This window comes from Aquarana catesbeiana, linkage group LG02 (assembly GCF_042186555.1).
Source record: "Aquarana catesbeiana isolate 2022-GZ linkage group LG02, ASM4218655v1, whole genome shotgun sequence".
Taxonomy (NCBI): Eukaryota; Metazoa; Chordata; class Amphibia; order Anura; family Ranidae; genus Aquarana; species Aquarana catesbeiana.
In genome coordinates this window covers 220,556,141-221,709,573 of record NC_133325.1, presented here as the reverse complement: position 1 = coordinate 221,709,573, position 1,153,433 = coordinate 220,556,141, and the positions used below count along the sequence as shown (strand labels likewise).

The 1,153,433-nt window shown below is 42.4% G+C and overlaps 1 protein-coding gene and 1 pseudogene across 1 annotated transcript; both read right to left on the bottom strand.

Moving 5' to 3' along the window:
• Positions 1 to 661,303: 661,303 nt before the first annotated feature.
• Positions 661,304 to 1,128,340, bottom strand: TDRD3 (tudor domain containing 3). Its single transcript, XM_073614239.1, has 14 exons — positions 1,128,113 to 1,128,340; positions 966,538 to 966,622; positions 940,891 to 940,956; positions 884,223 to 884,383; positions 862,989 to 863,130; positions 815,007 to 815,078; positions 808,347 to 808,496; positions 805,557 to 805,694; positions 786,128 to 786,284; positions 776,286 to 776,411; positions 717,833 to 718,680; positions 705,889 to 706,014; positions 664,663 to 664,787; positions 661,304 to 661,543 (listed from the first exon to the last, which is right to left on the bottom strand). The coding sequence occupies exons 1-13, from the start codon at positions 1,128,154 to 1,128,156 to the stop codon at positions 664,671 to 664,673; spliced, it is 2,232 nt and encodes a 743-aa protein (XP_073470340.1). The 5' UTR covers positions 1,128,157 to 1,128,340; the 3' UTR covers positions 661,304 to 661,543; positions 664,663 to 664,670.
• On the bottom strand, positions 942,927 to 943,041 carry LOC141130873 (U2 spliceosomal RNA; annotated as a pseudogene).
• Positions 1,128,341 to 1,153,433: the final 25,093 nt, after the last annotated feature.

Sequence of the window (1,153,433 nt, the reverse complement as noted above, 5' to 3'; positions counted from 1 at the left end):
GCTCAGATAAGGGTCTGGTATGGATTTTTGGGGGGACTCCAAAAAGTTTTTTTTTTTAATTTTGGCGCGGGGTTCCCCTTAAAATCCATACCAGACCTGAAGGGTCTGGTATAGATTTTGAGGGGGACCCCACGCCATTTTTTTTTAAATTTTGGCCGGGGTTCCCCTTAATATCCATACCAGACCTGAAGGGCCTGGTATGGAATTTAGGGGGACCCTTCCACGTCATTTTTTTTTTAAATCTTGGTTCGGGGTTCCCCTGTGGGGAATTCCCATGCCGTTTTTATCAATGAACTTCTATGTGTATTGTCGGACCGGCAATGCATTAATAGTTTTAAATGACTTTTTTTTCTTTGAAATGTCATTTTGCTGTCAGACTATTCTAAACACGGGAAACATGCGCCCCTTTACAGGCATACTATAGACACCCCCCAGGTACGAAATTTAAAGGGATATTACACTTTTATTGTTTCACTTTAAGCATTATTAAAATCACTGCTCCCGAAAAAACGGCCATTTTTAAAACTTTTTTTTTGCATTGATCCATGTCCCCTGGGGCAGGATCCAGGTCCCCAAACACTTTTTATGACAATAACTTGCATATAAGCCTTTAAAATTAGCACTTTTGATTATTCATGTTCGTGCCCCATAGACTTTAACGGTGTTCGAACAAATTTCTTGCCTGTTCACATGTTCTGGTGTGAACCGAACAGGGGGGGTGTTCAGCTCATCCCTAATAAGGAGGTCCAGACGGGATCAGAGAATACTTCCTGAGATCGCTGGTTGCAGGAGTGGTAGGTATTGGTTGTGTAGAGAGGATTGTCTCCTACCTCTCAGATGTCAAATGTGCTAATAGGGAAACGGGTATAAGCAGAGATAGAGGGAGGGATTCGGGGATTGAAATCCCAACTGAATCAATATGTGGATTCAGATTATAATTTAAATTTGAATTAAATTAATTTATACTTTTCGCTTTCCCACCAACGAGTTAAAAGTGGGTGGGGTTTGAAAAGCAGGATGAGCACTAATGTATTAGTCTCACTCGAGGTCCTCAACCGTCTCAGAGAATCTTTTCATAAACACAATGCAATACAATTCAACCCAGTAAACAACGTGGTGAATGATTCAAAGCAGGCTAATAATAATAGTTTACGACCCTTTTGTACACTTTTACTTGTTTACCTGCTTCTGGTTGATTGCTAACAAAGCCACATGGCTACCATGAGTATAAAGAAAAGCAAGAACAGAAAAGGGCCTCTGAGTGAAATGTTTATTCAATCAAGCAGAAGAGTAATAAGCACTTACATTAAAATAAGTACAGGAATACTCATCGGGAAGGGCAATGTCCTAAGGATCTGGCTAGTGTCAGTTGCATGTTTCCTGGAGGTACCAAGTCCCTGCTCCGTGAGCCATAAGGAGCCGAAGAGGAAGTCAGCTATGTCCTGTAGGGGAGAGGTAACGAACGGCTCGTGGAAACAGCGCGTGACATCAGCGCTGGCAAGGGAACACAACGCGTTTCAGAGCATGCGCGAAGTCCGTAAGGTGCATGCGCGCTCCTTTATCAAGTGTAAAGAGGGGAAAGGAACAGATGACATTTAAATGCTCAATCAACAGCTGACTAGATGTATCATGTTTGTGCTGCATGACGCTAGTAGTGACTTATAGGATGAATTAATCACAAATGCCCTATAACATAATATAACAAATAAAAACTAGATAAAAGAAACTTTAGAAAATTGTCTATATAAGTGTGTGCCAAAACACAGCCACGCAGCTACAAAGGAGTGCACACAGGCATCCAAAAGCACACACACATATATACACAGAGGAAACAATGCGATAATAAAAATTGCACAGAATAACTACAAATTAGAGCTGCATAGAAACGGCAATATTATAACAACAGTAACACTAACAATATGCAAAAATGTAATACAAATCACATGAAAGCATCTAAAACTCACATTGGAAATAAATGTCATTAAAATAATCGATAACATAGATCTCATAGCCAATGAATAAAAAAATGTGCATAAAAGTTTATATACATATATACAGTGGGGACAGAAAATATTCAGACGACCTTAAATGTTTCACTCTTTGTTATATTGCAGCCATTTGCTAAAATCATGTAAGTTCATTTTTTTTCCAATTTAATGTACACACAGCTCCCCATATTGACAGAAAAACACAGAATTGTTGACATTTTTGCAGATTTATTAAAAAAGAAAAACTGAAATATCACATGGTCTTAAGTATTCAGACCCTTTGCTGTGACACTCATATATTTAACTCAGGTGCTGTCCATTTCTTCTGATCATCCTTGAGATGGTTCTACACCTTCATTTGAGTCCAGCTGTGTTTGATTATACTGATTGGACTTGATTAGGAAAGCCATGCACCTGTCTATATAAGACCTTACAGCTCACAGTGCATGTCAGAGCAAATGAGAATCATGAGGTCAAAGGAACTGCCTGAAGAGCTCAGAGACAGAATTGTGGCAAGGCACAGATCTGGCCAAGGTTACAAAAAAAATTCTGCTGCACTTAAAGTTCCTAAGAGCAAAGTGGCCTCCATAATCCTTAAATGGAAGACGTTTGGGATGAACAGAACCCTTCCTAAAGCTGGCCGTCTGGCCAAACTGAGCTATCGGGGGAGAAGAGCCTTGGTGAGAGAGGTAAAGAAGAACCCAAAGATCAATGTGGCTGAGCTCCAGAGATGCAGTCGGGAGATGGGAGAAAGTTGTAGAAAGTCAACGATTACTGCAGCCTTCCACCAGTCGGGGCTTTATGGCAGAGTGACCCAACGGAAGCCTCTCCTCAGTGCAAGACACATGAAAGCCCGCATGGAGTTTGCAAAAAAACACCTGAAGGACTCCAAGATGGTCAGAAATAAGATTCTTTGGTCTGATGAGACCAAGATAGAACTTTTTGGCCTTATTTCTAAGCGGTATGTGTGGCGAAAACCAGGCACTGCTCATCACCTGTCCAATACAGTCCCAACAGATGAATGCGGCCAAGTACAGTAATATCCTGGAAGAAACCCTTCTCCAGAGTGCTCAGGACCACAGACTGGCCCGAACAAGACAATGACCCTAAGCACACAGCTAAAATAACGAAAGAAGTGGCTTTACAACAACTCAGTGAAAAAAGAGGGCATAGGTATGGCGCTGCTCTTATTAAGAGGTGACCTACAACCTCTAAATACTTGAAGGGTGTGTGTCACTGGTGTATTTAGTGCAAAAAGTGACAATAAAAGTGCAGAAAATTAATATTTGTATATTCACAAAAATCCACAAAAAAAAGCCTACTATGTAAACTACCTAATCACTTATATATAATGCATATTGTTCAAACAAAAACACAATCCTGTGCTTTTCCTGTGCTAGGAGAACACAGGACAGGAAGTTTCCTCCCACTCCACAGGCTGCACAGTGGCTCATACTGTAAAGGTGAAATACCTCCTTGTGGGGTGAATAATAGCGGTGAGTGCGTTTCTTATGGGGCACTGTTTTCCAAGAAGCACAGAACAATTTTAAGGAACACATTACTTTATTGGACTTTTTTATACACTTTGACTTTGGTTGCAATATACACCTGGATGGATCTCCCATGTGGGTTTCCTGCTGTTCAAGGGCCAACTGTCTTACATATACATGTTTTTACCCCAAGTACACATTAACATGTCTTTATTTAGTGCAATATAGTTCTGTGTTACTGTGGGTTCAATTTTAACTGTTCAAAACTTGTTTTTACAATTTATGAATCATCATTTACATATTATCATTGGACTTAATAAACTGTCCTTTTTTTATTGTTGGACTGCCAGATTTTATTTTATTTTTGTGAATTCCAGAGCGCTGGACATTTTTTGTTGTTTTATCAAGAACCAGAAGAAGATGGAGGAGGATAGAAGATAGAAGAAAGAAGAAGCATTTAAACAAAGGAATCGTCAAAACCTGTCTCTTGTAATTTTTTACATTTTTGACAGTTTTTTAGTGAAATGATAGGGGTACTTTTGTACCCCCTTATCATTTCACACAGGGGGGAGGGCCGGGATCTTGGGGTCCCCTTGTTAAAGGGGGCTTCCAGATTCCGATAAGCCTCCCGCCCGCAGACCCCCACAACCACCGGCCAGGGATGTGGGGATGAGGCCCTTGTCCTCATCAACATGGGGACAAGGTGTTTTGGGGGGCTACCCCAAAGCACCCTCCCAATGTTGAGGGCATGTGGCCTGGTACGGTTCAGAAGGGGGGGGCCACTCTCTCATCCCCCCCTCTTTTTCTGCGGCCTGCCAGGTTGCGTGCTCGGATAAGGGTCTGGTATGGATTTTTGGGGGGACTCCACAAAGTTTTTTTTTTTAATTTTGGCGCGGGGTTCCCCTTAAAATCCATACCAGACCTGAATGGTCTGGTATAGATTTTGAGGGGGACCCCACGTAATTTTTTTTCAAATTTTGGTTCGGGGTTCCCCTGTGGGGAATTCCCATGCCGTTTTTATCAATGAACTTCTATGTGTATTGTCGGACCGGCAATGCATTAAATGACTTTTTTTTCTTTGAAATGTCATTTTGCTGTCAGACTGTTCTAAACACGGGAAACATGCGCCCCTTTACAGGCATACTATAGACACCCCCCAGGTACGAAATTTAAAGGGATATTACACTTTTATTGTTTCACTTTAAGCATTATTAAAATCACTGCTCCCGAAAAAACGGCCATTTTTAAAACTTTTTTTTGCATTGAACCATGTCCCCTGGGGCAGAACCCAGGTCCCCAAATACTTTTTATGACAATAACTTGCATATAAGCCTTTAAAATTAGCACTTTTGATTATTCATGTTCGTGTCCCATAGACTTTAACGGTGTTCGCGTGTTCGAACGAATTTCTTGCCTGTTCACATGTTCTGGTGTGAACCGAACAGGGGGGGTGTTCAGCTCATCCCTAATAAGGAAGTCCAGATGAGATCAGAAAATACTTTCTGAGATCGCTGGTTGCAGGAGTAGTAGGTATCGGTTGTGTAGAGAGGATTGTCTCCTGCCTCTCAGATGTCAAATGTGCTAATAGGGAAACGGGTATAAGCAGAGATAGAGGGAGGGATTCGGGGATTGAAATCCCAACAGCATCAATATGTGGATTCAGATTATAATTTAAATTTGAATTACATTTTTAATTCAATGAGGAGGACAGTGTTCGGATGAGTGAAGGGGACCTCAAGATTAGTTGGAGCAATGAGGATGGAAGAGGAAGAGTCTTTTTGAAAAGGGCTCAGTCTAGTATTGTGGGGGAGGGGATGAGGGTGTTCGGTTAAGTGGGTGAGATAGGTCTCTTCGAGTTGTGTATAAGTCCTTTAAGTCATGGAGTGACCATAAGTCCAGTAACGTTAGATACCTCAAGGGTTTAGGGAGCATTAGTGTGATAAGTATGGACATTCATGTAAAACCTTAGACATCATTACTATAACAGATTATAATAACCGCTCTGGGACTTGCAGCCTTTTTTTATACTTTTCGCTTTCCCGCCAACGAGTTAAAAGAGGGTGGGGTTTGAAAAGCAGGATGAGCACTAATGTATTAGTCTCACTCGAGGTCCTCAACCGTCTCAGAGAATCTTTTCATAAACACAATGCAATACAATTCAACCCAGTAAACAACGTGGTGAATGATTCAAAGCAGGCTAATAATAATAGTTTATGACCCTTTTGTACACTTTTACTTGTTTACCTGCTTCTGGTTGATTGCTAACAAAGCCGCATGGCTACCATGAGTATAAAGAAAAGCAAGAACAGAAAAGCGCCTCTGAGTGAAATGTTTATTCAATCAAGCAGAAGAGTAATAAGCACTTACATTAAAATAAGTACAGGAATACTCATCGGGAAGGGCAATGTCCTAAGAATCTGGCCAGGGTCAGTTGCATGTTTCCTGGAGGTACCAAGTCCCTGCTCCGTGAGCCACAAGGAGCCGAAGAGGAAGTCAGCTATGTCCTGTAGGGGAGAGGTAACGAACGGCTCGTGGAAACAGCGTGTGACATCAGCGCTGGCAAGGGAACGCAACGCGTTTCAGAGCATGCGCGAAGTCCGTAAGGTGCATGCAGGCTCCTTTATCAAGTGTAAAGAGGGGAAAGGAACAGATGACATTTAAATGCTCAATCAACAGCTGACTAGATGTATCATGTTTGTGCTGCATGACGCTAGTAGTGACTTATAGGATGACTTAATGCACAAATGCCCTATAACATAATATAACAAATAAAAACTAGATAAAAGAAACTTTAGAAAATTGTCTATATAAGTGTGTGCCAAAACACAGCCACGCAGCTACAAAGGAGTGCACACAGGCATCCAAAAGCACACACACATATATACACAAGGAAACAATGCGATAATAAAAATTGCACAGAATAACTACAAATTAGAGCTGCATAGAAACGGCAATATTATAACAACAGTAACACTAACAATATGCAAAAATGTAATACAAATCACATGAAAGCATCTAAAACTCACATTGGAAATAAATGTCATTAAATAATCGATAACATAGATCTCATAGCCAATGAATAAAAAAATGTGCATAAAAGTTTATATACATATATACAGTGGGGACAGAAAATATTCAGACGACCTTAAATGTTTCACTCTTTGTTATATTGCAGCCATTTGCTAAAATCATGTAAGTTCATTTTTTTTCCTCATTAATGTACACACAGCACCCCATATTGACAGAAAAACACAGAATTGTTGACATTTTTGCAGATTTATTAAAAAAGAAAAACTGAAATATCACATGGTCTTAAGTATTCAGACCCTTTGCTGTGACACTCATATATTTAACTCAGGTGCTGTCCATTTCTTCTGATCATCCTTGAGATGGTTCTACACCTTCATTTGAGTCCAGCTGTGTTTGATTATACTGATTGGACTTGATTAGGAAAGCCACGCACCTGTCCATATAAGACCTTACAGCTCACAGTGCATGTCAGACCAAATGAGAATCATGAGGTCAAAGGAACTGCCTGAAGAGCTCAGAGACAGAATTGTGGCAAGGCACAGATCTGGCCAAGGTTACAAAAAAAAATTCTGCTGCACTTAAGGTTCCTAAGAGCAAAGTGGCCTCCATAATCCTTAAATGGAAGACGTTTGGGACGAACAGAACCCTTCCTAAAGCTGGCCGTCTGGCCAAACTGAGCTATCGGGGGAGAAGAGCCTTGGTGAGAGAGGTAAAGAAGAACCCAAAGATCAATGTGGCTGAGCTCCAGAGATGCAGTCGGGAGATGGGAGAAAGTTGTAGAAAGTCAACCATTACTGCAGCCCTCCACCAGTCGGGGCTTTATGGCAGAGTGGCCCAACGGAAGCCTCTCCTCAGTGCAAGACACATGAAAGCCTGCATGGAGTTTGCTAAAAAACACCTGAAGGACTCCAAGATGGTGAGAAATAAGATTCTTTGGTCTGATGAGACCAAGATAGAACTTTTTGGCCTTAATTCTAAGCGGTATGTGTGGCGAAAACCAGGCACTGCTCATCACCTGTCCAATACAGTCCCAACAGATGAATGCGGCCAAGTACAGTAATATCCTGGAAGAAACCCTTCTCCAGAGTGCTCAGGACCACAGACTGGCCCGAACAAGACAATGACCCTAAGCACACAGCTAAAATAACGAAAGAAGTGGCTTTACAACAACTCAGTGAAAAAAGAGGGCATAGGTATGGCGCTGCTCTTATTAAGAGGTGACCTACAACCTCTAAATACTTGAAGGGTGTGTGTCACTGGTGTATTTAGTGCAAAAAGTGACAATAAAAGTGCAGAAAATTAATATTTGTATATTCACAAAAATCCACAAAAAAAAGCCTACTATGTAAACTACCTAATCACTTATATATAATGCATATTGTTCAAACAAAAACACAATCCTGTGCTTTTCCTGTGCTAGGAGAACACAGGACAGGAAGTTTCCTCCCACTCCACAGGCTGCACAGTGGCTCATACTGTAAAGGGGAAATACCTCCTTGTGGGGTGAATAATAGCGGTGAGTGCGTTTCTTATGGGGCACTGTTTTCCAAGAAGCACAGAACAATTTTAAGGAACACATTACTTTATTGGACTTTTTTATACACTTTGACTTTGGTTGCAATATACACCTGGATGGATCTCCCATGTGGGTTTCCTGCTGTTCAAGGGCCAACTGTCTTACATATACATGTTTTTACCCCAAGTACACATTAACATGTCTTTATTTAGTGCAATATAGTTCTGTGTTACTGTGGGTTCAATTTTAACTGTTCAAAACTTGTTTTTACAATTTATGAATCATCATTTACATATTATCATTGGACTTAATAAACTGTCCTTTTTTTATTGTTGGACTGCCAGATTTTATTTTATTTTTGTGAATTCCAGAGCGCTGGACATTTTTTGTTGTTTTATCAAGAACCAGAAGAAGATGGAGGAGGATAGAAGATAGAAGAAAGAAGAAGCATTTAAACAAAGGAATCGTCAAAACCTGTCTCTTGTAATTTTTTACATTTTTGACAGTTTTTTAGTGAAATGATAGGGGTACTTTTGTACCCCCTTATCATTTCTCACAGGGGGGAGGGCCGGGATCTTGGGGTCCCCTTGTTAAAGGGGGCTTCCAGATTCCGATAAGCCTCCCGCCCGCAGACCCCCACAACCACCGGCCAGGGATGTGGGGATGAGGCCCTTGTCCTCATCAACATGGGGACAAGGTGTTTTGGGGGGCTACCCCAAAGCACCCTCCCAATGTTGAGGGCATGTGGCCTGGTACGGTTCAGAAGGGGGGGGCCACTCTCTCATCCTCCCCTCTTTTTCTGCGGCCTGCCAGGTTGCGTGCTCGGATAAGGGTCTGGTATGGATTTTTGGGGGGACTCCACAAAGTTTTTTTTTTTAATTTTGGCGCGGGGTTCCCCTTAAAATCCATACCAGACCTGAATGGTCTGGTATAGATTTTGAGGGGGACCCCACGTAATTTTTTTTCAAATTTTGGTTCGGGGTTCCCCTGTGGGGAATTCCCATGCCGTTTTTATCAATGAACTTCTATGTGTATTGTCGGACCGGCAATGCTTTAAATGACTTTTTTTTCTTTGAAATGTCATTTTGCTGTCAGACTGTTCTAAACACGGGAAACATGCGCCCCTTTACAGGCATACTATAGACACCCCCCAGGTACGAAATTTAAAGGGATATTACACTTTTATTGTTTCACTTTAAGCATTATTAAAATCACTGCTCCCGAAAAAACGGCCATTTTTAAAACTTTTTTTTGCATTGAACCATGTCCCCTGGGGCAGGACCCAGGTCCCCAAATACTTTTTATGACAATAACTTGCATATAAGCCTTTAAAATTAGCACTTTTGATTATTCATGTTCGTGTCCCATAGACTTTAACGGTGTTCGCGTGTTCGAACGAATTTCTTGCCTGTTCACATGTTCTGGTGTGAACCGAACAGGGGGGGTGTTCAGCTCATCCCTAATAAGGAAGTCCAGATGAGATCAGAAAATACTTTCTGAGATCGCTGGTTGCAGGAGTAGTAGGTATCGGTTGTGTAGAGAGGATTGTCTCCTGCCTCTCAGATGTCAAATGTGCTAATAGGGAAACGGGTATAAGCAGAGATAGAGGGAGGGATTCGGGGATTGAAATCCCAACAGCATCAATATGTGGATTCAGATTATAATTTAAATTTGAATTACATTTTTAATTCAATGAGGAGGACAGTGTTCGGATGAGTGAAGGGGACCTCAAGATTAGTTGGAGCAATGAGGATGGAAGAGGAAGAGTCTTTTTGAAAAGGGCTCAGTCTAGTATTGTGGGGGAGGGGATGAGGGTGTTCGGTTAAGTGGGTGAGATAGGTCTCTTCGAGTTGTGTATAAGTCCTTTAAGTCATGGAGTGACCATAAGTCCAGTAACGTTAGATACCTCAAGGGTTTAGGGAGCATTAGTGTGATAAGTATGGACATTCATGTAAAACCTTAGACATCATTACTATAACAGATTATAATAACCGCTCTGGGACTTGCAGCCTTTTTTTATACTTTTCGCTTTCCCGCCAACGAGTTAAAAGAGGGTGGGGTTTGAAAAGCAGGATGAGCACTAATGTATTAGTCTCACTCGAGGTCCTCAACCGTCTCAGAGAATCTTTTCATAAACACAATGCAATACAATTCAACCCAGTAAACAACGTGGTGAATGATTCAAAGCAGGCTAATAATAATAGTTTATGACCCTTTTGTACACTTTTACTTGTTTACCTGCTTCTGGTTGATTGCTAACAAAGCCGCATGGCTACCATGAGTATAAAGAAAAGCAAGAACAGAAAAGCGCCTCTGAGTGAAATGTTTATTCAATCAAGCAGAAGAGTAATAAGCACTTACATTAAAATAAGTACAGGAATACTCATCGGGAAGGGCAATGTCCTAAGAATCTGGCCAGGGTCAGTTGCATGTTTCCTGGAGGTACCAAGTCCCTGCTCCGTGAGCCACAAGGAGCCGAAGAGAAAGTCAGCTATGTCCTGTAGGGGAGAGGTAACGAACGGCTCGTGGAAACAGCGTGTGACATCAGCGCTGGCAAGGGAACGCAACGCGTTTCAGAGCATGCGCGAAGTCCGTAAGGTGCATGCAGGCTCCTTTATCAAGTGTAAAGAGGGGAAAGGAACAGATGACATTTAAATGCTCAATCAACAGCTGACTAGATGTATCATGTTTGTGCTGCATGACGCTAGTAGTGACTTATAGGATGACTTAATGCACAAATGCCCTATAACATAATATAACAAATAAAAACTAGATAAAAGAAACTTTAGAAAATTGTCTATATAAGTGTGTGCCAAAACACAGCCACGCAGCTACAAAGGAGTGCACACAGGCATCCAAAAGCACACACACATATATACACAAGGAAACAATGCGATAATAAAAATTGCACAGAATAACTACAAATTAGAGCTGCATAGAAACGGCAATATTATAACAACAGTAACACTAACAATATGCAAAAATGTAATACAAATCACATGAAAGCATCTAAAACTCACATTGGAAATAAATGTCATTAAAATAATCGATAACATAGATCTCATAGCCAATGAATAAAAAAATGTGCATAAAAGTTTATATACATATATACAGTGGGGACAGAAAATATTCAGACGACCTTAAATGTTTCACTCTTTGTTATATTGCAGCCATTTGCTAAAATCATGTAAGTTCATTTTTTTTCCTCATTAATGTACACACAGCACCCCATATTGACAGAAAAACACAGAATTGTTGACATTTTTGCAGATTTATTAAAAAAGAAAAACTGAAATATCACATGGTCTTAAGTATTCAGACCCTTTGCTGTGACACTCATATATTTAACTCAGGTGCTGTCCATTTCTTCTGATCATCCTTGAGATGGTTCTACACCTTCATTTGAGTCCAGCTGTGTTTGATTATACTGATTGGACTTGATTAGGAAAGCCACGCACCTGTCCATATAAGACCTTACAGCTCACAGTGCATGTCAGACCAAATGAGAATCATGAGGTCAAAGGAACTGCCTGAAGAGCTCAGAGACAGAATTGTGGCAAGGCACAGATCTGGCCAAGGTTACAAAAAAAAATTCTGCTGCACTTAAGGTTCCTAAGAGCAAAGTGGCCTCCATAATCCTTAAATGGAAGACGTTTGGGACGAACAGAACCCTTCCTAAAGCTGGCCGTCTGGCCAAACTGAGCTATCGGGGGAGAAGAGCCTTGGTGAGAGAGGTAAAGAAGAACCCAAAGATCAATGTGGCTGAGCTCCAGAGATGCAGTCGGGAGATGGGAGAAAGTTGTAGAAAGTCAACCATTACTGCAGCCCTCCACCAGTCGGGGCTTTATGGCAGAGTGGCCCAACGGAAGCCTCTCCTCAGTGCAAGACACATGAAAGCCTGCATGGAGTTTGCTAAAAAACACCTGAAGGACTCCAAGATGGTGAGAAATAAGATTCTTTGGTCTGATGAGACCAAGATAGAACTTTTTGGCCTTAATTCTAAGCGGTATGTGTGGCGAAAACCAGGCACTGCTCATCACCTGTCCAATACAGTCCCAACAGATGAATGCGGCCAAGTACAGTAATATCCTGGAAGAAACCCTTCTCCAGAGTGCTCAGGACCTCAGACTGGCCCGAACAAGACAATGACCCTAAGCACACAGCTAAAATAACGAAGGAGTGGCTTTACAACAACTCAGTGAAAAAAGAGGGCATAGGTATGGCACTGCTCTTATTAAGAGGTGACCTACAACCTCTAAATACTTGAAGGGTGTGTGTCACTGGTGTATTTAGTGCAAAAAGTGACAATAAAAGTGCAGAAAATTAATATTTGTATATTTACAAAAATCCACAAAAAAAGCCTACTATGTAAACTACCTAACCACTTATATATAATGCATATTGTTCAAACGAAAACACAATCCTGTGCTTTTCCTGTGCTAGGAGAACACAGGACAGGAAGTTTCCTCCCACTCCACAGGCTGCACAGTGGCTCATACTGTAAAGGTGAAATACCTCCTTGTGGGGTGAATAATAGTGGTGAGTGCGTTTCTTATGGGGCACTGTTTTCCAAGAAGCACAGAACAATTTTAAGGAACACATTACTTTATTGGACTTTTTTATACACCAGGGTTTAAGGATGGTATATGCATATTTCTGAACCCAGTTTCACAGCAACAATATACACCAGTCATATATGTTGGATTTTTTTGCACAGAAATGTCACTTTGAATTGCAGGTTTTGCACAGGATTGTGTTTTCGTTTGAACAATATGCATTATATATAAGCGGTTAAGTAGTATACACAGTAGGATTTTTTGTGGATTTTTGTGAATATACAAATATTTACTTTCTGCACTTTTATTGTCACTTTTTGCACTAAATGCACCCGTGACACACACCTAAGTATTTAGAGGTTGTAGGTCACCTCTTAATAAGGGCAGCGCCATACCTATCCCCTCTTTTTTCAAATTTCTTCTAAATTCACCTTAGGGTGAATTTAATGATAGAGGCTGCAGCTCCTCATTTTTCATTTTTACCATAAGCGCGGGGGTCTAATAATTTTTTCACAACAACTCCATGACTGTTCTTGAATGGCCCAGCCAGAGCCCTGACTTAAACCCAATTGAGCATCTCTGGAGAGACCTAAAAATGGCTGTCCACCAACATTTACCATCCAACCTGACAGAACTGGAGAGGATCTGCAAGGAGGAATGGCAGAGGATCCCCAAATCCACGTGTGAAAAACTTGTTGCATCTTTCCCAAAAAGACTCATGGCTGTATTAGATCAAAAGGGTGCTTCTACTAAATACTGAGCAAAGGGTCTGAATACTTAGGACCATGTGATATTTCAGTTTTTCTTTTTTTAATAAATCTGCAAAAATGTCAACAATTCTGTGTTTTTCTGTCAATATGGGGAGCTGTGTGTACATTAATGAGGAAAAAAATTAACTTAAATGATTTTAGCAAATGGCTGCAATATAACAAAGAGTGAAAAATGTAAGGGGGTCTGAAAACTTTCCGTCCCCACTGTATATACACATGTATATAAAAAAAAAAGGAACATATACATATTAAAAAAGATAATGATAAGAAAAATTCCAGAAGAATAAAGTTTTCTAAAGTTTCTTTTATCTAGTTTTTATATATCTACATATTCATTATATTATGTTATAGGGCATTTGTGCATTAATTCATCCTATAAGTCACCATTAACGTCATGCAGCACAATCATAATACGTCCAGTCAGCTTTTGATTGAGCATTTAAATGCTGTCTGTTCCTTTCCCCTCTCTACACATGATAAAGGAGCGCGCATGCGCCTTATGGACTTTGCGCATGCTCTGAAACGCGTTGTGTTCCCTTGCCAGCGCTGACGTCACACGCTGTTTCCAAAAGCCATTCATTACCTCTCCCCTACAGGACATAGTCGGCTTCCTCTCCGGCTCCTTGTGGCTCACGGAGCCGGGATTTGGTACCTCCGGGAAACATGCCACTGACACCAGCCAGATCCTTAGGACATTGCCCTTCCCCGGTGAGTAGTCCTGTACTTATTTTAATGTAAGTGCTTATTACTTTTCTGCTTGATTGAATAAACATTTCACTCAGAGGCGCTTTTCTGTTCTTGCTTTTCTATATTGATTTCGAGTTGACTTCACTTTGGAGAAGAGCAGCTCTTTGTGAGGACGATTTTATTGTCCTGATCCATCCCTCCAGACTCACCAACCAGTACCATTTATCAGACATTTCTGATTTTAAATATATGTGGACATTTATTACCCTATTTTTATTATTTAAAAGCCCAACTTTGAAAGCCCAGCCAAAAACCATTTGTATGTGATATGAGTGGAGTATGGAAAGGTTTATCTTTAACTTATCTTGGGGTATTACTTTTGACTCCCACTTAACAAACATATAAACATTAACAAAATGCACTATATTGTCAAAAGTATTGTGACACCTGCCTTTACATGCACGCAAACTTTAATGTCATCCCAGTCTTAGTCCGTAGGGTTCAATATTGAATTGGCCCACCCTTTAATAGCTTCAACTCTTCTGGGAACGCTGTCCACAAGGTTTAGGAGTGTGTCTATGGGAATGTTTGACCATTCTTCCAAAGCACATTTCTGAGGTCAGGCACTGATGTTGAATGAGAAGGCATGGCTCACAGTTTCTGCTCTAATTCATTCCAAAGATGTTCTATCGGGTTGAGATCAGGACTCTGTGCAGGCCAGTCAAGTTCCTCCACCCCAAACTCGCTCATCCATATATTTATGCTATAGGAACTACTGTTCTCATTGCAACAGATCATCCACGTATCCAATGACTTGAATACTTCAGAGACTCAGAAGGCCTAGAACTGGTGCAAGGACCTTTGAGAACACTCTCATGGTCAAGGCAAGGAGTAACAACTAATTATGATTGTTGCCCACAGTAAAGCAAAGAAATGCTGATGACCTTCATGTATTGCAGGATTTATCTTGGCTTAAATCCTTTGGTTGTTTTGATGTTTTGAAGCTTCTGAACCTAAGGAAATGGAAGAAGGCTTGTGGGTCCAGGAACTAGAACATGACTTAAATGAATAAAAGGAACATTTTGATGCAGGATAGGGAGATTGACGTGTGTTATTGACCCTTAACTTAGCATACCTGGGGTGAATACTCTTACCCCATCACAATTTTAAGGGTTTTTTCCAGCAAAAAGCTGAAAAGACAGTCTCCCACTTCTTACATGCTCACCAATCAGCACTTAAATCCCAGTCCTGTGGATATGAACAGAAGGAAGGGTTATCTGAGACATAACCTGGCTAGCATTTCAAAGTGCCAGTAACCACTTAAGTGTTAGGAATTGTTTGTCTTGGTGATTTCAATCTTTGTAGATAAAATGATCAAATATGGATAAATGAGGAAAACACCTTGGTGGAGCTTAAGGTCGATGAGAACCAAGCCAAGAAAAAGCATAAAATAGTGGAATTTTGAACTCTAAATCTAGAGTAGAATAAACTGCTTCAGTTAGAAAGAACAGAAAAATTTCCTTCTGTGTTTGTGAAACCAGTGTCGATTAAAATTTCAAATTACATGGATGAGCGAGTTTGGGGTGGAGGAACTTGACTGGCCTGCACAGAGTCCTGACACAATATTTTCTTCTAAGCAAGGATGTGATGGGGCATCCAAACAAGAGTCCTCTGGAGGGTTTGAGACATATTCCAATATATTAGGCACCTCTGCTTCACACTCTGTTAGTGAAGAAAATGCCTTATTCAACAGGAAAAGGAATGAGCCCTTGGGGAGGAAAAGTGGGTCAGAAATTATCCCAACACAGGTGGATCTTATTGGCATCTGTGAGAAATACAGATGTTACAATCCTTCTTTGCAGTAATCTCAACCTTGAACATAGTACAAATTAGGTCTTGATTAGGTGGGTCACCCACAGTCACAGGTTGACCACCCATTCATCCTCATAAGCTCCTGTCTGTAGATACACAGCTTCCATAGAGTACTGAGAATAAGTTAGAATGTATTTTGTTTTCTTTTTTTGGTATTCTGTAAATGTACATGCAATGTAAATACTTTTTATCGGAGAGATATGCCTAAATTGAATAATCCTTCCATTCTTGTGCAAAAGTATGCTTAATACCACACATAAGAATAAGAAAAAATATTATAATGCAAAATATAAAACAATGTCAAAAGTATAGTTACGTTTGTTGAGATAAAAATTGTGTGTGTGTGTCAGCAAAACTGCCCATGTGTACTCCAAAGTTTTTTTTGTTCTCTCCTTTTCTCCAACCTTCAGCCCCAACCTTCTCAGTGAAGGCTGGCTTTGTATTGTAGTCCTCCCAGTCTAGCTACCAAGTACACTGGTCCATTCCTAGTGTATAATTACCTTGGGGTGTCTGGTAATGCTGGCGTAGGGGAATGGAAGCATATCCATAGTATATGCTTGCTTGAAACTACTATACACACATACAGTATAAAGTCCACATACCAACACCTGTATACTCAATACACATTTATTTCCCATATTAATGTCTTAAGCAAGAAATATTACAGTTTTAAATTTCCACTCTTAACTTATATATACTGACGGCTTCAGAATATTTGACTACTGTGGAACCAATAGGTTCTGGTGTGGCTTGAATGCTGCCAGTATTCACATGTGTTCCTTCAAGGTAACACATGGTATCTTTGGGAAATGAAGAAAGAGGACCCCAGTGCTTTGCATCTCCTTCTGACTGTTGGTAGGGGAACTAGCAGAGGTGTCCTACACAACATGGCTCTCAGTTTCCATCCAGGATTTTGATTATGTTCCATCTGCAGAGGATGCATTGTCTGACAAAGTGAGCCTGAAGGACAAACCTGTAGTACTTTGGGCAGGTAAGTGGCCAGAAGAGGGATGAACAATGGTCTGTACTGTGAACATCAAACCATTTATTACTTGTGCATCTTGATAACTACAGAGCTGTAAGCCTGGTTGCTGAACTTCAGGTAAGACGACAATATAACTCCCAGGAACATCACCATCTTGGTCTACAGTGCTCTACAGTGCTTGTGAGGACAGGCTGTTAACAGGAGATGACACATTTCTACTTGCATTTTTCACATGACAGAAACTTGACCATCTATTGAAGTGGGGACAGCAGAGTGCTCTGCTTGACTGTAGCAGCTTTACCAGGCGTGAAAAGAGTCCCCAGGGAAACTGTGGCCTCTTGGTTCATAATGTGCACTGTAAAAAAAAAAATATTTTTGTCAAAAGAAAAGTCAGCTCTGCTTGCTTGCCGATGTGCTCCCTAATCATCACAGTGCTGCATCACAAAGAAAAACAGTGAGGAAGAAGAAGGTGGCAGACAATTTAAAATGTCAGTTTGGGCATAAACTGTGCTCAGCCAAAAAAAAAGACTTAAATTAAAATCAGAGTTCTCCCATTTCCAGAGAACCATGCTCAGTGTTTTAAACCACTACTGAAGATATACTACTGTACTACAACTGTAAAAGGCCAAACGAGGTATTCTATCCCCCTCACACAATGCCCAGCCAGCTACAGCTGCTTCTGTGATTATAATTGTACACACAGAGCATTACATTAAGAGGAAAAAGAAATCCCAAACAGCATAAGGCCTGCTTCAGTGACTCCAGCGGGTTACCCGCACCTGTCAAATGGTATCACAGGTGTCCTAGCTCAGGGAGGCATCTAAGGCTAAACTTGGGTGCAAGACCGATAGCGGACAAGTACTGTAAGGGGAGTCATGGAGACATGTGAAACAGCCACAGCTTTGGTCCCGATAACTCAGCAAAGAATTCTCAGTTATAGTGGCCTGACCTGAAAATTGGCCTGACCTGAAAATTGGAGTTCTGTGTTATCTGAAATACACATGGGTTGTCACTGCAAACTGCAAAACCATTTGAGAGAGAACACCAATATAGTTAGTGGACTGTCAAATGGAAAAACGTGAAAAAATACTGCCCTGTCCCTTTAAACAATAAACAGCAGCCAGCACAGCAAAGAGACAATTGCAAACAGAAAAGACATATATAAGTGCAGCGCTAATAAACAATCTCAGAATATACTAAGATTGGATAGTGATCATGTGACAAACATATAATAAATCTGTGAAGAGAGTTAGTCATATAAATCAAATAAATATATAATGAAACCTGTGAAGGGACATAATCAAATGAGTCCACAATACAAATAAGTTGTGTATATAAAGTGAGCGTGAAGTACACAAAAAAAAGAAATCAAACGTGTGAATAAGTCCAAACACATAAAATGAATTATGACATCCTTATGGCATCAAAAAATGAAAATAGGTATGAAGATAGGTTGCAAGTAGGTTATCCAAAGCACCAAAGCACTTTTTTATCTTCACAAATGTGGGTGTTCCTTTTTTATTCAATAAATAGCCCTTTACTCAATGGAATTACACTATGTGGCCCTTTTTTCTTCTTTCTGACCACATTACACGGGGGAGTTTATCCACCCCACTCCTTGATTGACTACCCTGCGGGTCACCATCCTGGAGAGCCGTCGGAAGGACCATAGGAATACCTGATCTCCAGCCAGAGGTCTTCTACAAGGATACCTTAATTTATTGGTGTACATCACCACAAGCTTTGTTGACTCATCAGGCATACGTCCTTTTGAGTCCAAGCCCTTCAGTAAGCCTTCATCCAATTGGTGGTGGATAATCTACTTTTTATCTACAACATTTCTTCATACCTATGTTCATCTTTTGATGCCATAAAGATGTCATGTTAATTAATTTTATGTGTTTAGACTCATTCACACGTTTGATTTCTTTTTTCTGTGGTCTTCACGCTCACTTTATTTATACAGCTTATTTGTATTGTGGGCTCATTTGATTATGTCTCTTCACAGGTTTCATTATATATTTATTTGATTTATATAATCAACTCTCTTCACAGGTTTATTATATGTTTGTCACATGACCGCTACCCAATCTTAGTTTATTCTGAGAACGTTTATTAGCGCTGAACTTATATTTATCTTTTCTGTTTGCAACTGTCTTTTTGCTGTGCTGGCTGCTGTTTATTGTTTTAAGGGACAGCATGGTATTTTTCATGTTTTTCCATTTGACAGTGTCAGTAGGGCAGTGGATGATGTCAGTTGTTGTTTTTTTTTTGTTTTTTTTTAACAATTTTTTTTTTTACAATTTAGGAGCCTCGTTGGGAGACTTTGGTGAAATATCAGGGGTCTAAACAGGAGGAATCTGCACCGCATGGGGTAATTAGGGTGAGCCCTGGCACACCTGGCACACCCTGTTAGCAAGCCTATGATCCAACCTAAATTTACCAGTAACTGCTGATATTTGAAAAATCTTTCAATTCAAGCAAAAAATAGTAATAAATAGGGAAAGGATCATCCATTCACCAAAGGACACTAATCAGAACTGGGCAGGTGTGAGGTAGGAGGGTATAGCCTCAAGGGGGAAGGCTTTCAAGCTTCTATGTTCCTAGCATCCATTTCAACTGTGGGCAGCAGTATAACCCTAGGGCGCTTACTATGAAGCTGTGTCCTTCAATTGATGATAAAGAAAAGCACCTTGTAAAAAAAAATATATATATATATACCGTATATATATATATATATAATCAGTTTAGAGAGAAGGATGACACATTTGTCTGAGCAGATGTTGGACTCCATTTTGATAAAAGATTAAACCAATCTGAGCATCACATGGGATATTCAGGCAGTGCTTGGGGAAAAATGAGCAGGTGATAGCAAGCACATGCCTGCTTCAAAAATGCTTGTTATCACTGGCAAGGATTATCCACCATACAGTGTCTGTGACCAATTAAGAACTGTTTTCTTTCCTGTTCTGTATGTGCTTTGAAATGAAATGTCAAATGTGTTTAAAAGCTATAGGTTCAGTAATGTGCTGATCAGGACAAGGCTATGCTGGTCATTCCTGATGTTACTGATAACATCTATGGCCAACCTGGGAACCATCCCCATTCCGTTACAGTCATTAAAAAAAAAATAACTTTGGTGAACAAATGTCTTTCAGAACGATTACCATGCCACAGTGAGCACATGATAAATGAAATCTATTATTAACAGAGAAATCCAAAAAAGTCACAATTCTGGTAATTTTGTATTACTTCTATAAGAATGTCAGTTAAAAAAGAAAGCAAACACAATTTGCAAGCCATCAACATATATATTTTATGAACCAGATTAAATAATTCATCAGGATTTAGATGCATTCAACATGGGTACAGGGGTGTACAAAACGTCAAAATGATGTAAGCAACAATCCATTGTTGTTATAAATACGTTTATAAGGCAGTAATTTTCCATACAAGATAATGGCTTGTAGATTAATTGTAAGATTAATTGTAGTTACACATTTTAAAGTGTGTTTCCTTTTTTGATGCAATATTTGAGAAATCCCTATTATATGTTTATTATATGTTCCCATTCACACAACAGACCAAAAAATATTTTAAGAAATATTTCTTAACTTTCTCATTTCGTTCAACCACAATTATACATTGGACAATATGGGAAGCTTCTTTTGCTTTGAATAGATAAGAAATAAAATGATAAAAGACAACATTGAGGGACAGTGTTTTTTTTTTAACTGTTTGTTTAAAAACCACTTGCTGCTGAGCTGAGTAGGATCATATATATATATATACGTGATCTTGCACTTCCGGGAATCGGGCACGAGTGTGTGCTGCCAGCGGCTGACTCTCCAGTTGTGATTTTACACAGTGGGAGCTGATCAGCGGATGTCTGCTGGCACCCGCTGATCATTCGGTACACAGGCAGAATGGCAGTTTGCCTATGTAAACAATGCAGATTGCCATTTTGTCAGTACAGAAAGCATGGATCCTGTGTTTCTGTAAAGCAGGAACACCCATCCATGCCCTCCACTTGTAAAAGCACCTCCCCCACTAAAATGAAAAATTAGCTAGGCACACAGTTAACCCTTTGATCACCACTTATTTTAACTCCTTTCCTGACAGTGTCATTAGTATAGTGACAGTGCATATTCTTAGCACTGATCACTGTAATAATTTCACTGATCCCCTCAAAAGTGTCATTTAGATGTCGGATTTGTCCACTGCAATATCAAAGTCCCAATATGAGACACTATAACTTTTGCGCAAATTAATCAATATACGCTTATTGGGATTTTTTACCAAAAATATGTAGAAAAATACATATTGGCCTAAACTGATAAAGAAATTTGATTAAAAAAAAAATATTGGATAGGTTTTATAGCAGAAAGTAAAAAATATAGTTTTTTTTCTCAATTGGCAGTCTTTCTTTTTTGATAGTGCAAACATAAAAAACAGCAGAGGTCATCAAATACCACCAAAAGAAAGCTCCATTTGTGAGAAAAAAACAATATAAGGTTTAGGTGGTGGTCAAGAGATGACATAAAATAGGTAGGAATAGTGGGAAATAGGAAAATAAAAAGACAAAAGTAATGTCAAGTCGCTAGAGGCCCCAGTACTAACAGAATTATTCAGGGTGTCACTCTAAGGTCTAAATTAATGAGATTCCAGGGTTCCCATATGACATCCAAAAAGTTTATGGTGTTGTGGAGTTTGGCTGTTAAGAGTTCAATCAAATCTCACCAATATGTGTATAGAGACCTTTTTGCAATGATGGAAAAGTTCTCTTCCAATGCATTGCTATCAAGTATTTCAAATCAGTCAGGATGTGAGCCATGAGCTGGTTAGTCTTAGGGAAAAATTATTATGGGTAGTACTACATGGTAGTGTGAAGGATCTGTAGATATCAGTTTGTAAGTGAGTTTTGAAAACCAAGCCAGTATGCCAAAATGGTACTATTTTGTGAAAGATACAAAATGGTGAAATAACGTGCCCATTGCCTCTTCAAATCTCCAGCATAGGTTGTAAGTGGAGGAGTACCACAAGGTCTTGATATCTTTAACCCGTTGTTAGGACAGACAGTTCTGCACATCTAGTTTTGAAATGGATAATGAAATATGCCAGCACAGTTCAGACATTTCCCCAGACTCCTCATAAAAAACACACAGAAAGAGGCAACTAAGTGGCAGCTTTCAGCATAGAGGATATAAAAACGATAGATTGCAAATTTTAAATATTTTTAAAGTTATACTATCTGAATGGGAGTATGTGTAAAAAAAAAAAAGTGTTATCACAATTTGGCTGCAAAAACAGAAGTGAAATTTAAAGTATTGTCAATGAAAACCATTCCACAGATATAATATGACAGCAGATTTCAGATATTTTGAAAAATTATTTTAAAAACTTAATAAAAAAAGTGAGATAGATTATTACTATACTGTAGCTAGCTTAGTCCATATGTATTGCTGCTACTACCAATACCATATTATTAGGCATTAATATCACTGACCTATTTAAAAATATCAGTATAGCTGAGGCCCCATTCACATTGGCGATTTAGCATCACCGGCAGAATCACCGGCCTGGATAATCCATTCCTTTGGTACATCTGCACATGGACAGTCTTATAAAATGAGATTGTCTCTGGGTTACATAATCCCTGATGCCACATGACGCTGTTCCTCTTAGGCCCATAAAATATGCTTCTTCAATTCCTTATAGTGTTCTGGAAATGCAGTATGAAGCACTGAATGCTCAGACTATGTTAGACCAGGAACAAAGAGATGGCCCCTGCCCCACCTATGACTGCCCTTCACAGCAAGGAGCACATGGAAGGGCAAACGCATGAAAGACAAAATCAGAGACAATTCCCAGCTCAATTCACCAACCAGTCTGCTTACCAACCAAATTAACCTGTCCAACAGTCTGCGTTAAAAAGAGGGGTTTAGTTAGCGCACATTTGCAAACGCATGCATAAGCTGCAAAAGCCTCTTCATGGCACCCTGTATCGTTTGTAGTCCTAACACTACTAAATGCATGAGCATCTCCACAGTGGAAGCACATGCATTCTAAAGGATAGATGAGAGGCAGGTGAGCCTGTAGGTAGCCCAGTCCTCTTTAAAGGCACAGGGGCACATTGGACACCCAGCACATAGCACAATGGCAGCAAAGGTGCCCAGTGTGTCCCCTGACCAAATTTACACCAGTAACAAAGAGATGGCCCCTGCCCCACCTATGACTGGCCTTCACAGCAAGGAGCACATGGAAGGGCAAACGCATGAAAGACAAAACCAGAGAAAATTTCCAGCTCATCTTACCAACCAGTCTGCTTACCAACCGAATTAACCTGTCCAACGGTCTGCATTAAAAACAGGGGCTAAGTTAGCACACATTTGCAAACGCATGCGTTTTAGGCCAGGAGCATTAGTTGTTCAACTTGATCATACAGTAGTTGCGTATGCATACTTGGTAACTAAACATATACAGTACATTATATAGTAATTTTCTATATTTTGTCTCTTTAGGAATACTATGGGGGTCATTTACTATAGCGCCGCTTGCTAATTAGCACTAATTATGGTAATTAGCGATAAAACGGTATTCACTATAGTGCTGATGCAAAAAAAAATCTCTCAAAAATGAATTTACTATAGCTCCCTGAAAAAAAAATAGCGCCTACACCATGAATCTTGTTAAGACCACGACTGTTGCACATGGAAATAATGTTTAGAGCATGATATAATTGCCTAAGTGGTACTGAAATATGCGGTATATTGTTTGAAGATAATCTGCTTTTAAACTGTGTGAAAAAAATGATTTCTACACTGAAATATCTTTAAAAGAAAAATTCCCCGTCTCTTTACAACTAGTTGCCAACACAACTGAGCATGCACAGACTTGCAAACATCTCATTTTAACTCCCATGGCTTTTTTACCAAGAGTTATAGTAAATACCAAAATGAGCGCTGGGCTAAAGAGCGTTTTTTGGGAGTGAAAATTAGAGTTATGTAGCCCAATGCAAGTTTCGGACTCTAAAAACAGAATCTGTTGCTTGCTGACACACATCTGAAGCTTGCTGACACAAAAATTGCTGGATACAATTGAAGAGATATCAATAGGAATGGTGCAGCGCTAAAAAATATTAATGTAAAAATGTCTCAATAAGAACCAAAATAATATTTTTATCTTTGATTGTGTTGCATGGCATATTCCAGTAAACTTAGAATAGAGGTAAAGGTAATAAAGTTTACTGGAATATTCTTTGCATTCATTATTCATATGGTAGTTTGTAATTTGGCCACAAGATGCCACCACCTCCAGTGATATTCATTAGGGTAAGGTATATTTTGTATTAAAATTCTTTGCATTCATTATTTATATGGTAGTTTGTATTTTGGCCACAAGATGTCGCCGCCACCGGTAACCACCGCTGCTCTACATTTTTGATTTAATGATCACCCATATTTCGATTGTTTTATAATAAGATTTGTTTTGAGGATATTTTTATCTTTGATTCAAGTCCTTTGCCTAAACTGAGTACTACTACTATCTAATATATCAATCTCTTTGAGATATATTACTTCCGGTTCGGAAGGTCACACTTCCTGTCCTCTGATTTCCGCCTGTCCAGTTCTGTTGTTCCTATAAATACACGTCAGTTTGCATCATAACTACGCCCCTGAAGACGCATGTTGATGACGAAACATTGGGCGATGATAGAGACTGGTGACGCAGGACGCGATGGGACGGTGACACGGCGGCCAGCACTGGATACCTTCTTACTAAATGTGAGTGGTTTTTATCTTTTCAATAAATTATCCTTGATTATGGAGATTGCGCAATGAGCGTTTTCTTTTTATTCCCTACGTACCACGATCTTGAGGTGCATATGCACACTGGAGTATACTTGGTTTAATATCCAACTACCAAAAGGAGATCTAAAGCCTTCCATTTAGTTCAGAGGGGAATATGTTGGTGCTACTCCATTAGAAGATCATTGGTTTATTCTATGAAGACTGCCTTTTTTCTACACACATGTATAACCCATACACTGATGGTAAGGGTCGGTTTGTTTAGATGTTGGTGACGGTGTTTTCCTCTCTCTTCTGTGTCTCCTTTCAATATGGATCTCGTTGATTAGAGTATTATTTCTTCCTGACGGAGAGGACTTTTGTTTGACCACATTTATTTTGGTTCTTATTGAGACATTTTTACATTAATATTTTTTAGCGCTGCACCATTCCTATTGAAGTTTCAGCCTTTGATTATAATGGTACAATTGTAACTTCCCCAAATAAATTATTTTCATGTTGAGATTAAATATATCTTTCTCTCAAAGAAATTGTCTTTGCAACAATGTTGCTTCTACTTCATCTATTTTGTTTTTAAGAATGCTAGAATGTGGAATGTTTTCATGATTTGGTAAAATATATTTTTCTTTGTCACTTTCACTTGTTGCTGTCCATTTCACAAAAATCTTTACCCAAACTCATACAGGTGTCTTTACAAACCACAAACAATACCATTGCTGATGCAAATTTAAAATCACAATTTTGTGTTTTTTTTTATTATTTACACATAATCATAATTTGAGCCATTCTTCTAGAAGCGCATTTGTGAGGTCAGGCACTGATGTTGGGTGAGAAGGCCTGGCTTGCAGTCTCTGCTCTAATTCTCCTAAAAGATGTTCTATCGGGTTGAGGTCAGGACTCTCTGCAGGCCAGTCAAGTTCCTGCACCCCAAACTCCCTCATCCATGTTTTTATGGACCTTGCTTTGTACACTGGTGCACAGTCATGTTGGAACAGGAAGGGGCCAACCCCAAACTGTTCCCACAAAGTTGGGAGCATGAAATTGTCCAAAATATCTTGGTATGCTGACACCTTAAGAGTTCACTTCACTAAAACTAAGAGGCCAAGAACAACCCCTGAAAAATACTCCCACACCATAATCCCTCCTCCACCAAATAATTTGGATCAGTGCACAAAGCAAGGTCCATAAAGATATGGATGAGCGAGTATGGGATGGAGGAACTTGACTGGCCTGCACAGAGTCCTGACCTCAACACAACAGAACACCTTGGGGATGAATTAGAGTGGAGACTGTAAGCCAGCCCTTCACATCCAACATCAGTGCCTGACCTCACAATTGCACTTCTGGAAGAATGGTCAAAAATTCCCATAGACACACTCCTAAATCTTGTGGACAGCCTTCCCAGAAGAGTTGAAGCTGTTATAGCTGCAAAGGGTGGGCTAAATGAATTTTGAACCCTACGGACTAAGACTGGGATGTCATTACAGTTCATGTGCATATACAGGCATGTGTCCCAATACTTAGGACAATATATTGTATATGCTTGTGACACTGAGCATGGCTCACACCACAGAGATGCAGTCTTCATGTGTGAGGCTGCCCACTGGCTAAGTGGGTAGCAATTCCACCTAGCAGCACCGGAGTTGCTGGTTCAAATCCACAACATGCTAATGCTTGCGTTCAAGTTTATATGTTCTCCACGTGTGGGTTTCTCACCACAAGACATGCTGGCATGTTATTTGTCTCCTATCAAAATAGTCTCTAATGTAAGAAAGTTATTTTCGGACTTTAGATTGCAAGTTCATTGCAGCCAGGGACTAATGTTAATGTTTGTTAGCACTAATCATGTCCAGTGGCTTGGACATTTAAAATTGTAGGGTTTCCACTGCACAGGTACATATGCTTGGAAAACTGTTGCTTTGTTTATGTGCATGCAAATGGACTTTGGAGATTTGATACACATAGCCAAGGGCTAACACAGTTGCAAATAGTATTATGTATTCCTGCGCATCAGGTGCAATCACTTTAGACATACATGAAGAGACAGATTGAAAGATAATGGTGAGCGTGTACTTCTGTTGGACGTGTGTCAGTGTGCTAACAATACAACCAATCTTATATATAGGACTGCAGTAGGGGGGGTTCGTTTGGCCTGAGTAGAGGCCAGGTTTTTTGCTGTAATTTGTAGGGGAGAAGGAAGGATATTGTGCATAATGACAAATGCCCCACTAGCATAGGCATGCGCAAGGGGTGTGCCAGGTGTGCCTGGGCACTCCCTAATCCTGGGGTTGGCAACCTGTCAATGGTGGGCAGATGACAGGTAAATCGCAATCCTTCCTTGCCGACCCTCAGAACCTGGACAGGAGAGGTGGCTGGGTGGAATTTAGTGGATCCAATCTGTATTTTTCTACTGCAGCAGCTGAAAGTAGGCTTCTACTCCTCTCCCTTTTGTCAACATTCAGCTGTCACAGGAGGAAAATATAAGGGATCGGTACTAAGATATGCGACCCCGCCACCCCTCCTTTCCCTGTTCTTCTTCCTTCTGTTGCCTGGGTCCCCCTTCTTCCCATTGTTTCAGGATGGAGAGTGGGGAAGAGGCCGGTAAATATGTCAAACGCAAATGTGTTGGAGCTTTGGGGTGCACACCCTAATGCAATAGGTTGCGCACACCTATGCCCACTAGTGTTTGTTTGCTGAAATTCTTGTGCATTTTCCATCAAAAGTGGGTTTGTGGCCATGCTGTCAATGTTGTGTGTCTATTGTTCCTGTCTGTCCATGCATTCATGGTTTGGGGGCATCTGCTGACCTTCTACTCTTTGATCTCATTGCTTAGTCATGTACACAGAAATGCAGCTTCCAGCAGAACATACTCACTAATGTATGTGCGTGGGGTGGTGGTGAGTGTTCTAGTTTGAATATGTGCCTTTTTAATGTTATGTTGGAAAGCTTTGTAAGAATAATGACTGTTAAGTATGTTTCTTTAATCTTGCAGATAAAAATGTGATGTGGGTTGGTGCGTGAGTAGTTGTACTATGAAATGTGTTGCCTGTTATACACTGAAAGTAAAGCTGGGTCCACTCTAAGGTTTAGACAAATTTTAGATTATAAGCTTCTATGAGCAGGGCCCATAAAACCCAATTGCTAACTGTTTTGCTAAATGTAGCACCATATAATTTGTATAATTTTTTATGCCAGTAAATGAATATACACAATTCTGTTTCTGCTGGCAAAATAAAAGTACATTATTGAGCTTGTTTGTTGTTTTGTTTCTCTTTTCTTTCTTCTTTTCAATTAGTTTTGAGGTGGTGGCTTTGGGGAAGTGCAATATCTTATTTATACCCATAGAAAAAAGATATAATTGTGCACCAAAAAACCTAATCTCTTCAGCACACCTGCAAGTAAATAATAAAGGTGTTTAGGTGGAGTCTTTGTATATACAGCTTTGGAGAATTGCAGGTAATGAATTCAGCTGGTGGATAGGCAATGTTGTATGTGTCAGCCCTGGTTCACATTGGTGCGATTTGACATGTCATATTGCATGGCAAATCGGCGGCAATTGCACCGTCCTAATCGGTGCGGCGCCAAAATTTCCAAAAGTAGTTTATGTACTACTTTTGGTGACTTTGGGGTGCGATTTCCATTGACATCTGTGCAGAAACTCACACAGATGTCTCTGAAATTCCCCCTGCATTCAGGACTTGACATGCGGGAATTAAATTGTGCAATTTCCTCCCGCTGTCAGTGTGAACCAGGGCTCAAACTGGGCCTTTGCCTGCTGCAATCCCAGGGACACCATTTCTTATCAAACTCCCTTAAGTTTGCCTTCAAATATCTTTATATGTAGAAATACAGATTTGCATATCTTCAAATAAACGAAAATGAAAAATTCTAATCGTGGTTGCAATCAAATGTTTGCAGCTGTGATCAAAAGAGCGTGGTTTCACCTTCTGACCTGGAAATGAGTCATTGTAATCACCTGGAACTTCATGTACTGGTCAGGATCTCCATCTAGGTGGACATGGCGAGGTCCCTCTTTAGTAGGGATGAGCCGAACACCCCCCGGTTCGGTTCGCACCAGAACCTGCAAACGGACCGAAAATTCGCACGAACGTTAGAACCCCATTGATGTCTGTGGGACTTGAACATTCAAAATCAAAAGTGCTCATTTTAAAGGCTAATTTGCATGGTATTGTCCTAAAAAGGGTTTGGGGACCCGGGTCCTGCCCCAGGGGACATGTATCAATGCAAAAAAACCTTTTAAAAACGGCCGTTTTTTCGGGAGCAGTGATTTTAATGATGCTTAAAGTTAAAAAAAAGGGAAATATTCCTTTAAATACCGTACCTGGGGGGTGTCTATAGTATGCCTGTAAAGTGGCGCATGTTTCCCATGCTTAGAACAGTCCCTGCACAAAATGTCATTTTTAAAGGAAAAAAGTCATTTAAAACTGCTTGCGGCTTTAATGTAATGTCAGGTCCTGGCAATATGGATGAAAATCAGTAAGACAAACAGCATGGGTACCCCCAAGTCCATTACCAGGCCCTTTGGGTCTTGTATGGATATTAAGGGGAACCCCGCACCTAAATTAAAATAAGGAAAGGCGTGGGGCCACCAGGCCCTATATACTCTGAACAGCAGTATACAGGCGGTGCAAACAAAACAGGGACTGTAGGTTTGTTGTTAAGTAGAATCTGTTTGTAATTTTGAACTGGTACATTTTTAACGTGTTTAGCTCCAGCCAAAAAATCTATTTTAAGCTTTTTGGAAAACATAGGGAAGGGTTATCACCCCTGTGACATTTGTTTTGCTGTCTGTGCTCCTCTTCAGAAGATTTCACCTAATTTTTTGTCCCAATGACAAATGTTTTTTGAAAATTTGGGTTTTTTGTGAAACAAGGATTGGTGATAAAGCATCAGTGGAAAGGAAAAACGTTTTTCCCATATTAACTCTTACAGGAGAGAATTTCCCTTCCTAGGGGTAGATTTCATCTCACTTCCTGTTGTCTCCTTCCGTTTGCAAGTAGGAGTCATTTGTAAGTTGGATGTTTGAAAGTAGGGGCCTGCCCTATATACTCAGCAGAAATTTGGGCCTTAGGTGTTGTTGTGGCCACAACACTGTAAGTCCTCACAAGCCCCTGCTGTGAAATATTAGATCAAGAATTGTAATTACCCATTGTCGCAAACCACCATTCCTGCCTTAAGTTGGCGTGGCGTCAACCACCTCTGAACCTGCCCCTGCAGAGCTGACAGAACCTCTGCCCCAGTGTGGCTCCTGTCCTCCAAGCACACCAGCTCAAGCACCACATGGTATCTTTTGGCCTGCATACTTGTGTAGCCCCTTGAAAGGCTACAGAGCACCGCTGGTTCCGAGGACAAAGCACAGGAAGAGGCCATGGAGGAAGAAGAAGAGGAGGGGGTGGAGGAGAGAGGTGTGTCACAATCATTAGTAGTGGCATTTTGGAGGCGTGGTGGCGGAACAACCTCCAACACTACTGCACCTTGTCCTGCATCCTTCCCAGCTGCCAGCAGAGTCACCCAATGCGCGGTGAAACTTAGGTAACATCCCTGTCCATGCCTGCTGGACCATGAGTCAGTGGTAATATGCACCTTACCGCTGACCGCCCTGTCCAGTGAGGCCAAGACATTGCCTTTCACATGCCGGTAGAGAGCCGGAATCCCCTTCCGTGAGAAAAAGTGGCGTTTGGGTACCTGCCACTGAGGAACCGCACATTCCACAAACTCACGGAAGGGAGCAGAGTCTACAAACTGAAAAGGCAGCAGTTGAAGTGCTAGCAATTTTGCCAAGCTAGCATTCAACCACTGGGCATGTGGATGGCTGGGAGCGAACTTCTTTCGGTGGTGCAACAGCTGGGGCAGGGAAATTTGCCTGGTACAATCTGACGTTGGTGTACCGAAAGCAGATTGCCCACAAGTACTTGGTTGTGACACACCTAATTCTACACCTTCATTCCTCTCAGTGCAGGTCTCAGAGAGGACTGAAGGTATAGTGGGGTTGGAGATCTCAGCTGATGAGGAGCAAGGAGAGGTCCTCTTTGTTCTTTGGTGTGGGTCTTTTAGATACGCTTGCCAATGAACTGCATGGCAGGTCAACATATGTCTGGTCAAGCATGTGGTGCCCAAGCGGGAGATGTTTTGGCCACGAGAGATACGCTTGAGACATATGTTGCAAATAGCAGCAGTGCGATCTGATGCACTCGTCTCAAAAAAGGCCAACACCAAAGAACATTTTGAATAATGCGCAGGGACAGCAGCGACCTGCACATGCGGAGCTTTGGGGTGTGAGGCAGTCAGTGTGCTGCCCTTATGCTGGCCCCTGGAGGGCATCCTGCCTCGATGGTGATGTGCCGCCTCCTCCTCCCCTCTCCTATCAGGCACCCACGTTGAGTCAGTGACCTCATCATCCCCTCCCTCCTCATCACTGGAGCAAACCTGGCAGTATGCTGCAGCAGGGGGAGCATGACTGCCAGATTGCTGTCCTTCTTGGGCACCCCCTCTGTCCGTGCTCACGTTACTGCCTTCATCTAGCTCAGTATCATCATCAGAGCCTTCCAAACGCTGGGCATCCTCCTGGAGCATGTACCCAACACTGTGGTCAAACAGTTCGAGGGACTCCTCAGGAGGACATGGTGGGGCTAGGGAAGGAGTCACTGATGACATTGAGCCGAGGGAAGAGGCCGCTGCTTTGCCAGACAAAGTACCCTGAGCATGGGTGAGAGAGGATGAGGAGGATGAGGACGGCTTGGTCATCCACTCGACCAAGTCTTCCACATGTTGTGGCTCAACACGGCCAGCTGCCGAAAAAAAGGCCAAGCGTGTCCCACAGCCACGTGCTGATGAGGATGCACCGTCTCCACGACCAGCACTGTTGCCTCTAGACACAGAGCCTGCTTGCCCTCTTTTATTGGCTTGTGACTGTCTGCCTCTCCTTGTTGGCCTTCCAGACCTACTAATGGCCTGTAGCTGCACTAAGCTGGGATATATATATATATATATATATATATATATATATATATGTGTATGTGTATATATATATATGTATGTGTATATATATATATATATGTGTATATATATGTACTGATACTGCAGCTAACAAAATCAACTGCCTGCTTATTTAGCTGCCTGCGGTAGTGATAAGATCATGAAAACACCACCAACCTTATACAGGTAGCTTTAGGTGAACACTGTGCAGAGCTCGCACTACACTAACTTGTAGCTTATTTAGCTGCCTGCAGTAGTAATAGGATCAGGAAAACACCACCAAACTTCTACAGGTAGCTTTAGGTAAACACTGGGCAGAGCTCACCAAAAAATAACTTGTAGCTTATTTAGCTGCCTGCGGTAGTGATAGGATCAGGAAAACACCACCAACCTTCTACAGGTAGCTTTAGGTGAACACTGTGCAGAGCTCACCAAAAAAAAACTTGTAGCTTATTTACATGCCTGCGGTAGTGATAGGATCAGGAAAACACCACCAACCTTCTACAGGTAGCCTGAGGTGAACACTGTGCAGAGCTTGCACTACACTAACTTGTAGCTTATTTAGCTGCCTGCGGTAGTAATAGGATCAGGAAAACACCACCAACCTTCTACAGGTAGCTTTAGGTGAACACTGTGCAGAGCTCGCACTACACTAACTTGTAGCTTATTTAGCTGCCTGCGGTAGTGATAGGATCAGGAAAACACCACCAACCTTCTACAGGTAGCTTTAGGCGAACACTGTGCAGAGCTCGTACTACACTAACTTGTAGCTTATTTATCTGCCTGAGGTAGTAATAGGATCAGGAAAACACCACCAACTTTCTACAGGTAGCTTTAGGTAAACACTGTGCAGAGCTCACCAAAAAATAACTTGTAGCTTATTTACCTGCCTGTGGTAGTGATAGGATCAGGAAAACACCACCAACCTTCTACAGGTAGCTTTAGGTGAACACTGTGCAGAGCTCGCACTACACTAACTTGTAGCTTATTTAGCTGCCTGCGGTAGTAATAGGATCAGGAAAACACCACCAACCTTCTACAGGTAGCTTTAGGTGAACACTGTGCAGAGCTCGCACTACAATAACTTGTAGCTTATTTAGCTGCCTGCGGTAGTGATAGGATCAGGAAAACACCACCAACCTTCTACAGGTAGCTTTAGGTGAACACTGTGCAGAGCTCGCACTACACTAACTTGTAGCTTATTTAGCTGCCTGCGGTAGTGATAGGATCAGGAAAACACCACCAACCTTCTACAGGTAGCTTTAGGTGAACACTGTGCAGAGCTCGCACTACACTAACTTGTAGCTTATTTAGCTGCCTGCGGTAGTGATAGGATCAGGAAAACACCACCAACCTTCTACAGGTAGCTTTAGGTGAACACTGTGCAGAGCTCGCACTAGACTAACTTGTAGCTTATTTAGCTGCCTGCGGTAGTAATAGGATCAGGAAAACACCACCAAACTTCTACAGGTAGCTTTAGGTGAACACTGTGCACAGCTCACCAAAAAATAACTTGTAGCTTATTTAGCTGCCTGTGGTAGTGATAGGATCAGGAAAACACCACCAACCTTCTACGGGTAGCTTTAGGTGAACACTGTGCAGAGCTCGTACTACACTAACTTGTAGCTTATTTAGCTGCCTGAGGTAGTAATAGGATCAGGAAAACACCACCAACTTTCTACAGGTAGCTTTAGGTGAACACTGTGCAGAGCTCACCAAAAAATAACTTGTAGCTTATTTAGCTGCCTGCGGTAGTGATAGGATCAGGAAAACACCACCAACCTTCTACAGGTAGCCTGAGGTGAACACTGTGCAGAGCTCGCACTACACTAACTTGTAGCTTATTTAGCTGCCTGCGGTAGTAATAGGATCAGGAAAACACCACCAACCTTCTACAGGTAGCTTTAGGTTAACACTGTGCAGAGCTCGCACTACACTAACTTGTAGCTTATTTAGCTGCCTGCGGTAGTGATAAGATCAGGAAAACACCACCAACCTTCTACAGGTAGCTTTAGGTGAACACTGTGCAGAGCTCGCACTACACTAACTTGTAGCTTATTTAGCTGCCTGCGGTAGTGATAGGATCAGGAAAACACCACCAACCTTCTACAGGTAGCTTTAGGTGAACACTGTGCAGAGCTCGCACTAGACTAACTTGTAGCTTATTTAGCTGCCTGCGGTAGTAATAGGATCAGGAAAACACCACCAACCTTCTACAGGTAGCTTTAGGTGAACACTGTGCAGAGCTCGAACTAGACTAACTTGTAGCTTCTTTAGCTGCCTGTGGTAGTGATAGGATCAGGAAAACACCACTAACCTTCTACAGGTAGCTTTAGCTGAACACTGTGCAGAGCTCGCCAAAAAATAACTTGTAGCTTATTTAGCTGCCTGCGGTAGTGATAGGATCAGGAAAACACCACCAACCTTCTACAGGTAGCTTTAGCTGAACACTGTGCAGAGCTCGCAAAAAAATAACTTGTAGGTTTAGCTGAACACTGTGAGGAGGACGCACTATACTAACTTGTAGCTTTAGCTGAACACTGTGCAGAGGTCGCACTACACTAACTTGTAGTTTTAGCTGAACACTGTGAGGAGGACGCACTACACTAACTTGTAGCTTTAGCTGAACACTGTGCAGAGGTCGCACTACACTAACATCACCCCCTGATGAAGATACGAAATACCCCTTGTATCGAACATGCGTAGGGGAAGGGGACAGGAAAGAACGTTATACATACAACCTGTTGGGACAGATTAGCATGCCACCCCATACCGGCCGCTGTTGCCCGTTCGTCTCTGCTGTTTTAGTGTGGCGCCCTTAAGCGCCTTGTTACTGTGAGTACCCATTGCGGGATTTGTTTATGATTTAATAAATTTAGTACATACTACACCATGAAGTCCTTTTTATGTTGATATATTGAGGTACAAACGGGACTGCTGTGAGGAACAGAGGCACCAGTGCAAATCTATCCAGGACACTGCATATAACATCGAACCCAGAGAGGTTCTAAGGCGCATTCTGACCAAGCTTAATTGCAAGGTCGCACGCCCTAAGGTGAGGGGCTATCACCTGGGGGGGAGCACTTGTATGAGCGCACAGCAGTTAGTGTTCACCATAACACATGAATGGATTGTGGAAGATCTGTGGACTGTTAATTTGATCATTGCACAGCAACACAGCACTGAATTGAATAGAATCACATGGATGGAGCACCAAATCGCATGGATGCATTTTTTGTATTTTTTAACTTTTTATTGTTCGAACATTGCACTAACACCATATTGCATAGATGCAGTACTGATATGCTTGGATGCAAAACTAAATCGCATGGATGTTTGTGTTGAATTATCTATTAGTGTTTGAAAATTGCACAAGCTTTGTGGAATATTTGCAATACACAGGCTTATTTGGAGCACTTTTACCTATTTATTCATTCATTGAAATTTATTGCACATTAACGTATAGTATAGTATTAATAGTTATTAATATATTTTGTATATGTTAAGCACAATATCACTTTATTAATATTTTAGTGGAAATTTCTTATTTTTTATTTTGATAAGCGCAGCGTGTGTACAATTTGGTTTAACTATTTTGCATGGTTATGAGACATGCGTAACGTTAGCAGCTGATCATTTGCAAAGATATACTATTTTGGAGACCAGATTTGGTCAATTACCTGGAGGCTCACAGGACTGCAAATTAACACTACCCTAACTTGTAGCTTTAGAGGAGGACGCACTACACCAACTTGTAGCTTTAGCTGAACACTGTGCAGAGGTCGTACTACACTAACTTGTAGTTTTCGCTGAACACTGTGAGGAGGACACACTACACCAACTTATAGCTTTAGCTGAACACTGTGAGGAGGACGCACTACCCTAACTTGTAGCTTTAGCTGAACACTGTGCAAAGGTCACACTACACTAACTTGTAGTTTTAGCTGAACACTGTGCAGAGGTCTCACTACACTAACTTGTAGCTTTAGCTGAACACTGTGCAGAGGTCGCACTACACTAACTTGTAGTTTTAGCTGAACACTTTGAGCAGGACGCACTACACTAACTTGTAGCTTTAGCTGAACACTGTGCAGAGGTCTTGCTACACTAACTTGTAGTTTTAGCTGAACACTGTGAGGAGGACGCGCTACACTAACTTGTAGCCTTAGCTGAACACTGTGCAGAGGTCGCACTACACTAACTTGTAGTTTTAGCTGAACACTGTGAGGAGGACGCACTACCCTAACTTGTAGCTTTAGCTGAACACTGTGCACTACACTAACTTGTAGTTTTAGCTGAACACTGTGCAGAGGTCACACTAAACTAACTTGTAGCTTTAACTGAACACTGTGAGGAGGACCCACTACACTAACTGTAAATAGTCTAGCTGCCTGACTGTGGTACTAATAGGATCAAAAGAACACCAGCAATTTTCTTCAGGTAGCTGTAAATACTGTAACAAGACAAGCCTGCCTGTCAGTAGGAAGATAACCGGAACGGATTTAGCTAAACTGAATACAGTATGTGTATATATATATATATATATATATATATATATATATATATATATATATATATGCAACACCTGGGATGCATATATATATATATATATACACAATACACTGTAAGTGCAGCTAACTCACTGACTGTCCTGCCTAATCTAGCTAACTCAAATGAAATGACACTGTCTCTCTCTCTATCTCTCAGCACGCCGGAACACACTATACAGGGCCACCGTGCCGGCGGCCTTATATAGTGTGGGGCGTGTTCTAAACCCCCTGAGCCATAAGTGGCCAAAGCCACCCTGGCTTTCACCAATTACAGCTCTCTCTACCGACGGAGCTGTGATTGGCCAAGCATGCGGGTCATAGTGCATGCTTGGCCAATCATCAGCCAGCAATGCACTGCGATACCGCAGTGAATTATGGGCCGTGACGCGCCACACGAATTTGGAGCGAATGGCTCATAACGTTCGCAATTCGGCGTACGATCGAACAGCCGATGTTCGAGTCGAACATGGGTTCGACTCGAACGCGAAGCTCATCCCTACTCTTTAGCAAAGAGGAGGTGCTGCTCATTTGCCAGGTAAGTGTAGGATATGTACTTCTGCTTACTCAATGTGGGGATGGCTGTGGTAGATAGATTTGGTGTGGGTGGGGTTCATTGATTTATTTGGCATCACCACAATTTGCTTCTGGTCCACGTGCACACATCACTTCCTGCATTTGTTCTGCTGATGTAAATCAGTAAGGACTATGCAAATATAAATGAGAGCTCCTTTTTAATAAAATATATATATGACTTGTTTCACACTTGGGTGACTTTTCCAGCAAATTTGGACCTTCGAGTTGCATGGCAAGTTGTACCCCATGATTCTCAATTATAACCATTCATATCTGTGCTACTGCAAGTTGCAACATCTTCAAAGTAGTCCCTATACTACTTTGGTGTGACTTTCATGTGACTTGAGGTACATAGGGCACAATATTACACAGGCATTCCCAGAATTTGGGGCCAAGTTGCAGGAGCAAAATAGTGTGACTTTCAGGTTGCAGCAGTGTGAATGAGATTCATGGATAATACCTTTGAATTAGGCCCTATTCTCACTTGTGCATCCTGAAAGTGAGTCAAATTCATCCCTGCACTACTTTGGTTTGACTTTGATGTGACTTGAGGTCTATACACCACAAGATTACACAGGCATTGGTCAAGGTCAAAGGTGTTATCAATGAATCTCTTTAGGTTCCTTTCATCCTTTCACACTTGGCTGACTTTTCATGCAACTTGAGGTCCATAAGGACCCTTTCACATTTGTGCGACCTGAAATCCCCACGATTTTGCAGCGCTTTTTGCTGCAAATTTTATTTAATTTTAAGAAATTCCTGTGTAATCTTAAGGTCTATGGATACAGGTCACACAAGTGTGAAAGGGGCCTTAGGACCAGTTTACACTGCTGTGCTGTCCAACATCAGATGTGAATCGTCTTGCACTGCAGTGCAAATCACATGTGATGTCTGTGTGATGCAAACTCATCCATACAGATTGTATGGCTGAATTTGCATCGCATTCGGACCAAACTCACACGGGACCCTTTTTCAGTCCGCAGCAGAATCGGATCACATGGGTGTTCACACCCATGCGATCCGATTTCTGTCTGAATTTTCAGTTTGCATATGGCAGTGTGAACTGCCTGGGAGTTGTATGCAATGAGGGAACCAAACTGAATTCACAGGGTTCCAGCATCGCTCCAGTGTGAACCGGCCCTCACCCTAGGTTCGGGTAATAGATTTCAATTAAACCACACCAAAAACGCAACTGTTGCGTTTGTAATGCGATTTTTGATGTGTTTTGTGGTTTTTATTTTAACACTGTATATAGCTAGTTGCTAAGCCGGGGGCCCGGTAGCCAGCCGCTGTGTCCTTAACAGCCAATGAGTCATCAGCTGTCAGCGGGCTTCCCCACTGAAAGTAAAAAAAAAATTGTGAAAAAAAATGGCGTAGGGTTCCCCCCAGGTCTATACCAGGCCCTTTGGATCTAGTATGGATTTGGAGGGGTCCCCATGTCAATTTTTTTTTAATGATGTGGGGTTCCCCCCAGGTCTATACCAGGCCCTTTGGGTCTAGTATGGATTCTGAGGGGCACCCCCCACGCCAAAAGTAAAAAAAAATGGCGTGGGGTCCCCCCAAAATCCTGCACCCCCCACCCCAAAGTACATTGCCCCCATGTTGATGGGGACAAGGGCCTCATCCCCACAACCCTGGCTGGCTGTTGTGGGGGCCTGCGGGCAGGGGGACATATTGGAATCTGGAAGCCCCTTTTAACAAGGGGGCCCCCAGATCCCAGCCCCCCCATGTGTACATTGTACCCCTACCTATTCACCAAAAAAAGCTGTGAAATGTGACAAAAGATAATAGCCATTTTTTGACAATTCCTTTATTGTAAAATAACTGAAGAATAATATCTTCTCCCCCGAGCCGTGTCTCTTGCCGCCATCTTCTCCTGGTGCTCTCTTGCCACCATCTTCTGTCGCCATCGTCTCAAAAAATTAATGTGGGGTCCCCCCAAAATCCATACTAGGTCCTTCAGGTCTGGTATGAATTTTAAGGCGAACCCCACGCCAAAAAAACCCTGTGCCATCCCCCTCCTGAACCGTACCAGGTCACATGCCCTTAACATGGGGAGGGTGCTTTGGGGTCCCCCCAAAGTACCTTGCCCCCATGTTGATGGGGACAAGGGCCTCATCCCCACAACCCTTACCAAAAAAAGTAGTGAAATGTGACGAAAGACAATAGCCAGTTTTTGAGTTTTTGACAATTCCTTTATTAAAAATGTCTTCTTCTACCCCCGCTTCTTCCTCCATCTTCCTCTGGTCTTCCTTCAGTCTTCTTCTTCCTCCAGCTTCCTCTTCCCCCGCTTCTTCTTCCAGTCTTCTTCTTCCTCCGCCACCAACCCGCTGAACATGACAATAACGACCCTCCTCCGACACTGCGGCCAGCCAATCTGTCCAATTCCATAGTACATATTTCATATATAACAATGGGGCGTGGCCACCGGATGATGTCAGTCAGAGACCCGCCCCCTTGTGACATCACGGAGCTATTATGCCCTGGGCGGTGAAGTCACAAGGGGCAGGGTCTCCGAATGACATCATCCGCCCCATCGCAGCATCGGAGGAGGTTCGTTTTTTGAATCTTTAGCGGGAGTGGCGGGAGTGGCAGGAGCGGTGGGAGCAGCAGCAGTGGTGATGGAGCAGTGGTGGAGAAAGAAGACCGGAGGATGAAGCGGGGGAAGAAGAAGCCAGAGGAAGTAGGAGAAGACCGAAGGAAGAATGGAGGAAGAAGTGGGGGAAGAAGAAGACATTTTTAATAAAGCAATTGTCAAAAAACAGCTATTGTCTTTTGTCACATTTCACTACTTTTGTGATGAATGGGTAGGGGTACAATGTACCCGATACCCATTCACATAGGCGGGATCTGGGGGCCCCTTGGTTAAAGGGGGCTTCCAGATTCTGATAAGCCCTCCACCTGCAGACCCTCATAACCACTGGGCAAAGGTTGTGGGGATGTGGCCCTTGTCACCATCTACATGGGGACAAGGTGCTTTGGGGGGACCCCAAAGCACCCTCCCCATGTTGAGGGCAAGCGGCCTGGTATGGTTCAGGAGGGGAGGGGGGTCCTCCCCTCTTTCCTTTTCCACATGGGCCAGATGCACTACTTTACAGGCAGACTAAGGGGACCCCTAGGCACGATACTGCCTTGGGGAACATGTATCAATAAAAAAAACATATATATAGTTTTTTGTAATTATGCTTAAAGTGAAACAATAAAAATAAAACATTCCTTTAAATACAGTATCTCACAAAAGTGAGTACACCTCTCAAATTTTTGTAAATATTTTATTATACCTTTTCATTTGACAACATTATTATTATTATTATACCTTTTCATTTGTTTTTAGATTAAAGATTGAGCTTTACAGTATTACACGAGTGGAGCATTTTTTCAAGTACCCATGGATAGGCACCCTTTTACAAGGAACTGTGGAGAAGATTGGCTTATTAAGGACTCTTTGAACAACTGATTCTTATGGATTACTAGCCTAACCATGAGAGTGGTAGGCAAATATATTTGGTGAGTTTTTACCTGATGGGAGCGGGTCTGATGTGACACTACAGTGGTGGATACTTTACAATGTTTTTTCTTAATTAGGACATCACTGGGAATATCATCACATTTTTTGTTCTTTTATAAAGAGGACTGCTATTGGACTCTTGTTTTGTTTTTTCTTTTTATGACATTTTAATTTTATTATCTTTTATATTCTTTTATATTTTCATTGCACGTGGAATATTATATATATTTGATCATTACATTTTTTTGTATTAAACACTGAATTAATTAGGTGTTATTGTTGCGGTACTGTGAATTTTGCTATATATGCACTTTGGTATATACAGTATATTTCATTTTCACTGGTTTTGATATTATTACGTATAACAGGAGGAGAAAGGAGAGGTGCCTCACTGATGCGTTTCGCTTTGTAGGCTTGATCAGGGGCTCAGTTGAGCATGGTTGAATGGATGTTACAGAACAATATTCAATTAGAAAATGGAGATTTCTCCTAATGCAGCCACAGGCTTAACAATGCCAGGTGTAAAATGGAGTGGAAGCAGGTACCCAAGGCAGACCTGTAGAGGGTCCCAGAAAGGCTCCCAAGAGGGAAAAAAGTAGTGACAATTCCCGGCGATTGGAGGTATTAGATGTGTGCTGATAGTGGTGCACTCAATAAATCCAAGACAGGTGACACCATTTAAAAGGCAAATCTTTAGGTGAACATGAATCTGTGTTCCAATACAGAAATGTCTCTGTTCTGTCCTCACCCTCTGTCCATCTAAAATGATCTTATACTTGCAAGGTGACAGAACATGGGGAAATGTGTCTGTACAATACAGAGGTATTGCATATTTTTTTTAATTGCTCAGACATAAGCTTTAGCATAAAGTGTGCTATGTCTGTTTGGACCAAGGTATAATGTCAACGTACATTTCTGCTGTGTATTGTTGCAATAAAAATGTTTACCACTTTTGTAGCAAAACAATCACATTGTAATCATACTTAGGGGCTTCACATAGCATATGAGTAGTAGGAAAAGATAGTACTTTAAACTGTTCCGTTTATGTGTATAAGCCTTTAACAAGATTTTTTCTCGTTCCAAATTCTTATCTAAAATATCATCAGATCATATAATAACAATTAGGATATATCTTATAAGATTTTCAGAACAGTGTTCTATGTTACAGAAAATACAGGTTAATATATTACTATGAATTTATGACTTTTAAAGAAAGAATCAAGTTTTGAGGATATCCATTACAATCAATGCGTTAAAACAATTCTTCGTCATATTAACAGAATATTAAATTGTCATATATAAATACATTGTAACTCAATTGAAAAGTTGATAATCTTTTTATATTGAAAGTGTCATAGTTACAAACCATAGAGTTAAGTATATCTATCTATAATATTAATGATATCTGTGATTATGTAAAATTACCTGTTGGTAGTGAATATTATGTGAAAAAGAATAAAGAAAACATCCTTAAAAGAATAAGAAAGATGGAAATAAGAAGAAATAAAAGTATAGGGGTAAGGGGGACATCAAGGTTCTGGAGGCAAAAATGTTTATAAAAGGCAATAATATAATCACGTGAGAATGTACCATGATGAGAGTACTCGATTGTCAAAGTTATCAGGTAGGCAATGTGTGATCCATGGTCTCCATAAATGATCAAACTCCTTTAAATTGTCTTTATCTAAAGCATCCATCTTAGCATGTATGAATGATTGATTCATTCTGTGCTTGGTTTCTGCTATGTTCAATACAGGTATTTTCCCTGCTTTAGCTATGGTCTACTATGGTCTATTTCATGGCTGTCAAGAGTGTAAGGAACAGTTTAAATTGTTTACATGTGAGAAAGTCTGGTCTTAAATTTAAGAGAGCCATTGTCAGGTCTGATGTAATAGAACATTCAAACATTTCCGAGGCAAGTAGAAAAGCATTTTTTCAATGTGTGTACAATTGGACAATTCCATCAGATATGTATGTACGTACCCTGTTCAGGACAGCCACCAAAACAGAGGCCTGAGTGATCAGGTGCAAATTTAGCTATTCTAGCAGGGACCAAGTACCAGCATGCAAGTACCTTATATGATGTTTCAGCAGCCATTATGTTTGTTGAAGAAGATTTGGTAATAGACCATATTGTAGACCATGCTGTAAGATCAATAGTGCGCTCAAGATCTTTTTTCCCATTTAGCAACATATGATGGCATATTTGTATCTGATTTAGTGAGCAATTGAGAGTAAATTATTGAAATGCGACCTTTAGCATATGAGTCTTTTATACATATTCGTTCAAATTGGGAGAGATTGTTTATGGAACCATTAGTGTTAAGGAAAGGACCATAAAATTTTTTGATTTGGAGGTAACGGAATATTTCGGTTTGGGGGAGCCCAAAGGATTTGCATAAGGACGGATTGTTGTTGCTGAAATTATATCATATATACATGAAATGCCAACCTTAGACCAGGCCCAAAATGTTCTGGGAGATATCAATGCTGGATAAAAGGCCGGAGATTATGGAGATTGTAGACCGTGTGAGATTTTATGTCTATCCCAGATAGATAGAGAATGTTTAGTAATTGGATTTTTTAAAGTCTTACGATCTATAGGTCGTAACCATAGGATATTATTTATGGAAAGAGGATCACAATCCATTGCCTCAATTATTACCCACAGAGGATTCTCTATAGTGGAGTGATATTTCGATAATTGTGCCAATTGAGCAGCCCTGTAATATAATGGGAAGTCTGGAAATCCCAAGCCACCCAGTATCTTAGGGAGGTACAAAGTTTTTCTAGGCAAACGTGGTTTGATTTTCCCCGAAGTGAATTGTATTACTTTTTGTTGTATAATTCTTAAAAAGTAGGCATAACCATGTATCGGAGGACTCTGAATAGATAAAAAAATTTAGGGAGTATGGCCATTTTTATTATATTAATTTTTCCAAACCAGTAATGGTAAGGAATGGTAAGGATGACCATTTTGATAACAAACTAGTGGTTATTTTCAATAAGGCTGGATAGTTAGCAACAAATAGATCCGAGGAACTGGCAGTGAGCTGGATACCCACGGAAGGCTATGTTCAGCCCATTTAAAGGGTAACAAATCTTGTATAGCTAGTTTCCCCTTTTCAGTTAATGGGATGTTCAATGCCACTGATTTTTGAACACTGACTTTGAGACCCAAAATGAGTGAATATTCATGTAATATAAACATAAGATTAAGGACAGAAACTTGTGGCGAGGACAAAATAAGGAGAATTTCATCTGCATATAAGCATAACTTGTGATGACATCCACCTAATTCAATACCTGTAATGGTAGGTTCCATCCTTATTCTTTGTGCCAGAGGTTCAATAAGCAATGCAAACAAGAGTAGTGAGAGTGGGCATCCTTGTCGCGTACCCCTCTATACCAAACTCTTCCGATTTATAACCTGCATATTTAATGTAAGCTCTAGGTTTATGGTATAATGCAGAGATCCATTGTAAAAAATGTGGGCCAAAGCCCCATTTATTGAGGGTAAAGTGCATATATGACCATGATATAGTATCAAATGCTTTCTTAAAGCAGAGTTCCAACTACAATCTATATATTTTTTTAAACCTTTCATAAGCATTTAAAAAGGCATTGTAAAACTCATGTCTTCTGTTAAATTTCTCTCCCGATGTCAGATTTCATCTGTTTAACCACTTGCCTACAGGGCACTTTCACCCCCTTCCTTCCCAGACCAATTTTCAGCTTTCAGCTGAACAGAGGCCCGCCAGGGAAGTAGCACCTTCAGGCGTTCTACAAGCATAAATTACACATCTCATTTCTCAACCACCTACTACAGTTTTGAAGGCCCTGGAGCCCCAGGACAATGGCAACACCCACAAAATGACCACATTTTGGAAAGCAGACACCCCAATGTATAATCTATGAGGCATAATGAGTCTTTTAAATTGTTTATTTTTTTCCAGAAGTTTTTGGAAAATGTGGGAAAAAAATGAAAACGCATTTTTTTCCCACAAAGTTGTCCATTTTTAAGATATTTTCAACACATAGCATGTACATAGCAAAAATGACTACCCAAAATACATTCTGCTACTCCTCCTGAGTATGACGATACCACATGTGTGAGACTTTTACACAGTCTGACCACATACAGAGGCCCACCATTGAAGTAGCACCTTCAGGCGTTCTACAAGCATAAATTACACATCTAATTTCCTGACAACCTATTATTTTTGAAGGCCCTTATATTTCTAACACATAGCATTTACATACCAAAAATTACACTCCAAAATAAATTCTATTGAGGAAAGGGTAAAAAAAAAGTATTACCTGTAGTTTTAGTAGTGTCCCCAGAAGAGAGAATTGATGCAGGCAGCAGGCAGCAGGCAGCAGGCAGGGATGTGCTTAGCAACAATAGTAATTATCCAGGCAGCAGGCAGGAATATTGTCTATAGTCCGCACAAGGATATCGTCAGCACAGCCAAAGCATTTGTCCATAGAAATTGTCCAGGCAGAGACAGCCAGCACAGCCATAATATTGGTCCTGGTACACCTTTACCTCCCTGCACTCATTATTGTACCGCTCTCCAGCCCTTCATAAACATACTGCCTCTTGCTACAGCTAATTATTTCCATAGTCCAGGTAGCAGGCAGAGGTGTGGTCAGTTTATGCTGCAGGCAGGGGGATGGCGGCAGTAAATCAGCAGCAGGCTGAGGGCCACATTCAGGTAAGACCTGTGCACAGGGGCACAGGGGTAGAGGCTTTGACCCACCCAAATCTCTGTGAAGCCTCCAGACTCCAGACCCTAATCCGGAAATTACGAAACCCGGAGACAACAAAAAAAAATTGTTTTCTCCATCTGGAAAAACATTTCTGGAGCCCCTCACATGTGAGACCCCTGTGTCCTACAGTAGCAGGGCAAAAGGGCACTGGCTGTTGTCACTGAAATGAAGAAAGCGCATTATCATCTCGTATCGGGACCTGGACATTAAAGAAGAATAAATGGGCATGTGGTGAATGGGGTGGGTGGACCAATAGGCATGTCCTTCATTTTTTTTGTAAGCCCCATGTTTATGGTGAGGCCCATAAACATTTTGAACTCCTCCAGAGTCAAATCCTTCCACTCGAATGGACGGGCGTATGAAGATTGGGGGTTGTTGGCAATATGCTGCTGGGCATATAAATTGGTCTGGTCCACGATGAGTTGCAGCAGTGTTGGGCAAAAATAAATTAAAACAATCAATTTCAGAAAAATTTCGGGTATTGGCCTGTACACCTGGCTGTGCAGTGAAAGGGGAAATTCTTGCTGATCCTGAGTCGGAAGGCAGCCATGTTGAATTGGCAAGACCATCTGGGAGATATGTAGCGGCCCTGGCTCTTGGGGGATGTGGCACTCCAGTGCTGGTAGTTGGAGTTCCTGTGCTGGCATTTGGGCATGATGCTGTGGAAGTGCTGGTACTGGGCATTTCTTGTGGCCTTTTGCTGGCAGCAGCTCTGGTACTGGGCCTTTGGTTTTGGGGTATATCGCTGGCAGCAGCGCTGGTACTGGGCCTGGGAATTCGATCCTGGGGTATATTACTGGTGGCTGTCTGGTTTCCAGAGCGCCGTGCTCTTTTAGGAGGGATCCATTCTTCCTCTGATTCGTTTGCCGATCCACTATCGATCGGTTAAAATGCTGAATCTGATTCACAATCGGAATTGGCATTTGAATCTGATGAGAACTCCCCGCTGCTCTCATCAGTCATGGAGAGGATCTGAAATGCCTCCTCATTTGTATAGAATCTTTTGGACATTTTTTCTGATGGGCTGTGCGACAGGTGACAAATTATGGTTACTGATGGGCGACAGGTGATGGGTGACAGGTGGCGGTCACTGATGGGCGACAGGTGATAGGTGACGGTCACTGATGGGTGACAGGTGACGTGTGACGGTCACTGGTGGGTGACAGGTGACAGGTAACGGGTGACAGTCACTGATGGCAGTCTCTGATGGTGACTGGTGCACTTTATGGGACTGATAGGTGACAGATGAGGGTCACAGATGGGTCTGTGACCCTCTGTGACTTTGTGGGCACGGGTGACTTTGTGGGCACTGATGGGTGACAGGTGCACTTTGTGGGCACTGATGGGTGACAGGTGCACTTTGTGGGCACTGATGGGTGACAGGTGCACTTTGTGGGCACTGATAGGTGACAGGTGCACTTTGTGAGCACTGATAGGTGACAGGTGCACTTTGTGGGCACTGATGGGTGACAGGTGCACTTTGTGGGCACTGATGGGTGACAGGTGTACTTTGTGGGCACTGATGGATGACAGGTGCACTTTTATAAGCACTGATGTGGTGACTGTTGGGTGACAGCTGTAATTGGGGGGCGATGTGACAGGTTCTCTTTTATTTGTGGTGTTGGTGCAGTACAGTACAAACACAGATCGGTCACTCATTGCTCCTGGCTCTTCTCTCCTCACACTGGTAACGGTGTGAGGAGAGAAGAGCCGGTAACAGCTAGTAACCGGTCTTTGTTTACATTTAGTGATCGGCTGTGAATGGATCACAGCCGATCACGTGGTAAACAGCCGCCAGCCATTGGTTCCTGGGAACACGCCACCACCGACGTGACTGCGCTGCGCGTTCCCGATCGCGCGCATGCACTGTCTAAAGCGGGGAATACCCCTTTGTGATCGGTCGTGACGTAATCGCGGCCGATCACATGGTGAACAGCCATGCCCAATGGCTGTTCACCTCTGTCGGTGACGCGCTGCGTCCCAGGGACATGGTGACACCGAAAGAGCAGGGCTGCGCGCCCGCGATCGCGTGCATGCCCTGTGTGAATCAGCTGCCGTCATATGAAGGCGGCCCAGAACAAGAGCCACACCGCTCCGCTGTCATATGATGGTGGGCAGGCGACAACAGGTTAAAGAACTTTGATCATGGCATGTGAAGCCCACAAGCATCCTGTTCCGGGAAACGGTGCCCATTCTCTCACCGATCTCGCGCATGCGTATTGAGTCATTTTCGCAGCACTCTTGTTCTGACGAGAAATGCCCCCTGTCAAATAATGCCCACCCTGTACTGCGCAGCGATTGCGTAGTATGGAGTCGCCGAAAGCTGCCGAACTGCGCAAGCACTGTGCATGCGTAGTACCGGGTGGGCATTATTCGACAGGGGGCATTTCTCGACAAGACACCATCAACTTATCAGGTTGCCATCACAACGGGCGTCGTCGTCGGAAGTTCCCGCCCCGTTTTGATGGCAACGAAGCCCTCTGCGTTTCCCACTGACTCCTGGGAAATGATGACACACATCTCCCAGGAGCAGTAGCGAGCAGAGGCGCCGAGGGAAGTGACGTAAGGAGCCGCGGTGAGGAAGGAGGAAGATTTCAAGGGACCACATAGCAACAGGCATTAAGAGGTAAGTAAAATGTTTTTTTTTTTCATATTATTTCATGCACATTAATGCCTTTTTTTGTTGGGTGGAACTCCACTTTAAGGTCAAGAGAGAGAAAGCAAGTGGGAATACAACGCAATTTAGCAGTATGTGGCAAAATGGTTGCACGTCTAATGTTATCGCTAGCTTGTCCAATAGGGATGAAACCAATTTAATCTCGATGTATAAGATTACCTGTAATTGTGTTTAGTCTATTGGCGAGAATTTTGGCAAAAATTTTAATATCCAAATTTAATAAGGAAATAGGATGATAATTTGACCAAATAGTTTCACCTGTATGTGGTTTGGGAAGCATACATATAATTGCTGTTAGGGTCTCCTTCAAAAAAGAGTGGCCCTTAAGGAGAGAGGTGAAGGTGTTAGCTAGAACGGGCGATAAGGTTTCTGCAAATGTTCAGTAATAAAGAGCATAAAAACCATCGGGACCAGGTCTTTTATTTAGTTTCAGATCCTTAATAGCACTGGTCACCTCGTAAACTGATACAGATTCCTCCATTTCCAATTGTGTTTTGGACAATGAAGGAAGAGAAATGTGAGAAAATAAATAATTTGCTTTAGAGGCGTCCAGCTCACTGTCAGATGAATATAAAGTGGTTAAATGTGACTTACATTTTTGTAGAATTTTCAAAGGATTATTGGAATATACATCTCTGGATATTTTAAGACATATAGGTTTGGAAGGAGTGTGGCAAGATTTAAGTGCATGGGCTAGTAGCGTATTTGGTTTATTTGCTTTCATGTAGAAATTTTGTTGTGATTGTTTAATGTTTTTGTCTGCTAAATCAGTGAGAATCAAATCAAATTCTAATTTGGCTTTATCTAATTTCAATCTCAATGATGGGGAAGGGTTATGTTGAAATGCCATATGACGTGTTAAAATTTGTTTCTAATTTACAGCAAAGGGCTTTTCATTCTCGATTAAATAGTCCAGCCTGTCTCAAACATATGCCACGGAAGACAGATTTGTGTGCCTTCCATAGATTGATCGGAGAAATACCAGGTGTGGAATAATATTTTAGAAATTCCTTAAGCGCAAGTTCAATACTTAGCTTATGTGCTGAATTTTTGAGTAATAAAACTCTAAGAAGCCATGTGGGGTCACGTGCTTTTGGAATTGTGGAGGCTAGAACAGTGTAGATTGCGCTATGATCAGACCATGGGACGGGAACAATTTTTGATGCCAGAATTTCAGGCACCATACCTATGGTCAAAAATATATGATCAATCCACGAAAATGAGCGAAGAGGATACAAATAATGCGTATATTGCCTCTTGGTAGGATACAACTCGCACCAGGAGTCCACTAAATTGTATTTTGTAATAAGTTGCGAAAAAGAGTGTTTATTGGACCTGTGTGACTGAGGTAGTGGCAATTTATCTAGAAAGGGAAAGAGAGTCTGATTAGAATCTCCACATGTAATTACTGTACCCATTTTATGTGAGTCTACCTTTTCTAATAAATGAGTATATAAAAGGAACCACCAGGAGAAATAATATTCTCAAAAAGGTGTTGCCACCATCCCAATAGTCACTGTATAAAGACCCTGAAACAGGGACATGAGTACCCCCCAGGTACAGCGGGACTTTAAGGGCGTACAAAATATATTGGTATATCATAAAATATAATTTATTGGAAAAGATTAAAAAACCATATATAAAAATATGACAACAAGTCATACAGCATTTTATGATAAGAAATACATTTTCATCATGTTTATATTGTTCATATATTTTGCAGATAAACACAATTTTCCTCCAGTTAGCCTGACATGTTTCGGGAACAATTCCCTTCTTCTGAGGCGTCTATAGGAGACAGTGTAGTGTATTCAGTTCTTAGAATATAAAGAAATATATTTGGTTTTTATAAAAGAAAGTTTCAGAAACCCCTAATTTGTGTCATTCATGGTCCATCAAAGCTGATGAACCCCATCCTTGATACAGCCCACACAAGGGTCCCCACCGAACGGCCACCACAACTCAGCTACAAATGAACCCTTTTATCTGCTGATACTGAATGCGTGACCGATCATGGATCGCGTGACACTGGACTGAGGGTTTAGTAATAAATGGGAGAGAAAAGAAGTAGGTTGTTTGTTAGGGGCATAATATGACACAACAGTGATAGTGGTATCTAGCAAATGTCCTGCAAGAATCAGATAACGGCCTTCAGGATCTTTAATCTCCTTTAATAATGTAAATGGGGGGCTCCGGTGAAATGCAATAAGTACGCCACATTGTTTAGTCGAAGCAGAGTCTGTAAATACTTGAGAGTACATCTTACTGAAAAATTTAGGGGTGGATTGTGCAGTAAAGTGGGTTTCTTGGAGGCACAAGATGTGTGCCTTCATAGAAGCAAATGAACAAAAGGCTTTGGCGCATTTTTGTGGGATGATAAATCCCTGTACATTCAGGGATAATATGTTTAAGGGAGCCATGGTATTAAAGAGTTATAAAATATGGTATCACGCAGTTAAAAACTGCATAGAAAAGAATTTGCCTCCGGAATAGGGTGGATAGAGTAAGATAAAATAGGAAAGAGAAAAAGATCCAAAAGAAAATGTAAATTTTAAATGTCATGAATATGAGATATAACATGTGTAAACTCATAACATATCTGTTGAGGGGAGGGTACATTAGCTACTCAATTGCCCACTGAATCAATGAGCAACCTAGGGTAGCAAGAAGGGAGCGCAGGGAACATCCCTGAAGAACATGGAAAGCCAACCATGAAAATTGTACCATTACAGTTTATGAAACAAGAACAAAAAATGCCCAAGCATGAATTAAAGGTCTGAAAACTGCAAAATATGATTACTGGAAAGGGATCCAGAATTTATATAAAGCTAGCCATGTGAGACTGGAACAAATAGGTGTCCATGGCACATTTTGTTAAAATTACTAAGTCATTATAACTTATTAAAGCGGAAAAGTGGTTTAAAAAAGGATTAAGAAGGAGGAGAAAAAAAAAAAGCATAACCTTATAACATCTTAAGCTTTCATAAGATAGAAGACTTAAGTCATATAAATATAAAAATAGGAGAATCCCATTAACATAGCCAGATGTTCATTACTAAGATTAGAACCGTATGAAGGTCACTTGTAAAGTAAATATGAACCAGTGAACTTGACTAGTCACTTGGAAAAGGAAACCTCAGTAGGAAGCAACTTTCAGTCCATGGAATCATCCGGAACTGGATCTGGAGATCGAAAGCGACTTCTTTTGTGCAAAGCACAAACAAGGGAATTATTAGAGGGGAGGTTGGGACTTTATATGAAGCATGTACCAGCAAGCAGGTAATAAGATGAAGGTCACCTGGATGGCTCATGGGGCCCCGCCGCTGCACCGTCACTATACAGTCTCTCAGTGAGTATTCCCATACAGTAACTTTGGGGGCTCGTTTACCACGCTCCCCCATTACCAATGTCTCTTGTCCTATTGCATTATGTAATTATCCCAATATATTTCCAGATACCACACGGGCTCGCTCCTGACGAGTGGCATGGAAGCCACGAAACGCGTTGAGCCAACATATGCCGTGTTTAAACTGTCTATTCAGTCCTCATCAACTATATCTTTTCCAACCCCCCCACAGGTCTAGTGAGGCCTTAGGTCCAGCAGATATTACTGGTTTTTACCCTACTTTACCCTACCTTGAAATCTTGATGTACTAGGGAATTTATTCCAGGTGGTATCTTGAGTTACCATTATTTAACTTTTTACCCTGTTCATCTTTTTATTATTTGTATGAACAATATTATCATGAATGTTTATTATATGACATTATGTACCTACCCGTTTTATCTTGTATGCATTTTGCGATCGTAACGTATGTGCTCTGGTATTATGTCAATAAATTCCTCTATGTTCATCTTATTACCTGCTTGCTGGTACATGCTTCATATAAAGTCCCAACCTCCCCTCTAATAATTCCCTTGTTTGTGCTATAGATTTGGGATGGAAACGCTTGACCTTACCAGGTCTTGGTTTCATTTAAAGTCCCTAGGGATGGAAATGGGTGACCTTACCAGGCCATGATTTCCTCAAAGTCCCTAATACCAAAAACCCCCTTCTCTTCTTTTGTGCAAACTGTGATGTTCATTTCTTGATGGTGTAGATGATTTACCAAAAGAACACAATGCTTATCTTCGGTGTGTGCATCATTAGGGTCTTGGGTTGAATTCATCAGACGCAAGTCTTGTAAGGTAGTTTGCAGGTCATTTGCATTGCAACACGTGTATTTGGAGCCTTGATGGGTAAAACGCACTGAGAAGGGAAAACCCCACTGATACGTTATTAGATTGCGTTGTAATAGCTGGACAAGGGGTTTCAAAGCCTGTATTTTGTTGATGGTTAGTTGTGATAAGTCTGCAAACAGTTGGTAATTATGTCCTTGGAAAATTAGAGAGTCTTTATTTCTTGCTGCAGCTAATAGTTGTTCCTTTGTAGAAATGGAACTTAGCAATGATATCACGAGGCGGACCTTCAGGTTTTTTAGGTGTTAGGGCTCTATGTACTCTGTCCATCTCGAGACGTTCTACTGGGATAGCTGGTTGCAGTTCCTGAAAAAGTGCTATCATTGTAGCCTGTAAGTCAATTACAGATTCAGGAATTCCTCTAATGCGCAAATTAGAGTGCCTAGCACCATTTTGATAATCTTCCAATCTGGTCTGCAATATTATATTTTCCTCTTTAAGGTTTTTAATCTTTGTTGAGTAATTCAGAGTATAGTTTTCCATGTTATCCACTCTAATTTAAAGTTCAGACATGCGTTGGCCCAGTTCCCTAATCCCTTTAGTGAGGCTGGTTGTAATATGGTCTGAGGTATGTTTTAGTGATTTTTGGAACAGTTTTTCTATTTGTTTTAATGTGACTGGGGAAGCTAATTCATCCTGTGAGGTATCCTCAAGATTCTCAAGCTCAAAATATTTTTTTTCTGGAAGGAGCTGAGAATGTGTGTTTGCCTTTAATGCCTTAGCAGTCCTGCATGACGTTTCTGAGGGGGACAGCTTCAGCGCCATTTTATGTGTGAGGACACAGCTTTTCCAGTTTTCGGCTTCATAGAAGGCTGCTTGTCACTGGGAATGGAGTCCTAACATGGCAGGGAGCTGTGGGCACATACAGGGATGATATACTTGCGGGTAACTACCTTACACCCGCCGTTATTAGGCTTCCTTGTCCTGCAGGTAATGGAGCTTTAGGCAGGCATGTCCGCTACGGTCAGCTCCACGCATGCGCCCCCATCAAAAATGTTTTTGAAGTTTTCAGTGTATATTTACCAAGGCAGACAAATAAGTAATACTGGGATCGGTGATAGGTTTTTGTGGTGTTGTGATGGCATAGTATTAAATCTGAACAGTGCAGTGCAAACGTCTTCTGAAAAACAATAATTATTGGATGATCTCCAGATATAGATTTCACAATATATATTTAAGATGCGTAAAGTATTCTGCACATAAAACAAGCTATCCATTAGCATCTGTTCCCAAAGGAAGCTTGTAATTAAAAATAAAAAAAACGTATTGCCATTTAATAACATGCAGTACAGGTCAAATAAGCCTAACCAATTTGCTGTATTCATTTACGTCAACTATTCCTAAGCACAGTAAACAAGATTGCCACTTGACAACTGCATGAAAGTCTGTTTTTTCTTCATAGCTAATATAAAGAGGGGAACATTTGCAAACGATGGTTCTGTTTAGATATAATAATATGAAATGACTAGGTCCACTTAATCTTCTATCAAATTGCAAAACAGGAAGCAATTACTCAACACAAACCAACTGCAAACATGTTTATAGCAGTTCCTTCTCTAAAGATGTGTGTGTGCAAAATGTAGGGTGAGTTTAACCATGTGCATATAGACATTTGGAATCCTCTCCTTATGTTTTTCAATGTCTGCCAAGGGAGTGGAAATAGTACAAATACTCATGCTTCTCATATTTTATATATGGCCACGCAAAAGTTGAAGTGGCAGAAGGAATATCATATTTGGAAAATAATGTAAAACAAGTATTATTTATTATTATTATTATTATAGAATTATGTTCTAAAATAAATCTGTTCCTAGGTGCAATGGTGTCTGCTGCTGTTGACCTGGCTGTGATCATAGGTGTGCACAGCCTATTGCATTAGGTTGTGCACCCCAAATGTATTAAAACATGGATGGTGTCAGTAGAGCAGTGGACTTGTCAGTAGGGCAGAGGTTTGTGTCAGTGTTTTACTTTTATTATTTAAAAAAAAAAACAGTTTAGGAGCCCCATTGGGGGAGCTTTGGTGAAATATCAGCAGGGGGAATCTGCACCCCTTGGGGTGATTAGGGTGTGCCCAGGCACACCCCATGCACACGCCTACAGCTGTGATGCTGATCCAGTAGCTTGTGTAGTATATGAATCGCTGACCTATGACAATTGTGCAAATCAGGAGTTTTTATTTTTTACCATGCTTGTCCTAGAAGCCAGAGATAACTAGCTGTATTCAGCGTCACTTAACTCATTCTTGTGCTGCAGGGCTGTCAGTAACACATCTCTAAACTACAGGAGATGTTCTCATCATGCTTCTAGCATATCCGTATTAACAAAGAACAGGTATGTTCACCACTGAGGAAAAAGCCATGTTTTTTGGAACATACAGTATATTCCAAAGGTGGCAGCATACCTCATTGCTGTGTGATGTAGGGCCACCCCCTAACATTTCCCATAGGTGGACACTGTGTACAAAGGATCAAGAACTACCACGATCACAAACCTCCACTTTGGTGGCATTTTTCTTGAACTTACTTCGTAAAGTTTTAGTTGCCATGCATCCTAAAATTCAGCTTAAAGCAGATCTTCACTGCATCTAAACACCATAAACCAAAAATGCTATTTAATTTCTATTATTCAAAGCAAACTCCCCATTTATCCATGGCTCCATGCTTTATTTTGCTGAGAAATCACTTTGAAAATCACTCCCTAGGATTTTTGACCGTTGCCATCTTGAGTAAGGGCAAAAGCTTTATTTTGCTAAGAAATCACTTTGAAAATCACTCCCTAGCATTTCTGACTGTTGCCATCATGAGTAAGGGCAAATGATTCATGTAGCATTTACTTCCTGCCCTTAGCTCAAGTATGCATACAGAAAAAGTGTGCTTAGCTAAGAAAAACCTCCCTCCTCTCCTCTATTGTTCTGCTGCTGTGCTTATGCTTAATTGCTAAATAATTCAGGTTCTCTGACAAATGGACCAGCTAAGATTGACTGTCTTCTGAAATTATTCAGTGTGTGTGTCTCTTTCTCCTAGCAAATCATAAGTGAAAGTAAGTTGTCTGTATGTGTGTACTTAGTTCTAGCTATTTTACTGCCCCTCCTCTTTGGTTACAATCGGCCAATAATATTTATCATCATCATTATTTTTATTTTACTTCCCCCACCCAATTCCAGCAGCGATCTTTTCTCTTTTATGTCGAATCTTTTCTCTCTATGTTGAATCTTTTCTCTCTATGTCGAATCTTTTCTCTCTATGTCGAATCTTTTCTCTCTATGTAGAATAATCTTGGACTAATAGAGTTAAGGTTAGGCACATTCGACCACAGGTTCGATAGACAGATTGTTATTGTCAGCGCCATGTCGAATCTCCTATCTATATCAAACTGTTGTTGCAACGAAAACGAAAATAAAGCATTTATTTTTGTCGGATCTTTCGGTTTTCTTATTCTGCCATTTCGTTATCGTTTGTTAAAACGATAACGAAAATACCTGAAATTCGGACGAAAACGAATGCACATGTCTATTTCTGGCTTACATTCTTGCCATACAGCTGCTTTAGGCCTTTAACCTAGGCCTTAAGTCTGCTCCTCAGAACAAAAGAGTTAAGCTCTCTCCTAGCTTACTTCTGATGAACGCCTTGCTGCTCTGTCACCAAGTACATCTGCCTCCTGCAGACATGCATGCTCTGGCTGCTCCTATGCAGCTTCTGACTCCTCTCAGAGCAATGGGTGTCCACCTGACTCCCATGCACACACTTCCTGTCTGTGGGGTGGAGCCCTGAACCATAGTCAGGTCACAACTAAATAGCCCAGCACACAGCTGTGCAATCAGCGTGTCTTTCTCTCCAAAATCTGGCATAAACCAGCAATCTTCCAGGTAGCACAGGGTCCCACTGCCACACACTCACTCATATATATTCATATATATGCATATATATATATATATATATATATATATATATATATATATATATATATAGTTGTGCTCATAAGTTTACATACCCTTGCAGAATATATGATTTCTTGGCCATTTTTCAGAGAATATGAATAACACTCATGGTTATTGTTTGCCCGAAGCCATTTATTGTCAATCAACTGTGTTAAATCTTTTTAAATAATAATGACAACAGAAACTACCCAATAGGGATGGGCGAACGGTTCGGCCTGAGCATACGTTCGGGCCGAACTTTGGTTGTTCGGATGTTCTGCGAACACCAAACAATATGCGGTGTTCGGGACAAATTCGAAAGCCGCCAGAACACCGTTAAAGTCTATACTACACTAACATGAAAAATCAAAAGTGCTCATTTTAACTACATGCCGACCGGGCCATAGCCGAAAGATGGCTGCAGCGTGGTCGGCTTATTCTGGGTAGGCATCCATGGACATCCTCCCAGAATCCCGCTCTCGCACGCCCCCTAGGACGTGCACCCGAGAACATCTATGACCCTGGACCCGGCACATCACGGATCACGGTAAATGGCCGCTGATCGCGGCCGTTTACCATGTGATCACTCCGTCAAATGACAGAGCAGTCACACGTAAACAAACCGGCGTCATTCTATGACGCCGGTTCCTCCCTCCCCTCTGTGTACTGTATACCGATCGTTACAGTGTGAGAGGAGAGCGGGAGGGATCGGATGGCAGCAGCGCTGTGGGCTGGATCTGTAGTGCCCACAGCGCAGCTCTGTGACAATTGCAGTCACATCCATGGATCCATCCATGCTCAGCCATCCCTCCATACTCTAATACCCTGCAATACCCCGCAATACCCTGCAATACCCCGCAAAACTCTGTAATACTCCACAATACTCTGCAATACCCCGCAATACTCTGCAATACCCCGCAATACTCTGCAATACCCCGCAATACTCTGCAATACCCCGCAATACTCTGCAATACCCCGCAATACTCTGCAATACTCTGCAATACCACGCAATACTCCACAATACCCTACAATACCCCACAATACTCTGCAATACCCCGCAATACCCTGCAATACTCCACAATACCCCGCAATACTCTGCAATACTCCACAATACCCAGTAATACTCTGCAATATCCCCCAATACTCTGCAGTACTCTGCAATACTCTGCAATACCCCGCAATACTCTGCAATACTCTGCAATACCCCTCAATACTCCACAATACTCCACAATACCCCGCAATACTCCACAATACCCCGCAATACTCTGCAATACCCCGCAATAATTTTGGCCCTGAACCTCCTCTGTAACTCAAAACATGTAACCAGTAAAAAGTTTTAAAGCGTCGCCTATGGAGATTTTTAAGTAGCGAAGTTTGGTGCCATTCCACGAGCGTGCGCAATTTTGAGGTGTGACTTGTTAGGTATCTATTTGCTCAGCATAACTTCATCTTTCACATTATGCAAAATTATTGGGCTAACTTTACTGTTTTGTTTTTTTAAGCACAAAACTATTTTTTTTTTGATTTTTTAAAATGCGTTTGAAAAATTGCTGCGCAAATACCGTGCAAGATAAAAAGTTGCAATAACCGCCATTGTATTCTCTAGGGTCTTTGCTAAAAAAACATATATAATGTTTTGAGGTTCTATGTAATTTTCTAGCAAATAAATGATGATTTATAAATGTAGGAGAGAAATGTCAGAATTGGCCTGGGTGCTCCAGAACGCCTGAAGGTGCTCCGTGCATGTTGGGCCTCTGTATGTGGCCACGCTGTGTAAAAGTCTCACACATGTGGTATCGCCGTACTCGGGAGTAATAGCAGAATGTGTTTTTGGGTGTAATTTGTGGTATGCATATGCTGTGTGTGAGAAATAACCTGCTAATATGACAATTTTGTGAAAAAAAAAATCTTGATTTTGCAAAGAATTGTGTGAAAAAAATGACAACTTCAAAAAACTCACCATGCATCTTTCTAAATACCTTTCCAAAAAGGGGTCATTTTGGGGGGTATTTGCTCTATTTGTGTGAAAAAGGGACAAAAATTTCATATGGGTACAGTGTTGTATGACTGGGTAATTGTCATTTAAATTGTGAGAGCACCGAAAGGTGAAAATTGGTCTGGTTAGGAAGGGGGTTTAAGTATCCAGTGGTTAAAGGCTTATATGCAAGTTATTGTTATAAAAAGTGTTTGGGGACCCGGGTCCTGCCCCAGGGGACATGTATCAATGCAAATTTTTTTTTTTTTTAAACGGACGTTTTTTCGAGAGCAGTGTGTCTATAGTATGCCTGTAAAGTGGCACGTGTTTCCCGCATTTATAACAGTACCACAGCAAAATGATATTTCTAAAGGAAAAATTTAAAACTGATCGTGGCTGTAATGAATTGTCAGGTCTCGGCAATATAGATAAAACTCATTGAAAAAAAGGGCATGGGTCCCCCCCAGTCCATTATCAGGCCCTTTGGGTCTGGTATGAATATTAAGGGGAACCCGGAACCAAAAATTGAAAAAAAATGGCGTGGCGGTCCCCCCAAAATCCATACCAGGCCCTTCAGGTCTGATATGGAAATTAAGGGGAACCCTGTACCAAATTGTAAAAAAAATGGCGTAGGGGTCCCCCCCAATCCATACCAGACCTGCCTTAACCCTCTTGGGCATGGGTTTCACCAGAGCTTCACAGGTTGCCACTGGAGTTCTCTTCCACTCCTCCATGACTACATCATGGAACTGGTGGATGTTAGAGACCCTGCACTCCTCCACCTTCTGTTTGAGGATGCCCCACAGATGCTCAATAGGGTTTAGATCTGGAGACATGCTTGGCCAGTCCATCACCTTTACCCTCAGCTTCTTTAGCAAGGCAGATGTTGTCTTAGAGGTGTGTTTGGGGTCGTTATCATGTTGGAATACTGCCCTGCGGCCCAGTCTCCGAAGGGAGGGGATCATGCTCTGCTTCAGTATGTCACAGTGTATGGTTCCCTCAATGAACTGTAGCTCCCCTGTGCTGGCAGCACTCATGCAGCACCAGACCATGACACTCCCACCATCATGCTTGACTGTAGGCAAGACACACTTGTCTTTGTACTCTTCACCTGGTTGCCACCACACACGCTTGACACCATCTGAACTAAATAAATTTATCTTGGTCTTGGCAATCTTCTTATATCTAGACCATCTTTATGTAGAGCAACCATTCTTTTTTCAGATCCTCAGTTCTTTACCATGAGGTGCCATGTTGAACTTCCAGTGACTAGTATGAGAGTGTGAGAGCGATAACACCAAATGTAACACACCTGCTCCCCATTCACACCTGAGACCTTGTAACACTAACAAGTCACATGACACCAGGGAGGGGAAATGCTAATTGGGCCCAATTTGGACATTTTCACTTAGGGGTGTACTCACTTTTGTTGCCAGTGGTTTAGACATTAATGGCTGTGTGTTGAGTTAATTTGAGGGGACAGCAAATTTACATTGTTATACAGGCTGTACTGTATGTCTTCAGTGTTATCACATGAAAAGATATCATAAAATATTTACAAAAATGTGAAGGGTGTCCTCACTTTTGTAGGATACTGTGTATGTGTGTATATATATATATATATATATCTATATCTATAGATATACAGATATATATCTATAGATATAGATATATATATATATATATATATATATATATATATACCTTAAAATCAACGTGTAGCACTGTCAAACATAACTTTATTTAAAGTGCATAAAGTCTATCTATTATATGAAAATAAAAATAAAAATGAAAAAAGGGAAAAATAATAGTCCAAATATCCCAACTAAACATCCATAGAGTGAACTGAAGAGTGTGTTGATCCAATATTCAATCGGTGAAGACATCCGGTGCTCCCCACAGGATAGATAGGGCAAATATATCTACTTACTAGATATGAAGACCTCCCAAGGTCTATATGCGCATCAGTGAGCTTTCACCCCTCACCATGGGTATAACCGCATCAGCTGTCCAGCCTGCTTGGTTGGATTCCACAGGTGTATCCCCCACAGCTACCAACAATCAAGGGAACTTCAGGATCAGGTCACACAGTGTGCATATGGAAGAGGAAGATAAACTCATTGCGCAACATTCTTTGACCGCTTCAGTCCCGGAAGATTTTACCCCCTTCCTGACCAGAGCACTTTTTGAGATTCGGCACTGCGTCGCTTTAACTGACAATTACGCGGTCGTTCAACGTTGCACCCAAACAAAATTGACTTTTTTTTTCCCCCACAAATAGAGCTTTCTTTTGGTGGTATTTGATCACCTCTGCAGCTTTTATTTTTTGTGCTATAAACAAAAAAAGAGCGGCAATTTTGAAAAAAATTCAATATTTTTTACTTTTTGCTATAATAAATATCCCCCAAAAATATATAAAAAACCTATATTTTTTCCTCAGTTTAGGCCGATATGTATGCTTCTACATATTTTTGGAAAAAAAATCGCAATAAGTGTATATTGATTGGTTTGCATAAAATTTATAGCATCTACAAAATAGGGGATAGTTTTATGGCATTTTTATTTTAATTTTTTTTTATTAGTAATGGCGGCGATCTGAGATTTTTATCGGGACTGCGACATTATGGGGGACAGATCGGACACTTTTGACACTATTTTGGGACCATTGCCATTTATACAGCGATCAGTGCTATAAAAAATGCATTGATTACTGTGTAAATGACACTGACAGTGAAGGGGTTAACCACTAGGGGGCAGTCAAGGGGTTAAGTGTGTCCTAGGGAGTGATTCTAACTGTGAAGGGGCTGGGCTTCAACACACAGGACAGTGATCACTGCTCTCAATAACACAGAGCAGTTATCTCTGTCCTGTCACTAGGCAGAACGGGGAAATGTTTGTTTACAAAAACATCTCCCTGTTCTTCCTCACCGTGACACGATCGCGGGCACCCGGCGGACATCGAGTCTGTGGGTGCCTCTGTGCCCCGCCGGCTGCGCGCACATGCCTGCGACACCGCTTCTTAAAGGGGATGTACCTGTATACCTTTTTGCCTACCAGTGTCATTCTGCTGACGTAAATTGGTGTGTGCTAGTCGGCAAGCGGTTAAAAGCTCACAGGAGTTCTATTTACAGCAAAAGTGATAAAATAGGCTCAAATGGAAGCACTCATTTGTCCAGCACTCTCCACTGCTCCATGCCTAGCCTGACGTACGTTTTCGTCCAATGGGACTTCTTCTGTGATGTATGACTTTTATCATACTTCAGCAGTAGGAAAAGTCATTGTAGTAAAAAATCCACCACACCTACACTGGCTAATTTACAGATCTAAATAAGAAAAATAAGAAGTAAAAACTCTTGTGAAAATGTAAAAGCCATACAAAAAACGATTCAAGGTAATAAACATCATAAATTTTAATGTTTTAGCTGAAAGTAAACTATGCTTCCCCTTTAAATTTTCAGAATATATCAAAAATGTAAATATCAGCCAGGATAGACTGACCTTTTAGTAGGTACTGTATGATGCCAAATAATTAAAACAGAAATATACCCAAAAATCATGCAATGTTTAGGACTTTTACTGACCGTCGATGCATAACAAGAAAAAAAAAGTGTCACATTTCCCATTGTGAAAATTACCTCTTTTATAAGAATTAGAAAGAAATGTAATGCACATGTCAAACTGCACCAACCAGTTGCACACTATTTTATTATATAAAATGGTCAATTTCACAAAGTGGGAGCAATATATCTGTTCAATTACTTTAGAGAACAATACGAGAGGCTGGAAATTGCTAATCAGATTTCTGTGCAGTACAGTGTCAAAGTTCTCGCAAGAATCCAGATAGGCTGCTGGTGTAACAAAATAAAAAATTGAGGTAGCGGACAAGTTATTCAAAATGCATTCTGTAGCAGATTTTGACAGCCAGCCTGTGCTAAAACCTAGGAAGCCTGAAGCGAATAAGCTAGGCTTATAACATTAATCCAAACTTAGATTATATTTTAAAGAGAAACTATGGACTTTTCAATGTTTTTTAGACATGTATGCAAAATCAGTCAACCTAAAGTAAAGAGTTGCAATTATGTGTGCTTACATTTTGAAAAACATTTCTATATTTTGTATATTTATATGAACACAGATGCAACCATGTTTGCTAAATACATATAGTATATACTGTATGCTCTGCTTCCTGACCCTCGGTGCTAGATAATAGTTATACCTTAGATTTTATCTGCAGCAAGTCCGGTATGACTCACCAATAACAGTGCACTTTACTGTATGTGGCTACAATTTTAATAATAACAGTTGCTAAACAAGTAAGTAACTTATTGCAGTGAAATCCATCACCATCCGATGATGACTAGTCTGATGATATGTACAGTAAATATGTAACACAATTATCAAAATATAGAACAAAAAAAAATAGCAAATAAAAAATTATTAAAGAATGAGTGTACTTTCCCTAAAGTCAGGTTACACATTGGGCATTCTTCTACAACTTTGGAAATGCTTTTTTTTTCAGCCATCTGTGTTAATTTACTATAGGAGTAGAGAGTGTGCACTTTGCAAATTCTCATTCACTTAGCTGAGAAAATTAGGTGAGCTAAGTGACAATTCACCCAAAAGTGAAAAAATACCCAACCGAGTGCAAGGATAAAAAATGTTTGGTTGAATGAAATCAGCACATCTCATTTCTTAACCGCTTCAGCCCCAGAAGATTTTACCCCCTTCCTGACCAGAGCATTTTTTGCGATTCGGCACTGTGTCACTATAACTGACAATTGCATGGCCGTGCAACGTTACACCAAAACAAAATTGACGTCCTTTTTTCCCACAAATAGAGCTTTCTTTTGGTGGTATTTGATCACTTCTGCGGTTTTTATTTTTTTGCGCTATAAACAAAAAAAGAGCAACAATTTTGAAAAAAAAGCATTATATTTTTCATTTTGCTATAATAAATATCCACAAAAAATATATAAAAAAACTAATTTTTTCCTCAGTTTAGGCCGATGTATATTCTTCTACATATTTTGGTAAACAAAATCGGAATAAGCATATATTAATTGGTTTGCGCAAAAGTTATAGCGTCTACAAAATAGGGGATAGATTTATGGCATATTTATTATTTTTTTTTTATTAGTAATGGCGGTGATCTGCAATTTTTATTGTGACTGCGACATTATGGCGGACACATCAGACACTTTTGACACTATTTTGGAACCATTGTCATTTATACAGCAATCAGTGGTATAAAAATGCACTGATTACTGTGTAAATGACACTGGCAGGGAAGGGGTTAAACACTAGGGGGCGATCAAGGGGTTAAGTGTATCCTAGGGAGTGATTCTAACTGTGGGGGGATGGGCTACCACTGACATGACAGCGATCACTGCTCCCGATGACAGGGAGCAGTAGATCCCTGTCATGTCACTAGGCAGAATGGGGAAATGCCTTGTTTACATAGGCATCTCCCCGTTTTCCTGCTCTGTGACACGATCGTGGGACACCAGCGGACATCGAGTCTGCGGGACCCATGGGCATGGTCACACTGTAAGCAATCACTAGCCCCGCAAATTAAAGGGGACGTATAGGTAAGCCCATTTGCCCACCGCTGCCATTGCACTGACGTATATCGGCGTGCAGCGGTCAGCAAGTGGTTAAACTATCTAAACTAAATACAAATGTACTTTTTATCCACATTCTGGTATATTATATTATATTATATTATATTATATTATATTATATTATATTATATTGTATTGTATTTTGAATAAATAGAATTGTTTAGCATTTACATAGATTGTGGTTGTGCAGTGATTTGTTGGGGTCCCTTATATTCTCTTCTCTTTTCTAATCCATTTGGGATACTTATAAGTATACATAAGAGGGTGCTGTCTTTTCATTGAAAAAAGGAATTTAACATTTTAAGTGTTCATTTCAGATACATAGCAGTGGCATTAAACTTGCTGTTGAATATTTTGCCTTGAATGCTTCTGTTAATGTTGAAAAAACAGTAAACCATGTATTTCTCAACACCATGACATCTGGTTAATGTAGTAAGAGGCATACTTTTAAAACAGATACATAAACCATATTCAGAAGATCACAGAGAGCGATTATTATTGCAACGGGAATCGTTTTGAATACACAGACTCCCATCCCAGGAGGTTTGAAAACAATACTTTATCTTTGCAGATTTCTCCCCAAACAGTGATTTCCATTTATTTATTCTGGTAACTGCTTCATACTTCTCTTTTTACTCTGTTAATTTCTGAATTTTGAAGTGCAAACTGAAAAAAGTTTTTATGTCATATTTTATGATATGTATTCAAATTATATTCTAACACGTGATTATAGTGTGCTTATGTTTACTTGGTACATTTAAATATATTTACATTGCCTCTGTTCTTATCTGTTTCACTGGCCATAAGCTCTTTCATTGTGTTAAAATGTAATATGTGTATGAAATGTAATATTGTCTGCTTATATCTCCAGCAATTTCATTCAGTAGTTGTTTATTCCAATTTGACCTCTTTAAATGTGAGGTATGGATAAAACATTTTCATGGCTATGCTTCTTTTTTTGGGGGGCCACAAATGTACATTTAGTAATGTACTCCTGTGACCCAGAGTTAGCTGATAGTGGACTAGTGCCCATCAGTGCCTGCTCATCAGTGCCTTCCATCAATGCCCATCAGTGCCTCCCATCAGTGCCCACTAGTGCTGCCTATCCATGCCACCTATCAGTGCCCACCAGTGCCGCCTATCAAAGCCCATCAGTGCCACCCATCAGTGCCAATCAGTACTTATCAGTGCTGCATATCAGTGCCACCTATCAGTGCCCATCAGTGCAGCATATTAGTGCCTGCTCTTCAGTGCCGCCTCATCAGTGCCCATAAGTGCTGCCTCATTAGTGCCCATAAGTGCTGCCTCATCAGTGTCCATATGTGCAGCTTATCAGTGCCCATCAGTGCAGCCTATCAGTGTAGCCTATCAGTGCCCATCAGTGCAGCCTTATCAGCACACATCAGTGAAGGAGAGAAATTGCCTATTTATAAAATTTACTGACAAAAACTAAGAAAAACTTTTTTTTTTTTAATTTTCTGTCTTTTTTCTTTTTTTGTAAAAAAATAAAAAAACAGCAGTGATTAAATACCGCTAAAAGAAAGCTCTATTTGTGTGATTAAAATGATGACTAATTCATTTGGGTACAGTGTTGCATGACCACTCAAAGTGCGGTCAAAGTGTCAATTAAAGTGCGACAGCGCTGAAAGCTGAAAAATGGCCTGGGCAGGAAGGGGGTGAAAGAGCCCAGTATTGAAGTAGTTAATTGTGTGGTTCATATGTTTGAGATTCATATTTCCTGCTATAACTGGGGTGCTTGTGTCCTATAGTCAAGCAAGTGACAGAGCACAATCAGTTTTGCCTTTGTATCATGTGGCATAACTAACTAGCGACTTGAATGTGACACTTAGGGGTATAATTATAAAGATTCACAACAAATTTGACAGGTAATCTTACAGAGCGATTTTCCCTTCTGACCATAATGCACATTCCGGTTTCATTTTTTTTGCCCCTATTTACTATATTTATAATAGGTTAAATGTGGAAAGTAGGAATGAGCTTTTTTTTCTAAATTCCAGCATCCCTGTGTACCAATTTACCATTAATGTATAGTGGGGCAAAAAAGTATTTAGTCAGCCACCAATTGTGCAAGTTCTCCCACCTAAAAAGATGACAGAGGCCTGTAATTGTCATCATAGGTATACCTCAATTATGAGAGACAAAATGTGGAAACAAATCCAGACAATCACATTGTCTGATTTTTGAAAGAATTTATTTGCAAATTATGGTGGAAAATAAGTATTTGGTCACCTGCAAACAAGCAAGATTTCTAGCTCTCACAGACCTGTATCTTTTTCTTTAACCACTTCAGCCCCGGACCATTTGGCTGCCTAAGGACCAGAGGACTTTTTCCAATTTGGCACTGCGTCACTTTAACTGCTAATTGCGCGGTCATGCAATGCTGTACCCAAACGACATTTGCTTCCTTTTCTTCCCACAAATACAGCTTTCTTTTGATGGTATTTGATTACCTCTGCCGTTTTTATCTTTTGCGCTATAAACGGAAAAATTTTGAAAAAAAATGATATTTTCTACTGTTTGTTATAAAAAAAATCCAATAAACTCAATTTTAGTCATACATTTAGGCCAAAATGTATTCGGCCACATGTCTTTGGTAAAAAAAATGTCAATAAGCGTATATTTATTGGTTTGCGCAAAAGTTATAGCATCTACAATCTAGGGTACATTTTCTGGAATTTACACAGCTTTTAGTTTATAACTGCCTATGTCATTTCTTGAGGTGCTAAAATGGCAGGGCAGTACAAACCCCCCCCCCCCAAATGACCCCATTTTGGAAAGTAGACACTCCAAGGAAATTGCTGAGAGGCATGTTGAACCCATTGAATATTTATTTTTTTTGTCCCAAGTAATTGAATAATGACAAAAAAAAAAATTACAAAAAGTTGTCACTAAATGATATATTGCTCACACAGGCCATGGGCCTATGTGGAATTGCACCCCAAAATACATTCAGCTGCTTCTCCTGAGTATGGGAATACCACATGTGTGGGACTTTTTGGGAGCCTAGCCGCGTACGGGGCCCCGAAAACCAATCACTGCCTTCAGGATTTCTAAGGGCATACATTTTTGATTTCACTCCTCACAACCTATCAGTTTTGAAGGCCATAAAATGCCCAGATTGCACAAAACCCCCCAAATGACCCCATTTTGGAAAGTAGACACCCCAAGCTATTTTCTGAGAGGCATGTTGAGTCCATGGAATATTTTATTTTTTAACACAAGTTGCGGGAAAGTGACACTTTTTTTTTTTTGCACAAAGTTGTCACTAAATGATATATTTCTCACACAGGCCATGGGCATATGTGGAATTGCACCCCAAAATACATTTAGCTGCTTCTACTGAGTATGGGGATACCACATGTGTGGGACTTTTTGGTAGCCTAGCCGCGTACGGGGCCCCGAAAACCAAGCACTGCCTTCATGATTTCTAAGGGCGTAAATTTTTGATTTCACTCCTCACTACCTATCACAGTTTTGAAGGCCATAAAATGCCAAGATGGCACAAAACCCCCCAAATGACCCCATTTTGGAAAGTAGACACCCCAAACTATTTGCTGAGAGGCATGTTGAGTCCATGGAATATTTTATTTTTTGATACAAGTTGCAGGAAAGTGACAATTTTTTTTTTTTTTTGCACAAAGTTGTCACTAAATGATATATTTCTCACACAGGCCATGGGCATATGTGGAATTGCACCCCAAAATACATTTAGCTGTTTCTCTTGAGTATGGGGATACCACATGTGTGGGACTTTTTGGGAGCCTAGCCGCATACGGGCCCCCGAAAAGCAAGCACCGCCTTCAGGATTTCTAAGGGCGTAAAGTTGTGATTTCACTCCTCACTACCTATCACAGTTTTAAAGGCCATAAAATGCCCAGATGGCACAGAACCCCCCCCCAAATGACCCCATTTTGGAAAGTAGACACCCCAAGCTATTTGCTGAGAGGCATGTTGAGTCCATGGAATATTTTATATTTTGACACAAGTTGCAGGAAAGTGACAATTTTTTTTTTTTTTTGCACAAAGTTGTCACTAAATGATATATTGCTCAAACATGCCATGGGCATATGTGGAATTACACCCCAAAATATATTCTGCTGCTTCTCCTGAGTACAGGGATACCACATGTGTGGGACTTTTTGGGAGCCTAGCTTCATACGGGGCCCCGAAATCCAATCACTGCTTTCAGGATTTCCAAGGGCGTAAATTTTTGATTTCACTCCTCACTACCTATCACAGTTTTGAAGGCCATAAAATGCCAAGATAGCACAAAACCCCCCAAAATGACCCCATTTTGGAAAGTAGACACCCCAAGCTATTTGCTGAGAGGCATGGTGAGTATTTTGCAGCTCGCATTTGTTTTTGAAAATGAAGAAAGACAAGAAAAATGTATTTTTTTTCTTTTTTCAATTTTCAAAAGTTTGTGACAAAAAGTGAGGTCTTTTTATATCGTGGGAGCAAACGCTGTTGCTGTCAAGATAAAAAAAATCCGCGCTGCAACTGAATGGCGTACCTGCTAAGCAAATGATGGTTAACAAAAAACAAAGTAACATTACAGTATAACAGTAATACTTACCATACCTGCTAAGCAAATACAAAAAAACATAAAACATTTAACGCAACCTGTGCCTACCTAAAATATATATATTCAGTTCTGCGCTCTGCATTTGAATGGCGTACCTGAAAACAATAAAATGGTTACCAACAAAACACAGTAAACAGTAAAGTATAAAAAAAATTGCATATCTGAAAAGCAAACATGGTAAAACATAATAGCAATAAAACATTGCAGAATAGAATACAGTAAAAAAGAGCAGAACAATAGAGAGAGACTAGAGAGAGAGAGAACAATAAAATGACAACTATTTTTGTTTTTTTTATTTTATATTTTTTTTTGTGTTTTTATTTTTATTTTTATTTTTTTTACACTTTTTTTTAGTAACTTTAACTTGCATCTTGGGAGACCCTGTGAAAGTGTGTCCTAGTCTGTGCAGTGCTGTACCCTATGCTAATACTCAACTAGTGTATGGTAGTGTTCAAAACATTCACCCATGCAAAGACCAGGATTGCCAGGACAGGAGGGACAATAACACTGGGTGTCACGCCTAAATCCGCGGTTGCTACAGACATGACATCTTTTTTGAGGGGCTCGTTGGGTAGGGGTACCCGAGAGGGCATAAGGAAAATGCCTCTCATGCAGCCGGCCTACTGCATTTGGTTGGGGATGGTGAGGTGGAGCACCGTCTGGATACAGAAGGGCTCTGACGATCTCTTCCTGGAATTTAAGGAAGGATCCAGTCCGTCCTGAAGCTCTGTATAGCACATGAGCATTCAGCAAAGCCAATTGAAATAAATAAACAGACACTTTTTTGTACCAGCGTCTGGTCTTACGGGCAACTAGGTACGGCGCCAACAACTGGTCATTGAGGTCCACCCCTCCCATATTTTGGTTATATTCGTGGACACAGAGGGGTTTCTCCACAACACCAGTCGCCGTAGTAATTTGGGTCGTCGTGTCTGCATGAAGGGAGGTGAGAACAAAAACATTCTTCTTATCCCTCCACTTCATAGCGAGCAAGTTATTACACTTCAAGCAGGCTCTCTCCCCCAGCCTAAGACGGGAATCTACAAGCCGCTGGGGAAAGCCCCGGCGATTAGGTCGCACGGTGCCACATGCTCCAATCTACTGATCAAACAAGTGACTAAAAAGTGGCACGCTCGTGTAATAATTGTCCACGTACAAGTGGTACCCCTTTCCGAATAAGGGTGACACCAAGTCCCACACTATCTTGCCAGCGCTTCCTATGTAGTCAGGGCAGTTTGTCGGCTCTACGTGACTATCTTTGCCCTCGTAAACCATAAAACTACATGTATAGCCTGTGGCCCTGTCAAAGAGCTTATACATCTTGACCCTGTATCTGGCACGCTTGCTGGGAAGGTACTGTTTGAATGACAAGCGGCCAGAAAATTTAATCAGGGACTCATCAATGCAGACAACTTGATGGGGAGTAAACAAGTCTGCAAAACGTTGGTTGAAGTGGTTTACAAGGGGCCGAATTTTGTAGAGCCGATCGTATCCAGGGTCTCCACGAGGACGACAGAGTTCATTGTCATTGAAGTGCATGAACTGCAAAATCTGCTCGTATCGTGCCCTGGCCATGGAAGCAGAGAACACGGGCATATGGTAAATTGGGTCAGTGGACCAATATGACCGCAACTTACCATTTTTATTTATGCCCATGTTGAGGGAAAGGCCCAGAAAGATCTTAAATTCGGAGACCGTAATTGGTCTCCAATCTCTGGCAAGGGAGGACTGGGGATTAGCGGCGATGTGTTGACCAGCGTATAAATTGCTTTGGTCCACAATAGATCTATAGAGATCTTCGGTGAAAAACAGCGAATAAAAATCCAGTGGCGTAAAATCAACTGTTTCCACCTGAATTCCGGGTTGGCCAGTGAATGGGGGAAGTACGGGTGCTGCAGAAGTGGTGGGTTCCCAATTCGGATTGGCGAATGCAGCAGGAAGGGCACTATGGGCACGACGGGCCTGTCTTTGTCTTCTTGGTGGCAGCGGGACACTACTTGTGCTTGCCACCTCGCCAGCTTGAACTGCACTTATGGGACTCGCCACGTCACCACGTGATACTGCAGTGCTGGATGTACGACCAGGGTGTACTAGGCCGCTGGTGCTTGCCAGTTCACCAGAAGGAATAGCGGCGCTAGTACTTCTCTGCTCCATACGAGAGCCCTTCGGTTCTTGCACTTCAAGGACAGAAGAAGAAGATTGGGGTCTGGTATGCCTGACCTTGGCAGGGACCACAACTCCGTTGTCAGAGCTATCTGTCATGGAGCCGCTGTCATCTACAGGATCATATTCTGAGCCTGAATCTGACAGATGAGTGACTTCCTCTTCACTATCTGTCATGCTCAGAAACGTGTAGGCCTCTTCACTAGTGTACCTTCGATTTGCCATTTTGGGCTCTAAATTTAGGGGTACACTAGTGAGACTCACAGGCAAAAAAGCTCCTGACTGTCAGCGACTGTATCAAAACGCTACCAAAAAACTGTTAGCGATCGCAGGGATCAGGCCTGACTCTGCGAACGCTGCAGTTATGTGTGCTTAGTGTTTTGTAAGTGTCAGTGATCGATCGATACTGCACTTGGGTGGGCTGGGCGGGGCTGGGCCGAGGGGCAAAATGCAGGTGCTAGCAGGTATCTGGGCTGATCCCGCTAACACTGTGTTTATGGGAACCCTAAACTGCTGGGGACTCTAGTATAGATCTGATCGGATCAGATATCGATCCGCTCAGATACTATAGCACTAAGGGAGGTGTATTCTGCGTGCGTGGGTGTTAGCGGTACTGGCGCTAACCTGGCGCTGCCTGGGGCGACACAAACCTTATCTGACCCTAAAAACTTAACTTATATCACCGCCGGGCAATTAGGGGGTTAAACCTTTATAAGGTAATAAACGATGGGTGCCCTAAAATTATAATAAACTATGAAAAACAAACTAACTAACCAGCGTCACCCGTAACACTTATACGGTGATCGCTGGTGAAAGGGTTAACTAGGGGGCAATCAGGGGGTTAAAACCTTTAGTAGGTAGTATATGGGGGTCCCTGTCGCTATAAAACACTGACAGCGAACCTATATACTTACCTCCCTAACTAGCGTCACCTGTGTCACTAATACAGCGATCAGAAAAATGATTGCTTAGTGACACTGGCGACGGGGGGTGATCAAGGGGTTAACCTTTATTAGGGGGGGTTAGGGGGGTACCCTGGACCTAAGGGGGGGTACCCTAGACCTAAAGGGGGCTAACCTAACTGCCCTAACACTTATAACTGTCACAAACTGACACCAATGCTAAAAAAAATCTGCTATTGGTGTCAGTTTGACAGGGGGTACAGGGGGGTGATCGGGGGGTGATTGGGGGGTGATGGGGGGTGAAAAGTGTGCCTGGCGTGTTCTACTGGAAGTGTAGTGTTGGTGCACTTACTTGGATGTCTTCTCTCCTCGGCGCAGGATCGAAAAGACCGGCTCGAGGAGGGATGACATCACTTCCTCTCCCTCTGTTTACATTACAGAAGGATAGGAAGTGTTTTCATTCACCGGGAGCGATCGGGAGGGGGTGGTCATGAGTGGATGGCCTCCCCCCTCACCTCTGATCGCCCGGGAACAAATGGCGACCGCCTCGGGCACTGGGGGGGGTGTCTGATCGGACCCCCCGCCCGCGGAAGGCAGATCACGTGTATGTACGTGATTCTGCCTGTCCGTGCCACCTTGCCGACGTACATCGGCATGAGGCAGTCGTCAAGTGATTAAGAGGTTCCTCTGTCCTCCTCTCATTACCTGTATTAATGGCACCTGTTTGAACTTGTTGTTAGTGCCTCCTCATCAGTGCCCATCAGTGCCACCTTATCAGTGTCACCTCATCAGTGCCCATCAGTGCCACCTTATCAGTTTCACCTCATCAGTGCCGATCAGTGCCGCCTCATCAGTGCCCATTAGTGCAGCCTAAGAACATCAGTTCCCGCCAGTGCAGGAGAAAACAAAATTTTTTAACAGAAATGAGGAAAAAAAATTTTTTTTCAAATATTTTGGTCTTTTTACGTTTGTTTAGCAAAAAATAAAAAACCCAGTGGTGATCAAATACCACCAAGAGAAAGCTGTATTTGTGGGAAGAAAATTATAAAAATTTAGTTTGGGTACAGTGTTGTATGACTGCGCAATTGTCATTAAAAATGACAGCTGAAAGCTGAAAATTATCCTGGGCAGGAAGGGGGGAAAGTGCCCTGTATTGAAGTGGTTAAGGAAGAAGTAGGAAAGTGGGTGGAAATAAAAAAGAGGTGGTATAGTGATAAGGGAGTTGCAGTCCACATAAGTAAAACACACCCTTTTTTGAAATGCATAAGGCAGTGCAAGCAGGGCCGGATTAACATAGGGGGTATTGGAGCTGCAGCTCCAGGCCACTTACCTTAAGATAGGCCCATTTGCCAAAAAAAAAAAACAATCGACTTTGAGGGTCATCGCTTGGCGAACAGGGGTTAATTGGGAATCTCCTATCACCTACGGTTCCGGAGATACAGGGCTCCTTGCGCAGCCTGTCAGAAGCTACATACAGAGTGGCCAGTTTAAATACAAGCTGGCACATTCTGTTTGCAGCAGACTGAGGATGAGCTCACAGTACCTCTCACTTATTGTCAGAGGCACTGAGCTCAATGGACAGCTTGGAGCCTGCTGAGTTTGACAGGCAGTACCTCGCCAAGCCAAACTCGCTCGCAGAAGCAGCATAGTCCAACAATGTAAAACTACCATTGAGCAATGGCAGTAGCACCTCATGAATGCCTGTCAGCTGCTGCTATACCACTAATTGAAAAGCAATCCACCACAGATCACTTTTCAGAGGGCACTAAGCATTACCGCAAATGTGAAAGAAACTTGAAACACATCATCCATTTCACATTCACCACCAACCAGGTCACTCCCCACCCACTTCCCATGTTAGCCACTTCCATTCAACTTATATCACAGGTGACCATTACCCAACCTGCAGATGATAGACCCTACTCCAGAAGATATCACTCCCAGTTACTCCCCCACCCACTGATTGATATCCCTCCATGACCACCTCACACCCCCCTGCTGATAGACCTCTTTCCCCAGCCTGTCCCCACACACCCTCTCACCTGCTGACCTGTGGATGGGGGAATCACTCCCGCAGTGTCCTTGTGTTCTGCCAGCGGGGAACCTTCCCAACCCACAGAATACAATGATCAGTGTTGTCATACCCTCGACATTCCTCTCCTGTACATACTGTCTACTGTCATGCCCTCCACAGTCCTCTCCTGTACATACTGCCCACTGTCATACCCTCCACACTCCTCTCCTGTACATACTGTCCACTATCATACCCTACACACTCCTTTCCTGTACATACTGCCCACTTTCATAACCTCCTCACCTGTACATACTGCCCACTGTCTTACCCTCTACACTCGTCTCCTGTACATACTGCCCACTGTCATCCCCTTAACACTCCTCTCCTGTACATACTGCCAACTGTCTTTCTCTCCACACTCCTCTCCTGTACATACTGCCCCTATCATACCCTCCACACTCCTCTTCTGTACATACTGCCCACTGGCATACCCTCCACACTCCTCTCCTGTACATAGTGCCCACTGTCAACCCTCCACACTCCTCAGCTGTGCATACTGCCCACTGTCATACCCCCCACACTCCTCTCCTGTACCCACTGTTATACCCTCCACATTCCTCTACTTCACCTGCACATACTTCTCACTTTTATACCATCATACTCCTCCCCTATGCTTCTTACCCACAAAAACAGTTCTTTAAAATTATATTGAATATCCTCAATGTTACTAGCTCTAGAATGGGCACACTTTTGTTAATTCAACTAAAGGAAATCTTCCCAGTCCTCATATTTGTTCTGCTCATTATTAGTATTAATTGAGTTTTGTGATTACTATTGTGATGTATAGAGAAACATAGGGGATGTCAGCTACTCTAAATATACCACTGGTAAAAAAGTGTTCCTGAAAATATTTTTGAAATGTTGGCAACTATGCAATTGGGCACTGCCTAAGAGCCACCGCGTCAGTAGGGGGCCCCTTGAGAGGCTCCCGGGATCCTGTGATATTAAAGCGGTAGTAAACTTTGCTAAAATGACTACTTTGTAGAGGCCCTGAGGTAGGTTATGCCATAATGTAGTAGTATGCACAGCATATTAGCACATTAGGGTACACTTACCTGTCAGACTGAGCCCTCCAGTGCTGCGCTGTGATCAATCCAGTGAGTCCCGCGCGCTTCCATGTTCACCCGGTCTTCCTTCCCAGGTTCTGTGCCTTCTGTCACTTGCCTTAGCTGGGCTTTGTTGCTGTCACTCCCATGCATGGTCATGCGCATCCTCTCTCTCTCTCTCTCTCATCCCCCTCTCTCTCATCCTGCCTCCCTTATCATTCAACCCTCTCTCATCCTCTCTCTCTCTCTCTCTCTCTCTCTCTCTCTCTCTCTCTCTCTCTCTCTCTCTCTCTCTCTCTCTCTCTCTCTCTCTCTCTCTCTCTCTCTCTCTCTCTCTCTCTCTCTCTCTCTCTCTCTCTCTCTCTCTCATCCTTCCTCTCTCTATTTAATTGAATTTGTTATAACAAAAAAATTGTTTGCATTTTTGCATTTTGTATTTATTTATTCTTATAAAAAGCCCCACCAAAATCCTCAGCACCAGGCCTGTGATGTTCTTAATCCGGCCCTGAGTGCAAGATGGAATATGAAGTTCCCTGGCTTGTCACATGATGATATAGGAAGTCAGTTCTCAGGATGCATTTTTTTTTATTTTAAACCAAGAGGTGAAGATTCAAAGCTTCCATGGATAAGGTACTGTAAGTGAGAGATAAGCACATTGGGATGGTTGGGCAGAAAAGACATTAGAAAATGTTTCTGTTTATTGTAAAAAGTGAAATTCTGCCTAAAAATTTAACTAATTCTTTTAAGTTTGACTGAACCTTGTTTTTTTTGTCTAAATTCCTGAACATTTACTTGTTTAAATGTCATGTATTATAGCAGCATTATTACTGCTATTGTACATGACAGCTTCCTGCTTTCAATGGTTGTTAAAGATGCTGGTGGGTTCAGGCAACGCTGCGTCCTCATCAACCTGTAACTTCCGCAGCCCCATCCACTTATATGGCGAGGAATCCCCATCAGAGGGGCAGGGTGGTTGTGACATATTTTGTCAGTGATGTCACCACATCCCTGCCCCCTTATATGTAAACCTGATGGCATGCCCAAAGAGCTGTCATTAGTAATGGGAGTGTGTCATGAGTGAATGGGTCGACAAATTAACGCCACTTGTGCTGGATTTACAACACTGGATTTTTGAGGGTTTTTAACATTTTTTTATTAAAGAACTCGCCAAAAACTTGTGTGCCTTTTTTTTTTTACAACTGACTTTTTTGTGAATGAATAGGAATACTATGTACTCTTACTCATTCAAGTACGGGGGGACAGATATCTGGGGCCCACTTATCTTAAGGGAGCTTTTAGCACCTGATAAGGCCCCTACCTACACCTAGAACTAGACAAGGGTGCACTTTCCTATGCACCAAAAGGCCACTTAACTAAAACGTAACCTTTATTGTAAATCATAAAAAATATGTAAATGACCATAACAGGTATACTTATTGGATACTGTAACGAGCCCCTTGCTTGCTCGATTCCACTCTCCCGACACTCCTTTGCAGCTTTTGAATCAGATTGCAGATCGCACCATCTGATTGCTCGATCATCCAATGCTCCAGGATTAGAATTACAGCTATGTGCCATTCTAACCCAGTTGTGATAGCTAGAACAAACACCAGGCAGGCTGTATGTAAGTTCAACCAGGAATCTATCTTTATTGACAGGAATAGTCTTATTTATACAATAAAAGAGGAGGTGCAGACCTCCTGCTCATATTACTCTAACAATACAGCTGTAACCTAATTAACCTAATTGACCTAATTAACATGAGCTAATTAACTAATCCCTTTAGACAGCCTAGATGACTCAGACATGACCGTTAGGCCAGACTGGCCGTCTTGTAGTTCAGAAAATCCACTCAATGTTATCACAATCAACATAGACTCTTCTTCACACAATAGCAGAGTTAATTAACACAAATAACAATGGGGATCTAATGACTCTTAGATCCCATTGTAGACTTATTTACAATACACATTTTAGCAGACAATAGACAGACATGTGTTGGAATTTACATCAGCATCTCCTAACAGTATCTGTCCCAGCATTATGAATCAGCCACTATTCCAATATGGCAAATCCAGGGTCCACAGACATACAGCTCACAAAGAGCACCGTTCCTCCAAATGCAAGGGCCCCCGATCGATCGGCAAGAGGCTAGCATACAGTCCCCTCCAAAAGTCTCTTTCCCGGCTAGGTCTGTCACAGATACGGTCAATACCATTATATATAAAAATCAACATTCTATCTCTATATGGTAATATTAACTAGACTTGTGCACAACAGAAAATTTTGTTTATAAAAGTGCAAGGACTAGTGCGCAAAACCACAATCTCATCAATGAAAATAAACACTAGTACCAGACAAAAGCTGCCAACATAAAAAGGTGTACTCACACACCCTGGTGGATAAGTAATTAAAAGTAAAGAGGATATGTGGCGCTAATCTGTCTTAATGTACCAATCACAATTACGGAAAGGACCTCCCAAAGCTGCACTAATCTGTATAATTCCAATCTTCCAATTCACGGTGCAAGTATGCATCTAAAATATCAATACCCTAAAGTCAGTACAACATCCGGTAAACACCCACAAACAGTTACCATAAAATACAATCTACCTTCCTACTTCCAAGTGCAAAAGTGCATGAATGTTCAAGGTAACTCATAAAAACCATGCGTTTCAATACTGGCTAATAAATCCTCCTGTTCAAAGAATAAACTATATTAAAGTGCTTAGTGCTGGTTACAATTCCTGGTGCAAATAATAAAACAAATCATACAGTGTACAAAATAATCCTAAATTGCAACGTGCGATTGGAAATACAGCCAAAGGTGTATTATACTGAGAAGTGAATATTTAAATACAGTTCCTCATACTATAAACATATAAAGTGTGATGCACTGCTTTTCTAGAAACCTCTTATAATAAACATAGTGCAATATAATCCCAATGTGCAAACTATTCATAGATGCATGTATGCGATTAAAGATGCAACTTAAAACCCCGCATCCATATATAAGCGATCAAGTGCAAAAAAAGGTGACAATTGTGCAATAATAATTCTGGTGTAACAGACAGGTGTTTCCCCCAGCCTCTCACCTCCAATGGCGGCCCCCAATGGGCTGAGTCAGGCAGATGGATAGTGCTTCTATGCAGAGGATGAAGATCCTGAGGCGATCCCCCTTCCCCAGAGGGTGTGCATGGATCGAGCTCTCTGTAATAATCACCACCGCTCACAGCGACCCCAGAATGATGGTAAGGAAGAAGATACTCCCATAGTGTAGAGTTTAATGTAACAAAAGTAGCAACTTACATTTAAATAACGATATAACAGCAGGAACAATCAAGCTTCCGGGTTCGGCCGTCCCCGGGAAGCGTCGGCACCTGGCTCCTCCTACCACGTGACTTTCTCAAAGGGATGAGGAGTCCGGTGCCTGCTAGCCAGTTATATAACAGCGCCGCTGTCATAGCAACAGTATAAACTTGGGGACCATTGGGGGCTGCCATTGGAGGTGAGAGGCTGGGGGAAACACCTGTCTGAGGCACCAGAATTGAAGTGGAAGAATTCAGCACTTTTTTTGGCACGTTATAATAGACTTTTTTTGTGTGGATATTATGAGTCACATTGCATGAAGCAGCATTTGTTTGGACTTGATTACACCATTGTCACATTTTTCTGCATTGCATTGCCTTTATGCGGGAGGGGGGGTTTTGAGTCGTAATTTTAGTTGCATATATGCATGCATGATTATTGCACAATTGTCACCTTTTTTTGCACTTGATCACTTATATGTGGATGCAGGGTTTTTAGTCGCATCCTTAATCACATACATGCACCTATGAATAGTTTGCACATTGGGATTATATTGCACTATGTTTATTATAAGAGGTTTCTAGAGAAGCAGTGCATCACACTTTATATGTTTATAGTATGAGGAACTGTATTTAAATATTCACTTCTCAGTATAATACACCTTTGGCTGTATTTCCAGTCGCACGTCGCAATTTAGGATTATTTTGTACACTGTATGATTTGTTTTATTATTTGCACCAGGAATTGTAACCAGCACTAAGCACTTTAATATAGTTTATTCTTTGAACAGGAGGATTTATTAGCCAGTATTGAAACGCATGGTTTTTATGAGCCACCTTGAATATTCATGCACTTTGGCACTTGGAAGTAGGAAGGTAGATTGTATTTTATGGTAACTGTTTGTGGGTGTTTACCGGATATTGTACTGACTTTAGGCTATTGATATTTTAGATGCATACTTGCTCCGTGAATTGGAAGATTGGAATTATACAGATTAGTGCAGCTTTGGGAGGTCCTTTCCATAATTGTGATTGGTACATTAAGACAGATTAGTGCCACATATCCTCTTTACTTTTAGAAAATTTTGTTTAATTTCGGTTCGTTGTCATTCGTAAAATACATCATTTCGTTCTGTTATATTCGTTATGTTACGTTAATACATTTTCGGATAATTCGTTATTTCTGTAGAGTGTCGATATTCGTTATACTGAATCACGAATCATGTTGAATTCATTCGTTATATGCGCTATAATTTTGTTCGTATTCGTTGAAATTTGATATTTATGTATGCATATATATTCATGATAATGATTCATAGTTTGGAAAGTCGTTTGTTTATTGAATCTTTTAACACACACAATGACAATATCGCTTCTCCTCTGCTCAAATACAGTACAACACCCTTCTCACTGAGTTCTCAGTAATGCACTTTGCCAGTAATCCAACCTCCAGCACAAAATTATTCAGCTGATTGGACTGTAAGATTTACTTTGAGTTGACCTTTTGTTTCATTAGATCTTTAAAAAATTACCGAATCATGTCAAATTCATTCGTTATAGCCGCTATAATTTCTTTCGTATTAGTTAAAATTTGTAATTTTTTTATTGGAACATTCGGATGCCTGCGAATGTTCGAAAGATGCAAAATTTGGCCAAATTTGTTACGAAACGAATTGCACAAGCCTAATATTAACATCTACCAAGTTTAAATGGTAAAAACTTCTCTTGAATATATACGTATAGACAATATGAGGGTTATAATTTCCTCCTATGTTCAATATAAAGGCTCCAGGCTGTATTACAGGATATGTAAATTAAAGGTCTACTCACAACACCACCTGGTATCAAGAGATGGGGGTATATCTGTCTCTCCTCCCATCTGCTGGCCACATATAAAAATGAGATGAACAAAAAAAGAGAAGTTATGCTAGTAAATACTGTCTTCCTGAAGATATGGGCTATCTGTCTTCTGTCCTATGAAATTATCTATCTTTAAGATATGCAATATGGGTACACTCATCCATGTGGACACAAATAACCACTGATGGATGAGCCACATATATCAGCATATCCACAAAAAAGCTTCTCTCTTAATCAAGACTACATTGACACAACGCATATCTCACCCCACAAAAAAGAAAAACTACCGGGTTAGGGTTGGGTTGTGGGTTAGGGTTGTGTGGAATAGGTTTTGTCCTAATCAACATGGGGCCCCTCATTTTGCCTGGTATGGTTCAAGAGAGGTACAAATGACATTCGTTCTCTCTTGGCCTGCCATGTTGCATGCCTTTTCTTGTTGTTTTGCATGAGGCTATCCTAAAATCTGTACCAGATCCAAAGGGTCAGGTATGTCTTTTGGGGGAACTCATGTCATTTTAACTTTTATTTATATGTATAGCAAAAATAACACAAAGCAAATAAAAAAAAACATGAATTCACTTTTCACTGCAAGCCTATTTTATGTTGTAAATATTGCAATGGGGCCCCCAAAATACATACCAGACCCTCATTTTTCTTAAATTACTTTCAAAATAAAGAAGGATTGCAGGGAAATGTGATTTAACAGCATTTTAAACAGCCTTTTCTTTCCTTTGTAAATATTACTTTTGGTATACTACTTCGTTTACATGGTAGAGATGCACCACTTCACAGCCAGGTTTAAGGAACCCTCCAAGTAGGTTTTTAAAGGAATAATTCATTTTTAATGTTGCACTTTCTGCATTATTGAGTTAGCTGATCCTGAAAAATGGTAGTTGAAAAAAATTGCATTATTTTGCATTATCCTTTCCTATGAGGTTACCAGCCTGATGTGCCAGACTGGTTAATTCCGGAGAGTAGGCATGCTTTTTATTATAAAATATCAAAATAATACAACAATAACCCTAGAAATAAAGAGCTAATATTACAATTACAGGTTCACACTGGACAGTTCTGGACTCTCCTTCTTTTTTTCTGTTACATTACAAGTTTTTCTTAACCACTCACTGACTGTATAAGGTAGCCAGTGGCAAAGTGGCACGGCTGTGCCTGATTACGTATCTAGTACGTGATCCGACACTTCCGGGTCTGGGGCACCCGCCAATTGTTCAGTACATAGGCAGATCGTCGTTCTGTCAGTAGTAAAGGCATTGATCTATGCCTTCCCTTAGTAAAAGCACCTCCCCTACAGTACACAAGCACACATGGCTAGGAACACATTTAACTCTATGATTGCCACTGATGTTAACCCCTTCCCAGCCAGTGTCATTAGTGCAGTGACAGAGCATATTTTTTAGCACTGATCATTGTAATAACGTCACTGGTCCCCAAAAAGTGTCAAAAGTGTCAGTAAGTGTCCGAATTGTCTGCAGCATATTGCAGTCCCGCTGATATAAGCCCTCTGATCACCGTCATTACTAGTAAAAAAAAAAAAAAAAAATTAAATTAATAAAAATATTCCATAGTTTGTAGACGCTATTGGCCTGTATAAACAGATCAATCAATATATGCTTATTTTTTTTTTACCAGAATACATTTTGGCCTTAATTGATAAAGAAATGTATTATTTTACTTTTACAATTTTTACATTAGATAGATTTAACACTGATTTATATTAAAACTAAGGATTTGGGGATTTGCTAGGTATATGTAATCAGCTTACTATAGCCCATCCCCTAAGGTTTAGCAATAGGAAGACATGGAGGAGGAGGGAGGGAAGGAAGCATCATTTACCACTATTTAAACATCCACATGTGTGACACTATAGTCATGTGGGATGCACATATAAGAAAAAGGAGAAAATGAAGAGCTTAGAAGGGTAATTAAACTGAGCATGTAGAGTACACCAGCTGGTCTACACAATGTCAACCTGCAATGGGGATACAGAGAATATGGGAGGGACAGCTGAAAGTAGGATCAACCACGTATATTTCACACTACACAAAACAAATGCTTTAGTGGCCTTGTGAGTATGAACAGTAACAAAAGAGGAGATAACACACATAAAGGGTGGAGCTCAGCGCTAAAACCTGCTGGCTACAGGCAATGTGTATAACATATAAATATCTTGTGAGTATGAACACTCTGTTATATAGAATATAAAAGTGAAAAGTTGCGTGAATAATCAAAAAACACTAAATTAAAGTCCAGAAAGTGCTAATACAGTCCAATTCAGCAGCACAGGCTGAGTGAAGACAAAGGATGATATGATGAATAAACATCAACTCAGGTGTTTATATAGATAAATGTGAAACAAGAAGATATTCCAGAGGGTAGTATTGGGGGCATTAGTGGTAGGTTAACCAAAGCACAAAAACACAAGGCGAGTATAGTAGCAAGTCCTAGTTGCAATCTCGAAACACCTAATACGAGCACAATATGCGACCGGTCTAAACTATGTTCACCAATGCCAGGAGCATGGCGGACAAGATGGGTGAACTAAAGATACTGTTGTACAAGGAGGATTTGGATTTTGTGGGAATTTCAGAGACCTGGTTCAACAGCTCTCATGATTGACTGGCAAACATTCAAGGGTATACCCTATACTGCAAGGATAGAGAGGGTAAAAAAGGGGGAGGGGTATGCCTATATATCAAGAATAATGTACAAGTGAATGTGAGAGATGACATCACTGAGGGAGCCAGAGAGGAGGTGGAATCCTTATGGGTAGAGCTCCAAAGGGATGAAGCTAAGTGGAAAATAATACTGGGAGTATGCTATAGGCCCCCTAATCTGAGGGAGGAAGTGGAGACGGATCTCCTATCACAAATTGGATTAGCAGCAAGGATGGGAAGTGTTATCATAATGGGGGATTTTAATTATCCAGACATAGACTGGGCGGAGGGAACCGCGCATTCATTTAAGGCTCACCAGTTCCTTAATGTCTTGCAGGACAATTTTATGGGTCAGATGGTAGACGCACCAACTAGAAATAAAACATTACTGGATCTACTGATTACCAACAATACAGACCTGATCACGGATGTGGAAATACGGGGCAATTTAGGTAACAGCGATCACAGGTCAATTAGTTTCAGTATAAATCACACAAATAGGAAACATAAAGGGAATACAAAGACACTGAATTTCAAAAGAGCCAACTTCCCTAAACTACAAACCTTGCTAAAAGGCATAAATTGGGATAAAATATTAGGAACAAAGAATAAGGAGGAGAGATGGGTTTGCTTTAAGAGCAATAATAAATTTAAAAGAGCGAACAAAAATCCTGGATGGCTTAACTCCAATGTAAAAATGCATATAAAGCAAAGGAGAAGGCCTTCAAAAAATACAAGGTTGAGGGATCATCCTCAGCATTCAGACTTTATAAAGAATGCAACAAGAAATGTAAGGGTGCAATTAGGACGGCTAAGATAGAACATGAAAGACACATAGCGGAGGAGAGCAAAAAAAATCCCAAGAAATTCTTTAAGTATGTAAACAGTAAAAAAGGGAGGACAGACCATATTGGCCCCATAAAGAATGAGGAAGGACATCTGGTTACAAAGGATGGGGAGATGGCGAAGGTATTGAATTTATTCTTCTCCTCAGTCTTCACGAGTGAATCGGGGGACTTCAGTAACCAAAACTGCAGTGTTTATCCTCATGACACAACACAGGAAGCACCTCCATGGTTAACAGAGGACAGAATTAAAATTAAACTTGAGAAACTTAACATTAATAAATCACCGGGACCAGATGGCTTGCATCCGAAGGTACTTAGGGAACTCAGTCAAGTGACTGCCAGACCGTTGTTCCTAATTTTTACAGATAGTCTACTGACTGAAATGGTACCAGCTGATTGGAGAAAAGCCAATGTAGCACCAATATTTAAAAAGGGCCCAAAATACATTCCTGGGAATTACAGACCAGTTAGCCTAACATCAATAGTATATAAACTCTTGGAGGGAATGATAAGGGACCATATACAAGATTTTAGTAATAAGAACGGTATCATTAGCAGTAATCAGCATGTGTTTATGAAGAATCATTTTTGTCAAACCAATCTATTAACCTTCTATGAGGAGGTGAGTTGCCATTTAGATAAAGGAAGGCCCGTAGAAGTGGTGTATCTGGATTTTGCAAAAGCATTTGACACAGTTCCCCATAAACGTTTACTGTACAAAATAAGGTGCATTGGCATGGACCATAGGGTGAGTACATGGATTGAAAACTGGCTACAAGGGCGAGTTCAGAGGGTGGTGATAAATGGGGAGTACTCAGAATGGTCAGGGGTGGGTAGTGGGATTCCCCAGGGTTCTGTGCTGGGACCAGTCCTATTTAATTTGTTCATAAACGACCTGGAGGATGGGATAAACAGCTCAATCTCTGTATTTGCAGACGATACTAAGCTAAGCAGGGCAATAACTTCTCCGCAGGATGTGGAAACCTCGCAAAAAGACCTGAACAAATTCATGGGGTGGGTGACTACATGGCAAATAAGGTTCAATGTAGAAAAATGTAAAATAATGCATTTGGGTGGAAAAAATATGAATGCAATCTATACACTGGGGGGAGAACCTCTGGGGGAATCTAGGATGGAAAAGGACCTATGGGTCCTAGTAGATGATAGGCTCAGCAATGGCATGCAATGCCAAGCTGCTGCTAACAAAGTAAACAGAATATTGGCATGCATTAAAAGGGGGATCAACGCAAGAGATAAAACGATAATTCTCCCACTCTAGTCCGGCTCTGGTCCGGCCGCACCTGGAGTATGCTGTCCAGTTCTGGGCACCAGTCCTCAGGAAGGATGTACTGGAAATGGAGCGAGTACAAAGAAGGGCAACAAAGCTAATAAAGGGTCTGGAGGATCTTAGTTATGAGGAAAGGTTGCGAGCACTGAACTTATTCTCTCTGGAGAAGAGACACTTGAGAGGGGATATGATTTCAATTTACAAATACTGCACTGGTGACCCCACAATAGGGATAAAACTTTTTCGCAGAAGAGAGTTTAATAAGACTCGTGGCCACTCATTACAATTAGAAGAAAAGAGGTTTAGCCTTAAACTACGTAGAGGGTTCTTTGCTGTAAGAGTGGCAAGGATGTGAAATTCCCTTCAACAGGCGGTGGTCTCAGCGGGGAGCATTGATAGCTTCAAGAAACTATTAGATAATCACCTGAATGACCGCAACATACAGGGATATACAATGTAATACTGACACATAATCACACACATAGGTTGGACTTGATGGACTTGTGTCTTTTTTCGGCCTCGCCTGCTATGTAACTATGTATGTAAATCCAAAGAAATCCTGCATCTTGTGAATCACCAACATTAAAGTCAGGATGTGCTCTTACCCCAAGACATAGATCTTCTATTATGGAAGGTCAAACAAGCATTTGAATATCCCAGCAGTGTCTTTCGAATTAATAGTACAGATGGCATAGGTGTGTGCAGCATATTGCATTAGGGTTTGCACCCCAAAGCTCAAACACACATGTCTTTCTCTGCAGCCTTAGCTGCACTGGACAGTGAATGAATGGGGAGTGCTCTGTGCTGAGCGGCTTCCTGTTCGTTCACAAACTGAAGCCTAGTAAACATAGTTTACTAGGCTACAGTTATGAATGAACACAGTGAGTGAGTATGTTCACTGTGTTCATTTAGAAAAGGAAGGGGTTGATAAATTACATATTTACTAGCCCCTTCCCCCACTTTCCATTCTGGGAGCACAAGCCCAGGCAATAGGGGAAATCGGCACCACATGCAGTAATTAGGGTGTGCCCAGGCACACCTGGCACACCCCATGCGCAAGCCTATGACAGAGTATAAATCATCCAGACAGTCCAGCAGTAACAAAAAGAATAGACAAGGGGCTCCAATAGTGTAAAATACCTTCTTAAAGGTGTTTATTGAAAAACAGTGCACTAAGACATGTAGTCAAAGACAGTGCATTGATGACAAAAATTGTAGTTTAACAGTACCGATGCAAAAAGTGCGATAACAAATCTGTGTGTCCTCGCCCGACTGGTTTTGTTACAAACAAACTTCTTCCGGGGCATGAGGAACACAGGCAGGTCCACGCCTCACTTGTGACAGCAAAGTTTCAGAGTGAGGTATGGTGATGTCTCCTTGTGAAAACGAGGCTTGGCGGGTTGGATTGATATATATTGCAATGACAGGAAGTGCTCCTCATGCTCCGGAAGAAGTTTGTTTGTAACAAAACCGGTCAGGCGAGGACACACAGATTTGTTATCGCAATTTTTGCATCGGTACCGTTTTTTTATCATCAATGCACTGCCTTTGGCTATATGTCTAATGCCGTGTACACATGGGCGGACTTTTTGACCGGACTGGTCCAACGGGACGAATCCGTCGGACAATCCGACCATGTGTGGGCTTCATTGGACCTACAGCTGACTTTTTCGGTCGAAAATCAGACGGACTTTAGATTTGGAACATGTTTCGAATCTTTCCGACGGACTTGAGTCCGGTCGAAAAATCCGCTCGTCTGTATGCTAGTCCGACGAACGAAAACCGACGCTAAAGCAGCAATTGGCTACTGGCTATGAACTTCCTTATTTTAGTCCGGTCATACATCATCACGTACGAATCTGTTGGACTTTGGTGTGATCGTGTGTAGGCAAGTCCGTTCGTTCAAAAGTCCGTCGGAAGTCCGTCAAAAGTCCTTTAAAAGTCCGTTGAAAGTCCGTCAGAAAGACCGCCAGACCTTTGATGTCGAAAAGTCCACCTGTGTGTACACGGCATTAGTGCACTGTTTTTTAACTACTTCAGCCCCGGAAGGATTTACCCCCTTCCTGACCAAGCCCTTTTTTGCTATAAGGCACTGCGTTGTTTTAACTGACAATTGCGCAGTCATGCAACGTTGTACCCTAACAAAATTGACATCCTTTTTTTCCCACAAATAGAGCTTTCTTTGGTGGTATTTGATCACCTCTGCAGTTTTTAATTTTTGTGCTATAAACAAATAAAGAGTGACAATTTTGAGAAAAAAAGCAATATTTTTTACTTTTTGCTATAATAAATATCCCAAAAAAAATATAAAACAAATTTCTTCCTCAGTTTAGGCCGATATGTATTCTTCTACATATTTTTGGAAAAAAAAATCACAATAAACGTATATTGATTGGTTTGCGCAAAAGTTATCGTGTCTACAAAATAGGGGATAGCTTTATGGCATTTTTATTAATTTTTTTACTAGTAATGGTGGCGATCTGTTATTTTTAAAATCTACGATTTTTATCATGACTGCGACATTGCGGCGGACAGATCGGACACTTTTGACACTATTTTGGGACCATTGGCATTTATACAGCTATAAAAATGCACAGATTACTGTGTAAATGTCACTGGCAGGGAAGGGGTTAAACACTAGGGGGTGATCAAGGGGTTCCCTGGGCATGTTCTAACTGTAGGGGGATGAGCTCACTAGAACATGACAGAGATCACTGCTCTGGATCACTGGGAACAGTTGATCCGTGTCATGTTGCCAGGCAGAACAGAGAAATGCCTTGTTTACCTGGGCATCTCCCCGTTCTGCCTCTCCGTGTCACAATCATGGGTCACCGGCGGACATTGAGTCTGCGGGACAACCAGGTGTGCGCCCGCTAGCCGCAGATGATGCAGCAACAAACTTGTACGTTGTTTTGTGCACCCATGCCACTTTGCTGACGTATATCGGCATGAGCCGGTCAACAATTGGTTAATAAACACCTTTAAGAAGGTATTTCACACTATTGGAACCCCTTGTCTATTCTTTTTGGTTACCGCTGGACGGTCTGGATGATTTATACTCAGTGCAGGAGGAACAGATCATACGCCATCTGTACGATTTCTTCCATGGACACAGCTGGGATATCCAAATACTTGTTTGACCTTGCATAATAGAGGGTCTACGTCTTGGGGTAAGAGCACATCCTGACTTTAATGTTGGTGATTCACAAGATGCAGGATTTTGTTTAGATTTATTTCACATTCGTCTATATAAACACCTGAGTTGATGTTTATTCATCATATCATCCTTTGTCTTTACTCAGCCTATGCTGCTGAATTGGACTGTATTAGAACTTTCTGGACTTTCATTTATTGTTTTTTGATTGAGCTTAACTTTTCACTTTTATATGTAATTTTGTTGTGTCATATCTCACAATTTGTGTTGCTGCTATTCTGTAATTTTTTCTCACAAGCGCAATATTTAATTTGTTCATAAACGACCTGGAGGATGGGGTAAACAGTTCAATCTCTGTATTTGTGGACAATAAGCTAAGCAGGGCAATAACTTCTCCGCAGGATGTGGAAACCTTGCAAGAAGATCTGAACAAATTAATGGGGTGGGCAACTACATGGTAAATGAGGTTTAATGTAGAAAAATGTAAAATAATGCATTAGGGTGGCAAAAATATGAATGCAATCTATACATTCTATATATATAGGGGGAGAACCTCTGGAGGAATCTAGGTTGGAAAAGGACCTGGGGGTCCTAGTAGATGATAGGCTCAGCAATGGCATGCAATTCTAAGCTGCTGCTAACAAAGCAAACAGAATATTGGCATGCATTAAAAAAGGGATTAACTCCAGAGATAAAGCGACAATTCTCCCACTCTACAAGACTCTGGTTCGGCCTCACCTGGAGTATGCTGTCCAGTTCTGGGCACCAGTCCTCAGGAAGAATTACTGGAAATGGAGTGAGTACAAAGAAGGGCAACAAAGCTAATAAAGGGTCTGGAGGATATTTGTTATGAAGAAAGGTTGTGAGCACTGAACGTATTCTCTCTGGAGAAGAGACGCTTGAGAGGGGATATGATTTCAATTTACAAATACCATATTGGTGACCCCACAATAGGGATAAAACATTTTGGGGAAGGGAGTTTAACAAGACTCGTGGCCACACATTCAAATTAGAAGGAAAGAGGTTTAACCTTAAACTATGTAGAGGGTTCTTCACTGTTATGCCCTGTACACACGGTCAGATTTTCTGAAAAAGTGCGATTGGATTGTGTTGTTGGAAATTCCGATCGTGTATGGGCTACATCAGACTTTTTTCGTCAGAATTTCCGACACACAAAGTTTGAGAGCAGGATAGAAAATTTTCCAACAACAAAATCCGATCGTTTAAATTTCGATTGTGTGTACACAAATCCGATGCACAATGTGCCATGCATGCTCAGAATAAATTAAGAGACGAAAGCTATTGGCTACTACCCCATTTATAGTCCCGACGTACGTGTTTTACGTCACCGCGTTCAGAACGATCGATTTTTCGACAACTTTGTGCGGCCATGTGTATGCAAGTCAAATTTGGCCCAAAATCCGTCTGAAAAAATCTGATGGATTTTATTGTTGGAATGTCCGATCAATGTCCGATCGTGTGTACAGGGAATAAGAGTGGCAAGGATGTGGAATTCCTTTCCACAGGCAGTGGTCTCAGCGGGGGCATCGATAGTTTCAAAAAATGATTAGATAAGAACCTGAACCACCACAACAGGGATATACAATGTAATACTGACATATAATCACACATATAGGTTGGACTTGATGGACTTGTGTCTTTTTTTCAACCTAACCTACTATGTAAAAATGGTTTTGTTATTTGCTGATCCTGCTATATAGAATACAATGAGTTTTTCATAGTCTGGGTTTGTTGACACTTTTAAAGTTCTATAAAAGTAGTACAGCACTTGCTTAAAGTAGAAGTCCATGCAAAATCTAAAATCCCTGCACCTATAGACACCAGGGATCTAACACTAACCTATCTATCCTTGTAAAGAAAAAAACGAGTATACATAACTTTTTGGAAGCCGATCTTACCCGCTCCGATCGGATCCCACGCTGAGCTGTCAGCCGCGGCTTCTGTGTAGGTGGGTACAGAGGAGACGGAGGACAACGTCTCCTATTCTTCCTTTTTCTTTCTTCCTTTCTCCCATCTTCCGTTTTTCTTATTTTACTTGTGTCGTGATGTCACTTCTCATTCATTTCACAGCCGTTGTTGTTCGTGTCCTCTGCAGAGCTTCTGCCGCTGGAGATCGGGTCGGAGCGGGTTAGATCAGCTTCCAAAAAGGTATGTATACTAATCTTTTCTTTACAGGGATAGAGAGGTTAGTGTTAGATCCCTGGTGTCTATAGATGCAGGGATTTTAGATTTTGCATGGAGTTCCACTTTAATGCTGCCTCTTCCTTCATTCCAGCAAATTAGCATTCTCCTACTTCCCCTTCCTTATAACAGGGGAGTGAGAAGTAGGAAGAACCGTGGCATATAACCTGGTTCTATTGGAATGAATATTCATTTTCAGAAGAATTCAAATGACTTTTGGTAGGTTAAACATTTTTGAAGAAAACAGTCATTGGGCTTACTGATATTTGCTAGGTCTTGATGTCTTTTGATTGCTATAGGATATCTCTCTGAAATTGCCCTACTAGGTCATTAACATAAGCGCTGTGCTCTTCTTTACAATGTATTTAGACTTTTTGCATGTTATAGTTTTTGCCTATTTTTTCTAGTAGACCTTTTCATCAACATAATTGCCTATGTTGTTGAAGGCTTTAATAACTGCTTTCATGTAACAATATCTAATTCCAATTATCTTGGTACTCTGCCTCTTTATCTTTGTGATATCCTTTCTGTATTCCGTGTATTTGGTTTAATAATGGATAATGTATAAATAGAGAAAGCATTAAAAAAATTACAGGTTCAGAACTCTTTAGGCAGCCATTGCATTTAATGATAACACATTTCCACCCTGGAGAATGTTATTTTTAAAAGAACCTATGATTGTCAGTTAATAATGTACTGTACGTTTTGCTTCCTTTTGAAGAATATATGTTTTAGATGTCCACACTTTTTTTTTAGATTTTTCCAACTAAATTTATTGCACTTATATTACGCATGTTTAAGTGTTCTAGAGGAAACATTATATGAAGTAACCCTTTTTGGCTGTTTTAGTATTATACAATTAATGTACAATGTACTGTATATATGGGTAAAATATATATATATATATATATATATATATATATATATATATATATATATATATACAGTATATTCGAGTTTGCTTTGTTCAAATTCATGTTGCTGTTTTTTAGCATGATAAAGAGGTTTTGTGAGTCTCTGAAATATTGAAAATGTGTTGGTATTTAAATGTCTTCAGTAATGCACAGTTTTTCTGTGTACTTCGTCCATGTTTGTACACATGTTGGGGCACATGGACAAGGAAGACTGGTTGAGGGGTGGTCAGGGGGCCCAGAAAAAGATGCAGTGGGAATGGAGCAGCAGTAATGGCTAAATAAGCAAAAGAGTGACAGCTGGCCTCCTAACAGCACCATAGTATATCACATTACATCACAAATTAAATTCTTCAAAGAGTTCCATGAAAATTGGTTATCTTAACCATCTCAATTTCTGGGCACTTTCATCCCCTTCCTGTCCAGGCCATTTTAAAGCTTTCAGCAACACTGTACCCAAATTAAATTGTATATATATTTTTTAAACAGATAGAGCTTTCATTTGGTCATATACAATTACCACTGGGTTTTTACCTTTGTGCTAAATAAATTAAAAAAGACTGAAAATGTAGAAAAAATGTTTTTCTTTGTTTCTGTTATAAGATTTTGCAAATAAATAATCTTTATTCATAAAAAATGTATTCTGCTACATTTCTTTGCTAAAAATAGCCCCAAATCCATGCAGGTTATTTAGTCTGTAGGAATGTTTTTTTTGAAAATTGATCTATCCTGATGTGCTCACAGCATATCTCATTTCTTGAGGACCACAAATGCCAGGACAGTACAAATCCTCCCCAAATTACCATTTTTTTGGAAAGTAGACAGGTCAAGGTATTGAGTAAGAGGCATGGTGAGTTTTTTGAAGTTGTAATTTTTTTTCACATTTTTTGGGAAAATGAAGAAACAAAATAAAATGTCTGGTGATCAGGGACACAATAATTTTTTTACATACTGTGACCAGAGCAGTACAGTGTTACCAGAGTGACACTTTACTACTCTGGGGAAGTTATCAGTTTTTTTTTATTACACACTATCATTGCTTATAACAGGGATGACCCATTCATTAGTTGTGTACTATTGTGAAGCTGAGATTAGCCACAACTATCACATGGTACAAATGCACTGTGATTGGCTCTGTCTGTACCATGTGATCACTGTGACCAATCACGGAGATTAACACAATAGTACACAATGAATGGCTATGTCATGTGACGGCTGTGATTGGTTAGTCAAATGGTACCAACATCAACCCTGTACCCGATCTGTTATCTGCTGTGTCCAGTGACAGATCATGCATGTAGGCACATGACTGGGAGGATGTTATATGATGTCCAGCCAGGGTAGGAGAGCTCCCGCTCAGCCGTCCTTTGACAATAGGCCAGGCAGGAAGCAGTTAAAGAAAAGATATCACCATAGTTTTTAGAACATTGTGGTATTCCCCAATGGACCAACTGCATGGAGCACTTACTACCAGTTTGATTCTTTTTTCTGTTTATGCTGGTTGTAGCTCCACCCCAGGATGAAGCCCAATTTGTGTATGTTCCCATGGGGGATTTTTTTTAACACAGAACTGCCCCTTCCTATTTATCCTGCATAGTAAATGTAGTACCCCCCCCCCCCCATCCACCTGAGCCTACATAGCACCAGGAGCAATGGTACGCAACAATATGTGCTTGTAAAAGGATTACTGCTAACTTCTGATATGGAGAGAGAGAGATTCTATTACAGTATTAGTGGCTCGACTTGTGTTGTGAATGATGGCATGCTGGAGACAAGCGCCATCATTCATAAAAATATGGTTCAATCCTCAAAAGACTTTCCTGTATAAGGCAGAGAAGAGGAGGCACTGGGCTGTAGATTAGATGGTAGAGATGCAGATGATGCCCCTCACCTCTTTGTGTGCTGTCAATGCCTTCCTGACTCCTCTTTAAGCACTTTCCATCACTGCCCCTTCTCCTCTTTGTGTCTGTCAGTTGCATTTGATAAAAAATCTATCTCATGCTAATAATCGGGCAGAAATTGGTGGAAGGGGGAAAGTTGTTGACCTTGTTAACGTAACAACCAAAAGAAGGCATCAGAATGGGATCAAGTGCTCCATATACTAGATCTCATGGTGGATTGTACACCAAATTAATAATTACAATGATGAATCTTCATTACTGCACTATAGCCAAAAGATGGCCACAGCACAGCTTTGTTGTTCCGAGAGGGCAGCAATAGACCCCGTCCCTGCACACCCCCTTGGGACACAGCTGATCACAGGTTGCAATAAAGGGCCAATCACAATGTAAATAGACTTGCTGGTTATCAGCAGTACTTTCCTCACATACTGTCACAGTGTAAGGATAGGAGAGCCGATAACCAGCAAGTGTGAAAGGGGACATGTACACAGATAATTAGGGCACTGATATCAGTGCAGCCCCATCAGTGCCAATCAGTGCCCATCAGTGCTGCCTATCAGTGCCCATCAGTACCTCCTCAATAGTGTCCATCAGTACCTCCTCATCAGTGCCATTTATCAGTGCCCATCAGTGCTGCCTATCAGTGCTGCCTATCATTGTCCACCAGTGTTGCCGATCAGTGCTCATCAGTACTGTATATCAGTGCCTCCTCAGCAATGCCCCCTATCAATGGCCATCATTGCCGCTTATCAGTTCCAATCAGTGCCCATCAGGGCAGCCTTATCAGTGCCTTCTCATTAGTGCCCATCACTGTTGCCTCACTAGTGCATTTTATTTGCAACATTTTATAACAGAAACTAAAAAAAAGTTTTTGAAAGTTTTTATTTGTTTAGCAAAAAATAAAAAAACCCAACGGTGATTAAATACCATCAATGGAAAGTTCTATTTATGTGAAAAAAAACGATAAACATTTCTCATGGGTACAGTGCTGGATGCAATTGTCTTTCTAAGTGAGACAGCACTGAAAGCTGAAAATTGGCCTGGGCAGGAAGGGGGTTACAAAGTGCCCAGTATTGAAGTGGTTAAAGAAAATATCAGCATGATGCTTTACTATAGTTCATTCAGAAACAGCTATATTCATAAAATCTGGAGGGAACATTAGGGTTTTTATTTGAACCAACAAGTACATACAGCTTCAGACAATACATAATTTGTTACAGTATGTGCAATTTTAATGCAAGGTCATTTTCACTTTTCTTTTGTCATAATTAATAAAGGAATTAAAATAAGAGTTAGATAACTGCAACAGATTTAAAAATGGACAAGGCTAAACAGATGGTGGTAGAGGGTACATGAATGTATTAACCTTTCATGCATGGACATTTTGCCTTATGTTTGACAGAGACACAAACATTTCAGTGAAAAAAAACAGAGCTTGTCCCACCCAAAATATTTACTTGTTTAATGTGTGTAATATGCCAATGCATACATAGCCAATGATTGATGAAAGAAATAATAAGTTTACATTTACAAAAGGTTTTCCAGGGTGCATAAATCATTTGACTGTAATAACATATACGTACATAACATATACCGTATTTATCGGCGTATAACACGCACTTTTTTCCCCTTAAAATCAGGGGAAAATCGTGGGTGCGTGTTATACGCCGATCCCCGCTATTTTGTGATCTATCGGAGCGATCGCCGCCGACATTCACATAGTGTGTATTTTTAAATATGGCGGAGTTCGGAGGGACTCGGCGGCGCTCGTTCAGCTGAACGAGCGCCGCCGAGAACACAGTGACTGGGCGGAGCCGAGATACACATAGCCGAGGGTTCTCGGCTCTTCTCGGCGCCGTTCACAGTCCCGCCCAGTCCCGCCATTGGACCTCTGTTATTTCCATCATAGAGACTGGGCGTGACTGTGAACGGCGCCGAGAAGAGCCGAGAACCCTCGGCTATGTGTATCTCGGCTCCGCCCTGTCACTGTGTTCTCGGACGAGCGCCGCCGAGTCCCTCCGAACTCCGCGGCGCCATATTTAAAAATACACACTAAACTTGTGTATGTCGGCGGCACTGGGGACAAGGTTGCACTGACCACTGGGGACAAGGCTGCACTGGGGACAAGGCTGCACTGACCACTGGGGACAAGGCTGCACTGACCACTGGGGACAAGGCTGCACTGGGGACAAGGCTGCACTGACCACTGGGGACAAGGCTGCACTGACCACTGGGGACAAGGCTGCACTGACCACTGGGGACAAGGCTGCACTGACCACTGGGGACAAGGCTGCACTGGGGCAAAGCTGCACTGACAATTCTGCACTGGGGCAAAGCTGCACTGACAATTCTGCACTGGGGCAAAGCTGCACTGACAAGGCTGCACTGGGGCAAAGCTGCACTGACAAGGCTGCACTGGACACTGGGGCAAGGCTGCACTGACAAGGCTGCAGATGAACACTGATGAGGCTGCATTGATGGGCCTTTAAATGTAGGTTTTTTTTCCTTAAACTTCCCTCCTAAAAGTTTTTTTCCTTAAAATTCCCTCCTAAACTTGGGGTGCGTGTTATACGCCGGCGCGTGTTATACGCCAATAAATACGGTATATAATAATTTAAATTTATTTTTAAAAAACAAGTTCCAGGGGTGCAAAATATATATCACATCAATTATATAGAATATCTATACTAGCATATTCCTAGTCAGTCAAATTGAGAATACGCTTATACAGTACATAATGCGGTCCAGCATATGGTGAGATCCCTGTAGTATATTGTGCACACCCATTTTTGTCAGTTTGAAAGCCACAATACATTCAAGGAATATATTTACAAAACATCATCAATTGTCTACCTTTTGGTTTATCCACGCTACAATAAATTAGTATGCTTTTTTCTGGAGTCTGTTATCATACAATATGAAGCCGAATGACAGTCACTTTTATTTCCAGACTTTCAGCCTAGGTCCACTTTGGAGCGGGTTTGAAATCGTGCGAGTTCAGCTGAACTCGCACAATTTCAACTTGGCAATGTAGTCCGACTTCAGGGGAGATTTTACAGACATCTGTGCAGGTTCCTGCATACAAATCGCCCCCCCCGAAGTCAGGAACTACTTTTGGGAATCAGTGCGGCGCCACAAAGTTGGTGCCGCACTGATTCGGATGGTGCCATTGCCGGCAATAGCCGCAGATTAGGCATGCGATTTGACACAGTAACTTCACAGAACATACAGTCAAGTTAATGTAGCATATGACCAGTCAGTGTACAGGTACATCCTGTCAAAAATTTGATTGCTTAGGGCAACAGTAAAAGAATGAAACTATATGTAGACAGGTAGCAATATCAAAAATGTAACAAAGGTACCAAGTTTGGAGACCTTCTAAGTGGACCATGTAAGCACCAACCTAGGTTTAGAGGAGGGTCTCTCAAATGTACACATAGGGGTAGATTTACTAAAACTGGAGCGTGCAAAATCTGGTGCAGCTCTGCATGAAAACCGAACAACTTTCAGGTTTTTTTTGCCAAAGCTTAATTGAAGAAGCTGAAGTTAGAAGCTGATTGGCTACCATGCACAGCTGCACCAGATTTTGAGTGCTCCATTTCTCGTAAATCTCCCACATAGGGCTACTAGTACATGAGGAGAAGCCTGGTACAGAGTGTCTAACTAGGGTCTGAGCATACCAATTTTAAAGAAGTATAAAAGAAAGGAAAAAAAGGTGAAAAGAGGTAATAGAAAGAAATGGATGGATGGGGAGAAAGAAAAAAAAGAGGGGGGCGGGGAGAAATGGGGAGTCCTTCCTGGGAAGCAGAGAGCATCGGCACATGGCCAGGTCTATGTATATTGGAGGAATATGTCAGCCTTACAAGTGCCATGAATGCAGCCTCACCATTGCCATCAGTGCACCCTGATCCATGCACATCTGCAGCCTCGGAGGGGACAGGGAGAGGGGTGGAACGAGTGCCAACAGATTACATACAGGAGAATATCCTGTTTACTCAGCAGCCTTTTTAATACAAAGCCCTGCCTCCTATGATATACAGAGCAGTCATCCAATGCCAGCCCAGGAGATGGGACTTCCTATTACAGAGGCCGCCGAATAAAAAGGAGATTCTCCTATATGTAATCTGACTGTACTTGTCCCACCCCCTCCGAGGAAGGATAAATATAGTATATATCTTTTGTGGCCCCCCAATGAATCCCCGAGCACCGTACAGTGCTCTGGGATTCGTTGGGGGCCACAAAAGATATATCTATCCAAATTACCAGTGAGGCCGTATGAAAGTGGAACACGGGCCAAACTTTGGACATGCCTGCCCTAATGTATCTATAATCAACAATTTTTAGCTTTAGATAGAGTGCTAATGGGTTAGAACCCCTGTCACGTTCATTGTTGTTTGTGTCCTCACTAAGAAGAGTCTGTCTCTTTTTTTTCTCTGGTGATTATTTTCTCTGGAAGCAAGAGTAAATCCTAAATTTTTAACTGTCACCATCAAAGGAATAGAGGAGAAACCTTCTAATAGAGATACTTGTTTCTGTGACAACTATCTAAAAATATATTTGTGTTCACAGTACAGGGAGTTAATGTCACAGAGACAGTCAAAAGTACTGGGGTTTAACCACTTCAGCCCTGGAAGATTTGGATGCTGAATGACCGGGCCATTTTTTGCAATACGGCACTGCTTCGTTTTAACTGACAATTGCGAGGGAGTGCGACGCTGCACCCAAACAAAATTGCCGTCCTTTTTTTCCCACAAATAGAGCTTTCTTTTGGTGGAATTTGATCACCTCTGCATTTTTTATTTTTTGCGCTATAAACAAAAAAATAGCGCCAATTTTGAAAAAAACGCAATATTTTGAACTTTTTGCTATAAAAAATATCCCCATTTTTTTTTTTAAAAAAAGCCATTTTTTCTCAGTTTAAGCCATTATGTATTCTTCTACATATTTTTGGTAAAAAAAAATCACAATAAGCGTATATTGATTGGTTTGCGCAAAAGTTATAGCATCTACAAAATAGGGGATAGATTTATAGCATTTTTATTATTTTTTTTTACTAGTAATGGCGGCGATCTGCGATTTTTATCAGTACTGCAACATTATGGCAGACACTTCGGACACTTTTGACACATTTTTGGGACCATTGGCATTTATACAGCGATCAGTGCTATAAAAATGCACTGATTACTGTAAAAATGTCACTGGCAGGGAAGGGGTTAACACTAGGGGGCAATCAAGGGGTTAACTGTGTTCCCTGCTACATGTTTCTAACTGAAGGGGGAGGGGACTGACTAGAGGAAGTGACAGATTGTGGTTCCTAGCTAATTGGGACACATGATCTGTCACTCCTCTCAGAACAGAACAGGGATTTGTGAGTTTACACACACACTTCCCTGTTCTGCCTCTCGTGCTTGAGATCGCTCATTGCCGGCAGTCATCGCGACCATCAGCTACGAGCATCAGCACCCCCGCTGTGCAGCGGGTGCATGCGTGCGCGCCTGCTATCCCGATCCCGCGAGCCGTCGTATAGCTACGACGGTTTGCGGGATTGTGCCGACCTGCCGCAGTAAAATGACGGTGGCTGGTCAGCTAGGGGTTAAACAATTACCTTCTCTATCCAAAATGAAAAAAGGTTTGATTGTAGAAACTGGACTTGGCATTATTAAAATGTATGCCCACACTGTACCCAAATTTACCCCCAAACTTCCCTCTGCCCTATACAGCATGACCCATAATTATTTTTTAACTGGTTTCTGTAAGAAGAAACATATTTTTTTCTCCTTTAATATCCTCAACAGGCTTGTAAAATTCTTGCAAGGCACCTGCTGGGAGCTTAGTTTCATAAACAGGCTCCTAGAATTATATCTCCTAAGTGCCTGTTGTTAGGCTTTTGGGAGTTAAGTTGATTTCAGATCAGCAGCTTGTGCAGTACTAAATATATTTTTTTCCTGACATCTTTAATAAAAGATGAAATGATCTGCAGCTTTGAGAAGTCATATAATGCTTTATTAATGATTTATTTTTTGGAAACTGGGAACCAATTTTGTGTTTGAAAATAGAGAATGAAAAATGACCTGTTAGAACCCAACCAAAACATATCATAGACATGCCTCTATCTCTCTATATATATGTAAAAGGGGGGGGGGGGGTTGGTGGGACTTTAAATGAGGCATGTGTATGTAAGTAATAATAAAGAAGAAAACGTATTATAGGTTATACTGTATATCGTTGTTCCCATAGGGAAAAAAGGTATAGCCATAATGAAATGAATTGATATGATTTGACAACGCCAATATGTTTGAACACAATCTAATGAATGCGACATATAATATGATATATAATATATTATATAATGATACACAATACATGATGTAAACAGAAAGAGACATAATATATAATAATAAACATATTGACATATGTAGTTACTAAATTGATTAAATAAACATACAAATCTAATAAAATTGATAATCATGACACAAATTATAGACATTAAATAGTATTTTTAGAATTAATGATTCTTAAGCAAGCCAGGTTTGGCATCCTTAAATGAAGACTCAACGCGTTTCATGGTGTTTACAGCCAATCATCAGGAGTAAAAGACATTTTGGCTAAAGGATGAAAAAGGGGTCAATAGGTAAGGAGGATCTAAAAATATATACCATACCGTCTAAAAAGAGAAGGTTGGCGACTCATATGTTACCTATGGGGTAACCCATGTATGTGAACCAGCGGTTGCCCATGATGAGAGGAGGGACAGCCCTGCAACAGCCGTCTCACCCGGGGTTGAGGCAGGGGCACGCCCCACCCCCCCAGATAGCCCAAGGGGAACCAGAGAGGGGGCCACAAGGAATAACAGCCTTGGAACAGGCCAGGCAGCCACCACACACCACCAGAGAGGAAGGTATAAGCACGTGGGGCACAGGTCAGGTTTCTAGAAGGTGAAATAAGTGAAATTAATTAAAACGAAAGTGATTAAAAATGTGTAAAGTATGTGATGCCAGGTGTATGTGAATGGTGAGTAGTGTTAGATGTTGATTAAAAATGGGGTGTGTAGTTTGTAGTGTGTATACATTTACAGCAATGGTTGATTCAAACAGGGGAATCAAACTATATATACAGATGATGAGATAAGAAAATAAGTCAGGGCTGCCCCTTCTCATTTCATCATGGGCAACTGCTAGTTCACATACATGGGTTACCCCATAGGTAAGGTATGAGTCGCCAACCTTCTCTTTTTAGATGGAATGGTATATATTATTAGATCCTCCTTATCTATTGACCCCTTTTTCATCCTTTAGCCAAAACCTATGCCTTTTACTCCTGATGATTGGCTGCAAATGCCATGAAACACGTTGAGTCTTTATTTAAGAATGCCAAGCCAGGCTTGCTTAGAATCATGAATTCTGAAAATACTATTTAATGTCTATAATTTGTATCATGATTATCAATTTTATTGGATTTGTATGTTTATTTAATCAATTTAGTAACTACCTATGTCTGTATCAATCATGTTTTATCAACTACCAATATTAAATATGTCAATATGTTTATTATTTTATATTATGTCGCTTTCTGTTTACATCATGTATTATGTATCATTATATAATACATTATATATCATATTATATGTCGCAGTCATTAGATTGTGTTCAAACATTTTGGGGTTGTCAAATCATATTGATTCATTTCAGTATGGCCATACGGTTTTTCCCTATGGGAACAACAATATATAACCTATAATAAGTTTTCTTCTTCATTATTACTTACATACACATGCCTCATTTAAAGTCCCACCAACCCATTTCCCCCTCCCTCTTTTACAATTTTGTGTTTGATTCTTTTCTGAATTTGATAGAAAAGTTACTTGTGTTTCTTTATTTTTTAATTTCCACTCAGTGTGTTCTTTTTTCTTGCATTCTCTATTTACAAAATGTTTTTCCATATTGTTTAACAGTCAATAATAAAAAAAGTCACATATCAGAATAAAAAGCAAATAGAACAATAATAGGGTGGCAGCAGAACACACCCCATCGGGTGCAAAAGGAATCAGGATATAACAACAACTAGGAGGATGTGGGATCTGTGGAGGGACTGAAAAGTCTGTAAGCTCCCTTTTAAATAAGGGGGACCCCAATATCTGCCTTGGGGACAAGGTTCTTTGCCAGGGGGAAACCCCCTGGATAGACACCCTCCCCATATTGAGGGCATGTGGCTTGGTATTGTTCAAAAGGGAAGGGCGATCGCTCACCCCCCCTTTCTTAGCCTGTCGAGCTGCATGCTCAGATAAGGGTCTGGTATGGATTCTGGGGGGTCCATGCTGTTTTTTTTTTTTTATTTTGGTGTGGGGTTCCTTTTAAAATCCATATCAGACCTGGAGGGCCTCAATTTTCTATTGCCAGCATTCTTTTGTTTACTTTTCAGCTCTCAGCGGGGAAGTCCGCTGACATCTGATGATTCATTGGTTGTTAAGGACGCAGCAGCCGGCTTCCCGGCCCACTTCTTAACCAGCTATTCTTCACACAGAATTAAAATCTGTCGATCATTTTTCAATCGATCCAAATTCGAATTGTTCTAAGAATTTGGAATTCCTTAGAAAATTAATAAACAAAATTAAATTAAACAAAACGAATTTTGAAGTGAATCAACAAAATGAAATTAGTAACATAACGAATCTATCTATCCAAAATGAAACAAATTTTTCTGTTCTGCACATGTCTAGTGAGCACTGGAAAAATGATCTTCTGGTTAAAAAAGTTTATATTTATCGGCTTTTCTGAGGGTTTTATTTACTTACTTTTTCAGGAATTAGAGTTGTCAGTTTTAAATCTGTGAATCAGTTGCCTGATGTTGTGCTTTATAGTTTTCAAAATACATTTATGAAGGGAGGATTCCCCTTTTATAGTTCCTCCTTTTGTTTATGTAGGTTATCACCTCTAGCTGTGATCACTGAAAAATCCAATTAATTTAATCCACCATTTATCAGTTCCTAAGGGTTCTTGTTATTTATTGAGCTAATTGATGATAGCCTATTCTCATATATATATATATATATATATATATACCTAAAATTATAGAAAGTGTGTTTTGTGATTAGATTGTTTGGTCCCAAGGCCCTGTAAGTCAAATGTAACTTTAAATCTGCTTTTTGTCTGTTCTCTACTTTTGGCCAGGAGCTTGTAATTCCCTATTGTTCCACTTTGATGGTTAATGCATCATATCTTTTTGGCTGCTGTATCACAGTTCTGCCTCAAACCACATTTAATTTTCTAGGTGTTTTTATAGATTCTGTCAGGATGGAGTTGTAGTCCCTTGCAAAAGGCAACTTTTAAGAATAACCTTATGTTTAATACTTATCAGAAACTAGTATACCGTTCATGTCATTTGTCAATGTTAGGCTTTTGGTGTTTGTATCACGCATTATGCCTATGAGCAGAATTTTGCTAGAAGGCTGGGCACACCACATGCCCTAAATTTCCTTATTGGCATGTAGGCTTTGTTAGGCAGTAAAAGAGGATCTTCTGGTTTTGATAGAAAATGATTTCTACCTAAAATGTTAGGTCTATGTAGCAGGTGGAATTTGTTTTAGATAAGCATTTTCAAGTTGTTTACAAATGCTACGGAATCTGGCAAATGATGTTCAGAGTTTTGGCCAGATTATTGTATTTAGCTGGTATCAATAAGAATATTGTTTACCTAGAGCTCTTCCCTGTTGTTGCAGCTGTAGCACTTTGAAGCAACCTGTTCAGCGGCAAGAAAATGATTGCTCGATGTAGCTATAGAGTCTTTATGCAGATAACTATCTTTGCTAAGATATTTTGGTTGCTCCCTGTCTTCATTTGATATTTAGGTTAAAGTAAGACATTTTCAGGGTAGCAAAACATTTAATAGCCAATGCTCTGTTTTGCCAGGTTTTCAGTGTTTTAGGACACCAGTTACCTTAACCTCCCTGGCGGTATGATTATTTCAGATTTTTGCGTCTCAAAGCGATACAATTATTTTGCATAGAAATTTGGCATTTTATATTGTAGGTCTGCAATTCTTAGCAATAACACACTTAGATCTGTCCACCAAGCGTCTAGTAGATATCCTGGGTATGATGAAGTTTGAAACACAAAATCATGAATTATAATATAATAAATAAATAATTAAAAAAAATAATAATATAATAATAATAAAATACATTTCCCCATGATTCACTATCGCTCAATTCCGCAAGTGTTCTAATTTACTATTGCTGTTTTCTAGCTGGTCTAAAGCCACTTTTGACGTAAAGGGACACTGTTTGGTTGCTATGGACAATCTCAAGTTTCCAGGCAGAAAGAACAGTATGTATAATATAAAACTACATGCAAGGCATGGGCCAAAGCACTGGAGACAAAAGGGATATGAAATTATTTCATACAGTACTGTAATCTGTAAGATTACAGTACTGTATGTGTTATGATTTTTACATTTTTTTAATTTGCCACCAGGCTTCGCCGCCATGCGTCGCAACGCTCGCAGGGAACGGAGCCTGGCACAGAGAGGCTTCGGGCAGAGGACAGAGCCCGCAGACAGCACGGGGGGACATCGCAGGATCCTGGGGACAAGGTAAGTAACCTAAAAATAAAAAATGCGAGGACCTCTGCGCTACTAAAAAATAGAGAAAACTAGATGTAGTGCTGCAAAATCTGCTGGTGTACACAAGTTAACCAATGGAAAAAGAGGGGAAAAGTGATTTCACGCACAACAATGATAAAGTGATGGTGGAGTGATAATACAGTGTCAAAAAATCATTATACAAGTGAATGGATGATGTTGAAATTCCTAGTGAAGAAATGAATAAAGTTAATCAATAAATAAATAAGTCCAAAAAAAAATCAAATAATCAGCATAAGTGTTCATGAATCTTCTCCAAAGATGTGGTGGATGACGTGGGCAATAATGGATGGTATCTGTATAATAATGTGCTCACAGAGCCCTTACCTCCATAGGCATGGGTAAATGCCTTACTGCTCCGGATGAGGGATGGCAGTAGAGATCGATGAGTATCTCCAGTGGGTGGATGTCATTCATGGAGCTGGGTCAGGTTCGCCTCAGGATCCGGATGAGTATGTGCAGAGGAAGAGAAAAGGACAGCCTCCAATTGTGTAGTATTAAAAAATTGGGTTTAATATCTAAAAGCGCTGTACAGAACATGCAGAAAACACAGTACAGCTCAGGACGTCGTTCTGCCGCCACCTATTACAAAACTTCTGGTCCGCATAAACAACAACCGGGTCAAAGATGCTAACTACCGGTTGCGTCGGCTAACGAGTGTGGCTCGGGGTTACTGCTAATGGTGCTGAAATTTAACCCCGAGCCACACTCGGGAATACCGTCATGGAGGTTAACAGAGAGCAAAAACCTACAATGCCCTTAACATAAGTTCCTTTGATTACAGTTATTTGATATGATATTAAGTTCCTTTGCTTAAACAACCAGCATTATTTATGCCACTGGTTATTTCTCCTTTTCAGGACTCTGCAAAACTCTTTTGCATTTATATGGACTGTATCTAAGTAGCTGTTACGATGCTCATTCATCAAAACTGTAAGCAGGAGTTTCCTTTCCAGAAAGATGCACAATGTCTTTACATATAATTCTCACTTTTGGTTAAGCAGTTCCTTAAAGCGGTAGTAAAGTCCACTTTTTTCCTTTTTTCACTTGTACCCACAGTTAAGCCTATAATAAGGTAGTGTACAGTGAATATCACCTAAATGTGCACAGTTTGGAAGATATTCACATCTGTAGCAGCTGATAACATCACGGGTGCATGCACACTGGGGTAGATTTACTAAAGCTGGTGCACTCAGACTTTGGTGCAGTTGTGCATGGTAGCCAATCAGATTCTTACCTCAGCTTGTTCAATTAAGCTTTGGAGCTAAAACCTGGAAGCTCATTGGTTTATATGCAGAAGTGAGCCTGATTTTGTACTCTCCAGCTTTAGTAAATAAACCCCACTCTGATCGGAATTGAGAGCTCAGTGAGTGTGTTGTCCATTCAGAGCACTATATCACAGTCGTGACTCATTCATATGTTTTCTGGTGCAGAGGATTTTATTTTTACTTCTGTTGAAATTGCTGGATATATGGAGTATGTATTTGAAATGGCTGGTTGATCATATTCCCTATTTGTTGCAAGTGTGAGTTGTGCCATATACCTTGTTGTTCACCTGGAAGGAAATGATTTGTGTGAATTCAAAGTTTTAGACCTTCTAAATAACACAGGGACTACTCTGTCCAGGGCCGTCTTTAACGCAGAGCAAAAGGGGCAGCTGCCCCTGGCCCAGTCATTGTTGTGTAGCCCAAAGCAGTTGCCCCTTGAGCCAGCACTGCCGGCAAATATTTGATAAGTGGATTTGGGAGGACCCAAGAAAATGTTTGCCCAAGGTCCAATCAATATTAACCTTCCTGGTGGTAATCCATATCAAATAACTGTAATCAAAGGAACGTATGTTAAGGGCATTGTAGGTTTTTGCTCTCCGTTAACCTCCATGATGGTATTCTCGAGTGTGGCTCGGGGTTAAATTTCAGTACCATTAGCGGTAACCCCGAGCCACACTCGGGATTGCATCTCAGGATCCTGGTCCAGGTTACTTACCTTGTCCCCAGGATCCTGAGATGTCCCCCCCGCTGTGTCTGTGGGCTGTGTCCTCTGCCCTATGCTCTGTGTGCCAGGCTCCATTCCCTGCGAGCATTGCGACGCATGGGGACGGAGCCCGGTGGCAAATTTAAAAAGTACAAAAAAAAACACATACAGTACACTGTAATCTGTAAGATTACATTACTGTATCAAATCATTTCACCTCCCTTTTGTCCCTAGTGCTTTGTCTAGTGCCCTGCATGAAGTTTTATATTATATATACTGTTCTTTCTGCTTGGAAACTTGAGATTGTCCATGGCAACCAAAAAGTGTCCCTTTACGTCAAAAGCAGTTTCAGACTAGCTAGAAAACAGCGATAGTAAATTAGAACACTTGCAGAATTGAGCGATAATGAATCGTGGGGAAATTCATTTTATTATTATTATATTATTATTTTTTATAATTATTTATAGTTATTTATTATATTATAATGTATGATTTCATGTTTCAAACTTTATCATACCCGCAATGTCTACAAGCCTTTTGTTTGGACTGAATTTAAGTGTGTTATTACTAAGAATTATAATATAAAACGCCAAATTTCTATGCAAAACAATGTACCGCTTTGAGATAAAAAAATCTGACATAATCATACCACCAGGGAGGTTAAAGACGGCCCTGACTCTGTCCACAACTCAGTGGTTTTCTAGGCCTGGGCTTCAGTCCATGGTAAAGTTAAATAGACTGTGAATTGATTGATGTTCTGATCTATACTTAGATTGCTCTTTTTCTGTGTAGAGAGCTTCATCAGAGGTCTCTTTAGTAGTGTTTACTTGGCTCCAAACTGTTCCTCCTTTGAGACCAAATCCCTCTGTTCCTCATGCATCCTCAGTTATCCCTCTTTTTTGGTGTAATGTGTACATCTTTATACAAAATGTGATGATTTACTGCCAATAGTGGTATGCTGCACTAACATTTTATCCAGCCTCTGGATTACTGCAGTTGTTTTTTTTATAAGCTGATATAAAGGCAAAGTAGAAGAAAGAAAAATAAATTTGTGTTGTTTAGCCAATCATTTTCTGCATATTAGATTTTTGAGGTCCATGTAACTAAGGGTGTCCTTTTTTTTAATTTCAGAAATTTGGGAGGTATGGTTTTGGTACATTTTCTCAGATATTGGTAATGACATTTTCAATGCTGGATTCTAAAGAATAATTGTTTAGACTCCTGTGGTGGAATGGCACCAGGTTAGTAACCTGGCTTTTGGGTAATGCCGCCCACTTTGTGGGTGGACTGTGGTTGGCAAGCTATGATTTGCTCAGTGTAAGATTTTGCTGTTTGAGTCTTATGCCGCGTACACATGGTCGGACTTTTCAGCTACAAAAGTCCGACAGCTCGTCCGACAGACTTTCGACAGACTTTTGACGGACTTTTGGCGGACTTTCAACAGACTTTCTAACAACCGGACTTGCCTACACACGATCACACCAAAGTCCAAGGGATTCGTATGTGATGACGTACACTGGACTAAAATAAGGAAGTTGATAGCCAGTAGCCAATAGCTGTCCTAGTGTGGGTTTTTGTCCGTCAGACTGGCATACAGACGAGCAGATTTCTGGGTCCGGCGGAGTTACGATGTAAAGATTTGAAGCATGTTCCAAATCTAAAGTCCGTCAGATTTGCGACTGGTAAAGTCCGCTGAAGGTCCGGTGAAGCCCACACATTGGATTATCCACCGGATTTGGTCCGTCGGCGTCCGTCGGACAAGTCCGGTCAAAAAGTCCGACCGTGTGTACACGGCATTAGTGACTGAGCATGTTGGTCTGTTAATGATTAACAGAAGATCTGTTTGGTATTATTGTTTGGTATTTATTTCATAATTAAAATTGATGTAAACCCAATAAAGGGCCCGCAGCCTAAACTTTTCCACAATCTTTCTTTGGTGTTTAAGGCATTCAGCAAGCATGCTATCTAAATGAACTGTGCATTTTTGATGTTTCAATTAAAAGCAGATCTTCACCGCATCTGAGCACCACAAACCAAAAACACTATTTAATTATTTTTTATTATTCAAAGCAAACTCCCCCATGTACCTATGCCTCTATGCTTTATTTTCTTGAGAAATCACTTTGAAAAACAACCACCTAGCATTTCTGACAGTGGCCATTTTGAGCAAGGACCAATGTAGCATGTAGCATTTACTTCTTGTAATCAATCTGCCTTTAGCTCAAGCATACATGCAGGAGAGTGTGCTTAGCTGAGAAACACCCTCCTCCTCTCCTCCTGAAGACTCCTGGAATGTATGACATCATTTGCCTAGGCAAGAAACCAGGACGTAACTGAAGAAATGTAAAAAGAAGAAGTCTAAAACAAGTAAATATGATATACTTTACTATCTATTTACTAATGCTATGAGCATGACGAGTACAAATAATCAATGTTTATTGGAAGAGTGAAGATACATTTTTAGCCTTATTAAAATAGCTAACCCCAGCTGAATGGAAATTTAACATTTAATACATGTGCCCAGTGCCCAGTTCGCCATCCCCTCTGTTTGACATTTCATTACTTATTAGGAATACAAATGTCAGGAATTGATTTTCAAGATTCACCTCCAATTGACTTCAAAGGGGTCTGCATTAAATTTCACAATTTGCATATTTGTTATTGCATTCACCAAAAGTGCCTGCAAATCAAACCCAAGCAGGTGTGGATAGGGGATCTAGGTGAGTCTATTTGGTTATTTGGATTTGAGCACAGGTATATCTTTTCTCTTTTCAAAAATGCAGCTGCAGGGAAATTGCATGGTCTCCTGCACACCACACTGCGATTTTACATGTGTGGGGGTGGCATTCAGAATGAATGGCAGCCCTGTGCATTTCTGCACAGAGCAGTGCATTTTCACTGCAGGTGGTTGTGGGTGCGGCAATCGCTCTGATGCCCACACCCACAGCCACAGGCAGAGATGTGAACATAGGGTTATTGCTGGAGCATCAAATGACTGAGGCTACATGTCAGTAAAAAGTTTGTTCAGATTTGTAATATAGTGATTAATTAGAAGATGGTGGGCAAAAAGGTTGGGAAGAGGGAGGATTTTATCCTGGGGTGGGGCTTTAAGTTCCTGCTGCCAGAACGTGCATCTATATGACTTGTGTGGATGCAGGAATCTGGGATTTTTTTTTCTTTTGTTCAGCCACTGGTTGAATAAGAAAAAATAAACTCACGGGGGGAGGAGGGGGGGATTTTCTAAAACTGGTGCACTCAGAATATGGTCCAGCTGTGCATGGTAGCCAATCAATGTCTAACTTCAGCTTGTTCAATTAGGCTTTGACAATAAAACCTAGAAGCTGATTGGTTTCTATGCTGAACTGCACCTGATTTTGCATCATGTAGTTTTAGAAAATAACCCCCTCAGTTAATCATTATTAAGACCTCATCTGGAATATGCAGTTCAGTTTTGGGCCCAGTTCTCAAAAAGGATATCTGGGAACTGGAGAAAGTGAGAAGGGCAACCAAACTTATAAGAGGCATGAAGGAGCTCAGCTATGAGGAAAGATTAGAGGAACTGCATTTATTCTCTCTTGAGAAGAGGAGATGAAGAGGGGATATGATCAACATGTACAAATACATAAGGGGTCCATATAGTGAACTTGGTGTTGAGTTATTCACTTTAAGGTCATCATAGAGGACAAGGGGGGACTATTTATGTCTAGAGGAAAAGAGATTTCATCTCCAAATACGGAAAGATTTCTTCACAGTAAGAGCTGTGAAAACGTGTAATAGACTCCCTCCAGTAGTGGTTCTGGCCAACTCAGTAGATTGCTTTAAAAAGGTCTGGATTCTTTCCTAAATGTACATAATTTAGCTGGGTACTAACATTTATAGGTAAAGTTGATCCAGGGGATATCCAATTGCTTCTCAGGGGATTGGAAAGGAATTTTTCCCCTACTGTAGCAATTTGGGTCATGCTTTGCTGGGGTTTTTTGCCTTCCTCTGGATCAAATGTGGGTATAGGATTGTGTATATGGGATTGTATGTTTTTTTGTTTTTGTTTGGTTGAACTAAATGGGCTTATGTCTTTTTTCAACCTGACTAACTATGTAACTATGTACCCAGCTTAACAGTTTCCTTTTATTTATTGTTCACATTTTTCCTTGGTCATTTAGGCTGTATTGTGACAAGGTTACCTACAGTACTGAGGGAATTCCCTGAACATGTTTCATGTATAATACAGTGTTAAAAAAAAAACAAAAACCTATGCAGCTGATAAAATGTTTTCAGATCTACAAGGAGGAGACCATGCATTGCACTTTAAAAAATGCAATAATGCATTTAAAGCTAACTTGAAACAAATGTAGTGCTGGTTTCAAAAACATTATTTAAACCTGAACTGAAAAACGTACCTGCTTTGTGGCATTTTACATTCAATTCTTTTACCATGTAGTATAGTGTTCTCAATTCCAGTAACAGCACTACAAAATTACACATAATATACTATATCGTATAATCCTATTTCCCCTGGATGTCTTCAAAATGTAATGAAAAGCTTTGGTCAATGCTGAGGTGAATGAAATTTCAACTTCTTTATAGCTTAAAGCCTGTTGGGACATGTTTAAAGATTCAGTAGTTATGGCAAAAAAAGGCAATCTTTTTTTTCATTTTGGATAAAGTAAGGGGGGATTATAACGACTGTCAGGTTTTTTGACATCTTCATTCTATTGGGGAGATTTCTTTTCCTTTTTGATGGTAGCTTTTATCTCCAGAGATGCGGAGCCGCAATGGGGGCACTGTTTTTACCCTCTCTCGCCAACCTATATATGGGTTGGTGGAAGAGGGTTTGCATCTTTGGAGATTGGAACCCTTTTCATTCATCCATCATCATGTACTATTGGTACATTGATGACCTGTTATTTATCTGTTCATAGGATGTTAATGATCTTGACAGACTTATGGGCTATATGAATGACAACAGCTAGCATTTATGTTTCACTGGACAGATGGATATGGAATCCATCTCATATTTGGATGTGTTGCTTTCCAGTAGGGGGGGGGGTATTTGTTCCAGTTTATACAGGAAACCCCTTTCTGGAAACACACTACCCCATGCTGACTCTGAACACTCCAAACATGTCATACGGGGGATACCAGTTGGGCAATTTATTAGATTACAGAGAATGTGTAGTGAGCTTCAAACATATGAAGAAGAGAAGAGACTTATGAATAGTAGGTTCTCTTCATGAGGATATGGACCAGGCACCATTCAAAGAGTGATAAATATTGCCGATACCATTGAGAGAGACACACTTTTACAAGATAAAAAGCAGAAAAGAGGTGCAGTCAGTGTACCAGTGTTCTCAACCCCTTACAGTTTGGAATTTGGCAAAATTAAGAGAATTATTGAGAGACACATACCGATTTTGTGTGAGGATAATACATATGCCAACATTCTGTCCAAGGGGATAAAAGTGGCATCTAGACGGGCCCCATCCTTGGGCAATATTTTATCACCTAGTGATTTTTGTTCTAGCACTCCCAATAAGACATGGATTGATTTCGTGGGTAACTACAAATGTGGGGCCAATATATGCCCGTGTTGCCCGCGTATCATCAGAGGTGATAGATTTTCTTCCAGTGTTAGTGGCAGGTTCTACAGCACGAGGAAGTACATTCATTGCAATACCAGACATGTGATTTATTTAATCACATGTAAAGAATGCAATATTCAATATGTTGGTCGTACCTCTAGAAGATTGATAGATCGATTGAATGACCACGTTCGCGATACAGAAAAGGAGCATGCCACCAACATTACCAGACATTTTAATGAGATTCATAATGGTGATACTTTCTAGATACAAATACAGGGTATAGAAAGAATTACTACACCTAGATGAGGAGGTGACAGTTTTGGGATACTGTGTAAATGTGAAGTGTATTGGATATTTAGTTTACAAACCAGAATTCCAAAAGGTTTAAACTTTGAATAGGATCTAAACCATTATTATGATTGATCATAGTACACAAAAGATAATTGACCAATGCCATTGATTCATCTTGGCATGGTTGTTTAATGATAAATATGTGTACACACCAGCACATACATGTGCTTTGATATGTGAGTGTTGGAGTTGATCAATAATATTTACAGTTCATAGTTTACAATTCACCTCCTCTCGTTTGATATGAACTTCGTGGTGGCATACCTGTATACACATATTCAGGTATTTACACCTATAATTGTGTTTTCGTATACATTGATATCCACATGATGTCCTCATGATAGATCCTCCACAGTTTCATGTATGCTATGCTTATAACTGTTTTTAGTTTTTAGTTTGCTCATGTACTGGTTTATGTTTTTAGAATGATGCTTGTTAAAATTGCATCATTCATATTATATCAAATGTTGTTTAAATTTGATTGTGCATGATGGGAACTAGAAACAGGAAATGCGAGTGTGGAATTGGACACACCTGAGTTTAATTTTGAAATCTATTCACATATATATATATATATATATATATATATATATATATATATATTGGGATAACACTCGCATTTCCATATGGTATTGACAAAGCACGTTTATGTGTGAAACGTGTCTGCCTTTTGTTCCCCTACCTGTTTTTACATGTTTTGGATATAATAAATCCTTTTTGCATTACATGGGAGTGCTGCCATTCGTCCAAAGTTTTTCTTATGAGATTTTCTTTCACCTCCTGTCCCATAGCCAACACACAAAGTGGGAGGAAATCCCTCTGAAGTGAGAGAATCCCTGGCTGTCCCCAGTATCATAGTTACATAGTAGGTGAGGTTGAAAAAAGACACAAGTCCATCAAGTCCAACCTATGTTTGTGATTATGTGTCAGTATTACATTGTATATCCATGTATGTTGCGATCATTCAGGTGATTATCTAATAGTTTCCTGAAGCTATTAATGCACCCCGCTATGACCACCGCCTGTGGAAGGGAATTCCACATCCTTGCCGCTCTTACAGTAAAGAACCCTCTACGTAGTTTAAGGTTAAACCTCTTTTCTTCTAATTGTAATGAGTGGCCACGAGTCTTATTAAACTCTCTTCTGCGAAAAAGTTTTATCCCTATTGTGGGGTCACCAGTACAGTATTTGTAAATTGAAATCATATCCCCTCTCAAGCGTTTCTTCTCCAGAGAGAATAAGTTCAGTGCTTGCAACCTTTCCTCATAACTAAGATCCTCCAGACCCTTTATTAGCTTTGTTGCCCTTCTTTGTACTCGCTCCATTTCCAGTACATCCTTCCTGAGGACTGGTGCCCAGAACTGGACAGCATACTCTAGGTGCGGCCGGACCAGAGCCTTGTAGAGTGGGAGAATTATCGTTTTATCTCTTGCGTTAATCCACCTTTTAATGTATGCCAATATTCTGTTTGCTTTATTAGCAGCAGCTTGGATTGCATGCCATTGCTGAGCCTATCATCTACTAGGACCCCCAGGTCCTTTTCCATCCTAGATTCCCCCAGAGGTTCTCCCCCCAGTGTATAGATTGCATTCATATTTTTGCCACCCAAATGCATAATTTTACATTTTTCTACATTGAACCTCATTTGCCATGTGGTCATAAGAGCTAATGTCCCCATTGGAAAATTTCCCTTTAACCACTTGCTTACTGGACACTTATACCCACTTCTTACCCAGGCCAATTTTCAGCTTTCAACGCTGTCACACTTTAAATGACAATTGCGCGGTCATGCAACACTATACCCATATGCAATTATTATCATTTTTTTTGTTTACACAAATAGAGCTTTCTTTTGGTGGTATATAATCACCACTGGGTTTCTTATTTTTTGCTAAAAAAAACAAAAAAGACTGAAAATTTTGAAAAAAAACACAAAAGCTTTTTCATAGTTTGTTAAAAATGTTGCAAACAGGTAATTTTTCTCCTTCATTGATGTGCGCTGATGAGGATGCACAGATGGGCACTGATAGGCTGCACTAATAGGCACTGATGGAAATTAATGAGGTGGCACTGCCAGGCACTGATGAGGTGGCACTGGTAGGCACTGATGAGGCTGCACTTATACGTGGCATTGATGGGCATTGAGAGGTGGCACTGATGGGCACTAATAGGCAGCACTGATGAACACTAATAGGTGGCACTGATAGGCAGCACTGATAAGTGACGCTGATTATGAGGCACTAATGGGCACTGATTGCCGGCACTGAGGAGCACTGATGGGTGGCACTGGTGGGCACTGATTGGCGGCACTGGTGGGCACAGATTGGGACTGATATCCCTGTAACAGAAGCCGGTTACCGGCTTGCTTCTATTCTCCTTGCGCTAATCGTGAGGAGAAAAAAAGCCGATGATCTGTTTCTGTTTACTTCTGTGATCAGCTGTCAGATATCCTGTGGCAAGGCCGCACGAACAGACGTACCCATATGTTGGTCCGTGCATGGGATCGTATGTGCATTGCACGTGAGGGGAGCGTGTGCACAGCCACCCACGATCGCTCCTCACAGAGGCAGAACGGGGATCTGCCAATGTAAACAAGGCGGATCCCTGTTCTGACAGGGGAGGAGAGAGATCTCTCTCTCTACTCCCTGTTAGTCCACTCCCCCCCCCGACAGTAAGAAAGCACTTCCCTAGAGAACACGTAACCCTTGATCGACCCCCCCCCAGTGTTAACCCCTTCCCTTTCAGTGTGTTTATACAGTGATCAGTGCATTTTTATAGCACTGATCACTGTATTGGTATCACTGGTAACCAAAAAGTGTCACTTAGGGTGAGATTTGTCCGCCGCAATGTCGCAGTCCTGATAAAAATCACAGATCGCCGACCATTACCAGTAAAAACAATTAAAAGTCCCTAAATTGATCCCCTATTTTGTAGAGGCAATAACTTTTGCACAGACCAATCAATATACGCTTATTGGGATTTTTTTACCAAAAATATGTAGCAGAATACATATTGACCTAAACTGATGAATACATTTGTTTTTTAAAAATTTTTTGTGGATATGTATTATAGCAAAAAGTTAAAAAAAAAAACGCAGAGGTGATCAAATACCACCAAAAGAAAGCTCTATTTGTGGGAAAAAAGGACATCAATCTTGTTTGGATACAGCGTCAGACGACCGAGCAATCTATTAAAGTGTCGCAGTGCCGTATCGCAAAAAATGGCCTAGTCATTAAGGGGGTAAATCCTTCTGGGGCTGAAGTAGTTAAAGGGCCACTGTGATTGGCCCTTTCCCCTGTTCTATGATCAGCCAAGTCCGAAAGATTTGAAGGTCACAAAGCATGCCAACCGCGTGTCGCAGGGGGCACGCAAGCAGTGTGATTATGGGAGGACGCCTATGGATGCCCTCCCGCACTGGAAGCCCATGCTGTAGCCATCTTTCGGCTATAGCGCGGGCGGAGGTGGTTAATTTCTGTTGTGGTGATGGCCCAAAGTTTGGGATCTTCTTTTGTTTTCATTCTGTGATAATGGTAAATAGATCTAATGGGAACACAAACAGCAGTTAAACCCTGACAGGTGTTTTAAAGCTATACAACAAAAAGAATAAATGGGACTTTGTAGGTATACAAATTTAGTCTCATAAAATCCATCATTTATTTAACTGGCTAGAAAGTCAACCTTATAAAAGCATAAATACATTATGAAGCTGGTAATATTTATCGCAGTAAATATGCCCTATACATATTTCACAAATCTTTTTCTATTTACCACATGTTGGGGCAAATAAAGCAATATAATGTGTATGTAATTGTATTAATCATAGCTAACCACTTGGCATTACTTTAGTAAGGCCCTATCACTGTTATAAGGTCTATAAACCTGTTAGTTTAGATGAAACATAATCTACTGCAAAGCTAGCATAATTGATGTTACAATTAGAGAACAGGTCAGTTCAACCTTCTAAGTATGCATATATAAATATGCTGTGCTTATAAAGTGAATCACTCTACATAGCAAATGAAAAAATGCAAAAACGCACAAATTACAAAACCAATGAAAACAACAAACTCTGAGTGAACAGAACATGCAAAATCTGTGGATGGAAGTCCATATGAGAAAAACTTTCATCAACAGTAAAAAATAATAATGATGATTAAGTCCGTGACAGAAACAAAAAACAGTGTGATTCAAAAAGTGTAATGAAAATCCAAAAGTCATTCAACTTTCACCCGAGGAGAGAAAAAAAGGATGAGACAGGGGGAAAAGTGAGGAAATCCTGGGATCAAAAGACCAAAAACACTCCTCGATATGTGGGGACCCTTACCGGAACTGGCGGACCCCCTTTAGAGCAAGGTCTAATGCGCAAGCAGATTTAGCCCTCTGCAGGGTCTAACCAGCCTCCGTCCTCCTGAAGCCCACCAAACGCAGCGGAAATCCTCTGTGATGTCCTGATGTGGAAATGGAACATCCGGTCTGTGAACCGCACTCAGCTTTCCCAGTCTCTCCGGACCCGGTATCTTTCCTGACTTTCCCAGTCCTATGAGCAAGGAGTTCCTCCAGCATGGGGTCTCATCTCCCGAGGAAGTCACCCCTCCTGGCTGGAGCCTACCATTATCTTCACACCTTTGATAGTTTTTGTTGCAGCTATATATATATATATATATATATATATATATATATATATATATATATATACACACACTTGGAACTTTAGCGCAGTATTTTACCTTATATTTCAACCTTCTAAATACACACTTTACCTCTCTGAATCAAAATGATAGTTGAGGGGTAGGCAACCCCGGCACACAAAGCCTCTTTTGTTGGCACTCGACTCCCTCCCCATTAGGGATGAGCCGAACACCCCCGGTTCGGTTCGCACCAGAACCTGCAGACGGACCGAAAATTCGCACGAATGTTAGAACCCCATTGACGTCTATGGGACTCGAACGTTCGAAATCAAAAGTGCTCATTTTAAAGGCTAATTTGCATGGTATTGTCCTAAAAAGGGTTTGGGGACCCGGGTCCGGACCCAGGGGACATGTATCAATGCAACAAAAAACTTTTAAAAATGGCCCTTTTTTCGGGAGCAGTGATTTTAATGATGCTTAAAGTAAAAAAAAAAGTGAAATATTTCTTTAAATATAGTACCTGGGGGGTGTCTATAGTATGCCTGTAAAGTGGCGCGTGTTTCCCGTGCTTAGAACAGTCCCTGCACAAAATGTCATTTTTAAAGGAAAAAAAGTCATTTAAAATTGCTTGCGGCTGTAGCCTCCCTGGCGGTTTTCCGGAGTGTGGCTCGGGGTTAAAATTCAGGACCATTAGCGGTAACCCCGAGCCACACTCGGGATTGCATCGCAGGATCCTCGTGCCTCCTTACTTAACTTGTCCCCGGGATCCTGCGATGTCCCCCGCAGTGTCCGCGGGCTGTGTCCTGTTCCGAAGCCTCTCTGTGCCAGGCTCCGTTCCCTGCGAGCGTCGCGACGCATGGGGGCGGAGCCTGGCGGCAAATTAAAAAAAATGTAAAAAGCATAACACATACAGTACTGTTATCTTACAGATAACAGTACAGTATGAAATCATTTCACATCCCATTTGTCCCCAGTGCTCTGGCCCATGCCCTGCATGCAGTTTTATATTGCATATACTGTTCTTTCTGCCTGGAAACTGGAGATTGTCCATAGCAACCAAAAAGTGTCCCTTTACGTCAAAAATGGCTTTAGACCAGCTAGAAAACAGCGATAGTAAATTAGAACACTTGCAGAATTGAGCGATAGTGAATCGTGTGGAAATTTATTTTATTACTATTTATTTTTATTTTTTGTAATTATTATTTTTTTTTTATTATATTATAATTTATGTTTTTGTGTTTCAAACTTTATCATACCCGGGATATCTACTAGACTCTTGTTTGGACAGATTTAAGTGTGTTATTGTTAAGAATTACAGGCCTACAATATAAAACGCCAAATTTCCATGCAAAATAATTGTACCGCTTTCAGCACCTAAAATCCGAAATAATCATACCGCCAGGGAGGTTAATGTAATATCGGGTCCTGGCAATATGGATGAAAATCAGTGAGACAAATGGCATGGGTACCCCCAGTCCATTACCAGGCCCTTTGGGTCTTGTATGGATATTAAGGGGAACCCCGCACCCATATTTAAAAAGGAAACAGCAGTATACAGGATCTGTACTCTGAACAGCAGTATACAGGCGGTGCAAACAAGACAGGGACTGTAGGTTTGTTGTTAAGTAGAATCTGTTTGTAATTTTGAACTGGTACATTTTTAACGTGTTTAGCTCCAGCCAAAAAATCTATTTTAAGCTTTTTGGAAAACATAGGGAAGGGTTATCACCCCTGTGACATTTGTTTTGCTGTCTGTGCTCCTCTTCAGAAGATTTCACCTCACTTTTTGTCCCAATGACAAATGTTTTTTGAAAATTTGGGGTTTTTTGTGAAACAAGGATTGGTGATAAAGCATCAGTGGAAAGGAGAAATGTTTTTCCCATATTAACTCTTACAGGAGAGAATTTCCCTTCCTAGGGGTAGATTTCATTTCACTTCCTGTTGTCTCCTTCCGTTTGCAAGTAGGAGTCGTTTGTAAGTTGGATGTTTGAAAGTAGGGGCCTGCCCTATATACTTAGCAGAAATTTGGGCCTTAGGTGTTGTTGTGGCCACAATACTGTAAGCCCTCACAGGGCCCTGCTGTGAAATATTAGATCAAGAATTGTAATTGCACGCCCCTCTTGAACAGGGGCAGAAAAATTGGGCCTTTGGTGGTGGTGGTGGTGCTGGTGCTACAACACTGTAAGTCCTCACCCACTCTTGGTGGGCGCAGAAACGGGCCCTGCTGTGAAATATTAGATCAAGAATTGTAATTACGTGCCCCTGTTGAACAGGGGCTGAAAAATTGGGCCTTAGGCACTGGTGCTGGTGCCACAACACTGCAACCCCTCACAGATACTCTAGTTAGAACGCAGGAATGAGCCCTGCTGCAAAGTATTGCTTTAAAAATTGTAATTACACACCCCTGTTAAACAGGGGCTGAAAAATTGGGCCTTAGGCACTGGTGCTGGTGCCACAACACTGCAACCCCTCACAGATACTCTAGTTGGAACGCAGAAGCGAGCCCTGCTGCAAAGTATTGCATTAAAAATTGTAATTACACGCCCCGGTTAAACAGGGGTTGAAAAATTGGGCCTTAGGCACTGGTGGCGGCGCCCAGAACCAAAAATGTTCTTACAAGCTATCAGCGTGATCATTGAGGAGGAAGAGGATAATTACTCAGGATAGTCACTCAGCATCAGCATAGGCAGTCTTTGAAGGGATCTGAGATTTCAAAAAATATCATTCGGTTACATCAGCATCAGTTGCTTGGTAGCTGGTGGTGATCCAAGACTGATTCATTTTTATGAAGGTCAGTCGATCGACCGAGTCGGTGGACAGACGCACCCTGTGATCGGTTACAAAGCCTCCAGCAGCACTGAATGTGCGTTCCGAAAGAACGCTGGATGCAGGACAGGCCAGTAGCTCAATTGCATACTGTGCAAGCTCTGGCCAGTGATCCATCCTCAAGACCCAGTAACCCAGAGGATTTTTGGTGGGAAAGGTGTCCAAGTCAAATCTTGCCCCTAGGTATTCCTGCACCATGTAAAACAGATGCTGGCGATGGCTGCTGGAACCGATCATACCTTGGGGCTGCGGACTAAAGAATTGTCTGAACGCATCGGTCAGACGGCCACCTTCTCCACCGCTGCTCCTTTGACTGACCGAAGCCTCAGCAACACGTTGTCCAGAAACAGGAGTTTGTAACCTCCCAGTCTCTGGGAACACGTTGCAGACCTTTCTTTCCTCCTGAAGATGTTAGTTCCGAGGACAAAGTACAGGAAGAGGCCATGGAGGAAGAAGAAGAGGAGGGGGTGGAGGAGAGAGGTGTGTCACAATCATTAGTAGTGGCATTTTGGAGGCGTGGTGGCGGAACAACCTCCAACACTACTGCATCTTGTCCTGCATCCTTCCCAGCTGCCAGCAGAGTCATCCAATGCACGGTGAAACTTAGGTAACGTCCCTGTCCATGCCTGCTGGATCATGAGTCAGCGGTAATATGCACCTTAGCGCTGACCGCCCTGTCCAGCGAGGCATGGACATTGCCTTCCACATGCGGGTAGAGAGCTGGAATCGCCTTCCATGAGAAAAAGTGGCGTTTGGGTACCTGCCACTGAGGAACCGCACATTCCACAAACTCACGGAAGGGAGCAGAGTCTACCAACTCAAAAGGCAGCAGTTGAAGTGCTAGCAATTTTGCCAAGCTAGCATTCAACTGCTGGACATGTGGATGGCTGGGAGTGAACTTCTTTCGGCGGTGCAGCAGCTGGGGCAGGGAAATTTGCCTGGTACAATCTGATGTCGGTGTACCGAAAGCAGATTGCCCACAAGTACTTGGCTGTGACACACCTAATTCTACACCTTCATTCCTCTCAGTGCAGGTCTCAGAGAGGACTGAAGGTATAGTGGGGTTGGAGATCTCAGCTGATGAGGAGCAAGGAGAGGTCCTCTTTGTTCTTTGGTGTGGGTCTTTTAGATACGCTTGCCAACAAACTGCATGGCCGGTCAACATATGTCTGGTCAAGCATGTGGTGCCCAAGCGGGAGATGTTTTGGCCAGGCGAGATACACTTGAGACATATGTTGCAAATAGCAGCGGTGCGATCTGATGCACTCATCTCAAAAAAGGCCCACGCCAAAGAACTTTTGGAATGACGCGCAGAGACGGCAGTGCCCTGCACATGCGGAGCTTTGGGGTGTGATGTAGTCAGTGTGCTGCCCTTAGGCTGGCCCCTGGAGGGCATCCTGCCTCATTGGTGATGTGCCTTCTCTTCCTCCTCCTCTCTCCTATCAGGCACCCATGTTGAGTCAGTGACCTCATCATCCCCTCCCTCCTCATCACTGGAGCAAACCTGGCAGTATGCTCCAGCAGGGGGAGCATGACTGCCAGATTGCTGTCCTTCTTGGGCACCCCCTCTGTCTGTGCTCATGTTACTGCCTTCATCTAGCTCAGTATCATCATCAGAGCCTTCTAAACGCTGGGCATCCTCCTGGAGCATGTACCCAACACTGTGGTCAAACAGTTCGGGGGACTCCTCAGGAGGACATGGTGGGGCTAGGGAAGGAGTCACTGATGCCATTGAGCCGAGGGAAGAGGCCGCATTGGCAGCTGCTTTGCCAGAGAAAGTACCCTGAGCATGGGTGGGAGAGGATGAGGAGGATAAGGACGGCTTGGTCATTCACTCGACTAAATCTTCCATATGTTGCGGCTCAACACGACCAGCTGCCGAAAAAAGTCCAAGCGTGTCCCACGGCCACGTGCTGATGAGGATGCACCATCTCCACGACCAGCACTGTTGCCTCTAGACACAGAGCCTGCTTGCCCTCTTTTATTGGCTTGTGACTGTCTGCCTTTCCTTGTTGGCCTTCCAGACATACTAATGGCCTGTAGCTGCACTAAGCTGGGATATATACAGTCAGGTCCATAAATATTGGGACATCGACACAATTCTAATCCTTTTGGCTCTATACACCACCACAATGGATTTGAAATGAAATGAACAAGATGTGCTTTAACTGCAGACTTTCAGCTTTAAATTTGAGGGTATTTACATCCAAATCAGGTGAACGGTGTAGGAATTACAACAGTTTGTATATGTGCCTCCCACTTTTTAAGGAACCAAAAGTAATGGGACAGATTAACAATCATCCATCAAACTTTCACTTTTTAATACTTGGTTGCAAATCCTTTGCAGTCAATTACAGGGTGAAGTCTGGAATGCATAGACATCACCTGACACTGGGTTTCATCCCTGGTGATGCTCTGCCAGGCCTCTACTGCAACTGTCTTCAGTTCCTGCTTGTTCTTGGGGCATTTTCCCTTCAGTTTTGTCTTCAGCAAGTGAAATGCATGCTCAATCAGATTCAGGTCAGGTGATTGACTTGGCCATTGCATAACATTCCACTTCTTTCCCTTAAAAAACTCTTTGGTTGCTTTCGCAGTATGCTTCGGGTCATTGTCCATCTGCACTGTGAAGCGCCGTCCAATGAGTTCTGAAGCATTTTGCTGAATATGAGCAGATAATATTGCCCGAAACACTTCAGAATTCATCCTGCTGTTTTTGTCAGCAGTCACATCATCAATAAATACAAGAGAACCAAGTCCATTGGCAGCCTTACATGCCCACGCCATGACACTACCACCACCATGCTTCACTGATGAGGTGGTATGCTTTGGATCATGAGCAGTTCCTTTCCTTCTCCATACTCTTCTCTTCCCATCACTCTGGTGCAAGTTGATCTTGGTCTCATCTGTCATTGGATGTTGTTCCAGAACTGTGAAGGCTTTTTTAGATGTTGTTTGGCAAACTCTAATCTGGCCTTCCTGTTTTTGAGGCTCACCAATGGTTTACATCTTGTGGTGAACCCTCTGTATTCACTCTGGTGAAGTCGTCTCTTGATTGTTGACTTTGACACACATACACCTACCTCCTGGAGAGTGTTCTTGATCTGGCCAACTGTTGTGAAGAGTGTTTTCTTCACCAGGGAAAGAATTCTTCGGTCATCCACCACAGTTGTTTTCCGTGGTCTTCCGGGTCTTTTGGTGTTGCTGAGCTCACCGGTGCGTTCTTTCTTTTTAAAGATGTTCCAAACAGTTGATTTGGCCACACCTAATGTTTTTGCTATCTCTCTGATGGGTTTGTTTTGTTTTTTCAGCCTAATGATGGCTTGCTTCAATGATAGTGACAGCTCTTTGGATCTCATATTGAGAGTTGACAGCAACAGATTCCAAATACAAAAAGCACACTTGAAATGAACTCTGGACCTTTTATCTGCTCCTTGTAAATGGGATAATGAGGGAATAACACACACCTGGCCATGAAACAGCTGAGCAGCCAATTGTCCCATTACTTTTGGTCCTTTAAAAAGTGGGAGGCACATATACAAACTGTTGTAATTCCTACACCGTTCACCTGATTTGGATGTAAATACCCTGAAATTAAAGCTGAAAGTCTCTAGTTAAAGCATATCTTGTTCGTTTCAGCAAAATCAACTGCCTGCCTGTAGTATGAGAACACCACCAACCTTCTACAGGTAGCTTTAGCTGAACACTGTGCAGAGCTCGCAAGAAAACTAACTTGTAGCTTACTTAGCTGCCTGCGGTAGTGATAGGATCAGGAAAACACCACCAACCTTCTACAGGTAGCTTTAGCTGAACACTATGCAGAGCTCGCACTACACTAACTTGTAGTTTTAGCTGAACACTGTGAGGAGGACGCACTACACTAACTTGTAGCTTTATCTGAACACTGTTCAGAGTTCGCACTACACTAACTTGTAGTTTTAGCTGAACACTGTGCAGAGGTCGCACTACACTAACTTGTAGTTTTAGCTGAACACTGTGAGGAGGACGCACTACACTAACTTGTAGCTTTAGCTGAACACTGTGCAGAGGTCGCACTACACTAACTTGTAGTTTTAGCTGAACACTGTGAGGAGGACGCACTACACTAACTTGTAGCTTTAGCTGAACACTGTGAGGAGGATGCACTACCCTAACTTGTAGCTTTAGCTGAACACTGTGCAGAGGTCACACTAAACTAACTTGTAGCTTTAACTGAACACTGTGAGGAGGACACACTACACTAACTGTAAATAGTCTAGCTGCCTGACTGTGGTACTAATAGGATCAAAAGAACATCAGCAATTTTCTTCAGGTAGCTGTAAATACTGTAACAAGACAAGCCTGCCTGTCAGTAGGAAGATAACAGGAACGAATCTAGCTAAACTGAATACAGTGTGTGTGTATATATATATATATATATATATATATATATATATATATATACACAACACCTAGGATGCATGTATATACACAATACACTGTAAGTGCAGCTAACTCACTGACTGTCCTGCCTGATCTATCTAACTTAAATCAAATGACACTGTCTCTCTGTCTATCTCTTTCAACGCCGGAACACACACTTCACAGGGCTGCCGTGTAGGCGGCCTTATATAGTGTGGGGCGTGTATTAAATCCCCTGAGCCATAATTGGCCAAAGCCTCCTTGGCTTTGGCCAATTACGGCTCTCTGTTCAGATGGCGCTGTGATTGGCCAAGCATGCGGGTCAATCATCAGCCAGCAATGCACTGCGATGCCACAGTAAATTATGGGCCGTGGCGCACCACACGAATTTGGCGCGAACGGGCCATATCGTTCGCAATTCGGCAAATGGGCGAACAGACGATATTCGAGTTGAACATGGGTTCGACTCGAACACGAAGCTCATCCCTACTCCCCATCAACAGAGTAGCTCAGAGAAGTGTCAGTGAGACACTAATGCATTCTAATTTAAGAGTTCCCCATGCCGCATCTGCACTGAGGGGGAGACACTGTGTTCCCACACATGCTAAAAGATGGGAAACATTGTTTGGTTCTCTAACTTTGCTGTAGCTGCGAACTTCAGCTTTTGTGATGGGGAAGAGATTGGGTGCAGTTCTGCTAGGGAGGCATGGCCCCTGTTTCCTGGAGGAGCACTGTCATTGGCCACTGCTAAAGCCAATCACAGTCCTGCTAGCCCCTTCCACCATCTGGAGAAAAATGACTCGCTTGGTTGCCACTACCAATCTCAGAAAGAAGGGATTTCACTGTGATTGAGAAAAACAGAATCAGGTGACAGTTTGTGGAATTACTGTTGAGCTTCTGGGAACTTTGTTGAAATGATTCCTGAACCTTTGCATCACTTACTACTGAACCCCTGCACTTTGTGTCCCTTTAATCTAGAGCCAGTATTCAGCACAATTTAAATCACACCCAACTTTTCCTGTGAAGCAGAGCGCCGCACTTTTTCTCAGCTGAGGGGGCCCAGCTTATGATCCTGTACACAGGCCCACTGCTTTCAGAAAATGCCCCTGACCTGAGCTCATCATTGCGCATCCATTCCAGATGCTTGTATGTGACATCCCATACAAGCACGTGGGCTGGATATGAGAGGTGGATCAGCAGGATGAGTGTTTTCGCAGGCAGGTAGATGTGTCTCATCTCTGCTTACTTTCACCACTCTGCATATCACGCATATCAGCAGTGGGAAAAATGAGCATGGGGAGTTCAGAGGTGGGACAGATGAGCAGGAGGGTACAGCAGTGGGGCAGATGTGCAGGGAGGTAAAGTGGTGGAAGAGATGAGAAGGGGGTTCAGCAGTGGGACAGAATAGCAAGGGGGTACAGGGCTGGGGCGGATGAGCAGGGGGATTCAGTGTTGGTGCAAATGAGTAGGGGGGTTCATTGTTGGGGCAGATGAGCAGGGGGTTCAGTGTTGGGCCAGATGAGCAGGGGGTTCAGTGTTGGGCCAGATGAGCAGGGGGCTTCAGTGTTGGGCCAGATGAGCAGGGGGCTTCAGTGTTGGGCCAGATGAGCAGGGGGCTTCAGTGTTGGGCCAGATGAGCAGGGGGCTCAGTGTTGGGCCAGATGAGCAGGGGGCTTCAGTGTTGGGCCAGATGAGCAGGGGGTTCAGTGTTGGGCCAGATGAGCAGGGGGTTCAGTGTTGGGCCAGATGAGCAGGGGGCTTCAGTGTTGGGCCAGATGAGCAGGGAGTTCAGTGTTGGGCCAGATGAGCAGGGGGGTTCAGTGTTGGGCCAGATGAGCAGGGGGTTCTGTGTTGGGCCAGATGAGCAGGGGGGTTCAGTGTTGGGCCAGATGAGCAGGGGGGTTCAGTGTTGGGCCAGATGAGCAGGGGGGGTTTAGTGTTGGGACAGATGAGAAGGGGATTCAGAGGTGGGACAGAAAAGCAGGGGGGTCGAACAGTGGGGCAGATGTGAAAGGAGGTGTGTTGGTGGGACAGATGAGCAGGGGGTTACAGTGGTGGGGCAGGAGAGCAGGGGGAAAATAGGTGGGGCAGAAGAGCAGGGGGATACAGAGGTGAGACAGATGTGCAGGAGGTACATTGGTGGGGCAGATGAGAAAGCAGGTTACAGTGGTGGGGCAGATGAGCAGATCGGTTCAGTGTTAGGACAGATGAGAAGGTGATTCAGTGGTGATTCAGTAGTGAGACAGCAGAGCATCAGGATACGGCAGTGGAGCAGATGTGCTGGGAGGTACAGTGGTGGAGCAGATGTGCAGATGTGCAGAGGGGTGCAGAGGAGAAATTAGGTACATCGGTGGAACACAGGAGTAGGTAGTTACAGTGGTGGGGCAGAAGAGCAGGGGGTACAGTGGTGGGACAGATGTGCAGGTTGTACACTGCTGGGCAGATGAGAAAGGGGGTTACAGTGGTGGGGCAGATGAGCAGATAAGTTCAGTTTTAGGACAGATGAGAAGATGGTTCAGCGGTAAAACAGAAGGGCATGGGGGTTCAGCGGTGGAGCAGATGTGCAGGGAGGCACAGTGGTGGGGCAGAGGAGAAAGGGGGAACATTGGTGGGGCAGATGAACAAGGGCTTACAGTGGTGGGACAGAAGAGCAGGGTGGTACAGTGGTGGGACAGAAGAGCAGGGTGGTACAGTGGTGGGACAGAAGAGCAGGGTGGTACAGTGGTGGGACAGAAGAGCAGGGTGGTACAGTGGTGGGACAGAAGAGCAGGGTGGTACAGTGGTGGGACTGAAGAGCAGGGGGGGCACAGAGCTGGGGGCAGATGTGCAGGGGGGTACAGAGGTGGGGCAGATGTGCAGGGGGTTACATTGGTGGGTCAGATGAGAAAGGGGGTACATTGCTGGGGCAGATGAGCAGGGTGGGATAGTGGTGGGGCAGATGAGCAGGGTGGTACAGTGGTGGGGCAGATGTACAAGGGGTTACAGTGGTGGGGCAAATGAGCAGGGGGTTACAGTGGTGGGGCAAATGAGCAGAGGGTACAGTGGTGGGGCAGATGTGCAGGGGGTTACAGTGGGGAGGCAGATGAGCAGGGGGTACAGTGGTGGGAAAGATGTGCAGGGTAGTACAGTGATGAGGCAGATGTGCAGAGGGTTACAGTGGTGAAACAGTTTTGCAAGGGGGGACAGTGATCTGAGGTGTGAAGGTGCATGAATTGGGGCTGATCTGAGGTGTGTAGTTGCAGGAATCGGGGCTGATTTGAGGCGTGAGAGTGCAGGATGTTAATTTCTCACTACTAAAGTAGTTTACAGCATTTACTTTATAAAAAATCCTTTTCGTAATTGAGAGTGTGAAGTTGAAATTTTTTTTGTGATAAAATCGGCATGCTCAATTTCTTTGAAAACATTTTTCGGCACACTGTGCTCAAAAGGTTGCCTACCCCTGTGATAGTTTATTCTGCTTGCTTACTTTAGCTAGATTAAACATGCAGTATTTAGGGAATGGTAAACGATTAATCAAGGTGTTTTTGCCTTAAATTGTACTTTGACATGACATGATTTGAGGTATTATATAATGCTAAAACAGCTATTTTCTAATTATGTACGCACAAATGTATGATTATTAACAAGATCTATACGCCCAGATACAGTATATAACCGTTACCATATGTATACTCCCAAATGTACAATTATTAGTGAACATGTACAACCCTTTTTACCTGTATAAAAGAAGCAACAAAATAATCAATAAAGCAGATCAGAATCTGTTGACACACTGATCTCCCGTCTGATGTGACTTCTTTCTACACCTTCAGTTAAAGATCAAACCTACCTATTGATACTTACCTTGACACACATTTAAAATATTATGCATTTCATAAATGTTCACTTCTTCACGAGAGTACAAATATATGGTAGAAATCTAGAATATATCAATATAATTATTATAACATGCTATACAGGCAGTCCCCGAGTTACACATATCTGACTTACATACGACTTATACTTACAAACGGAGGGAGACAACAGGAAGTGAGAGGAAATCTACCCCTAGGAAGGGAAATTCATTCCTGTAAGAGTTATCATGGGAAAAAGGTGTATCCACTGAAGCTTTATCACCAATCCTTCCACAACAACCAAACTTTTTAAAAATCCAACCCAATTATCACAGGGATAGAAAGTGAGATGAAATCTTTTGAACGGGGGCACAGACAGCAAAACAAACATTAAATTACAGGGTGTAAACCCCTCCCTACGTTATCCTAATAACTTAAAAATTATGTTTTTGGCCGGATTTACACTTCCAACTTACATACAAATTCAATTTAAGCACAGACTCACAGAACCTCCTGTTTGTATCTTGTATTTGTCTGTATTGCATTATTACTTTTTCACATGCATATGTGGATGTTTGTCCATATAGGTCCATGCATAAAACATCTAAAAAGCCAGCCACAATATTAAAAATGAAATGGTTCCTGCTCCACAGATGTTAGAGGGGTTGTAAAGTCAGTAGGTTGTTTTTTCTTAATGCACTCTATGAATATGCAATTATTCCCGCGCTATCAGGTGTATAACAGACTGGACTAAATGGGAAAAGCTGCCTGCACCGAATCAGGTACAAACCAAACCCTGTGGATCAATAATGGTATAACTGGGTGGTGCCGCGCTAATCCTGGATAAATTAACTAAAATTAACTTATATCAGTGTGACAAGCATTAGGATGTGCATCCAAAAGTATAGGTTACACTTTGGGAGTTAATGGCATCAGCCGTGTAAGACTCCACACTCATATGACAGCAAATCTAAGTGGTGAAAAAGTAATCATCTGTAGTGGCAACAGTAAATACAGTATATTTCATCATATCCATAAAAATAATAAATAACAATAATGTAAGAGTGTCAATTAATGATAAAGTGCAGAATGCAATATAAAGTGAATCATAATGTGTAACAGACATGCAACACATAAAGTGACAATGTGCAGCAGTGAAGCAAAATTTTCAACAGTAAAGTGTCTAAAAAATATAAGGTGCTACAGCGTAAAGTCCTTCTTATATAATGTGACTGCAACGTCCTGACATGCAACCGTTGCAACAATACAAAGTGTTTCAACAGAAAATCCTTCTTTCATAACGTGGCAGCAACGTCTTGACATGCATCAGTTGCAGTGCAGTGCTCAAGATAAATCACAAAGTGCACATCTTCGTGTTTAGACACACAGGTAAGTAATGGCCCCTTACCTTAGGGTAATAGGGCAAAACGCATGTGACCAAAACCTTTAGGGGTATCCTCCTATAGATGCAAGCACTAGCCTCACGGTCCTAGTCCCAGGGGATGATTCCCTCAGATGTTTAGGGGGGAGTGTAGGGGGATCCCAATAGCGTAATACCGTTTAAACAGCAGCTTGAAAGCAAATCTACTGCACAGGGCAGATAAACTGGCATGTTTGTTATTTTTATAGAAAAAAAAAAACAAAACAATACTTTACAATCACTTTAACCCCTTGATGACTGAGTTTAGGCTGAATTCCCCCGACATATGATGACAATAATCCATATTGTTATAAAAAATTATATTCATCTTTTTATTTTTTTTTCCAATTTGGCCAATGGAGGGGGTTGAAAAGTGAAGAGAGTTATCCTAGTGCATCATATATTCTCACATATATGTAACCCACAGATTATTTGGGCAAAATCCCTTGTGGCCTACACTCAGTCATTGGGGGTTGGCATGTTTGGAGCAGGAACCATTTCGATTTTAACATTGTGGCTGGCTGTTTTTGTAAGTAGTATTATTTACTTATTTATTGTTACTCTCGCGCCACCGCTATGTAAGAAAGTGCAATTATATAAGAGACAGCTGCTCTCACTGATTAGCTTATCTGTGGCTAATGAATGTAATTATAGGTAAAAAGGTAGTGCTGTGCTCTCTCAGGTATTAAATAACAATAAGGTGACTCCTGTGCCAAAATGATATAACCATGTGTAACAATATATCTGAAAAATAGGTACCCATATATCCATACTGTCACATAGTTAAGACCATACTAATTGTGATATCCAATGAATGATACTACTGTGATGGATACTCTTATTCTACTTATAAAGCGATTCCAGTGCTAAAAAGAATTGAAAAAGTCATGTGCCTCAAGAGTGGGTACTGACTGATCCTCTCAAAGAGTATGTGACTTCAGTGGTAAATATCCTAGATAATATAATTAAAGTGATTACAGTGCATACATAAATAATAAAACCATGCGTCTCAAGGATGGACACTGAGTAATCCGCACATGAAAAACAGTTAATCGTGACAAATATACATTCCTTTCTGTGAAAAAAAGTCTTTAACCACTTCAGCTCCAGAAGATTTGGCTGCTCAATGACCAGGCCATTTTTTGCTGTTCGGCACTGCATCGCTTTAACTGACAATTGCGGGGTCGTGCGACGCTGTACCCAAACAAAATTGACATCCTTTTTTTCCCACAAATAGTGCTTACTTTTGGTGGTATTTGATCGCCTCTGCGGTTTTTATTTTTTGCGCTATAAACAAATGAAGAGCGACAATTTTGAAAAAAAAACACAATATCTTTTACTTTTTGCTACAATAAATATCCCACATTTTTTATCAAAAAAAAGATTTTTTTCCCTCAGTTTAGGCTGATATGTATTCTTCTACGTATTTTTGGTACAGAAAAAAAAAAAAAAAAATCGCATTTTAATTATTTTTTTTTTTTTACTATTAATGGCGGTGATCTGTGATTTTTATTGGGACTGCGACATTATGGCGGACACATCGGACACTTGACACATTTTTGAAACCATTGACAATTATACAGCGATCAGTGCTATAAAAATGCACTGATTACTGTGTAAATGTCACTGGCAGGGAAGGGGTTAACACTAGGGGGCGATCAAGGGGTTAACAGTGTTCCCTAAGTGTGTTTATAACTGTGGGGGATGGGACTGTCTAGGAGGATAGAGAGATCGGTGTTCATACATAGTATGAACACACGATCTGTCTCCTCTCCCCTGAAAGAACCGGGATCTGTGTGCTTACACACACAGATCCCGGTTCTCACTCTGACACAAGCGATAGCGGGAGCCCGGCGGTTATCGCCACCGATGGGCACTTGCTGCAGGCGTGCACGCACCCCTAGTGGCCAAAAGGAAAAGCGATGTAAGGTAACATCGATTTGTCCCTGCGAGCCAACCTGCGGCGACTGGTCGGCAAGCGTTTAATATAACCTGGATGATCTATCCCTTCACCATTGATTTTGAAAGTCCATAATGTAGGGTGACTAAATTTCTTTCTTCCCCTGTCACTTCGGTGCTCTCTGGCCTCTCACCTTAGATATGGTTCAAATCAGCATATGATGTTATTTCCCAGGAATGGTGGAATATCATGGAATTGCCTCTAGGGGTCCTCTATAGGTATTCGAATGCTCTGCTCTCTATTGTATAGTGCTGGGATTCTGTTGTTCCTAGAAAGATCCTCTTCAATGTCTTCCCAGTAATAATGGGTAAAGAAAGAAGAATGTTCTCGTAGTGTGATATAATTTAAAAAGGGGGTATATTAAAGTAACAGCAAAAAAATCACAATTTTAAAAATAAAAGAATAATGCATGTTATAATAATTATATTTATATATTCTAGATTTCTACCATGTATATTTGGAATCTAGCTGCTTTGCAGGCACAAAGCTGCAGGGGATTGGAATGTGGGCGGCGCCACGGGGACACACAGGGGGGACGGGAGGAGAAGATTATGCTCTCTCTATCTCTTTCTTTTCCTGTCGGTGCAAGGAGAGGGGGGCTGTCAGTGCGGGGTCTGGGCAGTGTAATGGACACTCTCTACTCATAGCTGCAGCCAGTAACCCTGGACCCACATTCCAGTCTTTAGGGCCCCCCTCCCACAGTGGCAGAAATTCAGGGCCCAGTCACAAGTGTGACTGCTGCGACCCTGGTACTTCCACCACTGACTGAAGGTAAAATGCAAGCATCAGTCATACATACCGTATTTATCGGCGTATAACACGCACCGGCGTATAACACGCACCTCAATTTAGGAGGGAATTTTAAGGAAAAAAAACTTTTAGGAGGGAAGTTGAAGGGAAAAAAACTTACATTTAAATGCCCATCATTGCAGCCTTCTCAGTGCAGCCTTGCCCCAGTCCAGCCTTGCCCAGTGCAGCCATGTCAGTGCAGCCTTGCCAGTGCAGCCATGTCAGTGCAGCCTTGCTAGTGCAGCCATGTCAGTGCAGCCATGTCAGTGCAGCCATGTCAGTGCAGCCTTGCTAGTGCAGCCATGTCAGTGCAGCCATGTCAGTGCAGCCATGTCAGTGCAGCCTTCCCCAGTGTCCAGTCCAGCCTTGCCCCAGTCCAGCCTTGCCCCAGTGCAGTCTTGCTGAAGCCTCTGAGCTTCAAAATCGCCGATTTGAAAATGGCGCCGCCGGCGCCGAAATACACAGAGCCGGTCCTCGGCTCTTCTCGGCGGCTCTCGTTTACTTTCGGTTCCACTCGGACGGTGAGCGGAGCTATCCGAAACTAGCCGAGTATACTCGGCTAGGTTCGGGCGGCGCTCGAGTGAAACCGAAAGCCGCCGAGAAGAGCCGAGGACCAGCACTGTGTATTTCGGCGCCGGCGGCGCCATTTTCAAATCGCGGTCAGCGATTCTTTAGTTCTGACAGGTCAGGATCGCAGGGGATCGGCGTATAACACGCACCCGCGATTTTCCCCTGATTTTAAGGGGAAAAAAGTGCGTGTTATACGCCGATAAATACGGTACATAAAATTAATAGCTAATTTCCTGTGTCTGGTAATTTTTTTTTTTTTTTTGCTTTTATTTTTGGATGCACCCTTTTAAACCAAAAATACTGCTCTATAAATGTATTTTTATTAATAACCTTTATTATGCACATTTTTCTGCAATACACATTTAAAAAAGTGGTTTGGTATTTTAGTGGGTTTTTTTTATCATGACGGTAGTTTATCTTTTGTCATATTCTTGGTTATTTTGACTCTAAAAATTTTACTCAACATTTTAAAATAAGTAAAAACACATTTTATCAGAAAGTATATGCAAGTTCAGCTTCTTAGTATGCCATTTTTATAATCCATCTCTGCAAAATAAATTTGCTGACATATATCTAGTATCCTAAGTGAGTGCTGTTTGCCAGTTTAAGGTCATAGTACTCATCCTTTTCTAACTTTACTGCATAGTGGCAAGGACACAACACCTGATATAAAAGATGATTAAAAAGAAAAGAACATTAGTTGCTGCTCTGATTAATGTAAGTGATATATGGCACTAGAAGGATAACGTAAAGCAATTTAGCTATGTGTTTTAATCAGTCAAGTACCTGTAATTACAAATTTTTCCTAATATGCATTTACTTATTAAAAAGAGATATCTTACGATCAAAGATCAATTAAAGAGGCTATAACATCAAAATGAAAGTAATGTGTGTTCAATCAAGTTATCAGTATACAGTAGATAGTCAAAAATACAAGCATAAACCACTGTAAAGATTAGTATCGTAATCCTGCATGATGTAATTAAAAACCCTGAAAAATACCTCCAAAAGTAACATGAAATGTACAAAAAATAGCAAATGTTGAGGCCTTTTGCTTAGCTTTGCTTTTTTCTTTATTTCCAGTGGTGCATCTTACTGATACTATATATCTGCCGCCCCTGCAACTATTCCACATTACATTGTGTATGACAACATCCTTCCATTCCATGTTATTTACTATGCATATTCTTTTGGCTAGGCCATTTTTGCAATCTTCAAGACGATGACTCCCTGAGGAAGCTAATAAGCAAAACGCGTCAAACTCTTACATTGTTTTTGCAAAACTCAATGGTTCAATAGTATGATCTTTATGTATTTCTGAATGGTTTAATAATATGGCCAATCCGACAGAATGTTGTTCTTTTTTAATGCTTTGTAAAATATATATATATATATATATATATATATATATATATATATATATATATATATATATATATATATATATATATATATAATTTTATTTATTTTTTTATTAACCTGGGGGACAGGTAGCAGGTACAAAAGCTTCCTGGGACAAGCAGGCTTTCAGGCACAGATACCAGAAAAAGTGAGGTAGTGACAAACAGTGAAGTGTTTAATAGTGAAATTTACAAGTCTATAGAGGTGCTGTACAGTGTTCAAAACAAAACAAACAGAACAAAATAGCCAAACAAAAACCTAGCCATGTCTCGGCTCTAACTATACACTATGCAGGCCCTAACTACCAGGCTGAGCAAGCCTACCACTTGTTAGTTTCCACATAAACTGCTTAACAGCTTTTTACCAACCTTTTTGCTCTCACAGACCAGCGTTGTCTGTGTTTCCCAGGCAGAGAGCAAAGGCGAGCTTAAATTAGCCTGGGGAAGAGGACCAAGACCCGAACTGGATCATGGATCAGAGATTCCTGAATGTGTGCGAAAGGAGCCTCGGAGATGTATAAGCCCTGAACAGGACTTTTCCTGGCTCTCTCTGGGACGCTCTGTTACATATCCTCCCCTTGTTTCAACCCCAGGGTTGGGACTCCTGTGGCCCAACAGGAGTGAACACGGGACAGGGCATCTACAGTACCCATCTCAACACCTGGTCTGTGTTTTACAGTGAAGAAGTAATCCTGCAGAGCCAAAAACCACCGGTTCACCCGTCTATTAGTCTCTTCTTTTGGGCCATCCATTTCAGGGGAGCATGGTCAGTTATTAACTCAAACTGGCGTCCTAACAAATAGTACCTGAGCATGTCCATGGCTCACTTTATGGCTAAACATTCCTTTTCAATGATTGCATACTTTTTCTCATGGTCTTTGAGCTTTCTGCTTAGGTACACCACAGGGTGTTCCTACCCACTGTGTACCTGTGATAGTACCAACATCAGACGCATCCGTCTGAACCAAAAAATCTTTGGAGAAAATCTTTTGTATAAATCGGGGGAGTACAGTACTAGCTGTGCACAAAGAGCCTTCTTTAGGACTTGGAAAGATTCCTCTGCTACTGAGGACTGTTTCACCATTACAGAGGCTTTCCGTAAGGTCTGTCGGTGGAGTAGCTATAGTTGCAAAATTTGGGATAAATCTTCTATAATACCCCGCAATGCCAAGAAAGGCCCTGACCTGCTTCTTGTTTTCAGGACGTGGCCACTCCTGGATGGTTTCTATTCTACTCACTTCAGGTTTTATGACACCACGGCCAATAGTGTAGCCCAAATACTTGGCTTCCTCTAGACCAATGGCACATTTTTTTGGATTTGCCGTTAAACCTTCTTTGAAGAGGGAATCAAGGACAGCCTGGACACGGGGCAAGTGAGACTCCCAGTCAGTACTATGTACCACTATGTCATCTAGATAGGCTGCTGCATATGGTCAGTGGGGTCTCAGGGTCCTGTCCATGGCCCTCTGAAATGTCGCGGGGGCATTTTGCAACCCAAAAGGCATTTTTTTATATTGAAAAGAATCCTCCCGGGTCACAAATGCAGTCTTCTCTTTGGCGCTACCAGTCAGGGGTATTTGCCAATAACCTTTTGTCAAGTCCAAAGTGGTCAGATAGCGAGCCTTGCCAAGTTAGTCTATAAGTTTGTCTACTCTGGGCATTGGGTACATGTCAAACTTTGTCACTGCATTAAGCTTCCTGAAGTCATTACAGAACCTCCAAGGGCCATCCGGTTTTGGGACTAACACGATGGGGCTAGTCCAGTCACTATTGGATTCCTCAATGACATCTAGTTCCAATAGTCTTTTAACTTCATCGCTGATGTCCTTTCTCCACGCTTCAGGAATTCGGTATGGTTTGAGCTTGACACAGACCCCAGGTTCAGTAACAATATCATGCTGAACTGCTGAAGTCATGCCAGGTAACTCTGAAAATTTCTCTCTATTCCTTATCAGGAACTCTCTAGCTTCCTGTTCTTGGGAATATGACAGGGTGTCTGGAATCGTGACCTCAGGGTTCAGAGGGGACTCAGTACATTTAGGTGTTACAGGGAGGGACCTCGCAGTTAATTCCAGTTTATCCTTACAGGGCTTTAACAGGTTTATGTGGTAAATCTGTTAGGGCTTCCTTTTTCCTGTTTGATACACCTTGTAATTGACCTCCCCAACTCTTTCAATTACTTCAAAGGGACCCTGCCACTTAGCCAGGAACTTGCTCTCAATAGTGGGAACTAACACCAGGACCCTGTCACCAGGTCAGAAAACACAGAGTTGGGCCCCCCTGTTATATATCCTCTGTTGGGCTGCTTGGGCCTGCAGTAAGTGTTCTTTTACCATCGGCATGATTGCTGCAATCCTCTTCTGCATTTGAGCGATATGCTCAATGACACTTTTATGGGGTGTCTGCTCCCCCTCCCAAGTTTCTTTGGATATGTCTAATAGACCCCGAGGGTGTCTCCCATAAAGCAACTCAAATGGAGAGTACCCAGTAGAGGACTGGGGAACCTCCCTGATGGCAAACCTCAAGTATGCTATCAGGAAGTCCCAGTTTTTTCCATCCCTGTCAACAACCTTTTTTTCCATGCACTTTAATGTCTTATTGAAGTGTTCCACCAAGCCATCCGTTTGAGGACAGTACACCGAGGTTCGCAACTGCATCACCTTAAATAACTTGCACAGCTCCCTATATATTTGTGACATAAATGGGGTGCCCTGGTCTGTACGGACCTCTTTAGGGATTCCAACACGACTGAACACCATAAACAGCTCTTTGGCAATGTTTTTAACAGACGCAGTGCGTAAGGGAACTGCCTCGGGGTAATGGGTAGCATAATCCATGATTACAAGGATATGCTGATGACCCCAGGCAGACTTGGGGAGTGGACCCACAAGGTCCATGGCAATCCTCTCAAAGGGCACTTCAATAATGGGCAAGGGCACTAAAGGACTTCGGAAGTGGGGTAGTGGGGCTGACATCTGACACACAGGACAGGATTGACAATAATTCTCAATACCAAAGATATAGAAACTAATGCGCAAAAACCACAACCTCCTATAAAGAATATACAGCCTAAGCACAAACTATAATGCGATACCAGATAGAGAGCTGCCAACATAAATAATCAATAATAAGATAGAATAATATGTGGTGCTAGTCCATCCTCCCGTAACTAACTGCAGAGAAGCAAGATAAGTAATAACTTGTCAATCACCATCCATAAAATCCTCCTATTACAAATAACAGGTGTGTGACAATAGGTTATAGCCACTAAACCCATAAATAACCTGCCTGTCAAATGAGTCAATAAATAACATAAAGTGACTAGTGCAGTGACCAAATCCCAAAGTGAAATGAATATTTAAAATATCATACTGGTGACTCTAAATGCAGTCCAAAAAATGTAAAAGTGCAAATATGCTTACATGTGCAAAAGAGATTTATAATAGAAACTTGCTTGCTATAACATATGACGTGTGACCTCGTCTTCTCTAAAATGTGACAAATAAACCAGTATATAAAAATACCATAAATAGTAAATTGCAAATACGGATGCAAAAAATTGTTACGTAACAATATAAAAATAGATCTGAACAAATAGTGACATAAGTGCAATGAATATTATACACACATCCCTTCAATGTGAGATGCTAAAAACCAAACAAAGAATGAAAACAAAAAAAGAAAAATGAAAAATGAAAAATGAAAAAATGAAAAAAATAATAAAATAAATAAAAGGGTGTAGTTCCAAAAAATGTGACAATGGTGCAATGCAATCCACACCAATATCATGCACACAAGTGACTTCAAGTGTTCCAAAAGTCTATTAGAGACGTGCAGATAATAGTGACTTTGTGCTGTTCTTTGCTTCTGGTGCACACACCAAATGTTCCCCCCAGCCTCTCACCTCCAGTAGCGGCCCCCAGTGGGCCGAATCAAGCAGGTATAGTGCTCTTGTAAAGGGGATATATTTCCTGCAGCAGCAACGGCATTCACCTCCTCTGCGGGATGTCCGTGGCTCTGGCTCTCCGCTTCACCTCTCTCCACTCACAGTAATCCTGGGACAGTGATCAATAAAAAAGGAATAGCTCCCATAGTGTAGTAGTTAAAATGCACGTTTATTGTAGCATATGTAGTAACTTACATTAAAACAAACAGCGAGCAGTGTGAAATGCTGTAAGGCTTCCGGGTTCGGCCGTCCCCGAGAAGCATTGGCACCTGGATCCTCCTACCCAGACGCGTTGCGTCACACCACGTGACTTTATCAAAGGGATGAGGAGTCCGGTGCCCACTAGCCAGTTTAAATAGACGTCGCTGTCATAGCAACGCCTAGCATAAACATTATACGATCCTCCGTGCATACGCACAACACTTAGTGGAAGGTGTAAACAATATAATAATACAGATTTCTTCTTACATGATCTGTGATTCTTATTTCTCACTTCTGAGTAAGACTATAGAGGGAGTGAAAATCACCAACTAGAAATAAACCAGTGTCCAATTAGTATCTATATCTTCCTGTAACTGATACACCGCTTGCGCCATCTGGTGTTGGTTAAATTAACTCACATAGCATTAACACCAATAACCAGGAAAAAATTAATACTCAGAAAAACGCAGGAATACAGGAGGAAAAAGTTCCAGTCTAAAAACACCACAATAGTCCACCCACCAGGACACAGCAAAGTTGATCAAATGCCCATATACTCAATCCAGGGCATATTAAAAATAAAATTAAAAATAAAATAAAAATGAAAATGCCAATAAAAATCTTAAAATATTAAGATGAGCCTACACTTTAAACAATCATTGAAATTTAAAATATACATCAAGGTGGGAGAATAATGGTAGGGTGGGAGGCACATTCCACCCATTATTCTCTGGTGTGGGAATAAAGACATGAGAAGTATATAAAATATAAATTCAGATCTAGATATAGAGAAAACTGAAAATATTAAAATATATAAAATGATATAAAAAAAGTCTATATAAAGTAGCAACCTATTAAAAATTAGAAATGAAGCAGTTCAAATCAAATTCCACGTTGTGTCCTGAAGGCGATAAAGTTCGTAGTTCGTGGATCCATCTGGACTCTGCCTGGCTTATTCTAATAATTTTATTATCGCCTCTCCAATGAGGTTTGTACTTTTCAATTCCACATACTCTCAGTGATGAAGGGTCACTATTATGGTACTCTGCATAGTGTTTAGATAAACTATGCTTATCGAAGCTCTTTTTAATATTGCGTACATGTTCTTTTAATCTCATCCACAAAGCTCTCTTGGTTCTGCCGACATATTGAATACGGCAGGGGCATTCCAACAAGTAAACGACTCCTTCACTCCTGCATGAGATGAAATCTTCTATCTCATACTTTTGTGCCGTAACAGTGGACGTGAAACTTAGTTTTTTCTTTTTATCTTCTCTCATGTGTCTACAGGTATAACAGTTTTTACATGGATAGAATCCCTTGCCTTCAAAGAAGGAGAATTGTTTCTTTTTTGGGGGGTCTAAGACATTTTTTTCCCAGGCGGTCTCTTAATGTCGGAGCTCTCCTATACACAAATTTTGGTAAGTTAGATAAGCACGGTCCTAAATGACGATCTGTTTTGATGATATCCCAATATTTTTTAACAATTTTTTCTACTTGCTTGTATTGGATGTTATAATCCATAATGATGGGTACATTCTCTTGCTGAACTGAGTTTTTTTCCCCATCCTGTATTAGTTTTTCTCTATCCATTGCTGCGACATCTTTAATTTTTTCTTCAATGAATTTGGCGTCATATCCCTTCTGGACAAACCTTTCGCCAATCATTTTAGCTTGTTCCAGGAATGTCTCTTTCTCAGTGCAGTTTCGCCTAAGTTTCGCCATTATTCTCCCACCTTGATGTATATTTTAGATTTCAATGATTGTTTAAAGTGTAGGCTCATCTTAATATTTTAAGATTTTTATTGGCATTTTCATTTTTATTTTATTTTTAATATGCCCTGGATTGAGTATATGGGCATTTGATCAACTTTGCTGTGTCCTGGTGGGTGGACTATTGTGGTGTTTTTAGACTGGAACTTTTTCCTCCTGTGTTCCTGCGTTTTTCTGAGTATTAATTTTTTCCTGGTTATTGGTGTTAATGCTATGTGAGTTAATTTAACCAACACCAGATGGCGCAAGCGGTGTATCAGTTGCAGGAAGATATAGATACTAATTGGACACTGGTTTATTTCTAGTTGGTAATTTTCACTCCCTCTATAGTCTTACTCAGAAGTGAGAAATAAGGATCACTGATCATGTAAGAAGAAATCTGTATTATTATATTGTTTACACCTTCCACTAAGTGTTGTGGGTATGCACGGAGGATCGTATAATGTTTATGTTAGGCGTTGCTATGACAGCGGCGTCTATTTAAACTGGCTAGTGGGCACCAGACTCCTTATCCCTTTGATAAATTCACGTGGTGTGACGCAACGCGTCAGTGTAGGAGGAGCCAGGTGCCGACGCTTCTCGGGGACGGCCGAACCCGGAAGCCTTACAGCATTTCCCACTGCTCGCTGTTTGTTTTAATGTAAGTTACTACATATGCTACAATAAACATGTATTTTAACTACTACACTATGGGAGCTATTCCTTTTTTATTGATCACTGTCCCGGGATTACTGTGAGTGGAGAGAGGTGAAGCGGAGAGCCAGAGCCACGGACATCCTGCAGAGGAGGTGAATGCCGTTGCTGCTGCTGCAGGAAATATATCCCCTTTACAAGAGCACTATCTACCTGCTTGATTCGGCCCACTGGGGGCCGCTACTGGAGGTGAGAGGCTGGGGGAACAATCGGTGTGTGCACCAGAAGCAAAGAACAGCACAAAGTCACTATTATCTGCACGTCTCTAATAGACTTTTGGAACACTTGAAGTCACTTATGTGCATGATATTGGTGTGGATTGCATTGCACCATTGTCACATTTTTTGGAACTACACCCTTTTATTTATTTTATTTTTTTTTTTAATTTTTTCATTTTTCATTTTTTTGTTTTCATTCTTTGTTTGGTTTTTAGCATCTCACATTGAAGGGATGTGTGTATAATATTCATTGCACTTATGTCACTATTTGTTCAGATCTATTTTTATATTGTTGCGTAACAATTTTTTGCATCCGTATTTGCAATTTACTATTTATGGTATTTTTATATACTGGTTTATTTGTCACATTTTAGAGAAGACGAGGTCACACGTCATATGTTATAGCAAGCAAGTTTCTATTATAAATATTTTTTGCACATGTAAGCATATTTGCACTTTTACATTTTTTGGACTGCATTTAGAGTCACCAGTATGATATTTTGATTATTCATTTCATTTTGGGATTTGGTCACTGCACTAGTGAGTTTACTTTTGCACTAGTCACTTTATGTTATTTATTGACTCATTTGACAGGCAGGCTATTTATGGGTTTAGTGGCTATAACCTATTGTCACACACCTGTTATTTGTAATAGGAGGATTTTATGGATGGTGATTGACAAGTTATTACTTATCTTGCTTCTCTGCAGTTAGTTACGGGAGGATGGACTAGCACCACATATTATTCTATCCTAATAATTCTCAATATCTTTCTGTATCCCGGGCCAGTAAAACCTGTGCAACACCCTTTCAGTAGTTTTCTCAACCCCTAAATGGCCTCCTAGAAAGTGCCCATGGGCAAGTTCCAACACCATCTGTCTGTATGGCTTAGGGATCACCAACTGTTCAACCACTTCATCATTCTTTTTACATACACGATACAGTAAATCCTCATTGCTGCTGAAATAAGGAAAACAGGGCCTGTCCCCTGGTTTGACAGGTACATCATTAACCATTATTACATTTTCCCAGGCCCTGGCAAGGGTAGGGTCTTTTCTCTACTCGGTACCAAAATTTTCCTTGTGCACATTAAGGTCAGCAAACTCCAGCGTAGGCTCAGATTCAGCAGACGGCTGTCCAGCTCTACTAGTTGTGGGGACTTCCTCATGCTCCTCCAGCTCTCCTGCCATAACTGAGAAAGGAGAACCCAGGGAGCCCTGGGAGGAGTCCCCTGAACCTGCATTGTCAGTAGTGGCCAGGAGTTCTGGCTCTGCCACTGAGTCAGCTACTGCGACTGGGTCCGGACGATCCCACAGTTCCCAAAACTTAGGGAAGTCAAGTCCCTACCAACAATGGCTTCGTGCAACAAGTGGGGCACAAGTCCGACCGGGTGGGTCACCGTACCTAAGCCAGTTTTAAACTGAACAGTGGCTATAGGATACTCCTGGGTATCCCCATGTACACAAAACACACCAACATTTTTATCATGAAAATTCACAGTTTCAACCATCTCAGCTGTAACCAGTCTGGTTTGCTGACAGGCAGTAGCTTCCCTAACCCTGACTGAGGATGTGGAGACACTAACATACTGGTCACCTGCTAAAGTTGATGATGTTGGAGACAAGCCCTCAGCCATCCATGTGGGTCGCTTTCTTTCTAAGATGACTACAGATGATGATCCAGAGGCCTTTCTGCTAACGTTTGAATGGACCGCTGAGAGGGAAGGTTGGCCTAAAACCCAGTGGGCAGGACTGGTTGCCCCCTTGCTTTCTGGAGAATCGCAGAAGGCGTACTATGATTTGGAGTCAGCAGAAGCGGGAGAATATGAAAAGGTCAAGCGGGAAATCCTGGTGTGACTTGGGGTCACCTTGGCAGTTTGAGCACAGCGGGTCCACAGCTGGTTCTTCCAAGATGAGAGGCCCCCAAGATCACAGATGTTTGACCTAATTCACCTGGTGAGGAAATGGAATGACCGGTTCCTGATGTCACTACCAATTCCCCTGCAGAAGTGGGTGAGTCAAGGAGACCCCAACTCGGCGGACAGCCTGGTGGAACTCATTGAAAGGTACTTTGCTGTAGAGAGCCTGGTCACCACTCCTACAGCCACACAGACTTTCCACCCAGGAAAGTAAGACTGTTCCAGGGGAAGTGGATGGTAAGCATGGCAAGGAAATAGGGGGGAGGATTTTTGGTGCCAGGACTGAAGTTTGGCGTCCCAAACAAGGGAAGCTACTGCCTGTCAGCAAACCAGACTGGTTACAGCTGAGATGGTTGAAACTGTGAATTTTCATGATAAAAATGTTGGTGTGTTTTGTGTACATGGGGATACCCAGGAGTATCCTATAGCCACTGTTCAGTTTAAAACTGGCTTAGGTACGGTGACCCACCCGGTCGGACTTGTGCCCCACTTGTTGCACGAAGCCATTGTTGGTAGGGACTTGACTTCCCACAGTTCCCAAAACTTAGGGAAGTCAAGTCCCTACCAACAATGGCTTCGTGCAACAAGTGGGGCACAAGTCCGACCGGGTGGGTCACCGTACCTAAGCCAGTTTTAAACTGAACAGTGGCTATAGGATACTCCTGGGTATCCTCATGTACACAAAACACACCAACATTTTTATCATGAAAATTCACAGTTTCAACCATCTCAGCTGTAACCAGTCTGGTTTGCTGACAGGCAGTAGCTTCCCTTGTTTGGGACGCCAAACTTCAGTCCTGGCACCAAAAATCCTCCCCCCTATTTCCTTGCCATGCTTACCATCCACTTCCCCTGGAACAGTCTTACTTTCCTGGGTGGAAAGTCTGTGTGGCTGTAGGAGTGGTGACCAGGCTCTCTACAGCAAAGTACCTTTCAATGAGTTCCACCAGGCTGTCCGCCGAGTTGGGGTCTCCTTGACTCACCCACTTCTGCAGGGGAATTGGTAGTGACATCAGGAACCGGTCATTCCATTTCCTCACCAGGTGAATTAGGTCAAACATCTGTGATCTTGGGGGCCTCTCATCTTGGAAGAACCAGCTGTGGACCCGCTGTGCTCAAACTGCCAAGGTGACCCCAAGTCACACCAGGATTTCCCGCTTGACCTTTTCATATTCTCCCGCTTCTGCTGACTCCAAATCATAGTACGCCTTCTGCGATTCTCCAGAAAGCAAGGGGGCAACCAGTCCTGCCCACTGGGTTTTAGGCCAACCTTCCCTCTCAGCGGTCCATTCAAACGTTAGCAGAAAGGCCTCTGGATCATCATCTGTAGTCATCTTAGAAAGAAAGCGACCCACATGGATGGCTGAGGGCTTGTCTCCAACATCATCAACTTTAGCAGGTGACCAGTATGTTAGTGTCTCCACATCCTCAGTCAGGGTTTTCCTATCTGCTTTTGCAGCAGTGGTTAGCTGTTCAAACAGCTTCTGCAATTGCTCCTGTGCGATAGTGTTGGCTTGCTTTAGTGCTGCGTTTGTTTGTTGCTGTGCAGCATTGGATAACATCAATTGTTTTAGGATTTCCTCCATGTTTAGTCACTCGAGATACTGGCCTTTTAAGTAGTAACTTATTACAGCTGGTCGCAGCCTCCACCATATGTAACCTGGGGGACAGGTAGCAGGTACAAAAGCTTCCTGGGACAAGCAGGCTTTCAGGCACAGATACCAGAACAAGTGAAATAGTGACAAACAGTGAAGTGTTTAATGGTGAAATTTACAAGTCTATAGAGGTGCTGTACAGTGTTCAAAACAAAACAAACAGAACAAAATAGCCAAACAAAAACCTAGCCGTGTCTCAGCTCTAACTATACACTATGCAGGCCCTAACTACCAGGCTGAGCCAGTATACCGCTTGTCAGTTTCCACATAAACTGCTTAACAGCTTTTTACAAACCTTTTTGCTCCCACAGACCAGCGTTGTCTGTGTTTCCCAGGCAGAGAGCAAAGGCTGTCTGCTCAGGTGAGCTTAAATTAGCCTGGGGAAGAGGACCAAGACCCGAACTGGATCATGGAGGATCATGGATCAGAGACTCCTGAATGTGTACGAGAGGAGCCTGGTAGATGTATAAACCCCGAACTGGACTTTTCCTGGCTCTCTCTGGGATGCTCTGCTACAGTGTATATATATATATATATATATATATATATATATATATATATATATATATATATATATATATATATATATATATATACATATACTGTAGCAGAGCATCCCAGAGAGAGCCAGGAAAAGTCCAGTTCGGGGTTTATACATCTACCAGGCTCCTCTCGTACACATTCAGGAGTCTCTGATCCATGATCCTCCATGATCCAGTTCGGGTCTTGGTCCTCTTCCCCAGGCTAATTTAAGCTCACCTGAGCAGACAGCCTTTACTCTCTGCCTGGGAAACACAGACAACGCTGGTCTGTGGGAGCAAAAAGGTTTGTAAAAAGCTGTTAAGCAGTTTATGTGGAAACTGACAAGTGGTATACTGGCTCAGCCTGGTAGTTAGGGCCTGCATAGTGTATAGTTAGAGCTGAGACACGGCTAGGTTTTTGTTTGGCTATATATATATATATAGTATCTCACAAAAGGGAGTACACCCCTCACATTTTTGTGAGGAGTGTACTCCCTTTTGAGAGATTGTGAGATACAACACACAACCACTAATGTCTAAATGTCTAAACCACTGGCAACAAAAGTGAGTTCACGCCTAAGTGAAAATGTCCAAATTGGGCCCAGTTAGCCATTTTCCCTCCACGGTGTCATGTGACTCCTTAGCGTTACAAAGTCTCATGTGTAAATGAGGAGCAGGTGTGTTAAATTTGGTGTTATCACTCTCACTCACTCTGAGGATCTGAAAAAAAGAATTGTTGCTCTACATTAAGATGGCCTAGTCTATAGGAAGATTGCCAAGACCCTGAAATTGAGTGTGGTGGCCGTGCCAAGTGAGTGATCCCCTCTGGTTAACCACTTCAGCCCAGTGCACAATGATGTAGGTTGCAGCAATGGCACGGCTGGGCAAATGGGCGCAAATATACATCCCCTTTAAATTGCGGCATAGTGGGTGCGAGTACACCGCGTACTCCGTGACGGTGCCCAATTCGATGTCCGCCGGTGTCCTGTGATCGTGTCATGGAGAGGCAGAACGGGGAGATGCCTATGTAAACAAGGCATTTCCCTGCTCTGCCTAGTGACATGACAGGGATCTACTGCTCCCTGTCATCGGGAGCAGTGATCGCTGTCATGTCAGTGGTAGCCCATCCCCCCACGGTTAGAACACCTCCCTAGGACACACTTAACCCCTTGATCACCCCCTAGTGCACGGATCGCTGCATAAATGACAATGGTCCCAAAATAGTGTCAAAAGTGTCCGATGTGTCTGTCATAATGTCGCAGTCATGATAAAAATCGCAGATCGCCGCCATTAGTAATAAAAAAAATTAATAATAAAAATGCCATAAATCTATCCCCTATTTTGTAGACGCGATACCTTTTCTGCAAACCAATCAATATACACTTATTGTGATTTTTTTTAACAAAAATATGTAGAAGAATACATATCGGCCTAAACTGAGAAAGAAATTAGTTTTTTATCTATTTTGGGGGGAAATTTATTATAGCAAAAAGTAAAAAAAATTGCTTTTTTTTTCAAAATTGTCGCTCTGCGGTATTAATTTTTTGTGCTATAAACAAAAAAGAGTGAGAATTTTGAAAAAAACTATATTTTTTACTTTCTGCTATTAAACACATCCAATAAAAAAATGTAAAAATCAAATTTCTTTATCAGTTTAGGCCAATATGCGTTCTGCTACATATTTTTGATAAAAAAAAAATCCCAATGAGTGTATATTGATTGGTTTGCGCAAAAGTTATCACGGCTACAAACTATGGGATATTTTTATGGCATTTTTATTTATTTTTTTTTATTTTACTAGTAATGTTGGCGAACAGCCATTTTTAGCAGCACTGTGAAATTGCAACACCTAACTGACACTTTTTTGAGGACCAGTGACATTATTACATTGATCAATGCTAAAAATATCCACTTTTCCTGTACTGACACTGGCAGGGAAGGGCTTAACATTAGGGGTGTTTAAAGGGTTAAATGTGTCCCTAGGGGGCGCTTGCTAACTGTGTGGGGATTGCTCTGACTGGGTGAAGACAGAGATCCGTGTTCCTGCTTAGATCTATATCTTCTCCCCTGTCAGAATGGCAATCTGCCTTGTTTAAGTATACAGACTCCCGTTCTGCCTCTCTTGGGAACGATCGCAGGTGGCCGGCGGACTTTCAGACCCGCTGATTGTCTCTCTCTCTGTCCAATCAGCGCACGACCGCACCTCCGGCGGTGCCCCCCTAGTGGCTACTGTACAAAATGACATACAGGTACGTGATTTCACACAATAGAGCTGACCTGCCACAGTAAATGTATATTAGACGGTCGGCAAGTAGTTAATATGCAGCAAGGTAGTCTTGGCACAGGACACAATAAACCACCACGTTTACTGTAGTAGCGGTGACTACTACAGTTATTCTTCACTTTTGTAGCCGTCCCACAGTTTTAAAGAAAATTTAATTGTGCTTTATCATAACAAAAACGCAATAATAGTATTGCGTACTGTGCATTATCCTTTTTACAAGATATCAAAAGCTGCACATTAGACTACATTGATTATAAGAGATGGGGTTCAAGTTCACAAAAATCCCTGTCAACTGTAAATATAATAGATAGTCTTGCAAGCAATTAAAATACAATCTGAGTACTATATGCAAGCAGGAAGTAACACACTCCCAATATAAATGTGCAAATAAACTCAAAACAAATAATGCTGCGTTAGTGATAATAAATGTATCCAACCACTTAGTGTATCAATTCTCCTGTGCAAATATGAGTGCCAACATAATAACAAGTGAATATACAATAATATGATACATTCATGTGTATTTCTTCTTGTAATAATATAAATCCCGTGCTTGAGTGCAATCAAATGTTTAATTAATAAAAATGTCAGAAAAAAGTTGTAACTTGTTGAGTCTTCACAAATTCTCAAAAATCCGTGCTTTGTATCATTTCACCCCAGTGCTCCCCCATAAGAAATGCGCTCACCATTATGACTCATATATATCTCATATATATTCAGTCATAATGGAGGCACATCTATGGAGCAACAAGGAGGAAAGCATGATCTGTTAGTCTGTGGTGATTAAAAAGCTTTATTTGACCAAACTTAAGTGTGAGGTCACACTATGTGAGGTGAGCGCATTTCCTATGGGGGAGAACTGAGGTGAATTAATACAAAGCACGGATTTTTGAGAATTTGTGAAGACTCAACAAGGTACAACTTTTTTCTGACATTTTCAATTAATCATTTGATTGCACTCAAGCACGGGATTTATATTATTACAAGAAGAAATACACATGAATGCATCATATTATTGTATATTCACTTGTTATTATGTTGGCACTCATATTTGCACAGGAGAATTGATACACTAAGTGGTTGTATACATTTATTATCACTAGCGCAGCATTATTTGTTTTGAATCCCTGTGAACTGGCTGTCTGCTGTTCACCGAAAAGGAAATAAATAGCCTGTTATGGTTCAGGAGGGGGGCGCTCGCTCGTCCCTCCCCATCCTGTCCTCCAGGCTGCTTGCTCGGATAAGGGTCTGGTATAGATTTCGGGGGGGACCCCACGCAATTTTTTTACATTTTGGCTTGGAGTTCCCCTTAAAATTCATACCAGACCCTAAGGGTCTGGTATGGATTTTGGGGGGGACCCCGCGCTGTCTTTTTAAAAATTTTGGCATGGAGTTCCCCTTAACCACTTAAGGACCGGAGGAATTTCCCCCTTAACCACTTCAGCCCAAGAAGGTTTAACCCCCTATCAAATACCTTGGGGTGTCCACTTTCCAAAATGGGATCATTGGGGGGGCTATGTGCTATCTGGACATTTCAGGACCCCCGTAACTGTGATAGGTAGTGAGAAGTGAAATCACCATTTTACACCCTTAGAAATCCTGAAGGCGGTGATTGGTTTTCAGGGTCCTGTACGCGGCTAGGCTCCCAAATAGTCCCACACATGTGGTATCCCCGTACTCAGGAGGAGCAGCAGAATGTATCTTGGGGTGTAATTTCACATATGCCCATGGCATGTTTCAGCAATATATCATTTAGTGACAACTTTATGAAATAAAAATGTATTGTCATTTTCCTGAAACTTGTGGCAAAATATAAAATATTCCATGGACTCAACATGCCTCTCAGCAAATAGCTTGGGGTGTCTACTTTACAAACTGAGGTCATGGGGGGGGGGGGTCGTGTTATCTGGGCATTTCATGGCCTCCAAAACTGTGATAGGTAGTGAAGAGTGAAATAAAAAATTTACGCCCTTAGAAAGCCTAAAGGTGGGGATTGGATTTCGAGGTCTTGAACGCGGCTAGGCTCCCAAAAAGTCTCACACATGTGGTATCCCCATATTCAGGAGAAGCAGCAGAATGTATTTTGGAGTGTAATTTCACATATGCCTATGGCATGTTTGAGCAATATATCATTTAGTGACAACTTTGTGAAAAAAAAATGTATTGTCATTTTGCCGAAACGTGTGGCAAAATATAAAATATTCCATGGACTCAACATGCCTCTCAGAAAATAGCTTGGGGTGTCTACTTTCCAAAATGGGGTCATGGGGGGGGGGTGTCGTGCTATCTGGGCATTTCATGGCCTCCGAAACTGTGATAGGTAGTGAAGAGAGAAATAAAAAATTTACACCCTTAGAAAGCCTAAAGGTGGGGATTGGATTTCGGGGTCTTGAACGCGGCTAGGCTCCCAAAAAGTGCATGTGGTATCCCCATATTCAGGAGAAGCAGCAGAATGTATTTTGGGGTGTAAGTTCACATATGCCTATGGCATGTTTGAGCAATCTATCATTTAGTGACAACTTTGTGGAAAAAAAATGTATTGTCATTTTGCCAAAACGTGTGGCAAAATATAAAATATTCCATGGACTCAACATGCCTATCAGCAAATAGCTTTGGGTGTCTACTTTCCAAAAAGGGGTAATTTGGGGGGGGGGGGGTGGTTTGACCTGTCCTGGTATTTTATGCAGAACATTAGAAGCTTATGCCACACATCACCCACTCTTCTAACTTTCAAAGTCCTTTCTGATACTTTTTGTTTACATTAAAAAATACTTTTATTTTGCTAGAAAATTAATTTGAACCCCCAAACATTATATATTTTTTAAAGCAAAGGCAATGGTGGGTGTTGCAATTTTTTTTCTCACAGTATTTGCATGGCGATTTTTCAAATGGAATTTTTTGGGAAAAAAAAACTTTTTTGAATTTTAATGCACTAAAACACACTACATTGCCCAAATGTTTGGTAAAATATAAAAGATGATCTTATGCTGAGTACATAGATACCAAACACGACATGCTTTAAAATTGCGCACAACCGTGCAGTGGCGACAAGCTACATACATAGAGTCTTTAAAAGCCTTTACAGGTTACCGCTTTAGATTTACAGAGTAGGTCTACTGCTAAAATTACTGCCCTGGATACTGACGTTCATGGTGATACCTCACATGCATGGTGCAATTGCTGTTTACATATGACACAAGACCGACGTTTGCGTTCGCCCTTGCGTGCGAGCACAGGGGGGCAGGGGTGCTTTTTTTATTATTATTATTTATTTTGCTTTTTTATTTTTATGCTGTTCCTTTCATTTTTTTTTTTTTTTTATAATTTTTTATTGTTATCACAGGGAATGTAAATATTCCCTAAGCTAGCAATAGGTAGTGACAGGTACTCTTTTTTTTTTTAATTGGGGTCTATTAGACTCTAGATCTTTCCTCTGCCCTCAAAGCATCTGACCACACCAAGATCGCTGCAATAAGATGCTTTCCCAATTTCCAGATGGCGCTGCTTATATCCAGCAAAACCGAAGTCATGAAATGCTCATAGCTTCCGGTTTCTTAAGCCATAGAGATGATTGGAACGTTTCATCCCACTGCTTGTAAAAGCAGTTTAGTGGCTAATTAGCCGCTAGGATTGCTTTTACATGAAAGCTGACCGCTGGCTGAAAAGATGATACTTAAACCTACAGGCATCATTCTGGTATAACCACTCAAAATCCAGTAACATACCAGTATGGGCGCGTGCACACGCCTGCTAGTGCTGTTTAACCGGTTCAATACAGGGCATTTTCACCCCCTTCCTTCCCAGACCAATTTTTAGTTTTCAGCGCTGTCGCACTTTAAACGACAATTGCGTGGTCGTGTGACATTGTACCCAAACAAAACTGATGTCCTTTTTTTCTCCACAAATAGAGCTTTCTTTTGGTAGTATTTGATCACCTCTGCGGTCTTTATTTTTTGCGCTTTAAACAAAAGAAGAGCGACAATTTTGAAAAAAACACAATATTTTTTACTTTTTGCTATAATAAATATCCCAATTTTTTTTTTTTTTAAATAATTTTTTTCTCAGTTTCGGCCGATACGTATTCTTCTACATATTTTTGGTAAAAAAAATCGCAATAAGCGTATATTGATTGGTTTGCGCAAAAGTTATAGCGTCTACAAAATACGGGATAGATTTATGGCATTTTTTAAAATAAATTATTTATTTATTTTTTTTTACTAGTAATAGCGGCGATCGCAATTTTTTTTCGTGACTGCGACATTATGGCGGACACATCGGACACTTTTGACACATTTTTGGGACCATTCACATTTATACAGTGATCAATGCTATAAAATTGCATTGATTACTGTGTAAATGTGACAGGCAGTGAAGGGGTTAACCACTAGGGGGACACAAGGGGTTAAATGTGTTTCCTAGGGAATGCTTCTAACTGTAGGGGGCGGGGACATACAAGGGGAGGAGACCGATCAGTGTTCCGCTGTACTGGGAACACAGACCGCTCTCCTCTCACCTGACAGGACGTGGATCTGTGTGTTTACACACACAGATCCACGGTCCGGCCTGGTTAATGGGCAATCGCGGGTGCCCGGCAGACATCGCGGCCGCCGGGCACATGCACAGGGTCCCGAGCAACGCGAGGGCGCACGCACGCGCCCCCTAGACAGCCGGGAACCCGAGGCCGTCATATGACGTCCACCCAGGATGGGAGATCCCATCTGTGGACGTCATATGACTATATGTGGGTAGGGAAGTGGTTAAAGGGCCGACATACAGCTACGGCGATTCGCAGGAATGTGCGACCTGCAGTATACCACAGTATAATGACAGCAGCTGGTCAGCAAGTGGTTAATATCCATACCAGACCTGATATGGACTGGGGGGGGGACCCAGTGCTGTTTTTTTTCTTAATTCTGTCATAGGGTTCCCCTTAACCACTTCAATACACTGTATTATATACTGTACACTGACTGCACTGTATATATATATATAAATATATATATATATATATATAAATACACTGCCTGTACTGTGCATATATTCTACACTGACTACACTGTATATATACTGTATATATACTAAACTGCCTGCACGCCACTAACTAACCTGCCTCTAGCCAACATTCTCTCAAACATAACACTATATATGGCCGCCATGTAAGCAGCCTTATATAGTGTGGGGTGTGGACTTAGCCCCCTGAGCCATGATTGGCTAAAGGCACCCTGCCTTTGGCCAATCGTGGCTCTCACAGCAGAGCGCGCTGTGATTGGCCAAAGTATGCAGGTCAGGTGCATGCTTTAGCCAATCATCAGACATCAATGCACATGTGATCTTGCAGTGCATTATAGGGCATTCCGCGGCCATCAAATTTGCCGTGAATGCACCATAATGTTCAGTATTCGGCGAACGACCGAACACTCGATGTTCGACTCAAACATCGGGCCCATCCCTACAGGACAGTACAAATACCTCCAAATGAATCTTTTTTGGAAAGTAGACAGTCTGAGATAGTAAGAGGCAGTTTTTTTACACTTTGATTGCTATTACAGTGATGATCATCGTAACTGCAATGTTTAGAACTGTCCTTAATGGATTACATTCATAATAGATGTGTAATCACTATTGTGTGCTGTGATTGGCCCAGGTGGTACGATGTGATAGCTGTGGGGCCAATCACAGCATCACTATAGGAATCATAAAGATTATCAATGAAATTAATTCATAACCACTTTGTTGACATTGTGCAGTCACATGATCCCCTGGCCACTCAATGCGGGTGGGTTCTTGGGAGTCTGTGTCCACTGTACGTGATCCATGGTGCCCTTGCCGCCCTGCCGCAGTAAATGTACTGTGGCATCCCTAAAGCATGCTCTTTGCTTGACAACTCCTTGCCTATTAATCTCGATAATGCAGAAAATTGATTTTCAAGATTCACCTTTCATTGATTTCAAAATGATGCGCATTAAAATTTGCAATTTGTGGATTTCTGGCTGTTGATTATAGTGATATATTACAAAGTGTTCACCAGAAGCAGTGTTATTTATAAATTAAGTTGCATTGCTGTTCCTATTACCACATTTTGCAGATAATATGGTAAAGTGCAATACATTGACCATTCCTTTTTATATTTAATATAGAATATCTAACAGTATATTCAAATGTATAATCTATGTATAATAATATAATAAATCGTCTCCTCCTTCTGTCTTCATTATTGCAATCTAGCCATCAAAGAAATGTGTTTTAAAATAAAAAACATATTTATACTTGTGTATATTTTATGGGAAGCCACATTGTCTCACCAAGGCCCCTCTGTGATTTGTGGACCCTAGTTCTAGTCTTAAACTGACCATATACTGTACTAGAACATCTGATTGTACAATTTTCTTTTTGCAGATTTCGTTTGGATTTAACAATACTGTGTTATATGAATACATTGTATGGCCAGATTAACAGAGCTCCCAACATGGCACATACGTAGTGAAGAATAATTAAAGAACAGGTATGCTTGGAGGTAGCACATTCTTCCTTTAGAGCACAGGGACACACCAGAAGCTCAGAGCAGTACAATGGAGGCTAAAGATCTCCACTGTGTTTCTGCACCAAATACAGCAACTTAAATAAAGTGACAGGTATTTAGCAGTTGACCAGAGTAGTTGCCATTTTTGTGAAGTCGCATAATTGACTTGCCAATGGAACACTGCAAGGAAGCTGTTACTGTAGACCACCAATCATAAGCAGCCAAAGCATTCTCTGCCCCAGAGCCACATGTATACACGGGATGTGTATACATGTGGCTGTCAGGTGGGGATTGCTTTAGCTGCTTAGGATTGGTGGTCTACAGTGACAGCTTTCTTGCAGGTTAGGTCAGGCAGGTTCAGACTAGTATCCAAACATGCTTGAGCTCATCCCTCTTGTGACCACTGTCACCCAGACTGGAAGTAAAGGTAATTTCTCCTACAGAGACACAGCTATGTGACAGAAGTTGTAATTATTTCCCATGCTATTAAACGTCTTATATTTATGCAGCAAGGTCCCAGGCCTCCTTTGGTCTGATGAGAACCTCTAGGGCCAGGGATAGCTGACATCCTTCTGTATGTGGTGGGTTGTGAGCCATAGTGGGTGTAAGATGGTTAAAGTAATTGGGCGCCAGACAATTCTTGGAAGCAAAAGAGGTTTTATTTCTCTTAACAGTCCTTTTTGTATTTTTTGGGGAAGAGAGGGTTAGGGCCAGGACACCCTTAGGCAGTTGCAAGATTAATTGGCAGACTCTGAAACTTCAACAGGAGGACAGCCATGCAGGGAAAGGCATCCAGCAAGACGCCATATCTGCATGTGTATGAATGCTGTCTCCTATGGCAACAGTCTTTAACAGTTCCAAACACAAGACTTAACAGTTCCTTCACTTTTACAATCGCTCCTTATATTTCTCCAATACACTGAGCTCCCGGTCTTTCACTAGACCCACTGATTCACTATCACTGAATCCCTTGAGCTCCTTCAATCTTCACAGTAGTATCTTATTCAAACATCACCCCCACTTCTCTGCTCGGACCCTAGCTTGACACACAAGGCTGCTCTGCAAGCGTCCCCTCCACTGGCTGGGTCCCTGGCTTGACTCCCACTGAAGTTTCCTGATTCTTCACTGTCCCCAGTTGGTGAGAATTCTGCTCCGGTACTTGCTTCAGTTACTCACTGTGGTTAGTGGTAATAAGGCGGATAGTCCCTTACTGGCAACAGCTTCCCCTCTACCTCCGACCACGACAGGTTCTCCGGCCTGCAGAACCTTCACTTCTGGTTGCAAGCCGCAATCCCAACCCTGCACTTCTCTCTCGCTTCTGGATAGGCCCTCAGACAGCCTAGCAGCCAGATGTGCCTGGGATAGGCCCAATCTAGCAGCCTGGGCAATATGACACACGTTCACCCAGACAGCCGTCCGGATGGCGCAGAACATAGATCACCTGACTCAACCCGAATATATAGGCTCTCCCAGCAGGCCAAGGGATTTAAGAAAACCCCTGCCTATTGGCTAAGATACCCCATATACCCATAACCTGACCTTGGGTTGCCCTTCTCATATCTAGTACCACCAAGTACCAGGCCACCTAGTGGTAGAAGAGAAAAGTGCAACAAGGCCAAACTTGTGAATGAATCTCTAGCAATCAACCAGGATAACTACTCCTGGCAAGTAAATTTGTGAAGAGCATCCCTGCCTAAACTCCAGAGTGCTACATTTGCCTTTAGGTATAAGCTTCAAGTATTCCAAACGTATCTCTAGCCAAGCTCTGAGCAGCCAGACAGCTTGCAGCTCATTGGAGTAAAAAAAAAAAAAATGCAGGTTCGGAGTTCAGCTAGTGGTGAGTTCAAATACAGCCGGAGCTCATCTTTGCTTGCCTTTTAACACTCGCATGCTTTCCAAATTGTAAATATAGAATGTACTTTGTGATTTCATCCATGATCAAATCAACTTGTAGTACCAGTTAATATCATTTTCCATCTGGATCATGGGTTTTTACATTAAAATCTAACATAATGAAGCAATTAGTCTCCTAGTTCAGCATTTCAGTAACTCAACTATTCAGAGACAGAGAATGCATTGTCCTAATACGAGTTTTAATATTTTTTTTTGCTTTTTCTTTCTTGTGGGTGAGCTGTTCTTTTGTAATACAGCATGCTTTTATCACTGATTGATTAGAACACATGCTTCTCTATAATTAGCTTGCTAATTTTCTCTTTATTGCTGAAAAGTTGTTTAGCTATGATCATTTCAAATTAATCTTCCTATGATTCCAATGTTCTTTTTATGATTAGTTAACCTTGTTGTCTGCAGGCTGTTTAGAGCACAAAAAATAAAAAAATGCAGCCTAGTCATAGGTGTGTGCAGCTTATTGCATTAGGGTGTGCACCCCAAAGCTCAAACACACATGCCTTTCTCTGCAGCCTCAGCTGCACTGAACAGTGAATAAATGGGAAGTTCTCTGTGCTGAGCGGCTTCCTGTTCATTCACAAACTGAAGTATAGTAAACACAGTTTACTATGCTTCAGTTATGAATGAACACAGTGAGTTAGTGTGTTCACTGTGTTCATTTATAAAAGGAAGGAGCTGGTAAATGACATATTTACTAGTCCTTTCCCCCACTCTCCATCCTAAAACATCCCCAACAGCTGGGAAGAGAGGAGAGGAGGGAAGCCAGCAACACTGCGGGGTGGTGGGGCCAAAACGCGGGAATCAGCGTTGCACGTAGTAATTAGGGTGTGCCCAGGCACACCTGGCACACCTCCTGCACACGTCTATGACCCTAGCTACACAAAAAAAGTTCTATCCAGGACCAGGTCAGAATGGGGGTTCAGAATTTAAAAAGGAACGATTCACAAATGTGATCATCTGACACCTACAATATCTTTTGAAGGGGAATTCCAGCTTATGATATTTATTATTTTTGTTTCAGATAATTTGAAATTGCCAATACTACCACTTTGTATATGTTAAAGCTTAATTCTAGGAAGAAGCAATCCCTATAAAGGTAGGCATTACTGAACAGTTCACATCAGCATGCAACACACAAAGAGTACACTGCCATAGTTACATAGTTATGACAAACACCTCTATAGTACAGAGGTCCCGTGTGTTTATGACTGCTGAGCATCATGTATACCAATGGCAGGGAGGGACACTCTGGACACAGAAGCTTACTGGCCAAGCCCATCTGAGGCTGGAGTTCAGATTTAAACAAATGTAGTGGTTATATATTTGGTATGTAATGTAATATATGTTATATCTTAGCATCTGGTGCCATCTAGCGGCCAAAATATGAAAGGACTGCATCTTTATTCTTTTATTATTCAGAAGTTGACATGGAAGTGTTTGTTTGTTTACATCTGGACATTAAGTTGACCTACCCACAATGCTCATTAACTTCCATGAATCTCAGGGGAACAGAACTGCATTGTGGGAAGATTATAAAAAGGCTGGGAGCGGCCATCTTAGCTCTCTTGGACACACATGTCCAGCCTGGGATGATCTGTGTGAGGTCTCCAGCACAGCGCGGCCTACCTCCACGGAATAGCGATCCAAGCAGAAATACTGCGACACACCTGTGAGCTGGGCTGACGACGGAGCAAGACTGGGAAGGAGCCAGAGAAGCTTGTCGGAGCCATCTGAGAGTGTCGGAGCATCTAGTTTCTTGATGCACTTTTAGTCCTCATGCACACGGACATTTTTACAGCTGCTTTTTTGAGCTTTTTTTGCAGCTTAAAAAGGCCTGTCTATGTTAGTCTATGGCTTCATGCCCACCTAGGCGTTTTTGAGCTGCAAGTGGCATAGGCGTTTTTAAGCTGTAAAAAAAACCCAGGACCAGTGGGTTCTGAAAGACGTTTTTCAGCTGTAAAAACGCTCTAACGCTGAAAAACGCTCAAAAACGCTCAAAAACGTCATTCACCAACGTTTTTTAGCGTTTTTGATCCATTGAAAAAAAAAAAAAAAAAAAATTTGAAAAAAAAAAACGCTCAAAAACGCTAACGCGGAAAAACGCTCAAAAACGCTAAAAACCGCTATTGCAAAAACGCTGAAAAAAGCTGAAAAAAGTTTAAAAAAATCACTGCAAAGATACTGGCGTTTTCATAACGTTTTTTTAACAGCCTGTGTGCATGAGAGCTTATACATCCATCTACAGAAGACAGAGTTGCTGGGACCCATAGTCCCACAAGCAAAGTAGTACTGAGTCCCTGGCATCAAAGTTAGTTATAGCGCTGCTGTACCAGAACTTTACTTTCACATTTTCTGTCTACTTTGATCAGGAGTCTTTAACCCTTTGGATTACAAATCTACTTTGTTTTTGCTAGCAGAAGAAAAGAAGGACTGTTTAGTAAAACACAAGGCCTTGTGTCCCTTTACTATATTGGGGTATTGTGATACTAAATGAGGGAGCTCTCTAATTGTTGTACTACACTTTATCAAAGTTAGTTTTTGATTTAGTATAGTGATAAAGTGCGCAGGAAATAGGAAAGTGCTCATAGTGAGATAAATTCACTCTGACGGTTATCCTATTTACTTTGCTACACCACTCATATATTATTTCAGACATTTTATACCTGTATTGTACCTTTGTAATATAAAGTTCAGTTGACTGTCAGACTATGTTGGTCTGACAGTACAACCATTGTAGTTTAAACCTTCTAAAACAATTACAGTAAATAAGGTTATTATTCAAGTATAACTGTGAGAGTGTTGTTTTCCTCTTCATCACCAGCCAAGAGGAGGGCAAGGTAACTACAGATAGGTATATTATATTGAGTATTGTGAACTTGCCTTTAAAGTTTTGTCTTGACTGCACACTATCACACCACAGCTGTGTCAGGGGGACTGAGATATTCAAAGGGGAAACAAAGCAGGGTACAGGCCCAAATAAATCAGCAGCTCCTTCGGGGGATAGTGCTACATGTGGGTGCGTCGTCCGGGATTACTGTTACTCTGCAAGCAAGTCCATCCCTTTGGCACCAGTATGGACCCATTCACTGTGGTTCAGTGGTGCGCAGCAGAAGGCGCCCGCTCAGAAGCGAGCGTAGCGATTGAGCTCCCTGGTGAGGCCTGGGAAAAAGAACAGATCAGTCAAATTGTAAAGACATTATCCCCAGATAGAAAAGCATGGGTGATTGCCATCAAACCAAATGAAGAGACTTCTCGCACTTATGCACTATTGGAGTGGAGAGAAGGAGTAGCGGAGAGCTTCAAGGGTGGAAGTGTACAGCTGGGAAATAAAACAAGGTTTTACATAGTACACCCAAAAGTCTCAGATTGGCATCCCATCAGTGCACCCCACTAGGACACAGCTATAGGAGCAATCCCTCCCCCGACGTCTCTGGCCATGATCGGGCCAGAACTCCTTGCAGCTTTGGGTGACTTTGTGTCAAAGTGCCAGAAGAACAACACAGTATGCATAGAAGCTGGGTACAGGAAGCTGAGAATTTTTTCAGGAGAACAGCCTGTGCCGGCTGGAGAAGAGGAATTTGATGTATGAATAGAGCAGGCCATGCAGGCTCTGGAAGAGTGGGAGCTTCCAGAAGCCAAAAAGAAACAGCGCATCAGTGAAAGCCTGTGAGGAGCTGCTGCAGAGGCTGTCAGGAACCTGAAGTTCAGTAAGATCACCTGTACAGCCTATGATTACTTGGTTATGTTACAAGAGGAGTTCGGGTGGCTAGAAAAGGCAGCCGATTTAATCTACCAGTTTGAGCATACCCTCCAATGCCAAGGAGAACGCCTTTCTGAATATATCAGATGACTAAATAAGATGTTATACCAGATCGTGTTGAAGAAAGGGATGAGGCCCTCTGCCATAGACCAAGCCCGAATACAGCAAATCCTCAAGGGGGCTCTACTTTCTGATCCATTCTGGCTCCATTTGAAAACCCCAGTGGGTGACATGTCGCTCAAATACCCTGATCTCATCAGAGTGTTAAGAGATGAAGAAGCCATGTTAGATGATCAGCAAGCGACTGTTCACCCAGCCTATGCATCTTTAGCTCAAGCAAGACCTGCGAGGGCAGTAAAACAAGAGTCTGAAAACGTCACTTTGAAATCTCAAATAGCACAAGTGATGGAGATGATGACAACATTAATGGCAAGATTCTCCGAGGTAGCCACAGAAGGAGAGACCATGACCAGAGTACCTCAGAGTAAACTCACTGGCTCAAACCAGAGGCCAGTGAGCAATGAAGTCTACTTCAATTGTGGAGGAACCGGACATTATCAGCGAGTGTGCCCAAGTCCAGTAAAGACTGAGGCATCACGTCAAAAGCCGGCGGAAAACTTCAGAGGGCCCCAGTGAAGGAGTCAACCAGGTGCCCTGTTGTGTCAGCTAACTCCAAAAAACACAATGAAGTAAAGAGACCGCAGGAGGGGTCGAAACTCACAGTGAAGGCCCCTGTGATCATACCAAAGCAACCCAGCACCTCATCTTTTTTCACCCAGACTACTAAAAGAGGAGGAGTTAATGCACGCCAGATCCAGAGGGTCACACAGGAAGCCATGCGGAACTCGAAGCCCCGCAAGAAAGGAGTGCAGGTCAAAGTTGCTAAACAGGCCAAACCGGCTATCCCCATTAAATTATCACCCAGATTAGTGGGACCTTCTCTCGTTGTTCCCATTCAGGTGGAGGGAATCTTAACCAGAAGTCTCCTGGATACTGGGGCTCAAGTGACTCTCCTTCATAGGGACTTCTATGACAAGTACCTTACACACCTGCCACTGCAGAAGTTAGAAGAGCTACAAATATGGGGCATTGGGACTCAGAGTTTCCCCTATGACGGCTACCTACCCATCAGACTTACTTTCAACCCGAGTGTGGCAGGAAAGGCTGAAACCTTCCACACCTTGGCAGTGGTGTGTCCTCGCCCTCTGGGGGCTGATGGAAGTTCCCTCATCATTGGGACCAACACTGATCTGGTAAGAAGACTGCTTACACCATTTGTGCAGGAGAAGAACACCTCAGCCAAGAGGGTGCATCCCATGCTAGCACAGGTGTACCAAGATCTTGTACAGGAACAGAAGGCCCCACCCGAAGGAGTAGGAAAAATCTGGCGTCTAGACAAGAGTGAAAAGCTGGTACAACCGGGTGAAGCAGTTTGCCTAAAAGCTTCTATCAAGCTAAGTTGGAGACAGCCCGGTCCCTTCATCGTCCTTGAGACGGACAGGCAGAAAGAAGACAAGGGCCTGGAAGTTATCCCCGAAGTGTTGTCAACCAAGGCGCTGAAGAGAAATAAAGGAAGAGTCTCGATCAGTGTCCGCAACACAACCGCCTTGCCTGTGAAGGTGCCTGCCAAAGTGCTGCTGGGACAGTCAAGCAACCTCAGTCTCACCGTATAGCATCATGGGAGAACAGGATGGAGAGATTCCCCTGGAAGAGTTCTACCCAAAGAACACACCACTTATGCCTGCCTGGATGCAAAGAGCCAGGAACCAATTCCTGAGATGGAGAGCTGCCTTCTCAAAAAGTGAGTTCGATGTAGGGCTTGCAAAGAGTGGGGAACACAGGATCTGCTTGGAAGAGGATAAACCCTTCCGAGAGAGGGTAAGGCGGATCCCTATTGGAGATCTGGAAGATCTACGGGAACAACTAGCTGAGCTGAAAAGGACGGGGATTATCTGAGAGTCCCAGAGTCCATATGCCTCTCCCATAGTGGTCGTAAGGAAAAAGAATGGTTCTTTACGATTATGCATTGACTACTGGACACTAAATCGGAGGACCATCCCAGATCAGTACACCACACCTCGGATAGAGGATGCCCTACAGAGTCTGACAGGAGCAAAGTGGTTCAGTGTGCTAGATCTTAAGAGTGGGTACTATCAGATCCCCATGTGCCCTGAAGATAGAGAGAAGACCACTTTTATTACCCCTGTAGGGTTCTTTGAATTTAATCGAATGCCTCAAGGTCTGTCTGGAGTCCCAGCAACCTTCCAGCGATTACTGGAGAAGACAGTGGGTGACATGAACCTGATCGAGGTGTTGGTCTATTTAGACGATGTCATAGTGTTTGGCAGAACACTGGAGGAACACGAAGAGCGACTGGAGAAGGTCTTGAAGAGACTACATGACGAAGGTCTGAAGCTCTCTTTGGAGAAGTGTCACTTTTACCAACCTTCAGTGAACTACTTGGGTCACATCGCATGCGCTGAAGGAGTGGCAACAGACCCACAGAAATTGGAGGCTGTTACCTCCTAGTCTAGACCAACTAATGTGACTGAACTTAGATCCTTTCTAGGGTTCTGTTCTTATTACAGGCGGTTTGTGGAAGAGTTTGCTAAAATAGCCCACACACTCACCGAGCTGTTGAAGAATCAAGAAGGAACTGGCTCAGATTCAGAAGGCTTGGGGAAGCCAAAGGAAGGCCCCAGAAAGAAGAGGGAGCCCATCCAAGAAGAATGGACTACACAGTGTGAAGAGGCTTTCAGACAGTTGAAATGGAGCCTTACCACTGCTCCGGTTCTGGCCTATGCAGACCCTTCCAAGTCCTATGAATTGCATGTGGATGCCAGCCGAGATGGGCTGGGTGGAGTACTTTACCAGGAACATGATGGACAACAAAGGCCCATAGCCTACGCAAGCAGAAGTCTAGCCCCCACTGAGCAGAACTACCCCACTCACAAACTGGAGTTCCTGGCTTTAAAATGGGCCGTGGTAGATAAACTCAAGGATTACTTGTATGGTGCAGAGTTTGTGGTTAAGACAGACAATAACCCACTTACTAATTTGCTTACCACAGCGAAGTTGGATGCCACAGGCATAGGTGGCTAGCTGCACTCTCAGCTTTCACATTCAGCTTGAAATATAGACCAGGAATTGGAAATAGAGATGCAGATGCATTATCAAGACGACCTCACTGTTCCCAGAGTCAAGGAGAAGAATGGACCCAGCTCACCTCGGAAGGAGTGAGAGCCCTTTGTGATGGAGCGCAAAGACAAAATAAAGGTGGGGCTAGAGCATAAGAAGTCGGAGTGTCTGCTGCCGGAGTGCCTAAGTTTTACTGTGATGTCACTCAAATTGCAGAGGAAGGTTTAACAAAGCTGTCCAGGAGGGATCTTCGGTGGGACCAACAACAAGCCTGACTTATTTCTCAAAAGCACTGAAAAGGAAGATCGCGTCTTACACAAAGAGTGATCGGCTACAACTCAAACAAGAGGTGGTCTACCGAAGGGGCCCCTCTGATGATGGTGAAGAAAAGTGGCAACTGTTCTTACTGGAGAGGCACCAAGATAAGGTACCGATCGCTCTACATGATCATCACGGCCATTTGGGAGCAGAAAGGACTTTCCAGCTGGTGAAGGACAGGTTCTACTGGCCCTATATGAGGACTGAAGTAGAGGGCTACTGTCACTCATGCCTCCGGTGTATACAGAGGAAGACCTTGCCTCAGAGAGCTGCCCCATTTAGAGAGCCAAGGACCGATGGAGCTGGTCTGTATAGATTTCCTGTGTGTGGAATCTGACTTAAGTGGAAAGGGGAACATTCTAATGCCCTGTACACACGATCGGATTTTCCAACGGAAAATGTGTGATAGGACCTTGTTGTTGGAAATTCCGACCGTGTGTGGGCTCCATCACACATTTTCCATCGGAATTTCCGACACACAAACTTTGAGAGCTTGCTATAAAATTTTCCGACAACAAAATCCGTTGTCAGAAATTCCGATCGTGTGTACACAAATCCGACACACAAAGTGCCACACATGCTCAGAATAAATTAAGAGATGAAAGCTATTGGCTACTGCCCTGTTTATAGTCCCGACGTACGTGTTTTACGTCACCGCGTTTAGAACGATCAGATTTTCCGAAAACTTTGTGTGACCGTGTGTATGCAAGACAAGTTTGAGCCAACATCCGTCGGAAAAAATCCATGGATTTTGTTGTCGGAATGTCCGATCAATGTCTGACCGTGTGTACAGGGCATAATAGTTACTGATCACTTTACTCGTTATGCTCAAGCATTCCCTACTAAGGACCAACAGGCCTCAACAATGGCGAAAGTTCTAGTAGAGAAGTTCTTTGTCCATTATGGTCTACCAAAATGAATTCATCCTGATCAAGGGAGAGACTTTGAAAGTACTCTGATTCAAAAGCTGTTGGATCTCTTAGGTATTCGGAAATCTAGAACCACTCCATACCATCCACAGGGTGACCCTCAGCTGGAGGGATTAAACCTGACTCTTTTAAACATGTTGGGAACCCTGACATCTGAACAAAAACCACATTGGAGCAGGCATATTACTGCATTAGTACATGCATATAATAGTACAAAGTGTGATGCAACAGGATATTCCCCTTACCGACTATTGTTTGGAAGAGAAGCCAGACTAGCGGTGGACTTGGCTTTTGGAACCAGCCTAGATCATACCTCAGCGACTTCTCACAGGTGGATAGGTTGAGGAAGAATCTGAAAACTGCTTATGATAAGGCTCAAGTCACATCAGATCGCAGAGGGTACAGAAACAAAAAGAACTTTGATCTTAAAGTACGGGTTCAAGCTTTACAACCCGTTGACCAAGTTCTACTAAGGAATTTGGGGATCCCAGGCAAGCACAAACTGGCTGATCGCTGGAAATCACAACTGTATATTATGTGTAGGAAACTTTCAGAACTTTCAGTGTATGAGATCAGGTCGGAAGGGAGCACTGGACCAGTAAAGTCCTGGCATAGGAACCACCTCCTACCTCTAACAGAAGCAGTCAAGGTAAATCTATTGGCAGACCTACCCTCTACATCTAATGCTGTGCATCGACCAGTCACTAGGTCTCAGCCTGGATCCTCAATCACTGAGGATGAAGAGGAGATGGAGATAAGTTGGCTATGGCCATCTGAAACACCAGAAGTTGAAGCAGGTGTTTTACCTCAGCCAAGAAGTGGAAATGAAGGGACTCTTAGAACTGACACCCCAGAATTTGTGTCACTGTCTGAATACTCTGAGGAAAACTTGCCTCTCACTGGCTTTGAGATAGAGGAGTCTGAAATGGGGGAGGGTAATACTTGACCAGAAGTGGTGACTATATCCAAAGACAGATCACTAGGAGATCTAGTGGAGTCTCAAACTCCTCTATTGGAAACAGACACTGAGAACTTTTCTGTTGATGTTGAGTCCGAAGTACAGGAAAGTAAAGAAATTGAAGAAAATGCCAGTTTGCCTGAGACGCTGAAAGTACAGAGAACAAAGAGAGCGATTCACCCACCAAGAAGGCTGACTTATGATACCTTGGGTGAATGCTCTGAAGGGACTCAATTTACTGCCAGAAGAAATGTTGAAATGCCTGGTCCTTCTATTGTTGAGTCAGAAAGAAGCAACCCCATCTCACCCCTTGACACAGTTGTACCGGTCACCATGGTGTCAGCTGTGGGTACACAGAGCAGTCTCTCATCATGTGAAAATTGGTGGGAGGCTCCTCTGTCAAGTTTGTATTGTAAACTGAGCCATTTGAGCTTGGACTCTGGTCATGAAAATGCGACTTGTTTATTATCCTACTTACCTGTTTTCTCCGCATGTAACTTATAGCTTGTAACAGGCAAAAATGTTTGATGAAACAGACTATTACATCTCTTTGGGGACCAAAGAGTTCAAGCAAGGGGAGTGTGTAGCGGTCAAATATTTGGTATGTAATGTAATATATGTTATATCTTAGCATCTGGCACCATCTAGCGGCCAAAATATAAAAGGACTGGATCTTTATTCTTTTATTATTCAGAAGTTGACATGGAAGTGTTTGTTTACATCTGGACATTAACTTGACCTACCCACAATGCTCATTAACTCTCATGAATCTCAGGGGAACAGAACTGCATTGTGGGAAGATTATAAAAAGGCTGGGAGCGGCCATCTTAGCTCTCTTGGACACGCATGGCCAGCCTGGGAGGATCTGTGTGAGGTCTCCAGCACAGCGCGGACTACCTCCACGGAATAGCGATCCAAGCAGCAATACTGCGACACACCTGTGAGCTGGGCTGACGACGGGCAAGACTGGGAAGGAGCCAGAGAAGCTTGTCGGAGCCATCTGAGAGTGTCGGAGCATCTCGTTGTGTGGAGCGGAGCAGCGCAGCAGTGCCGGCCAGCTGGAGACAGAACCCTGTACATCAGAGCAGAGTCTTCTGACAACACTGTCCTGGTTGGGTGAGAGGGCTGTTACTAGAAAGTTTCTTGATGCACTTTTATACATCCATCTACACAAGACAGAGTTGCTGGGACCCATAGTCCCACAAGCAAAGTCAAGAGGATTTAATACTGAGTCCCTGGCATTAAAGTTAGTTATAGCGCTGCTGTACCAGAACTTTACTTTCACATTTTCAGTCTACTTTGATCAGGAGTCTTTAACCCTTTGGACTACAAATCTACTTTGTTTTTGCTAGCAGAAGAAAAGAAGGACTGTTTAGTAAAACACAAGGCCTTGTGTCCCTTCACTATATTGGGGTAGTGTGATACTAAATGAGGGAGCTCTCTAATTGTTGTACTACACTTTATCAAAGCTAGTTTTTGATTTAGTATAGTGATAAAGTGCGCAGGAAATAGGAAAGTGCTCATAGTGAGATAAATTCACTCTGACGCTTATCCTATTTATTTTGTTACACCACTCATATATTATTTCAGACATTTTATACCTGCATTGTACCTTTGTAATATAAAGTTCAGTTGACTGTCAGACTATGTTGGTCTGACAGTACAACCATTGTAGTTTAAACCTTCTAAAACAATTACAGTAAATAAGGTTATTATTCAAGTATAACTGTGAGAGTGTTGTTTTCCTCTTCATCACCAGCCAAGAGCAGGGTAAGGTAACTACAGACAGGTATATTATATTGAGTATTGTGAACTTGCCTTTAAAGTTTTGTCTTGACTGCACACTATCACACCACAGCTGTGTCAGGGGGACTGAGATATTCAAAGGCAAAACAAAGCAGGGTACAGGCCCAAATAAATCAGCAGCTCCTTCGGGGGATAGTGCTACACAAATATAACTGTAAGGAGATATAAGATGAATTATAAAGCAGCCACCTATAGTTACAGTATTTTCCACCCACCCCACCTCTATTGGCTTCTTTAAAATAACAAAAACAATTGAGCAAACTGACTTTATTTCTTTTGAATGAAAAGTTATCTGGTACAAAGTCAAGACTTTAGCAAGCTAAACTACTCAGTGGATGCACTTGAACTGCTCCTCTACTTTGGCTGCCTTTGTGCGATTATTTAAAAAAAAATAGTTAAGTGTATTATTAAGAAAATTAAATTTATTATTAAAAGCAGTTAGTCTTGGTACCTAAATTTAATTTTGGATCAGCCTCTTAAAATCTGTGCAGCAGAGCTCAGGCTGGGGAAAGGAGAAACAGTGGAAGGAACCAACTAAATGAGCTGCAGGGATCACATGTTAACAAGAAACAAGGATACAGTACAGTGACAAAGAGATGAGCTCTGCAGTCTGCTGCTTCTCTTTTACTGCCCAGTCCTAAGCTGGGACAGGAACAAGATCAGGACAATAGCTATATTAATTAACCACTTCAATACTGGACACTTTCACCCCCTTCCTGCCAGGTCAATTGCCAGCTTTCAGCGCTGTCGCACTTTGAATGACAATTGCATGGACATGCAACACTGTATCCGAATTACATTTTTAACATCTTTTTCATACAAATAGAGCTTTATTTTTGTGGCATTTAATCACCATTGGGTTTTTATATTTTTTGCTAAATAAACAAAAAACACAGAAAATTTTGAAAAAAAAATGTTTTTCTTTGGTTCTGTTCAAGAATTTTGCAAATAAATAATCTTACTTCATACATTTAGGCCAAAATGTAATCTGCTACATTTTCTTGGTGAAAATAACCCATATCAGTGTTAATTATTTAGTCTGTAGGAAAGTTATAGAGTCCAGTGTCTATCTGAAAATCGATCACGATGGCCTGTCTCATTTCTTGAGTCTCAAAAACACCAGGACAGTATAAATATCCCCCAAATTACCCCTTTTTGAAAAATAGACTGTTCAAGGTATTTAGTAAGAGGCATGTCGAGTTTTTTGAAGTTGTAATTTTTTTGTCACAATTCTTTGGAAAATGATGAAATAGAAAAAAAATGGAAAATTGTATCATACTTACTGTAATTTTCCTTTCCTGATGCCAATCCATGGCAGCATACTAGTGATAGGCTCCGCCTTTCTCCCCTCCCTCAGGACCAATGAAATAGCATAAATTAAAGGCCAGTTAGGCTCCGCCCCATTCTTCTCCACCTCCACACACCAGAGTAAGCAGTACTATGTTCCCCCCTCTGCCTCCAGGCAGCTGCCGTCTCAGTTAAGCTTCTCCCAGTTGGAAGTCCCAGTATCAGGCTGCTAAAGGCACCAGAGTAGCTTAGTTAGGCCCTGCCTCATTCTTCATAATTAGCTAGATGCCGAAACGCACAAGGGTGGGTGCTGCCATGGATTGGCGTCAGGAAAGGAAAATTACAGTAAGTATGATACAAATTTCCGTTTTCCTGAAGCCACCATGACAGAATACTAGTTATACATATCCTAGCTGACAGGGTGAGTTCTACTTAACAAACCAAAATAATTATTTTATATATATATATATATATATATATATATATATATTTTTTTTTTTTTTTTTTTTTTTTACTTTCCTGCTTTCTGGTATGGGAGAAGAACGGACCCCCTCCTGTCACTTCCAACATGGCTGTCTCTGCTTTCATATCAAACAGAGATCTTGCACTATAAAGTGACTATTCCAATTTTGTTTCTAGGAAGCCAAACACAGCCCCGGGTCTCAACCATAGGGTACCCCTAGCCGTAACTGTGTATAGCATTGTCTTGGCCAGGCACCAGGTTGAGAATATTGCTGCTTCTGCAGTGAAATTTGCCGATACATCTTGGGCGGGACCCGAAGATATCAACCCTAAGCATTTCCTACATCCTGGGAGCAGAAACCCAAAGTACCCTTCACCAAGGTAAGGGCCACTGTTGAGTGGCAGGCCCTTCCCAGCCACCACCCTATTGGACAACAGCCAGTCCCACTGTAGGCATGGATTTCAGCAATGCTATATATGGATTTCAGCAATGCTATATCCGCCTTGAATTAAACCAGTTTCCCAATGGAAAAGTGATTGCTCATTGAAAGGGTAAATATGACTTTGTCTTTTAACCCATGTAATGGTTTGCAAGACTGCCTGGATACACAGTTCTCCAAAGAAAAACTGACACCAAGTAGCTCCAGATCTTCCTCTGGTGCAAGGGAGCTAAAATCATTTGCAGGCTGCCCCCCTCCTCACCAGGAGTACTGAGAGGATGAGTGATCCATGTGGCAGGTTGTTCTGCTAGTGGCTAGACCCGCAACAAGGGGGCTGGCTAGCTAGAGTAATTACAGTGAGTTTAAAACAGGAGTTTTGTGCCACCTTATAATAAAGACATTCGGTATTACCTGTCAGCTGCAAACTTCAAACAGGCCGACTTTACTCTCCAGCCTCCTGGGCATAGGCACTGCACCACAGGTCCTACAGGACTCATGTTGGGGTGGTAGGTCTGGGAAAGAGGAGCTAAGACATTTTCCTTGGAACCTCTCTCCTGATTGGGAGTGGCATCTGAGCTATGCTTCTCTGAAGAACGTCCACCTTTCCCTGGCCTCTGGCTCTGGCCTTTGAGAGCGTGGGTGCGCAGAGTTGAAGCAAATCAAAGCAATCCGCATGAGAGGGCACTCTTTTCCTTAAAACTTACCAACACGGTGGTCCCCACCCTAGGTGTTGAGGGTCTTTTGTATGGGTGGTAACTGATACTCAAACCGTGGCGAAATGGGACGACCAGCTGAGAGACGGACAGCCTCAGAAAGGTTGAAAAGAGGGAAAAATAGATAAGGCAACAGCGACTTCGCTTCTCCCTCTATTAATGTATATAAATATATATACACACATACACTTGTATACATAGACACACTGTCTCCTTTCCCTTTTTTTTTTTTTTTTTTTAACAATATGCATGCATATAAAAATATATGCACATATCGCTTCATACAACACCCCCCACACATACATACATACATACCAACCAACATAAGACCACACACAAATATACACAAACATATATATATACATACACGTATATATACCCATATATATACCCACACATACCCACCTGCCCCAAACCTATACATACACAACCTACAAACATAAGCTATACCTACAGCCAGCAGCAGGGGCGCCAGCGGACATATCTCTGTGGAGGGCCCGAGAAAAAAACAATAAATAAATGCTGGAGCTATGGATAAGATCCTATCCACCGCCCGATAACCTACACCTATCGGGGCCCCAAAATTATCTTCTGGAGAGAAAAGTATCTTTCTTGGACCTTTCTCTCCAATACTAGCAAAAAAGACACAATTTGCCCATAGTCAAAATGGCGCCTGTTCTCCTGGCCGGGCAGTGCACATGTGCGAACCGGCGCACTCTGATGATGTCTCCGAGCGTGTCCCAGCATAGAAAAACAGAGCTGGGCGGCCGCGCTAGCCCTAAAGGGATGCTAGGACAGCAAGGGACAGAGAACCTGTCTAGGGGGAGTAATGTACCCAGAACAGTGCAACTGCAGGAGGAAAAGAACAGGAGGTGCAGAAAATGAGAAAATGACAGGAGACAAACAAAGGCTCAGAGGGCAAAGGTAAGAAGGATGCATAGCTGGCCTCCCCAAACCCAACAAGCGTTGCAGTCACCAACCTTCAAGGCAGATTTCATTCCTAAAGAGGAAAAACTGAGACCCACAGAAGGAGCTCCCAAGCTACTCTGGTGCCTTTAGCAGCCTGATACTGGGACTTCCAACTGGGAGAGGCTTAACTGAGACGGCAGCTGCCTGGAGGCAGAGGGGGGAACATAGTACTGCTTACTCTGGTGTGTGGAGGTGGAGAAGAATGGGGCGGAGCCTAACTGGCCTTTAATTTATGCTATTTCATTGGTCCTGAGGGAGGGGAGAAAGGTGGAGCCTATCACTAGTATGCTGCCATGGTGGCATCAGGAAAAATGTTTTTTCACATTTTTTTTTTTAAATACTGTCAACAGTGAGGTACAGCATTATAATATAACATGTGTGGCTGTAATCAGGGCCACTAACTGGTGATAGTATGTAAAAAAAATACATAAATAAATAATATTTTTTTTAGAATTTGTATTACATTTTTTTTTTTAACGATTTTTTTAACACATTGTGACCAGAGCAATACAGTGTTACCATATTGTACTACTCTTTGGAAGTGATCAGGATGGGGGGTTTTTTACACATTATGATTGCTTATACCAATTAATTTCACTGGCATAAGCAACCATTTTTATTGAATGAAACTTCATTCAGTGTGTTTTGTTGTGATTAGCTTTGATTGGTCACAGCTAATCACATGGTATAGGTGGGCTGTGATTGGCCCTGTCTGTATCATGTGATCACTGTGACCAATCACAGCTAACAACACAATTGTACACAATGGATGGCATGAAAGGAAGCCATCCATTGTTTACAATTGTCATATGTTCTGCTGTGAATGGTCACAGTGATCACATGGTACCATAATACTCAATAAAATGACATAACGTTAGGTGCTCCAGATAAAACGTGACTTTGTCAATTACAGTGTTTTAGTAACTACAGTCCATAGAATAATTATCAGTCCATTTCACTTCCAAAGTTTTTGCACATGCTTTCAACTTTTTTGATATACTCTTCACCATTAACCAATGGATTTGAAGTAAATACCACATGCTTCTTATAGGCTCTCAGAACTTTCACCTCCAATCTATATCAATGTGACATGTAACAGTGGAACTACTATGTATTCCCCTTCATTAGATTAGGCCAGTGTAGATTAATGCGGCCGTTCTGCATAGCTCTCCTCTGCTGCCACTTCCAGCAATGCCTCTTCTCTAATTCTTCCCCACTCAAAGAGGAAAGAAATAAGACATTGCTGGAAGTGGCAGCATGCGTTTTGTATTATAGCTATAATTTTTGAAACAGAAGTTTTATATCTGTTTTTTTATCCTACAATATATGTAGTATATCCGTGGGACCATAGACAGAACTGAATTATTTAATAAAAAATAACTACAAAAACTGTTCATTCGAGTATTAATCGGCTATGACCCTTTATTATTGCTTTTGTTTATAAATACATAAATAACCAAAATACAGACTTTATTTAAATGATGCAGATAAATTAGTATTCAAGGCTTTGTTTTGAAACAAGAACACATTTAGCCATAAGTCAACATCTTTTGTTTCATATTTCAAATTCTTATGTATTGACTGTTTCTGCCTGAGTGATTCATTAAAGAAAAAACAGGACAAACAGTTGAACTTTTTATATGCTTCCAGTACTATGTTTATCTGTTGAAATAGGCGACTGCAACATTCAGGATGTTTCTCACCTATAATGCTTTCATATTTGCAGAAAATTTGCAAATAGTTAAAGGAGCAAGGAACATTTCTGCATTTGTCATCCTCAGCTCTGTAAGATTCTTCTTTTCTAATCTATTATCCTTAGAAGAAAGTAATAAGTAGAGGGTGTCAATGTATTTTTCCTTCCAAATTGTTTGCTTAATAGAATGAAACCCAAGGGAAAATAATTAAATTCCAAAGCTTCTTCTCAGATATAGAACTTAAAAAGGGAACTGATACTTTAGTGTCACCAGTAAGAACATTAGGAACATTGCTGGAAGTATGAGGATCCAGCCACACATTGGCTACTCCACCAACAGAAGTAGCAGTAATGCCGCGTACACACGGGCGGACTTTTCGACCGGACTGGTCCGACTGACTTTCCGACGGATTTTCTGACGGACTTTCGAACAAACAGACTTGCCTACACACGATCAACCAAAGTCCGACAGGTTCGTATGTGATGACGTACGGCCAGACCAAAATAAGGAAGTTCATAGCCAGTAGCCAATAGCTGCCCTAGCGTCTGTTTTTGTCCGTCGGACTAGCAAACAGACGAGCGGATTTTTCGACTGGACTCGAGTCCGTCGGAATGATTTGAAACATGTTTTATTTCTAGGTCCGTCGGACTTTTGGGAAAAAAAGTCAGCTGAAGCCCACACACGATCGAATTGTCTGACGGAAAGTCTGCTCATGTGTACATGGCATAATAGTGAAAGAAGTATAGGATCTAATATTGATGAGCCAGAGATGAAAAAGAATGTGTCAGTTCTAGTAACAAGTGCAAATTGTCAGACTGAACCTTTTTTGGGGAAGGTGTTTAGGGCAGAGAAGAGATAAATAAAATCAGAGATCCAGTGGTGCCAATGAAGCTGGAGAAGGTGCAATGTCAGAATTATCTAGTGTCTCATGACATTTTAAAGACCCAGGTTGCATGGATGTTTTTGCTGGAGAAGACTTAGTAGCAGTCTTAAGCCTGTTATGTCCCTCTTGTGGACTTCTTACCACCTTGTCGTGCAAGCGGTGAAGCAAGGAACTTGAGATGCTCATCCTCTTTATCCAGTGACTGGAAGGAATTGAACCCTCTGTCATGCCAGTCTCTGAAATTACAGTTAGATCTGTCACAAGTGAGGATGGACAGAGAATCAGAAGAGACAGTGTATATGAACCTAAATCTAAAGCAAATAACATCAAACAATATTACACATTTAAGCCCCTTTCACGTGGGCAGACCAATGGTGTGCACCTGTCAGTTTTGTAGACGGACCCAATTGGACTATACACTGCCCTGTATGGAGCGGTGGATGTAAACGAACATGTTTCTGTTTCAGTGGTGGCTGGTGCTCCATCGGTCATGGGGGGGCAGCAAACATACCTGAGACATCTACCAACCTGGTCGCTCCAGCCTGCCACCTCACACCACCCCCCCAAGGTTGCTGGTTTGCTCGCTCACTCTTACCCCATCCAGGTCATGACTGTGGCTTCCCCCTCCATCTCCTCCATGTCCCAGCGCTGTTTCGGACTCCCGGCCAATGGGGTCTCAGGACTCGCTTCCTGATTGGCCAGGTGGAGAAGCAGGAAGACAATAGCGAATATTAATTTGCTATTGTCATACAACTGGGTGGGCTCAGGTTGCAGTGCTCTGCGCCCCAAGCCCACTCTTTTTGAACCAATTAGAACCTCAGGCTATAAACATTTGCTTAAAAAAAAAACATTGAAATCCATGCGTCCGACGCTCTGCATGTAGATTAGGGACCGGGCGCATGGATTAGGGGGGCGGCGCCCCGTGCCTCTAATGAACGGGCCGCCACTGATCTGTTTAGACCCACTGACATCCGATCCTATCTGCCAAAAACAGATGGATGAGGGATCTGTTCCCCATCCATCTGGCGGATTGAATCAGATGACAGTCAGATATAGACGGACAGGCGGTCCATTTAAATCTGCCCATGGAGGAAAGCGGGCTGTGTCTGCATAAGTGGAGCAGATAGAGACCTGTAACTTCTGCCCAAGCTAGAACTCATAGAGGACTGTGTAACAGTGGAATTCTGGTGTGCCACACTGGTCCCGCCTTCCGCATACGTCATATTATACGTCGTATCAACTTCATCAGAGGCCTTCGTTATGGGGCATATTTACAAAGCAGTGAAAGTGACATTCACCAAAAATTCACTGCAGGTGAATTCATCATTGCAATTCAAAACACATGCACCAGGAAGATTTACTGCCCTAAATGTTTGGTGAATGGCATATTCCCTGCTTTAAATTTAAATATGCACAAAATACTTATTTAGAAAAAATGTTTTCTATAATCTGAGATCAAAAATGGTCTACTAATGATGGTTAAGCAGAATGGTTTCTTTTGATGTCCTGTACTGTCATTGGTAGTTAACACTTACTGAATAAGACAGACATAGATATAACAATGGAGAAAAAAATAACTCTGTTTACTACCACACACAAATTTCTTCTTAATAGGCCTCAAACTTTTTCATGTAAGAGGTAGCTTGGCTACTTTATTGAAGTAAATATGACAGCTTTCATCACTGGAGATTTTTCTCAACCTTCAAATAAGTTTTGTTAACAAAACTCAGCATTGTTATATTAAAGATTAAACTAAAAGTTCTGATTAAAGCGTCTGAGCAATAAAAAATAACTTACAGAATGTTTTCAACTGTTTATTTATTAAAACCTTTGATCTATGCCCGGTTGGGTGGACACAGACCAGGAACAATAGAGCAATCATTTTTAATTGTCATTGGTCTACATAGTTTAAGTACGCTTCTCAACTATACAGGCATGCTTTTTTTTTATTATGACATAATGTTAGGTCATTTTCTTAATCTCTTTTCATAAAAGATGAGTTTTAGATAAAAATTCAGTGTAAGAGCCAAATACTTAGTAACAAGTGCTGTAAACAGAGTAGATGCGTGGTTAGCATAATTTACATTTACCAGTCTTTGGTGGAAACTAAATTGCTGGTGGCAACAACATTAGCTACTTATAGAAAAAGATAATGGGAACAAAAGGAGGCAACAAATCCCTTTTGTTCCCATTATCTTTTTTAGATGTAGGTTTCTTCACTTCTCCTCTGAGAAGATAAATCAGAGAATCTAATTGGTCATTATAGCCAACAAATCTGCCTTTATTCCATTTTTCTTCTCTGTGTTTTTATACATAGCCTCTAAAGACCTGTAAACTGGGAGTGTTTAGCTCTCATGATAGATGTGTTTGTACAGCAAGTCCACAGCAGGCAGAAACTATAATTAAGGGCCTGTTAGACCACTTTTACTAATAGGAAACAGAAAAGCAAAGTCTTAACAGCGTAGGGATTCCCACACAGGGGGTTTCAGCTTCACACAAATAAAAATGCCAAGCCACCTAGCTCTTAAGCTCACTCAGCTTTAACTGTAGTACCTCACTGCCCGGGCCTAGATCTGGCCTCCAAATATGATTCTCCAGCCCTGCTCCCAGTTTGCTCACTCTCTTTGAGACCTATGGACCTCCTCCAGCCCCCACGGAATCGCTAGCCATCTTAACTTTCCCAGACTCACAGACCTTCTCTTGGTCTCCCAGGCCCACGTAGCCACTCCGACCTTCCCAGTCCTTTGGGCAAGAAGTCCCCCTCACAATTAGCAACCAGGTCTCCTGACAGGTCTGTCTCCAAATGGCAGCAACTGTAACAACTCCAACTCCACCTGCCCTGAGCTATGCTCAGATCTACCTTATAATGACCCTGCAAGCTTGTGCACTTATACAGGCTGCAACAGTAAAGCAAAGCCTGGACACTGGATTAAAGGTTTCATCTTGCCCATTACTATTTGGTACCTTCAAGCTCCTGGCCCCAATCCAGAATACCACATTTGGAAAAAGAATAGAACACAGTTTTCTCCATTCACAATTGACCTGCCAAAGCTTCTCCAACTGCTGCTTTAAGAGTCCGGTGTAACTTTTATGGCCATTTGTATAGTGGCAGGGTCTCACACTGTCACAGACCATAATTACTTTGCAGTCACCTTTTCATATTTAATAATGCTCAAATCAGAATACTTTTTATCTATTGATAATGTACAGAGCAGGTTTCATCCTTAATGGTTCCTATTTTGTTTTAGCCATATATTATTTCATTTTGAATTTTATAGAAGTACTCCTCATTAAACGACCAGGTTCCATTCCAATGACGAGGAGCCACAAGTAATCAATATTTTAAGCATTCTTCACTGCTGTACTGTACTGTATTGTGAAAAAAGGTCTAAACACAAAACTCCAGCTCAATAACGTTGTTTTAATTTGCATAAGTACAGAGCGCATCGAAAATTCTTTACTGTACAATACAATGATGTATAGCGTGTCGTTCGGGTAGGGAGAGCTGGTCGCAAGTCCGAGTGGTCGTTAAACAGGCAAGTCGTTCAACGAGGAGTATCTGTATTAAGTCAAATGTCTTGTAACGAAAAATATATTCTTTTCATTTGACACGGTATTTGTTCAAAAAATAATTTTAGTTGGAGGATACGTCAAGAGCATTCATCATGAAGCCAATTTCTTCATATAACCTCTGAATTAACCTCTGCTTTACTGGCTGTCTATGCAAAACATATCCTATGTAAAACTCTTGCTGTGTTGGTACATTCATTTAACCTACTGTAGGCAGTGTGAAACTCATCCTATGTTTATCCTATATCTATATTATTAAGCTCGATCACCCTCCTGTTTTGATTGAGAAATGAATTTATCATTATGGTCTTGGCTTGTCTTGTGTAAAGACCTGGCACTTACATACTGCTCTGACCTGGCCCCTTCTGTCAACAACAGCTCACTCTCTTCCTCAGTGAACACACTTGTTCCCCTCACTACACACAAAATTAGGCCTTGATCGCTACATCTCTGGCAAACAGATGAAGCTCCAGAATCACCAGAATCTCAAACAGAATTTCAGCAAGTGTGGCATAATACTAGGTCCAAGACTTTGCCCTGTATAAAGCTGCCCTTAAAAATATAATGTTTCCTGAATTTCTGCCAAATAGACCTGTTTCATTACCTTTTCTATCTTTCTCTCTTGACTTAGTCCCCCACTGTCACCACCCACTAACTCATTCATTACTCTGGACTAGGGGTGAGCTGTCTGTTTGGGTCGAACATGAGTTCGACCCAAACATTGGCTGTTTGCCCGTTCGTCGAAAGCCAAATATTATGGGCCATTCACGCCAAATTTGAGCGGCACGTAATGGCCCATAATGCACTGCAGGAGCATAGTGCATTGCTGTATGATGATTGGCCAGACCATGCACCATGACCTGCATGCTTTGGCCAATCACAGCACCCTCAGCTAAGACAGACTCGGGGGGGACTAAGTCCACGCCCCACACTATATAAGGCTGCCTGCAAGTCGGCCCTGTGTAGTGTGCTTTTGGCATGGACGGAGAGAGAGTGTCATTTAGATTGAGCAGGCAGGCAGATTATTCAGTTAGCTGTAGTGTATTTAATATATATATACAGACAGTCATATATATATATATATATAGTCAGGTCCATAAATATTGGGACATCGACACAATTCTAATCTTTTTGGCTCTATACACCACCACAATGGATTTGAAATTAAACGAACAAGATGTGCTTTAACTGCAGACTTTTAGCTTTAATTTGAGGGTATTTACATCCAAATCAGGTAAACGGTGCAGGAATTACAACGGTTTGTATATGTGCCTCCCACTTTTTAAGGGACCAAAAGTAAAAGTAAAAAAGTAAAAGGTCCAGAATTCATTTCAAGTGTGCTATTTGCATTTGGAATCTGTTGCTGTCAACTCTCAATATGAGATCCAAAGAGCTGTCACTATCAGTGAAGCAAGCCATCATTAGGCTGAAAAAACAAGACAAACCCATCAGAGAGATAGCAAAAACATTAGGTGTGGCCAAATCAACTGTTTGGAACATCGTTAAAAAGAAAGAACGCATCGGTGAGCTCAGCAACACCAAAAGACCCGGAAGACCAGGGAAAACAACTGTGGTGGATGACTGAAATATTCTTTCCCTGGTGAAGAAAACACCCTTCACAACAGTTGGCCAGATCAAGAACACTCTCCAGGAGGTAGGTGTATGTGTGTCAACAAGTCAACAATCAAGAGAAGACTTCACCAGAGTGAATACAGAGGATTCACCACATGATGTAAACCATTGGTGAGCCTCAAAAACTGGAAGGCCAGATTAGAGTTTGCCAAACAACATCTAAAAAAGCCTTCACAGTTCTGGAACAACATCCTATGGACAGATGAGACCAAGATCAACTTGTACCAGAGTGATGGGAGGAGAAGAGTATGGAGAAGAAAAGGAACTGCTCATGATCCAAAGCATACCACCTCATCAGTGAAGGTGAAGAACTCATTGGACTGCACTTCACAGTGCAGATGGACAATGACCCGAAGCATACAGCGAAAGCAACCAAAGAGTTTTTTAAGGTAAAGTAGTGGAATGTTATGCAATGGCCAAGTCAATCACCTGACCTGACCTTGAGCATGCATTTCACTTGCTAAAGACAAAACTGAAGGGAAAATGCCCCAAGAACAAGCAGGAACTGAAGACCGTTACAGTAGAGACCTGGCAGAGCATCACCAGGGATGAAACCCAGTGTCTAGTGATGTCTATGCATTCCAGACTTCAGGCTGTAATAGACTGTAAAGGATTTGCAACCAAGTATTAAAAAGTGAAAGTTTGATGGATGATTGTTAATCTGTCCCATTACTTTTGGTCCCTTAAAAAGTGGGAGGCACATATACAAACTGTTGTAATTCCTACACCGTTCACCTGATTTGGATGTAAATACCCTCATATTAAAGCTGAAAGTCTGCAGTTAAAGCCCATCTTGTTCATTTCATTTCAAATCCATTGTGGTGGTGTATAGAGCCAAAAAGATTAGAATCATGTTGATGTCCCAATATTTATGGACCTGACTGTATATACAGACAGTCTCGTGTATATATATATCTATATATATAGATATATATATCCACTGCATACATTTTAGCTATGTCTGACTGCAGGCTGTTACTTTTTCTAATATACTTCAGGAGGTGTACACAGTACACACTACCGTGCACCCCTAGTGCAGTTGCTACTACTTTTCTGGTGGTCTACACAATACAGTACACCCATAGTTTTTATTACACTTCTGTTGGTATACACAGTACCGTGCACCCATAGTGCAGTTGCTACTGCTTTTCTGGTGGTGTACACAATACATATAGTGCACCCATAGTTGCTATTAGACTTCTGTTGATGTACACAGTACCGTGCACCCATAGTGCAGTTGCTACTACTTTTCTGGTGGTGTACACAATACAGTACACCCATAGTTGTTATTACACTTCTGTTGGTGTACACAGTACCGCGCACCCATAGTGCAGTTGCTACTACTTTTCTGGTGGTGTACACACTACACAAAACAGTGTAGAGCGGTGTTGCAAAACAAAATCCCCATCATGTCCGGAAGGCCACCAAGGAGAGGCAGACGCTCATAGGCCACTAAAAGAGGGCAAGCAGGCTCTGTGTCTACAGTCCACAGTGCTGGTCATGGACATGGTGCATCTTCTGCAGGTGGCCATGGGGCACGCTTGTCCTTTTTCTCTGCTGCTGGGAAAGGGGCACAAAAATTGGGCCTTTGGTGGTGGTTGTGCCACAACACTGAAACCCCTCACAGATACTCTTGTTGGGCGCAGGAACGGGCCCTGCTGTGAAATATTAGATCAAAAATTGTAATTACATACCCATGTTAAACAGGGACAGAAAAATTGGGCCTTAAGCAGTGGAGGTGGTGCCCTAAACCAAAAATATTGTTGGAAGAAAGCATTATCAAGATTGAGGAGAAATAGGATAGTCACTCAGCATAGGCTGGGATCCCACATCCATAGAAAAATCTATCAATTACATCAGCATCAGGTGTTTGATAGTTGATGCTGATCCAAGACTGATTCATTTTTATAAATGTGAGTCTATCAAGGGAGTCTGTGGACAGGCGCACGCTATGATCCGTTACAGACCCTCCATCAGCACTGAATGTGCGGTCAGAAAGAACGCTGGATGCAGGACAGGCCAGTAGATCATTTGCATATTGAGCTAGTTCTGGCCAGTGGTCTATCCTCAAGACCCAGTAACCCAGTGGATGCTCTGTTGGAAAGGTCTTCAAGTCTGCTTTTGCCCCTAGATATTCCTGTACCATGTAATGCAGATGCTGACGATGGTTGCTTGAACTGATCAGACCTTGGCGCTGAGGACTGAAGAGTTGTCTAAAGGCATCGGTCAGCCGGCCACCTTCTCCACTTCTCTTCCTCTGACTGAACGAAACCTCAGCAACACGTTGTCCAGCACCAGGAAATTGTAACCTCACAGGGTCTGGAAATGCATTGCACAAACCTTTCTTCAAGGCCTCCTGAAGATGTTTTATCCTCTGCGAAGGCAGGATGAGTTCTGCAACCTTACCCTGTAACGTGGATCAAGAAGAGTTGCCAGCCAGTAATGATTCCTTCTCTTTGATACCATGAATCCTAGGGTCCTTACGCTGCATGGCCTCCCTGATTCTGCAAAGCCTGCGAAAGTTTGTCATTCGATTCTGAGTCCTCTGGGTCACTAATGATCACATGATCCGTAACAACCTCCTCCCAGCCACGTACAACTCCTTGGGTTTCTGGGGACTGAAAACCACCCCTTGAAGACTGCTGTTGAGTATTATCCTCCACATCCATGCTGACACATTCCTCCTCCTCCTCTTCTTCCTGTGTGTTTGGCAGGCCTGCAGGAATAATATCTGGATAAAGGGGGCCTTGAGAGGTAAGGAAGTCCTCCTCTTCCTCACGCTGTTCTGCCTCAAGTGCCCTGTCTATTATTCCAGGAAGTGTGTGCTTCAACGGGAAGACAAGAGGGACAGTATCACTGATGCATGCATTGTCGTTGCTCACCATCCTCGTGGCCTCATCAAATGGTGACAGGACAGTGCATGCATCCTTGATCAGTAGCCACTGGTGTGGCAAAAAAGCCTAGCTCCCCTGACCCTGTCCTGTTGACTTCCACCTGGTGGACATGTCACAAATGAGGGGGTTGGTGGGCAGGTTGCATTCCCTTTCAATGTCAGCCAGCCGAGCACTGGCATTGTATGACCATTGGAAATGACCACAGACTTTTCTGGCCTGCCTCAGGAGATCTTGTAAGCCTGGGTACCTGCTCAAGAACCGCTGCACCAACAAATTCAGGATGTGTGCAAACATGGAGCATGGGTCAAGTGTCCTTGTCAGAGAGTGGAGAGAAGGTTGGTGCCATTGTCACATACAACAATTCCTGGCTGAAGCTGGCGTGGCATCAACCACCTCTGAGCCTGCCCCTGCAGAGCTGACAGAATCTCTGTGTGGCTCCTGTCCCCTAAGCAGTGGTTTAACCTTAAACTACGTAGGGGGTTCTTTACTGTAAGAGCATCAAGGATGTGGAATTCCCTTCCACAGGCGGTGGTCTCAGCGGGGGGCATGGGTCAAGTGCCCCTGTCGGAGGGTGGAGAGAAGGTTGGTGCCATTGTCACATACAACAATTCCTGGCTGAAGCTGGCGTGGCATCAACCACCTCTGAGCCTGCCTCTGCAGAGCTGACAGAATCTCTGTGTGGCTCCTGTCCCCTAAGCAGTGGTTTAACCTTAAACTACGTAGGGGGTTCTTTACTGTAAGAGCATCAAGGATGTGGAATTCCCTTCCACAGGCGGTGGTCTCAGCGGGGGGCATTGATAGTTTCAAGAAACTATTAGATAAGCACCTGAATGACCGCAGCATATATACAATCTAATACTGTCTTTTTTCAACCTCACCTAAGTAACTCATGCACCGCATGGCATCTTTTTTCCTGAGTGCTTGCGTAGCCCCTTGAACGCTTGCGGAGCACCGCTGGTTCAGAGAACAAATCTACAGAAGAGGACAAAGAGGAAGAAGAATAGGAGGGGGTGGAGGAGAGAGCTGTGGCAGAATCACTAGCATTTTGGAGGCGTGCTGGCGGAACAAGCTCCAACAATACTGAACCCTGTCCTGCATCCTTCCCAGCTGGCAGCAGACTTACCCAGTGCGCCGTGAAGGAAAGGTAACATCCCTGACCATGCCTGCTAGACCATGAGTCTGCGGTAATATACACCTTACTGCTGACTGCCCTGTCCAACAAGACAAAAAATTGCCTTCCACATGCCGGTAGAGAGCTGGAATGGCCTTCCTTGAAAAGAAATGGCGTTTTGGAACCTGCAACTGAGGTACAGCACATTCCACAAATTCATGAAGGGGGCAGAGTCTACCAGCTCAAAAGACAGTAGTTGCAGTGCTAGCAATTTGGCCAAGTTGACATTCAAGCTAGTATTCAGAATGTGAGCAGGTGGATGGCTGGGACCGAATTTCTTTTTACGGTTTAGCAACTGGGGTAGGGAAATTTTCTTGCTAAACTCAGATGGTGGTGTACTGCTAGCAGATTGGCTGCAAGTACTTGGGACACCTATTGCTATACCTTCATTCCTCTCAGTGCAGGTTTTCAAGAGGACTGGAGGTATAGTAGGGTTGGAGATCCCAGATGAGGAGCAAGGAGAAGTCCGCCTTTTTCTTTGATGTGGGTCTTTCAAGTGCTGTTGCCAACGGACTTGTTGCCTTATGAGTTTATGTGAAATCTCCATTAATAGCTGTAAAATATTGTAATTATGAATATATTTAATTTAGCCTTTATCTATGTAGAGCGGAACATATTATCTTCACAGAAATCTCCGGTAGACCAGACAAGTCGGTTTGTGTATACAAACAATGGGATCCAAACCTCATTGTTTTACACATACTCACTTCAAAGGATCCCATACTGGGATATGCAATGAAGGGAGGCCAACCCGTAATCAATATTTAACTTCCCAGAAAATTTAAGTTAAGCTCCTGCTCAGAATAGTCACAAGGATTTGCATTAAAGGGGGCTGACTTATGCAAAGTATAGGGATTGGAGATGTAGCCAGTCCTTAACCAGGAATAGGGAAGCTCACCGATCAGAGCCACGCTATGCCAACCAATGAGGCATCAGCATGTAATGATATAAACAGACTAGATGGGAGGGAAACACACACTTTTATGGGAGAGCAACCATCAGAATGGAACCTTGGTACAAAGGGTAATTATGGGAAAGGTCTGCATTTTACTTGTAACTAAATATGTTTGCTGATTAATGTTTTCAGGAATATACTCTATACTATAATGTATTCCTTCATGTAATTCTCTTATTTTAACCTAATATTTTCTTCCTTGGTTTAGACTATAGATAGATGGTTGTGTATTAGATAGACTTCCAACTACTCACCAATAAATGTTGTTATTGTGTTAAAGCTTTCACTCATGGTCAAAGAACTCTCATTTAACCCAAATCATATCTGAGAGATATTAAATCTCAAATATAGTATATGGGAAAAAGACTGCATGGGAGGTCGTCATATGTTTGGTCAAGCATGTGGTGACCAAGCGGCTGCTGTTGTGGCCACGCTTGATGCGCTTCAGACGTAGGTTGCAAACAGCAATGGTGCGATCTGCTGCACACGTGTCCAAAAAGGCCCAAACCGAGGAACTTTTCTAAATCAGCGGGGAGTCAGCAGTGCCCTGCACCTGCGGAGCTCTACGGTGTGATGCAGTAGGGTGGCTGCCCTTAAGCTGCCCCCTAGAGGACACCCTGCCTTGTTGGAGTTGTGCCTCCTCTTCCTCTATTCTATCAGGCACCCAAGTAGAGTCAGTGACCTCATCATCCCCTCCCTCCTCATCACTGGAGCAAACTTGGCACTATGCTACAGCTGGGGGAACATGACTGCCAGTTTCTTGTCCTTCTTGGGCACCCCCCTCTCTAGGCTCACGTTACTCCCTTCTTCAACCTGGGAACCAACATCAGAGCCTTCAAATCGCTGTGCATTCTCCAGCAGCATGTACCCAACACTGTGGTCGAATAATTTAGGGACTCCTCCGTGCAAGATGTTTGGGCTACGGAAGGAGTGACTGTGGACAAGGAGCCAGTGGAATAGGCTGCTTTGACAGCTGCATGGGAAGGAAAACTACTCTGAGCCTGGGTGACAGAGGATGAGGAGGATGAGGATGGCTTTGTTATCCACTCCACTAACTCTTCTGCATGTTCTGGCTCAATAACATGGCCAGCAGCAGAAAAAAGGACAAGTGTGCCCCACGGCCACTGGCAGAGGATGCACCATGTCCATGACTAGCACTGTTGATTGTAGACACAGAGCCTGCTTGCCCTCTTTTAATGGCCTGTGAGTGTCTGCCTTTCCTTGGTGGCCTTCTGGACATGATGTATATTTTGTTTTGCAACACTGCACTACACTGTATTGTGTACTGTGTACACCACCAGAAAAGTAGTAGCAACTGCACTATGGCTGCACTGTATTGTGTACTGTGTACACCACCAGAAAAGTAGTAGCAACTGCACTATGGCTGTACTGTATTGTAAGTACAATTGTTGATCTAATATTTCACAGCAGGGCCCGTTCCTGCGCCCAACAAGAGTATCTGTGAGGGGTTACAGTGTTGTGCCACCACCACCACCGCCTAAGGCCCAATTTTTCTGCCCCTGTTGAACAGGGGCATGCAATTACAATTCTTGATATAATATTTCACAGCAGGGCCTGTTCCAGTGCCCACCAAGAGTAACTGTGAGGGCTTACAGTGTTCTGGTACCACCAACACCTTAGGCCCAATTTTCCGCAGAGTGTATAGGGCAGTCCGTATAGTATATACAGGCGGTCCCCTATTTTCAAACATCTGACTTACAAATGACTCCTACTTAGAATTGGAGGGAGACAACAGGAAGTGAGAGGAAAACTTCCCCTAGGAAGGGAAATTCTCTCCTGTAAGAGTTAATATGGGAAAAAGGTGTCTCCACTGATGCTTTATCAGCAATCCTTGTTTCCCTAATAACCCCAAATTTTCAAAATGCAATTGTCATTGGGACAGAAAGTGAGGTGAAATCTTCTGAACAGGGGCACAGACAGCATAACCCTTCCCTATATTATCCAAAAAGCTTAAAAATAGATTTCTGGGCTGGAGCTACACTTAAAAAATGTACCTGTTCCAAATTACAAACAGATTCAACTTAACAACAAACCTAAATTCCCTATCTTGTTTGTAATCTGGGGATCGCCTGTGTACTGCTGTTCAGAGTATATAGGACCTGGGGGCCCTACTCCTTTTTTTTTTATTTTTCCCCTTAATATCCATACCAGGCCCAAAGGGCCCGGTAATGGGCTGGGGGGGGGCAACATTACATTACAGCCGCAAGCAGTTTTAAATGACTTTTTTTTCCTTTAGAAATGTCATTTTGTGCAGGGACAGTTCTAAAGCCGGGAAAAATGCGCCAATTTACAGGCATACTATAGACACCCCCCAGGCACGATATTTAAAGAAATATTACACTTTTATTGTTTCACTGTAAGCATTATTAAAATCACTGCTCCAGAAAAAACAGCCCTTTTTAAAACTTTTTTTTGCGTTAATACATGTCCCCTGGGGCAGGACTCGGGTCCCCAAACACTTTTTATGACAATAACTTGCATATTAACCTTTAAAATTAGCACTTTTGATTTTTCACGTTCGAGTCCTATAGACTTTAACGGGGTTCATGTGTTCGCACAAATGTTTGGTCTGTTCGCATGTTCTGCTGCGAACCGAACCGGGGGGTGTTCTGCTCATCCCTACTCAGGACGTTCCCAGTCATTTTAAAAACATTTGTGATGATATTGCCACTGTCCAATTATCTCTCCCAATTTACATACCATTTCTAACAACATATTCAATACTATTGACCCTCTCACTATAGAGGATGTTAAACTATTGTTCTATTCTATGCTCTGTTATTCACATCTTTAATCTCTCCCTCTCTACTGGCATCTTCCTCTCTAAAACACACATCGGTCATCCCCATACTTATAAAGTTTTCAGTTGGACTCCACCATTCTCAACAACTTAAGACCCATCTCCTTGCTCCCATTTAGCTCCAAATTTCAACAAAACGCCAAGTCTAAACAGTCTTAGCTCACTGATATCAACCTTCCCTTCTTAACCAAAAACACCACTCACTTGTTATCTCTAAACTTGACTACTGCAACCCTCTCCTCATTGGTCTACCTCCACACAGGCTATCCTCCTTCAGTCTCCCATAGATGCTGCTCTCAGACTTATCTACCTTACCTACAGTTCAATATCTGACACTACTCTCTGCAGATCTCTCCCTTGGGTTGTGATTGCCCAACAAATAAAATTCAAAATATTAACAGCACCTTGCAAAGTCATCCACAACTCCCCCCCCCCCCCCATGTTACCAACCTCATCCCAAAATATCCCCCAAACTGACCTCTCCACTCCTCCCAAGACACATCTTGCTATGCTCACACCCAGGAATTCTTTACCACTATTCCCTGGAATTCCCTACATGAAGCTATCTACCTTCAGGCAATGCCTCAATCCCTGAAAGCTAATCTCTTCAGGGAAATCCTATCCTGCCTTTAGTTGTTTTTTACTTTTTCAAACAACTTATCCCCACAAAGTTCCTATCTTTTTTAATAATTTCTTTCTCCATTTTGATCGTAAGCTCTTACAAGCAGGGCCCTCTTAACTCTCTTGAATTGTAGTTTAACTCTGTTGTCTCTCTTTATTTTGTAAAGTATTTCACAAACTGTTGGCACTATGAAAATCCTGAATAATAAAAATAATAACAATAATAATAATAATAATAGTAACATTAAAAAAACTACCAGCCACTGACAGATACTATCTCTTGACATTGGTTTCTTTTCTCTTTCCTCAATACTGGTTGACAAAATAGTTTGAAGAGAAACAATGAAGATCTGGAGCAGTTCTAGGTCAAGGAGAGGCCTCTCTACCAACTCTTACAGCTGGGTGTTCAATCATTTTTAATATTATAATAGTATTCTCTTATAAATAACCCAGGATTTCATTTTAATAGATCTTTTTTCTTAGTTAATATGCTGACAGTTTAAATTTGAAATGATTGATGATTTGGGAAATTGAAAGCAAACCTTCAGTGTGAGACCATCATAAGACAATGCAGCTTGAATTATGTTACATTCTACCTACTGGAAGAACATTTAAAACAGTTTTTCTTTTAGCGTTGCTTAAACTCTATACTGCTAAAGTGCAAATTCATAACAAAATTTGGCTCTTAATGACCTATATTGGCTTAATGAGGTTAATGTATTCTGAATGTACAGTACATGATGAAAAGGCATTAATAATAGAAACTGAACTGAAAAGAGACATTTAATTCTATTGGTTAATTTAGCAGTTTTAAAAATATCTGACCATCCAATTGATTGTTTTTTACTTTATGCCATATCATTTGCTATATTATTTTCCAAGAAAAAAAATGAAGTAGGTTATAATCTTGGAATTTTAATCAGTAAAAATGTTATGGCATATAGATGTGTAGATTTAAAGGGTAACTTTAGTTTCATGGGAAAAAAACAACAACAACAACAACAAAAAAAACATATACAATTGCGTCATATTGTAATTTAATACTGCTAAAAATTACCTTTCTTTTCAATCTACAACACTGTAATTTTCTGTAAAATGCAATGCAATATGGCAGCCTAGAGGCATTCTGTACAGAGATGGTGCACAGAACACCCCAGAAAGTGTCATTTTCTGCATGTGTGATTAACTTACCGATCTTCCCAGAAGTCTGCGCTAAGATACAAGTCAGATTTTGGACATCCCCTACAACAAAAATGTAATTTTGCCAAAGGGAAATCACCTCTTAAGAGATGCAGACCCTGTCACTTTCCTCATTAGAACCCTGCAAGTGCAGCAGCTGATTGATAATTATGAAATCACTCTCATTCAAATTCATTTTACATCCATTTTACTTTCGTTTTTGCATGGACACAGACAAACAACTATTTCTTCAGAATACGGAAAGGTAGGAATCTGCAACACAATGTGTTAAAATCCCTGCAATGTAAATAGATCACCCAGAAGGGATTGTTTTTTTTTTCAAGAAAGATAGCGTTATTCTGATTTATTCTCTTCTGTATCATTAAACACTAACCTACAGTCAATCTAGAGTAAGACACAAAACATAATACCTTTATAAAGCATGGACTCATTAACTCTAACTGGGAAAATACAACTGCAGGACAGCTCATTTTGTTGAAAAACAACAGACTTCCTGGCTACATCACCAAGTGAAATTAAAACATAGAAAGACTAAAAAAGAAAACTAATGCAGCCATCAGATCTAAGAATTGGTAAGCTGCAATATACAGTAATGTTTACTTTTGGGTATATTACCACAATTATTATGTTGTTGCCCAAAACTGTGCTTTTTCCACTTTCACTTTAATTCCTCTCTATGAATCTGATTTATCAAGCTGCAGTATAATTTATTTCAACATACAATGTACTTAAACAGGTGTGCTTAAAATTAGACTAACCCATCTTTCCTAGTTCTCCTGCAAATTTTTAAACTATAAACCTCCCACCCCAACTAATCAAGAAGAATGCTATACTCTGCTCAAGCAATACATTTGTTTTCAAGTGTAGAGTGAATGTTACAGGGGCCTAGAAAAAGGCTTACTGTGTTTGCAAGCTGTGACAGTCAGTCAATATATTTTATCAAAAATGTAGACAAGTGGCATTCGCAAGCAATAAATTCCTCATCAGACTCACGGGTAAAAATATCATTTTAACACAACCCCGCGCCACAGTGTATTTAAATTATAAACTGCCTCCTTCGTGTAAATAGATGCGCTCGTTATAAATCAAATAGGGGGCACTACATAAACAAATATATCAATCCCAAATATCCTAACTAGTAACATAATTTCAATATCAAATGTGAACTTCCAACTCTCTTGTTTACTAATCTCCCTAAAAAGATTACCAAAAAAAAAAAAAAATATATATATATATATATATATATATATATATATATATATATATATATATATAGCTAAGTAAATGTATACACATACCATAAATAAATAAGTGAAAATTACAGAAATCAATATATAAGTGAAAAACAGTATTAGTAAGTAAAATTTAGTAATCAATCCAATTAATCAAAAGGTGACTGAAAGTGAAATCAGTGAGCAATGTATAAATCGGTCCATATGAATACTATGCTTGTGACAGTCTCTCCACTTAACCTCTTGGAGCCGGCTTCTCCTGGCCCTTTAAGAGGTTTTAGATGTCGGGAGGCGGGGCAGGGTTTCTGATCATGTGACTGCCGTGATTGGCTGTCACAGCAGTCACATGATTGGGCAGCTCCCAATCGCTAGTATGCATGCATCGGGATCTTTCTGGTACCTGTTGGCTACCATGCTGGGAGCGCGTAGGGAGTATACTCTCAGCACTATGAGGGGTGCATATATGTGGCACTCATAATTAAGGCCTCCCCCACCAAGTGGCCTCATATATGCATGCAGCCGGCCTCAAGGGGTTAATCTTTAAATCTTTGTGTTCTTCAGTGTGTCCTCCACCAGAATAAACATGCACACAACACCCAGCAGAAACCAAACGGATAAAATCCCCAATATAGTGTAGTGGATTTGTTTAAGCAATAACATCAAATAAAACATGCTCACATTTAAAAGTGCCTGCATTGACATTGATAAAACAGCCTGACTGATAACAAGAGCCACCGGTTCTCCACTCAAGCATGGAGCTGACAGCGCGCTCCAAATACCGGAAGTTCTGCCTCAAACAAGTTTGCGTTAAAGTGACGTCATCAGAAAGCAGGGTACATACAGTAAATACCTTAAATATGTGATACCCAACAACACATATTCAAATTACAGCAAATAAAAATAGGCAGCATAAATAATAATAATAATAATAATGTGTAAAAAAAAAATGTGTTAACCAAGGAAAATAAAACATGAAATGATAGTCAATATCTTTATATGCAATCTTCAAAGTGGTAGGGAAGACCCTCACCATGCCAACATGCAAAATATATTAATAAGGATTGACCAAGTCAAAAAATTGGTGGATTTGTGGGCACACAATGAGAGGCTGGATCTAAGGTACAAAAGATTGATTTCATAATGAATCAAAGTAGGAGAAGAATTTCTGATCCAGTAATGCCTCCAAAAACTTGCTCGTCAACGGATTTCACTAAAATATTAGCTTCCTCAGGGCAAATACTGGGTAGGTGCTGGTATATTTAAAAAAAGAAGAGTACATGTATAAGTATTTAGTGTAGTATATATCTATATAGGTATAACTATGGTTGTTACAACATTTCTCCAAGAGGAGTACATATGCACAAAGACCAATTACATATAGACATGACAACACGTATGATTGCCTGGTAAACTTGTGGCTCAGTGTATTGGAGAACCTCACAGAACTAACAGACAACCGAAAAGGCGAAATTTCAAGTTTTCATATGTGTGTGTATGATAATAAGATACACACATCATGTGGTCTATGATAGGTACCACTAGATAGAACAGAGACATATGCAAGGACTAGGGTGTTATCATGGATCAGCAGCCATGATAGGCGTGGTCAGAATACAGAGGGGAACAAAAGAACAGGAATGATCAACCAGGTATTGTGCAACATGTATTAGGTCAAATGGCACTGCAAAAGCACTATGCTATATATAATTCTTTAAAGGAACAGGAGCAGGGTTAAATAGGGTTACAACCACTTTAACAGTAACTAGATCCACCAATGCATATCACTCAGTTCTCCAGGTGCAGTCCCACCACTTACTGGAAGCAACTCCCCAAGTCAGAATGACTGTTTAACCACTTCCCGCCCAGCTGTGTCCACCAGCTGATAACTGATCACTATACTGGCCTGCTGCCGTTACCATGTGATTGCTGTGATCAATCACAGCAGATCACATGAAAATTGTAGACAATGAATGTCTTCCTTTCATGACATTCCTTGTATACAATTGTGTTGCTAGCTGTGATTGGTCACAGTGATCACATGGTACAGAGAGGGCCAATCACAGCCCATCTGTACAATGTACAACAAGGAGAGGGGCGCCTCTGAATATAAATCATAAATACATTTTATTAAAACAACAATATCCACTCACATGGAAGTTGGAGAAGTTGCATTAGGGTCGGTTGGCTGGGCTGGAGAGATGCGGTGGAACTACAGGTCACAGCGGTTCCTGCAGGGCATGCCAGGTCCAAAGAGGATTAGTTCTTGCAGCCAGGTTCAGTCTCTTGCAGCGAACAGTCCAACACAAATCCTGCTGGGTTGGGAGCCAGGTTATGTCCCAGATGCACAGATAGGGGTTCCAGGGAAGGAAGGGAGAGATGTGTAGGACGCCAGAGCATCCGTTCAGCCGTGCTGCTGCTCACTGATAGAATGGTGTGAAGCCTCTAGGAAGGGAAAAAGGCCGGCCGAGCCGAAGATCTCTAGCGAGGCTTGGAGAGCAAGTACAGCGTGGCGCCCGGTGATGACGTCACACGCATGCGACGCGTTTCAGAATAGGCTTGCCATTGGTGGACGAATGGCCGCATTCCTTTGTCAAGCTTGACAAAGGAATGTGCAGGAACCGCTGTGACCTGTAGTTCCACCGCATCTCTCCAGCCCAGCCAACCGACCCTAATGCAACTTCTCCAACTTCCATGTGAGTGGATATTGTTGTTTTAATAAAATGTATTTATGATTTATACTCAGAGGCGCCCCTCTCCTTGTTGTTTGTTTTAGCTTGCTGGACCCTGCTTTTGGTTCTTTTGGTGGCCGCCCTGACTGACCTCTTGTATATACTCCCAGTATATATGCATAAACTTACACATGCATTTTTACAGTTTTCAGTTTCTGGACTAATCGGTTTTACTTTCAAGGTAACTGTGCTTTGCGCCTTTTTACTTGTATCATCTGTACAATGTGATTATCTGTAGCTAATCACAACAATACATACTGAATGAATCAGTTTCATTCAGTAAAAATTGTTGTTTATACCAGTGAAATTCAGTGGTATAAGTAATCACAATGTGTAAAAATGTGTAAAAAATAATCATGATCACTTCCCCAGAGTAGTACAATGTTACTATGTAACGCTATACTAATTATTCTTTTTTTTTTTTTACATACTGTCACCAGTCAGTGTCCCTCATCACCACCACTCCAGTTATATGAGGACGCTGTACTGCATTGGTGACAGTTTGCAAAAAAAAAAATGTGAACATTTTTTTTTGTTTCTTCATTTTCCAAAAAATGATGGCAAAAAAAAAAATCACAACTTCAAAAAACTTGCCATGCCTTTTACTAAATATTTTGAACTGTCTTCTTTCCAAAAATGGGTACCGTATTTATCGGCGTATAATACACGCGCCGGCGTATAACTCGCACCCCAAGTTTAGGAGGGAATTTTATGGAAAAAACTTTTAGGAGGGAAGTTTAAGGATAAAAAAAACTTACATTTGCAGCCTTGCCCCAGTGTCCAGTGCAGCCTTGTCAGTGCAGCTTTGCCCCAGTGCAGCCTTGTCAGTGCAGCTTTGCCCCAGTGCAGCCTTGTCAGTGCAGCTTTGCCCCAGTGCAGACTTGTCAGTGCAGCTTTGCCCCAGTGCAGAATTGTCAGTGCAGCTTTGCCCCAGTGCAGCCTTGTCAGTGCAGCTTTGCCCCAGTGCAGCCTTGTCAGTGCAGCTTTGCCCCAGTGCAGCTTTGCCCCAGTGCAGCTTTGCCCCAGTGCAGCCTTGCCCCAGTGCAGCTTTGCCCCAGTGCAGCCTTGCCCCAGTGGTCCGTGCAGCCTTGTCGCCGCCGACATACAAAAGTTTAGTTTGGATTTTTCTCGGCGCCGTTCACAGTCACGCCCAGTCCCCATGAAGGACATAACACAGGTCCAATGGCGGGACTGGGCGTGACTGTGAACGGCGCCGAGAACCCTCGGCTATGTGTATCTCGGCTCCGCCCAGTCACTGTGTCCTCGGCGGCGCTCGTTCAGCTGAACGAGCGCCGCCGAGTTCCTCCGAACTCCGCGGCGCCATATTTAAAAATACACGCTATGTGAATGTCAGCAGCGATCGCGGCGATCACTCCGACAGATCACAAAATAGCGGGCATCGGCGTATAACACGCACCCACGATTTTCCCCTGATTTTAAGGGGAAAAAAGTGCGTGTTATACACCGATAAATACGGTAATTTGGGGGATATTTGTACTGTCCTGACATTTTTGGGCCTCATGAAATGAGGCTGTCAGTACATCAGGTTCAGGATTGAACAATTTTCAGATATACGTATACCATAGTTTGTGGACTCTATAACTTTCGTACAGACTAAATAATAAACCCAAATTGTGGCAGAATACATTTTGGCCTAAATTTATTGACAAAGATTACTGGTTTGCAAAAATTTATAACAGAAATGAAGAAAGGCAAATTTGTTTTTAAAATATTTGGTCTTTTTTAATTTATTTAGCTAAAAATGAAAAAAAAGTGGTGCTTAAAAACCACAAAAATAAGGTAAAATATTTAATCTTATATCATTCAGTTGTCATTCAATTGTCATTCAAAGCGTGACAGTGCTGAAGGCTGAAAATTGGCCTGGACAGGAAGGGGGGGAGTGTCCAGTATTAAAGTGGTTCTAAAGCCTGAATGTCTTTTACCATTCTATTATATGCATGAAGGTAAAAATCTTTCTGTGTGCAGCAGCCCCCTCCCCTGAGCTCCATCTCAATCCAGCGATGTGCACAAGAGCAGCGGCTCTCCCGGGTCTCTTCCTTCTCATAGGCTGAGACAGCAGCGGGAGCCATTGGCTCATGCTAATGTTAATCATATTCAGTGAGCCAATGAGGAGAAAGCGGGGGGCAGGGCCAAGCCATGCTCCCTATGTGAATGGAGATGCAGTGTAGCAGCTCTGGTGCCCCCATAGCAAGCTGCTATGGGGGCACTGGGAAAGAGAGAGGGTCCAAGAATGCTGTTGTGGGACCCGAGAAGAGAAAGATTGGGGCTGCTCTGTGCAAAACCATTACACAGAGCAGGTAAGTATAACATGTTTGCTGCCTTTAATATCACTTTAAACATAAGTCAGAATGCACTTCATAACCTACCTAAACTTTATTCCTTCTATGGTCTTCAATTACAAAAAAAAATAAATAACCCATTGACAAATCAGCACATTCTTGTAATCAGATGTGCAATGTTCAGAATGAAGAAAGAGGTTAAAGCAGCAGGGAACACTCACATGACTTACAGTATGTGCATTCAGCACTATCAAATAATCATATACCATATGTATACTGAGCCTTAGGAAGTTAGTATCAGATCACGCCAATCCCAATATATAATGTCTCCTTCAGTATCAGGTATGTACCAATGTGTCTTCAAGCCCTGCTTATGTGTTTTGCCACCTTATTTTAACCTAAGCACCTTAAGTCATTCTCTCTGGGCCTTCAAACCCTTCTCACTACCATCTGAAACACTGCAGCTTTCCCACTTCTTATTATCAACCTTAAATAATTGGTCCTTACTCTAACCCCAACACCTAACCCAAACCAATAAATATGCACACTTAAATTTCTTTCCAACATTTAACCTAAATGATAACCTTTAAAGCAATATTGTTTGAAAGAGAGAACAACTAGGACCTCTCCAATTAAGTCCTGCCTCTTCCAAAATTGGGAGTTTAGGACTATTATGGTACCAAAGGGATATGGACAAGAATATATATAAAATCTTTCAGTTTATTGAAAAATAAGACATTAAAAAGTCCATATATGGACACAATTATAAGTGAACAATAACATAGTACAGAAATGTTTACAGCAATGTTGACAAGGAAAATTCGTGAATAATGCCCGCAAAGGTAAGTGAAGGCAGGTTATTGAGTACTTGCGAACGTGACCTCTACAGTTTCACGGTCAAGCCACTTCTTCAGGAGGCGTCCTAGTACATTTTCTACAGGATAAAATAATCAACATTACAAAATCAGCTAGATATTTAAATGATAAGTATAAATGTATGTAAACATATAAAAACATTGACATTGGAGAAAGTAGTCATTAGTTAATATTGCACTCACCAACCTTAGCCCACAAGGGGCTGGAACGACACTGTGAGACGCCCACAACGAGCGTTCCCCCGGGGGCGGGCAAGGGGAGCAGTTAGGAAATACTAATATAAAATAAGAGAATAAGTGTTTGTAAACCTGGGATTTTTTAAGTATGAAAAAAGAAAGAGCCACCTTGGTGCATAAAGTGAGAATGGATGTGGTGAGAAAGAAGGGAAGGAAAGGAAAGAGGGGGGGAAGGGGGGGAGGAGAAAAGGGGGGAAAGAAAGGGGGGGGCCAGGGGGGAGGGAGGGGAAAGAAGGAAGGAAAAGGGGAAAGAGAGTGAGAGAAAGGGAAGAGAGCAGGGAAAAGGGGGTGGGAAGGGAGGGGGGTGGGGAGAGAGGGGGAAAAAGGGGGGGGAGACAGAAAAAGAGAGAAGGAGCGGAGGGGGGGTGACGGGGGACAAAGGGGAGGGGAAGGGAGGGGGGAGAGGGGGGACAGGGGGAAGGGGGGGAAAGAAACAGAGGGGGAAAAACATAGGGAGCCCTCCACATTGATACAAGTAGTATACATGAGGAAACATAGGGAGTATAAACCCACCGTTGCTGAGATGTTAAAGTTTTACAAACTCAATGGCTATCCACACCCAGAGATAATGGTAAGAGCCAATGACCGCTTTAACCGGAGATACATGCCATCACAGGAAGTCCTTAAGGATAAACGTATGGCATTACATTTATGTCATAATTTGCTAAACGCTAGGAGCATCAGAAAGGGAGATGCATCTAAGTATACAAATAGGTATGGCTAAGAAGGAGTATAGGGGGGATCGTGGTAATGTCCCCCCCATATAATGGTTACTTACGGGCTTCATAGGAAGATGGTGGTCAGCTGAGTTGTGTGAGCCTCTTGTAGCAGACAAGCGAGTCTGCTGCCTTAAATGCCCCCTACCCGGAAAGCCAGCGGCGCCGATTGCGTCAGCCACCGCCGTTTCCGTGTCCGGCTCCCCTCAACTGTGCATGCGCAAGGCGTAATCCAGCGCAGGCGCATAGCTCCAAAGCTGATGACGCTATGGCATCATCATAGAGAAGCAGCTGCCAGGCTCCGAAGAGCCTCGCCCACTGCCGGAGAGTCGCAAGCCCGCTGTACGGGGGGGAGAATGAACTCCTCACATCGTTCAGTGGGGGAGGCGAGTGCAAAAAACATAACAATACAAGTGGTGATGTTAACAAAAGACATAAATATAACAGGGATGTACTCCAATCATCCAGGGAGCAAAACATACTCACCGGCATGGATGTGCACAAGCCTGCATAGCAAGAAACATATATATTGGATGAAAATAACAGTAATCGCAATGCATGTATGATGTACAATGCTGATGGCATGCCAACAGGACAGATATGGAAAAGTTGTATAAACATTATACATTAAAAAGTACATGAAGAATCTCATAACAAGACAATCATGGGTCAGTCCTTACTGTTCTCCTCCAGATGAGGGAAATGGAGAGGGGAAGCAAAAGAAGGAGGTGCAAAAATAGCCAGGAGAGGTAAACAATATGAAGATGTTATTCATTGGGCTCAGCAGGTGTAGAACTAACACCTGAGAGAAACAACAGCAGAGACTGGTGGGGGTATCATAAAGTCATTCAAGGAAATGTTTATAGGTATGTGCCTCATTGATATCTGGTGGGATCAAGGCATTCAGTCGCTCTATCCAGAGTGATTCTCGTTTTAGAATTTGGCGATCCCAGTTGCCCCCTCTGGGGTCTTCAGGGACAACTTCCAGTACGGTAAATCTAATGTAATCAGAGTTAAATCGGTGGTGAATGCCAATATGGCGGCCCACCGTAGTGAATTTGCCATTGGTAGAGGCATATAAATGATCACCCAGTCTCTGCCGTAGCTCTCTGATAGTTTTGCCTACATAAAAAGCGCTGCACGCGCAGGTCATCAGATAGATGACACCTCTTGTGTCACAATTGGCTGAGTGTTTCTGGGAGAATATCTCGCCATTTAGAAGCACAATCTGCTGTCCCTCTTTAATCAGGGGCAGTGTGGACAATTGCCACACTTAAAGGTGCCTCTGGGTTCTCTTGGGCCAGATGTGGGGGTTTTGTAATGGCTATGAGTGAGCCTATCCCTCAAAGAAGTGGCCCTCCTAAATACCAGGTAAGGGGTTGATTTAATATATTTTCTAAGTGTGTGATGATCAGTCAGAATATGCCAATGGCGGGATAGTATGTTCCATAATTGATGGTGGTGAGTGGAGAATTTGGTGATGATTTTGGTCATAAAAGGTTTTTTGGGACGTGAGGTACCAAAAAGTAATGTTTGTCGATCCTGGGCTGAGGCCCTGTTAAAGGCTTTCCTCAGAGTAGTGCGACTATAGCCTCTGGTCAGGAGACGTGTGCGTAGAGCGTTAGCCTGTCTATAGAAGTCCCCATCCTTTGTGCAGTTCCTTCTTAGTCTCAGATACTGAGCATAAGGGATACTGTGAATCAGAGGGCGGGGATGGGAGCTGGACGCATGCAACAGCGTATTACCCACTGTAGGTTTACGATATAAATCTGTGATTAGTTGTCCAGCAGGATTTTTGAAAATCTGTACATCTAAAAATGAAATGCTCTGAGTATCGTAGGTATAAGTGAAATGGAGGTTGAAGTGATTGAAATTTAACCTTTCAATGAATGCTTTTAGATGTTGCTCTGTGCCTGTCCAGATGACTAGTAGGTTGTCATAAACCTATGCCAGCCCAGGATGTGGTTCAAGAAGGGTTCCATTAGTTCATCAATGAAAACAAACCGCTCCCAACCACCCAAAAATAAATTGGCATAGGAAGGGGCACAAGATGTGTCCATTGCCACGCCTTGGGTTTGGAGATACAGTTGATCCATAAACAAAAAATAGTTTTTGGTAAGAATGAATTCTAAAAGTTTTAAGATGAAAATGTTAGTCGGCCAGGTATGATGGTCCTGTTCCATGAGGAAGGAGCCAGCCATCCGGACGCCCTGCTCGTGGGGGATGCTTGAGTACAAAGCCTCAACATCAACAGCCACAAGGAGGGCGTCCGGAGGGACTTGGACTCCCTCAATATGTTTTAGAAGGTCGGTGGTATCTCGGATGTAGGATGGTAATCTCAATACATGGGGTAATTAAAAAGTGTCTACCAGTTTGCTCGCATTCATTGTTAATGAGCCTTTACCTGAAACGATGGGTCGGCCAGGTGGTGCAGAGAGGTTCTTATGGGTTTTTGGTAACGCATAAAACGTCGGTGTTCGTGGCAATTGAACATTGATGAATTTAAAGGTATCCTCGTCGATGAGGCCCTCTAGGAAGGCCCTGCCGACGAGTCCCCTGAATTCATCAATGGTTTTTTGGATAAAAGTGCTGTCAATAGGGGAGAACCAATTGGAATTGGAAAGAATCTTGAGACACATGGTTTGGTACTGATGATGGGTCATCAGGACTAGGTTACCACCTTTGTCTGATTGCTTTGTAATGAGGTTAGAATTTTTTTGAAGCCTTGTAACTGCCCTGGACTGTTTCTGGGTCAAATTAGAAGGCTTTGCTTGCCATTGTTCTTTCTTGAGGGACAGGATACATTTGTGTAGAAAAGCCCATATCGATGGGCATGTCATTAAATCAGAAAAAGATCTGGATCTCATTTTTAGATTAAGTTTGGGGTTGGAGTATTGTGAAGTGGGGGTAATGCCACTTTGATTGACTGGGGAGGAGTCAGGGGTGCCAACAGAAACATCTGGCTCCACTTATCCTTCATCAAAGAGTAGCATAAAATCCCGTAGTGCTCTAAATTCAGCCATAGTGAAATTTTTTGTTTTTTCTGCTAATTCTTTTTCCAAATTGATACGTTTACGGTCTTGGTCAAAGATGTAATTGAAGGTTAACTTTCTAGCGAATAGATAGAGGTCTTTAATTGTCTCATAAATATCGATTGACTCAGATGGGCAAAAGCCCAGTCCCAGTTGGAGAACCTGTTCCTCCTCTGAGGTCAATTGATAAGGTGTTAAGTTGATTATATTGAGTGGGTAAGGATTTTCCCTATCCTCTAATGTGACAGGTTATGAGGCGTGTTTGGGGCCGGGGTTTTTTGTACAAATGTGTCCAGATTGCCCTGTCTGATGGGTTCTGGAGTTGCCTGCACTAAAAAACCAGGTTGTGATAAAAGTGTCTGTATGTTAGGTTGTAAAAGTTTTGGAATAATGTTGTGTAGGGTAGGTTGAAGAGATCCCTCTTGGGGGGGTCTGTCCACCTGGCCTCAGTGCTTGTGGTGTTTTCAGTGCTTTTTCCGTGTTATTTTCCTTTTTTAGGGTGTTTAGTAGATTGAGTATTGCCTGTAAGGGACCTTTTCCGGGGAATACTTGGTGCTCTTGAATTAGTGGATCGTGTTGTGACCTGTGAAGATAGGGAAGATATAGATGAGTCAGATTCTGTACAGTCTGTTGCTATAGGGGTTTGAGGTTTGCGGCTATGACTGTTATATTTTCTGGGATGTAGTTTTCCCGACCATTTATATGCATACCCTTCCGAAAACGCCAATTTGTCCTGGAAGAATTTTCTTTGTTTTTTGGTGATGATATCCTTATTAAGGTTTTCCAATTTGTCTCGTACCTCCTTCCACTTCGCCGTGAAGGGGGTCGAGTCTTTAATATTCGGGAATTGATTTAGCAGTCTATCGATTTCACCGTCCAAGATCGTCATGTCTGTTCAATATTGGGTGGTGAGTTGTTGCATTAGTTCTATACTACATTTAGTTAAAATATCTTCCCAAGACTTTCTAAAGTCAGGGGAGGGGTCTTTAATGGTTGGAAACATTTGGATCCAAAGACCTATGGGACAAACCTTTTCTGTGATGTAAGATTCAAAGTATTGAATATGCCAGTACAGGTGAGATTTTCTTTTTAAGAGGTTAAACATCCTATCTAAAAAAGTTTTCGTTTCATCATCTGTCTGCTTGTTTGCTAAACATCCTGCTTGTATAGTGGACACGAAGTCCCCCCAGGCTGTACCCAGGACATCCATTGCCTCAAATCTGTAGCAACCGGGACAAAGCCCTGATTGAAAGTGAGATTATATTTACTAGTCTAGAAGTTGGCTACCAGAAAACAATAAACATATAGTTTATGCGTTTTAGCATTCAGAAAAAAAGAGGGGGGTAGTGGCAAAAAGGGGAAAGAAAGAATTTGATCCTGGTATCGGGTTGTGTTGCCCACCCAGCGTGTACAATAATCAACTGAGTGCCACAAACTTAGAAAAAGGGTATTGTATCATTAATAGGTACCATCATCCTTTAAATGTTTAAAGCAATATTGTTTGAAAGAGAGAACAACTAGGACCTCTCCAATTAAGTCCTGCCTCTTCCAAAATTGGGAGTTTAGGACTATTACGGTACCAAAGGGATATGGACAAGAATATATATAAAATCTTTCAGTTTATTGAAAAATAAGACATTAAAAAGTCCATATATGGACACAATTATAAGTGAACAATAACATAGTACAAAAATGTTTACAGCAATGTTGACAAGGAATGCCTTGATCCCACCAGGTATCAATGAGGCACATACCTATAAACATTTCCTTGAATGACTTTATGATACCCCCACCAGTCTCTGCTGTTGTTTCTCTCAGGTGTTAGTTCTACACCTGCTGAGCCCAATGAATAACATCTTTATATTGTTTACCTCTCTAGGCTATTTTTGCACCTCCTTCTTTTGCTTCCCCTCTCCATTTCCCTCATCTGTAGGATAACAGTAAGGACTGACCAATGATTGTCTTGTTATGAGATTCTTCATGTACTTTTTAATGTATAATGTTTATACAACTTTTCCATATCTGTTCTGTTGGCATGCCATCAGCATTGTACATCATACATGCATTGCGATTACTGTTATTTTCATCCAATATATACGTTTCTTGCTATGCAGGCTTGTGTACATCCATGCCGGTGAGTACGTTTTGCTCCCTGGATGATTGGAGTACATCCCTGTTATATTTATGTCTTTTGTTAACATCACCACTTGTATTATTATGTTTTTTGCACTCGCCTCCCCCACTGAACGATGTGAGGAGTTCTTTCTCCCCCGTACAGCGGGCTTGCGACTCTCCGGCAGTGGGCGAGGCTCTTCGGAGCCCGGCCGCTGCTTCCCTATGATGATGCCGTAGCGTCATCAGCTTTGGAGCTATGCGCCTGTGCTGGATTACTCCTCGCGCATGCGCAGTTGAGGAGAGCCAGACCCGGAAACGGCGGTGGCTGATGCAATCGGCGCGGCTGGCTTTTCGGGTAGGGGGCATTTAAGGCAGCAGACTCGCTTGTCTGCTACAAGAGGCACACACAACCCAGCTGACCACCATCTTCCTATGAAGCCCGTAAGTAACCATTATACGGGGGGGACATTACCACGATCCCCCCTATACTCCTTCTTAGCCATACCTATTTGTATACTTAGATGCATCCCCCTTTCTGATGCTCCTAGCGTTTAGCAAATTATGACATAAATGTAATGCCATACGTTTATCCTTAAGGACTTCCTGTGATGGCATGTATCTCCGGTTAAATCGGTCGTTGGCTCTTACCATTATCTCTGGGTATGGATAGCCATTGAGTTTGTAAAACTTTAACATCTCAGCAACGGTGGGTTTATACTTCCTATGTTTCCTTATGAATACTACTTGTATCAATGTGGAGGGCTCCCTATGTCTTTTCTCCTCTGTTTCTTTCCCCCCCTTCCCCCTGCCCCCCCTCCCCCCCTCTCCCTTTCCCCTCCCCCCCCCTTTCTCCCCCGTTCCCCCCTTCCTTCCCCTCCCCCCTCCGCTCCTTCTCTCTTTTTCTGTCTTTTCTCCCCCCCCTTTTTTCCCCCTCTCTCCCCACCCCCCTCCCTTCCCACCCCCCTTTCCCTGCTCTCTTCCCTTTCTCCCACTCTCTTTCCCCTTTCCCTTCCTTCTTTCCCCTCCCTCCCTCCCCCCTGTTCCTTTTTTCCCCCCTTTCTTTCCCCTCTTTTCTCCCCCCCCTCCCCCCCTTTTTCCTTTCTTTCCCTTCTTTCTCACCACATCCATTCTCACTTTATGCACCAAGGTGGCTCTTTCTTTTTTCATACTTAAAGAATCCCAGGTTTACAACCACTTATTCTCTTATTTTATATTAGTATCTCCTAACTTCTCCCCTTGCCCGCCCCCGGGGGAACGCCCGTTGTGGGCGTCTCACAGTGTCGTTCCAGCCCCTTGTGGGCTAAGGTTGGTGAGTGCAATATTAGCTAATGACTACTTTCTCCAATGTCAATGTTTTTATATGTTTACATACATTTATACTTATCATTTAAATATCTAGCTGATTTTGTAATGTTGATTATTTTATCCTGTAGAAAATGTACTAGGACACCTCCTGAAGAAGCGGCTTGACCGCGAAACTGTAAAGGTCACGTTCGCAAGTACTCAATAACCTGCCTTCACTTACCTTTGTGGGCATTATTAACGAATTTTCCTTGTCAACATTGCTGTAAACATTTCTGTACTATGTTATTGTTCACTTATAATTGTGTCCATATATGGACTTTTTAATGTCTTATTTTTCAATAAACTGAAAGATTTTATATATATTCTTGTCCATATCCCTTTGGTACCGTAATAGTCCTAAACTCCCAATTTTGGAAGAGGCAGGACTTAATTGGAGAGGTCCTAGTTGTTCTCTCCTTCAAACAATATTGCTTTAAACATTTAAATGATGATGGTACCTATTAATGATACAATACCCTTTTTCTAAGTTTGTGGCACTCGCTTGATTATTCTAAATGATAACCTCATAAATCCTAACCCTAACACTTAAACTAAACCCCCAAAACCCTTACTATAAAATTATAATACTTTCTTTCAAAATATAAACTAAGCCTTGCATCAAAATTCTTACCTTATCCTACATTAAGGGTAGTTGCTTCAAAAGTTACAAATTCTGTGCTATCTAGTTTCTCAAACTTGTAGAAAATTCCAGGTGAAAGTTTAAAAAAAAAAGCTGTACCCTTTCCTGTTGTTTACATTCAGTTTTTTGCTTAAAAAAGAAATTGTCGCAAAAGCAAATCATGAAGTCAGTAAAGTTGAACTCCAGATACAAACACATTTCGATAAACTCTTAATTGTTAAAAGAAGTTACCTCTGAGCATTTGCATTGGACTGTAAATAGACTGATCTCCTCAAGTAATTCCTACTTTCTATTTCTGGTGAACTGTGAGTATGAATGCTGCAGCCCTATCCTTTTATTAACCCTTTACCGACTGACCAACACATATATGTGGCAGCAAAAGGGTGGGCTTTAATGCTTACACATGCATCACTGGACGGGCAGTGTTTATGTGCTGAGAGCATGCACACTGCATGCTGTTGGTCTGGGGTGAAGAGCAATAGCTGGCAAGACTGGTTTTCAATCATGTGACCACTGTGATAGTGGTCACATGATGTCCAATCCTTCCCACCCAACCATGCATTCCAAACTATTATTACAGGTACTTATATAGCGCCAACAATTTACACAGCACTTCTACATACAGTATCTCACAAAAGTGAGTACACCCCTCACATTTTTGAAAATATTTTATTATATCTTTTTATGTGACAACACTAAAGAAATAACACTTTGCTACAATGTAAAGTAGTACAGCTTTTATAACAGTGTAAATTTGCTGTCCACTCAAAATAACTCAACACACAGCCATTAATGTCTAAACCGCTGGTAACAAAAGTGAGTACACCCCTAAGTGAAAATCTCCAAATTGGTCCCAAAGTGTCAATACTTTGTGTGGCGACCATTATTTTCCTGCACTGCCTTAACCCTCTTGGGCATGGAGCTCACCAGAGCTTCACAGGTTGCTGGACTGGAGTCCACTTCTACTCTTCCATGATGACATCATGGAGCTGGTGGATGTTAGAGACCCTGCGCTCCTCCACCTTCCATTTAAGGATGTCCCACAGATGCTCAATATGGTTTAGGTCTGGAGACATGCTTGGCCAGTCCATCACCTTCACTCTCAGCTTCTTTAGCAAAGGCAGTGGTCATCTTGGAGGTGTGTTTGGGGTCATCATCATGTTGGAATACTGCCCTGTGGCCCAGTTTATGAAGGGAGGGGATCATGTTTTGCTTCAGTATATCACAGTACATGTTGGAATTCATGGTTCCCTCAATAAACCGTAGCTCCCCAGTACCGGCAGCACTCATGCAGCCCCAGACCATGATACTCCCACCACCATTTTTGACTGTAGGTGAGATACACTTGTCTTTGTACTCCTCACCTGGTTGCGGCCACACACGTTTGACACCATCTGAACCAAATAAGTTTATCTTGGTCTCATCAGACCACAGGACATGGTTCCAGTAATCCATGTCCTTCGTCTACTTGTCTTCAACAAACTGTTTGCGGGCTTTCTTGTGCATCATCTTTAGAAGAGGCTTCCTTCTGGGATGACAGCCATGCAGATCAATTTGATGCAGCATGTGGCATATGGTCTGAGCACTGACAGGCTGACCCCCCATCCCTTCTACCTCTGCAACAATGCTGGCATCACTCATATGTTTATTTCCCAAAAACAACCTCTGGATATGATGCTGAGCATGTGCATTCAACTTCTTTGGTCAACCATGGCGAGGCCTGTTCTGAGTGGAACCTGGCCTGCTAAACCGCTGTATGGTCTTGGCCACCATGCTGCAGCTCAGTTTCAGGGTCTTAGCAATCTTCTTATAGCCTAGGCCATCTTTATGTAGAGCAACAATTCTTTTGTTCAGATCCTCAGAGAGTTCTTTGCCATGAGGTGCCATGTTGAACTTCCAATGACCAGTATGAGAGAGTGGGAGCGATAACACCAAATCAGGAGTGTACTCACTTTTGTTGCCAGCGGTTTAGGCATTAATGGTTGTGTGTTAAGTTATTTTGAGGGGACAGCAAATTTACACTGTTATACAAAGTACTACTTTACATTGTAGCAAAGTGTCATTTCTTCAGTGTTGTCACATGAAAAGATAGAATAAAATATTTACAAAAATGTGAGGGGTGTACTCACTTTTGTGAGATACTATATATATATATTGTAAGTTTACATTAGTCCCTGCCATCAATGAGCTTACAATCTAAGGTCCCTAACCACTTAAAGTGGAGTTGCACTCGTTTTTCAGTTTATTAAGGCAGCAGTAGGGATGAGCCGAACACCCCCCGGTTTGGTTCGCACCAGAACCTGTGAACGGACCGAAAATTCGCACGAACGTTAGAACCCCATTGACGTCTATGGGACGCGAACGTTCAAAATCAAAAGTGCTAATTTTAAAGGCTAATTTGCATGGTATTGTCCTAAAAAGGGTTTGGGGACCCGGGTCCTGCCCCAGGGCACATGTATCAATGCAAAAAAACTTTTAAAAAGGGCCGTTTTTTCGGGAGCAGTGATTTTAATGATGCTTAAAGTAAAAAAAAAAAAAGTGAAATATTCCTTTAAATATCGTACCTGGAGGGTGTCTATAGTATGCCTGTAAAGTGGCGCGTGTTTCCCGTGCTTAGAACAGTCCCTGCACAAAATGTCATTTTTAAAGGAAAAAAAGTCATTTAAAACTGTTTGCGGCTTTAATGTAATGTCGGGTCCTGGCAATATGGATGAAAATCAGTGAGACAAACGGCATGGGTACCCCCCCAGTCCATTACCAGGCCCTTTGGGTCTTGTATGGATATTAAGGGGAACCCCACACCCAAATTAAAAAAGGAAACAGCAGTATAGAGGCTCTGTACTCTGAACAGCAGTATACTGGTGGTGCAAACAAGACAGGGACTGTAGGTTTGTTGTTAAGTAGAATCTGTTTGTAATTTTGAACTGGTACATTTTAACGTGTTTAGCTCCAGCCAAAAAATCTATTTTAAGCTTTTTGGAAAACATAGGGAAGGGTTATCACCCCTGTGACATTTGTTTTGCTGTCTGTGCTCCTCTTCAGAAGATTTCACCTCACTTTTTGTCCCAATGACAAATGTTTTTTGAAAATTTGGGGTTTTTTTGTGAAACAAGGATTGGTGATAAAGCATCAGTGGAAAGGAGAAATGTTTTTCCCATATTAACTCTTACAGGAGAGAATTTCCCTTCCTAGGGGTAGATTTCATCTCACTTCCTGGTGTCTCCTTCCGTTTGCAAGTAGGAGTCGTTTGTAAGTTGGATGTTTGAAAGTAGGGGCCTGCCCTATATACTCAGCAGAAATTTGGGCCTTAGGTGTTGTTGTAGCCACAACACTGTAAGCCCTCACAGGGCCCTGCTGTGAAAATTAGATCAAGAATTGTAATTACATGCCCCTGTTGAACAGGGGTAGAAAAATTGGGCCTTTGGTGGTGGTGGTGGTACTGGTGCCACAACACTGTAAGTCCTCACTCGCTCTTGGTGGGCGCAGAAATGGGCCCTGCTGTGAAATATTAGATCAAGAACTGTAATTACATGCTAGACAGGGGCTGAAAAATTGGGCCTTAGGCACTGGTGCTGGTGTCACAACACTGCAACCCCTCACAGATACTCTAGTTGGAATGCAGGAACGAGCCCTGCTGCAAAGTATTGCATCAAAAATTGTAATTACACGCCCCTGTTAAACAGGGGCTGAAAAATTGGGCCTTAGGCACTGGTGGCGGCGCCCAGAAAAAAAAATGTTCTTACAAGCTATCAGCGTGATCATTGAGGAGGAAGAGGATAATTACTCAGGATAGTCACCCAGCATCAGCATAGGCAATCTTTGAAGGGATCTGAGATTTCAAAAAAAATTATTCGGTTACATCAGCATCAGGTGCTTGGTAGCTGGTGGTCATCCAAGACTGATTCATTTTTATGAAGGTCAGTCGATCGACCGAGTCGGTGGACAGACGCACCCTGTGATCGGTTACAAAGCCTCCAGCAGCACTGAATGTGCATTCCGAAAGAACGCTGGATGCAGGACAGGCCAGTAGCTCAATTGCATACTGTGCAAGCTCTGGCCAGTGATCCATCCTCAAGACCCAGTAACCCAGAAGATTTTCAGTGGAAAATGTGTCCAAGTCAGATCTTACCCCTAGGTATTCCTGCACCATGTAAAACAGATGCTGGCGATGGTTGCTGGAACCGATCATACCTTGGGGCTGCGGACTAAAAAATTGTCTGAACGCATCGGTCAGACGGCCCCCTTCTCCACCGCTCCTTCTTTGACTGACCAAAGCCTCAGCAACACGTTGTCCAGAAACAGGAGTTTGTAACCTCCCAGTCTCTGGGAATGCGTTGCACAGACCTTTCTGCAAGGCCTCCCGAAGATGTTTCATCCTCTGCTCCCTCTGCAACGGCAAGATAAGGTCCGCAACCTTACCCTTGTAACGTGGATCAGGGAGGGTTGCCAGCCAGTATTGGTCCTTCTCCTTGATACCACGAATACGAGGATCCTTACGCAGGCTTTGCAGGATCCGGGAGGCCATGCAGCGTAGGTTTGCTGAGGCATTCGATCCGGAGTCCTCTGGGTCACTAAGGACGACTTGGTCCGCAGCCACCTCCTCCCAGCCACGTACAATTCCATGTGTTTCTTGGGACTGATCCCTTAAAGACTGCTGCTGATGCTGAGTGCCAGGCTCCACCTCCATACTGACACAATCCTCCTCCTCCTCGTCCTCATCCTCTTCCTGTGTGATCGGCGGGCACGCAGGAACACTGTCTGGATAAAGGGGGCCTTGAGAGATAAGGAAGTCCTCCTCTTCTTGCCTCTGTTCTGCCTCAAGTGCCCTGTCCATTATTCCAGGCAGTGTGTGCTCCAACAGGTGGACAAGGGGGACAGTGTCACTGATGCATGCACTTTCACTGCTCACCATCCTCGTGGCCTCCTCAAATGGTGACAGGACAGTGTATGCATCCCTGATCATGGCCCACTGGCGTGGGGAAAAAAAACAAGCTCCCCTGACCCTGTCCTGGTGCCATAGTCGCACAGGTACTCATTGACAGCCCTCTGCTGTGTGTGCAGCCGCTGCAGCAAGGCCAATGTTGAGTTCCACCTGGTGAGCATGTCACAGATTAGGCAGTTCTTGAGCAGGTTAAACTCCTTTTGAAGGTCTGCCAGGCGGGCACTGGCATTATATGACCAGCGGAAATGCACACAGACTTTCCTGGTCTGCCTCAGGACATCCTGTAAGCCCAGATACCTGCCCAAGAACTGCTGCACCACCAAGTTAAGGACGTGAGCCAAACAGGGCACATGGGTCAGTTGTCCCTGTTGGAGGGCAGAGAGGAGGTTGGTGCCATTGTTGCAAACCACCATTCCTGCCTTAAGTTGGCTTGGCATCAACCACCTCTGAACCTGCCCCTGCAGAGCTGACAGAACCTCTGCCCCAGTGTGGCTCCTGTCCCCCAAGCACACCAGCTCAAGCACCGCATGGCATCTTTTGGCCTGCATACTTGCGTAGCCCCTTGAACGGCTACGGAGCACCGCTGGTTCCGAGGACAAAGCACAAGAAGAGGCCATGGAGGAAGAAGAAGAGGAGGGGGTGGAGGAGAGAGGTGTGTCACAATCATTAGTAGTGGCATTTTGGAGGCGTGGTAGCGGAACAACCTCCAACACTACTGCATCTTGTCCTGCATCCTTCCCAGCTGCCAGCAGAGTCACCCAATGCGCGGTGAAACTTAGGTAACGTCCCTGTCCATGCCTGCTGGACCATGAGTCAGCGGTAATATGCACCTTACCGCTGACCTCCCTGTCCAGTGAGGCATGGACATTGCCTTCCACATGCCGGTAGAGAGCCGGAATCGCGTTTGGGTACCTGCCACTGAGGAACCGCACATTCCACAAACTCTCGGAAGGGGCCAGAGTCTACCAACTGAAAAGGCAGCAGTTGAAGTGCTAGCAATTTTGCCAAGCTAGCATTCAACCGCTGGGCATGTGGATGGCTGGGAGCGAACTTCTTTCGGTGGTGCAGCAGCTGGGGCAGGGAAATTTGCCTGGTACAATCTGACGTTGGTGTACCGAAAGCAGATTGCCCACAAGTACTTGGCTGTGACACACCTAATTCTACACCTTCATTCCTCTCAGGTATAGTTGGGTTGGGGACCTCAGCTGATGAGTAGCAAGGAGGGGTCCTCTTTGTTCTTTGGTGTGGGTCTTTTAGATATGCTTGCCAACGAACTGCATGGCAGGTCAACATATGTCTGGTCAAGCATGTGGTGCCCAAGCGGGAAATGTTTTGGCCACACGAGAAACGCTTGAGACATATGTTGCAAATAGCAGTGGTGCGATCTCATGCACTAGTCTCAAAAAAGGCCCACACCAAAGAACTTTTGGAATAACGCGCAGAGACAGCAGCGCCCTGCACATGCGGAGCTTTGGGGTGTGATGCAGTCAGTGTGCTGCCCTTAGGCTGGCCCCTGGAGGGCATCCAGCCTCGTTGGTGATGTGCCTCCTCCTCCTCCTCCTCTCTCCTATCAGGCACCCACATTGAGTCAGTGACCTCATCATCCCCTCCCTCCTCATCACTGGAGCAAACCTGGCAGTATGCTGCAGCAGAGGGAGCATGACTGCCATATTGCTGTCCTTCTTGGGCACCCCCTCTGTCTGTGCTCACGTTACTGCCTTCATCTAGCTCAGTATCATCATCAGAGCCTTCTAAACGCTGGGCATCCTTCTGGAGCACGTACCCAACACTGTGGTCAAACAGTTCGAGGGACTCCTCAGGAGGACATGGTGGGGCTAGGGAAGGAGTCACTGATGCCATTGAGCCGAGGGAAGAGGCCGCGTTGGCAGATGCTTTGTCAGACAAAGTACTCTGAGCATGGGTGAGAAAGGATGAGGACGGCTTGGTCATCCACTCGACCAAGTCTTCCGCATGTTGCAACTCAACACGGCCAGCTGCCGAAAAAAAGGCCAAGCGTGTCCCACGGACACGTGCTGATAAGGATGCACCGTCTCCACGACCAGCACTGTTGCCTCTAGACACAGAGCCTGCTTGCCCTCTTTTATTGGCTTGTGACTGTCTGCCTCTCCTTGTTGGCCTTCCAGACATACTAATGGCCTGTAGCTGCACTAAGCTGTGATATATATATATATATATATATATATATATATATATATATATATATATATACTGATACTGCAGCTAGAAAAATCAACTGCCTGCCTGTAGTATGAGAACACCACCAACCTTCTACAGGTAGCTTTAGCTGAACACTGTGCAGAGCTCGCAAAAAACTAACTTGTAGCTTATTTAGCTGCCTGCGGTAGTGATAGGATCAGGAAAACACCACCAACCTTCTACAGGTAGCTTTAGCTGAACACTGTGCAGAGCTCGCACTACACTAACTTGTAGTTTTAGCTGAACACTGTGCAGAGCTAGCAAAAAACTAACTTGTAGCTTATTTAGCTGCCTGTGGTAGTGATAGGATCAGGAAAACACCACCAACCTTCTACAGGTAGCTTTAGCTGAACACTGTGCAGAGCTCGCAAAAAACTAACTTGTAGTTTTAGCTGAACACTGTGAGGAGGACGCACTACACTAACTTGTAGCTTTAGCTGAACACTGTGCAGAGGTCGCACTACACTAACTTGTAGTTTTAGCTGAACACTGTTCAGAGGACGCACTACACTAACTTGTAGCTTTAGCTGAACACTGTGCAGAGGTCGCACTACACTAACTTGTAGTTTTAGCTGAACACTGTGAGTAGGACGCACTACACTAACTTGTAGCTTTAGCTGAACTCTGTGAGGAGGATGCACTACCCTAACTTGTAGCTTTAGCTGAACACTGTGCAGAGGTCAAACTAAACTAACTTGTAGCTTTAGTTGAACACTGTGAGGAGGACGCACTACACTAACTTGTAGCTTTAGCTGAACACTGTGCAGAGGTCGCACTACACTAACTTGTAGTTTTAGCTGAACACTGTGAGGAGGATGCACTACACTAACTTGTAGCTTTAGCTGAACACTGTGCAGAGGTCGCACTACACTAACTTGTAGTTTTAGCTGAACACTGTGCAGAGGTCACACTACAGTAACTTGTAGTTTTAGCTGAACACTGTTCAGAGGTTGCACTACACTAACTTGTAGTTTTAGCTGAACACTGTGAGGAGGACGCACTACACTAACTTGTAGCTTTAGCAGAACACTGTGCAGAGGTCGCACTTAACTAACTTGTAGCTTTAACTGAACACTGTGAGGAGGACGCACTACACTAACTGTAAATAGTCTAGCTGCCTGACTGTGGTACTAATAGGATCAAAAGAACACCAGCAATTTTCTTCAGGTAGCTGTAAATACTGTAACAAGACAGGCCTGCCTGTCAGTAGGAAGATAACAGGAATGGATCTAGCTAAACTGAATACAGTGTGTATATATATATATATATATATATATATATATATATATATATATATATATATATATATATATATACAACACCTGGGATGCATATATATACACAATACACTGTAAGTGCAGCTAACTCACTGACTGTCCTGCCTAATCTAGCTAACTCAAATGAAATGACACTGTCTCTCTCTCTAAGCACGCCGGAACACACCACACAGGGCCACCATGCAGGCGGCCTTATATAGTGTGGGGCGTGTTCTAAACCCCCTGAGCCATAATTGGCCAAAGCCACCCTGGCTTTGGCCAATTACAGCTCTCTCTACTGACGGCGCTGTGATTGGCCAAGCATGCGGGTCATAGTGCATGCTTGGCCAATCATCAGCCAGCAATGCACTGTGATGTCGCAGTGAATTATGGGCCGTGACGCGCCACATGAATTTGGCACGAACGGCCCATATCATTCGCAATTCGACGATGTTCGAGTCGAACATGGGTTCGACTTGAACACGAAGCTCATCCCTAGTCAGCAGCTACAAAAAGTGTAGCTGCTGACTTTTAATAAACAGACACTTGCCTGTCCCGCGGTCCAGCGATGAGGGCGCATTGAGCCTCGCTCCTCACCCCCTCCTCTCCGCAACACCATCATAGCAACTGTGGGCACCCGGCCATGACAGCTTACGGCTTCATGGCCGGGCGCACACTTCGCATGTGCGAATTGCACTGCGCTGCGCTATTGGCTAGGCAATCTTCTGGGACCTGTGATGTGTCCCAGAAGATCACGGGCAGGGAGGGGCCGCCTAGGGCGAGAGGAGGAGTTGCCTAGGCGGCCAAGAAGAGAAAGTAGGAAGTGGGACAGGAAGTTCCACTCAAAACAAGGTACCCACTCCCCCCCCAAAAAAAATTACATGCCCATTGTGACATGTCAGGGGGCGAGGAGTGCTTAAAGCGGAAGTTACACTTTTGAGTGGAACTCTGCTTTAAGGTCCAACCCTCTTTTTGAGATTTGTTGTTTACAAGTTAAAATTTTTTTTTTTTTTGCTAGAAAATTACTTAAAACCCCCAAACATTATATATTGTTTTTTTTCTAACATCCTAGAGAATAAAAGTCGCTGCAATACATTCTGTCACACAATGTTTGCGCAGCGGTCTTACAAGCGCACTTTTTTTATATTGTGAAAGGTAATGTTATGCCGAGTAAATTGATACCTTTCATGTCACGCTTCAAAATCGCGCTCACTCATGGAATGGCGACAAACTTTTACCCTTAAAAATCTGCATAGGCGACATTTAAAAATTTCTGCAGGTTACCAGTTTTGAGTTACAGAGGACGTCTAGGGCTAGAATTATTGCTCTTGCTCTAATGATCACAAATGTGTTGTTTGAACACCGTTTTCATATGCAGGCGCTACTCACGTATGCGTTCACTTCTGCGTGCAAGCTGGGCGGGACGGAGCACTTTAAAAAAAAAATTCTTATTTATTTTACTTTTTATTTTTTATTTTGACACTGTCCATTCAAAAAACAAAAATTTGGGTCACTTTTATTCCTATTACAAGGAATGTAAATATCCTTTGTAATAGAAAAAAAAACATGACAGGACCTCTTAAATATGAGATCAGGGGTCAAAAAGACCTCAGATCTCATATTTACACAGTAATGCAATAAAAAAACGTAATTTAAAAAAAAAATTCTCCTTTAAGAGCATTGGGCGGAAGTGATGTTTGACGTCGCTTCCGCCAGTCAATGCTATGGAGCCAAGTGGGGGCCATCTTCCCCTAACTCGGCAGCCAGCCAAGTAGGGAAGAGAACCCACTTACTGGAGACATCGGTAGCGGCAGAGACGAGCAGAGCGCGACGGGAGGGGGGCTCTCCTGCCCCTGTTAAAAGTGATCTCGCAGCGAATCTGCCGCCGAGACCACTTTTATTTGAAACCGGACCACTCGCTGAAGAAGAAGATACCGGGGTTATGGCAGCTAGCTGCTGCCATAACAACGATATTCCTCTTCAAAGTGCTGATCTATATCGTCGTGAGCCGGCCCGGAAGTGGCTAACTTACATTCATACATACTAGGGCCAATTTAGACAGCAACCAATTAATCTACCAGCATGTTTTTGGCGTGTGGGAGGAAACCCACGTAGAAAACATGCAAACTCCAGGCAGGTAGTGTCGTAGTTGCGATTTAAACAAATGACCCTGGTGCTGCTAGGCAGAAGTGCTAACCACTTAGCCACTGTATTATTTAGGGGATGCTGGTACGGGCAGGAAGAGATTAATCCCCCCCCCCCCCCCCTTTGTCCTTGGCCATTTAGAGAACACCTAGTATTCTGTGAACCATTCACAAAATACAAGATATTCTGTGAGTGTAAATTTATACAAATGAATTAAAATGCATGAAATAACTGAAGATTTCTTCTGTTTTTAGTCCAGCTTGCCTGCCCAGAGGCAATTTATTTTTTTAGAATTTGAAATTTAAAAACAAATGTTTTTGTCTTCCTAAAGAAATACATCTTATTTACCATTATGCAAGTTCAATCTGGCTGTAAGTTACTTTTGCATCTAATAAAGTAATTTAAACCTTTTTTATGAGGTAAAAGCCACTGTATTCTTTCAGATGGAAGAGAAGGGAACACTACAGGGACTGGGCACTGGTTCTGGGAGGGCTATTAGTTTAGAAACTGGCAGTGATCAAAGTATTGTCATATTCCATATACCGCACATTAAGCCGAGATTCACACTGAACTGCAGGAATGAAGCCGTGCGAGTTCAGCTGAACTCACACGATTTCACTATCCCATGTCAGTCCCGATTTCGGCTGTAATTTCACGGGCATCTCTGTGGGTTTCTGCACAGATGTCAATGGAAATCACACCGAAATCGCAAAAAGTATTACAGAAACTACTTTTTGAAATCGGTGGGGTGCCGCAAGTGCGGCGTCGTACTGATTAGGACGGTGCCATTGCCGGCACTTGCCGCAGATTTGATATGCGCTTTGACATGTCAAAGCGCATGTCAAGTCGCACCAATGTGAACCAGGGCTAGTGATTTTCTGTCGTAACCGCTTGAATAACCTCAAGCCTTGTTCTCCCTAAACCCCCTTAAGTTTCAGAACATCTTTCATTTAGGCACAAAGTTGCATACATATATTTTATTTTCCTTTTCTATTGGAAATAAATGGTAAAAAATTAGAAAACAAATTCCAATGTAACATTTTAATAATTTGCGTACCCCCTATATATCAATACCGAGCCTATTCTGGCACTTCTCTCCTTCATGTAAAAACTCAGAACCCCCAAACATTATATATGTTTTTTTTTAGAAGATACCCTAGGGAATAAAATGGCGGTCATTGCAACTTTTTATCTCACACTGTATTTGCGCAATAATTTTTCAAACGCCTTTTTTTTGGAAAAAAAAGTTTTCATGAATTAAAAAATAACAAAACAGTAAAGTTAGCCCAATTTTTTTGTATAATGTGAAAGATGTTATGCCGAGTAAACAGATACCTAACATGTCACGCTTTAAAATTGCGCAAAATCATGGAATGGCGCCAAACTTCATTACTTAAAAATCTCCATAGGCGACACTTTAACATTTTTTACAAGTTACCAGTTTAGAGTTACAGAGGAGGTCTAGAATTGTTGCACCAGCTCTAACACATGCGGCGTTACCTCACATGTGTGGTTTGAGCGGCATTTACATATGTGGGCGGGACTTACATATACATTCGCTTCTGAGCATGAGCAGAAGGGGGCGTTTTATTTTTTTTTTATTTTACTTAATTTTTTTTTATTTTTACACTTTTTTTTACATTTTTTTTTAATCACTTTTATTCCTATTACAAGGAATGTAAACATCCCTTTTAATATGAATCTATGTGACCGGTCCTCTTTATGGAGAGATGTGGGGCCAATAAGACCCCAGATCTCTCCTCCAGGCTGGAAAGCATGAGATCGGAAAAAAAAAATTCACTGATCTCATGCTGACAGCTGCGATTGTGGCTTTGTTTATTTTGGGGTTATAACGTCACGCCCGGGCCTCCGACGGTTATAGAGATGACTGGTGTCCATATGGTCACCGGAAATCTCTATCGTCCTCATCCGACGCCGGAAGATTCGTTCTCCGGGCCTCCGATGGCACGGGAGAGCTCGGAGAACCACCGGATGGCAGCAGGAGGGGGGGACATCCCTACCCACCACCTATAAGAACAATCAAGCGGAGGAACTGCCACTATGATCCTTCTTATCGTGCACAGAATCGCCGGCTGCAAAGAATGATATCTGAATGATGCCTCTAGCTGCAGGCTTCATTCAGATATCCCCCATAAAAGTCAAGGACGTCATTTTACTATGGCCGGGTATTGAAGTGGTTAAAAAAATATATATAATCAACAAAGTCCTCTGATTAAAATATGTCACATTACTGCAACTTTTTGTTTGTAGAAGATTTGTAAAGCTTAAGGGGAACATATGCATTTTACTTTGGGAGAGCCTTATTCACCTCTCAACACTACATTAAAGTGGATGTAAAGCCTCACATATACCCAGTGAAGTGAACAGCTTCAGATGATACACAGAGATGAAACAAATCTCCTTACATAAGTTTTACTCGTATATATGCTGTTGTCCTCTTTCTACACTCTTTGGAAAGTGCAGATCGTGTTAGAAATCTTTCTTCCTCTTTCAGCAGAGGTTGCGGAGTCTGGGCTTACACTGTGTGTGAGCTGATTGAAGGAAAGGCACAACCCCCCCCCTCCACATAGGCAGAGGAACAAAGGAAAATGCAGAGCTGTAGTCTGAACAGACAAGCTCCCTGCTAATCTCCCTCCCCAACACAAATTTTCAGCTCATGTTATCTCATGTGTCAGAGAGCCTGTCAGAAGGGATTCGGGTTGATAACAGAGGAACGAAGCACCAGAGAGAAATGGCACTTAGAGCTTTGGAGGGAGATAAGTAAACACTACAGATATATGTGTTTAGGTCAAATTTCATGAATGGGGTTTACAACCACATTAAGCAGTAGAAAAAAAAAGTTTGTAAAAATTCTTACCATAACATACAAATGTGAATACAATAAGTGTGCATTGTGTTAATGGCGATCTGCTACAGACATTCCTACGGAGCACTGTATAGCAAAATTGGAGCTTATCATTTCAGCTTCTGAGCTTAAGGCTTCTTTCTTGCAAACGTGGTAAAAACTTATATGTCTTTTTGCAGAGTTTTTGCTGTGTCTCCAGTGCATTTTTCACCTGTCAAGGAGGACATGTGACTAAAAAAAGCACCAAAAAGCAATGGCGAGTTAGTTTTCTTATGCATTTTGCTGCATTTTTATGCATCTTCCATTCATTTTTATAGGGAGGTATATTTTTTGTGATTTTTTTTACTGTACCAAAAATGCAGCATGCAGGATTTTTAAGAATGCAAACGACCCAAAACTGACTGGTGTGAAGAGTTCTATAGGATTTATTTCTCATGCATTTTTCTTCCATTTTTGGTATTGCAAAAATGGGAGAAAAACTGATAAGGGTAAAAGGGCCCTAAGATTCACGGAAGTTTCAGCACTAAAGATGATGGTGCTGTAGAAACCACAGAGCCTGACCTCCATTTAAAAATAGCACTCAAATGGCTCTAGGATGAAGAGCTGCTGTCCCTGCATCATTTTAAAACGGTGCTATGGAATAAAGTGGTTAAAATTCCCAATAATGTAAATAAACATTGTAAAGGCAAGTAAAAACATTGCCCTCCCATTAATATTATCTCAAGAAAAATGCAACTCTGTCATTAACAAAATGTGAAAATCAGTGCTCCCTGCAATGCACGCAACAATTGCTTAACTTCCCATTGGTGGAAGAAAGATGCTTCCTGAAAAAACTGTAGCACATTGCACACTTCTAGGAGTGTCCAATGCAGGGGCGGCCCTTCCATTATGCTTCACCCTTAAAACGCATAAGCTGTGACCCTCTGTATGTACACATTTTCCTGTGTTGGAATTGGACCTGTTACATGCACTTGATTGTGTACTTGTAAGTACATTGACATTTGGTTGTATTTATTTATTAACCGCTTCAGCCCCAGAAGATTTTACCCCCTTCCTGACCAGAGCACTTTTTACAATTTGGCACTGCGTCGATTTAACTAACAATTGCACGGTCGTTCGAGGCTGTACCTGAACAAAATTTGTGTCCTTTTTTTCCCACAAATAGAGCTTTCTTTTGGTGGTATTTGATGACCTCTGAATTTTTTATTTTTTGCACTATAAACAAAAAAAGCGACAATTTTGAAAAAAAAAAAAAAAACAATATTTTTTACATTTTACTTTAATAAATATCCCCAAAAAATATATAAAAAACAAATTTCCTTCTCAGTTTAGGCCGGTATGTATTCTTCTACATATTTCTGGTAAAAAAAAAAATAAATCACAATAAGCATATATTGATTGGTTATAGCATCTACAAAATAGGGGATAGATTTATGTCATTTTTATTATTTTTTTTATTAGTAATGGCAGCGATCTGCAATTTTTATCGTGACTGCGACATTATGGCGGACACATCGGATACTTTTGACACTATTTTGGGACCATTGTCATTTATACAGCGATCAGTGTTAGAAAAATACACTGATTACTGTGTAAATGACACTGGCAGGGAAGGGGTTAAACACTAGGGGGCGATCAAAGGGTTAGGTGTGTCCTAGGGAGTGATTCTAACTGTAGGGTGGATTTTCTCACTAGAACATGACAGAGATCACTGCTCCTGATGACAGGGAGCAGTAGATCTCTGTCATGTTGCCAGACAGAACAGGGAAATGCCTTGCTTTCTGCCGCTCGGTAAAAGGATCGCGGGCCCTCTGCAGACATCGAGTCCGTGGGACCCACTGGCCCACTCACGCGCACACCCACTATGCCGTGATTTAAATGTACGCCCATTTGCCCAGCCATGCCATTGTGCCGACGTACATCGTAGTGCACTGGTCGGCAAGGGGTTAAAGAGTTAGTACGTTATTGCATTAGACTGGTGCGCCTTCTTTCTTTACATCTATTTCAGTATTGGTTGCCCTTAACCAAAGTGGGCAGCAAGGCCGTTACAATGTGCTGTGTGGAGTTTTCCAGAATTGGACATCCTAGTTATATAGGCAAGATTGTAGAGGAGTCTACTCTGGGGCCACATGTGGATTTGCATTTGTGAGGGCCTTTCCTATCTGTATAGCTGACAAGAGTGTTTGTGTCAAACACAGTGGGCCAGTTCACATATCCACCCAATTCTCAGGCTGCTGCATCCATAAGTCATTCATTTCATAGCAGTATCACTACCACCACTAATTTGCAGCTTTCCACTGGCTTGATTCACAATCTTAAACAACTATGTGAGCATGCAGCCCCCCTTCCTGAACCATAATAAGCCACATGCCATCAACATTGGAAGGGTATCTTGTGGGAGTCGGGTGCAAAGTCACACCCCCTGCAATGCACCTCATCCTCATGTTGACGGGGACAAGGACCTCATCCCCACTTGACTGGCTGGGTGAATGTAGGGGTCTTTGGAAGGGAAAACGTTTTGGAATATAAAAACCCCCTTTAAAATAAGAAGGCCTTGGATATCTGGTTCTTCCTTTCCTACATAAATGTGTAAGGGGTATAAAGTACCACTTTTTACTCATTCAATAAAAAAATGAACAATGACCTCCAATGAAAAGTCATTATGAGTCACAGGATGGGAACTGTAGTTTAGTGGCAATAGTTATTTTTCTAAATGTAAGTTTTACTGGAGTACATCACACTGGTGTGCAACTTTACCTAAAAGTTTAACCACTTCAGGCCTGCCATATACAGTGCCTTGAAAAAGTATTCATACCCCTTGAAATTTTCCACATTTTGTCATGTTACAACCAAAAAAGTAAATGTATTTTATTGGTATTTTATGTGATAGACCAACACACAGTGGCACATAATTGTGAAGCTGAAGGAAAATAATAAATGGTTTTCAAGATATTTTACTAATAAATATCTGAAAAGTGTGGCGTGCATTTGTATTCAGCCCCCTTTACTCTGATACCCCTAACTAAAATCTAGTGGAACCAATTGCCTTCAGAAGTCACCTAATTAGTAAATAGAGTCCACCTGTGTGTAATTTAATCTCAGTATAAATACAGCTGTTCTGTGAAGCCCTCAGAGGATTGTTAGAGAACCTTAGTAAAAAACAGCATCATGAAGGCCAAGGAACACACCAAACAGGTCAAGGATAAAGTTGTGGAGAAGTTTAAAGCAGGGTTAGGTTATAAAAAAAATATCTCAAGCTTTGAACATCTCATGGAGCACTGTTCAATCCATCATCTGAAAATGGAACAAGTATGGCACAAGTGGAAACCTACAAAGACATGGCTGTCCACCTACACTGACAGGCCGGGCAAGGAGAGCATTGATCAGAGAAGCAGCCAAGAGTCCCATGGTAACTCTGGAGGAGCTGCAGAGATCCAAAGCTCAGGTGGGAGAGTCTGTTCACAGGAACTATTGGTTGTGCACTCCACAAATCTGGCCTTTATGGAAGAGTGGCGAGAAGAAAGCCATTGTTGAAAGAAAGAAAGCTATAAGAAGTCCCATTTGCAGTTTGTGAGAAGCCATGTGGGGGACACAGCAAACATGTGGAAGAAGGTGCTCTGGTCAGATGAGACCAAAATTGAACTTTTTGGCCTAGAAGCAAAAGGCTATGTGTGGTGGAAAACTAACACTGCACATCACCCTGAACACACCATCCCCACCGTGAAACATGGTGGTGGCAGCATCATGTTGTGGGGATGCTTTTCTTCAGCAGGGACAGGGAAGCTGGTGAGAGTTGATGGGAAGATGAATGGAGTCAAATACAGGGAAATCTTAGAAGAAAACCTGTTAACTTGAGTCCGTAAAAGACTTAAAACTGGGGTGGAACCTTCCAACAGGACAACGATCCTAAACATACAGCCAGAGCTACAATGGAATGGTTTAGATCAAAGCATATTCATGTGTTAGAATGGCCCAGTCAAAGTCCAGACCTAAATCCAATTGAGAATCTGTGGCAAGACTTGAAAATTGCTGTTCACAGATGCTCTCCATCCAATCTGACAGAGCATGAGCTATTTTGCAAAGAAGAATGGGCAAAAATTGCAATCTCTAGATTTGCAAAGCTGGTAGAGACATACCCAAAAAGACTTGTAGCTGTAATTGCAGAGAAAGATTGTTCTACAAAGTATTGACTCAGGGGGCTCAATATAAATGCACGCCACACTATTCACATATTTATTTGTAAAAACATTTGAAAATCATTTTCCTTTCTCTTCACAATTATGTGCCACCTTGTGTTGATCTGTCACAGGTGATGGCAAACCTTTGCACCTCAGATGTTTTGGAACTACATTTCCCATGATGCTCATGCACTCTGCAGTGTATTTGAGCATCATGGGAAATGTAGTTCCAAAACATCTGGGGTGCCAAGGTTCGCCATCACTGGTCTATCACATAAAATCACAATAAAATACATTTACCTTTTTGTTGTAACATGACAAAATGTGGAAAATTTCAAGGAATATAAATACTTTTTCAAGGCACTGTAACAAAATGATGGCCGGAAAGTGGTTGTATTATCCTGACTGGACGTTGTATGACGTCCAGCAGGATAAGCCGCTAGCATCTCTGATCAGCACATTGATTATCAGTGCAGACCTATTGAGGATGCCCACTAGAAACCACAAGGGATGCCCACTGCAGACCGCCAGGGATGCCCAATAAAGCCTACCAGAGATATCAATCAGTGCCAATCAGTGCCCATTAGGGATGGCACTCTGTGCCCCTCAGTGATGCCTGCCAGTACCTCCTGATCAGGGCTGCCTATCAGTGCCATCTATCAGTGCAGTCCATTAGTGCCACCCATCAGTGCCCATCAGTGCGGTCTATAAGTGTCCACTAGTGCCACCTACAGTATCAGTGCCACCTATGAGTGCTCATTAGTGCTACCTATGAGGGTCCATCAGTGCCATCTATTAGTGCCCATCAATGCTGCATATCAGTGCCACCAATCAGTGCCCATCAGTGCTGCTTATCAGTGCCACTTATCAGTGCTGCATATAAGTGCCACCTCATCAGTGCCACCTCATCAGTACAGCCTCATCAGTGCTCATCAGTGAAAGCGAAAACGTACTTATTTACAAAGTTTTGTAAGAGAAACAAAGGATAACTTTTTCTTTTTCAAAATAATCGGTCCTTCTTTATTTGTAGCGCAAAAAACAAAAACCCCAGTGGTGATCAACTACCACCCAAAGAAAGCTCTATTTATGGGAAAAAATGATAAAAATTTTGTTTGGGTACAGTGTTGCATGACCACGCAATTGTCATTCAAAATGCGACAGCACTGAAAGCTGAAAATTGGTCTGGGCAGGAAGGGGGTGAAAGTGCCCTGTATTGAAGTGGTTAAGGTGTCCCCCAAGCATATTTTTTCCTTGTCAAAAGAAGTTTATTGAGTATACAATGTTATAAAGATACATAAAGTAAGTTTACAAGGATCTATAAAGTAAGCTCATTGTTTTACAGTAGGGTTTATATATGTAAATATCATGAAATTTCAAATATTAAACATTGGGTTCACGTAAACCTAAATTAAAGATATATATCATTTCCTTAGTTACTTTTGTAGGTATTTAAATGATTTATACCTACTATACATATTGTTTACAAGTAGAGTGTATATAGGTCAAATAAATTCTGATAATGAGCTTTAATCGTAAGGTGGAGAAAAGGAAAGAGAAAGAAGAAAAAGGGTTGAAAGGTAGAGGTATGGTCCACAAGGTTGTCCCGCTCGTCAGTTTATTATTCTTTTTAGTTCTCTTTGAAGCCTTAGAATGGGTGTCTCTGTAAGTCATTTAATCTGTTACCATGGCAACAGGACAGAGTCATTGAAGTTTGACAGGAACTGTTGTTTTATCCAAGGATGCCAAAGTTTTTCAAATTTTGGAATTTGATTTTGATCGATGGCTACCATCTTAGCATGGGACATTGTATTATTCATTCTGTGAATTGTTTCTGCTAGTACCAAAGTAGGAGATTTCCATGCCTTGGCCACTGTTTGTTTTGCAGCCGTTATTAGTTGGATCATAAGTTTGAATTGAGAGAGTGTTAACCATTCCGGTTTTAGATTAAGTAAAGTTAAATATGGATCTGGTTGTATTATTTTTTTAAATATTTTAGATGCAATCACGAAGACTTCCTTCCAGAAGGTTTGGATTACTGGGCACGTCCACCATATGTGTAAATATGTGCCTATTTCTGGGCATCCTCGAAAACAAAGAGCTGAGGTATTAGGTGAATATTTTGCCACTCTAGCGGGTACAAGGTACCAGCGAGTTAGGACTTTATAATTTGTCTCCAGTGCTAAGATGTTGGGTGAAGATGACTTAGATGTGAGCCATATGTTAGACCAGTCCGTGTCTTCTAAAGTTCGTCCCAGGTCCTCCTCCCACCTCTGAACGTAAGAGGGTCTATTAAGATTTGCTACTCCATATAATTGATTATAAAGTGATGAAATTGTACCTTTAGCAAATGAATCTTTTGTACAGATTGATTCAAAAATGGATAATTGGGATAATGGTGTATCCCCCTTTAGGAATGGTGTATAGAAATTTTTGATTTGGAGATATCTAAATATCTCAGAGTTTGGTAGATCATATTTTTCTCTAAGCGATGGGAATGAAAGGAATGATTTAGATGCTATGAAGTCATTTAGTGTCTGAATGCCTGATGTTGTCCAAGCTTTAAAAGAATTTGGGTAGATCCATGCCGGATAAAAGGCCGGATTTCTGATAAAAGAAAGGAGAAGATTGTGTGGAGATTGTAACTGATATTTGGTTTTTAGTTTATCCCAGAGAGATAAGAAGTGTTTAGTTATGGGATTATGAATTTTAAAGCGGTCTTTAGGATCAAGCCATAATAAATTTGATATTAATAGAGGGTCAATTTCTGAAGCCTCTATAAATACCCATAATGGGATTTCCTGTTTTGCATGGTATTTGGACAGACTGGCCAAATGTGCTGCTCTGTAGTAGTTAGTAAAATTAGGGTATCCCAGGCCTCCTTTATTTTTGGGAAGATGTAGTGTGTGTATAGGTATACGTGGTTTAGAAGAGCCCCATATAAATGAAGTTGCTCTTTTTTGTACTATTCTCAAAAAATAGGAAGGAACTGGAATAGGGAGGACTCTGAATAAATAAAGCAATTTGGGTAGAATAGTCATTTTGATTGCATTAATCTTCCCTATCCAGGATAAAGGAAGTTGCGACCATTGTTTTATTAGATTTGTAATCTGTCTTAATACTGGAGGATAATTGGTTGAGAATAAGTCAGAATGAGATGCTGTTAAATGAATTCCAAGATATGGGATTGATTTTTCTGCCCATGTGAATGGGAGTGCAGCCCTAGCCGGGATCAATTCCATGTTTGTGAGTGAAATATTAAGCACTAGGCATTTCTTAGGATTAATCATAAGGCCGGATAGGGCTGCAAACCCATCAAGAGCTGGTATTAAGTTAGGACCAAAGACCTGTGGTGATGATAGAAAAAGTAATATATCTTCTGCAAATATACATAATTTGTGTGTAATACCTCCTACTTCAATGCCAGTTATAGTTTGGTTTGTTCTGATGTATTGGGCCATGGGTTCGAGTATAAGGGCAAATAATAAGGGAGATAATGGGCAACCCTGTCGGGTACCTCTTTCGATATTAAAGGCTTCAGATTTGTATCCAGCATATTTTATATAGGCTTTGGGTTTATTATATAATGCTTTGATCCATGTTAAAAAGTGGGGTCCAAAACCCCATTTTTGTAATGAATATTGCATATATTGCCAGGATACTGTGTCAAATGCCCTCTTAATATCGAGAGATAGAAAACATAAAGGGATTTTCCGTTTTTTAGCAATATGTGCCAATAACACTGCCCTGCGTATATTATCGCCTGCCTGTCTATTTGGCATGAAGCCTACTTGATCTCTATGTATTAATTTTCCTATAATGCTATTGAGGCGTTTTGCTATTATTTTTGCTAATAATTTAATATCGAGGTTTAACAGAGAGATAGGCCGATAATTCACACAGGAAGTATCATCAGAAAGGGGTTTTGGGATCATACAAACAATTGCCATTAGTGTTTCTTGCCGAAAAGAATGTCCATCTAAAAGTTTGTTAAAAGTTTCAGTGAGAATGGGAGAGAGTATTTCTGAGAATGTTTTATAGTATAAAGCCGAGTAGCCGTCTGGGCCTGGTCTTTTGTTAAGTTTTAGGTCTTTTATGGCGTTAGCAACTTCATCTATAGTTATAGGTTCATCCAAACTGCTTTTTTGATTTTGAGATAACTCAGGTAAGGTTATTTTTGAGAAGAAGGATTCAGCCTCTGTAGGATTAAATTCATTGTTTGTCTTGTATAAAGTTGCGAGATGTGAGTGAAATTTATGGACTATTTTAACTGGATTACAAGTGTAAACATTTTTTGATAATTTCAAACGTATTGGTTTGAAAGATTTGTTAGTTGAATTTAATGCCCGAGCCAAATATGTACTTGGTTTGTTTGTATTCATGTAGAAATTGTGTTTGGAGCGTTTTAGGGATTTATCAACTGACTCAGTGAGAAATAGATCGTATTCCAATCTAGATTTTTCCAGATGAGATTTTGTACTCTGAGATGGATTATCTTGAAATGATATGTAGGCTGCATTAAAATTGAGTTCTAGTTTTTTTGCTAGATTTTTGCGTTCCCGTTTAAATAGTGCCATTTGTCTTTGTATTGTACCACGCAAGACAGGCTTATGAGCTTCCCACAGTGTTATTGGGGAGATGTCTGTTGTATTATTAATTGATATGTATTCCTTTAAAGCTTGTTCAATGGCCATCTGATGTAGTGGGTGTTTGAGCATTATGTCCGGTAAGTACCACGTTGGGTCATGCGCTTTTGGTATGGCTGAGGCTATAGTAGTGTATACTGCATTATGGTCAGACCACGGAATCGGAATTATATCTGATACAATAATTTCTGGTATCATTCCTATTGTTAGAAAAATATGATCTATTCTGGTGAAGGTTTGATGAGGGTGCGAGAAATAAGTGAATTTCTTTTTCATTGGGTTACTTTCTCTCCATGAATCTACCAGATTGTATTTGGAAAGAAGTTGAGAGAAAGGTAATCTAGAGGTTATTTTGGATGGTGTAAAAGGTGATTTATCTAGAAATGGGAGGAGGACCTGGTTCGAATCCCCACACATTATCACTGTTCCTATTTTGTGTGTATTAATCACTTGTAATATATGTGAGAGGAATGGTGTAGGTTGTTTGTTAGGAGCGTAGTAGGAAATCATCGTGATTGCTGTATCCATTATATAACCCATGAGTATCAGGTATCTACCTTCTGGGTCTTTAATTTCTGATGATAAGGTGAATGGTGTGGATCGGTGAAATGCAATTAGAGTTCCCCTTTGCTTGGTACAGGCAGAAGCCATGTAAATTTGTTGATAAAAAGGAGAAATATATTTTGGAGTAGAATCTTTGGTGAAGTGTGTTTCTTGGAGGCATACTATGTGAGCCTTCTTGTTATGGAAAGTACGGAAGGCTTTGGTCCTTTTTTGAGGGACATTTATTCCCTGAACATTCAGGGAAAGTATATTCAGTGGTGCCATGGCAATAGATCAAATAGTTTTGACTTACTTTTTGTTATGCAGAGCTGACTGCGCAGATCAACCTGTGTGGACTGAAGAGATGAATAGATAGAAAAGAAACCAGTGAATTCTGGAGTAAAGAGTAAACAAAAAACATACGAGATTAGATGATACATTGTATAAATTATTTTTTGCAAGTAATCACAATTTACCCGTGAAAGAGAATAAATATCTCTCTCAGGGGAATAAGTGCCTTCGTCACACTCCCACATAATATGGTTGGGAGAATGAGGAGGGCTAATGGGGGTACACGGATCTTCCGCTTACAGGAGAGAAGTGCTATGTCAAAAGACATCAAAATGATGTTTCATTAATTGGAGTGCAGAATATAGTTTTTGTTGAAATTATTTATTCCAGGGTGGTTGTATATGGTTAGTCTTGCCCTAGGCTAAATAATTCAGTTAGAAAGGTACTGTTAATAACTTTGGTATTGATGAAGATAGTTTGAATTATTTTGGGATTTTAACCCTTTTAGAGTAAACAATTACATATTTTATTCAAACGTAACTGTTTAGATATGTTAACTCATAAAATTGAGGTTGTATTGCTTCAGATTAGAATAAACAAAAACATAATTCTAGGAACTAGTTAGGTAATAATATATTTGTTTTAAGAAAAGAAAGAAAAAGCTTCCATTACTTCTGGATTATTGAACATATTTGTCCTAAAAAGTAATAAATCTATTGTTATTACCTGATAATATATAACTGAACAAGAATTTCCTTATTTCACTTATATATTCTAAGGCTATATGAATCAGAAGTAATAAGAAATATAACTGGAATGTAAAGTGATCCCACACAGTGTGTGACTATCAGAATGCAGTTACATTCAGTTATAAATATAGGTTTTTTATAGAGAACCATCTCTTAGTATAATAAATGAAGAGATATCAGGAATTAGGATGTCAGTCCATTGAATCTTCTTGGTCCATGGATGATGTGGCATAACGGCCTCTTTTGTGAGAATGATGATTCCCATTTTGTTCTGATATTTTCTGGGTGCTGCCTAAAGGTGAAGATGATGCCATTCTTCTGCGTGTGGGAGTGTTGCTGTTTGTGGGTTCTGTCAGATTTAATTTTAAAAGGGTTTGTTGTAGTTCATCTGCTGATCTGCTTCTGTAAATTGTACCTTGGTAGTTAAATCTGACTGAAAAGGGGAAGCCCCATTGATACATAATGTTGTGGCGTTGCAGTTCCATTAGTTGGGGTTTCATGGATCGTCTTTTAGTAATAGTAAGTTGGGATAGGTCAGCAAAAATTTGATAATTGTGTCCTTGAAAATTAAGTTCCTTTTTTTCTCTTGCAGCAATTAGTATTTGTTCTTTCGTTCTGTAATAATGAAATTTTGTGATTATATCACGTGGGGGTCCATCTTTCTTTTTGGCTGTGAGGGCTCTGTGTACTCTGTCCAGTTCTAAACGTTCAATAGGGATATCTGGCTTTAGTTCTTGTAATAGAGCAGTAATAGTAGATTGCAGGTCTGTCACAGTTTCAGGTATTCCCCTTATGCGTAAGTTTGAACGTCTGGCTCTATTTTCGTAATCTTCGAGCTTAGTTTGAAGTATTAAATTCTCTTTTTTTAATTGTTCCAATTCTGTTATATTTTCTTGGGTTGTAATTTCAATTTCATCCATTTTTATTTCTAAAGCTGCGGTGCGGTTTCCCAGCTCTCTTATTTCTTTGGTTAGGCTTTTTGTTATTTGGTCTGAGGTTTGTTTTAAAGCCTTATGAAGCATCTTTTCAAATTGTAATAATATTACTGGGGATACTGAGGAGGCTTGTGGAGAAGTTTGTGAGAGGATTTGTTCTGTATCTGACTCAAATGGAGAGTCTTGCTGTGACATTTTATGTCTGTGAGAGCGCCCTGATGCTGCATCTTGTGAGGTGACTGGAGCTGCTTCAGCTGCAGTGAGTGCCTGTGAGCTCTTTGTGAGGTGATTTTTATTTCTGCCACGGTTTCCTCCCAGTACCATATTTCCTGCCCAAACTTTCACAGTTTGTTCCCTGGGGCAAAAAGGTTCAAATGGATACCTTTTGAGCCTGCAGGCTCCGCTTTGTCCTTCTCTTCTCTCCTCAGCGGTGTGGAGCTCTAACAATGCATGTCTGCTCCGCTAGGCTCCGCCTCCTGCCCTCCCCAAGCATATTTTTTCAAAAGAACAGTGTATTCATGATGTCGCCCTTTAAAAAAAAACAGTTCCCTGTTGGATGGTCATTAACATAAAAAAAAAATATTGGTTCATGTCTCCCATGGCAGTGCCCAGGAACCCCTGCCCATTTTAAGCAAGAGCTTGTAAGTTGGCCTTGAAAAAATACGCTTTACTTGGTGCAATTATCCCTATTACAAAGCATCGTTTCAAATCAGCATGTTGTCATATCATAAAATGTTTATGGAGTTTTTATTACTTTCCCATTATCTTTATTTTTAAAGTTTCATAACTTTTTTTAATTGTCTCTTATCATTTCGTTTCTTTCTTGAAGTAGTAATTATATGATCATTAACTAAGTAGGGAAAAAAAACAGAGGATGATTAGTTCCTTATAGTTTAGAATTAGATGTAATTAAGAACTAGAACGCACTTATGTTAATAAGTAAGCAAGTTACTTGACTTTTTTATTCTTTCCATTTAAGCCAATTAAATTAACAACTATTTCAATATTCTAAAAGGAACTGCTTTTGTAATACAGCAGTAATCATTGTGCCACAGTTCAGCTTATTCCACAAACATTAACACAATAGACTTTTGGCTGAATTACACTTTGAGAAGTCATGCTTAATTGCTCTCGGGCAAAAAAAAGCAAAAATTTACTCCAGTTCTTATTAAAAAATCAAACACTTAATGAGTAACTCCACTTGTGTTGAGAAAAAGACATTCTTATCTACAGTGGGGTCGGAAAGTATTCAGACCCCCTTAATTTTTTCACTCTTTGTTATATTGCAGCCATTTGCTAAAATCATTTAAGTTCATTTTTTTCCTCATTAATGTACACACAGCACCCCATATTGACAGAAAAACACAGAATTGTTGACATTTTTGCAGATTTATTAAAAAAGAAAAACGGAAATATCACATAGTCCTAAGACCCCTTTCACACTGGGGCGGTTTGCAGGCGCTATTGCGCTAAAAATACCGCCTGCAAACCGCCCCTAAACAGCCTGCGCTGTTTGTTCAGTGTGAAAGCCCGAGGGCTTTCACACTGAAGCGGTGCGCAGGCAGGACGGTAAAAAAAGTCCTGCAAACCGCTTTTTTGGAGCCGTGAAGGAGCGGTGTATTCACCGCTCCTTCACCGCTCCTGCCCATTGAAATCAATGGGACAGCGCGGCTATACCGCGGCAATACCACGGCTATAGCCACGCTGTACGAGGGATTTTAACCCTTTTTCAGCCGCCAGCGGGGGTTAAAACCGCACCGCTAGCGGCCGAATACCGCTGCTAGTACGACGGTACAGCAGCGCTAAAAATAGCGATGTTGTACCGCCGACGCCCCCACCGCCCCAGTGTGAAAGGGGCCTTAGTAATCAGACCCTTAGCTGTGACACTCATATATTTAACTCAGGTGCTGTCCATTTCTTCTGATCATCCTTGAGTTGGTTCTACACCTTCATTTGAGTCCAGCTGTGTTTGATTATACTGATTGGACTTGATTAGGAAAGCCACACACCTGTCTATATAAGACCTTACAGCTCACAGTGCATGTCAGAGCAAATGAGAATCATGAGGTCAAAGGAACTGCCTGAAGAGCTCAGAGACAGAATTGTGGCAAGGCACAGATCTGGGCAAGGTTACAAAAAATTTCTGCTGCACTTAAGGTTCCAAAGAGCACAGTGGCCTCCATAATCCTTAAATGGAAGACGTTTGGGACGACCAGAACCCTTCCTAGAGCTGGCCATCTGACCAAACTGAGATATCGGGGGAGAAGAGCCTTGGTGAGAGAAGTAAAGAAGAACCCAAAGATCGCTGTGGCTGAGCTCAAGAGATGCAGTCGGGAGATGGGAGAAAGTTGTAGAAAGTCAACCATCACTGCAGCCCTCCACCAGTCGGGGCTTTATGGCAGAGTGGCCCGACGGAAGCCTCTCCTCAGTGCAAGACACATGAAAGCCCGAGTTTGCTAAAAAACACCTGAAGGACTCCAAGATGGTGAGAAATAAGATTCTTTGGTCTGATGAGACCAATATAGAACTTTTTGGGCTTAATTCTAAGCGGTATGTGTGGAGAAAAACAGGCACTGCTCATCACCTGTCCAATACAGTCCCAACAGTGAAGCATGGTGGTGGCAGCATCATGGTGTGGGGGTGTTTTTCAGCTGCAGGGACAGGACGACTGGTTGCAATCGAGGAAAAGATGAATGCGGCCAAGTACAGGGATATCCTGGACGAAAACCTTCTCCAGAGTGCCCAGGACCTCAGACTGGGCTGAAGGTTTACCTTCCAACAAGACAGTGACCCTAAGCACACCGCTAAAATAATAAAGGAGTGGCTTCACAACAACTCCGTGACTGTTCTTGAATGGCCCAGCCAGAGCCCTGTCTTAAAACCAATTAAGCATCTCTGGAGAGACCTAAAAATTGCTGTCCACCAACGTTTACCATCCAACCTGACAGAACTGGAGAGGATCTGCCTAGGAGGAATGGCAGAGGATCCCCAAATCCAGGTGTGAAAAACTTGTTGCATCTTTCCCAAAAAGACTAATGGCTGTATTAGATCAAAAGGGTGCTTCTACTAAATACTGAGCAAAGGGTCTGAATACTTAGGACCATGTGATATTTCAGTTTTTCTTTTTTAATAAATCTGCAAAACTATCAACAATTCTGTGTTCTTCTGTCAATATGGGGTGCTGTGTGTACATTAATGAGGAAAAAAATGAACTTAAATGATTTTAGCAAATGGCTGCAATATAACAAACAGTGAAAAATTTAAGGGGGTCCGAATACTTTCCGTCCCCACTGTATGTACTTTGCAACAATTTTAACAAACTTTGTTGCAGTTTCCTACCTTTTGTTATTCTGAAGTCATCCCTGTGTGTTTGTGTCCATGTGCTCAGTGAGTATAATTGGAGTTTCATAATTTTTGGTTTCATAATTGTCAGCCAGGTGCTGCACCTGCAGGCTTCTAATGAGGAAAATTGCAGGATCTGCATATCTCTAGACGTAATATCTCATTGGAAGTATCACACCAAAAATTACAGTTTTGTTGCAGGGGATGCCTGAAATCTGACTTATATCTTATGCCCTGTACACACGGTTAGACATTGATCGGACATTCCGACAACAAAATCCATGGATTTTTTCTGACGGATGTTGGCTCAAACGCACGGTCACACAAAGTTGTCGGAAAATCCGATCGTTCTAAATGCGGTGACGTAAAACATGTACGTCGGGACTATAAACGGGGCAGTAGCCAATAGCTTTCGTCTCTTAATTTATTCTGAGCATGCGTGGCACTTTGTCCGTCGGATTTGTGTACACACAATCGGAATTTCCGACAACAGATTTCGTTGTCGGAAAATTTTATAGCAAGCTCTCAAACTTTGTGTGTCGGAAATTCCAATGGAAAATGTGTGATGGAGCCCACACACGGTCGGAATTTTCTACAACAAGGTCCTATCACACATTTTTTTTTTTTTTTGTCGGAAAATCCGACCGTGTGTACAGGACATTAGTGTTCTGTATACATTCTGTGTACAGAACACCTCCAGGTAGACATATTGCATTGCATTTTACAGAAAATTACAGAGCTGTAGATTGAAAAGGAAAGGTAATTTTTAATAACATTCAATTATAATATGACTTGAGTTGCAATTGTATACTGTATGCTATATTATTTTTTTTTTATTTCACAATTTTTTTCCCTAGGAAGTGAGTTACCATTTAATCAATGGGATTAAACAAAATAATCAATGGTGACTTTCAAGAATACAAACCTATTTAAACATTTACTTTAAAAGAGTTCTTCACAGAAAATTAATTATTTTTCCCATTATACACCCATGCGCTTACATCCTGCAAATTTAATTGTATATTCATTACCTTGCCTGCTATTCAAGTATTGTTACAGCTGTGTACCAGGCGTGTCATATTGGTGTTTTATAGATATTTGTATCTGTCTTTGAGGCCTTGGATGATTTAAAGAAATTCCTAAATTCAGAAAGAAAGCTAGGGACCCCGTTATTGTGTAAAATTCATGAAACTGGAGCTAAAAAAACACATGCAAAAACAGAAAAGGACTATGCACAAATTGACAAATAAATACCGTATTTGTTTTTACTGACAGTGATGAAAAAGTTTTACAACTTTATCTTTTGACTCTATCTTTTGACTTTGAGGGTTATTTACTAAAGTAAACTCCATTTTGCACTGCAAGTGCACTTGGAAGTAAAGTCGCTGTAGATCCGAGGGGGACATGCAAGGAAAATAAAAAACAGCATTTTAGCTTGCACATGATTTGATGATAAAATCAGCAGAGCTTCCACTCATTTCATATCTACCCCTTAGATTTAGAGCGACTGCACTTCCAAGTGCACTTTCAGTGCACTTTCAAATGCACTTGCAGTGCAAAGTGGATTTGCCTTTCGTAAATAACCCCCTTTGTCTTTGATTCTGCAGTCCAGTCAATTTCAATATGTTTAAAAAGGGTGTTTATTGGTCATCCATATCATGCTCATGTGGTACATAGAACATTTTTTTAGCTTTATTTTTCTTCAAGAAAGAATTATTATAGCAAATTAAACATATCAATATTGCCAGTCATGTCTGTTATGTGCTGTGTTCTGTCCCACTTTGGCCCACTACAGCTTGTTTACTGCTGGATTTGGTACCCTACTTTGTCTTCTCTTCCTGTTTAGTGCTGGCTATTTCTAGACAGATCTTCCCTGGTTAATCCATATTCCCTCAATCATTGTTAGTACTTCACAGGAACAGAGCTTAGGAAAGTCATTGTCTTCTTACACTTCAAAAGAGTGGATTCAACTTTTGTGTCGTTTTGAAGAGTTAATGTGTCTATGTATGGTGCCAAGTCAGCAGGTGACCAGTCTGGGTCTATGGAGGTACTGAATGTCAATGCTTAAATTTGTCATTTGAAGCAGAGCATACAGCAATATGTACTAATTAATAAAATGCAAAGCCAAATGATTCTACCATTATGACCCATGTCAACACTTTGTTTTATTACTCTTCAATGATTTCTTGCACAGCAGTGATTAGATTAACAATAGGGGTTTATGCACTATGAGCCAGTTAGGCTTTGTTTCAGAATGGTTTCTGTCTAACAGGAGCATAGGATTCAGTGTGCAACTGTGGAGAATTTCTATCGACTTTGCAGGGAAGATGTAAGAATATAAGCTACAGGAAATAAGCTGCAATGGAGCAGCAAAGAGGAGTGTAGACACTGAAAAGTGTTATGGAGAGAGTGGGATTTACTTTGGGTTCCATATTGACGAACCTTAAACTATTTAGCAATCTAGAATAACTAGGTTGTTTTACTTTTAAAGACAAGTTTTGGAATTAAGAAAGAAAACAATTATACTCACCTACGTGGATGCAGCATCAATGTGATGCTGCATCTATCCCTTGCCAGCTCTGAAGTGAGAACTGAACGAAGAAACATCGCTGATCGCTCAGTTCTCCCTGTCCACTCTGAGTAAAGAGCCGTGACTCTCAGTCAGCGGCTCTCTGTTCTCCCCTCTAGCGCTCACTGGAGTGCCGGGCTGTGGAGGGGCAGGGGGATTGGTTTAGGATCTCCGCAGATCACTGAGAAGCCATTCCAGGTGCTGGTCCAGGCATGTGGATGGATCCCAACCATATGGTCAGGATCTTTCCCGAACCTGGACCAGCTGAGTGATATTGGGTTACAGGCGTGCAGAACAAACTGCACTCCTGTGACCCATAGGAGAAGTATAACCAAAAAAACTTAGGCCATACCTTTAAGAGATCTCCAAATATTGGATGCATTTAATTTTCATATTTAGATCCTCCCTAGGGTTGGGCAGATTAGTACCAATTGTCTTTACTGAATTAGAAGTAAACAATATTCCAACAGTGTGTAAAAAAATACAAAAGCGCTGCTAGGGGTATATGTGAGTACTAATGAGATGAACACAGAACAGCTGCACCATTCAAAATGATCTCAAGCATAAAAAGTATACAATTCTTAAACAATGGTGCACTTGTTCTGTATATAATAATGTGCATAAAGTGACATGTGCAAAAATAAATCAATAAATTGATAGTGCAAATTCACTTAACAGTATAAAAAAGGTCCAATAAAATACAGTCAATATAGAATGGATATGGATAAAGTACTCCTCCACAAAGTGCAGTAATTGGTTATATTATCCATGCCACCACTTCCATCACCAGGTGCAATGCCTGCTTACCTTAGGAGGATTGTTCCTTGGCTTACCCTGATCTTCTTCTGGCTCTGGCCCGGCTTAGCCTTAGGACTATTCTTCTGCCTAATCAGTCCGCTTGCCCTTGGGTCATACAAAGCTCTCAGTAATGTGTTTTAAGATGATCCAGCCTGGAATAACATCAAGCATCAAGACATTCACAGCATCTTTCAATATAAAGCCATCTGTTTTCTAGATTGACTCGGGCAGTGAAAAACAGGCTTTCATTGAGCAAAAATGTAACTAAATCAGGGCTGTAGGTAAAGGGCATATAACAATATCCTACTCACATGTTATATCATCTTGTGTGTAGCATATAATTTTTAAGTAAGGCCACTCAGGGAGACACTGCTCTCCTCCCCACCGTTACAGCAGTGCAACTGAGACATTGGATGTGACGGCACCTACTCCTCCCGACTTGTTGTGTCACCCATCACGAGACTTTTTTCCAGGGATAAGGAGTCTAGTGACGGGTGCCGGGGTTTTATACATAGGCTTGTTGTCAGAATACCTTTCCGAGGCCGAGATGCTGAGAGCGGCTCCCCTTGCGGCTGAGCGCAGTATACCCCTGAAGTTGGCACAGAGGGTATAATGCTCAAAGAAGCATGGGTTTCCAGCAGGATGTGCAGGACTTGAGCAGATGACCACTTGCAGGCAACTTGAAGAGGTGCTGGAAGCAGTCCTTAAAGTGGTTGTAAACCCACGAAAAAAAATTAAAAAAATTAAAACCTGCAAGACAAAGGCATACTGAGCCCATTATGAATTACTTACCTTAGATCGAAGCCCCCGCATCTGTCCTCATACCCCGCTCCGGCCGGCGACATCACTCCAGGAGTTACTTCTGGGTATCGTGGGCTCCAGGGGTGTGATTGGCCGGAGCCGCAATGACGTCACTTGGCGCGGGAGCTGCCGGTGATGACACACTCACTAAAGCAACGGCACATACAAAGACTTCAGCACATGCAGATACAGGGGTATCTCCTAAACCATGCAGGTTTAGGAGATATCCGGGGTAGCTACAGGTAAGCCTTATTATAGGCTTACCTGTAGCAAAAAGTGGTTGTAAAGGGTTTACAACTACTTTAAGGAGTGTGGACAGGATACAGGGCGTAGGGTATCCAGGGAAGTCAGCAAATGCCTGGCCGAGGATCCAACACCAGTGATCAAACACAGGTAGGTATAATCTTGTACGAATCCACTCATCCCCCTTTCCGGAATCGTACAAGATTATATAGGCTCCTCGTAGGTCCAGTTTAGTGAAAATGCGGGCAGTTCAGAACCTCTGGAATAGTTCAGGAATGAGGGGGAGCGGGTAGGGATTTTTGATGGTAATTTTGTTGCAAGCTCTATAATCTACACAGGGTCTCAAGGTGCCATCCTTCTTCTCAACAAAGAATATTCCAGCTCCAACCGGGGATGAGGAATGGCAAATGAAGCCCTTGTCAAGGTGTTCGTCAATATAAATCCATAAAGCTTCTAACTCGACCTCTGATAGGGGGAATATTTGGCCAAACGGGATTTCAGCTTCGGGTAATAATTCAATTGGGCAATCATAAGGCCGATGTTGAGGGAGTTTGTCTGCTTTCTTTTTATCAAAAATGTCCATAAATTCTTGGTATGCTGGAGGGACATTCTGATGTTCATTAGAAGTAGGTTGAATTGTCAGGCAATTTGCTGATTTGAAAGTCCTTGGGACAAGACAATGTTGAGAACAAAAAGCAGAAGGGAAGAATATCTCTTTCATCCCCCAATGTATGTGTGGATTTTGGGCCTGTAGCCACGGAAGTCCTAGAATAATAGGAAACATAGGTGAATAGATGATGTCAAAATGGATAAATTCTTGGTGGCCAGAATCTGTAGTGGTGAGCATGGGCCTGGTTTCCTGGGTAACAGGTCTAGAGCAGGGTAGAGAGCCATCTGCTAGGTGTATTTTAAGGCTCTGCTTTTTCTCGTGGAGTGGAATACAAAGTCTCTTTGCCAAGGAGGAGTCCAGGAAGCAGCTACATGCCCCAGAGTCCACGATGGCTTGGGATCGAATCTCCTCTGCCACCACCCGCAGGGAGACTGGGGTCTCAATTTGGACAAGTTCATCCTTAAGAGCCTCTGAAAGGCCATGGCGATATTGATACTTGAGAGCAGCCTCATTCCACCCAGTGTCAGCAGATCGTTTATGAAAGTCCACAGTATAGTCCTCAACCAGGCGTTTACCTTGGGTCAGTGTGTGCAGGATGGTTTCAGCAGTTGCCGTACTCTATGGGTCATCATAAAGCTGAGCCATTGATTCCAAGAAAGTATCTACGGAGTCTAATACAGGGCTTTTATGTTCAAGCAGGTTGTGGGCCCAGGCCTGGGGCTCTTTTGACAGCAAAGAGATAAATGATCCCACCTTTACAGACTCTGCAAAGAAAGTTCTGGGTTGGAGAGCTAGGTACAGTAAGCAAACATTCATGAAGGCTCTGAACTTCTTCCAATCGCCCCGAAACATTGGTTTGGGGGGGAGTCATTACCACAGTAGGATTCAAGCTGGCCTGCTCTTGTGGAGAGGAAGCTGGGGCTGCACTGGCAGATGAGGGGCCTGGGTCTGCAGGCGCTGGTGGTACAGTCAGATGCTGCAGCCGCCCCTCTCTTTGAAAATAGCCCCCTTGAAGTCTCTGTACAGCCTGGGTAGGGTGGTAACCTGCTGGCATAGGGCCTCGAGTGGGGAGCCAACTCTGTCGGCCTCTGACATGGCTGGATTGTACTGTCAGATTACCTTTTCAAGGCCGAGATGCTGAGAGTGGCTCCCCTTGCTGCTGAGCACAGTATACTCCTGAAGTTGTCACAGAGGGTATAATGCTCAAAGAAGCACGGGTTGCCAGCAGGATGTTAACGATAAGAAAAAAAAGAGAGCACACCAGCCTAGTGCATTATCCTAAGGTAAATTTATTAAAACCAAGATTAAAATCTACTCACAAGGGTAGGAAGAAAAAATTGCACTATAAACAATCACAAGGCGATTGGTCCGCTGGTAGCAGTTTCCAGGTCCTAGGAAGAGGACGTACGAACCGCTGCTTGCTAACGCATTTCAAAGGTGTCCCTTCTTCATCAGAGCCCCCATCCTGCCATCAGGATGTGCAGGACTTGAGCAGATGACCACTTTCAGGCAACTTGAAGAGGTGCTGGGAGCAGTCCTTAAGCGGTGTGGACAGGATACAGGGCGTAGGGTATCCAGGGAAGTCAGCAAAGGCCTGGCCAAGGATCCAACAAAGGTGATCATACACGGATAGGTAGACTGATGTAGGAAATAGCAAAGTCTCTAAGGCAGGCCAGGGTCACACACAAGTAACACAGGTATTCAGATAGAAACAAGTCCTTTAAACAGGCCAAGGTCATACACAGGCAAACAGACAGGTTAGGCAGAAGAGTAATCCTTAGGATAAGCCAGTGTCATACAGAGGCAATTAGACTGATTAGGCAGAAGAGTAGTCCTTAGGCTAAGCCAGGTCAGAGCCAGAAGAAGATCAGGGTAAGCCAAGGAACAATCCGGGTCACAGCAAGACAACAGGAAACAGGTGTAGGTTCAGGAACTCATAGAGAGCTGAAGACAATCCAGCAACTTGGGTCAGACAGAGGCAGCCTTATATAGGCCGGCAGGGGGAAACATCTGTCACATGATGCGCCTATGATGCCCATTTCTTCTACTGGCAAGATTGCCAGTACTTCCACTGCCTATTCCCTGACACTTGTATACATGTTACCATGGTGACGGGTGACTCATCGGATCACCATGCCTTACTTAGGTGAGTAGAGATAGATATCGCTTTCCCATAAGCATAAACAAACAAACTTTAATCCATATTTAAAAACTCCTAAATGCTCAGGAACTCTATTCAGAGCCATATGAATCCTAATTCTGAGTATACAGACATACATTTCATATACATTAATAGACTGTATAATGTTGATTAATGTAAAATAATTGATATGAAATGCCGAAATATATTATTATATACACATCCCTGCTGGGGATGCATCAAAAGAATAACATTAAAAAGGAAACTAAAAACATCTAAAATAATATCTAAAACAAGAAGGAATGTAAAATACATAGGGTCCGCTTCAACGTTATATATATATGATAAAGACTGGGCATAAAATTTAGTAATCTGATATAAAGCAGTTTAGGTCAAATTCTACATTCATCCCATACGGATAAAAAGAGTTGAGTTCAAAAATCCATTTTGACTCACTCTTGCTCAACTCTCTAATTTTGTGGCTCCCTCCCCAGTGTGGTTGATATTTTTCTATAGCCCAAAACCTCAGACATGAAGGGTCTTTTGCATGAAACTGAGCAAAATGTTTTGAGACAGTATGTTTGGGAAAACCATTTTGGATATTTTGTACATACTTTCTTATCCATTTCCACATGGGTCGTTTTGTTCTGCCAACGTATTGCATGGAACATGAGCATTCTAAAACATAAGCTACACCCTCTGTTCTACAAGAGATAGCATCTTTTATTGGGTATTCTTTCTGGGTAGTAGTGGAAATAAATTTATTGCACTTTTGCCCATTCATTTTTGTGTGTCTGCAGGCGTGGCATCTCCTGGATGGGTAAAATCCCTTCCCTTGGAAAAAAGTCAGGGTGCCTGATCTAATAGGTGGATCTGGTACATTTTTGGAAATTATATGTCGTAGAGTAGGTGCTTTTCTCTAAAAAAATGTTGGTTGTTCAGGTAGAATTTTGTGAAGTTGTGTGTCCGCTCTGAGAATTGACAAGTGTTTTTTTTTTTTTTTAATTCAATTTGCTTGAACTGGATATTGTAGTCAAAAACAATTGGTATATAATATGTTTTTTCTAATTGTCTTGATTTATCTTTGATCAGTTCCTCTCGTTTTACAGTTGATATTCTTCTACTTTTTCTTTAACCACTTGCTTACTGGGCACTTAAACCACCCTCCTATCCAGACCAATTTTCAGCTTTCAGCGCTGATGCACTTTGAATGACAATTGCGGGGTCATACAACACTGTACCCAAATTAAATTTTTATCATTTTTTCCCCACAAATAGAGCTTTCTTTTGGTGGTATTTGATCACCTCTGCAGTTTTTATTTTTTGTTAAAAAAATGTAAAAAGACTGAGTTTAAAAAAAAAATTACATTTTTTTTATATTTTGTTATAAAAAAATTAAAACAGATAATTTTTCTCCTTCATTGATGTACGCTGATGAGGCAGCACTGATGGGCACTGATAGGCGGCAGTAATGGGCACTGATGGGTGGCAGTGATAGGCACTGATGGGTGGCAATAATGGGCACTGATCTGTTACACTAATAGGCAGCACTGCTAGGTGGCACTGATTGGCACTACTGGTGGGCATTGATAGCTGGCACTTGTGGGCACTGTTAGGTGGCACTTGTGGGCACTGTTAGGTGGCACTGTGGGCACTGTTAGGTGGCACTGTTAGCTGGCAAAGATGAGGCAGATGTGCCTCCTCCACTTCGGGGCCATTGTCCCTCTCATCTGAGCCGGTGATCGGCTTTTTTTTCTACTCACGCTATCAGCGTAAGTAGAAAAAAAAAAACGATTACCGATCTTTTGTTTACATCATGTGATCAGCTGTCATATGACGGCCTCCCGGGAATTCAGGTCCGTGCTGTGGCCGTCATTCGGCCATAGCGCGGATGGCAAGTGGTTAATTATATCCCCTTTGGACAAATCTTTCTCCAATCATTGATGCCTGCTCTGTAAAGTCTTCCATCTTACTGCAATTTCACCATAGTCTGATGAGCTGTCCTTTTGGGATATTAATGAGCCATGGGTCATGATGACAGCTGTCCACTGATATAACTTTTCCTCTCCAAAGGGTTTAAAATAGGTTTTGGTTATAATTTTTTGATCTTCCAACTGTATAGTGAGATTCAAAAAATGTATGTTTTTTTATCATATTTAACAGACAGATGTATATTTTTTTGGTTGTCATTCAATTTTTGAAAGAAATTTTCTAGACTCTCCTCATCTCCCCTCCATATTACGATAAGATCATCTATAAATCTTCTGTATAGAACCAGCTCAGTCAGTCGATTTCGAAATACAATTTCTTCTTCCCATTTTGACATGAATAGGTTTGCTACACTAGGTGAAAACTTTGCTCCCATCGCAATACCTTGTAATTGTCTGAAATAATCAGACTGGAACCAAAAATGAATTATTAAATAATTATGTTGTAAACCAAATTCCAAACATTTCAAAACATACTTCTTTTGTTTTCTCAGGAGATTTCCAAAGTGTTCTAATGCCCATTTTGATGCCTGAATCACCTCTTCATGATTGATTATCGTGTATAGTGATGATACATCTGCTGTTGCTATTAAATATTCACTATTATGCAATAATTGTATCAATTGTATCTAGAACTTGAATGAGATGTTTTGTATCCTTCAGGTATGATACAGTGTTCTTGATAAGTGGTTGCAAGAAATGGCCAATGTATTCACCCAATATTGCATTAATAGATTGAATCACATTAACAATTGGCCTTCCCAGTGGGTTAATCTGATCTTTGTGAATTTTTGGAATAGTATATTGTGACGGGAGGGCCCGTGGAACTCAGAATCCCTTGGAAAGTAGGGGATGTCCTTGTTTCAGCTCCCCATATACCTCTTATGTCTAAGTCACCCTGTGCTATCCTGGCACAGGGTGAGTGAGAAAATATATCTTGGACTACTTAAAATGGGACAGTAATATTTGTCTACAATATCTCCCAGGATGTATGTAGAGACTATTATTGGTTTGTTTGATTCTGAACTCAACCTGTTAATTGAGTGAGCTGATCACATTAGCCTCCAGGACTGGCTAGGAGATGAACTGTTGATGACTAGGCTGAGGAGGGGGGGATTGTTGTTTGTATTGTTAATTGTAATTAGCTCCTGCTATTGTGTTTATACTACTGTGTGAAGCTCGGTGCCCACAAGTCTGTGTCCTACAGGTCATGTCTCTGAGTCATCTGGTCTGGGTAAATTTTTTAGTAAATTAGCTCATGTTAATTAGGTTAGCTTTGAGTCAGCCTGCTGTATAAATTTGTGTGAGATCTCAAATAAAGAGTTAGTCCTGATGTACTCCAAGACTGGTGTTGTCTAGTTCTTGGGGGTTCCTATAGTCAGATCCATTGGACTCGTGTTCCAGAACTTAGGAAGCGGTATACTGATGGAAGCACTCAAGTGGAGTGTGGGACGTTCTGTGACATTGGTGGCAAGCAGCGGGAAAGCTTCCGGCAATCTGGGAAATCTAAACCTCCACCTGGATCCAAGATCAGGATAGCAGACTTCAGTCACCCCAGGGGAGATATGGACCTGGCATCAGAGTTAACGGGGCTGCTGCGGATCATCCTTTTAATATACACCAGGACTGTGTCTGAGGATGAATACCTGGAGCTTAGGCAGAAAATTCGGGTGGAGCTCTGGATTGGAGCCCTCCAGCTCGCTGGTATAAAACAGGGCAAGTGCTTTCCAACCCAAGAGCAACGGGCCAGTGACCAATGGGCATTGCGGATGGCATTCCTGGGAGAGCGGCCCCAGGAGCAATGGGTGACTGAGTTGGACAGGCTGGTCCAGCAGGAGATAGAGCTGGACAATCATTATCGGGCTCTGCAATGGCACACAGAGGAGGGATATTTAGGGGAGACAACAGAATTCTCTCCGGAGGGATATGACTTTGGAGGCCCTGGATTGCTGTGGGAGAGCCTTACAGATCATTTTAAGTTTGGTGATGAAGGGGAACCTGACCTTGAGGACCCTTGAGGCTATGCTCGGTCTTGCAGGGGTCTCAGAGCTCAACCTGATCCGGACCATTTGCTAAGGAAGGAATAGCATCTGGAAAGGGCATACAGGAAACTGCTAGAACACGTTCAGCAGCATGTCAGAGAATTGGCAGTGGAAAATCTGAAGATTGCCGTCCCCAAACCTGAAGTGCTGACCACAGGGCAGAGCTCTGCTAACCTCTGTCCAGCACTGATAACATCTTCTGGGTTCTATGGACAGGAGATGGTGAACCTCTATCCCCAGACACCAGTTATAGAGATAGGGGATTTAATAGACTTTTCTGCTGAGGAAGAACAACCTGATGAGCCTCCAGCAGAAGAGCTGGTATTAGGGCCAAACTTCACTGTGCTCTGCCCAGCACCAACAGCAGTATCTGTGGAGTTACAACAAACTTCTCCAGCTGAAGATCTGGTAACTGAACAGAGGGTCCAAGAACTCTGCCCCACACTTTTAGCAATTCCAGAGACTGGGGATTTAATAGATGTTTCTGTAGAGGAGGAACCACCTAGCAAACCCCCAGCAGAAGTTCTGGCAACCGGACAGAGGGTCCAAGACCTCTGCCCCACACCTGTGGCAGTTTTGGAGGCCCAGGGTAAGAAGGTGGCAATCACTTCCCAGCAGCATATACAGGGGGAGAAGGGAGCGGAGGTGTGTGTTGTTCCTCCCCAACAGTTGGCCAGGGTGGAGGAAGCGGCCTTCCCTCCCCAGCAAAGATCAGTGCACCTGGGAGACAGTACCATAGACATGTCGTCGAAGCAACCAGATGAGGGAATAGAAAAGGAAGCAGCCGGCTCACCTCCCCAATGGCAGCTACACAGTTTGGGAGTGGAGGAAGCCAGCCTCCTGCCCCAACGGTTAGCCGGAGCGGAGGAAGTGCTGGCAACAGGGCAGAGTGTTACCAACCTCTGCCCAGCACCGGCAACAACTACAGAGTTCCAGGGAGGTGGGGCAGTCGGCCTCCCTCCCCAACAGTTAGCTGGAGCAGATGGTGTGGGGTTTCCAGCAGAAGGGCTGGCAACAGGGCAGAGGACTGCTGGACTCTGCCCTCAACTAACAGAGGATGGATTTCCTGTGAAGGTGGATGGGACTTCAGTCTCCACCTGTATACCCCAGGGATGCTGGGCAGTTGGCCCAGATCCCCAACAGCATGACAGAGTGAGCCCAGTCACCCTGTCTTCTCTCCAGCAGCAGAAAGGACTCCAGGGAGAAGGGCCAGTCCAGGACTCTCCCCAGCGGCAGATATGTTCTCTGAGAGAGGCAGAGGTTGGCTGGGTGAGTAATGCTTTGTTTGGAACAATTTGTTTGGGGTACTGTGTGGGTACAGGCATTAGAGGACTGGAATTACTTACTAACTTCGGAGTCAACCCGTCTGGGGTCTCCTCCTGTGTTAGTCTTCTGCCAAATGGGGAGAGATGTGACGGGAGGGCCCGTGGAACTCAGAATCCCTTGGAAAGTAGGGGATGTCCTTGTTTCAGCTCCCCACATACCTCTTATGTCTAAGTCACCCTGTGCTATCCTGGCACAGGGTGAGTGAGAAAATATATCTTGGACTACTTAAAATGGGACAGTAATATTTGTCCACAATATTTGTCCACAATTGTTGTTTGCATTGATAATTGTAATTAGCTCCTGCTATTGTGTTTATACTACTGTGTAAAGCTCGGTGCCCACAAGTCTGTGTCCTACAGGTCATGTCTCTGAGTCATCTGGTCTGGGTAAATTTTTTTGTAAATTAGCTCATGTTAATTAGGTTAGCTTTGAGTCAGCCTGCTGTATAAATTTGTGTGAGATCTCAAATAAAGAGTTAGTCCTGATGTACTCGGAGACTGGTGTTGTCTAGTTCTTGAGGGTTCCTATAGCCAGATCCATTGGACTCGTGTTCCAGAACTTAGGAAGCGGTATGCTGACGGAAGCACTCAAGCGGAGTGTGGGACGTTCCGTGACATATATATAGTATAGTATAGTACTCGGCAATAGTCAGGTACTAAATATCTTGCTTCCTTTTCAATCAGAATCTTTTTTTGCAAGCCTCTTTCAATAAGTACCTCTAATTCCTTTTTAAATTTATTTGTTGGGTTCCCCATGAGTTTCAAATAGGTGACAGGATCATTGAGTTGTTCTGTCAGCTCTGTGATATAGTATTCTTTGGAGAGAACCAAAATTGCCCCTCCCTTGACTGCAGGTCTAATAACTACATTCTTCCTTTCTTCCAAGGCTTTTATGCCTATCTTAATATCCTGCAGATCCTTCATTTTCTTTATTTTAAGATTTTCAAGTTCTTTTACAACCATGCGATTGAAGACTTCAACATGTTCATTATTGTGTATTGCTGGATTAAACAAAGATTTATTACTTAATTGGCTCCGTATTTTCCTCAGTGCCTATTCTATTAGTTACTGGTGAACGATTCAGCATATACTTTTGGATATTAAGCTTCCTTTTATATTTGTGGCTGTCAATATAGGTACCAAATTTATTGAAATTACGTTTGGGTGCGGAATTTTAATCCGTTATCCAGAACTGCCATTTCCACTCTTGTAAGTTCAACTCCACTTAGATTGAATACCCCCTCTCCTACTGGTATCTTATTCTTTTGGACCTTGAATCCTGCTCTGCATCACCTCTTGTGTTTGGGCTTCTTCTTCTGTCTGCTGGCCAATCTTGTCTTGGGAGTATTCTCTCCCTTCTCCCCTGGTCTAAAAAATGAAGTGGGGTGCCATCTTCATAATGATCTCTAAGGGGTTCATACCTATTATAAGTCGTTATAGGACTTCTTCTTGACTCATCATAGTAATTATAATTGTAGTTTCCTTGTTATTTCCTGGTTATACTGATAATCCCTATGTTCTCTGGGTCCCTGATTGTAATGTCCTTGATTTCCCTGATTATCATGATTATATTGTGGGTTCCTTGGTCTGCTGTTATTTCTGTTTTGCCAATTAGGATTACCATTGTTTTTCTGATGTGGTTTCCTTGGTGATTTGTACCAGGGTTTGGAAATACCCTTATTTTGCCACCATGGTTTAGGTGTACGTGGTCCTGGGTGATATTGTGCATTAGGGGGTTGCCTGAGAGGCTCAGGTGCGGGTTTTCTAATAGAAGTGACAATGCGCACCTTCTTCTCAGGTGTAGTTTCAAAGGGCGTTGAATTCCCCAATCTTAAATTCAGCTGCCATTTGAACACTTGGTTCAACTTATAATCATTTGAATCTCTTGCATGTTTTTTCTTTTTTCTTTGTTTAACCTCTATATCTTTCTGCTTTAAAACCTACATTTTCCCAAGAATATCACCAAATAGTCAGAATAATAAAAACAAATCTGCCAATACTGTATACAGATAAAGATTTAAATGGAATATTGCAAGCAGGTTGCCATTTTTCTAGCCGACGTGCGCCCACATTAGGGACTGCACTATCATCTAGTCTTTTCTCATCTAAACAATGCCAACCCACCTGGCTCTTCTATCCTGGAAGTTACCCTTGTAATACAAAAACCTGTAGGTACTGTAATTTGTGTCTTTTGGGTAAAATGTCTGTTGCCACAGCTACAGATGAAGAGTTCATTATACAGCAATACATCAACTGTGGCACAAACTATATAATTTACCTGATCACCTGTATTTCATGCAGCCTTCAATATGTAGGTTGTACCACATGTCCTCTGAGAGCCCGTTTAGGGGAACATTACTGTGACACAAATAATCCAAATGCTAGAAATACTTTGAATGCAACACGTCACTTTAGAGAAAGTCATCAGGGCGATTCCTCCGCAGAGGAATAGAACGGTTGTCTCATTCCCCAGAGGAGGTGATAAAGAGAGAGGGCTACTGGGGAGAGAAGCATTGTGGATTTTTAGATTCAAAATGAAATTGCCTCAGGGGTTAAACCTGAGGTGGGATCTGGACTTGCACCTACATTAAGAATGCCTCTCCCCAGAGCCCTCTCTCTCTCTTTTCTCTTTTCCTTTTTTTTTCTTCTGGGGTCTTTTGTCACATACCTGAATTATTATTTTCATCTTTTTTATTTAATGTTTTTTGAATTTTATGGTGTGTTTTCTTATGCATATGTGTATACATGTATGAATGTATGCATGTGTGTGTACTTTCGTGTGGTACATACATGTGAATATTATTACCACAAGGTGTGTGAAAATTAGTGGCATACACATGGATCACCCTATATGTATTGCAGCTGATTCTCTTTTTTGGATAATTGCCTGTGGTCAATCAAGACAATTAATGGCTGGAGACTGTGATCTTTAGGGCTACTATTTATTTCAAAGTTTTATGTCTGTAATGTGGTTATGACTAAGGCCTTATAGGCCGAAACGCGTCAACTGGCTTAATCTGCATTTGTTCACTGTGGCTATTCAATAAAATGAAGAAACTTTAAGAGCAACAACCAGAGTGCGGATAATTTTTCCTACATTACTCTAGTCAGCCAGCGACTTTGGATCGAGCACATGTGAGCTCTGCTATCTATGTGTTGTATGGGTAGTAGCACTGACTTTTCTGTTTATACAAATTCGGAGTATACAAACATACATTTCATGTACATAAATAAACTGTATAATGTCGATTAATGTAAAATAATTGATATGAAATGCTGAACTATATTATTATATACACATCGCTGCTGGCGACGCATCAAAAGAATAACATTAAAAAGGAAACTAAAAACATCTAAAAAATATCTAAAACAAGAAGGGATGTAAAATACATAGGGGGTTATTTACTAAAGGCAAATACACTTTGCACTACAAGTGCACTTGCAGTGCACTTGTAAGTAAAGTCGCTGTAGATCCGAGGGGGACATGCAAGGAAAATAAAAAACAGCATTTTAGCTTGCACATGATTGGATAATAAAATCAGCAGAGCTTCACCTCATTTCAGAGCTTCCCCTCAGATCTACAGCGACTGCACTTACAAGTGCACTTACAAGTGCACTTTTAGTGCACTTGTAGTGCAAGGTGGATTTGCCTTTAGTAAATCAACCCCACAGGGTCCGCTTCAACGTCGTTGGAATTTGCACTATCAATTTATTGATTTATTTTTGCACATGTCACTTTATGCACATTATCAAAACAAGCGCACCGTTGTTTAAGAATAATATTTCGATATTTCTACCTGCTTGATCTTCTAAGGCACTATTTCTCAGCCAGGGTTCTTCCAGGGGTTGTTTGGGGTTCCTTAAGTAGTGGCAGACATTCTCCCATGGGACCAATGACTGTCATTCTTACATTGCATTACTCTGACTGCCAGTTTAATAGTGGGTTCTTCCCTTTGATCAATAATGAATTTTGGAAAACTTTCCTTTGACAATCAGTGCAAAGGAAGCCCTTCTACACTAGCCACCAATCTTAGGGGCATGCTCCATTGACTACCAATGTAAGAGGACAGAATACTGACCACTAATGTAAAAGGGCAACTCTCCACTGACCAATAATGTGAGGGGAAACAACAACTTGAAACGTCTGTATTATTTCTTCTTGTGAATCATTTCACAATTTCTTCTAAACTGTATTTTAACATATAGTGCAGGGGTGCTCTGGGTGTCTAATATGCTAAGTATACCGCATTCTTTAATGTATGTTTATGTATAAATATATATATATATATATATATATATATTTTTTACATTTTTGTTAATTCATTGTTATATTATTCCTCTACCTTCCTACTACCTGCTGTAGGCACCTTAAGCTCCCCCTATTGCCTCTTCCAGACTGCAACTGTATTCTGCAGCCTAATACCATTACACGAGTCCAAATTTACGTATATGTGTATGGATCCCTTTAAATGCGTCCCCCAGACAGGCATTACATTTATAGACTACGCCTACAATTGGGATCCTACACATTGTACACCTCCACATATTATCATGTGCCTGCTGCCTATGTGCGCTGTCCTTACAGCACACATAGATCCAGCTCTCTACAAAACCATTGTCTGTTCGGATCAGCCTCCTCTGAGGAAAGGCCTCCATACAGAAGAGTGACCGGCCTTTGGAACGCAAAACCACGCCCATTCACCCGTCGGCGTGCGTTCCAGCATAAAGTCCGCCCTCCTCCCATGTCAGCCACGAGGTATCTTAAGCCCGCCCTCTGTCCCGCCCCCTGTCAGCTCTTAAAGAAGCTCACACTCCCCCCTCCACAGTATCTATGTCTTGCATGGATGGTGACAGACACAGTGCCTTGCAGGTACATGACAGAGTACAATTGGAGACATCACCTATCTCCCACCCTATAGAATTTCCGGTTTTTCTTGGTCCCCCCAAGGATGCACGCAGGCTGCAGCTACTTCACACAGCTCTGGAAACAGGTTAGTTATCCAGGCATCCCCCACACACTCGGGGCACTCCTCATTTCTATCCTATGCAGTTACTAGGGATGAGCCGAACAACCCCCTGTTTGGTTCGCACCAGAACTTGCGAACATGCAAAAAATTTGTTCAAACACGCAAACCATTAAAGTCTATGGGACACGAACATGAATAATCAAAAGTGCTAATTTTAAAGGCTTATATGCAAGTTATTGTCATAAAAAGTGTTTGGGGACCTGGGTCCTGCCCCAGGTGTCATGGATCAATGCAAAAAAAAGTTTTAAAAATGGCCGTTTTTTCGGGAGCAGTGATTTTATTAATGCTTAAAGTGTAATATTCCTTTAAATTTCGTACCTGGGGGGGTGTCTATAGTATGCCTGTAAAGGGGCGCATGTTTCCCGTGTTTAGAACAGTCTGACAGCAAAATGACATTTCAAAGGAAAAAAAGTCATTTAAAACTACTCGTGGCTATTAATGAATTGCTGGTCCGAAAATACACATAAAAGTTCATTGATAAAAACGGCATGGGAATTCCCCACAAGAGAACCCCGAACCAAAATTAAAAAAAAATGGCGTGGGGGTCCCCCTAAATTCCATACCAGGCCCTTCAGGTCTGGTATGGATATTAAGGGGAACCCCGGCCAAAATTTAAAGAAAAATGGTGTGGGGTCCCCCCAAAAATCCATACCAGACCCTTATCTGACCACGCAACCTGGCAGGCTGCAGGAAAAGAGGGGGGGACGAGAGAGCGCCCCCCTCCTGAACCGTACAAGGCCACATGCCCTCAACATTGGGAGGGTGCTTTGGGGTAGCTCCCCAAAACACCTTGTCCCTATGTTGATGGGGACAAGGGCCTCATCCCCACAACCCTTGCACGGTGGTTGTGGGGGTCTGCGGGTGGGGGGCTTTTGATTTCTCCCATAGACTTTTAAAGGGTGTTCTGCAGCTTTCGAATTTGCCGCGAACACCCCAAATTGTTCGCTGTTCAGCGAACTGGAGAACAGCCGATGTTCGAGTCGAACATGAGTTTGACTCGAACTCGAAGCTCATCCCTGGCAGTTACATTTCACACCCATTTAGCTCTCTTGGGAGCCCTCACCCAGGTGTATTCTTTCTGCTCCATCCAGTTTTCTTTTTGGTTTATTTCATCTGTAGGTGCATCGGACAGTCCTACCCCAAAAAGAAGGATTGCATTGCACATATTAATTTTGTCGCTATAGGTAGGTGCAACTCAGTTTCTTTCCCACCTAGATCCACCAGTATGTCACCTTCACCTAGGTTATCAAGCTCCTCTGAGGACCCATTACATACGCATTCCCCTGCATGCGTGGCCCATCTACATTGCCATATTCCATACTAATCTGCTCACTACTATGATGACCCCACTTCACAGATAAGGACGTACACCTAGGCACATGTACACAAGTGCATTCTCATTCAGGTTTTCATCCAACTATCCACACATGCCTGCATCCTTTTGTGCTCCTGTGCAGTGGTTCATGTGCTAGCATGGGTACATGCAGACACATGCGCCTGCCCACTTTGCATGAACACAAAATGACAACTAATGCATTGAGCTCCTTCTACATTGGGCAATGCACATGCGTGTAATTATGTATGGGCATGAGTATATGTACATGCACATCTTTGTGTATGTATGTATGTACAGATATATATATATATATATATATATATATATATATATATATATATATGTATATTTGTATATCTATCTTTTATTTTATTCTGTTTTCATATATGCCCTTCAGGTGTTTCATGTGCAGGTGTGCATCTTTCTATTAGGCGTATGAGCATGATCATTTTCTGCCACATGCTGTTCATACTAATCACTCTAAGCATTACCAGTAGCATTTAACCAAAAAGGCTTCTGTATTGGTCACACTACCATCGATATGTAATTTTTTACAATTGTCATGGTTATGTCTGCATATTTCAATATGTTACCATTATACTACCTTTTATTGTATTATTTTATTTTATTTTTATTTATTGTACTTTTTTTATAATTTTTTAATACATTTTAATGCATTGGTATCTCCTTCAGTACTACTAATTTTACTCCAAACAAAAATTTGTGCAATTATTTTGTATCATATCATTTTGAATCTATTGATCTATCACACTATTGATCTATCTGTTTTGTGTAACACACATCTACCATGCGCTCTGCATCACACGTATATGATTTTTATCTATCTATTTTCTATTAAGAGCACTCTGATGTGGACTTACATGGAGATAAGGAGAACTAACTATCCTTCACATGATATGTCTCCCCACTAGCCACTCCTTCCCATGTGCATACATGTTGGTCCATTTGTTTATTCAGACTGTGTTCCTTCTTTCAAAGCTCTGATGAAGAGGTCATCCTTGAAACAGGTCAGCCTTTTCTTTAGTACTTGCCCCTGTTTGGGCATGTCCCATTTATAATTCTACAAGTGCATATTTTGTAACCCTATTTTATGAAACGTAGTATGTTTTTATTTCCTACATGTATGTATTCCATTGCTCATGAATAAACTGTATGATTTGATGCAAGTGTTTGATCACGTGCCTTCCATCCATCCTTCCCACACTAGCACTGAATGCCTGTTCTGAAAGCACGATGGATGCAGGGCAGCCCAACAACTCAATAGCATACTGGGCAAGTTCTGGCCAGTGGTCTATTCTCATGACCCAGTAAGTCAGTGGATCGTCAGCTGGAAAGCACTCCATCTCTGTTTTGGCCCTGAGGTAATCGTCCACCATACAGACGCTGCCAATGGGATGTGGAAGCTGGCAGCCCTGGGCGGCGAGGACTAAAAAAATTCTGAAATGCCTCACTTAGGTGGACGCCTTCTCCAACACTCCTCTCTTGACCAGAAGACTCAAAACAACATTTTTCAAAACACTGTAACCTACTGGAGTCAGGAAAAAGCATTCAATTAAAACCACTTTAAGGTGCCCTCAAGATATTTTATCTTCTGCACTCTGTGGGGATGGGATGAGTTCTGAGACCTTACCCTAATAACAGTGGTTAAGGAGGGTTGCCAACCAGTAATCATCCTTCTCCTTTATGCCACATATTCTTGGGTCCTTTCGCAGGCTTTGAAGCATGAGGTTGCCCATACGCCTCAAATTTGCTGAGGCTTGAGAAGCAGACTCCTCGGGTTCAATCAGGATGACAGCATCTGGAACTTCCTCCTCCCAGCCACGTACTACTCCCAAGGGTCCTGGGGTTGGAAAGCCATCGTTTACAGATTGACGCATGTCTTCCTCTTCTTCGAAGCCTATGAAAGTGCCAGAATCCTCCTCCTCATCCTCCTCCCCTCTCTCCTCCTGTGTGTTCTGTGACATAGGAATGATGGTGTCTGGATAGCATGGGCCTTGAGAGGAAAGGAAGTCCTCCTCTTCCTCCTGCTGCTCTGCCTCCAGTGCCCTGTCCATAATGCCACACAGTGTCTGCTCCAGCAGGAACACAACAGGGATTGTGCCACTGATGCATGCACTGTCACTGCTCACCCTCCTTGTGGCCTCCTCAAATGGTGACAATACAGTGCATACATCCTTAATGAACAGCCATTGGCATAGGGAAAAAAAAGCCAATGTGTCCTGAACCTGTTGTCATACCGTACTGGCACAGATACTCGTTAATGGCCCTTTGCTGCATGTATAGCCGCTGCAGCATTTCCAAAGTTCCACCTGGTGGGCATGTCACAAATCAGGGCAGATGGAATTCCCGCTGAATTTCAGCCAACCGAGCACTGGCTGTGTATGTCCACCTGAAATGTCTACAGACTCTTCTTGTCTAGTACATCTTGCAACCCTGGGTACGTACTTAGGAAATGCTGCACCACCAAATTGAGGACATGTGCCAGTCATGACACATGTGTCAACTTTCCCTGTCTAAGGGCGGACAGGAGGTTTGAGCCATTATCGGACACCACCATCCCTGGCTCCAGCTGGTGTGGTGTGAACCACCTCTGGGTCTGTCCCTGCAGAGCTACAAGAATCTCTGATCCAGTGTGGTTCTTGTCCCCTAAGCACACCAGCTGAAGCACTGCATGGCACCTTTTAGTCTGGCTCTGGGAATAGCCCTTTGAACGCTTATGCTGCGCACACACGATCGGAAATAATTCCGCCAGCAAAAGTCCGATGTGAGTTTTTGGTCAGAAATTCCGACCGTGTGTATGCTCCATCAGACTTTTGCTGGCCAAATTTCCACCAGCAAAAAATTAAGAGCAGGTTCTCTATTTTTCCATCGAAAAAAGTTCCTATCGGAAATTCCGTTCGTCTGTATGCAATTCCGACGCGCAAAAAAACCACGCATGCTCAGAATCAAGTACGAGACGGAAGCGCTCAGTCTGGTAAAACTAGCTTTCTTAAAATCCATACAATAGGGAGCACAATCTGGTCCTGGACTCCGATAGATCAGGAACAGCAGCAGATCACATATATGTCCCAAGGCTGTGGTACTACAACAGCCTGCGTCTTCTGTCAGACCAGGCTGAACCCAGGCCATCACTCACTTGTCTTACTTGCACGCTTCCCTGCATGCTGTGGCTTTGTTCGTCGAGTTGAGGCAGGAGGTGTAGGAGGAGGAGGAGGATGGACAAACTCAGAAAGGTGTGTCTTTTCTGTCAGTTGGCCACTCAACCCCTTATTTAGGGTCTGTAAAATGATGTTCTCACAGATGAGGCGTGGGTCCTCCTCCATTTCCTGCATTTTCGCTGCTACTATGCAGACATAGCCCTCTTGAATGCTGGGGGGGTCTCTCAGGGTCGCATGAGCATCCTGAATGAGGGCAAGTGCTGCCTCATCCATGTTCCTCCCCTTCCTGGGCCTTTTGGGTGGAAGGTAGAGGGGGAGGGACCTGGGATTGGGTCACTCTACTGGGCCCGGCCACCTCTTGGCTGCCACTTCCCCCTGCCACCTCCTGCCTGCCACATTCCAGACCCTCATCCTGGCTGAGGCTTTCCTGTGTATAAAAAAGGGACATAGTTTTAGTTTTTGCTTCATCAATCACACACAATTTTCAGCTCATAACTGTTGCAAATTGAATGTTAATAAATAGAAAAGACTATCATTCTGCCCCCAGCATTTTTCATTCTTGTCCCAATCATTTTTGGCCACTGCTGTCTATTGATATGTAAAACAATTTTTGTTCAATCAAAGTGACCACAACGGGTCAGTGTCTGAGACCACAGCTTCGGGTAATAGATGTATGCCTGCATATTTATAATACATGGTGTGTTTTTTGATTTTAGGTGATGTGCATGTTGTGGAAGAACAATCTCCACATTTCACCAGTGCAAGTGCACAAATCCTAATCCAGGACATAATGGTGTGTAGTCGGGATTTAGACATCATAAAGCAAAACAATGATGTTGAATAAAAAATGAAGAACATGATTGATGTATTAGAGAGAATTTAAATAACAACAAAATGACATCATTTTAGAATTTTTTGGAGAAATTTCCTAAAGTTTTAATACATTTTAAATGCCAAAATTTGAAGATGCACACAGTGTGTCAACATGTGCTATCTGCCATCATGGGATATCAATGTACTTGTTTTGTGGGTGCAACAACTTCCTCGCAACCCAAGTAGGTGAAAGGAAGGGGTTGCACCCCCAAAACACATCCTTTGTTCCCCCATGATGGGAGCTAGCACATGTTGACATTAGGCATGGGATCAGGAGGGAAATCCCCATTTTGAATCCCAATTTTTGTGCATCTTCAAAATTTGGCTTTTACAGGGGTGACATCACCCCATTATCAGGAACCATGAATCAGACTGATACAGAAGTATAGTTAAATCACACTTGATTATTATTATTAATAATAATAATAATAATAATGTAAACAGAGTAAGCGTAGTCAAAACAAGCCAAAGTTCAGTAACCGGATCGGGTAGTCAGCCAAGCAAATGTCAGAGAGCCAGAGATAAACGTAGTAGTATAGAGCCTGAAGGAACATCAGCCAAGCAAGTCTTCAACAGGAACACAGGAGAAAGTCTCTGTGATGTTGACAAAGGTGAAGGCAGAGATCAAGTGAGCTGGACAACTTTAAGTAGGCAGGACTGATGAGCAGAATCAACAACAGCTGGGTAACTGTGGAGAGAAATGAGAGCTGGCAATTAGCTGAAAGGTGAGCGGCCAGCTCAGAGAAGGAAGGGCTGAGACCAGCCCTGACACCCATCTTATGAAGGCAAGATCAACACAGTTTTGACATACTCATGTCTGATTTTGCCTTCACTTTTTGTACTTTGAACTTTGTAAGTTCCAGAGTTGTGTATGTTATGGTTTGAAACATGCCTGTTAAAGCAAAATATAAAACTAAAATAATGTCAAACTTAAATAAACAAAGATGTAATTTTGGTGGAAAAATGTTTTACAATGCACATGTGAATGTGCACGGAGTAAAAGTTTTTATACTCAACAATGTGTGGCTTCTTCTTTCAATGCTCAATACCAGTTTTTGTATTAAGTTGGTGTTTACAGTGACAATGGGGGTTATTTAATAAAGCAAAAACCACTTAGCACTACAAGTGCACTAGGAGACAGCTAAAAGAAACACAAGCAGTAAATCAAATTCAAGATGATTTCAGATCAAAATAATTTTTTAAATTAGAAAAGAATCAAAAATTTGCTGGCATAGCAATGGCCCCCCTACCCGTAAAATAGTCCAGATACTTTTGCTGCACATCACGGGCGCTTTGAGGGGGCAAGCCAGGGCGGCCAGCTTCCAGGACCCTCATTGGATTTATGTCCTGAATTGCGGCCACAGGCCCAACTGAAGCCACATAATTTGGAGCATTTCTCCTTAAATAATTATGTAGAATACAGCATGCTAGCACTATGTGATTCAGTTTATACTCCGCCATGTTGATTGCCGTAAGGAATAGGCGGAACCGGCTGGTCATTATACCAAACGCATTCTCCACCACTCTTCTGGTTCTGGCCAGCTGGTAATTAAAAACCCTCTTCTCTGGGGTGAGGGTCCTCTGGAGGAATGGCCTCATCAGATGTTCACTCAGACCAAATGCTTCATCTGCAACAAACACAAATGGGAATCCTTCCACGTTCTCTTCAGCAGGTGGCAATCCCAAGCCACCACTCTGGAGACGTCAGTAGAACTCGGTCTGGGCAAAGACTCCATCATCCGACATCTGGCCATTCTTCCCCACATTCACATATAAAAACACATGTGTTACCGACACCACTGCCATCAACACGATACTATGAAACCCCTTATAGTTAAAATAGTAGGACCCGAGTGGGGTGGTTGGACAATGTGGACATGTTTCCCATCGATTGCCCCTCAGCAGTTGGGAAAGTCCCACCGCTCGGCAAACTGGGAGGCCACAGTCTGCCATTCCTGTGGCATTGAAGGAAACTGTGAAGTCAAACCAGAAAAAATAAAATTACTACTTTTGCACATAACATTGCAAGCAGATTAGACACAAACATTCTTGGCCAACATCAGTATAACATTTATTTTAAGGAGTATTTAAAGACAAAAAGATAAGGTACACTTATTAGATTCCTCACCCCCTCTGATGGCCCATTGTAAAAATTTTAGGGGGGTCTAGATGAGTTTGGAACCCCAAAAAAAGATTATTTCACTCTGCCTGAATTTAAGAAAAACAATAACATTTGTACACATTTTAGGCGGTGTTTAGGGTAAAGCACTACTATGAAGCTAAAAAATACATTGTTAAGTGACTAGGCTAGGTGTGTATGGGCCCAGGATAGCATGCTGGAGAGGTTAGTGAAGGCAAATATGCATGACAGACAAAAAAGGAGCATTAAAAGCTTACAGCATCCATGAGGACAAAGGGGACATTCGCAGCATATTACAATCATGGTAATTAGGGAATGGTGAAAGAAATACAATACATTAGCAAACATTAAATATATAGAATGTGATGTTAAAGGACAAAACTTACCTTAATATAGGCCTTCTGCAGGACCTGTATAATGGCAGAACAGGTCTCTGGAATAATGATCCCCAGAGCCTGGGGGGAGATGCCTGTTGAGAACTTGAGGTCCTACAGACTTCTCCCTGTCGCCAAGTACTGCAACGTGGTGACGAGCCTCTGCTCGGGAGTGATGGCTTGCCGCAAGCAGGTGTCCTGCTTCATAGTATAAGGGGACAGCAAAGCCAAAAGACGGTGAAAAATGGGGTCCATCATCGGGAGAAAATTCCTGAAATCATCAGGATTATTCTCCTTGATCTCCCGCAACAAAGGCATATGACAGAATTGGTCACGCTGGAGCAACCAATTCTTCATCAATGAACTCCTTCCTGCCCTGTTCATGGACTGGGCTTGGGTCAAGGCAAGAACCCCAACACCAAGCCCCCACACAGCATGAACTCTACGATGAGTATGTAACCGCAACATGACTTCAAAATGGTCAGCTGGTCAGAACGAACTAACAGAAAGCACTGAAAAACAGAAAGGCCTGAGAAGAGCGAGCTGAAAATCAGAAACGAGCGGACAAGAACGCACTGAAAAACAAATATGTACTATAATAATAGCACTGAAACCCAGATGTGAACTGACTACACGCACTGAAGAACAGATACGAACCCACAAGCACAAACTGAAGAGCAGTAACGATCTGAAAAGCACGAGGCTGAAAAGCACAAATCGTCTCTCACCAAACTTCTAGTAACACGAGATAACACGAGATTAGCAGAAGGAGCCCAAAGGGTGGCATGCTTTGTATGGAACTTCCCTTTTCTAGTGCCGTCGTACATGTTGTACGTCACCACGTTCTTGACGGTCGAAAGTTCCGAGAACTTTTGTGTGACCGTGTGTATGCAAGCCAAGCTTGAGCGGAATTCTGTTGGAAAAACCATCCAAGGTTTTTCCGACGAAAATTCAGATTGTGTGTACACGACATTAGGGGGTACCTGATGTTCATAGGACAATTTTGCAGAGGAGGGCATGGAGGGGGCGGAGCAGGAGGAGGAGGGGGTAGAGCTCACAGGTCTGGCATCATCACCACCAGCTGTATGGAGACGTGGGGGCACAACAAGCTGCAGCATCAAGCCCTGTTCTGCATCCTTTTGAGTTGCAAGCAGCGTTTCCCAGTGTGCTGGTAATATCTTCCCTGCTCATGCTTGCTGGACCACGTGTTAGAAGTAAGGTGGATTTTATGGCTGACTGCCTTGCCCAAGGATGCTAGAACATTCCCTTACATGTGATGGTAGAGAGATGGAACGGCCTTAAGTAAAAAGTACTGTAGTATCGACTGGGAACCTGCCATTGTGGTACAGCACATCGTACAAATTCACAAAAGGCGGCAGAATCCACCAGGCTGAAAGGTAGAAGTTGGAGAGCCAACAGCTTTGACAAGCTTGCATTCAGACGCAGGGCATTTGGGTGGCAAGGACTTATTTTTTTTTCCACTGCAGCAGATGGGACAGAGAAATTTGCCAACTACAGTCTAAAGCTGGTGGTGTGCTGCTGGCTGATGTGCTGCTAGGACCTGGGACACCCTTTGCTATACCATATCCCTGTCAGTGGAGGCTGCAGAAAGATAATGACTCGGTATCGCAGGGGCAGACTGAAGTGGGTAATGAGGAGGAGGGACAGATTTGTGCCCCTTTTGTGTGGCTTTTAGGTGCTCTTGCCAATGGACTGAGTGGTTGGACGTTAAATGCCTTATTAGGCATGTGGTACCCAAATGGTTGGTGTTTTTTCCACGTTTGATGTGCCTGAGACACAGTTTGCAGATAGCAACAGTGTGATCTGCTGCAGATGCGCTGAAATAGGCCCAGACAGCTAAGCATTGGGGAGTGGGCCAGGAGATAACAGCTGCAGAATGTGATGGAATAGGGTGGCTGCTCTCTACTCTTTCTTGATGTCGGCCTCCTTGGGGCTGTGCCTCTTTACCTTCAGTTTCCTCCTCTGCTCTATCTGGCACCCAAGTTGCATCAGTGACCTCATCATCATCATCTCCATGTCCTCCATCTTCATCATTGCCACTGGAGACAACTTGGAAATACGCTGCAGCTTGGGAAAAATGAATGCCAATATGTCGACCAGTGTTCCTCCCTCTCTCTAGGCTCATGTTCCTGTCATCCTAAACCTCAGAACCAACATCTGAATCCATCAATGGCTGAGCATCATCAAGTAGCAAGTGGCTGATGCTGTGGTCAAATAACTCAGCTGACTCCTCAATGGCTAATGTTGGGGCTATGGCAGGAATAGATGTGGACAAGGAGGCAGGTTTATCCACTTTGGCAACTGCAGGGGACTGCACACTTGTCTCTACTTGCGTGACAGAGAATGAGAAGGATGAGGAAGGTTTAGTAAGCCAGTCTATCAACTCCTCTGCATGCTGTGGCTGAATAGCCAGGCAAACTCATTAAACCGAGGAAATGATGCCCTGACTGAGGACTGATCACCACATCCACTTTTGCCTGTAGACACATTTGTTGTTGGCCCCCTTATAGTGCCAAGGGAACGTCTGCCTCTCCTTTTTGTCCTCTCATTATTGGGAGGGAGGGGACGGTGCTTATAAGTAAATGTAAAGAAGAAGTTGAAATCTGTACGTAGATGCACTTTAATGAATGTAAAGAGGTGTTTGGTGCACTTTAATTTGAGTACTAACACTACACAGACACACTCCATGGATACACTATAATATACTGCAACATAATGCAGCAAACGTACAGTGACGCACAGAACATATATGGTGTTAAACTGGCAGTAAAGCACACAAAACTATATGGCATTAAACTGGCAGTAACGCATGCAAAACGTTAAACTGGCAGTAACGCACATAGAACTATATGGCATTAAACTGGCAGTACCGCACATAGAACTATATGGCGTTAAACTGGCAGTACTGCACACAGAACTATATGGCATTAAACTGGCAGTAACGCACGCAAAACTATATGGCGTTAAACTGGCAGTAATGCACACAGAACCATATGACGCTAAACTGGCAGTAACGCACGCAAAATGATATGGCCTAGACTAACAGTAAACTAATATTCTACACTGAAAATTGAAGCAAAATAGCACAGTATAGCACACTAACTAACTAACTGATAGCACCGAACAGAGCCCTGTTCTATCTCTCTCCACGCCAAAATCACACTGAAAATGGCTGCCATTGAAAGAATACTTTTATACTGTGGGGTGGGAATGAGCCATGATTGGACAGTGTCCAATCATGACTCTGACAGTGCTCTGTGCCCTGATTGGCTGAAGCTTTCACTGCTTCAGCAATCAGGGCTTGCAATGCACTGTTCAGCGCCACAATGCATTGTGGTCAGTTCGAGGGGCCGAACAATTGGTCGCCAAACAACCGAACAAAGGAGGTTCGGCCGGAACTTATGCTCAGGCCAAACCGTTCACCCATCTCTACTCCTGAATAGTGGTGTGAGAATCTGGATTTGAGGGCAGGTTCAGCAATCAAGTCAAAAATTGTAAACTTGACCTCTTCCCGCCGACAAGGCACATATATGCAGCCCCTCAGCGGATGGGCTTTAATGCCGAGAGGCCACATATATGTGGCCCTATGTAAACACACTTCTTTGTTGAGAGTGCCCATCCTGCGTGCTTACAGCACAGTCTCCGACAGGGATCAGAAAGCTCTTGATGCATACTTGCGATTGGAAGCTTTCTGATCATGTGACCGCTGTGACAGCCAGTCACAGTGGTCATATGACCAGAATGCCTCCCTCCACCTCCCAGCATTTAGAAATTCTTAACGGGCCGAGAGGCGGTGCTGGGAAGGGGTTAATGCAAATCTCATTGATGTCAATCCCCCATCAAATCATTCCCCCCATCTATTACCTTCTGTACCACCACCCCCTCCCTTTAGAATGTAAGCTCTACAAGCAGGGCCCTCCTGTCCCTTCTGTATTGAACTGTACTGTAATCTTGCTGTCCCCTCTCTATATTGTGAAGCACTGCGTAAACTGTTGGCGCTATATGAATCGTGTATAATAATAATAATAATAATGTCAATAGAAGATGAAAATCAATTCTCCCCACATTGTACTGTAAATCCTGTACCATTCAAATCATTGCTATTGGCAGACTCTTCTCAGCTCATGTTGGTATACGTGCCAGACAAATGTGGAGACAAATGTGGAGATGAAATCCCCATGTACACAATACTGCTCAACAGCAAATTGCAAACTTTAAAGGATAGGTTAACCTTTAGCAAAGGTTACATGTTACACCTTTATTTAGGATGTAACATGCATCATACTGCTAAGGTCCAAACACCCCCACCCCCTGAGTCCCCCTACCCCAAGACAGCAGGTAGGGATTCCTGTCTCCCACAGCTGTCACATTTCAAATTGGCACAGCTATGTAGAGCTCCACCAGCACAGCTGCCTCTTTCATTCAAAGTCCCGTCAGCAGACATTTTGTAGTTCTCAATTACCTTTGAGAACTTGAATATTTATCCAGCTTTCTAAGCTGGAGAAAGAGTGTACTAAAGCCTTTGACATAGCACCCGAGATCCACTAATCGCAGGTGCAATCATTTTGTAGACTCCAGAAAAAAATTACAAATGCACATATGTTTTACTTAAATATGTGCATTTATTATTTTCTACTTAAAGTTGAACTTAGCCTTTAATGCAAACCCCACTGGAGTCAACATGAGGGGAATGTTATATTTAATTATCTCAAATTCAATAAGCAAGGGATTGTAAAACAAAGGGCACAGGGAGGTGTCTACTGTTCAGGAAGATATGTGCCAAAGCAAAAAAAAAATTTTAATGGACAAAACACTAATTATTAAAAATAAATGCTATTGAGATGTCTTTAGGCTACATATCAGTGACCTAGTATTCTGCCATCAGAAATATTGTACAGTCAATATTAAATCAGTTGGAGTGGGACACATAGGAGCATTTTTCTTACCATATAAAACAAAGAATATTGAGTACACTGTATTGGTGTTTTTTCACCCATTTCCAAGGGACTTTATTGTCAAAACCACATCCCAATTTAGCATTTTAGCACAAAAAAAAAACAAAAAAACAATGTAAATGTTACTTGTTTTTAAGATTAGAATATAAGTAATATACTGCACACAGATAATGCCTGAGAGGACTGAGATGCAGCAGTCTGGGATGGGTGCATAGCCAGTCTGGAGGATTGTGGTGGCATGGGCAGTGGAAAGGGGCAGCTGCAGCCAGGAGGGCTGGCATTACCTAAAGAGGTGGAACTGGGAGCAGTAGCCACAGGGACAGCTAGAACTGGAACTTTTTATTTTTGCTACACCATAGGGGCCTGCGGTCTCTGCCTACAAAGGGCATCGGCTTTGGGCCTGGCTGAGCCAGTGTCAGGCCTACAGTGCTAGCTGGTCCGGGAAGTGCAAGCAAGTGATGTGCTGGAGGAGTGAGGAGTGATAATCTGCAAGCAAGGAAGTGCAGGAGGAGAAGAGGAGATTGTATGTACCGTGGTGTATATTGTTGGTCCCAATTTTGATTGTCAATTACCTGGGCGTCTCAAACATTTCCTATCCCTATCCAAGTTAAATTCTCCTCAATAAAATACAAAAAAAAGTGCAAGGTCTGCTTTCATGTGTCTAGATGCTTGAAAAGTGTGTGCCTGGTTGGCCAGGGTGACAGACGGACTACTACACTCAGCAGCCCCTACGGGGGTACCATTATATTTGGGGGCTCGATCCTGGATGTCTGTTGTCTGGATGTCAGGTAACCTGCCAGCCATTGCCCCTAGCAACCCAAAGTTGAACGAGTCGGGGAACTGCACTTTGTTCCACCAATTGAGGAACTGAACTCAGGGGAAGGATTTATGTGGTCTGCCTGCATTCAGTACTACATTGCCCATAGCAACCAGTGGGAGCTGCTTGCCAAGTTATTGCTGCCCTGCTTACCCAGTTGCCCAACCACAGCTGGGATGGATGCTTGTGCTAAATCTGCAATTCAGTAACTTTCTACCATGTTCCGTCACCTGTGGTAACCATGGCGGGCGATCGCGCCTACGGATTACAAATATGTCCAGCGTTCTACAATTGCTGGACATCTTGAACTTTTGCTTCAAACTCCTGCTTTATTACAGTGAAGTGTGCCTAGAGATGTCTACTGTTGCCCGGGATGATCAGGGTCAGCCTGCGGGTGCCTGCGGGCGGGCCTGTGCTAGAAGTATTCCCTTCAGTGAGATATTGGTTGCAAACTTTATTGTTGCTAACGGCAACCACCGGAAAACTCAGTGGCCATCTGCTCTCAGTTGCTCGGGCACAGCCAGTGCCGAGTGACATGCCTGGACAAGTTCTGCTAGTTTCAGCATGCCTGCAAACTTCAGTTTGTCTAACAAGGGGGTACAACAGCAGCACGCCGGGGGGGCCTGTCTATCAGTTTCACAGACACCAGCCTGTCTGGAAGTGAGGGGGTGGTGCCACACTTTAGAGGAGACCCAATGTTCCCTGCTAGCAGACATCACAAGGAAGAGGAGCAAGACGGCGGTGGGTGGTCATGTATTCCTGGCGCTTACCTGGTTGCCTGATCTGCAGGAGCAGATACTGGTGGACACCGGTGTCCGGTTGGAGCATCATGGGATTATCAATGAGATGGACCCACTGTGCCTGCTGTGTCCAGAATGCCGGATACCGACCGCGGCGGTCAGTGCCTGGATCCGGGGCAGTTATTGTGGCGAACTGCTCACCCGGCTTGCATCCAGCCAGCAGGAGCCACAGTACTACAACGTGGACCTGCACTTAGGACTGTGTTTTGTGTAGCTGCGGAAATCCTGGAAGGCTGGAGCGGGCCTGGAATCATCGCCAAGAGGCGAGGTGGAGTCTGAGCTTGGTGACTTCCCTGCAAAAACAAGCGACATAAAGGAAGAGGAGTCTGTCATAGCCTGCGGCTTGGTCGGGGACCTGGTAACTGTAAGTACAGCCCAGCAGGAACCAAAAATAGTCCCTGAAACGCTGGCCGTCCCTGTGTCCCTTGCTAACCTCATCTGGAAGGAGCCAGTGTTGGAGGGGGATGAGCCCTCAGGTGACCAGAAGGGGAATGTAAGGACAGGACCATAGATTGGGGTTCCTCCAGATTGCAAGCCAAGTTTGGGTCCCTGGAGAAGCTTGTGGAGTGGTCATCTCACAGTAGCAGCTTGGAGGATGAATGGGAGTCAGGATGTTCCCAGGTCCTGGAGGTCCAGTCCAAGGGAGGAGATATGCCAGATCCAGCTATGGGAACTGAAGAAGCTGCGGGAACCCCCATCAGCAGCAGACAACTTTTTTTGAACAGACCATCCACCACCCAGACCAGAGCATCTGCATATAGGCAGTTAGTCAAGAAGTCCTTGTGTCCTGCCAGCAAAAGGGAAGCCCAAAGAACTGTCCAGGTTTTCTAGATTCCAGTGGGAAGTCCAATGCAAAGTTGCTCTGGAGTGGGGTCTGGACTATCCCTATGTCCCTCCTGACACTATGGACATTGTAGAGAGTGGGAGGATGACCTAGTGTGGGATTACTTGCACATCCCCAAGCCTTTGCAGGTGCCAGAGTATGAGGAGACCTGTGCCCGCTTTGAGGACATTCAGAGGGAATGGCGGCTGGGGAGAGCAATCTATAAGGACTGGGTGATCGTGAAGGCGGGACGGCCTGTGAGGAGTCACTCTGTCTCCATCAGAGAGGAAGGGTAAGGTAGGAAGAAACTGCCAGACTCACATTTCAACGCATGAAGGACTGTTGGCAAATACAGCCCACCACTGAAATGTCCACATGTACTGCTATGAAGGTTGCAGAGTGTGTTCCTTTCTCCCTGAATTTTGCAGGATCAGACCAGCCTGCCACCCTGTGTTGTGCCTGATGGATGGACTTTCCTATCAATGGATGCTGGGTGAGGACTGATTCACACTTTAACTGTTTTAAGGAGCCTGTCAGTTCGGGGAGGGGCCCCTCCCATCAGAGACTCCAAAGAGAGCTGATCACATTTCATTTTGCTTTTCTGTCAGCAGGACAGTAATGCCCTGTTGACAGAACTTGATACAGGAACTAATGATGATTTGGTCTATTGTGTAAATGTATTTCTGTCGATAGAATGCTAACCCCCTCCCAACAGAAGGTGTTTTGAAGTGTGTAGATAGTCCTTAGTGTAGGATGTTGTTGTGTTCTGTCTTCACAGGTTTCCTTTTGGAAGGGACGGCTGTTTATCCATCTCCGCCTGGAGTCAAGAATCCTGTATTTAGAGTATTCTGCCCAAGGGAAAAATACTCTGACCTGACTGTAGAAAGTTTGAAAGTGTTGCTGTTAGCTACAGGGGTCTGTAGTTAGGTCTGTAGTGAGAAGTATATGATGTAAATACTTACCAAATATCTTCTATTTTTGTACGTATTTATTTTTGTAAAGCCCTGTCCCGGTTTGTTCCCTTTTCCCCATCCAACTTGTATATTTTTATGAGATGCCCTTGCTCCTGGGCCAAGGAGGTCATTTTTGTAAATTTCCCAGCTACGGGACTAGCTGGATTTTTTTTTTGGGGGGGGGGAGTGTAGCACCCTCTAGTGTGCTAGGAGTGATAGTGCCTTTTTTGAGAGTAGGTACATTTCCAGGCTTGGCTGGGAGCCAAGCATGGGTGTGTTTTTGTGATCTGAGAAGGGAGTGACTCAGAATAGAGCTGGGTGACTCACGGGTGGCGTCACAAGGATCTGCCACTTCTTTCCAGAATCTTCTGGTGTTTTCTGGAAAGAGAGCTGGAGAGGGCAGGTGGAGCCACCTAGGGTATTCTGAGGAGCCCTGACTAATCCCCAGGGGGCAGGCCTCCATAAATACCCAGGGTCAGCCCAGCTGGGGAGGAGTTGATCGGGTGGAAAATGGAGATGGAGTGTTAGGCTGTCGGGGCCTTTGAGAGAGCTCCCCAGTCTGGGGGGGTTAACCTTGGGCCTGGACTTGGGTGCAGACGGGACCCTCTTACAATCCACAGAGGTGTTCTGACCAGGAGGCACATGAGGAACAAGAGAGGGCAGAAGTCTCCAGGGGTTCTACAGAGGTAGCCAAGAGGGCTGGTGAGTGTTCACACAGTCGGGAGGACTGGGAGGCATACCTGAGAGGACTGAGATGCAGCAGTCTGGGATGGGTGCAGAGCCAGTCTGGAGGATTGTGGTGGCATGGGCAGTGGAAAGGGGCAGCTGCAGCCAGGAAGGCTGGCAGTGCCTGAAGAGGTGGTACTGTGAGCAGTAGCCACAGGGACAGCTAGCACTGGAACTTTCTATTTTTGCTACACCATCAGGGCCCGTGGTACCTGCCTGCAAAGGGCATCGGCTTTGGGCCCGGCTGTGCCAGTGTCAGGCCTACAGTGCTAGCTGGCCTGGGAAGTGCAAGCAAGTGATGTGCTGGAGGAGAAGAGGAGACTGTATATACCGTGGTGTATATAGTTGGTCCCAATTTTGATTGTCAATTAGCTGGGCATCTCTTACATTTCCCATCCCTATCTAAGTTAAATTCCCCCCAATAAAATAAAAAAATAAAAACAAGTGCAAGGACAGCTTTCATGTCTCTGGATGCTTTAAAAGTGTGTGCCTGGTTGGGCAGGGTGACATACGGACTACTACTCTCAGCAGCCCCAAGTCTATATTTCCCAGACTCTAATAGAAGTAATATCCCAAACAAAGCATATATAATATTTCTACAGTTTCTTGTAAACCACATTGGCAAAACAACATCCCAATTTTATCTCGAAGGAATAAAAAAAATTGACATTTTTCTGGTTCTGATAGAAGTAAGATGACGCAAACCGCATATGCTAAAATTTACAATTTCTTTTAGATCTCATTTGCTAAACCACATGTTCATGTCCAGCATATGAAGAAAGTAGAGAATACTTTGAGATAGGAGGCCGTGACCCCCCTTACAACAAACCCATTCCCACGTCCAACCGTTTTGCCCCACTAGCTGTCCACACCCCTTATAAGGAAAATGTTTTTTTAGGCCAACGGGGGGAACAGAGATACCCCCCTCAGTCTTTTCAACCTCAACAAGGAGAGTTGTGGAGACAGCCGATACCCTACACTCCACCAAACGCCGGCCCTCGCAAGCGAAAAGAAAGAGAGGAAGGAGAGGGAGCAGGAGGGTACAAAAGGCCCAAACCACGGTAGGGAAGGGTATATACAATCGGAGCCAAATCACTCTCAGTGACGATGAGATTAAGGTCTTGGATCGAGGCCTAAAATTTGCCCCTATAAAGAACCTTAATAAATTTGACACCTATGTTAATATCCAGAAATTTGTTAAGTCCCTTAATATGAAAAAATATTTTTTGGCCCAACCTCACCATGAGATTAAATCATCCATCTCCCAACACTCATCTTTACGCAACAAATCCACGTTTAACCCACAGAACACCGACAATAAACATTTAGAAGTGTTCAAAAATATGGTTTCGCATGATTTAAATCAGTTAAAGGTTAAGAAAATTGTTGATCCTTTGTATATTAAGCGCGGGATAAAATCACTCTCTGAGCGGAAGGATATAGTCATCCGTCCCGCCGACAAAGGGGGAGGTCTGGTCATTTTGAGCAGAGAATATTATCAGTCAGAAATGAGTCGTCTGCTTTCTGACCAAGACACCTATAAGATCCTTAGTAAAGATCCCATGTTAACATATAAGGATGAATTGCATGCTATTATTGAGGATGGCAGGGATCAAAAAATCCTTACTAAGAAAGAAGCAATGTATTTGGATCCTTTATTTTGCAGAACCCCTGTGATTTACTTTTTGCCCAAAATACATAAAGACATCATCCATCCCCCCGGTCGACCCATTGTTAATGGGATCGACTCAGTGTCAGCTCGCCTTGGGCAATATATTGACGTTTTTTTGCAACCGCTCGTTATTAAAACCCCTGCATACCTCAGAGACACTAAACATGTGATTCGGATTTTGGAAAGTTTAGACTGTTCTTCACCCACCTTTTTGGTCACAGCAGACGTCAGTTCTCTGTACACCATCATTGGTCACAGAGACGCTATGACGTCTGTTGAATGGGCTCTATCCTCCTCCTCATTGTCTGGGAGGCATCAAGAATTCCTGTTGAGTTGTTTAGATTTTTGTTTAACTAAAAATTATTTTTGGTATAATAGGGATTTTTATTTGCAGATGAGGGGAGTTGCTATGGGGGCCCGTTTTGCTCCCAGTGTGGCCAATTTATTCATGGCCCACTGGGAGGAAGAGGCAGTTTTTTCTAATAAGCCCCCAGAGCTTATTTGTTACCGTCGCTATATTGACGACCTTATTCTGATTTGGAGAGGAGATAGGGATAAACTTGATTTGTTTATTGATACTCTTAATACTAACCATAAAAACATTGTCTTGTCTTGGACGATTGACCAGGAAAAAGTTGTTTTTCTGGATCTGACTATCAGCATTATAAACAACCGTTTTATTATGACCAATTTTTTCAAACCAACGGACCGCAACTCGTACATCCCCCTGGGGAGCTGTCACCACCACTCTTGGTTGTGCAACATCCCCAGGGGTCAGTACATCAGGCTGCGTAGGAATTGCACCACGGAGGAGGACTTTTTGGTGCAATCAAATATTCTGACATCTAGGTTTGAACAAAAAGGATACGCTCGTTCTAAGCTTGAGGAGGAGATCAGTTTAGTCAAAAGTCTTGATAGAGGTATTTTGGTTTCTGATACGATCAAGGAAAAAGGTAGAGACAATCATAATTTCAAGATGGTGCTTGACTATAATGTGCAATACCGCACATTTGAGAAAATAGTACAGAAGAATTGGCCCATCTTGAAACAAGATAAAGTCTTAGGCCCTGTGCTCCCTGACCGTCCTCAATTTATTTATAGAAAGGCTCCATCATTAAGGGACCGTCTGGCCCCTAGTGTTCTGAACCCTCCTGTTCCCTCTTCTGATAGGTTATTTTCTTTTCTGAGTGGTTTCTACGCATGCGGCAAATGCATTCCATGTAAGCATGCAAAGGGGAACATAAAGAAAAGGAAAAAATTCCTAGCCTCAGCCACTAGTAAGGAGTATGACATTAAACAGTTAATTACCTGCGACACGGTAGGGGTCGTTTATATGCTGGAGTGCGGATGCGGGCTCCAGTATATAGGGAGAACATCCAGACCCCTACATGTGAGACTTGCTGAGCATGTTAACAACATTAAGAAAGGCCTGAAAACCCACAATGTCTCTAGACACTTCAGACTCCATCATCATCAGAACCCCAAAAGTCTGAGGTTTTGGGGTATAGAGAGGGTCACGAGGCATTGGAGGGGGGGTAATTTTATAAGGCAACTGAGTAAGAGAGAATCCTACTGGATCTTCGAAACCAGGGTTCTCTGCCCAGAGGGGTTAAACGTGGATTTTGACACTAATTGCTTTATATCAGATCGCTGAATTTTATTTTATTTATATTTGATGACAGTGGCCGCGGATGATTCACTTTTTAATTTTTATAGTGTTCTGAAAATCTATATTTTTATATATTTTTTTACAATTATATATTTTTTACAATTATAAAACTTTTTTTAAATATATGTTTTTTATATACATATATTTTCCCTTTGGTATGGTAATCTTCCATTTTAGGAATTATGCACTTGTCCTTTCAGGATTGATGCGTTTTTATTGTCATAGCCATGTCTTTCCCTATTGCCCTTGGGAGAGTCAGTTCCGTTTGTTTTGTATTTCTGTTTAAGGGGTCATGTCCGGATTGAGTTCCGGGTGATCCTTAGGTCAATTTAGTTTAGTGTATTGTAGCCATGGTTACTTACCTGGTATTTAGCGCGGGTGCCCATGACGTTCCTCATCTGCTGATGAAGTCCCCGCCCACTGGGACGCAACGCGTCCAGAACGAGGTAGCATTGTGACGTCACCCGCGGCCACTGCGCATCTGCTCTGCTGTCCGGAGGAACAGGAGATCGCCATTACTGTTTGCCTGCTATTTCCAAGTACTTCACTTGTGAGGGTTTTATGATTTTTTATATTAAATAAAGATCATTTTAGACGGAGAGCACTATTTTCGCCACTTTTATTTCCCTTATGTCCCCATTGGAGTGTCCTGTATTGGGTCCTTGATGGTTCTTGATGAAGATTTGCTTAGCCGCATAATACTTGCATATTATATGCTAAAAGCGCTTTTGACCCTCTATGATTAAAGGGTCTACAACATCAGGTGAGAGGCCATTTGTATCTGTGGTGGTGGGATCCTGGAATCACCATTTGCTTACACACAGTCCTTTTTACCTTGAAGATCTGTTTGGACCTGAATATATGGACTGTTTTATACACCGCGGTGGATTGTATTGTGTTCTACTTCAATTTTATTTTTTATTTTCCTTTTTTCATTTATCTAGCGCTGCACTGTCTGTTTATACATGTTCATTTAGCTTTTAAAGTGGAGGGCCACCCTGGAAAAAAAAATGCCACCAAAATTCCTAAAAAAATTAAAAAAAACATTTGGAAAAAAAAAAAATTTTATACTTACCTAAACCCTTGTTGCTAGGCAATCTTCCTAATCTGCCTCTTCCTATTCCACGGCGTGTTCTTCTCCTCGATGAGCAGCCCCGTTGTCTTCTGGGAAATGTGTGTGTTCCCAGAACACCACGGGGCCATTCACAGATCGCTGCGCTGCTCGCGCGTGCGCAGTAGGAAACTGGCAGTGAAGCCGTAAGGCTCCACTGCCTGTTTCCCTTACCTAGGATGGCGATGCCGGGACCCGAGAGCCGAGGGACGGTTCGGCCTCGGGCGGCCGACATCGCGGGCACCCAGGACAGGTAAGTCTACTTATTTAAAGTCAGCAGCTACAGTGTTTGTAGCTGCTGACTTTAAATTTTTTTTTTTAGCTGGCTGGAATCCCGCTTTAAGCATCTATAAAAAGGAAAGTGAAGTGTTATCATTTAAATTAAAGGACTATTATTTCTCACTGCACAATCATTTGATAAAACACTCATCTCGTTCAGCTTTTAAGGACAAAGAATGTGTTTATTTTTCTCTTTTTAAATAAGAAAGAATATTGCAAAATTATTTTTTATTTATTTTTTTTTTTTCAAAATTAAAAATATCATTGTCTGCATTTTGAACAGGAGAGATGCCAGGAAGCATGACATCAAAATACCAGCATTTGAATGCAACAAAATTCTAACCACAACCAAGTCAACAAAACATTTTTGTTACCATGTGTACAGTATGTAAGCACTTTTACCAGCCCAGAGTTTTTTGTGAAGAGACCAGACAAGTTTCATGAAAAATTCATTTTCAGACTACAATATGTTAGAGAGACAATAGCCACAAATATTGTGGATTAATGGAACACAGAAATGGGCTGAAAAATGGGAGACAGAGCATGATTTAGACTGGATCAAACACCTCTATCCCTTTTGCTGCCAAAGTTGTTTTTGCATTGTTTGCAATATGCTTAAAAAATCATTTTAACCCTGAAAATTACATAAAACCCCCAAAATATTATCTATTTTCTAAAAGCAGACACCATAGAGAATAAAATAGTGGTAGTTCCAATTTTTTTGTCACACAATATTACTGCTAAGGTCTAGAAAATGGTAAATTTCAGTAAAACATACACTAAAGTTAATTGTAGGGCATACAAATGCAATTAATTACTCAATTTTTGGTAAAATATAAAAGATGTGGTTGCACCGAGTAAATAGATACCCAACATGTTAAACTTAGTGATATGGTGACAAACTTCATTGGCCTATATTTTCCATAGGTGACATTTTTAAAGCCCCATATAGGTCATCATTTTAGTGTTACGGAGGAGGTCTGGTGCTAGAAATATTGCTCTTTTTGGGGGGGGGGGGTTATGTGCTTGGGTGTAACTTTAGTTGTTTACAATTTTTTTTTTTTCATGGCAAAGGGGACAAAAGTCCCTTATGTGATTTTTTTTGGTGACAAGTTCTCTTTAATGAGAAATCTGGGGTCTGACGTCAAACACCTTGCTTTCCGGGTCAACAACAAGGAGAGTAAACGTGTGGGAGTGCTGTTACCGGGGGTGTGTGGAAGCAATCGGGCAGCAGAGCAGCATTTTTAGATATCAATATTTCAGAGAGCCAACATCCACAAATTTCATTAATGGAATGCAGGAATAGACTGAAAAATGGGAGACAAAGAGCATGCTCTAGCCTGCATCAAGCACCTGTAATCATTTTCCTGCCAGAGCCATTTTTGCATTTTTTGCAGAGATGTTTAAAAATATCATTTTAGGTCAGAATATTACATACAACACCCCCCCCCACATGCAAAAGTCGCAATTGACTTTTTCATGCGTAGGTGCCGCCGACGCATGCATTTACATTCATACGTGCATATATGTGGGGGTAGGGGGCCTCCAAAAAATATTTGATTTGGGGGGGGGGGTTATGTGCTTGGGTGTAACTTTAGTTGTTTACATTTTTTTTTCTCATGGCAAAGAGGACAAAAGTCCCTTATGTGATGTTTTTTTGGTGACAAGTTCTCTTTAATGAGACATCGAGGGTCTTTCAGACTCCGGATGTTGCCCCTGTACACGACTGGATGTAATGCAATGCAGATCACATTGCAATACCTTCCTTCCCGGCCATGATAGTTGGGGACACTGAGAGGCAGACCCAAAAGTGACATCAAACACCTTGTTTTCAGTGTCAACAACAAGGAGAGTAAATGCGAGGGTGGGGGTGCCGTTACTGGGGGTGTGTGGAAGCAATAGGGTAGCATTTTCAGACATAAATATTTCAGAGAACCAATAACCACAAATTTCATGGATTAATGGAATGCAATAATAGACTGAAAATGGGAGACAAAGAGCATTATCTAGTCTGCATCAAGCACATGTAATAATTTTCCTGCTAGAGCCATATTTTTGCAGATATGTTTAAAAAAATCATTTTAGGCCTGAAGATTACATACAATCCCCCTTCCCAAACATTATACATTTTCTGAAAACAGACACCGTAGAGAACAAAATAGCGATAGTTCCAATTTTTTATGTCACATAATATTACCACCCAAATGCTTCCACCTGACAGGAAGGAGTCTGCTCGTCAGATTTACACACAATCCTGGTGGTTGCAGCCACCAATAATGTGTAAACACCCCCGCTGTCAGGTCTATATGATGTACGAACCAGGCAACGAAAGGGTTAAATGTTACAAAGGAAGAGCAGTTGCGTAAATATTAGCTGTGGCACCATGATATGCTGGAGCAGCATGAAATGCCCGAAACCTTTTGGAATGACCTTACATTAAAAATATTACCAAACTGCAGTAACATTAGGTGTGGCACCCTGACATTCCCAGAGCAGCTTTATACAAAGCAAGAATTAAAATGTTGTGAAGCAATGACCCTGCAGAAATGAATTCACAAATGTGGCAGTTGGGAAGCAAATCTGGAATCATTAGCAATGGCACCCTGACAGTGCCAAAGAACTGTGAGCTGTATAGGCAGCACAAGATGATTATGCTGGCAGTCCTGCAGCACTGGCAAGAGATGTTAATGAATGGCAGGCCAGCAGTGGTGTAAGAAGAAGGTAATGGTGGCAGGCCAACACTGACTGGCTCTGTGGCTGGAAAAAATTATTTGTTAGCACCAGTTGCAGTGGTTTGAAACTCATCAGCGATCCAGGACTATTTTTTTATAAAGCTGAATCAGCCAGCTGTGTCTGGAGACAGGCTGATCCTTTTATGTGTCACAAAACCACTCACTGCACTAAATGCCCATTCTGAAATCATGCAGGCTGCAGGGTAGCCCAGCCGCTCGATTGATTACTTGGCAGGTTAATTTGCCTCTACTCTTAGAGCCCATTACACAGGGGCAACACGACTTCCAGCGTGACTTTGGGAGGCAACTTGGACATGACTTGAGTATGAATCACAGTGCGACTTAGGGCGACTTCAGTGTGACTTACAACACAACTTGAAGTCACCTCCAGGACAGGGAACTGGGCATACTAGGCTCTTAGGTCTGGTATGGATGTTAAGGGGAACCCCCTACGCCAAAAAAACGGCGTGGGGGTCCCCCCAAAATCCATACCAGAGCCTTATCCGAGCACGCAGCCCGGCCGGTCAGGAAAGAGGGTGGGGACGAGCAAGCGCCCCCCCCGGACCATACCAGGCCGCATGCCCTCAACATGGGGGGGTGGGTGCTTTTGGGAAGGGGGGAACCCTGCAGCCCCCCACCCCAAAGCACCTTGTCCCCATGTTGATGAGGACAAGGGCCTCTTCCCAACAACCCTGGCTATTGGTTGTCGGGGTCTGCGGGCGGGGGACAAGGTGCTTTGGGATGGGGGGGCCGCAGGGCTCCCCCCTTCCCCAAAGCACCCACCCTCCCATGTTGAGGGCATGCGGCCTGGTACGGTTCCGGAGGGGGGTGCTCGTTCGATCCTACCCCCTTTCCTGACCAGCCGGGCTGCGTGTTCGGATAAGGGTCTGGTATGGATTTTGGGGGGACCCCCACGCCATTTTTTTGACATGGGGGTTCCCTTTCAAATCCATGCCAGACCTAAGGGCCTGGTATGCTCTTGCCATTTTTTTATTTAAAATTTGGAGTGGAGTTCCCCCTCATGATTCATACCAAACATATGTCAGTATTGCTTGTTGCTCATTGGGAAAGGAAAAAACAAATTTTTCCTTTTCCGATGAGCAAGGCAGCTCAGCGTTGGCATATCGCGGTCACTCTTCCTGGGTAAATTCTTTTCTTTTTCCTGTAAAGTTGCCTCACTATGAACAGGGATCCGACTTGGAGGTGACTTCCATTGAAATCAATGGGTACAAGTCACCTAGAAGTCGGATTGAAGTAGTACAGGAACCTTTTCTGAAGTTGGAGCGACTGCATTAAGACGGATCCATTCACCTACATTGATTATTTTTCATGTAGTGCGACTTGAGGCGACTAGGGCGATTTGAAGTCGGATCCAAAGTTGCCCCTGTGTGAATGGAGTCTTTGGGCTCCCAGACATGCTAGCAATAAGGGGATTGCCTAATTTTATAAGCATCTATGGAAATAGGGGGATACAGGATGTATATTGGTGCACTTGACACTGGTGATTTTGTGTAGTAAACAAAATCACAAAAGTATGCAGTAATATTCTGCTATCAAAGGGCAGCTTAAGCTATTTCACCAACAAGACCTGAAGGGCCTGGTATGAATCATGGGGGAACCACTTAGGGCAACATTGAAAGCAAAAACAAAAAATATAGGGCTCCTCTTTAGAATTCAAATGAGACTCTTATCGAGGCATTCCTCTATGAGCAGGAAAATCTAGGAAAGGGACTGTGCAGTCCCGACTTCCTGTACCAGATTTCATCTAACCCCCCTCCCCCCAATCACATTGAAAGGCACTTTGGGGTTGATTTACCAAAACTAGAGAGTGCAAAATCTTGTGCAGCTCTGCATAGAAACCAATTAGCTTCCAGGTTATTTTGTCAAAGCTTAATTGAACAAGCTGAAGTTAGAAGCTGATTGGCTACCATGAGCAGCTGCACCAGATTTTTTACTCTCCAATTTTAGTAAATCTAAAGTCAACCCCCTTGTGTCAATGTTAAGGGACAAGAGCATTTTCCCCACATCCAGAGAATCCACCTGTTTTTAAGCACAGCAGCTTGCTACCTTCATATTGCTTTACACCAACGACTCTCAATGACAGGCCTAGAGCTCCCCCTCCCCCTGTCAGGCCATCAAATTCACCATCTGCTGCACCCTCTCCCATCCATCAGCCATATTATTCCTGGGAATTTCTGTCATTCCTACAATTATCCAGTCTGGACCTACAGGCTGTGGATAATAGCTGTGCCATTTTGCTACACCCCCAGCATTGCCCATAGCTCATAGTGCCTCTGCTGGCAGCAGCTGAAGTCCTGCTCTAAGTTACTTACACTTTAGGTAAGCTGTGAGTAATAGGCAAAGAGGACTTCAGGCTGCAATAGTTGCAGTGGTGAGCAGTATTAGATGAGAAATGCAGGGCGATCAGTTTTGAAAAAGGGGAACAGAGGATGCAGAAGTGAGCAGCAGTGAAATAACATAGGCTTCCACATTTACAAATAGCTTATGTCTTGCCACTAGCAGATGTACACACCTGCAGTTTCCCAGGGCACCAGCAATTGTTTTTCAAACACAATGGTTAAACATCATTTCTATGATACTGTAAATTAGAGCCACTGCGTAAGAACCAAATTTGGCTTCAAAAATCTGATTGTCAGTCAACTGCTGTTGAGGGATTGCTAAATAGCTGTTCTATAAGAGAGAGACATTTAGCAAGGGGCACGCAAATCATAGCACATATTTTGAAGCAAGTAAAGTTTTTTTTATGAACTGTGCAAACTCTTTTAAGTAGCATGTATTTATGCAAAACTAAGAACATTTTTACAGCATCAAAGATGAGGAGACATTTATGTTTAATGCTATTATACTATAGCTTTATGAATATAATTATTTACAGGTAAATTGAACAAAATTGCTTTTTTTCTTAGCCTAAATAAGTATATGTAGCACAAATAATTATACCAAAGCAATGCACAAGGAGAAACTCCATCAAAATATAAAGTTTTATTCTTGCAAGTCTACTGAGGGTAGGCAGGTGATTGAAAGCATAAGGGCACTCCAGTTCATAAATATATGCTTTTAAAGTTTATGGGGAAACATCACAAAGTAGTACTTTATCTTAAATCTCAGCAAAAACCTCACCATAAATTACCTGATGTTATCTTAATAAGTTTCTTAAGTTTCTTTTAGGAAGAAGCCGACTTCACAACCATCGGATTCAGCCTTATCAGTAACTTTAAATTCTCTATACTTCCCTTGAAGGGACTTTCATTTAAGCTCCCCTTCTGTGCAATGTAATCCAGTAGTAATGTTTTAAGCCAAGCTTTTATTTTTATAATCTGCTTAACACCTTTATGAATGCATTATTTTTACACATTAAATATTACTGCATAATATAACATTGGCATATTTCTGAACCAAGAGGTAATTAACAAGCCTGCAATGGTAAACCATTTTATGGTTATGTATCTGAATGTTCCTGTCCCTGAATTGTTATTTCACTAATAAAAAAAAAAATAGTCCAATTCAATTTTCATTAGGTTTTAATGGCATAATCTTCATGAATACTTGGAAATAACTGTTCAAAAAAAGCTTTTTATCAAAAAGGTTCAACAAGGCCAAAATAGAAAAGCAGATTTGGTGTATTTGTTAAGTGCATTTGTTCTAAAAATTGTACATAAATAAGCCTTGGTACTGCTTAAAAAATAATAATCTAATTGTAAAGAACTCTTTCCTGATAAAAACATGGAGCCTACCATTGCTGACTTTTGACTTTGTTTTGTCAAAAAAGCACAAAAAAGTAAAACACACTTAAAAAATGTATCTAGGGAGAGGGAGGGAGATGGAGCCAGATGCAAATCATTTGTGTTTTGGGGTGAAAGTCCACCTTAAGAGACTTATTAGCAGCACATTAGAGTATTCTGTGAGATGACAATGCTATAGGGTTATTTAAGGTGTACCTATTTCCAATATACAGTGATTAAACAAGTGCAACCATTTTACTGCCTGAGACTTTTTTTGTTAACAAGCACATTTTAGGACTAAAGATTATTTAACCCCCCCCCAAAAAAAAAAAAACATTAAAGGGGTTGTAAAGGCAGAAGTTTTTTTTATCTTAATGCATTCTATGAATAATAGATAGATAAGAAGCCTTCTGTGTGCAGCAGCCCCCCTTGGCCCCCCCTAACACTTACCTGAGGTCCCTCTCTGTCCAGCGATGTCCACAAGTGTCTCAGCCATTTGAGATTCTCCCTCTTGATTGGCTGAGACACAGCAGAGGCACCATTGGCTGCCGCTGCTGGCAATCAAAGTCAGATAGCCAATCAGGGGAGAGAGGGGGCGAGGCCGGGTCAGGGCTCTGTGTCTGAATGGACACAAGGAGCTGTGACTCGGCTCAGGTGCCCCCATAACAAGCTGTCAGCTGTGGGGGCACTAAACAGGAGGGAGGGGCCAGGATCACAGAAGAGGGACCCAAAAAGAGGAGGATCCGGGCTGCTCTGTGCACATTCCACTGCAATAGAGCTAATAAGTATGAAGCCCTTACAATCACTTTAATTATTTTCTGAAAGCAGAGACCCTGTATAATAACAAAAAAGTATCAGGTGCAATTGTTTATGCCATGATATTATTTGTGTCTGTGTCTCACGTGCTCTTTGCCCTACTATTTATCAAGCCTATATTTTCAGTAAAAAATACACTAAGATTAAATTCACCACTTCAGCCCCGGAAGGTTTTACCCCCTTTCTGACCAGAGCACTTTTTACAATTTAGCACCGTGCTGCTTTAACTGGTAATTTGCGCGGTCATGCAATGCTGCACCCAAAACAAAATTTGCGTCCTTTTTTTCCCACAAATAGAGTTTTCTTTTGGTCGTATTTGATTTTTTATTTTTTGCAATGTAAATGAAAAAAGACCAAAAATTTTGAAAAAAAAGATATTTTCTACTTTTTGCTATAAAAAATACAATAAACTCAATTTTGGTCATACATTTAGGCCAAATAAGCATTTAGCTACATGTCTCAGGTAAAAAAAAATCAACAAGTATATATTTATTGGTTTGCGCAAAAGTTATAGCGTCTACAAACTAGGGTACATTTTCTGGAATTTACACAGCTTTTAGTTTATGACTGTCTATCTCATTTCTTTAGGTTCTAAAATGGCAGGGCAGTACAACCCACCCCCCCATGACCCCATTTTGGAAAGTAGACACCCCAAGGAATTTGCTGAGAGGCTTGTTGAGCACATGGAATATTTTATTTTTTTGTCACAAGTTATTGAAAAATTACAAAAAAAAATTAAAATTTGCACAAACATGTCACGGACATGATATATTGCTCAAACGTGCCATGGGCATGTGTGAAATTACACCCCAAAATGCATTCTGCTGCTTCTCCTGAGTACTGGCATACCAAGTGTTGGACTTTTTGGCAGTCTAGCCCCATACAGGACCCCGAAAACCAAGCACCGCCTTCAGGCTTTCTAGGATACATTTTTGATTTCACTCCTCACTACCTATCACAGTTTCAGAGGCCATAAAATGCCCAGATAACACAAAACCCCCCAAATGACCCCATTTTGGAATGTAGACACCCCAAGCTATTTGCTGAGAGGCATGTTGAGTGCATGGAATATTTAATATTTTGCCACAAGTTTCGGGAAAATTACAATAATTATTTATTTAGTTATTTTTTTTCACAAAGTTGTCACTAAATGATATATTGCTCAAACATGCCATGGGCATGTGTGAAATTACACCCCAAAATACATTTTGCTGCTTCTCCTTAGTATGGGGATACCACATGTGTGGGACTTTTTGGCAGTCTAGCCATGTACAGGACCCCAAAAACCAAGCACCGCCTTCAGGCTTTCTAAGGGCGTAAATTTTTGATTTCACTCCTCACTACCTATCACAGTTTCGGAGGCCATGAAATGCCCAGTTAGCACAACCCCCCCCCCCCAATGACCCCATTTTGGAAAGTAGACACCCCAAGCTATTTGCTAAGAGGCAGGTTGAGTCCATGGAATATTTTATATTTTGCCACAAGTTTTGGGAAAATTACAATACATTTTGTTTTTTGTTTTTTCTATACAAAATTGTTGCTAAATGATATATTGCTCAAACATGCCATGAGCATATGTGAAATTACACCCCAAAATACATCTTGCTGCTTCTCCTGAGTACAGGGATACCACATGCGTGGGACTTTTTGGCAGTCTAGCCGCGTACAGGACCCCGAAACCAATCACTGCCTTCAGGCTTTCTAAGGACTCCTCACTACCTATCACAGTTTCAGAGGCCATGAAATGCCCAGATAGCACAAAACCTCCCCAAATGACCTGATTTTGGAAAGTAGACACCCCAAGTTACTTGCTGAGAGACATGTTGAGTATTTTGCAGATCTCACTTTTTGTCACAAAGTTTTAAAAATTGAAAAAAGAAAAAAAAATACATTTTCCTTTTCTTTCTGCAATTTCCAAAACAAATAAGAGCTGCAAAATACTAACCATGCCTCTTAGCAAATACCTTGGGGTGTCTACTTTCCAAAATGGGGTAAATTGGGGGTGTTTGTGCTATCTTCACATTTCGGAGCCTCCAAAACTGTGATAGGTAGTGAGGAGTGAAATCACCATTTTACGCCCTTAGAAAGCCTGAAGGCAATGATTGGGGGTCCTGTACATGGCTAGACTGCCAAAAAGTCCCATACATGTGGTATCCCCGTACACAGGAGAAGCATCAGAATGTATTTTGGGAGGGTCATTTCACATATGCCCATGGCATATTTGAGCAATATATCATTTAGTGACAACTTTGTGAGAAAAAAAAAATTGTAATTTTCCTGAAACTTGTGGCAAAAAATAAAACATTCCATGGACTCAACATGCCTATCAGCAAATAGCTTTTCCAAAAAGGGGTCTTTTGGGGGGCTTTGAACTGTATTTTATGCCCAACATTAGAAGCTTATGCAAAGCCCTTCCTGACACTTTTTGTTCACATGAAAAAATAAATTTTTTGCTAGAAATTTTCTTTGAACCCCTAAACATTATATATTTTTTTAAAGCAAAGGCCCAGCAGATTAAAATGGTGGGTGTTGCATTTTTTTTTTTACATAGTACTTGCGCAGCAATTTTTCAATCGCAATTTTTTTTGGAAAAAAAAACACTTTTTTGAATTTTAATGAACTAAAACACACTATATTTCCCAAATGTTTGTTAAAATATAAAAGATGATCTTATGCTGAGTACATAGATACCAAACACGACATGCTTTAAAATTGTGCACAACCATGCAGCAGCAACAAACTACATACATTTTTTAAAGCCTTTAAAAGCCTTTACAGGTTACCACTTTAGATTTACAGAGTAGGTCTACTGTTAGAATTACTGCCCTTGATCTGACATTTGTGGTGATACCTCACATGCATGGTGCAATTGCTGTTTACATATGACTCAAGACCGACACTTGCGTTCGCCTGCGGGAGGACAGGTGTGCTTTTTTTTTATTATTATTATTATTATTATATATTTTGCCTTTTTATTTTATTTTTACACTGTTTCTTTGTTTTTTTTTTTACATTTTTATTGTTATCACGGGGAATGTAAATATCCCCCATGATAGTAATAGGTAGTGACAACTAATCTTTTTTTTAAATTGGGGTCTATTAGACTCTAGATCTCTCCTCTGCCCTCAAAGCATCTGATCAAACCATGATCGGTGTGATAAGATGCTTTCCCAATTTCCCAATGGCACTGTTTATATCTGGTGAAACCGAAGTCATGAAATGCTTGTGGCTTCCGGTTTCTTTTGACCATAGAGATGACTGGAGCCATTCTGGTCTCTATGGTCAGCTGGTGGAACCAACGGCTGCATTCTCAGGTTCCCCGGTGGGACAGGAGAGCCCGAGAAAATCATGGAAGTTGGCGGGGAAGTGGGGGGGTCGTGTCCTCCCACTATTTGTAAAAGCAGTCTAGCGGCTAATTAGCAGCTTGGATTGCTTTTACATGAAAACCGACCGCTGGCTGAAAAGAACAATACCAAGATGATACCTTGGAGCCATTCTGGTCTCTATGGTCAGCTGGTGGAACCAACGGCTGCATTCTCAGGTTCCCCGGTGGGACAGGAGAGCCCGAGAAAATCATGGAAGTCGGCGGGGAAGTGGGGGGGTCGTTTCCTCCCACTATTTGTAAAAGCAGTCTAGCGGCTAATTAGCAGCTTGGATTGCTTTTACATGAAAACCGACCGCTGGCTGAAAAGAACAATACCAAGATGATACCTAAACCTGCAGCCATAACCAGTACAGCAACGTCCTTGTTAGGCATATATTGTAATGTTCTTTTTTTTCATGCAGCCTGTGGGCTGAACGAAAAAAGAGATTGATCGGTGGATATGCCCACCATTAGAATACCAGCCTGCATCCACCCACTTCTAATGATGGGCATGCATTCACCGTTTTTTCCTACAGCACTGGAGTCTCTGATTTACATATCGTGAGAGCAAACGTTGTTGCTGTCAAGATAAATAAATCAGTGCTGCAGCTGAATGTCGTACCTGAAACGCAAAGAATGGAAACAATAAAACATTAACACAATAAAACAACAACAATCTGTGCCAAAAAAAGAGTAAAAAATATATGCCAAAGCATGGGGGAAATCTGCCCCTAATGTTAGGGGCAAATCGCCCCTCCACCCCTGCCCCCATGCTTCGGCATATATGCTCTTTTTTTTAACTTTGATGGTGAAATCACCTCCTATAGTGCTGGAGTTGCCGATTTATGTATCGTGAGGGCAAGCGATGTTGCTGTCAATATAAATAAATCAGTGCTGCAGCTGAATGGCGTACCTAAAAAGAAAATAAAGGTTAACAATAAAACAGTAAACTGTAAAGTATAAAATAAATACATACTTGAAAAGCAAACATGATAAAACATAGTAACAATAAAACATTGCAGTTATAAAATACAGTAAAACAGAGCAGAACAATAGAGAGGGAACAATACAGAGAGAATAGAGAAAGAAGAACAATAAAACTACCACTATTTTTGGCTTTTTTATTTTATATTTTTATTTAGTATTTTTTTAACTTTTTTTTTTTTTTTTACACTTTTATTTGTTTTTTTTTTCAAACATAAAGTTTATTCAACTTCAAACAGGGGTGAGGGCCCCATAGTATAGACATTGACAAAGATACAAACCAAGCTACAATTGCAGTTTGCAGAAAAAAAAGGTGCTCATTACAAAACATTCTATGCAGGTAAACATGAAGCTCTAGAACATGTATTGGTTTCTGATAAAGTACACTTTATGACAATCAATGTTTGTTATAAGTAACACACTATTGGGGTAATCCTCACCTACTTTTCCAACTTTTCTCAAGAAAGAAAAACCAAGCAATACCATGAGGTATTAGAAAGGAAAGAAGATTAGGAATAAGGAGGAAAGAGGGGCGGGGGGTGGGAGGCGGGATGGACAAGGGGGTAGGACATGGGACGGGTATGGGGGAAGAAGACATGGCGGTAGCTAGGCTTGCAAGTTATCCCAGAGGAGAGGGGCGCAACCCCAGTGGGCATCAAGAGGAGGATTGGGAGCCTAATAGACACGGACCCTCATCAGAATATATAAAGAGATTCCAAATATCCCAAGTCTGCTTATATACCTCCTGCTTATGTTGTGCAGTGAAGATCAAATCCTCCATTTTCTTAATTTCTTCTACTCTCCTCAACCATAATGTTATGGATGGAGGGAGGCTTTGTTTCCACAAGATGGGAATGCATCCCTTTCCTGCATTGAGTAAGTGGCGTACCAGTGACTTTTTGTATGTCTTGATGGGAATCGAGGAGAGGTGAAGAAGATAAAATGCGGGATCATCTCGGACAACATAGTCGGTGAACTTTTGGGTGATGCGACTGACTTCCCCCCAGAAGTCCTGTAACTTAGGGCATAACCAGAAGATATGAATCAGAGTTCCCTCTCCCTCCGTACATCGCCAGCACTGTCCGGATGTAGCCGGAAAGCCTTTCCTTAGTCTGGAGGGAGTCAGGTACCATCGGGTAAGCAATTTGAAATTAGTTTCTTGTATTTCAGCGCAGAGCGAGGATTTGAGGGAGAGATTCGTTGTCTTTGTGTGGGTGAGAAAGTGCGGTGTAGATCCCTCTCCCAACTGGCCAGACAAGTTAGATGTGGTTGTGTCGCAGGTGAAATCAGCAACATATATGTTTGTGACAGGATGTGGGCTAACGGAGTGTCCTCTGAGCAGAGGGCTTCAAACGGCATTTGTTCCCGAGTGAAGTCTTGCGGATCGGGGAGAGAGTGGAGAAAATGATGTAGTTGTACAGCTTTCCAGAATGGGAGGTGGTACACCCCTGCTGGGTTACTTAAGTCCGAGATGGTTGGCCATTTCCCTCCAGAGACGAACTTAGCTGCACAGTCCCTTCCTGAGTCTCTGAGGGAAGAGAATTCCGCCGAACGTAAGCCCGGGTCAAATTTTGGGTTGCCCAGTGTGGGAAAAAGTGGAGAATTTTTTGACGTAAGGGATGCATGAAAAGCAATTTGGTGGCTATTCCTCAGAGTGGTCCCTATGAGTGGGTGAGATTTCAGCCCATGTGAAAGGTCACCATAGCACCACAGTGCTCCCCCTAGTGGTATACTAGATTGTGATTGCTCAAGCTGTATCCATAGTTTGGATGCTATACGTCCCAGATGTGAAGCCAGATAATATAAATGTATATCAGGTAATGCTAATCCCCCATATTGTTTGGGGAGAGTCATCTGCGTACGGCATAAACGAGGCCTTTTATGTGCCCATACAAATCTGGTAAAGAGTGCATGAATCTGCTTAAAGAAAAAGGGTGGTATATGGATAGGTAAGGCTTGAATGAGATAGATGAATTTTGGTAAAATGCTCATTTTAAGGAGGTTACATCTCCCAAACCAGGAGTGGAAACCTGTATGCCATTTGTCCAATAGGGCCACGGGTCTTTGTCAATAGGGGGGGGAATTTAGATCGAACGTTCGTGTTATAGCCGGAGGAATATTCGTACCCAGGTATTTAAGTGCGGTTGCAGTCCACCTAAATCTGAAACTTGATTGGGGTTCAAGTAGGGTGGAAGGGGGAACCGCGACGCCCATCGCCTCGGACTTTGAGAGATTTATCTTCAAATGAGAAATTACCCCATAAGTTTTAAACTCTCGCATGAGATTTGGGAGAGAAATTTTAGGGTTTGTTAGGGAGAATAGGAGGTCGTCAGCATAAGCTAATATTTTGCAGTGTGTGCTGCCTACTCGGAGGCCTGTTATATCCGAGTTCGATCTGATAGTACATCGAGGGAAAGGGCGAAGAGAAGGGGAGACAGAAGGCACCCCTGCCTCGTACCATTCCTGATGGGAAAAGGGCTGGAGAGTACTCCATTAACCTTCACTTGGGCAGATGGAGTCGAATAAATACTGCTAATATATTTCAACATCCTGTCTCCTAGGCCAATATGACGGAGAACCGAGAACATGTAGTCCCAATTCACCCTGTCAAAGGCCTTTTCAGCGTCGGTACTAACAAATACGCTGGGGATTTTCTTGGTCTTTGCTACTTGGACGAGGTTGAGGACCTTGATGGTATTGTCCCTCGCTTCTCTGGTGGGAATGAACCCCACTTGGTCTAGATGAATCAGGGAGTGGAGGTGTTGTGCTAACCTGGATGCTATTATTTTCGAAAATAATTTGAGGTCCACGTTTAAAAGGGATATGGGTCTATAACTACCACAGAGACCTGGATCTTTCCCCTCCTTTTAGATTAAGGAGATATGGGCCTTAAGAGTTTCACTGGGAAAGTTGGAACCAGCTCGTAGAGTGTTGAAGAATGCTACCAAGCGTGGGCCTAGGATTGGTAGAAAGTTCTTATAATATTGGACCGTGTAACTATCCGGGCCTGGGGCTTTACCTATTTTCATAGAGTTCACTGCTATTTGCAGTTCTTCTAAAGTGATTGGTTCATCTAATAGACTCTGGGTTTTCTCTGATAGTGAAGGGATTTGGGAGTCTGAAATATATTGGTCAATGTTTGTCTGACTGGAGGGGGAGCTGGGAAGATTGTATAGGTCTGAGTAGAAGACCTCAAAGCCCTTTGATATTTGTGTCCGGAGAGTGGCTCTTTTACCGTCCGGTAAGGTGATCTGCGGAATGTACGAGGAGGCTTTAATTTCTTTAACCGACTTGGCTAAAAGTTTACCGCACTTATCTCCTGACTCGTAAGACATCCTGCGACAAAATTGTAAGGTGGCCTTTGCTTTGTAGAGTAATATATCTGTGATTTGAGTGCGCAAAGTCCCCAAATTCGTCTCAAGATTCCGGGTAGGGAGATGTTTATGTTGTGATTCTGTTACGACCAACTCGGAGAGTAATCTGGTAAGTTGTGCATTTCTTTCCTTTTTAATGTTTGCCCCATGCTTAATGAGTATCCAACGTAGGACACATTTATGAGCCTCCCACAATATTCCAGGGTCACAGTCCTGTACATCGTTCTCTTTGAAGTATAAATCTATTCCTTTGGACACATCCTCCAGTACCTCCGGAATTTGTAATAAGCTTTCATTTAAGTGCCAAAAGAGAGATCTAGGTGAGGGTCTCCCAGTAAGAGTATACGTGAGATGTACTGGAGCATGGTCTGAGCATGTGATCTGACCTAGTGCTGTACTGCTCACCAGGTGAAGCTGGTCGTGGGGCATCAGAAAGAGATCTATCCTGGAGTATACCTTGTGTGGGGATGAATAGAAGGTATAATCCCTCTCTCCTGAGTGTTGGAGTCTATAAACATCAGGTGAGCCTTATGTAGGGTTTGTGTAATATGTTTCTGATGTGATTGTTGATAAAAGGAGGTATCAGAAGAGGTGGCCACTGTGGGAATCAGAGGTACATTGCAGTCCCCCCGTTAGTATTAGCTGGCCTACTTTATAGTCCATCAGCTTCTCTATAGTACGTTTGATAAAGCTGTCCTGGTGTTCATTAGGGGCATATAATGTTGCAAGTGTAAACTGTAATTCACCTACCCGACCCTTAAGGAACAAAAAGCGTCCCTCAGGATCTGCTAACACTTCTTGGCATTGCCATGGCAACCTATTGTAGATCAAAATGGATACTCCACTGGATTTGGAATTGCAATTCGTAGAATGGTACACTCGTGGAAAAGATCTATTCTGGAGCACAGGGGATTTGTCTGTTTTAAAGTGGGTCTCCTGTATAAAAGCGACATCAGTATGTGATTTTTTTAAGGTCGTGAAGCAGCATACGTCTCTTCTCGTGGGTATTCAAACCCCTAGCGTTAAGGGATATTACCTTAATAGAGTCTACCGCCATGTCTTCAGGTAAGGAAGGGGGTGGGTAGTAGAGGCCTCACTGAGGTCGTGAGGGAGGGGAAGAAGGGGGAGCAGCTAAGGAAGAGAAAAGAAAAGAGTAGAATAGAGTTGCAAAATACAGGGACAGCGACTGTAAATGACCAGTCAAACTGTCACTCCTAAAGTTTCAAGCTAAACCAATAAGTCTTACTTACTTAAAGTGCATACAACACCGTAACCTCGGGTGCATGCAATGGCCTATGTGGGGTGTGGGTAGACAGTGCCCGTGGGCGAGGTCCCAGGACTCCCACCCATCCTGGGCAACATGAGAAGTAGATACTGCAAATTGTATCTAACGGAACAAAAATAAAATTCTTTTAACTAAAATCAATGAACATTTCCCCAGTAAAACTGTCCCGATGTTCCCCTCCACAACCCACGGGTACCAACTGAGGCCCGTTGGTAGCACGTAGGAGGTGAACATCTACACTTTTATTTGTAACTGTAACTATAACGGTTCCAGGTTCGGGTTTCTCAAAATGCGATGGCATCTTTGGAGACCCTGTGAAAGTGTGTCCTATGACTGTGCAGTGCTGTACCCTACACTAATACTCCTGAAAGGAGGACAGGACGAAAACATTCCGATTATCCCGCCACTTCACTGAGAGCAAATTATTACTTCTTAAGCAGGCTTTCTCCCCCAGTCTAAGACGGGACTCTACAAGCCGCTGGTTTAAGCCCCGGCGATTAAATCGCACAGTGCCACATGCGCCAATTCCATGGTCAAACAAGTAACTAAAAAGTGGCACGCTAGTGTAATAATTGTCCACATACAAGTGATACCCCTTTCCAAATAAGGGTGACACCAAGTCCCACACAATCTTACCAGCGCTCCCTATGTAGTCTGGGCAGTTCTCAGGCTCCATGTGACTATCTTTTCCCTCATAAACCATAAAACTATATGTATAGCCTGTTGCCCTGTCACAGAGCTTATACATCTTGACTCCATATCTGGCACGCTTGCTGGGAAGATACTGTTTTAATGACAAGCGGCCAGAAAACTTAATCAGGGACTCATCAATGCAGACAACTTGATCGGGAGTAAACAAGGCTGCAAATTGTTGGTTGAAGTGGTTTATGAGGGGTCAAATTTTGTGGAGCTGATTGTATTCAGGGTCACCCCGAGGATGACACAGTTCATTGTCATTAAAATGCATGAACCGCAAGATCTGCTCATATCGTGTCCTGGTCATGCAAGCAGAGAACACGAGCATATGGTGAATTTGGTCAGTGGACCAACATGACCGCAACACACTTTTTTAACTATGCCCATGAGGAGGAATAGGCCCAGAAAGGTCTTGAAATCGGAAACCGTAATAGGTTTCTATTCTCTGGCAAGAGTCAAATGGGGATTAGCGGAGATAAATTGACCAGCATATAAATTGCTTTGGTCCACAATAGATCTATAGAGATCTTCTGTGAAAAACAAGAGATGTAAAATCAACTGTTTGCACCTGAATTCTGGGTTGGCAGTGAATGGGGGAAGTACGGGTCCTGCAGAAGTGGTGGGCTCCCAATTTGGATTGGCAAATGCAGCAGGAATGGCACTATGGGCTTGATGGGCCTGTGTTAGTCTTCTTGGAGGCTGCTTGTGCTAGCCACCGCACCAGCTTGAACTACACTTGTGGGACTCGCCACGTCACCATGTGATACTGCAGTGCTGGATGTATGACCAGTATGTACTAGGCCGCTCGTGCTTGCCAGTTCACCAGAAGGATGAGCGGCACAAGTACTGGCTCTCTGCTCCATACGAGAGCCCTGCAGTTCCTGCACCTCAACAGCAGCAGAAAAAGGGGTCGGGTACGCCTGACCCTGGCAGGAACCACTACTCTATCTTCAGAGCTATCTGTCAGGGTGCCGCTAATGTCTACTGGATCGTATTCTGAACCTGAATCTGGCAGATGGGTGACTTCCTCTTCACTCTCATCTGTCATGCTCAGAAACGTGTAGGCCTCTTCACTAGTGTACCTTCGATTGGACATTGTGGCCTCTAAATTTAAAGGTACAACTAGTGCGACCCACTGGCAAAAAGAGCATCTGATTGTCAGAGTCTGCTTCAATCATTACCAAAAAAACTGTTAGCGTTCGCAGGGATCAGGCCTGACTCTGCGAACACTGCAGTTATGTGTTTTTTAAGTGACAGTGATCGATTGATACTGCATTTGACACTATACTACTAAGGGAGGTGTATGGTGCGTGCGTGATTAGATTAGCGCTACTGGCACTAATCTGACGCTGCCTGGGGCGACGCGGACCCTAACTGATGCTAAAACCTAACTGATGTCACTCGCCGGGTGATCAGGGGGTTAAAACTTTATTAGGTAATATACGTTGGGTACCCTGACACTATAAAAAACAAACTAACTAACCAGCGTCACCTGTGACACTAATACGGTGATTACTGGTGACAGGGATTGATCAAGGGGTTAAACCTTTATTGGGGGGTAGGGGGGTACCCTAAAGCTACCTGGGCCTACTACTAACTGCCTTAACGCTGATTAGTGTCACAAATTACACCAGTCCAGTGATCAGTGAAAAATCTGAAAACTGCACTTGGTGATACTGTGACAGGGAGTGGGGGGGCAATCGGGGGGTGACAAGTGTGCCTACGTGTACTGGTGTTATTGTAGTGTTAGATGTCCTCTCTCCTTTCTCTGGAATGGAAGAGAGTTCCATGAGGGATGACATCACTTCCCCTGCCTGTGTTTACACTTACAGGCAAGGAAGCATTTCATTCATCAGAATCGATCAGCAGGTCCAGGCCAGAAATCATCATCATCTCTTTAATGAAATATCAGTAGTCTATTAGAATCTAAATGTCACCTATATAAATATAAAATGTAATCTTTCATTATAATGCTCACCTTCTATCCTTTGAGATGGCACTCCTATTCTGAGTTCAATGACAGCCAGCATCCATTCAACCTCCTTCCTGTATATTCAGACCATAATGAACACCCTAGGGGTAGCTGGGCTCAGGACAGGAAAAAAAAACACCCACCACCACGAGAAAAGAATAGAAAGCAAAAAACGAATGTATAACATTTTATTTCATTGTACTGTATTTAAGATGTTGCAGAACAAACTAGAACAAAACTTAACATTTTAGCTTTGTTAATAACATACAATACATTTACTTTACACTCCATTTAGCTTTAGAGATCATGTTCTATTGAGTATTCTAAAGTTCAACAACCAGGTCTAAAAAATAGGGAAAAAATCTTGTAATAAACAACACAAGAGGGGCCTCCATCTAGGTGTAGTGCCTTATTTAAAAAATAAAAGACAATAAAAATGCACTCACTAGTTAAAAGTGGATCAAGGCTTGTCATAAACCGCATATAGACCTCAATCACCATGAGGCTGCAGAGCTCTGCAGGTATGTGGCTAGTTAAAGCAGAGTTCTTGATGGAAGTTCAGCTGTCAAACTATGATTCGATAAAGGGGAGCTCATGTCTGCCCCTGAAACATGTAGGCACACCCCCCACTTTCTGTCATTACAACCCAGCCGAGAGAGGTGCTGTTTGGAGCCGAAGCCATCTTGTTACTTCTGGAAGATGCCGTTGCTTATTTCCAGCCTGACAGCTGTACTTCCATCAAGAATTCTGCTTCAGCTACTTCAGATAGCCACATGCCTACAGAGCTCTGCAGCCTCACGGTGATCCTATGTAGGTCTATATGGGTTTATGACAAGTCTTGATCCACTTTTACCTAGTGAGCACATTTTTATTGTCTTTTATTCTTTTAAATAAATCGCTACACCTAGATGGAGGTGCCCACTTGTGTTTGTTTAACAAACACATTTAATCTCTGCGCTTTTTCCTCCTATCAGTATGCTCCTTGTCAACAGATGAATTGATTGGCTCCTTGTGCTGCCTCTTCTCACACTTTAGCTCTGATGTACAGGGACTTGAAAAGAAAAGACAGAATGGTATCAAAATGAGTCTTTTATGTCTGGCCAGAGTTCAGCATTAATGTATGTCCTAGAATGCAGCGATCCAAAATAAATCATGGTTATGTTATCAAAACCATTGCAACCTACTAATTGCAGTGAAAGAAGGAATCAGAATACCTGATTTAATCACCAAAGCAATAAATCACACGCTGGCAGAATAAAACTAATGTTATAATGCGACTTTAACTTAGTGCACAGCCAAGTGCATACATTTTATTTAGCATATTATTTTATTAAAAACGTAACACTCACTCTATCAATCATACCTGAAAAAAGACTCTGGAAGTTGTTATCATGAAAGTATGTGCTTAACAAAGACAGCATTCATTCTTTACAAAAAATGTCATATATCTGAAGAGTTTGTTCAAAGTACATCTGGTATAGTAAAAAGAAATGTTTAATACAAGGTAAAATATGCTTTTAAAGAAATGTCTGTTGTAGTTAGAAAAATACCATTGGAGCATGTAACTTCTTTTGTTGCTATTGTATGAATTTTCTTCTTGAAGGCTACAGAAAACAAATTTAATGTTTTTTTCTTTTACTTTATTTAAAGTAGAATACTATGTCTCTGTCCCTTAATATCATGTGTAATATTCCAAAGCAGAGTTGTAAAATAATTGATTTTGTACATGGTACTTACTACTCATCTCTATCCCCACATAACCCCTTGATGTATCCATGGTGCCCAAAGGCCAATTCCTTCTTGTGGTAGCTGTCTACAAACATTACACTTTCAAATGTAGACAATTTTATACCATATTCATCCTCTGCCAGGACCATAAACAAATTCTAAACATTTCTCACTTGGCACCGTAGATACTTATGTTGTATCAAACCTCTATTGCCTGGAAAGGAACTTGACCCTGCCCTCCCAATCCAGCAATGCATTGCAACATTTGAATCAGAATTAAATCATCTAGGGTAGTGGTGATCAACTTGCTATATGCCAAATCAGGTACATACACGTAATTTGGCTTTAAGCCGTTGTATCCCCTTCCGCTGGTGCCTCCCCGGGCTCTACCATCCTGGTGGCAATCCAGGAATGAAATTCAGCAGTTCCACCAGCTTACTACAGAGATTAAAAAACAAAAGTGTTGCGCTAAGTGAGCAAGTGAATAGAGTGTGAACCTGGAAGTGAATAATAAAACAAAACAAAAAAAAGAGAGGAGCGCCTCTAAGTTAAAGTGCTTTATTCCATAATATAAGATAAATAGTAGCCACTTACATGTCGGTAAAAAACGAAGCTCTACACAGGTTGATGGTAACAAAGTAATGTGACTGTAGGCTATAGCAGAGACCCCTGGAGTGTGTCTAATCCATACTGCAGTAACGGCGGGGAACCAAAGCGGACACAGCCGATCCTGCAGAGGAAGGAAGGACTTGTGGAGCCTGCGTGTGACGTCAGCTGGAGACAGTACTCCACTCACCAGCTGACGTCACACGCAGGCTCCACGAGTCCTTAGAATAAAGTGAAAGGTCTTTCTTGAATAATCCAGGATGAATCTTGAAAATACAGTCAAAATGGTAAAGTGTTCGCGCTTACCAGATTCGATGGACACATGTACCGTAGAGCATGTGGGTCAAACAGGCACTCTTGAGGAAATGAACTCAAACGGGAGCTCCCACCACTGAAAAAACGTAAAGAAGGGTTCCACCCAAAGTTATATGAGAACTGTCAGATATGCATGATGGACTCCAAAACATGCAATGAATCACATCAAATGCTGTTCATGAAAAACAAATGATCAGCACATCGTGTGATACTGTTTGACATTTAATTAAGAAAAAGAGAGATCTCCCTTCATTGGGATTTTTAAGGCAACATACACTTGAATGATGCAAAAAATCGAATTTATTAAATGTACATAAAAATATTCGATCATAGAAATGATCGATAGTTAAAAAACATCAGTTTGTACAAAAAATACATATTAGAAAAACAAAAAAACAACAATTTACATGAACGGTATGACAGCAAAATAATGATACTCTCCGGTATATAGTAATCTCCGGTACCCAACGAGTTTCTGGTTAAACACCTTTGTCAGGGGTATAGGATAGGAGTAACTATAGTCACAATTTGTTTTTACTAATAAAGATAAAAAGGACATATCAGAGTGATACAGAAGAGGCAACAATATCTGTATAAGCCATAGGGAAACAGATGAACAATCATACCATCCGAGAAAATATACATACCATGCAAAATGATTCCAAAAAGAAAAAATAGGTGAAGCAACTGTGCAAGAGGGGGTGTAAATGGGCGCCAACCGAAGGGCGGTGAGGTCATAGAACACAAAAGGTTACCGGTTTAATATTTGCCCAATGGATAGCAAAAAATTAATTCTACCGAATTGACAAGACTGGGAATAAAAAAGGAAAAACAAAAAACACCAAAAATAAATAAAAAATTCAAAAAGTTCACAAAATGCAGAAAAAGCAGTGCCTATAACATATCATGCAAGGCCATGAGAAATATTACCAAAACATATGGGTATATGCAACCCCCTATGAGCATATAGTTAGAAAACATATAAATATACATGTTTACCGATGTCCATTATCAAATACAGATGGCTGGTCAGAGCTTTAAATAAGGCTCCTAGTCAATCAGTGACACCAGAACGTCCTTAGTCCTATGGGTAAGTGTCTTCCCTATATGGTACAAGGTGACAATTCAGAGAGTATATAACAGACCAACAATGTAGATGGTTGTCAACAAATGGCCCCACTCCTTCCCAGACGCCAGATGAAAGCCCTTCTATGAATGGGAGATAGCTAATGCAGTCATTGAGGCTATCCACTTTGTTTCTCTCTGTAAAAGGGTTTTATTTTATTCGCCCCCTCTGTTGTTGGGATGAGCACGGTCCAATACTAGAAATTTAATATTGGGTGTCAGGTTACCTGAGTCCAGGTGACAGATGCACCCTGTTGGGGACAGGAGTGCACCGCAAGGTAGTGGACCCTATGGCTGAGTGCTGTGGATGGAACTCTGGGTGGTTCAAGAAGGCAGGTCCACTAAAGCAACAACACAGATCCCACTGGGAGCTAGAGCATTAGATTCCCCAGGATGCGGAGTCTAAGAGCCAGCAGGTGTTCACCAGAGCCTCTAGTGGTGAGGATGGACTGCACTGCAACTGGCTCTAGGTCGTGGCCCCCAGGGTCACCCAGCTCACGCTCAACATAGGCTACAGGAGGACAGAGAGGAAGCAGCAGTCCAGGACAACAAGGGATAGTAAGGAGATAAGCCAAAAGGTCAGGGTGACTAGCAGACAGGAATAGACAGAGCACATGCCAGAAGGTCAGGGTCACAAGCAAGCAGGAATAGTCAAGAACAAGCCAAGATCGGTAAACAGTATCAGACGTAGGACAATGAGCGCACGGAAGCCAAATCACAATAGTTGACCAGCAGGGCTGGTGTCATGAAGATCCTGCCAGTAACCAGCGATCCAGGCGCATGGGAACACGGCCACGGGTTCCACTGCGCATGCGTGCGCGTTCTCGGGTGCGGTCATGCACGGGCACGCGCGCGCGCACTCCCGCTGTTGTCAGGCGGGCTATTTAAACCAGTCTGTCACACTTCATCCCCGCTGTCTGCTCTACAGCGTTCTGTGTGTGTTACCTGATCTGACCTGTGTATCCTGTTATCTGACCCGGCTTCCTGTTTGACCATCCTGCTATCCGCCTGCACCAGACCCTCTTGGCTTGCCTGACCATTCCTCTGCATTTCCCTTGGTACCTCTGCTGTCCGACCGATACCGACCACCGGCTTGTGTATACCAGCTTCCAGTCTGCTACCTACTGCTTGTTCCTGATTCCAGTCCAGCGTTCCAGTCTGCTACCTACTGCTTGTTCCTGGTTCCAGTTCAGCGTTCCAGTCTGCTACCTACTGCTTGTTCCTGATTCCAGTCCAGCGTTCCAGTCTGCTACCTACTGCTTGTTCCTGGTTCCATTTCAGCGTTCCAGTCTGCTACCTACTGCTTGTTCCTGGTTCCAGTTCAGCGTTCCAGTCTGCTACCTACTGCTTGTTCCTGGTTCCAGTCCAGCGTTCCAGCCTGTTACCTACCGCTCGTTCCTGGTTCCAGTCCAGTGTTCCAGGCTCCTACCTGCTGTTGTTCCTGGTTCCAGTCCAGTGTTGCAGGCTCCTACCTGCTGTTGTTCCTGGTTCCAGCCCAGTGTTCCAGGCTTCTACCTGCTGTTGTTCCTGGTTCCAGCCCAGCGTTATAGCCTGCTATCTACTGCTTGTTCCTGGTTCCAGCCCAGCGTTCCAGACTCCTACCTGCTGTTGTTCCTGGTTCCAGTCCAGTGTTCCACTATCCGGCTCGCTTACCTGTTGGGCTTCTAGTCCTACCTTCATTCCAGTCTCTGTCTTCAGTCTTCTCTTCAGGTTCCTGATTCCAGAGGGTGCCACCACTACTGAACTTTCAGCAACTGTTGATCCTGCCAGGCACCCATACCACTCTTCACTCCTGGCCCTCTGTTTCCATTCCAGGGGAACGGGAGTGGGAGCTGTAAGGGAGGCCTTTCCCTGCACTTCAGGCTCACAACCTACCAGGTACGTGACAGTAGCAGACAGCCATGTCTGAGCCTGAGCAGGGAACATCTCTCATGGAGGAACTCTGTGCGCACCTGGCAGGATTGACTGAAGCAGTCAAAAACCTACAGCAAGGATACACCAGGCTGGAGGAACGAGTGTTAACCCTGTCTAATCCCATTGGGGTCCAGGGAGCTCCCTCTGCTCCTGCTCCTTCAGTTGGGCCTTCCTCAACGGTGGTAATGCTTCCTCCAGAACCTAAGGTTCCTACACCTGAACGTTTCTTTGGAAATCGCCATAAGTTCAGAGCCTTCCGCAACTCCTGCAAATTATTTTTTGCTCTTCAGCCACGTACCTTTTCCCTGGAGGCTACAAAGGTGGGCTACGTAATTTCTCTACTCTCTGGGGACCCCCAAACCTGGGCCCATCGCCTCTTAGAGCAGAAGGACATATCCCTGACCAATCTCTCTACTTTCTTTGATGCACTGGGTCAGTTGTATGATGACCCCCAGCTGTCCGTAACCGCGGAGACGGCTTTGCATACCCTTCAACAGGATCACAGAGCAGCAGAGGACTATGTGGCTGAATTCAGGAAGTGGAGTGCGGATATTAATTGGAACGATGCAGCTCTCCGCTATCAGTTTCGGTTGGGACTTTCTGATCCGCTGAAGGATGAATTGGCCAGGGTGGGTACACCACAGACTTTAAAGGCTTTAATCGATCTAGCCATCCAGATCGATCGATGCCTACGAGAGCGTAGGTCTGAGAGAGCTATGGGGTCTTCTCGTCCAACTTGGGTTACCCCTAAGGTTCCCCATCATTCTTCACCAATACCACCCACCTCTACGTTTAACTTACCTGAGCCAATGCAACTGGGAGTCCTGCGGCTTTCGCTCACCCAAGAGGAACGACAACGTCGTCGAGCAAATAATTTGTGCCTGTATTGCGGGGAACCTGGGCACTATGTCAGGAACTGTCCCCTTAAACTCCGTAAGTGTTTATCTCTATCTACTGACTATGTGACACCCCTGGTTAAAAATACCACTCACCTTGCTCTTCCTCTTCTGCTACAGCTTCCAGGAAAGACTCTACAAATAACCGCCATTATTGACTTGGGAGCTTGCAGCTGTTTCATGGATTCTCTTTTTGCCACCCAACACCAAATACCTTTGTCACCTAAAACCCATGGACTCTCTATTCATCTAGCTGATGGAACCGCTATAAAATCTGGACCAGTTACTCAAGAGACTATCCCAATATCCGTTTCCATTTTCAACATCCATCAGGAACAGCTACGCCTGGACATTATCGCTTCACCTCTGTTCCCCATAATTCTTGGCATGCCATGGTTACAGGTTCACAATCCGGACATTAACTGGAACACGGGTGAGGTTACCTTCCCCTCTCCGTATTGCCAACAGTTCTGCAAAACTCTGAATACCCAGGAGAACCCTACTCTGCTATGTCTAGATACAGATCCTAGTCTACACCCATCCATTCCCTCCGCCTATCATGACTTTCTGGACGTATTTAGCAAGCAGAAGGCAGAGGTGTTACCCCCTCATCGGACCTATGACGGTCCCATTGAGTTACTTCCCGGTGCTGAAATTCCTTTTGGAAGAATATTTCCCTTAACCGAAGTGGAACAAGGGGCGTTGAAAGAATACATTGATGAAAACCTTAAAAGAGGCTTCATTTGTCCATCCACGTCTCCCGCAGGTGCAGGCATCTTCTTTGTGCAGAAAAAAGATAAAACCCTCAGGCCTTGTGTGGATTACCGCAAACTAAATAAGATCACTGTGAAGAATCGGTACCCTCTCCCCCTAGTACCAGAACTGTTCCAAAGACTGGGGACGGCCACCATATTTACCAAACTTGATCTCCGCGGGGTCTACAATTTAGTTCGTATTAGGGATGGAGACGAATGGAAGACCGCTTTTCGTACCCGCTATGGACATTTTGAGTACCTCGTGATGCCTTTCGGCCTGTGCAATGCCCTTGCTACATTTCAATACTTTATTAATGATGTGTTACGTGATTTTCTAGACCTGTTTGTCATCGTCTATTTAGACGACATATTGATTTTTTCTTGTTCCCTTGAATCCCATCGCAGGCACGTCAGACGTGTGTTGGGCCGACTTCGACAATACGGTCTATATGCAAAGGCTGAAAAATGTGAATTCGAACAGGAAAGTATTCGATTTTTGGGGTTAGTCATTTCGAGTAAGGGCATTAAAATGGATCCTCAAAAGGTCAGTGCAGTCCTAGATTGGCCAGTCCCGACAGACAAGACAGGAATCCAGCGATTCGTTGGATTCGCTAATTTTTACCGTAAATTTATTAAAGGGTTTTCAGCCATCATTACACCCATCACACAACTAACCAAACAAGGTACACGCTTCCATTGGTCTGCTGAAGCTCAAAAGGCTTTTGAGACCCTCAAGGGCCTTTTTACCTCCGCCTCTGTACTAAAGCATCCAGATTCCTCTCTGCCATTTATACTAGAAGTGGACGCATCTGAAACTGCAGTAGGGGCAGTGTTGTCCCAAAGACAGGGAACTAAGGCCCTGCTGCATCCTGTGGCCTTCTTTTCTTGTAAATTGTCCACGGCAGAGAGAAATTATGATGTAGGTGACAGAGAGTTGTTGGCAATCAAGTCGGCATTGGAGGAGTGGCGCTATCTGTTGGAGGGTGCCGCTCATCCAGTCTTAATTTTTACAGATCATAAGAACCTGGAGTATTTGAGATCTGCAAAGAGGTTAAAACCACGTCAGGCCAGGTGGGCTCTCTTTTTCTCCAGGTTCTCCTTTCATGTCACTTACCGCCCTGGTTCCAAGAATACCAAACCTGACACCTTATCTAGGATGTTTCACAAACCCCAAGAGATTTCCCCTCCAGACACCATCCTGTCCCCGGGGAATTTTCTTTTACTTCAGGGAGATCTGCTCTCTCAGATTAAACAGGCTTCCGCAGGATTGGAATCTTCCATTAGAACAGGGCTTCAGGTTAAGGATGGGTTACTGTGGCATGAGAGTAGGATCTTTATACCTGAAACATTACGAGTTCCAGTACTAGAGCTCTGCCACGATCATGCGCTGGCTGGGCATTTTGGCGTAGCTAAGACCACTGATTTGGTACAGCGTGCCTTCTGGTGGCCTCAGCTACGCAAGTATTGTAAAGAGTTTGTAGAGTCCTGTACCACCTGCATTAGGAACAAAGGGCACAAAACAAAGGCATGGGGTCTACTAAAACCCTTGCCTGTCCCAGACAGGCCCTGGAAAATGCTTTCTATAGACTTTATTGTAGAATTACCAACGGCTGGGGGCTTCACCTCAATCTTTGTCATAGTGGACCGGTTGTCGAAGATGGCTTATTTTGTCCCAATGAAGGGCACCCCTTCAGCTACAGAAACAGCACAAGCATTTATTAACCACTTCCCGCCCGCCCTATGGCGGATTGACGTCCGGGAAGTGGTTCTGTTATCCTGACTGGAGGTCATATGACGTCCAGCAGGATAACATGCCGCAGCACGCCCCCGGGGGCGTGCATCACGGCGATCGGTGGATCGGTGTGTCAGTCTGACACACCGCTACACCAATCTTGGTAAACAGCCTCCGGCGGAGGCTCTTTACCACGTGATCAGCCGTGTCCAATCGCGGCTGATCACGCTGTCAATAGGAAGAGCCGTTGATCGGCTCTTCCTCACTCGCGTCTGACAGACGCGAGTAGAGGAGAGCCGATCGGCGGCTCTCCTGGCAGGGGGGGTTTGTGCTGATTGTTTATCAGCGCAGCCCCCCCGCAGATCACCACACTGGACCACCAGAGATCGCCACTAGGACCACCAGGGAAGGGGCAACATGTGGATGGCCAGGTATGTACCCCATGGCCATCCACATGTGCCCAGTGTGCCAAATCTGTGCCAATCAGTGCCCACAAATGGGCACTGATTGGCACCATCATGTTGCAGTGATGCCCAGCAATGCCACCCTTAGGGGCATCACTGCAAACAAGCAGTGCCATCAGTGCCACCCATCAGTGTCCATTCATGCCACCTGTCAGTGCCCATCCATGCCCATCAGTGCCCATATATCAGTGCCCATCCATGCCCATCTGTGCCAACTATCAGTGCCACCCATAAGTAACCATCAATGCCACCTACGAGTGCCCAACAATGCCACCTATGAGTGCCCATCAGTGCCGCCTATAAGTGCCCATCCGTGCCACCTATGAGTGCCCATCAGTGCCGCATACCAGTGCCACCTATCAGTGCCCATCAGTGCCTCCTATCAGTGCCCATCCGTGCCGCCTATCAGTGCCCATCATCAGTGCCCGTCCGTGCCAACTCATCAGTGCCACCTCATTGGTGCCACCTCATCGGTGCCCATCAGTGCCGCCGTATCAGTGCCCGTCAGTGCAGCCATATCAGTGCCTGTCATTGAAGAAGAAAACATACTTATTTACAAAAAGTTTTAACAGAAACAAAGAAAAACTTGTTTTTTTTTTCAAAATTTTCGGTCTTTTTTTATTTGTTGCGCAAAAAATAAAAACCGCAGAGGCGATCAAATACCACCAAAAGAAAGCTCTATTTGTGGGAACAAAATGATAAAAAATGTGTTTGGGTACAGTGTAGCATGACCGCGCAATTGTCATTCAAATTGCGACAGCACTGAAAGGTGAAAATTGGGCTGGGTGGGAAGGTGTCTAAGTGCCTGGTATTGAAGTGGTTAAAGAGGTCATCAGGCTCCATGGGGTACCAGCCAATATCGTTTCAGATCGAGGGGTACAATTTACCTCTCGATTCTGGAGGGCTTTGTGTAAGACCTTGAACATTGAACTTTCATTTTCATCAGCTTATCATCCCCAGACTAATGGGCAAACAGAAAGAACAAACCAGACCCTTGAACAATATTTGCGCTGTTTTTCTTCTTTTGCCCAAGATGATTGGATTTCTGTTCTGCCATTGGCCGAATTCGCTTATAACAATTCTATTCATTCTGCTATCAAACAGACTCCGTTTTTTGCGAATTATGGTTTCCACCCTTCATTTTTACCTAACTCTCTTCCAGAATGCCGCAGTCCAGGAGAAATTGGATTTCTTTACCTCTAACAACCAGGTTTTACAGGACACCATGACCAGGACCCAGGAGTATAATAAAGCAACCTTCGATAAGAAAAGGCGAGGTGAGCTCTTACTTGCACCTGGGGATCAGGTATGGTTGTCCACAGTAAACCTCAGGTTGGCTTGCCCTTCCAAAAAATTGGGTCCCAAGTTTCTTGGACCGTTTTCTGTTAAACGGAGAATTAATGAAGTTGCATATGAACTTGAACTCCCAGATTCACTAAAAGTACATCCAGTTTTTCATGTGTCCTTGCTCAAACCATCTATTGCCAACCCTTTTCCAGGTCGAAGTACGGATCCTCCTGATCCAATCCTGGTAGATGGGGAGGAGGAATTCGAGGTGGAGGCTATCATGGACCATAGGAAAAGAGGTAACCAGAATCAATTTTTGATAAAATGGAAGGGGTTTGGCCCAGAGGAGAATTCTTGGGAACCAGAAGATAATATTCATGCTGAAGATCTGTTACAAACCTTTAAAAGATCCCATCCAGAGAAATTTCCTCAAAGGGGCATCCGGAGGCTGCTCCTTGGGGGGGGGCAATGTTATGAAGATCCTGCCAGTAACCAGCGATCCAGGCGCACGGGAACACGGCCACGGGTTCCACTGCGCATGCGCGCGCGTTCTCGGGTGCGGTCACGCACGGGCAGGCGCACGGGCAGGCGCGCGCGCACTCCTGCTGTTGTCAGGCGGGCTATTTAAACCAGTCTGTCACACTTCATCCCCGCTGTCTGCTCTACAGCGTTCTGTGTGTGTTACCTGATCTGACCTGTGTATCCTGTTATCTGACCCGGCTTCCTGTTTTACCATCCTGCTATCCGCCTGCACCAGACCCTCTTGGCTTGCCTGACCATTACTCTGCATTTCCCTTGGTACCTCTGCTGTCTGACCGATACCGACCACCGGCTTGTTGACCCTCCGCTGTGTATACCAGCTTCCAGTCTGCTACCTACTGCTTGTTCCTGATTCCAGTCCAGCGTTCCAGTCTGCTACCTACTGCTTGTTCCTGGTTCCAGTTCAGCGTTCCAGTCTGCTACCTACTGCTTGTTCCTGATTCCAGTCCAGCGTTCCAGTCTGCTACCTACTGCTTGTTCCTGATTCCAGTCCAGCGTTCCAGTCTGCTACCTACTGCTTGTTCCTGGTTCCAGTTCAGCGTTCCAGTCTGCTACCTACTGCTTGTTCCTGGTTCCAGTTCAGCGTTCCAGTCTGCTACCTACTGCTTGTTCCTGGTTCCAGTCCAGCGTTCCAGCCTGTTACCTACTGCTCGTTCCTGGTTCCAGTCCAGTGTTCCAGGCTCCTACCTGCTGTTGTTCCTGGTTCCAGTCCAGTGTTCCAGGCTCCTACCTGCTGTTGTTCCTGGTTCCAGCCCAGTGTTCCAGGCTCCTACCTGCTGTTGTTCCTGGTTCCAGCCCAGCGTTCCAGGCTACTACCTGCTGTTGTTCCTGGCTCCAGTTCAGCGTTCCAGCCTGCTATCTACTGCTTGTTCCTGGTTCCAGCCCAGCGTTCCAGACTCCTACCTGCTGTTGTTCCTGGTTCCAGTCCAGTGTTCCACTATCCGGCTCGCTTACCTGTTGGGCTTCTAGTCCTACCTGCATTCCAGTCTCTGTCTTCAGTCTTCTCTTCAGGTTCCTGATTCCAGAGGGTGCCACCACTACTGAACTTTCAGCAACTGTTGATCCTGCCAGGCACCCATACCACTTTTCACTCCTGGCCCTCTGTTTCCATTCCAGGGGAACAGGAGTGGGAGCTGTAAGGGAGGCCTTTCCCTGCACTTCAGGCTCACAACCTACCAGGTACGTGACAGCTGGCTTGCAGTGCACAGGTTAATATAGAGTTCCCTGATAGAGGCTGGGGTGGAGCTATGCTTTGAGGAGAGATTATTTAAGCAGCCAGGTGAGAGTGGCTGGCCTCTAAAGGTGAACACATGGAGGAGAGGTAAGCTGACAAACATTACTGCATAACCATGACATTGGCAAAATTACCCTGACGCACATTCCGGGTGTGTCTGCCCAGTGGGAGATCTAGGTTACATGTACGCATACTGTGTACATGTCTGTAAATTCTTTTGTGTAACTCTAGCTAGGTTTTCTCAACGTAAAAGCACCCACAGGGGTAGGTTAGAAGATAAACTACCCCTGGTGTGCGACAGTTAGCGTAATAGGAAGGTTTGTGTTTGAACCCATTTGGTAGTAGGTAATCGTTCTCGTTAAATCGTTAATGGTGCCCCATCTCTTGTAAGGGTCACCCCCAAATTCTCCATTGTACTCACTGGTAACTAATCTGTCCTTCAGTGATCGTATGCTTTTGTATGTGAATGTTTTATCGGATTTGCTGTAAGTGTAGACCCCCTTTTTTTACCATTAAATGTCAAACAGTATCACACTATGTGCGGATCATTTGTTTTTCATGCACACCATTTGATGTGATTCATCACATGTTTTGGAGTCCATCATCATATCTGACAGTCCTCATTAAACTTTGGGTGGAACCCTTCTTATCGTTTTTTCAGTGGTGGGAGCTCCTGTTTAAGGTCATTCCCTTAAGAGTGCCTGTTTGACCCATGTGCTATATGGTACGTGTGTCCATCGAATCTGGTAAGCGTGAACACTTTAAAATTTTGACTGTATTTTCAAGATTCATGCCGGATTATACAAGAAAGACCTTTCACTTTATTCTGAACTCTAATGGACCTTCTATAGATGTTTATTATTCACTTTGGACTTTTGTGTTTTGGTTTTGTTCACATAGAATTTTGCATTGCCTATTTTACCCTTCCAGGTTCAAACGCTATTCACTTGCTCACTTAGCGCCACACTTTTGTTTTTTATTTCTTTTTTACTACAGAGATTGTCGTGGACCACAAAGTCACCGATGATCTCTATAGTATAGGAAACCGGAAGTGATGAGCATTTTTGCTACTTACAGTTTATCGGATGTAAACAGCCCCATAATTAAATTGCTAAAGCATCTGAAACAGCGTAAAAAATAATACAATAAATAATAACATTAAATTAAAGTGCCCCTGCCCCCTGTGCTCGTGGGCAAAGGAGAATGCACACGTTGGTCCCACAAGCATACGTAAACCACGATCGCACCACATATGTGAGGTATTGCCAGGAACATCAGAGCAAGAGAAATAATGCTAGCACCAGACCTCCTTTTTAGCTAGAAACTGGTAGCCTGTAAAAGCTTTTAAAGCATTACCTATGATGCCTTAGTTTGTCGCCATTCTACAAGTGTGCCCAATTTTAAAGCATGACATGTTAGGTTTCTATTTACTCAGCATAACACCATCTTTTTCATTTTTACCAAAAATTAAGTATTATATTGTGTTTGTGTGCATTAAAATTAAAGTGTATTTTTTCCAAAAAAGTGCATTTGAAAACCACTGCACAAATAATGTGTGACGTAAAAAATTGCAAACCCACTGTTTTATTCTCTAGAGCCTCTGCTAAAAATATATATATGCAACTCTCTTCTCATTGGCCTACCTCTACATAGTCTATCACAGTGGTTCTCAACCTGGGGGTCGGGACCCCCTCGGGGGTCAAATGACGATTTGCCAGGGGTCACCGAATCCTGGGCTGTTCCTGAAGCCTGCACTGCTCTCCCAGCCTTTTCGCAGCTGCCCAGCTGGGCTGTTCCTGGAGCCCATAGCTGCCCACTCAGCCTCTTCGCAGCTTCCCTCTCAGTTCACAGCATGGCTGGGGGGGCAGAGACTAGAGGTCAGCTGACTGGTGAGGAATGAAGTGGGTGGGGCTGGAGGAGACCCTATCTCCTGATTTTGGCATCGTTGTCACTGCTGCGAGACCCCACAAATTCGGAGACACAGTGAAGCCAGAGTCACAGTGAGTAACACTACCTGTGATTATAGTTTCCATTAAAAGTCCCCACTACAGTTCTCAGATCAGCAGATGACTTTGATCAAGAGCACCTAAGTTGGCTGATCAAAACTCCCCCCAGCACTGCCACTCATCCCACCCCCCACCAGCAATGCCACTCATCCCAACTTCCTTCCAGCACTGTCACTCGTTCCATTCCCCCCCACCAAGGAGTAAAAGAGGGAATAAAAATAGAGAATACATGGAAGGGAGAGGAAAAGAGGGGAAGGAACAAAGAAAAAGGGATAGAGAAAAAGTGAGAGAATAAGAACAAGGACGGCTAGAGAGGGATGGAGGACAAGAAATTAGCATAGAGAGAGATAAAAGGGAAAGAAAGGAAAACCAAGAGAAAGATATTATGTACCAGAAGGGGTTTTAATACTGTAAGAGTGAAAGGGACTCATGGAGCGCTAAATGTCTGTGGGTTAGGGGCGCAAATTACTTGTCTTGCTTTGGGTGCTGACAACCCACGCTATGAAAATAATTTTACTGTTAGGGGTCCCCACAACTTGGGAAATTTTATCAAGGGGTCACGGCACTAGAAGGGTTGAGAACCACTGGTCTATCACCTCTTCAATCTATCATGAATGCCACTGCCAGACTCATCCACCTTACCAATCGCTCTGTGTCTGCCACTCCTCTCTGTCAATCTCTCCACTGGCTTCCGCTCAGCCAAAGAATTACATTCTAACAACTACGTACAAAGCCATCCACAATTTCACCCCCAGCTACATCACTAGCCTAGTCTCTAAATACCAACCTACTCATTCTCTTCATTCCTCTCAAGACCTCCTGCTCTCTAGCTCCCTCGTCACCTCCTCCCATGCTCGCCTCCAGGACTTTTCCAAAGTCTCTCCAATCCTATGGAATGCCCTACCCCAATCTGTCCGCTTATCTCCTACTTTATTAGCTTTTAGACGATCCCTGAAAACCCTTCTCTTCAGAGAAGCCTATCCTACCCACACCTGACAACTATATTTTCATTTTTTCCATCAGCTCATCCCCCACAGTTATTACACTTTTGTTTCCACTTGACCCTCCCTTCTAGATTGTAAGCTCTAATGAGCAGGGCCCTCTGATCCCTCCTGTATTGATTTGTATTGTAAGTGTACTGTCTGCCCTCATGTTGTAAAGCGCTGAGCAAACTGTTGGCGCTATATAAATCTTGTATAATAATAATAAATAATAATAATATATACATAATGTTGGGGGTTCCAAGTAATTTTCTAGCAAAAAATACAGATTTCTACTTGTGCACAAAACGTGTCAGAAAAAAGCTTGTTCTTTAAGTGGATATATAAGGGGCTTAATCTGTAACCTATGTATCGCCACACCACCTAGGAAATTAACTGTAAAATGACTTTCAAATGAAAGATTACCAATAAATAGAGACGAACAAAGTGATTTCAGAAAATTTCAATGAATTATCAAATTATCAATTTCACTGGTTGCTAGAGATACACTTTAATAAGAAAGTTTACAAATCAAGCAAATTTACAGTATATTGGTGCAAACTATTACAAATTACTATGTCCCAGACTAATTCAAATAAACCAGGGAGGCTGCCCCCCCCCATCAGAACACAATAGCACAGCAGGGAAGACTGATGTACTAACATTGGATAGTTAGTACAGTGGCTCCTCCTGAGCTGTCAGTTTTTTTTTTTTTTCGTTAAATGAAATAAAAACTAGTATGAGGGGGTCCTGATTAGTACTGAGCCTTACCCAGAAAAAACTGAGCGAGGAAGCTGTAAGTTACAGGGTGTACTGGCCAATTTGTATAGATTAGATGGTGCAAAAATCAACTACCTATGATTTTAACTTATCTTTCTTTTTCAGGTCCAAAGTGAACATGGCAGCACCTCCAGAAAAATGCAATGTAGAAAATAGGACCATAATCAAGTTCCTGTTTCTCCAAGGGAAAAGTGCGAAGCAGATCCATGATGAAATGTCACAAACTTTGGGTGACAGTGGCCCTTCATATGTAACAGTAAACTGTTGGGTTGCCAACTTAAAACTGGCCATTTTGGTGTTGAAATTGAGAAACCCAGTGGAAGGCCTGTTTCTGTCTTTGTGCCTGCAAATGTGAAAGCCATCCATGACATGACCGCTGAATATCAGCCAAAAGTATTGCTACGTATCTGGGAAAATCACGTGAGAGAGTTGGTGCCATTATCCACAATGACTTGGAAATGAGAAAGCTTGCAGCAAAGTGTATCACAAAAATGTTCACTTTTGCAGGCACAGAGACAGAAAAAGGCCTTCCACTGGGTTTCTCACTTTCAACACCGAAATGGCCAGTTTTATAATTGATGCCCCAATGTTGCATATGAAGGGCCACTGTCACCCAAAGTTTGTGACATTTCATCATCACACATTTCCCTTGGAGAAACAGGAACTTGATTATGGTCCTATGCTCTTCCAAATTGAATTTTTCTGGAGGTGCTGCCATGTTCACTTTGAACCTGAAAAAGAAAGATAAGTTAAAGTCATAGGCTGATTTTTGCACCATTGAATATAGACACATTGGCCAGTATACCCTGCAATTTACAGCTTCCTCGCCTAATTTTTTCTGCGAAAGGCTCAATACTTATCAGCACCCCCTCGTAGTGTGTACTAGGCTTTAGTCTCTGCCTCCACCCAGCTTCATATATCAACATGCAGACATCCCTGCAAAGATTGGCAGACCTACACACTGTTCTAGAGCAGCTCTTTTCTCAAGGGGTCTCCTCTCTCAAGTAGATGTAAATCCTAAGTGCTCTTTAAGACCTACTTTTCTCTTCTCTGCAGAAAGATTCTTTATTTCATATTTTTAGGAGAATCTTTTTAAATAAACACTCATAATATTCTTTGCCTATAAGCTCCTTATACCACTAAATCTGGTCCTGTTATATGATAAAGATAAAGAAAAGCAGAAAAGTGATAAAACAAACACAGAAGTTTGCAAATGAAAAAAGAGTAAATTTAATATGCAGATATTTTATATACTTTTTGCTTTTTAACTCTAGAAAAAGATAACCCCAAAGAAACAGCAGACCTATAAGTAGAAAATGTTTTTTGGTTATACCTAATCGAAAAAAAACATCCTTGAAAAGTTTTGTTTAAGATGTGTGCATTCATCTGTGAATATGCTGTCATTTTCTTTACTTTTTTCTCATTATGTTTTAATTGCAACTCATTAAGTTATATTTTACAATATCAACGTGTCAGTAATTTGCATAACTTACCATAAGTCTTTCTGAATTTCATTATTAGACTTCCTCTGTCAGCCAGAGCTGTGTGACTTGTAACATTTTATATGACATGATTCCACTGGCAGATGTTAAATTGCAAAGCGTAACTTTTGATATCATTGTTATGCAGATGACACGCAGATTTATTGTTTTCTTCATAATCAGTTCAATTCAGCAGACAACCGTGTAAATTTGGGTATGACTTTTCAAGAATAGCTATGTGGGACTTTTTTAATGATCTTTCTATTTTCACTGGTGACAAGATCTGCCTTTGTGGTCTTTACAAAGCACCTTTTTTTTTTTTTTTTAAACAGGTTTTATAGGAATCTCAGTCTGCACTTTAGCCCATTCTTCTATTTTAAATTTTGGTTGTATAAAAATCTAACTAATCCCTTAGCTTTAAGCAGTTATGCTGTTCATAATGAAACATACAGTATATATATAAAAACATACAGTATATATATATATATATATATATATATATATATACACTGCCTTTTTATAATATTCAGTTCTACAATTGCTCATACTCATTGTAATGAACAGAAAATGTATACTTGCTTGACTGATGGGAGGATATTCATTTCATATACTTCATTTTAAAAAAGCAAGACTTTCTATATTGAAAAGCATTAAGGTAAAACTGTTTGTGCCTGGAGGGGCAGTACCTATATATTTTTTTTATTTCCTAATTTTACGCACAAACACACATGTACAGATGGCTCATAGAATGATTGGTTTTGAATACTGATATGCATATATGTGCATATCAGCCTCCTTTCCTGTCAATGCCTATATAGGGGAAACGTGGGCGGAACTTTCTGCTTCCTTTCTGCTATGTGAGTGCATATTCTGTTTTTATTAAATTGCTTTTTATAATACGGCACCATGAGGCTTCTCCTTTGTTTTTATTTGGATGGCAACTACTGAGGTTGGCGATTTTTCCAGTGTGATTTCCTTTTGGGTACACATCCAGACCCAACCTAGGGAGTTCTCATTTATGTTACTAAGCGTTAATAGATCTCCTGGCATTGAGATCTTTTTGTTTTGGTAAGAAGCTATGCATGCATTGATATCACCTGAGCACTGGATGTGCAAATTTTTGTGACACTGAAACCACTTTATGTCAAACGGTGGACATTTGCTGAAAAAGTTGGGCCTTTTTTGTAATAAGCAGATATTAATTGAGAAGTATATATTATTTATAGACATGTGCAGAATGAAAAAATGTGTTTAACTTCATTTTGCATGGATTCCTTAACCACTTCCCGCCCGCTGTATAGTAAAATGGCGACGGGCAGAAAGCACTCTCGTTCTGGGACGACGTCATATGATGGCGCCCCAGAACCGCTGCTCTTGCCCGCCCCCAATGACATGGCTCTTTACCTATGTGATCGGCTGTGTCCAATCACAGCCGGCCACATGTAAACAAAGAAGTGCCATTTATCACCTCTCCTCGGCTCACACTGACAGAGTGTGTGGCAAGGAGAGCTGATCAGTGGCATTTTCTGGCAGGGGAGACCTGTACAGGTAATCAGGGCACTGGTCATCAGTGCCCTGATTACAGCACAGCCCCAGCAGTGCCCATCAGTGACACCGATCAGTGTCCATTAGTGAGACCAATCAGTGCTCATTAATGATGGCAATCAGTGCTACCTTTCAGTGCCCATTAGTGCTGCCCATCAGTGCCGCCTATCATTGCTCACCAGTGTTGCCTATCGGTGCCCATCAGTGCCACCTATCAATGCCCATCAGTGCCACATATCAGTGCCACCTATCAGTGCCCATCAGTGTGACATATTAGTGCCTCCTAATCAGTGCCCTTCAGTGCCACCTCATATGTGCCCATCAGTACTGCCTCATCAGCGCACATCAATGAAGGAGAAAAATTACTTATTTACAAAATTTATTGACAGAAACTAAGAAAAACTTTTTTTCTTTTTTTTTTTTTAACAAAAAATAAAAAAACAGGGGGTGAATAAATACCACCAAAAGAAAGCTCTATTTCTGTGAAACAAATGATAAAAATGTCATATGGGTACAGTTTTGCATGATCGCACAATTGTCATTCAAAAGGTGACAGCGCTGAAAGATGAAAATTGGCCTAGGCAGGAAGGGGTTAAAAGTGCCCAGTAGGCAAGTGATTAAGTTACAAAATGTCATTTAGTTATCATTTGTTATATTAGAATGATTTGTTTTTGTTATTCGTTTAGCTTTCGTTTCGTTTTCATCCATATTCAATTTGAATTGAATATCAGAAAATTTGTTAGGTGCTACTTGTTCATAGACTGTTTATATATTTTCCATTTTGTCTGATAAAAATAAGTTTTCACAAAATGAAAACCTCGATTATGGGCCCAACAGAATATGTAACATTAAATTATAGGTAAGTTATCATCATTATAATTTATAAAAACTGTTGAACTACAAGAGTATCAACATGCTGGACCCCAAACACCTTGATGCTATTCATGAAATACCACTATATTTTTCTATTGGAAGTTAGGGCAGCAACTTTATACGTTGCATAAAAGTGTAATTACTATTACTAACATAAAACTCACTTGATCAAAGATACTATCTTTTTTGTATACCTTAAGACACATATGCATCAACAATTAAGTTGAGTATAGTCATTACAATAATGTTATGCCTTCACTCGTGCACACCATCCACTGCCGCCAGAATAGGGTTGTGGGGGAAACAAGGAGCATTAAAATGAGTATACTATGCATATGTTAATATTATTATTATTATACAGGATTTATATAGCGACAACAATTTTCAGTTTACAATGTAGAGGGGGACAGAACAATTACAAAACAGTTCAATACAGTAGGAATAGAAGGGCCCTGCTCATGGAACTTACAGTCTAAAGGGATTGTACAATGCCATTTAACAAGATCCAATGAGTTAAATGCTGGTAAGGGTAATGGATTGAATATGTACTGTACAATAGATTCCTATTTTATATTTGGTACTTATGCACAGTAGATCCGGTCCACTGCATTTACCTACCTCAATACCAGACACTTGTACCCCCTTCCTGCCCAGGCTAATTTTCAGCTTTCAGCACTGTCAAACTTTGAATGACAATAGCGCCGTCATGCAACACTGTACATTCCCTATATGAAAATTTTATCATCATTTTTTCACACAAATAGAGATTTCTTTTGATGGTATTTAATGTTTTTTTTTTATTTATTTGAAAAATAAATTAAAAAAGACCGAAAATGTTGAAAAAAAACACAAATTTCTTTGTACCTGTTATAAAATTTTGAAAATAAATAATCTTTCTTCCCAAATGTAGGCCAAAATGTATTATGCTATGTTTCTTTGGTGAAAATAACCTAAATCAGTGTATATTATTTAGTCTGTAGGAAAGTTAGAGTCCACAAACATACAGTTTATCTGAAAATCGATTAGTTCTAAGGCCATTTCTTGAGGCCTGAAAATGCCAAAACAGTACTAATATCCCCCAAATGACCAATTTTTGGAAAGTAGATAGTCCAAGGTGTTTAGTAAGAGGAATTGCATGTTTTTTGGCGTTGTAACTTTTTTGTCACAATTTGTTGGAAAATTAAGAAATTTAAAAATATTTTTTTTTCACAATTTTGTACATACTGTCACCAGTGCATTATAGAGCCATGGTAAGACTGGTGTGGCAGTGATCAGGGACACTGACTGGTGACAGTATGTAAAAAAAATAATAATAATTTTCTTTTTACATGCTTTGATAAGAGCAATACAGTGTTATCATAGTAACACTGTACTACTCTGGGGAGGTGATCAGGGTTTTTGTTTTTTTTTACACACTAATATTGCTTATAACGGTGTATTTTACAGTTATAAGTAACCATTTTTACGGAATGAAAATTAGTAATTCAATGTTTATAATTGTGATTAGCTGTGATTGGTCATAGCTGATCACATAGCACAGATTGGCCAATCACAGAGCTCATCACAATAGTACACCATGAAAGACATGTAACAAAGCCTTTTATTGTGTACAACTGTCATGTGACCTACTGTGATTCGCCACAGTGGTCACATGGTACCTGCAGCTGGTTGGTACAGCAACCTGTCATCAGTCATATCCAGTAGACATGGCGGGTGACAGATCATTTTGGAGTGTGGCCTGATCCTGGGACAACATCATATGACAACTTCACAGAACAAATGTGCTCCCACCCAGCTGTCATTTGACAAAAGGCTGGACGAGAAGGGGTTAAAGGCAGCTTGCCTTCTCATTATCAAGTAATGTAATCTTTGAAAATAAAGATGGCAGTTTTATTAGGTAAGTTAGTGCAAAAGCTAAGATGAGCAAACAAAGTGCAGTAATAATAAACCTAACCCATGCCAAATCATTACATTCATTTTTCTGTAGAGATAGATTAGTTGAAGGTTATTTTCAAGTTTAATATTATGAATAAGAATAACTTTAATTTGTATCATAACTGGTTTTTGCCATATGCATATATGTCCCCCCCCCCCCAAAAAAAGAGAATGTTTTTTGTTGATTATACAGAAGCTAACAGTTAACATTGTCCCCTCCCCTGTGGCCAAAAGGGAGCAAACATTTTTTGATGGAGTTGAAAATGTCACATTTGGCCAAATTTGCAAAATTTGGTCCTAACTATGAATGACCATACCTATGGAATGGTAAGTCTACACTGTAACAGATTTGGCAATCACTAATGGGACCTACACATTATATGATAATATATATATATAAGATGATATATTATATGATAATTGGATATTCTGAAAAAAAAAAAAAAAAAAGATTTTCATATAGTGTTCATACACAAAATTTCAAGAAACAATTCAGACCTTCCAAAAGAAAATTACATTAATACCTTAGATTACGAGTATAATTAGTTCCAGAAGAATGCTTGTAATTCAAAGCACTCGTATATCAAAGAGTTTCCCCATAGGAAATAATAGAAACTCAGATAATCCATTCCACAGCCACTGCTTTCCTAGTGTCTCAAAGTGTCTCCTAGTGGTGTCCGAGTGTCTCCAAACATCACTGACACCCCCGCACCTCTGGCCAACCAGGAGAACACAATAGCTTCACGGGAGGGATTCCCCCATCAACACTGACTATGTTCATGGGGGAATCCAGTGATTTTCTTTCCTTGTAACCCCCTGGTTGCAGAAAAGAAAATCGCACCATCTATGGCCAACTTAAACCTTTGATAAAAGGATTTAAGCATAAACAAATTGAAGTGTCCTACGTTATAAAGGGCATATATGTTGATCTGAACACAAATGATTTTAAAATTATTCATTCACCAGAAATATTGACAGTTTGATTTTTGACACATTAATCTTCTTTGTATTATTAAGGTTTATTCAGAATATGTGAAGTACTCTAAGTTTTAAAATGAATATCTGACTTCAACATTTTGCTGTCCCTATGTACAATACTGTGCAAACGTTTTAGGCAGGTGTGAAGAAATAATGTAAAGTAATGCTGGCCATTCACGTATAGATTTTCAGATGAAAATATTTGTATCAAAATTCTTTTTACATTCGATAAATGGACAAATGTCGTTCGAAAATTGTACTTGCTTTTAACAATCAATTTCAAAATGAATGTTATTTCTGAATGAAAACCACACACATTATCTAAAAATGTGTTTGATCTATTCTGCTCCTTTGAATTTTCCCATCACTGTGGTCAAAAATGAAATTCGATTGGACCACATTAACGATTAGAAAATTTAATGAATCCTTGAATGAACATCTATATTAGAATCCTTTCAAAAAAATATATTTTATTTGTTTATTTTTATGAATCAAACTAATGCAGCGTTATCGAACGGATGAAAAATCTAACTTAAAGTGTTTGTAAAGCCACTGTTTTTATTTATGTTTGACACTTTTTTTGGTGAATGGGTAGGGGTAAAATGTACCCCATATTCATTCACATGGGGGATCGGGATCTGGGAGCCTCCTTGTTAAAGGGGGCTTACAGATTCCGATAAGCCCCCTGTCCGCAGACCCCCCCACGACCACAGTCCAGCGCTCGCTTACTTTTTTTTTTTGCCGTGGGGTTTCCTCTTAAAATCCATACCAGACCCAAAGGGCCTGGTATAAACTGGGGGGACATCAGGCTGGTATTTTCTTAATTTTTTTTAAATAGCCGGGTGCCACCAACTGCAAGCACGAGTCAATTTAAATGTGATTTAACTTGTTTTTTTTTTATAAATAACATTTTTGCTGCAGCCTTTTCTTTACATGCTACAGATGCTCCACTTTACAGGCAGACTAAGGGGACCCCCAGGCCCTATGTTTAAAGGAAATTTCCATTTTTATATTTTCACTTTAAACATCTTTAAACTCACTGCTCCTTTAACTACTTAAAGTGTGAGTTCAACTTTACAGAAAAATCTGTAAGGTAAACTTAAACAGGACCCCCCCTCGCCCCCCCCCCGGTCCCGCTGACCTGGACCGCAGCAATCTCCCGTTCTAAGACCTGGTATATCCATATCAGTAGTCCAGGACTTAGAAAACCCCTCAGCTGAATGTACAAAACGTACTTCGTCAGGGGGGGAAGTTTCGGAGCATTCTAATTGGTCAGCACTGTCACATGGGCGGTGCCAACCATTTAGCAGCTACATAGCCCCTCCTGTCAGCTGTAAAGAAGACGTGTGGATGCAGAGGGGAATTCTAAGCCCCAGACTTCTGACGCGGATATACCAGGGCTCAGAATGGGAGATTGCAGCGGTCCAGATCAGCGGGACCGGGGGGGGCGAGGAGGGGTGAACTTACCTTTTAAGGACCAGGCCTATTTTGACCCTTTCAAACTTGTTATTTACATGTTAAAATCATTTTTTTGCTAGAAAATTACTTAGAACCCCCTAACATTATATATTTTTTTACAGACACCCTAGAGAATAAAATGGTGGTCGTTGCTTTACTTTATGTCACACCGTATTTGCACAGCAGTCTTACAAGAGCAATTTTTTTGGGATAAAATAAAAAAATAAGACAACAGTAAAGTTAGCCCAATTTTTTCTATATTGTGAAAGATAACGTTACGCTGAGTAAATTGATACCCAACATCTTATGCTTCAAAATTGCGCCCGTTCGAGGAATGGCAACAAACTTTGACTTTTAAAAATCTCCATTGGTGACGTTTAAAAATTTCTACAGGTTACCAGTTTTGAGTTACAGAGGAGGTCTTGGGCTAGAATTACTGCTCTTGCCCGAACGATCATGGCGATACCTCACATGTGTGGTTTTAACACTGTTTTCATATGCAGGCATGACTTCTGTATGCACTCACTTCTGTGCGCGAGCTCGGCGGGATGGGGCGTTTTAAATGTTTTTTTTTTTTTTTTTACACTGTTTTTTTTAAAAAAAATTTGGGTCACTTTTATTCCTATTACAAGGAATGTAAACATCCCTTGTGATAGAAAAAAAGCATGACAGGACCTCTTTAATGTGAGATCTGGGGTAAAAAAAAACTCAGATCACACATTTACACTTAAAAGCAATTTAAAAAAAAGTCTTTTTTTTTTCAATTAAAAAAAATCCCCTTTAAGACCATTGGGCGGAAGTGACGTTTGACGTAGCTTCCGTCGTCCAATAGTATAGAGCCGAGTGGGGGCCATCTTTCTCTCACTCAACTCCATACCTCAGAGGGGAAAGGACCCTATTGAGGAGAGGCACCTCTCCTGCCGCTGATAAAAGTGATCTTGCGGCAAATCCGTCGCAGAGAACACTTTTATCTGAAAGCGGACCACCGCTGTTTAAAAAGATACCGGGTTATGGCAGCTATCTGCTGTCATAACAACGGTATTCAACGTCAAACAGCCGCCGTATAACGACAGCGGGTGGTCCTTAAGTAGTTAAAAATGATAATTTTTAAAGAAAATGTTTGCATTGGAGTTATAGGAGTTCTGCTACAAACCAAAGGGGTGTGTCCAGCCCATCTCTAACGAGCACCAAGTTTTAGAATTGTTTTTGGGGGGGAGAGCTTCCATATTGACGAAAGCCTCTGTAAAAAGGGAAGCAACTAATATTACAATCAAAGTAAACACTGCTGTGACACCACTGAGGGGCCTTGCTGTGCGAGCAAAGGTAGGCATTAACAGAGAAGTATAGGGTATACCTGTTTTTATTCAGCTGCTTGCTGATGGCAATAGAAGATCTTTCTCAGTTTCATAGTTAGTAGTTGAATAAAGATACCAGTCCATCCAGTTCAACGTGTGTGTGTGTGTGTGTCACTACCACTTCTCATATCCTTGTATATTGTGTTCAATAGGATGCCCATCTACAAGTTTTTTTTTTAAATAGCAACACTTCCTGCTGAAAACTGTTGCAAAAACCACTGTATTTAAAAATGCACCAATTTTTATAATAAACAATAAATTCTAGGTGGACGTGGCTACAGTTCTTTCTTTGACGATATCAGAACAATATTTTTGTGATCCTCCTCACTTATCCCTCCTCCTCGTGATTTATGTAGGCTTTCTGCTTGAGATGTGCATTCGTGAAATCCCTGCGCATGAACAGTTGTTCCTCTACCACTGCCACCCATTCATGCTCCACATTCTGTCATTCAGGTGTGCTCCGACAAAAGCACTTAGAGCACATGCATACAGAAAGCACACTCACTGTACGCATCCAATCTAGGAAGCAACAGAGGGGGCAGATTGTTCTCTTTGTAACAGCCCACTCCAACTTTGCAAATGATCGGAAGACCATTGGGAGCTGTCAGCAGTGCTTTAGATATGGTATTATTTACAAGTGCAACAATGGAGGAGAAAACAAGTATTTTATTTTGTCTCAAGGTAAGACAATATACTGTATTCAATTTGAATATCTCATACTTTAAAGTAACAATGGCAGTTAATTAGATCTATTTAGCACTAGCAAAAACTCTGTTAGATTTAATGAAGAAACACACTTCAGCTATTATTGACTATTGGAATACTATTGTGTTGTACCTTTTGGCACAAAGCCCACAACAGTGACTATGCCTGCAAAATGTGTGTTGAAACAGCCACTTGTAGCCTCTTTTAGACTTTGATGGGACAGGGTGAGAACACAGGAACACAATTGGAGACAAGAGCATAGTGTTATCACCCAATAACAGGAAGTACCTGAACAAGGGCCTTCATTACAGGATTACTAAACTGAAAAAAGAATGAAAAGGCTTTAGAAATTATATTGACAGATTAAACTATCTTAAAGCAACTTAAAAGAATCCGCCCAAAGATCTTCCATAGAAAATGATAATATAATATATACACCTCTCCAGCATTCCCAGTCTCCTATCATCTTTCTGTTCCAAAGCTGAGGTCTCCGTCTGACTTCACATTTTAACCCTCAATGGTGTCAGATGCATGTGTCCCACACTGCATGTTTTGTTACCATCTGCTATCCCCTACATCATTACCCAGAGGAGTATTGATGCAGGGGCTGGAGAATGTTACAGCACATGCAGGGGAACACAAGATTGCAATAATAATAATATAATACCTTTTGAATAACTTGACCCTCCCTCCTAGATTGTAAGCTCTAATGAGCAGGACCCTCTGATACCTCCTGTATTGAATTGTAATGTAACTGTACTGTCTGCCCCCATGTTGTAAAGCGCTGCGCAAACTTTTGCAGCTATATAAATCCTGTATAACAATAATAATAAACTATATAATGGAAAATAATCTGACAGAGACTGCAATGCTTAAACAGAGCAAAGGTAGAGGGCAAGGGCAACCAGAAAGGCTGGTATAGTACTTCCAATATTGTGGTTGATGATAGTGTCACTATAAAGATTATATGGGATTAAAGACAAAAAATAGATAAAGGCTATCTGACTAAATACATATCTTATTTTTAAAAAATATTTAGTGAATTAACATGGTTTTCTGTGTCAAAAACAAGTTGCCTACCTAAAACTCATTTACTGGCTACCTTAGTTGCACTTAAAGCAATCAAATGTTTCCCATTTCCCCTTGGTTTCCATTTTGATATTCAATATCAATGTCCTGTGTGGCTATGGAGGCATTTTAGCCCATTCTTACTCTCAGACCTGTGTTAATTCACAAGCTGCTTCTTTTGCTTCTTTTTGGTCATGCCACAACATCTGAGTAGGCTGGGTCAAAACATTGATTTTTCTGCTCCACACTGCTATTGTGTTTTAAACCTCCATTCTGCTGAGTGCCCAAAATATGATTTAGGTCATGAGCTTTTGAGTGGACAATCTCAGTCAGAATATTGAAACCTACAGCCTCATGTTGGTTCATTTACTTATATCATTCATATAGCATTTATAGCAATTATATGGCTGCGATAATGTTCCAACTACGGAAATCTGTGTTTGCTTTACCAGATATAAGGTCAATAGAGAAAGTTTCACATTTTTTCCATTAGTCTATAGAACATTGTCTAGTAAGACTTGGGCATCAACCTTTGCCTCTCTGGTAAATAAGGGTTGTGCATTTATGTTCTTCTTGGTTAGGAGTAGTTGTCAAAACTGTTTCCCAATAGGAATAGAAATACATTCACTCTAAATAACTGTCCAGAAACTCTGATTGGACACACAAGGAGACACAGGTGAAGCCACTAAAGTAGTCATAAATAGAAGTATCTATGACACAGGGAATTAAAAATGGTTCTAAATCCACTTTTCAGGTGCTAGTACCCTTAGGAACCATCTGCATATAATTCTGACAAGCATTTGCGCCAGTGTCAGTAAGATTACTGACACGTGCTGCAAATTTAGGCAGTTCTTACTACCACCACTTTAAGAATCTATTGCTATTAAAGTTGCTATGAATCTATTGCTATGAAAGTTAAAGATTCTTAAACAATTACTACCAGTAGGAAACTGATGGTAATTAAGACCAACTCTGAACTGGTCAGTACTCAGAGCGCACCTTGCCTGTGCTGGGAAGCCATCATGTATGTGAAAGCTTCCCACACAGCGCTGTGTCTCCTGTCTCATTTAGCTGTCAGCTGGGTGATTCCCTGGCCAAAAGCTAAATGTAAACAAAAGGGCTGGGGATACAGCGGACATCATTATCCAAATGTGGCCAATGCCCATATTTGGAAAATGACTTGTCACTGGGTAGGTGGAGCCTGAGGGAGACTAGTTTCCCATCAGGTCCACTCCATTCGAAAGTTGCTTTGGACGTATAGCAGCTATAGATCTGCCCACTGTTATGAAGTCTCACTCAAAAGTGGAGTGGAGCTGATGTGTAACTAGTCTCTCAGTTCCCCATAAGGCTCCACCCACCCCTAGTATAAAAATCCTCTGCCGTAGGCCGGGCAGTATGATGGACACAGTGGCTCGGACAGGATGGTGGGAGTGCACTGGGGATGGAGTGTGCAATGTAGACATTCCTTCCCCTGTGCAAACACTAACAAATGCACACACCTGTTTTTCAACCGGTACATGAAGGGCGCAAGCGGTGACACTTTTGGGTCTGTGCCCTTATGGAATTCTAAAGGGTGTGTTTTCCTATTTCCAGTCTCTCTCAAACAATTACCAGAAACAGTGGCAGAACAGATAAGTCTCATTCCTTAAAGGAGTTTCCAACTTAAGGCTGGGTTCACACTAGAGCATGGAGCGGCTCACAGCAGGGAGTCTGGTGCGTCTCCATTCACTGGCTCAGGTCCAATTTGAGCCCAGATTTTTGGCTGAATTTGGACCTGAAATGGACCAAAAGATGCACAGGACTTCTGTGCAATTTGCACTGAAGCCGCACCGGAGATGTGTGAACCGGCTCCATAGAGAGCCGGTCACAATCTCCTGCTATGCAAATTGGATGCAGAGACACCTGCATCAAATTCGCAATGGTGTAAACCCGGCCTCATTTATTCATTCATTCTAATTGGAGTCACATGCACTGACCTTTGTTCAGGCAAAAGAAGTCCACAGTTATTTTGGTTCAATTTAGGATCGTTTGGAAATATGAATACATATGCATGCACAATGTCTACTGCAGATGACGCATGTGCATACTATTGATAACATAAGTTGTAACTGTGCTGTTGTAAGTACCATGGTCATTAAAACTGGATATAAATGAAAATCGGTTATGTTAGATTGATACCTGTAAGTGGATTAAAAAATTAAGGCCAGTACCAGCAGCGACTGAACATTAGAAGGTGTATTTTGGCTGTTGATGCATGAATAAGTCTGTACTTTGAAGAAGATACCCTATACAGATGAAAAACATCAATTTCTATATGTTGCACTGGAATTGAAGTTTCCTTTATGTGCTGGTGACTTTTTTGTAATTCTCATGCCTATGTCATTACATGCAATGCAGGACCAGCTTCCACTATTGGCCTTGCATTGAATGCAACCATGTTCCAGAGAAAGAGAGAAAAAGTTTGGAGCAACAACTGCCACAGAAGTAAATATTTCCGACTATTAGACCCCCCCCCCATACTTAACAGCATTATATTCTGCATATATGGGGGGGGCACACAGATTTATTTTCTTCTTTTAAGCAGAATGGAGTTCAACTTTAAATTTCAGTGAACATACTGTATGTTCATTTTTGTTTAATAAACATATTTTTATTAGGTACCAGGGTCTGCTTTCTTGATTATTACTTCTATAATCTAGTTTACCCTTGCTCCAAGCATTGCAATCTGAAGGGGTACATACAATAGTACAATATATCTTAAATTCAATGTGCTTTAAAGAAAATAAACTTACATTAAGCTATAGAATCTATTTGAGATTTAACAGATAAATAGTTCTAAAATATAAGTAATCTGATCACTGAAAAACATACATATCTTTAAACTATATCTAGTAGAAATCCATTAAGACCTGTGACCATAAGTAAGAAGGAATGACATCACAGATCTAAATCTTAGGTGCACTTATACAGCTTCCTGTGGAGTAATCAGCTATAGCTAGATGTATTACTGATTACCTCTCTGCTTCTCAAGTCACTGTATTACTGATAACAAAACTGTCTTATATATTGTCATACCTGAAATGTACACACACTTGTTATCTTAGATGCAAATGCTCTGAATGTTGTAAAATCTAGTATACCTTGGGGTATACAAAAGGAAAGACACAGCCCTTGATATCAACCAGACTCCCAATATTAAAGGGAACTTATCATGACAGAAATATCTGGGCTGAGGCTGATAATCTCTTGAAAATACTTATCGACGGGCTTTTATGTTGACCCAAAACCAGTATGCAGACGAAGGAAATGTCACACATTGTTATCTGCACACATATATTAAGTCAATGAAGTCAATCAATTAAAGGATCAACAATGAGGCAACTAGCAATTTTAGAATGCAAGTTCTGCTATGGCAGTCTCCATGTTTCTCTCTTGAGAGTATAATGTTAAGGGCTCTTTTACATAAGATACATGCATTTTTGTACAGTTTTGTGCTACTGGAGAGGAGCTTGTTATACTGCCAGCCTCAGAATAATAGATTGCACTTAAGGAAGCCTCAATGTTTTATCAGGATGTGAAGAATTAAGTTAAATAAGCAGTGTGGGACTCCAAAACATTTTTTGTTTTAATCAACAAAATATAATTTTATTGAGTAGAACATAGGGCATTACAAAGTACAAATGAATAGGCATACAGTCCATAAAAAACAAAAGATACCATCAGCAAGACAGAAAATGATTTGCAATAACTGCATAACCAGGCCTATTAAAAGAAGAATGCGCAGTGCGTAAGACCTTAGATTTAATTTAGTGGCAAAGAAGAGTAAAACAATTAAAGAAAACCAACTGGAAGCTAACATTAACTAACCTGTAGTAAAGAGGTTGTGAATAATACATTTCGTAGGTAAATAGACCTTAATGTAGAACATATTATCTAGTCTGTGATGGGTCTTGTATGGCCACGTATCAAAATCTAAGGCTTTCTGTCTAGCCTAGTAATAGTCTATCTAGGATCAGCTGCAGGGGTGCCACCTCAGGAGTGCTTAACCAGTTCTGCCAAATGTTTATACATTATTTTGATGAATTTCTTTGATAATAGGTGTTTCTTTCTTGCACAAGTATATTATTAACCTCCTGGATCCACTGCGCACTCATTGGTGGTTGTGCAGAAAGCCAAAGCCGAGCAATCAGCTTTCTGGCTAAGTATACAAGAATTGTAAGAGCAATGTATAACAGAGGGAGATATTGCTATTCATTGAGACTACCCAACAAACACCTCAGCGGATCCATAGTCAGTTGAACCTGATATATCCTATTGATTGTTATAATAACTCAATTCCAATATCTCACAAGCTTGAGACATCTCCAGAGCATGTGAATAAGATCACCAGGATGGGCCTGACATTTAGAGCATATAGGAGATTCTCTCCTGACCCATTTATACAGCTGGACTGGTGTGCGGTATACCCGATGCAAAATAAACAGGTGTGACAGTTTCTGCACTGCGGATACCGACACCAAGGGTCCTACCCCAAAAATTTGATCGCATTATTCACCATCAATAGGGCTAATATCTCTCTCCCATTTTTCTCGGCAGGGCAGAAGATCATGGGCTTGTATATAAGATAAGAGATGTGCGTAAATTCGAGAGATAATACCCTTTTTCTCAAAATCAGTGTATATGGACTTCAAGAACAAGGATTCTTCTAACTTTAGAGCAGAATACCTGTTTTGACATTGTACAGCAGGATGCAACTAGATATTTTGATAGTAATGGCCTTTAAGCAGCGGAACTTCCAGTACCATCTGGTCCTATGGTTTCATAATTTAATTATTTAACACTTGAGTGATGTAACTGATCGCCAACCTTCTCCCATACTGGGTGTTTATCCATCTTTGCTAGGTCCTTATAGAATCGATTATGCTAAATAGGCGTCTGACATAGAAACCCCCTTAATCCCAATCTGTGCTTGGCACTTCCCCAAAGTTTCATCAGCAGCTGAACTGTGAGACAATGAAATGGGAACACAGGAAAACCCATTTCCATATGGGACAAAGCTGTATAGCTTGTGTCAAGGCTAATTAGTAAATCTCTGGAAGAGTCTGTGACCATAACCAAATCCCAATCTGCAAAATGGTGTAGTTGTGCCGCACGTTTGTGGATGCAGGACAGGTAGTCCACCCTGACCCTTAGGAAATTGCAGAGTGGCAAGTTTTTTTATGAGACACTCCACTCTTCCAAATAAGAGTATGAAAATGCGAGTCTATGCTTTGGAACCAGTAGTTAGGTATCCATATTGGGGCATTGTGTAGAATATATAGTAATTGTGGGGCCCAAATCATCTTAATGAGATTTACACGTCCGGTCACCATCAGGGGCAGTTTTAACCCCTTCCCTGCCAGTCACATTTATACAGTAATCAGTGCATTTTTATAGCACGGATCGCTGTATAAATGTGAATGGTCCCAAAATAGTGTCAAAAGTGTCTGATATGTCCGCCGCAATATCACAATCACAATAAAAATCGCAGATCGCCGCCATTACTAGTAAAAAAAAAATAATAATAAAAATGCTATAAATCTATCCCCTATTTTGTAGAAGCTATAACTTTTGCGCAAACCAATCAATATACGCTTATTGCGTTTTTTTTTACCAAAAATATGTAGAAGAATACACATCGGCCTAAAGTGAGGAAAAAATTTGTTTAAAAAAAAAAAAAATTGGATATTTATTATAGCAAAAAGTAAAAAATATTGTGTTTTTTTCAAACTTGTCACTCTTCTTTTGTTTATAGTGCAAAAATAAAAACTGCAGGGGTGATCAAATACCACCAAAAGAAAGCTCTATTTATGGGGGAAAAAATTCTAACAATTTAATTTGGGTACAGTGTTGCATGACTGCGCAATTGTCATTCAAAGTGTGACAGCTGAAAAATGGCCTGGGCAGGAAGGGGGTGAAAGTGCACTGTATTGAGGTGGTTAATTATAAAATACAGTATGATAATTGATTAGTAATGCATAATATTCTGCTTACAGACACCTACTACTTTAACTTTATGAGAATGCTTAAAGCTTATCTAAACTTAAAAATAAAAAATAATATATTACAACTTGTCAGTCCCTAAATGTGTTTTTTGCATTACTTTTTTTTTTAAGATCTTTTTTATTTCTTTGCATCTGGTAATTGTGTCAATAACACAATTCCTGTCTTAGCATAGTAATGCTCACTCACTGTATCATAACTATAGATAAAATACAAGTGCATATGAAAGAGATGATAAGCTGATAGTGTAGTTAGTAAAAAGTTTTTTGTTTGTTTTTTTAAGTAGGCTTATATTGGTTTGTCAAATAGAACTATTGTTTGCATTACTATTACAATGATGATGTTTTAACATTTTAGTTGTATGTTGTGACTATAGAACTTTTTTTAATATTATCACATTATTCCTTATGGCTCCTAAGAAAGGAATTCCAACATTTTAAATGTACATGTTGTAATAATCAATTGTTACATGTAGTCATTTGTTCATTCCTTTTTATATGAAATATGGTATTGGGGCCACTATATTCTCAGCTTCTTTTTCTTTTGCATGATTTATTGTATGAGCAACACCCGTGCATATAATGTTCAATTTTGAAGGGCTACATATCCAACAGTATTTTTCAGCCTGTAAGCAGTGATTTCTTTACTGACTCTACCTCTTCCTCTGAGCACCTCTGTAGTTCATAAGGCAGGCTCTGTGAAATGTGTGACACAGCAGTGCCTACACACAGAGCATAGTGAATATGTGTCATAGAATTCAAGGTGTCAGGGCCCAGATCTCAACCTGTGACCTCTGCTGTATTTAGCAGTGTCTCTTCTTGCTAAGTCACCTTAGTTGTTGAACAGCTCCTGCCTGATTCCTTAGACAACCTTACCTTTGATCTTGTTTCTCTTAAACCTTGAACCCTTTGCTCCTCCCATGAGCTTCCTATTTAGGTCATGCCTTTGTGCTTCCTGTTTGCCAGATTATTGTGCTCTCTCCTGCCAATATCTCACTCTTGTCACTCCTGGTGCCGTCTGTATCTTTTCTTTCGCTGATTACCATTCCTCGACTATGCGTCCACTTGATCCCAATCAGCAACCACTTGTTACCAACCTTTGGATTGTTCCTTGACTATGCTTCTACTTAAACCCAACCTGCAACCCCTTGTTACCGACCTTTGGCTTGTTTACTGACTATGCTTGTGCTTCCTCCCGGTGGGGCAATCCTGCAGACCACAACCTGGTACTAACATGCAGAAAAACCCATCTCTACCAACAGGAGATCTGGTAAATACCGGTTAGTGCTTAGACTGTGCACCTCGGGTGAGCCCAAATTTTCCTCCAAGGTGACCTGCTTGTATACCTATCTTGCCAGTCGGAGCATCTCTACTGCTATAGCTACTGGTCTCCAAGCCGGACCCCTGACCATGACAAAAGGAAATAAATGGGTGGGATTCTTCATAAGGTAAGTTTACAAATTTCAAGATCATTCAGAATAATAATAGGAGTAAGCTATCCATAATTAAATTACAATATGGAAATGAATATATGATGTTACATTTTCCCCATAGATATACTTAAATTAATTTACCATTTAGGAATTAATTTTCATCAAGCTATTTTATTAAACTACCACAGTCATTACCAGGTTCAATGATGGCTACAATATTGGATTTTCTATCATGTACAATAAAAGCGTAATTGAAGAGTCCAGTTACAAGAGAGTGAAAGCTTTGTTATGGCTTTGTGGGTATAGCTGGAGGCATAAACTGCCATGCAGAAGGTTCCTGGTAGAGTTGGCCGTTAATATGACCATGTTTCAGTCTTTCAGTATTACTTTGCCAATTATGATAATGAAGAGATTGGGAAAAAAAATAAAACAAGCAGAGACTTTTCTTCAGGTTTCTCAAATGAGCAAGAGTTATTCAGTATATACTAAGATACCCATTAACAACTCTGCATGGCTGAAATGAGGCGGGAGAATTTAATGCCATAGTTTTCACTTCTCAGGTTAACTGGGTACATTTAGTCTGATGCATTACAAAACACAGTGCCTCCAGCTTCTCTAGCATGTAGTTAATTGAACTGCCATTTGTCATTAAAGTCTAGCAGTGACATGAGTAAAAGTGAAGTTGTAGGAAGACGTAGTCATGGGAACATCATTCAGTATATGATGACCCACTTTAGTCCACAATATGTTAAACTTCTTTAAATTACATCTATTGACAGGTTAATCTGAAATGTTATTTTCCTTGTCCTGCTAGGCTGAAAATCAATGCATAAACAACAAAATAAGAATATTGTAACCAGTGGGTATTTTAACAAATGAAGAATTGTAAGTACAAAGTGATTAGGATAGACACAGAATATTATAGCTCAGTTGCATAAATTTGGATGTGTTTTATATGTCATACTGCATTTGTTTCTTTTTGGAAGATTCCTGGGTATATACCCAGTATTCAAAAACAAAAACGCAGCCATCTGACATGGCTCGCTCTCTGCATATATGTGCTTGTGTATACATTTGAGTACACATGTTTATGAATTGCCTATTGTGAACATTTTCTATTTATACATTTATTCAAGCAAGTTGATCACAAGTTAAAATACTTTATAATATGAAATGAAATATTTATTGCATAAACACATTCATCAAGCATTCTCTAAGGTTACAGTATCCTACTTTTAAAGCAAAATCATCAGACATGTTCACCTGCATATTTGTCAGGTCAGGTTTAATGACTTTAGCCATCATATGTTCTTCAACAGAAAATTGTGTTCAGCGTACTATTCAGCTTAATTATAACTATATATATATATGCACACAGATAGTCCCATACACACATATATATATATATATATCCACTGCATACATTTTAGCTATATCTCACTGCAGGCCGTTCCTGGTGTACTCTTTCTAATATACTTCTGGCAGGCAGGTGATTCAGTTAGCTGCAGTGTATTTAAAATATATATATGTACCGTATTTATCGGCGTATAACACGCACTTTTTTCCCCTTAAAATCAGGGGAAAGTCGCAGGTGCGTGTTATACGCCGATCCCCGCCGATCCCGAGCTGTCCAAATTTCAAAATCGCGGACCGCGATTTGAAAATGGCGCCGCCGGAGCCGAAGTACACAGAGCCGGTCCTCGGCTCTTTCCGGCGGCTCTCGTTTACTTTCGGCTCCACTCGTAGTCCCGAGCGGAGCTATCCGAACCTACTCGGATAGCTCCGCTCGGGACTACGAGTGGAGCCGAAAGTAAACGAGAGCCGCCGGAAAGAGCCGAGGACCGGCTCTGTGTACTTCGGCGCCGGCGGCGCCATTTTCAAATCGCAGACCGCGATTTTGAAGCCCTGGAAGCAGGGACAGGGGATCCCAGGCTGCACTGGGGCAAGGCTGCACTGGGGCAAGGCTGCACTGGGGAAGGCTGCACTGACAAGGCTGCACTGGGGAAGGCTGCACTGACAAGGCTGCACTGGGGAAGGCTGCACTGACAAGGCTGCACTGGGGAAGGCTGCACTGGGGAAGGCTGCACTGACAAGGCTGCACTGACAAGGCTGCACTGACATGGCTGCAATGATGGGCATTTAAATGTAAGTTTTTTTCCCTTCAACTTCCCTCCTAAAAGTTTTTTTTCCTTAAAATTCCCTCCTAAATTGGGGTGCGTGTTATACGCCGGTGCGTGTTATACGCCGATAAATACGGTATATATATATATATATATATATATATATATATATATATATATATATATATACACTACATACAGTTTAGCTATATCTCACTGCAGGCCATTCCTGGTGTACTGTTCCTAATATACTTGCACCCCATTGCAGTTGCTACTACTTTTCTGGTGGTGTACACAGTGTAGTGTGGTGTTGCAAAACAAAATCCCCATCATGTCCAGAAGGCAACCAAGGAGAGGCAGATGCTCACAGGCCACTAAAAGAGGGCAAGCAGGATCTGTGTCTACAGTCCACAGTGCTGGTCATGGACATGGTGCATCTTTTGCAGGTGGCCGTGGGGCATGCTTGTCCTTTTTTTCTGCTGCTGGGACAGGGGCAGAAAAATTGGGCCTTTGGTGGTGGTGCCACAAAACTGTAACCCCTCACAGATACTCTTGTTGGGCCCAGGAACAGGCCCTGCTGTGAAATATTAGATCAGGAATTGTAATTACATGCCTCTGTTAAACAGGGACAGAAAAAATGGGCCTTAGGCAGTGGTGGTGGTGCCCTAAACCAAAAATATTGTTGGAAGCTAGCATAATCAAGATTGAGGAGGAATAGGATAGTCACTTAGCATAGGCAGTCTTCAAGGGATCTCACATCCATAGAAAAATCACTCAGTGACATCAGCATCAGGTGCTTGATAGCTGCTGCTGATCCAAGACTGATTCATTTTTATGAATGTGAGCCTATCAAGGGAGTCTGTGGACATGCGCACTCTATGATCCATTACAAACCCTCCAGCAGCACTGAATGTGCATTCAGAAAGAATGCTGGTTGCAGGACAGACCAGTAGATCAATTGCATATTGAGCTAGTTCTGGCCAGTGGTCCATCCTCAAGACCCAGTAACCCAGTGGATGCTCTGTTAGAAAGGTCTCCAAGTCCGCACTTTGCCCCTAGATATTCCTGCACAATGTAATGCAGACGCTGGCGATGGTTGCTGGAACAGACATTGGCGCTGAGAACTGAAAAATTGTCTAAAGGCATCGTTCAGCCGACCACCTTCTCCACTGCTGTTTCTCTGACTGAACGAAGCTGTCATGGTTATGCAGTAATCTTTGTCTGTCAGGTTACCTCTCCTCCATGTGTTCACCTTTAGAGGCCAGCCACTCTCACCTGGCTACTTAAATAATCTCTCCTCAAAGCATGGCTCCACCCCAGCCCCTATCCAGGAACTCTATATTAACCTGTGCACTGCAAGCCTGCCTTGCTGATCAACCTTTGTGTGTTTAGCTTCCATGTGCATCTTGCTGTGTCTTCTACGTCTGATTCCAGTTACAGATCTTGGCTTGTTCTCGACTATCCCTGCCTGGTTGTGACCCTGACCTTTGGCGTGTTCTATGTTTATCCTTGTCTGCTAGTCGCCCCGACCTTTGGCTTATTCCCTTACTATCTCTGTCCTCCTGTAGCCTACTGCGGGTGTGAGCTGGGAGACCCTGGGGGTCGCGACCTGGAGTCAGTTGCAGCCCAGTCCATCCTCACCACTAGAGGCTCTGGTGAACACCTGCTGGCTCTTAGACTCAGCGCCCTGGGGAATCTTACTCTCTAGCCCCTGTGGGATTTGTGTTGGTGTTCCAGTAGACCTGCCTTCCCTAACCACCTAGACTCCCATCCGCAGTAGTCAGCCGTAGGGTCCACTACCTTTACGGTGCACTCCTGACCTCAATGGTGTGCATCTGTCACCTGGCCTCAGGTGACCTGACAGAAGCCTCAGCAACACGTTGTCCAGCACCAGGAAATTGTAACCTCACAGGGTCTGGAAAGGCATTGCACAAACCTTTCTTCAAGGACTCCTGAAGATGTTTCATCCTCTGCGAAGGCAGGATGAGTTCTGCAACCTTAGCCTTGAAACGTGGATCAAGAAGGGGTGCCAGCCAGTAATGATTCCTTCTCTTTGATACCACGAATCCTAGGGTCCTTACGCTGCATGGCCTCCCTGATTCTGCAAAGCCTGCGAAAGTTTTCAGAGGCATTTGATTCTGAGTCCTCTGGGTCACTAAGGATCACATGATCAGTAACAACCTCCTCCCAGCCACGTACAACTCCTTGGGTTTCTGGGGACTGAAGGCCATCCCTTGAAGACTGCTGCTGAGTGTTATCCTCCATGTCCATGCTGACACAATCCTCCTCCTCCTCCTCCTACTCTTCCTGTGTGTTTGGTGGGCCTGCAGGAATAATATCTGGATAAAGCGGGCCTTGAGAGATAAGGAAGTCCTCCTCTTCCTCACACTGTTCTGCCTCAAGTGCCCTGTACATTATTCCATGAAGCGTGTGCTCCAACAGGAAGACTAGAGGGACAGTATCACTGATGCATGCATTGTCGCTGCTCACCATCCTCATGGCCTCATCAAATGGTGACAGGACAGTGATTCCATCCTTGATCAGTAGCAACTGGCATGGCGAAAAGAAGCCAAGCTCCCCTGACCCTGTCCTGTTGCCATACTCACACAGGTACTCATTGATGGCCCTCTGCTGCATGTACAGCTGCTGCAGCATTGCCAACGTTGACTTCCACCTGGTGAACATGTCACAAAGGAGGCGGTTGGTGGGCAGGTTGCATTCCCTTTGAATGTCAGCCAGCCGAGCACTGGCATTGTATGAACGTTGGAAATGACTACAGACTTTTCTAGCCTGCCTCAGGAGATTTTTTTCCTGATCATTTGGAACGGATCTCATATGGATCTAAACAAATTTCTGGAATACTGCAACTCCAATCCTTATGGCATCTCTTTTACCCATGTGGTCGACAACACATCACTCGTCTTCCTGGATCTATCCTGCAAATCAAGGATGGCAGCATCATATCTAAAACCCATTTCAAACCTAGGGCTGGAAATTCCTACCTCCACGCCAAAAGTCACTACCATCCCAAATGAATCCGTAACATACCCCACGGGCAATTCTGCAGGCTGAAGAAAACCTTCACTAAGAAAAGTGACTATGAAAAACAGGGATCCATCTTAAAAAAGAAATTTCTCGAGAAGGGTTATGAAGAATCACTCATCAAACAAGCCTTTTACAAATATTGAACCCAGTACGACGAACATCCCTCTGTCACTATGGCAATGGAGGCTAACAAAACAAGCCGCAATAAAGGGACCACCGACAGCAACATCTCCAACCCCATCAGATTTAGCACACAATATAACACCAAAGCATTTGACATACAGAGAGCAATCGAGAAAAATTGGAACAATCTCAAGCAGGATCCCATCCTCAATCCAGTTCTACCACCCAAACCAGTAGTTGTGTTTCGAAAATCCAAAGATCTTAGAAGCCTAATAGCTCCGAGTAGAGTACGAAAACCTCAGAGCCAAACCAAGACCTCCACTGGCCATTGGGCATCCATCTTCGACCAGAAAGGCAACTACAAGTGTGGAACCAAAAACTGTGGAGCCTGTGCCTTTATGGCACACCGCAAAAAAGAAATCATGGGGTCCAACGGCCAGAACCACAAAATCAAACGGTTCATTGCGGTACCTCCTGTTTAGTCTATGGTCTTATCTGTCTATGCGGTCTTCTGTATGTTGGGCGCACAATACGTCCACTCAGAACAAGATTTAGCGAACACAAATGCAGCATAATCAATAGTAACACGTACCATCAGGGTAAAAATAAAAAAAGCCACAGCTATTCAGTACCTAGGCATTTCAGAGAATGTCATAACAGCAATCCAACAGGCATCAAAGTGTTTGGCATTGAAGCTATCAAAAAAGACGCTGATAATGGGAGGAGATTCAGCAGACTCTGTAAACAAGAATCATTCTAGATTTTCACTCTTGGGTCATTGGTTCCCGATGGAATGAATGAAGATCTAGACATCCACGGGGCCATCTAGACACAGAATATCACCATCATGCTTTGCCCCCCCTCTATCCAAGCCATCCCCAGCCCCCTTCCCCCCCAAGACCAAGCCCCCCCCTCCCCATGACCAAGCCATCCCCCTCCCCCTCCCATTACCTGTGTTCCCCTTCAGATCATCATCATCATTCCACCATACGATAATCTCTGTATACCCTGTCCTCTCCTGTCCCCACAGTTTCATGTACACCATTTCTCCTCACATCATCCACTTCTGCTGTTTTTATACAACCCATATAAATCTATATATATATATATATACATGTTCTACTAAGAAATACTTCTGGTTCACTATTCAAATCTTAGTTACACTTTTCATATCAGATTATTGTATATGTCTTAATTGGTTTCAACAATAGCCTTTTCATTCCATTATATGGCTGTGACGTCGGCACATTTGTGGATGTGTGGGTGGCTCTGCGCATCTGATGTTCTGCATGGCATGTATACCAGTACATTAAGCACAGATTTCTTCTTGAGCCTGAAACTACTCCCCCACCCTCCTCTGAGCTGTCCTCCTCTTGATACCCTTATAGGGGCTTGCTGACGAATGCTACATGAGCCTGCCGTCTACTATGACGGCTCGGCTCATGCACGGGAGCATTCCCTGCCAGCCCGCCCTCCTCTGCGAGCTGACAGGAGTCACGCCAGTGTCTTCTGGAATGCACGACCACGCCCACTAGCACGCTGGCGTGCGTTCCACTGGCAGGCCACACCCACCCCCTCTCACTGGCCCCACTCACTTCTATCCCGCCCTCGGACCCACCCCCCAGAGTCTCTTAAACCCCCAGCACAAACGCATCACAAAAACGTTTTCTTCCCTAGGCAGCAAGACACTTTGTATCCAGGCATCAGCTACCTCAAGGACACCTCCTCCCTCCTCCTTTCCCCCTCCTCTGCTGCCAGGATCATATGGCTCTCCACTCCTAAGGATTTCTACAGTCTACAGCTGTTTCTACACACTTCTCCTGAGACAGGTTAGCCACAAGGGTCTTTGTACCTTCTTTATCCTGTTTAACCCACCAGTGTCCATAAGAGCTTGCTTACTTTCCCTGCTCAACTTATGTTTTACTACAGGCACATCTGACAGCCTAACAGCACCGCAAAAAGAAAATACAATCTATTTACATTCCAATTTCATCCATAGGTAGGTGTGATCTGTCATCAGCCCACCTGTCTGCCACCTCCAATTTTTGGTCACCAACACCAGATTATCCCCCCAACGTATCCACTCCCGCCACTCTCCGCCATTGCGTTGCACAAACTACACATTCCCACCCCACCGCCATGACACTTGTTCTATATACATGCTGTATAAGGGTGGTCTCCATATGTGTGTGTATGCACGTGGACATGTATATGTATGTATGTGTGTGTGTGTTTTTATATATATATATATATATATATATATATATATATATATATATATATATATATATGCACTGATTTATGAGAATTTATGTGAATATATACATATATTTATTTTGTGCATATTGTTTCTTTATTTATATATATATATATATATATATGCATATGCGTTTTAGATTTTTAGATTTTTATGTACATTCGATATGCATTTTTGTATATATTTTTGTGGATTTCCATTTGAATGAACACATTTCTGTTTTTTGCACAAACCATATGGCCATCTTTTGTGCCCCCATTTGTGCTTTCCGTGAACATAGGCATACCTCCACACATCTGTTCCAGCACAGCGTTTTACGTGCTGGCAGAGTCTTTACATGCATGCACATGTCCTTTGGACAGAAGCACAACCGGTTTCACCATGCGGAGAGACAACATCTCTCAATGTGTCTTAGTGCACTTTTTACTTCATTCACCATTGCCCCCCCCCCTTCCATATGCATATATGTTTTTACATGTGTGTGCAATATGCACATGTATGTGTAATGCATGTATATGCATGTATGTGTACATGTGTATATGTGTGTACACCTATGTATGCGTAGATTTTTCATTTGTATGTGCTTAGACTAGAATCTCATGTTTTGTGCTCCATAATCCCACTACCTATCACTAATTCTTTGTATTGATATGGTAATTTTTATTTCTAAATATGTATATATTTTTTTATCATTTTAAGTTTTCACATCTGACCCTTTTGAATGCATTTTTCAATGTAAACTTACCTTACGTCTCCAGCCTCTAGTGTACGGTACATATTGTTCTGATTTATGCCCTATCTAGAACACCTGGACGTGGACTGGTATGGAACTTGGAATAATCAATTGTCCATCACAGGACACACCCTCCTACTAGCCACACCACCTCTCCCCATGTACAGATGTCGGCCTACCGGCCCATACAGACTGTGCTGCAGTTCTCCTGGCTCTGATGAAGAGGTTTTCCTCAAAACGCGTCAGCCTTTTTTAAACACCTGCCTCACTATGGGCACACCCCAATTTTTACTTCCTAGTACTTATTTTGTTACCTGTTTTTTCTTCCTTTTTTATAATATTATGTAGTATTTGTATGATTTTATATCTATATGACTATATGTCAGTATTCCTTTGCATTAATAAACCATACATTTCTTGATGTAAGCGTCTGATCACGCGCCTTCCATCCACCTTCTACCAAACAGTCCTTTCCAGACCACCCCTGGTCAGCTAAGGCAGCGGGACACGCTCCATCATCTCCCCCAGTCCTACCACTGACTACGATACTACCTTTGTTTTACAGCAAACAACTCACAAGCGCAGGAGTATTTTTTACCATATCTTGTTCACACTTTTGCAGGAGATTTTTTAAGCCTGGGTACCTGCTCAAGAACCACTGCACCACCAAATTCAGGATGTGTGCTAAACATGGAACATGAGTCAAGTGTCCCTGTCGGAGGGTGGAGAGAAGGTTGGTGCCATTGTCGCATACAACCATTCCTGGCTGAAGGTAGCGTGGCATCAACCACCTCTGAGCCTGCCCCTACATAGCTGACAGAATCTCTGGCCCAGTGTGGCTCCTGTCCCCTAAGCGGTGGTTTAACCCTAAACTACGTAGAGGGTTCTTTATTGTAAGAGTGGCACGGATGTGGAATTCCCTTCCACAGGCGGTGGTCTCAATGGGGGGGGCAATAGTTTCAAGAAACTATTAGATAAGCACCTGAATGACCGCAACATATATACAATGTAATACTGACATATAATCACACACATAGGTTAGACTTGATGTCTTTTTTCAACCTCATCTACTATGTAACTATGTAACTCATGCATCGCATGGCATCTTTTTGCCTGAGTGCTTGTGTGGCCCCTTGAACGCTTAAGGAGCACCGTTGGTTCAGAGAACAAATCTGCAGAAGAGGCCATAGAGGAAGAAGAAGAGGAGGGGTGGAGGAGAGAGCTGAGGCAGAATCACTGCTAGCATTTTGGAGGCGTGGTGGCAGAACAAGCTCCAACAATACTGAACCCTGTCCTGCATCCTTCCCAGCTGCCAGCAGAGTTACCCAGTACGCCGTGAAGGAAAGGTAACATCCCTGCCCATGCCTGCTAGACTGTGAGTCTACGGTAATATACACCTTACTGCTGACCGCCCTGTCCAACAAGACAAAATCATTGCCTTTCACATGTCGCTAGAGAGCTGGAATGGCCTTCCATGAAAAGAAATGGCGTTTTGGAACCTGCAACTGAGATACAGCACATTCCACAAATTCACAAAAGGGGGCAGAGTCTACCAGCTGAAAAGGCAGTAGTTGCAGGGCTAGCAGTTTGGCCAAGCTGGCATTCAAGCTAGCATTCAGACTGTGAGCATGTGGATGGCTAGGACCGAATTTCTTTTTACGGTTTAGCAACTGGGGTAGGGAGATTTGCTTGCTAAAATCAGATGTTGGTATACTGCTAGCAGATTGGCTGCAAGTACTTGGGACACCTATTTCTATACCTTCATTCCTATCAGTGCAGGTTTTCGAGAGGACTGAAGTAGGGTTGGAGATCCCAGATGAGGAGCAAGGAGAAGTCTGCCTTTTTTTTGATGTGGGTCTTTCAAGTGCTGTTGCCAACGGATATTGTAATTATGAATATATTTAGTTTATATTTAATTTATATTCAATTTATTTATATTTAGTGAATATATTTAATTTAGGTTTTATCTATGTAGGGCAGAACATATTATCTTCACAGAAATCTCTGGTAGACGAGACAAGTCGGTGCCTAGGCTCATGTATACAAACAATGGCATCCAAACCTCATTGTTTTACACATACTCACTTCAAAGGATCCCATGCTGGGATATGCAATGAAGGGAGGCCAACCCGTAATCAATACATAACTTTCTGGGAAAATTCAAGTTAAGCTCCTGCTCAGAATAGTCACAAGGATTTGCATTAAAGGGGGCTGACTTATGCAAAATATAGGGATTGGAGATGTAGCCAGTCCTTAACCAGGAATAGGGAAGCTCACCAATCACAGCCACGCTATGCCAACCAATGAAGCATCAGCATGTAATGATATACATAGACTAGATGGGAGGGAAACACACACTTTCATGGGAGAGCAACCATCAAAATGGAACCTTGGTGCAAAGGGTAATTATGGGAAAGGTCTGCATTTTACTTGTAACTAAATATGTTTGCAGATTAATGTTTTCAGGAATATACTCTGCATTCCTTCATGTAATTCTCTTATTTTAACCTAATATTTTCTTCCTTGGTGTAGACTATAGATAGATGGTTGTGTATTAGATAGACTTTCAACTACTCACTGATAAATTTTGTTATTGTGTTAAAGCTTTCACTCATAGTCAAAGAACTCTCATTTAACCCAAATCCTATCCGAGAGATATTAAATCTCAAATATAGTATACGGGAAAAAGACTGCATGGGAGGTTGTCATATGTCTGGTCAAGCATGTGGTGCCCAAGCGGCTGCTGTTGTGGCCACGCTTCAGACATAGGTTGCAAACAGGAACGGTGCAATCTGCTGCACACGTGTCCAAAAAGGCCCACACCAAGGAACTTTTCAAAATCAGAGGGGAGTAAGCAGCACCCTTCACCTGCGGAGCTCTGCGGTGTGATGCAGTAGGGTGGCTGCCCTTAAGCTGCCTCATTGGAGTTGTGCCTTCTCCTCCTCCTCTATTCTATCAGGCACCCAAGTAGAGTCAGTGACCTCATCGTCCCCTCCCTCCTCGTCACTGGAGCAAACTTGGCACTATGCTGCAGCTGGGGGAACATGACTGCCCGTTTCTTGTCCTTCTTGGGCACCCCCTCTCTCTAGGCTCACGTTACTCCCTTCCTCAACCTGGGAACCAACATCAGAGCCTGCAAATCGCTGTGCTTTCTCCAGCAGCATGTACCCAACACTGTGGTTCGGGGGACTCCTCTGTGCATGATGGCTGGGCTACGAAAGGATATATTTCACAGCAGGGACCATTCCTGCGCTCAACAAGAGTATCTGTGAGGCTTTACAGTGTTGTGCCACCACCACCACCGCCTAAGGCCCATTATTTCTGCCCTTGTTTAAAAGGGGCATATAATTACAATTCTTGATATAATATTTTGCAGCAGGGCCCGTTCCAGCGCCCACCAAGAACTAACTGTGAGGGCTTACAGTGTTCTGGTACCACCAACACATAAGGACCAATTTTCCACAGAGTGTATAGGGCAAGCCATATAGTATATACAGGTGGTCCCCTATTTTCAAACATCCGACTTACAAAAGACTCCTACTTACAAATGGAGGGAGACAACAGGAAGTGAGAGGAAATCTACCCCTAGGAAGGGAAATTCTCTCCTGTAAGAGTTAATATGGAAAAAAGGTGTCTCCACTGATGCTTTATCACCAATCCTTGTTTCCTTAATAATCCAAAATTTTCAAAATCCAATTGTCATTGGGACAGAAAGTGAGGTGAAGAGGGGCACAAACAGCAAGAATATGAATGCAATCTATACACTGGGGGGAGAACTTCTGGGGGAATCTAGGATGGAAAAGGACCTGGGGGTCCTAGTAGATGATAGGCTGAGCAATGGAATGAAATGCCAAGCTGCTGCTATGAAAGCAAACAGAATATTGGCATGCATTAAAAAGGGGATCAATTCCAGAGATAAAAAGATAATTCTCCCGCTCTACAAGACTCTGGTCCGGCTGCACCTAGAATATGCTGTCCAGTTCTGGGCACCAGTCCTCAGGAAGGATGTACTGGAATTGGAGCAAGTACAAAGAAGGGCAACAAAGCTAATAAAGGGCCTGGAGGAGCCTCTAGTGGTGAGGGTGGACTGGGCTGCAACTGACTCCAGGTCGCGACCCCCAGGGTCTCCCAGCTCACACCCACAGTAGGCTACAGAGATAGTAAGGGAATAAGCCAAAGGTCGGGGCGACTAGCAGACAAGGATAAACATAGAACACGCCAAAGGTCAGGGTCACAACCAGGCAGGGATAGTCGAGAACAAGCCAAGATCGGTAACTGGAATCAGACGTAGAAGACACAGCAAGATGCACATGGAAGCTAAACACACAAAGGTGAACACATGGAGGAGAGGTAACCCGAGAGACAAAGATTACTGCATAACCATGGCAGCTTCGTTCAGTCAGAGGAAGAGCAGTGGAGAAGGTGGCCGGCTGACCGATGCCTTTAGACAATTTTTAAGTTCTCAGCGCCAAAGTCTGATAGGTTACAGCAACCATCGCCAGAGTCTGCATTACATGGTGCAGGAATATCATGGTGCAGGAATATCTAGGGGCAAAGTGTAGACTTGGAGACCTTTCCAACAGAGCATCCACTGGGTTACTGGGTCTTGAGGATGGACCACTGGCCAGAACTAGCTCAATATGCAATTGATCTACTGGCCTGTCCTGCAACCAGCGTTCTTTCTGAACGCACATTCAGTGCTGCTGGAGGGTTTGTAATGGATCATAGAGTGTGCATGTCCACAGACTCCCTTGATAGGCTCACATTCATAAAAGTGAATCAGTCTTGGATAAGCAGCAGCTATCAAGCACCTGATGCTGATGTCACTGAGTGATTTTTCTATGGATGTGAGATCCCTTGAAGACTGCCTATGCTGAGTGACTATCCTATTCCTCCTCAATCTTGATGATGCTAGCTTCCAACAATATTTTTGGTTTAGGGCACCACCACCACTGCCTAAGGCCCATTTTTTCTGTCCCTGCTTAACCGAGGCATGTAATTACAATTTCTGATCTAATATTTCAACCTCACCTACTATGTAACTAGGTAAAAAAAATTTCACAGGGGTGATAACCCTGCCCTATACTATCCTAAAAGCTTAAAAATAGATTTTTGGGCTGGAGCTACACTTAAAAAATTTACCTGTTCCAAATTACAAACAGATTCAACATAACAACAAACCTACAGTCCCTATCCTGTTTGTAACCCGGGGATCGCCTGTATACTGCTGCTCAGAGTATATAGGGCCTGGGGGCCCCACGCCTTTTTTTTAATTTGTGTGCAGGGTTCTCCTTAATATCTATACCAGACCCAAAGGGCCTGGTAATGGGCCGGGGGGGCAACATTACATTACAGCCGCAAGCAGTTTAAAATTACTTTTTTTCCTTTAGAAATGTAATTTTGTGCAGGGACTGTTTTAAGCACGGGAAAAATGCGCCACTTTACAGGCATACTATAGACACCCCTAGGCATGATATTTAAAGGAATATTACACTTTTATTATTTCACTTTAAGCATTATCAAAATAATTGCTCCCGAAAAAAAGGCTGTTTTTAAAACTTTTTTTTGCATTAATACATGTCCCCTGGGGCAGGACCCGGGTCCCCAAACACTTTTTACGACAATAAACTTGCATATTAGCCTTTAAAATTAGCACTTTTGATTTTTCACATTCGAGTCCCATAGACTTTAACGGGGTTCGCGTGTTCGCACAAATTTTTGGAATTTTCGCGTGTTCGCAAACCAAATCAGGGGGTGTTTGGCTCATCCCTACTCAAGACACTATCTGCATGGAGTTTTCATGTCATCCCTGTGCTTACTGGTGCTTTCTCCCATACTCTATTGACATGCTGGTAGGTTTATTGGCTACTGTTCAAACATGTCTGGAATGTGATAATCTACTGAGTGGGCCCAATATAGCTGCCTCATCATCTGCAGATAAAATACTTTCAGCCCTCAGGGAGAAAAGTACTATGTAAATGAATTAAAATATGTGTTGCATCATAAGTAAAAGCAACAGGGCATAGCGGGATTATAACGGTGCCCATAATCAGAGAGAAACACACTTTATAAAATTAGTAAAGATTTATTCACATAAGGTTAAAAAATAGGGTTCAATAAAAACCAGAGTATTTGTACATATCACAGTGGTCACTGATGTCCATATATGGAGATGATCAAGATGTGGTTTCGGATCCCAACATGTTTCACCAAAATAGGCTTCCTCAGGGTTTACACGTCACCACTACTCCACAAAACTCTAATAAAAATAAGATCATATGCACAAACACTAATTATTCACAAGTTACTATGAAGCTATATAATCAATATACATAATACAGAATTCGTTTTTTATTCTGTCCAGTCCCTTTAGAAAACTCACCCAAAAGAAGGTCAGGGAGCACCATCAAGTGAATCCGCAGTAAGAGGTTCTGTGCAGTCACAGGGGACACAAGCGGACCAAGCTAAAGAAAATATAATAAAGTATCAATATCTTGAAAATCATTGGACCCAGAAAACATGTCCAATCCAGGGCTAACATAGCCTCAATTACTACTTACTGACACTGATATTAACAGGGAGTATTTCTGGAGCGCCATTTCTAACTGAGGTAACCAGAGATTAATACTACCATAAGGCAGCTACAACAACAAAAAACAAGAAAAAAGAGAAAAAAGGAAAAAGAAAATAGCCTGATATAGTATGTTTAACATAATGCTATCATACTACAAAACCTCAACACATAAGCACAAAAGCTATCAATTGTAGACTATAGTTTATAACTTATACCGCCAATTAGGGCTGATGCCTTAAAATAGGTATCTCCAAGTGTACCAAATCTGTCACTAATTTTAGTCTATATATAATTGGTAAGAAATACCTCCATCAATAACGAAATCAACATGCATGCTGTGAACATAACACTGCAGGTGCATTCTGATAAAGAAAGACTTTAGAGAAAATAACTAGATGAATTACCTTCTGCCAGCTACACACATCGCATGGTCACCCCAGCACTCCAGCAGATGACATGCTGGAGATGCCAGCCTCTTGTATCCTCCCTCGTTGTTGCATCACTTGTACATTAAAGTTTAGGCCAGAATTGCAGGACTGACATTTCATCAACAGCAAATTAAAATTTGTTTAGTTACTGCCAAATGTGCAGTGAATCAAGGTAACATGATGTGCCTGGATTTGTAAATATTCTATGTTATTTCAACCTAAAATGCCTTTTTCTACTTTCTAGCATTTATGGTATTTACATGAATATAAGGTGAACATCTGATGATAAAATCTGAAGGATCTTAGTCCTAGAAGTAGATTCTGACCCTGGTTATTGCCTGAAAGATGGCAATGGCAAATGCCTTGTCAGAAGGAGCACTGTGATCCCATTAATAAGTAATCACTACACTAAGGTTTCTATGTATAAATATTTTTTTGGAAGAATGTCACAAGCGTTTGCCTAGCTGAGTCGAAATTTGACTGTATTTTACTTTATATATTAATTTCCAATGATTGACAGCTCCATTTACTGGCTATAATGCGGCATATTCCCTTATTGAGATATTTCATGAGAATATAATATTTTTTTCCACTAGATGGTCTTGACGATTGTAGCTAGTCAGTATATACTTTAAAATATGGCCAAATTTGTCTCGGCTAGATAAATGCTTGTGACATTCATCCAGCTCATTGTTTCAAACATAAAACCCCTAAAGTTGGCATGTATTTCAATCAAAGTCTACTTACTTACTTAGAGCCTCTTATGCCACATGAAACCTCTGAACACAAATTATAAAAAAAAAAGCTCTGTGGGGTTCAGGGAAGTTTATTTATTTACCGTACTTAACTTTCCAAGCAATTTCGAATGATGCTGCAAGAGGGAGACTGACTTTCCCATCTAGGATGTTGGAAATTACCTGGGTCTCCAAGACTTCAATACTGCAGTGAGTAGTCTTTATTCTTCCAACAACATCCTGGGAAACACTGTAAATCCCACTTAATTATGCACAGCATAGTGCATGTGCGTTCCAAAAGAATGCTGGATGCAGGACAGGCCAGTAGCTCAATTGCATACTGTGCAAGCTCTGGCCAGTGATCCATCCTCAAGACCCAGTAACCCAGAGGATTTTCGGTGGGAAAGGTGTCCAAGTCAGATCTTGCCAATAGGTATTCCTGCACCATGTAAAACAGACCCTGATGATGGTTGCTGGAACCGATCATACCTTGGGGCTGCGGACTAAAAAATTGTCTGAATGCATTGGTCAGACGGCCACCTTCTCCACCGCTCCTTCTTTGACTGACCGAAGCCTCAGCAACAGGTTGTCCAGGAACAGGAGTTTGTAACCTCCCAGTCTCTGGAAACGTGTTGCACAGACCTTTCTGCAAGGCCTCTCAAAGATGTTTCATCCTCTGCTCCCTTTGCGATGGCAAGATAAGGTCCACAACCTTACCCTTGTAATGTGGATCAAGGAGGGTTGCCAGCCAGTAACGATCCCTCTCCTTGATACCATGAATACGAGGATCCTTCCGCAGGCTTTGCAGGATCAGGGAGGCCATGCAGCATAGGTTTGCTGAGGCATTTGGTCCGGAGTCCTCTGGGTCACCAAGGACGACATGATCCGCAGCCATCTCCTCCCAGCCACGTACAAGTCCATGGGTTTCTTGGGACTGTAAATGATCCCTTGAAGACTGCTGCTGATGCTGAGTGCCAGGCTCCACCTCCATGCTGACACAATCCTCCTCCTCCTCTTCCTGTGTGATCGGCGAGCACGCAGGAACACTGTCTGGATAAAGGGGGCCTTGAGAGCTAAGGAGGTCCTCCTCTTCCTGCTTCTGTTCTGCCTCAAGTGCCCTGTCCATTATTCCATGCAGCATGTGCTCCAACAGGTGGACAAGGGGTCAGTGTCACTGATGCATGCACTGTCACTGCTCACCATCCTCGTGGCCTCCTCAAATGGTGACAGGACAGTGCATGCATCCCTGATCATGGCCCACTGGCGAGGGGAAAAGAAACAAGCTCCCCTGACTCTGTTCTGGTGCCGTAGTCGCACAGGTACTCATTGATGGCCCTCTGCTGCGTGTTCAGCTGCTGCAGCATAGCCAACGTTGAGTTCCACCTGGTGGGCATGTCACAGATTAGGCGGTTCTTCAGCAGGTTAAATTCCTCTTGGTGGTCAGCCAGCCGAGCAGTGGCATTATATGACCGGCGGAAATGCACACAGACTTTCCTGGCCTGCCTCAGGACATCCTGTAAACCCGGGTACCTGCCCAAGAACCACTGCACCACCAAGTTAAGGATGTGAGCCAAACAGAGCACATGGGTCAGTTGTCCCTGTCGGAGGGCAGAGAGGAGGTTGGTGCCATTGTCGCAAACCACCATTCCTGGCTGAAGCTGGCGTGGCGTCAACCACCTCTGAGCCTGCCGCTGCAGAGCTGACAGAATCTCTGCCCCAGTGTGGCTCCTGTCCCCCAAGCACACCAGCTCAAGCACCGCATGGCATCTTTTGGCCTGCGTACTTGTGTAGCCCCTTGAACGCCCACGGAGCACCGCTGGTTCCGAGTACAAAGCACATGGAGGAAGAAGAAGAGGAGGGGTGGAGGAGAGAGGTGTGTCAGAATCACCAGTAGTAGCATTTTGGAGGCATGGTGGCGGAACAACCTCCAACACTACTGCACCTTGTCCTGCATCCTTCCCAGCTGCCAGAAGAGTCAGCGAATGCGCCGTGAAAGATAGGTAATGTCGCTGTCCATGCCTGCTGGACCATGAGTCAGCGGTAATATGCACCTTACCGCTGACCACCCTGTCCAGCAAGGCCAAGACATTACCTTCCACATGCCGGTAGAGAGCAGGAATCGTCTTCGGTGAGAAAAAGTGGCGTTTGGGAACCTGCCACTGAGGAACCGCACTTTCCACAAACTCACGGAAGGGGGCAGAGTCTACTAACTGAAAAGGCAGCAGTTGAAGTGCTACCAATTTAGCCAAGCTAGCATTCAATCGCTGGGCATGTGGATGGCTGGGAGAGAACTTCTTTTGGTGGAGCAGCAGCTGGGGGAGGGAAATTTGCCTGGTACAATCTGACATTGGTGTACCGATAGCAGATTGCCCGCAAGTACTTGGCTTTGACACACCTAATTCTACACCTTCATTCCTCTCAGTGCAGGTCACAGAGAGTACTGAAGGTATAGTGGGGTTGGAGATCCCAGCTGATGAGGAGCAAGGAGATGTCCTCCTTGTTCTTTGGTGTGGGTCTTTTAGGTACGCTTGCCAACGAACTGCATGGCAGGTCAACATATGTCTGGTCAAGCATGTGGTGCCCAAGCAGGTGATGTTTTGGCCACACGAGATACTCTTGAGACATATGTTGCAAATAGCAGCAGTGGGATCTGATGCACTCGTCTAAAAAAAGGCCCACACCAAAGAACATTTGGAATAACGCGCAGAGACAGCAGCGCCTTGCACATGCGGAGCTCTGCGGTGTGATGCAGTCAGTGTGCTGCCCTTAAGCTAGCCCCTGGAGGGCATCCTGCCTCATTGGTGATGTGCCACCTCCTCCTCCTCCTCTCTCCCATCAGGCACCCATGTGGAGTCAGGGAACTCATCATCCCCTCCCTCCTCATCACTGGAGCAAAGCTGGCAATATGCTGCAGCTGGGGGAACATGACTGCCAGATTGCTGTTCTTCTTGGGCATCCCCTCTGTCTGGGCTCATGTTACTGCCTTCCTCTAGCTGAATACCATCATCTGAGCCTTCAAAACGCTGGGCATCCTCCTGGATGTACCCAACACTGTGGTCAAACAGTTCGGGGGACTCCTCCTGGATGTACCCAACACTGTGGTCAAACAGTTTGGGGGATTCCACAGGAGGACATGGTGGGGATAAGGAAGGAGTGACTGATGCCACTGAGCTGAGGGAAGAGGCCGCGTTGGCAGCTGCTTTGCCAGACAACGTACCCTGAGCCTGGGTGAGAGAGAATGAGGACGGCTTGGTCATCCACTCTACCAAGTCTTCCCCATGTTACGGCTCAACACGGCCTGCTGCCGAAAAAAAGGACAAGCGTGTCCCACGGCCATGTGCTGATGAGAATGCACCGTGTCCACAACCAGCACTGTTGCCTCTAGACACAGAGCCTGCTTGCCCTCTTTTATTGGCTTGTGACTGTCTGCCTCTCCTTGTTGGCCTTCCAGACATACTAATGGCCTGCACTGCAGTGAGATGTAGCTGCACAAAACTCGGATGTATATATACTGACTATACAGCAGCTAGCAGAATGCCTGCCTGTGGTAATAATAGGATCAGAAGAAGCACGCCAGCACTTGTCTTCAGGTAGCTATAGGTGCAGCTGTGCAGGGTACACAGTACACTAACTGTAAATACTTCAAGCTGCCTGCCTGTGGTATTAATAGGATCAGAAGAAGAACACCAGCACTTGTCTTTAGGTAGCTATACTGTAGGTGCAACTGTGCAGGGTACACAGTACACTAACTGTAAATACTTCAAGAGCCTGCCTGTGCTATTAATAGGATCAGAAGAAGCACACAAGCACTTGTCTTCAGGTAGCTATAGCTGCAACTGTGCAGGGTACACAGTACACTAACTGTAAATACTTCACCTGGAATGCATATATATACACAATACACTGTAAGTGCAGCTAACTGACTCGACCTGCTTGCTCTATCTAACTTAAATCAAATGACACTGTCTCTCTGTCTATCTATCTCTCTCTGCCGTTTCAACACACCACACAAGGCCGTGTGGGGCGTGTACTAAACCCCCTGAGTCATAATTGGACAAAGCCACCCTGGCTTTGGCCAATTACGGCTCTCTGTACAGACGGCGCTGTGATTGGCCAAGCATGCGGTCATAGTGCATGCTTGGCCAATCATCAGCCATCAATGCACTGTGATGCTGCAGTGAATTATGGGCCGTGACGTCCCACTCTAATTTGGCGCGAACGGCCCATATCTTTTGCAATTCGACGAATGGTCGAACAGGCGATGTTTGAGTTGAACATGGGTTTGACTCGAACTCGAAGCTCATCCCTAGTAGCGATACATCTCCTCTCCTACTCAGTCCTATCCCTATACAGTTAAAACACACTGAGGGAACACATATTTAACCCCTTGATCACCCCCTAGTGTTAACCCCTTTCTACCAGTGACATTCACAAAGTAAGCAGTGCATTTTTATAGCACTGATCTCTGTATAAATGTCAATGGTCTCAAAAATGTGTCAAAAGTGTCACATCTGTCCGTCGCAATACCGCTAAAAATCGCAGATCACCGCCAAAAATATGTAGAAGAATATATATCGGCCTAAACTGATGAAAAATGTAGTCCTTTTTTTTTTAAATTGGGGGATGTTTATTATTGCAAAAAGTAAAAAATATTGTTTTTTTTCTAAATTGTCGCTCTTTTTTGTTTATAGCACAAAAAATAAAAACTGCAGAGGTGATCAAATACTACCAAAAGAAAGCTCTATTTGTGCGAAAAAAAGGACAGAAAATGTTGCTTGGGTACAGCACAGCATGACCGCACAATTGTCGGTTAAAGCGATGCAGTGCCAAATTGTAAAAAGTGCTCTGGTCAGGAAGGGATTAAAATCTTCCAGGGCTAAAGTAGGGTTGCCACCTGTACGGGATTCATCCAGACAGTCTGGGTTCTGAATCATCTGCCCAGTTTTCAGACTGCCTGAAACCCGGACAGACCATTCAGGTAGGGGGAGCTCCATTAGCATACTTGCCACTGTGGAGACAGTCACAGCAGCAGTGTCATTGTTTCGCAATAAATACACACACTGTGCTGGTGTGTGTGTTGGGAATCTGAAGCTCCTTTCTGTCTCCCCCTCCAGGCTCCTGCAGAGTCTCTGTTATCTCTGACCCCCCTCTTTCCAATCACTAGTGCCATGTGATGAGAGAATGGGGAGGCGGAGCTGAGGAGCTCACTGTAGCTCCTGTCGGGCTGGCCACTGCTCACCACATGCAGTGAGGAGGTGAGTTGAGTTTTTATTTTTCTAAGGAAAGTTTACTAGGGTGAAAAGTTTCAGGATGATTTGTCGGAGTAGGAACTTTGTTTTCCTTTCCCGATGAGTGACAGGCAGTGCTGACAGCTGTCTGGTATGAATCCTGAGGGGGAACGCCGCGCCAAATTTTAAATGAAAAAAACGGCGTGGGTTCCCCCCCGGGGCATACCAGACCCTTAGGTCTGGTATGGATTGTAAGGGGAACCCCCTACACCGAAAAATGACTCTGGCGTCATAAGGGGGTGTGACCCCAGAGTCCCTGCGAATGCCACAAGGGGGCGGGGTCACCGCCTATATAAATGGCTCCGCAGCTCGCACAAATCATTCCAGCCGGAGAGAGCGTCGTGTCAACATCGGAAGAAGAGAAGAAGCGACGAGACAGAGGCGGCAAGACAGCGGCGACAAGACAGCTGCAGCAGACCGGGCCCCTCGCTGGCAAAAGAGCTGGAAGAAGATAGCGGAGGGGCCCGGGAGAAGAGGCCAAACACTGGGAGAAGTCGGAAGGAGACCCCCCGAAGTCGGAAGAAGACCCCGGAGCTGCCTAATAAATTACTCTTAAAACCTGTGTAGTGTGTTTTTTTTTATTGACACTTTTCCCTAGGTGAATGGGTAGGGGTACCATGTACCCCATACTCATTCACACAGGGTGGGGGGCCAGGATCTGGGGGCCCCCTTATTAAAGGGGGCTCCCGGATTCCGATAAGCTCCCCGCCCGCAGACCCCGACAACCAACGGCCAGGTTTGTCGGGAAGAGGCCCTTGTCCTCATCAACATGGGGACAAGGTGCTTGTCCTCCCCTAAGGCACCCACCCCCCCATGTTGAGGCATGCGGCCTGGTACGGCTCAGGAGGGGGGGCGCTCACTCGTCCCCACCCCCTTTCCTGGCTGGACGGGCTGCGTGCTCGGATAAGGGTCTGGTATGGCTTTTGGGGGGACCCCACGCTGATATTTCGGCGTAGGGGTTCCCCTTACAATCCATACCAGACCTAAGGGCCTGGTATGCCCCTGGGGGGGGAACCCACGCCGTTTTTTTCATTTAAAATTTGGTGCAGCGTTCCCCCTCAGGATTCATACCAGACAGCTGTCAGCACTGCCTGTCACTCATCGGGAAAGGAAAACAAAGTTTTCCTTTCCCGATGAGTGAGCCATCTCGGCGCTGGCTCCCGCGACGGGGCTCGCAGGTGTCAAATCTCACCTAGAAATGCGGCGAGATTGACACAATATCGCGGTCACCTACTGTACATACAGAGTGCTTGGGGGTGGCATCTTATAACAACAGGAGGTTGTTTTCATTGTGTAGTATTGTATGATTTATTGTTGTATATATTAGTGATCACTTCTCATCCCCCAACTCCCCCTGGCTTACATCACCCTCAGACCACTTCATACATACAGCTGACAGACATCACTCAGAGCTGCTTCCTACCCCCCAGCTGAGGGACATCATTCCATGGTCACCCCACAGACACTGCAAGAAACCCCTCCCCATTCTGCCTCATACCCTCCACACTCCTCTCCTGCACATACTGCCCCCATCATACTCTCCGCACTCCTCTCCTGTACATACTGCCCCATCATACCCTCCACACTCCTCTCCTGTACATACTGCCCCCATCATACCCTCTGCACTCCTCTCCTGTACATACCCTCCAGAAATGTTATTGAATCACAAAACTATATGTATAGTGTATACTGCATAGAAAATTGCCGTTCATTGCATTGTACAGAGGTAATGAACTTGATGTACTACAAAAAAAAAAATATTTGCCGTGTGCTGCTAAAGTGTTTGGGTTTGGCTTGAAGAAAAGGTGGCAGCCCTAGGCTGAAGTGGTTAAACCAAGGACACTTAAAGCTGATGGATAATGATAGTTTAGATATTTAAAACAGAAACAACTAGTTTTATAACTTGAAAGATATGAAGTTTATTTATCCAGCTGATGAGGAACGACAGTTTTTGTATGTTTATCATAATGTTAGAGACTCCCGTTGTTTCTCTGTTGAGAACTTCTAACAAACTAAGTCTTTTCTACTAATAAAAAAAAAGAATCCAGAAAGGGGTCAAATCAGGGTGAATAGACTTTAGTTCACTATTTGAACTATAAACCATTTTTGAATAACACAAAACTATTTTAGACCTCATGGACATCATTGGAATCAAGAAAAAAAGGAAAACTATAAAGCATTAAAACACATTTCAAATTAGATATGCATAGGGTACCATATATATGCATTATTAGTAGGGGTGATTCGAACACCCCCTCCCCCCCCCGGTTCGGTTTGCAGCGGAACAAGCGAACAGGCAAAAATATTGTGCGAATACGCGACTATGGGACGCAAACGTGAAAAATCAAAAGTGCTAATGTTAAAGGCTTATGGGGCGTACACACGGTCGGACTTTTCGACTACAAAAGTCCGGCAGCCCTTAGTATGCCTGTAAAGAAGCGCATCTTTCCCATGTTTATAACAGTACCGCAGCAAAATTACATTTCTAAAGGAAAAAATGTAATTTAAAACTCGCAGCTGTAATGTATTGTTGGATCCCGGCAATAATGATAAAAATACCAAAAACAACAAAAAAAATGGCATGGATGTCCCCCCAAGATCCATACCAGGCCCTTCCTATCTGGTATAGATATTAAGGGGAACCCCGCACCAAATTTTGTTTTTTTAATTGCGTGGGGGTCCCCAGGCACTATATACTCTGAACAGCAGTATATATACTATACGGCCTGCCCTATATACTCTGCAGAAAAACTGGGCCTTAGGTGTTGGTGGTACCAGAACACTGTAACCCCTCACAGTTACTCTTGTTGGGGGCAGGAACGGGCCCTGCTGTGAAATATTATATCAAAAATTGTAATTACATGGCAGTATTAAACAGGGGCAGAAAAATTGGGCCTTTGGTTTTGGTGGCGCCAGAACACTGAAAGCCCTCACAATTACTATTGTTGGGTGCAGGAATGGGCCCTGCATTGAAATATTGTATCAAAAATTGTAATTACACGCCCCTATTAAACAGGGGCAGAAAAATTGGGCCTTGGGTGATGGTGGTGGTGCCTCAACACTGTAACCCCTCACAGATACTCTTGTTGGGTGCAGGAACGGGCCCTGCTGTGAAATAGATATCAAAAATTGTAATTACATGCCCCTGTTAAACAGGGGCAGAAAAATTGGGCCTTGGGTGGTGGTGGTGGTGCCCTAAACCAAAAATATTGTTGGAAGCTAACATCATCAAGATTGAGGAGGAATAGGATAGTCAGCATTAGGGATGAGCTTCGAGTTCGAGTCGAACTCATGTTCGACTCGAACATTGGCTGTTCGCAAGTTCACCGAACAGCGAACAATTTGGGGTGTTCGCGGCAAATTCGAATGCCGCGGAACACCCTTTAAAAGTCTATGGGAGAAATCAAAAGTGCTAATTTTAAAGGCTAATATGCAAGTTATTGTCATAAAAAGTGTTTGGGGACCTGGGTCCTGCCCCAGGGGACATGGATCAATGCAAAAAAAAGTTTTAAAAACGGCCGTTTTTTCAGGAGCAGTGATTTTAATAATGCTTAAAGTCAATCAATAAAAGTGTAATATCCCTTTAAATTTCGTACCTGGGGGGTGTCTATAGTGTGCCTGTAAAGGGGCGCATGTTTCCTGTGTTTAGAACAGTCTGACAGCAAAATGACATTTTGAAGGAAAAAACTCATTTAAAACTACCCGCGGCTATTGCATTGCCGACAATACACATAGAAGTTCATTGATAAAAACGGCATGGGAATTCCCCAAAGGGGAACCCGAAACCAAAATTAAAAAAAAAAAATGACGTGGGAGTCCCCCTAAATTCCATACCAGGCCCTTCAGGTCTGGTATGGATATTAAGGGGAACCCCGGCCAAAATTTAAAAAAAAAAATGACGTGGGGTTCCCCCTAAATTCCATACCAGACCCTTCAGGTCTGGTATGGATTTTAAGGGGAACCCCGCGCCAAAAAAAAAAAACGGCGTGGGGTCCCCCCAAAAATCCATACCAGACCCTTATCCGAGCCTTATCCGAGCACGCAACCTGACAGTTTTTGACAATTCCTTTATTTAAATGCTTCTTCTTTCTTCTATCTTCCTTCATCTTCTGGTTCTTCTGGTTCTTCTGGCTCTTCTGGTTCTTCCTCCGGCGTTCTCGTCCAGCATCTCCTCCGCGGCGTCTTCTATCTTCTTCTCCTCGGGCCGTTCCGCACCCATGGCATGGGGGGGAGGCTCCCGCTCTTCTCTTCTTCTTTTCTTCTCTTCTTCTCTTCTTCATTTTCTTCTCCGGGCCGCTCCGCAATCCATGCTGGCATGGAGGGAGGCTCCCGCTGTGTGACGGCGCTCCTCGTCTGACAGTTCTTAAATAACGGGGGGGGGGGGCCACCCGGTGACCCCGCCCCCCTCTGACGCACGGTGACTTGACGGGACTTCCCTGTGACGTCACGGGGAATGCCACAGGGAAGTCCCGTCAAGTCACAGTGCGTCAGAGGGGGGCGGGGTCACCGGTGGCCCCGCCCCCCCGTTATTTAAGAACTGTCAGACGAGGAGCGCCGTCACACAGCGGGAGCCTCCCTCCATGCCAGCATGGATTGCGGAGCGGCCCGGAGAAGAAAATGAAGAAGAGAAGAAGAGAAGAAGAGAAGAGCGGGAGCCTCCCCCCCATGCCATGGGTGCGGAGCGGTCCGAGGAGAAGAAGACAGAAGACGCCGCGGAGGAGATGCTGGACGAGAACGCCGGAGGAAGAACCAGAAGAGCCAGAAGAACCAGAAGAACCAGAAGATGAAGGAAGATAGAAGAAAGAAGAAGCATTTAAATAAAGGAATTGTCAAAAACTGTCTCTTGTCATTTTTAACATTTTTGACACTTTTTTCGTGAAATGGTAGGGGTACTTATGTACCCCCTTACCATTTCACACGGGGGGGGGCGGGATCTGGGGGTCACCTTGTTAAAGGGGGCTTCCAGATTCCGATAAGCCCCCCGCCCGCAGACCCCCACAACCACCGGCCAGGGTTGTGGGGATGAGGCCCTTGTCCTCATCAACATGGGGACAAGGTGTTTTGGGGGGCTACCCCAAAGCACCCTCCCAATGTTGAGGGCATGTGGCCTGGTACGGTTCAGGAGGGAGGGGGGCCGCACTCTCGTCCCCCCTCTTTTCCTGCGGCCTGCCAGGTTGCGTGCTCGGATAAGGGTCTGGTATGGATTTTTGGGGGGACCCCACGCCGTTTTTTTTTTTTTTTTTTGGCGCGGGGTTCCCCTTAAAATCCATACCAGACCTGAAGGGTCTGGTATGGAATTTAGGGGGAACCCCACGTCATTTTTTTTTTTTAATTTTGGCCGGGGTTCCCCTTAATATCCATACCAGACCTGAAGGGCCTGGTATGGAATTTAGGAGGACTCCCACGTCATTTTTTTTTTTTAATTCTGGTTTGGGGTTCCCCTTTGGGGAATTCCCATGCCGTTTTTATCAATGAACTTCTATGTGTATTGTCGGCAATGCAATAGCCGCGGGTAGTTTTAAATGAGTTTTTTCCTTCAAAATGTCATTTTGCTGTCAGACTGTTCTAAACACAGGAAACATGCGCCCCTTTACAGGCATACTATAGACACCCCCCAGGTACGAAATTTAAAGGGATATTACACTTTTATTGTTTGACTTTAAGCATTATTAAAATCACTGCTCCTGAAAAAACGGCCGTTTTTAAAACTTTTTTTTGCATTGATCCATGTCCCCTGGGGCAGGACCCAGGTCCCCAAACACTTTTTATGACAATAACTTGCATATAAGCCTTTAAAATTAGCACTTTTGATTATTCATGTTCGTGTCCCATAGACTTTAACGGTGTTCGCATGTTCGAACGAACTTTTTTCCTGTTCGCATGTTCTGGTGCGAACCGAACAGGGGGGTGTTCGGCTCATCCCTAGTCAGCATATGCAGTCTTCAAGGGATCCCAGATCCATAGCAAATTCAATCTGTTACATCAGCATCAGGTGCTTGATAGCTGTTGATCCAAAACTGATTCATTTTTATGAATGTGAGTCTATCAACCGAGTATGTGGACAGGCGCACTCTTTTGATCCATTACAAACCCTCCAGCAGCACTGAATGTGCGTTCAGAAAGGCCGCTGGATGCAGGACAGCCCAGTAGCTCAATTGCATATTGAGCAAGTTCTGGCCAGTGGTCCATCCTCAAGACCCAGTAACCCAGTGGATGCTCTGTTGGAAAGGTCTCCAAGTCTGCTCTCGCCCCTAGATATTCCTGCACCTTATAATGCAGACATTGGCAATGGTTGATTGAACTGATCAGACATTGGCGCTGAGGACTGAAAAATTGTTTAAAGGCTTCGGTCAGCCAGCCACCTTCTCCACCGCTCTTCTTCTGGCTGAATGAAGCCTCAGCAACATGTTGTTCAGTACCAGGAAATGGTAACCTCCCAGGCTCTGGAAATGTGTTACCTTTTTCAAGGCCTCCTAAAGATGCTTCATCCTCTGCTCCCTCTGTGAAGGCAAAATGAGTTCTGCAACTTTACCCTTGTAACGTGGATCAAGAAGGGTTGCCTGCCAGTAATGATCCCTCTCATTGATACCACAAATCCTAGGGTCCTTTTGCAGGCTTTTCAGAATCAGGGAGACCATGCAATTTAAGTCTGCTGAGGCATTCGATTCTGAGTCCTCTGGGTCACTAAGGATCACATTATCCATAACTATCTCCTCCCAGCCACATACAACTCCTTGGGTTTCTGGGGACTGATAACCATCCCTTGAAGACTGCTGCTGCGTGCTATCCTTTACATCCATGTTGACACAATCATCCTCCTCCTCCTCTTCATCCTGTGTTTTTGGCAGTCCACTGTCCATCTAGGCCAAAACATTGCCTTTCACATGCCGGTAGAGAGTCGGAATGGCCTTCCGTGAAAAGAAATGGCGTTTTGGAACATTTCACTGAGGTACAGCACATTCCACAAATTCACAAAACGGGGCAGAGTCTACCAGATGAAAAGGCAGCAGTTGCAGTGCTAGCAAATTGGCCAAGCTAGCATTTAGACGCTGAGCATGTGGATGGTTGGGACCGAATTTCTTTTTATGGTTCAGCAACTGGGATAGGGAAATTCATCTGCTAAAATCAATTGGTGGTGTACTGCTAGCAGATTGGCTGCAAGTACTTGGGACACCTATTGCTATTTTTGAGAGGAATGGAGGCATAGTAGGGTTGGAGATCCCAGATGAGGAGCAAGGAGAAGTCCGCCTTTTTCTTTGATGTGGGTCTTTCAAGTGCTGTTGACAATGAACTGCATGGCAGGTGGTCATATGTCTGGTCAAGCATGTGGTGCCCAAGCGCCTGCTGTTCTGGCCACACTTGATCCGCTTCAGACATAGGTTGCAAACAGCAACGGTGCAATCTGCTGCACACATGTCAAAAAAGGCCCACACCAAGGATCTTTTTTAAAGTCAGTAGGGAGTCAGCAGCGCCCTGCACCTGCAGAGCTCTGCGGTGTGATGCAATAGGGTGGCTGCCCTTAAGCTGCCCCCTAGAGGACATCCTGCCTTGATGGAGTTGTGCCTCCTCCTCCTCCTCCTCTCTTCTCTCAGGCACCCAAGGACAGTCAGTGACCTCATCATCCCCTACCTCCTCATCACTGGAGCAAACTTGGCAGTATGTTGCAGTTGGGGGAACATAACTGTCAGTGTCTTGTCCTTCTGTGGCACCCCCTCTCTCTAGGCACACATTACTTCCTTCCTCAACCTGGGAACCAACATTGGAGCCTTCAGATCACTGTGCATCCTCCAGCAGCATGTACCCGACACTGTGGTCGAATAATTCTGGGGACTCCTCCATGCATGATGGTGGGGCTATGGAAGGAGTGACTGTGGACAAGGAGCCAGTGGAAAAGGCAGCTTTGGCAGCTGCGTTGGAAGGCAAACTACTCTGAGCCTGGGTGACAGAGGATGAGGAGGATGAGGACGGCTTTGTTATCCACTCCACCAACTCTTCTGCATTTTGCGGCTCAATAACACTGCCAGCAGCAGAAAAAAAGGACAAGCGTGCCCCACGGCCACCTGCAGAGGATGAACCATGTCCACAACCACCGCTGTTGACTGTAGACACATTTGCTGCTTGACCTCTTTTGGTGGCTTGTGAGCGTCTGCCTCTCCTTGGTGGCCTTCCAGGCATGATGTATTTTTTGTTTTGCAACACCACACTACACTGTATTAGATACTGAGTACACCACCAGAAAAGTAGTAGAAACTGCACACACTGTATTAGATACTGTGTACACCGCCTGAAGTGTATTAGAAACTATTAACACTGTATTAGATACTGTGTGCACAGCCTGCCCTGTATTAGAAACTGTACAATGGCTGTACTGGATTGTAGACCGTGTACACCACCAAAAGTGTAGTAGAAACTCAACATACTGTATTAGATATTGTGTACACCGCCTGCACTGTATTAGAAACAGTACTATGGCTGCACTGTATTATGTACTGTGTACACCACCAGAAGTGTAGTAAAAACTGCACACAATGTATTAGATACTGTGTACACCACCTGAAGTGTATTAGAAACTGTACACACTGTATTAGATACTGTGTACACCTCCTGAAGTGTATTCGAAATTGTACACACTGTATTAGATACCGTGTACACCACCTGCAATGTAGTAGAAACTGTACACACTGTATTAGATACCGTGTACACCACCTGAAGTTTATTAGAAACTGTACACACTGTATTAGATACTGTGTACACCGCCTGAAGTATATTAGAAACTGTACACACTGTATTAGATACTGTGTACACCACCTGAAGTATATTAGAAACTGTACACACTGTATTGGATACTGTGTACACACTTTATTAGATACTGTGTACACCACCAGAAATGTAGTAGAAACTGTACACACTGTATTAGATACTGTGTAAACCAACTGAAGTGTATTAGAAACTGTACACACTGTATTAGATACTATTTACGCCCCTGGAAATGTAGTAGAAACTGTACACACTGTATTAGATACTGTGTACACTGTCTGTACTGTATTAGAAACTGTACAATGGCTGCACTGTATTGTATTGTATATATTGCCTGAAGTGTATTAGAAAAAGTAAACCACCCAATGACCCAATGCACTGTAGATATAGGCTACACTGGATGCAGAGTATATATGTATATATATGTATATATGTATATATATATATTTTTTTTTTTTTTTCTTTTTTTTTTTTTTAATACACTGCCTTCACTGACTAAATATCGAGTAAACACTGAATATATAGTCTATGCTAAATGCAGAGTGTATAAATATATATATCAAAAACACTGCCATTAACTGAATAACCTGCCTGCTTAATCTAACTCAAGCTATCTCTCTTTCCACGCCAACAACACTACACACGGCCAAGCAGCCTTATATAGTGTGGGGCATGGACTTAGTCCCCCTGAGCCATTATTGGCCAAAGGCACCCTGCCTTTGGCCAATTATGGCTCTCTCAGCAGAGCACACTGTTATTGGCCAAAGCATGTAGGTCAGGTGCATGCTTTGGCCAAACATCATGCAGCAATGCACTGCGATCTGGCAGTGCATTATGGGGCGTTTCGCAGCACTCGAATATAAAGAGACTTACCTGTCCAGGGAGTCTGTGATGTCGGCCCCCCAGCCGATCATCTGATATAGCTGTAGATATACTGTAGCTGCTGACTTTTAACCGCTTCAGCCCTGAAAGATTTTACCCCCTTCCTGACCAGAGCACTTTTTGCGATTCAGCACTGCGTCGCTTTAGCTGACAATTGCGCGGTCATGCAAAGTTGCAACCAACCAAAATTGACGTCCTTTTTTTCCCACAAATAGAGCTTTCTTTTGGTGGTATTTGATCACCTTTGTGATTTTTATTTTCTGCGCTATAAAGGAAAAAAGGGCGACAATTTTGAAAAACGCAATATTTTTTACATTTTGCTATAATAAATATCCCTCAAAAATATATAAAAATTTTTTTTTTTCCTCAGTTTAGGCTGATATGTATTCTTCTACATATATTTGCCAAAAAAAATCGCAATAAGCGTATGTTGATTGGTTTGCGCAAAAGTTATAGCGTCTACAAAATAGGGGATAGTTTTATGGCATTTTTATTATTTTTTTTTACTAGTAATGGCGGCGATCTGCAATTTTTATCGGGACTGCGACATTATGGCAGACACGGACAATTTTTACACATTTTTGGGACCATTGTTATTTATACAGCGATCATTGCTATAAAAATGCATTGATTACTGTAAAAATGTCACTGGCAGTGAAGGGGTTAACACTAGGGGGCGATCAAGGGGTTAATTGTGTTCCCTAGTGTGTGTTCTAACTGAAGGGGGGAGGGGACTGTGTAGGGGAGATGAAAGATCGCTGTTCATACTCTGTATGCACAGACGATCAGTCACTGCTCCCCTCAGAGAACCAGAAACTATGTGTTAACACACAGATCCTGGTTCTCTGTGTGCCCCAAGTGATCGTGGGAGCCCGGCGGTGATCGCGACCGCCGGGCACTCGCATCGGCTCCATGGACGAGCAGGGAGCACATGTGCATGCCCCTAGTGGCCACAGGGCGAAGCGACGTTACATAACGTCGTTTCGCCCAGCCGTGCCATTCAGCCGCAGTACGACTGCGGTGGCTGATCTGTGGCGGCTGGTCTGCACGTGGTTAATATAAAGACACTTACCTAGCCGATTATCTGATCGACACCCCCCCCCGGTGCTGCCGCTGCCATTTCTGGTAAGGGAACCAGGCGGACATAAAAAAGAAGAACTCCGCGCTATGGGTGGGAGGTGATATTAAATTAAGTTGAAAAATAAAAGTAAAAGCTGCTCCCCTCAAAGTGCTTGGTGAGCAAACTCTGAGTTTGTGGGGGATGTATAATAATAAGGGGGCGCTAATAGTATGTAAGTGTGACAGTAAAGTGCTAGTGCTCAATATTTCATGATCAATGTGAACAATACCATGCTAAATGTAATCATAAGTACATAGAAAAAGATATATAATGACAAAATAATTTGAGTTTGACCAATCTTACCACACCAGGGGGAATAAAAACATATCCATTCAGTGACCGGGATGCTTCCTGATGACATCATTACGACGAAACATACATCGAGGCATAACCCAGTCACACAATCTTTTCCGCCCACTTCCGGTTTCGGCTGATCAGGCGGTGGAACGCACGCTGTCTCACTACAAGCGGGAGCAAGTGAGGTGGCTGCTTCATACTTCACCTGACATTGCTGAGCCTGTTACCTTCAGTGCAGAGGAAAGGCACTTTTAAAGTAAGCGGCCATTTGGCCTGTTGTTTTTATGTTTTTTTAATTAAACTGAGTCACACTATGGTATTGCCTTTTCCACCTTTTTTCTAAAATATCATTCTGGCAGAGTTCTTCCTGGATTATCCACCTGGCACCAGTAAAGATTACAGACCATTTACAAAGTCCCACCTGACTTATCTTTTTAAGTAAAGAGGTCATGGTGGTTTGGTAAGTAGGATACTTACCGCTACTCACTGGGTGACGCTGTATCCAAAATCGTCCTTTGGCAGTGGTGATGGTGTAAAAGATCAGATTACCTCACATAATTTGTGGACGCTGTTTTGGCACTTTTGCTGGCTGCACATTGCACTTTTTAACTGTTTTTGTCCAGTGTTCACTTATACCTAACAAAGATGCATATGATGGTATAGCAGTCCAGAAAACTTCACACAACTTGTGGATGCTTGGTTTGCTATATCTGTAGGCAGGTGTGTGATATGTCTGCTAGGAGCATAATATATCTGCTGGCTGTTTACTGATGCACATTATATTCATAATTATTTTGTCATTATATATCTTTTTCTATGTATTTATGATTACATTTAGCATGGTATTGTTCACATTGATCATGAAGTATTGAGCACTAGCACTTTACTGTCACACTTACAAGGAAACCAGGCAGTGAAGACCTTCGGCTTTACTCCTGGTTCCCTACTGAGCATGCGTGAGTCACGCTGGCACCAGAGGGGGGAGGAATCCAATCAGCGGAAGTTCCATTTCTGGGTAGAACTCCGCTTTAAAATCACAATCAATATTATCCACACTGGGGACCTCATCTACTGTATTTCTACTATTATGAAGGTACTATATTTCGATTTAACCCAGGGATAAAAATATAATGCCCCATATAGGGTTGATTTAATTAAATCCAGTTTTATTTCCAGATAACCTAAAATAGAAATTCCTAGTCTTAGAGCACCATCTGGTGGACAGGTACAGTCAACACCTAAACAAACATTAGGGTAATCAATAGAAGTGCCTTCCAATCAGATGTGGGTAAATATTCTGAACTATTGTAACTGATGTATAGTAAATACTTTCAAGGATTCAAGAACACTTAGAATCAAAATTAAATATGCTTCCAATAGCTGCAGATTGCAAGATTTCTACTAAACCAGGAGATAGCAGTACAAAGGAAAGGTCACACTGATAATAAGCAAGTAATTTAATATTCTTTGTGCTAACTTGTCTTTTTCTACTAAATGTAGACTTAAAGGGTATAGCCGCTTTAGTGGGAAAAAAGTTGCAAATATAAAGAAAATAATATAGCGTATACACTTGCGACTCAAATTATTTTGTAATTGAATGTTATTAAGAATTACCTTTCCTTTTCATTCTACAGCTCTGTAATTTTCTGTAAAATTCAATGCAATATGGCTACCTGGATGTGCTCTGTACACTGAATGTACAGTAACGAACAGTACGCCCCCCACAAACATAATTTCCTGCTTGTGTGATTGGCTTACTGATTTTTCCAGAAGTCTACACCAAGATAAAAGATTTCTGGCATCCTCTGTAACAAAAATATCATTTTTGGTAAGATACTCCCAATAGGAAATCACGTCTAAAGGGATGCAGACTCTGCAATTTGGCTCATTAAAGCCTTGCAAGTGCAGTAGCTGATTGATGATCATGAAACCGCTCCCATTCGATTCACTTTCCACATGGATAAAGACAAATAAACATGGATTTCTTCAGAATAACAAAAGGTAGGAATTTGGAACAAACTTTGTTAAAATCCTTGTAATGTAAATAGATCACCCAGAGGGGAATGTTTCTTTCCCAACAAAAGTGGAGTTACTTTTTAAATCAGCACATACAACAAAGTAGGCTGGCACTGTGAAAAATGACTGGCACTCTGGTGACTAGCATATTAGTCCTAATTACAGAATGCCTAGCCCTATAACTTATGTAAGATAAAGATGAGGACACCACACTGCAGCAACTTGATAGCTATGTATACTCCAAATTTGTGAAATAATGTGAATTGCTGAATTGATAATCCAGGCAAAGGCAAATTTGTGGTTAAGAGCAGCCACTTGTAATCTGATCAATCCTTTTCCTACTTCACCCTACCTAAAATGGCAACCATTTCTACATTTTGAAGTAAGTAGTGTCCATTCACTTCAGCCATATGTAGCGCTTACTTCTGTGGGAGCCTCTGGATATGTGTTCAGGTTCTTTCCCAGTAGAGTGCCTTGCAACCAGGCACACAATCTCAGTCACACTTTTCCTCAGTAATCAGTCTAGGGATGTTGTTTTTGTTGTTTTTATTTTTGGAGAACTTGGATAGGGTTGTGGAAATTGAGTGGGATACTCCAAAAACAGAAACTATGTACAGATTGAGGACAGTGAACTCATGTCTGTACAGCTGAAGCAGAAGTCCTTGCATATAGCAAACTTTGGACTTGGCTTGGGGTAGAGACAGTTAATTGTAGAGCTGAAGCAAAAGTCTTTGCATATAGCAAATGTGGATTTGTCTTAACAGAAGCAGTTAGAAGCTGGCTTCTTTCTTTAGAGCAATAAGAGCATAGTCCCTTCACAAGGAATTAGATAAATTAAGCTCTTCAGGACACCAGCTGATGTCCCCTTTAGCAGACACATAGCTGACTCTCGAGCACAAGAGGGGTGGCAGAACCCCAAAAGTCTCTAAGATCTCTCAGCAGTCTGTATTTACAAAATGTCCAGAAAAATTGGTTGCCCCCTTCCAAATTCCAAGAGACACTTTTTTCCAGTGATACCAGAGTGGATCTTCAGCAGACAGCCCCTCAGGCAGCTCTCATTACCCATATATCAATTTACTTCTTTGTGCCATGTATTTTATTGTATGATGAAACATACATATGCTTAGCATTCCTGTAACATTATCATAGGACTTTAGCCATCCAATTAGTAATCTCGGGGTAGCCAAATTAATTTTTTTATCCAGACACTGTAGACACATGTTCTACTGTTATAGCTTTGACATTAACACATCTCAGCATCATTTGTTACAATGATACATCTGTTCTCATTTTTTTTAAATATGCTAGGAATCGAAAGGTGTGCAGAATTTGAAAAAACTGGCAGCGTGTAAGTGAAATTGCTATTATGAACTCCTGAGACTGAAATGTAATATATTATTACAAGCAGCCACCTAAGGCACACATTCACCACTTGAACTTATCTACACAATTAATGTGAGCATGTTCAATCACACTTTACAGGGGTACATTAATTACTACAGCAATCCTATTCAGAAACCATTAATGATAATCCCCTATCAAAGTACAAAGCTGTATGACATATATTGAATTTTGATCTTAGAGATATTTGGGGTCAATTGTCAAACCTTTAAAAATGCAACATTTATTACAATAGCTCCAAAAAAAACAGTAGAGAAGACCGTGGTGTTAAAGCAGTAAGGATTAAATTAGAGCTTCTACCAGCCAACACTATTTAATTTTTACAGGTACTTATATAGCACTGTCCATTTACGCAGCACTTTACATATATGTTGCACATTCACGTCAGTCACTCAAGGAGCTTACAATCTAAGGTCTCTAACTCACATTCATACATACACATATTAGGGGCCAATTTAGGCAGGAGCCAATTAACCTACCAGTATGTCTTTGGAGTGTGGGAGGAAACCCACACAGGCTCAGGGAGAACATGCAAACTCCAGGCAGGTAGTGCCGTGATTGGGATTAAAATCGACGACCCCATAGCTTCTAGGCAGAAGTGCTAAGCACTTAGCCACTGTGCTGGACATGCTACATGTCACTCTGGAAAATTCTAAGTGCTGTGAGTTTTTCACTGCTTAAAAATATATTGCTGAATTGCTCATATTTTGCATTGGTTTCTGCAAACATGGAGAATTAATAGGTTACTTTAATTAAGTTAATGTCAAATGTATTTTTTTGTCCCTGGGAAAGTGTATATATAAGTGAACTAAACAATTCCGCACATGTAATCAGGGAATATCAGGCTTGACTTTGTTATCACTGTGAAGTGAATTTTGTTCATGAAATACAGTACATTATGACCCTTCAAGGCACTTTTTTTGGATAGTTGTAAACTCTGAATGACACAAGTTGCATATACATACTATATGATAATATAGGAATACAACTGTTGTGTTGAGACTATGGTATGTCCAGAATATGTCTAGAAAACATTTTAGGATAGTTTTAAAAAACATCCATAAATATATTGTTTAACACCTAAAAGTATTCCCTAATTGCATGTGTGGAAGTATTTTTCCTTTGTACTATTGTTTGTATTAAGGATGTGGTGCTAGGAAAGATGATAGAATCAATATTATATCAATTCTGTAAGTATATAATTGAAGACTTGAAATAAAAACATGATTGATAAGATAGAATTCTTGGGTAGCTTTTAAGTCAAAGGGTATGATGCGCCTTATGCCTTGAAAACACAATTAACTAGCATTACTTGCTTGTTTATTAAGTGCAAAGACTATGTGCACATTGAAAAAAAAGCCCAAAATAGTCATATTTAAAGGCTAAGTGCACCTTTTGCACCATGTTACAGCCATATTTAGTGCTGATTGAGGTCAGGACAGTGTGCAGGCCAGTCAAGTTCCTCCACCTCAAACTTGCTGTTTATGGACCTTGCTTTGTGTACTGGTCCAAATCATTTGGTGGAGGGGGGATATGGTGTGGGGTTGTTTTTCAGCGGTTGGACTTGGCCCCTTAGTTCCAGTGAATGGAACTCTTAAGACATCAGCATACTATATTTTGGACAATTTCATACTCCCAATTTAGTGGGAACAGTTTGGGGATGGCCCTTTGCTGTTCCAACACGACTGCGCACCAGTGCACAAAGCAAGGTCCATAAAGACGTGGATGAGCGAGTGTGGAGTGAAGGAACTTTACTGGCCTGCACAGAGTCCTGTAACTCATCCCAAAGGTGTTCTATTGTCCCAATACATTTGCTTATTTCCCAAAATCAGTACTCACTTGCCAAGTGCTGTATGGGACAACCTGAGCAATTTACATCTCATTGTTATGTTGTACATGAGACTACCTAAGTTACACAAGAAAAAACAAAACAAAATACAATTAGTAGGTATTGGTTATCAAAATCAGGTATTGCACACACACACAATCATTGTGCACTGTTCTGACATTAAATAAACTTGCTGATGTTCATCCAATGTAATATAGGGCCATTATTTTACATATTATTTTATTAATTTATTTTTAACAGTATAACTTTTATTAGATTTTATCAGATTCCATATAAATCTGAGGAATATACAAAGATGGTCAAAGTCTCCCTATCACTTAAAGTGGTTGCTAACCCACTTTCACATTTTACGGGCCGTGTTTCCTCTCTGCCCATCTTGCAGAAGCAGCGGGCAGGGCCGAGGTTTCCCTGCTGATGAGGAGGAGAGGAGAGAGGAGACACGGCGGGTCACGTGATCGCCAGGAGCCGCTGTGAGCTACGGTAAAGGAGGATTTGTTTTTTTTTTAAAAACACAGAGACGGGGGGCACTGTATTAGGAGACAAAACGGATAGTATTCCAATATATTGCTTATTCCTGCAGCAGGAGGGGGATGGGGTGGCACTGTGCAGAGAGGGGATGGAGGGGGGAGGAGGACAGAGGAAACACACAGAAGAGCAGGCTGTAGATGATGGAGGCACGTGAACAGACCACAATGTCAGGGGCTCAGCAGCCATGATTATCGTGGCCTGTTTACATAGGGGAGGGGAAAAACTGGCAGGATCAGCCAGGTTTTTTAGGTGTTACAGGGAACATATTATACAGCACTAGCACTGTGCTGTGTAAAATCCTTTAAAGGAGCAGGATCCATATTTAATAATTTTTTTGGTTAGACACTTTAATCTGAAAGATAGACAGATCAGACCTTGTACCTGGAGACTGAACCCTTTTTTTTTTTTTTTTTTTTTTTTTTTTCAAATAACGTTTTTTATTAAACAAAAATGCAGGGAAATAAAGAGGACATTGACACTGCATTGTACAGATTTCAACAGTCCAGCAGTAAAGTTGGCAGATATCAAACATCAGTAAATAATATACCAAATATAAAAGATTGGTATCAAGTTCCACGTAACATTCAATAGCTAACAAGTAGGTTTCAACATGGAGCTTAGCAAAATCTAAAGAGAAAAAAGGGGAAAGAGTACAGTAGAGAAAAGAAAGAGAATAAGATGGGAAGGGAGGGGGAGGCTCTGCCACTGACTCAGGGCGGGTCTTCTCGTCTATGCCATTCTTTCCAGACCTTATCACGTGCTTCCAATCTCTGAACCCTTTTTTGATTACTGACCCTGATGTCTTCAAGTCAGTTGATGAGGCAATTAGGACATACTTCTCTCTTAACACCTACATAGAACTCTCACCATTAACCATGTGGGAGGCACACAAATGTGTGATAAGAGGAGAACTAAGCAAGTGGGGTTCTAGATGTAAACGAGAAATAGAAAAAGCAATATTCAATCTTTCTGCTAAGATCGCTAGATTAACCACCTAAATACAGGGCATTTTCACCCCCTTCATGCCCAGATTAATTTTCAGCTTTCAGAGCTGTAACATTTTGAATGACAATTTCACAGTCATGCAACACTGCACCCATATGAAATTTTGATACATTTTTTCCCCACAAATAGAGCTTTTTTTTGGTGGTATTTGATCACCTCTGCGGTCTTTATTTTTTGCGCTATAAACAAAACAAAAAAACAACAATTTTGAAAAAAAACACAATATTTTTTACTTTTTGCTATAATAAATATTCCAATTTTTAAAAAATAAAAACACATTTTTTCCTCGGTTTAGGTGGATAAGTATTCTTCTATATATTTTCTCTATATACAAGGGACACACACGATCTGCCTCCTCTCCCCTGACAGAATGTGGATCTGTGTGTTTACAAACACACAGATCCACGTCCCTGCTTTGTGACAAGTAATGACAGGTGCCTGGCGGACATCGTAGCTGCCAGGCACGCGCATCAGCTTCCGATTGATGCGGCGGGGGCGCGTGCATGCCGCCGCCGATGGGTGCTCGCCCCCTAGATGGCTGGGAAGCCGAGGACATCATATGATGGCTGCCCAGGATGAGAGAGCCACCTTGCTGCGGATGGGAAGTGGTTAAAGTCATTACATAAACTTTCTCTATCCACCCTATCTGCAACAGAGTTCCTGGAAGCGAGACTGGCTCTACAAAATATAATAAATAAACAATCCAAATGCGCCCTTTACTTTAAAAAATGCTATTTTTTTGAACATGGTGACAAGAGTGGGAAGTTCCCTGCCAGAGATTTGAAAGATACCAAATCTCTTGAAAATATTTTTTGCATATTATTTTTATAGCAGGATATACAGTAATGAGAGTAAGAGGCATAAAAGCCAGAAAAGTATATTAGAATAGTATAAGCCATATACTGTAAATGACCAGCCACATATAATAAAAAAAGATGTTTTAGGCAGTCAAGAAACCTCCCATGCAGTGATAAAGTGCTCATAAGAATTTGTGCTGGAGATAACACTCAACAACAGTGTAACATTTCTAAGTGAATCAGAAACATTATTCAGTCCATGAATTAGAAGTACACACCAAAAAGTAAGCAAAGGAAATGAAAGAACGAATGGAACTGTGAACGCAATGGAATTGAATGTGACTAAAGTTTACTGATGACTAGGGAATATGATGGGCTTCCTAGAAGAGATATAAAAAACAAGAAGCACTTAATTAAAGAAATATTAGAAGACACACTTATGGAATAAGGGAGATAATTCCAGTAAGGGGGAAGGCACAAGAGAAGTCTGGATGAAAGAGTGGGAGGTAACATGGGAAAGTGTACGGAGCAGATCATTTGCAAATCCAAGAAAATGTTAGGGTTATGTTGGTTAGGGTTATAAACAGTAATGCCCCGTACACACGGTCGGACATTGATCGGACATTCCGACAACAAAATCCATGGATTTTTTCCGACGGATGTTGGCTCAAACTTGTCTTGCATACACACGGTCACACAAAATTGTCGGAAAATCCGATCGTTCTTAACGCGGTGACGTAAAACACGTATGTCGGGACTCTAAACGGGGCAGTAGCCAATAGCTTTCATCTCTTTATTTATTCTGAGCATGCGTGGCATTTTGTGCATCAGATTTGTGTACACACGATCGGAAATTCCGACATCGGATTTTGTTGTCGGAAAATTTTATAGCCTGCTCTCAAACTTTGTGTGTCGGAAAATCCGATGGAAAATGTGTGATGGAGCCTACACACGGTCGGAATTTCCGACAACAAGGTCCTATCACACATTTTCCATCGGAAAATCCGACCGTGTGTACGGGGCATAACAGTGTAGCAGGTTTCAAACATTATATGCATAGTTTGTATACCTTTGTCAAAATGTATGTAGGTCCACTAAGATTGTTGTCACTGCTGCATGTTTGCCTGTATCTACCAGTAAGTGCAATACAGTACATAATTTGCATATGTTGATTATGAAAAAATCCACATGATCGTATACAGTATATAATATCTGGGGAAATATTTCATGTTTGATTGACATACTGAATATACTATCATTCCCACCAGAGCTTGGGACAATGATGGGTTTCTGTGTGTGGCTGAAAAGTCTGCAAAATATCCAAAAAAGGTACAATCACATGCTCACTATACTGTAATGTATCATTATCTGCCTAAACTTACTTCAGTTTCCATACATATTTTCTTGGTTTGGTTTATTCTCCTATATAAATTCACACAAAATAAGATAAGGATTCATGTAGCATACACAGATAATGGTTAGTATAAGCTATACATTTCATTGGCATGACACCAGGTGCGTGATAAATATTCAAGCAATCCAACGCTTGCAATCATGAGCCACACATCGGTAAAGCAAAATCTTTTTTTTTTATTTAGAAAGGCAAAACTGTATTTTGAGAATGTAGACTAATTTAGGGAATATTTGCACATATGGAATCAGCAGTTTTCACTGACTGAGATTTTCTTTTAAAAGCACTCTTCAGACCCTCCCCCTTCCCCCAATTAAGTTTCTAAATACAGCATCTCACAAAATGAGTACAGCCCTCACATTTTTGAAAATATTTTATTATATATTTTCATGTGACAACACTGAAGAAATGACACTTTGCTACAATGCAAAGTAGTGAGTGTACAGCTTGTATAACAGTGCAAGTTTGCTGTCCCCTCAAAATAACTCAAAACACAGCCATTAATGTCTAACAAAAGTGAGTAAAACCCTAAGTGTAAATGTCCAAATTGGGCTCAAAGTGTCAATATTTTGTGTGGCCACCATTATTTTCCAGCACTGCCTTAACCCTCTTGGGCATGGAGTTCACCAGAGCTTCACAGGTTGCCACTGGAGTCCTCTTGCACTCCTCCATGACGACATCACGGAGCTGGTGGATGTTAGAGACCTTGAGCTCCTCCACCCTCCGTTTGAGGATGCCCCACAGATGCTCAATGGGGTTTAGGTCTGGAGACATGCTTGGCCAGTCCATCACCTTTACACTCAGCTTCTTTAGCAAGGCAGTGGCCATCTTGGAGGTATCTTTGGGGTCCTTATGTTAGAATACTGCCCTTCGGCCCAGTCTTCGAATGGAGGAGATTATGCTCTGCTTCAGTATGTCACAGTATATGTTGGCATTCATGGTTCCCTCAATGAACTGTAGCTCCCCAGTGCCGGCAGCACTCATTCAGACCCAGACCATGACACTCCCACCACTATGCTTGACTGTAGACAAGACACAATTGTCTTTGTACTCCTCACCTGGTTGCCGCCACACACACTTGACACCATCTGAACCAAATAAGTTTATATTGGTCTCATCAGAGCACAGAACATGGTTCCAGTAATCCATGTCCTTAGTCTGCTTGTCTTCAGCAAACAGCTTTCTTGTGCATCATCTTTAGAAGAGGCCTCCTTCTGGGACAACAGCCATGTAGATCAATTTGATGCAGTGTGCGGCGTATGGTCTGAGCACTGACAGGCTGACCCCCCCACCCCTTCAACCTCTGCAGCAATGCTGGCATCACTCATATCCCACAGACAACCTCTGGATACGACGCTGAGCACGTGCACTCAACTTTTTGGTCAACCATGGCGGGGTCTGTTCTGAGTGGAACCTGTCCTGTTAAGCTGCTATATGGTCTTGGCCACCATGCTGCAGCTCAGTTTCAGGGTCTTAGCAATCTACTTATAGCCTAGGCCATCTTTATTTAGAGCAACAATTCTTTTTTTTCAGATCCTCAGGAAGTTCTTTGCCATGAGGTGCCATGTTGAACTTCCAGTGACCAGTATGAGAGAGTGAAGCCTCGTACACACAATTGGTATGTTAGCAGACAAAACCATGGACTTTTGTCTGAAGGGCATTGGCCCAAACTTGTCTTGCATACAAACAGCAAGGAATTGTTGGCCAACAAATACGAACGTAGTGAAGTACTACATTGTTTTTCAGCTCTTTAGTGCCACCCTTTGGGGCCCTTCTGCTAATTTTGTGTTAGTAGAAGTTTGGTGTGTGTTGATTTGCGCTTTTCATTTCGCACTTTTCATTTCGCACTTTTCATTTCGCGCTTTTAATTTCATGCATTTCAGTTTGTTTCTAAGCGGCTGTTCGTCAACCAGCCATGTTGCGGAATCAGAGGAGATGACGTGTTATTTATTATTGGCCTTGGAATTATTGCTTTGACATTTTTTGGTTGAATAATGATTTGATTTGGTATATGTTCTATATTTTTGGATGCATAGAATGCACTTTTTGGTTAAGATAGCAGATAGCATGTCTAATTTTATTTGTTTTCTTTTTTTAACGCACAATAAAAAAAATTGGAGAACAATACTTGGCTATGTGTTTTACTTCAAATGACAGTTTAGAAGTAGGCAGTTACATAAATCAATAAAATAAACATAATAATATTATTCTTGATCACTAGTAAAAAAAAGCCTTTGAAAATTTGTTTGCAATAACTTCATCAGTATCACCAGCAAAGCAGCTTCATTATTATTCCATTAAAGAAGAAGAGAATGTGCGCTGCATTTCGAGATTTCATAATTTGCCAGATAACGAATGTTATTTCTCCATTACGAATGGTAGTTTACAAGACCGACTGCTTCTGGCTCGTCCTTGCTTCCGAGCATGCGTGTTTGTGTCTTGGACTTGTTCGACGGACTTGTGTACACACACTCGGAAAAACAGACAACAGACATTTGTCTGAGGAAGATTTTAAATCCTGCAATCCATTATTTGTCCTTGGAAAATCCAACAACAATTGTCCAATGGAGCATACACGTGTTTGGATTTTCCGCCAACAGCCTGTCATCGAACATTTCCCATCGGAAAGTCCGATCGTGTGTACGAGGCTTGAGAGCGATAACCCCAAATTTATCACACCTGTTCCCCATTAACACCTGAGACCTTGTAACACTAACAAGTCTCATGACACCGGGGAGAGAAAATGGCTAATTGTTCCCAATTTGGACATTTTCACTTAGGGATGTACTCACTTTTGTTGCCAGCAGTTTAGACATTAATGGCAGTTTGTTAAGTTATTTTGAGGGGTCAGCAAATTGATACTGTTTTACAAGCTGTACACTCACTACTTTACATTGTAGCAAAGTGTCATTTCTTCAGTGTTGTCACATGAAAAGATATAATAAAATATTTACAAAAATTTGAGGGGTGTACTCACTTTTGTGAGATACTGTAGAATTGTTTTACCTAAAATGCCAATAATCTGTACATTATACAAACTGGTCTTCCCAAGGCAGTGCTTCTGTTCTCTGGAGCTTGCAGTTGGTGGTACCATATACAGAAGTGCTGATTCATATGCTCATTATACTCCATGGTCAGAAATGACACATGCACCAGATAATTGAGCAGAACTGGGAGCGTAGGAGGGCTCAAAATGGACCTGCAGTGCAATCTACAAACACTTAGCCTTTCATACAATGAGGGCCTGCTCACACCAGGAACGCAGGAATGCACTCACGTTCTAGGGACAACTGTTCAAGATCAGACTTTCATTTGCTTTGAAAGGTTTCTTTTAACCACTTCAATACAGGGCACTTTTATTCCCTTCCTGCTCAGGCCAAGTTTCAGCTTTCAGTGCTGTCGCACTTTGAATGACAATTGAGCGGTCATGCAACACTGTACCCAAACTGTTTTTTTTGTTTTGCTAAATAGACAAAAAAAGCTGATTTTTTTTTTCAAATGTGTTTTTCTTTTTTCTGTTCTAAAATTTTGCAAATAAATTTTCTTCATAAATTTAGCTATATTTCTTTGGTGAAAATAACCCAAATCAGTGTACATTATTTAGTCTGTGTGAAAGTTATAGAGTCTACAAACTATGGTATATACTGTATATCTAAAAATGTATCAATCCTGATGTCATTTCTCGAGGCCCTAAAATGCTAGAACAGTAGAAATATCCCCCAAATGACCCCTTTTTTTGTCAGTCCAAGGTATTTAGTAAGAGGCATGGCAGTTTTTTTGAAGTTGTCATTTTTTTGTCATACTTTTTTGGAAGATTAAGAAATAAAAAAAAAAATTTTATTTTTTTTTTACATACTGCCACCGGTGCAGTACAGCATCGTCATATAACTGGTGTGGCAGTGATCATGGACACTGACTGGTGACAGTACGGAAAAAAAAATGGTATCCTTGTTTTTATTTTATTACATTTTTTTTTTCATTTTTGACCATTTTTTAACACACTGTGACCAGAGCAATATAATGTTACCATAGTAACATTGTACTACTCTGGGTGATCAGGATTATTCATTTTTTTTTTATTTAACACTTTATATTTGTTAATAGTAGATGGTACAGATAGGCTGTGATTGGCCTGGTCTGTATGTGATCAAACTGACCAATCACAGCTAGCAACACAATTGTACACAATGGATGGCATGAAAAGAAAGTTATCTATTGTGTACAACTGTCATGTGACCTGCTGTGATTTGTCACGATGGTCACATGGTACCGGCAGCGAGCCCGTACTCTGATCAGCCATCAGATGACAGATCTCATTGCTGCATGGCCCCAAGATCAGCAGTTACTCAGAGGACATCATTAGACATCCACTTAGGATAAGAAAGCCACTGCCTGCCCGTCATTTGTCTATAGTCTGGGCAAGAAGTGGTTAACTTCCGGTTGCGTTTCTGGAAAAAGATGTGTAAACAGATGGTGTACAGAGAGGAAAAAATAAACCGGCAGGAGTCTTAACCTTGTGTATGTATCCTATGCAAACCTACTTTTACACAAAAATTTGAAATTGGCACATTATTCTGTTTGGAAAACATTATCCTGAAAAGCTGTTTAGTGGGAGAAGGAAAATTGGTGATTTGCTGTACTGATTGTTAGCAGTCATATGGAGAGTGAATATTTTTTCATTGCAAAGGATGAAATATATCATGCTATGCATGCCCACTTTTACACAAAGATTTGAAATTCTAATTGCATAATTAAACCTTTCAAGGAACAAGATGCAATAGAAAATAAAGCTTTGCTCAATGGAGCTTGCTAACTAAATGAATAGGAGCATAACAGAAGTAAAAAGCTGTATCTAACATTCTCTTTTAAACTACAGGCATGCTGCAGTTCAGTAATTAGATTCAATAACCTGTTTTCAAGAGGTGTGGAAGTGTCTGGATTATTGGTACAGCATGATCATTTTTAATAATTGTCTGCAGTTACTTGGTAGCGAAGCTGACACTTGTTGACTGTTTTTAAAAAAAGTACCTGTGGCATTTCCTTTTATAGGGTCTCAGACTCACGATAGTAGCAGCTGTGCCAATGCATTTGTCAAACTTCTAAAAAAGAGATTTCCAGACCGCATTGTTCAAAGCTATCATTTTGTGTGACACCAAAATTGTTTACCATTTATACTTTCACAAAAATGCATGTGGTTTTCTGTGTAGTAGTAGGTCATTATTCTATCTGAAAGCCAAGTTGCAAACACATTACTCTGCTGGCCTACCTTTTGCTTCTGTATATACTCATGGGGTGGGCACTTTTAAAAACTGGCCTTTTTTAAGGAAAATACTCCATTATCATTCTCAGTAATACCAAACCATGCTGCTAGTTCATTTATCAAAATATAATTCACTTTTGATATTCATTGCATGCATTGATTCAGCATTGATACATGCTCCTTGTACAGTACCTGGCTTCACGTGACTTTTATTTGACAACATCTTGCTTGTTAACCTTACAAATGGCCAAAATTTAATAACCCCCCACACCCCCACACCCCAGACGTATTGGGGTTTGCAGAAAAGTTCACAAAGTTAGAACTTAACTGTGTGAAACTGAGACAGTTTAATGCATTCCTAGTGTTCAGAAAAGGACTGTTAAACGTACAGTAGAGACTGTACTATTACAAGTCGTTACATTAATCAAACACAGATTCTGGGAACAGCTATAGGGAACATCTTACAACTGAAGTGATGATTAAAAAATGATTGTGGCCATAAACTTTTAAGGTAGGAGCAGTTTTCTGTTTTACAACTAAACAAAAATGGCAACCACCCTAATTTAGAACTAGTTTTTGGAGTAAGGTGCACATAGGAAGGCTTTGCACAGAGCAAACCAAACAAAATGTAGTGCCCAGTAAACTTACCAGCTAAAAAAAAAAAAAAAAATTACATTATGTAACAATTTGGGTTCAAAACAGAGGTTTTAGTTGCACGACATTTGCAAATATATGTGGAAGCTGCACTGCCTCGTCAAGGCCGCTCTCTATAGTGCAATCCTAATGCCGCGTACACACGAACGGACTTTCCATCAGAGTAGACTCTGACGGTCTTTCCGATGGAGTTCCACCGAAACGGACTTGCCTACACACGATCACACCAAAGTCCGATTGTTTAGAACGCGATGACATACGACGGGACTAGAAAAAGAAAGTTCAATAGCCAGTAGCCAATAGCTGCCCTTGCGTCGTTTTTGTCTATTGGACTAGCATACAGACGAACGGTTTTCTCGATAGGGATTGAGTCCATCAGAAAGATTTAAAATATGTTCTATTTCTAGGTCCATCAGAATTTTCAAAAGGAAAGGTCCGATGAAGCCCACACATGATCGGAATGTCTGACGAAATGATTACGTCGGACCTTTGCTGACGGAAAGTCCGGTCCTGTGTACGCGGCATAACTCTAGCCTAAGAGAGTTTCCATGTTGGAGCATATATAGCAATGAATGGACAGGTATACCTGGAAGTAGTCCATTCCTCTTTAAAGGCACAGGGGCACACCAGAAGCCCAGAAGAGCACAATGACAGCTCAAAGCATCCAATGTGTCCCTGCACCCTATGCAGCAAGCCAAACAAAATTAGCAAATGCCCCAATTAGAGTAAGGTGCACATGGAAAAGCTTTATACAGAAAAAACTAATTCTCCCAGCACACGTACCATCTAGCCAGCAAAACAATTACACTGTCTAACAATTTGCATCCAAAACAGAAGCTTTTAGTTACACGACAACTGCAAATTAGGAATGGGCCAACAGTTCAGCCCGAGCATAAGATCGGGCCGAACTTTGGTTGTTCGGCCATTCAGCAGATAGCAGAATGACGGCCGGGCAGTGGTTCAGTTATCCTGACTGGGCATCATATGACGTCCAGCAGGATAACAGCCGCTGCACACTTTATCAGTGCCCATCCATGCCACCTATCAGTGCCACCCATAAGTACTCATCAGTGCCACCCATAAGTACCCATCAGTGCTGCCTATGAGTGCCCATCAGTGCTGCCTATGAGTGCCCATCAGTGCCACCTATGAGTGCCCATCAGTGCTGCATAACAGTGCCACCTATCAGTGCCCATCAGTGCCACCTATCAGTGCCCATCAGTGCCGCCTATCAGTGCCCATCATCAGTGCCCATCGGTGCCACCTCATCAGTGCCACCTCATTAGTGCCACTTCATCGGTGCTCGTCAGAGCAGCCATATCAGTGCCCGTCATTGAAGAAGAAAACGTACTTATTTACAAAAAAATTTAACAGAAACAAAGAAAAACTTTTCAAAATTTCAGTCTTTTTTTATTTGTTGCGCAAAAAATTAAAATTGCAGAGGTGATCAAACACCACCAAAAGAAAGCTCTATTTGTGGGAACAAAATTATAAAAACAACGCTGCGCTGAAAGCTGAAAATTGGCTTGGGCAGGAAGGTGTATAAGTGCCTGGTATTGAAGTGGTTAATAATGCTTAAAGTGATACAATAAAATGAAATATTCTTTTAAATATCATGCCTGGGGGGTGTCTATAGTATGCCTGTAAAGAGGTGCAGTTTTCCCGTGTTTACAACAGTACCACAGCAAAATTACATTTCTAAAGGAAAAAAGTCATTTAAAACTGATCGCGGCTGTAATGAATTTTTGGGTCTCGGCAATATAGCTAAAACTCATTGTAAAAAACGGCATGGGTCCCCCCCCCCGTCTATTACCAGGCCCTTTGGGTCTGGTATAAATATTAAGGGGAACCCCAAACCAAAATTTTTTTTTTAAATTGCGTGGGGGTCCCCCCAAAATCCATACCAGGCCCTTCCCCCCCCTCCATACCTACCCCAATCTTTCAGACTATCTCCAAATCTATCTACTTTTAGGCGATCCCTGAAAACTTTTCAGAGAAGCCTACCCTGCCTCCACCTAACAACTGTTCTTTTATTTTCTTCATCAACTCATCCCCCACAGTTATTACCCTTTCGTATCACTTGGCCCTCCCTCCTAGATTGTAAGATCTAACGAGCAGGGCCCTGATCTGCTGATTTCTGTCATCCAATCATGTGCAAGCAAAAATGCTGTTTTTTATTGTCCTTGCATGCCCCCTCAGACCTACAGTGACTGCACTCCCAAGTACACTTCCAAATGCACTTGCAGTGCACTTGTAGTGCACAGTGGATTTGCCTTGGTAAATAAACCCCAATGTGTTTTAGCCCTTACTACACAGGGGTTGATTTACTAAGCCAAAAAGACTGTGCACTTTGCAAGTGTAGTAGCTCCAGAGCTTAGACCCCTTTCACACTGGAGCAGTTTGCAGGCGCTATTGCGCTAAAAATAGCGCCTGCAAACCAACCTGAAACAGCCGCTGCTGTTTCTCCAGTGTGAAAGCCCAAGGGCTTTCACACTGGAGCGGTGCGCTGGCAGGACGGGAAAAAAAGTCCTGCTAGCCGCATCTTTGGAGCGGTGAAGGAGCGGTGTGTTTACTGCTCCTCCACCTCTCCTGCCCATTGAAAGCAATGGGGCAGTGCGGCTATACCGCCGGCACAGCGCCTCTGCAGAGGCGCTTTGTGGTGGTTTTAACCCTTTCTCGGCTGCTAGCAGGGGTAAAACCGCCCCATTAGTGGCCGAATACCACCGCTAAAATGACGGTAAATCGCCGCTAAAAATAGTGGCACTTTATCGCCGGCGTACCTCCCGCCCCAGTCTGCAAGGGGCCTTAGTAAATGAGGAGAAGCTTCACTTTGCAAAGAATACCAAATCACACCTGATGAAAATAAAAAAATTGTATTTTTGCTTGCACGTGATTGGATGACGAAAAAAAGCAGATTTTCACCTAATTTACTAAACTCTGAAGCAATCGAACTTGCAAATTGAACAGTCTATTTGCCGTTAGTAATTCAACCACATTTCTGTAGGACAAACTGTCTTTGCATGTCTGTTTTATAGCTCAAGATAATTGAATAATCATTCCTAATATGCATGTGCATTTCCTGAACCTTGCAGGATCATTTCAATGTTATCTGACGTTGTTGCAGTATTAAAAAGTGTATTTATCATTTTTTTTTCTAAAGTAGGAAGTTATAAGGATCTTTCTATAAAGTCAGATCCTTAACAACTGGCAAATAGACTGTGCTTTGCAAGGCAATTTTTCACTTTTCCTTAACGTAGCTTAGAAACAAAAAAAAAAAACGTTTTTTTTTTGGTTTCCTTGCATATGATTGGGTATTCTTTGCAAAGTAAATATTTTACCAGAATTCAATGAGCGAGTGGGCCTTACCGCCTAGCCACCGCATATACAGTCATGGCCGAAATTGTTGGCACCCCAGAAATATTTCCAGAAGATCAAGTATTTCTCACAGAAATGTATTGCAGTAACACGTTTTGCTATACACATGTTTATTCCCTTTGTGTGTATTGGAACAAAACAAAAAAAGGGAGGAAAAAAAACAAATTGGACATAATGTCACAAAATTCCAAAATGGGCTGGTCAAAATTCTTGGCACCCTTTCAAAATTGTGGATAAATAAGATTGTTTCAAGCATGTGATGCTCCTTTAAAATCTCACCTGGGGCAAGTAACAGGTGTGGGCAATATAAAAATCACACCTGAAAGCAGATAAAAAGGAGAGAAGTTCATTTATGCCGCGTACACATGGGCGGACTTTTCGACCGGACTGGTCCGACAAACTTTCCAGCGGACTTTCAACTGACTTTTGACGGACTTCCAACGGATTTTCTAACGAATGGACTTGCCTACACACGATCACACCAAAGTCCGACGGATTCGTACGTGATGAGGTACACCGGACTAAAATAAGGAAGTTGATAGCCAGTAGCCAATAGCTGCCCTAGCGTCGGTTTTTGTCAGTCGGACTAGCATACAGATGAGCGGATTTCTGGGTCCGGCGGAGTTACGACGTAAAGATTTGAAGCCTGTTCCAAATCTAAAGTCTGTCAGATTTGAGACTGGATAAGTCCTCTGAAGGTCCGGTGAAGCCCACACATGATCAGATTGTCCGCCGGATTTGGTCCGTCGGTGTCCGTCAGACCAGTCTGGTCGAAAAGTCTGACCGTGTGTACGCCCCATTAATCTTTGCATTGTGTGTCTGTGTGTGCCACACTAAGCATGGACAACAGAAAGAGGAGAAAGAAACTGTCTGAGGACTTGAGAACCAAAATTGTGGAAAAATATCAACAATCTCAAGGTTACAATCTCCAGAGATCTAGATTTGCCTTTATCCACAGTGTGCAACATTATCAAGAAGTTTGCAACCCATGGCACTGTAGCTAATCTCTCTGGGCATGGATGGAAGAGAAAAATTGATGAAAGGTTGCAACGCAGGATAGTCTGGATGGTGGATAAGCAGCCCCAAACAAGTTCCAAAAAAATTCAAGTTATCCTGCAGGCTCAGGGAGCATCAGTGTCAGCGCGAACTATCCGTCGACATTTAAATGAAATTAAATGAAATGCTATGGCAGGAGACCCAGGAGGAGCCCACTGCTGACACAGAGACATAAAAAAGCAAGACTACAGTTTGCCAAAATGTACTTGAGTAAGCCAAAATCCTTCTGGGAAAACGTCTTGTGGACAGATGAGACCAAGATAGAGCTTTTTGGTAAAGTACATCATTCTACTGTTTACCGAAAATGGAATGAGGCCTACAAAGAAAAAAACACAGTACCTACAGTGAAATATGGTGGAGGTTCAATGATGTTTTGGGGTTGTCTTGCTGCCTCTGGCACTGGGTGCCTTGAATGTGTGCAAGGCATCATGAAATCTGAGGATTACCAAAGGATTTTGGGTCGCACTGTAGAGCCCAGTGTCAGCAAGCTGAGTTTGCGTCCGAGATCTTCACCCAGAAATGGATGGCAACAAAGCGCTGGAGAGTTCTAAAGTGGCCAGCAATGAGTCCAGATCTAAATCCCATTGAACACCTGTCTTAAAATTGCTGTTGGGAAAAGGCCCCCTTCCAATAATAGAGACCTGGAGCAGTTTGCAAAGGAAGAGTGGTCCAAAATTCTGCTTGAGAGGTGTAAGAAGCTTATTGATGGTTATAGGAAGAGATTGATTTCAGTTATTTTTTCCAAAGGGTGTGCAACCAAATATTAAGTTAAGGGTGCCAAGAATTTTGACCAGCCCATTTTTGGAGTTTTGTGTGACATTATGTCCAATTTGCTTTTTTTCTTCCCTTTTCTTGTTTTGTTCCAATACACACAAAGAGAATAAACATGTGTATAGCAAAGCATGTGTTATTGCAATACTTTTTTGTGAGAAATACTTGATTTTCTGGAAAAATTTCTGGGGTGCCAAAATTTCAGCCATGACTGTATCTGGTGCTGTGTAGTTCTGGGGCACACGGCATTGGCACTCTTGTGATTGAGCTGTCAGTGGTGGGATGATATACAGTAAGCACAGCACAGCTCTGTGCAGCCAATCACAGTGCAAAAATTGGAAGCCCCTCCTACCAGTCTTGAGTGTCAGAGCCCATTTTAAATGGCAACAACAGTTGGCGTAAAGGGGTTAATGAATAGATGATTTTATGTCTATGTGTAGACTAAAGCTGACCCAGGGCCGATCCTGGGTGGGTGCACGGGGTGCAAGCTGCTGCAGAGGGGTGCCTCTGCTGTGGAACTCACTTGACTTGCCGGCCTCCTCTGCTGTGCGCTGCACTGGTTTCTAGAATCGCCTGCCGCCTGGCTTCTGGCAACCAGTTATGTCAGAGGCCACGGCCACCCCAGCATTCAGAGTGTGCCGCAGCCATCCCAGCATTCAGAGTGCACCACGTCTGTGGCTACTAAACTAGCTCCATCCACCTCTGCCATGTTCTTCAGACAGCGTGGCTCAGAAGGAGGGGAGCGGAGAACATCTGAAGAGAGCTGCCTAAGCCTGCCTTGCTGTGAGTGACTGAGCTCAGCTGAGCAGCTGTCCACCTGCACTGCACCAGTATAGCACCTGCCGCTGCCTGACACTGTGTTCTGAAGGCTTGGAATTGACCCTTTGCCTCACCCTGCAAGTAAGTTGTGCCATCAAATGCAGCCACTGTGCCCAACCATTAAATGCAGCCACTGTGCCCATCAAACGCAGCCACTGTGCCCAAACGCAGTCACGTGCCATCAAACACAGCTACTGTGCCCATCAAACACAGCCATTGTGCCCATCAAAAGCAGCTACTGTGCCCATAAAACGCAGCCACTGTGCTATCAAATGCCGCCACTGTGCCATCAAACAAAGCCACTGTGACCATTAAATGCAGCCTCTGTGCCCAACTATCAAATGCAGCCACTGTGCCCAAACGCAGTCACATGCCATCAAATGCAGCCACTGTGACCATCAAACGCAGCCACTGTGCCCATCAAAAGCAGCCACTGTGCCCATCAAATGCATCCACTGTGCCATCAAACACCGCCACTGTGACCATCAAACGCAGCCACTGTGCCCATCAAACACAGCCACTGTGCCCATCAAACACGGCCACTGTGCCCATCAAACACAGCCACTGTGCCCATCAAACACAGCCACTGTGCCATTAAACGCAGCCACTGTGCCCATCAAACGCAGCCACTGTGTCCATCAAATGCAGCCACTGTGCGCATCAAACGCAGCCACTGTTCCATCAAACGCAACCACTGTGCCCATCAAATTCTGCCACTGTGCCCATCAAATGACGCCACTGTGCCATTAAAATGCAGCCACTGTGCCCATCACACTGCAGCCACTGTGCCCATCAAATGCTGCCACTGTGCCCATCAAACGCAGCCACTGTTCCATCAAACGCAGCCACTGTGCCATCATACACTGCCACTGTGCCCCATCAAATGCTGCCACTGTGCCCATCAAACGCAGCCACTGTGCCCATCAAACATTGCCACTGTGCCTATCAAACGCAGCCACTGTGCCATAAAATGCAGCCACTGTGCCCCATCAAACACTGCTACTGTGCCCTATCAAATGCTGCCACTGTGCCCATCAAACGCTGCCACTGTGCCCCATCAAATGCTGCCACTGTGCCCATCCAATAGTTCCACATCAAATGCTGTCACTGTGCCCATCAAATAGTGCCACATCAAATGCTGTCACTGTGTCCATCAAATAGTGCCACATCAAACGCTGTCACTGTGCCCATCAAATAGTGCCACATCAAATGCTGTCACTGTGCCCATCAAATAGTGTCACTGTGACTCCCCCGCCAAAAGGGAGGAGTTAGTAAGAAGACCACGCCCATGTGGGGGCGCCAGAAATATTTCTGCACCCAGGCACCTGTGACCCTAGGATCAGCCCTGAGCTGACCACACATCAGTTAGATTTTCTTTCCAATTTGCCAGTACATATTACAAAATACAATTCGCCAATAAATGAAAGACTCTACCAATTCAATCTATTCAATGTTTCAATGCCCATGAAAGGCAGCCACTGTGCCATCAAACGCAGCCACTGTGCCCATCAAACGCAGCCACTGTGCCCATCAAACGCAGCCACTGTTCCATCAAATGCAGCTACTGTGCCCATCAAATGCCGCCACTGTGCCATCAAATTCAGCCACTGTGCCCATCAAACTGCAGCCCCTGTGCGCATCAAATGCTGCCACTGTGCCCATCAAACGCAGCTACTGTTCCATCAAACGCAGCCACTGTGCCATCATACGCTGCCACTGTGTCTACCAAATGCAGCCACTGTGCCCATCAAACTCTGCCACTTTGCCCATCAAACGCAGCCACTGTGCCATCAAACATAGCCACTCTGCCCCATCAAACACTGCCACTGTGCCCCATCAAATGCTGCCACTGTGCCCATCAAATGCTGCCACTGTGCCCCATCAAATGCTGCCACTGTGCCCATTCAACAGTTCCACATCAAATTCTGTCACTGTGCCCATCAAATAGTGCCACATTAAACGCTGTCACTGTGCCCATCAAATAGTGCCACATCAAATGCTGCCACTGTGCCACATCAAATGCTGTCACTGTGCCCATCAAATAGTGCCACTTTGACTCCCCCCCATCAAAGGGGAGGAGTTAGTAAGATGACCACGCCCATGTGTGGGCTCCAGAAATATTTATGCACCCAGGCTCCTGTGACCCTAGGATCGGCCCTGTGCTGACCACACATCAGTTAGATTTTCTTTCCAATTTGCCAGTACATATTACAATTCGCCAATAAATGAAAGACTCTACCAATTCAATCTATTCAATGTTTATCCACTCAAGTAGACTCTAGCTGTTGCAAAATGTAGGTAAATGTTTCTGGTTTTGTAAATCATATCAAAGGAAAATATAACTGTTATTTGTCCAGCTCAATACTGTTTGAACATATTGCTGACAATAGACAAACAGTTTTTCAAAACAAGCTCAAAAATAAAAAATAAATGGAAAAATCTTAAAAGCACCAAAGAAAATTATACACATTGATTACCTTTTTTTCCAGAAGTGTATTCATCAGTTACCAACTTGAGACTGGTTGTTCTGGCAACCTTGTAGGATAAGGTAATTTTAGTCTTGTAGTATGACGCAAACACACTTGGCAATGAAAACTGGTTCCCTTAAAAGCTCTTAGTTACAGGCCAATGCATTTCCTTTGTGTGTCCCTTCCACATGTTATCATTTCACGTCAAAACAAATAAAAATATTCAAAACCGATTATCACCAAAGAAAGCAAAAGTTTCTTATTTCATTCACTTACAAATAGAATTGTGAAATCTTTAACTTTTATAGTTAGAGGTTTTAAATGTGCCACCTTAGTCACACACAAAGATTTCAGCTTGTTAAATGAATTCTATTTACTTAATAGTAAAACACTGAAAATGCCCTCATTATAGATGATTGAAAAAGTAGAATGACCTCCTAACATCTTTATTGTTTATCTGACAAATTCAGTTCAAATTGACTTAGCGAGTGGTAATTTTAGAAGAAAACCATGTGCCGTATGCCATTAGCACAAAGAGTCATTAATGATTAAAAATAAACTCTTAATAGGAGAAGAAGGAAAATAAATACCAATGCTATGTTCTGTGCACCACGCTCCCACGTATCTTTATATCAGACTTCCGCATTGACCTCTTTGTATAATTATCACTGAAAAGGCAAATCTGCATGCAGCTGAAGAAACACTGATTTGTGTAACATTTGAGCTTACAGCTTTTCTTTTACTGAAAGCATTCTCAGATTGCCAAAGTTCAAAAAAAGGCACTGAAAACTTTTTTTCAGAACTGCTTTTAGTTATGCTAGAGGAAAATAGAATGAATGGGGACATATACCTGAAACAAAATGCCACCTTGCTTTATAAAGAAAAGGAAGTGCCTGAAGACTGGTGAAGCGTACCCAAAGGTAGTGTTATGTTTTTCTCAAGCTTGTACTAAGCAAACAAACTACAACCTGTGTACAAGTACAGAACAATTCTCCCAATTGTTAGATCTTAAGACTATGTAAAAAAATACAATAGATAGTTCTGGGGTTCTAAGCCATGGATAATATATCAAAGATGACCTGTTTATTTCTTCTTAGTTCTGTTCTTTTACCAAATATGATAAATTACCTGTGGAGATTGTTGCATATTTAAATCTTCCAATTCTGATTGTTCTTTGCCAGATCAGTAGATATAAGTTAGTGCTGGAGAAAGACTTGGTACAAGGCCAATTTACAAATAGTATTTTTTACCACCCATCCCCCTTTTCCTTCATACCATGTTTATTTGTATTTATTACATTAATATGTTCTTTCTATACTGATATGTTTATACTATTATATTCTGTATAATGTTGTCCAAATAAAACATGCATGCATTTGTGCATTTCAGTGTAGCTTAAAAGAAAAGTATGTAAATGTTTTTTATTTTCAAATTATATTTACCTAGGTGGAAGCAGCATCAGTCTGTTGCTGCATCTGTCCCCCGTCGGCTCTAAGGCTGAGAACCGAGTGACCAAACACCGCCAATCGCTTGGTTCTCAGCACTCCCTGAGCAGAGAGCTGGTGGCTGTCAGTCACCACAGTCTGCTCTGCCCCCTCCTCACTCACTGGAGCTCTGGTCTATGGAGGGGATGGCTGAGTTGGGTGCCGGTCCAGGAATATGGGCAGATCCCGACCACATGGTCGTGATCTTTCCTAAGCCTGTACCGGCTCTGTGATGTCAGCCTAGAGTGGGCTTCAGCCTAATTTCTGTCAAGAACGCAGTTCATTCTGCACTCTTGTGATCAACAGGAGAAGTACAGCCAAACAAACTTTGGCTGTACTTCTCCTTTAATTCATTATTTACAATGTGTCTTGTTCTATAGTATGTATGACTCAATAAAAAGCGTTGTTGCCTAAAAACTGAAATTAGTGCTATATAAATTAGTTTGGAGATTTACTAAAGGAAAACTGGCTGTTAACTTTGCAAGGGAATTTTCCCTTAGCTTAGTGAATGAAGTGAAGCTCTGCTGACTTCTATCATCACATGCAAACAAAAATACATTTTTCTTTTATTTTCTTTCATATACTTTATTTGGTATTCTTTCACTAAGGGAAAATGTCCTGGCAAAGAGAAAATCCCCTTTAGTAAGTCAACCACACTGAATTTTAATAGTGGGACATTTCTAAATGGTCACATCCCTTTTAACCTTCAGTCATTTTTGGCACTGTTAATGATCAACAGGTCAGTAAAACAGAGAGATGAGAAGGAGGAGAGTAACCTGCTGCAATATGCTTAGTTGTGTCACTTACATTGTATCGTAAGTTAAAACATATATGTTTTATCTGTTAAGTGCTGGTCTGCCCCTTTACATTTACAGTAAACTATGTCTTGCTGCCATGAAATTACATGGATCATTCATAGCATGATTGCTTGTTTTATCAAAGGCTTATCAAAGGCCACATGACTCATGTTTTCCCTTTCAACATGCCTGTACATTTCTCATCAGATTTCAACATGTGATGCCTGTCCTACACATTTCATGAGGCTTGCTCCTTCTTTGTTTTTCTTTTTCTGATCTCTCCTATATTTTATCAGCCTTCTTAAAAGCTACCTCGTGATCATTTTTCATTCTCATGCAATGTAATAATTCAAAGCCTATCTCCAGGCAATAAATAGTAACAAATATTTTATTTATTCAACCTGTACTCTTTGTAAAACCCTTTTTTACTTTTTTGTTCTCTTCTCCTAGAGAATATCAGACCCCCATTTCCTGGCCAGTGGAACTAACACCTCTTTCTGTAACAGGGTGAACAGTCCCCTAATGCCCCTCTGTACTTATGTTGTAATCACGTCAGAGCTTCCTCAATAAGTGGGCAGCCTTATTTCACCCACCAAGCTCACCTGTACTTTTCTTTTCAGCTCAGTGTCTAGTTGCCAAGAAAGCAGAGTGCGGTTAGCTGAAAAGATTCTGAGAACAGAAAACAAATTCATGGAAGGTCTTAAATATTAAAATTAGCTGTTGCTGACTTTTTCAGAAACAAAAATGTAATGACTATATGTATTCAGATGATGTTGGGATGACGAAAAGCGTCAGCGTGGGGCCATACAATGACCAACACTGACGTCAGCACGCCAATCGGAGATACCAGCAGCACCAGAGAGCGGTGAAGTATGTGGTAGGAGACGCCTGCAGGATTCCTATTGGTACAGTGACTAGATACACGATATGCTTGTATATTTTAATTGTTAGTAAGGGCGATTCTTAATCTCCCTGGTGGTATGATTATTTCGGATTTTAGGTGCTGAAAGCGGTACAATTATTTTGCATGGAAATTTGGCGTTTTATATTGTAGGCCTGTAATTCTTAACAATAACACACTTAAATCTGTCCAAACAAGAGTCTAGTAGATATCCCGAGTATGATGAAGTTTGAAATACAAAAACATAAATTATAATATAATAAATAAATATAAATAATTTTAAAAAATAATAATAATAAAATACATTTCCCCACGATTCACTATCGCTCAATTCTGCAAGTGTTCTAATTTACTATCGCTGTTTTCTAGCTGGTCTAAAGCCACTTTTGACGTAAAGGGACACTTTTTGGTTGCTATGGACAATCTCCAGTTTCCAGACAGAAAGAACAGTATATATAACATAAAACTGCATGCAGGGCATGGGCCAAAGCACTGGGGACAAAAGGGATGTGAAATAATTTCATACAGTACTGTAATCTGTAAGATTACAGTACTGTATGTGTTATGGTTTGTACATTTTTTTGAATTTGCCGCCAGGCTCCGCCCCATGTGTCGCGACGCTCGCAGGGAACGGAGCCTGACACAGAGAGGCTTCGGAGGAGACAGAGCCCACAGACACAGTGGGAACATCGCAAGATCATGGGGACAAGGTAAGTAATGCCGCACCAGGATCCTGCAATGTAATCCAGAGTGTGGCTTGGGGTTACCGCTAATGTGACTGAAATTTAACCCCAAGCCACACTCGGGAAAACCGTCAGGGAGGTTAAAAGGGGGGAAGTTTGAATACAATAAAACTTTTAAAATTAGATTACGCTATGGAGTTGTATCTCTCTCTCTTGATGAGCTCATCAGCATGTGATCCACCCTCCTGGCTGCAGTCTGATCCAGGGAGAGATTGTCCAATCAAAGATTTGTTGTGTATGCTTTTGACCCAGCTAGATCTGGTAAGAGTTCAATCTAGAGGGGGCGGCTTTTTTCACTTGTGGAGGTGTTGGTGACAGCTTTCCTTCCTAGTGGTGAAACTGAACCCTGTTCGCACTGATCTCTCTTATAACGGTGCTGTTACACAGTGTAGAACTGCGGCATATTTGGACTTAATTATCTTAACTGCATCTTTTCATTTTATTTTTTTTTATTCATCAATGCACACTTGTTATTTGATATTGTGTGTTTTTTAGCGGTGCTTTATGTTGTGTGTTTAAAATATGTATTCAATAGTTATATTCTTGCAGTAGGAAGTCATGATCTAAAAGTGGGAGCTGGTGGCACATAGAAGAGTAGTGGAGTGCACTATCATGCCTCCAGGCTATACTGCTGTAAGTCTTCTTCTTCTTCTCACACATCGAGTGCTGGGTGAATGAGAGATCTCCCATTCACAGTGGGACAGTATGGAACACGTAGGTCACTACATACAGTACCATCCACCACCCTGACAGGTATGCCCATAGCATGCTTGGACATGCTGTGCTTGGGCAAAAGGGTCATTAGAAATGGAGTTCTGGAGCTCACCCTAAATACACAAATAGGTGACATAGGAACCGCTGCGAGATGTCACTGGATATAAAATCAAGGATTAAGCTGGACATACATTTAACAATTTTCTTTTAAAATTTCCTTTAGATTTACCTTCAAATATGTAGTGCAAGGGCCTGCATGATTGCATACAAATTGAAAGTGTTTAGGTTTGACCTCATATTATATGATTTTAGTTATTATTATTATTATTATTATACAGGATTTATATAGCGCCAACAGTTTATGTAGCGCTTTACAACTTGAGGGTAGACAGTACAAATACAATACACTTTATTACAGTAGGAATCAGAGGGCCCTGCTCCTTAGAGCTTACAATCTAAGAGGGAAGGTCAAGAGATACAAGAGGTAATAACTGTGGGTGATGTGCTGATTGAGAAGATAAATGTACAGTTGTTAGGTAGGGGCCAGATAGGCTTCTCTGAAGAGATGAGTTTTCAGGGATCGTCTGAAAGTGGATAAAGTAGGAGAAAATCGGACAGATTGGGGTAGAGCATTCCAGAGGATGGGAGAGGCTCTGGAGAAGTCCTGAAGGCGAGCATGGGATGAGGTGACAAGGGAGTTTGAGAGCAGGAGGTCTTGGGAGGAGCGAAGAGAACGATTAGGTTGGTATTTTTAGACTAGGTTAGAGATGTAGCTGGGGGCCAGTTTGTGGATGGCTTTGTAAGTTATAGTTAGTATCTTAAATTTAATTCAGTGACTGAGTGGCAGCCAATGGAGGGATTGGCAGAGGGGTATAGCAGACGCTGAGTGGTTTGTGAGGTGGATGAGCCTGGCAGCAGCGTTCATGATGGACAGAAGTGGGGATAGCCTATTTAGAGGTAAGCCAATGAGGAGGGAGTTGCAGTAGTCGAGGTGGGAGATGACCAGGGAGTGGATTAGAAGCTTTGTGGTGATATTGGTTAGGAAGGGGCGTATCTTGGAGATGTTGTGGAGATTGAGGTGGCAAATTTTGGATAGTGATAGAATGTGGGGTCGAAAGGTTAGTTCAGAGTCCAGGATTACACCTAGGACCTTGGCATGGGGAGATGGGTTGATAGTTGAGCCGTTGATATTGACAGAGAAATCAGGGGAAGTGGTACCTGAGGAAGGAAATATCATGAGCTCGGTTTTGGATAGGTTGAGTTTGAGGAAGTGTGACATCCAGGCTGATATGTCTGCTAGTAAGTTGGTAATGTGTGAGGAGACAGATGGAGAGAGCTGGGGGGGTGGAGAGATAGATTTTGGTGTCATCAGCGTAGAGATGATATTTAAAGCCGTGGGAGGCAATCAACTGACCCAGGGAGGTGGTGTAGATTGAGAAAAGGAGAGAGGAGAGGACAGGAGAGGAGGAGAAAAGAACCATGGGGGACCCCAACAGAGAAATGAAGAGGAGAGGAGGAAGTAGAGTTGTAAGTGACACTGAAGGAGCGATGGGATAGGTAGGATGAGAACCAGCGTAGAGTACAGTCACGGAGACCAAAGGAGTGGAGTTTATTGAGGAGGAGGGGGTGGTCCACTGTGTCAAAGGCAGCAGAGAGATCCAGGAGAAGTAGTACAGAATAGTGTCCACTGGTTTTAGCCATTTGTAGGTCATTTGAGAGTTTAAGGAGAGCAGTTTCCGTTGGGGTGTTGAGGGCAAAATCCAGACTGAAGGGGATCAAGAAGTTTATTCATGGTCAGATGGTCGCTTAGTCGGTTGTAGACCAGTCTTTCAAGAAGTTTGGAGGAGAAGGCGAGTAAGGAGATGGGACGTAGGTTGTTGAGATTGGTGGGGTCCTGTGAGGGCATTTTAAGTGTGGGGGTGACTATCACATGTTTTAGAGAGTTTAGGAAGATGCCACAAGAAAGGGAGAGGTTGAAAATGTGAGTTAGAGAGTGTAGAATCGAGTCAGAGGGTGAGCGTAGCATTTGTGAGGGAGCAGAATCCAGGGGACAGGTGGTTAGATGAGTGTTAGATAAAAGTTTAGCAACCACAGTAATAGTACCAGGGTTGAATGAAGGAAGTAATGATTGTATTTGTGGACATGGGGTGTTGCATGGGGGAGGTTTTTGTGCATTGGCAATCTCCTCATGAATTGTATCAATCTTAGTTTTGAAGTGATTGGCGATCTCCTGGGCAGTGAGTGAGTTGGTGGGTGGAGGCAGTGGAGGACAGAGTAGAGTGTTGAAGGTAGAGAAGAGTTGACGTGCACTGGATGAGAAGGTGTTAATGAGTGTGATAAAGTAGGTCTGTTTGGCAGTGTGAAGGCAGGAATAGTATTTTAGGAGGGCAGATTTATATTGTGTGAAGTCTTCCTGGATCTTAGTCTTATGCGACAGGCGCTCAAGAGCGCAGCTATGTTTTCTGAGACTTCTGGTGTCATCTGTTTGCCAGGGTTGTAGCAGTTGGGGCCTAATTCTGCGTGTAGTGAGGGGGGCAAGCTTGTCTAGGGAGGAAGACAATGAGCTGTTGTAGATGAAAGTGGTTAGTTTGGGGCAAGACAGAGGTGAGATTTTGTCATAGAGGTGATCAGTAGCGGAGTAGAGAAGAGAAGGGTTGAGGTGGCAAAGGTTTCTACATGTAACTGTTAGGCAGTTGGAGGGAGAGGAGGTGGAAGACAGGGAGAGAGCAAAACTAATAAGGTGGTGATCAGAGAGTGGGAGAGTATTGTTGGAAAGGTTGCACGAAGTGCATAGATAGGAGAAGACAAGGTCAAGGGTGTTGCCGTTGGAGTGAGTAGGAGCCTGTATCCATTGCTTCAGGTCAATCGATGAGGTTAGACTGAGAAGTTTAGAAGTAATAGTACTGTTAGTGTTAACAGGGATGTTGAAGTCAACGAGAATAATTGTGGGGATTTCAGAAGAGAGAAAGTAGGGTAGCCAGGCAGAGAAGTCATCAAGGAAGGCTGATACTGGTCCAGGGGGCCGGTAGATGACAGCAATTCTTAGAGCAATGGGAGAGAATAGACTAATGCAATGTGCCTCAAAAGAGGAGAGTGTCAGAGAGGGAGGTGGGTGAGGGAGATTTTAGTAAATCTAAAGGAAAATTGTATAAGAGAATTAAATTATGCATTGCCAGCCTTATGCCCCGTACACACGATCAGACATTGATCGGACATTCCGACAACAAAATCCATAGATTTTTTTCCGACGGATGTTGGCTCAAACTTGTTTTGCGTACACACAGTCGCACAAAGTTGTCGGAATTTCCGATCGCCAAGAACGCGGTGACGTACACCACGTACGACAAGACTAGAAAAGGCCAGTTCAGAACCAAGCGCTGCACCCTTTGGGCTCCTTTTGCTAATCTCGTGTTAGTAAAAGTTTGGTGACAGACGATTCGCGCTATTTCAGACTCGTGGTTTTCAGATCGTTTTCTGCTGTTCAGTTTGTGCTTGTGGGTTTGTATCTGGTCTTCAGTGCGTGCAGCGAGTTACGTGTGACTCTTGTCATTGTGTTCTTGTTCGTTCATTACTGTTTTTCAGGTCGCTCTTCACAGGCTTTGCTGTTCTTCAGTGCGTTCTGTTACTTCGTTCTGAGCAGCCGACCGTTTTCTAGCCATGTTGCGTATACGTATTCCTCGTAGAGTTCATACTGTGCAGGGGCTTGGTGTTGGGGTCATTACCTTGACACAAGCCCAGTCCATGAACAGGGTGGGGAGGAGTTCATGGACCAAGAATTGGATGCTTCAGCGTGACCAGTTCTGTCATATGCCTTTGCTCCGTGAGATCCGTGAGAATAATCCTGATGATTTCAGGAACTTTCTCCGGATGACAGACCCCGTATTTCACCGTTTGTTGGCTTTGCTGACCCCTTATATTAGCAGGCAGGATACCTGCATGAGGCAAGCCATCACTCCGGAGCAGAGGCTCGTCGCCACCCTGCGGTACTTGGCGACGGGGAGAAGCCTGCAGCACCTCAAGTTCTCGACAGGCATCTCCCCCCAGGCTCTGGGGATCATTATCCCAAAGGTGCCTTGTACCTAAAACCACTTGTAACTTCAATAGTACCCCTGTTGGTAGTATCAACCCTATAAAGTGCAGAAAATTAGTGTGCAATAGTGCAGTCTTCAGTGAATCAATTCATACCTAATACATGTGATCATATTTACATAGTGTAACAAACTAATATTTGGGGGTTATGTGTTGAACCCCTAATTAAATATTAGGTTTTCACCAACAGGTCAGCATAAATACTGCCCTATCCGCAAAACCCATACACACACCTTAAACCAAGTAAAATTAAATTAATTATAAATGTGCTAGACCATTGGTTTCCTGCAAACCTCTATATCACAGGTGTAAGCAGGACAATAGTAATACATAATAAGTGATAATAAAAATTATAGTCCATATAGTGATCAATCAAAATGTTCAGATCCAATGTTCAAAATTAAATGTTCAAAGTTAACTCCAAGCTGTGACTGGGGTGCTCTCAGATGATAGTGTGACTTGTTGTGCTCCCCCTCACGGGTCCCCACTCACCGACTCCCGAAACCCCGAAAGGGGCAAACAGCATAGAGTATCACGGTCACAGGCTCCTCTCCACCACAATCAACTGGGGTATCCGGATTGGTCTCCGCTCACCGAGTTCTATTTGGGGTATATTCTCAATGGCTCCCTCATGGAAAAAAGGAATAAGATGCTCCCATAGTGTAGTAGAGTAAAAAGTTTTATTCCATAAGTTTCCTATTGATTACACCATAATGGTAATAAATGGCTGACACAGCAGCCAACGGCTAAAAACGGAAAACTAATTAAAAACAGAACTAACTCAAAATTAAAATAAAAATTAAATTAAAAAACATCCAGTGATTCGAATGTACCACCCCGGGTGCGTGTGTAAAGAACTGAGTGGAGCGTTTCTATAAGAAGGCTACAGTGGATACCGCAGTATAAGCGAGGTGTTTGCGTTCCACCTGCGCTCCACACAAGATCCACACCCGGAAGTGACGTAGCGTGCGTGGCGCCGTCGTACGCGTTTCGTCATTGACGTCCTCAATGACGAAACGCGTATGACGGCACCACACACGCTACGTCACTTCCGGGTGTGGATCTTGTGTGGAGCGCAGGTGGAACGCAAACACCTCGCTTATACTGCGGTATCCACTGTAGCCTTCTTATAGAAACGCTCCACTCAGTTCTTTACACACGCACCCGGGGTGGTACATTCGAATCACTGGATGTTTTTTAATTTAATTTTTTTAATTTAATTTTTATTTTAATTTTGAGTTAGTTCTGTTTTTAATTAGTTTTCCGTTTTTAGCCGTTGGCTGCTGTGTCAGCCATTTATTACCATTATGGTGTAATCAATAGGAAACTTATGGAATAAAACTTTTTACTCTACTACACTATGGGAGCATCTTATTCCTTTTTTCCATGAGGGAGCCATTGAGAATATACCCCAAATAGAACTCGGTGAGCGGAGACCAATCCGGATACCCCAGTTGATTGTAGTGGAGTGGAGCCTGTGACCGTGATACTCTATGCTGTTTGCCCCTTTCGGGGTTTCGGGAGTCGGTGAGTGGGGACCCGTGAGGGGGAGCACAACAAGTCACACTATCATCTGAGAGCACCCCAGTCACAGCTTGGAGTTAACTTTGAACATTTAATTTTGAACATTGGATCTGAACATTTTGATTGATCACTATATGGACTATAATTTTTATTATCACTTATTATGTATTACTATTGTCCTGCTTACACCCGTGATATAGAGGTTTGCAGGAAACCAATGGTCTAGCACATTTATAATTAATTTAATTTTACTTGGTTTAAGGTGTGTGTATGGGTTTTGCAGATAGGGCAGTATTTATGCTGACCTGTTGGTGAAAACCTAATATTTAATTAGGGGTTCAACACATAACCCCCAAATATTAGTTTGTTACACTATGTAAATATGATCACATGTATTAGGTATGAATTGATTTACTGAAGACTGCACTATTGCACACTAATTTTCTGCACTTTATAGGGTTGATACTACCAACAGGGGTACTATTGAAGTTACAAGTGGTTTTAGGTACAAGGCACTATATAATAAAAGAACCCCCCTACCACGTCACCCCATTATCCTCAAGGGAGCGCCATACCCCAGTATACAAGTCAAACATTTTGTGGAGTCTCCTTAGGGAAGCTTCTTCAGGGGGGCTGCATACCTTACATCTAGTCCTAAGCGCAGCAGTTTTATATATATACATTATCCCAAAGACCTGTTCTGCCATCATCCAGGTCCTGCAGAAGGAGTATATTAAGGTAAGATTTTTATCCTTTAATATCACATTTTATTGTATTTAATGTTTGATTGTATTTCTTTCCTCATTCCCTAATTACCATGTTTGTAATATGCTGTGAATGTCCCCTTTGTCCTCATGCATGCTGGATTTTAATGTAATTATTTTTTTTCTCCTTCATACATATTTGCCTTCACTTACCTTCCCAGCATGCTCTCCTGGCCCTATATTCACCTCATGTAGTCACTTAACAATGTATTTTATCAGCTCCATAGTAGTGCTTTACCCCAAACACCCCCTAAAATGTTTTTAAATGTGATTTGTGCTTTAAATTCAGGCAGAGTGCCAGAGGCTTTTTTTGGGGGGTCCCCAAATCATTTGGAACCCTCCCTTCCCCCAACTGCTAAGTCAGCTGATACCAATTATCTATCTATCCTCAATTATCTATCTGCTGACTTTGCCAAACCCATACACACTATACCCATCTCTTTTGTGCTCAGATGTATGGATGAATTCCCCAAAGCATGTAGTGCAAGGGCCTGCCTGAATACTTTCAAATGGTACTGTTTAAAGTTTTTGTATCCTATTATTATCTTGATAGGTAATAGCAGAATTTCCAAATGTGCTAAAATGTGTACAGTGTGTATTTATATCTTTGTATTATGGCACTTCTTACCTGTCCAGTGGGCTGCCAATAGTGTAACTAAGGAGGGGCTGGCCAAAGTAATACACATTATTTAGGCATTCATCTCTCAATGAGGTGGAGAGGGTTACCTGTCCAAGAGCCCCCCCCTAAAATGTTAGAAATGGCCCATGAGGGGGGGGGAATCTGATAGGTGGACCTTATACTTTGGTCTTTAAAAACTCCCTCAAATAAATGTTATCTTGATGTTGGCCAAGATTGTTTGTGTCTAATCTGCTTTCCCTGTTTATGTGCAAAATGACTCATTTTTTGTTGTTGTTTGACTCCACAGTTTCCTTCCACGCCAAAGGAATGGCAGACTGTGGCCTCCCACTTTGCCCAGCGGTGGGACTTTCCTAACTGCAGAGGGGCAATTGATGGGAAACACGTCCACATCATCCCACCACCCAACTTGGGGTCATACTATTTCAACTATAAGGGGTTCAATAGTATTGTGTTGTTGGCGGTGGTGTCGGCTACTTACGAGTTCCTGTATGTGGATGTGGGAAAGAATGGCCGGATGTCCGATGGTGGAGTCATCGCCCAGACGGAGTTCTACAGGCGTCTCCAGAATGGCAGCTTGGACTTGCCACCTCCAGAAGACAAGGTGGAAGGACTCCCATTCGTCTTCGTAGCGGATGAAGCATTTGCGCTGGGGACCATCTTATGCGGCCATTCCCGATGAGGACCCTCAGCCCGGACCAGAGGGTTTTTAATTACCAGCTGGCCAGAGCCAGAAGAGTGGTGGAGAACACGTTTGGAATCATGGCCAGCCGGTTCCGCCTATTTCTTACACCCATACACATGGCGGAGTACAAACTGAATCACATCATCCTGGCGTGCTGTGTTCTACACAACTTTTTATGGCAACATTCTGCCAACTATGCTGGCTCAGTTGGGCCTGAGGCTGGAATTCAAAATGAACCAACCCTGATGGCGCTTGAAAGTGGTCGTCCTGGCTTGCCCCCCCGAGTGCCCGTGATGTCCGTCTAAGATACCTTGAATACATTGCAGGTAGGGGGGCTATCAATATGCCAGACAATGTCTGAAACCTTTTTCAAATAAAAAAAAATTAACTACTAAAATCTTTGGTGACATTTACTGCTTGTGTTTCTTTTAGCTGACCCTGACAGAAATGTGGTGAGTCCTGAAAATGGTGTGATTGTGTAACATTACAAAGCATTGTTGGGTGTTATTTACTAAAGGCAAAGACACTTTGCACTACAAGTGCAGTTGAAACTGCACTTGTAGTGCAAAGTGGATTTTCCCTTAGGAAATAACCCCCATTGTTACTGAAAACACCAATTAGAGCACAACAAATGTTTTGGAGCATTGAAACAATAATCCACACATTCTTGATTAACAATCTTTTTAATACCAGCACAATCACATGTGCATTTAGAAAAGGTTTTGAAAACAAACCAACATGTTTGTTGTATAACAATTTTTGGGGTAACATTAGAAAAAGTAGAAATGTCCATTTAAGATAAAACAGGCATGTTTAAAACCAACAAGAGACACAAATCTTGAACTTACAAAGTTCACATTTGGTAGAACTTGAAGGCAATATCAGACATGAGTATTTACAAACTGTGTTTGATATTGAGCTCAGATGGGGTGTAGTCACCCCTAGAAAAGCCAAATTTTGCAGATGCACACAAATTGCCGAATGTCAACATGTGCTAGCTGCATCACGGAGGATCAAGGGACGTGTTTTGTGGGTGCAACCCCTTCCTCACAGCTACTTTATTATTGAGGAAGGGGATGCACCCCCAAAACGCCTACATTGATCTCCCGTGATGGCAGATAGCACATGTTAACATACTGTGTGCATCTTCAAAATTTGGCTTTTCGCAAATGAAAAGCTTTGGCTTTTGTCAAAAATGTTAAAAATTTTTAGCTCACAAAAAGCACCAAAAAAAAGGGATTTCGAGGGGTTTTAAACTCTCCCTAAAACACCAATGATGTTCTTCATTTTTTTTTGAACATCATTGATGCTTTTCTGGATGTTTTACAAGTCTCTATTACACCCTTGATCTCCCCAATCAGGATCTGTGCACTTTCTGAGGTTAAATGCCCTGGATCCACAACATCACGATCACCTAAAAGGATAGAAACAAAAACACACCATGTATTATAAATCTGCCGGCATCCATCTCTTACCTGAGCCTGTGGTCGCAGATACTCACCTGTTGTGGTGACAATTTCCACCATGCCTCCCTCCTCCTCCTCCTTTTGGCTTTGGTGGGTCTCCACTTCTTCATGAGGTGGGGGGTCTCTGGTCTCCTCGGATGAAGGGTGTCCTCTGAGTCTTTTATCCCCTATGTAAAAAAAAATAGGTATACTTAGCACACAGATATTTGATGGCAGAAATAGGAATATGAAACATTGCTTGGAAGTGGGGTACAATTGTCTGTTTTGGCAGAATTCCAAGATGTAGAATTTTTATTGTCCTTTGTCAAGCTTCAATACTTTACCTGTTTAGTACAAGCTTCACAAATGGAGTCACCCCTATAGTATACACTGGAGCACCTGTGTGGACCCCCATAAAAAAGTGTGTTCTTGTGTCCAGCGTGCAGATGTGAAAACTGCTGAGTGTCCTCTCTTTACACAGAATCTAGTTTGCATTTCATTCTAGTTGCAAACCCATCTACACAACCAAATTATTTTCAGACAAATAGGCCATAAAAAATGTTGGCAAATGCATATGGCCAAAACAATGGTGTTTTCTAGGCCGAACGAACAATATTTTATACACACGCATAATGTGCCCATGAACATGAAAGTTGCCATTTTAAACTGTACAACAGTTAAGAAAAGCACATGGAGCAGCACGAACGTAATAAAAATAAAGAATAGGAACACAGGACAACTACTTACTTTTTTGCAGCACTCTCCGGATCCTTCTGTACTGCTCATGCTCCCTTAATTTGAGGTCCGACCACCGCTTCCTGAGCTGATCTTTCAATTGTCGTACCCTGAAATTCCGGTGCAGACTTTTGACCACTTTCGTCATGATCTTGGCCTTTCTGACATTGGGGTTAGGGTAAGGTCCAACATCTCCCCAAAGGACATATTCAGTGCCTTAAATCGTCTCCTTCTGGATCGGGACGTTTCTGTCCTCCTCCTCGTTGCTGTAATTATCTGACACCTGCTGTGTCTCCGCCATGTGCTCTTCCCCCACTGCGCCGAACGAGAAGGGGCGGGGAATAGACTAGAAAGAACATCAGGGGCGGGCAGAGTCTCACGCAGTGAAACCTCCGCGCAGTGTCTATAAAGCGTAACACGCGTGCGTAGTACGTACGATCTGTGAGCGGAGGAAGGAGTAACGGAGGTACCGATCGTTATAGCAAAGGTAAGATTTAACTTTGGGCCTATACTGCTTCTAGATTGAGGTCTGTATTTGGACAAGTTTAGAAGACTTTAGGCTGACATTAGGGTTTGTCTTGTGTTGTGTCTTGCAGTGAAAATGGATATCTTGAAGGATCAGGACTTTATGCCAATCTTCATAGATATGTTCAGGGAGCTGCCCTGTCTGTGGCAGATAAACCACCCTGAATATAAGAACCAAACAAAGAGGAAGGCAGCGCGGATAAATTGCTGGAAGTTGTGAAGACGGTGATCCCCACGGCAGACATCATCTATTTGAAGATCCTAACTGGTGGCATGAGGAGCACTTATCTAAGGGAGCACAAGAAGGTCCAGGATTCACAGAGATCAGGAGCTGCAGATGACAGTTATGTCCCCAGGCTGTGGTACTATGACAGGCTGCATTTTCTGGCAGGTCAGGCTGAACCCAGGCCAGCACTCTCCACTCTTCCTTCCATGCTTCCTTCCCCCCCAGCTGAGGCTTCAGACGCCCAACCTGGGCCTTCCAGGCAGCAACATGTGGAGGAGCCCAGATTGAGCCAGGTATAGCATTCTTCTAAATATTTCTGGTTGTCCAATCAATGATGTTAAATAGATGTTAGTTAGGAGTACTAATTTATGATTGTGATTGATGATGCAAAAACTAAAACCATGTCCCTTTTTCATACACAGGGAAGTCTCAGCCAGGAGGTGGCCGGGCCAAGCAGGCTGCCCGATACCCAGGTCCTTACCCTACACCTTCAAAGGAAAAGTGGCAGGAAGAGGAGTAACCTGGAGGAGGCTGACATAGGCCTCTTTTGGAAGGCTACTGAGGCCCTCAGAACACCCCACAGTGTGGAGGAGGACTTTGCTGGCATAACTGCATGCAAAATGATGCAGATGGAGGAGGGCCAACGACTCCTATGTGAGTTTTTAATTTTGGAAGCTCTAAATAAGGGGTTGAGGGGCCAACTCACATGTGCAACCCACATTTGTCACCTCACCCATGGTCCTCCACCTCCTCCAGGTCCTACTCCTCCTCCTCCTCCAGGTCCTACTCCTCCTCCTGCCACATCTCCAACACCAGAGCCACAGCCGGGAAGGAAGCGTGGAAGGAAGACCAGAGAGTGATGACCTGGGTTCAGTCTGGTCTGACCAAAGATGTAGTACCACAGCCTGGGGACATAGATGTCATCTGCTGCTTTCCGGATCTCTGGGACTTCTGGACCAGACTGCACTCCCTTAGATATGGACTCCTCCGGCCACCGATTGTGCCCTGGGGGTCAAAGGCTTCGCCAATTTCTGCTGTTTCTCCAGCATTGCCTCCCTCTTTGTTTGGTTCTGAGCCCTTAATAAAGAATTTTTGTTTCAATTATACTCGCCTATGTGTGTTTTCCTTCAAAAAGGACAGTTTGTTTGTGAGGAGGCAGGTACATTTAAAAAATACAATGTGAAATTAACAAGGGACACCAACACAAAACAATCTCCTTGAGATTAAATAATACAAGATAATAATGGTGTTGTGGTAACTTGACACACAAAACACACACAAAAATATTCTGGAGTAAAACAAAAAAAAAATAACATCAGCCTTGAAACAAATACAAACCCAACAAAAAAAATAAAATAAAAATCAGCCTTGAAAAAAATACAAAACCAAAAAAAAATAACCAGAAAATAATTTTTTCAGATGTGACAAATCAAAATATATTGAGGAGATCACGATAAATAATAAAGAAATAAGTTTGTAAGAACTCTGTGTGAATATGAGCAGCAAAACTACTTCATTCTTCTAGCATTATAAAGAAGAAGAGAGTGCGCTGTATTAAACAATTTTTAACATTGCAGCCTGACGAAAGTGCTCTATCCATTCCGAACGCTAATTCTACCAGACCGAGCTGTTCCGTCTCAGAATTTCTTCTGAGCATGCGTGGCACTTTGTGCGTCGGAATTGTCCACACACGGTCGGAATTGACGCGATCGGATTTTGTTGTCGGAAAATTTTATAGCCTGCTCTCAAACTTTGTGTGTCGGAAAATCCGATGGAAAAAGTCCAAAGGAGCCCACACACGGTCGGATTTTCCGACAACACGCTCCGATCGCACATTTTCCGTCGAAAATAACGACCGTGTGTATGGGGCATTACTCTGCTCTGGGAGGAAGGGTGGGTAGCTGGAAGACATGGAGCCCAAAGATGCGCTGTTGAACATTTTAGTCCAGGATTCCACCACCTTTTAAATTACCGGGCAATTATTTTTATATGTCTGTGCATATTTGTGCTAATTACAGATAAGCAAATTTGCCCAGGTTTGATTTGTGGGGAGTTGTCCATTTGAAATCCGTGAACCCTGAAGTTAGCATCAAACCTTACTAAAGTCTATTGGGGAGTGAATCTTGATGTTCAATTCTGGCCATTTTAAAGCTAATAGACAAGCTATTGTTTTTTTTTTTTTAAAAAGGCATAGGGAGCTGGATAGATCCATGGGGGATATTTAAACAAAAACACACAAATACATTTTTTTTTAAACATCATACAGCAGTAAGAGGGCCCTCCTTTTTAATGTGATTTCCAGGGCAACACAGGAAAAACACCAATCTTTTATATTACACTTTAGTTTACTAAGCAGAACCACCCCTAATCTGATTCAGTACAGGCTAGGAAAAGGGTAGTTTTGACTTCGACACCTAATTTTTGTATACTGTGGTAAAAGGCCTAAATGAAACAGTGGAAGTAGCAGCCATGCAGATTTAAAAGCTTTAGGCAAGCTTCCTCTTAGCAAAAATGAAGCTAAAATCCTCAACTTTGTAGAAATTGAGCATAAAAATGTAAAAGTAAAGTGTGTGAGCTTTTTTTTTTTTTTCTACCATGCTTCATTTTCCTAAAAATTTAAGAAATTTCCCAACGAAGTGTACAAAAACACTTCAAAACCCCACACCCATCCCCATATCCCCAATTATACACAGAAATAAAGATTTTAGGTATGCGTATGGTAGAAATTGGCTAGCATCAGGACAGTAGGCAAGGGGTTAAATAGAAAATAGAAATAGACAAGGCAGGTTTTTTATCTTTCAAAAAAATCTGACACACAATAGCTACAAATATTGTTCATTGGCTGGACAGTATACAGGCAGCTTGGTTAGGCCGCAATAAAAGGGTTAGAGATAAGGCAGGTAATATCTTTCAATAAAAATTACAGTGCTTTGTTTGAGAGACAATAACCACAATTTTTCTACAGTGGCTAGACTATGCAGCTCCAGATGACAGTGGGCATTAGCTCCGAACTGTAGCATCAAAAAAGCTATACTAAAACCATTCCAGAGCCCAGTTGTCTGAGATCACATTTTTTCCCAAGATCTTTGCACTGGAAACCCTCTCATATAACTTAATAATAATTTCCTGGCCTAGGTTGCTCCGAAGTCGCAAACTTCCAGCCACATTTTCTATTTTTTCCATTTTTTATAATTTCATATGTATTTTTGGGGGATTGATGCAGTGTTTGGACTGCACACAGCAGAGGTCATGCACATCTACAATTCTTCTGTCAACATAATGTATTCCTCAAAAGCACTCAGTGGTCAGTTATAGTCATATACATATATAAATATAACCAAGGGGAGAAAAGGTAGGCATAAAGAGATCGGTATAAGGGCTGCATGTGGGGCTCCTCTGCTTTCTCATCTACAGCCTTCTTCTCTTTCACCTCCACATTAATTTCTTTCCTTTTCCTCCTCTACCACTTCCTCATCCATTTCCTTTAATCTCATCATATGAGCTGCAAGTTTGAAAATTCCTTTGTTTGCTAGACTTGCCAGGCTTTACAAGTTTGTTGCACAATTGCAGCAAGTCCACATTGCATGACTCCAGATGTACTTTCTTTGCAAACATTCTGCAAATCTGCTGCAAGTTCTGGTTCAGTTATGTTGTACAATACCCATCCCACCACAGGGGTAATTGTGGCTGAATTTTTATGCTGTGGGCTCACTAACTTTGCTCTTGCTAGAGTCTTGCCAAGCAAATTTGCTACAAATTGAAATAGTGTCAACTAGAACTTGTGTTTCATGTATTATACAAGTGTACAACTTGCCAGTGAAAATGTGCAATTCAATACTGCCACAAATTTGTGGCAAGTTATCCTTGCTATCTGGGACAGGTAGCATTGCGGGACTGTACCAACAGCTTACAAATGATCATACTGATGGACTACTGGGTGCTTCACATTAAGCTACCACTGGTTGGAGGTAGCCTGCTATTGACTCAAAGTACTAGCCTGCCATTCTGTATGCCATGGCAGAGAGGGCCTTCAACACAGAGGGGAAGATTCATGACTGAGATGCTTCATAAAATAAATTACACCTGGATCACAGAGGATTATGAAACACCTATTTTAAATGCTACTGATAAAATTGGTATATTCGTTTCATTTATGTTTAACCAAAAAAAGATCAAAAACTATACAGGTTTATAGTAGGGCTGCTGAATATAATCGGCGCATCGATACATTGTGATTCGGCCTTGCACAATTCTGCATCGATGCTACTGATAAAATTGGTATATTCGTTTCATTTATGTTTAACCAAAAAAACATCAAAAACTATACAGGTTTATAGTAGGGCTGCTGAATATAATCGGCACATCGATGCATTGCGATTCGGCCTTGCACAATTCTGCATCAATGCAGAGAGCACCCAAATCATGATGTGTGCTGACGTCATCGCGGCTCCTCCCCTTGTCACATTTAATGTAATGGCCGCGAGGAGCCACGCTGTGCACACACGTTGGCGGGTACATGGAGAGCCAGGGCCAGAGCTGAAGGGCGGCTCGGCCTGTCCATGCTGGCGCTGCAACTGATGAGAGTGGCGGCGGCTGGGCTTGTGGAGCATGGAGCTCCAGGGAGGAGAGCAAAGCCAAGACACCAGAAGTGTTCAGGGCGGCCGTGGGTTTCACAGCCAGAGGTATGACCATGGAGGATGGCTGGAGGAGAGGCGGGTAGAGCGGCAGAGGCAGATTAGGGGGCCGTGGGGAGGACACTGAGGATGTGAAGGAGTCGGGTGGTGGGCATATCCCCGCATCAGTATGAAGCTGCTTAATCTGTCAGCTCACTCTGCCGTGATGGGCTATTCGGAATCTTGGGCTGTGAGGGCCGCCGCACTGGTGGTGGTGATCTGGATCCTGCTGGCTCTGATCCAGGGACATGGGGCTGATAAGTGGACAGTACACCTTCTCCCGGGAGGAGATCTCTGCACTGGCCTGGGAACATGCAAGTAACCACGCCCCTAACTGCAGCCTGGTCACATATACTGAGGAAAGGTGGTGAGGGGCCCCAGGATGGTTGGTGGAGGAAGAGATGACCCCTGAGTTGCAGGGGGAGAAGGAGAAGACCCCTGAGTGGCAGGCGGAGAAGGAGAGGACCCTTGAGTGGCAGAGGGAGAAAGAGAGGACCCCTGAGTGGCAGGGGGAGAAGGAGAGGACCCCTGAGTGGCAGGGGGAGAAGGAGAGGACCCCTGAGTGGCAGGGGAAGAAGGAGAGGACCTCTGAGTGGCAGGGGGAGAAGGAGAGGACCCCTGGGTGGCAGGGGGAGAAGGAGAGGACCCCTGAGTGGCAGGGGGAGAAAGAGGGGACCCCTGAGTGGCAGGGGGAGAAGGAGAGGACCCCTGAGTGGCAGGGGGAGAAGGAGAGGACCCCTGAGTGGCAAGGGGAGAAAGAGGGGACCCCTGAGTGGCAGGGGGAGAAAGAGAAGACCCCTGGGTGGCAGGGAGAGAAGGAGAGGACCCCTGGGTGGCAGGGGGAGAAGGAGAGGACCCCTGAGTGGCAGGGAGAGAAGGAGAGGACCCCTGGGTGGCAGGGGGAGAAGGAGAAGACCCCTGAGTGGCAGGGGGAGAAGGAGAGGACCCCTGAGTGGCAGGGGGAGAAGGAGAGGACAACTGAGTGGCAGAGGGAGAAGGAGAGGACCCCTGAGTGGCAGGGGGAGAAGGAGAGGACCCCTGGGTGGCAGGGGGAGAAGGAGAGGACCCCTGAGTGGCAGGGGGACCCCTGGGTGGCTAAAGGGAGAAGGAGAGGGCCCCTGGGTGGCTAAGGGAGAGGGCCCCTGGGTGGCTGGGAGAGAAGGAGAGGCCCCCTGGGTAGCTAAGAGAGAAGGAGAGTGCCCCTGGGTGGCTAAGGGAGAAGGAGAGGGCCCCTGGGTGGCTAAGGGAGAAGGAGAGGGCCCCTGGGTGGCTATTAGGAGAAGGAGAAGGTGGTTGGGGGAGGAGGAGAGGGCCCTGGGTAGTTGGTTGTATATTCACCGTGTGCTAACTGCTAACTAATCATACAGTGCCTACTTTATTTTATTTTTTAATGCAGATATGACAGCATGTTCCCCAGCTGGGTGTCAAACTGCCTGATGTCCTCCACAACCCATTCCTCCTCCCTCAATTGCCACTGTCTCTCGCTCAACCCCCTATATGTCTCAAAATGCTCCTGATCACTATTACTAACCCCAGATCACTGAAACTCCACATCAGGCGGACATGGCTCCTGGCCCATTCCTCTTCCACCTCCCTATTCAAACCAATGCCCACCACCCTCTCCCACCCACCTCCATTCAGTCTCCAACCCCATTTCATGCAACCCTGAACAATGGAGGTCCCATCCATTCTCATCTCTGGACCCCTCCATCCTTCAGTTTCTATCACCCCTCCCCCCCGACTCCTCTATTGAACAATATTCCTGTACTCTTTCAGCCTTCTATTCCTATTCATCGAATTCTTCAATCCTTTCTTGCTTATTCATTGGTTCCTCCTTCCCTATCCTCAGACTCTTTCATTCACTATCCATGGATTTCACCGTCTTTCAATTCTTATCCCTTGACCTCCATCCTTCATTTCTTCTATCCCTGGACACTTCCATCCTTTAGTTCCTATCTCCAGACTCCTCCATCCTTCCTTTCCTAGTCATGGATTCCTCCTTCCCTATCCCCAGACTCCTCCATCCTTCCTTTCCTATTCATGGATTCCTCCTTCCCTATCCCCAGACTTCTCCATCCTTCCTTTCCTATTCATGGATTCCTCCTTCCCTATCCTCAGACTCCTCCATCCTTCCTTTCCTATTCATGATTTCTCCTTCCCTATTCCCAGACTCCTCCATCCTTCCATCCTTCAGTTCTGACTGCTTGAATATGTTGATGAAAACTATCGGCAGTAATCGTGATGCATCGCGGAATCGAATCGAATCGTTCCCATGATAATCGTAATCGAATCGAATCATGAGACCACTGAAGATGTGCACCTCTAGTTTATAGAGATACAGTGGAGGGTTGTGAGCGCCTAGGGTGAGGGTGTGCAGTGCAGTGGGCACATGGTGATAGTATTTTTGTTTTTTACAAAGAATGCAGTGAAGTGCCATGGAAAAGGCAGCTCTTAAATGGACTATCTGTAAAAACTGCCTCATATGTTGTAATCACCCCAAGATAAGCTAAAAATATCCAATTTAATAGAAAAATGTAGCTAGGGTGTGGACAATTAAAGAGCTCAAGATCTAGTTATTCAACCATTGCAGACAGATATCATTCCTGTACAGAACTGTGCACACAGGCAAGGCACAGAAGAAAATGGAAAATGTACCCCAGCACTGTAATTCAAAGAACTAAAGTATTAATTGTTAAAGCCCAACAACAGGAAAATGTAACCCACACTGCAAGGGTTAATAGCTCGCTTTGTCTAGAGGAGAGTCAAAACAGTTCTACTTGTGCATAAAAAAGTCCAGGTGCATGAGCCACTGGGATAGTATATAGTCTGAAGTCGCTGCTAACCCAATACTCATAACCAATCAACATGAACAAACCAAAAATAGAGAAAAGAGCGCTGTTTCACAGAAGAAGTGATAATTATGATGCTATTCCTTTCTAAAAGCATAAAGTTTATTGTATGAACAAGGGCTTTCAGAGATAAGAGGTGGCTGTTGCGCATGTACCCAAGGGGTCTCTCACAGGCAATGAAAGATTTCCATTGCTATGGAAGAGAGAGACCCTTTGGTTATATAAGCTCAACACCTTGTCCCCTCATGGGTTAAACGAGGAGTTGGACACCCATACCGTTATGTGACTTCTTTTCGTGATTTATATATCCATCCTCCACATCTGTTCGTTTTAGGCTATTTCAATTTATAAAATTATTGAGAATGTTTACATGTCACATCCATGCCCGCAGGCGTGCACATATACTGTATGTGTTCTAAGTAGGTTTTCATTTGGTTTTATTGGTGTCCCCTACTTGTACATCCTGAAACATTCAGGTGTAATGGACATAACATTTATATTATATTTTATACTATAATACATTTGTTTTATTCTTCTTATTATTATTTTCTAATTCTTTATTTAGTATTTGTTGTGTTCTGTGTGACCTTTACAAGAGATGTGTAATGTAGTCAACTGCTTGTTAGTATCCTTTAAATGTTCATATCCTGGCTTTGGGAGCAGGTTGTTTGTGGTCGTGAGCCGCTATACATTATGATAATCCAAACAGAGAGAATGGGTCAATGCCTCACTATATAAGCTGTTCTTTGTTTATTGAAACAAACAGATGCATAAACAATCTGTCTGATACAAACTACCCCCTCATGGGGCTGTTTTCATATTAGATGGATTGTCGGTGCATCTGTGTAAACTCAACCCTATAGCAATACAAAAATGTCATATAGGCTTTAACATGATAATATCACTTAGGAAAGCCTAATTTTATTTAACGACTAACCTTCATGAAAATAACAGCTTGCGATACTGATATAAAGTTCTTTGTTAGGGCACTTTTTGTTATGTGGTGGCAATGCTCTGGCCCTGCTTATAGTTTCCTATAAGCGCAGAAGTTTATGGGAATCTTTAGTATAAGCTTCTGTGCTGATACACATTGCACCGTCATATTGCACTGTCATCACCTTTAAAAAATGGCCTGTGAGAAAACAAACTATTGCAGCCAGCAACAACTAGGAAATATGCCCTTTGAAAAAACACTTGCACCCTTTTATTACTGTAGTTCTGGGGACAGGAAAATGCTGTAAAGAGTGCAAATAATTGCAGCTAGCAATAATTAGGTAATATGCTCTGTGAAAAAAAAATGCATGTAGCCTGTTATTATTCAGTGCATGTAGACAGGGACAGTCTGCAAAGAGCTGTGAAAAAAAACATTTGCAGCCAGAAACAACCTGGCAAATGTGTCCTGTGACAAAACACATGAAGCCTATTATCACTGTAGTGTATGCGGACAGGCTGTAAAGGGGCTGCAGGACACCAACAGAATTAACATGTAACAAAGAAAACAAGCAAAAAAAACTTCCCACTGCACAGTCCCAAATGCTTCAAGATACACAGCATCTTGCTACCGACAGGCTTTTAAATAAGTTTTTCATTTTACTTAAGGAGAGCAACCAGTGCCTAAAAGCCCTACACTAATCTCTCCCGATGCACTTTATTATCATCACCAGCACTTCCCATGCATGCCCTGTCACAGTTAATGTCAATAAAAGTTATCGTTAGTCAGTTACTATAACTGCAAAATCTTGCATTAGATTGATAAGTCTACGAATTGCGAACAGTCAGGGTTTCTCTCGAACACCTGGTAGACCCGAACCTGAACCTTATCCCTGATACTCATAAAGATACTATTGTTTTTAAATATAGTGATAACTGGAATCACAATTGTATTTAAGTTTTGTTCTTTAATACCTCACAGTTATCAGCAGACAGAGGCTAATGCTATTTTAAGGCTTGATAATCTGTGTGATAATTGTAGTTAATAACCTTTAACATACATTTATTTTGATTAATGGGTGTTAAAATACCACATGATTTGGTAAAATGCCATACTAAATAGTATATGTATTATTTGCAAAAGAAAACAGGAAGAAGTCCCTTTTGTGAGTATTGTAATATCTCTACAAACAATACAAATAATGCACCATACAGCACATAATGGTTGTGTTAAAGCTTTTGTGAATTGAATCCTATATGCCAACACTGGTTCAACAAGGGAGCCCATGGTTCACAGTTTAATATATTGTTAAGCATGCACTACTGTCTCCTTGAGAGCCTTAAAGTGATTGTAAAAGATCACCTTGTAAAGCATCATTATCAGTTTAAAATAGAAATGAAAGGCAAAACATTTTGTAGATATAAAAACATTCTAAATACCTTTTTTCCCCTTTTTTATAAGTGAGCACATCCCCATGTCCTCAGCTGCATAAGAGCTGGGGGGAGGAGAAGCAGCAGCACACTAAGCTTCCCAGTGAATGGCTGTATAGCGGGAGAATGTAAGAACAAGTCTGATCTTTGGAGGAGAGCAAACTGAGTTCCCAGCATGGCAAGATAACTGACCACGGTCTGTTTTCCAGCTTGGTGTGGTCAGTTGTTAATAGTCAAGCAGAGGGACTGGCAGGAACACCAGGGATTTCACATAAAGGAAGTGGTTCAACAGGATACAATACAATACATAGTACAGCAGGCGCACCTCAGGAATATGAAGTTTTGGGGTAACAAACGCTTTAAGCCTGCATATTTCCATACAGATGACCTACCTCTCCAAAGATGGTAGCAGTATTACATATTCTGAGATCTTGTTTTACTGGATACAGGTTTTTGGCCAGTATACAGTATAATATATTTATAGTTATGAAAAATTACAAAGTAGGAGGGGCGCATTAAGAATTTCTATGGGGAGGAATACCCAATCCATCGTTGACAAAATTATATCTCCCAGTATCAGATGCATATGATAATTCAAGTGATGCCAAAAGACTGGTTTTAAACCACAATGTAACAAGTTGAGTATAATTCATGCACTGTGGCATATTAAATTAATTCAATGTAAATTTTATCTCCTTGTAAAAGCATTAGATTGGGACTAAAACCTTGCTTGTAAGAAATATGTGTGAAACATGACATCAATTAAAGAGTTCTGTGGTTTTAGAATAACGGATAATTAATCACATCTTAAACCATAAAGCAGCATAGGATCTTGACCTTACCTATGTAGACAATGAAATATGACACTGTATATAATGTTAGTTGTGCAGTTTAATTATGAGCTTTAAGAATTCTGCTGTACTTTTTGTTTTATTTTTTTCTCAATGTGTAATATATGAGTGGTTTATTAAAGAGGCTGGGACCATTTACAAAATAATTATACTGAACATTTACACTCTATGTTACTCGATGAATACATTTTGAAAGGTGGATTTCAGCAGCAAAATAAATAAATTAATAAAAAAAATTAAGGAAGCGCATAAGTTCCTATTTCAGTTGCTGATATTATTTCCAGAATTTGTAAGTTTAAATGATAGATATGTCAGGTGTGTTAACATGTTGTCATAAGTTTAAAAATGAGTGTCTGCTAATTTCAAATGTATTGATTTACTGTAATGTTTAATATAAGCCTGTACATTTTTTGCATATACTACTGTTTTTATTCATTCTCTTTACCTAACAGAAAAATATTTAATGGTGCAATAAAATGTACAGACTGACTTTACACGATTATTACATGAAGGCAAAAACATGGACAGTAAACTGGCTGTCTGAAGGTAAGAATGGCTTAAAATGCAATGCAAATGCATAGCCCCAAGGTTGCATGGTAACGTTCTCAAGATATCAAGAATGTTATTAGGTATGTAAAGAGGGGAAATAACCTTGGCATAATGTACCCTCTGACTGTCTCCTGAAGCAGCAAAAGAAACATGGCAGTCCTTTGGGGGAAAAAGTAGCTACTATTTGTTGTAGCTCTTAAACACCTTTCAGCCTGGGAGGGCATTCCATAAGGTATACTGAGGTCTCCACTAAAGTAAAATACAGTAAGGCTGAAGTGAAGAGAGTGAAGTCATTATAGCAAGTAAGAAAAAATGACAAACAAAGAAAAATTGATTTAACAGAAATAAGATTTAAAAGAGAACAAGGTTGAAACCTGTAAAGCAGTACAGTTCTCTATAGTGTGCCTTCACACATATTTGCAAATGTATGCAACCAAACCCTGTTTTAATTAAAATGTTGCAATCAGTCATTTTTGTTCTGACTAGCTGAATTGAGTGCTGGAGACTTTATTGCATTGTAAATTTGAATTCTATGCATTAGCTTCAGCAAACAAAATTATTATTAATACAAAATATTCAGATATCTCTTTGGCAGACTTTGGATGGAAATAGCAAAGTTTTGCACCACAGTGAGCAAGCCTTATGTGGAAAAGCCAAAAATAGTACACTCAGGCCAAGATTAACATTTTTTTATGTAGCACCCTGATGTTTAGGCAGGGTTGCTCCTAAATTTACCTGCCAGGTGTAGATAAATTAACTCATTGTTAGGAATCAATGGAGTTCACCCTAAGTCTGGAATTGCTGCACTTCTCTCTTCTGCCGCTGTAGAGAAAGTAAAGGAGTTTGATACAATCTGTGTTAGGAACTAGATTCTGTTCCTAACACTGTTCTAAGACTGTTGCCATAGGAGACAGCATTCCTACGCGTACAGATGTGGTGTCTTGCTGGATGCCTTTCCCTGCATGGCTGTCTACCTATAGAAGTCTCAGAGTCTGCTAATTAACATTGCAACTACCTAAGGGTGTCCTGGCCCTAACCCTCTCTCCCAAAGTTCTGTTCAAGAGAAATAAATCTCTTTGCATTCAAGAAGTGTCTGGTGCCCATGAATCTATCTTGCATTACACCCACTATGCCTTACAACCTACTCTATACAAGAAGGATGTCAGCAGCTCTTGGCTCTGAAGGTTCTCATTAGACTAAAGGAGGTCTGGAATCTTGCTACATTTGGTGCCCAACGTGGGGCAAAGGTGTTATTCTCGCAGCAGGCACCCATAGCAACAGGTTACAGCCCCATTTCATCTGGCCCCATGGGAAGGTGGCAAGTAACATCTGTACTTCTCATAGACTGTGTTATTGTGCATACTAACAACGTGGGGAAGAACCAACAAGTGTTATTGCTCATGGGAGAGGATCAGCCTGGTCTTTTGACACTTCCAGCCATGTGAGAGTTAAAACAGACTCCATAATAGACTCCATTACAGTTTTGGCGCGCTGCAGAGAGAAGAAGGCGGGCGTGAAAGTTTCCAGAAAGTATCTGCACCAATCCGTTGGCAGGGAACGTTCCCGCTTTGCAGAGTAGGATACGGAAGTGCTGCCACGTGTGCCTGGTTGTGGGTTGGAGAGAAAGATGGCGCAGTTCGTGAGCGAGATGGTGGATTGGAAAAAGTACGCTGTGGGTGTTAGTTTCAGTCCTAGCAATGCGAAACCAGTCCTGACTGACACCAGAGTGCGGTATACACCGAAGGGTAAGCTTGTGCTTTATACAGCTTGAGGCTATGAGGCCTTGGAACTTATCTGTGAGAAATGTTCCAGTCTGTCCACGCATTTGAGGCCTTGGATTGTCTGGGGACATTGCGGAGAGCACTTATTTGAAGTAATCTCCAAAACTCAGCCTCCGTGGATACTACAGGTCGATTGGGACAAGAATGTCGATATCCCGGCTGGAAGTGATATCAAGAGTCGACCTGCCATCACCAGATTCATGCAGGAGGCTGCTACCCTTGCATCCATGACTACCCCAGGACCTAGCGCATTGGTCGCCCCTTGAGGCCGTGGTCGGGGCCCAACTGCTCGCCTTAATGTCTGAGCCACTGGGGAAAAGAGTACCAGAGCCGGGTAAGCCTGCAAGGAGTGAAAGTAGTGTGCCTGTAGGGGAGGTGATTCCTGTGGCCATTAGGGGGAAAAACACAGTTGTGCCAGTTAAGGCAAGCACCAAGTATCATTATATCCCGGTCGAAGCATGTTCTACCATAACATATTCAGATATTCCGTCTGATGGATTATTGGAACTGTTTTCAGATACTTTATCTTGTACCAGGAAATGGAGAGAAAGTGATGAGGAGCCAATGAGTGATGTGAAGGAGGATGAAGTTCCCTCTATTACTACTAATGTGGAAATTAAGCTGTCAACCAATGCAGCTCCACTGATCAGCATTACCAGGTCTTTTTAGGTGGACTGTTGGGCTCGATGGGTCCCCAAAGTTCGCCTTACCAAGCCAATGCCTGTAAACATGCCTGATTATAAGCCAGATGTTGTTGCTGGTTGCTCGATTCAGCATTCTCCAGACGCACGGGTCCTACCCAGGTATTGAGACCCTAAAACTCTGCCTCGGCTGTCCAAGGTACAGCAGATCATTATAAAGAAAGTGGCTGAAGAGTACAGGTACCTATATCCCTACATACTGGCCCACCTGCAAGAGGAAATCTTGTATAAAGAAATCCAATGTGTGGATGAAGCTGTGCGCAGTCTCCTCCAGATTCCTCTCCAGTAGGGATGAGCTTCGTTAAGGGGAACGCCAAAATTAAAAAAACCGGCGTGGGGTCCCCCCAAAAATCCATACCCTTATCCGAGCACGCAACCTGGCAGGCCGCAGGAAAAGAGGGGGGACAAGAGAGCGTCCCCCCCGAACCGTACCAGGCCACATGCCCTCAACATTGGGAGGGTGCTTTGGGGTAGCCCCCCAAAACACCTTGTCCCCATGTTGATGAGGACAAGGGCCTCATCCCCACAACCCTGGCCGGTGGTTGTGGGGGTCTGCGGGCGGGGGCTTATCGGAATCTGGAAGCCCCCTTTAACAAGGGGACCCCCAGATCCCGGCCCTCCCCCCTGTGAGAAATGGTAAGGGGGTACAAAAGTACCCCTACTATTTCACTAAAAAAACTGTCAAAAATGTTAAAAATGACAAGAGACAGTTTTTGACAATTCCTTTATTTAAATGTTTCTTCTTTCTTCTATCTTCTTTCTTCTATCTTCTTTCTTCTATCTTCCTTCGGTTTCTTCATCCATCTTCTTCTTCTTCTTCCTCTGGTTCTTACTCCGGTGTTCTCGTCTGGCATCTCCTCCACAGCGTCAGCGTCTTCTTCCCTTCTTCTCCTCGGGCCACTCTGCATCCATGATGGCATGGAGGGAGGCTCCCACTCTTCTCTTCATCTTCTTCTCTTCATCTTCTTCTCTTCATCTTCTTTTCGGGCCGCTCCGCATCCATGATGGCATGGAGGGAGGCTCCCACTATGTGACGCTTCTCCTCTTCTGACGGTTCTTAAATAACAGGGGGGTGGAGCCCCTGGTGACCCCGCCCCCTCTGACGCATGGTGACTTGACGGGACTTCCCTGTGGCATTCCCCATGACGCCACAGGGAAGGCCCGTCAAGTCACCGCGCGTCAGAGGGGGCGGGGTCACCGGGTGGCCCCGCCCCCCGTTATTTAAGAACCATCAGAAGAGGAGAAGCGTCACACAGCGGGAGCCTCCCTCCATGCCATCATGGATGAGGAGCAGCCCGAGAAGAAGATGAAGAGAAGAGCGGGAGCCTCCCTCCATGCCATCATGGATGCGGTGCGGCCCGAGGAGAAGAAGGGAAGAAGACGCTGACGCCGCGGAGGAGATGCCGGATGAGAACACCAGAGGAAGAACAAGAAGAAGAAGAAGATGGAGGAAGAAACTGAAGGAAGATAGAGGATAGAAGAAAGAAGAAGCATTTAAATAAAGGAATTGTCTTAAACTGTCATTTTTAACATTTTTGACAGTTTTTTAGTGAAATGGTAGGGGTATTTTTGTACCCCCTTAACATTTCACACAGGGGGGAGGGCCGGGATCTGGGGGTCCCCTTGTTAAAAGGGGCTTCCAGATTCTGATGAACCCCCGCCCGCAGACCTCCACAACCACCGGCCAGGGTTGTGGGGATGAGGCCCTTGTCCTCATCAACATGGGGACAAGGTGTTTTGGAGGGCTACCCCAAAGCACCCTCCCAATGTTGAGGGCATGTGGCCTGGTACGGTTCAGGAGGGGGGGCACTCTCTCATCCCCCCCTCTTTCCCTGCGGCCTGCCAGGTTGCGTGCTCAGATAAGGGTCTGGTATGGATTTTTGGGGGAACCCCACGCCGTTTTTTTTTTTTTATTTTGGCCGGGGTTCCCCTTAATATCCATACCAGACCTGAAGGGCCTGGTATGGAATTTAGGGGGACCCCCACGTCATTTTTTTTTTAATTTTGGTTCGGGGTTCCCCTGTGGGGAATTCCCATGCTGTTTTTATCAATGAACTTCTATGTGTATTGTCGGACCGGCAATGCATTAATAGCCACGAGTAGTTTTAAATGACTTTTTTTCCTTTGAAATGTCATTTTGCTGTCAGACTGTTCTAAACACGGGAAACATGCGCCCCTTTACAGGCATACTATAGACACCCCCAAGGTCCGAAATTTAAAGGGATATTAAACTTTTATTGATTCACTTTAAGCATTATTAAAATCACTGCTCCGGAAAAAACGGCCGTTTTTAAAACTTTTTTTTGCATTGATCCATGTCCCCTGGGGCAGGACCCAGGTCCCCAAACACTTTTTATGACAATAACTTGCATATAAGCCTTTAAAATTAGCACTTTTGATTATTCATGTTCGTGTCCCATAGACTTTAATGGTGTTCACAAGGTCGAACAAATTTTTTGCCTGTTCGCATGTTCTGGTGCGAACTGAACAGGGGGGTGTTCCGCTCATCCCTACTCTCCAGGTATACCAGGTCGACTTTCTGAAACTGTCACCCAAGGTGGCCGGAAGATACACCTCCGTGCTACACACCTAGGGTTACAGCCACAAGATTAATCTGGACAGCGTAATCTTCCATAGGCCAGACATGAAGGACGCTAAACATTATGTTGTCACCGTAAATGCCAAAAGGAGAAGATGTAACACTGCCAGATCCCTGGTACTACTGGTGAATTTCATGAAGATATATATGTAGATAAGATATAGATTTGTTCTTTACCCTGTGGATTACAAATATATGTTGTGTGATGTCAAGGATGCTATGCTGGAAGCCACTTCACACTCACATACAAGTTGTTGCTAGTGGAGACCATTCCTGAAGGCTGTACTGCCAGAATTGTGCTGGACTGAATGCTGCCGGCAGATACAGGGAGTGCCCACCCGAGCCACATTGGCTAGTGTTTGAGGTTGTCGGGTGCTTCACCCTAAAAAGTGACCTGTGATCTTCCTCAAGGTTGTTGTTTCTTCAATTGAGGAAGGGAATCTTCTCAGTCCCCGGCTGTCATACGAACAGATTGAGGATATCTTTGCAAGGGGACCTACTGTATGTCCCAAAGTGCGGTCCCTTGCACTGTGGTCTGGCTGCTTACTATCTGAATGCAACTGTGTCACCTTGTCCCCGGAGTTGTCCCTAAAGTAGAAGGGAAGCTGCTGGGAAGTATTGTTCACCCCAAGTGAAAATCTGATGGACTGTGACATGTCAAGGACACTGAGGGGGGTGTAGTTGGGTAGGATGAGCCATGGCAAAGGGGCAAATGCTTACCATTCGTGTGAATAATGGACTCATGCATCGGGACTGTTCTCTTGATACAAAACATTAAGAAACGTCTTTGATTATTTAAAAAGGGGATGGCATTCTGGGCTGAGAATGGGACCCTGCTTTCATTATGTATAGGATATAACTGCATTATAGGGTGTACTTACACTGCTATGCTGTTCTCAGCTGAGGACAATTCCTAACCACCTAATCATGTATGTACATATTGCACCATGTTATTATAGGATAGGATGCATTTGCATTGCCGTTTATTTCTCTTTCAGGTGTTGCTGCATAGGTGCATCTTCTTTGGACAAGGAAAGACAGGGATCTAATCTGATGAAAACACTAACCCTTTTATATTTTCTTAACACTGTATATATTAGATAGATAGTTAGGAAGTAAGGTAATTGCTTATGTCTACCTTTAAATATTTGAGTGGTACATCACCTTTAAAACTGTACATAATTTTTTATATTTATCTGTCACATATGACCTACCATTTGTCATGTGTCTGATACTCATGTTTGTTTCATGCGGTACGCCACATGTACTATTGTCATTGTTACTCTTTCCTTGTTTCCCCACCCATTCCAGTTTTTGCCAGGACACTCGCTCTCAGGCTTGAGAGCTCAATTTATTTTTCTGCAAACTCTAGGATGTAGTTTTGTAGGCAGGGGGAGGATGTAGCACCCTGATGTTTAGGCAGGGTTGCTCCTAAATTTACCTGCCAGGTGTAGTTACCTTGGCTCATTGTTAGGGATCAATGGAGTTCACCCTAAGTCCGGCATTGCTGCACTTCTCTCTTCTGCCACTAGGTGGCCGGCTACCTGGCAACATTAGATAAGACAAGGGCAAAGCAAGGACAGATTAGGAGTATATGGGGCATCTCAGCCAATGGACAGGGATTTTCTTAAATCCCTTGGCCTGCTGGGAGAACCTATATATTTGGGTGGGGTCAGGTGATCAGTGTTCTGTGCCACCTGGATGGCTGTCTGGGTGGACGTGTGTTGGACTGCTAGGCTGGAGTGTGAGCCTATCTTGGACAAAGCTGGCTGCTAGGCTGTCTGAGGGCCTATCCAGAAGCAAGAGAGCAGAATAGGGTTGGGATTGCGGCTTGCAGTCCAACCAGAAGTGACGGTTCTGCCAGCCAGAGAACATGTTGTGGTCAGGGGTAGAGGGTAAGCTGTCGCCACTAAGGGATCAACAACCTTTTTACCAGGGACCACAGTGAGTAGCTGAAGCAAGTACCGGAGCAGTATTCTCACCAACCGGGGACAGTGAAGAATTGGGAAACTTCAGCAGGTGTCAAGCCAGGGACTCAGCCAGCGGACGCTTGAAGAGCAGCCTTGTGTGTCAAGCCAGGGACCAAGCAGTCCAGTGGGGTGAAGCTTGAGAAGTATCTGGAGTGCCAAGCTAGGGACCCAGCAGAGAAGCGGGGGTGACGCTTGAGGAAGATACTTGAGTGAATATTGGAAGAGCTCAGGGGATTCGGTGGCAGTGAATCAGCAAGTCTAGAGAGAGAAAGCGGGAGCTCAGTGGGTTGAGAACCTGAAAGAAGTGACTGTAGAGAAAGTAAAGGAGTTTGTTACAATCCATGTTAGGAACTGTGCTAAGACTGTTGCCATAGAAGGCAGCATTCCTACACATGCAGATGTGGTGTCTTGCTGAATGCCTTTCCCTGCATGGCTGTCTACTTATAGAAGTCTTAGAGTCTGCTAATTAACATTGCAACTACCTGAGGGTGTCCTGGCCCTAACCCTCTCTCCCAAAGTTCTGTTCAAGAGAAATAAATCTCTTTGCATTCAAGAAGTGTCTGGTGCCCATGAATCTATCTTGCATTACAATCACTATGCCTTACAACCCACTCTATACGGAAGGATGTCAGCAGCTCTTGGCTGTGGAGGTTCTCATTAGACTAAAGGAGGCCTGCGATCTTGCTACATTTAGATAAAGTCTGGTGTTTCTTTTGTAGACTTTGGATAAAAGTAACATGTGCTGAAAAATTGGGCTTTGGGTGTTGGTGGTGCCTTCACACCGTAACTCTATAGAGGTACTCTTGATAAAAACAAGAATGGACCTTGCTGTAAAGAATTGAAATTTGATGCCCTGGTCAAACAGGCGTGGAAAATTTGGTCTGTGGGTGTTGGTGGTGCCTTCACACTATAACCCTTGTAACCTGGGGGACAGGTAGCAGGTACAAAAGCTTCCTGGGACAAGCAGGCTATCAGGCACAGATACCAGTGTTATGGAAATGATTAAGAGCTCCAATCGAGCCCAAGGTTATCTGCTGCTGTCTCTATTTGAAAAGTGTGGATATGCATGCATATAAAAGTAAACACTCTGAGACACGCTCAGTTCCGTTACTTCTTACACTTCTAATTTATTCAAGGCGGTGCTAATGTTTTATACACACAAATACGTCATTGCTATGTTAGTCTAATAGGTACATCTCATTGGTTAAAATAGAAAAGAAGATGGAGAATCTTCATAACGAGGTTTGGCTGTCCTTGGTTTTGTCTTCAGTTCCGCGTTCTTCTGATGTGTGGGATGTAGGGGGTACCCGCCATTTTGAGAAAAATATAGGAACAGAGCTAATCTGTATACTTATATAATGAGTAAGGAGAAAAATATGTATGCACATAAGAAAATAGACATTTTCAGATTATTATTATTATTATTTACATCACATTCCTTCACAATAGAACAAGTGAAGTAGTGACAAACAGTGAAGTGTTTAATGGTGATATTTACAAGTCTATAGAGGTGCTGTACAGTGTTCAAAACAAAACAAACAGAACAAAATAGCCAAACAAAAACCTAGCTGTGTCTTGGCTCTAACTATACACTATGCAGGCCCTAACTACCAGACTGAGCAAGCCTACCACTTGTCAGTTTCCACATAAACTGCTTAACAGCTTTTTACCAACCCTTTTGCTTTCACAGACTAGCGTTGTCTGTGTTTCCCAGGCAGAGAGCAAAGGTTGTCTGCTCAGGTGAGCTTAAATTAGCCTGGGGAAGAGGACCAAGACCCAAACTGGACCATGGATCAGAGATCCCTGAACTTATATGAGAGGAGCCTGGGAGATGTATAAACCCTGAACAGGACTTTTCCTGGCTCTCTCTGGGACACTGTGCTACACCCTATAGAGGAACTGCGAATGGAGGTATATGACTGCCAATTTGTTGTTTATCAGTGTTCTCCCCTTTCTGTAGGCTCATGTTACTCCCTTCCTCTACCTCAGAGTCAAGTAATATCTGTGCATCCTCAAGAAGCAAGTGTCTGATGCTGTATTCAAATAATTCAGCTGACTCCTCCATGCATGATGCTGGGGCTATGGCAGAAGTATCTGTGGATAAGGAGGCAGAAAAAGCCGCTCTGGCAGCTGCGGTGGACTGCACACTAGTGTCAGCTTGGGTCATAGAGGATGAGGATTGTTTAGTAAGCCATTCCACCACCTCCTCTGCATGCAGCGGTTGAAAAGCTAAACAGAGACAAATGTGCCCTGCCTGAAGACTGACCACGCCCACCTTTGCCTGTGGACACAGACGCTGCTGGCCCCTTCATAGTGGCATGGAAACATCTGCCTCTCCTCGTTGGCCTCCCAGACATGATGGTGGGGCTTATTACCCAAATTTATTGGGAAATGTGAGATTGAATGTACTTTATTGAATTGAAAAGTGCTGTTTGGTGCACTTTAAATTGAGGACTGACACTGACAGAAATGTAAAAACGATGCAAAAATAAAAAAACAAAAAAGGAGGAACACCATCATAGCAGTCAGAAAAACTGCGACTCACAGTTAAAAAAAAGGGAGGCAGGTAGGGGAGAAAAAACGAGACAAAAGCAAACAAAACAAAAAAAAAAAACACACAGAAACAAAAAAAAAAAAGGCAGGGTATACAGCTGTGTACACAGCATTAAATGTTATGTAATGCTGTGTTAAACACTGCACTAAACTAACACACTACACTGACACTACACTATACTGACATTACACTAACACGCTACACTCAGTGTAACAATACATCAACAAACTAACTCGCTAGTAGCAAACTGAGCCCTGCTCTATCTATCTCCACTCCAACAACACACTGCAAAAGCTTCCAGTGGGAAGGATCTTTTTATAGTGTGAGGTGAGACTATGAGCACTGAGCTGTGATTGGACAAAGTAATCACTTTGTCCAATTAGGGCTCTGACAGTGCTCTGTGCCCTAATCGGCAAAGCCTTGCACGCTTCATCCAATTAGGGTCGTAGAATGCACTGTGCAGCGCTTGGCCGGTCAACATCCCGTCGAGTGTTGCGCAAATTCGGTGTTTGCCGAACAGGCAATGTTCGGGACAAACTTTTGCTCGGCCCGAACCATTCACCCAACTCAACTGATAATTATATGGCAACAGGATGTTACTGATATGCAAAAATGCAAAGCAATGTGGATGAAGTGGCTAGACATAAGTCACATACAACACAATCTCCTGCGCCAGTTTGTCCACAAATGGTGCTCCAGGTCTCCCTACTATGATTTTCCTAGATTTAGTTTGACTTGACTAACAAAGTAAAGTCGAAACTCCAGCTAAGGCCTCCTGCACACTGGACGTTATAAAAAAGCCAGTAGCGTTAGCTGTAGAAAGCTGTAGATGTAGAATGAGTTTTTCAGCGTTTTTGCAGTAGAGTTTTTCAGCGTCTTTTAGCTGTTAGCGTTTTTTAACAAAATGATACTCCAACAAAAGCTTATGGCTCAAAAATGCTGGTAAACACGGCATAGGTGCGTTTTTCATCGTTTTGCAGCTTTTTCAGTGTTAGAGCATTGTTACAGCTGAAAAACTCCTCTCAAAACCCACTATTTCTGGGGGGCTTTCCAGCCAGAAAACGCCCCTGCCAAAAACTGCTGATAACAGCCTATGGGGGTTAGTTACTAAAGGCAAATCCACTTTGCACTACAAAGTGCTCTTGGAAGTGCAGTCGCTGTAGATCCGAGGGGAACATGCAAGGAAAATAAAAAACAGCATTTTAGGTTTCACATGATTGGATGATAAAATCAGCAGAGCTTCCACTCATTTCAGAGCTTCCCCTCAGATCTACAGCGATCTACAGCGACTGCACTTACAAGTGCACTTTCAAGTGTACTTGCAGTGCACTTGTACTGCAGAGTGGATTTACCTTTAGTAAATCAACCCCTATGCGTACATGGATACATAGGATAACATGCTGGGGAGTTTATTGGCTGCAGCAAAAAACATCTCTAGCCAAAAACAGCAGGCTGTAAAAATGTCCAGTGTGCATGAGGCCTAACACTTTTTAACCAGTTACCGCAACAGTTTTCTTTTCCTTTTGAAATAAAGGTTTTACAGTACATAAATGAATAAAAGCTATACATTATAAGAACCCTTGTCAGTAGTAAATGGTTTGTCTCAATCCTCTAACTGCCACTTTTGCTGGACAGCTTGGTCTTTAAAGTAAGTTGAAAAATAATAAACTTACTGGCTGGATTCCTACATGAAAATAAAGAGAAAAAGCCTAAACAAGGAAAGTAATGCAGCTCCACATTTAAAGATCGGCAAACTGCAATATACTGTATACATATATTATTTTTGGTTTTGGGTTTATTACCTCTTTAATGATTTTTTTATATAGGGTATTGGCTGATGATCTGTTTCATATAAAACATTTTCTTTGCAGAGTCTTCTAGAATTGCTTTGTAATCTATACCTGATTGGTGAAGGTGTTTGGGAGGAGAATGTTGCATGCAAATGGCTTCCCCTCTTCCAAGTAGGAATTTACAAGTGGATCCAGAGATGATAAAGGGAATTATTCCCTGGTGTTAGGTGGTTCAGTGTGTTTGAGAGGCAATTATAAAAGTGAAGAAAGCAAATCTCTCTCCCTTAAAGTGGTTGTGAAGGCAGAAGGTTTTTTTTAAATCTTAATGCATTCTATGCATTAAGATAAAAAGCCTTCTGTGCGTGGCAGCCCCCCTGAGCCCCCTAATACTTACCTAAGATCCATCTCTATTCAGCGTTGTTGCAGGAGTGTCTCGGCTGCCTGGGACTCCCCTCCTCATTGGCTGAGACAGTCAATCAACCAATAAGGAAAGAAAGGGGGTGGGGCGGGGCGGGGCCGGGCCACAGCTCTATGTCTGAATGGACCCAGGGAGCTGTGACTCAGCTTGGGTGCCTCCATAGCAAGCTGCTTGCTGTGGGGGCACTGAAGAGGAGGGGAGGGCCAGGAGCACCAAAGAGGGACCCGAGAGGAGGATCTGGGCTGCTCAGTGCAAAACCACTGCAGAGAGTTTGTAAGTATAACATGTTTGGCATTTTTAACTAAAAAAAAAGAAAAAAAGAGACTTTAGTATCACCTTTAATACTCCCTAAGGTTAAAAACAATTAAAAAATAAAAAATAAACGTTGAGATGTCTACAGCAAGCACAGCTTCAGTACCTTCAGTTTTTATATTCAGTCATTGCTATAATGTAGCTGGATGTATATTGTATTATTAACGTGGGTTAATATATAAAAAAGAGCACACATGTATGAATTGTTAATTATAAACATTGAGATAAGCAAATTTACCTTTTATAATTTTAGCCTCTGCTTCTTGATTTGCTAAACCATTTCAATGCTTTATTGCTTTCTCACAATGCAAGTCTATAGAAATATCTGCTCTTCCCTTCTACAAATAAACTGTTTAAACTCTAGTAGGTCATTTTAGATTCTGTGATGGTAAACATAGAAATAAATATGTCAACTGAAGGAGCAGTACCAACCTGAATATGTATACTCAACTTAGAAAATTCATAGGGATGTTTTGCCATTTCTTCATTTTGTCTTGAATTCTGCCAATTATAAAGGAAAAATGAACGTTTTAAAATCCAGAGGAATCATAAGGGATTAATATTTCCTAGTATTCTGTTTGATCAAATGTTATTTTATTGCCATAATCTGTCCAAATGCCCTTCAAAAATCTATTTTTTAATTTGTTTACTTTTTATCTTGATATAATGAACATTTTTCAAGAGTTGGAAGAATAGATTTCCAATACCCGCTAAAGATTTAAGAACATAATTTGTCAGTTGTTCCTTGAGTGATGTCATGCTAGAGAGGCCTTTGTGTATAGGACACGGTATTTATATGGAACTTTTCCTTTTAGTGTGCAACTGAAAATAACATTACTGAGCCTGAAAGCTGAATTCTGGGCACATACAAAACACACAGTGCTGTATTCATTACTACATCCTTAAAGAGGTTGTAATGCTTTTTTTTAAAATAACAAACATGTTATACCTATTTGCTCTGTGCAATCCGGTTCTGGGGTTCCCCTCTGACACTTTTGGCCCCTCCTCTTTTCCATGTGCCACCATAGAAAGCCACTTTCTATGGGGGCCAGAGGCGTCACTAGGGTGAGGCCACAGGGGGCCCTGACCCCCCCCCAACATCATACTGTGCCTCCCCATGTGCCCTCCCAATTAAAACGATTGGCACAGCAATTACAGAGCGATTTGCTGTAGGTTCTTCTGGAAGGAGAGACATACAAAGGGCATCGCTATGTAATTGCCATGCGGATCATCCTCCATGTACTGTTGTGTAAACTTTGCAGTCTGGGTGTCTTGCCTGTCATAATGACAGAAGGCAGAGCCAGCTCTAGCAGCAGCGCTTCCACCTCTAAGCCCACCCCCGTGTGTGTGCAAAACAACAGCTCCAACCTGTAATGTGTGGAGAAGTGCACACAGAAGTAAGATGCAGGGCTGGATGATCCCGTTGTCCTGACTTCTGACCATCAAAGGGAGGTGGATATTTGCATCTCATCTCGTTAGCCAATATTACTTTGTCCATGCTGCAGCCCCTCCCTCTTCCCCTCCCCCCACCACATTTTGACTTCAGTTCCAGGAAGAAGCCAGAATCAGTCCTCAACTTGCCAGCACCCATGTGAGTTTTTTTTCTTTATGTTTGCTTCAGGGAGGAGGAGAAGGAGGTTCTGCAGCAGCAGGGACAGTCATAGATACATACTTTTAGTGCAGGTGATGGAGGAAGAGGGGGAGAGGACAAGCATTCTCTTATCTATTCATGCTGTTATGTATTTACTCTGGCATTACCTAACCTGGCACTACCACCTAACCTTGCACTATACCACCCTAACCTTGCACTACCACCCTAACCTGGCACTACCACCTAGCCTGCTACTACCACCTAACCTGGCACTATACCAACCTTAACTGGCACTATACCACCCTAACCTTGCACTACCACCTAACTTGGCACAATACCACCCTAACCAGACACTACCACCTAACCTGGCACTACCACCTAGCCTGGCATTACCACCTAACCTGCCACTACCACCTAACCTGGCACTACCACCTAGCCTGCCACTACCCCCTCACCTGGCACTATACCACCTAACCTGGCACTACCAAATAACCTGGCACTACCACCTAACCTGGCACTACCACCTAGCCTGCCACTACCACCTAACCTGGTACTATACCACCCTAATCTGGCACTACCAAATAACCTGACACTACCACCTAGCCTGGCATTACCACCTAGCCTGGCACTACCACCCAGCCTGGCACTACCACCTAACCTGCCATTACCACCTACCCTGGCACTACCAACTAGCCTGCCACTACCATCTAGCCTGCCACTACTACCTAACCTGGCACTACCACCTAGCCTGCCACTACCACCTAGCCTGCAACTACCACCTAACCTGGCACTACCACCTAGCCTGCCACTACCATCTAACCTGACACTACCACCTAACCTGCCATTACCATCTAACCTGGCACTACCACCTAGCCTGCCACTACCACCTAACCTGGCACTATCACCTAACCTGGCACTACCACCTAACCTGCCACTACCATGTAACCTTGCACTACCATGAAGTAAAGCAGTGCAGCGCTAGACCCAAAAGTCCAAAAACAGTCCCTTTAAAAAGAGTCAATAGTAGATAAGAAAAGGGGTTCTCCTCCGTGGTGATATAGATGCTCAAGATATTCCATGCAGTGCTACATATCCGTGATACCACCACCGGCCAACCAAACCGCTCACCTCAGCACATGGACCCCTGAACTAACAGGTAGGTCAAAACAGCATTTACCACACTTGGTGGAGGGGGATGAAGACTTGTCTGGGAAGATGGTCCCACAGTAATGAAGATGGCACTCAAAATTGCAGGTCATGTCACATGTAATAAAAATGAAAATACATAGTGCACACTGCGTGGCTAAAAACAAATTTTGTTTATTAAAAATGAAGGTACTCACAAGCACAGCACTATACCCTAATGCTGGGATACAGATAAAATGTCATCAAGGATAACGTGGGTTAGAAGGTGGCTGCAGTGATGTCCAAAAGCTCCCGCACGCGTATCGTCCTCCTCGGGACTTCGTCAGCGGTAATGGAGATAAAAGACATCACATCTATATATATAGAGCCCAAAATAATCTACTTCCTGTAAGGTGAAAACACCCCCCTAGGGAACCGACCAATCGGCTCCGGCTATCCTGGGGTCAAAGGGATTGCTTCCTACCAAACCTATTGAATCACTATAGTAACCCAGGCTTATATGTCAATAGTGCCCGGTCATGTGACATTAATAAGCAGGAGACACCTATTAACAAGGGGAATGAATTCCTAAGGTCGTCGTGACGTCATTGACACCGGAACGGCTGGTCATGTGACCCCATGTTCTTCATTACCAGCTGGAGCTGGAACTCACTCAAAAACAGAGCTCCACCCCCAGTATTCAAGCCTCCCTTTCAGGCCGTCACTCGGTATGTGGAACACCCCTATGAATATGTATTAGGACGGCCGCCGTGACGTCATTGACGCCAGGACGGCCGGTCATGTGATCCCACTTACATGTTAGTTGATGGAGGCTGAAAAAACAAAGACAAGCGCTCTGGAGGCAGGACACTCCCATTAGCATTAGAACGGCCGTCATGACGTCACCAACGTCGGGACGGCCGGTCATGTGATCCTACTACCAAAGCTGGAACGCAAGCTCATATCGAGCACCGCCCCCAGTAGCCAGACCTCCTCCCCAGGCTGTCGCTATGGCGATCAGCACAATAGGGCTTCAGCCCTGGTTTAACCTGTTTATTGTCAATTAAATGTGACACCCCCACGTCACCACTCAGATATCTAATGCTGGGCCCATGAATGGAACAGAATTCCTGTTCACATTACATGCCCTCAGCTGGAGGAAAGAATGAGAAGGGGATTTTAAAAAAATATTAATAAAAATGATCATAAAATCAGCACATGGAAAAAATCCCCATATGCTATACACACGACATAACTGCAGCCACCCCAACATGCCCACCCTAAACATTTAATTCACAATCATATTAAATCATGTTAAATTATATTAAAATTAAGTAATCTAATATATAACGGTCATAATAAACGCAACACCCACATAGCAGATTATGCACATCTGATATAGATCGATTCGCAGTCTAAATATACACAACACCCACATCATAAATATGAGTATCAGTACTATAATAAAAATGCACAACTAACTTACTATAATGATACGCCATGCAAATATTGCTCTCTATCACAATGTGCTAGGTACAGCAATCCGAAGCATACCCCATACAAGTTATTTGTCAGAGATGAAACAATTTAAGTCGAATTCGACATTGAGTCCCGTGGGTACCCCCACTTGGGTCTCATACACCCAAAATGACTCACGGCGGCTCAATTGTCGAATGAAGTTCCCCCCCCTCCAATGAGGGGTCACTTTTTCAACCCCCCAAAATTTTAATTTGGCAGGGTTTCGAGCATGAAATAGTCGAAAATGCTTAGAAACATTGTGAGTTATCAAACCTTTTTTGATGTTATTCACATGTTCTCCTATTTTAATATGCAGAGGTCTAGATGTTCTACCTATGTACTGGAGGCCACATTCGCACTCCATCATGTACACTACCCCTGTGGTAGAACATGTGATGAAGTCTTTAATTTTATACGATTTCTTGGTTGCTGTGGCGATAAACTCTTTACGTTTTTTAATATTAGTTTTAGCCTGTTTGCAAGGTGGACACTGACCACAGGCATAAAATCCTGTCAGTACATTGAAAGTTCTATTCTCAAACGGAACAGGTGGATCAATCACCCCAGGGGCCAACTTGTCACGCAAAGAAGGGGCCTTTCTATAGACGAACTGAGGAAACTGAGGAAGGACAGGACCAAGCACTCTGTCCCGTTTGAGAATAGGCCAATGTTTGCGAACGACCCTTTCAAATTGTTTAAACTGGACATTGAAGTCAAGGATCATTTTAATGTTCCCTGGTGTATCTTGTCGGACTTTAGGGCAATTGGACACTAACGTATTTCTGTCAAGGGCCCGAACGGATTCTATATCCTTATCAATGCTAGATCTGTCATACCCCTTTTGAATGAAGCGGGATGCCAGTACCTGTGATTGTAAGATGTAATCACTCTCCTGTGTGCAATTGCGCCTAATGCGCACAAATTGTCCTTTCGGAATACTACACCACCCTAACCTTGCACTACCACCTAACCTGGCACTATACCACCCTAACCAGGCACTAACACCTAACCTGGCACTACCACCTAGCCTGGCACTACCACCTAACCTGGCACTACCACCTAGCCTGCCACTACCCCCTCACCTGGCACTATACCACCCTAACCTGGCACTACCACCTAGCCTGGTACTACCACCTAACCTGCCACTACCACCTAACCCGGGAATATTCCACCTAACCTGACACTACCAAATAACCTGGCACTACCACCTAACCTGCCACTACCACCTAGCCTGCCACTACCACCTAACCTGGCACTACCAAATAACCTGGCACTACCACCTATCCTGACACTACCACCTAACCTGGCACTACCACCTAGGCTGCCACTAACACCTAGCCTGGCACTACTACCCAGCCTGACACTACCACTTAACCTGTCATTACCACCCAGCCTGCCACTACCACCTACCCTGGCACTACCACCTAGCCTGCCACTACCACCTAACCTGGCACTACCACCTAGCCTGCCACTACCACCTAGCCTGCCACTACCACCTAACCTGACACTACCACCTAGCCTGCCACTACCACCTAAACTGGCACTACCACCTAGCCTGCCACTACCACGTAACCTGGCACTATCACCTAACTTGGCATTACCACCTAACCTGCCACTACCACCTAGCCTGCCACTACCACCTAGCCTGCCACTACCACCTAACCTGCCACTAACTCCTAGACTGCCACTACCACCTAACCTAGCACTATCACCTAACCTATCACTACCACCTAACCTGGCACTACTGTATATCGTCTAACCTGGCTCTATATCACCTAACCTAGCTCTATATCACCCTAACCTGGCACTATATCACTTAACCTTGTACTATATCATCTGCCAGTATATTACCATAACATTACTTGACTTCGACCTGTCGGCCTGGGGGGGTGCCAGATATAGGATCCGCCCTGGGTGGCAATTTTGAAAACATTTTATCATTTTCCTTCCACTTCACAATTATGTGCCACTTTGTGTTGGTCTATCACATAAAAGCCCAATAAAATACATTTACATTTTTGGTTGTAACATGACAAAATGTGGAAAATTTCAAGGGGTAGGATTACTTTTTCAAGGCATTGTGTGTGTGTGTATATTTATATATATTATATGGCCTCAGGTCAATTGAAGGAGCTGACTGCTCCTTCTATTGACCTGAGGCCAATAGAAGGAGCAGTCAGCTCCGAGCGCGTAGCCTTTCATCACTGCAGCCCTGATTGACAAGATTCCAGCCCTGCCTAGGTCCAATTAGACGCCGGTGACATCACTTCCTGTTCCACTGTCCATGCTGATCTGTGTGGAGCTGCTTGGTTCCTTTGCTCCTGGAAAAACACTGTGATCCATTCCAGCCAGCTGCTCAATCCTTTCCAGGGTGGGACCCACAGAGCCATGTGGAATGCCAGGACTGCACTTTACTTTGACAAGCATGCATCTTCTATCAATTTGTAAGTGATTTTAATCTTGTCCTATTAAAGTCATCATTATAATTCTACACTCAGGTCGGCGCCTCCGAAGATTCAGGTAAGTATATAGGGAGGTGAGGGAGCAATACAAACACTGAAATATTATTTACCTTAATGCAGGAAATGCATTAACCTCCCTGGAGGTAATCCCGAGTGTGGCTCAGGGTTAAATTTCAGTACCATTAGCAGTAACCCCAAGCCACACTCTTGATTGCATTGCAGAATCCTGGTCCAGGTTACTTACATTGTCACCAGGATCCTGCAATGTCCCCCCCCCCCCCCCCCCGCTGTGTCTGAGAGCTCTGTCCTCCGCCCGATGATCTGTGTGGCGGGCTCCGTCCCCTGCGAGCGTCATGACGAATGGGGGCAGAGCCGGCTGCAAATTCAAAATGTACACAACACATAACACATACAGTACACTGTAATCTTATAGATTACACTACTGTATCAAATCATTTCACATCCCAGTTTCCTGCATGCACTTTTATATTATATATACTGTTCTTTCTGCCTGGAAACTTGAGATTTTCCATGGCAACCAAAAAGTGCCTCTTTACGTCAAAAGTGGTTTTAGACCAGCTAGAAAACAGTGATAGTAAATTAGAACACTTGCAGTGAATCGTTGGGAAATTCATTTTATTATTATTATATTATTTTTTTGTAATGATTTATAGTTATTTATTATATTATACAGTCAGGTCCATAAATATTGGGACATTGACACAATTCTAAGCTTTTTGGCTCTATACACCAGCACAATGGATTTGAAATGAAACGAACAAGATGTGCTTTAACTGCAGACTTTCAGCTTTAAATTTAGGGTATTTACATCCAAATCAGGTGAACGGTGTAGTCAATTACAGCCTGAAGTCTGGAACGCATAGACATCACCAGACGCTGGGTTTCATCCCTGGTGATGCTCTGCCAGGCCTCTACTGCAACTGTCTTCAGTTTCTGCTTGTTCTTGGGGCATTTTCCCTTCAGTTTTGTCTTCAGCAAGTGAAATGCATGCTCAATCGGATTCAGGTCAGGTGATTGACTTGGCCATTGCATAACATTCCACTTTTTTCCCTTAAAAAACTCTTTGGTTGCTTTCGCAGTATGCTTCAGGTCATTGTCCATCTGCACTGTGAAGCACCGTCCAATGAGTTCTGAAGCATTTTGCTGAATATGAGCAGATAATATTGCCCGAAACACTTCAGAATTCATCTTGCTGCTTTTTTTAGCAGTCACCTCATCAATAAATACAAGAGAACCAGTTCCACTGGCAGCCATACATGCCCACGCCATGATACTACCACCACCATGCTTCACTGATGAGGTGGTATGCTTTGGATCATAAGCAGTTCCTTTCCTTCTCCATACTCTTCTCTTCTCATCACTCTGGTACAAATTGATCTTGGTCTCATCTGTCCATAGGATGTTGTTCCAGAACTGTGAAGGCTTTTTTAGATGTTGTTTGGCAAACTCTAATCAGGCCTTCCTGTTTTTGAGGCTCTACAATGGTTTACATCTTGTGGTGAACCCTCTGTATTCACTCTGGTGAAGTATTCTCTTGATTGTTGACTTTGACACACATACGCCTACCTACTGGAGAATGTTCTTGATCTGGCCAACTGTTGTGAAGGGTGTTTTCTTCACCAGGGAAAGAATTCTTCGGTCATCCACCAGAGTTGTTTTCCATGGTCTTCCGGGTCTTTTGGTGTTGCTGAACTCACCGGTGCGTTCTTTCTTTTTAAGGATGTTCCAAACAGTTGATTTGGCCACACCTAATGTTTTTGCTATCTCTCTGATGGGTTTGTTTTGTTTTTTCAGCCTAATGATGGCTTGCTTCACTGATAGTGACAGCTCTTTGGATCTCATATTGAGAGTTGACAGCAACAGATTCCAAATGCAAATAGCACACTTGAAATGAACTCTGGACCTTTTATCTGCTCCTTGTAAATGGGATAATGAGGGAATAACACACACCTGGCCATGGAACAGCTGAACAGCCAATTGTCCCATTACTTTTGGTCTCTTAAAAAGTGTGAGGCACATATGCAAACTGTTGTAATTCCTACACCGTTCATCTGATTTGGATGTAAATACCCTCAAATTAAAGCTAAAAGTCTGCAGTTCAAGCACATCGTGTTTCATTTCAAATCCATTGTGGTGGTGTGGTTTTTTGGTGGTGGTATAGAGCCAAAAAGATTAGAATTGTGTCGATGTCCCAATATTTATGGACCTGACTGTATATATCTATATATAGATCTAGATATATATATTCTAGATCTATATATATATATGGATTTGCACAGTGAAGATACATGTGATGAGTTTCCAGGTTACGGCTTCACTTCAGATATACTGTTTGACCGACCACCGCAGACGAGATCTAAGGCAGCTGCCCATCAGATATTCATCCAGGCGTGTCTGACCCCCTGTAATTAAGGGGTCCATCCTTTCCGGTAAGCGTACCCATACGATTTTGTATATGACATCTGAGACGCAGGAAAAGGGGATCAGTCTGTTTGTGCCAAGAAGAATTTAATATATGTCTTACTAGATGGACTTTTTATTTAATGCTTTTATTTAATGCTTTTAACAGTTTGCGCTGCACTTTCATTTGTTTAGTTATTTGCTATTGAGGTTGGTGAATCCATTAAGTGTCCAGCTTGCATTCATTATTACGTTTAGTTTGCGCTGATTGTCCTCTGCTTTATTTTTACTAGATATATATAGATCTAGATATATATATCTAGATCTATATATATATATATATATATATATATATATATATATATATATATATATATATATATATAGATCTAGATATATATATATATCTAAATATATATATATATATATATCTAGATCTATATATATAGTAGGGCTGCTAAAATTAATCGCAGCATCGATGCATTGCGATTCGGGTGTCCCCGATGCGGCATCGATGCATGCGACACGAATAATCGATTTCTGGCCCCGCCCCCTCCCGGGAGAGCGCTCCGTGCGGAAAGCTGTTATTAGTGTGTGTGTATATTCCGCTCATGTGACTCTCGGCCGCGCCTCCCTCCTCTCAGTCTCTCCTGATGTCAGCTCCGCCCACTGACTGGAGCTATCAGGTCAGAAGAGCGGCGGGCGGGGCTGACATCAGGAGAGACGTGAGAGGAGGGAGGCGCGGCCGAGAGTCACATGACCGGAATATACACACACACACTAATAGCTTAACGCACGGAGCGCTGTCCCGGGAGAATTCACTGCTGACCTCAGGAGAGATACGATGGATCGACAACCGGCGGCTGGAATGGAGATCGGGGGGAGATGGTGAGCAGGCAGATCACCCTGCTCATTACAGGCTGCCACCGGCAGAGCAGCATGTAAGTACAGAGGGGGGGGGGGGGCTGTGCCTTCATCACACCACAACTCTGCATTATTGTCCGCAGTCTGTGCCCATCTCCTGTGCCATGTCCACCGCAGTCTGTGCCCATCTCCTGTGCCATGTCCACCGCAGTCTGTGCCCATCTCCTGTGCCATGTCCGCCGCAGTCTGTGCCCATCTCCTGTGCCATGTCCGCCACAGTCTGTGCCCATCTCCTGTGCCATGTCCGCCGCAGTCTTTGCCCATCTCCTGTGCCATGTCCACCGCAGTCTGTGCCCATCTCCTGTGCCATGTCCACCGCAGTCTGTGCCCATCTCCTGTGCCATGTCCACCACAATCTGTGCCCATCTCCTGTGCCATGTCCGCCACAGTCTGTGCCCATCTCCTGTGCCCTGTCCGCCGCAGTCTGTGACAATCTCCTGTGCCATGTCCGCCGCAGTCTGTGCCCACCTCCTTTGCCATGTCCGCCGCAGTCTGTGCCCATCTCCTGTGCCATGTCCGCCGCAGTCTGTGCCCATCTCCTGTGCCATGTCCGCCGCAGTCTGTGACCATCTCCTGTGCCATGTCCGCCGCAATCTGTGACCATCTCCTGTGCCATGTCCGCCGCAGTCTGTGACCATCTCCTGTGCCATGTCCGCCGCAGTCTGTGACCATCTCCTGTGCCATGTCCGCCGCAGTCTGTGACCATCTCCTGTGCCATGTCCGCCGCAGTCTGTGACCATCTCCTGTAGCATGTCTGCAGTCTGTGACCATCTCCTGTAGCATGTCTGCAGTCTGTGACCATCTCCTGTAGCATGTCTGCAGTCTGTGACCATCTCCTGTAGCATGTCTGCAGTCTCTGACCATCTCCTGTAGCATGTCTGCAGTCTCTGACCATCTCCTGTAGCATGTCTGCAGTCTCTGACCATCTCCTGTAGCATGTCTGCAGTCTCTGACCATCTCCTGTAGCATGTCTGCAGTCTCTGACCATCTCCTGTAGCATGTCCGCAGTCTCTGACCATCTCCTGTAGCATGTCCGCAGTCTCTGACCATCTCCTGTAGCATGTCCGCAGTCTCTGACCATCTCCTGTAGCATGTCTGCAGTCTCTGACCATCTCCTGTAGCATGTCCGCAGTCTCTGACCATCTCCTGTAGCATGTCTGCAGTCTCTGACCATCTCCTGTAGCATGTCTGCAGTCTCTGACCATCTCCTGTAGCATGTCTGCAGTCTCTGACCATCTCCTGTAGCATGTCTGCAGTCTCTGATCATCTCCGGTAGCATGTCCGCAGGCTCTGACCGTCTCCTGTAGCATGTCTGCAGTCTCTGACCATCTCCTGTAGCATGTCTGCAGTCTCTGACCATCTCCTGTAGCATGTCTGCAGTCTCTGATCATCTCCGGTAGCATGTCTGCAGTCTCTGATCATCTCCGGGAGCATGTCCGCAGGCTCTGAACATCTCCTTTAGTATTTTGAAAGAGAGCCTGGAGCTCCTCTGCTGTCTCTTTTTTTCTTAAGAACAGATAGAATAAAAAAAATGGCGTCCTCCTGACTACTTGAATTTTTTTTGATGAAAACCATGAGAACTTGCAGACTTGCGCTGTAATCGTGATGCATCGTGATGCATCGCGGAATCGAATCGAATCGTTGACTTGATAATCGTAATCGAATCGAATCGTGAGGCCAGTGAAGATGCGCACCCCTAATATATATATATATATATATATATATATATATCTATAGCTATAGCTATAGATATATATATAGATATAGAGATATATACAGTGGGGACGGAAAGTATTCAGACCCCCTTACATTTTTCACTCTTTGTTATATAGCAGCCATTTGCTAAAATCATTTAAGTTCATTTTTTTACTCATTAACCACTTGGCGACCGCCGCACGACTATATATGTCGACAGAGCGGCACGGGCAGGCAAAAGGACTTACAGGTACGTCCTTGCCTGCCCGCGGGTGGGGGGTCCTGCGGCGGTCGGCAAATCTCCCCCGGCGATCGGTGGTGAGGGGGAGGCCATCCATTCGTGGCCCCCCCCTCGCGATCGCTCCCAGCCAATGGGATCATTTCCCTGCCTCTGTATTGTACACAGAGGCAGAGGAAATGATGTCATCTCTCCTCGGCTCGGTATTTTCCGTTCCGGGCTGAGGAGAGAAGACTGCAATGTGAGTGCACAACACACACACACACACAGTAGAACATGCCAGGCACACAAAACACCCCGATCCCCCCCCGATCGCCCCCGATCCCCCCCCCAATCACCCCCCCCTGTCACAAACTGACACCAAGCAGGTTTTTTTTTTTTTTTCTGATTACTGTATTGGTGTCAGTTTGTGACAGTTACAGTGTTAGGGCAGTGAGTGTTAGGCCCCCTTTAGGTCTAGGATACCCCCCTAACCCCCCCTAATAAAGTTTTAAGCCCTTGATCACCCCCTGTCACCAGTGTCGCTAAGCGATCATTTTTATGATCGCTGTATTAGTGTCGCTGGTGACGCTAGTTAGTGAGGTAAATATTTAGGTTCGCCGTCAGCATTTTATAGCGACAGGGACCCCCATATACTACCTAATAAATGTTTTAACCCCTTGATTGCCCCCTAGTTAACCCTTTCACCACTGATCACTGTATAACCGTTACGGGTGACGCTGGTTAGTTTGTTTATTTTTTATAGTGTCAGGGCACCCGCCGTTTATTACCGAATAAAGATTTAGCCCCCTGATCCCCCGGCGGTGATATGCGTCGCCCCAGGCAGCGTCAGATTAGCGCCAGTACTGCTAACACCCATGCACGCAGCATACGCCTCTCTTAGTGGTATAGTATCTGTACGGATCAATATCTGATCCGATCAGATCTATACTAGCGTCCCCAGCAGTTTAGGGTTCCCAAAAACACAGTGTTAGCGGGATCAGCCCAGATACCTGCTAGCACCTGCGTTTTGCCCCTCCGCCCGGCTCGGCCCAGCCCACCCAAGTGCAGTATCGATCGATCACGGTCACTTACAAAACATTAAACGCATAACTGCAGCGTTCGCAGAGTCAGGCCTGATCCCTGCGATCGCTAACAGTTTTTTTGGTAGCGTTTTGGTGAACTGGCAAGCACCAGCCCCAGGCAGCGTCAGGTTAGTGCCAGTAGCGCTAACACCCACGCACCGTACACCTCCCTTAGTGGTATAGTATCTGAACGCATCAATATCTGATCTGATCAGATCTATACTAGCGTCCCCAGCAGTTTAGGATTCCCAAAAACGCAGTGTTAGCGGGATCAGCCCAGATACCTGCTAGCACCTGCGTTTTGCCCCTCCGCCCGGCCCAGCCCAGCCCACCCAAGTGCAGTATCGATCGATCACTGTCACTTACAAAACACTAAACGCATAACTGCAGCGTTCGCAGAGTCAGGCCTGATCCCTGCGATCGCTAACAGTTTTTTTGGTAGCGTTTTGGTGAACTGGCAAGCACCAGCCCCAGGCAGCGTCAGGTTAGTGCCAGTAGCGCTAACACCCACGCACGCACCGTACACCTCCCTTAGTGGTATAGTATCTGAACTGATCAATATCTGATCTGATCCGATCAGATCTATACTGGCATCCCCAGCAGTTTAGGGTTCCCAAAAACGCAGTGTTAGTGGGATCAGCCCAGATACCTGCTAGCACCTGCGTTTTGCCCCTCCGCCCGGCCCAGCCCAGCCCACCCAAGTGCAGTATCGATCGATCACTGTCACTTACAAAACACTAAACGCATAACTGCAGCGTTCGCAGAGTCAGGCCTGATCCCTGCGATCGTTAACAGTTTTTTTGGTAGCGTTTTGGTGAACTGGCAAGCGCCAGCGGCCTAGTACACCCCGGTCGTAGTCAAACCAGCACTGCAGTAACACTTGGTGACGTGGCGAGTCCCATAACTGCATTTCAAGCTGGTGAGGTGGCAAGCACAAATAGTGTCCCGCTGCCACCAAGAAGACAAACACAGGCCTGTCGTGCCCATAATGCCCTTCCTGCTGCATTCGCCAATCCTAATTGGGAACCCACCGCTTCTGCAGCGCCCGTACTTCCCCCATTCACATCCCCAACCAAATGCAGTCGGCTGCATGAGAGGCATTTTCTTTATGTCCTCCCGAGTACCCCTACCCAACGAACCTCCCCAAAAAAGATGTTGTGTCTGCAGCAAGCGCGGATATAGGCGTGACACCCTATTATTGTCCCTCCTGTCCTGACAATCCTGGTCTTTGCATTGGTAAATGTTTTGAACGCTACCATTCACTAGCTGAGTATTAGCGTAGGGTACAGCATTGCACAGACTAGGACACACTTTCACAGGGTCTCCCAAGATGCCATCGCATTTTGAGAGACCCGAACCTGGAACCGGTTACAGTTATAAAAAAAGTGTAAAAAAAAAAACACAAACAAAAATATAAAATAAAAAATAATAGTTGTCGTTTTATTGTTCTCTCTCTATTTTCTCTCTCTCTATTCTCTCTATTGTTCTGCTCTTTTTTACTGTATTCTATTCTGCAATGTTTTATTGTTATTATGTTTTATCATGTTTGCTTTTCAGGTATGCAATTTTTTATACTTTACCGTTTACTGTGCTTTATTGTTAACCATTTTTTTGTCTTCAGGTACAGCATTCACGACTTTGAGTGGTTATACCAGAATGATGCTTGCAGGTTTAGGTATCATCTTGGTATCATTCTTTTCAGCCAGCGGTCGGCTTTCATGTAAAAGCAATCCTAGCGGCTAATTAGCCTCTAGACTGCTTTTACAAGCAGTGGGAGAGAATGCCCCCCCCCCCATCGTCTTCCGTGTTTTTCTCTGGCTCTCCTGTCTCAACAGGGAACCTGAGAATGCAGCCGGTGATTCAGCCAGCTGACCATAGAGCTGATCAGAGACCAGAGTGGCTCCAAACATCTCTATGGCCTAAGAAACCGGAAGCTACGAGCATTTTATGACTTAGATTTCGCCGGATGTAAATAGCGCCATTGGGAAATTGGGGAAGCATTTTATAACACCGATCATGGTGTGGTCAGATGCTTTGAGGGCAGAGGAGAAATCTAGGGTCTAATAGACCCCAATTTTTTCAAAAAAGAGTACCTGTCACTACCTATTGCTATCATAGGGGATATTTACATTCCCTGAGATAACAGTAAAAATGATTAAAAAAAAAAAAAATGAAAGGAACAGTTTTAAAATAAGATAAAAAAGCAAAAAAAAAAAAAAAAGCACCCCTGTCCCCCCTGCTCTCGCGCTAAGGCGAACGCAAGCGTCGGTCTGGCGTCAAATGTAAACAGCAATTGCACCATGCATGTGAGGTATCACCGCGACGGTCAGATCGAGGGCAGTAATTTTAGCAGTAGACCTCCTCTGTAAATCTAAAGTGGTAACCTGTAAAGGCTTTTAAAGGCTTTTAAAAATGTATTTATTTTGTTGCCACTGCACGTTTGTGCGCAATTGTAAAGCATGTCATGTTTGGTATCCATGTACTCGGCCTAAGATCATCTTTTTTATTTCATCAAACATTTGGGCAATATAGTGTGTTTTAGTGCATTAAAATGTAAAAAAGTGTGTTTTTTCCCCAAAAAATGCGTTTGAAAAATCGCTGCGCAAATACTGTGTGAAAAAAAAAAATTAAACACCCACCATTTTAATCTGTAGGGCATTTGCTTTTAAAAAAATATATAATGTGTGGGGGTTCAAAGTAATTTTCTTGCAAAAAAAAATAATTTTTTCATGTAATCAAAAAGTGTCAGAAAGGGCTTTGTCTTCAAGTGGTTAGAAGAGTGGGTGATGTGTGACATAAGCTTCTAAATGTTGTGCATAAAATGCCAGGACAGTTCAAACCCCCCCCAAATGACCCCATTTTGGAAAGTAGACACCCCAAGCTATTTGCTGAGAGGCATGTCGAGTCCATGGAATATTTTATATTGTGACATAAGTTGCGGGAAAGAGACAAATTTTTTTTTTTTTTTTTGCACAAAGTTGTCACTAAATTATATATTGCTCAAACATGCCATGGGAATATGTGAAATTACACCCCAAAATACATTCTGTTGCTTCTCCTGAGTACGGGGATACCACATGTGTGAGACTTTTTGGGAGCCTAGCCGCGTATGGGACCCCGAAAACCAAGCACTGCCTTCAGGCTTTCTAAGGGCGTAAATTTTTGATTTCACTCTTCACTGCCTATCACAGTCTCGGAGGCCATGGAATGCCCAGGTGGCACAAACCCCCCCCAAATGACCCCATTTTGGAAAGTAGACACCCAAAGCTATTTGCTGAGCGGTATAGTGAGTATTTTGCAGACCTCACTTTTTGTCACAAAGTTTTTAAAATTAAAAAAAGAAAAAAAAATTTTTTTTTTGTCTTTCTTCATTTTCAAAAACAAATGAGAGCTGCAAAATACTCACCATGCCTCTCAGCAAATAGCTTGGGGTGTCTACTTTCCAAAATGGGGTCATTTGGGGGGGGTTTGTGCCACCTGGGCATTCCATGACCTCCGAAACTGTGATAGGCAGTGAAGAGTGAAATCAAAAATGTACACCCTTAGAAATCCTGAAGGCGGTGATTGGTTTTCGGGGTCCCGTACGCGGCTAGGCTCCTAAAAAGTCCCACACATGTGGTATCCCCGTACTCAAGAGAAGCAGCAGAATGTATTTTGGGGTGCAATTCCACATATGCCCATGACCTGTGTGAGCAATATATCATTTAGTGACAACTTTGTGCAAAAAAAAAAAATAAATAAATTGTCACTTTCCCGCAACTTGTGTCAAAATATAAAATATTCCATGGACTCAACATGCCTCTCAGCAAATAGCTTGGGGTGTCTACTTTCCAAAATGGGGTCATTTGGGGGGGTTTGTGCCATCTGGGCATTTTATGGCCTTCAAAACTGTGATAGGTAGTGAGGAGTAAAATCAAAAATGTACGCCCTTAGAAATCCTGAAGGCAGTGATTGGTTTTCGGGGCCCCGTATGCGGCTAGGCTCCCAAAAAGTCCCACACATGTGGTATCCCCATACTCAGGAGAAGCAGCTAAATGTATTTTGGGGTGCAATTCCACATATGCCCATGGCCTGTGTGAGCAATATATCATTTAGTGACAACTTTTTGTAATTTTTTTTTTTTTTTTTTGTCATTATTCAATCACTTGGGACAAAAAAAATGAATATTCAATGGGCTCAACATGCCTCTCAGCAATTTCCTTGGGGTGTCTACTTTCCAAAATGGGGTCATTTGTGGGGGTTTTGTACTGCCCTGCCATTTTAGCACCTCAAGAAACGACATAGGCAGTCATAAATTAAAGGCTGTGTAAATTCCAGAAAATGTACCCTAGATTGTAGGCGCTATAACTTTTGCGCAAACCAATAAATATACACTTATTGACATTTTTTTTACCAAAGACATGTGGCCAAATACATTTTGGCCTAAATGTATGACTAAAATTGAGTTTATTGGATTTTTTTTAGAACAAAAAGTAGAAAATATCATTTTTTTTCAAAATTTTCGGTCTTTTTCCGTGTATAGCGCAAAAAATAAAAACGGCAGAGGTGATCAAATACCATCAAAAGAAAGCTCTATTTGTGGGAAGAAAAGGACGCAAATTTCGTTTGGTTACAGCATTGCATGACCGCGCAATTAGCAGTTAAAGCGACGCAGTGCCAAATTGTAAAAAGTCCTCTGGTCAGGAAGGGGGTAAATCCTTCCGGGGCTGAAGTGGTTAATGTACAAACAACACCCCATATTGACAGAAAAACACAGAATTGTTGACATTTTTGCAGATTTATTAAAAAAGAAAAACTGAAATATCACATGGTCATAAGTATTTAGACCCTTTGCTGTGACACTCATATATTTAACTCAGGTGCTGTCCATTTCTTCTGATCATCCTTGAGATGGTTCTACACCTTCCTTTGAGTCCAGCTGTGTTTGATTATACTGATTGGACTTGATTAGGAAAGCCACACACCTGTCTATATAAGACCTTACAGCTCAAAGTGCATGTCAGAGCAAATGAGAATCATGAGGTCAAAGGAACTGCCTGAAGAGCTCAGAGACAGAATTGTGGCAAGGCACAGATCTGGACAAGATTACAAAAAACTTCTGCTGCACTTAAGGTTTCTAAGAACACAGTGGCCTCCATAATCCTTAAATGGAAGACATTTGGGACGACCAGAACCCTTCCTAGAGCTGGCCGTTCGGACAAACTGAGCTATCGGGGGAGAAGAGCCTTGGTGAGAGAGGTAAAGAAGAACCCAAAGATCACTGTGGCTGAGCTCCAGAGATGCAGTTGGAAGATGGGAGAAAGATGTAGAAGGTCAACCATCACTGCAGCCCTCCACCAGTCGGGCTTTATGGCAGAGTGATCCGACGGAAGCCTCTCCTCAGTGCAAGACACGTGAAATTCCGCATGGAGTTTGCTAAAAAAAACACCTGAAGGACTCCAAGATGGTGAGAAATAAGATTCTCTGGTCTGATGAGACCAAGATAGAACTTTTTAGGCCTTAATTCTAAGCGGTATGTGTGGAGAAAACAGGCACTGCTCATCATCTGTCCAATACAGTCCCAACAGTGAAGCATGGTGGTGGCAGCATCATGCTGTGGGGGTGCTTTTCAGCTGCAGGGACAGGATGACTGGTTGTAATTGAGGGAAAGATGAATGCGGCCACGTACAGGGATATCCTGGACAAAAACCTTCTCCAGAGTGCTCAGGACCTCAGACTGGGCCGAAGGTTTACCTTCCAACAAGACTATGACCCTAAGCACACAGCTAAAATAATGAAGGAGTGGCTTCACAACAACTCCGTGACTGTTCTTGAATGGCCCAGCCAGAGCCCCGACTGAAACCCAATTGAGCATCTCTGGAGAGACCTAAAAATGGCTGTCCTCCAACGTTTACAATCCAACCTGACAGAACTGAAGAGGATCTGCAAGGAGGAATGGCAGAGGATCCCCAAATCCAGGTGTAAAAAACTTGTTAAAACTTGTTGTATCTTTCCCAAAAAAACTCATGGCTGTATTAGATCAAAAGGGTGCTTCTACTAAATACTGAGCAAAGGGTTTGAATACTTAGAACCGTGTGATATTTCAGTTTTTCTTTTTAATAAATCTGCAAAAATGTCAACAATCCTGTGTTTTTCTGTCAATATGGGGTGCTGTGTGTACATTAATGAGGAAAAAATGAACTTAAATGATTTTAGCAAATGGCTGCAATATAACAAAGAGTGAAAAATTTAAGGGGGTCTGAATACTTTCCGTACCCACTGTATATCTGTATATATCTCTATATATAGAGAGATATATATATAGTATCTCGGAAAAGTGAGTACACCCATTACATTTTTGTAAAAATTTCATTAAATCTTTTCATGTGACAACACTGAAGAAATTAAACTTTGCTACAATGTAAAGTAGTGAGCGTACAGCTTGTATAACAGTGTAAATTTGCTGTCCCCTCAAAATAACTCAACACACAGCCATTAATGTCTAAACCTCTGGCAACAAAAAATAGTATATTCCTCAGTGAAAATGTCCAAATTGGGCCCAATTAGCCATTTCCTCCCCGGTGTCATGTGACTCGTTAGTGTTACAAAGTCTCAGGTGTGAATGGGGAGCAGGTGTGTTAAATTTGGTGTTATTGCTCTCACTCTCTCATACTGGTCACTGGAAGTTCAACATGGTACCTCATGGCAAAGAACTCTCTGAGGATCCGAAAAAAAGAATTGTTGCTCTACATAAAGATGGTCTAGGCTATAAGAAGATTGCTAGGACCATGAAATTGAGCTGCAGCGTGCTGGCCAAGACCAGACAGCAGTTCAGGATAGGTTCCACTCAGAACAGGCCTCACCATGGTCGACCAAAGAAGTTGAGTGCACGTGCTCAGCATCATATCCAGATGTTGTCTTTGGGAAATAAATGAAGGAGAGCTGCCAGCATTGCTGCAGAGGTTGAAGGGGTGGGGGTTAGTCTGTCAGGGCACAGACCATACACCGCACACTGCATCAAATTGGTCTGCATGGCTGTCATCCCAGAAGGAAGCCTCTTCTAAAGATGATGCACAAGAAAGCCTAAAAACAGTTTGCTGAAGAGAAGCCGACTAAGGATATGAATTACTAGAACCATGTCCTGTGGTCTGATGAAACCAAGATAAACTTATTGGGTTCAGATGGTGTCAAGCGTGTGTGGCGGCAACGAGGTGGGAAGTACAAAGACAAGTGTGTCTTGCCTAAAGTCAAGCATGGTGGTGGGAGTGTCATGGTCTGGGGCTGCATGAGTGCTGCCGGCACTGGGGAGCTACAGTTCATTGAGGGAACCATGAATGCCAACATGTACTGTGACATACTGAAGCAGGGCATGATCCCCTCCCTTTGGAGACTGGGCCGCAGGGCAGTATTAAAACATGATAACAACCCCAAACACACCTCTAAGATGACCACTGCCTTGCTAAAGAAACTGAGGGTAAAGGTGATGGACTGGCCAAGCATGTCTCCAGACCTAAACCCTATTGAGCATCTGTGGGGCATCCTCAAACGGAAGGTGGAGGAGCGCAAGATCTCTAACATCCACCAGCTTTGTGATGTCATCATGGAGAAGTGAAAGAGGACTCCAGTGGCAACCTTTGAAGCTCTGGTGAACTCCATGCCCAAGAGGATTAAGGCAGTGCTGGAAAATAATGGTGGCCACACAAAATATTTACACTTTGGGCCCAATTAGGAAATTTTCACTTAGGGGTGTACTCACTTTTGTTGCCAGTGTTTTAGAAATTAATGGCTGTGTGTTGAGTTATTTTGAGGGGACAACAAATTTGGCGTTATACAAGCTGTACACTCACTACTTTACATTGTAGCAAAGTGTCATTTCTTCAGTGTTGTCACATGAAAAGATATAATAAAATATTTACAAAAATGTGAGGGGTGTACTCACTTTTGTGAGATACTGTGTGTATATATATACATATATATATATATATATATATATATATATACATAGCACTCCTCCTGCCCAAATAGGGCAGTTTTTTTTGTTTTAGAATGAGCAAGGCCCTGCCCCTCCATGCACATCATTTGCCTAGGTGAACAACGTTCACATCACTCGCTGGGCCTCGTCACATATCCCAAGAGGCCTATAGTCTTTCATTCAGTGAGTAGGAGGCATGTGATCCTAGTGGGGCATCATCAGAAGGCCCTGTCGGCTAAACCAGAAAGAGTCAGCAGACCTCTCGATGAGGTCTGCAGTAAGATGGCAGTGTGGGACTGAGTAGTGTCTGTTGGCAGAAGGATGTCAGCGGGACAACGCTGGATCAGGGGCTGAGTGAGTATACAAACAGTGCAAACATTACCTGCCAGTAAGCAGGGGTATAAAAAAAAAGTAGGGTAAAGTAAGTGTGTATTTAGGGTTAAAGTACACTTTAAGAGCTGTTAGTATTAGACTTTTCCTTAGTTCCTGACCTGACAGGGACTAAATAAGGACACAGACGACAAAAAAAAAAAAACATTGCTCTAACATCTCCCTGCTCTATTCAAATTATATAAAAAGTTTTGGTTGAAGTCTAGCTATTTAAGTTTATTGCAGGTGTATAACTAAAGCTGCCCTTATTTATCAAAGTGTCTTTCATAAGAACTGTGTTGGCACCGCAGAAGCTAATGGGACTCAAACTTCAATTTGCCTACAGTCATTCTACCGGACAGTTAAATCTGATTTTCATTACTGCATGGACCTACAGAGATGTAAGGTGCTTTGATAAATCTGTCTCCAACTGTCCTTTACCCAAAAAACTCTGATGCTATTTCATTTTAACAATTAATGAGGTAAGGCCAGCATTACAACCTTTGCCCTTCACCAGTGAGTTTATGTAATGTATTATATTTAACCTTAATAGATATCTCAAGAAAGGATGGCAGCTTTTCTCAACAGTTACTTCTGAGGACTACATGTTTTTTTTCTGCTTCTGATCAACCTTTAGCTGATCATTCGGATACTAGTGATTAGCAAGTTACTGGGGTCATACTTTATAATGTATTTTAAAACTTTCTCTCATAAGACTTTATGGAATGTACTTTGGGGAAAAGATGTAGAAACTGTAAATTGCACATTTCAAGATTCTATAAACATTTACAATAATTAAAAGGAAAAACTTGAATCTAAAACTTCATAAAAGAGATCACAATGATTAATGTTCCATTAATTAATCTTTGGTTGACATTTTTGCTTAGATATAGTCACCCCTGCATCATACAGGAAAATGAAAGTGACTTTTTAATAGGCACAGGAAATATTGTTATGACTTTTTTATGAAGATGTGACATTAAAGAAGACTGTTGCATTAACGCAAGCATCAATTAATCTGCACTTTTTCACTAATAAAATGAATAATATCTCCTACATTAGTTGTGACATGAAAATGGAGTCTACTAATTTAAATATAAATGATGTTGTAAAAAATATTACCTAGTGACAGACATTAATACAAAACCTGTCCTAACTTAGTAAACCATTTTCAGCATGAATATTTAATGCTGTGGCTGAGAAATAGAAAATTAATTGCATTGGCCTTGCATCACTGTTTATTGGTTAAAGTGTGTGTCAAGGGAAAAATTTTAAAACATATTTATTACATCTCTGCAATACGTGCACATTTCCTCATATTGTATCCCTTTAAACATGCTGCATGTGCAGAAGAATATAGTGTGCTCCTACCTTAGTTGTCTGTAACAAATAAGGCGCACTCTTTTTCGTACAAATCAATTTCAATCAAGTGAAATCTCACACATATAGCATCCCCCATAACAAGAAGTATTTTAATGTTACCTTATAAACAATATTTTGACAGCTTGTCCACATGCCTTTTAATGAAAATAATAATTAATCATAGGCAAGGTGGTGTGATGTTTTCTGAAACCACTACCTTGTTAGACCCTTAATACAACTATGATATTCCTGCCTTTGTGATAGAGAAACATAGAGACCCAGAGATGACGTCACTGGACCTAAAATAAGGCTTGTACAGTATAATAAGACCTTATATTTTGTCAAGGTCCTTTGGCAAAGTCAACTCAACAAAATGTGTCAAGAAGTAACATCAAGGCAATTGCACCAGAACGTGAAGTGCCCATTTCGCCATCTTGGTTATTAAAAACATTACACCACCTGCCTGAGTGAGCATTCTGACTTTAATAAATGCAATTTGAATAGGATTTTCTGCACTTTTTTTTTCTTCTTTACATGTCCTGCCTTTTAACTGTTTATGGGGAGCTGATCATTTTATCACCAGAGAAGCAAGTCTGCTAGTAATGTACTTATAAGTGAGATCCCCCAGCACTGTGTCATGGGGGCTGTTCAGTTAAGGTGTTTGGTGCATGGGGGAAGGTGCACTTTGGTTGAACACATTGGGGTTGATTTAGTAAAACTGGAGAGTGTAAATTCTTGTACAACTTCCATTTTATTGTCAAAGCATAATTTAACAAGCTGAAGTTAGAAGCTGATTGGTTACTTGCACAGCTTCACTAGATAATGCACTCTTTACTAAATCAACCCATTTATTTGGCACTTATAAGAGCACTGGTTAACGTGAGCACAATTTAAACTATAAACTATATGCAGTATATGTGTATATAACATACACATACCTGCGTGTGTGTATGTATATACACTAAACAGTATCTCACAAAAGTGAGTACACCCCTCACATTTTACCTTTTCATGTGACAACACTGAAGAAGTTACACTTTGCTACAATGTAAAGTAGTGAGTGTACAGCTTGTATAACAGTGTAAATTTGCTGTCCCCTCAAAATAACTCAACACACATCCATTAATGTCTAAACCGCTGGCAACAAAAGTGAGTACACCCCCTAAGTGAAAATGTCTAAATTGGGCCCAAAGTGTCAATATTTTGTGTGGCCACCATTATTTTCCAGCACTGCCTTAACCCTCTTGGGCATAGAGTTCAGCAGAGCTTCACATGTTGCCACTGGAGTCCTCTTCCACTCCTCCATGATGACATCACAGAGCTGGTGGATGTTTAAGACCTTACGCTCTTCCACCTTCTCAATCAGGATTTAGGTCTGGAGACATGCTTGGCCAGTCCATTACCTTTACCCCCAGCTTCTTTAGCAAGGCAGTGGTCATCCTGGAGGTGTCTTTGGGGTCAATATGTTGGAATACTGTCCTGCGGCCCAGTCTCCGAAGGTAGGGGATCATGCTCTGCTTCAGTATGTCACAGTACATGTTGGCATTCATGGTTCCCTCAATGAACTGTAGCTCCCCGATGCCCGCAGCACTCTTTCAGCACCAGACCATGACACTCCCACCACCATGCTTGATTGTAGGCAAGACACACTTGTCTTTGTACTCCTCATCTTACATAGTTACAAAGTAGGTGAGGTTGAAAAAGACACAAGTCCATCAAGGCCAACCTATGTGTGTGATTATATGTCAGTATTACATTGTATATCCCTGTATGTTGTGGTCGTTCAGGTGCTTATCGAATAGTTTTTTAAACTATCGATGCTCCCTGCTAAGACCACCACCTGGTTGCTGCCACACACGCTTGACACCATCTGAACCAAATAAATTTATCTTGGTCTCATCAGACTACAGGACATGGTTCCAGTAATCCATATCCTTAGTCTGCTTGTCTTCAGCAAACCGTTTGCAGGGTTTCTTGTGCATCATCTTTAGAAGATCCTTCCTTCTGGGACGACAGCCATGCAGACCAATTTGATACAGTGTGCGGTGTATGGTCTGAGCACTGAAAGGCTGACCCCCCACCCCTTGAACCTCTGCAGCAATGCTGCAGCACTCATACGTCTTTTTCCCAAAGACAACCTCTGTATATGATGCTGAGCACGTGCACTCAACTTCTTTGGTCAACCATGTCCTGTTAAACTGCTGTAGGGTCTTGGCCACCAGTCAATCTTCTTATAGCCTAGGCCATCTTTATGTAGAGCAACAATTCTTCTCTTCAGATCCTCAGTTCTTTGCCATGAGGTGCCATGTTGAACTTCCAGTGACTAGTATGAGAGAGTGAGAGAGATAACACCAAATTTAACACACCTGCTCCCCATTCACACCTGAGACCTTGTAACTAGACATGTGCACTGCCAAAAAAATTGTTCGTTTTCGTTTTATTTGTTTTTTACAGAAATTCGGAAATTAGACAATAAGAAAGGAAAATCCAAAAATTAGAAAGAACGAAAATCCAAAAATTCAAAATAATAACTAACTAATAATAACTAACTATTAAATTATAGGTATTGGAATTTCCTTTCAAATTTGGCTGTTAGTGAACGCAACTGATACGAATTTATCTGAAGTTACGAATTATCTGAAATAAAGAATGCTGCATCTAAACAAATGGAACTGAACGAAATAATAATAAATAATAATAATAATAATTTATTTTATTATTATTGTTATTTATTATTATTAATTTGTTACAATCCATTCGTTTAGGTATGGCATTCGTTATTACGCATAATTCGTAACTTCAGATAAATTTGTTACATTCACTAAAAGCCAAATTTGAAAGGAAATTCCAATACCTATAATTTAATAGTTAGTAAGAGTTAAGTTATTATTACGGTAGTTAGTTATTATTTCAGGTTTTCAAATTTTCGGGTTTTTCAATTTCCAGGTTTCCATTCTTATTTTCGTTCTTTCGTTTCATTTGATTTTCGTTCTTTTTAATTTTTGGATTTTCATTCTTATTTTTGTATTTCCGAATTTTTGGATTTTCAAATTCCGAATTCCTGAATTTTCAAATTTCCGAATTTCTGAAATTTTGGATTTTCAGAATTTTGAATTTCAGAATTTTTGAATTTCCAAATTTAATTTTATATTAAGACCCCTTTCACACGGAGGCACTTTACAGACGCTATAGCACTAAAAATAGAGCCTGCAAATTGCCTATAAAGCGCCTCTCCTTTCCTTTTTTGGTGTTTTACACTATTGAGTTTTTTCTCTCCTTGGGAAATATTGCCAAGAGGAGGATTCAGGAATTGAAGATGGTGTGGAGTAAGACTTGATTTAGAACTAGATGTGGTACAAAGTTTGTTTTTTGGTAAGACTAGAGGCAAACAGGGAGAATAAGTGACGAGACACTGGTGATTTCACATGCATGTTGAATATACGCACATGTCAGCACAATAATATAAATATTATAAATTAAATAATAATATTGAAGGTATTACTGTACTGCACAAATGAGAGGACATAAGAAGAACAATAAAGAAGGCACAGAAGAATTTGGCGATTAAGGGCTCTTTCACATGGGGCGGATCAGTGATGATCCGCCCCTTGAACATCCGATTGCCCCTATGGGGGATCAGGTGATGACGGACCGTAGAGTCCGTCGTCACCCGATCCGATCTGAAAACGAATGGAAAAGTAGGTTTTTCCTCCGTTACACTTTTTCGGATCGGAGCGGGTCGGATGTCAGCGGACATGTCACCGCTGACATCCGACGCTCCATAGACCTCCATGGAGTGTCCGTTCAGGTCCGCCTAAAAAACTGACAGGCGGACCTGAACAGACAGTCCGTGTGAAAGAGGCCTAAAGCTTTATGAACCAATGTATTTTGGTTCAGCTTATCTGGTAATAGTCTAGGAGATTTTTATTTTTGAAGACACTTACCTAGTGGGGGATTCAAGTGATTTTCTTGGACATTCAAAGAGCTGGACTTTTTAGGCTGCTAACACAATATTAAAATCTGGAATGTCTGTCTCTCCATGTAATCTCCAAGGGGAAGCACTTAGTCACCTAATTATGGTAGGCTATGTCCAAATGTTGTCCCTACTATATATGCACTTTCTTTTAAAAACACACATATGACAAAATGTTAAATGTGGGATGATACACATTAGTCCCCCTTCTGTGGAGGTTACATAGGCCACAACCTTAGTTATGCATAATGGCACTTATACCATTAACTGCAGGTTTCTGCTTCTGCTACAATCCTCTGCTCGCTGCTTCCTCACATCCATCAGATACAGTCCTCAATGGCTGTTTTCTGGCAACACAGAAAAGTTGCACTGCCATCCATCTGCTCTCTAAGGACGAACAAAGACGAAGGGAATTTCTTTCCTACAACTACGGGATGCAGATAATGAAATCGCTCAATTTCCCCATCAAAATAGTCATCGTTGATGGGGGAATCCCTGCTGTGGAGCCACTGTGTTCTCCCGGTGTGGGGGTGGGGGAAGCCATCCCCACCAGGAGAACACAGTGATTATTGCTAACGGCTATAGCAGTCACTAGCATTATTTCACATGTAATATCTGACAGGCTGGTTGTACCCAAGTTGATTGATCAATCAACTTGGGTACATTCAGCCTGCCCATACAAGGTTCAAATCTCGGTGGGTTCCTGCTGAACCAGCCAAGATTCAAACCGTCTATGGCGGGCTTAGCTACTTGCTGACTACGCTATAGCTGAAAGATGGCTAAAGCACAATCATCTAGTTCTGGGAGTGTATCAATAGGCATCCTCCAAGAACCTCACCCCGCGTGCGCCTCTCGTGACGTGCATCGGGCACGCTCTGTGACCGATGTGTCCCTCGGACACAGCTGATTACAGATCGAAGTAAAGGGCCAATCAACTATGCCCTTTACTATGTGATCAGCTGTGTCCAATCACAGCTGATCACATGATTACAGACTTGCCATTTATCTGCATTTCTTTCCTCCCACCCTATTGTCTGTGGGAGGAAAGGAGAGTCGTTACTCGGCAAGCCTGTCAGGGCTTTGGTTGCACTATTTAAAGATTGTTCCAATACATTGCATGTAAACTCTTTTTACAACCATGTTTTTATTCATTTTTCAAAATAAAATGTGAAAATTTTATATAAAAAATATTGTGTCATCCTGTTTGCACCTTTAAAATCCCAATTTTCTCTATTTGTGTGAACAAAAGGATACAAATTTTGTTTGGATACAGTGTTGCATGTCCACACAATTGTCATTCAAAGTATGACAGCACTTAAAGCTGAAAATTGGCCTGGGCAGGAAGGGGGTAAAAGTGCCCGGTAGGCAAGTGGTTAAGCCATTCGCACCTGAACAACCACAACATACAGGGATATACAATGTAATACTGACTTATAATCACATATGTAGGTTGGACTTGATGGACTTGTGTCTTTTTTCCTTGTCAAAAGAAGTTTATTGAGTATACAATGTTATAAAGATACATAAAGATACATAAAGTAAGTTTACAAGGATCTATAAAGTAAGCTCATTGTTTTACAGTAGGGTTTATATAGGTAAATATCATGAAATTTCAAATATTAAACATTGGGTTCACGTAAACCTAAATTAAAGATATATATCATTTCCTTAGTTACTTTTGTAGGTATTTAAATGATTTATACCTACTATACATATTGTTTACAAGTAGAGTGTATATAGGTCAAATAAATTCTGATAATGAGCTTTAATCGTAAGGTGGAGAAAAGGAAAGAGAAAGAAGAAAAAGGGTTGAAAGGTAGAGGTATGGTCCACAAGGTTGTTCCGTTCGTCAGCTTATTATACTTTTTAGTTCTCTTTGAAGCCTTAGAATGGGTGTCTCTGTAAGTCATTTAATCTGTTACCATGGCAACAGGACAGAGTCATTGAAATTTGACAGGAACTGTTGTTTTATCCAAGGATGCCAAAGTTTTTCAAATTTTGGAATTTGATTTTGATCGATGGCTACCCTCTTAGCATGGGACATTGTATTATTCATTCTGTGAATTGTTTCTGCTAGTACCAATGTAGGAGATTTCCATGCCTTGGCCACTGTTTGTTTTGCAGCCGTTATTAGTTGGATCATAAGTTTGAATTGAGAGAGTGTTAACCATTCCGGTTTTATATTAAGTAAAGTTTAGATGCAATCACGAAGACTTCCTTCCAGAAGGTTTGGATTACTGGGCACGTCCACCATATGTGTAAATATGTGCCTATTTCTGGGCATCCTCGAAAACAAAGAGTTGAGGTATTAGTTGAATATTTTGCCACTCTAGCGGGTACAAGGTACCAGCGAGTTAGGACTTTATAATTTGTCTCCAGTGCCAAGATGTTGGGTGAAGATGACTTAGATGTGAGCCATATATTAGACCAGTCCGTGTCTTCTAAAGTTCGTCCCAGGTCCTCCTCCCACCTCTGAACGTAAGAGGGTCTATTAAGATTTGCTACTCCATATAATTGATTATAAAGTGATGAAATTGTATCTTTAGCAAATGAATCTTTTGTACAGATTGATTCAAAAATGGATAATTGGGATAATGGTGTATCCCCCTTTAGGAATGGTGTATAGAAATTTTTGATTTGGAGATATCTAAATATCTCAGAGTTTGGTAGATCATATTTTTCTCTAAGCGATGGGAATGAAAGGAATGATTTAGATGCTATGAAGTCATTTAGTGTCTGAATGCCTGATGTTGTCCAAGCTTTAAAAGAATTTGGGTAGATCCATGCCGGATAAAAGGCCGGATTTCTGATAAAAGAAAGGAGAGGATTGTGTGGAGATTGTAACTGATATTTGGTTTTTAGTTTATCCCAGAGAGATAAGAAGTGTTTAGTTATGGGATTATGAATTTTAAAGCGGTCTTTAGGATCAAGCCATAATAAATTTGATATTAATAGAGGGTCATTTTCTGAAGCCTCTATAAATACCCATAATGGGATTTCCTGTTTTGCATGGTATTTGGACAGACTGGCCAAATGTGCTGCTCTGTAGTAGTTAGTAAAATTAGGGTATCCCAGGCCTCCTTTATTTTTGGGAAGATGTAGTGTGTGTATAGGTATACGTGGTTTAGAAGAGCCCCATATAAACGAAGTTGCTCTTTTTTGTACTATTCTCAAAAAATAGGAAGGAATTGGAATAGGGAGGACTCTGAATAGATAAAGCAATTTGGGTAGAATAGTCATTTTGATTGCATTAATCTTCCCTATCCAGGATAAAGGAAGTTGCGACCATTGTTTTATTAGATTTGTGATCTGTCTTAATACAGGAGGATAATTGGTTGAGAATAAGTCAGAATGAGATGCTGTTAAATGAATTCCAAGATATGGGATTGATTTTTCTGCCCATGTGAATGGGAGTGCAGCCCTAGCCGGGATCAATTCCATGTTTGTGAGTGAAATATTAAGCACTAGGCATTTCTTAGGATTAATCATAAGGCCGGATAGGGCTGCAAACCCATCAAGAGCTGGTATTAAGTTAGGACCAAAGACCTGTGGTGATGATAGAAAAAGTAATATATCGTCTGCAAATATACATAATTTGTGTGTAATACCTCCTACTTCAATGCCAGTTATAGTTTGGTTTGTTCTGATGTATTGGGCCATGGGTTCGAGTATAAGGGCAAATAATAAGGGAGATAATGGGCAACCCTGTCGGGTACCTCTTTCGATATTAAAGGCTTCAGATTTGTATCCAGCATATTTTATATAGGCTTTGGGTTTATTATATAATGCTTTGATCCATGTTAAAAAGTGGGGTCCAAAACCCCATTTTTGTAATGAATATTGCATATATTGCCAGGATACTGTGTCAAATGCCCTCTTAATATCGAGAGATAGAAAACATAAAGGGATTTTCCGTTTTTTAGCAATATGTGCCAATAACACTGCCCTGCGTATATTATCGCCTGCCTGTCTATTTGGCATGAAGCCTACTTGATCTCTATGTATTAATTTTCCTATAATGCTATTGAGGCGTTTTGCTATTATTTTTGCTAATAATTTAATATCGAGGTTTAACAGAGAGATAGGCCGATAATTTACACAGGAAGTATCATCAGAAAGGGGTTTTGGGATCATACAAACAATTGCCATTAGTGTTTCTTGCCGAAAAGAATGTCCATCTAGAAGTTTGTTAAAAGTTTCAGTGAGAATGGGAGAGAGTATTTCTGAGAATGTTTTATAGTATAAAGCCGAGTAGCCATCTGGGCCTGGTCTTTTGTTAAGTTTTAGGTCTTTTATGGCGTTAGCAACTTCATCTATAGTTATAGGCTCATCCAAACTGCTTTTTTGATTCTGAGATAACTCAGGTAAGGTTATTTTTGAGAAGAAGGATTCAGCTTCTGTAGGATTAAATTCATTGTTTGTCTTGTATAAAGTTGCGAGATGTGAGTGAAATTTATGGACTATTTTAACTGGATTACAAGTGTAAACATTTTTTGATAATTTCAAACGTATTGGTTTGAAAGATTTGTTAGTTGAATTTAATGCCCGAGCCAAATATGTACCTGGTTTGTTTGTATTCATGTAGAAATTGTGTTTGGAGCGTTTGAGGGATTTATCAACTGACTCAGTGAGAAATAGATCGTATTCTAATCTAGATTTTTCCAGATGAGATTTTGTACTCTGAGATGGATTATCTTGAAATGATACGTAGGCTGCATTAAAATTGAGTTCTAGTTTTTTTGCTAGATTTTTGCGTTCCCGTTTAAATAGTGCCATTTGTCTTTGTATTGTACCACGCAAGACAGGCTTATGAGCTTCCCACAGTGTTATTGGGGAGATGTCTGTTGTATTATTAATTGATATGTATTCCTTTAAAGCTTGTTCAATGGCCATCTGATGTAGTGGGTGTTTGAGCATTATGTCCGGTAAGTACCACGTTGGGTCATGCGCTTTTGGTATGGCTGAGGCTATAGTAGTGTATACTGCATTATGGTCAGACCACGGAATCGGAATTATATCTGATGCAATAATTTCTGGTATCATTCCTATTGTTAGAAAAATATGATCTATTCTGGTGAAGGTTTGATGAGGGTGCGAGAAATAAGTGAATTTCTTTTTCATTGGGTTACTTTCTCTCCATGAATCTACCAGATTGTATTTGGAAAGAAGTTGAGAAAAAGGTAATCTAGAGGTTATTTTGGATGGTGTAAAAGGTGACTTATCTAGAAATGGGAGGAGGACCTGGTTCGAATCCCCACACATTATCACTGTTCCTATTTTGTGTGTATTAATCACTTGTAATATATGTGAGAGGAATGGTGTAGGTTGTTTGTTAGGAGCGTAGTAGGAAATCACCGTGATTGCTGTATCCATCATATAACCCATGAGTATCAGGTATCTACCTTCTGGGTCTTTAATTTGTGATGATAAGGTGAATGGTGTGGATCAGTGAAATGCAATTAGAGTTCCCCTTTGCTTGGTACAGGCAGAAGCCGTGTAAATTTGTTGATAAAAAGGAGAAATATATTTTGGAGTAGAATCTTTGGTGAAGTGTGTTTCTTGGAGGCATACTATGTGAGCCTTCTTGTTATGGAAAGTACGGAAGGCTTTGGTCCTTTTTTGAGGGACATTTATTCCCTGAACATTCAGGGAAAGTATATTCAGTGGTGCCATGGCAATAGATCAAATAGTTTTGACTTACTTTTTGTTATGCAGAGCTGACTGCGCAGATCAACCTGTGTGGACTGAAGAGATGAATAGATAGAAAAGAAACCAGTGAATTCTGGAGTAAAGAGTAAACAAAAAACATATGAGATTAGATGATACATTGTATAAATTATTTTTTGCAAGTAATCACAATTTACCCGTGAAAGAGAATAAATATCTCTCTCAGGGGAATAAGTGCCTTCGTCACACTCCCACATAATATGGTTGGGAGAATGAGGAGGGCTAATGGGGGTACACGGATATTCCGCTTACAGGAGAGAAGTTCTATGTCAAAAGACATCAAAATGATGTTTCATTAATTGGAGTGCAGAATATAGTTTTTGTTGAAATTATTTATTCCAGGGTGGTTGTATATGGTTAGTCTTGCCCTAGGCTAAATAATTCAGTTAGAAAGGTACTGTTAATAACTTTGGTATTGATGAAGATAGTTTGAATTATTTTGGGATTTTAACCCTTTTAGAGTAAACAATTACATATTTTATTCATATGTAACTGTTTAGATATGTTAACTCATAAAATTGAGGTTGTATTGCTTCAGATTAGAATAAACAAAAACATAATTCTAGGAACTAGTTAGGTAATAATATATTTGTTTTAAGAAAAGAAAGAAAAAGCTTCCATTACTTCTGGATTATTGAACATATTTGTCCTAAAAAGTAATAAATCTATTGTTATTACCTGATAATATATAACTGAACAAGAATTTCCTTATTTCACTTATATATTCTAAGGCTATATGAATCAGAAGTAATAAGAAATATAACTGGAATGTAAAGTGATCCCACACAGTGTGTGACTATCAGAATGCAGTTACATTCAGTTATAAATATAGGTTTTTTATAGAGAACCATCTCTTAGTATAATAAATGAAGAGATATCAGGAATTAGGATGTCAGTCCATTGAATCTTCTTGGTCCATGGATGATGTGGCATAACGGCCTCTTTTGTGAGAATGATGATTCCCATTTTGTTCTGAAATTTTCTGGGTGCTGCCTGAAGGTGAAGATGACACCATTCTTCTGCGTGTGGGAGTGTTGCTGCTTGTGGGTTCTGTCAGATTTAATTTTAAAAGGGTTTGTTGTAGTTCATCTGCTGATCTGCTTCTGTAAATTGTACCTTGGTAGTTAAATCTGACTGAAAAGGGGAAGCCCCATTGATACATAATGTTGTGGCGTTGCAGTTCCATTAGTTGGGGTTTCATGGATCGTCTTTTAGTAATAGTAAGTTGGGATAGGTCAGCAAAAATTTGATAATTGTGTCCTTGAAAATTAAGTTCCTTTTTTTCTCTTGCAGCAATTAGTATTTGTTCTTTCGTTCTGTAATAATGAAATTTTGTGATTATATCACGTGGGGGTCCATCTTTCTTTTTGGCTGTGAGGGCTCTGTGTACTCTGTCCAGTTCTAAACGTTCAATAGGGATATCTGGCTTTAGTTCTTGTAATAGAGCAGTAATAATAGATTGCAGGTCTGTCACAGTTTCAGGTATTCCCCTTATGCGCAAGTTTGAACGTCTGGCTCTATTTTCGTAATCTTCGAGCTTAGTTTGAAGTATTAAATTCTCTTTTTTTAATTGTTCCAATTCTGTTATATTTTCTTGGGTTGTAATTTCAATTTCATCCATTTTTATTTCTAAGGCTGCGGTGCGGTTTCCCAGCTCTCTTATTTCTTTGGTTAGGCTTTTTGTTATTTGGTCTGAGGTTTGTTTTAAAGCCTTATGAAGCATCTTTTCAAATTGTAATAATATTACTGGGGATACTGAGGAGGCTTGTGGAGAAGTTTGTGAGAGGATTTGTTCTGTATCTGACTCAAATGGAGAGTCTTGTTGTGACATTTTTTGTCTGTGAGAGCGCCCTGATGCTGTATCTTGTGAGGTGACTGGAGCTGCTTCAGCTGCTGTGAGTGCCTGTGAGCTCTTTGTGAGGTGATTTTTATTTCTGCCACGGTTTCCTCCCAGTACCATATTTCCTGCCCAAACTTTCACAGTTTGTTCCCTGGGGCAAAAAGGTTCAAATGGATACCTTTTGAGCCTGCAGGCTCCGCTTTGTCCTTCTCTTCTCTCCTCAGCGGTGTGGAGCTCTAACAATGCATGTCTGCTCTGCTAGGCTCCGCCTCCTCGACTTGTGTCTTTTTTCAACCTCACCTATTATGTAACTATGCAACTGATTTTCCTACAATACCACAATGTATTGTGATTTTTGAATGGGCAGTGAATGACAGGTCTCCTCAATCCATTTACAAAATGTGGTTCATTGCTGGGTTGTAGTAAGGCAAGTTTTGTGAATGGTGAACAGAGCAGAAGAGGGCAGCAACTCTTCCTTGTTGCTAGAAGCTGTGGACAGCTTCTGAGGACAGTATTTGGTGGCTATGGGAAGGCACAGTGGGGGAGATTTGTAGCGAATGCAGTCACCTACAGGAAATGGGATACACACCATTATACATAACGAATGTGTATTGTATAGCAGAAAAAATACATATTACATTACAAATACATAAACTCCTTTTACTCCTATAGCAGACAAATAAGGACAATGTTTTGTGCCCACATAAAAAACATTTTTCTCAATCTCATTTAATCACAAACATAAGGGGGAGGAACATTACTATTTACACTAAAAGGTATACACTGAATGGGGATAAGGATATAAAGAATAAGCACAAAGACACAAGGAAGGTACGCTGTGTAATTACACAAAATGATTTAAGCACAATACCTGTACACTTTTTCAAGGTAGACGCACGGGTAAATGACAATTATGTATGTATAGAAAATGGTGTAATGTTAATATTTTGGTGTGCTCTTTTTTTGAGGAAGGGGTATAATGTACTTGCCTTTTGCCCACGCCCCCTACCACTCCAGGAATATTATAGAGACCCCAGTGATGCAACCTAGTACTCTTAATATAGCCTCCTGGAATGTTAGGGGGCTTGGGAACCCGGTTAAAAGGATGGCGGTTTTCTCCACACTTGAGAAGGGTCGGATAGATTTGGGCTGCCTACAGGAGACACACTTAACGAGAGACACGATCGCAAGCCTGTATGGTGGGAAATTTCGGTTTCAATACCATTCAGTGCATGCCTCTTATTCTAGGGGTGTAAGTACAATAATAATAATAACTGGTGTGCGTTTCTCCTGCAGGGAAGCCAAGATAGCTACAGAGGGACGGTATGTGTTTTTGAACTGCCAGATAGAGAACAAGCCATATATTGTGGCAAATCTTTATATTCCGCCTTCTTTTAAGATGGAGGGTCTATATAAATTGGCAGAGTTTCTCGAAGATAAAGAGGACATACCGGTTATAGTGGTGGGGGACTTTAATGAAGTTATTGATAAGAGCAAAGATCGATTCCCCCCAGGGAAACAATCTGACAAAGTTTCTGATGAACGGTTGGCCCAATTTATGAAGAGCTGGGACTGTGTGATGTCTGGAGAACCCGTAACCCAATGAGGCAGCAATACTCATGTCTCTCTAGTTCATATGCAACATTGTCAAGAATAGACATGGCTTTTGGAAACGGGGATATGGTACAGTTGGTAAAAAGCATAGTATACGCTGCTAGGGGAGTGTCTGACCATTCACCATTAATAGTGACGATTCAGTTGGAAGGTCAGAACCCCCCGAGAGCATGGAGTATAAGTCCATTTTGGTTGGAGTTAATGAGGGAACCAACAGAGGTAACACTAAAATTAAAGGAATTTGTAACATTGAATAAGGTCTCTGCAAGTGCCGGGATAGTGTGGGCTTTCCTCAGAGGGTTAATAATACAACAGGTTGCAAAGATCAAAAGGAGGTCCAGGGAGTGGGAGGATGTCACTGGGAGGGAAGCTGTGGAGTCTGAAAATCAATACGTGGTAGATCCAACTCCGGAAAAAAAAGAGAGGTGGCTTAAAAGTCAACAAAAATATCAGAACATCATTACTAGAAAGGCAGAAAATAAGCATCTTTTTCAAACCCAACATACCTTTGCTGAGGGGGAGTGTACAGGCCGTTTTTTGGCTCGGTTGGTGAAGACCAATAACTCCCCATCAGTAATTGCAACCATTAGGATGCCAGGGGGAGAAATTACTTCTCGGACCCCTGAAATACTTGACGCATTTAGACAGTACTACATGACTCTATACAAATCCAGGAGGGGAGAAGTGGCAAGAGATATGGATCGCTTCTTTGGGGGGATTGAGGTACCAGCTCTTTCACAAATGGAGATAAACGAGCTAGAAGCCCCCATAACTCTGGAGGAATTGCAAAGCATAGTGGCTGAGATGGCTAACCAGAAGTCCCCCGGCCCAGATGGTCTATCCACTGAAATTTATAAGCGGCACGGTGAGGTGATGCTTCCAGAGTTATTGAGGATGCTAGGGAAGGTGGCTGCGGGGGGGAGGATGCCCTCCTCAATGGCAGAAGCTACAATAGTGGTTATCCCAAAAGAAGGGAAAGATCAAATGGATACCTCGTCCTGTAGGCCAATATCCCTACTGTGTTCCGACGCAAAAATACTGGCAAAAGTGCTGGCCGCTATGGTGAATAAATATATACAAAACCTTATACATCCAGATCAATCTGGGTTTATCCCCAATAGATCTACTAACATTAATGTAAGGCGGGTATACCTGAACCTTCAGATCCCGTCAATAAATGGGGGTTCACGAGTGGTCGTCTCTTTGGATGCTGCCAAAGCTTTCGATAGCTTGGAGTGGGACTTTTTGTGGCGGGCTCTGGAGGTGTTTGGGTTCGGACCCACTTTTATAGGCTGGGTGAAAGCACTTTATAAGACACCAAGCGCTGTGCTACCAAGGGCGGCACAGTGGTGTAGTGGATAGCACTTTCGCCTAGCAGTAAGAAGGGTCACTGGTTCGAATCCCAACTACGACACTACCTGCCTGGAGTTTGCATGTTCTCCCTGTGTCTGCGTGGGTTTCCTCTGGGTACTCCGGTTTCCTCTGGGTACTCCGGTTTCCTCCCACACTCCAAAGACATGCTGGTAGGTTAATTGGATCCTGTCTAAATTGTCCCTAGTATGTATGAATGTGAGTTAGGGACCTTAGATTGTAAGCTCCTTGAGGGTAGGGAATGATGTGAATATATAATGTATATGTAAAGTGCTAAATAATAAAGCATAAATTGACAGCACTATATAAGTACCTGAAATAAATAAATAAATAAGATAAGGATTAATAATACATACTCTTATCCAATCCAGCTGGAGAGGGGAACGCGGCAGGGATGTCCCCTGTCACCTCTATTGTTTGCTTTAGCAATAGAGCCATTAGCAATTGCGATTAGATCTGCAAGGGGGATAGAGGGGTTTAAAAGAGAGATGAGAGAAGAAAGGATTGCATTATATGCAGATGACATTTTGTTCTTCCTCGTAGATATAGACGCATCCCTGGTGGGGGTTATGAACATAGTGGAGGAGTTTGGGAAGCTCTCAGGTCTGGTAATTAACTGGGAGAAATTGGCCCTGATGCCTGTAGACACTGCAGCTAACAATAAAAGAGGGAGGAGCTGCAGTTTCACACCCACGCAGTTATTTTTTGGCTGCCCAGTTGCAGCATCTCAGGGGATGTAATATACCAGGGGAGAGTAATAAAAATGCACAAATGATGCTGCAGGGAGCCTTGCATAGAAGTTTGGTGGAAGCTCTGGAAGCGGATTCCCTACTCGCTGGATGCCCCACATTAAAACTAATAACAAAAGTATGGCAGGCGGCCAGGGTAGTAATGGGATAGAGGGGGTTAACAGAATATACCCCAATTTGGGACAACAAGCAATTTCCAGATTTGATCCCCTTGGGTAAAATAAATGAGTGGGAGGTTTGTGGTATCAGAAAACATGTGCAACTATATGATGGGAGTACGTTGAAATCATTCGAGGTGTTGAGGGGTGAGTACGATATCCCAAACCAATCATTCTACCGGTATCTTCAATTTAGACCCGCATTGAATGTCCACTTTAAAATACAAAGGGTGGAATGGTGTAAAGTACCTTTTATACAAAAAAATAGCTATGACAGGATCCTTCAAAGGCTTAATATCAGAGATATATGAACAGATATGTAGTAAAACCATTAATGGGGAAAGACTGGCAAAAAATAAGAAGGGATGGGAAGAGGACCTGGGGGAAAAAATAACAGGAGAACAATGGAGAAGGATATTGGATTTAAGCTCCCAGGTGTCAGTCTCCCCTTCAGAGAAAATATTGCAGCTATTTTTGCTACATAGAGTTTACCACACTCCAAAGAAGCTTTTTCGGTACGGATACAGAGCTGACGAACAATGCCCAAGTTGTCAAGGAATAGGAGATTTGATTCATATGATGTGGAGGTGCCCAAAACTATTCAGGTACTGCACAGAGATACTGGAGGATAGTAATCGTACCTTTGGGCTTAAGATAGACCTGAATGGTGCTATATGTCTGTTGGGGAAAATAGAGGAAAATACTGTGCCCAAAAATAGTAAAATTGCAGTAATAAGATGTTAATTCCAAGCTCGAATAATAATAGCTCAGAACTGGCAATCAGTGAGACCCCCGACATCAGAAGAATGGACTAAAGTGATGGATGCCATAGTATGGAGGGAAAAAGTGGTATTTGTTAGACTGAGGAAACTGGACAAATTCTTAATGATGTGGAAGCCCTGGTTAGATAAAATGGGATGTCCCCTTTAAAGGGAATAACTAGGGAGAGGAGATCATATTCAAAGACTAGGAGGATATTATTGGGAAAATAAGGGGGAGTGGAGAGGATGAAGGGAAGTGGCAAATAAGCGTGAGAAGAGAGAAAGTTTACTCCATCTCGTGCTGTAACGTGGGGGGCTTACAAGATGATTTTGACCTTAAATAAAGGTGGTCAAAATAGGCTTTACTGCTGCTACTGTGTAAGTGCAATATTTTAGACCTAAATAAATGCTTTTAACTGGATTAAGCGTGAGAAGAGAGAAATAAAAATACATAATATATTTGTTATTTAAATAGACACGGTGTATGGAAGGGACAGTTGCACTTTATTAAAAGAGATTAGGGATGGAGGAGTGGGGAGGGAGGGGTTATAAAAGGATAGAGGGGTCACAAAAGGTTAGAGAACCATAGAGGAGAGGGAGCTGAGGTGTTGGTAGTTGTGTGTCTTCTAAATGTTTCTTTTTTCCCCCTTTTAAAGGATGTAAATACGAACTGGGTATAATAATGTATTGAAGGTTATTTAAGTGTGAATTTATACACGACATTGTAAAGATGTTATAACAGTATGTATACAAGGTGCCTCTCGATCAGTGGTATATGTTTTTGTAAAAATTATAAAAATAAAGGAGTTAAAAAAAACAAACATAAGCCTAAAATTTCTTCCACATAAATTATATTGCAGGTTAGATTAGGTCAACTGTTCCATGCAGCAATGGGAGTTATTTACAAAAGGCAAATCCACTTTGAACTACAAGTGCACTTGGAAGTGCAGTCACTGTAGATCTGAGGGGGACATGCAAGGAAAATAAAAAACAGCATTTTAGCTTGCACATGATTGAATGATAAAATCAGCAGAGCTTCCCCTCATTTCAGATCTACCCCTCAGGTTTACAGCGACTACACTTCTACGTGCACTTCCAGTGCCCTTGTAGTTCAAAGTGGATTTGCCTTTTGTAAATACCCCCCCCCCCCCCAGTGTGTGAACACTGACAGCGATGAAGGTGTTTTATTAGCACAATGAGAATTAGTAAGTAAGAAAGGACAATAAAGGTAATAGAACTGAGTCAATCATCACTTGTAATGATAGAAAATGAAATCACACCATTGTTTGTAACCAAAGAACAATTGTCTATTTGCTTTTATAGTCAAGGGAACATACTTTATATTGCACATCAGCTGTAGGTGAATATCACCTACAGGTATGTCAGGGAGGAAAAGTAGGGCTTTTAATGCATGCCCCCCTGGCTACTGCTCAGGGGCCCCAGATGCATGGGGCTCCATGATAATCTTGCATTAGGCTCTGCCCCTCTAGGCTGACAGATGTGACAGCAGCATTAAGCCGGGTACACACTATGAGCTTTTTCCATTCAACTCAGTGGGTCGAACGAAAAAAAAACAACTGTCAGCTCCGGTTGGAGCTGCTGTACTAATGATCCAATGTTAGTACAGCAGTTTCCACACCTGGGCTGTTGTGTTCTGACAGGGGGACAGCCCCCCTGCCGTCCTGGCTACTGTCAGGCTGGCTTCCATACACACAAGCAAAATGTCGGACGGTTTTTGTTGAACTGGCCAATGTTGCCCGGCATTCGGCCCGTGTGTATGGGGCTTTACTCACTACTCCTGTCAGCAAGGAGATGGAGAAGCACAGCAGCGCCACCTAGTCTTGAAAGGTGCAACCAGGCAGGGGAAAGCAGCCGCTATTTAATGTAGTATTCTAGTACAACCTCGACAGTTAACTCTCTTTAACCCCTTCCAGCCCACGCTATAGCCGAAAGACAGCTACTGCGCAGGCTTAAAATGCCAGGAGGGCGTCCATTAACATCCTCCTGTGCTCGCACTGATCATGTGCCCCCTGTGGCGTGCTCTGTGATTGCTTACCACGTGATCAGCTGTCAGCCAATGACAGCTGATCATGGAAGTAAACAGAAGCCGGTTATCGGATTTTTTTTCCACATGTTGACAGCGTGAGGAGAAAAGAAGAAAGACGTTAACTGGCTTCTGTTACAGGGACATTGGTTCCCACATTCACGACCAGTGCTGCTAATCCATGCCCACCAGTGCTGCTAATCCATGCCCACAAATGCTGCTAATCAGTGCCACCTATCAGTACCCATCAGTACTGATAATCAGTGCCTGCCATTACCACCTATCAGTGCCCATCAGTGTTGCCAATCAGTGCCCCTCAGTGTCACTTATCAGTGCTGCCTACCAGTGCCCATCAGTGCCACCTATCAGTGCCACCTCTGAATGCCCTTCAGTGCTGCCTATCAGTGGCACCTATCAATGCCCATCAGTTTCCACCCACCAGTGTAGCTTCATCAGTGCCTCCTGATCAGTGCCACCTATCAGTGCCTCATCAGTAGCATTAGTCCCAAAAAGACCTAGAAGAGATTGAGCCCAGAAACAGTCCTTCACCCGAGAGGAAAGTGTGAGGATTCCCTGGAAAGCCCTGGAAAGGTTACTCCATCTCGTGCTGTAATGTGGGGGGCTTACAAGATGATTTTGACCTTAAATAAAGGTGGTCAAAATAGGCTTTACTGCTGCTACTTTGTAAGTGTAATATTTTAGATCTAAATAAATGCTTTTAACTGGATTACACTATGTTCACTTTTCCATTTTACATATATGATATATAAACTTGCAGAGTGTGTCGGAGATCTGACTGAGGACGTGCATCCCTGATGACAGGCAGAGGTACCTGAAGCACCTTCCATACCAACAATAAGGCTATTGATGTTCCATTATGCTCACTAAAGACTCTTTTGCCCACCTTAAATGGGGTCAAAATTATCTGGTAAACCCCCCACTTTACAGCACGAGATGGAGTGCCCTTTCCTATAGATGGCTTTACAGGGTATCCTCACACTTTCCTCTTGGGTGATATTCCCACTTATATATGGACTGTTGGATATTGGCTGGTTGAAAATACCATTTCTATTTTTATCCGAAAGACTGTATCTGAGCTCAATCTCTTCTAGGTTTTTTGGGACTATTGCTACTCACATTGTATGTGGAAAGTTCATGAATTTACATTTCATATTGGATGAATTTTCATATCACTGTTATTTTTGTATACAGTACACTTTATTGGGACCACTGTTATTCACATTATATGTGGAATGTATATTATTTTACGTTTCATATTGGATGAATTTTCATAACACTGCTCTCAAAACCTTGCACCTATATTATTTATAGCTCCCATAACACTGTTATGCACCTTGCACTTATATTATTTATAGCGCTGCACATTTTTTATATAAATTTTGATGTACTTCACCAAAGTATAGTGCTAGCTAATTTTAGAACTGAGGCCCAAGCATGAAGAGATCTTTTCGATATATGCTAAGAATTGGATTTGGCCTGAACCTTAGCATATCACTATATTTTTTTAAAGATGTGACTGTCAAACAACAGTTAGACTACTGTTCTCTAAGAAATGATTTGGGGATGCTAGGAGGAAAGTTATGATTTCTACTTAAAGGGGTCAGTGGGCAAGGTACTGTAAAGAGAGATAGCATCCTACAGGTGGTGCAAAAGCTGTCTTTGGTACCCCCTATGAGTGGATAGTCAGTTTTTGGGGACTGACTGTCAAGTGTACAATGTAACAGTATCAAGGGAGTAATTGGTAAAATATTGTTCTAGGGTTACCCAATCTTTCAGGGTTGAATGCAAGTTCCAGTCCTCTAACCCTGTTAGCTGACAATCCCAAAAGTAACATTCTATATCTGGAAGTTCGATTCTCTTTTGTGTTTGGGCAAAGTCTGTGAATTAGACTGATTCCTGGGTTTACTTTCTTCCATATTAAAAAGCTAAACAGTCTCTGCATAGTTGCAAAGAAGGCGGAGATCAAGCATATAAGAGTCATGGGAGAATATTGATCTTTAGTATGGCTGCTCTACCAAACCATGAGAAACATTGTCTATTCTTGGTTTTCAGGCCACTGGAAAAGTGTTTGTTGCCCCAACATTTCATATTCCTGATATGTGCCTGCTGTTTCATGTACTTGTATGAGAAAGTATTCTGTTCTCTTTGTATTGCTTCCTTTATGTGAAATCCCTAGTGTTCCTACCAGTTCCTCTGCTTTCCTATTAAAAACTGACCACACTTAGCAGGAGAAAACACTGTGGTCAGTTATCTAGCTACGCTGGGAACTCTGTGTGCTCTCTTCCAATGATCAAACTTGTCCTGACACAAACCTGCTGCACAGCCATTCACTGGGAAGATTAGTGTGCTGCTGCTTCTCCTCTCCCAGCTCTTACGTAGCTGAGAACAAATGGAATGTGATCATTTATTTAAAAAAGGTATTTATAATTTTTTTTTTTTTTATATATATCTATACAAAAATGGTTTGGCTTTAATTTCTATTTTAAATTGAATGGGTTGTTTTACAAGGTGATTGTTTACAATCACTGTAAGAAAGGGTTGATAGTTATGGGTTTACATAATGTCGGTCAGCTGTTGTATCCTCGCGTATGTGACTGCATCATTCTTCCAGGTAAATAAAGAGTAAGTTGACAGACATCATATTTATTGGATATTTTCAGAGCATATGATTTTGCATAGTGTGTACATTTGCATGTGTTTGGGGAGGCAGCAACCAAAAGCAGTTGTTAGAGGTAAGGGGGTGGCACAAAGCAGATGGCCTGGGAGAGGAAAAAAAAAGATAAATCTCACCTTCTCTGATCCCTAATAAACCCTGTTTCTATACAACTGTCTCTGATTGCTGAGGTTGATTGGTATTTTATTCACACATCTTTTGTTGTTTCCTTCTGAAGTTCCCAGTGGGAATTTTATGGTAAGCGGTCAGCTACTGAACAAGCTGACATATATCTGACAACAACATACATGAAATACATCTGGCAATTTATTTTTAGCAATCAGCAATTTTAGAGACAGAAGGAAATGATCAGACGTTATTGTAATTTAAGTTCTGTGCAAGTAAATAGATTTTTAATGTTTATTCCCTATGTAATATTGATTTCTTTCTCTGTATAACAGTGAAAAAGACCTGTATCCATCCGATAACCATAATAGGATATTCTTCCTTATCCTGCAGTTCACTCAAACACTGTACAGAGGCATTGCAGTCTAAGCGTCTGATTGATTTGTTTCTTAATCACAAGAGTTGGCTCGGGAGGATGGCTTGGAAAATTGATATATCTACTTAAATGCACTCATTTATATCTCCCTAATGCTAAATGGAAAAGCCCAAAGGGAAATTTAACACGTAATGAGTGTACAAATATTTTATACAGCTGTGGGAAAATAATAGAAAATATCGATTGGCAGAAAATATCGCAGTATGTACATATATAAATTCACATCTACTAAAGCATCAATTTTGCTTGTATCACATGACCTGAAAAAAAGACAGGAATGAACGTAAAAAAAAAAAATCATGACTGTGAATGCAAATTTACACCTAATAAGTTACTTTTTATTCTCTCTTTTAAAGCAACTGCAGCTCATTATTTTTTTTTTTTTGATGTTTAGAAAATGTTGTTACCTTTCATGGGGTATAAACTATTACCAGTTCAACTTTTGCAAATTTACAAATAACAGCATTAGAATTTGAAGTAAATTGTATTCTTATTATTGAGTGTAAGGTGAAATTTCCCGCTTAATGTTTGCTGAACCAAATTCATTAAAAGCCTATGGGAGTCAAACCTTGTCATTTTCTTTGGCCTTTTTCAAGGCCAGTTTTTGTTAAAGAAAGGCATGGGTAGCTGGGCACTGCAATGGAGGACAGGTACCAATGCCAAAAAAAATACGTACAAAAAAGCACAATTTGGTGGGTAGTGGGTCTTCTTAAAAGGCTTAATGGGCAACAGTAAAAATACACAATTATTTTAACCCTTTTTCTGCCAAGGCTCAGCTGGAAAAGCATGTAAACATTACATATTCAACTGTCATCTGTAAAATGAAAGTGATCCAGTGGCTGTACATTAAAAATAACACAATAAATCACATAAGCCTATCAGCCCCATATGTGATAGCCATAAAGTTAAGTGTAAAAAAAAAGGTTAAAAAAATAAAGTTACACTCAAGCAACTTAAGCCTGCCCCCCAAAAAATGTTCCCACCCCCATATACTGTACATACGTACATAAATGCACCAGTCAGGGGAACCTACGTGAGAAAACAGCAATTGCGTTATACATTACATATTCCCATGCACACCAGAGTGACAGTAATAATTCTAGGGACATTACAATTAATTTGTAAGAGCTTTTAACACATCACCTATGTGCAATATTGTGTACCAAATTCTTTGGCTGTTTCACTCTTGAGTGAACACAATTTGAAGGCTCGACCTGTTAAGTATTTATTTATGTGGTGCAGCCATGTTTTTTACTCTTTAACAAAAATTGGGTTATATATTGCATTTGTGTGCACTAAAATTAAAGTTAAGTTCACCTTTTATAACATGTTACATATTACACCCTATTCAGGTTGTGATATGTTACAGTACTGATGGCGCAGTCAAGGTGTAACTTATGCTTTAGCTTTAGTGAATTTTTACTGAAAATATGTGTTTGATTAACTTTCGCGCTAATATCAAGTGACATAAAAAGTGGAACTACCACTGTTTTAGTCTCCAGGGTGTCTGCCGTGTTCACGTCACCTCCCACCGATGTTGTAATACCAGCAGGACGGGCTGTCTGTGAGCATCCGGCCGGTGCTCCAGACCTCTTTCCAAAGGCGCTTAACTTCAAATTTTATATGTGAGTGTCTACATTTTATTTTGATTCAATAAAGCCTTAAGATTTTACACTATTGGAGCCCTCCTTTTTTTCCGTACATGGTTATATCACTCTGCTGAGAGCCTGACTTCCCGCTGATCCATCCATCCCCATCAAGGCCCCTGACGTTCCATCCCAGTGCCAAATCTCGGTCTTTCGGTTGTGGTCCGGAGCAATCAGATCTAACAGCTCACTCAGACCCTCTGTAACGGGGAGTCATGAGTTTCTGGTAAGCGGCCAGTCACTCTGTATGTGGTGGTGGACCTAAGCACCTTGTCCTCACTCAGCAGGACCTCAACTGTATTCTAACGAACACTTGGGTGATTCATCTTGTTGTTTCATATGGACTCACACAAGTATTTCTTTCACCGTTGCACATCAAGATTGCACTTTTGATGATTTATATGTAATTTTATTTATATATTGTCAATTTATATAATTTATTTTTATTTAATTTATAATTTATATGTTTACACATTTATTTGGAATTCACCCCAAAGGGGAACTGATCGTCACTTGTATGCACACTAGTTTTTTATTAGCGCGATTCAATATTTTTTATAAAAATGCTTGTTGCCTGGCTGCGCAGATAATGGGGGACTCCTGAGGGGGTAGCATTACAGTACAATTACAGCCACAAAGGGAAGCCTGTATAGTATGTGACCAGGAGCACTGCTGGGTGCAAGTTAATAAAATACTCATTGTAATGTTGCATGTTCACATGACCAAAATTCAATTTTTTTAAATGTGGGAAGTCAGGCAAGCATAAATACAATTTACTATACAATGCAACATACTTTGTTAGTTGCCTAATGAGGTGTGGTGATTTATCTCTTATGAATACTGTAGTATAGCTAGTATTATTTTCCCATTCCTCCAAATCAATGGGCACCAAGCAAGATGTAACGCAGTGATGTCCTCCAGGAGCATTGCCCATTCCTGACTCTGTCTCCAGTTCGATGGGCATAAAGCAACATGTAACACAGTGACATCTTCCATCCCTAGCTCAAAAGTCACCAAGCAAGATGCCATCTCCAACTCAACAGGCACCAGGGAAACTGTAACACAGTGATGTCCTCCAGCAGCATTGCCCAATCTTGATTCCATCAAGCAACATGTATCACAGCAATGTCCTCCAGTAGCATTGTCCCACTTAAGATGCTAACTCCTTGTCAGAAGTCACCAAGCATGATGTAACACAGAGATGTCCTCCAGTATTTAACAATTTGGAGCCTTTGCTTGATGCAAGCATATTATTTTTTTCTAGACTGAGACAAAAATTATGCTCACCTTAAAGTATAGTTATGTTAATAATTTTTTTCCGAAAAGGCTGATCCCCCAAACCCAAATGCCATTACCAGGCCAATGGGTTGCAAGCTTTCCACAATACAGAGCAACTTCTATCCCCATCTAACAGCGTTTAGGCCTGGTCTTAGGTAAATACCAACATTTACCAAAAATTGACACTACAGTTTACAATTAAATTAATAGTATACTATATGTTACCAAGAGCTTATGCCCACATGTCTTATAAAAGAAGGTCGTTCACAATTGAGACAAGTGAAAAGGTGCCCCAAAATAAAAAAATAAAAAAATTGGTTCAGAAAAGAGATTACAGGCTGCTAAAAAAATAACTGGTTGAAGCATGGTCACATCCTGATTAGAAAAAAATATTCCTGCAAAATGTTGTACTCTTTCTATGTCTGCAGAACCTGCAAAGTCAAGTTTGCCTGTCAGTGACAAGGTGACTGAACAGACATGTTCACAGAAAACTATAGGTGGTGGTGAAGAGAGGAGAGAAACATAGAAACATAGAAAAGTGACGCAGAAAAAAGACAGAGTATAGAGTATAGATCTGTGTTTGTCCCAGATATGTTTGAAGCCATTTACTGTTGACTGTCTCACTACCTCTGCTGGAAGTTTATTCCAAGCATCAGCTAACCTTTCATTAAAAAAAATAGTTTCTAAGATTAGTTTGAACTTTCCTCCAGTTAGTTTGAGGTTATGTTCTGGTGTTCTTGATTTTGACAAGATCTGCCCTTAGTAAAGCCATTCTGCTTTGGGTCCAGTAAGTTGTGTGTTTTTAGGTGATCAATAATCCTTCTTTTCAGGAGTGATTCCATTAACTTTAGCAAGACTAGTGTGCAAAATAGTAAGACAACATATATATGAACATACAAGAACCATATCCATTAAACTGCATCAAAAGACACTTGGATGAGTCCAAAGTGAAACAAAAGATTTTTTTTTTCAAAGGGTGCAAGATAAGTAAATATTCAGACTTCCGGCCAAAGACAACCAACAGAGGTATGTGCTCAATTCAGCAGAGAAACAAATTCACCATCAAATGTGCTACCGCCACCAGTGAAGGTAATAGGGTACCAAATGGTGTGGGCAACCTGCCAGCAGCAGAGAGCTGAACAAACAAAACCGATGGGGTCTTTTGCTAGCATTAGGGACAAAAGGAATGTGAAATGAGTTGATACAGTAATGTAATCTGTAAGATGTATGTGGTTTGAATTTTGTACTTTTTTAATTTGCCGCCGGGCTCCGCCCTCATGCGTTGCGACGCTTGCAGGGAATGGAGCCTGGCACACAGAGGCATCGGGCGGAGGACACAGCCCGCAGACACAGCAGAGGGACATCTCAGGATCCTGGGGACAAGGTAAGTACATTGCACCAGGATCCTGAGATGCAATCCCGAGTGTGGCTAATGGTACTGAAATTTAACCCCGAGCCACACTCGGGAATACTGCCAGGGAGGTCAAAGAAGTCCCACATTGATTCCCTTGAACTAATAGTAAGTCTTCCTCTTTTTTCTTTTTTTTTGCTGACTTTATGCAAGCACTCTGCTATATCAGGAGGTGTGGAGAGCTTTTAAATGTGTTGGACAATGCAATGTTCAGACAAACACCCAAGCCCATTCCCTGCCCAAAAGGAGGTAAGAGGGGAACTAAAGAGAGGCACCCTAGACCGGCAAAACAACTCTGCTTTTACATGAGGGACTAACTACAGTATGTTGAAACTATCAATTAACCCCTTGCCGACCAGCGCACAATGATATACATCGGCACAATGGCACGGCTGGGCAAATAGGCGTACAGGTATGTCCCCTTTAAACCACGGCATAGTGGCCGCGTGCGTGCCATCTACTCCGTGAGCGTGCCTGCGGGTCCCGCGGACTCGATGTCTGCCAGGGGCCCGCGATCATGTCACGGAGAGACAGAACGGGGAGATGCCTATGTAAACAAGGCATTTCCCTGTTCTGCCTAGCAACATGACAGAGATCTACTGCTTCCTATATTCGGGAGCAGTTATCTCTGTCATGTTCTAGTGAGACAATCCCCCCTACAGTTAGAATCACTCCCTAGGACACACTTAACCCCTTGATCGCCCCCTAGTGTTTAACCCCTTCTCTGCCAGTGTCATTTACACAGTAATCATTTTTATAGCACTGATCGCTGAATAAATGGCAATGGTCCCAAAATAGTGTAAAAATGTTCGATGTGTCCGCCATAATGTCGCAGTCACAATAAAAATCCCAGATTGCCGCCAATAAAAAAAAGAATTAATAATAAAAATGCCTTAAATCTATCCCCTATTTTGTAGACGCTATAACTTTTGCGCAAACCAATCAATATACGCTTATTGCAATTTTTTACCAAAAATATGTAGAAGAATACATATCGACCTAAACTGAGAAAGAATTTTTTTTTTTTTATATATATATTTTTGGGGGATTTATTATAGCAAAAAGGAAAAAATATAGCTTTTTTTCAAAATTGTCGCATTTTTTTGTTTAAAGCGCAAAAAATAAAAACCGCAGAGGTGATCAAATACCACCAAACTGAAGCTCTATTTGTGGGAAAAAAAGGACGTCAACTTTGTTTTTGTGTAACATCGCACGACCGCGCAATTATCAGTTAAAGCGACGCAGTGCTGTATCGCAAAAAGTGCTCTGGTCAGGAAGGGGGTAAATCCTTCCGGGGCTGAAGTGGTTAAAGTTCCATACTTGACTATCCTTGCTCACAGTAGGATTTTTAAAAGGCTTGAGAGTGAATGGCACATGGAAAGAAATTTTGTATATCTTTTAAAACCGTGGTTTTCAACCTCAGTCCTCAAGTACCCCCAACAGGCCATATTATCAGGTTTCCTTTACTTTGCACAGCTGATTTAAATCAATATCAATGACATGGTATTGATAAGAGCTATTTTATCTAAGGGAATTTCCCAAAACATGCCCGTTGGGGGTACTTGAGGACTAAGGTTGAGAACCACTGTTTTAAAACATGTAATGCAGACCCAGAAAACAGGTCCATATACTGTGGTATCATAACTCCCTCAATATGGAAATGATGGAAGGACAATATAATTCTGCTGGCAAGTCATTGGGATCCCTCACAATAGGGGTGGAGGAGAAAGATTCTAGGGGGTTTGCGGGGGTTTAGAAAAAGGAGGAGCAGAGTTTCTTATTGTACAAATCAAATGGCAAAAATGTGAGCAGGGAGCAGAACAAGTTTAAGTAAATTGGTGTAACAAAAAGTATATAAAGACAAAGACTTTAGTTTGTTTTTCTATTTTCAGGGGATCTTCAGTTTTTTTTTGTAAGAGAAAAAAGGATACACTGTAATCAGCTGCTGAGAAAACAACATTAAGGCTACTTTCACACTGAGGCGCTTTACAGGCACTACAGAGCTAAAAATAGCGCCTGCATAGGGCCTGTAAAGAGCCTCTCCTGTCTCTCCAGTGTCAAAGCCCGAGGGAGTGGTGCGCTTGCAGGTAAAAAAAGTCCTGCAAGCCGCATCTTTGCAGTGCTGTAGGAGCAGTGTATACACCGCTCCTAAAGCGCCCCTGCCCATTGAAAACAATGGGGCCGTGCTGCCAAACCGCCGGCAAACAAAACGCCGCTGCAGCCGCGTTTTGCCAGCAGGTTTAACCCTTTTTCAGCCACTAGCAGGGGTTAAAACTGCCCCAATAGCGGCTGAAAAGCACCGCTAAAACGACGGTAAAGCGGCGCTAAAATGGCGCCACTTTACCGCCGACGCCCGCCTGCCCCAGTGTAAAAGTAGTCTTATTGTGGCCATGTATGTCATTTATGCATGTCTGCTTACATTTTAACAGACACAGCTGTTTTTACAGACACAGACACAGCTGTTTTTACAGACAGACACAGCTGTTTCAGAGCTGCTAAGAGCAGCTCTGAAACACTGACAACAGGTCCCAGTAGTTACGCACATTGGTGTTGGATCAGCACAAAAGGACTTAGATGATAAGTACATTTTCACATAAACCTTCCTGCTTAGCTCTCCTTACCTCAAGTAACCCATTCACCTCCACCCTATATCTAATAAACTGGAATGGTGAACAACATTATTTGTTTAAAGAACCCCAGCTATACTGCAAAACAAAAAGCTCTACCTTGAGAGGTCTAGATATTGTAGGGATCTGCTGCCTACTACTATCTGTAATTGTAAGTGGCTGTGCTTCTTACTGTCATAGAGCTATGTACATCACTTTCTGTCCCTACAAGCTAGAAACCTCAGAATGTTGGACTTGAATATCTTTATAAAGGGGAGTTTCCACGAAGTAGACAGAGAGAACCGAGCCACATGTGCTGTCCATGAAATTTTTGCTGTTGTATGTTCACCCAGACCAGAAGATGTTATTAAAAACCATAAGGGGGACTAAAGAGCAGAGTAGTTAGGTTGCCTCTGAGTTCCAGTGCCACACCACAGTTCTTGCCATTGAGAAGTGCCATTCCAAACTGGTTGGACAACAGTTGGAGGATACCCCCGTGACCTCGGACCTTGTCTTCAGGTCTCTGACACAAACGCAAATACTGCATCATCTTAAGGGGCCCCTGCAACTGGGCTTTGCTGCAATATTCATCTGGCGGTATCTCTATTACTGTAATAACTTTACAGTATATACTTGGGTATAAGTGCTCAATTACACCAGGAATCCTATCAGGGACTTTGTTGATAACACCTGTTTCTACATTGGATTTATGAATTAATATTACACTCTTCTTATATAAAGCTTGTAGTATTTCTATACTGGTGTTCTTTTATACTCTTTTGGTTACTTATATATGCTTACTTACTGGTTAATTTCCCAAGAAGGAAATCCCTCTAATCATAGATGCCCTGCCCTGGGTGGAGGCACTATCAACTTTATTATCAAACCCACTCTTACACTTAGCGTAGGTTCTGATTCACCTATTTACGTACAGGTTTAGCTCAATATCCCATTTAGGGAGGACCATTTCTTATAACCCCCTGCAAGAGGGGACTACTATAAATCGGACAGTTTGATGATTGAATATGTTCCTGTATATGTTCTTGTTCTATGTTCTCTTGTAGAAGCATGTTGGTGGGCTTTAACATCAAACTTCCAAATATATGTTTATAGGTAATGTTCCTTTTATGTGCTGGCAGTGCACTGACTCAGCACCCCCAGTAAAATGATTACGCTATCACTGACAGTTTCCAGGCACTGTTTATGATCAGGAGCTGTTGGGCAGACTATTGATCACATGATCACTGCGATTGGCTGCCACAGTGATCATGTGATCAGGAGTGACTGGGAAGCCCATGTTGCACCTCCAGTGTTTAAACTTTTAAAGGGCTAGTTCCTGCTGGATGAAAAGTGTTAAGGGTTATGGTTGCGTTTTCATGATTTGTGTTGCAAAGATGTTTTATCCAATCAGTGACATATGGTTTATGTTTTTAATGTCTCAAGTGTATTGCTTTTCAAACTGTTCATTTTCTTGCATTTGCACACACTATGCTATTTGCAGTTATTTTATTATTGTGTGGTGGCACACACCTCCAAGATTTCATATCTAAACATACTGTCATCTTATATCAGCCTGTGATACCACTTAACCTTACTATTACCCTTACTATTGTTTTTATCCTGCAGTTGAGTGCTGAAAGGAAAGTGCTGAAGCTTTTAACCACTTGCTGACCAGCTCACGCCGATATACCTCGGCAAAGTGGCAGAGGTGCGCAAAACAACGTACCCATATGTTGCTGTGTCATCCGCGGCTAGCGTCATCCATGGTCCTGCGTATACGATGTCTGCCGGTGGCCCGCGATCATGGCAGAGAGGCAGAACGGGGAGATGCCTATGTAAACAAAGCATTTTCCTGTTCTGCCTAGCAACATGACACCCCAGTGTTCAAGAGCAGTGATCTCTGTCATGTTCTAGTGAGCCCATCCCCCCTACATCTAGAACATGCTGAGGGAACACATCTAACCCCTTCCCTGCCAGTGACATTTACACAGTAATCAGTGCATTTTTCTAGCACTGATTGCTGTATAAATGCCAATGGTCCCAAAATAGTGTCAAAAGTCTGTCCGCCGCAATGTTGCAGTCATGATAAAAAATCGCAGATCACTGCCATTACTAATTAAATTAAATATTAATAAAAATGCCATAAATCTATTTCCTATTTTGTAGACGCTATAACTTTTGCGCAAACCAATCAATATACACTTATTGCAATTTTTTTTTACCAAAAATATGTAGAAGAATACACGTTGGCCTAAACTGTGGAAGACATTAGTTTTTTTATATATTTTTTGTGGATATTTATTATAGCAAAATTGTTGCGTTTTTTTGTTTATAGCGCAAAAAATAAAAACTGCAGGGGTGATTAAATACCACCAAAAGAAAGCTCTATTTTTGGGAAAAAAAGGACGTTAATTTTGTTTGATTACAACGTCGCACGACCGTGCAATTGTCAGTTAAAGCGACACAGTGCTGTATCTCTAAAAAGGGTTTGGTCAGGAAGGGGTAAATCTTTCTGGGGCTGAAGTGGTTAAGTATGTTTTCCCTACAGAGCGTAACAAAAGTATTTTTTTTTCAGGCTAATTCAGGTACAGGCTGTTTTACAGAAACACGAGGACTGAGATATTTATCAATCTCCTAATCCTTATATCTTTAGAGGGATTCCTTGTATGGATATAAAAACTTTACAAAAATATTTACATTTTTTGAGATCTGAGGCAATAAATCAGTTTGTAGGCAAAAAAGTGCCCTACTGAGTATTCCTGCAATGAGTACTGTATACTGCAGACACTTGTGGCTAGAATCGCAGATGCTCAGAATGAATGATGGTTTACAAATTAAACGGGAAGGTTGTTAAAGGGAAGCATACTGGTAGACAAAGGAAGACCTCAAAATGTCAAGTTAGAAAACCTAAAGCATTAATGTAAGGAATAACGCAATAACATAAAGAAAATTCACAACAAAACAAATGAAGAACAAAAAGTGAGAAACTGGGGTCAATGTCTGTGACCGAACTGTAATGCCGCGTACACACGGTCGGACTTTTCGTCTACAAAAGTCCGACAGCCTGTCCGACATACTTCCGACGTACCTTCGGCGGACTTGCAGCAGACTTTCTTACGAACGGACTTGCCTACACACGACCACACAAAAGTACGACAGCCTAGTACGCGGTGACGTACACCAAGTCCGACGAGACTATAAAACGGAAGTTCAATAGCCCGTACGACACCCTTTGGGCTCCTTCTGCTAATCTCGTGTTTATCTCGTGTTAGTAGAAGTTTGGTGAGAGACGATTCGCGCTTGTGAGACTCGTATTTTTCAGTTCGTTTTAACTGTTGTTCAGTCTGTGCTTGTGAGGTTTGTATCTGCTTTTCAGTGCGTTTGGTCAGTTGGCATTGAGAAATCTTTGTTTTATTGGCCGCTCGTTCCTGATTTTCAGGTCGTTCTTCACAGGCCTTGCTGTTCTTCAGTGCGTTCTGTTTAGTGCGTTCTGACCAGCCGACCGTTTTGAAGCCATGTTACCTGTACGTACTCGTCGTCGAGCTCGTGCATTGTATGTGCTTGGTGCTGTAGTTTATTCTTCAGCCCAAGACCAGTCCATGAACAGGGCGAGGAGGAGTTCATGGACCAAGAATTGGTTGCTTCAGCGTGACCAGTTCTGTCACATGCCTTTGCTCCGTGAGATCCGTGAGAATAATCCTGAGGATTTCAGGAACTTTCTCCGGATGACGGACCCTGTTTTTGACCGTTTGTTGGCTTTGCTGACCCCCTATATCAGCAGGCAGGATACCTGCATGAGGCAAGCCATCACTCCGGAGCAGAGGCTGGTCGCTACCTTGCGGTATTTGGCCACAGGGAGAAGCCTGCAGGACCTTAAGTTCTCGACAGGCATCTCCCCCCAGGCTCTGGGGATCATTATCCCAGAGACCTGTTCTGCCATCATCCAGGTCCTGTAGAAGGACTATATTAAGGTAAGATATTTTTCTTTTATTAGCATCACATGTTCTTTTATGTAATCTTTGATAATGTAATGTATTTCTTGCTTCAAACACTACTTACCATCATTGCAATATAGTGTGAATGTCCCCTTTTTATCCTCACACATGCTGGATTTTTTTCCTGTTATTTTTTGTCATGCATGTATATTTTCCTTCAATAACCTTCCCAGCATGAAGTGATGGGAACATATCCACCTAGTCTACTCATTTTGAATGTATTTTGTTTGAGTGTATTTAGTGTGCTTATAATTAGCAATTAGCTAGATTTCCCAACCCCCCCACCCACCCCCACCTAAACTCAGTCCAAGTAGTGTGCTGCTAATTAGCAATTATCTTGATTTCCCAACCCCCCCACCCACCCCCACCTAAACTCACTCCAAATAGTGTGCTGCTAATTAGCAATTATCTAGATTTCCCAACTCCCCCACCCACCCCCACCTAAACTCACTCCAAATAGTGTGCTGCTAATTAGCAATTATCTTGATTTCCCAACCCCCCCACCCACCCCCACCTAAACTCACTCCAAATAGTGTGCTGCTAATTAGCAATTATCTAGATTTCCCAACCCCCCCCACCCACCCCCACCTAAACTCACTCCAAATAGTGTGCTGCTAATTAGCAATTATCTAGATTTCCCAACCCCCCCACCCACCCCCACCTAAACTCACTCCAAATAGTGTGCTGCTAATTAGCAATTATCTAGATTTCACAACCCCCCCACCCACCCCCACCTAAACTCACTCCAAATAGTGTGCTGCTAATTAGCAATTATCTAGATTTCACAACCCCCCCCCCACCCTCGTAAAAATTTGCTTGAATGTTCTGTGGTGTTGATTTGTCTAAAGCAAATATATGTTGCAGTTTGCAAAATGCATGTGCACTCTACAAGTGCATTTGTTCCAGTGCTTTAGTAAATGAGCAGAAGCTCTGCTGATTTCCATCATCAAATCATATGCAAGCCTCAAAGTGTTTTCATTAATTGCCCTTGCCTGTGATTGTGTACTCCTTGCAACATGAATGCCTTTTTACATTACCTCATTTACTGTAAGCTGGTTAGCAACTGCACCTGCAGAGTGTGACAACTGCAGTCTTGTAGCCTTTTTAGTCCCTAAATTCCTGCGTGTCCTAAAAGTAATCTTTTTTAGGGATTTCACAACCCCCTAAAATGTAATCAATGTTCCATCAGAGGGGGTGAGCAATCTGATAAGTGTGCCTTTCCATATTAGTTATTCCAGAAGAATTACATTATTTAATGTTATACTGATGCTGGGGAATAATGTTTTTAATTGTCTAATTTTCTTGCAATGTTAGCTTCCAAATTAATTGATTTTGGTTTTCTTGTTTGATTCCCCAGTTTCCTTCAACGCCACAGGAATGGCAGACTGTGGCATCCCATTTTGCCAGCCGTTGGGACTTTCCCAATTGTGGAGGGGCTATAGATGGGAAACATGTCCACATTGTGCCACCACCCCATTCGGGGTCATACTATTTTAATTATAAGGGGTTCCACAGTATTGTTTTAATGGCGGTGGTGTCGGCACACTATGATTTTTTATATGTGGACGTGGGGAAGAATGGCCGGATGTCGGATGGAGGAGTATTTGCCCAGACGGAGTTCTGCCAGCGTCTCCAGAGTGGTGGCCTGGGATTGCCACCTGATGCGGATAACGTGGAAGGACTCCCCTTTGTCTTCATTGCCGATGAAGCCTTCGCTCTCAGCAAGCACCTCATGAGGCCATTCCCCCAAAGAACCCTCACCCCGGAGAGGAGGGTTTTTAATTACCGGCTGGCCAGAGCTAGAAGAGTGGTTGAGAATGCGTTTGGAATTCTGGCCAGCCGGTTCCGCCTGTTTCAAACAGCCATTAATTTGGCGGAATACAAACTTAATTTTATCATTTTATCGTGCTGCATTCTGCACAACTTTTTAAACAAACATTCTCCGAATTATATAGGCACAGTTGGGCCTGAGGCCCGGACAAATAGATGCCAACCTTACGGGCCTGGATACTGTCCGTACTGGCTTGGCCCCCCAAAGTGCCCGTCAAGTTAGACAGCAATATGTTAATTATTTTATGGGTAGGGGGGCCATTGCAATGGGCCAGGATATATAATTTTTTACAATAAAAAAAATATTGAGGAAATCTTGCATTATATTTATTGCTTGCCTTTCTTTTGGGCTGTCTCCTAGGTTATGGTCGAGCAGTTGTAGTGCCAACTGTATTTTAATTTTAAATGTCTAAATAAGCTCCATTGCCACTGTAAACAACTTTTTTACAATTATAACCAAACTGATACTGAGCCTTGAAATAACAAACCACACATTTATTTCATTCCTATAAGGAGATGTTTTTATTAATGGTTGTTATGCATTCAGTTCTGCATTTAGTATAAAATGTTCATAGACAAAAATATAATGATATCTTAATAATGTAGAAAAATATAATTATATTTAAATATTTCTACCTAATCCACAAAAAAATATTTTTGGCTTTTTGATTTTCGCAAACAGGCTTTTTTTGTTTTTTTTTGAAAATCAAGTTTTGTTATTTTTTTTGTTTTTTTAAAATCAAGTTTTATTTTTTTTGTTTTTTTAAAATCAAGTTTTATTTTTTTTTGTTTTTTTTTTGAAAATCAAGTTTTGTTATTTTTTTTGGTTTTTTAAAATCAAGTTTTATTTTTTTTTGTTTTTTTAAAATCAAGTTTTATTTTTTTTTGTTTTTTTTTTGAAAATCAAGTTTTGGTATTTTTTTTGTTTTTTTAAAATCAAGTTTTATTTTTTTTGTTTTTTTAAAATCAAGTTTTTTTTTTTTTGTTTTTTTTTTAAATCAAGTTTTGTTATTTTTTTTGGTTTTTTAAAATCAATTTTTTTTTTATTTTTTTTGGTTTTTTGAAAATCAAGTTTTGTTATTTTTTTTGGTTTTTTAAAATCAATTTTTTTTTTATTTTTTTTTGGTTTTTTGAAAATCAAGTTTTGTTATTTTTTTTGGTTTTTTAAAATCAATTTTTTTTTTTTGTTTTTTTAAAATCAAGTTTTTTTTTTTGTTTGTTTTTTTTTTGAAAATCAAGTTTTGTTATTTTTTTTGGTTTTTTAAAATCAATTTTTTTTTTTTTTTTTGGGTTTTTGAGAAAATCAAGTTTTATTTTTTTGTGGATTTTTTAGGTATTTACGAGAAACAGCCCTCCTTTTTTAAATTAGGTTAAACAGCCATTTATGTTCAGCCAAAAAAAGAAAGAGAAGGCCCAGAAAAAACAGGAAATGAAGGACATGATTGATGTTTTGGGGTTTAAAAAAGGGCATTTAGATTCGACCCAAAACATCAATCATGTCCTTCATTTCCTGCTGCATACGATCCAGCCGATTACGCATTTCATCGATGTCTTTATTCCAGGCCATTATTTGACCAATTAGCCGTTGGGCACTTTCAGAGGTGAAATAGTCACTTCTTGTTGTACCTAAAGTGGAATGAAACCAAAAAATGTATTTAGAAATATGCACACATACATAGTTTACCTTACCATAATAAAGCTGTTGTCTCAGACACTGACCTGGTGGGGTGCCCATGTAGCATAATTCCTCCACATCCTCGGGGGTGGTGCTGTTGCTTGAATCAAGCACAACCAGATCCCCTAAAATAGAGTAGACAAATTACATTAAACAAAAGGCAGCCATGCATAGATTAACGTAAGCTGGTGTGTCAGACACTCACCTGGTGGGGTGCCCATGTCGCCCACCTCTCCTTCCTCCACATCCTCAGTGGGACTTGGGCTGATTTCCCAATCATGTTTGGCTTGGGGTGGACTGTCTTCTTGTTGGCTGAGTGATTTTTCCCCTATGTGAAACAAAAAATTATTAATCTACTTAGCACACAGATATTTTAGTACATAGTAATTTTCCAACATTTGTAGTGAAGTGGTTTGTGTAGAGTTCCTATTTTACCTCAATATTTAAAATTATAAAGACATATCGGATAGATAGATATCAATATCTCAAAATATAGTTAATAATCTTTTGATCTCTCTCTCTCTCTATATCTGGAACAAAATCTCTAAATATCTAACTAAATGTAAAGAAAAAAAATAAAGATAACTTAAAATATTCAAAAAGAATGTTTTACATTTCTATATCTATCTATCTACCTATCTCTATATTTCTCTCTCTCTATATATTTCTCTCTCTCTCTCTCTCTATATATATCTATATCTATATCTATATATCTATATATATATCTATATATATATATATATATATCTCTATCTATATCTATCTATATCTATATATATATATATATATATATATATATATATATAGAGAGAGAGATATATATATCTCTATATATATATATCTCTATATATATATAGATATATCTATATATATATATATATATATATATATATATATATATATATATATATATATATAGATCTATCTATAGATATGTAACGAGGTTTATTAAAAGATCGTTTAAAACGATGAACAAAAAATCGTATAGGAAGGAAAAGCACATGGAGCAGTATACAAGGTAATAAACACAAGAGAAAAACACGACAAGTACTTACTTTTTTTAAGAACTTTCCGGATACGTTGGTATTGATCCGGCTCCCTGAGTTTCAGGTCAGACCATCTTTTTCTCAGTTGATCTCTGGAGCGCTGGACCCCAAAAGATGCCTGCAAAGTGTCCACGACCTTCGCCATTATTTTGGCCTTGCGCAAATTTGGCCATGCGTACGGCCCATACTTCCCATCATAGTCGTCTTTGTGAAGAATGGCCACCATCTCCACCATCTCTTTAAAACTCATATTAGAGGCCTTAAATCTAGGCCTCATAGATTTGGTTGACGTTCCAGCCTCCGGGCTGTCTCCACTACCTGAGGTCGTCAACATTTCAGGTGTCTCCACCATTATTTAACTCCACTACGCGCCGTAACAAAAAATGGGCGGAGAACATGAGTTAAAATCGAACGTCAGGGGCGGGCGACGCAGGCGGAGTTTCACACATGCGTAGTGTATAAAGAGGGGCCTTGCGCACGTGTCGTACGTACGTTCTGTGCGTCGAATTAGGGGGCGGAGAACATGAGTTAATTTCGAACGTCAGGGGCGGGCGACGCAGGCGGAGTTTCACACATGCGTAGTGTATAAAGAGGGGCCTTGCGCACGTGTCGTACGTATGTTCTGTGCGTCGAATTAGGGGGCGGAGAACATGAGTTAATTTCGAACGTCAGGGGCGGGCGACGCAGGCGGAGTTTCACACATGCGTAGTGTATAAAGAGGGGCCTTGCGCACGTGTCGTACGTACGTTCTGTGCGTCGAATTAGGGGGCGGAGAACATGAGTTAATTTCGAACGTCAGGGGCGGGCGACGCAGGCGGAGTTTCACACATGCGTAGTGTATAAAGAGGGGCCTTGCGCACGTGTCGTACGTACGTTCTGTGCGTCGAATTAGGGGGCGGAGAACATGAGTTAATTTCGAACGTCAGGGGCGGGCGACGCAGGCGGAGTTTCACACATGCGTAGTGTATAAAGAGGGGCCTTGCGCACGTGTCGTACGTACGTTCTGTGGTAGGTGATAGTGGACCAGGACGTTACAAAACGAAGGTAATTTTAGATATATATTTTTTGGGTTTTATGGTCATGACTTTGTAGCAAGCGGCCTATATGGCTTGATAGATTGATGAGGCCTACATAGGGAGAAGATGATGAGGGGTTAGCAGAAACCTATAATAAAAGTGTTTTTTGTCTTGTGACTTCATCTTTTCCAGATATAATGAATCCCCTATTTAAGGATCCAGAGTTCCTTACAGCTTTTATTTCGAAATATCGAGAGATGAGGAATTTGTGGGAGGTGAAACACCCTCAGTATTATGCAAAGCATGTGAGGAAGTCAACGCTGGAGAGACTTCTGTCCTTTGTCCAGGCGACCATCCCGGAAGCAACAATGGAGACATTGCTCAAGAAAATTGGGGTCTTGAGGAACATGTATAAGAGGGAGCATAAGAAGATCCAGGAATCAAGGAGATCAGGAGCATCAGCAGATGATGTTTATGTACCCAGGCTGTGGTACTACAATCAACTCCGTTTTCTGGATGACCAGAATGAAGCCAGGCCATCACTTTCAACCCTTCCCTCCACCCTTCCCTCCACCCCAGCAGAGGCTGATGAGGAGCAAGCTGGGTCTTCCATCCTGGATGAACCAGATATGACCATCTGGAGTCAGGTAAATTATTTTAACAAATATTTACTGTACTAATATTAATGATGTTAACTGGATGTTATAATTGTCTAAAATAATTTGTCACTCAAAATTGTGTATACATATCAATTGACAGTAGTGGCTAAATATGTTTGGCACCTGCTTGAAATAATTAGGGTGTCTGATTAGACTCTTTTATTAAAGAGATGTATTCACATTGAATTTGCTATTCATGAGAAGCAAACTGTGTGTCATTGATGAACCCAAAAAAATATACTCAAACTATTGTCCTTTTTTTATACACAGGATGAGTCCATCCAGGAGGAATGTGGGGAAAGTGGCAGGCAGGAGGAGACCGGGCCCATGGACAGCCTGGAGGAGGCCGGATTCACCATCATCCTGGAGGAGGCTGGGCCCAGTGTCAGGCAGGAGGTGGCTGCTCCCAGTGAGGTGGCTGCTCCCAGTGAGGTGGCTGCTCCCAGTGAGGTGGCTGGGCCAAGTGAGGTGGCTGGGCCCCGTAGGAGCCTGACCGAATCCCAAGTGCCTCCCCTCCACCTTCCCAAAAAAAGGGCCAGGAAGGGGATGGTCACACAGGACGCATCCCTGCGCCTCATGCAAGAGGCCACCCGTTTTTTAAGGAGCCCCCCCCGAAGCGGAAGAATCCTATGGCTGCTACTTAGCCAGCAGGCTTCTTCAGATGGATTGGGAGCAGCGCCTCATTTGTGAGCGCCTATTTGGGGAAACAATCCATAAGGGGCTGCAGGGCACGCTAACACAAAACACCCAACTACATGAGGCAGCCCCCCCTCCTCCTCCTCCTCCTCCTCCTGCCACAACTGAAACACCAGAGCCACAGCCTCAAAAGAAGGCTACAGGGAAGGCTGCAGGGCAGCGTGGAGGAAAGGCTGCAGGGAAGAGAAGAAAGTGATGACCTGGGTTCAGTCTGGTCTGACAGAAGACGCAGGCTGTTGTAGGACCACAGTCTGGGGACATCTAGATCATCTGCTGGTGCTGTTGATCTCTGGGATTCTTGGACCAGATTGTGCTCCCTCTTATATGGACTCCGCAAGATCCCAATTTTCTTGGACACCGACTTTTTCCAGCGTTGACTTCCTCTTTATTTTATTTTGACCATGAATAAATGGATCTTTTTTGAGTTTAGCAAAAGACTTTATGTGTTTTCTTTTAAATCATTGATTTTACACACAATGTTAAATTAACAAGGGACAACAATCTCATTGAGTTTGGAAAAAACACACCAAAAATACATTACTAATGTTAATAATGTTCAAGTGGTAAGTCTTGAAAATAAAAAAATTTACATAACCAAAAACGGTGCTTTGGGTTAACTTTATCTAAAAACTAAAAAATAATCACTATAAAAAAAAAAAAGAATAATGGGTTCTTTGTGGTAACTTTACAAACCTAAAAAAAAAAAAAAAAAAGGGGAAAAAGTATTATTAGTATGGAAACATTGTTTTTAAAATGCATACTATATCATTCATGAGATCAAAGAGAAAAAGAATCCAGAAATCAGTTTGGGAGAACTCTGATTATGAACAGCAAAACACCTTCGTTCTTTAGAGCCTTCGTAAAGAAGAAATAAAATGCGCTGCATTCAACGATCACAGATTTTGCAGCGTGATGAATGTGCTACCTACAATACGAACACTAGTTTTACTAGACCGAGTGCTTCCGTTTAGTTTTTGCTTATGAGCATGCGTCGTTTTTTTGTTCGTCGGACTAGCATACAGACGAGCGGACTTCGGGGTCCGTCGTAGTTACGACGTAAAGATTTGATGCATGTTTCAAATCTAAAGTCCGTCGGATTTGAGGCTAAAAAAGTACGTTGAAAGTCCGGAGAAGCCCACACACGATCGGATTACCAGCCAGCTTTAGTCCGTCAGCGTCCGTTGGACTTTTGTAGACGAAAAGTCCGACCGTGTGTACGCGGCATAAGACATCGCCTAAAGGAAATGGGATTTACATACAGAAAAGCCAAATAAAAACCATCATTTACACCTAAACAGAAAAATACAAGGCTACAGTGGGCTAAAGAAAAGCAATCATGGACTGTGGATGACTGGATAAAAGTAATATTAGGTGATGAATTACAAATCTGCATTGGGCAGGGTGATGATGCTGAAACTTTAGTTTGGTGCTTTCCAAAGAAAAGTATGAAGATGACTGCCTGAAGAAAACATTTTCACAATCATTGATGATATGGGGTTGCATGTGAGGCAAAGGTACGGGGGAGATGACAGTCATTAAAACTTCAATAAATGCACAAGTTTATATTGAGATCTTGGACACTTTTCTTATTCCATTAATTGAAAGGATGTTTGGAGATGATGACATCATTTTTCAGGATGTAATCTTATGCAGATGTTTGTTTTAGAACTGTAAAGTACATTACATAATACATACTGTACATTCATAATATACATAATATTTTTTCTCAGAATTTAGTGATTCCATATTTTTTCCTCTGCTTGATCTGCAAAAACAGTTGCAATTGATTTTTTTTAATGTGTTTCCTAAAGCTAGAAGGTTGGAATGTTAAATGAAAGTAGTTTTGAGGCATGTCTGTAATTAGTTTTTTTTTTTTTTTACACAGTTAAACAATTAAATGAACATTTTCCAAGAGTGGTGATTCCATACGTTTTGCTAGAAGTTGTATAACTGAAAGCATCTATAAACATGCATCTGCGCATCCATCCAAAACATTTGAGATTTTTTTTAGATATATTATAATATAATGATCTGGGTAATTAATTTGGTAGTATTATGTATCTTGTCATTGTAGCAGAGTGCCCATTTATAAAGAAAAAGAAGAGGGTTATTACCCCCTGGGTATGGTGGGACTTTAAATGCACAAACCTAAATATAGTTAAAATATAGAGTTTTTTTTCAGCCGCTCAGCACTGGTCAAAATGATCATCCTTCCACGTCTACTCTACCTAATACAAACTATCCCAATTCACCTCCCTCCATCATTCTTTTCAATTTATCAGAAGGCCTGCTCTGCCTTGGTTTGGAGAAACTCCCCACCCCGTATAAAATACTTTCGTCTCACACTTGACAAAACCAGAGGGGGAATTGGACAGCCAGACCTAAACAAATATTACCTAGCGTGCCACCACACGAGGATCACAGACTGGAACATACATACATCAAGGAAGACATGGGTATCCCTAGAAAATTCCCTCATGCCCGGATCCCTACACCTACTTCCCTGGTTACCCCCCAAACACTGGCCGAAGACTATCAAAACACCCACTTTTTTATCCTTCCCTGCAGGCCTTTAGAAGGGCAACAATGTCCAGAACCTTCGCTTCAGTTCTAGGACCCTTGAATAAATTGAGAGGAAACCCAGACTTTCCTCTGGGCGAGTCTTATTCCTTCTTACACTACAATTGGCCCTTTGATGATGTGCTGGTATACCAATTCTTCTCAAAGGGATCCCCTCTCTCCTTTGAAAACCTGGTAGCCATGTCTAAGAACGCCCCTTTCCCTTTTTTAGACAAATCCGACATTTCTTGTCAACCCACTCAGATCTACCCAACTGGACAAGGCAGCTCAAACCTTTTAAATCCCTAACACCCCAAAGGCACTTGATTTCCTACTTATACACCCTCCTCTCAGATACTACTACTCCCACTCAGGGATTTACAAATATCTCTCACTGCAGAGGACTGGGATACCATCTATGAATATGCTCACAAATGCACCCTAAATGTAGCTATTCAAGAAAATTGCTACAAGGTTATCACTAGATGGTATAGAACACCCTCACGTCTCCATAAATTTTCCCCCACCATTCCTAACATTTGCTGACGGTGCAAGAAAATGGAAGACACCATGCTCCACATATGGTGGGAGTGCGAACAACTCCAACCCTTTTGGAGGGAGGTACATGAACTTATCAAGCATGTCACTACATTCACCCTGGACTACACCCCTGAACAATTTCTCTTACACCACACGTCCCTGTCAAAAAGGGACAACTACAAATCACTGGCCATGCACGTGGTGAATGTGGCTAGACTCTGCATCCCTATACATTGGCCCTCCACACATACTCCAACGATCAAAGAATGGTTTGCGAGACTATCCAAAATAAAGGAAATGGAGGAATTGATTCATATTTCCCAAGAAAGAATGCATAAATTCTCAACCATATGGGCATGCTGGACCCACTTTACAACTACCGAACGCTATCGCCACTGTGTTCCCTAAAGACGGTCGGTGACCACCAATACTCGCCTTGGGTTACTCCTCGGAGGGCGGGGAGTGATAGGGAGCGGGTCCACTTGTAGATGTCAAAAGCCCCATAGCAAGACCTAATCACCCTCTCTCTTCTTTAGTCCCTATACCCTTATGCCACGTACACACGGTCGGACTTTTCGACCGGACTTGTCCGACGGACGTCGACGGACCAAATCCGGCGGACAATCCGATCGTGTGTGGGCTTCACCGGACCTTCAGCGGACTTTTCCAGTCGCAAATCTGACGGACTTTAGATTTGGAACATGCTTCAAATCTTTACGTCGTAACTCCGCCGGACCCAGAAATCCGCTCGTCTGTATGCTAGTCCGACGGACAAAAACCCATGCTAGGGCAGCTATTGGCTACTGGCTATTAACTTCCTTATTTTAGTCTGGTGTACGTCATCACGTACGAATCCGTCGGACTTTTGTGTGTTCGTGTGTAGGCAAGTCCGGTCATTAGAAAGTCTGTTGAAAGTCTGCCAAAAGTCCGTCGAAAGTCTGTCGAAAGTCTGTCGGACGGGCTGTCGGACTTTTGTAGCTGAAAAGTCCAACTGTGTTTATGCGGCATTAGATTTCCCTATTTTTTCTTGTGCGTCCCATGCCCCCCTTTTTTTTCTACTTCTTCCTCTCTCTCCTGGCTCTCTCCCCCCTTTTCCTCTCCTTCTCGCCCCCCTTTCCTCTTAATCGTCGCTTACATGACCTTTGACCCAAGCTACTGTAACTTTCATGTGCCCCTCAATTCACAGGTAAGGATGCACTGACTTTAATGCCCCGACCTGGAACAAATCCTCATGCCATCTCCCCTCCTTGGTCAAATGATTGACATTGTGGGGGGAGGTGAAAATGAAAAAGTGATTGTCCACCTTGCCTATGCCATAACTTGACTGCTTGGTCTGTTCCTGGTTACTATGTTCCATGTTGTAATTATGAGATGTATCCTACATTTGTTCACCTGTATCCTAATTGTTCAATGTTTTCATTTGACATCTGTTGTGATTTGTAAGCACGCTCTTTCTTACTTGTAATAAAAACTTTTTATGGAAAAAAAAAATTGTAATAAAAACTTTTTATGGAAAAAAATAAATAAATATAGGAGTTTATTACAAAAGTAGATTCTTCTAAAAGACAACAAACAATTTTTTCATTAAAAATCATGCTTACCGGGACATGAATCTTTTGAACCATCAACCCAAATACAGTATGCAAACTTACATCCAGTTATACGGCTGAGCAGTATGCATTTCGTTTTAATTTCCCCTGCAATACTTTTTGGCCTTTGGTTCACTTCATGAGTTTGCTAATGGAACATATGTATATTCCACTAAATGCAAGACGAACATACATGAGATATTTCAGTTACATAACAGGACATCAATCTCATTGTACTGTATATCTATGCACAGTCTCATTCTTACCTGGATGGGACTAGGTGTGGGGAGAGCCAACTAATAGCCCCCAAGGGGACAAACAAGTGAACCCCAGAACTGCAGGAGTACAGCGAGGGGATCCACACAAAATATGGTGTCAATGGGAAATGTATTTGCTTATGAATTATTTTTATAATAAGTAATTTGTATGAATCACAATATCCATATAAAGAAGGGGACCTTCTATTCTATGCTTAGCAGGGATCAGTCCTGTTGACAGTGGACTTTACTGGCACCCACATGAGACAAAATACAAAACGTATAAAAAATATCAAGCTTTATTAACAATCATTTAAAAATAACGCCATTGTGTCAATGCACCATTAAAATTAATAAAAGTGAATTGTCATATGATAAAAAAGTCCTACTTAGGACCAATATACAGACACTTCTTTATCATGGATAATACTGAATATTGAAGACAGAGGTGTGTGTGTTTCTCATCCGGGGATTGAAGCATTTCTCTGATTGCATAGCTTCCTCAAGACCAACTGATAGAGTATCATATTCTGATATTGTACTGGAAAAATGCACCCATGTCACATAACGTCTGGTGGGTAGACACAGGGGAATGGCTCCTCATTATATCTCAAAGGTGTAACAGCATAAATGAACTCCATTTCCTCATATGTACATAGGGGTTCTTAATGTTCAAAACGGAAAGTCACAATTACCCAAGAGTCTTGGTAGATGAAAATAATTGCATGGTCAAAACAGCATCCAAACTTTTTAGATTATCTTGTCATAGGGAACTATGTGTGTCTATCGCCAGGGATACCATTAGCAATGGAGTAAAATACAAATAATCAGGCTTCACAAATAATGATAACAGAGTATTTAGCCCCAGGTGGTCTGCCTAGCAAGTGATATGTCTATCTGCCGTGGCAAGCAGCATAAAAGGAGCCTAATGGTATGCAGCTTCTCCAGAAGACAAAGCTACTCAATTTCCACCAGAGTACTCCAGTTCCAGAGAGGGTGGCCCTTTGTCCTTGGATCCCTCTAGCTGTTTGCCTGTATTACCAGTGCTAACATGGACTTCACAGAGATTTTGTTTATGAAAATGATTGCAAATATCGCAGTTGTCTCATGAATTGTTGCAATGAAGTAGTGCTTTTTCAGTTAAAGTCTCTGTTGTTATAGAGTCTTAAAGAGTTTATGCTATACAGCCACATTGGCCACATTTTGCGCAGCTTTCCATAATCTGTTTTGTATTCTTCTGCAGCATGTGCATGCTCTTTGCAATCTTGAACCTGTTGTATTATGGCTTATGACAGCTACAGTTACTCCGATAGAGAATTCGGCCAATTACAGAATGGTGATTTCTGAAACTGTTAAGGAAGTTTGGTTTTGGGCATCTATGCAGCTTATTTCCTGATTGTTTTAATAAACATCATGAGAAGAGCTTATATGTACAGTGTCTTACAAAAGTGAGTACACACCTCACATTTTTGTAAATATTTTATCTTTTCATGTGACAACAGTGAAGAAATGACAGTTTGCTACAATGTAAAGTGGCGAGTGTACATCTTGTATAACAGTGTAAATTTGCTGTCCCCTAAAAATAACTCAACACACAGCCATTAATGTCTAAACCGCTGGCTACAAAAGTGAGTACACTTTTTACACATACACTGACCTTCCTGACACCTACACATACACTGACCTACCTGATACCTACACTGACCTACCTGACACCTACACTGACCTACCTGACACATACATTGCCCTACCTGACACATACACTGCCCTACCTGACACATACACTGCCCTACCTGACACATACACTGATCTACCTGACACATACACTGACCTATCTGACAGCACATCAGCACACGTCAGACTTCAGGTGACCTCTGATCTCCTGACACATCCGTTTATAACTTGTCACAGGCAGTAAATGTTTAAAATGGTTATATCAGTATAATTATATAGTTCAGGCTTTTCTTTACATGTCTGATAGTAATTATCTACGGAATATTATAATTAATTTCAAATTTCAGTTCTTATTTAATAGCCGGAATTCAATCACTGAAACAGGATTTTCATATCCCTGCACACTTTAGAAATTTGATTCCAGATTGTTGCCGTTCAGCCTTACCTGTAGTGTGCGAGTGTGCCCATCCCATGCACCACCACTCAGACAGCCCACAGGCACCAGGCAGCCAGAGCTAGGATAGAAGAGCCATCTACCCATTTACACAGAGTGAGCGGGGATCTCCCAGTGCCTGGAATGGCTGCAGTGTCATCCTGGACTCAGCAGTATCATCCTGGACCCGGCAGTGCCTATGATGGACGTCACACGTCCCGCGGTCCTGGCATTGAACCAGTGTGACATCCATCATAGGACCCGGGTCCAGGAGGCAGGACTTTGTGTACGTCACTCTGCCGCACTGGATAAGTGGGAGATCATTCTCTGTTCTCTGTGTAAATGGCTCAGGGCTAATAATGCATTTATGAATATAGAGACCCGGGACTTTTTGGGGGCACACTCAGGGCTCCAGCCCCCCCCCCCCCCCCCCCGATGCCACTGCTGTTAAATATAATGCCTTTTCAGCCATGGCCCTTTTCAGCATATCACTACATAAAGAATACTCCAAGGTCAATATCTGTCATGGAGCTCAGTGGCCCTACTGTACCACCAGGGTGACAGCTGACTAACAGACAGGACAGACATTAGAGCAGTGTAAGTCCTAAGACAGAAGGTCAGAGCAAACAGAAGACAGTGGCAGCGTCAGTAGGCTTATTTTCAAAATAGTAGCATAGAAAAACAGATTTAAGCCAAATCTAGGTACCACACAGGACCAATAACAATGACAAAAGCCCAGATGATCAGGATAAACAAGTTGTTCTGATTCATGGGCACCAGATGTTGAAGGTGCAAGGCTAATCTTTACAACATCTTTGTTGCAGGGGGCAATATACTGCAGTTTTCAGTGATTTACTTGGTGATACTTGTCTACATAGCATTAGCATAGTTGCCAATAGTCCTGAATTTCCCGGGACATTCCCGGAATTTAGACCCTTTTCCCGATTTTTGTGTTTTCCGGGAAATGTCCCGGTAAATCCTTTTTTTTTCCGATTTTTTTTTTTTCTCCGCCGCTAGGGGTCTGCCATTTTCCAGAAGACCAGACAGGTTCAAGCTACAATGGAAAGAGAGCTGCGGCGCCGCCCACCCCCCACTCCCGGAGGGGTGCATGATCATCCCGTGCCTGTTTGCACTGCTGCCTAAACATCGATCAGCTCTGTGTTTGAGCCGAGCTCAGGCTCAGTATTGGGCAGCGGCAGGTGTCCTGTGATTGGCCGAGCAGGTCACGTGCAGGACAGACGGAGGACATGAGGGAACTGGTCACATGTGGATGCAGGGCTGGACTGTGTCTGTGGGTAATCACGCCAGCCCTGCATGCTCCCGGAGTCCTAACTCGTGCTGTGTGTCTCTGGCTCCTGAGGTCGGTCTCTCTCATCTGCTCTGTCAGCCGCCCCCCCTCCTCTCTGTCTGACCCCCTCCTCCCAGCCTTCCATGTTCCTATATACAGGAGGACTACAAGTAGCTGGGACATGAGACGCTGGGACTTGTAGTCCTCCAAGTAGCTGAGGCATGGGAGCCTGGGACTTGTAGTTCACCTCGTAGCTGGGACATGAGAGGCTGGGACTTGTAGTCCTCCTAGTAGCTGAGACATGGGAGGCTGGGACTTGTAGTTCTTCTCGTAGCTGGGACATGAGAGGCTGGGACTTGTAGTCCTCCTAGTACCTGAGGCATGGGAAGCTGGGACTTGTAGTTCTGCTCGTAGCTGGGACATGAGAGGCTGGGACTTGTTCTTCTGGTAGCTGGGACATGAGAGGCTGGGACTTGTAGTTCTCCTGGTAGCTGGGACATGAGAGGCTGGGACTTGTAGTTCTGCTCGCCGCTGAGACATGAGAGGCTGGGAATTGTAGTTCTCCTGGTAGCTGGGACATGAGAGGCTGGGACTTGTAGTTCTGCTCGTAGCTGAGACATGAGAGGCTGGGACTTGTAGTCCTAGTAGCTGAGGCATGGGAGGCTAGGAGTTGTAGTTCTGCTCGTAGCTGGAACATGAGAGGCTGGGACTTGTAGTCCTCCTAGTAGCTGGGACATGAGAGGCTGGGACTTGTAGTTCACCTCATAGCTGAGACATGGGAGGCTGGGACTTGTAGTTCTCCTCATAGCTGGGACATGAGAGGCTGGGACTTGTAGTCCTCCTAGTAGCTGAGGCATAGGAGGCTGGGACTTGTAGTTCTGCTCGTAGCTGAGACATGAGAGGCTGGGACTTGTAGTCCTCCTAGTAGCTGGGACATGGGAGGCTGGGAGTTTACTTGTAGTCCTCCTGTATTGGGGGACATGGTAGGCTGGGACTGGTAGTCCTCCTGTATTGTGGTACATGAAAGGCTGGGACGTATAGTCCTCCTGTATTGTCAGACCCCCCTCTGCTGTCAGACCCCCCTCTTTAATCTCTCTCCTCCCCCCTTTCTCTCACCCCCCTCACTACTGCCTCTCTCTCTCACCTCCTCCTCTTACCTCCCTCTTTCCCTCCTCAGGGGGTGGGGGCCCTATGAGATATGCTGTACGGGGTCCCAATAATTTCTAACAGCAGCCCTGTGAGTGAGTGCACCAGTTTGGATGTTTCTTGACCTACCCCCTGTCATAGAGGCTCTATGACAAGGGGTAGGTCAGTGTGGAGTGTAGGGGTCCCGCTATGACAGGGGGTAGGGCAGTGTGGAGTGTAGGGGTCCCTCTGGGACCTACCCTCTGTCATAGAGGAACCCCTAAACTCCTCACTGACCACCTGTCATAGAGGGACCCCCACACTCACCTACCCCCTATCATAGAGGGACCCCTACACTGCAACACTGCATACTGACCGACCTGAGATGTAAGGATGCACTCCGCTGGGGACACCTGAGATGTAAGGAGGGAATCTACTGGGGACACCTGATGGCATCTGGTGGCAGGCGACATGACAAGTGACACACTTGGGGCTCCCACTGGTTCTGCATTATGGTGAGTTGAACTATTTAATTTTATATTACAATGTAATAATAATAATGCGCTTCTATCATCCTGACACCATAACAACCATGGTGACGGGATGATTGAAGCGCTAACACCAGGTGTTTGGAGTATCTTTATTTGCTGATTGCTAAACTTTCTGAAATACACATATTTCTATTGTGGTGTAGGATCTGGGCCTGCTGTCCCTCCATCCCTTTCTTTCTCTTTTCATCTCCCTTTGTTTCTACCTCCATCCCTCATTCGTCTCAGACTCTAACCACACCCCCTTCGAGTCACGCCCCTTCAAGCCACACCCACTATTTCACGTAAACCACTCCCAATTGTGTGGCGCGGCGCGCTGCGCGTGCCACGTTTTTGTTTTTTTCTATGCCACGCCTACTTATGCATGCCCCACCCCCTAATTATAATGCGACTCCACCTACAGCCAAAAAAGTGTCCCTAAAAATGTTTTTACAATGTTGGCAACTATGCATTAGAAGGCTGCATTTTCTATCTCTATCTAACCATGCACATAAAAAACTGACAATTTGCCCACATTCAAAATTTGCACTGAATATAAAAGGCATATGGAATGTAATTAGAATTATAGTATGGATCTCCTTTTGTGCCTTTATCACAATCACATAAAAAGCAATATCCCTGTAAGCTAATCTGTCAAGATAATTATACTACCACAGCAGCCTGGCATTTCAAAAAATAGAAAAGAACTTTGCTTTTCTTAAATAACAATTGAAGCAATGCTTTTTGGATGAAGTTTAAGAGACTGTATTGGATTTCAAATCCTCCAAATGAAGAATGGCCACCTGGATTTGACTCACATTACTTGTTATAGCGTGATTCTTTTCATTTCATTTGATGCTAGAGAATACAAAGGAATCATTTTAGCTGAATCGTTTGAAATAAGATAGCGTATTATTTATTGGACCATAGCAAAATAATATCTATTTGAATTGGTCACCCATTAAACAGTTTTGTTGATGAGCATACCAATTTACTCTAAACAGTGTACAATATAAACAAAAATATAATGCAACAATCTGTGTAGATGTTAAAATTATAGTCCAGTTAGAATTGAATCAATAAAAGGTAATACTTCAATTGTTCATCTTGGCATTGCTGTACTGTACCACTCCATCCCAGTCATTTTGTTGATAATCAGTTGATCATTGAATGTGATTGTTTTATTTTGTATTGCTTAAATACCAACTGCAAGCTCCTTGATGTTTTTTACATAGAGAAAGTTCAATGAAAAATTGCCTAAAGTTTTGGCCAGCAATCAGATTTAAATTGCTTTGGAAGTTTAAAGATTTGTGATGCAGGAGGTAAAGGGGCAGAAAGGTACATTGGACAGCTTGAATGTTATATTTTACCAATTGTCTGTAATTGTTCTATATAGTGCTCGTTAGTATTTATTTACCTTATGGTTAATGAGCAGGTAAACATGCCCACCATGTGGGGTATTCTATAGGATTATTTCTTAAAAAATGATTTTATATATATACGGGTGCACTCAGAATGCGGTGCAGCTGTGCATGATAGTCAATTAACATCTAACTTCAGTAGATTCTTCAATTACGCTTTGGCAATAAAACTTGGAACCTGATTATTTTCTATGCAGAGCTGCACCAAGTATTGCACTCTCCAGTTTTAGTAAATCAACCCCTATACTACCAAAAGTATTGGGACGCCTGCCTTTACACGCACATGAACTTTAATGGCATCCCAGTCTTCGTCCGTAGGGTTTAATATTGAGTTGGCCCACCCTTTGCAGCTATAAGAGCTTCAACTTTTTTCAGAAGCGCATTTGTGAGGTCAGGCACTGCGAATCCTGCCTTCTCGTCCAACATCAGTGCCTAACACCACAAATGTGCTTCTGGAAGAATGGTCAAACATTCCCATAGACACACTCCTAAACCTCGTGAACAGCCTTCCCAGGCTGACCTCACCTCTAAATGCCTGTTGCTAGGGGGTCCCTCGTAGTCTGCCTCCTTTGGTTCCTGGGCTCCTGACGTCACTTCCTTCGGCGCAGGAAGGGAGATCGCCTCTCCACCCTCCCTCTTGTCAATCATCTGAGACACGTGACCGGTCCCAGATGAACTGGGACTAGCTGTACAAAATGGTCAAACATTCCCATAGACACACTCCTAAACCTCATGAACAGCCTTCCCAGAGTTTGAGAGCTGCAGAGGGTGGGCCAACTCAATATTGAACCCTACGGACTAAGACTGGGATGCCATTAAAGTTCATGTGCGTGTAAAGGCAGGCGTCCTAATACTTTTGGTAATATAGTGTATTCAAATATATATATATATATATATATATATATATGTATATATATATATATATATATATATATATATTCCAGTAAGAATTGTAATTTTTAATGTTTGTTTTGACTCTGTCACAAACCCGTGTAGTTTATTCTGAGCACATTCATACTGAGCATTTGATGAAAAAAAATGCATAAAAAAATGCATAAGCAGAGGTAACCTTTAGTGAAAACTGTATGCAGTAGATTCAGAGATATATGCAGATAAAGTTATGTGCACATCTCTATGTTTGTGGAAAGATTGAGCATGACAACAACTTCTCTCATCTTCTGAACTTGCCTATGTGTTCTTTAACCCTTTCACTGCCACCGATATATGTCAATCATATGTCAATCAACAACAGTGAGGGCTTTTACACACACAACTGCTACAGTAGTCAGGAATGCATGTAAATGTCACAAGCTGACTGTCAGCTTTTAGATGCAAGAGATCTAGTGGCTGTACAAACATCCAGCTTGCTTCTATGGACCCCTGGAACCTGTGGGCCCTCTGTCATGTTTCCCAGGCTCTGCTGTCCCACATGCAGGCCCAGGATCCACGTGGCAGGTGTCATTGAGCAGAGGGTAGGAAGACCATCAAAGTCATTTAGCTGAGCCCCCCCCAGTTACTAAGAAGCAGGAAGCATTAAGGATTTCATCACTTCTGGTTTCTGATGTCACTTTTCCCAGCCACTGTGGCTAATTAAGAAGCTAATGGAGTCCAATCTGCTCTCCATTAGCTCCAGTGGAGTGCACGGGAGACATCAAGGGTTTAATAGACTCGAATGTCTCATTAAAGGGAAACTCTCACTCATTATAAGTACTATGACATAGCTGGCTATCGGTCACCTGTATGATAGGAATAACGTTTAGTGAAAAAATTTGTAAAATAAACTTAAGCCCCAAACCCCCCAAAAAAATTGAGCCCGCCCCCCTTCCCCCAATGCCATGTGCATGCACATTTGTATGTGAACATAATTGACAAACTGTATTGTGTAACATAAAATTGGAACTATCACCATTTTATTCTCTATTGGTATCTGCTTTCATAAAATATATCGTATATGGGAGTTTTAACTAATCTTCATGCCTAAAATGGATGTTTTTAAATATGTTTCAACAAAAAAGCAAAGGCCCTGGTAGCGAAAGATTAATTATGATGGGCAGCACACTTAAATAGTAGGGAGGATCAGGAGGTGGCAAGGGCAGGGCCAAACATAAATTTGAAAGGAAATATTGAGATTTGCACTGTTTCAACTGCCCATATTTATAGATCTACTAATTGGTTTTACATAAAAGTAACCTATGCTTATTGCTGAAGCATTTTTTTTTCATGAAATGCTTAGTTTAATTTGGTCAAATGTATGACTTCTTTACTTTAAAGTGGAGTTCCACCCCAAAAAAAAAAAAAATAGTAAAGTGCTTAAAAAAATAAAAGAAAAACATTTGGAGAAATTTTTTTTTTACTCACCTCTAAATGCCTGTTGCTAGGGGGTCCCTCGTAGTCTGCCTCCTTTGGTGCCTGGGCTCCTGACGTCACTTCCCTCGGCGCAGGAAGGGAGATTGCCTCTCCACCCTCCCTCTTGTCAATCATCTGTAACCGGTCCCAGATGATTGGGGGGCCAGTGATGGCGCGCAGCGCGGCTCGCCCATGCGCAGTGGGTGCCCGGTTGTCACAGCCGGGCGCCCACAGTTAAAATGCCGGCGTCGCCAAGTGGAGGGGGGACGAGCGGGGCTTCATCCCCCCGCATCGCTGGACCCTGGAACAGGTAAGTGTCCAATTAAAAGTCAGCAGCTGCAGTATTTGTAGCTGCTGACTTTTAATTTTTTTTTCTAATGGGAACCCCTCTTTAACTCTGAATTTAACATGGCAGTAACCATAGTGAGAAGTGTTAAAAATACTTTTATTTACACTAACTGAACATAGTAGCACAGATGCAGTGCTGTAAATTTTGTAGTGTATAGTTTTATATTTTAGGACATAATAAGTCCAGTGAGTGTGAGCTGTGGTATTTAATTCAGGCATAAAATGTCTCTATATACAATATAAGATTTGTGAAGCAGCAGTTTTGTCAGTTATTTAATTTGCCTTTCTGGGAAGCTGGATATAAAAGCTTAGTGAGTGAAAATTGTCTATGCAGAGTGGAAAATTGCTTTTCATGGTAACCACATAAAATAGCTATTTTGCTATTGCTCTGATAGGCCCTACAATAAATTGATAGTCAATTGGATGAAATGCAGAAAGAATTTAACTTTAATATAATCAATTTAAGTAGGCTGAATTAGAGGTAGCAACTGTTGCGTTAATCAAAAGAATGTGGGTAATAATTTATATTGATGGCTTTACAGTAAAAAAAAAAAAATCTCCGCATAGATTAAAATTTACAGTAAAACTTTTGTGTTTTTTCTTTGTGCAAAGTATGTACCTTTCAAATTCTTGTATGATGGTAAAAAGTACGGATTATTTGACTGGCTTCTGTTTCCCTAGCGGGTGTGAGAATGATTGGGGAATGGTAGGAAAGGCAGTGGTGTGATCAGAACACTTTTAGGATCGATAGCGCATCATTTAACAAGGTTTCTGGAAAGGCCTGCCTAAAGAAACCAGTCTATATTTTTATCCTTTTTAAAATTGCAGTGGAGTTACATAGTTAGTCAGGTTGAAAGAAGACACAAGTCCATCTAGTTCAACAAATAAAAAGGAAAAAAAATAATTATACAATAATTATACAATCCTATATACACATATACACAATCCTATGTTCACAGTTGATCCAGAGGAAAAACCCAGCAAAGCTGATCCAATTTACTCCAGCAGGTAGAAAAAATCCCCCAAGAGGCATTCGTTTATTCCCTGGAATAACTTTATTATAAATGTTAATATCCAGTTATGTAATCCAGGCAATCCAGGCCTTTTTAAAGGAATCCACTGGGCTAGAAAGAACCAGCTCTTGAGGAAGGCTATTCCACATTTTCACAGCTCTTACTGTGAAAAAACCTTTTCATATTTGGAAATTAAAGTGATTGTAAAGTCTCGTTTTTTTTCCTATAAAAATACCAAACATGTCATACTTACCTCCTCTGTGCAGTGGATTTGCATAGAGCAGCCCAGATCCTCCTCTTCTCTGGGTCCCTCTTCTGTGCTGCTGGCCCCTCCCTGCTGTTCAGTGCCGCCACAGCAAGCAGCTTGCTATGGGGGCCCCCAAGTCACAGCTCCCTGTGTCCATTCATGATTGGCTAGCTGATTTTAATTGACAGCAGGGACAGCCAATGGTGCCACTGCTGTGACTCAGCCAATCAGGAAGTAGAATCTGGATAGCTGAGACACTCATGGACATCGCTGGACAGAGAGGAACTTCAGGTAAGTGTTAGGGGGGCTGAGGGGGGCTGAGGGGGGCTGCTGCACACAGAAGGCTTTTTATCTTAATGCATAGAATGCAAAAAATCCTGCATTTACAAGCCCTTTAAATCTCTTTATCTCCATATATAAAGAGTACCCCCTTGTCCTCTGTGATGGCCTTATACCGCGTACACATGGGCGGACTTTTCGATGGACTAGGTCCGGTGGACTTTTTGATGGACTTTACAACGGACTTTCCGACGGACTTCCAAATGAACGGACTTGCCTACACACGATCAACAAAAGTCTGACGGATTCGTACGTGATGACGTATGACCGGACTAAAATAAGGAGGTTCACAGCCAGTAGCCAATAGCTGCTCTAGTGTCAGTTTTTGTCCGTCGAACTAGCATACAGACGAGCGGACTTTTCGACCGGACTCGAGTCCTTCGGAAAGATTTGAAACATGTTTAATTTCTAGGTTCGTCGAACTTTTGGGGAAAAAAAGTCAGCTGGAGCCCACACACGATCGAATTATCCGACGGAGTCCAGTCCGCCGGACCAAGTCTGCCGTAAAGTCCGCTTGTGTGTACACGGCATTAAAGTGAATAACTCAACACCAAGTTCACTATATGGACCCTTTATGTATTTGTACATGTTGATCATATCCTCCCCTTCATCTCCCCTCTCAAGAGAGAATACATTCAGTTCCTCTAATCTTTCCTCATAGCTGAGTTCCTCCATGCCTCTCATCAGTTTGGTTGCCCTTCTCTGCACTCTCTAGTTCCCCAATATTTGTTTTGTGAACTGGTGCTCAAAATTGAACTGCGTCTTACTAACGATTTGTACAGGGGCAAAATTATATCTCTCTCCCTGGAGTCCATACCTCTCTTAATACAAGAAATGATTTCGCTCTCTTTGGAAACCTCAGCTTGGCATTGCATGCTATTATTAAGCTTATGATCTACCCATGTCCTTCTCCACCATTGATTCCCCCAGTTGTACTCCCCCTAGTACCAGTGATGGCGAACCTTGGCACCCCAGACATTTTGGAACTACATTTGATTTGATACATTTGATGCTCATGCACTCTACAGTGTAGTTGAGCATCATGGGAAATGTAGTTCCAAAACATCTGGGGTGCCAAGGTTCGCCATCACTGCCCTAGTATGTATGATGTGTGCATATTCTTAGCCCCAAAGTGCATAACTTTACATTCATCAACATTAAACCTCATTTGCCACATTGTTGCCCAATTAGACAGTGCATTGAGGTTGGCTTGTAAGTTGGAGATATCGTGTAAGAACATTATTCCACTGCATAGTTTGGTGTCATCTGCAAAGACTGAAATGGTACATTTAATCCCAGACCCTATATCATTTATAAATGTATTAAAAAGTAAGGGTCTCAACACGGAACCTTGGGTTACATCACAATCCTAGACCATTCAGACTAAAGCCTCGTACACATAGTATGATTGTTGGCAGGGGATTGTCTGTTGACAGACTGTTGTCCTAAAATCTTACTGTTAGTATGCTCCTTTTGACAATTGTTGTCCAACTTTCAGCCAACAAATGTTGGATGATAGGCTAGTAAATTTTTGACGGATGACGGTTTGACGTCAGATTTTCATATGGTCAGTGCACAAATTCGTCACACAAAAGTCAAAAGTACAAACATGCATGCTCGGAATCAATGCACCCAATGCCCCCAATGCTCCCAAACACTAAATGAGCAGAAGGGGCCCAAAGGGTGGCGCTCAAGAGCTGAAATTCCTCATAGTACGTCACTACGTTCGTGTTTGTGGCACGACAATTGTGTACCGTTAGTATGCAAGACAAGATCCTGGCACACGCCCTTTTGACAAAAATCAGACGCTTGGTTGGCCAACAATCGTACTGTGTGTACAAGGCATAAGAATCATTAACTACTACGCTCTAAATTCAGTTTTTTAGACCCTTTCCTATCTATTTACAAACTGATTCTTCCAAGCCTGTTGACTTTACCTGACACATTAGCCATGTGTGTGGAACTGTACCAAATGCTTTTGCAAAATCAAAATATACTACATCTGCAGCCACTCCCTTGTCTAAGGTTTTACTTACATCCTCATAAAAAGAAATCAGATTTTTCTGACAACTTCTGTCTTTCATGAATCCGTGCTGTCTGTTGCTTAATTTTTTTTTTTCCAGCAATAACGTATCTATGTGGTCTTTTATTAAACTCTCCACTATCTTCCCAACTATAGAAGGTCAAGTAACAGGTCTAGACATGTGCAGAACGGAAACATTTGTTTCGTTTCGCATATATTCATTATGTTACTAATTTTGTTTAGTTTCTGAATTTGTTAAATTTCCTTTAGTTTATTAAAGTGATACTAAAGCCTAGTTTTTTTTTGTTAAAACTAACAAACATGTCATACTTACCTCCTCTGTGCAGTGGTTTTGCACAGAGCAGCCTGGATCCTCCTCTTCTCGGGTCCCTCTTCGGTGCTCCTGGCCCCTCCCTCCTGTGCAGCTTGCTATGGGGGCACCCAAACCGAGCCACAGCTCCCTGTTTACATTCAGACACAAAGCCATGGCCTGGCCCGCCCCCTCCCCTTTCTTACCTCATTGGCTGACTGACCTTGATTGACAGCAACGGAAGCCAATGGCGTCACACTGCTGTCTCAGCCAAAGAGGAGGGGAGTCTCGGGAAGCCGAGACACTCCTGCAACATCACTGGATCCAGATGGGGCTCAGGTAAGTATTAGGGAGGCTAAGGTGGGCTGCTGCATGCAGAAGGCTTTTTATTTTAATGCATAGAATGCATTAAGATAAAAAAAACCTTCTGCCTTTACAATCAGTTTAATTTCCTAATGAAATCCAAAATTCAAATTCGGATAGGTCGAAAAATGATCTACCAATCTGAATTCTGTGTGGAGAATAGAGAGGAAATGTTTTTGAGGCTATTTGAACTTTAATGGTACCATACAAAGGCTATAATGTACATAACCATATATTATAAAAGTATTTTATTATACAAAATATTTAAAACATTCAAAAACATCTAAAATTATATACCAGAAGACATATCTTGCACATTTTGCTCTATAAAATTACAGACAGGTTTAACAGGGGATGATAATCAACCAAACCATGTCCCATCTATATTGAATACTTATTGATGCTCTACATGCTTCGCTTCAGGAGCTATACTTTTATTGCCAGAATGCCAACACCCTGCAAAAGACCCAAAAGAGGTACAGGTCTGCCCTGGCGAGCTTGGGGGTCCCACACTGGGGGGCACAAATCCCTCTGTCGTAATCACATGTGTGGATCACCTGGGATGAATCCTCTCATAATTGGACTTGATCACAGTAAATAAATTCTGTCATTACAGCAATGGTAAGCTGATATAATCAGTAAGACCATATAGCCGGGGATAGATGCAAGAACAGAGCCTGGAGTGCAAGACTCAAGACCTGAAAGCAGTCAGACCATTAGCCAGTGTTGAGCCACTATACATCTCCCTCAGATAAGTAATCAGATGGTCCTGAGGTGATCCGTCACAGGACTGCAGCAGCTCTCTGCCTGTAAAGTGGTGCATCTGTAGCATGTATAAAATATGCTGCAGCAAAAATGAAATTTTTTAGCTCGCTCGCTTATCCCCCCCTTTCCTTTCCTGCTGGGCTGCATGCTCGGATAAGGGTCTGGTATGGATTTTGGGGTGACCCCACGCCGTTTCCCCCTCCCCCAATATTGGCATGGGGACCTCATGCCATTTTTTTTCGGAATTTTCTATTGCCGGCATTGTTTTGTTTACATTTCAGCTATCAGTGGGGAAGCCCACTGACAGCTGATGACTCATCGGTTATTAAGGATGCGGCAGCCGGCTTTCCGGCCCGCAGCTTAACAACCAGCTATTCTTCACACAGAATTTGAATCGGTCGATCAATTTTCGACCGATTCTAATTCGAATCGATCTGAAAATTTGGAATTCGTTAGAAAACAAATAATGAAATAAATTTGAACAAATTTCAATGAAATTCGTGACTATTTCATACATTCAAATCTCCAAATAACCAAAAGTTTGTCTGAATTTGTATTCGTACCAAAATTAATTGCACATGTCTAAGTGAAACACAACACTACATTCCAGTGTGAACATGACACACTGAAAACTAATGTTTTCTGCATGTCATTGCAGTTACCTGTATGTGTAAATAGGCCCTTACTGTCCAATTTTGCTGGACTGCTTGGCCAGTTAAAGGAAGTGGAAACATAATGGATCTACTGGCAGGATCAAATGCTACAAGGGGACCCAAGGGGGTATGAATTGCAGACTACTGAGAGACTTTATTATTATACAGTATCTCACAAGAGTGAGTACACCCTTTACATTTTTGTAAATATTTTATTATATCTTTTCATGTGACAACACTGAAGAAATTACACTTTGCTACAATGTAAAGTAGTGAGTGTACAGCTTTTATAACAGTGTAAATTTGCTGTCCCCTCAAAATAACTCAACACACAGCCATTAATGTCTAAACCGCTGGCTACAAAAGTGAGTACACCCCTAAGTGAAAATGTCCAAATTGAGCCCATTTAGCCATTTTCCCTCCCCAATGTCATGTAACTCGGGTGTGAATGTAAGGTCTCAGGTGTGAATGGGGAGCAGATGTGCTAAATTTGGTGTTATGACCACCACATGGCAAAGAACTCTGAGGATCTGAAAAAAAGAATTGTTGCTCTACATAAAGATGGCCTAGGCTATAAGAAGATTGCCTAGACCCTGAAACTGAGCTGCAGCACGGTGGCCAAGACCATACAGCGGTTTAACAGGACATGTTCCACTCAGAAAAGGCCATCGTGGTCAACCAAAGAAGTTGAATGCACATGCTCAGCGTCATATCCAGAGGTTGTCTTTGGGAAATAGACGTATGAGTGCTACCAGCATTGCTGCAGAGGTTGAAGGGGTGGGGGGGTCAGCCTATCAGTGGTCAGACCATACACCCCACACTGCATCAAATTGGTCTGCATGGCTGTCATCCCAGAAGGAAGCCTCTTCTACAGATGATGCACAAGAAAGCCCACAAACAGTTTGCTGAAGACAAACAGATTAAGGGCATAGATTACTTGAACCATGTCCTGTGGTTCAATGAGACCAAGATAAACTTAATTGGTTCAGATGGTGTCAAGCGTGCATGGCGGCGACCAGGTGAGGAGTACAAAGACAAGTGTGTCTTGCCTACAGTCAAGCATGGTGGTGGGAGTGTCATGGTTTGGGACTGCATGAGTGCTGTCGGCACTAGTGAGCTACAGTTCATTGAGGGAACCATGAATGCCAACATGTACTGTGACATACTGAAGCAGAGTATGATCCCCTCCCTTCGGAGACTGGTTGGGCCACAGGGCAGTATTCCAACATGATAATGATCCCAATTACACCTCCAAGATGACCACTGCCTTGCTAAAGAAGCTGAGGGTAAAGGTGATGAACTGGCCAAGCATGTCTCCAGACCTAAACCCTATTGAGCATCTGTGGTGCTTCCTTAAATGGAAGGTGGAGGAGCACAAGGTCTCTAACACCCACCAGCTCCATGATGTCGTCATGGAGGAGTGGAAGAGGACTCCAGTGGCAACCTGTGAAGCTCTGATGAACTCCATGCCCAAGAGAGTTAAGGCAGTGCTGGAAAATAATAGTGGCCACACAAAATATTGACACTTTGAGCCCAATTTGAACATTTTCACTTAGGGGTGTACTCCTTAGTGCTTCAATTAGTGTTTTAATTATTATTTTCCCCTCTCTCTTCCTCTCCCTCTCCTCCACCCTAGTGCTTAAAAATTGACTTTATGAAAAAAAGCAATGAACTCTGTGGGAGGAAACAGAAAAACAAACAAAACAAAGCAGCAAAAAAAAAAGGGGGTCTAGTTAGTCTCTAATCTCTTGTCCCGCAGTATTCCGTGGGGTTTTCCTATTGTTCTCCAGCCACCTCTCAACGCTCAATGGGGAATCAAAGAAGTGTATACCGTTTGCTGTAGATACCCTCATGCGGGTGGGATAAAGCAGTGCATACTCCATCTTATTTTGCTGTAGCGTGCGTTTGATCGGCATAAAGGCCACTCTTGAAGGTCGGGGGAGAAGTCCTGACAAAATGAAATTTTTGTCACTCTATAGAGTATTTCTCTCATTTCTCTAGCTTTCTGGAGCAGTGTCACTTTATCACTATAGTTAAACATTTTTTATAAGTAAGGGTCTTGAATACTCACTTCCCTAGCAGGGTTTAAAGGGGACTCGATGGGCACGTTCAATGCCAAAGAAGGGGGAAAAAGATGCAGCCCCAAATGTCTCCTCAAACCACCCCTCCAGGAATTCTATAGGATCAGATCCCTCGTTACATTCAGGCATTCCTATTACTCTTACATTACTCCTGCGGTTCCTATTTTCTAATTCAACTATTTTGGCAGCCTGGTTATCCATTTGTTTCTTCATCCCAGTTATGTCTTGTCTGAGCGGGAGTAGCGCGTCTTCAACTGCGCTTAGTCTTTCCTCCAAAACTGTGGTTCTTTCCACTGTCTCTTTCAGCCTGCCTCCCACTACTGCTAATTCCTCTTTAATACCCTATAAATGGGTATCCAGGCCAGTAATCGATTCCTTACATGCATTTATGGCATGTAGAAGGTCCCTCATTGTGGGCTCTCCCTCTCCTCCTCTAGGGTCCCCCTTCATATTCACCTCGGCTGTGTTGGCGGGGTTTATTGTCGCAGTTTCAACAATTATAATGTTGTATTTTCCCACCCCTTGCTCTTTTGTACTCACTGTTTTTGTGCTCAGTGCTACTGCCGGGTTTGCCGATGCTGATGCCTGGCCACTGCCTTGACTTTTCCTGGCCACCGAGGTTCCTACTTGAACTGGCTGTTATATATATATTGGATGTTACTAAGGACTTTGTTTTGGGGCTTTGAATTTTACTTCTATCACTTTATACATTGCACGTATTTATGTTGATTTTATGATGTTTTGTACTTAGTTATGTATGGCATTTTTGCACACACACATTTAATTTTTAGCAAGTGATGTTTTTGTGTAAGGGGAACTTTTGCGTATAATTTATATCACTTTCACATTTGGCACTTTGTTTACATATTCAGTAAGCGCTGTTTGCACAGAGTTATTTCTCTTGTGCACCATATACCATTGCTTCAACCTGAGGGTCTGAAACAGCAGCTGCAATCATTTATTTACACAGATTTAGTTACACATTTAACACTTGGCGCGAGTGTATTTTATATACAAATTGCTTTATTAAGTATTGAACTTGCTTGTGGAAGTACAAGAACTGTTTCTAGAATTATCCCTGCTGCTGAAATTGCTGTCCTGTGACAGACTGTGTTTGCTTTCTGCCTTGCACAAACACCTGCTTTTTATATACCATGTGTCTGCACACACATATAGCTACACAGCTCACATTTGCAGCAACAGGTCTCAGAAAGAGTCTGTACATCTACTAGAAATAGATGAAATCCCTCAAAGAAACTGCACCTCCCAAAGCTATGTTCATCTACTCCTTAGGTCCTCCTCATGCAATAGCTGCTGACTCCCTCTGCTCACCCTGTTCAGCATATATGGCACAAAAAGTGGAAACAGAGCTGCACTCTAAAAATCACATTGTAGTATTTATTCCAGGTACTTGCTGCATAAAGAAAGAAACAGTCATTAGGGCACAAGCACAAACCACACAGGCCCAATCAAAAGGTTAAACACAAAACACAAGTAGCCCAAGCATGAGCATGGACAGAACCACACACAATGCAGGCCAAAGCAGATGCAGAATTGGAAGCCCTTCAGTAAGTAAGAAGGAAACAGCAGCCAAAGCTGAGCTAAGAGTTTTGGAACACACTTTAAAAGAAAAAAAGGAGTTAATTGTGCTGTTTTGACAGCATCTGATAACTCTTCAATACGGACTTAGCAATTTATTCTAAACCAGAACAATGTGAGCACAATTGCAAAGGATGCTTTGAATCCTCTGCACAAGCCCACAGTGCAATTATCAGCAGAAGGAGTGCCAGCAATCAAAAACACAGATCATCTTGGTGCATCAGACACTACTAACATGGTATGCAGAAGCTCACGTGCCATTGCAGTGACTCTTGAATCCTGCTCAAATCACAGCAAAACATCCTGAGACTGGTCACACAGTTCCCACACCTCAAGACCTCCAAATGTCAAGCCTTCACCTGAACTCATCTGCTACTCCATTCTCGCAATGCGATCACATGATAACAATGTCAACAAAGCTGTGATAAATGAATTTAATTCATCACAGCTGTTTTTCTTGGAGAGTGATCCTGTGATTGGCCTACAGCTATCACATGGCCCAGTGTCAATCACAACACCCTGTACCATGTGATTAGCTGTAGGCAATCACAGATCACTAGTAATCACAGCTGCTATAAATATAACCTATTCATGACAGTTGAAAACATTTTGCTTACAATGATCATCATTGTAACAGCAAAGTGTATAAAAAAAATAAAAAATCCTTGATAGGACGTCAGTTGTAGATGCTATAACATTAACACAAACCAATTAAGATATGCTTATCGGGGGCGTGACCGGAAGCCAGCCTAGACAGACTCACTGTAAGAGCTTTTCTCCAGCCCGCAGCTTCTAGGCAACAAATCCAGGGATTAAACGATCACCCATGGGCGGCTCACGGACCACCCGATCCACCTCAGCCAGGGGATCATCTCAACCCCCGCCAGGCTCCTCAACATCCTTTCGGGACTATTTTAAGGCGCCCGACATGCCGCCAGGCGGGGAAGACAAGATGACGCCGGACACGGCTGCTTCGCGATCCCGGGCCTCCTCACTCCCATCTCAGCAGAGACAGGCACCTCTACCGGACGGCTCAGACCCTGGCTCCGAAGCTAGTGGGACCCCAGCAAGTGGTGAGTTGCTCCCAGCGAGCTCACTCTCCCCCGCCATGCCGCACGTGGAACAGGCCAAGGCCCTCACCCAGCCTCCATCCCCATACACCCAGTGCACTGATGCATATCCCCACCTGCTGCGGACCGCATCGGACCCTGGCCTACAAGACAGCAGCCCTGGATCCCCCACCCCCTCCTATGGAGTGGAGGACTTTCCGGCCCTCCAGGGCCCCACACACTCACAGGCCTACCCGGATACAGCAGGTGGCAGTAGGCCCTACCACCACGACAGGCCTGCCCCGGCCTCCCCCAAGGCCCAGAGGCAATCATGCTCCAGAGACTCTAGCTCAGCCAGGGGATTTGTGGGGACCCCCGCTCCCTCCTATGCCCAAATGGCAAGTGCAGAATCCCTATCACAAAAGGGGAGCCCGGCTCCGCAGACTTCCCACATCACGATCTAGTCTGAGCCCTGGGACCTACCTCAGCAGCCTCCCCCAAGGGGCCACGCTACATCTATGGAGGACTTTCACCAGCAGCCCTCACCCACTCATCCCCACTCATACCAAAATGCAGCAGCCCCACCCCCACTATCCCCCTTACCATGGCAATCCTATCTGAAGGCCATTCCCACGAAGGAAGACTTCAAACAGCTTATAGAAGACGTAAAGGCCACCTGCCGTGCTGAAATTCAGGCCCTCTATACTGGCCTCAAACATCTAGCTGACAGGGTGGAGATATCGGAAGAAGAGGTACAGGAGACTAAACTAGACATCGCACCCAAATTCAGGGCTCAGACTACCGCCTGATGCTGAGAGACATGCAACGCCATGTCGAAGACCTGGACAACAGGGGGCGACGGAACAATATCCATGTCCGGGCCTGCCTGAAGCGGAAGAAGCAGAAGACCTACAGTCCACCCTTCAGCCCTGTTTAACAACCTACTGGGGGAATCTGCAGACAAGCACATCGAAATGGACAGAGCCCTCAAGCCTAAAGGCCCCGCTTCCAAACCACGTGATGTCATCTGCCGGGTATACTCCTACCCATTGAAAGAAGATATCATGTGGAAAGCCCGCTCCATCCGCAAGTTGGTCTTTAATAACAACCCGATACAGATTTATCCGGACCTTTCCTGAATCACGCTACAGAAACGACGGCTACTGCAACGCCTTCTCCACATCCTTCAACATTATCTACAAGTGGGGTTACCCACGGCGATACACCAGGGGACATTCGCTACCTTACGCTAACCAGAAGACTTGCACACCTTCTGCGACACCCTGGATATCCCCATCCCCCAGTTACCAGAATGGGACCTGGTGGCTACTCCGCCCCCCCATTAGTGGTCTGGCAGAAGATCCCTTCCTCTAAACAGCCCAGGGGACCGGACCCCTCCCGCAAACCCAATAAGCACAAAAATGCTTGATCTAGTTGGGCAGTGGACACCGGAACCTGGCCCACACTATAACTTGATTCTGCTCCATGGGCCACTCTGCGATCTCCCCTTCACCACTCCCTGGTTGCCCTTGCTTTATCCTTGATTTACACTACGGGCTAGTCTTGGCAGAGACTCTGAAGAGGTTGACTTTCTGTTCACTGAGCCCCCTTGGTTTACTACCTAAGGTTCCTTTCTTAAAGCCCCTGTAGTTGAGTTATTTTCCCACACCCCCGTGCCCCCCGACCCAAACTTTCTGGACTCCCTGGTCAGGTGGTCATAAAGGAACTGTAGGGACCCTGAGACTTAGCGGTTTCACAGGGCTTACTTGATGATGATTGTTTTACCAGTTGTGTGTTTTTTGCTCTAACCCCTTTTCTTTTCTCTAGATCCCTCTTTCTCTATTACCCGCAGGTTGTATTTCCACGAGGACCTCGATGGCCAACGGCTCTCCACCCGCGCATGCCACGCTCCCAGATCCACCGTCTACAGATACAGCTAAGTATAACCACAGCCCACTATACCCCACACAATGGCTAAGATAATGTCACTAAATGTCCACGGCCCTTAACTCTAACAGGAAAAGACACTTGGCACTTCAGGAATTTAGGCAGTCGGGGGCTGACGTTATCATGATACAAGAAACCCACTTCTGCAGGGAGGACTCCTTCACCTTCGCTTCCAGGCATTACCCCCAAAAATACCAGGCCTTCAGCCCATGCAAAGAGCAGGCGTTGCCACACTCTTCAAACGGGCATCCCCGTTCACCTGCAATACCTCCTACCTGGACCCCCAGGGTCACTACATTATCCTCCGTGGTCTCTGGCAGACACAAGAAGTCACCTTTTGCACCCTCTACACCCGGAACACCCATCAACATCATTTCCTAGAGAAGGTCCTCACGTGCTTATCCCGAACACCTCACGACTTCCTTGTAATTGGGGGGAACTTTAACCTCTCCCAATACGTGGCTTGCGATCGCCTCGTGGTGAACCCCCGGGCTTCGGAAACTCGAGACCTAAGGGACTCTAAGCTCTTCCGGCCGATTGCCAGACTCAGGGCTCTCCACCCAGGAGATTGCCAGTACACCTTCTACTCGGCCCCTCACCATACCCAATAGCGCATTGATTACCTCATGGTTAATAACAACACACTCCGCATCACCGATTCCGCACAGATACTCCCCATCTCCTGGTCTGATCACGCCCCCATTACAATGACGCTGAAACTGGGCACCCCCCTGTGTAGGCCCTACAATTGGTAACTGAACAACTTTCTTTTGCAGCACGTCCCCTCCAAGACTGAACTAGAGTCCACTCTAAAGTATTACTTTGCCAAGAATGACACACTGGATGTCTCCCTTACCACACTCTGGGCCGCCCATAAGACTGTTCTTAGGGGTCATTGTCTGGCCCTCTCCTCGGCTCTTAAGAAAGATGCCAAGGCCACCAAGCTACAGGCTGAAACACAACTAAGGGTCCTAGAGGCCCGATTGCAATCCTCTCCATCTCTTTCACTCCTTAAACTAATCACTTCCATACGGTCAACGGTCAGGGAACTTGCGATGGGTCAGGTAGAGAAAGCACTGATCTGTTTGAAGCAGCTATACTATGATAAGGGTACTAAGGCACAAGCACTACTGGCCAGAAAGCTAGCTGACCATACGCTCACCTCAAACCCACATCAAGTTAAGAGCAGATCAGGCACCACTCTGTCTCATCCCCAATTCATAGCGGACACATTCACAGACTTCTACACGGTCCTGTACAACAGACCGGAGATACCACATAACCCCCCCACACCTGACCTAGTCTGTAGAATAACACAATATCTAAAGCAAGCCGGAATCCCCCTTAAAGCTTCAGACCTACTCACGTTAAGCACTCCCATCACCGATGAGGAACTCACATTAGCCATAAAAGCCTTACCTGCCCACAAGTCTCCTGGACCGGACGGGTTGCCATACGAATACTACAAAACCTTCCTCCCCCTATTGCTCCCGCACATGACTAAACTGCATAATGCCTTCCTTCAGCAGACCCCCATCCCGACTGATATGCAAAGATCCTTCATCACCCTAATCCCCAAGCCAGACAAAGACCCCTCATCCTGCGCCAGCTACAGACCCATAGCCCTGTTAAATTCTGATCTAAAAATCTTCACAAAAATCCTTTTAATCAGCCTGAACACGATACTACCTTCCCTGGTCCATAAGGACCAGGTGGGCTTTGTTCCCCTCCGTCAAGCAGGGGACAACACGAGAAAGGTCATAGACCTAATCGATGTGGCCAATAGAGACAATTTGGAATCCCCGATCCTGAGCCTAGATGCAGAAAAGGCATTTGACCGCCTAGGCTGGCCGTTTATGTTCGCCACCTTACTCCACATGAGGTTCAGGGGACCTTTTCTGCAGGCAGTTCAACAACTTTACACTAGCCCCATCTCGCAGGTAAAAACTCCATTCACCACCTTGTCCACCTTCCCAGTAACCATCGGCACCCGCCAGGGTTGATCGCTCTCCCCCCTGCTTTTCGCCTTGTGCGTCGAGCCTCTAGGGGAGACTATTCGGGGTAATCCAGATATTCAGGGCATACCGGTAAGGCGAAAAGAATTTAAAATATCCCTGTTGGCTGATGACATCATCCTCACCCTGACCCAACCCGAATTTCCTTGCCCAACCTACAAGCTGAACTTGACAAATATAGTGCAATTTCGGGCTACAAAACAAATACATCAAAGTCCATGGCCCTCCCACTCCCTGAGACTGAACTTTTCCATCTGCAGTCCGAGTTCCCCTATAATTGGGAACGTGTTTCCCTAAAATATCTGGGGGTCAACCCCACCCGTCCTTTGCCTCCCTATACCAGGCCAACTTCCCTCCCTTATATAGTTCAATTAGGGAGCTGGTCCAAAAATGGAAGACTCACCAAATCTCCCTTTTGGGCCGGATCCCATCGGTTAAAATGGTCCTCCTCCCTAAGCTCCTGTACCTATTCCAGACTCTACCTATCCCCATCCCCTATGCTCACCTGCGTACCCTACAAGCTGACCTCCTGCGATATGTGTGGAACTACAAGCGACACAGGGTCCCACGCTCGGTCATGATGGCGTCACGCACCGAGGGTGGCCTGGCGTTCCCCAACTTAGTGAAATACTACCAAGCAGCTCAATCAAGAGCGATAGTCTCCTGGTTCCCCCAAAGGTCATACAATAAATGGATGGAGATAGAAAAAATCTGGCTGGCACCTGTACACCCGAATAGCCTTCTCTGGAATGCGAATGTGAAGGTAGAACCTGCTCGCCTGTTAGGGTCCATGTCAGAGCTCCAGCGGTTATGGCGGAAGCTGTCCTGTGAATGCGCACTTAAATCTGAATGCTCACTGATGACCTCCTTCCTCTGCAATCCCAAAGTGCCAACAAGTCTCACCCACCAGATGTTGTGGCCCTGGGCAACTAGTGGACCCCAGATCCAGTAAACTGCTATCATTCAACATGACCTTCCCCGACAGGTGTTCTACAGCTATTTACAGCATCCAGAAGTTCCAGAAACTGATCTTCTTTTTCAATCTTCTTTTTGAGCTTGAAATAACACAGAAAACATACCAGTGCCTAGCTACCTAGATACTGCATATGGTGTGAACCCAGTTGAAGCAAAATTGCCTTACAATTAGGAATGTGTGAACATGCCTGGATTTAGTACGAGGCAGGTTTGACAAACATTACAAAAGTTTGGGATTGTGAATTTGAACTCCATTAAAATCAATTGGAGCTAAATGTTAAAAATTTGTTCTGGCCATTTTCTAGGCTAATAGGAAACAGATTTTCAAACAAATGACACGAGGTCTGGGCACTGCCCTGGATAACAGGTTAACATGTACCAAACCAAAACAGATTTTTGTAAAAATTCCATTTGGTGGGGAGCAGTACTTTTAATAATGCTTAAAGTGGAAAATTAAAAATGCAAAATTCCTTTAACCGCTTGCCAACCGTATACCATATATATACGGTGGCAAAGCAGCTACTGTGTGATCCTACACTTCCAGGTCTGGGGCGCGCACGTGCGCCGCTGGCGACCTGCTCCAGCTGTGTCCAGAGATTGGACACAGCGGGAACTGATCAGCGGGTCTGGCAGACTCGATGTCTGCCGGGACCCACTGATCATTCGGGACACAAGCAGAATGGCAGTCTGCCTATGTAAACAAGGCAGACTGCTGTTCTTTCAGCAGGGAGAGTATTGATCCTGTGTTTCTGCAAAGCATAAACACGGATCTCTGCCTTCCCATAGTACAAGCACCTTCCACAAAGTAACCAAGCACAGATTAGGCCCACAGTTAACCCCTTGATTGCTCCTGAAGTTAACCCCTTCCCAGCCAGTGTCATTCGTACAAAAGTGCATGTTGCTAGCACTGATTACTGTATTAGTGTCTCTGGTTCCCAAAAAAGTGTCATTTAGTGTTCGATTTGTCCGCCGCAATGTTGCAGTCCTGCTATAAGTCGATGAACACCGCCATTACTAGTAAAAATAAATAAATAAAAATTCCATCAAAATATCCCATAGTTTGTAAATGCTATAACTTTTGCGCTAACCAATCAATATACGCTTATTGAGATTTTTTTTTACCAAAAATATGTACCAGAATACATTTTGGCCTAAAATTATGAAGAAATTATTTTTTTACATTTTTTTTTTAATTGGATGCGTTTTTATAGCAGAAAGTAAAAAATATTGGTTTTTTTTTTCAAAATTGTCAGATTTTATGTTTAAAGGCACAAAAAAATAAAAACCGCAGAGGTGATCAAATACCTCCAAAAGAAAGCTCTATTTGTGGAAAAAAAGGGAAAAAAAGGACATCAATTTTTTTGGGTGCAGCGTTACACGACCACACAATTGTCAGTTAAAGTAACGCAGTGCATTATCACAAAAAAATGGCCTGGTCATGAATAGGGATGGGCGAACCATTTGGCCCGAGCATAAGTTTCGGCCGAACTTTGGTTGTTTGGATGTTCTGCAGAACACCGAACAATATGCGGTGTTCGGGGTAAATTCGAAAGCCGCCGGAACACCGTTAAAGTCTATGGGACATTAACATAAAAAATCAAAACTGTTAATTTTAAAGGCTTATATTCAAGTTATTGTCATAAAAAGTGTTTGGGGACCCGGGTCCTGCCCTAGGAGACATGTAAAACTACTCGCGGCTATAATGAATTGCCGGTCCCGGCAATATAGATAAAAGTCATTAAAAAAAATGGCATGGGATCCCCCCCAGTCCATTACAAGGCCCTTCAGGTCTGGTATGGATTTTAAGGGGAACCCCGCGCCAAATTTAAAAAAAAAATGGCTTGGGGTTCCCCCAAAAAATCCATACCAGACCCTTATCCGAGAAAGCAACATGGCAGGCCTCAGGAAAAGAGGGGGGTGAGGGAGTGCCCCCCCTGAATCATACTAGGCCACATGCCCTCAACATGAGAAGGGTGCTTTGGGATAGCCCTCAAATCACCTTATCCCCATGTTGATGGGGACAAGGGCCTCATCCCCACAACCCTTGCCCGGTGGTTGTGGGGGTCTACGGGCAGGGGGCTTATTGGAATCTGGTTTACATAACCACCCACCCCCCCTCTGACACCCCGGGAAAGCCATGGGGAAGTCCCGTGTGTCAGAGGGGGGCGGGGTCATCCAGGAATGTCACTGTGTGGCCCCGTCCTCAGTTATATAAGAACCGTCAAATCGAAGATGCGTCATATGGCAGGTGCCTCACATGGAGACGGATCGGTTGCGGCTTTGTTTTTTGTTTTTTTTTCAGTCTGTCGGCGGAGCGAGAGAAGATGAATGGACTTCATGGGACATTTTTATTTTTTTATTTTTTAGTAAAGGACTTGTCCCAAGCTGTGTCTTTTCTTTTTTAACATTTTGACACTTTTTTTGTGAAATGATAGGGCTACATTTGTACCCCATTACCATTTCACACAGAGGGGGAGGCCGGGATCTGGGGGTCCCCTTGTTAAAGGGGGCTTCCAGATTCCGATAAGCCCCCCCACCCGCAGACCCCAACAACCACCGGGCAAGGGTTGTGGGGATGAGGCCCTTGTCCCCATCAACATGGGGACAAGGTGCTTTGGGGGGCTACCTCAAAGCACCCTCCCCATGTTGAGGGCATGTGGCCTGGTACGATTCAGGGGGGGTGCTCTCTCATCCCCCCTCTTTTCCTGCAGCCTGCCAGATTGCCTGATCAGATAAGGGTCTGGAATGGATTTTTGGGGGGACCCACACGCCATTTTTTTTTAAATTTTGGTGCAGGGTTCCCCTTAAAATCCATACCAGTCCCTCAGGTCTGGTATGGATTTTGAGGGGGACCGTTACGCCATTTTTTAAAAATAATTTGGCACAGGGTTCCCCTTAATATCCATACCAGATCTGAAGGGCCTGGTATGGAATTTAGGAGGGAACCCCATGCAATTATTTTTTTTAAATTTTGGTTCAGGGTTCCCCTTAATATTCATACCAGACCCAAAGGGCCTGGTAATAGAATGGGGGGATCCCATGCTGTTTTTTTCAATGACTTTTATCTGTATTGCCGGGACCGACAATTCATTATAGCCGCGAGTACTTTTAAATTACTTTTTTTTCCTTTAGAAATGTCATTTTGTGCAGGGACTGTTCTAAACACGGAAAAATGCGTCACTTTACAGGCATACTATAGACACCCCCAGGTACAAAATTTAAAGGAATATTTCGCTTTTATTGTTTTACTTTAAGCATTATTAAAATCACTGCTCCCTACGCGTTTTGTCACTCTGACGTCATCTGGAGCGCTCCAGATGACGTCAGAGTGACAAAACGCATAGGGCGGAGTCAGCATACGTCCTTGCATCACTTCCAGCTACAGGCGCTGGTGTCAGCAATACAGGCTTATGTTATTCCTACTGAATGTGAGTACCTCTCTATGTGTTTGTACAATAAACAGTTTGATACAGTATTACACTGTTTGGGCTCCCTCTCTCTCTCTTTCATGACGTTCAATACATAATGGAATCTCCTCATATTCAACCATAAGGATGGTTTTAGATCCTATATTGCTACACAGTGGCACATACTGTGGATGTCTTAGACCCCAGGAGGGGGAGAAGGATCTGGTGATTGCAGCCGTAATAGGAGCACGAATAAGGCGTGGTGTGATTACTCACTGAAAATTCCACTAGTTTAGAAAACGGATTCCTTCGCTGGCACAAGAGCACTTTATTGATTTATTGATTTTTATAGTTTTTTACTTAATTGGTGTTTTCTCAATGGTATGATTAGCACTTTATTGATCTTATATGTTTGTATTATCAAGATGAGATGGTCATTGTTGTAGAATTGTACATACGGGAATCTGCTAATAATTCTCCAGTAACATTCAGTTCAGATTGGTTTTGTATACACATTATATTTTTTTGTTTAACCATATCGGAACACTACACTTCATTTGTAATTTTGTTTCTATTATATATTTTATTCATTCTTTGGGTTCTGTCTACACTGAGTTCTAAAAGAACTACACATCACTTTTGCAACTGAGTGCAAAAGACCAAATTGGAAGACTCAGTTATTCAAACATATTATATTTTTATTTTTATAATTTTTTTGGTTACACCTAATAGAGGTTACTGGGAGCACTTCACAAACAGCTAACGCTGTATTCTATCCTCCTTTCTCCCATGGTTTTTTCCACTAAGGGAAGTGGGTTTACTATCACCTCCAAATAATTATCTGCTAACAATAGAACAGCGCCACATCTACTTTTATTTCCTTTCACTTTTTATGACAATAACTTGCATATAAGCCTTTAAAATGAGCACTTTTTCATGTTCGTGTCCCATAGACTTTAACGGTGTTCGTGTGTTCTGCTGAATTTTTTGCCTGTTCGGTATGTTCTGGTGTGAACCAAACCGGGGGGTGTTCGGCCCATCCCTAGTCATGAAGGGAGGTAAACCTTTCCTGAGCTGAAGTGGTTAATAACATATATGCATACAACCTACTAATGCAGCTGTGCCCCCCACTCCCCCTCCTGAACCATAACGGTCCACATGACCTCAAAATGGGGAGGATGCCTCTATGTAATGCAGATAGATCAAAACTGGTGGGAGGGGCCAACAGGGTGCTGTGCATAAAAAAAAACCTTGTAGAATCCTGCATCAGTATTCTTTTTCAAGAACCGTTAGACTTTCATGGTTCTTGGTATCTGTTATGCAAATATTAAACTGCCCTGATGAATGGGCGTTCTGCATGTATTAGGCTGCATTGACATGCAGATCACCCTAGGTTATTCCCACATGTGATGCTGAGCATCCATGATTGAAAGAACTGAAATGTAATTATTAAAAGGGACTAAGCCAGGGACAGTGAGACTGGAGAGGAAACAGCTGGATGATGCTGGGGACTTAGGAGCTAAATTGAGGAAAAGGACCTCCAAGGTAATGTTCTCAGGAATATTACCGGTACATCGAGCCACACCAGAAAGGCAGAGGGAGATTAGGGAAGTAAACAAGTGGCTGAAGAGCTGGTGTAGTAAGGAGGGGTTTGGGTTCCTGGAGGACTGGGCCGACTTCTCAGTCGGTAACCGGTACTATAGAAGGGACGGACTGCACCTAAATGAGGAGGGTGCAGATCTGCTGGGAATGAAGATGGCCAAAAAGTTAGAGGGGTTTTTAAACTAGGCGATGGGGGGGAGGGTCCAGAGACAGTGATAGACAGCACAAAAACACAAGGTGAGTATAGTAGCAAGTCCTAGTTGCAATCTTGAAACACCCAATACGAGGACAATATGCGACCGGTCTAAACTATGTGGCATGTTCACCAATGCCAGGAGCCTGGCGGACAAGATGGGTGAACTAGAGATACTGTTGTACAAGGAGGATTTGGATTTTGTGGGAATTTCAGAGACCTGGTTCAACAGCTCTCATGATTGGCTGGCAAACATTCAGGGGTATACCCTATACCGCAAGGATAGAGAGGGTAAATAAGGGGGAGGGGTATGCCTATATATCAAGAATAATGTACAAGTGAATGTGAGAGATGACATCACTGAGGTGGCTAGGGAGGAGGTGGAATCTTTATGGGTAGAGCTCCAAAGGGATGAAGCTAAGGGGAAAATAATACTGGGAGTATGCTATAGGCCCCCTAACCTGAGGGAGGAAGTGGAGACGGATCTCCTATCACAAATTGGATTAGCAGCAAGGATGGGAAGTGTTATCATAATGGGGGATTTTAATTATCCAGACATAGACTGGGCGGAGGGAACCACGCATTCATTTAAGGCTCGCCAGTTCCTTAGTGTCTTGCAGGACAATTTTATGGGTCAGATGGTAGACGCACCAACTAGAAATAAAACATTACTAGATCTACTGATTACCAACAATACAGACCTGATCACAGATGTGGAAATACGGGGCAATTTAGGTAACAGCGATCACAGGTCAATTAGTTTCAGTATAAATCACACAAATAGGAAACATGAAGGGAACACAAAGACACTGAATTTCAAAAGAGCTAACTTCCCTAAACTACAAACCTTGCTAAAAGGCATAAATTGGGATAAAATATTAGGAACAAAGAATACGGAGGAGAGATGGGTTTGCTTTAAGAGCATATTAAATAAGGGCATTAGCCAATGTATCCCATTGGGTAATAAATTTAAAAGAGCGAACAAACATCCTGGATGGCTTAACTCCAATGTAAAAATGCATATAAAAGCAAAGGAGAAGGCCTTCAAAAAATACAAGGTTGAGGGATCATCCTCAGCATTCAGAATGTATAAAGAATGCAATAAGAAATGTAAGGGTGCAATTAGGATTGCTAAGATAGAACATGAAAGACACATAGCGGAGGAGAGCAAAAAAAATCCCAAGAAATTCTTTAAGTATGTAAACAGTAAAAAAGGGAGGACAGACCATATTGGCCCCATAAAGAATGAGGAAGGACATCTGGTTACAAAGGATGGGGAGATGGCGAAGGTATTGAATTTATTCTTCTCCTCAGTCTTCACGAGTGAATCGGGGGGCTTCAGTAACCAAAACTGCAGTGTTTATCCTCATGACACAACACAGGAAGCACCTACATGGTTAACAGAGGACGGAATTAAAATTAGACTTGAGAAACTTAACATTAATAAATCACCGGGACCAGATGGCTTGCATCCGAGGGTACTTAGAGAACTCAGTCAGGTGATTGCCAGACCGTTGTTCCTAATTTTTACAGACAGTCTATTGACTGGAATGGTACCAGCTGATTGGAGAAAAGCCAATGTAGCACCAATATTTAAAAAGGGCCCAAAAAACATCCCTGGGAATTACAGACCAGTTAGCCTAACATCGATAGTATGTAAACTCTTGGAGGGGATGATAAGGGACTATATACAAGATTTTAGTAATAAGAATGATATCATTAGCAGTAATCAGCATGGATTCATGAAGAATCGTTCTTGCCAAACCAATCTATTAACCTTCTATGAGGAGGTGAGTTGCCATCTAGATAAAGGAAGGCCCGTAGACGTGGTGTATCTGGATTTTGCGAAAGCATTTGACACAGTTCCCCATAAACGTTTATTGTACAAAATAAGGTGCATTGGCATGGACCATAGGGTGAGTACATGGATTGAAAACTGGCTACAAGGGCGTGTTCAGAGGGTGGTGATAAATGGGGAGTACTCAGAATGGTCAGGGGTGGGTAGTGGGGTTCCCCAGGGTTCTGTGCTGGGACCAATCCTATTTAATTTGTTCATAAACGACCTGGAGGATGGGATAAACAGTTCAATCTCTGTATTTGCAGATGATACTAAGCTAAGCAGGGCAATAACTTCTCCGCAGGATGTGGAAATCTTGCAAAAAGACCTGAACAAATTAATGGGGTGGGCGACTACATGGCAAATGAGGTTCAATGTAGAAAAATGTAAAATAATGCATTTGGGTGGCAAAAATATGAATGCAATCTATACACTGGGGGGAGAACCTCTGGGGGAATCTAGGATGGAAAAGGACCTGGGGGTCCTAGTGGATGATAGGCTCAGCAATGGCATGCAATGCCAAGCTGCTGCTAATAAAGCAAACAGAATATTGACATGCATTAAAAGGGGGATCAACTGCAGAGATAAAACGATAATTCTCCCGCTCTACAAGACTCTGGTCCGGCCGCACCTGGAGTATGCTGTCCAGTTCTGGGCACCAGTCCTCAGGAGGGACGTACTGGAAATGGAGCGAGTACAAAGAAGGGCAACAAAGCTAATAAAGGGTCTGGAGGATCTTAGTTATGAGGAAAGGTTGCGAGCACTGAACTTATTCTCTCTGGAGAAGAGACGCTTGAGAGGGGATATGATTTCAATTTACAAATACTGTACTGGTGACCCCACAATAGGGATAAAACTTTTTTGCAGAAGAGAGTTTAATAAGACTCGTGGCCACTCATTACAATTAGAAGAAAAGAGGTTTAACCTTAAACTACGTAGAGGGTTCTTTACTGTAAGAGCGGCAAGGATGTGGAATTCCCTTCCACAGGCGGTGGTCTCAGCGGGGAGCATTGATAGCTTCAAGAAACTATTAGATAATCACCTGAATGACCGCAATATACAGGGATATGTAATGTAATACTGACACATAATCACACACATAGGTTGGACTTGATGGACTTGTGTTTTTTTTTCAACCTCACCTACTATGTAACTATGCTGGATGTCCTCCGGTCAGGAAATGATTCGGGCTCCATCTGACTTGCTGCAGCTTTTAATGCACACTGGGAGTTTCTCCCAGTGTGCAGTCAAATCAAAATAGGGAATTTCAGTGCAGGAGAGCAGCCTTTACAAATGTGAAACTGAAGCTAAAATAAATACCTGTAATAGTTTTTTTTTAATTACTATTTAACATTACTTGTATATGTATATTTTATTCACAATTACATGCAGACTAAGCTCTCCTACAAAATTTACAGACATTAGCACAAACTATATAACACTGCCAATGGGGTTCTGCCAGCACTGCAGCCTAGACAAAATAAGCATTCAACCCTTGCAATGCTGTAGCAGCCTGCTGCTGATAAATGTATAAATGCAGTGTAGTCACAGTGCATCTGTTAAATGCTTGTCTGTCTAGGACAGTGGTTCTCAACCCCTGTCCTCAGGACCCACTAACAGGCCAGATTTTAAGAATTACCTTGGAGAGATGCAGACTAGAATACTGAAATCACTGAGCAGCAAATGATATCACCTGTGATGTATTTCATTTATCTTGCAAACCTGGCCTGTTAGTGGGTCCTGAGGACAGGAGTTGAGAACCACTGGTCTAGGAGGACAGGAACAAGGGGACATTTTTGCCTTATTCCTCATGCCCACAGGTTTTCTCCTCTCAGTGTGATTGGTCTCTGGAAAGCCACATTACTTTGCCACCTGGCCTGTAGCAGTTTTTTCTATCACCGTGACCACATACTGTACAAAGCAGAACCAGCAGTCTAGCATTATATGGGTGAATGGCAAGGGTCCTCCCCATTCTGGAGCATCAGACAGCAGAGGAGAGCGTCTGGTTCCAGGGGAGAGATGAATAGGGTAAGTATTCCTTTACCCTGCAGCCAACCCATACAGTGTGGGGGGACCTAGTGGCAGGATCAGCAGGCAATAAAACTGTTACAGACTGACTCAGAATAACAAAAACTGCTGTGTTAATGTTAGTGATAGACTGCATTATTTATAAAATTTAGATTTTGCCCACTTTCATGTGATGTAAATTTTGTACTTTCATAACAATGTGGACTAATAGGTACCATTATACATAACTATTGTTTTATTTTTTGGAAAACATATGAAGTCACTAGGACTAGGGGAAAAAATGCTGCTCACTTTTTGTGAGCGGGTGTTTTTTTAGTATGAAGAAAGGTAAACAGTAGAAGCTAGAGTTTTGACATGAATTGCAGTTAACAGAAGATATATTGTTATCATAATTATATGTTCTGTGTTGCATGGCCTTCAGGTAAAAAGTTTAGATTTCTGTTAAGTTGTGCAGTCTTCAGCCCCCTGCTCTTTTGTATCTACATAATGTGTGAAAACCAAGGCCACTCATTTTTATAGAACAAAGAGTGTTGAACTTTGTTCTCAAATGTTCCATGCTTTGTTCTGTTCCCAGTGAATTTGCCCATGGACTAAAAGCTCTGCATCTGCTCTCAGCTGCTTACGGTATTGGGCAGAATTATATAATTCCAATCACTTTAGTTTTGTATCCTACATTTGAATGACAGACATAAACCAACATCTGCTAATATGATCAAATTAATATAAATGCACCATTCCAGCTGACATACTGCGATTGAAAATGACACAGCTTGAAACATGTTATGCAACTTGGTTTAATCACCAATGAATTTTAACATATTTTATCAGAAACAAAAAACAGTGAAATTAAAAATATCAGGATTTGGCTCACATAACACTAATATACAATCTTTCAATCACAATACGGGTAAATTATATAAATAATTTACCTACACTAGACAAGCATACAAGATTTAACACAGTTAAAAATGTTTATGTATCTTTGTTTTCAGCAATAATTTAGTATCGGAGTTCTTTAGCTAAAGAAATGTAATTCTTATGCTTACCTCTAGCAAAGCAACCAGGGTGTTTAGCACTAGTGTTAATTGGGTTGTGTTGTGTAGGGATCAATTAGCGCAGTAGTAGGCAATTTTTCAGGCGTCCACAAGGCAGGCGGCAGGGTGTATCCTCCCCTCACACCTGCAGCCCACCTTGTCTCGCAGGAGGCGCAGACAGGCAGACAGGCGGAGCAAAGGAGACTGGGGAAATGCTGCAGCTGGGGGTGATTCAGAAGTCCCACAGTGCCTGGGCGTCCCCAGTAGTCCTGGTCCCCAAAAAGGATCGACCAGGTAGCTGAATGCCATCACCTCTGCACACACCTACCTCATTCCCCGGATTGAGTTATTGGATAGGCTGGCAGCTGCCCGCTATATCACAATCATGTATCTGAGCAGAGGGTACAGGCAAATTCCTTTGGCCCCTGAGGCTTGGGAAAAGGCGGCCTTCATCACCCCATTGGGCTTATTTGAATTTACCATCATGCATTTTGGGATGAAGAATACCCCAGCCACCTTCCAGAGAGTCATGAATGACTTACTGGAGGGGCTGGAAACCGTTGCAGTAGCCTACCTGGGTGACATCGCTGTGTTCAGCCCTACTGTACCTGGGAAGAACACCTGGTGCATCTGTCACAGGTCCTGGACCGACTGACAGCTGCCAGTCTGACTGTCAAACCCAGTAAGTGTCAGATAGGCATGACTGATGTCCAGTACTTGGGACACCAGGTAGGAGGAGGCACCCTGAGACCCAAAACAGGGAAGGTTGAGGCCATCCTGGCCTGGCCTACCCCCAAACCAAAAAGCAGGTTATGTCATTCTTAGGGACAGCTGGCTACTATAGGAAGTTCATAGGTAACTATGGTAGCCTGGTGAAACCTCTGACTGACCAAACCAAAAAGAAATTGCCCAAGGTGGTGTCTTGGACACCAGAGAGTGTGAGAGGGCAATTCAGGCCTTGAAGGAGGCGCTGGCCAGTGACCCTGTGCTACAGGCTCCAGACTTCACCCGCCGTTTCCTAGTGCAGACTGATGCCTCTGCCTATGGATTGAGTGCAGTCCTGAGCCAGGTGGATGATGCCAGAAAGGAACATCCCATCCTCTACCTGAGCTGGAAGCTGTTTCCCAGGGACACTGCATACGCCACGATTGAAAAGGAGTGTCTTGCAATCGTGTGGGCTCTCCAGAAGTTGCATACGTAACTTTATGGATGGCACTTAACTGTGATCAATGATCACAATCCATTGAGCTGGCTAAATCATGTTGCTGGGGAGAATGGCAAACTGCTTCGGTGAAGCTTAATTCTTCAGCAATACGATTTCATCATCCAGCATTAGAAAAGCAGCACCCATGGCAATGCTGATGGGTTGTCACGACAAGCCGAGCCCACAGGAGTCGGTGGCATAAGGAGGGAAATTACAGTTTCCTCCCATGCAACCACTTGAGGGGGGAGGTGTATTGGTCATGCATACTGGGCTAACGCATAGGTGTGTGGTTAGTAGCCATTTTGCCATTATGCAGCTAATCCCAGCCATGTTGTCCAGTGAAGGGCACACCACCATGACCTATATGATGGGAAAGACACATATTGGAGAGTTATAGGGCTGCACACTCGACTAGAATTGGAAAGGAAGTGTTCCCCCAAGGGGTTTTTTAGCAGCAAAATGATCAGTTCAAAATGTATAAAAAGGATCTTTATTTGAAAAATTGACACATATTCAATAGTAAAATATGAGCTCTGGTCATGGGGCATAAAACATTTACAAGGAATACAGCATTGCAAACATGTAATTACACAGTATTCTATCATAGTGGTTACTATGTCACAGAGTCCAACGCGTTTCGACCTATTTGGTCATGGTTTTCTTCTGGGGGATAATTTGCTCTAAAAGATATATGTAACAATTCAAAAAACAAATTTCACCATGCACCAAATTATATATACATCGTGATGTCATAAAACAGTTAGATGATCCAAGTGGACTCCATGGCCATCTCCACTCTTCAAAGGAAAAGACACTGCCCAACAGGCTTACAAGGAACCACATTTAATGCAACCCACAAGGAGGAGGAGGAAAGGACAGCATCTGAAATAAATTCCCAAATTCGATGTGATAAGAAAAAATTGATATAGTAATAAAAGAAGGGGGGGTTGGTAAAGTAGACTATTTTGTTCACTAATGGAGGTATATAGTGTTTTATATTTTATATATATATATATATATATATATATATATTATAAAATAGAATACATTTTCTTCTTGATGTTATTGCAATTGTATGGATCCTTATACATAGGGTTGCATAGTAATTGATAACGATATGTGATAATTTGAAAGGGATAAGCCCTGACTATGTAATGGTGAATTACATTAAGTGAAAAAAATTTAATTAAATGTATGAGGGTACTAAATAAACCTCAATTGATTATTTAAGGGGATATACCACTGTGACTGTGAAAGAAACAAATTGTGAAGAGTGACTCAGTGAAAAGGGGGGGGGGGGGAATAGAACCCATGAAACCAGAACAAAGAAAGTTACTCAAAGAACAAAAAACAATCATTGCAAAAAGCATAATTTACCTTTAACACTGGTGTGATTAGTGTGAACCATCATTGCAATAAAACCTGCAACTTGGCTGCTAATGTGCATAGTAAGATATGGACTATGCAAGAAAAAAAGAGTCAAATTATCAAATCATTAGATTAAATGAATCCAGGTTTGGTGTCCTTCCACTAGTGTTAGCCTGAGCCAACCCTGGAAGGCAAATCTAACAGCCTTGTCAGCCAGGCATAATAATGGTATATTACTTACGTTTAACCATATGTCTGTAGTGACCATCTATCCAGGTTGTACATGGAATCATGAGTTGATCCTCATGCAGCCTGGTGTGTATATAGGGCCTCCTATAATTGAGCTGGCGCCACCTCTCTCCCCTCCAGGTGAAGGGAAACATGAGAGTGGTATTGTTACGTAAGTGACAGCAAGGTGTGAGGTTGGCCAGCCCTTCATCATGAGTTAGAGAGGAGGGCAGGGATCTGACACCCATATTCGTCACACCCGCCCCTTTACAACCCCCATGTAATGTCCTGTGCCCCCCCAAAGCAGTGTCCTGTGTCCCCAATAAGGAAACATCCTCTGCCCCCCTTCACTCACATACAGTGGGGGAAAAAAGTATTTAGTCAGCCACCAATTGTGCAAGTTCTCCCACTTAAAAAGATGAGAGAGGCCTGTAATTGTCATCATAGGTATACCTCAACTATGAGAGACAGAAGAAGATGAAGAGAAAAGATGAAGAGAGAAGCGTCACACAGCGGGAGCCTCCCTCCATGCCATCATGGATGCGGAGCGGGCCGAGGAGAAGAAGGGAAGAAGACACCAACGCCGCGGAGGAAGATGCCAGACGAGAACACCGGAGGAAAAAACAGAAGAAGAAGAACCGAAGGAAGATAGAAGAAAGAAGATAGAAGAAAGAAGAAGCATTTAAATAAAGGAAATGTCAAAAACTGTCTCTTGTCATTTTTAACATTTTTGGCAGTTTTTTTGTGAAATGGTAGGGGTACTTTTGTACCTTCTTACCATTTCACACAGGGGGGAGGGCCAGGATCTGGGGGTCCCCTTGTTAAAGGAGGCTTCCAGTTTCTGATAAGCCCCCTGCCCGCAGACCCCCACAACCACCGGCCAAGGGTTGTGGGGATGAGGCCCTTGTCCTCATCAACATGGGGACAAGGTGTTTTGGGGGGGCTACCCCAAAGCACCCTCCTAATGTTGAGGGCATGTGGCCTGGTACGGTTCAGGAGGGGGGGCGCTCTCTCGTCCCCCCTCTTTTCCAGCGGCCTGCCAGGTTGCGTGCTCGGATAAGGATCTGGTATGGATTTTTAGGGGGACCCCACGCCATTTTTTTTTAAATTTTGGTGCGGGGTTCCCCTTAATATCCATACCAGACCTGAAGGGCCTGGTATGGAATTTAGGGGGACCCCCAAACCATTTTTTTTTAAATTTTGGTTCGGGGTTCCCCTGTGGGGAAATCCCATGCCGTTTTTATCAATGAACTTTTATGTGTATTGTCGGACCGGCAATTCATTAATAGCCGCGAGTAGTTTTTTTTTTAGATCTCAAATATCTTTTTTTTTTTTTAATCAAGAATGAAGTTTATTGAGCATAAAAGTCAATACAGATTACAAATGTTAAAGAACAAAGTGCAACGTGCACTGAAGTCAGACATATTAACATTTACACAAATTGTCTTGACAAGTCATTGCAACCCACTATCAAGGTGTACATCTTCATTAGATTAATAAGGGGTTCGGCAATATACGGAAACAGTGCCATTGGACAATCAGACATATATGTATTATGTAGTGCTAGTCTGTGCATGTAGAGGCTTCATTTATCCATCTATCCCATATTTTGTGATATTTGGCTGGGCAACCACGGTGGGTGTAAAGAACTTTCTTGTAGGGGAGGGTGAGGTTAACTACCCTTTTCCACTGCTGCATGGTGGGGGGGGGGGTCGAAGCCACAGTTGGGCAACCTGCATTCTGGCTATGAAGAGGGTCTCCTGCATGAATATTCATAAGAATCTCTCCTCCTCTGGGATAGTGAGCAGACCAAGCAAACATTGGCGGGGGCACAGCGTCAGAGGGGAACCCATGCGATCGTGGAGAAACTTAACTATTTGCAGCCAATAGTTCTGAATAGATGGACAGGACCATATAAGGTGGTAGAAAGTGCTGGAGGTATTTCCACAGCGAGGACAGGCTGGGTCGGCATCCGACCTGTATTTGAGGATTCGTGCAGGGGTGAGGTAAGATCTATGGAGGATGTATAGGTGGGTGAGCCGATCTGATAATTTCGGAGATACTTTTGGGCAAGTCCCGAGAATGCCCCCCCATTGTTCATCATCAAAGGCCCCGGTGTCAGCCTCCCACTTGACCCTCAGGTTTTGTGTGTGAGCGGTGGCAGCGGGCGAGAGGAGGAGACTATATAGGGTGGAGATCAGTTTTTTCGGGTCATCACCTATGAGCAAATCTGTGACTGCCACCGTTTCTAGGTTGGGGATAGCGTTATTAAATTGAGACTGGAGGGCGTGGCATACCTGAAGGTACCTAAAGAACATATGGTTAGGGAGGGCAAATTCATCTTTTAGAACCTGAAAGGATTTAACTCCCCCCCCCCCCGCTACAACCTGAGAAAGATATATGATTTTGTAGATTATCCATAGTTTAAAATCCGGGATGGTCAACAATTCAGGGAGCTGAGGGTTATCCCAGAGTGGAGTGTGAGCGTGAACGGGGGGAGCTCCGATAGTAGTAAGTGTACGGTGCCAGATTATGGTGCTGTAGCATTCGGTTCCCACCGGGATATGCCCTTATGTTTACAGAAAAGTATCTGGAAGGGATGGGCCACTACGTCAGAGGCATATGTGCATACCAGGATGGTGTAGCGGAGTCTATCGTGCTTATTAAAATTGTAAAAATGGGACAGCTGGGAAGCTAAATAATAGAGTGCGAGGTCAGGGGTGGCCGTACCCCCCAAGTGAGTGGGACATTTAAGGGTCTGCCATGACAGTTTGTGTCTGGATGTACCCCATATAAAGGTATTGAGTATGGACTCGAGGGATCTGAATATATGATTTGGGACACACAACGGGGCATGCCAGACTAGGTATAACAGCTTGGGAAGAAGGATCATCTTCACCAAGCTATTGCGACCCATCACTCCCAAGGGGAGTCTGGACCAGATTTGCGTCTTGTTTTTGAGACTTGCGAATATTGGTTCAATGTTGAGGCGTATATAATCTGTTGGGGAGCGTGAGCATTGTATGCCTAGATATTTGAGCTGACTGGTCCTTACCAGTGGGAGGGTCACCTGAGTGTTCGTTGGAACAGAAACATCTATGGGGAGTATTTGAGACTTGGACCAATTGATTTGTAGCCCTGAGAAGGTTCCATATTGCTGGATAAGTTGTAAGGCTGCAGCCAGTGAGGGACCTGCGTCTGACAGATAAAGCAGCATATCGTCCGCATATAAGCTAAGCACCTCGGTCAATTGCCCCCGACAAAGGCCCTTGATGTCGGGGTGCGCTCTAATGGCAATGGCCAATGGCTCGACAGCTAGTGCATATAACATGGGAGATATTGGGCAGCCCTGGCGTGTTCCCCTTGACAGCGAAAATGGGGTGGATATTTTGCCATTAACTTGGATCCGAGCGGTGGGAGTCTGGTAGAGGAGTTGGAGCCATTTAATAAACCTGGGGCCGAAGCCGAATCTATGGAGGCACTCCCAGAGGTAGCCCCACTCCACAGAATCAAACGCCTTAGCGGCGTCCAAACTGACCACCACCCTGGACCCAATCTCATCATGTGTAGTTTGAAGATTTGTGAATAACCTTCTCAGATTGAATGCTGTGTTCTTATTGGGCATAAAACCTGTTTGGTCGGGATGAATGAGGCTGAGGATGACCTTGTTAAGTCTCATGGCTAGAATTTTAGCGAGAATTTTCACATCCAATTGGAGGAGAGAGAACGGGCGGTAGGACTCGGGTTGGAGGGGATCTTTGCCCGGCTTTGGGATGAGGACAATCAGTGCCTCGCTCATGGTGCGCGGAAGTGTACCGGACGTGTATATATGTGAGTATAAAGCCTCCAGCCTGGGGATGAGGACCTCCTGGAATTGAGAATAGAACTCCAGTGGGAGGCCGTCTGAGCCTGGGGCCTTTGATGCTGGGAGGCTCGCTATCGCCGCTTTGATGCATTCCTCAGTTATGGGTGCCTCCAGAAGTTCTACCTGGGTAGTTGAGAGGGAGGGGAAGTAAATATTATCTAGGAGGAGGCGTAGCTCGTCCAAGGGTCGGCTGGCTCTGGAGGTGTATAGATCGGCATAGAACCTTCTAAATTCGTGGGCAACTTGTTCAGGGTCTGTGAGTATGGTTCCATCCCGTGAGCGGAGCTGGACCACCACCGGGGGCGTATGGCCCAGGTGGGCCATATAGGTTAATAGTTTCCCCGCCCGTTCTCCATGCTCAAAGACCCTTTGTTTGCTAAAAAAGATTCCCTTCTTTGCTTTCTCGAAGTGTAAGTGATCAGTGAGCCTGGATTGCAGGCGTAATTGGGCAGAGTTGGAGGGTGTTGGGTTTGCCAGGAAAGCCTGTTCGAGGGATCCCAGGTGTTCCTCAGCCTGCAACAGGATATTTTTAGAGGAGGCTTTGTGTCTGTTGATGTGTGTGGAAAGGGTCAGGCGGGCATGAGATTTGAAGGCCTCCCAAACCATCCCGGGTGAGGCCGACCCCTGATTGGACTGAAAATAAAAAGACCACTCACGCTGTATAATCTCAATATCAGTGAGAGTTGCGAGCCAAAATGGGTTTAGTCGCAAAGTGATCCAATAGGGTGAGTGGTCCGAGAGAATTCTCGCACCGAATCCCACTGCGAGGAGATTTGGGACCAAAGTGGGGGTAAGTATAATCATGACTATACGGGGCATTGCATTTTGTGAGGGTGTAAAGCAGGAATATGCAGGTGTGTTGGGACATTTAAGTCTCCAGGTGTCGGATAGGGCAAATTCCGAAAGGAATCTACCGAACCTAGTGAGAGTCGGCCTGTTCTGTGGCGTATTTGATGGGTGGAGTCTATCTAAGAGGGGGTCAATCACCATATTGAAATCCCTTATCCAGACTGCTGGTATTGAGGAATGTTCAGTCATGACGGCTAGCCCCTCTCTGAGGATAGTAAATTGGAATGGCGGGGGGACATAATAGGCTAGTAAAAGGGTTTCAAGACCCCCCACGGTAACATGTAAGAACAGGAACCTCCCCTGCTGGTCCGATCTTAAATTGTGTAATTGGAAATTAACCGTTTTGGCTATGAGGACAGCAATACCTCTGGAGTTGTTGGTGAATGGAGCCTGGTAAGTCCAGCCCACCCACGGTTTTTTAAGGGCCATTTGAAGTTGTCCCGTTATGTGGGTCTCCACTAGTACAGATATATCCGCGTGCATGCGCTTAAGGTGAGACAGCACAACTAGTCATTTAGACTTATCACGTAGCCCTCTCACATTCCAAGTGACTATTTTTAAAGAGGCCATCAAGTAATTGACAGGGATGTAATGTCCAGTCGGACCAGCAGGAGAAGACCCACCACCCCAACCACCACAGTCAAACCCGTACCGGGTATCATCGTAAAAAAATAAACAGAACCAGCCCCATAAATCATGGTTGTGAGGTCCCACAGACAGGCCGGCCGGGACCATAAAGTGGACCTCGCCAGTCTGCAGGGAGTCACACAGATGAATAAGACAATGGATGCAGACAAAAGCAGACTATTTGTAGGTTGTATTACATGACATGTCAGATATTGCTCAGATATAAAAAAAAAAAAGAACATTAACAAATAAAACAATAAAAGCTGAAACTATGCCAACTCTGGATCAGCGGGGCTTATTAAACTTGTGGCAACCCTCCACGGCCGTGGGGGCTCCTGCTGGCCAGGGAAATGTTGCTTTGTGCAGTTGCAGGGGGGGACCCAGTCCAGTTAGTAGAATAAACATAGAGCTTGAGAGCCAAGGTAAAGACGGATCGGGTGCCACCCCACAAGCTACTGGGGACGAACAAAAGTTAACTGAAGAACATGGCGGTGCCAAACTAGTTAGCATCCGAACGTCTGGAGGGGGTGTATCAAGTTACATGAGCCTGGCTGGACGTGCAGTTCATCGGAAGGGGCCAAATAATGTAGTGGGGTGACAAGAGTGAATGGCTTTACACGGGGTACATGTACTAGAGGAGGGAATGGTAGCCGGGCAGTGTAGGCATCCGTTAAAGTGGCAGGGATCAGGAGATTGGTATGGGGGAAGAAGCATGGATAAAACAACTCACTGTTGGTATGGTGTAGGCCTCTGGGATGAAAGATTACTGCACAGCACGGGAGAGAGAAGCAGTGGTCTGGTGTTCAGATCATAGTGGCGCTGAACTGGCCGCGGCTCAGCCCTCCAGCCAGGAGTTAACCACCGAGGGGTCCTCGAAGAAGTGAGCCTTGCCGTCCCGGACCACACGAAGGCACGCTGGAAACAACATGACGTATGCTAGATGGCGGTTGCGCAGTTGGCGCTTGGCCTCAGAAAATTGTGCCCTCTTCTTCTGCACCTCCGCAGAGAAGTCGGGAAAAACAGCTACGTGAGTGTCTCCAAATGGAATGTTGCCCTTTTCTCGGGTAAGATGCAGAATGGTGTCTCTATCCCGAAAGTTCAACAACTTTGCGATGAAAGTTCGCGGAGGGGCTCCAGGAGCAGGTGGCCGTGCCGCCAGCCGGTGCGCGCGTTCCACCACGAAGGTGGAGGAGAAGGCCTCCCTACCAAAGTTAGTAATTAGGAGATTCTCTAGGAATGTCGGGGGGTCTGAGCCCTCCGCTCTCTCTGGGAGACCCACAAAGAGAAGATTGCAGCGGCGCAGTCTGTTCTCCATTTCGTCCTGTTTGCTGAGGACTGTATTCAGCTGATATTGCAATCTCTCCACAGTGATCTGTAATGGCGGAATTTCGTCTTCTTCCTGGCCAATCCTGTGCTCCACCTCGGACACTCTCTCCCTCAGCTTATGAATGTCTTGGCGGATAAGAGAGATATCGACCTTGACCTCTTCTATCTTGGAGGTGAGGGTCGTTTGGCAGACAGAAACTGCTTCCAAGATCTGAGCCGTGTCCCCGGATGTCGGGGCCTCTTCCCCTGATGCCGAGAGAGCGCCATCTTCACTCACTGACTCCCGCTTCTCGTGGCGGTACTTGTCAAGCTTCCCGAGCGTACCCGTGTTGCTCTTAGGTGGCGACATGATCGCGGGAGGTAGCTGGGTGAGCTGCGGTAAATTATGCCAAATTTAGGGTTGATTTAGTCCCAGAGGATGGATATTCAGGATATTTGTAGCTGGAGCTCTCACACCGCACTCCTCACTCTATGAAGCTTCAGGCCACGCCCCAACCGCGAGTAGTTTTAAATGACTTTTTTTCCTTTGAAATGTCATTTTGCTGTCAGACTGTTCTAAAAATGGAAAACATGTGCTCCTTTACAGGGATACTATAGACACCCCCCAGGTACGAAATTTAAAGGGATATTACACTTTTATTGTTTCACTTTAAGCATTATTAAAATCACTGCTCCCAAAAAAACGGCCATTTTTAAAACTTTTTTTTTGCATTGGTCCCCTGGGGCAGGAATTAGCACTTTTGATTATTCATGTTTGTATCCCATAGACTTTAACGGTGTTCGCGTGTTCGAACAAATTTTTTGTCTGTTCGCAAGTTCTGGTGCGAACCAAACAGGGGAGTGTTCGGCTCATCCCTACAGGTAATGAGTGGAGAACAGAGGAGCCTCTTAAAGAAGAAGATACAGGTCTGTGAGAGCCGGAAATCTTGCTTGTTTGTAGGTGACCAAATACTTATTTTCCACCATAATTTGTAAACGAATTCTTTCAAAAATCAGACAATGTGATTGTCTGGATTTGTTTCCACATTTTGTCTCTCATAGTTGAGGTAAACCTATGATGACAATTACAGGCCTCTCTCATCTTTTTAGGTGGGAGAACTTGCACAATTGGTGGCCGACTAAATACTTTTTTGCCCCACTGTAACTGCCCCCCCATACACACACTGTAGTGTCCTCTACCCCTCCCCCTATAGCAGTGTCCTCTCCCCTTCACATCACCCCATCAACCCCCCCAACTGTAGTGTCCTCTGCCCCCCCTACAGCAGTGTACTCTGTCCCTTTCACATCATATCCCCCCCCCCCCCACACACACACACACACACACACACACGCACATGCGCACACACAATGTAGCAGTCTCTTACCTTACACTGGTGTACATTGTGCAGCAGAGTAGAGAGCAAGAGGTGTCACAGTACTGGATGGAGGGTGGGAGCTGCCACAATTAATTTTTCACATTAACAAGCTGGTGATTGGTTGCTACGTCCGCCCAGCTTCCTAGCACCCAATCACCTGCTGGTTAATGTGAGCAATTAACTCTGGCAGCTCCCGCCCTCCATTCAGTACTGTGATATGTTCCTCTCTCCGCTCTGCAGTGAGAGGGAGAGCAGAGGAAGTTGGGCTGGGGGGGAAGGACCGGCAATGCAGGGCCGTGTTCCCAATCTACCTGTTGGTTGCCTGCAGTCGACTGGTAGAACGTGATTGACAGCTTGCCAACCTCCAAGTTAGAGGAAACTTCACTTGGGCATGAATAAAGTTTACAGTGTTATGTCATCATTTACACTTACAGTCAACCATTACTTTTCCATTTAAATACCCCTCTATTGCTGGTGTCGTCACACCGCACCGCTCATTCAGATAGCCGGTGATTGTAATGCAGGAAACCTCAAATGTTCTGTCATGCAGACCAATCCTCCTGCTCGATCAGCAGTTCACAAAGATCCCTCTGGGGCAGGCAATCCGCTCTCCGCTGTAGGCCACAGGCGCTCCCAGCCCTGGGCACACACAGGCCTCCTGCTGTGTGTTGAATGTCGTCCGGAAAGAGAAAACGTGCCATGCCTGTCCCTTTTATTTGCTTACCCAGCAGGCTGTTCCATAGCTTGGCCTTGTGGGTAAGTGAATTGGGCATTGTGGGTAAGTAGTTTCTTAACTGAGTTGAACACATGAGTCACTGAAACATTGAACTACATTTCCCTTAAGGCTTTGCAGCGCTTTTTCTCAAGAATTGTAAGAAAAGTCTTAACAGCATTAACATCAAAAGGACACTAGAGGGAGCCAAACTCTTACTTAAAGAACAACACATTATTAGCATGATAACTTGGTCACAAGCCTGGCGCTACATACTCCCCCCACTTGAACTCTTTGGTCCCCAAAGACAGTCAAAATTTGTGACCTGTTACATGCCTTCACCTTCAAGCGATGACACGGAACTGACAAAGGAGTCTCCCACCAATTATCGTAGGAAGGGGGACTGTTCTGTATACCTGTATAGATGTGCCAGGGGGTGAGATGGTGTTGCCTTTCATCAAATCTGTGGTGAGAAGGTCAGGCTCTCTTGACAATCCTTGAGGGGTGAGGATAACTTCTTTGGAACTCTCATCCAACACCTCACAGGTCAGTCTCTTGAATTGGGAAATGACTCTTTGTTTCCTCTGATTCACTGACTCAGACACGGTAGGCTCACTAGCCTTATCTTTCTGTTCAACTACTTCTGCCTCCTGGAGATTGATTTCTTCCACTTCTGTTTTGGATTTTTCTTCATCCACTGTGGAAAAAGGAGACACTTCCAACCCTTCTTCTGGCAGTTAGGGTAGAGGGTCACATCTGGAGACAGCAGGGGCTAACAGCCGCTTCACCAGATCTTTGTTGGTCCCAACGATCAACGAACTTCCTGTGGACCCTGGCAGCCAAGGGCAGACAATAGCCAGTGTTATGACAACTTGATCCGCAGATATCCATCACAAGGGTAATCTTCTGCTTGAATACCCTGAATCTCTATATCTTCCAACTTCTTCAAGGACATGTACAACAAATACCTCTTGTAAAAGTCTCTGGTCAGCAGGGTAATCTGGGCACCTGAATCAAGAACAGCTCTGGAATAAATCCCTTCAACCAGAACAGGCACTACAGGCAGAGGGCCTACCAACTGGGTAGGAGGCCTGTTGGAAACATCTGGAACAGTAGGTTGATGTGACTGAACTCGTGCTTCCTTCAGCTTCCAGCATTGGGAATGACGCTTCTGGCATCGTTTTGGATGCCGATAAGCATTTCTCACTGAGACGGCATAAACATCAGGTGTCCTTCATTGCTCCCTTGCAGATTCAGTGAAAGTTCTTCTTGAAGGCCCAGATCTTCTCTCCATCCTTGGGTCGATTCTCTGAGGTCCCCGCCAGTCCTCTGTCTTTCTCAGTGGACTAGGACATACTCGCTGGTAGTGACCTACACTTCCACAGTTTAATCAGACGTCTTGTTTCGTAGGCCTCTGACCGGACAGCTCAGTATGTTTTGCTGTCAATTGGTTCACCATCTCCATCATCTGGGATACTTGCATCTTCAGTGCATCTATCTCAGACATGAGATCCAATGACCCAATCACCATCACCATCATCTTGGACATCTCTTTTTGCATCTGGAGCATCAGATTTTCCAGTTCAGAATCGCTCCTTCGCTGCTGTTGGATGGGTGGGGGCCAAGATATTGTGTCAGCGGTCGCTGTCAGGACTTTGGACTGACATTCTTCCTCCCAGGCTTCCCCAGGGAGCTCAATTTCCACGCTCGCTTCTGAGCAGGCACCTTTTTCTTTGTACCACTGAACCACAGTTTTGGGGTCCATCCTGGTGCTTACAGGGGTGTTGTCTGGGGGGTTTGCAGAGTCGCAGTGTATTCCGGACGAGCCCCCACGTGTAGCACTTACCCCTGAAGGAGCTGCTGATAATTGTTTTGGGTCTGCACTCTGCCTCTCAACCCCAGAAATGGACTCGACCCCCTTGGCACAACTGTATGGTAATGTTAGTGTAATACCCAATGGTAAAGAGAAACACAGTAATAACACACTGTACTGTATATTTACCGTCACCTTGGTACTCGTCACTTCACCAGTTGTAGTAATAGATAGAGTCTCACACAAATTGTAAGTTAACCATTTAAGCAGTTTACTGAAAGACTTGTTTGACACAATAGACACAGTGGTAACTTAAATATGAAGAATGAAAGTCTACATCAATATGTACTTGAAACCCAGAACTCAATGGTCACCTGAGGAGTATATGCAGACAGGCAAAGCGTGGGACTAATGTCCAATGTGATAAAACACTGATATTGAGCACTTTCCCACTCCAACCTCAGAGCACACACCAAATTTGCAGTGAAGTATCAAGTGCAGTGCAGCAGTGAAATACAATACATTTGTCTATATCATATACTCAAAAGCTTCCCCTAGGTTGCAATACACTGTCCACTCTGCAAACCGAAGTTGTGCTACTTTATAGAAAATGACAAAGTCTCTTGTCGTCTTCTTTCTTCAGCTAGCTTATTAGACTGCAGTATTTGTAAATCCAGGAAGCAAGTAGCTAGCAAATTGTAGAAGAAATGACATGCTGATAACTGTGTACTCACACTTGTAAAGCACTCACAATGCCTCTTCCTTAATGAGGGATGAGACTCAGCATTAACTTTACAGTACAGGGAAGGCAAACCCTGAAGTTCCACTATACACAGTCTAAAGACAAGTGAGATCACTCCTGTGGGACTACAGATCCCACCAGCAGACTGGAACTAATTCACACAGTCACACTTCACTATATTGATCTTGACAGGTGCCCCCTCACCACAACAGGCCCAGATGCTTGTTAGATACCTTCTTTGATATCTCAGTCCTGATCCAAGCTTGTGTCGTCACACCGCACCGCTCCTTCGGATAGCCGGCGACTGTAATGCAGGAAACCTCAAATGTTCCATCATGCAGACCAATCCTCCTGCTTGATCAGCAGGGCAGTTCACAAGGATCCCTCTGGGGCAGGCAATCCGCTCTCCGCTGTAGGCCGCAGGCGCTCCCAGCCCTTGGCACTAGGGATGAGCTTTGAGTTCAAGTCAAACAATTTGGGGTGTTCGCGGCAAATTCGAAAGCCGCGGAACACCCATTTAAAGTCTATGGGAGAAATCAAAAGTGCTAATTTTAAAGGCTTATATGCATGGTATTGTCATAAAAAGTGTTTGGGGACCTGGGTCCTGCCCCAGGGGACAAGGATCAATGCAAAAAAAAGTTTTAAAAACGGAAGTTTTTCCGGGAGCAGTGATTTTAATAATGCTTAAAGTGAAACAATAAAAGTGTAATATCCCTTTAAATTTCGTACCTGGGGGGGTGTCTATAGTATGCCTGTAAAGGGGCGCATGTTTCCCGTGTTTAGAACAGTCTGACAGCAAAATGACATTTCAAAGGAAAAAAAGTCATTTAAAACTACTCGCGGCTATAATGAATTGCCGGTCCGACAATACACATCAAAGTTCATTGATAAAAACGGCATGGGAATTCCGCACAGGGGAACCCCGAACCAAAATGTAAAAAAAAATGACGTGGGGGTCCCCCTAAATTCCATACCAGGCCCTTCAGGTCTGGTATGGATTTTAAGGGGAACCCTGCGCCAAAATTTAAAAAAAAAATACCAGACCAGACCCTTATCCGAGCACGCAACCTGGCAGGCAGCAGGAAAAGAGGAGGGGACGAGAGAGCGCCCCCCCTCCTGAATCGCACCAGGCCACATGCCCTCAACATTGGGAGGTTGCTTTGGGGTAGCCCCGCAAAACACCTTGTCCCCATGTTGATGGGGACAAGGGCCTCATCCCCACAAACCTTGCCCGGTGGTTGTGGGGGTCTGCGGGCGGGGGGCTTATCGGAATCTGGAAGCCCCCTTTAACAAGGGGACCCCCAGATCCTGGCCCTCCCCCCTGTGTGAAATGGTACCATTTCACAAAAAAACTGTCAAAAATGTTAAAAATTACAAGAGACAGTTTTAGACAATTCCTTTATTTAAATGCAATGGGGCAATATCGGAAAATCTGAGCCGTGTCATAGACGTCCACCTTCAACCCCTTGTCTTGTCATTGCCATCATTTGTCAGAGATACAATACAGTTTCTACAACTTATCAACGATTTTAGAGTATCTGATGACTCTATTCTCGTCACAATTGACATTGAGGCCTTATACAGTAGCATTCCTCACTCTCTTGGCTTGTCTACTGTGCAGAGGGCTCTTCAACAACATTCCAGATATGACCCTGCACTAAATGCGTTTATTTTGAGTGGCTTATAATACATACTAAACCACAACCATTTCAGCTTCGACAACTCCCACTACCTCCAGGTACAGGGTGTGGCTATGGGGACATGTTGTGCCCCCTCTTACGCTAACCTGTACCTGGGGGAGTGGGAGCAGTCCCTCCTGGATGACGAGGACCTCGTCTTATACACCAGCCACATATCCATAGTGAGGAAGACCATAGTTCAACTCTTTCATTGTGTCCTGAAACTTATCCCTACAAATCATGCATGCCATCCGCGTTCCCACAGTAATGGGCCCCTACGACCTTTTATCCCTTCGCATGGTGCCCTGTATGCTGACAGACATGCTCCCTAAATGCAGAGACATATTACTCATGAATTTCATGATGTTTCAAAGTAATATAACCACCATAGCGATAGGCTGGTTCGGGGGATCTTCAGATAATTGACCCTGATTATGCCCCCCACCCAGCACCCTATTTATTGGTTCCTGCTTTGTTTACCCTATTGTCCATCGCTTCCATTTGGATAATCTGGATCACATCAAATTATGTGATTTCTCATTTTTCAGTATCATATAATATAGTATACAGATATTTGTACCACTGTCAAAAATGAATTATTCTGTTCTTATAGGGATCTTGTCTTGCATGATAACGAGTTCACAGTTTTTTACTTAAGTTGTATATTTTTTATGCTTTGTTATTTTATTATTTTGTACCTCCACGATGGGCAGTATAAATGATGTGTACGCTGTTGCCAGTACACGATACAATAATCTATTGTTGGCCCTATGATAACCTTTATGGATTCCCCCTCCTCCCCTTTCTCCCTGTTTCAGCTGCCACTTTTTCTGTCATCGGCTGACCGTGTCATCTGGGGGGTAAAACTGCGGCACACATGCCTTCCTGGCAGGGTGGGGAGACACAAGGGCCCTGCGTCTCCCTAAGCGCCCACTAGGTGGAAGCACCAGGATGGGCGCTACTTCCTTTCCTGCCAGCGGCATTCCGGATCCTTTCCGGACGCCGTGGGCTCACTCGCGCGCACGCGCGTGACTTTGCGGCGTCTGCGCACTTGCGTCGGAAATGACGGTGAACCCGGGAGAATTTCTCTTCTCTTCCAGAATGCCGGGGGAGTCACACACCGAGCGCTGCCATTGCGTCGCTCTCCCCATATGGGGGATTGGATGGAGGGGAAGGAACGCCTGCACCTGTGACATATTGAGGTAAAGGATTTCCTCTATATATACCTTTGGCAGTGTGGGAGGTTTAGTGGTACTGCTGTGCCCCGCTGGATGCTCTTGTGTTGCCATAATGTCTGACTGACTGGTAAGAATCTCTATATTCTTTTATCGCATTCTATGATGTGTGGCTCACATCATGTTTGTGTTATCTTCTCACCTTAATAACAATCCTGACTTACTTTCTCAATACCTTTTGATAATTTAGATTTTTTCTTCGATCACCTTGTCTTTTTGACCTAATTGATCGTTTTTACACCCTAAGGTAATGTTTCTTTATACACACTTTCACTGTACACAACTCTCTCAGGTGTCACTATTATACCATATCTTCATGGTTTTTGTTTTTTCACGGTTAAAATTTTTCTTTTTCTCTCATTTTTGCTTTTCTTGGCCCTTCGTTGGGCCTCTGACATACTTTTTTTGTTTTCTTATGCACTTACACCTGTTTGCCATCACCTTTTCAATTCCGAATTCGGACATTTACAATGGGAATTGGTCCATACTTTCTTCGTTGTCTTTGTTTGATTCTTTGTCTTCGTTGTCCGTTCTCTTTTTCTTTCCTTTTTACACCTCATCCTTCACTCTTTCCTGCCCCCTTTTACCTTTCCCATTTTTTCCCTTCCCCGTTCTCCCTTTCTCCCCCCCCCTTTCCCGTCCCCTTCCTCCCCCTCCCCCTTCCATCCCATCCCCCTTTTCCCTTTCCCGCACCATTCCTTCCCTTTTTTCCCCCATTTCACGTTCTTTCACGCTTCTTTCCCAGGCTTTTCTGCATTAGCCCTTTCTTACACTACGCCTGCTAATACACATACTGACCTAACAACAACCTAAATATAAATACAGAGATATATTCTTCCCCTTTTTTAGAAACTCCCGTTGCAGTTGCTCACTCAGTATACATTGTTATTTTATCACAGGTGCAGCGCACACCCCTCTTATCTGCTGTCCCTCAATTCTTGGGGATATTCAGCGTGTGATTACTTGTAAGGCATGTGTGTGTGATATTTGCTCCTCTATTGATTGGTCTAACCGTTGGGAGATCGGGGAGATAATAAGAGGGAAACTTCTCCATACCATGGCTACCCATAACCATTGAATACATCATGACTGGTAAAGACGTAATATATGGACTCGTTCATTTTCTTTTTCCTTTTTCTGTTTTTGAAGCAATTTAACACATTTTTACATCCTTACAGTTTTTATACATTTATCCTCTGAAGAAGACCCACTGGGGTCGAAACGCGTCAGTTTCCTACACACAAGATCCTTGTGTTATTGTATTACTGTTGCTTATGGTGTAACCTACTGCACACTGCCTTTTGCTATTGGTACTGTTTTTTAATTTATTGCTTTTGTACTCCAGTTCACGTCCTGACTTTTGATGTCAGTATTAATATACTTTTTTGTATCATTAAATTATTTATTACTTATTCTTTTGTATTTTGTAAACTACACCATTGGCTGCTTTAAAGCCCCGCTAGGGGGATTTACCCTTTTTTGGCCTTGTGGGTAAGGGAATTGGGCATTGTGGGTAAGTAGTTCCTTAACTGAGTTGAACACATGAGTCACTGGAACATTAAACTACATTTCCCTTAAGGCTTTGCAGCGCTGTTTCTCAAGAATTGTAAGAAAAGTCCTAACAGCATGAACATCAAAAGGACACTAGAGGGAGCCAAACTCTTACTTAACCACTTGACGACCGCCTCACGCCGATGTACGTCGGCAAAGTGGCACGGACAGGCAAAATCACGTACATATACGTGATTTGCCTTCCGCGGGTGGGGGGTCCGATCGGACCCCCCCCCGGTGCCCGAGGCGGTCGTCTTTTGTCCAGCGGCGATCCGTGATGAGGGGGAGACCATCCGTTCGTGGCCCCCCCCTCGCGATCGCCGCCGGCCAATGAGAACACTCCTTTGCTGCTGTATGCTAAACAGCAGCAAAGGAAGTGATGTCATCTCCCCTCGGGTCGGTATTTTCCGTTCCGGCCCGAGGAGAGAAGACATCTATGTGAGTGCACAACACACACACACACAGTAGAACATGCCAGGCACACAAAACACCCCGATCCCCCCCCCCGATCGCCCCCCGATCCCCCCCCAATCACCCCCCCCCCTGTCACAAACTGACACCAGCAGTTTTTTTTTTTTTTTTTTTTCTGATTACTGCATAGTGTCAGTTTGTGACAGTTACAGTGTTGGGACAGTGAGTATTACCCCCCTTTAGGTCTAGGGTACCCCCCTAACCCCCCCTAATAAAGTTTTAACCCCTTGATCACCCCCTGTCACCAGTGTCACTAAGCGATCATTTTTCTGATCGCTGTATTAGTGTCGCTGGTGACGCTAGTTAGTGAGGTAAATATTTAGGTTCGCCGTCAGCGTTTTATAGCGTCAGGGACCCCCATATACTACCTAATAAATGTTTTAACCCCTTGATTGCCCCCTAGTTAACCCTTTCACCACTGATCACCGTATAAACGTTACGGATGACGCTGGTTAGTTCGTTTATTTTTTATAGTGTCAGGGCACCCGCCGTTTATTACCGAATAAAGGTTTAGCCCCCTGATCGCCCGGCGGTGATATGCGTCGCCCCAGGCAGCGTCAGATTAGCGCCAGTACCGCTAACACCCACGCATGCAGCATACGCCTCCCTTAGTGGTATAGTATCTGATCGGATCAATATCTGATCCGATCAGATCTATACTAGCGTCCCCAGCAGTTTAGGGTTCCCAAAAACGCAGTGTTAGCGGGATCAGCCCAGATACCTGCTAGCACCTGCGTTTTGTGCCTCCGCCCAGCCCACCCAAGTGCAGTATCGATCGATCACTGTCACTTACAAAACACTAAACGCATAACTGCAGCGTTCGCAGAGTCAGGCCTGATCCCTGCGATCGCTAACAGTTTTTTTGGTAGCATTTTGGTGAACTGGCAAGCACCAGCCCCAGGCGTCAGGTTAGCGCCAGTACCGCTAACACCCACGCACGCAGCATACGCCTCCCTTAGTGGTATAGTATCTGAACGGATCAATATCTGATCCGATCAGATCTATACTAGCGTCCCCAGCAGTTTAGGGTTCCCAAAAACGCAGTGTTAGCGGAATCAGCCCAGATACCTGCTAGCACCTGCGTTTTGCCCCTCCGCCCGGCCCAGCCCAGCCCACCCAAGTGCAGTATCGATCGATCACTGACACTTACAAAACACTAAACGCATAACTGCAGCGTTCGCAGAGTCAGGCCTGATCCCTGCGATCGCTAACAGTTTTTTTTGTAGCGTTTTGGTGAACTGGCAAGCACCAGCCCCAGGCAGCGTCAGATTAGCGCCAGTACCGCTAACACCCACGCACGCACCGTACACCTCCCTTAGTGGTATAGTATCTGATCGCATCAATATCTGATCCGATCAGATCTATACTAGCGTCACCAGCAGTTTAGGGTTCCCAAAAACGCAGTGTTAGCGGGATCAGCCCAGATACCTGCTAGCACCTGCGTTTTGCCCCTCCGCCCGGCCCGGCCCAGCCCACCCAAGTGCAGTATCGATCGATCACTGACACTTACAAAACACTAAACGCATAACTGCAGCGTTCGCAGAGTCAGGCCTGATCCCTGCGATCGCTAACGTTTTTTGGTAGCGTTTTGGTGAACTGGCAAGCGCCAGCGGCCTAGTACACCCCGGTCGTAGTCAAACCAGCACTGCAGTAACACGTGGTGACGTGGCGAGTCCCATAAGTGCAGTTGAAGCTGGTGAGGTGGCAAGCACAAGTAGTGTCCCGCTGCCACCAAGAAGAAGACAAACACAGGCCCATCGTGCCCATAGTGCCCTTCCTGCTGCATTCGCCAATCCTAATTGGGAACACACCGCTTCTGCAGCGCCCGTACTTCCCCCATTCACATCCCCAACCAAATGCAGTCGGCTGCATGAGAGGCATTTTTATGTCCTCCCGAGTACCCCTACCCAACGAACCCCCAAAAAAGATGTTGTGTCTGCAGTAAGAGCGCGGATATAGGCGTGACACCCGCTATTATTGTCCCTCCTGTCCTGACAATCCTGGTCTTGCATTGGTGAATGTTTTGAACGCTACCATTCACTAGTTGAGTATTAGCGTAGGGTACAGCATTGCACAGACTAGACACACTTTCACAGGGTCTCCCAAGATGCCATCGCATTTTGAGAGACCCGAACCTGGAACCGGTTACCGTTATAAAAGTTAGTTACAAAAAAAGTGTAAAAAAAAAAAAAAAAAATATGAAATAAAAAAAAAATAGTTGTTGTTTTATTGTTCTCTCTCTCTCTATTCTCTCTCTCTATTGTTCTGCTCTTTTTTACTGTATTCTATTCTGCAATGTTTTATTGTTATTGTTATTATGTTTTATCATGTTTGTTTTTCAGGTGTGTAATTATTTACACTTTACTGTGCTTTATTGTTAACCATTGTTAACCATTTTTTTGTCTTCAGGTACGCCATTCACGACTTTGAGTGGTTATACCAGAATGATGCCTGCAGGTTTAGGTATCATCTTGGTATCATTCTTTTCAGCCAGCGGTCGGCTTTCATGTAAAAGCAATCCTAGTGGCTAATTAGCCTCTAGACTGCTTTTACAAGCCGTGGGAGGGAATGCCCCCCCCCCCCACCGTCTTCCGTGTTTTTCTCTGGCTCTCCTGTCTCAACAGGGAACCTGAGAATGCAGCCGGTGATTCAGCCAGCTGACCATAGAGCTGATCAGAGACCAGAGTGGCTCCAAACATCTCTATGGCCTAAGAAACCGGAAGCTACGAGTATTTCATGACTTAGATTTCGCCGGATGTAAATAGCGCCATTGGGAAATTGGGGAAGCATTTTATCACACCGATCTTGGTGTGGTCAGATGCTTTGAGGGCAGAGGAGAGATCTAGGGTCTAATAGACCACAATTTTTTCAAAAAAGAGTACCTGTCACTACCTATTGCTATCATAGGGGATATTTACATTCCCCGAGATAACAATAAAAATGATTAAAAAAAAAAATATGAAAGGAACAGTTTAAAAGTAAGATTAAAAAAGCAAAAAAATAATAAAGAAAAAAAAAAAAAACCACCCCTGTCGCCCCCTGCTCTCGCGCTAAGGCGAACGCAAGCGGCGGTCTGTCGTCAAACATAAACAGCAATTGCACCATGCATGTGAGGTATCACCGCGAAGGCCAGATCGAGTGCAGTAATTTTTCCAGTAGACCTCCTCTGTAAATCTAAAGTGGTAACCTGTAAAGGCTTTTGAAGGCTTTTAAACATGTATTTATTTTGTTGCCACTGCACGTTTGTGCGCAATTTTAAAGCATGTCATGTTTGGTATCCATGTACTCGGCCTAAGATCATCTTTTTTATTTCATCAAACATTTGGGCAATATAGCGTGTTTTAGTGCATTAAAATTAAAAAAAGTGTGTTTTTTCCCCAAAAAATGCGTTTGAAAAATCGCTGCGCAATTACTGTGTGAAAAAAAAAAATGAAACACCCACCATTTTAATCTGTAGGGCATTTGCTTTAAAAAAATATATAATGTTTGGGGGTTCAAAGTAATTTTTTTGCAAAAAAAAAAAACTTTTTCATGTAAACAATAAGTGTCAGAAAGGGCTTTGTCTTCAAGTGGTTAGAAGAGTGGGTGATGTGTGACATAAGCTTCTAAATGTTGTGCATAAAATGCCAGGACAGTTCAAAACCCCCCCAAATGACCCCATTTTGGAAAGTAGACACCCCAAGCTATTTGCTGAGAGGCATGTCGAGTCCATGGAATATTTTATATTGCGACACAAGTTGCGGGAAAGAGACAAATTTTTTTTTTTTTTTTTTTGCACAAAGTTGTCACTAAATGATATATTGCTCAAACATGCCATAGAAATATGTGAAATTACACCCCAAAATACATTCTGCTGCTTCTCCTGAGTACGGGGATACCACATGTGTGAGACTTTTTGGGAGCCTAGCCGCGTACGGGACCCCGAAAACCAAGCACCGCCTTCAGGCTTTCTAAGGGCGTGAATTTTTGATTTCACTCTTCACTGCCTATCACAGTTTCGGAGGCCATGGAATGCCCAGGTGGCACAAAACCCCCCCAAATGACCCCATTTTGGAAAGAAGACACCCCAAGCTATTTGCTGAGAGGTATAGTGAGTATTTTGCAGACCTCACTTTTTGTCACAAAGTTTTGAAAATTGAAAAAAGAAAAAAAAAAAATGTTTTTTCTTGTCTTTCTTCATTTTCAAAAACAAATGAGAGCTGCAAAATACTCACCATGCCTTTCAGCAAATAGCTTGGGGTGTCTACTTTCCAAAATGGGGTCATTTGGGGGGGGTTTGTGCCACCTGGGCATTCCATGGCCTCCGAAACTGTGATAGGCAGTAAAGAGTGAAATCAAAAATTTTCACCCTTAGAAATCCTGAAGGCAGTGATTGGTTTTCGGGGTCCAGTACGCGGCTAGGCTCCCAAAAAGTCCCACACATGTGGTATCCCCATACTCAGGAGAAGCAGCTAAATGTATTTTGGGGTGCAATTCCACATATGCCCATGGCCTGTGTGAGCAATATATCATTTAGTGACAACTTTATGAAAAAAAAAAAAAAAAAAAAAAAAAAAGTGTCACTTTCCCGCAACTTGTGTCAAAATATAAAATATTCCATGGACTCAATATGCCTCTCAGCAAATAGCTTGGGGTGTCTACTTTCCAAAATGGGGTCATTTTGGGGGGTTTTGTGCCACCTGGGCATTCCATGGCCTCCGAAACTGTGATAGGCAGTGAAGAGTGAAAGCAAAAATTTACACCCTTAGAAATCCTGAAGGCGGTGATTGGTTTTCGGGGCCCCGTATGTGGCTAGGCTCCCAAAAAGTCCCACACATGTGGTATCCCCATACTCAGGAGAAGCAGCTAAATGTATTTTGGGGTGCAATTCCACATAGGCCCATGGCCTGTGTGAGCAATATATCATTTAGTGACGACTTTTTGTAAATATTTTTTTTTTTTTTGTCATTTTTCAATCACTTGGGACAAAAAAAATAAATATTCAATGGGTTCAACATGCCTCTCAGCAATTTCCTTGGGGTGTCTACTTTCCAAAATGGGGTCATTTGGGGGGGTTTTGTACTGCCCTGCCATTTTAGCACCTCAAGAAATGACATAGGCAGTCATAAACTAAAAGCTGTGTAAATTCCAGAAAATGTACCCTAGTTTGTAGACGCTATAACTTTTGCGCAAACCAATAAATATACGCTTATTGACATTTTTTTTACCAAAGACATGTGGCCGAATACATTTTGGCCTAAATGTATGACTAAAATTGAGTTTATTGGATTTTTTTTATAACAAAAAGTAGAAAATATCATTTTTTTTCAAAATTTTCGGTCTTTTTCCGTTTATAGCGCAAAAAATAAAAACCGCAGAGGTGATCAAATACCATCAAAAGAAAGCTCTATTTGTGGGAAGAAAAGGACGCAAATTTCGTTTGGGTACAGCATTGCATGACCGCGCAATTAGCAGTTAAAGCGACGCAGTGCCAAATTGGAAAAAGACCTCTGGTCCTTAGGCAGCATAATGGTCCGGGGCTCAAGTGGTTAAAGAACAACACACTACTTAAAGAACAACACATTATTGCATGATAACTTGCTCACAAGCCTGGCGCTACAGTAGTAATACAACAGCCTCATTATGATTGCCCTTTCTATAATGTAGTGGGTAAAAAAGTGTAGAGCAGCACAAAAGGCTTCAGATTTGCTTTGTTCTTGTGTCGTTATCTCAAAACTAATTTGCATATTCAAAATTAGGTATTACTAGGGCTTTATAAACCGAATTCACCAAAAGAAAATTATAGATGAAATAGTGGCGCTTATCCCCAGGTGGGGAGATGCCAGACACTCTTATCCAGCCAGTGAGCTGAATACAGACGTGACTAGAGAAAAAGTGAAAAAACATATATTGCTAAATATCCCAAAAAGTAAAAATTATTAAATAAAATAAATTATTCAATAAATTCAATATGAGCTAATATAAATTATAACACTCAGTGAAAGTGATATACAAATATATAAATCTAAGAAAAAATATATATAATGAGAATTGAACACAGTAAATGTCTATAAAGTCCAGAAACCAATCAATGGTCTACTGAAATTCAAACTCACCAGCTGTTAAGGCCTCTCACTCTCGTGTTTGGCCTGACAGAGCCTCTAACCCACTTACATGGGGGTTAACATGCGAGCATACACCTCCACTGCTCTATAGGAACACCGCTTTTCTCTGGTTGGTAGTATGACATAAAAATAAAAGAAGCTTCAATAGTGTAATCTTGTTTAAAAGATTTAATCACATATAAAACAACTTGTAATGAACTGAAATGTAGTTCATTACAAGTTGTTTTATATGTGATTAAATCTTTTAAATGAGCTTACACTATTGGAGCTTCTTTTATTTTTATGTCATACTACCAACCTGAGAAAAGCGGTGTTCCTATGGAGCAGTGGAGGTGTATGCTCGCATGTTAACCCCCATGTAAGTGGGTTAGAGGCTCTGTCAGGCCAAACACGAGAGTGAGAGGCCTTAACAGCTGGTGAGTTTGAATTTCAGCAGGGAGTGGATTCACGTCACAGAGGTGTGGTGGATGTTTGAAAACACAGCTGAGCAGTTTTGGAGTCACCCTCACTCTTTTTTTGGACTTTCCTCAAATATTTTCACGATTATTTTTCACGATTGATTGGTTTCTGGACTTTATAGACATTTACTGTGTTCAATTCTCATTATATATATTTTTTTTCTTGGATTTATACATTTGTATATCACTTTCACTGAGTGTTATAATTTATATTAATAGATGAAAAAACAGCGCTCGCAAATAAATAAATTATATTGGAAACTAATTCATGTGTTGCAGCTGCTAGATAAAAAGTGCTGACACTTTAATAATATATAAGACAAAAAAGACCTGCGCTGGCAACTCACCAAGTGAATGATTATAGGAAAAAAATCAAAGAGTATATATACCATATAATGTTGCACAAATACACATTTAGTGGGTATTATATGGAAATGTACACAGAAACTGTGCATAAAAACTACCAAACTGTGTGACTGAAAGTAAATCAATAAACGTAAATATTATGGTCTAAATCAATTCGTCCGAAAGCTCACTCTTGGACGCTATGCGACTAGAAAGTCACTAAACTAATATATAAATAATCCCATATATTTGTGAATAACAATAAAGTGAATCTCTATATAGTGAAAACACCAAAAAATATATAGATCAAAGATCACACGTAACATAAAGTCTGTTAGATTAAACAGTTCCTTCACAGGAGGACAATCTGCAGACTTCAAGCTTATTCATTCATATGATAGGTTTAGATAGCAGATAAGGCTGATGCCGGTAATGCTTGAGAGGAGACTTTAGGAATCACAAACCTCGCGTTCCACCAAAAAGGAGAAGAGAAGACACATAGCATAAAACCTATGACACTGTGGGATCACCTGCGCATATAAGCGCTACTCACGGAACCGATGTGCAGAGCAGGCATTCAGATATTTAGTCGGTGTTCGCTGCTGGACGGCGTGCGTTCCACCAACTCCAGGAAGTGATGTCACTGGTTCTCGGGTTTACAAGCGTGAGCAGGATGTTGCGTCGACGCGTTTCGCCCCTCCCCCAGGGAGTTATCAAAGACTGGTGAGTTGCCAGCGCAGGTCTTTTTTATAATTTATATTAGCTCATATTGAATTTATTGAATAATTTATTTTATTTAATAATTTTTACTTTTTGGGATATTTAGCAATATATGTTTTTTCACTTTTTCTCTAGTCACGTCTGTATTCAGCTCACTGGCTGGATAAGAGTGTCTGGCATCTCCCCACCTGGGGATAAGCGCCACTATTTCATCTATAATTTTCTTTCGGTGAATTCGGTTTATATACATTTTATTGTTAAGTGGCAGCTTTGGTAGGGTTTTGACATTTATTAACATAACGCGGATGTGTAATACAGGTCAGGGGTGGCGTAATTTGCACCTGGTTATCTCCGGTTTTCAATTACTAGAGCTTTGCATTAGGGGAAAAGCATACCCCTGTGTTGATTCTATGACTATTTTAAAGCAGGTACATTGCTTTAAAAACTGCACAATGGCAATGTGTGCTGTTTTTTCATATATGATCTACAAGAACAACAAGATCCTTCATCATCACTGAACTCACCCTAGTTACTCCCACTCGCTAGATTATACACGTTGTACGACAAAGGCATTTTTTTAGCCACCAAGTGCTACTTCACATTTAACTTCATTGAACTTCATTTACCATGTAGCTGTCCAATCAACCAATGCATCTAGGTCAGCTTTTAAGTTAGAAACAGTATCATATAGATTAGCAAAAACTGTAGTTTAGCCACTAAAAGATGTATTACATTTATTACTGTGCATTCCCAGGACAGGTTGCAAATGCATTCTCCAGAGAGATCTTTTTTGGAGGCCAACAGTGTCAATATTCCCTAGCATGCATCTTATTCTGTCCATAAACATACCAGTTTTCAGGCTATTTTGACTGCTCTTTACTAGGGATGAGCTTCGAGCTCAAGTCGAACTCATGTTCGACTCAAACATCGGCTGTTTGCCAGTTCGCCGAACAGCGAACAATTTGGGGTGTTCGCGGCAAATTTGAAAGCCACGGGACACCCTTTAAAAGTCTATGGGAGAAATCAAAAGTGCTAATTTTAAAGGCTTATATGCATGGTATTGTCATAAAAAGTGTTTGGGGACCTGGGTCCTGCCCCAGGGGACATGGATCAATGCAAAAAAAAGTTTTAAAAACAGCCATTTTTTCAGGAGCAGTGATTTTAATAATGCTTAAAGTGAAACAATAAAAGTGTAATATCCCTTTAAATTTTGTACCTGGGGGGTGTCTATAGTATGCCTGTAAAGGGGCGCATGTTTCCCGTGTTTAGAACAGTCTGACAGCAAAATGACATTTCAAAGGAAAAAAAGTCATTTAAAACTCGCGGCTATTAATGAATTGTTGGTCCGACAATACACATAAAAGTTCATTGATAAAAACGGCATTGGATTTCCCCACAGGGGAATCCCGAACCTAAATTTTTAAAAAAATGGCATGGGGGGGTCCCCCTAAATTCCATACCAGGCCCTTCAGGTCAGGTATGGATATTAAGGGGAACCCCGGCCAAATTTTTTTTTTAAAAATGGCGTGGGGGTCCCCCTCAAGGACCCTTCAGGCCTTTTATTCCTTTAAATTTCGTACCTGGAGGGTGTCTATAGTAGGTCTGTAAAGTGGAGCATTTTTCCCATGTTTAGAACAGTCCCTGCACAAAATGACATTTCTGCAGGAAAAAAGTCATGTAAAAGTACTTGCGGCTATAATGAATTGTCGGTTCTGGCAATACAGATAAAAGTCATTGAAAAAAACGGCATGGGATCCCCCCATTCCATTACCAGGCCCTTTGGGTCTGGTATGAATATTAAGGGGAACCCCGAACCAAAATTTAAAAAAAAAATAATTGCATGGGGGTCCCCCCAAATTCCATACCAGGCCCTTCAGATCTGGTATGGATATTAAGGGGAACCCTGTGTCAAATTATTTTTAAAAAATGGCATAACGGTCCCCCTCAAAATCCAGACCTGAGGGTCTGGTATGGGTTTTAAAGGGGAACCCCGCGCCAAAATTTTTTTAAAAATGGCGTGGGGTCCCCCAAAAATCCATACTAGACCCTTATCTGAGCACGCAACCTGGCAGGCCGCAGGAAGAGAGGGGGGACGAGAGAGCGCCCCCCCTCCTGAACCGTACCAGGCCACATGCCCTCAACATTGGGAAGGTGCTTTGGGGTAGCCATGTCGGTTAGCCCTATGTCCCCACTTCATGTTGGAAGAGTAAGAAGTCTCATTCTAGTTGGTTTGTCTCTCCTAATTTAACTTTATCAACATAGTGTGTAGGGATACAAAGAAGGACTGAAGTATTTTTATAGGTAACACTTGGATTAGGTACAGAATGCGCAAAGTTGTCGTTTTGAAAGCGTTACATCTTTCTAGCCAAGATATTGTTAGCTTATGTCACATTCTGAGATCTGTAGAGATTTTTTTTAACAAGGGGCTAAAGTTGGCCTCAAATAAAGTGGATGGGTTCAGGATAATTTAAGTACCCAAATAGTTCAAGCTGGAAGGGGTCCAGTAAAATGTGTAAAAATGTTTGAATTTGGTAACCCTATATCATGTACCTAGTAGCACAGCCTGATATGATGAGGAAGGCCTCTTACACCTCTGACTCAGGGCCCTTGACAGACAGGGAGCGTAGAGTGGCACAAGTGCCTGTAAGTCTTGCTAACAGCAGAGCAGGTATCCACAGTGGGCAGGAAAAGTTGTCAGATGGCTTCAGCAAGCAGGCAGGCCACTGGTACGGGTGACAGCAGACAGCAGCAGAGTTAGGCAGGCCGGGTCATTCACAGACGGGATAGATCAGGTGCAGGGCACAGACAGGAGCATGGTCAGGATGCAAGCCGGGTCTGGAGCTGATCAGTGAAGCAGGAGCCAAAAGAGCAGACAGAAGGGAAGGTCAGTGGGCAAGACAAGGTCGATGCAGGTGGAGTTCAGAGAATGATCAAGAAAAGCCGGGTCAGCACTGAACCTGAGCACTGGCTGAGTTTAAATCTGTCACAGGTGCACACAAGCGCCGCCATGCACAAGAATGCACAATTGCTTGTGTGTGTGAGTTTGCTCATGTACATATTTATTAGCCAATGCACAATTCTTGCGAGAACAAAAGAGAATATGTTTTAGCCTGTGTACAGAAGTCCTTCCAAAGGAGTTATCTTGTCTACTGGTATGCTCATATTGACACCCTATCCTCCAAAAGGAGTTATCTTGTCTACTGGTATGCCCATTCTGACACCCTATCAGGAGAAATAGTGAAGTTCAGGGCTTGGGATTTTGAGTAGTTAATGTTAAAATTAGGTTATATAGATCTCTGTACTGTGTAAAGAGATCCAGTAACACAGGGAAAGAGGTCTTAGGGTCCAAAACGAAAAATAGAAGATTGTCAGCATAAGCAGTGATTTTATGTTTTGTGGTAGAAATTTAGAGCCCTTTGATGGTCGAATCAGATCTTACCTTGGTTCAATGGTTCAAGGGACAGAATAAAATCTAATGGGGACAGGGGGCACCCTTGCCGGGTCCTGTTAGATAAAGAAGTATTGCAATCTGACCCCATTCACTGCAGCCATAGGAGAAGAATAAAGGTCATAGATCCATGACATCACATGGTGCCCCATTCAAATGTGAGTCAAAGTGGACCATAGAAATTGCCAGTCCACCCAGTCAAAGACCTTCTAATTGTCCATAGATAACAGCATAAAAGGTTCAGCCCTTGATCGGGCAGAATGTATCCAGTCAATGACCTTTGTGGTGTTGTCCCTAGCCTCACTCTGTGGGACAAAGCCAACCTGGTCCTCTCGGACAATCCAAAAGATGTAAGGGAGCAACCTATTCACCAAGGATTTCAAAAAACGTGGTAAATCAATGTTCAAGAGGGCAATTGATCAGTCATTACTCCACTGAGTGTGATCCTTATCAGGTTTGGGAATGGCTGCTATGTGTGCCTGCAATAAGTCCTCTGCGGGGAGATGGCCAGTAGTAACAGAATTAAACTCACAAAGAAAATAAGAAGAGACCACAACTCTAAAGGTTTTATAGTAGCTAAGAGGCAACTTCCTCATCAAACTACATTCCCCACAATGCATAGTTGTTTCCTTCTTAAAAGAAAGAAAGATCCTGGTAAAGTTTCAGCGGTCACTAGAGGGAGCCAAACCCTTGCTTAAGAAACAATACATTACTTAGCAGGATAACTTTGGTAGCAAATCCCTGCGCTACATACATATAGGCAGATCTCTGTTCTGTATGTTTTTCCAAATAAGTTTATCTTGGTCTCATCAGACCACAGGACTTGGTTCCAGTAATCCATGTCCTTAGTCTGCTTGTCTTCAGCAAACTGTTTGCAGGCTTTCTTGTGCATCATCTTTAGAAGAGGCTTCCTTCTGGGATGACAGCCATGCAGACCGATTTGATGCAGTGTGAGGCGTATGGTCTCAGCACTGACAGGCTGAACCCCCACTCCTTCAACCTTTAGAGCAATGCTGGCAGCACTCATATGTCTATTTCCCAAAGACAACCTCTGCATATGATGCTGAGCATGTGCACTCAACTTCTTTGGTCGACCATGGGCGAGGCCTGTTCTGAGTGGAACCTGTCCTGTTAAACCGCTGTATGGTCTTGGCCACAGTGCTGCAGCTCAGTTTTAGGGTCTTTGCAATCTTCTTTTATCCTAGGTCATCTTTGTAGAGCAACAATTCCTATTTTCAGATCCTCAGAGAGTTCTTTGCCAGGAGGTGCCATGTGGAACTTCCAAACCAGTATGAGAGAATGAGAGCGATAATGCCAAATTTAACACACCTGCTCCCCATTCACACCTGAGATCTTGTAACACTAATGAGTCACATGACACCGGGAAGGGAAAATGGCTAATTGGGCCCAGTTTGGACATTTTCACTTAGGGGTGTACTCAATTTTTTTGCCAGTGGTTTAGACATTAATGGCTGTGTGTTGAGTTATTTTGAGGGGACAGCAAATTTACACTGTTATACAAGCTGTACACTCACTACTTTACATTGTAGCAAAGTGTCATTTCTTCAGTGTTGTCACATGAAAAGATATAATAAAATATTTACAAAAATGTGAGGGGTGTACTCAATTTTGTGAGATACTGTATATTCTTTTTTACTTTTAAAATCATCCTTTTTATATACAATATGTAATAGAGTCAAGGGTGAACAGGGATTAGATAGATTAGATAGATAGACCTGATTCCCCAGATCATGATTAGAAGGCAACTGATCAGTGATTCCAAGTAGCTATATAACACCCAGTAGCTATCCCTCATTGTGGTTGAAACTAAAATGGCAACAGCGCGTTTGTTAACTAGCTTTTTACAGTAAGCGTAAATGGAAACTGTTCCAGTACACTTAACAGCTGGACACAAAAAAAGGACTGCCACATCAAGACCCCTCTTTTCATGCGGTCCCTAATCAAAGGGAAACATTTCCTTTTTTTGGGGGGGATAGCTCTTTAACTAGTTCCCATAGAGCAAATCTTTCATTTTTGCACACATGTTGAAATCTGCATTTTTGGCTATAACATTACTTAAAACCCCCAGAACATAATATATTTTCTGAAAGTGAAGGTCCTGTAGAATATAAAAATAATTGTTGCAATTTGTTATGTCACATGATATTTGCACAACTGTTTGCCAAATGCATATTTTTCAGAAAAAAGTGCATCAAAAGAATTTTAGTGCAAACACAATATAATACACAATTTTTGTATAAAATATAAAAGAAGGGATTGTGTTAAGTAATTAGATAATAAACATGTTAAGTCCTAAAGTTGCATGGAGCCATGGGTTTGACTTTAAACTCTCAACCCCCAGGACACGAGAGCGAAGTGATTTAAAAAAGAAAAAAGCTAGTTGTAAATTGACTAGAGTCATTTATTTTTTTGTTTTAGTTTTCTGAATTTGGTGTGGGGGCACAATGGAGGCTTTCAGCTGTCATTAACATTTTAATAGACATACAAATTAAAGTTATATTTTACAATCCGATATAAGTTTACTTAAAAAAAGTTCCTTTTATGCTCTGAGTGCTGTCTTTCTGCTGGCCATCACTTTCCACAACTTCCCCTATTCCCTGCATGTTTTGTGGTTTTTCCTCTGCTCATTCCTTTGCTTTATTTTTGATTTATAAGGACTACATATCCCATGGTACCTTGCAGCCTGCAAGCAGTGATGATGTCACATGTGGAGCGTTTCCTGTACTGACTGTGCTTCCTAAATCTCCTTCAATTCAGAATGCCTAGAATAATTGCAGTTCAGACAGCAGGCTCTATAAAGTGTATGACATAGCAGTGCATGTTTGCAAGTGATAGTGATTACTGTATATGTCACTGCATTCGGTACATTTGTAAGCTTCCATACTTCAAAATCATTCAAATTATTGGCGCTAGTTATAATTAAAATGCCATGTGAAAATTAATACTCTATATTATTTTAAATTTTCACCATAGATTCACTTTAATGCTGCTATCCAGAGGATCGCAGGAAGCCAATATAATGACAGTTTGAGGTACTCATTCTTTACATAAATACTGTACATAATTCATTTAAAGGAAGTTCCACTTTAAGTACAGGTATGCATTACACTATACACAAAAAAAACAAGCATGCATGAATATAAACGGGACAAACTGAGTACCATGCACCCTGTTACATGACAAGCCTATCAATATTTATTTAGCCCTAAGCTTTGTTTCTAGAATTAATTTTGTATATGACAGTGATGTGTATAGATGACAAATGTGTGCATGTGGCAACATGCCCTCATGCTCATGTGGAGAGAATATATCTGCACTGGGGAAAGTTGCAAAATCTCTCTCTCTCTCTCTCTCTCTCTCTCATATATATTATACATATACTGTATATACAGATAACTAATATGAGAAAATAAAACAATGTAATCGATTATTAACTAATTTCCTATCCAGTGAGGAATAATCTGAAATAATTTGGTCCGGCTGGCCGATTTGTGACCTGCTGAATAGCTCCTAATAATTCTACAACCTTGCTCCCCCTCCCCCTATCAGAGCTATACTAGTATGCAGGGCTGGCCCAAGACATTGTGCTGCCTGTGCTGCCTATTGCAAGCAAGCAGCTTGCAATAGGGACACCCGAGCAGGCTCACTACCGAGCTGCGGCTCTGCGTGTCCATTCACACACAGAGCAGTGGCTTGGCCCCACTCCCTCTCTCTCCTGATTGGCTCAATGGCTGTGATTGAAGCCAATGAGGAGGCAGAGTCCCCAGAGAGCCGAGGCACTCGTGCACATTGTTGGATCGAGATGGGGCTCAGGTAAGTATTGGGGGGGCAGGGGATGCTGCGCAAAGAAGGTTTTTTACCTTCATGTATAGAATGCATGAAGGTAAAAAATCTTCAGCACTTAGAACCACCTTAAAGTGGTTATAAAGGTATAAGGTTTTTTAGTTTAATGCATACCTTCTGTGTGCAGCAGCCCCCCTCATACTTACCTAATCCCCATCTCTGTCCAGCGATGTGCATGAGTGCCTCGGAATGTCGGGGTACTCTCCTTCCTGACTGGCTGAGACACAGCAGCAGCGCCATTGGCTCCCACTGCTGTCAAAGTCAGTGAGCCAATCAGGAGAGAGAAGGGGCGAGGCCAAACCACAGCTCCATGTCTAAATGGACACAGGGAGCAGCGGCTTGGCTCGGGTGCCCCCATAGCAAGCTGCTTACTGTGGGATCACTCGACAGGAGGGAGGGGCCAGGAGCACAGAAGAGGGACCTGAGAAAAGAGGATCCAGGCGGTTCTGTGCAAAACCATTTCACAGAGCAGGTAAGTATGACATGTTTGTTAATTTTAAAGGGAAAAAAACAAGATTTTAATATCACTTTAAGCTTAGCATTTAGAAGCAGAAAAAAACCCTTCTGGATCGCATTTTTGAGAGGAGCTTTCAGGTAGAAAATATGATTAAAGCTCCTAAACGCAATGTTTAGGTTAAATAGGTGTGTGGACAAGGGATTATAGCGGTGCTAGGGTCAGGAAGATTAGAGAAGAAAAGATAAAACAAAAAATACTAAAATTACAAATTTTATTAATAGTCTATCAAAAATACAATGTACATTATAAACAATTCATACAGTAATTATACAAATTTTATGGATACATGTACTGTAAGTGACCCTAAGAATGGTCAAGTGGGCCAGATGGCAAGTGGCCGTTGAAGGAGGGGGGGCTCGTTTTCCTACATGTTTCGCCAAAACATTGGCTTCTTCAGGGAACAGGAGCTCATAGGGTGGATATATATAAAAAATTCTGTGTGGTGGACATGAAAACACATGTTAAAAATATTAATTTGACCAAACACTGCATAGTAAAAACAATGACACATTGCAACTGTGGCTGAACATTCATGCGACCCTAAGCTCCACACCACTAAACGGAACTGCGGACATACCTGGGGCGTCAGTGCCCAAGACGGGAGGGAAGAGAGGGAAAGGGGGAACACAGCCACCCAAGAAGAACCCCACCGGGGAGCAGGCAGACCGCGCCGTAAATTATGCCTGCAGGGGGCATACAGTAGACCTGGCAAAGGAATGTAAAGATAGTCATGTGTCATAATGCACTGTGGTAGTTATTCCAGGAATAGAGGGTTGCGCATATGTGCATTGTATTAAAAAGAGAACAAAAAATATGTATATAAATAGGTATAAATGTATCTATATCTCTGGAGGAGGTGCGGACTTACATGTATATCTAAAAGCTGTAAAGAGGCAAGGTCAGGAAGTGCCTGTGATATATGTATGCACACAGCAAGGAAAGGACATCAAGGTTGAACCATATCTGCAGACCACTTAAAGCAGGCCTAATTAGAAAAATGGATAGTGTTAGGGGTCTTGCTGTTGTTAACTGGGGCCAGATATGGTAGTTTATGCCTATACTTACTTGATGGTATCTGCTGTAAGAAAAGATTCTCATAGCTGTACATTCACAGGTATATAGTACCGGTGCTGGGATGAAAAAGGGATAAAAGTGACAGTGGATCCTATATGAAATATAAAGGAAAAAAGGAGGATCAGAAAGGTAGGGAAATGGAAGCTTTAAAATGTACTTGGGCACAGGTGAAGCTGGTGAAAAGGAATCTGTTACCTAATTCATCATGAAGCACACCGTGTTGCTTGAGAAAATCAGTGTTAACCACCAAAGTAAGAGGCCGGTCCAAAGTAAGTTCTAAAAAGTATATAAAGGAATAATAAATAATTCATGTAAACAACATGAAGTCAGGGTGTTTTGAAAGGCAGAAGTTTACCTTGTAGCTGTGTGCAGAGCGAGTGCAGGCACGTCCCTCGTCCATGGGAACTGAGGGACTGGCCGGTTACTCATATACCCCCCACACCTGATCAGATGATGATCAGGTGTGCGGACGCTAAACGAGGGGTAGCCACGGCTGTGCACTGCACGGTGCCTAGGAACTACAAGTTCCATCATGCAACGCGCGCGCATGCTCAGATCTCACGGACCGTGTGGCGATTGGAGAGGCGAACACCCCTGGAATGGGAAGTACCAAGGTGTCATCTCACCCAATCTGCCGATGGAATAAAGGACCAGAGGGTCTGAGAACAGACGTGGGCACCCAGGGGCAGACAATTGTCTGCGCCTTGGCGTCCGTACAGGCAAAGACAGCGCTAGCCATGTCACCCCCAAACCGGGAGAGCCCGCGGAGCCGCCGCCCACCACCCACGCCACAGATAATCCCCCCAGTCGTGGGGCTAGCCAAGGCACCAGGGACAACCGCAGTCCAGTGGCGGGGAACAACGGGGCACGAAGTGTAGTGCGCCGAGACACAGGATGGGAGGATATCCCAAAGGTTGCCCAACGATCCACAGGGGCCACTGGGGAAGGTGGGAATTACTGTGTGTCAGCGCACGACATTCAGCCACAATGTGTGCAGTGTGCATAGAGAACCACTGGGTCCCAGTACGACAGTGAAACCTGCAACCAAAAATTGAAAATACAATGCAAAAACAATATATAGAAAAGAATATATAATAAAGGAAACACACAGTATATGTATTGCAATGTTTAGGTGCGTTTAGGTTTTCAAGTGTACATTCATGTAAGCGGAATGTTTTAGAAAAACATGCTAGTAAAAGCAAATGCCCATAAACTCTCCTAAACTCTTGTGCAATATGAACCACTATGAGCATTTGTTAAGCTGCTTTTTCTGCCAGAGGTTCAGTCATGTTTTTCCCTTTGATTTTGACCCTTATGCCTCGTACACACTTTCCAATTATTGGATGATAAAAATCACTTTCGGATTGATCGTTCAATAATCTGATCATTAGTACACAGCTTTCGACAACCGATCACGACAGCCCGTCCAACAAAATCCGAAGGGACAAACGCAAAAACTTTGCCCGGACGACAATCGTTTGATCAGTACAGTATGCGTCCGCTAAAAATCGATAGACGAACACCACGCATGATCGGAAACACGAAAATAAACCAGAAGGACACAGGGGTCACACGTATTTGACATCATTTCAAATACGTAGCTACACAGAGCGGAAGGTTTTTCCAGAATCGTACGACAAAAATCTTACTTTTCGTAGAACACATTTTGCACTGTTGTATTCGATATTAGTTTTATGCAACAAAATGCGAACCATACGTCATATGATAATCGGAAACTGTGTACGAGGCATTAAGCCCCATTCACTATATTATCAAAGAGACAGTAGAAGGTGTGAACACAGGGATTCTAGTCTACAGGTGTCATTAGTCACCGGTAAAAGGGATGCTTGGAAACCTCTATTGTCAATCCTTTCATTTTCTAGCCTGAGTATTTTACATTTCCCAGCTCTATCTGAAATGACAGTACTTATCAATATATTTATATCCACAGCACTCTCCTGGAACCATTCCTGAAGCAGAAAGGTTATACAGTATGGAATGATGTCTAAGAGGCTGCAATCCATACAGAGTCATTTTAATGGCCTCTTGCAATCTTACGGTATAGAATAATGTGGTCATAAAAACTCTTAAATACAGGCTTTCTGAATTAAAATAGCAGTAATGTGTGCTGGATAGCATTAGGTTCACTGAATAATTATTCTTGAAGCCCGGAGTCATACCATAATGTCTTAGGGAAGTCTTATGCCGTGTACACACGAGCGGACTTTATGGCAGACTTGGTCCATCGGATAATTCGATCGTGTGTGGGCTCCAGCGGACTTTTTTTTCCCAAAAGTTCGACAGACCTAGAAATTAAACATGTTTCAAATCTTTGACGGACTTGAGTCCGGTCGAAAAGTCTGCTCGTCTGTATGCTAGTCCGACGGACAAAAACTGACGCTAGGGCAGCTATTGGCTACTGGCTATGAACTTCCTTGCTTTAGTCCGGTCATACGTCATGACATACGAATCCGTCGGACTTTGGTTGATCGTGTGTAGGCAAGTCCGTTCGTTCGGAAAGTCCATCCGAAAGTCCGTTGAAAAGTCCACCGCACCAAGTCTGCCGTAAAGTCCACTCGTGTGTACGCGGCATTACCTGAATGAAACACTAAAAGTAGGAGAGCTGTCAGTTGATGTCATTGACCATGGCATAGATCGACTCCAAATACTGTATATTTCTTAAATGAAAGCCGTGTTTGACATATATTTGTCCATATATTTATGTGCTGCTGAATGCTATTGAAATGAAGATCGCTCTGTTTTATTGTTATGTCCCGAAATATCTCCCTTGTTTGTATACAGTGCAGGGCTGTCTTTTCACATTTTCCCCATTGCCTTAGACATTCTTATGAACTTTTATCTTGACAGATCAGTTTAATCTCCAGCTCAGTCTCCTGCAAAATTGAGTGCCATCCATCTGGAATCAGAGATTGTTGCTAGACTGCTTTCCAGAACAATTTTGATAGTGACAACTAAAGAGTTTGAACTACAGTGAGGTGTTCATGCCTTGCCCATACAAAATAATCTGACGAATAAAACTGAAAAAAAAAATCAGTTTAACTTAAAAAACCTGCAGACTGCAAAGTCGTAATTGCAGGCTTTAAAGTGTATTTCCATTTTTGCAGCCAAATTGAGATAACACCTCCATTATATTTGTTACATGTTCCATTAACATAGCATAAAAAAGAAGAAAAATTGCTGGTTGCCTCTTACTTGCTTAAAAATCCTTACATGCTCTCTTGTGTAATGTTTAGGAGGAGGTTTGGCTTAATGTGTAACATAATTAACCGTTTCCTGTCCAGCCTAAATACGCTCACCGGCCACTTTATTAAATTCACCTGATGGTGAAGACGACTTGCTGAAGTTCAAACCAATCATCAGAATGTAGAAGAAAGGGAATTTAGGTGACTTTGAACGTGGCATGATTATTGGTGTCAGACAGACTGGTCTGAGTATTTCAAAAACTGCTCATCTACTAGGAATTTCACACACAACCATCTCTAGGGTTTACAGAGAATGGTGGACGAAAATGCTTTGTTGATGTCAGAGGTCAGAGGAGAATGGGCAGACTGGTTCAACATGAAAGAAAGGCAACAGTAGCACAAATAACTACTCGTTACAACCAAAGTATGCAGAATACCATCTCTGAATGCACAACACATCAAACCTTGAAGCAGATGGGCTACAGCAGCGGAAGACCACACCAGGTGCCACTCCAGTCAGATAAGAACAGGCACCTGAGGCTACAATTCTCACAGGCTCACCAAGATTTGACAATAGAAGTTTGGAAAAAACATTGCCTGGTCTGATGAGACTCAATTTCAGCTGCGACATTCACATGGTAAAGTCAGAATATGGCGTAAACAACATGAAAGCATGGATCCATCCTGCCTTGTATCAACGATTCAGCCTGTTTTTGTTAGTGTAATAGTGTGGGGGATATTTTCTTGGCACACTTTGGGCCCCTTAGTACCAATTGAGCATTGTTAACATGACCATGTCCATCCCTTTATGACTACAATTTACCCATCTTCTGATGGCTACTTCCAGCAGGATAATACACCATGTTACAAAGCTCAGATAATCTCAGACTGGTTTCTTGAACATGACAATGAGGTCACTGTACTCTAATGGCCTCCACAGTCACCAGATCTCAATCCAATAGAGCACCTGCGTGATCTCAACCTGCAGCAACTGCGTGATGCTATCATGTCAATATGGACCAAAATCTCTGAGGAATGTTTCCAACACCTTGTTGAATGTTGAAGAATTCAGGCAGTTCTGAAGGCAAAAGGGGGTCCAACCCGATACTGTACTAGCAAGTTGTACCTAATAAAGTGGCCGGTGAGTGTATGTATATATGTATCACCCAGCTGGTATCAGCAGCAGTACATTATGCATAAGGCAAGGATACTCAGGACAACTTTCAACTACTGTTTTAGTGCAAGAGAGCTTTATACAGGAAGTCCATAGCATACAAAAATAAAATCTGCTTATGTGAGCCACTAACTAAATTCAGGTCAGTTCCTAGCTAACAGAGTGCCCCCTAATGGGTTCCTGAAAACAAACAGGCAGGAATTCTACCTATTGTAGTGTTCTATCAGCCTTCAGCCTTTTCAGAAGCAACAGACTTCTACGACAGAGAGGGAGCCTGGAGTGTTAGCTCACATATACAGTATAGACCTGAGGACAGCTGAAACCAATAATGAGGTCTGGCAAGTTGTGGAATTGCATTAACCCTACCAAAGCTCTACAAAGCTTCTGGGATCCATGACCCAGAACAGAGCTTATTAAGAGTATGAGAAAACAAAAAGCTGTTTCCCCACATTAACTATAAACCCTGAAGCCCCTCACCATGTGTATGTGAGAAAATATGACATTATGTTTAGTTTATGATGTTTCAATGCAGACTTCCATTCCCCTCTCCCTTTACTCAGTGCTGCTTGTCAATTTTTAAAAGCGTAAAGTAGAATGGTGCAGTGCTATTATCAACTTAGAATATATATAAAAAATATATAATTACTGTATATAACAGGTTAGCAATTGTGATCATAAATACATATAGTAGCACACTCCACTGACCAGAAGTGAGGAGTGGATGTTATATTCCTGGAGTGCATTTGTGAATTTTCTTATATACATAATAGGCCACAAGTACTTCTGGTGAGTGAGCACGTTAAACGGGCAAGGCATGGAAGTTTACCTGTGTGAATTATTGGTGGAGCACAGTTTATATTACAGTTGGCACATTAAGGATATGGCAGAGTGTGTATGTTCACAACAAGAACGTATAACTGTGTGGACTCCAGATCAGACTTTTCACTTTATTATAATTTGTTTGCATTATTTGATTTCTGCCACATGGGATGAGTGTATTAACACAGATTTTCACTTAATTTATGTATTTATGATCACGGTTGCATAGCACTGACATACTATTATATTTATATATTTTTATATATACAGTGGGGAAAATTATTATTTGATCCCCTGCAGATTTTGTAAGTCTGCCACACACAAAGAAACGAAGGGTCTATAATTGTTATCATGTGTGTGTATTTTAAATGCTAGAGACAGAATATCAACCAAAAATCTAGAAAAAACACATGATACAAATGTTATAAATTAAGTTGCAGGTCAGTGAGTAAAATAAGATCCCCAAGCAAAACATGACTTAGTACTTGGTGGAGAAACCCTCTTTGCCATGCACAGAGGTAAGATGTTTCTTGTAGTTAGTGACCAGGTTTTCATACATCTCAGGAGGGATTTTGGTACACTCTTTTTTAAAGACCTTCTTAAGGTTTTTTGGTTGTCGCATGGCAACTAGAAGTTTCAGGTCTCTCCTTAAATTTCCTATAGGATTGAGGTCTGGAGACTGGCTAGGCCACGACCCTAATATACTTCTTGAGCCTCTCCTTTGTTGCCTTGGCGATATATTTTTGGGTCGTTGTCATGTCAAGAGTCCCATCCTTAAAATTTCTATATTATTAAGTTCTGGAGACTGGCTAGGCCACTCCATGACCTTAATGTGCTCCTTCTTGAGCCTCTCCTTTGTTGCCTTGGCGATATGTTTTGGGTCATTGTCATGCCGAAAGACCCATCCATGACCCATCTTTAGTATATTTAGCATTATATTTACTGCAGTCACCTGTGCCCACCAAACGCAGCCACTGTGCCCAAACGCAGCCACTGGTGCCCATCAAACGCAGCCACTGGTGCCCATCAAACGCAGCCACCTGTGCCCATCAAATGCATCCACTTGCCCATCAAATGCATCCACTTGCCCATCAAATGCAGCCACTTGCCTATCAAATGCAGCCACCTGTGCCCATCAAACGCAGCCACCTGTGCCCATCAAACAGAGCCACCTGTGCTCATCAAATGCAGCCACTTGCTCATCAAACACAGCCACTTGTGCCCATCAAATGCAGCCACTTTCCCGTCAAACACAGCCACTTGTGCCCATCAAATGCAGCCACTTGCCCATCAAACGCAGCCACCTGTGCCCATCAAATGCAGCCACCTGTGCCCATCAAACATAGCCACCTGTGCCCATCAAATGCAGCCACTTGCCTATCAAATGCAGCCACCTGTGCCCATCAAATGCAGCCACTTGCCCATCAAACGCAGCCACTTGTGCCCATTAAACGCAGCCACTTGTGTCCAAACGCAGCCATTGTGCCCATCAAACGCATCCATTGTGCCCATCAAATGCAGCCACTTGTGCCCATCAAACACAGCCATTGTGCCCATCAAATGCAGCCACTTGCCCATCAAATGCAGCCACCTGTGCCCATCAAATGCAGCCACTTGCCCATCAAATGCAGCCACCTGTGCCCATCAAACGCAGCCACTTGTGCCCATCAAACGCAGCCACTTGTGCCCATCAAATGCAGCCACTTGCCCATCAAATGAAGCCACCTGTGGCCTGGCGCTTTGGCCAATCACGAAGCATACTTTATACAATTTTGTTGTACACTTTTCCTATAGAGTTACCAAAACCATATAACATGAGGTCAGACCTAAACACTTTCAATTTATATGCAAACAGACAGGTCCTTGTACCTCATAGTTGAAGGTAAATCTAAAGGAAATTTAATAAGAAAATTGTATAATGTATGCCTAGCTTATGTTAAATAACACTTTCAGGCAGCAGCAAATCTCAACTGCAGGTGAAGTTATTTAAAGGTACAGTAAGTGCCTACTTTTTTTTCCCTTGAACACAACTTTAATCACTACACACACTTTCAAGCTGAAAATGCACAGATACCAGCTATCTACTTGTGTTCAACTATGCACTTAAAACAGCACTGCATTTTAACCACCTCAATACAGGGCACTTAAACCCCCTTCCTGCCCAGACCAATTTTCAGCTTTTGGTGCTCTCACACTTTGAATGACAATTACTCAGTCATGCAACACTGTACCCAAATGAAATTTGTGTCCTTTTTTTCACACAAATAGAGCTTTCTTTTGGTGGTATTTTAATCACTAGTGGGTTTTTTATTTTTTGTGCTACAAATAAAAAAAAAGACCGTAATATTTAGCAAATTAGTAAATTTTCTTCATAAATTTTGGCCAAAATTTATACTGCTATATATCTTTGGTAAAAATAACCCAAATTAGTGTATATTATTTGGTCTTTGTGAAAGTTATAGAGTCTACAAACTATGGTGCCAATCACTTAAAATTGAAAGCATCTGATCAGGCCTTCAGGTGAATCTAATTTCTTGAGGTACTAACAAGTCAGAAAAGTACAAATACCCCCCAAATGACCTTTTTAGAACGTAGACATTCCAAGGTATTAAGTAAGTAGCATGGTGAGTTTTTTTAAGTTGTAATTTTTTCCCACAATTCTTTGCAAAAGGAAGATTTTTTTTTATTATTTTTTTTTATTTTTACAAAATTGTCATATTAACTGGTTATTTCTCATATGCATACAACAAATTACACCCCAAAATACATTCTGCTACTCCTCCTGAGCATTTGGTATACCACATGTGTGGGACTTTTACACAGCCTGGCCACATACAAAGGCCCAACATTGAAATAGCACCATCAGGCGATCTACGGGCATAAATTGCACATCGTATTTCTCAAACACCTATTACATTTTTAAAGACCCTGGAGCACCAGGACAATGGAATTGCCCACAAAATGACCCCATGTTGGAAAGCAAACACCCCAACGTATAATCTATGAGGCATAATGAGTCTTTTGAACGGTTATTTTTTTTCCCGACGTTTTTTTTTTTACACAAAGTTGTCCATTTATAAGATATTTCCAACACATAGCAAAAATGACACCCCAAAATACATTCTGCTACTCCTCCTGAGTATGGCGATACCACATTTGTGGGACTTTTACACAGCTTGGCCACATACAGAGGCCTAACATCCAAGTAGCACCATCAGGCGTTCTAGGAGCATACATTACATAGATAATTTCCTGGCAACCTATCATTTTTTAAGGCCCTTCATATTTCTAACACATAGCATGTACATACCAAGAATTACAATCCAAAATAAATTCTATTGCGGAAAGGGTAAAAAAAAAGTATTACCTGTGCTTTTAGTAGTGTCCACAGAAGAGAGCACTGGTCCAGGCAGCAGTCAGGGATGTGCTTAGCGACAGCAATAGTAATTATCCAGGCAGCAGGCAGGAATATTGTCTATAGTCAGCACAAGGATATTGTCAGCACAGCCAAAGCATTTGTCCATAGAAATTGTCCAGGCAGAGACAGCCAGCACAACCATAATATTGGTCCTGGTACACTTACCTGCAGACACTCATTATTGTACCGCTCTCCAGCCCTTCATAAGCATACTGCCTCTTGCTACAGCTAATTATTTGCATAGTCCAGGTAGCAGGCAGAGGTGTGGTCTGTTCATGCGGCAGGCAAAGGCATGATGGCAGTAAGTCAGCAGCAGGCTGAGGGCCACAATTGGGTAAGACCTGTGCACAGGGGCACAGGGGTAGAGGCTTCGACCCACCCAAATCTCTATGAAGCCTCCAGACTCCAGACCCTAATCCGGAAATTACAAAACCTGGAGAAAAAAAAAATTTGTTTTCTCCATCCGGAAAAACTATTCTGGAGCCCCTCACATATGTGAGACCCCTGTGTACTACAGTAGCAGGGCAACAGTTCAGTCCAAGCGGTAGGCAAAAGCATAGTCCATAAAACAGGCCAGGGTCAGTTCACGTGCAAGCAGTCCAAGCGATAGGCAGAAGCATAGTCACAAAACAGGCCAGGGTCAGTTCACGTGGAGGCAGTCCAAACGATGGGCAGAGGCATAGTCACAAAACAGGCCAAGGTCAATTCACGTGCAAGCAGTCCAAACGGTGAGCAGAGGCATAGTCACAAAACAGGCCAGGGTCAATTCACGTGCAAGCAGTCCAAACGGTAGGCAGAGGCATAGTCACAAAACAGGCCAGGGTCAGTTCATATGGAAACAGTCCAAACGGTAGGCAGAGGCATAGTCAAAAAACAGGCCAGGGTCAGTTCACGTGGAAGGCAGTGGCATGGTTATTTGGGGAAGCATGGGAAATGGTCAGCATAGATGATGAAAATGGGGAAAATATGGGCTAATATTTTAGGGATGTATGATAAAGTTCGAAGCACTCACCAATGCAAAGGCCAGGTTGGGAGGGACACTGGGGACAATGGAAGCTGGTATCTTTTAGAAACACTCTTCTGCTGCACACGCGACATCTTTTTTGCCGTCTTCGGCCTGCTTCCAATGGTGGAACGTTGTACGGGAAGTGGCGTTCATGAAGTCGGCTAACAGCATCAGAGCGAAGGTCTTCTGGGGGGGTCTTTATTGATAGATGAGGTACGTGACTGCTACTTCTATGAATTTTAGGAAGGGGGCAGGGCTTTCTGTGGATTTTGTGTAGACTATGTGGGAATTGTAAACGGCCAAATGGATGAGATAAATTGCTACCTTCTTGTACCAGAATCGGAACCTCCTTATTGACAAATAGGGCTGAATCATTTGATCATTGAAATCCACCCCCCCCATGTAGAGATTATAATCTTGGACACATGTCAGTTTTTCAATGGGACCTCTTCTTCGCTGAACTACAGCTGTAGTGTCATCGTGAATGGTGGACATCATGTGCACGTTCTTGTTATCCTTCCACCTCAAGGCCAGCACTTCATTGCATCTCAGTGTTGCTCTTTCCCCCCCTTTGCAGCTTTTTGTTCACTATAGATTGTGGGAAGCCCTTCCTATTTTTTCTTGAGGTTCCACAGGCCAGGGTTTTTTCGATATATAGGTGTCTAAAAAGGGGCAGGCTGGTGTAAAAGTTGTCGAGGTATATATGATATCCTTTTTTCAGAAGTGGGTAAGCCAGGTCCCATACGATTTTTCCAGTTGTGCCCATATAGGCCGGGCACTCAGGGGGCTGGAGCTGGGAATCTCTTCGTTCATATATGCGGAACACAGATATCCCGTGGCTCTCTCACAGAGCTTGTAAAATTTTACTCCATATTTGGCCTTTTTGCTAGGAATATATTGTTTTATTCCTAGCCGGCCTGAAAATGGTACCTGGGACACATCCACACATATATTCTTCTCGGGGACATAGAGTTCTGCAAATTGTTGGGAAAATAAATTTATCAGCGGCGAATCTTATATAACTTATCGGAATTTGGATGATTGCGGGGAGGGCACTGGGTGTTGTCGTTAAAAGCTCATAATCATCTCATATCGGGACCTGGGCATTGCAGCAGAATACATGGACATATGGTGGATGGGGTTGGTGGACCAATAGGCATGTCCTTCATTTTTTTTTGTAAGCCCCATGTTAAGGGGGAGGCCCAAAAACTATTTGAACTCCTCCAAATTTAGATCTCTCCACTCAAACGGACGGGCATAAGATGATTGAGGGTTGCTGGCAATATACTGCTGGGCATAGAAATTTGTCTGGTCCACAATAAATTGCAGCATAGTGTCGAGCAAAAACAGGTGAAAGCAATCGATCTCTGTGACATTTTGGGTGTTGGCCTGCACACCTGGCTGTGCTGTGAAAGGGGGAATAATTGGTGATCCCGAGTTGGAAGGCAGCCATGTTGGGTTGGCAAGACCATCTGGCATGTATGTAGCAGCCCTGGCTCTTGGGGGACATGACACTCCAATAGTTGGGGAGAGTTGAATTTCCTGTGCTGGTACTCAGGTTTGATGTGGCAGCACTGGTACTGGGCCTGGGCATTTGTGCGCGGGGCCTATCCCTGGCAGCAGCACTGGCACTGGGCCTTTGTTCCTGGGGCCTATTGCTGGCGGCAGCGCTGATACTGGGCCTTTGTTCCTGGGGCCTAGAGCTGGTACCGGGCCTGGTAATATAATCCTGATTGCTGGCGGCTGCCTGGTTTCCAGAGTGTCGTGCCCTTTTAGGAGGGACCCATTCTTCATCAGAATCACTACTACTCTCGATTGGTTCAAAAGCCGAATTTGTATCGGAATCAGAATTGGAATTGGAACCTGATGAGAACTCCCCGGTGCTCTCATCAGTCATGGAGAGGATCTGGAACGCCTCCTCACTAGTATATACTCTTTTGAACATGGCTGTGTGGCGGGTAGCTGTGCGACGGGTGACAGATGGGTGGCAGGTGACGGTCACTGATGGTCTGTGCAATGGGTGGCAGGTGACGTTCACTGAGAGGTGATGATGGTGTGATGGGTGATGGTCACTGATGGGTGACAGGCGATGGTCACTGATGGGTGACAGGCCACGGACAGTGACGGGTGATGGTCACAGATGGTTGACAGGCGACGGTCACTGATGGGTGACAGGGCACGGTCACTGATGGGTGACAGTTGCACCGCTGATGGTCACTGATGGGTGATGGGTGACAGGGCATGATCACTGATGGGTGACGGGTGACAGGGCACGGTCACTGATGGGTGACAGGCGATGGTCACTGGTGGGTGACAGGCCACAGACGGTTACGGGTGATGGTCACAGATGGTTAACAGGCGACGGTCACTGATGGGTGACGGGTGGTGGGTGACAGGCCTCAGTCACTGATGGGTGACAGCTGCACCACTGATGGTCACTGACGGGTGATAGGGCACAGTCACTGATGGGTGACAGGGCACGGTCACTGATGGGTGACAGGTGCACCGCTGATGGTCACTGATGGGTGATGGGTGACAGGGCATGATCACTGATGGGTGACGGGTGACAGGGCACAGTCACTGATGGGTGACAGGCGATGGTCACTGATGGGTGACAGGCCACGGACGGTGACGGGTGATGGTCACAGATGGTTAACAGGCGACGGTCACTGATGGGTGACGGGTGATGGGTGACAGGCCACAGTCACTGATGGGTGACAGCTGCACCGCTGATGGTCACTGACGGGTGATAGGGCACAGTCACTGATGTGTGACAGGGCACGGTCACTGATGGGTGACGGGTGACAGGACATGGTCACTGGTGGGTGACGGGTGACAGGGTGCGGTCACTGATGGGTGACGGTTGCATCGCTGATGGTCACTGATGGCAGTCTCTTATGTGACAGGTGCACTGTCACTGTTGGGTGACAGATGACAATTGGGGGGGGCGATGGGACAGGTGTGGTGTTGGTGCAGACACTACTAAACATAGATCTGTAACTCACTGCTCCTGGCTCTTCTCTCCTCACACTGGAAACGGTGTGTGGGGAGAGAAGAGCTGGTAACAGCTAGTGACAGCTCTATATTTACATTTAGTGATCAGCTGTGAATGGATCACAGCAGATCACCTGGTACACAGCCCTGGCCAATGGCTGTGTACTATCGTCGGTGACGAGCAGTGTTCCCGGGAACACGCCGCCACCGATGTGCACGCTCACGCGCATGCGCTGTGCAATGCGGGAGTTACCATTCGTGATCGGCCGTGACTTCATCACGGCCGATCACGTTGTAAACAGCCATGCCCAGTGGCTGTTCACCCCTGTCGGTGACGAGCGGTGTCTCGGTGACACGCCGCCACCGACAGTACAGGGCTGCGCGCACGATCGAATGATGTCCGCCCAGAACTAAAGCCCTACCGTCCCGCCGTCATATGACAGTGGGCGGTAGGCTAGTGGTTAAACTGTTCGCTTTGAGGGACCTACAGTATGTGTGTATGCACTGTGACATTATGAAAGACGAGTTGATTGACGGACATTATGTTTCACCTCTTCACCTCGCATGCGTTCATTTGCAGGAAACTAAGGTGGAATCTGGTCAGGGTTTTACCAGCCACCTTAGCAGGGTTAGTTCCGGACCAGATTTTGCGGTCCACTTGTGTCCACCAACAGGTGATATAAATAAAGCAGGTCTGGAGCAAAGAATTGGTCTTGGCCTGGGACTCAGGAAGCCAAAACCTGAGAGAGATGCTTATGTAATTAAAACTAACTACAAGTCAGATTTTTAAGAAAACCTACCTTTTGGACTACCTTTTTGTCAGAGAACATGGTCCCCCTTGAGCTAGCCCCTGACAGTACTTTCAATTGTTCTCTATGGCTCAATAACTTTTTCATTAGGCTCCCCTTCTTTAATACTTCCCCAGATCAGAGCTTTAGTGCTTGAGTTTAAAACTAGCAATATGCTACCCAGTATGTTTCCACTTTCCATGGACTGCTTATTATCAGTAATATGTCTAGCTGTCTACTTATTTAGGAAAATGCTGACTTAAATTTTTATATCACAAAACAGGTGTCCTACATTGCATCTGTTTTCAAATCACAGAACAAAATGTATGCGTCAGTAATAATATGCAGGACTGAATATATACTTGAGTAATACAAGCTGGCCAAAAATGTTTTATGTAAAAAATACGTATCATAATTGATCACCTTTTTGTCTTGTTACACCCATCTAAATGTGTTTTATTTATAAAAATAACATGTTTTGCTAGCTTTCAAAAATGAAAAACACTAATTATAGCTTTTATTTGTATTCATTCACTGCTGATGTGTTAATTGAAAAGTGTTGATTTTTTCTTTTTCTTTTTATTACATAATATTATGTTTAAATTGTGGTATGTAATTGTAAAATGCATAGTAATCCTCTATGGTTTGTAGGCGTGAGAAGGCTGTGATACACGTGATATGAAAATCGGAAGTAAAATTTAGTCCGACGAACAATCTGCCCATTGCAAGTTTGAAAGCTGGATGTGCAGACTATAACATTTTTGTCGTACCTGAACTCAACGTCTGATTTTAGTTTAATTAGTACGGTTTTCGTCTGAAGAAAATCGTAAGAGCAAGACTACGCATGCTCAGAAATGAAAGAATACATACAAAACTATTCAACACATTACATCACTTCTGAAGTTGTATTCTGCCATACAAGAATTTTCGTATTGGTGAGTAACCTCTTCACTTTTGACATGAGACTAGCATGCAACAAAAAACGGACGAATGGTTGTTTGAAAATCTGATCGTGTGTACCAGGCTTAACAAAGGGAGGTTTTCTAACCTGTGCAACCAGTGTTGTGGTGGGTTCAGAAGTATCCCATAGACATGAGATATTTGCTCACTCTGGCTGAAAATGACCAGATCTGTCTCTCACATCTATGTCTACAATATCACTAACTAAAATGTTTTTCGGGGCATCTTCAACTGCCCCCTGGAGCTAGAAGGGCTTTCTACACGGTGTGGAAAATCTGAGATTAGGACCACTGCTTACTAGGGAAGTGATGAGATATATCGTTGGTGGCTGTTGATTTAAAGTGAACTTTTCTATTTCTCATTCATTTAAATTTAGTGGTACCTTCATCATCTGCTCTATTATCTGTTTCAAATGTAGTCTTACTTTCTCCAAAGCATACAGTCTAAGGCCCCATTCACACCTCAAGCACTCTTTTGCACTTTTTTGTGCTTTTTTCATGAGTTTGTTGTGTGACAGCATAGGGCAACCCATTCACATAAATGGGCTGCCCTACATGCGACAAACCCGAAAAAGTAGCCCCTGCACTTTTTTGGGGGGTAAGTGAGCCTACTGCATTTTTGTACTGCATGTTTTGGTGCATTTCGCCTGTCTAATAGGGGTTTCATTAAAAAATAACACATGTTCAAAGCATGTTTTAGAGCATTTTTGGGAACATGCGCAGAAACGCACGTCTCCCAGAACACGCAGGTATAAGTGGATTAAACAACCCTGTTACTAGTATGCAAATGGTTACATTTTGTCAAAAGTTATCCGCTAAGCCCTCACTTTTATCTCTAACTTCTCCCCCTGGATACTGACATATACAATAAGTAGTAATCTATGACTATCACTGGAAGGGAAAAAGATTGTTTCCGTGCACTGTTTAAAATTACTGTCTGATTTCACCCTCTCTAGCTTTTGCCAGAAGCAATATGTTCACAAAAGGGAAAAAGACTTGCCCTTGAGCACAGTTTCCTTCCACAGTTGTTTATAAACTAAAAGGTTTATATGTGGCAGGGACTTCTGTAAGCATAGATAAAGGAAAGGGTTTAGTTTTAAAGATATGTTCTCTTTAAAAAAATCAATTAAATACTGAACATCCACACTCTCACAATCCCCTCCTTCTACCCAGCTGCTGCTCCATAATGTACAGTATATCTGATACACCCATGTAGCGCTACCCCTGAAGGAGCAGCTTGGTGATTTTGACCTCAGCCCCTCTGGCACACCTGGTTAAATAAGATTAAGCACTGCAAACACATTTAAGGACATAAGAGGAAAATACCGTTATCCTGGCTGTGGATTGTCACCAAAGAAAAACAGACACACACCTGGTAGTTATAAACAAGTTGAATATATTATCATGGTTTAACACATGTGGAAACTTGCAGCACTGTTAAATCTTGCCGCAGAGAATCAATACAATAGAAATGACAACCTTCAAAAGTAGCAACTGTGAGTATAGAAAAGACAATAAACTATATGCCCATAGCACAGGGCTGAGAGGGGGAGGAGAAGGTTTGTCAACTTCTCAGCTCCTTCTGGGCCACAAACACCATTGAGAGGTGAACACAAAAAAAATGGGTTAAACAGGTACAATAAGCACAGTTCCGTAATGTTACAGGTCCTGGGTTGAAGAGTGCCAGTGTATTTGGCTAGCAAACGTTGGGGCCCTTTGTAAAGAGAGTGGGTTTAATCAAGCAAAATTGAGACAGTAATTATATAGGATATTCTGTTAGGTAGTGGTTTGTAAGAACAGACTGGCTAAAGGTGGCAGCTCCAAACAAGCATCCTCTGGCACTAGAAAGGGGAATAGGTGTCTGCATGCACTGTCTGTACTGTGTTAAGAAGGATGTTTGGGTTTTCACCCGCTCACCAATCCTCTGTGCACTGACACAACAGAGATTCCAAATGCTTGTTCAGGCTCCTAGCAATGTTGTAAGGCACCAGATCACCTCCTGTCAGCCGATCAGGATGTCTGGCAGCTAAACTGGCAAGGTGACTGTACAGCGGCAGACTGGACACCTGGATGGGTATTGCGATTCCTGAAGCAATGTGGGTCATCTCCGCGGGGCTAGGCGGTGCTGAGTTGCTGAGCAGGGTCTCTGGGTTGAACGGTGGTATACCGTGTGGGTGTCACTATTCCTGGCTCCTTTTTCCTCAGTCTCTTGGCAGCAGTCTCGGGCAAAACGTGTCTCTCTCTCTCTCTCTCTCTCAGGTGGAGTTCCACCACATACTCCTTTGTGTCAGCGTGGCTCTCTCTCCCTCAAGTGAAGTTCCATCACACACTCCCTTGTGTCAGCGTGGCTCTCTCTCTCAGGTGGTGTTCAGACTGTCACACCACCCAGGGGCTTTTGTGGCTTGGTCTCTGTCTCTCCTTAGCCACCTCAATCTCTCATCTCCATCTCTGCACTGTCCTGTGAGAGCCTTTTCTTGGACTCCTAGACTCTCTCTCTCTCTTCCTCTCAAATCACCTCCGCCTCCTCAGCTCTTACTGATACTCCCCTTTTTCCCAGTGTTCTCTGTCTCCAAGTTTTTTGTAAGGACAAGTCAGCATCTCCCTATCTCCATCTTGTGGCCAAAAGGAAAAATTGCATGTCAAAATGCCTGCTACATCCACATCAATAGTAAAGTAGAAAAAGTGTCAACCAAAAGGGATTCACCCGCCACAGTGGCCTAGACCTCGATGTTGTGACATCCAGCTGTACTCAGCAGGGAGAATGGTCTGATAGAAGACGGGGCTCATATGCCGAGTCCAATACTTGTTGCATGAGCACCACATTCCCCAAACCCAGATTAATACATGAAACGCCTCTATGAGTAGCAAGAATAACACTTAGCATTAGCATGCCGCTCTCGTCAAATGTCTCGGAGTGCCAGTTCAGATAGTATGGAAGCAAATACAGTGGAGCCAACTTTACGTATACCTACTCTCGGAGGCAAAGATAGTCTATACAATTGCGGGTCAAGGATAATGTTGAAATCACCCAGCGCAACCACTGGTACATGAGGGTGCAATGCTATAAACTGGGCCAATTTTTTGAGAGGATCCGAGGAGAAGGGCGGAGGGACATACATAGCAGCAATAATACACACAAGATCATTGAGTCTGCACAATAAAAAGACAAGCCTGCCCTCCTTGTCGACCACCCACTGCAAGCATTCAAAAGAGAAGTGCTTGATACCAACACACTAATACCTCTCGAACAGGAGGAATGTGTGGAGTGAAATTGGACAGGGTACTTGCACGATCACAGCAGTCAGATTGCAGACGTGTCTCCTGTAGGCAAATCAAGTGGGGCCACAGCCTAGAAAAATATTAAAAAATTGTCCCCAATACCTCTTATATTCCATGTTAACAATAACAGTCCCCCGGCACTCTTATTTGACATTAGTAATACAATTGAAAAAGGAGTGGAGTCCTAAGGCCTCCACTTTTGTGAAGGATAAAGTTATAGCATTAGCCAGAATCAGCTTTAGGGGAAGGTGCATATAATGTTTAGCTAAACAGACCAGTCCCAGTATGTAGTGGAATCTTAGCACAGTGCGCCACCTGGTGGAGGCTGAGGTAATCGTTAGTGATGTATAAGCAAAAGTCAGTTCCATCGGTAGGGAAGAGAGGAGAAACAAAAAACAGAAAAATCCTGTAAACTGAAAGTTAGTGCAATGGTCAGCCAATAGGGCCTTGTAAAACCAAACAACTCCCTAGCAATAGTGGGGGCAGAGTCCTCACAGAACCATTCTTGGGAGGCACAGAGGGCATAGAGTTGATATAAGGTGAACTATAGAGAGTTCTCTACTTGTGTAAACTCACAATGAACAGCACTGTGTTTTCAGGACTGTAATACAGTTAGGTGAGAGCCCATTGCATGGGGAAAACAAAACTGTCACAAACCTTTCCCGTCAGTCAGCTAAATTACAATAAGGCACCTGTAAAGGAAAGGTTATTATGAGGGACATAAAGCTGCTCCTATGGAGGATGCTGTGCCAGGATCCGTTCCTCTCTGTCAAGCCAGTTCATCACAGCAGTGGGGTTATCAAAGAAATGGGTCCTTTTTACTGAAAACATGGGGGGAAAATGGCCAAAAGTGTTGCTCAACCAGGCCTCAATAATAAGCCACTACATTTTTGCCCTCCGTCTGTTCAGGGATGCCCACTGCCCACACATTATTCCGATGCAGGCGGTTTTCCATGTCCTCCAGCCTAGATGCATTGGGGAGGCCACACACTGGACATAGCGGACATCTCTCAGCAGGGGTTGATACTCATCTTCAAGGGTGCTGAGACGGCCTTTCAGGGCAGAGGTGCGTTCCCTCAGCTTCTGCATGTCATGTCTTATTAGGGAAAGCTCTACCTTCATGCCCTTTACTTCCCTTGTCAAATCTGTGATAGATTTGCTGCAGGATGTAACAGCAGCTAGTATGTCTCTAAGCATGTGCTCAGGGTCAGCTCTCTCCTGTTGTGACTCGGCCGCCATATTGGAAGCATGGGGTAGAGTACTCACCTGTGAGGAGGCTGGTGCATCTGCTAGTAGCTGGGGAATCCCATCAAGTGATCCCATCTCGTCCTCCAGGTGCACCTCTGCTGGGTCAGGTATGGCGCTGTGCATTTTCCTTTGCTGAGCGGGGTGCTAGGCCTCCATCATGGCCAGGGGTGTTAGGTGGAACCCGGAGCCACATTGCGACATGGCCAGATGGCAATATCCCCCGCCAGAGATAGTAGATGATCTGCGGCATCTGATGAGAGGTGTCCCTGGTCTCTGCGGTGTAGGATGGGAGTGCAATCCAGATGATTGTGCAGGATTCTCGACAGAGCAAGAGCGGACATGTCTTACTCCATGCTGTGCATAGCCACGCCTGAACAATAATATTAGCCGTGCTTCACCGATAGTACCACTGTGGTTGACTAAAAACCAAGTACAAAAGAGACTAAAAAAACCTAATGTGAACAATTGACCAGGTCCAGATGGCTTAGACCCACAAGTCCTTAAGGAACTAAGGAGCTCAGTTATAGCCAAGCTACTTTTTCAGATTTTTTTAAAGACACCTTACTGACTGAAATAGTACCAACAGATTTGGTGTAGAACAAATGTGGTACCAATTTACAAAAATGATTGAGATGTATACCAGAAAACTATAGACCAGTGAGCCTAACATCAATAGTATATAAGTTACTTGTGAGAAAAGTTAGGAGACTCTATACAAAAAAGTGTCTGTGATAAAGGCATCATAAGTGTAAATCACAACTAAAAAAAAAAAAAGATTTTGTTAGACCAACCTGCTATCTTTCTGTGCGCAAGTAAGGCCCCTTTCACACGTGCGGACCGTATGTCCGTATTTCATCCATCCGTTTTTGGATGAAATACGGACATACATGCATCCCTATGGGATAGCGGGTGTCAGCGGATGTACATCCGCTGACACCCGATGTTGTCCGCCTCCGCTCTCGTCCGATTCTGCGGACGGAAGAAAATCCTATTTTTCTATCCGTCTGCAGAGCAGATCGGAGGAACACGGACAGACGTGTTCCTCCGATCCCCCATAGGGGAGAGCGGAGATCTGACAGGGCGGTCCCTGCACAGTGTGCGGGTCCCGCCCTGTCATCTGCCTGCTCAGCTGGGGAAAGCGGAGCGATCCCCGCTGAGCAGCGGATAAACACGGGGCGGATCAACACGGATCCGTCCCGTGTGAAAGGGGCCTAAGTGAGACGTTGGATGGTGGAAGTCTAGTGCAGTGTTTCTCAACTCCAGTCCTCAAGGCGCCCCAACAGGTCATGTTTTCAGGATTTCCCTCAGATGAATCGGCTGTGGTAATTACTAAGGAAGTGAAACTGATCAAATCACCTGTGCAAGATAATGGAAATCCTGAAAACATGACCTGTTGGGGCGCCTTGAGGACTGGAGTTGAGAAACACTGGTCTAGTGAATGTAGTTTGTTTGGATTTTGCTAGGACATTTGATCCTATAACTCATAAACTTTTCGGCTATATTATAACTCTGTTGGAGTTGATGGAATTGCATGTACATGGGTAGGATACTGGGTACATGAACAAATCCAGAGAACTTTAATAAATTACTCTCTGAATGGTCTAAAGCAGTGGTCTCCAAACTGCAGTCCGGGGGCCGGATGCGTCTCTTTGTTTGCCTTTATCCGCCCCTTGGGGCACCTTTCCTCCTACTGATGCAAGACACTGTTCCTCCCACTGACGCCAACAATGGGGCATAATTCTTGTTACTGACATCACCAACGGGGCACTGTTTCTCCCATTGACACCGATGATGGGGCACTATTCCTCCCACTGACACCAACAATGGGGCACTATTGCTCTCACTAACGATGAAATACAATTCTTCCACTGATATCAATGATGGGGCACTATTCCTCCCCCTAATGACAAAGATGCACTGTTTACTCCCACTGACACCAGAACCGTTTTTACTCCCTATGCACTCACATATTAGGAGGGACTGCCTTGTAAGAAATCAGTGATGGGGAAGGATCTGGGAGTGCTTGTAGATCACAGACTTTGCAATACCATTCAAGCTGCATCTAACAAAGCTAGCAAAATGTTGTCATTCAAGAATGTACATTCAAGAAATAAATTAATACTTCTGCCTCTTTACAAACCACTGGTTCGCCCTTATCTTCATAATGCATATCAATTTAGGTCACCAATCCTCAGGAAAGACATTGCTGAATTAGAAAGGGTTTACTAAAGGGCAACAAAATGAATAAGGGAGATGGAGAACCTTAGCTATAAGGATCAATTGCATAGATTACGGTTTACCATTCTAGAAAAGGGGTGCTTAGGAGAGGATATGATTACAGTGTACAAATATATTAAAAGTGACTTTGGTAACTTTAAAAAACAGTCAAGATTTGAGGTTAGAAGAAAGGATTCTTTACTTAGAGCAGTAAATATGTGGAAACCCATCCCTCAGGGAGAGGTACTAGCTGAAATTGTTGACAACTTCAAACAAATTTTACATGTCTTCCTCAGGAAGCAGAATGTACAAGGCTATGGGAATTAAAGAATAACAATCACACACACACATAGGTTGAACTTGATGGACCTGTACTTTTCTTTTTCAAATGTATAAACTATGTAACAGAAAACATGGGGGTGGACTCAATTTAACACACCCCATACAAACAACTATACTTGCCATTTTCAAAGAGTTAATTTTACATTTGTTTTTGTGTAAGCGAATAGTTTCTATGTTGACTTAGCAAGCATGTACTTATCCAAAACATCAAATTATCTATATGAAATATAGCATACAAAATGATACCAGTGGATGCTGAATTGTTAACTAAAAAATAAATTATATCATTTTTTTGGCAAAAAAGTAATCTAACAGTGTCCTAGTGTCACATACCTTACAGCGGAGCCCGAAATGATGAAGGTGGCCTCTTGCACGGTTCCGGTCCAAGCACCCCTGGTAGTGGGTACAGGGAGTGTGAGGGCAACAAAAGGGTGCAGGTGCCTGCAGGCAGGAGGCTGGAACTTGGAAATACAGGAAACTCTGCTGAGGAGATGTGGAAACTGATCACCAGACTTGTTCAGTGGGAGCCAGATCAGGATCAATTGCAGAGTCAGGAACAGGCAGGAGTCGGCAACAGGCTGGCAGAGGGGTACCGAATCAGAAGGCAAAACCTTAGTCAGGAACAGGCAGAGGTTGGCAACAGACTGGCAGCGGGGTACAGAATCAGAAGGCAGAGCCGTAATCATAGGTCCAAGCCAAGGTCCATATTGCATGTAGAGGAAGGTTCAGCAGGCAGGGGAGAACCAAGAGAATGGTCAGAAGATAGCCAGGTTTTCAGGAACAAGGTCAATCAGGCAGAGTAACAACAGGAACATAGGGACAAGCTGAAGATGATCCAGCACTGATGCTAGGCAGACTCTCTGTTTATATAGGGTGCTGTGTGCCAGGATTCGCGGCAGCATGCATGTGTGCGTGTTAGCGTGTGCATGTTAGCGTGTGCGAGTGCACGTCAGCGCACGCGTGTTTGCATGGAGGTGCCATTGTGCATGCTCACTCTGGATCTCATTTGTCTCTGGCTATGGTTCCGTGCATGCACATTAGCGGATCGAGGGTTGACAGCTGCTGCACGGAGACGGGTGCTTGCTGTGTGAGTTCTCTGACACCTAGCTTGAGTTCCCAGGACCCTAAAATAGCCATAGACTTGAGAAGAGGGTCCTACTTTTTCCAACTTATACTACATTTTAGTGATGAACACTTCAACAGGTGCAGGAACTTTCAAAACTCCAAAGTGGGAGGCAAAAAGCTGGGAAGAATGTTAGAAATGTATCATCAATGGGGTCCACAATAAATATAAGAAGGCAACAAGTTTTTAGTTTTACAGTCTCAACTAGTCAAATAAAATAACAATATTGGGTTGACTTCTTCTAAGGACCCTTTTGTGTAGTAACACTCAAAAGATCCTCATTTCCACGTCTTCCAGGTTTGAAACCCAACATTATTAATGAAGCAGCTCATTGGGAGTCATTGCATTCTTCTGAGGTTTTTCCTTTATCTATCCTTGTCACAGTGACGCATCTTCCTCTTCTTACCTTATTAGAATTCTTATTCATTTTATCTAACCATCATACTTTGGGCTGACCAACATATTTTTTCTTTGTTCAATGACAGACTCAGCATAGATGGCAAAACTTGACCACTGGGTGAGTAGGACACTACATAGACAAAACAAAAAGTATCACATAGGGTCAGTCCCTTCTGGAGGCCAAAAGCCCCTTATACTGCAGGCAGCTCAGTTTTTGCCAAGCATCAAGGATTTTCAGAGCCTACAGTGATTTCTTTGTTTTTGTCTTTTCTCTGTGAATTCTTCAATCAAGTAAGTGGCTGGGTAATATGCTGGGTATCAAAGATCCTGGTAGTCCTAACCCCCACGTAAGCAGCACATGCAATTCCTTTCCGTGTGCAGGTTTGGATGTGATAAACTTTATTTCAAAGTCTGCTTGAGAGATCATTCTCTAGGGAAATACATATGACCAGTCAACCTTGGGTTGGCTTGGAAAAGTGTTCTCTTCAGTCTGACAGTGCTATGGCTGTAACCGGAGGCAAGGTACAAATAAGGCTCGGTTCACACCTAAACCGTGCACAGATTGCACAGCAACACTGTTCTCCATTTCAGGGAAGAATCAGGGCAGAATCTTTGCCAGAATTTGGTCCTGAAATGAAGGCAAAGACGCACAGCGTTTCTGTGCAGTTCGCTCCGCAGGCGCTCCAGAGATATGTGAACCGGCTCCATAGAGAGCCGGTCACATTATCCTGCTAAGCGAATTGGATGCGGGGAAACCACATCCACACTTTTCCCTAAGAAACTTTCTTTCCAATAAACTGATGGGGTTGATTTACTAAAACTGGAGAGGACAAAATCTGGTGCAGCTCTGCATAGAAAGCAATTAGCTTCCCTTTTTTTTTTCTTTTTTTTTTTGCCAAAGCTTAATTAAACAAGCTGAAAGTTAGAAGCTGATTGGCTACCATGCACAGCTGCACCATATTTTGCACTCTCCGGTTTTAGTAAATCAACCCCACTGTGTCTTTCCTTGCTTACGACAGGGTGCATTCAGTTCCATAAGTGGCACTTGGCCTCATGAGGATTTTAAAAAGTTCTTTCTTTCTTCATAAAAGGAGATATTTCAATTATATTCACGGAACAGAATAAAGACCACGGAGCTTGCAATGTTAAATGTTATTGCAGTTCCTCCTGCAGTAATATTATATGAACAGAATTATTCCTTACATTGTGCCTAAATCTCTTTAGCAGCTAATGTACTGTAATTTGAGTTTTTTGCAGGAGGTCTGACAATTGAAAGAGCCCAGGGTGCTATTCACACAGTAGGTTAAAAGGACACATTTCTCCCTCAAAAGTTCTTAAATGCTTAAAACCTTTAACTCATATTGCTCCAAAATACAAGAAAACCCTTATAAAATGTAGCCTAGTATCGTTTATGTGTATTAAAGCCTAAGTCTCAATATAAATAAAATATTTACATTGCCTCCCAACTGATTTACAGTGAAAAACTTGTTTCTCTAGGGATGATCCAACACATAATAATTATCTGATTCCACAGTCCTCTTCCCAACTGCTTTCAGATGGTCACATAGTCCCCCAAAGCCACTCTTCTTACTGGTCGCCAATCGATCTTGTCAGCCCTGTTGCTAAAGTCATCACAAATAATGCAGGGCCAGTGGTCACCACTGCTCCTAATTTGGATATGATAATGTAGGAATGCCTGCCCATGTTCTAGGTATAGAGAACCGAGGAACAGCCCACCTCCTGCCAAATGATTATAAAGTAAGGTAAGCATTCCTCTGTTTTAGGTCACCCCCTACTAAAACATCAACATAATTCTCTGTGTGTTCTGGAGAAGAAAATGGGGTGGATTTATTAAAGGCAAAAAGACAGTGCGCCTTGCAAGTGCAGTTGCACTCATTTTCCCTAGAGCTTAGTAAATGCGGTAAAGCTTTGCTGATTTCCATTATCCAATCATCTGCAAGGAAAAATGCAGTTTATTTAAAATTTTCCTTGCACCTGATTGGGTATTCTTTAACATAGTGAAGCTTCACCACATTTACATATATGGACAATGAGTGCAACTGCACTCGCAAAGTACTTATGACTGGAGCTCTGTTTTAAGGAAAATTTAGATCTTGATCAACATAGGTGATTGGTTTCTATTCAAAACTGCACAGATTTTGCACTCTCCAGTTTTAGTTACTCCCCCCCCCCCAATGAGCAACTCGCATGTATATAAAAACAAACAAGCAAATCTATAAACTGTAGCAGGGTGTACAGGGTCTGAAATGTAAGTCCTGGTAGGATATGGCACCCGTGTTGCACAGTCTGCTTGGCAGATCACACAGAGTAACCAGCATGGAGAGCAAATGGCACCAGGCTGGAAGTGATGTCAGTAGGGAGCTATGCTGCTGTAGATACGGTAACATGTTTCAAAGCTTCTGCTTTTTCCTCAGACCACAGATTACAGATGTGCCTGTTTTTGTTTTTTTTTCCGAAACATTTGAGTTGCCCATCTTCTTTTTAATAAATCAAGCTGATCTTTAATACTGCACTTAGTTCGGAGACGCCTTGTTTTTCTTTTTAAAATATCTATCTTGTATCTTGTAATTGTTGGATGGACTTGAATCTTTCAACCAGATTAACTATTTAACTTTGTTTCTATGTCTATCAATTATGATGTCGTTTTCTATGACATAACTTTCTGATTCCTTCATATACATTGGCCCGAAGTAGCTGGGAGCCGGAAGTGCCAAAACTTGGTTCCTTTTTAAAAAATAAATAAACAAATAATGGATATAACTAAAAAAAGCTGCTCCCCTGAAAGTGTAGAAAAACTAACATTAAGTGAAAAAGAAAATAAGGGGGCGCTAGTGGTACTGGTATCTGCCGTGTTGAGACAAAGCCAGAAGCCAGGGACCTGGAGGTACCATGACCAGAAAGTGCTTTCCGGTTTTTGTCTCAACACGGCTGTGGAACGCACGCTGACCCTCGAGCGTGAGCCTGGCGTTGACGGTTCTTTCTAACGTGCATGCGGGCTATCCTCAGTGCTGGGAAAAGGCACCCACACATGTAAGCAGGCATTTTGTATTGATTTTAAGTTTTTTTAAATAAACACTAACACGCCATTGGTGCCCTCGCTCTTTTATTTTCAATGGGCTACCATGGTGGAGAGGATGATAGAAAGACAAGTCTCCCGATTTATCCCTAAGAATGATAAGGCAAGCCCCAAGACCTTACCACTTAAGCACATTTTGACCTTCTTTTTAAATAAAGAGGCCATGGCTCTCTGGTGAGTAGGACATTCTATTTAGCACATCGGATGTGTTTTTGGATACATTGCAAGTCGGTGATGGTTTTTTCACAGTATGTCACATTGAAGACCCATTATTGAAGATTTTATGAACTGTATAAAGGATGTTTATTTATAACGTGATTTAGAAATCACATTATGATTTAGCACTCTGCACTTAAACTGTATTTGATGCTTGAGGTTGTAATAGTTTTCATTTTGTATGCTATTGCAGTTATTTTATTTCAGTTGGTAACACAACAGATACCAGTACCACTAGCACCCCCTTATTTTATTTTTTACCGCTGTATATACCTGGAGCTCTTAGCTGACCCAAAGGCCACGCAACACTACCTCAACAGGGACAGGGAACGTTTCCAATCACTAGATGGCACTATAGGCATTCCTCATAGGATGCTTATATACCTTGGCAATGTTGCGTAACTTTATATTAGTTTTAATTATATATGAGTTTCTTTTGCATAGGTTATTTTATTATAGTGATTGAGTATTTTTATTTGACGTTTTTGAGTGGGCTATTGTCCTTTCATTGGAACACAGCCCTCAGAAGATAGCATTTCAGTATGATATATATTTTTCCCCCTGTTAAGGGGCTGTTGCGTGGCCTTTGGGTTAATGCAGCTAGGTTACTTCTAAGGTGCAGTTGCGTTGCTTCCGGCTTAATGCAATTTGCTTACTTCCAGGCTTTGGAGCGCAGTAATTACATACATCCTGTTTCCAGCCTTGATTGTGTGTGTACATGTGTGTTTGTGTGTGTGTGTGTGTGTGTGTGTATGTGTATATATATATATATATATATATATATATATATATATATATATATAAAAATAAATAATCGGTCTATACATGCGTAACCACGCCTCTGATGACGTCTGTGAGTGACAAAACACATTGAGAGGAGTCTGGTTACGTGACGTCGCCATGCTACATGGTCAGCCATCCTATCATTCGGAAACATTGCTGAGACCATGAGAATTCAAATGCGATTTTAACCTTGTTTGTGAGTATTCTGGCTATTTTAAATAAATAATCCTCATCATCATCAGTAATACTGTGCAATGAAGTTTCTTTCTACCTATCCCCATATGTTGGCGTTTGTGAGTTCCTGCTTAGGGTGGAGCGCATCTGTCCTTTAGTGACTGGTCATCTCACATGCATGGAGAGTTGGAGCAAAGCATTTCTTAAGCGCATTTGACTACTTTTGATCGAGTAGTCCATCATTTGAGGTAAGGGTCAGTGTGAACCTTTCATCTTGGTGACGGACCCCTTTTGAACACCCTTTTGTGTGGACCTGCACTATATGGACTTTTATTTTATATTTCATATTTTTATAACATTTGGACTATTTTTAAGGGCATGAGCGCTGCATTTGTGTTACAAAACAAAAAATCTAATATATATTGCAGCTAACCAATGATGGGATGTGATGGCTGCATCAGTTTTTTTTTCCGTCTGGTTTCACCTGGTGATCTGGCCAGTGACATACCTCCTGTATTAGAGTGCCCCCACTCTGGATGAAGGAGCGCCTTTGGAAAGCACCATTGTCAGTCTGAGGGATGGAGAGTGTTAGATGTACTAGCAGAATTAAATACTAACAAATTGAAGCCAAACTCCAGCGAATACTTTACAAGCAGTTATAGCAACAGTTTATTTTCATTTTGGGATAAAGGTTTTACATGAATAAAAGCTGATCATTGTAAGCATCCCTGCTTGTGTTAAATGGTTTGCCTCAACTGATAGATTCTGAAAGAGCTTGTTCTTTTGAAAAACAGACTTACTGGCTGGATCACAAGCTGAAAATAAAAAGTCTAAAAGAGAAAATGAATGCAGCCATCACATATAAGAAACGGTAAGCTGCGATATAATAGCTTTTTGCTTTTGGGTTTAATACCACCTTAACTGTAGCTGCCCAAGACTTCTGAATCCTGCAGATAGACATGTATCTCTTCTATTGCTATTATCTCACATACACAGTGACACATAACAAGATCTGTGTTACTGTATGTATGTAGTGGTCACCTTCTAGTGTATTAGTAGATGAACCTGTTTATTGCAATAGATTTATATTCAGGTCCTGTTATATTAGTTAATCCTATCTCTTCTGGTTTGGGATTCTACTGTTCAGTTTTAGCTGAGGGCTTAATAACCAGCATAGGCTAGAGCCAGGTTAAGCATCCGACTGGTACTTCTGGTAGTTAAAGGGGCAGTTGCAAGTCAGATTAAAAACAACTAGGAAGGAAGTGCCACACCACAGGTTCTGCTGGTGAGAAGCTGCGGTCCAGGCTGGTGGGACAAAGGTTGGAGGATCTCCCCACCACTGCTGATCTTGTCTCCAGGTCTCTGACACAAAGGTAAACACCACATCATGATCATCCTGAGGAACCCCTGCAATTGGATTTTGCTGCAATGTTCATCTGGAGGTATCCCTAATAATAACTATATATATATATATATATATATATATATATATATATATATATATATATATATATATATATATATATATAAAATAAAGACGATGGGACCGATGCTTTGATGCAATTTTTCTTTTACTTGACGATACATATATATATCTCACGTTTCCCTTTAGATCCAGTGGAATGAATCCCTGTTTGAAAAATTGGTTAATTATTTGTTCCGTATGAAAAGAAGCCTGAGACTGCACTATTGTGAACTGGATTGACAAACAGCGTATGAATGAAACACCCGATGACACTACATGTTGCTGATTTGGATATCCTGATGGAATTCAAATGATATTCTTTGTAATTAGATGTATATAGGTCTCTTTGTGTACATATGTTTGTCTATGGATTCACAATGTCACTTTTGTTCTTTTTGTTTGGAGGGGGTTAAACCTTTGGGATGTCGGTAGTTATTGGTGGTGATGACTAGATTGTACATATGTGTGGTAACTTGTTGGGTGTGGATAAAGGAGAGGGATTGTATCAGGGTTTTCACACACAGCCAGAGAAGCCTGAGGAAGAGCGATCTATGCTCGATACTGTACAGTTGCTGCTGCTTGCACGTTTGCACTTTCATGTTTTTTTTTTGAAACTTCAAGTAAAAGAAAAAATGCATCAAAGCATCGGTCCCATCGTCTTTATTATCTATTTATGGTGGAGGATTGGGAGTCCACCGTGACTGTGCTTGGGTAGATCAGAGGACTAAGAAAAGGAGGTAACCCACCTATTGACTGATATTAATACACTCCTAGTGAGTAAGTTATCTTCATATGATGGAAGTAAATGGATCAACTTTTTCCTACACTCAGGAAGAGACCACACATTTAATGTCTCAGATATCAGGATCCAGAAATTTTCTCACGGGAAGCACTCCTGCCTACAATTCCCGTACATGAGAAAAATTACAGAGGAAACATACCTCTTTGGAACTACATAGACTCACGTTGGCAGAATACCATCGAGTACAACGGATTCCCAGAGGTTTACGGGTGAGATTGGCCCCCACTCTTTTCAGTGATAACAATGAGTTTAAAAATACATTTATGCAAATTTTGAACAAATGCTCATTTGATCTGATATCTCACGATTTCATTCATACATAAAGAACTTGCTTCAATATCATACCAACTTATTAAGATTGAACAAGATCTACAAACTGCAATGTCGTCTGAAGATTTAATCAAATGTAAAGACCTAGTGGATGAAAACATAGGCAAATACCGGCTTGATTTGGAAACCAGGAAACTGAATAAATTTGATCGGGACATTGAGGATTGCAAAAGAAACCAGGTATACAGGTGGCCACGCCCCTACAATCAATGTGGTCGTTTGGAGTATGGGAGCAACAGGAGAGATGTGTCTGACAACTCTTCAGCTAACACAGATACGGATTCTTCATCTAATTTTTTACAACAATATCGGAGAGGGAGGTCAAGACAGACATCGCAATGTACGAGGCAACCGTGGTCGATCAAGGGAGATCTAGTACATAATATCTCCAGACGGGTCCTATCACCGGAGGAGGTAGGACTTTTTAATCGAGGTTTATCTTTCTGTCCAAAAAGTTATTAGGATCCTTTTCAACTTGATCAGGACTTATACGGTTTGTTTCGTAACATTAGATGGAAGGTTCACTTTATTCACAAACCCTTCATTCAGGAGGAATCAGTTGGGGGGAGGTTGAACTGTAGATCATTTGGCCTATTAACAAAATCTAAATCTGTCCCCCCTACTATCTATGCTCCGGTCGAAATGTTTGTGCAGGAGGTCACCCGAGGGTTAAAAATTTGGTCAGTCGGGTTGACTATAAAGATCACATACCCAACAACCTATCCCACCAAGAAAGGTCAGCCCTGAGAGATCTGAGCAAGCGTAATGATATTATTTGCAAACCGGCAGATAAAGGGGGTTCGGTTGTGGTAATGGACCCCCAGGCATATGAGGATGAAATCAACCGACAATTGAATGATCGAACTGTGTATAAAAAAGTGTATTCAGATCCCACATGGAGCGTTAGAAAAGTTCTAGAAAGTATTCTGAAACCAGCGGTAAAAGAACGTCTTATTTCACAAGATTTATTTGAATTTTTGTTACCATCACATACACACATCCCTGTTTTATATACATTACCGAAGATTCATAAAGACAGCCATTCCCCACCAGGAGGGACTCGATTTTTGTTCCCATATCACAACTATTAGACAAGGTACTGTCACCCCTTGTGAAAAATACCAGATCCTATATTAAGGACTCAAATGATTTTCTATCAAAAATTAATAAGTTACCTCGAATCCAGGAGGACTTGATCCTTGTAACTTGAGATGTAACAAGCCTGTATACATCGATCCCACATAGAGCAGGCATTGAGGCTGCGACTGGCCTGATCAGAGACTGCCATGAATATTCTGATGCACAGATTTCATTTTTTGAGAAATTGTTTAATGTTATTTTGTATAACAACTATTTTCTTTTCAAGGAACAGTTCTTTGTGCAGCTCACTGGAGTTGCGATGGGCTCCAATGTTGCCCCGCCATACGCATGTTCATTTATGAGCGATTTTGAGCAAAGATATATTTTTATCAATGAAAATTTTTAGAGGGATTGCGCCACTTGGTGGCGCTCTATAGGTGATATTTTTGCGGTATGGCGGGGCAACATTGAATCCCTTAAGGCATTTGATGAAACACTCAATGGGTTCTCTTTGGATATTCAATTTAAAATGCATGTGGGTGGTGATTCAGTTCCCTTTTTAGACACACGGGTATATCTAGAACATGGCCAAATTGAGACAGATTTATACACCAAACCCACTCCTTAGATTTGACAGTTACCATCCCCCCCATGTATTTAGGTCCATTATTAGAAGTCAGCTCCTCGGGGTCACACGGATTGTCAGCAATGGAACAATTAGAGACAACAGATTGAAGGAAATGTGCTCCAAGTTTAGAGAGGGGGGATACCCTGATGGTCTGATTACACAGGAATTACGTAAAATCCTAAAGCCAGATAAGACTCACAGTTGTAGAAAACACAAACAAACGAAACCAAGGATACCATTCATTCTCCAATTTCACAGTTATATTGATAAGATCTTTAACATAGTGAGAAAACACTGGTCACTATTGAAGCGATCATACCCTCAGATAGATGAATTTCAGCAAATCCCTATGAAGGCATATCGGTGAAACAAAACATTACGTGATTCTTTGGTGCGATCTGAATTCAGATCCAACATCCAAGAAACCAAAATGACATTCCTTGGCAGAAAAAGGAATGGATGTTTTCCATGCCTCAACTGCATTCAATGCAAACTTATGCTCAAGGGCAATCACTATATCCATCCTACAACTAGAGAAAAAATAATGGTTAATGGTTTCTATACCTGTCAGACATCTTATGTGGTATACATCCTTATATGTCCCTGTAATCTTATCTATGTGGGTGAAACAACTAAAAAAATTAAGGATTGTATAGCGGAACATCGTAGCACGATTAGACATTTGCAACCTGGTGTCCCTGTGTCACGTCATTTTTCTGAAATGGGACACAGGGAAACTGAATTGCGGTTTATGGTCTTGGAGGAAGTACTCCGTGACAAAAGAGGGGGTGACAGAATTTTGAAACTGAAGAAGCGCGAAGTCTGGTGGATTAATAGATTACAGTCTCTGCATCCCAGTGGGATGAACAGAGACTATGATCTATACTTATTTTTATAGAATTTACATACAGGGATCTTAATAATAGATACATATATATATCTCACGTTTCCCTTTAGATCCAGTAGAATGAATCCCCGTTTGAAAAATTGGTTAATTAATTGTTTGTTCAGTATGAAAAGAAGCCTGAGGCTGCACTATTGTAAACTGGATTGACAAACAGCGTATGAATGAAACACCCGATGACACTACATGTTGCTCATTTGGATATCCTGATGGAATTCAAATGATATTCTTTGTAATTAGCTGTATATAGGTCTTTTTTTGTACATATGTTTGTCTATGGATTCACTTTTGTTCTTTTTGATTGGAGGGGGTTAAACCTTTCGGATGTCGGTAGTTATTGGCGGAGATGACTTGATTGTACACATGTGTGGTAACTTGTTGGGTGTGGATGAAGGAGAGGGATTGTATCGGGGTTTTCACACACAGCCAGAGAAGCCTGAGGAAGAGCGATCTATGCTCAATACTGTACAGTTGCTGCTGCTTGCACGTTTGCACTTTCATGTTTTTTTTTGAAACATCAAGTAAAAGAAAAATTGCATCAAAGCATCGGTCCCATCGTCTTTATTATCTATTTATGGTGGAGGATTGGGAGTTCACCGTGACTGTGCTTGGATAGATCAGAGGACCAAGAAAAGAAGGTAACCCACCTATTGACTGATATATATACATTATATATATACACACACACACACATATACAGTACTTGAGTATATGTGCACATTCCACTAGGACTTTTTTGGGTCATTTGCTGATGCTGTCTGTTTGCACATTGGATGTGTGTACTATTATTAATCCATTCTTATATAAAGCTTGTATTATGTCCATACTGGTGTGTACCTATATTATTATTATTCAGGATTTGTATAGCGCCAACAGTTTGTGCAGTACCTTACAACATGTGGTCATACAGTACAGTTACAATACAATTTAATATAAGAGGATTCAGAGGGCTTTGCTCGTTAGAGGTTACAATCTAAAAGGGAGGGTCTGGTTATACAAAATGTAATAGGATTCTCTAAAGAGAAGGGTTTTCAGGGATCACCTATAAGTTGATAGCGTAGGAGACAGTTGGACAGATTGGAGTAGGGAGTCCCAGAGGATGGGAAAAGCTCTGGAGAAGTATTGGAGGCAGGCATGGGAGGAGGTGATAAAGAAACTAGAGAGCACAACATCTTGGAAAAACAAAGATCGATTTGGTTGGTATTTTGAGACAAGTTTAGTGATATAGCTGGGGACAGAGTTGTGAATGGCTTTGTAGGTTGTTGTTAGTATTTAGAATTGAATTTGTTGGGTGAGCCGAAGCCAGTGTAGGGATTGGCAAAGAGGGGACGCAGACACTGAACAGTTGGTAAGGTGGATGAGTCTGGCAGCAGTATTCATGATGGACTAAAGGAGGGATAGCCTATGTAAAGGTAATCCAATGAGGAGGGAGTTGCAGTAGTTGAAGCGAGAGATAATCAGAGCTTTGTGGTAGTATTGATTAGGAAGGGGTGCATTTCGGAGATGTAGCGGAGGTTGGGGCTGCAGAATTTGGACAGTAATTGGATGTGGGGCCAAAAGGAGAGTTCAGAGTCCAGCATTACACCTAGCCCCCTTGCATTCAGGGACGAACAGATAGTTTTGCTATCAATCTCGACAGAGTCAGAGGCACATGGGAAAGAAAATATTATGACCTCGGTTTTGGACAGATTGTGTCTGAGGAAGGGGTGTAACATCCAGGCTGTTAATGTTATATGCTGGTTGCAGTAGTTCCTCAATTACTTTGATTGGATTACTGGTTAGTTTCCCAGGAAGGGGATCCCCTCTGTTCACAGTGACCCTGTCCTGGGTGGAGGGACTGCCAACTTTATTATAAAATCCATTGTTCTACTTAGCAATGATTCTGGTTCTCTTATTTACCCACATGTTTAGCACAATATCCAGTCCTGGGAGGGCCTTTTTCATAACTTTCCCTCCCTAAAAGGAGAGAGTCACAGTTTATTACTCTCTTGGTGTACTTATAAGTACACATACTTATTCTCTTCTGTCTTTTATCACATTTTTTATTGCTGGTCTTGTTTTGCTCTTATCTATCCATTGCATTTGGCAAGGCCTTTAAAGGCAAAAAAAGGGAATGAGAGCAATAGACCCAGCCCTTATGGTTGTTTGTTCCTGTCTTAACTCTGTTACTGTAAATATTTAAGCTAGTCCTCCCTTTGCAGGGCTTGTTCTGGTCCTAATGAACTCTTTTTGCATTATTACAGGTGTGTGGTGAATGTTCCGTTCAGAGTGGGAATCGGCAGGAGGACTCAACATCTCGTCAGGAAGTCAGTACTACACAGAATATCTGGGAAGTCTTGTATGCAGAGTACTCTCGAAAGAAAGAGACATTTCGGGTAGTTTTAAGAAATCTTAGTTTGTTGCAGATTGAAAATGTAAGGTACATGTCATTAAATTATAATATGGTTTACAGATATATAGTATTGGGGTAGCTGTTCAAAACACATGTGAATTTCAGCCCTGCCCAGCACATGTAAGTTTCAGTTCACACCGCACCTACACATATTATGCTTCCCTTCTGTGTAGATTATTTATTCATTATTGTTATTAGGAAAGAGCAACCACTACCTCTAAGATCTGACCACTTTCAGGAGTTGTGCACTACAACTGAAAGGTCCGATCACAGACATTCTTCTTTCTCCAGTGTCCACAACCCTAGTGTCCTCTTACCATTGTCCACATCACTATGCACTTACTATTCCCCAATGTGACAGATCTCTTCACAATGTCCACAATAACATTTGTTGCAGTTACCCCCTACTGTGTAGGATCAACTCCTACCCTACCTCTTTTCATGACACATGACCATCTATTTTCATGATCCATCCCCACACAATTAATTTTCACTTTACTGCCTGATCAGCTTGCCTGCCTACAAGTGAGATGGCAAACTTGACCAAACAATGCACATGCAGCTAAAATATATTATCTGATTGGGAAGTGATTTAATTGTTTTATGAATTATACAGAGGCTGAAAGCCCATTCTGCCTAAATTGTCCTATTTAAATGTACTAATATTACATGTACTTATGTCTTTTTCTATTTATACGGGCTTGATAAGATTTGTTTTTTTTTCCGATATAATTCACTTTAATTCCTTTGCTCTGTGAAATAATATTCCTGTGACACATCATTTTAGCACACATTTAAAAGTATTGTACATACACATTTGAGCTGTGTGCTTTATTTTGTTATTTAGAATAGCGGCTCACCTGCTCATGTAGCAAACTAGCAACAATTAAAGCAATCTCTCAGCTTGAAGCAAGCGGAAAAGTCTAACGCTGCATTTAGCTTTTAGATTGCATAAGCAAAAAGGTGTAATTTTAACTTCATATACTCTTAAGTAATTAAACGAAACTTTTTTTTTATGCTGAGTCGTATACTACTAAGAATGCAAACATAACATAAAAAAAAAAAAAAAAAAAAAAACAATTCACATTCCAGGAGAAGGTAACTCATTTTAAGTAATTGTCTCCTGTTGAGCTAGCTGAAGCACAGATTTCTTTTCCTTGGTTTAGTAATTAGAAAGCAGGCTATTCTAGCTTGCCAAATGATTGTCATCATGATGTGTTATGTGTCACTGGCGGGGGAAAGCATGCGATTTAGCAAGTCCCTAATGTGTTTGTACATAATTTGCAGTGTCTGCTTTTCACTAGGGTGTTGTGGTAAATAAATGCACGATAAAACAGAACATGATACACTGGGCTTATCTGTTTGCAAACACAACTAATGAAGCAATTTTGATGCCATTATAACATATTGTATGTGTGAAAATAAATTCTGTAGGGAGGAAAAAAATGAGTAATTTTTCATAGTGTACAAACATGTAAACTATAAGCTGGGCACAGACGTGTGTATTTGCGTTTTAAACCCAATGGTAATTTAATAGAAAATGTATAATAACTTGTTATACAGCTTTTATAACTTTTTAGGGTCACCATCGCCTGTAACACTCAACAAGAATCAGGCTATGCAGAGTTTCAATGTAGATATCAGTATCAGTATGCATATACTCCCCACAGGGTGTGATGTCCAGTGAAATGGTATTCAGGTGTGTTACCCCATCTGGATTTTAGAAAAAGGAGTACGTGTGCATAAGGGGAACACCAATAATGGCTTTCCTATAATTGTGCTAAATCCTCTATATAAGACTGGTGCTGATATTTGGGGTAAAAACTGATGTCCAAATGTGACACTATATGGTAATAAAGAAAATGTGTCTAGGTTATGTTGCACCCTCTGGCAGCCGCTTAGCAAATTTGGTGTCGGCAGCCAGAAAAGGATAAATTGGCAAACTCCTAGTGTTTAAAAACTGGTTTTGTTTTTAATAAAGAAATGTGTCCAAGATGTGTTACACCCTCTGGCTGCCTAACCAGTAGGGAAAAGGTGTGCTTATTAAAATATAAATTCTTATGAATTAAAACGTATGTTATTCCCAATAGTGTGATTATGAACTAAAACGTATGTTATTCCCAATATTGTGATTGGAATATCATACATTTAACAAAAATAGTTAATACATTCTACAAAAAATTGAGTAAAAAATTAATATAAATATACTTAACAGTGGAAATAATGTGGCTGGAGTCCTTTCACACAAAGGAAGCAATACAAAGAGAACAGGATACTTTTTCATACAAGTACATGGTACAGCAGGCACATTACATATATATGAAATATTGGGTTTCCAAATGCTTTAAGAGGCACTCGTCCAAAACAGTCTGCATGTGCCACTATACAATATTGGTATAACACAAATGATAGTGGTGGTTGCTAGCTTGTTAAGTGGCAGGCAGATATTTTTGCTGGCTGCCACCCTTGCTAAGACAATGTCCCAGTCAATCACACAAATGATAGTGGCGGTTGCAAACAGAGAATATTAGCGATTAATCTCTTCTCTTCAACAGCAGTGGAAGATTATTTGCTCAACAGTCCATTAGAGGATCTTTGGCTGACTTTTCCCAATTCAAGTATATGACATGGGATAATAATCTCCCAATAGTTAGGCAATAATCACATGAAGTAGCACATAAGAGCAAATTTTTTTCACTATAATTTTTTTTTTGTCAAAAGGAGGAGGTTTGGGACTTTATATGAAACAAAACACTTGGGTTGATTAAATCATTCAATATAGTAAAAAATATTATTATTTTAATGGCAACATGGAAGGAGACAGTACAGTGGATAACATTAATAGTAAAACAATATATAATAAGTCCAATAAGAAGGCATGATAGAATCATGGCACAATACAATTCATAGTACAGTGGCATAGTTGCATTGGTCATGGCTCATATAAAGTCCCACTTCTATTTTATTCCTCTTTCAAATAATTTTTTTTTTAGTCTCTGAGATTCAGGCTAGGTTCACACTTATGCATGTGGCTGCGGGTGTGAGAATTGCAGAGATTCTCACACTTGCAATGAAAATGAGCTGCTGTGAGAATGCGTGGGGCTGCCATTCATTTTGAATGGAAACCACCATGCATGTAAAATCCCAGTATGGCTGCGGGTTTCAGGAATTGCAGGGAAATTGCATGGTCAAAATGACCATGCAACTTCCCTGCCGGCAACGATTTGAAAAAGGTGCATGTGCAAATGGGGGCCGCAAAAACGCAAAGATGTGAACCTAGGGTCAATATTGTCCATGTTGCACTCACCTTAACGTGAAGATTGCTGGGGACCATCTAATTTCCTCCTACTTTTTCCTACCTGCTCCCAATTGGCTTAGGCCAGCCATGCACGGTTCAAATCTCGGCCTGTTTAGCAGGAAGCGGCCAAGATTCAAATCATTAATGGGCAGGCTGAATGTAGCAAGTTGATCAATCGATCAACTTGGGTACAACCAGCCTGCCAGATTCTACTTTAGCCGCAAGCGATAATCACAGTACACCCCCCTTCCCCCCACTGGGAGAAGACAATTCTGCTTGGCAGGAGGGATTCCCCTGTCAGCACTGTCTGTGTTGATGGGGGAATCGTGTGAATTTCTTTCCTGCAGGAAAGTAATTTGCACCGTCTATGGGCTGCCTTAGTCTGTAAGAACCCTTAAAAAAAACTTGCACTGAAATAATACAGAGTCTAAAACTGCTGACCTCTGCTTTTGGAAATTTTAGTTGCTTGGCTGTCATGCTGACCAAGGAGCTTCAACACTTTATGAGGCACAGACCTGGAAAAATTATGCAGATCAGGTTTTCTACGCCCTCGTGCATGGGTGAGAAAAACAAGGGGTGGGATCCAACCCCTGAGCAATAAATGCACGATAAAACAGAACATGATACACTGGGCTTATCTGTTTGCAAACACAACTAATGAAGCAATTTTGATGCCATTATAACATATTGTATGTGTGAAAATAAATTCTGTAGGGAGGAAAAAAATGAGTAATTTTTCATAGTGTACAAACATGTAAACTATAAGCTGGGCACAGACGTGTGTATTTGCGTTTTAAACCCAATGGTAATTTAATAGAAAATGTATAATAACTTGTTATACAGCTTTTATAACTTTTTAGGGTCACCATCGCCTGTAACACTCAACAAGAATCAGGCTATGCAGAGTTTCAATGGGAAGACATAGCAGCAGGCTCCGAGCTTAAAATGATTGTAAGCCCTCACCTTGTAAAAGAAACCCATTCAGTTTAAAAAATGTAATGAAAGTCAAAATGTGTGTGTGCCTGTGTGTATATATATATATATATATATATATATATATATATATATATATATAAAACACTTTTTCCTTTTATTATAAATGATCATATTCAGCATCATAAGAGCTGGGGGGAGGAGAAACAGGAGCACACTGATCTTCCCAGTGAATGGCTGTGCAGGGGGGTATGTCAGGACAAGTCTGATCATTGGAGGAAAGCACACCGAGTTCCCAGGCATGAATATGAAGGAGAAGTAGGTGTGGCGCTGTTCTAATTAGGAGAAAGAATGTTTTATAATAAAGCTGCTGTGTTACACCCTCTGTAGTCCTCCAAACCAGATGTGAAGGGTGAGGGGATTAATAAACAGAATGTCAAAAGAATGTATAGATGATGAGTTTTCAGCAGGAGGTACCTAAACCAGTGTTGTGTGCACCCCCAACAGGGTGTGATACCCTAAACCAATATACAGATATACTATCCTCTAATAGCTAAAGTCAGAGGAGGGAGTACATGGGTAGATATCAGTATCAGTATGCATATACTCCCCACAGGGTGTGATGTCCAGTGAAATGGTATTCAGGTGTGTTACCCCATCTGGATTTTAGAAAAAGGAGTACGTGTGCATAAGGGGAACACCAATAATGGCTTTCCTATAATTGTGCTAAATCCTCTATATAAGACTGGTGCTGATATTTGGGGTAAAAACTGATGTCCAAATGTGACACTATATGGTAATAAAGAAAATGTGTCTAGGTTATGTTGCACCCTCTGGCAGCCGCTTAGCAAATTTGGTGTCGGCAGCCAGAAAAGGATAAATTGGCAAACTCCTAGTGTTTAAAAACTGGTTTTGTTTTTAATAAAGAAATGTGTCCAAGATGTGTTACACCCTCTGGCTGCCTAACCAGTAGGGAAAAGGTGTGCTTATTAAAATATAAATTCTTATGAATTAAAACGTATGTTATTCCCAATAGTGTGATTATGAACTAAAACGTATGTTATTCCCAATATTGTGATTGGAATATCATACATTTAACAAAAATAGTTAATACATTCTACAAAAAATTGAGTAAAAAATTAATATAAATATACTTAACAGTGGAAATAATGTGGCTGGAGTAACTGTGAAAAGTGTTAAAAAACTTAATATTTTAAAAAGTATAAATAGTAGTAAAAAAGTTTAAGAAGTCCCATCATTAGCTGAAAGAGCTGAACATTTTTTTCAAAAATGATTTTTTTTTCAAAAATGATTTTTTTTTTTTTTTTTTTTGCAAAAATTATTTAAAAAAAAAAAAAATATTATTTTTTTTTTCATGGGCTGGTCATAATGTTTTGGCTGATCATGGGGTGGTCATAATGTTTTGGCTGATTATGGGGGGGTCATAATGTTTTAGCTGATCATGTTGTGGTCATAATGTTTTGGCTGATCATCAGCTTTTGTCACCTCCCACTCTTGAACATTTCGCAATTCATTCCTATGGGACCAATTTCGACCCAAAAACGACGGTATTTCGTGAACCATTTGGCGAAATGTTCCACAAAGTAATAGCACACCAATCGGGAACAATCCGCATGTTTCAGTATATTACTGTCTATGTAGTGTAAAAGCTGTGGGAGGAGTTAGGGTGGTAAATTTGGCTATAATAATAATAATATATATGTGAGATAACAGTGAGTGGTCTTGCTATGCAAGAACACCTAATAATCCCTGCTATAATTTAAATAATTTATGATATATGTTCACCAGGCCTTGACAGATATGATATGAATATATGTAAACCATTCTAAAAATCTTTTAGATGTCACTCTCTCTTTTATGTCAATATAAGTTTACTGGTTTTGGAATTATGTATTATGAAATATGCATCATGTATTATTATATGTCATTTCCATATACAAATTAGCGTGCAGCCTGAATAGGTAATTCCTTCTAATCACAGGTACTCCAATTGCAATATCCCCCTCTTCATCTTCAGTTTTTTTCCATCCTTAAATAGATTTCAATTGGTCCCATTGGAAACCCAAATTCTCCTCTTTCTCTGGATAATAAGAAATATTCTATATAATATGTCCAGCTTATCATCGATCTCTGTTAATTTTTATCCACTAGGTGGCAGATCTCAGTTTTTATAATTATTTTTATTTTTTATTTTTTTCAATTTTTTTTTTCAATTTATTTTTATTATTACTAATTTCATGTAATTTTTTATTTTTATGTTTCGTTCCAAATTCAATTTTAATTATGTATAATTTCAATCATGTCTTGATATACCTATTTTTAAAGCGGAGTTCCACACAAAAATGGAACTTCCGCTTTTCGGAACCCTCCCCCCCTCCGGTGTCACATTTGGCACCTTTCAGGGGGGAGGGGGGTGCAGATACCTGTCTAAAACAGGTATTTGCACCCACTTCCGGCATAGACTCCCATGGGAGTCTATGCCTCTTCCCGTCCCGACCGCGCTGTCTGCAGGGAACACACAGCTCCCAGGAGAGAGCGGGGACCACTAGGGACGCGCAGCGCGACTCGTGCATGCGCAGTAGGGAACCGGGAAGTGAAGCCGCAACGCTTCACTTCCTGATTCCCTCACCTAGGATGGCAGCGGCAGCTGCCGAGAACTGAGCGGGTTCTCGGCGTCCCCTGCCGACATCGCTGGACCCTGGGACAGGTAAGTGGCCATGTATTAAGTCAGCAGCTGCAGTATTTGTAGCTGCTGGCTTTTAATATTTTTTTTTTTGGCGGTGTGGGTGAACCCCCGCTTTAATATTGGTAACGTGTGATTAATGTTGTGTACATGCCAGCAGAATAATGCGTACTGAATGATAGTATGCGGTGACCTTATTTTAACACAATGTCACTAAGCCCTCTGATCAGCTATAATAGAGCATTATTGCATATGTACAAATACCCATGGATGTTTGTTGAAATAGGGAATCAGTAAATATTCATGGACCTGGTTTTCAGCTCCAATCTCCATTGCAGCAAAGCAGACCATCAGGTCAATACACAGGTGCTATTTCTGACAATATGGGCTTCGGTCTCCATTATCTCCACCAAAATGGCCGCCGCTAACAAAATTGTGTGCAATCGCATTGAGGACACTGCATGCTACTTAAGGACGGGAGGTGTAGTAAGAGGATGCCTGTTGACGTCTGACGAAACACGTAGGGCGGGTTACGGATGTCTTGTGTCACCTCCGGTCAGCCGAGTATGGGTTTCTGATGGCAATCATTCACTCATGTTTTCATGCTTACTATATCTATACAAAATGTGAGTACATTTTTGTTTAAAAAATAAATACATTTTAAAACGGTTTTATGTTATGAGCATCCCTTCTCTTCCACATGATGAACAAATAAAACATTGCTAACAACATTTAAAGCACAGGACCAGGGCTGCTAAGGATGGCTACACAGTGGCAGATACTGTGACCGTGCAGTACCCCTGTGGGGGTGAGGCTATTTGGTGAGTGCATACACATTAGGAGCACGAATAAGGAGCACCATCACTAGCTGGCACCTAAACAAGAAGTTCTTTTAAAAATATTATTTCTCAGCAAGCACTGGACTTTTTTTACAGATAGTATATCTGTATATTGGTTTAAGGTATCACATCCTGTTGGGGGTGCACACAACACTGGTTTAGGTACCTCCTGCTGACAACTCATTATCTATACATTCTTTTGGCATTCTGTTTATTAATCTCCTCACCATTCACATCTGGTTTGGAGGACTACAGAGGGTGTGACACAGCAGCTTTATTATAAAACACTCTTTCTCCTAATTAGAACAGCACCACACCTACATTCTCCTTCACATTCATTTTAGCACACTCCACTCAGGTGGTGGTGTACCTGTAGAGGCAGCAGTTGTTTCTTTAATCCATTTTCTGTACTTGTACCCTGTGCGCAGATTTACCCATATACCGGTCGAGTTCCCAGGCATAGCTAGAGATTGAACTGACCACGATGTGTTCACCTGATCAGTGTGGTCAGTTTTTAGTAGGAAAGCAGAGGGGCTGACAAGAACAATAAGGATTTCACACAAAGGAAGCAATACAAAGAGAACAGGACACTTTTTCATACAAGTACATGGTACAGCAGGCACATTACATATATATGAAATATTGGGTTTCCAAATGCTTTAAGAGGCACTCGTCCAAAACAGTCTGCATGTGCCACTATACAATATTGGTATAACACAAATGATAGTGGTGGTTGCTAGCTTGTTAAGTGGCAGGCAGATATTTTTGCTGGCTGCCACCCTTGCTAAGACAATGTCCCAGTCAATCACACAAATGATAGTGGCGGTTGCAAACAGAGAATATTAGCGATTAATCTCTTCTCTTCAACAGCAGTGGAAGATTATTTGCTCAACAGTCCATTAGAGGATCTTTGGCTGACTTTTCCCAATTCAAGTATATGACATGGGATAATAATCTCCCAATAGTTAGGCAATAATCACATGAAGTAGCACATAAGAGCAAATTTTTTTCACTATAATTTTTTTTTTGTCAAAAGGAGGAGGTTTGGGACTTTATATGAAACAAAACACTTGGGTTGATTAAATCATTCAATATAGTAAAAAATATTATTATTTTAATGGCAACATGGAAGGAGACAGTACAGTGGATAACATTAATAGTAAAACAATATATAATAAGTCCAATAAGAAGGCATGATAGAATCATGGCACAATACAATTCATAGTACAGTGGCATAGTTGCATTGGTCATGGCTCATATAAAGTCCCACTTCTATTTTATTCCTCTTTCAAATAATTTTTTTTTTAGTCTCTGAGATTCAGGCTAGGTTCACACTTATGCATGTGGCTGCGGGTGTGAGAATTGCAGAGATTCTCACACTTGCAATGAAAATGAGCTGCTGTGAGAACGCGTGGGGCTGCCATTCATTTTGAATGGAAACCACCATGCATGTAAAATCCCAGTATGGCTGCGGGTTTCAGGAATTGCAGGGAAATTGCATGGTCAAAATGACCATGCAACTTCCCTGCCGGCAACGATTTGAAAAAGGTGCATGTGCAAATGGGGGCCGCAAAAACGCAAAGATGTGAACCTAGGGTCAATATTGTCCATGTTGCACTCACCTTAACGTGAAGATTGCTGGGGACCATCTAATTTCCTCCTACTTTTTCCTACCTGCTCCCAATTGGCTTAGGCCAGCCATGCACGGTTCAAATCTCGGCCTGTTTAGCAGGAAGCGGCCAAGATTCAAATCATTAATGGGCAGGCTGAATGTAGCAAGTTGATCAATCGATCAACTTGGGTACAACCAGCCTGCCAGATTCTAGCGATAATCACAGTACACCCCCCTTCCCCCCACTGGGAGAAGACAATTCTGCTCGGCAGGAGGGATTCCCCTGTCAGCACTGTCTGTGTTGATGGGGGAATCGTGTGAATTTCTTTCCTGCAGGAAAGTAATTTGCACCGTCTATGGGCTGCCTTAGTCTGTAAGAACCCTTAAAAAAAACTTGCACTGAAATAATACAGAGTCTAAAACTGCTGACCTCTGCTTTTGGAAATTTTAGTTGCTTGGCTGTCATGCTGACCAAGGAGCTTCAACACTTTATGAGGCACAGACCTGGAAAAATTATGCAGATCAGGTGTTCTACGCCCTGGTGCATGGGTGAGAAAAACAAGGGGTGGGATCCAACCCCTGAGCTGGGCTTTAATGAAGGCTTTTAATTTGTTCTGATGCACATTTTCTGTTTTTCATTGTTGTTGATCAGTCATTGAGTCATGTCCAACTCTTCGTGACCTCATTGACCATAGCGTGCCAGGCTTTTCTGTCCTCCACTGCCTCCCGAAGCTTGCTTAGCATCATCGAAACAATGAACATGAAGTTATCTATCCATCTTGTTTTCTGTGGTCCTCTTCTTTTTTCTTCCATGTTTCCCAGCATCAGGGCCTTTTCCAATGAGTCCTCTCTTCACATTAGGTGGCCAAAGTATTCAAGTTTCAGCTTCAGGATCTGTCCTTCCAGTGAATATTCAGGGTTTATTTCCTTCAAGATTGACTGGTTTAATCTTCTTGCCATCTAAGGGACTTTTACAAGTCTTCTCCCACACCATAGCTCAAAAACATCAATTCTTTGGTGATTGGCCTTCCTTATGGTCCAACTTTCACAGCGTTAGGTTACTACTGGGAATACCATAGCTTTGACTATACAGAACTTTGTCGGTAGGGTATTGAACAAGAGGAATTTGTGGGTTTGGACTTTATATTATTATTATACAGGATTTATATAGCACCAACAGTTTACGCAGCGCTTTACAACATTAGGGAGGACAGTACAAGTACAATACAATTCAATACAGGAGGAGTCAGAGGGCCCTGCTCATTAGAGCTTACAATCTAGGAGGGACGGTCAAGTTATACAAAAGGGTAATAGCTGTGGGGGATGAGCAAATGGAGAAAATAGTGCAGTTGTTAGATGGAGGCAGGATCGGCTTCTCTGAAGAGGAAAGTTTTCAGGGATTGCCTAAAAGTGGATAAATTTGGAGACAGTCTGACAGATTGTGGTAGGGAATTCTAGAGGATGGGCGAGGCACGATAACAAGTATTGCATAGTTAAAAACTAAACTTTATTAGACATAGAATAAATTAATTAACTATACAATACTTGTTATCGTGCCTATAAAGTCCAAACCCACAAATTCCTCTTGTTCAATATGGGACGTGGCACATAGTACTTCTTATGTATCCGCAGTACCACTCTGTGTTGATACCAAATTCTTGAATTTGTTGGTAGGGTGATGTTTCTGCTTTTTATAATGTTGTCTAGGCTTGCCATTGCTTTCCTCCCAAGAAGCAAGCGCCTCTTAATATCATGGCTACAGTCACCGTCTGCATGATCTTAAAGCCTAGGAAGATAAAACCTGTCACTGTTTCCATTTCTTCTCTTTCTATTTGCCAAGAAGTGATGGGACCAATTGCCATGATCTTAGTTTTCTTAATGTTCAATTTCAGGCCAGCTTTTGCGCTCTCCTCTTTCACCTTCATTAAGAGACTCTTTAGTTCTTCTTCACTTTCTGCCATTAGTGTGGTATCGCCTGCATATCTCAGGTTGTTGATATTTCTTCTGACAATCCTAATTCCGGCTTGTAATTTGTTGATCCTGGCATTTCGCATGATGAACTCTGCATATAAGGTAAATAAGTAGGGTGAAAATATACAGTATCTCACAAAAGTGAGTACACCCCTCACATTTTTATAAATATTTTATTCTATCTTTTCATGTGACAACACCGAAGAAATGACACTTTGCTACAATGTAAAGTAGTGAGTGTACAGCTTGTATAACAGTGTCAATTTGCTGTCCCCTCAAAATAATGCAACACACAGCCATTAATGTCTAAACCACTGGCAACAAAAGTGAGCACACCCCTAGAAAATGTCCAAATTGGGCCAAAAGTGTCAATATTTTGTGTGGCCACCAATATTTTCCAGTACTGCCTTAACCCTCTTAGGCATGGAGTTCACCAGAGCTTCACAGGTTGCCACTGGACTCCTCTTCCACTCCTCCATGATGACATCACAGAGCTGGTGGATGTTGGGACCTTGCGCTCCTCCACCTTCCATTTGAGGATGACCCTCAGATGCTCAATAGGGTTTAGTTCTGGAGACATGCCTGGCCAGTCCATCACCTTTACCCTCAGCTTCTTTAGCAAGGCGGTGGTTGTCTTGGAGATGTGTTTGGGGTCGTTATGTTGCAATACTGCCCTACGGCCCAGTCTATGAAGGGAGGGGATCATGCTCTGCTTTAGTATGTCACAGTACATGTTGGCATTCATGGTTCCCTCAATGAACTGTAGCTCCCCAGTGCCGGCAGCCCCAGACTATGACACTCCCACCACCATGCTTTACTGTAGGTCAAACACACTTGTCTTTGTGCTCCTCACCTGGTTCCCGCCACACAGACTTGACACCATCTGAACCAAATAAGTTTATCTTGGTCTCATCAGACCACAGGACATGGTTCCAGTAATCCATGTCCTTAGTCTGCTTGTCTTCAGCAAACTCTTTGCGGGCTTTCTTGTGCATCATCTTTAGAAGAGGCTTCCTTCTGGGATGGCATTCATGGAGACCAATTTGATGCAGTGTGCGGCATATGGTCTGACCACTGACAGGCTGACCCCCACCCTTTCAACTTCTGCAGAAATGCTGGCAGCACTCATACAGCTATTTTCCAAAGACAACCTCTGGATATGATGCTGAGTACGTGCACTTACCTTCTTTGGTCGACCATGGCGAGGCCTGTTCTAATTGGAACCTGTCCTGTTAAACCGCTGTATGGTCTTGGCCACCATGCTGCAGCTCAGTTTCAGGGTCTTTGGCAATCTTCTTCTAGCCTAGGCCTTCTTTATGTAGAGAAACAATTCTTTCAGAATTCAGATCTTCAGAGAGTTATTTGCCAAGAGGTGCCAGGTTGAACTACCAGTGACCAGTGTGAGAGAGTGAGAGCGATAACACCAATTTTAACACACCTGCTCCCCATTCACACCTGAGACCTTGTAACACTAACGAGCAATATGACATCGGGGAGGGAAAATGGCTAATTGAGCCCAATTTGGACATTTTCACTTAGGGGTGTACTCACTCTTGTTGCCAACGGTTTAGACATTAATGGCTGTGTGTTGAGTTATTTTGAGGGGACAGCAAATTTACACTGTTATACAAGCTGTACACTCACTACTTTACATTGTAGCAAAGTGTCATTTCTTCAGTGTTGTCACGTGAAAATTTATAATAAAATATTTACAAAAATGTGAGGGGTGTACTCACTTTTGTGAGATACTGTACATATATCCTTGCCGCACAAGTCCAAAAAAGTAAAGGCTGCATAACCATACAGTAAAACATGATGTAGTGTATCATTACAAGAATTCAATCATATGGTCCTCTATAGTACATATAATTGCAAGGACCATTCATTTCACTGAACTGTATTGTACCACAATGACCCAAATAGTCTATAAAGACCCGCATTCATTTGTGTTGGTCCCAGTGTTAACCTGTAGGTAAAATGTGTTTTTAGGTGTTAGTCCTATTCAGTGTAAGCCCACGTTCACATTGGGCCGATTTGGCATGCGATTTGACATGTCAGCCTTGACATGCCGGCAATGGCACCGTCTGAATCCCAAAATTAGTTCCTGTACTACTTTTGGAGACTTTGGGGGCAATTTGAATAGAGACCCATGCATGAACCCGTACAGAGTTCAGCTGAACTCACACGATTTCAAGCATGCATCAGTGCGAACCTAGGCTAAAGACAAGTTGGAGCACTAAGGTTAAAGGGGGAAAAACACTATATATAAGCTTTGTAGTACAACTGTACAAAAGCAATTGTTGCTTTAGAGTAGTTTTATGTACAGTTTATCTCATTATAGCTTCCCTGAAAGACATCATTTGTAGTAGAAGCCCTTTTTAAAAAAACAAAAAATGATTTAAAGCCCACCTCCAGAATTTTAATTTTTAATTTTAAATCCCTCTCACCACTTCCTGCCCTCTTTTATCCTTCCAGTATATTTTTCTTGTTGAAATAAGCAGTTCAGAGAATAGCTTTAAATGAGGCTGTTTTCTGTGTATTTCTGGATTTATATTCAGTAGCTTCTGTTGTTAGTTATTGGTTTTCCAAAAATACATTTGGCAAATTCCCGAGCAATCATAGCTGCATGTGAAAGTAATTGAAGATTTACTCCAAAGTCCTGAATAACATTATTATTATTTTGAGATCAGACCTAATTTAATAGGGTATTATTTTGCGTATTTAAACCCATACTGTCAACGTGTCATGGATAACAGGTTGATTTGAAACATGTTGCATGGACAAATGAAAGCATTGCTTATTAAAATTAAAACTTGTAAATTTAAAATAAGTTAAAGAAACATAGTAAATTAAAATCAAATTCCAGTAAGCTACTATAAAGCAAGTTTCTTGCTTTTGAAGCCCTTTGGCAAGCAAGAATATTGAAAACAATAATACTTTGCATGTATCCAAATAGTACCTTTTACTATATGCAATTTTTGTAGAAAAGGATTAACATTAGAAATGTGGTTACCAAAATCAGTGGCCACATGCTGCTTCCTGCTACAAATCATGTATGGGATGGATATATCTATTTGCAGCACTCATGATAGCTTATATAGGTGAGAGTCTTGTTTGACAGGCTAATGCCGCATACACACGATCGCACATTCCGACAACAAAATAAATGTTTTTTTTCCGACAGATGTTGGCTCACACTTGTCTTGCATACACACGGTCACACAAAGTTGGTCGGAAATTCCGAACGTCACGTGGTGACGTACAACACATACGACGAGCCAAGGAAAATTAAGTTCAATAGCCATTGCTGCTCTTCTACTTGATTCCGAGCATGTGTGGCACTTTGCACGTCGGAACTGTGTACATACGATCGGAATTTACGACAACGGATTTCGTTGTGGGAAAATTTGAGAACCAGCTCTTAAATTTTGTGTGACAGAAATTCCTATGGAAAATGTCCAATGGAGCCTACACACGTTCAGAATTTCCGACAACAACCTCCTATCAAACATTTTCTGTCAGAAAATCCTATCGTGTGTATGGGGCATTAGTGTGTGGAGGAATTCAAGTGGCCAGCACAGAGCCCTGATCACAATATAAACCACATTTCGGATGTATTGGAATGCCAATTGTGAGCCTGATCTTCTGATCCAACGTCAGACACTGAACATACAAATGTTCTTTTGACTAAATGGGCACAGATGTTCTAATTCATGCCAACATTTTGGGATATCCAGCAAATGCATACAGGAGTAATGGTCAGATGTCTACAAACATTTGACTTTAAAGTGTTCATTAATTAAATACACAATATTGTAAAGCGCTGTACAAACTGTTGGCGCTATATAAATCCTGTATAATAATATTGTAACAAAAGGAATCTAAAAACACCCAGGTGTGCAAGGCGTGTAAAGTTATGCATTTTATTGGCAAGTGTTGGAGTTTTCATGCTTTCTACTCTAATAGGGCTAGTTTAGGCCTCATGTACACTGCTGCTGCTAAACAGACGTTTAGAAGCAGTTGGGCATTTTTTTCAACTGCTCCTGAACTCTCCTCTGTTATCTTATCAGTACATGTACACAGGGTCATTTACAGTCGTTTCTGGGCAGTTGAGTTTTTAGAGGCTTTTTTTGGAATGCAAAAAAATGGGTTCAGAAGCTGTGTTTAGAGGCATTTCAAGTGCCAAACACTTTAAATGTGGCTAAATGTGGCTATTTAGAAGCATTTAAAAAAAATGTTAAATGCAAACGCAGCAAAACGCTGCATGTAAACATGGCAAAATTGACGTTTTAAACGTGAGTTACTATCTGTCAAGTTAAATCGTTCAGGAGAGGTTGTAAAAATGTCCCGTGTGCATGAAGCCTTACACTTGTAAGAAGAATTGATCCATGGTGGATTTCTCTTTAGAAGGTGTTTGACAGGTCGTGAGGAAATATTATTTCTCCTCCTCACTGCCTGTTTTAACCCCTAAATGCTTACACCATTGTATCCTGTTGCGGCACAGCCCAATTTAGTTGAATAGGTCATTGTCAGCATGCAGTACTGACTGACAAATGCAACAGGGGGTTTAATTCTTGTCACGAGTCACGACTATGAAGCAAATCACCGAGGCAATGGCTTGTGTACACCCCTGTCCTCTGCCCTACAGGCGAGTGTGAACAGGGCCTTATTAGCTCATCTCACAGTAGTATCGGCATAAATCATTCAGGAGGTCTTCTAAAAATTCTCGAGCTAGTTAAACACATCTTCAGGGTGGTTAAAGAAAACTGTACTGTCACCATCCTGGACTTGCAGCCGAGCAGGGTACAGCATTGCATATTTGATGTTAAGTGCACACAGTCCCTGTTTGGCCCCAGTAAACTTACAGTGCCTTGAAAAAGTATTCATACCCCTTGATGTATTTTATAGGGATTTTTCTATGAGATGGACCAACACAAAACGGCACATAATTGTGAAGTGGAAGGAAAATGATAAATTATTTTCAAAACAGGCAACAAACAATGATAAACAATGATTGATAAAGTCATGTGTGTTGTGATGCAAGGCGTCAGGGAGGAGCCAGGTGCCCCTGCTTCCGGGTACGGCCGAACCCGGAAGCTTCCGATTGTACTGTGGAACGCATGCATTTTTAATGTAAGTGGCTCTATTTTTTTACGAATAAACTTTAACTTACTACACTATGGAGCCATCCTCTCTCTTTCCATCATCCATCTGAGGGTATTCGAGGTTATCTACTGACTGCGGGAGAGTGTTGTACTGTAGCCAGTGTATGCTGTGTCCCTGGAGGCTGTGACTATGACCAGAAGCTCGTCCCCGGTATACTGTTCTACTACCTGTGGGTACACGCTTGATTCGGCCCATTGGGGGCCGCAACTACAGGTGAGAGGCTGGGGGAAATGATCAGTGCATTCCGGAACCTTATTGGATTGATAGGCTCACCATCGAACACTGGCCGTCACAGAGCTCTGGTCACTGCACTTGCACTTTTTTCATCATCTTCAGAGGACTTATACCCGGCTGTTATTGGGAGTCGCACACTACCATTTTTGAACTGCACTTTGTGTTTGTTTGGACATCTATTCCATAGCCTTAGTGTTATTAGTCCATCCGTATTTGTTTACACATTCATTATTGCACTTGCACTTTTATATCACTTCTACTGAAATTCCTCGGGTTGCTATTGTTAGTTACATCGGATGAAATATTATTTTTTACATTGCATATTATTACTTTGATTCTATATGCATGGCAATATTATTAGGATTTACACATTATGGTATATTTGATTGTTTATCATTGCTCTACATGCATTATGCACTTTGAATAGTGAGGTCTTATTGTTATTAGTCCATCCGTATTTGTTTACACATTCATTATTGCACTTGCACTTTTATATCACTTCTACTGAAATTCCTCAGGTTGCCATTGTTAGTTACACCGGATGAAATATTATTTTTTACATTGCATATTATTACTTTGATTCTATGTGCATGGCAATATTATTAGGATTTACACATTATGGTATATTTGATTGTTTATCATTGCTCTACATGCATTATGCACTTTGAATAGTGAGGTCACTTCACTATAGGTTTTGCACTTTTTTAATGTCATTGTCACTTACCTGATTATTGCACACTTATGGAGTATATTTTGTGTATCTAATCACTTCTATATTAGGAGTCCACACAATACATTTATTATTGTTTTATATACACTATGTGCTTTGAAGTGTAAGGTTTCTTCATTTTACATCTTTTTGTACGTTATTATTGTCATTGCCACCTACTTGATTATTGCACGCTACCTTGAAGATATTTTTCCATCACCTTTGTTGATGATCGTATTTTATTATTAGCTATTTGTTTCTAGAATAGGTAGCGCCACATAAATTATTTTCAAAGATTTTTTTACAAATAAATATCTCAAAAGTGTGGCGTGCATTTGTATTCAGCCCCCTTTACTCTGATACCCCTAACTAAAATCTAGTGGAACCAATTGTCTTCAGAAGTCACCTAATTAGTAAATAGAGTCCATCTGTGTGTAATTCAATATCAGTATAAATACAGCTGTTCTGTGAAGCCCTCAGAGGTTTGTTAGAGAACCTTAGTGAACAAACAGCATCACAAAGGCCAAGGAACACATCAGACAGGTCAGGGATAAAGTTGTGGAGAAATTTAAAGCAGGGTTAGGTTATAAAAAAAAATCCCAAGCTCTGAACATCTTATGGAGCAATCCATCATCTGAAAATGGAAAGAGTATGGCACAACTGCAAATCTACCAAGACATGGCCATCCAGATAAACTGACCGGCTGAGAGCATGAGACTGAGAAGCAGCCAAGAGGCCCATGGTAACTCTGGGGGAGCTGCAGAGATCCACAGCTCAGGTAAGAGAATCTGTCCACAGGACAACTATTAGTTGTGCACTCCACAAATCTGGCCTTTATGGAAGAGTGGCAAGAAGAAAGCCATTGTTGAAAGAAAGCCATAAGTCCCCTTTGCAGTTTGCAAGAAGCCATGTGGGGGACACAGCAAACATGTGGAAGAAGGTGCTTTGGTCAGATGAGACCAAAATGTAATTTTTTGACCTAAAAGCAAAATGCTGTGTATGGCAGAAAACTAACACTCCACATCACAATGCACACACCTCCCCACCATGGTAGCAAATTTGAGGAATGGGTGGGTGTATAATATACCTGGTCTGTCTGATCCAAATAGAAACAACAAGAAAATAGAGACCTGGTGCCTAAATGGCATGGTCTGACCCCTCCGGACTTTAAAAGACAGACCAAGTAGGTAAGTAAAATAAGTAAAGTTTATTACAATAAATTCATAAAAATATTGGCATCATAAAAAATACACCAATACAAAAATATATAAATGTACCCAAATACGTGTGTCTGTATATAAAGCAAGCTGCCCCCTAGAGATATGTGGGCTAACAAAACTGCATACTGGCGGATACACCTGACATGTTTCGGACCTATACTGGTCCTTCTTCTGAGGTTTTTATGCCATTTGGGTCATAGTAAATATATAGTGTATACATTAGTGAGACATCTCACTAATATCTGATATATCTGAGATATCTGAATTTAAGTAAGTATGCATATAATTCCACAGCTGCTTAATATCAAATGTTCAACCTATACTTACAAAAGAATGCATAGGCTAGTGGGATGGTGAGCAGGAATATAATTAGCTGCCCGCAAGTGGCACAGCACAGCCGAATAGGCCCAGAGTGGAATGAAGAGATGCAAACACCACAGAGGAAGACAGCAGATGTCTCAACTACGAGGACCCCTAGACATAGGAACAAAGGTTGCAGCCTATTATTGACTAGCAATCAATTGGGTGGTAAAGATGAGGGCACAATGTTGTAGTATAAGCTGTATATACAAGAGTAATGGATACATTAATAGTAGTATTTCCATAGTAATCAAGTTTTTAAAAGTTTTTACATTAAATGTATATGTCTTTAGATGTCAGCAAAAGCCATGTGTAGTCAAAGCCACAAAAGTGATGCTGGGAAGAGGCACATCTAGCTGTACTCCTGACATACTTTGTCTCTGGTTGACAGACTGTGTGTGGTGTGTGTCCTACTGGCAATCCCAAGGCCTCACAAATGAAGCCTGGGATGCCAGTATATACAAGGCCTTGATTGTTCCAGTCACGTCAAGCGCAATTGGAAGCAGCTCAGCAAAGGGAAGGGACTATGGTGCCAGAATATGGCTTATGGGATCCCCGGCTTGGTAATGTGTGGTGCAAGCCTGCCCGAGGGGCAGGGTCATGTCACGTGTCATCGCGCCACCGACACGCATTTTGGCCATCCCTCTGTGCTCCAAGGTGGAACACAAACAGGCTGTGGTTGTCCAAGGCGGCCCCCAGTAGAGGGGGTCGACAAGGACCCCCGTGCGCCGGGCAGTGAGACAAACTCTGACATCCTCCAGGTGGCCCTATAGAGCAGCGGCCGCAACTGAGGGACCCTCAGGCAAGAAACCATCAGATCCTGGCGGCCCTAGAACAAGAAAAAGAAAGAGAGAGAACCGGAATAAAAAAAAGGGACGAAATCAAAGTCATAGAAACAAATATGAAATTTAAGTAAAAATATAAAGGAACATATAATTTTACAATGTACAGTACATGTATCACCAAACACTGAGATTTTGATATCTATATTAGCTTATCATTTGACAAACATACATTTCTGTCATATAGGTGGAATAACAAGAAAAAATATCAAACAGGGTATAGGAAATAGGAAAAAAAGTGAAATTAAACATGGTGGTGGCAGCATCATGTTGTGGGGATGCTTTTCTTCAGCAGGGACAGGCAAGCTGGTCGGAGTTGATTGGTAGATGGATGGAGCCAAATACAGGGAAATCTTAGAAGAAAATCTGTTAGAGTCTGCAAAAGACTTGAAACTGGGGCAGAGGTTCACCTTCCAGCAGGACAATGACCCTAAACATATAGCCAGACCTACAATGCAATGGTTTAGATCAAAGCATATTCATGTGTTAGAATGGCCCAGTCAAAATCCAGACCTAAATACAATTGAGAATTGAGCAGTTAGAGCACAGTCGGAAGGAGTATTATTGGCACAGTCCCCGGCCCCCATATTCCATTATATGATAGAAGTTTCCCAATACAAGGGATTTATATCACTGAGTTATTCTAGGTTCTTATCTGTACACCTGAAAGGCTTTTCATCTAAAGTGGTGACCATTTGGGAAAGAGATGTGGGCACATTTGAGGAGGAGCAGAGGGAGGAAGTTCTGCAGGTGGAGCAGTTGTGCTCACGTAATGTGCCACAGCGGCTGTCCCAATTGTTTTCCGGGTGCACTATACGCTTGCAAGACTGTATAGAATGGGAGTAAGAGATGACCCTGAGTGTACTCGATGTTCCAGGAACCATGGAGATCTTATCCACCTTCTGTGGCATTGCCCTAAGTTACATTTCTATTGGTCAGGGGTTGTTAATACCATTAACAGGGCATTTCAAGTCAATATCCAGTTAGACCCCAAGCCCCGCATACTGGGAATCCTAGATGACCTTTCCATAGCGGACAACCCCAAACAAGCCATAGCTAGGGCCCTCTTCCAGGCACGTAAGCTTATCCTCAGACATTGGAAGGCGATAGACCCCCCTACCTTACGAGAATGGATTACCCAAATGGGAGATGCTCTAAGGTTGGAAAAATAATTTTCATCACCAGGGTAGTCCTGTCAAGTTCAATGCCCTATGGTCTTCTTGGTTAGATACTCCAGGCCTTTCTCCCTGGTCGAACTGATTTTAGATAAATTACTACTTTAATATAGTGGATTTAATAAAGTGGATTGTGTCCATGGGGTATACATGTTAGGCAATGGGAGGACACTCTACTGATATTGAAAGGTGCGTTTTGTGTGTCAAGAGGGGGACGGGGGTGAAACAGAGTTACAATATAGTTGCTGTCTCAATGATGGATTGTGATTGTGTGTCCTTATTTATCTCAATAAAATATTTTGAAAAAAAAAAAAGAAAGGTAGGGAGGTCTCCCTGGTGGTGAGAATCTTGCTGTTAGACCATAAAGGTGGGAGAGAATTTCTCTCTGCCATAAGCAGTAATCAAGAGAGATTCCACAGGATCAGACCCCTCTGTTTTTTTCTGCTGCAAAGTCTGTAGTTGGAGGTGAAGTCATTTAGATACCGGCTGTAAAGGATTTTATTGATATTCAAGCGTACTAACCCTAGTTTCAATCTCTGTGACTCTATCTCTCAGTTTCTGTAAGCCTTGTGGAATCAAGAAATACTTTATCTTAAAGTGGTTCTAAAGCAGCATCCCCTCTAGCCCCCCTTTATACTTACCTGAATCTGATTTCGATCCAGCTATGTACCGAAGAGCAAAGTCTCTCTCTCTCTCCTCACTGGCTCAAACACAGCAGCAGAAGCCAATGGCTCCTGCTGCTGTCAATAACAGCCAGTGAAGAGGGAGCGGGGCCAAGCCACACTCTGTCTTACAGACACACAGAGCCAGCTCGGGAGCAAGCACACACGAGTGCCCCATACCAAGAGGCTTGCTATGGGGGCACTCAGTCGGGGGGAGGGAGCAGGAGCAAAGAAGAAGTGGATAGGGTTTGCACAGAGCAGGTACTGTACCGTCTGACATGTTTGTTATTAAAAAAAAAAAAAAAAAAAACTGGGTCTTTAGAATAACTTAAACTTCTTCTTAGTGGTCAAAGCATTCTGGCATGTAGAATTAGCTTCAAGTACTTTTCCTGTGCCAGATGGTGATGGATTGGAGTCTTGGGTTTCAGCCTCTCTATCTCCCAGCATATTTTTGCCACTATCTTTGTCCATCCGGCAGTACTTGTCCAGGAGGCCACAAACCACAAAGGCATTATTTTGAAGTGACATGAAGGATCTAGGAAGTAGAGAATCACCCAGATAATCCAAGGTACTGCTTTTGGAGCAGGATGAAAGGTATTGTATGCTAGACAATGTGACAGATCAATGCTAGGCAGAGCTGCAGTTAGACACCTCTTACCCTATGCTGTGCCAGGCCAAGAAGTGCACCCCCTCCCCACCCCCACCCCCCCTATTTTAGAAAGCGTTAGATTATTTAAATAAATTCATTTCTAGGTTTGCAGACTAGGGAATTACTGAATTTCAAACTAGCTACTATACTTAGTCCTGGCACAAAAGCACAGATACACAGTAGTGATCTTTGTTATTTTCCAAATAAAAAAAACCCCAAAACGAATAAGCATACAATCACACCAAGAAGTGCACCCCCCCCCCATTTTAGAAAGTGTTAGATTATTTAAATAAATTAATTTCTAGGTTTGCAGACTAGGGGGGGAATTACTGAATTTCAATCTAGCTACTACTTAGTTTGGGCACAAAACCAGAGATACGCAGTAGTGATCTTTGTTATTTTCCAAATAAACAAAAAAAAAAAAAAAAAAGCATACAATCACACCATCATTTGAAAATACTGTATGCAGTGAACATATGCAGACCTTTTGCGGAAATATACCAATTTACTGTCTCTATACTACAGTATAGGGAGCAAATCTTTGACATAGTTTTGTTGCCAAGCACGTGTTCAGTAGCTCTGATTTGATCTTTAGGAAATTCACATAATCTCTCTTACCTTCAGTCTCAGGGGATGAACTGATTAAGTTAATTGTTTATCATGTATTTTTAAAACACAGACATTTCTACATTCGCTTCCTATTTGCCTGTAATCAAAGTTCATTTTTCCAAAAAACATTTCTTTTCAAAATAATATAGCTTGTTAAGTCTATTTTGTACAGCTTAAAAAGAACACTTGATGGTAATTTTAATTAAATTGTGAAAACATATTGACATCAAACTGAATTCTGTTCAATCTTTCAAAATGTAAAATATCAGAAAAGCCATTAAAATACATTAAACTAGATCAAAGCTGGCAACCAATTCAAATGACACATCAGTAATAAATGTACTGTTCTTGAAGGTGAGTTTACGTTATTAAAATGGGATTTTTGAATACCTATAAAATCCCTTTTTTAAAATAAATTACTGCACACAGGACAGTTAAAGCTGAACTCTGGGCATTTCTTTCCCATGCACTGGGGCTGTGCCCGCACTGCATGGGTTAACTGCTCCTTTTGTCAAGGGGAGACTTCCCCAATCCTCCGCTCCCCCACGATCCAGCGGTGGACTGTTTCTGACATTTTCGTGTTCCAGGGCATGGGGAGCAAGAGCTGCAGGGTCTTATGCTGGGAGGATTAGGTAAGTATATCTCTGCTCTCCTATCCCCTAGACAAAACCAAGCAGTTGTGCCCTCACTGCATGGGGGAAAAAAAAATTGCCCGGAGTTCAGCTTAATTCTTACTATTGGATAATGTTCCACATACAGGTGATTGGACACTGGCAGCTAGTAAAAGCTTGACCACGCCCAGTGTAACTCCTCCCATTCCTAGCATTGCCTCAGTTTTGTCAGCAAACAATATCGGAATGAAACCAGAGGAAATGGACCTGTGTCCTGTGATATACTCCAAGAAAGGGATTTTACATGTATATAACAAAATCCTATTTTCTTACATCACAGGACACAGTAGAGTTAAAGTGGTTGTAAACCCCATTCATTAAATCTGACCTGGTCACATATATCTGTAGTGTCTATGTATCTCTCTCCAAAGCTCTAAGTCCCATGTTTTTCTGTTGCTCCGTTCCTCTGTTATCAGCATGATAACTTCTGACAAGTTTTCAGACACAGGAGATAAAAGCAGCTGGAAATTTGTGTCAGGGTGGGTGCTATAAATAGATTAGCAGAGAGCTTGTCTATTCACAGTACATCTCTGCAAGTTTCTTCGTTCCTTTGCCTATGTGGCGGGGGAGTGTGTGCCTTTCCTCCATTCAGCTGTCACACAGTGTATGCCCAGACTCCCTTCCCACTGCTGAAACAGGAAAAAAATTCTAACACTATGTGCACCTTCTAAAGAATATAGAAAGGGAAAGACAGCAGATATACATGTAAAACTTATGTTGGGAGATTTGTTTCATCTATGTATGTCATCTGAGGCTGTTCACTGGGTATAAGAGAAGGTTTAAATTTAATTCTGATGCCATGTACACACGGGCGGACTTTTCGGCATTAAAGGTCCCACGGTCTTTCTGACGGACTTTCGACGGACTTTGACAGACTTTCAAACGAACAGGCTTGCACACACACGATCACATCAAAGTCTGATGGATTTTTCCGTGATGACGTACGACTGGACTAAAATAAGGAAGTTGATAGCCAGTAGCCAATAGATGCCCTAGCGTCGGTTTTCATCCCTCGGACTAGCATAAAGACGAGCGGATTTTTCGACCGGACTCGAGTCCGTCGGAAAGATTTGAAACATGTTCCAAATCTAAAGTCCGTCTGATTTTCAACCGAAAAAGTCCGCTGCAGGTCTGATGAAGCCCACACATGGTCGGACTGTCCAACTGATTCGTCCCGTTGGACCAATCCGGGCGAAAAGTTCGCCCATGTGTACACGGCATTAGATTATTGGGATGTCTAAAAGTAATTCCATGAGGAGCGGGCAACAGGAACCAGAGGAAGCTTGTCACTTCAGACAGCATGTACAAGGCATCAGGTTGACTAATCAAGGTCTGTGGCTGTGAGGCAGACCCGCGTGACTATTAACCTCAACCTCCAGGCAGTCGAGAGCAATCTCTTTAAAATGTTTTGAAGTCAGACATAGGAAGGCAACACTATGTCCTGCTTTAAATGAAATGTAGAGACCACCTCTGGCAGGAAGGAACTGTGTGTTCCCAAAGCAACCATGCCCTTGTGAAGTACTTGAAAGGCAACCTTCCACAACAGTAGAGGAAGAAAATTATCCTGAATAAGTTCACATAGCAGCCACTGAAGGCCCAACATCAGATTAAGTTCCCATGGAATTCATATGGAGTGTACCGATGGAACAATGTGAGCCACCCTATGCACCAAGGCTCTGACCAAGGAGTGCGAATTTCTTGTTCAAGCTCTTTAGGTCTACAATGAGCTACACTTCACTATTTGACTTTGACACTGTGAACAGGTTGGAATAGCAACTGTAAAACATTTCTGATTTTGGAACAAGGGCAATGACCTCCTGAGAGTGCATCCATCTGGTCCAGTGCAACAAACGAGGATGCTCTTTTATCAGATGCAGTAGGCACACTTAACAATATGAAGTGTGGAGGAGGCAAGATGAGAAACTCTAGCTTGTAGCCTATGGACAAAACATTTTGGATCCATACCTTGGTCATATCTGTGATCCATACAGCTATGAAGGCCACCAAGCATCACCCCACTTGCCAAGTGAGCCCCTTTGATTGGAAAGTTTGTAGCCCATTTTGGCGAGCTTGGGGCTCCGGGATATTGTGCAAAAGAAATTTTTCAGTTTTTCTGCCAATACCTAAAATGAATGAAACTGTTCTTGGTTCTAGATGAAGATGGCTTCTGCTGCTGCTTCTTAAGAGGTAGGAGAGTGCTCTTTCCTACTATGATCCATAAGACACACAGAGTGCGGCTCACCCCCACCCCCACGCTCCTTCCTCACTGGCTGTGATTGACAGCAGTGAGAGCCAATGAGGAGACAGAGAGTCGGAAAATCCACTGCTCTCACGCACATCGCTGCATCAAGATCAGGCTCAGATAAGTATAAGGGGGCTGGTTGCTGCAAAAAAAAGGTTTTTACCTTCATGCATTCTAGAAGCACTTTAAAGTAAGGTCTCCAAGTGCTGTATAGTCGATGAATGGAATTGAAAGGCTCCAGGTTCTTTTGCCATATGCTTTGCCCATACCAGCAAAGCCTCTCCATAGATACAAAAGCACACTAGCCGAGGAAAAAAATGCCTTAAAAAGTCAGGGACTTTAAGCACCAGCACATTTGTCAACCAGTACATTAAGTGTCTTATTTAAATAAGAAACTGAAGGACCCACAGTAGAGACTACTCACTTTTTTTGTTGAATTTTTCTTATATCGGTTAATGTTGTGCAAACTGCTTGAAAGATGCAAATACCATATACAGACGGGCCCAGTCCTTTTACAGATTGTCTTCCATGAGAATGCAATGGCAAGGAGTTGGTTTGGGACACTTTAGGCCCAGAAAGTTGTTGTAGTGACAATTTTAGGTTCTTACGGACCACCCCTGTGATAATGCTAATGTGGACCATTGAGATGGAGACTAGAGAGGCCTGGGCTTCCTTTTCAGAGAATTTGTCTGTCTTGGTAGTAGGTGAAAGTCAAAAGTCCTCTGGGGACCTCTAATCTCTCCGCAAATCCTTACAGATATTCATCAGCTGTTCCAACACAATAGAAATGCATCTGAGAAGAAGGTGCCAGATTAAAGAGCTCCTGAAGGAGTTAGTGAGAAATTGAATGTTGCCTAACAGCCAGGGCCAGTTTCCTGCCCCATAAATGAATTTATGGAATGAACATGGTCTCCTAAAATAAGATCCATGTGCAAGATCCCTCCTGCTTGAAAGACCCACAAGGCGCACAATATTTACAACCATAAAAACTAGTAGTGTCTCACCACCTGGAGGCTTCAGAGTCTCCGGTCACATTGTGGCCTGTGCTGTAGGAGCTCATCAATGTACACTACTGTGCAAAAGTTTTAGGCAGGGGTGGAAAAATGCTGTAAATTAGGAATGCTTACAGAAATAGAAGTGTTTTTGTTATCAGTTAACAAAATGGAAAGTAAATGAACAGAAATTCTGAAGAGAAATTCAAATCAAATTAATATTTGGTGTGCTCACCTGTTGCCCTCAAAACACCATCAATTCTTGCACACAGTCTTTGAAGAAACTTGGCAGTTAGGTTGTTCCAAACATCACAGATAACTACTGTAACCACAGAGCTTCTCTGTATGTAGGCAGCCTCAAATCCTTTCATCTCTTCATGTAATCCCAGACAGACTCAATGATGTGTAAATCAGGACTCTGGGGGGGCTAGGGATGAGCTTCGAGTTCGAGACGAACTCATGTTCGACTCGAACATTGGCTGTTCGCAAAACAGCGAACAGTTTGGGGTGTTCGCGGCAAATTCGAATGCCGCGGAACACCCTTTAAAAGTCTATGGGAGAAATCAAAAGTGCTAATTTTAAAGGCTTATACTCATGGTATTGTCATAAAAAGTGTTAGGGGACCTGGGTCCTGCCCCAGGGGACATGGATCAATGCAAAAAAAGTTTTAAAAACGGCTGTTTTTTTGGGAGCAGTGATTTTAATAATGCTTAAAGTCAAACAATAAAAGTGTAATATCCCTTTAAATTTTGTACCTGGGGGGTGTCTATAGTATGCCTGTAAAGGGGCGCATGTTTCCCGTGTTTAGAACAGTCTGACAGCAAAATGACATTTCAAAGGAAAAAAGTCATTTAAAACTACTCGCGGCTATTAATGCATTGCCGGTCCGACAATACACATAGAAGTTAATTGATAAAAACGGCATGGGAATTCCCACAGGGGAACCCCGACCCTTCAGGTCTGGTATGGATATTTTGGGGAACCCCGGCCAAAATTTAAAAAAAAAATGACGTGGGGGGTCCCCTAAATTCCATACCAGGCCCTTCAGGTCTGGTATGGATATTAAGGGGAACCCCGGCCAAAATTTAAAAAAAAAATGGCGTGGGGTTCCCCTCAAAATCTATACCAGACCTGGTATGGATTTTAAGGGGAACCCCGCGCCAAAATAAAAAAAAACGGCGCGGGGTCCCCCCAAAAATCCATACCAGACCCTTATCTGAGCATGCAACCTGGCAGGCCGCAGGAAAAGAGGGGGGGACGAGAGAGTGCCCCCCCTGAACCGTACCAGGCCACATGCCCTCAACATTGGGAGGGTGCTTTGGGGTAGCCCCCCAAAACACCTTTTCCCCATGTTGATGAGGACAAGGGCCTCATCCCCACAACCCTGGCCGGTGTTTGTGGGGGTCTGCAGGCGGGGGGCTTATCGGAAACTGGAAGCCCCCTTTAACAAGGGTACCCCCAGATCCCGGCCCTCCCCCCTGTGTGAAATGGTAAGGAGGTACAAAAGTACCCCTACCCCTACCATTTCACTAAAAAACTGTCAAAAATGTTAAAAATGAGACAGTTTTTGACAATTCCTTTATTTAAATGCTTCTTCTTTCTTCTATCTTCTTTCTTGTTTCTTCTATCTTCTTTCTTCCTTCGGTTTCTTCCTCCATCTTCTTCTTCTTCTGGTTCTTCTGGTTCTTCCTCCGGTGTTCTCGTCCGGCATCTCCTCCGCGGCATCGGCGTCTTCTTCCCTACTTCTCCTCGGCATGGACGGCATTAAGGGAGGCTCCCGCTCTTCTCTTCGTCTTCTTCTCTTCATCTTCTTCTCTGTGCTGATTTTTGCCAGTTCTGTGCTGATGACACTGCTTAACATCTTCCAATGTCAAAGGAAATTAAGCATCATGTGTCTTTCATCTGCTGCATTGAGTTTCCTTGGATAATCACTGTGTCGGCTTTGAAATCCTTGCCTGGAAGAGACCTTGCTGATGAAAAGTAACTACTTTGTGTCCTGCTGCTGTACTTAGTCTTGCCATGGTGTATGACCTGTAAAATAAGGAGCAGGGCCTTCTGATTCCTACTGTATTAAAATGTATTGTATTTGTACTGTCTACCCTCAAGTAGTAAACCGCTACATAAACTGTTGGCGCTATAAAAATCCTGTATAATAATAATAATAATAAAAATGAAATCGTCTTCCACAACCTCACCAACGTATCAGAGTTTGGCTGTGCCTCACTTAGTTTTAAGCCTCCTACACAGCTGTTTCTGTGTTTCAAACTAAATATTAAATTGATAATCATTAGCCCTTGCTTGGTATAAGTGGTTAATCATACACCTGATGCTAATCCTACAAAATCCCTGATTTTGTGTAAGAAGTAAGAGGTAAATTGGGTATCTGGCGCTCCAAGAGGTAATTCCCCTAAATTAGGATAATGTACATTTGGTTGGACAGCCATAAAGGTGAAACAAAGAGTTGAACGAAAAGAAAAAGGGGTGGTTTAAAAAGAGACAGCCATCCTCAGAGTGTGTCCAGCAACTCTGTAAAACAGGTAAAAGAAACATGGGGGAGCCACTCTAAGTGTAGTATTAAAATGGAAACATTTATTGCACAAGATTAAGAACACTTAACAATATATAAGTGGAAGTCATGCTCAGCATAAATATGCAGTACTGGCAGTTGTGATGCATCCCACAGGCTCCACACACGATCCGGATTGCTGGGAAAGAGTCTGGTTGGTGTTGTGCTGAATGACTGTGCTTCAGAGGAACCAGGAAGTGGTCAGATCCACGCTGACCAGCTTGAACCGCGGAAGCAGAAATTATGTCTCCAGCACGGGGCGGGAGGAAGGGATCAGGACTGTCTGTATAAGAGGCTACGCGCTTGGAGCTCACAGCTCCTTCTATTGGCCTGTTCTCTGGAGGAGAGTATCATTAAATAAAAAACTACAACAGTCAGCGGACCCAAAACAACGGGATGAGGCAATTAAAAAACTTTAATGGTAAAATATGGGGATTACATAGATCTAACAATGTTAGCAACTAGAGCACATATTGAGCTATTAGAAAAGGCTAAAAATATGACAATCTAGATATCAGAATTAAAAGAAAATATATATAAATTATATATATATATATATATATATATATATATATATATATATATATATTGGAAAGTATTCAGACCCCCTTACATTTTTCACTCTGTTATATTGCAGCCATTTGCTAAAGTCATTTAAGTTCATTTTTTTCCTCATTAATGTACACACAGCATACAACACCCCATATTGACAGAAAAACACTGAATTGTTGACATTTTTGCAGATTTATTAAAAAAGAAAAACTGAGATATCACATGGTCCTAAGTATTCAGACCCTTTGCTGTGACACTCATATATTTAACTCAGGTGCTGTCCATTTCTTCTGATCATCCTTGAGATGGTTCTACATCTTCCTTTGAGTCCAGCTGTGTTTGATTATACTGATTGGCCTTGATTAGGAAAGCCACACACCTGTCTATATAAGACCTTACAGCTCACAGTGCATGTCAGAGCAAATGAGAATAATAAGGTCAAAGGAACTGCCTGAAGAGTTCAGAGACAGAACTGTGGCAAGGCACAGATCTGGCCAAGGTTACAAAAAAAATTCTGCTGCACTTAAGGTTCCTAAGAGCACAGTGGCCTCCATAATCCTTAAATGGAAGACGCAAATTCAAGGACGTAATTGTTTCTGCCAACCAACAATGGTGGGATGGCTTTTTCTTAGAACAATACCTCCTCCATAAAATCACTCCCAGAGGACTTCGAGTCCTCAAACATTGCTCCGTTTTAGACCCTGATTTGCTGAAGGAATGGGAGTATATTTCTGAATTTTGTATGGAAAAATGGATAAAGGTTATTATTACACAAAGAAAAAGGAAATATGAGACTCTCACCCTAAAGATTAAAGAATTGTTTAATGACATTGTACAGAGTATCCCACAATTACCACATACTTGGTTTAGGACTCCTAAGAGAAACACTGTTAAGCAAGAGGATGAACTCATTGCTGACAAATTAGGTAAATGTATGAAAGATATAAATAACTACTCTACCAAAAAGGTTTTCTGCTAGAAAAAATTTAGAAGTCCTCCACACCCCCCTCCCCCCTACACTGCTAGGCAGGCATAGACCAGAACCTATGCTGAATAAGAAATTCACCCGGACACCAGCTCCACCAACCAAGTCTGGGCCCCCATCCACCACCACAGTTTGTCCTCCCACTCCCAAACCCAAATGACCTACTAAAACACGTAGGATTCCCCATCCAATCAGCCAGGATACGGTTAACTCCACATCATCGCTTCAGGCCCAGGACACCAATATAATATCCAATTCCATAACAGATCTACCCAGCATGAATGTGGGTTCTAACTTTAGAGCAGTTTGTTCGACCACTACTGCCAATCCTGATGCTGTATCCAACATACAGCTGGAGACATCCCACAGCCCCAACCCACATCTTGATCCCGGGACCATCGATCCACCATCTTCCATTCTAGATGATGATTTTGTAGACAAGCGCCCCCCATCCAGCGTCACAAAAAGAAAACATGCAGGAGAGGAAGAAGCGGGGGCAGAGGAAGATACAAAAAGAGGCAAAATACAGAGACTGTTAAATCTTCAACCTCTCCTCCCACAATCTAGCTCCTCAAGAATTACCCTTATTAACCAAAGGTTTAACCTTAAGACTTGAATAAGTTTACTAGAGACCTCATAGTCAAAAGATTTTTTAACATACTATCCTCCAAAAATTTGTCTCCCCCATGTGTACCCAGTGAGGTTCCCAACCATGATACCCCATTGGCAGACCCCAGTGACATCCCTGTTCTTATGGATCTAGAAGAACTCCATACTGAATGTCATTTTTCTGACATTGACTGGTTTACACAACACTATCCCACCTCTCCCCCTGTACAACATACTAATATTAAACCAAAACCCATATTCAGCCCAGTACACAAAAAAGGTCCCTACACACAGACCTTCTACCAGGTAATTTATGCCAACCTCATGTGTCAATCCACTTTGAAACAAGTATCCAACCTGTCCAGGGCAGAACAAACAGCTTTAGACGCACTAGCTCAAAATCATCACATCATTATAAAGGCTGCGGACAAGGGGGGAGGCATCATAGTCCAAAATAGGACAGATTACATTCGGGAATCCATGAGACTATTGCCAGACAATGACACATACATCAAGCTAACCCAGGATCCATTACCTCAATACACTCGTGAAGCTACCGCATTAGCGATTAAAGCCCTTTCGGATTAAATCATCTCCAAAACTGAGTTCTTTTTCCTCATAAAAATTTTCACAAGAACCCTTATTTTTATCACTTGCCCAAAATTCATAAGGACCCCTAAACCCACCAGGACGACCCATTGTTGCCTCCGCAGAGAGCGTCACCAGTGGCTTCTCGATGTATGTGGATCCCTCATGAGGTAGGCCTCATGGCAGTCGAGCATTTCCTCTCTGCAGACCCGCTCATCAATCCGAGGCAAGCCCATTTTATATTAGAAGCTAGACAATTCTGCTTAAAACATAACTACTTTGAATTTGAGGACAACTACTATCTACAAACCCAAGGCACAGGTATGGGGCAAATTTTGCCCCCAGCTTTGCAAATCTTACCATTGGGTATTGGGAACTACAGTACATCTCACAAAATAATCCCTTCTCAGCCAACATAATTTTTATGGGCGCTATATCAATGACTTAGTCATCATATGCGATGGCACCACAGACAGCCTTGGTACAGTTTGTATCACATTGCAACCATAACAACTTGGGGTTATCTTTTTCCCATTTGGTCGATCCTGACAGACTGGCCTTTCTGGACCTAGAACTGTATCATAGTGACTCACGTATAGAGGCCACAAACTATATAAAACCCACTGCTGGGAATTCATTCATCCATTATCGGAGCTGTCACCACCCTAGGTGGATCAATAATATCCCCAGGAGCCAGTTTCATAGGATCCGCTGCAACTGCACCCAGGATGAGGACTATTAGACTCAAGGCCAACTCCTGGATAAGGGATACCCCTCCATCCTTGTGGAAGATGCCTTCCAACAGTACAAAACGAAGCCTTTGTCTAAGTCCACTACATTAGACGAACCTCAACCAATACGGTTTACGACACAATTTCATGATTACTACAGAAAAATGGAAAATATTCTCATCAAACATTGGCCAAAATTGTTGGAAGACCCCCTCTTGGACTTGTCACTCACGCAGAAACCCAGTCCCCTACCGCAGGGCCAAAAATATCAAAAGCCAATTAGCACCCAATAAAATTTGTAAGTTACAGTCTATCCCCACTATCCACACCCCCTCATTCCACTGATAGGCATGTTCCAATGCTGGAAAAAAATTATGCCTCATGTGTAAATTTGTTCATCACGGGCAAAAAACTTTCACAACAAAAAGGAAAGACATATGCCATCAAAGAGTTCTATAACTGCTCTAGTGAGTATGTCATATACTGCCTGACATGCCCTTGTGGTCTCCTGTATGTAGGAAGGACCATCCGTCGCTTACGCCAATGATTTGGTAAGCATAGACGATTTGTTGAGCAGGGATGTAACAAACATAGTGTCCCCAAACACTTCCTGACGGAACATCAAAAATCCACTGTGGGCATACAAGTTTGGGTGATTGAAGCCATCTCCAGAGATCTTCCTGCTGCAGAGCGTTTTTACGGTTATGCCAGCAGGAGACCTTCTGGATATATTCTTTAAGTACTCTTTCTCCAGGGGGGCTCAATGAAGAGATTGAGATACATACTCTGTTATAATACATGCACATAGAGACCAGCTTCTTTAATATTGTTTCATGTCTTACAAAGGACCTGCACGATCATCATTTTCAATTTGGATATTATTGGGTTCTTAGTCTGTGGTTTGGGGTGGTGGGATTGTAAGTAACCATATCTCATATGCAACATCATATATGTTGGTATGTATCTGCATATGTGTGGTCATGCAGTATACACATATACATATTATGACATCTGTTTTTTATACATATATGAATTCTGTACATCAGTTCCAAGTTTATACATTATTTATCAGGCATATATATACTTTTTAATACTTCCTAATAGATATATATTTTTTATACATATTTTCTTTTAATTCTGATATCTAGATTGTTTTTTGTCATATTTTTAGCCTTCTCTAATAGCTCAATATGTGCTCTACTTTACAATAGTTGCTAACCTTGTTAGATCTAAGTAAGCCCCATATTTTACCATTAAAGTATTTTAATTCCTTCACCTTCGACTGTTGTAGTTCTACGGCTGCGGATGTCATGCTTGTGAGAGTGTATTTAATGACACCTTCCTCCAGAGAACAGGCCAGTAGAAGGAACTGTGAGCTCCAAGCGCATAGCCTCTCATACATACAGACAGTCCTGATCTCTTCCTCCCACCCTTTGCTGGTGACGTCATTTTCACTTCCGCGGTTCAAGCTGGTCAGCAAGGAGCTAACCACTTCCTGATTCCTCTGAAGCACAGCCATTCAGCACAACACCAACCAGACTCTTTCCCAGCAATCCGGATCACGTGTAGAGCCTGTGGGATACACCAGAACTGCATATTTATGATGAGCATGACTTCCACTTATAACTTGTAAGTGTTCCTAATCTTGTGCAATAAATGTTTCCATTTTAATAATACACTTAGAGTGGCACCTCCCCCCATTTCTTTTATTTGTGTAAGAAGTGCTGGTTTGAAGCCAAAGGGTAGTCACACAAAATATTGATTTAATTTATATTTTTCTTCTGTTTACTCACTTTGCATTTTGTAAATTAATAAAAATAAACAATTTAAATAATTATTTTTGAAAACATTGCCTACACCAAGTTGGCTGAGGTAGAAGATACAGAACCAGGGAACCGCGTCACAGTGGGGGCACTTATACACATGGAACAGAGGCAGGGAACTGGCAAAATCTTCATCCTCTCCTTGACAGGCATAACCTGCATGGTCTTCATGGACTCGGCTCTGCCACAGCAGACCATGACCCTGTACCTGTAAAGCACCCCACCAGCTAACTCAGAGATGCAATCTCCTGCCAAAGTGAGTGCCACATGCATGATCCAGTGCCAATGCAGCTTACAGGCCTTTCCTTTTTATCCCCCGGGGTCTTGGTACAGCCCCCTTGGGATATAACCATCTTTGGGGACTGATCTGAAAAAAGGCCACTGCTACAGGGAAACTGAGGCTCATCAAAGAAAGGTAGTTCAAGTAGAAATACATGCATTAAAGCTCTTTCAGCAGAGAAGGAAAGGTCTATCATCTACAGACGCTAGTAAAAAACTGAGTCTATGCTGGGAGGGCTAGTAAATGTAAAGAGGAAAGGATCGCCGCCACTCCCGACCAGCCCAGGTGAATTAACGATAAGGAGCAGCCTCAAACTATGTCTCCACCAAACCACACACCCTGATGCATTTTGCACGCCCACCTGGTACAATATAACAGGTCGCAATGCTGGGAGGGGTTATGCTGGGCGGCGAAAAGCTATTTGCCTGTGCCAATACCCTGGAGGTGAAGCATAACCCAATAGTCCAAGAATCCATTCTCCGTTGTCCTGTGGTGTACAATTAAGAAAAATGCCCTACCTTCCACCCTACCCAATTAAATTATTATTGTCAAAATTCAACACATGGCTAAAAGTTTATGGGCACTTGATTATCAAAACTGAGCATATGACCATGTTGGACATGCCATTCCAAAACCATATGTATTAATATGAAGTTGCTCCCCTTTCATTTGCAGCTATAACAGCTTCCACTCTTATGGAAAAGCTTTCCACTTGAAATGCATCCATTGGAATTTGTGTCAATTTAGCCAAATTGATTTACAATCAGCATTTCATTTTCTCCCAAATATGGAATTAAAGGTCAGTGGAATTATTTGGCTCTGTGCAGGCCACATGAGTTTCTCCACAACAGACAAATCAAACCATACCTCCATGGAGTGGACCTTTGACACAGGGGCAGTCATGCTGTAACAGAAAAGGGCCTTCTACAAAATGTTGTCATAAGGTTGGAAACACATAATTGTCCAAAATGTGTTTGTATGCTGTAGAATTAAAAGTGCCTTTCACTGAAAACTGAAAATTTGAGGGGTGTCATCATACTATTATTCCTATAGTGTATGTACAGACCTCTGATAGAGAAATGCCTTGTTCTTACTTCTGACCCAGCCTTCCCAGAGATTGGCCGTTTACCCTTCCTGTGTGACATATGGTTTTGTGAAATATCATGCATGGGGCCTAATCTATAGGAAAAGATGGCTACCTCTGTCCAAAGTTTAGTGTATGCACTCAGGTCTGCCTTTATTTTCTATGGCTGGGTCAGATGTATGTGCACCTTCTCATAAGACCGTCAACATTAAAAACAACTGTTCAGCCCTGAAAAAGTTGGCCAGTGAGAGTTCAGCAATTTCTAAGAAAGTCCATTCATGGATGCAATTGATTCTTCATTTTTCCTATTCCTACAAGTTTTTGCTTGAACTCTGTTGGCTGTTCTGCTTAGGATTCAGATGTACCAACTTTGGCTGTTTCCTAACGAAGTGGGCGTTGTCCTATAAAACACGTAGAGATTACAGCTCCTGCTTAGTAGGAATTTAATGGTACAATTTTTCAAAGTACTGCACTATGGGAGCTATTCTTTTTTGTATTTCCGGGTCTTACTAGTAAAGCAGAAGTTCCAGACACTGTTAAGGTTTCTGGGGAGACCTATTTCCCTTAGCTTGGTGAGACCATTAGTCCAGTGGTCACAGAGAGCTGGTAAGCAGGCTACTTACTCTCACTTGGGTGTGGAGCTGGACGCACATTGTGTGAAGGAGTTTCAACTTTTCCTCACCTACAGCTTATTATCTATACAAAGCACGGATGGTTGTTTTCATTTTTCATCTATGGACTGAAATTTCGAGACTCTGCTTTAGCCCTTTTTCACTTTTTTTTGTGTCATTTTGCAATATCACTAGCGCTGCATCTATTTTGTATATATATATATATATATACACACAGTGGGGACGGAAAGTATTCAGACCCCCTTAAATTTTTCACTCTTTATTATATTGCAGCCATTTGCTAAAATCATTTAAGCTCATTTTTTCTCATTAATGTACACAGCACCCCATATTGACAGAAAAACACAGAATTGTTGACCTTTTTGCAGATTAAAAAAGAAAAACTGAAATATCACATGGTCCTAAGTATTCAAACCCTTTGCTCAGTATTTAGTAGAAGCACCCTTTTGATCTAATACAGCCATGAGTCTTTTTGGGAAAGATGCAACAAGTTTTTCACACCTGGATTTGGGGATCCTCTGCCATTCCTCCTTGCAGATCCTCTCCAGTTCTGTCAGGTTGGATGGTAAATGTTGGTGGACAGCCATTTTTAGGTCTCTCCAGATATGCTCAATTGGGTTTAAGTCAGGGCTCTGGCTGGGCCATTCAAGAACAGTCACAGAGTTGTTGTGAAGCCACTCCTTATTTTAGCTGTGTGCTTAGGGTCATCGTCTTGTCGGAAGGTAAACCTTCGGCCCAGTCTGAGGTCCTGAGCACTTTGGAGAAGGTTTTCATCCAGGATATCCCTGTACTTCTCTTCCCTCGATTGCAACTAGTCATCCTGTCCCTGCAGCTGAAAAACACCCCCACAGCATGATGCTTCCACCACCATGCTTCACTGTTGGGACTGTATTAGACAGGTGATGAGCAGTGCCTGGTTTTCTCCACACATACAGCTTAGAATTAAGGCCAAAAAGTTCCATCTTGGTCTCACCACACCAGAGAATCTTATTTCTCACCATCTTGGAGTCCTGCAGGTGTTTTTTCTTAGCAAACTCCATGCGGCTTTCATGTGTCTTGCACTGAGGAGAGGCTTCTGTCGGGCCACTCTGCCATAAAGCCCCGATTGGTGGAGGGCTGCAGTGATGGTTGACTTTCTACAACTTTCTCCCATCTCCTGACTGCATCTCTGGAGCTCAGCCACAGTGATCTTTGGGTTCTTCTTTACCTCTCTCACCAGGGCTCTTCTTCCCCGATAGCTCAGTTTGGCCGGACAGCCAGCTCTAGGAAGGGTTCTGGTCATCCCAAACGTCTTCCATTTAAGTATTATGGAGGCCACTGTGCTCTTAGGAACCTTAAGTGCAGCAGAAATTTTTTCGTAACCATGGCCATATCTGTGCCTTGCCACAAATCTGTCTCTGAGCTCTTCAGGCAGTTCCTTTGACCTCATGATTCTCATTTGCTCTGACATGCACTGTGAGCTGTAAGGTCTTATATAGACAGGTGTGTGGCTTTCCTAATCAAGTCCAATCAGTATAATCAAACACAGCTGGACTCAAATCGCTCAGGACACTCCGCGGCTCCGGCTGACTGCCTGGAAGCACATTACCGCCGCTCATCACACCAACCGTCAGGTAGCTCGTTCGGCGGACCGCGTCCCCCCCTCCTGCCAGCCTTTTCCACACCGGATCTACCCGCCTACTAACCGCAGAAGGGCCCGGGTAACTACGCTAGGACAGCCCGCGGCTCGGGCCTAGCCAGCGGCCATCTTGCTACACCTCTAGGCTGAACGGTACAGCTTCTGGGCCTCCCTCTTGAGACCGCAAGCACTCCGGCCGCATCACCTCCTGACTGGACCCTCCTCCCACAGCCCCCCTAGTTGACCCCCCCTGGACACCACCGCAGCCGCGGTCTAGCCACCTCACTCTAGCCACTAGATTGGTGGGACAGACCGCGGCTGCGGCATAGCTCCGGCACTACTGGACCTCACCGCAGGGGGCACTGGTTATTCACCTGAGGCCAATCCACCGCAGATCGCCCTAGACGCAGCCACCGCACCACCCACCATCCTACAGGTAAGCATCGAAGGTCACTAGCAGTTGATCCAGGGGCCGAGCCCGATCACCCCTCGGGGGGTCAGGAAGGAATTTTTTTCCTCTGCTGCGCAATTGGCTATCGCAGCTGGAGGTTTTTCGCCTTCCTCTGGATCAACAAGAGGGTGGTAGGCACACCACCTCCACCAGGACCTCCGCTCCACATTAACCCGTCACCCACACCACTCCAGAAGCAGTGGTGACCATCTGATCCCTACATCCTCCAGCAAGCTCGTTATCACTACATTAGTATCATCATCATCATTAGATTAACCTTCCTTCAACAACTCTGCCTCCTCATCATGTGCAACTTCAAATATACAGCAGACGCCCTTCACAGGCTAAGAAACGCTGCCTCAATTTTGCCAACCGCCACTCAAAAAAGACTGAAAAAAGAACAATTACTAAGGACCAAGCCACAATCAACCATCAGAAACAGGAAGACATCGATCCAACCTCAACAACTAGCATGCGCCATGATCAACACCAGATCTGCAGTCAAGCACAGGCTGGAAATTCACGACTTTATCATCGAAAACAACATTGACTGCCTCTTCATTACAGAAAGCTGGCTAACACCTGACTGCAACACCATCCTAACTGAATTGGTGCCCGAGAACTACAGTATCCTAACTGAGCATAGAATAGGAAAAAAAGGAGGAGGCCTAGCAGTGATTTTCAAATCGCACCTTGGGTTTACCAAACCAACTTTACAGAACTCAGTGCCTTTCATGGAAACTCTCTCACTGCATCTTCAAACAACACCTCAAGACACCATTCACATACTACTATGCTACAGACCACCAGGACCAAAGACCAATCTCCTTACTCCACTCACCAAATTCTTCTTAATACACACCCTGAAAACTAAAAACCTGCTGGTACTTGGGGATTTTAACCTCTGGGCAAACTCTGCCCAAGACTGTATCGCAACCGCCTGCGTCAACCAAATGGAAGAACTAGGCCTTCAACAGCTGATAAATGCTCCCACACACGGTTCAGGACACACTCTAGACCTCATCTTCAAACAGAATATGGACATCAACATACTGGACAACACTCCACTACCGTGGACGGACCACCACGCTATAAAATTTAAAATCACCATCAACACCACCTCCCAAAAACAGAAACGGGCAACAACAACAAACTGGAATAGATCCCAGAAGAAACTACACTCCGAACTCTTCAAAACCACATTATCAAACAAAATACTTCTGCTAAACTCAAACCTCTCAACGGAACAAACACTCAACTCCCTAAACAAGGTATTACTACAAACAGCAGACTCAGTGGCGCCAAAACGCAGAACACCTATCCGCAATAAAAACTCGAGATGGTTTAATGCCACGCTCACCCTACTCAAGCAGGAACGTAGAAGAGCTGAAAGAGCATGGAGAAGAAATCCCACCAAGGAAAACCGTACCAACTACAAAGAACTTACTGTGAAATACCACAAGGCAATCTTCAAAGCCAAAAAAGAACATTTCTCGGACACCATCTCAACTGCCCTAAACCGTCCGCGGGAACTTCTCAAATTAGTCACTCAGTCAATGAACCTGACTTGCTTAGAGCCACCCGGAAACAATACTCAAGAATTCTGCAATTAATTATCAGATTACTTCATCGACAAAATCGACAATATCCGGAAATCAATTCATCAGAAAAGAACAACCAACCTCATTCAACCAAAGCAAAAAGAGGATATTAACACGAACATCACACAACCACCGAATTTCTCTTTGTCCCCTATCACCTCTGACACGACTATAAACATCATCAGAAGCCTTCGAGACAGCACATCACCAAACGACATCATTCCCACAAAACTCCTGAAAGAATGTTCCGACATCCTGGCCCCTACTCTTACACACCTCATAAATCAATCATTCAAAGAAGGGACTGTACCAACCTCCCACAAGCAAGGCATCGTCAAACCCTTGCTGAAGAAATCACGACCCTAAGGACCCTAACTGCCGCAGACCGATAACAAGCCTCAACACCATCTCCAAGATTATGGAGAAAGCAGTAGTGCTGCAGCTACAACACCACCTGGACACACACCAACTCCTGGACCCGCTGCAATCAGGCTTCCGCCCGGGCCATGGCACAGAAACAGCACTCCTCAAAATATGGGACGACGCCCTTGAAGCAGCAGATGACGGAGAATCAAGTCTCCTGGTACTGTTGGACCTCAGCGCAGCATTTGATACAGTGGACCACAATACTTTACTTGTCCGCCTCTCAGAAGTGGCAGGAGCCACAGGTCCTGCTCTAAAATGGCTTGCATCCTTCCTAGAGAATCGCTCTCAGATAGTGAAACTAGGAACATTCACCTCGGAAACCCGGGCAATCTCCTGCGGAGTTCCTCAGGGCTCACCCCTGTCACCAGTGCTATTTAACATCTACATCCGCCCACTTCTCAATATCATCAGGAAAACGGACCTCTGTTTCCACTCATACGCTGATGACACCCAACTCTACTTTCGCATCACCGGACAAAAAAACATCATCAACAATTAGAGGAATGCCTCAGTTTAATTGATGACTGGATGACCATCAGCTCCCTCAAACTTAACGGTTCAAAAACAGAACAACTTCTCCTACACGCCAACAAAAATTCCAAAATTAAGACTCCGTGGACACCTCCCACCATCCTCGGACAGACCATCGTTCCAAGCATCAAAGCCAAGAGTCTCGGAGTCATCTTTGACTCAGGAATGACAATGGATGCACAAATAGGATCAGTGGTGAGCGGATCCCACCATCTCCTCCGCCTCCTATGAAGACTCATCCCCTTCATCCCAGAAGAAGACAAAGCGGCAGTTGTGGGAACAATCATCAATTCCCGACTCAACTACGCAAATTCGCTCTACATAGGACTACCCCAATATCAGCTTGCGCGCTTACAACTCATTCAAAACACGGCGGCAAGACTGTTAACAGGAAAAAAACACTGGGAATCTATTTCACCATCACTAAAATGCCTACACTGGCTAACCGTAAAGAATCGGATCAAATTCAAGACCCTCTGCCTCACCCACAAATGCATACAAGGAAACACTCCGCTATATCTCCAGGAGAAAATAAAACACTACACACCCAATCGCAGCCTTCGATCAGCTAACCAAAACCTCCTCATCATTCCCAAATATCGCTACAAAGCAAAGGGAGAAAGAAGATTCGCAGTCCAAGGACCTCGACTATGGAACGCTCTTCCGACCCACATCCGCATGGAAGAAAACCATCAGGCCTTCAGGAAAAAACTAAACATCTTCCTTTTCTAAGAGGCTGGCAACAGAGAACGCATTCTAGCGCCTTGAGGCGATTCAGTTCGCATTTGCAGTGCTCTACAAATCCTTCCTTCATTCATTCATTCATTCAAATGAAGGTGTAGAACCATCTCAAGGATGATCAGAAGAAATGGACAGCACCTTCCTATTTGAAAGCTACACTTGGCGATGTCTGCATCAGGGGTCTGTACTGATTTAGGTTTTTGTCATCTGAGGAAATAGTGTCTTGAAAGTGCAGTTACCTTTCAAGTAAACGTACTCTGAATATATTAAATTCTGAAATAAATGTAATGATTTATTAAAAAACCATTCCAACTAAAACACATTTCTTCAATTCAAGATCAATACGACGAGGCCCCAATCCCTATGTCCCCAACCTTGACATGGCTTTTATAAGGAAAATGTTTAATTGAAATACTGTGCTTATCAGTACATTCATATTTTTATCTACACCACACCAGAGAGAACAGTATATAAAAACATCACATAATTTATAGTCTATGGGTTTCTCATAAGAAATATTGCATTCTTATTTTCACCACTGGTAATTGTAACTGTGGAACAAGAAAGCTTAACCTTAAACAGACATTCCTCCAGTCGACAGAGGTCTCCCTGCTGTCATTATGGAAAGCAGTACAGAACCTAATAATCCTCCAATTCCACTTCAAATTAAAAATTAATTTGGAATAGGGTATTACTTTAATAATGGAAACCAATAAACATAAGTTACCTTGACACAGCTTTTACCCTTCAATACAAAAATGAGTATTGTAAAAAAAAGAAAATGACAGAGATTCTCCTCCAAAAGATTTTGTCTACACAAGTTGTGATGTTTCCTTGCTGTTTTTTCCAACCAGTCAATGTTTTGCTTTCATGAAGAAGAAAATGAAAGACAGGTTCATTTGTTAAGGGAAACCCAGCTTATTTCTTCTTTGAAACACTTTTGGTCATGAGGTTCACCCACATACATAAAAAAAATATGTTCAATGCATAATTGAAAATTTGTGAAAAAAAGTGGCATTTTGTGGTAGCTTTGCTTGCGAGTTGTTTTACTACTGAATGTGCAAATGTCTTTTGTAAAAGCAGAGACTTCAATGTGAAGCCTTGATTGATGAATAAGAAAGTCAATATCTCGTCCTTATAAACATTTATCATGCCATCATTTACTTTTATCTCCATTGGTAATGATGAGCATGTAGAAACTGACTGTGGCTTATTTATTTTAATTAGAAGTTAATACATTTGTTTTTATCTGCTTTGAAGCATACAGAGCTGCTTTATGGATGTTGTTTAAAATTTACCAATGTGCTAATCCTAAATCATATTAATGAATACACTGAGCTGATATATAAAGAACATGCTGAACTGCTAAATCACTAAGCAGTGATTGACTAATGTATTGTTTAAATACAATACAGTGTATTTTCTACTGACTTAGGTATGTGACAATGTTTGGTAATTACATTTTTCCTGTTACCATTACAATTATGTCACTGTAGATGGCACAGTGGGGAGGGGGGGGGGGGTTAGTTAAACAAAAGAAAAGGCAAAGTAAGTAGATGGTCATAGCAACCAGTTAATCGCTTCTTCTTTCCACTTAACCTAATTGATATAAGCAACAGCTCCACTTTTAATACAAATTTCAGTAACCATCTGTAGTATCTTATGTATTTGTACACTTTGCATTCAGTATGTTAGTTTGTACTTTGAGTCTGGTTTTCTTATGTATAGAGTTGTGCTTTAAAGTTTGTAACCAGTTTAAATTTTCAATATTTCTCCATATGAATGACCCGAGGTCAGGTTGAGGAAAATGACCCAAAATTACATATTTACATTTGTCAAAAGCATGCGAACGATTCTTAGCTTAGAAGATAATTGGGTGTGAGTGTTGAAGGCCTTACCTTACAGTATTTAAAGGACAGAAACCTGGGTCTCCACTATCCAAGTCTGATTTTCAATGAGGTTTGTGGAAGTGTGTAATAGCTTGAACAAAGAAGATTTTTGATGATTTAATAAAAATAGTTGTTAATGCTCACCAGTCTGAAAAAAGATTACAAAACCAATTCTAAAGCAGTTGAAGTCCACCCAAGGCTAATGACTAAGAAGTTAAAGGCCTCTTTTGCATTTGAGAAATGCTACGTGGATAAGTCAGAAGACTATTGGAAGAATGTTCTGTGGGTCACAGGAAGAGGTAGGAAGCAGGATTTTAATGGTGCCACATATACGACAAAAGATAAATTTATACAATAAAATACATTTTTAATATCGAGATATAAAAAGGAGTAAACCAAAGTAAACGCTCAGGGATACAAATCCACATATAAAATCATCACAGTGTTTATATATATATATATATATATATATATATATAGTATGTGGATTTGTATCCCTGAGAGTTTACTTTGGTTTACTCCTTTGTATACCTTGATATTAAAAATTTATTTTATTGTATAAATTTATCTTTTGCCGTATATGTGGCACCATTGAAATCCCGATTCCTACCTGTGCCTATACTCTCCAATTGGGATGTAGGCGCCTTGATCTTTTGAGTAAGCGTAGTTTATCAAAAGATCAAAATATAACTTTTGGCTTGAAAGAAAAGCACTGCATACCAGCATAAGAACCTTATGCGATTTGTGAAATATGTTGGTGATACGAACAAAGATTTGGGTCAACTTTGCTGCCCCTGAACCAGGATGGCTTGTGATCATTGATGGTAATTAACCACTTGCTGCCCGCCATATAGAAAAATGACAGCGGCTAAATGGTTTCAATATCCTGAACGGACGTCATATAGCGTTCAGCAGGATAACAGCCGCCGTGTGCCCGTGAGCACACCGCAACACCGATCTAGGTAATCCAATCACGGCTGATCACAGTGTAAACAGGAAGAGCTGTTGATCGGCTTTTCCTAACTCGCGTCTATCAGACGCGAGTAGAGGAGAGCCGATCGGCTGCTCCTCTCACAGGGGGGGTCTGTGCTGATTCTTTATCAGCACATCCCCCTCCCAGAGGATGCCCACACTGGACCACCAGGGACGCCACTAGGACCACCAGGGATGTCACCATAAGGTATGCCACCCTAGACCACCAGGGATACCAATCAGTGCCCACAATGGATGCCAATCAGTGCCCATATTGGATGCCAATCAGTGCCCACAATGGGCATCACTGATTGGCAGGCATTATTGTTTGGCACTGATTGGTATCCATCCGTACCAATTACTGTACATCAGTGCCACCTATCGGTACCCATCGTGCCACCTATCAGTGCCCATCCGTGCCGCCTTTCAGTGCCCATCAGTGCTGCATATCAGTGCCACCTCATCAGTGCCCATCAGTGCCACCTTATCAGTGCAGCCCCATCAGTGCCCATTAGTGAAGGAGAAAACTTAGTTACAAAGTTTTGTAACAGAAACAAAAAAAAACATTTTTTTTTACAAAATTTTCGGTCTTTTTTTTATGAGTTTAGCAGAAAATACCACCAAAAGAAAGCTCTATTTGTGGGAACAAAATGTTAAAAAGTGCAAGTTAGACTTACCTGTAACTTGTTTTCCAATAGGCTTTCAGGACAGCACCCGAGAGAGATCATGGCTCCTCCTCCCACAGGAAACACCTCATCAATTAAGTCTTTAAATTGGAATCCTCCACGTTGCCTCATCAGTTGTTTGTAGAGAACTCCAGCCCCAGCTGCAACACATAAGCGACAGTTATATCATAGTATTACAGCATTAGCATACACAAAGGGCGGGTTACTGCTGTCCTGAAAGCCTATTGGAAAACAAGTTACCGGTAAGTCTAACTTGCAATTTTCCAAAACGTCTTTCAGGACAGCACCCGAGAGGATAATCGAGACTTACTCCATTTAGGGTGGGACAACAGCCTGTAAGACTTTCCTTCCAAAAGCCTGGTCCCCAGCCGTCATGAGGTCTAACCTATAATGAGGGGCAAAGGTTGTCAGACTTGTCCAAGTAGCTGCCTTACAGATTTGTTCGGGGGTGGCGCCAGCTTTTTCTGCCCAACTCACCGCGGAAGCTCTTGTAGAATGAGCCCGAACATTTAATGGACTCTCCAGACCTGTAAGGGAATAGGCTTCTGAGATAGCCATTCTCAACCATCTGGCAATGGTTCCTCTAGAAGCTTGTCTTCCTTTTTTATTACCGGAAAATAAAACAAACAGAGCATCTGAACATCTAAAGTCTTTAGTGTTTTCCAAGTAACTTAAGACTGCTCTTTTAACATCCAGGGTATGGAATTCTTCTTCCTTCTTACCCGATGGATTAGAACAAAAGGTAGGAAGTATTATTTCCTGAGTTCGATTCTGGATCGAAGCGACCTTCGGCAAAAAATTAGGATCCGTCTTCAGAACAATTCGGTCTGAAAAAATGGAAAAGAAAGGTTCCCTGATTGATAAGGCTTGCAGCTCACTGACTCTTCGAGCTGTTGTAACAGCCACTAAAAACACTGTTTTCAAAGTAATCAATTTCAGGGAGGCTAAATTAATGGGTTCAAAAGGTTCCTTGGTCAGGGCCTGTAGAACAACCGATAAGTTCCATGCTGGACAGCTTTTGATTACCCCTGGTCTAGACCGGATAAGAGCTTTGAAGAATCTTATTACTAGGGGTTCTGATGAAATGGATTTTTCCAGGAATACCCCCAGCGCAGCAACTTGAACTTTGAGGGTGCTGACCGCTAAGCCCTTGTCCGCCCCTTCTTGTAGAAACTCAAGCACAGAAGAAATTTGTTTTGGAGATCTGTCAGATGCTGTGCACCAGGAGTTGAAGATTTTCCAGACTTTGGAATAGATTGCTCTTGTAACCTTCTTTCTACTGGATAGGAGGGTAGCTACCAACCTATCCGAGAAACCTTTCCTCTTCAAGAGCTGCTCCTCAGTAGCCAGGCCGTGAGCTTTAGTTTTGCTACTTCCTGGTGAAACAGAGGACCTTGTAACAGAAGGTCTTTTCTTAACGGAAGGTGCCAATAAGGTTCTTGTTGCATCTGAAGAAGGGATGAAAACCAAGGCCTTTTTGGCCAGAAAGGAGTGATGAGGATCACTGTTGTCTCCTCCTTCCTGATTTTTGCTATGACCCGAGGGATAAGCTGAAACGGAGGGAACAGAGGTGAAACTTCCAATCTTGTGCCAGAGCATCCACTCCCAGTGATGCCTCGTTCCTGTTCAGGGAGAAGAAGCGAGACATTTGCGAGTTTTCCTGGGTGGCAAAGAGATCCACTCTTGGGCGCCCCCATTTCTGCACTATTAACTGGAAGACTTCTGGATTCAATTGCCACTCTGCCTCTAAAATCTGGTTCCTGCTTAGGAAGTCCGCTACTCTGTTTAAGGTCCCTTTTAAATGGACCGCGGATAAGGATAGAGTATGGAGCTCTGCCCAACTCAGAATGCCTTTTGCCAAGCTCTGCAGAACTTTGCTTCTGGTTCCCCCCTGTCTGTTTATGTAAGCCACCGCCGTGGCGTTGTCTGACAGGATCTGAGTATGTTGCCCCTGGACTTCTTTCGCAAAGGTCAGTAAGGCCATTTCTATAGCTTTTAGTTCCCTCCAATTTGAGGACCTTAGGGCATCTCTTGTGTCCCACGAGCCCTGGGCCCACCGGCCGCTCATATGAGCCCCCCAACCCCAGGAACTGGCATCTGTTGTTAACCTCACCTGAGTTGGGAAGGACCATAACAGCCCCTCTGAGTACCTTGTCTGGTTCTTCCACCACCACAGACTTCTTTTTACTGAAGTAGGGATCTTCACTAATGAATCTAGTGAATCCTGCTGGTGATTCCAGGTTTTTAACAGGAAACTTTGCAGAGGTCTGAAATGGAGCTTTGCCCACTGGATGGCCGGAATGGAAGAGGTCAGGGTTCCCAATGCTGACATAACTTTCCTGATGGACAGAACTTGATTGGACTGTAGTAATGACACCACTTGTACCAACTTTTACTGTTTTTCCTCTGGAAGAAAAATTTTTTGTTCTAAAGAGTTGATACGGAAACCCAGGAATAACACTTCCTGTGAGGGAATCAGATTTGATTTTTGAAGGTTTAAAATCCACCCCATGGATTCTAGATGAACACGGGCTCTGAGCAAGTTTTCTTGAAGACCTTCTCTGGTCTGAGCAAAAAACAGCAGGTCGTCCAGATACGGAATAACTGAGATCCCCTCTAGACGCAGAGGCGCCAGAGCTTCGGCCATTATTTTCGTGAAGACCCTTGGGGATGATGACAGACCAAACGGGAGTGCTCTGAATTGCAGATGTACCACCTTCTTCCCTTCTTTCAGTGCTAACCTCAGATATTTCTGCGACCTGGCGGCAATAGGAATGTGGAGGTAGGCATCTTGTAAATCTATTGATGCCATATAGCACCCTTGATACAGGAGGTTTCTTACTGAAAATATTGAATCCATCCGAAACCTTCTGTATTCTACTGATTTGTTCAGCATTTTGAGATTCAGGATAAGACGGAACTTTCCTGAAGGTTTCTGAACCAGAAAGACATGTGAGTAGAACCCCTGGAAGAACTCCCCCGCTGGGACCGGAACAATGACTCTCTGATTTTTCAGTTCCTGAATTAGGGACTTCATGGCGAGAGCCTTGACTACGTCTCTTGGGACGTTTGTCACCAGGAATCTTCTTGGAGGTTCTTCCGTAAATTCTATCACATACCCCTGGGAGAGCATCTTTACAACGAATTGATTTGAGGAAATGGCTCTCCACTGAGGAAGACACTCCTGTAGTCTTCCCCCGACCTTTACAGAGTCATTGTGGTTTTGCGGAGGCCGCAGGAGGATTGAAGAGCACTCCACCCCTACCTTTGGGCTTCTGAGAAGACCATGACTTCCTCTTGCCCTGCGTTTTTCCTTCCTGCTGACCTTTTTGGGGCCGAAAGAAACGCTTACGGGTTTGCACCTGTTTCTTCTTAACCGGAAACGACTTTTTCTTATCTGCCGTGCGTTCAAGAATGGACTCTAGCTCTGAACCGAATAGCAGATCGCCTGCAAACGGAATACCACACAGTCTATTTTTAGATGCAGCATCCCCTGGCCACGTCTTCAGCCATAAGGCCCTTCTGGCAGAATTTGTTAAAGCTGCTGACCTTGCTGACATGCGGATAGATTCCGCAGACGCATCCGCAATATATGATATTGCTGCTGACAGGGTTGAAAAAGAGTCCAGAATCTCCTGTTTTGAGGAATCTGCTATGACATGGGCTTTCAACTGGTTAACCCAGTGATCTAAGTTCCTTGCAACACAGGTTGTTGCCATTGCTGGTTTCAGATTATGCATTACTGATTGCCAGGTTCTTTTAAGAAGCAGGTCCATCCTTTTGTCCATGGGCTCCTTCAGAGTGCCCATATCCTCAAAGGCTAGGTCCGTAGACTTAGAGACCTGAGAAAAGGCAGAGTCCAATTTTGGAACCTTATTCCATATAGAATCTGGATTTTCTTCAAATGGAAATCTCTTCTTATGAGCCCGGGAAAGAAAGGCTTTTTCTCAGGTTCCAGCCACTCTTTTTTAATCATATCAGTGATAACTGAATGGACTGGAAAAGAACGGCCTTTTGAATCTCCTAAACCAGCATACATGCGGTCATGCAGGGAGAGTTCCTTCTTTTCCTCTTCTATCCCCAAAGTGGCATGGATTACCTTCAGGAGTCCTCCCACCTCTTCTAGTGACAATTTGTATTTAGAAGCGGTATCTGATTCATTTTCCTCCTCCTCAGAATCTGTATCATCTGGAGCGAGGGAAACGGACCCTTGAGAAACGTCCTGGGATATCGGACCCCCAAAAATTATTTGAGAACCACTCTGGGGTTCTGAAGATGGCTGCGGAACCAGAGGATCCCTAGAGGGACCTGGCTCCTTTCTTAGGTTTGACCTAAAAGCTTGAAAGGTGGCCCGGAGCTCATCCTTTATTGTTGACACTAAGTCGCCACAAACGGATGGAGTCTCCTCTCTGACCAAATTTGTAATGCACTCTGCACAAAGCGTTTTGGTCCAAGCATCGCCTAATTTTTCTTTGCAGACAGGGCACCTTTTCTTGACTGGTTGGGCAGAACCTTTGGCCTGGACAAACAGAAAAGAGACATGGAACCACGCTTAAAAGGCTGTAATACAGCGCAAATAATACACCCAGGTGCACTAAGGAAGAAACATCTCATTTTCCATGTGCCCAAGCAAGCCACCACCACCTAATCCCCTGTTGTAGGGCAGATATACTAAATCTAGCCACTGCAACATACCTTCTGAGAGAGGGGGGGGGGGAGAGGGGGTGGGTGGTGGGGGGAAGGGGGGGGAAAGGGTGAGTAACCCCCCCCACAGGAGAAAACGGCCCAGGGTAATAGAGGACACAGTCCCTTACCTTAGCCTTGCTGGCGCCTTGGCTTGCCCCCTTATCCGCTGCATCGCTATCCATAGCTGTCTGCGGTGCGTGGTGAAACGACCGGTTCCAGATTCGAAAACGCCGCTGCGCTGACCTGGAACCGGAAATAAGGCGCCAGGTGACCCTGCCCTCTCCCACTGCGCTTTGCGCCGGAAATGACGCACGCGCCGACCCGGAAGTGCTGCCTGGACGTGGCTGAAGCGCTCTTCTGCCACCAGCAACATGGCGGCCGCCACCGCTCGTCCCTCCATATAGAAGGGAACAGAGGACGGCCACCTGTCAGGCCAAAAAATTTTGAGGCAGCACCCCCGGACGTACAGGCTCTCCCCGAGCACGGAAGAGGGAGAGGGAGCCCACGGGACCGTCCATATAAGAGGCAAGTGGGAGGCTCACTCTCCTGGCCTAAAAAAGACCTAACAGGCGAGAACCTGTGTCTCCCAGGATAAACCTGAGAGATCATGGCTCCCACCAGAGGTGTTCCTCCAGCTGGAGGAAACACAAAAAACTGATGAGGCAACGTGGAGGATTCCAATTTAAAGACTTAATTGATGAGGTGTTTCCTGTGGGAGGAGGAGCCATGATCTCTCTCGGGTGCTGTCCTGAAAGACGTTTTGGAAAATTTAGTTTGAGTACAGTGTAGCATGACCACGCAATTGTCATTCAAAGTGCGACAGCGCTGAAAGCTGAAAATTGGTCTGGGCAGGAAGGTGTATAAGTGCCCTGTATTTAAGTGGTTAATTAGCTATGAACTGTACCAGCAAATTCTGTAGGAAAATGTCAGGATAAAAGTCAGTGTACTGAAGCTCAAAGGAAAGTTGTTTGTGTATCAAGGCAACTACCCTAAACATTTAAGCCAACCAAAAAATGGTTAAAGCAGAGGAAAGACAATGTTTGGAATGGCCAAGCCAAAGTCCTGAGCTTAACCTTATAGAAATGTTTTGGAAGGACCAGAAACTGGAAGATCAAGTAAAAAAGATTCCCAACCTCATTGAGCCGAAGCTGTTCTGTAAGAAGCAGTGGGATATAATTTCTCCAAACTGACTTGCAGAACTGCTCAAAAGTGTGTGTAAGTGTTTAGTTGTAGTCATTGCTGCCTAAGGGTAGGGGGGCACACTAGTTACTGAAAGCAAAGGTTCACATACTTTTGCAATCCACATTACATACAGTAACTTTGGATCATTTTCCTTAATAAATGCACAATGACAACAAACATGTTTTTGCTTATTTATTTTTTTACATCTTTTTATTGCGTTATCGAAAAAACAGAAACTTCACCCACACAAGTGGACCACCGGGGCACCGCATGGCCGCCAACAGCTAAAGTACAAAACAACTCAAGGTGTGTGTGGGTGGCTCACCCCGGTACATATAATGTATAGTGTATACAGAAATAATATCCCCACCAGGCTAGACCCGCCAAGCCCCCCCCCCCCCCCCACTGTTGTAGGATGACATGGCTTATACATTATGAAAAGGTTTTAACTCTTAAGATGAAACATCAGACATGTGTCGTGAAGTCCTCATTAAGCCATTTGCCTCAGACTTTGTCAAACCTCTGTGGACAACCCCTATTATAGTGTCTTTACCCACTTGCCTACCAGGCACTTACACCCCCTTCCTGCCCAAGCCATTTTTTAGCTTTCAGCGCTGTCGCATTTTGAATGACAGTTGCGCGGTCATACTACACTGTACCCAAACAAATTTTTTATCATGTTCTTCACACAAATAGAGCTTTTTTTTGGTGGTATTTAATCACTGCTGGGTTTTTTATTTTTTACAAAAAAAAGACCAAATATTTTGAAAAAAAAAATGTTTTTTACTTTTTTCCTGTCAGTAAATTTTGTAACTAAGTAATTTTTCGCCTTCACTGATGTGCGCTGATGAGGCGGCACTGATAGGCTGAACTGGTGGGCATTGATGAGGAGGCTCTAATATGTGGCACTGACAGGCAGCACTGGTGGGCACTGATAGGCAGCACTGGTGGGCACTGATAGGCGGCACTGGTGGGCATGGATAGGCAGTGCAGATGGGCACTGATCGACAGCAGTAATGGGCATTGATGGGCAGCACTGATTGGCATCGCTAATGAGCACTGATTGGTGGCACTTGCGGGCAGTGGTGGGCACTGAATGCTGGCATTGGTGGGCCCTGTTCTGTGACACTGTATTTATTGTAATCAGGGCACTGATGAGTAACACGGTGAAGCCATGATCGCCGCGCACCCCCCGCGGCTGCGCAAGAGCGGCCGTTCTGGGAAGCCATATGACGTCGTCCCAGAACGAGAGCTGCACCACCCCGCCGTCATTTGACGGTGGGCAGGCAGCAAGCAGTTAAAAAGAGGTATGATAGAGTTGACACGGTTAAATAATAGGTGAGGTCGAAAAAAGACAAGTCCAACCTATGTGTGTGATTATATGTCAATATTACATTGTATATCCCTGTATGATGCGGTCGTTCAGGTGCTTATCTAATAGTTTCTTAAAAATATTGATGCCCCCGCTGAGACCACCACCTGTGGAAGGGAATTCCACATCCTTGCCGCTCTTACAGTAAAGAACCCTCTACGTAGTTTAAGGTTAAACCTCTTTTCTTCTAATTTTAATGAGTGGCCACGAGTCTTGTTAAACTCCCTTGTGCGAAAAAGTTTTTTCAATATAGTGAGGTGACGAGTATGGTATTTGTATATTGAAATCATATCCCCTCTCAAGCTTCTCCTCTCCAGAGAGAATAAGTTCAGTGCTCGCAACCTTTCCTCATAACTAATATCCTCCAGACCCTTTATTAGCTTTATTGCCCTTCTTTGTACTCGCTCCATTTCCAGTACATCCTTCCTGAGGACTGGTGCCCAGAACTGGACAGCATACTCTAGGTGCCGCCGGACCAGAGTCTTGTAGAGCGGGAGAATTATCATTTTATCTCTGGAATTAATCCCTTTTTTAATGCATGCCAATATTTTGTTTGCTTTGTTAGCAGCAGCTTGGCATTGCATGCCATTGCTGAGCCTATCATCTACTAGGACCCCCAGGTCCTTTTCCATCCTAGATTCCCCCAGAGGTTCTCCCCCCAGTGTATAGATTGCATTCATATTTTTGCCACCCAAATGCATTATTTTACATTTTTCTACATTGAACCTCATTTGCCATGTAGTTGCCAACCCCATTAATTTGTTCATATCTTTTTGCAAGGTTTCCACATCCTGCAGAGAAGTTATTGCCCTGCTTAGCATTGTCTGCAAATACAGAGATTGAACTGTTTATCCCATCCACCAGATCGTTTATGAACAAATTAAACAGGATTGGTCCCAGCACAGAACCCTGGGGGACCCCACTACCCACCCCTGACCATTCCAAGTACTCCCCAATTATTAACACCCTCTGAACTCGCCCTTGTAGCCAGTTTTCAATCCATGTACTCAACCTATGGTCCATGCCAACGGACCTTATTTTGTACAGTGAATGTTTATGGGGAACTGTGTCAAATGCATTTGCAAAATCCAGATACACCATATCTACGGGCCTTCCTTTATCTAGATGGCAACTCACCTCCTCATAGAAGGTTAATAGATTGGTTTGGCAAGAACAAATCTTCATGAATCCATGCTGATTACTGCTAATGATACCGTTCTCATTACTAAAATCTTGTATATAGTCCTTTATCATCCCCTCTAAGGGTTTACATACTATCGATGGTAGGCTAACTGGTCTGTAATTCCCAGGGATGTATTTTGGGCCCTTTTTAAATATTGGTGGTACATTGGCTTTTCTCCAATCAACTGGTACCATTCCAGTCAGTAGACTGTCAGTAAAAATTAGGAACAATGACTGAGTTCCCCAAGTACCATTGGGTGCAAGTCATCTGGTCCCAGTTATTTAGTAATGTTATGTTTCCCAAGTCTAATTTTAATCCTGTCCTCTGTTAACAATGGAGGTGCTTCCTGTGATGTGTCATGAGGATAAACACTGCAGTTTTGGTTACTGAAGCCCCTCGTTTCCCTCGTGAAGACTGAGGAGAAGAATAAATTCAATACCTTCGCCATCTCCCCATCCTTTGTAACCAGATGTTCTTCCTCATTCTTTATGGGGCCAATATAGTCTGTCCTCCCTTTTTTACTGTTTACTTAAAAGAATTTCTTGGGATTTTTTTTTATCTCCTCCGCTATGTGTCTTTCATATTCTATCTTAGCCATCCTTATTGCACCCTTACATTTCTTGTTGTATTCTTTATAAAGTCTGAATGCTGATGATGATCCCTCAACCTTGCATTTTTTTGAAGGCCTTCTCATTTGCTTTTATATGCATTTTTACATTGGAGTTAAGCCATCCAGGATTCTTGTTCGCTCTCTTAAATTTATTACCCAATGGGATGCATTGTAAACAAGCATCTCCCCGTTCTACCTAATGACACTGTCACTGATAACAGCTCCCTGTAATCGGGAGCGGTGATCAGTGTCGTGTCACACACAGTCCCTTCTCCCCACAGTTAGAATCACTCCCTAGGACACACTTAACCCCTACAGTGCTACCTAGTGGTTAACCCCTTCACTGCCAGTTACACTCACACAGTAATCAATGCATTTTTAATTGCACTGATCGCTGTATAAATGTTTTTTTTTTTTTTTTTAAACAAGATTTTTTATTGAGCGTATTGACATGTTACATCACATTCTGTAATCAATAGGTCGTTGTACATTTAATTGAAGATAACATGGTACCTCTAGGGATATAACACATCCAGTTGCACATGTTTTGCAGTTATTCCTTACAATAGTAAAAAAAAAATACCTTTACTTCTTTCAACCTGATTGTTTTGCTCTCCCCCCCCCCTCCTCTTTTAAATCTTTATTTATATATATATCATATTTTATTGAAAAACCGCTCATAAAGAAGAGCGTCTGGACAGTCAACATAAACATTAAAAACTTAGTGCCATCCAGAGAAAACAAACTCCAAACAGACCCCCCCCTGTATAGGCTCCCTCCCCTCCCTTCCCACCCCCCCTCGTGATTTATCTGCTCATAATATTGTATGCATCTTTTCTTTCAACACTCTACTGTCCACCCTCATCATTGCCTATATTCTTCCCTCTCTATTTGCTCCCCTCCTCTTCTACCGATAAGGTATTTTTGGACTCAGTCCACCTACCCCACACTTTCCTAAATTTTTTGGGGGCTCCTCTCGCCTCGTATGTCATTCTATACATAAGTACATCAGCATTTATTATTTTTTTCCACATTCCCAAGGTGAGTTGTTCACCATGAATCCATCGTCGAGCGATCAGTTTTCTCACCCCAAAATAGAGAAGTCTAAGGAACAATTTAGTATTTGTATTCATCTCTTCCTGATCAAAAATCCCCAACAGACACCTCATAGGAGAACATATGTTTGGGAGACCAAAGTGGTCAGATATGAACTCGGTCACCTGAGACCACAAAGGTCTTATCCTAGGGCAATCCCATACCATGTGAAGGAAAGTTCCCTCATTACCCCTACATTTATGACACTCTGGATTGTCCCTTCTGTGCATTTTAAATAGTCTGGTTGGAGTGTAGTACAGCTGGTGTAGATATCTAAGCTGTATCATTCTATCCGTGGAGGAAATCACCGATACTAAATATGTATCGAGTACCTCCTGCCACAATTCCTCAGTCAGTTCCGGAATGAAAGTCGTCCACCTACTTCTGGTCCTCGCAGTCAGGTCGGGGCCCCCCAATCTAATCTCCTTGTAGTATCTAGATATACGCCTAGTCGGTTCCGGGTCAATCAGGACCCTTTCCAAGGTTGTGTTTTGTACTTTCACCTCCCCCCTCCCAAACTGGGCTGTCGCTGCATGCTGCAGTTGGGTATATCTGAACTGCCAGGTCCTAGGTACACCAAACTGCTCCCTCAGTTGTGCAAAGGATGTTAGCCTGCCATCCTGGTATATGTGATGTAGATATTTAATCCCATATTTGGCCCATCCATGTCCATCCTCTATTTTGCAAAACTCTTTTAGGGATTTATTGTACCAGAGGGGACAATTAGGTGATAACCATAGCGGGTCATCCATTATTTTCTGCACACAAAGATAGAACACCCTACCTGGTAGTGCCATAACAGATCCCATCTCTCTCCCTGGTATCTCTTTTCTAAACAGGATGTTCAGTAATGTTTCCTGGGACGTGGCAACAGCTGCCTCCAGTAAAGTAGTGGCATTAGGTATCTGGGGGAAACACCGCCAATGCAAGAATGTCATTTGGGATGCGAAGAAATAGGATCTCATGTCCGGCATAGCCAACCCCCCCCCCCCCGAGTTATTGGTAGTTTCAGGATCGCTAGGGATAGCCTGGGAGCCTTGGCTCCCCACAAGAAATCCACCACAATGGAATCTATGCGTTTAAACAGTTTCACCGAGACATATACAGGCGAGTTCGATAGAACGTACAGCAGCTTTGGAAGGACAATCATTTTAAATAAGTTTATACGACCCATCACTGTCAATGGCATATTCTTCCACCGCTGCACCTTCTCACGAAGAGCCTCCACTACCGGTCTCAGATTAAGGTCCAGATACCCCGAAATGGGAAGTTGAATTACAACTCCCAGATACTTAAAGGAATGGGACAGTTCAATGGGGGATTCCGCCGGGACCGCCACTGTGTCATCTATAGCAAACAAGGATGATTTGCTCCAATTGATACGGAACCCAGAGTAATCTCCGAACTCCTGCATCAACCGGAAGGTCGTAGATAACGAAGCACCCAGGTCCTGCAGATACAAAAGCATGTCATCCGCATAAAGGGAGACTCGTTCCTCAATCCCCCCCACCCGAAGTCCCTTCAGATGGGGATCATCCCTTATCTTTGCCGCAAGTGGCTCTATGGCCAAATCGCTGTATAAATGTGAATGATCCCAAAATCGCGCTAAAAGTGTCCGATGTGTCCGCCATAATGTCGCAGTCACGATAAAAATCGCTGATCGCCGCCATTACTAGTAAAAAAAATTATCAATAAAAATGCCATAAAACTATCCCCTATTTAGTAGATGGTATAACTTTTGCACAAACCAATCAATAAACGTTATTGCGATTTTTTTTTACCAAAAATATGTCGAAGAATACGTATCAGCCTAAAATGAGGAAAGAAAAATGTTTTTTTGGGGAGGGGATATTTATTATAGCAAAAAGTAAAAAATAATGTGTTTTTCTTTTTCAAAATTGATGCTATTTTTTTGTTTATAAATAAAAACCGCAGAGGTGATCAAATACCACCAAAAGAAAGCTCTATATGTGGGAAAAAAAGAACAACAATTTTGTTTTGGTACAAGGTCACACAACCGCGTAATTGTCAGTTAAAGCGAAATGGCCTGGTCATTAAGGGGGCAAATTAATTATTTTTTTTTTAAAGCACCCCATCCCTCTGTGCTCGCGCGCCAAAGCAAGCGCATACATAAGTCGCGCCCGTAAATGTAAACAGACACATGTGAGATATCGCCGCGATTGTTGGAGCAAGAGAAATCATTCTTGTGCAAGACCTCCTCTGTAATTCTAAACAGGTAACCGTTAAAATTTTTTAAATCGACACCTATGGAGAATCTTACGTACCATAGTTTGTTGAAATTCCACGATTTGACGCTATTTTTTTGTTAATAGCGCAAAAAATAAAAACCCGCAGAGGTGATCAAATACCACCAAAACAAAGCTCTATTTGTAGGAAAAAAAGGACGTCAGATTTGTTTGGGTACAACGTCGCACGACCGCGCAATTGTCAGTTAAAGCGACGCAGTGCCGAATCGCAAAAAGTGCTTTGGTCAGGAAGGGGGTAAAATCTTCCGGGGCTGAAGTGGTTAAATACAAAGCACAAATGGATTTTCTTTTTATGGACTGGACCAAGTACTTTGACCATAACCAAATTTTACATAATTTCGAAATGTGAGCTCAACACCAGGATTGTAGTTTAGGGAAGTTGGCTCTTTTGAAATTCAGTGTCTTTGTATTCCCCTTATGTTTCCTATTTGTGTGATTTATACTGAAGCCAATTGACCTGTGATCGCTGTTACCTAAATTGTCCCGTATTTCCACATCCGTGATCAGGTCTGTATTATTGGTAATCAGTAGATCCAGTAACACTTTATTTCTAGTTGGCGCGTCTACCATCTGACCCAAAAAATTGTCCTGCAAGACATTTAGGAACTAGTGAGCCTTAGATGAATGCGTGGTTCCCTCCGCCCAGTCTATGTCTGGATAATTAAAATCCCCCATTATAACACTTCCCTTGCTGCTAATCCAAATTGTGATAGGAGATCTGTCTCCCCTTCCTCCCTCAGGTTAGGGGGCCTATAGCATACTCCCAGTATTATTTTCCCCTTAGCTTCATCCCTTTGGAGCTCTATCCATAAGGATTCCACCTCCTCCCTAGCTCCCTTAGTGATGTCATCTCTCACATTCACGTGTACATTATTCTTGATATATAGGTATACCCCTCCCCCCTTTTTACTCTCTATATCCTTGCGATAAAGGGTATACCCTTGAATGGTTGTCAGCCAATCATGAGAGCTGTTGAACCAGGTCTCTGAAATTCCCACAAAATCCAATCCTCCTCGTACAACAGTATCTCTAGTTCAGCCATCTTGTCCGCCAGAGATTGGTGAGCATGCCATGTAGTTTAGACCGGTCGCATATTATACTCTTATTGGGTATTCCGAGATTGCAACGAGGACTTGCTACTATACTTATCTTGGCTTTATGTGCTTTGATCAACCTACCACTAATGCCCCCAATACTACCCTCTGGTAGATGTTCCGCGCTGACTATCTCTACTTCTGGACCCCATCGCCTAGTTTAAAAACCCCTCTAACTTTTCGGCCATCTTCATTCCCAGCTGATCTGCATCCTCCTCATTTAGGTGCAGTCCATCCCTTCTATAGTACTGGTTATCGACTGAGAAGTTGGCCCAGTCCTCCAGGAACCCAAACCTCTCCTTACTACACCAGCTCTTCAGCCACTTGTTTACTTTGCTAATCTCCCTCTGCCTTTCTGGTGTGGCTCGATGTACTGGTAGTATTCCTAAGAATACTACCTTGGAGGTCCTTTTCCTCAATTTAGCTCCCAAGTCCCTAAAATAGTTCTTTAGGACACTCCATCTGCCTCTGACTTTGTCATTGGTGCCAACATGCACCATGACAGCTGGGTCTTCCCCAACCCATCCCAGTAATCTGTCCACCAGATTCGTGATGTGCTGAACCCGAGCGCCCGGTAGACAACATACAGTTATGCGCTTCAGGTCTTTGTTACAGATTGGGCCTCTTTGTCCTTCTAAGAACTGAGTCCCCTACCACTACAATCTGTCTTTCCTTTCCCTTCACTCCCCCCCCCCCACTCTCACTGGAGGAGTTCTTCCATCGGCAGCTAGGAGAGTCCCTCAGCTCCAGCAGTGCTGGTCCCTGATTGGTTTCACCAATGTCACTTAATGGAGTGTACGTATTCATCCATGCTGAGACTGTAGGAAGAGTAGATTATGTTTTGGTTTATTTGAGTTATTATGTCACATTTATGCAGAAATATTGAAAGTTCAAAAATGGTTCACAAACCTTAAAGAACCACTGTACTGTATATACACATCTTATTGTCAGATAATTCATATCATATACTTTTGTGAACTCTCTTCTGGGTTCTTGAATTTGGCAGACTGGCAATGACATTTAGGATTAAAAAAAGAAACAAACAGGTAAATCTAACAAAATTAAGTGCACCAGGTTTTAAATTGCACTTAGAAAAGTTACTTGAGCAATTACCCCTTTCCGAGAACAAATGACCAAATTCAGCTATGAATTATTCATTCGCAAAGCAAAAATTATTCAGTAATATTTGGTGTTCATATACCAACTTTAAAGCGGTTGTATATTTGGACATTCACGGGCTCTGGCTCTGTGAATGGCCAGAGCCACAATGGCGTCACTCTCGTGCATGCGCGCGGAAGTCCATATATTCACGGCACTGGGCCCAGAAGGAACGGCATCCATGGCCGTTCTTTCAGAGTGCATGCTCCAGTGATGTCACTGGCTGCATGTAATGTAAATATCTCCTAAACGGTGCAAGTTTAGGAGATATTTACACTACCTATAGGTAAGCCTTATTATAGGCTTTCCTATAGATAAATGTTAGCAGAGGAAGTTTACTTCCTCTTTAATAGCTTCCCGACCACCTCACGCAGATATACTGCGGCAGAAGGGCACGTACAGGCAGATTAATGTACCTGTATGTTGCCCTTTAAGAGGTGGCTTGCGGGCGCACGAGCTCCGTGACCGTGATCGTCTCATGGTGAGGAAGAACGGGGAGATGCTAATGTAAACAAGCATCTCCCCGTTCTACCTAATGACACTGTCACTGATAACAGCTCCCTGTAATCGGGAGCGGTGATCAGTGTCGTGTCACACACAGTCCCTTCTCCACACAGTTAGAATCACTCCCTAGGACACACTTAACCCCTACAGTGCTACCTAGTGGTTAACCCCTTCACTGCCAGTTACACTCACACAGTAATCAATGCATTTTTAATTGCACTGATCGCTGTATAAATGTGAATTATCCCAAAATCGCGCTAAAAGTGTCTGATGTGTCCGCCATAATGTCGCAGTCACGATAAAAATCGCCCTTGTAGCCAGTTTTCAATCCATGTACTCACCCTATAGTCCATGCCAACGGACCTTATTTTGTACAGTGAATGTTTATGGGGAACTGTGTCAAATGCATTTGCAAAATCCAGATACACCATGTCTACGGGCCTTCCTTTATCTAGATGGCAACTCACCTCCTCATAGAAGGTTAATAGATTGGTTTGGCAAGAACAAATCTTCATGAATCCATGCTGATTACTGCTAATGATACCGTTCTCATTACTAAAATCTTGTATATAGTCCCTTATCATCCCCTCTAAGGGTTTACATACTATCGATGGTAGGCTAACTGGTCTGTAATTCCCAGGGATGTATTTTGGGCCCTTTTTAAATATTGGTGGTACATTGGCTTTTCTCCAATCAACTGGTACCATTCCAGTCAGTAGACTGTCAGTAAAAATTAGGAATAATGACTGAGTTCCCCAAGTACCATCGGGTGCAAGTCATCTGGTCCCAGTTATTTAGTAATGTTATGTTTCCCAAGTCTAATTTTAATCCTGTCCTCTGTTAACAATGGAGGTGCTTCCTGTGATGTGTCATGAGGATAAACACTGCAGTTTTGGTTACTGAAGCCCCTCGTTTCCCTCGTGAAGACTGAGGAGAAGAATAAATTCAATACCTTCGCCATCTCCCCATCCTTTGTAACCAGATGTTCTTCCTCATTCTTTATGGGGCCAATATAGTCTGTCCTCCCTTTTTTACATACTTAAAGAATTTCTTGGGATTTTTTTTTAATCTCCTCCGCTATGTGTCTTTCATATTCTATCTTAGCCATCCTTATTGCACCCTTACATTTCTTGTTGTATTCTTTATAAAGTCTGAATGCTGATGATGATCCCTCAACCTTGCATTTTTTTGAAGGCCTTCTCATTTGCTTTTATGTGCATTTTTACATTGGAGTTAAGCCATCCAGGATTTTTGTTCGCTCTCTTAAATTTATTACCCAATGGGATGCATTGTAAACAAGCATCTCCCCGTTCTACCTAATGACACTGTCACTGATAACAGCTCCCTGTAATCGGGAGCGGTGATCAGTGTCGTGTCACACACAGTCCCTTCTCCCCACAGTTAGAATCACTCCCTAGGACACACTTAACCCCTACAGTGCTACCTAGTGGTTAACCCCTTCACTGCCAGTTACACTCACACAGTAATCAATGCATTTTTAATTGCACTGATCGCTGTATAAATGTGAATGATCCCAAAATCGCGCTAAAAGTGTGCAATGTGTCCGCCATAATGTCGCAGTCACGATAAAAATCGCTGATGGCCGCCATTACTAGTAAAAAAAATTATCAATAAAAATGCCATAAAACTATCCCTTATTTTGTAGATGGTATAACTTTTGCGCAAACCAATCAATAAACGCTTATTGCGATTTGTTTTACCAAAAATATGTCGAAGAATACGTATCAGCCTAAAATGAGGAAAGAAAAATGTTTTTTTGGGGAGGGGATATTTATTATAGCAAAAAGTAAAAAATAATGCGTTTTTCTTTTTTAAAATTGACGCTATTTTTTTGTTTATGAATAAAAACCGCAGAGGTGATCAAATACCACCAAAAGAAAGCTCTATATGTGGGAAAAAAAGAACAACAATTTTGTTTTGGTACAACGTCACACAACCGCGTAATTGTCAGTTAAAGCGAAATGGCCTGGTCATTAAGGGGCAAATTAATTATTTTTTTTTTAAAGCACCCCACCCCTCTGTGCTCGCGCGCCAAAGCAAGCGCATACATAAGTCGCGCCCGTAAATGTAAACAGACACATGTGAGGTATCGCCGCGATTGTTGGAGCAAGAGCAATCATTCTTATGCAAGACCTCCTCTGTAATTCTAAACAGGTAACCGTTAAAATTTTTTAAATCGACACCTATGGAGAATCTTACGTACCATAGTTTGTTGCCATTCCACGATTTGACGCTATTTTTTTGTTAATAGCGCAAAAAATAAAAACCGCAGAGGTGATCAAATACCACCAAAAGAAAGCTCTATTTGTAGGAAAAAAAGGACGTCAAATTTGTTTAGGTACATGACCGTGCAATTGTCAGTTAAAGCGACGCAGTGCCGAATCGCAAAAAGTGCTTTGGTCAGGAAGGGGGTAAAATCTTCCGGGGCTGAAGTGGTTAAATACAAAGCACAAATGGATTTTCTTTTTATGGACTGGACCAAGTACTTTGAGCATAACCAAATTTTACATAATTTCTAAATGTGAGCTCAACACCAGGAAAAGCAAATACTGTCTAAATGCAATAGGCATGTGTGTTATGAAACCCTGGTGTGTTTTGTGTATTCCTTCCACATTTGTGTAGTAATCCAGCATTAAATGTTGCCTTTGTCCAGCAGCTACTATAATCATCAGTCACTGCTGCTCTTTAACTTTGTGGAAGATAACTTGTCTTGTATCCACCCCCTTCTCTAGTTTTCCGCTTTGTCTGCCTGTAGAGGGTGGACCTGCAGAGTTCCTCCCAAAGCTCTGCTTAGGCTATATGCAGCACAGTGATTATATTCAGCGCTATATTTTACTAGTAATAACTGGGTTTGCAAAGGTATTTTGTGCAAAGAGGATTATATTGCTATTACAGAATATATTTAAATGAACATTTTTTGTGTACTTACCTGCTCTGTGCAGTGCTTTTGCATAGAGCAGCCCAGATCCTCCTCTTCTCGGGTCCTTCACCGGCGCTCCTGGCCCCTCCCTCCTGCCCCCCTAAGCAAGCAGCTTGCTATGGGGGCACCAGAGCCAAACTGCTGTTCTGTGTGTCTATTCAACACAGAGCTGTGGCTCGGCCCCGGTCCCACTCCTCATTGACTCACTGACTAAGATTAACAGCAGCGGCAGCCAATGGTGTCCTAATGAGTAAGTGCGCAGAAAGTGTGTGAAACGCGTCTACCCAGCATTCTGATGCCTGTAATTTTTGGGATGTCCAAATAAAGAGGATTTTGATCTACAGTGGTGTGCGGCCATTTCTTCTAATTTCATTGTGTGCGGAGGCGAGCACCTGCTGGATCATTAGGCTTCCTGATCTCACCTGGAGCGGCGGGTTTCCTTTTATTTTTACCAAGCCAATGGTGTCCGCTGCTGTCTCAGCCAATGAGGAGGGAGAGCCCCAGAGCCGAGGCTCTCATGCAACATTGCTGGATCGAGAAGGGGCTCAGGTATTAGGGGAGCTGAGAGGGGCTGCTACACACAGGTGTTTTTTTTATCTTAATGTATAGAATGCATTAAGATAAAACTTTCTGCCTTTAGAACCACTTTAACCACTTTAATACCAGGCATTTAGACACCTTCCCACCCAGGCCAATTTTCAGCTTTCAGCGCTGTGGCAATTTGAATGACAATTGAGCGGTCATGTAACACTGTACCCAAACAAATTTTTTATCATTTTGTTCCCACAAATAGAGCTTTTTCAAAAAAATTTTGAAAAAAAAACAAGTTTTTCTTTGTTTCTGTTAAAAATGTTTGTAAATAAGTACGTTTTCTTCTTCAATGACGGGCACTGATACGGCGGCACTGATGGGCACCGATGAGGTGGCACTGATGATGGGCACTGATAGGCGGCACTGGTATGCGGCACTGATGGGCACTCATAAGTGGCACCGATGGGCACTCGTAGGTGGCATTGATGGGCACTTGTAGGTGGCATTGATGGGTAGTTATGGGTGGCACTGATAGTTGGCACAGATGGGCACTGATAGGTGGCACCGATGGACACTGTTTGCAGTGATGCCCCTAAGGGTGGCATTGCTGGGCATCACTGCAACATAATGGTGCCAATCAGTGCCCATTTGTGGGCACTGATTGGCACAGATTGGGCACTGACTGGGCACATGTGGATGGCCATGGGGTACATACCTGGCCATCCACATGTTGCCCCTTCCCTGGTGGTCCTAGTGGCGATCTCTGGTGGTCCAGTGTGGTGATCTGAGGGGGCTGCGCTGGAGAGCCGCCGATCAGCTCTCCACTACTCGCGTCTGTCAGACGCGAGTGAGGAAAAGCCGATCGTGATCAGCCGTGATTGGACAGGGCTGATCACGTGGTAAAGAGCCTCCACCGGAGGCTCTTTACCAAGATCGGTGTAGCGGTGTGTCAGACTGACACACTGATCCACCGATCGCCACGATGCGTGCCCCCGCGGGCGCGTGGCGGCATGTTATCCTGCTGAACGTCATATGACGCCCAGTCAGGATAACTTGAACCACCGCCCGGCCGTCATCTGCTATGGGCCGGGCGGGAAGTGGTTAAGTTACACTATATTACCAAAAGTATTGGGACACCTGCCTTTACATGCACAAACTTTAATGGCACCGCAGCCTTAAGCCTCGTACACACGATTGGATTTTCCACAGACAAAGCGCCAGAATTTTGACCGAAGGGCGTGTGCCGTAACTTGTCTTGCATACAAACGGTACACAATTGTCGGCCAACAAACACGAACGTAGTGACGTACTACGTGGAATTTCAGCTCTTGGGAGTTCTAAATAATTTGCTAGCAAAACTTGTAAACAACAAATCTCAGAAAGAGGCTCAGGTCTTTAAGTGGTTAAGACGCAACCACACAGAAACCACATGTGCTTTGTCACCATGCATTTCCATGTCTGGCAAACCGCATCACATGGTTCAGTGTCGATGTCCGCCAGGCACCCGCGATCGCTCCTGAGAGAGACAGAACGGAGATCTGTCAATGTAGACAGACAGATCTCCATTCTGTCAGGGGAGAGGAGACAGATCTGCTGTTCATACTGGTTATGAACAGTGATATGTCTCCTCCTCCAGGCAGTCCCATCCCTCCAGTTAGAAACACTCCCTAGGACACACATTTAACCCCTTGATCGCCCCTAGTGTTAACCCCTTCCCTGCCAGTGACATTTACACAGTAATCAGTGTCTATTTTTAGCTCTAATCACTATATAAATGTCAATGGTCCCAAAAAAGTGTCAAAAGTATCCGATCTGTCCGTCGCAATCCCGCTAAAAATCGCAGATCACCGCCATTACTGGTTAAAAAAAAAATAAAAATGCCATACATATATACCCTCTGTTGTAGACGCTATAACTTTTGTGCAAACCAATCAATATACGCTTATTGCGATTTTTTTACCAAAAATATGTAGAGTATATATCGGCCTAAACTAAGAAATTTTTTTTTTGTTGAAGTTTTTTTATTTTTTGAGGGGATATTTATTATAGCGAAAGGTAAAAAATATTGCTCTTTTTTTGTTTATAGCGCAAAAAATAAAAACCGTAGAGGTGATCAAATACCACCAAAAGAAAGCTCTATATGTGGGAAAAAAAGGGATATAAATTTTGTTTGGGTACGTCGCACGACCACGTAATTGTCAGTTAAAGCGACGCAGTGCCTTATCGCAAAAAATGGCCTGGTCATTAAGGGGCAAATTTTTTTTTTTTAAAGCACCCCATCTCTCCGTGCTTGCCCGCCAAAGCAAACACATACGTAAGCCGCACCCGCAAATGTAAACAGACACATGTGATTGTTGGAGCAAGAGCAATAATTCTTGTGCAAGACCTCCTCTGTAATTCTAAACAGGTAACCATTAAAATTCTTTAAAGCAACACCTATGGAGATTTTTAAGTACCATAGTTTGTTGCCATTCAACGAGTGTGCGCAATTTTAAAGTGTGACGTCTTAGGTATATATTTACTCGGTTTAACAAAAAAAAAGCACGTATTTTTGCAGGAAAAAAAGTTTACATTATGTTTTGCTAAAGTAACCTGCAGAGCATTGCACCCGCAATCAGTGGATCACGGGTGCAATGTCAGGCTCCTGCACATTTTCCCTCCAGCTTTGTGCACTTACCTCTGTACAGGCTGTTACATAGCTAGAAGAAGAGTGAATGGACTACGAGTTGATCAGCACACTCACATTCCATTGAGACCGACAAGCCTTTTTGCTGCGGTGTCAGACGGGACTTGTAATTTTTTTCATTCACAGATCACTGCTGCTTATACAGCCATGCCTATTGTTAGTGTGACAGCGCCTGCTGAGGAAAGGGACCTTCACCCACTGTCACAGTGGAGGGAGGCTCGGGGTTGGGATGTGGGGGGACGGCAGGAGCTGGAACATGTTACACCCTAAATACATGTTCCTTTTTAACCTTTAAATCAGGTTTGACTTACAATAATTTAATATTTTTTGTCAAAATCCAAGCCAATATCTACTTATTAATGTTTAAATCAGGACCAGAATTTATACTGAGAGGGTAGTTCTTACATCATATTAAAACTTGAATAATTATTTAGAAAACAATTGCACAGAGCTGTTTTGAAAGAGAATGAGCTGCTATTGGGATTTTATGTTGGAATATGGCTGCCTGAGCTTTTTAAGTGTGCCTGACTCTGTATAACAAGCAGCTTTATGGAAACTGTGTTTTTAGAACTGGAAGTGGGATCTATGTATACCAGGGAGTAAAGACATCATCCCATTGTACACAAGTTACCTTTCGAGGACGCAACTGAACAGTTTATACATCTGAAATAACAATATGAGAGCAGTGCCCTAAGTGACTGTCTCTCTATATTAGTGCTTTAAGTTACTGTTTCTTTATAGCGATGAATACTGTGGCCACAATGACTGGGTACTACTATGAGACACTGTGGGTTTACCCCTTTCACTGCCAGGCCCTGCACTCCACTTTTAAACTCAGGTGGCCAGACCATTTTTGCAATTTTTCCATTGCTTTTTTTTTTACCCCTTACAGATTTCTGAGTTCTTAAAAGACCCCCAAAACCATATATTTTCTGAAAGCACATGACCTGTAGAATAAAAAGAAGGTGCTTCTGATTTTTAAGGTCCCATGATATTTGCACAAATGTTTATCAAAACAGTATTTTCGCTAAAAATACACTAAAATCATTATTAACAGATACAAAACACAGTAACTTAAGAAATTCCTGCAAAATTCCTACTAAATATAAAAGCTTAACCTGTATTGAGTTAATAAATATAAAACACTTGCAAATTTTAAAAAAATGCGCATTTTTGCGAAATGGTGAAAATCGAACGTACGCAAAAATGTAAATGACCAACATTTCTCAAAAAAATCTGGAGCTTTTAATTTTTCACTTACAGCCTTTTAGTGTTTGTAAAAGACCCCCCAAACCATATATTTTCTGAAAGCACATGACCAGTAGAATTAAAAAAAAAGTCCAGATCTTAAGGGTCACTGAAGTGACTACGAGCTTATAGCAGAAGGAAGAATGTAAGGAATGTCAGGTCCATACAGTGACCTGACCAGATGAAAGCAGTGCTGTAGGTGTGTATGCCCTTCAGACCTCACAGCGAAAGGGTTGAAGGGTTTATTAATTGATGTACCTAATGTAAAAGGACACAGCTTTAGAGTGTTATGATTTTTGGTGTACATGTAAAACTCTTCTTGGAGTACATCACAGGACAAGGAGAACTTCATATTCCTGATTACATGGGTTTATGCCTCCATCTTCAGGTGAATGGACACTGGCCAAAAAAGACAGGAATCCTTGCCCAGGCATAACCCCACCCACCTCAGCTAGCCTTAGTTTTGTAGCAAGCAATGAGGAACAGACACGAGGAAAGACATCTCTGTGTCCTGTAAAGTACTCATAAATTTTACAGGTAATAAAAAAAAAATGTATTACTGTATGTCACAGTACACAGAGGACTTCATATTAATAACTACTTGGGAAGTGCCAAATCACTGAACATGAGGGGTGGACAACACAAAAAGGACAACATGCCAAAAATGTAAACAAACAGAACGCCATTACAAAGCCTTCTGCAAGAACTTTCACTCAAAACTGGCATCCACAGATGGAGATCTGCCTGACAGAATTTAGTAAACGTGTGATTAGAAGACTAGGTGGCAGCCTTACAAAGTTGACCAACAGAAGCTTGATACTGAATGCCTCAAGAAGAACTGACACTACTGATGAAATGGGCCTTAACTGGGAATGGTGGAACCTTGCTCTTCAGAACACAAGACTGAGAAGTGAGCTGATGAATCCATCTAGAAATAATAGATTAAAAAGAAGCCTAGCCCTTGCAAAGTCCCTCATGAAGAGCAAACAGGGAATCAGACTGCTGAAACAAAGCCACAGATTTCTAATAAACTTGAACAGCGCAAACATCCAAAGACTGAAGCACAATATCCTGGTTCAGATGGAACAAAGAAACCACTTTAGGTAAGAAAAAAAAGAGGAGGACTGAGGCCTCTACATCACCTTATTCTAATAAAAGACCAGGAAAGAGCAGCCACATGTGAGACCTTGCAAGCCAAGATAATGGCAACCAAAAAGACAACCTTGCATGTAATGAGTGACAAGGGAGTCTCTCAGAGAAGTTCAACAGGAGAAGTTTGCAAAATAGACAAGGCCAGGTTTAGGTATAATGAAGACAGACAGATCAATCAGGGTGACAACCTGCACAAAGGCTTATACAAAGCAATGAGACATGCTGGGTCTCTGAAATAGAATGGCCAAGGCCAGGATCTATTCTTTGATGGTACTTAAAGGATAATAAACCTCTAGTAAACACTGCGCTGTAAAAAATTTACCTAAATCATATAATTCGAACAATAATAAATAGTGATAAATATAGTGCTTTCAGAATTCATCTATAACAGGGAAAACAAACTTGCTGCCTCCTTAATAAGAAATAGATCTCTCCCTGAAAATCAAATCAACGTTAATAAGATTGGGTTGGGAAGTTGAGGGAGATCATGGAGGCAGAAGATTGGCTTGCCACTTGTAAATGCACCCAAGAACGATTCGGATCCACTTGGGTGGCCTGAAGAGACCATATGCATGGCTCGGTCCCAGTCTCTCCAAGATTGGACATTGCATTGTTGGCCTTGGCAAACCCTGCATTTAAGCAACTTGTCCAGGCGGACCAAAATTCCATAGTCGACAACTTTACTGATGTTGCTTCCAGTCACCTAACGAACCAGGTATGAACATTTTGTTAGATATGTGAGCAATAACTTAATTCATTGTAATTCATGGTATTTCAAGGTTTTATATGCTTTAATCAATATTTGAGTTATGTATCCACTAACTATCATTCCTAGTTAAGGTGGGAACCTTAAGGTGGGTCCACATGGAGCGAGCATCTAGGACAGGGGAGGAATCCTTTTTTCTCTATTTTGTTGTAATGCCAAAAACGTTAAATTAAATAAAGATTATATATAAAAAAACATTAAAAAAAAGGAAAGGCACCCCCCCCCCATAGGCAGAGGAACAAAGTAATATGCAGAGCTCCCCCCGACACAAATTTTCAGCTGCTGTTATCTCGTGTGTCTGAGAACTTGGCAGAAGTGACTCTGCTGATAACAGAGGAACGGAGAAGCAGAAAGACACAGCACTTAGAGCTTTGGAGAGCGATAAGTAAGCAGTACAGATATATATGTGCTTGGGTCAAATTTCATGAATGGGGTTTACAACCACTTTAAGGAGGGGGCTATAAACCTTGATTACCTGTCTGTACTGTGCTCAGAGATCTTCATTATTAGCTGTAAATTAGATGTGCACACTGTCTGCCCTAACAAAGAGTTACAGATCTCAAAGCTTGGGTGGTAACGATGTATGCTAATGCACTTTTGAACCATAAATATGTCCCCTAATAGTACATTGCAAGCTATTCTAAAAGATAATATCCTATGTTTAAGCCTGCTCTAAAAAAAAAAAAAAAAAAAAAACAATTGGAAAGGTAAGAAATACATATTTTTATTTTTAGGTATGCTGTGTGAATATGAACACATGACATAGAGGGGGTTCCTCAAATTTAACTGCAAAGGTGAAATTTACACTTTACAGTAAAAAACGGCTCTGTCCATACATCGATAAAAATATTACTCCTTATATAAGTTTTTCTAGGGAATGCATGCATTTTAGAGAAGGTTAAGAAGTGTTTTCCCACAGGGACACAGACGGTAATAAAAACCTACAAATTAAAACAATGTTTGGTTGGAGTACCACTTGAATATCCTTGAGTCAGCTACCCTAATGACTAAGATATGTCTTCATATACAGATATATTTATAGACAATACTGTTTGAGATTAAGCAAATGAAAGCCGATTTCATGTTGTACAATGTAACCAATAGTTTTATGGTTGCTTATAACACTGTGATTATCACTCGGGGCAGAGTACCACCACCTATGCTGTTTACTGAGATGGTAAAAACACAAATATATGGAATAAACCAGACAAAAATCAGGCGCACTGTGGTTTTATTGATGAAAACAAAAAATGTTTCATTCCTTCAGAATTATATGGGTTAGTAGCTGAATGATGACACATCTGTAGTTAATCCCATCTCCAGAGATCAAACAGTTTAGGCTTTCTCACAATATGTATCCATACCACAGTGCAAGGCAAGTCTTTAGAAAAATAAACCACTTTTGTGAAAACAGCTGAAGTGTTCCATTCATTTGAAAGAAATTTATGGCAAATCTGAAAAACAAAAACATGAAAATATGAACAAAAACAGAAAAAAAACAAAGAATATGTAATCTTATTATCCAATGCAAGCAATGATGACGGAATCAGCATGGCTAATTGCTAATGTTTTGACTGACACGAGTAAAGGCAGATTTGTCTAATCTCCTTTAAACCATATCATTTAGAAATAATGATTGCCTAGATTTCTGAATTATAACATTCGGTGAGGGTCAAACAGGCTTGTAAATATTCGGGCAAATTCAACATTTGCAAATTAGGTTTTTCACATATCAAGGTCATCTAGTTCTATAAATTCTAAAGAGACATTCAACAAATGCCAACAGCAAATGTTGTTTTTATCTGCTCACATGACATATTAGCATAGAAAGAAAAGCAACTTATTTTACTCAGATGTGTTATTACATACAGTAAGTACAACAATGTGGCTGAAAATGCCTGTTTTACTCATTTATAACAGGTGCTGTCATCACTTAGCTTTATCTTAGAAGCATCAACGAACCTAGTAAAGCAACTGCAGTATATAGTTTAAATCTTATCACGCATTCAGAGCATGGGTATTTTGCTAATGTGATTTGGACTCGCTAATCATTTGCCCAGAAGTACCCCAACAATTGATTAAAAATTCCCAGTCATTGGTCTTATAGTATAATGTTACTAATGTAATGCAAGGATTTCAACATTTTTGGTGACTTCATAAACTAAGCAGGCAAAAAAAGAAGTATGACAAAATACAATTCATTCGTTCAATTCATAAAGTGGCAATATGGCCTTACTGCAGTCTTAACTCTTGCTATAAAAAAATATGTAAAAGCCTCTGCACATTTATAAAGTGCAAATGTGCATTGCGTTCTGCTTGCCTTGACTCTGAAGCAAGATGAGGGCCATTCAAATGAATAAGAAAAAAAAAACAGGAGGAGGAAGTCATTCAACTTTGTATACCAAACTACTTTGGAAGCTAAACAGTTGTTACTATTAAAAACTGGAAGATTGAACATATAAACTACGGACACAAATAGAACAATCCAGGACCACTATCCCTTTAAAAAGTGTGCTTTGGTGCTACGACTCTTTGCCCCCGAGACTGAAATCCCACCCACTGATCGGGACCACGCTAAGATACAGCACTTATGTAGCCATACAAGCAATTTTGACGTCAGAGACCTCACCGCTTTTTCCGATTCTCGGACACCCAAACTTCACACCAGGCCTGCACCATGCGGAGTATTCAAGCCTGAGAGACCTGGGATTGGAGCAGGCCTCCAAGTTTGTGAAGTTGGGTTGCTGGACGTCCCTCGCGGAATTGACTGACACGTCGGGCAGCTACCACCTTCCCTTTTGGAAGGCAGCACAATTACACCATTTCCTATATTCCATCCCTGACCCAAACGCCTTCTCCTGCCCACTGACGATGTTTGAGGAATACTGTTCGGAGACTGGGCCGATATCTCAAACTCTCTCCAAAATGTACTCCCTCTTGAATTCGCCCCCTAAAGAGCCACGCCTCTTATGCTTGGAGAGATGGGAGGCTGACCTTAACCAGAAATTCTCAGAGACACAGAAACGTCGCATCATCACTTTTGCCATCAAATCTTCTTTGCGCACTAAAATCCAGGAAACAAATTTTTAAATATTCTCCAGATGGTACCTCACACCCACCAGGCTACACAAATGCTTCCCGACTTTCTAGGACCGCTGTTGGCGGTGCGGAGAAGACGAGGGCTCATTGTTACATATTTTCTGGTCCTGCCCAAGATTGACAAATTTATGGGCAGAAGTTTGCCATATAACACAAACATTTACAGAATACAAAATCCCAGAGGACGCGTCTTTCTTCCTACTACACCTATCAAAGATCCCAACCAAATCCTACAAAAAAATTACTGTTACGACACTTAATAAACGCAGCAAAGGCGTATATACCCCTTTACTGGAAGCAGCAGCAGCATCCACCGACCCTGGGTGCTGGCTGAGAAAGGTAGAAGAGATAAACAAAATGGAAGACCTGATCCTTACTGCACAACACAATCAAGAGAAATACACAAAGACCTGGAATCTTTGGAATATCTTCATTTACACTTATGAAGGGACATCCCTACTAAGGACATAACACTACTACACCCTGCAGTGGGCTTTCTGTACTTATTACTCAATGACATGTACATCTATGTTGTGATGATGGGATCTCTCCCTCTGTGTTTTCTTAATAAAAATTTATATTTGAAAAAAATAAAAACTGGAAGATTATCTGAAATACATCTTTACCATTTGCGCGTCCATGCTTGTATTCCCCTTATGGACCACAGCATTTCTTACATTTCAAACCTGTTTTTGATGGATACCTCTGTCATTACTTTAGATGATTTTGAAAAAGAAATAGTTTTTTGGGGTTTTTTTTGGGGGGGGGGGGAGGCAATCTAGGCCTTCTTTTGGCATTGTTTTCTTGCTAAAAATATTTACAAAAAAAAAAAAAAAAAAACAGTCCCTACAGCCATCTTTTTTTTGTCATTGTCATCACCTGAGGTTAATTGCATGTAACCCAGTTGTAATAATCAGAAAACCTATGTCCCATACTGTGCAATAGACAAAAGCCCGGTCATATTTTTATTTCTGTCTGTGTAACTGGTGACAAGGATAGCATCTGGGAGAGTAACCCTTCCTATTAATTTTAGTAAGCAGGATTGAAAAAGAAGGGAAAGACAAAATTTTGAGCTGTCACCAGAACAGAATTAGAAGGGAAGTGTTCCAATAGGGCTTTGGATATGGAAATGAAGTCTCTGACTTTGGAGAGATTTCCTCTTGTTTCCCGTTGTGTCTTTGGGATACAAAGTTAAGGGCAATTTCCCCAGTGGGACACAGGGGAAAATGTTAAATATATAAATATTAAATAATATAGAAAAGGACTGTAGAATAAAATGTAAAAAAAATAAAAAATATACAGTATGTTTATATATTCCATTTTTTGTATAAAATGTAACAGTATATGCAAACTAACTTTACAGTGTATGCCCTCTGTATTATTTTCCCACACGAACACAAAATGTAACCGAAAGCAGAGCGCAGAATCAGAAAATCACACATTTGTGTTTCATGCAATAACAAAATGATGTTACCTTAACAGTCAGTTCCGTGCCCTGGGTGGCTGATAAAATTGCTGAGTGGGTCTCGTAGATCTTCTGGGCTGGCCATCACCTCCTCTACGGAAATCTAGGGAGTCTCCAATATCTCCCTCTTCTTCCTGCACAAGACAAATTAGTGGCTATAAAGACTATTTATTAAAGTGTTCCTGTCACACATCTGTGAATAGATCATATATTCATACACACACACATATATTATGTATATCTATATACATCTATATATATATATATATAGATATATATCTATATATATATATATATATTATATGCCCTGAGGTAATGTAAAGTAAGCAGCACACCTACTGTATCTTGCATGCCCTCCTCCCTGTATATTTTTTTGTATTAAGACATAATACCACCCATAACATAAGTAAAGCTTCCTGCTATCCCCACTTCAGCTCTCACACATGTATACCTCTTAACAGTCAGAGCAATTTTTACATTCCCGCTATTGGCTTATTGATTTGATAATTTTTTCAATACTTATCATAAAAACGTATGACACATATCTTGCTATGGAGTCACTCAATATTGGGATTCTGTTATGGGCCAGGAAGTGAGTGATTTCATCAGGGAAGTACTTCCAGTGTGGAATTACCCACCTAACATGGCTCTAACATAGCAGCTGCTGCAGTCTTAAGCTGGCCATACATGGATCAAAATTTGGCTATGTTCAGCAGGGAGCGTCAAAATTTCAATCCATGTAAAGTCCATCTACCAATCGACTTCTGTACAACCAGCCTGTTCGATTAGTGACACCAGCTTTAGCCAGCAGCGCTGATAAGTGTATTCTAATGGCGGGGAAGTCTCTATGTTGTCAGAATACAATAGTGCAGTGAGGAGAATTTACCTATTCACATCCAGTGTATGGATGGGGGATCAAGACTTTTTTTTGTTCAAACCGCTGGTAGAATGAAAAAAAAAAAATATATATATATATGGGCTGCTTTACTGAGATCATAATAAAATAAGGCTGTCAAAATGGCAGCTGGATTCCACCAATATTAGTAGTGGAGAAGGATAAGGATGTACAGTAAAGATCACATGTTTTTTGGAGCACAGCAAGAATGCTAACACCAATATATTAATGTTTCTACAATTACATCTAGTCAGTAGAAAACATTCATTAAATACTACCATTATATAAAATAAATTAAAATATGAAATCAGAAGATCATCTATATCTATAACCTACATTTATGACAGTTGTAAGTGTGCATATGATTAAAAAAAAAAAAAAGCTGAGGTTACCTTGAGTATAAAAGGCATATCAAAATGTTACTAGATTCTGATATACAGCTAGCTAACATTGCATAAAAATTAAGTCTCTTGTAAAAGATACACTTGGCCAAGTTCTCTTCCTTGTATCCTTAGTGCATCCTCACGGATGTTATAGGCGGCTTGATTGTTTTGATAAGTGCACTCCACTGAGGGTTACTATATCTACAACTCATAATACATTAGTGTGATGGTGAATGGGAAGGATGCTCCTTACACTTGTTGTCATTGGGAAGAATTACCTCCTTACAGATAATTGAAAAGCGCAATGGTGTCAATGGAAACTTATCTGAGAGGCAAAAAATGCTAAAATAAAACCCTAGTAACCTCTGGAGGAACCCTAGTTCAGAAACCCTGATCTACTTAGATAACAGAACCTTCTCTTAATACACTTCATGCACAAATTAACCCTTCTGTGATCCCTAAAAGGCTCACAACATGTTCATAGGGAGACGAGCCTGCCATTTAGAACCCTCCTGGAGACCTGCATATTTTTGGATTAATTAAAAAAAAAAAAAGTAACCATTGTAGGAACTACTGGCAGTGCTGTAGTTTGCCTCAGTTGCTGTCACTTTTGCTGAACAACATGGGCCACATGTAAATAAAAGCATCTAACATTAAAAAAATATGAATATTCTGATTACTATTATTGTTCTAGTAACCGTACACAGCTATTGAAATGCAGTATTTTGTATGCAAAAGTATGCAGTTTTGTAAACTTCCATTCTCCTAGTAGTTTCAGAGTTTATGTGAGGAGGAACTGAAGTAACGGTCACTACATGGGAGTGCAGTCTGTATTTTGTCTCATATCTCTTTTGTTCTACTCTAACAAGGGAAAAAAATTACACCAACTGAAAGAGTGAGTTTGGGCTCATTTATACTTGAACACAATTGCACTGTAGTGTACATTTTCGTTTGTTGAGGGAGATTGCATTATTGCATCAATTAAAAATGTATTAGTTGTCTCACCAATCAACATTTCTTGCTGCTGCATACATTTTTATGCAGCAGAGGTGCGTTCTGAATGTGTGCTGGGGTGCTACTCAACAGAACTGGTAATGCAATGCACTAAAGCTTAAATGGTGTTCCACTGCATGTTACTGCAATGCAGGTAGTGTGTATAGTGTGAACAAGCCCATTAAAAACAATAGCTGTGCTTTAGTGACAGTTATTGATTAATAAAGATTTATTTATTAAGTAACTTAAAGCCATGGGGCAATCTATCAAAAAAAAGAAAAAAACAAAAAAAAAAAAACCAAGCCAATCTACAATTACCAAGAAAGCCCACTTTACTGAATTTTTAACAGACATTCCAGAATGACATCTATTCATTTTTAAAGTATATCTATATGCAATGATGCGTCATTTTTCCAACACAGAAATCTGTCTGCCACTCAGTTTTTCTTGATGGCTCAAGCTGTCAAAACCCTTAATGGAATATTGGCACATATACCTAATGCATTTTATCCCAAAGGAGCAGAATAAGTAAGGGTAAAAGTTCCAGTTACCTATTAAAATACAGTGCTAACAATATCTGAAGAGCTGTACAAAACTATACACGCTGGTGTAAATAAACATGTGAAAGAAAAATATTCAGTAAAAGTCATGTTTGTTTCTCTTTTTGTTATTTGGAATTTGCTTGCTTCCAGTGAAATTTATTTTAACAGGTCGTTATTCCAACAGAAATAGGTAAATATAATAAAGGCTAGATTTAGTAAAGCTCACACATAATAGCAAATATAATTTGAAATTGTGGTTAATTAAACCATAAAGCTTATCTCCAGCAATTATATCTAACTGCAAGCTTTAGTAAACCTTTATAATTTACTTCCTATTGATGTGGAGTAGACATCTGTAAAGAAAATTTGCATCTAGTGAGTCGCACTAATTTCTTATTCATTTTTATAAAATAATAGAGCATTATTCAACTAATACTTGAGCACAAAGTTCTGGATATTCACTTTTCAGTTTGTTGACATAATCTGAACAATTTTAAATACGTGTGATGACATTAAAATGAGAAAACATTTGCACATGCAACTTTTTTTATATACAGTATTTACCACAAAAATTGACCAGTCAACCAGTTAAATTAACAAAGTATAGCTCCCTTTATTGAGTTTAATTTTAGTGCACTTCTTGAAATATGACATTACTTCTGTTCTTGTAGTCTTGCAGCTGCCGACTTGCAGGGTGAGATCTGCTATATGCATGGGATCTGAAGTGTCTTCTTGAGCATCATAGTGAAGGTAGGTGATCACCAGAGTGCTGCTCATTGTTCTTCTGAGAGCCTGCTGTACAGAAAGCAGTACCCCAAAATCTATACTTGCGCCACCCTCTCCTGCAGCTTAAGTCCATGAATATGTGTCTTCTACACCTCTGCAGCTGTCTCTTGATTTTTTTCAATAAGCAGTCAAGTTATGAGTTCACCATTAATCAGTTCATTCAATCACCAGCCATCAATGGAGCAAGTCTAAAATGAGATAGCAAAGTCCTGCTCATTCCCCACAAACAAGATACATCACAGAGAAAAACTCTGTTAATCAATCCTGGGAAAAAGATCAGCTGCAGGGAACCTACAGGCAATACTGACTGCCAAATCCTTGTCTTGTCCTTTTTTGGCCACAGCCTTACAGTCTAGGTCACGTGTCAAATACAAGGCCTCCCAGGCCATTAAATGTGGCCCTCGCACCTCTCCTGCAGCTGCGGCACCCCCTCATCTCTGCCCCCACCTTGTCTCAGCAGTCAGCAGCAGAGAGGAAGGCAGGACTCCTTCTACAGATCCTGCTCCTTCTTGTGCAGATACAGAAACCCCCCCATCTCCACCTCCCCTGGTCTCAGCATTCAACAGATTTCAGCAGCTGACTCCAGCTCTCCTCTGATCCTCCTCCATGAACTTTCTGCTTCCCAGCAACATCCCCAGCAGCAGCACAAGGTAAGGCGGGGGGGGGGGGGGGGTAGGGGTGCACTGTGATGTAAAGGAGGTTGGGGTACTCTTGACTTCTGATAGTGGGGGGCTCTTGGAATTTGTTGTAAGGGGATGGGGGCTCTGGACATCTGCTTATGATTATGAAAATATTACAAATCTATGCCAGTTGAAAAGGAGGGTCACACATTGCTGGTATCATTGACAATACACTTTATTGTAGACTGCTTAGACAGAACATCATAGCAGAACCATGTCCTGTCCAAGCAGTCTCCAATAACATTTTATGTGGATGGTACCTGCGGTGTGCAACCCTCTTTTTCAGACTTACATCATCTGCTACAGGAGATCTCCATGCTGGTCTGCACCTGCCCTTTACAGCTTAATTTTTAAGTTATTGCTAAAACCAGTAATCAAATGCAGAGACAATTATTTATTATGATAAAGAGTAGATAAATTGATATAGTCTTACAGATACAACCGGCCCTTTGAGGGCAACCGTAATGTTGATGCGACCTGCAATGAAATTTAGTTTGACCCTATTGTAATTCCAGGAATTAGAAAGTTACCAAAAAGAGACAAACCTGTGGGGCAAGACAACTCTGATCCATGCTGTTACTCGGATTAATGGTACTATAATGCACAAGTGAAAGGGAAAGGGACTCTTATATTTCACACTTTTGCTGCTAGACCCTGTCTCACATTTTTTTACCAGGTAGTCTCTCCATTTTCTTACTATTATCTTGCTTTTTGCTAACATTCACTTACAATACTTACCGTTTGTCAAAGGCCCACTCCATAGACACCAAGGTATGCTTGGCAATACACACATGGCTGTGGGTTGTGAAGTCATTCATTTTAAATGGGACACAAACACACTATAATGCCCCGTACACACGGTCGGACTTTGTTCGGACATTCCGACAACAAAATCCTAGGATTTTTTCCGACGAACGTTGGCTCAAACTTGTCTTGCATACACACAGTCACACAAAGTTGTCGGAAAATTAGATCGTTTTAAATGCGGTGACGTAAAACATGTACGTCGGGACTATAAACGGGGCAGTGGCCAATAGCTTTCATCTCTTTATTTATTCTGAGCATGCGTGGCACTTTGTCCGTCGGATTTGTGTACACACGATCGGAATTTCCGACAACGGATTTTGTTGTCGGAAAATTTTATCTCCTGCTCTCCAACTTTGTGTGTCGGAAAAACCTGATGGAAAATGTCCGATGGAGCCCACACGCGGTCGGAATTTCCGACAACACGCTCCGATCGGACATTTTCCATCGGAAAATCCGACCGCGTGTACGGGGCATAACAGTAGTGGTCAATGCACCTGGACTGCAGCACACCACAATGCCCATGCATTTAAAGAAACCTAATAGCTACAGATAGGCTTCCAATTCCTGCTTACAGCTAACAAAGCAATAGGATGCACAACAAAATAGATAAACGTGAAACACTTATATATACACACACAAGTTAGTACTTTCACATATATTAGCAATTTTAATTATTAGTTATTCATTTTGCATCGGTTAATTTTTTCTTTTATATTGGGGTTAAGGGTGCAGCTTGTATATGCAATAATGTTCAATCTAATTAACCTCAAGTGTGGAGTACGTGGACCAACTTGAAAAATCTGTTCAGATTAAACCCACAAGACAGCAATCACATCACAATCTGAGAATCTATTCCAATGTATTACATGTATTTTCTGGACCCTTCATCCCCTAGATGGTAAAAGGTCTTCCTGCTCCTGTGATGTCACTTCTGGAACTTTATGTTTTATTACGATTTTGACTAATATTTTTCTTGTATGTTTTTATCTATACATTTATTTAATTTCCATTGTAAAACAGCACAATGTTTAACAATTTATGATACAGTGAGATCTGGCGAGGTTATACAGAGCAGAATTCATCTGAAAATGATTAAAAGTAGAATAAAGATTTGTCTTTGTTCCCAAACTTTATTCATATGTATTATGGTAGAAAATCGATTCATTAATTTTAGGTTTGCTTTGAAAAAAATTAATTTTCATTATCATTCAGAAGTTTCACTGTAAAAACAGGGCTGCAACGATTATTTTCATAATCGATTAGTTGGCCGATTATTGTTTCAATTAATAGGATAATAACCTTAAAAAAAAGTGTGGTGTATAATTTAATATGTAAAGTTTAAAAAAATGTATTCTTAAAAGTCTCTATGCAGTGGTAAATATAAATAACCAACTATATTTTTAGGGAGAAAAATCTCTAATCCACTCTGAGAATAACAGACAGAAGAGATATATTGTATATAATATTGGAGGTTGAATCTGGTAAATATCAGACTAGGAGATCACATTTTTTATTTGGACCCCTTTCACACCGGGGCGCGTGTAATGATCCCTGCCCCCTGTAATGTTCCCTGCCTCCTTGTAATGTGCCCTGTTCCCATGTGCCCTGCCTGCATGTAATATGCCCTGCTCCCACGTAATGTGGCTTGCCTCCATGTAAAAGTTTACTTTAAATGTAATTGTAATGCCTTCTATTACCTCCAGTCTATCAGCCTTCACCTTCTCTGGGTTCAGATGCTCAGTCTTTAAAGTATATTTTTTAAAACAACAAACATGTTATACTTACCTGCTCTGTGTAATGGTTTTGCACAGAGCAGCCCAGATTCTTCTCTTCTGGGGTTCCTCACCGATGCTTCTGGCTCCTCCTGCCTTCAGAGTGCCCCAATAGCAAGCTACAAATTATAGTATAGTGTGCCCCTATAACAAGGTAAAAAACTTCTGCCTTTACACCCACTCACTTCCTGCCCAGGACTACATGTTCCATGAGGCATTGCTCCTCACACATTCACATTCACAAGTTCTCAGGCACTTACTGACATGTATGGACAGTATATTGAGCTGTATGTGTGCTGCACTGTATTTCCTGATATGTAAACAAATATTGCCTTCTGTATGCAGGCAAACTAATCGGCTGGCCGATTAATCGATTATGAAAATAGTTGACAACTATTTTCATAATCGATTAATCGATTAGTTGTTTCAGCCCTAAAATACCTATCTGAACCTGAAAAGCTTCATTAGCTAATGTGAGAGAAATGATCACATGTCTATAGGTAGTCTGCAACCTGTGGATTCACTTTCTTAGCTGGACAATCATTGGAAATTGATAATCTATTATCCAAGCTAATTGCTAGATCTTCCAAACAAAAACAGGCTCTATTTACCTGCGTCAAAATATGTAATGTAAATATTTTAAAAAGATCCCCTTGGAAAAAAAGTACAGAATGCTAGTAATTTTACAGTGGCCATGATCAGGCAAACAATGTGATATTCTGTACAGAACTTTAATAACTAGGTTACACAAACCAATCTCCACACCAAACCAGGTTCTGAAATCCCACCAAGGACATATATGCTTTGTTCCAATTTTGAGATGCTCCCACTCTTCCTGTTGCTTTCATAAAATAGAATATAAAATACATTTGAACATAGAATATGTGACCTACTGTCATGGCCAAAGCAGGTGTTTAAGCACTTTCTTCCTAAGGATGTTTTTTTTTCAGCAGGCGAATCCCTGCAAAGTAAAAAGCCATCATGATTGCTCTTACAGGCGGCGTGAGGGGAAGCCCCCCCCCAACGAGAGCAATAATTGTAGAGCAAGACTTCTGTAACTCTAAACTGGTAACCTGTAACATTTTTTAAAGTGCAGCCCATGGTGATTTTTAAGAACCAAAATTTGGAGCCATTCCACGAGTGTGCGCAATTTTAAAGCGTGATATGTTAGGTATCTATTTACTTGGTGTAACATCATCTTTCACATTATACAAACAAATTGAGCTGACTTTAGTTTTTAGTTTTTTTTTTTTATTCATGAAAGTGCCCCCCCCCCCCCCCCCCCAAAAAAAAAAATCACATTTGAAAAATTGCTGCACAAATATAGAGTGATATATATATATATATATATATATATATATATATATATATATATATATGATTTTTACATGTAGGAGAGGAATGCCAGAATAGGCCTGGGCTGGAAGTGATTAAAGTGATTGTAAATGCCTTTTTTTTTCTTTTTAACCACTTGCCGACCGGGCCATATCCGAAAGACGGCTACAGCGCGGTCGACTTATTCTGGGAGGGCGTCCATGGACGTCCTTCCAGAATCCCGCTCTCTCCCCCCTCTGTGTACCGATCGGTACAGTGTCAGAGGAGAGGGGGAGAGAGCAGATGGCAGCAGCGCTGTGGGCTGGATGTGTAGTGCCCACAGTGCTGCTCTGTGACAAATACAGTCACATCCATCCATCCATGCTCAGCCATCCCTCCATACTCTAATGGGGCGTACACACGGGCGGACTTTTTGACCGGACTGGTCCGCTGGACTTTCCGCTGGACTTTTGACGGACTTTTTAACGAACGGACTTGCCTACACACGATCACACCAAAGTCCGATGGATTCGTACGTAATGACGTACACCAGGCTAAAATAAGGGAGTTGATAGCCAGTAGCCAATAGCTGCCCTAGCGTCAAGTTTTTGTCTGTCGGACTAGCGTACAGACAATCGGATTTCTGCGTCCGGCGGAGTTACGATGTAAAGATTTGAAGCCCACACACGATCGGATTGTCCGCCGGACCAGTCCGGTCGAAAAGTCTGACCGTGTGTACGCCGCTTAATACCCTGCAATGCCCTGCACTACTCTGCAATATCCAGCAATACTCTGCAATACCCTGCACTACTCTGCAATACCCCGCACTACTCTGCAATACCCCGCACTACTCTGCAATACCCCGCACTACTCTGCAATACCCCGCACTACTCTGCAATACCCCGCACTACTCTGCAATACCCTGCAATACTCGGTGATACCCAGCCATACTCCGCCATACCCAGCCATACTCCGCCATGCTGAGCCATGCTCTGCCATACTCTGCCATGCTTAGCCATACTCGGCTATACTCGGCCTCTGTATGTGGCCAGGCTGTGGAAGTCTCAAACATGTGGTATGACCATACTCAGGAGTAGGAGAATCTATTTTGGGGTGTCATTTTTGGTATGTGTACATGCTATGTGTTATAAATATTGTATAAATGGACAACTTTGTGTAATAAAAAAATGCGTTTTAACCACTTCCCGCCCGCCGGCCGTCATATGACGTCCTTGACTTTGTGCGGGGATATCTAAATGATGCCTGCAGCTACAGGCATCATTCAGATATCAGCTTTTTCAGCCGGCGATTCCCTACACCATGAGAACGATCATAGCAGCTTGATCGTTCTTACGGGATGCAAGAGGGGATGTCCCCCCCTTCTCGCCGCCCTCCGGTGCTTCTACCGACTCACCGCCACGATCAAAGCCAGGATTGTTTGTTTTTTTTTATTTCAGGCTTCTCAGCCTAGAAGTGAGATGTGGAGTCTTATTGACTCCATATCTCACTGTAAAGAGGACCTGTCATGCCATTATCCTATTACAAGGGATGTTTACATCCCTTGTAATAGGAATAAAAGTGATCAAAAACATTTTTTGGGGGGAAAAAAGAGTCAAACTAAAATAAATAAAGTAAAATAAACAATAAAAAGAAAAACATTTTTTTTAAAGCGCCCCTGTCCGTGTGCTTGCATGCAGAAGCGAACGCACACTTAAGTCCCGCCCACATATGAAAACGGTGTTCAAACCACACATGTGAGGTATCGCTGCGAACATTAGAGCGAGAGCAATAATTTTGGCCCTAGACCTCCACTGTAACTCAAAACATGTAACCAGTAAAAATTATTAAAGCGTCGCCTATGGGGATATTTAAGTAGTGAAGTTTGGCGCCATTCCATGAGCGTGTGCAATTTTGAAGGGTGACATGTTAAGTACCTATTTACTCGGCGTAACTTCATCTTTCACATTATACAAACACAGTGGGCTAACTTTACTGTTTTGTTTTTTCTTTTAAAGCACAAAACTGTTTTTTTTTTTTTTTTAAATTGTGTTAAAAAAATTGCTGCGCAAATACCGTGCGAGATAAAACATTGCAACAACCGCCATTGTATTCTCTAGGGTCTTTGCTAAAAAAACATATATAATGTTTTGGGGATCTATGTAATTTCCTAGCAAATAAATGATGATTTTTACATGTAGGAGAGAAATGTCAGAAATGGCCTGGCTGCTCCAGAACGCCTGAAGGTGCTCCCTGCATGTTGGGCCTCTCTATGTGGCCACGCTGTGTAAAAGTCTCATACATGTGGTATCGCCATACTCGGGAGTAATAGCAGAATGTGTTTTGGGGTGTAATTTGTAGTATGCATATGCTGTGTGTGAGAAATAACCTGCTAATATGACAATTTTGTGAAAAAGAAAAAAAATCTTGATTTTGCAAAGAATTGTGGGAAAAAATGACAACTTCAAAAAACTCACCATGCATCTTTCTAAATATCTTGGAATGTCTTCTTTCCAAAAAGGGGTCATTTGGGGGTCCTTGTACTTTTATGGCATGTTAGGGTCTCAAGAAATTAGATAGGCCGTCAGTACTTCAGGTGTGATCAATTTTCAGATATTGGCACCACAGCTTTTGGACTCTATAACTTTCACAAAGACCAAATAATATACACCAATTTGTACGTATTTTTACCAAAGATATGTAGCAGTATAAATTTTGGCAAAAATTTACGAAGAAAAATTACGAATTTGCTAAATTTTATAACAGAAACAAAGAAAAATGCATTTTTTTAACCGAATTTTCAGTCTTTTTTCTTTTATAGCGCAAAAAATAAAAAACCAAACGGTGATTAAATACCACCAAAAGAAAGCTCTATTTGTGTGAAAAAAGGACAAAAATTTCATATGGGTACAGTATTGTATGACTGAGTTATTTTCATTCAAAATGTGAGAGCACCGAAAGCTGAAAATTGGTCTGGTTAGGAAGGGGGTTTAAGTGCCCAGTTGTTAAGTGGTTAAATAACAGAAGGCAGCAAAGCTCCTCTTCTCGGGTCTCCGGCTAGAGCTTATGGCTCCTCCTCTCCAGCGAGGGTCCCCATAAAAATGTGCTTTCTATGGGGTCCCTTGTGCAGGCTCACTTCTTAGCCTCGCTGTCTGCGTCTATAGACACAGACAGCAGGCCTCGGCCCTGCCCCTGCTGCCTCATCACTGGCTTTAATTGACAGCAGCAGGAGCCAATGGATTCCATTACCCCAGCAAAATCTGTGAGACTAGGAAGTATGGGGAGAGACGGGCACAACATTGGATTGAATGAGGGCTCAGGTAAGTAAAAGGGGTGGTGAGGGGGGATACTGATGCTTATACTTTTACCTTAATGTAAGGAATGCATTAGGCCCCTTTCACATGTGCGGACCATTTATCTGTTTTTCATCCATCCGTCGACAGATGAAAAATGGACATCGATGCATCTCTATGGAAAAATAAGTGTAAACAGATGATCATCCATTTGGGTCCATTTACGTCCACTTCCATCAACAGCCATTTTTTTGGAAAGGACCAAAGCCCTTTTTTCTTCCATTAAAAAACAGATTGGACAAAAAACAGATGTAAATGGACAAACAGTCAGTTTTTGCATGAAAACTGCCTCTAGGACTCAAGTGGTTGTAAAGTCTCAAGGTTTTTCCTTCTGTGCTGCAGCTGACCCCCCACCCCCCCAAGACCCCCCTTTTTCTTCCCTGAGCTTGATCTGATCTAGGAATGTGCACAAACCCAGAGCAGCTGTCTCTTTTCTCATTGGATAGATTGATAGCTGCAGGCTTCATTGGCGCCTGATGCTCTCAATCAAATCCTGTGACACGGAAGCAGGAGTCCTGCGGTCTGTGTCAATGGACGCAGCATCAGGACTTGGGAGAGAGCCCGTACAGTTGCCCCCATTGAAAGTGTCTTTCCATAGGGGCACCCGATGAAGGGAAAGAGCCAGGAGCTCCGGCGGGGCACCTTAGAAAAAGAGGATCGGGGTTGCTCTGTGCAAAACCCTTGCACAGAGCAAGTAGAACGTTTGTTATTTTTATAGAAAAAAAAAACAGGTACCTTAAAATCACTTTAACCACTTGCCGACCAGCCGCTGCAGTTGTACTGCGGCAGAATGGCACAGCTGGGCGAAACAACGTTATGCAATGTCGCTTCACCCTGTGGCCACGCAGCCGATGCGAGTGCCTGGCAGTCGCGATCGCTTGGGGCACATGGAGAACCGGCATCTGTGTGTGTAAACACACAGTTTCCGGTTCTCTGAGGGGAGAAGTGACAGATCGTCTGTTTATACAGAGTATGAACAGCGATCTAGCTCTTCCCCTACACAGTCCCCTCCCCCCTTCAGTTAGAACACCCCTTGATCGCCCCCTAGTGGCTAACCCCTTCACTGCAAGTGACATTTTTACAGTAATCAATGCATTTTTATAGCACTGATCGCTGTAAAAATGGCAATGTCCCAAAAATGTGTCAAAATTGTCTGACGTGTCCGCTATAATGTCGCAGTCCCGATAAAAAAAAATCGCAGATCCCACCCCCCATGCGAATGAGTAGGGGAACATAGTTCCCCTACTCATTCACCAAAAAAAATGTTTAGTGTAAAAAAACAAAAAAACAAAAAACAAAAAAACAAAAAACACATTAGCCAATTTTTGACAAGTCCTTTATTAAAAAAAAAAAAAAGTCTCCTGATGTAGATCCATCGTCAACCACGACGGTCGCCGCCACCGTCCACCTGAAAAAACCCAAAGCAAAAACGATGATTCCACGCCCTTGTGACACCATCGACCCAGCATGCCCCTGGCCGACGACGTCACAAGGCGGCGGGAACACCCGAAGACATCACCCGGTGGCTTCGCCTCTTAGTTATTTAAGAGCGGTCAGAAGACGGGAGCCTTCAGTACAAGTGGAGCTTTTCAGGTCAGTGGTGCCGTCTTGATTGATGATGGATCTACAACGGGGGATATTTAGTTTTAATTTTTAAATAAGGGACATGTCAAAAACTGTAAATTATAAGTTGATAGGAGTACTGCTAAATATGTATACTTTCACTTGACTAGGTTAGCTGAAAAACTAAAATGATGTTAATGTGGGTGTGGCTTGAAGCAGCATGGAGTAAGGCGCTTGAATACAGAGCTCCACTCACAAACTATATTCTCTCCTTCTTGTGAGTATAATCGCTTCACAGACCTCTCCTCCTACCATCCTGGGAATCTACAGCCTAGCCCACCATGTCTCTCCCTTAAAAGGTATGAGACTCTAGCGCTAAGCTTGATAAGTTTCGGGGGCAGGACACGGAACCACAGGGAAAAGATGGTGCACCATCCTCCCTATACCCAGAGTAGTTGACAGTGGACACGGCGAAGGTCCTGGATGCTTTATCCTCCTGTCAGGCAACACTCATTTCAAAGATAAAGGAGGTGAAGGTAGACCTGGAAAACAGACTGCGCCGTAGTAATCTTTGATTCCTCAGTCTTCAGGGGGCGTGGAGGACTCTGGCCTGGCTTCCTTTCTGGAAAATCTGCCAATCTCCACTTTCGGCAGAAACACCTTCTCGACCTTGTTCATAGTCGACCATGCCCATTGCATGGTGCCGGGCAACCATCGCCAAAGGCACCCCCTTACACTTTCATTGCAAAACTTCTCAACTACAGAGACACTGTCCTTCGCCTATTAAGGGAGAATGGCAACATCCCCTTTCAGAATGTGAAAATTGTGTCCTCCACTGAAGTCCAGCATCAACTGAACTGGTTATTGGAGGTCAAACGTGTCAGAGTACAGCATATTAAATACGACATGCTCCACTCTGCTTGCCTCCGTATAATAGGAAAAGATAAAGAGTCCACTTTGTTGATGACCCCAAGGCTGTTACCACCTGGCTTGGGCAGAAGGTGCCTTCCAGCCGCTGATTGATACCACCAGATCAAGGAGGCGTTGAGTACAACTGCTTGCTTATACTATTCCTCATGTCCTTCACCTGCTGCTGGAACCTGCAAAAGTTTCTAAGTGCCCAAACACAATCTCACTTCCTATCCCCCAGTTGTCAAATTACAACCTGTTCCCTTATGGCACTCATACTAATCCTCTTTCTCCTCACGCCCGAGGAGTTACACACGTTGGTTGTCCAAGGATGCACTTGCCTCTTTTCAGTACCTGGAACTCACCCTATCAATTCATGAATGGACCTGCATTGAATGCACTATGTTTATCTCTTTAATTCTTCAGCTGGAGCCACATCTGTTGTCAACATTAGTCCCTTTCTCAACTCATGAGTGACCTCATCTTGTGGTTACATCACTGTGCTATAATGTACCTTACCGTTTGCTCTGCTTTATATTGGGAGGTCGCTCCCCCAGTGGACTCCAGTGGGACACTTCTCCACATATTGTTTCCCTGGCCAGTGCTGTTTTGTTTGTTTTATAAATACATGCTGAGCCAGCAATTTATTTTGGTTAAAGTGATTTTAAAGGGTTACTAAAGGTTCGTTTAAAAAATAAAATAAAAAAAGACAAACAGGTCATACTTACCTCCACTGTGCAGTTGGTTAAGCACAGAGTGGCCCCCGAGCCTCCTCTTCTGGGGTCCCTCAGCGGTGCTGGTAGCTCCTCCTCTTCTTGAGTGACCCGTCGGAGAAGCGCTCTCCTTCGGGACACCTGTGCCGGTGTGCTCCCGAGTCCTGCTTCTGTGTCTATTGACACAGAAAGCAGGACTCGGTCCCGCATCATTGGATTTGTTTAACAGCAGTGTGAGCCAATGGCTGCGCTACTATCATTCTATCCAATCAGGACACGAGACACCAGCTAGAGCTGGTGTGCTTATCCCGGGGAGAAAAAGACCGGGTTCAGGTAAGTAAAACGGGGGGCACTGGGGGGCTGCAGCATGAGAAAAGGTTTTTCACCTTAATGCATAGAATGCATTAAGGTGAAAAACCATGAGGGTTAACAACCCCTTTAAACCATATTTTTTTTTTTTGGTACATAACAAACATGTTATACTTATTTGCTCTGTGCAATCGTTTGGCACAGAGCTGCCCCAATCCTTCTGTTCTGGGGTCCCCTGCCAGCGCTCCTGCCTCCTCCTGTATTCCGAGTACCCCTCCAAACAAGCCACTTGCTGGGGGAGTTACTCATGTGGGTACGCTCCTGAACACCATAGACACAGACAGTGGGCGGGGTCTTTGCCACGCCCCCTCACCATAGAATTTGATTGACAGCAGCAGGAGCCAATGGCTCCCCCTGCTATCAATCTGTCCTGTGAAGAGCAGAGAGAGGAACAATGAATCGGATCGCTGTTCCAGGTGAGTATGATAATCCACCAAAAAGAAAGGACTGGGTGCTAGCCTCGGCTCGCAACCTTAAACCTACTTTATTCAGGTCTGCCTCTGTAATTTATTGGGGCGGTTTTCACATGTCCCCACACAGTATATTTGTGTCTATTTCCTTTTTGTATTGTGCGGACGGTTGGTGGACACTATATATCACAAGTGTCTCTTTGCGATCTGTTGTTATAGCTTTATGAGACGTATGTGTTTTGGTGTCCTACTTACAAATATTTTAATTTATTTTTTTCTATGGTGTCAGTTTTCCAATTTGGTCACCTTGGTTTTACATATGCACTTATATTATTGCTCAGAATGTTTTTAGCTTTAGTTTTGGTTATCAAGACATGGGGAGAGCTGATCACACCACCCTACTCCTGTGTGGGGTAGGAGTGTCCTTTATTTAGAGGTTCGGTAGGTCAGTCTTCCTTTGGGTTTTGAAGAAGCAAGTCCCAATTTGGTCTGTTGTTATAGTCCTGGTGGCAGTCTTTCAATAAACCTGTTGGGCAGATGTTGGTGTGCAGCTATTTTTTCTACTTGGTCTACAAGAGCGGAGAGAGCCGCTGCTCTCATGCACAGCACTGAATCAACATCAGGCTCAAGAATAAGGGGGGGGGATCCTGGACATGGCTTTTTACCTTAATGAAGAGAAAGCATTAAGGTAAAAAAAAAACCTTACGGTTTCAGAACCACTTTTTAATTATTTACGGCAACTACAGTTTTTTGGGATATACTGTATACTTACACGATTGGGTATGGTGTAGAGTAGGGTGGGTGGGAATATCATTTTATTTGTGACCTACCTATTATTAATCTGCCAGGGGTGAACTATCAATGCTTACTTTGTATCATTTCACTTGCTAATTACTACATTGTCTGATGTTACAGTTCTGAGGATCCAAGTGTCACATCATTTTGTTTTCATTACTTACTCTTTGTTATAGCCTCCCTGAAATTTCTTACATGGAACATTCGGGGGCTCAAGAACAAAGTGAAAAGGTCAGCTGCACTGTCTTTTCTCAAAACTCAACAAGCTGATATTATTGTTTTAGTAGAAACCCACGTGGTAGGCCAACTTAGGTACACTCTGAAGAGACCATGGATAGGCTCGGCCTTTCATGGATCCCATGTAACTCATGAGGTGTTTCTGTACTCATAGCTAAATCTGTATGCTTTGAATTATTTGATATGGCAGGGCAGATATTTTTCTACAGGTGGTAATATTAGGGCAACCACTATTGATTTTGATCTTTTATATTTCTCCTCTTAATAACTCTGCAGTAGTTGGTGAAGGGTTCTCCTTTATGGCACAACAGCCTACAAACCAAGCAATTTGAGTGGGCAATTTAAACACAATGTTTAATCCGAACCAAGGCAGATCAGGCCCCCAAAACTCTCCAACCCCCACTAGTCACAAGACCATATGTAGTCATCTACTTACTGACTTTTCTCTAGTCGACTCCTGGAGGCACAAGCATCCATCCACAAGATCAGGGGTGTCAAACTGGTAGCCCTCCAGTTGTTGTAAGAACTAGAAGTCCCATCATGCCTCTGCCTGAGGGAGTCATGCTTATAACTGTCAGCCTTGCAATGCCTCGTGGGACTTGTTGTTTTGCAACAGCTGGAGGGCCTCCGGTTTGACACTTGTGCACTAGATTGTACTCATTCCAGTATGTCCTGAATTGACTATTCAGGGTGCCCAAGTGTGCCTCAATTCCTTCTGGGTGACTGCCCTATATGACTCAGGTTTCCTGTTTCAGGGTGGTTCCTTTCTCTGGCAGCATCATATGGAGCCACTCTTGCATGAAGGGAGTATAGTTTTGTCTCCCAACACCATGTGCATCAATAGTAACACACAGCCCCACAGCCAAGCCAATATATCTTCCCCTCTCCCTATTTCCAAGCTAACAGACTGACTAGAGACTCCACTGTCCACTGTTAACTCTTTGCTCTAAAAACCAGAAGTTCAAGGAGGTGGCACCGAAAGAGATACAGCCAGCAGCACTGAGGCTGCATTCACACCTAAGCATTTTCAGCTCATAAAACGTTCATAAAATGCCCGAAAAACCGCCTGAAAAATGCCCAACAAGCAAAATCCAGTTCATTTCAATGGCAACGGTTCACATCTGAGCGTTCTGTCACCTGAGCAAAACACCTGAAAAACGCCCTAAGCTCAAAAAACATGAGCTTCTTTGTGGCAGATTAGACGTTTTTCTGCCTTTTACATTGGTGACCTGAACAAAATTGCGGCAAAATCATGGTAAAAACGCGCAACTTTGAAACGCTCAGGTGTGAATGCAGCCTGAAAGTTGCAAACTGAGTGCTCGGGTAGGAATTTTGACAAATAGTTTACTTGGGAACGCCTATTTTATTGTGTGAAATCTGTTAAGCTGTTAAACACGGAGTGTTTATTACTACTTTAACATTTTTACTACAGTTATTTTCTGCAGCACATTATTTGTGATGAAAGAATATAAAGAATTTTGGCATAAGGCAGCGACTTGTGAAGCTGTAGGGTGGGTTATAGCAGAAGGAATAGCCAATTATACCCAATGGCCTGAAAAAAATAGTGATTAAAACATGCTACTATCAAAGTAACGGCTGCCCTGTGCCATGACCTGCTATCAACATCTACAAAAACCATAACAAGCTTTAGCGATTCAGTACACAAGCACTGAAAGTTACTTTACCTTAGGGAGCAGTTAGCTTCCAAATTTGCTACCATTTTCATTTAACAGTAGGTCTTTTAACTGGTCAATCTACTGTACTGCACTGATTATATAACAGGGTTTCAAAATTCAGCACATTATTTTCTGAACCAACCAAACCATATAAAAACATTCTACTATAAGTGACAGAAGCATATAGCAGGCATAAGCAATCCTCCTTAAAAACTCAGTCTACGAAGATCAATAATTCAGATCAAAGAATGAGTAATCATATGTGTTTTGTTGATGCAAAGATTAAACTGAAAGTGCTTTTTCTAAAGCAATACTTGCAAAAGATAACCCGTGAGGAACTGAGCACATCTTTTATACTGGGAAGATAATGAGTTGAGGTTAATGTTTATAGGCTTTGTCTAACACTGGCCTTTATAGATATTTTGCCTTTCATTCCTTGGAATAATGTTCCTTGGTTGCCTTATTGCCATTATCTTGGCAGAAAATTGCATTGTGGATCAGTAAAGTCAGGAGGAGATAATTAACTATACAACCATTCATGCTAACAATAAAGATATAATTAGAAATGGCAGGTTGTTTGTTTTTACTAGGCACACACTTTAAGAATGTTCTTAAAATACGGCAATGACACATTTAAGTAAAATTATAGTAACAAATTGAATCTGACTTGAAAAAAATGTTTACTTTTCGACTAAAATAAACATAACTAATCTCAAAACACAAAAATAAAGACACTTCAAGTGATAATTGAAATTGAAGAAACTAGTGGTTGAGTAATTAAAGTAAAATCTAACTCCTGAACATAACACATCTCCAATTAGGCTATTAAGATACTACCTTTCTATGATATTCAGTAGGGCAGTATGGTAGTAGTCTTAAAGCACTACAATCCCAAATCTGAACACCACCACTGTAAAGTGATCTGTGTGTGTCCGCTAAGATTTTTTATCCCATATGTTTGACACTGGTTCCTATACCTTACATACACAGGAACATGAGTTCACAGCCACATCCCTCAGTACTCACACAGGCATATTCTCTTTTGCCATTTGTAAATGCCAGATGCTCTTTATATGTTGATGTACCCACTGGGCACAGGTATATTTTCTGCACAGCAAATGATGACTCTAGCAGAAAAAAACTATACCAAAGGTTGCCCCAGGTTGGGGGACAACATTTTTGTGAAGGGCAAGAGTGGAAGACTTATTTTTCCGTTCTCACTAAACTTGGCATTCCAGATCTTCATTAAAGTGGAAGTCCAGTCAAAAATGAAAATCTTTCTATTAAATATATGTAAAATATCTTTATCTTTGACATTATTCATTTTCTGTATAGCTGATTGTGTCACTTAGAAAGTCTAATCAAAGCCAGACAATCATCTTCTTCCTGTTCTTCGGGGACAACCTTTCTCCCTTATTTCTGAATTCTGCATGGGGGACCTCTCACTTCCTGAAAACGTTGTCCTTCTCTTCTACACAGACATGCCTACTGTTCAATCTAACCGCCCCTGTCTTGCCCAGCCCCGCCCCCATCTTTTTTAGACAGACATGCCTAGACCTGCCCAGCCCCACCCCCATCCCTCCCCTCCTTCTCAGATCTCCTCTGTCTTCATAGCCTTGTTTTGGATAGCAGAGAGGGGGGGGGGAGATTTGGAAGTATGTTCTGTTTGTTAGAAACTGTAAGATTACAATGCAACATGCTGCAGATTTTCTACAGTGTACAACCACGTGGTTGTTTCTGCATGGCACTGTGATGAGCACTGTGTGGCACACACCAAGCTGAGGGAGCTACATGTGAGTAATGAGTTTAAGGCTCCGTTTCCACTAGTGCAACTTGTCATGCAACTTTGGACACAAAGTTGCATGACAAGTCACAGCCCATTGATTTCAAAGGCAAACATTCCCAGCTATGCACTTTTAAAAGTCAGCGACTTTGAAAAGGTGCCTGCACTACTTTGATGCAACTTTTGATGCAACATTGATCCAGAATGTAAAGTTGGATCAAAGCGGCACTCAAAGTCGCACAGCTTTGGAGTCGCACGAGTGGAAACATAGCCCAAGGCTAGAGTGCGACTTTGGAGTGTGACTTCGATGCAATTTTGAGTGCAGCTTTGCTCCAACTTTACACTCTTTGGATCAAAGTTGCATTAAAGCACTGCAGGTACCTTTTCAAAGTCAATGGGCTGTGACTTGTCATACAACTTTGGAGACAGTCGCATGACAAGTCACATTTCCACTATTGCGACCACAAAGTTGCACAATTTAGAGTGCGACTGAGTGAAGATTCAATCCAACATTACACTCTCTGGATCAAAGTCGCATCCAAGCATTTCAGGTACCTTTTCAAAGTCGCATATAAGGGAACGGTTACCATTGAAATGAATGGGCTGTGACTTGTCATGCACCTTTATGTCCAAAGTCACATGACAATTCATACTAGTGGAAACTGAGCCTTAGTCTACGTTTCCACTATTGTGACCACAAAGTTGCACAATTTTAGTGCAGCTTTAAACCAACTTGACACTCTCTGGATCAAAGTCGCATCAAAACATTGCAGGTACCTTTTCAAAGTCGCATAGATGGTAACGAGTACCATTAAAATCAATGGGTTGTGACTTGACATGCGACTCTGTATCCAAAGTTGCATGACAAGTCACGTTTCCACTATTGCGACCACAAAGCTGCATGATTTAGAGTGCAACTTTGATGCGACTTTGAGCGCCGCTTTGATCCAACTTACACACTCTCTGGATCAAAGTCGCATCAAAGCAGTGCAGGTACCTTTTCACAGATTTTCAAAGTCGCATAGATGGGAATGAGTGCCACTGAAATCAATGGGCTGTGATTTGTCATGCAACTTTGTGTCCAAGTTGCATTAGTTGAAACTGAGCCTTATTGTGGTTGCCTGTACTATTCCTGTAATGTATAGTGATCATTGTAGACTGTGAGCTGAGACCCCAGAGCATTTCCAGCTGCAATGACAGCCCCCCCCCCCCCCCCCCGTGTCCAACTCCCTTCTCCTGTGCAAAGCTATACTGTACATGTGCCCTGCACCTCCCATCTCCCCTCCTGTGTGGATGGGTCTTTTTATTTCTTCATTTTCTCATTAATTAGGATAATACATCCTTACTGATGCGAGAACACTGGGCGAGAACCTATGATCAGCTCCTCCCATCCTGTATACGCCCACTGGCTACACAGGAACAGTGTCCCTCCTAGGAAGCGATGTCACTAGCTTTCAGTAACCACACCCACTGGCTAATTTTAGTCTCAGAATGAAGTAGAATTAAAGTCATGTGACAGCACTGGATACTGCAAATTAAAGGTAGATAAACTGGGATTTTTCCATTTTGAGGCATAAGGCTGAACTTTGCTCACATTAATGACTGCAGGGGAGAAATTAAGTGTTAGCGTGGACTTCCACTTTAAAGCAGTAATAAACACAAAAGCAAACATTATATTACAGCTTACCAATTCTTAGTTGTGATGGTTGTATAAGTTTCTTTCTTCTTTCTTCTATTTTCATTTGGTGACTCAGCCAATAAAGGCCTATACACACGATACGAGAACTGGAAGTAAAATTCTGTCCGACGAACGATCTGCCGATTTTCGGATCGTTAGTGTGGTGCTTTCGACAGCCGATTTTTTTTGTCAGACAAAAGCTGGATGTGCAGACTATAAAACTTTTGTCGTACATGAACTCAATGCCCGATTTTCACTTTTAATTAGTGCGGTTTTCGTACGAAAAAAAAATCGTAAGAGCAAGACTAAGCATGCTCAGAAACGAAAGAACACATACAAAACTATTCAACACATTACGTCACTTCTGAAGTTGTATTCTGTCATACGAGAATTTTCGTATGGTGCGTAGCCTCTTCACTGTCGACATTAGACTAGCATGCAACAAAACGGACGGACGGTCGTCCGAAGATCTGATCGTGTGTACGAGGCTTGTTGTTTTTCAACAGAAAAGCTCTCTTGCAATTATAGGGATGAGACAAACCATTTAACACTGGCAGGGGTGCTTAAAATGACCAGATTTTATTTATTTCTGTAAAACCTTTTTCCCAAAAGGAAAAAAGGTTTACTGTAACGGATTTTAGTTTTAGCTGGAGTCCAGCTTCAATTTGTTACTGTATTTAAATCTGCTAGCTAAAACTCCCCTCCCCCCAGATTGACAACACTGCTGTCCAAATCTGCCCATTATGCTAATTCAACCAAAGGTGTGTCTGTATAATACAGGAGGTGTATTACTGGCCAGTATACCAGGTGAAAACAGAGGGGAAAAAAGCCTAAAAAAAGAAAATGAACACAGCCATAACATCTAATAATTGGTAAGCTGCAATATATTACAGTTTGGTTTGGGGTTTAATACCACTTTAATCATAGCTCCACTATCTAACATGCAACACATTTGAGACAAAAGACTATGTTAAACCAAAAAAAGTGTATATTTGAGAGGGACTCAAAGTCACACTTTCTACAAAACTGAATAGTATTTTTAAAAATAGTTTAAATTTATTAAATAATTGCTGTGTCTACTCAGTTATTTTAAACTTTTACCAAATTGTAAGATCTTCATTTTAGCATAACTTAAATATCCATTTTGTTTCTACATATATTACATTTTAGCCCAGTGTACTTGATGTTGGTGATGATGAAGCTTGTCGTAGCCATTTTTTTACTACATTAAATGTTTGTATACCACAGACGACAGTAAAAAATGATTATAATAGCTCCATTCACACCTAAGCATATGTATTGATTTACTGGGGTTTTTTTAACATGGATGTAAACCCCATTCATGGAATCTGACTTGGGCACATACTGTATATCTGTAGTGTTTACCTATATCTCTCCCCAAAGCCCTGAGGCCCCTTTCACACGAACGGATAGAATGGTGCTTTTAGCTACGGATTTTCTAATTTTCTACCGCAGCTAAAAGCACACAATGCTTTCCTATGGCCCCATTCACACACTGTGTTTAGCTGCGAATTAGATACATGCGGTTCTGTGCGGATAGAAAAAACAGAATTGACTGCGTCCAGGAGCGATTTAGCGCAGCTATCCGCACATAACCACAGGTAATCGCAGTGCACTGTGTCAGCTGCGGATAACAGCGCCAAGCTGCTCATCATAAAGGAAAAATGTTTTTTCCTTTCCCAATGAGCGACAAGCACGGGGATCCGACTCGGATCCCCGCCAATGCCCGGCACTGTTTGGTATGAATCTTGAGGGGGAACTCCATGCCAAATTTTAAATAAAAAAATGGCGTGGGTTCCCCCCCCCCCCCCCAGGGGCATACCAGGCCCTTCAGTCTGGTATGGATTTTAAGAGGAACCCCTACGGCGAAAAAACGGCGTGGGGTCCTCCCCAAAATCCATACCAGACCCTTATCCGAGAACGCAGCCAGGTCGGTCAGGAAAGGGGGTGGGGACGGGCGAGCGCCCACCCCTCCTGAGCCGTACCAGGCAGCATGCCCTCAACATGGGGGGTGGGTGCTTTGGGGGAGGGGGGCGCCCTGCGGCCCCCCCCCCACCCCAAAGCACCTTGTCCCCATGTTGATGAGGACAAGGGCCTCTTCCCGACAACCCTGGCCGTTGGTTGTCGGGGTCTGCGGGCGGGAGGCTTATCGGAATCCGGGAGCCCCCAGATCCCGGCCCCCCACCCTATGTGAATGAGTATGGGGTACATGGTACCCCTACCCATTCACCTAGGGAAAAATTGTCAATAAAAAAAACACAACACAGATTTTTAAAGTAATTTAATAGACAGCACCGGGGGTCTTCTTCCGACTTCGGGGGTCTTCTTCCGGCTTCGGGGGTCTCTCCGGTTCTTCTCCGCGCTCTCTGGGTCTTCTGCCGGACTCCTCCGCTATCTTCTGCTCTTTTGCCGCTCTTTTGCTATAGCGGAGGAGCCCGGTCTGCTGCCTTCTGCCCTCTTCTCTTCTTCTGATGTTGACACAACGCTCTCTCCGGCTGGAATGCACTCTGGGCGCTCTGCTCTGACTTATATAGGCAGTGACCCCGCCCCCTTATGCCGTCACAGTCCCTGGGCATGCTGGGACTGTGACGTTTTAGGGGGCGTGGTCATCACCCGATGTAGTGCATTCCAGCCGGAGAGAGCGTCGAATCAACATCAGAAGAAGAGACGAGGGCAGAAGGCAGCAGACTGGGCTCCTCCGCTATAGCAAAAGAGCGGCAAAAGACCAGAAGATAGCGGAGGAGCCTGGCAGAAGACCCGGAGAGCGTGGAGAAGAACCGGAGAGACCCCCGAAGTCAGAAGAAGACCCCCGGAGCTGTCTAATAAATTACTTTAAAAATGTGTGTAGTGTTTTTTTTATTGACACTTTTTCCCTAGGTGAATGGGTAGGGGTACCATGTACCCCATACTCATTCACATAAGGTGGGGGGCCGGGATCTGGGGGCCCCCTTATTAAAGGGGGCTCCCGGATTCCGATAAACCCCCCGCCCACAGACCCCGACAACCAACGGCCAGGGTTGTCGGGAAGAGGCCCTTGGCAGGGCGCCCCCCTCCCCCCAAGTTGAGGGCATGCGGCCTGGTACGGCTCAGGAGGGGGGGGGGGGCGCTCGCCCGTCCCCACCCCCTTTCCTGACCGACCGGGCTGCGTGCTCGGATAAGGGTCTGGTATGGATTTTGGGGGGGACTCCACGCCGTTTTTTCGGCGTAGGGGTTCCTCTTAAAATCCATACCAGACCGAAGGGCCTGGTATGCCCCTGGGGGGGAACCCACGCCACTTTTTTATTTAAAATTTGGCGTGGAGTTCCCCAAGATTCATACCAAACAGTGCGAGTCGGCACCCTGTCGGGTTGCCATGGAAATGGCAAACCGCAGCCAAACGCGACCGCAGCTAATCGCACTGTGCAAATGCAGCTGATCGCAGTGCCTGGAGTCTTGAACTCCACAGGAAAAAAAAAATGCTTTTAACTGCGGCAGAATAGCCGTCAGTGTGAAAGGCGCCTAAGTCCTGTCTCTTTCTGCTGCTCCGTTCCTCTGTTATCAGCATAACTTCTGACACAGGAGATAAAAGCAGTTTAAATCTATGAGGTGTGAACGGGGCTTAAAGGTTAAGATTCTGTAGTAATAGTAATCATTGAATGTTAATTTGGGATGAAATGTACTGTAACTAGAGAAATAAACTTCAGAAATAAATTCATGTAAAAAAAAAAAAAAAAAGAACCAGATAGTAATGGAGACTGACTGAAGTAACAGATCTCAGATATTCCTAAATAAGAGAAAATAACCTTTATAACGGTATGTTGTATTAAAAATAAGAGGCATACCAACAGGGCCCTAGATTAATTTGAGATGAAAAATGACAATGTAATTCTATTGTTTACATATGATTTTTATTGTGCTTTTAGTGTATTGGCTTTAGAGCAATATCAACCTACAATTATGTAAAGAGAAAAAAACAACAATTTTTAAAATTCTAAAACAATGGAAACAATCCACTTACTTGCTACCAGCAATGAATATGCTGTGTTGATATGGTTTTGTTTGAGGGTATGCTTCGTGTTGTGCATTGTTTAGAATGTTAATGTTTACAAGGACCCATTATCTGCTTTTCAAGTTGCAATTGCATCCTTAAAAGTAGAATTCCAGCCTCAACCTAACTAACCTAAAAAAATATCCCCCTCCAACATCTATGCTGACTAACATGTGTAAAAAGGATGCACAGTATATACTTACCTATTCACAGCCAGCTCTGGTCCAGTCACATGATTTGGCTGCAGGGGAGATTAGTGAGTACCAACAACTGGGACATGGTAGCCCATAGGTGACGTTACTGCACCAAGACATTCCCAGCTGTTGTTGAGCTCTCTCTCTCCCTGCAACTGCTGCTGGCTGACATAAGGGATCACGTGACTGGACTGAGAATAGGTAAATATACACATTTTTAAACAGGTTTGTCAGCATAGGGTGTTAAGAAGGAAAAGGGGACACTTTAAGACTAGTTGGTTTAAGTCTAGAATTCTACGCGAACCTGCACATACCTTTATATAATATTTATATATATTTGTAAAAGCAGAAAGGAAACATGAAAAGGTTGGAAGAGGATAATATAATAGCATGCACATTAAACCAAAATACGCTTTGCAAGTTGAATAATTTCTCCATTTGGAGAAAACCTTCAAAATTTAGTAGGTCCTCCATTTTTCTTTTCTGTCTTCTACTACAGAATAGCAGATGACAATGTGGATACACACCAGTGTCACAAGCATACCCTAATGGAATTTATCCATACACATACATATAAGCTGAAGAGAATAATCATTAGGATAGTTAAGCTGGCCATACACCCTTTTCTTTTTTCAGCCAGAGATTCCTCCCTCCACACAAATGAGGTGGATGGAGGATTTTTCCTGCAGACATATTGTATTCTGACAACGGCAGCCACTTCTGTCAGAAGTGCTGATCAGTGACTGCAGCCACAAATCGAGGAAAAATTTCGAACATGGTCCTTTGACAGAAGTCAATCAAATAATCAACTTCTGTCAAGCAAGGGTGGCCACACAACTTATCAAAATGTTTCCAGTTCCTGTTGAATCCAACAAATTTTGATCAGTGTATGGCCAGCTCCAGTGTGGAATAGAATTAGCTGTACAGGGGGTCCCTGGGTTACAAACAAGTTAGGGACTGTAAGTTTGTTCTTAAGTTGAATCTGTTTGTAAGTCAGAACAGGTACATTTTTTAAGTGTAGCTCCAGCCAAAACAAATATTTTTCAGCTTTTTGGATAGCATAGGGAAGGGTTAACACCCCTGTAACATTTGTTTTGCTGTCTGTGCTCCTGTTCAGAAGATTTCACCTCACTTTCTGTCCCAATGACAATTGGATTTTGAAAATTTTGGGTTGTTGTGGAAACAAGCCTTGGTGATAAAGCATCAGTGGAGGTACCTTTTCCCCATAATAGCTCTTACAGGAGAGAATTTCCCTTCCTAGGTGTAGATTTCCTCTCACTTCCTGTTGTCTCCCTCCGTTTGTAAGTAGTAGTCGTTTGTAAGTCGGATGTTTGTTACTAGGGGACCCCCTGTACTGCCTATAGCCCTTGGCCCAAAGGCAGCTCTATCTGCTTGTGTTTGGGCAGTTTTTATGTATAGAGAACGTGAGATCAGTTTAAACATGCAGGCGGTAGATCCAGTGTACCTGATTACAACATTTAGCCGCCAATGAGATTTTAAACACCACTTTGATAACAGTCTTATGGAAATTACTTCTGGAAATTGATAGGCTGTACAAGACAAATTTTCCTTCAGACGCTTGTGACAAATGAGGCACACAACAACCTGGTTATCTACAGAACAACTGTTACAGATGAAATGAAAACAAGGGAAAGGCAAAAACTGAATATGTAACTGTGCAGTACAGTGACTTGTAGCAAGCAACTAAATGAGAAATACAGAAATTAGGGCACATTGATTTTTCTGTTTCCATTCCTAAGATTACACCATGGCACAAATTAGTATTGATAAGCAAAGTTAAAGTGTGGTAAAGTAAATAAAACATAAAGGTAGTTACTGTTTAAACAGCAAATTTTATATGATACAGGCATTTTATTCAATGTTAACAATTTTCCCAAATGGTAGTAGTACACCAAACAAAATTTAAGTAAAATGTGCTACTTATTTTATCCTGCAGTATCAACTATGAGGAACCTGACTAGAAAACAATGTTAATGAGGGGCCTTTGAATGTACAGTAAAATCTTGGTTTGAAAGCGCTTTGCAAGACAAGCAACATTTTTTAATACACTTTGACTTGATATACAAGCGATGTCTCGATATAAGAGTAGCATTATGTCACAACTGAGTATAAAAGAGAAGAGAGGCGCCTCTAAGTGTAGCAATATGGTTACATTTATTGAAGGTACAACGTCATTATACTGCGGCAGGTTGGCACGATCCTGCGAACCGTCGTAGCTGCACGTCGGTCCCTTCAAGCAGGATGGCAGGCGTGCGGATGCTCGTGACCGGCGGTCGCGATGACCGCCGGCCACGAGCGATCGCGGGCAGGAGAGGCAGAACAGGGACGTGTGTGTGTAAACACACACATCCCAGTTCTGTGAGGAGAGATCGATCGTGAGTTCCTACGAGCTGGAAACCAAAATCTCTCGTCTCCTATAGTCAGTCCCATCCCCCACAGTTAGAACACACACGAGGAACACAGTTAACCCCTTGATCGCCTCCTAGTGTTAACCCCTTCCCTGCCAGTGACATTTATACAGTAACCAGTGCATTTTTATAGCACTGATCACTGTATAATTGTCAATCGACCCAAAAATGTGTCAAAAATGTCCGATATGTCCATCATAATGTCGCAGTCTCGATAAAAATCGCAGATCGCCGCCATTACTAGTAAAAAAAAAAATTTTAAATAATAAAAATGCGATAAATCTATCCCCTATTTTGTAGATGCTATAACTTTTGCGCAAACCCATCAATATATACTTTGCAATTTTTATTACCAAAAATATGTAGAAGAATGCATATCGGCCTAAACTGAGGAAATAATTAGCTTTTTTAAAAAAATTGGGGCTTTTTCTTACAGCAAAAAGTACAAAATATTGTTTTTTTTTCAAAATGTTCGCTCTTTTTTGTTTATGGCGCAAAAAATAAAAACCTCAGAGATGATCAAATACCACCAAAAGAAAGCTCTATTTGTGGGAAAAAAAGGACGTCAATTTTGTTTGGGTACAACGTTGCACGACCGCGCAATTGTCAGTTAAAGCAACGCAGTGCCGTATCTCAAAAAATGGCCTGGTCACTGAGCAGCCAATTCTTCCAGGGCTGAAGTGGTTAAAACAGGCACGTCTAAGTATGCAGGCATTCGGGGTAAAGCTGTCCACATAGTCCATCCTCCGCACCGCCATCGACCCTTCCACACTGCACTCCACGAGAGGTTCAAGCCTCGCTTTCAGATGGCTCTACTGCAGGGTAGTCTTCCCGGTCACGATTTCAGACTGACAGCAGTGAGAGCCAGCAGTGCGGAGGACGGTCTATGTGGACAGCTTTACCCCGGATGCCTGCATATTTAGATGTCCCTCTTTTAATTATCAACCATGTGAGATGCTAAATATTGTACCTTCATTAAATCTAACCATAGTGCTACACTTAGAGGTGCCTTTCTTCTATTTTATACTCTGTAGCTCCTTGTGAAGGCTTTCATTTGTGGATGGACATTTTATGGTTACACAACCTTTCACATTGCTATAATCTTTTTATATGGACTATAAACTGAAGGACTTATGAATAAATGGTTGTGGAATGAATCATTTGAGTTTCCATTATTTCTTATGGGGAACTTCACTTTGATATACAAGTGCTTTGGATTACAAGCATGTTTCTGAAATGAATTATGCTCACAATCCAAGGTTTTACTGTATATGCATATGTGTATTAAATGTATGAAGTATATATATATATATATATATATATATATATATATATATATATACACACACATATACATACACACACACACACACACACACAATATCTCACAGAAGTGAGTATACCCCTCACATTTTTGTAAATATGTTATTATACCTTTTCATGTGACAACACTGAAGATGTGACACTTTGCTACAATGTAAAGCAGTGGGTGTACAGCTTGTATAACAGTGTAAATTTGCTGTCCCCTTAAAATAACTCAACACGCAGCCATTAATGTCTAAACCGCTGGCAACAAAAGTGAGTACACCCCTATGTGAAAATGTCATAATTGTCATGCGACTCTGTAGTGTTACAAGGTCTCAGGTGTGAATGGGGAGCAGGTGTGTTAAATTCGGGGTTATCGCCCTCTCATACTGGTCACTGGAAGTTCAACATGGCACCTCATGGTCAAGAACTATCTGAGGATCTGAAAAAAAGAATTGTTGCTCTACATAAAGATGGCCTAGGCTATAAGAAGATTGCCAAGACCCTGATACTGAGCTGCAGCATGGTGGCCAAGACGATAGAGCGATTTAACAGCACAGGTTCCACTCAGAACAGGCCTCGCTATGGTCGATCAAAGAAGTTGAATGCACGTGCTCAGCGTCATATCCAGAGGTTGTCTTTGGGAAATAGACGTATGAGGGCTGCCAGCATTGCTGCAGAGGTTGAAGGTGTGGAGGGGTCAGCCTGTCAGTGCTCAGACCATATGCTGCACACTGCATCAAATTGGTCCGCATGGCTGTCGTCCCAGAAAGAAGCCTCTTCTAAAGATGATGCACAAGAAAGCCCGCAAACAGTTTCCTGAAGACAAGCAGACTAAGGACATGGATTACTGGAACCATGTCCTGTGGTCTGATGAGACCAAGATAAACTTATTTGGTTCAGATGGTGTCAAGCGTGTGTGGCGGCAACTAGGTGAGGAGTACAAAGACAAATGCGTCTTGTCTACAGTCAAGCATGGTGGTGGGAGTGTCATGATCTGGGGCTGCACGAGTGCTGCGGGCACTGGGGAGCTATAGTTGACTGAGGGAACCATAAATGACAACATGTACTGTGACATAATGAAGCAGAGCATGATCCCCTGCCTTTGGAGACTGGGCCCCAGGGCAGTATTCCAACATAACGACCCCAAACACACCTCCAAGATGACCACTGCCTTGCTAAAGAAGCTGAGGGTAAAGGTGATGGACTGGCCAACCATGTCTCCAGACCTAAACCCTATTGAGCATCTGTGGGGCATCCTCAAATGGAAGGTGGAGGAGCACAAGGTCTCCAACATCCACCAGCTCTGTGTTGTCGTCATGGAGGAGTGGAAGAGGACTCCAGTGGCAACCTGTGAAGCTCTGGTGAACTCCGTGCCCAAGAGGGTAAAGGCAGTGCTGAAAAATAATGTTGGCCACACAAAATATTGACACATTCGGCCAAATTTGGACATTTTCACTTAGGGGTGTACTCACTTTTGTTGCCAGTGGTTTAGACATTAACCGGTTCCGGACCAGCCGCCGCAGTTATATCGCGGCAGGTTGGCTCACATGGGCGAGGCATCGTAGCTGTATGTTGGCCACGCGGTCACCTAGGGGGCAGGCACACGCACCCGGTGTACCCTTCAGCGATCGGATTCGCTTCAGAACCGATCAGTCTCCAGGCCCAGGCCAATGATTTCTGGCCTGGACCTGGTGATCAGTTCTGGTGAATGGGAGACTGCCTGTAAGTGTAAACACAGGCAGGGGAAGTGATGTCATCTCCCTCTCTGGAATTCTTTCACGTTCCAGAGAGGAGAGAGGACATCCAAAATGTGAGTTGCACAAACACTACACTGACAAAGTGGCACACTTTTCACCCCCCGATCCCCCCCAATTAACCCCTTCACTCCCTGCCACGGTGTCACCAAATGCAGTTTTCATATTTTTCTTTGATCACTGTACTGGTGTAATTTGTGACACTAATCAGCATTAAGGTACTTAGTAGTAGGCCCAGATAGGTTTAGGGACCTCTCCCCCTAAACAAGGTTAAACCCCTTGATCACCCCATCAGTGTGTAGCTATCCAGTTAGCTAGTTACTGTCACTGTCAGGTTTTTATAGCATCAGGGCACCCGCAATATATTGCTGAATAATGGTATAACCCCCTAGTCGCCCGGCGGGTAACATCAGTTTTTAGCGACAGTTAGGCTCTGCGTTGCCCCAGGCAGCGTCAAATTAGTGCAAGTTGTGCTAACACCTACGCATGCACCATACACCTCCCTTAGTAGTATAGTGTCTGAACGGATCAATATATTTGATATGATCAGAACTATATTAGCGTCCCCAGTAGTTTAGAGTTCCCAAAAACGCAGAGTTAGTGGGACCAGCCCAGATATCTACTAACACCTGCGTTTAGCCCCTCCGCCCAGCCCAGCCCACCCAAGTGCAGTATCAATCGATCACTGTCACTTACAAAACACATAACTGCAGCGTTCGCAGAGTCAGGCCTTATCTCTGCGAACGCTAACAGTTTTTTTGGTAGCGTTTGAAGCAGACTCTGACAATCAGGTGCGCTTTTTTCCTGTGAGTTTCACTAGTTGTACCAATAAATTTAGAGGCCACAATGTCCAATCGAAGGTACAGTAGTGAAGAGGCCTAAACGTTTTTGAGCATGACAGATTCGAGTTAAGAGGAAGTTACCCATTTGTCAGATTCAGGCTCAGAATATGAACCAGTAGACAGCAGCGGCAACCTGACAGATAGCTCTGACGACGGAGTAGTGATCCCTGCCAAGATCAGGCGTACCCGACCCCATTCTTCTGCTGTTGTTGAAGTGCAAGAACCGCAGGGCTCTCGTATGGAGCAGAGAGTCAGTACTAGTGCTGCTCATCCTTCTGGTAAACTGGCAAGCACCAGCGGCCTAGTACATCCTGGTCGTACATCCAGCACTGCAGTAACACTTGGTGACATGGCTAGTCCCATAAGTGCAGTTCAAGCTGGTGCGGTGGCTAGCACAAGTAGTGTCCCGCAGCCACCAAGAAGACAAACACAGGCCCGTCAAGCCCATAGTGCCCTTCCCGCTGCATTTGCCAACCCGAATTGGGAGCCACCACTTCTGCAGCGCCCGTACTTCCCCCATTCAAAGGGCAACCCAGAATTCAGGTGGAAACAGTTGATTTTACGTTACTTGATTTTTATTCGCTGTTTTTCATGGAAGATCTCTATAGCTCTATTATGGACCAAAGCAATTTGTATGCTGGTCAATTCATCGCCGCTAATCCCCAGTTGGCCCTTGCCAGGGATTCGAAACCTATTACGGTTTCCGAATTTAAGACCTTCCTGAGCCTATCCCTCCTCACGGGCATAACTAAAAAAAGTGAGTTACAGTCATATTGGTCCACTGACCCAATTCACCATATGCCCGTGTTCTCTGCTTGCATGACCAGGACACGATGCGGGCAGATCTTGTGATTTATGTACTTCAACGACAATGAACTCTGTTGTCCTCGGGGTGACCCTGGATTTGATCGGCTCTACAAAATTCGTCCCCTCGTAAACCACTTCAACCAACAGCTTGCAGCCTTGTTTACTCCTGATCAAGTTGTCTGCGTTGATGAGTCCCTGATTAAATTTTCTGCCCGCTTGTCTATCAAACAGTATCTTCCCAGCAAGTGTTCCAGACATGGGGTCAAGATGTATAAGCTCTGTGACAGGGCAACAGGCTATACATGTAGTTTTATGGTTTACGAGGGAAGAGATAGTAGTGTGGAGCCGGAGAACTGCCCAGACTACATAGGGAGCGCTGGTAAGATTGTGTAGGACATGGTGTCATCCTTATTCGGAAAGGGGTACCACTTGTATGTGGACAATTATTACACAAGCGTGCCACTTTTTAGTCACCTTTTTGATTGTGGAATTGGCGCATGTGGCACCGTGCGTTCTAATAGCCGAGGCTTCCTCCAACGGCTTGTAGAGTTCCAACTTAGATGGGGGGAGAGAGCCTGCTTGAAATGTAATAATTTGCTCTCTGTGAAGTGGAGGGATAATCGGAATGTTTTCGTTCTGTCCTCCCTTCACGCAGATACGACAGTCGTAAATTTCAACGGCAACTGGGGTTGTGGAGAAACCCCTCTGTGTACACGAATACAACCTTAAAATGGGAGGGGTGGACCTCAACAACCAGATGTTGGCGCCGTACTTAATTGCCCGTAAGGCCAGATGCTGGTGTAAAAAAAGTGTCTGTATATTTATTCCAGTTGGCTCTGCTGAACGCTTATATGCTATACAAAGCGTCAGGATGAACTGGATCCTTCCAGGAAGCGATCATCACAGCCCTTCTGTTTCCAGACGGTGCTGTGGCCCAACTTCCCAACGCAAATGCAGTGAGCCGGCTGCATGAGAGGCATTTCCCGTATGTCTTCCCTGTTACCACTGCCCAAAGAACACCCCAAAGATGATGTTGTGTCTGCAGAAAACGCAGATTTAGGCGTGACATCCGCTTTTATTGTCCCTCCTGTCCTGACCAACCTGGTCTCTGCATCGGTGACTGTTTCAAACGCTACCACACACTAGTGGAGTATTAGCGTAGGGTACAGCACTACAGTCCTAGGGCACACTTACACAGGGTCTCAAAAGATGAGACGCCCATCACATTTTGAGAGACCCTACCTGGAACGTTTACAGTTTATATATGAGTGCAAAAGAAACACCCCCCCAAAAAAAAACACAAAAAAATAAGAAAAGACAAAAAGATTTGTTGTTTTATTTTTCTTCTCTATTGTTACTGTATTTTAGAACTGTAATGTTTTATTTTTACTGTGTTTTATTGTATTTGCTTTGCAGGTATGGCATGTCTTACTGTTGTAATGTTACTTTGTTATATTGTTAACCATCATTTGCTTAGTAGGTACGCCATTCAGCTGCAGCGCGGGTTTATTTATTCTGACAGCAACAGCGTTTCCACGTAAAGCCATGACTTCAGCTCTGTAGTAGGTGATTTCACTGCCACAGTTAAAAAAAAAAGAGCATATATGCCAAAGCATGGGGGCAGGGGTGAAGGGGCAATTTGCTCCTAACATTAGGGGCGGATTGCCCCCATGCTTTGGCATATATCTTTTAGGCACAAATTGCGATAAAAAAATAAGTTGTTTTATTGTTACCATTACCTGCAATATATAAATTTATTTTATTTATAATTTACTTCATTTTAATTTTAATGTTTAGACTTCCATTTATGTTAACCACGGTAGTAGTGGCACCTCTTTTTCCCTTATGTTCATATATCATGAGGTTGTCTGCATAACTATCAGTAGGGAATATCTCCTTAGGCTGTATTCAGCTTGGAGCCGTTTTGTCATTTTTTAAATTATGTACTACAAGTATTTGCGATGCACTTCTTTTAAGTGATTATATACGACTTAAAGGTAAGCAGAATCCGTCTTTTAATTGTTTTTTTTTGCTGAGTTCAAAACTTTTTATTGCTTTTTATCTATGGAAAGCATGGTTAATGATCCTGACCAATCGCTGCCTTTTTTGCTGCTATTTAGGCTCTGAGAAAATGGAGTCAGACCCACTTCCTGATGACATGTGCTCTAGTGTGAAATGCATAGAGGTGAGGCCTGACACTTACAACCATAGGAGCCCTATACTATTGCTTGCACAGCTGAGATGCACCACGCACATTGCAAGTTTTATACCGGCGTCGCATCAGTTTCTGCTTCCCCCTGAACGGATTGTTTGTGATTTCATGCTGGACTATGTAATTACTCTTTTTTAAGCAATAAAACATAAAGCGGTATTCCACTATATCCTGCCTTATGTGGCTCTTTGTTGGTGGAGCTATTTCACAGACTTACTTGATGCAAGTTGATATATGCAGCGGAGAGATGTTATAAGGTGAAGATACCTTCCATCCATATATGATTGCTTGATTGGTAAGGGATGCATAAATAAGCTACAGCATTGAATTAAGGAGCCCTTCCCATTAGTCAAGCTTTGAGGTCACTTTGTGACCAAGGCGATCTGGTGAGCGTATTTTTGTTATCACTTCGGGTGAAGCACTTTTAGCAAGTTTACTGAAGCACTTGTGCACTTTATTTTCACGGTGTTGGAGCATACACAAGAAGATTTGTTCACATATGATTATTATGGACATTTTTGATGGTTTATTTTATTGTGCACTTTATTAATCAGATTATATTATTATTATATATATTTATTTGATATTTGATTTTTGTATTGTTTCCTTTGCTGCCTTTATATATATTTTTGCTTTTCAGTTACGCCATTCAGCTGCGGCCTCTAGACTGCTTTTTCAAGCAGTGGGAGGGAATGTCTAGCCCCCCCCCCCCCCCCGCCATCTTCCATGGTTTTCTCTGGCTCTCCTGTCACACTAGGGAACCCGAGAATGCAGACAGTGGTTCTGCAAGCTGACCATAGAGCTCATCAGGGACCAGAATGGCTCTAATCATCTCTATGGCCTAAGAAATCGGAAGTTACGAGCATTTCATGACTTAGGCTTCGCCGGATATAAACAGCGCCATTGGAAAATTGGGAAAGCATTTTATCACACCGATCTTGGTGTCCTTAGATGCTTTGAGGGCAGAGGAGAGATCTAGGGTCTAATAGACCCCATTTTTTTCTAAAAAGAGTATCTGTTACTACCTATAGATATCATACGGATATTTACATTCCTTGGGATAACAATAAAAATGATTAAAAAAAAAAAAATGAAAGGAAGTTTAAAAATAAAATAAAAAAGCAAAATAAATAACTAAAAAAAAAAAGCACCCCTGTCCCCCTGTGCTCTAAGTGTAAAATCGAAAGTTGTAACCTGTAAAGGCTTTTAAAAATGTATGTAGTTTGTCACTGCTGCACGTTTGTGCGCAATTTTAAAGCATGTCGTGTTTGGTATCTATTTACTCGGCATAAGATCATCTTTTTTATTTCATCAAACATTTGGGCAATATAGTGTGTTTTAGTGCATTAAAATGCAAAAAAGTGTTTTCTTTTTTCCCAAAAAAATGCATTTGCGAAATCGCTGCACAAATACTATGTGAAAAAAAAATTACAACACCCACCATTTTAATCTGTAAGGCATTTGCTTTAAAAAATATATGATGTTTGGGGGTTCAGAGTAATTTTCTAGCAAAAAAATTATATTTTTTCATGTAAACAAAAAGTGTCAGAAAGGGCTTTGTCTTCAAGTGGTTAGAAGAGTGGGTGATGTGTGACATAAGCTTCTAATGTTGTGCATAAAATGCCAGGTGATGATATTTATGTTGAGTTCATGGCATATTTTATATTTTGCCAAAAGTTTCGGGAAAATTACAGACTTTTTTTTTTTTTTTTTTTGCACAAAGTTGTCACTAAATGATATATTGCTGAAACATGCCATGGGCATATGTGAAATTACACCCCAAAATACATTCTGCTGCTTCTCCTGAGTACAGGGATACCACATGTGTAAGACTTTTTGGGAGCCTAGCCATGTACAGGACCCTGAAAACCAATCACCGCCTTCAGGCTTTCTAAGGGCGTAAAATGGTGATTTCTCTTCCTCACTACCTATCAGTTTCGGAGGTCGTGAAATGCCCAGCTAGCACAAACCCCCCCTCCCCCAAATGACCCCATTTTGGAAAGTAGACACTTCAAGCTATTTGCTGAAAGTCATGTTGAGTCCATGAAATATTTTATATTTTGCCACAAGTTTAGTGAAAATTACATTTTATTTTTAAACAAAGTTGTCACTAAATGATATATTGTTCAAACATGGCTTGGTTATATGTGGAATTACACCCCAAAATACATTCTGCTGCTTCTCCTGAGTACGGGGATACCACATGTGTGGGACTTTTTGGCAGTCTAGCCGCATAAAGGACCCTCGAAAGCCAATCACTGCCTTCAGGCTTTCTAAGGGCATGGTGATTTTTACTCCTCATTACCTATCACAGTTACGGAGGCTCTGATATGTCAAGATAGCACAACCCCCCCCCCCAAATGAGCCCATTTTGGAAAGTAGACACCCCAATGTATTTGCTAAGAGGTTGTATTTTTTTCTTTTTTCAATTTTCAAAACTTTGTGACAAAAAGTGAGATCTGCAAAATACTCAACATGCCTCTCGGCAAATAGCTTGGGGTGTCTACTTTCCAAAATGGGGTAATTTGGGGGGGGGGGGGGGCTATCTTGGCCGTTCATGGCCTCCGAACTGTGATAGGTAGTGAGGAGTGAAATAAAAAATTTACACCCTTAGAAATCCTGAAAGCGGTGATTGGTTTTCGGGGTCCTGTACGTGGTTAGACTGCCAAAACGTCCCATACATGTGGTATCCTCGTACTCAGGAGAAGCAGCAGAATGTATTTTGGGGTGCAATTCCACATATAACCATGGCATGTTTGAGCAATATATCATTTAGTGACAACTTTGTGTTAATTTTTGTTTGTCATTTTTCAATCACTTGTGACAAAAAATAAAATATTCAATGGGCTCAACATGCCTCTCAGCAATTTCCTTGGGGTGTCTATTTTCCAAAATGGGGTCATGGGGGGGGTAGTACTGCCCTGCCATTTTAGCACCTCAAGAAATGAGATAAGCAGTCATAAACTAAAAGCTGCGTAAATGCCATAAAATGTACCCTAGTTTGTAGACGCTATAACTTTTGCGCAAACCAATAAATATACGCTTATTGACATTTTTTTTATCACAGACATGTGGCTGAATACATTTTGGCTTAAATGTATGACTAAAATTGAGTTTATTGGATTTTTTTTTAATAACAAGGAGTAGAAAATATCATTTTTTTAAAGATTTTCGCTATTTTTCCGTTTATATCGCAAAAAATAAAAATTGCAGAGGCAATCAAATACCATGAAAAGAAAGCTCTATTTGTGGGAAAAAAGGATGCAAATTTAGTTTGGTTACAGCATTGGATGACTGTGCAATTACCAGTTAAAGCAGCGCAGTGCCAAACTGTAAAAAGTGCTCTGGTCATTAAGGGGCCAATTCTTCCGGGGCTGAAGTGGTTAATGGCTGTGTGTTGAGTTATTTTGAGGGAAAAGCAAATTTACACTGTTATACAAGCTGTACACTTAGAGCCGGTTCACACGGGGGCGACTTGTCAGGCGACCTAGCCGCCTGACAAGTCGCCTCCCGTTCTGTACAATGGAACCGTTCTAATCGGAGCGACGAAAGTCGCTCCGACTTAGAAGAAAGGTTCCTGTACTACTTTGGGGGCGACTTGCATAGACTTCTATACAGAAGTCGTCTTGCAAGTCGCCGCGGCAGTCGTGTGCAGGTCGCCTCGGTGAGGCGACCTGCAAGTCGTGCCACTTCTAATGTGAACCGGCGCTTACTACTTTACATTGTAGCAAGGTAACATTTCTTCAGTGTTGTCACATGAAAAGATATAATAAAATATTTACAAAAATGTGAGGGGTGTACTAACTTTTGTGAGATACATATATATATATATATATATATATATACGAAACACACACAGACACACACAGACACACACACACACACACACACACATACATATACACACACACAGTGCTTTGAAAAGGTATTCATACACCTTGAAATTTTCCACATTTTGTCACATTAGAACCAAAAACATAAATGTATTTTATTGGGATTTTATGTGATAGGCCATCACAAAGTGGCACATAATTGTGAAGTGGAAGGAAAATAATAAATGGTTTTCAAAATGTTTTACAAATAAATATGTGAAAAGTGCAGCATGCATTTGTATTCAGACCCCTTGATACCCCCAACTAAAATCTAGTGAAACCAATTGCCTTTAGAAGTCACCTAATTAGTAAATAGAGTCCACCTGTGTGTAATTGAATCTCAGGATAAATACAGCTGTGCTGTGAAGCCCTCAGAGGTTTGTTAGAGCAGTGGTCATCAACCCTGTCCTCAGGGCCCACTAACAGGCCGGGTTTGCAAGATAACTGAAGTACATCACAGGTGATATCATTTGCTGCTCAGTGATTGCAGTATTCTAGTCTGCATCTCCCCAAGGTAATACATAAAACCTGGCCTGTTAGTGGGCCTTGAGGACAGGGTTGATGACCACTGTGTTGGAGAATCTTAGCGAGCAAACAGCATCATGAAGGCCAAGGAACACACCAGACAGGTCAGGGGTAAAGTTGTGAAGTTTAAAGCAGGCTTAAGTTATAGAAAAATATCCCAAAGCTTTTACCATCTCACAGAGCACTGTTCAATCCATCATCCGAAAATGGAAAGAGTATGACACAACTGCAAACCTACCAAGACATGGCTGTCCACCTAAACTGACAGGCCGGCAAGGAGAGCATTAATTAGAGGAGCAGCCAAGAGGCCCATGGTAACTCTGGAGGAGCTGCAGAGATCCACAGCTCAGGTGGGAGAGTCTGTTCACAGGACAACTATTAGTCGTACACTCCAAAAATCTGGCCTTTATGGAAGAGTGGCAAGAAGAAAGCCATTGTTGAAAGTAAGCCATAAGAAGTCCCATTTGCAGTTTGCAAGAAGCCTGTGGGGGACACAGAAAACATGTGGAAGAAGGTTCTTTGGTCAGATGAGATCAAAATTTAATTTTTTGACCTAATAGCAAATGCTATTTGTGGTGAAAAACTAACACTGCACATCACCCTGAACACACCATCCCCACAGTGAAACACGGTGGTGGCAGCATTATGTTGTGGGAATGCTTTTCTTCAGCAGGGAAAGGGAAGCTGCTCAGCATTGATGGGAAGATGGCTGGAGCCAAATACAGGGTAATCTTAGAAGAAAACCTGATAGAGTCTGCAAAAGACTTGACTGGGGCGGAGGTTCACCTTCCAGCAGGACAACGACCATAAGCATACAGCCAGAGCTTCTACGGAATGGCTTAGATCAAAGCATATGTATATGTTAGAATGGCCCAGTCAAAGTCCAGACCTAAAACTAATTGAGAATCTGTAGCAAGACTTGGAAATTGCTGCTCACAGACGCTCTACATCCAATCTGACACAGCTTGAGCTATTTTGCAAAAAAGAATGGGCAAAAATGTCACTTTCTAGATGTGCAAAGCTGGAAGAGACATACCCAAAAAGACTTGCAGCAAAATGTGGTTCTACAAAGTTTTGACTCGGGGGCTGAATACAAATGCATGCCACACTTTTCAGATATTCATTTGTAAAAAATGCTGAAGACCATTTATCATTTTTCTGCCAGTTCACAATTATGTGCCACTTTGGGTTGGTCTATCACATAAAATCCCAATAAAATACATTTACGTTTTTGGTTGTAACACGACAAAATGTGGAAAATGTCAAGGGTTATAAATATTTTTTCAAGGCAATGTATATCTATATATATCTTGCCTCTCATGAAGATGAGAAATCTATTTTAAATCTATTTAAAGTGTCACTAAAGGCATTTTTTTAAACAGTAAACAAATGTGGAGTGAGGTGGATATGAGACTTCAGTGAAATTACACTTTTGATGTTTTTGGTCCCCTGTAGCTGTATTTGGTAAATACATTCATTGCTTTCTCCAACAGCACAATTTTCTTTCTGTTAAAATCCTAAACTGTATTAGCTCAGGGTATTCTTACGCATTCTACCATACAGATACTGTAAAGCCATGATTAATTTACCCATGCTTCCGCTTGTATAGGTTTAATGTTGTCCAATAGCACTTCTTCATAATTCCCATAATCACTAAATTTGACCACTGCCGTTGTTCCTGAAGAGTGTAGTGCTTCAATTTCAGCTCTGTAATACTGCAAAAATTAAAATTAAAATAAGAAACAACAAACACCTAAACGAAAATCATCCTCGACTGCTCTATAGTAATACACTGTAAAATCTGAATTGTTATGAGTAACCTTGGGTCTTGTTAAGTAGATAAAAATTGTGAATGATTGAACGAATTTTGAGTCACTTTAGATTCATCATGACCATAATGGGTCTTATAAAGTGAGGATGGTAACAATTTTACTTTTCCTACAGCTTACTGATAAAATCATTTTCTTGAAGTACATCACATGACACAGAGCCAGTTATAATAATAACTATTTGGGTTATATGCCATCTATAGGTTAATGGACACTGGTAGATTAATCAAACAGGAAGTCCTCCCCTATATAACCCCTCCTACATAGGAGGTACCTCAGTTTTGTAGCAAGCAATACATTTCCCAGACATGAGGGGAGGGACCTCTGTGTTCTGTGATGTACTCCAAGAAAAGGATTTTACAGGTAAGCTGTAGGAAAAAAAATCCAATTTTCTTTATCATACATCACAGGACACAGAGCCGGTTATAATAATAACTATTTGGGATGTCCCAAAGCAATACCCTTGAGGGGAGGGAGACACCATAACAGAAACTGCCAACAGAGAAGGACCTACTCTGCTGTTTGTAATACGTTGAGGACAAAGGCAGTATCCTTCATGGTTTTGACATCCACCTGGTAAAAAGCCCTGTGAATGTATGAACCAAAAGACCAAATAGTGGTCATCTAAACCTGAGCCACTGATGCCTGATGGTGGATGGCCCAAGATGCACCCACACATCTGGTAGAGAATCTCTCCCCAGTCAATGTGGCATTTTGCCCTTAGGCTTCAATGCTAAACTGTCAGATCCAATGCCAAATAGTCGACCTGGATGCCTCTTGCTCTTCCTGGGCTCTTCTGGCTGCACAACCAGGATTCCTAACCTGTGTCGACAACACAAGTAAATCCTGAGCGACTGAACTACCACTAGAGTATGTAGCGATCTTTCTCCTGCCGACTGTGGATTAGGAAAAAAAGAAAAGCAAAACACTGTCCTGATTCAAGTGAAAACTAGAAACCCCTCTAGACAAAAAAAAGATGGATGAAAACGCAACATCACCTTATCCTGATGCAAGACCAAGAAATGCTTCTTGCATAAAAAAGGCCGCCAGCTGTGACACTCCACTTGCTGAAGTGATAGCAACCAAAGAAACCACCTTTCAAGTCAAAGGACTAACACGGTTTCTCAAATTGGTTCAAAAGGTGGCCTAGGCAAGCACAGTCAATAGTAAATTCAAGTCCCAAGGCCACAATGGTGGCCTGACCGGCGGGACTGTCTGCAATATACCCTGTATGAAGTATGAGATAAGGAGTGAGAAACAATGGCCTCTGGAAAAATATGTATAGGGAAGAATCTGACCCTTAACCACTTCAGCCCTGGAAGAATTTACCCCCTTCCTTACCAGAGCACTTTTTGCGATTCGGCACTGCGTCGCTTTAACTGAAAATTGCGCGGTCGTGCGACGTGGCTCCCAAACAAAATTGACGTCCTTTTTTTCCCACTAATAGAGCTTTCTTTTGGTGATATTTGATCACCTCTGTGGTTTTTATTTTTTGCTCTATAAACAAAAAAATAGCGACAATTTTGAAAAAAACGCATTATTTTTTACGTTTTACTATAATAAATATCCCCAAAAATATTTAAAAAAACATTTTTTTCCCTCAGTTTAGGCCGATACGTATTCTCCTACATATTTTTGGTAAAAAAAAAAAAAAAAATCGCAATAAGCGTATATTGATTGGTTTGTGCAAAAGTTATAGCGTCTACAAAATAGGGGATAGTTTTACGGCATTTTTATTGATTTTATTCATTTTTTACTAGTAATGGTGGCGATCAGCAATTTTTATCGTGACTGCGACATTATGGCGGACATATTTGAAACATTTTTGTGACCACTGTCATTTATACAGCAATCAGTGCTATACAAATGCACTGATTCCTGTGTAAATGATACTGGCAGTGAAGGGGTTAACCACTAGGTGGCAGTGTAGGGGTTAAGTATGTCCTGGGGAGTGTTTCTAACTGTGGGGGGGCGTGGCTACGTGTGACACGTCACTGATCTCTGCTCCCGATCACAGGGAGCAGAGATCAGTGACACTGTCACTAGGCAGAACGGAGAGATGCTTGTTTTTTAAATTAGCATCTCCCCGTTCTTCCTCTCCGTGAGGTGATCGTGGGTATCGATCCGACTCACAGAGCTCCCGCCCGGCGCGCGAACGCAATGGCATGGCGGCAAGTTTAAAGGGACTTCAGGCATAAAATAAGCTAAGCTCCGTGAAGCCAGCTTCCAGGCGCTCAACAGTGCGGAGATAACAGGACCAAAGACGATTAGGTCCAGCTGGACTAGAAGTGTCCAAGGAGCGTCCCCCGCAAGATTCGCTCTGTCAGTGTACCAAGCCCTCCTGGGCTAATTCAGCTAACACTATTATCAGTGTTACCACCTACCTGATTCTTCGCATAGATGTGGCAGTAGTCGAAACAGAGGGAAGGGGGTCAATTAGGGAGAACTGGTCCCTAAGTGTTACCAGTGCATCTACCCCTATTGCCAGTGGGATGCTTGTCCCGGACTCAACCTGTCCAACTTGTTGTAGAACTTGGAATCCAGTAGATCCACCTGCAAAGTTCTCCACATTTGGCAGATTGTCAAAAATAATGTCTCAGGATGCAGGTCCCGGCATTACACACTGATGACTGGGAAAACTCCCCCCATTTTTCTACCTTGAATATGTACTGGCGACAGAGACAGCACCTGCTGTTCTGCCCCAGACAGAATGTGATGTGGTTCACCTTCCTTAGCCACACGACTCCTAGTGCCGCCCTGGTGGTTGATATATGCCACTGTAGAGGCATTGTTGGATTAAATCTACTACTGATTTGTTCAATAATCCAGAGCAAGATATACTGGCCAAAAGTTTCAAGATATTGATGTTGTGCAGTATTTTTTCCCGTAGAGACCAAGTCCACTGAACTGTAGCCAACGCCAAACCAACTGGAGAGACTGGCATCAGTGGTTATTATCTTCCAAACTCCTGAAAGGAAGAATTTCACCTTCTCCAGATTCCGAACCAATAACCACCAATTTGAGCTCTGCAATACCATGGGAACAGAGTCCTTCAGCAACCTAATGCTTAGATCTTTATGTTCCAGACAGAGAGAATGTTCCTCTACAAAAGACCTGGAGTAATACTGTACGTAGGGAACGTCCTTCGAGTTTGATATATTTCTACAGAAGGAAGTTGTATGTAAGAAAAAACTGGAACCGACTGCTTCCTGAGCAAAGATTATTGAGGTATACTGAGATTGGCACCCCCTGCATCTTTAGCAAGTCCAGCAGTCGGGCTGGGAGCTTTGTGAAACCTCTGAGCTGTGGCCAGCCTGAAGAGCAGAGTGACAAAATTGAAAAAAAAGGCTACTTTGCACTGCAATTGCAGAAACCCTTGATAAGCCTGGAAAATAGCAGCACATGAAGATATGTGTCATTGATGACTATGGACCCCGAAATCTACCTCCCGCAGAGAGGTCATCACTAAATGGACAGAGCCTATCTGAAACAGAAGGATGTCCAGCGGCTTGAGATCTAAGATAGACCTCATGACCCCATTTGGTTTTGGGACTGCTGCCAGTCGAGTTTTTAACAAAAATTAGCCCATAACTTTTGCTCCAAGAGTCAATGCAAGGCAAAAGACTGATGACTCTGTGGCAGACCAAGAAGGCCCCAAGAGGCATACCTAACCTACCAAGTTTATGCCGGCAAAAGATGGTGCAAACAACCTCAGAGACTGCCCTAAGATGCTCTGGCTTGAGATACTCTCAAAACACAGCAGCATCAGATGCATCCCTCACTCAGGAGGGGAAAGGCTTACAGCATCTAGTATTCCCAGGCAGTCTCCCATCCACATACTGACCAGGCTTAATCCTGCTTAGGCTCCGATCAACAGTGATCAGGTGAAAAACAAATGCGTCAGGAAACACTTCAATACCAAAACACCACAGTGGCTCAGATGCAACTGACATCACTGTCCATCAGGAGATGTGTATACCACCAGATCACCACTGAACCTGAGTGCGGTGCACCTGCCTCCCCCCGCTGCCTCTTTCTGGAACCATTTAAGCACTTGCCGACCAGCGCATGACGATGTACGTCAGCTGGGCAAATGGGCGTACCTGTACATCCCCTTTAAGATGCGGCTTAGTGGGCACCACTTACTCTGTGAGCATGTCCGCCTGGGACTGCGATAGTGACTATCTACGTAAACAAGGCATTTCCCTGTTCTGCCTAGCAACATGACAGGGATCTACTGCTCTGTCATCGGGAGCAGTGATCCCTGTCATGTTGTAGTGAGCCCATCCCCCCACAGTTAGAAACACTCCCTAGGACACACTTAACCCCTTGATCGCCCCCTAGTGTTCAACCCCTTCCCTGTCAGTGTCATTTACACAGTAATCAGTGCGTTTTTTATAGCACTGATCGCTGTATAAACGTCACTGGTCCCAAATAGTGTAAAAAGTGTCCAATGTGTCTGCCGCAATCACGATAAAAATCGGAGATCGCCGCCATTACTAATAAAAAAAATGTAATAATAAAAATGCCATAAATCTATCCCCTATTTTGTAGATGCTATAACTTTTGCGCAAACCAATCAATATACGCTTATAGCGATTTTTTTTTTTACAAAAAATATGTAGAAGAATACGTATCTGCGTAAACTGAGAAAGAAATTTGTTTTTTTTATATATATATATTTTGGGGATATTTATTATAGCAAAAAGTAAAAAATATTGCTTTTTTTCAAAATTGTCGCTCTTTTTTTGTTTATAGTGCAAAAAATTAAAAAAACGCAGAGGTGATCAAATACCACCAAAAGAAAGTTCTATTTGTGGGAAAAAAAGGATGTCAACTTCGTTTGGGTGCAACGCCACGTGGCCGGGCAATTGTTAGTTAAAGCAACGCAGTGCCGTATCGCAAAAAGTGCTCTGGTCAGGAGGGGGGTAAATTCTTCCGGGGCTGAAGTAGTTAACAGGTAAATAACATAGCAACTATATTAGCCAAAACCTAATACACGTTCCTCCAAGGATGCAGGACGAAAACAACGTTGGTCTACTGCTATGCAACCTGCAGATATGCAAGTCTGCATGTACCCAGGTATGCCTTATGTAGGCACCTAGGTATGCAAACATGCAGGTATTTTTGCCTTTCAGGCATTTATGTATGCAGTTCAATGCAAATAAGCACGTATGTATACAGCTTAAAAAGTATGTATGTAAATTAAGTACAAATAAACACGTATTAATGCCAGCAGGTGTCAATGCAAACCTGTGCTTATGTAAGTATGCAAACACGCGCATAGGCAAACATGTGCCTATGCAAGTAAGCAAGCACATGTCTTTTGCGCGTGTCTATGCAAACATGCATTTATGCAAACATGTGTTCATGCAATATGTGTTTCATGTCAACATGTGTTTATGCAGGAAGTAAGCATGTGTTTAAACGTGTCTTATGCAAACACGTTTTTATGCAAGCAAGTGTGCGTTTATGCAAATCATGTATCTGTGCCAAACATGTATCTATGCACACGTTTATATTTATTTTATTTATTTATTATGTTTTGTATTTATGCAACATGCATTTAAGCAACAAGTTTGCAAGCATGTACAGTGGGGACGGAAAGTATTCAGACCCCCTTAAACTTTTCACTCTTTGTTATATTGCAGCCATTTGCTAAAATCATTTAAGTTCATTGTTTTCCTCGTTAATGTACACACAGCACCCCATATTGACAGAAAAACACAGAGTTGTTGACATTTTTGCAGTTTTATTAAAAAAAGAAAAACTGAAATATCACATGGTCCTAAGTATTCAGACCCTTTGCTGTGACACTCATATATTTAACTCAGGTGCTGTCCATTTCTTCTGATTATCCTTGAGATGGTTCTACACCTTCATTTGAGTCCAGCTGTGTTTGATTATACTGATTGGACTTGATTAGGAAAGCCACACACCTGTCTATATAAGACCTTACAGCTCACAGTGCATGTCAGAGCAAATGAGAATCATGAGGTCAAAGGAACTGCCTGAAGAGCTCAGAGACAGAATTGTGGCAAGGCACAGATCTGGCCAAGGTTACAAAAAAATTTCTGCTGCACTTAAGGTTCCTAAGAGCACAGTGGCCTCCATAATCCTTAAATGGAAGATGTTTGGGATGACCAGAACCCTTCCTAGAGCTGGCCATCTGGCCAAACTGAGCTATCAGGGGAGAAGAGCCTTGGTGAGAGAGGTAAAGAAGAACCCAAAAGATCACTGTGGCTGAGCTCCAGAGATGCAGTCGGGAGATGGGAGAAAGTTGTAGAAAGGCAACCATCACTGCAGCTCTCCACCAGTCGGGACTTTATGGCAGAGTGGCCCGACGGAAGCCTCTCCTCAGTGCAAACACATGAAAGCCCGCATGGAGTTTGCTAAAAAAAACTTGAAGGACTCCAAGATGGTGAGAAATAAGATTCTCTGGTCTGATGAGACCAAGATAGAACTTTTTGGCCTTAATTCTAAGCGGTATGTGTGGAGAAAACCAGGCACTACTCGTCACCTGTCCAATACATTCCAAACAGTGAAGCATGGTGGTGGCATCGTCTTGTTTACCTTCCAACAAGACGATGACCCTAAGCACACAGCTAAAATAACGAAGGAGTGGCTTCACAACTCCGTGACTGTTCTTGAATGGCCCAGCCAGAGCCCTGACTTAAACCCAATTGAGCATCTCTGGAGAGACCTAAAAATGGCTGTCCACCAACGTTTACCATCCAACCTGACAGAACTGGAGAGGATCTGCAAGGAGGAATGGCAGAGGATCCCCAAATCCAGGTGTGAAAAACTTGTTGCATCTTTCCCAAAAAGACTCATGGCTGTATTAGATCAAAAGGGTGCTTCTACTAAATACCGAGCAAAGGGTCTGAATACTTAGGACCATGTGATATTTCAGTTTTTCTTTTTTAATAAATCTGCAAAAATGTCAACAATTCTATGTTTTTCTGTCACTATGGGGTGCTGTGTGTACATTAATGATTGAAAAAAATGAACTTAAATGATTTTAGCAAATGGCTGCAATATAACAGAGTGAAAAATGTAAGGGGGTCTGAATACTTTTCGTCCCCACTGTATACTATGCTGCACCTGCCCAACTGCACTTGGCCCCATATTAGTTTTGCAGTATTAGCCAAGCACATATGAATCCAGTGCAGCCTTTTTGCTGCTTCGGAGCAGCTTAAAAGTAAGCTCCTGCAGACCAAATGCATGCTATTCTGGAGACACAACTCCTCAAAATGCACTGATACCTACCTGTACAGGGGTGTAACAACAGACAGTTGTACAGGCCCCCTGGATTAAGCAGTAAGTATGCAGTATATGATCATGACTTTTCTGGTTACACAGTTGTCCTATAGTAAGTACTCACACTTTATTAGTATCCATGGGCTGCAGTTATGTCTCAAGAGGCCTTGTTGACTCTGTAGCCCACATGGTAAAAAATGTCTGCCCCTCCACTTCCTGCTTATATAGAAATAGGCCATACTGAGCTAACCTGCACCCTCTAGTGGCTGGAGGAGAAACTGCAGCCCAACACTCCTAAGAAGTACACAGAGCATGATCAAACAGGCCCCTGGGAGAAAGACCAGACAGATCGCTTACCATTCCTGCTGCAGGACTCTGATCATAACAGGAGTCCAACCTTCACCCAACCCAGTGGGCTCTGTCATAAAAGACCTTCAGAGACTGGATCCCCCTTAAACTGGGTTCCACTCCCCTGAATCTGTATAGCACCCTGCAGGAAAACAAGTTAGTCAGAATACTGCACAGGATTGCATTACGCAGGGTCCAGCGCATGCATCACATCAGTGACCACCACCTTACAGACACTGGTAAAAACACTGAGGTACTTCCTGTGTAGGAGGGATTATGTAGGGGAGGACTTCCTGTTTGATTGATCTAATTGATCTACCAGTGTCCATTCACCTATAGGTGCCGTATAACCCAAATAGTTATTGTTATAACTGGTTCTGTGTCCTGTGATGTACGATAAAGAAATGTCTAGACTACTGTTCTGGCAGTCATAAAAGCCACAATGTCTTGATTTACAGGAAACAATGCTACCATTTTCTTTTCTTACAGCTAACTAACTGGGTTAAGACGTTTTTTCTTTTATTAGAATGTAGCTGCATTTTTTGTGATTTCACACAAAAAAGTCAAGAAAGTGAAAAGATATCTTCAACTATGACAAAAATCAAAGTATTTTCAGCTTTGCTACCACTTCAGTGTAAAACAGAAAAATCAGCATTAATAAGTATTCTGGAGGAAGGAAAGAATTATCAGCACTAAATTAATGAAAACAAAGTGGATAGGTATTTTCAAAGATGAAGAACAGAACAAAACTGCACACACACTTTCAAACAGTTAAGGTCAATAAAGATAAATGCAATTATAACAGAAATGCATCCAGGTAACACAGCTACATGCTAGGTTTTCTGTTAGTCACTTGAAGTAGAGCTCTAGTCAAATCTGCTATTTCAAGTATCCCTTTTGCTTACCTATTTGGGAGGCAGTTGAGCAACCCCCAAATAACCATACTATAGGCTCTTTGCTGCCACTCGCATGCCCAAATCATAGAAGCAGAACACATAGTGACATGTGAGTGCTGCTCAGTCAAGGAGCACTGTGACCCCAACCTGCATGATAAAACACCCCCTAGGGGGGGTATGGATGACAGGCTGAATCTGCAGGAAATCTTGTGAGTGTCGTTCTTGCCGAAGAGGACTGGTGGCGTTGGATGGAGAATGAAGCTGGAGACAGCTCTTGAGCGTGGAGAGGGTAAGAACAGTATGGGCATATTTTTTTTATTTTTTTTTTTTAATGGCATGCAGCAGATACAATAGAATGAAGGCTTCACACAAGTTGCAACAGGATACACAATGTTTAAGTCACATCTGATACGTCAAGGCATCATTACAAAGTGTATATAAAATAGGTACAATAAACAGCCAACGCAAGGTACAAAGATATGTATAAAATAACTGAACAGATGGTATAGATTATGCAGTTATAGGCAAGCAGCACCAACCAGAGTGACAGTTCAGGGAAAATTCCTGCACACAGAGTGTCCCCCTGATTCTCGGAAGGAACTACCGAGGCCAGGACAAGGTTATACGAAGTAACCTTAGAATAGAAATGAGAAGAACATTGTGGGGAATTTTGATGTAGGGGGTCTGGCTGAGTTCTGTGCACCCCAAGATTTTTATTTAAGGGGAAAAAAAAGGGGGAGAGAATGGGAGGAGAAGAGAGATAAAAAAAATAAGAGGGAGGAGGAGATTAGGATGGGGGGAAAAGGGGGGATGGGGAAGAGAGAGCATGAACATATTTTAACACAAAAAAAATTACATTAATTAGGAGTCTAAGCAAAAAAATAAATAAATTCAGTACATCTCTGCAATACATACACTCCCCCCCCCCCCCATGTTTTACCCTTTTAAAATGCAAGTATACAAGTACATACAGAAAAATGCCTGTTACTGTGTGTAAAAAATTGAGTGAGCTTCCAACCTTTGATAGCACAGTGCCACTGTTGCACTGAAAACTCGGTGTGTTAACAGCCCTGTCCAGTTCTCTCCTGATGGACTACAAAACACACTTCTCTGTCCTCATCTTCGTAACAAAGGTGAGGTGCAAGGAGTCCAACAGAGAAGAACACTACCTGGATTTCAATGCAGCTGAGCAATCGCTGTTAGCTCACTACATAAAGTCAAAGGCCAACTGTATTTCTGGCAGTATCAAGTATTGTATTATTTTTAACATAAAACACAGGGAAATGTGCATGCATTGCAGAGAGGTACTGCATATTTCTTTTATTTTGCTCAAGTGTCAGTAGTATATTTTTCAAGGAATTAGCTGGGTTAAAGCTTGCGCTTGCCTTAAAGGTCTGAAACTTAATATAGGTTTTGAGGTAAAGGAACCCAACATGTAAGCTTGTGTGAAATACAGCAATATATAGTATTACCTAGCATTGAGATAAAAGTGTGTTTAAATAACAAAACATGTCAAACTTCCCTGCTCTGTACAATGGTTTTGCATAGAGAAGCCCTGATCCTCCTCTTCTTGGGCCTCCCACTGGCACTCCTGGCTCCTCCTCTTCTTTGGGTATCCCCGTAACAAGCTGCTCGCTATGGGGGCACTCGTGCGTGCCTGCTTCTGAGCCCTGCTGTGTGCATCCATAAGACACACACAGGGGCGTGTTTGGTCCCCCCCACTCCCTCCCGATTGGCTGTGAGCTTTGATTGACAGCAGCAGGAGCCAATAGCTCCTGCAGCTCACTCTTAGCCAATCAGGCAGCAGAGACCCAGGAGAGCAGCCACTCTCATGCAAATCATTGGATCACGATCAGGCAAGTGTTAGAGGGGTCTGCAGGGGGGGGCTGAATACGGAGGTAAAAAAAAAAGCCTTCAGCCATTACAACCACTTTAAGGGTCTGTGCTGATAGCATCAGTTTGACATCAGTTTAAGATGCTTCTAAGATCATTCAAAATCCAAGGGAAGTTAATTTGACTTTAAGTTTACCTCTTTCTAACCTGCTTCAAGTGGATTTTGCACTCCGGTAGACTTGTATTGGAATGTAGAACCCATTTAAAAAGAATAAAATCTGTCAACACAGATACTATGGTAAATTAAGTGCACTTCTTCCTCACTGACTGATTCATATGATATGTGCAGCTCCCTATAGGAAACAAATAATGAAAGGAATACATATGATGGCACTTTTAACCCCATTTAAAAAAAAAAATGAGTTGCCTAGCCATTTTGGCTTCAATATTTTTGGATTCACTAACCTGAAAACAATATGCAGCAATTGAAGTCAGAATTCCTAATCTGCATAATTGGTCAGCAACTTAGAAAATATTGGAGCCACTGGTTTAGGCTCTTAATGCAGGTTAGCAATGGAAGCTTTCAGGTTTCCATCAGCATAGGGACAATTTCACTGTAACAAACATAGAATGGAACAGAGAAAAATGAATCTGTGAATGTAATGTGTAAACTTCTCCCCTGCAGTTCCTTCTGTTTACAAGTTCCTTTGGAACCGCCCCTTGAATTTGTTGAAGGCTCATATTACCTCGCTATGATACATGTTAACCTCCAGGCACATGTTCTGTAAAGCTGGACATTGATGGATTGAAATTTGGCTGATTCAGCAGGGACCGGCTGAATTTTGATCTATGTATGGGCAGGCTGGTTTTACACAAGTTGATTGACTTGTGTACAACCAACCTGTCAGGTTTTTCCCGAATGATGAGTGTCACCGGCTATAGCCAGCAACACCGATCACTGTATTCTGATGGCGGGGAAGGCTCCTCCCTATCAGAATACAATACCACAGTGAAAGGGAATCCCCCATCCACCTCAAATGTGTGAATGGGGAAATCAAGCCATTTTCTTTAATTTCAACTGCTTATTGAACAAAAAAAATATGCATAATGTATGGGCTGGAAATTGAAGATTAAAAATGGTGGAGCTGAATGTAATTTACATGCTTTGTTCACAATCCTCTGATACAAAGTGGAATTGTCCTTTAATAAATTGAGAAGCAATGTACAACATGCAATAAATAGAAGAAACCTACAGACTAATGTTTATGGTTTTGACTACTCTAAACTGATAAAAAATAAACTGATGGTTTGTCATGGGCTACTAACTATATTTCTTTGGTAAAATCAACAACAAATAAAAAACATACCTTATTGTCTTCCCAGTAAAGAGCCAAACACTCATCTCCTGGTCTCCAAGTGAATGCTGGGTAGGTAGGTTCCAGTATTCTCTCTGGCTTTATAGGACCAGATCTTTTTTTAGAACTATATGAAAACATCTTGTTTTTTTCATCATTTCCAAAGCTCACATTTGACCCTATTGGTTTTATAGGTCCAGCTCTTCGACCCTTCTGCTCCAGCTCTCCATTTAGTAAATCATTAGCACTGTCTTTTGCTATTGTTGAATGATAATTAGATTCTACGTTGGCACTATAACTTTTTTCATTTGGTAAACTAGTGAAACTATCACTGTTAGTTGTCCGTGGTCTCCTGTCCATATAGAACTCATAATTTGGTCTTTGGTCTTCTCTTCTACCACGTTTCTGGTGCAAAGACTCTGTATTACTATTATTACTGTAGGTGCTGGTATCATCTTTCGTTTCAGGGTGATTGGGGGCTTTTATGTTCCTACTTTGCATAGTATTGTCTCTCTTTTTAAAAGTACTATCATTTTGGTAACTAGAGGGAGGCTGTGAAAAATCTTTTAATCTTTCATTCCTTGAAAATCCTTTTTCATTCTTATTCCTGTCTTCTGTCCACAGATCTGGTCCAGGAGCATTGTATTTTTCTGGCGCTCGATTTCTTGGGGGTCCGTTACCTTCAAATTGCCTTGACGTATGATTTTCTTTCTGAAATCGAGGCGGTTTTTCACTTCTTGGAGCTCTGGGATCATTCCTGACAAACTGCCGAGGTTGACTATAATCCTTCACTCCATTTTGTTCCACATTTTGTACTCTGTTTTGTCCTTGGCTCTGACGCTGAACGAAAGGCTTGGTTTCTGCAAATGTAAAGAAAAAAAAATGTTTAAAAAAATATTAGGAGTCAATAGAAAAAAGTGGCTGGCTTACCTACTAAAAACACTGGAAAATAATAAAATGAAATCTTTAAAGCGCAACTCTATTTTTTTTTCTTCTGCTAAATAAAGGAAAGGTTCTAATTAGTTATTAGCAAAACTGTATAAAGTTCAGTTTGTCAAACAAATGACAACAATCTGCAAACGCTGAACATAATATCTGAACCCCACTGAAGTCTATAGAAGCCGAATCTTGTGATTTTTATCATTTTTGGTAACAAAAGGGGCCTGGGTAACTGGGCACTGCCATGAAGGGCATGTACCAATGCAAAAATAACATGCTGAGGGGATGCTTTAAACCTGAATATGAAGAGGTGCACCTGTAGGATGTACTACAGCACATGGCAATATCCTTACCAGATCTATATCCATGACAAGGGATTTTTTTGTGTTTTTTTGAGGCCTTGGCTATACTTCTGATCATTGCTCAAATGTTCTTGTCATGGCTCAAATTAAGTTTTAAGTGTGGTGTAATCTGGGCCCAGACACATTTTGGGTTACTCTTCAAAGTCAAGATTGTTACGTGACAAAATTATAAGTGTGTTACTATAAGTTCAATATTGCAAACCTGTACATGTATTATATTATTGACCAAATTGTAATTCATAATACACTCTAGGTCAATGTATCCCTTATACCTCTCAGTCATCTGGAGGGCTAGGTCTACCCCAGTTTTGGTCATACAATCTGGCAGCCAGATTTGCACAATTGGCACAGTGGAACATAGCACACTCCAAGGTCCCCCCTGGATTTGAATCTGGTTCTATATATCTTATTACCTCCTGGGTTTACTTTGGTAGTCTTGGATCTCACGCTCAAATTTAGCACCCTGATGGCGCAATCCCTACATTTATGGAGGCTTTAAAAACGTAAATACCACCTGGTCTCTTCAGTTTCTCCCTTGACTATGTTTTTGGGAGACCCAAAATGTACTGCTGCTTTTTCTTCATCTGGTATCTTCTCTTGGTGGAAGGCAAATAACCTAACTACTCTTACAGCATCAAGATAATTCTACTTTTATGACATTTATCTGCCTTCAAACCCTTAAGGGGATATCACATCAAGAAAGATTTAAATGCTGTATCTTCAAATTATACATTTTTTTACTTCCACTATTCTTTGTCTCTGCTTGATCACCCTACTCCCTTTAAGCATGCTTTGAGTGGAAAAGGTCTTATTTCCTCTGTATATGGCCTCTTGCTGGCTTACTCTACTCCCGATAAATTACCATATACTGTATTTTATACTGTGAACAGGAATGTGGGGAACAATACTCATTGGATGAATGGTCCATTAGGATTTGTAATCTTCGCATATGCACACGCTCACCCTAAATCAGAGAAACAGCACTGGAGGTCTTAACCAGATGCTATTATACCCCTTCTAGATTACACAAATTTCCAGAGACCTCTAATGTTTTCGGTGTTGATTGAAGCCCATCTGTCTCAAAATCTTTACAATTTTACATCCCAATCCCAAACACATCTTACAAGTCAGAAAAGTTGATTCATACTTTGTGTTGCCATGCTCTGGGTGATTACTTTAAATTGGAACACTCCTTTCATCCACTTTTCCCAAATCAAGGATAGAGTGGATGCTGTAATGTTGACAGAAAGGATCTTCCACACTGTTTCTGGTTCAATGCCTCAATTTTCTACAAAATGGGATATATGGTCTTCTATTAAAACTGTATCTCGACTGATTTACTATGTATGTATTATGATTTTCTATGTACTTTGTACTGTTTAATGTACTATTTATCTTGTCTTGTATGTTTCATGAAGATGTTTTTAAGACCATTTCAAAATCCTTTTCTTTGATGCAAACGTTTCACGTTTTATATTGTTTTGCTGCTATTAAGAAACAATGTTTTTCTTGTATCGCTGGATTGTAACAACATTGTGTTGATGTATATTGAGTCAAAGTCTTGTATGCCATACACTTAATAAATCGTTTGTAGACAAAAAAAAGGTCTACTACTTAAGTAAGGGAAATTAAGCTTCAGAGGAATTACCAAAGTAGTTTGAGGGGGGTGTGCTACATACATTTGTGCAATTTGAACTAAATACACACTTGCCTTTAATACATTTTAGTAGCATTTAATGCTAACAAAGAATAATCCATAACAACCATCAGAAATCATTTTCATTTGTGTAAAGCATAATTTCTGCTTGCCACTCCATGGATAAATGCCTAAATGTTACAGCCTACTGTGGTTCTGGCTGCAACATCCATTGTTTTCTCATGGATCCAATTTCTTATCTCACTTCTGTTTAGCCAGTTACCTCTCACGTCATACAGCATGACAGTACCTGAATCTATCTGCCAGGTGACACTCTTTGTCCAATGCAGGATACTAAAAATAGCAAGAATTTTAATACACATTCTGGCTTCTGTATGAATCTACATTTTTGGTTCTAAGATAAGCCTGGATTTCATGCTAGGCTTTTGCATCAACTATTTGCTATGTCTTATTTATGATATAAAAAATGGGGACAAGCCTGAGGCATAAGAAACCATCATCCCTCATTGCAAATTACATAGTGTTACTATTCATCAAGCAGGCCAGTGATCACGAGTCCGAAGGCTGAGTTCATTTATACAAATCAAAGAAATCTGAGATGAACAATAATATAGCAGTAGGTATATTACTGAATATACCAACACTAAAACACACTTTGTGAATTTATAGACTGTAAGGGGGAATGCAAACTGATGGCCACTAACAGACACACACTATAATAAATGGAGAAAAAGTTGGCAGACTAAGGCTTCATGCACACAGTCGTACAGGAGCCGCACAGTGTGCAGAGCTTGCATAATGGCATTCAGGGAACCCACGTACAGCCTCCAAACGAGATGCATTATAAGAGGTGGCTGTATGCAATTGTGCACTGTTGGATAGTAACATGGTCTAGTGTCATATTTCTGGAGTTTCTCTGTCAATGTTACTGTGTTTATGGGTAACGGTGTTTTGGTATTATCCAGAGTTTGAATTGGATCTGTCATAAAGCCGTTACATATCTGTTTCCCATTCCCAAAGACCACCCAGGCTAATCCTTGCAATTCCATGGTTTTAAAAGGGTTTCTGATTGATACAACCAAGCATTTGCTTTCCTGGGGGCGGTCTGGAATGTCATTTCAGCTCTTGGCTCCGGACCGTCTATTGCTATAACGCAAACTTGAAAAGGGCCATGGCTGACAGTATGATTGATGACGGTGGGTGATAAAGATCAAAGGATCAACAGGCATCTGTTGAGAAGGACTGCCCCATAAAAACTGTGATTCGTCAAAAGTCTAGATGGGATGGCAATGGGTTGGGTTTGAATGGGGTATGATCGAGGTATAAATGACTGAGCAAGGAAGAGAAATAGTCTCTTCCCTGATTGCTCCTGGCGACCATTAAGACCATTATAGATTGTTCCATAGGAGCTGTTTCTTAAGGACCTGTTGGAAAACCTCATGGTGATGGCCCTCTCTTGGTCATCTGAGCAAAGCTGGAAGAAGCAAGTCTTATGGAGAGCCTTGTGATAAGTATCTTTGATGTTCTTGTATTATATGTTCTGATTGTAAGCTTTGTAATATTGTAATATCTTTTAATCTTTCATGCTAGCGTATTTATTTCCTTGGGAAATAAATAAGACTTTATTACTTATAAACCGTGTGCTTGGTTTCATAGCTAACCTTGTATTATTGTGCAACAGTAACATGTGGTTAGAATTTCTATAGACTAGCTAACTATAGGGTTAGACAAATTAATACATAGGTACAATAATATTTATTGTATAATTTACTTCAATTGGGACCCCAGAAAGCATGTGGTAATCCTAAAAGCCGCATAGAACATACAGGACAGAACTATAAATAAACGAAGCAAGTGAGCAGATATTATGGATAAGAATTTGATTCTGCTCTTGTTTTTCACTTCCAGAGTCCTGGTGGAACGAGATTGGAGAGGTCTCTGGAACATGGATGACAGATGTTCATCTAGTTGACAGTTTGTCTGTGCTATATCACACCGCAAATTTGTTCTGATAAACATCAGGAGAGAAGGGACAAACGAAAAGATTCAGATTAATATTTGTTTTTTTTTTCTTATGGACAATTTAGTGCTAATGCTGAATCTGAAAGACTGTGCCTATCAACAAGACTTGTGAAACATTTTTGCCGGAGTCTCTCCTGATGAATGCAAAAGTGCTATTAATACATGTGCAATGGGTTGGAGGTTGGGGAAGGAATATAACATATCCATCCGTCAGAACATGAAATGTAAAAATGTTTTTTTTTTTTTATGGAGGGAGGAATTGAAAGAAGAAAAGGTTTTCAATATGTGACATGTATTGACGTAACGGGATTAATAGGGTGCAGGTACCCAGGAGGCTGGCACTTATGCGTAATAAGGTGTCGGTTGGCCAGACTAGAGGGTGCCAGGTGACACATCAATGGGGTGAAAATTTTCTTGTAGGGGTGGTGTCTCAATCTTAGCAGCCCTGTAAGAAGCTCTCGGTTACTGGACATGTGGAACACCAGAACTAGACATGAGGGAGATATGCCTGGTTGATGTCTCACCTCAGAGGTTGAAACCCTGCACAGGTAATGCCAGGTCAATACATGGTGGTGAACGAAAAATGTTGGGAAGACATTTCACTCTGTGTTCTGGATGGAGAGATCATTCCTGGGAAGGAAGCACATGGGTATTATTTGGGACATAGACGAGTTTGTTTCTTTGTCCTAAGGGATACCGATGTAACGTTAGTCATGGAACTAGGGTGTTCCTTGAACCTAACAGTAGGTAGAGGTGCATGATATTCCCTGGGCATGGTCACGGAAATCAAGGCACAGGGATAAAATTGTGTGGGTTTTGTCATTGTGGCAGATTTATATGTGTTGTTAGACTCAAAATTTATATAGAAGGGTTTTCAATTTATCTATGCAAGTTGAGGGACGAATTGATGGTAGAGTCTCTGCGTACAAGTTAGAGGCTTTGCTGCCAAGTCGGAGCCCTGCAATACCGCTGACATGACAAAAGTAGGAAAGGCCATTGTGAGCAAGCATGCCTAATCACGGAAATCAAGGCACAGGGATAAAATTGTGTGGGTTTTGTCATTGTGGCAGATTTATATGTGTTGTTAGACTCAAAATTTATATAGAAGGGTTTTCAATTTATCTATGCAAGTTGAGGGACGAATTGATGGTAGAGTCTCTGCGTACAAGTTAGAGGCTTTGCTGCCAAGTCGGAGCCCTGCAATACCGCTGACATGACAAAAGTAGGAAAGGCCATTGTGAGCAAGCATGCCTAATCCTGACCCGTGTTTACAGTAAAGGGTTATAGGAGGTTGGAAGCGGGATGCATAATTGGATGGGACACATATATTTGTGGTAATGGGTTGATTTACATTATGGTACAGTGTGATATGTGTAGTCTAGGTTAGTAATAGGGGTGAGTAAGGCCTTCCTCAAGACTCTGTATCTGAAAGCTGGTTAATATGTTGCTCTGCGTGTGTGCTGGTGAATGATGAGTGAATGGACACTCCTTGCCTGTACTGCACCCATCCTGAAGATACCGGAAAAGAGAAGATACCGAAGATACAGAATGGTGACATGGAAACGGTCGCTGAAGAATGATGGTAGTGTGTCACTCAGTTGCAAAGCGGCACATGTTGGGAAGCACAACATGTTAAGACAGTTATGAACTGTTCCATAGGAGCCGTGTCTGAAGAAGGGTTGTATGCGCCCTTTAGGCGCAAAGCGGCATATGTTGGATAGCAACATGGTCTAGTGTCATATTTTTGGAGTTTCTCTGTCAATCTTACTGCGTTTATGGGTAACAGTGTTTTGGTATCATCCAGAGTTTGAACTGGATCTGTCATAAATCCGTTACATATCGGTTTCCTATTCCCAAAGATCACCCAGGCTAATCCATGCAATTCCATGGTTTTAAAAGGGTTCCTTTCTGATTGATACAACCAAGCATTTGCTTTCCTGGGGGGGGGGGGGGTGGAATGTCGTTTCAACTCTTGGCTCCGGACCTTCTATTGCTATAACGCAAACTTGAAAAGGGCAATGGCTGACAGGATGATTGATGACGGTGGGTGACAATAATCAAAGGATCAACAGGCACCTAAAGATTGACATGGATAATGCTGCCCTTATAGGCCAAAGTACAGCAGGACAGACAGTAATATAATCTATTGAGAAGGACTGCCCCATAAAAACTGTGATTCGTCAAAAGTCTAGATGGGATGGCAATGGGGTTGGGTTTGAATGGTGTATGATCGAAGTATAAAAGACTGAGCAAGGAAGAGAAATAGTCCCTTCCCTGATCGCTCCTGGCTTGGGCCTAAGCCTCATGGCGATGGCCCTCTCTTGGTCATCTGAGCAAAGCTGGAAGTAGCAAGACTTGTGGAGAGCTTTGTGATAGTTATCTTTGATGTTCTTGTATTATACAGTATGTTCTGATTGTAAGCTTTGTAATATCTTTTAGCTTTAAAGAATTTTATTGAGTATAAGCATGTATACAGAATAACGAATATAGTAATGTAACTGTTTACAGTATAGCATTGCATATATCAATACAGAAATACGATTAGTTAAGGATAGATGACAGTACCTAGTCGTAGATGGTATGGAGTACCTGAGAAACACAGTGGTTAACCTCCCAATAATGAGCCCTAAAGTTTAGCAGTTGGGTCTGAGAAAAATTTAGCGACCATAAGGGTGACAATTAACCCCTGAGGGTGTCCGCACGCCCGCCCGAGAGGCTCCAAGCTCACTACCCCATTGGGATCTGTCTGTGGGTACGCTCAGAGACCCCGTTGAGCCTACGCCCAACACACCCACCGGGGTAGCTTCAGGCTGGATGGGAAGCTATACAATCCTAGCCCCTTGATGCAGGAAAAAAAAATAAAAAAAAAAACAAAAGAAAACCCTAGGTCAATAAAAGAAATCAATCGAATAATAATGGGGACTGAGACCCCGCACATACCGACCCTGCTCGACAAATGTAACCTCAGAGCAGGCAATACCAGGTTTTACTGCCCAGAAAGAAAGGTGGGGACCAGAGGGTCCCAAATGAAGAGTGATATAAACGAGAAAGGAAAGGAAAGCAGGAGAGTAAGGAGAGGATCAGAAAGGAGATGGGGGATTGATTCTAGAACTGGCCTCTCTTCCAGGTAATAAAGGTATGTTACAAAATGATGCCCAGGGTTTCCATGTAACGTAAAATTTCTCAGTCTTATCATTTAATTTTGCTACCAGTTGTTCCTGGGACATTATCCAAGAGACTTTTCTCTTACAGCATTGAAAAGAGACTGTGGGCTTCTTCCATGCTTTTGCCAGCATGAGTTTAGCTCCCAGAATAAAAAAAAAGCAAGTTCCTGTTGGTGCTTATCTATTTTGGGGATATAGTGATTGAGTAAAGCTATGTTAGGGTCAGGAGTAACCGTTTTTGTTTATTAAGGAGCTGATGGTGCGAAAGGTTTTCTGCCAGAAGGATCTGATACGGGGACAAGTCCACCATATGTGAAACATGGTGCCCTCCAAAGCGCATCCCCTGAAGCATATGGGTGAAGTTCCAGGATACATTAAAGCCAGTCTAGCGGGAACATTATACCACCTTACTAAAACCTTTAAATTAGCTCTCTATCAGCGATATATTATAGATACCTTTGGAGGATTGAGAAGATGCCCGGAACCATTCTGAAGTGGTCCATGTTTTATCCGTGTCCTCCTCCCACGCTCGAGCATAAGTTGGCTTTTCCAGATTCGTCAGAAGAGCAGTATAAATCAAGGAGATACCTCCTTTCTGATCGGTAGAATTGGAGCACCAGTGTTCGTAAGGGGTAATTGAGAGGGGGCCCGTCCTATTGGTCCAGATGAACTTTAGGTAATGGGAAATCTGGGAGAATCTGAAAATGTCTGTGTCAGGCATGTCCAGTTTTTCCCTGCAGTGGGCCAAGGATAGTGGACCTGCCTGAGAGAGAAAGTGGCCTATGCGATAGAGGCCTTTATCAGTCCACCATCTGAACGCCCGAATATTAAGGCCTGGGGGAAAGCTTGTGTTATGAAACAAGTGAGCTAGTGGTTTCAGAGGGGAAATCAGAGCGTGTTGAGTGTAAAGTTTAGAGCAGAGTGCAATCGAGTGAGAGAGAGTGGGGGACATTATGGCTGGTCTGACCTTAGGGTCACACCAGAGAAGACAATCTATAGTATTAAGGGGGACTGCTTTCCTTTCCATGTAAAGCCATTCTGGTTTCGGGCCTCTGGAGAAGATCTGTGAAATTTGTGCTAATTGTGCAGCCCGGTAATAACTCCAGAGGTCAGGTAGACCTTGCCCCCCCTGGGACTTTAAACGAAAAAGGGTTCTTGATGGGCACGTGTACCCACCTTTCCCCCACACAAAGCGCACCTCCAATTGAAATTTGCCTAGAAACTGTTTCGTAATTGGAATGGGGAGAGACCGAAATAAGTACAAAAGACGGGGAAGGAGAGTCATTTTGACAGCATGCACCCTGCCCAGCCAGGATAGACCACATCTAGACCACTGCCCCAGTTCCCCTCTACACTTGATAAGCATCGGGGGATAGTTTGCTTTAAAGAGGTTGTTGATGTCGGATGTTAGCTTGATCCCTAGATAAGGGATAGCTGTAGGAGCCCAGAGGAAGTCAAAGTTGTTAGAGATTTGGGTAAGCCTGTCAGGGGGGATAGTTATATTAAGTGCCAAAGATTTCTGCATGTTCACTCTTAGCCCAGAAATTTCACCGAAACCTCTCAAGACTTTATAAATCCCTGTCTGGTGCCCCTGCCTATGGAACATGGGGCCGAGTATCTGCCTAAAAGGCGCACCTGAGCTGATGGGTTCGAGTACAGCGAGTCGATTATATTGAGAAAGTACTGGCCAAAGCCCCATCTCCGAAGGATATCAGACAGATAGCTCCAATTTACAGAATCAAATGCTTTGTGTAAATCTATTGAGGAATCCCTCCTGCGGATGGCTCCCGTCCCATTGGGATTTGAGGAGAGAAATTACATCTATAGTTCTTCTAATCTGGTCTGGGCCCTGTCTTCCCGGGACAAAGCCCACCTGGTCTCTATGGATGTATGAACAGATAAAGCTCGCCACTCTATTAGCCAGGATCTTTGTCATAATTTTTATATCGTTGTTTATCAGTGATATCGGGCGGTAATTGCCCACCTCGCTGGCATTCTTACCCTGCTTGGGTATAACTGATATATATGACGAATTCAAGTCAGCATTCAGAGGGGTACCCTCCCTAAGGGAGTTAAAAAATTTCGTTAGATGAGGGGCCAGAGAGGGTCCAAATTTTTTATAATAACCAGTGGAAAAACCATCTGGTCCCGGAGAGGAGCCTGATTTCAGAGAGTTAATAGTGCCTAGTACCTCCTTGCTTGTAATGGGGCTTTCTAATTGATATCTATGGTCTATAGTCAGTGAGGGGAGTGGAAGGGGGTCCAGAAATGATTTCTGCGTCAGTGTAGAGGGTGGGGGGTTCGGTTTATATAAATCTGTGTAGAACTGGAGAAAGGCCTCCATGATCTTGTTGGGGTTCTGCGTTAAGTCACCTGAAGGGAGTCTAATTTTAGGGAAAGCTAGAGAGCGGGGTTTAGGGCTGAGCTTAACTGCTAGTTTGGAGCCGACTCTATCCTTTTGGGCATAGAATTTAGCCCCCGTCCACCTAAGGTGTCTCTCAGCCGCCGTTGTCAAGTGAAGATTCAGGAGGGTTAGCGATTTATCTAATTTAGCTAAGGAGTCTGATGTAGGGTGCCGTTTGTGAGCTCTAGCCAGAGATCTGAATTCCTGTTAATTTCAACATGTCAGCCTTGTGTTCTGCCCTGAGTTTAGCTGTCAGTTGGATAATTTTCCCCCTGAGAACTACCTTATGGGCTGCCCACAGAGTCATGGGAGAGACATCACTCGTCGTGTTAATACTGAAGTAATCCTTAATGGCCTCTTCTTTCAATGTACATTGTACGGGATCGCTTGGAAGGGATTCCGGTAGTCGCCAACGAGGAGGTGAGTCACGCCCCCTGGGTGTCTGTGTGATCAAAGTGACCATCGAATGATCCGATAAGGGAGTGTGCACAATCTTGGAACTTATGATCAGAGGAATCGAAGTGGAACACGTAAAGATGTGGTCAATCCTGGCAAAGGAGTTGTGCGGTGCTAAGAAGTGGGTATAATCTTTGGTATGAGGGTTAGTCTCTCTCCTGTCTATTAAACCCGCGTCATAGAGCAGCTGCGTTATCTTAACACTCTGCTTGGAAGGGTGCCTGGATTTCGGTCTCCACCCACCCGATTTGTCAAGAGAAGAGTCGAAGGCAATGTTCGAGTCCCCCCCAACAAAAACTGAGATATGGTCTCAGTTTGTGAAGTAAGGAGTCAAAGAAAGATCTCTGGCCTTTGTTAGGGGCATAATAGGAGACAAAGGTATACAGTTCCCCATCAATTGTCCCAGAAACCAAAATGTAACGTCCAAGGGGGTCTACCACCGTCTCTGGTTGAGAGAGGTTAACATGTCTAGCCAGGCATATGGCAACCACTTTCGTTTTGTTGGCTGCTGAGGATATAAAAAATTGAGGAAAGCGTTGATGGAGAAAGGTAGGTTTATAAGATGAAGGGAAGTGAGTTTCCTGTAGTAAAAGAATATCAGCATGTATAGAATGATAACGTTGGAACAGTTTCCTTCGTTTGAGAGGGGAGTTGAGTCCCTGAGTGTTGTGAGAGATAATTTTCAGAGAAGGTAAAGAGGCTTGGGTCTTAGCCATGTGTCAGAGGAGAGGAGACTAGTATTAAGGTGTGTGTCTTACCTGAGCCTTGTAAGAATAGCAGCCGGAGGATCATGAATGGTGTGAAAGCCAATATATCGGAGCCTGGAATGGGAGAACACGGGCAAACATAGGACCTGGAGAGGCTAAAGCTAGCAGTAGAACAGAGTGGGAGAGAAGTGGTGAAAAAAAGAAAGGTAGGGAAGCAGAAATGAATAAATGTTACCATAACCTGAGGTAATGCATAAAAAGACAATAGCAAAAAAAAATACTGTGAAACTCGGAGGTCCCCCCGGGGTGGAATGGACTAGCCATTCCTCACCCCTAGATCCAAGTGGTCTGGGACGCCCTAAGTACAGGGCAACCGGCTAAGCAACCAAGAGCACTGTCTGTATTCCCAGAGCTTGCTGGAGGTGCACTGGGTCCACCACAGCCCCATCCACCTTAAGTACAACTTCACTGAAGGCTGAAAAGGAGCCAATGATAATAAAAGAGCAAAACATCCAACTATATAACTATGCCTTGAAACTAGTGGTAATACCGAGTTCTCCTGCCAGTGACCATCCCCTCCTCCAGACCTCCCGCCGTAAGGGCAAGAAGGCCCGAAGGGTGGGCCAGCCCCGACCGGAAAGAGACTAAAAAGTGCTAAAACTGGGCCTAGAGAGAGCCCCCTGCCAGCGGAAGGCAACCCCCATGCAAAGCCGAACCCTGAACGTCGTGTCAACTGCACGAGGGTGCCCCCGCTGGGGGAGTCTCTGTATACAATCAGCAACTGTTTAGTGATATCAATAGGCCACCCTACAGTGGAGGGAATGAAATCCCTTAATAAACTGAGAAGAAACCATGGGATATAGAACAACATGAGAAAAGAAGAACAAACAGCCCAGCCTTACCGCCCCCCCGAGAGTGGCTCCCTAAGGGTATAACTGCAACCCCAACCCCCTCCCCGTATAACATACAATTATATGTACAACCCCGTATCATGGAGGTGAGGGTCAGTTCTGTATCCTGGGTGATCCCAGTGAGGGGTCAGGTTTTAATAGGGGGGGGAGTCTGTGGTGAGGGGGACGGAGCACCCCAGGGGGCTTCCAGGGGGCCGAACGAAAAATGGGGGAAGGAACCAGATCAGAGCCCTGATCCTCGTGCGAAGATCAAGTCGGGAGATTGTCTTTAGAACGTTTAGTGTTCTGTGTCAGCCAGGATGGTTGAAGTGGACTCGCTGGAGGGGGTCTCTTCGAGGACGAGGGGGTGCCCCTGCTGGTCAGTGAGGAAGGAGAAGGATCCTGGGTAATCAGGCGTTCACCTTCTGGTAATGAAAAAAAATCCGTAGTGCTTGTTCCTAAAGGAGAAGTTAAGCTGAAGGGGAAACGACCATCTATAGGAGATTTCTTTTTCCGTCAGGAGTTGAAGTAGCGGTTTTAAGGAGCGTCACTTCTGAACCGTATACGGCGAAAGATCTGTATTTTGTGCCCTAATAACTTGAGATTCTCAGAGAATCTAGATTTCTTCATCACCTCCTCCTTCACAGCGTAGTAATGGGGCTTCACAATGATGTCCCTAGGGAGACCATCCGGACGGGGGGGTTGCAGAGCCCTGTGAGCCCTGTCCAGCTCCAGACGATGATCAGCAATATCTGGGATTAGGTTTTTGATCAGAGTTTTTACTGCCGCAGCAACATCTTTCTCAGATTCAGGGAGACCTCTTATTCTAAAGTTATAACGTCTCGATCTATTTTCGAGATCATCAATTTTTGCACATGCTGTTTCCAGTTGTTCCTGTAGATCTTGGATCGTAGCTGTGTTCTGTTTAATCCTAGCTACCGATTGATTGGCTTTCTTTTCAATCGTGTCTATCCTCATCCCCAAGTGCTGTAGGTCAGCATGGATCAAGGATGTAATTTGGGCCGCATTAATAGCTAAACTTTTTGATAACAACTGCGAGATGGCCTCCATCATAGAAGGGAAGTCAGTCGGGATAGGTGCTGCAGCACTTGCCTCACTCACTGACAGGAGCAGGCCTGTGTGCGGGTCAATCATGGGAGTAGATGGGAGATCAGCATTCATTCTACCCAGCAGGGATTCTGTGGAAGCAGGGGATGCGAGCAGGGGCAGTGGAGGGAAGGCAGTACCTGGGGAGTGTGGCTGAATTAGATCTGCGATGGATTCGTCCGTCACTGCTGTGGTATGAGCGGTACAGGGCGCCGCCGCCATTTTGGCATAACTGACAGGGATGTTTGCGGAAGACAGCTGGTTCGTGAGGCTTCTTCTCACTTGAACCGACGCCATCGGAGTATTCTCTGGGGGCTCCCATGTCCGTTAGTCCCGGAAGTGTGTGCTGTCGGACGATCTGCGTACTCCGGTGGTCAAATAAGGGCCGCGGTGGAGCGGAGCTTTAGATGCCTGCGGCTATCTTGTGAGCTGCCGCGCATGCGCCTCTGTAATATCTTTTAATCTTTCATGCTAGCGTATTTATTTCCTTGGGAAATAAATAAGACTTTATTACTTATAAACCGTGTGCTTGGTTTAATAGCTAACCTTGTATTATTGTGCAACAGTAACATGTAGTCAGAATTTCTATAGACTAGCTAACTATAGGGTTAGACAAATGAATACATTAGTACAATAATATTAAGACCCCCTTTCACACCGAGGGCATTTTGCAGGCGCTATAGCGTTAAAAATAGTGCCTGCAATCCGCCCTCAAACAGCTGCAGCATTGTCTCCAGTGTGAAAGCCCTCGGGCTTTCACACCGGAGCGCTTCGCTGGCAGGACGTCAGGAAAAGTCCTGCCAGCAGCTTCTTTAGAGCGGTGAAGGAGCGGTGTGTTTACCGCTCCTCCACCGCTGCTCCCCATTAAAATCAATGGGGCAGCGCTGGGATACCACCGGCAAAACGCCGCTATTGTGGCACATTGCGGGCGGTTTAACCCTTTCTCGGCTGCTAGCAGGGGGTAAAAGCCCCCCTGCTAGCGGCCGAAATGCGCCTCTAATCCGACGATAAAACGCCGCTAAAAATAGCGGCGTTTTACCGCCGACGCTATGGGCAGCCCGGTGTGAAAGGGCTCTTATTGTATAATTTACTTAATGCACCAAGGGTTGTGTAAAGCACCCGCATGTGCACTGATGTACGCTCCGAACCCAGATAGTGTGCTTTAGCCAAAACCCGGCGCACAACTGCATACAGCTGCCTCTTCTAATGCATCTCATGTGTGCACAAAGCCGATTAGATGCTGGCAGTTAGTCGCTGACACTGATGAGAAGCAAATGTCAATGTGTTTTGTCAGACCTCCCTCCCTTTGCATTGCAGCATAATTGATTGGCTCCTTGTGATGCCTCTCCCTACCACTCTCTGAGCTCTACAAGGGGTCGATACCAAGTCAAATTCAATACTTAACACTATTTGCATGTAAAAAAAAAATAATTAATGAACTAAATGTATTATTAGAGCTGCGTTTATTTGTGTCTGTTATACAGTATCTGCATGGTGTTCGCCTTTAAGCAGTGGCAACCAACAGCTTTATCCATCCCAGTAAGTCCTAACACTTACACCCGCTTCCAGTCCAGGCCGTTTTTCAGCTGTCATGCTTTGAATCACAACTACTCAATCAAGAAACACTGTACCAAAAATACATTTTTATAATTTTTTTTTTAGACAGACAGAGCTTTCTTTTGGTGGTATTTAACTACTTCCCACCCGGCCAATGTACATAAACGGCCGGGTGGGTGCTCTCTGCTTCTGAGTGGACGTTCAGGAACGTCCCTCAGGAGGAGGATCGCACGGACCCGCGCAGCGGCGTGATCCCGATGCGCTCGTGTCACCCAGACACGGCGCATCTCCGATCGGCAGGAGGGCTCTGTGATTGGCCCTTCTGATCACATGATGGCTGTGTCCAATCACAGCCGTCATGCGATGTAAATACGGAGGCGGTTGATAGGCAATCGGCTCTCCTCTCCTCACACAGAAGTTGTCCGCGAGGAGAGGGGATCACTGCACCCGGCTGGTGATTAGTGAGTATGAGCTGTTTTTTTTACAGCTTTTTACTCACTGATGACCAACCTAGTGTCACCACACAATATAAAACACACGTCCCCACACAATGTCCCCAAAACACATGTCCCCTAATAATAAAAACGCCTGTCTCCCACATATGTCCCACAAAAATCACATGTCCCAATGATTATCTGCACACATATGTGCGTGATCACCTGCGCACACCTGTACATGATCATTTGCGTACATCTGTCCGTTATTACACAAACCAATTATTATACACTTAACGAAATTTTTTTACCAAAAACATGTAGCAGAATACATTTTGGCTTAAATTTATGACAAAATTCGATTTTATTGGATTTCTTTTAAAATAGAAAGAAGAAAATATTGTTTTTTTTTCCAAATTTCTGCTCTTTTTTTACACATATTGCAAAAAATAAAAAACGGAGTTGTGAATAAATACCACCAAAAGAAAGCTCTATTTGTGGGAACAAAATGATAAAAATTTCATTTGGGTACAGCGTAGCATGACCGCGCAAATGTCATTGAAAGTGCGAGAGCGCTGAAAGCTGAAAAAGGAAGGGGGCGAAAGTGCCCAGTATTGATGTGGTTAATCACCACTGGGTTTTTTTATGTTTGCTATGTAAGCAAAAAAAAATAATTTTTCTTAGTTTCTGTTATAAAGTTTGATATATAAATATTTTTTCTTAAAAAATGTAGGCCAAAATATATTTTGCTACATTTCTTTAAAAAAAATAAGCCTAATAAATGTATATTATTTAGTCTGTGTGAACATTATAGTGCTTACAAACTATGGTATACGGTATATATTTGAAAATTGATCAGTCCTGATGAACAAACTGCTTATCTCATTTCTTGATGCCCTAAAATGCAAGGACAGTACAAATACCCACTAAATGACCCCATTTTGTAAAGTAGACAATCCAAGGTATTTAGTAAGAGGCATAGTGAGTTTTCTAACCCCTTCCCACCCAGCCGACGCAGTTGTACTGCGGCAGGTTGGCTCCCCTGGATGAAACGTTGATACCTTATGTCGGTTAGTCTTTTGACCACTAAGTATGAACAACAGATCGCTCTCCTCACTCAGGCAGTCCCATCCCCCCACAGTTAGAATCACTCCCTAGGACACACAATTAACTGATCGCCCCCTATTGTTAACCCCTTCCCTGCCAGTGACATTTACACAGTAATCAGTGCATTTTTATAGCACTGATCGTTGTATAATTGTCAATGGTTTAAAAAAATGTGTCAAAAGTGTCCGATGTTTCCACCATAATGTTGCAGTCCTGATAAAAATCGCTGATTGCCGCCATTACTAGTAAAAAAAAAAAATAATCAAAATGCCATAAATCTTCCCTCTATTTTGTAGATGCTATAACTTTTGCGCAAACCAATCAATATATGCTTATTGCGATTTTTATTACCAAAAATATGTAGAATACATATTGGCCTAAACTGAGGAAACAATTAGATTAAAAAAAAAATGGGGATGTTTATTAATGTTGTTAATTAGCAAAAAGTACAAAATATTGTGTTTTTTTCAAAATTGACGCTCTTTTTTTTGTTTATAGCGCAAAAAAATAAAAACCACAGAGATGATCAAATACCACCAAAAGAAAGCTCTATTTGTGGGAAAAAAAAAGAATTTTGCTTAAGTACATCGCACGACTGCGCAATTGTCAGTTAAAGCGTTGCAGTGCCGTATCGCAAAAATGCCCCGTTCATTGAGCAGCCAAATCTTCCGGGGCTGAAGTGGCTAAAGTTGTAGGCTTTTTGTCACAATTTTTTAGAAAATGAAAAAAATCTAATTTTTTTCCCCCTACAAAGTTTACATTTTAAGAAGTTATTTCTCATGCACAGCATGGGCATACTTAGAATTACACCCCAAAACACATTCTGTTATGTCTCTTGAGTACTGGGATACCACATGTGCGAGACTTTTACACAGCCTAGATGTAAAAAAAAACCTACAAAAAGACCCAATTTTGGAAAGCATGAAAAGCAAACACTATTTTCTGAAAGGCATAGTAAGTATTTTGAAAATGTAATTTTTTTGCCACAAGTTTTTGGAAAATGCGGGAAAGAAAATGACGTTTTTTTTTTTTTTTTTTTAGTTCTCAATTACCAAACGTTTTTAAGGGCCAGAAAATGTCCCCCCCCAACTGAAAACAGTGGGGGCACCCCTTCATTGTGAACAAAACTTGGGACCTGGTTTGGAAGACCAAAACTTGTAGTGAAAGGCATTCCCTGGTTTAGCTTTATATGCGGATGCCTGGGGGGAATAAAAGGATGACTTTTTCTGTGCTCAGGGACCTAGCTTACCCATAAAGTCCCTCATCTTCTTACTGGGCAAAAAGAGTACTTTTGCCACCTGTCCCCTTCTTATATAGGGATCCAAAGTCTCCCCAAAGAGGTGTTCACATTCAAATGGCATCCTTTACAATCTTTTCTTACAGACTGGTTTAACTGACCAGTAATACAGCCAAAGAATTCTTTGCAACTGAACAGACAAAAGAACAATACAAGATAGCTGTATTAGTGCATCGCTCATCTCGTCCATGCAATAATGTAGAGCTGTCAGAAACAGGTCCAAATAACCCATGAAGGACAGTCTATTCTAATGCTATTAGAATTCCCAGCCAGACTGATCCGGAAAAACTGACATCTTCTGGTGCAGTGGCCTGGTGCAGTTTGAAATAAGCTTTGATATAAGAAATCAAAGTTCCTTCTAATAATCTTCACTCCCACAAAGAAATGCATTCATTACCTCAGGATACTAGCAAAAAGACGAGGATCAAAAGGGTGGGAAAGGTTATTTGAGGGTTATATAAACCTTTACAACACAATTTTTGCTACAGGTAAGCCTATAAGGCTTACCTGTAGCTACCCTGGATATCTCCTAAACCTGAACGGTTTAGGAGATATCCCCTGTATTTGCATGTGCCGACGTCATCGGCACATGCGTACTGAAGCAAACTGAAGCAATAGCACGTACGTGCCGTTGCTTCAATGAGTGTGCCGTTACCGGCAGCTCCCGCACACATGAGCGAGAGTGGCGTCATCGCGGCTATGGCCAATCACAGCACTCTAGTCCCCTAGTGGCCTTTTTGTCCACATAATAAATTTGGTTAACCTGTTGTATAAGTAATGGGCGTTGATTTAGTTTGTCCTTTAATTTCATCGCAGGTGTGGTTTGTCTTTCGGACGTTTTTTTGGCCTGGCGGGTGGTGCGTGAGCTTGTGACCTCTCGTAAGTTACGTCACTGTTTTCACTGCCCCGGTCTGAGCTGCGGTGGCGGTAGAGGTGCCTGGGACTCTTCCCTGGGGAAGAGAAGAAGATAATTTTTTAAGGGATCTCCATGTGGGAGGCTTTTCTCCTTTCCTGCTGGACATACATTGTTGGGTAATTATACTATATTTGTGTATCGCATGGTAAATATAATTGTTGCCATATATATAATAGGATTCATATATGTACATCAACCCTATTTGTATATATTTTCCAGCAGACTGACCCTCTGAAGAAGACCCTTAGTGTATGGGTTGAAACGCGTCAGCTTTAATGTTCATGATATTAAGTCTTGTTATGAATATATGTCTGCAAATGTATGTTTAGCCATTTCAGTTTTAAGGTACTTCCCACTGGAGCTCATTGTTTTAACTTTTATGTCATGTTATTTTTGTACAAATAAATTTGTTCTATTTTTCATACATTACTGACTCAATTTGTCACTGTGCTGACAAAAAAAACCCACCTCGGGGAAATCCTTTCTTTTTTGTTTTTAATCACAGCGCCGGAGCCCCCGATACCCAGAAGTAACTTCAGGAGCGATGACGGCCACCGGTGCGGTGTACAAGGATGGCTGCAGGGGCTTCAATCTCAGGTAATTCATAATGAGCTAGTATGCTATGCATACTAGCTCATTATGCCTTTGTCTTGCAGGTTTTTTTTTTTTTTTTTCTTTTTGTCTAGGGTTTACAACTTGTTACAATTCACAGCCTGTGTCCTGAACTGTACATAAAAGAAAATTCGTTTTTAAAGTGGCTACTAGTTATTTGCAGAGCACGATAGTACACAAATTGTGTGAACTTTAAAAGTGAAGTTCACAAAAATACATTTAAAAAATAAATTTCTAAAAATAAATTATTTAAAATACATTTAAATCAGACAGGTCTCCCTGCTAGCAGCACAGAAGGTGGAAGATAGAGAAACATTAAAAGTAATTACAGCTTTCAGAGTGAAGAACAGTGAACCTGAATATTAATTGGACACCAGATAAAAAAAAGTTAAATGGGCTTCAAACTGCCAATGCCAGTCATATGCTTTGCACAATGGTACTAATTTTCACTGATGTCTACTGGTTTATTTATCCACTGTTTGAAGTATTGATTTGAGCATTTACATGACAGGGATAAAAAAAACAAGCAGAAAAAAAACACATCAATACTGTTGTTTCTGTGAGTAATAAACTTTCATTGAAAGGACCTCATGATGACACATCCCTAACCTTACATTGAGATGAGTAGAAACAGGAAAAGGCAAGCAATTATTTAACATTGCCAACATTCATATTCATTTTTCCTAAGCTCAATGTTGAAGCCAGGTTTCCATGCCAGACATCTGCACAGTAAGAAACATTGTTGCCTGATATTTATTTTAAGCACATTTAGTTTATTTCTGGCCCATAACACAACCCATAAATCTAAATTGCAAAATAATAACAATAAGCTAATATTACACTGCACATTAAACACACGTTAAATATATAATTAACTGTGGTACGCAGGTATATATCACAATACCTCGATATCTTAAAAACACATAAAAGCACAGAATATGAATCATTATATCTCGAACAAGGCAAGGAAAAGCTGATTGACAGATTGATTGATATATCTATATATCTCAGTCTCTCACTCTCCACACACTATATTGTCAAAAGTATTGTGACACCTACATTTGCAAGCACATGAACTTTATTGGCAACCCAGTCTTAGTCCGTAGGGTTCAATATTGAGTTGGCCCACCCTTTGCAGCTGTAACAGTTCAACTCTTCTGGGAAGGCTGTCCACAAGATTTAGGAGTGTGTCTTTGGGAATGTTTGACCATTCTTCCAGAAGCGCATTTGAGAGGTCAGGCACTGATATTGCACAAAAAGGCCTGGCTTGCAGTCTCCACTCTAATTCATCCCAAAGGTGTTCTATCGGGTTGAGGTCAGGACTCTGTGCAGAGAAATCATGTTCCTCCATCCCAAACTCGCTCATTCATGTCTATATGGACCTTGATTTGTGCACTGGTTCAAATAATTTGGAGGGGAGATTAGAGTGTGAGGTTGTTTATTCAGGGGTTGGGCTTGGCCCCTTAGTTCCAGTGAAGAAAACTCTTAAGGTGTCAGCATACCAAGACATTTTGGACAATTTCATGCTCCAAACTTTGTGAGAGCAGTTTGGGGATGACCCCTCCCTGTTCCAACATGACTGTGCTGCACCAGTGCACAAAGCAAGGTCCATAAAGACATTAATGAGCGAGTTTGGGTTGGAGTAACTTGACTGGCCTGCACCTCAACCCAATAGAAAACCTTTGGGATGAATTGGAGTGGAGACTGCGAGCCAGGCCTTCTTGTCCACAACAGTGCCTGACCTCACAAATGTGCTTCTGGAAGAATGGTCAAACATTCCCATAGACACACTCCTAAACTTTGTGGACAGCCTTCCCAGAAGAGTTGAAACTGTTATAGCTGCAAAGGGTGGGCCAGCTCATTATTGAACCCTACGGAATAAGACTGGGATGCCATTAAAATTCATGTGTGTGTAAAGGCAGGTGGCCCAATACTTTTGAATACGTGACAATATAGTGTGTATATATATATATATATATATATATATATATATATATATATATATATATATATATATAAAATTTGTCATGGTGTTGTCAAGCTTACCCCTAATGCAGGTGGTCAGACAATATAGCTGGTTTCTGTGTTCTCCACCTATAATTGCCCTCTTTCCCATAAGGCAAGCAGGCCTACTGGTACTTGGTTGCTCCCAGGACTTATACACAATGCTATAGAATCTAGCTACCACGCCAGGGCATGCGCAAACTGAGCAAAGCAAACAGGTACTTGCAGTTGGCACACAGGCAAGGATCAGAATAGTTAGGGTCAAAATCTGAAGTCGAAAAGGCAGGCAGAGTTCAGAGAATAGTCGATATCCGATCTGAGATCATTGAAGGAATCCAATCTAGCAGAGCAGGGCAAACGGAGCTTGGAACATGTCTTGCAAACTAAATATACCAAGCATGAGACTGCAAGCTTGGCTGACTTACAACAGGTTTGGTCTCCACCCAGAGACTGGCCACAAATCAATCCCCTTGCAGGTTGACAGACAAGGAGAATGCCACAGCCAAAACCAGGATGCCCGAATGAGGAGCAGGAGCGCTAGACACTCTGTCTTCAGTTAAAGTTTAACGTAAAAGAACACTTGCATTTTTTGTCTCATTACACGGTTAGGCCACGTTTATGTGTGTGTTAAGAGTTTACTGCCCCTCTGAAAGGAGATTCGCCATGGAGCACTTTTCAGACTCAGTTGACTTGTGGCTCAGGAGCAATAGGTCACTTCCACGGCATTCCACTTCCCTTGGAAGTAGATACCTAGGAGTCAGATTAACCACTTCCCTAAAGAAAATCTACTTAATAAATTATATAATTAACCACTTCCCTAAAGAAAATCTACTTAATAAATTATATCCCTTTGTTGGACGAAATTAAGGAGACGAACAAAATATCAACTCGACCCCTTTCCTGGATAGGGCGTATCAATGCAGTAAAGATGGTCATGGTCCCAAAATTTTTCTATAAGTTTCAGATGCTACCTATAACTCTCCTGCAAACATACTTCAAAACTTTAAAATCTATCATAATGAAGTTTATATGGCAAAATAAAAAAACAAAAATCGCAGCGGCCATGCTAGAAAAGGGGAAAAAACAGGGGGCTTAGACGTCCTGGATTTTAGAAAATATTATAAAGCTGTAGTACTCACACGAGTGGTGGAATGGATGAAGGAAGATAATGACAAAAGATGGGTTAAATTAGAAAATGCAATGTGTAGTACACAAGAAGGGTAATTTGGAACCCCCCACAATACAGGACACTGGGGGGGGAATACGCACGAAATAACACACAATGTATTTAAAATATGGGACACGATTCACAAACAATATAAATGGACACATAATTTACCTTTGATTTTTTTAAAGAGATCATGAATATTTTGCACCAGGGAAAAACTCAATTGGGGGGAATTGGTTAAAAAAAGGGTGCTCCTAGTAGGACAATGCACAGTTGAAAGACATAGTGAAGAATGGAACAATAAGCACATATCAGGACTTAAGATTGGACACAGAATTAATGGTGATAAATGGATGGCGGTACCTCCAGTTAAGACATTTTGTCCAGAAACTGCCCCATCCAATAAGAGATGTGGAGGATCTCAGGCCTCTGGAGTGGCTATGTATGATGGGGAAATCAAGAAATAATATAGCTCGGATATATAAAATATCTGCTGAAGGCGATCTGGAGGTCCCGCGATACATCAAAAAATGGGAACACAAACTAGGGTCACAAAGAAATAAATACCACTATTGATAAAATTATTCAACTAACACATAATTCTGCTGTAGATACCAGGACGGCTGAGATGAATTACAAGTGCCTAGCAAGGTGGTACGCGACTCCGGAAAAAATAAAAGAAAAGTAAAGTAAAGAAATCCTCAGACTGCTGGACAGGATGTAAGGCAGTGGGAACAATGGCCCACTTATGGTGGAATGCCCCATAATTAAACAATATTGGAAAGAGGTCCTTCAATTAATAAAGGAAATTACCAACAAAGTAATTCCGGAAGATCCCTGGATATGCTTGTTCCATTGGGTAGAGGGCTCGGTTAAACAATGCAGAGAGTCTATGGTTCCCATCTTGATTAATGTAGCGAAAAGCCTTATTCCCAAAAAATGGCAGGAACCCGAAAGCCCAAGAATGCAAGACTGGTTACTCGGTATAAATAACATTTACAATTTAGAGAGATTAGATCTAAGTAGGGAAGAAGTGGAGAGGAGAAATTGAAAGGATAAATGGGAAAGTTGGAGGACGTTTAAAAAAGACGTAGAGTTATGTAGAGGTAATGATCCAAAAACAGAAGGGGGTAAAGATTGAAATAAGTGAAAAGGAACATAGATCAGAACGGAACTTGGTGTCTTGGGATGGTGAGGGGGGAATGGGAGGGGGATGGTGAGGGGGGATTGGGGGGGGGGTCGGGAAGGGGGAAATTTTCGAAAGTGTCTTGCATATTTGGATGTGAGTACAATAATAGGTTGTGTATTTTTGTAAAAGGATGTTTTTCTACGTTAAAAAACTAAAAAAAAAAAAAAAAAAAAAAAAAAAAAAAAAGGAGCAATAGGTCACCTCCAGAAAGCCCCCCTAAATTTTTCACTCTTTGTTATATTGCAGCCATTTGCTAAAATCATTTAAGTTCATTTTTTTCCTCATTAATGTACACACAGCACCCCGTATTGACAGAAAAACACAGAATTATTGACATTTTTGCAGATTTATTAAAAAAAGAAAAACTAAAATATCACATGGTCCTAAGTATTCAGATCCTTTGCTGTGACACTCATATATTTAACTCAGGTGCTGTCCATTTCTTCTGACCATCCTTGAGATGATTCTACACCTTCATTTGAGTCCAGCTGTGTTTGATTATACTGATTGGACTTGATTAGGAAAGCCACACACCTGTCTATATAAGACCTTACAGCTCACAGTGCATGTCAGAGCAAATGAGAATCATGAGGTCAAAAGGAACTGCCTGAAGAGCTCAGAGACAGAATTGTGGCAAGGCACAGATCTGGCCAAGGTTACAAAAAAATTTCTGCTGCACTTAAGGTTCCTAAGAACACAGTGGCCTCCATAATCCTTAAATGGAAGACGTTTGGGACAACCAGAACCCTTCCTAGAGCTGGCCGTCCGGCCAAACTGAGCTATCGGGGGAGAAGAGCCTTGGTGAGAGATGTAAAGATGAACTCAAAGATCACTGTGGCTGAGCTTCAGAGATGCAGTCGGGAGATGGGAGAAAGTTGTAGAAAGCCTGGACGAAAACCTTCTCCAGAGTGCTCAGGACCTCAGACTGGGCCAAAGGTTTACCTTCCAACAAGACAATGACCCTAAGCACACAGCTAAAATAATGAAGGAGTGGCTTCACAACAACTCTGTGACTGTTCTTGAATGGCCCAGCCAGAGCCCTTACTTAAACCCAATTGAGCATCATTGGAAAGACCTAAAAATGGCTGTACACCAACGTTTACCATCCAACCTGACAGAACTGGAGAGGATCTGCAAGGAGAAATAGGGTCCCCAAATCCAGGTGTGAATAACTTGTTGCATCTTTCCCAAAAAGACTCATGGCTGTATTAGATCAAAAGGGTGCTTCTACTAAATACTGAGCAAAGGGTCTGAATACTTAGGACCATGTGATATTTCAGTTTTTCTTTTTTTAAAAATCTGCAAAAATGTCAACAATTCTGTGTTTGAAAAATTTAAGGGGGTCTGAATACTTTCCATCCCCACTGTATGTGTTCCTACTGACTAATTCCACCTACCAAACACAAAATGTTGTATAAATTTTACTACACCGTGACCTCAGGGGGGTGTATTAACATAGCCACTGTGCTAGCACTAGAGTGGCTAAAAAAAAATAACAAGATTTGTGTACTAGCCATTGATTCAGGGACAAAGGATTCTGAGAAATTAGGATTATAATGCCATCTAGAAGAGGAGATAGCCTAGAACATAAACACAAAGAGGTAAAAACTGAATCACTCAATGAATTCCAAAAAAAAGATTGAATAGTGAATGCAAAAATCTAGGATTTAGAGACAATTGGATTGTCCAAAAGCAGTTCAAATGCAGGGTGGACAACACAGCAATAGAAAAAAGCTTACAGGCCCACTAAAAATGGAAAGACTGGGAACTGCCTGCAGCTTGAAGAACTGTCTGAAGGACCTTACACACAAAAGTCACATCAGAAAAGGCCTGAACATCAACCCGTAAAACTTAGAAACTTAGAACACATGTGAACAGAACACCAGGTGGCAGCCTTACAAATCTGGGAAACAGTTGCCTGATGTGAAAAACCCCAAGAAGCACACACAGACTAGTGTGTCTTGACTGGAAAGTGTAGAACCGAATCCTTAAGCCAGTAAGCCTAAAAAACAATCTGAGACATCTTGAAATGGTGGAACGTTAAACTGATTCCCCATTACATGAGCCATTAGGGATGACAAAGAGAGAGTGTATAGAGGAAGTGGACCTCTCAGCAGTCACCCAGATAGCAAGCAATTGCTTCAACAGCTAAGTACAGTAAGCAACCATGAACAAACAAGAACTCAATTCAAAAATTAAAATAGTGGACAATTTTCCAGGCGGTCAGTCACATCTTTGAGAGGGAACAATGCAGGCATTCCCTGAACTGTAGGTGGATTGTGAGTCAAAGAAGCCCTATTGCGCAGAACTGCTCCTTTTGTGCTTGTAAGCCGATTAGTTACACTGCAAATGGGAACAACTATGTTGTAATACAAGGCAAAAGTCTTAGGCATTTGGAAGCAGAAGTTCAAATAGCAGAAGGTAACCAGATTACTGTAGGGGCAGTAAGAACTAACCAAGGTGAACCTGCGCCTCCTGTGATAAGGAGAAGTGGTGGGAAGGTGTTTAATCACACTGAATGGCAGGAAGAAAATGTATGCATAACACCCCACCAGTGACACAACACTCAACTGCTCAGTGTTTTAGCCCCCTCTATAGAAAACAATGGAAACAATGGCACCTAAACACTGCAATAAACAAAGTAATTCTCGGTTCTCAGCCCACACAACCTAATCATTAACAAGTCTTCAAAGACCGGGTCACATCCAAAGCGGCGCAAGGCTCTGGACCTGGAAAGCGCTCTGTGACTAACACAGTACACAGAGGTCAGGAAAGTGCCACAAAAGAAAATGACTAATTGAAGAGAAAGAAAATACAAACTGAAAAAAATTGCCAGTAAAACTGTTAGGCTTTTCTCAATAAAGAAAAGATTTCTATCCTCTTAGGACACTAGCAAAAAAATTGAAGCATGATGGGAGTGGGAGATGTTATACCAAAGCTGTTTTTTGTTTACCAGTGTCCAGATCCTCCTGTAGGCAGCAGTATAACCCAAATGTCTGAATACTGTGTCCATCAATGAATGATTAAAGTGTACATTACCCCATTATTATATATCGCGGATATAAAATTGTATTATACTATTGTATTAAAACGTATCCTGCTTTGGTTGTATTGCTTCCTGTGTTTAATATCTGGTAATCCTGCCAGTCCTGTTGCTTTCCTAATTTAAACTGATGTTTGAAATGGTGTGGTCAGTTTTCTTCTTTGCACTCTACTTGGGAGCACAGCCTACCTATACTCCAGGAGGTGAGACATCTGCTGATAAGCCTCCCTGCACAGATCTTCACTGGGAAGATCAGTGTATTGCTGTTTCTTTTGCAGAAAAAGAAAAGAGGTCATGTGATCACTTGAAAAGAAAAAAGTGGGTTGTTTTACAAAGTAAAGGTTTAAATATACTTTAAAAAATACTATATCTTCTAGTATTTAAGTGTCTTGTTTTGAATTGCAGGTCTAATCCAATTTAGTGAACTAAAAAAAGGTCTTATTGGTCAACAGCATCCCTGAAGTGTTTCAAGATGAAACAAGGTGAGTGAGGTTTTGGATTAGTGCTAAATAAGCACTGTTTGAAATCTGTATTAATGACTCACAAAGCATAATCCGATTTAAATCATCAGCATGAGGTCAGGCAGTACCTAGATGTCAGCAAATAAAAAATCTTTCATTAGTAAGCATGCACATTTAAAATGATTAAAAAATGAATGATAAAATTCTTGCATAGTCATTAAAGTGACTTTTTAAACAAGGGTGCTTAGCACATCTTCAGATATACAAATGAGCAATATGAGAAACATTTACATCCATACTTTAAATAAATAAAACACCAATACTTGTACTAAAGTGTCTGTAAATCCAAATTCTCTCCCACAGTAACAGGTAGGGCACAAAACCCATAACCATTCTATTTATCAAAAAGCAAACTATAAATTGCATAGAAAGCCTTTTTAAACTTCATTTGTGCAGGCCACATTACAGTTTTCCTAGCCTCAGATTTACATGGGCCTGGTTAATGGGCAGGATAAACAAAAAATGTAATGTATCGCAGCTAACCAATCCTTAGATGTGGTGGTTACAATAGTTTTCTATTTTTAGGCTTTTTTTCTCTTTGTTTTTATCTGGTGATCTGGCCAGTAAAACACATTCTATATTAGAATGCCTACACTCAAGATGAAGGAGCAACAGAGACACCCTTGGACAGCATCAAAGTCAATCTAGGGCGAGGATAATGTTAGCTGGCCTGGCAGATTTAGATACACAACAAAACTGAAGCTAAACTCCAGCTAACACTTTATAAGCAGTTACAGCAACCCTTTTGTGATAAAGATTTTTTACATAATTAAATAAAAGCTGATCACTGTACACACCCCTGTCAGTATTAAATGGTTTGTCTCAACCCTCCAACTGCTATATATGCAGTACAGCTTGTTCTTTTGAAAAACTAACATACTGGATAAAAATAAAGAAAATAAAGCCTATTAAAAAAAAAAAAAAAAAAAAAGGAGAGAATGTAGCCATTGGTAAGTTGCAATATAATACATGTTTGGGTTTAATGCTGCTTTAAGCTGCAGCTTGTCACATGCCCCTGGTTTGTTGCCAAGGAATCGTTGCCCACGTTGTTATGAAAGCCGTGTGTGGAACTACACATTTTGGTCCTTAAGGAAGTACAAATTCCAGCAGAGCCAATGGAGCTCAGTGCTGACTGGGCTTGACTCACTGTAATTTGAGACTGGGGTTGCAGCGCAGCACCAGAATTTGCTGAAGCTTTAGACAGGGAGACAGAATCCTAAATTATATGCATGTTCACACTCCCCATTCTTATGCTGTTGGTGTGAATCTGGCAAACTTTGCAGATGGTCCTTCTTGTCGCATTCCCAGGTTTCAATGTCAGTGTCATTGGCAGGGTTCATCTGGGGAAGCAGCTGGTCAGTTGCCTCCTTGACCTGACAGATGTTAAGACTGCCAACATCCAACTGGCACACTTCTTACTATTTAATTACAACATAACACAAACAGTAATATGTCAGCAAGGCTCCCTGGAGGGGTCGCTGTCAATCATTTACACTGAACTGCCCTGACAGGTGTGGTTGCCTGTGAAATAGCAAATAGGAGCTAGAAGAGACTAGACAGACACATATTGCTAGACAAATAGAAACAAATTAAAGTGTGCCTGTTTTGTATTTTTAAACTTTTTTTTTTGTGATAGTTTTTTTTTTGGGAGGTTAATGGACACTTTAAATTTGTAACTCAATAGGGTACTGAATATACAGTATGGCCTCCCCTTAAACATTTAGGGTGCAATAGCATGTGACCCAATACAGTAGTTCATCCTAAATAGAGGTTTCACTTAAGCTTTGCCAATTAATTCAGGTGGAGTTGCAGGTCATTTGCCATATTGAAAGTCATACAACTCTTTTTTTTTTCTCCAAAGGAGTGAGAATTTTACAAAGATTAACATAAAAGTAAAATCAAATAAGTGACAAAGATTCCAAGGGTGAAAACTGGAATCTACAGGTATCCCTTGCATTTGAAAATATCAGAAAAACACGGAAGTATAGCATTTGTAAGAAGTTACCACAAAAGAAACCACAGCTCCCCCTGCTACACATGGAGTCCCAGAAAGAAAAAAAAAGTTGATAACCATAACACAATATTCTGTTTGAAGAAACACAAACACACAATCCAACCATAAAATGTGAATGAAGAAATAAAGTATATCTGTGTGGGGTTTCCTCAGGGCTTGGTTGAGTGAAATTGCTGAAGGAACAATGAATCAGCAGTTATGCTGTAAAATGTCATTCCACATCAGAATGTTAGAACATTGGTTTGTGAATTTGTATTTTGGTATGATTTAAAGTAAGCCCCCCCCCCCCCCCCCCCACCCCACACACACACACTTCTCTCTGATCACTGGGTTGAAATATAAAAGTTCTCTTTTTCACTTATCTGAAGCCTCTGTCAAGTGATCGTCCAGCGCTGGTCCTTCCCCTCTCTATTCTTTTCTTCCTGCAAGGGTCCTTCCAGGTGTCCACATTAATGCCTGAGTGACATGGACAACTCCCTTTGAACGGCCTGTGGAGGGATCCCCTTTGGATCCAGAAGAGATCAGAAATCAGACCAAGGGGCATGAAAAGGAACAGCCAGCGAGGGTCAACATGCTATGCTGGATTAGAAATGCCCACAGATAGATTCAGCATCAGCAAGGAACCTTGATGGGAAAACTCAGGTAAGTGTAACTGACTTCACCAGGTAAGAAAAATTTAACAGCTGGCAGGATGGGTTAGAGGGTTGAAAGGAGAGATTGGGAAAGCATAGAGTTGGGACTTTACGTAAAACATACAAACATACAGTTTATTTTGAATGAAACCGTCATGTATCAAATAAATGGTTTCCAAAGTCCAATGCATCAAGATGATCCTTTGAGGCAACGAAAAAATTTATATGGATTAAAAAAAAAAAAAAAAAAACATTTTACTACATACTGTATATAGAAAAGCTTTTTTTTTTTAATCCTATAAAAACATAAGGCAGCAACAATTAGCAGCTGTTCCATATACCACATGAAAATGGGCAATGCACAGTGGCTATAGAAAAGAATCACCCCAATTAAAAATAATCACATTTTGTTGCTTTGCAACCTGAAATGAAGGCAGACATAGTGTTTGTTTTATCCTGCTGTATTTACTAGTACAACATATAACATCCAAGTGAAAGATATAACACCAAAATGTCAAAAACAGAATCACTGAGTTTAAAAAAGGATCACCCCTCTTATGTCAGTATTTTGTTGAACCACCTTTTGCTTTAATTACAGCCTTTAGTCTGTTGGGACATGTATCTCTACTAACTTTGCACATCTAGACTTTGCAACATTTGCCCATTCTTCTTTGCAAAACTGCTCAAGTTCATTTAAATTTGATGGTGACCATTTGTGGACTGCAGTCAAGTCTTTCCACAGATTTTCAATGTGGTTTAAGTCTGGGATTTTAGGATTTTTCACACAATTGTTTGTTTTTATCTTGTCTATAATGACATTGTACTGTAACTCCAATGTTTATTAATGTTATTCTGTCATCAAATGTACGATACTCTGTTTTGTCGTAATGAAATATTTCAATAAAAAGTTTGAAAAAAAAAAGAAGAATCTGAGGGGAAGGGTCTAACCTGAGCAGACCTGGTTGTCTGCCAGTATAGTCCGGTTGCATGTATTCTGAGACAGTGGAGATGATACCTTCTGAATGAAAAATAAATTGCTTAAGACACTAGTTCCTAGTCTTAAATCTTTAGTCGAGTTCCTAGGCTTAAGTCTTTAGTCATACGAAGTATTGTTGTAGTACATTATATAAATTTAACCGTGCCTATGTCCTGTCATAAATCAGACATCTATAGATTTCATTGTTAGTGACTTGGCAGTGAACAGATTTTTATTTTTATTACAGAGTACATACTTTCATTGATAATTTTATTGTGCTAAAAAAAAATTCTACACAAAGTAAACAGAGTCAGGAAACTATTCAAACCAGCATAGTTTTTATATACATGTAGCACCCTGGTCTTAAAAAGGGTTGCTCACAAATTTAGTTTGCTAGGTGGTAATTAGCCTAAATGTTAGGGTGATCCATTGAATTTTGCCTTAAACTGAATTTGGTGCACCTCTCTCTTCTGTCACAAGGTGGCATTGCCGCCTATGGTATTAGAATGACAAGGGCATAGTGAATTCGGGTTAGGAGTGGATAGGTTGTCCCAACCAATTGGTTGACGTCTCTTTGGCCCCATGGCCTGCTGGGAATGCCTATTTATTCAGAGTCAGGTGATCGGGTTCTGTGCCACCTGGACAGCTGTCTGGGTGGACGTGTGTTGTATTGCTCCCGATTGGTAGGCCAAAAGCCTGAGGCTATCCGGCAGCACCTGGCTGCTAGGCTGTCTGAGGCCTATCCAGGGCTGTGAGAAGCAGAGCGGGGTTGGGGCTTCAGGTAGGGAACCTAACCAAGTTATAGAGGTTCAGCTGGACGGGGAACCGAATGTTGCCAGAGGTGAAGGAGAAGCAGTTGCCATAAGGGACGACCACTTCTGCCCTGCATATATCCCCTTCAGTTTCACTGACAGCAGGAATGAAATTGGGCAAGTTCAACTGAACTCGCCTGATTTCATTACCGCATGTCAGACCCAACTTTGGGGGCGATTTCAGAGACATCCGTGTGGGTTTCAACACAGACGTCTATTGAAATTGCACCCCGAAGTCGCCAAAAGCAGTACAGAAACTACTTTTGTGAATAAGTGCGGTGCCCCAAATACAGCGTCACATCGATTCGGACAGTGCCATTGCCGGAAATAGCTGCCGATTTGGCATGTGATTTGACAAATTGCTGCAATATGAACCAGGGCTTAAAGATGAAACCGAATGGTCAACACAGGTTATAACTCACCCTTTATTCTCTACTTTTTTTTCTTGCTTTCTTATAGAAAGCCCCTTTGGAGAGATTGCAGAAAAAAAAAAAAAACCTCTCATATTCCTACTATAGTACAGGAAAAAAAGGAAAGGTTACAGTACGCAAAATGATTTGCTTCACTACAACAATGTAGTTTAAAACTAAAAGCAACAACTTTTGGCACCTCAATCCATTCTGAAACATTCACTGTCTTAGCTGCAACCCTTTCATGTTTCACTTTAAAAAATTCATTAGCAGACCAAATATCCAGCCACAAAAGCCTTAGTCGTGTCAAATTTTTTTTTTTTTTTGCAGTAGAACAAAAACACTGGTCTAAATTGTCATTACTACCTTTCAAGTGAATGGTCAGAACAAATTGTTTATCCTTTCACACTTTACCAGAAACAAATCATTTAAAATTACTATATGTGGACAGCGAACAATTTTCTCTAAAAGTGCTATTAATGCTTTGAATAACCCACTATTTAGCTACGTCACGTGTATACTGCAGCACATAAATCTAGGTGCTTTGTTCTTTGCCATTTAGAACAACCTATTTAAGGGAACTGGAAAGAGCTACTGACAGATAAAAGGTGCACGTTGCTAAAGCCCTGTGATAAAATAGGCAGGAAGGAGCAATGACCAGTACCGTTACCAAAATGCATTCTCTAAATGCACTTTAGGTGATGCCTATTCATGTCTAAGGAACATGAGTTCGGTATCCATCCAATAAAAAAAGTTATAGAATATTTTAACCAAAAACAAAATTCAATATATTGCAGTTTATAAGGCTTTAGATGTGGTGGCTGCATTAGTTTCCTTTTTCAGGCTTGTTGTTCTCTCAGTGTTCTCATCTGGCTATTTTGCCAATAACAAATTTTCTGTCCTAGTGTGACACTCACCCAGTGTACTTTATCTAAAGAAGAGCAGTGTTGTCATCTTAGGCTGCTCTACTGATTTGGACTAAGAGCTCTTCAATCCTTATTTCAAATACATAGGGAGGTGTTCCTTTGCAGCTCACAGAAGATTGATGGAGAAACTGATAACATACTGTAGTCTGATATATCAGCTCAGTGCACAGGCAGTTACAGAGACAATGGAATGCTTTTTTAAAAGGTATTGCTCTGTACTTGCAGAAAATGTACTTAGCATAAAAATAAATAAATAAAATCAACCACCACATTCAAGGAATAGCAAGCTGTCAGTTTGACAGACAAACATCAGAGCCAATGTATATTGCAATGCAGGACCAAGATTTTGGAAAGGATAGAATTTCCAAATGCCTATCGATGGGATCCTTAATAACAGGGGCATCCTCTATAGGGATTGTTAGCACTTTATTGCAAAGGGATACTGCTGGTTCTACAGTAGAAATGGCAAAGGACTCCTCACATTTGTAAAATGCTGCCAACCCTTTAGTAGGAGTGAAAAGCTTATCAGGGGTGTTCAAATCCATATAAAGGATGTTTTGGACGAATGGATTCGCCAGGAAATTCTTAGTAGTTTTAGGGCCTCTAAAAGACTCCTAGTGAGAAAAATAATAAAAAAATAAAAAAATATGTGCATCAAATTCAATAAAATAATAAACATATATAAAACATAAGAATATATCTGCTATTTTTCTGTGTCACACGGACTTCTTTTTCATTCATTAGTTCACCACGTGGATTATGTGCCATATGCTTCCTGGTTGGCAATTCATACATCTCCACCATGTGCTCAGCGAATTCCACCACCTTTCATACCATGTGCTCACCTTCAAACGTGCACTTTAAAACTGAAACCTCAGAAAACCTTGAACATAATTTGTACAAGTCTTAAAAAAAAAAAAAATAACACACGGGCCCTGGATGATATAAAGTTTTCTAAAATGTGTAAAAGTAAATTTTCTGCCAACATCCAGGACCGTTATATTTCATAAGATGAAAAAACATGTTTACCCTAGAAACTTAAAGTAAGCCTCCCATATGCTTGCTGGTTTACCTTGAAATGTGTGTATATATATTATATATATACACACACATGCATACACACACACAGGCACATAGTAAAACCCTGGATAATTCGTTCTGGAAACATGCTTGTAATCCAAAGCATTCGTATATCAAAGCAAATTTCTCCATAAGAAATAATGGAAACTCAGATGATTCGTTCAACAACCATTTATTCATAAGTTCTTCAGTTTATAGTCCATATAAAAAGAATATAGCAATAGGTTGTGTAACCATAAAATGTCCATCCACAAATGGCAGCCTCCACAAGGGGATTAGAAGCAAAATCCAGCAGGAGCTACAGAGTATAAAATAGAAGAAGGGCGCCTCTAAGTTTAACAATATGGTCCCATTTAATGAAGGTACAACATTTAGCAACTCACATGGTTGATGTCTAAAACAGGCAAATCTAAGTATGCAGGCATCCGGGGGAAAAGCTGACCACATAGACCATCCTCCAACACTGACGTCTCTCAACGCTGTCAGTATGCAATTGTGACTGGGAAGACTACCCTGTAGTAGAGCGATCTGAAAGTGAAGCTTGAAGCACAGCGTGGAAGGAATTACATCAATGGTGGAGGACGGTCTATGTCAGGGATATGCAATTAGCGGACTTCTAGCTGTTGCAAAACTACAAGTCCCATCATGCCTCCGCCTCTGGGTGTCATGCTTGTGGCTGTCAGTGTCTTACTATGCCTCATGGGACTTGTAGTTCTGCAACAACTGAAGGTCCGCTAATTGCATATCCCTTGTCTATGTGGATAGCTTTTCCCCCGGATGCCTGCATACTTAGATGTGCCCGTTTTAATCATCAACCATGTGAGTTGTTAAATGTTGTACCTTAATTAAATGTAACCATACTGCTACACTTAGAGGCGCCTCTCTTCTATTTTATACTCAGTTATGACATAACGCTTCTTGTATATCAGGTTAAAAAATGTCTAAAAAAAAAATTTGATTATCCTGCAAAACACTCTCAAACCAAGTTACTCTCAAGCCAAGGTTTTACTACACATACACACACTATACATACATTATATATATATATATATATATATATATATATATATATATATATATATATATATATATATATATATACACACACACACACACACAGTGGGGACAGAAAGTATTCAGACCCCCTTACATTTTGCACTCTTTTTTTTCCCCATTAATGTACACACAGCACCCCATATTGACAGAAAAACACAGAATTGTTGACATTTTTGCAGATTTATTAAAAAAGAAAAACTGAAATATCACATGGTCCTAAGTATTCAGACCCTTTGCTGTGACACTCATATTTAACTCAGGTGCTGTCCATTTCATTGGATCATCCTTGAGATGGTTCTACACCTTCATTCGAGTCCAGCTGTGTTTGATTATACTGATTGGACTTGATTGGGAAAGCCACACACCTGTCTATATAAGACCTTACAGCTCACAGTGCATGTCAGAGCAAATAAGAATCATGAGGTCAAAGGAACTGCCTGAAGAGCTCAGAGACAGAATTGTGGCAAGGCACAGATCTGGCCAAGGTTACAAAAAAATTTCTGCTGCACTTAAGGTTTCTAAGAGCACAGTGGCCTCCATAATCCTTAAATGGAAGACGTTTGGGACGACCAGAACCCTTCCTAGAGCTGGCTGGCCGGCCAAACTGAGCTATCGGGGGAGAAGAGCCTTGGTGAGAGAGGTAAAGAAGAACCCAAAGATCACTGTGGCTGAGATCCACCAGTCGGGGCTTTATGGCAGAGTGGCCCAACGGAAGCCTCTCCTCAGTTCAAGACACATGAAAGCCCGCATGGAGTTTGTTAAAAAACACCTGAAGGACTCCAAGATGGTGAGAAAAAAAAGATTCTTTGGTCTGATGAGACCAAGATAGAACCTTTTGGCCTTAATTCTAGGCGGTATATGTGGAGAAAACCAGGAACTGCTCATCACCTGTCCAATACAGTCCCAACGGTGAAGCATGGTGGTGGCAGCATCATAATGTGGGGGTGTTTTTCAGCTGCAGGGACAGGACGACTGGTTGCAATCGAGGGAAAGATGAATGCGGCCAAGTACAGGGATATCCTGGACGAAAACCTTCTCCAGAGTGCTCAGGACCTCAGACTGGGCCGAAGGTTTACCTTCCAACAAGACAATGGCCCTAAGCACACAGCTAAAATAACGAAGGAGTGGCTTCACAACAACTCCGTAACTGTTCTTGAATGGCCCAGTCAGAGCCCTGACTTAAACCCAATGGAGCATCTCTGGAGAGACCTAAAAATGGCTGTCCACCAACATTTACCATCCAACCCGACAGAACTGGAGAGGATCTGCAAGGAGGAATGGCAGAGGATCCCCAAATCCAGGTGTGAAAAACTTGCTGCATCTTTCCCAAAAAGACTCATGGCTATATTAGATCAAAAGGGTGCTTCTACTAAATACTGAGCAAAGGGTCTGAATACTTAGGACCATGTGATATTTCAGTTTTTCTTTTTTAATAAATCTGCAAAAAGGTCAACAATTCTGTGTTTTTCTGTCAATATGGGGTGCTGTGTGTACATTAATGAGGGAAAAAATGGCTGCAATATAACAAAGAGAGTGAAAAATTTAAGGGGGTCTGAATACTTTCCGTCCCCACTATATATATTTTATTCATTGTAATGCCATATAAAGTATTCCTAGTTTGTTATGTTTTTCAAGAAATACCTACATTTCATTAGAGGTGCACAAAAAGTTATCACTTAAGTATTTGTCACACAGGCATGACTATTAATAATAGATGGGGGAAAAGACTTCCTTTAAATTGACAAAACTAATCTCACAAGGAACACAGCCAGACGGTGTTTAGCATTTAGCTAGCACCAGACTCTATAATTTGAACCTTCACAGCAGCAATTATGTTCTCTGGACATTGTGTACATTGTCGTACTAACAATGCAGTTGGAAAACAAGCTATTCACTTTATGTAATGGTTTTTAAACAATGACTGCACACCTTTGCTTTTGATGCTCAAAAACAAACATGAAATAAAAAAGCCGAAATAACTCCATGTTCCTTCTTTTTTTGGAAGAATAAAAAATAGTTACCAGCAACTGGTGGGCAAACAGGTGACTAAAAAAACCTAATATTTGCATTTGCTTTTTTAGAGTGGAAACACGAACTCAGTGAAGAGGTGATTGCTGGGATGTGAATCACTGTATGTACCAGATCAATCACTGTAATCTTGTATTCAATGTTTTCGACGTACAGTTCATAAATATGGCAAATTATAACCTTGCGAGGGAAGAGAACATTTAGCTTAAGTGAAATTACCAAACTTTGTTATATAAACAAATTAGATAGCAAGCACTCACAAAAAATGACTTTGCTGTAGATGAAGAGAATGAAAAAAGCAAATAATTACCGTATATGTTGGATTTATACTCTCCATCGCTATACTTTATACCCTTATATACATTTTATGACTAGCATGGTTGAGTAGCAAGAACCACCATGTACACAATAGAAGCTGATGTACTGGATACTAATATCGTACATTTAAAAAAAAAAATTCTTTAAGCATGTACATGTGAGGATTTAAAGATGAACTGCAGTCTGCTCACATAATTTGTAATAAAAACATCTTTGCCATTCTGAAGCTTCCCTCCAACCACTTTGCATATTATTTTCTATATACTGTGATTCTGTACTTGCCAAATATGCTGCAGAAATCTCCCTCCACCGAGTCTGGCTGCAATAATATTAACTGTGGGCAGCTGAAGCTGCTGCCTGTTCACTTCCTGGATTTACACACACACATACACACATCCAACTCTGCAGATCTCATTGGCCCTCTTATGACTCATCCTCCCTTCCTGGCAAACTCTCACAAGAGTGATAGAGCTGTGCATGATGTCATAAGCCTAGGCTTTTTTTCCCAGACAAGAAACAGGAAGTGGGCTGTATAAGGTATTTACTGGCAGAAAAAAACAATGTTTTACTATCCAAAGTTAAAACAAGGGCAGAAGATTTAATAGATGGAAAGATGAAAAAAATGTCTGAGGTTCCGCTTTAAATACTTGGAATCTTGGTGCCGTATTCAAGAAAAATTGTACAAGGTTAGTCTGTTAAATAGAAAGTTGCAGAATAGCATGTTACGACGGTCTTGTCAGTAAAATGACTGCAATGTGAAAGTATTTATTTAAAGCGGAGTTCCACCCAAAAGTGGAACTTCTGCTCATTTGTCTCCTCTCCCCCTCTGGTGCCACAATTGGCACCTTTCGGGGGGGAGGGGGGACAGGATACCTGTCTTTTACAGGTATCCTCTTCCCACTTCCGGGAGTCCGTGCCACGGCCCCTGACATCACTGCGGGTCTCCCTCCTCCTCCTCTCCCTGTCGCCGGGCCAGTAGGAGAGAGGAGCAGGGCCTCGCACATGCACAGTAGGGTTCCTGGCATGATGCTGTCAATCAAAGTCAGTCAGCCAATGAGGAGACAGATGGGCCGGGGCCTAGAGAGGGGCTCTGTTTCTAAATGGACACACGAAGCTGCGGCTCGGCTTGGGTGCCCCCATAGCATGCTGCTTGCTGTGGGGGCACTTGTCAGGAGGGAGGGGCCAGGAGAGCCAAAGAGGGACCAGAGAAGAGGAGAATCTGGGCTACTCTATGCAAAACTAACTGCACAGAGTAGGTAAGTATAACATGCTTGTTATGGTTAGGCAAGAGAAAAGAGAACTTAGTATAACTTTAAGGGCTAAAGCTTTAGACTACTGTACAACTGCCCCGTCGGATATTCCCCACTTGATCAGCACCACAAACTATAGACTACAGCACTGATCAGTGTATTCTGGCTGCAGGGAATTCTCCCTGCTGTCAGAATAGGGCTTGGACTTTCAGTCGGAGATCTGGAAAAATTGTCAATAGACCACACCTGTGCTGCATTGAGAACTTCAAGCCTGTCTGTCATGGTGTTTTTATGCTGCTTTATACCTGCTTGTGAGTACCTGTCTGTACATTTTTTATATGATAAACGTGTAATATGGAATTACACTATGTATTGCCTTTGTTCTGCATATGGTCTGTGAATGCCCTGGTGGCCGAGCAAATCAATATCGGAAGTGTCTGGGGACTCCATAAATGGAGTTTTATGCTGACGATCTGCTGTTGAAAGCATGGAATCATCTTAGTGTTTATCGGCTTTGTTGATCTCTGTAATTGGGGATCAATGCAATCTGGTAAATGGCTCATTCATGTGGTGAAGGACACAACGGCATTTGTGCATTTTGAGAATCGTACATCCTGCTGGTATAAAACCTGGAATTTCTTATTTACTTCTGTCTGAATAGACTCATTCTTTCACATTGATTTTTATCACAAAATTTGTGAATCATTGGACTTTTATGTTTTTAGTGATTTTTGTGTCTGCATGCGCATTTATTTCTTGTGTATATAAATTTATATCATCTGGTATTCTGGTGAATGATTGCTGCAGCTCTAGACACTATTAATAGCAATAAGCACAGTTTTTTTTTCTGTTTTCTATATACTATTTAGCTTAGCTTTAATGCGTAAAATAGCTTTATCATCAAAAGGTCATGAACTTCCAGGATAGACATCTTAAAGCCTAAGCTGACTTAATCACTTCAGCCCCGGAAGAATTTACCCCCTTCCTGACCAGAGCATTTTTGCGATTCGGCACTGCGTCGTTTTAACTGACAATTGCGCGGTCATACAACGTGGCTCCCAAACAAAACTGACGTCCTTTTTTCCCCACAAATAGTGCTTTCTTTTGGTGGTATTTGATCACCTCTGCGGTTTTTATTTTTTGCGCTATAAACAAAAAAATAGCGACAATTTTGAAAAAAACGCATTATTTTTTACTTTTTGCTATAATATCCCCCAAAAATATTTTAAAAAACGTTTTTCCTCAGTTTAGGCCAATATGTATTCTTCTACATATTTTTGGTAAAAAAAAAAAAAAAAAATCGCAATAAGCGTTTATTGATTGGTTTGCGCAAAAGTTATAGCATCTACAAAATAAGCGATGGTTTTATGGCATTTTTATTGATAATTTTTTTTTTTTTACTAGTAATGGCGGCGATTTTTATCGTGACTGCGACATTATGGCGGACACATCGGACAATTTTGACACAGTTTTGGGACCATTGGCAGTAATACAGCGATCAATGCTAAAAAATTGCATTGTTTACTGTAAAAATGTCACTGGCAGTGAAGGGGTTAACCACTAGGTGTCACTGTAGGGGTTAAGTGTGTCCTAGGAAGTGTGTCTAACTGTGGGGGGAGGGGCTGTGTGTTACACTACACTGATCGCAGGGGCATGATGGGACTGTGATGTCATAATGGGCGGGGTCACTGGGTGACATCACCCGATGACCACGCCCCATGCCTATATAAGTCATCGCGCACCGACCACACAGCATTACAGCGGGAGAGAGCGTCGTGTCAACATTGGAAGAAGAGAAGAGGGAACAAGACGACGGAGAAGACCAGGCCACCGCTAGCAAAAGAGCGGCAAAAGAGCAGCAAAAGAGCAGAAGATAGCGGAGAAGCCCAGCAGAAGAACCGGAGAGCGAGAGAAGAACCGGACACCAGGAGAAGAGGCCGGAGAGCGGGAGAAGAACCGGACACCGGGAAAAAAGGCCTGAGAGAGCGGAGAAGTCAGAAGAAGACCCCGAACTCGGAAGAAGACCCCCGGAGCTGCCTAATAAATTACTTTAAAAACCTGTCCAGTGTGTTTTTTTATTGACACTCTTTCCCCCAGGTGAATGGGTAGAGGTACGAGGTGGGGGGCTAGGATCTGGGGGCCCCCTTATTAAAGGGGGCTCCCAGATTCCGATAAGCACTCCGCCCGCAGATCCCGACAACCAACGGCCAGGGTTGTCGGGAAGAGGCCCTTGTCATCAACATGGTGACAAGGTGCTTTGGGGTGGGGGGGGTCCGTAGGGCGCCCCCCTGCCCCAAAGCGCCCACCCCCATGTTGAGGGCATGCGGCCTGGTACGGTTCAGGGGGGGGGGGCGGTCACTCGTCCCCACCCCCTTTCCTGACCGGCTGGGCTGCGTGCTCGGATAAGGGTCTGGTATGGATTTTGGGGCGACCCCCCACGCAGTTTTTTCGGCGTAGGGGGTTCCCCTTAAAATCCATACCAGACCTAAGGGCCTGGTATGCCACGGGGGGGGGAACACATGCTGTTTTTTATTTAAAATTTGGTGCGGCGTTCCCCCTCATGATTCATACCAGACAGCTGTCAGCAATGCCTGTCGCTCATTGGGAAAGGAAAAAACACAGTTTTCCTTTCCTGATGAGCGAGCCAGCTCGGCACTGGCTCCCGCGACAGGGCTTGCAGGTGTCAAATCTCGCTGATAACAGCCGCGAGATTGACACAATATCGCGGTCACCTACTGTATTTGCAAAATTTTATAACAAAGAAAGGCATCTTTTTTTTAATTATCAGTTTTTTTTGCTGGTTTAGCAAATAAAACATAAAAAACCAAGTGGTGATTAAATACCACAAAAAGGAAGCTCAAACTCTAACTAAAAAAAAAAAAAAGATAAAAATGTCATACGGTACAGTGTTGCCTGACCGTATAATTGTTGTTCAAAGTGTGATAGCACTGAAAGCTACTACTTCTGTGTTTGCAGATGACACCAAGCTGACGTCCTTCAAGAACCCCATCCCCTGTGTGCCCCTCAGGCACAGCTGATGGCAGCGACCCTTTACTGTGTGTCCAATCATAGCTCATCACATGTAAACAGAATTGCCGGTTATTGGCAATCCTTTCCTCACATGCTGTGTCTGTGTGAGGAAAGGAGTGCCGATAACCGGCAAGGCTGTCAGCACACTATTCACACTGATCATCAGTGCACTGATCATCAGTGCAGCCCATCAGTGCAGCTTATCAGTGTCTCTTCTTTAGTGCCCACCAGTGCAGCCTTCATCAGTGCAGCTTATCAGTGGAAAAAAAAAAAAAATGATAAAAATGTCATATGGGTACAGTGTTGAATGACCACACAAGTGTCATTTAAAGTGCGACAGCACTGAAAGATACTATTTCTGTATTTTCAGATGACACCAAGTTGTGTAGTGGAATAACATCCTTACAGGCTGTTTCCAACTTACAGGCAGACCTGAATGCACTGTTTGATTGGGCAACTTTGTGGCAAATGAGGATTAATGTTCATAAATGTAAAGTTAATGACTTAGGGGCTAAAACACGCATGTATCATAGTTACATAGTAGGTGAGGTTGAAAAAAGACACAAGTCCAACCTATGTGTGTGATCATATCTCAGTATTACATTGTATATCCCTGTATGTTGTGGTCATTCAGGTGCTTATCTAATAGTTTTTTTGAAACTGTCGATGCTCCCCGCTGAGACCACCACCTGTGGAAGGGAATTCAACAGCCTTGCCGCTCTTACAGTAAAGAACCCTCTACATAGTTTAAGGTTAAATCTCTTTTTCTTCTAATTTTTTTGAGTGTCTTGTTAACCACTAGCCGACCAGCGCAATGACAATGTACGTCGGCACAATGGCATGGGTGGGCAAATGGGTGTACAGGTACATCCCCTTTAAATCGCGGCATTGTGGGCGCGCGTGCTGCTGCGTACTCCGTGACCGTGCCTGTGGGTCCCACAGACTCGATGTCCACCGGGGGGCCCGCGATCGTGTCACGGAGCGGAGGAATGGGGAGATGCTTTTGTAAACAAGGCATTTCCCTGTTCTGCCTAGGGCCATGATAGGCATCTACTGCTCCCTGTGATCGGGAGCAGTGATCACTGTCATATGTCAGTGGTAGCACATCCCCCTACAGGTAGAACACCTCCCGAGGACACACTTAACCCCTTGATCGCCCCCTAGTGTTTAACCCCTTCCCTGCCAGTGTCATGGCAGGTGTCAAAAGTGGTGTCAAAAGTGTCTGATGTGTCCGCCATAATGTCGCAGTCACGATAAAAATCGCAGATCCTCACCATTACTAATAAAAAAAAAAAATAATAAAAATGCCATAAATCTATCCCCTATTTTGTAGACGCTATAACTTTTGCGCAAACCAATTAATATACGCTTATTGCGATTTTTTTGGACAAAAATATGTAGAAGAATACACATCGGCCTAAACTTAGAAAGAAATTCGTTTTTTTATATGTTTTTTGGGGATATTTATTATAGCAAAAAGTAAAAAATATTGCTTTTTTTTTCCAAAATTGTCGCTCTTTTTTTGTTTATAGCGCAAAAAAATAAAAACCACAGAGGTGATCAAATACCACCAAAGAAAAGCTCTATTTGTGGGAAAAAATGGACGTCAATTTTGTTTGGGCGCAACGTCGCACGGCCGCGCAATTGTCAGTTAAAGCGATGCAGTGCCATGTCACAAAAAGTGCTCTGGTCAGGAAGGGGGTAAATCCTACCGGGGCTGAAGTGGTTAAACTCCCTTCCATGAAAAAGTTTTATCCCTACTGTGGGGTCACCAGTACGGAATTTATAAATTTAAAACATATCCCCTCTCAAGTGTCTCTTCTCCTCATAACCAATATCCTCCAGACCCTTTAATAGCTTTATCCAGACAATTTATCATATATCAGTTGTTCTGGTACTGTATATTATAGCCTTGATAAGAACATGCAATGCAAAGCTATAGTTCCTAAAGCAAGACCAGCGAGAAAGACCAGCGAGAAAGACATAATTTTGCATCTGTACAAATCATTAGTAAGACCTCACTAGGAATAAGCAGTTGGCTTTTGGGCATCAGTTCCCAAAAATATAATGGGGAATTGGAGAGAGTGCAGATGAGGGCAACCAAACTGGTAAGAGGCATGGATATCCTCAGTTATCAGGAAAGATTAGCTGAACTTCAGAAGAGACATTTACGAGGGGATATGGTCACCATGTTAAAATACAAAAATGGTATATATAACGAACTTGGGGCAAAGGTTTTGAGGGAAGAACAGAGGCTTAACCCCTGCATATGGAAAGGCTGTGAAAATGTGGAATAGACTGCCACAGGAACTAGTTTCTAGCCAGCCATGTTGATTCTTTTTTTTTTTTTTAATGATAGATGCATTTCTGAATGCACAAGACTAGCTATTTATATTTACAAGTAATAACAGTAGAGACTGTTGATCCAGTAAATATCCAAATGCCTTAGGAGACGAGAAAGGGTTTTTTTTTCTCAATGGAAAAAATTGGACCATGCATTAAAGTGGATGTAAACCCAATGTCATCCTTTCTAAACTACTGCCATAGGGGTTATCTATAAGGATATACATGCCTCCTGCATGTATCTTTACCTGTCAAATGTCTCCTTTCTCTCTGTTATTAGACCCGAAAAACTGCATATTCTGTGGGTGGGTCTGTTGTCCGGAGCTCGGTGGGTGGAGTCGTGATCTCAGTAGACTCCCCGCCCACCTCTACACTCCCCTTGTCAATATGCATTTTCTCTGTGTATTTCTAACATTGAACTTCTACTGAACTTCTGCTATGATCTCTAACATCCAGTGAAAAGACAGGAAAGTAACCACATGACTTCAGCATGCCAAATCATGGTGAGATGTGGAACAGCCAATCCTTGCAGAGCTGCTGAAGAAAGGAGTGGGGGAGGGAATTTAAAAATACTGCATGTCTCTTAGGCTAATGCACGATGTAAATCACCTGTCACTCACAGCAATGAGGATTTGACAAAGTTTTTCTCAGTTTGTCAAGAATTGTCTCATTGAACAATAAAAGGGGATTGCTCAGAGATGGATTAACTCTGTGTGGCAAGACTGGGCTCAAATGATAGCAAATCTTATACTCTACAGTATGAGATATATATATATATATATATATATATATATATACATACATTTCGAGTTTACATCCACTTTAAGGGTTTTCTGCCTTCCTTTGGACCATTTGTGGGTGCAGGGTTGTGAAAGCCTGCTTGCTGATGAATCCATTATCACTAAACTACCTTTGTAAGCTGGATAATGTACAGCATTTCCAATGCATTTTGTAATTACTTTGTACTGCTGTTTGTGTATGGCAGATACAAAGCTAATCGAAATGGATCCTTGGAGGAGCTACAGCGAAGGTTTGTCTCCCTTGAATTGCACAGCCTAGAATTAGCAGAATATCACTGGATCACTGGGTACAAATAATCCTCTGAAACCTATGCATAAGGCCCCTTTCCAATATCTGATGCGTTTTCCCTGCAGCGCTGGTGCAGTGTGCCTGAAATTTGCATGCAAGTTGCCCGCACTTTGCCATAGACTTTCATTAGATGCGGTTTTGGTGCATTTTTTGAAAGCACAGCAAAAGTCCTGCATGCTGGTCTTTGGCAAAGCATGGTTAACCCACATGTACACTGTACTGCACCTGCGGTGTGGGGAAAGTGCATCAGATCAGTGTAAAAGGGGTGAAATGATCACACACATTCAGAAGGAACTTGTAACTTTATACATATTGCTTTGGTGGAGAATGATTTACAAGCAGCTGTACCAATTGAGTAGTTTGAGTTAAGGAGAAAACATTTTATCCTTTTTCAGTGATTTGGAACATCTAGCTATCCAAACTTGACAATGATACTGAAGATTATATTTGTCATACGGTCTAGAAATACGGTGAGATGAGGATGATTGGGCAACTCAATATCTACAAGGAAGAATCTGCCACATCTGGAATATTGGATACAAATTCATCCAAGGGTTTAGCAACTTCTCATAAGGTGAAAGGAAACATCAACGCCTCAAAAGTAGAAGAAGATAGGTGTTAGAAATAAGAAAAAAAATATTTAACAGAAAGAAAACTAATATAAAATTAATTCTATTCACCAGTTTAGCACAACAGAGAGAGTTTTGGTATTATTAAAAAAATTAAAGTTACGCTTACCGGTAACGTCTTTTCCAGTAGTCTTTCAGGACAGCCACATTGAGAGACCTTGGCTCCTCCTCTTCCTGGGAAACACTGCGCCAGCCCCCATAAATTTATACCCCCCCTGCCAGCCTCAGTTTTTTCTAGAGCACCACCGGTTAGCTGGGGAGACACAAGAACACGTTAATAACATACTATCACATATTACTATTGTGCCCTTTTTTAGGTCTTCCTCAAGACCCCCCAAAACTTCGGGTGGGTACTAGGGCTGTCCTGAAAGACTACTGGAAAAGACGTTACCGGTAAGCGTAACTTTAATTTTCCCTCCCCGTCTTTCAGGACAGCCACATTGAGAGGCTAGACGAGCACTTACCACTTAGGGCGGGACAACAGCTTGCAATACCTTTCGCCCAAAGGATTGCTCACTTGCTGATACCAGATCCACCCTGTAGTGTTTCACAAATGTGGTGAAACTGGACCATACGGCTACCTTGCAAATCTGCTCTGGCGTTGCTCCAGCGCTTTCTGCCTGTGAAGCTGCCATAGCTCTAGTAGAGTGTGCTTTAATTCCCATGGGGGCCTCTCTACCCGCTAGCCTGTAGGCCTGACTAATAGCTATTCTGAGCCACCTGGCAATAGTGCGTCTAGACGCTTTCTGTCCCTTTCTTGCTCCGCAAAAAGAAATAAAGAGAGAGTCTGACTTTCTAAAACTCTTTGTCAGCTCTAAATAAAGTAGGATACATCCCCTGACGTCTAAAGTATGAAACCTAAATTCTTGTGGGATTAGGACAAAAAGTTGGCAAAATTACTTCCTGGCTTCTATGGTATTTCGAAGCCACCTTCGGTAAAAAAGCCGGGTCAGTCTTAAAAATGACTCTACCTGAAAATACAACACAAAAGGGGGGTCTACTTGAAAGGGCCTCTATTTCACTGACCCTCCTGGCTGTGGTTACAGCGACCAAAAAAAACAGCTTTAAACGTTACGTCCTTTAGAGTACACTCTTCTAAAGGCTCGAACGGGGGGTGCAGTCAGAACCTGCAAGACCAGGGAAAGGTCCCACTTAGGGAAGGAAGGACCCTGCACTGGTCTTTGTCTTGGCAGGGCTCTGAAAAACCTAACCACCCAAGTGTTGGTGGCCAGGGATTTCTCTAGGTACGCGCTAAGCGCTGAAACCTGGCTTTTAAGGGTACTGATGGCTAACCTCTTATTACCCCACGCATTGCAGAAACTCCAGGACTGCTATAGGGCTCTGCACCTTAAAAGAGTTTTCTAGGCAACAAGCACTAAAACGCCCCCAAACCTTTTGGTAGATTCGGTGCGTCTCCTCCTTTTTACTATCAAGGAGGGTGGATACTAGTTGATCGGAAAAGCCCTTGCTTCTTAGAATCTCCTCTTCAGAAGCCAGGCGGCTAAGTTCCAGTGGCCTACCTGGGGACAGAGAACTGGGACCTGCAATAGGAGATCCTTTCTGGTCGGAAGGAGCCAGGGAGGTTCCGCCGCCAACTGACCTAGGATCGAGAGCCAAGCTCTCTTGGGCCAGTACGGAGCCACTAAAATTAGCGTGGTGTTTTCTACCTGGAATTTCCTTAGAACTGCTGGCAGAAGCACCGGAGGTGGGAAGGCGTAGCAAACTCTGAAGTGCCATCTTTGTGTCAGAGCGTCTACCCCTAACGCGTTCTCCCATCTGCTGAGAGAGAAGAAGTTGGGGTCTTTGTATTGCTTCTTGAGGCAAATAGGTCTATTTCTGGGAGGCCCCATCTCTTGACTATGAGGTCGAAGACCTTCTGATTGAGTACCCAGTCCGCCTCTCTCAGCTGTGTTCGGCTGAGAAAATTGGCCACTATGTTTTCCTTCCCTTTTAGGAACACTGCTGAAAGGGACAGAGCATTGGCTTCTACCCAGCCGAGGATCTCTGTGGCTAGGCTTAACAGAACCCGCTTCTCGTGCCACCTTGCTTGTTTATAGAAGCAATGACCGAAGAGTTGTCGGACCGTACCTGGATATGTCGTCCCAGTAGGTCTTCCCTGAAAGCTCTGAGTGCCAGTCCCACTGCTTTTAGTTCTTTCCAGTTGGAGGACCTTTTGAGCTCCTCCTTTTTCCATGTTCCCTGCACCAACCGAGGTCCCAGATGTGCCCCCCAGCCTCTGCCACTTGCGACCGTAGTGATCACTCTGGACACTGCAATGATCCACAGACGCCCTTGTGACAAGTTTATCTGCTTCCTCCACCACCAGAGGGACCTTTTGACCCGAGGAAGGATTGAAAGCAGAGTGTCTAAAGACTCTTGGCTGTGGTCCCACACCTTTAGAATCGGTGCCTGTAGGGGACGGAAGTGAAGGCCTGCCCACTGGACTGCCGGGATGGCAGAAGTTAGAAGGCCGAGGGTTGACATGGCCACCCGTATTGATACCTGCTGATTGCTCTGAAGGCACGCTGCTGCTTGGTCTAGCTTCAGAATTTTCTCTGGTGGGAGAAAAACTCTCAGCTGAGTAGAATCCAGCAGGTATAATTGATACCCCCCTGATTCGCAAAAAAGCCATGGCCTCTGCCATGACCTTTGTAAATATTCGGGGTGACGAGGATAGGCCAAATGGCAGCGCCTGAAACCGTAGGTGAATAGTTTCGTTTTCTACCTTTACTGCCAGGCGCAGGAATTTTTGAAAGGCCTCCGCAATGGGGATATCAAATCCAGTGACCCCATGTAACAGTTCTGGGGAAGTAATGCCCTGACTGTGAATATCGATTCCATCCGGAATCTTTTGTAGACAATCACTTTGTTCAGAGGTTTCAGGTTTAGAATTAACCTGTAACTCCCCGAGGGTTTTCTCACCACGAAAACGTGTGAATAAAAGCCTGTCCCCCCTTCTTCTTTTGGAACTCTGCACATTACATTCTGTTGTTTTAGTTCCTTTAATGCCCCTAGGAGGGCTTCTGCTTTTGCCGTACACCTGGGGAGAAGCGTTATTAAGCTTCGACATGAAGGGGGCTTTGTAAATTCCAAACAGTAACCCCATCGTATGATCCCCAGGATGAATTGGTTGGGGGAGATTACTTCCCATAGTGGAAGGAAGGCTCCCAATCTTCCCCCCACTGTGACCCCTGAGTCACTGGGTCTTACTGGGCTGTTCAGGAGGGCGAAAAATCGCTCCTCCTTTGCCCTTACCCCTTTGACTCCAAGTCTTTTTCTCCTGTGACTTGGGAGGCCTTCTTTTTTGTGGACGAAACCCCCTCTTGGGTTGATTTGGGGGTTTTCGTTTTACTGGAAACGCTTTCTATTTATCGGCGGTACTGTCTAGTACTGTCTCTAGACCTGGGCCGAAGAGCAGATCACCGGTCAGTGGAATGCCAGAAGGCTCTTCTGGCTGAGTTGGCAAGTGCAGCAGTCCTGGCTGACATGCGCACTGACTCAGCCGAAGCATCCGCTATTTATGCTACTCCTCTAAGAATTGTTGGAAAGGACGCCAAAATAGTCTCCTTTGCCGTACCTGCCTCAATATGAGCTTGAACTTGCATAAGCCAGTGCTCGAGGTTTAGGGCCACCACCGTGACTGCCATCTCTGGTTTCAGATTACCTAGAGTTGATTCCCAGGTCTTTTTTAACAGGGAATCAATTCTCTTGTCCATGGTATCTGTCAGAGCTCCCAGATCCTCGAAGGCCAGATCTGTGTGTCTGGACACTTGCGAGAATGCTGCGTCCAATCTGGGGTTCTTGTTCCAGGCAGGATCGTCCGAAAAAGGGAATCTTCTTTTTAGGGCCCCAGAAAAGAAGGGTTTCCGTTCGGGATCCTGCCATTCTTTTTTGACCGTTTCTATTAGGACCTCATGAACAGGAAAAACTTTTCTTTTCTGTTCTTTTAAGCCCCTATACATCTGGTCGTGGAGAGATAGGGTTTTTTTTATCCTCCTGGATACCCAGGGTAGTGTGGATAGCCCCTAGGAGGTCCTCTACCTCATCAAGGGACAACTTGTACCTTGAGGGCTTCCTGCACTCCCCCTCCCTACTCTCCTCCTCCAAGTCGTCCCGAGAACCGGAGGTAGCACTGTCTGGTTCCTCCCTGGCTTCCTCTCTGGAAGTGCCTGCCACTTCTGCTGAAGTAGTGGCCCCTGGTTGGGAAGATGCAGAGTCCTGTGCTAAGAGTGGGGTTGTATTCTGCGATGCAGGTGAGGGTTTAAGGGGAACCTGTAACCCTTCAAACAGGGTCTTAAATGACTGGAAAGTTGAAGATTCTTAGAGCTATGTGGGTTTTTTTTCTCAGAAGCTTTCTAAAAACATGGAAAAACCAAACACCAGTCAATATCCCCACAAAACCTCACACAGAAATACAACCCTGCGGAGAGTCAAGTCCCTCCTATAAAATGAGGGACCTGGTTCCCCCCCCCCCCGCCCACCTAGAGGGGTTCCTTCCCCTCCCCCCACTACAGGAACCATAAGGGGGGAGGGAGAGCCTAGGAAGAGGGGGAACCCTTCCCCAGGGTACCCTTACCTTAGGCTGGCTGGAGCTGGCATTGCTGAGCGCCGTCTGAGCATCTGCTTCCGACATGCTGGTGGGCGGCCTGTGGAGTCTTCACACCGCCTGCGCAGTGAACAAACTCATCTCCAGCCTGTGCCCGGCCCTCTATCAGCGCCACGCGACCCAGAACCGGAAGGCGCGGGTCAAAGGACACACTTCCGCCCCCCCCCCGCCGGAAATGGCGTCACCCTCCGTCCGGCCCGCTCGGCTCCACTGCGGCCTGTACGCTGTACAGGGGGGACAGAGATGCCTCCTGCAAACAGCCCTGTGGCTGTGAAAGAGGGCCCCGCCAGACTTCCACCAGCGCTCTGCGAAGTGGGGGAGGTGGACAAGATGCGGCCAGTAAGTAGCCTGCCGCTGCCCCAGAGATCCTTGTCTCTTAGTTAGGGACTTCTTTAGAAATATAGCACCCAGTCTCCCTGACTGCTTAGGCCTGGTTCCTAACGCAGTGTCTCCCCACCGGGGGAAACACAAACTAAGGCTGGCAGGGGGAGGTGTAAATTTATGGGGGCTGGCGCAGTCTTTCCCAGGAAGAGGAGGAGCCAAGGTCTCTCAATGTGGCTGTCTTGAAAGACGGGGAGGGAAATATTGATATAGATAATGATGGAAGCATACCCGCATGGACCAGAATTACAACAGATGCCCATACAGGCTTTAAGGCATAATTACTGTCTGCGAGACTGGTTGGTGAAATATGAATTTTGTATACCTAAGACAATATGCAAAGAAACTTTCCTGGTCAGAAAAAGGTAAGGTGGTTTCTCTGTTTGGGGTGCATTTAGAGTTCAATAGTTCTCAGAGGCAATACATTCACACACCTATTCAGAGGAACTGAATATTCAAGAAACACCAGTCCTCGTTTGTTGTATATGTGATAGTCTGCCCCTGTGAGAAAATCTATGAGGGGAAATGACACAAAAACTAAAAAATCAAATTGCCCAACACCATTTTTCCAATAGACAGAAACAACCTAATTTGCCAGTAACTCGACCTTTCATAGAGAAGGGTATGCTGATAATGATTTGAAATTTAAAGTAATTCATGAAATGCTGCAATTATAAAGATGAGGAGATCAAGTATTGGCAATAAAACGTAAGGAAGTATGGTGGATACACAAATTTCTTGCATTACATCCACATGCTCTTAACACAGATTAATGATCCTAATTTATTTGTGTGAAGGATTTATTGTGATATATTTTTTATTCATATTTCAGATGTGAAGAAAATTTGGGAAAAATGTTGAATTTTGGATTTACCAGAATGTTATTGTTTTGAATATGTACGTACCATGCTTTTTGTAGTTACTTTGTAGCATTGTCTGTGCATGATAGATGTGAATGATTAGTTTGTGTTTCTAGTGATAACCAGTTTCCTTTCTCTGGATTTTTTTGTCCCTTAAGGATAAAGTTAAAGCAAATCTTAAAGTGGTTCTAAAGGCAGGAGGTTTTTTTTATCTGAATGCATTCTATGCATTCAGATAAAAACCTTCTGTGTGCAGCAGCCCCCCTCAGCCCCCCCAATACTTACCTGAGCCCCTTCTCAATCCAGTGATGTTGCATGAGAGCCACTAAGTCCAAGGACTCTCCCTCCTCATTGGTTGAGACAGCAGCGGGTGCCATTGGCTCCTGCTGCTGTCAAAGTCAATTAGCCAATGAGGAGAGAGAGAGGGTGGGGCCGAGACACGGATCCGTGTCTGAATGGACACAGAGCAACGGCTTAGGTGCCCCCATAGCAAGCTGCTTGGGGCTGCTCTGTGCAAAACCACTGCATACAGCAGGTAAGTATAACATGTTTATTATTTTTAAATTTTATGAGGGAAAACTGGCCCCCCCACAAAAAAATATGAAATGTTGGTGTATATTTCTTTGAATTACCATAACCCATCACCAAACAAGTCAAAATAAATTCTCCTACTCCTGACCATCACAACGATACCTGCAATGCTGTTTTTTTTCCTACTTAAAACACATTGATACAAAGAAGAGAAGGAACACAGGGGTGAGTTGAATAGGTAGGCTCCTCTCAGATGGGCAACAAGGGGACAATAAAAATAAAAGCATGCTGCAACCATGAGCCGAATGCTTGATATACTAAGCCAGGGTTTGGAATGAAGGCAGAATATTTCTAAAGTTCATGAGTCACCAATTTAAGGAAGCAACTACGTAAGCCAAGAGCACATTTATATAGAAAATCTTCAAATGCAGTATATATCACACAAGTATGATTCATTAATTCATTATCTTTTGTGATTGTTTAGGAACCTTGTTTTTATTGATTTTGATTAAATAAAAATTGATAGTAACTGAAGCCTGTTTTATACAACAGGAACAGTGTTTAAATGCTCTAAAGCCTCATTTCATCATGGTGGTTTGATGGTTACAGTGGACTTGAGGAGCCCTTGTTATCCATTAACCACTTCAGCCCAGGAAGGATTTACCCCCTTCCTGACCAGAGCACTTTTTACAATTTGGCACTGCGTCGCTTTAACTGCTAATTGCGCGGTAATGCAATGCTGTACCCAAACGAAATTTGCGTCCTTTTCTTCCCACAAATAGAGCTTTCTTTTGATGGTATTTGATCACCTCTGCGGTTTTTATTTTTTGCGCTATAAACGGAAAAAGACCGAAAATTTTGAAAAAAAATGATATTTTCTACTTTTTGTTATAAAAAAAATCCAATAAACTCAATTTTAGTCATACATTTAGGCCAAAATGTATTCGGCCACATGTCTTTGGTAAAAAAAATGTCAATAAGCGTATATTTATTGATTTGCGCAAAAGTTATAGCGTCTACAAACTAGGGTACATTTTCTGGAATTTACACAGCTTTTAGTTTATGACTGCCTATGTCATTTCTTGAGGTGCTAAAATGGCAGGGCAGTACAACCCCCCCCCCCAAATGATCCCATTTTGGAAAGTAGACATCCCAAGGAAATTGCTGAGAGGCATGTTGAGCCCATTGAATATTAATTTTTTTGTCCCAAGTGATTGAATAATGACAAAAAAAAAAAAAAAATTACAAAAAGTTGTCACTAAATGATATATTGCTCACACAGGCCATGGGCATATGTGGAATTGCACCCCAAAATACATTCAGCTGCTTCTCCTGAGTACGGGGATACCACGTGTGGGACTTTTTGGGAGCCTAGCCGCGTACGGGGCCCCGAAAACCAATCACCGCCTTCAGGATTTCTAAGGGCGTTAATTTTTGATTTCACTCCTCACTACCTATCACAGTTTTGAAGGCCATAAAATGCCCAGATGGCAAACCCCCCCCCCCCAAATGACCCCATTTTGGAAAGTAGACACCCCAAGCTATTTGCTGAGAGGCATGTTGAGTCTATGGAATATTTTATACTTTGACACAAGTTGCGGGAAAGTGACAATTTTTTTTTTTTGCACAAAGTTTTCACTAAATGATATATTGCTCACACAGGTCATGGGCATATGTGGAATTGCACCCCAAAATACATTTAGCTGCTTCTCCTGAGTATGGGGATACCACATGTGTGGGACTTTTTGGGAGCCTAGCCGCGTACGGGGCCCCGAAAACCAATCACCGCCTTCAGGATTTCTAAGGGTGTAAATTTTTGATTTCACTCTTCACTGCTTATCACAGTTTCGGAGGCCATGGAATGCCCAGGTGGCACAAAACCCCCCCAAATGACCCCGTACTCAGGAGAAGCAACAGAATGTATTTTGGGGTGTAATTTCACATATTCCCATGGCATGTTTGAGTAATATATCATTTAGTGACAACTTTGTGCAAAAAAAAAAATTTGTGTCTTTCCCGCAACTTGTGTCACAATATAAAATATTCCATGGACCCGACATGCCTCTCAGCAAATAGCTTGGGCTGTCTACTTTCCAAAATGGAGTCATTTGGGGGGGGGTTGAACTGTCCTGGCATTTTATGCACAACATTTAGAAGCATATGTCACACATCACCCACTCTTCTAACCACTTGAAGACAAAGCCCTTTCTGACACTTTTTGTTTACATGAAAAAATTATTTTTTTTTGCAAGAAAATTACTTTGAACCCCCAAACATTATATATTTTTTAAAGCAAATGCCCTGCAGATTAAAATGGTGGGTGTTTAATTTTTTTTTTCACACAGTATTTGCGCAGCGATTTTTCAAACGCATTTTTTGGGGAAAAAACACACTTTTTAAAATTTTAATGCACTAAAACACACTATATTGCCCAAATGTTTGATGAAATAAAAAAGATGATCTTAGGCCGAGTATATGGATACCAAACATGACATACTTTAAAATTGCGCACAAACGTGCAGTGGCAACAGAATAAATACATTTTTAAAATGAAAATTAGAATTTTAGAATGTAAATATCCCCTATGATAGCAATAGGTAGTGACAGGTACTCTTTTTTGAAAAAATTGGGGTCTATCAGACCCTAGATCTCTCCTCTGCCCTCAAAGCATCTGACGACACCAAGATCGGTGTGATAAAATGCTTTCCCAATTTCCCAATGGCGCTGTTTACATCCGGCGAAATCTAAGTCATGAAATGCTCGTAGCTTCCGGTTTCTTAGGCCAAAGAGATGTTTGGAGCCACTCTGGTCTCTGATCAGCTCTATGGTCAGCTGGCTGAATCACCAGCTGCATTCTCAGGTTCCCTGTTGAGACAGGAGAGCCAGAGAAAAACATGGAAGACGGTGGGGGGGGCATTCCCTCCCACTGCTTGTAAAAGCAGCCTAGAGGCTAATTAGCCGCTAGGATTGCTTTTACATGAAAGCCGACCGCTGGCTGAAAAGAATGATACCAAGATGATACCTACACCTGCAGGCATCATTCTGGTATAACCACTCAAAGTCGTGAATGGCGTACCTGAAGACAAAAAAATGGTTAACAATAAAACACAGTAAACGGTAAAGTATAAAAAATTGCATACCTGAAAAGCAAACATGATAAAACATAATAACAATAAAACATTGCAGAATAGAATACAGTAAAAAGGAGCAGAATAGAGAGAGAGAGAACAATAAAACGACAACTATTTTTTAAAATTATATATATTATTTATTTATTTATTTATTTTACATTTTTTTTGTAACTAACTTTTATAACTGTAACCGGTTCCAGGTTCGGGTCTCTCAAAATGCGATGGCATCTTGGGAGACCCTGTGAAAGTGTGCCTAGTCTGTGCAATGCTGTACCCTACGCTAATACTCAACTAGTGAATAGTAGCGTTCAAAACATTCATCAATGCAAAGACCAGGATTGTCAGGACAGGAGGGACAATAATAGCGGGTGTAACGCCTATATCCGCGCTTGCTGCAGACACAACATCTTTTTTGGGGGGTTCGTTGGGTAGGGGTACTCGGGAGGACATATAGAAAATGCCTCTCATGCAGCCGACTGCATTTGGTTGGGGATGTGAATGGGGGAATTACGGGCGCTGCAGAAGTGGTGTTTCCCAATTAGGATTGGCGAATGCAGCAGGAAGGGCATTATGGGCACGACGGGCCTGTTTGTCTTCTTCTTGGTGGCAGCGGGACACTACTTGTGCTTGCCACCTCACCAGCTTGAACTGCACTTATGGGACTCGCCACGTCACCAAGTGTTACTGCAGTGCGGGTTTGACTACGACCGGGGTGTACTAGGCCATTGGTGCTTGCCAGTTCACCAAAACGCTACCAAAAAAACTGTTAGCGATCGCAGGGATCAGGCCTGACTCTGCGAATGCTGCAGTTATGCGTTTAGTGTTTTGTAAGTGTCAGTGATCGATCGATACTGCACTTGGGTGGGCTGGGCCGGGCGGAGGGGCAAAACGCAGGTGCTAGCAGGTATCTGGGCTGATCCCGCTAACACTGCGTTTTTGGGAACCCTAAACTGCTGGGGACGCTAGTATAGATCTGATCGGATCAGATATTGATCCGTTCAGATACTATACCACTAAGGGAGATGTACAGTGAGTGCGAGGGTGTTATCGCTACTGGCACTAACCTGACACTGCCTGGGGCTGGTGCTTGCCAGTTCACCAAAACGCTACCAAAAAAACTGTTAGCGATCGCAGGGATCAGGCCTGACTCTGCGAACGCTGCAGTTATGCGTTTAGTGTTTTGTAAGTGACAGTGATCGATCGATACTGCACTTGGGTGGGCTGGGCCGGGCGGAGGGGCAAAACGCAGGTGCTAGCAGGTATCTGGTCTGATCCCGCTAACACTGCGTTTTTGGGAACCCTAAACTGCTGGGGACGCTAGTATAGATCTGATCGGATCAGATATCAGCATGTTCTACTGTGTGTGTGTGTGTTTTCACTCACATTACAGTCTTCTCTCCTCGGCGCTGGAACGGAGACTGCCGAGCCGAGGAGAGATGACATCATTTCCTTTGCTGCTGTTTACCATACAGCAGCATAGGAATGATTTCATTGGCCGGCGGCAATCGCGAGGGGGGGGCCACGAATACATGGCCTCCCCCTCACCTCCGATCGCCGCTGGAAAAAGCCAACTGCCTCGGGCACCAGGGGGGGTTGGTCCGATCGGACCCCCCGCCCGTGGGAGGCAGATCACGTACCATTCTGCCGACGTATATCGTCGTGAGGTGGTCGGCAAGTGGTTAAGAATGGGAGTGACATGAGGCCTTGTGGCCCATGCGACTTCCGATTTGGCTGGCGTAGGCCGATCTTCTGGGGGTTAGATGCGTGATGACTGAAAGCATTCAGCATTGGGAACATCATCCCGTTTTTAATTTTTAGTAAATGTAATGCTGAGTGGTTGCTGTTCAGGAAATTACTGTCTCCGTATTATTCCTGAGCATTGCATTTTGGATATCCGGTTAAATTTTGTAATCAAACAATGGAATGATGTACTGTAAAATAATTGAAATGTGGTTAAATATTAGTAAGGGGATATCTGGGATGGACTGATGTATAGTTGTACTCATAAGTTTACATACCCTGGCAGAATTTATGATTTCTTGGCTATTTTTCAGAGAATATGAATGATAAAACAAAAACTTTTCTTTCACTCATGGTTAGTGTTTGGCTGAAGCCATTTATTATCAATGAACTGTGTCTACTCTTTTTAAATCATAATCACAACAGAAACTACCCAAATGACCCTGATCAAAAGTTTACTTACCCCAGTTCTTAATACTGTGTATTGCCACCTTTAACCTTTAACTTTAACAGCTTGAAGTCTTTTGTGGTATTTGTGGATGAGGCTCTTTATCTTGTCAGATGGTAAAGCTGCCCATTCCTCTTTGCATAAAGCCTCCAGTTCCTGTAAATTATTGGGCTGTCTCGCATGAACTGCAGGTCTGAGATCTCCCCAGAGTGGCTCAATGATACTGAGGTCAGGAGACTGAGATGGTCACTTTATTCTGCTGTAGCCAATGACAGGACGACTTGGCCTTGTGTTTTGGATCATTGTCATGTTAGAATGTCCAAGTACATCCCATGCGCAGCTTCCTGGCTGATGAATGCAAATGTTCCTCCAGTATTTTTTGATAACATACTGCATTCATCTTGCCATCAATTTTGACCAAATTTCCTGAGCCATTATAGCTCACACAACCCCAAAACATCAGCGATGGGTATGGTATAGGGCTCCTTGGCTGCCCAGAAGATTTAACCACAGCCAGTGTTGTTTTCATACATATACCATTTAATGAATTTATATAATCCAAATCAATTTATTTTTTCATGTCGCTTAACACTATACATAATATTACAATGGGACTCACCTTCAATAGAAAAACTTCCCATTTTGGACTCTAGAAAATCAAAGAGAGTGCTAGGGGCAGAAGGTCTCGAATTTGACAGTTCATCATTTTCTTCTATCCGTGTTCTTCCTCGACCTTTTCCTTTACCTACGTATTGAATGACAATGGATGCAGGTTAAGCATGCCTCCTTCATGCAGGAACTTCACTTCTACTTACTACACAGCCCCTGCCAGAGTTCCTGCAGCTCTTCCTGAAGCACATGAGAGACTTCACTGCCTTTCACTTCTATATATTCTATGCTAAGATTATGATTTAGCCAGGGGATCATAACAATGCTGTCATAATATTGCTATGGCAGAACCTTCTGATTAATTGCTTCACTCTACACACAGAGTATATACAGGAGATGAAAACCTGCAATAAATAGATTATGGAGACTGTACTCCTGAAACTAATATGCAGATCTGTAGTCCTGACTTCAAATTCTGCATATTAGTTCCAGATCAGACACTGAATGTATGGAAGCTAGAGACAGATCCTCAGTAAACATCTCACCACAGCTGACACTATACGTAAATCTTTATATTTCCTGTATAATGTGAGCATGAGGCAGGAAGAGGCAAGATCAAACACAATATACAGCGCATCTGAAAAGTATTCACAGCGATTCACTTTTTCCACATTTTTTTATGTTACAACCTTATTCCAAAATGGAACAAATGAATCATTTTCCTCAAAATTCTACAAACGATACCCCATAATGACAACCTGAAAGAAATTTTTTGAATTCTTTGCAAATTTAATTTAAAAAAAAAAACGAAAAAAAAAAAACACATTTACAGTGCCTTGCAAAAGTATTCACCCCCTTGGCTTTTTACCTATCTTGTTACATTACGGCCTTTAGTTTAATGTTTTTGATTCTGAATTATATGTGATGGATCAGAACACAATAGTCTAAGTTGGTGAAGTAAAATAAGAAAAATATATACATAAAACAATTTTTCAGAAATAAAAAACTGATAATTGGCATGTGCATATGTATTCACTCTCTTTGTTATGTAGCACATAAAAAACTCTGGCGCAACCAATTACCTTCAGAAGTCACATAATTAGGGAAATGATGTCCACCTGTGTACAATCTAAGTGTCACATGATCTGTCATTACATATACATATACTGGCAAACTGGTCAGAGTTAAGGGAAAGATGGCTGGTGCTAAATACAGGGATATTCTTGAGCAAAACCTCTACCACTCTGTTTGTGATTTGAGGCTAGGACGGAGGTTCACCTTCCAGCAGGACAATGACCCCAAACACACTGCTAAAACAACACTTGAGTGGTTTAAGGGGAAACATGTAAATGTGTTGGAATGGCCTAGTCAAAGCCCAGACCTCAATCCGTCAGACGTAAAGATTGCTGTTCACAAGCGCAAACCATCCAACTTGAAAGAGCTAGAGCAGTTTTGCAAGGAGGAATGGGCAAAAATCCCAGTGGTAAGATGTGGCAAGCTCATAGAGACTTATTCAAAGCGACTTGGAGCTGTGATAGCTGCAAAAGGTGGCTCTACAAAGTAATGACTTTAGGGGGGTAAAAAGTTATGCACATTGACTTTTTCTGTTATTTTGTCCTATTTGTTGTTTGCTTCACAATAAAAAAAAAAAAAAAAAATCTTCAAAGTGTTGGGCATGTTCTATAAATTAAATGATGCAAATCCTCAAACAATCCATGTTAATTCCAGGTTGTGAGGCAACAGAACATGAAAAATGCCAATAGGGGGTGAATACTTTTGCAAGGCACTGTACATAAGTATTTACAGCCTCTGCTCAATACTTTGTTGAAGCACATTTGGCACCAATTACAGCCTCAAGTCTTTTTGAGTTTGATGCAAACTTGACACACCTATTTTTGGGTAGTTTCTCCCATTCTTCTTTACAAGACCTCTCAAATTCCATCAGGTTGAATGGGGTGCGTCAGTGCACAGCCATGTTCAGATCTCTCCAGACATGTTCAATCGGGTTCAAGTATGGGCTGTGGCTAGGCCACTCAAGGACAGTCACAGACTTGTCCGGGAGCCACTACTTTTTTATCTTGGCTGTGTGCTTCAGGTTGTTGTCCTGTTGGAAGGTGAACCTGTGCCCTAGTCTGAAGTCCAGAGCGACCTGGAGCAGGTTTTCATCAAGGATGTCTCTGTACATTGCTGCATTCATCTTCCCCTCGATCCTGACTAGTCTCCCAATTCCTGCCACTGAAAAACATCCCCACAGCATGATGCTGCCACCACCATGCTTCATTGTAGGGATGGTATTGGCTAGGTCAGGCCAAAGAGGTCTTTGTTTCATCAGACCAGTGAATTTTGTTTCTCATGGTCTGAGAGTCCTTCAAGTGCCTTTTGGCAAACTCCAGGCAGGCTGTCATGTGCCTTTTACTGAGGAGTGGCTTCCGTCTGGCCAGTCTACCATACAGGCCCGATTGGTGGAGTGCTGCAGAGATGGTTTTTCTTTGGGAAGGTTCTCCTCTCTACACAGAGAAATACTTGAGCTCTGTCAGAGTGATCATCAGGTTCTTGGTCATCTCCCTGACTAAGGCCCTTCCCCCATGATCGTTCAGTTTGGCCGGGTGGCTTTGTCTAGGAAGAGTCCTGGTGGTTCCAAACTTCTTACGTTTATGGATGATGGAGGCCACTGTGCTGTTGGAGCCTTCAATGCTGCAGACATTTTTCTGTACCCATGCCCAGATCTGTGCCTCAATACAATCTTGTCTCGGAGGTCTACAGGCAATTCATTGGACTTCATGGCTTGGATTGTGCTCTGACACGCACTGTTAACTGTGGGACCTTATATAGACAGGCGTGTGCCTTTCCAAATCATGTCCAATCAACTGCATTTACCACAGATGGGCTCCCATGAAGTTGTAGAAACATCTCAAGGGTGATCAGTGGAAACAGAATGCACCTGGGCTCAATTTTGAGTGTGATGGCAAAAGGCTGTGAATACTTATGCACGTGATTTTTTTTTTGTTTTTAATTTTTAAGAGATTTGCAAAGATTTCAAAACATTCTTCTTTCAAGTTGTCATTATGGGGTATTGTTTGTAGACTTTTGAGGAAAATAATGAATCCATTGTGGAATAAGGCTTGATTTGATTGTAGCCGTATTAGTGCAATTGTGACAGAGAAAATTCAGTACTCAATTTTCTCTGGAATAAGGCTGTAACATAACAAAATGTGGAAAAAGCAAAGCGCTGTGAATACTTTCTGAATGGACTGTATACAAAAAAAGTTAAGCAGTACTCTAACATTACCTGTTTATATCATGCAATCTATTTTTGCTTTGACAAACCGCTTTGACTAAAGTTAGGAAATTTTTCATTGTATCTTCAGTAAGAATTGGCTGGGTTTCTGACACGCTTACTTCACACTTCTTTTCTCTACACATCTGCTCTACAGCAGGAAACTTTCTACAGGAGTCAGTGATGAGTGAAATTTGCTCCCTTTTTGTTGACTGGTAGCTTCTGAAGCAGCATTTCTGGTGATATTTGTTACATAGCATGCCCCAATTTCTAACATGAATGTATTATGGAATAGATATTTTTTTCCATTAAAGATACACTGTAAAAACCTAATATTAATATATATTAATTTAACGGTTCCAATTTTTTGTGGAACCAGAGCGGCAACGTACCAGTCTATGCCATCCCCTTTTTTCAGTAATAAGATGGCCTGGAAAATGTGTTTGATAGGGCTTTATTTTTTTTTCTAAATCAAACTTTATTTTTAACATGTGTTACAACAAAAACATACACATTCAAAATAAAAAAGGAGGTATATAAAAAGACACATTTTGCTATACATTAACCACTTAACAACCGGCCCATAGCCGAATGATGGCTGCAGGGCGGTTGCTTAACTCTGGGAGGACGTCATATGACGTCCTCCCGGAATTCCCCTCTCATGCGCCCCCTGGGGCGCGCACCCGAGCACATCCGTGACGGATCCCGATAAATGGCCGCTGATCGCGGCCGTTTACCATGTGATCGCGCCGTCAAATGACGGCGCGATCACATGTAAACAGACCGGCGTCATCTGATGACGCCGGTTCCTCTCCTCCCCTCCTGTGTACCGATCGGTACACTGTGGAGGAGAGGGGGATGGATGGATGGCTGCAGCGCTGTGGGCTGGATGTGTAGTGCCCACAGCGCTGCACAGAGACATCCATCCATCCATCCATCCTCAGCCATCCCTTCTGCTGTGCAATACTCTGCAAAGCCCCTATAATACTCTGCAAAGCCCCCATAATACTCTGCAAAGCCCCACATTACTCTGCAATACCCCCACAATACTCTGCAATACCCCCACAATACTCTGCAAAGCCCCGCATTACCCCGCCATACTCCACAATACCCCGCCATACCCTGCCATGCTGAGCCATGCTCGGCTGTACTCGGCCCCTGTATGTGGCCAAGCTGTGGAAGTCTCACACATGTGGTATCGCCGTACTCAGGAGGAGTAGGAGAATCTATTTCAGGGTGTCATTTTTGGTATGTACATGTATTGTGGTAGAAATATTGTATAAATGGACAACTTTGTGTTAAAAAAAAAAAATGTGTTTTAACCACTTCCCGCCGCCGGCCGTCATACAACGTCCTTGACTTTGTGCGGGGATATCTGAATGATGCCTGCAGCTACAGGCATCATTCAGATATCAGTTTTTTCAGCCGGCGATTCCCTACACCATAAGAACGATCATAGCGGCTGTTCCACTGCTTGATCGTTCTTACGGGAGGCGAGAAGGGATGTTCCCCCCCTCCCGCGCTTCTACCGACTCACAGCTACGATCGAAGCCAGGATCGTTTTTTTTTTTTTTTATTTCAGTCTTCCCAGCCTAGAGGTGAGATGTGGGGTCTTATTGACCCCATATCTCACTGTAAAGAGGACCTGTCATGCCATATTCCTATTACAAGGATGTTTACATTCCTTGTAATAGGAACAAAAGTGGTCAAATTTTTTTTTTTTTGGAAAAAAGCATCAAACGAAAATAAATAAAGTAAAATGAACAATAAAAAAAAAAATACAAATTTTAAAGCGCCCCTGTCCCTGTGTGCTCGCATGCAGAAGCGAACGCATACGTAAGTCCCGCCCACATATGAAAACGGTGTTCAAACCACACACGTGAGGTATCGCTGCGATCGGTAGAGCGAGAGCAATAATATTGGCCCTAGACCTCCTCTGTAACTCAAAACATGTAACCAGTAAAAAATTTTAAAGCGTCGCCTATGGGGATTTTTGAGTAGCAAAGTTTGGCGCCATTCCACAAGCGCGTGCAATTTTGAAGGGTGACATGTTGGGTATCTATTTACTCGGAGTAACTTCATCTTTCACATTATGCAAAAACATTGGGCTAACTTTACTGTTTTGGTTTTTGTAAAGCACAAAACAGTTTTTTTTCCAAAAAAACGCGTTAAAAAAATTGCTGCGCAAATACCGTGCAAGATAAAAAGTTGCAACGACCGCCATTGTATTCTCTAGGGTCTTTGCTAAAAAAAACATATATAATGTTTTGGGATTCTAAGTAATTTTCTAGCTAATAAATGATGATTTTTACATGTAGGAGAGAAATGTCAGAATTGGCCTGGGTGCTCCAGAACGCCTGAAGGTGCTCCCCTGCATGTTGGGCCTCTGTATGTGGCCACGCTGTGTAAAAGTCTCACACATGTGGTATCGCCGTACTCGGGAGTAATAGCAGAATGTGTTTTGGGGTGTAATTTGTGGTATGCATATGCGGTCTGTGAGAAATACCCTGCTAATATGACAATTTTGTGGAAAAAAAAAAAAAGTAAAAAAAAACCTTGATTTTGCAAAGAATTGTGGGAAAAAATGACAACTTCAAAAAACTCACCATGCATCTTTCTAAATACCTTGGAATGTCTTCTTTCCAAAAAGGGGTCATTTGGGGGGTATTTGTACTTTTCTGGCATGTTAGGGTCTCAAGAAATTAGATAGGCCGTCAGTACTTCAGGTCTGATCAATTTTCAGATATTCGCACCATAGCTTTTGGACTCTATAACTTTCAAAAAGACCAAATAATATCCACCGATTTGGGTTATTTTTACCAAAGATATGTAGCGGTATAAATTTTGGCCAAAATATATGAAGAAAAATTACTAATTTGCAAAATATTATAACAGAAATGAAGAAAAATGTATTTTTTTTTACAGATTTTTCGGTCTTTTTTCTTTTACGGCGCAAAAAATAAAGAACCCAGTGGTGATTAAATACCACCAAAAGAAAGCTCTATTTGTGTGAAAAAAAGGACAAAAATTTCATAAAGATACAGTGTTGCATGACTGAGTAATTGTCATTCAAAATGTGAGAGCACCAAAAGCTGAAAATTGGTCTGGTTAGGAAGGGGGTTTAAGTGCCCAGTTGTCAAGTGGTTAATGATATAATTATGAGGAGAACGCCACAATCTAAACCACATACAAAAAAAGCAGGATCTGCAGTATTAAATAGTATTAGCACTATAATACATTAACCTATTCCCATAATTTCAACTAAAGACCCCCCCCAATATTCCTCACGGGTTACTGGAAAACTGCCTATCTTGTCTCTTTAAGAAATATCAAGGAGTATTGTTTGGAATTGAGAAATTGGTTATATAATCATGCCATCTTGCCCACATCAATGAATACTTTTTCAGTTTAGCCCTTTGTTCATCTGTAAACTTCTCATACTCTATTAATTTGTTATGTTCGTTGACCCATTCTCCCACAGAAGGAGCAACCCACTTTAACACTATCAGTTTGTGAGCCGCAAATAGATTTTGGCACCAGATCTTTGGTGTCTATACAATTATTAACATGCCTAATATCGCAATACTATTGAAGGTTGGGGCGGATGTTCTAAATTGGGTTAATGATGCATGGCAAAGCTGGAGGTATTGATCAAAGGAGGATTTATGTAAATGAAGTTTGGTTTGGAATGATTTGAATTCATTGGTCACAAAAAGCTGGGGAATTGTCTGAATGTCACCAGCCTTCCACACTTGAAACCCCAGAGTTTTTCAACTCTGGTAAATTATCATTCTCTCAAATGAGTGTAAGGCCTTCTATATTCAATGTTCCAGACTTTCCCCATAAGGTGGACTGTAGGGTAGTGTGAAGGGTTCTTAGTATAAGGCCGGGTTCACACTGATATGACACAACAGTCGTACCACTGTGTATACGACTTTGCCCTGCGACTTGAAGTCCGACTTCAATGAACTTTGAGCCAGACAATGCAGGCACTGTGTATTTTAGTATGAATCTTTAAGGGGAACTCCATCCCAAATGAAAAAAAAAATGGCATGGTTTCTCGCCCAAAATCCATACCACACCCTTATCCGAGCATGCAGCCCAGCAGGCCAGAAAAGGGGGTGGGGACAAGCGAGCGGACCCCCCCCCCCGAACCATACCAGGGAGCATGTCCTCAACATGGGGGGATGGGCGGTTGGGGCAGTATTTTATTAAGGCAGCTCCAGCGTCTCTTCTGACATCTGCTCCGCCTCCGGCTCTTCTCTCTCTTCTGGCAATGTCTTCTGCCTCTGCTGGTCCTTCTAGCCCTCTCTGGTTCTTCTGCCTCTGCCTGCTGTCTTCTGCCTCTGCCGGGTCTTCTCCACTGTCTTCCGGGTCTTCTCAATCTGTTCTTCTTCCAATGTTGACCTGATGCTCTCTCCCACTCTAATGCTGGGTGCGTGGTGTACCACTACTTATATTGGCATGGGGCCTGGTCATTGAGAGCTCATGTCGCATAACGTGTGAAAATCAATGTTTCCCTATGAGAGCTGTCTTAACTGGTCTGACACAAGTCGATCCGATTTTGAAAATGGTACCTGCACTATTTTGGTCCGACTTTGATCATACTTCAGCCCATTGAATATTACTGAAGTCGGATCGCCGTCTTAACTGATCCGACTTTGGCATGTAACTTGTGCTCTGATTATCTTGAAGGGGAACCAAACAAACAAAAAACGGCATGGGTTCCCCTCCAAGACCATCAGTCTGGCATGGATTTTAAGGGGAACCCCTCACACCGAAAAAAACATGTGGGGTCCCCAAAAATCCATACCAGACCTTTATCCGAGCACGCAGCCTGGCAGGCCAGGAAGGGGGGGGTGGGGACGAGCGAGCGCCCCCCCCCCCCCCCCCTAAACCATACCAGACCGTATGCCCTCAACATGGGGGGTGGGTGCTTTGCGCCTCCCAGCCCAAAGCACCTTGTCCCCATATTGAAGAGGACAAGGGCCTCTTCCCAACAACCCTTGCCGGTGGTTGTCCTGGGCTGCGGGGGCAGGGGCTTATCGGAATCTGGAAGCTCCCTTTAACAAGGGGGCCCCTAGATCCCGGCCCCCCACCCTATGTGAACGAGTATAGGGTACATCGTACCCTTACCCATTCACCTAAAATAAAGTGTCAAAAATAAAACACAGTACACAGGTATTTAAAATATTTTATTAAGGCAGCTCTGACATCTCTTCTGAATTCTTCTCCCTCTGCTGATTCTCCTCTCTGCGCTGTCTTCTCCCTCTTCTGCTGGGTCTCCTCGCTCTGTTCTTCTTCCGATGTTGACTCAATGCGATCTCCTGGTGGCACTGGGCGGGGCCACCCGCTGACGTCATCTGGACGCCCTGCCCCCCTGTGACGTCATCGCCCCATCATGCCCTGGGTGATGACGTCACAAGGGGGCTGGGCCTCCTGATGACATCAGCAGGTGGCCCCGCCCCGTGCCATTATAAGTCATTGCACACGGCGGACCCAGCATTACACGAGAGATTGCATTGAGTCAACATCGGAAGAAGAACAGAGCGAGAAGACCCGGCAACAGAGCGAAAAGACCCGGCAACAGAGCGAAAAGACAGCGGAGAGAGGAGAAGAACCGGAGAGGGAGAAGACGTCAGAAGAGACGCCAGAGCTGCCTTAATACTTAAAAAACCTGTGTACTGTGTTTTGTTTTGAACACTTTTTTAGGTGAATGGGTAGGGGTACGATGTACCCTATACTAAATCACATAGGGTGGGGGGCCCCCTTGTTAAAGGGGGCTTCCAGATTCCGAGAAGCCGCCCGCAGACCCAGACAACCACCAGCAAGGGTTGTCAGGAAGAGGCCCTTGTCCTCATCAACATGGGTACAAGGTGCTTTGGGGTGGGGGGGAGCACCCACCCCACCCCATTTTGAGGGCATGCGGTCTGGTATAGTTCAGGGGGGGTGCCTTTCCTCGCCTGCCGGGTTGCGTGCTCAGATAAGGGTCTGGTATAGATTTTGGGGGGCACCAACGGCGTGGGGGTTCCCCTTAAAATCCATACCAGACCGAAGGGCCTGGTATGGTCTTGGAGGGGGAATCAATGCCATTTTTTTTTTTTTTTGGCGTGGAGTTCCCCCTAAAGATTTATACCAGACACAGTGCCTGATATTGTCGGGAATATAAGTCGGATCCCTGTTCATTGAAGTCGGATGGATGTTGGACTTCAAGTCGCAGTTCGGCAAAGTTGGATCCACAGTCGTACGACTATCGTGTCGTACCAGTGTGAACCTGGCCTGAAGGTAGAAAAGGCCATCTGGGTATTTTGGTTAAGATATTCTAGGATGTTGATTCCTCCAGATCAAGCCTTGATTTATATAATTACACTTTATGAACATCTTGAGGGGGATCCACAAAGGGTAACTAGGATCCACAAAGGGTATATAGGAGCTTAGACATCCATATCAATTTTAATAAATGTATTCGACCAATCCCCAATAGGGCCAAATTTTGAGCTTGTGATGTCCTATAAACACATGAATGTTTTGGTACTCCACTGTATCTATCCATGTTATAAACCAGGTGACAATACCTCGTGCTGGGAGCCCTTGAGCAGGTTTAGGCTTACTGCCAGCTATTAGGAAGTTAAGAGCTGCTTCCATATTGTTGCTGTAGTCCATAAGAGCTTGTCTGGCTGACTCTTTACTGAAGCCCATCTCTGTGATGTGCCTCAGTGCCTTTTCATCAACCTGCAATAGAATAAATCCAAAGAATACATTTAATAACCAACAACATTCAATTTCTTATTCCAGTTGCAAGATTGTCACTAAGACTGTAATCACATTTCCCTAGCTTATATTGCAAAGCACTATGAAACTTTATTTTCACAAAAATGCCTAATGCAATATCAGATCCCTAGCAAACAGTACCAATTATATAGTCTGATAGTGCTCTGATAAAACAAAGAATTTAAAGTGCAGGAACAAATAGCAATTTAAATAAAACATAATTCACAGTTATATGAAGATGTGAAAATGTAGCTGTTTTAGAGATAAAGAGAAAAAAATGTCTCAAATAAGTCCTAACAGGATTTTTAAAAAAAAGGACAGATTTACAGTTGTTTCCTCAAATTTGCACATTAAAGCTGAAACATATTGATCTTACAGTTTTCTTCACTGTATTTTTCTGCTTCCTGAAAGGCCACTTATTTAGTTGAGCAATTTTCAGATGTAATTAGATTATTGAGTGACAAATCATATGCAACGTCTTAAAAGGCTTCTGGGATAAAATGTACTCAGAATGCGGCTTAGGATCATCCAAATAGAACATCTATTATCGAGATACACACGGAGTGTTGCATGATATTTTATTAGCATGTCCAATCGAAAACATCATCATTATTGCCACACAGTGCTGACAAGGCAACCACAGCTTTAAACTACATTTATTTTTGTACCCGAGGCATTGATTGATCAATTAATCTGCAATTCCACTCTACACATTGCTTACATTCTGAGTATCACAACATCACTGAATTACCTGTACAGATCAAGAGGTGATTAATAAAACTTATGTTCATACTTTGTGTCAGCATGAAACTAGCAATACATGCAAAAGTAACCCTTTTTTGTTTTTCTTATATTATCTAAACATAATTTTTAAAGCATATAAACATATATGCTTTATTTGTTAAAACATATAAACATATATGCTTTAACAAATAGGAGATTATAAAGGTTTTTATGTACTTGCCATATCTATGCTTGTAAACCGACAATTCTGGATGAAAGATGGGTCATTGGTAGAGATGAAACAACTAATCGGCATAATCGATTCTGAAAATAGTTGGCAACTATTTTCAGAATCGATTAGTTGGTCAGCCAATTAGTTGGCCTACATACAGAATGCAAATGACGTGCTCGGCTTTGAGCGGGTGATATCAGAGTGATGCCTGTAGCTACAGACATCATCCAGATATCGTCTTTTAGAGCCGGCGAATCTGCGCACCATAAGAATGATCATAGTGGCTGTTCCGCCGCTTGATCGTTCTTACGGGAGGCGAGAGGGGACGTCGCCCCCCTCCTGCCTCCCTCCGGTGCTTGTACCGACTCACCGCTACGATCGGTGAGTCGGTCACAGGATCCGCCAGCCCAGGATGTTTAGCATAGAGATTTCCGGTGGACCAGATGGTCGCCGGAGTCTCTATGATCGTTCGGAGGCAGGGCGCGATGTTATGACTTCACGCCCGGCCTCTGTATTAAAAAGAACAGCACCGCTTCGGCAGGGAAGCGGTGATCGTTTTATTTATTTATTTTTTTATTTCAGGCTTCTAAGCCTAGAGGTGAGATGTGGGGTCTTATTGACCCCACATCTCACTGTAAAGAGCACCTGTCATGCTTATTCCTATTACAAGGGATGTTTATATTCCTTGTAATAGAAACAAAAGTGATCAAAAAAAATTTGGGGGGAAAAAAAGTGTCAAGCTAAAATAAAAAAAAGTAAAATTAACAATAAAAAAAAAATTTTTTTTAAAGCGCCCCTGTCCCCGTGAGCTCGCACGCAGAAGTGAACGCATACATAAGTCCCGCCCACATATGAAATCGGTGTTCAAACCACACATGTGAGGTGTCGCCGCGAATGTTAGAGCGAGAGCAATAATTTTGTCCCTAGACCTCCTCTGTAACTCAAAACATGTAACCAGTAAAAATTTTTAAAACGTCGCCTTAAGGGGATTTTTAAATAGCGAAGTTTGGCGCCATTCCACGAGTGTGTGCAATTTTGAAGCATGACATGTTGGGTATCTATTTACTCGGCGTAACTTTATCTTTCATATTATGCAAAAACATTGGGCTAACTTTCTTGTTTTGTTTTTTTTTAAAGCCCAAAATGTTTTTTTTCCCCAAAAAACGCATTCGAAAAATTGCTGTGCAAATACCGCGTTAGATAAAAAGTTGCAATGACTGCCATTGTATTCTCTAGGGTCTCTGCTAAAAAAACATATATAATGTTTGGGGGTTCTATGTAATTTTCTAGCAAAAAAATTATGATTTTTACATGTAGGAGAGAAATGCCAGAATTGGCCTGGTAGGCAAGTGGTTAATGGATAGGCAGAGGGCAGGAGAGTCTGGAAGGAGCACCCCCCCCCTTAAAGGTACAGGGGCACACTGAACACCTTTACTATAATTTGTGGCTTACTATGGGGGCACTCTGAAGGCAGGAGGAGCCAGAAGCGCCGGTACGGGACCACAGAAGAGGAGGATGGGGGCGGCTCTGTACAATACCACTGAACAGAGCAGGTAAGCACGACAAGTTGTTTAAAAAAAATAAAATAAAAATTCCAATGTTTAAAACAACTTTAAGGGCTCTGTGCAGGGAAGATCAGTATCTGAACCCAGGGAAGCTGGGGTCTGATAGAATGGAGGTAATATAGGTATTCCGATTTAAAGTAAAAGTTTACCAGTATTGTGCATTATATTTAAAATTATTATATCCATGCATAAAAGTCACAGCCTTTTGTACTACTTTACTATAAAAGATTTATATCCTCCCTCCATATAGCTTAATGTCGGAGTTAATACCCTGTATATCCGACTTCTGGGTATATTTATTATTGCATACAAAAAGCATGCCGCTGCTGCTACTAAATGCCTTATGCTGGCCATACACGTATTAGATGAAAAATATTTGTACGAAAATTCTTTGTACATCTGATGAATGGACAAATGTCGTTTGTAAATTTCACTTGCTTTTAAGGCCCCAGGCACACCGGTCTGACTTCAGGTACGACATGCTATTTACAAATCGAACCTGAAGTAGCATCTAATGTGTTTCTATGGCAGTGTTTTAATAGGTACGATTTCAAGTAGTGCGCTTTGAGAAGTAGTTCATGTCTTATTTTTTCAGGACAATTTCACTGCTAAAAACTAGAATATAAATCATGCTGCAAATTGTACCTGTGTCTATATCAGCACTACTTGAGCCTGAAAGAAGTTAAATATTAGCCCTTTGCTAGTTTGTAACTTTTGTTCATACCATCACAGTTCCTCCCTGTGACATGGACAGCCCCTCTCACTAAAGTAGCACTGAAGTCATATCAAATTGTTACAAATCTCACAGAAGTAGTGGTGACCTAGTGGTTAAAGTCAGGCTTTAAATCGTACCCGATATGACAGCAGGCTTACTTTCAATTGTAAAATGTAATTTCTGAACAAAAACCACATAAACTGTCCAATTTGTTGCATCTATTCTGCTCCTTTGAAATTTCCCGTCACTGTTATCGAAAACGGAACGTTGATATGACCCCACTAACTATTAGGAAAACGAATGAACATTCTTAAAAAAAAAAAAAAAATTCAAAGAAAAAATTTGTTAGTGTATGGTCAGCATAAGTGACTGCAAGCGCATGTAGCTTGTACCAAGCTACCTGTCTATGACAAGGGAGTCTATCATGCATGATTTTAAATCTGCAGAATCGTATTTTATATCTCTGTCTTTTCTTCTCAGACTGGATTAGATATTTTGTTACCTAACCATATAAGCTGGTTATATGTATTTACCACTTACCACTTATATAGATATTCAAGAATAAATGGTATTTTTTTAAACTTTACATATTAACTAAACTTTGTGGCTTTTTATCCGAGTAATCAAAACAAAAATCAGTCAATTATGAATAATCGATTATGAAAAAAAATCGTTAGTTGCAGCCCTAGTCAAAGGAATAAATTATTCAGGTACCTTCAAAACTCGTCATTAAATGGGGCCTTACTCCATTTTGATGACAAGTATATACCTTTTGTTTTAAAGAGCAATTATACACAAGTAAAATCATTTAAGCAATAATACTATCTAGTAACCCCTGTAGTTGTACAAAAACCTGAAATTTCATACTGTTCATCTTTAATTTCAATCTCTATAATTCACTACTGCAAGAATCTAGATAGACCTCACAGGCTAATTGAAGTGCACTGTAATTTTTTTTATACACGTACTTCCTGTGTTACCAATAACATTTAAATTTGGAGGCAGATTTATTCTGATTAGTGGCTGTGATAGTCTTCTTAATACTGATTTTTTTTCCCTATACCTTAGAAATACAGTAAAACCTTGGTTTGAGAGTAACTTGGTTTGAGAGCATTTTGCAAGACAAGCAAAATTTTAAAATAAATTTTGACTTGATATACAAGCGATATCTTGATATACAAGTAATGTCATGTCACAACTGAGTATAAAACAGAACAGAGGCACCTCTAATTGTAGCAATATGGTCACATTTAATGAAGGTACAACATTTAGCAAGTTGCATGGTTTCTGATTAAAACAGGCACATCTAAGTATGCAGGCATCTGGGGTAAAGCTTCCCACATAGACCGTCCTCTGCACCATCATCAACGTCATCCCTTCCACTTTGCGCTCCCCACGAGCGCTTCAAGCCTTGTTTTCAAATTGTTCTACTGCAGGGTAGACTTCCCGGTCACGATTGCAGACTGACAACGGTGAGAGCGAGCTGTGCGGAGGACGGTCTATGTGGACAGCTATACCCCAGATACCTGCATACTTAGATGTGCCTCTTTTATTCATCAACCCTGTGAGTTGCTAAATGTTGTACCTTCATGAAATTTAACCATATTACTACACTTAGAGGCGCCTCTCTTCTCTTTTATACTCTGTAGGTTCTGCTGGATTTTGCTTCTAATCTCCTTGTGTAGGCTGCCATTTGTGGATGGACATTGTATGGTTACACAACTTAGCACATTGCTATAATCTTTTTATATGGACTAAACTGAAGGACTTATGAATAAATGGTTATGTAATGAATCATCTGAGTTTCCATTGTTTCTTATTGGATTACAAGCATGTTCCTGGAACAAATTATGCTCGCATATCCAAGGTTTTACTGTAACTTGAAGCCTGCAATAGGTGTCTGGAAATTACCCTCCTTCACCAGTAGGTGATATCAGAAAATCAACAAATGAAACTTGCATTGACCGATGCAGTACAGCAATGCCTGCTTAAAAGACTGAAGTACTAAGAATGTATAATGTGTTTGGAATATACATTTTAGGGCACGATATTCAGTTTTTATTGCATTGTACTTTTTAGAAAGCAATACTGTCATGCCTTCTTTAACCACTTCAGCCCCGGAAGGATTTACCCCCTTCCTGACCAGAGCACTTTTTACAATTTGGCACTGCGTCGCTTTAACTGCTAATTGCGCGGTCATGCAATGCTGTACCCAAACGAAATTTGCGTCCTTTTCTTCCCACAAATAGAGCTTTCTTTTGATGGTATTTGATCACCTCTGCCGTTTTTATTTTTAGCGCTATACACGGAAAAAGACCGAAAATTTTGAAAAAAAAATGTCAATAAGTGCATATTTATTGGTTTGCGCAAAAGTTATAGCGCCTACAAACTAGGGTACATTTTCTGGAATTTACACAGCCTTTAATTTATGACTGCCTATGTCGTTTCTTGAGGTGCTAAAATGGCAGGGCAGTACAAAACCCCCACAAATGACCCAATTTTGGAAAGTAGACACCCCAAGGAAATTGCTGAGAGGCATGTTGAGCCCATTGAATATTCATTTTTTTGTCCCAAGTGATTGAATAATGACAAAAAAAAAAAAAAAAAATTACAAAAAGTTGCCACTAAATGATATATTGCTCACACAGGCCATGGGCATATGTGGAATTGCACCCCAAAATACATTTAGCTGCTTCTCCTGAGTACAGGGATACCACATGTGTGGGACTTTTTGGGAGCCTAGCCGCGTACGGGGCCCCGAAAACCAATCACTGCCTTCAGGATTTCTAAGGGCGTACATTTTTGATTTTACTCCTCACTACCTATCACAGTTTTGAATGCCATAAAATGCCCAGATGGCATAAACCCCCCCCCCCCCCCCAAATGACCCCATTTTGGAAAGTAGACACCCCAAGCTATTTGCTGAAAGGCATGTTGAGTCCATGGAATGTTTTATATTTTGACACAAGTTGCGGGAAAGTGACAAATTTTTTTTTTTTTTTTTGCACAAAGTTGTCACTAAATGATATATTGCTCACACAGGCCATGGGCATATGTGGAATTGCACCCCAAAATACATTTAGCTGCTTCTCCTGAGTATGGGGATACCACATGTGTGGGACTTTTTGGGAGCCTAGCCGCGTACGGGGCCCCGAAAACCAATCACCGCCTTCAGGATTTCTAAGGGCGTGAATTTTTGATTTCACTCTTCACTGCCTATCAGTTTCGGAGGCCATGGAATGCCCAGGTGGCACAAACCCCCCCCCCAAATGACCCCATTTTGGAAAGTAGACACCCCAAGCTATTTGCTGAGAGGCATGGTGAGTATTTTGCAGCTCTCATTTGTTTTTGAAAATAAAGAAAGACAAGAAAAAAAAATATTTTTTTTTTCTTTTTTCAATTTTCAAAACTTTGTGACAAAAAGTGAGGTCTGCAAAATACTCACTATACCTCTCAGCAAATAGCTTGGGATGTCTACTTTCCAAAATGGGGTCATTTGGGGTTTTTTTTTTGCCACCTGGGCATTCCATGGCCTCTGAAACTGTGATAGGCAGTGAAGAGTGAAATCAAAAATTTACCCCCTTAGAAAGCCTGAAGGCGGTGCTTGGTTTTCGGGGTCCCGTGCGCGGCTAGGCTCCCAAAAAGTCCCACACATGTGGTATCCCCGTACTCAGGAGAAGCAACAGAATGTATTTTGGGGTGTAATTTTACATATTCCCATGGCATGTTTGAGCAATATATCATTTAGTAACAACTTTGTGCAAAAAAAAAAAAAAATTGTCTCTTTCCCGCAACTTGTGTCACAATATAAAATATTCCATGGACTCGACATGCCTCTCAGCAAATAGCTTGGGGTGTCTACTTTCCAAAATGGGGTCATTTGGGGGGGTTTTGAACTGTCCTGGCATTTTATGCACAACATTTAGAAGCTTATGTCACACATCACACACTCTTCTAACCACTTGAAGACAAAGCCCTTTCTGACACTTTTTGATTACATGAAAAAATTATTTTTTTTTGCAAGAAAATTACTTTGAACCCCCACACATTATATATTGTTTTAAAGCAAATGCCCTACAGATTAAAATTGTGGGCGTTTCATTTTTTTTTTTCTCACAGTATTTGCGCAGCGATTTTTCAAACGCATTTTTTGGGGAAAAAACACACTTTTTTTAAATTTTAATGCACTAAAACACACTATATTGCCCAAATGTTTGATGAAATAAAAAAGATGATCTTAGGCCGAGTACATGGATACCAAACATGACATACTTTAAAATTGCGCACAAACGTGCAGTGGCGACAAACTAAATACATTTTTAAAAGCCTTTACAGGTTACCACTTTAGATTTACAGAGGAGGTCTACTGCTAAAATTACTGCCCTCGATCTGACCTTCGCGGTGATACCTCACATGCATGGTGCAATTGCTGTTTACATTTGACGCCAGACCGACGCTTGGGTTCGCCTTAGCGCGAGAGCAGGGGGGACAGGGGTGCTTTTTTTTTTTTTTTTTTTTCTTCATTATTTTTTTGCTTTTTTATCTTATTTTTAAACTGTTCCTTTCATATTTTTTTTTTTTAAATAATTTTTATTGTTATCTCAGGGAATGTAAATATCCCCTATCATAGCAATAGGTGGTGACAGGTACTCTTTTTTGAAAAAATTGGGGTCTATTAGACCCTAGATTTCTCCTCTGCCCTCAAAGCATCTGACCACACCAAGATCGGTGTGATAAAATGCTTTCCCAATTTCCCAATGGCGCTGTTTACATCCGACAAAATCTAAGTCATAAAATGCTCGTAGCTTCCGGTTTCTTAGGCCATAGAGATGTTTGGAGCCACTCTGGTCTCTGATCAGCTCTATGGTCAGCTGGCTGAATCACCGGCTGCATTCTCAGGTTCCCTGTTGAGACAGGAGAGCCAGAGAAAAACACGGAAGACGGTGGGGGGGGGGGGGGCATTCCCTCCCACTGCTTGTAAAAGCAGTCTAGAGGCTAATTAGCCGCTAGGATTGCTTTTACATGAAAGCCGACCGCTGGCTGAAAAGAATGATACCAAGATGATACCTAAACCTGCAGGCATCATTCTGGTATAACCACTCAAAGTCGTGAATGGCGTACCTGAAGACAAAAAAATGGTTAACAATAAAGCACAGTAAACGGTAAAGTATAAAAAATTGCAGACCTGAAAAACAAACATGATAAAACATAATAACAATAAAACATTGCAGAATAGAATACAGTAAAAAAGAGCAGAACAATAGAGAGAGAATAGAGAGAGAGAGAACAATAAAACGACAACTATTTTTTTTTATTTTATATTTTTGTATGTGTTTTTTTTTTTGTTTTTTACACTTTTTTTTGTAACTAACTTTTATAACTGTAACCGGTTCCAGGTTCGGGTCTCTCAAAATGTGATGGCATCTTGGGAGACCCTGTGAAAGTGTGCCTAGTCTGTGCAGTGCTGTACCCTACGCTAATACTCAACTAGTGTATGGTAGCGTTCAAAACATTCACCAATGCAAAGACCAGGACTGTCAGGACAGGAGGGACAATAATAGCGGGTGTCACGCCTATATCTGCGCTTGCTGCAGACACAACATCTTTTTTGGGGGGGTTCGTTGGGTAGGGGTACTCGGGAGGACATAAAAATGCCTCTCATGCAGCCGACTGCATTTGGTTGGGGATGTGAATGGGGGAAGTACGGGTGCTGCAGAAGTGGTGGGTTCCCAATTAGGATTGGCGAATGCAGCAGGAAGGGCATTATGGGCACGACGGGCCTGTGTTTGTCTTTTTGGTGGCAGCGGGACACTACTTGTGCTTGCCACCTCACCAGCTTGAACTGCACTTATGGGACTCGCCACGTCACCAAGTGTTACTGCAGTGCTGGTTTGACTACGATGGGGGTGTGCTGGGCCACTGGTGCTTGCCAGTTCACCAAAACGCTATAAAAAAAACTGTTAGCGATCGCAGGGATCAGGCCTGACTCTGCGAACGCTGCAGTTATGCGTTTAGTGTTTTGTAAGTGACAGTGATCGATCGATACTGCACTTGGGTGGGCTGGGCCGGGCTGGGCGGAGGGGCAAAACGCAGGTGCTAGCAGGTATCTGGGCTGATCCCGCTAACACTGCGTTTTTGGGAACCCTAAACTGCTGGGGACGCTAGTATAGATCTGATCGGATCAGGTATTGATCTGATCAGATACTATACCACTAAGGGAGGTGTACGGTGCGTGCGTGGGTGTTAGCGGTACTGGCGCTAAACTGACGCTGCCTGGGGCTGGTGCTTGCCAGTTCACCAAAACGCTACCAAAAAAACTGTTAGTGATCGCAGGGATCAGGCCTGACTCTGCGAACGCTGCAGTTATGCGTTTAGCGTTTTGTAAGTGACAGTGATCGATCGATACTGCACTTGGGTGGGCTGGGCTGGGCGGAGGGGCAAAACGCAGGTGCTAGCAGGTATCTGGGCTGATCCTGCTAACACTGCGTTTTTGGGAACCCTAAACTGCTGGGGACGCTAGTATAGATCTGATCAGATCAGATATTGATCCGTACAGATACTATACCACTAAGGGAGGCGTATGCTGCGTGCGTGGGTGTTAGCGGTACTGGCGCTAATCTGACGCTGCCTGGGGCGACGCATATCACCGCCGGGCGATCAGGGGGCTAAACCTTTATTCGGTAATAAACGGCGGGTGCCCTGACACTATGAAAAATAAACCAACTAACCAGCGTCACCCGTAACGGTTATACGGTGATCAGTGGTGAAAGGGTTAACTAGGGGGCAATCAAGGGGTTAAAACATTTATTAGGTAGTATATGGGGGTCCCTGTCGCTATAAAACGCTGACGGCGAACCTAAATATTTACGTTCCTAACCAGCGTCATCAGCGACACTAATACAGCGATCAGAAAAATGATCGCTTAGTGACACTGGTGACAGGGGGTGATCAAGGGGTTAAAACTTTATTAGGGGGGGTTAGGGGGGTACCCTAGACCTAAAGGGGGGTAACACTCACTGTCCTACCACAGTAACTGTCACTAACTGACACCCTGCAGTAATCAGAAAAAAAAAAAAAAAAAATACTGCTTGGTGTCAGTGTTACAGGGAGGGGGGAGAGGTGATTGGGGGGGGATCGGGGGGCGATCGGGGGGGGGATCGGGGGTGTTTTGTGTGCCTGGCATGTTCTACTGTGTGTGTGTGAGTGTTGGTGCACTTACATGTCTTCTCTCCTCGGCGCTAGAACGGAAACTGCCGAGCCGAGGAGAGATGACATCACATCCTCTGCCTGTGTGTACTATACACAGGCAGGGGATGTTCCTCATTGGCTGGGAGCGATCGCGAGGGGGGGGCCACGATCGGATGGTCTCCCCCTCGTCTCTCATCGCTCCTAGCCAAATGCCGACCGCTGCTGGCACCGGGGGGGGGGGGTCCGATCGGACCTCCCGCCCGCGGGAAGGCAATCACGTATGGGCCGGGCTGGGCGGAGGGGCAAAACGCACGTATGGGTACGTGATTTTGCCTGCCCGTGCCATTCTGCTCACGTATATAGACGTGAGGCAGTCGGCAAGTGGTTAATAAGACTTGTGATTTTCCTGTTGACTCTCTGATTTAATTAGATTGCTCTATGCTGCCATCTAGTGACCATTTTGCATAACTGCGCTATATCTATTTCATGTAGTCATTTAGTATAGCTGGTTAGATTTGGTACATGCTAGCCTCCGTACTTTCAATCCCATCAGGCCTTGCATCAGCTTCCTCCTTTTCATCTTTTCTTACCATGGAAGCATACACATCTGCTGCTAAGCTCTACGTTAGTCATCCGGATTCATCTTCGGTATGTTTATTAATTGTATCTTCAGCTAGATAGATAGATAGGGAGGCACTAATTGTATGATCTTTATTAATCGCATTTTGTCTGTATCTGTTACAGTTTTTCTCTATCTTGTATCAATAAAAGTTCAAAAGGATTCTGCGCCTACTGGAATGCATTGGTATGAGAGGAGTTAACAGTGTGCCCGAATACACCTCAGTCACGTGTAGTGAGGGGCATAAAAGTAAAACAAAGGTTTCTAAGCACGGCTGGCATACAGAACAGCAGCAAAGCAAAGGCTTCTAAGCACAGCTATCATACAGAACACCAGTAATACAGCAGTGTTATCAGCTTCCATATAGCCGGACACCATGTCACAGACAGTCAGAGCACTTCACAACAAGGTCAGAAGTTTACTCCATGAGCACAAGGAGGTCAGTGAAAAGCGAAACAATTGCCATTGCCCACGTAAAGGCAGAATCTGCAAAAGTAAAGCTGACTTTGCGGCAAAGGAGGCCAAAATAAAAGCTGCATTTGCCTAAAAAGAAATAAAAGCTGCATTTGCCGAGATGCAACTTAAATTAGAAAAGTTACGTATGGAAACTGCATTGGAGGAACTAGCTGAAGAGAAGGAGTCTGCGGCTGCTGCGGCCGAGGCAGACATCTTAGAAGAACTTGCAAAGCCCACAAGTGAGCGGCTCAGCAACGTACTTGAAAGAAAATCCGTTCCTGACGACGGTACAGAGCGTACCTCAAAATATGTGCGGCGACACGCCGAACCAGACAACTGCCCACTTACAGCACTGAGAGCGGAATCAACCCCTGCCATTCACAGGCCTTACGTCAAGCAAGAAAGTAAACCCGCACTCAGTCAGTTTTCAGCACATTCTGCAGCCAGGCTATCAAAACACTACGTCACAGTTGACCAAATTGAAAATGAAGAACGACGGGTTAAAAGACACAGCGACTGTATCTCTGATGACCGCAAATACCCACCAAGTTCCTGGCACAACAGAGCGCCCCCTGGCTACTCACACAACGATCAAGGTATGTCAGATTTCTTCAAGTTCTTAGCACGACGTGAACTGTTAGCAAAGGGACTTGCAAAGTTTAACGATCGCCCTGAAAGTTATAGAGCATGGCGTTCGTCCTTCAGAAATGCAACTAGAGACCTTGAGCTAAAAGCAAGTGAAGAAGCCGATCTCTTAGTCAATTGGCTAGGGAATGAGTCGTCAGAGCATGCAAGGAGAATCAGAGACATTAACATTAATTACCCAACCAGAGGGCTGAGCATGATAAGGGAAAGGGTCGATGAATGTTACGGTTCCCCAGAAGTTATAGAAAACTCTCTTTTTAAGAGAATAGAGGACTTTTCCAGGATTCCTAACAAAGGCTACCAGAAGCTGAGAGAATTGAGTGACCTAGTGACAGAACTCCAAATAGCCAAAGCAGAAGGAGACTTGCCAGGCCTTGCCTTTCTGGACACAGCCCGTGGCGTTAACTCTATAGTGCAAAAGCTACCTTACAGCCTTCAAGAAACCTGGATTTCACGAGGCTCCAAATACAAGCAAAAGCACAACGTCCCCTTCCCACCATTCTCTTATTTTGTGGACTTTATTCGCTATCAAGCAAAGGTTAAAAATGATCCTAGTTTTGACATCTCATCATCTGACTCTGCTCACCCTAGGTCAAGTAAGCCTGCTCTAACCCGCAACTTCAAAGACGCACCTGTTGCAGTATGCAAAACAAGTGTATCTCCAGCACAGGATCCAAGCAGAGAGTGTCCTCTTCACAAGAAGCCTCATTCGTTGTCAATGTGCAGAGGTTTTACAGAAAAGACTCTCCAAGATCGCAGAACCTTCTTTAAGGAAAACAGACTTTGTTACAGGTGCTGCGCATCAACTTCTCACCGTGGGAAAGACTGTAAGGTGAGCATCAACTGCTCTGAGTGCAACAGCTCAGAGCACAACACAGCTCTACATCCAGGGCCAGCGCCATGGACTCTTACCCCCTCACCCACAGTGGAAGAGCACGGCGGGGAGCAACAAGACACAGTACCTCCTGTAGTTACACCCCGATGCACCCAAGTCTGTGGAGAAGGTCTGTCTAACAAATCCTGCTCTAAGATTTGTCTTGTCACAGTTTACCCCACAGGTCGCAGAGAAAAAGCAGTGAAGCTATACGTGACCATGGACGATCAAAGCAACAGATCACTAGCCAGCTCAGCCTTCTTTGACACTTTCAAAATCATGGATGCCGGCTCTTCATACTTACTTAAGACTTGTACAGGGGTAAGTGAAGAAACTGGGAGAAGAGCCATTGGTTACCAAATCGAATCCTTTGATGGTCAGACAACCCTGCCTCTGCCAACTCTAATCGAGTGCAATCAGTTCCCAACGGATAGAGAGGAGATCCCTACACCAGAGGTGGCACTTCATCACGGACATCTGAGGGGCATAGCACATCTCATCCCTGAACTGGATCCCCAGGCCGAGATAGTGCTACTCCTTGGGAGGGACATCATCAGAGTTCACAAGGTGAGAAAACAAATCAGTGGTCCTCACAACTCCCCTTATGCCCAGAAACTAGATCTAGGATGGGTCATCATAGGCAACGTATGCCTAGGGAGTGTTCACAAACCAACCAGCGTGAACTCTCTCTTTACAAAGACACTAGAAGGCGGGCGTCCATCCCTATTTCAGCCTTGCACCAACAGATTCCTTGTAAGAGAGAAGCCTGCCAGTGTAATTCATTCCAGCCCTTACACCGCTAATCTTCTTTGTCATGAAGACAGAGATCATTTAGGGTGCTCAGTTTTCCAAAGGACTAAAGAAGATCACAAAATTGGCCCATCTATTGAAGATCATATCTTCTTGGAGATAATGAGACAGGGATTCTACAAAACCAACGAAAACAGCTGGGTGGCACCCCTGCCTTTCAAAGCGCAGAGACCCCGTCTTGCTAACAACAGAGAACAAGCTTTGAAACGCTTTTCTTCCCTCAGATCCAATTTTCAAAGAAAAACAGAAATGAAAGGGCATTTCTTCTCATTCATGAGTAAGATGTTTGAGGATGACCATGCTGAGATAGCCCCACCTCTAAAAGACAATGAAGAGTGCTGGTACCTACCAATCTTCGGTGTCTACCACCCCAATAAGCCAGGTAGTGTTTGACTCCAGCTCACGGCATCAAGGGGTCTCATTAAATGATGTCCTCCTAAAGGGACCAGATCTCAACAACACACTTCTTGGTGTTCTCATCAGATTCCGCAAAGAAGCAGTTGCCATAGTTGCAGACATTCAGCAAATGTTCCACAGCTTCCAAGTCAAGAAAGAACACAGGAACTTCTTGAGATTCCTATGGTTCAAAGACAATGACCCTACTAAAAACATTACAGAATACCGCATGAAAGTGCACGTTTTTGGTAACAGTCCATATCCTGCTGTTGCCATCTATGGACTTAAGCTATCTGCCCAAGAAGGTGAGAAAGACGTTACACAGTTTATTGAAAGAGACTTTTATGTAGATGATCGTCTGAAATCACTTTCTTCACCTGAAGCTGCAATAAGTCTACTCAAGAGGACTCAAAGCACGCTTGCCTCTTCAAATCTCAGACTGCATAAGATAACATCAAACAGCAAGGTCGTCATGGAGGCCTTCCCTTCCCAAGATTATGCCAGTGACTTCAAAGATCTGGACTTAGCTACAGACTCCCTTCCTATGCAACGCAGCCTAGGACTCAACTGGGACCTCAAGTCTGACACCCTTACCTTTCAGGTTGACCAAGAGACAAAGCCCTTCACACGGCGAGGTGTCTTATCCACCATCAACAGCCTGTATGATCCACTCGGGTTTGCAGCACCAATTACCATCCAAGGTAAGATTCTGCTTAGAGAGCTTACTGCAGACACATGTGATTGGGATTCTCCACTACCTTCTGAGAAAGAGACATTATGGGTAACATGGAGAGGTTCTTTAAAGATTTTATCCAACCTACACGTACATAGACCATACACCCACTTTCCTCCCACAAGGGTTCAGTCTACAAAGTTATGTGTATTCTGCGATGCTTCAGTTAAAGCAATAGGAGCAGTAACCTACCTCAAGTCAGTAGACATCGAGGGCCAAGTTCATATTGGGTTTGTTATGGGCAAAGCCAAGCTAGCACTATGTCCTGAAACCACCATTCCAAGATTGGAACGGTGTGCTGCTGTACTAGCAGTAGAAATAGCAGAACTTATTACATCTGAGATGGATCTAGAACTCGAGGACACAGAGTTTTACACAGACAGCAAGGTAGTGTTGGGTTACATTTACAACGAAAGTAGGAGATTCTATGTCTATGTACACAACAGAGTCCTAAGGAAGCTCCTTGCTCCTCCCACCACCCGCAGGAAGTGGACACAGCCCACCCAGTGGCATTATGTCTCAACTGATCATAACCCAGCAGATCATGCTACAAGGTCTGTACCAGCATCCCGTCTCAAAGACACTACATGGCTCACAGGACCACCCTTCCTGTACAATTCAGTGCCTACCACTCCAGTAAGGGAGACATATGTACTGCTAGAACCTGAATCTGACTCCGATATCTGTCCTCAGGTTTCCACACTACATACAACAATTTCTAACCAACTGTTGGGATCCAAGCGCTTCCTCAAATTCTCCACTTGGAAGTCCTTACAAAGAGCTACTGCTTGCTTGGTTCACATAGCCAGATCCTTTAAACGTACCCCAAGTTATTTCAAAGGTTAGCATTACTGCCACAAACCATATACAGTAGATGAACTCACAGAAGCAAAAAATGTAATCATCCGCTGTGTCCAACAAGAGACTTATGCAGTAACACTAGAATGTCTTCAAAATCGCAAGAACATTCCAAAGAACTGTCCTCTAAGGAAACTCAACTCCTTTATAGACAATGAAGGACTGTTAAGAGTTGGAGGACGTATTTCAAATGCAGGACTTGATAGTGGTGAAAGTAATCCTATCATAATACCAAACAACCATGTTGCGTCTTTACTTGTGGAATTCTACCACACACAGATAAAACACCAAGGACGTTTGTTCACCGAAGGAGCCTTGCGTGCAGCTGGACTCTGGATAGTGGGAGCCAAGAGACTTGTGAGTAAAACCATTTTCAAATGTATCACCTGTCGTAAGCTTCGTGGTATGTTTCAAACCCAGAAAATGGCCAACCTTCCTGCAGACCGACCCAGTACAGAACCCCCTTTCACAAACGTCGGCCTTGACGTGTTTGGGCCTTGGGCTGTCATCACACGACAAACCAGAGGAGGCAGTGCCAACAGCAAACGTTGGGCTGTCAGGTTTACTTGTATGTGCATTAGAGTTGTACACATAGAAGTAACTGAGTCCTTATACACATCCAGCTTTATCATTGCCCTGAGACAATTCATCTCTATTAGAGGCCCTGTCAAACGCATACGCTCTGATAGAGGAACCAACTTTGTTGGAGCTTGCAAAGAATTGAATATCACTTCAAACCTCGACACAGAACGTGTAGAGAGATACCTTTCAGAACAGGGTTGTACATGGACATTTAACCCCCCACACTCTTCTCACATGGGAGGTGCCTGGGAGGGTATGATTGGTATTGCTCGAAGAATCCTAGATTCAATGTTTCTACATTTGGGAACTTCAAAACTCACACATGAGACTCTGACAAACTTCATGGCTGAAGTATCAGCTGTAATGAATGCCAGACCTTTGACATCTATACCTAATGATCCCAAAGATCCTTTCTTGCTTACACCTTCCACTTTGCTCACTCAGAAAGTTGAGGTGATCACAGCTCCTTCAGTCAATCTAGACACAAAGGACTTATACAGATGTCAATGGAAAAGAGTACAAGTGTTAGCTGACACCTTTTGGAACAAGTGGAAGAAACAATACTTGTCTAATCTACAGACCAGGAACAAGTGGCAAGACAGCAAACCCAACTTACAGCCTGGCGCCATTGTTCTCATGAAAGACTCTCAATCCAAGAGAAACGAGTGGCCTTTGGGTTTGATAACCCAAGTGTTTCCCAGTGAAGATGGAAACATTAGGAAAGTTGAGCTCAAAGTCATTAGGCAAGGCCAGCCTAAACTTTTCCTCAGACATGTTTTTGAACTTATTTTGTTACTCTCCTCCGGAGTGTCATGATGTGTGGTATCCGTGGGAAACCAAGCAGGGAGTGTCATGCCTTCTTTAATAAGGCTTGTGATTTTCCTATTGACTCTCTGATTTAATTAGATTGCTCTATGCTGCCATCTAGTGACCATTTTGCATAACTGCGCTATATCTATTTCATGTCATTTAGTATAGCTGGTTAGATTTGGTACATGCTAGCCTCCGTACTTTCAATCCCATCAGGCCTTGCATCAGCTTCCTCCTTTTCATCTTTTCTTACCATAGAAGCATACACATCTGCTGCTAAGCTCTACGTTAGTCATCCGGATTCATCTTCGGTATGTTTATTAATTGTATCTTCAGCTAGATAGATAGATAGGGAGGTACTAATTGTATGATCTTTATTAATCGCATTTTGTCTGTATCTGTTACAGTTTTTCTCTATCTTGTATCAATAAAAGTTCAAAAGGATTCTGCGCCTACTGGAATGCATTGGTATGAGAGGAGTTAACAGTGTGCCCGAATACACCTCAGTCACGTGTAGTGAGGGGCATAACAAATACTATACTTAACAGTATTAGCATTTAGCATCTGGTGAGTTTGTTCTTTTCTCCCACAGGAGTGTTGGTGGAGCACGGACAATTAAGATCACCTATTACTGCACAAATTAGCGCTGTCCTTTTATATTTTGTTTTTGTATTTATTTATGGGTGATTTGTTCACTTGAAAAAGGGGCAGCTTTTTCTTGATTTCACTTGAAAAATTTTTGTTGGCACCATCACTTGTTAAATTATATCCATTACATATGCGTTCGCTTCTGCACACGAGCACAAAGGGACAATGTGCTTTATTTATTTTTTTTTACTTTTTATTTTTACACTGTCCCTTTATTTATTTTGATCACATTTAATCCTATTACAAGAAATGTAAACAATTCCTTGTAATATAAATAAGCATGACAGGTCCTCTTTATTGAGAGATCTCAGATCTCTCATTTACCCTTAAAAGCAAGACACTTTGACTATAAGAAAAAAAATTAATCCCTTTAAGCCCGAGAGGAAGTGGAAGAGGAAGTGACTTCAGACGTCGCTCCGGTTCTCCAAGGGCATATGGCTGAGTGGGGGCTCAGCGCTATGCCCTTCCCGCCTCCTCTAAAAATTATCCTGTGGCGAATCTGCCGCTGGGACCACTTTTATCCGACGCAGAATCACCAACAGTACAAAATAATACCAGGGTTATGGCACCTAGCTGCTGCCATAACAAAGGTATTTAACGTCAAAGTAATGACGTATATGTACTGTGGGCGGTTGGGAAAGTGGTTAATGCATTCTATGCATGAAGGTCAAATACTACACCTTCTGCATGCAGTCCACCCCCCCCCCAGCCCCACCTTATACTTATCTGAGCTCGATCTCGATCCAGCGATGGGCACAAGAGCAGAGGCTCTCTTTGCTCTCTCCCTCCTAATTGGCTCTGACACATGGCTCCTGCTGCTGTCAATAACAGCCAGTGGCAGGGAGTGGGGGCGGGGCAAAGTCCCGCTGTCGGTGTCAACAGATGCAAACAGTGGGACTCGGGAGCGAGCCCGCACAAGTGCCCCCATAGCAAGTGGCTTGCTATGGGGGCATGCGGGTGGTGGGAGGAGCAAGGAGCTGGCGGGGGATCCACGGAGATGAGGATCTGGACTGCTCTGTGCAAAACCACTGCACAAAGCAGGTAAGTATTACATGTTTGTTATTTAAAAGAATAACATTTGTTTAGAATCACTAAGTTAATTTCACATATATGGCCCTAATAGCTCGTGGGAAAAAGCGCTCTCTAAATCTATTTGTACTAGTTTTTTTATTCCTAGATCCTCTGCCCAACTGTAATAATTCAAAAGAGTAAATAAGTGAAATGAAGTGGGGGTAACGAAAGATATGGAAATAAAGCGTGTGGAGAGAGAGACAGAGTGAGTGTGTGAGTTTGGGGAATATAAGTGACAGAGGAGAAATTGTATTTGCTTTTGTTCACGATGTTGTTATGCAATTCTTTGTTTTCCAGTTAAAGCTTACCAGCTCACGATACACTCCTTCTGATCTGCTTTCACTTCTGATTATTCTCTCTTTCTGGAACACTTCCCTGTTACGACTCCCTCCAGCACCTGTATTGAGATTGCTTCCAGCAATACCACCTCCTCCAAACGTCTTGGTCTAGAGATAAGAAAGGCTGTGTTAAAAAGAAAAACTCCTTTCTAATCTCATCCTAAAGATTAAGTCATTACACAGGATGCAACAAATCCACAAGAGCTTCATTTTTTATTATTGAGCTGTACCTACTGATAAATAATATGTTAATTTCCAAAAAACTGAACAATAATCCACTCATTGGCTGCTTCTTTCTTGTCAATGTTTCAAGCCGTAAAAATAAGTTATATAATGTTCATGTTTATGTGCTACTCTGAACTGAATCATAACAATAAAGGCAAATGGAAAACCATATAGCGGGATATAAAATAACACGAGCATTAAACTAGCTAAGTTCCAAAGATTTTACACCGAGTTCAAGTTTCTGCAGTTTCCTGTGGAGGATAAAAGTCAGCAGCATCCAAAGACTCCAGAAAATGTGATCGTTATGTCAATCAGCTTCCAGCAAGCTAATCAGGATACTGATGCACACATTATTAAGACTTATTTATAGAAAACAAGATGGGGTTTTGGCATCCACAGCCAATAAAACAACATAAACAAACAAGAGCCTAGTTTATCAAGTAGTGCTCTCTGTTGGACTGCTGATTCAGAATAATCCTTAAACAGGTGATTAATCCTAAAATCAGCAAAGTCTTTGGTGTTTAATAAAACATAAATATTTTACAAACGTTAGCTTGTGGGCTTTCACTGCACTGCAATCACTTATACGCCTGCAATATCTTATACAATAATTATTCATTTTTTAAAAAAAACAACAAAAACAATCTACAGCCAGCTGTACACAAACTGCTTTCCCTAACAGTTTATTAAACTTGTAAATTGTATCTTGTATAGTAAGAGGTTAGTATAACCGTTGGGACAGTAATCACAGTGATAGTTATGCTAAACTAAAGTGCGCATATTTTGAGAGTGAAAGGATTGTGAACTAAGGAAAACTTTTCAAGATAGCAGCTTAAGGGAAAGTAAACAAAAAATGTAAGTAAGGTTGGAAGCAGAACAATCCAGAACAGCCAATTGAAAAGTATCTTTAATTAGCCTAAGTAAACAATCCCCCAGAAAGCTGTAATCAAATAAATTGCAAATCGTCTCAACCTTTTTCCAGTCAAGGCGCCCTTGAAAAGTATTATCAGTCTCGGGGCATCCCAATTCTCAGGCTGGGTTCACGGTACTGCGTCTCGAGGAACGTGTACAAAACTTTGCGTGTTCCTGATACGTAGACAAACATGCTGCTCTTTATGGTATCCACACACATTCTTAAAGATATCCCCACGCACTGGCAAACAGCAGTTTAAGTGTGGACCAATTTTAAAAAAAGGGTCAGGGGCTTCTTTCCATGTGTTTCTGAGGGTAGGGCAGCCCAATGAAATTAATAAACAGAATAAAACTAGGGGCAACCTCCAGTTCAAACAGTTGCCTGAAGGTCCTTACGCCCAAAACTGGCATCAGAAGAAGCCTAAACATCCACCTGGCAAAAATTTGAAAACAGGTGAAGAGAAGACCATGAGCAGGGGAGCTCACTGGTACCCACAAAATGGGAGTGTATTTTAACTATCTTTGATTGTATCAACTTTTTAAATAAAATATACTGCACAATAATTCATCTCTGGGTTTTTCTTTACTCATGTGAGTGAATGAGTTTCATCATAGTAACATCTATAAGCTGGGAGGCGTTTTCAAACTGTCCTAGAGAAGATCTGACATCACACATACTGGAGCTAATACATCAGGCTTGTAGGCTGCTGGTCGAACACACCCATCTGGTGAGTGTACATGTCACTTGGGCACATGGAGAAGCACTTTTCTAACTAAAAGATGAAAGAATTACTTCACAATTGTTATAATATCATGTTGATTTCTCTTGATCTAAGAATTTGGACTTGACAATTTTTTCCATCACTTGTTATATATTTTGAAATCAAAGAGATTGTTTATAATTATGCACTAAAAGGCTAGCGCCTGTCTTTTAATTTTTTTCAAGCTTTTTTTGTTTGCCAGTGTCGAAATCTTCTGAAGGCAGTAGTATAACCCATTTCTCTGAGATTAACAGAATACTGTGAAAAAAATAACCAAAGTTAAATTCAGAGGTGGCTCTCTTTGCCATCTTATCAGTAAAGATATTTAAAAAATGAATCAAATGTTGAAATCAAGTTTTAAAACACAATTTCTCTCTTTGCTTTATTTTTATAAGTAAAACCTATAATAGGCAAACAGTGGAGGTGTATCTGCTCACCTTTTATAGTACAATAGTATATCTCCAGTGACTGACCATTCTCAATGAAAAAAGGCTAGGACAGACTAGATTTTACAGGGGCTTTTCAACAAATTGCAAAATCGCTGTAAGCAATAAGAAGTGTTTCCAACTACTGGGTGTACTTCTTATTAGCACCTAGTGCAGTCTTAACTGGCCAAGCCCTTGCTTAAACATTGTATTAGCCATCCAATCAGAGGTGAAATCAGACCAGTTATTACTACCCAAGGTCAAGGTACTAGATAATAATCTGTTCATCTATAAAAATGTGTCTCATTTATACAGTTATAAGCTGAGAATCCATTATGAACATGGATTTCAATTAACAAATTCACAAAAAGTATAATAATTGCATTTCTAAGGAATGGGTAATATTAATGATGAAATAAAAAAAAAAAGTCTTAAACCTCTTTGCTTTTTGCCACTTCAGCAATAGCAGCTATTCTTTGTTTCTCAAACTCATCATTTTCTCCCACAGTTTTGGTGGCATTGGAGGCTTGCAGCGTTTTCCGGCTATCAAGTTCTTTGCTGTCTACTGAAGTAGCAGACGCAAGGCGCTAAAACAAGACATGGAAAACAGCAGTCAGCATTTAAGATCTATACACAGTTTATAGAACATACTATATCAGGTAAAAGACCCTGTAAGCACAAAAAACTTAAAAAAAATTATGTTCATAGGCTCAAACATGCATAAACAGCCAATAAAGTGATTGTAAAGGCTTGTTTTTTATTTTTCTTTAATAAACATATCATACTTACCTCCACTGTGCAGCTCGTTTTGCACAGAGTAGACTCGAACATCCTCTTCTGGGGTCCCTCTGCGGCTCCTCCCCGTATCAGATAACCCCCTAGGAGAAGTGCTCTCCCGGGGGGGGTTACCTTGCGGGTGTGCTCCCGAGTCAAGCATTTGCGTCCACAGACATGAATGCTGGACTCGGCCCCGTCCCCTTGCGCCCACGTCACCGGATTTGATTGAAAGCAGCGGGAGCCAATGGCTGCGCTGCTATGAATCTATCCAATCAAGAGCCAAGAACCCTGGGCAGAGGAAGAGCGCGTCAGGTAAATAAAATGGGGGGGGGGGGGAGCAGGGGAAAAAACACAAGAGTTTACAACCCCTTTAATTTACATTCACATCCAAAAATGTCTATACCACTATACAAGTATCATGGCATATAGAATAATATTTTGTGATTTGGATGTGTGTTTGAGTACAAAGTTACATAGCAGGTGAGGTTGAAAAAAGACACAAGTCCATCAAGTCCAACCTATGTGTGTGATTATATGTCAGTATTACATTGTATATCCCTGTATGTTCTGGTTGTTCAGGTGCTTATCTAATAGTTATTTGAAACTATCGATGCTCACCGCTGAGATCACCGCCTGTGGAAGGGAATGCCACATCCTTGCCGCTCTTACCGTAAAGAACCCTCTACGTAGTTTAAGGTTAAACCTCTTTTCTTCTAATTTTAATGAGTGGCACATGTCTTGTTAAACTCCCTTCCGCGAAAAAGTTTTATCCCTATTGTGGGGTCACCAGTACAGAATTTGTAAATTTAAATCATATCCCCTCTCAATTGCTCTTCTCCAGAGAGAATAAGTTCAGTGCTCGCAACCTTTCCTCATAACTAACATCCTCCAGACCCTTTATTAGCTTTGTTGCCCTTCTTTGTACGCGTCCATTTCCAGTACATCCTTCCTGAGGACTGGTGCCCAGAACTGGACAGCATACTCTAGGTTCGGCCGGACCAGAGTCTTGTAGAGCGGGAGAATTATCGTTTAATCTCTGGAGTTGATCCCCTTTTTAATGCATGCCAATATTCTGTTTACTTTGTTAGTAGCAGCTTGGCATTGCTGAGCCTATCATTTACTAAGACCCCCAGGTCCTTTTCCATCCTAGATTCCCCCAGAGGTTCTCCCCTCAGTTTATAGATTGCATTCATATTTTTGTACCCAAATGCATTATTTCACATTTTTCTACACTGAACCTCATTTGCCATGTAGTTGCCCACCCCATTAATCTGTTCAGATTTCCACATTCTGCGGAGAAGTTATTGCCCTGCTTAGCTTAGCATCGTCCGCAAATACAGAGATTGTGACTATTTGCCCCATCCTCCAGGTCGTATATGAACAAAATAAATAGGATTGGTCCCAGCACAGAACCCTGGGGGACCCCACTCCCCACCCCTGACCATTCTGAGTACTCCCCAATTATCACCACCCTCTGAACTCGCCCTTGTAGCCAGTTTTCAATCCATGTACTCACGATATGGTCCATGCCAACGGACCTTATTTTGTACAGTAAACGTTTATGGGGAACTGTGCAAATGCTTTTGCAAAATCCAGATACACCACGTCTACGGGCCTTCCTTTATCTAGATGGCAACTCACCTCCTCATAAAAGGTTAATAGATTGATTCATGAAGAATCATTCTTGTCAAACCAATGCTGATTACTGCTAATGATACAACTCTCATTACTAAAATCTTGTATATAGTCCCTTATCATTCCCTCCAAGAGCTTGCATACTATTGATGTTAGGCTAACTGGTCTGTAATTCCCAGGGATGTATTTTGGGCCCTTTTTAAATACTGGTGCTACATTGGCTTTTCTCTAATCCAGTGGTACCTTTCCAGTCAGTAGACTGTCAGTAAAAATTAAGAACAATGGTCTGGCAATTACTTGACTGAATTCCCTAAGTACCCTTGGATGCAAGCCATCTGGTCCCAGTGATTTATTAATGTTAAGTTTCCCAAGTCTACTTTTAATTCTGCCCTCTGTTAACCATGGAGGTGCTTCCAGTGATGTGTCATAAGGATAAACACTGTAGTTTTGGTTACTGAAGCCCACCGATTCCCTCGTGAAGACTGAGGAGAAGAATAAATTCAATACCTTCGCCATCTCTCCATCCTTTGTAACCAGATGTCCTTCCTCATTCTTTATGGGGCCAATATGGTCTGTCCTCCCTTTTTACTGTTTACATACTTAAAGAATTTCTTGGGATTTTTTTTGCTCTCTTCCACTATGTGTCTTTCGTGTTCTATCGTAGCCACCCTAATTGCACCTTTACATTTCTTGTTTCATTCTTTATAAAGTTTTTTTTGAAGGCCTTCTCCTTTGCTTTTATATGCGTTTTTACATTGGAGTTAAGCCATCGGGGACTTTTGTTCGCACTTTAAAATTTATTACCCAATGGGAAGCATTGGCTGATGCCCTCATTTAATATGCTCTTAAAGCAAACCCATCTATCCTCTGTGTTCTTTGTTCCTAAGATTTTTCCCAATTCATGCCTTCTAGCAAGGTTCATAGTTTAGGGAAGTTGGCTCTTTTGAAATTCAGTGTCTTTGTATTCCCCTTATGTTTCCTATTTGTGTTATTTATACTGAAGCCAATTGACCTGTGATCATTGTGTCCTAAAATGCCCTGTATTTCCACATCCGTGATCAGGTCTGTATTGTTGGTAATCAGTAGATCCAGGAACGCTTTATTTCTAGTTTGTGCGTCTACCATCTGAACCATGAAACTGTCCTGCAAGACATTTAGGAACTGGCGAGGCTAATGCCGCGTACACACGGCTGGACTTCCTGTCTGCATTTCCGACGGACTCAGATATAGAAGATGTTGTAAATCTTTCCGTCGGAAATGCCGACAGAGTTTAGCCCGTTGGCAAGTCCGCTCGTGTGTACGTAGCATTAGACAAATGCGTGGTTCCCTCGGCCCAGTCTATGTCTGGATAAATAAAATCCCCCATTATAACACTTCCCATCCTTGCTGCTAATCCAACTTGTGATAAGAGATCCATCTCCCCCTACTCCCTCAGGTTAGGGAGCCTATAGCATACTCCCAGTATTATTTTCCCCTTAACTTCATTCCTTTGGAGTTCTACCCATATGGATTCCACCTCCTCCCTAGCCCCTTTAGTGATGTTGTCTCTCACATTCACTTGTACATTATTCTTGATATATAGGCATACCCCTCCCCTTTTTTTACCCTCTCTATCCCTGCGATAAAGGGTATACCCTTGAATGGTTGTCAGCTAATCATGAGAGCTGTTGAACCAGGTCTCTGAAATTCCCACAAAATCCAAATCACTCTCGTACAACAGTATCTCTAGTTCACTCATCTTGTCCGCCGGGCTCCTGGCATTGGTGAACATGCCACGTAGTTTAGACTGGTCGCATACTATCCTCTTATTGGGTGTTCCGAGATTGCAACTAGGACTTGTTACTATACTTACCTTGGGTTTATGTGCTTTAGTCAACCTACCACTAATGCCCCCCAATACTACCCTCTGGAATATGTTCTGTGCTGACTAAGGATGAGCTCTGGCGCGTTCGCACACTCCACGCGCAGAGTCCGCCAGGAAGTCGGCATGGTGCTGCGCTAATCACAGGCAGAGAGACATTTCCCGATCTCTGCAGCCGCACATCGGGCAAATGTCTCACTGCCTGTAATTAGCGCAGCGCCGTGCCGACTTCCTGGCGGGCTCTGCACGTGGAGAGTGCGAACACGCCGGAGCTCATCCTTAGTGCTGACTATCTCTACCTCTGGGCCCTCCCCCCGTCGCCTAGTTAAAAAATCTCTCTAACTTTTTGGCCATCTTTACTCCCAGCTGATCTGCACCCTCCTCATTTAGGTGCAGTCCATCCTTTCTATAGTACTGGTGATCGACTGAGAAGTCGGCCCAGTGCTTCAGGAACTCAAACCCCTCCTTACTACACCAGCTCCTCGGCCACTTGTTTACTTCCCTAATCTCCCTCTGCCCTCTGGTGTGGCTCGATGTACCGTTAGTATTCCTGAGAATACTACCTGGAGGTCCTTTTCCTTAATTTAGCTCCCAAGTCCCTAAAATTGTTCTTTAGGATACCCCATCTGCCTCTGACTTTGTCATTGGTGCCAACGTGCACCATGACAGCCGGGTCTTCCCCAGCCCCTCCCAGTAATCTGTCCACCAGATCCGTGATGTGCCGAACCCGAGCGCCCGGTAGACAACATACAGTTCGGCACTTCAGGTCTTTCTTACAGATTGCCCTCTCTGTCCTTTTAAGAATTGAGTCCCCTGCTTCCAGAATCTGTCTTTCCTCCCCCCCCCCATTCTCACTAGGGAGTTCTTCCCCCGGCAGCTAGGAGAGTTCCTCAGCTCCAGCAGTGCTGGTCCCTGGCTGGTTTCACCAATGTCACTCAATGAAGTGTACTTATTAAGATGCTCAAGCCCTGGATCGGCCACCCTGGCACTTCCCCCTCTACCCTTCCTGACGGTCACCCATCTACTTTTTCCTAGTGCCTGCTCCTCTCTGTCTCCACCAGCCTATGTGCTGGCCCCTGCCGGCACCTGCCGTGTACGTTCCTGGCTCTCCTTTAGTATGGAGGGTCTTCTCAGTGCTGACAGTTGCTTCCCCAGATTCAGAACCTGGGCTTCCAGAGAAATGTGCTTACATTTTGCACAGCTGTATTCGCCCTCCATGCCGCAAGATGTACACCAAGTCACATCTCCACACCCACCGGGCATCGTACCTACTAATTTAATGAGGATTGGGGATTATACCTTGTCCAAATTACCTAACAACTAGCTTCCTGACACGAATACTCAACAAGACAATACACAGGTACTGAAAAAGACATTACACAGGTACTGAAAAAAGACATTACACAGGTACTCAAAAAGACATTACACAGGTACTCAAAAAAATATTACACAGGTACACAAAAAGACATTACACAGGTACTCGCTGACCAACGTGCACTCGCTGACAACGTGCACTCACTGACCACATTTAGTAAAATGTAATTTTTTTGGGGGGAAGTGGGTACCTACTTTTAACAGGTACTTCCTGCTTCAGTCGCTTGGCTGCTTAGGCGACTCCTCCTCTCCCCCTCCCTTTCTGCAATCTTCTGGGACACGTCACAGGTCCCAGAAGATTGCCTGGCCACTAAGAGAGGGCAGTGCGCACCCAGCTGTGAAGCTGCAAGCTGTCACAGCCAGGTGCCCACAGTTGCAATTATGGCACCACGGAGAGGAGGGGGAGAGAAGCGAGGCTTCGGGTACCCACATCGCTGGACCATGGGACAGGTGAGTTTCTGTTTATTAAAAGTCAGCAGCTACACATTTTGTAGCTGCTGACTTTTAATAAACTGAAAAATGAATGTAACTCCGCCTTAAATGTAGGGCTGGATAAGCACATATATAGACAAGAACCATTAGTGTCCACAACTTTAAACTAGAAACATCCATTATACAAATACATGTTCTGTTTACCTATATGGTTTTGACTTTGTCAACTTTGCCTCCTAAAACCTAGATGTCCTTCTGTATTATATCAAGATGGAGGAACAATCCAAAACAAAAGTGTGTAGCCTTTCTTCTGACAGAAACTGCAAAAACTATGAGCTACACAACAAGGTGTATTGTGACTGAGGCTGATATAGTGGGGTTGAATCACTAAAGAAGATAAGACTGTTCACTTTGCAAAGTAAGGCTGGCTTCACATCTATGTGCTGCAGTAACAATGTTGACATGCATTGGCAGCCCAATCTAAATGAACGGGCTGCCTTAACGCAAAGCACATTCATGCATATAAAAACACACTTAGGGATTGATATGTAAAACATTCCATAGCAATTAAATCTGTTAAAGAACATGTACAGTGGTTCTGAGCATTTGGATCAAAAAACAATTGTAAATATTGTAGGTTATAAAGTATTATGTTTGAATGTAAATAATTGACTAAAAACAGAAAATACTGCAATTGGCCAATAAATGGAGCTGGGTATCAAAGGAATGTCCTATAATACTTAGGTCAATCTAGCGGCCAGATGCAGTATTTTCCCTTTTTGAACAGCACAGGCTAAAGCCAGTTTACATTTTTTTTAACCCCATTCATATAGAATGAGCGTACATGCACTTTCAATGGGTGAATGGTAAGTCAAATTCTTTATAAATCAACCCATTATGTGCAAGATGAATATTCAACTTGTATATTGAGAATTCTTGACTTTTTTATTAATCAACCCCCAATGAATTTTTTGCAGTTGCTTTATTAATGGTAGACAAAAACTGAAAAAAATACTACCTGCCCAAAAGGCACAAATGGTGGAGGTCCTCCTTCTGTTCCAATATTGCTTCGATTGTGCTTAGATAAGCTCTGAAAAAAAAAGAAAGAAAGAAATGAAAACATAAATTTAGCAATGAACTAGAAGGTAAATTATTCTCATCAACTTAAAGGATAAGTTCACCTTTCTGAACATGTTCCATCTATATTTAGGGTGTAACATGTTCAGCATTTGCCCCTCTCCCCCCAATCCTCCCCCTTCTTTGTGACAGTGGGCTGGGGATCTTCTCCCCGCACCCACTGTTAATTCAAAAAGAGTTCAGCCATGCAGGGCTCCACCCACACAGCCACGTCATTCATTTACAGATCCCTGTGAATCAATCAACTACAAGTACAGTCAGCATTTGCTGATGGCTTTTAGTTCTCACAGAACTACCAGGGCTCTAATAAATGTTCTAGGTGGTTCACTGAGCTTCCGGTCATTCAGTAACTGCCTGCCCTGATCGGAGGTACAGGCACACAGCTACACAGACACCTGCGATCATTACACCTGCGATCTGCTGATTGTGGGTGCAATGCTTGCCAGGCTTCTAAAAAAAAAAAAAATAATAATAATAATAATATTATTAATAATAATAAATGCACATTTTTTTACCTGCAAAAAATATGCACTTATTATTTTTTTTGTAAAGGTGAACTTATCCTTTTAATATTTTAAACCTAGATTCAAAAAATCTTACAACACTAATGCACAAATCATGTGCTAATGTAAAATAAATCAAAATTTGTTATATTTTCTCTTTGTGTGGTGTGACCAACATACTGGAAAAAGCATGGATGTTTGCTTGATGCAAATTCATGGACTCATGGAATGATGTACATATTGGAAGTTTTAATATTAATTGCTCGAAGGGCTCATTCAGACAGTGTGCATTCGGGTCCATGCACCTGCTTTTGCACTGCTGCCAGATATTAACATATGGCTGCGTCTCAGCCACTGCATCCACTTCTATAGTATAGTGGAAAAGGGGCGTGTCAGGGGCTACTCCAAAATATTGCCCCATGACAACGAGAATGTTGAAGACTATCTCGGTACCCAGGGATTCAGACAAGGTAAATATACATTTATTGAGAAATAGGACGTAGATAAAAAACATTAAGTACAAAAGTACATATAATAGTTATTGCACACAGTTACAGGTGGTTCAAAAGAGAACAATTAAACCCCACAGGTATATGGGGATCACATATGTAGGTCCTGACGTAATCCTCTACATGTTTCGCAACTGAGTCGCTTCTTCAGGAGGAATTGACCATATACATCTACAGAAAAATACATAGTTTACCAGTGGAGGCCCAAAGGGGGTACCAGACGGCACAATTAGAGGCACCTAAAACGGGTAATCCCCCCACCCCCCCTCTGGTTTTCACCTCCCCTTTCCTCTCCTCTCGTCCCCCCCCTCCTTCCTCCCCCCCACTCTCTCCCTTCCCCCCCCGCCCACTCTCTTCCTCCCCCCCCCTTCCTTTCCTTCCCTCTTTTTCCCTCTTCCCCTTCCCCCATCCTTCCTCCCTTTTCCCTCCTCCCTCTTTTTGTTTCTGTGTTCCTGTCCACAGAATATTAGACCCATACTAGAATGCCCTATATATTTTTTTTAATTCCAGTTATTGCACCTTCTAGAGTCTCCCCTGTTTGCCGTGGGGGGATTACCTGTTTTGGGTGCCTCCAATTGTGCCATCTGGTGCCCCTTTTGGGCCTCCACTGGTTAGCTATGCCTGATCATAACACAACCTTATTTACTGTATTTTGCTTTTTCTTTATTGCCCTAAATACCTGTGATTATGTAATTATGAGATGGTATTGCTCTGTAGATTTATATGGTCAATTCCTCCTGAAGAAGCGGCTCAGTCACAAAACAGGTAGAGGATTACGTCAGGACCTACATCTGTATTCCCCATATACCTGTGGGGTTTAAGTGGTCCCTTTTGAACCACCTGTAACTGTATGCAATAACTATATGTACTTTTGTACTTAAATGTTTTTTTTATCCACGTCCTATTTCTCAATAAATTTATATTTTTTATACTTACTTTGTCTTGTCTGAATCCCTGGGTACCGAGATAGTCCTCAAGATTCTCGTTGCCATGGGGCAATAGTTTGGAGTAGCCCCTTTTTTTCACTATCCGAATACTAAGGATAATGGTACCCGCCCTTATTCCTTTAATTACCTAGTTTAAGAAAATACCATATATTTCACTTCTATAGTATGGCTACACATGGCTCGGGGCAGATGCAGACACAAAAAAAGGCTTATGAGCATAGCATGGGTGCCAGGCGCCCACCTCAATGAGTGCTAAATGTAAATTGTGTCCCTGTGTGACTGTATGGAGTGCTAATTTTGTTAAATAAATTACATTATTAAGATTTTAAGCTGGACTGCAAAGCTGCAAGCTTCAAAAAATGTTGGTCTATTACAAACCACAATCACAGCCTTTTCAACAAATTAATACCACCAGTAATATTAAACTTTAGCGCATAATAAATACAATTTTCAATGGAACCAACAAATGCTTTTATTCACCGTATGAATTTTATGGTTATTACTGGTCATAAAAAATTGTAAAACTGAGCAAGAATGTAATTTGCTGAATAATATGTCTAATGCAAAATATTGGCAATCATTATTAAACATTTGTAAGTATATCATATCTATGGTAAAGGCCACTGACTTAGGCAGTTAGAGGAACTGTACAGATTCAAATGAACGCAAGTGCTTCTAAGATGTTGTTTGCAATTACCAATACCTTATTGTGAATCATTACAACTATTTCACAATTTCCCCCATTTAAAACTCCGTGACTGTGTATAACATTAATGTTGCAATTTCTATGAATATTGTCGATTTGTCTAATTGCAGAAATGTATGCATTATGCAACTAACAGTTATCATTATCTTCTTAACAAAAAGCCTCTCAGCTCACATTGTTGTGTGCAAGAGCAGATATATCCAACAAGTTTACTACATACAGCTGCAAACACAGTATTCACTATTATGGAATACTCTATGCAGCATTTCAGTATCCAACCAACGTGACAAACCTATTTAAGAGAGTTGAAGTGAGCAGCAACACAATAAATTGCAGATGCCAAAAGGCATATATTAAACAGCGCTGAAGTATTTCCAGTAATATAGATGCAATTGAAGAAAATCATATTGGAAATGTATTAGACAATCTAGAACACATTCTGAGATTTGGAAAGATTTCTGATTTTGAATGTTTTTTTTTTTTTTATGCCTAGCTACATCAGGATCCTTCTGTTCTACTAAGCTGTGTGACATGCATGCAAAACATGATTGAATAGAGCAATAAAATGGGCAAGAAGGAAGCAGAGGCTGTAGCGAGAGACTTCTAAACCACTTCTTTTCAACAGCATTAAATGTTTATTTATCTAGCTATGTAAGGAGAGCCAATCTTGACATATGCATGCACAGAAAACAGCTAGTCACATTACATGGTCAGCTTTTTATTGGTTTCATAAAATAAATAGATTTTTTAAAATACACAAAGTGCATGGGGAACAAAGATCTCTGACATTCATAAGCAAATTTTTTATTTTGCTTGTAAAAATCCAGAAACATGTAGACTGCACATATATCTTAAAGTATATGTAAAATGTTTAACATTTGTCTCTACTCTGGGTCTTGGCTTATCACTTCTTCAGGGGTAGTGCACATAAATTAGATACAGTGTTAACCCCCTTCTTATGACCACATCTAAAAGGATAACTGTGCTGCGTAAAATATGGAAGCTGTCCTTTCTAAGAGTGGGTTCACACCAATGTGCTGTGGTTTGGGTGCAGAACGATTTATCCATGTTTTACAAGCGTTTTTTGTGTGTGCTCCCCCTGACTTCTATTAGACTGTGCGTTTTCATGAAAGCTTTAAAGTCCTCCATACAGCATCTTTGATCTACTTCCAGAAAATGCACAGTCTAACAGAACTCAATGGGAAACGAGTGTCAAACGTAGACAACCGTAGTGCACTGGTGGCAATCCACTCTTAACCACTTCCTGCCCTTCGTTGAGTAAAATGACGGTGAGCAGGATGCACTCTCGTTGTAGGATGACATTCCTAGGTTATGGCGCGACCCGATCTCGGTAGAGTGCCGATGACGTGGCTCTTTACCCATGTGACTGGCTGTGTCCAATCACAGCCAGTCACATGTAAACATGGAATTGTCGTTTATTGGCTCACACTGACAGTGTGTGTGGCAAGGAGAGCCGATCAGCAGCATCTCCTCGCAGGGGAGACCTGTACACATAATCAGGGCACTGATCATCAGTGCCTTGATTACAGTACAGCCCCAGCAGTGCCCATCAGTGACACCAATCAGTGCCCATTATGATGCCAGTCAGTATTGCCTTTCAGTGCCCATCAGTGCCGCCTATCAATGCCCCTATAAAGACCAAACTGAGCATGTGCAGCTTTACTACTCTGAATCTGTCCTTGCCAACAGAGACCCTGCAGGGGGGGAACCTGTGCATAGAGGATCAAAGAGCCTTTTTTTTTTTACACAATGCAGAGGATTAACCCCTTAAGTTCCACAGTGAGTATAACAAGCATGCTATTCTGCATATACAGACAGGTTTTACTGTTGTGGGTTTAGTAACACTTTAAGCTTTCAACGCTGTCACACTTTGAATGACAATTACTAGAGGTCGACCGATATGGGTTTTTCTCTGGCCGATGCCGATATTTAGAAATTGCAGTGGCCGATGGCCGATATGTGATGCCGATTTTTTTGGGCCGATATATTAGGCCGATTTTTTTTTTTTTTTTTTTTTCTTTCCCCCTTCATCTCATAAAATCTAACAGTTAGACCCCTTTCACACTGGGGCGTTTTTTTAGGCGCTTTTGGGCTAAAAATAGCGCCTGTAAAACGGCTTCCCTACAGTCTCAGTGTGATATCCCGAGTGCTTTCACACTGAGACGATGCGCTGGCAGGATGTCTTTGGAGCGGTGTATACCGCTCCTCCACCACTCCTGCCCATTGAAATTAATGCGCACCGCTGCCGAAGCGGCTGCAAAGCATTTCGGCAGCAGCACTTCAGGGGCGCATTTAACCCTTTCCTCGGCCGCTAGCTGGGTTATAAGCGCCCCGCTAGCAGCCGAATAGCGCCGCTAAAATGATGCTAAAGCGCCGCTAAAACTAACAGCGTTTTACCGTCAACGCCTGCCCGCTCCAGTGTGAAAGCAGCCTTAAGTAATAAGTGATACAGAAAATTTTTTACATTTAAACATTTATTGAACAAAACAAACCTCCAATCAGTTCACTTGTATGTATAATTTAGATAAAAAAAAATAACTATATCTTAAATATTAAATACACAAAAACAGGTAACCAAAACTTTTGGACGAAAAAAAATGGGCTAACTTTACTGCTTATTTTTTTTTTTAATTAGTGTATTTTATTTTAAAAAATTGCGTTTGAAAGACCGCTGCGCAAATACCGTGTGACATAAAATATTGCAACAACCGCTATTTTATTCCCTATTGTCTCTGCTAAAAAAAAATATATATATAATGTTTGGGGGTTCCAAGTGATTTTCTAGCAGAAAATACAGAATTTTTACTTGTAAGCAACAAATGTCAAAAAAGATTTAGTCTTTAAATGGTTAAACTGAGAACTTCTACACACAGAGTTCAGTCTATTGATAAAAGAACCCGAAGAGATACAAATGTATCTTCTTATCAGATTTGGCAGCCTGCCCAGAGGAGGAGAGAAGAAACCTTCAGACAACTTGCAATTGACTTCTATTACAGAAGTCATTTGCAAGTCCCGCTGAAGTTCTAATCGGCTTTTTTTATCAGCACAATCGGCCGATGCCGATTAAGTAAAAAAAGCCAAATATCGGCCGATATATCGGTCGACCTCTAACAATTACTCAGGCATGTAACACTGTGCCCAAATACATTTTTTTTATCATTTTATATTCTGCTACGTATCTTTGGCAAAAACAACCCGAACCAGTGTAAATTATTTAGCCAGTGTGAAAGTTATAGAGTCTACAATTTATGGTACATATGTCTGTAAATTGATCAGTCCTGATGTATTTCTTGAGGCACAAAAAATGTCAGGACAGTTCAAGAACCCTACAAATGTTCTCTTTTTGGAGAGTAGACGGTCCAAGGTGTTTAGCAAGAGGCATAGTGAGTTTTTTGAAGTTGTATTTTTTTATCACAATTTTTTTGGATAATGAAGAAATTATATTAGGGCTGCGGAAATTAACAATTAATTCCTCGATTAATTGTTAATTTTTTTGATCGATCAACTTTTTTTTGATCGGTAGGCTGCCTGCCCTGGGGCCGCTTTGGGCCAAGCTGTGCCCACAGGTTCTAAATCATCTTTTTACATTAAAATACTGCCACTATATACCTTTTTGGATGATCTGCATACCACAGTTACATGATAAACTGCGCAGTTTCTCCAGTGCTGAGGGTTCAGGAAGGAGGAGATTTCCACTTCAGCCTGTAACATGCCCACATGTGTGATGTCAATATCATGTGACCTGGCTAGCTCTGATCAACAAGTAAATGTACTCTCCAGCATAAACAACACAACTGAGCATGTGCAGGTCAGCTACTCTGTGTTAGCTGGCCTTTCCCAGATAGACAGCGCAGGGAGAGAAGGATCTGTGCATACAGGATAAAACAGCCTTTTTACGCAATGCTGTGTAAGTTCCTATCTCACAGCGCACTCTCAGCGGTGTTGGGCATACTCTCCATCCAGGCTCCGGCTTCCATCCCTGGTGGCTGCCCCCTGCCTGGTCTCTCTCCCCTGCTCATGGTCGAAGCAGGAGAATTCCACAGTGGCTCCGGGCTCCAGAGGCAGCAACTTTGACTTTTACCACTTTGCACAAAATCCTCTTTTTGTTAGTCTGTTTTTAATCATTAGTAAATCTTATTCACTTTGTTTACTACACTATGAAGGCTGCAATTGTCTTTTCTCTTTTATTTTATTATAAGTTCTTTTATGATGTTTGACCATGAAGCAGACCCAAGTCTAATCTATGCCTAGCCTATAGTACTGTACAATCCTCTGCGGTTATGTCACCTAAGCTGCTATAAAAACCTAGGTGTCCAAAAAAAAAAAAAAAAAAAATGATGAGGACTGTCTTCACCACATTCCACAAAGCAATGTGGAGATTCCACAGCCTAATAAAAGGTAACCAGCATGGCACTCTGGGATTTGATAGGGTTGCTTGTCCATTTTAAAACCAGGAAGCTGCATATACCTGGCTTTTGTGGGCTACTAAAACACCCTTCTGAAACTTGATCTTAAACTTCTAGTACTGATTAGCACAGGGCAGTGCTCAGTCTCAATTTTTAAAAGCCTCTGACATGGGGAGAAAAAAAAAACTGCATAAATGCAGCAGCCTCCAAAAACTTGCTGTTATGGCGGAATGCTAGACCATTTTGAAAGGAAAAGCTAGCATGTCCCTGATCGTGCCAAAACTAGCCTTCCCCCTTCCTTCAATGCAAGGTAGTGGAGGCTGGGATGCGCAGACACCTCTAAAAATAATGCAAAAGAGACAAAAGTTGTGAAATGTTTGCTTTAAGGATTTATTAATCATGGTTTGCATTACAAATTTGTAGCAGGAAAGCTTTCATCAATGTTAACCACTGATGAAAGCAGAATACTGGCTAACATGGTAGACTGAAAATGGAAGCTATGAAGCAAACGTCTTTGCCAAGCATTATTAAAAAATAAAAGATTAAACATAGCAGTGGCTTTAAAAAAAAAGCTTTACAGTTGGCCTCCATAAATAGACAAATGTTCCATTAGCAAAACACAGGCAGCTATGTTCCAACTACAATTATTAGCCGTAATTAATAGACATGCATAGTACAGTGACCTGGGCAGAGAAAGACAAAATTATCAAGATAAAAACTGGATTTTGGACATGCCATATAATTCTCCTCTTGGAGTTAATTAAGGGACACCGTTTTTTAAAATATATCAGCAATCCTGTTCTCTTGATCATTAAGTAAGATTTCTGAGACATACAGTATGGATGTTTGTGACACACTCACCCTGGACAGAGGCTTTTGGAGGGGACTGAATGTCAGCCTCTTGCCTACAGATTATGGGCCCTGGCATTTGGGGTACCCTTGAGGTGTTGTTACTTTGGCTTCGGGTCCTTGTCCCCCAGGACAGACTCTGGGGACCCTGTATTTACCATATTAGCAATAGTGATTGATTCATACTGTTGGGACTCATACTGTGAGGAGATGCTAATATCATCATCTCCACTCACCTGTCTGATGTCTGCTATAATGTGTTTAATGTAAATGAGTCTAGTCTGGCTTACCACAGCTTCTAAAGGTATTCCACACATTGTTGTTTGTTCTAATTAACCCTGTTTTGATGTTTATGGTAACGTGTATTGAATAGTCAATGAGCTAGGAGACGTAAAGTCTTAAACCCAAAGGTCATGTCTCTGAGTAACCTAGTCTGGGAAAAATGTACCTTTTACCTATACCTTGCTGGGATGAGGTGCCCTATCTAATCTGGGACACACATACCACCACACCCCCTTTTTCTAGTCTAGGTAAATGATTTAGTAAACTAGCTCATGTTAATTAGGTTACAGTTGTATTGTTAGAGTAATATGAGCAGGAGGGGGGAACCACCTCTAACAGTATATAAAGATTTGTAATTTTGGTTCTAATAAATGAGTCCATGTTAGCATCTAAGCAAGTCTCGCCTTGTTTTGTGCTTGGGAGCAGTTGGAATATCTGATATCTATATCCAGACTGGGAGGAAGTGGTATACTGACGGAAGCATTGAAGCGGAGTGTTGGACATTTCGTGACATTGGTGGCAAGCAGCGGGACACTTCCTGCAGTCTGGGACATCCAAACTTCCACCTGGATCCAAGGTCCAGATAGCAGGAGAGGAGAGGTACAGATACCAGCTGCCATGGAAGAGGAATTCAGAAGGAGGTTGCGAGAGATGCAGATACAGCACAGAGGACCAGTATCAGAGCAGGTCCTGCTTCAATGGTTTGACTCTATTCGCTGCAAACTCTGTAAAGAAGCGCTAGCCCATGAGCAGCGACACCAGGGAAAAGTTCTCCCCTCCATCCAGGAAAGGTACTGGTCGCAGTACGGATTGCGGGTGCTGTTTTTGGGAGAAAAACCGCACAAGGAGCAGACAGCTGAATTAAGCAGACTGGTCTGGGCAGAGATGAAGCTGGATGAGAGCTACGGAGCCCTCCGGTGGCATGTATCCCAAGCATGTCCCTGGATAGCGAATGACCGCCCAATGGAAGGCTTAAGCTATGGCGGCTTGGGACTGTTGTATGTGAAGCTGACAGAGGACCCTAACTTTGGGAGTGATTTGGAGTGGCGGTTGGATGAAATCATGGATTTCAGAGAAGGGCTACTGAACATCTCGGAAGTGCACTGGAAGATATAGAGAGTTTCTGGCCATTCAGGAATGGGACCTGGAGATTGCCTACAGACGGCTGCTAGACTTTGCTCAGTGCCAGGGCTGGGCTCCCTTTGCCTGGGACTGTCTGGAAATACCAGTTGACAACCCTGAAATCCTGGTTGAAGAGTCGGCAATGTGGCAGAGTAATAGTGTGCTTTGCCAACCTGCCTCCACAGCTATGGAGGCGGAGGTCTTATGGTGGATGCAGCAAGTGCTGACTGAGATTGATGATCCTGTTTCTGCATGGGATGATCTTGGATGGAGGAATGTGCCTGTCCAGCAGCATGCCAGAGAATCAGCAATGGAAAATCTGGAGATTGCCATCCACAAAGCTGAAGTGCTGACAACAGGGCAGAGATCTGCCAACCTCTGCCCAGCACCAATAGCATCTTCCGGGTTCCATGGACAGGAGATGGTGAACCTCTATCCCCAGACACCAGTTGCAGAGACAGGGGATTTGATAGACTTTTCTACTGAGGAAGAACAATCTGGTGAGCCCCCAGCAGAAGAGCTGGTATCAGGGCCAAACTTCACTGTGCTCTGCTCAGCACCGATAGCATCTGAGATGGTGACAAAAACAGTGTAGCTGAGGGACGGGCAACATAGCAAACAAAACAGTAACAAGACCACAAAAGTATAGTGTAAAACATGGGTCTAGTTGCAGTTCAATGAGTTGCCTGAAGGACCTTATATCCAAAGCTGGCAAAAGCAGAGGCCTGAACATCCAACTGGTATCACTTATAGATGGTGCAAACTGAAGATCAAGTGACAGACTTGCAATCTGAGAAACAGATACATGAAGCACAAAAGCCAAGGAGGCATACACAGATCTAGTAGAGTGTGCTTTACATCTAAAGGTGGAACCTAATCCTTAATCCAATAGGCTGGAAGAAAAAACTGCTAAAGCAACCTAGATTTAGCAGGACAAGAGGCATCATTCTTGATGGAAGAATTTTTAAACATTGAAAGAAAGCCTCCAACAAGAAGAAAGTAAGCTTCTCTCAATAAAGAGAAGAGCTCCACCACCTAAAGAAACTAGCAAGATTCTGAGGCTAGGTTTTCTTGTTAGTGCCCAATCACCAAAAACTAAAGATCCTGGGTCACATACAGGTTCAAAGACCACAGTCTGAAGGAAGGGCTGACAAAACCAGTCAGCTATTAAATAAGGGTATTAGCCAGTGTATCCCAAAGTGTAATAAATTTAAAAGAGCTAATAAAAGCCCTGGGTGGCTTAACGCTAATGTAAAAATTCATATAAAAGCAAAGAAGGCCTTCAAAGGAGAAGGCCTTCAAAAAAATACAGGATCATCATCAGCATTCCATCTCCACAAATAATGCAATAAGAAATGTAAGGGTTTAATCAGGGTGGATAAGATAGAACAGGAAGGCACTTAGCGGAGGAGAGTAAGCAAAATCACAAGAAATTCTTTAAGTACATATATAGTAAAAGAGGGAGGACAGATCATATTGGCTTCATAAAGAATGATGAGGGGATTCTGGTTACAAAGGATGGTGAGATGGCAAAGGTTTTGAATGTATTCTTCTCCTCAGTCTTCACGAGGGAAACGGGGGCTTCAGTAACCAAAACTGCAATGTTTATCCTCATGACACGTCACAGGAAGCAACCCCATGGTTAACAGAGGATAAAATCAAAAACAGACTTGAAAAATAATAAATAAGTAAATCGGGACTAGATGGCTTGCACCCGAGGGTCCTTAAGGAGCTCAGTCAAGTAATTGCCAGACCGCTGTTCCTAATTTTTACGAACAGTCCACTGACTGGTATGGTACCAGCTGATTAGAGAAAAGCCAATGTAGCACCAATCTTTAAAAAAGGACCAAGACATATCCCTGGGAACTAGGGCTGCAACTAACAATTATTTTCATAATCGATTAATCGGCCGATTATTTTTTCGATTAATCTGATAAAATAATTAAAAAAACGTAATGTGCCATTTTTTTTGTTTATTTAAAAGTAATGATGAAAAAACTGAGTGTTACACTCAAACTGCAGAATAACAAACGTTTAACATTACACGACTTTGCAGTAGTACAAAAACAACAAATATTCTGAAAAGAGATGAACTATAACTGTTCAAGAAACTTTGCGTTTGAATGTAAAAAAGTTAACATGTTAACATGCTCGGGGCTGAGGCTGGCTCTTTTTTTACAAACAATGTTGCCTGCAGCAGAAAAGAGGCGCTCTGATGGAGTGGAGGTGCCTGGGATGCACAAGAAGGATTTCGCAAGTTTTGCCAAAGTAGGATATTTATCTTGGTTACCCTTCCACCAATTCAAAGGGTTTCCCTCCTTCGGAAGTGGCTTCTCAGCAAAATAAGCCTGCACTTCATTTCGGACTTGTGTGTGAATATCCTCCTCAAGTTGCCCCTCTTCCTCTTCACTGCTGCCCCCAGACTCAAGGAGTATGTCAAGTAGAGAATGAGATGCTGTAGATGTTGAAGGCTCAGCATCTCTAGTTACAGGCGACGTGGTGGTCATTTGCTGCTGCACCACCATCTCCCTTCTTAAAGCAAGTGCCTCTGTCTGTACTTTTGCCTGCACATTTATGATCTGTTCTGGTGACAAAAATTTTTGTCTTCTAAATCGAGGGTCCAGGGCAGAGGAAAGGATTACGGTGTTTGGGACGTCTTCAAGGATCCCCTTCCATCTGCTTTGAAGTTGGTCTGTTGCAGTGGCTTGGAAGCTCTTTAGTGGAGATGTTTCAAATGAAGCACCTTCATTGGACCGCAACAGCCCCTTTACCAATGCAGGCACGGATGATAGGGTAATATATTCTTGGCCACTCATGAATACAGTGCAGCATTCAAAGGGCTTAAGAGCAGTGGAAAGTTCTTCAAGAATACTCCACTGGTCTGGTTTTAAGTCCAGATAATGTTTGCCCCTTTGTGTAACTGATGGGTCAGACAGAGTTGCAGTTACCGGCCACCTTTGTTTAAGGAGTCATTCAACCATATAGTAAGTGCTATTCCATCTTGTGCTTACATCTTGAAGAAGCTTGTGGTCAGATGTACCCATGTGCTTTTGTTTCTCCTTCAATTTGCCGCTGGCTAGCTCACTTTTTTAAAAATGTTCAACTAGTCCTCTTGCAGCACTAACGGCTCTCTCAATTCCGGAATTCTTTAATGCAGCACTGATCACCAGCTGCAAGGTGTGGCCAGTGCAGCGGACACTGGCCCAGCCATGCACGTCCATCAGGATTTTCGCAGTAGCCACAATATTTGCACCATTGTCATGCACAATGGCAATTATTTTCTGAGCCGGAATTTAAAAATTTTTCAGTGACTTCCTCCAACCATTCTGCAATATTTGCTGCTGTATGTCTGTTTTCAGAGGCATGGTAGTGAGGCAGATAGAAATCATCTTCCAATCCTCCGCTATGTAGTGGCATGTAATGCCAAGGAAAGCCTCGGTCGCTATACTTGTCCATATGTCTGCAGTAATGTCAATTCTGCTTTCATTAGCGCTGATGGCATCCTTCACATTCTGAAATGCCTCCTGGTACTTTCTCTCCACTAGTTTGGTAAAATGGGTTCTTGATGGTAAAGTATATCCAGGGTTCAGTACACTGATCATGCTTTTAAATCCTCGGTCTTCAACCATGGATAGTGGCCGCATGTCAGTGACTAGCATTTTCATGACAGAATCTGTAATAATTGCTGATTGTTGGGGAGTGCACGGACGATTTTGCTGCACAAACTATGTCATGGTGCGCTGTTTCTTTCTGCAATGAAAAAGATAATATGAATGATTAGTATGCAGGAAAAACTATTTCTGTTTAACTCTATATATCATTTGGGTTTAACTTACCGTCCTGATGTTTCGCCATCCTCTGTGAACCCCACGTGTTTCCGTTTCATGTGCTCGTTCATCGTTGTTGTGCTTCTGTGCCATGCAAGTTCCGTTTTGCAAAGTTTGCAGGTGACCACCTTCTTTGCAGCATTTAAATTAAAATGCTCCCATGCCTTGGAAGATTTGGGTCGCACACCTTTTTCTGAGGTCATTGTGTCAGCAGCACCCTCTGCCATTTTTATAATGCGTTTTTTTTGCAGCTAGAAGTTAAAAAAAAAAAAGTGCGGAGACGGAGTGCAATTAATATTATGTATTGTACAGTTTTATATAAATGATTATTCATTATTTATATGCACTGCTATTCCTCCCAGGAACACCAATGATGGGGCATTTTTCCTCCCGGGAAAGGCAATGATGGGGCATTTTACCTCCCGGGAAAGGCAATGATGGGGCATTATTCCTCCCGGGAACACCAATGATGGGTTGCTATTCCTCCCTAGAACACCAATGATGGGGCACTATTCCTCCCAGGCACACCAATGATGGGGCGCTATTCCTCCCAGGAACACCAATGATGGGGCGCTATTCCTCCCAGGAACACCAATGACGGGGCACTATTCCTCCCCTGGAACACCAATGATGGGGCGCTATTCCTCCCGGGAACACCAATAACTGGGCACTATTCCTCCCCTGGAACACCAATGATGGGGCGCTATTCCTCCCGGGAATGCCAATAACTGGGCACTATTCCTCCCGGGAAAGCCAATAAATTGGCACTATTCCTCCCGGGGACACCAATGATTGGGCACTATTCCTCCTGGGAACACCAATGATGGGGTACTATTCCTCCGGGAACACCAAAGATGGGGTACTATTTCTCCGGGAACACCAATGATGGGGCACTATTCCTCACAGGAACACCAATGATGGGGCACTCTTCTCCCCCTTCCAGGAACACCAATGGGGCACTATTTCCCCCAATCCCAGGAAACCCAATGGGGCACTACTATTCCACACGCCCCCCAGGAATACTAGGATGGGGCACTTGTTATAAAAATTTATCATAATGTACTGTGTGTTTGTTTTTTTTTTTACTATTACTGTTGGCTACTTTCCCAGTCAGTGTGTACAGTGCAGCTCGCCAGCTCAGCTCCCCTCACAGCTGCTTCTCGCCTCTCTGTTCCCTTGAGGCAGCAGCGGGAGGGGCTGAGATCAGTGGGGAGCTGACGTCAGAGGAGAGGCTCAGACGTGCAGCGCGGACGTGCCTCGTCATAGGACGGCGCCTTGTATACAGTCGGACGTGCGGCGTGGACGTGTCTCGTCATACAGCGGCGCCTTGTACACAGTCGGACGTGCGGCGCGGACGTGCCTCGTCATACGGCGGCGCCTTGTACACAGTCGGACACAAACGGACGGAAGGTGCGGATCAACTAATCGATAATGAAAATCGTTGACAACGATTTTCATTATCGATTATTATCGATAATATCGATTGATCGTTGCAGCCCTACTGGGAACTACAGACCAGTTAGCCTAACATCAATAGTATGCAAGCTCTTGGAAGGGATAAGGGAATATATACAAGATTTTAGTAATGAAAACTGTATCATTAACAGTAATTAGCATGGATTCATGAAAAATCATTCTTGCCAAACAAATCTATTAACCTTCTATGAGGAGGTGAGCTGCCATCTAGAGGAAGGAAGTCCGGTAGACGTAGTGTATCTGAATTTTGCAAAGGCATTCAATACAGTTCCCCACAAACGTTTACTATACAAGCTAAGGTCTGTCAGCAGGGACCAAAGGGTGAGTACCTAGATTAAAAACTGGCTAAAAGGGTGAGTTCAGAGGGTAGTGATAAATGGGGAGTACTCGGAATGGTCCAGTGTGGAAAGTGGGGTCCCTCAGGGTTCTGTCCTGGGACCAATCCTATTTAATCTATTCATAAATGATCTGGAGGATGGGATAAACAGCTCAATCTCAGTATTTGCGGATGATACTAAGCTAAGGAGGACAATAGCTTCTCCGCAGGATGTGAAAACCTTACAAGAAGATATAAACAAATTAATGGGGTGGACAATTACATGGCAAATGAGGTTTAATGTAAAAAAAATGTAAAATAATGCATTTAGGTGGCAAAAACATGAATGCAATCTACTCACTAGGGGGAGAACATCTGGGGGACTCTAGGATGGAAAAGGACCTGGGGGTCCTAGATGACAGGTTCAGCAACGGCATGCAATGCCAAGCTGTTGCAAGCAAAGCCAATAGAATATTGGCATGCATTAAAAAGGGAATTAACTCCAGAGATAAAACGATAATGCTCCCACTCTACAAGACTCTGGTCTAGCTGCACCTGGAGTATGCCGTCCAGTTCTGGGCTCCAGTTCTCAGGAAGGATGTGCTGGAAATGGAGCGAGTACAGAGAAGGGCAACAAAGCTAATAAAGGGACTGGAGGATCTTAGTTATGAGGAAAGATTACAAGAACTAAACTTATTCTCTCTGGAGAAGAGATGCTTGAGAGGGGATATAATTTCAATGTACAAATACCGTAATGGTGACCGCAAAATAGGGATAAAACTTTTCCACAAAAGGGCATAGATGGTTCTTTACAGTAAGAATGAGGAATTCTCTTCAACAAGCAGTGGTTTCAGCAGGGAGCATAGATCATTTAAAAAACTATTAGATAGGCACCTAAACGACCACAACATACAGGGATATACAATGTAATATTGATATAAGAACGTGCGCACACACACGGGTTGGACTTGTGTCTTTTTTCAACCTTACCAACTATGTAACTATGAGATCTCACCTGGTACAAGGGCTTTTACAAGAAAAAAGAGGTCTTTGAAACAGAAACAAATAACTACAATAAGGGTAGTTGGTCAAAGTCCTAAAAGCTAAGACTGGTACAAGCACTTTGGTGAAAATCCTGGGGGCTGTGCATAGGCCAAAGAGAAGGGTTACAATGGTAATCAACCACCGCAAAATGTAGATAGTGTTAATTGGGAGCTAAAATGGGAATGTGCAAGTATGCCCCCAGAATGTCTACTGAAGCCAGAAAGTCTCCCATAAGGAGAGAGACAATAACTGAGTTGGCAGTTTCTATGTGTAACTTCTGTTCTGCAGAAACACGGAGAGTCTTTAGATCAGGAATTGGCAAGACTGCTATCTGGATTGGGAAGAGAGGTTTGAGTAAAAGACTAATGTCGCGTACACATGATCAGACGTCTCGTCGGAAAAAGATATGATGGCTTTTCCGACGGGGTTCCGCTCAAGTTTGCCTTGCATACACAAGGTCACACAAAAGTTCGCTGAACTTACGACCGTCAAGAACGCGGTTCCGTACAACACTACGACGAGCCGAGAAAATGAAGTTCAATGTTTCCAAACATGCGTCGAATTGTTTCCGAGCACGCATAGGAATTTTGTGCGTCGGAAATTGCCACAGACTATCGCATTTTCGGATAGGAACTTTTCCGACCGAAAAATTGAGAACATGCGCTCAATATTTTACTGGCTGGAATTCGGGCAGCAAAAGTCTGATGGAGCATACACACTGTCGCATTTTCCGACGAAAAACTCTCATCGGTCTTCTGCGGGCCGAAATTCCGATCGTGTGTACGCGGCATATATATTTATATAATATATATATATATATATATATATATATATATATATATATATATTTTATTTTTTTTTTTCTTTATATTTGAACCTGCTTGGTAGTCCTGTAAAGTAGATATTTTACAGTAGTGATTCCTGTGTAGTCACGTGAGAGTCAAGTGAGAAAATGGGAAAAAGAAAAATCTGCCTTTTCCTATTCTAACCATTTTGGCTAGTGTTTGCTTAAAGTGATTGTAAAGTCTCAAGGTTTTTCACCTTAATGCATTAATGTTAATGCATCTATGCATTAAAGGTGAAAAACCTTCTTTGCTGCAGCTGCCCCCAGAGCCCCCCTTTTTCTTACCTAAGCCCACCCAATCCAGCGATGTGCAAAATCCCAGTGGCTCTAGCTGCTGTCTCTGTCCTCATTGGACAGATTGATAGCAGCAGGAGCCATTGGCTCCTGCTTATGTCAATAAAATCCAGTGACACGGGAGCGGGGGGTGGGGCCGACTCCTGCTGTCTGTGTCAATGGATGCAGCCGTGGGACTCAGGAGCGCGTCCTCATGGGTTCCCCCCTAGGCAGTCGCTTTCCTTTATGTCTGGCAATTTTTTAAGGGTCTGAGTAACTAAGTTACAATAGCACCTGCCATGAAAGATATGCAGGCTGCTATTTTTGACCTCTTATCTTAAAAATGCTACTTGCCTACCCCCATCATGATGATGCTCTGGCATCAATACTTTCTGTATCATTGGCTCAAAAAAAGTATAGGGCTGGGAAATTCTAAAACATATGCCATGCATGACTGTTTTTGGATTGTGGCTCTGAAGTAGCCATACAACTAGCATTATCAGAATGAGGCCAGCAATGACTGCCTCCATATTTTGTTCACGATTGGTGTACTTTAATTTATAGATACAGGGTCATACTGCTGAGGTTGTGAATGTCCTTTGGAACCACATCACACAGCATGGAAACACAAGCATCTAACAAACCTGAAAGTGTTGCATGCTAAAAATATCAGAGGCAGCCAATGCTCTGCAATAGAACAAACACTTTTTTCATGGGCAGTGCAATTGGTAAATTACCAATGCTTTTTTACAAGCTGCTATTTTTTGACTTTTTACTCTGTTTTTATTATTAGAGTAACTTTAGGCATGGTAAAAAGGGCTCTCAAGCAATTTCATCACATCTGCTAGTGCTTTAAAGTCCATTTTAGCACGCCTTAATGTAAAAAAGCACCTTTGCAGAATTCAGTAATGATTAGAGGTCATTGTTTAGGTCAGTTTGCTAATACAGTACATACCAGTCTTGCAATATTTGCTTTATCAAGTCCCTGAATTTACCTTTCCTTGCCACAAGTGTCTATTTTTATTCTACACTTCTTTGTCCTAAAATCTAGATGCAGCAATTATCCTTTTATACGACAGTAAATGCTGGATGTTTTTATTATAAATCAGTAAAGACAGTTTGCATTTTGTGAACAGGTACATTAGCTATTTTATACTAAAGCTATATAGACAACTATACAAACTTCCACTTAGGCCTTCAGTTAAGTAACAGTAATTTAGGGTTATAAAACCATGACACAGTATAAAGTATTAAACTGCCTTGTCGTCAGCTGAGCCCATTAGTGCCATTCATCCTGAGAGGCTGCAATATGTAATAGAAATTTACAATGATAAATTACTTTAGAAGACTATAAAAGCCCAACCTTATGATGACTTTAACAAGAAAAAATATAGGATGGCTCATCCTACTGCCAATATGAATAAATAAATAAAAACATTTGTTTTAAAAAAGAAGTATGGCCTTAAAAAACAGCCTAGGTGGATGCAGCATTGATCTGATGCTGCACCTGTCCCCCACCACCTCTACGGTGAGAACTGAGAGGTCAAACACTGCATCAAACTCCCCTCTGGGGAGTCACCAGATCTCTGCTCTGCCCCTCCAGTTCTCATTAGAGTGCTGGTCTGCAGAGGGGAAGGGAGGGGCTGGCTCAGAATAGCTGTGGCTATACTTCTCCTTTAAGGCAATCTGTTGTCCTTCAACTAATAAATCTAGAGTTGCTGAATTTGTGCTGCAAACTGTATTTGGGTACTTACTGGACACAAGAAAAAATAAACTCACCTGTAAATTCTATATCTTGGATTACAGTACACAAGCTGAGTATTCATAGACCTTGGATTATAGGCATGTACCTTCAGGTGACTGGACACTGGCAAAGCTTTCAATGGCATGCCTCCTGGGTGCCTCCCCTTTAACCCTACCCCACTTTGAGAGTCCTCATTTTTGTAGCAAGCAATACAGAGTAACCCAATAAGAAAGCGGAGAGCGGCCAGTGTCCTGTACTATATTCCAAGACATAACATTTACAGGCAAGTCAAAAAAATCTCTTATCTTAACTGTACAGTACAGGCATAGACTGAGTATTCATAGACACTGGGATGGCCCTAAACCATAAATGAGAAGGGTGGGCAAGGGTGGCCCAAAAACAACAAGGGTGGATAACCTTACAGCCGAAAGCTACAACTGCAGAAGACATTCCCATGGTGGAACTTTGAGGGCAAGAACAGAGAATCAGGTGGCAGCTTTAGAAAGCTGAACTACAGAGGGCAGGTGTCAAAATACCCAGGAAACACACACTGACCTAGTGGAGTGATACAAAAGGCAGGGACAGAGCTTAGTGAGAAAAGGACTGCCAACATCCCAAATAGCAAAAATAGAATTAAACTGCATACAGTAGCAGCAAAAAAAAAAAACAACCCTCAGGGACTTTGAGGTAGTTAGAGAAATAAATAGTAAGATAAAAAAAAGGTTGACGCCAAGTTATTGGCATATAGTCATAAAATCATAAAGATAAAATGTAGATATAACAAAGTGCATAGTAAAAAATTGTATACACACATACGGATACAGAAAAATGGATTGCACAGTACCCACAACTGTGTGATTTGGTCCAATTAGCAGCCTGGTCTGGTCCAGCTATGGGGATCCCAGGTTGTAACCTGACATTTTTCGGAGCGAACCCTTCTTCAAAGGGTTTTAATTTTAGGGTACACAAAAATTATATGTAGTATGATGGCACAAAATATGTGCATCTTCACACAGAGCTTCCCAAGATCCGACAGAGGCCCCCACGAGATCCAACACAGAGGGGGGGCAAAGAAACGTCAGCCTGCACCCGACAGCCTGCTACCACAAGGACCCACCTTGGTAACAGGGGACCCAGCCTTGCAGCCTGGCTGGGTCCCCTGTTACCTGGGTGAGTCCTTGTGCTAGCACACACCGGGTGCAGGCTGTCGGTTCTTTGCCCCCCTCTGTGTCAGACCTTGAGAGGCTTCAGCTCTGTTTGAAAAATAAAACACAATTAAAACATATACAGAATGCAGATACTGTGGTGTGAGCCAACCCTTTATTTATTTTCATTTAAACTGAGAAATGGGGCAGAGACTTAATTGATGAGCAGCATTTCTGTCCCCAGCAGGTTAAAACAAATGTGAGGGTTTGTGTTGCTACGGACTGGGCTGATGGGTAGTTAATTAAGTTAAACTTCCTGGTGCTAAAAATACAGATGTAGAAAGCAGTTTGTTATGTCATGTGCACCAATGCTCATAGTGTAGACAACAAACAATATTTGATATTAATGGTTTTGGGTTTAACGCTGCTTTAACCCATGGATGGTTCACTGGATATTCAGCTGGACAAAGAATAGATACTAGAGCCATTGAGAGCCAGTCACACTCTCCTGTCATGCGAATTGGTTGCAGAGAAACCCGCATCCAACTTGCATAAGTGTGAACCCAGCCTCAAAGTTATAAAACTGAAGGTTTGTTGGGCAAGGTATGTCGTTGTGCTGATAACACAAAGGTGTGCATTAGGGTTGATATCCCTGGAGGTGTCTAGAATATGGATAATGATATGGTATTGGTACTGCTGATTGTTCAAAGCAGTAGAAGCTGAAGTTCAATGCTTCTAAATGTAAAATAATGTACCTAGGAAATGAAACAATCCCTTAATAAAGTACAATTATGGAGGTTCAGTGCTGGCCAGCACTACAGAGGAGAATATTTGGGGGTACTTATTTCAGATGATTGCAAAATGAGCAAACAGTGTGAAGGATGAAAGAAGAGACATGGCTGAAACCTTTAGGGGGTGAGTAAGGTTCAGGAGGGCAGTATTTTCTGGTACCAATAGTTTTTATTATAAGAAAGTGTACATATTGCAGATGTAAACTGCTAAGAGGGCAGCTTTTTCAATATGGAGCCAAGATTAAGAAGACGGGGACATAACCTCAAACTAGCAGAAATAAAACTGAAAACTAATTAAAAAAAACAGAAAGGATTTGAGGCAGCCCACATCCACAGAAGATCCACGGTTAGTTTGCCAAGATGTCTGGAACAACCTACCTGCCGAGTTCCCTCACAAATTGTGTGCAAGTGAACTTAAAAGAAATGATGCTGCTTTGAAGGCAAAAGGTAGTCTCACAAAATATTGATTTGATTTGGATGTCTCTTCTGTTCATTTACTTTTTTTTACTAATTTTGTTAATTGATAAAATAAACTATTAAACACTTCTACTTCTGAAAGCGCTCCCAATTTACATAATTTTTTTCACACCTGCCTATCAGTTTAGCAAGCCACCGAGCTCCCTCTTCAACAGCGCCGCTGCTTATGCCTTAATCTTGGCTTCTGGTCCCTCTGACTACCATACAAAGGTTCATTGTTTCCAGCTGCAGTCTTCTCTTAGCACTCCTGGATCTCCAAGTCAATTTAGTTGCAGCATTCTGCTGCACAGGGCCACTCCCTGACCTCTTGATAGGGGTTTTCCTAACACCTCAAGATCTCTCACTCCTTTGAGAACGCCAGATTACCTTAGTGCCCTGGACTCGCCTAGTCATCCCAGCTTTCATTTGGAAATTAAATGGAAACATACTGCAATAAATACAGTAAGGTAACTGAAATAAGATGATTATTTCTACGTAGGCAGCTTCAAAGAATAGAAAATAATAAAATAATAAAATAATAGAATAAAACAACACAGAAAATAAAGGAATAGCGTAGAATAGAATAAAGCAGAGCAGAACAGAAAATAAGAATAGAAAATAAAAGATAGGAATAGAACGAATATAGCCATCTTCCAAAATTCTAATTTTGGAAGATGGCTATATTTGTTATATTCATGTAAAAAAGGCTAAATTCCCCGTGGGTTTTTTTTTAGCGGCAATTGAGAATCAAAAAGGATTTGTAAAAAAATAGGTAATTTTATTATCAAAAGACAATTGGACAATACTGATACAGAAGTTAAAACGTGAGCTCTGGTATACAAATGCGAGACTAAACGATTGGAAAGGGGAAAAAATGTTGACAATACCAAATGGATTAAGGAAATCTGAATTTTTCAAAAATATCAGCCTACAATAGTTAAATTGTGATTGTACTGTCCGATGTTCAGGAAAAAGTCTCAATGCATTTTGACCTAAGTGTTTACGATCTTTTATTTTCTATTCCAATCCCTTATTTTATATTTTATAATATTCTATTCTTTTATTTTACATTCTATTATTTTCTATTCTATTCTATGAAGCAGCCCAAGTAGGAATCATCTTCTTTCACTTTTATAATTTACTGTATTAGGTTTTCATTACGAATTCAAATTCAATCTCATTTTCAAATTTTAATTCATATTCAAATAATTCTGAATCAATCTGAAATATATATATATATATATATATATATATATAGATCTATATCTAGATCTATATATAGATCTATATCTAGATCTATATCTATATATACACAGTGGGGCAAAAAAGTATTTAGTCAGCCACCAATTGTGAAAGTTCTCCCGCTTAAAAAGATGAGAGAGGCCTGTAATTGTCATCATAGGTATACCTCAACTATGAGAGACAAAATGTGGAAACAAATCCAGGCAATCACATTGTCTGATTTTTAAAAACATTTATTTGCAAATTATGGTGGAAAATAAGTATTTTGTCAATATCAAAAGTTCATCTCAATACTTTGTTATATATCCTTTGTTGGCAATGACAGAGGTCAAACTTTTTCTGTAAGTCTTCACAAGGTTGTTACACACTGTTGCTGGTATGTTGGCCCATTCCTCCATGCAGATCTCCTCTAGAGCAGTGATGTTTTGGGGCTGTCGCTGAGCAACATGGACTTTCAACTTCCTCCAAAGGTTTTCTATGGTGTTGAGATCTGGAGACTGGGTAGGCCACTCCAGGACCTTGAAATGCTTCTTACGAAGCCACTCCTTCGTTGCCCGGGCAGTGTGTTTGGGATCACTGTCATGCTGAAAGACCCAGCCACGTTTCATCTTCAATGCCCTTGCTGATGGGAGGAGGTTTGGACTCAAAATCTCACGATACATGGCCCCATTCATTCTTTCATGTACACGGATCAGTTGTCCTGTTCCCTTTGCAGAGAAACAGCCCCAAAGCATGATGTTGCCACCCACATGCTTCACAGTAGGTATGGCGTTCTTTGGTTGCAACTCAACATTCTATCTCCTCCAAAGAAATACTTATTTTCCACCATAATTTGCAAATAAATTCTTTCAAAAATCAGACAATGTGATTGTCTGGATTTGTTTCCACATTTTGTCTCTCATAGTTGAGGTATACCTATGATGACAATTACAGGCCTCACTCATCTTTTTAAGTGGGAGAACTTGCACAATTGGTGGCTGACTAAATACTTTTTTGCCCAAATTATTCTAACATAACTAATATATAAACAAAATTATTGACTTTACAGACAAATCCAAAACAAATTTTTACAATATGCACATCTCTAACACACACATAAAGCCCTGGTTCACACTGACAGTGGGAATAAAATTGTGCGAGTTTAGCTGTCAGTCCCGACTTCAGGGGCGATTTCAGAGACATCTGTGCAGGTTGCTGCACAGGTGTCAATGGAAATCGCACCCCGAAGTCGCCAAAAGTAGTACAGAAACTACTTTTGGGAATTGTTAGCAAAGGAGACAGCACAGCTGAAGCTGCTTACTGTTCAACTGCAAACTGATCTGTATAATAAAGGATGACTGATCTGATATTTTAATCATATTCAAGAAAATATACATATTTTACATTTTATTTTTCTGTCTTTATCATAATAGAGAAAAATGCAAAAAAACTTACTTAACAATTAAATTTAATTAAAGCAGTAAGTTCAGGCAACACTGTCTTCTCCTTTAACACCGAAACTGGATACTTACCTTTTCTGCATCAAAATGAATCCACACAAACTCTCTAGGGATTTCATATACTGAGATCTTGTCAACAAAAAGAAAAAGTATGAAGTTACCAGTATCTACCGTGCTATTGGCCACTTAATTACATTAAAACTTAGAAATGCAAACAGTTGGTGAATCCAGGGGACTGTAAACCAGGTAACGAAGATTGCGGAGAAAAAAAAAAGGGCTTTAACCACTTCAGAAAGGATTTACCCCCTTAATGACTTGGCTTTTTTTTGCGATACGGCACTGCGTCGCTGTAACTGACAATTGTACGGTCGTGCGACGTTGTACGCAACGAAAATTGATGTAATTTTTTTCCCCACAAAAAAGCTTTTTTTGGTGGTATTTGATCACCTCCGCATTTTTGTTTTTTTTGTGCTATAGACATAAAAAAAAAAAAAAAAAAAAAGACTATCACACGCGCAGACCGACGTACAGGTGCGTCGGTTTGCGCAGCCGAGCTGCCTTGCCGCAGTATATATGCAGAAGGTGGTCGGCAAGTGGTTAAAGTGGACCCAGTAATTTATATACAGTGTGTACATATTTATACCCACACAGTATATACACACATACAGCCAAGGCCAAAAGTTTTGAGAACGACACAAATATTAAATTTTTACAAGGTCTGCTGCTTCAGTGTTTTTAGATCTTTTTTGTCAGATGTTATTATGGTATACTGATGTATAATTACAAGCATTTCATAAGTATCAAAGGCTTTTATTGACAATTACATTAAGTTTATGCAAAGAGTCAATTTTTGCAGTGCTGATGCTATTTTTTTTTTTTTCAAAAAACCTTTCCAATTCACCCTGGCATGCTGTCAATCAACTTCTGGGCCACATCCTGACTGATGACAGCCCATTCTTGCATAATCAATGCGTTGAGTTTGTCAGAATTAGTGGGATGTTTTTTGTTCACCTGCCTCTTGAGAACTGACTACAAGTTCTCAATAGGATTAAGGTCTGGGGGGCTTCCTGGCCATGGACCCAAAATTTCAATGTTTTGTTCCCCATGCCACTTAGCTATCACTTTTACCTTGGCAAGGTGCTCCATCATGCTGGAAAAGGCATTATTCATCACTGAACTGTTCATGGATGGTTGAGAGAAGCGGCTCTGAGAGGATGTTTTTGTACCATTCTTTATTCACGTTCTTAGGCAAAATTGTGAGTGAGGCAACTTCCTTGGCTGAGAAGCAACCCCACACATGAATGGTCTCAGGATGCTTTACCGTTGGCAAAGGACTGATGGTAGCGCTCACCTTTTCTTCTCCAGACAAGGTTTTCCCTGGATACTCCAAACAATCAGAAAGGGGATTCATCAGAGAAAATGATTTGTCAAAGTCCTCAGCAGATTAACCACCTGACGACCAGCTGCCATCGTTATATGGCAGCAGGTAGGCATGTTCCCTGCAAATTGGCGTAGGTGTACATCGGCTTAGAGTAGCCGCAGCAGGCGTGCGCATGCGCCACCGTATGGCGGGGGACCCAATGTGCATGGCCGACAGCCGCGATGTCCACCAGCCACCCACGATCACGGGAAAGAGAGCCAGAACGGGCATCTGTCAATGTAAACAGACAGATCCCTGTTCTGATAGGGGCAATAGAGAGATCTGCTGTTCCTAGTGATTAGGAACAGCGATCTTTCTCCTCCTCCAGTCAGCCCAGCCCCCCTACAGTTAGAAGCACTTCCAGGGAACACACTTAACCCCTTGATCGTCCCCTATTGTTAACCCCTTCCCTGCCCATGACATTTATACAGTAATCAGTAGCTCATTTTAACTCTGATTGCTGTATACTTGTCAATGGTCCCAAAAAAAAGCATCCGTCTGCCGCAATGTCGCAGTCCCGCTAAAAATCGCAGACCACAGCCACTACTATTAAAAAAAATAATAATAAAAATGCCATAAACCTATCCCCTATTTTGTAGGCGCTATAACTTTTGAGCAAACAAATCAATATACGCTTATACGCTTTTTATTTGAGGGGGGGGCGGATATTTATTATAGCAAAAAGTAAAATCTTTTTTTTTTCAAAATTGTCGCTTTTTTTTTGTTTATAGCGCAAAAAATAAAAAAATGCAGAGGTGAATGAATACCACCAAAAGAAAGCTCTATTTGTGGAGAAAAAAGGATGTCAATTTTGTTTGGGTACAGCATCGCACGAATTGTCAGGTAAAGCGACGCAGTGCTGTATCGCAAAAAATGGCCTGGTCATCAAGGGGGAAAATCTTCCGGTCTTTAAGTGGTTAATCCCTGTACTTTTTGCAGAATATCAGTCTGTCCCTGATGTTTTTCTTGGAGAGAAGTGGCTTCTTTGCTGCCCTTCTACACCAGGCCATCCTCAAATTCTTTGCCTCACTGTGTGTGCAAATTCACTCACACCTGCCTGCTGCCATTCCTTAGCAAGCTCTGCACTGGTGGTGCCCCGATTCCGCAGCTGAATCAACTGTAGGAGATGGCTCTGGCACTTGCTGGACTTTCTTTGGCGCCCTGAAGCCTTCTTTACAAATGCAGTGGAAATGTATGTTTATTTTTATGGCAAAGAGGGACTATGAAGTTGCAATTCATCTGATCACTCTTCATAACATTCTGGAGTATATGCAAATTGTCATTATAAGAACCGAAGCAGCAGACTTTGTGAAAATTATTATTTGTATTATTCTCAAAACTTTTGGCTACGGCTGTAGTAGTTGATCCCTGTGGGGTGGGGCCTCCATGAATAAGACTTGTCTTTCCAGTACATCCCATATTGGATTTAGAGCTAGCAAATTTGGAGGCCAAGTCAACCCCTCAAACTCATTGTTGTGTTGATGCATACACACCCAGCCATGCACATGATGTAAATGAAAACATAACACCAGGCCACCTTCTTCCATTGCTCTGTGGTCCAGCATGGGGCAGCATGGGTCAACATGGGCACCCTAACTGGTTTGCAACTAAGCAGCCCCATACACAACAAACTACAATATCCATTTATCTGCTCTCAACACATCAACTTCATGGACAACATGTTTACTAGCTGAATAATAGGTGATACAAAATATGATGGTGTGTGCAAATATACAATAAAAGTGACGAGTGCAAAAAAAATTAATAAATCAACTCATGTATGCATGACACACACAAAAGCTGAAGGCTCAAGTGAACATAAGGCACAAGATATCCAAAAGGGCAAAAAGTCTATAAAGGACAAAAGCACATCCAAGGACTCCTCTAGGTGATGTTGTACAGTCTATTAGAGGCAGTGAAATGTGTATCCTCTAGTGATGACAAAATGTGAAAAACACGGCTTCCCCACACAGCGATCCCAGGTGTACATCAAAGGCAACAGAGGAAATAGCTACTCTTACCCTGAAACATGGACACACACGCCAGCGGCGATGGGTCAATCAAGCATAAGGCTAATATAGGAAATAGTGTACCAGAGTTCGCCAGACCTTCACAGGTTGCCACAGGAGTCCTCTTCCACTCCTCCATGAGGATATCACGGAGCTGGTGGATGTTAGAGACCTTACGCTCCTCCACCTTCTGGTTGAGGATGCCCCCCAAATGTTTAATAGAGTTTAGGTCTGGAGACATGCTTGGCCAGTCAATCACCTTTACCCTCAGCTTCTTTAGCAAGGCAGTGGTCGTCTTGTAGGTGTGTTTGGGGTCATTATGTTGGAATACTGCCCTGCGACCCAGTCTCCAAAAGAAGGGGATCATGCTCTGCTTCAGTATGTCACAGTACATGTTGGCATTCATGGTTCCCTCAATGAACTGTAGCCCCCAGTGCCGACAGCACTCATGCAGCCGCAGAACACGACACTCCCACCACCATGCTTGACTGTAGGCAAGACACACTTGCCTTTGTACTCCTCACCTGGTTGCCGCCACACACGCTTGACACCATCTGAACCAAATAAGTTTATCTCAGTCTCATCAGACCACAGGACATGGTTCCAGTAATCCATGCCCTTAGTCTGCTTGTCTTCGGTAAACTGTTTGCAGGCTTTTTTGTGCATCATCTTTAGAAGAGGCTTCCTTCTGGCATGACAGTCATGCAGACCAATTTGATGCAGTGTGCGGTGTATGGTCTGAGCACTGACAGGCTGACCTCCCACCCCTTCAAACTCTGTAGCAATGCTGGCAGCACTCATGCGTCTATTTTCCAAAGACAACCTCTGGATATGACACTGAGCATGTGCACTCAACTTTTTTAGTCAACCATGGCGAGGCCTGTTCTGAGTGGAACCTGTTCTGTTAAACTGCTGTATGGTCTTGGCCACCGTGCTGCAGCTCAGTTTCAGGGTCTTGGCAATTTTCTTATAGCCTAGGCCATCTTTATGTAGAGTAACAATTCTTTTTTTTCAGATCCTCAGACAGTAATTTGCCATGAGATGCCATGTTGAACTTCCAGTGACCAGTATGAGAGCGTGAGAGCAATAAAACCAAATTTAACACACCTGTTCCCCATTCACACCTGAGACCTTGTAACACTAACGAATAACAAGACATTGGGGAGGAAAAACGGATAATTGGGCCCAATTTGGACATTTTCACTTAGGGGTGTACTCACTTTTGTTGCCAGCGGTTTAGACATTAATGGCTGTGTGTTGAGTTATTTTGAAGGGACAGCAAATTTACACTGTTATACAAGCTGTACACTCACTACTTTACATTGTAGAAAAGTGTAATTTCATCAGTATTGTCACATGAAAAGATATAATAAAATATTTACAAAAATGTGAGGGGTGTACTCACTTTTGTGAGATTATATATATATATATATATATATATATAGAGATCAGTATAAATATAGCTGTTCTGTGAAGCCCTCAGAGGTTTGTTAGAGAACCTCAGTGAGCAAACAGCATCATGAAGGCCAAGGAACCCACCAGACAGGTCTGGGATAAAGTTGTGGAGAATGTTAAAGCAGGGTTAGGTTATAAAAAAATATCCCAAGCTTTGAACATCTCACGGAGCACTGTTCAATCCATCATCCAAAAAGCCATGTGGGAGACACAGCAAACATGTGGAAGAAGGTGCTCTGGTTAGATGAGACCAAAATTGAACTTTTTGGCCTAAAAGTCAAATGCTATGTTTGGCAGAAAACAAACACTGCACATTGTTCTAAACACACCATCCCCACCGTGAAAGATGGTGGTGGCAGCATCATGTTGTGGGGATGCTTTGCTTCAGCAGGGGCAGGGAAGCTGGTCAGAGTTGATTGGATGATGGATAGAGCCAAATATAGGGCAATCTTAGAAGAAAACTTGTAATGCCGCGTACACACGGCTGGACTTCCTGACAGAAAAAGTCTGATGGGAGCTTTCGGTCGGACATTCTGACCGTGTGTATGCCCCATATCAGACTTTTTCTGTCGGCATTTCCAACAGCCTCAGATATAGAACATATCCTAAATCTTTCCATCGGTAAATGCTGAACGAGTTTAGCCCGACCGTATGTACGCGGCATTAGAGTCTGCAAAAGACTTGAGACTGGGGTGGAGGTTCACCTTCCAGCAGGACAACACCACTAAACATACAGCCAGAGCTACAATGAAATGGCTTAGATTAAAGCATACTTGTGTTAAAATGGCCCAGTCAAAGTCCAGACCTAAATTCAATTGAGAATCTGTGGCAAGACTTGAAATTTGCTGTTCACAGATGCTCTCCATCCAATTTGACAGAGCTTGAGCTATTTTGCAAAGAATGGGCAAAAATGTCACTCTAGATTTGCAAAGCTGGTAGAGACATCCCCGAAAAGACTTGCAGCTGTAAATGCAGCGAAAGGTGGTTCTACAAAGTATTGACTCAGAGGGGCTGAATACAAATGCATATCACACTTTTTTTTTTTTTTACTTTTTTGTAAAAAAAAAATTGAAAACCATTTATCACTTTCCTTCCACTTCACAATTTTGTGCCACTTTGTTTTGGTCTATCACATAAAATACATTTACATTTTTGGTTGTAAAACGACAAACAAGGGAAAATTTTAAGGGGTATGAATACATATATATATATATATATATATATATATATATACACACACACACACACACACACACACTTTCAAGTTAAGTGCCTGCATGCCATTAAATCATCTATGCATTCAAATTCCTCTTTAGAAGGCCAGTGCTTCAAGCATCATCAGGGGCAGCTTCTAATTCATTTGCCAAGATGTTGGCCCAGGAAGGACTGGAATGGTTCTGCAGCCAGTACATTAGCCTTTTTTTTGTGGCTGTGTGTATACAGGTACTCTCACACCCTGCTGCCTGTCACTAAGTGGCTTCCAAGAAAAGTATAATGCACAGTCTGGATGATTACTGTGGAGAGGTTATTGAGAGCAATAGACCAATTACATCATATGTCCAAGGTTCTCCTCTCAGGCTTAAAGACAAAGTTCACCTTTGGGGAAAAAATAATAAATGCACATATTTTTACAGGAATATGCTGGAGCATGTTACACTTTACACCCTAAATACAGATGTCATGAGTAACATACTCCAAAAGGTGAACTTAACCTTTAAAATCAGTCACTTGGCTGGAGCTCAAGAACCACCTACAGATAAAAATCGACTAAAAATTTCAGAAGTGGCTTTACATACTGACATTGAGTGGCCACAATTTCAGTATACTCACAATGCAAATATAAAACTGTTAACATCTAAAACAAAGCACATCTTTTTTGTATATTGAGAAAAGTGATTTAGTGATGAAAGTAAATGAGAAAATAGTCAGGCAAGAAAAAACAAATACCCACTAAATCCATTAGCTTGGCAAACAATATAAAGAAGTATACGGTCATAAATAGGAGTCTGGATAAATTAAACAAAATCTGTTTACAGCACCTCTGTTTGTAGACCAAATATGTTTGTCTAATGGAATGTGAATCGAATAATTATTACTAATGAACTATGAAAAGTGAAATGGAAGTATGTTCTCTTAATAGAAATAAGTCACTTTGTTGAAGTAAATACAACACATGCCTTTTAACATTTAGGCTTTCACCTCACTTGAGCACTTAAACACTGATGTGAAATAACATTTCCATGCTGCTCAAAAGCACAAAAAAACTGTTTATGCACGGAATATAAAAACACAGAGATAAAAAAAAAAGTTCTGATATTTTGCCATATCTGTACATGCTTTGTACTGTAGGCATATCTTGCTTATGATTTTCTTTATCAAATTAAGATTTCTCAAGCAAAATGTTTGCCTGATTTTGGCAATCAAGTGAGTGGAGACCTCCAAGGCCTCATGCACCCTGGTTTCTATATATATATATATATATATATATATATAGTATATTTATAGTATAAAATCAGCGTTATAGACTCACCTAAGCTGCATTTTTTTCAAAACAGTTTAGGTGAGTTTAGCAGAGTTTGGCATTCATTTCACTGGCCAGAATATTCATTTATTCTGGCCATTGAAATAAACACTGAAGTGCTAGCGTTTAGGCATGTTTAACAGCATTCTTTGCGGTCAAAAATGCCTCTCTTGAACGCGACTTTAGGGCCTTCACAAAACATCCTCTAAACTCCCCTGCTAGTAAACTGCTAAAAATGTCCATGTGTGCATGGACACGTAGGATAACATTAGGGGAGTTTAAGGGCAGAAAAAAAAAATGCCTAAACTCACAAAAAAGGTGAGTTTAACAGCAGCAGTGTGTATGAGGCCGAAATACAGCATATGAAGTCCTCTCCACCTTCATTTTGAGTTCAGTTGCCAATTAAATTTGGTCAGAGGGAATCTGGCTTTAATTTTATGCTTGTATACCAATGTCAGGATACTTTGAGCTGTTTTAAAAAGAGTTTTCTCTCTTACTTTTAAAGTGATTGTATGTCTATGGTCTCTGCAGAGGACTACTACATAAAGGGAATGCGCTGTTTGCTGGTTTTACCAGCATTGCAATTTGGTAAAGTATTTTTGGACATGTGGTGGTGGCGGAGTTTTTCACGAACGTGTGGTGGATGCGATACAAGAAGAAATTCTGCTCGATTGAAGAAATTGTGTTTTTTATACTGACTACACACACATTATCTTTGATAATCTTTGATAATTGGCCATTGGCTGCTGCTGCTGTCAATCACAGACAGTGAGCCGAGGAGAGAGAAGGGGCAAAGCTGAGCCGTAGCTGTGTGTGCAAATGGACACGCAGAGCAGTGGCTCAGGAGCACGCCTGCTTGAGTGCCTCATTGCAAGCTGCTTGCTCTGTTGGCATCCTGTAGAGGGGAGGGGCCATGAGCGCCAGCAGGGAACCCGTAAAGAGGAGGATTGGGGCTGCTCTGTGCAAAGCCATTGTATAGAGCAGGTGTGTATAACATGTTTGTTATTTTTTTTTTTTTTTTAAAGTGCCTTTGATATCACTTTAAACATGATTGCCTAAAAAGGGGGCAGGGTCGAGATCCCCATGTAATCAAAAACAGGTCCCTATTTTTAAAGAAGGTGTGCAATAACTATATAAACAGGTGATTGCCAGCAGATTATTTTTATTTTTTATTTAAATATACAGTATTTATCTTTTTTAAAAAAAAATTAGGATAATAATGTTATTTGTTAATAAGGACAGGTGCTGTATGTATAGATTTTATTGATGGGTCAACTTTAATAGAAAATTTTTCCGAAAGACATAACATAAAATGCCAATGCTACTTTTCCTTCTGCAAATACCAGTTCCGTGGCATGTCCTGCTTTTATCTTCAATAAATTGTGTATCTTACCTGGAACAAGCATGCAAATAATGGATGTCTGGCATTGGTTTTAAACTTTTTTTTTTTGTAAATTCTTTATTTAAAAACGAAGAACATGCGGGAGTACAGAGGCCACAATGGGGATTTGAGCCGGTACTGACCGACTGCACGATGACAACATCCGATGTGCTGACATCGGATGGGGAAAAGAAAAAAGTAGGGAGCAGGAAAGGTAAGGGTGGGTGAAAGAAAGTAAGGACATAAAGGGGGATGAGGAGGGCTAGGAAGAGAAACATATAAATGATAGAGTTATTCCCGCGCTATCAAATATGGAAGACGGCTGGAGCTGGAACAGCTGCTAGCACCGATTCGGGTACACACCTGACCTTCAGAGTAATAAGTATAGATAAGTGGTGCAGCGCTAATCCGCACTATACAAACATGTGTCAAAAAAATTTTTTTGCCTAAAAGAAATCTCCGTGTCACCTTGAACAAAAACAAGGGTAAAGTAAGGACTTGATTTAAAACGTGAAACGTGACACTACAAAGCAAAAATTAACTGATGCGATAAATAATGAATAGATATAATAAGGCCGTGAGAATGAATGAGTATAAGTATAACCTCCTAGCAATTTAGTGAACCTTGCAATAAACAACGTTAATCATAAGGTGCAATACATATAAATAAAGAGAGAAAAAACTGCGTGCAAACAAAGCTCAAACAAAATGACAAAGTGCAATAAAGTATTCCAATCAAATGGGTCTGTGCCCAATATTCTATACAAAGTGGCAAATGTGCAAGAGCATCCAACAAAGTAAACCATAGATGTCCCAAAAGAGTAAAGTGCAAAACAGTGCTAACACGGACAGTCCTTGATAAAACTAGAATGTGTGACAGCAACGGTTTAGCATGCGGCCGTTGCAATTAACGTGCTCAGCATGGGTAACATCATAAGTGTCTTCGTGTGTATACACACAGGTGAGCAATGGCCCCTTACCTTAAGGTAATAGGGCAAGCGCATGTGGTCATTTAAGCCTTTGGGGTGTCCACCTAGGGGCTCCAGCGCGTCCCTCACCGTCCTAGATCCGAGATGTGGTTCCCTCAGATATGGTGCAGGGGGAGGGGGTTGGTATATGAAAGGCAGGAAGGATCCCAATAGTGTAATATCGTTTAATCAGATCAGTTTTATTTAAAAATAACAGGTACTCACATTAAAAAATGAAAACAGCAATTTGCATCCGACGAGCGGCGAGCTCGTATGCCCCTATCAGTATCTGCAGCCTGTCTCGTCCCTACGCGTGACGTCACACCCCACGTGACTTCATCAGGGGATGCATACAGGCTAAAGACGTGTCCTTAAATAGTGTAGTATGGCCGGCAATGGGCGGCCATTTTCTCGAAGTCTGAACCGGTATAATGTAATATAATGCGGTGGCCATTTTCTTGGGGCCGCGCAGTGCAACCTATATGTATCATGTGCAACGGAGTGTGCTGTCAGCTGACTTGTGGAGCCAATGGACAGCTAAAAACTAGTAAGGGCATCTCGCACTGTCAGCAGAGGAGGACAAGTACTGCTATTACATGCCTGACACACTGTGACAGAGGTTTAAAAAAATGAGTAGAGATGAAACAATTTAGCAGGCTGAATCTAAAGTAAATAAGGCACATTCCCAACATTGATGGCATGTGCAAGATGGCAAGTTAAAGCTACATAAAGAGGCATAATATGAAAAACTAAAAAATAATAAAAATATCTATATAAATATATTTATAAACAGTCAGTGTGTGGGGCTCGGAAAAAATTGGGAAGAGAGAAGCAGCAAAGACTGGTAGCAAGCTTACATAACATGATTAAAAACGGTTTTACTTAGTAAGTATAAGATCACAAAGCATTAGATAACAGACAGTGATAGTAAATACCAGAAACAAGTAATACAATCAAATGGTGGTGGATTAGGAGCAAGGTAGGCAAATATATTAAAAGACATCGGCATGTCCTGTACAGTAGGGGCTACCGGTCCAATAATTTAATATTAACGAAAGAGACAAATAAAAGGGGGGGGAAAAACAGCTCTAACCGATATGAGTGGTAAAGTATAAATGGCCACCTCAAACTACCACTCGTTCTTCCGTTGGCTTTCTCAAAATAAGATAGATAGCAAATACATCAAAATTAAAAAGGAAGAGAAAAAAAAAAAAAAAACTTAACCTAGAAATAGATAGAATATAGCAAAAGTAAAACATCACTAAAAAACAGTTTAAAAATAAATACGATATTCCGGTAATAATTTGGAGAGGGTAATTAATATTAGATAATAAGAACAGAATAATTAGAATCTTAAAAATCACTCAGGAAACAGTTGAGGTCAAATTCAATGTTCAGGCCACGGGGCCAAAAAGTGTCTAGGGTGAAAATCCATTTGGATTCAAGTTTACTTAGGGTTCTCACCTTATGACCACCCCGCCAGTGCCTCATATATGGAGTAATACCCAAGAAAGTGAGATGGGTGGGATCTCTATTGTGGCAAGTCAGAAAGTGTTTGGACACACAGTGTTTGTCGTATCCATTAATAATGTTTTTAACATGTTCCTTATTGCGGACTCTCAGGGGTCTTTTTGTCCGGCCTACATACTGAAGGCCACAACTACATTCGAGCAAGTATACCGCCCCTTCGGTATTGCAGCAGATAAAATCTTTAATATCATGGCTCTCTCCTGTACTAGTTGAGGTGAACTGGAACACCTTTTTGTTTGGGCGTTTTGTCCTCAGGCAAGCAAAACATCGTTTACACGGATAAAATCCATTCCCATTAAAAAAAGAAAACATTTTCTTTGGCGGATCAACAACATTCTTCACTACTAGGTCCCTAATTGTGGGTGCCCTTTTATATATAAATTTGGGGTTTTTTGGAAGGATACCTTGTAGCTGACTATCTCCCAGTAGGATATGCCAGTGGCGCTTGATTATCCTTTCAACTTTCCTGTATTGCACGTTGAAATCTAGGATAACTGGTATTCCTTCAATTGGATTTTTTTGAGTGGTCTTTTCTTTGATCAATTCATTCCGATCGAGTTTAGAGATTTCAGCAATCTGGGTTTTAATAAATTGATGATCATAACCCTTTGACATAAACCTTTCGCCTATTTTTTCGGCTTGTTCGAAATATGTTTCTATTTTGGTACAGTTTCTTTTTATCCGCATCAATTGACCTTTCGGGATGTTGAAAATCCAGTTTCTGTGGTGACAACTTTCAATTGGGAGGTAGCTGTTCCTATCAACTCCTTTAAAGTGCGTTTTAGTGCTGAATATGGAGTTGTTTAATGAGATCTCCAAATCTAGGAAATTAATTTTCTCTGAACTGACATCCCAAGTAAGTATGATATTTCTATCGTTATTGTTTAATCGTTCAAGGAACTTAGTTAATTCACTTACTTCTCCTTCCCACAGTATAAAGATGTCATCTATATATCTTTTGTATATAGCCAACTGACTTGGTCGCTCGCTGAAGACGTTGTATTCTTCCCACTGTGCCATGAAGAGGCCAGCTATGCTTGGGGCAAATCTTGCTCCCATGGCAAACCTGGTCTGTTGATGATAATATGACTTATTGTACCAGAAATAGTTGTGTTTCAAGCTGAATTCTAAACATTTAATCAAAAACCTTCTCTGCGTACATGGGAGTTTCGTGAACTTCCTTAGGCCCCATTTCGCCGCTTCACATGCCCGATGGTGGGGGATAATCGTATACAAGGATGACACGTCGGCGATGGCCATAACCCATGGTCTATCACCTCCCGTGATGTTATCAATAATTTGTAGCATCTCCTTACTATCCTTCAGATATGCTTCTGTTTTCTGGATTGCTGGCTGTAGGAAGACATCAATATATTGGCCCATCCTAGATGTCAGTGACTCAATGCCATTGACTATCGGCCTAGGTGGTGGATCTGTTCGATTTTTATGAATTTTAGGTAGTAGATAAATAATCGGCGTCCTACAGGAGTCTGGTATAAGGAATCTCGCCTCTTTTTTTATTAAGTATGGACTTCTTTGCCCCTAAATGAACAACCTGTTCGAGTGCCTTACGGCACCCGAATACCGGGTTCTTAAGTAACTTCGTATATGTGTTGGTATCCTCCAGCATGAGGGTCATTGAGTTATGATACTGTTCTTTTGAGAGGATCAGGATCCCACCTCCCTTGTCCGCGGGTCGGATGACGATATCATGACTCTTAGTAAGTTTACGAATCCCACTTTTAATAAAATCAGGTTCTTCTTTCTTCTTAATCTTTACATCTTTTATTTCTTCTAAAACAAATTTTTTAAAAACATCAATATGTTTACTATCTTTTGTTGGAGGATTAAAAACAGATCTGTTCCTGAGTGAGCTATGTAAAATTCCATCGTTTTCAGACTCTACTAATTTGGGTAACGGGGGGGTTTCCCAACATGTATTTTTGTATGTTCAGCTTTCGTACAAATTTCTGGATCCCAATATAGGTCTCAAATTTATTAAGATTTTTAGTAGGTGCATATTTCAGCCCTTTATCAAGTACCCCGATTTCTTCATGTGTCAAAACCTGACCACTAAGGTTAAAAATTCCCTCTCCTCTGATTCTCTCTTTCTTTTGTTGTCTCTTGCCGGATCTTCGTCCTCTCTTCTTTCTGGGCTTTTTCTGGGGCCACGCATCTCGTCTGGATTTCTTACCGGATGATTCTCTCTGCTCCGATCTAAAAAAGGCCTATTTGTTTCGTGGTCTCCATAGGGTGGAGGATAGGGCCTAGCTGATCTGTCTTCATCTCTATTCATCAAGGGGGCATAATAATTATAGGTGGGAACTGGGCTTCGTTCGTCTGGCCGATAATTTCTCTGCGGCGGACCTCTCCCATTGTCATACCTATATTCATGCATGGGGCTTCTATCCCTTGGTCTGTAGTATTCCTGGTCTCTATTGTCTCTGTAGTCTTGCATAGGTCTCCTATGGTCTCTGTATTCATATGGTGGGCCTCTATAATCCCGTTCTTCATATGGAGGTCTATAATAATTGTTCCGATTTTGAGGTCTTCTATTATTCTTCCCATAGTAAGGTTTCCTCCCTCCATTCCGTGGTGTCCGATTGTTTTGTTGGGGCCTCCTCTCGTTTTGATATGGGGTATAGCCCTGATATTCAGTATTTCTCCCGTCATTCTCTCTCTGTCTTGGGGTCGTGGCCATATATTCTTCTCTGGGGTCATGGGGTCTTCTATTTTCCGTAGTTGGCCTGGATTGTTCATTTGGAGGCTGGGGATGCATTCTCACTGTTTTTTCGGGTGTAGAAAGAGTTTTGGTTTTCCCCAATAGGCTTTGCCATTTAAAAACTTGACCATTGAAAAAATCATTGGTGTCTCTTATATGTTTCTTATTTTTTCTCTGTTGGACTTCTTTATCTTTTTTGGCAAGGTCCTTATTTAATTGGGTCATTAGAGTTTTAAATTCAGTCGTATCTTTGTGTAATTCCAGTTCCTCTTTGAGGTCCGCGATATTTTGGTCAATTATCTTGTTCTTCCTCCTTTTCCTATCTAACAAAAAGCCTATGAGCTCTAGGCCTTTATCGTTAAAGAATTTGTACCATTCGTCATTTGAGTCCTGGTCAGTGAGGCTATCATTTGGGGGGATATCCCACCTTAACCTTCTTGGGACGATGTTTTCTTTAAGGTATGTCTCAAAGGTGCAAATATCCCACCACAGGCTCACTTTCTTTTCCATATTATGTCCCAATTTCCGCATTAAGCTTTCAAGGTCTAAATTGCTATTAGTTTTTTTGTTAGAGATGTTAAACACTTCTTCTAAGTTAATTTGCCTTTTTTCCATATAGGAGAATTTGACCCCAACTGTTTCCTGAGTGATTTTTAAGATTCTAATTATTCTGTTCTTATTATCTAATTTTAATTACCCTCTCCAAATTATTACCGGAATATCGTATTTATTCTTAAACTGTTTTTTAGTGATGTTTTACTTTTGCTATATTCTATATATTTCTAGGTTAAGTTTTTTTTTTTTTTTTTCTCTTCCTTTTTACTTTTTTGCTGTATTTGCTATCTATCTTATTTTGAGAAAGCCAACGGAAGAACGAGTGGTAGTTTGAGGTGGCCATTTATACTTTACCACTCATATCGGTTAGAGCTGTTTTTTCCCCCCCTTTTATTTGTCTCTTTCGTTAATATTAAATTATTGGACCGGTAGCCCCTACTGTACAGGACATGCCGATGTCTTTTAATATATTTGCCTACCTTGCTCCTAATCCACCACCATTTGATTGTATTACTTGTTTCTGGTATTTACTATCACTGTCTGTTATCTAATGCTTTGTGATCTTATACTTACTAAGTAAAACCGTTTTTAATCATGTTATGTAAGCTTGCTACCAGTCTTTGCTGCTTCTCTCTTCCCAATTTTTTCCGAGCCCCACACACTGACTGTTTATAAATATATTTATATAGATATTTTTATTATTTTTTAGTTTTTCATATTATGCCTCTTTATGTAGCTTTAACTTGCCATCTTGCACATGCCATCAATGTTGGGAATGTGCCTTATTTACTTTAGATTCAGCCTGCTAAATTGTTTCATCTCTACTCATTTTTTTAAACCTCTGTCACAGTGTGTCAGGCATGTAATAGCAGTACTTGTCCTCCTCTGCTGACAGTGCGAGATGCCCTTACTAGTTTTTAGCTGTCCATTGGCTCCACAAGTCAGCTGACAGCACACTGCGTTGCACATGATACATATAGGTTGCACTGCGCGGCCCCAAGAAAATGGCCACCGCATTATATTACATTATACCGGTTCAGACTTCGAGAAAATGGCCGCCCATTGCCGGCCATACTACACTATTTAAGGACACGTCTTTAGCCTGTATGCATCCCCTGATGAAGTCACGTGAGGTGTGACATCACGCGTAGGGACGAGACAGGCTGCAGATACTGATAGAGGCATACAAGCTCGCCGCTCGTCGGATGCAAATTGCTGTTTTCATTTTTTAATGTGAGTACCTGTTATTTTTAAATAAAACTGATCTGATTAAACGATATTACACTATTGGGATCCTTCCTGCCTTTCATATACCAACCCCCTCCCCCTGCACCATATCTGAGGGAACCACATCTCGGATCTAGGACGGTGAGGGACGCGCTGGAGCCCCTAGGTGGACACCCCAAAGGCTTAAATGACCACATGCGCTTGCCCTATTACCTTATGGTAAGGGGCCATTGCTCACCTGTGTGTATACACATGAAGACACTTATGATGTTACCCATGCTGAGCACTTTAATTGCAACGGCCGCATGCTAAACCGTTGCCGTCACACATTCTAGTTTTATCAAGGACTGTCCGTGTTAGCACTGTTTTGCACTTTACTCTTTTGGGACATCTATGGTTTACTTTGTTGGATGCTCTTGCACATTTGCCACTTTGTATAGAATATTGGGCACAGACCCATTTGATTGGAATACTTTATTGCACTTTGTCACTTTGTTTGAGCATTGTTTGCACGCAGTTTTTTATCTCTTTATTTATATGTATTGCACCTTATGATTAACGTTGTTTATTGCAAGGTTCACTAAATTGCTAGGAGGTTATACTTATACTCATTCATTCTCACGGCCTTATTATATCTATTCATTATTTATCGCATCAGTTAATTTTTGCTTTGTAGTGTCACGTTTCACATTTTAAATCAAGTCCTTACTTTACCCTTGTTTTTGTTCAAGATATATGAGGTGACACTGAGATTTCTTTTAGGCAAAATTTTTTTTTTGACACATGTTTGTATAGTGCGGATTAGCGTTGCACCACTTATCTATACTTAGGAAGAGAAACAGGAATAGGAAAACAAAAAAAACAAAAAAACAGAAAAAAAAAGTGTGGGGGGGGGGATTAATTGGTTTCAAACTTTTGATAACAGGCTAATGCATTTAGCAAAAGTGTGAGTTAGAGGGGTTAAGACAAATCATATTACACTGCTGGTGATGCTTAAAATGGTCAGCTTTGATTTAACCAACTTAAACCTTTCTTCCAAAAGAAACAGCTCAGTTTAAATTTCTAGCATGGTTCCAGTGTGCCAGGATGAATGACTCCCGCGCATACATGGGAGTGACATCATCCTCCACCAGCGAACTAAGACAGCTGAAGACCAGCACCAGGTTGAAGCTGGGGAGGAGATGCCGTTGGGGCAGAGGTAAATAATTCTTGTTGTAAGTTCCACTTTAGAGTTATTTTAAGACTAGCCAGTCCATGGGGTTATAAAGCTGCTGTGTGATTTCACTGCAAAATGGACAGCGTTAAAAGAGAAGTAAAGGTGTTTTTTTTTAATTTTTTTAGGAATCATACTTGCATCGGTCCAATGCTGCATCTCTCCCCCCCCCGATGCCTCTGCACTGAAACCAAATTTCGAACGCTGCCAATGGCTCGGTTTTCAGAGCTCCATGAGCAGAGAGCTGTATACGGTCAGTCACCTCTCTCTGCTCTTCTCCCTCCTCGCTCATTGGAGAGCAGGGCTGTGGAGAGGGTGGAGCAGCCGGCTCAGTCCAGACACCTGGTGGATCCAGACTTTATTGTCGCGTTGACACAGTGGACTGACATCCGTGACGTCAGCAGAGAGAGGACTTCAGCATACTCTCTGCTGAAAACGGGTCACAGGAGTGCATAACGAACTACACTCCTGTGATCCATAGAAGTATAGCCAAATGAACTTTGGCTGGACTTCTCCTTTAACAAGCCACCCTGTTACAGATCATAAAAAAATGGTAGATCTACTGGCAGGATCATGTTTTAAAATTATTATAAGATGGATAAAGAAAAAAAAAATCGCCTCTCCTAATGATAGTGACACAGACTGCATTATATGTGCGATTATACTATGTTAGTTACCACGGGGCATGTTCTCCCCTTAATGCCAGGGTGAATATTCCCCACATGACTTGGTACCCAGTAATCACAAAAAAAATTAAATATCAACAGGGTAAGTGTTTATAAAATGCATTTTTGCATCTGAGCACAATGTTTAAAAAACAGTCAAGGAGGTATACAGTTGCTGAAATTACCTTTATGTTGTATAAAAAGAGAAAAATAGGAATTCAAGTAAAATCAACTAACCATGTTCCTAGAATTACAGTCATTGCACAAACCATAATCTAGCAACACATAATAAAAATAAACAGTAAAGTAAAAGTACTGAGCAAAGAATAGATAAGAGTACTCTGTTTGTAACAAATTAAATTACCCCTTGGAAAAGCAATGGTTCTGATCAGTAGAGTAAAAATAGCACAGAAGAATACAATTCTACAAAAAAAAATGATTTCTCTATGAAGAAAGTAATTATTAAACTCATTTTTTAAAAATATGAAGACATGAAAATGTTTATTCTAAAGCATAAGTAATAAAAAAATAAATAAATAAAGAATGCCAAAGTACATCTTTAAAACGTAATTCTAGTACACAAAAGCATTATTGGTTTTTGGATAAAAGTTGGTCACTACTCTAATTGCTATACACAGATCAACAATTAAAACGGTTATTATTATAATACAGGATTTATATTGTGCCAACAGTTTGCCACCTCTTTACATAATGAAGGCAGACAGTACAGTTACAATACAATTCAAGACAAAAAGAATCAGGGCTTACAACCTATTAGTGTATAGTTTAAATGAGAAGTTAATGTTAGTAAAAAAATATATATAAATAAGTAAATGCATACCTTTTTGCAGGTAAAAAAATTGTGCATTTATTTATTTTTTTCTTTACTATGAGACTACAAGACTACTAAGCGTTACACCTCGATCGACAGATTGCAGGTGCCATGCAGGGCTCTTGCAGACAGTCTGTGTAAGCTGTCAGCTCATATCTTGCATGGGCAGGCAGTTATATACTGACAGGAAGACTCAATAAACTACCTAGAGGGCTCAACAGCACCCTGATAGTTTATTGAGAGCTACAAGCCAACAGCTGCAAAGGCTGTCAATACTTGTAGTTTTCCCATTCCCAGAACACTGTAAATAAGTCATGCAGCCAGGCGGACAGAGTGGGAGAGAAGATCGTCCACTCGCTGTCAAAACTGGGGATTAGGGGGGTGTGGAGGCCGGTGCATCTGTAACATGGTATACCTGAATATGGGTGTAACATGTTACAAAATGTGAACTTATCCAGGCCCAGAGCAGTTTAGTGTGCAGGCAACACTGTTTTGAGCTACAAAGCCATGCGGCAGGGGGGCGGTATGATGTGCATTTGAACTTTATGTAAAGCGTACAAAGTGACATTTCATTCATGTCAATGCATAGACCTGAAATTGTTAAAAACCCCAGATAGTTTACATTTTCTGAAAGACCCTGGAGAATAAAATGGTGGTTCTTCCAATGTGTTATGTCATGTGATATTAGTGCAGCGGTTTATCAAGCGCACATGTTCAGCAAAAAATACATCAATGTTAATTTATTGCACAGAATATTAACCAATCTTTGGTAAAATATATAAGATAAGGTTGTGCTGAGTAAATACCCAACAAGCCTTACAACTATGAGCACCCATGAAAGGATGAAAATGATGATGAACTTGGTACTCACTTTTCATAGGGTTTTAAAAGCCCTTACAAGACATCATTTTGGATAGAGTAAGGGAGGGTTATAACCCCTGTCAGATTTTTTTGGCATCTGTGTCCCATTGCTGAGATTTCCCTTCACTTCCTGTTCCATAGTTAAACAGGAAGTGAGAGGAAATCACTGCAAATTAAGAGAATTCCTTGGAGAACCCCAGGTCACCAGAACTGTTCCCATTGGAAGATTTCCCCTCTATTACTTTTCTGGGGACAGCCCAACATTTGGGGTTTTCTTTTACTTTCAATGATAATGGTAAATAGGACAAATAAAGAGGGTGAATCTCCCTAATGGTGGCACAGACAGCAATAAAAACTGACATGGGTTCTAATCCCTCCCAACTCTATCCAAAACTAGAAAACAAGTTTCGCCTTTAGTTATACTTTAACCATGAACAATGACGCTAGAAGTATTGCTCTCACTCCAGTATGTACAGTAATACATAACAAACTGTATGTAGCTAAATTTAGGGTGGGCTCAGTTTTAAGTGCCTAGGTGTTCCTTTAATTTTCTACACCTTTTTTTCCCACTTAAGTTTATTGCTATCACATAAGGGGCCAATAGCCCCCTATGTGATAGCATTTTCACTGTGACAGGTTCTTTTGTAATGGAAGCATCTGAGGTTAGATCTATATTTCCAAATGACAAAGGTATTACAATCCAAGATCAACATATTTAAAAAAATGAGGTTAAGATTTGATAAAATCAAAATATGAAAAAGCCTGTATCTACTGGACATTATAGCATGTTTATTGCCTGAGTGGCATCTTCTCATCCATTAGTATAATAATGTTTCATGAAAATAACTCCATCATAACAGGAATTATGAAATGGTATGATTTGGCTCTGGTAGTTCAATCTCAGGTCAAAAAACAGACTCACAGATTTGTATGTCTTTACTAAATTGGTTTTACGAAAGAGCTAGAATTAACAGACTTTCCAGACGTAGCGAAGTAATGCTTATGATACTGCTATAAGTTTACGACCCTCAGCCAGGTATCTTTTGGTTAGCTCTGTTTTTTCAAGGCTGTTTCAATCTGACCTGTGACTTATTAAAGTTGTCACCTCTCCCCCACAGGCAAAAGATTTAAATCAGACCATTTTTATTGTGGACTTGTGAATTTTGAAGAAATGAGGGTGTTACTAGGGTTGTCCCGATACCGATACTAGTATCGGCACCGATACCGAGCATTTGCCCAAGTACTTGTACTCAGGCAAATGCTACCGATGCTTCCGCTGATACCTGTACAGTCAGCGGTGATCGGTGCGTGGGGGAGTTACAAGCTTCTCCCCCAGCGGCTTTCAGCTGCTTAGTGACATACAGCGGTGATCGGTGCTTGTAACTCCCCCACACACGAACACCGCTGACTGTCACCTCATCCTCCATGCCCCCTCCGTTCCTCTGTCCCCCTCCGTTCTGCCGTTCCTCTGTCCCCCTCTCCTTCTCTGTCCCCCTCCGTTCTGCTGTCCCTCTCCGCTGTCCCCCTCCGTTGTGCTATCCCTCTCCGCTGTGTGAATGGACAGAGTCAGCTGACTCTGTCCATTCACATAACTGAATCATTGTAATCTCCTGTGATTACGATGTCTCAGTTTATGAATGGAGAGGAGCCGCTGTCTTCTCTCCATTCATTCTCAGTGCAGCTGAGGCTGCAGAGAAAGGGACTGGGGAATCTCTATCCTTGGTCTCCTTCTCTGTCTCAAGGGGGAGATATCAGGGGTCTGTTAAGACCCCTGATATCTCACCAAAGCCCCCCAACAGGGCTGATTAAAAAAAAAAAAAACACATATTGCAATAAAGAATAAAAAAAAAATATTATTGCATAAAATAATAAATGTAAATATAAAAAAAAAAAAAAAAAAAAAAAAAAAAAAAACACACAGACACCGTTCACCCCCTCCCCTAAAAAAAAAAAAAAAAAAAAAAACACTGTCACGTGAAGTTAAAAAAGAAGTATCAGTAATCGGTATCGGCGAGTACTTGAAAAAAGTATCGGTACTTGTACTCGGTCCTAAAAAAGTGGTATCGGGACAACCCTAGGTGTTACTGTTCTCAGACTTCCCCGTTCTCCCCATTCACTCTAGGGGTCATCAGACTTCATTATCCTCAAACTAATTGTCGGAGTATGCAAGATAAAGATCATGAAGGGGGTTAAATCAGAAAAAGTTGATACACAGTACTTACTAAGTAGAATACATATTAAAAAAAAAAAAAAAATATATATATATATATATATATATATATATATATATATATATATATATTTTACACACACACACACATACATATACACATACACAGTATTTCACAAAAGTGAGTACACCCCTCACATTTTTGTAAATATTTTATTATTATATCTTTCAATTAGCTCTTGGGTGCTGCCATCTCGGCTAAGGGAAACTGGCAGTAAAGTCTCGAGGCTTCACATCCAATTCCCTACTGCATCTGTGGGGCATCCTCAAATGGAAGGTTGAGGAGCGCAAGGTCTCTAACATCCACCAGCTCTGTGATATCATCATGGAGGACTGAAAGAGGACTCCTGTGGCAACCTGTGAAGCTCTAGTGAACTCCATGCCCAAGAGGGTTAAGGCAGTGCTGGAAGATAATGGTGGCCACACAAAATATTGACACTTTGAATTTCAAGTTCAATTTGGACATTTTCACTTAGGGGTGTACTTACTTTTGTTTCCAGCGGTTTAGACATTAATGGCTGTGTGTTGAGTTATTTTGAGGGGACAGCAAATTCACACTGTTATACAAGCTGTACACTCACTACTTTACATTGTAGCAAAGTGTCATTCCTTCAGTGTTGTCAGATGAAAAGATATAATAAAATATTTACAAAAATGTGAGATACCGATTATATATATATTTATACTGCATATATTTCTTGGCCAGCCTCCCGTCAGCACAAATGGATTGACTCTTCCTTCATACCCTCAGGACCACCTTCTCATACCCATTCCTCTCCTCTTTATTTTGGCCGGACTCCAGGCTACTAGACACATTTAAAAAAAACAAAAAAAAAAACTTGTGAGCAGCAACCCCCCCAGGTACAACCTCTCCTGGGATTGGAGGGTCCAGCAGGTTGGAGGCAAATCCTCCTAAAAGACTGGATGCCCTGGTGTATAATTAATTTATATATTGTGACGGAACTGTCCGGCACCCAGGGTGCCTTCGTCAAGGTATAGCTTCCTCTAGTCTGGAACCATAGCTGAACACCTAAGATCTAAACACTTGCATAGGTGCAAACTGGAACACTCTTTATTGTAAACTCACAAAGAATTTATATACCACACAAAACAAGAAGCAAGATTACAACCAATTTATTTTAAAGTCTTTCAAGAAAAAATAGTGGAGGTAATAGTAACTGGGTACTACGAGCCTCAACCTAACAACCCAACATTTACTTACACAAAATTTTATCAATCAAGTTATGTAGCGTTAATAAACATTATTTCATAAAGCATTAAGATTTTAATGCAGGATGATTTAATTTCCCTGTTATTCAAAGGTTTGCATACTCAGTTTAAAGTGGAGCTCCACCCAAAAGGGGAAGCTCCGCTTGTCTGCCTCAACACACTCCGCTGCCATATTTTGCACCTTTCTGGGGGGAGCAGGTACCTGGTTTTGACTCCCACTTCAAGGTGAGTTCAGCGCGGAGAACGCAGCCGTGAGTTTAGCCCCCTCCTCCTTCCCCTGCCACCGGGCCATTCACAATGTGCAGTGTGCATCGCGCATGTGCAGTTGGGAATTGGATGTGAAGCCTCGAGACTTCACTGCCAGTTGCCCTTAGCCGAGATGGCAGCACCCAAGAGCTAATTGAAAACTTGGCTCAGGTGAGGACATTGCTGGATTCGTGGAGAGGTAAGTGTCCTAATATTAAAAGTCAGCAGCTACAGTATTTGTAGCTGCTGACTTTGAATTTTTTCTGAAGGAGCCTGGATATCTGCTTTAACCACACACACACACACATATATATATATATATATATATATATATATATATATATATATATATATATATATATATATATTTATTCTATATACTGTATGTTAGCCAACAGACTAAATTAAGACAAATATAGGTAGAATGAATGTTATGCCACTTAATTATCTTTTTTATGTATATTAAAATCGTATGAAAACACAACATAATAAGAATCTATATGTATTCCTTACATTTGAAGTTGCATTACTACTTGTATCCTTGTTGTAAACTTATTGTAAAATGTTAAATAAAAAACGAACAAAAAATAAATCTGAAACCACATAACATTTAGAAAGCAAGAATTGTTTTCTCCCTGTAAACAGCTTTGATGCTTATTACTAGGAAATCTACCCAGGTTACACCTCTATATCACCATCCAGTCCACAGTAAATGGCTTCTGCTTGAGTAAATAGGTAAACAGTATTCTAGGGAAATAGATGCACGTTTCCAAAAGGATACTCATTCTTTGCCTGAGGAGTCAATTTAGTAGTACAGCCAACAACAAGAGCTCAAAGTGATTTGTGTTAACCTCACCCTCTGTAGCTCCCATTTCTCAATGAGCGGTTCCACTTCACCTCCAAGCACGACAGTATTGGTGTCATCCAGGAGCAAGCATCCATTTTTCACTTCAACAGTTCCTAATAGCTTTATTTTGGTGCCAGGTGGAGTGTTCAGGCTAAGAGGGAAAAATATGTGTTGAATAATACAATTAAATGTTAAATTTTCATAGATTCTGCCAAGAAATACAATAATCAATTGTAATTCATTCTTAGAAACAAACACAAACAGAACAGGCAGGGTGCTTATGAAAGCTAAGGTATCCAGCCCTCTGCATTTTGCAATTAAAAAACTGTCACAATTTCGTTTTTTTGCTGCAGTGTACCTGGAAAAGCATTGGAAGCAATTACAAGGTCAGTGAAACTATGAGAGAAAAACATATGGTATAACCCAAAAAGCATACAAGTTTCCTACCAAGCGGAACGCTGAACAATTATTCTATGTCTAGTAATGCTAGGCTTTCTCAGCAACAAAATGTATTATAACACAGCTTCAAAAGGTAGATATGAATTTATAGACACTACAAAATACTGTATGAGTTGCAAAACAAAACTAATTCACATGGATGTCTAAGATGCCTATTTATGAGGAATTAAAATAGAAATAATGGATTTCACACTATTTTGAACATTTTATTACCACGCTAACAAAACCTGTGCTATGTATAAAAGACATATCAATGAGCCAGGGGACAGTAGGGCATGGCAAAGTGGAGTAGAGAATATGGTAAAGGGCCAAAGCACAGTAAACACAAGGTGTATTGGAAATGAACAAGCAACAGGGAGCCAGGCAACAGTAATTTAGAACTGTCAGGGGAAATACGAGAACACAGAGAGGGGCTTGAGCTCAATAAAGAGGAGGTGCCAGGAAAGAACACAGTATGGTCCAGAGTACAATAAGGCAGGGTTCCTGAAGTAAAGAACAAACAGGGCAGGTTACAAGAGGGACCAGAGTGTTGTAAGCAAGGGGAAAAAAAAGGTTAGGAAAGGGTATCATGAGTGCAGAGGGAACACTGTAGGAAACTGGAGAACAATAAAGAAAGGGTGCCAAAACACAGGAGGGAAGATAGCAAGAAGTTGTAAAACAATAAGACCCCTTTCACACTGAGGCTCTTTACAGGCACTAGAGCACTAAAAATAGCGCCTGTAACGCGCCGCCTCTGTCACTCCAATGTGAAAGCCTGAGGGCTTTCACACTGAAGCGGTGCGCTGGCAGGACGTCCAAAAAAGTCCTGCAAGCAGCTTCTTTGAGGCGTTTTAGAAGCAGTGTATACGCCGCTTCTAAAGTGCCCCTGCCCAATGAAATCAATGGGCAGCGCCGGCATAGCGCCGCTGCAGCAGTTCTTTGCCGGCACTTTTAATCCTTTTCAGCTGCTAGTGGCCGAAAAGCGCCGCAAAAAAGATGGTAAATCACCGCTATAAATAGCGGCGCTCTACCGTCGATGCCCCCCCCCCAATGCCCCAGTGTGAAAGGGCTCTTAGGATGGGGAGCCGAAAAGGAGCAGAGAAGTTAGAATGGATTTGAAGGACAGTAACAAAGGCATGTGAAAGGAAAGGAGGAAATACAGGGGAGGGCAGGGGTACAGTAAAATAGGTGTGTGAAGGAAGATGAGAAACGCAACAGGAGGCGAGAAAATAGTAAGGGGAGGCAGGCAGACTATTCAGGTATGGAACAAGGGGTGTTAAGGGGAAACAGACAACACAACATAGGGCCAGAGGCCAGAACAATGAAGAGAGGCCAGAGAAGTAAAAAAAAAAAAAAAAAAAGCACAGTGGGGGCTGAAGCACTAAAAAGGTTTGTCAGAGTTCCACTCACAAACATGTATAGAAATGTAGTTAGGGAGCACATTCAAGAATAATGATGAAGGTGCTAAATATTACAAACTGAAAGCGAAACGTGAGGCAATACAGTAAGTGAACTGCTAATACAATGCCAGAAACATTACAAAATGTATTTAGGTCAGAAGTTCCACTGATTTTACCATTATCAGTTTTATGTAAACTACTAAAGCCAGATTGAACAGACATTTCATTATGCAACAGAGAAGAATTGCAATTGCATACTCTTTTAAACTTGTACAGTGTATGCTTTCTGGGGACTATATATATATATATATATATATATATATATATATATATATATATATATATATATATATATATCCTCTTGATGTTTGGTAAATATTTTCAAAGCCTTTTAGGGTCATACAAAACCCAAGAATGCTGTCAACTATAGGGATCTAATTAGCAGGGCAGCCATATGCCCAAGACAAAAGGGCACAATAAGAGTATCAGGCAGGTTGTGTGACCTCAGTAAAATGTAAAAAACGTGTCTATCTCAGGTATATTGAATTAAAAGTTGCTAGGAGCTTTTGACATTATGCAGGCTTTAGAAGAGAACCAGAATGCAACGCGTTTCGAAGCATGCGCTGTACCACATGGGGGCATCCACGTTCCCTTCTCAAGCAAATAACACCACGTCAGGAAGGAATTTGGCCAACTTCTTCCTCCATTCCACCTGGCGGTACCAGCAGCTCCCACAGCCTGCTACAACTGGCATTATGGACCTACACTTATTGATGTGCCTGTTACATATTTATTGTAAGTAGTCATGTTATGGGGTCTACTAAAATACAAAGTCTTACTGCACTTAGAGGCGCTTCTCTGCTTTTGTTTTTGTCTGTGTATATTCAGAGTCTGCTAAACTCCACCAAGAAGCCTGCCCTAGTGCCTTTGGACACTTTTGGATTTATCATGGACTTATATCTTATAACTACTATGCTTGCATATTGGGTATTATGACCAAGCCTCTGCGCCTATAACCTCCTTTTCAGTGAAATAGATGCCAATATCTTCCACCAACTAAGGAAAATAGGACCACCAGGATGTGTCCACCTCAATGTGCACTAAATTTCCTTGAATAATGAAGGGGGAACTGCTGCGCCCACGTGATATGTTAAGCAGCCAACACCACCAATTTGACAAATTGTGTAGATAAATATAAAAAGAAAAAAGTGTAGCGCTAAATTGTGCTAATGGACATTAATGTAAACATTAATATAAACCTTAGTGTAAGACACCCGTGTATACATCTATCACATTAATGTGGGCATCAATGTGAACCTCAGTAAAAAACACACGTGTATACATCTATATTCGGTCTTGCTGGAATAATTAAGTGAAATGTAATAACACCATAAAAACAAAGATCTGGTGAAATAAGTTATCTATTATAACAAGCTCTGTGTGAAACACCAATGTGTACATCTGTACTAGGACCTGCTACTCATGCAAGCCTGGTATAATTACTAACAGTCACCAAATATATAAAACTTTAGTGGTCTGAAGATTATTGCAATAACCCACTATAAATTAAATATTACAAACTGTATGTATGTAATCAAAAAATCCCAAAAGCTTCCACCAAAAACCATGTGCAAAACAAAATTGAGGTGGAATTGGAAAACAAGTCTCTGGGGTATAGACCAGTTCATTCAATCAAAGGGATGTATCCTGGAGCAAGGATATGCACCTCGCAGTGGTATCCAAACGTGTTCCCAGTAGACTTTTCAAACATTCAATAAGGCAGGAAATAATATAAAATGCCCTTACCGGACGTGGTGGACTCACAGGCCGTTGGCGGTGAGTCGTATAGGCTTGCACCGTTTTAACGGTAGAGTTAGAGCTGCTCTCGGTCTGTAGTGGAGAGTCTTGGATGGATCCCCGATCACGGGTGGCACCTTGGGTTCCTCTTCTGATGATCACTCCATCTCATTCAGATGAGATTAAGGAAAAGGGAAACACAAAAAGGCTCCACATAGCGTAAAATCCGGGTAACCAGGAAATTTTATTGCACTGATTCCAAATTGCCAATAAAAAATCAGGTTTTGTTCATATGAACAAAATGGTAATTTTAAGCGCAGTAATCAGATAGCTGTGGTAGGGTCACACACCCCATCCAAGACTCTCCACTACAGACCGAGAGCAGCTCTAACTCTACCGTTAAAACGGTGCAAGCCTATACGACTCACCGCCAACGGCCTGTGAGTCCACCACGTCCGGTAAGGGCATTTTATATTATTTCCTGCCTTATTGAATGTTTGAAAAGTCTACTGGGAACACGTTTGGATACCACTGCGAGGTGCATATCCTTGCTCCAGGATACATCCCTTTGATTGAATGAACTGGTCTATACCCCAGAGACTTGTTTTCCAATTCCACCTCAATTTTGTTTTGCACATGGTTTTTGGTGGAAGCTTTTGGGATTTTTTGATTACATACATACAGTTTGTAATATTTAATTTATAGTGGGTTATTGCAATAATCTTCAGACCACTAAATTTCCTTACCTGATGTATATGACCACCTATATAAAAATGGTCATATAGTTCTCTAATATTTACAGCCACTCCACGGACCACCACATGCGTCATATTGCAGACACTCCAACAGATGCCAAAGAGGGAAACTCATATAGTGTAGTATGGTTAAAATAATACATTTATTTAACCGCTTCAATACAGGGCACTTATACACCTTCCTGCCCAGACCAATTTTCAGCTTTCAGCGCTGTCGCAGTTTGAATGACAATTGCGCGGTCATGCTACACTGTACCCAAACTAAATTTTATCATTTTGTTCCTACAAATAGAGATTTCTTTTGGTGGTATTTGATCACCTCTGTGGTTATTTTTTGCTAAACAATAAAAAAAAAAAAAAAAAGTTTTGCTTTTGTTTCTGTTAAAAAAAATTTGTAAACAAGTTATCTCTTTCACTGATGGGCACTGATACGGCGGCACCGATGAGATGGCACCAATGAGCGGGCACTGGTAGGCGGCACTGATGGGCATTGATAGGCGGCACTGATGGGCACTCATGGGTGGCACTAGTTGGCACTGATAGGCGGCACTGTTAGGTGGCACTGCTGGGCACTGATACGTGGCACCGATATGAGGCACTGATAGGCATCCCTGGTGGCACTGGCAGTGGTAGGCATTGGAGTGGGCACTGATGGGCAGCTGCCTGGGCACAGATTGGCAGATTTCCCTGGGGGTCTAGGGGGCATACCTGGTGGTCCAGTGTGGTGGCCATCCTGGTGGTCCTGGGCGGCTTCCCTGGCGGTAATCAGCACAGACCCCCCCTGTCAGGAGAGCAGCCGATCGGCTCTCCTCTACTCGCGTCTGTCAGACGCGAGTGAGGAAAAGCCGATCACCGGCTCTTCCTATTTACATCGTGATCAGCCGTGATTGGACGCGGAAAAGACACTCCACAACAACGATTGCCGCGATGATCACGACATATGACGTCCGGTCAGGATATTAAAACCACTTTGCCGCCATCATTTTGCTATATGGCGGGCGGCAAGTGGTTAAAATTTAAAAATGTGCACTCACATTAATAGAAACGGAAAAATCAGCATCACATTGTGAAAACTGCATTCATATAGTTCCGCTTTTGGAGCCTGCATGCATGCATGATGACGTCACTTTGGCTGGCCCCACCTGATGTGTTTTGTCATAGCAGCTGTCATCAGGGGGAGTGGCCAAAAGGAGGCATCACGCAGCATCCATACATACTACTACTGGGAGGTGGAGAGATTAAAGCTCCTCACCCAAATCACTAAGTGGCCCTTACAAAAAGGCAGCATCATGTGATTAAATCACATGACAAAAAAAAACACTTAATACTTAAAAGGACAACGCCCTCTTCTGTTAAAGTATAACTAAAGGCAAAACGTATTTTTTTGGTTTTGGATAGCGTGGAGAGGGATTAGAACACCTGTCAGTTTTTGTATTGCAGTCTGTGCCCACGTTAAAGAGATTCACCCTCTCCATTTGTCTGAGGAACTCGTGCATCGCTGGACCGAGAGGGGGCTCAGGTAAGTATTAGGGGGACTGTTACACACAGAAGGTTTTTTTATCCTAATGCATAGAATGCATTAAGACAAGATGCAAAAAAAACCTTCTGCCTTTACAACCACTTTAATAGTTTGTTATCCGGTTAGTACTTTTTTTTTTTTTTTTTTACATCTGCGACAATGACAAATATCATTGTATATTAAATTGTTTAATTGTTTATTTTCATGAGTATTTCAGCTATGTGTATAATAGTGTGGTGGCATCTACTAAACATGTAGCATCTGATAATATTAATTCCAAAAAGTAGCCTAATATCCATTATCACTTACCATCTGATATTTGTTTATCTTTATTTCTATGTATGTGTAGATGTATATGTGTATTTTTGGAAGCATATATACGTACACATATGCACATATATGTTATCCATGATGTTCTATGATTGTTAGACTCATGATTTTATCAATCACGATTATACTGTATTTACATTGTATTTATTGTATGTTTTGTTGTAGTCCTGATGAAGGAGGAGTCGCTTTAACCCCTTATACCAGGGGCGTCCAAACTTTTTTCGAAGAGGGCCAGATTTGATGAAGTGACATTGCGTGAGGGACGACCATTTTGCCTGATATTCCTTGAACCATTGAAATTTGGTCTAAGTGTGTTCGGAGCACTAATACACTGCCCAACAAGAATTCTCCTACCTTTGTGGCTATGTGTGGTGAAGAGATGAGTTTGGGCGTGTTATTTGGATATACCGTATTTAATCGGCGTATAACACACACCTTCACTTTAAGAGGGAAGTTTCAGGAAAAAACTTTCATTTTAAAAAAAGAACTCTGAAGCAAAATAAGGGTCAGTGCCCATCTGCAGCCCCACCACTGCCATGAATGCAGCAGCCCCACCATTGCCATGAATGCACCAGCCCCACCACTGCCATGAATGCAGCAGCCCCACCATTGCCATGAATGCACCAGCCCCACCATTGCCATGAATGCAGCAGCCCCACCATTGCCATGAATGCAGCAGCCCCACCATTGCCATGAATGCAGCAGCCCCACCATTGCCATGAATGCAGCAGCCCCACCATTGCCATGAATGCAGCAGCCCCACCATTACCATGAATGCAGACTCACCATTGCCATCACTGCTGCCTGATCCATGTCCATCTGCAGCCTCGGAGGGGACAGGGAGAGGGGCGGGATGAGCGCCAACAGATTACATACAGGAGAAACTTCTGTTTTCTAGGCGGCCTCCTTAATACAAAGTCCCGCCTCCTTTGATGGACAGAACAGTCGTCCAATGGCAGTGCAGGAGACAGGACTTCCTACTACAGAGGCTGCTGCGTAAACGGGAAATACTCCTGTATGTATGGCACTCGTTCCGCCCCCTTCCTGTCCCCTCCGAGGCAGCCAGAATATATATATGTTTTGTGGCCCCGGTGCTCGGAGATTCCTTGGGGGCCACAAAAGATATACATGTCCAAATTACCAGGCGGGCCGTTCTAAACCGGAATGCGGGCCGCAATTGGCCCACAGGCCGGACTTTGGACATGCTTGCCTTATACACATGGTTGTTTTTAGTACAATACTAATGAATGAATTTGGACTCTTATCATTTCATCTGCCGTTCCTTATTTTTATGAATGTTTTCTTCTGGTAAACTGCTGGGGTACCCACTGGAGGGCAGCCTTGTCTGTTGTGAGGAGCATAACCTGAGCCAGTGGACTCTTTAAAAGTTTTTTGCCCTCTCACTAATTTGTATGAACTTGCATCAAAGTCCCAGCGCCTCTTGGATGCTTTTTTCTTCACTGCTTATACAGCGACTGCTAAGCATCTCTTGACTCATTGTTGGCCCACGTTTGCCATTTCAATTTGTACCATTCTCTGCACAACCGCCATCTTGTGCACTCTGCAATAGCAAAGTCTAATTCTAATTTTGTAGTAATATTAGTAGCAGTACTAGTAGGAGAATACAAATTTTGCAGAATTAAAATTGTTTTGTTTAAAACCAAAAGTTATCTTTAGAGAGAGGAACAGAGCAGCGCCAGTCTAAGTGTAGCAGTGATCAAACGAGCTTAAATAAAAAGTGATACACTCAGATTCCTGACTAAAAAAGCATGCATGCTCTGAAAGCGTGCACGGATCCAACCTCTTCCTTTTTTCGGATGATGCTGTGACAGCTTCCTCCTGCGCCTCCTCGTCCACCCCGGGACTCATGACACCGCCGGGTTGATGACCACACGCCCAGCAGCTGTACTCATGAATCAGGAATACATCCAGCAAGGCTGATATTGCTGATGTGCCTTTATTATTTTCATTTAAGTGAGTGTATTACTTTTTTATTAAAGCTCATTTGATCACTGCTACACTTAGACTGGCGCTGCTCTGTTCCTCTCTCTCCATGTATACACAGATTCATCTTCTGCTCTTTAGGCGGGCTGCCTACTAAGTTATTGCCATGGCGAAACCCTCTCTCTGGGTGCACTAGATTATTTAATAAGGACTCTTCATTACTCCCCCTGGTTAACTGTCCCCATAATCATTATGTGACCTGTGCCATTTTTTCCCCCTTAGGTGCACCCTTGCCCTAACAGTAGTGTTCCTCAGGCTCTAAATATTCCCCTCCTAAGTTCACCTTTAAGAGCATGTTACACCCATATTTAGGGCGTAATATGTACTGTGCTCCTATGAAGTAACTTCCTCCTGCCAGCGCTCCCTGCTTTGTGAAAGGGAGCTGGGGATCTTCTCCCTACACACACTGTCTCAATTTGAAAACAGCACGGCTCTGCAGGACTTCGCCCACATGCCCACATCATTCATTCACAGTTTCCTGTGAATGAATTAGACAACAGTTACCATCAGCCATTGCAGCTGACGGCCTGAAGTTCTAAATGAACTGCGAGGATACTGGTGATCTTCCTGCAATTCAGTAACTGCCTGCCATAGTGGAGGTACAGGTAGACAGCTTACTGAGAGTCTGAGGATCCAGGCATTGAACCCGCAATCTGCTGATCTGGTAATCGGCTGTGTCCAGCGGACACAGTGGGTCACAGATCCTGGTGCTGAGTGCTCTAGAGAGTGCTGATGAATAGGTGATGCATGTGGACTTCTCTGGCTGTTTATGTACAATGGCCGGACGTGCAGTGGTTAACTAAACAGGTGAACCAGTTTCAGGTCTAGCTGCACAGAATGAAAACAGAAACTGGTGCACTCTGCCCAGAGGGAAAACAGCCAACTTCCACATAGAAAACTGCAGCAGGTCCCTGCCAGGTGCGATTTGGTCATAATCCTACCTCCCTAAAACAAGAGGAAGGGGGTGACGGTAGAGAGATTGGAGCATGTAGACATGGGAGAACAGAGAAATGATCATTCCTAATTAACGCAAGGGCTTGCATCACTCTTTGTTAATTCCTCTCATGGTGTTTAGTCATATGATATGATGTTTTCCTGCAGGGTGAAGCCTCCTTGAAAGAATGGATTTTCCTGAAGTTCAATAAAAAAAAAAAAACAAAAAAAAAACAGTATTTATTTATTTTTTGTAATATTAGATACAAAAAAAGTGCCTCAAGATCTTGAATAATCAATTTTGCTTACCATACTGAATGGCAGGTCTGCTTTAAAGAAAAAAACATTGACTGCTATTAAACAGGTACAAATATAAAGTTTCGTAACCATGCTTTTAATGCAGGCATATTAAATACTGGCTAAAAGCCTAGACTGTTTGATACAAAGCCATATCTGGGACAGACTTGTAGAAGAATTACATAAAGCATATGTACTTTAAAAAAAATTGTCCTTGAAAACAACAATAATATGCATAATTCATCATATTCACAAAGGTTTTAAAAACCACACATATCTTGTAATCAGATACAAGAAGCCAAAAGTGGCTGAGGAAAATCGTTTATTACATGGTCATCAGAATGTTAATGCATGACTTGACCCAGCTAATGATATTTTCTTTACCAGTGATCATCACACAAATAGGCTCATGCTGCAAAAGCATGCATTGCTATTACCCTATCTGTAAATCAGTTAGTACATACAGATGCAAGGGGCGCCAAAAAGGTTTGCATGGTGCAGTACATACCAATACGTTATTAAAAGTCACTGTGTGAAAGCTGTGTAAGCCCTTAAACCCATGACTTATATGGTATAGACATTTAACTTTGTTCAAAGTTGGCACTCAAGCACACACTGCACTCCATAATGCAATGCAGTCACTTCAAAATCTTATGGAAAGGTGCATACTCTACATTACAGGGGGCATGTCTGAACTTTAACTTGGGCTAAATGAATATTTTCACTGTGCTCAGGTTTAGGGGCTTCCAGGGAATTCAGTAAGCAACAGCAGCTTGTGCCATTCACCAACCCATTATGAACAGTTTCACTTTCAGGTAAAATTCGGGCTCCAGTCTGATGAGAAAAACAATACAAATTATTACCCAATAAACCCAAGATGTCTGCCATGGTCTATTATCACTTTGGGTAGGCATGAATAGGCGTATTTCTCAAAAAGTGCAGGAAAAGAACACTATCTAGTATTTACAGTAGTGGTCAAAGGGTAGCATTATGAATAAAACGGAGTATAATAATTCATACTTCATCCTTTTTTTCCTTCATCTTGAAGGAATACATGCACTATTCTGCTTATCACCACTTGAAGTATGTTCGTTCAGACTTAAAAAAAAAAAAAAAAAAAAATGTATATTTTCAAATGTACTTTTAGAATTTGATCATAAACTCTGACAAGACTCACAGTTTTTACAAGTCTGTCAGAAATATGCTGAAGAAATATTGTAATACCCATCTAAAAAATGGTTGAACTCTGGCTTCTTGCAAATAAAAGGCTGGCATTGGCAGCCAGGCAGATTAAATAGGTTTTGCATATTTGGGATACATCATATTTCTATCCAAAAGATCCGATACATGCAATCTATAGTTAGTAAATCTAAGTTGCCTCTAGCAGTTGGAAAGGTTCTATAAGATTGATGTTGCCAGAAAAATCTCAGCCATATACATAATCTATTATCCTCAAAGGGCATGGAGTCATTTCAATTACTACAATTTAATTATGATGCCCCAGAGTCAAAATACTTTTGGTGTCTCCATCTTAAACAATTTATTTCTGCTCTAGCTCAACTCTTCAAGGCAAAGACTTAATTTGTTCAGTAGAAAATCCTTACTTGGTAAATTTCCTCTGCAATTATAAAAGTAGTTTGTAGCACTCCAGATCTGATTCACAACATGTCTGGTGCAAAATTAGATATGCTAGGCTAAGGCAACAACTACTTAGTTAAGACAAATTCTAAAAGGTCTTCAGAAGTTGACTGGAAACAGAACAAATTATATTACCAAAACTTCCACACACACATCAGTGTAAAAGCAAGTGGTGGGCTTTTACTTGTGTTAGAACGTCTCTATCTAAGACTATGAGAATAAAAAGCTCATCAAAATGGACCCTAAATGAGATTAAATAAATTATAAATAAAATATATATAATTTTTTTCCAAACAGATCTACAGCAATAAATATTAGATGACTATTCCTTAACTTGCAGGTTCCATCTGATTTAGGTAACAGAGCTATATTGTCCCTTGATAGTATAAAGTGGAATATCTAATGGCATTGGCTACAGAGATTTGGATTTGGGTCCCAGTTTATAAGCTGGATACAGCTTCTTTATGCTGCACCAGTAGCACGGGTTCAGGTGAAGGGACATATTTCGGCACCCTTTTCATTACGAGGAACAAGACAGGGATGTCCACCATCACCCCTCCTTTTTGATTTGGCCTTTGAACCCTTAGCAGCTGCTATTTGTCAGTCGCCAAACATTATTGGGTTCCGCAGATCTTTAGGAGAGGACAAGATTGCCTTATATGCTGATGATGCGCTTCTATTCTTGGGAGTTACTTCATACTCCCTAGTAGCAGTGATGTCTATAATTAGTACATATGGTTCCTTTTCAGGGTTTACAATAAATTGGGACAAGTCAGTTATTTTACCAATAGACCCACTTGTAAATAACATGCCAAGTTTGGCATTCCAAATAGCTGTAGTCTCTACATTTAAGTATCTAGGCATTCAAGTTACATCACAAATGGCTGAGCATGTAGAGAGAAATCTAGATCCATTGCTTAAGCACCTTTAACAGATGGGAAAAATATGGAGTAAATTGCCTTTAACGGTAGTTGGTAGAGCCAAATTTGATAAAGATGGTTTAAATGCCACAATTGTATGTCCTACATAATTGTCCTGTATGGTTGCCCCAGAGATTTTTTCGACAGGTGGAAACCATTCTTAAAGATCTTTTCTGGAGGTATAAACACCACCAAATTAGACTGGGAGTTTTGCAGCTGCCCAAGGATGGAGGTGGTCTAGCTGTCCCCAATGCCAGATTGTACTACTTGGCATCACAACGTCAACATTTAAATGGCTGGAATGTTATGATTCTGAGGACCCTATACAACAAATTATATTTTCTGAATTTCCGGTGGAGCCACTGGTGCAGTTAATAGTAGCTCATTATTTTTACAGCAAACGTTGCTTCCCTACATTTCAATTAATTCACAAAGTCTGGACTACTGTCCAACAACTTACTTCCCATGAGGGATATACCCAATGAATGCCCATATGGAATAATCTACAATTACCAGGAGGTAGTGAAACTTAAAAACTTTGACTCATGGAAAAGGGCTGGTATTGTCATTCTTCAGGAGAGGTGAACTGCCTCCTGGTGCCGTGGAGCCCCGGGAGGAAGTGGGAGCCGAATGCCTCTAAAAAGAGGTTATCCGCCCCCAAAAAAATGACATGACAAATGTGGCATGTCAGGGGATCACCATTTTTGGGTGGAACTCCGTTTTAAGCAACAATGCGCGTATAATTTTGAAGTGCATGGTTTACCTGGGATCTTTTTTTTTTTTTTTTTTTTTTACTTTTTTATGTTCAGTGGGCATGTTTTGTATGTATTAGTCTTATTGTAAAAATGTTCTCAATAAAAAAAGTATTGGATTTAAAAAAAAAAAATTAAATGATACATATATATACACACACACACACACACACACACACATTATATATATATATATATATATATATATATATATATACACACACATACATATATGCTATTTTGGCATAAAATGGTTTCCCCTTTCACTAAAAAAGCAGGAAAACGAAAACCTCAAAACTAAAACAGCATTGACCAGCTGTTTTCAAAGAGCCATAAGGTAGCTAAACAAGTTACAGCTATTTTGCTTTTTTTGGTGATGCAAATCCTGAAGAAATCACTGAATTTATTAGGCTTCATGTACACAAACATAACATCTAACATCGCACCAGTGTGAATCCAGCCTAAAGGCATATATATTAATAAGTAATCGTTCTAAAACTTTTATATAGTTTTCTTAAATTATGTTATACCCAATCCCGTCTTTATTATTGCTTTGCAAAATTTAAATACAGCATACGTCTTACGAGGATTAACAGCCACCATCAGAGACCCCAGAACATGCTTATTTGTCCACCGCCAGTCTATAGCACTTAGCAGGGGCAACCAACAGTTTGGCACACAGATATTGTTTTATAGTGGTCAATTTATACAAGTTCTTTCTTCCGGTTGAACAGCGCCAAGGTAATAAACACGCACTCTATTATGATGCAGGAAGAACACACTTTTCAAAGATGATTTTCTGGTAACCACACAATACTGCAAAGGTATCAATTACCTAATGCATTTATATCCTTATTTATATAACGCTTACAATGGATGTGGCACTTAAAATAATTGAATTGAAGATTGGGAGGGAAAAAGATTTACAGGGCTTTGTAAGTGTATTAGAAAAGGGAGTCACATTTGTAAGTGAATACCTGCCCTTTGAGCTCTATGCATTTTATGCGGTGACTTAGGTAAAAAGCTAATATAATAATGGGAAAGAAAATGCATAAAATAAAGATGCTGAATACCTAAAAATTGCCTGGAAATTTTAGCAGGAAAGAAAAGAAAGTGCCTCCACCAATTTTTTACAATAACATAGATGAAACAAAAACAAAAGCAGATTTGTCCATGTCCAAACTTTATTTTCAATCATCCTGGATCTTTAGTTGCATGTTTATTTTCTTCGAATGGTGCCACACATGTATGTCATGCATGTGTGAATGTGTTCAATCCTATTATGTTCTACATCAGTGGTCTCCAAACTACAGCCCTTTGCTCGTCTTTATCCGGCCCTTGAGGCATAACTCCTGCCACTGACACCAACAATGGAGCACTATTCCTCTCACTGACACCAACTATTTCTCCCACTAATACTAAAGATTGGGCATTGTTTACTCCCCCTGGGCGCAGTCCGCCTCCCCTAAAGCTTGAAGGACTGTAAACTCACCGTTTCTTTAGAAAGTTTGGAGACCCCTGAACTACATTATAATTGATACTACAATCATTTTTTCTGCAAAAAAAAAAAAAAAGTTTGATGCATCGTGTACACATCCAACAAATTTTCCAATCTGCCCTTCTGTGTCCAAACTTAAAAAAAATAAATGAATAAAAATGGAAGTGTTTAAAAATTGTGCACATCTCTTGATTTTCTTACCTATAAGACTGATCAAATTATCAAACTAAAACACGTGTGGTTATTTTACTAGACACTTCGTTAATGATTTTACCATTTCATACGATTAGTCTGATGAAAGAATCACATCTTTTACACATCAACTGCACTACATGGGCAGTTTGATCAATAAACAATTGTTTTCACTAAGAAACGATCTATCGTAGCAAAAAATCTAATAGAATTCTTTGTTATCATTAGGTGGGCGGACGGCATCATGAGGTTGATTTAGGTGAAAGCATGTAAACTGGCTATACACATCACAATTTGATTTTCCAAGTTCCATTACATGTACCAATAATAAGTGAGGACCTACACACACCAACCAACACATTTAAAATCACATACTTACTTTTAATCTTAATATTCAAAGCTGATTGCATATTGTATCTGTAATACACCTTTTGCTTTAATCCATACTGATAAACACACAAAAATGTGCAATCAGAGAATGTAACAGCTCATGAGTATAAGCTGTTCTCACCTATGGAAGCAAGGTAGTCAGAAAATGACACATTCTGATGTGTCTCTAATGAAAATTGGGACCTCACAATCAGTTCACATTTGCATGGCCAATAAATCTACACCACATCTAGGCTAGAATGATTCTTGAGCTACGGGCAATCATGACCATATAAAAAGGAGATCATAAGATATACTGTAGTTCAGCATCCATTTTATAGCCAAGTAGATCAAGTAATTGGACTTTAAAGAGAAGTAAGGCCAAATCTCTTTTGGCTCTACATTTACTGTGGGTCACTCCCATGACCAGTATTCAGTAAGCAGTGGGCTAAAGCTCTGGAGCTCTGAGCCAGCCACTAACTCCCTCTGTACAGCCCAGCACTCCAGAGAGCGCTGGAGTGACAGTGCTCACTGAAGACTGTGAACTAAGCAATCAGCAGTCTTTGGGCGCTTAGTTCTCAGTCTTAGAGGAAGCGGGGGACAGATGCAACATCGGACCAATGCTGCATCCACCTAGGTGAGTATAAAGTATTTTTTTAAATTCCCAAATTCTCTTTTAATGGTTATTTTTTTTTTGCTTTATTTATGCTTGGTAGTTTCAGGTACTTGGCTCATTAATAGTTGCTCATCCATTGGAAGCAAGATAGGTATCAATTTACCTGCTGAAAAAAAACATATTTTAGATGTCTTTAGTGTCCTAGTAGTACACTTCATCCAACCTGAAGTCAGATTTGAAATGAGCAACAACTAGGAACTCCAGGTGATGTGCACATTGCTCCCTATTTTATTTGGGTATATCTACTTTTTGCCATATTCTCTTTGAGCTGTAGACTTCCAATAAGAACATATAGCCCCTGTCCAGGCGGGGTTTGTTTTCTAGCAGAGTGACTGGATGGCTGATGGATGATATTTAAGAATCTAACTTCCATAGTCTATAGAGGACCCTCTGTTATTGTCATAATTTGGTGATGGCTGCGGAAAGCAGACATAGCTTAACGCCAGGGCTGTGACAAAAACAATCCTTGCAGTGCCCCCAAACCACACACACACAGTAAGGGGTGCTTATTATGTCTAGGGGTGCACAGATAAGGAGAAATACCTACCTTACCCCTGGTAAATAGCCTTGCATTGGACATGATGACGATTAGCCCACAGACCAGACTTTCTGGGAGGGCATGTAAGCACCAGAGCCAGTGTGGGGGCACATTCACAGAGCTTAGCTTTAACAAGTAAAAGCTGATCTAAGTAAGCTTTATCTAAGTAAACAGTTTAGCTTAATAGAGTAGGTTTATAGGGCAAGGAGGGGATGTAACTGATGTTCAGAGTAAGGCTCAAAACTGCTTTAAAATGATTTAATGTCTATCTGCTAAGAGTTTGTGAGCATCATACCAACTTAAAAGATGTAAGCAAATGCAGAAGATCCATAAATGCTCTGTGTGAGGTTCTTATCTACATGCCCCAGCCTCACTAACCTGGTGGCCTTGAAGTGTAATTATGCGAGATTATTCCTGCAGTCTCTAAAAAACTGGCACCTTTAGAAAGCAGAAGCTTAGAACTCATTAATCAAAATCGCTTTTCAACAGATAGCTAGCAATTATTTTAGATCAGCGTTAAATAGTAGAAACCTTTGTCAATATTCCAAATGCATGATGATTTACTAAGTGTTTACTTTGTATTTCTAAATAATACTCATATCTCCAAGGTCAACATCAAAAATAGGATGTGTGAGGGTTCTAATAAAAGGAAGAATTACTTTACGTTAAATATTATTACTGTAGATAAACGCTGTAAAAGCCATTTTGTGATTAAAATTTATAAAAATAATCTTTAAACTGCTAAAATGAAAAATGTGTTTTTTTTTTACACCTATGACAGCTTTGATGGCCTTCTGTACACTCCAGGTTTAAAAAACCTATAAAAAAAAAAAAAAACACATTTTCTGTATGTCTGACTGGCATACTGCTATATGGCCTGAAGTCTGGTCAGAGTCTAAATTTAAACAATAGGCAGCTCCTGCAACTGAATATTCATCTTTACTGAGACAGTGAAATAATGGAACATATCTTAGGCCTCATGCACACTAAAGCTGATAAACTGACGTTTTTGGGAGTTTTGGCGTTTTTTACAGCGCCTCCCCTCTATGCTATCCCATGTGTCCATATACACATGGACATTTATTGACGTTTATCAGCAGGGGAGTTTATGGGCTGTTGTCTGAACTCCCTAAAATCCCTTTCAAGAGCAGTTCTTCTGACCACAAAAGATGCTGAACGCTGAAAAACGTGCATAAACATGTTTAAAAAATGCTATTAAAAGCGCGTTTTTAAAGCAGCGTTTTCCTCCCAGCAATCCGACGTCCAGAAAGACTTTTTTGAACGTCCTGTGAGCCCTTGGAGTCCAAGGGCTCATGCACACTGCAGCTCAAAGGAGCGGTTCCTACAGGCTTTTGAGCTCTTATTTTTTCTGCCTGAAAACTCCTTTCCATGTTAGCCAATGTGTCCATGCACACTATGGCTTTTTCAGGCAGTTTCAGGCATATGCTACTACAAGCAAACAAAAACCCCACCAAACTCGTATTTTTTTTTTTAGAGTAAGGCCTCATACACACGGACGTTTTTACAGCAACGTTTTTGAGCTTTTTTTGCAGCTTAAAAATGCCACTCCATGTTATTCAATGGCCTCATACACACCATAGCGTTTCTAAGCTATAACAGGAATTTGCGTTTTTAAGCTACAAAAAAAAAAAAAAAAACAGGACCAACGCGTTCTGAGGCTCCAGCGCTAGAGCTATTTTGACACTGACGCAGAAAAACGATAAAAAAAAAAAAAACAGGAAATTCCTTTCTGTAATTACCCAAAAGCCTTGTGCACACCCGAGGTACTGTGGGAAAGAGAAAGAGGAGGAACAAAACATGGCCAGCTCTGTATCACAGCCAGCTCTAATTACAGCTGTGGAGGCCCATCCCGAGCTCTAATTACAGCTGTGGAGGCCCATCCCGCACCCACAGCATGGGGACCACATAATAAAAAATCAAGTGTGGATGGAGTTCAGCTCACCGCTCACCCGGGCGTGGGAAGCATCTCACATGGTGAACAAAAAGAAACAAGTCAGTCTATGTTCATGGCATGCACAAGCTGTTTGTTCTGTAATGAAAATGTAGAATGCATAACCCTTATTAATCTCTTCCTTTCCACTTTTCTCTTCTTGTCCACTAAAGGCAAAGTCCTTTAGTGTCGGTGGAAATTCCTCCACGATCGTGTGAGGAGGGAACACGCGGAAGAGGAAAAGGTCCGGAGCGGCCGCACCCAAAAAGAAGCCGCACGTTTATCACCAGAACCTGGCCTTCGAACCTGGCAAGCACCGATTAACAGCACCATAGTGTACGGTTTTTATTGTCTTCTTTTTACATCATGTAATTCCCCCTGTGCATTTCTTTGCAGGTGATATGAATTTTCTATGTATAATGACACCTAGCTATCTAAATTCTATTCTTTGTTGGACGATATCCAGTATTGCCGTGAGGAGGCAGGGGATGAGCCGTCAGTGGACAGACCCACCACCAGTGCCACGGACAGCTCAGCCCACGCATTTCCCCGTGACAGCAGTGTTGGAAGCCACGTACGCCGAGAAGACAACGCATGAGGTAACTGTCCACCTGTTATGACTGTCTGCCTGTCTATCTATCTATCTACTTACATGTAAATCTATATATTTTTTCTTTTGCAGGAATCCTGCAGCAGCCAACAACACGGGGAGGTGCATGGTCCTAGAGGTGCTGTGGCCCTGGGCGTGGGCGTAGGCATGGGGCGAGTTTAGTGCAGAGGCTGAGGACAGGGTGCTTGCACTGCTGCACGAAGTGCGGCAGGAGAGGCGCAGTGTTGATGCTTTCTTCAACCCAAGCAACAAGCGAGCCTGCTTCTGCCGCCACATGTACAACATTCTGGAGGACATCGGGGAAGACCTGGAGATTCAGTGTATGGATCGACTGAACACCATCTGTTTGCAGTACAGACAGGCAAAATATAGTGGTGTGCCGCCTCCACCTTTAATCGATCCATACACAGTTTCTCAGGATCCCCTAATGGCTCCCGGGACCTCAGCAGTGCAAGCAACCCCCCTCTCTGTATCAGCCCCTCCTCTCTGCCAGCCACCACCCACCATGACCCAGACCCCATTATACCCCCACACTTTTATGAAGAATGTGCACCGCCATCTGCCCATCATTATATGCATGGGCGCCAGCCCCATTCCTCCCCCCATCTCCAATCCCCACATCCCCAAAGTGACCAGGCATCCCACATATCACCAGTTGTGATTTTATATACCATAAATAAAAAATTTTTTGATTAACAAATTTCGTCTGATTGTTTTCATTTTTTTTATAGGATGCACAACAGCACTCATTTTCACTCTGCCTGAGACAAACGTATGCTAAACCCAAATAGGGCTAGCATGCATTTGCCTTAGGCAGATGAAATGGACCGATTTTCACTCTGCTTGGGACAAACGAATGCTAAGCCCGATCAGGGCTAGCATGCGTTTGCCTCACGCATAATGGAATGGACTCGTGGAACAAAAGAAGAAACATGGACAAAAAAGTGAAATCTCACCAAAAGGAAAGATCAAGGGAAAGGGAGGGTGAGGAAGGGTTAGAACTTTTCACAATGTTTGTAATCTTGTTCATACCTTCCTCCATTTCTCAATAGGTGCTACAGAAACAAGAAGGTAAAATCTCCTCAATGGTATTAAACACAGAAATAAAAACTTGATGAAAATGTTTGAACTCCTTCTAACTGTATACAAAATGAAAAAAAATGTCTTGAGATGGGTTTTAATTGTAAGGATATGTGAAACAAGATCCAACCCAATCTTTTAAAATTAGACAAAAATGTATAAAACAGTGGTTGGACAAAAAAAAAGTAAATCTAAAAGATTTCAGATGAACGTGCATTTGGCAGTTAAATATTCACCATGACATTGTATATAACCTATTTATTGTGTGTGTGCAAATATCTTACAATGAAAGTGTTACTAAATCCAGGACCCTGCATTCACTATATCTGGTCTCCCACAGAATATGGAAATGCAATTATTTTAGCAAATATAAACTGCTAAATACCCTTTCTCAACAGCAGTATGTCGCAGTCTTGTGACTTATCAGTGTCTGGTTAAAAGTTGTAGGAGGAATTTTCATTCTACTCTCACTGTCCTATGAGGCTGCAGGACCCTTGACCCTGTGCCTGGACAGTGCTGATTGGTCCTGTGCTGTTCACATGTACCATCCCAAAAAAAAGGAAAACAAATTTATAGCAATACACACCAAACTGAGCATGTGCAACTTGCCCCAAGGCTCTGTACTATCAGGAGATAGACTGTGGACAGTGGAAGAATCAGAGTAAACAGGATTAAACAGCTTTTTTACACAGTGTGGAGGATTAACCCCTTAGGTTCCACAGTGAGTATAACAAGCATGCTTTACTTCATATACAGACTGATTTTACTTTTGTGGGTTTAGTAACACTTTAAGACATTAAAAAAATGAACTATTACAAAAACATTACAATTTGTATAGCCTGCTTAAAATATTCCATGAAAAGAATACTTAATAAAGCATAATCTTGCTTTAGCAATATTGGCAAATGTTTAGAAAAGTATGAGTATGAATGTCATAGTGGCCAAACTGCTGAGGACCAATCTTCCCTTCATTTATTATATGTGTTTTCGTATTGTTTGTGCCCACATTTACCTTTCAACCAGTTTCATTATGAAACAGGGAAATGACATACACAGAGCAATTACACATATATACAAGGTTAATCAAGTAGAAGGCAAGATTTAAATTAAAAAGCAAACATGAAACATTTGCACTTTCATTGTAAATAACTCTTAAATATCAAATTGCGATGCACTAAAAAAAGCCACAGATCTAATATTACACCAGAATATTGGCAGGCTTGCCCATGAGAAGTCTTTGGGTCAAGTGAGCACTATGTTCTTAATATGCTGTGTCATTGACTCAGAAAAAAATGTCATTCTTTCTGTATTGGTTGTACAATATTCATTAGATTTACAAAACAATAGAAATATCACTTTTAAAATGAGCCATAACATACAAGATAAGGAGAAAGCCTGTAAAAGCTGATAACTACAGGTCAGCTCCGCAGGTTAAGTAACACAAGCCAATGAATGATTAAACGAGGTTTGTGCTAGGCCATGTTTTTACCATTTACTTTCCACTAAGCAACCACACAAACTATTCTCCTGCAAGAAAACCTCTTACCTGACTTTTGACATATAATTAAACTCTATGGCTGTGCAGGCCGTATGGCCATCGGTCATCTGTAAACGAAGCATTCTGGGTGCTCCTTGAGACTCTTCATTGTCTTTTGGTGCAGACACATTGCGGATTTTCTGAATTTGTAAAACACACGGGCCATCTATCTGGAAGAAGTAAGGGAAGGTGATCAGAAAGCAAATACACATAGAAATATATATTTGTGAGCACCTGTGTCCCCATATTTGGTAAATAAACACAGTACGCTAAAATGCCTAAAGGGTAACTCCAGACAAAATGTGACATAAACATTTGAAATATAAGGAAGGGAAAAAAAAACACCTTGAACCTTCTGAAAAATGTATAGTGCAATAAACGAATGCAGCCATCCCTACCATATTACACATCATTAACCTCCCTGATGGTATTACCGAGTGTGGCTCATTGTTAAATTTCAGCACCATTAGCGGTAACCCCGAGCCACACTCGGGATTACATCTCAGGATCCTGGTGCGGTATACTTACCTTGTCCCCAGTATCCTGCGCACGGGGGCGGAGCCTGGCAGCAAATTCAAAAAAAGTCAAAATCATAACACATACAGTACTGTAATCTTACAGATTACAGTACTGTATGAAATTATTTCACTTTTGTCCCCAGTGCTTTGGCCCATGCCCTGCATGCAGTTTTATATTATATATACTGTTCTTTCTGCCTTGAGATTGTCCATAGCAACCAAAAAGTGTCCCTTTACGTCAAAAGTGGCTTTAGACCGGCTAGAAAACAGCAATAGTAAATTAGAACACTTGCAGAATTGAGCGATAGTGAATCGTGGGGAAATTTATTTTATTATATATTTTTGTTAATTATTTATATTTATTATATTATAATTTATGATTTTGCGTTTCAAACTTCATCATACCCGGGATATCTACTAGACTTTTTGTGGACAGATATAAGTGTGTTTATTGCTAAGAATTACGGACCTACAATATAAAACGCCAAATTTCTATGCAAAATAATTGTACCGCTTTGAGATGCAAAAATCTGAAACAATCATACCACCAGGGAGGTTAAGAGACTGAAAATTATTTTCAATGCTTGGCAATCTGCACTCACAACAGGCTTCAGCCTTGGACGCTGTGTTTGGAGGAGGGAGGGTGCAGCTGGGGTTGAAGCCTCTCATTCTATGCCTATTTCAGTGTTTTCTGACACTGCATTAAAATGGTCAGTGGGGTCCTGCAGATTACATAGGGACTGCAGACTGCTTTCCAGTGCAGTCTGCAGTGCACTGCTGTCAGTTTCACAGCTGGTCAACTCCATGTATCAAAAGCAATGACACTGGCTCCCGACACATATAGCATTGGCTGTAAAAACGAGTCCCAGCAGTCCTAAGAAACAGTCAGACAGTGGCGGCTGGTGGGTTTATTTTAGGGGGGCGGCAAACAACCCCCTCCCCCCCGGGGGGGCAGCACTTAAACAGCACACCCGCCCGCCATTTGCCAGTCTGTCTGGCACTTATCCCTTCTAGGTGGCAGACTGCGGGTAAGGCAGTGGTTGAGGGGCGGCGAGCTGTGGGTCAGGCAGAAGGTGAGGGGCAGCGAGCTCTGGGTCAGGCAGGTACTCCTGTAATCTCTCCTAGATCTCTTCCGCTGTGCGTCTCTTCTCTCCTCCTGTTAGGTGCCCAATAGGATTGCCTGTCCTTTCAGCCAATTGGGTGATGGGTCTCAGACCGGCTTCCTGATTGGCCGGAAGGAGGATCAGTGTGGAGAGAACGAATATTCATTCGCTATCATCACACAACTGGGTGGGCTTCAGCCGCAGTGCTCTACGCCCGGAGCTCACCCTTTTTTGTAGCCTATTAAAGCCTCTGGCTCTAATCACATGCTTCAAAAAAAAAAACAAACACGCCTGCCACTGGAATCCATGAGCCCGGCATCCCTGTATATAGATCAGGGGGCCGGACGCACAGATGGGGGGGGGGGGGGGGGGGGCGTCCGTGCACCCATAATGGATGGGTCACCACTGGGAGGGAAATGAGTACAATTATATGGGTCTGATAATGTAGAGACTATCACTTTAAGAATTGGTAATGCACTTTTTTACTTTCCCTAGGCGTTTTTTGTTTTGTTTCAATTCCTGGGAACTTAAAACAGTTGGATATGTGACGACACAAACTACTGATAAGAACCCAGAAAGCTGCTCAAAATGACTTCCTTATCCTTATCAAAACCAGTCTGAACCCACCAAATACAGCTGAAATCTCTTTTTTTGCCAGTGACATGATGTATACATCCATTTAACTGTTCCCTTGCTACTAAGAAGATATGGACATTGATTGGACTAAACTATACGGTCACACCTATAGCACGCCCAGACCTTATGCATATTCATAAAGTATATATTGTTAAACTTGATGTTGGTAAGTCAGAGACATTTCCTTCTTCATTTGGCCTGGTAGAGCTGAATATCGGTGTGTGTTGTGTCTTTCCACTGCAGTGTATGAATAAAGCACCTAATTATATTCTTTTACAAAGATCTGGATCTACTATCTCATCTGAATGTCTTGTTTAGAGACTCCCTAACAATATTTAACAGGAGAGACATTCTAATAGTGTAACATGTAGGGTTAAGCTGTCAGCTTAGCAAAGCTCTGGAACTTCCTGAAGTGCTGAAACTTTCGCACCTTCCTTGCTTCCTCTTCAGTGAAAAAGGCTATCATAGCGATAGGTCAAAAGGGGGCGGCATCGGTGGTAAAATGGCGCTAGGGTTGTCCCGATACCACTTTTTTAGGACCGAGTACAAGTACCGATACTTTTTTTCAAGTACTCGCCGATACCGATTACCGATACTTTTTTTAAAATGTCACGTGACAGTGTTTTGTTTGTTTTTTTTTTTTTTAACAATGCTTTCTTTTTTGTTGGGGGCGGGGGGTGTAAACGGTGTCTGTTTTTTTTTTGTTTAAATTTTTATTATTTTTTACAATAATATTTTTTTATTATTATTTATTGCAATATGTGTTTTTTTTTTTTTTTTTTTAATCAGCCCTGTTGGGGGCTTTGGTGAGATATCAGAGGTCTTAACAGACCCCTGATATCTCCCCCTTGAGACAGAGAAAGAGACCGAGGATAGAGATTCCCCAGTCCCTTTCTCTGCAGCCTCAGCTGCACTGAGAATGGATGGAGAGAAGACAGCGGCTCCTCTCCATTCATAAACTGAGACATCGTAATCACAGGAGATTACAATGTTTCAGTTATGTGAATGGACAGTCAGCTGACTCTGTCCATTCAAACAGCGGAAAGGAACAGCAGAACGGAGTGGACAGAGGAAGAGAGAGGGACAGCGGTACGGCGGGACAGAGGAACGGAGGGGGACAGCGGAGGGGGACAGCGGAACGAAGAGGGACAGCGGAGAGGGACAGAGGAAGAGAGAGGGACAGAAGAACGGCGGGACAGAGGAACGGAGGGGGACAGAGGAACGGAGGGGGACAGAGGAACGAAGAGGGACAGAGGAACGGAGGGGGACAGAGGAACGAAGAGGGACAGAGGAACGGAGGGGGACAGAGGAACGAAGAGGGACAGAGGAACGAAGAGGGACAGAGGAACGAAGAGGGACAGCGGAGGGGGACAGAGGAACGAAGAGGGACAGCGGAGGGGGACAGAGGAACGAAGAGGGACAGCGGAGGGGGACAGAGGAACGAAGAGGGACAGCGGAGGGGGACAGAGGAACGAAGAGGGACAGCGGAGGGGGACAGAGGAACGAAGAGGGACAGCGGAGGGGGACAGAGGAACGAAGAGGAACAGCGGAGGGGGACAGAGGAACGAAGAGGGACAGCGGAGGGGGACAGAGGAACGAAGAGGGACAGCGGAGGGGGACAGAGGAACGAAGAGGGACAGCGGAGGGGGACAGAGGAACGAAGAGGGACAGCGGAGGGGGACAGAGGAACGAAGAGGGACAGCGGAGGGGGACAGAGGAATGAAGAGGGACAGCGGAGGGGGACAGAGGAACGAAGAGGGACAGCGGAGGGGGACAGAGGAATGGAGGGGGCATGGAGGATGCGGTGAATGTCACTAAGCAGCTGAAAGCCGTAGGGGGAGAAGCTTGTAACTTCCCCACATGCCAATCACTGCTGACAGTTTAGGTATCGGGGGAAGCATCAGGAGCATTTGCCCGAGTACAAGTACTTGGGCAAATGCTCGGTATCGGGACAACCCTAAATGGCGCTATTTTTAGTGCCACTTTTAGCGGCGGTATTCGGCCACTAGCGGGGGCAGTTTTACCCTCCTGCTAGCGGCCAAGGGTTAAAACCACCGCAAAATGCTGCTGCAGCAGCGCTATGCCGGCGGTATAGCCGTGCTGCCTCATTGATTTCAATGGGCTGGAGCGGTGAAGGAGCAGTGTATACACCGCTCCTTCACCGCTCCAAATATGCTGCTAGCAAGACTTTTTTTTTACCGTTTTTAACCCTCAGGGCTTTCACATTGGAGACACAGCAGCGGCTCTTTCAGGGCGCTTTGCAGGCGCTATTTTTAGCGCTGCAGCACCTGCAAAGCACCCCAGTGTGAAAGGAGTCTTAAGTTACTTTAGGTGACTACACTTGTGGCTTTTTTTATTTATTTTTGTTTTTCACTACTGAACATCTATTTAAAAACGCACACTTTGTTATTTTTTGGATTTTTATAACATAATGCACTTTTGAATTTTAACATGCTTTTGGCAAGGGGAAATTTTCTCTGAAGACCTCTAAAGAAAAAAATTAAAGGTGCACTTTCTGGAGAACTGCCAGGAAGCTAAAGCCAGAAAGATCCTTTAAAAATGCACAATATTAAAATGCATTGTCAAAAACAGTGCCAATTTAAATTGATGACACCGGTATTAATGCGCACTTAGGGCACAGAGATATAAGTGGGTCCCCAGGACATGACTAGAAATGTTGCTGGCTTGAGGAACACTGCTACAGGCAAAAGTTTGTGTTTACATTTCCTTTAGTTTTGAAACAAAATTTCTATGAATTATTTTAATACAATGATGCTGCTTCTCAATCTTAAAATGAAAATGGATAACTTATACCGAAGGAAACTTAGAGATGTATCTCACTGTATTTTCAAATTTATTTTTTTGGGCACAGCAAGCCAAAATAATCCAAGCCTTTCTTAAACAACAATAACCGCATGCAGCGTGTAAGCAACAAAGGCATCCACCTACAGAGAAAGAATTTCAAAGAGTGTATTTAAATGTTACAAAACCACGGCTAAGGTGTCAGCTTAAAAGAACGCTATACTAAGCATATGTTTAGTGTCAACATTTGAGATAACCTACAATACCGCTTCTAGTCACTTATCTTTATTAAAGTTCTGTGTTTTCAAGTCTTATGACAGATGCCAGGTATGTTGCAAAGAACACCAGACAAAAAAAACTGAGCAGTACCTACACTACGCAGATAGCGATTAACTAGTGTATAGTTCTTTGTTTCTGAATGCAGAGAAATGAGTTCTGCTCCACTAAGTATTGGCTCCATAGCAGAATGTATAATGATTCAAACCTGCCACTGCACAATTTACAATTCTTTCCAACGGCAAACTAAACCACTTTAGCAATGGAAAGTATTATTTAAATCCAGTTAAAACTGTCTTTATTTATCCACAAAGGCATAAATAAAACCATTTTTGGTGCAAATTGTGCAAAAGGAAAACAATAGAGCAGAATACGCAAAACATGCATCAGAAATATAGAAGGAAAGGTAATTCAACTCTGTCGCGCTAACTGATACATATACCACAAGACATATACCCAGATGGGAACAATTCAAAATGGAAATAGTGAGAAGATAAAAATGATGGTGCAAAAGTCCACACGCTATGTGAATAAATAGGAATAATTCAAAGAAACTTCAAGTGTCCCACCAGACCAGGAACCTCTACCAAAATGGTCACAAATTAACTGAAATGAAATGTACTGTATATGACCCTCTAATATAGAGAATTCTACATCAACAGTATCCCCACCGGTCTTCCTTAGAGTCCTCTAATGGCTCAGCATGCTTACGTCATCACTCAACCGGACATGACTTGGAATTTGATCTATGTGCCAGACAGAATTATTTGTTTAATGCGCAACCATCTGTTGAAGCCTGTAAGTGCAATACTTCTAAAAGAGTAAAATCCCACAAAAACATTTCTATGTGGAGCGCCTGCTCTTGTTTTGCCTTCTGACCATGTGTGGCTGGTAGGGGAGATTTGTATGACAAACCGGTTTATTAGAGGACTCTGCTGCCGGGTCATGGTGCAAAGGAGACTCTGTCAGCGATGCGTTCCCACACCGTTGTTCTGACCTTACTTAGAGGGGTGCGAAGCCTGCTCTACACAGAGGTGCAGCCGTGAGAGAGAGAGAGAATGATGTCATCTCTCACCACCCACCCTCAGTCTGGGACAGTACCGCTAGCTAGTATACCCATGCTGAGGAGAGGCTGTCAGCACCTGTACTGCACTCTGCAATGCGGGGGGGCTGACACGTGATTTTTACATTTAAATGAATTAGTAACAAGCTGCTATTTTTTGGTGACAGGTAACAGTGACAATTCACATCTGGTGGCTGGATAGTAACAATCCACATCTGATGGCAGCTAACAGTGACAACCCGCATCTGGTGGCAGGTAAAAGTGACAACCCGCATCTGGTGGCAGGTAACAGTGACAATCCGCATCTGGTGGCAGGTAACAGTGACAATCCGCATCTGGTGGCAGGTAACAGTGACAATCCGCATCTGGTGGTAAGTGACAAGCTGAATCTGGTGGCAGGACACGTGGCAAGGGACAATCCGCATCTGGTGGAGGGTGACATGGCAAGGGACAATCCACATCTGGTGGCAAGCGACAAGCTGCATCTGGTGGTAGGTGACATGGCAAGTGACAGGCTGCATATGGTGGCAATTGACAAGCTGCATCTGGTGGTAGGTGACGATGGCAAGTAACATGATCAGGGCTTCCTCTGATTATCATTCTACATTATGGTGGGTTGAACTATTATAATAAAATGTAATGAAATAATGCGCTTCAATCATCCTGACACCATATCAACCACGGTGCCGTGATGACTGAAGCACCAACACCAGCAATTGCCCTGACAAATTGCCCATGAAAAACCTGCATAATATTCTTCTACACAGCCGGTTCCCGCTGCCAAAAAGGTTGGGGACCGCTGCTGTACCATATGTGGTTTATGACTTCATTTTATTAGAGTTGCATATACATTTGCTAAGCCTTCATTTGTGACCCTTCTGGTGGAGATTCCTGGTCTGATGTGACACTTTCAAGATTTTTTGGTGTGGCGTGCATTTGTATCCCCCCCCCCCAGTCAATGCTTTGTACAACCACCTTTTTGGGTATGTCTCTACCAGCTTTGCATATCTAGAGAGTGACATTTTTGCCCATTCTTCTTTGCAAAATAGTGCTAGCTGTCAGATTGGATGCAGAGCGTCTGCAAACAGCAATGTTCAAGTCTTGTCATAGATTCTCAATTGGATTTAGGTCTGGACTTTGACTGGGCCATCCTAACACATGAAGATACTTTGATCTAAACCATTCCATTGCAGCTCTGGCTGTAGGTTTAGGGTCATTGTCTTGCTGGAAGGTGAACCACCGCCCCAGTCTCAAATCTTTTGCAGACTCTAACAGGTTTTCTTCTAATATTGCCCTATATTTGGCTCTATCCATCTTCCCATCAACTCTGACCAGCTTCACTGTCCCTGCTGAAGAAAAGCATCCCCACAACATGATGCTGCCACCACCGTGTTTCACGGTGGGGATGGTGCGTTCATAGTGATATGCAGTGTTAGTTTTCCGCCACACATAGCGTTTTGCTTTTAGGCCAAAAAGTAAAATTTTGGTCCCATCTGACCAGAGCATTTACTTCCACATGTTTGCTGTGTCCCCCACATGGCCTCTTGCAAACTGCAAATGTGACTTCTCATGGCTTTCTTCTTGCCACTCTTCCATAAAGGATACATTTGCAGAGTGAATGACTAATAATTGTCCTGTGGACAGATTCTCCCACATCTTCTCCGGGAGCTGAGATGGTATGTTAAGCGACATCCTGCCCAACAGGCAACCCTCCAAGGGACGGTCATGCATCAGGCTGTGATGTGTGAGTAAGCATGTGTGATCACAATAACCAAATTGGAGCTGTAGAAAGTAAATAGAATTATAAAGGTGAGTGATGAGTATTGAATAAACTGAATAATTTTCAAGTCACACGTTGAGCTAACAGATGTTGTGTTCAAATCGCATACTTCATCTTACCACATCATTGTGGATTCTGTTCATGCATTATGTATTTGACTATATTCTAATCATGTGCTATTCAATTTTGGGCTTTTCTATATGTATCATGTGCCATCCATTTTTTGGATTATTTATGTATTATGTATTGCTGTATGAAATGTTTTTCATTTAATATCTTACTTCATGCAGGTATTTAATTATATGTGTAGTATATACATTTTCTATGAGACAAATGTCCTACTCCTTTACATATATTATAGATATGTCAATTATAATGCCAACACTTGACCATCTGCGTACTTCATTTAAAGTCCTGCTTCCCTGTTCTCCTTTGTATTAAAGTGAATAGTGCTAAACACAGCTAGTGTTTAGGCACGATTAAAAGCATTTAGCAGAGTCAATTGTTTTTTCTGCCAAAACTCTGTTGCTCCTGGATGCACTGACAGTGGGGTTTTTTCCTATCTAAGGTCTCTTGCTGCTAAAAAGTCTACGTGTGCATTGACAGGCTAATATGCAGGGGAGTTTAGACGCAAAAAATAACAAAACAAAAAAAAAACAGACGCCCTTAGGAGCAGCTGTAAAAACATGTGCATGAGGCCTAAAAAGTCAAATATACACTCAAAAAGAAATGAAAGACCTGCACTTATCATGAGCTTTGTATCATAGGGAACAAGTCTTTAGGTACATGGCACCTGCAAATTAATCAATAGTCCTCAAACTTTGCACAGTTCTTATGACAGCATTTTAACAATACACCTGACAGTAAACGTTGACTGCCATATTAGTTCTCCCCTTTCTCAAGTTGCAATAAACCAATGTACTACTGGGAATCATAATGCTATAATTTTCACTTCAGACTCCAACCAATACTAACACCATACACAGATCAGTCATTATGACCACTCACCATAACCCATCGAGGCATGGACATCACTAGACCTCTGAAGGTATGCTGTGGTATCTGGCACCAAGCAGTTAGCAGCAGATCCTTTAAAGCAGTAGTTAACTTTTTTTTTTTTAACTTGTATGTACAGGTCAGTTTAAAATCAGGCTTACCAGTATGTGCACCATTTGGCAAATAATCACAGCAGCAACCAGTGACTCCATGATGCATGTGCAGTGCGCTCTGCATTTAGGGCACACGCGATTGTGACTCCCATGCGCATGCCCCGGAAACTGCAACCCAGAAAGAAGACCAGCTGAAGCTAGATGCACCTTCAGCTGTGTCAGTGAGGCCTATTATCTCAGGAAGAGGAGCCATCACGAAAAACTTAAGTCGGGTAGTAGATGAACACCTCAGACCTTTTGTTACCAGCTTGCCTTCATACATCCAGGACATAAAACATTTATTGCAGGTGCTGGATTGAATTGACATCTCGGGTGGCACCATTTTAGCCACCATAGACGTGAAAGCCCTCTACAGTTTGATACCTCGATCCCAAACTAGTCATTTAGAACAATCTTTTAATGAATTTATTGTGATGTCACTTGATTAAATTTTAGACCATAATGTGTTCACATTCAATGGCTACCACCTTCTTTCAGATGCAGGGGGTGACCATGGGGACATGCTGCGCCCCAGCCTACGCTAACTTGTACCTGGGGGAGTGAGAGTGTCATCTGTTCATGGATGACAATTTCTCTATGTATGTGGACCACATACCTATGTGGTACCACTACATAGATGATATTTTTGTCTTGTGGGAGGGTCCAGAGGATATGCTTCCTATCTTACTACTCTAAACTGCAATGATGTTAACCTTGCATTCACTATGTCTCATAGTGCATCCAGTGTTACCTTCTTGGACGTAACTATTGCAAAAAACGAGGAGGATGTGTTGTCCTGTGAGTTGTTTTTGCAAAACAACAGCGGGAAACATTATCTTACATGCCACAAGTTTCCATCCACGACCCTTGGTAACATCTATCTTGTATAGTCAATACCATCCCGCAGACGAAAGTGCTCCAGTGAGGAAGCTTTTATCAAGGAGGCTAATTTACTCAGAATACGTCTATCTAAGAGAGGCTATAGCCAGAAATGTTTGAAAAAGGCATTCAAGCAAGGGAACTCTACCACCAGAAATGATCTCCTGTTCTCTAAAAGAAAGGCACAAACGGCTGATATCACTAGACTTATAACAAAATACTCTACCAAACACAACAGGGTTAGATGCATTATAAACAAATATTGGCACCTATCAACCATAGACCCCACAGTGGGTTCCTTTGTCCCCCAAGCCCCTCTGATTACCTACAGACAGGTGACATCTGTGGGTGATCAATCAGTACAGAGTAAATACCGAGGACATACACGAGGCGATTCCTGTAAACTGCGAGGAACCTTTCGGTGTGGCTCCTGCTCACATTGTCAATACATAGACATGAGATGAGACATACGACTACCCAATGATCGCCTGTTTACCTCCAAACATTTTGCTAACTGCCAAACTTCAGGGGTAGTCTACCTCTTACAATGTGAATGTGGTTGCTTTTATGTGGGTAAGACTGTTCGCTGACTGGACATAGCTGATCACATAGGTAAAGAGCCACATCATCGACTCTTTACCGAGATCGGGTTCATGCCGAGTCCAAGCAAGCGCGGTGAGAGTGGGGCAATGTCATATGATGTCATCCCAGAACAACAGAGCACCCCGTCCGCTGTCATTTGTCTATACAGCGGGCGGGAGGTAACTATAGTATAACTAAAGGCAAAACGTGTTCTTTAGCTTTGGATAGAGTAGAGAGGGATTATATCATCTATCAATTTTTATTGTTGCTTGTGCCCCTGTTAGGGAGATTCACCCTATTCATTTGTCCGGTTTATCATTAAAATTTAAAGTTAAAAAAATCCCAATTTTGGGTTAACCCAAGAAAAGTAAGAGGGCACATTTTCCAAAAGGAACAGTAGGTCTTATGACATGCTGCTCCCTGAGAGATTTCCCTTATTTGCAGGGGTTTTCTCTCACTCCTGGGACAAGTAATGAAGGTAAATCTCCACAATGAGATACAGATGGCAAAAAGGCAAAAAATAAATCAACAGGTATAACCCTCACCCCTTACTCTATCCAAATTGAAAGAAAAAAAGTTTTGTCTATAGTTCTGCTTTAACAATTTCAGCAATTTGAACTACAATAGCTGTTCTATTGAATCATACTACATGGGCCAGCCCTTGCTCCCCATGTGCATCAATGAGATTTGCCCACTCATGACCTGGTCGCCATTTTGTTGGTTTTCCTTCCTTAGTTCACTTTCAGTCGGCTCAGACCACTGCAGACCGGAAAACAACCTACTGGAGCTGCAGTTTTGGAGAAGCTCTGACGCATTAGTCTAGCTATTGCAATTTAACCCTTGTCAAAGTCGGTCAAATCCTTATGCTTACCAATTTTTTTCTGCTTTCAACACATCAACTTAAGGAACAACATTTTCACTTGCAACCTAATATATCCCACCCATATTCAGATACCGCTGTAACAAGATAATAAAAGTTATTCAATTTACCGCTCAGTGGTCATAATGTTATGGTTGATTGATGTAAATGGGAACATGCAGCATTTAAATATCTGACACTATTGCCACCCTCTAAATATATTTTTATAGAATAGAAATAGAACTAAAGCACAATTACATGGGGGCAATTGATAGGCACACACTTATTATGGGGCATAAACTCACAAGAAATAAAAGCAAGGATAACAAAGATAACCTCAACAGTATGCACATTAAAATCAATTCTGCCATATAACGGTTGCTTCGAGATTTCTGTCCTGTGGATTTCCCAGGGCCTTTAGCAAGCTTTGGCACAGCCTAAAGATTGCTCAATTCTGCTACAAACTTGTGTAACGCTAAAGCTAAAAATCTTTGCTTAACACAACTGCATCAGAAATGAAGGGAGCTTGGGGTTTACAAAAAAAGGCATGACATTGGTCAAATGCTTTGCAAATGCTTCCTAAAGATGGTGTACTTTAGTTCTGGGATGAGCAGCTTTAGTGTACTGTATGTAGGAGAATGGCAGAAGCAATAGATTGTCAGTGGTGCCGTGTGTAATATGCTGCAGTTTTTCTGAGAACGGTACTCTGTATTACAAGGGAATTGCTTCTCCGTGCAAGTGATTGCCTGGCTGGGGGATTCCCCTGGCATGCCCACAGAGAGGGCACGCATGCCATAGGTTTGCCATCACTGGTCTAGACCTTTGTAAAACACATTTAAGACTATTTTGTCTAAAGCCTCGTACACACGATCAGATTGTTGGCCAACAGAGCATCAGACTTTTGTCCGAAGGGCGTGTGCCAGGAACTTGTCTTGTATACAAACGGCACACAACTGTCGGCCAACAAACACGAACGTAGTGACCTACTACGTGGAATTTCAGCTCTTGAGTGCCACCCTCTGAGCACTTTCTGCTAATGTCGTGTTTGGTAAGCATTGATTCCGAGCATGCGTGTTTGTACTTTGGACTTTTGTGTGACAGACTTGTGTACAGACGATATGAAAATCTGACAACAGGCCGTTGTCTGGCAAACATTTACTAGCCTGCCATCCAACATTTGTTGGCCGAAAGTTGGACAACTGTCTGAAGGAACATACTTAATAGTCAGATTTTAGGTAGTCTGTCATCACACAACCCCCTGCCAACAATCAAATCGTGTGTACGAGGCTTTACTTACCTGCTCTGTGCAAGGGTTTTGCACAGAACAGCCCCAATCCTCCTCTTCTGGGGTGCCCCGGTGGCGCTTCTGGCTCCTCCTCTTCATTGGGTGCCCATATGGTGAGCTGCTTTCCATGGGGGCACCCATGCGGGTGCGCTCACGAGTCCCGCTGCTGCGTCCATTGACATAGACAGCAGGACTCGGCCCTACCCCCAGCTTCTGTGACACTGGATTTGATTGACAGCAGCAGGAGTGGCTCCTGCTGCTATAAATCTATCCAATGAGGACCCAAGACAGTGCCTGGAGTCACTGGGCTTGTGCACATCGCTGGAACAATCAGGTTCAGGTAAGGAAAACGGGGGCTCTGGGGGCAGCTGCAGCACAGGTTTTTCACCTTAATGCATAGAATGCATTAAGGTGAAAAACCACGAGACTTCAAAACCACTTTAATTGTTTGTCTAATTTTTTTGTACAATTGTGTAGGGTCTTGTTTTTCATTTTCTTTTGATAAAAAATTCAATAAATTTATCTGTAAAAAAAAAAAAAAAAAAAAAAAAAAAAAAAGTATAAGAAAAAGGTGATCACTTAGTATAATGCAAAGGGGCATTTTATTTTTTGACTGCAATTCCACTTTAAATGGGTTTTAGCAAAGCTTTGCTACATGAGCACTCGGAAAGGATTACCAGTAACTAATCAGCGGAACAAAGTGCATGCCTTTCCTACTAGCAGTTATGAATAGTTTAATGTTCTTTTTAAATGCTGCAACACAATTTAACCTTGTATAGCTCAAATCAATTTGCAAGCCATTGTGAGCAGGGCTCTTGCTTGCATTGTATAAAAAGCATATTCACTTTCCCTACTTTCCTTAATCTTGGTAGACTGACAAGAAAGGTATTGCATTTAATAACTTCAGTAACATTTTATTGGCGATTGCATTACTGACATTTTCACTGGCTTTATACAAGATGATTGGTCACTTGTTGGGCAGAATCCATAATATTCATGACAACTACTGCCTTTCAGTTGACTGTCACACCAACTAAAAGTATGTCTGTGCCCAGCCTATGGACATTAAAGTTTTTATATATTTTTAACAAGCACTAAAAGCTTAAAGAGGTTCTTCACCATGAAAATAAACTTTCCTCCTCTCCAACACTTCCCCACTTTACAAACCTTTGTCTTTTTTGCTTTTTTTTTTTGGTTCTCGCACTTTCTGGTACCTCCTGGGATATGCACATCACATATCACATACCCCAGGAGGTATAGTCTTTTATTTACCAAAGCAGGAGGGGATGTGCCTATTGGGAGGTGGCGGCCTTAACCTGGAAGAGACGGCAACCTCACAATGATGTTACTGAAGAAAATGGCAGTGCTGGACCCAAGCGGTGGCAGCAGTGGAAGTGGATATCAGCAGGACAATGCTGGAACCGCTGGGCGGGTAAGTACTTAATTGGATCGCTTTTCCGTGGGGCAGCAGTGTCTGCTGCACTTGTGAATGAGCCCTTCATTGCAATTGGAGACAGCACCCTAATGCTCATTCACATGTAAAGTTGAGGGGTTGTAAAAACCTGCAGTTGAGCCACAGTTTTACCATCCCCAATCCCTACCTCATTTAGCTGCTGAGGCAGCAGCCAAAAAGGTGTACACATGCCGCAGCAGGAATTAAGCCCCGTGTTGCATTTGGTGGGCGCTACCGTCTGCCAATCGCGATCTATTAAAGTAAATGGGGCCACTCTACAAGCGCACCGCAACTGCATGCTTCTGCGAGGTCCAAGGGGTTAAAGCAGGTGGTAAGAAAGAAACACAATGCTGCCTACTTTAACCCCTTGCTTGCTGTAATGTGCAAGGTTGCAGAGTGGCCTCATTCACTTGAATTGGTCATGATTGGCAGGTACTACACCCACCAACCTTAACAGGGCATATAAATCCTGCTGTGGCTGCAACATGTGTATACCCCTCGCCACTGCAGCTAAAGGGGGTGCGGTGGTTGGGGCGGGGATGATAAAAACACATCCTAACTATGGGGTATTACCACCCCCCAAACTGCAAATGTAAATGAATCCTTAGTGTTTTGAGCCTCCTATAAGGCTGCTTTCACACTGATGTGGTGCGTTTAAGCTGCCAGCGGGTGCAGCGCAGTGCATCTGCTACTTTCCTGGGTTAGCTGCGCTTTGCCATAGACTACTATTATATCTCGCATGTGTGGTGCACTTTCTGAAAGTGCACCAAAACTCCTGCTTTTAGAAAGTGCACCAGACCCGTAGGATACAATAGAAGACTATGGCTAAGTGCAGTAAATCTGCAGGAAAGCTGCAAGTACACTGCACATGCGGTGTGGGTAAACTGTAGCACATCAGTGTGAAAGTAGCCCTATACTATTATGCCCAGTGTATTGCTTCACACTGACCTGAAGATCTCTTCTTTCTTGCTGCTCTGGAGACCACTAGCTGAGATAAGAGATGAAGTGCAGTTGGTATCACTCCGCATGGGACAGGAGCCAGCACTACAGAGGAGGCTTTGGCTTAGGCAATTCTTGCTCTCTACTACAGCTCCAACTTTACAAGTAGTTCCTCTGCAGTGCACTCTGTTTGATGCTCTGGGATGGTGGGTCAGCAAGCTCAGACAGTGATCTACTGGTTGCTGTCACCTGCTCTAGGGTGTCTGTTTTCAGAAAATATATGTTTGGGGGTTTTATGTAATCTTCAGACCTAAAATGATTTTTTTTAAACGTGTGCAAAAAATGCAAAAACGGCTGTGGATGTGAAAGTAATAAATGATAAATTCACCTTAGGACACATGTTACATGTTGCATCCATAACATTTGTTAGTTAAAAAAAATACTCGCTCCTAACGTTTTCAGCTGGCTCCTAAATTCAAAGCAAATTTGTCAAGCCCTCTATAAGAGGTATATAAAAGGAGACGATAGCACCTATTTTACATCCCTTAAAGATGCAGGAAATATCAAAACCTGGGATAGGTATTGTTTTAAATAGATTTTACATCAATAACATGCTGCTGCTTGCAATGTCATGTGTTCACACACGTACCATAAAGTGTCAACAATATTAATGCCGCACAGCTCATGATTATACATATAACCACCTTATTTCATGTATTAAAAAAATACTCCAATAAAATAAATAAATACCAAATGACGTCAAATCAAAAAAATAAAGGCTACAAAAAAAAAAAAAACCTGTTTGCTGGAAAATATAGATCACCGAACCAAAATCATATATTATATATATATATATATATATATATATATATATATATATATATATATATATATATTCACCCAAGAGTCCCTCCAAATATTTAAATAAAAACCTATATGCTGAAGATAGATCACTAACCAATAAATAATGCAATGGCACATCACACCTATATGTGTAATCAACACCACGTGCTAAATTGCAAATCATATATATTACAGTCCTACAAACTAATAGAAAATGAAAGTCCTCTTTTACCTTCCTCGGTGATATACAGTATCTCACAAAAGTGAGTACACCCCTCACATTTTTGTAAATATTTTATTCTGTCTTTTTCATGTGACAACACTGAAGAAATGACACTTTGTTACAATGTAAAGTAGTGAGTGTACAGCTTGTATAACAGTGTAAATTTGACATCCCCTCCAAATAACAACACACAGCCATTAATGTCTAAACTGCTGGCAACAAAAGTGAGTACACCCCTAAGTGAAAATCTCCAAATTGGGCGCAAAGTGTCCATATTTTGTGTGGCCACCATTATTTTCCAGCACTGCTTTAACCCTCTTGGGCATGGAGTTCACCAGAGCTTCACATGTTACCACTGGAGTCCTCTTCCACTCCTCCATGATGTCATCACAGGGCTGGTGGATGTTAGAGACCTTGCGCTCCTCCACCTTCCATTTGAGGATGCCCCAGACGCTCAATAGGGTTTATGTCTGGAGTCATGCTTGACCAGTCCATCACCTTTACCCTCAGCTTCTTTAGCAAGGCAGTGGTCATCTTGGAGGTGTGTTTGGGGTCGTTATGTTGGAATACTGCCCTGCAGCCCAGTCTCCAAAGGGAGGGGATCATGCTCTGCTTCAGTATGTCACAGTACATGTTGGCATTCATGGTTCCCTCAATGAACTGTAGTTCCCTAGTGCTGGCAGCACTCATGCAGCCCAAGACCATGACACTCCCACCACCATGCTTAACAGTAGGAAAGACACACTTGTCTTTGTACTCCTCACCTGGTTGCCCCCACACACGCTTGACACCATCTGAACCAAATAAGTTTATCTTGGTCTCATCAGACCACAGGACATGGTTCCAGTAAGCCATGTCCTTAGTCTGCTTGTCTTCAGCAAACTGTTTGCAGGCTTTCTTGTGCATCATCTTTAGAAGAGGCTTCCTTCCGGGACGACAGCCATGCAGACCAATTTGATGCAGTGTGCAGCATATAATCTGAGCACTCACAGGCTGACCTACCATGCCTTCAACCTCTGCAGCAATGCTGGCAGCACTCATAGGTCTATTTCCCAAAGACAACCTCTGCATATGACGCTGAGCATGTGCACCCAACTTCTTTGGTCAACCATGGTGAGGCCTGTTCTGAGTGGAACCTGTCCTGTTAACCACTGTATGGTCTTGGCTACAATGCTGCAGCACAGTTTTATAGTCTTGGCAATCTTCTGATAGCCTGGGCCATCTTTATGTAGAGCAACAATTCTTTTTTTCGGATCCTCAGAGAGTTCTTTGCCATGAGGTGCCATGTTGAACTTCCAATGACCAGTATGAGAGAGTGAGAGCGATAACTCCAAATTTAACGCACCTGCTCCCCATTCACACTTCAGACCTTGTAACACTAACGAGTCGCATGACACCGGGAAGGGAAAATGGCTAATTGGGCCCAATTTGGACATTTTCACTTAGGAGTGTACTCACTTTTGTTGCCAGCGGTTTAGACCTTATTTAATTGTATTAGATAACATTTTTACAAAAATGTGAGGGGTGTACTCACTCTTGTGAGGTACTGTATGTATAATCAAAACTTCTGTGTTAGTGAATCACTCATGCTTCCCTCAAAAATCGAAGGTAAAAGCATACGGTGATAGAGAGGAGCACAAGTAATTCACTATCACAGAAATTTTAATTGTACATATATCATGGAAAAAGATAAAGACTTTCATTATTGTTTGGACTATAATATGTATGATTTGCAATTTAGCACTTGGTGTTGATTACATAATGTATATATTCGTGATGTTCCATTGCATTATATATACGGGTTAGTGACATCTTTGGCACATAGTTTTTATTTATTTTTTTTATTCAAATATTTGGAAGGAATCTTGGATGATTATATACATTGATTTTGGTTCAGTGATATATAAACTATATTACCAAAAAGTATTGGGGCGCCTGCCTTTACACACACACATGAACGTTAATGGCATCCTAAGCCTTATGCCCCGTACACACGGTCGGACATTGATCAGACATTCCGACAACAAAATCCATGGATTTTTTCCGATGGATGTTGGCTCAAACTTGTCTTGCATACACACGGTCACACAAAGTTGTCGGAAATTCCGATCGTTCTGAACGCGGTGACGTAAAACACGTACGTCGGGACTATAAACGGGGCAGTAGCCAATAACTTTCGTCTCTTAATTTATTCTGAGCATGCGTGGCACTTTGTGTGTCGGATTTGTGTACACACAATCGGAATTTCCGACAACGGATTTTGTTGTTGGAAAATTTTATATCCTGCCCTCAAACTTTGTGTGTCGGAAATTCCTATGGAAAATGCGTGATGGAGCCCACACACGGTCGGAATTTCCGACAACAAGGTCCTATCGCACATTTTCCGTTGGAAAAATCCGACTATGTGTACGGGGCATAAGTCCGTAGGGTTCAATATTGAGTTGGCCCACCCTTAACCCTTCTGGGAAGGTTGTCCACAATGTTTAGGAGTGTGTCTATGGGAATGTTTGACTGTTCTTCCAGAAGCGCATTTGTGATGTCAGGTACTGATGTTGGACGAGAAGGCCTGGCTCGCAGCCTCCACTCTAATTCCTCCCAAAGATGTTCTATCGGGTTTGTAGGCCAGTCAATTTCCTCCACCCCAAACTTGCTTATCCATGTCTTTATGGACATTGTTTGTGCACTGGTGCGCAGTCATGTTGGAACAGGAAGGGGCTGTAACGAAACGTCCCACACTCCACTTGAGTGCTTTTGTCATACACCGCTTCCTTCCAGTCAGAATATAGATATCAGATCTTACAACTACAAACTAGGCAGTACTCGTTTTGGCTGCTGACCATGAACTATTTATTGAAAAACAGGTACACAGAGGTAACACAGGGCGGGGTAGACTGTCCAATCAGTAGGGAGAGCTGTTGGAGGAATTCCCCCCCTACCTCCTCACAGCAAATACACATGCGCATATATATATATATATATATATATATATATATATATATATATATACACACACACACACACACACACACACACACACACACACACACACACACAGTGCTCACCAAGGTAAGCTGGGTTCCACAAGCCCCCCCCCCCCGCCCAAACAGGGGCCATCGCCAAACTGTTCACACAAAGTTTGGAGCATGAAATTGTGCAAAATGTCTTGGTATGCTGACGCCTTAGGAGTTCCTTTCACTGAAACTAAGAGGCCAAGACCAACCCCTGAAAAACAATCCCACACCATAATACCCCCCTCCACCAAAAGATTTGGACCAGTGCAAAAAGCAAGGTCCATAAAGAAATGGATGAGCAAGTTTTGGGTGGAGGAACTTGACTGGCCTGCACAGAGTCCTGACCTCAACCCGATAGAACACCTGTGGGATGAATTAGAGCAGAGACTGAGAGCCAGGCCTTCTCGTCCACATCAGTGCCTGACCTCACAAATGTGCTTTTGGACACACTCTTAAACCTTGTGGACAGGTGATATTTATAATTTTTATTTTCTTGATTTGACATATTTTGATATTTAATGGAGTATAGCGTGATGCTTGAAAGGGGGGCTATATATATATATATATATATATAAACAGTGATCTGTGCAGCGTTGATATTGTTAAGTCAAGTTGGCAGTGTGCACTATTTTGTTTGCACTTGCCACCTCACAGAGCCAAGCACTGCGTAAGGAGGGTTTAGAGACAGTATTTGCAGGTGCCATGGGTGAGGTTTGCGTGGAAGAGAAGCCCATCTGATGACCCAACCAGGACATCACAGAAACTGTTCAAGGATCAAGGACAGCGGATTTCCACCTATATGAGAACTAAGTGAAATGAGGAAAGTAATACAATATATACAGCAGAGGAACTGATGTGCGGAGTATAGTGTGCATGCAGCATTTTATTTGGACTATCCAGACTGAGAAGTGTAGTGGTGTTATTTGACACTGATTTTTATATGCTACTGAAGTTCAGTTTTTACTTGTATGAAGTTGTTTTTTTTCTTATTTAAGTAATATTTGGTAAATTTTAAAAAACACACACAATCAGGACTCACAGAAAAAAAAAAGTATATTAGGTACATACTTTAAAATATTCTAGAAATTGTGTTTTATAATAAGCTAGACATAAAAAAAACTTGCTAGTGCGAGCAGTGGAACATGTTGATGTCTTACTTAGCAGCAAAGTTTTAAAAAGTATACATATGTTTTTATTGTCTTCTTTCACACTACCAGCGCCCAGGCGTCAGCGGTAAAGCGCCACTATTTTTAGCGGCACTTTACCGTCATTTTTGCAGGATTTTCGGCTGCTAGCGGGGCACTTTTAACCCCCGTTAGCGGCCAAAAAAGTTAAAACTGCCCGCAAAGCACTGCTGCAGGGGTGGTGTGTTCACTGCTCCTACAGCGCTACAAAGAAGCTGCTTGCAGGACTTTTTTTGACGTCCTGCCAGCACAGCGCCCCAGTGTGAAAGCACTCGGGCTTTCACACTGGGATTACAGCTGAGGGGCTTTTTTCAGGCGCTTTACAGGCGCTATTTTTAGCGCTAATGCGCCTGAAAAACGCCTTCAGTGTGAAAAGGGTCTAAAGATAAAGGGCATCCACTCTGTTGTTCCTATACTGGTTGGTATGATCCTTTGCACATCTGTCAGTAGGAAAAAGCTATGATACTCAGAGGTGCTGCGTGTCAATCTACAAACAAAAGCTTCTGAAATGATTCCGACAATAAGGGCACCTGACAAACTACAAGTGCCTATCTAAAATGCAACATAAAGGAGAAGATAAAAGCAGCAATTCATTTCTGCCTGTAGGAAACTCCTTCACTTTGCACAGTGAGAATACATTTGTAGGAATGTCACACAGCTACTACTGCAATGAAAAGATTATTTGGACATCTATGCTAACAGTGACATCTTGTGGTAAGAATGGGGAACTAGAATCCACTGTCACCTTCACTATGTGACTCAACTGACTACTGATACAAGCAAATGTAGATTGCTGAATTAGCAAACTAAAGGAGATCTATGGTCACAGCATACACTTTCATTTTTTAACATCAGCATTGTAATAGCAAAACAAACAAATATTTTTGCCAATCCAATATAAACTTACTTATTACTGGTTGATGCTAAATTGATTGTTTAATAATTTTTTTTTAAGGGTGGCACTTCTACTTTACATGGTCAGTAAGAGACCTTAGGGTACAGTTTGTTACTGGAGGCTGGAACTGGAACACTTGGCATGTTGGGCTTTAGAGAGACATATCCTTCAGTAGTCAGCGTTTCTTTAGGTTACTAGTCCATGCCTAAAGACAGTTTAGGGTTTTAGACAGTTTAGAGGTTTAGTGCATTAACCTCTTGTTGCATCTGCAGGATGTGCAATTCTTATATAATGACACATCTTAACTCCTCTCCCTATTTTATTTGACCTAACGGAGGAACCCCCATACCTTACAATTGTGGGACTGTTGCCTGGATATCATAGAGGTTATAGTTCTGGTGCTGTACTCAATGGTGAGTGTACACTAAGGTAATTGTATGTATGCAGTTTTATTACAATTAAAAGAAATTCTCCTTTAAAAAATAGTAATAAATGTACATTGTTTTGCAGGTAGAAAAAAAAAGTGCATTTATTATTATTTTTAGGAGCCTGCAGAGAATTGCACCTGCAATCAGCAGATTTCAGGAGTAATGCTAGGCTCTTGTAGACTATCCATGTAGCCGTCTGCCCATACCTCCAATACAAGCAGACAGGAAGATCAATGAACTACCTCATCAGCGCCCTGGTAGTTCATTTGGAACTACAAACCGACAGCCGCAAAGGCTGCTGGTACTTGTAGTTCATTCATTCACAGAAACCTGTGAATGAATGTCATGGCCATGTGGGTGAGGTGGGAGAAGATCCCCAGCCCGCTGTCATGGACAGACATAACAAAACACTTTTAATGGTATATTTAACAAACTAAAAGTGAGCAAATAATAATAATAAGTACGTTATAAAGGGCTTTCATACGCTTAGGCACTGTGAATCAAACAATTCGATTTTTATTTCTTAAATAAAATGTTTGTGTTAAACTTTTTCATCCTCTGTTATATCTTAGTACTGTTGATCTCTTGCAGCCTTTTTGCAACAGCTTCCTGTGTGCACACATAAACTCCAGCAATGGCTGCAACACATTTCTCAGGGCTGGCTTTTGGTGACAACAGCTGACCACATCTGTGTAATGTGTGATAAATCACCCACTTGGCAGTCTCAATTAAGAGCCAGTCTGACAGAACACGACAATAAATCAGCACAATTGGGTCACAAAGACAGAGCATTATTACCTCTTTAACAACAGGAAATGCACAAATAAGGACTTTTATTGCAAAATGCCCAAATATTATTTCAGTGAAGCTGCAAATTTAAATATATTGAAAATTACATTTGAAATGACAAGAACAAATTACAGTTCATATGGGGCTGGGTTTACACATACTTCAACCTCTACTCTGATCACTAAACTCACCTGCATTTCATTAGTAAAGGAAAATGTAGACATCTGTGCCAAAACCATCTCATTATAAAATGTAATACCATTTACATTTTAGCAGACTTATGCTGGCCATACACTATACGAAAAATTGGTTATTTAGACAGTTAATTCGTTTTTCAGCCAGCTAATGTGCACAAAATCGATAATCGTTGGGACGTTTTTGAGCCGAAAAAACGAAGGACAAGTTTGGAAATTTTCTGCCAAACGAATGATAAATTAAAAGGTTAATGTGTTTCCCCGTCCGAACTGTCTGCACTAGGTATATGTAAAAAAAAAAGAACAACAAAAAGGATTCATTTATGTCCACTCAACGATTTATCGGTCATTACATGATGGCACTATTGTTTGCTCTCATGGCCAAATGTTCGTTTTTCGAAAATGGGTTTCAGACGATTTTTCTTATAGTGTATGGCCAGCATTAACCTGAAAATATCTAAACCCATTTAATTCTCATAAACATTATATATATATATATATATATATATATATATATATATATATATATATATATATATATATATATATATATATATATATATATATATATATTTATATATATAGTATAAACTTAATATACATGAAAACCATTAAACTCTTTACTAACATTTTTTTATCACTGAATAATGAACATTATGATAGAGCTGTGCACTGATGCAGTTATGAGCAAGAACTTCAAAGTATTATCAAGATGATAAAATGGCAGTTTGGAAAAAGTAGTGGTTTGAACATCTGTGATGTCAATGCTTAGGTACCAAAAGTTGAAATTCACTTTAAATCTCAAAAAACTCAGCTCACCCTGTTCTTTTTATTCAATGCAATACAACATATTCATTTGGTTGAGTACTAAACTGGCAAGCTGTAATTTCTAAAAATCACTACATACAGATTTCAGGTGCTACAGCAGCTTTGACAGCATTAAGAGTCACACTAATCAAACTAAAGTAGACGAATTCTGCAATGCGCATTTCAGGATTGGAGAAGTACTAATTTAGCCTCTGCTCTAACTTCATATATTCAGTATGTCGGATAACATGGGAAGGTAAATTCTGGGCTCATGCCGCCATCTAGTGGCCAAAAATCAGAATGTCTGTACTGAATGCACTACATTTTCTAAGATTCCAAATCAAAATAAGGATTTAAATAAATTATCTGGATTACACAAATCAAATAAAGAGGTGTATACAGTTATGTGTGAAATAATGCACTACATACAATACCTAATTCTGGAACATTCTGGATGTTATCAAAGTGTTAGCATACATTGGAATGTGGTTTGCTTTTTGCATTTTTAAATGGATTGTTGCCTATGATATGCATTTGTTATTCATTTTTAAAGGCTATGGAATAAATATAAATAAATGCATTTCCCATGCAATGCCCTCCACAGTCAATGTTTGTGATTGTTCAAGTCCCTTGCCTTAAACAATCACAAACAATGCCTTTGGAAAGATTGGTAACAAAGCAGAGCACAGCTAATCTCAGTCAATGCCTGCCCCAGTGGTAGCCACTTGGAACATGATAGATGCTCCTCAAGAACCACTACTCCATTACAAATTACAAATGCCTTTATACCCTATGCCAAGCAAAAAAACCTTTACATGCCACTAGTAGGAAGTAAATACCTTGCTTTAGGGCTCTGTCCCTGCATCAGAGCTTAGAACTATGTTAACTGATAAGGATTCTGTGGAAAGGTTTTCTGACTGGTGCAGAATAGTAGTTCTCGTGGCACACCTTCCAAGTAGCTCCCCAACAAAGGCTGAGTGGGATTCATTACTACTGCCCATCAGTAAAGTTTGTTCAAAGCTCTTATTCATTACACTAAGTGGTCCATAAAAGTATAATGCACAATGTCTGTATTTGCTAATGTTTTCATTTTAGCCTCATCCACATGGCAGATCAAGGCTGTACACCACCAAGAATCAGTTAAAACATCTGCCAGGGGTTAACATCTGAGGTGTTGCATGCAATTAGGGGCAGATAAGTCACCCTGGATAGCTTGTGCCTAGGGCCACTAATCTGTCTCTAATCACATGTGACACTTCGGATGTCCGTTAATGCACACTGCAGTGGCACCTGTCAGCTTCAGAAGTCATGACTCTGTGCAGACCTCCAAGCAGAAGCTGACAGCACACACGTGATCCCCACTGGACATTTTAATGATTCTTGGAGGTGTAGAGCCTTAGGCTTCATGTACGCTACAGCTCCTAAACTTACGTTTAGGAGCTCTTGGTGTTTTTTGCCATAGCTCCTAAACTCAACCCCATAAAAGCCTGTGTCCATGTACACATAGGCTTTTACCTGAGTTCAGGGAAGCTTCAACATCCCTCTCCTGAAGAATCACATGCAGGATTATGACCACAGGACGCAAAACACGGTACAATCACAGTGCAACTTTTTCCAATTTTTCCTGCAGCCCGCGGTCAAAGTAGGCTATATGTACATGAAGAGACAACAAGAGAAAATATTTTGTATAGGGAAGTTCAATGTTTGGTTAAAGGATTGGTGCAAGGCTGAAGGTTTTTGTTATGCTAGTCATGATGCTATCTGGTGGTCTGACATTGAGCTGTACAAGAGAGATGGTCTGCATCCCTCACACAACGACACTGAGCTTCATCGTACGGAATTTAGGAGTTTTTTGGACATTTAAACTGAGAAATGGGGGCAGAGATGTAATTGATGAGCAGCATTTCTGTCCCCAGCAGGTTGAACAAATGTGAGGGTTTGTGTTGCTAAGGACTGAGCTGATGGGGTGATCTCTTCAGTTAAACTGTATGGTGGTAAAAATAAAGCAGTAGATAGCAGTGTTTGTTATGTCATATGCACTAATGCCCGCAGTTTAGGCAACAATCTTTCTGAGCTGACAGCTCTTATGTCTAGGGACAACTTGGACCTTGTTGCAATTATAGAAACATGGTTCAAGGATTAAAAAGAGTGGGCAATGACAATACCAGAGTATACACTATACAAGAAGGACAGAGTAGGGAAGAGTGGAGGTGGAGTTGTCATATATGTTAAAAATAGCATAACACCAACATTAATTCAAAAAGCAAAATAAATAGAAAAAAAAAACAGATAGAGGAGGAAATTGCTCAATCTATTAAAAAAGGTTTTATCTCCTTTCTTAGATACATTACTGATAAAAGGAAAACATACACTGGGATCACTAAAATGAAAACTGGGCACAACACTTATGTTGAGGGAGACCTGGATGTAGCAAACCATTTAAACAATTACTTCTGTTCAGTCTTCTCAGAACTAAATTGCACTAACAATAACAAGTTGGGGAATCATATTGGTTCTAGCAATGACAGTCCATTTCTAGGACTTCTGGAGACAGAGGTAGCAGAAGAACTGGCTTGAGCAATGGGCCCTGACTGTATGCAGTCGTCCAATGGCAGCCCAGGAGACGGACTTCCTATTACAGAGGCTGCCGTGTAAACAGGAAATTCTCCTGTGTATACGACACTCGTCCCGCCTCCTCCCTGTCCCCTCCAAGGCAGCCAGCATATATATCTTTTGTGGCCCCGGCGCAGGGAGATCCTTGGGGGCCACAAAAGATATACATGTCCAAATAACCAGGCGGGCTGTTCAAAACCGGAACGCAGGCCGCAATTGGCCCGCGGGCCGGACTTTGGACATGCCTGCGATATGAAATATGAAGGCAGCAGGCTGGTTGAAGGGCAGGATTTTGTCTGTAGCTTTCTGCGCAGTAAAAAAAAAAATTTGAATTTTATCTTGGAGAACAACACAAAACATGGGCAAAGTTAGTATCCATGGAATCTGGGTTATAAGCTTTCACCTTCAGCAGACTGGACACTGACAAAGCTCTCAAGGACACACCCCCATGGCGCCTCCCCTTTAACCCTACCTAATTCTGTGAGTCCTCAAGTTTTGTAGCAAGCAATGCAGAGTAACCAAGTAACTGAAAGGTGTGTGCCCTGGGTCTTGTACTGCACTCCAATATATAGAAATAACAGTTAAAAAAAGTCAAAATTCCTCTTATCTTAATAGTACAGGCACAAAATATTATAGTCCCTGGGACATTTCCAAGCAATAAATGAGAAGGGTGGGAAACAACTAGATAAACATACTGTGCCAACAGGCCCACAACAATATGGGTACAATAAACCCAGCTTCAGAGTGCCACTGCAAGAACCCAGTTCTGTCTAACTACTTCCCATCTGTAGGACATCCATAGACGTCCTCGGGTTGCAGTGGTTTTAGCGGGATGATGCCTGCATCTACAGGCATTGTCTCAGGATGAAATTTTTCAGCCGGCGATTCCTTTTCTAGCAGATGTGATTCCAGTGGCTAAATAGCCACTCAATCACTTCCACACAAGTGGTGGAAGGGGGTCCCACCCACTGCCGCCTTTTCCAGGCTCTACCGTCCGATCGCGGAGCCCTGGATCGGTGCAACTGGCAGCGATGGTTGCATGGAACAGGGAGAGAGGAACTGACATTGTTCCTCTCTCTCTGTGACCTCTGGAAACTGGGAGTGATGAGTATGCCGTCACTTTCGGTTCAGTCCCTTTGTTTACCTGGCCATTAGCAGCCAGGAAAACAGCCGATCTGTGTCTGATCAGCTGCATTGGAGGCCAGAGGAGATATTTGGGGGACCTGTCACGGCCCAAACTGTCACAAGGGATGTTGTTCATCTCTTGTGATAGCAATAAAGTTAATTAAAAAAAAAATTTAAAAAAAGCTGTTTTTGTATAAAAGAAATAATGTGCAAATGTGAACGCATACATTACTCCCGCACACATATGTAAACGGTGATCACACACACATGAGGTATTGTCGTAATTGTCAGAGCGAGAGCAATAATGCTAGCACCAGACCTCCCGTGTAACTTTAAACTGGTAACCTGTAAAGGCGTTTAAAAAGTTGCCTATGGAGAATTTTGAGCCCCGTAGTTTGCCGCCATCCCACGGGCAGACGCAATTTTAAAGCGTGACATGTTAGGTATCGATTTACTCGGCGTAACATCATCTTTCACATTATTATATAAAAAATGGGGAAAATATTGTGTTTTGTTTTTTTTAATTCATTAAAGTTTATTTTTTTCCCAAAAAATTGTGGAAAAACCACTGTGCAAATACTGTCTGACAAATTTTATTTTATTCTATAGGTCCTCTGCTAAAAAAAATACATATAATGTTTGGGGGTTCTAAGTAGTAATTTTCTAGCAAAAAAAAAAGGTTGATTTTTACATGTAGGAGCGAAGTGTTACAATTGGCCTGGATGCAAAGTGGTTAAAGCTGAAGCTTTGAGATAAACTCTAATGACTCTGAAGTTCCTGTGGATGCTTTTGAATCAAGACGTAATGATGGTAGGACAATGGCGATAGTAGAATACTGGTACCGCCTATGGAAAAAAAGGATGGTCCTGGGCGTAAAAGAACCTGGTCTTTGTGAAAAACGAGGAACTGCTCCTTACAAAAGAGCTTCCAACTCTGAGATACATCTTACAGACATGATAACAACCAAAAAGCCTACTTTGCAGGAGAGGTTATCTACAGAGTAAGGGAATATTCCTCATTGGTTCGAAGATTTGTTATTTCAGGGCATATAGAACCAAGTTAAGATCCCATGGCAGCACAGGGTTAATGGGAGAAAGACCTTGAAGATTTTTTTTTTTTTTTTTTTTTTTACAAAAAGGGTTGAAGCCAGAGTTTTTAAAAAAAAAAAAAACAAACAAGGCCAAACCCTTGTCCTTTAAGAGTGCTTAAAGAGGATTTCCACCCAGGGGGTCGGGTAAAAAAAAAAAAAAAAATTAAAAGTCAGCAGCTACAAATACTGCAGCTGCTGACTTTTAATTGGACACTTACCTGTCCCTGGGTCCAGCGATGCGGGGGATCGAAGCCCTGCTCGTCTCCCCCTCCGTTCAGCGGCGCCGGCATTGCAACTGTGGGCGCCGGGCTGTGGCTTCACAGCCTGGCACCCACTGTGCATGCGCGAGCGGCGCCACGCGCCGTGATTGGCCGCTCAGTCACCTGGGACCTGTAATGGGTCCCAGATGATTGACAGCGGCGAGGGAGCATAGCGGAGCCCTTCCTGTGCCGAAAGGGAAGTGATGTCACCAGCCCAGGCACTGGAAGGGGCAGACTACGAGGGACCCCCTAGCAACAGGCATTTAGAGGTAAGTTAAAAAAAAATATATCCAAATGTTTTTTTGGGTTTTTTTTTTTAGGATTTTTCAAGTATTTTTGTTTTTTTGGGTGGAACCCCACTTTAAGGCCAAGTTCTGTTTCAGACCTAAGAAGGCCAGAATTTGAGGCAAAGTGTAACCTCTGAGATTGAAGTGCCTTTGTGCACAACAGGCAAAAGGGATTTCCAGGTAGATCTTCCTGGAAATGCAAGGTAGAAATAACAGATTTAGAGACCCCTCTTCTTTTAAGACCTGGGCTTCAACGGCCTTGCCGTTAAAGCCAGGGGGTGAGAAGAAGGGAAGAATAGAAGGCCCTGAGACAGCAAATCAGGTGTGTTAGGAAGAGGCCAGCGGTCCTCTGCTACTAGTCTGAGTATGCCTGTATACCAGGCTTTCCTGGGCCAGTTTGGTGTCATGAGAGTCACAGCTTTTCTCTATCTTTTTTAGCAGACAAACCAGAATTTTCATGGGGAGAATGCATAGATTACAAACAACCAAAACATTTCCCACCATACTTACCAGCTAGGGAGGCGTAGATTAGCCTGAACTGAGACCAGGGAATTATCAAAGCATACAAGGCCAGTGCCAATCGATCCTTGGTCCTGGCTACCAACAGACTTGATTGGGTATCCTCGCAGAAGGGGGGGTCCAATGTTTCAGAACCATTCCAACTGCTTTGAGCTCCAGGATGTTGATGGGGAACCTGACTTCTACAAGTGACTATATTCTGAGCTGTGGGGGACTGGAACAATCATCCCCAGCCTGAAAGACCGACTTCTATCGTGATAACTTTCCAGTTATTCCATACTTGTTCCAGGTTGACAAGATATTGTGTTGGAGAGGTCTGGAATGAAATTGGGCCAGTGATGCATCCACAAAGGAGGCTGCCATGAGGCCTAAAAATGGAGATTCTTACTGTGGGTTGTCTCCCTGACTTCAACTTCAAGAGTGTGGGCTTTGAGAGAAAGAAGCTTTTTTTTTTTTTTTTTCTATGCAGCACACCACAATGCACAGGTGGTTCCTATTTGTGCACAGTGGTGCACTGGCACTCACATGCATTAAGGTTCACTGACAAAGTGAGTTGGGGTGCTATTCATGAAAAAAAACAGTTCTGGCATGCACCATGGTGTGGATAGTCTGGTACCATACACTGCAGTAAAATATGTGACTACAACACATGCCTTTCAAGCCAGCCTGTAGAGCGCCTGAAAGAAGCCTCATCTGCAATCCCAATGTGAAAGCCCGAGTGCTTTAAGAGCCCTTTCACACTGCCAGCGCCCAAAAAACGCTGGTAAAGCGCCGCTTAAACTAGTGGCGCTTTACCAGCGTTTTTCGAGCGCTAGCGGGGCGCTTTTAACCCCCGCTAGTGGCCGAATAAAGGGTTAAAAGCACCCACAAAGTGCAGCTGCCAAGGCGCTTCCCATTGATTTCAATGGGAAGAGGCGCTTTAGGAGCAGGGTATTCCCTGCTCCTAAAGCGCTGCAAAAAAGCTGTTTGCAGGACTTTTTTTGACGCCCTGCCAGTGCAGCGCCTCAGTCTGAAAGCACTCGGGCTTTCACATTGGGATTGCAGATGAGGCTTCTTTCAGGCGCTTTTTTTAACGCTAAAGCACCTGAAAAACGCCCCAGTGTGAAAGGGGTCTTAGTCCTCAAACTAACAGGACATAAAAGTGTTCAGAAAAGGTATACATGATGAATTGGTCTTGCTTGAGAGCAGGTAGGTAGTAGTAGGTGAGGTTGAAAAAAGACACAAGTCAATCAAGTCCAACCTATGTGAGTGATTGTGTGTCAGTATTACATTGTATATCCCTATATGTTGCGGTCGTTCAGGTGCTTATCTAATAGTTTCTTGAAGCTATCGATGTTCCCCGCTGAGACCACCGCCTGTGAAAGGGAATTCCACATCCTTGCCGCTCTTACAGTAAAGAACCCTCTGCGTAGTTTAAGGTTAAACCTCTTTTCTTCTAATTTTAATGAGTGGCCACGAGTCTTGTTAAACTCACTTCTGCAAAAAAGTTTTATCCCTATTGTGGGGTCACCAGTACGGTATTTGTATATTGAAATCATATCCCCACTCAAGCGTCTCTTCTCCAGAGAGAATAAGTTCAGTGCTTGCAACCTTTCCTCATAACTAATATCCTCCAGACCCTTTATTAGCTTTGTTGCCCTTCTTTGTACTCGCTCCATTTCCAGTACATCCTTCCTGAGGACTGGTGCCCAGAACTGCACAGCATACTCTAGGTGCGGCCGGACCAGAGTCTTGTAGAGTGGGAGAATTATCGTCTTATCTCTGGAGTTGATCCCCTTTTTAATGTATGCCAATATTCTGTTTGCTTTGTTAGCAGCAGCTTGGCATTGCATGCCATTGCTGAGCCTATAATCTACTAGGACTCCCAGGTCCTTTTCCATCCTAGATTCCCCCAGAGGTTCCCCCCCCAGTGTATAGACTGCATTCATATTTTTGCCACCCAAAAGCATTATTTTACATTTTTCTACATTGAACCTCATTTGCCATGTAGTTGCCACCCCATTCATTTGTTCAGATCTTTTTGCAAGGTTTCCACATCCTGCAGAGAAGTTATTGCCCTGCTTAGCTTAGTATCGTCCGCAAATACAGAGATTGAACTGTTTACCCCATCCTCCAGGTCATTTATGAACAAATTAAATAGGATTGGTCCCAGCACAGAACCCTGGGGGACCCCACTACCCACTCCTGACCATTCCGAGTATTCCCCATTTATCACCACCCTCTGAACCCGCCCTTGTAGCCAGTTTTCAATCCATGTACTCACCCTATGGTCCATGCCAATGGACCTTATTTTGTACAGTAAACATTTATGGGAAACTGTGTCAAATGCTTTTGCAAAGTCCAGATAAACCATGTCTATGGGCCTTCCTTTATTTAGATGGCAACTCACCTCCTCATAGAAGGTTAATAGATTGGTTTGGCAAGAACGATTCTTCATGAATGTTGATTACTGCTAATGACACCGTTCTCATTACTAAAATCTTGTATGTAGTCCCTTAGCATCCCCTCCAAGAGTTTACATACGATTGATGTTAGGCTAACTGGTCTGTAATTCTCAGGGATGTATTTTGGGCCCTTTTTAAATATTGGTGCTACATTGGCTCTTCTCCAATCAGCTGGTACCATTCCAGTCAGTAGACTGTCAGCAAAAATTAGGAACAATGGTCTGGCAATTACTTGACTGAGTTCCCTCGGGTGCAAGCCATCTGGTCCCGATAATTTATTAATGTTAAGTTTCCCAAGTCTAAGTGTAATTCTGTCCTCTGTTAACCATGGAGGTGCTTCCTGTTATGTGTCATGAGGATAAACACTGCAGTTTTGGTTACTGAAGCCCCTGATTCCCTTGTGAAGGCTGAGGAGAAGAATAAATTCAATACCTTTGCCATCTCCCCATCCTTTGTAACCAAATGTCCATCCTCATTCTTTATGGGGCCAATATGGTCTGTCCTCCCTTTTTTACTGTTTACATACGTAAAGAATTTCTTGGGTATTTTTTTTTTTTTTGCTCTCCTCCGCTATGTGTCCTTCATGTTCTATCTTAGCCGTCCTTATTGCACCCTTACATTTCTTGTTGCATTCTCTATAAAGTCTGAATGCTGATGATGATCCCTCAAACGTGTATTTTTTGAAGGCCTTCTCCTTTGCTTTTATATGCATTTTTACATTGGAGTTAAGCCATCCAGGAATTTTGTTTGCTCTTTTAAATTTTTTACCCAATGGGATGCATTGGCTAATGCCCTTATTTAATATGCTCCTAAAGCAAACAATCTCTCCTCCATGTTCTTTGTTCCTAAGATTTTATCCCAATTTATGCCTTCTAGCAAGGCTCATAGTTTAGGGAAGTTGGCTCTTTTGAAATTTAGTGTCTTTGTATTCCGCTTATGTTTCCTATTTGTGTGATTTGTATTAAAGCCAATTGACCTGTAATCGCTGTTACCTAAATTGCCCCGTATTTCCACATCCGTGATCAGGTCTGTATTGTTGGTAATCAGTAGATCCAGTAACGCTTTATTTCTAGTTTGTGCATCTACCATCTGACCCAAAAAAATTGTCCTGCAAGACATTAAGGAACTGGCTTGCCTTAGATGAATGAACGGTTCCCTCCGCTCATTCTATGTCTGGATAGTTAAAATCCGCCATTATAACACTTCCCATCCTTGCTGCTAACCCAAATTGTGATAGGAGATCTGTCTCCCCTTCTTCCCTCAGGTTAGGGAGCCTATAGCATACTCCCAGCATTATTTTCCCCTTACCCTCTCTATCCTCGCGGTAAAGGGTATACCCTTGAATGTTTGCCAGCCAATCATGAGAGCTGTTGAACCAGGTCTCTGAAATTCCCACAAAATCCAAATCCTCCTCGTACAACAGTATTTCTAGTTCACCCATATTGTCCGCCAGGCTCCTGGTATTGGTGAACATGCCACGTAGTTTAGACCGGTCGCATATTATCCTCTTATTGGGTGTTCCGAGATTGCAACTAGGACTTGCTACTATACATACCTTGGGTTTATGTTCTTTGGTCAACCTACCACGAATGCCCCCCAATACTACCCTCTGGAATATTTTCTGCGCTGTCTAGGGCTGGGGAAAAAATCGATTTAAATCTTGAATCGAGTTGAGAGGTCAAATCGATTCAAAATTTAAGCAAACCGATTTATTTAGATTTTTTGTTTTTTTTCACCAGGACCGGCGCCGGACGGCGCGGACTAGGCCGAAGCCACGGCCTCGCCTACAAACTCCTGCCTGCAGCTCCTCAGGACCGGCGCGGTGTCCAAAAAAAAAAAAACTCGCTTTGAATCGTGAATAGAGTTCTTTTTTTTAAAAAATTGCAGATTTTTTTTTTTTTTGGAGAAAATCGCTAAGCTCTAGTGCTGACTATCTGTACCTCTGGACCCTCCCCCCCATGCTCATGCTCGGCAAATAAGTTATCAACCCCTCTAGGGTTAAATGACATTCAGCACAGATCTCCCATCTTCAATAGTGACTCACAGACAATCCATATGTGTGAAACAAAAGGAAACTCAAATGTTCACTGGGTGATATCATAACACTATTAATTTTCTTTGGCATGTGTTAATTAGTTTGTTATAGCATCACTATTTACCGTGTGTGCGTATATATATATAAGTATATATGTATGTGTGTGTGTGTGTTTATAGTTTTATACTTTGGTGAGTGTCTCTCTATTTTATTTAAAGTGGCAGCTATATGTATATACTCATTTTTATTTCATTGACTTTGGCGCAGTGGTGGGATCAATAGTATAGGTGGGCTTTGATTTTAGATCCTGTGGTTTGTTAAAAAAATAAGATTACCTTGGGGTATTTAGAGGTCTTTATACTTTCCTAGCACTTTTATTAGATATGTTTTTGTTTTTTACAAAAACTGTCTGTCTTCCAAAACTTTCTGTATTGTTCCTTCATATAGCAAAAAAGTAAAAACTCAGGAGGTTATTAAATACCACCAGCAGATCGCTCTGTCTTAAATCCATTTAAGTAGTGATTTAGGCAGGAGTAATTATCAGCAAAACTATCACAGCTCTGAAAAGTTAAAAATGGCCTGGACAGGAAGGAGGTGCTAGTTCTGAGTGGTTAACCACCACTTGACCTCTGGAAGATTTACCCCCCCCCTCCCCTTCATGACTTGGTCATTTTTTTTTGCTTTTTGGCACTGCGTTTAACTGACAATTGCATGGTCATGCAACGCTGTACACAATGAAATTTATATAATTTTTTCCCCACAAATAGAACTTTCTTTGGTGGTATTTGATCACCGCTGAGTTTTTTATTTTTTGCGGTATAAACAAAAAAAAAAAAAGACAGAAAATTCTGAAAAACAAACAATATTTTTTAATTTCTGCTATAAAACATAGGCTGGGTTCACACTATTGCGAATTGGATGCGGTTTTCCCCAAGCACCATTGTGTTGCCTGCTAACCCAGGTATTGTGTCCTTAGCTTATATGAGTAATATTGTTTGGTAAAAAAAAAATGGTATAAACCCATTTTTTTTCTTATTTTTTCGTTTTTTCAATGTAGTCCAGTGGCTTCTGATAACCTATAAGCTTAAAGACTATTCTTGGTATCGTTTTTTTTCGTAACCACTGTTTAAAACTGAAGTTTTTTCTTGTTTTCATTCCGTTCTACATTGTTTGTTGCTCATCGTAACGTGGATGTACTAATCCGGATACCTTTGTTCAGTTGCGATTTGCATTTGTATTGCAAACCTATATTGTCTGCAACTTATATTTAATAAAAGATTAAATAAACATAAAACAAAAAGGAAAAGCCATACAGCTATGTGATTATACATGGCTTCATATGATCACTATCTTTAATGCAGAACTCTGGGCAAAAAATGTTTTCATCATTTTAATGCTGCTTTCCTACCTTTGTAGAATATGTAGTCCGTCTTCTAAATTGCCTCTGTAGTTTTTGAGAAACAGCCTGTGTATTGTTTAAATAATGGGGTTGATTCCCTGTGGTTTCCTGTTTGCAAGACCAGTGGCTGCTGTGCCTTGCATTCCCCCTTGCATTGTTACGCCACTCCTGTAGTTTAGTTCAACCAGCACTTCCTGCTCGTTGCAGCGGGTGGACCAGCAAGTCTGAGATACCCGGACTAAACCTCCCCACAGAGGCAGTGCGCCCCTCTTCCCAACACAAGCTGAGTTGGAGCTGATAAGTTCCCTCAAACCATTTAACCCCATACACGCTGGTCAACACGGCAGGCAAAGGCTACAGACCTTACTAGTGACATTAAAAGTGGTTGTAAACCCTCTTTGAAAAAAAAAACAAAAAACTAACACCTGCGAGACAAAGGCATATTGAGCTAGTATGCATAGCATACTAGCTCATTATGTAATACTCACCTGAGATCGAAGCTCCCGCTGCGGTGCCCGTACACAGCACCGGCTGACGACATCGGCGCTGTGATTGGCCAGAGCCGCGATGACATCACTCCCACGCATTTGCGCGGTAACGGCACACTCACTGAAGCGACGGCTCACTGCGCATGTGCCAATGACATTGGCACATGCAAATACAGGGGATATCTCCTAAACCGTGCAGGTTTAGGAGATATCCTGGTGTAGCTACAGGTAAGCCTTATTGTAGGCTTACCTGTAGCAAAAAGTGGTCTGTAAGGGTTTACAACCACTTTAAGAAGGCATTGTGACAGCCCAGACATCACTGATTGGTATTAACTATGCCAATCACAGGACATACACAGGGAGAGGTAAAGAGTTTTATGGTCTTTCTGAATAAGCAGAGAACTGGAAGGAGCTGAGCGGCTGTACAGATTTAACTCCATAGCTGCTGGGGAGTGAGCTGAAGCCATGGCTAACAGTTAACCACTCAACTGCCAGACACCTTTACTTTGTACTACTTAAAGCACCCACTGATTAACTTAACTGTCTGGCAATTGAGGGGTTAACTGTTAGCCACAGGCTCAGCTTCCACCACAGAAGCTATGGGGTTTGAGTGTAACTCCACTTTTGTGAGAAAAAAAAACATTCCCCTCTGGGTGATCTATGTACATTACAAGGATTTTACCAAACTTTGTTGCAGATTCCTACCTTTTGTTATTCTGAAGAAATCCATGTGTGTTTGTCTGTATCCATGTGTGAGAGTGAGTCTAATGGGAGTGGTTTTATAATTATCAATCAGCTGTGCACGTGCAGGGCTCTGAGGAAAGCTGCCTGCATCCCTTTGCCCTGGTTCACACTGATGCTACTTTGAAATCGCACAATTTCAGGTGCTACTTGATGGACATCTGTATGGCTTCATGCACAGATGTCTATTGAAGTCGCACCTGAAATCGGCAAAAGTAGTGGGTGGTGATAAATGGGGAGTACTCAGAATGGTCAGGGGTGGGTAGTGGGGTTCCCAGGGTTCTGTGCTGGGACCAATCCTATTTAATTTGTTCATAAACGACCTGGAGGATGGGATAAACAGTTCAATCTCTGTATTTGCAGACGATACTAAGCTAAGCAGGGCAATAACTTCTCCGCAGGATGTGGAAATCTTGCAAAAAGACCTGAACAAATTAATGGGGTGGGCAACTACATGGCAAATGAGGTTCAATGTAGAAAAATGTAAAATAATGCATTTGGGTGGCAAAAATATGAATGCAATCTATACACTGGGGGGAGAACCTCTGGGGGAATCTAGGATGGAAAAGGACCTGGGGGTCCTAGTAGATGATAGGCTCAGCAATGGCATGCAATGCCAAGCTGCTGCTAATAAAGCAAACAGAATATTGGCATGCATTAAAAGGGGGATCAACTCCAGAGATAAAACGAGAATTCTCCCGCTCTACAAGACTCTGGTCCGGCCGCACCTGGAGTATGCTGTCCAGTTCTGGGCACCAGTCCTCAAGAAGGATGTACTGGAAATGGAGCGAGTACAAAGAAGGGCAACAAAGCTAATAAAGGGTCTGGAGGATCTTAGTTATGAGGAAAGGTTGCGAGCACTGAACTTATTCTCTCTGGAGAAGAGGCGCTTGAGAGGGGATATGATTTCAATTTACAAATACTGTACTGGTGACCCCACAATAGGGATAAAACTTTTTCGCAGAAGAGAGTTTAATAAGACTCGTGGCCACTCATTACAATTAGAAGAAAAGAGGTTTAAAGGGGTTGTAAAGTTATTTTTTTTTTTAAATAACAAACATATCATACTTACCTTCACTGTGCAGCTCGTTCTGCACAGAGTGGCCCCGAACCTGGTCTTCTGGGGTCCCTCGGCGGCTGTTTCAGCTCCTCCCCGCAAGCATTTACCACCTTCATGCGAGCTCCCTCGCACGGTGGTGAGTGCTTGCGGGCGCGCTCCCGTGATACAGCCGGCGGCTATAGCCGCTCGCTGTATCACTCGGCCCCGCCCCCCGGCGCGCCGCGTCATCGGATGTGATTGACAGCAGCGCGAGCCAATGGCTGCGCTGCTTTCAATCCATCCACTGCAGCCAATCAGCGACCAGGCTGAGCTGCAATGAAGATGACGAGGACGAGCAGCGAAGATTCGAGGCGTCAGGTAAGTAAAACGGGGGGCCTGGGGGCGGCGGTACTGTCAAAAGTTTTTTCACCTTAATGCATAGAATGCATTAAGGTGAAAAAATTTTTACCTTTACAACCCCTTTAACCTTAAACTACGTAGAGGGTTCTTTACTGTAAGAGCGGCAAGGATGTGGAATTCCCTTCCACAGGCGGTGGTCTCAGCGGGGAGCATTGATAGCTTCAAGAAACTATTAGATAATCACCTGAATGACCGCAATATACAGGGATATGTAATGTAATACTGACACATAATCACACACATAGGTTGGACTTGATGGACTTGTGTCTTTTTTCAACCTCACCTACTATGTAACTATGTAGTGCAGGAACTACTTTTGCAAATCGGTGCGGCGCCGCAAAATCGCATGACAAATCTCTCCAATGTGAACCTAGGCTTTAGATGTGATTTCCTATGGGAAGTATCTCACAAAAAATTACATTTTGTTGCAGTGGATGCCTGAAATCTGACTTGTATCTTAAAGCAGACTTCTGGGAAAATTGGTGAGCCAATCACACAAGCAGGAAATTATGTTTCTGGGGGGCATTCTGTGTACAGAACACCTCCAGGTAGCCAAGTTTTATTGCATTTTCAGAAAATTACAGTGGCTGCAGATTGAAAAGGAAAGGTCATTTTTAATAACCTTCAATTACAATATGACTTGTGTCGCAAATGTATACGCTACATATTTGGGGTTTTTTGCTTTTTTTTTTCCCCACAAAAGTGGAGTTACCCTTTAAGTCTGTACAGCAGCTCAGCTCCTTCACCCTTCTCCTCTGCTTATACAGAAAGACCATAAAACTCTTTATCTCTTCCCTGTGTGTCTCCGATGATTGGGATAGTTAAAGTGGAAGTCTACCCCAATACGAAAATCACTACATCTATAGACATCCCCGATCTAACACTAACCTAGCTAGCCCTGTAAAGAAGAAATCCGTATACATACCTTTATTGAAGCCGCTCCAGTCAGATCTCCAGCGGTGGAGGTTCTGCAAAGGACAAAGCCAACAATGTGTCAATGTGAGGACACAGCCGACAATGCTGTGAAATGAATAGGAAGTGGGGTCACCCATACAGTTACTATAGGGGCTTCTGTTGTCGGCTGCCTCCTCTGCACCCGCCTCCACAGCGAACCCGCAGCTGACAGCTCAGCGTAGGATCGGGTCGCATCAGCTTCAGAAAAGTTATGTATACTGATTTGTTCTTTACAGGGCTAGAGAGGTTGGTCATAGATAGTGGATGTCTACAGATGTAGCGATTTTAGTATTAGGCTGGACTTACTCTTTGAAGCCAATCACTGATGTCTGGGCTGTCACAGTGCCTTCTTAATGTCACTAGTGAGATCTGTACCCCCTGCCTGCCCGTGTGGTCGCCCAGCATGTATGGGGTTAAATGGTTTGAGGGAACTTTGTCAGCTCCAACTCAGCTTGTCACTGTTTGAGCGAAGTAAGCCGGCATTCCCTGGAGTTTCTCTCTTTTTCAGGAGGGAATAAGTCATGATTTACATGTGAATAAACAGCTGCTGGTGTTCTGAGACCAGCAAACCTAAAAGACGAAAATAAGTTTTATTTATCTAGTCCTGCTTTGTGTCAATGAGCTGTAAGGCTAGAAAATATGGGGGCATGATTTAATGCACAAGAGGTTGAGCACACAGGCTCAGTGTACCCATCCACATACACTACAATTTACTTGGCATGATGGGAACTGTAGTTTGTGAAGTGAATAGTGGGGGGGCAGGATGTGACGTCTCCCCTGCATTTACACCTCCTCCTCTGCTTGGCTGAAGCTGTTTTCTTTTGAATTAAAGTGATTAAAGTGAATTTTCTACTTGACTTTTCTCCCAAACAGTAAGTGTGTTAGCCAATTAACTAACTGTTTAGTGTTTTATATGTCACTTGACTAATTGATGAATTGTTGTGGTATCCCAGAGTTGTGCTTTAAATAAAAGATAGTTTTTTTGGCACGATCGGTCACATTTCAAATATTAATGCGAAAATGTCAAAATTTCTGCCAGGGTGTGCAAACTTTTGAACACAACTCTAAGCACCCCACCAGCTGTCAATACAGTAAAAATACCCAACTTAAGCACTTGCCGACCGCCGCGCGCCGATTCACGTCGGCAGAATGACACGGGTGAGAGCCTGCTTGAAGTTAGTTGTCGTTTTATTGCTCTCTCTCGCTCTCTCTATTGTTCTGCTCTTTTTTACTGTATTCTACAATTATTTTATACTTTACTGTTTACTGTGTTTTATTGTTAACCATTTTTTTTAATTTTAGGTACACCATTCAGCTGCAGCACTGATTTATCTTGACAGCAACAGTGTTTGCTCCCACGATACGTAAATCAGCAACTCCAGCGCTGTAGGAGGTGATTTTACCACTACAGTTTAAAAAAAAATGGTGCATGTATGCCCATCATTAGAAGTGGGTGGATGAAGGGCAGTATTCTAATTGTGGGCATACCCACTAAGGATGAGCTCCGGCGTGTTCGCATGGCGCACGTGCCGAGCCCGCCAGGAAGTCGGCACGGCGCAGCGCTAATCACAGGCAGGGAGACATTTCCCGATCTCTGCAGCCGCGCATCGGGAAATGTCTCCCTGCCTGTGATTAGCGCTGCCCCGTGCCGACTTCCTGGCGGGCTCGGCACGTGCGCCATGCGAACACGCCGGAGCTCATCCCTACTACCCACCAATCAATCTCTTTTTTTTTCGTTCAGCCCACAGGCTGCATGAAAAAAAAGAACATTAAAATGTATGCCCAACAAAGACCAGCAACGTTCTGGTATGTTACTGGACTTTGAGTGGTTATACCAGAATGATGCCTACAGGTTTAGGTATCATCTTGGTATCATTCTTTTCAGCCAGCAGTCAGCTTTCATGTAAAAGCAATCCTAGTGGCTAATTAGCCTCTAGACTTCTTTTACAAGCAGGGGAGGGAACGTTTCCCCCCCACCACCACCACCTTCCATGGTTTTCTCTGGCTCTCCTGTCTCAACAGGGAACCCGAGAATGCAGCCGGTGGTTCCGCCAGCTGACCATATAGCCGATCAGAGACCAGAACGGCTCTAATCATCTCTATGGCCTAAGAAACTGGAAGCTAGGAGCATTTCATGACTTAGGTTTCGCCGGATATAAACAGCGCCATTGGGAAATTGGCAAAGCATTTTATCACACCGATCTTGGTGTGGTCAGATGCTTTTAGGACAAAAGGAGAGATCTAGGGTCTAATAGACCCCAATTTTTTCAAAAAAAGAGTACCTGTCACTACCTATTGCTATCATAGGGGATATTTACATTCCCTGAGATAAGAATAAAAATGATTAAAAAAAAAAAAAATGAAAAGGAGCAGTTTAACCACTTCAATACAGGGAATTTTCACCCCTTCCTGCCCAGACCAATTTTCAGATTCAGCATATGAAATTTTGATAATTTTTTTTCCCCCTCAAATAGAGCTCTCTTTTGGTGGTATTTGATCACCTCTGCGGTTTTTATTTTTTGTGCTATAAACAAAAAAAGAGGGACAATTTTGAAAAAACACAATTGTTTTTTACTTTTTGCTATAATAAATAGCCCATTAAAAAAAAAAAACATTGTTTCCTCAGTTTAGGCCGATATGTATTCTTCTACATATTATTTGGTATTTTTTATTTATGGTAAAAAAAAAAAAAAAAATAGCAATAAGCGTATATTGATTCATTTGCGCAACAGTTATAGCGTCTACAAAATAGGGGATAAATTTATGGCATTTTTATTGTTTTTTTTTTTTTTTTTTTTTTTACTAGTAATGGCGGCGATCTGCTATTGTTATTGTGACTGCGATATTGCGGCAGACACTTCGGACACTTTTGACACTATTTTGGGACACACTATTACTGTGTAAATGTGACTGGCAGGGAAGGGGTTAACACTAGGGGGGAAGGAAGGGGTTAAATGTGTATCCTAGGGAGTGATTCTAACTGTAGGGGGAGGGGACTCACAAGGGGAGGAGACTGATCGGTGTTCCTCTGTACTGGGAACACACCATCAGTCTCCTCTCCTCTGACAGGACGTGGATCTGTCTGCCCCCCCTAGAGGCTCAGAAAGTAAAAGACATCATATGAGGGCGGCCCAGAGGGACAAAGGGTTCCTGCCACCGTCATCTCTCTATGCGCGCTAGGGAAGTGGTTAAAAATAAAATGAAAAAGCAAAATAAATAATAATAATAAAAAAGCACCCCTGTCCCCCCATGCTCACACGCATGCAAGAGGCAGTCTGGTGTCATATGTAAACAGCAACTGCACCATGCATGTGAGGTATCACCACAAAGGTGAGATCAAGGGCAGTAATTGTAGCAGTAGACCTCCTCTGTAAATCTAAAATGGTAACCTGTAAAGGCTTTTAAATATGTATGTAGTTTGTCGCCGCTACACGTTTGTGCGCAATTTTAAAGCATGTCGTGTTTGGTATCCATGTACTCGGCATAAGATCATATTTTTCATTTCATCAAAAAATTAGGCAATATAGTGTGTTTTAGTGCATTAAAATTAAAAAAAGTGTTTTTTTTCCAAAAAAATTGCATTTGAAAAATAGCTGCGTACTGTGTAAAAAAAAAAAAAAAAAAAAATTGCTAAACTCACCATTTTAATCTGTATAATCTGTAGGGCTTTAAAAAATATATATAATGTTTGGGGGTTCATCATAATTTTCTTGCAAAAAAATATTATTTTTTCACGTAAACAAAAAGTGTCAGAAAGGGCTTTGTCTTCAAGTGGTTAGAAGAGTGGGTGATGTGTGACATAAGCTTCTAAATGTTGTGCATAAAATGCCAGGACAGTTAAACACACACACCCCCCCCATATCACTAAATGATATATTGTTCAAACATGGCATGGTTATATGTGGAATTACACCCCAAATTTTTGGGGAGCCTAATTTTTTTATTTCATTCCTCACTACCTATCACAGTTTCGAAAGCCATAAAAAAGCCCCCCCCCCCCCCCCCAAAAAATGACCCCATTTTGGAAAGTAAACACCCCAAGCTATTTGATGAGAGGCATGTTGAGTCCATAGAATAATTAATATTTTTGCCACAAGTTGAGGGAAAATACTAATTTTTTTTTTTTTTTTAGCACAAAGTTGTCACTAAATGATATATTGCTCAAACATGCCATGGGCATGTGTGAAATTACACCTCAAAATACATTCTGCTGCTTCTCCTGAGTACGGGAATACCACATGTGTGAGACTTTTGGGAGCCTAGCCATGTACAGGACCCAGAAAACCAATCACCGCCTTCAGGCTTTCTAAGGGCATAAAAATGGCGATTTCACTTCCTCACTACCTATCACAGTTTTGGAGGCGCTGAAATGTCAAGATCGCACAAAACCCCCACAAATGACCCCATTTTGGAAGCTTTTTGCTGAGAGGCCTGTTGTGTCCATGGAATATTTGATATTTTGCCACAAGTTTCGGGAAAATTACAATTTATTTATATATTTTTTTTTATTCTGCTGCTTCTCCTGAGTACGGGGATACCACATGTGTGAGACTTTTTTGGAGCCTAGCCGCGTACAGGACCCCCGAAAACCAAGCGCCTTCAGGCTTTCTAAAGGCGTAAAATTGTGATTTTACTCCTCACTACCCATGACCGTTACGGAGGCCCTGAAATGTCCAGATAGCACCCCCCCCACCCCACCCCCCCACGACCCCATTTTGGAAAGTAGAAACCCCAAGGTATTTGCTAAGAGGCATGGTGAGTATTTTGCAGGTCTCATTTATTTTTGAAAATGAAGAAAAGAAAAGAAAAAATCTTTGTGACAAAAAGCGAGATCTGCAAAATACTCATGCCTCTCAGCAAATAGCTTGGGATGTCTACTTTCCAAAATGGGGTCATTTGGGGGGTTTTGTGCTGTCTGGGCATTTCATGGGCCTCGAAACTGTGATAGGCAGTGAGGAGTGAAAACAAAAATGTACGACCTTAGAAAGCCTGAAGGCTGTACGCGGTTAGACTGGCAAAAAGTCTCACACTTATGTTGTATCCCCATACTCGAGAGAAGCAGCAAAATGTATTTTGGGGTGAAATTCCACATATAACCATGCCATGTTTGAACAATATATCATTTAGTGACAACTTTGTGTAAATAAAAAAAAAAAAAACTGTAACTTTCTTATATAAAATATTGCATGGACTCAACATGCCTCTGAGCAAATAGCTTGAAGTGTCTTCTTTCCAAAAATAGGATCATTTGGGGGGGGGGGTGCTATCTTGTAATTTCATGGCCTCGGAAACTGTGATAGGTAGGTGAGGAAGGGCCCTTAGAAAGCCTGAAGGCGGTGATTGGTTTTCGGGGGCCTGTTACATGTTTGAGCAATAGATCATTTAGTGACAACTTGGAATTGAAATTGAAAAAAGTGCTCTGGTCATTGAGCAGCCAAATCCTCTGGAGCTGAAGTGGTTAAAGGTCACTTCAATAACCAAATGCACTGCTGATAGGTTTGAAAAGCAGACCCATACAGGTGTTTGTACATACCCACAGAACGTTTCAGTTCCCCTACTTTGCCAAAATGCTGGGCAGTTCTGAATGGGCAAAGATCATACATTCCCAAGTATTATTGGAGCTTCAAAACTCCCACCCCAATGCATTTTATTGGCTCATCAATATAATGCTCTACCCTCAATTGGCAACAGTAGCATAGATGATAGAAGACACATGACAAGAAATCTATACTTCCACCAACTTGCAAAAAAGAAGACTACATATTATTCATGTGCAATATTTCATGTTTACAAATATTTACATCTTTTTATAATTTTAATTTTTTTTAGTCATAACTATAATATATAAAGAAATCACTGCTCTACATTCACTTTAGTGCAGATGTTTCACTAAAACCTTGTAAAACTCTCAGTTCAGCAACAGAGTGCGTATGATTCTTTCACAGAATTATAGAAAGTGAAATAAATGTGCAATCATTAAAATATAGGTTCACCTTAAAAAGATTTTCAACAATCCAGATTTTCTAAATAGTACATACCAGTGCTCCTCCACCTGTTTAAATGGTGCATGTCCTCCCAGTACACATGCAGCGCTTAGGGGGCCTCTCCACAAATAATGCTGCCATTTTGAACCCTTTTTCTGCTATTTTAAGAATGGGCTGGAGCCTGGACATTGAATTGTTTAAAGCGGTTGTAAACCGCTGGGTGCATTTTTTTTTTCAGACCTGAAAGGTAAAGCCATAATATGCTAGTATGCATCGCATTCCAGGGATGAAATGTCATTGCTGGAGGCCGCTTCCATCTTCACCTGTCTTTCTTCCGGGCCTGCGGACTCCAGCTGTGTGACTGGCCAGAGCCGTGATGACGTTACTCCCAGGCATTCGCGGTGGAGCCGCCATTTATGGCACAGGATCATGAAGTAACCACCCGAGTGGCCATTCCTTCAGAGCTCATTCGGTGGCTACTGTTTAGGCTGTGCTTGAGTGCAGCACGCTTTCTCCTTCTCTAGCTGAGAAAGGGGATTTTGGAAAAATCTTGCTGAAGGTGAACTTACACTTTAAATGTATCACCCAAGTGAATAGACACGTTGCCGCCTTCTTTCTGATTCAGCCAATTTGTGTTAACACTTCAAGAAAGCTCTTTAAACAGGCAATAATCAGTGTCAATTTGCAAGACATTTTCCAACAAGCTGGAAAATCTATGGGCAACAAGATGCACTTATGATCTTCTGAAACCCTTGTAACCGTCCCATTGGGGAAAGACCTGTTGCCACTGATTCTTGATTTAGAAGTATTGTCTGCTTGGAATAAGCCACACCTGGTCAATCTAGGAGTGCTATAGCAAGCACATATCATCTAGTCTACTCAGTCTGTATATACAGTAAGGGGAAAAAAGTATTTGATCCCCTGCTGATTTTACACGTTTGCCCACTGACAAAGAAATGTTCAGGGATCAGCAAGGTGTCTGCACACGGACAGAGATGTCCATGAGCGGCCCCAGCAGGGTCCGCGGCTGCAGCTCTCTGTATGTTTCACTGAGATCGTTCCTCCCTCACCCCCGATACGATGGCTCGGCATTAGTTCCTCCTGTCACTGTGTACTGTAGAGATGTAGATCCGGCCAGCGCGGCACCGCCCAATTAAGTGGAGTGGTGGTGGAGTCCTGTGTGTGGAGTGATCTGTTGCAGGGATTGTGCTGTGCAGCGGCCACCCAGCGCGGGAGAACAGGAGAACAGGCAGGGGGGGGGGATCTAAAGGGGGATCTAAAAGGGGAGTCTGGCCTGGCATGCTCTAAAGGGGGATCTATGGGGGACCTGACATGTCCTGCTCTAAAGGGGGATCTAAGGGGGACCATGGCCTGCTCTAAAGGGGGAACTATATGGGGGACCTTGGCCTGGCCTGCTCTAAAGGGGATCTATTTTACACTTATTTGTACTTGTGGAACTAGGCCAGAGAGTAGACAAAGTGTTCTTTGAAGGTTTTAGTTTGAAATGTACCTTTTTGTTCTTCACTAAGGTCTGTACTTTGGAAAATGTCTGCCACAGCCTTGGTCTGTGCCTATCCCTGGAAATGATCAATCTATAATTGTAATGGTAGGTTTATTTTAAACCTGAGACAGAAAAATACAAATATCCAGAAAAACACATTTCAAAAAAGTTATAAATCGATTTGCATTTTAATGTGTGAAATATGCATTTGATCCCCTAACAATTAGCAAGATTTCTGGCTCCCAAGGGTCCTCTATACAGGCAACGAGCGGAGGTTAGAAGCACTTTCCTAAAGGGAGTGCTCCTAATTTCAGCTTGTTACCTGTATAAAAGACACCTGTCCGCAGAAGCAATCAAATCAGATTCCAATCTCTCTACCATGGCCAAGACCAAAGAGCTGTCCAAGGATGTCGGGGACAAGATTGTAGACCTACACAAGGCTGTTATAGGCTACAAGACCATCATCAAGCAGCTTGGTGAGAGGGTGACAACAGTTGGTGCTATTATTCACAAATGGAAGAAACACAAAATAAATGTCAATCTCCTTTGGTCTGGGGCTCCATGCAAGATCTCACCTTGTGGAGTTTCATTGATCATGAGAACGGTGAGGAATCAGCCCAGAACTACATAAAAGAATCTTGTGAATGATCTCAAGGCAGCTAGGACCATAGTCACCAGGAAAACAATTGGTAACACACTACACTGTATAGGACTGAAATCTTGCAGCACTCGCAAGGTTCCCCTGCTCAAGAAAGCACACATACAGGCCTGTCTGAAGTTTACTAATGAAAATCTGAATGACTCAGAGGAGAACTGGGTGAAAGTGGTGTGGTCAGATGAGACCAAAATCGAGCTCTTTGGCATCAACTCCACTCACTGTGTTTGGAGGAGGAATGCTGCCTATGACCCCAAAAACACCATCCCCACTGTCAAACATGGAGGTAGAAACATTATGCTTTGGGGGTGTTCTTCCATTTAGGGGACAGGACAACTTCACTGCATCAAAGGGATGATGGACGGGCCATGAATAGTTAAATCTTGGGTGAGAACCTCCATCCCTCAGCCAGGGCATTGAAAATGGGTCGTAAGTTAGGTATTTCAGCATGACAATGACCCAAAACACATGGCCAAGGAAACAAAGGAGTGGCTCAAGTATAAGCACATTAAGGTCCTGGAGTGGCCTAGCCAGTTTCCAGACCATAATCCCATAGAAAATATGTGGACGGAGCTAAAGGTTTAAGTTGCCAAATGTCAGCCTCAAAACCTTAATGACTTGGAAAGGATCTGCAAAGAGGAGTGGGATAAAATCCCTCTTGAGATATGTGCAGACCTTTTGGCCAACTACAAGAAATGTCTGACCTCTGTGATTGTCAACAAGGGTTTTGCTACGTACTAAGTCATGTTTTGCGAAGGGGTCAACTCACTCAGTAAAATGTATAACTTTTGTGAAATGTATTTTTCTGGATATTTTTGTTATTCTGTCTCTCACTGTTAAAATAAACCTACCATTAAAACCATAGACTGATCATTTCTTTGTCAGTGGGCAAATGCAAAAAATCAGCAGGGGATCAAATACTTTTTTCCCTCACTGTAACTTGAAAACTGTATGTATCTTTTAGCCATTTATGAAACAGCTACAAAATAATTTCCATGCAAATCAGGACAGTTAACTTTAAGATATAACATAGTTAAATGTATGCAGTGTGTTAAACTGATTAATGAGAGCTGTAGGAGGAAAATAAAAGTTTACATGAAGGCCTACGAAGAAAAAAAAAATAAATGTGACACTCAGGTAACAAAGCAGAGATCTGCTTGAAAGGAAGAATTCCCAAGCAGCCAGCCCCTTTGAACACACTAAGGCAAAAGGTATGGATTCTAAGAGGAAAACATCTTCATAATATCAAGAGCAAAAAACAACCGATGACTTGTGATCTGTGAGGTGGAACACAACACTGTTAGCACTTGGAGGTAAATAGAAGACAGTGTCACTAGATTGTGATTATTTATTCTTGCACAGCAATAGGTGGGAATTTTTCACAGAAAAGCAGGAATGGCTGGACTATAAAGTGCAAACCGCATAATGCGTTATCTTACCTAAAAAAATGTGAAATCAAACAAAAAGTTAAAAAAGAAAATATTCCCCACATAGCTGTAAAAGATTATAAAATGGACAGTTTGAGACCTATAGGTGTCTAACAACTAAAAATATGATTTCTCTTTGTAGATATCCCTCAAACAGATAACTAATTTTCTTGTACAGCCTCTAAACACTGTTTATTATACACATGAATTTCCTAAAGGGGAAATACAGTCTTATTTTTTTTTACTTTTGTTTGTTTTGCTATATTGTCTAAGAACATCTACAGTCTAAACATTTTTTGAATTTGAATAAGGTGTGGAGGGGTCAGATCCCCAGATCAATGTCACTAGGACCAAAAACTCCAAAATTTTACAGCTGTCACCAGTATAGTAGGAGAGAAGGCATGTTCTAATGGGGAGAACAGTTCCACTGATCTAGTAAGAGCATTTCTTCTAATTTTGGAATAATAGGATTTGTATAACAGCTTACCTGTAAAATCCTTTTTTTCTTTGAAGTACATCACGGGACACATAGCCATAGTAATTACTATGTGGGTTATAGGCCACCTTCAGGTGATGGACACTGGCACACCCTAAGACAGGAAGTTGCCTCCCTATATAACCCCTCCCACTACTGGGGGTACCTCAGTTTTGTAGCAAAGCAATACACGTGCATACTAGAAAGAAGGGAGGGATCTCTGTGTCCCGTAATGTACTTCAAAGAAAAGGATTTTACAGGTAAGCTGTTATAAAAGTCCTATTTTCTTAATCGTACATCACGGGACACAGAGCCATAGTAATTACCAGAGCCATAGTAATTACTATGTGGGATGTCCCAGAGCAATGCCAACTGAAGAGGGAGACACAACAAAATTAGGGCACCACGAGATTAGAGGATTTATACTGCAGCTCGCAGCACACTGCGCTCAAAGGCAATATCCTCATGATTTTTTACATCTACCTGGTAGAATCTGGTAAATGTATGGACTGAAGACCAAGTTGTGGCCTTGCAGATTTGAGCCATGGAGGCTTGGTGATGCACTGGCCACGAAGCACTAACAGCCCTAGTGGAGTGCGCTTTGATTTGAAAAGGTGAATTCTTCCTCTTTAAACCATAAGCTTGAACAATTACTTGTCAAATCCATTTAGAAATAGTAGATTTCCATGCTGCCTGTCCTCTTTTAGGACCTTCAGGCAATACAGACAAAACATCCGTTTTTTGGATCTGAGCAGTCGCCTTCAAGTAGACTTTGACTGCTCTCACCACATCAAGAGAATGTAGGGACTTTTCTCCCGTAGAACCGGGTTCTGGAAAAAATGAAGGTAGAATAATATTCTGGTTTAAATGAAAATTTGACACTACCATCGATAGAAAGCTAGGATGAGGACGCAATACTACCTTATCCTTATGAAAACTCTGATACCCTTCTTGCAGAAGATATGGCTATCAGAAAAACTAGCTTCCTTGTCAAAAGAACCAAGGGAATATGTCGTATCGGCTCAAAAGGCTGTTTCTGTAATGCTGACAGAACCAAGTTCAAGTCCCAAGGATTCAGGGGTGACCTAATCGTAGGATTAAGCCGCGTTATCCCCTGAATAAAGCTACAAACCAAAGAATGTGAGGCAAGTGGTCGCTGAAAAAGCACCGATAAGACCGAGACCTGACCTTTGATAGTACTCAAGGCCAGCTTCATCTCTATTCCCATTTGCAGAAAGTCAAGGATTCTACCTATGACATACTTCCTGGTGTGCCAACCCCTGGATTCACACCAGGAGACATATGCCTTCCAGACTCTAGAATATATGATTCTGGAGGCCAGCTTCCTTGCATTAACCAAGGTAGATACCACTGAACCTGACAGCCCTCGCTTCTTCAGAATGTGGGTCTCAAGAGCCAAAACGTTAAATTTAGCGTTTGTAATGTAGGATGGAATACCGGACCTTGCGAAAGAAGGTCTGGACGTGGTGGTAGGGTCCATGGGTCCCCTACCGCCATCTTTATGATCTCTGCAAACCAAGATCTTCTGGGCCACAAGAATCACTGACTTCCCATCCTGCTTGATCCTGCGAAGAAGTCGCAGAAGCAGCAGAACAGGAGAGAATTCCACGGGAATACCAAGGCATCTGTTCCGCAAGCTAGCGGATCTCTTGTTCTTGACACAAAGTTGTTGATCTTCTTGTTGAACCTGGCCGCAAATAGATCTACGTCCAGAATCCCCCATCTTTGACATATTGTCAGGAAGATATCGGGGGGAAGAGACCATTCTCCCGGGAACAACTGCTGGCGGTTCAAGTAGTCTGCCTGCCAATTCTCTATTCCTGGAAAGAAGACTGCCAATAGGCAAGGTACATTGTTTTCTGCCCAAGTTAGGATAAGATTCACCTCTCTCTGGGGAATTTTCGTGCCCCCTTGGTGATTGATATAGGCCACTGCTGTGGCATTGTCGGATTGGATCCTGACAGGACAATTCCGTAACCTGAACGTCCAGGCCCTCAGGGCCAAGCACGCTGCCCGAATCTCTAGAATATTGATGGGCAAGGTCATTTCTGATCTGGACCACTTCCCTTGGACAGTCGCCTCTTCAAGGACTGATCCCCAACCCGAAAGGCTGGCAACTGTTGTTACCACCTTCCAGGTAATTGGTAGGAAGGATTTCCCCTTCTGCAGATTCTTGGTTATCAACCACCAACTGAGGCTCTGGCGCACCTTTGGAGACAAACACATTGGGAAATCTAAAGCTTGGACCTTCTTGTTCCAAGCCGATAGGATACGGTTTAGTAGCAGTATCGAATGAAACTGAGCATAAGGAACGGCTTTGAATGAAGCCACCATCTTTCTCAACAACCTCATGCAAAGTCGAATAGAAGGATTCTTCTTTGCCTTGACTACCTGAATCAGCTCCCTTATGGCACTGATCTACGCCTGGGGTAAGAATACCCTCTTCTGGACTGTATCTATGATCAGACCCAAGTATTCCAATCTCCTTGATGGTTTTAAGGAAGATTTCTCTAGGTTGAGAATCCAACCTAGGTATTCCAGGTAGTTGACTGTGGTGACCATACTTTGGTCTAAGCGGGCTACCGACTGGTCTCTGAAAGAGCAGATCGTCTAGGTACGCTAGAATCGTTATACGCTGGGCCCTTAATCTGGCTAGAGGAGGGGCCAGGACCTTTGTAAACACTCGAGGTGCAGTTGCTAGACCGAAAGGCAGAGCTACAAACTGGAAATGAAGATTTTCTACCTCGAAGCGTAGATATTTCTGGTGAGCAGGGAAAATCGGCACATGGAGGTATGCATCCTTGATGTCGATTGACGCCAGAAGTTCTCCTCCTTGTAGGATGGAGACTACTGATTGGATTGACTCCATGCGAAAAGAGCAGATATTCAAAAAACGGTTTAGATCTTTGAGATCTAGAATGGGTCCGATATCTCCATTTGGTTTTGGTACAGTGAAAAGGTTTGAATAAAACCCCAATCCCTGCTCTTCTATGGGGACCATCGATATCACTCTTTGAGACAAAAGATGGTCCAATGCTTGAAAGACAGACTTCTTTTTCTCTGGATCCCTAGGACGTTTGATCTGAGAAAACGAGGAGACGGGGACTCTCGGAACTCTAGTTTGTACCCTAGAGTAATTGAGGAAGCCACCCACTTGTCTTGACACTCTTTCTGCCAGATTCTTGAGAACTGCAGAAGTCTTCCCCCACTCGAGCGAGCGGGGGCGACCCTTCATAAGGAGGCTTTAGTATTTTGTTTTGTAGGTTTTCTTCCCCAGGACTTTTGTCCCTGGGGTTGCCCATGAGGTTTACCCCTTGAATTTGACAGTGGAGGCCATCGAGATTGCCCGGAGGCTGATGCTCCTGGCATTGGGGAAGAGGCTCGTTTAAATAAAATACGCTTACTCCTTTTCCTAACTGGCAAAAGGGTACTTTTCCCATTAGAAATTCTTTGGATGTACTTATCCAGATCATCCCCAAACAGCCGCTCACCGTGAAAAGGAAAACTAGCCGGGAGCTTTTTGCAGGGCACTTCGGCTGACCAATTTTTCAACCATAGTATTCTACGCATATGCACCAGCCAAAGCGTAAGGCGTGTGGCCTGGAGAGTGGAATCTCTCATAGCGTCTATTGCAAAACATAATGCCCCTGGTAGCTCGGCCAAATCTTGGGCCTGCTGATCAGGAATAATCTTGAGCACCTGTTTAAACTGGTCTCTCAAGGATTGACACATCCCAATTGCTGCCAGCGCAGGCTGTGTCACTGAATGTGCCAGAGAAAAAGTGTGTTTTAATAGGAATTCCAACTTCTTATCCGTTGGATCCTTAAGCATTTGAGCATTGTCTACCGGACAAGTTTAACTTCTATTCGCAGAGGATATAGCAGCGTCAACTGCTGGTATCTCCCATTTTTTGTTAAACTTTTCCTCCATAGGATAAAGTGTTGCAAACTTTTTAGGAGGATAAAAATGCTTATCTGGGTGATCCCACTCAGAATACACAAGCTTTTCCAGCAAAAGAATGGATAGGAAAGGAATGCGCAGCTTGGGGAGGCTTTAGCAAACCCAAACAAGACGTAGGCTGGTCAACCGACTCAGTTAAGGGTAACATAAATGTGGAGGGGACCATCTCAGTAAGAGATTGTACCATCAATCTTTCAGATTGTGAACCTGATCCTTCCGCATTTGACCCCTCAGAAGAGGAGTCCTCAGCCTCTTCCTGGTCCCCTGAGAAATACTCATCAACTCCCGCCCCCGGTTCCACAGTTTGAGGGTCCTGGGTAACCGAAGGGGACCTATCGCGCTTAGTCCCACTCTGGGATGCGATTAAAGCCACTAACCTCTGCTCCAATCTTAATATGGTTAAGGAAAAAATTGCTTTAGTAACAGACAGGGGCTGCAGTGTTGGAAACAGTTGCAACACCTGATGTCCTTGATAGCTCGCTCTGACCAGCCACTTCAGATTTCTCAGGGGAGGATGCCATTTTAGAGATGATTTTAGGAGTCCCTCTTGAGCCCTTTTTTGGGTGTTTTTACCCCCCTTCTGACCATAGCCCGATGCACAAATGCAGAGGTGCTACCAGAAGAAATCGCATTCACTGCTTGAGCAATAGTCCAGCAACTGCCGCTGCTATTAACACTCAGCCTGATGCTTTTAGTAAATGTGCCAAGGGAATGCCTGGGTCACCAACTTCTTACATGCCCCTTTTTGCTCGTGTCCCTCCAACAGCTGCAAATAATGGAGCTCCGAAAACTTTACTCCTGCACTGGGCGTTGTCGCATGCTAATGCCGCGCTAAGCCCCGCCCCCTCTCCTTTCAAAAAGAGTGCCTTCCCGCACGGCTGCAGGCCTCTGATCTGACGGGATCGGCTTGTGTTTGGGGGGGGTGGCGAGGAGGAGATCCGGAGGGGCGGTAAAAAACGGAGCAACATCGTCGACCGTTCTGGCCTCCCCCTATCCAGGGAGAGGGGGAGCGCCTTTTTTCAGGTGGGGTTGTTTTTTGTAAGAAAATCCCCCCCAACCTTACCGGAGTTCAGGGGCTGCCTGCCGGAGGAATCTGCAGCTTCTACTGAGACAGTGTGACACAGCGTAGGAAAGCATGACAAGGTACGTGCTCTATACAGTCCCCAATGGTGATTTTTAGGCATGACAACATTTACTTTTTTAAAGGAGACAATTCATAAGAAACTTAAAAATTCCTTAGAAATCTCCACTTAAATTTCCTGCTGCAGGGTTTTCTGTGGTAAAACCAACAGACCCAATCTTCACCCCTCACGGTGGGTTCCGTTAAAAAACCTTCAGGAACTGGGGACCATTTTAATCAGGTGATCCACACTCCTGGACCTGTAAAACATGCCCACAGAAAAACTTAAGGCTAAAAAAACCAAAAGCACTGGATCCCGGGGTCTAGCTCTCTAGAAAGAGAAGCATTATAGGCTAAACCTCATTTCTTCCGGCACGAGGCCCAGGTACCAATCAATTCGGGCTAAAAAGACAGTTTGAATGGATCTGGTTGCATAGCTAGCCCCAGCATGGATTGCTCTAGTGGAGCTCAGCACAGCACATCTTTACTCGTGACCACCTTAGACACTGGCGAAAAAACTGAGGTACTCCCAGTAGTCGGAGGAGTTATATAGGGAGACAACTTCCTGTCTTAGGGTGTGCCAGTGTCCATCACCTGAAGGTGGCCTATAACCCACATAGTAATTACTATGGCTCTGTGTCCCGTGATGTACGATTAAGAAAGATTTTTTTCTCACTTTATGTTGTGCGGGACTGGAAAATGGAGAAATATCCCAAATGAAACCTAAATATAAAAAAAAAAAAAAATCATCATCCTCGCCCTCTACCATTACTTTCCATAATCCTTTATATTGGCACATTTAGGCCTCATTTAGAGGTCTTGCCTCTTTGTCAAAAGATGATTTGACAAAGAGGCAAGGCCTCGAAACGTCATCTTGGAGACCCTGTATGCTTACTGGCACTATGGACTCCGGTAATATGGCCACCTGAGGACTTCCTGTTAGCTGTAATGCACTTCCAGTCCAACAGAGCAGCTCTAGCATCCCTGCTGGCTTGAATGCTGCAGCTTCCTCCACTGTTTGCATGGATCTTGCCACATTATACCCGCTGGATGGGTAGTCTGTGAGCGTACCTCAGACAAGAATCCCACTGTGGTTCAGATATGCTTTTCATCCAGTGCACACTGCTGAAACCAGTGTAAGCATAACTTATGATTGCTGCTTTTAAGTGCATACCATTTACTCACTGTGGACTTTCACCCCTTGACTCCATAAAGTGTCCAATGGATTTTATATAAGATTGGCATCTGGGCGCATTAACGCAACACCACCACAAGAGAATGTATTGCTTGGGCATGTAGTTCAGCACTGTGTAGCATTGGAATTGGTCAACAACTGGCATTCCCAGATAAGTATATTCTACTTCTCCAGCTCCTTTTCAACCCATTGTGGCATTGCATAGTTCACCTAAGTGCAGTCAATTGCTTCTAAAGTATGATGTCTTACAAAATTGCCATCATTGTCATCCAAAACCAGTACTGAAAAATGCAGCATGTGGAGAGAACACATATGAAAAAGTAAGATTGTCTCTGTTATGAACTTTAACATGACTTTTTGCCATTAGAAAGACTTAGCACAAAAAAGGGGGGGGGGGGGTTAAAGCTTTAGTTTTACTTTACACTAGAAGTTGATTTAAGTGTCTAATCTAAAAGAGAGAATTTAACTAAGCAGGAAAGTACAAAGATATGCTACATGGGAAGACTGCAGTGATTAAATTCTCAGTTTTAATATATCTGTGTGACTTTTAAAAGCTCCAACTCGTGGTGGCTATTAAACAAAATCATATAAAATGGAAAAGTGAGAAAGATGCTCAGCTACCTTAAAAGAGAACTGCGTTACAAAATGGCATCTGTTTCATTATTAAACTTGGTTTAAACACGGCTGTACATATACCAAGTGCGGCCTGCTTCAGTAGTCCCTCCTGCCCCTCTGCTAATTAAAGAAGATGCTACACTTGTCACGAATCCAGTCAAACACTGCAGCACCGGCTAATAAACAAACAGAAACAGCTGGTAACTTGCAGCACACGCTGAAACCTCTCGCCGCCAGTCAGGTCTGATTTACTTCACAAACTAAAACCTCTCCGAAGCATTAATAAAACACTGGTGTGCATCTTCCATCAGCTACGCACAAACACAAGAGATGGAGGCAGAACATAATCAGTTCAAGTGAAAGCTGCTACACAAACGACACAGAAGAGGTCAAAAGCAGTGGCATGCAATTTTAACACAATCTGTTTTATAAACTCCCTGGAGGAATGACCTCATACAAAGTATTTCGATTTTATAGGGAGGAAAATAAAAAAATATTAAAAAAAAAAAAAAAAAGATGAAAAACGAAGATGCTGTTCCCCAGAAGTAAAGCACAGTCATGACAAGGGGAAAATGAAAACAAGTAACTGACAAAAAGCTCCGGCCCTCGTTACCTTCTCTACTTTTCCTCCATTGATGTCGCCAGGGAGAAATTTCTTTCCAATAGTTCTAAGATCTGTCTGAAAAATACAATTGAAAAAAATATATATAGTAGCATTTTGCTTTGAGGGTGCATCACATAGAAAGAGAATTCAATATGAAAATAAATAAATAAATCTGCAATAAACATATGTAAATAGGCACATTTACTCCATCATATGCATAAAATGCAGTAACCAAGATATGTTCTAATAGATCTCTTAGGACCACAAGAGCTCCAAGGCTTAGATATTTACATGGGATGTATTTTTAATTTTTTTTAAATAATAACATTTTTTTATTATTTTTTTTTAATTATATTATGCATCACATGTTTCTCAAACATTTCAAATATAAAAATAGGAATATTGCATGGCTCATTCCTTTATAGCAAGCCGATCACAAGTTAATAAATCACTGATAGAGATAGTGTGCATATCTGGGTATTAAAAATTGATTTTTGTAATATTTTTTATCATAAAAGTAAGAGGGCAACATAAAACGAGTGCAATATTTGACACTGTTTTTGATAAACACATCAATATCTGATTCGATGGATATAGTAGCCATTCTTAAAGTGGTTTTAAACCCATTACAACCACTTTAACATACAGGTAAGCCTAGATTAAGGTTTACCTGTAGGTGCAAGAAATATCTCCCAAACCTAAAAGGTTTAGGAGATATTCGCAGAAATAGCGGCACTGATGTCTATGGTGCATGCGTTGCAGACATCGGGCGCAGGCGCACTGAGCGTGCCGTTTCTAACGGTGATCATGCCGTTAGTGGCAGGCACCAGCGCGCATGCGCGGGAGTGATGTCATCGCAGCTCCGGCCAGTCACAGCGCCGGAGCCGCAATACCCGGTAGTCACTCCGGGATAGATGGCGGCGTCGGAGGAGGCGAACAAGGGCCGATGCGGGGGCTTCGATCTCAGGTAAGTAATTCATAATGAGCTAGTATGCTATGCATACTAGCTCATTATGCCTTTGTCTTGCAGGGTGTATTTTTTTCAGAGGCTTTACTTCCTCTTTAATAATATCTCAAGGAGCTCATCAGATATTTTGGTTCCAAGTTTGCTCTTCGTGTGCTTCATCCTGGAAAATAGTTGCTCGCAAATATAAGTGCAGCCAAAAACTGATGACATGAATAAGGCATGATTGTGAAGAGCAGGATATTTTTCTTTGGGATAATAAAACCATAAGTCCAGTAAAGAGACACGGTTTAATGTTTCTTTCACTGCATATGTCCGTGTAAATGTATTTTTACGAAAAATTCCAAAAAGAAGGTATGTTTGCGATTTTGTGCTGGGGCCACATTCATAGCCATCTTGGGCCGCAGGTTGAGCACCCCTGCTTTATACAGTAGTATTTATTCCTTAAAATCCTATGACCCCCTATGACCCACCTATATCTAGTAGCCATAATACAGTATTTTCCAAATTACTACTACTCTGTATGAATAAAAACCTTCAACCTGGAGAGAAAATAGCCCTTAAATTATTATTTTTGACCCTATTTACACAGAACAAATGCACAGTGTCACAGGATGAATATGAATTTTTTCTTTTTTTTATAAATACACTCAATAAAGTTGACAAGGCATATACATTTTTATAATGTAAGTTAGAGCTGCACGATTCTGGCTAAAATCAGATTCATGATTTTTTTTTGCTTAGAATAAAGATCATGATTCTCTAGGCACAATATCATCTTTCACATTATACAAAAAAAAAAAAATTGGCTAACTTTACGGTTTAGTTTTTTAAAATAGATTAAAGTGTATTTTTTCCAAAAAATTGCGTTTGAAAGACAGCTGCACAAATACAGTGTGACATAAAACATGGCAATCGCAATTTTATTCTCTAGGGTCTCTGTTAAATATAGATATATAGATATCTATATATATAGATATATATATATATCTATATATATAGATATCTATATATCTATATAGATATATATATATATATATATATATATATCTATATAGATATATATATATTATATAATGTTTGGGGGTTCAAAGTAATTTTCTAGCAAAAAATATGGATTTTAACTTGTAAACAAATGTCAGAAAAAGATTTAGTCTTTACTACACTTGATCTTAGCCAAAAGGCAGAGAAGCGATAAAGATTTAGTCTTTAAGTGGTTAAACTGCCCTCATCCACAGACAGAAGTTCATTCCTTTGATCTAAAATAACGAACTGCTACAATGTTTCTCTTCATCTCACCTGAGATGTTGTGATAAACTTGGCAGTAGGGATGAGCTTCGTGTTCGAGTTGAAACCATGTTCGACTCGAACATCGGCTGTTCAAACGTTCGTCGAATTGAGAACGATATGGGCCGTTCGCGCCAAATTCGTGTGGCGCGTCACGGCCCATAATTCACTGCGGCATCGCAATGCATTGCTTGCTGATGATTGGCCAAGCATGCACTATGACCCGCATGCTTGGCCAATCACAGCGCCGCCTTAACAGAGAGCCGTAATTGGCCAAAGCCAAGGAGGCTTTGTCCAATTATGGCTCAGGGGATTTAGTACACGCCCCACACTATATAAGGCCGCCTAAACGGCGGCCCTGTGCAGTGTGTTCCGGTGTGCTGAGAAATAGAGAGAGAGAGAGAGAGAGACAGTGTCATTTCATTTGAGTTAGCTAGATTAGGCAGGACAGTCAGTCAGTTAGCTGCACTTAAAGTGTATTGTCTATATATATGCATCCCAGGTGTTGCATATATATATATATATATATATATATATATATATACACACTGTATTCAGTTTAGCTAGATCCGTTCCTGTTATCTTCTAGACTATTTACATTTAGTGCAGTGCGTCCTGCTCACAGTGTTCAGCTAGATCCGTTCCTGTTATCTTCTTACTGACAGGCAGGCTTGTCTTGTTACAGTATTTTGAAGAAAATTACTGGTGTTCTTTTGATCCTATTAGTACCACAGTCAGGCAGCTAGACTATTTACATTTAGTGCAGTGCGTCCTGCTCACAGTGTTCAGCTAGATCCGTGTCTGTTCTCTTCTTACTGACAGGCAGGCTTGTCTTGTTACAGTATTTTGAAGAAAATTACTGGTGTTCTTTTGATCCTATTAGTACCACAGTCAGGCAGCTAGACTATTTACATTTAGTGCAGAGCGTCCTGCTCACAGTGTTCTGCTAAACCTACAAGTTAGTGGGGTGCGTCCTGCTCAGTGTTCAGCTAGATCCGTTTCTGTTATCTTCTTACTGACAGGCAGGCTTGTCTTGTTACAGTAAATACAGCTACCTGAAGAAAATTGCTTGTGTTCTTTTGATCCTATTAGTACCACAGTCAGGCAGCTAGACTATTTACAGTTAGTGCAGTGCGTCCTGCTCACAGTGTTCTGCTAAACTTATAAGTTAGTAGGGTGCGTCCTGCTCACAGTGTTCAGCTAAACCTACAAGTTAGTGGGGTGCGTCCACCTCACAGTGTTCAGCTAAACCTACAAGCTAGTGGGGTGCGTCCTGCTCACAGTGTTCAGCTAGATCCGTTTCTGTTATCTTCTTACTGACAGGCAGGCTTGTCTTGTTACAGTAAATACAGCTACCTGAAGAAAATTGCTTGTGTTCTTTTGATCCTATTAGTACCAAAGTCAGGCAGCTAGACTATTTACAGTTAGTGCAGTGCGTCCTGCTCACAGTGTTCTGCTAAACCTACAAGTTAGTGGGGTGCGTCCTGCTCACAGTGTTCAGCTAAACCTACAAGTTAGTGGGGTGCGTCCACCTCACAGTGTTCAGCTAAACCTACAAGCTAGTGGGGTGCATCCTGCTCACAGTGTTCAGCTAGATCCGTTTCTGTTATCTTCTTACTGACAGGCAGGCTTGTCTTGTTACAGTAAATACAGCTACCTGAAGAAAATTGCTGGTGTTCTTTTGATCCTATTAGTGCCACAGTCAGGCAGCTAGACTATTTACAGTTAGTGCAGTGCGTCCTGCTCACAGTGTTCTGCTAAACCTACAAGTTAGTGGGGGTGCGTCCTGCTCACAGTGTTCAGCTAAACCTACAAGTTAGTGGGGTGCGTCCACCTCATAGTGTTCAGCTAAACCTACAAGCTAGTGGGGTGCGTCCTGCTCACAGTGTTCAGCTAGATCCGTTTCTGTTATCTTCTTACTGACAGGCAGGCTTGTCTTGTTACAGTAAATACAGCTACCTGAAGAAAATTGCTGGTGTTCTTTTGATCCTATTAGTACCACAGTCAGGCAGCTAGACTATTTACAGTTAGTGCAGTGCGTCCTGCTCACAGTGTTCAGCTAAACCTACAAGTTAGTGGGGTGCGTCCACCTCACAGTGTTCAGCTAAAGCTACCTGTAGAAGGTTGGTGGTGTTCTCATACTACAGGCAGGCAGTTGATTTTGCTAGCTGCAGTATCAGTACATATATATATATATATATATATATATATATATATATATATATATCCCAGCTTAGTGCAGCTACAGGCCACTAGTATGTCTGGAAGGCAAAGAAGGAGAGGCAGACAGTCACAAGCCAATAAGAGAGGGCAAGCAGGCTCTGTGTCTAGTGCTGGTCGTGGAGACGGTGCATCCTCATCAGCACGTGGCCATGGGACACGCTTGGCCTTTTTTTCGGCAGCTGGCCATGTTGAGCCGCAACATGCGGAAGACTTGGTCGAGTGGATGACCAAGCCGTCCTCATCCTCCTCATCCTCTCTCACCCATGCCCAGGGTACTTTGGCAAAGCAGCGGCCTCTTCTCTCGGCTCAATGTCATCAGTGACTCCTTCCCTAGCCCCTCCATGTCCTCCTGAGGAGTCCCTCGAACTGTTTGACCACAGTGTTGGGTACATGCTCCAGGAGGATGCCCAGCGTTTGGAAGGCTCTGATGATGATACTGAGCTCGATGAAGGCAGTAACATGAGCACGGACAGAGGGGGTGCCCAAGAAGGACAGCAATCTGGCAGTCATGCTCCCCCTGCTGCAGCATACTTCCAGGTTTGCTCCAGTGATGAGGAGGGAGGGATGATGAGGTCACTGACTCAACATGGGTGCCTGATAGGAGAGAGGAGGAGGAGGAGGAGGAGGAGAAGGCGGCACATCACCAACGAGGCAGGATGCCCTCCAGGGGCCAGCCTAAGGGCAGCACATTGACTGCATCACACCCCAAAGCTCCACATGTGCAGGGCGCTGCAGTCTCTGCGCGTTATTCAAAAAGTTCTTTGGTGTGGGCCTTTTTTGAGACGAGTGCATCAGATCGCACCGCTGCTATTTGCAACATATGTCTCAAGCGTATCTCGCGTGGCCAAAACATCTCCCGCTTGGGTACCACATGCTTGACCAGACATATGTTGACCTGCCATGCAGTTCGTTGGCAAGCGTATCTAAAAGACCCACACCAAAGAACTAAGAGGACCTCTCCTTGCTCCTCATCAGCTGAGATTTCCAACCCCACTAGACCTTCAGTCCTCTCTGAGACCTGCACTGAGAGGAATGAAGGTGTAGAATTAGGTGTGTCACAGCCAAGTACTTGTGGGCAATCTGATTTTGGTACACCGACGTCAGATTGTACCAGGCAAATTTCCCTGCCCCAGCTGCTGCACCGCCGAAAGAAGTTTGCTCCCAGCCATCCACATGCCCAGCGGTTGAATGCTAGCTTGGCAAAATTGCTAGCACTTCAACTGCTGCCTTTTCAGTTGGTAGACTCTGCCCCCTTCCGTGAGTTTGTGGAATGTGCGGTTCCTCAGTGGCAGGTACCCAAACGCCACTTTTTCTCACGGAAGGCGATTCCGGCTCTCTACCAGCATGTGGAAGGCAATGTCCATGCCTCGCTGGACAGGGCGGTCAGCGGTAAGGTGCATATTACCGCTGACTCATGGTCCAGCAGGCATGGATAGGGACGTTACCTAAGTTTCACGGCGCATTGGGTGACTATGCTGGCAGCTGGGAAGGATGCAGGACAAGGTGCAGTAGTGTTGGAGGTTGTTCCGCCACCACGCCTCCAAAATGCTAATGATTGTGACACACCTCTCTCCTCCACCCCCTCCTCTTCTTCTTCCTCCATGGCCTCTTCCTCAGAATCAGCGGTGCTCCGTAGTCGTTCAAGGGGCTACGCAAGTACGCAGGCCAAAAGATGCCATGCGGTGCTTGAGCTGGTGTGCTTGGGGGACAGGAGCCACACTGGGGCAGAGGTTCTGTCAGGTTAAGAGGTGGTTGACGGTACGCCAACTTAAGGCAGGAATGGTGGTTTGCGACAATGGCACCAACCTCCTCTCTGCCCTCCGACAGGGACAAATGACCCATGTGCCCTGTTTGGCTCACGTCCTTAACTTGGTGGTGCAGCGGTTCTTGGGCAGGTACCCGGGCTTACAGGATGTCCTGAGGCAGGCCAGGAAAGTCTGTGTGCATTTAAGCCGGTCATATAATGCCAGTGCTCGGCTGATGGACCTCCAAAAGGAGTTTAACCTGCCCAAGAACCGCCTAATCTGTGACATGCCCACCAGGTGGAACTCAACGTTGGCCATGCTGCAGCGGCTGCACACGCAGCAGAGAGCCATCAATGAGTACCTGTGCGACTATGGCACCAGGACAGGGTCAGGGGAGCTTGGTTTTTTTTCCCCATGCCAGTGGGCCATGATCAGGGATGCATGCACTGTCCTGTCACCATTTCAGGAGGCCACGAGGATGGTGAGCAGTGACAGTGCATGCATCAGTGACACTGTCCCCCTTGTCCACCTGTTGGAGCACACGCTGCGTGGAATAATGGACAGGGCACTTGAGGCAGAACAGAGGCAGGAAGAGGAGGACTTCCTTAGCTCTCAAGGCCCCCTTTATCCAGACAGTGTTCCTGCGTGCCCGCCGATCACACAGGAAGAGGAGGAGGAGGAGGAGGAGGAGGAGGAGGAGGAAGATTGTGTCAGTATGGAGGTGGAGCCTGGCACTCAGTATCAGCAGCAGTCTTTAAGGGATCAGTCCCAAGAAACACATGGACTTGTACGTGGCTGGGAGGTGGCTGCGGACCATGTCGTCCTTAGTGACCCAGAGGACTCCGGACCGAATGCCTCAGCAAACCTACGCTGCATGGCCTCCCTGATCCTGCAAAGCCTGCGTAAGGATCCTCGTATTCGTGGTATCAAGGAGAAGGACCAATACTGGCTGGCAACCCTCCTTGATCCACGTTACAAGGGTAAGGTTGCGGACCTTATCTTGCCATCGCAGAGGGAGCAGAGGATGAAACATCTTCGGGAGGCCTTGCAGAAAGGTCTGTGCAACGCGTTCCCAGAGACTGGGAGGTTACAAACTCCTGTTTCTGGACAACGTGTTGCTGAGGCTTCGGTCAGTCAAAGAAGGAGCGGTGGAGAAGGTGGCCGTCTGACCGATGCGTTCAGACAATTTTTTGGTCCGCAGCCCCAAGGTATGATCGGTTCCAGCAACCATCGCCAGCGTCTGTTTTACATGATGTAGGAATACCTAGGGGCAAGATCTGACTTGGACACCTTTCCCACCGAAAATCCTCTGGGTTACTGGGTCTTCAGGATGGATCACTGGCCAGAGCTTGCACAGTATCCAATTGAGCTACTGGCCTGTCCTGCATCCAGCGTTCTTTCGGAACGCACATTCAGTGCTGCTGGAGGCGTGGTAACCGATCACAGGGTGCGTCTGTCCACTGACTCGGTCGATCGACTGACCTTCATAAAAATGAATCAGTCTTGGATCACCACCAGCTACCAAGCACCTGATGCTGATGTAACTGAATAATTTTTTTTGAAATCTCAGATCCCTTCAAAGACTGCCTATGCTGATGCTGAGTGACTATCCCTGAGTAATTATCCTCTTCCTCCTCAATCGTCACGCTGATAGCTTGTAAGAACATTTTTGGTTCTGGGCGCCACCACCAGTGCCTAAGGCACAATTTTTCAGCCCCTGTTTAACAGGGGCGTGTAATTACAATTTTTGATGTAATACTTTGCAGCAGGGCTCGTTCCTGCATTCCAACTAGAGTGTCTGTGAGGGGTTGCAGTGTTGTGGCACCAACACCAGTGCCTAAGGCCCATTTTTTCTGCCCCTGTTTAACAGGGGCGTGTAATTACAATTTTTGATGCAATACTTTGCAGCAGGGCTCGTTCCTGCGTTCCAACTAGAGTGTCTGTGAGGGGTTGCAGTGTTGTGGCACCAGCACCAGTGCCTAAGGCCTAATTTTTCAGCTCCTGTTCAACAGGGGCATGTAATTACAATTCTTGATCTAATATTTCACAGCAGGGCCCTGTGAGGGCTTACAGTGTTGTGGCCACAGCAACACCTAAGGCCCAAATTTCTGCTGAGTATATAGGGCAGGACCCTACTTTCAAACAACTAACTTACAAACGACTCCTACTTGCAAACGGAAGGAGACAACAGGAAGTGAGATGAAATCTACCCCTAGGAAGGGAAATTCTCTCCTGTAAGAGTTAATATGGGAAAAACATTTCTCCTTTCCACTGATGCTTTCCAATCCATTGGGACAAAAAGTGAGGTGAAATCTTCTGAAGAGGAGGAAAGACAGCAAAACAAATGTCACAGGGGTGATAACCCTTCCCTATGTTTTCCAAAAAGCTTAAAAAAGATTTTTTGGCTGGAGCTAAACATGTTAAAAATGTACCCGTTCAAAATTACAAAGAGATTCTACTTAACAACAAACCTACAGTCCCTGTCTTGTTTGCACCGCCTGTATACTGCTGTTCAGAGTATATAGGGCCTGGTGGCCCCACACCTTTCCTTATTTTAATTTGGGTGTGGGGTTCCCCTTAATATCCATACAAGACCCAAAGGGCCTGGTAATGGACTGGGGGGTACCCATGCCGTTTGTCTCACTGATTTTCATCCATATTGCCAGGACCCGACATTACATTAAACCCGCAAGAAGTTTTAAATGAGATTTTTTCCTTTAAAAATGACATTTGGTGCAGGGACTGTTCTAAACATGGGAAACATGCGTCACTTTACAGGCATACTATAGACACCCCTCAGGTACGATATTTAAAGGAATATTTCACTTTTTTTTTTTTTTTACTTTAAGCATCATTAAAATCACTGCTCCCGAAAAAACAGGCGTTTTTAAAAGTTTTTTTTGCATTGATACATGTCCCCTGGGGTAGGACCCGGGTCCCTAAACCCTTTTTAGGACAATACCATGCAAATTAGTTTTTAAAATGAGCACTTTTGATTTCGAACGTTCGAGTCCCATAGACGTCAATGGGGTTCTAACGTTCGTGCGAACTTTCGGTCCGTTCGCAGGTTCTGGTGCGGACCGAACCGGGGGGTGTTCGGCTCATCCCTACTTGGCAGGCTACCTGTTTTTCTTTTGACAGCTGTCGGCTTGGGCAGAGAACTCTCTGCATTGAATCGAGGAAATGCTGTGTTAAGATCGCGAGGGGGGTTGAATCGTGATCCCGATTCTTTAACCATTAATCGTGCAGCTCTAATGTAAGTTAACGAAAATGCAGATATGTCACACGGAAAAAACAAAAAGTCAGTACAACCCAAAATTTACCACCAATGTATAGCCACAAACCAACATTTAGATATTCCAAATTAGGTTCCAATGATTAAAACCTAAGTGGGGAGCACACAGGTGGATCCTATTTTATTAAAAGGATAAGTTCACTATTTCATAAAAAATAATAAATGCCTATTTTTTTCAGGTACATAATGTGCATTTATTATTTATTTTCTAGAGAGCCCGAAGAGCTCAACAGATTATGGGTGCAATGCAGAGCTCCTGTAGACTCTCAAGATAAGTGTCTGCCTGTACCTCGTACCAGCAGGAAAAATCAATGAACTACGAAGACGCTCACCAGCGCGTTCGCAGTTCATTGAGAACTACAAGCTGTCAGCCGCAATGGCTGATGGTAGTTGTAGCTAATTAATTCATAGGATGCTGTGAATGAATGAATGACGCAGACATTTGGGCGGAGTTCATCACTGTGTCCCCACAATGGATGCCATTTCTGCTGGCAACTCTTCAGGGTAACGTGGCAATTCTCTTTAGCCATTGAGTCGTCACTGATGATGAAACAAAGTGCTTTTCCAGGGCTACAAGCACATGAAAAGTATTCCCCATTAAATCCTATGTAACTGTTCACACTGCAGGTGCACTGTGCTTTAAAAAAGTCACGCATGCTGCATATTTGGTGCAGCTTCCCAAAAGCACACCAAAAAGAAACCTTGCATTGTAAGTCAATGCGAAAGCATGAAAAGCACATCAGTGTAAAAGGGCCCTAAACTGAAGGACAAGGGATTAAAATGATATTAAAGCCTTGTTTTTTGTTTTCTTTTTTTAAATAACAAACATGTTTTACAGTGGTTTTGAACAGAGCAGCCCAAATGCTCCTCTTCTCGGACCCCACGCCGGCGCTCCTGGCTCCTCCCTCCTGCTGGGTGCCCCCAGAGCAAGCAGCTTGCTCTGAGAGCACCCAAGCAGGCGCGCTCCCGACCCACGGCTCTCTGTGTCCGTTTACACACGGCGCCACGGGTCGGCCTCGTCCCATCCATCCCCTGATAGGCTTTTGGCAGCAGCAGGAGCCAATCAGGAGTGCATGTCCCCGGAGAAGCAAGTCTCTTATGGACATCGCTGGATCGAGAAGGGGCTCAGGTAAGTATTAGGGGGGCTGCTGCAAACAGAAGGTTCTTCACCTTCATGCATAGAATGCATTAAGGGTAAAACCTTGTGCCTTTAGAACAACTTTAACCGCTTGAGGACCAAGCTTTTTTTTTTACACTTGGTGTTTACAAGTTAAAATATTTTTTTTTTTTTTTGCTAGAAAATTACTTAGAACCCCCAAATATTATATATTTTTTTTCCAGACGCTCTAGAGAAAAAAAATGGCAGTCGTTGCAATACTTTATGTCACACAGTATATTTGCGCAGTGGTCTTACAAACGCAATTTTTTGGGGGAAAAAATTGACTTTTTTTAATTAAAAAAATAAGAAAACAGTAAAGTTAGCCCAATTTGTTTCTATATTGTGAAAGATCATTTTACGCCGAGTAAATTGATACCCGACATGTCACGCTTCAAAATTGCGCCCGCTCGTAGAATGGTGACAAACTTTGACTCTTAAAAATCTCCAAAGGTGACGTTTTCACATGTGTGGTTTGAACACCATTAACATATGCGTGCGCGACTTACGTATGCGTTCGCTTCGGCGCACGAGCATAGAGGGACAGGGCGCTTTCAATTTTTTTAGTTTTTTTTTTAAGTTAGTTTACTTTTTATTTTTACTGTCCCTTTAAAAAAAAAAAAAAAAAAAAAATTCATCACTTTCATGCCTTGTACACACGGTCAGACATTGATCGGATATTCCGACAACAAAATCCATGGATTTTTTACGACGGATGTTGGCTCAAACTTGTCTTGCATACACACGGTCACGCAAAGTTGTCGGAAAATCCAATCGTTCTGAACGCGGTGACGTAAAACACGTACGTCGGGACTATAAACGCGGCAGTAGCCAACAGCTTTCGTCTCTTAAAGCGGGGGTCCACCTATCTATCGTTTTTTTTTTTAAGTTCATTCACAAACTTTTCTTCTCAGCATTACATACTCACATATTGTGTGTAATATGTCCGCCTGTGTCAGATTTCGTCGGAAAGAATAACTTATATTATTCACTGCAGGCGGTTTACATCTTCATTGTGTGCATTTGAAGCCCACAATCATTTATTTCCTGGATGTGGTGAATGCTGTGCTCCCAGCATTCGCCGCTCGTTCCCGCACATGCTCAGTGGCATCCTGGGAAGCCTGAGACTAGCTCCCAGGAGTCTGGGAGAGGCTAGAAACACGCCTACTCCCATGGGAGGAGAACCAGGAAGTGCAAAGAAGAATAGAAAAATAAAAGGTAATTACGGCGATTTAAATTTTTTTAAACGGCATGTAAGCATCTAGGCAAGAAAGAGAATACATACAGATATTGTTCAAAATTTGGGTGGAACCCCGCTTTAATTCATTCTGAGCATGTGTGGCACTTTGTGCGTCGGATTTGTGTACACACAATCGAATTTCCGACAATGGATTTTGTTGTCGGAAAATTTTATAGCAAGCTCTCAAACGTTGTGCGTCGGAAAATCCGATAAAAATTGTGTGATGGAGCCCACACACGGTCGGAATTTCCGACAACAGGGTCCTATCGCACATTTTCCGTCGGAAAATCCGACCATGTGTACAGGGCATTATTCCTATTACAATTTAAACATCCCTTGTAATAGAAAAAAAGCATGGCAGGACCTCTTCAATGTGAGATCTGGGGTCAAAAAGACCTCAAAACCTTACATATACACTTAAAGGCAATAAAAAAAAATTGTCCCTTGAAGGCCATTGGGCAGAAGTGACATTTGACGTCGCTTCTGTCATCCAATGGCACAGAGTCGAGTGGGGGCCATCATTCCCTCACCTCATTTACTTCCTGTCCATTAGGGAAAAGGATTGGATCATCGCCGCCTCTACCGACAGCTCTGGTAAGCAGCGGAGATGACCGGGATGTGGCGGGAGGGGGGGTGCACCTCCCCCCTCACCGATAAAAGTGATCTTGTAGCTTATCCACAGCGAAGACCACTTTTATCTTAAAGCGGACCGCCCGCCGTGAATAAAAATACCAGGGTTATGGCAGCTATCTGCTACCATAACAATGGTATTTAAAATCAAAGTAGCGATGTATATATCCACAGAGGGCGGTCCAAAAGTGGTTAACCCCCTCCGGACCGCCGATATACGTCCTAACCTTGAAGAGGAATATCGTTGTTATGGCAGCAGCTAGCTGCCATAACCCTGGTATCCTCTCCTTCGGCCGGCGGTCTGGTTTCAGGTAGTAGTGCTCTCTGTGGCAGATTCGCCGCAAGATCACTTTTAATCGGCAGCGGGAGAGGGGACCCTCCCACCGCGCTCCGGTGCCCTCCGCTGCTTACCGGAGCCGTCAGTTGCAGCGGAGGAGATCAGATCCTTCTTGGTGCTAGGTATAAAGACGAGTGAGGGGAAGATGGCCCTCTCCATACCATCGCAGGGCGGAAGCGACGTCAAAATGTCACTTTCGCCCATAGCTCTTAAAGGGCCTTTTTTTTTTTTTTTTTTTTAAAGACTTTTTTTTTTTTTTATTGCATTTTAGTGTAAACATGAGATCTGAGGTCTTTTTGACCCTAGATCTCATATTTAAGAGGTCCTGTCATGCTTTTTTTTCTATTACAAGGGATGTTTAACATTCCTTGTAATAGGAATAAAAGTGACACTTTTTTTTTTTTAAAGAACAGTGTAAAAATAAAAACTAAAAAGGTAAAATAAATAAGAAAAAAAAATTTAAACACGCCCCGTCCTGCAAAGCTCGCGTGCAAAAGCGAACACATACGCGAGTAGCGTCCACATATAAAAACGGTGTTCAAAGCACACATGTGAGGTATCGCTGCGATCGGTAGAGCGAGAGCAATAATTCTAGCCCTAGACCTCCTCTGTAACTCAAAACATGAATTTTTTAAACGTCGCCTACAGAGATTTTTAAGGGTAAAAATTTGTCACCATTCCACGAGCGGGCGCAATTTTGAAGCGTGACATGTTAGGTATCAATTTACTCTGCGTAACATTATCTTTATATAAAAAAATGCTTTGTATGGCCCGCCTAAAAAAAAAGCACTGCTCAGCGCCCTGGATATAACAATTGAGGTTACTGTGTAGTAAAAATGTCAGAATATAAAAATGAAATGAAAATATAACCTTAATTATAAAATCACAATAACAGCAGCCGCTCAAAAAAATATAAAAAAACACTTAAAAAAACAATATTAAAAAACACTCTAAGTGACAGAGTCCTTTAAAATATTGCGCTCTTGTCATGTATTTAAAGATGGCAAGCTTCAATATAATACTGTTCATATATGGAATATTGCGATGCAGTTCAGTAGTGCCATAAGGTAATTTTGATCGTGAAGAAAACACATTCCACCAAACACTTCACCACGTGAGATGATCTCCCATTTGGGGATGCACTCACCACATATGCAGAAATAATGCACCTTAGATCTTATCACTGACCATCCACCGCTCTGAAAGAACTCCCACCAGACTTATAGCTGTATCATGCAAGGATCCATGTGAAAAAACAGATGGGCCACATAGCATAATACTGTTGAAGCATTCAATGAACCCCAATTATCCCCTTACAAAATATACGTATTAGAAATCAAATACACTCAAACAATGTAAATTGCCTGTGCAAAAATCAACCGGTAGCAGGTAATGGTGAGGGGAACGTCTGTGTGGACAGCAGTTCAATCCTACTTCCTGATACCTCAGCTGTCCATGACACGCATACGTCACTTCCGGTAAAACCATGGAGATCGCGTTTCACTACCCCCCACAATATCAAGTTAGGGTTCAAGGACCACAATGTGTCCCTTCATTTTAAACTGAAATACAACCAGGACCCAACAGGTCTAGAATTTTGGGGTGTTGAGCATTTAGAGCCACATTGGAGGGTCTCTAATCTAGTTCGTGAGCTATCAAAACAAGAAACTTCCTGAGTTTGTCTGAGGGTGTGATCTAGTGGTGTGGATGCTGGTTTTTTTATATGAAACCCATGTCTCCGCCCTGCGCCGTGTATGGCTTCTTTTCTTGCAGAAGATGTAAGGCCTGCAGAAAGGTCTCAAGACCCATCAGAGGACTAGAAACGTTAAGTTCTTCTGCTAATAATAGGAGTTTTTACATCAAACAATTCATAACTTGGAATAGCACATATGTTGTCTATGCTTTAAAATGCCCATGTGGCCTTTTATATATAGGGCGAACTCAGGAAGTGACGAAATGCGTCAGCGACGTGATCTCCGTGGTTTTAACGGAAGTGACGTGTGCGTGTCAGGGACAGCCAAGGTATCAGGAAGTAGGATTGAACTGCTGTCCACACAGACGTTCCCCTCACCATTACCAGCTACTGGGTGATTTTTGCACAGGCACTTTACATTGCTTGAGTGTATTTGATTTCTAGCATGTATATTTATTATTTTGTAAGGGGATGATTGGGGTTCATTAAATGCTTATCAACAGTATTACGCTATGTGGCCCATCTGTTTTTCTCACATGGATCCTTGCATGATACGGCTATAAGTCTGTTGGGAGTTCTTTCAGAGCGGTGGACGGTCAGTAACAAGATATAAGGCACATTATTTCTGCATATGTGGTGAGTGCATCCCCAAAGGAGAGATCATCACACGTGGTGCTTGGTGGAAGGCGTTTTCTTCACGATCAAAATTACCTTATGGCACTACCGAACCGCATCGCAATATTCCATATATGAACAGTATTATATTGAAGCTTGCCATCTTTAAATACATGACAAGAGCGCTGCTGCACTATTTTAAAGGACATAGTGTTTTTTTAGTATTTTTTTTTAAGTAACATCTTTCACAATATAAAACAAAATTGGACTAACTTTACTGTTGTCTTATTTTTTTTAAGTCAAAAAAGTGTATTTTTTCCAAAAGTGTGCTTGTAGGACCACTGCGCAAATAGGGTGTGACAGAAAGTATTGCAACGACCGTCATTTTATTCTCTAGGGTGTTAAAAAAAAGTATAATGTTTGGGGGTTCTAAGTAATTTTCTAGCAAAAAAAAAAAACTTGTAAATAACAAATCTCAAAAAGAGGCTTGGTCCTTCAGTGGTTAATATATAGCAGAAAATGAGTCCTTAAATGCAGTGGCAGCATTAGTTTTCCTTTTTTTTACCAAGCGATCCTGCCAGTTAAAACGGTTTCATTACTTGGGTGTAAGGCCTCATGCACACTGGACGTTATAAAAAAGCCAGTAGCATGCGCTGTGGAATGAGTTTTTCAGCATTTTTACAGTAGTTTTTTTTAGCGGTAGCGTTTTTATACTCCCACAAAAGTGTATGGCTCAAAAACGAAAAAAAAGGCTGAATAGTCAAGTTTTTCAGAGTTAGAGCGTTTTTACAGCCGAAATACTCCTCTCAAAACCCACTAGTTCTGGGCTTTTTTTTTCCAAGCCATAAAACACTCATGCCAAAAACCACTGATAACAGTCTATGTGTGCATGGACACATAGGATAACATGCTGGGGAGTTTACTGGCTACAGAAAAAACATCTGAAGCCAAAAACAGCAGCTGTAAAAACGTCCAGTGTGTATAAGGCCTAAGAAGGAGCAGCATTTTTACCCTAGGACAAGACTACAGCACAGCTACCCCTCCCCTCTTCTACATAGCTGTACAAGGAATAGTTCTATAATCCAAAGAGATAACTGGGAACAATGCTAACTGATAACAGTCAGTGGAGGCAGCATCTACAGAAGGTTGTCAGCTCACAAATTTCTGTCAGAATAAATCAGGTATTTTTTTCACTTATCAAATATACAAGGGGTCTTTAAAATGTTTCCGTACTTTTTTATATTTAATAGAGTTTAAAAAAAAAAGTGTAGAAACTTTTTGAAGAACCCTCGTACATCACAAAACACGTTCAGTGGTATATTTAAACAGACCAATTGGAAGCAAATAATTTAATTTTAAGGTTTACATACATTTCAAAGGGTTTTTTTCCCACAGTTTGGAGAAGTGTTGATTGCTTTAACCTTTTGTAGTTTATCCTAATTTATTATACAACTTTTTGGGATTACATAGTTACTTGAAATGCAGAATGTGGTACATATACAGTATTTCTTTGGTTTTTGTTGGAAGTAAAGAGGAAAACCTGTAAATATTCTGCATCTCAGTGACTATTAGATAGAGTCATATGGACCCCAAGAATAAGTGTTTCACACATACAGTATTTTCCTAAGTGAAAACTGCATAGTGTTAGAAATGTATTGGTTAAAAAAAAAAAAAAAAAAATCCATCCGGCTCCTTCAAATTTTCTCATCACTACACTCGAAAACAAACCTCAATTTGACCCCAATAACAATTAAAAAATCAAAACATTCTTGAAATGAAACATTTTGAATTAAAGTCCACTAGTGTATAGCCAGCTTTATTCAATTTGTGCCTATGCTTTGGAGGTGAACACAGAAAGAGTAGTTGAATAGTTTAGCAAAATAAAACTGAACTGGGGCTATCAACACACACGCGCACAATAAAATAAAAGCCAAGTGCATTTTGGGCAGATCAAATTGCCTTCACCTACACAAAGTCAAATAAATGTAAGGCTACTGAAGAGAGGACTGTGTCAGAGCACAACCCAAACCTTTACATGGCTGGAGAGGAACAGTTCATAAAACACCCATGCACACTATTGTACAATTCAATCTCAAAGAAAATAAATCAACCCTATAAAATATACAGAATTTACAATGAAACGAACATTTCAAAACATTCTGCAATGAGAGAAAATGACATATGACAGTCGCTGTGAGTTATAGTTTTGTTTTCCCGGTTCTGGTTGGAAGTCACTAAAGCACGGAATTAAGCCAATTGCTCAGCTGAATCACAAATCATTTGAACTGCCATGTGATAATTAACATAAGCATCTGGTATCCAACAGAGAATCATTCCAGCGCTATAGGAGATGAAGTACGATAGGACAAGGGTTATTAGGTACCATTACTGCTTTTATCTGTAAACCTGTATTTACATACATTTAAAAAAGGAAGAGGATTAATTGTCCTAAATCTTTTTTCCAATTAAAAAACAAAAAAATAAACAAAACGCAAAATGATAAAAATATATCTTAGTACTGTGCAGCAAATTTTGTACTCTTGGATTTCATTGAGGGGGACCTAGGAAGAGTTTACCTTTTGGTTATACTGTCACCTACAGGAGGAATGGACATTGGCAAACACACTGTAGGCCAGCCCAGGATAGCCTCTCCTACAACCACCAAGCCTTTGTTTTGCAGCAAAGCCGTATCAACAGCGTGATCAAAATCAGAGGGGTGAGGCCTGTGTCGCTCAATGGACTCCAATAAAGGGCTTTTAGCACTGATTCTTTCTTTATTTTCCATTGAGGCACACAGAGTGAAATTTTAAAAAAATATCCCGCTGAGGGGTAGGCAACAGCAAAAATGCACTAACAGGAACAAATGAGAGTAGTGACTGCCTGCAGCTCAAGAGCCACCCAAGGACCAACACCCAAAGCTGGCACCTGATAAGGCTGCAGCTCCCACCTGGTAACAAGTACATGATAATGAAACCAGATCCCCACCTAGCATGGGGAAACAATGCCTGATGCCAGAAAAAAAGCAAGACATCCCACCTATAATTAGGAAGTGACACAGGGATTGACCAGAGAGACCAAGGTTCAATTCCATGGAGTGAGCATGGTGAAATTGTTTAAGTGCACTTGATGGAGCTGAGCACCAAGCTCAATTCCCATCTATTTGCAAAGAAGGAAAAACACCCTCGGGGTAAAGCCCTAAGGAAAAACTTGGTAAAAAATCCTTCAGCCTTGAAATGGTCACAGTTTTAGAGCTGCTCCTTGCTCCCAAGATCCAAAAGATACAACAGAGCCCAGTAAGGAGTCTTATTAGGACAGCGAAGAGCATTCACCTGGGTTAAACCATAGCAAGCAAGATCGCCAGAGAGCTATTCCTAGAGTGTAAGAAGCAAAAGAAGAGAAAAGACCTAGCTCTAGATGAATAGCTCCCATGGAGTCAGCAGTTCCTTCCTTGCTATTAGGAAATGCTCTCTCTGCTCTTTGGAGGGATTTTGACCATTCTGCCATGGTTTCACAAATTAAAGTCACAGCCAGATTTGGGCAAAGGCGGGCTCTTCCAGCACAAACTGGCTCTTAATGAGGGATTCCAACGGACTATCAGTTGCAGTGGCGGTGCATCCATAAGGGTGCACGGGCGTCGACCCTTCTCTCCAGCCACCCCCTCTATGACCAATGGCTAGATTCATGCATTGCATGAATCTATCCACGGCCGCCGCTGCCACCCGCTATTCAGGCGCCTGGCCGCTTTTCGGGTGCCTGAATTACAGCAGCGGGGGGGGGGGGGGGGGGGTTTGAAGCACCTGATTAGAGCCATAGGCTCTAATAGGCGTCAAAAAAGGTGACCTGCGAGCGCCAAGCACCCAGGTATGTTAGAACATCGAACGAATATTTGCTGTCCTAACACTGAACCGCCTCTCCGCCAATCAGGTGCTCGGGTCTGTTACCAGCCACCTGATTGGCTGAAACAACAGGCGCTGCGATTGGACACCTTATAGGAAAGGACAGGAGAAGACTAATGGAGGACACCACTCACCACCGCCACCCACTGCCCCACCGAGACGGGGTAAGTTCCGGGCAGATGGCGAGCGTGTGGGGGGTCACAGTTGCGGCATTGAAAGGTGAAAAGGTCTTTTTGTTCGCTGTTCTCTCGAGGGCAGCATCAAAATCAGGACAACATAGTAGATCCCCAGTAAAAGACACGCTGCAGACGCATTTTATAAAATGTGTCTCCTGGCCATGTCTTCATCCAAAGGGATCTGGCTGCTACTGACAGCGCAGCAGACTTAGCTGAAAACTTGACCAATTCTGCTGATACATCAGCTATGAATCCCACAGCTTTGAACAACACTGCAAAAGATTTTAGTATTTCTTCTCTTGCGGTACCTGTGACCAAATGCTCTTGAAGCTGTAAAAGCCAGAATTTGAAGTTCCTGGCGACACAAGTAGTGGCCAATGCTGGTTTTAAATTGGCCATGGACGCGTCCCAAGCCCTTTTCAGGACTATATCTGTTCTCCTATCCACAGGATCATTGAGGTGTCCCATGTCCTTAAACGCCAAGTCTGTGTGCAACTAGACACCTTGAACAGGGGTGCTCTTAACTTGGATTCTTATTCCAAATGGCTTCTGGATTTTTATCAAAAGGGAACCGCCTCTTTAAGGAATTGGAGAAAAAGGCTTTTTTGTCAGGTTCCGACCACCCCTTACAAATTAGATCTCCCACGATCTCGTGGACTGGAAAAACTCTTGATTTCTTTTTCCCCAGACCCCGATGCATCATATCGTGTCTGGATAATTGAGCCTCTTCTTCCTTTATTTCCAGAGTATCATAAATTGCACCTAGAAAGCCATCCACTTCCTCTAGGGACAGCTTATATTTTGCAGACTTGCTAGATTCGGCCTGCTCTTCTTCCTTATTTGAATCTGAGTCTGAAGAGGCCGGCCTGACTGATGTCGGGCTCTGCTCCCTAGTCCCCAAGGGCTCGACTAGATTAGAGATTGCAGGAACGGGAGAAGAGGGTACTCTCACCGTTGCACTACGAGCACTGCAAATGCATGTGGGCTGCGAGTGCACATGGGTTGGGAGCACCTGTGTATTGTTGAGTATTAGTGTCAGGAAGCTAGTTGTTGGTTAATTTGGACAGTATAGTCCTCATTATACCAGTAGGTACGATGCCTGGCAGGTGTGGAGATGAGACTCAGTGTACATCTTGCGGCATGTATGCGTTCCTTGATCATTTGATCGAAGGCCAATACTGTTGTGCAAAATGTAAATACATTGTTTCTCTGGAAGGCCAGGTTCTGAATCTAGAGAAACAACTGTCAGCACTGAGAAGACCCTCCATACTAAAGGAGAGCCGGAAACGTACCCGGCAGGTGCCGGCAGGGGCCAGCACAGAGGCAGGTGGAGACAAAGAGGTGCAGGCACTAGAAAAGAGTAGATGGGTGACAGGAAGGTTAGAGAATAAAGTGCCAGGGAGGCCGATCCTGGGCTGGAACATCCCAATAAGTACGCTCCATTGAGTGACATTGGGGAAACCAGTCAGGGACCAGCACTGCTGGAGTTGAGGGACTCCCCTAGCTAGCAGGGGATGAACTCCTCTAGTGAGAGTAAGGGGGAAGCAAAGGGAAAGGAAAGACAGATTCTGGTGCGCCAAACTGAATGCTGTCTACTGGGCGCTCGGGTTCGGCACATCACAGATCTGGTGGAGAGATTACTGGGAGGGACCGGGGAAGACCTGGCTGTCATGTTGCACGTTGGCACCAATGACAAAGTCATTGGAGAGGTTTGGGTTCCTGGAGAACTGAGACGACTTCTGTTGGTCACCAGTTCTATAGAGGGGATGGACAGCACCCAAGGAAGGAAGGTGCAGATCTGCTGGGAGTGAAATGGCCGAAAAGTTAGAGGGGCTTTAAAACTAGGCGACAGGGGAAGGGTCCAGAGGTAAAGATAGTCAGCGCGGAACACATTCCAGAGGGTACTATAGGGGGCATTAGTGGTAGGTTGACTAAAGCACATAAACCCAAGGGAAGTACAGTAACAAGTCCTATTTGCAATCTCGGGAACACCCAATAAGAGGATAGTATGCGGCCGGTCTAAACTACGTGGCATGTTCACCAATGCCAGGAGCCTGGCGGACAAGATGGGAGAAGTAGAGATACAGTTGTACGAAGAGGATTTAGATTTTGTGGGAATTTCAGAGACTTGGTTCAACAGCTCTCATTATTGGCTGACAACCATTCAAGGGTATTCCCTTTATCGCAGGGATAGAGAGGGTAAAAAAGGGGGAGGGGTATGCTTGCATATCAAGAATAGTGTACAAGTTAATGTGAGAGATGACATCTCTAAGGAAGCTAGGGAGGAGGTGGAATCCTTATGGGTAGAGCTACAAAGGGATGAAACTAAGGGGAAAATAATACTGGGAGTATGCTATAGGCCCCTAACCTAAGGGAGGAGGGGGAGACGGACCTCCTATCACAATTCGCAGCAAGGATGGGAAGTGCCATCATAATGGGGGATTTCAATTATCCAGACATAGACTGGGTGGAAGGAACCGCCCATTCATCTAAGGCTCGTCAGTTTCTAAATGTCTTACAGGACAATTTCATGGGTCAAACGGTAGACACACCAACTAGAAACAAAGCGTTACTAGACCTACTGATTACCAACAATACAGACCTGATCACGGATGTGGAAATAAGGGGCAATTTAGGAAACAGCGATCGCAGGTCAATTAGCTTCAGTATAGATCACACAACATTATCCTCATGACACATCACAGGTAGCACCCTCAAGGCTAACAGAGGACAGAATTAGGAATAGATTTGACAAACTTAACATTAATAAGTCACCAGGACCAGATGGCTTGCACCCAAGGGTCCTTAGGGAAGTCAAGAAATTGCCAGACCATTGTTACTAATTTTTACTGACAGTCTACTGAATGGAATGGTACCAGCTGATTGGAGAAAAGCCAATGTAGCACCAATATTTTAAAAAGGGACAAAATACATCCCTGGGAATTACAGACAAGTTAGCCTAACATCAAGCTCTTGGAGGGGATGATAAAGGACTATATACAAGATTTTAATAATGAAAACTGCATCATCAGCAGTAATCAGCATGGATTCATGAAGAATCATTCTTGCCAAACCAATCTACTAATCTTCTATGAGGAGGTGAGCTGCCATCTAGATAAGGGAAGGCCCATAGATGTGGTGTATCTGGATTTTGCAAAAGCATTTGACACAGTCCCCCATACTGTACAAAAAAAGGTCTGTTGGCACGGACCATAGGGTGAGTAGATGGACTGAAAACTGGCTACAAGGGCGAGTTCAGAGGATTGTGATAAATGGGGAGTACTCGGAATGGTCAGGGGTGGAAAGTGGGATCCCCCAGGGTTCTGTACTGGGACGAATCCTATTTAATTTGTTCATAAACGACCTGGAGGATGGGGTAAACAGTTCAATCTCTGTATTTGAGGATGATACTAAGCTAAGCAGGGCAATAACTTCTCCGCAGGATGTGCAAACCTTGCAAGAAGATCTGAACAAATTAATGGGCTGGACAACTACATGGCAAATGAGGTTTAATGTGGAAAAATGTAAAATAATGCATTTGTGTGGCAAAAATATGAATGCAATCTACTCACTGGGAGGAGAACCACTGGGGGAATCAAGGATGGAAAAGGACCTGGGGGTCCTAGTAGATGATAGGCTCAGCAATGGCATGCAATGCCAAGCTGCTGCTAACAGAGTAAACAGAATATTAGCATGCATTAAAAATGGGATTAACTCAAGAGATAAATCGATAAGTCTCCCGCTCTACAAGACTCTGGTCCAGCCTCACCTGGAGTATGCTGTCCAGTTCTGGGCAGCAGTCCTCAGGAAAAATGTACTGGAAATAGAGCGAGTACAGAGAAAGGTAACAAAGCAAATAAAGGGACTGGAGGATATTAGTTATAAAGAAAGGTTACGAGCACTGAACGTATTCTCTCTGGAGAAGAGATGCTTGAGAGGGGATATGATTTCAAATTACAAATACCATACTGGTGACCCCACATTATGGATAAAACTTTTCCACGGAAGGGGGTTTAATAAGACACGTGGCCACGCATTAAAATTAGAAGAAATGAGGTTTAACCTTCAACTGCATAGAAGGTTCTTTACTGTAAGAGTGCCAAGGATGTGGAATTCCCTGCCACAGGCGGTAGTTTCAGCGGGGAGCATCGATTGTTTCAAAAAACTATTAGATAAGCAAATGAATGACCACAACATACAGGGATATACAATTTAACACTGACATATAATCACACACATAGGATGGACCTGATGGACTTTTTCAACCTCACCTACTATGTAACTACCCGTGGCCTAACTACTGAAGCTGTTGGTGTGCTTGCGTTGGAAATAAACTTCCTGAAAAATTTAAACATGGAAGCTACCTCGTTCTTAAATGAGTTGAGAAATTTGGCCATGAGGGTGTCTGCCTCAGATTTGAGCAGATTAGCAATGAATTGTTTGCATAAGGCTTTAGTGTAGCTGGAAGACAGCTTAGTGCCACAGTTAAGGCATTTCTCCCTGCTTGATCTATCCTCCCTTGATGCCTCTTTAGCCTGCAAAACAGAATGGATGGGGGAATAAGCAGGTTCAGTATCAGGTTCCCAGCTTTACACCACTGTGCACTTAGCCAGTAGCCTACCCCCATCTGGGGCTGTGAGGACCCACCACCTAGGGGTTCCCTAGCCACCAATTACGCAATGTACATTACAGTACAGCCCAGCAGCCTACCTGTGCCTGGCTGGTGTCCGATTCCCCCTGATTGTCATGGGAAGAAGCCTCCATGGTCCCCCACTGCTCCGGTTCCCACCGCTGCTCCTGTTGTCCGGACGCTTGCTAGGATAAGGTGTGCAGCCTGGCCCTCCCCTTTCTACCTGCGCCTCAGAGACCCGGAAGGTCTCGGCGCACTGCGATGACCTTACTTGGCCAGAAATTACGCTCAGCGTCTTCAGCCCGGCAGATGTATGGCGCGGCCAGGAGACCTCCCCAGCATCTCTGCTGATGTGGCCCAGATGATGGAGCTGCCAGTTGGGTGCTGCCCGATTCCCCTCTGCAGGCCCACGAGTGTAGTCACCCACCACTGACCCTCGCCGGGTACTGGAGGGAGGCGGGAGCATGTCTGCTCCACTCAAGCTGGACAGAGCCCGTGGCCAAGGAAGTGGGAGAGGTGGGATAATGCCCCAAGCTGCCGGTAAGACCCAGTCTCCTTAGGCTGCTTCCATCCTCCCAGGAAATCCCTGAGAGACAGAGCCTCCCCCAAAACACAAAATGGTCCCTCAGCAACATACCTCCTCCAACGGAAGGAACACAAATTACCGACCCTGTTCCTGAGGGACCGCCTTTTGAACTGAATGGGCAATGTGTTTCCTTTGGCAATGAGAGGAGCTCCATCTCTCAAGGAGTGTCCAGGAAGATGACTGGGGAAAAAACTAATAGTAGAAGGGGTTATCCTGGGCTGGCTACAATTAGTTTGCCAGTGTCCAAACCCCCTACAGGTGGCAGTAGAACTGAAAGGTGAAAACTTCCCCTCAATATATGAGAAATAGTAAAAAACTTTTTGTTTTGTTTTTTGCTTTTAATGTCCTTTAGAATTTATGGACACACTTTGCTAAATTCTAGTATTACAGTGAGAACTATACCTTGTGAAACAGATCATACACAATAGTTAGAGTTTATGAATATTGTTCTTTTAGATCTTGAACAGTCATCGCTGATATACTGGATTTTTCAAGGCACACGACACACGGGAAACTGACAAGACTCTGAATGACGTGAGCTCATGAAATGTGAATTCTAAAAAGTAGGAAAAGCAGACTGCCAAACTTACTTTTACTAGTTTATATCAAGTAACTAATCTGATTATCTTCTAATACCAGCGTTTCCAAAACACTGTTACATGCATTGCTAATGGAAAAAACTGCTACACACTGCCACCTAGCCATCACACCAGCTCTAAGGCTGGCCAGTACTTCAGTTTGTCAAGGGGGTACTTCAGCTTGTATGATGACTTGGAAAAGTTACATGGTACTGAAAATGTGGATCCCTGTCCTGTTGGAAATTCTTGCATCCCTCCCCAATGACATTTTATTTCACAATGCAGACAAGAATCTGGTAGAGGCTCTTGGCTATAATACCACCCAGGAGCATCTATTTTTACTTTTTTTTTTTTTTTTTTTTTTGGCATACGTTGAATTCTTATAAGCTCTTTAAGAAGCTGGAACACGGAGCCATTGGGTCAATATCACCATTTGATGCATGCAGGCAGGGCTGCTCTGAGACATGATGCTTTAATGTGCTAGAGAAGGAGTTACAGGGAATTTATCTGTACTCCAGGCATGACAGAAAACCCAGAATGGTGTTCTTTAGCAGAGCTAACAACTTATCAAAGAATTAGGTTATTAAATCAGAAAATAAACTTACATTGAGAGCAACAAGGAGAATAGCACTTTTATTCACTTTATCTGATGAACCTCTACAAGCTTCAAATCCTTCTTCAGTAAGATACCTGTTAAAAGATACATAAAGAACATTTCATTACAAGCTAGTCTGATAGAAAGCATGCTGTTAAAAAATTGATAGCTCTCGGACATATTACAGCTATGTACAGAATATCTATCGTATAAATTCTTCAGGACAAGCATGCTGAAATGTTCTAAAAACAACTTTTGGAAGTTCCTTCAAAACGAGTAAACTAGAAGGAAAAGGTTTACAAAACTATGTGTAGACCAGCCATGCGGTCAATAAGTCTCCTTACACTGAGCCTGGGTTTTAACCACATAGTGCAAAGCAACAGGTACAGTTTAATCACCGACTTAACCTCAGTAAATAACCAGCTTATCTTAGTTCTGGGGACACTCATGGTTGCCAGGAGATAAGAAAATTATCTGTACTTCTGAGTATTTGGGAGTATGCAACTCACAACCCTTCGATCAAAGTGACAGCAATGGTGCTTGGCCACTCAGGAACCCAGCAATGTCCTATAGGGGAAGGGACAAAGTTCCCGTAAAGTCTGCTACCCACTATATTGCATCACTTTCCTTGTTCCAGTAAATGGCAATAAAAAATCTTCTTGCTGCTACTAAAAATATATTTTTTTTAATGGTTGTTATAGCATATCTCCAAACATTCCGATATGTTGAAGTAGACATTTTAGCACATACTATATTGGCAAAGGACACATCCTTGCCAAACACCCACCATTAGCTTCAGTAAGTCTCAATAAACTAGTGGTCCTTGACTTCTGGAGGAATGCTTATGCCAGTCATATAGTCACAGTGACAAAGCAGATTAGGCTTAGGCACTCCTTGCACTAGGTTTTTGTGCTTTCACTGTGGTGCCAGTTCATCCTGAGCTGCCCCACAAAATAGCTGTGGGAAACTGTGCATTAAGTTCACCTTGCTTGAAGCATTGCTAAGTTGCTATAAGCAAAACTAACATGCAAAAAGCTTACACCCCATCAAAGGCAAAAAGCTGTGTGACTAAAGCCTTGCAGTGGCTATAAACAGCCCAATGACACCCAAATTTAGAGCTTACTAAGTTCAAACCTTTTTGACCACCTAAGGATTTCTGCCAGAGAACAAATTATTACTAAGATTTGTCATCTTCCTGATTTGCTACTAGCTAGCAATGAGCTCAGACAACCTGAACTCATCCCTCTCTCATTTGTATTCCAGTGAGCTGTGGGCCAGTACATTCCCTACCACGATGATTCTATGAGACTACTACCACTACTACTACTAATCTCTGAAAGGATGCCAAAGTTGCCCAAATGAAAATCAGTATGTCTAATACAAATACCTAGCAAAAATCTATAATGCAGGGATCCCCAGAATCGTAGAATAGACAATTAAAGTGTTTGTTAACCGAAAAAAAAAAAAAACAGATCCTGTTCCCTTAAAGCATACAGTACAGTGCTTGGGCTGTGCCATTTGGCCCCCTGTAACACCTGTAATACCTATCTGATCCTGCCTTACTATACCCTCCCCCTGTACGCTGACTCCAATATATCAGAGCTGCTGAGCCCTGACACCATTGTCAGTGTATGTGCCTCTGTCAGCCACAGCCCTGCTCTCTGCCTCCTGTGTCCTCCATTCTCTGACTTTCCTCTCGTGTCAGCGCTCACCCTCCTCACTCCTGCTGCTGCTGTCATACTTAACATTAAAAGCTCCCATACCCTCTGTATTAGAACAAGAAGTTCCCCAGTGTCTGTGTTCTATCATAAATATGCTCATCTGTATTGATATCACAGCGTCTTCCTGCGATCATGTGACTCCTGGGCTCTGTCTCTCCTCTCTTCCCCAGCTGACATCAGCGGCAGTGCTCGGCCTCGCCCACTGGAACTGTCAGCCGGAGAGTGGAGGCAATTGATCGCAGGAAGACAGTGTATTATCAGTACAGATAAGCATATTTATGATATAACACAGACACAGGGGAACCTATTAATCTATTACAGAGGGGATGAGAGCTTTTTAAACAAGTAGCTTTAAAGTATTGTGCTGTCCCTTCACATGTGATGTCACCCTTCGCTTGTAGTATAGGGGAAGTCAACAGATGCCTTTGAGGTCAATTCTCTAAAAGTTAAATAATGGCTAATAAAATGCAGTAAAATACCGCATGCAGTAACAATTGTGAAAGTGTTCAATTCATTAAGACATTCGCGTTAAATACCTGCTAAACCCTGACAGCGTTGTCAGCCTCAGCCTGCTATCTGTCTCCTGTGTCCTCTCCTCCGTCCTCTCCCCCCACCCTCTCTGTCTGCTCGTGTCAGCGCCCCCCCTCACTGCGGCTTTCATATTTAATATTAAAAGCTCTCATCCCCTCTGTATTATAACAATAAGTTCCCCTGTGTCTGTGTTATATAATAAATATGCTTATCTGTACCGATAATACAGTGTCTTCCTGTGATCATGTGACTCCTCGGCTCTGTCTCTCCTCTCCGGCTGACGTCAGCGGCGGTGCTCGGCCCCGCCCACTGGAACGGTCAGCCAGGCAGAGGACAGGAGAGAGGAGCCACCTGATCGCAGGAAGACGCTGTGTTATCAGTACAGTTAAGCATATTTAGGATATAACACAGACACTGGGGAACTTCTTGTTCTAATACAGAGGGGATGAGAGCGTTTTATAGAAGTGGCTTACAACCACTTTAACCTATGGGTTGGAGGCAAATAATAAGTTAACATTTTTCAAAAAGCCATTTTGCACTGTGTACTAATTCTTAGGTAATCTACAGCAGTTTTCACAATTGTTATGGGTTGTTGTCGTATCTATTTAGGCATCTGCAAAAGACACCTTAATGGATCCACTAGTGCGGATGTAATCTTTTACTCAGTAAGTTTAACCTTGTTTAGAAAAAAACGGACAAGAACAGGTAAAATCTAACTAAATTCACCCTAACATTCCCTTAAAAGATGAAGTTTGATGAAAAAAAAATATGCAGCCTCTTTCAGAGTCAATTCTCATTCTAGTACAAGGTCGCCAAACTTTATTTGCATACCTTTTAAAGTTTAGCTCAACAAAATATATTTGATTTGAAGCGAAATGAAAGCTTAAAATGCAACTATATATTGCTTCATGGGCTTCCAAATGTTCAAGTACATTCACTCTAAATATATTGTACAGGGAAAGAAATGAGCTTTCAATAACGAGAGCAAAAAGAACATGCACTAAACCTACTTTATCAAGAATTTAAAAAATGAATACATTTATATTATAACCAAAATGACAAATCTACAGATCTAAGCACGAACACAAGATTTCTTACAAACGATGTAGACAGTAGGTTAAAAGTACAATAATATTACTTGAAGAAAAAAAAACTCCACAAATCAACAGATGCCACTGGTCCCATAAAATAATTTTGGAGCAAGGTAAAAAGTTCTGCTTCCTTCCACAATATTTGTCTCCCCTGATTTGGTGCATCAAAGATGAACAGTCAACTAGTGTGTAATCCAAAGGAAACGTGTTATTATACAGGATTTATATAGCGCCCCCCCCCCCACCCTCACTGGAGAGCTGAGCTGTGGAGGGACAGGGAGTGGCTGTCTCAGCGACTCACTGAGAGACTGAGAGGCTGAGACTGCCATCAGTCCAGGCACCTGGCGGATCCAGACTTCGGAAGTCAGGATGACATGGTGCCTTTAAGAAGAGCTTACATACTATTAGGGAGAGGCAGGTGGTACAAAAGGTTGTAACTATGGGGAATGAGCTGATGGAAGTGGTAAAAGATTAGTTGGATGCATGATAGGCTTCCCTGAAATGATGAGTTTTTAGCGATCCCCTGAAGGCAGAGTAGGAGATAGCCGGACAGGTTGAGGTAGAGAGTTCTAGAGGATGGGAGCAGCTCTGGAAAATTTCTGGAGACGAGCATGGGAGGATGAGACAAGGAAGTTTAAGAGCAGGAGGTCTGGAGAGGAGAGGAAAGGACAGTTTGGGTGATATTTAACCACTTCATGCAAATCGCCGAACTGGTACATGGGCTTGAGAAAGTGGATGTATCGGAGTATAGCCTGCAGCTGCAGGCTATGCATCAGTACAGTTTTTCAGAGCAGGCGGTTGGCTATCTTGTGATAACAGCCGATCCGGCTTGTCAGCCGCTCAGCCGTTATCCCAGGCAGCGGGAGGGGACGTCCCCCCACCTCCCACCGCCGTCCGCCACTCTTCCCGTCCCACTGGGAGACCCAATCCACGATACGATCCGGTGCATCTGCTGGCTAGGCTGTGACCAGAACAAAGCTGGATTCGGCTTCGATCGGGTCTCTGTAGTAAAATTCTGGAAGAGACATAACGATGTTACTTCCGCTTTACTCGGCTGCTAGTGGCTCCGATTTAAAAAAAATGACAGTGTTCAAAATCGCCAATTTTGCCGATCTGAATTCTTTGAAGTGCAAAGGAGGGATTTGTGGTCTTTTAGACCCCGGATACCTCCATAAAGAGTACCTGCCACCACCTATTACTGTCACAAGGAATTTTTACATTTCTTGTGACAGCAATAAAAGTGATCAGATTTTTTATTTATTTTTTTTTTTTAAAAGGACAGTGTTAAAAAAAATTAAATTAAATAAGAACATCTTCTTTCACAACATACAAAAAAAATTGGGTTAACTTTACCGTTTTATTATTTTTTAATTAAAAAAGTGTATTTTTTCTCCAAAAATTGTGTTTGAAAGACCGCTGCGCAAATACTGTGTGACATAAAATATTGCAACAACCGCTATTTTATTCTCCAGAGTCTTTGCTTAAAAAGTATGTAGCAAAAGTCCAGATATTTGAGATGAACAAGATAGTTACCACCGCTCTAGGTGACCGGGTTCAAGCTTCCCGTCCTCCGCTGTGTGGATGATTGTGAGAGCCCCAGGTGCCGGCAATTGCTATTCCAATGGTATGTGTGTGATGGAAAAATCTGGACAGCCGCACTCCGGATTGGAAAAGTGAAAAATAAAATTCTCTTTATTGAAAAAGTAATAACATGATTAAAATCCGTACATGGCTTTGTTGGGATAATGCAGCATAACCGCTAACGCGTTTCACGCTCCCATAGAGCGCTTACTCATAGCTCTATGAGTTATGAGCTATGAGTAAGCGCTCTATGGGAGCGTGAAACGCGTTAGCGGTTATGCTGCATTATCCCAACAAAGCCATGTACGGATTTTAATCATGTTATTACTTTTTCAATAAAGAGGATTTTATTTTTCACTTTTCCAATCCGGAGTGCGGCTTTCCAGATTTTTCCATCACACATACCATTGCTTAAAAAGTATATATAAATGTTTGGGGGTTCTAAGTAATTTTTTAGCAAAAAATACTGATTTTAACTTGTAAACAACAAGTGTCTTAAATGGGCTCGGTCCTTAAGTGGTTAAAGACAAAATTGGTGATGTAGCTTGGGGCAGAGTTGTGAATGGTTTTGTATGATGTGGTTAGTATTTTGAATTGAATTCACTGGGCAATCGGGAGCCAGTGTAGGGAATGGCAGAGAGGGGTGGCAGACACTGAGATGTTGGTAAGGCAGAGGAGTCTGGCAGCAGCATTCATGATAGACTTTAGAGGTGATAGTCTATGGAGAGGTAGGTCTACAAGAAGGGAGTTGCAATATTCGAGGCTAGAGATAACAAGGTATGATACACAGATCTAACTTCTTCACTGTAACCTTACCGTACCTCAGCTGGACATATACAGTGCAAAAGTATTCACCCCCCTTGGATTTTTTTCTAATTTGTTACATTACAGGCTTTAGTTCAATGGTTTTTTTTATTAATCTGAATTATATGTGATGGATCAGAACACAACAGTCTAAGTTGGTGAAAAAGTATGCAAAATTATTCACACTACCCCCAGGCATTTTTCGTGTTTTGTTGCCTCACAACCTGGAATTAACATGGATTGTTTGAGGATTTGCATCATTTAATTTACAGAACATGCCCACAACTTTTGAAGATTTTTTTTTTTTTTTTTTTTTTATTGTGAAGCAAACAACAGATAGGACAAAATAACAGAAACAGTCAATGTGCATAACTATTCACCCCCCCTAAAGTCAATACTTTGTAGAGCCACCTTTGAGGCTATCACAGCTCCAAGTCGCTTTGAATAAGTCTCTATGAGCATACCACATCTTACCACTGGGATTTTTGCCCATTCCTCCTTGCAAAACTGCTCCAGCTCCTTCAAGTTGGATGATTTGCGCTTGTGAACAGCAAGGTGCTCAGAATGTGCAGAACATGGTTGTGCCGTCTGAGAACAATGACTGGATCTCTAGATTGAACAGGATTACAGATCTTGTTTCAGGTAAAATAAGTTCCACACAATCTTTGCACCTCCACTCTGTATCCCATAATGACAAAGTGAAAACAGAATTCTAGAAATATCGGAGTTTATTAAAAATAAAAACTCAAATATCACATGTCAAATAAGGATAAAGAGTATTCCTGCGCTATCATAAAACGGGGAGAGGAGAAGCCTAAATATATATATGAGATCAGGAAAAGCAGCCTACACCGGAAAGGGTACAGCCTGCCCCTAGTTATAACAGAAATGGATAAAGATGTGGTGTTGCGCTAATCCCTTAAATAAACAATAACTCTGCATGTGCTACCTCAGTAATGTTGGGTGTCTCTAAAATGCACAACATTAATTCATTACTACTTAGAGAGTGCCTCTATACTAAAAATGTGCAGTGCTGCTATGACTTCTATAAAAATAGATTATATAAATAAATACCTAACATGCAGGTGATCTGCTAAATACAATAATCAGAAAACACAAATGCATGAAAAGTGAACAGTGCTTGGAAATCGTTTGTGCACACAATAATTAAAAAAGACAACTAAAGCATTCCTGGTCTCTAATTAAACAGGTGTGCCACTGGTGTGACTCAGCACACACCCCGGTATATATATATACACAACGTGAATACTACTTATAGTGTATAAAAAAAATTTTTTAAAAAAGTGACAATCTTAGTGATAATAGGTGGTGAAAAATTAATTAATATGCATGCAGCACATATGCAAAATAACAGTGCTCCACTTGAAAATAATCTGTTCAAAGTCCACAAAATATATATCTAAAAGTGATCCACTTGGTGCCAGGTATATGTGACAGTAGTGATTAATCTTCATGCAACACGGCACACACTGGTGGGCAGTGGCCCCTTACCTGAAGGTAATGGTGTACTCGCATTTAGCCACTTTTAGGCATGGCAGCCTTTTGTTGTAAAGACCACGGAATCAACCAGCTGTGGGAAATGGTGGTAATGCCGTCCTATCCTGGTTTATCTCCTTAGGGGGCGTATGTTCCTTCAAGTAGTGTCCCGGGGTCACCCAGATAAATCAGAAAAGGAAGATCCCACAATGGTATAGTATTGTTTGATAAGCGTAAAAAATCTTTATTAAAACTCATATGTACTCACATAAAAACAACAGTACTGGGCGGAGATCCGACGAGCAGCGAGCTCGTAATGCAAAGCAAAGCATAGAGTGCCTGTCCCGGTCACGTGACTTCTTCAGGGGATACAGGGAGGCACTGTGAATGTCCTTAAATAGCTCCCCATAGACTTTAATGAGCGGTCATTTTCCCGGAGCCGCCAGGAAGTGCTGGAGCGGCCATTTTGCCTAGGGCAGATGTGCGGATGGGCGGAACTATATTCCTAGTCAGCCAATACTGACACCCGGGGCGGGCACAGCATACCGACAGCCACGCCGGGTTTAGCCAATCAGCAGTCCCGCTCGTCTGCACTGTCAGCAGAGGAAGAAAAAAACTTTGTATCGGCTGAGCAGCATATACGATCGCCCGTGTATAGCGATAGCTGGCCTGGCTACACACGGGCCGATGTTGGGCCGGAGCATAATAAAAAGTAAAATTGAAAAACGAAATTTAAAAAACGGGGATGTTGGTATATATGATAAATTGAGGTGGTCATAAGTATGTAGTATAGCAATACCCGATGAAACTTAATGTCCATATTGTTAAGAAATAGACAGTAAAAGTGCAAACAGTCTATATATAAAATATATGTAAAAATTATATATATATATATATATATATATATATATATATATATATATATATATATATATATATATATATATATATATATATATAAAATATATATATAAAAGGCAGATCGGTCGGGGAAAGGCATCTGTATACACAGCAAATATGTCATGGTACATATACAGTCTGGTGACTAAAAGTGCTAGTACATAATATAGGGCGATCTTTGATCATAATAGGTACTATGCACATTTACATCTACATGTATAGAAAAAGACAACACTTATATGTATATATATATATGGATAAAAAATAAAAAATAATAAATAACTGGTGTATCTAAAACGTGGTTCCTCAGTATTCAATGGTGAGATTAGGGATGTGCTGTAATATCTAACAGGCCTACATGACAGCCCCAGATCGCTGGTGCAGGAATAGACATAGTAGCGGGATATTCAAGAAATTCTCAATATAAAACTCAGATAAAAGATTAATATATATAGTAAAAAAAACTATATTAAAAATTACTCAGGAAACAGTTCAAGTCAAATTCTATATTGAGGCCTCTTGGCGAGAAAGTGTCCATGGTGAAAATCCACCTGGACTCCATTTGACTGAGGGTCCTGACCTTATGACCCCCCCCGCCGGTGCCTCACATAGGGTTCAATGCCCCAGAATCTTAAATGAGAAGGGTCTTTATTATGGCATAACAGAAAATGTTTGGACACGCTATGTTTATCGTATCCGTTTAAGATGTTTTTCACATGTTCTTTAATTCGAACTTTAAGCGGTCTCTTTGTCCAACCTATATATTGCAAGCCGCAACTACATTGTAGGGCATATACAGCTCCCTCTGTGTTGCAACAGATGAAATTTCGGACTTCATAAGTGTCCCCCGTAGATGTGGATGAAAAGTGGAACACTTTCTCGTTGGGGCGTCTCGTTTTTACACATGCGAAGCATCTTTTACATGGGAAGAATCCTTTCCCTGAGAAGAACGTAAAAAGCTTCTTTGGTGGATCTATCACACTTTTCACCAGTTTATCACGAATTGATGGTGCTCTTCTATAGATTAATCTAGGGGTTTTTGGTAAACTTTCCTGTAGTTGTGGATCTGTCAATAGAATATGCCAATGACGTCTGATTATTTTTTCTATCTTCTTATGTTGTGCGTTATAGTCCAGAATAAACGCTGGTCCCTCCATTGGGCGTTTCTGTATGATTTTGTCCTTGATCAGTGTTTTACGATCCATCACTGCAACTTCTGCGGTTTTCTTCTCTATATATCTTTGATCATATCCTTTTGCAGTAAACCTAGCCCCGATTTTCTCTGCTTGTTCAAAAAAGAAGAAGAAGTTTTGTGCAATTTCTCCTCAATCGCATCAGTTGGCCTTTCGGGACATTGTAGAGCCAGTTTTTGTGATGGCAACTTTCTAATGGGAGATAACTATTCCGGTCGACATTCTTAAAGTGCGTTTGTGTGCTAAATGTTAAATCCTCTTGTAGAATGTCCAGATCTAGGAACGTTACCTTATCCTCACTTATGTCCCATGAAAGTCGGATGTTTACTTCATTTGCATTGAGTTTCTCTAAAAAAAATTTTAACAGCTATTGGACTTCGCTCATACTGCCGATGATAGTTTTGCTGTGGACCTGTCCTTTGGCCTTGACCATAATCTTGGAAGGGGCTCCTATCCCTTGGTCTATTATGATCATAGGGTGGTGCCCTATTGTCTCTCTGATCGTGAGCCATTCTTCTCTGATCTCTCTGATCATAGGGTGGTCCACGCTGGTCCCTCTGCCCATATGGAGGTCTCTGCCGGTTATTCCTATATGGAGGTTTCCTATTGTTTTTCCAATTATATGGTCTCCTACCTCCATTCTGCGGGGTCCGGTTATAATATTGAGGTCTCCTTTCGTCTCTATATGGGGTATATTGGTAATATTCTGTGTTTCTCTCGCCGTAGTCTGTATTTCTTGGTGTCTGGCCTCCACTCCCGTCCCTATGGACCTGATAATCAGAATATGGAGTAGCGGGTCCGGGTGTGTCATTTGCCTGTTGTGAGTATACCCTCACTGTTCTTTCTGGTGTCGAGTATGTTGAGCGTACATCGCTTTTCCCTATCTGGCTTTTTCATTTAAATACTTGGTTGTTCCGAAAGTCATTGGTATCCCTAATATGTTTTTTGCTCTTCCTTTGTTGGACTTCTTTATCCTTCTTCACAAGATCTTTATTTAGTTGTGAAGTTAAGTTTTTAAATTCAGCCGTATCCTTATAAGGTTCTAGTTCTTCCCGAGACCCTTTACTCAGTACTTTGTTGAAGCACCTTTGGCAGCAATTGCTGTCTTGAGTCTGTTGGGTATGACGCGACAAACTTTGTACACCTAAATTGGGGGGGTTGTCTGCCATTCTTCTTCTTCTTTGCAAATCCTTCTTGTTCAGTTAGGTTGAATGGGGACTGTTGGACAGACATTTTCTAGTCTCTCCAGAGATGTTCAATAGGGTTCAAGTCAAGGCTCTGGCTAGTCTACTCTAGGACATTCACAGAGTTGTCCCTAAGCCACTCCTGTGTTGTCTTGGCAGTGTGTTTAGAATCTTTTTCATGTTGGAATGTGAACCTTCGGCCCAGTCCGAGGTCCTGAGCGCTGTGGAATAGGTTATCAGTGAGGATATCGCTGTACTTTGCCTTTTACAGCTTTTCTTCAACCCTGACCAGTCTTCCAGTCCCTGCTGCTGAAAAACACCCCCAAACCCTGATACCACCACCATGCTTCACTGTTGGGATGGTATTTGGCAGATGATGAGCAGTGCCTGGTTTCCTCTAGACATACCATTTATAATTTAGGCCAAACTGTTTCAATTTTGGTTTCATCAGACCAAAGAATCTTTTTATTCACAGTCCGAGAGTCTTTCAGGTGCTTTTTTTGCAAACGCCAAGAAGGCTTTCGTGTGTTTTGCACTGAGGAGAAGCTTTTGTCTAGCCACTCTGCCATAGATCCCAGATCAGTGGAGAGCTCCAGTGATAGTTGCCCTTCTAGAATTTTATCCCATCTCCACACAGGATCTCTGGGGCTCAGTCTGAGTGACCTTCGGTTACTTGGTCACCTTTCTTACTAAGGTCCTTCTCTCTTGATTATTCAGTTTGGCCGAGCGACCAGCTCTTAGAAAAGTCCTGGTTGTGCAAAACTTCTTCCACTTGAGAATTATGGAGGCCACTGTGCTCTTGGGAACCTTCAGTGCAGCAGAATTTTTTTGTAACCTTCATTAGATCTGTGTCTTGCTAAAATCCCATCTCTGAGCTCTGCAGACAGTTCCTTTGACCTCATGGATTTTGCTCCGATACAGTATGCAATGGCAGCTGTTAGAGAGGTGTATGCCTTTCCAAGTCATCCCATTCAATTTACAGTGGACTCCAATCAAGGTGTAGAAACATCTCAGCAATGAGCAAGAGAAATGGGAGGCACCTGAGCTGAATTTCAAGTGATGTTGCAAAGGGTCCAAATACTTATGCCAATGTGAAATTTCAGGGTTTTTAAAAAAAAAATTCAGACATTTCTAAAATCCAGTTTTCACTGTGACAATATGGGGTACTGAACTGTAAAAGAGCTATAGTATCAGGCTGCAACATATCAAAAGTAAAAAATTGAAGGGCGTCTGAATACTTTATGAATGCACTGTATGTATTTTGATGGTTTGCCTGGAGTTTCAAATTAAGAAAACCCCAAATATTCTTATCACAACTCTGAAAAGGAGCAAACCTGACATTTAAACATATTAAGAAGTTAGACACAAACTGCATTTTCATTTTTCTCTCATTGCACGGAAAATAGGTATACATATCTCTTATACTTTGCGATTTCAGCTCCTCCACTCTATATAAAAATATAGTGCTTTTCCATGAATCTGCAGTTCTTTAATTAAAGAGACGAAAAGGATTCATAATCCAATTATAAACCTTATGTTAAAATCTATAGTATCAAAACAGGAGTGCCCATGGGCCTTAGTTTAGATTAAACTTCATTTTACAGGGGAATTTTATTTCGGCAATTTAACTTTAGAGTTATCGGTGTATTAAAGTGGACCTTTCCCCTAAACAGAAACTTCCCTGGTGATTGCAGCTCTATATGCTGAGGCACTGGTGATTTCTGTCCTGGCTGCATAGGTGCCCCCTGGTAAGGCTATATAAGCAGTGTCTTCCAGGGAAATATCACTAAACTGCAAAATCCCATGAGATCCCAAGGAAAAGGCTCTTCCGGATTCAAGCAGAATTGTTTCCGTTTACAAGTTGCTATAGTTTCACAAATGTGTAGGCTAACATGACGCTCATGTTGCTAACCCCATGGGAACAGATATACAATAAAGAACTGCCTTTAGATCTCATACAGCGCATGAGCAAGATCTGGCACAGATGTAAACTGTATGCAGGCAAAGGGAACAGGGAAGAAGCCAGCCTACCAATGGCTTTTTTTTTTAAATGGCAGCATGGACATGGGCACAGGCAGGGTGGACCACTAGTACAATTTCATCCGAGGAGGTCTCCATGCATCCATCGCTTGGCCTGGGGGCCTTGGGTGGACTTGGTGGAAGACCCCAGGCTAAGCGATAGATACATGGAGACATCCTTGGGTGAAGTTGTACTAGTGGTTCTTATGTGATGGTGTTTTTGGTGGACCCCCATATGGGCACAAACAGATATATACTTTTGTGAACGTCTTCATCCATGTGTATGATCCCTAAATGCTGGACGTAGATGGTGTTTTAGATTAGTCCAAATAGTTATCATTATACAAGGGGGACCTGTATTGCTCCTGCAGGAGTGGAAATACACATAATATATTGAGCTTTATGTGAATGGGTGGTGGCACCCCCCCCCCGTTATAAATATTTTACAAGAGTATGACTGTCTGTCTTTGATAGTGACACTGTGATACTGGATAGGGGCTACCACCCTAATCCACATAGTGCAAGATGCTACTTTGTTCTGTATTTTAATCAGGTTTTATGATTTTAATTTTGCATACATAAAGTTTTTATTTTTATTAATAAGAGAGTGTTGTGGTGTCCATAAAGTCCCTGGGCTGCGGTCCAAAACATTAGTTTGTTTGCAATGATTGAGCCAATACAGACATGGTCAAGAAGTTCAAAGAACAAAGAAAAAAAAAAAGCATAGATGCATAAAGTACAAATTTACAGTCACAGCAGTTTAAACATAATGGATTCATTTTGAAGGGAGGGCCCACCTTTATATTATAGGAGGTTGCCAGACCTAACTATACAGACAGTAAACCCAAAGGTGTCCTTATATTGAGTGGAGAAAGCTTTTCTAAGCACACTTTAGGATGATTATGAACCATGTGCACTCATTTATGGGTACTAGATACATTAATCTAATAAAGAGGCCAGTGAATGTATAGATAAAATCAGGAACCATGTTACACAGAAAGCAAAGGTGAATGAACTGCAAACATACTGTTTCATGAAACATGTAAAAGAAACATCAAACAAAAGCTCAAAATACTGTATATTTTACTACACACACTGGTTGGCCAAACATACAGTATCTCACAAACGTGAGTACACCCCTCACATTTTTGTAAATATTTTATTATATCTTTTCATTTGACAACACTGAAGAAATGATACTCTGCTACAATGTAAAGTAGTGAGTGTACAGCTTGTATAACAATGAACATTTGCTGTCCCCTCAAAATAACTCAACACACAGCCATTAATGTCTAAACCGCTGGCAACAAAAGTGAGTACACCCCTAAGTGAAAATGTCAATATTTTGTGTGGCCACCATTATTTTCCAGCACTACCTTAACCCTCTTGGACAAGGAGTTCACCAGAGGTTCACAGGTTGCCACTGGAGTCCTCTTCCACTCCTCCATGATGACATCACTGAGCTGGTGGATGTTATAGACCTTGCACTCATCCACCTTCTATTTGAGGATGCCCCACAGATGCTCAATAGGGTTTAGGTTTGGAGACATGCTTGTCAGTCTATCACCTTTACCCTTAGCTTACTTAGCAAGGCAGTGGTCATCTTGGAGGTGTGTTTGGGGTCGTTATGTTGGAATACTGCCCATTCGGTCCAGTCTCTGAAGGGAGGGGATCATGCTCTGCTTCATTACGTAACAGTACATGTTGGCATTCATGGTTCCCTCAATGAACTGTAGCTCCCCAGTGCCGGCAGCACTCATGCAGCCGCAGACCATGAGACTCCCACCACCATGCTTGGCTAAAAGCAAGACACACTTGTCTTTGTACTCCTCACCTGCTTGACACCATCTGAACCAAATAAGTTTATCTTGGTCTCATCAGACCACAGAACATGGTTCCAGTAATCCATGTCCTTAGTCTGCTTGTCTTCAGCAATCTGTTTGCGGGCTTTCTTGTACATTATCTTTAGAAGAGGCTTCCTTCTGGGATGACAGCCATGCAGACCAATTTGATGCAGTGTGCGGCGTATGGTCTGAGCACTGACAGGCTGACCCCCCCACCCCTTCAACCGCTGCAGCAATGCTGGCAGCACTCATATGTCTGTTTTCCAAAGACAACCTCTGGCTATGATGCTGAGCATGTGCACTCAACCTTTTTGGTCGACTATGGAGAGACCTGTTCTGAGTGGAACCTGCCCTGGTAAACCGCTGTATGGTCTTGGCCTGCAGCTCAATTTCAGGGTAATTTCAAGGTCTTGGCAATCTTCCTATAGCCTAGGTCATCTCTATGTAGAGCAACAATTCTTTTTTTCAGATCCTCAGAGAGTTCTTTGCCATGAGGTACCATGTTGAACTTCCAGTGACCAGTATGAGAGAGTGAGAGCAATAACACCAAATTTAACACCCCTGCTCCCCATTCATAACTGAGACCTTGTAACACTAAGGAGTCACATGACACCGGGAAGGGAAAATGGCTAATTGGGCCCAATTTGGACATTTTCACTTATGGGTGTACTCACATTTGTTGCCAGCAGTTTAGACATTAATGGCTGTGTGCTGAATTATTTTGAGGGGACAGCAAATTTACACTGTTATACAAGCTGTATACTCACTACTTTACATTGTAGCAAAGTGTTATTTCTTCAGTGTTGTCACATGAAAAGATATAATAAAATATTTACGAAAATGTGAGGGGTGTAGTCACTTTTGTGAGATACTGTATACTGCATTCATTCTGTATGCTTTTCTGTCATTTGTAGCATGTCATTAAAAAAAGAAAAAAATCAAGTAAGAAAAGAAGTAAAATTTGCCTCTATAGCCCGCCCTCGGGTTCTGTGTGCATTATGGTTTGCTACTTGAAAGGAAAGTGCTTTCAACAAGCATTAAATGTGTTTAGTTACAATATTTAGTCATTGCACAGAACGCCACAGTCACTAAAACGTTAGAGTTGAAATGCCATAAAATAACGCACAAACATAGCTGTCAACATCTTGTAATAAAAGAACCCCCGTCTACAAGAATCCATCACTAGTAGGCCTATAATTACATAAAAATAATTAAATATACAATTTAAATCTCACTTTGGGGCTTGATTTACATTTTAAAATGTTTTTTGGCATAAGCAAATAACTTCCAACTTTCAGGTTTTCATCAAACTTTGAAAGATTTAAATATTGTGAGAACACCACAGAACCTCAGCTGTTTCAACCATTCATGTTTCACAGAGAAAAGAGTTTTGGAGATGAATCTTTAACAACTTAAGTCAGGGTGGATTTGATTTAAATCAAGTCGATTTAAATCACTAGTAAAAACACTTGATTTAAAGCAACTCAAGTTAAATCATAATTTTTAAAGAGTAACTGTCATCTCTGAACCGCATTGGCTCCTCCTCTGACCCGCTGTTGATCCACTGACAGTCCCTTTTACTTTAATGGGACAGCTGGTGATGCGGCAGTGACACAACAAGGTGAGGGACGTGGCGACAGCAGGTGAGTGGATGCCCGCTAACAGGCACTGCCATGATGGATCTGAAATGAAAGGTGCTCTTTAAAATGTATGGACTTATTCTTGCTGGTAGTTGGAATCTTTAATATTTGCAAACAAATTTAAAGTTTCCTATTTAGAATAATAAGCGGTTAGGTTAGTAAAACTGCAATATTAGAACTGATTCAATCATACAGTTTGTAGTGTACATAGATTTGCAAAACAATGGGATAAAGGAATATTCCTGAACTTTTGTCTCATGGTTAATGTGAAATTGTGTGAATGCATCAATGCCGTTCATGTTATCTCAGCTTGCAGAGCTTGAATTCATTGAATGAGTTTACCAAAAATGTAAATATTGCAGAATATACAGCCTCATGCTACATAACGAAGCTCCATTTCATGCTGAATAAACTAAATTGTTAATGTATCTTAAATAGAAAACTATATCTTTAGATAGATTTTCACTCCAAAAGCACTTTATTAAAATACATTTGATAAAAATAAAAAAAATCCGATTTAAATCAAAAAGAATCATTGATTTTTTATCCACTCTGTTCAGCTTGAACACCTTGTCACTCACATAACATACAGTATGTGCAGTGACAAAAAGGGTGAGATTTCACACACACGCCGCACATTATGTGTCCAAGATCAGCAAAAGGACCTGTGCCGAGAGACAGCTCCTGGTCTCTAATCATGATCGCACACCATGACCGGCTCCAGATCATGTGACAGCCAGTCAGAGTGACCACACTATTAGGCAGTCCCCCCCTCCCCCCTCCCCCGGGAGAATAGCTCAGTTAGAGGAATACCGGGGCTGGGTGGGAAGGGGTAAAGCCCCTCTCCAGCGAGAACAAAAATCTTCCTTTGCAGTGGGGTTGCCCCAACAATGTAAGGGTTAAATATTCATTCAGGTCTAGGGCCCCCCAAGAACAGAACAGAACAGTTTTACCTACCTGATCCTCCACTCCCCCAGCAGCTGGTGCTCTCTTCTACCCCCTATACTCCGGCAGTGTACTGTCCCTCCTCATCCTCACATCCAATGCAGGGCTATAGGTTCTGCGTTGAACTAGATGACATCAGAGGGCATCTGACTGCAAGGGTATAGAGGAGAAAAGGCTCTGGTGAACAGTCTTACAGCCTGGAGGGAGCCTTTGGTAGCAGAGGATCGGGTAAGTAAAAGTGCGTTTTGCAACCCCCTAGACCAAAACAAGCAGTTGACCTTGTAGTTGGGCTGCACCTGCACTGCAAGGGAGCATCTTAGTCTTCTCTGAAGTTCTGCTTTAAAGTGGAACTGCAGTCTACTCACATAATTTGTAATAAAATCATCTTTGCCATTCTGAAGCTTCCCTCCAACCACTTTGCATATTATTTTATATATACTGTGATTCTGTACTTGTCAAATATGCTGCAGAAATCTCCCTCCACTGATTGAAGCTCTCACTGTGGGCAGCTGAAGCTGCTGTCTGTTCACTTCCTGGATTTAAACAGACACACAGAGGCACACCTCCAGCTTTGCAGTTCTCATTGGCCCTCTTATGACTCACCCCCCCTCCCTTCCCAGCAAAATCTCACAAGAGTGAGAGAGAGAGGTGTGCATGTCGCCATAACCCTATGCTAATGACCAGACAAGAACTAGGAAGTGGGCTGTAAAAGGTATTTACTGGCAGAGAAAAAAAATATTTTACTATCCAAAGTTAAAACAAGGGCAGAAGATTGAATAGATGGAAAGATGACAAAATGACTGAAGGTCCGCTTTAAAGCGCAGTTCCACCCAAAAATGGAACTTCTGTTTTTCGGAATCCTCCCCCCCTCCGGTGTCACATTTGGCACCTTTCAGGGGGGAGCAGATACCGATCTACTTCCACTTTCAGGCATAGATAGCTGAGCCACCCGCGGGAATCTACGCCACTTCCGGCACCTTCTCTGTCCCCCCCGCTGTCTTCTGGGAGACACAGAGGTCCCAGAAGACAGCATCCCAGTGGGGTGGCACATGCGCAGTAGGGAACCAGGAAGTGAAGCTGCAAGGCTTCACTTCCTGATTCCCTTACCGAAGATGGTGGCGCCTCCACCCAAGAGCCAAGGGACAGGTCGGCTTCGGGTGCCGACATTGTGGGCACCCAGGACAGGTAAGCGTCCTTATTTTAAAGCGGGGTTCCACCCAAATTTTGAACAATATCTGTATGTATTCTCTTCCTTGCCTAGATGCTGACATGCCGTTTAAAAAAATTTAAATCGCCGTAATTACCTTTTATTTTTCTATTCTTCTTTGCACTTCCTGGTTCTCCTCCCATGGGAGTAGGCGTGTTTCTAGCCTGGGAGCTAGTCTCAGGCTTCCCAGGATGCCACTGAGCATGTGCGGGAACGAGCGGTGAATGCTGGGAGCACAGCATTCACCACATCCAGGAAATAAATGCTTGTGGGCTTCAAATGCCCACAATGCCCACAATGAAGATAGAAACCACCTGCAGTGAATAATATAAGTTATTCTTTCTGACGAAATCTGACACAGGCGGACATATTACACACAATATGCGAGTATGTAATGCTGAGAAGAAAAGTTCGTGAATGAACTCAAAAAAAAAAAAAAACGATAGATAGGTGGACCCCCGCTTTAAAAGTCAGCAGCTGCAGTATTTGTAGCTGCAGACTTAAAAAAAAATTAAAAAATAGGCGGACCTCTGCTTTAAGTTAGCCAAAAAGGAGTATCACTTGAACTCCAAAACGTTCTGCATTACCTGATGGCTAACAGGGTACAAAGCTCTACAACTGGAACTTTTATACATAACAGAACCAAAGAGGTGCCACAGAAAAGCACTTCAGCTCCATATGTGAGGTAATATGCTGTAAGTCAAATTAAAACATTCATCTTAGAAGGTTTCAGCAGAAGCTGCTATGTAATGTCATGCACAGTGAAGGTTAAAGCATTTAAGCGGAAAATAGTTTAGAACAAAACTAGTATGCAGCTTGGGAGTCATGGAATAGCAGTTTTCACCTGAAACTGAAACTTGGACTTCCCCTATGCTTTTGAGCAAGCCAGCAGTGGTGAAACGTGTCAAGGAAGGTTAGTTTCTGGTGGAGACCTTAATGTGTGAAGTCTTTTTTTTTTTTACAAATTAAACACAGAAAGAAGAATTAAGCCTCTAACTAAACTTGCAGCGTGTACCAGGAATCGACATAAACAGAAAGTTGGGCGGCAAGTTCTTCTCCTGCTCCTTCCTGCAAAGACCAATAGCAGCTGGAGCCCATGCTGTCCCTTCTAAACAGTGCATGTGGGAGACTCAGGGCATGCTCTCCCCTATCCAGAAGTTTGGTGAAGTGGCACTATGCATACTTGCCAACTTTTCGAATTTCCCGGGACATTCCCAGGATTTAGGCCTTTGTCCCGGTCTTACCGTTTCCCAGGAAATATGCGTTTTCCCGGTTTTACCCCGCTGTTGCCACCGCTGTCTCTAGAGGTCCGCAGCCGGCACTGGTTAATTCCGTCTCCGTCGCCATTTTGCCGAAGTCCAGCTCATGATGAAGAAACAAGGGGCGGAGCCCGGGTGGCAATGAATGCAGCTGCCAATAGAAATGGAGCTCTATTTCTATTGTCAGCCGCTTTCACTGCCACCCAGGCTCTGCCTCTTGGTTCTTCCCCTTCGGCATCCACAAGCTGGTCTCCTGTGATGGAGAGCCCTGGTTCCTCAGCTGAGTGAGACTCTGCTCTGTCTCACTGCGGCTGCCTCCTGTCACAAGCGCGCCTCCCGGAGAGTGACAGTCTGAGCAAGCAACCTCTGTGCGGCTGCACGTTGAATCCTCCACTCGCCGCCCAGTGCATGAGAGGGGGGGTGGGTTTGCACATATGGAGGGGAGTGGGTTGTCCTGGGGGGCCGGTTTGTTCTGGGGTGTCTGTACTGATGGAGGAGGTTGTGATTTATCCTGAGGGAGGTCTGCACTATGGGAGGGGAATCTGTACTGAGGGAGGACTATAGTGGGTGGGGGGGTGGCGGCTGACGTAAGGAGGGACTCTGCTGGGGGCGGCTGACGTAAGGAGGGACTCTGCTGGGGGCGCCTGACGTAAGGAGGGACTCTGCTGGGGGCGCCTGACGTAAGGAGGGACTCTGCTGGGGGCGCCTGACGTAAGGAGGGACTCTGCAGACACTGATTCTGTATTATGGTGAGTTGAACTATTTAATTTTATATTACAGTGTAATAATAGAAATAATGCGCTTAAATCATCCTGACACCATACCAACTATGGTGCCGTGATGATAGAAGCGCTAACACCAGGTGTTTGCAATATCTATATCTGCTGATTGTTTAACTTTCTGGAATACACATATTTCTATTGTGGTGTAGGATCTGGACCTGCTGTCCCTCCATCGCTCTTTCTTTCCTTCTTTCTCTCTCCTTCCCTCCCTATTTATTTTTTCTTTCTCTCCCTTACTTTCTCCCTCAATCCCTCGTTCATCTCAGACTCTAATCACACCCCCTTTAAGCTATGCCCCCATTAAGTAGCACCCATTTTCGCTTAAACCATGCCCATTTTTCACCATGGCACGCTCCGCATTTTTCTTTTCTTAATATGTCCCGCCTTCAAACGAATAACCCGCTCCCTAATTATAGCAAGACTCCGCCTACAGACAAAAGAGTGTCCCTATACATTTTTTTCAATGTTGGTAACTATGCATTATGTTACCTGGAACCAGCAGCAGTGCACAGTTCCTAAAGATCAGATCAGATCTCTAATACATGCCTTTCTTTTTAAAAGAGAAGTGCGGCATTTTTTTTTTAAAGAATCATACTTATCTAGGTGGATGCATCAGTTCGATGCTGCATCTATCCCCCACCAGTTCTAAAACTGAGAACCAAGCAATCAAGGACCGCTGATCGCTCAGTTCTCAAAGCTCTGTGAGAAGAGAGCCGTTGACTGTCAGTCACCGGCTCTCTGCTCTGCACTCCCACACTCACTGGAGCACTAGGCAGTGGAGGGGGGGTGAGAGTGGCTGGCTCAGGCTCTGGCCCAGGTGCCAGTTCAGGGTTGTGGGTGGATCTCAACCATATGGATGCGATCTTGCCCCAGCCTGGACCAGCTCGGTGATGTCAGCTGACAGCAGGCTTCAGCCCGCTGTCTGCTGGAAACAGGCCACAGGAGTGCAGAACAAACTGCACTTCTGCGATCCACAGGAGAAGTACAGCCAAACAAGCTTTGGCTGTACCTCTCCTTTAATGAAGAACCTCGGACCTAGAGAGAAAATAGTCATGTAACATTAAATGTTGCCAGCATTCACACAGAACAAATGTGCAGTTTTGCACAGCAAATAATTCTGCAAATTACTTTTACAGTAAACACACACTCACACTAAGAACACACAAACCAAGCAAATGATGTACTGGGCAACACTGAAAGTGGTATTTAGGCTCGGTTCACACTGCAGCGATGCGGGAAACCTGCGAATTCACTGTCTCCTGGCGGCAGTTCACACTGCCCTATATGAACTGCTGGGAGTGTCAATTGAAAGTTCATGACACCCCCAAATTAGTTTGCATATCACAGTGCAAAATGCAAATTCGGGCAAGAATTGGATCGCATGGGTGTTCACACCCATGCGATCCGATGCTACTGCGGACCAAAAAAAAGGGTCCAGTGCAAGTTTGGTCCAAATGTGATGCGAATTCAGCCACACTATCTGTATGGCTGAAATCGCATCACACAGAGATCGCATGTGACTGCAGTGCGAATCACATCCGATGTCAGACATTGCACAAGTGAGAACCGGCCCTTACTATCACTTTTTTCATAAATCAAATACTTATATAACTTACATGCATTTGCGTACATGGCCCACAAGCCACATTCCTATACTGCCAGTCAATGTGTGCCTTTGTACCGACAGGACCTATGGGCAGCATAGTGGCTAAGTGGTTAGCACTTCCGTATTGAGTAGCACTGGGGTCATTAGTTTGAATCCCAACCACAGCACCACCTGTCTGCGTTCTCCCTGTGCTTGTGTGGGTTTCCTCCGGGGACTCTGGTTACCTCCCACATTCCAAAGACATGTTGGTAGGCTTATTGGCTCCTGTCAAAATTGGCCCTAGTATGTGTATGTATGAATGTGAGTTAGGAACCTTAGGATTGTAAGCTCCTTGAGAACAGGGACTGATGTGAATGTACAATATAAAAGGTAAAGAGCTGCATAAATTGATGGTTCTATAGAAGTACCAATAATAAATAAATATGGAGCATATTTTCTACTTGTTTTTGGTCATTCAGAGCGCACACAGGCAGCGTGAGAGGCATACACAGATTGGAAACCAAACCTCTTCTCCTCCACAGTGGTATTTGATGGTGGCTCTGTGTCCTGCTTGCACTGTCTGTGTGCACATACACAGTTGTAGTCCAAGTGGGAATAAGTGTGTAGATGAGGCTCTGAAAGGACTCCGCTCAGTGGCACAGGGGGCAAACACAGTAAGTCAATGGAGGAGCGTGGCTGGGAGATTATTTAAAAAGGAAGCTCTGAAGAGGAAATAAAAAATAAATAATAAAATATATGTAAGTTATATTATTCGTATTTGACCTAGGAAAAAAAATACTTCAATACCACTTGATATGAGAGTATTTAATACTACTTTAATGTCTGGCCAACCCTGAATACTTTACAGAAGAGATCGGCGTTGTTTCCTCCCTTGCTGTAGACTATGAAACTGAGCACAGCAAAGTTTATAAAGCCAGTGTATCCTCATAACGACATATCAATATTTGTTAGGTGAGCAAAGATGTGTAATGTTCTCCGTGTACATTTACATTATCACAGTAACACATTAATTCATAGTCAGTGCAGCCTGAAAACCATTTACACCATTAATACCCAAGGTGCGGACAGATGCTTTACTAGCAATTCTGCTAATTGGTCACAAATACTTCTACTACAACGGCATAAAAAAAAAAAAAAAAATCTTAGCATTCAATTTCACACCACAACTGTAAAAAAATGCATGAAAATGTGATGTGCGTGTCAGTTTATATTGGGATCACAAGTAGGGTTAACGTCTTGACAATAGAGTAGGGCTCAGCTTTTCCCTACAGAGAAAGATGCAAAAACATACAAGAAAGATATTTTACATAATGGAATCACAGATGTAGACAATGAAGTGTTACTCTTTAAAGTCAAGGTAGTATAGGAGGACTCGTGTTCTATCCCGCTAGAGAACGACTAGAGAAATAGTCAGCAATGGTGTTGATATGGGCATGTTCCAACCTGCCTTTCCTACTAAAAGCCACACGAGCGGAAAGGTAATATTCTCTGTTGGGCTTATTTTCTCCTAAAAAGCAACAGTGCGCCTGATTTATAGAAAGAACATCTTCCATCATATTGCTAGAACTGCTGTAAACATTGGTTTGTTCGGGGAGAAAAACTACATACAGTTGGTGCTAATGCCATCAGCTATCCTTATCTCTTCAGTCCAACAAAAAAATGACTTTTTCTCCTAACTGTAGAAGGAAAGGCTAAATACATTTTATACCACATTACAATAATGACCACAAAGCTCAGGCTCCTTAGTGTAAATGTGCGACTGCTGTGGCTGGTGGCAGAGAACTCTCGCCCTGGCCAACAATGCCCAGGGCAGTGGATGCTGGAGGGTGACGTCACTGCTGCGGGTGGTTCAGCCCCGTTGCTGGCCCTTCGTATTACAATGAGGAGCCACAGCTTGCAATTTATGCTAAAATGTAAGAGGGCCAATGGGGAGGCAACATTTTAAAGTATATTTATTCTTTAGTTTTTCTTTCTACTTTAAACAGTTTACAGTAATCTATCTAGTAGAATAGGCCGAATGTCTGCCAGCATTATTCAACCAACTCTCTTTGAGCCTAGGATGTCATTGGCTCCGCTTTCTGCCTATGACTAAACAGTGAAAGGAGAAGAAACACTGTGATGAGCTCCTCGCTCTGTAACTTTGCACTCTGCTCCTATCCACATGTGTCACATTTTCCTCTTCTAGTCTGAGCTCTGCCATACCAATTCAGGTGCTCAACTGCTTGCATTAAAAGAAAAAAAAATGAATTAATGAATACATAGCTGCACTTTTTGTGACTTTTATATGTTCCTAGTTCAGCTTTAACAGTATTGGCATTGTGATCGTCTAGGGCAGTGTTTTTCTCCCTGTACTGCGGTCACAGGGAGCGCGGGGATCAGGCAGCAGCTGGAGCATTGACAACATGTTACATGTTCCACCCTAAAAATTAGTGAACATGTAATACGTTCCCAAAGGTGAACTTATCCTTTAAGTAACCTTTAGTTCTCCTTTACATGGACCTGAATGGCAAAACGCAGGGTTTTACTGTGGGTGCAGCTGTCAGATGAAGAGGCAGTGCAATGTGCATTTAAAGCGGAGGTTCGCTGAAAAAAATATATATTTTAATATATGGACACCTACCTGTCCAGGGAGCCCGCGATTTCGGCAGCTGAAGCCGGTCTGTCCTTTGGCTCTCGGCTGCTGCCACCGCCATCCTCGGTAAGGGAATAAGGAAGCCATGCGGCTTCACTTCCTGGTTTCCTACTGCGCATTCACGAGTCGCACTGCGAGTCCTCTCTGGTCCCTGCTGTGTTCTGTGTCTCACAGAATACAGCGGTGGAGGACGACAGTGTAGGCGCCGGAAGTGGCGTAGGTCAACGCAAGCGCCACGGTGATCTATGCCAGGAAGTGGGAGCAAATACCTGTATTAGACAGGTATCTGCTCCCTCCTCCCCCCTGAAAGGTGCCAAATGTGACACCGAAAGGGGGGGGGGGTCCAAAAAGTGGAAGTTCCATTTTTGGGTGGAACTCCACTTTAAAGTGTACTTTTTTTAAACTGACTTTTTATTAATTTCTTCGGGGTGCAGCTTGGAAACTGACAGTACACTGAGCCTTTAGGTGAGTTCCAGTCAGTTGTGGAAGAAAACGCATACAGAATGTATTTTTCCACTCCGTACTGCTCAGCACCCAGGGCCTTCTTTACAGTGTAAATGCAGAAAATAGAAAACAATTGTTTTCTGTCTGCCCTTGCAGTGACTGATGTTGATCCAATATAGGAAAACACCAGTCACCAAACCCATTGTGAATGAGCCCTTACAGATCTCTCCAATTCAAGCACCAGTGCAGGAAAGAACAGTAGCTGCATACTCACAGAAAGCTCTGTTTGCACACAAGCACTTAGCTTTTTTAAGTCAGGTTAAAGTGGATGTAAACCCTTACATATACCCAGTGCAGTTAACAGCCTCAGGTGATACACAGAGATGTAAAAAAAATCCTTCTACATAAGTTTTACTTGTATATCTGTAGTCTTTCCCTTTCTCCAACCTTTCAAATGTGCAGATAGTGTTAAAAATCTTTCTTCATCTGTCAGCAGCACATAGGGGAGGGCGGAGAGACTGCATGTGTGAGAGCTGATTGGAGGAAAGGGACATCCCCCTCCCCATCGGCGGAGTAACGAAAGAACATGCAGAGCTGTATTCTGAATAGATAAGCTAGATCCTTGCTTATCTCCCCTCACCAACACAAATTTTTAGCTCATGTTTTCTCTTGTGTCAGAGAACTTCTCAGAAGAGACTCATGCTGATAACAGAGGAACGAAGCAGTAGAGACAAACTGCACTTAGTGCTTTAGAGAGACAAGTAAACTCTACAGATATATGCGATTTGCTCAAATGCCATGACTGAGGTTTACAGCCACTTTAAGGGACCTGGAATGACACGTGTAATCTTTGCAGCTTGTCCTAAAACAAGACCGTAGGATTTATCATTAATATTAAGCAACACCCACTAGTTTATTCTCTAGGGACACTAAAAAAAAAAAAGTGTGTTTATATTATAATTATATATATATATACACACTATATATACACAGACACACTGTATATAATGTTTGGGATTCTAAGTAATTTTCTAGCAAAAAGAATGCAAATTTTTACATGCATGACAAAATTGTCAGAATTGGCCCTGTCGGCAAGTGGCTATCCACAGTTTGGACTGACGCAAATTAATTGAAAAGCATCTACCACTGAGCTAAACATCTCCCATATCACAGTGTATGACTATATAATACAGCACCCAAGCATTAAGTTCTTTACCCCTATGTTAAGGCAAACAGTGTGCAAGTAAGGTGTTTCAGTAAGTGGAAAAGATAAGCAGCAATTTTAAAATAGTATTTGAAAGTTATGCTACACAAATAGGAACACATAAGAAATATAAAATAGATGTTACCCCAACTTGCCTGCAAAAGTGGAACACTTTAAGGTGCTGGGGACCACTGGGGTTCAATGGACCTGAAATGTTGCTGAAGTTAGATCTGTCCTTCCATTTAATGAATGGAATAGAACAAAACTAAACCAAAAGCTGCGCATATTCTGTACATCCTTATTAAAGATTCTGTAGGGAACGTGACTACAGCAGGCATTCACCCATTCTCTTTTTAATTAAAATGAACGCTATAACAGACAGTAGGACATGCTGCATTTATTCTTTAAACATGAGCAGATTCCCTGTTTCCACAGTCACTAGACAAAAGAGAAATTTGAAGAAGAGACAGATGAAAGCAGAACATATCCTACATCGATTCATTATTTCTGTGATATGTGCTCAGTGATCAAGAGGACAGAAGTCGACTCTATAGAGAATAAAATGTTCTCTGCACATGTCCTGCTGTCTATTCTAGCAGTAATGATATGTTCATTTTGTCACAGATATAGCAATGAGCAGGGTTGTTCAGACTACAGTGCTGAAAAATAGCCCATCACACCATGGAAAGCAGTGAAGAAGAACACCAAGGACATCTCCCAATGCTCCTTAACACGAAAGTTCTATATAAACGAAAACTAGAATAATAGTATACAAAGTAATTAAAATATGAACGTGCCAGAACAGCTCCATGCAGAATGTTTATACTTTGCAGCTCTCTGGTGTGAGACGTGCAATTCACAACCATGGACAACTTGTCAGCAGCAGTTCCTTTGCAATACGACTGCCTGGGGGCCAAAACTAAATTGCACAAGTGTGGGCTAGTTGCCCTGCACACATATAAAATTTAATTATGCCTTCACAATGGTCCAAGCTTATTGTCATAATTGTAAACAAATTAAAAACACAACCCCTGGAATTCATAAAGGGTGTTGTGGATACTCAGAAATCTGTCCTGCGATGAGAGTGCAACAAATAGCGAAACTTGCAGCAGTTTTATGGATATATCGGGAGGGTGTATAGAAATCTGTCCCGGCTCGGTCACAGAATTCTGAACACAGAGAAGTTATTTGGAGAGGTTGAGAGAGTAATGGAAAAGGAAACATTCTAAACATAAAATATCAGCCTGGCAGGGGATGCAACACAATAATTACATGTGTGGCGCAATCAGTGCTGCAGGATTTTCAGGAACTTACACTTGGGCAGGTTCGGGAAAGTGGTGGATTGTTTTCCAGAATATAGCTAAGCAGCTGCCTTCCGCCAATCAGGAGGTGATCCTGTCACGTCCTAAATGCCTTAAATGTATTTATTTTGCAGAACAGCGATTTTTTATTGAACTGATTTGCTGCAACCATGAGCCAAGTGTTGGGCTTGTAGTTGTGCCTCGGCCCCACTGACTTGAATGGGAGAATTTGACAGGCTTTGCCACCTGTCAACTCATCAAGCGGCATTTAAGTTACCAAGATTGCCGTGCAAAGCATGTGTATGACCCCCTCTGACTATATAGCTTTTAGGTGGGCAGTCTGGGGGGGTGGATATCTAGTCAGTATAAATTGGACTTATTCCCAATGGTACCAATAGGAATACGATTATAAAGCGGGTATTTTTTTTTCATGTATGGTGTGAACAGAGCACATAGAAAACAACAGTTTTCTACTGCATGTACCCTGCCATTGATCCTGCATTGATCCATGAAGATGACCTGGTGACTTGGTGTTTATTACCCCCTAAAGTAGAAGTCCAGTCAAATACTATCCAAGCTTAAAGCAGTAGTAAAGTCAGTTTTGTGATTTTTTTTTTTTTACCTGCATGTAAGCTCATAATAAAGCTTACCTGGAGGTAAAATTAACAACTAAACATGCACTATTTAGAAGATATCCGCTCAGTCAGTCAGTCAGTGTCAGTGTGCCGCGGCTGTGACTCCTCCGCATGTGCGGTAATGACATCAACATGGCTCGGCCATTCAAGCTGCCAGAGCCCATGAATCTGGACAGAAAACCAACTGAAGATGGAAGCCCCGTCAGCGGCGACACCACGCCACTGGAAGACCCAAAAAGGGAAGTATTTCATAATGTGTGCCATTGCCTAGCAGGGGAATTTTTTTTTTCTTTTGAATGTTGCAGTTTCACTTCCACTTTAAACCTGCTCACACCCCCATTCCAAGCCCTATACTAACTACCCTGTAAAGGAAAGATGTCTTACCTAGTCTGAAGGGGCTCCAGTCTGGTCACGTGATCTCCCCAGCACCCTGTTCTCGGTTATCGAGTGTCCCTCCTCTACAGTGAAGCTGGCACTGGAAGCCAATTGTGTGACTGGACTGGAGCGCTCTCATAATAGGCAAGTATAGACTTCTTTCTTTTACAGGGTAGTTTGTATAGGGTTTAGAATGGGGATGGGAGAAGGTATAAGCTTAGATAGTATTTAACTGGACTTCTACTTTAAAGAAAGCAAAATTCCTATGGTTTGCTGTATGCTTTTTTTTAAACACAAAGGTTCACAAGCTATCAGGTCTTGCCAAAAAAAGGCTAATACCTAATCCAGCCAACACTTTTCTAACAAGTCTTTGACATTATTACAGCTGTTATAAAGTCATTTTGCTTAAAGTGGTGTTAAAGGCTCAAGGTTTTTTACCTTCCTGCATTCTTTGCAGGAAGGTAAAAAAAACCTTCCGTGTCCAACACCCCCAGTGAGCTGATGAGGAGTGTGCGTGTCTTATTGATGCATAGAGAAGGTGTTGGGAACGAGCTCACATCGGTGCCCCAGAGCAAAGGGCTTGCTATAGAGGAGGAGCCAGGAGCGCCGGTGAGGACCGAAAACGAGAAGAATAGGGTTGCTCTGTGCAAAACCACTGCACAGAGCAGATAAGTATAACATGCTTGTTAAAAAAAAAATGAACCTTTAGGCTCGGTTCACACTGGAACCCGCTGTGGATCGCACAGGAACACTGTGTGTCCCTGTTCCCTGTTTTAGGGACAAATCAGTGCCGAATCTATGCCTGAATTCGGCCCTGAAACGGAGCCAAAGACGCACAGCGCTTCTGTGAGGTGCGCTCCACAGCCGCAACGGAGATATGTGAACCAGCTCTATAGGGAGCCAGTCACATTCTCCTGCTATGCGAATTAGATGCTTGGAAACCTAATCTAATTCGCATAGGTGTGAACCTGGCCTCAATGTCACTTAAAAAAAAAAAAAAAAAACACAGACAACAAGAAAAATGTGAATTAGTTTCCTATAATGCAAAGGATGTATTATCTGTGACAAGCATGTGAGGTCTGGGTACACAGGTCTTTGTACAGAGGTAATGATATTCTAATGCTACTACCAATGTTTATACTGTATATATACTTTGCGTTTTCTTCTGTGTGCACATAAACCTGTATATTCAAATCCTGAACGTCAAAATCTTGTTATATGGTAACAATGCAACCTTTTCAATGTTTTCAGCTCATCTCTTCCGTGTTTGATATGTTATCCTACACATGTTGTGAATGATACACAGTATGCATCTCAGCTGAATTAAAAGAAAGAAAAAAAAAGATAGTAATTCAAATGATATTGTGAGCTGCAAAGAGTGATGAAATATACATTAGGTAGTTTCTTTCTATGCTCTTGACTATATTCACAAAGAAAATGCTGGCTGTGGGAGAACACAGGTCTCCGCGTTGGTCCCTGAATGTCTCTGCACTGGGCCTCCCAGAGAATGCTAAAGAAATGACTGGAGCTTTCTAATCAGCTCCCCTGTGTCAGCGAGGCCCACTTGTGAGAGCCGGAGCAGAAGAGCAGCCCCTGAGAACACTTGTTTACTTGAACATCAGGCAAAAACACTGATTTCCCATCCTCCCGAAAGAAGGGCCTAAACTTGCAACATGCCAAATCCAATTATTTCCTTTCTGAACTAAAAATATAACAGCATAATGTTTACTTTAAAAAGCTGACAAGCTAATAGCACATTTTTATCTAATTAACGGACCGGGTAATAACCTTCCCGGTCAACTCCAGCTAATGTGTGTGGTAATATTAGACGCCTGCCGTCTGCAAGCAGTGTCTCCTGTGATAAAGCAGAGTGCTATGGCCATTGAAAGCTCATTTAGGTGAATGCAGCCCAGAATTACAAAAGGTCTCAGGCACATTAACCGGCTCTTATCTACATGTAGAGATAGGAAGAAATATGGCCTCCTGAGAGCAGAAAAAATGATGATGTCCAAAACAATACGGGTGTGACCACCTTTACTACAGATAATGAAGCAATTTGTTATTACCAGCTACACAAATGTGCTTTTTTTTATTCAAGCCGATTTCATTCATAACACATAGAACTTTTTTGGTTCCTCCTGAAGTTGCTAGGGGTTCCTGGAGCAGTGAGCAATTGGGATTGATCTTTTATCTACACCAACCACCTATGCAAAGGGCACTTCTACATTGACCACTAATTTTAGGGGTCACCAACAATTTTATAAAATCTGAGGTAGGGACCTTAGATTGTAAGCTCCTTGAGGGCATGGACTAATGTGAATTTATAATATATACTGTAGATGTAAAGTGATGCATAAATTGATGGCTCTCTACAAGTACCTAAATTAATATTTTATAGCTTTAAAGCGGGATTCCGGACACTATAATTTTTTTTTAAAAGTCAGCAGCTACAAACACTGTAGCTGCTGTCTTTAAATAAGTAAACTTACCTGTCCTGGATGCCCGCGATGTCGGCCGCCCGAGGCCAACCCGTCCCTCAGCTCTTGGCTTCACTGCCAGTTTCCTACTGCGCACGCGCGAGCGGCGCGGCGCTCTGTGAATGGCCCTGTGGTTTTCTGGGAACACACACAGTTCCCAGAAGGCAACGGGGTTGCTCAGCTAGGAGCAGAACACGCCGCAGAATAGGAAGAGGCAGATTAGGAAGACTGCCTAGCAACAAGGGTTCAGGTAAGTTTAAATTTTTTTTTTTTTTCAAATTTTTTTTTTTTTTTTTTTTTTTTTTTTAAGATTTTTCATGCTATTTTCTATTTTAGGGTGGCCCTCCACTTTAAACTGTGTGATATCAACCTATGGGCAAACAATTAGAATAGAAAATTAACCTCAAATTATTATAATAGGCTGCTGCTTTTGGTAAGGTTCTGAACCCTCAAAATTGCAAACACTAAAGAGTTTCAGTGTTTATTTGCTATATAAATACCTGTAATAAATAATATCATTCAAGGAAAACAGCAGCCAAAGCTCGTTTGGCTGTGCTTCTCCTGTTGATCACAGTAGTGCTGAAGCCCGCTGTCAGCTAACGCCACAGAGCCGGTCCAGGCTGGGGCAAGATTGCGATCATATGGTTGGAATCTGTCCAAATACCTAGACCACCACCCGGCTCAGCCACCTGCTTCCGCACCCAGCGCTCCAGTAAGCTCTGAGAACCGAGTGATTGGCAGTGTTTGATTGCTCAGTTCTCAGTGTCAGAGCCAGCGGGGGACAGAAGCAGCATTGGACTGATGCTGCATCCACCTAGGTAATTAGGATTTTAAAAAAAGAAGAGTATTCACATACTTCTCTTGTAGAAAAACTGTTACTGCGCCTCTGTTTGGTTATGTTCTTATTACTCATTTAGTTTCACAGCTAATACTAAAAATATTGTTGTACACAGCAGGAGGGTGTAAAAAAAAAAAAAAAATTGGAATCTGCCCATGTTGTTTAATATTCTAGGTAGGCCATATCATTTTTATTTATTTTTATTTTTTTAATACAAAAATGATCACTCTAAGTTTTTTTTTTTTGCAGAGGCTCCCTGAGCCCTGAACATTATTTCATGAGTTCCCGAGGATAAAAAGGTTCAGAAAGGCTACTGTAGACAATCCTATTGACGTGGGTCAGATGTGCTTTATGTAAAGTATACCAGTGCTTTCACACCACAAATATCTTTGCTGCTCCAGAAAAAGTTACTTTTCCTGAACAGCATCCCTATTTCCAGCAATAAAGCCTAAAGTATTCTAGCTCTGACTACATCCTATAAGGCCTCATGCACACGAGACGCCGGTGCAAATTCTGCTGAACACAGGTTTTTAAAAGCTGAAACCAGTGTTTAGAAACGCCCGTTTAGCCGCGTTTGCATGCCGCGTTTAGCCGCGTTTGCGTCTAGAAGTGTCTGCAGAGCAGAGAATGACATTTTGCGACCCAAATTTGGGGCCCCCTATCTCGAGGCCACTTGGTGCTAGGAACCCCAAATTTGGATATGTTACAGTGTTAGTCTGACTGTGTTAGCAAGTGGCCCCGAGATATGGGGCCCCAAAGTCAGGTCGTAAAATGTTCCTTTAAAAACACTTATGAACGCAAACGCGGCTAAATGCGGTACTGGCGTTTAGACGCGTTTGGCGTCTGAAACGTGGAAAACTTTTGCGTCTGAACCCATTTTTTTGCTTCTGGAAAAACGAAGTTAAACGCAACTGCCTAAAAATGCCAAAAAACGAGACTGTGTACATGGACACATAGGATAACATTGAATGGGTTCAGGGGCAGTTGAAAAAAGTGTCCAACTGCCTCTGAACGCGAGTTTAACAGCGCCTCGTGTGCATGAGGCCTAATCCTCAATATATACACCATTTGCTCCAGTCCAGGGAGGCCCGGTAGCTCACTCAGGTCAATAAAGTACAACTCTATCATCTTTAAAAAGCGCCCTCTAGTGGCAGCTAGAAACAGCTTGTATTCAGAAGCACTAGTCAGGCCTTGCCCCTGCCCTTTCATTCTGCATAGGGTAACTCATCATATTACCATTCTTTCACAGGGTGCATTGGAAAAAACACATGGGGTTGATTTATTAAAACTGGAGAATGAAAAATCTGGCGCAGCTGTGCATAGAAACCAGATTTTTTTTTTGTCAACGCTTACTTGAACAAGCTGAAAGCAAAATTAAAGCTTTGCGTTTTTATTTTAAATTACAATAACCAACATTCTATACTTACCCGCTCTATGTAATGGTGTTGCACAGAGCAGACCCGATTCCCTTCTTCTGGGGTCCCCCGCCAACGCTCCAGACTCCTCCCCCTGTCAAGTGCCCCCTCGGAAAGCACCGTGTGTGCTTGCTCCTGAGCCGCCCTATATGCATCTATTCACACAGAGCGGGCGGGAGGGGGGAATTTTGCAGCACAGAAGGTTTTTCACCCTAATGCATAGAATGCATTTAGGTAAAAAAAACCTTAAGGCTTTAGAACCAATTGAAGTTAAGAGCCGATTGGTTACCATGCACAGCTGCACCAGATTTTGCACTCTCCAGTTTTAGTAAATCAACCCGATAATGTTAAGACAAAGTGCAGTTTATAAGCCTAGGTTCACACATATGTGATGCGGGAACCGGCGCAATTACAGCTCCGGTTCCCGCATAGCATCTGTGGGTGTCAAAACTATGTTAATGACACCCTCAGATCAGTTCACAGATCGCAGTGCGAACTCGCATAGGAATCGGATCGCATGGGTGAAAACACCCATATGATCCGATTCCAGTGCAGGAGGAAAAATAAAGTCCCTGCACCTTTTTTGTGCGAATCCAATGTGAGTTCAGCCATACAACTGTATGGCTGCAATCGCATTGCACAATCATTGCATGTCATCGGCCCTGCAGTGCGGATGCGAATCACATGCGATATTTGTGTCCGCACAAATGTAAACCTAAACTTAGAATTAAATTAAAATTCCGATGCCGAAACCAAAACTTTAGGATGCACTTTCCTGAAATCCAAAACCAAAATGGACAAGGACTCCTCTGGTCTGAATGTCAGGATGGGGATGACTCCTCTGGTCTGAGCGTCAGGATGGGGATGACTCCTCTGGTCTGAGCGTCAGGATGGGGATGACTCCTCTGGTCTGAGCGTCAGGATGGGGATGACTCCTCTGGTCTGAGCGTCAGGATGGGGATGACTCCTCTGGTCTGAGCGTCAGGATGGGGATGACTCCTCTGGTCTGAGCGTCAGGATGGGGATGACTCCTCTGGTCTGAGCGTCAGGATGGGGATGACTCCTCTGGTCTGAGCGTCAGGATGGGGATGACTCCTCTGGTCTGAGCGTCAGGATGGGGATGACTCCTCTGGTCTGAGCGTCAGGATGGGGATGACTCCTCTGGTCTGAGCGTCAGGATGGGGATGACTCCTCTGGTCTGAGCGTCAGGATGGGGATGACTCCTCTGGTCTGAGCGTCAGGATGGGGATGACTCCTCTGGTCTGAGCGTCAGGATGGGGATGACTCCTCTGGTCTGAGCGTCAGGATGGGGATGACTCCTCTGGTCTGAGCGTCAGGATGGGGATGACTCCTCTGGTCTGAGCGTCAGGATGGGGATGACTCCTCTGGTCTGAGCGTCAGGATGGGGATGACTCCTCTGGTCTGAGCGTCAGGATGGGGATGACTCCTCTGGTCTGAGCGTCAGGATGGGGATGACTCCTCTGGTCTGAGCGTCAGGATGGGGATGACTCCTCTGGTCTGAGCGTCAGGATGGGGATGACTCCTCTGGTCTGAGCGTCAGGATGGGGATGACTCCTCTGGTCTGAGCGTCAGGATGGGGATGACTCCTCTGGTCTGAGCGTCAGGATGGGGATGACTCCTCTGGTCTGAGCGTCAGGATGGGGATGACTCCTCTGGTCTGAGCGTCAGGATGGGGATGACTCCTCTGGTCTGAGCGTCAGGATGGGGATGACTCCTCTGGTCTGAGCGTCAGGATGGGGATGACTCCTCTGGTCTGAGCGTCAGGATGGGGATGACTCCTCTGGTCTGAGCGTCAGGATGGGGATGACTCCTCTGGTCTGAGCGTCAGGATGGGGATGACTCCTCTGGTCTGAGCGTCAGGATGGGGATGACTCCTCTGGTCTGAGCGTCAGGATGGGGATGACTCCTCTGGTCTGAGCGTCAGGATGGGGATGACTCCTCTGGTCTGAGCGTCAGGATGGGGATGACTCCTCTGGTCTGAGCGTCAGGATGGGGATGACTCCTCTGGTCTGAGCGTCAGGATGGGGATGACTCCTCTGGTCTGAGCGTCAGGATGGGGATGACTCCTCTGGTCTGAGCGTCAGGATGGGGATGACTCCTCTGGTCTGAGCGTCAGGATGGGGATGACTCCTCTGGTCTGAGCGTCAGGATGGGGATGACTCCTCTGGTCTGAGCGTCAGGATGGGGATGACTCCTCTGGTCTGAGCGTCAGGATGGGGATGACTCCTCTGGTCTGAGCGTCAGGATGGGGATGACTCCTCTGGTCTGAGCGTCAGGATGGGGATGACTCCTCTGGTCTGAGCGTCAGGATGGGGATGACTCCTCTGGTCTGAGCGTCAGGATGGGGATGACTCCTCTGGTCTGAGCGTCAGGATGGGGATGACTCCTCTGGTCTGAGCGTCAGGATGGGGATGACTCCTCTGGTCTGAGCGTCAGGATGGGGATGACTCCTCTGGTCTGAGCGTCAGGATGGGGATGACTCCTCTGGTCTGAGCGTCAGGATGGGGATGACTCCTCTGGTCTGAGCGTCAGGATGGGGATGACTCCTCTGGTCTGAGCGTCAGGATGGGGATGACTCCTCTGGTCTGAGCGTCAGGATGGGGATGACTCCTCTGGTCTGAGCGTCAGGATGGGGATGACTCCTCTGGTCTGAGCGTCAGGATGGGGATGACTCCTCTGGTCTGAGCGTCAGGATGGGGATGACTCCTCTGGTCTGAGCGTCAGGATGGGGATGACTCCTCTGGTCTGAGCGTCAGGATGGGGATGACTCCTCTGGTCTGAGCGTCAGGATGGGGATGACTCCTCTGGTCTGAGCGTCAGGATGGGGATGACTCCTCTGGTCTGAGCGTCAGGATGGGGATGACTCCTCTGGTCTGAGCGTCAGGATGGGGATGACTCCTCTGGTCTGAGCGTCAGGATGGGGATGACTCCTCTGGTCTGAGCGTCAGGATGGGGATGACTCCTCTGGTCTGAGCGTCAGGATGGGGATGACTCCTCTGGTCTGAGCGTCAGGATGGGGATGACTCCTCTGGTCTGAGCGTCAGGATGGGGATGACTCCTCTGGTCTGAGCGTCAGGATGGGGATGACTCCTCTGGTCTGAGCGTCAGGATGGGGATGACTCCTCTGGTCTGAGCGTCAGGATGGGGATGACTCCTCTGGTCTGAGCGTCAGGATGGGGATGACTCCTCTGGTCTGAGCGTCAGGATGGGGATGACTCCTCTGGTCTGAGTGTCAGGATGGGGATGACTCCTCTGGTCTGAGCGTCAGGATGGGGATGACTCCATTGGTCCGAGCGTCAGGATGGGGATGACTCCTCTGGTCTGAGCGTCAGGATGGGGATGACTCCTCTGGTCTGAATGTCAGCGTCAGGATGGGGATGAGTGGTCTCGGGGCTCAGTGTGGATCAAGCTCGGGGGATAGCAGAGCACACATATCCCAAATGGGGGTTTGGCTCAGTACCGCCTCCCCAAACACTGATGTACATAAACCCACTAGGAGCAGACTCAGCTTTCACTGCTTATTGTAGATGACGTGTGATGCTCCTACCTAGCATTAGACTTTATACAACAAGCTCTTTATATTATTATTGTATAAAAAGATTTTAGTCACAGGGTACTCTAATAATTGCCCATCACTGTCAAGCTAATTTAACAACAGGAAGTGCACAACAATTGTGTGCAACTCTTAGCAGCTAAATGTCACCTTTCATATATGTAGAGCATTCAGAGAAATGATCGCTGATTGGCTAAATGTCTTTATGCACTCCCTTCTCCAGGTAAAAGAAAGTGGCATTTTATAAAACACAAGGAAATAACAATAAAGGATCTAGATCTTTATGAAATATTATTATGACTTGCCAGTTAAATATGTATAAAATGTTTATGTATGAGCAAAAAGAAAAATAGTAATTACGAGAGTACAGGCGATTTAACACCAAGAAGCTGTCAATGCCGCTTTCTAAACACATCAGTGACCTATGGATTACCCTTCCGGCCTTTAAAATAAAAAATATTATGATATAATTACAGAAGTGAATTACTTCTGAATGCAAGGTTGAAGTCAGTTTTTAAACTTTACCACGCTTGCCTTTATTTTTCATTTTCCCATTAGGGAGCCAATCAAACCAATTATTTTAGCAAAAAGAGAATACGGGAATGAAATACATAACTGATGAATATATCATTAGAAACATAAAATGGCACATGTGCAGCTCATCATGCACTAAAAGCACATTGCTTTTAACACGCCGCGCTAACGTGATGGGTTACGTGGTTATGTAGCATTTACACTATGTAGACTGTAGATATTACATGCCCATTAAGTCCCATTTCTAGAAATGGAGAACACCATTACTGTCAAGTAGAATTTATCTGCAAAACAAATAACTTAGAAACAACATAGTGCAATGTGTAAAATTACATTTTAAAAAAGGATGAATGAATAAAATGAAATTATTTGTAGGAGATGGCAAGTAGAACTTGTTCCCTAAACAATGTCTACTGAGCCAATACCTGATTAATAGACCATAATCCACAAAACTTTAGGATCACATATTCGATCAAAAGCATTAAGAAACAATGCAGATTTCTGTGGAAAAATGTGGACTGTACAATTTCTTTTTACAACCCAAAAAGAGAAAGCAAATACTTGTCTGGAATTTTTATATGATCAGACCCTCAGAACATGATCTAACATGATCTATTTATTCCAAACCACTTCTCAGTACTTGACAATTAGCCTGTGAATATCTTTATAAGTGGACCCGGCTTACCTCTGCTTGAGTGAGAACAACATTGTATCAATCAAACTTATCCAACCAGTTAGGCTGACCATACACCACTGGAATCTCAGTCAATTCAGGAGGAACCAGCCAAGATTTGAACCATATATGGGCAGGATGATTGTACCAAAGTCAGTCCATTAGCTGACTTGGGTAAAACCAGCATGTCGGATTTTTTAGGATGCGATTATAGCCACTACCAAAAATCCCTGTGTTCCCCCAGGAAGGACGGCTCCCCAGGTTGATGGGGGAATCAAATCATTTCCTTTCCTGCAACCCGTAGTCGCAGAAAAGAAAATCATATCATTTATGGCCGGCTTTAGACCTCTTTGGAAAGGAACAGTATATAAAAGTAGGGCTATGGTCTCCTATTAAAAATGATGTGCTGTAACAATTATAAACGCATCTGCACTGGTATATTCACACCAGATGCGTTGGGACTGCATTAACAGTCCAGTACAGTCCCACTTGCATGACAAGGCAAAATGTCTGATCTCCGGTGTGCCCTGTAACATCGCTGCGTTATGGTGGTGTTCGCTGAAAAAAAGTATTGCTTGCAATACTTTTTGGCAGTGCAATGTAGTGCGAGGCAATGCACTGCCTTGCACCACGCAGCCAACAATTGAACTTAGTGAAATGTCTCTGTGACATTTCAATAAAGTCCATTAAATAAAGAAATAGAAACGTGTGATGCACCAATATCGGTGCATCAGCACTGCGGCAATTCCGCCAGAACCCATGCCAGCCATTGTGTTGTAATGCAGTGGCTGTTGTGGATTAGCCCTTATGGCGTTCTCTCAGTCCCTCTGAAACATCCAACAAATATCTGTAGATCCTGTCATTAACGTTCACCTGATGAAGTTTCCTGTGATAGTGTGGCAATAATGCTTCACCGCTCCTGAATTCATGTAGACTGACTGCTGGCACTACAAAAGGATGAAGAAATTTTGCAAGGGGTGTGGCTATTAGTATTGCCACTGCTCATTCACAAACCTGTAGCTTGTCAACCAGCACCTACGACACCTATTCATATCCACTGCTTTAGGCCTCTTTCACACGAGGGATCCGTATGTCCGTTTTTCATCCTTCCGTTTTCAGATGAAAAACGGACATACATGTATCCCTATGGAGCGTCGGATGTCAGCGGTGACATGTCCGCTGACATCCGACCCGCTCTGATAAGTGTAACGGAGGAAAACCCTACTTTTCCATCCGTTATCGGATCGGGTGACAACGGACACTATGGTCCGTCATCACCCGATCCCCCATAGGGGAGAGCGGCGCAATGACAGGTCCGTCGCTGCACAGTGTGCAGCCATAGACCTGTCATCTTCCTGCTCAGCGGGGATCGGCAGAGCGATCCTCGCTGAGCAAGCGGGTGTTCACGGGGCGGATCAGTGATGAAGCGGGTGTTCACGGGGCGGATTATCACTGATCCGCCCCGTGTGAAAGAGCCCTTATTGATTGGCAGCACCGCTGAACCCCTCCCAGTGTGAACTGTAGTGTCTGGGAGGGAGAGTGTGAAAGACTCAAATGAAGCAAGTTTTTACTTTTACTTTTCAAAGCTTGGGCATATAAACTGGATTTTGAATTTTTTTTAGTTTATCATACAGAAACTTTAGTTGTACTTTTAGGTTCTCTGTATTTTTATTTTTCTGCAGAGAACAGGTCTTTGGAACAAAATCAGCAGTGAGAACGCCTAGAGAACATCAATAGCCCAAGCATACTTCAATGTATTTTGAGTAAGAATCCACTTACTCAGTATTTAACTATAATATATTATGTACTTCCATAGAAATATGGGAGTTCTAGTATTACTGTTATCTCCCTCATTTTGAACGTCACATACAGTATATGAAAAGGAAATTCCAGAAAGAACAAGAATTTCAGTACAGAGCCTTGGCTGTCACAGCAGGGTCACACAGAAAAACATGGTTGGGAATCAAACCCAGCGCAAATACATTAAAAACTTAGTGGTTTTAAACTGGAGACATTATATACAAAAAAGTGTAGCACTATAAACTTCTAAAATCAAGTAAATGGTGTTTAAACAAAATATAACGTGTATAACATACACTAAAGTGTTAGCATAGACAACTATGGTGTACTCATGCGACTATCATGCGAGAAATAGATAAAAAAAACTCACATAGCATAATAACGTAAACACTGGTTTATTTTAAAATTATCAGAAATAGACTCACATATTAGAAGATCATCAAAAGGCACAAAATTCAAATAGCGGTAATTGTGAAGGGTCCACCCGACGCGTTTCAGCTAAAGAGCCGTCATCTGGGGTGATCTTTGGTAAGCCCCCTAAGACCCTTGGTGGTGGCTTTTTCACTTCCATTCTCATTTTTCCAACAACATCGGTGGACTTTTGTCATATGAGTTCTGAGTGCTGACAATTCCATTTGGACTTTATTATATTTATACTTACTTTCACTTTTTATATATGTACCCAGTGTATCATATTTAATTTAGGCCCCTTTCACACTGGGGCGGTGGGGGCGTCGGCGGTACAACAGCGCTATTTTTAGCGCTGCTGTACCGTCGTTCTTGCAGCTGTATTCGGCCACTAGCGGTGCAGTTTTAACCCCCGCTGGCGGCCGAAAAAGGGTTAAAATCCCTCGTACAGCGCGGCTATAGCCGCGGTATTGCCGCGGTATAGCCGCGCTGTCCCATTGATTTCAATGGGCAGGAGCGGTGAAGGAGCGGTGAACACACCGCTCCTTCACCGCTCCAAAGAAGCGGTTTGCAGGACTTTTTTCATCGTCCTGCCAGCGCACCGCTTCAGTGTGAAAGCCCTCGGGCTTTCACACTGAACAAACAGCGGAGGCTGTTTAGGGGCGGTTTGCAGGCGGTATTTTTAGCACAATACCGCCTGCAAACCGCTCCAGTGTGAAAGGGGCCTTACACTAATATTGCATTGTGTTTTTTCACTTTGTTTATAGTATGTACACAGTATTTGTACTTTATAGAGTACACCATAGTTGTCTATGCTAACACTTTAGTGTATGTTATACACGTTATATTTTGCTTAAACACCATTTACTTGATTTTAGAAGTTTATAGCGCTATACTTTTTTGTATATAATTTTTAACACTTTGGTCTATAGTTGTGTTGGCTTCCATTTACTTCCAACTTTCTACGCAGCACTATATTACTTACATTTTTTAAACTGGAGACATGAAATATGAACAAAGAATATCCATCTATAGTGTGTACATATCTCAATTCAGAGCACTACATTTCATTTCTATCTGCTGCTTCGTTCCTCTGTTATCGGCATGAGTCACTTCTGACAAGTTTTGCTGACACAAAGGTAAAAAGTGACAGGGAAGGGACCTCCAGCTGACTGACAGCCTCAGCTCTGTTCCTGTGTCCCTTCCCTCCAACAAGCAGTCACTGAGCTCTGCAGAGTGTAACTTCAGAACCCCACCCCTTGCTTTTCAGGGCTGAGAAATCCTGTGTAAATTCTGCACTTTGAATGGATGTGCAAGACAGATGGCTGCAGATAAACAGGTACAACTTAAGCGGAGTTCCACCCAAAAGTGGAAGCTCTGCTTATCTGCTCCCCCCCCCCCTCCGGTGCCACACTTGGCACCTTTCGTGGGGGGGGGGGCAGGCACCTGTTTTTGTTTGTTTTTGACAGGTACCCGTCCTCACTTCGGGGGGACCTCGCCGCAGCCAAGTTTCCTGGAAGATTGCCCCCTTCACAAGGCCATTCCCAAAGCGCAGCGCACTTTGTGCATACACAGTAGGGAACAAGCTGTGAAGCTACAAGGCTTCACTACCAGTTTCCCTTACAGAAAATGACAGTGGCAGCACCCGAGAGCAGAAGGAAACATCGGCTGGGGTGCTGACATCGCTTGATTCCAGAACAGGCAAGGGTCCGAATAATAAAAGTCAGCAGCTACAGTATTTGTAGCTGCTGACTTTTATTATTCGGAAACTTGCCATCAATTTAAACAATTTCCCAAACAGATTCAATGCATGCCGTCAATGATAACGGTCACATTTGCTTTTGCCTTCAAGGGAGCTGTTAAGCCATTAAATGGCTGCTGACACAACTGCTGACATGTGCAGCACCCTGACCAACTGCAGATCAAATGGAGGCTAAGATGGCAGCTACCTTAGCAGTAAAGTATAGAAGAGTTTAATTCCACTTTAAAGTGGAACTAAAGTGTTAATAAACCCAGGACCCTGCATTTACTATATCTGGTCTTCCACAGTACACAGAACATGGAAATACAATTATTTTAGTACATATAAACTGCTAAATACCTTTTCTCATCAGCAGTATAAGCAGTCTTGTGACTTCTATTAGTGTCTGGTTAAGCTTGTAGGAGAAGTTTTCATTCTACTCTGACTGTCCTATGATGCTGCATGACACCTGACCTTCTGTCTGGACAGTGCCGATTAGCCCTGTGCTGATCACATGCACCGTTGCAAGAAAAAAAAAAAAAAAACTATAGTAATACACACCAAACTGAGCATGTACAGAGTGACTCCAAAGGCTCTGTGCCGTCAGGAGATGGACTGGGGAGGATCAAAGAAGACCGCATCAAACAGCCTTTTTACACAATGCGGAGGATTAACCCCTTAGGTTCCACAGTGAGTATAACACAAACATGCTTTACTGCATATACAAACTGATTTTACTGTTGAGGGTTTAGTAACACTTTAAAACTGACATATTCACTGCTTACGTTCAAGGCATGCCTCTGGTAATAAACGTCACAGCTGCCAGTGTTGAGAGCTGAACATTCAACCTCTCAGATTATTGGCGTCATAAATGACCACATGTGCAACAACAAGGCTATGTAAAGATCTAAACAGAGGCTAAGGCAGTGCAATCTTTGACTGTTAAAAAGAAATTAAACCTCAAAAGTAAAAACCCTTTCCCCTGCTTGCCAGCATTTGTGTTTCGCTGAGCTGCACACGTGCAGCTAAGAATAAAATGACTGCACTTCTCTGTGATGTACCAATGTCTTGTGCGCATGCATGGGAGTGACATCATCACAGCTCAGCCAATCAAATGGCCAAAAAGTCTGAACTCAGAAGGAAGACAATAACAGACTGGAGCGCTGGAGGGGATCACTTGCCAGTTGATTTGCTATAATGTGCCAAAATGCTGTGTATAATAGCACATTATTGCTAAAAGATCCTGGGGCCCATATATTTTTTTTTTTTTACATAGGTCTATTTCTACTTTAAAATGAATGGTTTCAGCTTTATTTTTTATCACCATTCTAAGATCTCATCATAAAGCCAATATTTGCTCTATATTTCATCACCATAGAATATGGCTATAAAAAATCCTTGCAGCACCAATAGATCTCTCAAAAACCTTCAGGATTAAATGATCATTAAAGTTAGGCTTGAACTTGAATAGGCGGTTACATCCATCATAAAACTAAAATCTTCCCAGAGAACTAAAAAAAAAAAAAAAAAAAAAAAAACCCGAGAGGCCCATGGAGCACAACTCGATTAAGTTGCAAAACTTCCACTTGCTTCACAGGTTTCTCCAAATTTAACAGAGCCAATAAAAGTTTCATACATTATTTAAAAGAAACCTGCAAGAGTGAGCACTTAGTGCTACATCCAATCAATCAGACAAACTCCACGCACTACACGTATTGAGCCTATTCACAGATAAGTAGGATTTTTTTATACAAATTTGTTCTTTTTATCAGTATGTGAATACCTGAGGCCAGGAAGCATTTAAATGACTTTTCTATTAGTCAATATCACATTTCTCTATCTAATGGGAGAAAAACTATTTTCATTTTTTTTTTTTTTCGCCATGAATAAATCATTTAAAGTTCAGGAGAGTTACAAACCGTTAATAAAGTTTAATACATATGAATGATTCATGAAATTAACCACATCTGGTGAGATTAGATTTTGCAGGCACACTGGAGATAGGCATTTGTATAATTACCAGGGGAAATAAGAGAACTTAATTCACTGCATTACCCAAAATATCATCTTTACATATTTAAATAAAGATGACAAAAAAAAAAAAAAAACGAAGCTAGCATAAACACACAGCCTGGTAACCTGTAAATAGTGCCCCCACTTATTTACAGTACTTGACAGCATGAGAACTGCACTGACAAATACTACTAATCATGAGGTTAACATGCAATTGTCACTGCAAAAACCTGCTGCTCCTTGATGGGAAACTAATGGTTATATAAACTATTTCATGTATAGAAAAATACATACATGGAAACAGTAGGGATGCTGTATACAGAGAAAGTCCATAATAACCACTCAGGGCATATAAAATATGAATACATCTAGCTGGTTGCTTTATGACCTGCGTGGCTTCATTACTCAGATACCATTCATTTTTTTTTTCCACTTAAAATGCAGTAAAGAAAAGAGGAAAGGTTTGTGCTATAGTAAACTCAGACTGTCCACGCAGTTCTATTGTCAATCCACAGGACACAAGGTAGGACAGATGCTCACCTGTATTATATTATGCAACCCTTTACTGCCGTACAATAACTGTTTTCTAACACCCCCCCTCAGTGTTTATTGTTTCTGTGTGCCCTCAATACGTACAGCATATACAAACTTTCCAATCAATGCCTTCAAGTGTTACTAAACCCACAACAGTAAAATATGCTTGTTATACTCACTGTGGAATCCTCTGCATTGTGTAAAAAAGGCTGTTTGATCCTGTCTTCTCTGATTATCTCCTCCTTCCATCGACTCCTAATAATTTCCTGATAACACAGAGTCTATGGAGTCACTCTGCACATGCTCAGTTTGTTGTGTATTGCTAGAGAGTTTTTTTTTCCTGGGAGGGTGCGTGTGATCAGCACAGGGCCAATCAACACCGTCCAGAGAGAGGGGCAGGGGTCTTGCAGTCTCATAGAACAGTCAGAAAACTCCACCTACAAGCTTTAACCAGTGCTTGACTGGACACTAATAGAAGTCACAAGACTGCTATATACTGCTAATGAGAAAAGGTATTTTGGAGTTTATATTTACTAAAACTAATGCATTTCCATGTTCTGTGTACTGTGAGAAACCAGATATAGAGAATGAAAGGTCCTGGGTTTAGTAACACTATAATAAGTGTTAAAGTGGTTGTAAACTCTCCCCCACAACTTTGTCCCATATAAATCAGCATAAATTGAACACCGCTTGTAGATATCTCCTTACCTGCTTAGTATTGTTGTAACCTTTTATGTTCTTTAGAATGACGTCGCTGAGCATGCCCAGATCTCCCCTGATTTACGGCACACTCTGTGTACTTATCTATCTATTATCAGTACTTCCTACGGCACACCACTGCAATCCCAGGAGACTTCATAATCACTCAGAGCTTCCTCCTACACCCCATGTGACATCACATGGAATGTAAACCAGGGCATCGGACAGCATTGCTGCAGCCTTATCAGCTGAAGCTGATAAGACTAACACAGGCTAGATTATCGGCACAAGTAAATACTATGAAATAAAACAAGTCAGCTATTAGCAGGGTTGCCATAGAAACGTCGGATTGAAAAGGAGGCTTGGTTAACAGTTAAGGAAGTGCTTAATGTAAGGGCGGAAATACACTCCACTGTGGACTCAGAAAACAATACTTAAGATGGCGCTGCCTAACCTTGAAACAAGTTTTTTAAAGTTTCTTTAAACAGTAAGTAATATGCGATTTGGGCTGGATTACAGTGGCTATAGTTTGATAATTACTTATTATAATGGACTAAATGAAAAGAAGCATCAGAGTGGGAGAGTTTACTTCCTCTTTAAAGCAGAACTAAACTCTCTCAATTAATATTATCTATTTTAAATCCTTACGCTGTTTGCTTTAGTAAATAGACAGGGAGGTATATCGTATTTACTTATTTTAATCCTTTTTTTTTTACATTTCTTCAGTTGCTTCCTGGTTTCTGACCTAGGCCAAAGTGATGTCAAATATCCCAGTAATCTTTAAGGGCATTTCTTTTTTCTTTCATCTGGAGAAGGGTTTTTTCTCTGCTAAGCACACTCACCTGCCCAAGCTAAGGGTAGATGGATCCCAGAAAGTAAATGCTACATAAAAAAAAAATTGCTCTTACATAAAATGGCTAAGGCTAAAAATGGCAGGGGGCTTTCTTCAAAGTGATTTTTAACAAAATAAAGCATAGAGACATGGATGGGTGGGTAAGTTTGCTTTGAATGCTAAAAAAAATATAGAGTTTAGTTCCACTAATGTAGGAGATGATCCATAGAACAACAACATCTTTCCAGCTGTCAAGGCTGTGTCAAAGTCCCCCAGAAGTTCCGACCCCATTCTCCTTCCCCCGCCGCCGGGCCATTCACAAAGTGCAGTGCACTCTGCGCATGTGCAGTAGAAAGCTGGCTGTGAAGTGGCAAGACTTCACTGCCAGCTTCCCTTACAAGAAATGGCAGCGGCAGCACCCAAGAGCCGATTGCAAAATCGGCTGGGATGAAGACACAGCTGCATTCCAGGACAGGTAAGTGTTCTAATAATAAAAGTCAGCAGCTACAGTATTTGAAGCTGCTGACATTTATTTTTTTCTGAAGGAGCATGGAGCTCCGCTTTTAATACATTTTTAGTATTTAAAGCAAACTCCCACATTCATTAATCCATGTCTCCATGCTTTATTTTGTTGACAAATAACTTTGAAAAACAACCCCCTAGCATTTCTAGTCATGGCCATTTGGAGTAATGGCAAATGATTTATGTAGCATTTACTTCCTGGAATCCATCTGCCCTTAGCTCAAGCATGCATGCAGGAGGGTGTGCTTAGCTGAGAAAACCCCTCCTCCTCTCCTGAAGACTCCTGGGATGTATGACATAATTTGGCTAGGCAAGAAACCAGGCAGTAACTAAAGAAATGTAAAAAAAAAATTTAAAACAATATAATATACTTTTCTCTTGATTTACTAATGCTAGCAGCATGAGGATTAAAAATAATCAATGATGATTGGGAGAGCGATGTTTCACCTAACTGGTAAAAGAATTAACTGGATGTAATTAACCGTTTTAAAGGCTTGCCATTTCATAATATCCTATTTGTTTAATCAACCTAGATTTAACCACTACAAAATTTTGAAAAAAAAAACACCCTTTGTGGGCGAAAATGTAAAAATGCAGGTTGCTGCACATCTTTTTGTGCTGTACATCCCTCTGCTCACAGTTCTATTTTGTGCTGCACATCTCCCTGACCCAATCTAGAACAGTTGCATGCGACATCCGAAGAAGCAAAGTCGGGTATAAGGTTTATTAGAAATTCTGTTGAGCGACTATGGTTTCATTCGCAAAGGTGATTAGGGCCAGCCTGCGAATTTCCAAATTGGATTCCTGCAGCCGGAATCACAGGTGTCCATCATGTTCAGATGGGACCGCAGTGCTCATGTGTATTAATGACAAGCTGACTGCGGTCGTAGATGTCTACATGTAAATGTGCATGCAGCAGTGACCTGCTGTTAGGAATGAATGATTACCACTGATTGCACAAATATGCGTTCAGGCTCATAAATCCATCTCTAAAGCTGGCCATACATTATACAATTTATTTATTCAATTTCCCTTATCGTCAACTATGTAGTGCAGGTGCCTACCTGACTGCATACTAATTGATTGTGTTGATTAGGTTTGACCTAATATTATATGGTTTTGGTAAATCTAAAGGAAAATTGTATAATGTATGGCCAGCCTACCAGGTAACCAAAATGCACTGACATGTGTTGTGGTTCACTGCTATGTGAGTGCATTGCAGGATGCTCTACCTGTGAATTAGGGTTCTATTCTAAATGGATGGAACCACATCCCACAAAGTGCCACGAGTTGTGGTATTGCATTGTCATAACACATAGGTGTGAAGCTAGTGTTAATGGGTTACAAATGTAATTATAAACTAAAGCCTAATACACATCATTAGTTATTTTTCGTTCAACCCAGCAAGCTGAGTTGAAAAAAAAAAGATAGCTCTGGTCAGAGCTGCTGTACTAACAATCTGATTTTGTTAGTACAGCGATCTCCCCTGCGGTCCTATTGTATCATGACAGGGGAGACAGAGCTCCTGCCAGAACACTCCGATCCGCGCTCTGATCAGGAGCTGGTGGGCTGCTGGTTTTCCAGCATACACGTCCAATCTTAGATTGTAAGCTCTAAGGAGCAGGGCCCTCTGATCCCTACTGTATTAATGTGTATTGTATTTGTACTGTCTACCCTCAAGTTGTAAAGTGCTACGTAAACTGTTGGCGCTATATAAATCCTGTATAATAATAACAGAAGCCAAACAAACGGCCGGCTTCTGTCGGACCGGCTGCCATACACATGGGCCAAATGACTGTTTTTTATTGAACCGGCCAATGCCGCCTAGCATTCAGCCCATGTGTACTAGGCTTATAGCAGAAAATATTCTGTTTGCTTTACCAGCAGAAAGAGGAAAACTGATAAGCTGCATTGTTTTTTTGTTTGTTTTAATTATCAATAAGTTCTTTAGAGGAACAGATAAAGCCACGGTTAAAGCTTCAAAGCCCATTTAATGGATGTAGATATAACCAACGTAGGTATAGAATTGTAGAATGAGAAAAAGTGCCTCAAGCAATGAGTCAGTTGATAGCAGCACCTAGGTTTGGGCTTTCAGCAGTTTAGTGAAGTCAAACATATGATGGTATTTAATAAGATGCTACAGGCTACTGTCCTCATCTCAGACCACCATACTTTGATCTCAACCACTTTAACTGCCTTATGATTTATGGAGTATGTTTGTCTAACTGCCTCCTCAATAATATTGGCATATAACTGATATTTGTCTTATCTCTGCACATATACATTATGCATACGCTTGGCTTCACCTCTTGCATGGGAGAAACTCCTATCCAGAAAACCAAAACAAATTAAGCCTGTTCTAAAACAGGGGGACAAGAATTAATGCAGGATGACGGCTCCACTGGAACATATGAAATCATATGTGTAAGATATTTCCAATATTGATGTTATTATGTAACCAAATGAGCGCCAGCAATTTCTGTAAAATGCATTCATGCTCAGATATAAAAGGTTCAGAATATTTTAGCTCCTTTATTGCAGAAATTGTATCTATTTTTTACCAAAAATGATCTCCCAGATTCAAGTGGGTACTGTAAATATGTCCAGTCACATTAATCAGACCATTTTTTCTGCAATCATTTGTATCTTGATTTACAGCTTATATATAAAATACTACGCATTGCTGTAAATGTGCTTGTAATACAATGCAGCAGTGCAAAAGGTGATCGATTTGAAATGAGAAAGCCTTCCTCATATACATACAAATGAATTCAACATCAATCTATGCAAAGATTTGTAACACTCTGGCAGCACTCAGGATAACTATCACACAACGCTGTGCAGTCATTAAAGCTATGTAATTAAAGGTTTAGACACTGGGTGGCACTGTTGGAACAGTCTAGAATCTGCCAGTGAAAAAGACAAAACAGCGTCTTTTATAAGGAGCAGCCACTGTCAATTTATTTCACATAAAAAAAGAAAAGAAACAGGAAAGCCACACAAGTAATTCCAAGCAAAGCATCAATATATTTCTTCGTGTTTAAAGTCCATCTCAGTGATAGAGACAATTTCCCTTTCACCCCCATCACTAATGGCTGTATTTAAAAAAATGCACTTTTTACTTACCTAAAGCCATGGCCAGGCGACAATGCAGTCCAAAGTCTACTCCCCTATTCTGTTTATTTCCAGCAGGTTCCATCTTCAGGTGGACACATTGGTGTTTATTTACTAAAACTGGCTAGTGCAAAATCTGGTGCAGCTGTACATGGTAGCCAATCGGCTTCTAACTTTGGCTTGTTCAATAAAGTTTTGGTAAAAAAAAAAAAAAAAAAACAACAGGAAGCTGATTAGTTTCTATGCAGAGCTGCACCAGATTTTGCACTCTGCAGTTTTAGTAAATCAACCCCGGAATGTATTGGCTGTCCAGCAACAGAAGCCTCTCAGGATCAGTGGCGGCTGGCGGCAAACAACCAATCCCCCCCCATGGCAGCCAGTGGCACCTCAAACCCCCCCCGGCTCGAGGTCTGCTGGTCTGTTTGGCACTTACCCCATCTAGGTGGCAGGTATCGGGCAGCGGCTCCTGTGTCTTCTCCGCCATCACGGCGGCTTCTGCTGTGCGTCTCCTCCCCTCCTCCTAGGCATCCAATAGGATCGCCTGTCCTTTCAGCCAATCGGGTGACGCTCTCAAGACCCGCTTCCTGATTGGCCGGGAGGAGGATCAGTGTTACAATATCAAATATTAATTTGCTTTTGTAACACACCTGGGTGGGCTCAGTTCGCAGTGCTTGCACCCCAAGCCCACCCTATTTTGAAGCCTATTAGAGCCTCTGGTTCTAATCAGGTGCTTCAAGGCGGCGCCCGTGTGCCCTTAATGGAGGGGGCGCCCGTGCTCAGAATCCAGAAGAGAAGAGGAGTGATGGAAGGGGACTGTTGGGGGAACAGTGGCTCCCCACACCCAGAATCAGCAGCAGGAACAAGGGGCCTGGACAGAATAATTGGGCGAGTGTATGCTGCTTTACCAAGTAGAAACAAACAAACAAAAAAAACTTTGGGTTACAGGGAGTGGGAGAGGAATCCTATATTGCCCAGGGTGGAGCATTAAACACCATGAACATTGTTAAAAAAAGGAAAAAAAAAAAAGTACGCTTTACGGTGAATATAGAAAGTCTACACACTCCTGTAAAATACCAGATTTTTTTTTTACTAATACTGCGCTAACCATCTTGAACATACTAAGATCCATCAAATGTCATATTCAGTGCAAAGGTCTAAAAAGCAGCACCTTAATACTTATACTAATACTTTAGTACATCGGCACAGTGATTTTCTATATAGATAGAGACAGCATAATGTGCCTTTAGATGTTGGCATAGACATGGCAGCAACAACCAACAAACCTTCTATTTTGCTGACAACATGGTAAAAAAAAAAAAAATAAATAAAAAAAAGATTACTATTTACTATGCTATGCCCAGATACATAAGACAATAAATCAGAATAAGACTGGGGCCTAATATTTCTGTCTAAAGGAACTGCTCTTGTTGTCCACAGCAACAATATCCTTTCTTTAATCCCCTGACACTGCAACAGAAAAACTAATTCAGGATTGTTATGGGTTGTTGTTAAAAAAAAAAAAAAAAAAAAAAAAAAAAAAAAACAGTGCCTTTATCATTTTTATAGATAAGCTTAATATGATTAGTTTGACCAGAGAGATGGGTTTTATTTTGTTTGCTTTGTTCTGGTTGAAATTAATCACCTTCTACGGAGGTTTACTGCTCAACAGAAACTGTGTCACTTCTCAAAGGAGCCACAAGATGTCACCCTTGTCACAAAATACCATTCCAGTACTTCAACCTGAAACCCAGGGAATATGGTTTTATAGAACTCAAGTCTCCTAAGTGTATCAAAAACTTCATACCTAAGTTTTAATGAGATGGACTGTGCTTTGTGGTTGCAAATTTACCTTCGAGTTCACCTGTACAATATTATTGAAGTACAGACACATCTACATGACTTTCAGCTTTATCTACAAATCTAAGCGAACAAAGAAAAGGGTTTTTTTTATTAGATAGAAATTGAGACTTTACAAACAGTATAAAACTAAGGAAGCTTCTGTGCAGACATTCCAGCTGTGTAGAAGCCATTATGCTGAAGATATGTGGAACTACACTTATATCGTTTTATTTACTAAAAAGAGAAAATAATTCTCAGCATCTACTGTGATGTATGATCTCCTTACATTTTATATTGCAACATAAACATTCTTTACCAAGAACATTGGAATAAGAATTTTCTTATTAGTAAGAAGCACTTCAGAGGAGAAGTAAGCCATTTATTCTTCTAAAATCTCATACAAGTCTTTTTCAATATTTTTGATTTGCAACTTTCAGAAAATACCTGGTGATCCTGCCATGAAGGTCTTTCAAGCACTTCCTGTTAAAGAGTGACAACACACCGCCCCCGTCTACTACCTGTGCTCCTGTGCAGTCACTCTGGTGCAATGGCCACAAGTGGCTGTTTGAATTTATAATAAACATTTATAACCCACCAGAAACCCTGTCTGAGAAATGGAATGAAGTCCGCAAGAAATGCATGCAGAGAGGAAGTGCTTTGTGATGCACAGTGCTTTAGCGAACAAAGAAGCCCATTCATAACACAAAGCGGATATTGATACTCCAACCAGACATAGATGAAATCAATTATTGCAGCTCTGTTTTCATTAATACATCAATAAATGTGAGTAGTTTCAGTACCCGAATTTACCAGTTCCCACATAGCAAAGCAGACTGGGAAAGCCAAAAAAGTGCACTGCAGTGCTCACATGCCGATAGGAGGAGAGAGCAGAGTGACCTAGAGATGAGCTCATCAATCCGCTGCTTCTCCTTTCACTGTCCAGTCACAGGCTGGGGGAGGGCAGAGACCTATGAGGCTAAATTCACACCTAAACGTCATGTTTTCAATCATTTTTTTGTGTTTTTTGGAGCAGAACAACATGTTTTTGTAGCTTTTGTAAGGCGTTTTTTTCTTTCAACTAAAAGGTGTGGCATGCTGCTGAAAAGGTAGCAGAAAACATGCAACAAAACCCTTGAAAAACCACTTGAAAAAAAGCTCATGTTGCGCTTTTCAGGCTTTTTCATCAAAGTTTATGAGGACAAAATGCCTAATTCTTCCTTAAAAGTAGCTCGTGTACTTTTTAGAGCAACAGGCGTTTTGCTACAAGCGACAGGATGCTCAGATGTGAACAAGGGCTATTGAAAAAAAATGGGGCTTTGCTTGTTGGGCGTTTTCGAGTTCCGAGCTACAAAACACTCAAGTGTGAACGGGGCCTTTATGTTACTTATTGTTACTTAACTGTAACAGAGAAAAATCTGATGTCCTGCCCTGGCAGACGGATTTGTGCTGTGTGGAACAGTGGTGTAAATCTGAAAACTAGATAGATTACAAATCCTCAATAAAACGGCTCTCACATACAGTATATTCCATCTGTGCATTTTGCAGTTTTTATGGAGTTCAGCTTTAAAGTGTATAAATTCTATAAACAAACCTCCTTCCTTTTGGTCCAGTACATATATCATTGGAAGAGTTGTTTTATTTGGCAGAAATCTTGTCAGTTATATTTCTTCCTGTGCTCTCTGGATGTGCTTCAGTCTTATGAGTGACAATGTTCTCTATTAGCTCTGAGGACTACAGAAGCCCTCCAACTTATGCTGTGGAGAAGACGGGGAGAGGGGGTTCTGTAGCCATGTCCATTTTTCTGTTGTCCTAATATAGTAGAGTGAGTTTTGTCAGCCTAGGACAGGAAGTGTGTTCCTAGCAGAATCACCAGGTGAAAATTTAAGAAAAAAAATGTAAGGTGTTCTAAAGGCTCAAATTTTTTTACTTTCATGCATTCTATTGCATGAAGATAAGAAAAAAAAAAAAAACCTTCTGTGTGCAGCTTCCCCCCAGGCCCCCAATACTTACCTGAGCCCAATCTAGATCCAGCAATGTGCACGAGAGCCTCTGCTCTGTCAATCACAGCCAGTGAGCCAATGAGGAGAGAAAGGGGAAGGGCCAAACCACAACTCTGTGTGTGAATGGACACACAGAGCAGTGGCTTGAGATCGAGCCTGCTCAGGGGCCCCCCATAGTAAATGGTTTGCTCTGGGGGCACTCGGAAGGAGGGAAGTCCCTGGAGTGCCAGCGAGGGACCCGAGAAGAGGAGGATCTGGGCTGCTCTGTGCAAAATCACTGCAACAGAGCAGGTAAGTATAACATGTTTGTTATTTAAAAAAAAAAAGAAAAACTTGCTTTTAATATCGTTTTAACCACTTCAGCCCCAGAAGAATTGGCTGCTCAATGAGCAGCGTCGCTTTAACTGACAACTGCGCAGTTGTGCGACATTGTACCCAAACAATATGGACGTCCTTTTTTCCCCACAAGTATAGCTTTCTTTTAGTGGTATTTGATCATCTCTGCGGTTTTTATTTTTTGCACTATAAACAAAAAAAGAGCCACAATTTTGAAAGAAACACAATATTTTGTACTTTTTTGCTGTAATAAAGATCCCCATTTTTTTTTTATAAAAGCAAATTTTTTCCTCGGTTTAGCCCGATATGTATTCTTCTACATATTTTGGTAATAAAAACCGCAAAAAGCATATATTGATTGGTTTGCGCAAAAGTTGTAGCGTCTACAAAATAGGGGATAGATTTATGGCATTTTTATAATTTTTTTTTTTACTAGTAATGGCGACGATCTGCAATTTTTATCAAGATTGCGACATTATAGCAGACGCATCAGACACTTTTGCCACATTTTTGGGTTGATTGACAATTATACAGCGATCAGTGCTATAAAAATGCACTGATTACTGTATAAATGTCACTGGCAGGGAAGGGGTTAACACTAGGGGGCGATCAAGGGGTTAACTGTGTTTCCTATGTGTGTGTTCAAACTGCAGGGAGAGGGGACTGACTATAGGAGATGACAGATTTTGGTTCCCCGCTCGTAGGCACTCATGATATCTCTCTCCTCACAGAACTGGGATGTGTGTTTACACACACGCGTCCCCGTTCTGCCTCTCGTGTCCGCGATCGCTCGTGGCCAGCGGTGATCACGACTGCCAGTCACGAGCATCGGCACCCCCGCTGTGCACCTGCTATCCCGCTTAAAGGGACAAATGTATATCTACGACTGTTCGTGGGATTGTGCCGACCTGTCGCCGTATAATGATGGCGGCTGGTCGGCAAGAGGTTAAATTATGAGGATTGGTAAACTACAATATTAGAAAATTTTTGTTTTTGGGTTTATGATTATTATACAGGATTTATATAGCACCAATAGTTTGCGCAGAGCTTTACAACATATGTTTGTATCAGTCCCGGCAGAAAATCTAATTAGGTAAATCTTTCTTGTATTTGATTAAATTAAGCTTTCAGATACAAGACTGAAACAAATCAGTTCTTCAACTGGGACTTCTAGATCGTTATATTTATAGGCAGAATAGGGGCCTGTGTGAATGGCTTCAAATGTGTTTTCTACTCCCCTACAAGTCTATGGGAATGCATAACCCCTTGAAGCAGGACAAACTCAGGTCTGGTCAAGAGGTCAACTACACGTTAAAGTGGTTGTAAAAGCAGAAGGTTTTTTTCATCTTAATGCATTATATGCATTAGTATAAAAAGCGTTCTGTATGCAGCAGCCCCCCCCCCCCTCAGCCCCCCTAATACTTACCTGAGGCCCCTCTCTGTCCAGATTCTCCTTCCTGTTTGGCTGAGACACAGCAGGGGTGCCATTGGCTCCCGCTGCTATCAATCAGCTAACCAATCAGGGGAGAGAGGGGGCGGGGCCGTGTTGGTTCCCTGTGTCTGAATGGACACAGGGAGCTGTAACTCGGCTCGGCTGCCTCCATAGCAAGCTGCTATGGGGGCAGGATCTGGGCTGCTCTGTGCAAATCCACTGCAACAGAGCAGGTAAGTAGAAAATGTTTGTTATTTTTTAGGAAAAAAAAGGAGGCTTTACAAATCACTTTAAAAACATACCAGTCAATGAAATCTGAATGATCTCAGAAGATCTCAAACTATTGTCAAACTGATGCCATTGGTACAAGCCTTTTTGCATGGACCTTTAAAAATAGATATTAAAAAAAAAAAAAATTACAACCCGTATATGTGTTAGCCACAGTCTTGACATAATAGGAAAACAATTGTCTTTGTTTTAAGCTTCTACTCCTTCAACACTTGTGGTTCAATCACTCATATTATTAAAGTATATCTAAGGCCCCTTTCACACTTGTGTGACTTGTCCTGCAACTTGGGACTGCAAAGTCACATGACAAGTCATACCCCATGATTTCCAATGAGTACCGTTCCATATCTGTGCCACTTCAAAAGTAGTCCCTGCACTACTTTGGTCCGATTTTAATGCGACTTGAAGTCCATAGGCCTCAAGATTACACAGGCATAGCTTCAAGTCGCACAATTGTGAAAGAGGCCTAAAGGTTTGAATAGAACAACAGGAGGGTTCAAACTGCTATCAGTTTTATTTTTTTTCTTGGTCATCTGTGTCTCATTTAGGATATCCCCTTCTTTCCCTGTCCTGCGAGTTATCCCTTCTTAGGGCATTCTTCCACACTGGAAAAACAGAGGTCACCCCTAGGACACACAGAAAACTGTAAGAAAACAGATGTGTAGGTGCTACAACCTTCCCACATAACAGACCTCCAGGCTGCCAACACCTCTAATGTACCAGAATTAGGAAAGGGATGGTCGGCACACAGATTGACATCCAAAAAAACAGTATTCCTTTACTGAAAAGACATGTATAATGATGTAAAAACAGCCTGGACTTTAGTCCTTAGCCATAACTAAGTACTGACGTCCAGGCTGTTTTTACAGCGTTGTACATGTCTTTTCAATAAAGGAATACTATTTTTTGGAAGTCATTCTGAGTGCCGACCATCCCTTTCCTTACACAGAAAATGATGATCTGCGATAAAATGCAGGCATGCTGTATTTTTTTGCAGCTAGCCCACTGGAGAGGATAGCATGTCACTGTACAGCAGCACAGTGTCATGTGACAATGTCGCACCTTAGTTTAACCACCTCCTGCCCGCTGTATTGACAAATAACGGGTGGACGGCGGCACTCCTGTTTTGGGACAACATCATATGATGTCATCCTACTCTCACCGCAGTTGCACACACGCAGGGGTGTGCAGAGTGGCGATCGGTGATGTGCTTTGTCTCAGGGATATGCCGATGACGAGGCTCTATACCAATGCGATCCAATCACAGCTGATCACATGTAAAACAAGGAAATGTCGGTTATCGGCATTCCTTTTCTCACACTGACAGCACGAGAGGAGAGCCGATCAGCGGCATCTTCTCACAGGGGAAATCTGCACAGATAATCAGTGCCCAGCAGTGATGCCAATCAGTGACCATCAGTGAAGCCAGTCAGTGCTACCTCATCGGTGCCATCTCATCAGGGCAGCCTATCAATGCAGGCTCATCAGTGAAGGAGAAAAATTTACAAAATTTTATAACAGAAACAAAAAAAAAAAAAGTTTCTTAATTGTTGGCATTTTTTAATTTAGGGGAAAAAAAAAAAAAAAAAACACAGCAGTGATTAAATACCACCAAAAGAAAGCCGTACCCGTTTCAAAAAAATATAAAAATATTGTTTGCGTAGTGCATTGCATGACTGCGCAATTGTCATTTAACGTGCAACAGCGCAGGAAGGGGGTAAAAGTGCCCAGTAGGCAAGTAGTTAAAGAGGACCTGCAGTCTACTCACATAATTTATAATAAAAGCATCTTTGCCATTCTAAAGATTCCCTCCAACCACTTAGCAGATTATTTGATGTATACCGTGATTCTGTACTTGCCAAATATGCTGCAGAAATCTCCCTCCACTGAGTCTGGCTGCAACCATTTTAACTGTGGGCAGCTGAAGCTGCTGCCTGTTCACTTCCTAGATTTTACAGAGGCACACCTCCAGCCCTGCAGCTCTTATTGGCCCTCTTATGACTCATCCCCCCTCCCTTCCTGGCGAACTCTCACGAGAGTGAGAGAGCTGTGTATGATGTGATAAGCCTAGGCTAATGACCAGACAAGGATAAGGTAGTGGGCTGTATGAGGTATTTACAGAGAGAAAAAAATGTTTTATTATCCAAAGTTAAAACAACAAAGGCAGAGGATTTAATAGATGGAAAGTTGAAAAAAAATGACCGAAGGTCCACTTTAATACCAGTAGCTATGGTGATCTAAGCACAGCGATCAAAGCAACACACGAGCATGTGAATATCCTATACAACCTTTATGAACTAAATATTCTAAGAAATCTTTACTATAAAGTGGTCTTGGAGCCCAACCTTGGGCTTCATGCTGCCCTTACAAGTGCCTCCTTGCTTCTCTAAGGTGCCCTCCAGGGTGCGTGTAATGTTATTTATTATTATGCCCCGTACACACAGACGGACACTGATCGGACATTCCGACAACAAAATCCATGGATTTTTTCCGACGGATGTTGGCTCAGACTTGTCTTGCATACTCACGGTCACACAAAGTTGTCGGAAAATCCGATCATTCTGAACGCGGTGACGTAAAACACGTACGTCGGGACTATGAACGGGGCAGTAGCCAATAGCTTTCATCTGAGCATGCGTGGCACTTTGTGCGTCGGATTTGTGTACACACGATCGGAATTTCCGACAACGGATTTTGTTGTCGGAAAATTTTATATCCTGCTCTCAAACTTTGTGTGTCGGAAATTCCGATGGAAAATGTGTGATGGAGTCCACACGCGGTCGGAATTTCCGACAACAAGGTCCTATCACACATTTTCCGTCGGAAAATCCGACCGTGTGTACAGGGCATTAGAGTATTTTACTTTCTTCTTCTGACTCATTTGATTACATCAAGCTCTGGGTCCTCTTCCTACCCTGATCGTACATAAATGTACTTTCCAGTTATGGTAATAATGTCTGGTAGGGATGTCTGGCTCACAAAATTACACGCATTAGCCAGTGGATCAATATCCATGTACTCAAAGAGCAATTAAAGCAGACGTTTTACTAATATGATCTGCCAGGCACCACTTTTATCAGAACATAACGAAAGGCAAAATCAGGTACTTGATAACTTTCAGAACAGAAAGAATGAAATGTCAAGTTTTTAAAAATAACACATAAAAAATAAAAAGACAGACACAAAATGTCACTAGGAAATATCTTCAACGTACAAAAACAACTAAGTGACAGTAACAGTAGGTGTATATGTAGTACAACACAATATTGGATCCTGTCAACAAGAACACGAACTTATTAGAAGATTTACCGAATGTATCTTGGATTGATGTTCTATTCATTCCCTGCAGCTACCAAGAAACCCAAAACAGACTGCCTTGTTTTTTATTTGATTTTTTTTTCCTAGCCTTTGTAAATTTGGGTGTGTTTTTTTTCCTACACAAGAAATGCTGGTCTTGTTTCAATCCACATAGAGAAACATAAAGCAAACTAATCTGAATGGCTGACAATGCTTCAAGCATATTCACAAACCGAATGTCCACTGCATTTATTGTAAAATACAGAGGATCCCAGTATTTCACTTGACTATTACACATTACAGACTCAGAGAGCTTAAGCCATTCTGCTGAAACTGCTGTGTCCTGCACTACTGAATGGAAAATATTTATTTTCCTAAGCGTAACTCGCTTGAGCAGTGGCATATAAATCCTGCAGCTATATGTATTTGAATAGTTTGCAGATACATACATTTTTAATACTGGGGAATTTTTTTTTATTGTCAGATCATGCTGCTGCATGTACCAGGGACAGTAATGTGTTTTAGATAGATAACTGTGAGAAGCAATTTCAGAATTTTAACATTCAGTCTGGATGGTTTGTTCATCTTGTACAAAACAACGAGAAATGGAAAGCCAAAAAAGCAGCTTTCTGAAGCCAAAACATAGTGGACATCAGGAGCGATTATTAACCTGTAGGGTCTCGGATGTTACAAGGATTTGAAAAATAAGGAACAGTGCTAACACATTTGCTGAAGAAGATTACATGTCATCTACCATCTGTAATTACAACTGTGATGCAGTAGGTGATGTAAGTACACACTGGTTCATGGGCACTGATGGATAACTACATGGAAAAACATTGAAAAAACATGGAACAAATCATCAATACAATTAGAACAACTCATTTTAGTTTTTCTATAGTGACAATAATAAAGAGTATCAGATTATCTCAAAGCAGACCAAGAGCTACATACACCTCTGTATAAGGCCCCTTTCACACGATCGGACCGTTCAGGTCCGCCTGTCAGTTTTGACGGCGGACCTGAACGGGTGCTCCATGTTAGTCTATGGAGCGACGGATGTCAGCGGAGACATGTCCGCTGAGATCCGACCCAGTCCGATCCGCTGAAAGCAGGCGGATGGCCCTACGTCCAGATCTGTCGCTGGCGGATCGGATTGGGTGAGATCTGATGAAAACGGACATGCTGTCCATTTTCACCTGATCTCTCCATAGGCAACAGCAGCGCCCCTCCCCGCTCAGTGAGCAGAGAGGGACCTGTCATCCGCCGCCTCAGCGGAGATCAACGGAGAGATCTCCCACTGAGCCGGCGGACCGAGGCGGGCTCCTTGGAAACGGAGTCCGCCTCATGTGACTGAGGCCTAAAACCTAAGAATGTTATCAAAGACCCTTCAATTATGGCTTCAAATGATAATAAAGTCTTTTTTTTTTCATTTAAAAATAAACATGTTATACTTACCTGCTCTGTGCAGAGCAGCCAAGATCCTCCACTCAGTCCCTCACTGTCTCTCCTGGTCCCTCCCTCCTGCCGAGTGCCCCCACAACAAGCAGCTTACTATGGGGGACCCGAGCCAAGACGCTGCTCTGTGTGTCCATTCAGATAGGAGCCGCAGCTCGGCACTGCCCCCTCTCTCTCCTCATTGGCTCACTGACTTTGATTGACAGCAGCGGGAGCCAATGGTGCCCCACTGCTGTCTCAGCCAATGAGGAGGGGAGTCCTCGAGAGCTGAGACTCTCATACATCATCGCTGGATCCAGATAAGGCCAAGGTATTAGGGTGTCTGCTGCACACAGAAACTTTATCTTAATGCATAGAATGCATTAAGATAAAAAAACCCTTCTGTCTTTAGAACCACTTTCAGACGCTATCTATACTCCGATTCTGAATACTTTAATAATCCCAGAGGGATTCTCCTATAGGAGAAGTCAGACTGGTATTCCGAGTTTCTCCCCATGAACCACAGCTTCTGCTTCAGTCAACAGGAAGACTCCATGATTCCTTTACAGCTACCTGATTTTATTTCATTTGCTGCTATAGGCAAACACAGGGAGTTGGATTTACTAAAACTGGTGCAGCTGTGTATTGTAGCCAATCAGCTTCTAACTTCAGCTTGTTCAATTAAGCTTTGACAAAAAAAAAAAAAAAAAAAAAACATGAAGTTGATTGGTTTCTTTGCAGAGCTGCACCAGAATTTGCACTCTCCAGTTTTAGTAAATTAACCCCCAGGCTGTCTGGAGTAATTCATTCTGACCCACTAATAATTAAGGGCCATTGTGGTTTTAAAGGAAACCTGTATTAAAGTAAAACTAAATAAAATCCTCATTAAAAAAAAAAATCCATAAACATTCTGTACTTAAATGGGTTGTATAAGCTGATGGTTTTTACTCTCAAGTACTCTATGCAAGAAGGTAAAAAACATTCTGTGGACAGCTTCTCCCCTAGCCCCACTAATACTTACCTGAGCCCCATCTTGACCCAGCGATGTGCATGAGAGTGGCAACTCTCCAGGGTCTCTCCCTCCTCACTGGCTAAGACACAACAGCAAGGGAGCCATTGGCTCCCACTGCTGTAAACCACAGCCAGTGAGGAGGGAGCGGGGCCGAGCCACATTCTGTGCATCTTATGGACAAACAGAGGTGGCTCGGAAGCAAGTAGGCACGAGTGAACCCATAGCAAGTGGCTTGCAATAGGGTGCCACTCGGCAAGGGGGGAGAGGCAGGTAAGCATAACAGTAATTATTAAAAACAAAAAAAGAGCTTTAATGGCCCTATAACTTATGTTTCATTAAATCACTTCTTACTATTTTTCTGCCTCCTTGTAACATCCTCTGCAAACTCCTGAACCTTTTCTTTCCTTTAGTTGTGGTCACGTGCACTGCTCTATGCACACCACACAATCCATAGTCCATCTCAAGAGTGAAAAAGAGAAGGTGGTTATGCTTCGATATACAGTGAGACCAAGGAGAACGAACTCTGCCACCCTCCAACAAGAAATTGGATCACTGCAGGGAAAAAGGGATTTGGAGATATGGAGGCGACTGAGAGCAATGGAAGTTACTTTTTTGAGTCAAGAAAACACACTTGAATTGAATATATTTTTTTTAAATCAGAGTTTGTTGTCAGTCAAACAAAAACGGTGGGCTGCAATAGTGCTTTCTCAATAAAAATGCTAATTGCCTCACGGTCCCCAGCTTCAATGCATTTGAAAGGCACTGACCTGCAACAATAATTCAACAAGTCAAAGTGAATTAAAAGATCTCCATATGCATTGATTTAATTAAAAAATGAGTTTGGCTGAAAAATCAGCAGCACATTCCTATAGTAATTGAAGAACAACAACATATACAGTGCTGTGAAAAGAAAGAAAAACAGCCCTGAAGGTAGAGTTTCCCTCCATGTCCAACATGCACATAAATAATCATAGCACAACTTATAAGTTGCAGTACACATTGTATATATCACATATTGAAGCAAGAGGTAACTCAGTCCGACGCATTTTATCTATAATGGCTTCTTCAGGGATTCAGGGGATATATGGTTTGAACAGAATTGGTGTGAGGGCAGGAGAAATCAGCAATATAAAACGAGATATTTCCTCCGACACAGTCAGAGATGCTGGAAGGTGTACAGATGCATTAGACGAATCAAGTCAAAGAGGGGGAGGCCCCACCTCAAAGCCACAACATCAACCCCAGGAACAAGGAACGAATATCGAGGACCACTGAGTGGTTAAATCAGAGCCACAGAGGAAAGATAACACTCCTATATGTTTCTGCAGCACATGCACAGCAAACCCCCTAGTGGATAACCAGGAATCCCAAAGTGAAATATGTAGCTGAGGGAAACAGTCACTAATGGGTTCCCACAATACCACGAGGGCCAGAGATGCATGCCTTCATGTAGATCACCTCATGGAGGCACGCACCTCCAGCACTCGTGGTTTTTGCTTTTCCTGGTTATCCACTGGGGGACTTGCTGTGCATTTGTTGCAGAAACATATAGGAGTGTTATTATCTTTCTTCTGTGGCTCTGAATTAACCACTCTAAGGTCCTCGGTATTCATTTCTTGTTCCTGGGGTTGTTGTCATGGCTTGGGGGTGGGGCCTCCCCCATTTTTACTTAACTCTTCTGCATCTGTACACCTTCCAGCATCTCTGACTGGGTCGGAGGAAATATAACGTGCAACTCACCTGATATTGCTGCTTTCTCCTGCCCTCACACTAATTTTGTTCAAACCATACATCTCCTGAACCCATAAAGAAGCCATTATTGGCAAAACGCATTGGAGCAAGTCACCTCCTGCTTCAATATGTGATATATACAACGTGTACTGCAACTTATAACTTGTTCTATGATTATTTATGTGCATATTAGACATGCAAGAGGGAAACTCTGCCTTCAGGGCTGTTTTTCTTGCTCTGAACTAAATGTGTGGGTATATTCATGTTTTTAAGGGGTATTACCCCTAGTATGTCTTTATCAGATTTGTAATAAAAATTTTCATTTTTATATGTGTATTGATATTCATTCTGAGAGGTGTTTATTTGGCACTCATGAAGTCCCAACTATACTTTCTTGTTCTTCAATCCCCATATGTATTCTTGATCTGGATAAGCAACTCTGAAAGCAATAAAGTTACTTGATCAGAATGATAGCCAAACAAATATCATGCTGTGACAAATATATTAGAAGTTGAAGCCAATAACATTTTCTCAGTAAGTTTTCCTTTAAACCACTAAGCTGACCTTAACCTACCAATACTCTCCGTATGCATATCAGTTACGACTCGTAAAATGGAAATGTGGCCTGTCCTCTTCAATATGCATGTGTGCGAAAATGACATGAGAGAGAAAGAAAACACGTCAAACTGATTCTTACTGTTCAACAACCACCTAGCGGATCTTAAGTCAGTTTAAAGTAGACATAATCCCTAACTGAATTACATTTAGCTTGCTAAAAAAAAATAATATCTGTCTATCATATACAACTGTCTTTTTCTCCCATCATCTTTTGTTAAATCTCAGCACAGCTTAACTCTTCGCAGCACTTTTTGTCTACACAAATACACTCCAACAATGCTTGAGTGGCATGTCAGGGTTTCCTTATAAAAAAGCCATTTCAATGAAAGCTCGTGTGACAATGCAGGGTTACTACGCAGAAGCACAAATAGGAGACTAAACATGGTTATCGTATGTTCGCAACAGCCCGAATATGGACCTTCATAGTATGATCAAATGATTGCATTCATATGTGAAAGCATGTGAATTACAGGTCCATCACTGCTGTTGACAAACAAGATGAGGGGGATTACTAAAAGTGTCGTTGACAAAGGTTTTCACAACTTTGCATCAAGTGAAACACAGCCAGTTTGAAATTTTCATTTTCTAGAGAAACATAAAAGACAGATGCTGATTGACTGCTATTAGCAAGGGTACCAGCTGATACAGAACTTATCTCAGACACATTTTATTATTTACCCCTATACAGTTAACCACTTCAATACAGGGCACTTATACAACTTCCTGCCCAGACCAATTTTCAGCTTTCAGCGCTGTCGCACTTTGACTGACAATTGTGCGGTCATACTACACTGTGCCCAAACTACATTTTTATCATTTTGTTCCCACAAATAGAGCTTTCTTTTGGTGGTATCTGATAACCTCTGGGATTTTTATTTTCTTCTAAACAAATAAAAAAAAAAAAAAAACACGAAAATTAAAAAAAAAAAAAGTTTTTTTTGTTTCCATTACATAACTTTGTAAATAATTAAGTTTTCTCCTTCACTGCTGGGGCTACACTGACGAGCACTGATAAGGCGGCACTGACGGGCACCAATGAGGTCGCACTGATGGGACACTGATAGGTGGCACTGATAGGTACACACAGGCAGCACTGATAGGAGGCACGGATGGACATGGATGGGCACTGATAGGCGGCACCGATGGGCATGGATGGGCACTTATTGGTGGCACTGATGTACACTAATGGATGGTACTAATGGGCATCACTGATTGGCAGGCATCCATTGTGGGCACTGATTGGCATCCATTGTGGGCACTGATTGGCATCCCTGGTGGCCATGGGTGGCATCCCTGGTGGCGACCCTGGTGGTCCAGTGTGGGCATCCTCAGGGGTGCTGCGCTGATAGTCAATCAGCACAGACCCCACCTGTCAGAGGAGCAGGCGATCGGCTCTCCTCTACTTGCGTCTAACAGACGCAAGTGAGGAAAAGCCTATCAATGGCTCTTCCTATTTACACTGTGATCAGCTGGACATGGCTGATCACGTGGTAAAGAGTCTCCATCAGAGATTCTTTACCTAGATTGGTGTTGCAGTGTGGAGGGCAGCAAATGGTTAAGCTGAATGAGCAAATCAAACACAATAAAGGTCAATTTACTAAACGTTACCACGTTCGCCCGATTTTTTTATAGTGTGTATGAGCCTTTATAGTTGGAAATGTTTGAAATATGTATACAAAGTCTCAAAATATCGTTTTGTTTGTTATTTTTAAATGCAAAATGCCAGAAAGCTAGGGAACATGTAATTTATGCCAAATGCTGCAAAATGGACACAGCCCAAATGGATGATGCCTATTGCCTTCCTCAAGTGGTAATATTGTGATGACCACTTCATTAGTCTGTCCATGGTGGTCTTTATTGCCTGGATATAGTGGTTTTTATGTGATGGCAAATTCCTGGCTGCTGTATTCTTAATGTGGTAGTCATTAGCAGATTGTAAAGACAGAGACTCTCCGGTTGCTGTTGCTTCAGTGAATTGCTGCTAAAGCGGTGCGCAACCTCAGGTCTTTTACCAGTCAGACCATTCGTCCAAAAAGGGGATCACCATAATCATGGCAAACGTGGCGATCTCCAAGTCTGACATAGGTCATTTCCTGTGCTTATTGGTCACTTATCTGACTGCTTTCTCCAGTGATGAGCCAATCCTTTTTTACCACTTCAATAAAAGTTTTGAGCTGTACTTTGCCACATTGAATGGAAAGGAAGAGGAGAGGGAGTTACACAGAAATTAAGACACCAGATAGGTTTCAGAAATAAGCGAATTTCCCACAGGCAGACTGGGCTTTTGAATATCTTGCCATATCAACATGGCAACTAGGATTGAGGCAGCCCTTTGAATTACTTGTGCAGTAACAAACAGTGTTGCAATACAATATGGTTTCTAATGTTAAACTAGCAGATCCACTTTAACTCCCAGAAAAAAATAGATGAAATATACACCATTCTGTGCGCTCTGCAAGAAAAAGTCTGGCAGCCAGTCTCCCAAGATTCTGCCCCTCCCTTAACAATTATGTTTTATATAGCGCAAGTTCTAAGCATAACATTCTGCTGGCATAGTGACCTGCAGTCTTGAAGATCTTACAAAAACTTTGTTCTGTGAAAAAAAACAGAACAAAAGAAACACTTACAAAGCTCAAAGCAGACAGAAGGATCTGAACAAGATAGCAATTGTAGAACTAAACTACCGATTTGGCTTCTAAAGTGTGGATATCACACTTCTATGACCACATAAGTATTCAAAAGTCTTAAGTACAAGTTAAGAACTAGGAGCCGAGGGTTACTGACAACTGGCACTCACTAAGGACAATTAACTGAGTGCAACAGAGCTATACACTTCAGCTCTGCTGTATTGTATGTTTCCAATTACAGCTGTTTGAGGAGAGGCCAACCATATATTTACAATATATATATATATATATATATATATATATATATATATATATATATATATATATATATATATATATATATATATACACATACACACACACACACACACACATATACACACACCATTAATTATTATTTTTTATATTATTTTTCATATAGTTGCTTTGATAATACAGTGGTTAAAATATTTATATGTATTTATACACACATAATATATATATATATATATATATATATATATATATATATATATATATATATATATATATATATATATACACACACACACACACACACACACATATATATACACATATATACACACAGTGGGGACGGAAAGTATTCAGACCCTCTTAAATTTTTCACTCTTTGTTATATTGCAGCCATTTGCTAAAATCATTTAACTTAATTTTTTTCCTCATTAATGTACACACAGCACCCCATATTGACAGAAAAACACAGAATTGTTGACATTTTTGCAGATTTATTAAAAAGAAAAACTGAAATATCACATGGTCCTAAGTATTTAGACCCTTTGCTCAGTATTTAGTAGAAGCACCCTTTTGATCTAATACAGCCATGAGTCTTTTTGGGAAAGATGCAACAAGTTTTTCACACCTGGATTTGGGGATCCTCTGCCATTCCTCCTTGCAGATCCTCTCCAGTTCTGTCAGGTTGGATGGTAAACGTTGGTGGACAGCCATTTTTAGGTCTCTCCAGAGATGCTCAATTGGGTTTAAGTCAGGGCTCTGGCTGGGCCATTCAAGAACAGTCACGGAGTTGTTGTGAAGCCACTCCTTCGTTATTTTAGCTGTGTGCTTAGGGTCATTGTCTTGTTGGAAGGTAAACCTTTGGCCCAGTCCGAGGTCCTGAGCACTCTGGAGAAGGTTTTCGTCCAAGATATCCCTGTACTTGGCCGCATTCATCTTTCCCTCGATTGCAACCAGTCGTCCTGTCCCTGCAGCTGAAAAACACCCCCACAGCATGATGCTGCCACCTCCATGCTTTACTGTTGGGCCTGTATTAGGCAGATGAAGAGCAGTGCCTGGTTTTCACCACACATCGCTTAGAATTAAGGCCAAAAAGTTCTATCTTGGTCTCATCAGACCAGAGAATCTTATTTCTCACCATCTTGTAGCCCTTCAGGTGTTTTTTAGCAAACTCCATGAGGGCTTTCATGTGTCTTGCACTGAGGAGAGGCTTCTGTCGGGCCACTCTGCCATAAAGCCCCGACTGGTGGAGGGCTGCAGTGATGGTTGACTTTCTACAACTTTTTCCTATCTCCCGACTGCATCTCTGGAGCTCAGCCGCAGTGATCTTTGGGTTCTTCTTTACCTCTCTCACCAAGGCTCTTCTCCCCCAATAGCTCAGTTTGGCCAGACGGCCAGCTCTAGGAAGGGTTCTGGTCATCCCAAACGTCATCCATTTAAGGATTATGGAGGCCACTATGCTCCTAGGAACCTTAAGTGCAGCAGAAATTTTTTTGTAACCTTGGCCAGATCTGCGCCCTGCCACAATTCTGTCTCTGAGCTCTTCAGGCAGTTCCTTTGACCTCATGATTCTCATTTGCTCTGACATGCACTGTGAGCTGTAAGGTCTTATATAGACAAGTGTGTGGCATTCCTAATCAAGTCCAATCAGTATAATCAAACACAGCTGGACTCAAATGAAGGTGTAGAACCATCTGAAGGATGATCAGAAGAAATGGACAGCACCTGAGTTAAATATATGAGTGTCACAGCAAAGGGTCTGAATAATTAGGACCATGTGATATTTGAGATTTTCTTTTTTAATAAATCTGCAAAAATGTCAACAATTCTGTGTTTTCCTGTCAAATTGAGTGCTGTGTGTACATTAATGAGGAAAAAAAATTAACTTAAATGATTTTAGCAAATGACTGAAATATAACAAAGTTAAAAATTTAAGGGGGTCTGAATACTTTCCGTCCCCACTGTAAAAAAAAAAAAAAAAAAATATATATATATATATATATATGTGTGTGTGTGTGTGTGTGTGTAAATAAGTAAATATTTTAACCACTGTATTATCAAAGCAACTATATTAAAAATAATATAAAAAATAATAATAATAATAAATGGTATATGAGAGTTAGTGACTGGGAACAAGAAGGCAAATTTACCAAATATGTGCTCATGTCTATAATGGGGATGATATTGTCAAAGCCTCAGATAAACCATTATGGCTCAAAAGAAAAATCAGTTTGTAAAGGGTAGGGATGCACCGATTCCATTTATTTTTTACAACGAGTACCGATACTTTTTTTTAAGTATTAATTATTTATTTATTTATTTAAGGTACTTATATAGCGCCGTGAATTTGCGAATCGCTTTACATATACGTTGTACACTCACATCGGTCCCTACCCTCAAGGAGCTTACAATCTAAGGTCCCCAACTCACATTCATATACTAGGGCCAATTTAGACAGAAGCCAATTAACCTACTAGCATGTCTTTGGAGTCGCCGATACCAATTACCGATACCTACCGCAACTGTTTTGTTTACACTTCAGCTGTCAGCAATGGTACAAATAATTGAAAAGTCATTTACAAATGAAATAAATTGATTTTGTTTTTTAATTTTGTGCTTTTTTTAATGTAAAATGTGTAAATATATGTTAATATATAAATGTATAAGTGATGGTGTTGGTATACAAATGTTTATCAACTCAATATCTAAAATACCATGTGATGGGAAAAAAAAAAAAAAAATGAAATCTATATAAAACAAAATGTGATATCGAACGAATAAGTGAACAAACAAATAAACATTGTGATACAGTCCAACATGCACCACTGAGTGTGCAATAAAGCTGGATAAAACCCAATATAGTCCGGTAGTGAGAGTGATAAAACAAGAAACAAATTCCACTGTAACAGTCAGAGGATCATGTGATGTGACGATACGTCATGTCATGTGATGTGACGATACGTGTCAGGATTGGAGCAATAGGTTTACCAGGAACTGGCTGTACATACGAGCTTGGTGCTTGTGGATTGCTGCTGTTTTACTGCTTTTAAATGTGAGTGTTTGCTTTTACTCTGCTTGTTATACGGGATTACACTATGGGCATTTCCTTTCTTTGTGCCTAAAACTCCCCCTGCATACTGAGGATATTATCAGAGGGACTTGAACATCTAACTACAAAATCTGGGCAGAAGGATACGAGCTCGGCGCTCGTGGATTGATGCGAGCTATTAAATATAATAAGTGAGTTCATTTATTATGCGTGTCACCACAAACTACCTCATATGGGATTACGCTATGGACTGTCTTTTTTTTTTTTATCTAAACCCCACATACTGAGACCACCATCGTTTAAGTTCACTGGAGCTGGTCAAAAGGACATTCGAAGATCACCTATAATTCCTTCTATGCCGTATACCTTCCGGGAGTAAGGTGAGAGGCTTGTGCACACAGAGGTGCCACCATTAGAAGATTAGCTGGGTGGGCACCGATCCATTGATTGCTCACGGTGGAGGGATTCACCATTTGTGTGGAACATTATTTCAGACTGTTACAGTGGAATTTGTTTCTTGTTTTATGACTCTCACTACCGGACTATATTGGTTTTATCCAACTTTATTGCACACTCAGTGGTGCATGTTGGACTGTATCACACTGTTTATTTGTTCATTTATTCGTTCAATGTCACATTTTGTTTTATAGATTTATTATATTCGGTTCTAGATTTTTTTTTCCATCACATGGTATTTTATATATTCTGTATATTGAGTTGATACACATTTGTATACCACACACATCGCAATGCCATCACGTATACATTTATATATATTTTTTCTGCTTAGGATCAGTTAATCAGGTGCTTGCTGCAGTGTATTTAGCCCCCATCTTCACCTTCATCTTGACAGTGCAGGAGTTACCTACCTTTATATGCTAATATGTATGCATGAAAATATTCACTAACAAAGCAAACAAAAGAAAGTTTTAATTGTTTATCGTTTATAAAATAGACGTGAACAAAAAAAAAAAAAAGCAGGAAAATAATAATTAAATGGAGGAGAATAGGAAGTTAATTAAGGCTGATTAGAGTAAGTTAAGGGTTACTAAGGGGTTAAACCTAGGAACATTTGTCCATCCCCACTGACAGCTCAAAGAACCGAGCCTGAAAGTATCGGTTTCAGGTATCATGCATTTGCACAAGTACCGATACTTGTGCAAATACTCGGTATCGGCACCGATACCAGTGTCGGTGCAACCCTAGTAAAGGGATAGAAAACTGGCTAAAAGACCAAATTCAGAGAACAGTGGTTAATGATTCTTACTCTGAATGGTCTAAGGTTATTAGTGGTGTACCCCAAGGTTCGGTGCTGGGACCCTTACTTTTTAATATATTTATAAATGATATAAGGTCTGGAATTAAAAGTACCATTTCAGTCTTTGCAGATGACAACAAACTAGTGGAATAACTTCTCCAACTTACAAGCCCTCCTCAATGCACGGTTTAATTGGGCAACTATGTGGTAAATGATTTAAAGAGGAAGTAAACCCTAATGGGTTTACTTCCTCTTTGTTTCCCTGCAATGGTAAGGCATAATGGGCTACTAAGCATCACATAGTAGCCCATTATGTGTTACTTACCTGACACAGGAGCCTGCGATGTCACGGCTGTCACCTCTTCCATGTAGGTTTAGGAGATATTTCTTGCACCTGCAGGTAAGCCTTAACTGCTTGCTGACTGCCGACTGTCAATTGACGGCCAGGCCGCGCAGCTCTTGTTGGGGGCGGGCGTCATATGACGGCCTCGCTTTCCCGGCCCACCAGGGGGCACGCGTGCCTGCCGTATCACTGGGCACCCGGTGCGTGTGCCCAGCGGCCGCGATGTCCGCCAGGCACCTGCGATTGCCGGTAACACAGCAGGACCGTGGATCTGTGTGTGTAAACACACAGATCCACGGTCCTGTCAGAGGAGAGGAGACCGATGGTATGTTCCCAGTACAGAGGAACACCGATCAGTCACCTCCCCTAGTGAGTCCCTCCCCCTACAGTTAGAAACACTCCCTAGCAAACACAGTTAACCCCTCGATCACCACCTGGTGTTAACCCCTTCCCTGCCAGTCACATTTATACAGTAATCAGTGCATTTTTATAGCTTGGATCGCTGTATAAATGTGAATGGTCCCAAAAATGTGTCAAAAGTGTCCGATGTGTCCGCCGCAATATCGCAGTCACGATAAAAAACGCGGATCGCCGCCATTACTAGTAACAAAAAAAATTAATAAAAATATTATAAATCTATCCCCTAATTTGTAGACGCTATAACTTTTGCGCAAACCAATCAATATACGCTTATTGCGATTTTTTTTACAAAAAATATGTGGAAGAATACATATTGGCCTAAACTGAGGAAAAAATGTGTTTTAAAGAAATGGATATTATCGCAAAAAGTAAAAAAGTGTTTTTTTTTCAAACTTGTCACTGTTCTTTGGTTTATAGCGCAAAAAATAAAAACCGCAGAGGTGATCAAATACCACCAAAAGAAAGCTCTATTTGTGGGGGAAAAATGATAACAATTTCATCTGGGTACAGTGTTGTATGACCGCGCAATTGAAAAATGAAAGCTGAAAAATGGCTTGGGCAGGAAGGGGGTGAAAATGCCCTGTATGGAAGTGGTTAATCTAGGCTTACCTGTAGGTAAAAGTGGTCTGTAAGGGTTTAAAACCACTTTAATGTTGATAAATGTAAAGTTATGCACTTGGGGGCTAAGAACATGCATGCATCATACATACTAGGCATGTAACTTTTTAATCTTCTCCAAAGCATCAAAAAAAGTCTCTAAACCTCAACAAACAAAATATAAACTTGAGGTCCAAGGCAGATATCTTGGACTCTCTGAATTCCCCAATCCAATGCACAAGCCACTCTATAGCTCTTTAGGATACTGTATATGCATTACTTTACAGGATGCTGGGAGGCCAACCAAAGCTCCGACTTGAAACCAAAGTTGTTATTTGCATACCAAGCATGTCCAAACTTTAACTTTCTTTCAGAACAAGGGACGCAGTACAAATACAAGTGGGCAGCAAGAAAATTGGGTCCCCTTCTGCTTTTGGGTTTTTGCTGTAAACCCAACTCAACTTTAAGGTTCCAGTCACACTTTTGCTGCATAAAAATGGAATTCAAGCACAAATCCCATTCTTTACTATTGATCTGGTTCACTTAAATGGACTGCAGTTTTGTGTGAAAAGCAAAGGGAAACTATATGGGTCCAATCACATCTACACGTGTGCATTACCATGAACGCTGTGTGCACAATTGAACTGTGTGAATCCAACCTTAATCTTTCAATTTAGTATGCAATTTCTTCTTTAAAGAAAAAGGCCAGCCATTTTTACCTTTGAGCAGTACAATTCCCATCTAAGAGCAAGCACCACATGAAGCCCGTTATTAGCACTCTTAGATAAAATTTTTTAGCTCCTGAAATATATTGATCTTGCCTCACGTGTGACAAATTCACTTTCAACAAAAACATTGGTTATAGGACACTTTTATATTTTCCTAAAAGCTGAATTGCAGAAAGACATTTAAATACACAGCTGAAACACATATATGCCATATGTCTTACTTGCCAAGGGCTTTGTAATTGTGTTCAGCCAGACTTATAATCTATGCACCCCTGCCATTTTTATTTGTAGTAGATCATTAAACCACCTGACATTTGCATTTATTGTTTCAGACTCTTATATGTTCTTGAATTCCTTGATCAACACACCTGCTGTGGCAATGGTGAATGGTTCCCCCAATGCCTGTTAGTTTTGTAACTGGTATTACAGACAATTAACCAAATATTGCAGCAAGAAAACGGGGTCTACCTATAACTGAAATCCCACTTAAAGTGCAACTTTAGTCAGAAAATTAAGTCCTGCTAGATCATTTCATGCTGGCCCCTTTTGCTGGTGTAGTTATCTAAAACATTAAAAATAAGTGTCTAGACTGTTTAAAGTCCAGTAATACACTGTCTGGCCCTACTCTGCACATGTAGAGTTGCTCTCCATTTTTTGGAACTGCTGAATTTGTAGAGGTCGATCTTCTGACAGCCTTAAAACAGAATTTAACCCTCCTATCCTTTACAGACAAGGAAGCTGCTTCAGTTTGATCTGCAACAGCCGTGGTGCTGCACATGTGATCAGTTAGGACACCAGCCATTTGATGGTTTGATAGTTTTGTTGAGCACACAAACAAATGTGACAGTTAGCAATCCCGGCATTCCAGGAATGTTTTTTGAAACTGTTGAATCGATCGATGGGTTTAGTTCTGCTTTATGAGACTTCAGCAAAATGAAACCAGCAATGCTGGAGGCATTTTACAGTACACACTAATTTTGGTAGCATAATCATTAATGTGGAATGGATGTTCCTCGCTAAAGAACATTATTTTTTTTTCCAAGTTGTTATGGGTAAAGCTCTGCTTTACCTTTTCAGGATTAAAGTGTATCTAAACCCCCGACCAAAAAAAAAAATTCTATTTCACAGATGACTGGGAGAAAGAAGGACAGCACTCTTGGTTAGTACATAACGGTCAGTCTGAGTGCTGGTGTACAGAGTAATACATCAATATAATATCAATTCAGTCTTACTGCTTAGCCCATTTATTTCACAAATTTGTCTGAAAAAAAAAAATGCGATCTGGCTCTTCCAAGTAGGGCGCACGCATGCGAACCACTGGAGCCCAGCGACATGTACCGCAGACTCAATGTCTGCCGTAATCCACCGATGATAGAGGAGAGAGGCAGATTGTCCTTTTGTCAGTAGGGAAGGCATGGATCCTGTGTTCCTGCAAAGCAGGGACACAGATCCATGCCTTCCCCTTGTAAAAGCACCTCCCACACAGTACACAAACACAGGCTAGGAACACATTTAACCCTTTGATCACCCCTGATGTTAACTTCTTCCCAGCCAGTGTCATTAGTACAGTGACAGTGCATATTTTTTTAGCACTGATCACGGTTATAATGACACTGGTCCCCAAAAAGTGTCAAAAGTGTAAGTTAATGTCCAATATCTGCAATGTCGCTGATCGCTACCATTACTAGTAATAAAATTTATATATATATATATATATATATATATATATATATATATATATATATATATATATATATATATATATATATATATTACACACACACACACACACACACGCGAGCGGGCCCTCTGATCCCTCCTGTATTGATTTGTGTTGTAAGTGTACTGTCTGCCCCATGTTGTAAAGTGCTGCGCAAACTGTTGGCACTATATAAATCCTGTATAATAATAATAATATACCATATTTGTAGATGTTATAACTTTTGCAGACAGCAATCAATATTCACAATATACAGGGATTGTTTTACCAAAAATATGTAGCAGAATACATACTGGCCTAAACTTATAAAAGAAATCTGATTTAAAAAAAAAAAAAATTACATTTTTTTTTTTTTTAAATTGTCCGTATTTTTTGTTTAAGTGCAAAAAATTAAAAAACGCAGAGGTCATCAAATACCACCAAAAGAAAGCTCTACTTGTGGGAAAATAAGGACAATTCATTTTATTTGGATAGTGTTGCTCGACCGCGCGCCATTGTGAGTTAAAATAATGCAGTGCCATATTGCAAAAAATGGCCTGGTCATGAAGAGGGGTAAATCTTCTGGAGGTCAAGTGGTTAAACTTTTCTAGCTTTTTAGTATTCTTAAAAGGCAAAAAACATTAAGCGCTATACTTAAAGTGATACTAAACACACTGTTTAACCACTTCCAGACCGCCCACCGTCGTTATACATCGGTACTTTGAAGAGGAATAGCGTTGTTATGGCAGCAGTTAGCTGCCATACCCTGGTTATCCCCTTCTTCAGCAGGCGATCCGCTTCAAGATAAAAGTGGTCTCTGCAGTGGATTCACCGGGAGATCGCTTTTATCGTAGGCGGGCGAGGGCCCCCCCGCCACTTACCGGAGCTGTCGGCAGCTGCGGAGACAATCGGATCCTTCTCCTGGCCTGACATGGAGACGAGTGAGGGGAAGATGGCCCCCACCCGTCTCCATATCATTGCAGGGCGGAAGCGACGTCAAAACTTCACTCCTGCCCATAGCTATTAACCACTTCCCACCCAAGGACGTCATATGACGTCTTAGGCTTTCAGTGGGAATATCTGAATGATGCCTGCAGCTACAGGCATCCTTCAGATATCCTTGTTTTCAACCGGCGATTCTGTGCACCATAGGAATGATCAGAGTGGCAATTCCATTGCTTGATCGTTCTTACAGGAGACAGATATCCCCCCCCTCCCACGGCCACCCGGTGCTTCCTGATGGCACCGGAGAGCCCGGAAAAAGAAGAAAGAATCGGCCGGTGCCGGATGACGACCATAGAGATTTTCGGTGACCAGATGGTCACCAGTCATCTCTATGACCGTCGGAGGGCCGGTCGTGACATTATGACATCACGTCCATGCCGCAGAAGTAAACAAAGCCGCGATTACGGCTGGTAAGCATGAGATCATGGATTTTTTTTTCCGATCTCATGCTTTCCAACCTGGAGGAGAGATGTGGTGTATTATTGACACCCCATCTCTCCATAAAGAGGACCTGTCACAAACGATTCCTATTACAAGGGATATTTACAATCCTTGTAATAGGAATAAAAGTGATTAAAAAAATGTAAAAGAAAGTGTAAAAAATAAATAAATTAAATAAAAATAATGACAGTAATTTAAAACGCCCCTGTCCCCGGTAGCTCGCGCTCAGAAGCGAACGCACACGCAAGTCCCGCCAACATATGTAAACGCTATTCAAACTACACATGTGAGGTATCGCCGCGTGCGTTAGAGTGCGAGCAACAATTCTAGCAAACCAGACCTCCTCTGTAACTCTAAACAAGTAACCTGTAAAAAAAATTTCAAGCGATGCCTATGGAGATTTTTGAGTACCGAAGTACCACTCATTCCATGAGTGTGCGCAATTTTAAAGTGTGCCATGTTGGGTATCTATTTACTCAGCATAACATTATCTTTCACATTATACAAAAAATTAGGCTAAATTTACTGTTTTGGTATTTTTTAAATCATGAAACTGTTTTTTTTTTCCCAAAAAAAAACGCGTTTGAAAAATTGTTGCAACGACCGCCATTTTATTCCCTAGGGTGTATGCTAAAAAAATATATATATATATATATATATATATATATATATATATATATATATATATATATATATATATATATATATATATAATGTTTGGGGGTTCTGGGTAATTTTCTAGCAAAAAAAATTATGATTTTTACATGTAGGAGAGAAGTGCCAGAATGACAGAAATGACATTTTTTTTTTTTACATTTTTAGTCTAAATATGAGATCTGGGGTCTTTTTGACCCCAGATCTCATATTTAAGAGGTCCTGTCATGCTTTTTTTCTATTACAAGGGATGTTTACATTCCTTGTAATAGGAATAAAAGTGATACAATTTTTTTTTTTTTTTTAAAGAACAGTGAAAAAATAAAAGGTAAAATAAATAAGGAGAAAAAAAATTTTATTAAACGCGCCCCGTTCCACTGTGCTTGCGTTCAGAAGCAAACGCATACGTGAGTAGCGCCCGCATATGAAAACGGTGTTCAAACCACACGTGAGGTATCGCCGCGATCGTTAGAGCGAGAGCAATAATTCTAGCCCTAGACCTCCTCTGTAAGTCAGAACATGCAACCTGTAGAATTTTTTAAACGTCGCCTATGGAGATTTTTATGTGTAAAAGTTTGTCGCCATTCCACGAGTGGGTGCAATTTTGAAGCGTGACATGTTGGGTATCAATTTACTCGGCGTAACGCTATCTTTCACAATATAAAAAAAATTGGGCTAACTTTACTGTTGTCTTATTCAAAAAAAGTGTATTTTTTTTTTAAAAGTGTGCTTGTAAGACCGCTGTGCAAATACGGTGTGACAGAAAATATTGCAACGACCACCATTTTATTCTCTAGGATGTTAGAAAAAAATATGTATAATATTTGGGAGTTCTAAGTAATTTTCTAGCAAAAAAAAAAACTGTTTTTAACTTGTAAACAACAAATCTCAGAAAGAGGCTCTGTCCTATAGTGGTTAATTTACATTAACTTTTCTATTTCTGTATGTAAATGAGGACACTAATAAATGAAAAAAAAAAAAAGTACTTTTTCCTAATCGCTATACAGCTGTCAAGTGACCCAGAATTTTCGTTTGGAGTACAGTGCAAGTTCACACCACAAAAACGTTCAGATCAGTTCCGAATGAGTTTCTGCATGCACGTTTTTAATGCGTTTTTTTAATGTTTTCCGTTGCATTTTTGATGCGTTCCAAATTATTTTTTTTCTTCTTCTTACCGCTTTCCAGTACAGTTTTGTGCAGGAAACATGCAGTATTTTTTTTTCCTGGAACAGGAATGCGCTGAAAATGCAAGCACTGGTGTGAACTATGTCATTGAAAACCATGTAAGCTACTTTCTAAGCGTTTTGGATGCAAAGCACTGGAACGCATGTGGTGTAAACTAGCTCTAAAACAATATCAATAAACCCTTTTAAAAATTGGCAAACAAACATACATTTGAAATCAAATCTTTATTATTTTGTGTAAATAACATGGTTACAGGCTGTGTCACGTCCCTCCAGCCCAGGTCTTAGAATAAGCCTAATCTACATGCAATATCCCTCCTCCATTGTTTTTAGCTTGTTATTTGGCATGGAGGAGGAGGGAGGGAGTGTGCTGTCATTTACTACTGTGTATACACCCACATGTGACTCTATAGTCACATGGGCTGCTCAGATATGATGGGGAGGAAATGCTCACCATAGACACTCACTGAAAACTGAGCATGTGCAGAGCTGCCACCACAGCTGAAAAATCCCTAGTTGAATTGGGGACATGAACAGAAGGTGTAGCTATAGAGCATAAGGATCAACCAGGATTTTTGCAGAATACGGGAAACAAATCTCATATTGACAGAGTATGAACAGCATGCAATATAGCGTTTATTGATCTTTTTCTTTCACACTACCGTGACTTTAGCCGCGAGTTTGACACAATTTCAGGGAGACTTGAGGTCTATGGACCTCAACTCGCATCAAAGTCGGACCAAAGTAGTGCAGGGACTACTTTGAAGTCAGCACGACTTGAAGTCATACTAAAATATAATATGGCTGTCATTGGAAATCATGGGGAACGACTTGTCACACAACTTTGCAGTCTCAAGTCGCGCAAATGTGAAAGGCGCCTTAAGTGGGGATCAGGGGCCAGGCGGGAAGAGGTTTAGAAATCATGTGGAGTTGGAGAGTAGAACTAGTCAAATATCTTTTAAAAAGTTTTTACACATTTTGCTTTAGAAAGATTACCAAGGCCTTAACCGTTGCATTTACTTTCAATTTTTTTAAAACCTACAAATTTTGCCTGGAAAACTGTAAAGCGCTATCAATCAATGGAGTACATTGAATGCAAGAACCTCTCGCTGTGAAAGCCAACTGTAAAGGTCAGTATACTGTATATAAGAGTGCACTAATCAATAAAAGCACACAATATTGCTGAAGTAGCTAAAATAGCAATTGCTCATTTATCTCACATACGTTCAGCTGTGAACAAAAGTCTGTGAAGCAGCAGAATTTTTATGAATTTCTATGTGGTTTTCCTCTAAAATTTAACCTGATCTACAGCTAAAAAGATGCCTACTAACAGATTCATACACTGATCAGTCATAATGTTATGACCACTGACAGGTTATGTGATTAACATTGATTATCTTATTATAATGGCATCTGAAAGTCTGTGGGATATATTAAACAGCAAGTAAACATGTTGTCCTCGAAGTTGACGCGTTGAAAGCAGAAAAAATGGGCATCATAGTTTGTTGTGTATGGGTCTGCAGACTTGTCAGGGTGCCCATGCTGTCCAAGATCAAAAGTGCCTACAATGGCACATGAGCATCAGAACTGGACCAAAGAGCTATTGAAGAAGGAAGGTGGCTTGGTCTGATTATTATAGTTTTTCCTTTTTTTAAATCATGTGGATGGGCAGGCGAGTGTGCATTCCTTAGCTGAGGAAACGGTTACACCATAAGAAAAAGGCAAGCTAGCAGAGGCAGTATGATACTTTGGAAAATGTTCTGCTGGAAACCTTGGTCCTGACGTTCATATAGATGTTACTTTAACACGTACCACCTACCTAAGCATTGTTGCTGACCAAGTATACTGCTTCATGGAAAATGTTTAAGTAATGGTTTGAGGAACACAACAACAGGTTCTAGGTATTTGCCTTGGTGTTCAAAGTTTTCAGATTTCAATCCAATTGAGCATCCGAGGGATGTGCTGCAAAAACAAGTCCTATCCATGGAGGTCCTACCTCACAACTTACAGAGGTTACAGGATCTGCTACTGACAGCTTTGTGTCAGTTACCACAACATACCTTCAAAAGGTCTAGTGGTGTCCATGCCTCAATGGGTCAGGGTTGCTTTAGCTGCAGAAGAGAATGGTTTGGTGGCACAAGGGGGCCTTCTCAATATTAGGTGGGTGGTCATAAACTTATAGGTGGTTGGTGAATATCCCAACGTTCTCTGGGCAAGCAAACTTGGATTAGAAATCCATTGGCCATGACAATTCTCTGCTTTAGTCCAAAATTAAGCCAGAACTTGAGCATATAATACCCGTCCTTGATCCCCACACACCTATTATTTTACTTGTAATTATTTGTTCTTTTATGTTTTTAAATTTAGGCTTAATATCACCTGCCTTAGTGTGGGAAAAATGATCTTTATACAAAAACAGAAATGTGCCATAACACATATATCAAACATCCAAACATGCACAACACTTGGGCCCCCTCATGCACAATAGGCATCAAAAATGCTGCTTTTAATGGCATTTGACTTTTTTTCTACCTCTAAACACCCCCCATATTAGCTTACATGTCCATGCACACATAGGCATTTAGAGGCAGAAAAAAAATCCCATCACTTGTGCATTCAGGAGAGGAACATTTTGGCGTGTTTAGTGCTTGAGCGCTCATTCATTTCAGTGGCCAGAATAAACTAGGAATGAATGCTTAAAGCTTGACATGTTATGTCTCTTCTGTAATAAAACAAACATACCTGCCTGTTTGCAATCCTCTGCAGAATGTACATGCATATGACATGAGCAGACATACACCGCTCCATTTACATTTCCAGTACAGTGACAGTATTCTAGGAGGAATGCTCCCTGCTGATACGTGGGAGTTACATCACCCCACATTACTAATAAAAACAACCGACTGGCAATGTGGAAGAGGCCAGAGACTGCCTGTCACTAGTGAGGGACCTCACGCACGTTGTACCATTGCAGGATAGGTAAGCATTTGTGCCTTTAGTTCTGCTTCAATAAATGTAGCATTTTACATTGTTTTGCAAACCTCTTCAGCCAACAGCATGTGGAGGACCCTCATCTCAGAGGAGCTGCCCAGTCTTTGTCATCTGTGCCCTAAAGAATACGTTCAGAAATTCAATATGAATGCAATTTGATGTTTTAATAAATATACCACACCAATAACGTTATAAAAAAAAAAAAAAATATCATAAATATTCTCTAAACGAAGATGTAATCAAAACCAGAAACTACAGATAAGTAAAGCAATACAACTAAAAAAAAAAAAAAACATAAATTCTAACTTGTGACACTTGCAGAAATATATTCAATGATCAGTTTTAATCTTTTTTCATGAAGAATGAAATTTTAATCTAGACCTTTCTTGGCATTTGACTGTAGGGACAGGATATAAAGCACCAGAGTGTTTCTTGCATTAAACCCCTACTGTCTCTATCACATCAATTAGCTAAAAGCAAGTTACAAATTGTGTTTAGCCACTTAGAATGTCAGAGACTTGCAGGCAACTGCCAGGTTTACTCAGATGTCCCGCAGTGTCCTCGGTCCCACAAACTAAAACAGACGGCACACTATTAATATTTAGGACCAAGAGAAAATGTCTGTGGCTATCCATTAGGGCAGTATCTTCTTGTTAGATTTAAAACATTAACCTTTTACTGCTTATGGTCGCTGTATGAAAGCAAATGGCTGAGGCACTAAATGTGCAGCGAATAAAATGGTTTTCGGTTGAGATGTTTACCAAAGCAGACAACCTCGTGAAATTCTCAGTACAACATTATAAATAAGTATTATTCTCAAATGAGAAATTATGTCTTGTTGAGCCCATTAATTAAAAAAGAATAAAATTTCATTTTTTTAATTCTTCATAATCAAACTTTGAAAAAGTAACACAGTTTTCCATTAATTTAAAGTGAATCTCATTTTTTTTTCTTTGGATAGAAAAGTGAGGCATTCAAACCCTCGTCAGAAGATTTACTCTCTCTATTTGTCCTGGTAAGCACTGTCCTCAAGAAGTAAAATGAGGGGGTGGGGGAACAATTCTGAGTTTTAACTAGAAGAGGAATAGAAGGAAACCCTAGTGGGATTTCTTATTCCAGTAACAACTGTCTTAAAAAGCTTTTGATTTTCCATACAAGTCTATGGGAATGCAACACCTGTTTGAAGTGGGTCCAATGAACCAGGCAGTGAATACTTTGCGATATCAGACGCACCTCAAATCGATTCCATCAACAAAAGCCCAAAGTCTGTTGACACCTGTTGTGTTCCATCACATAGAAAAAAAAAAAAACACATACATACGCACCTCCGCGCTGCAGTAGTGGTGTGATGCTGCAGCTCTACCGCCAGCTCTAACCCCGAAAACTGAGTGATCACATGACCGCCAATTGCTCAGTTCTCAGTCAACCCCCTTCAGCACTTACTGTTGTGGCAGGCTGGTAATGAGGCAGGCGTAAGCTGGCTTTGGCTCACAGTGGTGTGCTCAAAGCCGGAGCCAGCTGTCAGTATGGCAGCTGGGTGGATCCCAACAATATGGTCAGGATCCTTCCAGAGCCTGCAGTGGCTCTGTGACATTAGCTGACAGCGGACTTTAGTGCACTTTTGTAACCCAGAAGAGAAGTATGGTGAAAAAAAGCCTGTGGCCATACTTAACATTAATGATTTCTGGAAAACTAAAAGTTCTTATTTATATTTTTATGATATTCTACTTAAAGTGGTAGTAAAAGTATTTTCTTAAACTTGTACCTACAGGTAAGCCTTGCACTGTTTAGGAGATATTCACACGGGATGCAGCCAGTGACGTGACTGAAGCTCCGTGCTGTAGCCGCGACTCCCGCACTCATGCCCGGGAGTGACGTCATCATGGCTCGGCCAATCAGACGGCGGGATCACTCGGAAGATGGACCGGGTGAAGATGGAAGTCCTGTCAGCAGTGACAGCTCGCCACTGGAGGGCTTCATTTTAAGGTAAGCATATCATAACGTGTTAGTATGCCATGCATACTAACATTATGCCATTGTCCTGCAGGGTTTTTGTTTTTTTTGGCTGCAGTTTACTACCGCTTTAACATAAATCACTTTTCTGACATATACATTTTGCACTGGACTGTCAGCAACCAGCAGTAGAACTGTACACATAAAAAATCAACAGCTAATACTAAAAACGAAAACACTCCTTTGTACAAACCCATTCTAGGAAATCATGGTTGTGTTCAGGGAATAGGACAGGTATTTATTTTTAATTTATTGCATGCAAATTTAAGTTGTCAAACAAAGCCTGGTGGTCATTAAAATGATTAATAATGTTTTTGCTGCCCTTGACATGGAATGGTTTAAGAAATGCCAATTTACACAGGTAAACTTAATGAATACTGATTACATAATGGCTGAAGGAGAGGGGCTACCCTTATGCAAATTAGCTATGTGAAAACAAGAATTATGACAAAGAACCAGTACTTCTGCTAAAAAAGGAAGTAGGACAAGTCAATTTTCTTATTAAAGTGCAAAATCTATGAATTTCATTTTGTTGTTCCCACATTTCACAAGGCCTAGGACTGCAACCAAAATCATCCCCCCTTTCACCAACACCATGATACGTATGCTGCTTCTGTCAGAAAAACCATCCAAGTTTTTTCTGATGGAATTTCTGATCGAGTGTACGTATCATTAGGAGTATAGTGCAGCTGGTGTATAATTTTAAATTGTATAAATTGATCGTTAGAACCAATAAGATCCTGGAAACAGACCTCTGAGGCCTCCTCCCACCCCACCTCGGACAGCCCAGGAATCATTATCTCCCACTTCTTCTGAGCACGTTGAAAGGGGTTGCACCCAGCCAAAGTAAAACATGAGTAAACAGTTTAGTGATATCGGGATATGACAGTAGCACCTCTAGTGGCAATTCTAATGCCGTGTACACACGGGCGGACTTTTCGTCATCAAAGGTCCGACGGACTTTTGACGGACTTCCGACAGACTTTCGAATGAACGGACTTGCCTACACACAATCACACCAAAGTCCGACGGATTCGTACGTGATGACGTACGACCGGACTAAAATAAGGAAGTTGATAGCCAGTAGCCAATAGCTGCCCTAGCGTCGGTTTTCGTCCGTCGGACTAGCATACAGACGAACGGATTTTTCGACAAGACTCGAATCCGTCGGAAAGGTTTGAAACATGTTTCAAATCTAAAGTCCGTCTGATTTTCGACCGAAAAGGTTCGTTGGAAGTCCGATGAAGCCCACACACGGTCGGATTGTCCGACGGATTCGTTCTGGCGGACGAGTTCGGTCGAAAAGTCCACCCGTGTGTACACGGCATAAGAGCTCTTGGGTCAAACCTCCAAACTGTGCCCGAACGGCATGATGCAACAATAGATATTTGAAAAAGAATTTGTTAGTCATTTCAGTCCAAGCCTTCAAATCCTCAAAGGAAACAAAAATGTTAGTAACAAAAATGTGAGAGGCATAGGTGACCCCAAGTCGAGTCCACCGCAAAGATTCTGGGTGACCCAAGTGGGCGTTAGGAGACACCCTCATTGTTTGTGTTAACACTTTACCCCCTCGTGCCAAGCCAGTCAGCTGATATCTATTGGAAAGCTGCATGAGCAGCGTGCAATTGTAGACCTGCATCCACAACAGAGGCTTTAGAACCATAAAATGCAGATAGTAAATTGGTGGAGGAATTCGAGGACTCACGGAACCAAATCATAGACAAAAGTACGTTGTGATGCCAAAAAAAAAATAGTTACAAAGGTTTGGGCAGGCCAACCAACCGTCGCATTTTGAAGCTTGGAGAGATTTTTTTTTCAATACATGGGTGTGCCCCCTGCCAGAGAAAGGTGGTCAGAATAGAGATTTTTGAAAAGTTTCTTTGGCAAGAAAGCTGGGGATGCTCGAAAAACATATAAAAATTTTGGTAAATATATAATTTTTAAAATATTCACACAGTCCATCAGATTGAGAGTAAGGATGAGCTCAGGCGTGTTCACAACCCACGCATGCAGAGCCTGCCAGGAAGTTGGCACTGCACAGCGCTAATCACAGGCAGTGAGACATTTCTCGATCTCTGCAGCCGCGGATCAGGTAAATGTCTCACTGCCTGCGATTAGCGACGTGAAGTGCCGACTTCCTGGCGGGCTCTGCACATGCGGGTTGCGAACACGCCTGAGCTCATCCTTAATTGAGAGGCAAGGAAGTCCAGGTACGTAGCCTAGTTTCTGAGAGGCAAGGAAGTCCAGTTTTCCTTTAGCAAGTTTTTAATGGGTAAAGTTCCACTTTAATGTGTCATGTCAGCAACTGCTTATTTTACATAGCAGGCCCATCTAGGTTTATTGCTATTGTTTCTAAGCAAGTACTTTTTAAAACAGCAATAAAGGTCACAATGCTTATCATTTTTGTATATATTTTCTTGGTTTAAAGTGGTTGTAAACCCTTACACACCACTTACCTACAGGTAAGCTTATAAAAAAAAGGCTTACCTGTAGGTACCGTGAATATTTACTAAACTTGCACCGTTTAGGAGATATTCATTGTATCAGTATGTGCCAACAACATTGGCACATGCGCACTGAAAAAAACGGCTTGCTCGTGCCGTTTCTTCAGCTGCTGTGCTGTTACCAGCAGCTTCCATGTGTATGCGCGGAAGTGATGTCATTGCGGCTCAAGCCAATCACAGAGCTGGAGCCCCGATACCTGGAAATAACTCCGGGAGATATTTCGCCGGCCACAGCAGTGTGGCGGACCACTGCGGGGGCTTCAATCTAAGGGAAGTAATTCATAATGAGCTAGTATGCAATGCATACTAGCTCATTATGCCTTTGTCTTGCAGGATTTTTTTTTTTCGTGGGTTTACAGCCATTTTAAAACACATAAGAACTTCTATTATACCTATTTCACATATCCCTAAAGTTAATGAAGCTGGCATTAATTAAATGGAGGTCTCACTTCATTGTTACCTCTTAGATTGTAAGATACAGGCAATGACAGACTAAATAAAAATCTAAAAAAAAAAAAAAAAGTCGAAAAGCATACTTCTTTATTGTAAACTGCTGCATATCTAAACACTTTATTCTAGGTAAGAGTGTCTCTTTTCAAATACACTGCAGAGGAAAAGAAAAAAGTTCTTCTAAAGGGGAGTGCCTAAAATGCATGCTAAACACCCATCAAATGCCCCCAACCACTGGGTATGACAGGGTGTACTGAGCCGAACAGTTATGCCCTGTACACACAATAGGATATTCCAACAACAAAATCCATGTTTTTTTTTCTGACGGATGTTGGCTCAAACTTGTCTTGCATACACACGGTCACACAAATCTTGTCGGAAATTCCGATTGTCAAGAACGCGATGACATACAACACGAATGAAGTTCAATAGCCAGTGCTGCTCTTCTGCTTGATTCCAAAGGAAAAATACCCCCTCAAATGGGACTTTAACAGACCATCCACTCAATAATATATAAAAAAAAAATCTTTAATAGTATAGAATAAAATATATGTGAAATCAACACATGAGAAGAGTGCACAACAAGTCTCACATGAAAAACAGAACAAACAACTGTGTACATGAACGTCATACAATGTGAATGCCCTAATGCCCGACGCGTTTCCGGTATGAAGTGTTCAGATACCTTCATCAGGGGCTGAGGGTTCGAAAAGTTTTTTTACATGTATATTGGTTCTAAAACCAAAACCTGCTGATGAGGTCTAGGAACGAGCGCTCTATATTCACTTGGAGGAGCCGTACTACTGTGGCCCCTCCCTTCTCTCTCAGCTGATCTGTGCACTCCATGAACACTGCGTTCCACCACTGACGTCAGTGGGAGTGACGCATGCACGCGCCGGCCTCTTTCCCCATACCAATCATTGCATGCACCGGCGTCACACACCAGCATATAAATACAGGGAGCGAATCACTCTATCCCAGGCACGGACCAAGCTACAGCACGCTACACGCCAGACAGCGACACTTGCAAGTAGGTTTTTGCTACCCTGGGGATTTGAATTCATATTTAAACCTGTTTACCTTTCATGATACTTACCTTATGCATTGGTATATGTAGGACACACTGCTCCAGGGACATCTGGATACTTATCCCTTGGTCACTCAGCTAATATTCCAGGCTCCAGTGACTAGTTGTCCCCCATATTTCTATGGGTACTACATTGACATAGACTAAAGGGTTGGTACGTTTTCTCCCCTTTCTTTCTTTTTGGGTTATTTTGAATACATCCACTCTGCTGCTGCCTATTTTAGATACATCCTGTTTGTTCCTTCTCTGAGTTCCTCTTTGGCCCCCGCTTATTCCATCAGGTCATTTTCTTCCCCCCTTTATGAGCGCAAGGATACCTACTGTGGGCCATGTCCTGTTTACCATATTCTTTTTATCACCAGCAGACTCATTTATATTTAAATACATATATCTTTATTTATTTTTCTCCAGTAAATGATTCTTTCACTTTTTTGTTTTTTTCTTTTTCTACCCATCCCTGAGAATGCCTTGGGGCATCTTTTTCGTCACTCAATTCATTCTTCTTTTCCACCACGCAGATATTGCAGACACTACACACCTAAGAGTTGGCCCTTCTTTTCAGTCTGACAGCCACACAAAATACTATTACAGACTCTTTATCTTCAGTGCCTGCTTATACATGGAACCATCAAACTGGGGATGTGTATACTCACTGTCTAATTATGTACTCCTCTCCCCTATGTTTATTCGTCCATATTATATTACATCTTTTGTATATGGCTAATTGTCTCGCTCTTAATACTATTTACACTCCCATTGTATGTACTGTCTGACATATCTCTTTGTATTTTAGAACCAATATACATGTAAAAAAACTTTTCAAACCCTCAGCCCCTGATGAAGGTATCTGAACACTTCATACCGGAAACGCGTTGGGCATTAGGGCATTCACATTGTATGACGTTCATGTACACAGTTGTTTGTTTTTGTTCTGTTTTTCATGTGAGACTTGTTGTGATTATTTTTTTATATATTATTGAGTGGATGGTCTGTTAAAGTCCCATTTGAGGGGGTGTTTTTCCTTTGTTCCTACGCACAAGGATGGGACCACCGCACTCTATGTGACATCATGGGAGCCTCTTTCTTTTCTGCTTGATTCCGAGCATGCGTGGAACTTTGTGCGTCGGAATTGTGTACACACAAACGGAATTTACGAGAACGGATTTTGTTGTCGGAAAATTTGAGATCCAGATCTCAAATTTTGCGCGACAGATATTCCAAGGAAAATGGAACCTACACACGGAATTTCCGTCACAGAGCTCCCATCTAACATTTTCTGTTGGAGAATCTGACCGTGTGTACGGGGCATTAGAGTTAGTGTCATCCAGCACCTTCCTGAAAGCTGCATGCTGTGTTTGGGACACACCATTTCATTCACTGATTTCAGTTGCTTCTTCTGTCAGCCACCTACTGGGAGAGCACTAATGGCCTCTTTACATTTAAGTGTGTGCATTGGAGCTAGCACTAATCTGCATTATTAAGCACATTAACATGCACTATAACAATGTGCTCTGTAGCATGTATTACAGTGAATTGCCATTCATTCAGACACTTAGCATCCAGACAAGCTTACATGGCCAAAAAAACTCAACTGACTCTCTAAGTGCTGCAACATATGTAGTAAAGAAAACATGCACTGCCTTGTGGTGTGAATAAAAAAAGAAGTGAGGCAGGTAAACATTTTGGCCTGTTGATATTCACTGCAGGCCCATTGATCATTAACACGCCCCCAAACAAATGGATGAAAAAACAAGCATAGGGGTTACTTAGGCCCGAATATTGAAGGATGAACTCAGCCTTCACAGGATATGCATCAGAATATCCTCTGCATCCAGCTTTCTCAATAAATTATCTCGAAAGTGAGTAAAAGCAGCCGCTAGCGATAATCGCAAGATAATCCGGCAGGCTGGTTGTACCCAAGTTGATCGATCAATTCAGCCTGCCCATTAATAGTTCAAATCTCTGCCAGTTCCTGCTGAACCGGCTGAGATTCAAACCATGTATGGCCGGCCTAAGTGCTTTGCCCATGCAGGACAAAGTATTGAATTTACTTCCATACATGCCCCTGCAACTGCTCCCTTGTTTCCCTTTTGCCAAACAACAATGTCACTTCAGAACACAAGAGAATCCCCAACTCTGTGTAAGCTCCAGTCAAAAGCAGTGTAAGCAACTGGGCAAAAAAGTATATGCAGTAAAGCATGCTTGTTTTACTCCTAAGGAGTTATTCGTTCGCATTGTGTAAAACGGCTGTTTGATCCTATCTTCTCTGATCCTCCCCTTCTGTCACAGTCCCCAATCCATCTGCTGATAGAATAGATCTTGGAGGCACTCAGTTTGAGGTGTATTGCTAGAGAGTTTTTTTGTTTTTGTTTTTGCATGTGATCAACACAGGGCCAATCAGCACTGTCAAGACAGAAAGACAGGGGTCATGCAGCCTTACAGGACAGCCATAAGAGAATGAAAACTCCTCCTACAAGCTTTAAGCAGTGCTCAGCCAAACGCAGATAGAAGTCACAAGACTGCTGTATACTTGTGATGAGAAAAGGTAACTAGTAGTTTATATTTACTAAAATAATTGCATTTCCATGTACTGTGTTCTGTGGAAAACCAGATATAGTGTGCAGGGTCCTGGGTTTAGTAACACTTTAAAGTTAAAAAATGCTCCACTACCTTTTCCACCCCCCCTCCCCAACCGCAAACACTTACTTGGCTCCATTTCACTGTCACCAGCTCCAGCGTCACTCCCCTCACTTCCAGCTTTCACAGGAATTCAAACTCCAGTGAGGAGGAAGAGGAGGCATGGCTTTCTAATGCTGTGTATTAGGGGGTCGACTGATATCGTTTTTTTCAGGGCCCATAGCGATACTGATTTTTTGACTGTCTTTAAGGCCAATAGCCAATATCAGGTGCCGATATTCTGTAGATTTAAAGTTTTTATTTTTACACTGTCATTTTAATTTTTTTTTTTATCACTTTTATTGCTGTCACAGGGAATGTAAACATCCCTTGTGACAGTAATAGGCAGTAACAGGTACATACATACATATATATATATATATATATATATATATATATATATATATATATATATTTATTGAGCTTTTACAAACAAAAGTATACAGTAAGTAAATGAGAGAGTAATGAGCCGGAAAACAGTAGTACAAGTAATGTAGAATAATGAGCAGAATAAAGTTGCGAGATTTGAGGCCTGTAAACAATAAGAATGAATCTGATAAAGAGGTATCTGGTCTAACAAATTAAGTTGTCTGAAAGCACTGCCTAAGGAGTGGAAGCATGTTAACATTTACTCGTAGAGTGGGTAAAGAGATCACTACCATTACTAAGATGTATCATGTCAAATCAAGAAGAACCTAAGTAGATAAATTAAACAGAATAGGTGGAATGTCCGGGGGGGGGGCTATATGGGGTTAGGATATTGGGGGAGGGCTGGATCCGGAGTTTGCCTAGTGTGTTAGCAAGATCTGCTCGCAGGTACCAATCCATGTAACGGAAGGGGGCCATAAGGGAAGAAATTTCTTCTGGAGAAAAGGAGTGTTCCATGAAGCGACGCCATCTTGCAATAAAGCGTTTCAGGGATATGGAGTGTTGAGTGATGATATCCAATTTTTCAATGTGGAATAGCTTTAAGAGTGCTTGTTTAACCAAGGCAATTTGAGGCGGAGAAGGTTTGACCTAGGAAACATTATTGCCCTGCGGGCTGCCAGTAGGCAGATATGGACCCACTGAGGAAGAGAAGTATGGGTAGGCATTGGTGAAGAGGCTTTCGGAGTGTCGCAACTGAAGAGACATAATAGTGGGTCCTTGGGTAGACGTATATGTTGGGATCTGGCAATATAGTCCATTACCTGGTCCCAGAAGGTGGAGATTGCAGGACAAGTCCATAATCTGTGGAACAAGGATGGTCTTGGGATAGAGCACCAAGGGCATGCGGAGTCAGTTTTGCTGTGGCGAAACGGGAAATATGCCCGATGGGCAATTTTAAACTGGGTTTCTCACCATGTTTCACACATTACTAGAGAGCGTACCCTTTGATAACCTGCGAGAATCTTCTCTGGAGCCTCTTGGTCATCCAGAATAGAGATCCAAGGTTTGAAAGGTACAGTGTGGTATTTTTTAGCCTGATGAGTGATGAGGTTGGAGTATATGTCTGAAATGGAGTATTGATCCCGATCTATCAGGGCATCAATGAAGGAGTGTTGGCAAGGGTTTTGACGAGTGCTACAGCAGGATCTGAACTAGCTGGTTAACTGGTGGTAGTGAAACTCCTGTGATGGCTTGAGGGAGAATTGTTTGGTGAGTTCCGAAAAGAGTCTGAAGGTACCTTGGACAGGATCAATGACTTCGGAAATAGTTGTTATGCCTGAAGATGACCATTGGGTAAAAGCCTTATGATCCATAGAGGGGGGGAACATTGGGTTACCAATTATAGGGAAGGTGTTTTGAGATGGTAGAGGGTAGGCCCAGGATTTTTCGTATTTCTCTCCAGGCGATTACAGTGTCTTTAATCAGGAGGTTGGATCTCAAAGGCTGAGGAAGGGCACGCAGCCTAGAATGCAGGACCGCATGGAGATTAAACGGAAACACGAGGGCACCCTCCAGCATGAAGTTGGAATAACGAGATTTTTTTGATAACCAGACAATACCTTGTCTCAGTAGGCATGAAAGATTGTAGAATCTGATATTGGGCAGGCCCGCCCCACCCTCACACTTCGGGAGACAAAGTTTTTGAAGTGCAATGCAAGGTTTTCTGCGCTGCCAGATGAATGCGAGTAACGCAGTGTGTATCTTTTGAACATCGGTATGCTTCATTAGCAAAGGTAGGGTCTGTAATGGATACAATAGTCTCGCGAACGAGACCATCTTGAAGAGGTGGCATCTCCCGAAAAGTGAAAGGGGTAGGGCCGCCCAGCTTCCAACTCCTGTACAATCTTGGCTATTAAAGGGGGGTAGTTCAGGTTATATAGGGAGGAGGGTTCCCTACCAATGTAGATGCCCAGGTAGGTGATATGATGTTTTGCTACTATGAATGGGAATGAAACCATCCAAGATCAAGCCAGCTGTGGGTTGAGAGGTAAGATTTCGCGTAACAGGTACTCTTTATGGAGGAATCTGGGGTCTATAAGACCCCAAACCCCTCCACTGCACTTAAAAGTATTCAAAATGCCAATATCTGTGTTTTTGAATACTTTCTATTTTTTAAAACTGGCGCCTTTAGGATGAGATTAATCCGGAAGCGATGTCATGACACCCCTTCCGGGTTACTAGATCCGAGACTCCAAGAAAGCAATGAGCTTCGTTAGGGTCTCTGGCCAGCCGGTACATTTGCTGGCTGGTCGCTCGGGCCTACCGGTGGGACAGAAGACCTGGGCTAAGCGCCGGAAAGCACCTAGGGAACGTCCCCTCCACTACTTGTTATAACGGCTGAGCAGCTGCTTAGTCACATCGATTGGTAATACAAGAAAGCCGACCGTCCGTTCTACAGAATGGTACCAAGGCGATGCCTGCAACTGCATGAATTGCCCCGGTACAACCACTTGAAGCAATATCGGTAATATTGGTAAGCTTGTTACAGATACAGATCCTTCAAAAAAAGTGATTATCGTTCGACCCCTACTGTGTAAGTCTATGGACTTGGGTCGCAACGAAAGTGTGCATGCACAAGTGCCTCCTTAGTACTCAATTTGCCACAGGCACTACCCAAAACTGGGGGAAAGCCTATAGCACAAGTGGGAACTATAGGAAGAGGGAAAAAGTGGCATTCCTATGCAATATTGTTACAAAGAGCAGGTAAGAGCCCCCTCTTTTTCCTTATATTTTTAAAGTTATGTAATGATTATTACTAAAATTTTTACAGGCATTCACTCCAAAGATTAGAAGCTTTAGCTGCATTTATCTCTTTAAATAAATAAAACACCAATAATTAACAAACACATGCTCATATATCGATCATAGCCATATTTCTTAAAATCATAATATAAATGTCAAAAATCAACAGTCTCGCTTTAAATTCGCAAACTTGTTGAGATCAATAGCAGTGATTTATCTTCAGAGTTAGTAAATCCCCACACTTAGTGAAAATCTGAACTGTATAAGCAAACCGTGTCATCTCAGTGCCCACAGAACTCTCACCTTTAGCCCTGGTACACATTGGTGCGTTTTGAAATGTCAAATCGGTGGCAATTGCAACGTCCTAGTTTCTGTATTACTTTTTGCGATTTCAGGGTGCGATTTCTATTGACATCTGTGCAGAAACCGGCACAGACGTCTGTACTCACCGCTGAAATCGGGACGGACATGCGGGAATGAAATCGTGCAGGTTCAGCTGAACTCGCACAGATTCATTCCTGCAGCTCAGTGTGAACCTGGGCCCAAACTGATAGTAAATATCATGTATATACACCACCGAGGTATTCCAACTTCTCAGATTGGACACATCTAGGCTTCCTGTCCACTAGGGTCTCCCTTAGTGGAATAATGGCTCCAGGGAATAAAGGATGCATCCCTTTAAAACATGAACCTATTAATGCAGCCCACTGCCTTTCCCACGTTATTAGAAAGCGTTAGTGGCAGCTGCAGATCAGCAATATTTGTTTTTTCAGTGGTCTTATTAATTAAAATCACATTCACTGGTAGCACAGGAGTTACGGTTTTATTATGTATCTTTTTTCTTTTTTTTTTTTTTTTTTTTTTTTTAAACAGTATCAAAAACATACAAGAATGCATATAAATCTTTGCTGCAACTTCAAAAAGGTAACTTCTTTTTTTTTTTTCTCCTGAAGGCTAACATAGGTAGAGTTATCCTTTAAAACTGAATTACAGTTAAGCCAGAATCCCTGTTTTCAGTGATACAAGAACATCAGGCACTCTTCTCAGAGGTTATTTCCGTACCATGAAGCATAGCAGCATACCTAAATATAACTTCTTTTAAATCATTGTTCTGCAGTTACAATGGTCTCCCGAGAAGCCTCTTGCTGCTCCACACATTGGGACCAATTTGTGGAGTGCATCTATACACCTGTATACACAGAAAGTCAAGTTCAAACCTAACAACTTCACCTACTTTAATGCACTGCATTATTCTGATAAATTATTCAGATTTAGAGGAACATGCATTATATTACACTCTGCTTAGAATAAAGCCAATCAGGGATTTCAAAAAAAGAACCTTCAAGCTTCTTAAAGTGATAAAGCCCCAAACCTCCTCTTCTCAAGTCCTCTGCCTGTGCTCCTGGCTCCTTCTCTTCTCAATGTGCCACCATAGGAAGATGCTTCATATTGTGGCACACCTACAGGCGCAATCCCAAGCCACGCTGTCTACATCCATTGACAAAGACAGTGCGGCTCAACCCAACCTCCCCATCAAAAGATTTGATTGACAGCAGCGGGAGCCCATGGCTCCCACTGCTATCAATCATCCCTGTGAAGAGGGAGAGAGCATGGACAGAGGTACTGCCCCTGAGCACAGATGGACGTATAAGGCTTCAAGCACACCGGGTTTAAAAAAACGCCAGTTCCCTTGGCAGAAAAATGCCCATATAAAGCATTTTTGTACACGTTTTGGCGTGCATACTGTTTTTTTTGCAAAAATGCAAACAAGAAGGGGTTTTTTTTCCCCCCGCTTCCAACCGCTGAGCCTAAAGAAAAACTACATTTTTACACACACTTTACAGTTTGTTTGGGCCAGGTGGCCCAAGGGAACTAATGTCCCTCACTAACATTTGAGGTCGCTGGATGTGTGTTATGAACTGTATGCAGCTGAGGCCACATATAGCGTACTGCTTTGTGTTCTGGGTGTGAGCCGAGACCTTCCTGTCTCATAACTGGAACACAGAAGAGTCTACCACAGGGGCACACAGCTGCCCAGAGCAAGCAATGTATCCTAGTAATAAATATAAAGTTTCTTTTGATTGGCTGAGTCAGAAGGTTGTGACATTATCAGGCAACCTCTCCGACTCAGCCTCAGAAGAAGCTTTGTATTCATTGCTAGAATACATTGCTTGCTCTGAGGACATTGTAAAGACTTAATGCAGCAGCTCTATAGGCATATAGGGAGTCTGGAGGTTCATGGGTAAGCACAATACGGGTACCGACTTGTGCTACCAAGGTTTCCCAGATCTCACCTCGCCTAAACACATGTAAGCATTATATATTAAGTCACACTTAATGACTTGAAATGATTGACACGTGTGGATGACTGGGATATGGCTGAGCTCGTGGGCATGCGTATGCTTATACGTCCATATATCAGGTTAAACCGCAGTTTGTTCCTTTTCCTTCACTGAAGGTAAGGACACCTTGGGTCCTATTCCCACTCCCCTTTTATTTTGACTACTTCTCCTGTTCTGACAAGGAACACCACCCTATTAGGTGAGCCGGTAAACTGTTACCTGAATTGACCAATGATACTGGTCATCAGGACCCCGCCCATTGCGTTTTTTACTACGATTTGCTCTGAGGAGCTGAGCAGCGCTGCGGTAGACTCTTCCGTGTTCCGCGTATAAAACAGGAAGGTCTCGGCTCACACCCAGAACATAGCGGCCTAGGATAGTGAGGTTCATAGTTTGTTTGGGCCAGCTTGGCCCAAACAAACTATGAAAAAGTGTGTGGAAAAACTGATTTCTTCTTTAAAATATGCATCTAAAATGTCATCATGTGCATGGACACATAGGATAACAGTGAGCTGCTTCTACGTGGAAAATGCAAAAGTCCTGTAGAATCAGCATTTTTTAAGCCAATGTGCATGGACTCTAAGGGGGGACTTGGGAAGGGGAAAGGGGCACATCAAAGGGTTTTTACTTTAATGCAATAGTAAAAAACCTTCTACCTTTACAACCACCAGAGGCTCGGTTCAGACCTATGAATGTGGCTGCAGGTGTGAGAACTGCAACAATTCCCACACCCGCAGCCACCTGCAGTGAAAACGCACTGCTTTGGGAAAACTTGTGGGGCTGCCAGTCATTCTGAATGGCACCCCTACACATGAAAAAAATCACAGTTCGTGTGCAGGAACCACAGGGGGATTGCATGGTCAAAATGACTGTGATTTCCCTGCGGGGAGCGATCTGCAGGAAATGTAGACACGGCAGCCTATTGAAATGAATGGACTGCCATGCCCGCGCAAACACTATAGTGTGAACCTAGGGTTACAGGGAACAGTCATTAGATCAGACAGTTAAAAATTATTATATATATATATATATATATATATATATATATATATATATATATATATATATATATATATATATATATATAAATAAATAAAATAAAATAAAATAAAATAAAATAAAAATCACCAGGCTTTTTATTTTCTAATGACCCTGAACACCAATTCTGGACGCAGTTTTACTCCCACTGACCAGACATGTACAGAACATTATGTTACATACTCCTGCCTCCTGCACTATATACGCCTTGTCGTATAGTACATGCTCCTTACAACCACACTCCAGGGGGAATTTACTAAAACTGAAGCAGAAGGAGCTGCTGTGCAGTGATCAACCAGCTTTTAAACTTCGGCTTGTTCAGTTAAGCTTTGAAAATAAAATCTAAAAGCCGATTGGTTACTATGCACAGATGCTCCAGAATCTGGCTGCTCCAGTTTTCGTAAATTCCTTTCTCTATATGCTATGTTGTATGTTACTTACCTCTAACAACTACATTCTACGCGCTGTTGTAAAAACTCCATTATCCCAATAGGTGCTAGTTTCCAATTTTACAACTAATTTAGTGAAGTTATTTCTTTTAGGTAGGCTCAAAGTGTTAGTTCTCGGTGTGTTCACTTTGCAAAGCAAAGCATGAGATGAATAAGTTTATGGCTTTAAACATAATAAATAAATCGGCTCATGTTCTGATAACCGCTAAAGGCCACATTCACTTTTCAGTATGATATTGAACCATTCATCTTTTCTTTCCTTTGCGTCCTCCAGAGTGCCAAAGATTGTTCTCAATCCTAACACCCCTGACACCACACCAAGGTGCAACTGCTGATCTAGGGAAGAGAATTGGACATCATCTGTTTAGAATTGAGAGACTAAAAAGGCTATGGCTATTTGAACACATGCCACAAAACTGTACTTCCATTTCAGCACAGCCATAGTGTACGCTACATGCACTTTAGGCCCCAAATTTTATATTAGTATTAGGCCCAGCATTCTCTCATGCCACCCATACTTAACAAAACCCTCCCCTTATGGACAGAGGTAATCCATTCTAATGGTGTCCCAACTGAATCTCTATATAAGCAAACATGGGTTTGCTAGACAGGCAACCACCTACTGTACGTTTAGGAAATGGCTTAACGTGGTACTAAAGGCAAAATCCAAAATTGACATATGTGATGTAGTCTTTCACGAGCATTAACATGGTTTTTCTGAGCCCCCCATAACTTAATTTTCTACCTGTTGCGCCTACGGTTATTTTTCAACTTCCTTTAACAGACCAAGCTGTACAGCAAAGGTAAAGCTGGATGCTAAAATTTTGGGACAAACCATTTACCACTGACAGAGGTGCTTACAATAGTCATCTTTTATTCATTTCTGCAAAACCTTTATCTCAAAAAAGGGAACAAATGTTTATGTAACTGCTTAAAAAATGATAGCTGGAATTAGGCTTTATTTATTAGTCACTTTTGTAAAGTCCCTACTCTCTACAAACAGTGCTGCTGTCCCTGTTGCTCCTTCATAGCAAACTAAAAACAGAAAACGAATGCGGTTTTTGGGTTTAGACGTGCTTTATAACATTGGTTAATACAGATTATTGCTTTAAAATAGCTTTTTCTTTCAGCGAAAAGGATGGAATAGCAAAACAACCATCACACCTTTATTACAAGTGACCTCATAAAGACTTGTGTGCCTTGTTCCAACAGGAAAGCGGAGGCAGGACTATGACTAGAGAAATCGTAAGTATGATTATCTGACTGCATATCATTTTCAGTGACCTAGATTGAGCTTTACCAAGCTTTTAGAAGCGCCTGGAACTTTTACAAATACGTGATATTACTTTTCTTCCCTGTTAGGTAAAGCATTGTTTAAATTGCCTTTCATACAGAGCAGTAAATGGATTATGGCCAGTGTTTCTAGTTGACAATATTTATTTACACAGAACATTGCTTAAGTGTTAGCAGTGAAGAGGATAGACAAAAGATAACCAACTACATACTATTCCCATTATACAGTATCTATTTAGACTGCAATATATTAAATGTACTTCTAGATACTTCCGCTTTGTACATTTAACTTTAAGGGTCGGTTCACACATGGGCAACACGACTTTAGCGCGACTTTGCACGGCGGCTTCGACGCGACCTCGACGCGACTTCGACGCAACTCCGACGCGACTTCGGCAAATTACGAGGCGACTTGAAGTCGCCTCCATGACAGGCGACTTCGCCTGTGGCCAATCAGCTCTCTGGGAGGGAGGGGGGGAGGGAGGGGTTTTCCCTGCAAAGTCGCTCGACTTTACAGAGAGATCCGACTTGGAGGCGACTTCCATTGATTTCTATGGTACAGGTCGCCTACCAAGTCGGATCAAAGTAATACAGGGAGTACGCTCTGAAGTCGGAGCGACTTCAGTAGTGTCTATTAAGACACTAGCGTTAACTCCCATCAAAACTATTTCTGGGGCGACTTGGGGCGACTTGAGGGCGTACAAGTCGGATCCCAAGTCGCCCCAGTGTGAACCGAGCCTAAGAGTATAACTACAGCAGCAGTCTATTTGCTCATTAAACACAGAGTGAAACATAAGGGCACCACAGGATAAGTATTATGAAAGTTCTCTTATGCCTAATACACATTATCAGTTTTTTTCATTCAACCCAGCAAAAAAAAAAACAGGAGATTGCTATACTAACTATCCAATGTTAGTATAGCGATCTCCCTGCTGAGCTATTGTGTTGTGACAGGGGCACGGCACTGCCCCCCCCCCCGCCCTGGCAGAACACACCAGTCTGCACTAGCAGCCATTGGCTTGCAGCGATGAGCAGATATTGATCGGATGCTGGTTTTCCAGTATGCCCGTTCGGCTGGCTACTGTTGGACAGGCTGGTGTACACATTGCCAAATGTCGGTCAGTTTCCGTTGAACCGGTCGATATTCGGCCCTTGTGTACCAGGCATTACACAGCAAAAATGTAATTATGTTCAGTACAACCTAGTATTTACAGACATCAAGAGAAGTACACATAAGCAGAATCAAAGACCCTATTCACACCTGAGATTTTGTAGATTAAAGCTCCAAAACGTTCATCGAAAATCTTAAAGCTGAATTCCACCTTTCTTTTCACTAGAAATGAATGGAATGATCAGTCCCAGCATAGATCATACCTCTGTACCATGTTGCTCTGTTGTCTGCAGATCCCCTGATATTCTGGGTTTTGTTGTGGCTTTGTATTATGTGACACTCTGTATATCCTGCTGATAGACTCTGTCCCTTCCACAGCCACTTCCTGCAGCAGCTAGTCTATAACACTCCCCTCTGTAGTCTTTCAGACTCTGTAAATGATGTAACTTCCTTCACAGCTCCAAATTACCCAAGTCCCATCTCACAGATCACAGCATTATTTAAAGTGGACCTTCAGTCATTTTTCCATCTATAAAATCCTCTGCCTTTTAACTTTGGGTAGTAAAATATTTGTTTTTTATGCCAGTAAATACCTTATACAGCCCACTTTCTATTCCTTGTCTGGTCATTAGCCTAGGCTTATGATGACATGCACAGCTCTCTCACTCTCATGAGAGTTTGCCAGGAAGGGAGGGGGGATGAGTCATAAAAGGGCCAAAGAGAGTTGCAGAGCTGGAGGTGTGCCTCTGCAAAATCCAAGAAGTGAACAGACAACAGCTACAGCTCCCCACAGTTAAAAAGGTTGCAACCGGACTCAGTGGAGGGAGATTTCTGCAGCATATTTGGCAAGTAAAGAATCACAGTATATATAAAAGAATATGCAAAGTGGTTGGAGGGAAGCTTCAGAATGGCAAAAATGTTTTTATTACAAATTATGTGAGCAGACTGCAGTTCCTCTTTAAGAAGAAAACCCCTTTATACACAGCCTGTTCTGAAAGCTAGCTGTGCTGCTGCTGGGCAGGATTGAATGGATCACAATTAGGATTTAACCCTGCCCAGTTAAATATGCAGACCAGTGTAAAAAGGGTAAGTCCCACCTCTCAGATTCCCCCCCCCCCCCCCCCAACCCTGCTCTCTGTGAAGTGATCAATTTACATATGAAGGAAACACTTTCATAATAACCTTCCATAGTTTTTCCTCTGTAATCTTGCAGTAAGCCATTATTCTTTGCCATGCTGCAAGACAGAAAAGACACAGGAGGAGGTATGACACATGTACACCTTTCACCACCCACATGAAGGCCCAGAAAAACCCACAGTAACCCTGGGACTCACCCACATCAACACCCAGGACTGGTACAAGTGACTCCCATAGCCTGCCCTGATGCTACAAAAGTTCAAAGGATCATGGGAGATGACTGGAGAAGGAAGGAAACAGAAAGTCAAAGAACTTTGAAATTTAACCAGGAGAAGGAGTGACATCACAGACACAGAAACCTGCTGTATACAGCTAAAGGAGGAAAGTTACACACAAACTGACACTGAGGTTGTGATTTATTTACATGCACAATGCATCTGTTGTTTTGGGGAGGAAAAGCTGGAGTTCTTCTTTAAGGTTTTCAGCTGTGCCTGTTCAGACCTGAGCGTCATGACGCTTTTAGCTCAGAAAAAAAAAAAAAATACATGAGCTTCTTTTGAGCTACAAGCTTCAAGCTTTTTTGGCCCATGTGGCCAAATTTCAATGCCCCACAAAAAGAAAAAATGAAGAAAAAGAAGTGTATTTCTATCAACAATTTTCCAAGATAAGAAAGATGATGGCAACTTTAGTTCTGCCTCCTCAAATATAGCAACACAAGGAGCATGTGTCTTACTAATATCCAGGAAGAAGCTTGCAGTAAGCGACAGCAAGATAAAGTCAGATATCTCAATCTGCATGCTTATTGCAGCTCCACAAAGTGTTAAAAGAAGAAGTTTGGCCATACTTCTCTTCTGGATCCCAGGAGTGCAATTACTTTTGCTATCCTGTGATCCAGAATCATAGCCGTTTTAGGCTCTGGAGAGAACCTGAAAATGTCAGGATGCACCCACATGTCTGATTGGCAGCTTGCTCAGCCTCTCAGTATGCAGCTGAAAGCCCGAGACAGCCTCTCCTGCCCCCTCCCCGGTTTGGCTCTCCAGTGAGCGCCCGAGGGGCAGAGCAGAGAACAGAAAACTCAAGCTCTCTCAGTGGCTGAATACAGTCCTGCAGCTTAAAAGGAGTAGAGTGCAGGGCAGTAGCAGCAATAGTAGCCCATTCCCTGCTGCCAGACACAGCAGCCTTGTAGACCAGGGCGCTACACATGAATGCACGCCTGCCTCCGCAATCCATTGCTTGGATTTTTGCTCTCTTGCAGTTTTGAGTGTTAGAGGGAGGCTGGGGTACAGATGCAGTTTACGGTTTGATTTCTGGGCATCACAACTCTCTATGACTCAGCTCATTGATCCGTCTGTCGATCTGTGCTGCTGTGCTGTGGTTGATCACTCTCTACCTTGGTGCTGCTCTTCCTTTTCCCAAATGTAAATCTGGAACATTTGTATTTAATAAACTTTGGCACTTTTTTACTGATCCAGCGCCTTGGCACCTTTGTTTTCCTGTAAGCCTCTGGATCTCCCCTGGATCTAAATTCACCAGGAGCTGCGGATCTTCATCTCCCCTGTGTAACTTCCCCCTTTTAGGATTCATCCTATACCTAGCTCTCCTCTCTGGCTGGTCGTTTGATGTTGTCAGCTGTGGATCTTAACCACCACCACTTTGCTTTTCTTTATGCTTTTTCTTTTGCTTTTGAAAATTTATTGTGAGGATTTAGTTTGTGCTTCTGGCACAACATTTTTACAGACCTGAGAATGGGTGGTGCTGTGAGACAGATGAGCATTAACCACTTTATGACCAAAAGAAAGCTACTGTGCGGTCATCCAGTTCTGGGAAGGTGTCTATTGATGTCCTCCCAGAACCCCACCCCCTGCGTGCCCTGAGGGCACTCTGTGATCGCTGTGTCAGTTGGACACAGCTGATCACAGTTCGACGTAAAGGGCCAATCACAGCAGCCCTTTACCATGTGATCAGGGGGTATTTTTTTCAAAATGTTCAGTCTTTTTTTTGTTTAGCAAACAATAAAAAAACAAGTTGTGATTAAATACCACCGAAAGAAAGCTCTGTCTCAAAAAAATATAAATATGTCATATGGGTATAGTGTTATATGTCAGCAGAGTGCAACAGCACTAAAAGCTGAATATTGGCCTGGGCAGGAAGGGGTTGAAAGTGCCTGGTATTGAAGTCAATTAAAGTCACCATGTTAACATAGCAACATTGGTATGCAAACACATAACTGTAAAACAACTTTTTTAGCTTCCATATTATCAAACTCAGCTCTGATCCTGAAATATCTTACTCTAGGTCTACAGGCAAACCAACACTTCTGGAAGTGTTGATCCCATAGGTCTCCCACATCATCCTGCTGACCTCCATGCCACTACTGTAACGTGAAAGTCGTCAGAAGTAACCAGTAAGAGCTAAGAACTGAGGAGATGAATATTCATGAAAATGTGGATTTTCTATTAGACTACATTTCTCAGGATCAGGGCAACATTTGACGCAGGCAAAAGTATTTAAACTGTTCTTTTTTAAGTAAACCTTGCAGTAGTAACATTTCTCTCTCATTTCTTTAAGTGCACAATCACTCTAGAATGCTGTGCAGAAAATGATGCATTCAAATCACACTGCCCTTGAAATCTGCAGCAGGTGTCAGCGCAAAGTTAACAGCACCCCAAACACAGGTTGCAAACACAGTGCGTTTGCCCACACTGAATCGCATGATACAAATGTACAATGAGATCTGGTTGCAATGCATTTCCAAAAGTAGTTCATGGACTACTTTTAGTGCAGTGCGCTGTGATTTCAACTTATTTAAAATGAACGGGGGATAATAAAGATAATTGCACTGCACAGAACTGCATGTGAATCACACAGGGCCGTGCTGCATGTTCCCGTGCGATTCACATGCAGTTCCTAGTGTGAGTGGGCCCTTAGGGTTTCTCTCCCCCCTCATTTTCAAAACAGAGACTGGTCCATTTTAAGGATACATTTAATGTAATGACTACAGTATCTTTTTATATCATTTTTGGCCACTTGTAAGTTGAAAGGCAATGCAAACAAATTTTAGCACGTAATTTGGACAGCCAGGAAGCAGCATCCAAATATCATATGTCTGAATATTGGTTGTGCTAACACATCACGTAATTTCTGTGCTTATCTAAACTCCTGCCATGGCCCCCCAAGTAATGCAAAGTTATTATTTGCATAGTCACCACAGCTTTAACCTGTGGGAAAGAAGCCTAAACAGGAGCCCAGCTGGTGTCAGTGCTACTAATACTAAAAAGTCTCATTCAAACTCCACACCTCACCCTCCATCTCTACCCCTAAGGTAACACTAAAGCAACATATGGAGAAAAAAAAAAAAAAACTTGCTTGCTGAGATGGAAAATGTCTTCCTGATAAAACTTATTACAACCCATTAAAAACCCATCTCAGGGTGAGCATCAGTCAAGAAGAAAATGCCAGAAGCAACGTAAAGTCCAATATCATTTACTGCATAAAATGAAATTAAGATATTGTTAGGAGGTTTTAAAAATCTCCAGCGGCACCAGAAAATAAATATATATTGGCAGCCATTACATCTCAAAAAATACCCTACAAAAAAACCATCCATTGTTTTAAGCTCCCTAAATATCCCAGAAGCTTCATCCTTGTATGGAATAATTGAAGTTTTTAAATATTTAATTAAACAGCTCTGTTTTCACCTAAACTAAAAAATACTATTCACCTCTCTCACCTAGGACATGTTCTCACCCATGTTCTACATGAAATTACGCTTCCCTTCACCTGATCAAATAAACTGCACAGCAAACTTGTATGTATAAACCTTTATGCATAAAGAAAAAGAATCTGAAAACACGAAATATTAGGTCAGAAAATGTTATGCATAAAAAGCTTGTAGAGTACTAAGCATAAAGTAAAGAATAACAAATGTGCTAAAAAAAATATGACAAATACAAACACAGAAAGTTATAACCTTTCATGCATCAAGTCCGCCGTGTCTCTCATTATCTCCTCCTACCCCTTACTCACCAAGTAGAAATCATAGATAATCAAGCGTTTCCTTCTTTCTTTGAAGGGCAGAGCCGGTTCTAATGGAAATCTGCTACCCAACCAGCAGCTCACAGATTTTAGAAGCTGTAATTCAGAGATCAGAAGCCGTAATTTAATGTTTTACCTTCAGACAAATCATATGGGGAAATCTAATATTGCATCTTTTGTAGTCTGAAATAATGTTCTGTGTGTTCAGCAAGGTAAACAGCAGGACACAATTCTGATGCTTTCATGAGGGGTTAGTGGGAGTCAGGTATTGGACATTTTGTTACATGGAGGAGAAAGTCTAAAGCATCTGGGGAATGCCCATTAAAGGGCCCCAAATACCCTCCTGCTGGAAATCTAGAAAAGCATATACTTGCCTACACGGCTCATCGGAGACTCATTGAGTGTCCTTGACTAGCAGCCACCATCTTCTTCTAAAAAACAGTCGGTAAGGTCAGGCCCTGCTCCTCACACACATTGAAGAGCAAGGTAAATGAATGCAGCAGGGCCCCAATGAGGGGAAGCACATTTATCCATTAAAAGCACAGCTTAGCAAAATCTTTTTTTGTTTTGTTTTAGAACCTGCTGTCAGGTTTTTGCTGCTGTTCCTATAGCCAATAAGGTATATGTAAACCCTAAATCTATTTATCAGTATGCATGACATCATGCATCACTATATAAAAGCTTTTTCAGGCAAAAGATTTTTTTAATGAAAATATTGCAACATTTCTCACCCAGAGACGCTGCCAGTAATAACAATTACTGTTTCAGGCTAAGAACGCCAAGTCGCTGCCTTGCTACTTTGAAGCTTTAATGAACCTTGGAAAATCCCATGTGTGTGTGTTGAATTTCTATTTGTTTTAAAGGGACCTACTTAGTGATACCCCCAATTAGCAGATCCCCAACTAATTAATACCCTCATTCAGCAGATCCCTAGCTTATTAGTACCCTCATTCAGCAGATCCCCAGCTTATTAGTACCCTCGTTCAGCAGACCCCTAGCTTATTAGTACCCTCATTCAGCAGATCCCTAGCTTATTAGTACCCTCATTCAGCAGATCCCCAGCTTATTAGTACCCTCGTTCAGCAGATCCCTAGCTTATTAGTACCCTCGTTCAGCAGATCCCCAGCTTATTAGTACCCTCGTTCAACAGATCCCTAGCTTATTAGTACCCTCATTCAGCAGATCCCTAGCTTATTAGTACCCTCGTTCAGCAGATCCCCAGCTTATTAGTACCCTTGTTCAGCAGATCCCTAGCTTATTAGTACCCTCATTCAGCAGATCCCCAGCTTATTAGTACCCTCGTTCAGCAGATCCCCAGCTTATTAGTACCCTCGTTCAGCAGATCCCCAGCTTATTAGTACCCTTGTTCAGCAGATCCCTAGCTTATTAGTACCCTCATTCAGCAGATCCCCAGCTTATTAGTACCCTCGTTCAGCAGATCCCCAGCTTATTAGTACCCTCGTTCAGCAGATCCCTAGCTTATTAGTACCCTCATTCAGCAGATCCCCAGCTTATTAGTACCCTCGTTCAGCAGATCCCTAGCTTATTAGTACCCTCGTTCAGCAGATCCCCAGCTTATTAGTACCCTCGTTCAACAGATCCCTAGCTTATTAGTACCCTCATTCAGCAGATCCCCAGCTTATTAGTACCCTCGTTCAGCAGATCCCTAGCTTATTAGTACCCTCATTCAGCAGATCCCCAGCTTATTAGTACCCTCGTTCAGCAGATCCCTAGCTTATTAGTACCCTCGTTCAGCAGATCCCCAGCTTATTAGTACCCCTGTGTGTTATCTTGCGATAGACTTCTGCGTTACTCAAGTGATATAAAAACGTTATGTGTAATGCTTCAAAATCTAATAGTGAACACCGCTCCACTACCTACTAATCTATAAATACCACAACAATGAGATGTGTCTGTGATTCTGCGCAAAAAACTATTCACTGGTACAAAGTGAATAATAAGTAATGTAAATAAGTGCATCTATAAGAGATATGCTCTATAAAAAACAAACAAACATCTAAAGTGACTTCAGTGCTAATATATACAGTGAAGTGACTAATGCATCAATATAAAGTGACTAAACAAAGTGCACGTGCGTTGATAGGAGATCTGGTGACTTTCGTGGTGTTTGGTCCCCACTCAGGGCTCCCAGAACTCTCACCTTGATGACACAATAAAAGTGCCTATTAGAATCCCTTGGATGTAGAACTCCTGATCCAAGTGGAAGGAGTTCTACATCCAAGGGATTCTAATAGGCACTTTTATTGTGTCATCAAGGTGAGAGTTCTGGGAGCCCTGAGTGGGGACCAAACATCACGAAAGTCACCAGATCTCCTATCAACGCACGTGCACTTTGTTTAGTCACTTTATATTGATGCATTAGTCACTTCACTGTATATATTAGCACTGAAGTCACTTTAGATAGATGTTTGTTTTTTATAGAGCATATCTCTTATAGATGCACTTATTTACATTACTTATTGTTCACTTTGTACCAGTGAATAGTTTTTTGCGCAGAATCACAGACACATCTCATTATTAGTACCCTTGTTCAGCAGATCCCTAGCTTATTAGTACCCTCATTCAGCAGATCCCCAGCTTATTAGTACCCTCGTTCAGCAGATCCCCAGCTTATTAGTACCCTTGTTCAGCAGATCCCTAGCTTATTAGTACCCTCATTCAGCAGATCCCTAGCTTATTGGTACCCTCGTTCAGCAGATCCCCAGCTTATTAGTACCCTCATTCAGCAGATCCCCAGCTTATTAGTACCCTCGTTCAGCAGATCCCTAGCTTATTAGTACCCTCATTCAGCAGATCCCTAGCTTATTAGTACCCTGGTTCAGCAGATCTCCAGCTTATTAGTTCCCCAATTCAGCAGATCCCCAGCTCATTAGTAGTACCCTCGTTCAGCAGATTTCTTGCTCAGTAGTAACCCCCAGCTCTGCTGATCCCCCATACAGTAGTAACCCCCAGCTCTGCTGATCCCCCCACGCAGTAGTAACCCCCAGCTCTGCTGATCCCCTCCACGCAGTAGTAACCCCCAGCTCTGCTGATCCCCCACACAGTAGTAACTCCCAGCTCTGCTGATCCCCCACACAGTAGTAACTCCCAGCTCTGCTGATCCCCCACGCAGTGGTAACTCCCAGCTCTGCTGATCCCCCACGCAGTGGTAACTCCCAGCTCTGCTGATCCCCCACGCAGTAGTAACTCCCAGCTCTGCTGATCCCCCACGCAGTAGTAACTCCCAGCTCTGCTGATCCCCCACGCAATAGTAACTCCCAGCTCTGCTGATCCCCCACGCAGTAGTAACTCCCAGCTCTGCTGATCCCCCACGCAGTAGTAACTCCCAGCTCTGTTGATCCCCCACGCAGTGATAACTCCCAGCTCTGTTGATCCCCCATATAGTAGTAACCCCCAGCTCTGCTGATTTCCCCCCCACGCAGTAGTACCCCCCAGCTCTGCTGATCCCCCACGCAGTGGTAACTCCCAGCTCTGCTGATCTCCCACACAGTAGTAACGCCCAGCTCTGCTGATCCCCCACACAGTAGGAACTCCCAGCTCTGCTGATCCCCCACACAGTAGGAACTCCCAGCTCTGCTGATCCCCCACACAGTAGGAACTCCCAGCTCTGCTGATCCCCCACACAGTAGGAACTCCCAGCTCTGCTGATCCCCCACACAGTAGGAACTCCCAGCTCTGCTGATCCCCCACGCAGTAGGAACTCCCAGCTCTGCTGATCCCCCACGCAGTAGGAACTCCCAGCTCTGCTGATCCCCCACGCAGTAGGAACTCCCAGCTCTGTTGATCCCCCACGCAGTAGTAACTCCCAGCTCTGCTGATCCCCCACGCAGTGGTAACTCCCAGCTCTGCTGATCCCCCATACAGTAGTAACCCCCAGCTCTGCTGATTTCCCCCCCACGCAGTAGTACCCCCCAGCTCTGCTGATCCCCCATGCAGTAGTAACCACCAGCTCTGCTGATCCTCTAGTTTGCTGATCCTCCTCTCTCTCCAGTCACCTCCCACTAAAATACTGATCCAATGCTGCGCACCACATGTGACATCTGCTAGATTTTCCTGCTGCAGTACCACAGCTATACTAATCCTCTGCCACTCAGTCCTCTCTCCCTGCTCACCATGTGTGCCATCTGCTAGTTGCTCCGCTCCAGTTTGGACCCCGCTAATTTTCCTCCTGCTCTACGCTGCACACAAGATGTGATGTCTGCACCAGACACATCCAGACTATATAAATATGAACGGAAAGGGAAAGGGACTGCTGATCACATCTTTCCGGTTCACATGTTGGTTTCCCCAGTGCATCCTGGGATCTCCCATACCTGCAATACCTTCAAAACAACGCAAACACTGAATAAAAGCCTCTCAAATGCTCCAGGTGCTGTAAGCGAGCAATGTCATAGACGTCTATGGAGGCTTTGGAGACACTTTGAAATACTAAGAAAGTAACAAGGGGTGTATTTTTGAAGCACAGTGAACACAGCATGTGAACAGGACTGTAAGGTAACTATTTTATTTAAATGACAGATGCTTTGGTTAGCATTCAGAGTGCTTTAAAATGTGTTCAATTCCACATTTTGAAGTGTAAACGAACCCTTATGCCATGTACACACGATCGAAAATGCCGCCAGCAAAACTCAGATGAGAGCTCTTTGTCGGAAAATGTCGTGTGTATACTCCATCGGTCTTTTGCTGGGGGAATTCCATCCAGCAAAAGATTGAGCTTTTTTTGCGGTCGGAAAAAGTTCCTATCCGAAAATGTGTTCGTCTGTATGCAATTCGGACGCGCAAAAAATCACGCATGCTCGGAAACAATTTGATGCATGCTCGGAAGCATTGAACTTCCTTTTCTCGGCTCATCGTAGTGCTGTACGTCACCGCGTTCTTGATGGTCGAAAGTTCAGAGAACTTTTGTGTGAACGTTTGTATGCAAGGCAAGCTTGAGCGGAATTCAGTCGGAAAAACCACCCAAGATTTTTCTAACGGAAATTCCGCTCGTGCACGCGGCATAGGTCTCCCGTTAATGCTTCTTAACGGATGACTTTCAGGCCTATGCATGCCTCCTGCAGACCTGATAAGCAGGCTGACAGACAACTAAAGAAGAACATACAGGAGGCTGACAACTGCTAAGTGTTGTCAGCCTGCAACAAAAAATGTTAGTACTGGCAAGATCTCCAGGCAAGACATCTTTCAACATACTGTATTCACCTAAAAAGTATTTGCTTAAAGTGGTTGTAAACCCTTTTTTTTTTGTTTTTTTTAAATTACAAACATGTCATACTTACCTCCACTGTGCAGTTCGTTTTGCACAGAGTGGCCCTGATCTACCACTTCTGGGGTCCCCCAACGGCGCTGGTAGCTCTTCCCCGCATCGGATGTCCACATTTTAGAAGCGCTCTCCTTGGTGGACACCCGTGCATGTGCGCTCCCAAGTCCTGCTTTTGCGTGTATTCATATAGAAAGCAGGACTCGGCCACGCCCTTCGTGTCATTGGATTTGATTGACAGCAGCGGGAGCCAATGGCTGCGCTGCTATCAATCTATCCAATCAGGACATGAGATACCAGCTAGAGCTGGTGTGCTTGTTCCCGGCCAGGGGGGCTGCAGCACTACAGAAGGTTTTTCACCTTAATGCATAGAATGCATTAAGGTGAAAAACCATGAGGGTTTACAAAAAAAAAAAAAAAAAAAAAAAAAAAAAAAAAGAAAAAAGCGGTATACAGTGAGACATGATGCTAAACAAACTGAAACAGATTTGGATTTTCACATATTTTAGTCGATTTTTCCTTATTTCTCTAGGGGTCTCCCAAGACAGAAAGGGAGCTGAATCACCCCAATGGTGGCACATGCAGTAATAGTAGTAGGAAATGGGGAGACCCTTAGTCAGGCTCCTCTTTCTAAGGAATGAGAATACCCAATAAGAGAGGGAAACGTACTCTAGTTCAATAGTGGTCTCTATGGAACTACATTAAATGTCCTTTTCTTAGTCTCTGGAGCACAAGCTATTGTCTTTCCTTGCATTTGCATGGCACCATCCATCACATGTTTGATGCAATAGGACAATAGGAGTCAGCGTGGAACTGACCGCTGACAGATTGGAGATTTTTATTGCCGTTTGTGTCCTTATTAGTAAAGAAGGTGATTGTCAATGATATTACGTCCTCCCCATTCTCAGGCCTCATGCACACTGGACAATAAAACAACGTTATAAAAACGGCAGTAGCCTTGCATTGAGTTTTTCAATGTTTAACATTTTTGCAATAACGTTTTTTAGCGTTTTTTCCGTGCTAGCATTTTTTTTTTTTCATGGATCAAAACTGTTAAAAAATATTGGTGAGCCATTTTTACAGCTGAAAACAGCTGAAAAACTCCTCTAAGAACCCACTAGGTTTTGGGGTTTTTGTAAAGCCTAAAAATGCCCAGCCAAAAACTGCTAATAGCAGCCTACGTGTGCATCAACACATAGGATAACATGATGGGGAGTTTATTGACTGTGTAAAAAAAAAAAAAAAAGTACGTCTGAAGCCAAAAACAGCTGCTGTAAAAACTCCCAAAAACTTCCAGTGTGCGTGAGGCCTCAAATGAACATGCACACTTATATCATGCTTGTACCCTGTACATAAGTGGCAGCAAGCTATGCAATATCAGTTAAAATGTCCCCTCCCTTCTAAAACATGCGCAGATCACTCCCATACTTAAAAAGCCCTCACTGGACCCCACCAACCTGAACAACTTAAGACCCATCTCATTGCTCCCATTCACCTTTAAGCTTCTAGAACGCTTAGTCTACAACTGTCTTGGCTCCTACCTCAGTGAAAATAACCTTCTTGACCCCTTACAGTCTGGCTTTCACTCACAGCACTCCACTGAAACTGCCTTACTAAAACTCACCAACAATTTACTAACAGCTAAAACCAACGGCCACTACTCCATACTCCTACTACTCTGCCTCTCCGCAGCCTTTGACACGGTTGACCACCCGCTCCTTCTCAATAAACTCCATTCTCTTGGCCTCTAAGGTTCTGCTCTATCCTGGTTCTCTGCCTACCTATCACAGCGCTCCTTCGGTGTTACCTACAACTCTGTCTCCTCCTCTCCATTGCCCCTTTCTGTGGGGGTCCCCCAAGGCTCTGTTCTTGGACCCCTTCTCTATCTACACCTCCTCCCTTGGTCACTTGATAACCGCCCACGGCTTCCAATACCACCTATACACCAATGACACCCAAATCTATCCTTCTACTCCTCACCTCACTCCTTCAGTCTCCTCTCACATTACTAACTGACATATCAGCATGGATGTCGCACCACTTCCTTAAACTAAATCTCTCTAAAACTGAGCTATTAATATTCCCCCCGCCTGTGCCCCCCTCCGTGACTTTTCCATCAAAATAAACAATGCAACTATCAGTCCCTCCCCTCACACCAGGGTACTAGGTGTAATCCTAGACTCTGACTTGTCATTTCAGCCTCAAGTCCAATCGTTGTCAAAAGTTTGTAGAATTAACCTCCGTAACATCTCTAAAATTCACCCCTTTTTAACAAATAAAACCACCAAACTCCTCATTCAATCCCTTGTTATCTCTCGCCTTGACTATTGCAACTCCCTTCTCATTGGCCTGCCTCTCCATAGGCTACCCCCTCTTCAGTTTATCATGAATGCTGCTGCCAGACTTGTACACCTTACTAACCACTCAGTGTCTGCCAACCCTCTCCTCCAATCCCTACACTGGCTCCCAAACACCCAGCGAATTAAATTCAAAATACTAACCACAACATACAAAGCCATTCACAACTCTGCCCCGAGCTACATCACCAACCTTGTCTCCAAATATCACCCAAATCATCCTCTCCATTCTTCTAAAGACCTCCTACTCTCAAGCTCTGTCGTCTCCTCCTCCCATGCTCGTCTCCAGGATTTCTCCAGAACCTCTCCCATCCTCTGGAACTCGCTACCTCCACCTGTCCATCTATCCCCTACTCTTGCTACCTTCAGGCAATCCCTGAAAACTCTTCCCTTCAGCAAAGCCTATCATGTCTACAACTAATCTTTTACCACTTCCATCAGCTCATTCCCCACAGTTACAACCTTTTGTACAACCCTGCCCCATCCTATTAGATTGTAAGCTCTTCTGAGCTGGGCCCACTTAATCCTCTTGTATTTTATTGTATTATAACTGTCTCCCTTTTATATTGTCTCCCTTTTATATTGTAAAGTGCTGCCTAAATTGTTGGCGCTATATAAATCCTGTATAATAATAATAATAATAATAATAATAATAAATGTCCAAAGCAAAAGTTGCTCTTTTCTCCAACAGAGGTATCTAAGGCAGTCTGTCTGTCTTGGTACTCCATAAATATCAGATCAATTAACAAGAGAAGTATAAGACTGCCAAAGAAATATGACAGTAAGCAGTGGCAAGCTTTTTAATCATTTTCGAAAGAAACCAAATTATTCTAGCACTTCAGATAAGTCCATGGAATTTGCCCACCTCCGTTATATATCAAAATATTTTCCTCCCTATTTCCACATTAAAAGCATGTAGAAAAAGCTGGGAGTACAGAAATCTTGAGTGCAATATAGTGGATACTGAATAAAAGCTTTATGGAAGTCATTCTTTTCATTCGCATCTTTTTAAATAAAATTGTGGGCAGACACACTGTGGAAGAAAATTAAGCAGAGGGTGGTAATTCTGAATAGAAAATAGGACTGGCCTCCTGCTTTCACATAAGAGCTGTCACATTTAGAAAGCTGATCCAAGCTGTGATTTTTATTCTTACATTCTATGACCACAGTTTTCACAATACATCTAGTTTAAAGTAGAACTCCACCTCCCTGTCACAATTTATAATAAGAATAGTGTTTTGCACATTTCTAGGAGGATAGAACCGTATGAGATGGGAAAAAAAAACAAAAAACAAAAAACACGTTTTACTCACTGCTATGGGGGATGCATGTATTGGTCTACAGAATGCTGGCATACAGTATATACAGGACTGATCCTGTGACATCAGCAGACAGTAAACTTCAGCCCGCTTCTCTGCTGAAAACGGGTCACAGGAGTCCAAAGTGAACTGCACTCCTGTGACCCATAGGAGAAGCCCAGCAAAATAAGCTCAGGCTGGACTTCTCCTTTAAAAAAGCTTTTTTTGGAAAAAATAAAAATAAATGGTTGGAAGATGTGAAGCAGGTGAAGTCATTTTTGTTGGGCACACATTATGAGAGCGGATAACAGCTTTGTTCTGTGAATAAAGATTGTCAGTTCTCTAGGAACCAGTGACATCATAAGTCAGCGGACATAATACATACTCATGAACAATCTATCATGAGAAAGCAGCATGATATGGCCCACACAATGGTTATATGAAGGTGACCCATGAACTTTGTGACATAAAAATTTATTTATGATTAGAAGCCTCCATAACAAAAAAGCATATGATTTATGAGAGATATGCTTCAAAAATACCAATTCACCGCTTGTTTTATAATCTCACCTGGACCCATTGCTATTTGCAGAGATGGGGCTCCTTCTCTTAGCAAGTAATCAGTAAATAAAACGAATTGTCAGCTCTCAAGTGGCAGCCTGCAACATACATTCCTACAGAACAAGACACTACACCCCATTTCCAACATGCAGCAATTCATTAAAGTGGTATTAAAGCCAAAACCAAAAATATAATATTACATATTGCAGCTTAACAATCATTAGATGTGGTGGCTGCATTAGTTTTCTGTTTTTAGGCTTTTATCCCTTCTGTTTTTACCTGGTGATCTGGCCAGTAACACATCTCCTGTATTAGTGAGATACAACTCTGGAGGAACTACCACAGAAGGCTTAGCAGACAGCAGCATTGTCAGTAACAAACTGAATCCAAACTCCATCTGAGACTTTGTAATTAGTAATAGCAAAACATTTTTTTTCTCCTTTTCTGTATAAAAGACTTAACACAAATACATAAAAGCTGATCATTTTAATGACCCCTACCAGTGTTAAATGACTTGTCTCATTCATGTAAACCAGTGGTCTCCAAACTGCAGCCTGTAGGCTGGATGTGGCCCTTTCCTTGCCTTCACCCGGCACTTTGGTCACTATGCCTTCCACTGATAAGAGGCATTATCCCTCCCACCATCAACAAGGTTGAGGCATCATTCCTTCCACTGACAATAACGATAGGGCACTATTCCTTCCACTGAAGCCAATAATTGCACGCAATTCCTCCCACCAATAGCAACGATGGGCCATTATCCCTCCTCCTATGATCCACACGTGCTTTGTAATTTTTTACTCCTACTGACCACCAAGCCTAAGGAACTGTTTACTCCCACTAACACTGGGGGATTTCTTTTTCCACCGACATAGTTCAGCCACCCTAAAGTCTGAAGGACAGTAAACTGGCCCTTTGCTTTAGAAAGTTTGGAGATCCCTGATGAAAAAAAAAAACTGATATATTCTGCTGGAGAGCTTGGGAAAAAAAAAAAAAAGAAAACTTGGTGGCTGGATCACCTGATAAAAACCGTAGAAGGCAAGCTAAGTGAAACAAATGCAGCCATCACATCCTAGAAATGGTAAGCTGCAATATAATAAAAGGTTTGCTTTTGGGTTTAATACTGCTTTAATTTATTAACCATTGACATTACAATGGAACTACCGTATACTACCACTTTACACATACTTTACTAATTTTGGTTGATTCCTGATGAACCAGCTGTAATTTGCTATGTGGGTGTTCCCTACAGCCACCTAACGCCTGGCATTCTTTAATTGGAAAAAGTAGCCAGGTGGAAAATTATTGGCCAAACAGCAGCTGCAGCCACTGTTCAGGTATTCTGACAAGTGCTGACTGCGGCGGCTCTACTGTAGACAATAGCCACAGTAAGACTGCTTCATCCATATGCTGCATAGCATGGATGGAGGAATCTGTTAGATTATCATTCAGGCTGCTGTTTTAACAAAAGTAATTTTTTGGTGTATAGCAGGCTTTGCACTCTCCAGCTACTACAGATGCCCCTGCCCTTTGAAATGAATGGGCGCCGCTTTCAAAGCGCGGTAAAAGCACTTTGAAAGCAGCACTAAGCAAGCGCTTTCAACTCCTTTTTAACCCCTTCTGGGGGGGGGGTTAAAAGCGCACCGCTATAACATCGGTAAAGACCTGCTAAAACTAGCGGCGCTTTACCGCCAACCCCCGTAATGCCCCAGTGTGAAAGGGGTCTAACATTTGCAAACTCAATCTAAAAAGGGATCAGACAAACTAAATGAGGTTAGATCAGTTCCATTAAAGGGTAACTCCACTTTTGTTGGGAAAAAACATTACCCTCTGGGTGAATTTACATTGCAAGGACTTTAACAAATTTTGTTGCAGATTCCTATCTGTTTCTTCTCTGAAGAAAAATTGGTTTGACCATGGGCTTGTTTACACTGTGGGCCCATGGGCTTGTTTACACTGTGGGACCACTTTGGGAGGGGGGTGGCATTTGACGGCGACAGTTTGGCATTGAAGAGGCATTGTGTAATCTCTACCCATATTAAACCCTTAATAAGTATTTAACCCTTGGGGTGCATCGCAACATAGCTGAAATTTCTATTGCAGGGAATGTCTAAAATTTGATTTGTATCTTAGTGCAGACTTCTGGGAAAATAAGTTCGAAAAATCACACAAGCAGGAATTGGCTTTTCTAGGGATGTACAGAGGCCTCCAGGTACCTTTTTGCATGTTAGAGAAAATTACGGCAGCTAAAGACTGAAATGAAAAAGTAATTTTAAGGACATCAAATTACAGTATGGCTTAATAACAAAATTATATACAAACATTTTTTATTCTGTGTATTTTTTTTCCACCATGAAGGTGGAGTTCTCTTTTAAGCATTCTTTCAAGGGTGCAGGAAAGGCAGAGCTTTTGTATTAAAAAGCCTATCACATTCTGCAAACTGTCAGGAAGGCACAATGTATTAAATCTGTACTTGTATATAAGTAATCCAAGACAATTAAAACACTGGGCTAAAGGCTTAAAAGAAAAAAAAAAAAACAAAAACCACACAACTTTGACCTATTAGATAAAAGGTTCACAAACTTTCTCATGATCACGTCTGGCCTAGTTTGTCATTGATCTGGCAATTCAGTTATAAAAAAAAAAGGATCATTAAAAGTGAAGAAGCAGAAAGATGCACACAGTTAATTATGAGCAGGGATCATTGGCATGCGCATCTCGGAAAGCAGTGCGCACAGTAATGAATGATAATAAGTAAACCCAATCATCAGGTTCAGTTATAAAATGAAATCACATTATTATTAGCCACCAGGCTCTGTGCACAACTACATTTCTAGAACAAGATATGCTGTCCTTAACTGCTTTGCTAAGAGCCAGCTAGGTGCATAATGTTAACAAATCAGCTGTATGATTGATGCAGGTAATAAACAAAATTGAATAAATAGGATCAAGCAGTTTTTAATTATTCTGCAGGACTTCCTGTCAGTGTTGTCTGAACCACTAATTAAAAATTAGGGTTTACTTCTTTATTATCTAGTTTAAAAAAAAAAACAAAAACAAACAAACAAACACTGTGGGCCTACTAATAACTGTAAAACCATACACTGGCTCTTATGTATTAAAGTATTTTCTATATCCTCTCCAGAAAAACAGTAGGAAGGTGGGGCATGCCTTAACCACTTCAATCCCGGACACTTTCACCCCCTTTCCTGCCCAGGCCAATTTTCAGCGCTGTCAAACTTTGAATGATAATTACCCAGTCATGTAGCACTGTACCCATATGAAATTTTTATCTTTTTCACACAAAAAGAGCTTTCTTTTGGTGATATTTAAATTGCCACTGAATTTTCTTTATTTTTTGCTAACTACAAAGACCAAAAATTTTGAAAAAGAAATTGCGCTCTCTTTGTTTCAGGAAAGAAAAGGATCCTGGACGGCCGCACACCATAGAAGGCATCTTTATTGATATGAAAAAGTAAAATCCAAATGCAGTCACTTCATGTGCAGGGAAAAACAGGAAAAATAGCTATTGAAAATAGCTTGGTGAAAATTAAAACCAAATCGGTGTATATTTAGTCCACAAACTTTGGTGTATATCTGAAAATTGATCAATCCTGATGTACCGACTGATGAATGATCTAATTTCTTGAGGCCTGAAAATGCCAGGACAATACAAATACCTCCCAAATTACCCCTTTTAGGAAAATAAACAGGGTATTTATTAACAGGCATGGCGAGTTTTTTGAAGTTGTAAATTTTTGTCACAATTTTTTGGAGCATGAAAAAAGTTTAACCACTTGGCATCCGCGCTATGGCCGAATGACGGCCACAGCGTGGACCTGAATTCCTGGGAGGCCGTCATATGACGGCCTCCCCTGTGCACGCGCCCGAGCGTGCTGTGATCACCGAGTCACTGAGACTCGGGTGATCACTGATCCAAGTAAGGGGCCTGTCCCGGCCCCTTACCACGTGATCAGCTGTCAGCCAATGACAGCTGATCACATGATGTAAACAAAAGATCGGAAATCATTTTTTTTTTCTACTCACGCTTATAGCGCGAGTAGAAAAAAAAGCCGATCACCGACTCAGATGCGAGGGACATCGGTCCCGAAGTGGAAGAGGCACATCTGCCTCATCTGTGCCCACAGTGCCACCTAACAGTGCCCACAAGTGTCACCTATCAATGCCCACCAGTAGTGCCAATCAGTGCCACCTAGCAGTGCTGCCTATCAGTGTAACTGATCAGTGCCCATTATTGCAAAAAAGGAAAAGATTCCCCAAATGGGGTTTTTAGGCAGCAAACAGAGGATATTAGGCCAAAGTATGTAAAAAAATGATTTAATTTTATTGTACAAAAATAGCTTCAACACACCAGTTAAAAAATTAGCTCCAATACAGAGTGTTTACAAATCTCATGACACTTAGCGCATATAATGTAAGCACGTTTTCATAGCAACATTGTATATGTATTGACAGTATCAGAAATGTAGACCTGACGCGTTTCGACCTATATGTTCCAGGTCTTCTTCAAAGGTCAGTCTGCTAAAAATATACAATAGAGGTACATATGTCAAAATTTTATTGCGTAAATTTCAAAACAGGTATACCATATATTGACATGACATAATTACCCAATGATGAGTGTCCTAGAGCGAGAGGCTTTCTGTAGAGAGGTCCCCTTAAAATCAAAGAATTGCCTGTTCACTTTCCCCCAGAGATCCTATGGCATCACTGCTGCAGCCTCCAATCCCAGGGGAAGATCCCAAAAATGTGGCTTACGAGGGGTCACACTATGGAGCGCCCCCTATCTATAGGCACGGACTCCACGGCCAGTCAGGCCTACTGAGCCCAGTTCAAGGCTGTGACCAATCCCGGGTCAGGTCACAATTGAGTGCAAGCACATAGGGCAACACAGTGCGGTCCTACATTTATCTTCACCCTGTTTATTAGGTAATATACCCTGTTCACTTGATTTTCCCCATATGTGGGCACTCTCTCACTATTTTTTTTTTTTCCATCTTCACTCACCCATCACTTATTTTGGTTTTGCATGACACTTCTTGTGTGTTCACTTTTTACACACTTTTGCTGCCCACATTAGGAACTCACTGTTTTTTGCTCTTTCACACTCTTTTCAATATTTCACTCCCAAGTGTCACTCCTCACCAGCAGTATAAATCAGTCTGCTCACACCCTTTGGCTACACGGTTGAGTTTTCTTACTAACTTAATTCTTTTTATCATTATTTTTATACCTTATGCATGCACCCAAATATATTTTCTATATTAAAATATGAATTCTATATATATATATATATATATATATATATATATATATATATATATATATATATATATATATATATATATATATATATATATGTATATACATATGTATGTGGGTTCTTATACACACACATATACACCCAGTACAATAAGGCTACAGCCTGTCGATTGGGTGTACACATGGATTTATGGTATCTTCCAACCAAGCAAATATATTTTTTAGACTCAATGTTGGAGTGCATATAATGCAAATGATTCCAAATTGTGTTTTCCTTCCTGGGTTGTTGCTGCAGGTGTCCTCCCCGCCTGACTGGCCGTGGAGTCCGTGCCTATAGATAGGGGGCGCTCCATAGTGTGACCCCCTCGTAAGCCACATTTTTGGGATCTTCCCCTGGGATTGGAGGCTGCAGCAGTGATGCCATAGGATCTCTGGGGGAAAGTGAACAGGCAATTCTTTGATTTTAAGGGGACCTCTCTACAGAAAGCCTCTCGCTCTAGGACACTCATCATTGGGTAATTATGTCATGTCAATATATGGTATACCTGTTTTGAAATTTACGCAATAAAATTTTGACATATGTACCTCTATTGTATATTTTTAGCAGACTGACCTTTGAAGAAGACCTGGAACATATAGGTCGAAACGCGTCAGGTCTACATTTCTGATACTGTCAATACATATACAATGTTGCTATGAAAACGTGCTTACATTATATGCGCTAAGTGTCATGAGATTTGTAAACACTCTGTATTGGAGCTCATTTTTTAACCGGTGTGTTGAAGCTATTTTTGTACAATAAAATTAAATCATTTTTTTACATACTTTGGCCTAATATCCTCTTTTTGCTGCCTAAAAACCCCATTTGGGGAATCTTTTCCTTTTTTGTCTTGATCATTAGGGGTGAGCAGCACTCCCTTCCCTTCCCTGTGTCCTCCCCTTCTTTTTAGTGCCCATTATTGCAACCCATCAGTGCCGCCTATCGGTGCCCATCACTGCCGCCTTATCAGCGTACATCAATGAAGGAGAAAAATTACCCGTTTTAAATTTTTTATAACAAAATACTAAAAAAAAACATTTTTATTTTTTTTAAATTCAGTCTTTTTACATTTTTTTTAACAAAAAATAAAAACCGCAGAGGTGATCAAATACCACCTAAAGAAAGCTCTATTTGTGCGGAAAAAACCCTAGTTAGACTTACCGGTAACGGTATTTCTACGAGTCTTTCAGGACAGCACCTGGAGAGAGAGCGCAGCTCCACCCACTTTTCCCAGGAAACACTGCAGTCAGTTTTTTTCTTTAAAGACCGGACACTTCCACCATGGCCTCAGTTGTTCATAGAGTACCTCCAGCCATGCTGAAATTAGATAAGCAGAACATAGCAATAACACCACATCTTTATAAACCAATTAGGGCGGGTCATCGGTGCTGTCCTGAAAGACTCGTAGAAATACCGTTACCGGTAAGTCTAACTAGGGTTTTTCTCCCCTCGTCTTTCAGGACAGCACCTAGAGATGATAAAAGAGTACTTACTCTAGGGTGGGACCACCGCCTGCAGGACCTTCCTGCCAAACGATTGATCCGCTGCTGATAGCAAGTCCAACCTGTAGTGGCGGGTGAAGGTGGAGAAGCTTGTCCACGTGGCTGCTTTACAGATCCGACCTGGAGAAGCCCCTGCTCTTTCCGCCCAGGACGTTACTACTGCCCTTGTTGAATGGGCCATTAGCCCTGTGGGAGGATCAGCCCCTGCAGCCCTGTAGGCTTCACTGACCGCCATTCTTAGCTATCTGCCTATAGTGCTTTTAGAAGCACAATGACCCTTGCGTGATCCAGAAAAAAGAATAAAAAGAGAATTTGTCTTCCTAAACTCTCTCGTAATCTCTAAATAATGGAGTAAACATCTTCTCACATCCAGGGTATGAAAAGCCTCCTCCCTAGAGTTGGATGGTGTAGGACAAAAAGTAGGTAAAACTCTCTCTTGTGCCCTATGAAAAAAGGTTGCGACCTTTGGCAAGAAACCCGGGTCAGTTTTCAGCACTACCCGGTCTGGAAATATCAAACAAAAGGGCTCTATTATAGATAGAGCTTGCAACTCACTTATTCTTCTGGCTGAGGTAATTGCTACCAAAAGAACCAGCTTAAGCGTCCATACTTTTAAAGTCGCTTCCTGTGGGGGCTCAAAAGGTGTTCTGATCAACCCCTGTAGCACCAGAGATAAATCCCACTTAGGGAAAGATCTGAAAGGTACCGGCCTAAGCCTGGCCAATGCTTTGAAGAATCTAACTATAAATGGTTCTTGAGATAATTTTCTCTCAAGAAACACCGACAAGGCAGCTACCTGAACCTTCAGGGTACTGGCTGCCAGTCCCATCTCCATACCCTCATTGAGAAAATCTAATATTGAGGGCAATTCCTGTGGTGAACATTTTTTAGTCATGCACCAGGAATTAAACAGTTTCCATGTCTAAAAATAAATACCCCTGGTAACTTTCTTTCGGCTACTTAACAGGGTTGACACCAGCTTATCTGAGAAGCCCCTTCTTTTTAGCAGCTGCTCCTCAGTAACCAACCTGTCAGCCTGAGCTGGTTGATATCTGGATGTTGAAGGGCTCGCTGTGATAGTAGATCCTTTCGAAGTGGGAGAACCCAATGTGGTTCCACTGCCATCCTCTGTATGGTTGCAAACCAGGGCCTCTTGGGCCAAAAGGGAGCCACTAGGATCATACTTGTGGTCTCTCATTGTAGTTTTTTCAACACCAAAGGGATCATTTGAAAGGGGGGAAAGGCGTAGCACAAGTGGAAGTTCCATGGTTGCGCCAGCGCATCCAATCCTTTCGCCTGATCTTGCCTGTTTAGAGAGTAATAGGCCTTCACCTTTGAATTCTTGTGGGATGCGAACAGGTCTATCTGCGGAGTTCCCCATTTCTCTGTTAATTCCTGGAATAACTCTTTGTTCAGACTCCACTCTGCCTCTAGTATCCTTTCTCTGCTTAGAAAGTCGGCCACTAGATTCAGCTCTCCTTTTAGGTGTACCGCTGTTAGGGACTTTACGTTGCCTTCCGCCCAGGATAGCATCTGAACTGACAAGGCTAGCAAGACTCTGCTTCTCGTGCCCCCCTGTCTTGTAACATATGCCACTGCTGTGGCATTGTCTGATAGCACCTGAACATGGTGACCCCGGACTATCTTCTCGAAAGCCCATAGTCCTAGGAGAATAGCTCTTAGCTCCCTCCAATTGGAGGATCTCCTGGCCTCTCTTTTTGTCCAATTCCCCTGAGCCATCTGTCCTTCCAGGTGGGCGCCCCAACCCCAGGAACTCGCATCTGTTGTTAATCTCCTCTCCTGGGGAAAACACCAGAGCAGGCCCTTGTCCAGATTGGAGTGACTCCTCCACCACCAGAGCTTCCTCTGAACTCGGGGGGATATTGTTATCATTTTTCCTAGGGACTCTCCATAAGACCAATTTTTCAAAATTGTCTGTTGAAGTTCCCTTGCGTGCAAACGTGCCCACTGTACTGCAGGTATTGGTGCAGTAAAGAGCCCCAAAACAGACATCACTGCCCTGATAGAAATTGGCAGGTTTGTCTGAGCCTTTTTTACAGCGTTCTGAAGCTTTACTATCTTTTCCTCTGGGAGGTAGGTTTTTCCCTCTATGGAATAGATAGTGTAACCTAGAAAGGTTATTGCCTGTGACGGGATCATGTTCGATTTTTCCTCGTTTATTAACCACCCTAGGCTCTCCAGATGACTCCTTGTCCTTTGCAGATCTCTCTCTAATATGTGCCTTGTTTTGGCAAATATTAGCAGATCGTCTAGATATGGGACAATCGAGATTCCTTCTATTCTGAGAGGGGCTAAGGCCTCTGCCAGAATCTTTGTGAATATCCTCGGAGAGGATGACAGCCCGAAAGGGAGAGCTCTGAATTGCAGATGTATGACAGACCCCTCTATCCTGGTCGCAAATCTGAGGTGTTTTTGTGATGCTGGGGCTATAGGCACATGGAGATATGCATCTCTCAGGTCTATGATACCATAAAGCAGTTTAGGGTCAGGAGACCCTTTACCAAAATGATCGTATCCATGTTGAACTTCTTGTACCTGACCGCTCTGTTGAGAATCTTCAGGTTCAGGATTAATCTGAACTTGCCTGAAGGTTTCTTCACCAGAAAGATGTGTGAATAACACCCCTGTTCTACCTCGCTGGGGGAAACATTTACTACCACCTTCTGTTGAATTAACTCCTGAAGAATTGCCGACATCGCTGTAAGCTTTTCTGGGTCTCTGGGAGCCCGAGTTATATAAAACCGAACCGGAGGGGATTGGGCAAACTCCAGTCCGTAACCCTCCCTTATAGTTTTTAGGATAAATGGACTGTCTGTTATCCTCTGCCACTGTGGGAAGAAGGTCTGTAACCTTGCTCCCACAGACGGGGGACCGTCACTGGCTCTTTGTATTTGGGGTAGGGGGGCGAAAGAGTACCCCTGACTTGCCCCTGCCTCTCTGAGACCTCCAAGGTCTTTTATATCCTGTCTCCTTTGAGTCTGAGGTTTTCCGAAAAGGACGAAAATTTTGTTGCCCTGAGGAACCACCTTTTTCTTAATGGGGAAGGCCTTCTTCTTGTCGGCCGTTCTCTCAAGAATGGCTTCAAGACCTGGGCCAAAAACCAAATCCCCCTCAAAGGGTAAACCACATAACTTGGTCTTAGAGGCTGTATCCCCCGTCCAAGTCTTGACCCATAGAGCTCTGCGCGTTGAATTGATTAGAGCAGATGATCTGGCCGACATCCTAACTGATTCCGCCGAAACATCTGCTAAATATCCAACAGCTTTCATAAGCACTGGTAAGGTCTCCAAAAGATCCTTACGAGGTATACCTGCCTCGATATGCACCTTCAGCTGTTCCAACCAGTGCTCCAGGTTTCTGGCTACCACTGTTGATGCCATCGCTGGTTTTAGATTTGCTAGGGTGGAATCCCAAGCTTTCTTTAGCAGGGGGTCAGCCCTCTTGTCCATGGGATCCTTGAGGATACCCATGTCCTCAAACGCAAGGTCAGTGTTTCTCGACACTTGAGAGAAGGCTGCATCCAGTCTAGGCTTTTTGTTCCAGACTTGTGTGCTGTCTTCCTCAAAGGGAAACCTGCGTTTGAGGGATCTAGAAAAGAAGGGGACCCTCTCTGGGCTTTGTCCTCTGTAATATTAAGAGTAGTGTGGATAGTTTTTAGCAGATCATCCACCTCCTCTAGAGACAATTTATATCGAGAAGAAGAAGATTCCTTCTCTTCCTCTGCTTCTTCCTCCAATTCCGTAGCCACGCTACGATTTTCCTCCTCCGAGTCACTGTCACCCCTATATGCAGAAACAGAAAACTGGGACGTTTGTCAAGGTAGGATTTAAATGACTCAAAAGTATCCGCCAAATCCTTCCTAAACGAGCTCAGTAAATCCTGCTGAACCACAGGTGCACTAGGAGTGGTTTCCTCCTTCACTAAGTCTGCAATACATTCTTTGCATAACACTTTTGCCCACGACTCTTTAAGCACATTTTTACAAGATGGGCATTTTCTTTTAACAGAAAAAGACGAATGTTTGGTCTTTTCTTTTGCCTTCTGAAATACACAAACAGAAAAACACCCATAAACAGCATGCTGAAAAGGACTGGAAGAGCTAACACTTTAACCCCCTCCTTCACTCAGCCAGTAAATCCCCCCACAGATTTACTTCACAATCTTAAAACACATTTACTTCCTGTTTCAATATACAGGAACAATGCTGCAGGCTCTTTAAAATTTTTACCAAAGAGGGAACTAAAACATGCCCATTAGAGTAAGTTACAGAGATACACTGTCCCCGCTTACCTGGGCCTGGCTGACTTGTGTGGCTCCTGCTCCTGCCACCACCGATTGTTCCTCCTCCATACTGTCAGGATTTCAATGGCGTTTGGTGCTTGTTTTTTAAACTTTCCCGGTCCGCTCGCCGCTGCGAGGGCCGGAAATGACGTCAGCCAGAAGAGACCTGCCCTCCCCTCCTGCGTTCCAGCGGCCGGAAGCGGAAGCCACGTCGCGCGAGGTCCCGCCCCCGGCCGTAGTGACGCGCTCGCCACCGGAACCCGGAAGGCTGAGCTATGGGGATGAAGAGGAGACGCCGCTCCTCCCAAGCTAGCCGCCGGTCTAAAGGAGCGGGGACCCCCAGCAGCCTGACCCTCGCCGGGTATGAAGAGGGGAGGACGCCGGAGCAACCTCCGCACGTGAAGGGAGGAAGCTGGGCTGGCCTGACCATCAAAAAGACACAAATACCGGTATGCCCCAAACTCTCTCCACCTGGAGACAGCGCAGCACACCCCCGGTTCCCTGCAGCGCTTCCACCATGGCGGAGGAAACACTACAACTGAGGCCATGGTGGAAGTGTCCGGTCTTTAAAGAAAAAAACTGACTGCAGCGTTTCCTGGGAAAAGTGGGTGGAGCTGCGCTCTCTCTCCAGGTGCTGTCCTGAAAGACGAGGGGAGAAAAAAAATGATAAAAATTTCATTTTGGTACAGTGTTGTATGACCGCGCAATTGTCATTCAAAGTGCGTCAGCGCTGAAAGCTGAAAATTGGTCTGGATAGGAGGGGGGTTTAAGTGTCCAGTAAGCAAGTGGTTAAGGGTGGGTTCACATTAGAACACGCAACGGCTCACAGCAGAAGTCCGGTGCATATCCCTTTGGCTGAATTCGGACCTGAAATGGACCAAAAGACGCACAGGTCTCCTGTGCAATTTGCACTGGAGCTGCTGCGGAGATGTGTGAACTGGCTCCATAGAGAGTCGGTCACAATCTCCTGCTATGCGAATTGGATGCGGAGAAACCCGCATCAAATATGCATAAGTGTGAACCCAGCCTCCAACATATTTTTTTTTTCCACAATTTTTTTTCCTACATACTGTCACCAGTGCAGTACAGCATTATTGTATACCTGGTGTGGCAGTGATAAGGGACAATAACTAGTGACACTATTAAAAAAAAAAATAATAATAATACATTTGTTAAAAAAAAAAAAAAAAAAAAATGTAAACAAAATCTCAGAAGTTGAATTATTTTTCTGATCGGATTATCACATGGTACAGATGAACTTTTATTGGCCCTGTCTGTACCATGTAATCACTGTGTCCAATCACAGAGATCAACCCAATAGGATACAACGAATGGAATGAATGGAAACTATTCGTTAAGTTTAACTGCCATGTAATCTGCCGTGAGTGGTCACATGGTACCGGCAGTGGCCTGGTACAAGGATTTGTCACGCGTAGTGTCTGGCGGACACAGAAGGTGATAGATCATGGCAAAGAGCAGCCCGAGGGGGATAGGGAGAGGATGCAATTTTATTATAGGCCAGGTGGGAAGTGGTAAACCCACTTGCCGACCAGACAACGCGGCAGAATGGCACAGCTGGGCGAATCGACGTTATGCAACATCGCTTCACCCTGTGGCCACTAGGGACGCGTGCGTGCCCGCTGCTTGCCCCCCAGAGCCGATGCGAGTGCACGGTGGTCACAATCACCGCCGGGCTCCCGCAATCGCTGGGGCACACGGAGAACTGGGATTTGTGTGTGTAAACACAAAGTTTCCGGTTCTCTGAGGGGAGAAGAGACAGATCGTCTGTTTATACAGAGTATGAACAACGATCTGTCATCTCCCCTACACAGTCCCCTCCCCTTTTCAGTTAGAACACACTAGGGAACACAAGTAACCCCTTCCCTGCCAGTGACATTTTTACTGTAATCAATGCATTTTTATAGCACTGATCGCTGTATAAATGCCAATGGTCCCAAAAATGTGTCAAAATTGTCCGATGTGTCCGCCATAATGTCGCAGTCCCAAAAAAAAAAAAATAATAATAATAATAATCACAGATCGCCACCATTATTAATTAAAAAAAAAAAAAATTAATAATAAAAATGCCATAAAACTATCCCCTATTTTGTAGACGCTATAACTTTTGCGCAAACCAATCAATATACGCTTATTGTGATTTTTTTTAACAAAAATATGTAGAAGAAGAATACATATCGGCCCAAACTAAGGAAAAAAAAAAGGTTTATTTATATATTTTTGGGGGATATTTATTATAGCAAAAAAGTAAGAAAAATTGTGTTTTTTTCAAAATTGACACTCTTATTTTGTCTATAGCGCAAAAAATAAAAAAAAACTGCAGAGGTGATCAAATACCACCAAAAGAAAGCTCTATTTGTGGGGAAAAAAGGATGTCAATTTTGTTTGGGTGCAACGTCACACGACCGCGCAATTGTCAGTTAAAGTGACGCAGTGCCGAATTGCAAAAAGTGCTCTGGTCAGGAAGGGGATAAAATCTTCCGGGGCTGAAGTGGTTAATGAACAACTTGAGCCAAAGCCATAACTATCCTTTAAATTTTGGACAGGGTAGGAAAAAGGTCTAAACCTTTGTCAGGATTTACGGCTTCTGTAATTATTGGAGACATTTTTCAGTGACTTTTTCAAATATATAGAAATATATAGAAATACATGAACTCAAGAGATGTCTTTGTTGTCCTGTGTCTCATCTAAATGATAAAGACGCATGGTTATTTCCAATCCTGCAATCTAATATTTTGAGAATGGTTCACTTGGGCTAGCTTCACATTGCTGCGATCTGATTTTTACTGTGATTATGTGCACTAATATCACACCAAAGTAGTACAGGAACCTTTTGCAAAATCGCGCTGTGCCGAGTTGCATTGATGTGAACAAGCACCATTGAAAACGATGCGATTTCCATTGTCATGCAATTCCGTGCAAATCAAGTCGCATTTGAAATGGCACAAGTGTGAATGGAGCTTTAGTCAATAAATAGTAGAAATAGAAATCTCTTGGTCTCCCCGTTGAGGAGATTTCTGTCAAATTTTAGAATCTGTTTTTTGCAAGGGAACTTCACTTCCTGTCCTGACACTCATCACAAGATTTTAGGGGAAATCTCCCTTATGTTCACACAAATGGCAAGAAGCCAGAGAGAGGGCTTAAACCTTGTTCATTCTACTTGAAATAATCTTTTCTTTTGCTGCTCATGTTCCCATTGAAGGGATTTCTCCCAACCTTATGTTGGACACCCAACAGATGGGCAGAAGGAAGATTTACCCACAACGTCAATCAGGCAGGAACAAAATCAAAATTTTGTTTAAATGTAGAAACAGGCAGCAATAAAAATTCTAAAAAAAAAAGTTCTAACCCCTCCACTCTCTATCCAAAAATTAAAAGCTAGAATAGGGCTTTTAAGCCATGTGTAAAAACAGTGAAAATGCTGAAAAAAAATATTGACTTTACAAAAGGGGAGCTAGTAAAATCTATAGCTGAACTATACAAATAAACATATTCTATTATTGAAGAACGGTAGTAACGTCACAGGTGTCAAAGAGGCTCAGTTAAATAAAGGTTATATAAAAGCAAACATATTAAATAACAAGGACAAGTACTGAAAACAGTTTGCTAAATAAGTTGCTAAACATCTCACTTTTCTGGGAAGTTATTTGTGTGGAAAGACACTCTAGCTAATGGATCAACCCAATGTTCAGATTTCCAATATGTATTGTTTATTCTCAAGGGTAAAAATATTTAACTGACAATGATCAAATGGATGTAAAATACTGTTACCATATTTGCTGGAGCTGGTAGGGTTTTGTTATGTTGTATCTTCCGTTAAATGTATTTATTCGCTATTGCAGTAACATCCCTTTTGCCCCTTTCTCACTCACAAGGACGAGATGTTTCTTCCCCACAGACTGGCCGCCACAAACTGCTCTCTGTATTGCTTCTGTACTGTAATGCCTGGCACACGCTATCGGTTTTGTTCGTTCAACCCTGCAGGCTGAAAGAAAAAAAACGTAGGCGCTTGGGAAAAGCTTACTGTACTAACTTATCCAATGTTAGTACAGCGATCTCCCCGCTGAGCGATGGTGTTCTGACAGGGAGACTGCCCCCCTCCAGAACACATCAGTCAGCATTTGCAGCCATTGGCTGCCAGCACTGATTGGATGCTGGTTATCCAGCATGCCCATTTGGCTGGCTTCTGTGGGAAAGGCAGGTGTACACACGGGCTGAATGTAGGCAGGTTTCTGTTGAACTGGCCAATATTCGGCCAGAGTATACGGGGCTTAAGTCACATTGGTGTATCTTCAAGATCATAGGGGAAGCCTGCACAACAAAAGTTGTAAAGATAATGCTCTATTAAAAATAAATAAATAAATAAATAAATAAATCAAGAGCCACAAAAGGACCTCTTTTTTAAAAAGGTAATTCAAGATGTGTTCTAGGGCATGACTTTAAAAGGGAAGTGCTCAGCAGCATAAGGTCTAAATGGTTCTGGCACAAAATATGTGCCACATAAAATGCATTATTAACTACAGTCATGGTTAACATGGTTTCCTATGGTACACGTTCACATCTATGCATTTATCAGCTGGTGCGTTTTGGAAAGGATCGGTGACATTTTTCCCGCATTTTGTGTGTAATAGACTTTAATGGAATCGCACCAGAAACGCAAGTGTTGTGTTTGTGATGCGATTTTTGCATTTTGCAGTTTTTATTTTTCTGTTTAAACGCGGGTGTTCCCCGCTGACAGCTGATTGTAAAAAAAAAAAAAAAAAAAACGGCATGGGGTCCCCCCAGGTCCATACCAGGCCCTTCAGGTCTAGTATGGATTCGGAGGGGACTGCCCCCACCCTGAATTTTTTTTTTTTTTTTAAATGGCGCTAGGGCCCCCCAAAATCCATGCCAGACCCTTATCCAAGCATGCAGCCCGGCAGGTCAGGAAAGGGAGGGAACGAGTGAGCAGCCCCCCATACCAGGCCACATGCCCTCAACATGTGGGGATGGGTGCTTTGGGCCATGTTGATAGGGACTAGGGTTTCTTCTCCACAACCCTGGCCATTGGTTGTGGGAGTCTGCGGGCAGGGGGCTTATTGGAATCTGGAAGGCAAGTGCCACTTCCCCACAACCCTGGCTGGTGGTTGGGGGGGGGGTCTGCGGGCAGGTGGCTTATCAGAATCTGGAAGCCCCTGGATCCCGCCCCCCCCACCCCATGTGAATGCGTATGGGGTACATTGTAGATCTACCCATTCACCCAAAAATGCAGTGTAGTTAAAATAAATAAATGTTAAAATAAACCAAGGAGACAATTTTTGACAAGTCCTTTATTAAAAATTAAAAATGTCCCCCATCGTAGTTCCAACGTGCCTTCTCCCCACAAAAAAGCTGATCTTCTTCTAACGTGGTCTTCCTCCGTTGTGTCGTCCCCCGCTGTCTGCCTTTTCTTATACAGCCATGGTGCGTGGCCTTTCGATGAAATCACCAAGAGTACCCTCCCCTTGTGACAACACATGACATCACAAGGGGCGTTTGTTTGGGCAACGTCATCGGATGGCCACGCCACATGGCTAAATAAGAAAAAGAAGACAGCGGGAGACAACACAATGGAGGAAGACAGTGTTAGAAGAAGACCTTTTTTTTTTTTTTTTAAGCAGGTAAGCGCGCGGTGAGGAAGAAGACAGCACAAAAGGAGAAGACGGCACCAGAGGGACAAGAAGAAGAAGAAAAAGAAGACATCAGTACTGGAGAAAGAAGACACGTTGGAGCTACAACAGGGGACATTTTTCATTTTTAATAAAGAACCAAGAAACCATGCCCCAAAGCACCCATTCCCACATGTTACAGGCATGTGGCCTGGTTTGGTTCAGGGGGGGTGGGCGCGCTCGCTCATCCCCTCCCTTTCCTGACCTGTCGGGCTGCGTGCTTGGATAAGGGTCTGGTATGGATTTTAGGGGGGACCCCACGCCATTTTTTTTTAACCACTTGACAACTGGGCACTTAAACCCCCTTCCTAACCAGACCAATTTTCAGCTTTTGGTGCTCTCACATTTTGAATGACAATTACTCAGTCATGCAACACTGTATCTATATGAAATTTTTGTCCTTTTTTTCACACAAATAGAGCTTTCTTTTGATGGTATTTAATCACCGCTGGGTTCTTTATTTTTGCGCTATAAAAGAAAAAAGACCGAAAAATCTGTAAAAAAATACATTTTTCTTAATTTCTGTTATAAAATTTTGCAAATTAGTAATTTTTCTTCATATGTTTTGGCCAAAATTTATACCGCTACATATCTTTGGTAAAAATAACCCAAATCGGTGGATATTATTTGGTCTTTGTGAAAGTTATAGAGTCCAAAAGCTATGGTGCGAATATCTGAAAATTGATCACACCTGAAGTACTGACGGCCTATCTAATTTCTTGAGACTTTAACATGCCAGAAAAGTACAAATACCCCCCAAATGACCCCTTTTTGGAAAGAAGACATTCCAAGGTATTTAGAAAGATGCATGATGAGTTTTTTGAAGTTGTCATTTTTTCCCACAATTCTTTGCAAAATCAAGTTTTTTTTTTTACTTTTTTTTTTTTTTTCACAAAATTGTCATATTAGCAGGTTATTTCTCACACACCGCATATGCATACCACAAATTACACCCCAAAACACATTCTGCTATTACTCCCGAATACGGCGATACCACATGTGAGACTTTTACACAGCGTGGCCACATACAGAGGCCCAACATGCAGGGGAGTACCTTCAGGCGTTCTGGAGCACCCAGGCCAATTCTGACATTTCTCTCCTACATGTAAAAATCATCATTTATTTGCTAGAAAATTACATAGAACCCCAAAACATTATATATGTTTTTTTAGTAAAGACCCTAGAGAATACAATGGCGGTCGTTGCAACTTTTTATCTCGCACGGTATTTGCGCAGCAATTTTTTTAACGCTTTTTTTTGGAAAAAAAACTGTTTTGTGCTTTACAAAAACCAAAACAGTAAAGTTAGCCCAATGTTTTTGCATAATGTGAAAGATGAAGTTATGCCGAGTAAATAGATACCCAACATGTCACCTTTCAAAATTGCACACGCTTTTGGAATGGCGCCAAACTTTGCTACTCAAAAATCCCCATAGGCGACGATTTAAAATTTTTTACTGGTTACATGTTTTGAGTTACAGAGGAGGTCTAGGGCCAAAATTATTGCTCTCGCTCTACCGATCACAGCGATATCTCACATGTGTGGTTTGAACACCGTTTTCATATGTGGGCGGGACTTACGTATACGTTCGCTTTTGCATGTGAGCACACAGGGACAGGGGCGCTTTAAAAAACTTTTTTATTGTTCATTTTACTTTATTTATTTTAGTTTGATGCTTTTTTCCCAAAAAAAAATTTTTTGACCACTTTTATTCCTATTACAAGGAATGTAAACATCTCTTATAACAGGAATATGGCATGACAGGTCCTCTTTACAGTGAGATATGGGGTCAATAAGGCCCCACATCTCACCTCTAGGCTGGGAAGCCTGAAATTAAAAAAAAATCCTGGCTTCGATCGTAGCGGTGCGTCGGTAGAAGCACCGGAGGGCGGCGGGAGGGGGGGGACATCCCCTCTCACCTCCCCTAAGAACGATCAAGCAGTGGAACAGCCGCTATGATCATTCTTATGGTGTAGGGAATCGCCGGCTAAAAAAGCTGATATCTGAATTATGCCTGTAGCTGCAGGCATCATTCAGATATCCCCGCACAAATCAAGGACATTGTATGACGGCCGGCGGGTGGGAAGTGGTTAAAACGCATTATTTTTTTTTAACACAAAGTTGTCCATTTATACAATATTTCTACCACATAACATGTACATACCAAAAATGACACCCCAAAATAGGATTCTCCTACTCCTCCTGAGTACGGCAATACCACATGTGTGAGACTTCCACAGCCTGGCCACATAGAGAGGCCGAGTACAGCCGAGCATGGCTCAGCATGGCAGGGTATGGCTGGGTATGGCGGGGTATGGCAGAGTATGGCAGGGTATGGCAGAGTACTGCGGGGTATGGCACAGTACTGCGGGGTATGGCACAGTACTGCGGGGTATGGCACAGTACTGCGGGGTATGGCACAGTACTGCGGGGTATGGCACAGTACTGCGGGGTATGGCACAGTACTGCGGGGTATGGCACAGTACTGCGGGGTATGGCAGAGTACTGCGGGGTATTGCAGGGTACTGCGGGGTATTGCAGGGTATTGCAGAGTACTGCGGGGTATTGCAGAGTATTGTGGGGTATTGCAGAGTACTGCGGGGTATTGCAGAGTACTGCGGGGTATTGCAGAGTACTGTGGGGTATTGCAGAGTACTGTGGGGGTATTGCAGAGTACTGTGGGGGTATTGCAGAGTAATGTGGGGCATTGCAGAGTATTGTGGGGGTATTGCAGAGTAATTTGAGGCATTGCAGAGTATTGCACAGCATTGCAGAGTAGTGGGGATGGCTGAGCATGGATGGATGGCTGGATGTCTCTGTGCAGCGCTGTGGGCACTACACATCCAGCCCACAGCGCTGCAGCCATCCATCCCTCCCCCTCTCCGCGTACCGATCGGTACACAGGAGGGGAGGAGAGGAACCGGCGTCATCAGATGACGCCGGTCTGTTTACATGTGATCGCGCCGTCATTTGACGGCGCGATCATATGGTAAACGGCCGCGATCAGCGGCCATTTACCGGGATCCGTGATGCGCTGGGTGCCCTGGACCCGGCGGTCACGGATGTGTTCGGGTGCGCGCCCCAGTGGGAGCGCGAGAGGGGAATTCTGGGAGGACGTCATAGTACGCCCTCCCAGAGTTATCCAACCGCCCTGCAGCCGTCATTTGGCTATGGGCCGGTTGGTAAGTGGTTACATTTCAGCCTGGGGGGGTCCCATCTGAATCCATACTAGACCCGAAGGGCCTGGGATGGACCTGAAGGGGGGACTCCACGCTATTTTTTTCACGTTTTTATTTTTTTCTGGCAATATTTTTTATTACAAACAGTTGTCAGCGGGAAACGCCGCTGACAGCTAATGATTCATCGGTTGTTAAGGATGCAGCAGCCGGCTTCCGGGCCCACTCCTTAGCAACCAGCATTGTACAGCGCATTTACAGTGGGTCTAAAGAGAGATTAAAAAAAAAAAAAACTGTAAAAACGCAAAATGCATGAAGACTGTATGCAAAAACGCATAAACAAAAAATTCAAAACACACGGCAAACCGTGCCTGAAAAACACATTAAACGCAGGCATGATCTGTGTGTAGTCAATCCTTTCCAAATTGTGCCTCTGATGCCGTGTCTGCGTCTTCAGTCTCACTGTATACATACGAGAGTACATCCACGTTCAGTAATATTATTAAATGCGCATGCGTGAAGATTCTTACAGGAAGGGAGGAAGTAAGCTACAGTATAGATGTGGAAGACAGCAGCTTATATGGACCAGCTTCAGATGGGAAGCATGGAGCAGAAATGATGCTGCTAAACGGTACCTGGCATGATACAAGATGCTTTTGTGTACTGGCTACATGGAATTTAAAAATATGTATGGCTACATTTACTACCGCTTTCAGGTTTCTTCAGGGGTGCCTTGGCAAAATGGCTAAATTGCCCAAAAATGTATTACAAGCCAGTGGGTAGATCAAGCCTGCCTTTTAGTTACACAACGCCACAGGTCTTCATTGTGCACCATTAAAACCTTCTAGCGGCTGGTGTCCTAACAACTAATGGTGTCAAAGGTTGAAGAGGAGGATGTCTTGTGCCTGCACAACATCCTTGTTTAGCCCTACCCTGCCCCTCTCCATCAGCACTGGGGTCACATTAGTGGTATGAGACTAACTGAGGGAGAAGAGATGGTAAATTAGTCAGTACAAGTGTGCAAAAGTGTATTACCATTAGAAGAATAAATCACCTTGAACGTTGATTGCCCTACGTGTGTGGATGTTGCTGCGTTATGTAAAACCATTTAAGTTTTCTTACATTTTAGAATGGGGTGCCTCAAGAATGTGCAGAGCTTTAAAGGGTGCCTTGATCGACAAAAGGTTGAGAAACATTGATCTAGCATCTATGCCCCCAAGACAGGAGGGTCTAAATGTCAGTTGCATTCTGTAGACTAATTACTAAATTTGCAGTAAGATTTTTCAAATATCAAGCATATTGTTAATCTGATAAGAGTAATAAAACAATATGTTAAATTTAGAGCACTACATTTGATTCTAGTAGACCACAGAATAGAAAGATCTTACAACTTTTGACGGCAAATGACCTCTTCAAGTCTTATCCTTATATCTTAAGCTTTAATTCCCAGTCATCATACTTTACACAAGAGATAAAGGTGTGGGGTGAACATCATGTAAAACCACAAATTACTTAAAAATTTGACAGTTAAGGGCTCATTTGCAATTTTTTTTAAGTTTCAATATGCATAATTCAATGATACTTTGCCATTAAAATTTGACCTGATGGTTAAGCTGCTTGGACTACAGCACCATTACGATATATGCTGTTAAAGTCTTGTGACAGTCTTCATGCACAAATGCTTCATTATTATAAACTTTCCACAAAACCAGGTTACAGCACTACACTTTTGCTCAATACCTATAAAGCTCATTGGAAATGAAGCCTTCCCCAAGAGATCTGAGTGTGTGATACAATCCATCAGCAAGAGACCTGTCAGAAAAATAATATGGCCATTTTTAAATCTTAGGCTCAGGACGGCAACTAAATGAAAAACCAGCGTTCAACATTTTTATCCAGGATAAAACAGGAAGAACACGAATTGGCCTCACAGATAGGAAAGCTTCACAAACAGGTGCCACATTTAGGTAAACAACGAATTGTGCTAATTTATTTTACAATATGTAGTTACTTATTGTCAGTTCGACCTTGATCACTCACAGAGATGATGTGTGAATTGTACAAGCCTATGAAAAGACTATATATCATTATTACCGATTATATTTCTACTTTAAGATTTAATCTGCCATGCCCTCCTTTTGAAGAGATACCGCATTTATACAGTGGGAATTGTATTTTCTAACTAGAGATAACAAATGTTTTTAACCCTCACTTACAAAAAACAGCCAAGAAAAGTACACTTCATGAAAAGGTGGTAAGACATTCTAAGATTCCAATTATATAGCATATGCTTATCACTGCTGAGGAAGCTTATTGCATTAAACAGCTTTGGGCTACTGTGGGATAGAGAATATAATATTATATTAAAAAAAAAAAAAAAAATTATAATATTATATATATATATATATATATATATATATATATATATATATATATATATATATATATATATATATATATATATATATATATATTATATATATATATATATATATATATATATATATATATATAACGTACTTTTTTCCCCTTAAAATCAGGGGAAAGTCGCAGGTGCGTGTTATACGCCGATCCCCTGCGATCCCGAGCTGTCAAAGTGTCAAAATCGCCGACCGCGATTTGAAAATGGCGCCGCCGGCGCAGAAATACACAGAGCCGGTCCTCGGCTCTTTCCGGCGGCTCTCGTTTACTTTCGGCTCCACTCGTAGTCCCGAGCGGAGCTATCCGAACCTACTCGGATAGCTCCGCTCGGGACTACGAGTGGAACCGAAAGTGAACGAGAGCCGCCGGAAAGAGCCGAGGACCGGCTCTGTGTATTTCGGCGCCGGCGGCGCCATTTTCAAATCGCGGTCGGCGATTTTGAAGCCCACAAAGCAGGGACAGGGGATCGAAGCCTGCACTGGGGCAAGGCTGCACTGGGGCAAGGCTGCACTGAGAAGGCTGCACTGACATGGCTGCACTGACATGGCTGCACTGACATGGCTGCACTGGGGCAAGGCTGCAATGATCGGCATTTAAATGTAAGTTTTTTTCCCTTCAACTTCCCTCCTAAAAGTTTTTTTTCCCTTAAAATTCCCTCCTAAATTGGGGTGCGTGTTATACGCCGATAAATACGGTATATATATATATATATATATATATATATATATATATATATATATATATATATATATATATATATATATATATATAAGGGGGCCCCCAGATGCCAGCCCCCCACCCTATGTAAATGAGTAGGGGGTACATTGTATCCCCTACCCATTTACCTGGGGGGGGGGGGGGAAGTGTCCATAAAAAAAAAAAAAAAAAAAAACACCACACTAGACCGGTTTTTAAAGTAAGTTATTAGACAACTCCGGGGGTCTCTTCCGACTTCTTCGATCTCTTCTGCCGGCTCCTCCGCTATCTTCTGCTCTTTTGCCCACTCTTTTGCTAGCACTGGCCCGGTCTTCTCCGTCATCTTCTGATGTTGACACAATGCTCTCTCCTGCTGTAATGCCGTGTGCGTGGTGCGCAACGATTTATATAGGCATGGGGCATGGTCACCAGGTGATGTAATCCGGTGACCCTGCCCCTTAAGACGTCACCGCCCCATCATGCCCCGGAGAAGACCGGGCCAACGCTAGCAAAAGAGCGGGCAAAAGAGCAGAAGATAGCGGAGGAGCCTGGCAGAAGACATCGGAGAGTGGGAGAAGAACCGGAGACCGGGAGAAGAGGCCGGAGAGAGCGGAGAAGTCGGAAGAGACCCCCGGGAGCTGCCTAATAAAATTACTTTAAAAATCGGTCTAGTGTGTTTTTGTTTGACACTTTTTTTCCCCCAGGTGAATGGGTAGGGGTACGATGTACCCCATACTCATTCACATAGGGTGGGGGGCCGGGATCTGGGGGCCCCCTTATTAAAGGGGGATTCCGATACACCCCCCGCCCGCAGACCCCGAAAACCAACGGCCAGGGTTGTCGGGAAGAGGCACTTGTCCTCATCAACATGGGGACAAGGTGCTTTGGGGTTGGGGGGCGCAGTGCATCCCCTGCCGAGGGCATGCGGCCTGGTACGGTTCAGGAGGGGGCGCTCGCTCGTCCCCACCCCTTTTCCTGACCGGCCGGGCTGCGTGCTTGGATAAGGGTCTGGTATGGATTTTGGGGGGACCCCCATGCCGTTTTTTCGGCTAAGGAGGTTCCCCTTAAAATCCATATCAGACCGAAGGCCCTGGTATGCTCTTGGAGGGGGAACCCATGCCATTTTTTTTATTTAAAATTTGGCGTGGAGCTCCCCCTCAAGATCATCAGAGCACAAGTCGCATGCCAAAGTCGGATCAGGCAAGACGGCAATCCGACTTCAATGATATTCAATGGGCTGAAATAGAATCAAAGTCAGACCAAAGTAGTGCAGGGAGCATTTTCAAAGTCGGACCGACTTGTGTCGGACCAGTGAACACGGCTTCCATAGGGAAACACTGATTTTCACACATCTTTCCACATGAGCTCCCAATGTCGGAGCGCTTGTCGCACCAGTGTGAACCCGGCCTAAATATGTATTTCTTTGGGTGAAAATTCTGAAAACCTTTAGGGACATGCATTGACTATACAATACTCAAAAACATTAAAATGAACACTTTGAAAACACATCAGATCTCAATAGGGAAAAATATCATGCTGGATATCCATACTGATCTGGACTGACACATCTTTGATGGAAATTAAAATTATCAACCTACAGAGGGCTATATTCAAAGACAGTCCGAAAATCAAAGTGAAAAAATGATGGAGCAGGCTAGTCTATTTTGCTGAAATTTCATTGCAGCAACTCAAAATGGCACTCAGTAGTTTGTATGGCCCACGCTTTTGTGTATGCCTGACAACATTAGGCATGCCCCCAATGAGAAGACAGATGGTGTCCTGGGGTATTTCCTCTCAGATCTGGACCAGGGCATCACTGAGCTCCCGAACAGACTGAGGTGCAACCAGTTGGCGTCGGATGAACCGAAACATAATGTTCCAGAGGTGTTCTATTGGATTTAGGTCAGGCAAGCGTGTGGGCCATTCAATGGTATCAATTCTTTCATCCTCCAGAAACTGGTCGCATACTCTCATTACATGAGGCCGGGCATTGTCGTGGACGAGGAAGAACCCAGGGCCCACTGCACCAGCGTAGGGTCTGACAATGGGTCCAAAGATTTCATCCCGATACCTAATGGCAGTCAGGGTGCCATTGTCTAGCCTGTAGAGGACTGTGCGTCCCTCCATGGATATGCCTCCCCCAGACCATCACTGACCTACTACCAAACCGGTTATGCTCAACGATGTTACAGGCAGCATATTGTTCTCCAGACCCTTTCACGTCTGTCACATGTGCTCAGGGTGAACCTGCTCTCATCTGTGAAAAGCACAGGGTGCCAGTGGCGGACCTGCAAATGCTGGTGTCCAATCGAGCTCCACGGTGCCGGGCAGTGAGCACCAGGCCACTAGAGGATGTCAAGCCCTCAGGCCACCCTCAAAAAGTCTGTTTTTGATTGTTTGGTCAGAGACATTCCCACCAGCGGCCTGCTGGAGGTAATTTTGTAGGGTTCTGGCAGTGCTCATTCTTGCACAAAGGAGCAGATACCGGTCCTGCTGATGGGTTAGGGACTTTCTATGGTCCTGTCCAGCTCTCCTAGAGTAACTGGCTGTCTCCTGGAATCTTCTCCAAGCCCTTGAGACTTTGCTGGGAGACACAGTAAACCTTCTGGCAATGACACGTATTGATGAGCCATCCTGGAGTTGGACTGCCTGTGCAACCTCTATAGGGTCCAGGTATCGCCCTATGCTACCAGTAGTGACAATGGCCCTAGCCAAATGCAAAACTGGTGGCCTCCACCTGTAAAACCATTCCTGTTTTGGAGGTCGTCTCATTGTTGCCCATCTAGTGCACCTGTTAATTTCATTAACATCAAAGCAGCTGAAACTGATTAACAACCCCCTCTGCTACTTAAAGCGGAGTTCCACACAAAAATGGAACTTCCGCTTTTCGGAACCCTCCCCCCCTCCGGTGTCACATTTGGCACCTTTCAGGGGGGAGGGGGGTGCAGATACCTGTCTAAGACAGGTATTTGCACCCACTTCCGGCATAGACTCCCATGGGAGTCTATGCCTCTTCCTGTCCCCACCGCGCTGTCTCCTGGGAACACACAGCTCCCAGGAGAGAGCGGGGACCACTAGGGAAGCGCAGCGCGACTCGCGCATGCACAGTAGGGAACCGGGAAGTGAAGCCGCAACGCTTCACTTCCTGATTCCCTCACCTAGGATGGCGGCGGCAGCTGCCGAGAACCGAGCGGGTTCTCGGCGTCCCCTGCCGACATCGCTGGACTCCTGGACAGGTAAGTGGCCATGTATTAAAAGTCAGCAGCTGCAGTATTTGTAGCTGCTGGCTTTTAATATTTTTTTTTTTTGGCGGTGTGGGTGAACTCCCGCTTTAACTGACCAGATTAATATCCCAGGAGTTTAACTGGCTTGAAGCTATACTGATTAAAAAGTGTTCCCTTCATTTTTTTTTGAGTGCTCCGTTAAACTTTTTTGAGCAGTGTATAAAGCAGTCCCCAGGCTACAAACAAGATCCTGTATAGTGATGCACCAAAAGCTAAAATGATTTCACCTTGCTTATGGTGTGTTTTTCATAGGTCAGGTGATTAAAAAAAAAAAAAAAAAAAAAAAACACACACACATTCTTGCATTCTTGTTGCGTTTTCAATGCAATTGATTTGGGAGGTGCGTTTTTGTAAACCACGGATGGCTTCCTTTTATGCCATCCATTGTGTACAATTGTGTTGCTAGCTGTGATTGGTCAGTGTGATCACATGGTACAGACAAAGCCAATCACATCCCATCTGTACCAAGTGATTAGCTCAGGCCAATCACAGCTAATCAAAACAAACTAAATTAATCAGTTTCATTCTGTAAAATGCTTGCGTATAGCAATGAAATACACTGCTATAAGCAATCATAATGTGTAAAAAAAAATAAAAATAATAAATAATAATAATAATAATCATCTTGATCACTCCCCCAGAGTAGTACAATATTACTATGGCAAGATTATTTCACTCTGGTCAGTGTTTAAAAAATAAAAAATAAAAATTGTAAAAAAAAAAAATCATTACATTTTTTTTTCTTGTGTCAGTGTCCCTGATTACCACCACACCAGTTATATGACAACGCTTTACTGCACTGGTGACCGTATGATTTAAAAAATAAAATAATTTCACAATTCAATTTTATTTCTCCAAAAAATGACAAGAAATTACTTCAGAAAACCCGCTAAGCCTATTACTAAATACCTTGGACATTATCCAAAAAGATAGGCAGTCGGTTCATCAGGATTGATAAATTTTCAGCTATATACCGTAGTTTGCGGACTCTATAAAACTTTCACACAAACTAAATAATATACACTAGTTTGGGTTATTTTCACCAAAGAAATGTACCAGAATACAATTTGACCTAAATTTGTGAAGAAGCTTCAATTGCAAAATTTTAGACCAGAAAACAAAACAAAAAAAAAAAAAAAAAAAATGTGTTTTCTTTTCAAATTTTTCAGTATTTTTTAGTTTATTTAGCAAAAAATAAAAAAACAGTGGTGATTAAATACCACAAAAGTAAGCGGTATTTGTGTGAACAAAATGATAAAAATGTAGTTTGGGTACAGAGTTCTATGACCGCACAATTGTCATTCAAAGTGCAACAGCGCTGAAAGCCGAAAAATGGCCTGGGCAGGAAGAGGGTAAAAGTGCCCAGTATTGAAGTGATGGTAAACGATCACCTTGTAAACCAACACTTTCAGTTTAAAACTGAAATAAAAAGACAAAACATTTGTGCATAGGTATATATTAAAAAAAAAATAATAATAAAACACACACACACAAAAAAAAAAAATAAATAAATAAATACCTTTTCCCCCCTTTTTTTATCACATTCCCTCTGTTCTCAGCTGCATAAGGTGGGAATTTGTTTTCTGTAACCTTTGGTTGCAGGGAAAGAAATTTGCATAATTCTCCCCATCAACACAGTACAGTGCTGACAAGGGAATCCCTCCTGACGAGCAATTGTCTTTTCCCGGTGGTTCGGGCCAGAGAAGCCGTCCCTGCTGGGAAAAGACAGTGTTTATCACCAGTGGATATAGCAGCCACTTGCAATAATCGCAAGTGAATCCGGCAGGCTGGTTGTACCCAAGTTGATCGATCAACTTGGTACATTCAGCCTGCCTACTAATGGTTCGAATCTTGGCCGGATCCTGCTGAACTGGCCGAGATTCAAACAGTGTATGGTCGGTCTAAGAGCTGGGGGAGGAGAAGCAACAGTACACTGATCTTCCCAGTGAATGGCTGTGCAGGGGGGGGCGTGTCAGGATAAATCTGATCATTGGAGGAGAGCACACTGAGCTCCCAGCATAGCTAGAGAACTGGTCACGATGTGTTCTGCTTAGGGCCCTTTCACACTGGAGTGGGGTTGGCATTCGGCCGCTAGCAGGGCAGTTTTACCCCCGCTAGCAGCAGAGAAAGGGTTAAAAACCACCGCAAAGCGCCTCTGCAGAGGCACTTAGCCGGCGGTATAGTCGCGCCGTCCCACTGATTTCAATGGGCAGGAGCGGTACACACACCGCTCCTTCACCGCCCTGAAGATGCTGCTAGCAGGACTTTTTTTTACCGTCCTGCTGGCGCACCGCTCCAGTGTGGGGCTTTTACACTGGAGACAAAGTAGCAGCACTTTCGGGACGGTTTGCAGGCGCTATTATTAGTGCAATAGCGCCTGCAAACCGCCCCAGTGTGAAAGGGCCCTTAGTGTAATCAGTTAATAATAGGAAAGCAGAAGGACTGGCAGCATCACCAGGGATTTCACATAAAGGAAGCAACGCAAAGAGAACAGGATACTTTTTCATACAGGTACATGGTACAGCAGGCAGATTTCAGAAATATGAAATGCTGGGGTAACAAACACTTTAATTGGTTGCACTAGAAGAAAAAAAGCAGTTTACAAAAACTAACTTAACTTATACCAACTTACACACATTAATGAGAAGGAAATATGCAGAATCCCTGCTTTGGTCTGAATTAATGTCTCTTTTTCTTACTGATCAAAAGCTAGGAGAATAAAAGGTCTGCTTTAAAGGCTCACTGACAACACCAGGAGAGAAAGCATTCTCCATCCTAGAGTTGCTCTGTGTTCACATTACAGCACTGATGCCTTCTGTGAAAAATCGGCCCCGCTGTTTTATTCATGCTGCATGATGTTCTTATGCTTAACACCAGAGCAGACATTGATGTGAATCTAAAAAGTGGGAATTGATAATTGACCGCTTCCAGAAAGTCTTGCTGTTCAACAGTGTTAACAGTTATGTAAACCAGGTCTCTGTGACACTGACAATTACTTCCATCCCTGCACTTCCAATTGCTCTCCAATGTATTTCATCTCCTCAAAAACACCTAGTTTATGAAAGCTAAAAATGTTTTCCCGAATATCAGCAAACAATGGTTCACAAATGCATTCCGCCGACAGTAAACAACTGACTGGGACAAGCATAGGCTTTTCACGCCAGGTTTTTTTTTTTTTTTAAACCTTTAACAAGATAAAGATTTTTTTTTTCCTTCTAGCAACGCAGTTGTGCTCATCATGTTTAAAATAGGGCCACTTGGGGAATAAATTGAGCGACATGGGACTTTCAGCAGATGGAGAGAACAATATCTTAAAGGCGGAAAGTGTGATAGGAAAATCAAAAGAACGGGAAAAGGCAAAATGAACTGTCAAGCCATTTGAAGTGTAAGAATGTTGGTTTAATAGCAGAGAAAGGATATTGAAAGATGAAGAATGAAAGTTCGAGGTACATGAAGTACAACACAAAGAGGAATACCAAGCCCATTACTGCATGCCTGCAAATGTTAAAAAAAAAAGTGCCAAACTTACATTAGAAAAAGGCCGATAAAAAGAATAGAACCATCATTTCAAATGCCCGGGGCTTTGCATTTTCCTACGAAGAAATATAATTCTCCACTATTTATTAGGGGGAAGCCATCTGTAGTCTCTAGTTGATGAGAACAATGCACATTAGATATCCATAACATTTTTATTGCAATAGCCATAATAATAGTCTGAAAAGTCTTTTTTTCTGACAGACTTAAAAGCAGTTTATCCTGTGCTGCATTTAAATGTTCTATAATTTTGTATTAAATTGTCTTAGCAATACATATCTGGATACTTCAGCTACCCAACAGATAAAGCACAGAAACTGCATAGAAATACTGTATAGGTATATATAAATAAAAATTCATATATTTTCCCTAAGGAAGAAAATAGGAAATAACTGTGGGAAAACAAAAAAATATTTTTTAACTCTCTTTCAGTTACTACCTACAGAACAGTTCAAATCCAAAACAAAAATGCATTACTTTCAGTTTATATGGCTTCAAAGACTCTTTAGGTCCAATGGCAGGGATGACATGGGTCTCTTACATAACAACAATAATGAATATATAAAAAACTTATACAGTATAATTGCTACACAAGCTTTTTTTATTGTTATATTGTTAAAGTGGAAGTAAATCCATTGATTTAAACAGTTTCAAAAAACAGTTCTATTCCTGGCACATGCCAGGTGTAAGAGTCCAGGGCTTACTACGCATGCACCAATGGCACGTTGCAAGAGGAAATCCATGCCAACTGAGCATGCGCCAAAGACGCCTCAGTGCGCCAACCCGCACCTACGCAGAAGACCCGATGGAAAAAGGCAGGAAAATGCCCAGGAGGTGACACAGTTAGTGACCTCAACCTGATGGAAAAAGGCAGGAAAAATGCCCTGGAGGAGCAAAGTAAGTGACCTCAACCTGATGGAAAAAGGTGGGAAAATGCCCAGGAGGCGCACAGGAAGTGACCTCAACCTAATGGAAAAAGGTGGGAAAATGCCCAGGAGGCGCACAGGAAGTGTCCTCAACCTGATGGAAAAAGGCGGGAAAATTGCCCTGGAGGCGCAAAGGAAGTGACCTCAACCCGATGGAAAAAGGTGGGAAAATGCCCAGGAGGCGCACAGGAACTCAAACTTCCCTATATAAGCCCAGCCCAGACACTGCCAAATTGCTGGATTATCTTCAGGCTCCCCTTGTTCCTGTGCTAGTGTGTGATCTGTCTGAACTGAAATCTGTCTGATTACTGCTTGCCATTGACCTCAGATTTATACCTTGACCATTCTACTTCTTTGCCCCTTTTGTACTCAGCTGCCAGATTGGAACCGAAACCGGCTTGGATCTCAACTATTCTTCTTCCGAATAACCCTTTCGATACTTCGTCACCAAACTGGACTTGATCTCGGCTCAGACTAAGGCTTGCGCAGTGCTTCACATCCCTGGCACCCGTGCCACTCAGTGTCCAGCAAGTCTCTGTCTCCATCTCCAGAGGCTTCAAGGACCTGAGGTGCAAGGGAGGCCTCCCCACTACTTCGGTCTCATCTCAGGTACATGGCCCATGTGACAAATACACTGAGCCAGCATCCATAAACAGATAAAGACTTTACTAGTCCCCTCAATGTTATGCATCAGTGACGGTGAAACTTTTTAGTGCACACTTGAGCTCACTTTACAGGCGTTTGATTAATGCCCCTCCAAGATAATCTATGTACCCTTGCACACAGTTACAGGAGTTTAGAAGCAGGAATCCATAAAGGTAAATAAAAAAACAACACATCACTTGCCATTCAAGAGAGGAGCGTTTTGGCACATAAACGTGACAAAATGTGTTCTCAAAAACGCAGCTTAGGCATGTTTTTTTGAAGCTGCTTTTCTCCTGTGAGGAGAAAAGCTTTTAGAAGAGCCTCAGCTTGCATGGTGCCTTAGGGACCCATTAAAAAAACACCCTGCAGTTGTTGTAAGTAATCGAACAATGACTATGCAGGATTTTCCTGAAATACTACAATAATAAAAACAAAAACAAAAAAAAACACATTATGGACACTAGATGGAGCCAAATATCATAGGAGATAATCACAGTACTACAGTGATCACTTGTTGCGCCTGTGCAATAAGACATTCATGCAGCAAATCTTTTATACATATACCCCTTCAAATAGTTGGTCAGCATGAAAGCAATATAAACTAGCATGATCAAAAAAGAAGGTCAGCTTTGTCAGCCCCCAAACTTCTCTCATGGCAGATTTACTTTAAAAGGATAAGTTCACCTTTCTGAACATTTTTCACATATTTAGGGTGTAACATGTAAAAAGTTCAGCATCCCCCCCCCCCCCCCCCCCCCCGATTCCTTCTTCCTTGTGTGAGCGAGTTGAGGGATCTTCTCCCCGTACTCACTGCCAAAATTCAAAGAGAGTGTGGCCATGCTGGACTCTGCCCACACGGTGGCGTCACTGATTCACAGATCCCTGTGAATCAATGAACTACAACTGCCATTATCCTTTGCAGCCGTCGGCTTGTAGTGATCAATGAACAACAATGGCACTGTTGAGTGCTCTGGTATTGTATTGACTTTTCTTGTCAGTGTGCAACTACCTGTACAATGTATGTGGCAGACAGGTTACACTGATATTCTGCAGGAGACCTGCATGGCATTAGTGATCTGCTGATAATGCAATGTGCAATGTTTTCCAGGCTCCTAAAACAAAAAATAATAATTGCACATTTTTTTACCTCTGGTTTAAATCAAGAGTTCATGTGCCACTGTACTCACTTGTAGGTATGTTATGGAACAGTAGAATGGCAATGAAGACATCCACAGTTATAACAAAAAGCTCCATAAGCATTTACGATAAGACTGAGATACTACCTTTCGGAACGGAAAGCTTATAGTCATGTGAAAAAGTACACCACTCAGAAACTGTTGAATTTTTCAATATTATCTCTTATTTTAACAGTGCCTACAAATAAAGGGGATATATATGAACTGACACATAACATTAAGCTAGTGTACTTTTTTATGATCTAAAGTAACAAAAACCCAGATTTGTAGTAAAAGCAAAGGCACCGTTACATTCATTAGCACTTTACATCTATAAAAATTAGAACTGGGTGTGTCCGATTAGGTACTAACCATTAGAACCACCTTAGAGCATATTCAGGTGGAACCTGTCTTACATAAACCTCAGACATCTAGCGTCTTGTGCTCTATTGATGTGTGTGGTTTCATCATCCCAAAATCAACAGAGCTTTCTAAAGCCCTCAGAAAGAAAGATGTGAATGTCTATAAAAGTTTGGCAAGAGATTAAAAAAAAAAAAAAGAAGATCTAAATATTTAAAACCAATCATTCCACTGTTTTAAAAAAAAAAAAAGTCTACACCTAGATTTTAACCAGTTCGACTTCTGAGCAATTTTTTTTATTTTTTGCATACATGTAAAAATCCACATTTTTGACAATAAAATTCCTTAAACCCCCCGAACATTATATATTTTATGAAAGCAGAGGCCCTGTAGAATAAAAAGTTGATAGTTGCAAATTTTTATGTCACATGATATTTGTTATATTTTCATGCAAAAACACACAATATAATACCCAGATGATATTCAATCGAGTAAATAGATACCAAACATTCTATGTCTTAAAACTGGGTGCATCTGCGATATTGCCAAAAACTATGGTGCACAAAAATCTCCATAGGTGATGATTTAAAAGCCTTTACAGTTCATCAGTTTAGAGTTAACTAGGAGCTCTTTTGCTAGAATTATTGTTCTCATGCTGACGTTCGTGGTGATATGTCTCATGTGTGGTACGCTCCCTGCGCGTGCGCACCCTGGGCTTCCATTTGTGCAGGGGTGCGAGGCAATGTTTCTTTTCATTTTAATAAATTTTTTTATTTATTTTTTTTTTTTTACTATCACAAGGGGTAATAAACCTCTATGATACAGCATTAGGCCGGTGAAAGGTACTCTTTATGGAGATATTAGGGGTCGAATAGACTCCAATGTCTGCCCTGCCCTTCACACCATCTAACCAAGCACAGATCAGCTTGGTTAGATGTGTCCCTTGGCTGTACTGGCCAGTAAATGCTACATCCGACACCGGAAGTGACATCCCTTCATATTTTATTGTTTGCCTGCGAGATCATGGCATGGATCTGCCTCGGTCTCACAGGGCTCTCCCTACCCTGGTTGGCGGTTGTGTTCCTGGGCTCCGGTAAGAGCGGCAGAGCTGGGAACCACGGGAGGCACTCTGTGCTGCCTCTCTGTGAAAGTGATCGGCAGTTATGGAGCTGCCGCATCCCTTTCACTTTGAAACCGAGAGTCAGCTAAACAAAACCCGCACAAGCTGATGGCTGCCACTGCAGCCATCAGCTTGTGATTAAAGGTTCACTCGTTGGACATACGTAGTACGTCTAAAGAACTGAGCTGGATAAACAACTGATAATTTGTCCAGGACTGATCGACCAAGAAAAATCAACCCAAGAGCTTCTTGTTTGATTGTAAAATAATTCTCCAAGAACCCCAAAATTTTCTGGCAACAGCCGGTGTCAAAGTGCCAAAAAACGAAGTTACTTACTAGTAACGTTCTTTCCCGGAGTCTTTCAGGACAGCCACCTGAGAGACCTTGGCTCCTCCCCTCTGTAGGAAACACCTACAGCTTTCCTATAAATTTCCTCCTCCCCTGCTGGCTCCTCAGTTCTTTGAAGAGCACCTCCAGTTTGCTGGGGAGACACAAGAACATATGATACACATAATCAACTATATCACATTTCCTGTAAGGAAATCTTTATTTCTCAGTATACATTTGGGTGGGTACCCGGCTGTCCTGAAAGACTCCGGGAAAGAACGTTACCAGGAAGTAACTTAGTTTTTCCCCTAATCGTCTTTCAGGACAGCCACCTGAGAGGATAACCGATCACTTACCCTTAGGGCGGGACCACAGCTTGTAGGACTTTGCGTCCAAAGGTCTGATCCTTGGCTGACCACAGGTCCACTCTATAATGTTTTACAAAAGTGGCGAAGCTGGACCAGGTTGCCGCCTTACAAATCTGTTCTGGCGTTGCTCCAGCTCTCTCTTCCTGTGACGCTGCCATTGACCTTGTGGAGTGTGCCCTGATTCCTTCTGGGATCTGCATGCCCCTTAGTTTGTACGCCTGTTCAATGGCGTTTCTAAGCCACCTGGCTATAGTGCTTCTTGAAGCCTTATGCCCTTGCCTAGCTCCAGAAATTAAAATAAATAAAGAATCCGTCTTTCTAAGTGTTTTTGTTACCTCTAAATAATGTAAGACGCATCTCCTGACGTCTAAATTATGAAACTTTATTTCCTGTTCTTTCGAAGGATTTGAACAAAATGAGGGTAACACTATGTCTTGGTCTCGGTGAAACTTCGAGGCCACTTTGGGCAGAAATCCCAGATCCATTTTAAAGACTATGCGATCCGGGAATATCTGACAAAAAGGAGGTCTAATCGATAGGGCTCCTATCTCGCAGACCCTTTTGGCTGTAGTGATCGCTACCAAAAAGATTGCTTTCAGTGTCAGAATCTTTAGGCTGCAATCTTTCAAAGGCTCAAAGGGTTCTGCTGTCATAGTTTCCAGCACTAATGACAGGTCCCATTTTGGAAAGGCTGAACTCTGTATTGGCCTCTGCCTGCTCACGGATCTAAAAAGTCTGATTATCCATGGATTTGCTGCTAAGCGTTTTTCCTGGTAAACGGACAGTGCGGACACCTGGCTCTTTAGCGTACTGAGACTTAGGCCTTTATCTACACCACTCTGTAGAAATTCTAAGACTGCCATTGAGCTTTGTGTTTTGAAGTTGTTTTCTGCACACCATCTGCTAAAGCATTTCCATATTTTTTGATATATAATCCGCGTCTCAACCTTTCTGCTTTTCAGCAGTGTCTCTATTAAACGGCTTGAGAACCCTTTTGCTTTTAGCAGCTGCTCCTCAGATACCAGGCGGCTAAATTCCACCTTCCTACCTGGGGACAGTACACTGGTCCCTGTGAAAGTAGGTCTTCCTGGACTGGTAACAACCAGGGGGGCTCTATGGCGAGTTCTTTGAGCATAGAGAACCACGGTCTCCTGGGCCAGTGAGGTGCTATGAGGATCAGAGATGTGTTCTCTGTACGCAACTTTCTTATCACCGCTGGTATTAACACCGGTGGGGGAAAAGCATAACATCTCTTGAACGTCCAATTTTGTGCTAATGCATCTACCCCGAGAGCTCCTTCTTCTCTTCTCAGGGAAAAGAATGCTTGAACTTTCCTGCTTTCTCTTGACGCAAATAAGTTCACCTGAGGTGTTCCCCATTTTTCTGTAATCTGCTGGAATACCTCTTGCTTTAGCACCCAATCGCCTTCTCTCACTCTCTTTCTGCTGAGGAAATCTGCCACTTTGTTTAAATCCCCTTTTAAGTGGACTGCTGATAACGAGAGTATGTTTTCCTCTCCCCAGCTCAGGATTTCCTTTGCTGAAGACCACAGGGCTCCACTTCTGGTTCCCCCTTGTCTGTTTATGTAGGCGATTATCAATGAGTTGTCGGACCTGACCTGCACATGATGTCCCTTCAACTCTCTGTGGAAGGATTGAAGCGCAAACCACACTGCCTTCAACTCCTTCCAATTGGACGACCTCCTCCTCTCCTCTTTTCCCCAAGTCCCTTGTGAGATTTGGGAGTTTAAATGTGCTCCCCACCCCACGCCACTTGCGTCTGTGGTTAGAGTTTGGGAAATAGGTAGGATCCATAGCCTTCCTTTGTTTACATTTTCTGCTCTTCTCCACCACCATAGGGTCTTTTTTACCCTTGCTGGTATAAACACTTGTGTGTCCAGTGATTCCTGCTGGTGATCCCATATCTTTAATAGGAACATCTGTAATGGCCGAAAAGTAGGCTTGCCCACTGTACCGCTGGAATTGCTGATGTTAGCAACCCCAACGTTGACATGATTTTTCTTATTGAACATGGTAGATTGGTCTGTATTCTTTTTATTTCTCTCTGGATTTTCTCTATCTTCTCCTTGGGTAGGAATATTCTTTGTTGCACTGAATCTCTTATATACCCCAAATACTTTATTTGTTGAGTGGGTTGTAGATTGGATTTTTCTACACTTATCAACCAACCTAGACTTTCCAGGAATTTCCGTGTGTATTCTAGGTTTTTTAGCAATCTCCCGGGGGAGTCCGCAAAAAGGAGAAGGTCGTCTAAATAGGCAATGATGGATATGCCTTTTAGTCGCAATGGTGCCAGAGCTTCTGCCAGAATTTTTGTAAAAATTCTCGGTGAGGAAGAGAGGCCGAAGGGTAGAGCTCGGAATTGAAGGTGTAGGGTTTCTTTCTCTGTTTCTATTGCTAGTCTTAGAAACTTCTGGCAATTTTGGTGTATGGGTATGTGCAGGTACGCATCTTTTAAATCCAGGGAGACCATATAACAGTTTGGTGGTAACAGGGCCTTCACTGAGTATATGGAATCCATTCTGAATCTTTTGTAAGTTATGGATAGATTTAAGGGTTTGAGGTTGAGGATTGGTCTGACCTTTCCCGAGGGTTTTTGTACTCCGAATATATGGGAGTAAAAACCCTGCCCTTTTTCTTCTCTTGGGACCTGGATTATTACACCTTGCTTTCGGAGATCCGTTATGGCACTCATTAACCCTCTGGCTTTCCCTCTGTTTTTTGGAAGCCTGGTGGTGTAAAATCTGTTTGGGGGTGAACTTGAAAATTCCAGGTAATACCCCTCTTTTATTGTTCTTAAAATAAACTGACTGGAGGATATCTCTTCCCACTGCGGGAGGAAGGCCCCCAGTCTTCCTCCCACTGGGACTACTTTGTCATTGTTTATTTTTGGTTTGTTCAGGAGGACGAAAAATCGCTCCTCCCTTGCCTTTCCCTCTCTGGACCCAAGGTCTTTTCTGGTTTTCTGCCTTGGGTGTAGAGAAACGGGATTTTGTGTCCCCTCTCTGCTTCCTTTTATTCTGGTATGGCTGACTCCAGGTTGCTTTCCGTTTCAGCGGAAACGCCTTCTTTTTATCCGCTGTACGGTCCAGCACTTCTTCTAACCCTGGCCCAAACAGCAGGTCCCCTGAGAAGGGAATCCCGCAAAGTTTGGCTTTAGATGCGCAATCACCCTGCCATGTTTTTAGCCAAAGGGCCCTCCGTGTGGAGTTGGTTAGTGCCGAAGATCTGGCTGCCATGCGTACCAGTTCTGCTGATGCATCTGCGATATACGCGATGCCTCGCAGAAGAGTGGGAAAAGAGGATAAAATATGCTCTTTTGCAGTTCCTTCCTCGATGTGCGCTTGAATCTGGTTCAACCAGAACTCAACATTTCTGGCCACTACCGTGACTGCCATGGCTGGCTTTAGGCTTCCCACTGTGGAGTCCCATGACTTTCATAACAGGGAGTCCATCCTCTTATCCATTGCTTCAGATAAGACCCCCATGTCCTCAAAAGCTAGATCCGTATGTCTCGATACTTGTGAGAACGCCGCATCTAGCTTCGGGGTTTTATTCCATATTGATGATTTGTCATCTGAAAATGGAAACCGTCTCTTTAAGGCTTTCGAAAAGAATGGCTTTCTTTCTGGTTCTTGCCACTCTTTTTTAATTGCCTCCACTAAGACGTCATGAACGGGAACATTTTTCTTTTCCTGTTCCCCTAAACCCACATACATTTGATCATGTAGGGATAAAGGTTTTTTCTCAGTTTGTATACCTAATGTGGTATGAATGGCTCCCAGCAGATGGTCAACTTCTTCTAATGAGAGTTTGTACCGGGAGAGTTTTCTGGAATCCCCTTCCAGGGTCTCTCCCTCTGATTCTTGGTAGCCAGACGCTGCGCTGTCAGGCTCCTCGTCTGCCTCCTCCCTAGGGGCTGATGCAGTGCCTGCACTAGTAGAAGGTAGTGCTTGTACTTTTGGTAGTTTTGTTTATACTGTGGAAGGGGCAGTCTGCAGCTGTGGGATCTGAAACCCTTCAAAGAAGGTTTTAAAGGATTCAAATGTACTTGATAATTCCTTAACAGAAGCTGCTAAATCACTGCCCTGCTCAGTGGAATGTTCCTGCACCAGTTTGCTAATACATTCTTTACACAATGCTTTCCCCCAGGAATCTTTAAGTGTATTTTTACAGGAAGGGCACCTCCTCTTTGAGTTGTGAGAGGGCCTGGCTTTGTCTGTTTTCTGAAATAAAATAAAAGACAAAACCCCACAGGTTAACACTACCATAATCTTTCTCCTGCAAAATTGCAGGTGCACAGCGTTTTTCATGTGGGTTTACCTCACCAGGGGCCCCATGAACCACCCTCTGACACCAGAGGGCACTTTACCCACCCCCCCCTCTATTTTGCTGGATGAATCCCGGTGGGGGGGCATGGTGGGTCAGGCCAGGGAAGTTCCACCCTAGGTCCCCCTTACCTTAACAAGGCTGGAGCTGGTCTCTGCTGGAGCTGCAGTCCGGTCTCTACCTTCTGCGTCCGACATTTTGGTGTCACCACCGGAGCCTTTGCTGTCTCTACAGCATGTGCGACTCCTCTCCAGCCCATGCCTGACTCCTTTTCATGATTCGCGGCCGGAACCGGAAGCCGCGAACCCGGAAGTGCACGCCCCTCCGCCAGACATGACGTCACTCGTCACAGGCGCCGTGCGGTCCCAATACCCGGCGTGATTACACAGCCAGTGCTTACACGCTGCTTGAGGGTATGGGACGGCTGGGCCTGCACCTCCTGCTACCGCTCTCGGCTATTGAAAAGGGAGCCCCTCCGACCTCCACTGCACTCAGTGATGTGGGGGTGACAATCCTCCTCCAGGTTAGTTGGTTGCCTGGACTGCCCAAAGAGCCTCTGCTCCTTTATAGGACAACTGCCTGAGCCTCCTGACTATCCTGGCTTGGTTCCTGTGGTGTCTCCCCTCTGGAGGAAACACATAACTGAGGAGCCAGCAGGGGAGGAGGAAATTTATAAGAAAGCTGGCGCAGGTGTTTCCTACAGAGGGGAGGAGCCAAGGTCTCTCAGGTGGCTGTCCTGAAAGACGATTAGGGGAAAAACCATGCGCACAGTAACCTGGGGGACAGGCAGGCAGTACAAAGCTCCCTGGGATAAGCAGTCTTTCATGCACAGATACCAAATCCAGTGAGGTAGTGACAAACAGTGCGGTCTTTGGTGATATATACAAGTCTATATACAGTGCTGTACAGTGTTTCAGAAAACAAACAAAAACCTAGCTGTGTCTCGGCACTAACTATACAATATATACAGACCCCAACTACCAGGCGGAGCAAGCCTACAGCTTGTCATCTACCACAGATACAGCTTAACAGCTTTTTACCAACCTTTTGCTCTCACAGACCGGTGTTGTCTGTGTTTCCCAGGCAGAGAGCACTGGCTGTCACAGGCGAGTTGAAATTGGCCTGGGGGAGAGGACCAAGATCAGAGATCCCTGAATGTGTATGAGAGGAGCCTGGGAGACGTATAAACCCAACAGGACGTTTCCTCGCGCTCTCGCTGGGACGCTCTGCTACAACACATACAAGTATACAGGCGGTCCCCGGGTTACAAACAAGATAGGGACTGTAGGTTTGTTCTTAAGTTGAATCTGTTTGTAAGTCAGAACAGGTCAAGTGTAATTTCAGCCAAAAAAAAACAGTTTGAAGCTTTTTGGGTAGCATAGGGAAGGGTTAACACCCCTGTAACATTTGTTTTGCTGTCTGTGCTCCTGTTCAGAAGATTTCACCTCACTTTCTGTCCCAATGAGAATTGGATTTTGAAGATTTTGGGTTGTTGCGGAAACAAGGATTGGTGATAAAGCGTCAGTGGGGACACCTTTTTCCCATAATAACTCTTACAGGAGTGAATTTCCCTTCCTAGGGGTAGATTTCATCTCACTTCCTGTTGTTTCCCTCCGTTTGTAAGTAGGAGTCGTTTGTAAGTCGGATGTTTGTAACTAGGGGACCCCCTGTATATAGTATATTAGTGTCCTCAAACCATGAGAAAAAAAAAAAAAAAAAAACACTGAAAACAGTCCTTTGTAAATCCATAAGATACAATAGATTTCTAGAAGTGTTATCCCTAGGACAGATTCCACCTTTGTGTTCTTTAATACACTCTGTGCTCAGAAAACCTCCACCAGGTGTACGCTCACCTCAATGCTTTGACCTCACATGTTACAGCTCGGTATGCGTTTCATCACAAGGCACGAGACTTCATATGCGGAATTGTTTAATCAATGGCTCGAAGTGGGGCTTGGCGGGAGGATGAGGGGGAGCAAAGGAGGCAGCCCCCCGACCTGTGAAATCAGGGGCAGACTGGGCAGGGGAACAGGACAGTGGCCAAGCACAGCATGAGAGGACGCACCTCACTGAGCTCCCCATCTTTCTCCTTTCCACAGCTGCATTACTGTCAGCATCGGCTCCTGCTTCCACCTACCGTGGCCTGTGTTCCAGCAGAGCCCTCCGGCAGCACCCCACAAGATGTTGAGAAATAGGACTATAGTGGCCTTACAGCAGTAAACAGGGAAAGCCCAAAAAGCAGCCAGCTAAGGAGACAGCCAGGGAGGGACATGTTTTATGCACACAAGCTGCCCTCTGTGTCCACTCTGCTCTCTGCTGGGGAAGATACACAGGACATGCAGGAGGACACAAGGGGAGTAAGGGATTGCAATACTGTCCTACACCCTGCACTCTATGTCCTGTACGCTTCTCTTGCACCCCATGTCCTGTGGTCTACACCGCATGTGCTTCGCCCTTCTGCACCCTATGTCCTGCACCCCTCTCCTGTGTCCCATGTTCTGCACCCTACATCACATCTCCTGCGATCTGCACACTGTACCCTTCACCCCATGTCCTGCAATCTGCACCCTTCACCTCACAAAATTACTTGCCTACTCACGCTATGCTAAAAAAAAAAAAAAAAACACTTGCTCCTAACTTTGTTAGCTGGCTCCTAGATTCAAAGCAAATGTGTCAAGCCCTGACATGACTGTATACATTACAGTTAAGATACGGTTAAGATTTGCTTTGCAGCAAGCCTGTAGCTAGCTGAAAAAACATGCAGAAATGGCACATGTATCAAAGCATTTTGTGGCCAAATATATATCATGCGTCATCTCCATGCTTACACAAAGTCCACAAATGTAATCATGTAGCAGTCTCAATAGTTGTGGGAGATAAGCAAGCTTGGCCTCTAAAGCCTCCTACACACTGCAATTTTTTTCTTCATTCAACCCACCGAGTGACAGCTCAGGTCGAAGCCACTGTACTAAGAATCCGATGTTTGTACAGTGATCTCCCCTGCTGTTCTATTGTGTTCTGACAGGGGAATGCGGGGGATGCCCCCACCCCAACACTCCGGTGGGCGCTCTCCGTCATTGACTGGGAGCGCTGATCGGGAGCGGAATGGCAGATATTTTTCAGTCATGCCCCTCCGACAGGAGCCAGCCAAATGTCCGGCTTCTGTCGGACCGACTGCAGTACACACGGCCTAATGTCAGCTGGTTTTTATTGAACTGGCCGATGCTACCAGACATTCAGCCCGTGTGTACTAGGCTTAAGAAACCTATTTTCAGGCCCTGGCATTTTTAAATTCTGATGTAATTTTCAAGATGGATTTATATGTTCAAATGGACATTAAAAAGTGCATTGGACTCCCAGCAAGCTATACCCTACTGCTGGATTGAGAAAAAGGCTGTACAGCCCAGAACATATTCCCCATACAAGAGAACACACTGCAGCCACTGACGTTAATTCCTATCCCCCTATTGGGAGAGCATTCATAGTGTATACAGAGGTTGGCCAATGTAATACACACAGGTAGTAGTTACTCTTTTCAAACAAGCACAGGCTGTCATTTAGCCACTTGAGATCCAAAAGATTTTACCCCCTTTATGACGAGGCCATTGTTTCTATTCAGCACTGTATTACTTTAACTGACAATTGCACAAGTCATGCAACACTGTACGCAAATTCAATTTATATAATGTTTTCACACAAATAGAGCTTTCTTTTGGTGGTATTTGATCACCACTGGGTTATTTTTTTTTTTTTTTTATATAAAAATGGAAAAAAACAAACATTTTGAAAAAAAAAATAAATAAAAAACTATATTTATTTTCTGCTATAAATAAGGTATTCAATAATTTATTTATTTTTTATATCACATTTCTTCATAAATTTTGGCCAAAATGTATTCTGCTACATGTCTTTGGCGAAATAAAAATTCCAATAAGTGTATATTAACTGGTTTGCGTGAAAGTTATAGCATCTACAAACTATGCTGAATATACTTTTATTGATGTATTTTTATATACTAGTAATGCCGGTGATCAGCGAATTATAGTGGGACTGTGATAATGCGGCGGACAATTTGACACTTTGTGGGAACTGACTGACAATGACGCTAATACAGTGATCAGTGCCAATACTGTACACTGTCTGTCTGTCACTGTACCAATCACACTGGCTGGGTTAACATCTAGGGCGATCAAGGGGATAAATGTGTGCCTAACAATGCGTAATGCGTTGGTTCTCAACTCCTGTCCTCAGGACCCAGTAAGAGCCCTTTCACACTGAAAACGCGGGGTGTCAGCGGTAAAGCGCTGCTAGTTTTAGCGGCACTTTACCATAATTTTAGAGGCGTTTTTCGGCCGCTAGCGGGGCGCTTTCAACCCCCACTAGCGGCCGAAGGGTTAAAAGCGCCCGCAAAGCGGCGCTGCCCATTGATTTCAATGGGCAGGGGCGCTTTAGCGCCTCAAAGAAGCTGCTTGCAGGACTTTTTATGACATCCTGCCAGCGCAGCGTCCCAGTGTGAAAGCACTCGGGCTTTCACACTGGGATTGCTGATGAGGCATTTTTCAGGCGCTATTTTTAGCGCTAAAGTGCCTGACAAACGCCTCCAGTGTGAAAGGGGTCTTACAGGTCAGGTTTGTAAGGTAACTGAAATACATCACAGGTGATAGCATTTGCTGCTCAGTGGTTGTAGTATTCTAGTATGCACCTCCCCAAGGTAATACTTAAAATCTGGCCTGTTAGTGGGTCCTGAGGACAGGAGTTGAGAACCACTGGTGTAATATGTGCTGATTGTTCACTAAAAATCTCTTTTTCTTATCCCTGCTTTACAGGAATAAGAAACAGAGAGATTGTTCCCTCTGTACAGAGCGCTCTGTGGATTGTCAACACAGGGCTCTGGGCTGTGATTTGACACAACTGATCAGCAGGTCCCAGCGATGAATTACTGGCTGGGATCGGACGACATACTCCCGCAGTGTTCATGACAGCAGAGCCAGCGGGTGGGAGCGCGCGTGCCCTGAACCCGGAAGAAAGCCACGCTATACAGGTACGTTACGGTGCCTGCACAAGACACCCATCCACAGTATATTTACTGCGGCGGGTTTGCAAGCGGTTAATAAGGGCAGGGGAGGGAGGTGACCTTTTAAATAAGTATACTTGCCTTTTTAAACTCTCCCCACCCCCCAGTCCCTGCTGCACTTACTACCATGGATCATTAGCTTTCACTGCTGATGCAGGGGTCCAGGGATCTTTTTCTGGGACAGAACAGATCGTTCTAAACCATCCACGCATCATTATAGGTTACGTTTACCTGTTAAAATAATAATAAGTGCACGTTTAAAAAAGTGCAGTTATTTATTTATTTTACACCACAGCATGCAAAGTATTGCACCTGTGATCAGGATCACAGGTGCAATGTCAGGCTCCTGCAGACACTTCCTACAGCTCTCTGCCCGTACCCCTGTACAGGATGTCAGTTGCTGAGCTGTCAATGGACTATGAGGATGCTGATCAGAAATACAAGTCCATCTTTAAAGGTGACAGAAGGAATTTGAACGAATTCTGTAAGCGAATGACGCCCCCCACAGCGATGGCAACTTCAAATGTGACAGCAGCTGAGCGGAGAGGGGAACCCCTTGCCCCCTGTCTTAGGGGGGCTGTTGCTTAGCAACATGTAAAATGATGCTAAAGATGAACCTATCCTTTAAGGCAAGAAGAAGAAGACAGCAGCTTTCTGTGCAAGCAATGAAAGTTAATCATCCATGAAGATTGGTGCAGCAGGTACCGGGGGTTGGGGATATGGGTGGGTTAGGGGTGTACAGTGTTGGTTTATCTTTTCATTTTTTTGTGAAAAGGTGAACTTACACTTTACAGTATAACTGAAACTAAAAGGCAAAACTTTGTTTTTAGTTTTGGACAGGGTGTAGAGCGATTAGAACCCCCAGTTGTAATTGCTGTCTGTGCCTCTATTAGGGAGGTTCACCATTATCATTGAAAGTAAGAGGAAAAACACAAAATTTTGGGTTGTCCCCAGAAAAGTAATGAAGGGGAAATCTTCCAACGGGGATACTAGTTCTGGTGACCTGGGGTCCCCAAGGAATTCCCTTAATTTGCAGGAATTTCCTCTCACTTCCTGTTCAGCTATGGGGCAGGAAGTGAAGGGAAATCTTCGCAATGAGACACAGATGGTGGGGGGAGACAGGTGTTCTAACCCACTACTACTCTATCCAAAATGAACATAAATGTTTTGCCTATAGTTCTACTTGAAGGCAAAACTTTTTTTTTTCTTTTTTAGATAAGAGTGCCAAGGAATTAGAACACCTGGCAGGTTTTATTGCTGTCAGTTTTCCCGTATCGCTACTGGAGCACTAGGCATTTAATCCCATGTGCATCCAAGCTGGAGGCAGCATCCAGCCTCACTACCTGCACCCTTAAAAGCAGAACTCCAGGCAAAACATGTTTGCAGCTGGCAGGCGGGGGGGGGTTCATACCTTAATACAATACGCTGCTTGTTTTTTTCCCCACTGTGTATCCCCATGGCCATCGGTCTTGTGTCTGCACCGCTGTAGTTCTTTACGGCGAGTGGTAGCATAACTACGTCACCGCTTGCTATAGTGGGCACACTTAGGAGTCTTCGGATCTCAGCCTGAGCCGTCCGCAATGTGTATGTAACTGCGACTGGATATGTGGGCATGCCTAAGATACAGCCCTCAGGACCAACTCTGCCCTCCACTCCTCTTCCGGTTCAATGCACACGCTGTGTGACTTCCTGCATTTCCCTTTGCATAACTAGAGATTTAGTTTTCTTTCCCCACACAGATATGATGTGCAGCAAGAGATAAAGTGTTCCTCTCGGCACCAGATAGGAGCATTCTTTTCCAAGGATTTCATGATGTCACTGGGAATGAAAATGTTAAATGACAAGCAAGTCCCTATGACTTAAAGTTCCAGGAAGGCATCCATGGACATCCTCTCACAAAACCATGCCCCTTGGGTGCACATCCGGTGCACTCTGTGATCGTGCCAATCACAGTGGCCCTGTACCACATGACCAGCTGTGTCCAATCACAGTGTAAGCAGAATTGCCGGTTATCAGCAGTACTTTCCTTGTGTGCTGTCACAGTGTGAGGAGAAGAGAGCCGGTAACCAGCAAACCTGACAAGGGACATGCACACAAATAATCAGGGCACTAATCATCAATGCAGCCTCACCAGTGCCATCAATGCAGCCCACCAGTGCAGCCTCATCGGCGCATCCACATCAGTGCAGCTCAGTGAAGAAGAAAAATGACTTATTTTGCTAAATTTTATAACAGAAACTAAGGAAAAGTGTTGGGTTTTTTTTCAAAATTTTCTGTCTTTTTATGTTTAGCAAAAAAAAAAAAAAAATTGGTGCTTAACCGCTTGTCGACCAGCTGCCATCATTATACTGCGGCAGGTTAGTATAGCTGCACGAATTGCCATAGGTGTACACTCGCCACTTTAAGAGTGATAGGGGGAGCGCGCGGCATGACGCCAGAGCAGATGTGCGTGACCAGCGGCCGCGATGTCTGCCGCAACCCGCGATCGCTCCTCAGAGCCAGAACAAGTATCTGTCAATGTATACAGACAGATCCCTGTTCTGACAGGGGAGTAGAGAGAGATCCACTGTTCGTAGTGATCAGGAACAGTGATCTCTCTCCTCCAGTCAGTACACTGCCTCCAGTTGGGAACACTTCCCTGCCAGTGACATTTATACAGTAATCAGTGGCTATTTTAAGCTCTGATCGCCGTATAAAATGTCAATGGTCCCAAGAAAAAGTGTCAAAAGTGTCCGATCTGTCTGCCGCAATGTCGCAGTCCCGCCAAAAATCGCAGATCTCCGCCATTACTGAAAAAATGAATTCCATAAATCCCTTATTTTGTAGACGCTATAACTTTTGTGCAAACCAATCAATATACGCTTATTGCGATTTTTTTTTTTTTTTTTTTTTTAACCAAAAATATGTAGAAGAATACATATAGGCCTAAACTGATGAAGAAATGTTTTTTTTTTTTTTTGGATGTGTATTATAGCAAAAAGTAAAAAAATCGTTTTCTGTTTTTTTTTTCAAAATTGTCACACTTTACTTATAGCGCAAAAAATAAAAACCGCAGAAGTGATCAAATACCACCAAAAGAAAGCTCTATTTGTGGGGGGCATAAATATTGCTTGGGTACAATGTCGCACGACCGCGCAATTGTTAGTTAAAGCGACGCAGTTCTGTATCGCAAAAAATGGCCTGGTCATTAAAGGAGTAAATCCGGTTCGAAAGTGGTTAAATACCACCAAAAGAAAGCTTTGTGTGAAGAAACAAAAAAAAAAAAAAAAAAGATAGATAGAATAGAAATGTCATATGGGTACAGTGTAGCATGACCGTGCATGACTTGTGAAAGTGCGACAGCGCTGAAAGCTGAAAATTGGCCTGGGCAGGAAGGGGGGAAAAGTTCCCAGTATTGAAGTGGTTAAAGTAGTAGCAGGGAAGGAGAGAATAAGAGTGAATGGGAGAGGCATCCAGAAAACGAGGTGCTCTGGTTATTATCCATGACCCCCCATGAGCAGGGGCTGTCTGAGAGGAACTAACTCTCTAGAAGACAAAGCAGTGCCATTCATTTCTCCTACACACAGTCAGGTCCTCTGATAGGTCCCACTTGGTCAGCTCTGCCCCCCCCCAATCATGTGTCTCTCACACATACAACAACAAGCCATGGACTGTACACAGACATGTGTGTGTGCATGAGGCCGCATCTTACCATCCCTCCTTCTCACACATGGAGGAACACGTCACTTCTGCCATGGTGTGCCCTTCCTCTCTGCCCAGTCACTTCTCACCGGTCACACTGCAGATTCTGCAACTCTACTCATTAAAATCTTCATTAATTAACGGCTGTCCGGGTGTACTGACACCTCATCTGCTCGCACACGGCGCCGTTTTATGACACGGAGTACAACAAAGGGTAACAAACTCCACTAGCCAATAGGAGCTCACCGGCTTTGCGACAGCTGGCCAATCATTGGAGAACGGGTGACGCCAAAGCAGCGACTGAGGGCATGGGAAGCCAGAGTGGTCATGACATGTATGGGAAAGGCGCCAGGACTGCAGAAAGTCAGTGTAAAGAGTGGTTAGTTGTTATGAGGGGTTTGCAGCATTTATGGAATAAAGCCATTTCACAGATAACTCTGTTACCGTTGCTGCTGAAAATCTCAGCGGGTTTCCCTATGCTCTGTCCCCCACAGCTAAAAAAAAAAAAAAACTTCATAAAACTGTGTTTTATACAATGTAACCGTGCAAAGGAGGAGCATGCTTTATTTACAAAGTAACCGTGCAAAGGAGGAGTGTGCTTTATTTACAAAGTAATCGCGCAAAGGAGGAGTGTGCTTTATTTACAAAGTAACCGCGCAAAGGAGGAGCGTGCTTTATTTACAAAGTAACCGCGCAAAGGAGGAGTGTGCTTTATTTACAAAGTAACCGCGCAAAGGAGGAGCGTGCTTTATTTACAAAGTAACCGCGCAAAGGAGGAGTGTGCTTTATTTACAAAGTAACTGCGCAAAGGAGGAGCGTGCTTTATTTGCAAAGTAACCACGCAAAGGAGGAGCGTGCTTTATTTACAAAGTAACCCCGCAAAGGAGGAGCGTGCTTTATTTACAAAGTAACCGCGCAAAGGAGGAGCGTGCTTTATTTGCAAAGTAACCGTGCAAAGGAGGAGCGTGCTTTATTTACAAAGTAACCGCGCAAAGGAGGAGCGTGCTTTATTTACAAAGTAACCGCGCAAAGGAGGAGCGTGCTTTATTTACAAAGTAACCGTGCAAAGGAGGAGCGTGCTTTATTTACAAAGTAACTGCGCAAAGGAGGAGCGTGCTTTATTTACAAAGTAACCACGCAAAGGAGGAGCGTGCTTTATTTACAAAGTAACTGTGCAAAAGAGGAGCATGCTTTATTTACAAAGTAACCGCGCAAAGGAGGAGCGTGCTTTATTTACAAAGTAACCGCGCAAAGGAGGAGCATGCTTTATTTACAAAGTAACCGTGCAAAGTTGGAGTGTGCTTTATTTACAAAGTAACCGTGCAAAGGAGGAGCGTGCTTTATTTACAAAGTAACCGTGCAAAGTTGGAGCGTGCCTAATTTACAAAGTAACTATGCAAAAGAGGAACGTGCTTTATTTACAAAGTAACCGTGCAAAGTTGGAGTGTGCTTTATTTACAAAGTAACCGTGCAAAGGAGGAGTGTGCTTTATTTACAAAGTAACCGTGCAAAGGAGGAGCGTGCTTTAGTTACAGTGTAACGTGTGAAGGAGGAGTGTGCTTTATTTACAATGTAACCCAGCAAATGAGGCGTGTGCTTTATTTACAATGTAACTGTGCGAAGGAGGAGCGTGCTTTATTTACAATGTTACAATGCGAAGGAGGAGCGTGCTTTATTTACAATATAACCATGCGAAGGAGGAGTGTGCTTTAGGCCCCATGCACACGAAACACCGGTGCAAAATCTGCTGAAAGCATGTTTTTAAAAGCTGAAACCGGCATTTAGAAACACCCATTTTGCCGCCTTTGCATGCCGCGTTTAGCCGCGTTTTACCGTTTGCGTCTAGAAGCGTTTAGTTAAGATAACATCAAGACCCTCCCCAAGCTCAAAAAACAGTATTATTTAACTCTTTCAGCCATTTTGTGAGACCAGAGTGAGTAGCAGCAGCTGAGAGAGCAGCAGTGTACTTGTATTTAGCATGTCACTTGCCACATCACCTGCCACAAGTTGGGGATTGTCATTTGCCATGTCACCTGCCACAAGTTGCGGATTGTCATTTGCCACGTCACCTGCCATAAGTGGATTGTATCATGGGCTCATTAGGGTATATAAATGGTCTATGAATCATTGCAAGCAATTACAATGGTTTAAAATATTTTTTTAATGGTTTTTCATCATTTGCCATCATTTTTGAGATTTGTAATGTACAAAAAATAGGGCACCTTTTAAAAACACTTATAAACGCAAACGCGGCTAAATGAGGTACCAGCGTTTAGCCGCGTTTGGCGTCTGAAGTGTGGAAAACGTTTGCGTCTGAACCAATTTTTTTTGCTTCTGGAAAAACGAAATTAAACGCAACTGCCTAAAAACGCCAAAAAACAAGACTGTGTACATGGACACATAGGATAACATTGAATGAGTTCAGGGGCAGTTAAAAAAAGTGTCCAACTGCCTCTGAACACACATTTAACAGCGTCTCGTGTGCATGGGGCCTTATTTACAATGTGACCGTGCAAAGGAGGAGCATGCTTTATTTAAAATGTAACCGTGTGTTGCCATGCCCATCACCCTGCCCAGTCCAACATCCATCTCACAGGCACTCAGAGACACAGAACAGTCCATAAGCTTTGTTTTTTTGTTTTTATTGTGGATTGAACTTGGATGGGAAAGGGGAGTTATGGGATGCCCAGAAAGATTCAGTATAACTTGCTTGGGACTACTATATACACTCCTGTATATACACTCCAGTCTTCTCTCCAGCACAACTCTTGCTTAAGACCTCTTTCCCTTACTCCTCCTGCACTTCACTTGCTGCAAATTCCTGACTGGCTAGCACCACATGGTTGGGCCTGACATTAACTCAGCAAGGCCTCAGTGAATTGCCTTTTGCGGGTGGGGCCTCGGGCCCCTATGATGTAGTAGAAGTAGAAATAGTTCCGGTGCTAACTGTCCTCAATTCAGCTACTGATCCCAGTAAACCCTCTTCAGGCCCTACCAGCCCTCCTGGCTGCAGCTGCCACTTTCCACTGCCCTCCCACAGTCCACTCTTCTGATTCTGCACCCATCTCAAACTGCAAACTCTCAGTTCTCTCAGGTGTGCCTCCCCAGTCCTCCTGACTGTGCTTCACTCACCAACCCTCCTGGCTGTGACCAACTGTCCTCTCTGGAGTCTCTTAGCAGTGCTCTCTTCCGCTGTCTCATGTGCCTCTCCTCCAGGATCTCTTCTCCTCCTGGCTGCACCCAAGCCCAGGCCCAAGGCCCCCCCCAGACTGGGGAGCTCCCTGTGGGCCCCCGACAGCCTCCACAGTCTCTCACTCCAGCTCTCTTCCACCCGACAACTCCCCCCAGCTGGGCTGACCCTGGGTATTTAAGAAGGCCTGCCAATCCAAGTTAGGGATTGGTCAAGGCTCCTCAGAATAACCCAGGCAGCTCCACCTCTTCTCTCCTCCTCTCTTTCTAGCACCTTCTAGAAAGAAGAGGGAGGTGACAGTGATGCTACCTGTGAGTCACCCAGCCCTGAATAAAAACAAACAGGCTTAGCCACCAGCTAGACCTTCCTAAATGTTCCTACTCTATAGAAAAATGTAACCTCTAGCATGATAACTAGGTGGTGCTACACGTGCGAAGGAGGAGTGTGCTTTATTTACAATATAACCGTGCAAAGGAGGAGCATGCTTTATTTACAGTGTAACTGTGCGAAGGAGGAGCGTGCTTTATTTACAGTGTAACTGTGTGAAGGAGGAGCGTGCTTTATTTACAGTGTAACTGTGCGAAGGAGGAGCGTGCTTAATTTACAGTGTAACTGTGCGAAGGAGGAGCGTGCTTTATTTACAATGTAACTGTTCAAAGGAGGAGTGTGCTTTATTTACAATGTAACTGTGCGAAGGAGGAGTGTGCTTTATTTACAATGTAACTGTGCGAAGGAGGAGCGTGCTTTATTTACAGTGTAACTGTTCGAAGGAGGAGTGTGCTTTATTTACAATGTAACTGTTCGAAGGAGGAGTGTGCTTTATTTACAATGTAACTGTGCGAAGGAGGAGTGTGCTTTATTTACAATGTAACTGTGCGAAGGAGGAGCATGCCTTATTTACAATGTAACCGTGCAAAAGAGGAGCAAGCTTTAGTAAAGGTATTTCAAGGTAGATGTAGTGACAGCTTATACATAATATCATACCTCACAACTTTTTGAGATGGGAAGGAGGGATACTTATTAGCAGAAGTATGCTGACATAGGACACACACCCCTGTCACGCCCCCTTAAAGGAGAAATATACAAAAAAAAAAAAAGATTACATAACCACTTGCCATTCAGCCTGCCCATACATGGTTCACATCTCAGCCAGTCCCTGCTGAACTAGCAGAGATTCCAACTGTCTATGTCCGGCTCAACACTATTTCAAAAAGCTAATCTACTGCTGAAGCTTTTGGTTAAGCTGTAAGTAATAATTGACCATATACTACATTTCTAAAACATTATTATATTATCCAATCTATATTAATCCTTTCTTCAGATCACTTTCTATTATGTCATTTCAGAATGTTTATTTGTTCTCTCTATTGAGAGAATGAAGTTCTCATGAAGTTTCTTCTAAAAAGTTGAAAATTTGACAGAAGATATAAGGAAAAAAATAAAAATGATATCATCATTCAAAAATACGCTCAAAAAGGGCCCCACCGAAATTAGCTATTTCCTCTTTTCTTATATATACTGCTCCAAAAAATTAAAGGAACACTTTGAAAACACATCAGATCTTAATAGGGAAAAATATCATGCTGGATATTTATACTGATATGGACTGGGTAATGTGTTTGGAACAAAAGGATGCCACATCGTTTGATGGATTGAAAATGATCTACCTACAGAGGGCTGAATTCAAAGGCCCCCCAGAAATCAAAGTAAAAAATTGATACAGCAGGCTAGTCCAATTTGCTGAAATTTCATTGCAGCAACTCAAAATGGTACTCAGTAGTTTGTATGGTGTGGGGTGTAAGGGGTGTGGTTAATTGCTCACAGGTGCCTATTTAACTTGTTGTAGGACTCAGTCTGAGCGTGCTCAGTTTGAAGCTGTGGAGCTTGGTGTAAGTGGAGCTGGATTAAGTGGGAGTTAAAAACAAGAGTTTAAAACAGGAGGTTATAACAGGGGTCATAGTACCTGTGTAGTGTGAGTATCTGAGTGTTGTCTGAGTAGTGTGTGTGGATCGTTAGTACTTGTGTATTGTGTACCTGTGTATTGTCTTGTCGTGTACCTGTGTATTGTCTTGAGTATTAGTGCCAGGAAGCTAGTTGTTAGGTAATTTGGACAGGGTAAAATCCCCAAATCCTCACCAAATTTAATAGGTACGATGCCCAGCGGGTGTGGAGAGGTGACTCTTTGTACATCTTGCCGCATGTATGCGTTCCTTGATCATCCGATCGAGGGCGAATACTGCTGTGCAAAATGTAAGCACATTGTTTCCCTGGAAGCCCAGGTTCTGAATCTGGGGAAGCAACTGTCAGCACTGAGAAGTCCCTCCATACTAAAGGTGAGCCAGGAACGTACACGGCAGGTGCCGGCAGGGGCCAGCACAGAGGCGGGTGGAGACAAAGAGGTGCAGGCACTAGCAAAGAGTAGATGGGTGACAGTCAGGAGGGGTAGAGGGGGAAGTGCCAGGGAGGCCGATCCAGGACTGGAGCATCCCAATAAGTACGCTCCATTGAGTGACATTGGTGTAACCAGTCAGGGACCAGCACTGCTGGAGATGAGGGACTCTCCTAGCTGCCAGGGGAAGAACTCCTCCAGCGAGAGTGGGGGGGCAGCAAAGGGAAAGGAAAGACAGATTCTGGTGGTAGGGGACTCAATTCTTAGAAGGACAGAGAGGGCAATCTGTAACCAAGACCTGAAGCGCCGAACAGTATGTTGTCTACCGGGCGCTCGGGTTCGGCACATCACGGATCTTGTGGACAGATTACTGGGAGGGGCTGGGGAAGACCCGGCTGTCATGGTGCACGTTGGCACCAATGACAAAGTCAGAGGCAGATGGAGTGTCCTAAAGAACGATTTTAGGGACTTAGGAGCTAAATTGAGGAAAAGGACCTCCAAGGTAGTGTTCTCAGGAATACTACCGGTACATCGAGCCACACCAGAGAGGCAGAGGGAGATTAGGGAAGTAAACAAGTGGCTGAAGAGCTGGTGTAGTAAGGAGGGGTTTGGGTTCCTGGAGGACTGGGCCGACTTCTCAGTCGGTAACCGGTACTATAGAAGGGACGGACTGCACCTAAATGAGGAGGGTGCAGATCTGCTGGGAATGAAGATGGCCAAAAAGTTAGAGGGGTTTTTAAACTAGGCGATGGGGGGGAGGGTCCAGAGACAGTGATAGCCAGCGCGGAAGATATTCCAGAGGGTAGTATTGGGGGCATTAGTGGTAGGTTAACCAAAGCACAAAAACACAAGGTGAGTATAGTAGCAAGTCCAAGTTGCAATCTTGAAACACCCAATACGAGGACAATATGCGACCGGTCTAAACTATGTGGCATGTTCACCAATGCCAGGAGCCTGGCGGACAAGATGGGTGAACTAGAGATACTGTTGTACAAGGAGGATTTGGATTTTGTGGGAATTTCAGAGACCTGGTTCAACAGCTCTCATGATTGGCTGGCAAACATTCAAGGGTATACCCTATACCGCAAGGACAGAGAGGGTAAAAAAGGGGGAGGGGTATGCCTATATATCAAGAATAATGTACAAGTGAATGTGAGAGATGACATTACTGAGGGGGCTAGGGAGGAGGTGGAATCTTTATGGGTAGAGCTCCAAAGGGTTGAAGCTAAGGGGAAAATAATACTGGGAGTATGCTATAGGCCCCCTAACCTGAGGGAGGAAGTGGAGACGGATCTCCTATCACAAATTGGATTAGCAGCAAGGATGGGAAGTGTTATCATAATGGGGGATTTTAATTACCCAGACATAGACTGGGCGGAGGGAACCGCGCATTCATTTAAGGCTCGCCAGTTCCTTAGTGTCTTGCAGGACAATTTTATGGGTCAGATGGTAGACGCACCAACTAGAAATAAAACATTACTAGATCTACTGATTACCAACAATACAGACCTGATAACAGATGTGGAAATACGGGGCAATTTAGGTAACAGCGATCACAGGTCAATTAGTTTCAGTATAAATCACACAAATAGGAGACATGAAGGGAACACAAAGACACTGAATTTCAAAAGAGCCAACTTCCCTAAACTACAAACCTTGCTAAAAGGCATAAATTGGGATAAAATATTAGGAACAAAGAATACGGAGGAGAGATGGGTTTGCTTTAAGAGCATATTAAATAAGGGCATTAGCCAATGTATCCCATTGGGTAATAAATTTAAAAGAGCGAACAAACATCCTGGATGGCTTAACTCCAATGTAAAAATGCATATAAAAGCAAAGGAGAAGGCCTTCAAAAAATACAAGGTTGAGGGATCATCCACAGCATTCAGAATTTATAAAGAATGCAATAAGAAATGTAAGGGTGCAATTAGGATGGCTAAGATAGAACATGAAAGACACATAGCGGAGGAGAGCAAAAAAAAATCCCAAGAAATTCTTTAAGTATGTAAACAGTAAAAAAGGGAGGACAGACCATATTGGCCCCATAAAGAATGAGGAAGGACATCTGGTTACAAAGGATGGGGAGATGGCAAAGGTATTGAATTTATTCTTCTCCTCAGTCTTCACGAGTGAATCGGGGGGCTTCAGTAACCAAAACTGCAGTGTTTATCCTCATGACACAACACAGGAAGCACCTACATGGTTAACAGAGGACGGAATTAAAATTAGACTTGAGAAACTTAACATTAATAAATCACCGGGACCAGATGGCTTGCATCCGAGGGTACTTAGGGAACTCAGTCAGGTGATTGCCAGACCGTTGTTCCTAATTTTTACAGACAGTCTATTGACTGGAATGGTACCAGCTGATTGGAGAAAAGCCAATGTAGCACCAATATTTAAAAAGGGCCCAAAAAACATCCCTGGGAATTACAGACCAGTTAGCCTAACATCAATAGTATGTAAACTCTTGGAGGGGATGATAGGGGACTATATACAAGATTTTAGTAATAAGAATGATATCATTAGCAGTAATCAGCATGGATTCATGAAGAATCGTTCTTGCCAAACCAATCTATTAACCTTCTATGAGGAGGTGAGTTGCCATCTAGATAAAGGAAGGCCCGTAGACGTGGTGTATCTGGATTTTGCAAAAGCATTTGACACAGTTCCCCATAAACGTTTACTGTACAAAATAAGGTGCGTTAGCATGGACCATAGGGTGAGTACATGGATTGAAAACTGGCTACAAGGGCGTGTTCAGAGGGTGGTGATAAATGGGGAGTACTCAGAATGGTCAGGGGTGGGTAGTGGGGTTCCCCAGGGTTCTGTGCTGGGACCAACCCTATTTAATTTGTTCATAAACGACCTGGAGGATGGGATAAACAGTTCAATCCCTGTATTTGCAGACGATACTAAGCTAAGCAGGGCAATAACTTCTCCGCAGGATGTGGAAATCTTGCAAAAAGACCTGAACAAATTAATGGGGTGGGCGACTACATGGCAAATGAGGTTCAATGTAGAAAAATGTAAAATAATGCATTTGGGTGGCAAAAATATGAATGCAATCTATACACTGGGGGGAGAACCTCTGGGGGAATCTAGGATGGAAAAGGACCTGGGGGTCCTAGTGGATGATAGGCTCAGCAATGGCATGCAATGCCAAGCTGCTGCTAATAAAGCAAACAGAATATTGGCATGCATTAAAAGGGGGATCAACTGCAGAGATAAAACGATAATTCTCCCGCTCTACAAGACTCTGGCCCGCCCGCACCTGGAGTATGCTGTCCAGTTCTGGGCACCAGTCCTCAGGAGGGACGTACTGGAAATGGAGCGAGTACAAAGAAGGGCAACAAAGCTAATAAAGAGTCTGGAGGATCTTAGTTATGAGGAAAGGTTGCGAGCACTGAATTTATTCTCTCTGGAGAAGAGACGCTTGAGAGGGGATATGATTTCAATTTACAAATACTGTACTGGTGACCCCACAATAGGGATAAAACTTTTTCGCAGAAGAGAGTTTAATAAGACTTGTGGCCACTCATTACAATTAGAAGAAAAGAGGTTTAACCTTAAACTACGTAGAGGGTAATTTACTGTAAGAGCGGCAAGGATGTGGAATTCCCTTCCACAGGCGGTGGTCTCAGCGGGGAGCATTGGTAGCTTCAAGAAACTATTAGATAATCACCTGAATGACCACAACATACAGGGATATGTAATGTAATACTGACACATAATCACACACATAGGTTGGACTTGATGGACTTGTGTCTTTTTTCAACCTCACCTACTATGTAACTATGTAACTATGTAACTATGTATGGCCCCCATATGCTTGTATGCATGTCTGACAACGCCAGGGCATGCTCCTAATGTGACGACGGTACGGTATTTCCTCCCAGATCTGGACCAGGGCATCACTGAGCTCCTGAACAGACTGAGGTGCAAATGGGCCGAAACATAATGTCCCAGAGGTTTTCTATTGGATTTAGGTCAGGCGAACATGGGGGCCATTCAATGGTATCAATTCCTTCATCCTCCAGAAACTGGTCGCATACTTTTGACACATGAGGCCGGGCATTGTCCTGCACCAGGAGGAACCCAGGATCCACTGCTGCAGCGTAGGGTCTGACAATGGATCCAAGGATTTCATCCCGATACCTAATGGCAGTCAGGGTGCCATTGTCTAGCCTGTAGAGGTCTGTGCGTCCCTCCATGGATATACCTCCCCAGACTATCACTGACCCACCACCAAACCGGTCATGCTGAATGATGTTACAGGCAGCATAACGTTCTCCACGAGTTCTACGAACCCTTTCACATCTGTCACATGTGTTCAAGGTGAAGCTGCTCTCATCTTTGAAAAGCACAGGGAGCCAGTGGCGGACCTGCTAATTCTGGTGTTCAATGGCAAATCGAGCTCCACTGTACCAGGCAGTGAGCACAAGACCCACTAGGGGATGTCGGGCCCTCATGAAGTCTGTTTCTGATTGTTTAATCAGAGACATTCACACCAGTGGCCTGCTGGAGGTTATTTTGTAGGGCTCTGGCAGTTCTCATCCCGTTCCTCTTTGCACAAAGGAGCAGATACCGGTCCTGCTGATGGTTAAAGACCTTCTAAGGCCCCGTGAAAAGAAAAGGGGGGGAAGGACACCTTAAAGTCGTCCAATAGTAGGTTCTAGGGTGACAAACGGGGGAAGGGGAATTCCCTCCCACTGTGGTAATTAATCAGATTAATATGTCTCTCATGTCACCCGTATCATTAATCATATAACTCAGTGGTATGTAGCTGACTAGCTGTCAAACGGTTGTTCAATGGACCATAAAGCATATGTAAGAAAGGGAAGGAAGGGGTCAAGAGGAGATCCCCCCAAAAAAAAGATGGTCCGCTCAAGAACAAACAGTTGAACCTACAAAAACTTTATTGTGTCACAATATGTAGAAACATAATCCAGCAACCATGTGTATTTAAAAATAGGGCAGATAAAAGTCCTATTGTGTGCTGGTGGCCACCACAGACATTACACATATATCTCATGCATTCATGCACTCACACTCATCAATTAAAGTCACTAGAGACCCGGGTCTATACTGTTTCACTGGAATTCCAGAGCTGGATTGGCTACATAAGTGGGTAGACTAGGTCCTTGTAGGTAAAGTGCAAGTGCTAATACACAACAAAAGTCCCCTCGGATGTGAACCAATGGCTGGTTAGACATATGTATGTGTCATTCAACCTTGGCTCTGGTTGAATGACACATACATATGTCTAACCAGCCATTGGTTCACATCCGAGGGGACTTTTGTTGTGTATTAGCACTTGCACTTTACCTACAAGGACCTAGTCTACCCACTTATGTAGCCAATCCAGCTCTGGAATTCCAGTGAAACAGTATAGACCCGGGTCTCTAGTGACTTTAATTGATGAGTGTGAGTGCATGAATGCATGAGATATATGTGTAATGTCTGTGGTGGCCACCAGCACACAATAGGACTTTTATCTGCCCTATTTTTAAATACACATGGTTGTTGGATTATGTTTCTACATATTGTGACACAATAAAGTTTTTGTAGGTTCAACTGTTTGTTCTTGAGCGGACCATCTTTTTTTTGGGGGGATCTCCTCTTGACCCCTTCCTTCCCTTTCTTACTTCTAAGGCCCCGTGCAGCTCTCCTAGAGTAACCGCCTGTCTCCTGGAATCTCCTCCATGCTCTTGAGTCTGTGCTGGGAGACATAGCAAGCCTTCTGGCGATGGCACGTATTGATGTGCCATCCTGAAAGAGTTGGACTGCCTGTGCAACCTCTATAGGGTCCAGGTATCGCCTCATGCTACCAGTAGTGACACTGACCCTATCCAAATGCAAAACTAGTGAAAAACAGTCAGAAAAGATGAGTAGAAAAAAAAATGTCAGTGGCCTCCACCTGTAAAACCATTCTTGTTTTGGAGGTCATCTCATTGTTGCCCATCTAGTGCACCTGTTGTTTCATTTTATTAACACCAAAGCAGCTGAAACTGATTAACAACCCCCTCTGCTAGTTAAAGCTGAGTTCCACACAAAAGTGGAACTTCCGCTTTAAGTACTCCTGACCCCCTGACATGACACATTTGGCATGCCATTTTTCGTTTGGGGGGGGGTACCTAGTTTTGTCAGGTACCCAGCTCCCACTTCCGCTCGGTGCACCGCAGCCCCCGAGCAGAAGTTCTCCTCTACCCCTCCCTCCAGGCAATCTTCTGGGACACGTAACAGGTCCCAGAAGATTGCCCGGCCACTCAGGACGCGCAGCGCGACTCGTGCATGCGCAATACGTACCTGGCTGTGAAGCCGCAAGCTATAACAGCCATGTGCCCACACCATTGATGCCGGTGCAAGGAAGAGGGAGAGATCTGAGGCTTTGGGCGGATACATCGCTGGACCGTGGGACAGGTGAGTGTGTATTTATTAAAAGTCAGCAGCTACACTTTTTGTAGCTACTGACTTTTAATAAACACAGAAACGGCTGGAACTCCTCTTTAACTGACCAGATCAATATCTCAGGAGTTTAATTGACTTGATGCTATACTCTGATTAAAAAGTGTTCCTTTCATTTTTTTGAGCAGTGTATATATCTGTACTTATATATTCTTTATAGATAAAGCCATGCAGGCAAATTCAAGCTCAAAGTGGTTCTAAAGCCTCAAGTTTTTTTTACCTTCATGCATTCCATACATGAAGGTTAAAAACTTTCTCTGTGCAGCAGCTTCCCCAGCCCTCCCAATACTTTCCTGAGCCCCACTGCGATCCAGCGATGTGCACAGGAGGCCTGGCTCTCCGGGGACTCTCCTTCCTCATTGGCTAAGACAGCAGCAGGAGCCGCACACATCTGTGTGTAAATGGACAAGCAGAGCCGTGGCTCAGGAGCGAGCCTGCTTGGATGCCCCCATTGCAAGCCACTTGCTCTAGGGGCAGAAGGGAGGAGCCAGGAGTGCCAGAAAGGTATCAGAGAAAAAGAGGACCAGGGCTGCTCTGTGCAAAACTGCTGCACAGAGCAGGTAAGTATAACATGTTTGTTATTTTTAAAATAAGAAAAGCCTTTAAAAACACTTTAACTGGACTGCTATAGAGTTCTTTATATTTTATTCAGTTATTTTTTTTTTTTACTTTATTATAAAGTTACAATAAAGTTTTTTTGTTTTTTTTTATTATACTTTTAGTGGTTTTGTTGTTTTATTTTATTTTACAATTTGTTGGAGTTATGTGAGTATACTTTTATATGTAGGCAGCTCCTTTCCAGCATATTTGAGCAGTGTGGTTGTGCGCATTAGCATTTTTAGAACTGTTTTATTTTATTTTACATTGCATTTCTTCTATATCAGGGCCCAGACTTCTGTCTTGTTTTTTAATGTATTGTGGGTTAAGGAATATAAACAGGTAGTGGAAAAAGGAAAATGGACAGCCGCACTCCAATACAACACCTTTATTGTAAAACGTGGTCCATTCACCAACAGAGGCACAGGTACAGTGTGGATAACTGACATGTTTCGCACCGTTAGTGGTGCCTAATCATAGCTGTAGGACCACCAACCCCAATCTGTCTTTTATACGTATAATCTACTGGTCACATGACCAAACGTATCATTTACAGATTGTGATCAGGTGCGGTCCTCCAAAGCTTTCACACACACACATGGAAGGAGGAATGGGTGTGGAGGCGATCACTTGTAATCAGCATGTAAAAATTAACCCAAAAAGGGGGAAAAGAGAATAAGAACTATTAGTAAATTTTAAATCCATACAAATGATCGCTCACCAACCAACTCCAGGTTTCATCCGATAATTGTTCACCAATAAATTACATATTATGCCCATGTTCCTGATAGACTCCGTCGAATAGTCTGTCCCACGTATTGAATATTGCATGACATAATGTCATGCAATATGTCATGCAATATTCAATACGTGGGACAGACTACTCGACAGTTGAGAGACCGTCTCTACGATCATTTGCACGATATTGAGAAGAATCATTCAACCAATATTGCTAGACATTGGAATTACATACATGGCAAAGATTTCTCGGGCTTGGTTATACAGGGAATCAAAAGGATTAATGCACCCATTAGAGGAGGAGATAGATTCAGAACACTCTGCAAAAGAGAAGTGTTCTGGATATTTAATTTCAATACTAGAAAGCCAGGGGGGACTAAACTTTGAGTGGGATGTGTCTCCCACTTTTATGATTGATTGAAGTATTCACCAACCTAGGGGTTTTCTCGGTTTCAGTTAACCTCTCCCTGATAAATTCCACTCATCTTGCATATCCTGCACATTGAGTCCATATATTTTTATGTTATTTTCATTATTTTCCTTCCACTGTATCACACTAGCATTTTACTGAAGAAGTTGAGCTATATGTATGCATAGTATGATAAATACATGAATAGTATGTGCATTTAACCACTTGCTTACTGGGCGCTTAAACCCCCCTCCTGCCCAGACCAATTTTCAGCTTTCAGCACTGACGCACTTTGAATGACAATTGCACGGTCATGCAACACTGTACCCAAATGAAATTTTTATCATTTTTTTCACACAAATAGAGCTTTCTTTTGGTGGTATTTAATCACAGCTGGAGTTTTTATTGTTTGCTAAACAAACAAAAAAAGATGGAAGATTTTGAAAAAAAAAATCATGTTTCATAGTTTGTTATAAAATTTTGCAAACAGGTAATTTTTTCTCCTTCATTGATATGCGCTGATGAGGCAGCACTGATGGGTACTGATAGGCTGCACTGATGGGCACTGATAGACACAGATAAGGTGGCACTGATAGGCACAGATAAGGCGTTACTGATGGGGACAGATAAGGTGGTACTGATGGGCACAGATAAGGCGGTACTGATGGGCACAGATAAGGCGGCACTGATGGCCACTGATAAGATGGCACTGATGGGCCCTGATGACTGACACTGATGGGTGGCACTGATGGGCACATGTAGGTGACACTGGTGGGCACTGGTAGGTGACATTGATGGGCAGGACTGTTGATGAGGCACTGATTGTGGGCACTGATAGGTGGCACTGTGGGCACTGATAAGTGGCACCGTGGGCACTGATGGCTGGCACTGTGGGCACAGGTAGGTGGCACTGGTGGGCACTGGTAGGTGGCACTGTTGTGTACTGCTAGGTGGCACAGGTGGGCACAGACGAGCTTGGGGCAATCTCCTTGATTGGGACCGATGTCCCTATCACAGCCGCCGGTGATCAACTTTTTTTTTCTCCTCATGCTGTCACACTCTGTTTACATAAAATGATCAGCTGTCATTGGCTGACAGCTGATCACATGGTAAGGGGTCGGGATCGACCCTTTACCCCGATCTGTGATCCAGCGAGTCTCATAGAGACAGGCCACTCGGGCATGAGAGGACGTCAATAGACGTACTCCCGGCAAAGCAGGTCCGCGCTGTAGCCATCATTCAGCTATAGAGCGGATCTGAACTAGTTAACATACACATGCTGTTGAGGCAGGTCTGCTATATTCCAATATAGTCTGTTGTATTCTGCATGTTTTTTTAAGCTGTGTAAGGGTTCCTGTGCACATATTTGTGTGCGTTGTCCTAGTTGTTCCATTTAGGTGGAATTCCTTTTTTTGGCACCATCTGGTGAACATCGACCGCATATATATGTGTGTGCATATACGTCTTTTAGATTTTCACATATTTTTAAACGATGCATTTATGTCCATTATAAATATATACATTTATGTACAATCTTTATAATTTGTTTTTATTTAATGTTTATCAGGAACAAGGGCATAATATATAATTTATTGATGAACAAGTATCGGATGCTGGTTGGTGAGCGATCATTTGTATGGATTTAAAATTACTAATAGTTCTTATCCTGTTTTTCCCCTTTTTTGAGTTAATTTTAACATGCTGATTACAACTGATCGCCTCAACTCCCATTCCTGTGTGAATGTGGGATCGTACCTAGAGCAGTAATCTTTTTGGATTAAGGAATATAAACATTGTGTACTTTTTCAATTTTATTGTCTAAAATATTGTTCAATATATTTAATGACAATTTAAATTTGTGTGGTTTATTTGTCTTCAGGGTGTGTCAGAGTGGTTAAGATACCCCACTATTTAAACATTTTCTCTCCAGAGAAATTATTAAATTAGCTGCTCCTAAGGGAGTGAGCTACACATACAGTACATACTCACTTCAATACTGCAGCTGGCCACCACTAGCTCTCAGCCCAAGAACTGAGTAATGGCATGACCAATGTTTACTTAATTCACTTAGTTCTCAGTCTAGAGTGGTGACTGTCAGTCACCACTCTCTGCTATGCCCCCCAGAGCTAACTGAATCACCGGGCTGGTGAACAGGCAGAAGCAGCTGGCTTTGGCTCTCAAACAAGCACTGAGAGCCAGAGTCAGCTGTCTGTCAGGCAGCTGGGTGGATTCTTCTAGAGCCTGAAGTGGCCCTGTGAGATCAGCTGACAGCAGGCAAAAACCTGCTATTACCTAACTCTGGGTTACAGGAGAGCAAAAATAAGTGCACTCCTGTGACTTGGAAGAGAACACAGGCCATACTTCTCTTTTAAAATAATAAATTACTATGTACTATTTGTGATCTTTTTTTGTACGTCTGCAGATTTGTTGTTTTTCCTTGTCCTCCTGAAGAAGCAGAACATATCCCATGAAACGCGTTGAGGAAATAGGAACCCTATGAAAATTTCAAGTAAAAGTTTCATGCACGTATGGGCAATCTCTTGCCTTATGGTATCATATGTTGTGAAACTTGGATATATGTTATAAAACATTATGCCTAGGGATCTCCTAAATAGATGATGTAAAACCTTTAAGATTTTTTAAATTACATTTCATACATTTTTATTAACAAATGTGTAGTCATTGGGCGCCTAAAAAGTCCACCTCAGTTGGTACTTTCTATAGTTCTATGGTGTAAAGTTGGCATTGCACATTCCAATTTCCGAACCACATGGTTCTATTGGTTGGACTTCTCCTGCACAGAGGATTTCAAACAGCTTCTCACCCATCCTACTCCAGCTAACCAGGACTGAGTATCATCTCTATTTAATATCAACTAACAAACAACCCCCCCTCTTTTCTGGGCCACCCATACACATGAAAACTTCTCTATGCTCTCCCTGCTTTCTTCCCGGCCCCACAGTACCTTTCCCTCGCCTCTCCAACCTTTGTTTTCTTCTTCCTACTTTATCTATGGGATTCCCTCCATCTGGCATGTCCCCAGTGGTGTAGCCTGGTGGTAGTGGGGGGGGGGGGGCTGTGGGGACAGTAGCTCCAGGTGCAGTAGCTAGAGGGGCGAAAAAAAGTCCAGACTCCCGCCGTCCCGACTTTAGAGTGTGCCACTTTGTGGTCTCCACCTCCACTGCTCATAGTGATCCAAGCTGCGCTGGCTGAGCCTCCCTGGCTGTCTGGGCTCAGCCCTCTGTGATTGACTGCACTCGGGCATGTGTGGCCACGGTGGCGGGCGGAGTTAGTTTTGGCAGGTGATCACGGTTAGTGCAGCCGCTTGCTCCCGTCTTGCTGTCCAGGTCTCAGATTCAGGCTCTGAATCTTCTCCATCACACAGCATTGGAGACAAGAAGATCCCAGGTGAGTGGCGGTGCACTGTCATGCCAGGACCGGGCTGGGTGGAGACGAACAGGCTAAGCAGTGACTGGGACAGTGAATCCTAGGGGGAAGAAACATTTCTTCCCACACTCTTACTTCAGTGGCTGGTTGCTGGTTCCCCTCATATTCTTACAGTTCTGAAGTCTGCTTGTTTAGTAGGTTCCTGAGTCAATGTGAGCCACTAGACATCTAGTAAACAACACGAAGTCTGCAAAACTGTAACATCAGCTTTCCATGTCATGATGTCAGAGCTGTTGACAAAGGGCAAACACAATTAATGCAGTTTCCTTGAAGAAGGATTAGGTCAGGAGGACCAGCGTCCAGCCACTGAAGTAAGAGTAGGGTGGGCTTCCAATGGTCTATAAGAACATACCTCTTGTCTGATAGGGGCACTGGGAGGTAAGTGCTCCTAGACGTGATGGCTGGATATATGGTCATGGAAATCTGATACAGACCCAGACATTACTGTTATAGAAGAACTTTGAAATTCTAGATCAGGGGTTGGCAACCCCCGGCATGCGTGCCAGATATGATACGCAGCCATATTTATGCTGGCCCCCTCCCACCTCCCATGCTGCAGCAAAGGCGGCTGGCACAAGAGAGTGCACAGCTGGGATCACCTCATTGCTCTCCTGCCTCCGTTTCCGCCCACCTAACTTGGCTTGCATAACAACACTGACCAGATCTAGGGGGTGGTGCACCACGCCGCACCCCCGCATGAATGCTGGTAAGCTCTTCCTCCCATCCTCGGACTACATTCAGGCTTGCCATGGGATGTGCAGCTGAGAGGCTCTTCCCCTGCACACAGCTAATTTGTTTCTTTTCAAGAAAGAACTTCGATCAGCGCAGCTTGTGGCTGGCAGTTGCAGTTCTGACCTGTGAAATCCTCAGCTTGCCAGATACACACTGTGCAAATCCAAGTTGTGTCTGCAAAAGAATCAGATCTGTGTGCAGTGTTGGGAGGAGCAGCTCCTCTGCCCTGCTCATGTTCCCCCCCCCTCTCTGCCCTGTTGACATCCCCCCCACTTTGCCCTGCTGACGTCCCCCCCCTCTATCCTGCTGACATTCCTCCCCCCTCTGCCCTGCTAATGTACCCTCTCTGCCCTGCTGACTTTTCCCCACCTCTGCCCTGCTGATGTTCCTCCCCCTCTGCCCTGCCGATGTTCCTCCCCCTCTGTCCTGCTAGCATTTCCCCCCTGCTCTGCTGACATTCCCCCCTGCTCTGCCCTGCTGATGTTACCCTCCTGCCCTGCTGATGTCCACCCCCCTCGCCCTGCTGATGTTTCCTCGCCCTCTGCCCTGCTGATGTTCCCCCCCTTCTGCCCTGTTGATGCCACCCCTGCCCTGCTGACATTTCCTCCCCCTCTGCCCTGCTGACCCCAGTCCTCTACCTTGCTGACTACGTCCTATGGCCTGCTGACCCCATTCTCTGCCTTGCTGACCTCTGTCTTCCACCCTGCTGTCCCCTGTACACTGTCCTACAAATTCCTGTCCACTGCACAGCTGACCCTTGTCCTCTGACCCCTGTCTTCTGCTTTGTTGACCCCTGTACACTACCCTGTTGACCTCCTATTCTATCTATCCTGTTCTATTCTATCAGAACTACTAATTCAGAGGTGCAAGAATTGGACTGATCTGAGGTGTGAAAGTGCAGGAACTGGGGTGATCTGAGGTGTGATGGTTCAGGAATTGGGGCTGATCTGAGGTATAAAGGTGCAAGAACTAGGGTGTGAATGTGCAGGAACTGGAGTGATCTGAGTTGTAAAGGTGCAAGATTTGGGGCTGATCTGAGATGTGAAGGTGCAATAATTGGGGCTTATCTGAGGTGTGAATGTGCAGGAGTTGAGGTGATCTGATGTGTGAAGGTGCAGGTATTGGGGTTATCTGGGGAGTGAAGGTGCAGGAATTGGGGTGATCTGGGGTGTGATGGTGCAGGAATGGGGGTGATCTGAAGTGTGTGGGTGCAGGAATTGGGACTGATCTGAGGTGCAAAGATGCAGAAATTGGGGTGATCTGAGGTATGAAGATACAAGAATTGGGGCTGATCAGAGGTGTAGAGATGCAGGAATTGGGGTGATCTAAGGTGTGAAGGTTCAGGAATTGGGGCTGATCTAAGGTGTAAAAGTACGGGATTTGGGGTGTTCTGACGTCTGTTGTGCAGGAATTGGGCTGATTTGAGGGGTATAGGTGCAGGAGTTAGGGCTGATCTGAAGTCTGATGGTGAAAAAATTTGGACTGATCTGAGGTAGGAAGGTGCAGGATTGATGTGTGCAAGGCCCAGGGGACTTCCACTTGGTGTGTCTCTCACTTCTCCTGCTACCATCTTCCTGCACATCCTGGGGGACACACCAACCCTCGGGGCTGACATTGTAGGTAGGTACTATGTGCACTACTCTCTAAAAAGTAAAATAAAAAAATAAAATAAATGTGAGTATACTAGTATTACTTTAATTACATCAGTATTTTCTTAATATACAATACATGTGCTTAGGTAAGGGGTTTAATACTGTTCTAGTGGAAAAGACTCAGGTAGTGCTAAAAATCCACGCCTTAGGGGGCGCAAATTACTTGCCTTGGCCTGGGCACTTGCAACCCATGCTACGCCACTGCATGTCCCTTCCTCCCCTACACACCCCTCCCAACTCACACTCCTTCCCCATTATCTGTTTCAACGGTTTGACTAATCCTACTCCCCATCCCTTTCCCCTCTTCTTACATAATAGCTGACCCCTATTCCCAAATTGGTCTATATTTCTTAACAAGTAAGACCAATTAAAAACTCTTACCACTTGCCTCCACAATACCTCTGTTTCAGTTTTTGATCAAAATATCATTAGTCTCTGTACCATTAGCGCGCTATAAAGTATAACATGTGACTTTGCTACTACTACAATGTATACAATGTAATGTTTCCTGATATTCTTTTGTATTTCCCTTGCATTAAGGTAAAAATGAAGGTAAAAAACATTTTATGTCTTGCAGGCCTCCCCCACCTCCCTAGTCCGCAATACAGCGATGTGCACGGTTGCATCTCTTCTCCCCGCTCTTCCTATTCATGAGCCATTGGAGAAAGCTCCCCTCTATACAGTGTGTAAGAAAATATAGGAACAAATAGGTTCCAAACCCGCGTAAATCAATACCCAAAAAACAAATAAACTACAATAAGGAGCTACGTGTTGTAAAGTGTAAAAACACCTATAACGTGAAAAGAAACAAAGGAACCGCGCTCTTATATCATAAATTACATATCACCATAGTGAATAAGCAAATAAATAAATACATCTTCATTTAGATTATAATAGATGCATAAAAATTGTGAAGTCCATGTATAGATCCCACACGTGAATAACGTCCTCAGTGAGTATAAGAAAGGCTCCTCTCCACCAGCATGCAGACAAACTATGCACTCACCACACTTATTGACCCCATAGGAGTCAAATTACGCATATGGAAAAATCCAAGATGTCATACATGAGGTCACAGGAATTAAATCAAACCACTGCTGTCATACATTAAATAAATATGTAAATATGTAGAAGCTCCAGTGTTGCCATATAGAGAGGGAGAGGAAAAAACACTCTCATGGTGCAGTATGTCAAATCATTTATTTAAAAAAAAAGGTTGTATTGTACTTACATCAAAGAAGACAGGGATCAGCATGTATTGTATAGGAATCGCCCGTTTGCGCTCCACCTGCGTTCCAGCTGACCGGAAATGATGTATCTCAAACACCACGAAAACGCAATTTACGCCTGAAGACGTCAGATGTAGGCTAACAAAATGGCATTGGGTGGTGTTTGAGATACGTCATTTCCAGTCAGCTGGAATGCAGGTGGAGAGCAAACGGGCGATTCCTACACAATACATGTTGATCTCAGTCTTCTTTTATGTAAGTGCAATACAACCTTTTTTTAAAAAAAAATAATTATTTTTAATACTGCACCATGAAAGTGTTTTTTCCTCTCCTTCTCTATATGGCAACACTGGAGCTTTGAATACGTTATCTACATATATATCGAATGGATGACAGCAGCGGTTTGAATTAATTCCTGTGACCTCATATATGACATTTTGGATTTTCCCATATGCATAATTTGACTCCCTGAAATAGGGGTCAATTAAATCTAGTGAGTGTCCTGCTATATGCATACCTCCTAACAGTCCAGGACTATGGGGACTGTCCCGAATTTTCATCTTTACCCTGTGGTCCCAGAGTACAGGGGCTTTGTCCTGCATTACTCCATTATGTTAACAGCAGAGCAGGACCTGCAGCAGTGTGCTGTAACATCTAGCACAGCCAGGGATTGGTGGGCAAACCAGGGATTGGTGGGCGAGGCGGCGGGGTAAGGCTGCAATATGGGAAAGTGCAGCTGTCAAATTCAGTCTCTGATGTCAGGATGGGTGGGCCGATATGTGCTTTCAGGCTCCTGACTCTGCCCCACAAACAGAGCGCCACCCTGCTCCTCCCTGACCACGCCCAAGACAAAGTGGCACCCTGCCCCTCCTCCTGACTTCGGCCACCAGAGAGCGGCACCCTGCCCCTCCTCCTGACTCCGCTCACCACAGAGCGGCAACCCGGCCCCTCTTCCTGACTCTGCCCACCACAGAGTGGCACCCGGCCCCTCCTCCTGACCTCGCTCATCATAGAGCGGCGGTCTTCCGGTGACATGTGTAGTCTGGTGAGGTCGGTGCTCTGCGGCAGGCTGAGGAGGGTCAACGCCGGGGCCTTCAGGGGGGCCAAGAGTAGTGTCAAGGCGGGGGCCCCTGCGGTGCGAAGCCGGTGTTCTGCCGAGAAAGTTCCACTCGGCTGATAAGTTCCGGCGGAAATAGCCGAAGCGGAATAGCTGAAAATCAGCTGTACACGGCGCCTGTACGCTCGCCAGCGCTTCGGGCACGGCCTCGCTTCGCTCGGCTCTTTTAGATTGGGTGCGGGCAGTGGAGTTTGCTGTGAGGGGCCCATTGTCACCAAATCAGCAAAGCAGATTGAGAGGGAACTGCAGAGGGTAAGTCTTTAAAACTCCCAGCATGACCATAATGACGGGAACTACAACCGCCAGCATGGCCTGAGTGACAGGGGGACTAAAACTTCCAACGTGGTCAGGGTGACCAGGAACTACAACTGCCAGCATGACCATAATGACAGGGAAACTACAACTCCCAGCATATCCTGTGTTACAGGGAAATTGGAAGTTCCTGTATGCATAGGTTAACAAGGAACTGTATGTACGTAACACACTCCTGAACCCCACACTCTGAACGTAACACACTCCTGAACCTTGCGCTCTGTACGGTACGTAACGCACACCTGAACCTTGCACTCTGTACGTAACACACTCCTAAACCTCGCACACTGTACATAATGCACTCCTGAACCTCGCCCTCTGTACGTATTGCACTCCTGAACCTCGCACTCTGTACGTAATGCATTCCTGAACCTCGCACTCTGTACGTAATGCATTCCTGAACCTTGCACTCTGTACGTAACACACCCCTAAGCCTCGCACTCTGTACGTAATGCATTCCTGAACCTTGCACTCTGTACGTAATGCATTCCTGAACCTCGCACACTGTACGTAATGCATTCCTGAACCTCGCCCTCTGTATGTATTGCACTCCTGAACCTCGCACTCTGTACGTAATGCATTCCTGAACCTTGCACTCTGTACGTAATGCATTCCTGAACCTTGCACTCTGTACGTAACACACCCCTAAGGCTCGCACACTGTATGTAATGCATTCCTGAACCTCACCCTCTGTACGTATTGCACTCCTGAATCTCGCACTCTGTACGTAGCGCACTGCTGAACCTTGCACTTAGTATGTAACGCACTCCTGAACCTTGCACTCTGTACGTAATGCACTCCTGAACCTCCCACTCTGTCCATAACGCACTCCTGAACCTCGCATTCTCTACGTAACACATTCCTGAACCTCACTCTCTGTACGTAACGCATTCCTGAACCTCACACTCTGTACATAATGCATTCCTGAACCTCGCACTCTGTACGTAATGCAATCCTGAACCTTACACTCTGTATGTAATGCATTCCTGAACCTTGCACTCTGTATGTAATGCATTCCTGAACCTCACGCTGTACGTAACGCATTCCTGAACCTCACACTCTGTACATAAAGCATTCCTGAACCTCATACTCTGTACGTAACACATTCCTGAACCTCGCACTCTGTATGAAATGCACTCCTGAATCCTTCTACACTTTGTGTAACACACTCTTTCACAGTTTGTGCAAAAACAATTGTAATGGATCTTTTTATTCATTTTTTTTTTTTTTTTGTATTGGGGTTGTGTCTGTGAGACTCTTGCTTGTGGCACAACAATCAAAGCAGGAAGCCCAGGTTTTGTTTAACCATGCTCTATGAGCCCCCCTCGCTCTTAATAATTTGGCCGCACCCATTTTTGTTCCTGCGTGCGTAGGGACACTTCCTCTCTCAAGTGTCCCTCATTCTAAAGTTCAAAAGTTGGAAGGTATGTATATGTGTCTATGGAGTGCTGCTCCATAGACAAACACAGCTTGGGAGTGAGCACACACTGTATGCCCCCCCAGGTGGCTTGCTATGGGGAAACACGGAGCAGGAGGAGGAGCCAGGAGTGCTGGCAGGAGACCTCAGTAGAGGAGGATCGGGCCGATCTGTGCAATATCATTGCACAGAGCAGATGACTATAACATGTTTGTTGTTGTAATTTTTTTTTAAAGTGTAGTAACACTCTAGGTTGTATTTTTTACAGACCAATGGGGAGTAAAAAAGGGGTGTTCATTGTTATGGTTTACACATGCTTTAACCACTTGACCTCCGGAAGATTTTAACCCCTTCATGACCAGGGCATCTTTTGCCATTCAGCACTGTTCTAATTTAATTGCTTGGTCATGTAACACTGTACCCAAATTAAATTTATATATTTTTTTTACGCAAGTAGAGATTTCTTTTAGTGGTATTTAATCACCACTGGGTTTTTTATTTTGTGCTATATAAACAAAAAATACCATTTTTTTTTTTTTTTTTTAAATGGCCAAAATGTAGTCTGCTACATTTTTTATTTTCTAAAAACCCAAATCAGTGTATATTATTTAATTTGTGTGAAACTTATAGTCTGTAAACTCTGGTATATACAGTAGATTTGAAAATTGATCTAATTTCTTGAGGCCCTAAAATACCAGGACAGTACAAATACCCACCAGATGACCTATTTTTTTTTTTTTTAAGTAGAAGGTCCAAGGTATCTAGTGAGAGGCATGGCAAGTTTTTTGAAGATTTTATTTTTTGTCACAATTTTTTTTGGAAAATGAAGAGAATGAAGACATTAAAATAAAATTAGTAATCGCACCTCTGATATCACCACATTCACCCCAATGGAAAACCTCTGTAAGAATTTCGATAGGCACACTGGTCATATTTCACAGATATATAATATTTTGACTTCATCTACCTCAAAACTGTATTATATGCACAAATGGGATCAGGACTTAGATACGGATTTAGATATGGAAATATGGAATAAGATAATATTGAATGCATCTAAGTCGCTAGTTAATACCTCCCTGATAGAGGCAAACTATAAAGTAATGATGCGTTGGTATATGGTCCCAGAGAGGATAGCAACTTTCGTTCCGGGGGCGTCCCCCCGGTGCTTCAGAGGATGTAATGTAAATGGCACCTTTTTCCACACTTGGTGGACGTGCCCCAAAGTGAGGAGATTCTGGATACGTACGTACAACCTAATATATTCCCTCACACAAGTGAATCTAATTAAGTCACCTCTGCACGTGCTGTTGGGACGCCCAGTGGAAGGGACTTCAAAGGCAATGCGCAGACTAATCACATTTATATTTGTGGCGGCCAGAATTTCAATAGCTAAGTCCTGGAAGTCTCCCACAGTCCCCTTTTACCTACTAAAAGCCAAACTATCATGGATAATGGTAAACGAACGCCTTACGGCAATCCTGAAGGATAAGATGACCGGATTCAACAAAACATGGGATCCTTGGATAAAATACCTCACCAACACGTAGGTTGCTGAATGATTGCGACACCTGCGGTGTGGCAGGAGCGTATCCCCTACCACCTTTCCCCTCCCCCCCCCCTCTAACTCC

Bases quoted from the DNA above. Each gene is read 5' to 3' on its own strand.
- TDRD3 (XM_073614239.1), bottom strand. From the start codon at position 1,128,156: ATGGCAGAAGTGACGTGTTCCTCCATGTGTGAGAAGGAGGGATG. The intron at 940,957-966,537 runs GTAAGTTTATTT...TGTATTTTTCAG, and splicing joins TTCTCCTTGTTGCTCTCAAT to ACAGATCTTAGAACTATTGG. The intron at 718,681-776,285 runs GTGAGTCCCATT...TTACATTTGCAG, and splicing joins GGGAAGTTTTTCTATTGAAG to AAACCAAGCCTTTCGTTCAG.